The sequence below is a fragment of the Strix aluco genome, chromosome 11 (assembly GCF_031877795.1).
Source record: "Strix aluco isolate bStrAlu1 chromosome 11, bStrAlu1.hap1, whole genome shotgun sequence".
Lineage (NCBI taxonomy): Eukaryota > Metazoa > Chordata > Aves > Strigiformes > Strigidae > Strix > Strix aluco.
Genome location: NC_133941.1, coordinates 4,116,962 through 4,957,916, shown reverse-complemented (window position 1 = coordinate 4,957,916; position 840,955 = coordinate 4,116,962). Strand labels below are relative to the sequence as shown.

Sequence of the window (840,955 nt, the reverse complement as noted above, 5' to 3'; positions counted from 1 at the left end):
AGCGGGAGAGAGGAGGGAGGGAGGGAAGGAGGGAGGGAGAGAGGGAGGGAGTGAAACGCGGCGAGGCGGTGGCGCGCCGGTCGCCCCGGCGGCGCGCCCCCGCCGCCCTTAAAGCGGCCGCGGCGGCGGGGCGGGAGCGCGCCCGCCCGCCGCGGGGAGGTTGGGGCGGGGGGGGGGGGGGGAGTGTTGTGTTGTGTGTCTGTTCGCTCGTGGGGACGCACCCGCCCCGCTGCCCCACCGCGCACTCTCCGCGGAGCCCGCCCCTTTGCTGCGGAGTTGAGAGGCGGCGGGGGGGCGGGGGGGGGGGGCGGTGCTGCCGGCAGCGGCGGGTTTGGGAGAAAGTGTGGGAATCTGGCGTTCGCCATTCCGCACCTCGCGCTCGCCCAGGCGGCGTCTGCCTGAAGTTACTCGTGTCGCTGTGCCGCCCTCGGTGCCTGCTGCAGGGGGCTTGGGTGGCCGTGTTCCCCTTCCCCCCAGTTCTGTGCATCCTTCTGTGCGTTGCCAGAACTGTGTGTGTCCCACACCCCCCCCCCCCCCCCCAAATCACACAGTTTTCCTTCAGCACCGTAGTGCCCATTGCCACGGGGCCCCCACAAAATCATCCAGTTTAAAGCTTATTGCCAGAAATTCCCACCAAAATCATATCGCTTTTTGTTTCTCCCCACTACTATGCTTCATTCTGGGTAGTGCTAGAGGTCCCCCACAAAATCATACAGTTTTTTTTTTTCACTCCCAATACTGTACTGGGTATTGCCAGAGACCCCCTCTGCCTCCTCCAAACCTCATAGATTTTTTTCTCCCCCAGTACCTATGCATCATTCTGGGTATTGCCAGAGGTCCCCTGCAAAACTGCTGGGGTTTCCCCCAGTACTGTGCATTATATTACGTTTTTGCAGAGAGCCCCTTCAAAATGAGGTAGCTGTCTGATATTTTTGCAGAGTCAGGTGAAGGCTGTCCCAAGGCACTCTGCATCCAGATCTTGATCCACAGCCCCCTCCCCGGCAGCAGTTTCTGAGTGATTGATAACTTTGCACAGGAAACAGAAACAGAAAATGGTGTGAATTCAGGATGAAGGGATGGTTGCTTGTACTTGGCTCTTCCTGGCGGTGCTGTGGTCTGCTGAAGCTTAAATTTCATTCAGAAGTAGTTTTTGTCTGTTTCTTTGGTAATTATTTCCATTACGGGGATTCTGTTTCAGAAGAGAAAGGGTTTGGCAGGAGTTTATCAGTGCGTGCTGTGCTCGGCTCTGGCTCTGTCACTTGCTGTGACCATCTCCTCTTTGCTTACCTGCAAACCTTCCACATCTGTGGTGTTTCCAGAGGAGATGAGATGGGCGGCAGGAGGAGGAACAGAGTAGGGAAATTCAGAAGAAGTCATATTTATTCAGTGGAATAGCAGTGATTTTCTCTTCCCTTGCCTCAACTTAGGGATCACTAGAGCAGAGCCTCAGGGCTTGGGGACTTACCGCTGCTCTGCTTTGACTTTTCTGGAAGAGGCCGTGGCTTTGTGTCCCTCCAGGGTCACCCCACGCAGCACAGGGTGCCAAATCAGTGCATTACGCTGCAGCCAAAGGGCCCCTAATTAGGAGGCCCTGCGTTTTCACAGGCTTTCCTTCGACTCTCTCAACATTCCAGGTTGCACCTGCCAAAAATTACAGTTGGAAGTTAAAAGTGCAATCCTTACTTGGCAAAACTGTTTATCCCAATAGGGATTTTACCAGTGTAAGGATTCAAGGACCTGATTAGATGTTCTCTGCCCTTGAGGGCAGCAACCTTTGGGGTGTGCAAAGAGTGGAGAAGGCGCTTGCGTAAGGATTTATCTAAAACAAAGCAAAAAATTTATAGGCCCTGAAGAAAGTTCTTATCCAACTTATTGTTCATTAAATCATTTCCCAAAACAGGTGGGGTTTGGAGGTTGTTTTCAACTCTCATAAAAACAAAGATAAAATTTTAAGAGCTAAATTTGCCTGATCTGTTTGTTCCTGTGAAAACCGAAAAACAAATCCCCACCTGTCTTGACCTTTTGGATTCTGCAGTGAGGTCTGTGCTCAGTTGCTTATTGGGCTGCTCCAGAAAAACCTGCAAAATACTCCCCTTTCAGCAATGGATTCCTAACTTTACTGATCTAACGCAACAGATAAGTAGGCAGGTTTTCCTCCAGTACTGAGACTTACCTCTTCAGATGATGGCTCCCTGGTGTTGCAAGAGGCAATCTTAAAGTGAGTTTCAACAGATCTCATTACATGAGAAAAGTTATTAAACACTATTGCAATCTCACAAAAGAAGAATGAAAGTAATGGATTTTGTTCAAAGAGCAGTTTGCATCACTATCTCACTGATTCAAAATCCTTTGCAAAAGCTGTTAATTACACCATTCTATATTTAAAATATATTTTTACATTAGTTTAGTGTTTCCTATCCTGGAAAATGACAAATCTGAAACTGCCCCCCTATTTTGGAATTGGAGGAATTCTATATTTTCCATTCTCAGAGCAAACATGCAAGTAAGTTATAAAACACATAAGCTTAATACTGTCTCCTGAGGAGCACAGATGACTTCAGACCTGTAGAAGCTGCTAAGGAAGATTTTAGAATGGCAGTGCTCCCATCAAAACCCAGAAGTGTTCAGGTTGGATATTCACAGTAGTCCCCTCAGGTCTGAACTTCTAAAAACAAATCTGTAAAACCCCGATGTCGGCACAGACCGCTTGGTTCAGCATGCTGTGGTACGTGTACAATGACCCACTTTTCCTGGAGTGGCAAATCAATCATTGCATCTTCACACATCACTTCAGGAGCCGTCGTGGCGGAAGTAGCTTTGTTTCACATGAGCAATTTGGGGGGGGGGGGGGCAGGGGCACAGAGAAATGGAAAGACGTATGATGAAGATCCAGAGAACAAAATTAAACACGGTTAAATGAGAATCCATTTCCTGCAGTATCTCTTTGCCTGCGGCACGCTGTCTATCAACAATACACAGGTACAAATTGGCCTGGAGATGTATCTTGAACTACCCAAACAGAGAAAACTGCATTAGCAGTGTGCTGCTCTGCCGGCCTGGTGCCATGTGACTGGGCAGTGTGTACCTTAGACAGGACAGCTGACTGTTTCCCAGTGACTGAAGTTCTGTGGTGTGATTAAAATAACTGCTACTGTATGAAGAGATTGTAAAGGGACGTTATAATACAGCGCAGTTAAACCAGATTGATGGGTGTTCTGCAAATCTTGCAATACTTGCCGTTAAACATAGTGGGCGCTGTCAAGGTGAAAGGAATAGGATCAGCATCTCTGATTTGCATGGAACAGTGAATAAAAGATAACTTTTATCTTTTTTTTCCTCCTGTTTGAACAGGTAATATTTTTATGCTGCCTTCATCAACATATGGGCATCACTCCTGGGAAAGAAATGAAAGTCTGTTAATTTATTTGATCAGACATCAGAAATAATAGAAAACCGAAATGAAGACTCGCATTTGTCATATGTTTGAATTAGTGGAAAGCTGAAGAAAGCAGAAAAATATTGCAAGGAGTTCAAAGATGAGAGGGTTTATTGAATTAGAAAAATATTAATAGCATTAATCATTTCCAAAACAGGCTTCTTAACATCTGTAATGACTATATAAAGGATTGGAGAAATAAAAATCAAAGAAAAAATCGGATATAGAAAGTTACACTTTTTTGCGTTTGGAAAGAAAGGGATGAGTTTTCACTGATTTACATCCAGCCAGCCTCACTGGAATGGATAACCTGTGGGGAAAATACCAGGTGAGGATCTAGCCCTGGAAGGATAAATCAACGTGAAGTACCGAGAAGCAGCTACAGTTCAGATTATAAGTAATGTGAGGTATAAACTTCCAGGTTAACTCAGCAGCCTTTTGCATAGAAAGGAAGAAAAAGATGCTGAACTTGAAGTTTCATAAATTATATTATTGCAGAGTTACTTTCTCGTAGCCTCAGGACAGATGCATTCTTCTCAGAGTATGCTGTGAGGCTCTGAAAGTCTTAACAAGGCATCTGAGAACCTGCTGAGGAACTGAGGTGGAGGGCAAGCAAAGTAGCTGAGATAAAAAAAAAAAAAAAAAGAGCTTTATTTCAATATAATCATAGCAATGAGCTGTGTTGTTTGATTTATGAAGACATAAAAATAGATTAACCCAGAGAGGCAGGTAAAGCAAAATGTATGAAAAATGTTGATGGGTGATGCAAACTTGAGGTAAAGACATACGGTGTAGGTCAGAGATTACTGCAGGTATTATTAGGCTGCACATCCAGCCTGATATGAATGAGGGTATCTGAGCGCTGACTTGAGTGATACTCCAAGATGTCCTGGCCGGGCAGTGTCCCACAGGTTTTGCACAAGATTGTTTTGGAAGACCAATTAATTTAATTTTCTTGTGGTCTATAAAAGGAGCTTCCACCTTAGGGTACCCTTAGGCTAAATCATTCAGAACAGACACTCGGTCACATGCTGAAATACCTGCTTGAAAACTACATCTTAATCTTGAAGTCATACAGCTTTTTTGTTTCCTGAAATGGCCTCAAAATCACCACGTTCTGTAAAAGTGTGTGTTAGTAACTGGTGCAGTGGAGGCTCAGACTGATCAGCAATGAGTTTCTCTCTTTCAGAAGCAACTGTCGTTCACAGTCCTGTGGTATGACCTTGCTAGGGCTGTAAGTGTGTGTTTAATTCACAAATCCTCTCTTGTTAAAAGAAAAGAAAGAAAAATCTATTATCAGTGTAGCAGTGAGCAGAGCAAGCATGTTAATGACTGGAGCTGAGGGATGAGCATGGAGGACCCAGCTCCCTGTCCTGCTTGTCTGTTACCATTTAAGTAGCTCATCAGGAATATACTGGTGTTGGAGAATATAAGGTGGAAACTAATGAGACAACAGACTTACGAACTTTCAGCATTGGTGAAAAAATTGTGTATAGGTTTCAGTAATATTTGAGTTCAGTGTAAGTCTTGGGAACATCAACTGCAGAAAAGCAAAAATCCTTTTGACTGGGAAGGCTCTATCCAGCCTCGATGTTTTTAACACTATCATGCAGCTTGCCAGTGAGATAACTGCAACTGTCAGGTTTTTTTTCTACACAGTAAAGTTGACTCAAGGACAGGCAGGGTTTGCAGGCAGCATGAGTTCAGGCTGCATATAAGCTGCTGTAAGGAACAGCATGGGTGCAGTGTGCTGGACCTAGATGTATTATAGACACAGTTAATATGAGCAATCTTCTTGTCCCTAATAACTTCAGCTTCCAGACCCCTTGTCTTCCAGACAACTCCAGAAAGCCAGTACCACAATGGGATATCTACTCTTTCAAGGGACTCATGCATTACAACCACAACATCAGACTCTATCTTTTCCACTATAAGTAAATTGGTGAGAATGAATAAATTTATTGAAGGTGGAATTTCCGCTATTCCTTTCTCCCTCCTTCTTTTCCCTGCTGCTTTCTGTCAAAGGAGTTAGTACAACATGCTCCTGCCTTCCTGCATGGATGTCCAGAAGATGTGTCAGAACCTCCTTGTGAAGGGTGAAGTCACAGGTGTGCAATGGTCCCAAGGGGGAGTGAAAAATAATGGCTCTGTAACAAGACATGACCTTCTAATATAAACCCATTGCAAATGGTGTCCAAAGCCAGGCCTCTGAAACTGCTCCACAACGAAGACCAATCAAGCAGACCACAAAAAACACTTTCCTAGCCAATCCCAGGAGAGCACTTTAAGGAAAAAGAAAATCTGTTCTATAAATGGTCAAACAAGTCTCCAAATCTGTTTAAGGAAAGAAGAGAAAGTTAAAGAGGAACATTTGCCAAACGCATTTTTGTTCAGAGATACACTCTTTTTGAGTGCAGGTATGAGATGATGTGCTAACTTGTATGTTCTGGCTACCTTTTTTAGTTGGTAATATCTTAAAACAGCTTGTACAGATGTGAATAATTACATTCCAGAAATGAATGCAGCCCCTGGTGGGTGTGTGTGGGGAGGCCTTGACAGAACAAGGAAAGAAATAACATTTGTGCGTTACAGGGACAAGTAACTCTTTACCTAATTTTGGGCTCCATGTGTGGCAATAGAGAAATGCAGGTTGCAGACTGCAGCATAGTTCTGTCTTTGCCATTCCTCGCTGGTTTCACAGATATGTCTTTTTGTTTCTTTTTGTTTGTTTGTTTGTTTTCTTATAACATTATCAGCTACTCAGATACGGGCTTGTGTGAAGCACTCTGGATTTGAGTGTGGACAGACAGTACATTAGCTAATATGATTCCATTAAAAAGGGATTCCATAGCCAGTGCCCCAATTAAATGAAGAAGCGTCAATATTAATAAACCTTCCAAAGAAAGGGATAAAATCAGATGCCCACAGTGACCCCACAGACATGAGTGCTAGTCAGATCAATACATACTCATAACCACTGATGGAAATAGCTAAACACCAACAACATATCTAGGCCACTGAGATTTGGCAGTACAGCACACCCACAAGGTATCCTTTGTTTTCTCTAGTTTTGCGTTCCATTCCCTTACTCTCCAGCCAAAGATCAGTGTCACAAGCGTGAGCTACTCATCTGCAAACAGTTTCTTGCTGGACTTCATCCTGTCTCCTCTTGATGCCTGGTCTAAAAAGGGTCTCTTGGAAGTGTAAAGATGCCATTCAAAGCAGTAATCCAAACCCCTGCCAGCTTACATCCCTAATGCAACTGAAATGATTTTCATTCATCTTTTCAATTGCCATCAAATATAGATCCACTGTAGCTGGGCACAACTCCACTGACGTAAATGACTGGGCATTCACTTTCTTGGAACTACACCTACTTGGATTCAAGTCAAAGTTTTGCCAATGCAAGGAGGGATGTGACCAAATACCACAAAAATGCAGTTGTTACTTTCTACAGTGTTTTGCTACTTTGGAAGTGTTGCAAGACTGTGTCCTTATCTTTTCTACCCAGATTTCATGTTCATGATGCATATCTTTGTGCCATCAAGGTCTGGTGGTTACAATGCACTGTGCTCACAGCTACAGTATTGGAGGGTTTAAAACATTTTAGAATTTCAGCATCTGTTTTATGTTGATTTCAGGAGGGGAATGGGAGAAGAGGATGCCAAGTTCCAGAGAACAATAAACACTTTGGGCCAAATTCTCCCTTCGTCTACGCTGGTGTAAATCTAACATCTTTTCATCCAGCTGATGTGTAGATTTGAGCCAGTATAATACAGGGCAGAGTCAAGCCCTTTAATGTGGAAGAACACAGTTGCTTCCTCTGGATCATGCCCAAGAAAATATATTTAAGATATATAATAGATAGTAAAAGAAATTTTAATTAACAGTTTTTTATGGGGGTATTGGGGTAAAAGCATTCCATTCTGGACAGAAAGAAGGGCTTTCAGAATTGAGCCAAAAAGGGGAATATTTATCATAAATGACCTAAAGAGGAGTACAATTAAAATGTGTTTAGAACCTTGAACTATTCTGTTAATCAACATGAACTTAGAAGTCCGGGTTTTAAAATAACTAATGATGTCCAAATAGATTTTCGCATCTATTAAAGATATCATCTTAAGACACATTGTTGGGGAAAAATGAAATGGACAATAAAGATGTAAGACTAATTCATGATAAAGAAATATGAGACCTCATAATTCTTCCCTAAGCATCACAGTTAGTAAAATATTACACTTTTTTTTTTTTTTTTTCCCTACAGCAGAAACACAACAGAACAACATTATTCTCTAGCGGTCAACATTAATTGCAAACTGATGACCACTTCTGAACATGGGAGTCTTCACTGGGCCACATTTAATTATGTTAACTGCCGTCATGTCAGCCTGCCCAGCTCCAGCAGCCCCGCTAGCTGAGCTGCTGTCCGTGGCACCGGCCAAGGCTCTCGTACCACACGGGGGAGTCTCTCTGCACGCACGGAAAAGTTCATGTTTCATAAATCACTCGCTTTGAAACCTGATTTCTCTGTACTGCAGCCTTGTCAGTTTGTTTGAGAGATAACATAAGATCCGCAACACTTGGCAGGGCAAAAACCAAAGCCTAAACCATGATATTTCTATAAATGAATTGCTTATAATTAAGATCCATAAGATTTTTATTGGTGGGGAAATCTCTGTCAAGCCCAATTCTCTCTATTAAACACTGTTTAAGTCACCAACTTGCCTGGTATTTCCATACAGAACACTAAGAAAAGTTCAGGAAATCTCAGCCATCAAGTAATAAAATGCTACAGATTTGATTTAATCATTTAGGAAAGCAGAAGGTGTGGCAGGTTCACTGCATGGCACAGCAACACCTTCTCAGCACAGCGAAAATGGAACAACAATGTGCGAGCAGGATTCAGCCATTTCAATACCACATTTTTCCTTGCAATGTATAGCATAGCCTTCTGCCACAGAGTTACAGGAATAACGGGCACGGTCCACACTGTGGGCAGTCCCTGGGTACACCTCTCCGGGGATTTAATGAGCCTGGTATCTTGACAAAATACACTTTTCATGAAGTACAGGCCCTGAGCAGTGGACATATGGCCTGAAAATCTTGTAGCATATCTTGAGGGGTGAACCATCCTCATTCCCCAAGTCTGTCTCAACCCAGGGGACACAGCAGTGATGAGGCACCTGAACAATGCACAAAGGGAGGCACAAAGATCTCCCAAAGTGGCACAGGTTTTCTAGCACACACCATCCTAACGAGCTTCCTCTTGGATTTTTATACATCATTCTTATGACCTTACCATGCCACACAGGAGACTTACTTTGCCAGCTCATTGTTACCTGCTACTAATACAGACTGCTGCTAGCACAATATACTATTATCCAGCAAAACAACATGTACTGACAAACACTGTTTAGCTGAGTATTGGCTACCAATCTGAGAAAGCCAGGGTCACCGCTGAACAATACCCAAAGAGGTCTCGCTAGCTTCTTCTCCCTACTCCATTGAATGAGCTGTTAATAGACAAGCTGTTATAGAGAAAAAGAACTAAATAGTTTACAAGCTTACATTTGAAGGCCTGTGAATTACATTAGCTGAGCCAGCTGAGTGAGAGCCAAGGCAATCTCCCCACGATTGTAGAAAATGTGGCATTGAGGCATGTGGAGGCAAAGGAAGAATGACAGTGACCAGGTTTACAATATGCAAAGCTGGAATAATTACTGCTTTCTGTGGCATAGAATTTTTAGCTGAACTACGGTATGAAATAAGCATCTCCTTTAAATGCACAAGTGTGTGTGTTCATATTTTAAAACTTTCTCTTTTATGCAAATATTAATTTACAGCCTTAATAGAAACTCTTTGAAGTTGACTTTTCCCCATTGGACCTTTCCCCCTCCTACCCCTCTTTCTCTACTGCACAGGACACTCTCAGTATGAGCAACGACCACAGTTCTTTTTTATTACTCAGTGTTTTCTTTGGGCCTAGCAGTTATGAATAAGAATGTGAACCACTTCTAATTCAATTACCTGGACAATTATTTGGGATGAGTAGAACTGGAACATGCAGCTGAAAAGTTTTTGGAACCCTTCTGTTATCAGCTGAGAGACTGACAGATTTCTTCTTAAAATTTCTTTCTGTTCTTTAACTTTACCAGAGACATAAAAGTTTTGAAAAGCAGCAGAACAAGAAAAGTTAATAATAGAGAAACAGCAAAATTGAAAAGTAAAGAATGGAACTCTCAGATCATTCATTTTAAGACATTCAGTGGGAGAAAAGAATGAAGGAAAGATGAAGGAAAGGACAGCTAAAAAACAACCACTGCTGAACAATGATAATTCAAAATCTCTAACTTTGAGAAAGGCTCAGAAACTTTTAACGGGTCAGGTCTTCACACAAGAGTTGTTTTGGATCAAATATAATTTTTTAAAGTTTCCGTTTAAAGATTTCAACCTGCTTACAAGTTTCCATCTTTGTATCGCCCTCCCAATTTTATACAGTCTTTAGTTAGAAACAAGCCAGGTGATGTCTCTAACCTGTTGTTGCAATGACAGCAGTCTGAAAAACTGCACTAAGAGCTGAGGTAGCTGGTTTGACACAGCCCTTACAAACAACCTGAGGAGATGAGGCAATTGCTGAGAGGATATTCAGCAAAGAACAGTGGTGGCTTTTGCCGTAACCTCCACTAATGGGTAGCTATATTTGATAGCTCATTTAGTGTCCAGTTAAACCAGACAGAAATCAGCCTGACAGGAAACACATTTTTGGCTTTTGAAAACAGATTTCTTGGTACATTATCACATAAAATGTTCGCAAACTGGACTAACCTGGCTCAGTGATCCAGATAACAGTTTTTCTAGTCAGACTTGAGCTTTGCCCATTAAACTTTGTCTCAGAATCTGAGTATCTTTACCACAGAGAAACCTTTCAGTCATGCTAACTTAGAGTACCAGCCATGTATTCCTTACATCTGAAAGGAGACCATTAGTCTATATTCAGAAATCCAACATCCCTCTACATGGGGCAAGAATTTCTGCCACTATTTTAAGGCCAATGGCAAAACTCATGTTGATTTCAGAAGGGACAGAATGACTTGCTGACTTGTTAGATGCTCTAATTTGGCTTCCAGTCCTGCAGTAACAGTGTAGATGAATCAGCTTCTGGAATTATGTTCACCTGAGATCAGACCAAGTGGAGATTATGCCTTTTCAGATCCTTGATTGTGAAACCTTTTTAAGTACTTGCTGAGCAAAATTCCCTTTAAAGGCTTCAGAGAAACCATCATGTCAAAGGCAGTTTGTTTCAATGAAAGGCTCAGGATTTATCTAATCAAACCTGGGAATTGTCCCCTTTTGTTTTGGTGGGTTTGTTTTCCTGAGCTCTTCAGTTTGCCCTCCTGTTAGATCCCTTCATTCAAGTTAGTAGTTTCCTCAGGTTGGCTGATCTTTATTTCTGCTTTTAATATTCTCTATTGATTTTATTGTAGTGCACTTACATGCTGTTCAACAGTCCCCTATTACTGTAAATAAAATGAGATAAATAACTTGGCTTTCTTTCTGCATTTAAAATGTTTGACAGCAGCCATCTCCACCCTTAACTGAGCATTTGACAGTGTTACTGCCAGTATCTGTGAGGGCAGCTCCCGAGACCTGCATGCCCTGCACATGTCCCTAGTTTCCATGCTAGTTCGATAAAGCTAGCTTGGAGTCTGGTGATATTACTGTCTGGCTTTATCTCGCTAGCAGAGGTACCAGTAGCATCTGTGCATCTGTTGGATGTGCAGATGGGGGCAGCTGCCCTCTCAGACACTGGCAGTAATAGCAGTGTTAATACGTGCATCTATGACCAAGCAAGATACTGCCTATCTGCAGTGTATGTGAAAGTCACCGAGGCTCCCATTTTCAGATCAGGTAGGTGTTATTCCTATCTATCACTTACAGACTTTGGCTTAACTGGTCACTTAAACAACAATGATAAGATACAAAACACAGCTTCATCTTTCTTCCCCCTTGTGACTGCTCTGCCCTGGACTGTTTCACTGTCCTCAGGGAAACAACCGGCACAGTCAGAGGAGAGAAGGTGCATTCCCCTTGGCTAACAAGAGTCCGTAGAGCATTCCCAGCACCCACACTCCCTTCACGCTCCTTGGTGTTGGTGCTGTTATCAGCACAGTTGGAGGTCAAAGCGACTGTTGAAGGGCTGGGGCAGCTTCTCAAGCGGAGCCTGCAGCCTGTGCTGGGCTTTGCACTGTTGCAGTTTATTGAGTCAGTGCTTACGGTACGGGGCTGTGTGGGCTGCAGGGCAGACCTAGCCCGAGACTCCTGTCTTGAAACGGGCCTGCCCTGTGAGCAGACACGTTACCATAGCTTATTCTAGCTAGTTTGAGTATTGACAGCATAGTAGCTGACTTTGACTGCTTGAATGAATGCCAGGATCTGCTGGAGGCTCTACAGTCTGCTTAAGCCAGCATGGGGCCATCTTCATTGTTATTTCGCCCTGAACAAGACAGATTGGTCTGGGTGCTGCCTCCATGAGTTCCCGAGTCCGACTGCACCAGGTCTGAGTGGCGCAGTATTGATATCCTCTACCTCTGCCAAGGTTAGAGATTTCAGCCTTACTGCAGGTGATGCTTACTTGTCTTTAAAGCCCCTTCTTCCACATGTAGGTTTTTTTCCTGTTGTGACTGTAAGCTAGCACTGAAGATCAAACCTGGGCGGAGGTTCAGATCAACACTGCCAATAGACAGCTTTATTTGATCTCCAGAAATATACACCCTCTTGCAGATGCGTCTTCCTGCTGTGCTTTGCACGGCTGCAGCCAAGATAGCCTAAAAAACAGACCTTCATATGGGGTATGTTCACATCCAGAAATGCTGAAACAGTGCCAAGATTTTCTCCAATGTCCCAGATTTTAAAAAGTTCACTGTGGAGTTACTGGTTTTGCCTCACTTTTACTTAAATACACACCTGAGTTCTAAAAAGACTGTGTTCTTTTAAATTTGTTCTTGTAAAAATAAATCTATTTCAGTTAGGTAATACAAACTGTTTTGAAAAGAGCTGCGGAATATCCTTGTAAATATATTGTGAAAACAAGTAATTAAAATAGTCAAAATAATGAGTAAAAATCGCATGACTTTAAGAAAGCACATAAAGAGTAATCAAGCAGGGTAAAACCAAATAAGATTAATTTAAGTTAGAGACTCATATATATGGTGTATTTTATTCTTTGGACTCAACAGAAATGCATGCTGTGAAAGGATGTTCTGAACTCCATTAAAGAGTAATCTTTGTACACAACAGTAGTGCTGTGCAAATAAATGTTGTGAGGCGAAATAAATAAGTTTTGAGAAATGAATGACTTTAGGAGTAGTTTGCCAATTAATTAGAACAAAGAGGGAAGTCTAGCAGACAACACAAAAAGATAAATAAGGAAGAGTTCAAGTTGCCATAACAGCTTTTGCTATTCTCTCAATCTACTTTTTGCTAATTCGTCCTCTCACAAGCTTTCTGGGATTTTCTTTGGAGGGGGAAGGGAGCCAAGAGGATGCAGTAGCAATTTTGCTCACTCTTGAAATGCTATCTCAGGGTCTTACCTCAAAAAAGGTTAATTGTAACTTTATCCTTTCCACAATTTGTACTAACAGGGTGATGGCGTGTGAACTAGAATGGAGAAAGAATTAGAGAAGATTTAGCAAAGTTGCATATATTCTAGACAGCAAGACCTGTTCCCCCACAGCAGTTAAGGAATTAACCAGTGCAGTTTCATAATTATTAGCTATCATCTCTTAGAACCTGTGGAGGACAGGTCAAGTCCCAGAAAACTGGAAGAGGGCAAATATTGTACGTGCTTTCAAGAAAATGGAAAAAGAAACTCTCAAGAAACCATGGATTTCTCACCCTAACTTTAAACAAGCTGTAACTGAAAAGAATAAATTAGAGATTATAACATTTGTGAATGACACCATTTTGGAAGGGACTGGAAATACTATAGCATCACAATTAGAACTAGTGCTCCTGGTAAAGCAGGGAAATGATCCCAATTCAACAAGGTCACATTCACTCAAGTGAAATAAAAGCACTACACATAGGCAGGAGAAGCCAAATCTCCACATACCAAAAAAGCAGCAGAAGCCTGGAAGATCTGAAGGTGATAACATCCACAGTAAATGAGAAGTGAGATGTACTTGTAAGAAAGGAAATCTTGTGAAATGTACTAACAGTAGCACTGCTTGTAACATGCCAAACATCGTTACTCTGCTGTGCTCAGAACTACTGGAGGTTTACCAGTTTGCACTGAATCTGGCTTAAGTACCATATTTTAAAAGAAAAGGTTCAGTCCCACTGGACAGGAACAGGAATAAATAGAAACCTATAAACACATAAGCAATGAGAAAAGTTTGGAGAAACCGAGTTTTTCATTTACACAATTGAGGGGAGTATGATAACAGACTTCCAGTGTGTAAGAAGCTACTAAAAGAAGATAGTAATCCATTACCCACTGAGGTCAGGGCAGGAAAAATTGCTTTAATTTCCAACCAAGGAGATTTAGGTTATCCTTCTAACTATAAACCTAGGTGAGCACTTGAACAGGTTGCTAGAGTGTGTGTAGAATCTCCATTACTTGGGGTTTTAAAGAACAGATTAGATAAAACAGCTGTCAGGCTTGTTGGGTATACTCGATCCGCATACCTCAGCTGAGGTGGACTTACACCAAACATCCTTTAAGCTCCTTGCCAGCCCGACCTTCTTCAGCTCCTGAAATGCTGTAGTTGCATAGTTTTGTAGTTGCGTATACACCCTAAATTTAATTAAAAACTAACATACAAACAACAAAAAACCCCAAAAGAAACTTGAAAATGTGGATCCTAGCATTTCAAAGATCAGAGGTAAGTAAAACAAGTCAGTATCTTTTTGCTGACTCTGATGATTCCAGATTCAGCTGTGTTTTAACAGAGGTAGAGGACTTCGACAAAGAAGTAGAGATGCTGAAGGTGGGGAAGGCAGAATTGGAGAATAAGCAAGACTTATTCTGCTACCCACCCCTGTCAGAGCCTTCCATGTATCTTTATCTCCTGGAAAAGCTGCGAAGCTCTTGTTCCATTTTTTCTTGTCTCTGCTTTTGCAGAGTCCAGGGAGAGTCCAAGGAAGGGACCCTATGAGTTGCATGAGCAAGAACTTGGTTGGACTGAAAGGAGCACACAAAGGGATTTCTCTGAACATCGTGGCCAGCATTTCAATGTTCTTCTCCAGCACCACACAGTCTATGGTTCGAGACAGAGGATCCCCAGAAAGGAGCTCAGAGGGTATGTAAAGGTAACAACAGAGGAAAGCAAGAGACTCCTCCCCCGCACTGAGAGAACCCATTCCCCACGCAGTGGTGTCCTAACACGGTGAAATTTTCAGGGACAAAAGTGGCAGATTCAGCAAACATTGGGGGGTAGTTTAATATTGCTTCAACTATCCTCAGGCACTACTTTTTTCCGTATGTTCAATTATGTTGTGGATTTATTGATAAATAAATCAAGTCTCTGCTTTCCATTTGCACACTGAAGGAAGCCACAGTTGAGTTGTTGCAGAATTTCAGGAATGCATTCATCTAAACATGTGAAATTCTCTTCGGTCTTTGAATTCTCTTGCAGATAAACTACTCTTACCATATTTATGGAGTACCAGCTTTTCAACATGTAGTTTATAATCCGTAGTCCTCTGGCCTTTTGCAAATGACTTCTGTTTTACCCTGAAAGGCAGTCTATCTCAGCTCACGCAGCCTATGTGTTTGTGCCTGTCTGCATTATTTATATCTCCACTAAAGACATTCCCCTTTAACATGTTCTTATCATGGTGCCTATCATACAATATTTGGACAGCTACTTCTTGTTGCTGATGAGAGCTTGTCCGCTGTTCCCACCTTTATGGTACAAGCCTTCGGCACACGGTTTGGAACTGTTGGCCCTCCAGCAGAGTCTCAGTTGTGTTACCTCAGATTCATGCAGCAGCAGCAGATGTCCATTTCACAACTGAGTTATCAGAGGTATCTGTTTGGAGTCTGATCTCAACTTTTCTGCATGATGCTTTTTCATTTAGAAAACTCATGGTGTTGATGTTTACTTCTAAGCCATCATAGTTTTGTAAGTTCCATCCAGCAAGACATCACGATAGAGCCTACACCCTATTTTTCTTGCTCAATTACACGGAGATGTTGATTCTCTTTAGACAAGATGTAATCAGTGATTCCTACATATTAACTCTCTCTTTAAAAATATCTCTATTCCACAGCTGAGGGATGAAGAGAGCAACATTGCACTCCTTTCCTTCCCTGATGTATCTTGACCTTAACCAAGAGAGATCCTTCCCAATCCTATCCATCCTGTGGCTCAGAGAAGCGCAGCGTGACATCAGGCCAGCAATCGCTACCCATTTTGTCTCCGCTGTCAGCCCTGTGACAATAGCTCAGTGCTGGTGGCTGGGTGTGCACATGAGAACCACAAGCTGTCTTAGTGATTAGGCTGGCAGGAGGTGATAGCTCCAAGTTCTCCTAGAACCTCTTATTTTGTCATGCCCTGCAGAGAGATTGTAACCGTATTTAGATTTCTAGCACAGCACCTTCTGGTGAGCTAGTTATGCATTAAAGTAATGCCCAATCCCTATGGTACGATACACCTGGGAAAAAGTCTGTTCCCAGGAGTTACAAGGGAAAGGCTTCTGGGTTTTCAGTATATATATTTTAGTAAGCTATACAACCCCAGGGGAGGTGTTTGCTCCCCAATTCAGTCTGTTGATACTTTTGTCTGAACTAACCAATTCTGCTTTTCACTGTCATTTGTAATTACAGTCTATAAATATTTTATATGACTTTAAAATCAGGTTTTAAAATATTTAAATTAATTGGGGCTGCTGAATTAGATAGCCAGGAATTTGAAACTGAGCTTGTCTAATCCTCTGTGCTGCTTTTTTCAGCTTTTAACTGTAGCCCAAATTCTCCCACTTTCTATAGAATAAACCAATGGGAGATGCTTTCCTTGTAACATATGAATGGTTTGATTCAGTTAGCAATGTTTTGTTTTTTCTTGCAATTATTTCAGCTAACTGAAACTGTGCTAACTGCCTCTGAGTCTCCAGGCTGCCAGAGTATGAATTTGGATGGGTGGGCACCACAGAGGATCTGCCTAAGCCTCGCAAAATTTCACAGTTACAGATGGGATTCATCTGTAAAATGGGTTGTGATATATCCTGTAGTCATGCTATGTGCTGTGCCCCATGCAGGACTCCTTGTATTTCCTAAACTCTGCCTCAGCAACAAAAAGATTCAGTGAATTCTCAAAAGATATCCCTTTCCCTACTGTGTCCAGTGACCACATCAGGGCCTACAAAGGATGTTTCCGAAATATTATGTATCATAGATATATTGTGGCAACTGCCAGTATGTCCCAGAAATGTGCTGAGTCCTGTAGTGACTACTTGTAGGAATAATCCCACAGACTGCATGCTCAAACTTAAGTTTTTGTTTTGGCATCTGAGATACATATAAAGGAAAGCTCAAGAGCTGCATGTTATTACTTACTAGTGTGATGTTTCATTTTACCACAGGCTTAGGTAGTGTCCATGGAAGACTTTGGATGGATTGAAATGATTCTGCAGGCTGTTCATCAGGGAATAACCAAAGCAACAGTTGAAATCTCAGAGAATTTTAGAAAGCGTAAATAAACCTGTTGAAAGTGTAATTACTATAGAAGACAACTTAGAGGTCCCAGGTGTAAAAGGTGAGGGAAACTGTTATGCTTATCAGAGTTGTTTTTTAGGAAGTTTTTCTTTTCTGAAGAAGCTCAGACAAGCTATTATCTTTAGTAACTAACTACTAGTCTGAATTTCAAACCAGGTACTGTCAATCTTATTCAACAAATCTATCTGCCATCTACCAGCTTGTGCAGTGAGTGGATCTTTCAGGCGAGGAAGAGAAGAAAACAATCATGGAGGAAGGTACATTCCTGTAAGCTCCATTACTATTTAAGGAGTTACTCACCATTTTTGATCATGAAGTGCAAGGTAATATTTAAGAAACATTTCTGATATGAAGCTCAAAGATACTGAATAGTAAAGCACAACTGATACCTTTCAGTTCTTTTAGTAGAACTTAAGCAGGTGGGAGTGTCTTGTCTCACATACTTGGAACTCCTAGAAAAAGAGGAAGTTTAGGGCAAACACATATTTAGGATCATTTTCTTAAAACCAGATCCTGCACTAGATTATGACCTTGTGTATTATCCATAGGCTGAGGCAAATTACGGTTTCCCCTCGCATCCCACTTAAACCCTAGAAATAGGGTTTATTTCACACACAGTGACTAGATGGGAGCAGGGAACAGTATGATTGATTTTCGCTGTGACAAAAGCCACCTGGTTCTCCTGGAGAGAGGACAAGGGGGAGGAACCAGACTCCCTTTTAGCTGAGCTCTTCATCTGTTTCTGCTCTACTAAAGATTATCTAAGGCCATTTTTTCCCATTTCAACTCTGTGCAAGTCATGCTTCGCATTCAAAAGAAATTTGTCCCAGTACTGTAATCATGGCATAAATAGACCTATGCAGGCCCTTCCTGAATCTGCATTCACTGAAAAATCCCATACCCAGCACGTCTATGAGGAACCATTCAACCAGCTGACTAAGTACATAAAGCATTTGAAAACACTAGCCTTATCTCCTCAAGAGTTGACAGCAAAATGTATGGCCACATTGAAGTTTCTGGCAGTTCTAGAAATAGTGCCTGCTGAGCAAATAAGGTCAGAGTGGGTGGGTGAAAATAGATTGTTCTCAAAATTTGGCACATAAAACTTTAAAAGTGCTTTATGAACAGAAATCATTCTTTCAGGTCTTGATCTTGCAAAAGCTCATGTGGGTAGACTTCTCAAGCTCATAAATTTAAAGATCTGTTTATGTTTTTGCAGGGTGGGGTTTCAGGCTAAATAAAAGAAGGTGAAACATTAGCCATAGGAGGTTTCACCTTCAAAGGAAGATAGCCATTTCTGTTAGTTTTCCTGTGAGGAAAATACTTGACTAACTCATATTTTCATTTGTCCACCATTTCAAAACTTAAGAAGCAGTTCCTCTAAGGCACTTGTTTTGATTTTTCCACTTAGGTATTCTAGGAACTTGCTTAAATCATTTGACATTTGTGTTAATAACATAAAATCTTAGTGATCTGAAATCTTTATATAATTAAGCAAAATAATACACCTCCCTACATGGAACTAAAGTAGTTCGGGGAAATTCTCAGTGGAAATAAGGATGACTCATTCCTCAAGCAACACCAACAATTAAGTATACATAAGCTATCAGTTCCCAATTGGAAAAAATGGGGACATTTATATAATAAAGGGCTTTCTTAATCTGCATGGAAAGATGATAAGGTATTTGTACCAGCTGAGACTGTATTCAGGAACATGTTTACCAGTGCTCAAGTTTATTCTCAAGAGCAGCATCCAGTGAGTAAGACCATACTGGTGGTAATTTTAAGCCTCACATATTTGTAATATCATTATGCTGTCAGTCCTTTCTGATGCCAAAGTCTGCATGCTGTGCATTTAAGATTTTAGGATGAAGGACTGAAAAAAATTTCTACATTTAGGTATTTAGAACTAAATAAGAGTTGTGATTTGGGCAAAATCCAAAGAAAGAAAACCTTGTAAAGAAAAAACAGCCTTAGGTGCTATAAAATCATTATCTTCCTGGTAGAGGTGTGTAATTTTGAAACTCTTATATACCATTCAGCTTCTTCTTTGGTGTCAGCATGCCCACTTCATTTGTCAAGGCTTGAATCTGAGGTCTAATCACAGCCATGTCATTGCATGCCTTGGGCTGGGTGCTGGACATTGTAAGCAGCCACACAAACCCTTGGATGCATTTAGATCACCTCTGCCATTGGGGTTTTTGACAATCTTGCTGACAGAGAGATCCCTGTGTGGAGGAACTCAACATTTCCTAACTTAAAATGCCACCAGGGGTCTGTTCCAAATTAATAATGTATTGGCACCTGTCTCTGCTCCAGACCAAAGCTTATCAGCCAGTCCTCACGCTAGAGGCTATGTGGGCCCTTCGTATTCACAGAGAGGTGTCAGTGATACTGGCTAGCAGCACTGCTTGGTGCCCCAGAGCCCTGTTTTTCCCCCAGCACAATTTGGAATCCCACATTATTTATCTCTTGAGGTATTCCACCCTGTTTCCCATGGAAATCTCATATTCTTCTCAACAGGTGGGGACCAAGGCTGACAGGAGAGACAGCCAGGGGCTCCTGCCTCCCAGAGCTCTGCTCTTACACAGTGGGGCAGCAGCACTGCCCCATGGCTGCGTAGCATGCAGGGACATTTAGGGTTGTGGATTGCTAGCCGGCTAAACATGAGCCAGCAGTGTGCCCAGGTGGCCAAGAAGGCCAATGGTATCCTGGCTTGTATCAGCAATAGCGTGGCCAGCAGGGACAGGGAAGGGATCTTACTCCTGTACTCGGCACTGGTGAGGCTGCACCTCGATTACGGGGTTCTGTTTTGGGCCCCTCACTACAAAAAGGCCATTGAATGACTCGAGCGTGTCCAGAGAAGAGCAAAGAAGCTGGTGCAGGGTCTGGAGCACAGGTCTGATGGGGAGCAGTTGAGGGAACTGGGGGGATTTAGTCTGGAGAAGAGGAGGCTGAGGGGAGACCTCATGGCCCTCTACAACTCCCTGAAAGGAGGGTGCAGAGAGGGGGGATGAGTCTCTTGAACCAAGGAACAAGCGCCAGGACGAGAGGGAATGGCCTCAAGCTGCCCAGGGCAGGGTCAGACTGGCTCTTAGGAAGTATTTCTTTGCAGAAGGGGTTGTTGGACGTTGGAATGGGCTGCCCAGGGCAGGGGGGGAGTCCCCATCCCTGGAGAGGTTGAAGAGTCGGGTTGAGCCAGAGCTGAGGGATCTGGTGGAGTTGGGAACGGTCAGTGTGAGGTTCATGGTTGGACTGGATGATCTACAAGGTCTTTTCCAACTGAGATGATTCTGTGATTCTGTGACATACTGCTGTGCGAGACCTCCGATACCACAGGGATGGGACTGCACAATGACCAGAGCCAGGCACCTTTTTGTATCCTCTCCACTGTAGGCACTTACATCTAAGGACTGCTCAGCTGGTAACAACAGCAGCTTTACCGAACCTATGGTTTTATGAACACCATCTCTAAAAAGAGACAGCTTGTCGGGAAGCACAGTGTCTATTAAACATGCAGCTCGACAGATATGGCTCTCCTGATAGCGAACTTCATTACATGTGTGTCTCTGCTTACACAATACACCCAGTTACACTGCTTCTTTCCTAAGGAGTGAGATATTTTTTTCAAAATGACGCAAGATTTGATCCACTGTGTTTATAGCACATATTGGATGAACCCTAATTTGCAGGAAGTCTTTACAAGTGGAAAACCTTGCTAAAACACATATTATTGAATAGATATCTTGCTGTGCTTGGATCAATGAAGCTTATACTGTGGCTTAGGCCTAATCTTATGACAATTCAAGTATTGAATCCCCTTATGTTAGGCTACTGGCAATGTTGCAGGACGCATTTTGTATCTACTGATTAACTGTGTTCAGTTTGTGCATAAAATGAAAAAGAAATCAATGAAAACACTTAGAAAAATAAAATAGAGAGAAAGAGATGGATATATCAAAAAGCAAAAAAAGAAACAGCCTTGTAGATTCTGTAGTGAGATGGCAGATCTCTCTGAATTAGTATCTTTTTCTCGGTATCCTGGAATGATTCTTAGGTCATCACTCTGAAAATTTAATTTTTAAATATTGTGTGCTTTAACTCCTAAAATAGCAGCAGCTTTGGACATATGGACCACTGCAAAAAGTCCACTGGAAAGCCATCGGCCAGCAGACAGGACTGTGATGCTTGATAACATGGTCAGGCAATGTTTCAGACAGGTTTCTTGGGATCATGCAATTGTGGGGATGGGCACAGGGATGGAGGTCTCTAATTCCTACAGCTTTCATACACAGTAGTAGGTAGTGAGAGGAAAGAGGTGATCCTAGTGCTTCTGCTAGTGGGTAAAAACTTCAGTCACATCTCATGCCTTATTAGATATTGGGAACTACACAGAGGCAACCTGAACATAACCCACCAAAAAACAGGTAGCGTTGGTTTGAGCTGCTCTGGGAACTACTTGTTAGGCATATGGACCTAGGAATTCAACTCCCTCTATTTAAGTATTTTGGAAGTGATTTTCACTGTTAGATTCATCTCCAAATGGGAAAAAAGTGTAGGCATAGTAGCCTAGATTTAGATCTTGCAAAGCATTCCCAAGGTCTGTCACTTGGTTCTTGCTAAGTGGCTTCATTCAGCTAGGGATGCATCTTAGCATGTGTATTTAATGCTTTTGAAAGGTGTTTAGCTGACAGTCTCAGAGGATGATTCCTGGGCATATTCTGCCTTCAGATATGTGCAAGCTACTCCCCTTGATATCAGTGAGAACTGCTTTTGCTTATGAGAGATGTAGGCATCTTCTTATATTTTACTCCTGTCTCTCCTCTGTTACTTTGACATACTGGCAACTCTGAACCTTCCCCCTTTTAATTATAATTTTTAATTCTTACATGATTCTGACATGATTGATCAAAGTATGCCTACTGGAAATCAGTGCTGAAACTGCAGCTGTATGAATGCAGCTTGCTTCATCATTTTAATCTTTTTCTTTAGACTAGCCTCAGCATTCCTTGATGATTTCTATAATTGTCCCCCAAATGCCTCTACTGAGTACATTACTCTGTAGTTGTCTATATTCTTACACCTTGATCTGGTGCAGAATTATCTCACATTGGATTTGTGTTCTGGTGTCTGTTTTTGTACTTGCATGTCTTCCACTGCTTTCCAAATGTGTCTGATTTGCTAAGTTCCTGCTTGGAGACTATTGCTTCCCCTCTCAAAGATCTGAATTTGCTTTTGTTTCTTTGATCTTTGGCCATGTATTTTTGCTCACAGCTCTAGCTTTTCTGGTTTATTCCCTCTGTTTTATTCTGGTATACAGTGGTGCCCACAGCACCATCCAGATTGAGCATGAGCAAAAAAAAAGCAGGTACCTAGAGTGGCAGACAGTCATTGGTGTCAAACTTGCCAGGGCTTGGCTGTGGGACATCACTCTACTTTGCTACCCCAGAGTCATACTGACAGCTCCTTCTGATGCCACGGGAGAGGACAGGGCAGGCAAGAAGTGGGGCAAGGGAACAGCACCATCCTCCCTGCTCCGCCCACAAAAGCAGAAGGTGCTGCCTTGCCATCCACAAACCTCTCCCTGTTCCTCACTCCCAGCTGTTTTCTTCAGAAGAGCAAGAATCAAATTTGTCTGCACTTCTGAGAAACCAGGAGTTTTTTTCTGATGCCATCAGACTGAAGCATTGTCTGCTCTACGCTTTTCTTAATATTCCCCCCACTGCCTTCCATTCCCATTGCTTAGGGTTTGTCATGATTTGAATCATCTGCTCCCTGACAGTAATCAGATTAAAATATTAGGTTTCTACTTTTGAAATTTCCTTTCCTGACATTCACAGAAAAGAACTGCAAGATGAGGTGGTTCCTCAAAAATTGGTATCATAAACTTCTATATTTGCCAAAACTAAGCTGAAATTCACATTGTTTGTACTCTAAGCATCACTTCCACAGATTATTTTACCATTACCCTCAAAAGACAATGCCAACAAGCTCTTCTTATGCTGTACTGATTTTCTAATTTCTTTTCTATTTAAATCTAAGCTAAAAGCTAACCATAGCCTTCTCACTGTTCAATCTATTGCTTCTCTGCCAGGAAATCATATTCTACAAGTGTTTCATTAGTACCTCAGAAGCACACAAATCAGAAAGGAACTTTTGGTTTCCAGAGTTATGCCCAATGGTTAACAAGTGCCGTTTGTAGTGCCAGGTACTTTTTCCTGTGATGTTACTGTGAGCACGCAAGCAAATCCTGCTTTTCTGACTAGTGGAAAAAATCAGATAACCCCAGGTGGAAATCATACTGCATCTGCAAAGATGCTAATGTGCTAAGAAGCTGGTCAGGCCTTAGATGAGATGAAAAAAGGCCTCTATTTCCTAAGAAATAAAAATGCAGGTGAAGAAGATGAATAAAATCCTGTGGATAAAATGGAAAGTAAAGATCTTTCTCTTGTTTCCAATAAAGTGCTGCTAGAGGGTCTCCCAAGAGATTTCTGTTAGTCCATATATTTTAGATTTCTGGAGTTCAGTTGTTTCAGCACAAAAATAATGAAATAATATAAACTGATGTCACAGCATATCCTTTTGCCTTGTATCAGTTCTCTGAAGTCTTTAATTTTGACCAAGGCACTACATCTCATTATTTGCAGTTTAGTTTAGGTTCACTTCTCATTACAGAGCTAATGGATTCATTCAGATTTGCAAGCCTGAGGGAGCTGCACAGGTGAGGGCTGGCAGCCACCCCTGGCAGAGATCCATGACATGGGTACAACTCAACAGCTTTCCTATAGTTTGATTTTGAATATCATAAAAGCCTATTCTTTGATAACAGATAAGAGCATCATATACTTAGTGTAATACTGTACAAACTCTGATTAATAATTACTTCTTTATCAGTAAATGTAGCTGCATATACACAAAACTGTTTATACATTAAACAGTGCTGACATGAACATGATTATATAAGTGTATGTGTCTTTCCTTTAGTGTATAAAGAGTAATTTTTATTGTTTTTAACTGCAACAGCCACATTTGTATTAATCGGTTATAAATTCCCTTAGCATAGGACTTCTCAATTACTATTAATTGTTCTTATCCTCAAAGAAACAGGCCCATTAGGCTCCAGAGTGCTGTCTCGTTACCACTGTACATCTGCACATAGATCGAAGCTGGGGAGTGACTCAGCAGCACTCTGATGACAGGTGCAGTCAGCCTGGGCTTCTCCTCCATGGTAATATTTATAACCAGAAAGCCAACAATCAAAAGATAAAAGGGTAACAGAAGCTTTCCTCCGGGTTTGCATCCAAACCCCAAACCACATCAATGGTGGGGTCTTCCTCTTCTATTTCCCAGGCAGCTGTTTTACAGATCTTGATTCATGTGTGAACATTTTATCTGGATGAGTTGTGCTAAGTGATAGCCAGGCTGCAGCCCTTCTCCTGCTCTGCTGGGGGTGCCCTGGTGCAGAAGGGAGAGGCTATTTGCCCCTCCTCATGGACACAGGAGTTGTTGGGTGCAGACTGGGAAATATGATTGCTCAGGCATCCTAATGCTTGTGAAGTCTAGAGGTTTGGGACTGCCCTGCAGTGTGCCTCATTATTCCCAGCACAGGTACATACAAGCTGCCTTCACCCATGCTGTGGCATGGGGGTGCAGCAGATTTGTTCCAATTTCTCTGTGCAGTAGGTAGTAAGTGCCAAAGTGATGTTAAAGTTGTGGCCTTTTCACCCTGTCCAGGCAGTTTTCTGCAGGCTATAATCAGCTGCTGTCTTGCTGCATACCATGTGCACTGTTATTTGTAATGGTCCCCACCACGTTCATCCACCAGCTGTTGACATAGGTTGACTTCAGTTCCTTCTCATTTCTCATAGCTGTACTCTGGGTTTAGCAAAACCTTAGCTTTTAATCTCAAAGATGATAATTTTCAGAAAGTGTTTCATAAGCAAGAAACACTCCTGAATTTTTGGAATTAAGTTTAAGTGATTTCATGTAATTCTCACCTTTCAACTATCGCTTTCAACTTTGCCTTTCCTTCTTTTGAGTTTCTCCTTGTCATGTTCCAGTTCACAAAACATTAAAAGTAACCTTTTCCTAATGTTACAAGATATCAGGAGAGTTGTCTGCCTGAGTAATGGAAGTGTTTAATTTGAAGGGGAAGGGACGTTATCAGCTGACTAATACAAAGGAAAGGAATTATATCTAGAGACAAGGTCCCTGGATTGGGACTCGGGGAGTGTCTTCCCATCTCCACTGTGTGAATTTCTTTCTACTCTGTTTTCTCTTTTAGACTTTAAGTTCTTTAGGGTACAGGCTCTACCATGCACCTGAAACTATGGGGCCCCAAATTTTAATGGGAATGTCAGGGTACTATTATAATTGAAAAAAAAAAAAAAAAAAGTAATAATAATGACTGATAGAAACCAGTTCTCCTGGATTTTGTTTCTAGCTCTAGTCAGTGGCTTAGTGTAGGAAACAGGCAAGTCACATAGCCTCTCTGATCCAGACTCCTAAAGTCACTCTGCTCACCAACTTAGCCTTTACACTGTCTGAAGTTGGTTCTTTATATGTTTACACACCAGTAAAGTGTATGCTGAAATTCTCATCTACCTCCTAGGGGTGTTTTTAGGTTTAATACATTAATATTTATAGGTACTTTTATATGCTTGGATGAAAGTAGCTATAGATATGCAGTAATGCTCTGCATTAATGGCAAGGCTTAACATTAATAAAGCACTATGGAGAGGGAAAGGGGGCCTTGCATATAACATACAGACTCTCTGGGGGCAGCATAAACCAAAGGGGCATCTCAGTCCAGGGAAGTTATGCTGGGCAAAGCATGTATTCCTGGAGTTGAATGAGACAGGAACATGCCAGTGAGCAAGGCTGACCACGGTGGGGAATGTTCTTGTCATTCAAAGCTAGAGGTACCGCACATAACTGTCCTTCCAAGCTGCAGAGATGCAGCCACACAGCTACCATGATCCTGCAGCAATAAGAAGTCTAAAGAGATTTAATTGCTCCAGTTTTAGAATTGGGTAATTATATCTGGTCAAAGTGTTTCAGCACTGAAGTAATAATTAACCATGTAGTGAACTGGTTCTCCTGGCAGCCCTACAGTCAGTCTTTGCTAAGCTGATTTTCTTCTCTCTATTAATACGCATTTACAAAAAAAATCTGTGCCACTGACCTTATGTCTTAGTGACCCTTTGGGTATAGGAAAAGACGCAAGTCAGAAGCCCAGAGGTTAAATCTAACTGCACAGCAAAAAAATACCCTTTGGTCTGGGAACTATTTTCAGTTCACTTTGAAAAAGAAAAATCTTCATTACATGAGATGATTTCTAAATGCTTTTGATTTTTGAAAGATTTTGTATTTCTGAGTTCCTAGTCTATTCACTTTATAAAAACTTCAGGTGAAAACTATATAATACAGACACTAAATATATGATACCAATTTATTTAAATTTCAGATTTCAAAAATTCTCCTTGAGAGCACTACAAGTCCCTGTGAAGAAATTCTTAGTGTAAACTACAAGTCCACTTCCTTGAGGACTGAAAGATGAAGCAATAACATTGGGTAGATGTGGAGCTATGGTGATTTTGAGTAACATGTGCTTTGAGAGAACAAAAAGGAGAGAAGCAGAAGAAGGCAGATTTAATGAAGCTGCCCGGCTCTTTGGGACACAAGATATTTATAAGATGCTTTGTGGTTATACTGTGGTGAACCCATAGTTCAGTTCACTTACATTAAGTACCTGGGATCATCAAAGCCTTTGTGAGGCAAGTAACAAGCATGTGTTGGCTGTGTGCCTACGGGAAGTGTATGGAAAGCACAAAATGATCGTTGGGCACTTTTCTGCCAGTGGGATCCATCCACTCAACAATGTCATTGGTGTTTTATAAGAGAAAGAGACTGCTCTGAAGAAGGTGATGTGTTAGTAAAGTCAGAATTTGAGACAGTCTTAGGGGTTCATGTCATTCAAAATACAATATTTTCATGTATTTCATTTCAATTCATGTGAGTTTGTCTGGATAGATAGAAGTCCTCCACAAAGAAGTTTTACAGCAGTAAGTTTTGCATCACTTAGAAACCCTTCAACAACAGAACTGGGCCAATCCCAACCTCTTTGTTGTATTTTGAGTCTCTAGAAGCTTGTAATGAAAAAGGGCAATTGCTCTTATTTCAGCAAGTAATCCAAAACCACACAAACACTCAGCCAGGGAAAGACTAGGCCCTGCATCTGGGGGAACCAACACTTTCACTAGAGGGTAACCCGCAGCTGCTGATAACAGTAGTAGGCTGTTCTCCTTTAGCAGATCTGCCAACTAAGGAAGGCATTCACACTGTTACTGCCATTGACAGAGATGTAATATAATATTAAAATTTGTTTTGTACATGTAGTTGTTCAGAGACTCAAAGTATTCTGAACCCTGACAATGAAATAAAAGCTACAGAGTTAAAACATTCTTGAAATGGCTATGTAATGTAAATATATTTACAGAGAATTTGCACAAGTTACATCCCAGTGTTGCACACTGCATTTCTGCTTGTAAAAATATATTCATTTGGAAAAGAAGAACAGGAAATATCACTATATTCAGTGCATTGTTCTACTGAGGAAAAATTTAATTTAATTAAAGTGAATTGACTAATTCGAAGAAGTCTGGAAGCTATTTCTGGACAATAGTAAGGTGAAAGATAAAATATATAGTTTATAGGAAACATGGCAAATGGTATCTTCTCTGATGATTGGCTAGAAGTATTTGATATGAAACATCTGTCTCTTAATGAAATTGTTCCCCAAAATAATGATTACAAGGTGCTTCAGGAAATATTTAAGTCTAATTTAGTTTTATTACTAGTGTTCTAGGTTAATGAAAAGCATTCCCTATGCAGCTGCACGTTGCCTGCTGTGTTTTTTCTTACTATGTATCTCATGGCATAAGCCATAAGAATATGAAAAAAATACATGTGCCAGGGTCATAATGAACTTACAAGCTGGTGGAACAGTGTTAGCATGGAACAAGCTGGCTACCTGCTCCAGCACTCCTCTCTGATGTCTGTGACATTAGCAGCAGAAAACAAGTACAATTATTTGTGAAGCATTATCTGTGTTCTTCACTTAAGAAAGGAAAAAAAAAGTAGTGAAACATCCCAATTAAGGTGCTGAAGCACTGGAGAGCCATTTACCACCATAACTCCTTCCTAATGGAGATTTTTTTTGCTTGAAATACTGCATACTGCATTATGTCTCTGCACTTTTCAAAGAACACCACCAAAGGTATCTGTAATGCAAAGGAACAGCCATTGATATGGTAATCAAATGTAAATGTCATAGTAGGTTACCTGAGATTATGTATTTTACAACACAATTACATTCCCATTAAATTAATACAGGAATCTTGCATTAGCAAGTCACACTTGGTAGCAAATACCTACTAAATGGTTGTCTGTTACAGTGCAGAAAAATGCAAATTTTGACTGATGTGGAAATGCACTTCTTTGTTTTAATAGACAAACAATAAAATTCTAGCTGATCTAATTCTCAGTGGCTTGAGGGTTTATCTTTTCCTTATCTAATTTCTGGGTTTACAACCTGGGCAACTAATACACTGACCTGTATTTCAATATGTGATTGGAAAAAAACCCACCCAACCAAACCTAATCACTGAGAGAATGTATAAGTTTTCATGTCCAAAGGGGAAACGTTTGCATGATTTATGTTTCTAATACTACGCCCTCTTTATCTTCAGCACACACCTCTAAACTGCAAACTTCAGTAGTGTTCTGACTTAGGATTTTGTGAATAACTTTGTGAATAACTTTCACAAAGTCAATACTGCTACATTTAATTACCCTGAGTAAAAAATTTTGGTCCATATTTTCATCAGCCTTCCCAAGCAATAGAATCTTTGTCGCCTACAACACAGCCTTCATGGTGGCATACAACGGAATTAACTACGGCCATGAAAACAGCACAGATCGATCACTGAAGTAAAAAGTCTTGTTACTTACAAAGACAGACTTGCATTAAGTATGCACAAATCATAGGCTGAGTCAGAAGAGTCTTTCCTATAGCTATTGTCAAAGGTAATGAAACAAAGTATTTGTGTAGATTCAGTTCTCATCACAGATATTAATGCATCCAAGTTCTTTCTGGATTCCTTTCTACAGCCACAAACCTTACCTCAGTCCTTAATCTCATGAGTTGGCCTCAAACTTAGAAAAAATGTTGGTCATGTAGCATTTGCAGCTGGCTGCAACATAATTTGTAGTAGAACATTAATTTATGCTTGATTTATTGATGGTGCTCACTTAAACCTTCTGTACCACGATGGATAGCATCTCAGTAAAAAGGGCCAAACCAAAATGGTATTTGGATGAAGTATAAAGCTTTAGACCCTGACCTGAGCACACTCCTAAGACTCAATGACTTCATCATCCAGCCATTGCTAAATTAAATATGAAGAGCGTAGGAAGCTGTGCATAACATATGCAAATGTGTTTTATAGACAATATGCTAACTTTGGCTATTTTTTGGTATTGTTTGCACACCCAAGGAAAGTAAGATGAATTTATACAGATTCTCTGTGGGCATAGGATTGCACACTCATCTAATAAAGGAAACTATATACATTAAAATTCAGTTCTCTTGGAATTCAACCAAATTCATCTCTGTGAAGTAGACACTATTTTCATATATATGTGTATATAAAAAAAATGGTTTTTTCTTCCAAGTACAAAAAATAATCAATCCTTGTCACAAGTCCATCTTAAGAGATCCATTATATGAGTTAAATAGCAGAAAAATGCATAAATTACATGAAAAAATCTGTGGTGATGTCCTTGTATGACAAAGACCAAATGTATGTAAAGCCAAAGCTGAATATGTTTATGAAACAGAAAAAAGTTTTAATGCCTGCTCTGGAGCTGAAAAGAATTGGAAAAAATCTCCTGTATGCTGAGAAAGAGGTGAAACAGAAAGAAAATTTGAAAGCTGTCTCATGCAGTAAGTAACACTATCTGTAATCTACACTTTAAGAGCATCTTCAGAAAGAACCAAATCAAAATAAGAATTACCAATACAAAAGAATCATGAGCAAGGATAGATTTTTATGGCCATCCTTCCATACCTAGACAAAGAGAAATAAACTTGTAAGTAGGAGGCTGAGAGAAGATTATGGTATTAAATGGAGTATTTATGCTTTTATTTCCACATGTAATCAAACGGAGAAACAATCAAGTCAAACTCAAGACATCCTTCCTTTTCCCTTTGTCTGTTGCTCTGATGAGGAAATTACAAATTTACGAGTGATGAAAAATAATAATCCACAAGTTATTCCTTCATTCAATGCCAGAACTGCTAAACTGTGTTTATTTATGTAGGTATTGTGAACATCTGGAGCAAGGATTGTGGTCGGGGTCTGGATTTGTGAATAGACACAAAGGGCTTCCACTTAAAGAAATGAGAACATACAAAGAATGACTGCAAAAAGGATAAAATATATGTACAGATAGTCATTCATGAAAAGCAACATTCAGTGATGACAATGGTATTGTAGTTACTGTGGCCGTGAACATTGCAGCTCTCATCTTGCTTCACATACTGCTTTTAACCCAATCTTAGTTTCAAGTGTCATTACCCATAAAGCCCAGACCAAATGTATCAAGGTGACACTGGAATGCTTTGGATATCTTTTCCACCTCTTTTTTGATGTATGTGTGTTAAGCCATTCTTAACTCTTGCTAACAAAGAGCTTGTATTTTCTCTATTTCTGTATGAAAGCTTAGCTCTCTTTTTTATACAAGCACACACGCTTTTACTTATTGTATTTGACCTAAACCTTTCTATTTTTATTTAACACTTTATTTATATATAACCATCTACTATAGCAAGATATTACAAGTGAATAGAAGAAGCATTTACATTATAATGAGGATGCAGCTATTTCAACCTGATTGACCTTGTTACAGCTCGTCTTTCAATTTCTTAATTAAAAAGATGCAATTTTGTTTCTATAAAGCACCTAAGGAAGATGAAATTCTGAGCCTAAAATAAACCAAACCTCTTCTGGAATTTATTTATAAAGAAATCTCTTATCATATTCCAATGTGAAATGTCATTGATTTACTGCCTCTGATTAATTAGAATTTGGAAAACAGAATGTTTCTTACCCTCATTAATATTTTCCATTACTATAGGGATAGAGGTCTGTGACTTGGACAAAACAAGAAAGGTCGTAAATGTAGAACATCATTCTTTTTCTCTTTTGAGAATCCACTGAAGTCCTCAGAGAGGCAAGGCATTTAAGAATGTGCTAAAATGCCCCCTGTCAGTAAAGCACATCAGCACATTCTTCTGTTTGCTTGAAGATTTAGGTATCGTTTTACTGTGCTTGGTTGAACTGAGGAATCTTTCTAAATTCAGAGATAGAGCACAATTTGTACTATGGGTAGACAGGGAAATAAAAACACAAATTCCATCTTCCTCATAAAAAGGAATCTTAGCATTATTTGTTGACTCCATTTTGCAGGAATGAAAATAGACCATTTATACCTATTTGCAAAATGCTTCTTTGATAGTGTTGCTTTGCAGTGAGGAGTGCTCATTGATGGTTCCTTTTTAGAGTCTGATAACTTTGAAGAGTCCACCTCTGTCTGATGGATTGCCCTCCAGTCACTCCATTCATATGAGAAACTCCATCTGTAAAGAAGACGGTAAGTTTTGAAAAGCAGCTGCCAGGCTTCCTATCAAAATGGTAACGAGATCAGCATTTCAAGGAGCAAAGGATATGCTACAACTGGTTTATCTAATCCAGCCAAACCCAGCACTGTTCAGTAAGTGATGCCAAAAAGGTGTTACAGATGTTGCGACCAGTTTAATTGTTAAGGTTCTGTTACTTTCTACATGATTTCATAAGCAGTTTACAAAAAGTAAAGCAAAACATTAATTCAAGCATTGCACTTGCAGTTTGAAACTAAAGTCAGGACTGTAAATGTTTATATGTGTTAATAATAACATCACCATGCAGACTAAGGACAAGCAAGTGTAATGTTACCTGGCGTATGATATTACAGATGTGAGTGAAAGCCCTTAGAGATCAATGGCACTAAGTGTGTCCATTGACAAGGCTCAGCTTGCTAAATACCGAAACAAATGTGGGTCATTCTGGAAGGTATTTTTGTCTGTTTTCTCCTGGAAAACTGCATTGTGGCACTTTTAATTTTCCCCCAAGAGTCAATTAAAAATGAATGCAAGAGGAAGGCCTTTTTGCTAAGGGAAAAGCATCTTCTTGATCTTAGATGATTATAGATTTAATTACTCCTTTCATTAGTTGACACTGCTCCGAATGGCAGTAGTTAAGAAAACATCAATCACTGTTTAAAATCCAGCTTCAAGTATTTGTCTGCAAGTAGTTAACAGGCAAAATGGATGACAGAAGATGGAGAGGAAGACTGTGTGGGAGGAAGAGCCACGGTTCTGTAGAGCCTGTTGCCTGCACCCAGAGTTCCCATTGCCCAGCCCATTCCATAGGCTCTTGCAACAGCGATTTTCTGCAGAGCACAAACGGAGGCAGCGACCTTTGCGGTGGTGCTGCAGGCAGCACAGATGAGAGCTTGCGAATATCGTGCCTTTATTTCCAGCAAAGGGACACCTTGTCAGCCACTGTCACTGAATGACACTGAATGACGTCTAATTCATCCTTGCCACTAGATGACAGCACAGCAACACACATCTATAAAGTAACCAGTATTTTGCTACGGGTTAAGAATTCCTGGAGAAACAGGTTTGAGGAATTTTAGGACTAGCCCCATGGCAAGAAGAGATGACATGAAATTTCTATGTCTTTGGACTTTCTAAAGCCTTTGGACTTCATCATCCACCATGAACATTAAGAAGGAACTTGCATGACTTCTGTTCTGCCGAGCAGGACAAAAAGCCTCACATACAACTGAACGCTCTGCATCTGGATGGTTTCCTTATGTTTGCATGGATAAAGCAGAAAGTGTGAGAAAACGGTAGCTAGCAACTCTCAATGTCAAAACACAAACATGACTACTAAATCCAAATATCTAAGGACGGTATTTGGTACAAGAAGAAATTACGTGCATACTTTTGAGATCAGATGACTTACAATGTTTTAGTTTAACAAGTCTTTTCCCAATGCTGAGCTGGTGACTGCAGTGATACAGTAGATGTGTGGTCTACATATTGAACGACTAGAGAACTCTGATACTGATGGATGCTTTTGACTGAAAAACACCAATAATTCCGCTATTATTTCATGTACACTTCTTGACACGATCAGCACTTTTAGTAAAATACTTTTGTCAGTTGTTCTGAAGAGAAATAAAGATGATTATGGGAAAAAATCCATGGGTTCAATTTCATCAATGTTAATCCTGGAGAGTTTGCCTGAAGAAAGGTCTGTCTTTCTTTTCTTCTTCCATTCTCCAAATTACACTGTTCTTCCAAAGTAAGTGGCTGTAGTTTCCAACAAGGGAAAGGAGAGAGCTATCACACAAACGAGTCCCTTCTCCCAACTGCTATAATCCAGTCCACTCACTGTGTGCTCAGTGCAGGGAGGTGGACTACAGGATCTATCAAGGTCCTTTCCAATCCAATTTTTCTTTCTTAAATCATTGTAGTCCTTGAGTTTGAATGAATACAATATTTAGCTATGTTAATCCTTCACTCCCAAAGGAGGAAGATCTAGGAATAAATTGATATTCCCATGTCACAAGATAGGACTCTACAGCAGACTGTAATGCGAAGGGTCTCTCATAGTGGAATAATCTAGAAATAATTAACTGTTCCTTCATATGAAGTCTTGTGCTGGTCTCCCACACTTCTGCAAGCACCCTACTTTCAAGAAATTCTGGGGTCATGCCCAATCTCTTTCCTCCCCTCCACCTTTTCCCAGAAATTTCTGAACCTAAGACATTTTTTGCCTGTCAAAAAAAGATGGTACATTCCTGTGAAGACTTTTGCTTTTGAAAAATACTGTTTTTCCAAGAAACACTGTTTTGTTTCCAAAACTTTCCCAATCAACAGCTGGAGAGAAGGTTTATGGTTTTCTGTGTGGCAAAAAATGGATTTAATGGATTTAATTTAAATGTAAAATTTTAAAACCTCAATAAAAAAAAATGTATTTGCCATCTTTATCTGTCCTTTCTTAAAGGCGTACATGTCTAATACTCAAGGAAAATAGTATTTGTGCCTGCTTACCTCCACTTTCAGTCAGTGTGCCTGATAATTAGTGCTACTGCACATGAGTATGTATTCACCCCATACAGGTTGTGCCACAACAGGACTGTAATATATTAGCATTCTGTGACCAATTCTTAAACATGTTTACAATTTTCTTCATAATCCTGCTTTCTTTCAAAGGGCAAGAAGAAATTACAGCCCACTGAGAAAAGGAGGAGAGAGTAGCTGTGTGGGGGCAGAGAATGAGTATATTCCAGGATTTTGTGGCTTTTTCTTTCATCTATTTCTTTCTGTTTGATAATACAGCTGGTGGATACCATACAGAGAGTACTTTATCATTGGCAAAAAATGTGTAGGAGAAAAAAAACCCAAGCATGCCATTAATTGCTTATAAATATATGCTCTCAACCCTAGCAATCAGCCTTCAGGATTTCTAACCTCTAAGTTCTGTTCAATTCCTTCATTTGAATAAAATTATCAACTTGTATCTTTTCTAGCATGATTAAACACATTGCTTGCAGGCAGATTATGATTAAATAGGAAAGATTTGCATTTTTTGAAATACACAGTCTGTGTTTCTCTCTCTGTAGGTGTGTCTATGCAAATACATGCACCCATATAAACTTACACACATGTACATATACACATACACGTATGTGTGCGTGTGTGCGCATGTCTGCACATAAATGGGGGGGTGGGGAGCAGGAAAAGATTGAGAGAAAGAAAATCCAAAGCTAAGTTAGATGCAGTCATCTAGATGTTAAGGCCAAATTTTTCAAGCTTCAGCACCCAGATGCATCCACTGTGACATTCAGAAGAATTCAGTACTGGATTTCTCAAGGAAGTTTAACACCAGAGATGCTGAGCCTTTCTCACTCTTCCAACCACATAGCTTAAGGAGCTCAGCTGGAGGTTGTTATTTCTTACCTAGAAGACCTGTGTTTTAAAAGCAAGTAGGAAGAAAAAAGAAACTCTCTCAGCCTGCTGAAAGCTTTTTCTTTAGACAGTCATGCCTCGCATACAAATGGTTGCACCTGCAAACACTACAGGCACATTTGTGCAGGCCTGTTGAAAAGCTGGCCATAAAAGTAATTTTCCCCAAAGCCATGGCTATAAAAAAAATTTCCTTACCAAAATGTTACGTGCTTTTAAATCTGTTTTTATTTTCCTTACTTATTATTTACTGTCGTTCCCCCTCCTGCCTACAGAGTACCAAGCAACCAATACAGCTGTGCTTGCAAAGGGACATAAACATTCTCTCACGTTATGATCTGACAGTGTAATGTGTTCTGATGTTGCAATAATAAGTGAGAAAATTAAGTGCTTATAATACAACATATCAGTATTCAATAGGAAAAAACACACGAGTGATGGCAGAAATGGAAGTATCTCATGTCTGCTAAATGGTGATTGGGGTTGAGATGAGCACTTTTGCTGATCATATTCCTGCCTGTGGCAACTGAGTCTGAACTTTGTTTTTCCATCACTTGGATGGTTTAACACTGATACAACAACACTGTGAAATTACGGCTGATAGTGGTGAAAGACAGGGGAAAATTAAGCCTCCTCGGACTACCTATCATCCAGTTGATCTTCTTTTCCTCACAGCCTCTATCTTCCCTCTGCCTGTGGGCAGGTAAGTAGGAGGCTCCTTGTCCTTCTAGGGCAGGATGCTTAATATGAGGTTGCTGTTCATCTTGCAGTTACAGCTGTCAATCAGCTTCAAGAGCTACCTTGTCAGTTCTGGTCCCATAGGGCCAAAATGTAGAGAAATTCCATGTTATCATTTTCACTTGCAGTCTTCTATCATGAGAATCAGGAGTTTATCATGTTAATAGGATTATGGCAAGAAGAATGTTATCAAGGCATGACAAATTCTAATGTCATGGGACACATACTGTTAGACAGTACAGCTTTTCTCTTCATTCATGGATTTGCATGACATCACTGCTAAGAGATTCTACTGTACTCCTCAGTAGAGAAGCATGCAATATAAATAGGACAGACAAAAGGTAGGAAAAAGTAGAATCATCATTCTAGACAGATAGACCTTCCGGGTCTCCATGAGATTGAATAATCCATCCAAGGCCACACAAATAGTCTGTGGCAGTGCCAATTTTCTGTATTTCATGTAGTCTTTTGTCAACCTCTGTGTTACACAGTCAACAGGTTTTCAAGTTGCCTTTTGACCTGTCTTTCATACCATGATCTTATGCTTCGAAATTAGGCCATGACTATGATAGCAAATGTAATTTGCCACTGTAATTCTTTTGGCCTAATTCTTCATGGGACAACTGACTAAAAAATTATTTTAAATGTTCTCTAAAATGAGACTAGTTCTTAGAATTTCTTTAGTCTCATTAAGGTTCAACCTTTAAACAAGGAGCAGATGATTTTTCACAGCTTTTATACACACTCTATGCTACATTTTCCCCTTATTTTTTTTACTAATCCAGAACTACTGCAGCTTTAACTGAAGAACGAACACTTTAGAAGTGAATCCATCAGCTGAGATGCATACCTTTATGTAAGCATGGTTAATTTGAAGTTCAAACTGACATCTATAGTCAGAATTTTTCTCCCTCCATCATGGGACAGCCAGACACTTACTGCACACTTGGTTTCTGAGTCTGAAAGCAACAGTATGACTCTCAGGCAGCCCTGAGAGTATCACATATACTAATCAATTATGTATCACATATAATAATAAACTATACGAAATTAAATTTTCTGCACTATGTATGTGAAATGTCATTGTTAACCCGATGCTTAATTTGATCTTAGTAAGTAGAACAGGTTTACCTTGCTTAGTGATTTTTTTCTCTTTTGGATCAACAATAAAGCTAGCTTGCAACAGAAAAATTCAACTGTGAGGAAGTTTGATGGGTTTTCCAATACTTCCCAAACCTAGGAAATACTGAGCAGCTTCATTTCTGGTTCAGCTCCCTCACAATTTTGTCCACCTGGGCTGCAGCACAGTGGTGGTATGCCAGGTTACCCTCTAAGCATCCGATTCACACATTCTCCCTGGCTTTGCTGCAAATGTGTCACTTGTGTGATTCTGTCACCACTCAACAGAAGTCAATGATCTTTTGTAGTAAATAAAATTGACTTCATTTTAATGGGACTTTTACAAAGATAGAAAGAGAGATAAAGTTAAGGACTAAGAGTAGTTTTAAAAATGTATTTGGCAGCAATGAAGCAAAAAGATTTCAGTAAAGTCATGTATGTTGTAACACTGCTGATTTTGGGAAAATTGTGCCAAATAAATTTGACTCATTCACTCTTCTCTTTATGTGAGGGATGCTCAGAAAAAGACAGTCAAAAAGGACTAAAACAACCACAGATAAAATGAGCTTAACTGTACAGCTGTTCTACAGCTGATTAGGAAGTAGAAATGGCTGTAGTTGGGCAAGAAAAATCCAGAATTATTTGGGTACTTGTATGGATTACACTTAAAATGTTTGGGAATGGCATCCGTAAGTGTGGTAGTGCTAAAATTCTTTAATAAGACAAATGTGTATTTGGGCATGGTGGAAAATCAGTTGAAAGGACTAAGAAAAGGTGGTTACACATATGGGGCAATGCTAGCATGACAGATGGTATTTGTTTTATTTATGTCCTCACAACTGTGTTTGTGTGCTTTTAAGAAGCCTGTCTGGGTGGAGCCTTGCAGAGAGACTGTGCAGACTCCTTCCTTGGGGAAGCTGTTGAGTATGTTGAGACAGAAACAATTCTAGGCTTCATGGGGCAGGGAAAAGATACACAGAATGAAGATGGTGGCTTGAAGCTCATGCAAAGACACTGCAGGGACGGGAAGGGTGCAGTCAGGCAAATCTCAGAAAAGATGAAGAGACCCTCCCAGGAACAAGATGAGAAGAGAATTTGCTCTGTGGCTTAGGAAGTCATTGAGTTGGCTGGAAGCAATCAACTGCCTGCAAGGACAGAGGGAACATGGGATAGCTGTGTACAAAACACTGTAATGCAGTTCTGTCTTCTCCAGCTGTTTTAAGTAGTATTTAATTAAAAAGTTCAATTTCTAGTTTTTCTTCAAGTAAATGTTGGCTTTTCTGAATTTAAAACCATTCTGTCTGCTGGGGTGAAGGTCTAGGCACATCAAACACAGTGCTGTGCTGTCAACAGTCAAAATAAAAAGTGTTAAAACAACCTAATTTAATACAAACACCTATTAAACATTTTCTAACCTCTTGGGAAAACAGAAAGCACTGGAATTCCTCTAGTGATAATGAATCCTTAAATTACTATTTTGGTCTTTAACCCTTTTTTCAAAAACAACAGATTATATTTAGAAAAATATCTTCAGTAAGTACTGTGCTTCAGGAAGATTCACTCTCCTAATAGAAGTTTATTTTTGTCAAATGTTTTTAGGAAACAAAGTCCATTTGGCTCAATTGAATTTTCTCTTAGCACATAGTTCCATCTCCAGGTAAGTCTTTGGAGCAGATCACTAAAATACTGTTTATTCTTGTCAGTTCTTCAGATAACTTAACTGCTTCAGGTGCTTTTTGGCAACTGTAAAACAGAACTCCTTTATGGTGAAAAGATTTTGTTTTTTTAGGATATTCCCAGGAGAACTGGATCATTCAGCTGTCAGTTTCTGTTAGGTAAGCAGCATATCTTGGACCTTAGTGCAGAATTCTCTCATTGCTACTACTGCATATAGCATAATGCAAGCAATTTATACCTCCCATTTATGTTAATAGTGATTTATTAAAAATTCATCAGAACAACTGAAGCTGGCAGAATCCCTCAGAATCACTAAATAATTAATAACTCTTCCACAAAGGTGACCTAGGCTCAGCATGCAATACCTAATTTTTGGCTTACCACTGGAGTTTCTTGTTCCCCACTAGAGTAAATAACTAGTCACCCAATGCCAGTGCCTGGGCAGAACTTGGTATCTTTCAAAGCTATGTTGTTGAATAAGATGCTGCCTAATGTAACTGATAGTAAATGCCAAGGAGAGAAAAAGTTATTTCCTAATCTCCACTCTTCTGTCATTTTCCTCTCTTCAGAACTCTACAGATGTGAATGGCTTGCTCTCTACTTCAGATCCCTTTTCACAAAATACAGCAAGAAGTGGTGGTGTTGCCATTACCTTTTATCTAGGTGATCAAGCGTTAGAACATGAAAGATATGAAAACTGCAGTCTTAAATATCTTTTTAGCTTCAGCAGATTTTAAGACACATCTTCATCCTTCTGTTTTCCAGCCTCCTGGTTGATTTTGAGAGTTGCTCTCAGTTTTGACTATTACCATTTCCATTTGACATGACCTATCTGAAATAATATACTTAATTCAAAAATATAAACAGTCATTGGATAAAATACCTAGGACTCCTCACTTCCCAAGTGGAGAGACAGAGTTTAGGTGCAGTCACTATTTTTATCTCTCTCTCATTTACAAATATGTAGAATTTTCAATTAATATTTAATTTTTCCATGCAATGAGCTACAAGTTCAAGAGATGCGTATTCTCTCTTAGAATAATCAATAACTGGGTTTTGAGGACAACATGATGGAATTTGCAGGGTCAAGACCTCCTCAGGAAAAGAGAAAACTCAGTATGGATCTGTCACGTCTTCAGTTTGTGCATTCAAACATTTCAGCAGATTTAAGACAGACTCTGAACTGTTCAGCACTGGCAAAAGGCATTTCTGATCATGATCAAATACTACTTGGCTGTTTATGATCATGATCAATTACCGGTGGACAAGTTTTACATTTATAGACTTCGGGTGGCAACTGAAGAGTGAATCTGAGGATTAAATATGGTGTGACTGTCTAAAGTCACTGTTAGGTATCTAAGTCCAGTATAAGCACTTTAGAAGATCTTGCTCTTACTGAATTGTTATTAGGTGAATAACTAGGGCTGTAAAAAGGTGTAATTCTGTGCTTTTCATACTCTCTTCTACGAGTAACTTCAATAATTTCAATTGTATCAGTTGACAAAAGAGGGGCACCTTCATTTCAGTTCTATAGAATGGGAATTATAAATTATTTAACTTTTTAATATTTAATATTATGATTAGAACAATGACTAAAAAAATACAATCATTTTAATGAACAATGAAGGTCTGGAGTCTGCTACAACCAACTATACAAAACAATACTTTCTTTTATAGCTGTGCAAGTGAAATAATTTGTGCAACTGGGATTCTAAGGTATCAATCAGCAAATATAGTCCTCCAGTATTCTTCCTTTTTTCATTCCATATAACATAAGTATCCATAGTTCTTCACAGTCATTTAAAAAAAGAACACTGAAATGTATTCCTCCTTCCAAGAGGTTTGAGTTACTAATTCTGTTGGTTTGCCAGTACAATAATGGTGAAGTAACTCTCTAAGTGCTGAATTTGATTCTGCTACAATGATCAGAGTTTTTTTTGGACTGCTAGACAAATCAATCAAAGAGCATATGTTCATTTCCACAGTCTCTAGAAGTCTATAAGGATGCAATACATATTTTCTTACTCTTACCAACTTAATGACAATCACTAAACTCATGAAATTGTAATGGTTACATATTTGAGAGGACATGTATCTGGCCAAGAAGGATTGGAATATTAAATGAAAAATTTGTTATCATGGGAAACTATTCCACAAAAATATCTATTGGGCTGAGGGATGTTGTAAAGAGACAAAAAGAGGCCAACGGTGACCTTTTAACATTCAAACTAGAAGACTGGCCTATTATAACCTGTTTATTTAGGCACAGGAAGAATTTACTTGCTTAGCAGAGGAAAAGAACTCTTATTTGTTCCTAGATAACTTTTTATATGCCTCTGTGACATTTCTATCCACTGGCCTTGCTCCTATATAGGAATCACAATGAAAAATATGATATAAAACTACAGAATTTATATCCTAACAGTGTGCTGTTCCTATAATGGGAATTACTTTGAGTGACTTGAATGCTCCTTAAGAGCTCCCTTCATCAGTAGAGTGGCAAATGGAGTTACACGGCACAAGGGAGACCAAACAATAATCTGGATCACCAAAAGAGAGGGAGATCTGTGGAAATGAGTAAGTTGCTCTCCAGTAAGCTTTTTTCCCCTCAGTCCTTCTTTTAGACTGTGATCTTTAGCTATGTGCTTCTCAGAGGTGTCTGGTTGTCTCTAGCTGAGTACAAAAGTAACTTTAATACTTCTGTGTCACCTTGAATTCTATGCTATTAGAGCATCCTTGAAATCTCCCAGAGAAAACAAGCCAAACTCCTCATAATTGCTTTCTAGGAAAGACTCTTATAAGCCGGAACCACCCCGACGTCCTGCACTGCACCCTTCTAGGACTGATAGCATCCCATACATGATAAGGTAATCAAAGCTGACTGCAATACTGCAGATGGAACTAGATTTTATACACTACGTCTTTTCATTAGTATTCCCTCTCTCTGCATTTTCCTCTTTCTATTGATGCATTTCAGCAAGTGTGGGTTTTTTTACAATTCACTGGGATGATGACTTCAAGTACTTATTGACAATAGCCCTTATATATTCTTTTTCTGGTCAGTACTCTGCACAACTTTCCTATTTAATAAGTACTTCCTACTTCCTTACACAAGCCCAAATTACCTGTATTGTTGGAGACCCTGAATGTCAGTTGCTCCTAATTCAAATACAGTTTATATCCCTTGGTAAAAGCCACTGAATGCCCCTGTGGTTACCCAGCTATGTAGCCTTCCATTATATGCCCACTGACTCATAAGAATTGCACATCCTGATACCCCTGGTTGATGAGCAAGGAGACAAAGAGGAAATCATCTTCCTTTGTCAGACAATGTCTAGGTCTCAGTGTTATTATTACTGAGCCTGCACTCTTTCTCCCTTGCTGTGAGAGGCAATTTTTTCTTTAAAGAAACTAACATCTAAACAGACAAGATAAAGGCTGGAGAAAGGAAGAATATATTACCCATTTTATAGATAAGTAACAAAGGTACAGGGAAAGTAAGATACACTCCTGTGGTCACACAGGAGGTCTTCGGCACAGGCATGTTCCAAACAAAGCCTTCACTCTTTGGTGAGGAGTCTATGAACTGTGAGTTGCAAGGATGTTAAAGCTCTTTTGTTCAATCACATTTTCTCTTTTAAGCAACTTACAGCAGAGCTTTTTTGTGGGAATCTTCTATGACGTTCTAACTAATCATCTTCAGATGTATCACTGCAGATTCAGTACCTATATTTTCACAGAGCTGGCGTTTGGTTTGGCTTTTTTGTGTATGATGAATCCCCAGCTGAATTCCTCGAGGTGCTTTGTTTTGTTAAACTTCACTGTCCCCCTGTTGCTGGCCAGTGTCCTTGGTTACATTAATACTGTCTTTACTATGTGTGAAGGTACCTGAGCCAAGTAACTGGCTTGTGCACATAGTGAGCAGAGTTAAGGGCCTCTCGGGCAGACTGGCTGCATCCGCACTGAATCTGGGTTAAAGGGAAAGTGTGAATTTGGCTGACTTACCACTGGAGCTCTGTATCACGTGGAAGGAGTAAACTTGTCTCCCACTGCATTGTGTCTACACAGTGTAACACCGCCCTTTTAATCTATATTAGGGTCTCACTGGACGGCAAATGAATTGGTTTTATCCAGAATGGGGCTAGGCAAGAAACTAGTATGCATATAGTGGGGACAACTGGGAGGCTTCGGCTTAGAGACAAGCAAGTGAATCAACACAGCAGTGTAGCTAACACTAATTGAATCTTTCCACTCAGCACAGGGATTACTTTTGGTTGATTCTAGCATGGCCTTCTCCCCGAGATCCTCACAGATGTCTTGTCAGCAGAAAGGACAAGCATGGAAATCTGTCACCATTCCTCTTGTATTCCTTTCTCGATTTATCCTGACTCTAAAGCATGACCTGAAAACTACCATTAGGCAGGAAAAACAAATTCTCAAACACCTTAAATAATTTGCACTGTTTGACATCATCTAAGTTTCCATGGGTTTCTCTGTTCCAGAAGTCATGGCTACCAGGATGGGTCAGGAACACAGGAGGATGGTAGCATGGACCTGATTCAGAACACAGTTCTGTTTGGGAATGGTGAGAATCAGGGATAAGTGGCAACATGTGATATGAAGGATACAAAAATACTTACAGCTGTGCTCTTCTCAGGGAACAGTTTTTGTCTTGGAGGCATGGTTAAAATGGGACTAAATTTGCATGTGTGCTTATGATCCCAAGAGTGGGTCAGGGCCTTTCTGTACTACGGAAGTGCGGAAGAGAAAAGCAGCCCCAAAGAGCCTACATAAGAGACAGAAATTACTTTTCTGTTCCAGGATTAAGTGTATTCATCACATCATCATAGCTAGAATTTTTGTGGCTTGGTTTCCTTTCTTTGGTTGCTTTGCATTAATATTAAAGGATGATTTGGGTGGGGGGAGAAAGAATGTCTCTTGAGAAACAGAAATGCAAAGGAAAAAAGCCTTTTGTTTGCAAGTGCATCAGACCTTATAAAAGTATATAATCCATGGATCATTGGCACGATCAACTGTAATGGCTCCAAAAGAGCCATTGTGTTAATGTAGCTGATGAGCATGAGTACTGCCTCTGCATACTAAAAATCCTCATGAAAATTTTAACAACATGCAGATAGTGGATAAGTGCAGCATGTAGTTGTTTTTAAAATTGAGAACACAGTACTGTAAGTTTCATCAAAATGCAGAAGAAAAACTAAAATATATCCACCAGCAAAATGTAACTTTAGTAACATTTGATATTTTTTCTCAGATAAAGTAACTGATTTTTGACAAAGGAAATGAAGTAGGTCTCATTTATCTGGACTTCATAAAGGTTTTTGATATAATACCATTTGGGAAATTACTAGTTAAGCAAGAGAAGTTGGGGAATAGTACAAGAAATCTAAAGTAGGCAAGGAAATATCTAAAGAAGAGATAATTTAAAGGGAAAGCATTGCAACGAAAAGAGCATGCTAATGGATTTCTTCAAAGACTGATCTAATATTTTCGTTAATGAGCATGACACAGAAAGGAAAAATGTGGTAATGAAATTTCCTGAAAACAGAAAATTGGGAGATATAATCAATACAGAAGAGGACCAGAATATCATGTGGGACAACTTAGATGATCTGATGATCTCAAAAATACAAATAGAATAGCATTTAATATTGCACACTGCGAAGTCACGGGTTGAAGACAAAAAGGAGCGTTTTTGCTTTTAGCTGGTGGAGGTCCACAGAAGGAGATCTAGGAGTCCTAATCAGCTGCAAGATAACTGTAAGGACCGATGCAAAATAGTAGTGAGAAAGGAAAACATGATCTTAGGATGTATCAGGAAGGTATGCGAAACGGTATGGCATTTAGGCAGTGATTTATGACCTGATCTTGAATATGGTGGGGAATCACAGGCTGAAAGAACAGGATTACTAATGTGATTAGAGAAAATGTAAAGAATTTTACTTGTTTAGCCAGCAAAACAAAGGCTGAGAAAGGTTCTCATTAATGTCTGCAAATACTGCAGGATAGCTATTTAAATTAAAAGTATTGCCAATAATGGACAGTTTCACATTGGCATTGCATACTATTTAGTTGGAAATTAGAAGGATGATTCTGATCATTGCAGGAGTGACATACTGGAACAACTTCCAACAGGAATAAGGGTCAAACCCCTCATGGTTTCTAATACAGGATGTGAACAGTTTGTGAATGGGATGAACAGGAGATAGCAAGCCCACAAGACAGGAATCACCTTTGCATGCTAGAATGTTATCCTATGCAATAATATACTTTGAATAGTAATCTTACTAACTAACTCCTGAGTGAAAAGTGGGATCTTGGCACAGGATTATGCAATTCGAACAGATAGCTACTCACTCAGACTTATGTCATATCTTGTACTGCTTTCCATGAGTCCCACTTATGCTGGGACTGAACCTGTGCATTCAAGAACTTCTGTACTTTTAAAACAAATGTGTAATTCTAAGTCATTTTATTTGTAGTCCTCTTGATTGTTTCCTTTTATAATCTTTGTTCGTTAACTTTTCAGTTTCTATGAATTTGTAGCTAAATAATCTGGTTTATTGTGTAAATAATCTATTTCCAAATAATCTGGGTTGAGTTTCTTGAAATTCATTAGCTTTTACTTTTATCCAGCAATGATTAAGACTGAATGACATTAACCAAAAAGAGAGAGATGGATACACAGAATTCACAGCCTTAAAAGAGTATTCTGATGTTGCTGTGCATTAAATGATACACTACTAGTTACATACTTACTATAGTATTTTGCATGGTAGGGAATAACGGAAACTTGCTTGAAATTCTCCATTTTTTACCCTTTTCTGCTTCCTAAGATTCATCCCTCTTCAATCCTTTGGTACCTAACCTTTTTTTCATGAGGTCTCAAAGATGTCTGTCAGATCCTTCTCAGCCAATTCCTTAAGATCCTTTGGCTGAATATGATTTGGATCTTCTGAATAATAAATATTTAAATTATCTAAATATTCTTTTACCTGCTTTTTATTAATTCTGCTGCTAGATATTCCCAAAGCCTCATTAATATTTATCTCACTGAGCTCCATGGCTCCCTCTTACATTAAATACTGGGGAAAAATGTAGATGTTGAGCAATTTTTTCTCTCTGACCAGTATCAGTTGACCTTTCTTTTGATTTAGAATGATATTTGTTTTCTTTTATCCACAGTGTATTTATTTTCTTCATCTCTTCTCCCAGGTTACACCCTTAACTTAAATTCTATTTTACCCTCTTTCTTCGTTATTATTTCTATTGTTCTGTATTACAGATGTAGCTGCTTGTATTTTTAGCTCTCATCTATTATGTGTTCTTTTCCTCCCGTCATTTTGTAAATGGATTGTGTTGCCATATTTATGACTAAGGGACCTTTCCATGTAGAACTCAGATATTAAAACGTGACCACCTCATAAAAATATTAAAGCAAGTACTTTATATATTTTTCATATATACAGCTGTATAAGAATGATGTCTGTTCACTTTTGCTAATTTAAAATAATGGAATTTGAAATAGTAAATTAAAGAGGGTTGTTAGATGCAGATGTTTGAATATGAACACTCTGTGATTAAATGCTGGCATCATTATAGCCTATGGGAATTTTGCCATTGGCTTCAGCTGGGTTAGGATTTTATTCTGATTCTGTACTTATACATAGATTTAACTTTAAGCCTAGAACTAGACCCCTGGACTTAGTAGAAGTTGCAACGCAGTAACATTATTCCTCTGCCTAAGAGTTTGCTGAACTGGGGCAATATACTGCAGGTAAGAAATGTTTTCACACAGAGAACAAATTTACGTAAAATTCAGATGTTCTTATTTTAGAGTTCATGAACAACCTGAGTCAATCCTTCATGTGCGCCTGCTCAAAAACCAATATAAAAACACTTATGGACAGTGTATACTTTTAAAATATCTGCTATATCCACATTCTCATTTGTATAAATGTTCTTTTGCAGTGTTCCATCCACAAGGCTCTTTGAAGAAAGAAGCAGAACAATTAAAACAATATTTTATTAATTATCATTAAATAACAAAAAACCCCCCTTAAATTGTGACATTAAGGAACTCTAATTCCAAAACAGAGGGACTTAAGTTTTTATTGTTGATCTTCCTTGATACCGGTTGCTATTTTTGGAATTTTGGGGTAATGTCTAACAAAAAAACCCTAAAAAACACTACTGTTATGTTATGACTACTATTACAGTATAGGTGTGTATGTATATAAGGGTTTTTTTTTTAAAACAATTACTCCAGAGAAACAAAACTTGCATCATGTAGATAGCTGGAGTGTCATCCAATTGTAGGGTCCAGAGAGATTTGCTAATTGTATGGCATTCTGGAGAAGGTCATGTAATTGATGCTGATATTTATTTGCAAGTGTGGCCGAAAGCTAAGGTGGGACTGTGTCACATTATCTGTCTGCAGACTTGTCAGTTACAGCTGATCCAAGAATATAGCATCTGTTTCTTGTCTGACTTCAATTTATTGGTTGGGAGTAGTTCTTTGAACTGCATGCTGAGTTTTTAAGGAAGTTGTTTCCTTATGTTGTGTAATTAGAAGTCTCTCTATAGATATGACAAAAAAGCACTTACTCTTTCAGGTTCTTTGTGCTGTTTCTTACTGCCAACTCAAATAGATAGTGAAATTTTGAATTTCTTAAAAATTAATATTAACATGGAAAAAACAGACACTATATTAACTGCACTGAAGCCAAAGTTTGTCGTAAGTATCATGGGTTCAGCTGTAGCTTTTTATTGTAAAAGCTGTCTTCTTAACCAGTTCATTCAAAATCAATAATGATAAATAAAACAAGACCTTCAGACACTAGATAAAAGGACTATATGTAGACTACATTTCAAAGACTCGGTCTACTTTTACAGGTTATTAATATGGATTGAGATTACTGTACTTTTGTAATTCCGTTTCCATCTGGTTTTCCCTTATGTTCTAGAAAATGCATGTTTGGATAGAGATCTTGAGTATCTGTCTCATTGGCTAAGCTGCTAGAAGCTGTAGTGCCAAAAGAATGAATGTGAAAACTGACATGCTATGAAGGTTGATAAATAGAGATGCAATAGCATGAAAATTATGGTTATGAATAAAAGATTCATCCTTAAAACCATGATTTTTTTTATATAGTTTATATCATCATAGTACACAATTTTCCACTGTCACTTACTCCTCGCTTGTGAGATTTTTCACAGAAAAGTAAGTGATACTTTCAAGTCAGGAATACCCGCAATTGTTCAATAGCTAAAACAGGCAGTTGCATGAGAAATGGCCATAACAATGAGCTGGAGCTGCTCATCCGGGATCATTTTGTTTATATTGATCTCTTGCCAGCGTTTGCATAGAATAAAATATCTTAGGCAGTTTGTAGCATGGAAATAAATATAAATGTCTAAGGATGTAGTGTCTGTATCCTTTCCCAAATGTTGGTATGCCAGCAGGACACTTTCCAACTTGCTTGTCTTCTTAAGTACATAAATGCCCTTTTCTACCAAGAATAATTAAAGTAATAAACAAACAGATTATTGGGGCCCAACTAAATATAAAATGAAGATTCCTAAAGATTTGCTAAAGGTTTGTTGCAAAATGCCAGCGATATTTAAGTAAATCAACAAATATGGCCACCACCATGAATAAATAAACACTATGAAAAATGAACTGAATCACCACTACTTCTCCAGTGTTGTGTAGCTCTAACTCCACCACTGTCTCTAGTGAGGTGATGCGTTACTGTGAGCCACGAGGTGTGATACTCAAGTAAATACAAGGAGGGCTCTGAATCTGCTTCTCTCTACCAGACATTTCTATGGCACGGTCACCAAACATCATCGAGCATGTGAATGTGTCAGCTAAAGGCCTTCTACTACACCTGCTATTGTATCATCAAGGCTTGCTTTCGCAGCTTGCTCTCACTGGCTTTACACTAGTGCAACTCCACTGAGTAAACAGTACTCTGTGCCATGCAGAGGGAGTTGAATTTCAAGCCCATATGCTGCCAGAGGTTCTCTGCTTCTGTAAGAGGAGGGAGTGGAAACAGAATGATGCCTGAAATGACTGGGTGCTACTCTGTCCCCATCACAGGTTCTTTGTTAGAGTATAATGTTTAAAACCTCTGACCAAACACCGTGCTCTGGTTCTGGACCACTGTTTCTTCACTGCATGTCCCTCAACATCTCTGGAAAGTGGGATGGCTCATTGTTATGCAAAGAGGGGAGAACCTGGTGAATTCTTACAAATCATCTCTTGCAGACCCATATTGTATCTTACTCAATATTAAATACAAAACAGATGATACAATTTATGTTGTGCAGCAAAAATGCACCACACACACTTGTTGTATGTTTGTCTCTAAGTGGAATATTTCACCATGATAACAGCTCCTTGCTATTTAATACTATTCATTTTTGATTACAGAAACAGAACATTGACTTCAAAGTTAAAACCCTGATTGCATTTGAGCTGTTATGTTCAGCTCATTACAAGAGAAACTGCATGCAACATGCTGCCTATTGTGCAAGATTATGAAAATCTCCTTTCTGCATTAAATTCTTCAGGCTTTTCTAAGTCATGGGTGACCATATTGGATATTTCAGAGAAAGGTGATTTTCTAAAGTGAGTTGCGATACAGACTTTAAAAGGCTTCTACATATTCTAAGTACAAAATAAATCTAAAAAACCTAAACCTGAATTTAACCTGAAAACCATGCAGACTCTAATATCACTAGCTTGTTTTTCTGAAGATGGGGTACAAATATTAATATTTGAATTTACTCTAAATCTTAAAATTGTTCATCAGATTCTGTTTGACTTCATAAAGTTTGTTCTGCACTGCTTAATTTGAAGTCAGTGTACAGGGCTCAATTATGATTTTTGGAGATATTTTTCTACATATTTCATATTTTCTACAACCTTTGAATATTCACCCCAATTAATCTGGCAATGATAGCTGCTCTGAGCATAGCGGCACACAATAAACAGCACTTTACAGGCTTATGCTGCTATTTTGGTAAACATGTCTGTGATAAGCATACTACTTGGAAAGGAAACACTGGTGAAACATAACTGGTATTTGTTTATTTAAAACTTTTCTTTTTATTTAAACCAGCATAATTTTAAAATAGATATTTATGTATCATCTTAGTATTCTTCAGGTATAATCCTCCATAGCATAACTTGCTGATAACTAGGGTTTTTGTTTTCTGTAGAGCAATTTTTCAATTGATTTAAATCTGGGCCCTAGTGAATGCCATTATTCCTTGGGTATGACACTCAGTCAAAGGCCACACTAAACCCAAATAAAACCAATTCTGATTGGTTCCAACCATTTAATATTATATATAAAACAACCATCTCAACGCCTGCCTGGGATTGACACAGTAAAAGCACAGGGATTCACACAGTAAAAGCAAAAAAATTCAGAATAGCTAGTATTTTCTAACCTATCATTCTAATCTTGCTTTTGTGCACTTACACATGGGGAGGTAGTACACAGATAGTAGCTATATAAGAAATTTAAGTAAAGAATCCTGTCATAAAAATCAGCAGTGACAATTCCTACTTCATTCTAAAACAGCATAATTTTAAAATAGATATTTATGTATCTTAGTATTCTTCAGGTATAATCCTTCATAGCATTCAAATGGAATGTCTGCAGCTTTTGTAATAGGGAAAACACCTGCACAGGGATAGGCCTTATATTTTATGCTAAATATATTAAAATTCAAATGACATCTTACAGAAAAGTGACTGAAACCAAGAGCCATTTATTAATCATCACATAAAAATTTTAGAGCAGCCAGGGCTAGATTCTGCTCCCCATGGAGATAGATCATACTAAAGGGTAGAAGTGAGAAAGTAGGTACTAGGAAAAAACACAGGCACTTTCTTTTTCAGCACAGTAAGTTGGTTATGATTTCTCCTCAGTGCCCAAGGATAGAGCTGCGCTTATTTGAACACTGTAGCTTCAAGACGGAATAGTCTTTTACTGACTTTCTACATATCCTATTATCTACATCCTATTCCCATGCTACCTGGTGTATTATGTTATGGTGTTACCAGATCAAACTGCATGCTGCTTCTCTTTCAAGCAGAGAGTAGCTACCTATGCATTTTAGAGAGTGAGTGAGGAATGAGTGAGGACTACAGAATCCTTCCCTACCTCACAGGAATCATAAAATATATTGGCTAGGACAAGCATTTTTGCCTACTCACTGCCTGAGTGGAATGCCAATCTAGGTTAAAATTCTGCCTATAGCTTTTAGCCATTCTCCTCTACAAAATGTAATACTCTTCTCCACCAAAACAAAAGTAACATTTTTTTCCACCACTTATTTAGGCAAGCACAGTACATTGCATTTAAATGTTCTCATGAGGCCTAATGTTTGCGAGACTGGAATTTATTTGAACGTTTTTGTTGCCATTCTGTTGGCAATCAGTCTAGGCTTGCTGTCTTGCCAACTAAGCGATCTTAATAGTACTATCTGTTTCTTGAGTAGCACCATTTTTCTCTGTAATTCTCTACTTGCTTCTCATGTTAATTTTGCTTTGCTTAGAAGTTTCTTGTGATAGCTATGCAGTTTTGCTTTGTACTCTAATCTTTTTGCACAAGAAGTATGAAAGCAAAACAACAATTCAAAAGACCTGTGAATTTTTCTACTGATTCATTATGTTCTAGAAGACGAGTGACTTCATAATGGATCAGTCGGGAGGCTTATAAAGGACTGAATCTAAACCTCAAATATCTTGGCCTTCCTCTTGAATTTAGCAATATAACTTTTGATTAATTTATGCAGCTTGTATTTTTATGAGGTTAGTCTCAGTTGGTTTGGCTCACTTCTGGACAATTACTAGGGGGCACACAGACAGCACAGCCACAGATTACCGATGAAGGTAAAAGCAGAGAGGCAGCCTATGGTTAATTACTCTAAATCATCAATAAAACCACATACCTCCCTCTCTCCAACCAGCAGTAGAGGCACTTTTGCCTATATCCCAGTTTGAAATCCTTTCCCCAAAGGAGTGGTGTAGGTGGGAATAACGTGACAAGACTGTGCTGAGACTGCGACATTGAGTGCTGTCAATTTTTGTCAGTCTTTGCACAGGGCCACGCTTCTTCCACTACTGCCTTCCTGCGTGCAGACTACATTCCCAGATTAATGCCAGATGTAAGAACCATATGCTAACAGAGAAAACTGGTCATGGTCTTATGTTAATCAGGGAACACCTATTTAAAACCTCATGGGTTTCTTATTGAAAGAACTGTAAGACAATGTATTACATGCTTTATTAGAACTCCCAAGTATAAACAAGAAGACGTATTACCAAAACTATTATCAATACTGAAGTATTATTAATATCATTAAAACTAATTGAAATCTCAGCAAACAAATCAGAAGCATATTGATATCAAAGCAACCAGTCAACAAATGACTGTTGAGCTATAGTTCAATTATCCAGTTAATTAATGCTTAAAGTAATAATTTTTATGCATTCTGAACAGGACTTGAGACAACTGACTGTTTGGTTATAGGTGTCAAATAAAGAGTTTACCAGGTGAGTCATATCTGTGATTTATACTGGGTAAGAAATGGCACAAAACCCAAGTTTTTTAATGTCCAAATCATAATTCTGACGCCAGGGGTAATGCTTCCTCTTGTAGAATTCAGCCTATACTAAGTTTGAAATTGTACTGTGTATCTGTACTGTGGTACTACTACCGTGGAGGCTCACTCTTCCCTCCCAGCAGTGATGCTGTGACACAGATCTTAGGGACAGCTTGGCTGATGGGAAGGGAGGAGTGCTCCTCCCCGTCTGGCACTGCCTTATCTGGCAGAGAGAGCATGATGTGTGCCCCCGGACACACTGTGCCGCTCACTTGGTGGACTCCTTCGTCCCACCAGCAGCCCCATAGATGCAACTGTCCTTGCAACCTCTCAGAACAATCTTGAGAAACAGTAGTTTGATGATTCCCATTTACCAAAAATTACCGTAATAATATCAGTTCCTTAAGACTTTAAAGGTCAGAACATGCTGTAATAAAAATGACTATGAGACAGTATTTTAGTACTGCTTAAAACTTGTTACTATTTTTTCTAGCATCTTTCCTTTGCTGACTGCATAGGTGCTCACAGAGGTATGTGCATATCCAGTTTACAAAACCTACAACCACTTTCAAACCCCCTCACCCCCTTGCAAAAAGAAATCACCGGAGGAACCAAAAGAAAAAGAAATCTAAAAATATTGGAATATGCCTTACTTAGAAAAATTGGAGCATAAAGAGGAAAACAGGAAACATTTAAGCTATCAGAGATGTGGATACTCTTCAGCATTCTCAGGTTTCTGTGATCTGGTCAGGTAAGATTGGAACTGCATTAAGTAGCTGCTGGCACAGCTGTTTTCAGCACTGAATGTTTTTCACAAGCACCAATAATTGTCAAAGGATGAGTTACGTGTTTGTTGATACTTTATCATACTGTTCTCAAGGTAAATTTCCTTCAGGTAATTTATGGATTCTAAGGACAAGTTCTAAGTTGGGCCAGCAGAACCTCATTAAAAACAATAACTGATTTAATGATTTAAATCAGTTTTATGTGATTTAGAATGAAGGTCCTTAAATGATGTGTCACTGACATGCAGAAATTTTATAAAAATTACTCACTGAAAATTAACGCACAGCTCTAAGTAGTTCTTGAACATTAGTCCATCAGCCAATTTTAAATACATTTGAGCAAACCTATGATCAGTTTTGTTACTTCCAGTGAGATGCTTACAGGAGAAATTTAGAGCATTTTTCTATGTAAAACAGAGCTCTAAATCAACTTATCTTATGGAATCTTCATGAGGAAAAGATAATTTGAGGCTTATCAAGATGAAACCACTTCACATAAGAAATTTTAAATTTTATCTAAGTTCTGTGAATCCATATGAACCATACTCCTCACACAGAGCTTGTGTGTGACGACTAGAGCTGGCTTGCGAAAGAACAAAGATTGTAACAACGCTTACCTATGCTGCTTTAAATGCTGTTAGTATCCTGCAATTTTTCTGCCTTTTGTTTCTTCCTTCCCAATAAAGCACAAAACTTTAATATACTTGGCACATTGCGAAAACATTTTCTAACTTCTTTTGACGTGCCACATCATGCCATGTGCCAAAGAAAAAGTAATTTCCCCTTGATTTTGCAAAAAGTACTCCACTTTGACGTATGCCCTTGATAGCAACACAATATGAATATTCTTTGCATTAATATTCCCATCCATTGTTTAACAACTTTTGAAGATAACATATGTGCTGTCCAACCTTTGCTCCTATATTTAGTTATTGTAATATGTGTTTTAGTTGTCGTGGTTCCACACAAAATTGCCTAGCAGATTTTGAAGGTTAAATGAGTTTTCTGTCATACATGAAAGCTTCCTTGCTTTCTTTTTTGTGATAAAGATCCAGTTCTTTTTATATTAAAATGATCTTGCTTAAGGTTTTTATTGCTTCCTTAGTTGAACAGGCACCATATACCATCTTTTTTTTTTCAAGCACTGCAGAAAGAATTAAAATAAAACCTGAAACAAACTGAAAACCTTTACTGTCGTTTTCAGAAAAAGGTAATGAACTGTGCTTGTAAGAGTAAGGTAAATACTGAGGTCTTTATGTACAAACCTGTTTCCTTTTCTGCCTTTTACACTGATACTCTATGTATCATCCTCTGACAGTCTAAGGGTATTCACCACATGGTACCTTTGGAGTGGGCCCTCTGTCCACTCAGGCAACCAGCATTCTGAGAAACCATCACGCCCACAGTACATATACCTCACACACCTGGGATTTAGCTCACTCAGTCTGTCCTTTCCCTGTAGCTTATGATTGCAACATAGGCTGAGTTATAAAATCAGTAAGGTCAATTCATAACATAAACAATCAATAGGCTTTCTCTTAAGCTAGTGCATCAGTACTAGCCTTCCCCCCCCTTTAATATCATTCTTGGAATTATGAACCAGTTAGCCTTCTGAGATGTGCTTTCTTCTCAAAATTGATATGTCAGCTCTCCTTTTTGCATATCACATATTTTTACAGTATCAAATTCATCCAGTCCAGATCTTTTGTCGAAGGAATACATGACATAAACCGTGGAAAACTAAACAAATCTTTTATGGCTGTAGGGCAGCATTCTAAATAGTTACCTCTCATATTTTATAGAATAGGTCAGTTTTCTCCTGCTTGGTTACCTGCTTTACATATAAGTTGCATAATAAACATATAGAGGAGGTAAAGAGAAGAGGCATAAAGCTTATATAACCAGTTTCTTCCTTCGCTTATGTCCATGGGGGTGATTTCAATCACATCATCAATCTGTGTTTTCGGGCTAGAGACATTGTGCAAAGTGACAAAACCTGGGGTTAGAAAGGTCCTAAATGTTCTCAAGGCTGTACAAAATGAATTCTTAAGAAGAAAATTCTGTCTTCCTGAATGGCATAAAAGCTGCTTTACTTAGTGCAGAAGTTGGGGAAGGTGCAAATTTGTGTGAAGTTCAGTATCTTTGTAGATTTATCTGCTACATGTTCAGTATATTAACTCAACATAGAATAGTGCCATTTTTTTATGTGAGGAAACATGCTCCCAAGGTTTTATACTTGTTGTTTCTTGCAATTCTCAAATTTGACCTGGCTAAGAAATTTAGGCAAGAATTTGAAATAATTGAACATAGAATGGACAAAGTTGAAGAAAGCTGAAGAAAACCTGTCTCAATATAGCTCTTACAACAATTATAACACTTCACGTCTCTTGTGTAAACTGAGTATCTTCAGTTACCAAAAATATTTGTGTAAAAAATACATTGAGGAATTTCATTGTTCCTTAGTTTCAAACCACAAAACTGGCATATTTGAAAGAAAAGTTTCCCAGTATCAGGAGACAAAGATTGGTCTTTGCTCATTCAAAGTACATTGTTAACCATCTAAAGAATTACCTAATTTATTTAGTCTGTACTGATTAACTTCATTCTTGATGGAGACAGCTGCTATTGCATGTGATGACAAACGAGACTCCCTGCTATGCCGCAAAGTTTTCTGACTAAATTGGCTGGTTTCCTACTAGCCTCAACGGCCACAGAGAGCAAGGAAAAAAAAAAAAAAAAAAAAAAAACCAGATGAAAGACAGACCCCTAATGAGTTAGAAAAATGTTAACAGTTCCCAGAATTTTTCCTTCATCTTTACCAGTTATCTGAGGGATTGTAATTTAGGGCTTACTTTGTGTTTTTATTTTTTTTGCTGTTCCTAACATTTGAATTCAAATTATCAAGCTGTGTTGATTTGAAAATTGGTGTTTATATTCAATTTATTGTATTGTACGCTATGACACATGTCTATGAACCTACATCAATTAACCAGTTCATTTTCAAGATATGAGTGTTGTTTCAATTATCCTTTTGAAATTTTATTTGTGGCATGCTGTAATTATACCTTGCACATATATTTTGTAAAGTTTCCCATTGAACTGAGAAACTGCATTGTGTTCACAAAACCCAGTTTGTTGTGTTCGCTGTATTAAGCATGCTGTGAAAGCTTGTCCCTGGTGCTCAAAATGTAAATTGGACATAGCTAATTGCATCTACTGCCGGTGATCATGTTCAGCGAGTGCAGATTTCTGGAGGGAAATATGCCTACGCTTCTCCTCATGCTTAGATATAACTGTGAGTCCTCCTTCAGATATGCTTTATTATTGGCAGGGTTAGACTTCATTGCCAGTGCTTCTTATGAGAAACAAAAACATTTTGTACTCTACTTGCTGATATAAACCTGGAAATGTTTTTCTGTGTTGGATGCAGAATACTTCTCATTACTTTCTGTGCAAAAACCACTTCCCAAAATCTTACGTGATGAAACTCTATCCTTAAAGTAACATTACACTCTTACGCTGTTTGTAGATTCTTTCAGTCAAGAGAGAGGTACAACACGTAACGTAAAGAGAGGCTGCAGTTCTGTGGTCAGCAGCTGCAGCTGCTGAGGTAGTGAAGAGGAAAGTTCATAAAAGGATGTGGTGCTCTTCTTGAAAATACAGAATCGTTTGTGGATGCCTTGTGGGTGCAGTCACGGGAAATGCACAGGGTGTAAACTCAGCAGACATCTGGTGATGACAAGCTACCAGAGAGGAATTAATGACTGGCTTCACAGAAGGGGCTGTTTTGGTTAGATGCAGTATCATTGTTACTCTGCCAAAAACATGAATACTGTTCCCGGTTTTGAGGAAAAGAGAAATGACTAATAGTGATTTAGAAGAAACAGCCAATTGGTCTTAAAGAAGTAGTTGTTGAGTTGACCAGTGGATAATACATTGTGGCTTGAAGAAAATACTTAGTGAGAGCAAACCTGCATCACAGTAATAAAGAAGTAGCCATGAAACTGTATTAATGCCGAAGACCCAGCCTCCTTAAAATAGTGGTAATCCAGCACAGTATATTCTTGGGATTCCATCTAAATAAAACCAACAAAAGATAGCTTTAGGATTGAACATTAACAGAAGGAAACAGTGAAAACTTCTTACAAAAGTCCCATGATGCTTTGCTGCTTTTCTGATGGTTACACACTAAGGTCTCTTCTCAGAGATGTTTGAGGATTGTGAATAATTTCACTGAGAAAGAAGCAATAGACACACACTTTAAATCTCAGAACATAGCAGAAACAGACCATAAGAAGAATCACCTTGTTACATGAAGGATGACAAAACTGCAAGATTTTGATATACTAATACCATTGTTACTTCTTCCGAACTACTGTGTTCCTATTTCTTGGATACACACAAATATTAAGACAAAAGGCAGAAGAAAGTTTGTTTGAAAATACATGCTATGTAACATCACAGCTCTAGGACTTGTAATTTAAGATAAAAATAGTTTCCTGGTGGAAACCACAGAATTCACTGAAAAATAAACTACAATTCCCATGCATCACAGAGCCAGATATCTCATGTATCATTTTGCAGGTAAAACAGCTTTTATAAGGACTTGACTTACTGAAACTGTGAGATTGCCAAAGATGAGATGTTAAGGGCTCATGCTGCTGCTAAGGATTAGAGGGAGAAAAAATTTTGGTTTTGCATAAGTATAAAGCAGCTCAGTATAATGGAACAAAGTGAACTCTCCCATCGAAAAATAAACAGTAGTGAGCTAAAAGAATGTTTTCCTGGGAACTCTACATGGCTTTTCTTCAAGAGGAGATTTCATGCTCAGTTGAATGTTAGAAGCAGATTATCTAGAAACATGCTTCACTTTTGCTTAGGTATTGCATTTGTTTTTCTCTGTTAATAACGGAATATTAAATCTATTTTCTGGTGAGCAAAGGCTTCTGCTGTAGCAACAGCCCACCTCTTCATGTGCTTTTTACATATTTTAACAGTTGTAAGTATTTATGTAACACATAATCTCTGGTTACAGACAGAGGTTTCAGTGTTAGAAACGGAGAATTATGACTAGATCTATTCAAACAGATTAGGATTTGCAGTTTGTTTTCAACACTGTGGAATAACATTGAGAGGTTTTTTTTTCCTTTGTTGGTTTTAAAACTTTCTGACATATTTAAGCAGATTTTCTGATGTGCTGCTCTACTGAAGTCTCAATTATTTCCAGCATATACTTCAGTACAGTGTTTGTTTTCATAGTATCACAAGCATGTGCCTGGGACAACAAAACAGTCTTAATTTTTTATCTTTGTTTGCAGACCTCAAAATAATGGAATCATAGGACTGTAGAACGGTTTGGTTTTGGAAGGGACCTTAAAGATCATCTAGTCCCAACCCCCCTGCCACGGGCAGGGACACCTTCCACTAGCCCAGGTTGCTCAAAGCCCCATCCAGCCTGGCCTTGAACCCTTCCAGGGAGGGGGCAGCCACAGCTTCTCTGGGCAACCTGTGCCAGTGCCTCACCACCCTCACTGTAAGGAATTTCTTCCTTCTGTCTAATCTAAATCTACCCTCTTTCAGTTTAAAACCATTACCCCTTGTCCTATCCCTACACCCCTGATCAAGAGTCCCTCCCCACCTTTCCTGTAGCCCCTTTAAGTACTGGGAGGCCGCTCTAAGGTCTCCCCAGAGCCTTCTCTTCTCCAGCTGAACCCCCCCAACTCTCTCAGCCTGTCCTCACAGGGGTGTGCTCCAGCCCCCCCGAGCATCTTCGTGGCCTCCTCTGGCCCTGCTCGAGCAGGTCTGTGTCCTTCTGATGTTGGTGTCCCCAGAGCTGGACACAGCACTGCAGGGGGGGGTGGAGCAGAGGGGGAGAATCCCCTCCCTCGCCCTGCTGGCCACACTGCTCTGGATGCAGCCCAGGACACGGTTGGCTTTCTGGGCTGCGAGCGCACATTGCTGGCTCATGGTCAGTTTTCAATCCACTGATACCCCCAAGTCCTTCTCCTTGGGGCTGCTCTCAATCCAGTCATGGCCCAGCCTGTGTTTGTGCTTGGGATTGACCCGACCCATGGGCAGGACCTTGCCCTTGGCCTTGTTGAACCTCATGAGGTTCACACGGTCCCACCTCTCCAGCCTGTCCAGGTCCCTCTGGATGGCACATCCCTTCCCTCCAGCGTGTAGACCGCACCACACAGCTTGGTGTCATCAGGGAACTTGATGAGGGTGCACTCAACCCCGCTGTCCGCGTCTCCAACAAAGATGTTAAACAGCGCCAGTCCCAACACCCACCTCTGAGGAATTATACATGTCATACCCCTCCACAAAAAGAGGGAACGTTTACTAACAGTATTTTACAATAGCAAGTAACAAGGGACAACACCAATAAAAGGATAAATTATCATATTTTCATACGGGTGTGATGAGCACATCATCTCACACAGTACCCCTTGATTTGAATGGAGTTTCATCTGCAAATGGCAGTGTAAGTGTCTATATAGAAGTCTGATGGTCTTTTCTTCTACTAGTGATATAGTCTCCTTAACAATTAATGGCAGTAAAGCATGTCATGAAGGGAAAAGTAAGGTTCTTACAGGATGGGATGACCAGAAAAGTCAAATAACTTAAAGGCAGCAAGGTGATGCAGATTAGGCTGTTGAAGAGACAGACTTCACTGTCTTCATTTTCCTTAATGACAAATTAAGTCAATTTGGGGAAACAGAGCTGCTGCTACTTGCCTGCTGTACTATTATATATTAACTCAGTTCAGTGAGATCAATAAAACTTGAGGAAAACTACCAAATCAGTGCAAGGTGATAAAATCAATGCACAACTGTAATGTCATTAAAAACAGTAGGACTTCATGCGAGGACTTCAGGAAAGTATGAAGGATTGTCTAGAGTCAAAAATTACTACACAGAAATCAGCATTTCAATGACCTGGTAATTTGAGGGCAAGGTCTGTCTGCCAGCCAGAACGCAACTGCACAAGATAATCATTAAGAAATATACAAAAGTGATGCTGTGATAGCAAAATCCTTCACTTGTACTAGATATGGGAATTGTACACCCTGTATTTGTATTTGCTTTTGTAAACAAAATGAGGGCTTTGTATGTTTCTCAGGATCAAGTGGATATAGGAAGAGCAGCCAGTACTGGATTATCAGTTGCATAATCCTAGAAGACAGGTGTATGCCCCGTAAAAGGGACATATCTGGGGTAGCTTTGCAGACAACTGACACGAGGGAGCTGTCACTGTGCACTGTCACAAAGGGCTGGCAAAATGTTTAACAGCAGGGGGAATTAATGCTGTCACTTCAGCACGGAGTGATATTTGGGATTAGGCAGGGGACTTCGCTGTATGGAAGTACAGATACTGAGGCATTATCCACAGCAGTGGCATCAAACGGCAATCTTGGCTCTCTGTTGGCATTAAGTAATAATGACACTTGATACCATATTCATGCATTTGTGACAACAATATCTTCAATATGAGTGTACAGGATAAGCTATGATACTTGCAGTACTGGTCATTATTTGTGGCAGTATTCACTAATATGGCAATAAGAGAGCTTTGCATTAATCCTCTGGCTCCAGAAAATACATCAAACTTGTCTTCCATTTGTTATACTCATTTCCTTTAGAATATAAAATAAAAGTTCAAGGTTTGGGCTTGAGCCCAGCGTACCTGATCGCCTGAAGCACTGGAATAACAGTCACATTCAGCAACTTCATTCCTGTACAGTGGATATACATAAAAGTAGCTGTGTAAGAGAGATTTCTTAGATACCAGTCTGAAAATGAACTCTGCTACAAACAAAAGGCCCACTAGAAACTTGGCTTTCTACTGTCAGACCTTGTCTACACTAAAAAAAGCTCAGCCCAACTGAAGTAAAGCAAGTTACTAACCATGTATTTTTCCTTTTGGAAAGGGGTGGAGGGAGAAATAATGGCAAAAGCTAATCACAGTGCTGGATGCATTGCTGCTGCAAAGTGCCTTGTATGAACTGAGGAGCACCAATGTCCACGTTTGTGCCAGGGAATTCAACAGGGACACGATCACTGCCTGCACTCAGGCAGGGGGGGGGGGTTAAAGTCTCACTACATAGAAACTAAAAGCCACACAAGAAGAAAGGAAAATTGATGGTAAGTGTTGCAACTGTCTCCAGTGTGGGGCAAAAACAGATACCTGGGTCACAGCATAAGCATGGGGCACACACCATGACGCTACTTTCCCTACTTGTAACGCTGAGCCAAGGGGCACCTCCACACAACTGGTGAGACTTTTCCCTCCCGACTCGCTTCGGGCACAGCTGAACTCGGGCACAGCTTTTACCACCCGCAGCAGAGCCCCAGCTGCGCTCCTCGACTCACCAGCTGCAACTCGTCTCCTGAGGGCTGTAACCTAAAGCGCACCTGAGGCGCGTCCACCCCGCACCTGGACAGCGGAGCTGGGCGGGAAAACCGTCCCTCAGCCGCCCACACCCGCGCGCTGCCCGCCCCGGCGGCCATTACTAAAGTGGCGAACCCGCCCCTGGGCTGGTCCTGGTTCGCCCCTTTTCGCTGGAACCACGCATGCGCGGTAGGAGAGGGCGTGTAAGTTTCCATTTTGTGTTCCTTCTCTCTCCCTCCCTGCGTTGCTGAGCTTCCCAGCGGGGAGGTGGTGGCCGTTAAGGAGAGTGGGGTGGGCACCGCCGTGCTGGCCGCCGCCGCCTTTATCTCAGGGCTGTCGGGCGCTCCCTGAGGCAGCTGCCGCTGCCGCCGCGTTCTGTTTCCTTGGCCCTCGCTGCGCAGGGGCCGGGGCTGCTTCCCTGGCCCTTTTTTCCCCGCTTTTCCTCCCGGTTGGATGTTGGAGAAGCGTTCCGGGGGCATTTCACGCTAGTTTAGATGCTTTAGTTGGTGGGACCGCGTGGCCACCTCCCCGTGGCTTGGGGTTTGCGCTTGGCCGTGCCCGCGCGGAAGCGGCACCCTCACTGTTTTCTGGGGTGACCTTTTTCTGTTTTGTCCGTGCGTGGCTGCCTTTGGCCTCCCGCTGACCAGTGGGACAGGGGGAGAATCCGCTTTCGGGATGGAAATGCACTGGGTTAAAACAAACTAATCAATTTCCGTGCCCCAGCAAAACCAAAGCAGTCACTGCAACAACCTAGCTATGTTAGGATCACAGAGACTGGCTAATCACTTGAATTTCAATTTGTGTGTAAGGTAGTAACACTCAAAATAATTTTAGGTGGTTTACACACATTGTCCGAGCGGTCGATCTGGTGCTCACACCAGTTCACAAAGGATTTCAGCTGAATGTGGGTGACAACATGATACATATAGCAAAGGTAGTTCTGTCTTTCTAAGGATAGTATGTGTCCAAGGAACAGATTAATTTTGCAGGTTCTTAATAAGTCATTCAAGGGAAAGAGTAAAATCAGGATCGAGAATGAAAAAAAAAAAAAAATACTCGTTCTTGGTTCTAGAACTGAAAAAATGTGAGCTCAGGGATGTTCAGGTGAAAGTTACCTTTGAGACAAAAAGTAGCGAAGACTTAAATTATTTTTGTGGGATTTAATGTAATTAAAAATCTTAAATGATAACATTCTTAAAAAGAGGAAAGTACAAAGTTCAATTCAAAGAATAATTGCACACAATATGTCATCTGTAAGCAGTTTTTCGAGTAATTAATTTTCAGATGTTGGTGATTCAAGTAAGGCATTCCAGAGCATGTGCTAAGATCTTGGCTACTTAATTTTAAATTGAATCACTGAAATGTCTAATGGAAAAATGGTATTAAATACTTTGCCTTTTTCCTGAGGGCAAGATGTCTCTTATCTCTAATACATGGTAGGCCCCCTAATTTCATAACCTGCTTTCATATTTCCCCTCAAATGCATTTTTAGAAATTCTGAGTAGTTTTAAATCTTTGAATGACAGCAGAGTACCATTCCTATCTTTAAAAGTTACATTCTGCGTGCTGAAAAATTCTGCACATACACACTGCTTTTTTCCTGTGAGCGTTAGACATAGAGTGCTGGTAAAAGCTGAATTTAATTCACTTGTCAGTTCTGCCACTTACTATGAAACCTTTAGTTGTATTTCTTTCAGGTTGTTTATTTTTTTTCCCTTGTAAGATATTTGGGCAGAAATGTTGCTAGTTTCATTCAGTGTGAGCTGTTACATTTCCAAGTATAGCACTTCTGATGCAAGTTCTAATTAAATCTCTTCAAAATGTGCTGTTTGTAATAATGCTAATTTAATTGGTATTGTAGTCTTGAGAAAACTTAGAAGAATTAACACAGCAATATTGAAAACTGTGGAGCCTACTTGTTTTCATTTACTTATTTATTAAACAGGGTTTTTTTAGTTGAGTTCATTTTTCAGATGTCTGTGTTCAGCTTCTTACCATTTTCTTACCTTTGTTGTGGTTTATTTCTCAGTCTCTGAGCGCATTGGGAAGATTGTGTAAAACTAAGGCTGTAGTAACAGTAAAATATTTTAGATTGACAGCCTTTGAATTGTGTGTTTACAGTTTCTGTTGACTTCACTAGTGACCAAGTTAGTATTTTTACATGTTGGGAAAATTGGAGGATATGGCAGTGATATTGGAAACAATGGCTTGGGTAACTCCTATAACTTAATGTTGAGCATGGGATTATCCACTTGTCTTGTGTATTACAACTGTGTACATATTTTATAGGATTTGCCTTTTTACAGTTACAATGTGTAATCCTCTCATATTCATTTTGTCATCTGTCACACGAATCCTTTTGTGAATTTGCAGTAAATAGAATTATTCAGTTTTATACATGTCAAAGTCATTCTTCTCCAGTGTCTGCAGCTTTGTTTGTCAATTAAGTTTATTTATATAATTTTATGTATTTACAATTTTGTCTATTTCTGCAAAAGTTAAAAATATTGCCACTTTTCAACCTTGTCAACTGATTTGTGTATAGAATGTCATTAGTGTGTATATAAACAGCTTCAGACAAATTGGTAATGTTTACTACAGAGGCCCAAATGTTGATGTATTAGGTCTGCAAGAAAACTGTTGTTGACTTGTAAAGCTCAAACTCTAATACTAGAATGATTTTGAAATGCAAATTGATGATATCCAAATAATTTGGTGCTATGTAGATAATGTTTTGTGCATTAGGATTAATTGCTTTTAAGTGGAACTTAGGTTGACCAGTATCATCCATATTTTCTCCTTTTTTTTTTTTTTTAAATAATAGCTTAAATGACTTGTTAGCCTTACTATAGATTCTTCACACTTACATTTAAATTATTTTTACAGGGCTACATGTTTTTGTTGCTTTGTTATTTCCATAAGCTTTAGGGGAAGATGGACGTTTTAAAGATGGTCTTCATAAATTATGTTCATTGTTCTTGTGTTTCTCTACTACACCAGTAATTTATCAAAAAAATCGGATATGTTTGGCACAATATGTTCTTTGTGCATCCTTGTAGTTTATAACTTTTGTTTTCTGAGTGCAATGTTAAAATGTGTATGTAATTGGATTTTTTTATCTTTTTTTAAAAAAAAAGGCCTAACCACATCTGGGTTCCTTTGGGTGGTTGAGTCTACGTGAGAGAAGTAAGATTGTCCCTAAAGCTACAGGATAATTCTGAATAGCCATCGTAAATACTCAATTCAGAATTTGAAGCCTTTAACTTCTGAGTGTGTGTAAGTTTTTATAGTGACGTAGTTATCTCTTTGCATAATAATGTGCACATAAAGTAAGGATAAGATTGGGTTGTATGAGAAGCAGCTACCTAATATTCAGGATTTAGAAAGCTTTACTGGTTAGTAAAAATGACACTTGTGTTAGTTGAACTCGATTCCTATGCTTTTTTTGGTTGTATATGTAAGCTGGATCTAGTCCTGTTTATGACTAACCCGTCACTTCTTATGTTGATGCAGCCTTATTGGTGAGTGTGCAATTAAAATTTGCTTGTTCACTCAAAAGCCAATAAGTGATTCAGCTGCTGAAAGAGCTACTGCAGAAGTCCTTAATTAAGATGAATTCCCCCTCCCCTCCCTTAAATTTCAAGACAGTATGTTAATTTTATTCCTACAAGGAACAGATTGGAGAGTTCTTTTTACAAAGAGCATTCCTCTACAATTGCTTAGATTCTGAGAAGGAATCCTGCACTACAAAAGGACCCTAAACGGAGGTTCAATGCAATGTAATCCCTCAGGGAGATGTATCGGAGAGGGAGGGCTGAGGTTACCTTCAGAGAGGAGCAGCTATATAGATAGATTCCTGCAGATGGCTGTGGTAAGAGGGAAGATAAGACTGGTTTTGAGTGCATTGGACTTCGTTATTTTGAAAAATACCACCCCACCCCCAAAAGCTGAAATCATTAACATAAGAAATCCTATAGCTAGACAGCACAATGTCTTGAAGGTCTATTTTCTCTTGTTTCACCTGTCTTCAGGTGAAGTACAGAAGATATACGTTACACACTTCGTGAACATTTTCATGGATATTCAGTTTTAGTTATGTTGATCTTGTGCTATTATTGTGATATTCCACCAGAAGTGGATATCATTTTGCTGAATTTCAAGGTTTGGGACAGTAATCAGATGATTCATTAGTTATATTTTAATAGACTTATTATCTATACTCAGGCAGAGAATTTGCTTTGATCGGCAAATGGAGCATTAAGGAATCATCCTTAGTCTGGTTAAACTTTAGCTTGAGGTGGTGTTGAAGTGGAGCTTGATCAGCATAGCAATTATTCAAATATAGGAGAACTAGCGTTCTGGAGGCACATATTGCAGTAATCAGATTATCGTAATTGTGGACAGTATGTTACTGACATTTCTAAGGAAATGCTTTGTTGACCAGACTCCTTTTCACTGCATTAATTAGAATTTTCTTTTTCTTCTCGTCTTATTTCTTACATATGAATGGTGTCACAGACCCAACAGAGTTTGAAAAAAGCAAGTTTTCATAATGAATAGACAAAACAGATAACACTATTTTTGAACTTAATTTTTCTTTTTTGACACTTTGTCCTTGTTAAAGTCAGCTGCTGATACTGGACCTTTCCACTCGTTGTTGCTTTTTGAGATCTTACAAGATTGCTTCAGCTTGCTTCTGCCAGTTCTGTTTAAGTTAGGTTAGTTCTGTTGAGTTAGGTTTCATCTCTTTTGGAGCAGAAGACTGGCAAGATAGCGTTCTGATGTATGTTTCACAGAATCATTTAGGTTGGAAAAGACCTTGAAGATCATCTAGTCCAAACATTTCAAGTGAGATGTTCTCCTTGCAAGTATTTGTAATGAAGACCAAGGAGTATAGAAAGTGTATTTTAAAATACTTAAGGTAAAAGTAAATTAGGGCACTGACTCCTGTTAAAAAAAAAAGGGGGGGGGGGGGGTGTGGAAAAGAGTTTGGGAGTACATGTAGCTGTATAAATAGTGGTGTATGTCTGTTGGCCCTGGTGCCACTCTTCTGGCAGGAATCCCTAGATTACAGTTTATTCTTGATTTATACACAGCACAGAAATGGTGATTGTGTTGAAAGGATTCACAATACTGGTTTGTCTTCATGTAAGTGAAAGCTTTTGAACAGTAATGTAGAACTGTCTTCTCCAGAAGAGCTGCAGATCCCATGGATCTTAGAAAAACTGCACAGAAACCCACAGTCCTGTCAGATGGAGGGGAAAAAAAAAAAAAGGCAAAAGAAACATGTAGGAATCACTTAAAATAATTATCAGTGTTGGTATTTGCTGAAAATCAAATAGATTATCGTGGCCAGAAGCCCTGGTAATTTTTGCTTTCTGTTTCTTCTTAGAAGAAACTTGGAAAGGTCAGACATATTTCAGTGGTCACCAGTGAATAGATGGGCAAAATGTAGACCTTGGGCAGATCATGTCTAGCAAGGAGATGACTTAATGAGTTCAGGATAGGTCATTGATAGCTCATATCTGGTTTTCCTATATTAAAAAGCAGATATGTTGTACACTATATTTCCTTTGGGGATAAAGGGTTATCCTTTGTGCCATGAGAAACAAGAGTATCCTTGGATGGTAGAGAAGTTTCAATAGTGCCAAATCCGATTCTTCAAAAACAAACCTTCATTCCCAAACATGTAAAATTACAGTAGAAATATTCAAAATAATATAGTGCTCCTAAAGGCCTACTCTTTTTAGAAGTGGTGTGGTTACTCTAGTACTAAACTTGAAAAATGTAAATAGGCTTTGGTAAAAGAGCTATTTTTAACCTTGTGGGCTTTTAAAGAGAATGTTCTAATTGTGAGATGTAAATAAACCTTTTGATTTCTATCAGAATGTGTGCTTTTCCTCTCATCAATTTTCACTGCAATACTGAATATTCCCAGTATAGCTCATCCGATTTGCAATGTAATGCAACCAACTCAGCAACTACATTTATCAGCTTCACGTTTCTAGATACTCCAAAATATGGATTTTCTATATTGGCACTGCAGCTCTGCCTGTTACATTATCAAAATAATGCTGTGGCTTAGTGCATGAATAGTCAAAACCATTTATATCAATTCTTTTAAACATAAATGTTTTTTAGCATTAGCATTTGCACAGATTTAGCAAGGTCTTAAGTTGCTAAAAATGTGATGTGTCTGGTAGGTACTGGCCTTGGAAGGGATTCTGTTGTTTAGAACTCATTGCCCACTGACTTGTTGGAATAGTTTACATATGTCATTTAATTTGTTTTCAAAATTGTTTCTGAAATGTTAGAGAATAAGGTGTTAAATTGGCATAGTGCTGACATCTGGCACTAAGTATGCATATTACTTGTCCTGTTCAATGGTATTATGCAAATACTGAAAATTAAGTACCTTCTAAACTGTGTTGCTGGATTTGTGTACAAGTCTTAACTGAGAACTAAGAGATAGTAAAGGCATGTTAGAAAGCGTGAGGTAACATACAAGGCTCAAATTTGCATTTAACTTGTATTAAGACTGGGAATCGGTGCTCTGTTAATAAAAACAATATCATGATTCCTTGAACTGATGGAAAGTGAGGTACTTCATAGCGTATTTGGATTTGGAAATAGCTTTTAAATGGCATTCATGCGTTATTATTTTTCTAAATGGTCACTAAACTGAGGTGGTGCAGGATTTTATGTTGTTTTCTGTTGTCAGTATTTTTTTCTTTTTGATGTTGTACCTGATTCTTACCACCTTCTTGATATTCCACTTTCAAAAAAAAAATCTTTAATTTTATATACTTTACCCATGATCTTTGGCATCTCAATGAATCAAAACCAGTATCTTCATTACATGCTTATTTAATATACAGTAGCAGAGCAACCAAGCTGACAGTCTTTAGATCCCTATGTGAAAGGACTTTGAAATTACACTTGCAAAGAAATGTATGTCTCCTTTTTATTTCTTGTGCTGGGACATCTCCTAATGATTTCAGGCTTTCAATCACTTTTTAGTGCATGTTGTGTTATTAAATATTTAAGAATTATATAGTTGTGATGAATACCATTTCAGAATAGCAGAATTTTATTCATTGCAGGGAAGTTTTCAGGTCAAACTTGACTTTAAAACATTCAATTTTAGTAGGAGGTGGGGGAAGGACAGAAGGGAGCTTGCCTAGATCTGAGGCTTATACATTTTTTTTTCATTCATATTTTTGACTAGGCAGATATTTTGATGAGGACAATGTGTAGTCTTGTTTAAAATATGATTAGGTTCATGTATTTATGGAAAAAAACAAAATATAGAGAAGCCCATCTCAAACAAAGACCTAGTAGTCCACACAATATTTCAGTAGAAAATTTTACTACCCTGGACTTCGGTCTCCATTGCTATGCAAGGGTTTATAGAAGTTTTATTTAAATTGTCATGAAACTACAGTGATAATATTTTTCTGTGAATTGTTTGTCAGACTATTGTGCCTGTTTGCGTGTTGCTGCATGCAGATTATCAACTAATATTTTTGGTTTAGTTGTCATTAGACTTGTGTAGGAGTAGTCTTTGCCTATTAAAAATATATATAATAGGTAGTATTAAATTTATATCATTTATATAATAAATTATTATAAGTTTATTGTAACTTGTTCTACTAGGTACTGAACTGGAAAAGGAAGAGTGTTCTTGGCAGATGGACACTAGCAATTAAACTGTTCAGTGTGGGATATTTAGTTGTTACTGGTCTGTAACTGTAACAACTCAGGATTAGCTTTTGTGGTTCTTATATAAGAGGATACTAGGTGCAGAATTTAAAACAGGAAACATTTAGTGGTGGGGTGTTCATGCAACACAGTGCAAAGAATCCTACTGTGGTTTTTGTTTTCAACTCAGGATACAATTTGAGGTACTCTAGCATTAGACAAAGTAGTGCATTTTAGTATAGATATTTTTATGGGAGTAGTCAAATAAATGAAAAAGGCTTTCTTAGGAAAACAAGTATTTTTAAAGGATTTGTGTGCCTAAAGATGTAGACAAGTGCTTTAAAATTTGAAAAGAAACTATCAAAGTAGTTTATTCTGTGTTTGGCAGGTATTTTTTCCTGTATTTTTCTAGTGTAATGTTAGTTTTTGAGGTACACTTAGCATGTATGTGAGTATTCTTTGTCTGTACATTGAAAATATGAAGGCAGCATTAGAAAAGATAAAATCACCCTATGTTATTCCTTGAACATTTTATTATAAGGCTCACATGTCAACTAGTTCTCAATTTTGTGTGTTGAGACTGTATAATGCAACTACCCATGACATTTTCCAATGTTCTAAGAAACTACCTACTATAGAGCTGTTAATTCACAAATACTTCTGTACTACACTACCTTATGAAAACATATGATGGAAACTTTGGGGCTGATGGTGATTACGTGATACTAAATCCTTTTCCTCTAAGTGTCAGAGGTTGGAATCCTGTTTTAACCATTCAGATTATAAGAATACATTGCTGAGACTGCTGTTGCCAGACCAAATGTGTTGCTGCTATGGTACTAGCATCTAGAAGGATATAACCATACCCGCAGTTGAAGCGGCTGTCAGTTCTGAAGCTGTGCTAGCATGGATTGAGTCTGTGTTGAAATGTTCAAAGTTCAGGGTGGGAAGGATAGCTTGACAATGGGAGTGAACTACACCTGTACTTGTAAGACTAACTTCTTGCTATGTAGATGCAAGAAATACTGAGATAGTGCTTGAGTCTGGATACAGGGGTCTGTCTAGAGACACTTGTGTAATCATTTAAGTGAGCCGTGATTAAAACCCCACAGTTTATAAGTTGCCTGCTAACCAACAGCATAAGCACTACTGCTTTTTTTAAGACAGTCTTATGAGATTCAACCACTACAAAAAGTAGGCCTTATTAACAGAAGCTTTCATTCCTTATTTTTATTTATTTTATTTTTAATAGCATAACCAGCTCAAGGAATTCCTGATCAAGCAAGTCCATATCAGCTGCTGGTTTCCTTTCCCATGTGTAATGCATTTGTTATCCTGGTACAGCTGTTTCTTGAATTGTGTGGTGAGTCAGACCACTGGAGACATCTGAGCAAATTGACTATACAAAAATGGGCTGTTTTCAACCTTGACAAACTTGAAGAGTTCATTGTTCCGTTCCAATTCATTGTACAGCCTACAGACAGTTCCTCACATGGGCTTATGCGAGATCTGGGGAGAAGTGGGAGCTGCTTTAGGTGGAAGAATTGCCAGCCTTACCATCCAGAAAATTATGCTTGGAAACACAGGGTAACTGAGTGCCTCAGCCTCTGAACCAGGTTTACTACTGCAGTAGTAGAGATGAAGTGCTGCTTTATTTGTGCATTCTCCCAACTGAGGTGAAAAGGAACAACTTCTAAACAGCCTTTTTGCACTAGTCACATCTGTGCAAATGCTTCTATAAATTCAACAGGTTCATTTAAACCAGTTTGATTGTCATCGGAAGTGCACTAGATAATCATTCATCTATTATTGGATTTCTCTGTTGAAAGGTGGCTGCTTCTTAGCTCTTAATGGCAGTGGGATGCTTACAGTCAGTTTGAGAGAAGCTGAATGCTGTAATTTCTTCGCAGATACTATTTACAGATTTTCAGCCATACAGGCCCTGCATCAAAACTGCAGTTGTTCAATATTAACATCAAACTGGGATGTGACCATGTTGTAATGGGGCAGCAGCTGAGTTGCATTGCTGTGCACAGAAGTACTGGCATAAAAATACATGTTAAATTATGTATTGGCATAAAAAAATTGTGCAGAAGGTCAGCCTAAAAATATATTTTATTAGTGTGTATTATGGACAGGTCATACAAGTTCTGCATTATAAGTTTAACTAGTCAAATAAAGCACGGGTAGATCGTTGGCCTACACTGTTAGTGGATCAACAGAGTTTTTCTTGGATACGCTTTACAAAGAGTTTTTCCCTATATACCTTTACAGCCAGCATAGTATATGGAATTAAAAGTTATTTAAAAAATCAGAATAAACACTGCCTCAAAGCCTGTTGCTTGAAATACGTGTGACTAAATATTTGGTGTTCCTATGAGAAACTTCTTATTTTATGCCTGACAGTTTAGGAGTGCTTATTATGAACTTAGTGTAAATGCCTACAGTGAAGTCTTGCCTCCCCCCACCCCTGGTTAAGATAGGTGTTGCTGTTCATGGTGTTTTCTGTTGAAAACAATGAAACATGTAATTGTCCATTTTGATTTTTAAGGATGTTAGAAAAAAAAACTTGAAAGCTGTAGCTGAAAAAAGAGAAAATCAATTTTAACTAATAATTAGATCAAGGCTGGGGTTTCTTCAGTCTAAATTTTCCTAAATTTGTTTTTAAAAAAAAAAGTCTTGAAGAAGAAAGAGCAGATTTTGACTGAATGAGCTTTTCCTGAAAGTGCAGTTGAACAGAGCATTGCTTCTCTTTATATGGTTTTTATAAGAACATTCTTTTTCCTTCAATGATGTGATTGAACTAATACTTTTTTCTACTAGAATCTGATGAGCATTCCATAGATTGGAACTTTAAGTGGAAACCGTAGTAATTGTACATACAGGCTTCCTTCTCCTTCCCCAAACAAAACTGGAATTTACCTTACAGCAGTGTGATAACTTCCATTTCATGTTAATAAATTGTAATGCAATAACAAAGTCACAAGTTAGTTCAATACTTATTTACAGGTTTTTTTTCAGCTCATTTAATTTTAAATTACTTTGAGTGTCTGGAAGTTGGGCCTTACTTCAGTTTCAGTTTCTCTAATGTTCATTTCCAAGTGCCAGGTCCTGTGTGACTCTGTTTGCAAGGTCAGAAAGCTTTACGTTGTCAGACTGTGTAAGTGTCTGTACACAGTGATCAGCTCCCTTCTCAACCTTCCTGATAAGCTGAATAAGTTAAACTCCTTATTAGGAAAAGATGAGGATTTCAGATAGCTGTGGCAAAAGACAACCTCTAGGATAAAATCCAGTGTGAGCGAAGGAGAGAGAAAAAGACCAAAATAGTCTGGCAGAAGAGGAATGTGATTGTTGCCATAATCAAAATGGGTTGGCTGGCTTACAACAAATTCAGATAATGAATCAGTGACACAGAAATGGTGTATTGCTGTTCTGGAAAACTGTCTTGTTTATGATCCCACCTTAACATGTGTTAGCCCTCAGCGATGCTTGTTTTCAAATGATTTATAAACTATTCTGTTGCTTATTGTCTCAGAGGCTGTATCAAATGCTGTTTGCTCTTAATGATGTGAGTGAATAAGGTGACTAAATTCTGTCTTTAGAAATACATTTGGCTCACGTTGTTGCTCATAGATATTACAGGGTAGTGGTTGTTCTGCAAGGAAACAGCCAATGTATAAAATTCATTTGTGAGATGTACATAATTACAAATTCATGTAGTTAACAGTATTTACTTTGCACTTCCTTCCTGTCTGTTCTCATATCTAAGTGGTTTGTTAAACTGAACATCTCCCTGTAAATGGTAAGAGGTTAATCTTAAAAACCAACTAGACTGCAGTAATTTCAACTAGTGCTGTCAGATTAAAGCCCATTATTTGACAAAGCTGTATTGTCCTATTACATCCCTCAAACAGAGTTTAGACTTGAGTAAATACTAAATTAATGAGGATCTCTGTTCTACTCACTGTTGTTCTTTTCTCAAAAGTACCAAAGCCAAACTTCAGCATTTTAAAAGTGTCTGTTCAGTTAGTTGTATTTTACTCTCATGCTGTTTTCCATCTTGGGCAGAAGAACCTTGTTGTCACTGTCAGTGTGGAAGGTCTAATCTGATGGAGGTTGCAGGATCTGAATCTGAACAGGACTTTCAGCCCTCCATGTTAACTCTCCTCACTTCATCAGGCATAAGTAGTACAACTACTTGCAATAAGCTGTTTTGGAGCTTGCATGAAGTATAAGGTTTCTTTCTTATTTTTTTTTCCCAAGTGTTACAAACAATAGTCAGCTTTGGTGGCTGATAAATCGTTTATAACTTGTGTAACATCTGTCCTTCCAGAAAGGAATGTATTGTCAGCTGGTTTCAATCAAGGCTGATTCGTGTATAGTTTTGAGAACTTCTGTTCTTTATAACTAGAGATTTTTACTAGTCAGCACTGCTTGTCAGATTATTTATGCTGCAAATCTTGATTTTTTTTTTTTTTACTCACTATCTCTAAAAATCAAAGATAATCAACAAAAATGAGAAGCTCTAAGTAGCTTACTGTATGCTAGATGATCAAGGAGGCAACTACTGACCACTCATACGAAACCCAATTTTAAAAATGTTTTTGTAATTTTTTTCTTTTAGGTGTCAGTTCTTCAACTTAACTGACAGAAACTTGCATAACTGGCAAAGAGGGCTCTTCTCTCTGAATTGTGCAGCTTTAGCTCAACACTGAGGGAGTAGAATTTCAGAGGAATCTTTCCTGAACCTGAGACTCCTAGGGCTGTTGGCTATTTCAAAAAATATTTAAAGATGCTTTTACTTTGGTAAAATGTCGTCTGTCTTTTCCTTAAGTAGTTTTGTCATCTTTGTGTTGCTACATGGAAACTGAGACAGACTAACATTGTGCAAATCTGATTAAAATTATCTGTGCTGTTTCAAAGGTCAGGTGCACTCAGTGAATTTGCTTTCAAATTATTTTGTTTATTCTGTGTACGTACGCATCTTGAGCTCTATAAAGGTCAGGAGAGGAGACTCATTTTGGAATTTAAAGAAGTTAGGTTTTTACTGCTGGTAGCCCTTGTTAGTTTCATTTGAACAAATAAAAATGGTTTTCCATTGTTGTTTTTGTTTGCTGTCAGTTTTATTTCTCTAGTGAAGCTCACTTGTAACTATGAGGTCCATTTGAAAATAAAACAGTATTAGTAATGCATTTTATTTTTTTATGTGATCTTAAATTAAGTACTGTTTGCACAAATTAACTAGTAGTCTTATTTGGTTTTTAGTTTCTTGACTTGTTTCACTCGTGGTAGGCGAACATTTTCCTAGCTAATGTATTTAAAGGATACGCAGTATTTAACTGTCTCTTGCTACAAATGTTTTAATAAAATAGGGGTGGTGGTGCAATCCTGTAGAATTTTTATCTGCTTATTAACGTTGAGGTTGAATAACATAACCACAAAAGGATTCATGTGTGCGCCAGTGAAGCATAACTAATTGCAGTTTTCAGTCACAGAACCAATGACAATTAGTAAGGAAGTGGGCTTCCATTAAATGTGAAAGAAACTGCATTTGTCAAGGTGCCTAACTTTTGTCCTAAAAAAGGCTGTTATATAAGTCTTATTCCATTGTAGTTCTGTCTATAGAATGGTAGATGTATTTTTGTTGACTTTTTAAATGATAACTCATAGAAATAGATTATAATGATGATTTGTCACTTTAACATGAGTACCTTTTTAAAGTTTAGATTCACTTGGCAAGTCTTGAGCTGTTCAACCAAATCAGATTTTTCTGTCAGAGATATTCTGACAGATTCTTTTCTGACTTTAGGAGATGAAATCTGAATGAGGCAGAACATGCTTACTGAATGAACATAATATCAAAACTTAACAGAACTCTATGTTTTAGTGCACATTTAATGGAAAGGATGGACCTATTTTGCAGTTATATGAAAGGTTAGAAAATTGTTCTGAGCCTCTTTTTATGGGTAAAAGAATATAAATCTTTTCTAGGAAGTTGCTGCTCTTTTGGTAGTTAAGTAATAGATGTCTTTAAGTAAAGCACCAATCTTCCTTGCCAAAGATGAATTTAGTGTATATTTAATCTGCAGTTGCTTCAGTTTGTGTGGATGTAACCAAGCTTGGATATTAGTGGCAACATATTGGTCACTTCCTTCATTTAAAAGATTGTTTTAGTAAATTGGATATTTGGCCAGACTGACTGACTCTGATTTCATATGGCAAAGAGTTGACCGCTGGGTATGTGCACTTTGAAAGACAAAGAAGGATCGTGAGGCCTAGACTGATAGTACGTTTGCTTGTGGGAGTTTTGCCAAGATGCTGCTATGGCTTTGAGGCTCTTGTTTTTCTTGCCTGCTTCTTATTAATTAGTATAATTCGTAAGCTTCCCTCCGCAGATTCATTATGGTTAGTAGTAGGCGCTGTCTTTTTCTCTTTACCTGTATTCAATGAGAGAGATCTCTGTGTCAGCTTTTCCTCAGTTTTGCTGTTTGAATCCCACTCCATTGAATAGCTCTAGTGCTTTATACCTTTTGTGAGACTTATCCTTCCCAGTGCTGCAGCTGAAGCAGTAGCTGTTAAGCCTTGACAGTGTGATTTTAAAAAAACTAAAAAAATTCAAAATTTAGTAACTTGAGGATATTTGAAGTACAATTTAGAATGTAAGTGGTTTATAATGTAAAGCATACAAAACTATTTACTTGGAACAATTTCTAGGAGAGTTTTATCCTGTTCTTCACTTTCCCAGGTATCAGGAAAAAATACTGCCTTCTAGTATTGTGACATTAATGCTTTTCATGTCATGTGAATTCTGATGTATGACTTGTTTTTAGAAGAATTGATTAGCTGGGATAAAATATCAATATGATGTATGCTATAATGATGCATCTCCAAGTGGTGAGTTTGAGTATCAGAATTAGAGTGAGTATCAGTATCTAAATGCAGACTTAAGCTAGTTCAGGTGAAAAGAAAAGAATAGAAAGGGAGAAAAGGTAGAGAGAGAAAATGTTGTTCTGTAGAGGAAGATTAATAATACTTACCTCTGAGGAGAGTGATATATAAGGCCTGATGTTGCACATAATCTGAATTAGAAATGGGTGATTATCCACAGCATCTGGTTTATATAAATACTTTGAATATTACTTAAAGCTTCTAAAATTACTTCTTTGTTTTTTTCCAGAGTTCTGGAGAACCAAATTCATATTAATATGCATAGCTTTACAGATAGTCAAACACTGGTACCAGTGAAAATCTTTTAAACTTTGATTTACATAACAGTTGTATTATGAACAACTATCTTGAAACGTTTGGGTTTGGTGAATACCAATGCTATTAGGTACTAAGTGTCCTGTGACATTCACTGGGAGTCCTAGAATTTGGGATACTTAGTCCTTGGAACTTTTTTGTTATTATTTGATACTGAGACTAGAGTAACAGCTTTTTCTGTGTATGGAAATTTGGTATATGGGTGTGATAGTCAAAGGTTCTGGTCTCTGTATGCTGCAGTGGGCACTGTATAATTATGTATTTTCCTGCTTTTGCCCATTTACTGCGTTGTCATTAGGAAGCTTATAATGGGTATTTCTCTTGTGGTGTAAGAGTTAATTCCTAGATAGAATTCTCTAATAGACGGTTTCAAATTGGTGTAGCTTTATCTCAAAATGTTTTTTTTAAAAAAATTCATATATTGGTTTTGATCTTCAAGTTGGAAATACCAGTGAAAGCCCAGAATGTAAGAACTATTAATAGACACGGTAGTCACCTGGTCTTACTAGACCACTTGAGGATAAATCCAGATGCCAGCGAAGCAAATGTGAATGTGTGGCATTGACTTGATTAGCACTGAGGTTTATGCCAAGTCATTTCTTTAACAAAATGATATTTCAGTGAAAGACCTTTATGGTTGCTTGGAGAATTAAGAGTTACTGGACCTGACTTCATAGATGTTTCTTTCTGAAGTAGCAATATTTCTTTGAAAGTTATTGCATATTTCAATTATCTTTGCATACACGTGAGGTGTAGTACGATAGGACTGCTTTGCCTAAATTACTTCTAGTGTTAATCAGCATTTTGAATGGGGTAATAGCAAAACTCTTAAGAGCGTAGAGAAGGTTTAATGAGCAGTGGATGTTTAACCTGAAACTGCTGGCATGTTCTGATGGATTGTCTCAGCCTGTAAGCTCACATTTGTTCCCCTGGGCGCTTCTAATTTATGCCGTGTATGTACTGCAGGTATGTTGTGCAGCATATGCTGGCACGCTCTTACTTTCAACTTCTTGTGGATATGCACTGGAAACAGTGGAAACTAACTATGAAAACAACGAATGTTTTCTTAAATGCAGAGAATACATGTGACTGGCTGTTTATGCATGTTGTTGTGTGCGCACCTGTGGTGTGAAATGTCAGTGGTATTGTCTTCTGGCAACAATGCTGCTGCTTTTGGGCCTGTAAATTCTTGAAGCTGAAAAGTTGTGGCTGTATTCTTCATTTTTTGCTTGAGAGATGTTTCATCATAAAGTCTGTAAAATATGGAAGTGATGCTGAGTATGAGCATTTTTCATTCTGTCCATATATATTATGTGTTTATGCTGTTATCCATTTAGGGTTCTGTGCTCATAATTGACTGAATTAGTTATGCTTTTGTTGAGTTCCACTTTGTTTTGGTGTATGTAGACTCTGTCGTCAGGAAGTTTGAAGAAAAAGCTGGAGAACACAAAGAATAAAGTATTGGCAGTGTTGGTGAAAAACATAAATCAGGAAAAATCTGATAACATTGTTTAAATAGCTTCTTATAAATGCGTAAGATTCTTATTAGTCCAACATCAGAAGACTAATGAATATTAATGAATGAGATCAAAGACATTTAGAAATCAAAGCAAGTAAACAACAATTATTTTTAAGAATTATGTAAGTTTTTAACTGCAGAAAAATATGAATCTTAACTGAACAGCTCCATCAGAAGTTTTTCTTGAAAATATTTTTCCTGAAAATTTTTATGTTGAACTAGAAAGGCAATTACATAATGTAAACAGACCAGAAATATATATATTAAAACCTGAAATATATGAAGTGTTTTGAATATGGTGTATTGAAATACCTATAAATTCAACTGTGGAATCTAATAGGCTGGGAGTTTGAGCTTGGCCAGAGTCCATGATCTGAGCTTGACTCAGACTGTCAACACAAATTCGTGAGATATTGAGAAGGAAATTACTTTTGGATGTCTAGGACTTCTGTTTCCTTCTACATTTCTAGTGCTTTTGGAAAAAAGTTACCTGTACTGAAGCACAGTGTAATTCTGTTAAAATGAACAGTTTTGTGTCACTTAATAAAGATTCTGATGATTAAATGCCAGAGTAAGATCAGAACTATCTTCATTTCAATATCTGCCTTTCCAAATGTTACCTAGGTTCACCACATAGCATGATCTGTATACCACAGTTATTTAAACTTTGAACTATGCACGCTAGTAGTATTGCATGGGGTGTTTCATCATCACAATATAATGCAAGTGAATCTTCCAAGATTCAGGGAAAAAATTGGAATAGATTATTAAATATTACTTTTCAGTTATCTTTAAATGTCTACTATAATTCAATTAGTAATTCTTAAATTCCACTAAAATAAAATGAAAAATTAATTTCTGTATGAGATGATGATTTAAACAAAATAATACGTCTAGGCATGAGTTAAGGTATCTTCTATTTTTATTTCGGCAATTAAAACCAAAAAATATATCTGTATAATCTTGTTTAAAACTCTGTGAGGATTTTAATCCATTTAATCTACAAAGGTCATAATGGAAATATTACTCCAAAGGCACAGATCCCCTGGTACAACACAGGAAAGTGTTCTGGTCATGAAGTACCCAATCCCTATGGGCAATAGTGATACTATTTGACAGTTTGTGATTCTTACAAACTTTAATGGCGATGTAGGGCTCGCAAGAGGATTCTTCAAATACTGTCAAAGTAACAGTTTCATTTTGAACCTAGATATAAAGCTAATGGTAGCTAACAGCTTTTAGTGTCACTGAATCAAATTCCTCAAGTAGAAAGAACGATTGACATTCTGTTTTAAAGTGACCGTATGTTTGACCCAGTTCTGCGATCGTGGTGTCATCGCAATTGTATCTCGCTGCTGTAGATTCTTGGAGGCTGACAAGCGGAACAAGTTGCTTTAGCTCACATAGCTCATCTGTCACACTGAGTAGCTTGCAGATTTCTATTATCTGAAGGAAATGTGGAGAAAGTACTTCTCCCCGCTCTCTGCCTATCAGCATAGTCAGCAACCTGCTCACACCCCTGGTAATGGAGTGAAATGAATTCCTAAAAAAAATGGAGAAGAAAAAAAATATTTCCAAGAGATGCAAATGTAAGCCACATTGAATAACTAAAAGGTTTGTAGTTTAAAAAAAAAAAAAAAAATCATGTCCAGCAACTAGATGGGGGGCTTTGGATTGCATGGAAAGTTAATTTACAAAGGTGGCTTGCAATTTCTGAGAAGAAAGATGAAAAGTTTTTAGTTTTATATTTATGATCCAATGCTAAGAACAATTTTGTAGTTCAGTAGGGCAGTGACAGGCAGCTCCATTTTCATTTGTGAGCACTTTCTTAGCATTTAAAAGGTTCAAACTTTCATAGAGATTTTATTACATTTTCCCCAAATAGTGCAGCTAGAATTTTGTACACTAGGCCAAATATTGCCATAATCTCAACACAGAACTCTTTGAAGTTCTGTGATGAGAGCAGTGTTAGGGCATTGAGTTTGTGCCAGTTGCTCTTTGAAGTTCATATGTGGCTGGCTTGACTGCTTTACTCTTGCAATGACCGATTTTTACTTGTCATTTTGAGAGTATTAGCAAAAAATGCACAGAACATAATGCTTAGCAAATGTTGATTAGAGGCTTTTTCCATGTCAAACATAGGAATAAGTTTTTCTAGCCCTTTATGATATGTCTAGTTTTTAAAATGCTTTTACTAAAGGAAAATTTCAAAGTACAGTAACTGTCAGATTGTCTTATTCAACTTAGAATAATCAGCAGTAACACTCCATTTAGGGTTATTGAATTAGCCATTACAGGAACCACAGAAAGTACGTAACACTTCAATTTGTGTTCACTTGAATTTGGTTATTAAGCTTTGATTGACATTCCATTTAACCAAATATTTTGATTTACAATAGTAGAATATTTAACGCATCTGACAAAAATTTGAAAAATAATTGTTTCATTGATACTTGCTTTTATCTGTTGTAGATAACATATTTTTAAAGATGATTATTGGTCCAAAATTAGAAGTTTTTTAGTCTTGTCTTTAAAGTACTGATTCATATTTTTGACTGTCTGAACTTTTGACTCTATGATCATGGAACGTAAATGATATATAAATTTAAGTATTGTTAATAAATTTGTGTATTTTAGAACTACTTTGCAGCTCTCAAATATAAAAAGTTGTAGTAACAATCAATCTTTGAAGAAAATTATGGGTTGAATTTTAAAATGCATTGAACTGATGTGTGATAGTTATGACTTGAAATACTTCAGACTTTTTTAATCATTACAGGTCTTACAGTAATGAGGTGATTCACACATAGTCACAATATTTTTTTTTTTCTATAATAACTTTCAGCTTTGGTCTGGTCTTCTGACTTAAGGCATCATTCTTCCTAATGCATACAAAAATATGTAGTTCCTCAGTACCCCTAATTTTGGTAACTGCAACAAGAATGTGCACTTCAGATAATAAGCTAGCAAGATTGTGACTTCTTAAAGAAAAGGTGTGTATCCTTGAAGTTTTTATATATTTTTTTTAAATGCTGATTTAAATTACCTATTCTAATCCACATCAGCTTGCATCCAATTAGATGTGCACTTGACTGATATTTAAAAATAACTTCAAAACTGAATACAAGTGTAATTTGAATATGGAAGAGTAATCTTGCTATATTGACATGGATTTTTTCTTTTGCTGTTTAAAGAGAATTAATTTTCAGTGAATCAGCTGTCTGAAAACTAGCTATATGAAGTACTGTGGCTATTGGATGTAATGTTTGTAGACATAGGATATAATTTGTGTTTAGTTTAGTTACATAGACAGCTTGTGGAGTTGTCACCTTTTTATTTACAAGATTATGCTGACTGTATGTTTTATCTGTTACTTCCATAAACACATAGCACCATAACCATGTCTGCATTGTGCATGTCTTCAAATGTATGTGGATATAACTTAGGCTTTCTCTATTGTGGCAGTGGTGGGTTTACAGGGGTATTTAGAAACTAGACAAATGTTAGAACTGATGATCATTTGAGGATGACAGTGAGGCATCAGTGGAGAACATGCTGTTAAAAGTACAGAGATCACATCTTTGCTTTAGCTAGTAACAACCACAAACTGGTTTCTGTTTTTTATAATAAGAAGGATTGTGGCAGTCCACAAGCAGAATGATCCATATATGGCACGTGTCAGGAATACCCTCTGGTATTTAAGAATGAGATAGATTACACTGGGGGAGAAGCCTGCTGATAATGTTTCATTCAAAGTGATGCTGTACAAAGTTATTCAAAAGGAATACATCAGCAGATATTTTCATTGAGGAAATGAGCTGAAGCACCATGAACTAATCAAAAATAGGGCTATGGAATGTATGGTGTATGTATGAATTAAGAAGATATTTACATCTTTGGGCTTTACAGCTTCAGTGAAATAGAAAGGGTCATTCTGTGGTAATAGATGGATATGTGGTGAATTGCACAAGATCTGAGAAAATGAGGATTGCATTTATCATATCTAAGGGGAATGTCAAAGTGTGTGTCTGCCTATAACCCTATCAGTGGTAAAATGATTACAGTATGCCTTTGGGAGATACCAATCAATATGACTGTTGTAAAGCTCAACAACAGCTGATGACAATTCAGCTGATGAGTTCTGTGGATGGCTTAGAGAGCTATGAAAAAAACCAGAATAAAAATATCATCTTTGTACCCAAGATCTATGTGGAAAAAGTTTGAAATAATTCTCATAAAAATGAAATGGGACATAACAATCTAGGTTTCAAAAATTAGGTGAAGATGTTCAGTTGAATTCTGTTCACTTCATCATTATAGACAGCACCTGCATTCAGTATCATAGGTGAGAGCATAACAAAGAACCAGAATGATTTCTGGTGATCTTGAAGACTTGAGAGTGTGATGAACTTCCCAGAGTGCAGTTTGTTGGCAAAACCATTAGTAGTTAGCCTCCTTAACAAAAAGGTGATGCTGATTCATTCAGAAAGCCCCCTGGTTTGCTCAAAAGAAATAAAACCTATGACTTCTGACCAGAATGAATCAATGGCAATGTCACAGATGTGAAAAGAATATCCAAAACAAGCTCTGAAGTAAAATGTAAGTGAATAGGAACATTTTAAAAAGTCAGTAGAAGCCTGCTTCTTTTGTAATGAACTCTACAACATATAAAGGCTAAACCGTATGTGTGGGTTTCTTTTTCAGTAAAAGACTGAAATCTGAATTAGTTTTTCTGTGGATAAGATAGAGGTATTTATGAGTGCATAACCCAAACACCTGCTGATAGACACAGATATACAATTTATACATGCACACTTACAGTCTCTCTAACAATCTTCAGCAATAGTGAAGACATACACACCTGAAATGTATATTCCTATTCCCTAAATCCTGAGTTCCTAGCTAACTATATGTGCAGCTTTGTCCCTTGACCCATTTTTGTTGGAGTGGCTATCTTGCTCCTTATGTAGCCAGATCTTACTAGCCTAAATCACTTGAAGAATCATTGTCATTAGGTGCAATTGTGCAATTAAAAGGTGGTAGAAAATTTTTTCTCAGTGGAGCAGTAATGACAGAGGTAATTCTCCTTCACTTGATTGTTTTCTTCTTCCAGGAAAACTGAAGGAAAGAGTTTTGGTTTTGACAATTTTGTTTCTTATTGTGTTAAAATCAGATTAAAATTGTACATAGAGTTACTAGGGTGATGTATAGATTCACAGTAGTAAAGATCAGAAGAGGTCATTGAAGCGTTTAGTTTCATCTCCTGTGTCAGGAATATAAATTTCACTCATTTTCCCTGATGGAGGAAAGTAACTTGTGCTAGGCTGAAATGGAGCTGCTGGAAAGCTTGTCTTCATTTGAAGAAACTGAGAGGGGGATGAGTGGCCTCTTCCTTTGGTAACTAGTTCTACTTGTTTGTTAATCATCTTCCAGATTAAACTTTGATTTGTACAAATCGATCTCTTGGCTGTGTTGAACTGTCTTGCTGACAAACATGCAGGGCAGTTCGCCTGTAACTTCAGAGGAAGTCCGTACTGGCCAAAATTGCTTTAGCCTTGGTCCCCTCTCTGTGTCTGACTCCTAGATGAATTTAGTGTTAGCAACTAAGCTATGGTGTCATTAAAGCAGTAGAGAGAAGCAACATCTTATTAGACTTTTTTCATACAGTAGTAGCTGAACAAAGTAAATATGATTATTAATATACAGGCCAAACATTCTCTTTTTACTGATGGGCAGATCATTACTTTTCTATATGTATTTATTATCCCTTTGTAGCCTTGAAGCACAGAAAGAAGGTATTCTAAAGGGAAGTGTCTTTATTACATTGCATTGACAAACATCGCCTTACACCCTTTGTTGTTATATTCATAGATCTAAGTGCAGAGATTAAAGATAAAGCTGACAGGACAACTTCTTTAGCCATCTGGCTTCCCTATCAGACAAAAATGCTGAGTGGCAGAGGGAAAATGTAAAGAAAGTTGATGTGCTGAGGGTCGCCAAATCTTAGAGAATGACTGCTGACTTCTGCTTTGTTCACAGTGGTTAAGTTATTCTGGTGTAGTTATGTTTGCAAAGATTAATGCTAGTGTATTTAAAAATAAATGCACTGGTACTGCTTCTGGTCCCCAGCTGAATAATGCCAGGTGGAAAAAAAAATTGAAAGTGGCTTTTTTTTTATGGCTTTGCATGAGGCTTGCTTATGTAGTAGTATGTAGCAGGCATTTCTACAGAAAGCAGAAAGTTCAGATACATAATACTGCATAGCTGTAGATATTTCACTGTGTATTAAGTGGATAAATAGGTAAAATTTTTGTAGCAGAGCATAATAGTTGCCTGTGTATGAAGTATCATGGTAACTTTAGTCTTTCCTTTGAAGATAGTTCAGCATTCAGTACTTACTCATAAATGTGTAACTTAATAGTTCTTTGATTAATAGTTAAAGTAGAAATAGTTTTTTGCTAAAAACAGATTGGATAATACATCAGACACCCTGACAGAGACCCATTTTCATCAATAAGCTTTTTTTGGGGAGACTTAAATATCCCATAATCTCATACTTATTTTCAACAACTTCTTTTCATTTTGAGATTTTCTGTTGTCAGCTTCAGAAAGTTGAGCTGTGATAATTAAAGCAGCCTGCAACATAAAAGGAAGATTTAGAAATTCAAGATAGTCACATTATGCAGTGAAACTTAAATTGATATGTATTTGTGGTGTCATAAATTGTAAATCAACTGTTTAAACACTTGTTAAACAACAGATTTATGTAATATAGAAGAAACAAATGTATGCTATGCTGTGCTATGAGTTTGATTTTTTTTTTTTCTTGACCATATTGGCATTTTATGACATGGTGAATTAATTTTTAATATTTATATGCACAGTTTATAGGTGGATTAATAAAAACAAGATTGGAGCAAATACTTGCAATGAGTAAAAGTATTTTCAAAGGAAAACTTGAGAGGCAAGGAAGTGTACTTATATATGTGGCAGCAGCAATTTGTAGGTTTAGAGCTCTTGTACCTGCTTAATCTCCTCCTTAACTGTTGTTATCGTGGTACCTGCAGTGTTGCATGCCATAGGTGACTTGTGAACCAAATATCCCTATTATATTTGATAGTTTTGGCTTCCATTTCTTAGACCACTACTTCCCCCCCGCCCCCATGTTCCTGTTCTTTGGGTACAGAGTGAAAATGTAAGTTAGATTCCTTGCAGTGTCTGCATCCTTTAGGTGGCACATCTGTATAGCTGCTGTCAGATGCTATTACCTGTATTAATTGTCAGACTTGCTTTTCCTTGGAGGGATACTGGCAGGAGGAGGAATCTCCTCTGAGGAGGAGGTGATTAATTCTGCCCTAGTATGAGCAGATTTCTTGGATGTTATAGTCCATGCAGATAGCTCTTCACACCTTCATGGTGAACTGGTGAATATGAGTTAGCTCCATCGTGAAGCTGCTGTCTCACCCCTTTAGCACTGAGCTGAGCTCAAGCTACCATGATTTGCCCCTTAGCTACTGATCTGGGTTTGATGTCAAATTAGGAGAATCATGCAGCTTTGCTCTTGATTGAAAAGGCAGTGTAGGTATGCCTTTTGTATGTTAGTAGGATGTTAAGCAAACAGGCTGAGTGGGTGGAAAACAGGGATGAAGAAGCTCAGTTGTAGAACCTTGTACATGGTAGTAATGGAATTGTGTGTGTTGATCTCTGTGTCTCAGTGAGAGCCTGATGGATTTGCTTTTGAGCCCTGAGCAGGATGGTGAACTGGATCAATTTGTGGTTTTGTGAGACCATGTTGCCTGAATTCCCAATTCACTGAGCATGTTTTTGTGTGAACTGTGATTAGTCTATCTCCAGATACAGTAAACAGGAGCTCTGAAGGCAACTTTGAGAAGAAAGGAATGGAAGTGTCTTTGCTTTTGCAATTCTGTGTTTGGTTTGGTAGTGGAGTTAAGAGGTACGATAGTTCTCTTTCCTGTTGGAGGCCACTAGTCTTTTTCTTTATATGATGTGTCTGTGAATCAGTAGTCTGACATAACAGGAAAAAAAGAGAAATAGTTTTGGTTGTCCAAAAATATGAAAAAATCTGTGTATATGACCCAAGAAAAGAATTGATGATGTAGGCAGAATGGAAAGGTTAGATATGACAGCATGTAGCCATCAACCAGTCATCGTCCTGAATTCTGTAAGAGAATTGGCATCCTGAGGCAGCCTGGCCTAGAAATTTCAAGAACATATTCTGTTGTGTAAATGTCTATTTTAAAAGACATAAGCAGATAACTGCTCAGCTCAAGCTTTTAAACTAAAAATAACATATAATGTAATTTTGAATAGACTACGGAAAGCAAAGTAAGAATGTAATGGTGCATAACAGGTGCCATTGTACTGCTATGCAAATTGCAGATTACTCTGAATTTTAGACATGTCAAAGGATTAATATCCAGCTGCTCTTCTCAGACCATTCATTCAAAAAATAAGGAAAAATTCTTCAAAGGAAACTCTGTAACTAGACTGTTAGTGAACATGAGTGATGTGATGGAGTTTGTTTTGTGGGGTATTGACCCACCTCCAGAGGGGAGAGGGGAGGGAAGTCTGCCTTTTGGCTTGGAATATTAAAATAAATAGTTGAAGTCCAGCTAGAAAGGACTGAGAGAATCAAAGGGGAGGGAGAAGAAGTGCTATGTCAAAGTGGTGTCAGGTGTTTGAGATACTGGCTATCTGGAAACAATCCTAAATACTGACTTACCAGCACTCTAACAGGGAAAAGTACAAGAGCCAATATCAGCCAGGGCTACTGGAGACCAAATTTTATTTGAATATAGGATGTTGATATACCTAGAATATATCAAAGGTGGGACTTGCTATCATGTCACTGAGAATGAATTCTGTGTACTGCTGATTTTAAAATAGATTTTCCAGTGGTTAAAGGAAATAACCAGGGAAAGACAAAAAAAAAATGGAGGAAGAGTGATTAAACTAGAAAAAAGAATAATAAAATCTTAATCACTAGCACATCCCTACCTGGCAATAATGGTAATGCTTATTCGGTGGAAAGATGGAAGTGTTCAGGAGAAGCAGTCCATCTGCAAAGCAGCTGACTGTATTCCCATTGTTTTACTGCTTGCACTGCAGTGGATCTAAATTTGATGAAGTATCTTTGTCATTGAGAGGCAGTAAAAGTTTCCCCACTAATTGTTCCTAATGCATTTCTTTGAATTATTGGGGACTTGAGAGTTTGAAACACTAATAGTTGCTCAAATTCCCCAAATGAATGGGGGCAAGCCTACCTTGACACAAAATAGTAGTGTCCAGTTCCTTGAGGAAGTGTGTTCTCTGAATGCATTTATATTTCAGCAGATTAATTTAGAAATAGTTTGCTTGGTGACAGCAGCAAAGACCTCTTTTTCCAAACTACCTCCTTCATATATCTGGGATTTCTAAGATAATTTTCTGTAGTAGTAGTACTTGGCTGTACAAATGATTGATTTAAATATTTTTCTGGGACAGTTGTTCATGGAAGGCATTGCTGGGTTATATATATACCTTGAAAATATAATTACATTGAACAGCATAAATTAAATTTTTACAGTAAATTATCTGAATTTGGAAGTAGCTGTCTTTGGAAACCTGTCTCTGTCCTGTAGAAGGCAGCACGGTGGAATTGGTATGTCTGGTTCATACATCCTTTTTAAAGAGACAGTATTTATAGTAATAGAATGCCAATTATATTATTGACTGAGCAGAAGAACTGAAAGGTGATTGCTTGAATTAAGGTGACATTGTGTGCGAGTGTGATCGAATTTAGGTTCCCTCTTGCCAAACACAATTGGTAAGCCCTTAGAATCTCCAAATAAATACTTGTGCTTTAAGGTCAGTCCGGACCTCATGGATTGCTTTCGCTTTCTCTGATAAAAGCAGATGCAAGCATGCCAAATTGCTTTGCTCCAGCTTAACCCTAGCACTGTTTGAATTCATAAATGCTACAAAAGGAAAGCTTATAAACGCATACAACAGTGAAGTGGAAAAATGTCATGCCTATCTAATCTATTTCCTGGGAAGGGGAGAAAAATCTTTTTATTCTTTACTGGGACTCGGGGAATAAAATGAGGACTGGATGTTATGCTTATAATCAAGAATTGTCTTTCATATTTTCAGTGGATATAAACCCAACATTTTCTGTTGTCCTTCTGGTATATTATCTCTGAAATGAGACAGTAAAGACACCTTTTTTAATTGTATTTATTAGAATAGTATGCTGTATTTAAAGTCTTTTTCATTTTTTTGTACTTGTTAATATAATAGTTATTAAGCAGCTATTTTTCTGAAGATTTTGGTTTAAGGATCAAGTGTTCAAATGGCAGCACACCATTTAGTAGACGAAACAAAGCAATGCTGCTTTATACGGTAAGTATTAGAAATGGCATTGATGGGAACTTTGCTATGAATTGATAACAAGTACACGGTTTTAAATAACTTGGACAGGAAGAAATGCTCCTAAAATAGAGCGCTTGAGGGAAAAGTAGGTTTTCACACTGTAAACAGGGTCCTTTGAAAGCTGAGGGAAGGAAAAAAAAGGGGGGGGGGAGGGGAAGGAATTAATGCCATATTTCCATTATCAAGTTTGTCATAGCTTTGTGTCTCAAAACAAACTATATTTGCAACAGCCACTTTGTCAGAGCTCCACAATACAGTAAGTTAAATCATTATATTGTTTTAAGAACACTTGTTCATTTGCAGAGGGTGGTTTTTTGGGGTGTCAGTAAGATGAATTGTTGAGAAAGGAAGCAAAAGTGAAGCAGTAGTGGTTAAAGTTCAGTGCATGTGTTGATACTGCATCTTCTTGTATGTATAAGTTGAAGAGCTGAATGGAATAATTTTTCCCATTATTACTTTCTATAATGGTTTTCTTATATCATGTTGTCTTAACTACTCCATATACAGCCAGGGTGATGTTGCAGTCACATGGTAATTTTTAATTCCTTCCTCACAGGTGAGGGCTGGTGAGTTCACTTGATCACTCAAATTGAAATAGTATGGAAAAATATTATTGACACATCAGCCAAAATGTGCCATGCATTTGTCAAGGATAATAGTAATGTTATGCATGTTGTTCCTTTACTGAAGAGGAAAAGGATTTTTACCAGGAATGGAATACAGCTGTATGTAGTGTTTTCACAAATATTTCCTTTATACTTTGCATATACTATAGGGATTTTAAATACATAGTGTGAATTAAAAAAAGTTGTTTCTGCAAGAGCCAGTGGTTTTTGTCCTCTTATATGGAAGAGTTCTTTTTTATTTCTGAACATTAGTACAGAAACAGCTCTTGGAAGGATTTTTCTGGTTTCTCAGCTGATCATCTTCGCCAGTGTATTTACTGCATGAGCTTAGTAGCCACTGTCCTTCTAACTTCTGAAGAATAATGAGTTTTACACCTTGAAATTTGGGATTACACATTTCAGACTGTATGTACTGCAATGACTCCTAACTTTAAAGGTTTTCAACATACCAGTTGCCAAATTTATGTTAGAATTTAAGAATAGGTGGAGAATGAGATAACAGCAGTGGCAATCTGTTTTACAGGTGACTGCATCATATGACTTTAAAATTCCGTATATCATGATAGGACTAAAATAAAATGGCTCTATACAACCCAGAAAGTGAATTTATACCAAGATTCAGGTTGCATAACACTTATTTCTGATCTAAGATTCAGATGATGTTAAAAATGTAGCACTCTCAGGATTAGTGTTCCATTGTTATACCAATATTTCTTGGCTAAGATGGAAATATTTGTTGAAATCACTTAAGTTTTTTTTTCTAAGCGAAACAAAGCAGTTAGCCTTCAGAAACTGCAGCTACGGGAAATGTGTTGTTTACTTTTCCAAGGCGGTTTAGTGGTGTTGTAAACTACTACCTGTAATCAAGTTAGTTCATCTACAAACAGAACTTTATTATTAAGTTCCTCAGGTTTTAACTGCGGATAACTAATATCTTGTGTCTTATCAGTGCATCTTTATTTCATCATAAATATAATACAAAATGATTTCATTGTAAAGTTGAAATTCTGCATCCAATGGGTGTTGAATCCTCTTTTGGAAAGTGGTGCTTAAACTTCAGTGCCTCTCGTTGTAGTTCCAAACCTGAAATAGGGCAGGTAATTCTTAAGTCAAAATAGTTTTCCAAATGTTATAAATTCTTAAAAAACAAAACCAAAAGCATTTTAGTAGACAGTCTGTCAGCCCAATGAGATACCGACAGGATTTTGTAGGACGCGGATGGCAGAAGAAAATCTAGTAGTTCACTGCTTAACACGCTTTTTTTTATTTCCAATGATAATCTGTTGGGTTGCTAGTTTTGTCATATAACATAGGGTGTGGCTACCTAATTAGGTTGCTTTAAAGCCCATTGGTGATGCTGATATATTTTTCACAATCCTTTTGCCCAGGGTTGCTTTTGATAAAGGCTAACTTCTCAGTCTTGGGGAAAAAAGCTTGTTCATGGGGCTAAAACTGAAAAATGCGTTATGCTTGATGTTCTTGGTAGAAGTGTAATGTGCAACAGAATTTTCTATACTCTGTCTCTTGAAGCCATAGCTTCTGGACAGAAATGGCAAAAAGATGTTCAGATCACAGTTAAAGGGATTCCAGTTAATCATAGTTGGTAGATTAAACTTTAATCATTCAATTATAGCTTTTGGCCTAACTTTTTTAACACTAGAAGGTCAGTAACAAAAAAACTTGGTCTGAGTAAGTATGTGCTGCTTGACACCACAAAACAGTATGCTCTTTGCAGTAGCATGTTGAATATTTTGTAAAGGAACAGTTTGTTCACACAGTAGAATTCACATAGTAGAAGTCTTTTTATATGCCTTAAAATTGTCCACTGATGAAACCTACGTTGTCAGGACTTCATCCAGTGGAAACTGCTGTACACTTTTTTGTTGAAAATGTAACTATCATACTTCTGTGTGAGAGCAGCAAGACTGAAAGATGTTATTAGGAAATCATTTATTTAAAGGTACTCAAACTCAGTTGCAGAGAATTGAAGTCTCCAGGAAGATTTAGCAAAGAGCTTTGAATACTTAGCAGGAAACTTGACACATTCAAGCCCCTCCATTTCATGTACCCTCAGGGTAAAGACAAAGCTAATAGCTGAATGGTTTCAGACGTCTTTTGAGCAGAAGCAGACACAAAGGTGGACTCAAAAGCCTAGGCATGGCAGGGCCACCATTTGTCATGACGTTTGAGGAAATAAACTTCTCTATTTAAGAGGGTCTTATTCCCTTCAACCATGCCTTTAAAAAAATGAATTAAAAAAATAGAAAACAAAATGAACACACACACCCCCACCTTTGGCTCTATAATCTCTTGTATGTATTTATTGTTTTGTTGAAAATATTTCTGAAGGAAAAGCCACTGAAATATATCATCACCCTGGCAAGGGAATTTTTTTAGGAGTAGAAACGGATAGTACATGTCACTGCGAAAGTTAGGCACTCTTTAAATGAATTCAGTTAGGAAAACTGTCAGATGGTTAATGCAAGTCAATTGTCAAAAAAGACATTCTTTATCAAGCACTTCTGAAATTGCAGGTTGGAACTCTTAGAAGAAATTAAATAAAGCTTCTAATTTTGTCTTTAATACTGTATACTGTCAACATAAACTGGCTTAATTCAATGAAAGTTCCAATTTATATCTAGAAGTTTTAATTTTTGTTATTGCTCTGTAGCTTAGGCATTATTCCTGCTTATCCATACTAGATGTGTATAATGCCATTTTTGCATGATGATGAAGTTTAATATCTAAATAAGAGTACTACTGCAAATGCGGTATTGTATGTTACAGTATTTCAGATACAAGAATAGAAATTTGTAACAATTTCAATCGAAGTTGCAGTATTTTGTTACCACTAAATAGTTCAGTGGCTACTCAATAATTCTACAGTAGTTCAATCCTCTGATAAATTACTCCTTAAGCAATTTTCAAGAAGCTTCTGATTATCTTTAAACCAACACCACATTTTTGTGTCTTAAACTATTGTCTTCCATCTTCATTATCAAACAAAAAAAAAGTTTCTTGGCATCTCTGCTAATCTTCTCAATGGAATGAGATGAGCAAAGAAGGTAGGAACTAAACCGTTTGTTCCAGCTGCTCTCCTGGAAGTTGGTGTCTGGTTGCTGTCACGCCCTGCTCTGAGAACAGATCTCAGGTAAGCTGAGCTGAGTAGTTTCAGTGAGGCTGAGTGTTCAGGACTGGCTTCATTGTAGAGGAACTCAAACGGGTTCAGTGCTACAAAGCAAGGATGGTTTTTGCCTTGTTATGACATGTCATAGTTTTTTTTGACTCTCAAATGTTGTTACTAATGGTTAGACCTAAGAAGCTGCGGTAGCTAATTGATTCTTCTTTTTCCCCAGTGTCAGTGTTCTGTACTCTGCAAGAGCATAAATTCTTACTGTAATTCGTATATATGACTTAAAATATAGGTTAACCTGCAGGTAGGTAAACCTGCTTATTTTTATTATCATTGGAATGAGATCTTGAGTAAGATAGTGGTAATCTGAACCTATTAACATGCTTTATGCTATTTAAGTCGGTATTTTAGAAACATTTATTTTAGTATTTTCCTCTAGGTAATGCTGTAATAATACAAATTGCTGCTGCTGCTGTTTAAATAGTTTTACAAAGTGGACGTCTTCCAGGAAAATCTTTGACTTCCAAGCCTGGACAACTCTGAAAAGTCCCAAAAAGGACTTCCCCTTTTCTTCTTTATTTATAGATTAATTAAAGGAATAAAAGTTTAGTGGTGAAAACACTACTCTAAATTGATTGGAAAGTATTGTAATGCATTTTTTGCATCTCCTAACTTGTAAATTTTAATTTTTTTCATTTTTCCCTACTTGGCAAAAGCTAATTTAATTAAGCAAACCAGATGACACTTTGGAAATGTACTGGAGTTCGGTCCTATTTAACATGAGTATTGCTCCCTGCGTATATCTCAGCTTCCTCTCATAGAACTGATAGATACTTAAATGGAGGAGATTCTACTTGTAGTGGGAGGCACTGACATCAGTGCAGTTGATGGGGTTCTGTCTGATGTTGTCCCTTCCAATATTAGAGAACAAATAGCTTTGCTAAAGGTAAGAGCTGTGCCCCGTCTGCCTTTATTGAAAGCCATTTTTTCTATCTGTCATGTTATGATATCTTGTTTGAACAGTTTTCTTGAATAATCTTATATTCAAGCCAAATTTTCAAAGCAGTTTTTCATTGCGGAGTATTTTATATGCAGCGTGTCATGGTTTAACCCCAGCCAGCAACCAAGCACTACCCAGCCACTTGCTCATTCCTCCCCCCTCCCAGTAGGATGGGGAGGAGAATCGGGGGGGGGGGCGGGGGAAGTAAAACTTATGGGTTGAGATAAGAATGGTTTAATAACTGAAATAAAATATTCTAATAACAGTAATAAAAAGGAATATAATAGAGAGTGAAAAAAACCCAAGAAAAGACATTGCTCAACCTGCTGACCGATGCCTGAGCAGCAATCTGCCCCCCCAGCCAACTCCCCCCAGTTTACGTACTGGTCATGACATTCTATGGCATGGAATAGCCCTTTGGCTATCTTGGGTCAGCTGTCCTGACCATGCTCCCTCCCAGCTTCTTGTGCACCTGCTCACTGGCAGAGCATGGGAAACTAAAATCCTTAACTTAGGATAAGTACTACTTAGCAACAATTAAAACATCCATGTGTTATCAACGTTATTCTCACACTAAATCCAAAACATGGCACTGTACCAGCTACTGGGAAGAAAATTAAATCTATCCCAGCTGAAACCAGGACACAGTGATTGACTGTGCATGAGTATCAATGGGCCTGTTCACTAGAATATCAAAGTCTTGGTCTATTGCTACTAAAACATGTTAGATAAAGTTACAGATGTCCTAGTATCATATGTTGTCAAGAGTGTTCTGACATAAATTTCTTGGTTAAATCACCAGATAAGAAAACTAACAAACTTTAAGTAAACTATTGTACATGATGCAAAGACAAATCTTTTATTGGGGGGATACTTCTGTTGCACTGCTGACCCTCATGAAAAAGTAGCTTTGGCCGTTTTGTCTCATTATCAGAGCTCTATTTTCCTCTTCCCACAAATACGTATGGTACTTTGAAGTCATTTGTAAAAAGGGAGGGAAGGAAGAGATGCTTTTGACACTATTGGTCTAAGAGAAAAAGTGTTGGGAGATGAAATCTGCTCTCCAAAGGAGTACATGCGTGGAAGAAGTGTTAGCAATTTCAAAGAACTTTTGGAACAAATACATGTATAGGTAGCCCTCTTTGCTTGGGAGGAGTCACTGTGACTGAAAACTGGAAAAAGGATAATGATCTGTGGAAACTGTCCATTGGAGCATTCATAGTGCAGAAATACTGTGTTATGAACCTAAATTTTCGGAGCAAGCTACCATGTGAGTATGAGGTGTTTAGTTTTATTAGAGCTGTATTCTAATAAAAGCTTTTCCTAGGTTTTGTAGTATAAGTAGGACATACTTGGGATGTGAAAATGAGATGTTGGTTTGCTTCGGAATGTGACAATTCAGAGCACCCTTGAAGGGTTTTCTCATTACAATGAGTCTGTTTTTTTAGTGTTTTGGTAGGCACAAACAAGTTAGAAGGAGCAGAGGCAGATGAGGTTATCTTCAGCATTGAGATGAACTAGAGTTAATAATGTATTACTGTACACCAAACTTTTTTGAGAATGTTTTCAGAAGATATTTTGAGTCCAGGGAGGAGTTGGTGGTATCATTAAATAAGTTGACAACTTCTGTAACCAGCTTTTTGGTATTATAGCTCAAGGGAAAGTCAATAAACTTTGATTTCTGGCATTAATGTAATTATTTTGATTATTTTTTTCTTTTATGGTTCCTTTTGCAGAAGGCTACAGTAATATAATATCAGATGGCCAAAAGCAATTCAGAAAGTCAGTGTCCCATAGGATGACGTACAAATGTAGGAAGACTGGGGGTGGAATAAATCATTTCCTCTGATCTTGTTAGGGATGAAATTATTATAGAGAAGCAAATGTAATTTGCTGAATATTCAAGGAGGAAGAGAAGTATGAAGTGCTCCTTTGATTACCAAAGGTACTCTTTTAAAAGTGTTTTTCTTTTTGTCTCACCTGTGGTATTTTCCTTACAGAGTATATGAAGGTGTTCTCATTGCCAATTGTTTTGATAGCTGTAATGTACCACTTCAGGTCAACTGCTACTCTTGTATTTTGGTTGATTTGGGATAATCAAACATTAATCTTCATCTTCCTCTGACCTTGGCCTAGTAAGAAATTACTTTAAATGTGATAATCTGTTTATTTAATTATTCTGATACTAATGTACTCAGTTTCATGCTCCCATGAGAGAATATGGGACAGGTGAGATGAGTGAATCACAATAATATAAATACCTTGTTGAATATTATAGGCCAAAGAACTTGCAAATTGACCTTAAAACACAATAGCTTGATCAACTTCCTTGAAAACACTCTTTTCTCCGAACAAAAGAAAACTAAAAGATGATGTATTGAATCTTTAAGATTAAATCTTTCCGCAGGTAAATGAAATGCATCTTGATGTGTCAGTTGTTTAGAAAGAAAAGTAAAAGTGGGAGACATGTATGTATACACAGTATTTTTTAAATGTATTTTGTTTTGGAAACCAAAGTCTGTAAAATAGAGTATCCTAGAAGCCTATAACCTTTTCTTAGCCTTGTTTTTCAGGTTTCAAAGAGTAAGAATCCTGAAAAGAGTAGCTTTTGATGTGTTTTGATACATTACTCTTTCCTTCCCTTTCATTTTTACTATTTCTTCACTGGGACATACAAATACAAGAAAATGATTTTAAATTATTTGATGATTGAAGATGCTCAGGGAGCACCTTTTCTATGAGGACAGGCTGAGAGAGTTGGGCGTGTTCAGCCTGGAGAAGAGAAGGCTCCGGGGAGACGTTAGAGCAGCCTCCTGGTACTTAAAGGGGCTACAGGAAAGGTGGGGAGGGACTCTTGATCAGGGGTGTAGGGATAGGATGAGGGGTAACAGTTTTAAACTGAAAGAGGGTAAATTTAGACTAGATATAAGGAAGAAATTCCTTACTGTGAGGGTGGTGAGGCCCTGGCACAGGTTGCCCAGAGAAGCTGTGGCTGCACCCTCCTTGGAAGGGTTCAAGGCCAGGTTGGACGGGGCTTTGAGCAACCTGGGCTAGTGGAAGGTGTCCCTGCCCATAGCAGGGGGTTTGGGACGAGGTGTTCTTTAAGGTCCCTTCCAACCCAAACCATCCTATGATTCTATGAAAGACCTGAACTTCATCCTTAAAACTTTATCTGCAGAACTCTAGTAGTGATTAAAAAAAAACGCCAAGCCCCAAAATGAAGAAAGATTTTGTGTGCTGCCTCTAAACAGAAAAGATTAAGTGACTTGTTCAGCATCGATGAAGAGAGATTCTTGCCAGGTCCAAGCCAAAAATGCTGGAAGAGATATTCTTTCTGTATCTCCACAATACATTCTGGTATTGTGCCAGTCCCTCTTGGAGTGTGCAGCCTGTCCCAGGATGGTGCTTTCTTTAAGTAGTTGGTCTGGGGATGGTGCTGGAGGAGGTTCCTCACAGTGCAGTAGAAGTGACTGTTCTAGACCCAGACAGAATCATCTGTCTGCTGTAAATCATCTCTGGCAAGCCCTGCTGCTGCTATTCTTTCACCTGAGAGCCACACCATCTGTGGGAAGCTTTTCCTCTCACCAGTCAAGCAGGCTTTGACCCAAAAGTCTTTACTCTGCTCCCCAGCCCTACATCTGCCAGCACAAGCTATAAGTTGTAAAAGTGCAGCAGAGACTCTATTCTACAACCGTTTTGTCTGAAGTGAGTTGTGGAGTCTCTAGAACATCCTGTTGGGACTGTGATTATTTTCACAGCTTCCTACCAAAGATTGCAACTTAAAATAATCATCTGCAGGGTTATTTAAGGCTGACCAACTACATTCTGTTCAAAGTGTTATGTACAGTGGTAAAGCTGATCAGGTGTGATTTGTCAGCTGTGGTCATGCAGATCTGCTTTCAGTCACTTGGGCAGCTAGCAATTAGCAGCCATCATAGAAGGTTTAACTTCAGTGTTAGTCTCAATGCAAGTCTGCCCTGAGGAGTCAAATATTAATAGCTATAACTAGGCAAATACAATTCCATGTAATTCTCTAACTCATAATCTGGGATTTGATATGCAGCGTTTTCTAGTTTAAGTCTGAAGTTGGTTAGACATGTCAGTTATTGTTAGGAAGGAATAATATTCCAGATGGTTAAATTTAAGTGTAAATTTTTCAGATACACCCAACTGACTGAAGTGCCTAAATTCTAGTTTTGGGAGAGGCTCAGCTTTCAATAAGTTTAAAGCTTTTTAACGTCATGAAGTCAATGAACAATAAGAGAGACTGAATTTACTGCTTGGTGGTTACTCTGTGGTTATTCCCCAGGTAAATATTTGTAGAGCACACTAACACAAGATGCTTTTGTTTGCACTGCTCCACTTAGTACATGCTAAGAAACATCCAGAGAATTAGTAGATTTTATCGTGATTATTCTTACCTTTGTTTATCATAGGAAATTCCCCGTGAAGACAATCTTAGAGCCTCATCAGTACATAGGAACCAGTTTCACAAAGCAATTGCAGGTTTGGATGATGCAGCTAAGCATGTCTTATAAATCCTGCTATCTGCATTATTAGACATTTGAGAGTTTGACCTGCACTAATTAGACTGTGTGATCTTTCAAAACAAGGACAGGGCTCGTAGGTCACTCAGGTGCTTTGGAAAATGGTACTTTGTGATGTTTATCTTGTACAACTGATATTTGCTAGCATTTAATAGGGAAAATCTTTTACTACGTGTAAAACTGAACCTGAACGAGGTAGTCTAAGGTAGTTCCTTTGTGGTTTGTTCATGTTTTTTGTTATTTCCCTTTTGGTAGAAACTGGCAATCACAATAGCAGACCTCTGTCTAGTAAGAGCTGTTTTGTATAGCTGTGAGTAGTACTACACATTGAAATTCTGACAGGCCTTGCATAAACCATGATCTGATTGTTGGGGGTTTTTTTTTGCCTTCTGGCAAGAAGGCAAGATCACAATGCATTATTATTGAGTCAGGTTCTTGTGTAGTGTAACTAAAGCTTGAGAAATCTATCACATTGTTCTTAAATTTCATTTCTGTGGGTTTGATAGTGCCAAGCTGATCCCATGATTCTCTACTGTAGAGGCTTCAGTGCACTGACTCAGAAGTATATTGAGCCAACATGAAGGAAAACACATAATTTTTCATGACTAAAGAAAACATGAAAGTTAAAACTGTAGAGGCTGAGTGAAGGCAAAAGTGAAGAAATATAATTTACCTTACTCACTGGTTTTACTTATTACCTAGTTGTTATCCTGCTGAAGTTCTGCAGGTAATAAAACTGTGTTGAAATCTTTTTCTTCTTGTTGTGGTTTATTGTTGTTGTGTCACCTTCTTGGAATGTTTTTTGTTTGTTTTTTCCTGAATACATAATTTCACCTTTCCCAAGCCTGTATTTATCACTTTGATCATTAGAGTATATCCTTTGGAAATACAATTTATTGGAGCTTTAACCAATGCAGTCGAGCCATTGAAAAACATGGAAGCCATGGGCATGTGAGACTTGCCAGGTGTAGTTTTCTGTTAGTAGAGAGTAATAGGGTTTTTTCTAGTAGTCTTAAGTACAGACACTGTCAAGAATATTTACCTAGGTGAAAACAAAATATTGTAATTGGAATAAGCGATAAAAATACTATGTAAGTAATACTGTGAATAGAAGTAATCATTAATAGTACCTATTAGCAAATGACACAATTGCATGTGAAACAGATTGCATACAGAACTGTCCTGTACACTACACTTCTGAAACAGCTGATGTCAGGTGATGTATAGGTAATTAATGGGTTTAATGACTTTCTTGAAAATTGACTTGGGAAGTCTGTAGTTATAGTTAATGGTAGCATCACAGAGGATAGGTTACATAGTGGCTTGTGTTTTACCTCTAGATGTGTATATACAGATCATTAAATTCCTATTCATGGTGCAAATATTTGTGTAAGTTCAAAATCCTGAATGACCAAGCAAATTTTATAGTTTGAAGTAATCTTCCACAGGCAGTTGGCTGTATGACTAATAGAATTATGTATGCGTAAAATTGCTTTTACTGTAGAAGCCAAAATGCAGAATAATAGCTTGTCAAACTGTCATTTGCAAGTGAGATCATAGATTTCGTAGTCCAAATTAGGTTGTGTTCTTTTTCTTTTTGTCAGGTCACATTCTAATAACCATATTGTGCATTAAACCCTGTGATTATCTGAGCACTTGACAGATGGTAGGATGTTAATTTATATGTAAGAGACAGTGATTGCCTGTGCAGTAATGGTATTCAACAAAATATGAAATGTCAAAATCCACTTTTTGTTATGTTTTTACTTGACTTATTTCAGCAAGGTAATTCTAGCAGAGTAATTTTTTTCATAGCTAAACATATGCTTCATTTACTACTGTTAACAGGTTTTGAGGTCTTAAATCTTACTTTTTGTATTGAAAGATGTTTACATGTTGATCTAGAGTACAGGAAAATTGTGGAGTGCAGTGAAAATGAAAAGTTATTATATTTGTTAGGTTTAAGTTTTAAACATGTATATTACTCAATTTTAAGGAAAAGGATATTAGTTTTAGGATCACTTAAGAATTAGTATGATACTGATCAGTTGGTTTTCTGATAACACAACTGTCTTAAATTTATACCAGAGTTCTATTAAATTGTTATCAAAATGAGTAGTTACTCCTAATATCTTCTTTAATTATCATTTTAATGTATGTCACAGAAAACAGTCCGTTTGAGCCCAAAGGATTTTGCCTTTTGATGGATTTGAGAGACAGTTGGGGTTTCTAATGTGTAGCTAGAGAGAAAAGAGTGAAATGTGGCACAATTCAGTGCCACACGCTTACCTGTACAAAATACGTGAATGTCATGGAGATACCTCCCAACCCAAAGTTTATGTTGAGGTTTAACCCCAGGGGCAACTAAGCACCACCCAGCTGCTTGCTCACTCACCCCTCAGTGGGATGGGGAGAGAATTGGGAGGGTAAAAGTGAAGAAAACTCATGGGTTGAGATAAAGACAGTTGAATAGATAAAGCAAAAGCTGTGCACACAAGCAAAGCAAAACAAGGAATTCCTTCACCCGTTCCCACAGGCAGGCAGGTGTCCAGCCATCCCCAGGACAGCCGGGCTCCATCATGTGTAACAGTGACTTGGGCGGACAAAGGCCATCACTCCAAATGTCTGCCCCTGCCTTCCTCTTCCCCCAGCTGTATAAGCTGAGCATGACACCACATGGTCTGGGGTACCCCTTGGTCAGTTGGGGTCAGCTGTCCCAGCTGTGTCCCCTCCCAGCTCCTTGTGCCCCCAGTCTCCTCCCTGGTGGGGTGAGGAGTAGAAAAGGCCTCGATGCTGTGTAAGCACTGCCCAGAGTAACTAAAACATCTCTGTGTTATCAACACTGTTTTCAGCATAAATCCAAAACACAGCCCCATACCAGCTACTGTGAACAAAATGAACTCTATCCCAGCCAAAATCAGCACATTTTGTCTTCATGAAAGCTGTGTTTCAGAAACATTTTGGTCAGCAATTGGTTGAAGGAGAATTTGGAAGGGTATTCCAAGCATACTGAGCAGCACGAAAAAGGTCTTACAGATAAAAAGAACATTGCTGTATTGTCCAGAGCAGTTAACACCAACAGAAGTCATTTTCGTTGCCTAGTATTTTTTGAGAGCTCAAACTTAGTAGGTACTTGAATGGTTTTCCACATAAATTGTCTGCACTTAGTTTGGGTCTCTGGGACTGTGCTTTATTTCAAATCATTGTAATAATTAATTGTTAATTGGAAACATTTGCTTAACCCTTGGAAATCAGGCTCTTTCACTAATAGTGTGACTTTAATTGTTATTAGTTAATAAACTGATAACTAGTTAATAGAAATCTGCCCTTGTGGTCAAAGATTTAGTCTTAGTTTTGCAGTTCAGTTGGTTCCTTAATTTTTCAAAGAAGTTCCCTTAATTTTCTTTCTTCAAAAGCAATACAAAACTAAAAATTTACTGAGTCTTTTCTCCAGTTTGACATGCTTCTGAGCCTTAAGAATGGTAATTCCTCATAGAAATTAGTTTTATGTAAGTGCTGGAATTGTTTTGTCGGATGTTTAGTTGCTTTATAATTGGGATAGGAATAAGTAGTGCAGAGGGCATAAGCAGATTTGATTGGCTATTTTGTGTAAAAGCAAGACCGAGACTGATAAGTAGGGAGTAAGTTGGAGTATATCGCAAGAAATTGTGATAAAACCATTTTGGAAGGGTTTACCTGGATAACAGTGATACCGTTTACTCTGTAAAAATGAAGTTCTATGTTCAGTTATTAGGATTCTATTGTAATTGTAAGCTTTAAGAATATAAATTGTGTTTTCTTTATTGAATGTGCCTTCTGTTCCTACTTTAATCCCCTACTGGCATTTCAAATAAAACTTGTGCAAATGCACAAACCACAAAGTTCCAGATGTTGAAGTCTAAAACCAACCATTGTTCAGTAGAGGTCTAGTGGCTGAACATCGGAAGTGGTGTCTAGAAAACATGCATTCAGAGCATTTGGAGAAACGAGTGTATATAAAAGCGTGCTGAAATCTTTGGTTGGAAACATAAGCACTAGGACAGCTATGAAGCTAACAAGCAAGAGCATTCAAAGTACTGAAAAAAACAAATATCGGGCTTTCCATTACTTTTGCTTTGCTTCAGAATTTATACTCTATCGTTCTCTGTTGCCACTTATCCCTCTTTTAAACCAGTGTATGAGTTACTTTCAAGCCAGTACACTGACCTTCAGATGAAAGGGCAAATCTATTTACTTCATCTTATGGTTAGGAAATCAATGATTTATATCTAAAAATTTTCTGAAAAAGAATTCATTCTGCAAAGAAAAATTGCCTTAATACTAGTACGGAACTAGAGATAGTCTTGCTTGCCTTTTCTTGAGAGCAGGGGATCTTACTGTAACTTTAATTAAATCTGAACAATCATGAGTTCAGAGACAACTTTTTAAAGTTTAGAGAAGTGCCTGAAAAAATACTAGACAAGGTTTGTTTAGAGAAACCTCAAATTGTAATATTGATAACACTTTAAATGCATAAGTGTCTGATTCCTGAAACAAGTTACTGAAGCTGAAATACAAATACCCAAAGAAACTACCTGGTCTTATGGTTTCCTTTAACAACGCTGTTTTCAGAAATTTCTTTCTACCTTTACATCTTGTTGAGGAATTACTTATACCCTTGTGACTGAGCTCGCTCTGCTTGTACGCAAGTTCAGAGGATCTGCTTATTTGTTACTGATTTGTTATCTGCTAAACCTTCAACTAAGTTTTAATGCCTTTGAGTTGAAAAACTTTACTTTCTAGGAGACAAAGTCCCCAAAATACTTGGCTTTTGAACAAACAGTTGACGTTTGTAGTTTTCCAATACTGGGGAAAAGAAATCAAAGAAAATAAAAATAGGTGTCCAAGTATTTCTTTGCTTGAAACACTTTACCAAGAGAAGAGAGTTGAAGTAGAAACTCCCAGCACTCTCAATGTATTTTTGTAGTTTGGTTGTCTTTGGCTGACAGATTATTATTATGTACTTGTAATCGATCACTGTTGTATTTAGGTATTCAGTAACGCTTGAATTTTGGAGGAATAAGTTCCTTAATCACTAACAAAATTAGTTTTCTGTAAACTGTGTTTCAGTAGGCTGAGAAAGGAGTCATCAAGCCCTAAAGAATAGTAATTGCTCTGCTCGTATTTCTCAATGTCACAATATTGTATTGTCATTTTCAGTGTGTGTGTGGGAAGTCTTAAAGGCTGTGAGTTGGTACTTCAGGAATGGAAACAGCAAAGATATTTTTTGAGTATGTGAGTTACAGGAATTTTTTTGTTGGCTTCTAAGCTTGGGGAGAAAGTTCGTCATCAGTGTAGTTGATATTATTTAAACACTTAACTGTAAAAATATTAGTGCAGAAGCAGGATGTTCTTGATGAAGAAGAACATGTACAAGAATTTCATAAACAAAATAGGTTGCACTTCTCTTACAAGATTGATGCTTTTATCTAAATGTTCTAATCTCTTAGACGTTACAAAGATATGTTCAGTCATGAATGCTTGTGACATCTTGGAGGGACTGCAGAAGAGTGTAGTATATGATGATCTGTATGTTATAAAGATATTTCATGTAACCTTTTCCAAATATATGGAGAAGCACTGTTTTTCTGTTTTGACAATGTTCCAATGTACTGCCAAAGAGAAATTTAAATTTAAGTAACAGCATTGTTGCAGCCATTCAGTGTTTCTGCATTTCTGCCTTCCATTCCCTATAACAGTACCATTAAAGTGTATTTAAAATAGAAGATGTAATTGCCGAGATGAGCTTTCACACTACTAGATAGTAGACCAAAACCCTACTGGGCCTGTCTATCAAGCCAAGCTGCTTCTTAGTATTTCTTTTTAGAAAAATATGCTCCTTAACGTTGGAGTGAAGTTGTAGCTGCTGCTTTGGTAATTCATTAATTTTGTATTGTGTTCTTAGTGATTGGGCTTGAAGGTGTCAGCTCATGGTCAAACAATTATTTGTATATCTGCTACTTGTGGATAAAAATCCTGCAGTTGGGCATCAGTGAGTTGTTAGAATTTGCTAATGGTTTTGTGGCCTCAGTTACTTGTTCTCAGGCCTTCTGTAATAGTGATTGAAGCACAAGCACAAAAATGGTTGCCAGAAGACATCACAAAAATGCTTCAAAGTGTTCCCTGAATTAGGATACTTAAATTTCCTGGCTGATTAAAATATGGTAAAGTAAACTTTCTGAAAAGCATTAAGAAAAAGTGCCCGCTATAGGATTAAGGATAACTATATGAAACACAGTAGCTAGAGCCTTAAAGATGTGTTAAAAGTGTTTATTTTAATGATTGTTGACAATGTAAATGTTCCTATTTGTAGTAGAAGTGTTGTGTCTGGTTTGGGGGTGTTTTGGTACCTATTTTCTGCAAGTTTGAGTACATTCAGGATTTTGTTTAAAGCATGCCACTGTAGTTGTAACATGGTATTGTAATATTGTTGCTTTTAATTTGATGAATAGATTTGTCTATATACACGTGAAAAAATATTGCCATGACTGATATTATTGTTGTTTGCTGTTGAAACTTTTGATAGGTGGAATTGTTATCAGAAGATTAAAACTTTTAAAGAGGCCAAAATATGAAGTTCCTGTGGAGTCTCCTTCTGAAAAGAAAATCTTGAACAAAATTTTTTCATTAAATAATGAATCATTCTAGATGCACTCTTCTTTATATGAAACCATCTTCCATTAAATTAGCTTCAGTAAGGATGTCAAATGAAGTATTAAAAATGCACTGAATCACCCACATGCAATATTTGTATTAGCAACTATTTAGGGGGGAAAAAAAATTAGGCACACCTAGCGGATTATAGGCTTTTTTCCAGACCTTAAATACTTTAGAGATTGTGAAGGCTCAGTGAAACACTAAAGTTGTTGAAATAAACCTGTTATGCAGCAGCAGCTTGTAGTTACTCAATAAAGGAGATAAAAAACATTGTTCTTACTGGGAATATAAAAAAAAGAAACTAACCAAACTGAAAATAAGTGCTGGCATTATAATGACTTCAGAAGCAGAAGAGCATGTTTTAGTTTGAGAGCAAGCGCTCTAAAAGGAGTGATGTGCAGGTGTTTGTGGTGGGGGGAACTTGAAACTACTTTTCATTTTTAGATTTTGGATAAGTTTTTTGTGACATAAAACCCATTTCCCTTTGAGACAGCAGAGTGCTCTAAGTCCAAGCATGCTTCCAGGAATTTGCCAACCATGATAGCTGGAGGAAAGAATGTTGGTCCTCATAACACATGCTGCATCTTCTCAAAATCCCCATTCTTCCGGAATAACTTTGGTAGCCCCTTGTGATGACTGCCAGTTACCTTATCCATTCAGGTTTCATCTCTAACCTTGTAGTTCTTGGAATGAACTGCTTCTATTGCACACTTTTCTTGAAGGCAGATAAGAATCAGGGGGCTACATAATAGATAAAAATAAGGTACAGTGAAATATTTTAATGTTTGTACTGAAACTACAATGGTAATGAGCTTTACAGCTTTGCGGTCAGAACTAGATTCTGAATTGAGAAGAATTCTGGTGCACTGGCAGACTCTGAGGAACTGTCAAAGTTAATTGCACTGTATGTAGTTGCAGCTGACAAGTATCTGATGAGCTCTATAAATGCAGAGTAATAATTAATTCTGTGTGTACATGAAGGAAAAGACATGTAATATGTAGCCTTTCTGTTACTTTTGCTTGAGGTTTTTTATACGGTGTTGAACATATTTTCAGTGCACCTGAAGTCTCAAATAATACTTAAGAATTGACACTTTACTTGACAGTGAGGTATGTTTTCAAATAGGAATTATGTTCCAAAGTACTGTTTGGAATACGAAGCTTGTTTGTATTTCTATAGTATACCCATCTAAGGATCTCACGGCATTTCATAAGTATTAATGAATTAAGCCTCACTGCAAGGTAGGTATTATCCCAGTTTCACAGATTGCAGGGAGGTTAATTAACTTGCCCAGAGTCACTCAGTGATCTGTGGTGAAATTGGTTTCTATTTAAAAATGTCTGGATTTGCAGTCTCATGCTTTAACCATTAGGCTGTTCTTTCAAAATAATTTTTGTGGTTGAAAATGTTTGGCTTATTATCAAGTTATAATAAGCTTTGTCTATGCACAAAATAGAGTTGAAGTGACCAAATCCAGTTTTAACTTTATCTAGGTACTTTGCAAGTTTTGTGTATAGACAGCTGAACAGAGTTGCATTTGAACTAGGTTTAATCTAAAAGAAATTTAAAGTAGATTAATAGAAAAGGGTCTCAATTCAAAGAGTGTGTCTACGTGCAAATTTGTGCTAGTTTATGTCAAAGTATAAATTAAAACCAGTGTACCTGTTTGGTCTGAATTCTTAATAGAAATATTCTAATTTCACTTAATCTTGTTTAACACACATAACACATAAATTGAAAAGTGAGGGGAAAAGACATTTGTCAAATAACTTTAAAAATCATTTGGTCATATGTCCTGTTGGTTCCAATTATTTAAGTTGTATAACCACTGCTGATTCTAAAAACTATAAAAAATTGTTTCCTGTTAAATGTTTTCACTCTCATTAAGGAAAGATGCAACTTCAGCTGCAGGAGCTTATTAGTAAAATTTTATTTCTGGGAGAATCCATCTCTGTATTTTTGCTGGCTTGATAGGAAATAAAGTAATTTAGGAGAGAGGGCTTTATTTTGTTTGATTTATATCCCTGTTTCCCCTGGTCTTATACTCAGGTATGCAGATCTGATAGTAAAAGTGATGATGCTTGAGTCTCAAGAAACCTGCAACTTCTTCAGACTCCTGCTGTTGGTTCTTGATGTATCCTTTGACAGGTCATTTAAAGTGGTTTTAGTATAGTTTCTGGATTTGCAAAATCACGATAATACTTGTAAAATCCTTTGAAAGTTTAAAATTTGTTATGATCAGGAAAGTATTTTTTATAATAAAGTGTTAGAAGCTTTTTAAAATAGAATAACCTTTATTTCAAACTTCAGGTTCAACCTAATAAATCCCAGTTAAATGTGATTTTGTTTGATGAACGAGGCTGGAATTCACCACTCGTTCTCTTAATTAGCAGCACTTGACTTTATACACCAAAAAGCCCAATTTGGAACTGTTATTTCTTTGCGGTTTAAAAAAAAATAAATATTTTAGGGCATAAAGGTTTTTTGAAATGCCGTATAAATTTCTCGTTGTGATTGCTGATTACCAGTAATGCAACATCTATGTAGAGCATATAATTGTGGCACAACATGATCTTTTCTTTGAGCATTGCTCCTTCTAAGGTGATGCAATATGTGCATAAGTGAGTGCTAAAGTTTTAAATAGGAAGATCATGTGATGTGGCATTCTCACCTAATTGAAACTGATTTTTACAGCTTCAAATGCAGTAAATTTTTAACATCCAGGTTAATATGTTCAGAAGGTTTGCCTTTTTCAGAAATGAGATGAACAGTGAACCTTTGAATACTTCCTCCTCCCTGTCTCTACTTTCCCATACCTTGTTTTTGGTTGAAGGCAAGCATATAGCTGTAGTTTAGCAACTCTATACTGGTTTTCCTAGATTTCTTCCTTTATTTTTGGCCAAGCAATGACAAAGCTTCTAAGACAATTCTGCAGGTAGTGGTCTACTCAGTGCTGACTGTAACAACTTAAAATCTGTCTCCTTGCTTGTATCTAATTTCCATAATGGCATTGTAGCCTGTAAGTGCAATATAATATAAATAATACAACATGCTAACTAGGAAAAACAGTTTGATTAAATAAATGTTCCCTCAACATGTTAGTCATTTATTGCATATAATTACTTTGAGACTCAGAATAGGCACAGCTGTAATAAGGCTGGTGTTAAAGTTGAGATTTTTCAATAATGTATTTCATAGGTTACTTGTTCAGGTTTCCTTCAAGTTCCCTTCTCTCTGTATTGTGCAGAAAATTACTTCAATCAGAAGTGGATTGACTAGGAAATGTTTAGTCTTGCTGCCACTCAGGCTTCGGAGAGTGTAGACTGGATTGTTCAGTTACACAGATGTCAAATTAATAGCAGGTAAAAGCTTCCTGTATTTGTCAGACTATTCTTTTTTTGAACGCAATGTGATTGCTGCTGGAGGCATAGAACCACAATGAGAAGTAGCTGTACATAAATACAAACTAACTTCCTACTCAAACAATTCAGAAATTTCAAGAACATGTTGCAAATAAAACTGGAGTGGCAGCTAAAGGTATACTCCCAGATTTGTCTAATTATATTTGTACTGTACTAAATAGAAGAAAGGAGTTACACATTTCACCAGAGTATTTAACCTTGTCATATTGGTAGTGTTGGTCATATACTGCATTCTCAAAAACATAAATTTGGGTCACTTCTGGTATGTATGGCTACTTTGGTAAAGGGATTTAATTATTTCAGTTGGATTGGCAAAGTTGCATATAGCTAATGCTCTTCACTGTTGAAGAAACAGTCTCCTGTCAGCTAGAAAATTGTTCTCAGTATTTCTTTATCCCATGGGCATGCTGAGAACAATACTAGCTGGGAGTAGCACCTAGCTTTTCTGTAGAATAGAAGTTCAGTCTTTTCAGTTGACTTATTTCTCAATAGAAATAAGTTTTATGTGGCATGCTTGGAAAATTTAGATGCAACTGTCCAAGGAACATATATCAAGGTAACACTATGCTTCTATGGTTAGGACAATATTTATTATTTGTGTACTATCTAATAGTAGGGGCAGGATTGTTAAAGTCAATTTGTTCTCTGAATATTGTCAAACATTTTGAACATTGAGGTGTTATTGTCTGTGCAACAAAAATATCACTTCATATTGTAGGTCATTTAGATGCTGTTGAAAATTCACTCGAGGTTTGTGTAAATGTGTTTGTATGACTCTCCAGAGTTGGAAATGAAGATATTTAAAGTGGTTTTTTTGATGGTGTTCGTTGTGTTTTGGTGATCCTGTTGCTGTTTAGTTAGGATTATCTTGGTATTCTTCCCTAAGTGTTTCAGAGCAGACTCAAGTATGCATCACAGGCCTCAGGTGACTTAGGTGTGAGTGGGTACCTTTTGTCAGGCTGGAAAACCGTGATGGCTAAGGGGCAATTGCAACAACTTTCTTTGTAGTGTGTTAGCCACAGGTTCTGGTGTACATGTGCTCACCAAATAATGCTGAATCACTACACAACTTTTTTCATGTAGCATCTGTGAATAGCTTTTGTAGAATCTGTCGCTATATTACTATTATCTACCTTGATATCATCATGGAAAAAGTAACTGAGGCTTTCATTGACTCTTTTGTAGTTAAATCTTTGTAAGTTATTTCACTGTTTCTTTGTATTTGCTGGTTAAATAGCAGCAGTCCCAGTTTCCTGGGATTTATGAACTGACAGTCTGGGGGCACGGTGGAGGGATTTTCCTTCTTCCCCCGTGTTTGCTACAGCCCTCAGGTTTTTCCAAGGTATTTGAGCCTTTCCATACTTTTTTGTCATGCTAATGCCTTTGCATTGATAAATAAGACTTATTAAAAGTAGTTATGTCACTTATCTGAGCACCTGGGCTTGGGAAAACCAACACCTAGTACCAAGGGAATGAGCATCAAAAGAGACATATGGATTAATGCTGACTCAGACAGTTTTTATCTTTTCTCCAGTTAATCTTGTTTCTAAACCATGGGTCAATAGCATAAGAATTCTTCCCTTCAAAATTCTTGCATATCATAAAGGGATTTGTTTTACTAATACTCAAATTTGTTGTGGTTCCATCTAGCGACTGAGAAATGATTTTGTGATGAGAATTCTAAAGCATAAAATCTACTAAAAAGAGGTCTTGACAACTGAAAATTTTGGAGGAAAAATTACTTCCTTTTTTTCTTTATAAAGGGAAAATACCCTAGTTCATACTATAACTTAAGGGCAGAATGGGAAGCTTCTGAAGGTATGACTGCTCAAATGGCTGTTGAAGATAGTAATTAACGAACAGCAAAAATGTTTAGATTTTTCACTGACTTTGAGCATAACGTATTATAGAAATCTATAATATAGGAGACAGAATGTGTTACTACCTGACTTAAACATGGAAAAAAATTAAGTTGTAGCAAAAGGTTTGGGTTTTGTTTGCCACCCCCCCCTTTTTTTCCCCATGGTCCTTGCTTTCTACTTTTCTGTTGTACATACCATGAAGCACTTTAGTCAAGTGATCTGAGATCTGAAGGCGTAAAAGCGTGGGTATAGAACTAAATAATGAAAATCAGGGCTGAGAAACATCTGACTCCTGTTTATGTCTATAGTTGAAATATAAGAATCAAGTGTATCAGTGATAGAAAACTTGGAAGTGAAAATGAACAAAAAAGGTGCTATTCCTGTGTTTTGGTAGTGCATCTAACTTAACGTAGGAGTTATTTTGTGTTAATAAGTATGTGTTTCATGCCTAAAAGTGATGTTAAACACAAATGAAAACCACTTCTAACTATTATAACAACTATGTGCTTCAAATTAATGTTGGCTTATACCAGCTGTTACTGCCTCTAACAGCCTTCATAGTGGAATGCCTCACCTGTATCAAGTTGAGTATATGCATAAATCTCTGCAAGACTGGAGCTGTAGCATTTCATTAAATGCAAAATGGTAAACTTTTATAGTTCTACACTTAATGTTTTTGTAAACCAATCTATAATTTCATTATGTCAGGGGAAATTGTCTGAGTTTTATGATAAGCTGTCTAAACAATGACATTTTCTAAGTCTTTTTGAAGAGAGGAGATAAAATAAATTGGGCTCTTGCTAGTGCTGAAGTAAATCTGTTTTGCTGGTTTTCTTTTTAACAGAGCTGGGTGTATCCCTGCACACCCTGTAATTTGAGAATGTTTGTTTTAATGAGGATCTTCTGTTGCTTGCTGCTTTTCTCTCCCTGTACTTCTGGCTCAAAGGAGAAAGGCATCAGCATAGGGGAAAAAAGCTTGTTTACTTAGAGGGTTTTGGTAAAAAACATTAACTACATTTATTCTATCATTGTTCTTACTCTGCCATATGGCTGTTTTGGTACTCTAATCTATCATGTCATGTCTTTTGATCAAGACTCTAACATTTTCTCCTCTTTCTAGGCACATAACTTAGCCCAGTGAGTTGACTAATTGTCCTTGGCTCCCTTCATATTCAGAAGGGGGGAAAAGCTGATTCAGTGCATGACTTAGAGCATCTCCAGAACAGCTAGTTAGTCTCTGATGCCTTCAGATGGCACATAAAAGGCTATGAAAGGTAGTTATGCATGACTAAAGCTACACAGATTGCTGATGTACTTTAATGACTGAAATCTGATTTTTGTTAGAAAGCTAGGAACATGAGATTTTTAAGACCAGGCTCAAACTCTTAAGGATTTTTGTAATAAGTCAATACTTGCTTTTGTAAAATAGTTTTTTTTCAGTTAGAGAAACTGCTTATAAACTCTGGTGTTTGAGTTCACTTGTGCCCGGATTTGCAGCATGTCTCAACATATGCATTCACATAGTAGGCATGGAATCAAATTTTACATACCTGAGAAGGTCAGAAACTTGTGACTTGGACTTGAGTTCTGGCAATTCAGAGAAGATTTGTTATTCTGGTATTAAGTTACAATGCATATAAGGAGGTAAAGTTCATAGTGATGTTCAGTGCAGTAGAACATAAAGGGTAAAAAAGAAAAAAAAAAAAACCACTCTCCAGTGATGCTTGGACTTGTTCTGCATGTAATGATGTGTGTTTGTGGGGTTTTTTGGTTATTTGTTTGTTTTAGGAATGATTCAGCCTTTTTCTTTAACATGACTTTATTTTTGGAAGTCAGAGCAGGGATGAATTTGGAGGCATGTGAAGTGTGAAGTAATTTCAGTTCTGCATCTGAATAGCTGTGTTCAGATCTATAGCGGTGCAGAGTTCAACTCCTCACCTGCCAGTGTTGAAGGATGGTGGTCTTCTGAGAGACTGACTTTCAATTAGCAACAGGGTTTGTGGATACTTAAAGATAGCAAGATGTCACTGCTGGTGGGATTCTTCTTGCGGGGGGGTGTGTGTGTGTGTGTGTTTCTTTGTTGTTTGTTTTTTGGTGTGGTGTTTTTTTTTTTTTCTTCTGAACAAGAGCAGTAGCAAAGCATGTCTTTTTAGTGATTGCTGAAGTTGTTGGTATGAAGCGAAGATGAAACTTCTCCAAACATTAAGTCAAGTAAGTGATGATAATAGCCTTTCTTTTGATTGACAGGAAATATGTTGATCTGTCGTAACTTGATTAAAAAATGTAAAACTCAAAATGCAGTTCTAAATTTTATAACCTCTTTGTGCAAGGAATGAATTACTGATGATAGAATATACTAAGTATTTATTTTGAGAAAATAAATTGTTTTTGCTAAATTCTGTTGGGACTAAATTTTACTTGAAGTTGTGGTTCATACAATTTTCTAAGACATCTGTAAATGAACTCATTAGTGCACAGTCATATTGAAATCCTATTTTGGCCCTGGGATAATTTGTCTTTTCAAAGCACAACATGCCATTACTGATTCTAAAAAATATTTTTCCATTTCTTTAAATGTGATATTATTTTTATTTCATCTTTTCATCTTTTGTACGTAGAACCCAACATAAGGAAGATGTTTTCTTTTCTCCCTTTATATTTTTAAATAGATGTTTAAACAGACTTCACAGTTAATCTAATAGTTAGGCCAGTGGAGAGAGAAGAGTAAATCTATGGTGACAGGCAAAGGGCTAAGGATGGAAAGTATGCTCCCCAGATGCTAGTAGTATAGAATTTATGGACTTATCCCAAGGGAGCTACTTGGGTATCTAAAGATAAGCAAGTACATAAGTACTTGCAGAATTGGCAGCTAAGTGGCAAACTGAGTATTTTATGTGGTGCTGTGCTCATTTTGATAAATTTGCTCAAAATAAATGAGCTTCCTACCTTCATTTTAGATTTTTGTTGTTGGTAAAAAAAAAATCTCAATGTATTTGAAAATCTGCACTTGGCATATAACATGTAAAGTTCATTCCCTACACTTGTACTAATTCTTTTACAGATACGGTTTTACAGAAATAGTTGTACAGAAATAACAAAATTGCTTTTACTATTACTCTGCTATAGTATTGTGATTTTATTTCTTTTTTTAAGTGTCGGTGGGGTGAAAGGTACCTTAGTAGCTTAAGAAACAAAACTAGTTACAAATGGTATGTGGAAACAAATTGTTTCAGAGGAACTTTTAGTTCCTGTGACTGCAACTGCAGGGTATTGGATTTGCTTTTAAAATATTTGTTAATATCTAGAGCGGTAACAGTCTCTTTTGTTGAGCCACCTTGAGCTAGTTTTGCTCTTCTGTGACTTTGTTCTTTAGCACATAATTACAGGGATCACTTCTAAAAAACAACAGGAAAAAAATCCAAAACAAAAACATAGTTGTAACTAGCTTTATGAAGTTACTCCAATCCAACATCAGAAAAGATAAATATACAAGTATGAAACAAATTCAATGCTTGAAGTCACTGTAAATGATCAAAATCTGTAAAGATGAAGGCGTTTTAACTAATACTTATTCTATCATTATATAAACAAATGTATCTAGAATTATGATTTACAGTTATGATAGGTATTTTGGCTACAGAGAACTTGCCAAGACTATATTTTTCTGAAAATTTAGTTTACTAAATGCACCCTACCTTTTAAAATAAATCTGTCTTGCCATTTGAATGCAGATACTAGAATAAGTTGAAAGTCTTGGACTTGCTTAATAAACAACCCCCCACCCACCCCCAACCCAAACCAAAATAAATCCCAAACCAATAATTAACTACTTATTTATTTGGAAGCAAAGAAACAGTTGTAGTATATACTGCAATGTCTCATTTTGCCAGAGGTCTCGACCTCTCTGCTGTACCAGTGATATCAGATGCAAGATTCTTACTGAACAGAAAAAGCAGAAATTAAATGCATTATACAGCTTGTGGTTTAAGAAGTTATATTAGCAGGTGTTAAAAATGTTTTTTAGAGGGTACCACTTGGTTAATATAAATTATTTTCAAGTGTCTAATGACCCATGGACAGCAAGTGTATCTCTCTTCTAGGGTATATAGGCTCAGATTTATAAAGGAAAAGAAAGAAACCTTTCTGCCAAATATACTGTATAACTTTGGGAAGTGAGTAAAATCTGAAACTGCTTGAAATGCCCCTTCCTTTTTGTGGAAAAAAACAATTAAGCTTTCTTCACAGTACACAGTATTTTGCGTTGTGGTATTGAGGGTGGCATGTGATTCCATGTTCAAAATCTCTTAAGAACAGGATAAATGGAAAGAACTAGTTCTGTCATCCTGATGTTATTTCTACTTTTGCTTAATTCTGTGAAATACAGTTGACTTTAAAGCTAACTTGATTAAAAAAACATTGGAATCAAAACTGGGAAATTGAACACTGAATTCAATTCCTGGTTATGGTTTATTTTGCTTGTAACCTTGACATGGAGGCCAAATTCAACTGTTTCAGTGTTTTTTAATATATGGTAATAGATGTTTTAGATCATTAATTTACTGAAGTATAAATTAAATTATTAGTACAGACAGTTTTTGTTCTTTTTTTAAAAAAAAGTTTAGCTAGAGTGAAGTGCTCAAAATGGAAGCGCTTTATAAGATGAAATATTCACATAAATGTTTGAATATTTCCCTTTGGCTTAAACCTTTTTATTTTCTTATTTGCAATAGAAATAAAGATGATAATATTGCATGTTGACAAACTCAGTTATACTGTATAGTTTACCTAGGAGTAAATATTATCTGCAAAATATAATAAAGTGGCATCAGCCTTATAACCAAAACTAGACATGATTGAAAACACTTTTAAAGATACCATGGCATTATAGCACCCTTTAGTTAAGTCTGTGCTTACTGGAATTTCTGCATACAGCTCAGAAAAAGGTAGATGAGTTCTGAATTCTAACAGGTTTTCTGGCAGTTGAGCTATATGGAGACAGAGTTGTGAGATGGATTCCATTCTGCATTACAGCATTTTACTGCCTTAATTAGTGTGTGGGGGCCCCATAGCCATTATACTAATTCTCTGTCTTCTATCTTCAAGGAGCCACTTGCTGCTTTTCTGAACTGAGGTTTCTCATATCTAAAAAAGTATTGTTTGTTATTTCATTGATACAAGATTCAGTATTCTATCTTGCCTGGATTTCCTAGAATAATGAAAACTCATCATCTTTTTCATTTGGTTTAGTTCAGGAGTAAGCAAAACACAACTGTGAAACTCAACTGTTACTTCCTTTCCCCTTTTTCTGCTCAGTGTTTTTTCCAGGGCATGACTCTATGTAGCCATACGTATGACTCTGTGTAGTCATCTACAAGCTACTGTTTTAGTATACCAGGAGATTTGACCTAAATGGCATGACTGAAAATTTGTCTTGGAAAAGACCTAGGAGGTTAGTTAAATCTAGTAACTGTAACTCAGTATTGCAATTTTCTTAATCCTGTTATTTTCTAATTTTTTGTTAAGTTAAATTTTGTGAAATTCTAGAGGAGTTTTTCACTAAGAACTGTGGAACGTAAGTCTTGATTTGGATGGGAATTTTTACATGAATGAATGGGGTTATATAAATGGATGTTAGACTGGACTACATTAAGCATTCTAGGAGGTCCCTTATGTTCCCGAGTTGTGTAAGCTGGTCCCCTCTGCCCTTTATTGGCTTGATGTATCTTTGGCACTCTTTTCTAAATCACATACCTTTGGTAATCTTGCTGTGTTTCTATCAGTCCTCTCCTTAAATTCATGGATCAATGTCAAACAAATTTGGAAGAGGACATCAGATAACTGAGGTTCTGTGAATTTCTGAGGGCATGCACTGACCAAACATCATCTGCTTAAGATCATAACCAGGTTTTTATCCCGACAGCAGTGCACAGTTGTCTTGTGCAACCAGCTGATGTCCACGGCCATTGGCGGTGATGACTCTGAACCACCCTTCTCTGCCCTCTTTGTTAGCAGCTTCACAGCAGTAAGTCTTGCAGCCCTTCCCATTTGGGCAGGGTAACCAGTTTGACAGAATCACCTTTTTAGTTCCATTTTGTGCTTATCACTCTAGGTCTTGATTGCTTCTAGGTGTTTGATTGCTTCTAGCTCTCTTCAAGGGGACTTGTCTGTAATTGCACAAAATTGGGCAAAAAGAGTTGAGTGTTAATACATTGAGGTAGCATATTGATAAATCAATGCTGCCTTAGCAACCATTGTTGCTCAAGTGTTTTATATTAAAAAAGAAATCATTAAACCTCCAAGTAGCCCTTGGACAACTTAAAAGCATTGGTGGAAGAAGAGTAAGTTGACTGAATTAATGAGTTATTCAAACTTACCTGAAAACTCTTCTCTGTAAAGCACTCACCCAATGTGACACCTCCCTGTAGGACTCCGCTCACCCTCGAACAGGGTGATACGTTGTTTTCCTTTGTGGTCGTGCTCACTGCCTTAAGAGTGTGTCTTCACAAGCTTAGATATAAAAGGAGAAGGCTATTACCTCCTGGGGCTTCCAAGAATATGTTTATTAGCAGGCTGGGGGAGGAGGAACTACTAGATAGAATTAAACTTCACAATATTTTTTTGGTTTAGAATTTTTTCTGCAGATTTTGAAAATGCTTTCCTGATTAATGGACATTTTACTTAGCACTTAACAGGAGGTGGATGTTGTACTTCGCATCAAAGAACAGTATACTTTTAATGTAATGGGAATCAGTTTGTAATAAAGCTTTTTTCCCCCAGGAAAGTTCTTAGCCTTCAATAAACTTGTACTTAAATGCTGACTTTTTTATAGTACAATTTAGGTTAAGCTGTTTAAAATGAGGGTTGAAAATAAGGGGTTTGTTTCTTAATACCAAAGCATCCAAGGCTGTCTTGTGGGAGGAAGCTTCTCTCCCACTGAAATCCTGAAACAACTAAATTTAAGATTGGCAAGTAGCCTTAGTAAAGCCAGTCCAGAAAGCTTAACAACTTCACAGCAGTTGAAAGGGAACCTGAGGGAGAAAAGATACCTAGAATGAGGTGTTCAAAGGATGATGGGGTTATAAACAAGGATCAAATGTTTCAGATGCTGAGGTTCAGAGCAGTTGGAATTCAAGGTGCTGTAGGTGTTGTTTGTAATATGTATAGTATAGGGTGATTTAATTCACATCTGCTGTGCTTTTAGACTTTGTGTTAATTGTTGTTAGTCAACTTTCAAAATATGGTCATGAGAGCCCTTTAATGTTAATGAAAATCCTATGTTCAATTCCCATCATGTCACTGATTTCTTGTGTTTCTAAAGTCTTTCAACTCCATGTCAGCAGCCCCAAAGAAAGAGGACTGACTAGTACCTCTAGAAATCAAGCATTCAGGCTTAATGTAATTTCATATACAGAGAACTCTTTTTATAGGCCCCAGCCACAGTCATATCCAAGTCAACAATGTCTTTCCATAGACTTCTCCTGGCTTTAGATCAGTTTCCTATAGAAGTGGTTTTGGTTTTTGTTTGTTCTCAAAAGTGGAAGAGCACCCTTGGGTATTTACGTTATAGAAGGAGTGATAATAGATTAAAATGTATGCGAGGGTATTTGGTAGGTAGGATTTCTAAAGCTGTATTGCATCTAAAACAACTATGTTGTTCAGTGCAAAATTATTTGCATTTTAGATCCTCTTACGTGACCACTATACTATGTCCCAGACTTACCTCCATTTATTGATTTCGAACATATGCCAGTCTCTAATTGCTTCTTTCAGATAGCATTTGTTCAGAGTGCTGACTCCATTCTAGTAATTCTTACCCTTCAGTCTTTGCCGTGTTCTGCCAGTATCCCAGAGCAGTTTGAGGGGCTGTGTACTTGATCAGTCCTGGTCTTTGTCCTATCAAATTCTGTGTTTCATACTTAAAGCATTTTAAAACTACTTTTCTGTTGCTAGCAGGTGTACTTTTTTACATCTTAGTCTGTATAGCTTTATTGTGGATGTGACTTACATGTTTTAAAACTCTTCAATATCTATGCCAGATGGAAGCATTCTGTATGTCACTTTACATCTGAATCCTCTTGCGTATTGTTTTTTTTTCCTGCAGCCCTCACTCTTTTGGATGGATTTATTCAGCTCTTTGCACTGGATGAATTTTCAGTTATGTTTTACGCTGGTTACTTATTTTCTCATCACCTTGCTCCCGGTCCCCAAAACTAAACAAACTGCTTTTCCCTCAATCACTCTATTTTCTTTAATTGCAGCTCAGAGTTTTCTGTTTTCATTCTTCTTTCATTCCATTATTTGCAAGTAGTTAATTTAGATGTGTATTAGTTAGGGAGGACTAAGTCATCTTATATCTATATGCTATATAGATATATATACATATATAATATATGTATATGGTTTGTTAGAAGGACACTTTTACATAACTTGTACAAATCTGGTTTACGTTATGCGCACAGTTTGGGCTGTGGGTTTCCCCCCCTGGCCCTTGTTCAGTGCTGGCATTGTTATAGGTGTCTTTAGACAAATAGCTTTTGATGATTGGCTTGTTTATTGGGTCAGGAACCTCCTTCGTTCAGCCAGATTATTCAACCATTGCTGTGAGAATAGATGCACAATTCTAAAGTAGAACCTTTGGACATACTGATGCTAGATACTGTTTAAGTTGTACTTTCAGCTCTGTTTATTGCCACAGGTAAGACTTTAAACTAATTTACACTTCAAGTCTAAATTGATAAACTTTGTATTCTGTGCAAGAGGGGAATGAGTGAAAGTTGCTTGGGGAGACTTAAACTGTACCACTAAAAGTTAAACAAAAGTTTCTGTCATAGTATGTTTTGCCCATTAGCACTACTGGTAACTGAAGGTTTTTGGGTTCTTGTGGGTTTTGGTCTTTTTTGGTTGGTTGGGTGTTTTCCCCCATTATAATTCTGATGAAACTTTTCCAAAGAGGTTTTAACTCAGTTGCAGAGAAATTTCTTCTGGATCCTAGAATATATTAATCAAATGTGAGAGACAACTGGTTGAAAATTAAGATTATTTCCAGTCTTCAAAGTAGCCCTGGAGCTGCAAATATCACAGTGGTGCTGAAGAATAAAGGAGAGGTTGGGGTGAAAGAGTAGATGTAAGTTCAGCAGATATGAGCTCACTTCCTGGCTCTTGTTCCTTACTGACTTCCTGCTTGGCACTGGTAAAACCATTCTGATTTTATCCAGTATTTTGTGGATTTTGTTCATAAATCCCCCTGACTTTCAAAGTCAAAGGAGTTTAGATAGGAAAGTAGATGATTTTGAAAAATCTTACATTTCATTCTTTGCTCTCATCTGAGAGGCAGACAATGATAATTGCATTACTTTACCTCCTCTTTAAATTTACATTATCTTCACTGGACAGGGAAATGGCGCTCCTGAACATGCACAAAAACCATCCCAGTAGGACTGGGACAGTTTGGGAGTTCCAGAACTCATAGAAGGCTATAGGGGATTCATTCATGGAAATGTACTATACTATGTTAAAAATCCTTTGAGATCTTGAAAACTGCAAATGAAAGGTATTTGATTTTTTAAAAAGTGCATTTGTACAGATGTATAGTAAAAGTTATTAGTGTCAGCAAATTTCTTGGAGGTATGTTGAACAATAGCTTAGCTGAAAAAAACTCAAGGAAATGTAATACAAGTTTGATGAATGTGAACTATTTATGCAAGATATCCTGGCAACTGTAGTCTCTGCATGAAAATTTCAAGGAGGAAGATTTTATTTTAGCTTTTCAGTAGAAAATTAAAACAACAAAATACAAACCAGCATCAAGAGCTCAACTTGCCTGGATGCAAAAAGTATGAGAAGATTTTTTGTAAGTATTTGGTTGTCTTAAATGTCTTGTCAAGGAGCTAGCCAAAATTGGATTTCAGTCTAAGTCAATGGCAGAACTGATAATAAGAGCTTTCAGCAAGGAGCAGTAGCAATAACCCTGATTCCTTGGCATGTCAAGAATTCCAGGAAGTACTGTGTTTTGCTGAGACATAGTGACTCCTACAGTCATATAGAAATGTGTTTGGTGCCTTCAGAAGACTAATGGGTTCAAATCAAAATGATCCTGTACAATGGATAAAATACTGGAGACTGAAATAGCCAGTCGGTTGTGCCAACTGGAACGGCACAACTTCCAGCCATCAGTCTGTGCTGTTCTGTTTAAAAAGATGTCTTCCCAGCTGCTTTATTTTTAATGCAAAATAGATATGTGCTTTGCTTGTTGACAACTATAGAATCAGTTTATTTTTCTATGTAAGGGCTATTAAAATTAGTTAAGAGATGTAAGGTTTTTAATAATGGGTAAAGCAATTTAAAACATCAAGGCTTTTAGCAACAGAACGGGGTCTTATGATGATGCACAACAGATTTATGTTTGTCTTATGTTGGCTGTTTCTTAGGAAAGCTATAGTTTAGGACGTGGCAGCTATCTAGATTATGTGTGCAAAAATTAGAAGTGCTGCTGGGTAATGTTGAAGCCTGTTGGTAAAAAGTTTGAAAAGCTATTAGAGGGTTTTAATAACATGGAAAACTATCTCATGGGGCCAGATAATAAAATTATTGTAGTAATTTCAGGCATTGTATGTTGGTAGAATTATTAGAAAACATGCATTCAGTTAATCTAGAAATACTAAAATACCATAGGTGTTGCCAAAAACCTGAAGGTTAGAAAGGTTTTCTTTTGTGGGGATGAATAGCACAAAATTCTGCTGAAATAGTGTGTAGGTTCCCACCCTCCTTCACCCCTTGACTGTTATATACAATGGACAGTTAAACAAGTTGCAGTGGCTATGCAGCTTTGCTGCCTGATTTATTGTGCATTTAATTTAATTCACTAAAGGTGACCTTTTTGTATTTCACTACAGAGACACAAACTTTACTGGCTCTGATTACTCAGGCCTGTGTTGGAACGTCCCATGGTAAAAAGGACATGATGATTGTACCCATGTGCCATTAATATGACCTGGCTTTGAACATTTATTTACCTGACTTGACACTTTTAATTTCCTGATTAGAGTTTCTCACTTTTAGGGGCTTGACTAAAAACTTATCTCAACCATGTCCTTACCCACTGTGTGCAAGCTACCTTAAATAACAGCTGCTTCAGCAGGGCAAAAACCCTTTGGACTGTTAGCTGGTGAGAACAGAGGATGGTGAGCCAGTGTTGTGCTACTGGTGTTTCTTTGGGCCTCTGATCTACAGAGGAATTCCTTTGTGATATATATATATATATATACACCCATAGCTTTGAATATATAATATGAAACCTATTCTCTCAGGAGAAATAGAGGAATGATGACTTGCAAGAGGCAATTTTTTTTGAGTTCATTCTGTGAGTAAGTTTAAGAATGAACTGGCCCTCTGGATACTTCCCACAGTGCTGCAAGTTAGTCCTTTGAACAGGGAGTGTGTAGTGTTAAGGCTGTATCTGTGCCTCTTGCTTTTTTGGAGTGTGGGGGCATGGTGTTAGTATTTTTTTCCCACCAGGTGTCTTTTGGCAGACCTGGGAACTGATCCTCCAGAAGCTTTCCTAAGGGATGAAAATCAAATAATTGCTTAGACAATGAGGACAAGGCTTCCCTCTTTTTTGTCTTTTGCCCATCTTATACTTAAGGACATAAGGAAAAAAAGAAGACTGATTAGTCTTTTGCATGGATGAATCGTCTCCTGTCTAGCTCTAGGTTTTCTTTGTCCTTTCTGGAACTCACAGGTCTTAAGTCAGTCTTATTGGAAAGTCTTAATCAGTAGAACTCTGAGTTACTTCTCCTCAGTACTAAATTCCAAAAGTAAATTTAGGCAGTTGCTGTGAAATACTAGTTTTCACTCTGCTGCTTCTTTGTTTCTAAATAAGATGTCATAGAGTAGCAGTAATCTTGTTCTGTGTTCAGCTCTAATTTAGTGTTAGAATTCAATCTAATTGACATATTTCAATTTTCCAATAGAAGTTTGACTCTAATTTGATGTTTAGACACAGGTTGAATCTTGTGTCTTTGCATATTAATAACTATTCTAGAAAGGTATCTGATTTTCACAGCAATAAATTTTAATGACTTCTGTTTGTACAGCATTAGAAAACATCTGGCGTTATCAAAACTCATAGACAAAATGAACTTGCTGGAGAGAAGTCTGTCCTTTTCTGCTCATAATGGCCTCAACTGTTTATTTTACCCTTAAATAAAAACAAATTTCTATGTGATAATATAAGGTCTTAATATTAATTTTGGTATTACATAAAATTTGAGTGGCTTTTCCTTACACAATGATTTGGTAATGTGGGTTTTTTTGGTTTGTTGCAGATAAACATCTCCAAGTGAAAAAGTTCAGTGTAAAAGCTGCTTTCCTCTACCTTGTGTTGAACTTTGTGTTTTTATAGCTGTTATACCTAAGCGTGTCTTGCAAAAAATACCCAAAAAGCGTAACAGTTTACTTCATAAAGGTTTTTTTTGAAAAAGCCATAGAGAAAATTTTGGAAAGTTGCTGTGAATGTTTGCACCAATGCAATCCATCTGTAGAAAAAAACCCCAGTTATTCCCTTGAGCTTAAAATGTTGCTCACACTTCTGTGTGCTGCAGATTTATGGTATTAGCTCTTCATTAATACAGACCCTCTCTAGGTGAACTCTCACTTGTGTTAATCTGGTTTGTACCTCTACTTAATTTTGTAAAATATGTACTAATGTTTAAAGTAGCAGTAAATAGGAAACATGATCTAATTTAGAAGACTATTCATGATGTATACCTGATCCTCAGTCTACGGAGTATAACTGATTTTTTTTTTTCCTGTGAAGAATGAGGATTATAGTGCAAATTCAGGTGGGAAGCAGGATGGTTGTAAATAGTGTTTAATCTTCAAGTCCACCTGAGCTAGAAATGACTGTAAGGAATAGAAGTGACTCTAGGGGACAGAAGTAGAAGATAGACAATCTGGAGCTATACACACCCCTGCATAATGGCACTCTTCGCAGTAGTTCTTTTAAACAATGGTTACAGCTTTTCAGAGCTGCAGCGTCTTCACTTTAGTGTTGTGGAAATTCCTCAAGCAAAATGATTTCCCAGTCACTGGATTTTCTTCTCTGCCACAGAAAAAAAAAATCCCAGAGGGTTGTTCAGGACAGCAAGCAAGTTGACTGTTGAAAGATGAGGGGTTTGGGTTGGGTGGTTTTGTGTTTTGGTTTGGGTTTTTTTGTTTGTTTTGGTTCCCTCGCCCCTCTAGTACCTGTAAGTCTGTTGTAGCTTGGCCAAATCTCATCTATCTTATCTGTGTGTTTGCAAGTGCACTATAAAGACAACTGTGGACTGGAAGGGGATCTTGCATCAGTTGCCAAATCTGGGAATATGTGTTGCTATCTCAGAGGCTGTGTATTCTGGAAATAAAGCACTCTGAGGGTAATATTGTAAGAATAATAACTTTAACAATAGTGAGTCTTGTATAATTTAAAAAACCCTCAAAATACCTGTTTTATTTTGCAGTCTCTTATCTTACCCTTACCTATAAAAAGGTTACCAAGTAAATAGTATGCTGATATTAAGACATGGACCTGCTCGAGCAGGTCCAGAGGAGGCCACAAAAATGCTGGAGCACCTCCCCTGTGAGGACAGGCTGAGAGAGTTGGGGGGGTTCAGCCTGGAGAAGTGAAGGCTCTGGGGAGACCTTAGAGTGGCCTCCCAGGACTTAAAGGGGCTACAGGAAAGGTGGGGAGGGACTCTTGATCAGGGGGTGTAGGGATAGAACAAGAGGTAACCGTTTTAAACAGAAAGAGGATAGATTTAGATTAGACATAAGGAAGTAGTTCCTTACTGTGAGGGTGGTGAGGCCCTGGCACAGGTTGCCCAGAGAAGCTGCCCCCTCCCTGGAAGGGTTCAAGGCCAGGTTGGACGGGGCTTTGGGCAACCTGGTCTAGTAGAAGGTGTCCCTGCCCGTGGCAGGGGGTTGGGACTAGATGATCTTCCAACCCAAACCATTCTATGATTCAGTTCTGATTTTTCAAGTACAGATTTTTTAAGATGTGACACTGAAACTTATAATTTGTTTATACGAAACAAGAAATCATACAGAGTTTGTGATTATTCAGATGGATGGTATGTGCGATCTTTAAATACTACCTTAATAGTTATGCTTGACTGTAGTCAATGAAGCATGCTGCCTCTTGCATTTGTGGATTATGTCAGTAAAATCATTTGATAGATTATTTTTCTGTAGATGATATTATGGAAGTAGTCAATGGTTAGTTACCATAAATCAATAATTTGTCTGGTTCTTCAAATATCTACCATGAAACAGCATTGGTCTCGAATCTATAAACAAGGGAATAAATTCGATTTGGGGAATTTGCACAAAAGCATCTGCTGTACCATAAAGTAAAAATTATGTGGAGGACTTGGGTGGAGGGAAGGATGCTTTGAACTTAAAGTAAGACGTCTGCTTTTGATAGAAGTCGATGAAAGGAGGCTTGTAGTGCAGTGTTTTGAGGCTTTTCCCATTGATGCTGAAAATGACAGCAGATAGCATGAAAAGCTAAATGGTGAAAAATGTTTTTGGTACAATTTGTGTTGCTACAAGATGCACTGGACTTTTTTGGAGGAAAGTGCTGATGTTAATTACTAATTTAAGGACAATGTTGTTTGAACAATAGTTTTTTTGAGTGTAATTTATGGAAAACAATTTCTCTTAACTTCTTATTGAATTTACTGCTGTGACATTTGAGGATTTTCTCAACTCTAGCTCCATCAAATAATCACCAGAAGATGAAATGGCAAGAAAACAAACTAATGCTTTCTATTTCTAATTTTTTAAAAGTAAAAACTGTAATTGTGTTGATAATTTATGTGATGCTGTGTATGCAAAATTCAAGTGTTGTATGGAACAAAATATGATCATTGTGGTTTAGTGTCTTTTCTGCTAAAGATAACTTATAGTTAGAATAAAAACCAGAAAAACAAGCTAAAATGGTTTGAGGAAGAGTTGCATTATTGAAACTAAAATTTATATTTTGGTCTTAGCTTTTAGACTAGTGACATCAAATTTACTCTTTCAGAATAGGTGTATTAGATGGACAAAACTCTTGTTAATACAAAACCCAAACTTTGCTGTTACTGAAATGCTTCTTGCCATCTTCCTTCTCCATTATTAATTTATATTAAATTTAGAATAAAAACTGATTTCCAGTGGGAACTATTTAATTAGAACATACTTCATCATTCTCCTCCCCACAAAGTATCAAGAACAACTCTCAAATATATGTATGTTTTTCTTAAATATTTGTTGAACATGAGGAATTCAAATGTTCTGCTGAAATGGAAAGAGACACACTTTGATCACTATTGGAAGGTTTGAACTAATTGTATTTATGAGCTCCAAAATCAGAAGGTTAAAAAGGCAGCCCTGAACCACCCAAAGCAGAAATTTCTTACTAGGTACATAGACAGATGCATACAAATACAATTTCATGCAATGGTAGTTTTGGTTTTGTTTTTGTGTTTTTTTTTTTTAAACCTGTCACTCATTTTGGTGGTTTTATGAGCAGGAAGATGTAGTCCTCTGTAAGCCTGTATTATTAATACTAAAATTTTTGATTGTGTGTAATTATCTTGCTTTCTTTGCCCTTTTTTGCATTTGTGTTCAGTTCCCCTCTTTTTCCTGAACAATTGCTGTTGTAGAATTGAAAAGCTGAGGCTTGCTTTAAGAATATCTGTACTTTTCATGCAATACCAGGTGTGCATCATGATTACTTGTGAAGGTCAGTGTTCTCAGAATATTTAAAACACATGTCACTTACTCAATTACTTTAATGGACTGAGAAATTCTTATGGTCTTTTTTTACCCAAGATGAAAATCGTATGAATAACCACATGCCTATTAATGTAGACACTTTTTATGCATTAGTGAGTAGAGTACAGATGCACTGACTTAAGATGGATTTGAAATCAAAGGATTGGTTGTTATTTTTTTGGGTAGGGTCATAGAAATGTTTCAGGGTATTCCTTGATTATTTTTTTTTTTACAGTGATTTAGAAGAATATGTTGAAACTGTCTGCTTGGCTATAATACATGGAGATGTTTTGTTTTGTAGAGTTAATACTACTGTATTACAGAAACCTTATTTTAACTTTAGAAAGCTTTTGCTTTTTTGAAGTGGAAGAGTAAACATCAATCTGTAACATCAAATGTCCTGAGAAATCGTTTATCTTAAGTGGAAAGTACTATAATATCCTATGCTGTTATCTTCAGATTTTCATATTAAAGGGAGTGGTGTTAGGAAGGTTCATGTGCACAATGAAATGGTGGCACTGTTTGCAAGGAGAGTAACCCATGTCATCTTCAGTCAGGTCCTCCTCTTCATCCTGCTCATTTCCTTTCTCTTTTCTAAAGTCTCTACATTCTGTTTGTGTCACCCCCCCCCACCCCCAAAAAAAAAAGAGTTTCAGAGAAGCAGAAACAATTATTCAGTCCTGGTGTTCACATGTTGCATTGTAAAGCATAGTCACCTTAGTTCATGGTATATATTTTCAGATGAATGCTTTTAGAGCTTCTTAAACGCTTCACTGAGGTTGAATTGCATGTATCTGGAAACAAGGCAAAAAGCAGGCATGAGAGCTGAATCTTTTCCAAAAGGGGTTAGTCTTGCTATCCAGTTTAATTGAAAAAGCAGCATGTTGGACAAGCTGTTATCCCTGTCTCACTACTCCCTTAAATCTGAAATTCTTGTAGACTATGATAACATCTTAAATAACATGGTAACTAACACCTATTGATAACTCCGTGCAGAGTTGCTTTTTTCAGATCTGTTGGTAAATAGCACTAATCAGACGTTTAGATTTTGTTAAAGTCTACTTTTCGGACTGCTTGAGCAACAAGGACCAGAATAAGAGAGATTTCAGACTTCCTCTCAGGAATGTTGCTGTTTGGCTTCCCCAAGTACTGAGCTAGGTTAGGAGTTGCGGTGCTCTGAAGCTGGTGTGCTGTCTGCTGGCTCAGTGGTTAGCTAACAAGCTGGCCTGCAGGTATTCTGCCAGGAGGAAGATAACGATACAAGTCACCTAGTTTTTTTTAGTTCTAGCCTCTTTCTAGTAAAATACACATGCTTCCTTCTCCAGCTGTGAGTGTAATAGCTTCAGTAAGGAAATCCTTGCTCACTATTTCCAGACCTGGAAATAGGTCACAGTGTTGTTTTCTGCGCTCTCAGGATTAAACTCATAATTGCTTTTTGACCTTTTAAAGTTTTTTCCTTCTGACACCTTCACAAAGCTGGGGTAGGGGGTGAGATGTTAAATCAGTGAAATTTAGACTTTACAAAAACACTTCTACCACTTAAACCTTGATTATTTTCCAAGAGTAACTAATAGCAAAGCCCTTTACAAATGATCCAGTGTCTTGGTAAGCAGCTTCTGCTGTTTCAGTCACGAGTGTATTAAGGAGCTTAAGTGCTTATACCATTTAGCCAAGTGAAGGTGGTTTAGTAAGTAAATAAAAAAATAATCAAGTAAACATCAGTAAACTCGATGAGCTACTTTGACAGTCTAGCTAGTAACTTCTTGTGCTATACTTCAGAACAGAAACAAAGCAGCTGCTGTCTTCAGACGTACTCAGGACAGTCTAGGCAATTGGTCTATTTTTGGAAAAAGCATCAGTACTTTTTACAAGGATACATAGAGAAATAAAGGAAAAATTGTAATTTTCAGAAGAATCTAAATGTATATTTTCAAAATCTATGTATTTAATACAACTATATTAAGAAGAAAGTAATCCATAGTACTTTTTTCTTTGCAGAGATAAAGATCTAAAATTTTATTACAGATACAACTTATGTTAAAAGCATTTCATTCAAGGAGGTCTTAATGATTTTTATTGAGCACTTAGACTGACATACCTTGCCTATTGTTACTGCTAAATTAAATTTCATTTTGACAGCTGACCACTATGTCACTCTTCCAGGGACTGTTTTGTTCTTAGAGTGAATGTGACATAAGGAAAATGGTTATCTGTGAATATTATTCCTTGTAGATTTTTTGTTCTTGCAAATATGCTTTAACAGGCTTCAAGATTCCTGGGAAGAGTGCTTTTTTCATTCTCTTCACAACTTTCACACTGAAAAAAATGTCAAGTGTTGAAAGCATAGATTTTCTCCTTGATTAATGTAGCCTTTGAGATTCTCAGCTTCTTGGCAGCATGTCCCTAAAGATTCTTTACTTCTTTCTTTTCTTTCTTTCTCCCTCCAAGATATAGAGGAATAAACAGGTATATACTTACCAGGTAAGAGAGATGCTTGAAAATAGCAAGGGGAACTAGGCTTATCCCTAGATGTAAAAATAGTTGTTCCTGTCCCTGCTCCCCTCATTCCCCTTAACTCACGCATTTTAATGGACTGTTTCCTTGTTGTATAGAAAAACTGAATTGTTTAAAATACAGATATATCAGGGAAGTAGGATGACTCCTGTCTGTGTAGAGCATTGTCATACAAGTTTCTTGAAGCATGAAGAAAAGCTGAGATGTACTAGTGCTAAAAAGTTGAGTAAAAATAGTATATTTACGGACTATGAGGTAGTCTAATTTTACAGCTGTAAGGCCACCAGATCTGTGAAGACAATGTGACGTAATTACAGAAACTTGGATTTAGTGTAGCAACAGTTGAGTCTCTGTTTATGCAGTCTGGATTCTGAATTGTTTTCTGTAGACCTTTGCGTTTAGAATGGCCTTAAAGGGTGAACCAAACTCCACTGATTCAAAAGCATACTGTTTTGCTTTTAATTAGAAAGCAAAACCCAGTATCTATCTTGTTGCATTCAGAACACTAATATCAAGTAAAATAACGAAGACAGTGTGTATGGTCTTTTTTTAGCTGTCTTTAGTTTGTGAAAGATGCTTCAAGTTCTAGTTTTCATTTCTGCACTTGACTGTTAAGTGAATGTGTATATACGAAAGTACTTGCAAGTAGAATGTGCTTTGTTTGATCTGCTTGTTTAAAAATATGTAATAGTATTTAGTCTGTGAGCTGTAGGTATGAAAACTTCCATTGTTAGGTTATTTGTGTGTAATGCTGATGAGGAAATGTGAGCACTTGAAGAAATGTTTCTTAAGCCCCTCTAGTGATGTGCTGTGTGAGCTGATGTGGTTTCCTTTGCATTGATAGGGAAACATTTAGTAAACAAGACTAAGAACTTAATTGTGTAGGGCACTGAATTTAATTAGCCAATAAATTCATCCTGATAGTGTCTTCCTTCATAAGTATAAAGATGCTGTTTATCTGATCCTGAGTTTCCTCCCAACTTCCTTGTCCCTGAAAGATAAATTGTTCTAACATACTTTTTAATGCAGAATTGATCTTGCTTCAAGATTTCTTTGGTAGTTAGAGGGTTAGCAATGGTGTTTGAGCCTAGGCCCAAATTTAGACCTTCTTTGTGGGGCTGTTGCTGTGTACAGATGTGTGGAGAGCATCAGATGTTATTACTACCAAAGCAGATATAATGTCTATTTTCTTGATTCCGTTTTCAAAGCAGTCTCATCTTTGTATGAAGAGAAGCTTCAGATTAAAGGCTTTGAATAAACTTGCTGTATTTGGGTTAGGATTTCAGTTACAGAAAATCTAAACTAATGGCTAGGCGTGTCTGCTTGACTCCTTCAGACTGATCTTAGCCGGGTTTCAGTAAAATCTCATTCCCCTTCAGTACTGCCCAATTCACAAATGGACAGATGACATGAGAAGCAGATTGCCTCACAGATGTCCTTCTTTGGAGATACTTTTCTGGCATTCATTGTTCCTTGGGCTGGAGCGGCAGAACACTGGAACAGGGTGGGTTTCTGATGGCTGGCTCATGTTGCATCTGCATTTCTTGATATAAGGAGAGTGATACGATGGCAGGTCTTTAAGTTGACTTTGCCCTTCTTTCTTACAGACAGCTGTGCTCTGCTGCTGGGTAGGAGTGAGCCTGTGATAGAAACCTGCGCCGCGATCCCAGCAGGGGTTTTGGGGGAACAAGTGTGGTCCTACAGAGCTCGGCAGCAGTGTGGGTGGCAGTCTTATTGTAGGGCTGAACTGAAAAATAAAGTTTAAAGAAGGAAGATGTCTTTTCTCATGATACTGTTCAGGCTATGTGCAGAATGCAATTATCACTGTTTTGATCTTTCAGATGATTTAGTTTTATGCTTTTAAAACCTTTTGTCAGGTATATTCATGCTTGGTTTTGATTTGCCTTATTACTGTCTGTGTAGACTAAATGAGGACCATTACTTTTACTATTAGAATCAGCAGTGCAACTGCAGAGGAGAAAGCCACAGCTATAGGGTAGACATTAAAGAAATGTTTCTTGGTTTGATGTTCAACTTGTCAATGCCTTTTTTCTCATTGGGTCAAAATCTTCTTTTGTTCTTTTGAACATTTCAGGAATTAGGCTACATAGAAATGACACTTGCTGCTGAACGTGGGGGTACCTAACTGCAGCTGTCCCTGGAGTAGAACTCACCAATGACATGAATAAATGAGGAGGCTTTTCATATCTGTGAGAAGCTTACAAAGCAGCTTGCACTCTCTGACAATTGATGCTAAGTTGGTTGAGATTTAAAGAACCTTAAGACAACACATATTCATCTTTTTTTCACCAGTTTTTTGTATTTCTTACCTGAGAACTTTCTAGTATTAATACACCAATGTTTTGAAATATAAATAGATCTGTAAGAAAATTGCTGTTCATCATTAAGAGCATTCATATGTATTATATATATGTAAGTGTGTGTCTACATATACACACATCTGTGTGTGTGTATATATATGAAGAGGTTTGTTTAAAAACTTCTATATCACTTGAGGTTTTGGAAGGGGCTTTGAGTCTAACAACTCTAGAATTCAGAGGCTATTATTTATTATAGTCATAACTGCCAGTCTTTTAAAGTGGATTTTTTTTTCCCCTTCAGTATATGTATATCCATTCTCTATAGCTAGGATGATGTTATTGTGCTAGAGCGTGTCTTTTTTGCCACTCTTTCTTGGAGACAGATTTGTTTTGTTTGCAGGTATTTTCAGGTGATTCCATTTCCTTTCTACAGAGATTTGAGGCAAAGACCCTCATTGGGGATGGAACAGTTTGTGTGGCCTGTGTGCACAAATGAGTACACCTCAGGGTGTAGAATAAAAATTCTCCAACGATTTCCTCTGGTAAGGTTCCATCATAGACAATTGCTTGTAAGTGTAATGGAGTGTAAAATGGGGGGAAAAGTTGTGTTCGGAGCCTCTGTACCCCAGTAGATGACTATGAAAAGTAGTAGACTTAAGAGTAGGTTAAGTAAGTTTTCTACTTGTATTTCAAGTTATTGCAGCTGTTGACAATCAAATAAGTTTTACCAAACAGTTCTAGGAAATCAAAAGGTATTTTAAGAGCTGGTATGTAAAATATCAGCTCTGAAATAATAAGATCTGAATAACTATGCATTTCGTAAGCTGTATTTCTCAAGCTTTGTGGAAGATGGTTATGGCTGATGGATAGGTTCTCTCTTAGCAGAGAATGTTATAAACCCTCCTCTCCTGGTCCCATTCCAGTGTTGGATAATAAGAATGTAACTAATTCATCATCTCTCTGCATATTTCCAGTAATCTGTGATTAATGCTTGTATTCAAGTAAATATAACTAAAACTGACAGATGTAAAAACTCTTGCATTCGCATCGCAATGATGCAGTGAGGTGTAAAAAAAAAATGCCTAGGAACTGTAAAGTATAGCCTTTCGTGAAACCTAATGACAGTGTCTAACTTCATGATGAAAACACATTATTGTGAATGTCAGTGCACAGAGAATTGTTTAGACAGACTGCAATGATGATTGCTAAAGAAATATCAAAAGCAATAAAATATAGAACAACACTCTTCCGTTGGTTTTGTTATAATTCAAATATGTTATCACTTTTGTAGTATCATTTCATACAGAGAATCACATTCAGTATGACAGCTGATTCTTTAAAAGGAAGTCATGGTAAAAAGATTTAGCTTTTGCTTTTAATATCTTAAAGACTTAATATGGATGCTGGCATATATTTTGTCTCTAAACCACAATATTACGGAAATTTGAAATGGAAGAAACTTTGAATTAGTTAAAAGACTTCTTTTTTGTGGGTGGAGTTTGGAGGCTCCAATTAACTTTCGTTAGTGATTAAAAGATCCACTTTTGAACAGAGTTGATTTGGACAATAATCATACTTAGAGGAAACGCTTTATGAAAAGGAGTGTCTGCTTGTATTTTTTTAGCTTCTGCAAATCAAGCCAACCGAAGGAGGCTGCTTTCTGTTAGTCACCAATAAAAAAAATGTTTGCACTCATGAACATCGGTTGTTTCTTCAGGTTTGTTTCTGTATTTCATTTAAGATATGTGAAAGTACTGTTTATCTAATGAATTACAATACTTTGCAGTATAATTATATTTTTAGAAAGAAGGTGGTTATCCTTTTAAAATAAGTCACTATATACATGAGTTAGTAAAACCCTTTGAGTTCCCCAGAAGTTGAAAAAAAATTGCAAGTCTCTGATCTCATTCATCTAAATTATAACTTTACTAGCAAATCTCAGTTAGAGTTTAGTAGGGTGGAGCATGCAAGCTGTACTTAGGGCTCGTACACTAGAAGGAAGCCTTGAGGCAGTCTTGTTTGCACATACTCTCTGATCAGTGACTCCTGAAATCCTGAATAGGTGGCTTTGCAGAACTGTCTGCCACAGTGGATGTTTAGAGACAAGATCCCAGGCTATGACCTCTGGATGTGTGCGGTAATGTTGGCTGTTTTGGAGTAACTTCTAGTCCTTTTAACCTTTTAGTCCTTAGTAACCTTTTGCTGCTTTGGCAAGAGGCACTTGTCCTGTTACCAGTGTCAGGGTCTCTCCTTGGTTAATCAGTGGTGTTCTCACACAAAAAGAGAAAGTAGAACTCTAAGATCAGATTGACTGCTCAGAATGTAACAGATTTGTCCTGAATATAGTTATATGAGAAATAGGCAGTGTTTACTACCTGTTTGTAAAATCTTGACAAATTCTAGTAAGTCTTTTATGTCTTGGTTCCATATGATACCCCATGTCCTTTCTGAATGAGTTAGGTTATGATTAAAGTAAATGCAAATACTATGTTATTAATTTTTCTGTTCTGCTGTAGAAAATAAAATAATAAGCAAAAAGCCTGTAGGATATAAATTTTTTACCTTATTTTTTTTGTTCGTTTTTAAAAAACTTTCTTTTAACACTTTCATTCAGTGATGGGTTCATGGTGGGATAGGAGGGAAACTAAAAAGAACGTTGAGCCACTCAAATATCATTCCCTTAAGAGGTTAACATAGTGTAACTGTGGATTGTCTTTTTGTGACAGTGTTAATCAGAGTGGAGTTGATTTAAGCTTTCACTATATTGCATCTGTGGAGAGACAGAGATGGCTGAAGAGAATATAAAGAATCTACTATTTTATCAGTTCTTCCTCTTTTCAGTGAAAGTGCTAGTTATGTCCCTCAACTGCCTGAACACAGATGCAGAAAACAAGAAGAGAAAGCGCAGGAAAAATAATTTGTGTATGGAATTTCATCTAGTGAAATATAGAAAATCTCCCCATCCCCTTCCCCCCTCCTGCAAAACCGAATTATGAAAGCTAAATGACAACAAAATCCTAAAAATTCAGGTCTTAGTTTTTACACTGGTTATGTTGTGCGCTGCTGACAAACTAGGACGGCTTTTTTTAAATGTTAAACTTTTATAACTGAGTCATGCATAGTGCTTTGTTCTGTCATTTTGAATTTCTGTTCATATCTTCAGTTCAGTGAGCCCTTTCTAGTGTTATCAGACATGACTCAGTATTGGGAAATACTGTGAGAATAATAAATTTGAGGTGGTTGGTTTTTATTTTCAAGCTTAACTTGCTGATCGGAAGTGTTCCTCTTATATACAGAACTGTTGTTTTATATTACTTCTCTTATGATAAACAAAATTAATGAAATACCTTAAGTCCAGTCCATCTGAATGCTGCTGGTGAAGTCATCTTTTGTTCTCTCTTTTCCCTCCTTTCCTCCTCCACCTTGCTTTATCTGGATAGCTCATTTTTGTTCCAATCAGTTTTGCATTGCAACAAGGTCAAACTTCTTAGTCGTGCTTTTAAGACTGAACTGTCGATGTTCATGGATAGTCTCTGTCTACATTTATGATCCCAAGTTTTTCTTGTGTTCTCCAAAACCTACTTTTCCTACAGAGTCTGGGAAAGACTTCTGAAGCTAAGTCAAATACAAATGTGAGAGAAGTGGTCAGAAAGCCATGCTTTAAAAAATACAGGTTCTGACTGTGGCAAAAATAATCTGCTAACAGAAATAGGGTATGTATTCTTTAACTTTTTTTATTTGATGAACAGGGTCTACAGAACAAAGGATAATAGGGGAAGAGGAAGGCTGAGTCTACCAGATCACCTCTGCTCTCCCATTTAAAAGTAGCAGTGACCTCTGATTCTTTCTGGCTTGGATAAACACTAACCATTCTCTCCTTTGCAGGAGGGCACATGCTTCACTTAAAATTGATATTGACCAGGGGGTAGATAGTAAATGTATCAAGATTAATACCAAAACAGGGAGATGGTAGACTTTATCTGATGGCTATATTGGCCTACCTATTTAAATGCTGGTACCTGACTAGTGATGTGTTATTTCAGCATTAAAGGTATGTTTAATTCAAAAGGGAGTATTTGTCTCTAAACCTATTACATGGACAAATTCAGCTAAACTGCAGAACACTACAGCATACTCTTCTGTATTCCATTTTTTAAAAATAATTCCAGGTGACAGCTTCATACATCTTAAAATCTGTTACTGGACTGCTAAAATGGTCCACAAGCATGTAGTATTCTTGAATTCGGTACTTGTGTGGAAATTCGAATTTTAGAGAAATACTCACTTTCAGTTGTGTGTGACCACAAGATTATATGCAGATATTGTGCACTCCGGTCTGGTTGTCATGATTCCTAACCATTGTAACATCTGGCCTTTACTTTTGTAATGTTCTGTGTTTAGGTGTGAAGCGGAGTCCTGCATGGTGCTGAACACAGCAACCAGCTGTCTCCAAAGCAGAGATTAACTGTTAGAAACTAGGAACACGAAACCTCCATCAGTACTTTTTTGCTTCCTCTGTTTTAATGCCTGTGTCCTATTTTTTTAGGTTTCGTGCAGGAGTATAGCCCTTAATATCCAAAAGACTTTGTTTACATTCAAAGTCATGGTCTTTATTGACACTTTTTTTTTCTGGCTGTCAACTGGTAGCAGAAGGTTTGTCATAAATACCAATCCATTTTTTGCTCTGTTATTTCTAAAAAACCTTTCTCATTCTTATATTTTATATTTGTATTTAAAAAAAACCCCAAACAAACAACCACAACAACAAACTCTGTCTCCTGGTAATAAGGTCAGAAATGATTGCTATCACACAAAGGGAGAGCTTGAATACTGTTGAAGGAAGCCAGAAAAAGAGCTTGCATGCTGAGAGAACAGATTATGTCTGTAAAGGGACTGTGAAGACGACTTCCTAAGTTTTTCAGGATCAAAGAAAAGGTTTTTAAAGATAGACATGCTGGAAGAGTAGACAGCCAGGTCAAGGGAAGCTGTAGAAAATGAAAGAGGGGTAACATGAAACAGATGTTAAGGAATGTGGAGGAAGTTCTAGGCTAAAGGTGTGTATTGGAAGCTACGGAAGAAATGCATTTGATGTAGGAGATGGGGTAAAACACAGAGTGCGAGGGTGATGTTACACTGTATTTAATAAGTAGCTTGAACTTGCATTCATCATTGGATATGTAATCACTGAAAAATCAAAATTTTATTTAAGGAAAAAACGTTCAGATACCTTTTGTATAGTTACTAGAGTGTCTGGTCAGTGAGCTGCCAAATATATGCTGAGTTTAGTATTCCCACTGTGATTTCTCTTTCCATAATGTAAAGAGCAGGAATGGCATTCATAAAAACTGCTTGTCATCTTTTAAAGCATGTATTGTTTTTCTCATTGACAAATACGGCCTTTGGCATTCACAACTTGTGCTTTTCGTAAATGCAAGTCTTTGGCAGAGTTAAATGTTCTGATGTTTGTAAGAAGTAGGATTGTGTCAGGCAAACTAACCTGAAGAACTACTTGAATGCCGGATACTGTAGGCTTTCTGCAATGCAAATTGTTTCCTAGACCAAAACATCATCAGATTCTTTTAATGGAAATATTTTGTTTTGGAAGCCTAAATCATATTTGATATGTTAACTTTATTTTGTGGTTTTTTTCTACATGAGCTTCCTGCTTAAGTTGTGATTAGAGTGTTAGTTCAAAGATACAATTCATAGTGAAGCCTGCTCAGCATAATAGATGGGAGGCTAAAATGCAGCTCCTTGCCTCCAATTCAGCAAAACAGAATTTGCTTTTAAACTGCAGTAACTGGTATTTGTAAGAAATTATTACACAGATGTAGGTACTTACAGACTACAGCAGTTTAATTGTAAATAGATTATTATAGCTTTCTGAAAATTTATTAAATTAATACATGATACTGTCATAGATAATTCCAGGGGAATGTATTATAACCCTGTATTTTGCTCTGTAATAATACCCAAGCAGTAGCAGCTAATGTTGTGGCTATTATTCGCTGCTACTGGCAGGTTAAGTTTTGTGTCTGAGTGACTTCAGATCAAGGGTGTATATTTGTCATGCTTAAGAATCTGTATTTTTGGGGGTCTGCAACCAAATTTTATCTTTAAAGTGAATATTAGCAAAATAAGCTTTCCCATAAAAGGTTAGATATCTGTCATTGTAAACTTGAGATGTGCATGTTGAAAATAACATTTTATATTTTTGAAATAATGCAGAAAGGCCACTGGGAAATAGGGAGTTCCTTATCGTATGTTGTATTTGTAGAGATTTTTATTCTCTTCTGTGATCGTGGGTGAGAGAGACAGAAGATATCCATAGGGATATTTTAGAGAGTTGATTTTTAATTAAAAATGGATATGCTTCTTACTTGGTTCACTGTGGTTTTCTGAATCTTGTTAAATATTCTACATGAGATGTAAAACATTACCTTGCAAATAATCATTCTGTAACCTAGGGGGAGATGGTTGTCCTTGAGGAGCTGGCTGCATAAAATAGGGGACTCTTAAATCTTTTTGGGTTGAAACTCCAGTAGGGCAGAGAACATTGGTTATGTCTCAGGATTAGTAACTAAAAAACCCCAGTGTTCTGTGCATATGTTTTAACAGGTGAGAAGAATCAAATACTTTGTGTTAACTGTGACAGGAGTGATGATGCTGAAGAGTTGGTACTTGATACCTCAGAGTTGCGGAAGAGAAGGCACAGTCAGGTCTACTCTAAGGAAAAGAACTGCAAAACAATGAGAAGGCTTATGGGTGGTCAAAACCACTTGGAGACTAGGGAAGACACAGGACAGGGAAGAGGAAGGGCTGGAGGAAATACAAAATGAGGAAATTAGAGGTGTGGACTGATAGAGGTGAACAGGACTGCTATAGAGCAGGAGATGCTTTGATTATAATATTAGCAGTTGTCTGGTAGCAGAGCTTACTCTAAAGGCAAACTCCATTTTGAAGCAGCAGTATTGCAGTGATACAATTCTTTAGTCAAAATGGCTTCATAATTTTTCATCAAAGAACTTTCATACTAATATAGAATCATAGTCTAACAATAACTAGTGTATATCACTTTCTGCAACATGAAATAAGATCTTTTATGAAATAAGATGCATTTTTTTAATTTTAGTATTCATTGCCTTGTTATGAAGTACACAAAGCATACGCTGGGACTAAGTGTTGTGAGAAGGCATATAATTGGATTTATTTAGATGACAATCTGTTACATTAATGAATTAAATTTTGTATTGGAATACAGTTTTAGGTTTCACTGTAAGACTGCAATTTATCGTTTCAATCTAATGAAAATTAAAGTTTTGGTGATGGTCAATGTTGACCTGCAAGTCCTTAGATAAAGTTTGTGCTTTTTTTGTTGCTTTATGTTTTAGGGATCTTGCTCGTTTTTTATTCCCGTTTTCATTTTGTTAATTATAGCAGTGTGATAGTTTTCATGAGCTTGTATTGAATGAAGCTGTGTTCTTGATGATCACAGAATCAGAATCACAGAATCATTCAGGTTGGAAAAGACCCTTGGGATCATCGAGTCCAACCATCAGCCCTACTCTACAAAGTTCTCCCCTACACCATATCCCCCAGCATCTCATCCAAACGACCCTTAAACACACCCAGGGATGGTGACTCCACCACCTCCTTGGGCAGCCTATTCCACTGTGATAACACTACCTTAACTTAATCTGGAGCTTCTGTTATAAAGTGTGATTTTTCTGGGGTGTGAATAATCTCTCAGTTGTTTTAGAATTTATTTGGCTTTACATTTGGTTGGCAGGATTTAATTCTAAGTGTAAATTTACTTAAAAGATGGACTTGTTATGGTTTGCAGTGGAGATGAGATACAGTTTTCTGAAGAAAGCCTTGTAGAAAACTTGCATTTTTTGAAAGCTTTGTAGGAACAAGGGCTTTAGTTTTCTCCAGTTACTAAAATCATGGGCATTGTAGCTTTAAGAAAAGCTAAAATCTGCTGCTGTACTTTCATTACTTTTAAAAATATTTTTGCTGTGCAGAAATAATTCCCTTGACTTGAGACAGCTCAAGAAACAATCAGTATTGTCATATGTGTTAGGTTGTTAATGTTGACATTGTTCCCTTTGTCTTTTGAATGAACAAGGTAGGTGAAACAAGTCACATCTGCCCTAAGCTTCACGTACTTGGACTAGATAGGTCTTTATCATTGTGTGATTTCCTCTGTGGAGGATTCTGCAGCAACTGGAAGAGTTGATAAAGTTGGGTGAGTACTGTGACCAGATCTGCCAGGAAGAGAACAGAAATGAGTATTAGGGTACTGAGAGTGTGCTGGAGAAAAGCTTGCAAGTGATACTTACTCGTTGCCCAGAGGCAATTAATATGTCTGCCTCTACCCATGTCTTTATAGAATGAAAAGTAACTGCTTAAGAGGGAAAAAAGGGAGGCCAACTGGGATGGAGTTTCAGCAGCAGAGAGCTGTTTTTGAAGAAGGCATGCTGTTTTCCAAATACATGCTTTTGTGGCATACATTGCAATAAAATGTAAAAGTCAGATTCTCAGCTGCTAAAAACCAGTTTAATTTCAATTATGCCTGTTTATCCTCTCAAATTTCTGTGGAGACTTAAGTGTCATGATTCTCTACCCTTACAGTAAGTGAAGAATAGCAAATCAAAATGGTTCTTTATTCTAGCAATAATGTTATTGCATTGTAAAGTGCATTTGTTAATTTTTCTTAAATAATATTATAGTTTATGTGTTCTTCTGGACAGGCGATACAATGGGAGGAGAAATTAATCCCCAAACTTTGGAAAACAAATTTGCTGTAATGAAGAAAATATGTAGTGAGGAGGTATACGGATATATTTGTGTTCTGTAAAAAGCTTTTTCTCTCAGCTGTTGTGTGCAGTTTGCACTTGTATTTATGAAAAAAATATTATTGGACTTGATGTTGATAGTAATTGCTAGTTAGTCTTACTTTGTTAAAACATACCTACAAGTTTTAGGCTTTTTGCACATTTGGAGCTTTAAGAATTCTGGAGAGAAGAAACCCAGCCAAGCAAAGCTATTACATTTACTTATGAAGTCCTGCTGCTTCTGTGAAACAGTAAACTTCCACAGAAGTTTATCTTTCATAGGTTACATTTATATATCGTGGTACATAGATGAGGTAGCACTGAAATATGTGTCATAGTTTCCTAATCTTGGGAGAGAAGTGAAGAGGGAGGAAGAGTTTTCAACATTAGAATCTTTCCACTTAGAAATTGTTTCGTTTGAATTGGCTTAAAGCAGATGAGCATGGTTGTAGCAATTGTTCTGCAATGTAAAAAGTATTAGAATTTCTGCGAACATCTTTATTTTAAACTATCTTTCTTCCACTCGTGTTCCATTGGTGTTATAAACGTAAACATAGACTGCTCAATGTTAAAAAGCTTTCATGGCCTTAGCCTGGATGGTGCTCATGATCTTTAGCTGTCACTATGCATTTTAGTTTTTGATCACTTTGTATATTGTTATCATTATAAGGTACTACATAATAATTTAATGTCACCTGCAAGAATACATTTATAGAGGAGTTTTGTGCTTATTTTATCAGATGGGAAGCTGGTTGCAAGTAAGATACAAAATAAAAACACATAAACAGATACTCTTAAGTTTCCATAACTCTGGTAATTTAGTAGAAATTAAGTGGGTTACACTAAAAACACAATTATCTTCTCCCCTCAGAAAAAAAAAACAACCCCAACCCAAACTCTAACTGTACTGCTGCTTCAAGGTAGTTTATATATCCAAATGTATACCTTCTGGTGCTTTTGGTGTTGAGTTTCAATTTAGCAGAAAATAGCACTGACCAACCTTTCCTGTTGCTCTTCTCCATAGGTACAATTCTTAACATTTGATGTGAAAGGAAGGAATCTGAAAAATGAACAGTAACAGCCAGCAGTATGAATGAGTGTATTTCAAATTACTGTATTGAAATTGTTTAACTTACCATATATCTTAGATACAGAATAGTTGCCCAATTTCTTTTATTGTACTTCAGAAAAAATCTTTATGCCTTCTCAAAATCTCCAATGCCTTCTAAAAATCTCATTTACAATAGTTTTAAAATTACATTCTTAACTCCCCAACTTTTATTGACACCCATAAGACTTTAATGGCTATCGACTACTGAAAGTGTATTTGAATTCAATATTAAATATTCTGTTTCAGAAGGACATTTATGGAGTGAAAAGAATACTCTGACTCCTTCCCTCCCTATAATTAATAATTTTGTCATGTGCCTTCTCTGTGCCTCTTCAGTAACCATGACTCACCTTAATACCAGTGTTTGACATTAGAAGCCTCTCCAGAGAGGAAGAAAATCATTCAGAAATGAGCTGGATAAAGGTTATTAAACCAACACTTAAAATTCTAGTCCTGCACACTTTCCTTTACCCCTAATTAAATGCCAAGAACAGCAATGTAGAATTTTCAGTATATACATATGCTGGATATACCTTTATCAGTGGAAAAGTACCTACAGGGAACTGAAACTTTATTCCTGGCAGTCATATTTTCTTGCTTATATATTTGGAATGCTGTTTTTCAGAAATAGGGAAGAAATCTTGGGGGTTGAGTGTCCTAAGCTACATGTTGAAGTACATACGTAATATGATTCTTTTCTTGTCTGAGTCAGGTTTTTAGCTAAAGCTGTCTTACTGCCTTCAGCGGTACTACTTGTGTAAGTACAGACAAACTGCATGAGTAAAGTTGGTATCATTGGGTCGATACTGTGTATATACATCACTGCTTACAGACTTCTTGCTTGTCATATCCCAGAAGGTTCTAGGGCTAACTTGAATATCAGTATAAATGATACGTGGAACAGTGTATTAATTTTCTAAACAAGTGAGACCTTTGGATTGTGGGGAAAAAAACATTGCACCCCAACATTCTGTTTTACCTTAGAGTTTTCTATCCCTAAAGCTTCTACAAACCATGTAGACTGGGAAAAAATAAATTTTAAATCAAGAGAATGTAACGTGCTTAGTTACATTCTCTTTACGGGTAGGAGACACTGGTAAAGCAGTGATAATTTGCAGTGTTATCATTCTGACTTGCAGTGCATGACCCTGATGAGGTCAGGTCCTTTCAATTAGCAAGATGGTGGTGTTAAATCCCATGCTATTATGCTCTTGTTGCCAGGCTCTACTGCTCATTTACAGAATATTACATAGGTTGGCCATTAAAGTCTAATTCCTTCAATAAAAATTTAACACAAACTTCTTTTCCTAATTTATAAAACTATCTGGGTCTCTTTCTAACCAGTTTTCTCAACCTTGTGCGTGTCAAATGAATACTTCATAAAAGCATAAAAGGTTTCTGGATCTTTACTCTCTTGTGTTGGCTTTTCCAGTGAACTTTGCATAATACTTTATTAAATGATTTTACTCTCATGAGTGGTAAACAGGTAATTCAACTTAGCTGAGTACAGGTGCTATTTTTGATATTTAGTGCTTACTGGAAAATTTCCAAATAACCGTAGCATCTCTAAAAGCGTTAGAAATCCCCCAAGTGCTATAAAACTATGCTGGTACTTGTCCAGGATAACTAATGCTTTTTTCTCCTTTGCTGTGAGATCCAGGCTACCTTGTAACAACCAAGGACTGATCAGTTAAAGGGGGATCACTGTATGCTGCTGCTCTTTCTGTTTATGTCATTCCATAGTACTGCGATAGTGATGATGGGGGGTAAGATGTTCCTTACTGAATTCTGAGAAGTGGGGATGGTTCTATGGTAAATAGAACTATGTTTGCAGATGAATTATTTGTTCTCTATGAACCACACAAAATCTCTGAATGCATGTTTTACTTCAAAGAGATTAGTTTTCTGTAAAATCTCTGCTTTCTTCTAACGACACATTTTGAAATTAAAAAATGGCACAAAAATAGAGCAAGCCCACATAATCACAAAATAAACAGTACCTGGTTCCACGGAGGCTCATCTCTATAGCAAGGGCTGTGGCTACTAAGGATTATTTATAGTTATGTTCCTACTATGCTTTTTCTCTGTGATCTTTGTCCTTGCATTTCACTCGAGTTTCTTGACTTCAGTCGTCTGCTGCCACCCCTTCCTCGCATCTCCATGCCCTAAAGTTTGCTTAGTTGTCTCCTGTGATTCCCATATCATCCTTGCCTCTGTTTTTCCTTTTATTTTTGTCTGTGTGTCTTTGTTGGTCCCTGACCATCAAGACCTTCTGACAGTCTGTTAATTAATTCTTGCTCTAAAAGCAAGACAAGTCAGGAAGAAAGGTTCTGGAATGGTGGAAAGTATCTGAAAAAGTGGTGTGCTATTTTCAAAAGAGCAATAAACCAGGTAAAAATAAAAGAGCTGTTGTGCTGAATCTATACTTAAAGGACCATTGCTACAATGAAGATATTAGTTCTTCCAGTCTCCATAAGACATGGAAGAAGAGAGCAAACTGACCAAAAAAGATATTCCTGAATATCTGTACGGTGGAATTTGGATAGGACTGAAGTGTTTAGTTAGCACTGCATGGAAAGAAAGAAGAAAGATTCAGATCATATGCTGAGTTCTTCATCACTGGGTTTTTAGCAAATACTTTTCATCCATTAAATCAGAGGAAGCAGGAAGGAAATTGTTAGCTTTTATGGTTTTGTGACAGGTCAGAAGTTTGGCATTTTGTTTCACATAGCCAAATCCTGTTCTGTGCATTAACAAGTTCTTGATCCAGGACAAGAAAGTAAGTGATGCATTCATTTTAGGAGTAGAGTAAGATAATACTGTTCTAATAAGGTTTATAGGATATCAGGTGCTAACAATGTGCCTATCTCCCATTATGTAGAAGTGCTGCTGTTGTGCAGTTCTCTTCTCATAGATTAAGTGCAGGTGTTATAACTATTTTTTTTGAAAAGAGTGTGACAGGAGAATGCATGGTGGATCAGAGAGCAAGTGTAAGAGGAAGTATAGGAGGAAATGTTTTCTATACATGTACTTCCTCTGTACAACTTCCAGTAATGAGTTTGTTAATGATAAAATTGCTGCATTTGTTGAGATCAAGGGCAGTTACAGATACTTAAAATGGGACCAAAGTTTGCCTTTTAAATAAAGCTTGTCTTTCTGCAAAGGCCCCTTCAGTTTCTGTTCTGCAGCCTTATTCGAGCTCTCATGTCCTGAAAACCACATCAGATTTTAGGATTCCTTATCTGTCCTAATATTACTTCCCATATCTCATTTCCTGTTGAGATGCTAAGGCTGTCTCTGATGCCAGCTTCTATCCTGCACTTGCTTAATGCTATTCCTTTAGCTTAACCAATTATCCAGTTCAGAAGTTATCAGAAGAAAAGGATGTTAGAATTATTAGGAGTAAATCTATTTATTTGCAAGGCTACAGAAATCTGTTTCCCTTAATGCACTAGGAATTGAACAGATGACTTTGATTGCACTCAGCTCCAAGCAACCCTCTCCAGTCACCTCCTAACCTGAAAACTCTGTCAACTGATGGCCTCTCAGGATGCTGTTTCCTGCACTTACTGTGTTTTTGGATTTTGCCCTGCTTCATCAGGATGTGCTTTTGTTACTTTGAAAAATGAAGTTGAACATAGGTCCATAAACAGTAAATCTCCTCAGATCTGCTGACATCCCCAAGAAATTGCCTGTATGTTAGTGGCATGGCTTCTTTAAACTCCTGAGGTGTAAGTGTGAATTAGGGGTGGTGACCTACGTTGTTCTATACAACGAGATGTATATTTACTCCTCCTTTGGTCCTGTGTGTCAGCTCAGCTTTTATGCCCGCTAGTTTTAGTGAAACTTAAATTAATATATAGAATTAAACTTACTGATAGGCACCTTTTGCGATGTCTGTCATGCTGCCCTTTACACTTAGGACTGACTCCCCTTAAACATTTTTTATAGCTACTGAATTATCTGCTTTGAAACTTGACCACATCTCTTTAACTGTGATGTCTCAGTGATCTTAACATTAGGTAGGCTTTAGGTTTGCTAACGCTACTGCATGTCTGCAGCAATGATGTTATTTCACAGTTTCCATTAAACATCTCATCTGCCTTTTGCAGTCTTTTGGCTGAGCTATCGTGCTTTCATTCATGTTTACAAAGAATCTGACAACAGGTTTGGTCCCTGATTGGGTTTATGATACTAAAAATAATAATAAGGCACTCAAAAGGCAAGTTTGAGCCAAAATGAGAATTTCCCAAGTTGACAGAACTTCTAATAGGAAGACTCTTTTCAAGGAACATAAAAAGCAATGCTAGGAAAAAACTGGAGAATTATGAAAATATGGAATTTGTTTGGTGTTTTTTTCCATAGGCATGGTTTCTATAATAGCATTTATTTTAGTTTATTTCTCAGTTCTTGAAAATCATATAGTATTTGACACTAACAAATTGAAATACCAAGGATGAAATCACACTAATCTAACTAGACAAGAGACAGATATTGTAAAATTATGCTGTATGTACATGCTTTTTTCTTTGCACTTACACATAACCAGTCTCCATGGTTCAGTTTTCAATTAGATACCTATTAAAATAGGTAGATAAACTGGGCAGAAACAAATATCATGGTCATGTCTCTACTTGTTGGGTTCCCAGTTTAACATCTACGAATACAAAAAATAACAGTTTATTTTCCTAGCTAAGTATATAGATTTTTGGTTTTAAAGGTTTCTCTGTTTCTTCACTTAAAGAATACATCTATGTTTATGTTCTTAAGCATATTGTAATCCTAATTTGTAAACCAAATCATCCTGTTTCTTTTGAAACACTTTATCCAAGTGTAGTTACAATGTTTTGCCCCTTGTGTCATCGTTCTGGGCAGCAGGGATGGTGCAGTGTTGCTGCTGTTCTTTGTCTCTTAAAATACCTGTCATTTGCTTAAAAATCAACTTTCACAATGCACAAGAAATGAGGACATCTGTCCTAAAACTTTTTAATGCTATTTTTAGATATCCTTCATTTGAATATGTGTTTCTCTTCATATTGTTCTACTTTTTGGTCAAGTGATGAGAAAACAACTATACTGCAGTGTCATTGCTATTGATACCTTAAGAGTGTTTGTACTCAGTTAAAATATGCAAAATTGAGAAATAACTTTTCATTAAAAAGGTATTTCATTTAGCCAATGTAAAATTTGAGAAAGGCTTTGATTCTGTAACTAGTATTCATACTAATGCACCCAGCATCTGTGTTGTGTTCCAAATTTCTTTCAGATTTTGCCTTTGAAATGAGTAGCATGTCTCCTTATATTTCTCTGCTTCCTACTGGATATCTGCTGGCTTACCAGAAGGTGTTTAATTGCAAACTAAGCCTATCTGGCATGCAATAAAGTGGAATTATTTTTTTTTATTAAATCTCACCCTTTGATAATGTAAAAACCCTCAAACAACTGATTATAAGGCTCCTACAAAGCAGTTCTTTAGTAAGATGAGTGAGAGGTTAAAGAAGTGTGAGGATGTGGAACAATTTTGAAAACCACTTTTAATTTCATTAAATATGTACAACAAAGAGGAGGACAAAGGCTGGCATTTTATGCAGAATAAATATGAGAATTTGTTTATAAATCTCTTGCAAAATATGGATGGTCAGATGATGTACATGCTTAAGAATAAGGAAAAAACCTGTCATGTTTCTCTTCTGAGCTTATCTAAGTGATTTTGAAGAAGCTTGGAGAGAAGTCAAAGGGGAAAATGCTGAAATAAGCCTTGGGGAGGATGGGAGGATCATGATACTCCCTCCTCTAATGCTAATTGATGTACAGTAGTTGTTAGTGGGGAGGAGGGTGGGAACCCTGCCACTGAGGCCTTAATGAATGGTGGAAATCACTTGATGTGGGTGGGTTCCACATCCTGCTGCCTTTTCAGCCTCTGTTCAAGGTAGTTTTGTGTAACTCACTCAAACTGGCTTTTAGGCAGCCCTTTCTTCAGCAGAGTTTTATAGCTCAAAGGATTTTACCAGTCTTTCATAGGGTTATATGGTAAAAACCAGTCTGTGTCCAAGGGTGTGTGCGGAGTAGCTGTGAAGTAACTAACGTGCAGTGGTAGTACTACCAGTATTTCCCTTACCTGTCTTAAGTGCTTTTCATATTATTGGTCATGTGAGTAATGCTATTAATTAATTTGCAGGGTCTTGCACAAGTAGACTGACTACCCTGCCAATAATCCAAATTTATCTGAAAATTCCCCTGAAAATCTTATATGCAAGTTTCTGCAGCATTCCTCTCCACTATAGCTGAACAGACAGTGAATATTTTGACTTGGTGGCAAAACCAACATGAATAGAGGTGAAAAGTTGATATATGTCAAATTTTTTTCTCCTACCTCCTCCAAACTCTTCTACCCTCTTTGTTACTAAACATCAAAATGAAGTACCAAGTATTGAATTTGATTCAAACTCACAAATGTTGTTCTGATTTGAGGAACTAATATTTTGTGACACTTTTACTTATATAGACCATGATATGCCTATTTTAGTAATTCTAAAGTGTTTAGTTACTTCACATTTGCCTGTCAGTATTGTCTTTTAAATTATTTGTGTAGTGCAATCTGAATTCCTCACCGTTACTGGTATGGCTTATCTATTGTGCACAGGAGCACAGACACACACACATGCGTGTGCATGCACACGTTTGTGTTTTTATATTTGTGTTTCCAGTTGTCTCTGACTTCCGCATTGGTTTTGGAAGGTAACTTGGGAACATGCAGTTATCAATATGTAGACAACAATCTTTATTAATTCAAGAGTCCAGACTAGTGCTGCTTTGTCAGAATCTGTTGAGCTGTAGTGAAATTAATAGAGTAGATTTAATTAGGTGAGTTGGAAGGAGTATTAACTGAGAGAAAGAAGCATTCTGCTGCATGATTGATGCTAATGCAGATGTTACCAGTGCAGCTTCTGCCCAAATGATTCCTGTCTAGACAAGCCTGGTGGATGCATTGCTGTTTGTATGGTGAGGGTAAGAACTAGGGATCTGTAGGGTCATTGATTATCTGCAGCTGGCCAGGGGATTGCAGCCATTCATTTCCTAATGCTTGTTTTATAAGCTTCTGCAACTTACTTATGACCTAGTTGTTTGTAGGTTTCAAATCTGTTTGAGCCTATCCTATTCTCTGTTTTAGAGAGAGGGGAGGAAAGTTCCTGCTAACAGACAGTCAAAGCATAAATAGTTTGATGGTCCACTGGGAACAGCTGGTTCTTAAGCCTTAGTGAGGGCTTTCAGTTCCCTTCTTGATACAGTCGTGGTTCTTAGTCAGGGATTTAGCTATTTAACAGTCCAAGTTCTATCTCAAATCTCTGTGAGGTGAGACTATTGGAAAGCATGTGAACCTTGAACTTCAGTCAAAAGCCTGCATATATAGAACTCATTCCCTTTCATGGACAACCAGAGAGCCAACATCTAGAAATGTTTTGGAGACATTTCATTTGATTAATCCTTTTTTAAGTCATGTTTTGAATCTTAGTTTTTTACAACTAATGTAACACAGTTGTTGCGATAACTACAGAAATAATAACTCCATTTCATGTCTTATCCCAGACCTTTTCTGAATGTAATTAAATTCACTGTATGTTATATATGTTCCTCAGTAACAGTCAGGTGCAAATAGTTTCCATATTTGCTTTCATAATATGGATCATGGCATACAGAAGTGAATCAGTTTTACATTTGACCAGTAATTTGGTAACCAGCACTGAATCATTTTTCATAAATAAAAGCCTGTCCTTTAAAAAGAGTCTTATCAAATACACTGTGCATTGAGTACGTGTCTCCCCTCCTAGTATGGCAGTAGTTAACGGTGAACTGATAGATATTCCAGGCAAGGTACAGAGTCAGATTGATATAATTAGTGTACAGTTGCTTTGAGCTTTTCTGTTACTATTGTTATTAATGAAGGTCTTTCCTTGTCATGTAGAGAACGTTTTAGTTTTCAAACAATTTTAACTCCCTTAATATTTTACATTTTTTTAAGCTATTATTGTTGAAAAGGTGCCAAAGTGTCCTTTATGAAGCCATTTGCAAACGCCTTTCCATGAATTTGACAGCAGGCTGTCCCCTCCAAGGCTACTCTTGCTATTTCAGTTATAATATCTTGAACAACAACATTCTGTTTTGCAATTCCTATTTTCAATGCTATAGTTAGAGTTCCATTGAAACTAGCTATTGTGACCGTTTACTTAAATCCAGTTTTGGTATAGTAGATAATTCAGTTTCTAAACCAAGTAAATCTCTACTAACATGTCTCATTTTATCCGTGACCACTTGAGAGATTTAGTAGCTTCAGGAATCTTCCTCCATTACTGATACAGATCAGCAGAGTTGAAGCAACTTAATGTTTATGCTGGAATTGGGTTGTAGGGTGAGTCCTTCCTATGCAAGGCAACAGGGATGGGGGCTGGCTATGGAACAATTGATTACAAGACCTTTCTTTTGTTACAATACTAGTAAAACCAAGTTGCACTGGTATGTACGGACACCTCTCCCTTACTTGACTTAAAGCACTTCAGTAATTTTTAGAAGAGGAACTTTTAAATTTCTTGTGATAAGAATTTTTAACGTTCACCTGTTGTACATTTGCTTGATTTTTAGGAAGAGACTGTAAATGTTCCTTATAGCTAGACAGAAATCAGAATTATTTGTTGCTTTGGGTCAATTTTTAACATGTGTCACATAACTGTACTGAGTTTTGGAATTGCAGTTTAGTAGTGGGGAGATGTTCCTTTTCTATCTAGCAGAGGGATAGAAAATGTTCTTTGTGTCATTTGGTAGTAGTTATTCATAGTAAGAAAAATATATATGGCAGACTTTTCTTATGTTAGAATATGAAGAAAAACTAGGAAAAGTCAATGACTAATATTGACAAATAGTTACTTATGATTATGACCAGGGCCAAAAAAACCCTCCAGAAATACAAACCTAAATTGTGGCTGTTGGTGTAACTGATTGTTACTGCAATAAAAGGAGTGGAATGATTGCTTTTATTAGATGGACAGTCAAGTAACTGAGAAAAGATGAACTAAAAAAGGCATTTCTTCAAAAAAATTTTTGAGCATAATTTATGGAATATCTTCCATGAAAATTGTGTTACTATGGCAGTTTGTTGGATTATTTCACTTCTGTGGTATTGCTTTATCTTTCACATTTTTTATTATGAAATATTCTGTAAAAACAATAATTAAAAAAATCCCATGTGTAATCCTGAGTAAAATTGTAGTAAATTAAATATAAAACCATAGGGAATGTTAACTCTAGGAGTATATGCAATCTATAAAATCACATAAGCTGCATTTTATACTGCCTTTCATGTCAATCTCTTATCAGTAATAGGGGAACTAAATACCCAAGGCTGGGTTGTACTCAGAGGTGGTATTTGTGGGAGGAATATTCAGGGAAGCTTTGCAGCCCTTTGCCAGGCAGGATTCTGATGAAGAGAGCTCAGTGCCAAGAGGTGCTGGACAAATGAGTCTTACTGAAGCCTGTGTGAACAGCAGCAATTTATCATGTGATGGTTCAGATTTTGAGGTGAAAATGATCCTGAAAACTTATTGGATCAAGGTATCTTAGCAGACCAGACAAAATACAGTGGAAGCACTTGGTTTTGAATGCTTTGTACCATTAGAGTTCAATGAGAGAAACATGATTAGAAAAAGTATCAGATTATAGCTGTTTTTAAAAAAAGTAATGTTAAAGCTTTAGATTTATATCGTATGGTTTGCCAAGCAGTACTGAATATGGTATTTCATGTTTTACAGATTAATTATAAAAAAAGAGCATCTCTTAAGAAGTCAAGCTCCAAGGAAATCGGTAGGTGGAAATGGATAATTTTTTGTTCTTGTTATTTACTTCCTGGTTTCTGAACACTTAGCCTGGTTCGTGTCAACTTTTGGTATTTACTCTGGAAAAAAAGGAGATGAAAAGTAGCTTTTTTAAAGAAAATAAATATTTTAAAAACTTTAGCTAGTCAATGTTGAAGAAAAACACCAAATATTGCATCCTGCTGTACAGTTGTGAGTACAAGGCAAACCCCTCAATATTGTGAAGTGTTTTTGAAGTCCTTATGAAGATAATATTAAAAATAGGCTGAACTGTTTTTTCCTTCATATTTGTCTTCATCACTCAAGTCACTCTAAAGTATCTATTGGTGTGCTGCCTCATGAGAGTTTAATGATGACTTTCATTCAGCGTAAACTGTCAGTAGGTCAGAGATGCCTCATATCTTGGATGGAGTTATGAAATTTCCTGAGTTTATTATCCTATTAAAATTCATTTTAAATGTCAAAGTTTCTAATTTGTACAAAGAAATTTAATTTAGGAGGATCTTCAAAGTAACACATATTTTTTCTCCTTGAGTATCAAGTGAAGTATCAGAAAAAGTATAAGACCTTTGCAGCATATTATATTCAATTATTTCTGTGTTTTAACTTTGGATAGTGTGCAGAGGTAGATATAAAATAATAATTTTGTAGTCTTTTATGACTTTTATGTTAAAAGAGTTTGCAAAAATGGTCTATCTAACCAAAAATACTGATTATTTTAAAGAAAAAAAAAAAGTCCACATTCTCAGCAAAGCCCAACTGCCATTTTTTCCATAGAAAAATCTGTGCTTTACTATCTCCTGAATGACTCATTGTTTGCTTTGACCCAGTTGTGCTCTGTTCTGTAGCATTAATTTAATTTTTCTGTCTTGCAAACTTCTGGCCTGTCTGTACTAGATCCTGGCCTGTGTGCTGGTAGCATATATTAGTTCATCTTTTCACTGTATTGAGTGGTCAGGTATCTCCAGCTTCAACTGCTGAATGAATGTTTTACAGCAAGTAGATTATTACAGAGCTAATAGATGGCAAGGCTAGATGGTAGCCCAAGTCTAAAATTGTCCAGATGTGCAGGAAGATTATCAGATACTGATCTAAGGAAATGTTTTTCTGAGCCCTTTCAGTGTGGTTCTGTTTTTGAAGCTGGACCCACAACTGTCCTGTCAGCTGTGTATAGAACCTGAAGCTGGAACTCTGATAAAAAGATTTTTCCTGTTAATAAAGAAATGTGTCATTAATGATATCAGATAACGTAGGTATTGATTTGTTGCTCTCTGATTAATTCCTTTTGTGGGAGTATGAGATTAACAATGGAGGACAAAAGACATGATAAACTAGTTTAGTGATAAGGATTGAGGGAGAGTAATCGGGAAGTAGCTTGCTGGCTTGTGAAACTTAAATGTTAACCTCCTTCACAAAAAATAAGAGTTGTGATGTTTATATCCAGTATCAGTAGATCACTGTTCAATTTTGAGGATAGCTAATGTAAAGCTAAAGACAGTGTCTGAGACAAATAGCATATATAATGTATCTCTCAAACATTCAGGTATCATTTGGTGTCACATGATAATTTTTATTTCAACAGGGAATTATGGCAGCATAGGCGAAAAATAAGAGGTTTTTAAGTCAATTTTGTTTGAAACAAACCTTAGTGGTTGATACCTGCATTGTAACTGAGTATATGTAACATTCGCCAGCATCCCCTCATTACAGTAACTTTCTCTCAGTGCATATTTGCATGTTTACATACTCACAATCCATGCTAAGAGGTATTGTTTTCAGAGATGCTGGCCTGCATCTTGAATTGATCATTGCTGTACTTGAGGATCCTCATTAGTCTATACTAGATGTTAGAAGTCTATACTGTATGTCAAAATCCTTGTTAAAACAGACTTAAATTGCTTATATAAAAAAAGGGAACGACATTAACGGTACTAAAAACTTAAATTTAATCATCAGATTTTCATGACTTGAGCTTCAAAAACTTTGATTACATCATACATTTATTTAGAATATAAGTCACTGATTTATTCAGCCACTTAAATGTTAGCCTTCTCAGCTGGATCTGTTCCTCTGAATAAGTGTTTGAAAAAGACTAGTTTTGCTTGTTTCTCGTGACCCCACAGGAAAGAAACTCTGGTTTTTGTTCTACACTGTGAACAAGAACGCAAAGTATCTTAAATAAAGGTATTGATGTAAGAGGAGTTAATATTGGGAAATTGAATGACTTTCATGTGCTCCAAATGCAGGTTTCAAGACAGTTAACTTCAGAATGGCGTATCTCAGCAGATGTGTGGAATTTATAATAGATTTCGTCTTCACTATGAGCCATAATATATAGTTATATAAAAATTCTAGAAATGTCAAGAAGGGGGGAAAAAATTCCCAATGCAAATCAATAACAATTTAGCTGTGTTGCCAGATCAGTTGGATTCTGCGGTTTGTAATTTCTCAGTGAATAGACAATAATGTTTTACATAAGCGTTGTAATTTCTTTTTATATTGATTCATCTTAATAGTTCCTTCTAGTTATTAGCATTACTATTATTTGTTTGACAGTACCACCTAGCGAGTGCGGCTGTTGTCATAAGCTGCAATGTAAGTTTCTGCTCTCACATATGAGATACCTTGCCAATAATACCAAAAGCAGGACAGAGTATTATCTCCCTTTTACACATGGCATGCTTAACGTGAATACTTACCTTAGTTTCTGGGCAGAATTGTACAATTCTTGCTGGAAATGATGCTGCCACAGCTACATTGTCAGTAGTACTTGCAGTAGTAAATTTGAAGCCATTTGGATTATATATGTGTAAGCTGCAAAAACATCTCTCGCTTTCAGTTGTAGGCGTGCTCCACTGCAAGGCGCCTCAAAGGTGTAACAGGTTCTGCATCAGCCTTGCGTTATTAAGAGATGGAGACAAAAGAATCTTCCAAGTTGTGTTTTTTCATCCTCCATTCAAAACAGCCCAGGTACTTGGATAGTTAGAGCTCATGTATACAGGATGCCTTGTATTAAGCTCCAGAAAAGAGATGAGTGGAGAGATCAATAGTTACTGCAGAAGCAGAACTCTCTCTGGTTGGAGTAGCTCGTACTTCCATCTTCTCAGGCTTCTCTCTGATATTTCTTTGCTGCTGAATTTGTTCATGAATCTAGTTGCTGCTCTCTTTATTCAGGCCCAGAGGTCCCTCCTTTAGATTTGTGAGTTGGTAGTAGTTTCCTAAAAGTGATGTAGTGATTGATTTTTGGGTGGGGGTGTTGAGTTTGGCAGTGCCTTGTCTGTGGCCCTTCGCTGCCCGTGTGTGTTGCTGGGTTCTTTATGCAAGTGCTAAAACAGCCTTGGTGGTCCTTTTGTTCAGTATATGAACAGCAGATTTAAAGTTTTCTGCCATATTCTCTCACTTATTTTTGGACTTGTGCACCAGCATGCTTGAACACAAATTTAAAGATGGGAAAAGGAGTGGTGCAGGTTGAAATGTATTTGGAATTTTCCTTGTGGAGTTGTCTTCTTTTACTTTGTGTACTCTGCTGTGGGAAAACTCATAGTTAGTGACAGGTAAGTGAGCTGAGAAGAAACTAAATGTGGAGGATGATAGGCACTGTATCTCTGTAAATCCATGTCCTGAGTGTTTTCCTCTGCTCCTAATCCTACCCAACAGGAAGCAGAACTGCTGATGTTGCCCCTTCCATTGCTCAGGGCTGACTGTGCTCCTGCAAAGCTTTCTCAAGACGGGCAGCTTTTCTTCATTGAGCCAGTGTGTGAGCAGCCTAGTGCTTGGCAGGTTCATTGCAGCTCAGTCTGCTCTGCTTCTGCTGTAGTCTGAGTGGTGGTTGCAGCATAAAACAGTCTTCAAGAGGTTTTTGAAGACTGGATATGAAATATTAGCCTTTCTTATTCCCATTCTGCAGGGGATTACAGCTTGAACTGTGACCCTCATTTAGGTTACAGATAAGAGTTTGTTAATGTAACTGAGCTCCTATCGAAGGACAGTTTCTTTGTTAACTTAAGAGCTCCTCTATCAGAAAGAAAATCATGACTGGCTTTTTATTCATCAGCGTCAAAAATAGTTATGAGTGAGTACAACGTGTGTATAGTTTGTATACTTCATTGTACATTGTCCAGTGTACTTATGTACTAAGGATGACTTCTTAGGTGTCCATCTTTCCTTTTGAGTTGGGTAACTACAGCTCTGTTGCTTAGTGGTTTTATTTGTGAGATTGAGTATTGCGATTGCTTCCGTCTGTCTGTCCCCAGCTCTGTTTATCTTCCTCTCTTCCTTCCTTCCTCAAGCGCATGTAGATGAGTGTCTTGACCATGTTTTAAAGTAATTCCCCGGTTTTCAAGTTGTTGAATTAAAAGCTATCATGATAAAAGTAGAATATAAAGAATGAACTTAAACTAGTCAAGGAAGTGTATTCACAGTTCGTGCTGTGTATTCACACAGATGAAGACAGACTGTAAAGAATGTTCTGGTCCTCCTGACCACTGTTGTGATCCCCTGAATTTTACTGACACAAATAATTGTATCTTAATATTGAAGAGCATGTATCACATGCGAGCTCAAACGATAGATTCTTTTGGTTTGTTCAATTTGTGGATTTAATACTGTTTAATATAAGTACTCCTGAGTGAACACATATATTCTTAGGGGTGACACAAATTAATTCCACTCCCATCATGAAATCTCTCCCTGGATTTATCACAAATTGCTGCAGCTGTGAGTGATTCCATGCTCTCATGAGAAGTATGAGATTAAATTCTGTCACTACTGTACTATTTTTAATTAATTTAACCTCCAAACTAATAATTTCCCAGTGCCAGTTTCTCTCTCTTTGGTCAGTAGATTAATTAGTTAATGTCAAATTAATTAGTTAATTCAGTCAATGTTTAAAAGCTTTACAAAAGTAGTAAGTGACTAGTGCAGATTCTGTAAGTGTTACAGAAAGTAGGGGTTCATGTTTTAACAGGAAAACCAGAAGTTGCATTTTCACATTAGTTGCCTCACTGCTACTGTTGATTTGAACATGGCACACGCTTAACTATAACAGCAAGGGTGGAAACTTAAATACGATAGCACCAATAGCTACATCCTGAAGTGATATTTTTCTAATAATTTGGAGACTAGCAGAGGAAAACAGGAACAACTCTGACAGAGCCAAAGAGAATTGAACTGCACTGCATGCTAAGGAAGGAGCATTCTATTTATTTTGGAACAGGAATTGAGGTATCTCAAAAATAACCATAATTTTTTGAGCCTTTTGAAAGAGTTTGAAGTTGGCAATGTCTTTTCATCATCCTCAAGTCCTGACCTGTCAGCTTTGCCAAAACTGAGAAATTGGAGCCGAATACAACGAGTGACACTGAAAAAGTCAGAGGAAGTTCTGGTGTATAGCCAGTTACCACAAACTACATTTAGTAGTATCTATATTCTGAAGCAAGGTATTTGCAACTTGGTACTGGTAGAACAAAGGGGATTGAGACAAAGTTGTGTCTACCCAGGAGTTCAGGGAAATCTCCAACCACAGGTGAGACAGAATGCAAGCACCTCTGTTTTTGGCATGTTGTGTGTACTTTTCTTTAAACAAATGGCTTCTTGTCTCCTCTCAAACAGGTATATCCATAGTCTTTCATGTATCAATAAGGTTGGTTCTGCCTACTGTAATGGTTGGAACCTAAGGGTTGTAACATAGTCGCATTAGTTTGATAGATCACTCCAAAGAAGCCAAGATTGAGTCTGAGTGCTGAAAAAAAGAGAGAAGGGACAAAAAAGAATGACTCATAACTACTTTGTGTAGGAAGACAAACACTTACAAATGCTGGTTTGCTTTTGCACTGTCTAATTCATACCCGTGTGATTTTCTGAATACTTCCAAAACTGTCACGTGTAAACTTTGTGCTCTTAGACTCAAATACTTTTTCAAGTAAAGGTGATTTCTTGTAATTTCTGAAAAGATGCCAGATTTTGAATACCTGTCACAGGTAAAATTTGTCTGTATGTTGAAGTGCTTAAATTAATATGGCTAGGCATAATGGGATAGGTGGTAAATCTGCAGTAATCTGAGGCCCCTTGAGATTAATTTTGAGCAAAATGATTATCACCACCATCAGCAGCACTCTTAACTACCTAAGTATTTTGCATTAGCAAAGTCAAGGTAATGAAACATAATGCAGATTGATTTTAATAGAGGAAAGAACATGTCTGGAAACTTTCATGGTAACATGTTAGTTCTGGGTTATGCCACTTCTATCAGTTTTCTTCCTGAGAGCTCTGTTTGCCATTCCCTATGGTCGGGGGGGGGAAGAAAATTTGGGAGTAAGGGGAAAGACAAAACCAGACAGAAAATATACTACAGCAATGTATGTTACTTACTTTTTACGTAAAGATTACCTTAAATTGAGAAGGATAACCTGTACTCGGTGTTGCAGAACTTGGAGAGTATCTCTGCAAACATGAATATATTTTTGACAAACCATTTTTATATGAGCTAGTTGCTTCTACATTGCACTTTAAAGCTGGAAGCTTTGAGATCCTCTGTTCATCTAATCATCTTAACAGCCTTTCTCTGAACTTATTCATTTTTCTTCAGTTTACGTGTCCAGGACTGGATGGAAAAGTCCTTATATCATGTCACCAGTGGGCCTAGTATAATAATTTCTGTGGGTTAGGGATTTTCATGCATTCTGAAGTTCAAAAATACTTTCTCATAGTGTACCACAACAGTTTTCCTGTAATAAATCCTGGTCTTACATATCTTCTGCTGTTTGCAATTGATAAGCTCTTAAATTACTTTGTTACAGGCTCCCAAGTGTAAAATTTCATGTGTTCTATTATATATTTTTAGCCTATTTGCTTTTTCCATACTTCAAAATTATTTGATTTTTCTGTCTATAAGTATACTAATAATCTTCTCTATTGACAGTGTTGATTGGCTCTAATGGTAGGAAACGTCATCAGCACATACCCAATACTAATAAATCTGTTCAATAACTTCTATTTCAAAAATTTTAATAACTTTCCTTCAGCCTGATAAAACTCTCTCCAGCAGTACTTGTTTGCTTTGCTGGAGCCATCTACTTACCTATACTGGAGTTTCCCCTGCCCCTTCTGTGCAAAACTGTTAGGACTTAATCTCATGAGTAAAACTAAGTGTCTATGTAAGTGATTAGAAGAAGCTAGGATACAAGGACACTGTTCTACAGGAATATAAATGATAGAGAAGAGGGATATTTTTTTCTCCTCTTTTTGTCTTACACTATCTAGTTTGGTTCTTTAAGAATGTTTTGAGGAAGTTTTGATGAGGAACTTTGAATATTAAGTCTGGGTTCATGTGCCCACTAGATCACATGAGTGTCTCTGTATAAAAATGATTACTGAACTGGATTCACAAAACATTTGCCTACAATATTTTCCACTAAAAGAGTTAATATTTTGAAGAATTGCGTGTTGCTATACCAAAATAGATTTTAAAGCTAATGAATTGGTTGAATTAGTCTGTTTGATAATCAAATAAGGTACACCTTGCCCTCTGTATTTTGTGAATATTGCCAGGTATCATATTAAGAACTTCAGCACTAGAATTTTATTTTAAGTTGTGATTTAAATTGGATTTACTGTCTTTAAGTGTGTCCTTAATAATGTAGATACTGACAACAAGGAGGATGCAATGCATGTTTTGCAATGTTAATGAACTGTTTCCAATTACATTTTTTACTAGTTTCAAAAGTGTCATTGTGTTCTGTCATGATTTTTTTCGAAATCAGGTATAAGTGGGAAAACCAGCTGAAGTTATCTGAAAATGCTCAGATAGGAGACAGCAAAACCTGTTTAAATGATTAATACATAGCAAATGGAATTATTTAGGATGAGTGGCTGAATCCTTGCCAGTTCGATGGGTGTCAGAACAGATAATAGTTAACATGATTGGAAGAGAGCTCATTTCTTCAAAATACAGTTACATACACAGAAGTCAGTAACAATCTTAGAAAACTGTCTCCTCTTATGCAGCATTTAATTGAACAGGTTTAATGTTTGTCATTATTTAGAGATACAAAAAGTTCAGAAATTGTAGAACATGGTGATTTAGTGTCATAGTGATATTCTGGAGTGAAGACAATGAGATTAATTTTAATGGGACCTTTAACCATTTTTTATATTTTAAAAAACACAAAATTGGTTAAAAAGAAAAATATTGTGCACTGTGGTTGCAGCACAGGCAATAGAATGAAAAGTAAGGCACAGATTTTCTCAAACCAAATTTTTCCAATCTTTCAGGGTTTGAAGTTTCTCAACTCAGTAGTTTGTAATGTTTATTTGGGTATTGAAGATTTCTGGGTACTTTTAATTTTGTTTGTGCACTAGAAGAAGTTAATTCAATTTCTTTATTTGATGTGTGAAGTGACATGTATGTGTTTAGTCATGAGTGTTAAACTGATTTAGCTCAAGAAGCCAGGTAGGCAGAAAGGATGAATCTTCTGTGCTTAGCATTTTTAATTGTCTTGCTCTTTCAAATTCTTACAACCAGATTGTTGAATTAATTCACTGTTTTGAATGATCTTTATCATCTCTGGGCCTCAGTATTAACCCTGCTTACTGTACCAAAAACAGAGAAGAAAGGACATATTATTAGTTATTGCAGCATTACCATTTTGCTTGTATTGAAACTCTTGGTTATTCTCTATGCTTGCAGCTGCTGGCTGGGCACTGCAGACACCATTATTAAATTACAATTATTGCTCTGTATCCTGGCATGATGAGATGCTGTGTCAGAGGTGTTGATCACTGAGAACATTTTCTTTTCAGACGCTGGCACCAGTGCAGCTCTGTTGAGATAATTGGCAAAGTAGTAGAGGTTATTCTAAGTATAAGTAATTCTTGTATTGCTACTAATCCTTGCTTGCTGAAAGAATGACTTCTGAACTAAAGAAGTTCAAAACTGTGCTGAAGATCTGGGTCTCCCTTGACATAAATAATACAAAATTTTATTTTTCCCATTTCTAATTGAATTTACAAAGCAATCATTGCAATGATTTGTTGCTTTGATCTCTTTCTACATGGTTTATTAACTAATGAAATAGCAAATAGTTAAATATTGTATTTACTACCTCTGTATTAGTATACTGTAAGATAAAGAGGCTTTAGGGCATTGGAAGATCTTTTCTTTCTGAGCTCTGATACCAAAGAGCTGTGTAATTTCAGGCAGAAAGTTCACACTCTGTATGCTAAATCATAGAACCATAGAATGGTTTGGGTTGGAAGGGACCTTAAAGATCTTCTAGTCCCAACCCCTCTGCCATGGTCAGGGACACCTTCCACTAGCCCAGGTTGCTGAAAGCCCTGTCCAACCTTCCAGGGAGGGGGCAGCCACAGCTTCTCTGGGCAACCTGTGCCGGTGTCTCACCACCCTCACAGGAAAGAATTTCTTCTTTGTATTGAATCTAAATCTACCCTCTTTCAGTTTAAACCCCTTACCCCTCGTCCTATCCCTACACCCCTGATCAAGAGTCCCTCCCCACCTTTCCTGTAGCCCCTTTAAGTCCTGGGAGGCTGCTCTAAGGTTTCCCCAGAGCCTTCTCTTCTCCAGCTGGACACCCCCAACTCTCTCAGCCTGTCCTCACAGGGGAGGTGTCGAGCCCCCCGAGCATCTTCGTGGCCTCCTCTGGCCCTGCTCGAGCAGGTCCATGTCCTTCTGATGTTGGTGTCCCCAGAGCTGGACACAGCACTGCGGGGGGGGGGGGGGGGGGGGGGGCAGGGGGATGTGTGTCTCACAAGAGCAGAGCAGAGCGGGAGAATCCCCTCCCTCGCCCTGCTGGCCACACTGCTCTGGATGCAGCCCAGGACACGGTTGGCTTTCTGGGCTGTGAGTGCACATTGCTGGCTCATGGTCAGTTTTCCATCCACTCATACTCCCCCATCTCTCAAATCAAATTTAAGCATTGTAGACCTAGTGTAGATACGAGGGATTGGATTGGCATATATGTAAGTATAGTCAGGGACAAACCAGGTTCAGTGGCATATCAAATATTATAAATAATAAGCTTCATGTTGTACTTGGATCTTAGTCCAACTCCTGCTCAAGGTAGAGCTGACTTTGACTTTAAATCAGATTCCTTAGAGCCATGTCCATTGGATGTTAAAAATCTCCAGGACTGGGAGATTCCACAGCCTGGCTGGGCAGCCCGTTGCTTGGAAGGGACTTCTGTATATCATCTGGTCCAAACATCTGCTTAAAGTATGATTACTGCCAACAATAGATCAAGTCAACCATGGGTTTGTTTAGTTAAATTTCTAAGGATGTTGATCTACTGCCATGCTTAATGCCCAGCTGAATCTCCCAAGACAGAATTTGTGGCCATTGCCTCTATTATTGAAATTACTTTCAAAAACTTCTAGTGATGAAATTCCCAAGCTGCTTGGGTAGTCTTTCAAACTCTAAAAAATTATGTTTTAGTTCTCAAATATCCTAACTTTTAGGAAACACTTTCTAGCTTCAGGAGAGGATAAGCTGGTGCAGCAGCTCAAAATATTGTACTCTCACCAGCTGGGGAAGGTCTTATCTCAGTGCTTCATTTGCATGTTTTGCATGGTTTAGAAGACTTAAGTTGAGATTTATGCTCTGTGGGGTCTATATGAGGCTAATTCTACTGTAGTTTGTGTTTAATACTGGCATACTGTTTGTGTCTGAGGTCAGTTTGTATAATTCAAAGGCTTAAACACCTGGTTTGATGCTCATTAGTGCTGCTTCATATTCAGTTCTTCTGTCAGCTAATAGAGACATTTTTCTGTTTATCTTAGTCTGTGTTTATTCTAAGCATTACTATTTATGAGTATTTCTGAATGTAACGTTCTTATACCATAGGAAAATATTTTTATGGAATGATTTTTTTTTTTTCCAAATAGCACCTTGTAAGTGCCAGTACCCAGTGGACAGGGCTATATGCTTGCACATTGCTTACATGCATCTACTCTTTGAAAGTTGCACTGTTTTTTTCTTTTCAGTTTGTCTTTTTTCGTGTTTCCCCCCCTTCCCCCATGCATTCCTACCTACTCTTTAAGAAATAATAGAATTTCTCCAGTGATGATTCAGGTATGCTTTGAATTTTGTCTATTTCCTGTATTTCATGCTTAATCTTTTCAAATGCTATTATCCATGTGATGTATTATAAGCTTCCGGGGAGAGCAGACCATTATAGTTTCTACATGAATAACTTGTAAGGAAATGACTAAGTGGACTTGTTTATAGGCCTAAAGCATTGGGTTTCAACTCTAAAAAGAAGGTAAGAACAATGGACCCTGGTTAACATCCTGTGAAAGTTGGCAGCTTTGATGTATGTATTTGCAGATGTCTGCAGAACACAGATAATCAGTATTTGGAAGAGGTGTGCAAATTAAAGATCTACTTGACCAGTCATAATTACAGCATTGTAAGGACAGAGTGGCACTGAGAAGTAATAAAATGGCCTTTAATCTCTTGCACTGTCGATTATAATCTACTTGTGGTTAACAGAAAATATTTTGGTGGCTTTAGTTATACAGTTCATGTGACTGCTAGGTGGGGTTTTCTTAGCTTACAGACTTTACTCTGAGATAATAAGCATGTATTGCTTCGGAATTTCTTCAAAGAGGAAAAGCAGCTAAGAATGCCTTCTTGGTTAAAAGTTCATCTGTCACTGGGGTTTGGCTGTTACTCTGACTTCCTTTATTTTGTATTGAAAGACAGTAGAGTTTTATGCTTTTTATTTTATGACGTTTTAGCTGTCTGTGTTTTATTGAGCTGCTACAGTGTCTTATTTAACATTTTAAAAATTAACATGTCTTGGTTTAGAGAAAGTGTGTCCACTTGGTGGTTGTGCCAGTTTTACCCGATTATTGTTCTTCAGGTTTTTTAGGAGCAGTAACTTTACTGCATTTCGTAACACTGCTTTTCTTTTTAATTTTTATATGCTCCCCATCTGAGTTTTGATTAATTACACTGAATGGAAATACCAGTGTTTCTAGTACTTAAGCTGATTATTATATCAACAGAAAGCATAAAATGTCAGATTAAATGTTCAGAAGAGAGAAAAACATGCTGAAGTGTTCTAGAAGGGAAAATAGTGACCTTACAGAATTGGACAAAATCATGCACTATACCATGAGACCTCCGGGTAAACTTTAAGTTGTTTTGCCTTCCATTACAGAATGAAAGTGTAGGTGTTCAGAAACACTGTAAATTTCTCAGCCCTTTACAAGGGAATACCAAAAGGTAACATTAAGCAACAACTTGTAAATTTTTCTCTGTATAAGAAAAGCAACTCCAGTATACCTTCAGGTATAATAAAACAGGTACTTGACACATTGTATGAACTATGTAGTGCAATCAGAGATGATTTTCTTACACGAGAGGATTAAATTTACACGTTAGTGCTAAACAGTGCTTCTCTGTGCTTTTTGTTTCCTAAGGAAAAGCAAAATTTATAAGTTGCTGCATAATACCTCCTGAAGTGCCAGTTTCTCCAAACTGAATTGTGAAATTTGCAAGTGGCTGTTTAATGATGGCCATGGCACTGTTCTTTCCTTGAGGGGTAGTGAAGCATGTACAGTTAGGAAAAGGCTTTTACTGCAAGTACAGTCCAACCTTGCTGACTGCGATGTGGTGAAAGTATTACAAATGCACCCTGTGGGAAAAGTCATGGTAGAAGCTGTGGAAGTGGGTGGTATTGCTGGGGTTTATTCACAGGGGTAGATATTCTGGCTGTTGATGCATGTGCAGATATGTTATGCTGAGGATGCTATATATTACTCTTCTTGTACCAGTTGTTTCTTATGCTTTGAGCTGAGATCTAGACTTGTGAGACTGTTCTCAGGCCCTCTGGACTACGTCCATAATTCAGCAGGAGTAGTAGCAGCCATAATTTCCACTACAGTGAGAACAAGTAAAGCTAAGTGGAAAAGAAGCAATTTCTGTCCAGAAGGCTGCAAGAGTTAATTGCATACAACTGTTCACACAATTGAGTATTTTTAGTCTGCTGGGTATTCTATTTACTATTACTGTTTTCCCTCTGATTATGAGAATAAATAATTTTTATGCTGACTGTTCTGTAAACACTTTAACAATAACTTCGTCTTGAATGATATTTTCAGCAGTTACCTGCTTTTATAAAAATTGCAGCAATATAGGTTGCACCATAACATACTAAAGGAACTTCAGTATTTATGGAGAAGATAAAGTGCTTGAGGTCTTAATAGCTGCAGTTTAATTGTGTTGATAGTGAACAGGGAATATTCTGAAAAGAATTTTGAATTAAACTTGGCAAGATTGGGAATCACTGGTGGGTTTTTCCTTCTCGCATGAAGAATGACTTTGCTTCTCCATTTAGTTAGCTTTCTTTCTACATAGGCCAAATATACTGAAAATTGGGATATGGTGCATTGAGTCATGTTTTTCAGTTTGCAATTTAGGCCATTGGTTAAATATAAGCAGTCTTTAAAACCTCATTTAGTTTTAGTAGCTTTCACAGTAATGTTAACAGAACTATTGTCAGCACCTTTGCTGTGTTATTTAAAGTGCTGACACAAAGGAAGTCTGAACTATATCAAATATAGATTATTTTTTATTTTCAGAACTGCCGTTCACTTGTTTCTATCATACTTTGATCATTATAGTCAAATAATTTCAAGCATATTCTTTTCATTGACTGACTTATTTTTCTCTCAGGTAGAGTTAGTTCAGTTGAACCACTGCTATTCAGGAAAAGATGGACTGATAGTAACTCTTCTGTGTCTCTCTTGTGACCGTGCCAAAGCACTTAAGACCTTCCTAATCTTCACTGTGTTATAAAAGCTTTAAAATCCTTTGCTGTCGCCCTGATACCAGTGCAGCTACCTCACCCACTGTTTTCATTGTATCATTATTCTTTGTTGGTTGGCTGATTTTCATTTTCTCCTTGTGTCAAACTCAAACTTTTCAATTCTTTATATTAATTTTTGGTTTGCTGTATTTACAACTTAATTCTTGCTCTTCTGCATGCAAAGTGTTTTGGGCTTTCTGCTGTTGCTCAAGTTAGCTTGTTGGATTTTTGAATGATTGTCTCTCCAGATAGTCCTTTCTGAGTAGATCTCTATGTTACTGCTTTACTTTTGTCAATTTTCTTCACTATTCAGATTTCTCTGTTAAAAGTTATGATACAGTGGCTTTCCAGAGTCTGTGGTTGTCAAATAGAACCTGCTGTTATTTCATGGAATCATAGGATAGTAGAAGTCTCTAGACCAACTCCCTGCTCCAACCTAAAACTAAAGCAGGTTGCTCAGGACCTTTTCCAGTTTAACTCTGAAAATCCTAAGGATGGGAAATTCTACAGCTCCTCTGGGCTACCTGTTGCAGTACGTAGTTGTTCTCTTTGTGAAGAATTTTTCTTTACATGAACAGAATTTTTCATGCTATGGCTTGTGCCTATTGCCTTTTGACCTTGCTTCTTCAGACAGAGTTTGGCAAGGGGCTTACTGTCAATAGCATAACTACATAAAGGAATGTGTAACAGAGGCTACCTGTTAATTTGCACAGATAAATCTGTTCCCATGTTTCACAGTCTGAGCCAACTAGCAGCAAAGTGATTGAGTGCAACCTAGTTTGCGAACTGAATTATTAATTTTGCCTACTTTCACTGAAATAAGAATATTAGCAGATCTAATACTAATAGATTGCCGATACTAACAGGTTGTAGGGCATTTTCTTATGGCATTTGCAGAGTTGGCTAACAACCAGGGAAGCAAAAGAGAAACTTACAAAACCAGAAACCATTGCTATGAATTAATTTTCATTTGATTGGTTAACTTGAAAAATCTGCTAAAATTTATTTCCAGTGATATCAGGAGAGGTAGCACTGTTGCACAGCAAGTGCTTGCAGATAATTTAAAACAAATATGCATCTGGTTTCTTTTCTCCTAAAGTAAACATGTACTGGCTAAAACCAGCTCAGAGGTGCAGCATGTATCTGCCTAGTGTTGTCAGAAAAACTTATCCTTTGTTTTTCCTGCCTGAACTTCCTGGTCTGTTGTTCTAGCTGTATTCATTGAGTATCAAATACACTGTGATAAAGAACTTTTCTTTTGGTGTATGCGTAAAAAAGAAAAAATAATTCACTTTGTTCCCTACAAGTAGCAGTATCATAAAATTTGTCAGCAATGTGATATAATAAAAATTACTTCCAATTAAAACCCCTCTCATAACTTTTTCTCCTTGAGCTTCTTACCTCAACTAGAAATTCCATCTCTGTATTGCTTGTTGATCTAGCAACTGGAAAACTTGGCAGAGCATTTTTTCTTGAAAAAAAAAATTGGAGAAGAAAAGACTGTTCAGAACAACATGCCAAATGCTGTATGGTGTCCTCAAACACAGAATGTAAACTATCTCTGTGGTGCTCAGAAAGGATGTGGTAGGCTTCAGCGGAGGGGAGAAAGGAAGACCTTCAAGTTGCTTAACTGGAAAGAGAATGTCACATTGCTGCCGTGGTTTGCACTGACATGTTATGGGAAAGTTTAGGTGCTTTGGGGCTGTGAATGGCTGACCTTTCCTAGAGCTGTCAGTACTGGTGGGAGAGGCTGCTGACCTCTCTGCTGCTGATGGTTACCAGGTTTGCAGACTTGCTGGTTACGGTTGCTTGTCTGAGTACTTGAAATGAACATTGTGGTCAACGCGCTGTTTTGATAAGCTTTTTAAGTTAACCTGGCTCAGGAAGAGGTACAAGGCACGCTCTTGTCATTTCTTAAACTTGCAGCTGTACCTGAAGTGATAACTTTTGAGCAATTTCTCAGTATCTGACTTTCAGGCCAGATCCTGCTTTAAATGGGCTGTTATTCAAATCACTATTGGTATGAACTATTGCTGTGGTGGTACCTGCTCCCACGTTCTTTGATACACATCCTCAGGGGTATATCTGTTCATGCCTCCCACCCTGCTGCCTTCCTGCTCTGATATTATGTTCAGTTTGGAAAACTTTGAGTGGCCTGTTGTCTAAAGCATAAGCAGTCTTGATTTACAGTAAGAGTGTGATTTCTGTGATTCTTAGTATCTCTCTTGAGCTGAAGTGAGCACCTGAAGAGTCTGGTAGTAGTTAAAATGGAATAGATGTTTTTAATTGGTGGGAAGCGTTTATTAGCCTCTAAGTAGAAGTTTACAATATGTGGACAGATGGGCTTTGCCAGTTAAGACTAACCACTGTACACACTCCATCTGACAGCCTGGATACATTTTGTTGTCGTTGTTGTATGCTCGTTCTACATACATTGAAGCCCGTTAACACACTACCTTGCCAGAAGGTGTCACTCTAGCAGGAAAGCATGATGGAAAACAAAAAAACACCAAAGAAAATGCAGGTTTTCCTTAGGGCAATAACTTTTTCTTATGTAGTGGCCATTTTCTGACAGGACACCTAATACCTTACTAAGCTTTCAAGTTCCTGGTATTTTTTTCTTCATCTTCCTTCCCATGTTTCATGCAAGGCATCCAGAGATGTTTATACCTTAAGCAGGCTTGAAGGCAGGAACAGAACGGAATACAGGCTCCCGTCGTAGTGTGCTGACTCTTACAGGCATCTGGTTTATAGACAGTAAGTATTTATCAAGGAAGACAAACAAACTTTAACATATAAATACAAATAAATGTGTACTGATCTGAAACATTCTTCAAACTGCAGAAACAACTTATGCTTGACTTTTATAGTGCCCACTTAGAACACCTTCTTCAATCTCTCTGAGAGTTTCTTCACTTTGACATAATATTAACATGGGAAGCAGGAATGCCACTGGCAGGAGTACTAGACCTATTGTGTTCTGAAGATTAATAAGAAGGCAGTGTTACTTAGACTAGTTTTATTTATATCGTGTAAAGATTGACTTCCATATATATTTATTTTAAAAATAGGGTCCCCTCAAGAAGCCATCAGGAAGGATTTGATGAATTTTATAATTTGGGGGCTGGAGATGGTGGTGTTTGTAAAAAGAATGGCAAAATGGTGCTTCAAAAGAATGAAAGACATAAAAAATATTAGTAGTAAACTTTAGATTTTGTACCAACAAGCTATTCTAGTATAGTTCTCTTCAGGCTTTTGAGACAGGTAACTTTTAAGTACTATTGGAAAATGTTTTAGTCTATGCAACATGCTTATGCTGTTTTGTCTTGTTCTACAATAGAATGAGCAGAAACGATTAGAAGCTCTCTCTTTTTCTTTTTTCTTTTTTTTTTTTTTTAGACAGTGTCTTTGTCTTTCAAAAGGAACATGGGGAATGCTTTTAGGCTAATGTTTCTGTGAAATTCATTTTTGGCGTTTCAAATGGTAAAGCTGTCATTCCTGTGTATGAGATGGATCTAGGCCACTGCTGCTTTTCCTTGCACAGCAAGATTCCCCTAGACTGAAGAAGGTACACAACGCACTGGTGTGATGGTTTCAGAACTGGTTTTCAATTCTAAATTTGCAGCATCAGCTTGAACAAGGTCACCATAGGGATTTGAAAAGCAGAGCGATATTTAAAGAAATTAAAACTGTTTCTGCCATTTGAAACAATATGAAATCTGTGCAGGAGAAAAGCTATGTGAAGCTCAGAACAGCGGTATTCTAAAGGCCTATGAGAGATACACCTTTGAATTTTAATGCAGTAGGTTTATGTATCGCATAAGATTGCTGGCTTGGAGGTTTGTTTTTTTTATAATGGATGGAAATAACTTCTAGACTCTGCCTATAGCTGCAGATATGTTAAAATCCTATTTGGTAAATCGATTTCAGTGCTTTGGGTGAAGGTGTGTAAGTGATTCCAAGTTAAGAGTTTTTGGCTGATTTCCATTGTCAGGCCCTGGGCTAAGAAGTTTTATCATCCTTTAAAATAAAACAAACCAACCTATGAGTCCTTTCCCAAAAAACCAAAATAGCAAGTCAAATGTAGACATAATTTATTTTGAGAATAATTTAGTTATCCTTGAATAAGAGAAATGCTAATTGTTGATGAAAAAGCTGCCTAGGTGAGATGGCCACTTAAAGGATTCTTTTTTTTTTTTTAATTTAAATACATATCACTATTAGAAAAATAAAAAGTGGCAAGTATACCAGGGAAATAACAGAATGTAGACATAATGACATCTGTAATGAAAATTCACTGCGCACTAAAATAGATATTGACATCACAGACTTCTTTTTCTGAAAGAGGAGTGACACATGACATAATGGAAACACGAAGCGGTAGCGTTTTGTGTAACAAATAAACAACTCCCTTGAGAAACTTGAAGCACCGTGTTAAATGGGGGCATTACTTCTCCTGTATTGAAATGCACATTTTTACTACTTCTGCTTTTCTTATGACAGTATATATATTAGGAAGATGCTTTCTTTATTTCTGAATACAGATACACAACTGAAAGTTTTCACACTGACATAATTATTCCTCTGTAGGAATTACTATCATGTAATACTGATTTATATTGGTAAAAAGCCTCTACCTGTTCTATGGCTTTTAGTGATATGAATCCAGTTACTATCACATCACTAGTTAACATGTTTCAACTTAGAATTCTAACCCTTAAATTGTTTGCCATTCTGTTGGTGGGTCTGGATAAGGGAAAACTTGCTGTACTAGCACCCTTAGGATAAATGCAATTAAGAACTGTACTGTTGTTCTACAGTTTATCCATTACCTGTAGAGTGTGCTGCTTGTGAAAGGACAATTTTCCTCATAATTGTCTCTGTGCTCAGAAGTCTGATCAGTGGTTGCACCTTATTTCTCACAGGACTGATAAAGTCGGGCCAGTACAGACCTTGTCTTACAGATTGTATGACTTGTCTGAACATTGACTTTGAATTCTGGCTGAAACGGAGGTTTAAATCAATTATCTGTGTTTGTTCTTAAGCTAGACTTCTAAGCCTAGTAATGCTTGTATCATGGATTTAACAAATCAAGAAAAACAGGGTAGCTGAGAGAAAATACTTTGGCCATAAAGGTTAATAAATGTTTAGAAATACTAAATGTTGGTTGAACTTGATTAATTTTGAGAAGATATTTAAAAGATTTCTCTTTCCATATATGGTGGTTTGTGAAAAGGTGGACAAAGATTTTTTTTTTTTAAATGTTTTTGAAATTATTCTAGCTTGTGTGAAATACCTGCTACTTCATTCTTACTCAGCTTGGCATATTCCTATAATAATACATTTATGTCTAATGAAGATTGTGGGTTATGTGAAAAGTTATTGGAATTTATGGGAAGCTATGAAAATATCTTAGGATAACTTTGCATTCGCTCCAAGGTTCTGGAGGTAAAGATCCTGTCTTTGATAGGATCTTCAAGAGCTGGAGAAGTATAAGACTTTCTGCTGTTGTGTTTCAAGAAAAAGGGAGAGCAACTACGTAATCTCCAGGGACATTTCAATGCTGACTAACAGGCTGGATTAAGCATGCCAGCCATAGACTCGTCAAATTATTTGTGCAAATCCTATTCATGTAGGTTCTTAAATATCCTCTTGAAAACCATGATGTAATAATTACCTTTGAAACATTTGGACTGAGATGCTAATAAAAGCAGGGAAACAGAAAATGAAGGCTGCAATGTTGGCCTTACATTACCTGGCCATACTTCAGAACAAGATATCATGTGCTGTTCAGATAAGTTTTCAGTACAGTAGCAGAACTGCCAGAAGAGGTAATGAGGTTTGCTGAAGATCTTGACAGCAGACTACAGTAAATGGCATAGATGGTGTAACATTTCACTGAACATCTGTCAGTGTTTTAAGGGAGTGGATACTTTCATGCCAAATGGGTAAAACCTTTTTGTCTCATCTTAATAATAACGTGTTTCCTTCTTACCAGCTTGAATGAAAAATTTTGAAAGCTGGCTTTCCTTTATTGAAGGTTTTGTGCTTGTTTGAGGAATGCATGGCAAATAGGTTAGCCTTTAGAGAATTATCAGACGTATACTTTTTTCAAATGATTTGAGCACAGTGCTCTTCAGAGTGTAGAAATTGAGATACATGGCTTAGACATTTGTGTATTCAATGATGTTGTGTACCATATAATGTTCTAGGTGTCATAGTGCTCTAGGGCAACAGGCACATACAGGTTTCCAAAGTTCTTGTTATGAATTCATCCATGAAATGTTGTAAGATTCACGTAAGATTAATCTCACCTAAAGGTGTCGCCTGTTATTTCAGTTTAGTGTCTGATCCTTATAGTTGCAGGTCTTGGTGCAAAATGCCAATTACTTAGTAGAGGTCAACAAAATAAGACAAACTCAACATTCTTTCCAGCCACACCACTGTAACGCAGGTTCACAGACTATCTTTCCTTCTCTGGAAAGCTAATTAGACATTGGTTTAAGCTTGCATGACATGAAAACACTTCAAAGGTGTGATTATCAGATTCCTGTGAAACCTCAGTTTGTTTACAGTTGCTGATGCATAGGATGTAGGTGAAGATGAATGGAGAACCAGACTGGCAAGATTAGAAGTGTCTAGCATTACGTTACAAGCACTTTCACCTGCTGTGTTATTCCCACAGAAGATAGAGTAAGCATGTTGAACAAGCAGAACATTTGAAAAATACATAAACATGTAAAAAAATTCAAGTACTGTGTGATATTTACAGAGAACGAAATCATGAAGTTTCAGTTTTAGATTTTCTGCACTTGTGTCTGAAGAATTTCAGCTGTTCTGCGTGGTTTTGGTTTCCTTCAGTTTTGGGATGGATTGGAGCACCTCCCTTAAGAAGGCCCTTCAGACCTCTTTCAGGAGAGATTCTGAGTTGATTTCCTGACCTCCTGTTGGCTTCAGAGAGCTGGTTCAGGTATAAGAATTAAAATAGCTACTGCTTTTTACCTAATTGTTCTCATAGTTCATTAGTTTGCTTACATGAACTGTAGGATCTACATTTCCCCTGCGTGCAATGTGAGTGCAGAGTATCTTTAGCATAAGAGTAAGGTGGTGCTTTAGGAGTGTTGCTGCTATTTATGATAATAGTAAAGCTTCTATATTTAAAAAAACCCCAAACAAACAGGAAATTTGAACTATTTGCAGTATCTTGTGTAGAATCCAGTTACTAAAGAACAGCTGTTACTTTAACCTGCAGCACTTTGTTAGCAATTTCTGTGGGGGAAAAAAAAATGAAGTGAACTAGTTTAATCCAGTTGCCCTTGCCTCCTCTCCCCCAGTGTTGGCATCTTCTTCCATCTCATCTTTGCTTATCATATGATCTCTGCTTTTGCTTATCTTTGGGATTACAGATGTGATGGATGTGCAAGACGTTCAGAGTTATGGCCAGGCTTCAAGCTTTTTTGGCTAAATATCATACTTTCAAACACTGATTTCTTTGTAAATTATTTTTCAAGCTACAAATAACAGCAATAAAAAGGTTCATTAAATAGTTTGAAAATGTGTAATGCCAGATCATGCTGACTTGCTACCCACAGGATGTCATTTTCATCTAAAACTAGCTAGGAGTCTTGAGTAAATTACAAATTTTTCTTCTGTATTTTAATTAATACGAGCCACATTTAATGTGTCTCACCGTGGCTTTGCCAGCAACCTGATTTCTTTTTGTTTTTAAATGACCCCTTTTATACACTGCGCTATTGGCGAAGGAGCTCAGTCCCTTACAGGATGTCTGCCTTAAGAACAAGCTTTCAGTGTTCTCGTTCTCATTCTCTTGCTCACAGGCAATGTAGACTTCTGAAATATTTTGGTAGTTTGTTGTGTGTTGATCTTTGGTTTGTAATGTAGGAAACTTCTTGTTTCTCAGCTGGGGAGGTAGGCTACACTACAAAGGAACAAGTGTGTTACAAGGGAGACCAAGAGTAAGGACCTAACGTGCTGGTGTGTAGTGCTAGTGAGAGGTATCCACTCCCTGGTACTTGGAGTGGAATTGCTGGGGGTGTGTGGTGTGGAAATAACCACATGAGGATAGTGTAGCTTGGAATGGTGACTGCTACTGAGGAAGAGTGGTGGCTTTAGCTGATGTGGAGGGAAAGGCTGTGTGGAGTTGCAGCCCCCTATATGAGATGAGAAACAAGCCTGGAACCTCTGGTCTGTGCAGAGGATGGATGTGGTAACCAGTGGGAAACTATGGTACTTCTGGGTTGAGGGGGGAAAATATATTTGTGAAGGATCCTGACAGCTAAATCCTGTTTTCATTGGCTGTCCACGTATATCATTTATATCTATAAAGACTGTCAAGATCAGACCCGTTGCCCGGACCCTTAAGATAGATTTGGAAAATCTCTTTTTAGTGGTTTTGTTTTGTTCTGTTGTGGCAAATTTGCCTGTGTGAGGTATTTATTAAAAGAGAAATTGGTTCTTAAGCTTATCTTGTACAGTAAGGTAGATGGACCTGCTCTTCTCTTTGACTATGTGTTTTTATATGGCAAAAATACAACTAGCTATTAACTTCTGCTTCAGATGCCTGAAGTGCCAATTCAAGTGTATCTTACCACTGGACACTTCTGAATCTATTTCCAAAATAACTGACACAAATAGGTGGTCCTAATGTAGTTCAAGTAGCTAAGTATAGGGCCTTTTCTGTGTGCAAATACTGTTTTGCTCAGTAGGTGATAATACTGCTTTTTGCTCACTGGTCCTTTTTACTGCATGTAAACTCCAACTATTGTTGTTATAATGATTAAAAAAACCAAATAGTGGCCTTCATGTGAGTCCTTAACACCTTATACTTGCAATGGATAATCTTTTTAAAAAAATGCGTGATATAATGTCTATAGGATGAGATTATTTTTCATTGTTGTTCATTTAATGTACTTTCACAAATACAAGAAGCTTAAAATCTATATGACACTGATTCTCAGCAATGACTAGCTTAAACATGCATGCAGAAGTTGGATTCAGTTAAAATTTGTGCTTCTATTTGGTCCATGACCTACACCAGCAACAAACACCAGCAAATCTTTTTTGGATAATCTATACAACTGAGGGATTACTTTCTTTTTCTTCTGTAAAACTTATTTTAGATTACTGCAGTGAAGTATTACAATTCAGCTTTTGATGCATTGGAATGAAACCACTGCTACTTCAGTAGTTAAAAAATTATTTGAATGTTTATATTGGTTTTTGCTTGTCTTTGATATTACAGATAACACAGATACATATTTCTTATATTGTTTATTTTTACATTAGTATTTGTGGAAGGGAGGTTATTTTAGGCTTTTTCATGTCCAAAGCGCTGTAGGTTCTCAAGTGTGCATTCAAGCTTTATTTTTAAAAACGTCTAGGACTGCAGGCATCAACGTAAATTTGTATTTTGTATGTTATATCGTTCTGAAAAATAGTGCTTGCTTAATCGGACTACAGTAATGTTCTGAGTTGCAAGCTGCTGGAATATCCCCAGGTACTAGTGAACTGGGGACATCTCTGGGTTTACCTTTGTTCCTTCTTTCCTACTCTTGACATCTGAATACTCCACAGACATCGACAAACTGGCCATCATTAGAACCACAGAAAGATCAAGTAATGTGTGAAAAACTAATCTTGAAGTCTGTGTCAGAGGCAAGTACTCAGTTTGGGTAATACGAATCTCAATGTAGTGACTAGATGATAAAATTGTGCTTGCTGCATAAGGTCTGGAAAGGAATTTTATGTGAAGTGTAAACTACACAAAATAAAGTTCCTAATTTTTTTAACAGTTCATTTATTTCTAAGCCATTTCAAACCTCAGAGGAGTTACCCATAATATAATTTAAACTTTCTTCTGTGAAAGGGGCAGTTCAGGAAGCAAACCTCTCCAGGGATACTCTTAAAGAAAAGCGTGAAGTTTTTGGTGTTCCCCCCTTCTCTTTTTGGAAAAACCTATATCTTTATTTTCTGGCATTAAATAAAGGAATTAAAAGAAAAAAAAAAAAGAAAAAATAAAGCACTCCTTGGAGCAGTCCCTGGGGAGACTATCATTTATATTTAAGATAATTGTGGAAGGTGGTAGAAGAGAATTTTTAAAGATTCAATGCTACTGCCTGTTTTCTCAGACTTCCTGCTGACTGCTGATGACAGCTGCTTCACTGAGATCATTGGTTGTAGCTTTTATTGTAAGAATTTTAAAGCTACTTATAAATAAAGTATGAACAAACCAAATGGTAGAATATCCCTATCTGTGCTTCATTAACAAACAGACTTACAGGAATATACTGACTTTCTAAACTTACAATACCTAAAGCCAATCATTAATGAAAATCTGTGCAACAAATTTCTTTCATACTTTTGTATCCAAATAACAACTCTGTACTCCTGTGGTTCAGTTTTCAATGGGAAGCTGTGCATGGAAATGATGGGAAATAAGTGATGTGACAAGAATCTCCAAATTCCTTGGGAAATTTTTAAAGATAAGTTTCTTTGTCAAGTGAATTTAATTTTACTGCAACTTGTACTCAAACTGTAAATTCTTGTACTTTTTGGTTAGGTAGCAGACACAAGAGCAACACATGGACTCAAAAGAATCATGGTGCTACTTGGCTCTGGCAGCAGTGCTGTCTTTGTATGTGGAGTATTTAGTTTTTGTTTCGCTTCACATATTTCTTTCCTTCCTTTGTATATATTCATGTCTTTGTAGTCTCACTTATTTGTGTAATTCTATACCTTCATTTCATTCATGTGTTTTGTGGTTTTGCTCTTGTACTGCCAGTTGATTGGTATAAGATTTAGATCTTTCCTACAGTTGAGCAAACCGTTGTAAATCCTTTTCTGGAGAGGTAAATTCCTGGGTATAATAATGTTATTTGCTTCACTTACAAATCCATTGGATTCATAAAATGTGAACTCTTCATCAGCAATTAACCATGTTGGCTCACTGTAGGGTGCCTTCCTGAAAGCAGGCTGGGAAGAGTCTGTTAGGATTAGATTTAGGTCTGTTTTCTAAATGGTAAGTAACTCTTTGCAGCTTATTTATATCTTTAATTCCACGTGTCTGTTAAATGCATAGGATGCAACTAGCTGTGGTTTGGGGTTTTCTTGTTGCGTTCCGAAAGGCATATAATTCCCCTTTCTCCTTTCCAGCCTTGTCCCCCCAGCCTTCTCAAACATAAACACCCCAAACAAACTCTAAACTCTCCAGAACATAAAAGGACTTTAGACTTGGGACGAATCTTAGAAAAACTTATTCTTAATATCCTCTTTACTGAAGATATGTGCAATCAGCTGTACTGTATCATCTCCTATTTGCCTACTGCTGCACAGTTTCACTCATGTGGAAATGTCTGATGGAAAAGAAATGCAAGATTGTTGTCTTTTTACTGCATTGAAAAATACCTAGAGTTTTACAAAGCTTTCAGAAAATTATTTGCAGTCCATTTAGGGAAGCTGGCTGAGCTATCAATAGATAAGTCAGGTCTTTGCTTGTCTGAGGTATCCTTGAAAGTAAAGAATGCGAAAGGCTGAATTTTCTACTTGAATTTAACAGCTGCAGTTGTTCCAGAGTGAGCACTGAAAAAACTACTGCTTATTTTTCTCCAGATCTTTTTTGTTGAAATGATAACGAGGACTGCTGAGGGCTTTTATTTTTGATAATATAAAATGATAATTTTACTTTAAAGGTAACAGACTGTTTTAGGGACCACTTTCTGATCTGAGCTTTCCTTAGCTACTCTGCCACAAAAGTAACAATATTTTCAGCTTTTGAGACTTAAGGATAGATTAGATCTTGCCTTTCTGCTTTTATGGTTAGTAATCAGGTCCTGTATTCCCTGTGACCCTGGAAGGAAAGGAGCACTTAACACACTGAGCCTACAAGTTGTGTAGATCCAGTGGTTAACCCCACAGTGGGGAAGGAAATGTGTGTGTAAGTATGTGTTCATGTAGGCCTATATCTTACTGTGCTGGTTGTGGCTGGGATAGAGTTCATTTTGTTCACAGTAGCTGGTATGGGGCTGTGTTTTGGATTTATGCTGAAAACAGTGTTGATAACAGAGAGATGTTTTAGTTACTCTGGGCAGTGCTTACACAGCATCGAGGCCTTTTCTGCTCCTCACCCCACCAGCGAGGAGACTGGGGGGGCACAAGGAGCTGGGAGGGGACACAGCTGGGACAGCTGACCCCAACTGACCAAGGGGTACCCCAGACCATGTGGTGTCATGCTCAGCTTATACAGCTGGGGGAAGAGGAAGGCAGGGGGGGACCTTCGGAGTGATGGCGTTTGTCTGCCCCAGTCACCGTTACATATGATGGAGCCCGGCTGTCCTGGGGATGGCTGAACACCTGCCTGCCCGTGGGAAGGGGTGAAGGAATTCCTTGTTTTGCTTTGCTTGTGTGCACAGCTTTTGCTTTATCTATTCAACTGTCTTTATCTCAACCCATGAGTTTTCTTGACTTTTACCCTTCCAATTCTTTCCCCCATCCCACCATGGGGAGTGAGCAAGCAGCTGGGTGGTGCTTAGTTGTCCGGCTGGGGTTAAACCACTACACTTATATATTGTGTCTTCTTCCGACTAGAAGGTCCACTATCCAAACTTGAGAGCCTTGTGTTGTGAGAAAGGGAAGCTTGAGGGTTTTGTGCTGCATTTATCACTTGCATACATTATTTCTCATTTCTAAGTATAAAAGGCATAAATGAACAGCTGAGTGCCAGGTGAAGCTTTCAGATGAATTCAGACTTATCCCAGATAGATTGTATGTCAATCTTTTAAGCTCTATGGATTAAGCCTTGTGCTCTGTTGGGAAACTATAGGAGATTAAAGCTTTGGCCCAGACTTCAGTTTTAGCAGGGCATGATGAAGGCTGTTTCATCTGGGTGCTGTTTTCTTATTTCAAGCAGTTTGCCAGATACTTTTCTGGGTAAAAGATGATTGTGATTTTTGTAGAGGTTGTGGTGTGGAAATTATTTGTTTTTTGAATTCCTGGGTTTATCTGAAAAAAATTCTATTTGAGGTTAGCTTGAGATATGATCTCTCCAAAAGGAAGTCCAAGCAGGGAGTGTGTAGTATGAATTATGTATTGCCATAAATTTTTTGTCTTGGGTTAGACAAGGGCTAAATATTCTTCAAGTTGTTCAGAGAGCTCTTGCCTTTGGGTCACGTGATTATCTTAATGGGGAAAGTACAGCTCTGTGGTGACAGGTCTGAGATTTGCAAAATGCTGTAGAAGATCCTAGGATAGATATCTAAAGAAGAAATAATGGGAATTAAGTATATTGACCCCAGATTCTGCTGGGGAAGGTGTCTATCCAGATATTGTCAATCAGTGTAGATTTAATTCCCATTACTCAAGGTACAGAACACTGCTTAGAGGAAATAAACTGGAAGTCTTTAATCTTCTGTAAAAAAGCTCTTCCGAAAATGGATGATTTAAAAAAAACCTAATAGAACACTGTCTGGTGTTCAAATGGCCTACAGGCTTTGTCTTCAGGTTAGATGAAGTTTCAAGAGGGGTTGCAGAACTTTGTGTCATATTGTGCTATCTGCTACCATAAATTCTAGACTCCTATACAGATGTGTAATGAAATCAACCTCAGCTGCAGTTCACTAAAATGCTTAGTAATTACTTTCCTCTGTTCACTTCTTTCTGTAGTCTCTTCCTTGGCTTTATTTTTACTTTTAAACTTATGTGACTTACCTAAATTCAGTAAACTTTTTCCTTTTCTTCTAAAGTCCAGTTTTAATTCTGGTGTTCCTCTAGTTTGCTTCATCAGTTTTTTGTCTGCTAGTTTGCTCTTCCCTGGTCCAATGCTATTTCTCATTCCTTATTTCACATGATCTGAATTTTACTAGAAAATATTGTGCTGTCATTAGACCCTAGGTTCTTCTCAGGAGTGATTTCTCATTGGCTAGTATGGTATTTACTGGGCTGATGGCTATTTAAAGGCTCTAAGTTTCAGTAATGTCCACAGATGACTTTGAGGTACAGGTGTTACAAACCATTTTGCCTTCCCCTTCATCCTACCTAAAGCTAATAGTGAAGTGGGTGAAATGTGAAAATGGGAGAATAAGCAACAAAAACCTCCCCAAGGATTTTGCAGAATTCCAGAAAAAAAGTAGTATCTTCATAGTAAAAAACTATTAAAGATTTGGAGTATTCCTTTAATCTCTTGGGGTGAATGGCATGGTTTGAAGGATGGGATGTAGCAGATGTCACACTTCATGTGTCACCTGTTTCTTGAGTACAATCCTGACAATGGTGTGCTTAACCTGCTTCGCAGTTTGTAATGTTAAATTAAACAACCAACACTGAAATTACAATTTGCGTCCATGTTTCATGTTGGTAGGAAAAAGGAGGACTGGGGTATAATAAAACAACACTACTCTGCCTTTTTGCTCTGAGATCTTTCAACTGTAGGATTACTTCCATTAACATGCAGATGGTATCTTTTTGTGCTCTGCTTCCGGACCTTTTAACTCATGTTTGTTCTCATATTTTTACTGGTTTTCATTCATTGTTTTTGCATCCTTCTCTGCTTTCCTTCCTGATGTTTTTTTTCCTAGCTGTAAAATATTTAATGATTCTTAAAGTTCAGGGCAACTGTGATTGACATAGTCAATGCAGAGTGCGAACAAATTTCAGAGGAGTTTGGCGATGGTAGAAGACTGTGTGGGTGAAAAGTTGATGACGTTCCCACTGAGAAAATAATTTAAAAGATACACTGTTATCTCTCTTTAGATATTAGAAGTAATCAAGTGTTTTGGAACATCTCTGGTATTGGAAGTATGAGGAAGGAGAAGTGTTCTACACGAGTTTCTTCTTCCCCGTTTCTGTGTAAAGATAATGTAATGACAGCTTTCACTTCGAGTTTGTGGTCAGTGGGAGAAGATGGTAATGTGCCCTTTACCTAGAAGCCCTCAAAGTACATTTGCCATCCAGTGTTTTTGGTGATTATTTCAGTGTCTATTCCCTTGTGTTTGTGCTTTTTTAAGTATGACTGAGAGTAACATGGACCTTGAGAAATAACACTGATAATTTAAGGAATCACTCATGATAAAAATCTCTTTCTGGGAATTTGTGTTCCAGTAGATTAGCATTATTGATCATTCTCTCCTCACATACTCTACAGATGATGTTAGAAATCTGAAGCTGTTATTCTTTTCTTGTCTGATGTAATTACCAGTACAAGGAATAATCTAATTAGAAGACAACAAGGATGCATTCTAATTGTTCTAATAAATTATGTTAATGCTTTATGCTTGCAGTCAGATTTAGTAAGAAATCATTTGACAAAGTGACAGCTTGTCTTACAGTGCTAGCAAATATAACTTCAAATATAACTTCATATGTTAAAACCACATGAAATGGAGCAATTGATGGTGGGGATGGGGTTGGGGAAAGATGATGTCAAATGCATTTTAAGTATATTCTACTCAACTCCTCATATTAGAAATTTCTCTCCCCTGCATACCACCCTTTCATCTGTCTGATGTTTTCCATTCATTTTCTTTTGCTGACACAGTATTTCTGGCCACTTAATCTAATAGGTGATCTCTCTTTCTCCAGAAAGAAATGGAGTACTCGGTTCTCACTAAACTGATCTCTGCATTCACTCTTAATTAGATGAAGTATTGAAGGCGGCACTACTTTTTTTTGTAGTATTATTATGTCTCCAGGTCAGAGATGAGTGCCTGCATGATCTATGACTAGTAGCATTAATGGCCTATTTTACTTTTAATTGTTGGTGACAAAGGGTAACAAGAACTCACACCATTAATAAATGCTTTATGATATAATTTAGAAACCTTTTCCCTAGACTTTGCTTCTGCTCTTTTATTATTTTTTTATATGGAACACAAGGTACAGGTAGAATTATTTTAGCCATGCTTGAGCTGCTTAGGGTTAGTAAAGATGCAATAAATAGTTTAGGACTATTAAAATGTATTAAGACTGTTAATAGACTTTAAGATGATTTAATTTCTCCATAAACACTCTGTGTTCAAACTTTAGATTTAACAGTTGAAAGGCCTGTCCTGTCTAATCAACAAAACACATTTATTTAAACAAATCTTTAAAAGTTAAAATGATGGTAAGGTGGTGAAAGTTTGAATGGCAGTGAGTCAAAGTAGAAACTGTAGTTATTCTACATCAGGTTAGTTCCATCTATTAGCTATGAGACACTGTTACAGATAGGAGGGATATAAAAGGGATGCAATTTAAATATTTAAGTAAAGACAATATTGGTAAAAGATACATCCATCCTTCTGATGGCTAGATGAGATCGCACTGGGTTACTGTCTATATCTCTAAGCTGGGTGGTATCCTGCTATTAAGTAGTATTTTTAACTGTGTGTATGAAGAAATACCTTGCCCTTCATTTGCTTAATCTAAAATTCAAATCCTCATTGCAGTGTGCAACTGCATTAGGAGTACTTAGACAAATTAAATGATTCAGTGTGGTAGCTCTGACGAATCTAATTTCCATGTGGAGAATCATTTTTATCATCTGGCTAAAAGACAAAATGTGAGTTTCCCATTGGCTGCTTTTTTGTAACGTTTATTACATGGGCTTTGCTTTATTGTTAATCCAAACTCAAAGCATGGACCTGTTATTTAGCTCGTAAGTGCTTAACTAATGTTACAGATTTTTAATGCGCATACAGATACTAATCTATCTACTCTGTTCTGAATGTCTCCTTTGCACACAGGTTACTGTGAGCTCTGCTGGAGTGATTCTTGTATTGATGCAGTTTTGAACCATCATTTTGTTTGTGATTTTTACCTAACTGCCTCTGTAGTGCCATTATGGCTTGTAACATAATTATGCATCTATGCCATTTAAAAACATATACATGGTGGATATGGTACCTGGAAGATACCTGTGGTGTATTCAGTTTGTCAGTAACTTTTTTGTTGTCGTCTTCTGTTGCTGTGAAGATTTATAAAAAGAACAATTTATCCCTTGGAAAGTTCTACTCTATTTCCAGTAATGAAGCAGGCCTTTCATAACCTTTACTAGCATTTGTTCTGAAATACTGAAAAAATCACAAAGTTAAGAAAATGTTATCTAGGCTGCGTATTCACCTATCGATAACTAGTACTGACTACTTGAGTTGGGTTAAGTTGCTTCTAGGATTGAAGCAAATTCTGTGTATGGGTGCCAGCGGGTCACTGCCTCAGGCTCCTTGGGCAGATGAACATGGGTTGTCACAGCAGTTTGAAGGAAAGTGCCGAGAGCTGTTAGTAAAAGAACTTTCCCCTTTGTTCATATTTTCTACCCAACCTTGGGAACCTCATGTCATTGTTTCATTGCATTCCTTTTGAACAAATCTGGGCTGCTTTGAAGTTAACAGAAGCTTTGCCACTAATTCTAAGAGATCTGCATTTCATTGCTTTGTATGGTTTAGTTCATGAATTTCGATTGCAGAACACTAGATTTTCTACTTTTACTTTTGTTTTTTTCTCAATTATGAGGGGAATAAGGAAAAAAATAGTTAGGCTAACTCTCCTTAAGGCAGCTATCAATCTGAAGGTGTTTTACAGGCATACAGGGAGGTGGTCAGTACTATCACATGTTGCCAACAACCTGTTGTAAATCCTTTATAGGCTCTTAGAAAGCTAGTGCATAATTAACCTTTGCTGGAAATTATTCTTTTAACCAGAGAAGAAATCTCTCCAGGTAAGCATGAAAAATATAATGGATATTTCTAGATGCTTCTTTCCTGAACCCTTTATGGCTTATTCCCAAGTGCAATTGAAAACCATCAGGGCAGTAGCAGCCTGCCCTGGGAGGGAACTGGTTGATGGGTGTATTTGAGACCTTGGGGTTTCCGTACAGCCTTAGATTTTACATACCAGCCAAAAGTATGTTTTCTACTTTATAGTGTGTAGCAGAATACAGTCTGAAATCTCTGGTGTAGCTAAGACATGCTTTTAGCTAAAGAAAGGTGTATTCATGAAAAAAAATGCACGAAAGTCAAAATCCATTAGGTAGTTCCAGTAATGGGGTTAGAGTAGTGGATGTGGGACCACATGTTGGCATAAGCTGTATGGTCCGTGAGGTTATCAACTCAAGTTATTAACTGGATGCTTCAGTTGTAGCCTTTGGGCAAATATTTCTTGAAACATAAAGGTTTTGTTGGGCTTAGCCTGGTTCCTTTCATTCTCTTCCTGTGAACGCAAACCATCAGCACTTTCAGGTGTCTTTAATACGTGGTTCTGGATTTATAGGAAACAATCCTAATTATAGGAGAAAGTGACTCGTTGAAGTTTTTGCCTTATTTCGCCAGGATTCTGCCTATTAGTTTTGTTTTAAAATCCACTTTCCCTCTGCTAGCTGAGGTATAACAGGTACTTATTTACCTTACTGAGCTAGACTCAGCAGGACTCCTGGGAGCTATAGGTTCAAAGTTCAGCTCTACCAAGTTGTGAGTGGGAAGCTGTTTCCTGCATTGACTGTGTATGCTCAGGTATGTATTGTGTGTGGGGTTTTTTGTTTGAGTTTGGTTTTTTTTTTGGTGTGGTGGTGCTTTTGCCTTTTCTAAAAAAGGTGTATAAAGATGTCGAGACAATAGCTAGAGGAATTGTTTTAAAGAGGGTGAATGGAATTCCAGACCTTTCACTTGAGAAGCAATGCATGCCCCCAGAACTGGGGAAAGATGAGAAAATGGGGCATGGATATGTCTCAAAGTAATGAATCTTTAATGTTTTCTATTTTTCATTGGTTTTCTGTGTTCCCTGGGTATTGGGCTTGAAGAAAATACGGGGATACAAGTATGTATGTCTTCATTAGTTACCTGTCTACTTCTTGGAGGAAATGTTTTTCCCCAAGTACAGTCTCCTTGTAAACACTGCAGCTTGATATCCTGCCTATTAGGAAAATAATGGTCTGGGGTGTGCAAGCTAAGTCCTGCCTTACTATAAACAAGAGGAAAAGCTGATTGTTTTAACAGGCCAAGCTTTACATCATTCTCCCAAATGAATGCTATAAATTCAGTGGGATTTCTTCAGAAACTTTTGAAATGTGAGAATTTAAGGTGAAAATGTAAAATAGTTGTGCCACGATCAAGGCAAGAATCAGACCAGTTCACTGTCCTTTTAATTTGTGGTGACATTTTTTGCAAATTTGTTGTGTGCTTGTTCTGTATTTATGCATTCTTCAGCACAAGCTGAGTACCTTAAATGGTGGACTGCTGAATATTGCAACAATGCCTAAATTTGTCTTAACAATTTTTGAGATATCTTTATCTTCCCATGAAAGATCTTTAAAAAATGCTGGGGACAAAGGGTAATACTGTTAAGACAGAAAACATATTTTTTTGCTTTTCTCCTGCAGACCTCTCTAAATCTTAGGTGTAAAGGTTCTGGATACAGGCTGTCTTCCAAAACTTAGGTGTTTTGATATCCCACCAGTCCTGGTTTCGGCTGGGATAGAGTTAATTTTCTTCCTAGTAGTTGGTACAGTGCCATCTTTTGGATTTAGTGCAAGAATAAAGTTTGATAACACATGGATGTTTTAATTGTTGCTAAGTAGTACTTATCCTAAGTTAAGGGTTTTAGTTTCCCATGCTCTGCCAGCGAGCAGGTGCACAAGAAGCTGGGAGGGAGCATGGCCAGGACAGCTGACCTGAACTAGCCAAAGGGCTGTTCCATACCACAGAACATCATGCCCGGTATATAAACTGGGGGGAGTTGGCTGGGGGGTGGATTGCTGCTCTGGCATTGGTCAATGGGTGGTGAGCAATTGCATTGTGTGTCACTTGCCTTTTCTCACATTTTATTTCCCTTTCTTTGGTATATTCCTTTTCATTACTATTATTATTTATTATATATTATTATTGCTATGTCTTACTTTAGCTATTAAACTGTTCTTGTCTCAACCCATGAGTTTTACTTTTTGTTCCGATTCTCCTCCCCATCCCACTGGGAGGGGGGAGGAATGAGCAAGCAGCTGCGTGGTGCTTAGTCTCTGGCTGGGGTTAAAGCATGACACCATCCTTTTGAAATTCCCTAAACACTCAGTTCCAAAAGTTTTTGTATTACCTTCAAGAATCAGAATTTTAGGATGGTTTCTTAGTGACCATATAGTCGTTGTGTTATAAAAAGACCTGTCTTGAAGCATGACAATAAACTATTATGAGGTTCTTCCAAATGGTTTTGAAATTTCTGTATCTCCCAGCTTTCCTAAATTTTACCCAGATGTCTGATAAACACAACATTTCAAGCAGCATACTAGTCTTGGCAGACACTAAATTCAGCAGAATGTAAATTACATTCAGTGTGTGTATATATATTCTCTTGGCATTTTTTTCCTTCCATAGACTCAGCACGCTGTTACCCCAGTGAGTCCCATTTACTAGTAGGCTGGAATTCAACTGCATGAGATAGTGTTTAAAAAATCTCAAGCAGCTCACTAGAAACTTTTGATAATATAGAAATTACTTGCTACTTTATTTCTTTATGATTTTCTCACTTGATTGTGTATTATAATTGCTTTTTTAATGTCACCAAACTCTGGTAGAGGCTGTTAAATAAAGTATCCATCCTAAAGTCTGCTTTAGTGGAAACTGCTCTTAAATGACTTATTAGCAGATGCCACTTTAAGGCTTGTGCATAAGGATTTTAAAAAATTAAGAATTTCAATTTTCAAACAATTACTTTGTGTTTTCAACTTGGTCTAAACTCATGTCACTCCCACAAAAGGGTAGAAAATTTTTGTTAGAAATATTTGAATTTGTCAATATCTTTTCATTTGTTTCATGTTAGATATCATAGGTTTGATGAGCCACATTCTCATAAATTGAATTACTGTAACACTGAGTGATCCAGCTGCAAATCAGGACCCACTTTGAGAGCTGCCTTACGGACCTACAAGTGTAAAGTTTGGACAAAGAGGTGGGAGTTTGAAAGTACAGAAACAAGGTGTTGGTCGGCATGCTGGGCAGTCTTCTTCAGTGCCCAAACCCTTATCTGCTGCAAAGGTTTTCATAGGTATAATATTATAGGCAAAGTGAACTTAGAAGAAGCTGAAGGGGACTTTTTTTTTTAGAGTTATTAAGTGGCTCTCATCCCTGAATTGCACTGTATTGCTTGGATACTCTGCAGCTAATTCTCTCCTTTAATGACTTGTGGACATCACCTGAACAGAAATGAAGGTTAAATCCTGTCTGACTAGCTTCACTAATACAGACCCATTAACTGTCACAGGTGTCTATGATTAGCCTTAGGTTTAGCAATTACACAAAAATGTTAAATACTCCCATTTGACTTTACAGAGTAAAAACCATTTCAAATGTTGTCAGCTTGCTAGTGCTTCATTAGAAGAATCTAGTTTTGTGTATCTTGAGAAAAAAACAAACTCTGTGACTAATAGAATGAGTAAAGCTTACAGTAAAACTGCCTCTGTAAGTAGTCTTTGGATTTTGATTTTCTCAGAGCAAGCTACAATTGTCAGCCTGTTCTGAGGAATGAAACACTGAAAGATCTCTGTGGCTAAATTTAAACCTTCTAGCTGACATACTTGCTGTGCATATAGGTGATGGGCTGAATAAATGTCCTAGATGGGTTTGATAAGTTTGCTTCCTCCTCACAGTTAGGAATGTCTGAATGGGGTGGGGAGAAGGTTACATTGTAGGTACTGGCAGTATTTTGGTTGAGATTTTTGATGCAAGATATAATATTAAATTAGAATTTCACAAGTCTAGAATTCAGTATGAAAGACTTCATAAATCAGTAAAAAAATTTATCTGTGGCAGGTAGCATGACGGGCTTTCAGGATAGCTTTTAGCCTTTAGGCTCTTGTCTTGTACTTCTGTAGATGTTTCTCAGTGTTAGGGAACTGTATTCATTCTTGCTGGGACTTAATAAAATAGGATGCACCAATGTCAGCATTAATAAAAATCTGTCCACATAGAAATTCATATATCCCAGATACAGAATATATCTTACTATAAATCACTGGCAGCAGTATAAATCTTAATCTTATGGATGTGTCCAAGGATGAAAATATAGGCGTTGATTTTTTTTAAATCTACAATACTGCTAGATAATAAATACTTAACGAATACTTCTACACAATAAATCTACAATGATATAACGGTTGGACTTGGTGATCTTAAAGGTCTTTTCCAAGCTAAATGATTCTGTGATTCTACTTTGACCAAACTAATCCTTCTTGTTACTGTATCTTTTAAAATTATGGAAAAATTATGGAATATGATTATGTGGACATGCTTATGTAACAGCTCATAAATATATATGATGCTCTTCCTAGAGAAGATACAGTCTTTATTCCAGTGGTTTTAGTAACTTGCTGAGATGACAAATTTAGGAAAAAAGTCCATACACGCTGATAAATGAATGTCTCCTCTGCTTTTCAACATTTCAAATGCCAAATCCATGTAAAAACTTTGACAGATATATAAAATTTGTACTTTCTGCTTTGGTTTTTCTGTACTTTTTCTTTGAACCATCTTGATCCTTGGAGACGTGGTAATTAATGATAATTACTAATTTATTGCATTAAGCTATGATGAAAAACCCACCAAAATAATTTCTTAGTGCTTCTTGTTTAAAAGGCTGTACTGGGTTCTGCCTTGTAAACCTGAACCTATACCTTTGGCTTTTAAAGCCTGTGTTCTTTATTCCAAAGTATCTAAATGGTGGGTCTTGAAGCCCTGCCACAGAATAAAAATTCATGACACTGAGACCCGATGGAGTTCTAATATAATGAGCTGAAATTCTGCCTGTAACCTTTGAGAGTTTTTTTTAAGTATCTTTCATGCATCTATCTGCTTTAGTCTTAACTAATGATTCTGAGACATACGCTGAGGAATGAATGTGTGTGATGTCAAGGAAGGTCAAATAACTGAAATATTAGTATAGCTCTAAAACATACCTGAAATATGTTCAAGTATAAAGCTTCTTAATTAGTAGATGGCTAGGCTTTTTGTTAATGTTTGTCTTCGTGAGTCTTTTCAAAGTGTTGGCTTGAAAACTAGTGCTTATGCATACTATATAGATATATCATACCTAAGTTAGCCTCTAAAGTGGCCTTTATGCTGTCAAATTGCGTAGCTGGAAGAATATGGGTATGCTTTTCTGCAGGATAAAGAGTAGAAGGTTTTTAATGGGATTAATAAGGAAGACAAAATATTTTGGTGTTTCCTTTTATGTGGTGAAGAGGATTATTTTTTTATTAAGATTTCTTTTAATAGCTTGGATTCTATAATTATAATGGCTTTTGAGAGAGCAGTATTAAATCAGCTAGCCATGAATGGAAAAGAAAAAAAAGGGGGGGGGGGGAGGTGGGACTGCAACACCAGTGAAAGCAGCCATAGATGTTTCATACTTCAAGTGAAGTTGGTCTGAAGGCTTGTAGCAGTGCATTTTATCCTTTTGTGTTCTATCAGCTGAAGGCTGTAAGTTTTGTAACAAAGGTAGGCTCTGCTATCACTTGAAACAGTAAAGAATGTGAACAGTAATCTCTTCAGAGACCTGGCACCCTGTAAAATGATTCCTTTCTGTTTGAATGGCTTTATTAGATGTCCCCTTCTAGTTGAGAAAAAGAGAATCAGCATTTATGTTCTTTCCCTTATTCTTGGCAATGGTGAATACTAAAAGCTACGTGTGACTCAGCATTGGTCCTTACTGTTGGGTCATGGAGACTTTTCAGGTCAGGGCATGTGGACTGTTCTGTGTTTGTAGAATATTTAGGACAGAAGGATCCATTCTTGATAGCCACTAATGCAGTAAACTGCTTAAATTAACAAAAAGTAAAAGTTGGAGTCAAAACCAAGCAAACAAGTACTCAGTGCTATCAAAGTTAATGTTGAAGATGGGTTCCTGAAGAAGCCTCTCAGTCTCAAGAAGTCTGTCTCAGGGTTTTGACGCTCCTTTGAGGATTGCTACTGGAATAGACTGGTTATTGCTGCTTCTCTCCAGACTTGGTTTCCCAGAATTGTTGGTTACTAAAATTCAATTATCCATGAGTTAGTTTATTCTTACTTTTCTTTGGAGGTACTTTTATTACCTTCTCAATCTCAGGAAGATTTCTTTTTTAGTGCAGATCCTGGTTTAGACATGGTGCTCAGCAACTGCTGAAACTTGTCAGCTGAGTATGTTGCTCTGGCAGTGTTCCCAGTAGCTCATATTAAAGCAGTCCCAAGTGGTCTTTTCAGGGCATTTTCAGTTAGGTCTCCAAACCCAAACTCTGGGTATCAACTCTGACATCTGCCAATTCTAATCCAGGTACTAGTACTAGAGTGAACATCCTAGGGTGGTTATTAGCAGTCAAGGGTACATTTAAGGAGTGTTTATATTTCCAAATACTGTGTCCCTACCAACCAGAATTTGTACTTGCTTCAAGTCTTTCTTTCCCATATTGTTAACATTTCATAATACCTAATGCTGTGCACATTGCTGTTAACGTTTTGTTTACAGTTGAGAAAAGGTGCTTTGGAAGAATAAAAAACGAAGTATGAATTCCTCCATTTTGATTCAACAACAGTCAATCCCAAATACTGGAATTACATTTCTGGAACAAAATATTTCCTCTTTATAGATGCTTATGTTACTTGTATGAAACCAAAGGGATTTTACTGGATGACAGTAAATTGTACTGATGGCAACAAAACAGTAGACAAGTTAGTGATGAGGAAATGACTGTACCACAAAATGTGCACCTGGATAGAGGGATTTAATAGCATCAGCAAACTACTACTTAGTAACAACACTTTCCAGTGTTGTTAAATGCTTTGTAGACTAACAAAATGCCACATTAGGTTAATTCTTTTCGTGGTGGCTTTGTACTTTATGCTTAGAGAGATCTTCATGTCACTACTTTACAGTAACAGTGTGGATTTTTGCATGTAGTTGTCTCCTAAACATTGGCATATTTCTTAACCCAGGCTCATATTTCCTAATAACTCATTATCAAATCACATTTGGAAAAGGGACTGCTGAATTACTTAGCTAGAATGCAGTCATAGGTTTGGCCTTATTCATGACCTTCACCAAATAATAGGAGACAGCTGCATATATCTTGTGCATGACAGGAATGTTTAATCCCCATTCTCCTATAATACACTAGTGTAATTGAGAGTGGAATGCATAGGGTCATATTGTCCCCTCCTTGCACACTACAAAATCACTCTCATCATCCTCTGCACTGAGCTATATGGTATGGATTTTTCTCTTATCCTTGGAGCTAAAATGTTTGTGTACCTAAAATAGGTCCAAACAAGGAGCTCCTAGCAGTGTACAAAAATGAGAAATACCTTTGCTTTTCTGTTTTCTTCAGACAATGTGTTGGTTTACTGTATAGTAGTGGGAAGCTAATGTCATTTCATGTAGCCTTTTCAGAAGATTGATTAGCTCTGGCTGTGCTATCTGTAAGGATAGAGCTGTGACTTGTTCTAAAGAGCAGATCTAATTAAAACACAGAATTCATAATCTTTGGGCTGAGGCTTAAAAGAAAACACAAATGAAAAGATGTAATATTGAAGCTTTTCACCAAAGAAATGTTAGGTTTGTCAAGGTTTTGCTTTATGGCAAAACTTGTGTTTAGTGGTTAGCCTAAAATATATGGCATTGATGGTAATGTTCTCCAGTTATGATACTATTTAATAAATAGACATTTTTGGCAATTGGTGCTTTAACAGGTAGATGATAATTGATGCTCTAAACGTTAATGATTATTGACATTTTTGTTTTGATGGTTTTGTGGCAAATGTATGTACTGTAAAGCAATGTACACTTTTATAACTATATCCAAAAAAAGAAAATGCAGATAGAAAATGAGCCCCCCCCAAACTGAACTGCTCTCTTCTGAGTTCAGTAAGATTTCCATGGAGAACACACCTTTTCCCACACAATGAGCACTTACGGGTGAATTTTTCCATTGAATAATTTTGTGACCCTCTTTAATAAAGACCTCTAAGTTGTGTTTTCTTCTTTCATGTAAAAGTTGAGTAATACATAGAAGAGGTCTGCTGCAACCTCCTAATATAAGTGTGTATTTCTCATATCAACCTACTGCTCTGTTCACTGAGACGTGAGACCCATCAGTGATTTCTTCACGTGGTCCTAACAGCAGTGAACAAAGAAGTGAATAACAAAATCTGTGACGTATCCATTTCGGTACCTGTTTTATAACTGTTTGGAAACACCATGGGGAAAAAACCCACCCCAAAAGATGTAAATCATGCAACAGGAACCTCTGTGAGTCTCTAAATCTACATGCCTTGTCTTTGAACTGAGGGCACCATCTTGTGCATCAGAACGTGTTAGATAGAAACAGAAGGATTACAATAGATCCAGTAATGCAAAACAGCTTTAGGTACTCAGGACAGAGGCTTTATGTGAGACTCCTCATTTGAGTAAGAGATGAGGCTCCAGAGTCCAACCCTCAGATAAAGCTGGGGTGAGGTTTATTTCATGATCTGTGATAGACCTTACTCCTCTGTCTCTTTTGCAAAAATGTTTTAATCTACTCACAGCAGCAGATTTTTATGAAGCCAAGAGGCTTGGCATTGATGAACAGAGTACCCAGCTGTACGCCCCCACCTCTGAAGAGAGATTGACTTTTTGCCAAAATATGTCGTGAGGTACACTTAAATACAAACTTTCTCCTGCTTTCTTCTGCTTCCCTGCCTGTAGCCTTCTGTATCTTCTAATTCTTCACCAAGATAATGTTATTTAATGGGGAGCTGAATTTTGCAGCTGATGAGTCTGAGAATTCTAAAATGAAACTTTACTCAAACCAGAATATCCCCAGACATTGAAGCCTTCAGTCTTCTCCATTCAAATGCATGTGGCAATAATGGGACCACAAGTGGTCATGCTAGTGAGCTGGTAACTCAATAGTAATTGTCTGAAGAAATTATGTAGTGAAATCAGGACCTTTCAATACTGAACTTAGTTTTGCAGGGAAGAAAAACATCACTGGTTTTAAAGCTAAAAGAAAAATCTTACTATAAAACTATCTGCGCTTCTTACAATCAACCACCATGATACTTCTGATTTGGGAAGCAAAGAAAGTCTTTACATTTGGGTTTTGTTGGTCTTGTTATGCTGCCCCTCTTTGATAGGATTGTGGAGTAGTTTTGCTAAATTGCAGTAGAGTACAATGGAAATGATCCAGGAAAGCACGAGGTAGAGTATATTAAAGTATCAAAGCCTTGGGTATATCATCAATGAATCATCTGTGGTCTCAGTTATTGGGGGTGGGGGGGAAGTATGTTATGTTCACACTCTATAAGTAAATTTCTTGTCTAATATAGAACTGACCTAGTTAAAGAGGAGTCTGGCTTGATTTGTCACTTCTTGAGTACTTCTCAAGCTCCAAATTCCTAAGAATCCTCAATTGTTTAGCAAAAAAACCCCAACAAAATAAAAATAAATTAAAAAAAAAAAAAAACAAGCAACTTATGTCCTCAAAAACATAAATGACTATTACAAAGAGGGGAAATACTTTTTTTTTTTTTCCTAGGCGTAAACAGAACAGCTACACCAGGACAGACTGAAATTTAAACAAAGGTTCAGGTTAGATAAGAAATACAGCAAGGCTAGTTAAGCATGCAAATGGATCAGAAACTCAATAATCTTCCCATTATGAATATGAATAGGTTAGGACAAAACTTCTGTCAGGCTGCCTTGCAGCTATTAGGTTCTTTGATCATCTTGGGTGAGTGAAACAGCTAATACAGAAATGACCTGGGTTTATCCTGCTCTAGGGTGAGAATATGAACTAGATAATATCCAGAGATACTTGCTTGCCCTTTGACTCACTGAGTAGCATAAAACGAACATGCTGCAGGAGAGTGGAATATCGAACTTCTCCCTCTTCTATTTGTATTTTTATGAAGACAAAGAATTATCATCAGTCAGTTTAAGGATAAACCCATTATTAAATGTGTAATGTGAAGGAAAAATGGTTCATTTGAAAAGCAATGGATACATTTTGATTAATTGTTAGGCACTTTGTAAGAAATTGTTTTGAAATTGCTACTTGTGCAGTAGTTTAGCTGTGGAATGAGCAACTCAAGCAATTGATGTATTGGCAGACACATACCTAGTAAATGAGTTCTAAATTATTCACTCTGATAACCAGCAGCTATCCACATATGTTGATATTCATCCCTTTTCCCTTGTATAAAGCTGTGGGTGGTCATTATCAACTCTTCTTGGAAGTAACTATTGCTTTTTGGTGATGGGGAGAAGTTGCTTTTTAATTTTGTGTTTATTTGACAAATTTCTGCTTCCTTAACTGTGACTGAGAATTTTTTCGTTGTTAAACAGGTCACTTGCAAAAAGGAACAAAATTTTAAGTTGTACTGTTTCCTTTTCCATAAAGCTTCTTTTTCTTTTTTCCTGGTTTTCCCCCCATCAGCTATGCTTTACTCTAGAGAAATGAGGTCTTGTCCGGCAGACGGATACTCCAGGCTGACCAAATAGCAGGAGACATTTTCATTTTAGTGACAGAGAGAAACAAATAGATTTGTCTTCCCTAATCCCAGCTTTACAATTACAGTGAGGGAGAGGGGCAGACACTAGAGATGGAGTCTGTTGGAGCCAGCTTGCTCCCCAAAGGAGGTAGAGATAGTTGAATGCTGAGAACAGTGTGGTTGTTTTTCTCCTGCTCCCTCCCTCCCTTTCCCCTTCCCGTGGAAAGGGGCTGGAAGGCAATACAAGTACTACTTGCGTATGTGTTCACCAGCTGCAACAAGGCAATGCTGATAACTTAGTTCTATACTTGTATTGGAGATGTGCAAGGGTCAGGTGCCTCTCTGTAAGATTGCCAGGGAGCGTCAATATTGTCTTGCCTAAAATATACAGCAAATTCCAGAGAGCCAAGTTATATTGGTTTTAGTCTGTATTTCAACTGTGTGGATATGATTGTTCAAATGCAGTGGCCTAAAGTCCATTGAAATGATTAATTGAAATGATTCTCTTTAACTGTCTTGATCTTCAGAGTACTCTTGGCAGCTAAGAAATGTGTTATTCCTTACCTTATAATCAGGTGACCTCTAGGGTACATCTGGAATAGTTGTGTAATAATAATATTTTTTCCCATTTAAACAAATTTTTAAAATTTTACTAAACTCCTCATATTTTTTTTAAGTCCAAAAATAGTGGTTGTGTCACTTTTGATCTTTGCAGGATAGTGTACACAGTGTACTGCTTTTGAGACAAAGAAGTTATAAATGAAAACTAGAGATTTTAATACATGAGGTATTTGACATCAGTTTAGTGAATCAGATAAGAGATGCTTGTAACTATGTTTGCTTGCTGAGACTAAACCAGCTGGTATTTATTTGGGAAGTATTCAGAAAAACACCCTCTTGTTAATGATCCATTGCATGATCTGGCATCTGGTAAACTAATATATTGTCATCATTAAAGACTTGAAGAACCATTCAACTTCTTTATGCTTTCTAAAATACACTAATTATGGTAAAAATTGTTCTTGTTAGCAATATCATTGAATGATGGTAACCCAAGACCGATCTCATAGTAGAATCTGTTAGCACAGACAGTAACAAATGTTAATTCCAGAAGTAGTTTCCCTCTTAAGCAAGCAGGTGGCTGTGGCTAGTAGAATTTGTTTTCTGTATTGCATATGGTAGGATACAGTGGAGTTAATTTTTAATGGAATCCCATAATTTATTTTATTCATTCCTTCACTGAAGAATTGAGCATCTGGAGCCAACTTGATTTGATTGTATTTGTTTCAGTGAGACTTCTTATGGTGAGAGTTATTTTTTACTTTTGAAACTGTATGTGTGCCCTTGAATGTGTAACAAAGATGATGTCATGTTGCCTTTGAACCTTCCTGAGGGATACAATTCCAAACGTGGCTTCACTTCCTCAGGAGCTTGCCTGCATATTATGATGGTTTCCCTTGCCTATTCTGCAGTTGGTGAGAACTTAAAAAGTGGTATTCAACTGTTCTTCATTTTTCATAGAATTGGCAGAAATAATATTTTTTCTGACTTCTAAAAGATGTGGGATTCAGGTTGAGGTCCAGATGACACAAAATAAAAATTTAAAGTTTTCTAATATGCAACTTCAGTACATGTGTGATGGGTAGCTACTTAAAATTATACATTTCGTTTAAAACACCCAAATAATTGAATCAAAACTTGTTAAAATGGAAGAATCATTAAAAGAGAAATGAAGGCTCTGAAATAGATGGGACAAGATTTATTCCTTCACTGAATTGAGCAAGTTCAGGCAATAACATTTGGAGATGGAATCTCTAAGACCTATTTCAACTGTCAGGATCTTCTTGTTAGATCCTTCAGTTTAGTTTGGTGTCAATTTTCTCTTTTAGTGGACTTATGAGACAGTAGATAGGGATGTAATGCTGGTGATTTAAAGATGGATGGATGCAAAGCCTGTTTTTGAAAAGGCCAGACATCTCGCTCTCCCTCTTTCTCTATTTGCACAATAACTGTCTTTCAGATGCTTGTCACCTTTTAAAGTTTATATCACTTGTTGCAAAGGTTGTCATAGTGGTTTATTTTCCATCGTAACTATTCTCTGTGTAAGGCATTTCTTCCAACATTCTCTTTGAAGATGACCTTTCCTTAGCTTAAGTTCGTGCCCTTTGTTGTTCTATTTGACACAAGCTCCTACAGCCTTATAAACTATACCTTTTGTTCTTTTACAAAATTGGGTAACTTGACAAGATCTGCTGTTAATTTATTTTTCTGAAGGATATGCCTCATTTGTCTGACTGTTTTTTTTTTTCCAATTATTATTATCCCAGATCTTCCAGTACCTGCATGATTGAGTGACGTATTTTTATCTTTAATATTGCATACTTCTCATAAAGCAGTGATTGGAAATATGAGCATCGTTCCACATGTATTTTGAGTCTGATATATATGGAGTAGATAATATTCCTCTGACCAACGTGTTCATACATGAAAGCAATAAAAGTTGTGTAAGTAATTGTTGCATTTGAACCCACAGTACTACGTGACTAAATTTTAAGGTTTTTTTTTTATCGTAGCTTTTCCTCAAAAGATGTTTCTGTATAATTGGCAGCAAAAGAAATGACCCCATTTATGGGCATAATGTGCACTAGAAAAAGTCAGTTACATACCAAAAGCAATCTAGCTTTATCAACTGAATTGCTGTACAAGTTCATCTACCTGCTTTAAAATTATCCACACAGAATGGTAACTTGTCAAGGTAAATCTGTATGAATTTTCTCTCAACTTTGCACTAATTGGTTTAAGCTATTTTTTGTTCTGTAGGAATGAATTTACCATAGGAAGAGAACAAAAAACAAATCTTCAAATTCTTTTAGAACTGTTGCTAAACATCTTTTTAACTGTCTTCAATTGTCTTGTATTTGAGGGCCTAGTTAGCTCTTGCGATAAGGAATCTCTCCTGTAATAATAGATTCATAGGATCTAGATATATGGTGTCCCTTGTTCCTTTACAGTTAATACGTTCTGTGATATCAGAATTGTTTATCAAATTACTGGGAAGTACTTCTCTCTTTTGAGTCTCTTGGTTATCTTTTAAATATTTATTTTTTCCTTACTTTTTCCAAAGCTAAGCTGCCTGGAGTCTTGAGAAGGTTGTGTTCTGTAGTATAAGCTAAAACTGATCTGATTCCAATAAAATACATACTTTATGTAGGATGTAAGTCATCTGACACTTACTAGTTACTTGAACACTTAACTAAATAATTGTCTTAATACTGTTACCACTTACCCACAGTTTGTTAGTTGTAGTGTATCTTCTGTGCCTTTATTACTTCTTCTATGTGCCTTGGAATTCTATTTGTATCTATACAACTTCATTGTTTATCTTCTGAAATCAACTCAAACTATAAAATTTTCTTGGTTTTGATTGTGCGTTGCCTCAGGGCTTATAGCAAGCATCTGTTGATTTCTTTCCTGTAAGGGAAGGGACCAATTTAATAATTACCACATAAAATTCAGTTTTGCACTGCACAGTATGATAGAAAACAGGCCTTCTAAGGAAACTATTCTAAAGGTTGATTAGATAATCATGTTTTCTTTAGAATGCTGTAATTTTTAAAATTAACTATATGGAAGGATTATGAACTCTTACAAATGGTTTTGAAGCTTTTCATAGAACACTATTGTTAATGGCTGTAACACATGCTGGCTTTGTCTTTGTTAAATAATGTAGGATTGTGGTGAGTTCACCTTGGCTGAATGCCAGGTGCCCACCAAAGCCACTCTATCCCTCCCCCTCCTCAGCTGGACAAGGGACAGAGACTACAATGAAAGGCTCCTGGGTCAAGATAAGGACAGGGAGAGATCATTCAGCAATTACCATCACGGACAAAACAGACTCAACCTGGGGAAACTAGTTGAATTTATTACCAATCACATCAGAGTAGGATAATGAGAAATAAAACCAAATCTTAAAAACACCTTTCCCCCACACCTCCCTTCTTCCCAGGCTTAATTTCACTTCTTGATTTCTCTACCTCCCCACCTCCAACAGCACAGGGGGATGGGGAATGTGGTCAGTTCATCACACGTTGTCTCTGCGGCTCCTTTCTCCTCAGGGGCAGCTGTCCTGCCAGCAAACCTGCTCCAGTGTAGGCTCCTCTCTCCAGGAGGCCACAGATCTTGCCAGGAGCCTGCTCCAGCATGGGCTTCCCGTGGGGTCAGAGCCTCCTTCGGGCGCATCCCCTGCTCTGCCGTGGGGTCCTCCCCAGGCTGCAGGTGGAATCTGCTCTTCCATGACCCTCCCTGGGTGCAGGGCACGGCTGCCTCACCATGGGCTGCACCGTGGGCTGGAGGGGAACCTCTGCTCCCATGCTGGAGCACCTCCTGCCCCTCCTTCTGCACCGACCTGGGTGTCTGCAGAGCTGTTGCTCTCACATGTTCTTACTCCTCTCTGGCTGCAGTTGCTCTCCCACAGCTTTTCTTCCCCTTTCTTACATATTTTATCTTAGAGGCACTACCACTGTTGCTGATGGGCTTGGCCTTGGCCAGTGGTGGGTCCATCTTGCAGCCAGCTGGTGTTGGCTCTATTGGACATGGGGGGAAGCTTCTGGCAGCTTCTCACAGAAGCCACCCCTGTAGCCCCCCACTACCAAAACCTTGCCACGTAAACACAATACAAGGATGTTATCGGAAGGATCTTGTGGTGCAACATGAATTATAATTCTGTGCCTTTTAGCAAGCAATCCTTCTGTTTTAAAATATTATTTCTTCCTTTTGGTTATGGAGAGTGCTTTGGCTATTTCTCATGGCCCATGAATAGCTTCTCCTGTGCATCAGCATTACTTGCTATCTTATTATCACTACTTCTTTTCTGAGATTATTTTTTTTATTTAACTATTTAATTCTGGTAGTAATCCTTCCCTCTTTTTACTCCAAGCCCAGTTGTGAAAAACATAAACCCACTGAATGTAATCAATCTTAGTGTTGACAAAACATGAAGCCAGTGACATGGATACTGAGAATGCAGAAGTACCGATAGTGGAGTGGCTTCAGCATTGAAGCGCATTGTTAATTTGTACTTATATGGTGCTGGGTTTTACTTAAATGGTTTGAGCAACACTGTGTGTCTAACCTTGGCCTTGAAGAAGGTACTATATTTCAGTATAACCAAAAGGGAGGTAATAACGTGTCTTACTTTTTTTTTATAAATGCAACACTGGATTCCATACCCATATCATTTCCTAGTTCTGCCAAGTAAAGGGTCATCACCAAGGTGTACTGTGGTGAAAAAGCAGCAGCATGTAGGAGTTAGTCATGGCATCTTTATGGAAAGAAATGATAATATAAACAAATGTCTAGGGAAGGAATGTCCGTGTTAAATAATACAGTAGACTTAAGGATTCTTTCTGAAGATGAGGAAGAAAAATCCTGACTCCAAAAGGATTATTTATACATACACATGTATGCATACACAAAAACCCAAAGATTAATTTTATGGTCTTGCCTTTCTCTGTGGCGTGCATTTAGGCTGTTAGGCACAATAAAATTCAGTGCAGCTTCTGCTGTGTAGGGATGAATAAGACATTCTTGTCATAACGGTCTAAAGAGGGAGAAATCAACTCATACTGGAACCTTGATTTGTATGAGGGAGAAAATAAAAAATCATATGAAAAGTCCCCTAAGATCCTGTTGTTTGTTTTCCAGTATATAATAATCTTCACTGAATTTTAGTAAAGCTTCTTAGTTTCACCTTATGAAAACAAAAATGCTTCCAAACTATGGTAAGAAATTTTCACTTTCTAAGTCTTAGACCATACTTCCCTCAAATCCGATATCACTAGCATGGATCATTTTTCTGCATTTGCTCACAAATAGCTGGCAGTACCTTTCTGACCAGAACAGACTGTGAATACAAAATATTAATAAACCAGAAACATGTAGTTCCAAGACAAGCAGTTTTTAAAAATTGCATTATGTATACTTAATGCCTAACTGACCTTTTCTGCTGTTTCTTAAATTGCTTAAAAATTCATCTAATTTCAAAGCCAGAGTATTAGCCCATTTGTATGTAAATTGCCTTTAATTCATGCATTGATTTGAAAGACTAATCCAAAAGATCCTTTACCACAGGTGACCTTTTTGACACTGTACTTCTGGGAAGACTGTAAAGTGGTTTCTTATGACCCCACATCCACCTGTAGCATAACATATGCCTACTTCAGTCTGTATAAATCAGTCATGAGAGAGTGGTTTTCATCCAACATTGAATTATTAACGCTATAACTGTCTTGGTTACAGTTATAGTTAAAATAGGCCTTATTTAAACCAATTATTATTTTCTGTTGGCATTCTTGCTTATTTTAGATGTTAAATACAGTTAAGATGTTCACTGGTTATGCCCTTGAATAAGAAATAGTAGTTTAATCTATCTCTTAAATGACAGTCTCCAAAGATTGTAAATTTCAAAAAACATTCAATATTTGTTATTTGCCAGAACTTCATGTGACCATGAGAGCTGCTAGAAGAAATATGCTAAAGCTGACTTCTGTTTCCTACAGTAAAGGTGAAACACTTTCCTTTGCAGGAGAAAGTATACAAAACTGGGATTATTATGTACTAGGGATTATAAATTTATGTTTTCGTCCATTCATGCTCCAGGAAGTGGCTCTTGATCTACATCTGCTGCAGTGTACATTTCACTGCAGAGTGTGAAGGCTTACCTGGCTTAATAGGCAGTCTCTTATTTATTATTTTCTCACTGTGGCAGGTTACTACTGGGAGGCTCCATAATAATTCTGCTGAATTACTGCAGTTGTTTATTGCTAATATATAATGCTGAAGAAAATAAATGCTCTTTTTGTTTCTGATTTCTTTTCAAATAAAATTTACTATTTCCATCAATTAGTGTTTCAGAGACAAATGGTACAAGGATCTAACATTAAAGATTGTTGTCTACTTGCATAGTCATCAATAAGACAACAAATGATCTGATGTTCTGGAAATGTAGTTCAGTTATGATTAATTTTTTGGACTAAAGAGAAACCAAATCTGCCTTTTTAGATCCATTTAGACAATGAAGTATACCAGACAGTGCACTTCTATATTATCATTATACAATAAGTGAAGATTAGTTTTGTGTTGCATGCTTCATATGAGAAGACGTAAAATACTTTACACTGAGTTATAATAAAGGAATAATGCTCTGCCAAGTAACATAGTCATGGAAAAATGCAGTAAGAGAAACAAAAAAGTGTGGAGGTAATGAGCACTAAATTGGCCTGTGTCTATAACTATCACATACTTTTTCAGTCGTATCAGGATAAATAAATATTAATTGTCTTTGTGGGAAGACAGGCCTGTCTGCTATCCAACTAGGAGGTTTTTTTTTTTAAGAAGAATGCAAACAGCATGGCATCAGAAGTGGTGTTTTATAATTTTCTGTTAACAAACACCCACCCCACCCCTCCAAACCCACCTACCCACCATTGTTTGCAGGATAATATTAATTGTTCTAAGAACATATGATAAAACCACACAACAGAAATGGGTGCTGGGAACAAGAACATTTCCTGACAGACATTCTTAATTAAACTATCTACTTACCTGATGTTTCAGTCCTAAGTTGTTAATTATATCCTAACTTGGTTCGTGGAGATTTCCTATCATTAATAAACTATACATCGCTCCTGGGTATAGGTTTTTTTCCTTCTGAAATATTGATCAAGCATTTAGTTACCATCAGTAAATAGCGTTATCTTGTCATATAAGGATCAAATGGCGTTTTATTTAATATTAGTAAACATTTAAGAATATTCTTGGTGAAAAAAACCTGTCATTTTTGATGAGACTTGGAAAGTTTGGTAGAATTGATCAGGTTGTATGTTAAAAATGTTTTAAAAAACTCTCAAAACACCCCCCCCCCCAAAACCACTACCCCAAAACCCCATCGATGATGGGATGACATTCTAATGATCTTGTTTTGTATTGAAGGCCTGAATGGCTGTAGCTGTGAAAGTCACGTGTGCAAGGGAAGGGTACAAGGATATACGTTAGTATCCTTGTCTGGTTTGCTTAGGCATTGATTACCCTTATTATTTGCTATGGTAATACAGTTGTCTGCTCAAAAATTAGAGATAATTAGGTAATTAAAGGAATAGATGTAGAAAGGCTATTGAAAATTAGCTGTTCATGTCAACAAATGTGGTGGTGTTTGTGGCTGAGCCAAGACCAAGAACTAAGCTGTCTAATGTGAGATTGGTAATTCTGGAGATTTTTCTGGGTTTGGAGATATTCATGAAAAAATTGAAATGGTAGTATTGGATTTAATTACCAAACCCAGATGGTAGTGTCCATGTAGAGGCTACTATGTTTTGCTAGTATCATAGTGTGGTATGTAGAGTAGGACATTATTTACTGTTACAGAATTTGTCAGATTTTGGGTGGATTGAAAAGAAACAAATACTTCAATTTGTTTTACACTGGTATAAATACAGACATAAATATATGTATGTATTTGTTTATGTATATGGGCTTATTACCCAGAGAACAAAATGCAAGAGTAATAGTATTAACAAGTGAATAAGAGGGGGGGAAAGAAGTTTTGATTAGTGCTAGTATTTAAATATTCTCATTATCTATTTCCTCTGGCTGGATAACTGTATGGTTAATAAGAGCTATTTTTCATCAACTTCTGAAGTGTACGTGAGAAGGATGGAGAACGACAAGTGCAGGAAGACACCAACTTTTGAGTGTTTTCTGAATTAGTGAAAAATGTGTTGCACTATGAAGAGTGATAAGTGATAATATTTTTATAGTATTACTACAGTTTGTTACAGCTATGAATCTGTCCTAGTGATGACAGCGTTTCTGAAATCTATGCCTGTTATCTTTCCAGTTCTGGACTGGGGTTCTGTTTAGGTAATATGAAGAATGTTGGATTTTGATATTGGGTGGCAGTGCAGAGGGAAAAAAAAAGACTTGAATTTTCAGCTTTCTAAAGGGAAAGGATTCAGCTTCATGTTTGTATGCCTGCAAAGATTTGTAAGATCTAACTGTTGCACATACAAACACTTGTCTCTATTTAATGTGTGCTATGTATATAAAATAAGGAACTTTATTTTCTTCTGTGACTATTTCATTGGTATTTCTATTTAAGTATAAAGAGATGTTCCAGTGCAGTGGTGCTGCACTAAGTATTATATTAAATACTGCTTTGAATAGATGTGAAAAATTAGCTGATACTTCCAGTATTCATGATCTGAACTCCCTGCATCCCCACTTGACTGTTGCTGAATGGCTCTCTTCACCATAGAATACAACAAACATCTCTCTCAACAGTGCTACTTTCCAGTAAAGCCTCTGTTTCATCAGGTAGCATTTAATGGGGTGGGACTTATGACTTTATGGAAGTGAGTTCCTGAGAGGTGAATTTATCACAGAATGGTTTGGGTGGGAAGGGACCTTAAAGATCACCTAGTCCCAACCCCCCTGCCATGGGCAGGGACACCTTCCACTACCCCAGGTTGCTCAAAGCCCCGTCCAACCTGGCCTTGAACCCTTCCAGGAAGGGGGCAGCCACAGCTTCTCTGGGCAACCTGTGCCAGTGTCTCACCACCCTCACAGGGAAGAATTTCTTCTTCATACCTAATCTGAATCTACCCTTTTTCAGTTGAAAGCTATCACCCCTTGTCCTATCGCTATATGCCCCTGTAGAAAGTCTATCTCCATGTTCCTTGTAGTCCCCCTTAAGGTACTGAAAAGCTGCTATAAGGTGTCTCCGTGGAGCCTTCTCTTCTCCAGGCTGAATCCCCCCCCAAGTCTCTCAGCCTGTCCTCACAGGGGAGGTGCTCCAGCCCCCTGAGCATGTTTGTGGCTTCCTCAGGCTTGGCTCGAGCAGGTCCGTGTCCTTCTGATGTTGGTGCCCCCAGAGCTGACACAGCACTGCAGGGGGGGTCTCACGAGAGCGGAGTAGAGAGGGAGAATCCCCTCCCTGTACCTGCTGGCCACACTGCTCTGGATGCAGCCCAGGACACAGTTGGCTTTCTGGGCTGCAAGTGCACGTTGCTGGCTCATGGTCAGTTTTTCATCCACTGATACCCCCAAGTCCTCGTCCTTGGGGGTGGTCTCAATCCACTCATGGCCCAGCCTGGATTTGTGCTTGGGATTGCCCCGACCCATGGGCAGGACCTTGTACTTGGCCTTGTTGACCCTCATGAGGTTCACATGGGCCCACCTCTCCAGCCTGTCCAGGTCCCTCTGGATGGCACATCCCTGCCCTCCAGCGTGTTGACCACACCACACATTTTTGTGTTGTTGGTGAACTTGCGCAGGGTGCACTCAACCCACTGTCTGTGTCTCCAACAAAGGTGTTAAATAGCCCCGGTCCCAACACCCACCCCTGAGGACACCACTTGTCATTGCTCTCCACTTGGACATTGAGCCGTTGACCATAACTCTTTGAGTGCGATCATCCAGCCAATTCTTTATCCACCAAGTGGTCCATCCATCACATTTATGTCTCTCCAATGTAGAGACAAGGATGTTGTGCAGGACAGTGACAAATATTTTGCACAAGTCCAGGTAGATGATGTCAGTTGTTCTTCCCTTATCCACCGTATCATTTCCAGGACAATCTGCTCCATGATCTTGCTGGGCACAGAGGTGAGACTGATGGGCCTGTAGTTCCCTGTGTCTTCCTTTTTTCTCTTTTTAAAAATGGGGGTTATCTTTTCCCTTTTCCAGTCAGTGGGAACTTCATTGGACTGCCACGATTTCTCTAATATGATGGATAGTGGCTTAGCCACTTCATCCGCCAGTTCCCTCAGGACCTGTGGATGCATCTCATTAGGTCCCATGGAATTGTGCACCTTGAGGTTCCTTAGATGGTCTTGAACCTGATCTTCTCCTATAGCGAGTGGTTCTTCATTCCTCTAGTCCCCACCTTTGCCTTTTGTGACTTGGGTGGTATGGCTGGAGCCCTTGCCAGTGAAGACTGAGGCAAAAAAGTCATTGAGTACCTCAGCCTTCTCTATGTCCTAGATAACTAGGTCTCTCATTTACTTCCAGAGAGGACCCATATTTTCCCTAGTCTTCCTTTTATCACTGATGTACCTTACTTGGAGAAGGAAGTTATCATCAACATGTTGCAGGAACCTCCTGGATTGCTTATGCCCTGCTGTGCTGTCCCTCCAACAGATATCGGAGTGGTTGAAGTTCTCCATGAGGACCAGGGCTGCTCCCATCTGTCTGTAGAAGGCCTCATCCAATTGGTCTTCCTGGTCAGGTGTCCTGTAGCAGACCCACACTATAATATGTCTCTGCCCTCTCTTTAATCCTGACCCATAAACTCTCGTTCGGCTCCTCATCCACCCCCAGGTAGAGCTCCGTATACTTCAGCTGGTCACTGACATACAGGTTGACCCCCTGCTTCTCATCTTTCCTGCCTGTCCTGCCTAAAGAGCCTGTATCCTTCCATCTCAACTGTCCAGTCATAGGAGCCATCCCAGGTTATGTACAAACCTGGGAGGATCAGGGAGATTGATAATGATATATTCACAGGGTAACTGTCAGGAGTGACAGGACTGCAATACTAGGGATAAATGAAGATCTTGGCTCAGCAACATAATACTTCACAGAATGACAGCAAAAATAAGATGACAGAAAAGATTTATATTGATCAAAAGAAATACTAGCCTTGGGCTAAAGGAACAAAGGGATTAACAAAAAGTGATGCAACTGGCATTCAATGACTAAATTCTGACATGATTCAGTGGACACACCTTGGAAAACCTGTGTATTCATGTGTCAAGGAGAGGGTTTGATGGCTATATTAGTGCTGAAGTATTCTTCAACTGGATGTAAACATAAAAGAAAAAAAGGGTACGTAAAGGGGCATGTGAGATTATGTACTGAGCTTCTTCCCAGTTTTTCTTAGGCTATTGTGATGATAGCCCCAATGTCACAAGTTAAGGAAGGGCTGCATTAACTTCCTAATGCCATGGAGACAGGTTTCCTCTGTGACTGTGCTGTGTGCATGCAGCGTGGCATGACTTACTGCCCACCGAACAGAAAACTGGACTTGCCTTCATAAAAGATGTTCCAGTTCACCAGGTTTAATGTGCTGTGTTAGTGTGCTTATGTTTTATGAGAGTTACACATGTTACAAGGAGAATTGGGGCCCTTTCTGTAAAGACAGATAGATTACCATTATCCCTGCTGTAATTTCCATGGCTGGAGCTGCACCGTATTACAATAGTGATACACTAATAAAGCCAGAAATTTATTTTTCCTCTCAGAGGGAAGGGGCAATCGCATGCTGTTGCATCAGCTAGGCATTTAGTGGTGTGTATTGTCTTGGCATACATGTCAGCTGATGGGTTCGCTGCTCTCTCTGCTCATCTAGTAAATGAAGTAGTGCTCTGTGTTCCCTGTAAGCTTCTGAAATGAAGGACTCAAGTCTGTGAAGCATTCTGTCTGACTTCTGCTGCATCTCAGAGGAGTAACAGGAGTATAGTAAGTATTGAAGATAAGGGTTAGCTAACTTGAGGCAGGTAAGCTGTAGGGGAACAGCCCTTTCAGTGCTGTTGGATATCCCAGCCTGACCTGTGACAGGGAGGAGCACATCAATATGGGGATGAGGAGAAGATGGGTGAGTGTGTTTGAAGTAGTCCTGTCTTGCTCAAAGGATTCTCTGAAGTGGTCCTCAGAATATATAAATCAGCAAATTAATGCAAAGTGAGATTAATCTCTTAAGATATTCCACTGGAATCTTTTTTTCTTTTTCAGTAGGCTTTTAGGATACTCTGGCTGCTACAGAGAGCAGCTTAGATTTTTGCCTGGAATTTTTAAAGAAAATAAATTCTCTCTGCAAGAATTTGGTGGTCTCTGGACACTGAACTCCCCATTTTCTAAATCCGTTTCAATAGCAAGAAATGAATGACACTTCATCAGTATTGCGTGAAGACATCTTCTCTAGTAGAGGGGAAGTCTCTTGTGATATTCACATCTTTACTATCAGTTTTGTTTGCATATATGGCAAATGGCAGTAAGAGATAGGAAAGTGGAATGGAGCTGACCCACAGCTTCTTGAGGGGTTCTGTGAAAGCACCTTTTCCAGTCTTATGTAAATAAATATATTTGAGGTGAAAGCTGGTCTAATGATTGTACTTAGATCTTAAGGCTTTCCAATCATAGTCCAAAAACATGACAACAAGCTTTAACTGTGAAAGTTTTGTTTCATTCTTTGACTCCCCCCATCCCCCTCACTTGTTTCCTTTCAAGTTGAAAATATCCCTGCTTGCAGTCTTCTTATTCTTCCTACAGCTTTGCAGCTTCCAGAGTCTTCTGTACTGACTTTGTTTTATCCGGTTCTTAATTTCTTCAACACATTTATCTTTCTGTTCAAAAGGAATCATAGATCATAACTACAGGCCCTATGTTAAATGATGACTGATGTTCTGGTACTTCTGGTCCCTGCTGTACACAAATATTCAGCAAAGAACCCATGAAATATTATCTTTCTAATTTACAAGAAATAGTCTCAGAACCTGTATACCTTGCATTTCTTTTCCCATTTAAATTTTGGTACTGGAGCAATTGCATTGTTTTTTGATGAAGTTCAATTTGGAGCCTCAGAAATTTTCTTTTCATGACAAGTGGATCTGATTTTCAAGATGTTTAATTTTTTTGCCTCTTGATATAATAGATAATCCAAATAACATGCAATACTGGGAGAACATTTTTAGCCTTCTGCAAATAGCATTTCCTTGTGCAAAATCTGCAAAACAAATTGTTTTGCTTGTACATTTTGTCTTGTGTAATATGTAGTTAAACTAAAGTTTAAGGGTCACTTGTTCTTCCCATCTGCAGCCTATTTTGTAGTTTAGATATAGTATCTAGTTTTGGGCTAATTCTCAGTACATATAGAGCTTTACCCATGAGACATATCCTTGTCTGATTCTGAAGTTCAGTTTATTTTTTCTCTGTGGAAATGAAGCAAAATGGAATATTTACTTTGTTTATATTTCTAGTTAATTTTTTTCATCTTTCTATAATTTGTGCTGTAGCGTCCTTTAATCATTCTTGTAGGGTATCCTGGCTTTGCCACAGAAGAAAACCTGTCAGATTGGTCTGATACAAGTAACTTGATTCTATTTCAGTCTTATCCCCAAAATGTTTAATGTTAATGGGCTATATCATTCTACATTACATGTAGTTGGGAGAGTTGGAGTATGTTCCAAATCTTAAAGATACAATTATCAGCTCTGGCTGAGCAGCAGTTTAGTCTTAGATTTGGGTTATAGGTAAAGCAGCTGTTGCTGTCACTAAGTGCAATAAAGCTGCTTGGGACCAAGGCAAACACGTGTGTTCCAGCCTCTTCTTCTTTGGGGTGAATAGAAATCTGGCCCTTGAGCTCTGAGAATGGATTTCAGTTCTGATTTTTTTATTTTGCTATTGTTAATTTTTTAGGTGATATTCACATCTTTTGGTATCAGTTTGTTTTAACAGTGAATGTCTAATGCCTCCACTGCTTTGGTATTTTCTCCTTCCTCTTGATATGATGAAAAGGAAACATTCCAACGTCTTTACTGCTTGCCCCATGTCAGGCAACTTTCTTGCAACTTAAAATCAGTTTTCCTTGGTTGCATCTTCTCAGGGGATATTTGGGTTTGCCATGGTAAGGGAATACATGTTTAATAATACTGTTTCCAGAGTTATTCATTGATGATGGAGGGCATGCAAATGAATAGCTACACAACCCAGCGTTGCTCTAGTTTTCTATTAGGAATAAGGAAGGTAAAAGAAATCAATTTCTGATCAATGGAAAAGGATCAAATTGGTAGAAAAAGACGTTTTGAACAAAATACTCGAGATCATTGCGAGTGTGGGAAAGTAAACCAGATAGAAACTATAAAAATGGAGCTGAGTGTCCTTTTCGTTTGAACTCTTTTTGTTTCTCCTCATGACAAATATTTATCCCTTTCTATGCCTTGGTATGTTAAGGGGCTAACAGTAAGTCAACCAACTTTGCTTATACCTTTTTAGGAAAGATTTCTTTTTTCAGTATTTTCCTTCTGAATATCAGTTTTTCTAGAGGTGTTTGAAAATCTGTGAAAGGCGGACTCGTTAAAAGGAAAATGTCTTAAGTTCATATCTAATCCTGTAGTTCATGGCCATCTCAAATCATGAATGTTCCCTTGAGATTACAAACTTTGAAATCTGCTATGGATAGTCTGTCTGATGTTGTTACGTTTTGGTACAATGGTAGGTATAATCATGTCTGTACATCTTAATTTTATTTTTTTAAAACTGTGTTTCTAATGAAATAACATTAGTTGTAAAAAATACTTTTAAAATAACAGATGCTCAATTTTGTTTCCTATTCCGTTTTTTGAAATTTGGAAACTGAAATAATTGTCATTGACTTGAATTTAAGGGGAAGTTATGTGGGACAGCTGAACTGTTCTAACAACTCCCTACCAGTGGCCAGGGATCTGTTACTCTGCTCTCCCCACCCTGGCATGCATTGAACCCATCCCTGAACTAACTCAATTTATAACATAACGCAAAGTGTGTATTATGATGGGTATGAGTGTGATTTCTGAAGGGCATGCTGGGTCCCAGAGCTGAGCAGAGGGAGTGTGTTTGGAAGGAAAAGGGACATGGAAGAGAAATTCCAGGGGCAGAGAAGGATTCAGCTTTTAGAGACAAACTCTGAGCTTGTGCAGCCATCCTTTGTAACTTCACTCTTCAGATGTTCACATGGCAATGGAGTGCAGCCATGTTTGTGCTAAAAGTACTGAAAGACAAAGGACTACTTATATTAAATGCTAATTTCTATTGTTTTTAAAATATGGAAATTCTGTTGCTCAATTTTTCAAAAAGCTGATGTGATTTTATGTAAGTTGTGGGTCAATTTCATTTGACATTGTCCCTTTAAGAAGAAACCTCTTATTTTCTCACTAAAATTAATTATTGTTTCCTGCTATTTAAGCTCTTGCTGAGCAGATTAAATCATGTAATTTGATTTTTTTGTAATCTTTTTTTTGCAATGAGGGCAATCTAAGTGAATGGATAGTTTGAAGGGAAAAGGCTTGCTAGACTCCTCTATCAACGTTATCTTGTATTCATTTCATACTTCTCTCAATATCACAATGAAACTACTTCATTGTGTAATTTCCATGCATCTCCTTTAGCCTTTTTTTTTTTTTTCCTCCCCAATTCTAATACCTGCTTGCTATTGTATTACAAAAGAGTCAAGGAACCAGTGTATTTGCATGAAGGACATTTTAAATTCTAATGTCAAGGGTCATTAGTCATTTCTGTTGTTATACCTATAAAGCTCAATTTCTGCATTACAGGAAAGACTGTGGGGTAGGAACCCATTTTGGAAATAACTCTTTCAGATTAGCCTTTCACTTTCTGTGACTTGCCAAATGCAAATTGAAAAGAATACTAAGTCAAAATAGTTCACATATATTTGAATTTTCTGCATCTGTTATCCATGGCATTTGTTTTGAGAACTCGTGTTGTCATAAACATTTCCCACAATTTACATTCCTTCTATTTTTACAGTTCTCCCTTCAAACTTTTTTTTAGTTTTCTGGTTGCACATTTTTCCTGAAAAATTAAAAGTTCTTTTTTTTGGTTAAATTGTAAACCAGATGTACATATCTCTGCTTATTTGAATTAGTTCTCAGGTTTTTTTTTTTTCTGAAGGCAGAAATGTATTTGTTCTCAAATGAAATCAGACATTTAGTTAATCATTAAAAGGAGTTGCATGTGTGAAAACTTACTTTACTGTCATTACTGTACTATTAGTAATAACAAAGCTGCAGAGGTCAGTTTGTCAATGGCATGAGTGGTTATAGATTCTGATGTTCTTCGTAACATTAAAGCTAATTAAGCACAACTTTGCTCTTCTTAAGAAAGGTGCAGGGTGATCTTAAACACATTCATTGTGGGCTGGAACCAAGAGCTGTGGATTCCTCCTACCTGCTGCTGGTAAAGGTTAATGTGACTTATTGTTCAGACATCTGCCTGGTTAACTGTTGGTGGCTGTGGCTCATAAGTGAATGGATTGCAATTTCTGTGTTAGCTCAATAATGCTGATGCAAAGTGATGTTTTGAGTGAGGAGCAGAGTTTGGTCATCACCTTGCAGCATTACTTCTGTCATGGATTGAACCTTGCTATTTGTCTCTGTGGTGGAACTCAGGGTGGACACGTACTGAGGCTGTCTGCAGAGCCATTGATTCCTCTCCAAGTAGAGAAGTTGATACCTTGCAGTTTGCCTATATGCAGGGCCAAAAAAAGAGAAAAACTCATTTTTAAATAAAAGCTTACGTATGTTAGATAAACGTGTCTCAAAGAATAAATGTTTGTATTTTTGTTTCTCATATAACTTTAAAAATAAAAATCCAACAAGAATAAAAAACAGGATGTTGGAAGTCTTCAGCCTAGCTTAGTAAGCAGAAAATGTAATAAGTGCTTATGAGTTAAATATCTGCTATAGTATAAGCTATCAAATGGAAAGTAATGTATTGAGCATTAATTGACCCTAATTGCTTGTGAAAAATCCCGATACGCTCTTTTCCAGCTATATTAACAATTGAGTGCCAACTACAAGTTTACTAAACATAAAAGACAGAAGAAAAGTGATTTTATAGGTAAGCAATGACATTTTATTTTAATAATTTAAAGGAAAAAAAAAAGAAAAAAATATATATAATACTCCCCAGTGCTTCACTGTGGAGTGGATTAGCATCTTTGTGTAGCAGACAATCATTAATTTGTGTTGTAGATTACAATACTAGGCATTTTTCTTTATCTACAGATAATATTACTGTTTTGCTTATTGGATACGTAAATACATCACAAAGGACTTGATACACTTAGCTACCGTTTTGTATTCCATTGTAAATAAAGGCATGTTATGCCTAATGTACTTTGCGTTATGAAGAATAAGAAATAATATAGAACTATAAATAAAAACATACACTTTTTGTGAAAGGTAAAAAGTGCAAATTATTTGCAAATTATATAAAGTTATTTTGTTTAAAATTGGTTAAAGTTACACAAAGATAATACGAATGCATAGCTGTGGTTTGTGGAATGTATATTTAAGAATCCAGTATCAGACCTCAACATTTTAATTACTAATTTGGGGCGAATAAGTGAGAAGAGGATACTATTAATATGAGTGTGGTATAAATAAATTGGGAGTTCATTGCATTTGCTTACTCTTTAATGGAAGAAGCCAGTATCCTGTAGAAATAGTAAAGCTTTACTTCAATCTGTGGACCAGTATGCAGATACTGCAACTTGGTTATTCCAGTTTGCCAAAAACTATGGAAAGCTGCTTTCCCCTTTCGTGTAATTCTACTGCATGGAAAATTTCTCACTTTAAGAGTTACAAAGAATTAAATTAACAATTCCCATGCCCTTACAACAATTTATTTTTTAAATATCCATCTATAGAGTTTCCTCTTGGAGAATTTCTTAGTATCCTTAAAAATGGCTGCTCTCAGATCCTGTTCTGTGGAAGGATTGTTGGTATGAACTCCTCTGGAACAGTAGAGCCCAGCATGATGATAATAAACCTGTTTAAATGTTCAGAATGTTAACTGATAATAACTTATTCTAATATCACACTGTTTTACTTTATTAAGAGAGAGCCTAAATGCATTGTGAAGGTTGGGGCTTTTGCTTGGAAGGATCAAAGAACTTGCTGTTCTCTTCAAATGTTGAACAAGAATAAACCCGCTAGATCATGCTAATACTTGACATTTTTCTTCCTGAGCTAGAGGACTCTTATCGGAAAACACATCTGCCTTCATACAGTCTGAAGCATAGGAAGACTCTCTTCATATTGATTACAGGTTTTTTTTTTCCTTGTTACTGATTGCAGAATTTGTTTCTCGAGGAAGAGAAAATCATAAACTTTCCCCTTGATTTACTGCCTGAACATCTAGACTTCTCAGAATTTCCTCTTCCAGAGGATTCTTCAGAGCACTTTTGGAAATCCATAGCTAATCACTTTGGTAGTGTTCTTGCAGTAAATGTGATGTAAATAATGGCACAGTGTAGAAGCTTTATTGACTACAAACAACAACAAAACAAAAAAAAGGAAAATTCAACATTATACTCACTTTGCAAATACAACTCTTTTCTTACTTGTTTCAATGGCCTTTGGTTGATTTATTTTGAAATCAGTGAACTTTGGATCAAAGGAAAAATTACTTCCCTTCCATCTCTTCTTTCCTCCTGTCTAAAAAGTGTTTCTTTCCCCATCATTGATGATCTTTATGTGGTTTTATATACATCCTACTCTATTTGATCAAAGTCCAGAGCATCTCATAGTGCTGCCTAGGGAAATTTTATCAGCATCGGGATAATATTAAGAGGAGGAATCAAGCAATTAATTTCTTTCAAGGTAAGATCAGCATATCTGACTAGATATTATATTACTATACGTAGTAAAATTTCAAAGTTAATTTAGACTATGTGAAGTAAAGTCATCCTTTTTTCAAATGCATGAGAAGAGATGATTAAATTCCAGATTCCAGTGTAAATTAGCTTCTAAACATAGAGGTTTGCAGCTTGAATTGAATCAAAAAGTGTTTCAGAGGTTCAGAGTGTTAACTATTTGCTGATGGCTTTGCTCGATTCATTTCTGGAAATAATATCTCACTGGGGTTGTCCAATTCACAGTATATAATGGATTAATGGTTTGGAACTTTATAATTCTTTGGCTTTATGTTTAAACAGTTCATAAACTCCTGATATCCCTTTTTTCCCTCTTGAATTCATTAAGAAAATACCATAAAGGAAAGCTAGCCCTTTCTTTTCTTTGTATTTTATTATTTAGAAAAATGTATGGTTATATCAATATTCTAAACCACTGTAATGTAATAATTTAGGGACTTTGAGGAAGGAAGAAAGAAGAGGTCAGTCTTTTGTTGAGCCCCTTCTGTTAAGAGCTAAAATGGACAAATTCATCAAATGCCTGATGGATAGGGTGGTACCTTTTTAAGGCTTAGAAAGTTAATATGCCTTTTCTTTGCAGCTCTTGCAAACAGTGCAATACTGTTACCGTGGGTATGGCAGCTGCTTGAATACAATACAGGGTAGCCATTGTTTTTATTCTTTGACTTATTTCATTAACTCTTTTAATACTAATCCTAAATCTAAAATGCATTCTATGAAAACTACGATTTCAATATTTTGAGCTGGACACAGCTCGGTCTGTCCATGTTCCCTGCCATCAGCTCTTGTCTTAAGATTTATAAGAGTGCAGTGGTTTCCCTCTCTATGCCCTTGCTTTTGTTAGTTCTTACTTTGTTATATTCAACATTTCTGTTTCAATTCAATTGTCTTAGATGATGTGAAATATCCTCCTTCACGAGAGCAGCGGCACATCTAGGACAGCATTCTGTCTGACAGCAGTAATTTGAGATTCTTTTTAGGGAGAGTACCTGGTCCCTATCTGTAGTCCATCCTTCTTGTCCTCCTAGCATCCACAGGATCTTTGATCTTTGCTTAGCAGATCTAATTCTGGTCGTTTAAATAACTAAAGCAATTTCTATTATTTTAAAAATGATCTTTGCAAATTCTAACACACCTTCACTCTTTCCAGTTCTTCTTTTGGTGCCATGTCTTCCTAATGGCAGTATACAACTCTGCTGATTAGTTCTCTGTGAACTTGGTTTTATTGGTCTGTACTCTCTGTTTAGTTCCAGGGTGCTTTCTACTCTTTCAGATAATAAATAATGCAGTGGAGTTTAAGTATGGCCACCAAACCTAAATCTAAATGAATGCACAAACAAATATCAAATAGGAAAAAGCATCAGGAAGAAATGTTCAATTTAATTATCCCCTTTATGTACAGCAAGATAAAAACTTAAGCATAGAATGTGTAATCTGCATTCCTGTGGAAAGGTTTACTTCACTGGTAGATGATATTTATTAGCTCATGAGTATTAATACACATCTTGAAACATTTTCAACACTTCCAATTTTCATGTTCCTTTCATTACTGTTCCTTACCTCTTTCTTTAAAAAAAAAAAAACAACCAACCAAACAAAAAACAAACCAACAAAAAGAACCCCAAAAACCAAGGGGAGCTGACTTTTTCCAGTATACGCCATGTTTCCGACATCAGCAAATTGGAGACAAGCTCCATGTCTGTGGAAGCAACTCTTCTTCAAATATTCAGCCATCGATGCATAAATACATTTGATTCAAGCCAAGGAGGCAGAGGGCAACTGTGGTTTCTCAATATTCCCAGAAGCATCACCTCTTGCAAGGTAATAGTTTTTGGCTTGGTAACACCACATATGAGCTATTCAGTGGCTTCTCTGATACTCGTTTTCAATTCTGGAAATTATACTTTGGCAAAGAATTCATATTGTTAAGAAATTGAGAAGAAACCCAAGCTAGGTATGGCTTTTTTGGTTCCAAATTAATAGTAATACATTTATACAAATTCTTTGTTCAGAGATATCTGCATTTCACCAAATTTTTACTCTTTATTTAAAAGCAGTATAGCTTCTTATATTTTCTCTTTTTTTTCTCCTCTTGAAATTCTAAACTGCTGGAAAGCAATGTAAATAATTGATACCTTTTATTACTCATTGTTCATTGCTCTTGCATAAAGAAAAAAATTATCTTTTATAGTTTGCTCTCCTGTGTACTAAACTGGCTTTAGGCATGCAAAAATTAGCAGCTATAGAGACTACCATTTCTGATGAGGTTTCTCATTTTCTGACTAGCTTGATGGACCTGCATTTTTAATTAACAAGTTAACAAGCACTAGTGTGATAGTAGTAGAGCTTAGGTGAAACGTAATCAGCCAAACCCATTTTAATGAGTGAAATTACTCTAGAGATTAATCTGTCTTGATGTAAAATGAGAGTGCTAGGAAAAACAATTGCTATTCCACTTCCCTTGGAAGATACAGCTGTTTTTCTTCCAAAATGTTTTAGAAGCAGTTAGAATTTAGATGTTACAAGCTTCTACGCTGGGAACTAGTCAATATTTGAGGTTTATATCCAGCACAGAGTTGATGTTAGATGAAGTATAAAATAGGACATTGCAATTCTTCTCAAATGTATTAATTAATACTAGTTCTGGTTCCAGATAGGTTCATCTAAAAAGAACAAGGAATTAATTTTACAGGCCAGCTTGAGACATTCCCACTGGCATATACTAGAACCTGTTCAATGAAGGTTTTGCAGACTGCTGTCACAGTATTTTTAATACAGTTTAACTTTCTTTTTGCACAAAGATACCCTAATGCTACTAGGCATTGTGTTTTCATGTAAATAATAGGATAAACATGAAGCTGTGTAGTCTTGGAAGTAGGATAAGGAACAGGATATCATATTGAAATTCTGCCTCCAGCTTTGTCACTCTTAAGACTTTTGCCATGTTACTTATCCTTTTGTGCTTTGTTCAGTAAAAAAAGGAATAATGACGCCAGCTTAATATTGTAATGTGTTTTCAAGATGAGAAAAACTTATACTGGGGTGGCATTGCTTTTCTAAATGTGTTACTGGTAAACTTCAGTTCTGAAAACAACTTTGATCTTTTTGGAGGGAACATTCTCAAATCTATATCCTGCATGCAAGACTTGGGGAATGAACATGCTTTGGGAGATTTAATGAGAGCCCTATTAAAAAACTGCTGCTATCACAAGAGCAGAGGGTGATCTCTCACCACATCACAGTGAATTAGCGACTGCTCCATTTTTTTGGTAATGCTCTTTAATTTTTAGTGATAGGTTAAAGATTTTGAGATGCTAATCTTTATGTGGAGTTATTCAAGTTGGAAAATCTTAGGTTAATTAATCATGCAGTTTGTTTAATGAGAAAATAAAGGAATTTGAAATGTAGCTGAAAGTACCTGTTGGTGGTTACTCCCTAACTTGCTTTTGTCTCTGCCATTCTTTTTCCTTCTTAAACAGTGATATAAGCTTTTAAGCTTATAAGCAGTGATTTTGCTTTTAATGCCAAGTGGTAAATTCTGGAAATGGGTGTGTCCTCTCATTTTACGGATATGTTTATAGTTTAGAGAAATGTTTTGCCTGTGAAGTGAAGAGAATGGGTGGATGACACTTATCCACAACTATTAGTTCCAATTTAACAGCAATATCTGAAACTATAACTATGGTTAGATACCACAAAGAAAATATTGAAATGCTGCTTTGGTGCGTTTCTAGATCCTGATATAGATCAGAGTGTGACAGCTGAGGACTCTGATTTGAGGTAAGGTAGCAAAATTCTGTGTGCATTTGAGGTCTTTGAGTGATTCAAGTACTTTCTTCAGTGACTTGTCTTTTCACCTATACACATTGTTTATATAATATACTTCCAGAGGAGAGTGAAATAGAAGCATAAAATATAAAAGCATTTAAAGTGTCACTTAGTAAGGTGAATGCACCTCAAGAAGTAACATATTTCTGTGAAATGTTATCCCAGACATTAACAGAAAACAGAAAAAAAGAAGACGTAGCCACTCTAAAATGACATCTTTGGTTGCAGCAGGAAGTGAGTTTGACACAGTAATTTAGTGATTCCTGAAGTGGTAGAAAAGGAATCCAAGTAAGTGTGTTGATGTAGTGATTTAAAAAACAATTTTTTTAAGACAGCAGAATTCATGTGGTGCTATTTTGTAGAGGGTATCCTTTGAGTAACCTTTTCTGTTTTATACTTTATCTACCAGTTTCAGTATTGTAACTTGTTTTTCAAACAAGGCGTTCCCAAATGCCGGGTATATGGGGCCATGGATATCTCCAGAGATGTCCCTCCTAATTTGTACTGTTCTTTCTTGTTGTGAAAATGAAACTGTGGCAAACTACCAAGCTTCTGCAAGCTTGAGTGTTTCACAGTATTTGTATTTGTGTTCAATGCCCACAGGCAAACTTTATTAGAATCAATGAAAAGAATAGGAAGTAGGAACTCAGGAATGAGTTGTTTTGCAGTACAGTTAGGTCTTGTTTTTCCTCACTTTATGACTTTGTGGAATAATTAAGTAAACCCCAAATATTCAACTATGATGCATTGGAAATACACGGAAAGGAGAATGAACAGACTTAATATAGCATAAGCACAATGTTATCCTCATCACACAATGAACTTTTTTTTAATGTCCTATAATTTAACAGTTCATTCTTGTCATGGGAACACAATGCTGTTATCAACGCAGCAGTCCCTAGCCTTCTTTCCAGAACATCTCAAGTTCATTACTCTGTGTTAAGATATTTAGAAGCTAAATTGAGCAATGCCATTTCATTAAGAAATATAATGATTGCAAAGAGGGCAAATGGTTGTATCCTGAATCTTGTTTATCAGTTAATTCTGTATTATAGTATCGCAGCAATTGCATATGCAAAGTGGAATACTAATTACATTCTGCATTTCTGTATAACAGTGTAGTAGTTTTATCAATGCTATTTAGCTGCATAATGCACACAGCCCAAACTAGGGTACAGCAATAAAAATAATCTGTTTAATTTGCTATTAATGAATCTACAAAATGGAATGATATTAGTATTTTCAGAACAAGTGGTTAATTACAAACATCATTTGCATATTACCCTATGTTGCAGCTGTATTTATTTGTTGACATTGGTTATAATTCTTTTGTGGAGAATTTCTCATAGTGGGACATGCCAGGAGGCTAGTGTCAAACTGCTAGATTTTGGCCCAGGTATCTCCCTTCTTCAGGATCCTGCAGTAAGCCGATGGTGAAGGCGTTCTGGATTTCTGAGTGATTTTGTTTTGTTGATTTTTTTGAATGGGTAAGTAGAGGGAAGAAGGTGGAAGAGACACAATGGGAGGTTGCTTTTCCCATGCACTAGAAGCATTGTTTAATTCACTTTCTAGCTATAAAACAGATTAGGTCTGAAAACGGTCATTTACTAAAGATCATTTCTCTTGCGTCTCTTAAGAAGAATGTTGCTGTCATAAAGGCACGGTGTTTCTGACAGTGCAGCAATTCAGCAGTTCACTCATGTAGGCTGGTTTTTACGCCTGCTTTTGTGGGAGGAGCAAAATGAAAGTGGGCCCTGAAAACCCAGTGTGTCAGCAAACATAGCATAAGGCTTAATTATCCAGTCACTGTGTGTTTATTAGGAAAAGAAGCTAGGTGGTAGTTAAATATACCTGAAAGACTAGCGGCAGAAAGTTCCCTCCCCCAGTTCAATCATTGTCTTAATACATAATAAACCATGATAGAGAGGAGAGAATTATTCATTTATGGCCAAGGCTTTGTTCTGCAAAGGTAGCTGGAATCAGATAATCAATATAATTGTTATTGCCAGATGTTATCTTGTTAGGGAAAAGTACCACTGATTAGGTCTCCTTTGTGGACAAGGCAAAATTTATTGCGAACTACAGGATAAAATATTAAAGTTTTAAGGCTGAAGTTCAGATCTGATGACTGTCTCTTGCAAATAAGTAGTAAATCATCTCTTCGAATGTGTTTTTGTCTGCCTTTGAGCAGACATTGTTTTCACTGTAACCTCAAAATTCCCGTTGTTGTCTTGTTTTTATTAACCTTGCTGGCATTCCCTGTTGATCATCATCTTCCGTTAACTCCAGTAAGGCTGAGAGCACAACAAGCAAATTTCCTTTTCATCTTTTACCTTTAAGTGGTTCAATATCTTACGATTTTAAAACTACATTGTGTTGACAATAAGCTGCTAACCCAAATGACAGTTTGCATAGAAGAACCTGAGCACCTAAATTATCTAGCTGCTTGCATGTCTATCTCTTCATTGATAACTGAATACTAGATGCCTGAAGTTAAACAGTGTGTATCTGGGCTATCTGCATTGCTCTCACTCCTGCTGTCTCTGGATTGAACAGTGGCAGCCTGTTAAACTTTCAGTCTCCACCTGTCCTGGCCTTAAATAGGTATCATTTGATTCTTGTGTTATGGCTGCTCCTAGGGATACAGGAATTTTGGTATAAACCATGATTTCTTAGCAGGTCTGATGAGGTTTTGCTCACTGGCGTTCTCTTTTGATAGCTAGAAAAAAAAGAGTATAGAAAAACCACCATAACCTGTTAGTGGAAATTTTAGGTAACAAGTCAGTGTGTATCAGCTTCAACTCAAGGGACAAGTCCAGCTTACCTTGGGTACTCTTCCCTATGCTTTAACTATTTTAAAATGCCATCACTTCTTTACTGATCTAAGGCTTTTCCTTTGTTTTGTACAAAGCTATGTTTTTGATTGGAGATTTCATTGATAATCAAACAATTATCTGAAATGTTATGCCTTAAGCTGCTTCAAGTTCTTAGTTGCATGCTTGCATTCATGTTTTGCTTAGAGTCATAATATGTGTACTGTCTGTGTCCATAATGCCTTACATCTTCTCTCAAGAAGAATATGCAGCAGCACAGGTAAGGACCCACAGTCTTAATAGTCCTTCCCCCAGTGCCAGTCACTGACGTTAGCTCCCTCTCAACGGAATTAGCAAGCAAGACATTAGACTTTTGAATTCTTTGTCTGTATTCTTGCTCCTTGATCACTTACTAATCGTTTTTCTTCTTTTTTGTCATCTTAGAGAAGAGTTGCAGTAGCCTGGGGATTTCCATTTCTTCACATGAAAAGTATATATTTGATGGGGAGGTGAACAAGATCCTGAAAACTTGGCCCTGCTTTGCTCTTGAGTCTTACTGAATCTAACACGTAATTGTGCTGAAGTTGTACTTCACTTGACTCAGAATTTAGTTAACTTGACTGAAATTGCTTTGTTTTTCCATCCTGCTTTTTCTACTTTAATAAGCAGAATGAAGATTGTTGCTGTTGAAATATGTGCACTTTCTGCTAAGCCACATGAACCCACAAATCTCTCTGCTAGGATTTGAAAAGTCAGACATTAGGAGGAATCAGAGAAAGGGTACTGGCTGGTCAACAGAAAGTTTATCCAATTCAGTCTCATGGTTAGGCTTATTAGGCTTCATGTCTGCTTCTTTGGAAATAGACACGGCAATTTCTTTTTATCTGCTGTGGCTGTAGACTGATAGAGTACATGCATTAGCCAAGAAAATGGTCTGTCTTCAGTCTATGAGTTTATTCCGGATTTCTTTTAATGTTACTACATGTATCTTCACATCTTTCAGCAGAACTAGCATATCACCTTCAGTTATCCTTTGAGTATCTTCCACTTGATCCAAATACAGATATGTGTAAATATATATACATATGTGCCTGCAAATACATCTATAAAAATAATTGTATATTGCTCTGACCATTCAAAGAAGGAACCTGATGGGGGAAATCTTAATAGGTTTACCAAGAGTAATTTTCTTTTGTTGCCTTCAGGTAGGATTTGATTGTATCGTGATTCCTTTGCCTTATTCACTCTGGCTTTTTTTCCCTGGTCTGCCTCTATTTTGTTTTAAAAATACTGGTAGTGTGAGCTTTTTGTGGTGGAAAGTTTCTCTTGAAGGAGAAGTTCCTGTCATGAGCAAGGCAGAGTAATCAACCTGTAATGGATCTGGATATTGGGGTTTATTTAAGAACAAACAAGACTGGAGCTTTTACCCTCCTTCCTTAGCACACTTGTTTCCTGCTAGCATTGTCTTCGCTTGGTCTTGGCTTCCCTTCCCAGTTGGGACATCACTGCTGCTCTGGGTTGGACAGAAAGTTGTGTCAGTTTGTGTTGCACCACTGCCTGTAGTTACTGATCTTGGGCCTTACTGACCAAGGTCCCTGGGCATCCCCTGGCATTCACATCATGCATCTGCTTGATCTCCAGGATCTGCCTTTGCCTTCAGAATCATTCCTTCAGTCAGGATCTTGAGCTTTTTTTTTCCTGGCCCACTTCTTATGAGACCTCTGCTTCTTTTTGGGTACCCTTCTTTTCAGCTTCCTCTAGTTTCCAGAACTTCAAGCTGTCTGGGTTTCCCAATCGACACAGTGTATTTGCAAAAGCACAACAGGTCTTCAGCCTCATCATTGGTGGTTCTGTCTCATGTGACTCTCTTAATCAGAGAATTTGGGACATGCCACTTCTATTCCAGGATTTAACAAAATTTCCAATCAGTTCATGCTAGTTGTAAGTATCAGCTTCAGCTTGACAGTTTAGAAGATCAGTTTTGGACATTTACTCTCCACAAACATATACATTCAATTACTTGCTGCCTGTTAGCATTCACAGTGTAAGCTATTTTTTTCACTTGTAGAAGTTCTGTATTTAAGCTGATAAATCATAGCTTTCTCAAAGCAAGTTAGACTTTGCTGCTTTTTTGGGTGGTTTTTGTTTTTTTGTTGGGGTTTTTTGGTTTGGTTTGGTTTTGGTGGTGGTGTGGTGGTTTTTGTTTTTGTTTTTTTCTATTCCCAGAAGTGTATGTCTCCTTATGTTGCCTCATTTTCTAATTTCCAAACAGATTGTAGTGGAGGGCAAAATTTTCATCTGCACTTTTTGGTGGCTTCCATAAATGAATGATAAAATTTCTACACAGTCCCGCTTTCTGAATAGGGTTTGGGGTGAGACAGGAGGTTTGTATATTTTTAGCCCAACGTTGCAGCAATGTAAGTATTAACTGCTTAGGCAGTGCTTGTACAATATTGATTTTTCACTTTGCAAAAAAGACACTAGTGTTTGTATTTAAGAAAAAGGACTTGGGAAGTACTGTCTTACAACTATGGGACCACAGCTGACATAGAAGAAAGATTACTATAAGCTATATCTGACTACTTGGTATTCCATCTTAGCATTTCATTAACATTGTAAGGTTGTTTTGCACTTGGTTTCCTAGGGAATATGAAGCTTAATGTTGAAAGACGCCTAGTCCGGCAGTTCTGTCCTCTGGAGAGCTTAGAAACTGCTTTTTCTGAGAACTGACTTCTTTCAGGGTCCCTGTTGTTGGTCCTGGGCTAATTACTCAAACAAAACTTGCTTTTCCTTCAGCAGACATCAAAGGCAGTTTTGTCTAATTTATTTTTTGAGGATTTGGCCTGGAAATAGAGATGACCACTTGGAAAGTAAGAGCTTTTTGAGTTTCATCAAAGCTGTCCTGCATTAGGCCATCCTTAAGAAATGAGTCTTTGAAATAGAAGTTTAAAATGGACACACCAGAAATAATTAATATTAAACATTTATTAACTGAAGTATTCAAATATTGAAATAGTCTGATATTTCTACTTGGGCTGCTCAGTAAATCTGTGAGATTTAACTTAGTTCCAGGGAATGGATTTGACATTATAATGTGGATGAAAGTAACCACAAAAACTAAATGTTCTGGAATTCTTTCTAATCTTTTAACTTGCTCTTAATTTTCCTAAGCGTTTTACTCTACAGGTTGAAATCTAGCATCCATAAAGTCCTCTGAAAATGCCAATACAGAATTCTACTGCTGACTTTTTAAATCTGAAAAGTATGCAGAAGTTGTGAAATACAGAAGGGTGTTAATATTCTTGTTCTAACATTCTCATTTGCTGATATTGTTGATGTTTGTGCACTCGCTCCTTACTCTCAGTTGATAATTTATCTTTGCATTAATGTGTCTTTTGCATTTCACTGTCTTTGCAATGGCCATGATTTTTGTGGTGCTGAAGCCTACTCACTTGGTAGGACTATTGTATTTCTGAAAACAAGAAATTGGATGATACAGTAAGTGATCCAGTTCTGTTACGGAGTTGAGCAGAATCATAACCCTAAATTATGTTAGAGGCAAAAGCATTTAATCCATTTTTAAAAAGCATTTTATGAAGTTCTGAACATCTGTTTTTATGAAATTTAGTTCAGATCATATGATATCATAGAATGGTTTGGGTTGGAAGAGACCTTAAAGATCATCTAGTCCCACCCCCCCTGCCATGGGCAGGGACACCTTCAACTAGACCAGGTTGCTCAAAGCCCCGTCCAACCTGGCCTTGAACCCTTCCAGGGAGGGGGCAGCTTCTCTGGGCAACCTGTGCCAGTGTCTCATCACCCACACAGTAAAGAATTTCTTCCTTATATCTAATCTAAATCTACTCTCTTTTAGTTTAAAACTGTTCCCCCTCATCCTATCCCTCCCTACCTTTCCTGTAGCCCCTTTAAGTCCTGGGAGGCCACTCTAAGGTCTCCCCAGAGCCTTCTCTTCTCCAGCTGAACCCCCCCCAACTCTCTCAGCCTGTCCTCACAGGGGAGGTGTTCCAGCCCCCCGAGCATCTTCATGGCCTCCTCTGGACCCCCTCGAGCAGGTCCATGTCCTTCTGATGTTGGTGCCCCCAGAGCTGGACACAGCACTGCAGGGGGGTGGGTCTCACAAGAGCAGAGCAGAGGGGGAGAATCCCCTCCCTCGCCCTGCTGGCCACACTGCTCTGGATGCAGCCCAGGACACGGTTGGCTTTCTGGGCTGCGAGTGCACGTTGCTGGCTCATGGTCAGTTTTCCATCCACTGATACCCCCAAGTCCTTGGGGCTGCTCTCCATCCACTCCTCGCCCAGCCTGTGTTTGTTCTTGAGATTGCCCTAACCGATGGGCAGGACCTTGCCCTTGGCCTTGTTGAACTTCATGAGTTCATGATGTACTTTAAATAATGACTGTATTCTTAAACCATGATCTCAAGAGAAATGAGGGAGGTTGAAGAAATCCACTTAATTTGGGGCAAAATTTGTAGCTCCAGTTACAAAATACTGGTAATCTTTTAATACAGGATCCTCAACCTGAATAATTTGATTTGTTTTAAAAAAAGAAATTTTATCACACTATTTCAGAAGTATGGCAAGGACTTCCTGCTAGTCTTTGATTTGGTACCTGATATTGATACGGTGTATATCTTCTTTGTCTCCCTTTCAGCCGTTTTTAAAGACCAGGGTTAGTACTTTTTTTTTAATTCCCAAACAGTAAGCTTATAATGAGATAGCTAGTCTCCTGGCTCAGGAGTTAGGAATAACAGAAATTCTTTGTCAGGCAGGTAAATTCTGATTCTTTTAGAGAATCTCAAGTCTGAGAACAAATCGCTGCTAAGGAATCAAGTCCTTGAAACTTCATTTAGCTACCTCGGTGGAAGCCATTTATCTCTGAGGAGCTGATTTTGAACTTCAGTCCACAGTCAGAAGAACATCGGCTTGTGCATTGTGACAACCTTGTGTCAACTTGTATCTCCTTATTTCCAGCAGTTAAGTTTCATTAAAAGACAGGCAAATTATATTGAATAGCTTGCTGAAATTACTGTCCAATATAAGCAGTAGCACTTGCAAGTTATTATATACAAGAGAGATGTGTTTACTGTTTAAGTAATAGCAATTTTAAAATAAATTGTCTATTTGTGTTCTTGATTATGGCTGCTTGCATTAGGCAGTGTCAAGCTATTAATGTTTCAGGTGTTGTCTTATAAATACATACTTTCAGGGAATGTTCTACAATAGCCATCATCTGACCGTGACTCCACAAGGTTATAGAATAAGAATCTTCCAGTATTAAAAGAAGTAACTTCTTCAGCTCAGTAAGTTTGATTTGGATGTCTGAGCAGCCACACGCTTTAAAGCAGCTGTCTGTGACTAAAGAATTCTGATTTTACTTGCTTCTTTCTAATTACTGATACACGAAAACATGCAGCAAAGTAAGCAAACTGGAAGAATTGAAAGTTGGCATAGAATTGCAGGAGTTTGGTGTCGTTGGTAGAACAGAGATGTAGTGGGGTAGTCTCCTGGCTGGAGTGCTGAAATGTATGGATACAGGATGAACAGACTGAGAAGGGGAAGCGCGTCCTATGGAGGGAAGTGGTCTGAATTCATGGAGACCTACTTTGAAGTAGGTGATGAGCCAGTTGAGAGCTTTTTTTGGGTAAAGATCATCCAGTAAAATGATCAGTAAAAATCTTTCTCCTTTATAGTGTTCTAATTTGAATACTGAGAACTGGAAATACGTGGCATCACTAATTGTTTCTGAAGAACCTTTTGTCTCAGCCCCTTTGAGACTAGAGAACTTTAAAGGGAGTATATCAATATATTATGAAGTATTTGCATATAATATTGAGCAACCTGCATACTAGAATTTAGAATAGTAATGTGAGATATTTCTTCCCCTGCCTTGATATTACTAAATAACAGGGGTAAAAAAGAGTAAAAATCTGGAGATGGGAAAAAGCAGATTCGCTTCTAAGAAGGAGAGGTGGCAATAGATAAATTAGAACAATTGTGCTCCTTAAAAACTATTTTTCATTGTGTTACAGGAAGCAAATAAGGCTGTGGAGGGAAAATCTGGAGAGGAGTGAAAGAATAAATACCTTCACAGAAGTCCAGATTCCTCTTTGGAATCCTGTTATCTTGATTTGAGAGGGGATGTATTGGGGGTTTGTATGTGAGATGTGCTTTACCCAGATTAGAAAGCTGTCCTGTAAAACCAATATTCTTCTTAGAGGCCTGGTGGATGGCACCTCAGAGATTACAGCTAAATACGTCTTTTTTCTAAATTTTGGCCAACATTTTTAACCTCAGGTACCCAAAAGAACTAGTGTCATTCTGTCCCTTGGTAGAAAGGATATTTGACATATGTGAGGTCACACTGCCTAAAGTAGCAGAATTAATTTGTGCTAATATGCAGGAAAGGGGTTTTCTACATTGCAGATATATAGGTTTGTAAAATGCAGATTGTGTCAACCAACGTGGCAGTATTTCTCAATATATAAACAGAACGGGTAGGAAAATGCATGCAATGCAGGTAACAGGTCTGGATTTCAGAAACTTCACCTTTAGTAGGGGTATTGAAAAATAGCACACTGGTTGATGGGCAGGAAAGAAAAAATTATTATTATTATATCAGAACAAGGGTCTAGATATATCAAATCCTGAGACATAATTTCCTAGAAGAGACCAAGGAGCTATGTGTATATTCCTTTAGTTAGTACAGAAGATGAGAAGAAGAAGAAGAAGAAAAAGTTTTGTTGTAGTTGTTATTTTTTGTACATGCTTTTTCTTCTAAGATCAGTGATCGTATAAGTAACAGAAAGTGGCAAATGTGCAGCAGTAACACTGGGAAGACCTATCTTTCTCCGTGAGCAAAGGACATAATTTCTGCAGGGAGATTCTTCCCATTTTGGGGCATCCAGAGGGCTAATTGGCACCAAAAATAAGTTTTGTCTGATTATAAAAAATTGCAGGGTTGATAAGGTCTACCACATCAGTTTTCTAGACACTGAAATAAGCCGGTTTTGATTGCTTAATACTTTGATTTAGGGCCAGATTTAAAAAAAATAATAATTGAGGATTAAACCTCCTATGTGCTCCTATGAGCGGAATGTAATTTTCAGAAGTGTTTAGTATCCAATAGTTCTCGTTCAGGTTCATGCAGTCTCTTTCAAGAAAACATGGGAAGATAATCTGTACTCTGGAATACAGCAATCTGGAAATAAAACAGATTTTTAGCATGTTCTTTAGTAATGAGATACACTTGTTTAATCAAAATAAACAAAACAGAAGAATAGGTAGAGGCATGGCCTGTGTTTAAAGGAAGTCCCAGGCCTGCCTGATTATAAAGAACTGTTTGAAAGCAATTCCTCCTTAGGAAATGATTACTTCTGTCATCCAGCGAAGGTCAGTGGCACATTCAGTTAATAGCTACATCAAAGACGGAAGCATATATTGAAAGAATACCATAACTCCAAGTCAGTTTGGGCAGAAAACGAAAAAAATGCAGTTTGTAGGGTCTTCCTTAGCCTTTTAAGGTTTTGCATAAGGTTTTGTGGTCTTTTCTGTGTTAATAATTCTTTCCCAAACTGCTTCCGGAAGGGCCCAGGAAAATCAAATCTTGGTTGTGCTCTGGTAATGCCAAAACGCTGTAGCCAGTGGACAAAGGTCTGGTTTTGTGCACACAGTTGGTATGTTGGTAAGACTGGAAGTAATCCTATTGAAATGAACTTGATTTCTAATTGTCACTAAGTAATAGAAGAAATTTCTGTCCTCAAAAACAGAATGTTTCCAGTGCTGGAAGCATGTACACATGTTGGACTCAACACCTAGTGCTGTCACAGCCAGTATTTATGCATATGTGAAAGTAGTAATTTTATTTGTCTTAAACACAAACATTTTAAAAGTTAAAATATAAATTTAAAGGATTTAAATGATCCCTTCTCCTATTGTGCCCCATTGCCCCAGCAGTCAACCAGAAACCCTTACCACTGCTTTTTCTTGCAGTTTAATTTATAGTTTATAAATAATTCTTCTCAATAGGTTTTGCTTTGAAGTCTAACTTTTGAACTTTAATATACACTACAATACTATATTGTTACATTGGCAAACAATTGGCTGAGACAAGGTAATATGATTTTAAAGCTGTTTGCTCTTGCCTACTTTAATAAAAAAAGAAAAATAGCAACAGAGAATGTGACTAAAATAGGCCTGAATGATCTTAAGGCAAGATGATACCGTTACCACATGAGAAACCTTGTTTCATGTCACATGGGACTATTGGGAATGCTCTTTCTGTCTGTAGCCTTTTAAGGAAAATAAACTATCATGTTGAATAATGTTTTGTGTTTCCTTCCACTTGTCTTGTGTATTCCCCTTGTCTATCTGTTTTATATATTCAGATTGGAGATGGTTTGGGGCAGAGGTCATTCTGCTTTTTCTGTCTGGATGTAATGTAGTGACTCTAGACACCTGTTTGAGTACTTAATGTAATAATGTTTAATCACACAGTACAGACAGGGGCTTCTTCCTAGGTATAGACCCTTCAGTTTTATGTAGCATGATTTGTGGGGAGTAAAGTTTCAGGTTTATTTTCTGTTTGCTTTGAATTTACAAATAGGTTGGTTTTAGAAGTTTCATGAACTTCATGAAGTAGAATGATTTTTTTTATTTTTATTTTTTTTTTAAATTACAATGGATATGATACAGGGATCGGAAGGAAATGTGGCTACGTTAATCAAAGCTGTCAGCTCTTGTTACTGGAGCATTCTTTGTATCAATTTTTAAAGTGTTTAATAAAACATAGGGACTGTTTCTCCTCTTTCTAGTCTGTAGTCATCTAGGTACGTTGAAGTCAAGGGAAGATACTTTTCATGTACCTCACGGTAATGAGAAGAGAACAATAGATTCTTTTCTGCTGAAGGTTTCAGCATCTGGTGAGCAGTTTCTTTTCCTAGGCTGAAAAAGAAATCAGCAGTAGGTAATGGCTTCTGTTTAAAACTCTTGATGGACCGTTGGCAGCTTTTCCTGGCTAGCTCTAGGGCACTGGTTGCCTTTGATATGAATTTTGGGTCAAATTCTGTGTAAATTTATTTCTGTAAATCAGATACAGCTCTAATTTGATTTGTTTGTTTAAGGAGTGAGAGGATAATTTAGTTTCTTGATTTTATTACATACTCTCATTTTGCGGTTCTGTACATGTGTATTAAAAATAAGTGAGATTACTTGATTTTGCTTGAAGCTTGGAAATGCAGTGCCATCCTTCTAAACCTCTGAAGTTTGTTGTGTACTAAATGCATAAGTAGTTCTGCTGTGTTTCCAAGATGCAATCCTTCTTGAGGTAGACTTTGGCAACTGCATAATTAAGACAGCCACTGAGTGCAGCAGTTCAGTTTGAGAAACAAGCAAGAATATCGCACTGAATTGAAATGGAAATTATGAGGGTACACCTTAGCCAACTCGGGCTATCTGACTACTGTAACTACAGTAGGGAAAGGAACTCTGCAATTCTCATGGATGAAAAATAAAACTTGTTTCTCTGTGCTTCTATAGGACAAGATGTTGAGTACAGGCACCTCTGTAAAAATTAGTGCTGACAACTTTGCAGGAAGAAATAGAAAAGTGTTTTCAAGAAACATTTTAAAACTAATTAGAATTTTATCAAATCTTGAAATACAGAAAAATCAATATGAAATATGTGTATTTTGTAACTATAGGAAATTAATTCACACATGGCTTAGAATAACACATAAGCATGGGCTGAAAGATAAATATCTGCATAAATGATATCATGAGCAGGGAATGGATACAGTTGAGGATTAGCCTCAAATGCAGTTCTGGACGCAGAGCTGTGGTCTGATATGCTTAAATTTAAAAATTTGAATAATTAGAAATTTATCCTCTCCCTTAGGGAACGTTGTACATTTCTAATTTTTAGTAATGTGGAAATATAAATTAAACATAGCTCACTCTTTAGCTTTTCTTATTGTTTTTTGTTCTTACGTTGTGATAGATAAAATCAAGATTTAAGCCTTGCCTAAAGGGCTGCTAATCTGTTTGCTCTTGATCTCTGTATCTGTTTCCAAGAGGCCAGAATAATGACTCTAAGGCTGATAGGTTTCTGGGTTGTTCTTTCCTTTTCAATCCCTAAAGAGTACAGGGCCTCCTGCTAAGACAGTTCTTTTTATGCTCTCTCCCGTAGTAAAAAGTAAGCTGCATTTTAACAAGACTTCTGTTTTTAAACAAACAAAGAGGTGCCCTGAGCAGAGGTGTTTATACAACAGTGTAATCATTATAATGTTTCTCTTCAGGCGAAGTGAGACATTTTAAATAAGGTCCTTTCCTATTCAGAACTGTGGAATCATAAGAGTGGGAGGCTAATAAAGTTCAATTTTAAATTCTAAAGGAGTGGGGTGTGTGTATGTTAGGAGTCACTAGTCTTTGCTATTTCGCCAACCATTTTTCTGGCTCTTGGGAGACCTGCCTCGCTCTTTGTTTTCCCTGAAATGGTATTTGGCATTGGCCAAATAGTCTCTCACTCTTGGGCCTCTGCTTGTGGATCCATCTCTTCAGTTTGTGGAATTAGATGGCAAATTATTTTTCTTTCCAGTGTTTATGCTGAAGCTGCTGCCTAGCATTCCTGATTTGTCTAGGATCTTAGTTTTGCTGTAATGCTGAGAAATTACTTTTTTGTCTCCGCGTGCTAATGAAGGGAACATAAAGAAAACAGGATCCACATGGTGTTCTGTGCAGATGGCTCTCCGGACCAGAGGAATGTTTAATTTTCCCTCAAACTTAAGACTGGGTGTCAGTGGGTAGGTAACAATAAAGACATGTAGATAGTAAGAAAAACTAGTCCGCTAAGTGCTGGTTTCTTGCAAGAGATTTAGTAATGGTACTTCTGGTTCCCCTTTAAGGGGTTTGCAGCTCATAAACTTCTATGTTATTGCTAATCACTGCTAGCTGAAGATACTAACAGTTTTCTGGATTGGTGGTAAAATTGCTGTGTTTTATCCCAAAATTGGCTACATCTCTGGAATCAAAGAAATTATTCCCATGTAAATAACCTGTGAATTGGGTTTTGTAGTTTGTCAAGAAAGCTGGGTTATTTGGAGGTAATAGCCTCTGTTTAAATAGTCCTATCTCTTTGCAAGTGTTCTTGTCAGGTGAAACATAACTGTAACTGGACTCTGTATGTGGACTAGTTTTTGTATAAGAAACCTAATTTTCCTTTTATACTTTTTAGACTTCTCTTGGAATGCATTGGCTTACACAGGTCTGTAAGAATTGCATCCGCCTTTCATCCTAACCAGAGGTAGGGTGTGGTTAGTATGTCCTAGCATACCTTTGTAGTAAGGCTTTTGCCAGAGTAACTTTCTCTTGAGATTCTTGTAGACCTTTATTAGACATTTGATAGGCCTTGGACCAGCCTGTAGGATGTGGATATGCATTTCAGAAGTTGGCAGAAACGCACTTCTAATTTTTTTTTTTTTTTTTTTTTTTCCCCCAGAATCATACAGCCACTGCTGTAATGGAATATAAGTGTGCATGCTTTGATCTACATTAAAGATCAAAGAACCACTGCACTTTTCTGTTGGTTCTGAGTTGGCATGTCCTTCCCTAAAACTTTCAAAGGTTTTTTGTTTAGAATAGTGATTATATTTTAGATGCCATTGAAATTCGTCAGAAGCTTCAACACATGTTTGAGTGTTGTTTGGAATAGCAATGGCTTTTTTTTTTTCTTCTTTAAAGAAAAAAAACTGTGCATAAGTGCATTTCTGAATCAGTCTCCAAACTCCACAAACATCACTTTCTTCTGCCTAGAGAGACACTGTGACATATGGTGGTGGCAGCAGCAGCTGAATCTCTATGAAAATTTAGAACTATGTTGTATGAATTTAATCGGGAATCTAATCTTGAAAAAGACCACTGCAGATGAAAGGCCACTGCTCCATGTGCTGGTTTATATAACTCTCCAAGGATTAATTAATTTTTTTGGTACTGATGATGAGCATTTTTCTGGTGATGAGCATTTGTACCTATGGTAATTTGGTAGCTGGTAAGTTGATGGAATTCCAGACAATACAGACGTTTAACCATCTGCCTTGTTTGTTTTCACTTGAATAAGCTTTGCCCAGTTCAAACTAAATAATTTTGGAAGAAGGGACTGAAGAGAGAAGCAGCCAAATGTTTGTTTATTTATTTGCAAACAAAAATATTGTGCTTAGTTTTAAGTATTGTTTACACTCTAATCAGATTTATAAATTTAGTGTTATACCTGATTGCAAATAAAGACACATGTATAATTAGTGACAAACAGCCTTCCAACAGTCGTCCTAAACTCTTTATTTTGAAAGTAAATGTAAATAGCTGTTTTTCTGCTTATGGTGGCAGACTTTTTTGGCACTGAGAAAAGAGGCTGCATACCAAGCTTTTAAAAAGGTGCAAAGATAACGTTGATTAATGTGGGTTATTATGTAAGTACTGGACTAGCATTCATAACAGAATCAAAGGTGTAACAGAAATTAAACTTGCATTTAATTTTAATTACAAATTACCTCATTTACTTAGTCCCCTACCACACCTGTCTGCTCAATGATCATTACTGTGAAAGCACCAAAATATTGGTGAGTCTCCTATGTCTGCTATGTAAGGTTGCTTAAAGGAACTATTTCTGAGTTTAGAGGGGCAGGCACCAGTGGGGTCACTTTAGTCTGGCTTCCACAGTCACTGGACAAAGCCTACAACTTCCCCGTATTAATTCATAGTTGAATTAGATCTTTCAGAAGAACATCTTATCTTTATTTGTTAAAGATTACTCTTGATAGAAAATCACTGCTCTTGGTAATTTATTCAAACAATAAATCATCCTTAAGAGAAATACACCAAACAAAACATGCACTTAATTTCTAATCTAATCTTTTTTTAATAGTTACCATTTTCCATCAATAGAAGCCTTCATATCTTTGTGTTTCTAGACTGTGAAGATCCTGGGCTTATAACTGCTTTTGCACTCAAGACACTCCTCAAGCTTCCTTTCAATAAGCGAAATAGATGGAGTTCTGTGCCCTTTTGCAAAGTATGTTTTCTAATTGATTTATTGTGTTTGTCTCACTTGAATATTCTCCAATATATCCACCTGATTAAAAAACTTATAAATCCTTGAATGAGGCCCTATTCCAGCTGTGACTGTACCGGTGCCAAATACAGAAAGTAGTTTAATATCCGTTTGTGTGCTTGGGATTTCCCTCTGTGTGTGTCCAGTGATGATGCTAAACCTTTGCTGCACAGTCTGTGAGACTAATTCCAACGACTCTAGGTCTCTTCTAAACTGCTGATTCTCAGTGTAGTTCTTGATGTGCAGATACAACTTACTGGTTTGTTAAACTTGATGTTTAGTGCAAATTCTGCAGTGTTCAGCTAAAACGAGTTGATTCTTCTTTACAGTTATTTGTGATGTGTATTAATGATCTTTTTTTTAAAAAAATACATTTTGTGTATTTCATGTTGATTTTACATCATTCCAGTTTCTTAATGAAAATGTCATGGGCTGCTAAGTTGTTTTTTTGAAACATGTATCATTTTGAAGATGAAGCCTTTTTTATCGGTCAAGCTTTCAAATGCATTTTGAAAAACCAAAAAAGCTAGATTCCAGATAGCTAACTTTATTTCCTATAAATCCATCTCAAATGGCATTAGTTTTATTTTAAATGTTTTTCACTATAGCTCGTCATGTTTGCTTCCATTTCTTAGTAACTTTTTTAACAGAAATGTGTGCAAATATATGGAAATGAAAAGTACTGTTAAAATTTGGGCTTCATTTGAGATGTTGGTATTGCCAGGTGCTAGAAGATCATAGAATCCCATGGAGCATCTTGTAGAGTGGAAACAGTGTATGTTCAGTGGAGCTGGTGTGGTTACTGAAGGGCTTGGTTTCCTGTTCATCGTTTAGAAACAATCATTAGAAAATTTCTATAATGCTTGTTCTTGTGGACAGACCTTCCAGTGCATAAAGAAAATATTTGTGTATATTCCATAGAAAAAAGCAGAAAAAAGCAAGGAAATTAGTCTGGTATAGTCTAGCTTGTTTCTACTCTAAAGTGTACATTTGGTTTTGATAGATGAATGGAGCTTGGTTTGGTGGTGTATACGTTAAGGACAACGTTAATAATTAGTCTGAAGTATTTTTGACACTGTAAATAAATTGAGAAATTTATTTATAATTTGTGAGAAGACATACCCATTGGATAAAGCTTTCAAGTGCTCTGATTTGGAATAGAGATTTTGAGGTAGAAGTTGAAAGGCAGTTGGAATACTGAAACAATACTATCCACAGATTGTGAGTTTGAGTGTAAGCGTGATAAGCACAATCATCAGATGATTCTTCTTCCTCACTTGAATAACTGCCTGAGAAGAAACTGTTCCTGGGTCATCTTGGTACAAAAGGACATTTGAGGAGAATAATTTTTTGCTTTAGAGCATTTTTGTTTTTTCCACTGATACTTACGAACACAAAAATTCTGCTTTGGTTTGGTCTTGCTCTTTTTGTATATGAACATTTTTCTGCTATAAAGCTAAGGTAAAATGTGGTAGCTGTAGCAGTGAAAGAGTATACATACTGCTGAAAGTTAATCAGCTAACACAGAAAATTAACTAGTATCGTCTTAGGGTTACTTTTGATTGCAGAAATCGCTCTTTGCCCTGAATAGGCAGTTCAAATAAATCATGCAAATAGACAATGAGTTAATGGAATAAATTAGAAGGGGATTAGTAGTAGATGCCCTTTATTCATCAGAGGAATGTCAGAGAGCTGTATATACCACTTAAGAATTAAATTTTCCATTTTCCATGTTATTTCATATTATTGTTTTGATATACTCATGTTGAAAGAATAGGATGAATCTTGAGTATGTGTTATTGAATGGCATAGGTATATTCACTTATAATCCACTTATTATTATTCACTTATTTATAAATAAGGAGGTATGTCCATGTATTATCCACTTTTTAAAGTTTGGGGAACTTTACGTTATTAAAATCAGTTAAATCTGGATCAAACACTAGTCTCACATCTGGTAGATCCATACCATTGACTTATGAAATATGTAAATAGGCTATAAATTCTTTCAAATAGTAAAATAAATTATGGAAAATATACCTAGTGTAACTTTATGTAAGTGAAGTGGCACTAAACGATAGCAGAGAAGACTCGATCTACAATATTGCTGTGATAAGGAGGATTTCTGAGAATGCATCTTAAGTAGAGTCTAGCTTGATGGGAATTTTTCCTTCCTGTGAAGAGCCTTTGGATTGTGCCTTTAGTAAATTAAACCAAAATAAATTGAGAAATTAATTTAAAACAGTGTTGATTCAAAAATAATTAAGTATGGCAACACTTATATCTAATGCATTCAAGAATTGTATGTAAATACATGTTGCACTTAGGCTTACCTGGTTATTTGCATATTATATGCACTACAGCATAATAGTTTTAAATGGCTTTAAATGCAAACTGCTGCTGAGGTTTGATTGCTGATTTGAGATAATACTTCAGTTGTGTTTCGAAAATAAATTCCTCCAGGGAAATCAATATTTGTCATGTCAGATTCCATACCTTCGTTTGTTCGGGGACAGGGTTGCCTCTGGGGAAGTGCTGATCGTTCATATGCTACTGTATTAGCAAGATCTATTTGTGGAATAAAGAATTGCTCAGTCCAGATTCATCTATCATCCTGCTCTCTTCTGTCTTCTCCCTGAATGTCCTGCACCAGGGTTGGTAAAATCTACATTCTGAACTTGAGAAAGTAATAGTTCTGGCTCCTGGAGCCTTGGCTTGTTTCCTGTGTACCCAATAAATGTTTGACCGTGTATGTTTGTGTTCAGGATGGATAGGGAATACCAGTGTATGGGAAAGATAAAGGGGTTTGTAACTAGCTGGAGAAACATGCTTTATTGAGGTTATTCTCCAACATAGAAATAATGACAAAATGTGAGCAATAGAACTGCTTTTTTTTTCCCTTGTGTGGTTGTGGGTGTATGTGTGCACCAAATGTTAGTAAAATTAATGACATACTAATACTATGCTTTGATTTGTCTTCAGAATTCTCCCATGAAGTATGATGCTCCAAGTAATTCATCAGTCTTATATTTCTTTTTAAAATACAAAGCTGTCTTGCAAATTTAACCAGATTTTCTCTGTCGACCTGTAGAAATTGGAGAAAAAAATTTACCCTGCCCAGTAAATAACCTGACTAATTCATCTGAGTAGGATAGGCACAAGCACAGTTCCACATTGTGCCTTTCCGAAGGTAAATCTCCTGCAAAATGGGATCATTGCGCTCTCTTTGCCCTCATGGCCAGAACTGCAAGCTTTCTCCATGCAGGAGTGTGACTGCTCCCCACACCACTTCTGGGTTTACAATCACATTTCAAGAGATGCAGTTGCTTCAGGTGGTACTTGTGAGACTATGTGACTCTTTCATCCAAGATTACTCATCCCAAATTGTTGGTTCTACAGAGTAGCATCTTTATCAGTAATGCAAAGATTCCCCAAAGCGTGCTTGCCTGCTTTAATAGTGCAAATGTCCAGGGCGTGGGCCCAGGCACAAACTGAGAAGCTGCATCTGAGCAAATCTGGAGTTGTAGTATCCCGTGCTATACGTTCTGAAGAGACGCATATCAAAGTACTTTGTAAAAGTAATAATTTTGGGTATTCAGCTGTAAGAATACAGATTAGCTATTGCTATAGCAACCTGTATACATTCTTCAGTTAAAACAATGAATTACAAAATATCAGTCCTACATCTAAAAGAGTAAGGTCCAAAATTCCATTCTTTAAAGTTAACACATAGGTCTGTCACAGCTTGGAATCTATGTACTGAATATGGAACTGGAATATTTTGCTGCATGTTGCTATGCAGCAGTTGAGTTTCACTTTCCATTTAGCTAAGTGCATTAAGAGTGTGTTACATGCAAGCAAAACAACAAAAGAAAATCCCCCAGGTGTTTGAATCACTTGAAAAAATGTATTCGGGAAGGTTCAGTTTTGTGGATGTGGGTTTCTGTGCTTTACCCCTATAGCAGTGTGATACTGAAAAGTGAACTCCTATGTTATATTGCTCATTCAAGGGCTATTGAACAGGTCAAAGGGGAGCGTATAGAGAGCATGTTGGATTGCTAGAGGGTAGAAGCTTCCCTCAGCTTGTGCAGTGAGAAGTTAATGAGCATATACTAAAATAAGAAACAATTATCAAGATTAATACTAAATAACCTGGATTAATTTAGGTTAGATTATTAGTGCAATTACTTCAGAGGGCACAAGAATAAGAATTAGTTGTTAAAACTTGCTGTTGAAGATCTTTCTTTGGAAGTGATCACCTATTAAACTGCATTGATTTGTGAAGTTTTGAATTTTTGAAGATTTAACTGATACAGGAGACAATGCTATATGTCTGGAAATTCACATGTGTTGATACATATGCAGGTGTACAATCATCTGGTTTAATCAAATAACAAAACATGAGCTAGTTTATTTTATTTATTTTATTTCTACTAGAGAAAAAGGTTTTTCCAATACCATTTTAAGTGAGTTGGGAGAACTTGAGTACAACAATACAAAAGGAGCTATCTTCAGTGCACTTGTAAGTACTTTCAGTTGAAGGGGATGTGGATGCTTTTGCTTGTGCTAATCATTGAAGGAAGCAGTGAAAAGAGTGGGAAGAGGATGGGGAAAAAAGGCCTTCCATGTTTCTAATCATTATTAGGAAGCAAATCTGTGACAAGATGCCATCTTAATGTGTTGAGGGAGTAATATTTATCTAATGTAAGAGCCTGCTGCACCATAAGGCTGCTGATGTTATTGGTGGAAACATAATGATTTTTTTCTTCAATGCTTATTCATAATCTACCTTTTTTCCATGTTGAAGAACAGATTTCTGGGACTGGTTGTGGAATGTTCATCCTTGGAAATTCAGCTGTCAAAATCATGGTTGAAATGTAGTGTTTGCAGTAGTTACACTTTTTGTCCCAAGGTTGGAGGTGACACCTGCAGAGATCCCTTCCAGCCAACATTTCTAGATTGCATGGGAGTTCTAGGAGAAATAGCTACTACTTCTCTCTGGGCTTTGACTTGCTGATCCTCTAATGCTGGGGGGAGAGGGAAATGTCAGAAAAAGAATATTATTAGCTAACTGAAATGTGAAGGTTTTCTTGTTTGTTTGTTTTGGCCATGTTATCGTTTTAGTTTTTATGATTAATGATGAAATTCTTTGATTTCATACCAGTTTGACTTTGGAAAAGGCAAATTTCCTGGCAGGCAATAACATCTATGTGTGAACTTTTAAAGTTTCTACAAGTCATAACCTTGAAATATGTTAAGATTTCCATAGTTCTTTTTTATGCAGTGTTTGTGTGTTTGTGTATTTGTTGCTGTTTACTGAAATTTGATTTCTTGTCAATTAAGTACTTCTTCAATAGAGAGGAAAAATGAGAAACCTTTCCATGGATTCTTTTCCCTTTCCTTTTTTCCCAAAGCTCATAAAGTGAGAAATGCATGTCTGTTTTTATTAATTCTGTGATTAAATTATAGGTTTTAATTTTTTTCTTCTCTTTTTGGTAGAATATGTTAGATAATATTATAAGACTTCTGGTATCTGGATAAATTTTTGCCATTTCAAGAGCTTAGGCTTCTCAGCTACATTTTCTCTTTCTTCCCATGATGAGATATTAAGTGACCCTGTACTTCAGTACATTCTAACAGATTTTAAATAAACCTTTTCTAAATTAGTGAAAGAAAATTAGAAAATTTCCAGGGAAATCCCTTGCTAGATAGCACATCTGTCAGTGCATTTCAAGCTGGAGTAATTTTCATCAGCTTCCATCAGCAGTTTTGTTCAAACCTCAAATAAAATGTTTGCTAAAGGCAAATACAATTATTTTAGGGCATATCTGAAACTTTGATCAAGTACCAAATATTTTACTGTTGAAACTGTAATGTCCCAACTTATATCAACAATGAACTAGTTAAAAAACTAAAAGAAGCATCTGGAATGATGCACGGTGGTGTGAAAACCTCTGGAGACGTTTTGTAAGCAAAGTGAAATAGAAATGACTACCCTTTCAAGTACTGATAATATGCAGAGATGTTTGTCTTCATCACTAGCTGAAAATGTGGCATATCACTATGTAAATTTGATTTTAGTCCTAATTAAATCTAAAATATGTTGGCTTTCTGTTGCCCTTTTGAGAAGATAGAATATTCTAGGTACAACATCATCTGGCTTCATATTACTATAAAAATTATTAGAAATATATCAGATCTCTTGACAAAGTATAGTGAATTTGATGTTGATTTGAACAAAGACTCTCTTCTAAGTACTCTTTGAAGACAGATATTTTAGCTGGAATATAATAGATTTCACGTATTTTGGTGATATTTAAGAGCATTGATAATTTTGAACACATGAAATCAGAAGACTACTATTTTCTTAAGGTTTTGTACAATTAGTCTCTGGGAAATCTACTTTTTTTTTTTTCTGCATGATCAGTAAAGATGTGATCACTTTCAAATGGTTTAGTATTCATTTCATATTAACTTGAATGCATTGTGCTATGTTAGTACTTGAGGTCTAGGAAACACCTTGAGCTGAAACTTGCAGGATCTGGTTCTGATCTGTTGCTAGGGGTAACTTTTCTTGCTTTTAATGAGCAACTTACATGTCATCTAAATAAAATCAGGACTGGAAACTGTCCAGCTTCCTGGAATCTGCTGTCCTGGGTCAGATGGCAGGACTGTTTAGGGCTCTTTCTGTGAGAGTTGTGCTATCTGAGGGCTGTTGCAACAGTACCAGTTGCCTTGAGAGCGTGTCTGTGCAGTCTGGGGAAGGAGGCAGTTAGCACTGGGAAAGGACTTGCATGTAAACCCTCACCAGATCGGCCATCACCTGCCCCTACAAGGTGTAGAGGGCCTTTGTTTGGAAGAGGAAGAAGGCACTGGAGAGCATCTCGAGGAGATGCTATTTTTCCTTGATTCCCATGTGCAGTTCTAGCTTAATCTCTGCCTGATTTATTTTCACAGGAACTAGCAAAGGGAACGTGTCAGCTGCTGTTATTGTTGAGAATTAAAATTGAATGCCTTTGATAAAAATGGAAAGGACAGTCCCCTGATATATTTTTTCTTCCGAAGTCTCTTATGGTAATACATAGTAAGTGTTAACAGAAGTAGCACTTGGACCATTTCAAGCGATTGAAGAGAAAATTCAGCAGAAACCCTGCTGAATTTACCAAGCCTAGGCAAGCTTGGTATTTTATTTTTCTAATGGAATTTTTTTAACCAAACTTTGTTCATTACCACTTGTGCATGGAAATCAGAGATTCACAATGAGATCATAATTCATTCTGTGTATATAACTGTTACACGTACAAACTGCATGGAGAGAACATTATTAAGAATGCAAAAGCAAGCAGTCGAGAGAAGAGGGTGTTAACATTAAGGCTGGCATTGCAACCTAAATTCAGCTTCTCTTATGCATATGCATTATGATGAAGTCTTTAGCTATAATAGCACATAACACTTTTCCAGAAGACTTCTTCCTTACTCAGTATACAAGATGGACAGTACTCAATTAATGAGCAGCTATTCAAGATGTTTTATCCTCAGTGTTTGATATGTGGCCCTAAGCCTTATTTACAGTGCATTGTTCAGACCCTGCTCAGAAGTCAGAATTATTAATTTCCTCATAGGCTTTTCTGTGCTGCTCATCGCTACCGTATTCAAGTGCTTCACAGGTTTTAAATTAAATTTATCTCCACAAAACCCCGGTGAGGGATGCAGTATTATCTCTGTTTTACAGATGGGGAACTGACAGAGATTAAGGTCAGAAAATTTCACCAAATTCGGATGCACATTTTAAGACATAAGATTGGATTTTTAGGGCCCTTCAGATCATATAGTATGTACTGTGTTCAGAAAGCGGCACTTGTTACTTCAGCTTCAGGTGTGTTTTTCTTGTGTCTAGATATCTTCCCTACCATCTCAAGTGTGTAAACTGAACATTTACATGGCACTACTGATTGCTAAGGAAAAGTTTGTATTTGATACCTTGTGTAATATCACACAGGAGCTCTGAGCTTTCTCTGAAAGTGAACCACCTGCAGAGAAGAGACAGTGGGTCCTGTTGAAAACTCGAATATATGATTTTATTATTAAAGACTGTTTCTTAATGCTTGCATATAAATTGGGATTACACAAGCCATCTGAATTCTCATCCTTGTCAATTTGATTGTTTGATTTTTGTAATGGAGAAAGATTAATTGGAAATATTGAAATTTGTGATCCAGTTAAGTTGGGGAATGAATATTAATTGAGAAAGTATATTGCCTAAAAGGTAGTACTATCTTTTCTATAATGAATATTAAGAGGATCTTTCCAAATGTACTTCCATTTATTTTCATAGTACATTCAGATTTCCTTCCTCTGTGAAGAGATTCTAAACACCAGAAGATTCATGAGCGAGTCTAGCAAAATACTATTCATCTGTTTAGGAAAACTTTAATAATAACACATTTTTATATGTTATGTCCACATTTTGTTTAGCAAGTACATTTACGTGTACCTGATTTTACTTGTATTTTCTCCATTGGCAGTTTATTTTATACTAGTTCTTTAAGGACTGCTGCTTGCTAAAAAAGTAGCACAGGTAATTAAAGATAACACCTTAGTTCTTCATAGTCCTTCAAAACCAGCAGTATGGATTTGAACCAAGGCTAAATAATGATTTGTGAGTCTTTCTGTTAATTTTAGAGAATTTTAATTTGGTTAGGAAAAAATTTTACAGTATCCTGCTCTGGCAATTTGTGCTCTAAGTCTATCTGTGCTTTGTTTTCTTATCCATAAGATGGATATTTCTATATATTTTTCCAAAGCTCTTTGAAATCTTTAGTTGACAGTGATTAGAGAAGTGAAATGTTTCTGGTGTTCAGCATGGCTCTGCCTATAGGAACCGTGGCTACGTATGTTGTAATTGCGTCACTAGTTACAGAAGCAGTTTCTTTAAACACCTTCTTAGGGTTAGCCTACATTTAGCTTATTGTTAGACTACATTCCTGATGTTGTGCCAAGCGCATTGCTTTTGTGGAACTGGAAGGCTATGCTCCATGTAGAAAGTTGGGATGTTTTGTTCTGGCTGTGAAGTGCACTTGCGTAAGCCAATACATCTCTTAAAACAACAAGAGAAAATACATTTTTCAGTAAAAAATCTCTTCTGTTTACAGTTGTAACTGTTTCCAGGCTGCTTAGAACCAGCTATTCCCAGAGCTTTATGGCACTGCTGTGGCATTAGTTACAGAACAATTGCTTGCTATTGAGGAAAAAAAGAAAGTTAGTGAGAACTTTGCTTGACTAAGTATAATTACCTGCTGGGTAGCTTGTATAGTACATATGTATCATATAAATCACTTTTAAATAATAAAGACCAGGCAAATTACATCCATTATTTAAAAGGTGCAATGATTCTGCAAAGTTTTCATTAGAAGTAACCAATTTATGCCCACCTTCTGTAAAATACTTGGTACTGATACTCAAGCAGTCAGGGCTGTGAGCAGAGGGCTGTGGAACTGAGCTAGCAGTCTGTTTTATGAGTTATCCATCCAGTGGAACCAGTGCAGTCTGAGGAATTCACAAATAAATCAGAGCTTCAGCTTTGACAAATGCCAGCCAAATTCTTGAACCTACAGAGGGATCTCCAGTTGAGTTCTCTGCCAGTTTGCCATACTTCAGCCTAAACATTCATCCTGCAAATTGTAGATTAAGATTTAATCATGTCTATAGATTTCTAATTACTCATGAATATCTTATTAGAAAGCCTTGCTGGCAAGAAACTCTAAAGCACTTTCAGTAGATTATACAGAAATTTGTTCCAGAATTAGTTGCAGAACAGTCATCTGGCACCCAATTCTTGTTTAAAATGTTATCAGGTTTACTGACAAATGAGAACATAATACTGTCTCAGTTATTCCAATTCACTGTGTGACCATAAATGCTTTTTTTAATCTTGAAAAGTTAAAAGCAGTAACATTTTTTTTGTTGATGCCTGAAGTGATGCAGAGTTGGAAAGGAAGCCAGAAATACAGCAAAAGCATACAAAATTATTTGCTTGGTTTATGGCTTGATTATGTGACTTGTGGAATTCTGTATAGTGAGACAAAGTCAAAAAATAATCATATAGCTTATTGTCTAAAGGGAAAAAAAGTCAGGAACCTTAGGGTAGTTACAGATAGACTAAAATGCATATTTTTCAGGATATTTGGCAACCATGAAGTAAAAAGCAAGTTAGAGAATTATGTGCATATAGAGTTAAATGTTATAATTAGTACATGCTATGACATGACCATTAAAATAATACATTTGAGGTAATTATGTGCCCTTAAAAATTTTCCTATGTTTAAAGAAATGTTTTAAGAAGTCCTTATTCTTTTACCAAAGAAGATGCAGGCCAGCATATTGAAAATACAGGTTTAGGCTCTCTACCACAGTATCTTCCCCTCTGGTTTTGACTTCCCTGTATTTCTGCTGCACGTATCACAGTGGAGAAAATACTGTATTACATCTATATTTTTGAAATTTAACTTTAAGAATATTGACAAGATTATCTTTGACATCTCTTGCTTGTGTAAATTAATCAAAGGAAAAAATGCTGAAGTTGTAGTAAGTCCTGATTCTGAAAGTAACCTACTGAAGCTAGAAAAGTATATGATACATTTCAGTGGTTAATTTGCTAAGAGCTTATGTCTACAGTGGAAAATGACTCATAAAGAAAGCACTTTAAGGTTAACATCTTTAAATATAAAATGTGCTTGGGAGCTGCTTGCAACAATGATGGCTATTTCAGCAGGTAGCGTAGTAGTCATTGCCCTGCTCTAGATAAGGCTTACTGTAGCATTATGATGTTGCGCAGAAATTATTATCCTCTGTTACTCCAATGTGAGAGCCGAAATTTCACTAGTATTATGTCAGGACACCACACTACAGCCTGTTCTCCAAAGTCTTGAGGGAGATGGATTCACTCAGAGTAATCTCTTTCTGTAGCAATGTTTTCTAGAAAATATCAAACCCAAATTTTCTCTAGCGTGGTTGTGTCCATGGCCATGTTCCAAACAAAAGTTTAGACTGAAATGGACAAACACTGCATTGACCCTTTTTTTCATAAGCATCTGTTACCGATGTTTTGAGGTCTGTGTCCAGTAATGGCTCTGATGATTCTCATGTTGGCTTTAGACAAGGAGATTTGGCTCTTTTGGTTGAGGAGGAGAATAATAGTCAGGTCTTGCTGCTAAAATCTAAACCCAAACCTCTTAGGGTTAATATCTTACTGGACTAAATCTATGTCTGTATATCTAAATGGCTGTATATAACAGGAACTGCAAGCCATTTTTTCTCAGCAGAAAATACCTTATGAAAAGGGGTCGTATTCAGTAAATAGATGTCTTCTGATATAACCCTAGTAGGGTCAATTTTCTGTTACCAGATATGCAACATCTCCTGAAAAATAATCATATAAGACTGGCCTATTTTTGCCTAAATTTAGTTAAGTCATAGTGTTCAGAATTATCTAAGCAACCACAGTAAACTATAAGTATGTTCCCATCATGCTTTAATGCTGATTTGACAGTGACAAAGAGTTTGTTTCTCTTTCCAAAATTTGCTTATTCTTTCAGTTGACTTGCAACCCAGTTATCATTCCACATTACCTTGTGGACTGACTACCTCAGAGTGCACTGTACAGAAATGCAGAAAGCTATGATCCCTGCCACAGGTATCTTTGACAAAGCTGGGGAAGCGGCCAGAAAGCAGGAATGTTATTTTGCCGTTTTCTGAACATATGGTCAAGTATACAGAGAGCACTTGCGGAAAATCAGAGAGAAAATATGTGCGTAGAGGGAAAGTTAAACCTAGAAAAATGTAAAACCTCTTTTTCTCAGATTCCTTTACTCATGACCACCTTTCTTCAAATAGTTCACTGAAGTTACAGTCTGTATTTTTTGAAAGATTTGCAAACCATTTTGTGCATTTACAGCTATTTTCTCTATTTTCTTTCCACCATTGTTTACATGCAGTTTGCAGTCCTACTGGTTTAAATGAACCAGAGATAGTAAGAAAAAGTCATGTATGCTTGCATTTTACCAGTGACTATTGTATAAACGTTTTTTTAAAAAATCTAACAGATTTCACCATCAGAACAGCACTTCATCTTTTAATTGTGTAGTATATAATTAGATATGTATGTGTACGGTGGTAGTTATATAATCAGACTGTGCAGTTACAACAAGTCCATTTTGGGGCAGTGGCCTTGACCTGCTTATCATGATGGGAGTATCTTTTTCCTCCCAACTGTTACACACGGTGCTTGGCAACAGCCAGTGTGCACCTCTGGACTGGCAACTCATGTGCAGAAACCTCAGTTAAGCACAGCAGTGCTGCAACTCACCTGGCTGGGATACTCTAAAGGCCATGGGAGAGGGCTCTCATTCTTGTGGGGGAACAAAAAGAGGTGTGGGAAAGATGGGGACATAAAACCTTTGAAACGAGGCTTCATTAATCCCAGTGCCCATGGAACAACCTGCTTTAAATGACTTTACTTTGGAGAGCACATAGATATGTAAAGTGGTAAAATGAAAGCTAATGGGATGTCTTCAAGATTCCAGCATCTAACATTAGATGTAAGTGCACTGGACATAAATGTAAAGAACCCACTATCTAGTATTTTTAGCTATATAAAAATGTAAATCTGACACTAAATCTTTATTACATGACTGTCTTCATCTATATGCCTGAGGAATTTTTAGGTAAAGTACAGTGTCTGCATTTTCCTCTAAATGTTTGTGTTGCGTTTATTAATTCAGCAAGATAAAATGCTTATGGAGACACTTGGTATCACAGGAATTGCTTCAAATATAACAATTCATAGTATTACAGAGGAAAAATTAATACATTGCATTCTGAATGAAATTAAGTATGATAACACTAATCCTAGAGTTATTCTTACTGTTTGTGTCTTTTTGCCCATATAAAGAAAAATATGGTCAGGAGTTACTGTATATGTGTGGCTTTTTTCCTTTCTTTGTGAGTTTTCAAAAGTCTCAACTGCCTCAATTTTTCTGTTGATAGTTTTCTTTTCAGTAAGGCTGGGTTTACTTTAACTCTGCAGTCCTTCAATTAAAGTAGTTTCATCTGAAGAAGGTGAAACTTTTTGCATCTTTCAGTTTCTCTGGTACTAAGTATCAAAAAGTTTTAAAGGACAAAAGAACAAAATACAGAAAATTAATCTTTAGAGATGTATACTGAATCAGTAGGGTTTTTTGAAGGTGACGTTAACTGGTTTCTCAGTGACATAAGTTAAAAAATTTTGGACTGTGTCTGGAAACTCATTATGCAACATCTCTTGCTCATCACACACTTACTTTTGTCTGGAGTTGTGCTGGCCCGAAGTTGTGTGGACCATCCTTTTGCCACAGCACACCCTGTGCTCGCTCTTTCTGACTGTGCTTTGGTTTATGCCATCATAGAATTTTGGGAAGAGCCATTTCTCTCTTCTCCCCGGGGACGTTTACTCCTTGAATCTTTTCACTTAGCTCCCTGCAGCTTTTCTTCTGCAACTGTATTTGCCCCATCTCTTGTATCCAATGCTATAGATGTCCAAACTGCATTCACTCAAAGGAAATAGTAAGCCACTTCAGCGGAAGGCTTAGTCTTGGTGTGTATTTCTAAAGCCTATAAAGTGACTTTATGTAGTGCTATATAAGTAATAAATAAGAATGCTAAAACACGACAGCTTTTTCTTCTCTCCACGTTTTTAAAGCCACCTTTTTCCACTGAATGGTATAGCAAAAGAACATTCCTAGTTGTTCCATCATGTCAGCTCTCTTAGTTTGTAGCCTCAAAAGAAATGAGCTTAAACTCAAGTGTTTAAATGTGCAAGTGTGCTAGTCTCTATAGCGACCTTCTTCCCCCATCTCTCCCTTCACCAGGTGAAGTTTTCTTTTATTATTCTTCTAGCATGTAATGTAGCCCTAGGTAGCCACCCTAGAAAAAAGGATTTTCACAGTATAATTTCTGCTGCTTAATGCATACTGTGAAACATTTTTTTTAAATTTTTCCTTTTTTGCCTTTCACCTTTATGCTTTAAAAAAATGGCATGACTGATATTAATACTTTTTCCCTGATAAAAATGTATTTTCCCTTGATCTTAGTGTTGGTAATACATTATTCAGTGTTCCTTCTTAATAAAAGCCATTGGTTGTTCCATTACTCACAATAGTTATTACAACGCTAAAGGTCTCGTTCATCAGAATGACTTACAGAGGCGAAACCAACCCCCTGATTTCTCCATGCATCAGGATAATAGTTATGGTGCAAGCAAGTTATTAAGCACTGTTTAAGATATAATGTGTGTTTGTTTTGTTTTGTGTGTTTTTTTTTTTTTCTAGGAGATTAACACTAAGGAGAGATTTGTGAAGATTATTTTATTGCACATGTATGCTTGTACATATTTTGCTCTTTCAGTAGAAGTCAGTGAGGAGGTGAACCTCTTGATTGTATCCTATTTAATAAAAAATCTATCTTAAAATCACTGATGTAGTACATGGATTTTGAAAAGTTCTTAGTTATCAGACTTTTCTTTAGATCACATCATCTTCTTGTATGACAATGGAAGGAGGAATCATAATCTTAGATCAGCTCTGCTAATATGAGGAAAAGTGGGCACAGATGTCTAGCAGAGAAGATTGTGAAGCTCTAGATCAAGTTTTAGGATTGGGATTCTGTTTCAAAGATATCTTCTGTAATATTGCAGTGTTTTAAGTTCCTGTTTATGTATTCTGGCATAAAATGGACATAAACCAAGTCCAACATAATGCAAGACAGGAGTTTTATTTCATGTGAGTCATCATAAATTTTTTTAAAAAAAGTAAAAGTGCAGGTATAGCTACAGTGTCAAAATAGCAAGAAACATTTAATGTCATATTTGGAAACTATTCCTAGTGTATGGAAAAGTTGAGCTGTAACCTGAACACAAAGGCAGGCAATGAGCTTCCACTGCCAGAATTGTTTCTCAGTATGGTTAAATGCTATATAAGTTATCTTCTAGTGAACGGGGTATACATATTAATGGTTGAAGAGTGCAAGTGTGTTTAGTGCTTTCATGACACTTCTAAGCCCTCATTTTTCTTTGTTTAATGTAGTTCTTTTGCCTCTACAAACAATTTCATTTATTGTGTATAACTTTGCACTCTTTACCTGAATTATAAAAACAAACAATTTGGCCTAATTTGTCTTTCAAAATGCTTGCTATAGAAATGAATTTGACAACTACTTCTATATCATTTAAAAATATTTATGTCCTCTACATGTATTGTGGATGGTATATTGCTTTTGACATCTAGCTTGATTCTGCGACTTTTGATTAATTTGTCAATGCTGTGATTGCTTTACAGTGTTGCTACAGAGCCGTTCACTTCCTTCTAGGTGTCTGTATCCTTCTTGATCAACAAAGACCTGGGTGTCTGGAAGTTTGACTTGGTTTGGTGGGGTGTGTGGTGGTTTTTTGGGGGGGTGGGAAGGCTGTTTGTTTGGTTTGGTTTGGGGTTTTGTTTTGAATTTTTTTTTTTTAAATGAAGACTCTGAAAGTTATGGCAATGACGGACTAGATGACTAGGAGAGAGGACACTGAGGACAGACTTACATACATGGTCCTGTGTATACCCACACATCAGCTTATTAGGTGCAATAGAGAAGCTGTTTAATGCCTGAAGAGGAACAATTTTGAAAAAAAATGTATAAAGTTTAGTTTAAAAATAAATAAATAATAAATAAAAGGGAAAAAGAACCAAACCAGGTGAATATCCAAAGGGGAGGCAGCAGGAAAATGTAGTGTGTAAGGCTCCCCTTAAAACTTAATTTGTCTCTACTGACATTTAAAATGGATCTGAGTTTTGCTTTATTCTGGGGCTATAAATTCAGATTCAAATACAACTAGTGTATGCTGGTATTGTATTTGACCTATAGCTTTTAAATAGGCTAACAGTGCTTTGTTTGAATTCTGTGCATCTTCTGCTTTTAAGTGTATTATGTTGAGCGCTAGACTGGTTGTGCAAAGGATGTTGGGACAGGTTTAGAGGCATGCAGCTTTAATATCAGGAGTCACAGGGGAAGACAGGCATACATCAGTTTACTGGTGGTGGGCAGAGTGAGGAAAAATAGAAAGCCTTGTACAGCAATAGCCAAAATATTGGTGTGTTGTCAGCATTTTTAGTTATAAAGCCAAAACACTGTGCCATGCAGCTACAGTGAAGAAAGTTAACCCCATCCCAGTCAGACCCAGTACAGTTGGGAACTATCTAGTTTTCGTCAGGACCTGCTTATCAGACCTCCCTCAGGCTCCTGCTTGTGATGCTGTTAACTGGAGTGTGCTGTGCTCGGGGTTGGGTGCTGCTTGGTCAGTAAGCTTTGCGTAGGCATGTTCTTGGGTCCACTCATGTAACCCAAAAGCTACAAACAGGCAGTAGGAGAAGGGGGAAGAGGAAGGGATGATTCTCATGGTGGTCACAGTCATGCCCCAGCAGAATCTGCCGTAACAGAAATACCAGGGCTTCCAGGTGCAAGACTGTGAGATCAATTTTGTGAGAGCAGAATGGAAAAATACTGTCCCAGAGAGGCTGGGAAACACTGCTGCAGCTTGAGTGAATGCGAGCAGAGCTGCAAGGGGAAGGCAGGCTATGGGATTGCAAATGGATGACCCTTAGCATCACACATATCAAGGTGCTTAGGTACTATGGAACGCACCACAGTCTATTTTATTTTTGAGTGTAGATAATTTAGCTTGATTGACCATGCTAAGAAAATGGCAATATATTTAAACAGTAATAATTTTGATGTTTTCTTCCCTGCTAGATTAAGCAGGAGAAGCCACGTGTAGTGGATTCAAGTCCATCATAATCTGCGTATGACATGAAAAATCGGTCCTTGTCAACACCGCCAGGATTGGTTGCATGCATCACATTTAATGGGCTTTCTGTTCAGTAGCTTCTGTGGGTGGTGAAAATGGAAAATAATCCACACAAGCTTTTCCTTTCAACCCCATGTAGAGCATTAAATACCATCCCCATGGAGAGAATCTAGGCTATGGCTGTCAAAGATACTTGAGCACCTTTTCTAGTTTTGTAATTCTTCTTGGCTTTTTCAGAACAGAAATAGCAGTAGCATGCGATATTTTGGCTCACTGAGAGGGAGAGGGTTTTTTTAATTAGAGACCATTTTCTGAAACTGGAAGAACTCAAAATATGTAGTTAAATCTTGTACGAGGGTGGGAGTGGAAGATGCTGAGAGATAAAGCCACTCTAGGGACAAAAGGCTAGTAGAAAAACTGAGTGATTTTAGAATAAAATTATTTCTTTTCATTAGTGTTTTTAAGTATTCTTTGATCAAAATGGCAAATCCTGGCTGCTAGGAACAAGGACGTTCATTGCTATGTGCTTGGGTTAGATAAGTAATATTCTGAATTGTGTGAATTTCATCCTCACAAAGTGGCAGCAAGGGGAGGGAATGAGTGAAAAATAATAAAGCATGAAGAGAGGGGAGATAGCATGCAGGGCAGTTCTTCATTGTACATCACTTCTTGAACATGGTGTGGAATTCAGATGTCTAAATAGGAATATCACTTTCCACGTAATCAAACCTTCTAGAGGGAAAAAATGCCAAATATGCAGTTAAGGATATAGTTTTATAGGATAAAGGGCAGCTTAGAAAATGTGATGGAAAAATCTGAAGTTAGCCATAAACAGCAGTTACTGGAGAGCTACTTTGTTCCCGTAACTACAGTGTGTGACACAAGTTGTTTTATCTTGCTGAATTTTTTTTTAAATACTTTTTTTTTGTAAGACCTTAAAAAAAATTAATCAACTAAGTTGTTCTCATTTCAACATAGAAATTTGCAGTGTTTTTACAGTGAAATTGAGTAGCAGAATCAGGAGCGTCAAAATTAATGAACAGGTGATGTTAATATGGTAAAATGGCAAACTTTAAAATTTAAGAATGCTCCTCAGATTGTTTCTAAAATATTCATTTATATTAGCACAGAGAGATAATGGTATTGTAATTGGTTTTCTTTAATATACACATTTTATGTTAACAGCCTATTTTGTATTATCTTGTGTTCTCTCATTACAACCAGATTTGTAGCTTTCCTAGAACAATGCTCACGTGATTGCTCAGCAAAAGCCTTGAGCTTGGTTCCCAGCGGGTGGTGATCTCAACACCTTGTCATTAAGGTCAAGTAATTAATTATATGATAAAATAAAGAGGTATTTTGGAGTACCAGCACAATCTCAGTTAAGCATCCAATGGGGAGGTCTATGGAGGCAGAAAGACAGCCTTAAAGAATTAGTGCCATCACTCCTTATAGTCAGTGCAGAGAAAGTAATTTGTAGCAGTATTCCAGGCTATTGGTGTTTGACTCTAGAGATGACATGTAACAAGCAGACACCTATCTTGATGTCCTAGGGACCTGTCTTTAGGCAATCCTTACCTTCTGTTCAGAGTTCTCCTTGTGTATTTGACACCCATGCTTCTACAGCTTATGCTATTTAAAAAATGAAGCACAAACTGAAACCCCTAGCCCCCAAAACCAAATAAACTTGGAGTATTGAGACCTGTGTTTAGATTTCCTCTCAAAAATACATTAAATGTATGAGTAGTATTTATATAGGCTGGGCAAATGCAATGTGCCTGTTCTTGCAATGTTACAAAACTGTAATAATATTGGAAGGTATTTCAGTGTATCTCAACATTTTTAATTTTAGCACTCATATTTTTCAGTGTGTAATGTAGAATGCCAGTGTAAATTTTGTTTTCCTAGTACGGATTAAGCAGATTTGAGATCTGTTGTGGCTGTAAAATTAGACTACTTGCTATGTTAGCCTTTAATACTGTATTCCCACCTACAACTGCAGGAACGCAGCTTGAAAGAAATTTAATTAGGAAAATGAGGTAGATGAAATAGGCAATGTAATGTATACATGCAATATGAAGAAGAGTAAATACACTTTTTATCTGAATAGTCAGAATAGAAACTGTGTTAAACCAGGCTGAAATTTTATCAGAAATTGATTTCTTTCATTTTCTAACATTACTATGTAATTGTCCTCCTTATTACTAGGGATTAGAAAGACTACTATCATTAAAGAAGAAACATCTTTCACCAATTATACTTAGTTTCTGTTTTAGCTGGCAATGACCTCCTCTTTATGTGAAAAATGGAAATCCCCAGAGGAGCAGACTTAGTGAGGTGATTCCAATCAGCTGGGAAACCTTGTGCATACACTATTTGCATCTCATGACCTGCATGCATGCACCTGTACTGTATTGATTTCTGCTTGTTTACAGGCCATTCAAGCAATAAGGAGGGTAGAATTCAGATGACTAAAAACTTGCTCTGCTGGTAGCAGTTTCCTGCCTCACTGCACTCTGGAATATTCCAGCCTTGCTGCAGTGTGTTGCTGCACAGCCACAGATTTTTCAGTTGTGCCCATTACTCATTTCCCTAATGTATTTTTTAGCATTTGTATTGGTTCTGAGTACAGACGATCATGCTTTACAGAAAAACGCAGAGGATCACCAGGGCAGAAAACATCTCAAGTAATGTATACAAGATCATGAATAATTATTGAAGAAAAAAAAAATTCCCATAATCCCTTTTCAGAATTGGAGAGAACAGCACTGGGAAGTCTGCAGTATTACACAGCACAACCAATGCAACTGACACATTTGTTGGAAACACATTCTATATTTACTTAGTCTGAATCAAGAGATAAATTATATTATCCAGATACATTATTGTGTAATGTTCTGGGTTTGAGTCAGTGGTGGGGTTTTTGGTAGCAGGGGAGGGGGCTACAGCAGTGACCCCCATGAGGAGCTTCTAGAAGCTCCCCTGGCTCCAAGTCGGACCCACCTTTGCACCCTGGCCAGGCCAATTAGCGATGGTGGCTACACCTCTGTGATAATGTACTTAAGAAGGGGAATCTGGGAGGAGGAGTTGGAGTTGTGAGGCAGAGTTGCAAGGAGAACATCTGTGTGAACACTGAGGCCAGTGGAAGAAAGGAGGAGATGTGGGGGGAGGTGTGCTGGTGCAGAGCCCTGCTGCAGCCCGTGGTGAGATGGTAGGGCCACCCTCCTGGCACCCATGGAGGTCACTGGAGGAGCAGAGGCTGACCTGTGGCCTCTGGGGACCCCACGCCAGCCCAGGTGACTGCACCCAAAGAAGGCTGGGACCCTGTGGGGAGAAACCCACAGGGGTTGTAGTTGTTGTAGTTCAGCGCTGGGAGGACTGCAACGTGTAGGGGTGACCCATGTGCCTTTGGGAGTGACTTGTGTTGGAGAGAGTTTGTAGAGGACTGTCCTGTGAGAGGGGCACCAACTGGAACAGAGGAAGAATGCCAGAAGTCATGTGTCCCCCCTCCGCCTCCAAGGTGGAAGAAGTGGCAGGGCTGACTGCACCCCCTATTCCCTACCCCCTGCACTGCTGGGCAGAGGAGGTAGAGATATCAGGAGCAAAGCTGAGCCTGGGAAGAAGGGAGGGATGGGGGAAGGTGTTTTCAAGATGTGGTAATGCTTCTCACAGTCCTACTCTGTCTGTTAAGTGTTGTTGTTGTTAGTGTCTGTATTAAAATTTATGTTCTTTTTTTCCTTCCCCTAATGAGTCTGTCTTTTGCCTGTGACCATAATGGGTGACTCATCCCTCTCTGTCCTTATCTCGATTCCTGAGCCTTTTGTTTTACTTTCTCTTTCCCAGTGCTGCTGAGGAAGGGGGGGAGCGAGCGGCCGTATGCTGCTCAGTTGCCCTCTGAGCTCAAACAATGACATACAGTAAACAAATAGAAAAGGTTTTTATATATGCGTTTATTCTATGCATGAGACTTAAAAATATTCTAATAATTCTGGGTCAACTCAGTTGGGCTGTAATCTGATTCTTCAAACTATTGCTTAGTGAGATGTGAGGCCAGTGCTTTTACTTTACTGATCTTTTCTGGACTTTTTTTAGCAAGATGGTAGTGAAATAAGTAAAGGAGCATGTGGTAGGTGTGTTATGAATACCTGGTATAGTCAACCTAAATTCTGTGGTCCACAGAATCTGTGTATGGATCCATTTAGCGTTTTCTGAAAATGCAGTTTTAATGAAATACCCATCAATATTAGAGAGCAATGGTGACCCAAACTCTGTGGCGAATAATGTTGCATGTGATTATTTTGGCAAATGCTGAATGTCTTTATACTGACAAAATGTGTTTCGATAATCTCTCCTGAAGTATGAAAAAGGATGTATGGCATTGTCCTGATAGAGCCATCAGATACGTGTTTTTCCCCATACAGTTTAGAATGTTTTTATTAAAATTAATCCTAGTGATGAAATTATGGTCAGTAACTGATAGGGTCCAGGTGATGGTGAATATCCTGAAGAGACACTTCTCCATTATGGTGTTACGGTGGATTGCAGGTGTGTTCTCCATAGGTTCACTGGAGGTTGTACAAACTGCCTATGATGATGTAGGGATGTGTAGAGTCAGGGCCTTGGTTTCCAGTTGTGACTGAGCTTCTTGGTTCCAGGGAATTCTGCCGTTTCCCTGCCTGTCACAGGTTACCTGCTGGAGCAGAACCTAGTGGCTACAGGGCTCTGTTCAACTGTGGGTAAACCCAAATGGCAGTTTTGGAATTTGGGCTCCATTCCATCATTTTGGTGCGTTCTACCCACTGCTTCATGTTACTAGCTCTTCCCATTTTGAGATAATGAACTCTCAGGATTTCCCATTAATTTAACATCTCTTTTATGCAGATGTTAAGTGGAGGTTTTAAGGCCAGATTAGTAGTCTGCTATTAAATCTAAATAGGATTGCAAATCCTTAGAGTTTAAAGGGTATAGAGAAATACATTTTTATTGTATGGATAGTAGGATATTAGGTAGGATAGTAGGATATTTAGATATGTGGTAGAATAGGATATTTAGATACTTAAGTTAGAAGATCTTTATATTGTCCTTCTTGTTCAAATAAAAATGTTTTTTATTGCTTATCAGCTCTTCAGTATGGTCCTTGTCTGCCCCAAGTCCGCTACCTGCACCGATGTTGTGACTTAGCGAAACTTTTGCCTTGGGGAATGCCCTTGTCCTTATGTTGTGATTTTAAACTTGGCTGGCAGCCAGAATCCACAGAGCTGCTTGTTCACCCATCCCTGCCCCGAGGAATGGGGGAGAGAACTGGGGAGGGGTAAAGGAAAGGAGTCTCATAAGTTGAGATAAAACCAATTTAATAATTGAAATAAAATAAAAATAAAATAATAATAATAATAATAATAATAATGATGCTAATAATACAAAGGAATAATGCACAATGCGATTGCTTGCCACGTACTGACTGATGCCCAGCCTGTTCCCAACTAGAGATCCCAGACAAGAGAAAAATCCCAAAACTGCAATCCCAGAAGAGAGAGAACAGCTTCCAGCCAACCCTGCTTTCTGTACTGAGCATGAGATTATGAGAGATGGAATATTCCATTGGCCAGTTTGGATCTGGTGCTCTGGCTGTGCTCCCTCCCAGCTTTGTGTGCACCTGCACATGGGCAGGACATGAGAAGTTGAAGAGTCCTTGATTTCTTAGCAACAACTAAATGCTTTGGTATATTATCAACATTCTTCTCATAGCAAATCCCATATTGAATCCCAAGCACAGCACTATTCTAGCTACTAAGAAGAAAAATTAGCTCTATTCCAGCCAAAACCAGGACACCTTAACATGAAGCCCTTAGCACAAATTTAACCTTGGCTCTTGTAATTATCAGTATTTGTTCTGTTCTGCAACTGGAGGATTTTGCAACGTACACTTCAGAGTGGGAATTGGTTATTTTTAACAGCAAGTTTCAGAGTCACCATTAGACTGTCAAGACCCCCAGGAGCCCCTAGTAATTTTAGATAGATAATTAGAATACAAAAGCACCAGGTCATCCATTTCCAGCTTTCCTGGAGTCTCAGTTGTTGAAGCATGGGATCCAGGCCTTATTTCCTAAGTCATCAACTCTATCCTGCTATTGTTTATTGGTTTTTTTGCTTATGGCAGCAAACAGCAAGAGGACTTCTCCTGGTGATTACCAAAATCTTAGGTTGTCTGCCTCCTTAAATCGAATTTCAAAGCATCAGATTTTAAAATCAGCATCTGTTATTTTAGAGACTTGATTCTGTGTTTAAGTCTGTTCCATGTCTCTGGATGGTGCTTTTAGTTCTCAGCAGTCTGGAAGGCAGAATAAGAAATGCTCGGTAGTACTTTTATTTCTGTTCATAGTATTGCTAGATGCAATGGCAGGTGTGGTGGCACACTTGATTTTCCAGCTACTGGAGATACTAGCTTACAGTTTCATCACTGGGTGGTAGTCCTGGCTATTTAATGTGTTTTGCTCCTTTATCAGAAACATTTCCTTCATTGTGAAGAGAACCATGTCTCTTTATCATATCATGTAAAATCATTCTTGCATGTTTTAATCAGAATGAGAAACACCCACGGGGGGGTTGCTGATGGACTGCTTAAGAGAAATTAGGAAGATTGGTTGAAGTTCCTAATAGTTATTTTTTTCAGACATCAGCACAAGATAGCAGGTGTTTCCTCTGGTAAGCGATTTTTCTAGTAGCTAAAGAGACTTGATTTTTGTATGCTGTCAAGTTTCAGGTTTAATATACAGTAAGGGACACATCTTCTCAGACACTTAATCTTCTGTTGACTTTATGGGGGAAAAAAAATAATTATAAAACCTTTTCAGATCTCTGAAACAGGGATGGTTAAAATCTCCAGTCTTCCGTGGTCTGCTCAAGCATTTCCTTTCATCTGTGATTTTCAAAAGTAAAACAAGACACAGTGCTTAGAATGTTTATTACTTGAATGATTGCTTACTGTATCTTATGCTACGTTTTATATATGCTTTTTTGGTGTAAAGCCTGACTAGATGCATTCACTATCCTTTAAATTAATTTAGTTAAGTTATTTTGTGGAATCAGATAGCTAAAAAGCCAGAACTTCCTTCCAAAGAACAAGCATTTCTCAAAGACACTTTCAAAGTGTGTGCACTTAGACAGGGTTGTTACATGTACTTTTTGTTGGAGCAGATACAAGCAGTGGGACCCTAAATTAAAATAAATCTTTTAGATTAAGAACCAAGTTTGGATCTTGAACACAGTAGGCTTGCAAGAAAAGAACTGCAGCAAAAGATGCTCCATATCTCTAACAGTATCTTTCCCCATCTGAAGCAACTTATAAAACTGAATTTTCTGATTAGTCACTTGGTTCAAGCAAGGTAATGTTAGATGTGTCTGAAGTATTGTCACATGAAATTCTTCATTACTTTATATTTTACCCTGCACCACCTTCGATATTTCTGATTGTATTAAATACTTTAAATACTCTAGGGCTTAAAGACCTAAAATAGACACTGTTAGGATTGTGCTTTAGCTATTTAAGAATGATTTTCGTCCTCCTCAGGAGGAGAGAAAATTTTAGTGAATGAAAGTGGAAATCTTTGGCTTTCTTTGTGTAAGAGAAAATGTAGCACACAACTATTGATCCTTTTCACATTTCAGTTGCTCAAACTAGAAAGCATGGATGGAAAATGACTAAATATGCTTTCCTTAATTTGTTGGTATTTTTCAATTGAGGTATTTAGTGGAGAGATTGATTTAGAAAATGTGATTTCTTTATTTTGTGAACCCTGTGTGCATTGATTTGCATTGTGGGAAAGGGCATGTGAAATACTATTCGTGCTTCTCCAAGCACATATGACCCAAATATATACAATGCAGCACAAACGAAAATGGGAGGGAGAAATTATGTTCTCTGTCTAGAATTCTGTAGCCCTGCCAAGATGATGAGAAAGGGTTTAAGAAATTATATGTGAAATTTTTGCTTTGGAAACAAGCCTTTTCCACCACCCCTTCAAAGAAGTGATACTTTCAGGAAAGCCTCTACCAACCTTTCCAAAACTCCCAATGCCTTGCTGAGCCCAGGAGGAACTTTCTTTCAGAAGCTGCCTAGACAATTTGATTGTCCTATTCCTGTTGTTTGGAAAGGCAAAGCCAGTCCCTTAATTATTTTAACTATTGTCTCTTTCAGACCCTGAAGATTAACATATATCATGCTGAGATTTGGGCAGCACCTCATCAAGCCCTCCGTGGTCTTCCTGAAGACTGAGCTCTCCTTTGCTCTCGTGAACCGGAAGCCGGTGGTCCCAGGGCGTATCCTTTCGAGCAGCACCTCAGCGATGGGTGCCCACACTCTTGGGGAAAAGCTGGGAAGATTGGTGCACCTCAAAGGCCAGGTAGGATGCTACGCAGGTTTATTCTGAAACCGGGCAGTGGAACCTAATACGCTTGATCAGTGTTGCAGAACTGCCGAAAATGGTTGCTTAGCAACTGTGACCTTAGAGGTGAATTTCTATTGACCTTTTCACCACAGAAGATGTATAAACAACCAGGTGCTACTAAAAGCATTTTAAAGTGTATCTGAGATTGTACTGTTTAAATTTCATATTATGCTAAATAACACATTGCACTTCCCTTTTAATAATGTCACTTATTTTTAGATGTGGTAACTTCTTTATGGAGGATTTTTCAACTTCTCCTGGCTAAATGTACACGATTTGTCAAATAGCAGCAGAATCCTGTATGAAGACTCTTATTTTTTTGGGACAGATTGCTTTGATTAATTTAGGTAGGAATGGATTAAATAAACCATCTGTATAGCGCACACATTTCCTGAGGAAAAAATGAAGCCCATATTGTAAGTAAAATTCTCAATTTAGAAACCGTATAGGAACTTGATTCTGCAAGATGCTATTTGTACCCATTTAGTGTATTCTGTGGGGTAGCATATTAGTTTCCAGTCAAAACTGCTGCTGTGTAACTTGTGCTGATTTCTGTGGCTTGAGGTAGAGCTTTTCAGAAATACTCAAGACTGATCATTTCCATGGAGAGATCCATGGTAAAATTTTAGTAGTAACTCAGGCAATGGCTGAAAGTGTTTTGGGAAAAGAAGAAAGTTGTCTGGATTTTATTGAAAGCTTTCTTGTTCTTCTGTAGTTTTATGTTCTTTCTTTCATAGTTTAATGTATAATTTAAAATTTTGTGACCTTTAATATATTTTTAAAAAACATGAATGTGTTTCTTCTGAAATATGGAACCTTCCTCACCTCCCCTCACTTCTGTAGGTTATAATTGTTCAATATAGAGCTTCCCTCTATACCTGCTTTGAATGGTGTCTGTACCAGAAGTTTGATCATTTGGTTATAAATGCATGGCAAAGATGCATAGACTTTATAGAAACTTTAAAGGTGTTACTATCTCACCAATATATTTTAATGAATTAAATAAAGCAATTCTTATCAACTTCAAGTTTCTGAAGTATTTGATGTAAATCAATGTGATTTACAGATTTGTCATGAAAAAAACCCAAACATTTTCAAAGCTATCTAAAGACAGTATCACATCAGTCACTGTGAGATGCAGAGCCTGTAAACAGCTGAGTGGTATGTTGGTATATGCATTGTCCAGATCGGAGAGTAAATAAAATGTTTTCTGTACTGTGTGTGGAAGTTTTAAAAACAATAGTTAATGATTTTTTCAAGTAATCAGTTAAGTGAACAATTGCATCTGTTGTTAAAAATAAAGAAGAGTTATTAGAGATGAAAGATACATGTTTTAAAGGTTTGTGAGCACCTAGTAATGACAATTTAGGGAACCTATAAAAATTAATTATTACAAGCTGCTTTTCTTCTTAAATAATTAAAGATTATAAACTCTAGTTGTACAGTTATTGCTGACTGTTTGGCAGATACATTTATTTGCTCAGGTTTAGCTTTCTTATCCCATAATGAATATTGCAGCATATTTTATAGTGTCACATTGTTTTAATAGCTCATGTGTTGTAATATATAATGTAGTCTTTGTTTCTCCATTGAATAAATGTTCAGGTAATAAAAACCCGACCCTTTCCCTTTCTCATTACAATAAGAAAAAATTAGGCAAGATCTTGATGCATAGGCTAGAATACAGTATGTAAAATAGAGCAATTTGCAGTTGTAAGCCTTTAAAACGTCTGTATAATGCAGCATTCATCTCGAGACCTGGCAGTAACAAGTGTATTTTCTTTGTTTTATTGCAATAATTTTATCTGCCTCATCTTTGGCACACTTGTGACATTCCTTTTCATTTTTTTTTTTTTCAGTAGAAAATAAAATATTAATGTGTGTGAATTAGAGAGACAAAGGAAATCAGTTTGAAAGCCAGCTCACTGCAGGTGGTGGCTTTAATTAACTAGTAAGGTTGAAATTCCATCTTGAAACAGAACGTAGGATTGGAGGTGTGAATTTGCTGAAATAGTTTTAAAATAAAGCTATACTCTAGAAGAAACTCGGTCAAAATGGTCTCGTGGAGTTCAGTGTTTGTGATCTGAGCAGTGCCAAAGCATGCTTGTTCAGTTAACACATTACAGTTTTGGTTTGTTTATTTCCAGCTGCCAATCCCGTGAATTCAGGTTGACACTGGAAAGTCAAACTGTTAGGAATACCAAGAACATAGTATTCATGGTTAGGAAAGAGTTCCCCTGTCCCTGGAGAGACCCCCTCACTTGCCCCATCCTTAGACTTCTTCTGATGGATGCACGCTAGTTCATGGGCTTAGGAGCCTGTTCGTAATAGGATCCCTTTGAGTGGTTACTGCAGATTCTTGAATAGGAAGTAACTGGGATCTTACTGTTGAGTAAGGGATATCTGGCATTAAGTTGGAATCCCCACTGTGTAAGCTAAAATATGTGCATGTGTTTGACAGTAGCAGCAAACTCCTTCACCTCTTTTGACACAACCAAATGGAGAGGGAGAGCTACACATGGCCAGTGTGCAGGATTAGTGCGTGTTCCCCTCAGGACATCCAGCCTCTTTGATGTCACCTAATAGGAAAATGGTTAAGGCTCAGAGGTGTCTGACCAGACTGTGTCTGAAGACATGAAGTCACTCAACTCCCGTGACAAAATGAGGAGTGCATACCTGCTCTGTTCGTGCATAGGGTTCATGGGGGAAGATGGGGCTTCCCTGCCCCTTCTACTTGTCTGTCTTATTTTACAGCAGCCAGGCACATTTATTGGGGACAGGCTTGACTGATGAGATACTGGTTTTTGGGGTGTGTTTTTATGTTGGTTTTCTGTTTTGTACAGAAATGGTTTTGTTTTGTTAATGCCTGTGAATTGTTATGGAGCCAATAGTCTAGGTGGGAATACTCTATGCAGTGCACATCTTAGCAGTTCTCTTGGGAGCAGGGAGGAGATGTGCTGGTTATTCTGTAAACTTGCTGGGATGTGTATGTTTATACAGGTACCGATACCATTTTCTATCTAAAGTAGAGTCCCCGTTTCCTGTAAGTTCTGTTAGCTTGCTGCTCTTCAAGGAGTAATTGTGAAAGAAGTCATTTGTGGCTCCCTTGGACAGCGATGGAGTTGTTTTAGAGGAGGTAGCTATTCAATAGCTGGCATATTGCAGGGATGTGTCTGTAGTCAGCAAATGCATTGTTTCTGTCACACAAAAGGCACAAGATGAACTGAATCGGCTCACGCAACCAGCATGAGCTAAGCTTTTAATTGTCTTCTTACTTAAATGATTTCATTCAGAGCCTTGCTGCTTCCGTAGTTCAGAGCAGAACTGTAGTGTCTTTTTAAGGAAAATCCATCTGCTCTTTGACATGGACTTTTTGCTCTTTAATATGGTAAGAAATACTTTGTGAATGACTTACCATTTTATTGATGTCTTCCTAGCCATACGCTATAGGTTTACATGCTTTTGCTCACATCTTCAATAAATACGAACGTTTTTTTTAATCACTGCCTTTCTCGTTGCATTGTGCAGGGTACTTGCTTTTATCTTGTGCTAAACATGAAAAATGAATTTGAGCATTAGTAGAATCCATTTGGGGACTAGGACTTTTTATTATAAATAAAATTATTCATTTGTTATGTCCAATTTTTTTTTCAGTAGACAAGGTATTGATCTCTGGATTTGTGTTCAGGATGCCATAAGAAGAACTAGTGCAAAAGGAACACAGCACCATTTGTAAATTGATTGAATGCAGTATGTAATGACAGAGACAAACATCAGATCTATGGCAATACTATATTATACAAAGCATTTTTCAACAGTTTATTGAATTGGTTATTAAAAAGAACAGGCTTTCCAGCTGGGAACAATGAGCTGGGGGGTTATCAGGACCAAGCAATTTTATAGAAATTTGTGCTGGACAGTTTGGCTCCTTCAGGAAGTTCACATGTATGTGTATATAATAAATTGGAATAAGCACTTTACAGCAACTTTTCATCTGGGATTGATTATGAAAAGGTTTTTCCATTTAAAAAAAAAAAAAAAGGAAACAAAAAGGACACTGTTTAACTGTTATATACTGAATTTTGCTGGAGTATTTGGTATTCCTATTTCCGTAGAAATCTAGTGTTTTCCACCAGAAAGTATTCTGATTGTGGGGAATAGACCATACATAAAAACCCAAAGCACGTGATATTTTCTGGCAACTTCATCACTATGTGAAGTTAATAGTCATTATTTGTTGCTGAGACAGTGTGCTGTGCTGTGAGTTACTGCAGCTTGTTCCTTTTATTAATGAGTAGAGAAAACATTAGTTGAACCAGATGCTCCTTCAAAGACTTGGTAACACCCTAAGCTGCAGCGTAATTGTTCTGGGTCTGTTGCATGGGTGGGGTGGGATCCAGGGTCAAGTGATGTAAGAATAGCATCTGCTTTGCTGTACGATTTGTCTGTTTGTGAGCTTTCTGTCATATCCTGTCAAACTGCTGTATCACTTGAGACTGACATATTCTGTATTGTCACAAATATTGTCACAATGCTTTTCTTAAAAGACTTGCAGTTAAAAAGAAATAATCCTTTTGATTACTATTGTTTGTTACTATATTTGAAAAGTAATTTTAAATTTCTTTACAGACCTGACAATTTCTGTTGAAGATAGCACACTGGCTTTGGAAAGAACAGTAGTATTCTTTCACAAGTTGGGTGGAAAACCATGGTGTTTAGCGTGTGTATGAAATTTCAATTCTTCATAGTTAGAGATGCTTTTTATTGTGATTTAGTTAGTTTGTACATTGCACATTTATCACATCTGTATTTATGCTACATAATTATGAATTTTATGATTTTTAGCCTAAACAAGTGTTAATATTTGCCATAAAACTAAGATTTAGAAAATATATATTCTGCAGTATAACTGAATTTTAAATTCGCATCCATATATTGCAATAGACTGCACTGTTACAACTACCATCATACATATCAAACTGTGTGTCGGGAAAAGTACTCTTTACTGCTTTTTACAGAAGTTTGGTATGCGTTATGTTATTAGTTTGTTTTTGCAAAATGCTAAGGAACAGTCAGGCTTCTTTTAGCTTTTCAGTAAAGAGCTAAAAATAAGGGGGTTTGGTAAAGACTTTGTAACCTAAATATGATGCTGGATGTAGCAAGGGAATCACATGGAGACAGAAAATGTTGTTTGGTACAATAAGGAGTGAACTACTTATGAATTTCTCAAAATGTCTAGTAACTCCAGAAGAAAGTACTAGGAAGAGGATGAAGTACCTTTGGTGGTGTAGAAAAGACCTCCTGAATGGGAAGAACAGATATAAATGATGGGTCTTGTGTGAAAATGGGGGGAAACTATAGAATATATTTCTTCGTCAGGAATGCAGAAGACTTACTTTCTGTATTGTCATTATTTGATAATTTCTTTCTGAGATACCAGACTGAAGCTGTTGAGCATTGGTGGAAAGTCCCAAGTGGTTTTTTTCTTCCTCAGATCTCAAATAAAGCTGTTCCACGACTCTCCCTTATATGATCAGTCCTGATCCCTCTAGTAGGACTTATTAATGCCATAATGTTTACTTGCACAAATGAAAGTAAGAAAAGCAGTTCCTATGCTTAATTAGCTAAATTAAACTATGTTGTGCAGAGGGTAAGGAGTAGGACTGCACCCCTAGCAGCAACAAGCCCGTAGATCAGCTTCACTGTATTCTCCAGCTACCTTCTGGGAAAAAGGTTCTCCTCAAACAGCCCAAAGAATGACTGCTCCGCTCTGTGTATGCAAACCACTTGAATTTCGTGGTGATAGAGAGGCCAGTTAATTATCTCAGGGCTGGAGTCGTTTGTTTGCAGTCTACAAACAAAGGGATGGTGTTTGACTCACATTAAGAAATGCTGCTTCTGAAGATAATAGATTCAGGGCTCTGTGCACAAAAGCTTGTCAGTCTGTCTTATTTGTGGGGATGGAGTTCAACTGTATCATTTGGTCTAATAAAAATACTTTCCCTTCAAGTCTTGTCTTGCTTGAAAGGTGCTCACTGTTGAAGAATGTACTTCACCATAAGGATTTACCTATTCTGTTTGCATTGTTGTAGTTGCATTAATATAATGGTGTGGATTGAAATCCCTTTCTAAATGCTTTGTGCCAGTATTTTAAACGGAAAGATCAAATTTCATCAAGGTTGCCTACTGTCTTCCCAATGTTGTGATTTTTTTATGACATAATTGTTGAGACCCTGTTTTATATGAAAGCAGCTTATTTTTTGACATTGAAAATATTTAATTAAATTTACATTCATATTTAAAATAATTTTACTGTGTGTTAGGTTAGTTACAGCCTCCCATTTTGTCATGTTTACCCTTATTAACAATTTGCAAAGCATGTAAGGATTTTCACATTGACTTACAGCTATAATTTTATAGTAACTGACTTACGTGAGTTTACTTCAAGGTTCTTGTCATTGGGGTGACAGAACTATCTGGAAAAAAAAATTTATCCATTGATATTTTAGCATAGCAAGGAACTTGGCTAAATGTTCAGTGAGGAAAAAACCTCATCCTAGGGAGCTGGAAGAAGTCAAGTATAAAACACAGAAGAGCAAAGCTATGTAGAAGGAAATAAAATTAAGAGGTAGCAAACTTTTGTATGAAAAGTGGCAGGGAAACTGGGGTGGGATTTGGAGAAGGTAAAACAAATGTTTCCTTTGAGGTTTAACACAATAATTGGCATTCTTGTTTAAGGTCCTGTTCATAAATAATGAATAATTTTAGTCCAGCAGTTCTAGTCTAGTAGAGAGCAAATTTGTAATTGGTGCGGTTATTGAACAAACCTGTAATTTTATCCTTTTTATCACATCAGTAAGCCCAAACTCAACAGCCATAAATGGACAATAGATAACAAAGACAAAGGAGGTGTTTGCCACCATTGCAGTTTTGCCACTACAGAAAATGTAAGTACCTGCATCAGTAGCAGAGAGCCATGTGCTTTGCATTCAGGTGCCAATTACCACAAACTTTATAAAAGAAAGGAATAAAAAGAATTTATTTTTTTACCTCAGCACATAACTGGATTTAAATTCAGCTTTTTTTATTCATTTTAAGTAGTTTCTGGCTAATGAAGGAGATGACAGTTACAAGCCGTTGCCATTAGTTTGTGCATGTCTGGGACCTTTTGTCCTCAACATAGCCATCAGAATGTGATATGCAGCACACACACAGTTAACTAAGTCTGGGCAAGGTATTGCATGGCTTGCTCTTATGGCAGAATATAATTAAAAGAGGTGATTGGAATACATGGTTATTCATAATAGATGTCACACAATTACCATAAGTAATGCAATACATGCAAAATCTCCATTTGTAATGAAAATAGATTTGCTGGAAAGTCAATTGGAAATTTCATTTATTGCTTATTGTTTCTAGCATATTGGAATATTTTGTGCTATTCACTGTAATATAACTATGTGTTTTCTTCAAGTACATATTTTTGAGAGGCATCTGACATCAATGTCCTGTTGCAACTCCTAAGAGGAGATCTAGTGATACAATGTTAAGCTGTCATCTCGTTTGCTGGAAAGAGCCTAAGATATAGTATTTTTCTGTTGACACATACATTAATATTCCTTGGTGTACCGTAATTATAATCTAAAGAAGATATTTCATAATTTCACAAGTAATCATCTTGTACTCCTTATATTTAAAGGACCTCTGTTGTGGTTTAACCCCAGTTGACAACTAAGCGCCATCCAGCCACTTGCTCACTCCCCCCAGTGGGATGGAGGAGAGAATTGGAAGGGTAAAAGTGAGGAAAACTCATGGGTTGAGATAAAGATAGTTTAATGGGTAAAGCGAAAGCTGCATGTACAAGCAAAGCAAAATGAAGAATTTATTAATTACTTCCCATCGGTAGGCAGGTGTTCAGCCATCTCCAGGAAAGCCAGACTCCATCATGTGCAAGAGTTACTTGGGAAGACAAATGCCGTAACTCTAAACCCCCTCTTTCTTCTTCCCCCAGCTGTATAAGCTGAGTGTGACCCATATGGTCTGGGGTACCCCCTTGGTCAGTTGGGGTCAGCTGTCCTGTCTGTGTCCCCTCCCGGCTCCTTGTGTCCCCCAGCCTCCTCGCTGGTGGGGTGGGGTGAGGAGCAGAGAAGGCCTTGACGCTGTGTAAGCACTGCCCAGAGTAACTAAAACATCTCTGTGTTATCAACACTGTTTTCAGCATAAATCCAAAACACAGCCCCATACCAGATACTGTGAAGAAAATTTTGTTCCCAGACAAAACTGGTATAACCTCCAACGATGAAGAAGAGAGAAAGGGGCATGCCATGTACGTGAAAAATAAGCAGGAATTTTCCCTAAACGTAGAGAAATGAAGGAAGAGTGCACTGTGTTGTGTCATCCTAGTACCTTCTCCAGGGCATAAAGAGTGATAAATAATGCCATAGCCTAATCTCTTCAGACTACCTGGTGTGGATGTCAGTCCTTTGAGGGTAAATCTAATTTACTGTATTCCCCCAGCAAGTGCAGATGCGTAGGTCTGAATAGAGTCCAGTCGCTGACAGGGATTTCTTCAGAGGTGACTTGAGGAAAACTGTTCACAAAAGGAATATTTTGAGCACAATTGCTTTACTCTGAAGCAGGACTAGACTTCTGGATACCTGTGCAAAATAACTGACTTTTGAGATGCAAGGTCCCAACTCTGCTGGGCATCTTGTGGTATCTGTTGTTTTTTAGGTAGGACAAAGTCCTTCCCTCCCTTTTTTCCTCCTATCCACCCTCATAGCACAGTGAACTCATGCCCAGTGGTGTGCTTTCCTCCACTGCCTGCTCAGGAAGGTAGCACGTACAGTATCTGCCACTTTGCTGTGTGCCCAAAGCTGCTCAATTGTGCTCCTTCTCTTGTTTAGGAAATGCTTTCTTCTGGGGGTTTGAACTGGCAGGTGAGACTATCAAAGGCAGAGATTCCAAATGGCCCTATAATTGCTTTGCAGAGCTTCAGCTGAGGGTCAAGCACCTTCTCTGAGCAAGGTAATTGGGTAAATTATGTTTTAATAAGTTGTCTTGTGTAAAGTTAAATATGAACATGGCAGACAATGGAGGCTTTGTTGTAAAAGGAGGCTACAGTAGGAGATGGAGTGCATAATTCATTGATACAGATGTATTTCACTTCATCACTTGTACCATATCTAGGTTTCGAAGGTTGCACCAGTGTGTATAGTCTGCTATTCATTTGCTAATGTATTTTACTTTTTGCTGTTCCTTGTAACCTGCTGACTTCTACTGTTTCTGATCAAAAAATATATAAACCTCAGCACCTCTCAGAGTGAGCTCTCTTGAGCAGATGTTCATGTTGTACAATAAAAGTTGAAAATTCCCCTACTGATACTCTTCAGTTTAACATCATACTGCATTCAGATGAGTGACCTCTCCACAGAAGCTGCCTAAGAGCTGTTAGTTTTAGTTCAGGATTTATTATCTTTATCAGTTAATAATTGGGAATGCATTGAGATGGCCTTGTTGCTGTTTGTTTCATAAAATCGAAAACTGTATGCAATGAATATGAGTTTAAACAGGTGAATTTGCAAATTCTGCTTTTTATGCAGTCTGGTCTGATGAACTTCATGTAGCCGAATACAAGGTTTTGCTCCTATGTGTACGTAAAAATGTAAACCATTTATGATTGTATTTTACAAGGGTATCATTGTGTGGTTCTGTTCTTTTTGTTTTGTTATTTATTTTTTTCTGTTACTCCCAGGTAGAATTTGCCTGGTTGCAGGGAAATGAATGTGGCCAGAATTCAGGCATTGCAGTTGAGTCGCTATGTGCACACATTTCAGGAACCCTTACTTAGGCTCAGTTTTGTTAATGATGATTCAGTTGGAATAGAACCTAGCTTATTTGGTATGTAGTTCACTTTACTGCATTCATACTCCAAGGATAAAGTTGGAAAAAAATATTGTAAGGGTATAGTTCAGTAAATAAATGGCATTCCCGGCTGAGAAGAAACCCAGAGCCCAATTGTGAAAACATTACACTTCTGTTGATGCTATTGAATTCAAAATCATGTGTGATTTGGGGAGGAAGAAGGGAGAAGTAGAGAAAGGGGAAAGGGAAATAGGTTTGTATTTGCCTTGATCTTTTGACCTTTCAGATACATCTGGGTGGTATTTCTATAGTTATACAGGTTCTTTTACAGCACACTTCTTAACTTTTGTCTTCTTTTTTTTTGGGAGGGGAGCGGGGGGAGAAATAAGTTCATGCAGTGTCTTGATTTCAGAAGTTTTAAGAGCTCAAAAAACTTTATAAGTAAACTTTAAGAAAACTTATAAGAAAACTTTATAAGCACTTTGAACTTAAAAAATTTTAGTGAGAGACTTCAGACATGGCTGCTTACATGGAGCTGCGGAGAAACTACTAGAGTATTGCAAGAAGGCTTTTTGGTTTTGTTTTGTTTTTTTTTTTTTTTCCTGCAGTCATTTTGAATGAATGTAAAACATGGAACTGCCACCCTTCTTAGGTAGTAGAAAGACTTTTTTTTTTAAAAAAAAGAAGCCACCTAATTAGTATCCAGTCATGTGGAAGGTTGCTAATGACATCTCTGCTCAATTAATGTTTCCCTACTATGACCCTCTCAATATTAAGAAAATAAGTTATACTTGCTCGTCTTTCAAAAAAAAATTCTGAATTTGACCTGGAGAAAGTTCATCACAAAAATATTGTGGAGTTGTGTAATTCTATTTTTATCTTAATCTGAAAACAGTGACGTTAATGGAATGCTGCTAACTTAGCATAATATTTTGCTGAGGTTATTTTAGCTTAGCAAACAGTGAAAGTATTCCCTTTTCCTCTCCAGTTTCTTAACAAAATAAAATGCAATGCATTTAATATCAATTATGACTTGCTTATAAATACGCATGGTATTGAATCATCTTTTTTAAATGTGGAGAAACATGCTTCTTACATGGTTAGGTATTAACTGAAAGGATCTGATGCAAACAGATATTTGCAGAAAACAAAAACAAAGAAACAGCTTGCAGTAGCATTTATGTAAGCAGTTGAAAGAGAAAAATGGGGAGAATTTTAAACTAAACTGAACTGCTTTCCCTAATGCTCATAACATCTAGCTTAGTTTTTATCATGTAGATCAACTAGTCATCTATTGTTTAATTTTCTTTATTGTTGCACAGTTAAAAGATGGAGGAAATGTTTTAGTTCAGTTGTAGTCATTAACAATAATGGAGTTGGTGCAGATCTTATTCAAACTGGAGCACCACAGAGAGAACAAATTAGACTGTTTGTTAGAAAACATATCAGGCTCAGGTTAGCCTTGAGTGGAAATGATGAGTTTTATGTATGGAGCGAGGGGCTGTAGCGCTGTGTGCAGATATGTATTTCTATATTGTGCTCCTTCACCTGCATGTAAAGTTCTCTCTCTTGTGATGATTGTTTTTATAACATTTGTTACGTATATATATACACACAAATCTTAAACTTGTTTGACCCATTTTTAAACTGTGGGGACACAAGATATCAAGATGAGATTTTTTTTTTTCTGTGTAAGTGAATGATATACTTAATCCAAACCTCTAGTGGGAGTCCAGGTCAGGTTTTATTCATCCTTAAACAAGAAAAATCTGATCTGTTTTTATGGCATTCACAGCAGCATTATTTGTTTTAGTCTAACACTGATATGTGCTGTGGATTCTTTATTCTAGTAGATGACTGTATTTTTTTCAACATTCATTGGTCTCTTAGAAGCCCATGGATTTATCTGCCCATTCGTATATGTTTCAGTGCTTGCAGAGTAGAGGATAGATGTAAAACCCCTAAAACTAGGGGTTTTTTGTTGCAAATCAAATGGATGATACTTATGTAGCTGCCTTAGTTCAGAGTTGGGAGAATTGTATGTGGGATGTATCTGGAAATGTAATGGTGTTTGATCCTCCTAAATTAAATAACAGAATGCATAATAATGAATATTTTGATATGAAATGGATACAAAGAGTGTGGCACTGCTAAATGAAAGTGAAAAAAAAAAAAATTAACTAACCAGTGGAAGTGCAAGGGCCCATTCTGTGCAATGGTTGGATTGCTGTTGTGCCTGTATATTCCAACAAACTACTGCTTTTGAGGTGTTCCTCCATTTTTCCCAATATGGGGGGGTGGTGTCAGGGGAAAGGCAATGATGTGTAGTTCAGCTTTGAGTATTTTCTCAGATCCTTCTTGATCTTTAACCGTCACATTGATGGTATCTGAATGAATTTAACTTTGTACCTCAGTTACAGTGTTGTCCATAGGGGATCATTTTATATTGCCTACAAGATATCAGAGTAAAGATAATGTGATTTGATGATTGTGTTTTGTCACAATTGAAAAGGCACAGAGAGATGCTCTATTTGTCTTTTTAAATAATGAAAGTTGAATCACAATTGTCATCTGATCTGTCAGAGGATTCAGCAGCAATAACTATCTTCCATCTCATTACTTCCTCTTCCCTTTTGAAACTTTTTAATCTTTGCAAGAAAAATTGTCGACTGTTGTAGATCTCAAGTGTTTGTTGTGCCCATTTACTGCACAGTTTAAAGATACATCCTTACTTTTAAAATAGCTTCACTGAATTGGTGGTTTTGTAAGCAGATGATACCGTTCCCAACTGTTGTAGAGACCTCCTATGTTCCTTATCGCTGCAGGTTTGAGGAGAAAAATAATGATTTACTTAATCTAATTATGTTCTTAATTCATGTGGTTGTTTAAAATGGTGGTTAAGGTTTTTTTAAGCCATGTATGTTTGGTGGCTTAGATTTTCAAAGCCATTGCTGAGATTATGATGAGTGACTCCTGTGATAATTGTTTTCACTTGTAGGCAGGGGGAGGACAGTTTAATTAACTTCAAAAAGATCAGTATTTCTCCTTCTTTAAGCAAGGTGTGTATTCTTATTATTCTTTATGCTGTACCAGTTGGTCAGTAGTCACAGATTGTTGTCCATTTCTACCCACAAAGAAGGCTAGAAAGTAGCTTAAGAGTAAGATACTCTTAAATCTGAGAAATTTGAGAATATTTTCCAGTTGGAATACAGATATTTTGGAACATATGACCTTTAAAAACATGTATTTAGAAGTGCTTCATTTAAAAACTAAAAATGCCAGTACAAATACTGGACAGAAAAGGAAGAGAAACAGTGTGAAGGTGTAATAATGTGTTCTGTTTGCCTCATGAGACAGTGGGTGTTTGTCCTACTATTGTGGGGCTGAGGAGGTTTCCTGTGGGTTCCTTGTCCCACAGTGTTGGAGTGCAATGAAAGACAGCAGACTCATATAAACCTAATGTTATTCCAAATCTTGAATCTAATTTTTGTTCTGTCAGTTGATCTGCTGCACTCTGCAAAGACTCTGATGTCAGAATTTCAGAATTCTGAATGTCTAAGAAGGTCCTTTGTGACTTCCTAATTATGTTTCATGACAGTCCTGCTTTCTTCAGTACAATAATGAAACAGAAAACTTTCAAAATTAGTTTTAATATAAACATATAATATATGCATCACAGTAATAAACCTTGAAAAACTTCCATTCACACTGAGTAATTAAATATCATTACCTTTAGTTACTACAGCATTGTCTGTATTTTGTTTGTTAAGTAAAGGGAAGCATGAGTGTTCTGCATGTACTGCAAGCAATTCAGTTTGCCCAATTAGTAAAGTTTAAGATTAATTTCAGAGGCATGTTTCATCTTATGATATTAGTTGCTTTGTGGCTCTTGAAGTAAAAATGTTAGCCTTAAAATGTTCTTTCCATATTGTTGAGGCTTAATTTAACTGTAAAACCTTCTATGCAGATTCAGTTGAAAAGTGTTTGGAATATCCATCCCATAGAAAAGAAAAAGGCAGTTGTCATCTTTCCATCATGCTCCTTGGAATTAGTTGCACTATGCACACTGAATAGTGAGGATGTAACACTGTATGCCATTTTCTTTTAATGCCTCAAATCTCTCTGTTAGAAACTGATGCCCAAGGCCTGGCCTTCACCACTGTGCAGTATTTGGTAATAAGGATGTGATGGTGCATTTGGCACTGACGAAAGGAAGTAGAAAAGTAATTAATTGGGTTTGACTCTGCAGATGACAGTGTAGCTCAGCTCATTTCAGAATATAAAAATACCCTAAACGATGGACATTTGGAAGTAGTTTCTAATAACTTGAAAATGTCTTTTACTGAAGTCATAGAAACAATAAGGAATAACTCCAAAACTGGAAAGCTGTTATTGCTTATTTCCCAGGTCCCTCCAGTACCTTTTGGCAGCTATGAGAGATTTAGAACAGTGAAAGAACAGGTAATCTGAAGGAAAGCAATATTTTTTCCCAGTTTTTCAGAAAGCAAAGATAGATAGCTTAGTGAAAGAAAAGTAATTAAATAACCTCTTTAGATTATGTAGGTCTCTATGATGGCAGTTATTAACCCAATTAACACGTCTGAATTTATTCTCCAAAACTGTATTGGTTTAGTTGTTTCAACTATATTTCTGTAAATTAGAGGTCCCAACATACATACATCACCCTATAAGTGAGGCTAAGCTAACATGGAGAAGGGAACTTCATCATCATTTACTATTACTTACTCAGGTCATGTTCAGCAAAATTCTTGAAATTTTGCTAAACTAATGATTTAAAATAATTTTTTAAGAATAAGCAAGAATTAATTTGACCTTTCAAATCTGATTTCCACCTATGAAGTTATCAAACTTAGCTTGTGAATGCACTGTGACAAGTTCTGGGTGGAAGAGGAGATACCCTTTTTTCCTGTAGTGTTTGGTTGCTTTTTCTCTAGTTTTGTATATGACTGAGTTGATTTTGATTGCTTAAAATCACATTGCCCATCAGTGGTTCAAGCTAGATAAAGAACTGAAGAATGCACCTAGTGTCTGCTGTAATCTAATCAATTTGCTTCTTTTCCCATACATAAAATACTGTAATGAATTAAAGAGACTCTGATAAAAAGGTTGGTTTGCTCTATTAATATTAGACTTAAAGACTAATTTAGGAAGCAGCTAATTTCTAAGAGAAAAGTTGCATTTGAATAAGCCTTCTGTAAGCTGGTAAACTACACTAATCTAACAAAGGTCTTGTCCCTACTTATACTTTTTATGGATTTTAAACATATTTTTCCTGTAATAATCTTTCCATTTCTCTGCCTGTTGTGCATCTCATTTAGAATATTGTTATTGGATTGAGATGCTCAGTACAGTCACAAAGGCCATGATTTCTTAAAAAGTCTACTTAAATCAATACATAGCTTCTGATGGTTATTTAGTGATTGTCTTAGAACCCTTTATTGTTTTTCTTTTTCTTGTCAAGGAAAATGCTTTTGGGAGAAAAAGAAAAAAGCTGTATTCATGCAAAGCAAGCCTTTTAGATTACTTGCCATAGTAGTTTGTTAGTAAATATTTACACTGATAACCTGGGGTGAGCTTAATGTTTTTGAATATTAGGTATTAATAAATAGTACTTCTTTAATGCCACAGTTAAATATGCTGTTTCTTTTTTCTTATGATGGTTTGGATCCACCACAGCAGGTTTTGAGTTGTGTTGAGATATACTTTAAGTCATTGCTTTCAGGAAGAAGAAAATATTGCTGACAACAAAATTCTCTTATTTTTTCCTGCCTGTTTTCTTACATAAATATTGTATTCTCATCTTGTGTACAGACAGCTCTAGCCAATAATCAGATTCCTATATCAGTTATGGCTCTGTATTTGAGCCCTTGTTAGGATCACTAAGAAGTAAGCTGTAGTAACACAGCAGAAAATACGATATCAAGAAAACTCAACTTTACATGAGGATTTGATAGAGCTGAAAAACTATTGTTTAAAGTTTCTGTGTATTTCATTGTAATGAATGAATATTCAAAATCATGATCCTTCTTTTAAATGGAGATGCATCACATAGACTCTAAAATCTAAATGATATGTGCTAGTTTCATTTGGAAGTATAATTAAGGTGTATAATGTCATTTAACTGTTTAATGAACTCTGCATAATGTAATGGAATACAAATATTTGACCTTCCTGACAGTGACTGATGGATTGAAGTTGCACAGCATGATATCATTAGAATGTCAAATAACATCATTATTCATGATTATCAGGAATTATTCAGGTGAAATGGCAAATGTAATAGAAAGCTATTATTTGTGTGTGGGCCGCAGATTGACTTTCTTTGTCAGTGGCAGTCTCTTGATGATACAGGGGGAAGATACTCCGATTTATTGAGCTACAAAGAATTAATGTTACAGGTTAAACAAATGTCAATAATATCAGAAAAGTATTTTCAGTAGGTCAGGTCATGTATTAAGTGTATAAGAGTAACTACTAGTGATAATGTTTTAATTTCTGCTTTTACTTCTGCTAAATATTGAAACCACTTTTAGATTACAGGGTTTTGCAGCATAAGAACATATCAGTAATCACAGTTTTCTGTGTGACATTTTTGATCAGCAGAAGGAAAAAATACCATATGGACTGTCTGCAGTAAAACTGCAATTTCACCCTCCATTCTCAAAAGCCTAAATGCAGAGTTCAGGTTTCTGTTCCAAGAGATCATTGTTTAGAATTTAAACTGAAGTCACAACTAGGTATTCTTCCTTCACTTAAATCCACAGAAAGTTGGTGGCCTGGGTCAGGAACTGCCATATACTTTCAAACAGGCCATCCAGATGCCTAAAACTGAGCACATGTTTAATGTACTTTGTTGAATTATGGCCTATGGAAAGAAACGATGTGTAACCTGTGCTGATTTGGACAATTAAGATCTTACACCTGAGACATGAATGAGCTGCGCAAATGAATTTTGCCTATCAGGACAAAAGCTGTCATAATGTTTTATGACATGCTTTCTGCTGGACCTGAGTCATGCCGGAAGATAATTTTGAGGCCCTGACCTGTAGATACCAGCTGCATTGTTCTTGTCAATGGGAGGTGACATGCTTAAGAAGTGGCTGAAGGATCAGCTGCTGTGTTCACAGTGAAAACAAGATGAAACTGCAAATTATTTAACTGACTGCACAGAAGTGCCAATTTTCTCAGAATTCCTGGAGTTTCCATAGGATTTGGGAGGGTCTATAATGTGTATTTGTATACAAACTGGATTTTATTAGTAAGAGGTGGTATACAGATAGGACAGAGGTGGCAGCATGGTGTGGCCAAGGGTGGAGCAAACACACAGTGATCAGGAAAGCTGTGCAGCTCCAGCTGTAGGATCACCACTTTCATGTCATTTTTATGTTGAGATGGGGCTGTGCCTTGGCTTTGGGCTATATGATAGGTGTTCATAGCTTTAGTCAGGGATAGGTTTCCCTACTCACTTGGTAGCACCATTCTTCTGTGCTTTGAAGCTTTAAAAAAAGTCACGATGGACCAGGGTAGATGGCTAAGACTAACAGCCCTCCTAATTACTACAGACACTTAGTTAAATACGTGCCATCTGAAGATACCAAACCTGTTGCCTTGGTGAAATACTCTTACAGTTTAACCACATACAGCGTGGAGTTTAGTAAGATTGGGTTTTGTCTCACTTCACTGTTGAATTTTGCAATTTCTGTTGAGCTCTATACAGTCTCAACTAAAGTGTCTCTTTTTTTTTTCCTCCTTTTTTCTTCCCTATAGATATACTCACAGTAATTTGGAGTGCTACTTGATTTGTATATTACACCTAAGTTGCAATCCTAATGATCTAATTAATTTTTGCTCATGATGTGTAAGTCCTAAAACCAGGCAGAAGTTGGTAACTTGGGAATATATGTGGAAGTATATTTTCTCTTCAGTCCCTGTACAATGTAAATGTACTTGAATGGGCTAACAGAAGGCTAGGTGATTTCCAGTACTTATTTTCAGGGTGTTAAAAACTTCTGAATCTTCTCCTGCTCCCTGCTGCTCTGGGCTTCTGCCTCAGTCAACAGGTTTTCAGTCTCACCAGAACTCCCACTTCACAAGTTGTCAAATGACTGCTCAAGCAGTAAATGGAAACCTTAAACATGGTGTGTGTGTGTGTGTGTGCTTTGAAGTGTATGTTATTACCAGGGAGCTGAAAAGTAGCCTATCCTTGAATATGCAAAAGATGATGAGGATAACCCTTTACCAATTACCAAAGTCTGGCAATGGGAAGGAGAGACATTATTGTTGCCGTATATTTTTATTTTTTTTTTTTTCCTTTTTAAAGCACTGGAATACAATTCCAAAACTTTGACAGAGTTTGGCCAGTTGTTCATTCCTCCATCCACTGGGTGGACAATCCTTTACATACCCAGGGAGCTGCACCTGCAGCAGTGGTATGGCTTTGTGGCAGAATGGTAACAGTGCTTATGAGATGCTTGCAAATTATATTGTGCATACACAGTGTGTTGCTCCTCTGAATACAGAGGACCCTGGCTTGCAAAGCAGTTCCAGAAGAAAAATTCCTGTGCCAGCAAACTGCAGGTCAGACCTTAGGGCTGTGACCCTGGTCATGTATACAATGTAAACAAATTCCTAAGCGATTTTCAAAATCATGTTGTGTTATCTTATCACACCTATCTTACAGAACTGAATAAAATAAACACAAAACAGCGGTAAAGGTGGTGTTAATTTAACCTTTGTGTATTGCTGTGAATAGTCCTTATGAATTTAAGCCCTTCCTACTGATTCAAATGAGGTCACTTAATAAAACTAGCTTTGAGTAAGACTTTGTAGGAGCAGATGCTGTATTTATATAACAAAAATAACATTTTAAAGTTTTATGAAATCATAATAAAAAATGAAAGACCTCATTGCATATTATGGTCTTTGATTACGTGTTTATAACTTATTTTAAACAAAAGGAATGATGGGGTCAATAAGTTACTGTTTCAGGGATTCAACTGTCTTTCCAAAGTGAGGTTATCAGTTTGGACAAAGTTTGCCAGTAAAGAAATAGAAAGGATTTTGTACATGACCAACAGTAAGCACTTACCATGTATGTATCATGGTAAGATGTAAATGTTATCATTTATCTTCAGACTGGAAGAGTTCCCTGCCCAATTTTAACCAGATTTGGCAGTGGGGCAGAGTATATGTCAAATGGAAGTAGGCAGCAGAGTGGAGGAGAGATACTAATGGTGGCCCAAAGTGAAGATTTTACCAGCTCTTGCCTTTCATTAGAGAGTAGAGAACTCACACTAAACAGATCCCCCGAGGCATAAATCCATAGGAAAATGGTTTGAGTTTGGTTCGTTTTTATTATTTTCCCTGCTCATAAAACTCTTTGTTTATAATATCATTAGTGATATAGAAATGAAGAAAGTGTGTTCCTAATTTAGAATAATATTTCTCTTGAAGTATTTTAAATATTTTAATAATATGTATATAATGTAGTAATCACAGTATAGCTTAAAAAATACCTGTATGAGAATGTAATTCATATATTCAGATACTCCTGGTATTGTTTATCAGGCACACGTTTTCTTTTTGAGAATTTGCAGTACTAGTACAAAATAATTTAATTTAGCTGATTCCATTCTCAGGTTAGTTTGTTGCTTTAGTCCAATAGCTTGTGCATATGTTGTCTTGATGAGATGGGGAAAATTGAAATGGATTAAAATGAATTTTAATGAATTACAATTACCTGTATTCATAACATATATTGAAGTAGAAATAGGTTTGTGAGCCATTAGAGTTATAGGAGCAGATCTGAATTCTGTAAGGGTGCAAAGATTTGTATTTAGCTCAAACTGAATGATAAGAGAAACTGAGTGATGATATGGAAAATAAGCATGAGATTTAGGTTTAGTCCTTTATCCCTTCAAGTGCAAGTGAGTTGGGTTTTCCATAGGAGTATACCTTTGCCATAGATTTTACTTGAAAGAAGACTAATCATGTCCAAGTGTCCTACGTGATGTCCTTGATCTCTTTTTGCCAAGTATCTTTACTTCTTTTCCTTTGGCTATACATGCCAAACAAACAGCAAACAAGAATAGCCCTAATTTTATGATTACTTGCCTCAAAAAATAGTAGGATGAAAATCGCATCTCATCAATTTTTTGTGGATATTATTAGTCAGGCCATGTGTTCAGCACTTACATTGTACTTCAATTGTTAACAACTATGGAAATGAATAAGTTTTTAAGTTTACATATGCTTATGAGTAGGACATGAATTTCCCACTAGAATGTATGTTTCTCAGAAAAATCTGTTTCTGGATGACATGCTCATTTTAAGGTTAGTAAAACAGCTTGATTAGAATGAGATTTGCCATTTATCTATCATTTATCACAATTATTTTTTTGTTTCAGATTGGTAGTCTGTTTCAAAAGAGCTCTTGTCCCAGAAAGACAATACAGATGTGTATGTTTAAAAAAGAAATGGCAGAGTCAAATAGATCTTCTCGCTTTCAGATGGAGAATTCAATGACCATGAACAAAACCTATGTCCTTAAGGCTGGAATTCTTTTGTAAAACTATGCCTGCTATATCCCATCCTGAAGTCTGTCTTTTCTGCTGTCCTGTAGGGATTCTCAGGTCTTCTATAGTGAATTCCATTGATAATTTGCTTTGATCTAAAAGATGCTGTTTTCCTGTATAATAAAGAAAATCTCCAGTCTCCTAGAAGTTGCTTTCTCTAGTTTGCCTTCCTGCGGTACTACGTATCCAAGTAGAAGTTTCAGATACTTATTACAAGGCTATTTATATTCATGACAGTTTGTTTCTATACAGAAACAACAAAATGAACTTTTGCATAATACCCTCATTAAAGTAAAATAAAAATAAGCTTTTAATAAGTCGATTGTTTTGATATAAATATGGAATGAGGAGAACACTGATTCATCTTAAGGATACAGATATTTGTATTCAACCTTTTTTCTTCATCTTAAGGGAATGTTGAATTTCCAGCAATGTAGGGCTGTGTATTGTAAACATAAAGAAATATTAGAATGATGAAGCATGAAGTACTTCTCATAAACACCTTTTTAGTCTAGTTTGGGCTTTAAAACAAGTACTGTTGTAATGGCACATGTAGTTCTGTTTCTGATGTCATAAATTTTAAGGAAATCAATAACAGTATAAAGACAGAATTAGTAGCTACCTCAGATGTCTCCATGCAAATGTAAAGGCTGTCTTGTCTTTAAGGAGCTGATGGCTATAAAGTAAAATGCATTTAAATACATGGCTAAAGATGATTAAAATATCATACAGAACCAAAGCACTTCAGCTGTAGATATTCATTAAATTGACCATTAATAACTTGCGATATAAAGGAATATTACTGTATTCATAAATTTTGTATGCAGATTTTATTAAGCTGGCATATTATATGAATTGATTCCCTGACATCTTCTGGCTGTGGCTGTACAGATAATAGTGTCTCGTATGAGTTTTCTATAATCCAGGAATTCTGATTGACTGTTTCTAGCTAGAAATTACAATTTTGTTCTGGATGGCAATTCTTTCAACCAGTTGGCAATCAAAAAACATAATTATAGTGTTGTGTTTGGAATGGCCATAGTGTTATGTCAGCATTTGTGTCACAAACTCCTTTTTTCCAAGGCTTATAAGCTGGACATAAAAATATGCTCAGACCTGACAGTTACAATGTTTTTAACATGCCAATTAATATTTTTTCAGTCCATTCTTTCTTTTTCTCATTGAAATATGGGATTCCATTCTGTACATAATATTTATTAAAATGTTAATCCATCAGACCCTTTATTAAGAAAACGTATCAATAAACCCCTAGCATTTTAGTTTTCTCCTGTGTATTACTATTTAGTAGTCGATATGTTTTAGGGCAGAGCATGAGAAAGCAAGTACAATTTTACAGGGATTCATTACTTAGAGAAATTATATGGACAGACTAACAACAATGGAGTATGCTTGTGGATACAAAACTTGAGAAATCTTGTCTTCCTGATTGTTGTTGGTGTAATTTTACTACGGGGGTATCAAGGGGAATAAAACAAATGGATGTAGTGGAGGGTTCAATGATTTTTTTAATACAAATACTGTGCTTCTTACTGTTGCCAGGTATCATGTCCTAAAATTTTTAATGGAAAACACTGGAAAGTCAGGGTAGCTTGAGGGACAAAAGTAGCGTTATTTGTTGGCAGGCCACAGTTTAAGTATCCTTGGTCCAAAGCAAATGAAAGTATGAAAGCAAGTCCAAAGTCCTAAATGAAGTTTTCTGTATACTTACATGCCGTGTGTAGCTCAGTGTTCAGGTTGCTACTGAGTTATATTTGAGAACTGCTTAATATTGTTTTATGTAGTGTATGAGAAAACATTGAGATGACCTTCTCTTAAGGACCTGCATTTTTTGTGTACTACTTGTTTGGAAAAGACTTGCAAGTTTTAGAGCCATGCAACTTTTCAAAATCCTGCTAGTCTAAACATAACTCAGTATTTCCCATGAAAAAAGCTTTCTAATCTCCTGTATTCATTTTTAATCTACAGAACGCCTTAGATACTGGAGTCTTTTATGAGTCTAATCCTGATGTCTTTATTTGATCGTTCTTACATCTAAAAAAGAAAAGTGTTATTTAAATGAAGTGATTACCGTGCAAACCTTTCTTTTGAGGCTACCATTTACATAATAGAAATGTAGATGATACTCTTGCAAATAAGAGTGCAAGAGGTTTGCTTTCTAAAGCATTAAAGCTTAATTGCCTTAAGAATATGCCTTAAAAAAGGAATTGTAATAAGGATATCTGCAGTTTTAATGGCTTGATTTTTACCAGCAAAAAGGTACTTGCTGGCGCTTTTGTGGTTTATATCTGCAGTAGAGTTGTTTTTATAAAACAATAGGCCTGTGAGCTTAACCGTGACTCAGTGTGTGTCCAAACAGGTCCTTCTGTGAGAATAGTAAATGCATTTTTCAACAAGCTAATGATGCCACGTATTTCTTGCGAAAGTCTGCTTATCTGAGAAGCGGGAGTGTAACAAAGTATGGATAATACAGCAGCTGAAAATGCCAGTTTATTACTAATGCTGTGATCAGATGTATTTTGCTTATGGTGGGAGATCTTGTGTTTTGATATAATATAAACTGAAAATTACAAATCATTCACTATTCATTAACAAGAAAAATTCTCCTTCAGTTTTTTCCAAGTGAATTATTTAGATTATTAACCAGAAGTACACTACTGAATGTAGTATCATGTACAATGATTTATCTGTGTTTATTCTTTAGTAATATGTTCAAAGCAGCTTTGATGTGGCATAAGTAATTATGAAAATTTTAACCATGATATATTTTGTATCAGTGGTTCTGAGATAATAGGATCGGTAAGTTTGATGAAGAAATTGAGAAAGAGACTTCAGGAACACAGCATTCAGTATGTTTTAGACTTGAGGTAGTTAAAAGTAAGGATGTTTCACATACGGGCGCAAAAAGAAAGCTGAGAAAACACTAAGGGCTTTGTTCATTAAAGAATTGCATGCTGCTGCCCATGCTTGACCTTTTCACAAGAGAAATATGAAATAAAAGCTGAAAATAGGACTACCATACCCACTTCTTTTTTCCTGCCTATTGTTAAAACGCCTATCTCACCAGGCTACTTCCAACAAAATGAGCTTTCCTTTGGTTATTACAGCTGCTCAGAGAAGTGGGTAAGCTCCAGGCTTTAATTATTGACTCTCACTCTGAAAATAAATAGAGAAGCCATTTCTATTAGCCAGGACTTTATTGCCCTAGGTAGCATCAGGATTTCCTATGAATTTTGTAATTAGACTGGAAACATTATGTTCCAGAAAACATAGATTTGAAAAGGACATGTTATACCACTTAGTGGGATCAGAACGGCATTTGTTAAAATGCTGTCTCAAGCAGGAGCACCAAGAAAGGAGCTGGAACTTTTGCTACATGAATGGAGGAATGAAAAACACAAAAGAAAATCGTACCCATTTCTTGGTCATGATTGCATGTTTTACCTCCTTCTGGCAGACATGCAGAAATTTCATTTTGATGCACCTTCTGTTCTCCCTGGCTTTATTGAGCATTTTCAACGCTATGTAGTATACAAGATAGGTTTTTCAGTAATGTTGTTGATAGCAGCATGTTCACTCTGGCATGGCTTTCTTTGAAAAGTGTTTCTGAACCTCTTATTCAATCTCTTATTTCAAATTGTTAGACATGTTGTCAAACAACAAAAAAAGCATAATATCTTAAATGATTATTTGAAAAAAGTATGTGCACACACACAAATGAACACACCCCTAATATTCAGAGGATTTGTAATACCTACCCAGAGCAGTGAGGCCTTCAGTGACATTTCTTGCTTACACATGAATTAAGAACAAATATCCTGAATTATAAAATAAGTAATATCTTTAGAGTATGATTAATATCAGTGTAGAATGTTGTTAACACAATTTAGGGAGAGATCTTGGTAGGAAGTAGCAGTACTAGCCTATAAAAAGTTTTCTTTAAAAAAAAAAAAAGTAGTTGGAAGTAAATCAGAATGAAAAGTCTGAATCTGAAATTTCCACAACACAATCTTAGACTGATTTCAACTGGAGTCAGAAAAATACAATATTTCGATCATAAGGAAAATATAGTTTCTGTGGTATGACAATATAATTTCTCTAGTATGAAAATATCTCCTGCTGATGAATTTCATCTTTCATACAAAGTATGAGTGTTACTCCACTGAAATATGTTTGAGTTTCTAGGACTAAAATAAAATGAACCAAAATGATAAAATTGAAATGTTTTAAGCTTATTGTAAGGTGAGAATTCATTTGAACACTTCACCTGTAGGAAATGGTATTCAAAACAACCTCTTCTTGCAAATGTTTCCATTATAATATGACTCCTTTTTTGAAATGATAACAAGTTTGTAGAGAAAATAAAATTGTTCAGGTTTGCTTAGAAATAGCGGATTGTCAGAAAGGTGGTGAGGAAGCTCCAGTCTTTGTCAAAAGGTCATACTTCTAGTGTGCCTGTGTGCAAATTTTCTACTTGGTTGTAATTCTAAAAGAAATACTCTGAGTTATTTAGAAGCAGAGCCTTGTTATAGGAACAACTTGTAAGGTGCAAGGCAGTGCTTACTTATCTTGACTCATAGGTAACAGTTAAATTACGTATTTGTAATCAGAACTATGACACACAGGGCCATGTTAGAGAGCAGAAACAAAAACCCATGGTAAGATAGTACTGCAGTGAGAAACTTTTTCCATGTAAGCTCTTTGAAAAGTTGTAATTTTGAATTATTTTTCCATTTCAGACTTCTTAAATTAGCACTAGAGACTGATTGCTGTGTTACTGCTCACTGATTTGATCACTGTATAGCATCACTTTGGACGTGTTGGTGGGTACTTAGCATGTGCAACCCAGCTAGAGGCTGAAGTCATCTTTGGGTACTCTGGTTGAATGAGGGTGATATGGTGCTTTTAGTTTTATACATCAATTATTCATAGTTGTAAGATGCTTACAGAAATTAAAAAAACATTACTAGTGCCAACTTCCTTGCATAAGTTGGCTGTGGGATGCAAGCTTTTTCTCCAAGCTTCTTTAGCCTAAAATAGACTAAACCTTCTTATCTGCTCACTTTGCTCAATACAGAATTTCCTGACACCCAAGTACACATAGAGGAACGCTCACAGACAAATTGCCATGGCAACCCTGAAGTCACCTCTCAACTGACTTTATGCTGCTTTTCTGTCCATCTCTTTCACAGTAGTATCACCAATAAATAAACTGAGAATTAAAAGACAGTTTCTTTCAAAGCATGTTTGGCAGGTAATTTGTGTGTCACACAGTGTCCCTGTAAGAATCTGGTGGACTCTGAATTGTTTATCTAACTTAGAATTTTAAATTATAAATACATTAAAGTGCAGTCCTTTAGTGAGACTAAACTAAGAGAAACTAATGAGAAACTAACAGAGGACATTTGAGTTCATATTCCAGCAAATGAAAATTTAGTTGGAAGTCAATTAAGGATGCTCAAAGTTAAAAATGAAAACATAAACCCCCAAAACTTATTCTAATTCATAAAAGCAAGTAAATCACAAATGAATCTATACCACCCTACACATGCTTCCATACATTTTTCATCTTTCTGACAGATACTGCCTTACCTTGCTAAGATTAAGGTATTTATTGTTGATTAGATGTGTGTTACTAAGCCATGTGCTTATTGTGTATTGATGAAAAAAGTATGAGGCTGAAGCTGTGTCATACTCTAGTCTGAGTAGCATACAAGGATTCTGTGTTTCCAGAGGGTCTGATTTTTTTTCTCTCCCATAGTCCTGGTAGGAAAGTGAACAAGCTTTGAAAATACAGGTGTTGGAACATTGACAGTATTGCCAGGCTTGCATGGGGGCATGGGGGAGTTGGATATAGCATTCTACAACAGGCAGAGACATTAAAAAATTGTCCTAGTACTATTTCTTCCTCTCTGATGAAGGTTTGCTACCTGTAATGATTTTTATTAAAAAAAAAAAGGAGGAGGAACAAAAAAGAAGTGGGCTACGTAACCAAGAATTGTGAATTTGTATCAAACTAAAACATCTAGAGAATCTAGTCAGTGATACAAATAAAAAAAGGGAAATATAAGGAACTCGTAACAAAATTTTGGATATATCTGAATGTAGAAAAAACTGCCTTGGCCTAATAAACCTTGGTTTTGTGTTACAGGTTTTTTCCCTCAGCTGTATTCTTCCTTTCACACCTTTCCTCTTGCTTCTCTTTCCTGTAAAGAAACATTCACGCACTTGGCAAACAGTACACAAACAAGTCCCACTGAACCCAACAGCTTAGTCAGGGCTTGAGAAAAGCACTGTGTATAATATATGTATTTTTCCCAGGATTGAGGTGGATGTTTGTTGTGTAGCAGCTCCAATGAAAAGGTTTAGATCATGCTACTTTGTAATTGGTCAGAACTGCAGCTCTCAAGGCTGTTTTGGTTTGCTCTCTTCCCTTCTTTTCATGCTCAGAGAACTAAGTGCAGCAGCATTGAGGAGTGTGTCTTGGAGTAGTGCGTGAATAGTGCGGGGTAACTTGGAACTTACCTAGAGCTGGCGTGACTGGGATGCTGAGTCCCATGTACTCTCCTATTTGCATTGCTGAATGTTAATCAAGGAATGAATGGATTATTAAGGTTTTCATATAGTGCAAGAGATATACATATATCAAGTACCTTAGACTGAGAAGTTGATAAATATTACAAACGAAGACTAACTTTTCATTCCTCTTTGATGTGCCAGAATGCTCCCTGCCATACAAGCTATCTTTGAAATATTGAACTGATATTAGAAAGTCTTATGTCTAATCCTTTCATTTATGTTGAACTTTGCAAGTAGAAACACTGAATTTTAATTTAAATTAGTTCTTTATACCCTCTTAAAGAAAAAAACCACAGCTAACTAGCTGAACAGAAATTACATTTTGCCAATCAAATTGACACTTGTCTTCAACAAACCATATTGGTGTTGGAAAGTGAAAATTTGCTGTTGTTTGATAACCTTTTTTGTTCAATATGTTTAAATGCAATTGTGGAAACATGTGCATAAAAATGTTTGGGAGCCTGTCACCCAAACAGGGTGGTGTCTTCTCTTGTTAGCTTAATTTTGCTAATTCTACTAGCCCTTTGATGCTCTGTATGGCTGTTTGCAAAGCTAAGGCTGAAAAGCCAGGAGATGTTGGACACGAAGAAACCTAGTAAAATATCTAGACAGAGTAATCTGCTGACTGAAAAATTCAGGAACTAAGACAATACTAGCAAAAATCCTGGTCAAACCTTAGAAAGTAATGCTGAATGGTGGTCTTAACAACAGTAACCAGGCGTGCTGCTTCAAACAGTAGACTAGAAACAACATTTTTCCTTGTTGAGAACAGAATGAAAATTTTCCAAACATTTTTGTTTTGATTCAATCAAAAGGGTTTGTTTTGTTCTTGAATATAAAAGAATATTTGAAGTTTTTAATGCAAATACAATTTCAAATTTAAAAAACAATTATTAAAACATTTCTTTCTGAAAATTCAGAATTATTAATAAACACTATTTTAGTATATCTTTTTAAGGAATGCTTAAAACCAGTTTTCCTTGAACTTTTCCCTTTCGAAGGGGAAGTGTTCACCTCCCTTCTTTGCTGACAGACTTCTTCAGCTAGTCATCTGTCTTGAATTTCTATTCCTATATACTTGTGCTCTTCCTTTTTAGCATTCACGTCTGTAAACACCTGTCTTACTGCTATTGCATCTGTTCTGGAGGGTCTGGAGGAGTACATTGCCCCATGTACTCCTGTAAATATCGCGGGGGAAGGGACGAGAAAACTTATACATAACTCTTTTTGGAGTGGAAGAGGTTTGTTTTCCCACACAGTAGCCATATTTTCCCTTATCTTTCTTCAAGCCCATTAAGGGGAGAGAGATGCATTTTTTAGACATTGGAAGGACAGTGTGTCTCCAGAACAGCAGAATCCAAGGAATGAGAATCTCAAAGTTGTTTTCAGCCTTCCCGAACAATTCGTAATGCTCAAAGTGTGTCTTTGAGCATTCCAGCTGGAGAAGCATGTATGAGTATCATTAAGCTGAATTGTGCTAAATCTGTTGTTGCCTCCTGGCAGATAGCTAAAGGCTTTGCAGTGAATTTGTCCAACATTGCTGTGTATGCTTCCCGCAGGTTGTTACATGGCTTTGATGGATAGGATACAGGTAGGAAAAATCACTGTAACATCTGGGAAGGCAAAAATACAGGCATAGATATTCTGCTGGAAGAAGGTGACCACCTAGACGTACTGACAGATGGTGAATAAACAAACTTGTCATGTGATTTGATCAACTAATTGTGGTTTTGGACTGCATAGTGCAGTGATATCAAGCCAAAAGCAGCCTATATTTGGTGCTGATTTGAGAACACCTGGCAGATTGACTCAACTTTATCTCCAGTGTGTAACTTCTTCCACCTCAGCAGCCATGATAGAGAAGAATGCTGTTCTGTTTCAGACACTTAGTTGTCATAAATACTGTCATGATGAATATCAAAGTGAATGCTGCTATCAAAGAAGGCAATGAGGTTGTTTATTGAGGAGAGGTGTACTTACAACCATCCTGCCTAAAACAATGACGGGTTGCTATGGATGTTCAAATGCAAAAGAAAGTTTTATCAAGTCATATAAAGCAATGTGATGGTTACAAGACACAATGGGGAGGGAGAAAAAAGACTCAGCAGAAATCTTGATTATCAGTAATGTTTCTGGGAGGAGGAGGTACTATCAATGTCTTCATAGTCTGTTATGCTTTGTATGTTTAAAATTTAAGGGTTAAAACCAACACTGCAGCCTAATAGGAGAAGAGTTCTGTGCTTGTGTGGAGAAGTTCTATTAGATGATTTAATAAGCAGTTTTAAAATTCCTGAGAGTCTTTGACGTCTGGGAAATTAAGGCCTGAGGGACCTCATCCCTGAGCAATTCAATTCTAAAAAGTATTCTGCTTTTACACAGCATTTTTTACTTGGCTTATTGATGGTAACAAATTAGACTTAAGCCTGGTTTATCTACTTTACGTATTATTAAAAAACTGAGGTTTTTTAATAATACGCTCACATTATTAGTAATGACATTTGATCTACATAAGATAGCATAAAGGAAAAAAGAAAGCAGCCTTTTCTCTCATATGCTTTAGCATTCAATGAGGCATATGCTAGATGCCACTTTTTGGGGGGAAGCAAATAATGTTTATTCAAGCCACTTGATTTTCCTGCAATTTATGGGATATGATAATTGCTGCAATTTTAAGATCAAAAAGCCATTCCTATTCATTTGAACACTAATGTCTTTTGGGGTTTGGGGACTTTCTATTAATCCAAAATGTACAAAGGCTTAAAAAAATCCCCAATTTTTGTAATATGTTTGAAGGAGTGCATGAAATATGAGTTCTCTGTGTGAAATGAATATCATGGAGAGTTTTGTCAGTAGGGGAGAATTAAGCACACTGGAAATCCATAAATTGTCAATGTTGGAATAAAAATATCTATGTGATGAACTTCAATATAATGCATCTGAAATGGAGAGGATGTATTTATATGTATACAAATATGTAGATAAAGATTTTAAAAGCTGTTATTGAGAAAAAAACTATTATAGTATTATAAGAAAGTTTCTAATTCTAACAAATGAACTCTTTAACATGCTGGTAATGCTGCTTCATTCAAATTGAAAATAAAAGGTGATATGAAAAGAATATTCCCAAAGTGGTATCCATGGACTAGAAATAAATGTAGTCGGCAGCAGCACTGTACTTTAATCTTTGTATTCTAAAGAATCTGCTTTTTTAAATGTCTCTTCATTGTGGGTGTCATACAGACATCCCGTTGCTATATCCTGTAAGGCAGAGAAGGACTGATAGTTTCTCCACAGCACTGGAGAGAAGCATCTGCAGCCTTTTTCTGGGTAAGGTGCTGTGCCCTGCGAGGCCACGTTGGGTGACAGGATGAGGGCATGCTGATCACACACTGTCTGATTTGGTGACAATGGCTGTGAAAAATGCTTTCTCCTCTAGCTGGTTCTGAAGTTTTATCAAGCTGTGACTTGTGCTGAGGACAGCTTACTGCTGGCTCCTCAGCGCATCCTACTTCACGTCCTTCTTGAAAAACTGTTTTTATGCACTGATCGATTCAGTCTTCTCTTCGGTAGTAGTTTGCTCTGAGATCTGTTGCCCACTCCTCAGTCTTGCTGTTAGCACAAGGCAAACAGTCTCTTTAGGGTGCAGATCTGAGTCGATATTGTGTGACTTCCTGGCACCTTCCAAAGGATTTGTACAGCTACTGGGTGAAATGGAAATTTGTGCAGTGTAGCCAGTGACAGATTTGCCAAGGTGATGAGGTCGGGACTGGAGTCCATGCTCCAGGCTGTTGTGGACTGTACTTTGTCATAAACATAGTCGCATGATAGGGCTTTAATAAGTGCAGTTTTATGTATCTATTTTTAGACAATCTTTTTTACTAACAAAAATCGCTGGGGTTAAGCAATGGGGTATTTAATACAGTTGGTAATATTTCCCCTAAGAAGTGCTTTCACTGTGGACTAGGTCCATAGACTGTTACCCTAGATCCTGTGCCTGTTAATGATCGTGATTAAATATCTACAAAATGAGCCCCACTCAGCACAACCAGATTATGGATTAAAACAATAAACCATAATCAGACAAGAGTGAAAGCACGTGCATCCAGGTCCTCACAGGTTTCTTTAGATGATACTGCAGTAGTTCACAAACTGAGTAAGTTCAAACATGACAAATTAGCAACCTAAATTTATAACCCATTTGTTGATTGCAGTTAACTACAAATTGTCCAGAGTATTACCTCATTCCCATCTGCCTATTTGCCAGTATATTAAAATATCAATTGTGTGAAACTTTATTGTAATTTTCTGGTGTCCGTAAGCAGGAAGACTACAGAACTCGGATGCTATTCATATTTTCTCAAAAAGAAAGCTTTTAATTGGTGATAATAAAACCCGAAAAGGTCTTCTACGATGAAGAACATTAGGAAAATAAACCAGAGTTAATTGGGGACAGAAAGCATCACAAAAATTTGCCTCCCAGTCTAATGATAGCATAGGATCCCAATAGTTTTATGACTGGGTACCAAAATATGTTAATATGCATGGGTTTACTTTTTGCTGATAACTGAACCATCTTTTACTGCCATAAAATCAGGGGGAAAAGTCCTAGGAAAAAAGCCTTGGGAGGAGGGGAAACATCTCTGCTAGGCAATTGGAGAGGCTTCCTACAGAGAAGCAACATCTGGTAGGTGTCATACTTTTGATAAATTTTCTTGAAAGCTGTGTCAATGCAAGGCAATATTAAATGGGCTTTCCTAGGTATAAGAACTTCCTTTCCAGCTTGAGATAAAGCCTTACATTCCAAACTGAGGAAAGAAAGAACAGCTGGCAAGATTTAAAACTTGTTTATCATAGAAACTCAGAGCATGGAATGGGTTAACTCCCTACAGAATGCATCCAAGAGTTCTGGCTGGTATGTAACACCATTTTTCTGGAGCACATGCAGTGATTTCAGGAACATATTTTTGTCCCTCTTCTGTATGTCATATTTATTTCATGCATCTATCGTATTTATGTTTTATAAACTGAAGTTATTGGTCCATGTTTCCTTAGTCACTCTGAGTTAAGAGGGTTACATATGGCTGACTTTTAGAGACCGTGAAGCATGAGAAAAAGTGAATCAACATGTTGTTTTGTACTTGGTGTTGGTTTTTACTATAAAATCAGCAATGAGAGAGAATAGAGCCTAGAGGAAAGGCAGAGAAAATTTGGTTTGGATAATTGAATTCTCACTAAAGACCTATGCAGATAATGCAACTAGTAAACTGCTATTACCCAAGATGAGTTCTCAACATCCAGTGGTTTACTGAATTATACCTGTTCGCTGAATGATTAACTTCTCTGTTTTATTACCAGTGCATGCATAAAGATAGTATACAAATAAAAAGTCAAAGATGCCATAGAGTTGAGGTATTTCCTCGTTTCTCTTTTGTGAACCTTATTATTAAGTCAGAGAATCAAGTAATTTTTCCTTTGCAGCTGTAGTGGAGGTTTTTGGGAAGAGTTAGAGTGTTCCTCTTGAATGCAAAGATTTTTATTCTCTGGTAGGAGGCAGCTGTTCTTTAGTAAACCAACCCAGAAAACTTTACCCAGTAGGTTTCTTGTTTTCTCTCCACCTTTAGAATGCAGAGAAGTGCAAAAATTAAGTCTAAGAGATATATTTGTTGCTACTGTCTTATATATGAAATAATAACACCTTTCCTAAGACTTTTTAACAAATGTGTGATCAAGTAGAGGCTGTGTTGCAGGGTGCGAAGAAATGAAGGAGTGATGATATCAGGAGGTAAGTCACAACCCAGATTTCTTGCGGCCTTGTGGTTTTCTTACATGCTCATTCTCAGTGGATTCCTGCACAGATATTGAACTGAAAAACTGCAGGTATATAAGGTGTAAGTTTGTGTGGGTTTTGCAATTGGAAAACATTTAAGATCAGTTTTATTATGTTCTGCTTCATACTTTAGAACACATTTCTGTAGTGCCATATAAATATTTGAAAAACATCAAGTAGAAGTGAAGAATTACTGGCACTTGGTTTTGAGACGTGTATTTTCCAGAAGTTGGAAACAGCTGATCTGTGTTATGAACTGAATTATATTCCCAAAAAATCTTATGTTCCCTACTATCAATGTGGAAGTAAGGGTGAGTGAGTTGTGACTCTGATGCTCAGTCTGAGAGTTAGTCCCTGAAGCTCAGCACTGGCTATTCACAGCATCCATTTGGGGAGCCAAGATAATAAGAAACAGCTTGTGGTCTCAGATTGATTCCTGGTCCCAGATTAATTCCTGGTCTCAGGAAGCTGATGTATGCCTTGTCCAGCTTCTTTCCAGGTCATTTCCTCGAGCATTCTACTTTGTTTCCTTTAAAATGAAAAGTACAAAAATACAAAAAAGAATTATTGACTTGCCATTAATATCTTCGTGTTTTAATTTCCCTTAATCTTTTCCATAACTTTCATGAATTACAGTTGTCACACACATTCACAAAACAGACTGTTAATGGCTATAGGTAAGGAACAGTCTGGAAAATTTCCTTTGGAGGTTTTGAAAGGTATTTCAGGAGAGTTTTCTGATCTGTGTGACTGTTAGGAAGATGTGTGGCATTGGTCTCCAGTTTTCTCTAGTTTCTTCTCTAACGTTCCACACCCCCCAAGTTTTTTAAACAGTACAATACAATTGCATTAGCAAAAATGGAATTTTTAAAGAGCTGACTGGCCAAAGAAGAGATGTTGTTCCTGGATACATTTTTATATGGTCTTTTAAGAAAATAAGATATATCCTAAGGAAGATAACTTTCAAACTACTGGTAAGTGGCCACATATATCTTTTTTGAGCTATGTGTTTGTTTTGTTGGTTTTTTGTTTGTTTGGTTTTTGTGGGTTTTTTTGTTTGTTTGTGTTTGGTTTTGTTTTTGTTTTTGTTTTTTTTTTAAATTATGGTTCTAGCATAATTCCACGTATTATCAATGAAAAGAGGGGAGAACGACTAGAATTTGCAGGGCTGCAACTGGGATGGAGGAGTGAATACTTCTACTATTTGCAATTAGTCTTAAATCTGAACATTTCAGGTGAAGTCAAATGCTTTAAAATTAAATGTAGAAACCTTTCATCTCCTTAGGAGACATAATTCCATACAGAAGGGAATACCTTTGTGAGCAGAGTTTGAAGACATCTACTTCACACTAGCAGCACAAGCAATGAGCGGGATTACAGAGTTATAATACAATGGCCTAAGGGACCTATTTTAATATCACTAAGAAAAAAGTAAATTATAATTTCTTTTAATCCTCTCATAAAAGTTTAATTAAAGGTTTTGTTTTCTTGAGACAGTCCTACCTACTATTGGCAGTAGAGTAAGTTGGTGTGAAACTTACATGTTACAAGTGCAAAATATTTTACATTTGATGAAAATATTTTTGTGTGTGTTTTTTCTCTTTAGTTGTTTAAAAAAATTTGACTTTAAAAACAAACAAGTATTGAGAACTGGGAAGATCTCAAAATATACCATATTTCTTAAAACTAAGTTACAGGTATCTCATTTGGGGGATGGAAATCTCACCTTTTACAATACTTATTTTGATGAATTGCTTTAGATATGAACTTAAATCTGAAAGAAGGACAATAAAATATTTTGGTGATATAAATAATGTAGTATCAAAATACACAGCACTTTGTTTTTAGCCCATGTCTTTTTTGATAAGTATTATTGACTTTAGTGTTGAAATTAAAGCAAACATTTGTGAATTGTACTGCGAGTACAATGAATAGGTATGAGGAAAGGTGTTGTTTTGGTCGATTGTATGGAATGTAACACATTTTTATCAAAACTCCATTAGCTTACTGCTGTTTCCCTGCAGTACAAATATGAGGAGCTCACTTTTTATAGGTTTTTGTTTAGCTTCTGGTGTCATCTTGCTGTTTTTTCGTAAGTTCCTAAAGCATTATTACCATTCAAAGCACAACTCTTGTATTACTGCAGAGAAGCAAATCATCTGAGAAAGCTATCATCTCATTGGTAAGGCAGGTGATAAGGTCTTCAAGAGGCTGGATTCAGCTCTGCCACCAACTTTTGTGTTCTTTTATCTTTGTCTCAGGAAATCAGGAATTGCAGTGCTGTTCTCACAAGGCTGTGCAGATATTTTCTGATACCAGAATGTTTGTCATTTGACGCCTCAAATAGCAATAGGAACATTAATGCTTGTAAGATGTTCTGAGATGCTCGTTACTACCTACGACACTGTCATCATAAGCATTTTTAATTACTGGGAAAAAAGATGATACAGTTAAAAATAGCATGGCACAGTTAAACATGAAATACAAACATTACTTGAATCCATTCTTTCAGCCAAAACAAAATCAGAGAGATGCAGATCATGAACTACCTTATGATTCATCCCCAAAGCCTAACATTAATAGTGCCCTATGTTTTGTAATTTGTTCAAACTTTGCTTTTAGAGGAGAGAAAATATATGTGCGGGTGTTAGATATGTTCTGCCACTTGCTGCAAAAGTGGAGTACTCTGCTTTGTATTGGTATGGTTAGGTCATTTCTTATTCTTAGATCCATATGGTACTCTTTAAAAATTAAAAATATTCCTGAAGAATAACTTTTAAAGTAAACTTTCGCAGATGGGTTTTGGTAAGATGTCAACAAACATGACCTTTCAATCTCTAGTGCAAATGGCAATAAAAACCTAGCCTATCTAATCTGCCTGCAAATAGCTGTAGCTTCACTGATCTAGTCTAATCAAAGGAACAAGCCCACAGGGGTTTAAAGGATTTCTTGCTGTTGCTGCAGCCATTAATTTAATTGCTAGAGTACAGTGAACTCTCAGAGTACAGTAAATGTTTGGATCTGCAGGGAGATAAACAGCTGAACCCTTGGAAAAAAATCTGAAGCAAATAGGGTTTTCTCTGCAATTAGTGTTGTCTTAAAGTATGTTTTAAAAGCAGACCCCAGTGGAGCTGACATGAGTTATCATCTGTATTTCCATAAGATGTACCACTTGTTATTCCAACATGTCCTACGGTAACTCCAGTGAATGGGCTGAAACTACCAAGTGGAATGCTGAGAGATAACTTGTGCCACTAGTGCACGTGGGGGTGGTAATGCTCATTCCATCATCTGCCTCGATGCTGCCACCCTCCTCCTTTTAAAATTATAGTTTGAATTTTGAGGTGCTTTTCTGCCAAGGATGTATTTCAAGGTGCTGCTGCACTTCTAATTACATTTAAAGCTAATTACTAGACAGGGCACTGCTTAAATTATTAGTGGAATGTAAAGAACTGATGATATGGAGGAAAAAGGACTTCTTGTTGGACAGAATGTACTCTTAACTGTGCAGGGCTGAAGTGATTCCAGCTAGAGGAAGGTTTCTGAATTTTAATTTTCTGTGGTGCTTCTCAAACCAATCAGAGTTGCCTTCCATTCAGTCTTAAGGATATTTTACTTTTGGTATTAGTAAGAATAGAAGCATGGCTTTAGCAATGCTTGTGTAAGGTGTCTTTTTGTTTTAATCAAGAGCATAAAATTAATGTTGTTTTCAGGAAAAATTGTTCCTCTGTAAAACTTTGCAAGCAGTTTACTGGTCAGCAAAGTTGGGTGCTTTCCCTTTTGGCAATGTACATTACTACTTATGGAATGATGAATCGATTTCATTTAATAATGAGAATTGGCTTAAGGCAAAGCCAAACTTAGAAGAAAACAAAAGATTCTTATTGGGTTAGACTTTAAATTGCCCTCTACCTGCTCTCCACCTCTGCTCTGACATGTCTCCTTGTGTTGTTGTCCTCCTGCTGGCAGATGTAGGACTTGGGAGAGCTACTGTCAAGGCTGTGGAGTTCAGGTGACAGAGGAGGGTTGTAGATGTGGATGCAGATGTTCATTTGTTTGGTGGGACAGTTCACCACCAAAAGGAGTAGATTTTAAAATCATTTGTCGGTGGAAATGAGGGATCCACAGTACAGCTGTAAATTCTTAAAACGTTTGTGTGAGATTTTCAGGTGATTACATGAGCAAGAATTTATTTTTATAGTATGAAACATGGTTGTGAATTCTAATTAATGAGTTACGCATACTGGAGATTTAACTTAATTTTACCCTGCGGCGCTGCAAAACATTTAGGAGAAACAAGACTTTCCATGATATCTTTTTAGTGCAGAGTGTGAGAGTACAAATGTATTAAGAGATGCATCTGTCTGCTTTCTTTATAATGGAAAATTGAAGACCTGCTTTTGGTTTCCCTTTCTCATCCACAAACACCAGTGGATTTTCCTCGTAATGAAAGACGACGAGTTTAGTGGTCCCTTCCAGCTTTGCAATGTCATGCAGTTCATTCCTTGCTGTCTCGTGTACCTTGGGCAATTTTATGAAATGTATTTCTCACTGGGTTTGGCTAATCCAGTGGAAGCACTAATGAGAAAGTTTAAAAAAATGTAAAAAATTGTCAAGTTCATTTATAGATCAAATGTGACTACTGAAACGCAGGAAAATTCTATGGAAAACTGTTAGTGCCTGACCCTAACAGCATGATCCAAATCACAATATTTTCCAAATGTACACTTAAAACAACCCCTAGCTTGTGAACAGAACCTCCACACAGTGCTGTGGGGAGCCCTGCATTGAATCATGCACGTCTTTCTTTAATGCAAATGACTTTACAGTTTGGTTGTTCAGTGAGCAGCATCACATCAGTGTGTCCCAAAATGGGGTTTGGAAGCTTTCTTTGCAGTACGGTGCAGTCCTCAGGGGAACCTGCTTTGTGCGTCACATGTGTCACACTTGTTCTGTAAAACAGCATAAGAGCTAAGGATAGGCTTTGAGAACTGTTTAGGCACTAAAAATCCAGCTGACTGTCCAACAACTTTAAAATTACGTTGGTGCATATTAATTTTTAATGAAGCCCTTTCATAGTTCTGTCTGACCACAAGCAGTATTTTCTAAGAAGAAAAAGAAGCACTAAGTATCATTTAATGCCTGTTAGTGACTTCTTAATCCACGATGTGTACTTGCTTTTTGTTTGTGTGTGCTGCTTCAGAAGGGAATTAATTTCTATATGCTGACATTGTAATCTAGGACTACAGTATCAATATACTTAAAATCAGTCAGGTATAGAAGTAAGAAAATTCCAACAGTGCCCTCAAATTTAAAAAAAAATATTGCTCAGGCATACAGTAATTAAACTGTTCATGACTGCATGTAATTACATCATTATGTACACAGTCCTGTTTCTGTAATTTGGATCATCGGAGGGCAAAATGTCAAAATCTCTGTAATGATGTTTAATTCCAGTTTAACACTTCCTGGAGGATTTGCTTTGAGTTTATTTTCAAACCACAAAGCTTAGAAAACCCTTTGAAGTTTGTGTAAACTATGTAAGTTACAGTGACTTTTCTAAATCGGTTTGATAATGCAATGACTAGATGCCATACCTTCTGATCTATCTCTTTGTTTCTAAAAACCACACAGGACTTACAGTAACCTAATTCTTTTAGATTGTGTCAGTACTTTCAGGAGGTTAAATATGGGATGACATTATTTCATTTTTCACATGAATACATCCTCTCACTCTTTTAGTTTGTAATCACTATACAGGAATTTTATGTGTTGGTGTGAGTTTTTGCTTTGAAATACGGTATAGGAAGTGCAATTTGACTCTTTATTTAAGTCTGTACAACAGTATAATGTGGCCTTTATTGTCCGTGCTGTGTTCTCATTTGTTTAGTTTAAAAAGAGGGGTGTATTTTAAAAGAAGATGTGCCTTGAGAGCTATAAATATACATGTGGGTTTCCCCCTCCAGTTAAGATTTTTCACTTTGCAGAAATGTTTTAAAAAGTAACCATATTCCTAGAATGATAATTCTGAAGTCTTGTGATTAATTACTACTGTACTATCATTAAATCTTGAGATATTTAAAGGCACTCTTTCTTACAGTTGGATTCATCTTATGAAATTAGTAACTGTGCAGTTTTGGTTTTTTAATAGATTTCATCTTTGTTGCTCACAAGAGTCTGACCACTGAATTCAGTAGGCTTTGAATCAAGATGTAAAACAGGATTAAAAGTTACACTGAATCTTACCAGACATAAGATCTTCCAGTGACTGACTGTCTTTGACCTTTAAAAGATTTTTGCCTCTTCCTGCCTCATTTTCTCTCTTTAGCAACAGTGAAGCTATAATCAGTCAGTAGAAGTTCGAAGAACTCAGATTTCACTTAGGTTCTGAAATGATACAGTGGAAGAAGTGCCAGTTTCTCCGTGGATGATAGAGTGAGCCTAAAGCAGCAGGATTGCTAATTAGGCAGAATCTAAGCCTCTGTGTCTCAGTTTCTCCATATACCAGGGCAGAATAATTGTTTCACTTCCCTCCCATGTTTTTTTAGAAATGTACTCATTAAATTGTAACCTTTTTGAGACAGACTCTCCCTTATTATGCATGAAGCATAATAAGGAGATAATTTTAGTATAAATTAATATATAAATTAATAAATAGTTTGGGCTTAAAAGATGAATAAAAACTGTTAATTTCTTTAGCAGACACGTGCTTACTCTGGAAGCCAGAGATATGGTTTAAAATTTGTATACAAAGTTTTTATATTTCAAAGTGCATAAAATACCGGTTGCAGTTCTCATCAAGAAGAAAAGTTATCTACTAAGTTAGAATACCAGGTATCTTTGATTCCTTCAAGAATACTGATAGGTAGCCATAGCTCTGTCTATAATCTCTTGGGATGTCTGTTTTGTTGTTTGTGTAGTGGACAGGGTGAACGTGATGCCAAATTATTAACTAGTACAACAAGCCAACAGACTAATAGTGTTTTAAGAAAAGCTTGATCCTTTTCACAAGCTTAATAATAGTATATGTTCATTGTATGCTAGCTCCTAGGGACACAGCCTGGAAATCAGGAGTGCTATTATACTAATTACAACATGGACACAGAACATAAGATGTTCCTGCCCCAAAAAGATGTGAGTGCAATTTATATGCAAATTGCATATAGTTCCTTTAATAGTGGTGTATATGAACGGTAAATGCCCATTATCCCCTGACCTTTCTATATATGGAGCTTTGCATATATAAAGAAATGAATGAAAGAAAATGACTTTACCCTACCAGATTTGAAAGGTAGAGACAAACCAGTGCTTATGGAACAACAATTTATAATCTAAGTGCCAGGAAGATGTCTCATTTACTAGAATGCAGCATCAAAGTGGACAAGAGATACTGCAGAAAAAACAAGGCTTTCAAGATACCTTGTAAACATACTGTAAAATGTCCTAGTAGCTTGTTAGATGAGAGAGGACTGCAGGTTTCAAATGCCAAGAAGTCACTGAAGTGCCTATTGGCTAAAAGGAAGGAAAATCAGATAGGATGGGCTTTTAAAACTTGGAAAGGTTTTGACTGCCAGGCTTAGAATAATCAAAGACTTTATTTCTTAGTGAAAAAACTAGTCATACAAGAAGGCAAGAAAGCTTTTTAAGACTTTATAAGGAATATTTAGCACAAAATGAGGAGTAGACGAGCCATCTATCCCAGGATGAGAATAATTAGAAGAAAACCAGCAGTCTAAAGACAAACAATTAGAAACTGGCATACATCCAGCTGCTATAAAGTCAGGTTATTCTAGGGCAAGAAATATACCACTGTATACTGAAATTACAGTCAGCTTATCTTAAGCAGCAGCTTGTATCCAGGCAGTGTCTGGTGTTCTGTTCTGAACAAACAGAAACGGTATCTCACTGGCAGAAGAATCAAAGATAAATTCATATGCTAAGGTGCCACTTGTCAGGAATTATGTATTTAAACAGACAAATTCTTCAGGATGCTGATACTGTATGTATTGGGGGTTGGGGGGAGAGAGAGAGAGACAATTTTGAGGTTAGACAAACACCATAATCTTATACAGCTACTTCAAGAATGCATTTTGTAAAAATGTGGAAATGCTCTGTAAGAGGCGATCTTGTTTTCAGCAGTATTACCTGCCATAGAGTATTTGGTGGGGTGTTGGGGGAACCTGGCAGCAACTTTTTTTCAAACTTTACTTAATGAAATATATGCTTCTAGTACTCTCATACAGAAGCTTATTATTTGTTTGAAGAACAGGTTCAGCAACATCAAAGCACCTCTGTTCCCCCTCTGCTACTTCCAAAGACAGCTTCTGGTGTGATGCTTCCAAATATATTTGGCCTTTGACCTCAAAGCAAGATTTACATTGCTATTCATATTGTCAAGAACCTTCTCGTATGGCTGTGGGGAAGATGTGAAGAGTTATAAGCATGTGGTTTCAGTTGTGTGTTACAGATAATACAGGCTAATATACTGATCTGATAGTCTTAGTGTTTCATAGTCTTTTTGTGGGTTGTTATTATTTCAATTCTTAAAATACAAACAATAATTTAGAATACAGAAGGGTGACTGGAACAATCAGGATGCTAAAGGAGTTGCCTCGCAATTACGGTCTAAAAAGGATGGGACATTGCATTATGGAGAGGAGGAGACTGAAGAGAACATGATGATTTACAAAGTTCATAAGAGCCATGGCAGGTTTAAAAAAAAAAAAATTAAAACTACATATCTTCCTCTGTTCATTTCTTGCTGAATATCCATAGCCACAGCCTTTCCTCTAGACTTTAACCTGAATGCTGTTATATGGTGCTTCTGGAATTTGTCCTCACAGCATTTCAGATGATTAATAAATCCACAGTGTACGTTTTTTTCCTCTTTCCTCTACCCTTCCTCTTATTCTTTTGTTACTGTTCTTCCAAGTAGCACCAATGGCAACATATTTTACAAAAGATCCAAAATAAAATGGCTCTAGTCGTATATTCTCTCTCTTTTTTTTTTTTCCTCTAAAAAGCATTTCCTTTCTGCAAAGCATATCAAGAGCAACAAACTGCTGTCAGATCTCAACATTCCTTTGTTTTGTTAGTTTTGCAGCCATAGAGAGCACATGTTGGAAAAGCACATGCCACATCACCAAAATGCCTTCCCTCAGGGAAGTGCAATCCACTTGAGCATGTCTGAGCTTGTTTTCAACTTGTTTTCCTTTCTTGCCATGATTATTTCTACTTCGCATGATATTCTTACAGGCAATACTTTAAAATCTAACACACAAATGCACCCTTCTCATAAATCACTCCTTTATTTAAGAGTGTTTTGTTTAAATATAACAATCCTATCATTATTTTCCCAAAATGACAACTGCTTAGAGTCCTCCTTTCTCCCATGTCAGCTTTGAAAGCTTTAATTATAAACTCAGCTGCAATAATCTTGTTCCAATACAGTCAATGCAAGCATATCTATCATCCTTTAAATCACTTTAATAACAGTGGCTTTTTTGTTTAGAGTAAGTGAAGCTATTATTATGACCAGAAAAATATCACAAATTTTATTTGCTGGATGCAGCTCGTCATACTGTGTGAAGTCCAACCACAACTAATAAAGTCTGCAAGGGAGAGGAGTGTTATCCTTCCAAGATAACTCAATCTTATCTGTATTTCTAGAAATACAGAAAACCTAGAACATAACTGACATTACAAAGCCCGCCAGGAGTTAGGAAATACCAGAATTAAGATAATTTGTACATGGTTTTTTGTTTCCTGTCTGTACGTGCCATCTCTAATTACATGATCACACAATTTCTTTCTTTAAGATCTCTGTGTCTTTCAGTATGCAGAGAGAGTGGTGCTAGCTTCAGGAGCAGCTGTTGAGAGTTTTGCATGATTCAGTATATGGTCCTAGTTTTTATACACTGTACTAGGACGTTTGGCAGTATTATTTGCTTTATGGACTTTCCTGGGACACATCACAACTGTATGTATGAACTTCACAAATGTAATGAACTGCTCACACTGTCTGCTGGGAAATGATGTGATGGTGTTTATCCTCACTTGTGAAGGTGGAACTGAGGAGCAGTGAGCATAAACATCAGCTAATTTGGGGACCCCGGTTTGTTTCATGTAGCCTTGTAACGTACAAAGTTTGTATCTTCCTTTATTTGCAGCTGTAAGAAAAAAAGGAGTAGTTTTGCAAATCTACACCAAACTAAGGAATATTCAGTGAGCAAAGAACTGAAGTAACTTATTTTGCATCACACCCTGCAACCCTAGTTTCTGTTGCCCTTTTCTAGGTAGTGCACAATCCTCCTGTTCCATTCACTTTAGATAGCCTCTATCCTTTTCTCTCATGGCCAGTTGGCTACCGGACCAGATTCTTCATCACTCGATCCTTTTCAAAGTCTTCACACTGAACTACCATTTCCCTTTCTCCACCACTAATTTTCTTGGTCTCTGAGTTCTTAACAGGACAAAGAAGCTTAAACGTTTTTATTTTTTGTACTGCAATCCTTATCTCAAGGTACAATTTTACCAATTGGTTTAATTCTCCCCCCTGGTTTGAGCCAGTTTTTAGTGGCAGTAGAAGTAGTACTTAGGAGTTCCTCCACCCGTGAGGACGTGCGGTGAGGGTAGCGTACAAGCGGTTGTATCTCATGAGAGATATGTGAGGAAAAGAAACCTGTGGGTGGTTTGTAAGAACAGAGCAGGCCCTTTCATGTTAGTGCTAAGAGCTGTGGAAGCATCAAACCAACATATGGAGGCTGTATGGTGATGCCAATTATTGACTGAGAATGTTGAAATGGCACTTCTTCAGCTGGCTTTATTGCACATCCAAATGTAGATGGATTTTTGACAAAGATGCCCAGTAAGCTGCTCCTTTCCACTACTTACACTTGAAGTGCAGGAGGGTAATCAAGGGAAAGGTCACCAAACTTTTATAAGAGGTAAAAGAAACTTATTCACCACAAAGCCTGTTGACCAAAATAGCTGAAAAGGTTGGTTAAATGCCAGCTGCTTGGAAACACTGGTGTTAGGCATTAAATGAGAATTTAGCTGGATAATGATCCGCATGCAAAAGTGCAGCACATTTCTCACAGAAAAGCAAATGTTCAAATGCTTTTAAAGTTGGGGTTTTTTGACAATAGGGTTGGAGGGGAGGGCCAATTCCTTTGGGGTTGAGGGTGGAAAGGTCTGGATCCATTAATTCAGAGATTTACTGCATAAAGAATGCCTGCACTTCCAGTGAGGTATTAGAACTGTAAAGTTAAATATTTTATTATAATATAAAATCTAGAAATTGGTAGTTTAAGGAACATGACTGAGTCTTGAGCATTTTTGTGTAGGATTAGTATTATAAGCATTAATTTGTTAAAAAGTGATAGATATTTTTGTAAGCGCAGTTCTGCTGAATATGTTGTGTAATACTGTAATTGTACATGCTTCCTTGGAATTGGTATGTGAATCATATTTACCAGTAGAATAAAATAATTCAATCAGTGAATGTATACAAATAGTCCATTTTGCAAAATAGAGTATATATAACAATGAAACTTGGCTTTAATCTATTTGCTGCAGAAAGCACATTCTAGTTTGTCTGTGCATATTGGACAGTAAATCAATCTTCAGCAAAGATCTGCTTAGGATTTTTTTCCCTAGTAAGTTCCTGCAGTCACTGTGATATTTAACACCCAATATAGGGAGATCAGACAGCCAGAGTAACCTGGTTGGGCTTCTACTAAATTTCATTGTGGCTCTTTGTGAGCTTCACCACAAGCTTATGTGTCAGTAGACATCTGTGTATACATGTGTGGAAAGGAGGGGAAGAGAGTGGGAGTTGTGTGTGTGTATGCATGTGGTAAATTTTCCAAACACCATGCAGCAAACTGGTGGTATTATTTTGATAGGGAGAAAGTATCTGGAAAAATACCACTATGGTAATTTGGTTTCTAGTGTCCTCTTGTGTGACCTTGGATTATTTAATTTCATTTTTCAGTGCTTCATTTTTTCCATTTGTAAAACATGAGTAATTCTAGTACACTAGCCCCGTATTTGCTTGCTTAAAAAACTGATGGTTTTTTGCCTTGTGTAAGGTTTGTTCAGTGTGTTCACGATGGTTCAATCCCCTTGTTGCATTGTATATTAGTTACTCAACTCATGATATATGGAAAATCTAAAACTTTGATTTTATTTTCTGATTGCATAATTACTGCAGGAAACAAATCATATTGGGCATTTAAAAAATAAGACACTATTTAAAATAAGTTTAAAGTAAAATCACTGATCGCGAGTGTCATAAAAATACCTGGTCAAGTCACAAGGTGATACTATGTAGGCAGGATGTAAGATTCATAGCTTCGGTAACAATGGAAAATAATTTACAGTCAAACCCAAAGTTCTGCATTTCCCTCTGTCCTTTTTCCAGTGTTGTTGCCTATTTTTAAAGCAACTGACCAGAGGGCTCACCTAGAGACCATTTCATTAGATGGTAACTAGGACATTGTTGTCTGTGGTGTATTTACTTGGTGCAAGTAATGGAACATTAATCAAATATTTTTTGCAATTGACTGTTCTCCATGGTGGGAATACCGAAGAAATAGCAGGGTTTGGGAGCAAATAGAGATGATAAATTAGTTGAATGCTCTTATTGTGTCCCCTAGCCCATTGTTCTAAGTGATTCTGTGTGCTTTTTTATCTTTAAATGAGGTAGGATTGTTTTTACTGTTTCTGCAGATGTGATTGTCTTTGAGAAAAGCATCTGCATTTATTTCTTACAAATTGCTAGTCACAAATTTCTTCTGCTGCTATAGTTTTGCATATAAACAGCCATAGTTTTTTTTCTATAAAAATGCAATAACATATGATGCTACTTGTCAAGCTGTATTGTACAAAGAAATGTATCTTTGTGAGGTTCAGACAGGACAAGCTAAATAAAATGACTCTGTCATGAGGAATTTTAAGAGACAGTCTTAACTGTGTTTGCAAAAAAAGTTGCAGAGGTATTTTTAAGTTCTGATAAGTGCCCAAACCTCTGAACTGTCACGCATAAAACATGGCTTTTAAAAATGGTTAGTTATTAAATTTACCTTCATTTGAACAAATGAATAGATACAAGACAGAAAGTAGTCTCCTAGTTCTAGCACTTAATTTAACATAAAAATAACAAAGTCATTAAATGCTGTCAATATCTTTAGGAGATACACGTTCTAACATTTTCCTTCTGTGTGTTTTCTGAGTTAGAGCTTCTCAGTGTATGTAAATACGTATGTTTTTCTCATTACTTGTTTTTCTGTGTATGAATATACATATTTATAAGCTCTTATAGCTTCTCAAGTCCTTCAATAATGGCAGAAAAAACATTGCTACTAAATAAATCTATAGAAAGCGATGTTTTACTTCTTTTGCTTTAATAAGATTGTGTACACTCTGCTTGAAAATCCCTATAGGATAAGTTTGGAGCGTTGCGTAGCTGCAAGAGCTTCAGATCGTTTCAGGGAATAGTTCTAGAAGACCTGCAAGAAGAACCCAAGTCCCTTCCTCGGAATGAGTGCAATAATGATTAAGCTGTAATTCTGCTTAGGTAGATACCGTAAGTATTTGAGCACCTTTGATTCCTTCTGGAGGTGTTTTCTTTGGCTTGAAATACTGAAGTAATCATTTAAGGAGAGGGAAAGAATCACTTCTTACTCTGTGGAGATTTCCTGGAGTACCAGGCTTGCTTCAATGAATGTAATAGAACAGCATTAACTGTGAGACTGAGAATATTCCACGAGCAGAGTGGTCCATAATACATCTCCAGGGAGGTAAAGAGGAGGAAAACGAACACGGATCTCTAGGCTTATGGAAGGGCATTTTAAGTTCTGAACTGTACCATTAAAAGGGAACTGGCTCTACCTTCAACTTTTTTGAAGCAGGCTCTTGTTTTCCCTTTGCTTTTCTTATAGGTACCCATGATAAATATTTTATGTCAGGTTGAATTAACTGTCTTGTTCTGAACTGAGAAAATCTTGTGCTGTTTCATTGCAGTCTGATGGGGAAAAACAAGATAAATAATGGAATAGCTTAATCAAAACCAGTTTTGGATTCTTTAGTGTGTTGTTTGGGTTTTTTTTTTTTTTTTTTACTTCCCAGTTTCAGTGTTCAGCCAGAAAATCAGTTATTCACACTGTTCCTCGTATTATCAAATCATGAACTGATTCATGACCCAACTTGCTTGCAAAGAATCCGTTGGTGGTGGTACACTGCACAGCAACCTCCCGTGGATTGCTTGTGCCATAAGTAACAGTACAGGAGAGAAAGCAGACTGCACATAGCTGTTCTGCTTAATGTGGTGTTGGTATACTTTGTAATGGGAAATATGGAATCTTTTTTTTTTTTTTTTTTTCAGCAAGCGGGCAAGATAGTAACCATACCCTTTGCATGCTTCTACAAACCTGTAAGTTGCAATACTGAAGTCCAAGATGGTATCAGAAGCAGTGCCCAACTACTTTTTTTAATGGTGTGCCAGACAATATCGAAGACATTTAAAAAAAAAAAAGTGGAACTTGTATGTTGACCATAATAGACTGTTGTTATCATGAAAAAGAAAGGAAAACATAATTACCTCAATGTATGAGGATGTACAGTCATTCAATGTACTTCAAAAACATTCTCTATGTCTTCATTTATCATCATTATAAAGCCTTTCCAAAAGAGTGAATTTACCTTTATCAAGTTGTGAAAGGCATTTGCCTTCATGCATCCTTACCCACGTAAATTAAAATGTTTTACTTTGATATTTTGAGTTGCACATGTGCATTATTCTTCATAAAAGTTTAAGTGACAAAATATGGGTGCAGTTTTTTAAACTAAAAATAAAATGCTTTAAGCATAAATGAAAGTTTTGTATAAAAAGACTAGGGCAAAGGGAAAAAAATCTGATGTTAGACATGGTAAATTAAATACAGAATAACAGTTTGCTCTATGCACTAGAGTTCAGCAGTAGAAAAGGATGCATATATAGTTTTTAAATAGTTTGCACAGTTTAAGAAGACATTTTTAGTAAAATCAGTACCCAGAGTCCCAGCAGGTATAAATAATTTTGCTTCCATTAACCTTGAGGTATTTATGTCATCTGACACTGGTTATGGAAGAGAAGGGCTGGTCTCAAGTAGGAAGTTTTTCACACCAAGGCTGGATGTATTGGAGATAATCTCCAGAGTTATGCAGCATGTTATGTATGACTGCAGTTTTCCTGGAATTGTTTGACCTACCAGTTTACAATAACATCCATCAAAATATAAGGAAAGGGTTTTCAATTCTTTTGGGCATATTTTTATATTCTGTATGTTAAGTTTGGTGTTAAGTAGCAGAAGGTGTTTGTGGTTTGCGTGTCAATCTCTTGCGGGCTTGGCAAGAAGCCACATGCAAGCTGATGTATCCTGAACTTCAACAGAAGTGATAAACAATCAAAATAAACCAAAAATGCATCTGTCTGCACAAGCAACTTCTTCATACAGAAGGCAAGTGATAAGTGGTGATATTTCTAATCATTACGTTTTTGCAGAAGTACCATTGATTAAAACTAGGCACAGAAATTAGGATAGGTATAGAGAAGATTTCTAGTTTCCATGTCCTGTGGATGCCTGTGGGCAAAAGAGAGTATTTTCTGGTTTTCAGCTTGATTACTCTTTTGCTGCTTGTGTAATATAAATTGCAACTGCAAAATGAGGATGGTCTTAAGATGAGCCGGTGCATCTAAAAAAAGTGCTAAAAGTTGAAAGTGAGCAGGCTGGGTTATATGAATTAGCTGATTATTTTGGTCCTCTTTTGTAGACAACTGCAATGGGGTAACCATATTCTGGTGGGTTTTTCCATGCTTTTCTTACTAGTTTTCCATTTTCTTTTATCTTCATAGACATCTTTGTCACCTTTGCTCTCAGTCTATGATTTTTCTAACTTTATGGTCCATTCAGTGAAGTTTCTACTTTCCCCAACAGATTTTAATGGCATGTAGAGTTTATCTAGCTTCTCTAGAAAGAAAAAATACCCTTTGTTTTCTATAACACGTGTGCATATAACATACTAAATTGTATGTTTATTTTATGTTGTCCTGTAGCATTTAGCTGCTCTTGTGATGTTAGAGGCATGCTGTGCCTCCTTTGCACTAGATTAGTTCTAACTCCTGCTTCTGCCTCATGGAACAGTTTTATTTCATTAGCTATTTTCAGTATTAAGACAGGTTTTGGGGGTGTATTTGATAACTCATTTGTTTGCCACTTCCTATTCATAACCAGGCTTATACCTTGCATGTTGAGAGTGAATTTCTATGCCTGGAATTTACATGATTTTCAATTGGGTAAAATAAACATACCTGGTTTTCCTTAGCTTGCAGTTCCTTTCCTGTTGACCCCTCTGAAACCCACGCTTTGAAAGAATGACGTGAAGGACATGTAGTTGCAGTGGAGTCTGAGTCTTTTCAGAGATTAGGACTGATGCTAGGGAGCAGCAGGTCATCTTCCCCACTGTTCATTTTTGTTAAAGAAACTTCCTTTTGATTTTTTTCTCCCTCAGCATTGTTTGCAGCCCATTTTATTCAATTTTTCTACCACTTTTCATTCCTTCTATTTCCTGTAAGGCTAAATCAGCCTTTCCAATACGTTACAGTAGAGCTTGAGAGTTCCCATCGTGTTGCAAAGCTGAGACATTAGATGAACTGTACTTTGAATGGTTATCAGCATTCTTTTTGCTGCCAGAATGAGTTAGGTAGATCTGATACTCCATAAATAATGACTTTCAAAATTGTGAAAGGAAATGAGAGCTCTTTTTTCCGAAAACAAAAAAAAAATATGGCAGAATTAAACTGTTTTTCAGGCCATCCTTGTCAGTTTTTCCTGCTTTATGAATATATGTATTTGCTAATGAACTGTTTTTTTCTCTTTCTACTAGTTCTGTCCTCCATCTAAATCAGCATGGTCCTTATTAGTCTTTACTTTATTTGAAAGCAACATCTTTATTCTACTGTGCCATTTTCCTTTTGTTGTGTCACATCTACAAGTGCAGAAACTTGTTGTTCTCCCTAATCAAATGCAAATTTTAAACCCTTATTCAGGGAAAAAGATAAACTTATTTTTCTTTATTTTTTTGAAAATTCAAAATATATCCATACAATGTCATGCAGAAAGGTAAAGTGGAGAATTACAAGACAATTTTTCTGGTATGACCAGTTCTTGCTTGTTTCTGCTATGGGTTCAAGTTGAATATTGCCCATAAAATTGCTGCCTCCTGTTTCTTTCACATGGGCATAATGACGAAAAAGAGCTTTCTCTATTTCACTATTACTACTATAGACTATTTTATACCCCTGTGAATTTGTAGAGAGATATATGCTGTGCAACAATTCATATTTTCATAAACATGGGGATAAAGAGAAGAGTTTATCATGATTCAGAATCAAGAATAATGACTGAATGCTTGGCAACTTTTTTTTGAAGAAATGAATGTGATGATGTCTTTGTCAGACTAGCTTATGCATGCATTTGGAATGTGAACTTGGTGGTAGGAGGTAAAATAAAAGGTGACATTTAGACTGGTGACATGATAATTTCACTCCTGCCCCTAGAGCTTGAAATTGCATCTTTTTATGTATCTATGATCTGTTATTTCTGAAAGAAACACATGTCTTGGAGTATCATGCACTGTAACGAACATCTTGCTGTAGGTGTGAAATGAATGTGTGCAATGTCTGTATTTACAAGCAATATATAAAATAATTCTTCCCTTTTCTAACTAAAGTGGGAAGCATGAGAAAAAGTGCTTAGTTTTTGAAGGGACAGCAAATGCTTCATAATTGAGATAGCTAATATTTGATAATATCAGGTTCTGAAATGTTAACTCACAATTCCACATGTTGATGTGATACAAGAAATGGAAAATTAGAAATGTACTGGAGTAAAGATGTTGCTTATAAAGGAAGAGAGTAACAAGTACAGTGCTGATCTAGCTGGGGGACAGAATGATTTAAGAGTTTGTTAGTAAATATATATAAGATACTATGGAAAGGGAAAAAAATGGGAAAATTAAGCTGAAAATGATAGTCTGAAGAAAAGAGAAAAATATTTTAATGACTTTAATACTGGCTGCTGTTAGGAAGTCTAGAAGAAATAGAAAAACATGGCTTTCTGATAGTAGTGCTATTTATTTTGCTTCTGTATTATATCCTTTCATATGTAGTTCTTCCAGGAAAAAAAAAAAGGAAAAAAAAAAATCTAATGTTGGAGAAGCAATAGTTTTGAATTTATAGTTATAAGGGAAGATTTGCAAAAGGTTGAGCAAGTCAGGAAGATCTAATCCATACCGGAAGAGTGTTCTTAAGTTGCCCAAAGGAGAAGCATGTACGTTACTTTTAAGTCAGTCTTATATCCAGGCTGTCTTCAGTGATTTTAGTGCATAGTGCCCCGCTGTTTTTAAAAAATACAACCATGGTAGACTTGCATGTGAAATTAGGCACCTACATGTATAAGGCTAGTACCTAGTTACTTCTTTGGAATTTTGGATCTAAGCAAAATCACCTTGCAGTTTGAAAGACTCCAGATACAAGCATTTGTGCAGAATGCAAGGAGATGTATGCGTTTGTAGCGCTCGCATTTAATATTTACATCATACAGCAGAAGAAAGTTCTGGATGTAGAGCTCTAGCAAATAACACCAGTGGATCTTAGTGTACAACTGCACCTACACAGCTGTGGAGGTGCCCTGGGATGGCGACATGTGAAAGAGAACAGTGGGTGTTGCTGATACACAGGAATCTCTTCTCTGAGGACACCGATACCAGGCAAAAGATGTGACACACTGCACCTAATGGCCAGTCACCTTGGGTGCTTAAGAGATGGAAAATGTGTAAGGAGGAAGGGACAGCAGCCCAGAGGAACATGTTGGCACTGTTCCTAGGGCAAAAGGAATTGGTCTTTGGACAAAATAAAGGATGGCAATGAGGCTTGCTTGGAAAAGAAAGGAAACCACTAATGTGGTCTGTACAATTCTGGACTGTTTTGTGGAAGCATACCTATTTAGTGAAAAAGGAGAATATAATTTATTGTATTACATGTTTTTACACATCTGTAGGATGGAGTAAAATGACTGTCACAGCATGATTTGTTTCACTAAAACAGACTAACGAATGTTGGAAAATGGTCTGTGGTGCATATCGTGATCAGATATCCAGCCGACTTAAAGAGCGGAAATCATTGTGTTTGTTAGGAATCAGTGTCCTACAAAACGCTGTAATCACCAAAACTGGAATCTCTTAATTAATGGACTGTAGGAGTTATTGGTATGAAAACTGTTAGTCTAAATAGAGTGATAGTGTCAACTCTACCTTGCTAAGCAGGAGAATTTGTGATATTTATCTCTATTGCATTCAGCACCTGGAAATATCACTTCTTTTGGATTATGTTAGGAAATCGTGTTTGCCCAAGCACAGAATTTTGAATTTGAAATTAGAACATTTTTTTGTTTGGCTGCCATGACATCTGTTTCATCTGCTACAGTGCACATGGCTATAGTTTATTGCACATTGTTTGGAGACAGTCTTAAATTGCAGGGCAGGTGTATATTTTGAGCATTTCAAGTCCTGTCATAAAGCTTTCCCTGCAGGTATACATCTGAAACTATAAAATAGGTCATATGGGTGCCAATGGTATTCTAGTTAAAGGGGTTTTATTGTTGTTTTCTGGAAGGTATTTTTTGGTGATGTTTAACTGAGACCTTGTGAGAGAAGACAAACATGTAAATAAAGTCAACTTCTCAGACCTCTGGGATCTGTTACAGCATGAGTTACTCTTAACAGATAATTAGCTGGGGCTGTTAATCAAGTTTAACAGGTGTTGAGTAATGAACCGAGACAGGGCATCTGCTGTGACCGGCCTCTCAGTCTAATCTGGTTAGGGAACATAATGCCAGTTGGAGCCCAGAATGCTTTATAGTGAGATCCAACACTGCCTCTTCCTGATGCTTCCATCAGTCTTGTGATCATCAAAGAATGGTGACATTTGCAACAGGAATATATAAGGAATCAGTCCAAAATTCCCAAAGTGGAAGCTATTAATGAATATATGTTCATCATCTTCTTAGATTTGAAAGCATTTCTTTGCCTAAGTTGAATGAGCAGTTGAACTGTTGTCCATGTTTATATCTACTTGCCTTCAAAAATGTAATGAAATACATTTTAGAGTACTGCTTAACTAGGATCTTGTAGAGCACTGTTGTCAAAGCGGTAGGCAAAGATAGTTTTGGTGTGTAATTTCAAAGACCTCTTTGAAATCAGAACTTTGCAAATTTTTATTATGTTCTATGTTCAGTGATTTTACTTATTTAAGAGATTGAGGCTTTACAATTCATTGTCACCAAGTAGCAGCTTCAACACTTTCACCATTGCACAAGCTTCTTCCTTGACCATTAAACTGCATGGTTTTCCAAACAATCTGCAAAGCGGGTGGTGTCAGCTCTGACCTTGATGCTGAGTTTGGAGCTGGCTAACAGGATTGCTTGTCAGAGCACCCTTTGGGCTCACTTTGGGTCAAACAAATGGTTTGCATGGGAGGGGAATCCTGAGTGTGCTCTGGGAGAAGCATACAGTACGGATAGGCCCTGCCTGACCAAGGTGCCCATCTGTGTGTACATATACGTGTGTATGTATATGACAGACACTGTCATATCTGCCTCTGCCCTTGCAAGTGTCTCATGGTTGACATGAGACAGACAAGAATCCCCAGTGTCCCTCCTGGAGGAGCACTTACAAGGGCTGTCATATGGGTGAATGAGATGCATATGCTGTCTGAATAACAAATGAGTTCCCATGTTTTCATGTTTTGGTATCACTTGGCTGGGATTTAGTTGATGTACCCTTTACATGTCTTTCCAACCTTTGCCCAAAAGGAAAAAGTAACCCAAATTTTCATTTTATTCCCCTTACTAGATTAATCCGAGATGCTTCAAGCAGGAGTTAAAACTGGCTTGTATTGTGAATATTGCAATTCTGTGATTCTAACAAAGTCTGAGGCTTTTAGATTGGTTTTGCCATCAAATGTGGTGGTACCTGTGGCTATTTTGCTCCAGGGGTCTTCTGTAAGATATTTGTGCTGGTCATTATGTATCTTGCTGATCAAAATCACAGCAATGTTTCCAGCTATTCAGTTGTCAGCACAACATGGACTTGTGTACCCAATAATAATTAGCATTATGCAAAGAATAAGTATGCTTATTGCAACTGGATGAATCAAACTGTGTTCCTGGAAGAAGAAACATCAACATTTTCTACTGTTGGCAGTGTTTGGCACATGTCTTTTGATTGGTGTGAGAGACTATGGTGCTCTCATTTATATAGGATTTAAAATTTGAGATTTTGATCACAGACCCCTGAAGTGATCATGGGGATTAGAAAACCCTCTGCAGTGTTTCCTTACATGAAAAGTAAAATTCTGATCCAGTGGACTCAGCAGCCAATTCCCACTGACCTCAGGAGATTCAGGGTCTCGCCCAGGAAGTCAGGAGAAAACTCAGTAGAATTGATATAATATAAAGCAACAAGTGAGGCAAGAAACAAGCCTCATGTACATGGAAATTCAGAATGAAGGAGATTAATATATCACACAGCTACAGAGAGAGTAGGAGGGAAATTGAGTACAATCGGAAACTGCGGTAGGAAGAGGAGGAAGATTGCACAGATTGCAAACTTTAGGTGAGCAGAGTCTGAAGAAAATCAGGAGATGAATATGGACCAGGCAATAACCTGGAGATAAGGACAAAGCATCCCCAGTGTAGGTAGTGGAGGACCAGAATCAGAGCCAAGAGAGAAGAGAATCTGAAGCTTGCTGCTTTCTTTTTAGTAACAGGCTTGTATTATACATGATGTGTAGTTTTGTCTTTTAAATGGTTGCCAGTATTGAGTGGTGCTTGGCTGTTTTATTAGAGATACCTTTCTGTATGTTTATATTAAGGACATATATTTTTTCTTAATGGGAGCCATTCCTGCCTGTTATGTGCATTAAAAGGTATGGTGAAGTTCCTTGGGAAAGCTCTTAATATACATGGAAAGTAACTGTAATCCAAAATAGCCATAACTGAAACATGGGTATTTGGTATTTCTTTTTTCTTTTCCCCTAACCTCAAAAGTATGAAAAGTGAGTAGAGCTTATTATGGACTTACTGCTTGCCAAATTTCATTTAAAAAAAAAAAAAAAAAAAACAAACTGGTTTGCAGTGCTGTGAGCTACTACAAGACCCTCTGGGAAACTGCATGTGATCTCATGACAGGTGTGATAATAACCTGTGCCATCATTGCAAGTAACAATCTGTAGGGCTGCTGGATGTGTTCTTTTCCTTTCCCTAGTTCATCTCAAGACCTTGTTCATCTCTTCTGCATTGTCCTGTTTAACCTTAGGGAGGATTATGGTTCTGCATAACTGTTTTCCATCTTAAACCATCTGGATAACCATGCATTCCTTTAATATTGCTAGTACGACATCTTTAACTTTCAGAAAGCACAAAAATTAATTTTTGCGTTTTGTCTCTCCTCTGGATTAAAAAAAAAAAAATATGGAATACGTGTCAAAACTTTGGGATCTCTCTTCCTTGATGTTATTTTTACCTACATTATATAGTACAGGCTCTGTAGAGTCCTTTCCTGCATTCAAAATTAACCTGTCTACTCCTCTGAGCCCTTAACCTTTGCTCCAGTAGATAAATCACTTCCTGCAAATGTCTGAAAAGTGTTTGAATGGGTTTTTTCTCCCCCCCAGCAATGTCTTTTGTACAGATGTTTTTGTTAAGTAGAGTAGGTGTTAGTAATTCAGAGGTCTCTGATTCTTTAGCAAGTCTTAAATGATGAGTCACCAGTGCCATTTTCTTTCCCTTTTCAGGTTTTTTGCACTTAATTTTTTTGTTGTTCTCCAGGTGCTTTAATAACTGACAGTATTATGTGATTTTTTTGTCTTTCTGTGAATGCATAGTGAAATTGCTTTAGTCAGTGTGCATGTTCCATCTCATTTCATGCAAGAAAACTTAGTTTCTTTAAAGTTAGGTGGTACTGTGTGTTATTTCCCTGGAAGCCATGTGGGCTTCAGAAAGTAGATTCCGTTGTCCAGTCATTGCTTCTAATTAACTTCCTGATAGAATAGAATACTTAATGCTCTATTTTTTATTCATTAAGCAGGAGGCAGCTATAGCTGTGTTGTATTTCCTTCAAACTCTGAGTTTTTAGTGGCAAAGACAGAGCTCTACAAACTTCTGCAAGTTTCTCCAGAAGGACTTTGACTTCTCTTATGGCTTTTATTAATTTGTCTTTGATATATTTCTGAGAATTATGTAATGGGTACAGTACAAACGATATAAATGTGTGGTAGTAGGTTGTCATTCTCTGATCCCAGAATGCACACTGCGGTGTAGAAGGATAATGCTTTGGTCTATCAAGGCCATGAGAATAAATAGAAGTTCTTTTGCATTTCCACTGGATTTCTGTAACATGTATTTTTGATTATGCCCGTTCTATCAGGCAGTCAGAACAATCACGAGAAACCGTATGCCAAAAGTGCTTCCATATAAACTTTTGAAGTATTATTTGAATAATCTTATGAATGTTCCACTATTCCCACTCTTTTTTTGGAGGTACAGAGCTGCCCAGTACCATTAAATGACTTAAAGGAGTAACAAAGCGTGTAACTGTGTTGTTTCAGTCAACAATTACAACATTGTGTAACCACATATAAGTTTGTCTGTAGGAATTGCTGAGCTGATATCTCTATCTCTGTATAGATACGAGTGAAGAGATCAAACAGCCAAGAAATCACTTTCTTCTTTTCAACCAGTATCTGTTGCTGCAAATAATGAATTTTAGTTTCTAAAGTTGGTCTGTTTGAGTCATCTGCCAGTAAGTTAAGAGGAAGATCCAAATTTTTTTTTCTCAAGGTAACTGTTTCTGCATCATGCATTGTGTACACTGAGTCCCAGTCACTTCACCATTTATGGTAGGAGTGTGCTGATTTGTATGGTTCAAACTAAAATGTCTGCATTGTCCTGGTTATGTTGAACGTCCGGTAGACAACTGGAAGCAGTGAAAAACCCAGGCTTTTTTAGAAACAAGTGTTCTGGCAGTTGCTTCTTGTATAGAGGAAAGTGCAATGGTTGTAGCTTCGCTGGAATGCGGCTTCCGAGACTTTGGAAAAGAATCCTTTTCAATTAAACCAAGGCTGAGCAAAGGGTTCTTTTTTTCTGTCTGTAAGTTGATGTGCATCTGACAGGTGTCAGCTTCAAAGCCAAGATAAAGACATAAAAGCTTATTTTGGAAAGTCTTTTGGGAGAGGAATTCTTGAAATAAATATTGGCTAGGGAAAAAAATAGTTGTGGTGCTTCAGCCAGACTTGAGAATCCATAGAGCTTGACGGAGGAAAATTGGAGGTAGCTTGGTCTGCTTTACTGAGCCTGTTTTGAAGTAGCTGTAGTTGGTAGACAGTCACAGGAGTGCTAACTAGTATTGTAGGTATAAGACAATGCCTCCATTCCTCTACTATTTGCTATTTGGTGTCTTTATGTTGCTAATGATCTTTGAGACTGCAGAAGTTGTTTCAGACTGGTTTTATGGGCTGCCTTGAACTCAATGTCTGCAGCCTCAGAAGATGTCTACCTCTTTTCTACATAGTTGTATGGAACTGAGTGTAGCCTTTTTCGGTGGTTAGTACGATGCCCACAGCAACATTCTCCCCACACCATGTTCAGCTTATTTGTACACAAAAATGAGTTTACAGTATTCTTATTTCTTGCCTTCCTGTTCCCCTCCCACTCATCTGCCAAATCACTTTTACTTTGAAGCCAAGCAGAATCATAAATATTTTAAAACAATATTTTAGTGTTTTGAAACCTTGCTCAGGTTATGAGAAGACTGAGTGAAATTTGGAATGTAGGAACTACTGTTAATGACAGAAACAGTAGTGTAGGTTTGTTTGGCCTTTTTACATGGCAGATTTTGTTTGTTTTAGTGAAGTGAACCATATTATATTTTCCAACAGGAAGGAAGTTTCCATGGATCTTGGGTTTTGTAATTCTTATAATAGCATCAAACTGAACATTCTTGCAGCAGAGACATCTGTTTTTCACAGTCGCCTTCTGTAGGAAGAGACTTTGTTTTGTTTTGAAATTCTTAGTTCATGTATTCTAGCAGATGATCATATTTAAGCCAGATTCTGATTGTCATCAGTACAAATTGGGAATTAACTCACTTCATCTTATTTCACTTCATCTCTCCCAATTTATGTTAGTGTAAAGGAACACTGAATCTAATGAATTGGCTGTTCTATTTCTCTGTTTAATTGTGTTGACAAGCATTGTTTTAGGAGAAATGAGACAATGCAATTGCATATAGCTGAGAAAGCTCCAGTATTCTAACAGCTTATCAGTTTTTATTTTGCTGTCTGAAAGAGTGACTGAAGACTTCATTCTGGTTTGACAAACAGTATGTGGTATTGCAGCCTTCTGTGTGAAGCCTTGAGCATGTGGACACATTCTTCCAATCCAAAAATATTTTTAAAAAATTATAATAAGATTTTGTATTTGTTCTCTTTGATGGTCAATTCCTTATGGACTTTATAAAACACGCAGGATTTGGTTTTAGGTGGAAAAAAAATCCACTTTTCAGTATGTTGCAGCTACTGCAGTATGTCTCCTAAAATGTGTGAATATCATTTGTGTTTCTAAGGTGACAGTATGGAATTGAATTATATTCTTAAATCTGTGCAAGCAAATGTTTTGACTTTTGAACTTCTTCAAGGCAAATTTGAGAGTCATACTTGATTTCAGTGTGGAAATGGAACTATATACCCAACTATGTAGGGCTCAAATTGATCTTTTTCCAGTTTTATTTAGCTCTTGGAATGGAAATAGATGCCCTTAGTAAATCCTGAAGCTTTTATAGCTCTAGTTTTATCTCGGACAAATTACTGCAAAATGCACAATGCCATTGATCTGACTAAAACTAATGGGAGTTTTAAATAGAAAGGAAAATAAGACCTTTAGTACTGAAAACCTCTTCCTCTCTTCTCCCTTCCTTTCCTTCCTTCCTTCCCAAAAACATCAGCAAAAGGAGCTAATAAATGCAATTGATTTATTTTGAAGTGCTGTCTGTCTTTTTCACTTTTCTTCTGAATAGCAGAGAGTCTGTGGCAGCCCTGGCTCCAGATGTCTGAGAGACAAGCTATAATATGTTTCAGAAAGTCCCTGTTTGATTGCATTTGTCTGGGGAAAAAAATGAAATAAGCTGTCTTTGCTATATTAATGCTTAGCTCCTGAGAGCAAACTCACAAGGAAGGAGGGCATTTCGGAACTAGGATTAACAAATCTCTGTTTGCAGTTGTTTCAGCATTTTTGTAGTAAGCACAAGGAGCGTTTCTGTTTTTCTGCAGCACATGCTAATTAACATCCCTTTAGTTGTATCTTTTTACTGCAAGTGCTGGGGCAAGAATGCAGGAAGCCATTCTGAAGTCTGTGGTTTGAAGAGCTATGTGTCCCAAACGTGTTACATAAGAGCTGCAATGTTTTGCTCACAGAGTAAATGTTTTGTGCACAAAATACTTACTTGATGGGCTTGGTCATGTCTACGAATGCAGGCATTCCTGTGAACTTGGAAAACTGCACCCATCTTGGAATTATCCTTGCATATTTAATTATCGCAGAAAACTCTTAAGGCCAAAAGTTAAGGTGCTCCCATGTCATGTTTTCATCTCAGTTTGTGCAACACTTTGCTGGAACCCCTAAATAGCCTTTTCAGGATTTTCTTTGCCAGCCACAGTGGTTGGTGTTGCAGTTCACACTATACATACATACTTGAAACAGAATATAAAACTCCACTACCCAGTACTCCAGTATCCAGTAGTGGTTGCTCTTGGATAGACTGCAAGACATGGGTCAATACTGAGTGATGTTTCCCCTTAGTATATGTTCCAGCTTGAACCACCAGTGATTTACAAACTTCATGAGCCTGTAAATTATTACATTGTTAGTAATCACAGATTACTTATTCTCCATGAATCGATTTAATTTCTCTTTGAATCCATTTATGCTCTTATCCTACATGCTGTTCCGTAGAGATGTGTTCCACAGCTTAATTACACGTTGTTTGAAAAATTTCCCACCAATATTGACATAACAGCTTTTTCATATAGCATTGTCACTTTCTGTACATGTAGAGCTTAGGGAAAGATGTTTGGGTCAGTATTCCTACTTGTGTGCAGGTCTGGAGAATAGAGGATTAATCTTTCCTTCTCTGATTGACAATACTTCAGCTTTTGAATGTATTAATTTTGATGTCATTAGGCTACATTTCTATGCTTTACTACTCTATATGTGTTATGAGACAGAGTGAATGACTCAGAGGAATGATAAGGGGATGTAATAGTTGTAGGTAAATTGGTAAAAACTCAGTCAGGTGAACGGTAACGAAAGAACAGTTCCACAAGAGCAAAATCTTGGTTTCAGGTGGAGGTGAGCACTGCATTACCACTGACTCACTGTGGATTGTAGGGGAGGATGTATCTTGTTAAGAAAATTCAAGGCGTATAATTTCTATGTTGAGAAATTTGGGCAGCATGACATGCGTGTGCTTCTCTTTCTGGCAGCATCCTTCAAAGCACTTTGAATGGAAAAAAACTGGAAGGGATTCCACCTGTGGTCAATTTATACAGAAAAGACATTCAGAGCCAAAATTGTCTAACTTCACCAATCTTGACTTTGCAAGAGGATAATTTATTATAAATGTTTTTTTTAAGGTTAAGCTTGTTCATGTGTGTCAGGTATAATCTAAATAAATCTATGTTCTTGGCTTATGTGCCACATTTAATTGCAGCAGTTGGAATGGCTTTCAGGAAACCATATTCCCAATGTCAAGTGGGTTACATTTTCTTATTTGTTAAAAAAGAAAAATCCTTGGAGTTGGATCTTGGCTTTAAGAAGATCAACTGTATTCTTCCTGCAATGTGAGTTTCTCCCAAGGTGGCTCATTTTATTTGTCCTTTATTCAATTTTCAGTAGAAACTTAGTCAAATGTAGCCAGAAAATGAAGCCAAAAGTTACTAAGGAGATTTTATGGATTTTTCACAAGATATTGGAAGGTATGTGTGGCTTTGCTTTGGAGAAGAATAGCTACTGGGTTCTAAGTCTCTAAACATGTTAGAAAAGTAAGGTACAAGATTTGATAGACTGACTTTCCTAGAAGCAGTTATCTTGAAGAGTTTGCTCACTAATTTTTCTGAGGTAAGATTGTCTGAAATGGAAGGACTGAGGAGAGGGCAATATAAAGAGGGGTGATCACTGTGTAGCTCTGATTAGGGAAAGCATTCATGCTTAAATGTAATGACTGAAAGCCTGCACAGGGCCTGATTCGTGATCCTGAGAAACCAGGAAACATCAGAGAAGAGAGGTTGATTAGTCTTCATTATTGTGGTGGTTTTTTTTTTTTTTTAAATGGAACCTCCTAAGTATTAACCTTAAAGCTAGCACATATGATCACAAACATGTTTAGAATAACTATATGCTAACGATCACTGAGACAGTACAGCTTCAGAGCGACACACAGCCTGTTTTACCCGGTTTCTAAATGTATGTGGCTTTTCTCATAGGAGTTTTTTGTCCATGTAGTAAGTGAAGAGATGAATAATCTTTGTTACAGGAATGCCTAGATAATGATTAGGCAATGGATGGAAATGTAATTATGCTCTACTTCAGAGCTGTATCATAGGAATAGTACAGGAAAATTAAGTCTTAGTTTTCCTACATGTTTGTTACGTGTTATTTACTATCTTATTTACTTATTGTATTAAAATATATTTAAATCTGCTTTTCTGTATATGGACTTTCTTTGCTGATTTATAAATAACAGTTTTTGAACGATTTTTGGCACTGGGTTTCAACCTGTTCCTAAATAAATCCAGTTTCCCAAATAAAAGTCTGTATGAATTCTGTAGTTAATGTAAAAAATAAATATTCTTCTTTCTCTTGATACAGGGCTGGTTGATCAGTCTTGTTTTGAGTAATTGCTCCTAATTGTCAGCTTTTCTTTTTTCAGGGTGTCTTTGGTTTATTGGCACTTCTTTCCTCCCTTCTCACCCAGGTATGACTGTGGTTCATATGACACTATTGTGACTAATTCAGTGATGTGTTACTTGAACCTCTCTATACCTTGTTTCTGCCTCCTCTGCTCAGAGGCTTCCCAAGGGGCTTGTTAGAATTTTCCAATTTAGTGAAATTAGTGTATGATGTACAATCACCAGTCTGTTCAGTCTCCTTTATTGAAGGAGGTTTGCTGACCACAGTTTTGGATCCTGAGGCCTTGGAGAACTCATTTTCCTGATATTTTTTCTTCTTCTCCCTAAATAATGGCTTGTATTAAATGTAGGTACAGAGGAGAAATAAAATTGTTGTAAGAGAAAACTGGCCTGTTACAGCCCCTGATCTTTGCTGGAAGTGAAATACTACAGAATAGACCAAATCAAAGCTTTGGGAGGTGAGATATGGAGAGAAGACCTTTCCTGGCTTATAAAATATCGAGGCAAGTAAACAAATGCATTCTGTTTTCCTTGCTATTGAAAGCCAGAATGTCCTTTTTCCATTAGGAGTGTTTTGCTATTCTTTCGGAAATCTCTTTTAATTAAGGCTGTATAATATGTTTCCAGGGATATGAAAGAAATAATTCACCATGGCTCCAGCAGCTACTGTTGCTTTCTGATGAAGGAAAGCAAATATTTCTTATCACTTGCAGAGGCAGCAATGATTAGAAACAGGCTATAGTTAGGAATCAATTCATCTTTCTCTGGGCAGTTTCAAAATGTTGTTGGCTATTTTATTCACTGGTGTGCTGATATTGTACTAAGGTATCATGATCCTCACTGTGCTGGGACATTTCTGGCAGTAGCTCTGCAGCACACAAACTAATAGAGGCATGACTGAACCGTTTTAAAGTTTTCTGGGATGCTGCAGGCGTGTTTGCAATATCATCACAGAAGTCAGTGTAGTCTATTTGACAGAGAGTAAGGGCATCCAAACAGGACCAGAATTACAATTAACTCCCCAGCTCATATAGCTGCCCACTAGCCTGGAAGTGGTGTCAGTGTGCTTTTACCAAGAATGAATAGAGTCCAGTTTCTGCAGTGTCAGATGGACAAAGAAGAATATTTTAAGAGCTTCCTGTACTAACACAGGACTTGCTCGGAGTAATTCTTGGCTAGTCCTTGTCCCAGAAAGAGCAGGAGGTGAAGGGAGAGCCTTGACCACTGCCCCAGTGAACCTGGAACTGAAGAAGAATCTTGTGTGTGCTCCTCAGAAGTACAGTGGGGTTTCAGCTCCTGCCTGTGCTGCTCCAGGACCTGTTAATACCCGTACAGGCCTCTACTTGAATCACAGTCTTCCCCTTACCTCACCTTCACAACCCGACCTGAATTCCTCTGTCTGCTTTTTGGTGATTATCTTACTCTCCTTCACAATATAGGTTCATCATAGGGAAAAATTGCCTGAGAAGAGGGAAGGTGAACTGCTAAATATGACAGTGCTAGAAAGTCAAACAAAAAGAACCTTTTTGAATTGCAAAAGGTGACGTCCTTGTAAAAGGCTTCAGTCTGCTTTTTGTTAAACATTTCTTTGAAGAACTGTCCGCCTCATTCACTTCCTCACTGCTTACAAAAAGGAGCAATGACAGCACTGGCTCCAGGTGTCTGTCAGGAGAGCAATAAAAGTTTCAGCCATACCCACTGTGATTGTGTTTGATAGGTAAAAACAGACAGATGCTAATTTCAAAACTTGGCTTTCAAGTAGACACTTCTCTGTATGTCAGGTTAAGGAAATGAGAGGTATATGTGGCTTACGGAAACAAGTCACTGAGGTTTTATGTGATTAAAAGTATTAAATTAATCTTTCACTTCATAGTGCTGATCAGAATTTCTACCAATAAGGCACGTGCATTTATTTTCTGCAGGCACTGCAGTTTTACTGTCTCCCTTCAGAACAGAAATGTTGGAAATGAGTCAAATGTGATTCACTGTACGTATGATGACTACATTTGAAATAGCACTAATAGCTCCAAGAGCAGGATGTATTTGGTATCATCTCTGATGTAAAGACCCTATAGTCAGTGGGGTTAAAGTAGACATAATCCAGGCTATTATGTCTTTTTCTCTGTTTCCCTTCTCTTTCTCCTGCTATTCTCCCTTTTACATTTTATTTTTAACTTGCATTTTAGATGTGTTCTGAAGCCGCTTTTGTCAGAATTATTGCTTTATTTATAGAAAGGTTAGAGGTTTGGCACAGGACTGAACACCAATCCCCGGCTGTTGCTTTCCCTTCAGGGCTCCAGGAGAACATCTATCAGGCATTGATGAAGGACTGCTGGACCAAACGAGTGTTTGGTGTGAATATAGCAGCTAGTTTAACATATGAGATACCTCATTTGTAATGCAAGTAGTAAACATTTTAGGAGCATCCTCAAGTAGCAGAATGAGCTGGTCTTCAGGTTCTTAGTGGATCACTGTAGTTGATGAAAAACAATATAAATAAAATGTCTCAACACATAATTAAGCAGCTTGCATATAACTAGATGCAGTTATTTGTTTACTTTTAAGGGTATTGAGAATTAGATATGAGAGGGTGCAGCATTTTTTTCCAGAATGCACACTGCAGTAGGTGAACTGAAATTATTCTCAATATGCTATTCGGTATCATGTAATTGAATGAAAATTTAAAGTTGATAACTGGCAATTACATTGTTTTCCTTTCTGTTCCTTGGATATTCTTCAAAATGACAGTGCTTGTGGCAAATGTCACTGTACCAACAGCAGTCACCCAGCACCTTATTTCCAGTTATAAAGCACCATAAAAGTATTCAGAGAAGCAGATAAAAGCTCTGAAGACTTGTTAGAATGGACAACTGCAACACCATCACCATCAAAATTACCCTAAATTCATTGCATAGTCTGGGTATTTTAATTAGTTTGCTGGTGAAATAAATGGGGACATATGTTGCCACAGGAAAGTAGCAGGAGATGACAATCTGTTAAACCCTGACAGGTATTGTAGGCTTGAGAATGAATAATGAAAAAAGTGACAGTAATTAGAACATGTTTACTTAAGATGACAATTACTTGAAATATGGTTGCATAGTAAAGACCTCATTATGATCCAGACTCTGTACATAAGAATGATACTTATGTCAAGGGGTAGTTAATTTGGTCTGGTGAGTGAGTGATAGGTCACTTGTGGTTCTGTCTCACCTTGTTTACATTTGGTGGTTCTAGTAGTGGAGATGGTATTGTACTTTGAACTCTTGTATGCTTTGAAGTTCAACATGATAGCTTTATTTCTGTTTTCAAATGAAAGTTTCTTTATATATTTTAATTGAAGACATGGTAAAGTCTTGAGAAGTGTATGGACTTTCAAACAGTGCGTTCTCTTGCATAAATTAAATCTCCTATAGCTGAAATACTTGTTGCAGCCTATTTGCATCTTCTATCTTTCAGTTTTTATTTTGGCAGTGTGGAACTAAGAATTGTAGTTGAACTATTACAAACAGTTTCCGAAGAGTAAGTGTTTGAGAGATGTAAAAAACATCCAGGAAAAGTAGTTGATACGTTTTATCTTCCCTTGATAGACAGTTTGGATTGTGTTTGCACTCATATAGGAGTTTCTATGAAGTCTAAGTACTTTGAGGCTTGTCCAGGACTCATGGAATCACTGGGCATGTAACATTTCACAGTGTTCTAAGACTCCCAAGTGTGATTAATTTTTTTAAGAGTTCTAACATCAGATGTTGCTGAGGTGGCTATCAGTCTTTAACATGTTCAGAGCCTTGTCGAAGGAGGTGATACAGATTTATATTTGTGAAGCACCTCAGAAGAAGAGCTGAAGATTTTGAAATATTTTTACATTTACTTTTTTGTTGAAATTTTGTTTTCTTTTTTCCTTACTAGTAGGTACTTAAAAAAGCATTCAAAAGTCAGATGGCCACTTCATTTCCCCACTCTCCCTTTTGCCTACCTGCCATCCAGTGTGACAATTTTCTGCTGGAGCTCACTCTTCTTGACCATAAAAGGTTGGTGATGGGCAAAGGTTGAACCTTATTAAGAATCCCTAAAGGATTTTTATTTTTTTATCACATTTGAAATACATTGTGTGTAGTACAATACAGCACAATAATGATAATGTACATTACAAGGTACAACACAATACACTACAATAATTGGATGATGCTTATGTGTTTAAAATTTGGAGACTCTGCAAAGATTTAATGCGGTTGATGTCACATTGCAATATACTGACTTAGCTTAACAGATGCGCTCATGTGACCAGGAGTTGTGTCATCTCAGTGATAAATCCTGACAACAAAATTAATTCCTGTTGGGGAAATAATATCAGTGTATATCACTGATTATATTACTTTTTATATCATTTAAATTTAAGCATGTTTTTAAAAAGAGTATCTGGTGCTAAAATAATGTGTCCTCCATTCCAAATGATTAATATCATATTTCTCACTACCTCTTAAGAATGAAAGATACTGAGATGCCAAACTGGTATCAGAAACATCTCTCCTGTTCATTGGGTAGTGTTGTCTCATTTCTTTTGTATGTATTAACTGATAATCAGTCATGGTAGTGTGAAGTCTGATAGACAAATTGTGCTTTCACTGCTTCAGTGAAGAACTAACAGATCCTTTTAATATATCTTAGGAATGTGAGAACTGCTTTATAGTATCATGCTAGTGGTCTGTCTTGTCTATTATCCTGTTTCTCTAATAGTGCTGAAAATCAGATGCTGAAAGGAAAATGAAACAATTCACTTACTGTAGCATTATAGAATGACATGGTCCTTGGTAGGGGTTGGGAAGAAAAACTCTTAACATTGTGGCTGGCCTTTAGCCCTTAAAATGTGTGCACGTACAGTTCTCCTTCTTCTTACTGTCCTTGCATGTGTGCTTTAGAAATATCTAATCTGGTTTTTGTTTCTGTCAAGTTGCTGTACCAAATTTTTGAGACCATATCGTCTACAGGCTTTTTATGCCATGAATGAGGGCAGAGGGAATGGGTGACAGGGAAAGTTCTCTTCTAACAATTTAAAATACATTGTCCTTCTTTAATAAGAAAAATGCATTAGGAATATCTGTGCTACATTTTATGACCTCTGACTTTTGTCTTAATTAGTGTCATCTTAATTAATGTCTGTACTATTTTAGACAAATTTTGACCGAAGACCATGCTTCACTTCTCATCCCTCAGTACTTATTTTCCTTAATAGTCTTCTGTATGGAACTTTGATCAAAAAATGTATTTTCAAATAATTATTTCAAACCATGTTCCTTCATGCTAATATCCATCTTTCAGAGACATAGCATGTTAGTTGTACATTTCTACAAGCTTTTTTCTAACGTGGGAATAACTATAGCTTGATAAACAGCTGTAATTGCCTCCATAGCATGACTTTCATAAATATAAATTTTAAGTTCTGACTTGTTCTGTTCAGGCTTTTGTTTGCCAGTTCCCTGCTCTACTTTTTGATTGTTGCAGGGAAGAACAGACTTTTCCTTCAAATTCTGTGCCATCTGAAGCAGCCTCTAACTCCTAAATTGAAAGGCAAAAATTGATCCCAGGATAAAAGATAACACCCTAGGTTTCCAGGTCTCTGAAGTTAACTGTAGAAATGGGGGTGGAAGAATGTTGTCACCTTTTATCTCTTCTGCGAGGTGCACAAAATATAGGGTAAGGATAGGGGCAAACCAGAACTGTTGGAAACAGAAGTCACATCTTTAGTTCCAGAATATGGACTGTGAATTTCAGTGTTTTATAAATCTTTGATATACGCTCTGATATCAGCTTTTCCACCAGTGTCAGATTATTTGACCTGACTGCTTACTAATATTTCTAACAATAGGTCATTCTTTCTGTATATGTATTTTAAGGATGAACAAAAGATAGCATATATATCATTCCTATTCTAGAAATAATTTCAGCAGTTAATAGAATAGGTTAAGTTTTTGTATTTTGTTCTGTGATTTTGAAAAACAGTTTTCTTACTAAATTATTACTTCTTTGATATAACTGTATACTTTCTACCTCAAAGTGTCAGATTTAGTACAGACAAAGCTCACTGTACTAATATAGTGCATGAACAATATTTTGATCTTAATATAATGAGAGACTTTCTGAGCAGTTTATTGCTGGTATAGATCTCATTGATCAAGCTCACAGTGAATTTTCTAATACTTTGTGTAATTTAAAGCTAATATTTAGTAGAGCTAAGTCTTAGCTAAGAGTGAGCATACTGTGGTCAGTACTTACCCTGTTTCTACATTCACTCCTATTGATTCAAGTCATTTAGTTCAGAGATTTTGAATTCCCAGAACTACTCCTTGACCTGCTATTGAAGAATAGGATGGATTTGTCTCAGCAGCACAGAGTTGGAGTTCCTTGAATATCCATTAGCTTTAGGTTTATCCTCATTTTACTTAGACACACATACACCCATGCAGTGATTCGTTCGCTCTTAGCTTACATTTTCTGAATCACATCTACTTATAAAGACATCCTTACAGAAAGCAAATACTTATTACTATCTCAGTAATTCCCCACTAAGGTCTAATTGATTGGCTTGTAGTCACCATTGTAGAAGGTTTTATCCTATTAGACATCGTTCACTTTTCTAGATGGCAGTACTAACTGGCAAATTGTTTCGTTCCCGTTGCATGAAAGGGAAAACTGTCCTTGATGAAATTAAAATTATCGTTTGACGTGCAAAACTGATTTTAACAGGAGATTTATCTGCTACGGTTTTGTGATTCTTCATGACAATTCTAAGAATTGATAAAGTTTAGTGGGCTTGATCTGATATGAAAGAGCACCGGATCTGTCATTGAACATTTTTCCTTAGTGTTAAATAAGAAAAATTCCACTATAGGCAAAATCAGACATTTGCCCCAAAGTAAAATTTTGCTGTTTTCAGAGGGATTTGTCATCATTTCCATAGTCAGAGCATGATTTCTGGGAGAGAGAAAGGAAAGCTGGAAGCATTAAGTCTGTGTTTTCATGAAACAAAAAAGGAAATTCAAGATAAAATTGGCACAAAGCATGATTTTCATTTACCAGTTTTAAAGGCAGTAGGATTTGGTTTTGACTTTTTTTCCTATAGCTCTACCAGTGATTTAGATTTCTTATTTGAATAAAGACTCTCAGGGGCATATACAGATCTCAGTCTGTGTTAGAGATTCCTACTGACAGCAGTGGGAGGTCTGTGTGTGAGCCAGCAGTGGTTTATGGCCCGTAGTTATTCTGTGCCTTAAAGGCACAATACACTTCTGCCACTTAGCATTTAATTTACATATACATAGTACATAGGGTTACCCAATTCTTTCCCATAATAGTTCTTCAAAGCATGCAGGAAAGGAGAATAGCTGCTGTTATAGTGCCCTGTTGACCAAATCTACAGAGTGACTTGGACCTTCTGATGCTGAGTTGTCACAATGCATAACTGGCCTTTGGACTTGATGCTAAGTTAATGTTCGGGCTCTACAGTGTAATGTGTGGGAGAGTGGGATGTAACAGCCACTGTCTTTGTGACCTGAGCTTATTCATACTGAACACTGAAGAAAAAGTGTTGTTTAAATCATGCTCCGGGAACTTAAACACTCTCGGGTGTGGGATAATGTGCTGACTTCTGACAGAGAATCACAGACCAAAACCTCTTGAAGTTGGGTACCCATATTATCAAAAGCTGAACCAGCAATGCCCCTTTCTTAGAAAGCAAACTTGAACGGGGGATAACGATGGTGCCTCCTCCACATAGAGGATGAGGAAAGGCTCCTTTGGGATGCCACACTTTGTTAAACTGGTCCATCCTCAGCTCTCGTGTCTCAGGAAAGTTCTTTGTCTACCCGGATAGCCTCTGTTCTGCCACGAAGGCATGTTTCACCCTTTCAGGTGAGTCAGTGCCTTTTGCAAAGGAAAGAAGTGAGGATGTATTTATACATTTATGAATGCTTTCAAGCTTCAGTCAACCAGAAGGAAGGAAGGGGGGAGCCTGATGCTGTAGTCTAGAGATTGGGGAATTTAGGGGAACTTAGTTATAGGCAGGAATCCCAGGATCCAGTCTCCACTCCAAGGACTTGCCTATGCATTTTACATTAAATGAGCACTGCAGAAAATGAAACTTCAAGTGATATTGCCTGTAACAGTTAGCAGCATCTGCTTTTGCTGATTCACAGGGATTTGATTGATGTGTCTTAAAATTGCTTTGAGGTAGCAAAACCCACATGGAGTAGGAGCTCAATATTTATTAAACAGAAACTTGTGGCCAGCTTCACATGATGAACTCCTAGCTCTGCAAATATCATTCAAAACTGTTCTAAAATTACAAATTGCCATTTTTATACATGGCACTGATGTAGAGATATCCAAACCATTCCATTCAAACATCTTGTTTTCATTTGCTTGTAGCTCTTCCAGGTATTATCTTCAAGACTAAACGTTTTCATGTATGACACATTTTAGAACTTAGGCTGAATGGTTTCATTGCAGGTTTACCCTTTTTTTGTTGATTATATGCAAAACTTAGGTGAAGTTAATAATCTATTTCCAAAAAGAATATTAAGGAAAATCTTATTTTGAAAATATTCTAGTGGCGTTTCCTCTGGAAAATTTTTCTAGACTCTGTGGAATTCTGATACTGAGCTGTGTTAGCATCTCCTAAGGGACAGAGTGTTTGAGAACAGTCTTTACTTCAAGTATTGACACCCCTCATACTGGTTGAAAATAAACATGCAAAAGGAGTGAGAGAAAGAGAGAACACTGAAACTAAGTGCAAGAGGAATTGAAACCCAATTCAAACTTCACTCCATGCCTTTGGCCTGATAGGTGAGAAGAGCTTTTCTCATGATGGAAGAACTAGAGTAGCAAAAAGCATATCAGAAATCTGTTTTAATTTTCATGCAGTCCTAGTTTTTTCTGTTACATTTGTCTGCAACTTCTGTGTGTTTTCAACCTCTCCTAATAAAATAACTTTCAGACCCCAAGTGACGCTTCTATGTATAGTCATTGGAAAAAAAAAAAAAAAGCTGGTTAATGGATTTGGCTGTGAAAGTCATAGAATTATGGAAAACAGGAATATTTATAGACAGACCTGCCAGAGAGTTTGTTAAATAATAATGGAAAATTACAGACAGCAAGGTGGTCTCATTATCTTTGGTACAGAATTTAATCAAGCATCCGGCAGAATTTGTTTAACCTTTCCATGAAATTGTAGTGAATTGCTCCAGACAGCAGCAACAACTCTTCAGACCCTGTTTTTCTGGGGTTTTTTTGGGGTTTTTTTTGTTTGTTTGTTTTTATTAACATAGTTCTAAAAGTTAATGGTGAAGTTTCATGCAGACAGATACTGGAAATATTATTATTTAAACAAATTACCAGTGTTTAAAAAACTGTCATAAATTTTCTCCCCCTATTTTATTTAAACAAGCCTTGCTAATATAGAAGGTATATCCTTAGTACTACAAATGAATTCCTTTTGCCGAGGAAAGTGAGAAGAGGGATCTTTACATTTGAAATAAGTGGGGAATGGGGAAGGAAGAAAGCCCTACCAGTTAGTGACTAATTTCTTTTTGCCATAGCAAAACTTTTATAAAATCATTCCCATGTTCATGGGGGAATCATTATCCATTAGTATAGTTTCCACATGCTGGGAGAGGCCCAGCTTTATGGCCTCCATGGAAAGAGAAAGGGGAGATGCAGGCCTTAAATTGGGAGCAACCGTGAGCAGAAAACCATTCTGTCTGTTCCTTGGGAGAAACAGTCAGGTGCTGAACTCCCTGGACTTCTGTTGCTTTTAAGTTGAAGCAGGGAATGCTGCAGACCCTCTGGGAAGCCCCGAGGAGCTCTTGGGAGCTCTCAGGTCTGTATCATTCTTTAAATTTTGTGCTCTGTACTTTGTCAGAAGGCCTTCTTTGAACCAACTGTTTGATAAGAGCCTCAGTGATTGGAATCTGTCTCTGAGTCTTTGCATTACTCCAGCTCTTCTTGGTAATGCCTGCTTACCACTAATGATCATCATCTGGGGCTTGGGAATGGTGAGGTCCTGAGACCTCTAGATCAGTGGTGAAGCCCACACTGTCAGTAGAGAGCCCTAATGAGAGATCCACCTCAGGTAAAACATACGGTGGTAAAAAACCCAAAACTAAAAGCAGAATCAAAGGGTGGGAATCATAGAATGGTTTGGGTTGGAATGGACCTTAAAGATCATTTAGTTCCAAGCCCCCTGCCATGGGCAGAGACATCTTTCACTAGATCAGATTGCTCAAAGCCCTGTCTAACCTTACCTTGAATTCTTTCAGGCATGATGAATCCACCACTTCTCTGAGCAACCTGTTCTAATGTCTCACCACCCTCAACATAAAGAATGCTTTCCTTTATATCTAATGTAAATTTAGTTTAAAATGGATACCTCTTGTCCTATCACTACAGACCCTGGTAAAAAGTCTCTTCATCTTTCTTATAAGCACCCTTCAAGTATTGAAAGGACACAATAAGGTCTCACCTTCTCCAGGCTAAAAAACCCCCAACTTTTGTTATAGGAGAGGTGTTCCAGCCCTCTGATCATGAAACTGTCACTGTATCTTTGATTGAGGCATTTCTTGAGCCTCTGAGGAACTGAGACTCTTGGGAAAGCAGTGAGTTTTTAGTACACAGTAAGCTTCTGCTTCTTGTAAACAGCCAGTCTAATGCTAGGGATGTGATTTTTTTGACTGTTGCTTGGCTAGCTTTCAGGAGATAATGTTGCATGTGGCAGCCTAAAGACGTGTCTATTCCGATAAACACCATTTGTGTTTCTTTGTGACATATTCAGCCTCTGCTGGCCTGTAGATGAGGGAATATGCGTCTTGGTTTAGCCTCCCACTGTGGCCCAAAGTAGAGTGCACTGTATCCGTGCCACTCAGTATAGACCAGATGAAACACAGGAACAGTGAGTGGGTTTTGAAACAATTATGTTTACAGCCAGTATTATTTGAGGTGAAACTCATCATTGACATTACATAAAGCTTGTCTCTGAGATGTCTTTTAGCCAACCCTTTCATCTTGTTAAATATAGTTCAGTGTTTTCTTTTTTCTGGTGAACAGATGATTGCATTAATTTGAAGAATAACATTTGGCACACCAGACATGCAAATGGAGCAAGGCTATGGAGATAAAACAGGGAGTAATTGGTCCTTTAAAAGAACTTGATTTTGTCCATTTAAGAAACTAAATGCTGTTAATTAAATATAAGCCTATAGCCACAGGTACTATGTCTTTCATTCACTTCTGTACGAGTCTGCTTAGGGATGGCTTGGAGTTGTGCTTCTGTAATGAATGAGGTAGTCTTCAGTGCTTTAAAAATAGATTTATTATTTAGAGAAGGTGGAAAGTTTTCAACTTTTATTCTCTGCAATCGCTGCCTGAATGAGTTCAGTTTAATGAGAAACTGATATTGTACTAGTCCAAACATATTTAAAAAAACCTGAAGTCATCCTGAGTTCAAGTCAACTCTAATTTTTCCCTGTAGAAGACTGATGAAAGGCAATGACATCAGCCTTGCTAATAGCCCTTCCTTTAGCTTATTGTTAATGATCACCATCAAATCAAATGCAGACTTGGTGGAATTCCAATGACTTAAACAGAGCAGTACCAGAGATAAATTTTGCCCAGTTTAGATACCAGGAGTACAAGCACTGAGGTCCATGTCATGTCCAGCGAGCCACTTACTGCTCTAACAGATGTTTATTCTTGTTAGGGCAATGGGAATTTAGTAACTCTGTCCTTCCCTTAGAAGGGAACAATTGTACAAATTGACAGGTTTTACTGATTTCCCTGGGCAAAAGTAGCACATTTATAACATGCCTTTTTTCACCTCCTTTTCAATGTTTTGCCTATGCCAAGAGAAATCCACGTTTTATGGGAATCATCACCATGCTAAGTATATATTGTAGAAGGAACTTCCTGCTGGGGACACATCTGTTGGCTAAATAAGAAAGCAGATATACAATGATACCTATACCACTGCAGCATACTGTAAACAGGTAACACAATTAACAAAAGCTAATTAGTTGCATTTTGCTTGCAATATTTTATCACAAACATAAAACCCCCTAAAATTATGGAAAGCTCGGTAAAAAGTTTACTAAGAGAGAATACTTCGAACAGAGAACATCCATTTTCCTGATTTCTCTTCCTCCTTTTCCTGTTCTACAAAGCAGGGACAAAATACTTCATTGGCCATCCAACAGCATGGTTAGATTTGTTGGATGGAATTGGTTATTGTGGTGTTATTGCTCTAGTTCCATCAATTATTGTCACCTGAAGGTGACTGATTGCTGGTGGGGAATGGGGGGGACTGGATATGCACATTGGAAGTCTGATACATTGCCCTCTGAACCCTTTAGAAAGAAAGTATTGAGTGAAGGAGAGGCAGAGAAATGGGTTTTTTTCAGCCTGGAGGGGAGCAGGGTGAGAGAGGGATCCGGCTGTTGTTGTCTACCACCTGTACGGGGCTGGAGAGAAGGTGGAACTAGAGTCTTCTTGGAGGAGCAGCCTGAAAGGACAGGGGACAACAGGCACAAGTTGCGGCAAGGGAAATTTTGTTTTGATGTCAGAGAAAACATCTCTCTCAGTAGAAGTGGTTACAAACTGGACCTAAGGCTTAGAAAGACTGTGGGATACCCATCTCTAGAGATAATCAAAGCTTGGGAAGGCTCTGAGCTGTGCTCCAATGACTGTAATAATGCTTCCCTTTTAGCCACTATAACGCTTTTTAGAAACAGAAGATTAATCGGAGCAACTCTGTGAGGAGTTTTTGTTTGCTGTTTGAAATGAGGAGGAATGTAGGTATTCTGTGTGTGAGGAAGGTAATCTTGTAGCTGAAGCCTGTGTTGTAACGCAGGGATGGAATGCTGAGTTCTGGAATTTCCTCATCTAAGAATGCTTCACTTTATCATATTTGTGTTTCAAGGTAGATTTCTGCAAAATCTTAGAAGTTATAGGTGGGGGAAAAGGTTATTTATCTCATACTGTTGAAGTGAGATTGAATTGTGTAATTGTTCTGATGTAGAATGTTATTTACATTCCCCTGAACTCTTCGTTCATTTGGGTGTGAGTAATTTTGTTTGCTGTAGTGTTCAGCTCTACGAGTCTTTGTGTCTGTTTGATGACAGTGCACTGATTAAACAAAAGAATCATAAAGATTACAAAGGTAAAGCAAAACTTTCTGTAAATTAAGGTGCTTACATAATTACCACAACTCACAAGTAGATTTCAAGCAGCAGACCTGAGTCACACCTGTGTATTAAATAATTATCTACATCACTTAGCAATTACTGCAGCTATTTGCCAGTAGTACTTTGTATAAAGAAAAAGAATGCTGAGAACTGCAGTAAATAGGTTCCTAATGTATCTTAATTGACAGATATTTTTGAAGTTCAATAACCTCCTTTCAGAAAAACCTTCTTTCAGTTGATTTCATGCTCTGCTTTGTAAGCTATTTGAGTTTACAACTTATGAATAATTTTGTTTCTGATGTAAGTTTTTTTAAAACAAATTACATAGATTTCATATTTGACAAAATAAATGTGTAGCTGTTGGAGTATTTTTGAGAACTAAATGTCATTATTATGCTTTTCCCTTTTCTTTTTTTTATAACACCATCTGTTTAGTAAACATCAAAATGGATTGATATGAAACTTAAAAAGTTCATAACGACAATAAAATAATGCATGACAGATTAGATAAGAACAAGTCATTAAAATGGCCTATAAAAGGACAACCATCTGTAGCACTAAAATAATCTTTCTATTGATGACAGTAATAACTTTCTAAGTCAGTGACAATTTTGGATTTACAGCATAAATAGTAGTCATATGAACCAAATAATTGAAATGTATTTTTTGTAATTAATGAATACCCTTTTTTTTCCCTATTACCCTTGTGAAGAAACAGAATTTATACAAAATATATGTGTGTATGCTTAATAATGACTTGTATATTATCTCCCAAGCTCATAAAAAGCAATTATAAGCTCATTAAAAATATTATATGTAACTCTAAGCCTGGGGAAAATAATTTTATGTTTACAGAAAATGTGTCTAATGTCCTTTGTCACTGAAAATCTTAACAGTAGGCAAGAAGAGTGCAAAATGCTGAGAATGCAACTTCAGTTAAAGATTCAGATGTACATAGATCCCCTCTTGGAGAGGCCAGAACATCTGTGCGTTATTTTAATTTAAAGGGTATCTGTTCTTAATGGTTTGATTATTTGACCTCTTCAAGGGCATGATATAGGGAAGTGTCTACCTTTAGTTGCACAGAATCTCTGTCTGGGTACCAGCACTGGCCCCTCTTTCACCAGGATGCTGTGGTCACCTCTGCTGAATTGCATCTTGCTGGAGTTCTCCATTCCCTAACAGATCGATCCTGTTGGGAGTTGATTTAATTCCTTGTACATGAAAATTTATGTTCTTAGGCTTAAAGCAACCCTTGTAATTCACTTTCAATGCAAAAAGTATTTCACTGAACAGAAAGTATTACCTTTACTTCTTTTATTAGGCATATAGTTAAAGCTTTTCATCCCCAAAGTACTTTAAAAATGCTAATTAACCTTCAAAAACTTCCCTTCCCTTAATGGTAGGTGGCACATGAATGACTCCCTGCAACATTATAATCCAGCCATTTTAGTAATTAGTTTTGAAGTAAAGCACATGAACTAATTACAAAATTGTGCAACTACTAGGCACCTGTTGGCTACAAATGCTTGGGAACTATCCAAAAATGTCACATGGTTTCAAGTGATGTTGTAGTTGTGTACGTCATGGAGTAATTAATTCTTTGTATGCCTTGAGACAGGTCTCTGAGAGTCAGCAGTGCTAAGAGTGCTTCTTGAAAGCTTTTCTCTTTTCCAGCCTCCCACTTCCCCCCCTTGGGCTTTTTCTCCTTGTCGAAGAGCTTTGAGGCTATGGAACTGGAGGGCTGTGCCAACCAGCAGTGCACTTTATTAATTGTGTGTATTGTAAACAAGTAAAGCTGTGGCCAAGAGCCTTGCCTGACTGCTGAAAGAATGAACTAGGGTCACAACTAAGTGGTATAACTAAGCAGATCCTACTTTGTCTTGGCCGAGATCACATCTCTGCTTTTCAAGTGAAGATATCCTAAAGTCACCAAAAAGCATGTAGAAAAGTAAGCACGGACAGACTCTTTGAAGGTTATCTTTCTCTTGTGTGAGGCAGGCTTTACGTTTGTATTAAAGGAGAGGCACAGTATGCTCATGTTGAGTGCTTTTTGCCTATAAAGTTCTTCTTCATTCTCAACTGTAAAGCAGAGATGAAACTTGCCAACAAATACCGAGTACTTAGAGTGTGGGTATACCTATGTATGTATGTATTTGCACATGAAAAAGTACTTTACCCTATTTTTGCTACTGGGTATACTCTACTTCTGAAATAAAGTTCCTTGGTATTTCTAAAGACAGCATTGCTACCAAACCACAGAGCTCTAATTTATGCAGGTCATAAGTCCATTTGAATTGACTAAGCAATACCCTTGTTTATGTGACATAAGTTTAATTGAAGAAAACTATCTCAGATCAAATAGTTCTAGCCCTAGAAGATACAGAAAACAAATCTTGATTCATTTTGGGGGTCAGAATCTTCAAGGACAATAGTCTATTTCTTTGTGCTTTTCATGTTTTCTGTTCAATGCACAGCCAAGCAAAACAGCCTGAAACTGGAAATGGAATGTTTCACTTCTTCAAATTGGTTTGCTGCAGTGTCACAGTCCTCCTGTCTTACTCACACTTTTAGAGTCAGTGATGCCGTGCTTTTTAATAGTTTCACTTTTATATATCAGACTTTTAATAGCATATAAGACAAACTCTGTTGTACAGATAAGCACAGCTGAATTCCAGTTCCTTCTCATGGTAGGGATGATGAAATTGGTTGCCCTTATCTGTGCTAGGGTATTGTATACAGTCTCTGGCTAGGATAAGTCCATTTATAGCACTTACAAGTGTGTGGTTTGTGGTATGTGAGAATGTCATATCACTTGTTTTTGTCCGAGTTGAAGAAGTTTAATAAGTTCCTCTGATATTCTGTCTTTTGAATATATACCTAAGTTCCTCAATTCTAAATTTAGAGAATTTTTTATAATCATGTTCATACTTACTATGTCACTTTTAGATAAGTCAACATAGAACTGTACACATCATACAACTATCACTTCCACCATTTTGATATTTCCCTTTTCTCCACTGTCCAAACATCTCTCCAAAACTCCAGTGACAAAAACCAAACCCATAAACAATATTATTTTATGCTAAAACCAAAATAATTGCTGTTCTGTTGAAGACGAAGAATTATGCTGTTTAGGATTTGTTTCCAGAATTTTTCACATCAACTTTCAAAAAATGTGTTCAGTTGTTTTCCAAGATAAAATAATTTTACTGGTTTTGTGTATCGATGAATAGCTGTGGGCTTTGCATCATTTCAAGCATACACTGAAACTGTTATTGAATTTTGGAATTCTTTGAAAATTTTGTTACTTTTTTTAGCAAGGGAGAAGAATCTCCATTCTTCTGTGTTGGCAGAGTTATATTGGTGTCTTTATGCACCAGCTGGGTGACAAAAAATGAGTTGAACACCTACCTGCCAGTTTGTGCAGATTTTGTTGTCCTGAAATTCTCTGCTTCACATAACAATCAGGTTATTTCTCTGTCTTCTACCACCTCTTCAGCAGAGGTTTCTGGGTTTCAGGAACTTCCAAAACTAGTCAAATCATGCTGTCTGGAACAGTCCTTACCCTGGGGGTAGAAGGGTTTGCTGCTGTTGTCCGTTTTTAATTTTTGAATTATAATAATTTTCTTTTTCTTAAGATGGTGATTCTTCTGCCTGTGAGGATTGAGATTTTCTGTAGCTGTTACACAAGCTTGATACAAAATTAAATTTTTGTGCCTTTGGTTTCCACACCTTCAAAGGAAAGAAAAATTTTTTGGCCAGAAAATCAGAGACTCTCATCTGCATTCCCTTTAATCATTTCCTCTTAAAATTGTTCCTCAAAGTATTTAAACCTGTCCTCATCCCCAAGAACTAAGGATCAAAATAAATATTGAAGGTACAGGTTTTTTTAAATTTGAAATTGTATTTACTCCCATATAGCTGTATTTATCCACACATTACATTTTTTTGATAGTGTTGCATGCCTCCAGGTTTTTGTTGGCCTCTTGTTGGTCAGTACATTTGAAAATACTATCTTTTGCTTAGATAGGCATTAGATGTATGTATTAGACTAACATATATTAAAATTATAACTGAGTAGTTTTTTTTTAATCTTGTCAATACCAATAATCATCTGTGGAGTATACTAGAGATGTGCCACAAAAGGGGAAAAAAAAAGGGGGGGTGGGGGGTGTTCTTGTTTAGTAACCATAATTTTAAATTCTCACCTGCTATGGCTGCACTAATTTGATGTTGTGGAATTGTGGTTGATTGTAACTGTAAACTTTAGCATAGACTATAGTGCTTAATACTATTAATGAATTCAGTATTGGATTTTTCTAAGCACTCACTGAATGAGTGAAGCAATAAATTAAGAGCTGTTTAGTGTAGTTCTTTGGCACTGGCTTTGTGGAGGGTTCACTGGAGGTGATTTTTTAGAAAAGAGTTTAGAGCAACTAAGGTGGATTCTTTTCTTTTATTGTTTCCCTCTTTTCCCTAGATGAGCTCAGTTCTTTAGGGTGTTGGTCAAAGGGGACAGGATGATAGCACTAGCTGTTCCTTAGCAAAGTAAAAGAATTTGAGAAGCTATAGAATCTGCTGGAACTACCGTTAATTCAGGATGTAAATTATCATAGTCCCCTTACTATATACATGTCCTGATTTTGCTTGCCCAGCACAAGGGTTTTTTTTTTTTTTCATTTATGCCTAAGTTTCGATTGTGATAGGAATGACTTTTAAATTTGTTTTATAATGTTTTTAGGCTAGACCATCTAGTATCTAATGTATATTTGTGTGTTTAATTTTTCAACATGACAACTGCATGTAAAAAATAGTGCATTTACTTTCTTGAGAATCTGCATCCTATCGAAGTGATATACAACTTGCTTGATAAACTGGTCTGAATTCTGAATTAGCATGGTCCATAAATGAATTTATGTAATACTGCTGAGTTCCAACACATTTTTTTAATGATGCTTAGTAAAATTCTGCCCTAGGTATTATGGTACTAAAAATAGAGGTAGTACTTGCTAGTACCTGAAGACAGTACTCAGCCTGTAATCTCAGGTCATACTCAGAAGTTTATAATACTTTGTGTGATACATGATTTCCACTAGCTTTTCTTAAATGCTTACTAGCTAACAGAATTCTAGGAACTTTTAATACGGTAGATCTTGAAAGCACAAGAGCAAAAATTGGCTGATTCTTGTGTAATGAGTAATCCTGTAGCATTTCTTATCACAAGTTATAGGTAAGTATCTCTTTTACTAATTCACAGTCTGTAGTATATTTGCAATATGAAGCTTATTTAATCATAATTTACTGTTTTGGTAACAGGTAAATGGAAGTAAAAATATCTATTTGTTTTCCTGCAATAAGCCTGTAGCTCTAATCAATCAATTAATGACTGTCCTCATCTGTTTTTCTAAAACAATTCATGGTGCTCTGCAGTCTGAGAATTCTGTTTTTTAAATGTGTGCAGCCCTTGGTTTGGCAGGGATGTGCACAGAGGTCACAGTGTCCTGTGTCGCATATTGGCCTGGATTTGCTTACTCTAGAAGCTGCCATTTGTGCAAATATGCAGGTGCTGACATACCACACGTTCTTAAGAACTTCATTTATTTTCTTTAATTATGCTGTTATTCAGAGAAAAAGATTAATCTGCCTTTGCTTGAAGGCAGACTCAGTGAAAATGGCATGATCAAATTGGGTCACTTGCGTACTTGCTTGTTTTATATTTTTCTAGTTTTATTTATACAAAGACCCTTGGGCATTCTTGCACAGGCTGAGGCCCCCGTTGCACCCATGAATTGTTCTGAGACAAAGAACATCAGGGCTGAGGCCTGAGGGCAATTGTCCCAGGCAGCTGCATGCAGCCCTGGATGTGCTGAGCTGGGGTTTCCTCGCCCCAGGCAGAAGCTGCCCACACCTAGCATGTCCCAGCCATCTAGTTGCATCATGTGGTAACAATTTTTTTTCTTGGGTATGATTGCTGTTTTCCCAAGACATACGATTCATGGCTGAATTTATTTCTTATACTTTAATACTAAACAAACAAACAAAAAACCAGTTACTGATTTATACTCAAGATGAGTATAATTTGCCTGCACTGTCCTTTAGCTTGACTGCTCTTGCCTCCTTTCATCTTTTTCTATCCCATCCCAATCCCTTACATTATAGATATTACAGCAACTGAGATCTCTGTCAGCTTCTATTCTGGTACACTAAAAAAGTCTGAATTTTCCGATAATAAGATATATTGAATGAATACTTATGTGTATGACAATAAATTAAAAAGATCATCATTGTTTTTCTCTAGTCCACAGTTAATGTTACCTCGTGTACGTGTTGGTAAAAACTTGCTTAAACGCAATGTAAAATGCTGTAACCTCTTCCCTCACTGCCCCCTCCCCTTACAAAAAGAGATAACACATTTCTTATTTGATTAAGCAGATGTTTTGGTGTAAAATAAAAATGGAAACAAAACTTCCCAGGCTGTGGAAGTTCTTTTGAGTAAGATTCTACACTAGTTTAGAAGTTGGTGATAGAAGATAACTTGGGGTCAACCTACTTTGTTTTTTTCCTTGGGTTTGGTTGAGTTCTTAAAGTCTTTCATTTCTTAGAAGAAAAATCATGTCTTAGAAGAAAGAGAATTGATTAGAGAATTCATCTCTCAGAAGAAAGGCTTTTCTTTCAGAGTGACTGAGCACTGGAACAGGCTGCCAGAGAGGCTGCAGAGTCTCCATCTTTGGAAATATTAAAAAACCTCCTGGACATGGTCTTGGGCAACCTGCTGTAGATGACTCTGCTTGAACAAGAGAGTTCAGCAGGGGTGGATAAAGATGATTTCCAGAGGTCCATTCCAATCTGAACCATTCTGTGATTCACTGATGGAACATCAGATCTAGCTTTTTTGCATGTGCACTGGCATCGTCCATTGCAGTGCATGTCATACAATCTGATAGTGGGCCTGCATCTGCCCTGAAAATGTTGATTGATTTCAAATCAATACAATATGTTGTTTCTGGTGTCACATCCCACTCTGAGGGAGACAAGTGACTTGGATTCGTAAATCCCCAACAGAGTGGACAAAGGTGAGGCAAGTCGCAAAGTCCGGACGTTTATTGACTTCCCACAATGTACTAATTAGATACACGATAATTGGCTAAGTATATAACGAGTTGTGGCAAGCAATACAGTATGCCTTGCATTACTTAATGGTAGTGAAAGAAAAGGGGAAAAAGGAAAGGATAGAGATGGATAGAATAGAGAAATAGAGATCACTGGTCTGGGTTCCTGCGTCGATCCCGCCAGCGAGGGTTCAAGGAGGCATCAGTCTTCTTCGTTTCACTTTGCTCTCCAGATGCGCCCCCCCCCCTCAATTTATACACGCTTTCCTTGGGTCTGTCCCCTAGGTTGACCCACATACCTACGTATCCCATGGATGGGGAGGGGTAAGGTGTTTCATGGGATGATGCAATTAGCATGATCATGTTAGCCTTCGTTAGCATATTGAGGGGTGTTAACTTTAATATGCATTTCGTGGATAATGAAACAAAGATCATTCACTGGACAGACGGCCCTTGATATTTGACCAGGTGCCTCAGAGCAGAACTGTCCTGTCTCCACAGGGCTCCCTCCTACAGCTGCATCTGGTGTTACTTGGGCAGCCTTATCAGCTTCGATCTCCACACTATCCACCCCATGACTGTAGTTCCGTTACTTGCAAGTGTTTGAGACATTTCCTAGCTCGGAGGGCCTCCACTCCCTGGACTATCCTTTATCTCTTTCTCAGGCTGTTTTTCTCAGTCTTTGTTTCTCACAGGCCTGTTTCTTTCAGGACCTGTTTTTACAAGTTTTGTCACATCTGACCACAAAAACTGCCTGTTCCATGAATGGTGTTAATATCAGTAATTGATTTGCTGGGCTGATACAGGTTCATAAGGAACTATTGTTATATATGTCATGAAAACTTCCAAAAGGGTTAAGTTCCCATGTCTTTAACTTAGGCTTCATCCATGCTCAGAACACATTCTTGTTGCTTGAACTCAACCAGAAGACTTTTCCACTTAGGAGATCTCTTGTTTAGACCTAAAAACGTCAATTCTATGAACTCTTGTAATATTTCTTGTTTTGGAATTTTGAGTGAATCCAAATTGTTCTGCTACTTGTAGAAAACCTGTCACTTTTAACCCTCTGACTGTACACAGCTATGAGCTTCAGGAACATTTATGCTATCTCTCCAAACAGATTTCTGTGTTCACTGTGTAGGAAGGTCTCTGTCACTTGTAGAAGTGTTTTTCTGGTTTGGGTGATTGGGGTTTTTTCCCCTTCTTTCTTCTTTTTTTTTCTTTTCTTTTTATTACTTTCCACTACTTAGTGCATACTCATGCATGCAGAAAATCTTACCAGAGTAAATGGCAAGATATCTCAGATGTGACCCAAACTATCTACAACAAGAATATATAGACTTCCTATTAGTTGCTGTTGCTTATCACAGTGTGTAATGAGTGCTCATCTGCTCAAGGAGTGCTAAGTACAGTGTAAGGCTGCAAGATGTAGGGGTGTTGGAGAAAGGTTAATTTTTTTTTTTTTTAAGAGAGAATGGGACTAAGAAATGTGAGGCATTTTTGAAACATGGCAATATTTTAACAGGATAGAATTGAAGCCAGTTTAAACTTTCCCTTTTGCTTTCAGACAATTTCTGACAATTTTTGAGCTGAGCACCTTTTCCAATCTAGTTCAGATTATAAGACTACTAAAAGAGAGCTTTGTAATAGGAATTGATTGCAGCTTTAACTCAGGAGCTGTTACTTCCTTTCTGTAATGTTCTTTGCTCCGTCCTTCAGTATACTCTTTATTAAATCATTCTATCATGCTCCTTGTTTGACGCAGGCACAGTTGTGTAACTGCTGGCCCCTAACAAAACATTTGTGGCACAGGTGGTTTGGAGAGCACAAGAATTCCTCTCAGACAGTCAGCTGCTCTATGTTTTGATGTCTGGAAGACAGCTTTCTTAATTTCATTAGATAGGAGGTGGTCCAGAAAATTAAAGGTGCTGACAATTCTAAGCAGCTGATTATAGGCTAGAGTCATTAGTCCTTGTAGTTTCATGACAGCAACAATTGTTTACATTTTTTTAAAGATTAAAGATTCAGAAAAACAATGAAAAGCAGGTAGAGCACTTAATATGTAATGAAATGAGGAAAGTTGTTGTGTTAATAATATTCTTTATTCCTTTTCCCTCTAGTTAGGCTAAAATTTATTTTAAAATCATCACCAAAAGCAATATTCACCATGCCTTTTTAAAGAGAAGAGGAATACTTTAAAATGGAGTGGAACTATTAGCACTATGTTTTGCAGATCTGATCCTCCTTCTGTGAAGGCAAACAGGCACAAGAGAGCAGAAAGGACCAGTGGGCGCAAGGAGGACAGGCTCCTGTGCTGATTATTTCTTCTTGTCTCACTGATGGAGAGGCATTCTTGGACTACTAAAGGCATTGTTTTTAGCAACTTTCTCATTCTAATTTTTTAATAGAACTGTGAAAGATGTTATCTTGGCTGCTTGAACCTGAGGCATGAAAAAAAGATCTTGGATGATGGAGCATGATGATAAGGGATGCAGAAGGGAAGGGAGTCACAACAGGAACTGGTATCTCACACTGTGGATAGACCTGGAATTTATCTGAAGCAGATGAAAGTGGTTTGGATGGGATACCTCTAAGGACGAGGATTGTGAAAACCTAGTAGCCTGTGGTGCCGTCCAAGGTGGAATAAACAGCTGGGACAATAGAGCATACTTTTTCAGTCTACTAGTTCTGCACTGTGCCACTAGTCTAGTTTTAAAGATCTTGAAAACGTCCAGCTGAGATGCAGAGGCATCACTTTGTGTAGGCCTGCTTTCTGATACATTATTTCTGTCTCTGAATGTAAGAATGGTGAAATTATGTGAGATCTTGGGTATATTCAGGCTAGGAAACTGAGAGTCGCCAAAGCAGGTGTCTGTGGAAGGGTGTAAGGGTGTGATAGGTTGAGGACCTGTGGTTCTGCACTCCAGTGCTCTCCTGACACCCAACCATTTGCAGTCTAGGGACTTTTTGAGCCAGAGTACATCTGTATGTATTACAGCTGACAATGAATTTCTCTTCTATGTTCAGCCACTCCTATAAATCACGATCACTTTTACAGTCTTCAGTATTGTAGGACAAGACTATCCACAGGTCAGCCATGCACTGTATGAGGAGCTGTCTCCCTTGTGGAAGTGCTACCTGATAGCTTAGCATCTCCTCAGTTCTTGTGTTGGAAGATGCCACGAACAGTTGAACTCACTCTTTTCACACCACTTGCAAGTTCATAGGTATCCTCACCCAGTTGTCTTTTTTCTAAACAGAAGAGTCCTAATCTTATTTAGCAATTCTCATAAGAAAAAAGGTTTTATACCTTTGTGCTTTGTCCTTCTCTAAACTTTTTCTAGGATAACTCTGTCCTGGTTGCATTTGTCCAGCATGATTTCCACCCTTTTACCTTTATGCTTGGACAAATCTATTTTCCCCCTATTTCTGTTTTCCTCTTTTCTGTTAATAGCTATTGCAGTTAAGTAAATGTAATGCTCCTTCACCCACATTTCTATGACTGCATTTACCATAAGGACGAACTTAACAACTCTCTAGTTGTCACACCAGTATGTTCTTACAACCTTTGCCTGGTCTACTGGAAACGCTTCTATTTCACCATGGAAGCCTGTGAGCACAAGTATTCTCTTTGCTCTTGCAATAGTGTGTGGGGTCTTTTTTGGTTGTTTTGTTTTCTGTTGTTTTGGTTTGGTTTTTTTAACACAGTAGGGGATGACAATGTCTATAGTTTTCTGGCTTTAGTCAAAGGGGCTTTTATGTATAACCTTACCTTTACTGTGCTTTATGAACTTCTGTATGCTACATGTTCAAGCACATACTCTTTAGCACAGCATGCTGACCAGAAGTCTAAGGACTCTTGATTCAAAACTAGTTACCACTTTTGTTTTCTTTAATAAGTTGCATGAACAGCAGTCTCTAAGCTTTATGCCCTGCTTTCTTTATGGTGTAATATATTTGTAAACATATTTCTTAACTTCAAAACATGTTTGTTCTGCCTCATTTATTTGCAGATAACTTACTGTCTCTTGGATCTTTAGCTGCTTCTTCTAATGATTGCTTTGAAATATTATTTTAATGAACCTATGAAACACATCATTGTATTCTTTTTTTTGTGGTTGGACTGCTAATGATACTCATCCATTAAGTAAATGGTTTTGTAAGCAATACAAATGTAATAAATAAAGTTAGTCAGTTCTTTTTTACCACTTTTCTGCTGATAGGCATACCACATGCTGGGAAGGTAATGTTTCATGACCAGAATAGTTCAGTTTGTAGGCGGCCTGGGAATCTTTGTATTTAGATTCAGTCAAAGAGCTTCAAAGAACACTGTGAACTATAATTTTATTCAAATTCTGAATCTGGTTGCAATATAAGATATACATTTAACTTCAGCTGTATATTCTGAAGCATCATGGTTGGTTTAGGCCTCACTTTGCCTAGTCTTTGATGGAAATATAGAATTGAATCCCTTATTATATCACATTGTTTGAAGCCATCTCTGAAAGTGGTATTTCAGCTGCTGAATCTAAGGGCTCTGAAATAATGGGGAGCATTTCACTGAGAGAAAGAAAAAGAAGGGTACTGTGACTGGGAGATGTAATATGTGCAGTCAGAAACTGTTATATTTGCCACAGGCTGCAGCTGGGCAAGTCTCAACCCATGTTTTCCAATAGGAAATAATGAGGGTGCTTTTTGGTCTCACAAGGGTGTTGGAGGTTATTTCATTAACACTGTCATGTGGGCAATATGGAATTTACACCAGATAACGTGGAGGCAATTTACTTAGGAAGATTATGTATTTAAAAGAATAACAAGTATACTCAGAGTTAGTTATGACCCAAGGAGAACTGGAGGTAGAAAAAGGCTCCTGTTTGAATGCTTGAACCTGATCTTGAGCTGCTGAGAATTAGTCTGAGACCTTCAATGGAGGATACAAACTGTCTTATTTCAGCATACTGCTGTGATTCTTGCTCATCCCTGTGAAACATCTGGTAGGGTGATCATTACAAATTACCCACTGGACAGATAGATTATGGAATGTAGCGGAACCGGCACATTCTTATCACATCCCTTATAATGTCTATAAATAACAACATTTCTTTTACCTACAAGGGTTAGCATTACAGCTAGGTACCTCTATTTTTTTTTAAAAAAAAAAAAAAAAAAAAAGTAAGCAGGTTACAAAAAGATTAAGATTATTCCAGTTTTCCATTGCTTTATTTTAATATTTCTAAGATGAGCACTTCTAGGAATAACTCAAGGTGGATAGTAGAGATGGATATTTAGAATGAAGCCATAGCCCCTGCCATCCTAAATGGGGAATTTTCTTAATGAAGAGAGACGTTTTCTTTGAATTCTTGAGAGATCAATAGCAAATACCACTTTGCAAAGCTTCTAGGGATGTGCCAATGGCATAAAAAAATCAAACTAGTTATAAGATAAAAATGAGACATTTCCCTGAACTGCTAGAGATGATTCCCTAATGAGAATCACATCTCTTGATTTATTTTTCAATATATTTTAAATCTCTAAAAATATCAGGAATCTGTAATTTGCAGCTCTGGAATGTAATCAAGCTTAGTCATGAGAAGGCCAGGTTTAGCCACGCATATGGAAATGCCATAATATTTTACAAGGTAATGATAACTGGATAATTTATGTTGAAAGGATAGGTCAGAAGTCTTCTTTGAAATGTTATTAATTCACTGAAGAAATGAGAGTTACTATAAAAATTATTATTTTATCTCTTTTAGAGAAAGTAGTGCCATTGCACTGCTCTAAGTGGTTCATTAAGACTTAAGCGAGATAGCACAAGCAAGAGTTCACGTCCCCCAAGATTTTGAAGGCACCTGTCACTAAGGATGAAAAATGAATTTACTAGTGTTTTATAAGGTCTTCTACAATCACTACTAATTTTGAAGCAGATAAAGACAAGCATTACCAGCAAGCATGCTTCTACTGCCCCAGCTTTTTTTTAGTAGCATTTTAAAATGATTGCCTCAGGCATTCATTCAGGGGAAGAAATACGGAGGTGATGGAAAATGGAGATTTTCATATGACTTCCACACATTAAGATGATTTGGGAAAATTATCCCATTTTCTAAATGTCCCACCATCACAAAATGCACAAAAGATTAGGATTTGCTTTGATTGAATGGCATTTTTCTTAGGCTTTGACTGTGTTCTGAACTCTAATGTCTGCTTGACTGGGGATTGAAGTACAGTCCAGGCTGCAGGTGCTGGGTTGAAGTTTTTGACTTATGGAGAATTTTCTTTAAAACATCCTTTGGCTTCTACAATGCAGATGTGTATATATTGGCTTAATAAATCTAAATACAAATTTGAGGTGACGTTTTGATTTATTTTCTACAGGTTGATGCAAATTAGATTGATATGTTATTCTAAAACTTCTGTATTTTGGTGAAGTAAGAAGTTAAGCTGAAGTTTAGAAGTTAAAACAGATGTGATAATTTTCTTGTGTATCGCATGGAGATGATAGGTCCTTGGCATATCCTGGTTGGAAGAAGAAGCCATGCAGGTTGTTATGTGTGATATGTAGATAGAAATTAAGCTCACAATGCAGAAGTTTTGGACTGGTTAGGAGATACCTGTTGCTTTCTGAATTTACTCTTCTGAACACCTAAATTGTTTTGTTGCAAACCACGAAGCTCAGACTTTTGTTTATTTCTAAATATAGTACATCATACAGTTTCAAAGAGACAATTCCAGGAGGTACATTAATAGCAGAGAGGTGTCCTAGTCACTGGACACTGGATTCAAACATCTCTAGAAAAAAACCCAAACAATTGGAGAATATTAAGACACCTCTGAGCACTTTTTGCTTTGGGTTTTAGAATGACCATATTTTTCTGATTCAGTTCAAAGCTACTAGCTTAGAATTGCCATCAGTACAGGGACATGTGTGCAGAACAGTGTTTGCTAATAAACTGGAATGCATGAATAAAAGACAATAAATGCACTTCACTGAAGACCTTTCCTAAATAATGATTAATTACTCTTTTAAGTTGCCTTTTTTTTTTTTTTTCCTAGAGATATGCTAAACTACTCCACAGTAATTTGGAGTTGGCAGACCATGGGCATTTTCCCGTCTGCCCTTCTTCTGCTGGCCAGCTTTTGTTGGAACACTGCAGTTATCCCATTTGGAAGTGAAGTGGGAAATGTTGTCCTTTAAATTTTAGCTGTCGTGTCAAATTAGGTCAGACTTTACAGCATGTCATAACACAAAGTGATGCAGCATGTTATAAACAGAGTCTGCTAAAAGTGTGTGCTTTATATTGCCAGTTGTACATTATTTGAGAATGAAAGTGACTTTCTGCTTATAAATCTTCATTGGATTCATAGCTCTTCTGAAAAGATGAATAGTGGGAATTACTGGGTCCTGCAATGTTGCAAATCACTGGTGTTGTTTGACTGTTCTGTTGAAAAATCTATTGCAGTCAACGGCACCAGTTTTCTAAAGAGGGTTGAGGTCTGTACAGAGCATTGAATCACTTCATAAAATAATTTCTGTGCAGCAAAGTTAAGCATAACACAGTTTGAAAACCCAGAAATATTGCAGGTGGTTTTACTGGTTTACTGAACTACAGAAATGATTGAATTTCTTTCAGCAAGGTGAAGAAAAGGTAGGCTTTTTTCTTGCTTGTAAGCAGAAGATCGTGAAGGAGAACTCCACCCATTAGAAAAAATGAAGTATTGTATTACCAGTCTGTTAGACCAATCTGCTAGGCATGCTGGCAGGAGAAATCCATAATATTGCACTTTCGAGTCTGCCAGTTCTGTTACAGGAAAAGTCATTCACTGTGTCAAACCTGGACAAATGAATTTATGAAAAAAATATTTTTTTTAAAATGCTTTAAAAAATTTATCCTGTTCCATCTTTCCTTAAGCATTCATGAGATGAAAAAATTGATTGATGTTCATTATCTAGAACTATTTTGGCTAGGTTTTATACAGTAGAATCTCATATATTATACAGCTGATTTTGAAAGAAAATATTGTTGCTCTCCACTAACCTGGATATGAATTGAAGTGTGAAATCTGTATCTGGAAAAAGGTCCAAATGACACACTGTACTTGAGTCACGCTGCCCTGATGTTAGTCTTTTGTTAGATATGGAAAATCAGTCAGATATAATCATAGTGCTTGATGTATTAGTTGGGATTATTTGTTACCTACTGTACATTGTGCTGTGTGATACAGTCACAGGTATTTCCTGCCACCACAAGCTGATCAGGAAATGCACAATGCAAGAGGCAAAAAACTCAACACAAGCATGCGAAGTACCACCAAGGCTGGTGAAAGAGTATTGGTCAGCCTGATTACTGGTGCTCTTGGTGTGCTCAAAATCTGGAGTGTGTAACACCAGATGTCATAAAAAATTTAATGAGTGAATGATTGTGCTTCACTGTTCCTGGCCTGCTTTGGGTGATGGCAAATGACCCAGCCACATGTACTCTTCATCTTGTGTCTGGCAATAAACAGTGCAACACTCTGGATTAAGCTGCTTCAAATGCAGCTGAAAACTGAGAGCCTGTCTGCTTGTTTGTCATGGTAGTTTAGATAAATTTGAAAGATAACGTGACAGGATTCAGAATAAGAGCAGATAAAGAAGTTCTGGCTAACAGCCTCTCTATCACTTAATACTCCGATAAACCAGCAACACTGACTTTCACGGTTGTAGGTCAGGTTGCTGAGTGCATAATGGCTGCTGTGTTTACTTGGCAACAACAAACACTTTGCTCTACTTTAGCATGCCACTTGCTGCTAAAGGCTGTAGCTATCTCCTTCTGTAATATGTCCATGGCAATTCTATACCTCAAGAAGGCTATTATTATTGTTAAAGGGGAATGGAAATGTGTGTGGTGTATATGAACCAGACAAGCCTGTGTGTGCACCCATATGCGTATACCATACACTGAGATGTTTATCATTCCACGCTGTAGACTAAGGAACCGCATCATATACTACATTTATTTTTTCCAACTTGGACTATAGTTTCTCTGCATCCCTCTTTAGCCCAGTTACCAAATGAAGAAGCTAGCCACGGAAATGCTTATTATTATTTGTATCATGATAAGGTTTAATGGTCCAAATCGAGTATTTGAATTTCATCACATTTAAGTACCTGGAAGGATATTATCTCCTTCTCTGAAAATCATACCATCTAAAAAGGCAAAATTCATGAAAGACTGAGAGGGAAAGGCAGATCTGAAGGGTGAACAGATGTGGTCAAGGCTAAAGAGCAGCTTCAAGACCTTCATGGCTTAAGTGAAATGCAAGTTCTCCTAAATATAGTGAATTTCTTTGGTTTCCATGCAAATCAAAGGGATTAGAAGGAACATTTGGTTGAACTTGACTCATTTGGCTCAAGATATGCTTGGTTCCTGGTTGCTATTTCCATTGACTTTTCAGCTGCTTCTACAGAGTGAATATCCTCCATGGGCAGTCTTCAGAGCTTCACTCTGTCAGGAAACTACTGACTACTGGGATGTTCAGTGGAAGAAACGATGAGTTAGTCCTTTGGCAGCTGTGATTTTAGCCTTGAAAATACTTAGTGCAGGTGATACCATTAGATATGTTTTATCCGTATGTGCAAAATGTGTGGCAGTGACTTGAACAACATTGCTTAACAAACTCACCAAAGCCAATTCCCTCTAGCTCTACTTTTGACAAGACCTGAGAGGTAGGTAGGGTCGACAGGTTGCAGAGATAACAGTCAGCAGGTCAGCTTAGTCTACTAGGGAATTCTCTCGGTTTATTTTCTTGGCCAGACAGAAATGGCTAAGGATTCCCAGCATTTCACCTGTTGATACGTCCAAGTGGACTCACTCTATTTTGTAGCTTTATATACCAGCGTGTTCCGTAATAGATTCACTGATGAACAAGTAAATAATTCAGCATTATGTTGTGTTTGTGGCACCATAACTGTTTAAGAGTAAGCCAAAACCAAAAAGATTTTGAAACGAGAGAAACCATGCTTGAACTGGAATTAAAATATTTGCATAAAAAATCATTCCAAGGAGCATAACCCATCTGTTTAGATTATGCTTGCTGTAATTGATTGGCAGTGCACTGCTCTGCCTTTTTTTTAATGACGAAAAAGTCCACTAACCACAGCAAAATCTCAGTTCTTAGGCATTCCAAATAGAATAACAATTTGCTAAAGTTAAGCACAATAATGAATAATAAAGAGATCAGAAGATAGAATATCCTGACCTTCTTGAGTAAGTTACCAGTGGATGGAAGCAAAGATCTAGGGGCCTTTCTGGGCACATCTGTTTGGCAGCCCAGTGCATATAATTTCAGCTCTTCACGTGATTTACAGCTGTTAAGAAACAGAGAATCATCTGTTGCTGTGTTGGGTTCAGATAGTTGTCTTTTGTTTTGGTTCTTTTTTTTTTTTTTTTTAAATTCTGATAGGATTTTTCCTCTTCTTGTGAGCCATAAAGACAGAAAAGAACGTTGTAAGGAACTGTGGCGATACAGTGTGGGCTGTTAAAGGAGTTTGATGTGCTGTGGTTCATGAGTAGAGTTGAATGTTGAAGCAGCCACGTAGCTGTTGGAAACCAACTGCTTGCAATATATGATGCACTTGGAGAGAAGGGGCATAACTGTAATGTGTGTGCTGAAGGAGTTTGGGAAGTTAGAAAATGCAGATAGAGCAGAAGACCTAGCAGGGCTTGTAATTTAGTGTCTTGAGTGCCTGATAGGCAGGTTATGAGTATTCTGTTCTCATCTCTGGTAGGGATGTTGGTACCCAGTGAGTTTAAACACACCTTGACTCAATTTTCTGTCTAAATACAATGACCCAGTAGAGCATTTGCTTTAAAATTTTTGCAGATTTTATACCGACTTAGATTCTTTGATTTTTCTAGTGAGCTGTCTTACCTGTATGTGGACTATTTACTCTTCTGGGACATTTTTCCCCTGTGGCTCCCTGAGCTGGGAGTGGGGAAAAGAGGGTTTAACAGAACCTTTTTTTTTTTTTTTCTTTATTGTTTCTTCTTTTCTGTTTTGTTCTAATACGGTATTTGTTTGAAATACTAAGAGGAAGCAATGTATGTGGCAAGCTGCCAGCTCAGCCCAGCTAGGTTTAAAAAACTTTTGCAAAAGATCTTGCTTTTCTCTTCCATAGTCATAAATGAGAAAAATGCAACAGAATCTGGCAGGTCTGGGAAAGAGCCAGCAGAAGCTCCAGGGAAGGGTTTTGCTCATCTTGCATTGCACTGTACAAGGTTGCTCTTGCTTTGCCTTGACATTAGTTTGCTTTTTTGGTTAATTCATGCTGGCCCTAAGCAACTGTTTATCACTCAATGTGATCAGACCTTTTATGAGCCATATTACTCACAAGCCAGAGTTATATGCCCTACATGTACATGCAGTACTGAGCCAAACCTGAGGTACGCTATTTTTTCCACATTATAACCCACAAACCTTTCTTCACAGAGCATTTTATGCATTTTTTTAGCCCAGAATTGGTGTCATAGTCTGAAGCAGATATTTTAATGCAATTATTACATTTTTAAGCTGTTCCATTTATCACATTATGGGGTCACAGACCAGTTCAAAATGTCATCATTTCAAAAGGCTGTTGCCCTGGAGAACTCATAGCTCACTGCATATACAAATAATGTACCCAGAAAAATGACTGTGTTTCCTTTTCATCTCCTCAGGATCTGAGATACAGTGATGATGTGTGATTCTGAGGCTGAAATGAACATAAAAGAGAATTAAAGGTGGTTAATAAGCACATCTGAACTCTACTGAGTAGGACGGAAAAAAGGCAGAAGACTGTTTTTGCCTTGCAACATCTGATGTAAGATGGCATTATCCGATTAGTTAGCTGTCAGGAAAGGCTATTCTTGAACATGGAGCTTGTAGACAGAATCCTGTAATACTCAAGAATTACTAAAGAGCCCTTTAAAAACTCTGAGTTTTGTAGGGGGAATGATACCTTTATCATGCATTTGATTTGAACAATTTTAACCTAAAGCTGATGAGGAATCCAAGGCTTCCAGGATAAAATATTGGGAAGGATGAAATGGAAGATACAGTAATTCCTAGAGTTGTTCAAGTTATTTGGTTAGTGAAATATTTTTTTGTGTGTGTGATATTTAACTTGGAACTTAGATTAAAACTGAACTACATCCCTATAAACATTTCACTACATACCCCATTCATAGTCTCTATCAATAAAGATGCCAAAGAGTTTCCAGCTGGAAGACATTCCCAGTTTTTACCATGTTTTTAGTGTAGATACAAATGCACAGATTGCTGCTGATTTAAAGCATGTGGAAAAAGCCCATGGAGATTTATATTTCTTTCATGATTGAATGCTGGTACTTGGTGTTATGTGGAAAAGCAGTCACTTGGTTTAATAGTTGCACAGCTGGTGTTATCTGAAAAATAATCATTATGATAGAAAGCACACATTTTTCATGTTTTTTGTCAGGTCTGTCAGAATATGTTCTCTGCTAAGTCTACACACTTCATCTGACATTCCTTAAATTAATATATTAACATATAATACTTTTAAGAATGTCAAAGTTATAAAATGTGACTGTAATTGAAAATATAACAGAGTATGGCTGTGTAAAACAAAGCAATTTGCAGGACGCCTAAAGTGAGAAAGTCACTATGATCCGTGTTTAGAAACAACATGACATTATTGTCTGGAAAGCAAGTGACAAATTGCAAGAATTAAAATTATGCAGAACCAAGTCAGCTTGGTAATATGTGCTGATTTGAACATCTTTAAATTACAGTAAATATGAAAATATTAATTTGAAGTGCAAACCAGCTTGATTACAAAAGCTGGATTTCTCTTTGCTCCTCTGTACCTTTTCGATGAAGTCTTTAAATGAACACACAGTCTCACTTCTGAGAATCTGGATACCTGTTGGATGTCCATTATCTGTATCTGCAGTAACTGGACAGTTGATCTTTTTATCTGCTTGCTGCTAGAGGCAGGGGTCAGACTGGGAAAATCTTCTTTCTTTATGATGTGTTAGCGGACAACCCACTAACACATAATTCTGTCCTCTGTGGATTTCCAGCAACAGGAGGAAGGATAAGGAGAGGGTAGAGTGTGAATGCAAAATTGATCAGAGCAATGACTGATTGAGCTACAGGTAGGTCCTCCTTTTCTTGTTGCTTTCCCAAATGGCAGAGGTTTAATCTCTCCAATAAGGGGATTTTGTGAGATCCAGAAGGAAATGTTTCTATTTCTGAATTTGAACTATCCCTGTTGATCTCATGAACTGGAATATGAGTGGCTCCATGCTGAATTGACAGTCCCCACTATTATAGACGATTCTATGTCAGGAAAGGAAGCTGGGGAGTTAAGTTCCATGTGCTTGGTCTGATGCCTTCTCCTTGGTCATTTCCCATGTGCAGTTCCTACAGGAAACTCTGAAGATTTTATGGAGGGAGAGGTCCTGTAATGTAGGAAGTAGCACACTAATTCTGTACTCAGAAAGACCTATAGAATTTACCTGAAGCATAACCCTTAATGTGTAAATGATATTGAAGGTAATCTGTTACTACCGGAAAATCCAAAGATTTGACTTATGAAAACTCATATTTATCTTGCTTACTTTTTCATTGCCATGACATTTTAAAGCTCTTCCCAGTATTTAAAAGCTTAACCCCACACTAAAGAAGTTACATTTGTGCCATGAATATTTCATACCAAAGAAGAGTATAGTAAGCTCAATTCAAATAGAAAAATTCAGGATTTACATGGACGTGCTCCAGCATGTTATTGTTCTAGTTTAGTTAGCCACTCTAGTAAAAATTCTATAGAAAATTCACCTTTCCTGACATTAGTAGAACATTCCATGCACTCATAGCTAGAGTTCATTCAATAAAGTAACAATGACTATCCACTCTTAGTTTTCATACAGGCAGCAAAAAATAAGGATAATGGCAGAAAATAGAACTTGCAAGTCACAAGATTGTCAGCTATCCTTAGTTCCCCACAGTGCAGCCAGAAAAGAAAAAGTGTTTATGGTACAAAATGGAAGAATTCTTGAATATGTCCTTAGTACTGAAGACAAATGCACTCATTCAGACAGTGCATTCAAGAAGTCCAGTTCACAGAGATGGCTCTCTTATTTTAGTGAGTGTTTCTTTGTAAAGAGAAATAGCATTCTGCACTACAAAAAAAAAAACAAACGGCATTCAGTTGCTGTGGTGGCTTTAATTTTGAAGTTCGGTAGTAAAAGGCTGGCGGTTTGTAAATATAACTGGGCCTCCTCTCCCTCTGCCCTCACTCCACTACTTGACAATTTTCAAAGTGAATCTGACTCTTGATCTAATTGCTGACTTTTCGTTAGGGATTTTTTTCACCATGTCTAGTGGTGAAAAGATGCATCAGAGATGCAGTGGACACAAATGGAAATGGTTTGAAAGAGAGGGAGAGTTCATCAGAATGAATTCCGATCTGTTTAAGCAGTAGTTGTCAGCAGTGTTCACCCCTCTTGGGCTGTTTTTATTGATTCATTTGCTGTTTCATGACATTTTTCATTGCCCTTCACACCCATTTTCATGAGTGTAGCCTTAATTGCTAGACACCAAGTTATGACGAACCTGTGCAACTGCTCCAACTCCAAAGAGCTGCTCTAGTCCAAAAAGGTAGATGCTGTGATTGTGCTTATCACTAATTCTCATCTCTAATCATTGGAAATGGGGATGAACTGGCGTCACCACTTAAATGGTCTGCACTGTTGTAAGCCCTCCTATAGCATAGGACTATTGCTGTGAACTCCAGAAAGGAGCCTGAAGGAGCTGATGCCAAGCAAAATGCAAGCATGTTAAATAGCGATGAGTTGCACCAGAGACACCAAGCTAATAGACTTCATGTTTAAATAAATGAATGGTTTTGAACAGCTGCTTTGTTCCTGTATTTATTTTAGGGTTCATGTTTTTAAATCTTCTTATTCTTCTTGTGTTTTTGCAACACAGCAATATCCTGCTATGCATGGATCAATCCGAAATATTGTTATTAGCCAAGAGAAATGTAACTTGTTTATGAGAAGAAACTTCTAAACTTAATGTGCTATTTTTCTATTCAATTATAAGTTTACTAAATACTCCCTGGTGACACAATGAAGTACATGTTCGTTCTTAGTATTTCAGTAAAATCTCAAGCAAGCATATTTTGTTAGTTTATTTTCAGGACACTGGGAATTCAAATACATGGAAAATAAAGACTCGGTGTTATAGTTTCATATCATAAACAGTAGGCATCAGGAAAAAAAACACATGGGTAGAAAAATATTTTCTCACTTTAAAATTACTGTAATTTCCAATACCATATATTCTGGTTGTGGTTTCACATGCAAAACTCGTCTAGAATTTTGCCAGTTTTAAGGATGATCCCATGCTTTCCACCTTCCCAGTTGTTCACAGATGTGTTCGGCTAGCATGGATCCAGGTAGCAAGTTGGTTTTGCTTGTATCTACAAGCATTCAAGAGAAGACGCTTCCCATGAAATGATGGCTATTTCTTTTGCAAGACTAAGTTGTCCCCTTGTCCCTCCTGCTTTGCAGCAGCAGTGACAGGCTCCCTTCTCTCCCATCCGATCCAAGACCTCATGCCTCCTTTCATTGTAGCATTGGGCTTTGCACTAAAGCTTTTCATGGTTTTGAAGCTTGTTTCTCCTGCTGTATTTGGGGCCTTGCACATACTAGAGAAAGAGCAGAATTTTACCCTTTTATGTTTATATGATGGATTTTGCCTTTATACATCCCAAATCACTTCACAAAATTCATAGGCTGGAAGAGACCTTGAGAGTTTATCCAGTTTATCCCTCTGCAAAAGGGATGCTCAGCTGAGCCTAAATTATACCTGATTGATGCTTGTCCAACTTAAACTTCTGCAACATTTCTAAGCTTCTTATCACTGGACAATTACAGTCAGCTCTCTTCAAATCTCAGTGTTTTGTTGTTGTGGGTTTTTTTTTTTTTATTTCTTCTGGATTTTGGTGGAGATCTTTATTGTAAGGATAATCTTTCTCCTACCTGTACTGGTTTAGGAAATCAAGCTCCAGATTATACTAGAAAAGAACTACTTGCTCAGATTTGTTCTTATAAGTAGTTCTTTGTCAGTAAGTCAGGTTACACAAATACTGCGTAAGTCAATTCAGAACTTGTGAACAGTTAAGTCAATCCAAAACTTGTATACTTTGCTGGACAGGGCTTTAATATCCAATATTGCAATTCTTTTCAATGCTTATTAAAGTTTTAGTCATGTATTATTAGCTGTATATTATTTTCAGTGCTTTCTGGCGTGGTCACTATGTATATAACATTATTATCTAATATTATTAAATAAGGTTACTGGAATTGTTTGCACTAATATGTCTTGAGTATTGTAAAAATGTTCCAGATTGCTTCGGGGTTATCTGGTTTTTGTTTCACATGCAATAGTTTATTTCTTTTTTCATAAAATATGGGGGATTGAAAACACAAACAGATTGATTTTCAGGCCTATTTAGTTATGGGTATTGATCAGATCTGAGGCCTTTGTAGAAAAGCGTCAAGAAGTTTAGGATCAAGAAGCTTATGTAGTAACAGCAATGGCCACGTGAGCCTCATTTCTCTTTATTGTGCTGCTGATATTAATGTTGAAAACTGAGCACAAGTATCTTGTAAAACCCCATTATTGAAATACAGCTTCTGATTTGGTTTATCCTACTAAATGCCGCTTTGATTTATGCTTTAATATTTTGGAATATAGACACAAGATTTTCAACTTAAAACAGTTTTACATTAATAAAGTATTTTATCCACCTGCTATGTAGAAATTTATTTTATATATCCCTGAATTTTCTGATAAATGTGCAATGTGAAGGAAATTTGGTTTAGAATTGGAAGTGATAAGAATAACTTGCCTGTTTCCAGACAGACAAAAGATTGAGGCCGCTAAGATACGTGTGTGTGTGAAAGGAACTGATGGGTGCTAAACACACCTTTCTGATGTGTAAGCAGTTTTAGCTCACGGGAGTGTCAACCATCCCTCAGGGAGGCCAGGCAGAAATGATGTTTATACTCTTCTGTGGGGAACGTACCTGGAGACAACAGATGGATTGGTCGAGCCGCTAGACCTTCAGCAATTGCAAAAGGTTTGGGGCTGTGTAGATTAACTGGGCTTCCTGGAGACTAGGTGCAAAGGCAGAGCCTGGCTTGTTTATTGGTTTGCACCACTGCGTCCCTGGATATGTTAGCACTGAAATTCCCCAGGAAGCCAAGAGTAAACTAGCAGATAGTGAGAGAAGTGTTGTCGTGAGTGAAAACAGAGATATGGATCCTGTAAGGACCAGAATCAGCTGGAGAGGCAAGGTTGGAAACCGTTTTGTTGGAGGTTTTTTTCAATAAGTTATTTAGGTTGTAGCAGAACAACATCTGATTTATATCACTGGGGTTTTTTGTCCTCATGGGAACATGACATCACTCATATTGGCTGACTCCTTTGCTAGGGGAAAAAAAAAAAACAGTCTCAAGTTTACACCTGTGCGTGTGCAGCTAAATGAGTGAGGAGCTCATTCTGCATGCTACAGCAACCCAAGAAATAAATTATTATGTGTTCAGCTTTACTCTAAAACATGATCTGAACATAAAAACCCTAGCCGTTTATAGCAGTTCAGAGATTCTGAGCTAGATTAAATTTGGGACTGTATGAGTGTGGAATTGTGTGGTGGTAGGGTGGTGTAGGGAAAGGGAGCAAACCTGCAAACCTTGTGTGTAAGGTTTTATAAAGCCAGTCAAGCCCAACGTTAGATTATTACAATCCTTTTCTAGTGCATAACAGTGTTTTTCCTTTTTTTTTTTTTTTGCATAGAAGCATAATTAGATATGAAAACAATACAATAAAAACATTGTGTCCCAAGTTGCCAGGATTGTGTTAGGTTTTTATTTCAAGCTTGTAGTGTATTATAGCTGCCTTGGTTATATGCCAGGTTATCTGAACTGTTACAAAAGCAAATGTTTTGAGTTATTCTGAGCATTTCTGGATGTTTCAAGACTAGTTTCCTTTTTGTGTGCTTAAAATTAGGGCATTGAATCCTGACCTGGGTTTTTAATGAAAGATTTCCAACATTCAGCAGTGCTCTGCCACAATCCCAGTTCCCATGCTCAGCAACTGGGTACTCTGGCACCCCTTTCTTCTCAGTAGTAGTTCACTTGTCTTGAGGAGCTTAAACCCAAATGGCAGTGCCTGACTTCAGCACCCAGGTTTGAAAATCTGAGTCTACGTTAAAAAGCAGTCATAGTATAAGGACCACCAGCAGAGTTTTGAGAGTGTCTTAAATTACCATCACAGCAGATATGATTAATATATTTGTCTCTTTAGGGTTTTTGTGGCACTGATAATATTTGCTGTTCTCACTAAGACTCGATTAAATGAGTGCCTAAGACTGACGGGGAGTTTGTCTGTAATGACAAGTGCTTGACTGTAGCAGAAAATGATGAGCTGCCCCAGGGAGACATCACCACCCACTTGAGCGAGATCCATGAAGGGTTTATGACCCGTTTGAATCCTGATTGAGCATCACTGTCTTGACCCTCGGGGAGCCAATTGTCTGGAATACTTGCTCTGTCAGTCTGAGCGATGTGCTCAGAATCCCTCTGAAACCTGTACATCTTGATTGTGTGTAATACACACAGTGAATTATCAAAATGGTATAAAGATTGGGAAATATTTTATCGCTGGGTATCGGTATGTCATGTTTAGAGTGCACGCCATTTTACTTGTCAAGTAAAATGTACTGTGAGCTTAACCCTTTCAGGAATAAATTATTTCAGATCTGACATTTCACGTATGAAAGGCTTCCTTTGAGGCAAACATGTCTGATAGGTGATTACTGAATGCAATTAATCTCCTTGTGGGCAGAAAATCTGTGCCCAGAGCTCTAGGGAAGCCTGAGGCCAAATTCACTTCTGGGAGTAGTCACTACCCCTCCTTAGGAGCCCATAGCAAGATATGGGCCCAGGCTGGTTGCAAGGTTTGCCCTGTTGAGCAACTGTAAGTTAAAGCCAGGCTGATGGGGATGGCAGTGGTTAACATGGCGATGGCCTTTGTGGTTTTTCTAATCATAAAGGAGATTTTGTAAATCCATGGCAAGAGCGGAGCTGGAATCCTGTCTGTGCAGTGGGGTATCTTGGGAAGAGGCAGTTCAGGAGGGTGTTGCAGGCTGAGATAGCTGTTGTAATCTTCTTTTGAGTTATTGTTGCAAGCAGACACCGAGAAAGGCATATGGCAACTCTGCAGTGCCCTGAGTGTAGATGCTGTAGTGTAGCCCCTTAGGTGCTTAAGCTGGGAGCTCCTGTGTTCTTACTACAGAGCCCAGGCAAATGACAGGTGAAAATTATTTTCTCATTAGTAGCATTAACAGTGCCTGCTAGACAGAAAACTAAAAGCACCAGGCTGGATGGTTGTTTAAAGTCTGACTTTTCCAGATAATTTTTTTAACTTCAAGAAAATCTGTCTTTGCATTTAGTGCAATACTGAAGAGTTGTTTGGTTTTTTGATTTTGGGTTTGGGGTTTTTTTGTTTGTTTGTTTGTTTTTGTTTTGGTTTTTTTGTGGGTTTTTTTGGTTTTGTTTTGTTGGGTTTTTTTTGTTTGTTGTTGTTGTTTTGTTTTTTTTTTTATCTGAATTACTTTCCTTGCTGCCTCCCCTTAAGCTGCTTCTCTGCTGTGCCTGGGTAGGACAAGCCTGGCATTATAACTTCATTGTAACTTGCTTTTAAAAGGCCTGGGAAGCTCTTCAGGAATTGTCTTTTGCTCTTATTTTTGTCATTGGCCATTTAAATCTAAAGTGCTTTTGTTGTACCAAAGCTCAGTATGGTCAAGTCTTGACCCCCTGTGCAATAGGAGGGGGGGTCCTCCTATTAAAAAAAAAAAATATCTCTTCTGCTAGGTAGTCTTTAGATTATGTGTAAAAAATAGTTAGTAAAAAAACACTAAGTTAGTAGTTAGTAAAAAGCAGTTAGGTTATGTGGAAACAAGCAAAACCAAAACCCAAACAGCAAAACCTGAAAAAGAACTTTTCTTCCATTCTACACTCATCCCACAAAAGCAGAAAACAACATCTCAGGACCAGAAATGGAAAAAATCCTCCTTTGTTTTATAGTTAGTATTTCACAGCCAGCTAATCTTTATTATTATGGCTATTGAAGCAATTAAACAGATTAAACAGGATTAACTGTTGTTTTTCTACTAACATAAAGATGGCCTCTTAATTTCTAATGCTCTTTTTTCTATGTAAATTGTGCTTTCATCCCTAATTCCAAGAAAATTGTTGTGGGGTATGCATTTATGTCTATGCAGGTACTGTTGCTGTTAGCAACATTTTTTAAAATGACCAACTAGCATATGTAACTAAAACCGTGTTAAAAAACTCATTAAATGTTAAAAAAGGTTAGATAAATTAAAGGAAGTAGTAGCAGAACTCTTGTATAACTCAGTACAAGAGAACATCAATATTGCTCATTGAACAGTCTATTCTTCTAATTTGAAAAGAACAACTATTTGTCATGGTTCCTGTCCTTGGGCTGGCAGTTATCTAATTAAATGCATATGAAATTCAAAAGCCTTTACTGAGGGACAGTAATTTTCCTTGGTTGTTTTTAAAGTCACCAAGATGAAAGAAGAATTACATTGAACAGATAATGAATGAATTTCTCCATTGTGCATTAAGGTCTTGGATTGACTAATCATCCCATGGTTATTAATCAATGTGTTATCTTATAGTTTGAAATTAAAGGTTCTGTTCTCATGATTGCTGACTCTAGGTAATAATACTTGCAGTCCTTGATTACCATGACACTACAATATACTGCCTTGCAAAATACCACAAAACTAATAAAAAATAGATCAGATCTATAAAGAGCATTCCCAGTGCATTATATTTACATGACTCTTCAGCAAAATATTTTTCAATCTAGTCTTTTCAAAATGCCCTCTATAATGTTCCTGTAATGTTTTTCACATTTATGTGTGTGTGCCCCTTTTCCCTTACTCGCCATCCAAAGAGGACATGCTGATTTGCATTTGATGATATTGAAAGATAGAGACACTGCCCAAGATTTTTGCTTAAAGGACATGATTCCCCCAGTCATGCCAGAATAATTGCAAGTGGTGGATTGTTCCAAGTGCCCAGTAAGTGCATATGCAATGTAGACAGTAAATAACATTTTAGAGTTATGATTTCTGTACTAAATATAATGCAGTGTTCAATGGGAGACATGAATTAGCTATGGCTATACCTTGTGAAGGTAGCCTGGCAAACTGGAAAAGACAGCTGTATGTAAATATATATAATATTTCAGTACAATTAGGCATATATTATGGTATTTCTGAAGACCTGTTTTTAACCACTAATTGTATATGAAGATGAAAAAACATTACAGCAGCAGATGTGAGGATGGATTCATGAGAGATTTTTGTTACTTCCACCCCTTTAGTGGGTTCCTGTTTCTTTACAGTCTCTTGCCCTTACTTGCACCCTAGGGGCGGGAATCCTGTGAAACTCCAGGCTTAGTGCACTTGAGGACCTTCTCTTATGTGGCTCAAACTGAAGTTATTTTAATTAGAGAGCAAAATAGTCCTGATTCTATAATTGAATCTTATAGGGGCATCATACAGATGCAAAGATCTGACTATTCATGTGCAGCTGTGGAATTGGGATCTTAGAAAGTGGGATGTTATGGTTAATTGCATCTGAAAATAGCATCTGCAAAAGGGCAATGGCAACAATAATAAAAACTGTATTGAATTCTTCTTTCTGACCTAAAACAATCAAATTAAGTCTTGATCTGTAGCACAGTTGTAGTGAAAAATCCAGAGGGTGATGTTGGTTTCTTAGCAGATCTGTGAGACACTTTGGTCTGAATTCAGCATTAAAAAAAAAACCAGTGTAAAATGTTTCTCATCAACTTCAGAGATAGTGCTCTGTTTAAGGATCAGAATGCTGCTTCTAACCCAAATTATCATTTAGAGAACTGCCAATAATGATCTCTGCTCAGGAATGTTCTAGCACTGAACCCTTTTGATGCCAGAATAATGCTGCTGTTAATAGACTCTTACTCCTATTTTTGGTTTTTTCTACATCAGTGTCATGTTCAAAAGCAGTTAAATAATTCTAATTTCTGGGCTTGTTGGTGTGAATACACACTTCCGTTCCTTATTTAAATACTGGGAAAAGGCATTGAAAAGTCTTTTCATGAATAGTGAATGTGCTTTAAAGCTAAATATTTTAGAGTTCTAGCTTTCAACAGAAGTGAACGATGATAGACTTCACATTTAAAAAATAAAGTAGCCCTTGTATTGGAGAAAGGCTAGAAAGAGCAAGTCATTATGCACAATCAAATGAAACAATCTTTATGTGGTATGTTGGGATTCATATCATCTTCTTTAGTAGATAACCAAAGACATAGCAGAGATTAATCAGTTTTGCTGTAATTAAATCACTAAAAGTGCTTCATCAGCCTCCTGATTTCAGTGGTCTTTCACTTGCTTGTATCCTGGCTGTGCTTGAGCCAACAAAAAACCTAGAAAAAGCTGAACTCTTTGAAAGAAAGTATCTCCCAACATGTCAGAGCTAAAAACTCCACAATATTAAAATCATACTCTGCTGGACTCTATAATGTCCTAGAGAGATTTCATTATGTTTTGTACACTGAAGTTTGTACTGAACTCCAACATACAGTTCACACATCTGATAAAATATTAAAGAAGGACAAATGTAGGGCTTACCAAGCTGAGCTGCTGTAAACTTGTCCGTGCATATTTGGCCTTTCATGACTTATTGTGCATCTTTATTTATTGTTTCTGAATGAAGTGTATTGTCATGAAAATGACATTGTACTTGGAAAAATCCTATCAGGCAAAGTCAACCCCTAAAATAAGTGTTATAATAAATATGCAGAAATGTCATTCTTTACATTAGCCCAAAGGTTTTGTATAGCTTAAGGATATGTGCAGTAAGCTAACTATAAAAATAGAAGCTTGACAGTGGGGATGAATGTGTGTGTCAAAATAATATTACTCTTTCTGGGAGGATGGCAGAAAAAATGACACTACATCCACCAGCATGATTTTTATAGATCTGCCTCTTTGCCAGATGTCACCTTTTATAAACTACTTTATAAAAACATGACAGCATAGTGAAGTAGTGTGTTTATAGCTTGATAAACTTTTGTAATAAAGTTGGGATTGGCTAAAAATTAAAGCCTTAGAGCCTACTCATTAAGTATTTGGGAAGCTTGCTCTGACTTAAAAAGAAAAATATTAAAGAAATATGCAGAATGAGTCACTAGCAGTAAGTGGCCTTTTTCAAGAGTGTATGGCTTCTGGTAGTGTTTACCAGTACGCCATGCAATAACCTATCCAGATATATTACTGGGATTTTAGAGAATAAAGTTTGCATTACTTTAAATGTAAACACACACAGACAAAATATACAGTGTGTATTAAATTATATGTTTCCGAAGAGTACTATGAGGACATACAGGATTATGCCATAAATATCTCCCCAGCACACAATTGTTTTATTGCATAATAAAGGTCTGTATATTACCCTCTGCTGCACCATGCGACACATAATTCAGATTTTTCATGACATGTCTAATTTATACAAGTCTCTGGCTCTAGAAATCATACAGGAATAATATCTTATACTTAAACCGTTACTAGCCTGGAAGACTTCAACACTGGAATTGCTCTCCCAGAACGAATGCTGGTCTGTCGAGGCTGGGGTCACTGCCCCGCGTGCCTCACTAACTGCAGTGCAGAGAGAAAAGTCCCCTCCGGTCTGTAGGAAGGTTTGACGGACACCTTAAAGGCAGAGATGCGAAGACCTGCGTACCCTCTTACCTCTTAGAGAATTCCTGTCATACCTCCTTCCTTGCTTCTCCACTTGGAGAAACTTTTAAAACTATTCTGCCAAACTTCAGTCCATACATATTAATAGATGGTGAGGAGAGGCCATTGGCGGTACGTGCAGCTCTGTTTTGTGCATCAGCTGCCACGGTATGGAGCCTCTCATGAAACAATATGAGGTGAAAGCCTTTGTGTGCACATGGTTTGCTCATAACTGGAAGTACTGATGCACTGAGAAGTAGAAATGTGACCACTTGAAAGAACCCACACTTATTTGCTCAGCTGCATTCTTTTGACAGACGCAACTTTACATAAAAATAATCCTGTAACATACAGGATCTTGTGTATGGATGAACCATAAGCAAGCTGCTTTTTCACGAATTATTTCTACATCTGAGAGTTTTGCAGCAATGTGAAACATATTCAAACCAATGTTGAAACTATGACTATCCTCTTGGCTATGTTTGAAGTTCTTAACCTCTCCTACTTCTACTCACCCAGATATGCACTTTCTTTTATATCTTGAAAGTAAACACTGTGTTTCTCTTGGGCTATGTAGGTTTGCCTTTTGTGGGGAAAAACACAGACAAACACAATTTATAATCATAGAAAAATAGGCTTGAAGGTCTCTCAAGATATAGTTTAGTGTGCTCCTCTGGCTCAGGGCAGTATCAGCCTGTGCTGGGTTATGCTGACGCTCTGCCTCTCAAATGTTCATTTAATCCTTTTTTCCCACAGATCGTTGGTGATGGAGGCTCCGCAACATCTCCAGGAAAATCTGTTTCAGTATGATACTATTCATCTGTCGACATACTGGGGAGAGGTTTTTTTTTTTTTTCTGGTGTCTAACCCGACTGTCTTGTCAAATTTCCAGAAGCTATCTGTTTGGGGTTTTGTTGTTTTTATGTTGGGGTTGTTTTAGTTGGTTTTTTAAATAAGCACAGGTAAAAGAGAGAAAATTGTACTATCAGATTTTACTATGCGTGTTTTGTAGTCCTCATGTACCCTGAGAAAATGTACAGTGTAGCAGCTAAACCACAAATTTACTAAACAGCTTTAAGCTGAAGTTTACTTTAGTATTTTAAAAATTAAACTAACCTTTTGTTCTATAATGAGCCGTCAACAAAATATTTCCCAAAAGTACATTTTACCTAAACTGACAAAGTGTAGTAGTGAGTATGTGTTGCTATAGAAAACATTAATTTGGTGTGAGTTTGAAGCTGGATACTTGGATTTATTTGTGCTTAGACAGACAAGGCTTATAATTTGGTGTATAGTCTGTGCTTCCTTGCAGTCCTTTGGCACTGAAACATTGTCAAGGATGATACCTGGCTTTTGGTAGAATAAGATGAACTGCTTTTATTGGTGGTAATTTTTATATTATCAGTTCTTCCTGTAGTTTTATCTCCATACACTTTGAAGCTCTTCAGTATTGAGATCTTCATGTTGTATAGCACAAAGGTAGATTGTGGATGACTTGTTAAAGAACACACTGCAGGTCAGATGCAGGACCAGCTGGAACCCTGGACTAAGCTACACCTTTTTTTGAGTGTTGGTTTTTGGTTTTGTGGTTTTGGTTAATTTTTTGTCTAGTAAATGCTCTCCCTCATTTAAAACACAGACATCACAATTTTCTAGCATCCTAATGGGCGAGAGTTCAGCTTTGGATTGCATAATAGCAAAAGTGTCTTGCTTACATAATTAATGGTCTCTGGCTGGTGTAGTCATATAGTGGGTGCCCCTCTGATGGTGAGAGGTCACATGAGAGTATGGAGGGGACAGGATATTGGGCTTTTCCTGGGAAATGTTCCTTACAGCTGAGCCTACATGAACCCAGGCTCCTGCTGGGAAGCATTCTCTGTTTGCTATGTGCAAGGTGCAGAAGATCCCAAATGATACCAACCCCAAAATTCATGTGACCCATCAGGTAAGAGTGGTAAAGGAGTCACATTGTGGCATTGCTAATACCCAAGATGCAGAGCTTGGTGGGAGGGGGAACATGGCAGAACGTTGAAGTGAAGGAGTGTCGTACTCCGTAGTTTGAGACTTTTCTCAGAAAATAGCCCAGAGACTTCCTTCTGCCCTTCTCAGTCAGGAGCAGGCACAAAGCAGGCAGTTCCAGGGCACATCCTTTCTGTACCACTCTTCTGGACCCCCGGTCTATTGATAGCTAACATGTCTCTGAGCACTGCTGAATATTTCTCATCTTAGGAAAAATGTAGGTTATGCTAGAGACAGATCTATTCCTTAAATTCTCTGCCCTATATAACTTGACTGCACAGATTTTGACAATGATAATAGATTTTTGGGGAAGACACCTAGCTGTTTGGGCCCAGTGTCCCTCGTGTCTTTGTATATATCCTGTTATTTGTGCAGTGCACTAACTGCTCGTGGTACTTATCAGACAGTTAAATAACACAGTCCCTGCCTTAAAGAAGGAAGTGTCTACGTTGATGGAGGAACATGAGATGCTCTGGTAAATATCTAAGTGGTCATTAATGACTGAAATGGAAATAGAGGAAAATTACATTACAGCATTAGAATGGGTTAGATCTTAGGATATATTTTTAATGTGGTAAGGATTAGTTTTTCTCCTTTAAAACTTCATATAGCTTTAATCATGTGATCTTAGAAAACATTTCTTTTAACTGCTGATCCTGAGAATCCACTGGGAAGTGTTAGAGGCTAGTTACTAATTAGACCTTTTAGCTTTTTACTGAGAGAGACAACAGAATTATAAGCAAGGCTTGGTCTTGTTCTTCTCATGTTCCTGTGATCCAAGCAAAGTACGATGCAGGTGGTTCTCTTCTGGAAGTGGTGTGCTCCTAGCGAGACTACGATGTCCAGGTATTCTGGCAGGTTGGGTGTTGCACTGAATGGAGACTGATGTCTTGTGGCTGGGTGGATGCTGGAGTTCACCTACCTGCATGGCAGGGAGCAGAGATGGGGAGTGCATAATCAGCTGAACTGCAGTGCTGCAGGTAACAGCCGTAGTGAATTATTGTTATAAAGACAGTCAGCACACTGGAGGTGTTCAAAGAAGGTAGCTTACTACACTACACTACTGTAATCTAAGGTAACATCAGCGATAAAAGGAAGACTAGGGAAAATGTGGGCCCTCTCTGGAAGGAAATGGGAGACCTGGTTGCCTGCAACACAGAGAAGGCTGAGGTACTCAGTGACTGTGTCCAGCTCTGGGGCCCCCAACATAAGTAGGACATAAACCTGCTCAAGCAGGTCCAGAGGAGGCCACAAAGATGATAAGGGGGCTGAAGCACCTCCCTTGTGAGGACAGGCTGAGAGAGTTGGGGGTGTTCATCATGGAGAAGAGAAGGCTCCAGGGAGACCTTAGAGCAGCCTCCCAGGACTTAAAGGGGCTACAGGAAAGGGGGGAGGGTCTCTTGATCAGAGGGTGTAGGGATAGGATAAGGGGTAACGGTTTTAAACTGAAAGAGGGGGCAGGTTTAGATTAGATATAAGGAAGAAATTCTTTATTGTGAGGGTGTTGAGGCACTGGCACAGGTTTCCCAGAGAAGCTGTGGCTGCCCCCTCCCTGAAGGTGTTCAAGGCCAGGTTGGACGGGGCTTTGGGCGACCTGGGCTAGTGGAAGGTGTCCCTGCCTGTGGCAGGGGGGTTGGGACTAGGTGATCTTTAAGGTCCCTTCCAACCCAAACCATTCTGTGATTTTATGTTAATTTGCATGACACTGAAACTGAATGCATATAGAAAGGTGAGGTTTAACTGTTCTATATGTCTCATGGGCTCCCAACCGTCTGTCCCCTTTCATTCCACTCAGCTCCTGCAGTCCATACCCCGCCCAATGCAAGTCATTCACAGAGACTGCAAAATGCTGCCAGAGGGGGCTTGACCTAGTGGGTTTGTTTTTAAAGCTCATAGGAATTCAGGAGTGTTCTGTGTGGCTCATTTCTGTTCAAGATACTTGCTCCCTGCTAGTGCTGAATGTCAGCTGTAAAGGTAAGGAGTGATTCTGCGTCACGCACAGTGTCCTTTATGTTTTCACTCTGTGGTCCTTGACAGTTCCTGAGAAAGCACAAAATGAAGTTTTGTAGCTGATTTGGGAAAGGGAATTATGAAAAGTTCCGTCAGTTATATGATATGATGATTTGATCTTTTAATACATCTGCTACTTCATTTCTCTGAGTTATTTTTAAAAAAAAAGCTGAGATTTCTTCAAAATCTACTTGCAAGTTATTTTTAAATAGCTTATACCCAGAAATATGAAATAACTATAATTATAAAATGCAATGAAATATAGTGAAAGGATTATATATATATATTTTATATATATATACATTAGGCATAAAAGATTTAAGCCAAACAAAATATATACATGGCCATTTCCTTTTCCAAATGCTGAGTTTTTTAAAACTTAATTTTATTGCATCTCTCCTAAAGTAATTTTTGAAAATAGTAGTTTTCCATGAGTTGTAGCCAGTGATACCTAGGTTTCTGGGTCATTGTCAGGTACGCAGGCTCCTCTGTTGGTGTTTCTTATGCTGAGTAAGTTCCTTCTGAAAATTAATGGTACAATCTGCCTTCATCTGTTACTTCTGGAATATGTCATAAAGATACACTGAATTCAATTCATCTTAACCCACAAGCCTCGCTTCTCTCCCTCAGCAGAAGAGCTCGTTCACTCTCTTCATCTTCTCTCAGTTTTGGAGATTTTGCAGAGAAAACTTGAGCATGAAGGCATGGAAGCAAGTTGACAATGAAGAAATGTAACTAAAGATCACAACTGTTGGAAGGGGAGAAAAAAGCTAGCAAAATTTAAGGTTTATTAAGATCCAGATATATTTTATAGAGAAGAAAGGTGCTCGATTAACTTTACCGGGCTTAGCATCTGACCCGAAGTAGGTCAGCGGAGAGGTACTGTATGGAAGTGTGATGATTGTAGAGAATTATCCCAAAAGCAGGATAATCTCTGAATTAGAAAAAGCGTATGGAGGAATGGATTAGGAAGAGGTGTAAGTAGAATGTTTTTCAGAATATTAATAATAAAACTTCTTAGATTAGTGTTTCTGATAAAACAATGTTTTTCTCGAAAGTGAATAAATTTTTTTTCAGAGGAGTATTTAGTGCTTTGTGGCAATAAATCATTACTTAGTTGAGAAAATCCTGTCAGAAAAAGAAGGATATTGTGATAGAAGGAAAGCTTTTAGAATTGATTCATTCACCTTTTTAACTTCTACTTGTATAGTTATAAAACTGGTCCCAGGGATGCTGTTGTCTGACATTGTCATTTTAATAAAAATTTGTGTGAGAATTACAGAGATGAATACAGGACTATGCACATACCATTTATTATGCATATTTTTTCTTACTATTTTAGTAAATAATATTTAACGATATATATAAAAATGAAAAATAGAGCCAGCAAAATGCCTCATCTTTGCGTCTTAACAGTAGTTGAAAGAAATAAGCCTTGTTTGTGTGTTACAAAGATTTAGAGTCTTCAGTTTTTGCAGTCTTTGGCAGCTACAGACTGGGCTTTCTTTTGAATAAAACTGCCTTAAAAAAAAATTGTCCAGGAAGTAAAAGAAGCCATGTAAATCATGGCCATTTACAATTTGAGAATCTGAGCATCTTGGCAAATGACTTATTTTAACTTTGCAATAGATTTTTGCTCGTGTGTCTGGCTGTTTTTTACAAAGAAAATGCAGTGCAAAAGATCAAAGTACCGATTTTCATTACTCTTGTTTTCCTGCCTGGCCCTAAATGATGATTGATGTATGTATTTTAACAGCTTTAGCTGAAGGGTCCAGTTAACTGCTTCTGTTTTTTATTATATAACGGGTCAAGGTAAATCATCTTTTTCTTGTATGTATAATCTATCTGTTTTGGGGGGGAGGGGACATTTACTTACGATTCCATTACTTCCTAAGAGTGGCCATATTAAACCTGTAAAAAAATGCAACCCGTGGACATAACAGAACTATTTACCATAGGTTTCGGAGGAATAAATGTTATTCCTCCGTGTTCCCTGGTTTAAAACAAAGACTTGGTGGTCTCCATTCCTGCAGTGTGTAGCTATCTTGGATGTTTTGTTGGTCTTGGCTACACACTATGAAGACCATAATTGTTTTCCATAAGATAATAATTATTTTCTGTTAATCTTGTTGTAACTGATGAAAAATATTTTACTCATGGAAGTGTGCTTTTACTAAGTAACAGTAACTCTATTCCTTTGGAAATATAATATCTTAAAATTGTACAGTAGAAATAGCAAACTATTCCAATATAGGTGATTCCAATGTTTTGATAGGCTCTAAAAGAGAGCAACAGGGTACACTTTGTGGAGTTATTGTTGTAATTTCAGGAATGTCAGTTACTGAAATTAATTTTCAGAAAAACCCAAAAGAAATACAGACAGAGGGAAACTTTCTGACTTATTAAAAGAAAAAGAGTTTGTAGTTCATCCCAGTAATAGGAAACTAGGCATCCAGCTAGTATGAACAATTACGAAGGAATTCAACTTGAGATTTTGATTTCTGTTTGGTCTGCAATTCAAGTAACTGTTCGTGTGAGCCCTGGAAATCCATTGCAAACAGATTGGAAAGGGAAAGTTAAACCACCTCAACTTCAACCTCAGACAGAATGTATCTTCTTAATCATTATGAACTCCTGCCATTAGTGCTGAGGTAGGTGATAAATAGCCTGTCAGAGGTCTCTATCCAGCCGTCTTCCTTTATATCTTTGGCTTTGCAACATGTTACATTTCTAATTCTTTCTGGTGAGCTGTGAGACCATAGATCATCTGTTCACTTAAGTGGAGTTCATATTAATTATATTGACAGAAAAATGAAGTATCTTAATTTTGCACTACCGATCAGAGGATTCTTTGGAAGACTACAGGGCTGACATTGCTTTCTATTGACCTGGACTTCATGCTGAAGGTCTGTAAAGTGGCTAATATATAGCCTTTTGCTGTCCTCCATATATGTTCTAATTTCTCATTTGATAGATGTTTTGTGTACTGGCCAGCACTGGTATATGACTTGGTGTGTTTAAGGGGTCAGTTTATAAGGCACAAAATAAAAAATAACCCATTTATATCAACCTCAAATGTCAGCCCAAATCTCTTGAGACACCAGTGCAGCTGAATGTGTTTGAAACACTGCGAGGGAAGCTCCAGAAAACATCCCGTCCATGTGAGTAGCAGAATTCCCTTCCAGAAGGTAGGAGGTTTTGAAACATCACATTGTTAGCAACGTTCGTAGTTTATTTGTAATTAATTATGTGCTGTTGTCTGCCAGTACATAATAGAACCAGAAAACAATCACTTAGAACAGGAAACAACTGTCAATTAATACACTAATGAATCAAGTTTACCAAAGGTGAAGCAACTTAGACTCCCAGTGGAAAAGTATGAAATACATAGCTTCTGTGCACAGAAAATTCATCCTTTTGCATTTCAGATCTGTTTCATTTTTTTTTCAAACAGTAGTTCCTCATTATTCTTGCAGTTTTCACATTGGTATGTGCTGATGCTGTACTTGCTCGTGTTTAAACTTTTAAAATGTGATTAAATCTTACCTCTGTGGCTCAGAAAGCCTGTGTATTTATTTTAGTGCAAACATGAGAAGGATCTAAAACCAGGGCTCAACTTGATTCAGCAATTTTTTAAATATTATTCAGATGAATAGTCATCATTTTCAACAGGATGAGTCACATAATAAATGTGGTGCTGTGCCAGATATTACCTGTAGTAGGTATTGCTAATATATGAGTGCTAGACAGATACTTTTTTTTTTTTTTTTTAAATTTGGCGTTCCACTGGTACTTGCAAACAGAGTCCAAAATGTGCTTGGATATTTCTGTTTGCAATTCAGTGTACTCTGCCACGAGTAGGTGAAAAGAAAAGTCTGAGACACTTCCATTTAAGAAACAGTCTCTTGGCAATTTGGTATTCTGCCTCAAGGTTTCAGTAACCCATATTTCAGATTTCATTGCAATGTGCTCTGTGATGTTGTTTCACGTTATTTTTGTTTCCTGTTAAAAAAAGAAAAAAAGTTGCAGTATTTTTATGAGCCTTAAAGGCGTCTTTGCAATAAAAGTTGGCAAATCTCAGCTCTTCACTGGAATCTAGGCATGGAAACCTGTCTTTTTGAAAGAAATCCCACTGAATTGGCATCAGGTACACTGTGAAAAGGATGCAAACACCAAATCTATGAAAGATGTCAGTGCTGTATACTGCCCTGTGGGCTGACAGGGGTCCAGCAGTGCACAATTTTTTCCATCGTTATGAAGGAGCAAGGATGTGAAATGTCATATATATGGATTAATCTTAGACATTCAATTTATGGTTAGTTTCAATTTGAAAGCTGTTGTAAATTTACCCCAGTGTTTTGAATTTAGGTGATTTGTATCTTCAGGCAGAATTTCTTTTTGGTTTGGACTGGGTTTTTTTTATATGTACACTTAGCATTTGAGTGCAGTAGCAAACCTTTTGGAGTAAGGCTGGTGGGCTTAAAGGTTAATTTTATCCACAATGAACTTGCACAAGTGCTCTCCATACCAAAATGCCAGTAGTGCTGCTGCCATTTCATACATCTTTGCTTCACTCCCTGCATTAGCCTGCAAGTTGTATCGTGGTGTCATCTGACTGGATGATACGCTTTTTTAAAATTCAGAATGGATCTCAAATGGATTGTTTTTAAATGTAAGAGAAACAAAGTACTATATCTTCAGATAGAGAAGTAAAATATGTCCTGGGGCAGTGCTTGAAGTACCAATAGGAAGCTGTATGAGAGGTAAGCATGTGCCTTTCCTAGGCAAATCATTTTGATATTTCCAGCATCCTGAAAACTTAGGCTGGCATAAAGGAACACTGCAGGACTTATACTAATGGTGTTTGCTAGCTGTGGAGATAGAGGCCAGCAGTGAAACGCAGGGTGTGGTGTTCTATCAGCTCATTCTAACTATGGTTTTATTTCACTCATTTTAAATAATAGAGGTATCTGTTATACCTCTGGGGTTTTGCATTTTTACTATTTTGATGCAAAATAACTTTCAATGACATGTAATTATATTAGAGGTCAAAATGACACCTGTAAAAGGGACTCAGCCTTTTAAATTGGCATGTAATGTTCTTGCAGGAACTGTGGGCTTTACTTAGGAAAATGACACATGGTTTAAGAGGTGCATGTGTTTGAAAATCTTAGTAAACTGGCTTTTTTTTTGTGTTGCATGTATTAAAACATTTGGAATTAGCTTTCGATAGATGTAAAAAATTCAAGTCAAGTTTGACTATATATTGTAGATTTTTGAGTAGTATTTTTTAAATATTTTACTTTACCTGCTTTAAAAGTAGCAAAGGCAGCAAAAAAAATTTTAATATAAAAGTTTGTTTAATTATCTATGCAGATACCACTGAACAAGCTGACAACACAGCATAAATAGTAAATAATGTTGCTTTTACACTTTAAAATATATGTAAGTAGCCTTGTAAGTTCTTCTCCTGCTTAAGGCATTTGGCAGTTTATTTCTTATTTCCAGAATATTTCAAGATGTAAATTTTTTAATGTTCGAAAGAAGCAGGGGCATAAAACACATTGTTTTGAAACTCCAAGATGAATGGATGATTGGAGACATTGTTCCTTTAAAGCACCAGCTGAGAGACTCCATTAACTGTGTGGCAATAACACATGGACCCACACGGAGCACAACCGCGGAGGAGATAGCTGCAGCCTGAAATATCGTTATTGGCAGGTTTCTGAATAATTTCACAAAGGCACTTCAGGCCAGGAATCTTGTTATTGGAACCCAATCTCACTTCAGTCTTTATATCTCCAGCATGTAAAACTCAGTTGTATCCTCCTAAGACTCTGAGTATTATTTTTTTATTCAATTCACTAGCTGTGATTGACAAGGACCTCTTCATGAATATGTTAAGAACGAACTGTTTCCTGGATATTATGTCCTTTCATATCTGTCATAACTAGAATATTCATGATGCTGTTTTTAACAGGCCTCCTATTGTAAAAGAAATATCACGGAAACATGTTCTAGTTTTTATAAAGTCCAGAGAAAAATGAATGCCTTAGGGGCCGATAGGTAAGGGGTTTTTTTTAACAATTTAGAAATACAATGTGACAGCTAGCAGAATATATATCAGCAAGCAGAAAGCTCTTAAATATTACAGTCACGGGCCTAGAATTGATAAACTCGTAGGGGTTTTATATTTATTTTGGTGTTTTCTGATGGCTATAGCTTCATCATAAATTTATCATGTATTTCTCCATTTAAAAATGCAATTATGAAATCAGATTTTCTTCATCATTTTTATTTGTGAATGCTGAGGGTCTCTTTCAGTCAAATCCTGCCAAAACTTAGACATGCACAGGCATATGTCTTTGTGGTGCAGCAACACTGGGCTGGTGAATGCCAACTGCCCTTTGATGGTTCAGTGCTGACATCTCTAACAGTGGCTTTATATGATAGAGGAGAGGGCAACAAAATTGAAAGGCTGAAGAACAGCCACCTTGTCCATGCAGAAACAAGCATATGCAAAACCTCCTAGTATTTTAGAGCAGGTTGAATTATCTGTGGACGATACTTTTTAAGCAAAAATATGATTTTGGCAAAATGAATTTTCTATTTAATAGAAAATATTTATTTGGTCAAAAGACTTCTTCCTATAATAAATAGAAGAGAATATTTTGAACTAATTTCATTTTGACTTACAAAGTACTTTAATTCTAGTTTTTGATATTAAAAGACAAAATAAGATCCCATTTTATAGTCAGAATTGTAATTTTGACTTGCAATGCCATGCGACTTTGACCTCAGTCAAACCTCAGTAAATGCATTAGCTTTTCAGATGAGTTAAATAGTTCCCTGGACAAGCCTCTCTTATTTGTTTTTCCTGAAAAACATTAAAGCTTTTTCTAGGGAAAAGAAATATTTTTCTAGCTGATTCTAATGATTTCTCATCCAAGAGGCATTATCTGTAACTGAACAGTTTAGCTGTCTTACATAACTTTGTTAATTTTGATGCTGAGGACTTGTAGTATATTTCCAAATTGAATTTGAGACAATTAGAAATATGTTACACAGTTAAATGCAAATGAGGGGGTGACTTTTTCCACCACTTTACCTGGGGTTAGAATTATTAGGGTCTTACTCAGCTCATTATTTCCTGAGGAAAGGATTAGTCTAAATCATGCATACATACAAGTAACTCTTTCCTAACTACTGGATGCCATTAGTTTATTCAAAAGACATTGTTATCCTTCTTTTAGGAAAAAAAGAAACTTAATTTTAGTAAAAAGCCCTGAATCTGCATTATTGGAGAACCACTCTATTTAGTTTCTCTGTGGTTAATCAGAGGCACCATCAGCCTTTGGCTGGAGCTCGCTGTGTGCTGCTGTGCCCTGAACAGATTCTTTTGGGCTGCAAAAGTGATTAAGGCCCTGTGTATACCTGGTGAAGTTGCATCTATCACCACAATTTCACGCAACAAATGAGGCAGCCCTGGTGTTTTATTAATGTAATAGGAATAAAACTGAGGACAGCACTGTGTTTCAACTAGGTCTCTGCAGAGCACATACTGACTTTTAGTCACCAGGAGCTTGCTTCTCCCAAGAGCTGAGCACTCTTGTCCCCCACTGAGTGCCCTGAGCAGCTCCTGGTGTCTGCAGGAGCTGAGGGCAGTCACTGCGGAGCACACAGCATGTTGCAAGATCAAGCTTCATAAGCTGGGATGAAATTGAAGACACTGACCTACAGGTGAAAGGCTCTGTATGCTATTAGCAATCTTAGTATCATACAGTCCCCCAAAGTAAATCATTCCTGATCAAAAAGCTTGAAAACAGCCCTTCTTAGAAGCAAGTGCAAACTTATTGTGTGGATCAGCATGCTTAGGAAGGTCATGCTTGTCTGTCTTGGGTAGTGTGTATTGCTGGATATTTTCTCTGCCAGAATGAAAAATATGTCCTTTGCAAGGAAGAATGAGATGTATGTACACCCCCCCCCCCCTTTTGGTTTGTCTTCAGATGTTTTCTCAAAGCTTTTGTTTTCATAGGGAAGTTGTGTGGCAGATGCGAGATGTTCCAGTTCACTTTGAATACACATTGATCTCTGGACAGTGAGAATTACTACAGGAGGTAAAAAGCACTGGATTTTGCTTTTGCCTCCAAATTAGGATTGTTCTTACACCTGCCTGTAAAATAAATCCATCCCAAGTTGTGGAGGCTTTACTTTGCTTGACTCAAGTGATCCAAGCAACATGTGGGAAATTATAGGTGCTCATTTTTATTATCCTCCCTATTTGGACAGGTTTTCCACCCTCATGTTCAGCAGGATCTGTACTGACATAAACTGGATGAGATTGACCCAGGGCCTGCAATGCAGTGTGCATGTCTCAATGATGGTCATTTTAGAGATATTAATATTTTATTTCTGATAGCTAATGGACTCTTAAAGACTTTATGAACGTTTTACTCCTTTATGTCACTGTTTTTGCATCATAAGCCATTGGTGATTCATTGAGATCTCAGCACAGGTTCACAAGATTCTTCCACAGGCATCATTGAACTAAATATTAAATTACCTTTTCCTTGCTCTTTGTAACCTCTGTCTCTAGCTCTCATGGCCAAAGGGAAAATGGCAAAGCAGAACCTGGATGAGTTAAATCTGGATGCTGTCTGTCTAAAACATGATTAAGTAGAAAAAAAAAAGAAAGCAATCAAAGTGGTCTTTTAATGCCAAATGCAGCGAATAAAGAATGCTGCTGGCTTCTGTCTTAATCCATAAAAATCCCACAGCCGGAATGTACATGGAATAATCCTATATGAAAGAAACACAGGAAGAGAGAGAAGCCACATTGGCTTATAACAATCCATGGGTGTTAAAACTATGCTCATCAGCACAATAACAAAAAAAAAAAAAAAAAAACACCCCAAAACACCACAAAAACAAACAAACAAAAAGATCAACAAAAACAGGTTAGCATACTTATTAGTTGCAGTACTGTATGTGTGGATATCTTTTTAGGTGTTCTGCAACTACATTTCTGGTTCTTGACTGACGTGGCAAAATTTTGATAAATGAAAAGAATTGTGAACTTCTGTGCTATTGCTTCTGGTCATATTTGAGCTATAAATTTTCTCCTGTTTTGAGTAGTTAATATAAACTAGTATTAAATGAGTTGCATAGTAACGAAAGAAATAAGAATTATGAGGAACTATATGTTTTTATGGAGAGATTCTTCATTTCTATGAAAGTTCCATCGTTTGGGCATTGAGTGTTTATAGAGGTGTAGGGATAAAACAGTTTGACCAGTTTCACAATAGTTACAAAAGATAATTCACATCCCAGTTAATACAGGCAAATGCCCTTTTGCTGTGTCCATAATTCACATCAATGTTTATATGGAATGTTAATACTCTAGGATTTGTATTTATTTCTTCTTAGACCCATGGTTTTCTGAAGCTGCAAACACTGATGCAGTATCAATATAAAGACACTTGAACTAATTAGAAGCCTCTTTGACAAGTAAGTCTGTGTTTGAAAGCATGCACAGCCTGGATAGTTGAAAAGTGCTGATGTGAAGGACGAAGGGGGAGCGAAGCTGGTAGCTGAAACAGGAGAGAATTGAGTAACCTCATTGAGACAGCAAAATGGTGGGAACAGGAAAATTGGGAGTTGGGAAGAAAGGAAATGGCATTGAGAGCTTTTGGGCAGAGGAAGATGAAAGGGAAAACATGTTCAAACGATCTTGAAAGATAAAGCTTGACAGGCTTCTTGGGATGGGGGCTGTTTTACCGTATAGTAGCTCTTACTGCATCGTGCAGACCCAGTTAGGTCACGTCCTGCTGCCACTCCCATGGTGACCCATAACTGCAGCGTGGGTGCTATTGGAGAGATGCTAGATGCAGTTACAGCTGATGCTCCTTCCCATTTCGGAGCTGAAGGAGTGACCCAGAGTGATGGCAGAGTGTTCATGTGGGATATAAACCAACTGGTTCTGAATGACAGTGCCATGCATCCAGGTCAGCTGGGCCTCAGTTCCCAATAATAACCTAGTGTCCATCCTGAGCCTGACTCCAGGGACTATTCTAGTACTGTATTTCTGAAAAGAGATGGAAACATTTATTTTATTTTTACATACTGCAGCATTTTCCTAAAAATATGTGAGATGAGTGGGACAGAATGTGAGCAGTCAGTTACAGCTGAATGTAGCATACGGTGATATCTCCCCTGTTGTCTCTGAACAGAAAACAGGAAAACATCTCACCAAATAATTTTTATATTGCATGATGCAGCTCATCAGCAATAGCAGCCATTCCATAAAATGTTCACCTGAAGTCTATGTTTTGCTAGCCACCACTTTAGGAGATGTTCAAGAAAGAACATTGCGTATCTTTTGTACAGCACCTCCAAATCTGAATAATTAGAATCGAAGGACTTTCAAGTTGGCTTGAAGTTTTAGGTTGTTATATAAATAAGTTCACAGGAATCTCAAATGCTTTACATAAATCTGACAGCAACTATAAAAGGCTTTTGAACATTTTTGTTGCCAAAGTCCCAGGGATTGCTGGAATCTTAAATAGCCTGTTTTAAGCTTCCATTCAGAAGCTTTTTGTCATGTTTAATAATGTGGTGAATAATTCCTTTTCCGTTCGTAGTTTCCACATTTATAATCCACAAGGATCTTTGAGGCATGGAATAGATGTTTTCCAGAGCTGTAAGTGTTAGGGGTCTTTCCTACCCCAACTCAAAACTTGCTTTTCAACCTCTCTTTGTACTAGTTTTTGTCTTTGTCTAGCTTCTTCTAAAGGACTGTCATTAGAACATACTAAAATGAAAAGGTTGTCAGTTGTCTGAGGGAACTATTTTTGAAATATCAAAGTACGAGATTAACCCTGATAAGAATTACATCCTAAAACCAGATGTGCAACACACAGCTTTATTAGAGAGAAGTCTACAAACAGCAAAATGGTGGGATCCATGGCTCAGACTCAGTCCAGGGAGTTGAGCTCCACTGAGGTGCACCAATACATTTTTAGGGTGACTTGTATTGCAGTGCAACATGATAATTAAAAGCCACGTATGTCCTGGAAACACAAAGTGCAGACATTCACAGAGGCTCAGAAATGCCAGTGCCTGTCACCCACAAGATGACACGAGATGATGTTCCTGCTGTCACTGTCAGGCTGGTTGTTCTTAGGGCTGCAAGTTCAGAATTTCATTTCAGTTTAGTAGAAATGAGTGAAGTTTTGCCTGGTTTAGGTGTATTTTGTAATGGTATTCTTGACATGATTAACACTATTCCTGTGCCCCAGCTGGGTCAAATTTTAAAATTGCCCTCATGCTAACTATTGTAGTTCCTTAAATTTTTGTGCATGCTCTTAAATTGCACCAATATGTATTTGTTTCATTCCTAAACCAGGTTGTTAGCTTTCACAGATAAGCAGGTAGGTTCTCTATGTAATTTTCTTCTTGAAATTTGATTTGCAAAGATAGAGTTGTTTGAATATGCTTAACTTTGTGCCTTGTGAATAAGTCTTGGGATTATTGGGATTTAAGAGAGTGTTTATGAAAATACATCTGTATTTGAGCTAAACAGTTTTTCTTTGAAGTTCCATTTCTTCCTCTTCATTGCCACCATGAACATTAGTTCTCAGTGCACTGTGAAGGAATCATTTGGTAGGAAAATAATTTCAGAAAGTATCTTGCTATATAAATATGTGGAATCGTAAATGTTCCTAAAGGCATATCTTTTTGGGGCTGTACATACCAGATGGTTGTTTATTTCTGGTAGTTGAAGTCCACACTAAAGCTTTCTACAAATCTTCGAAATAATCATTCTAGCAGATATGAGTATTCTGAATAGTGCTTTTAATCCAAAATGATGGAATTTGTCACAGGCATTTGTTTTGTGATCAAAAACTTGAAGAAATTCTAGAATAATGAAACACATATTTTTAAATTGCTCTAAAATGAAACTTATTTAATTAGAGAACACGTTATAAATGGAATTTTCATTTTATGATTGAATAAAAAAGGTTTATCTGCCTATTTTGATGCCTATTACTGATTCTGCCTCAGTGATATTAATACCCCACATCGTTGAACTTTCACCAAAAGACACAATAAAATTGTTTTCTTTCTATGAATAACTGTGCTGTTTTGCAATCAAACATCTCTCTGCCATTTGTCGTTGTATTCACGACTCTTCAGTGTTGCTCTTTAATAAGGTTCTTTTATTTGCTGTTGTGCACTTTCTGGGAATAATTTCTCCATTTCAGGGAAGAGTTTTGGTTTACTGTAGTTTTTCAAATCTACTAATTTGATTTTACAGACTCATACAGTGAGGTCATGTTTCTTTTCTCCCCATTTTATTGTATGGCCTTCATATTACATGGTTCCTATTATTTTATGACATACTCTCCTCCTTCACTTTGCAGTTATTTCCAACAGATTTAGCATTTAGCTGTCCACATTCACTTTGTGGGTATGTATAATGTATGGATGACAGTACTGTCCCATTAATTTTTAATGAATTGGCTCTTTATCCAGTGCAATCTAATAATCATCAGAGTGCATTGTCATACTGCAGTACCCAAGAAACTTTTTAATATTCCTTGTTGCATATGCATATTCCCAGATTCTCTCTTACTCTCAGTTAGTGTGCAGTGGCTCAATCACATTTCCATTATTTAGTTGAAACTCTGCACGTTTCACTCCTAATACCTTGCGGCTCAGTTTGAGCACTAAATTGGTAGAGGGATGTGAAGAAATTTTAAGAGTTCCAGTGAACGCTGGCTACTCACTACTGTTTCATTCTCTGCTTTTTTATGGAACTGAGAATTACTAACTTAAACTGAAAATCAAACCAAATCAGTGCATCTGTGCTGATTCGTTAAAGTCTTGGTGTTTCAAATTGCTTGGTTTTCTTACTGAAATCCTTCTGATGCTCACCAGGTAACTGTAAAATCTGACACTGTGGTGAGGCTGGATAGTGGAGGAGGCAAAGCTACATTTTACTGAGTTAAATCGTGGTTCTGCAGATCTGCTGGTGGAGAAACCTTGAGTTCAGAGTAAAAAAGTATTTATTCACAAAATTATTTTATTCTGTCTGGAAGCTCACTACATCTGCCAACAAGGAATGAGCTAATTTTTTTTTTTCTTGGAAAAGTGGTATTTTAAGTTCTTAAAGAACATAACCTCTTCTTTGTGCCATAAAGAATGCTATTTCCCACTCGCTCTGTACTTACCTATGCTGTGCCTGTGCAGGTGTAGATTTAACCCTTTTAAAAGGTGAGAATGAGCAGTTTCAGAGGAGGAACTCCCAACGTAGCCGCAGAACCAGCCAGTACAACTGCTGACTTTCTACAAACCCACTTCATTCTCTTTCCAGAGCCAGTTTCCGTGAATCTTGCTTAGCTATGAAACAGCCAAAATGACTGGTGATTGCAACTGTGCTGCAGACAGTTGTCCATGAGAACATGGGCTGAAGCAGGGAGTTAATTTAACAGGGATCATACATATGCCCCCAGATGGTCACACCCTTCAGTCACCCCTGGATTTGAACCAAAGATGGGAACGGAAGCATTTATGTTACAAACATTTGATTTCTGCCAGTGCACAGGTGCATACAGTAAATGTAAGCACTCCATTCAGGTTTCATGTTGAGAATAGGTTCCCTTTTATAACTGAAATTGAAAATTTAGTATTAAAATGTAATGGACTGCTGTTCAAGTCCCTGAAGTCAGTCTTACATCTTCTGTCTCCACTCTGATTTTGGTGAGGATAGGAAATTACTTCAAATCTAAGCCTTTAGTGTATATAATTAAATGTGAACCAACCTGCTGCATCAGCTCTTAGATTGTTCTTATGCTGCTAACTCTCACAGACTACATAATTTCTCAGCCCTTCTTCCATGGCTGATCCAGAGGCGATCTCCTCTTGCCCTCCCACACTGCTGTGGACTGCAGAGCCCTTTCTGTTTTACCTCCTCTTTGCGTGTTGCTGGGCACCCTGTGCTTCTGGCTAGCAAAAGTGAGACTGGCCTTGAGGTCTGCCCAGAAGGGTCATCACCTCCCTCTTCATGCTGGTAGCAGCACCTCAGCATGTCCCATTTTGTGCTTTCTTTGCCCACAGTGGAGGTGCAGGGCCATAGGACATGGTGCTGTGATTTGAAACCCTCCTCTGCTCTTGAGTGAACTTGTTAAAGAAATAGTTTGATTTTATTGCTGTAAATTCTACGTGTAATCATGTTCTGATAGTCATGTGATTTGATAATTGATCTTCAGATACAGACAATTCCCTTGGGAATAGAGATATTAAAATTACCAGTTGGGTTCTGAATGTTTCTGAAAGGTATTTGAGTCTGTTTCTTTCATAAGAACTAAAGTGCCATCTGTGTGTCAGTGTATATATAAAGTCCCTTCTTGTTAAGTAAGTGGCTCTTAAAACTCAGGAGATAACATTATTTTAATTGCTGTCTTGAATAGATGCTGACTGTCATTATTATTAACGTTGACTGGATACATAGTGGTATTTGAGTCATCAAAGAGCAGGTTTTGTTGCTTAAACAAAGGCATTTCAGTTCTAATTTGCTAAAACGCTTTTTAATGCTAAGGTTTCTTTATAAAGAAAATAACGATAGGAAGAAAATTACTTTACTGGTAGATTTTCTATGATAAAAATATCCATACCAAATCCAGCTAGAGGTGGAAACAAAGATAGCTATGTTCTACAACACACGTGGGGTGTGTGGAGGAGCCCTTTCGGTAGTTGCTCAGGCTGTAAGAATTTGAATTGCTTTTGGTTTGCCCTTGTGTTCAGAGGGTTTTGTGCTTTTTTAAGGCACTGTAAGATAATATGAAATGTTGCTGACTTTTTTTGTATCTACTGCTAAAACAGATATCGCAGAATAACATTCATCTTCAAAGAACAGCTTTGTAACAGAATCTTGACTGTAGGAATGAGACAATAGCAGCTGAAATAGGAAAAACACAAAAGTAGTTCACGGTTTTCTGGCCTAAGAGAAGCACAGTGTCTCTGGATAAATCTATATTGTAGTCACTTCTGTAGCTTGCATAAGACCTATATTAACTTTAGACTAATTAAAGAGACCTGTCATTGGCATGGCTCATACCAGAATGTAATAAATCCTTGGAGCAGTTGTGGGCAACTCCTGAGAGTGCCCAGCCCAGGCAGGGATGAATGAGGTGCAATTCCAGCTGGCGATTCACAGCATCTCCCTTAACAATTGCACCTTCGCAGCTCCTTAGCACGTGGCTTGTATGGTTTTATCTGGCATCTGCTGTTTCTCATTCCAGTTTCTGTTCCTGCATATAAATCATTTAGGGGGACAGGCGGAGGGAGTGGGGAACTCTTGCAGTGGTGGTGAATTACAGCTGCTTCTAAATTCAGAGCCAGTCCAACAGCTGGAATTTAAGAGCAAATCTAAAATCTTCAATTTTATCTATAGTTTGTCTTCATTATTTTAGAATGAAAAAGAACAACCACAGCTATTGAATATTGGCTGTTTCACAAACATACAGTTCTTTCCAGCAAAGCAGATAAAAGAAAACTCCCCAAACCCACCGGAATACATCTTCCCCTCCTAAACAGCATTGTTATGCTATCATTATCCTTCCTGTCTTTCCCATTTTGCCTAGTAAGGCGTCTGCTTTTATATGACCAAAAAATGAACGTCAGGTCTGTCATAATAGTAAAAAATTTACTTGGTATACATGCCTGTATATTAGAGTGAATAAAGATTCTTTGAAGATGGTATTCTTTCTTTGAAATGTTTCATTGGCCAAAGAGCTGGCAGTTGTAAAGACTGAGATGATAGTGAAGCTCTGGTAATACAGCTATTGATTTCAACGGGGCTAGGATTTCACTCCAGGAATAATTTGGCTATCATTCTCAAAATGGAATGAACATACGGTATTGTCTGGCTGCTGAGTATGTAATAATTTCATTTTGTACAAATTTAACCTTGTCTTTCCTGGCTCTATTTTAAATTATTTTGTCCCAATGTTTTATATTGCTGTATGTTATATTTTTATCTGACTGTTTTCCATAGAAAATCCAAAGCAGCATGTCCTTAGATTTCATGGAGTCTCTGCAGCCTTTATTTTCAGGCTAAAAACTGTTTTAGGGACTAGGGACTTGGCTGGTTTTTGGTACTTCGGATGGAGGCTTATAATGTTCTGGGAAATACGTGGCATTATTTCTGTTTCAGAGCAATCTGTTTGGTAAGTACCTGCTGTCTGGTTTGCCTCAAATTTCTGTTTCCTAAGGTTATCCCATTAGCTTAACTGTTATCCCATCGGAAGGAAAAGGACAGTTATTGTAAGAAGCTATGTGCATGCTTTATTTCTCTTCAGCAAAGAAAACAGTATTGAGTGAGAAAGGGAGGGAAATCCCTGAGAATACATAGCAGCCATTTCTGACTGTACGCTGTACCCATGGGCGAAAGCCTTTATCCAATTCAAGTCCTTTTTAACTCACTCCTGGAGGCCACATTTACTTTCCTTAAAAACCAAAATCAAAACAAAACCCACCAAAAAAAAAAAAAAAAAAAGGAAGAATTTGATAATTGTGTCACCAGCTTGACAATTTTCAACGTGAAGGCAGATGATTTCACAATAGATGTAAAAATCTCAGTTGTATGTGCTTACTTTTGTACCCGATTCTTTCTGTCTTGTCCTCCCCATTCCCTGATCTCCACCACCAGTGATGTTTTCCCAGGCAGCACTAGTTTGACATTTGCAAGTTACAGTAAGGAACAGCCTACTTTATTGTTTGCTTAAACTTTTTAATATGCCCCATCATCTTAAGAATGACTGTAAAAACAATGGCAGTTTATACAAATTCCTTTTAAAGAGAACAGTGTATAGAGTCAAAGTTGCTAAACCTGATTACCGGGGATTTTGTGCGTGATTTGCACTCACAGAGGCTATTTGTGTATGAAAATGCATCCTTTGCCCCACTTACACATGCAGCCAGCGGTGGCTAGCAAACTTTTAACTCAAATATGTTCTTTTTGAAAAGAATGGCAAATCTCCCAGTCACTCTCATGAGGGCATGACCTGGGCTGTGGTAAGGCTGAACCAAGTTTTGTCCCTGGCTCTGAAGGACATCTGGCTCTCCGTGGGTCCTTGGGGTGGAAGCTTTGTTCTGGGGTCCAGGGTGGTTGTACATGTCTGCTTGCACTCATCAGCTTAGGCTGTTTCAATCTAAATTAGTATAGTTTTAAAATGAGCTGGCAGCGTTATTTGACCAGAACAGCTGTGATTTTTCTTTTTTCTTTTTTTCTGTCGCATATATAGACATTTATCTTTACTCTGGAACTTTGTCTTAGTTTGTAAATTCTCAGGAGGCAAGCAAACCCAGAAATTTCCAGAGCAAGGATGTTTTGAACCAGAAAAAACAGGACCTGCAGCTTTGAGAAACTGAATCTCTCTTGATAAGAGCTAAAGCCCTGGGGCATACATATATATAGCCAAAACCACAATAAATATCAATGCACAAAATGTGTCACCAGAAAAGGAACTGAGAATTCATTCTGGGAGCAGAGATCTGCAAATCAATAAAAAAGGGGGAAAAGAGAGATTTAACAGGAAAACTTACTGTGCTTCAGCACCACCCCCACCCCGATGACTCAAGAACTGGGTTTTACATTAAATCACTACATAGATAAGTTGAGCTCTAACTTGCTCACACTACCTCTGTTTTCCAAACTGCTTAAATGCTATGAATATAAAAGTATCCTAATGAAAAAAAATTATATTTGAGCCTGGATAGTCAGTAACTAGCAGTAACTAGTCAGTAACTAGCATAGTGGCAGAAATAATGTTCTGTTTCTCTTACATATAGGTATATTAAGCACTATACTAGGTTTTAATTCAGTGGGGCTGCCTGTTGTAAAAATCACAGCACATCTGCTGTCATGATCTCCAATAGTATTATTTATAATTTACATGCAATTGAAGATTTGACAGATGCTCTACAAACAAGTATGTTGAGATAGTTGCAGCCACATGTAGCTTATCCCACGGAAAGCTGACATGTTGAAGGCAGATGGAGAAGCTGGAGCAAGCAAGTTCAGTGATGGTATTTGCCCGTGGTTTCTGAGTCCCAAATTATTGGGTTTATTAGTTGAAACAAGAAAACTAGATGCCTTTAAGTAGATGGGCTTTGCTCAGGAAGAGGGCAAAAGCCTATGGAAAAATGGAGTGTATCTGTACGTAGAAAAAAAAAAAATGAGGCATGAGTGGGAGAAAGTAGAGACCTTCATGAGTGTGGAGCTGAATTATATGGGATCAGGAGGACAGGGATGTGAGAGGAAACATGTGGAGGGAGGGACGCGATATTCAAGGAATCAGAGTGGCCCAGCACACTGAGCAAATCCAAGTATGTAAATGTAATTGGAGGGAAAGCAAGTACGTATGTGGAAATCAACAGGTGTTTTGGCAAGCTTAAAGATCAAGACATGCAGTGTTTCTTACAGACTTGGTGTAAAATTAGGCATATATGTGAAATGAAAATAAAAGAGCTGGGGATGATAAGCACAAAACCAACACATCTTGCTATTAGCTGTCCTAGGAGAGGTATTGCAAACATCTGTAACCTGGTCTTCTGCCCCCGTGGAATTTCTTTTCAGGTAACAAAGTGTCAGCTTGGGATTTGGGGTCTGATATGCACCTGAGGGGCTCACTGGTAAGGCCAGGGTCCTGACATCACATTACTCTGGTTTTCTTATGGGTGATGAGCTTGCAAATTGTAAATGCTCTTGTAAATGTCCTGGCTTTATCAGAAGTGGCCATCGTGGACAAGTGGGCTGGGCATGTCCCCCTCTCTATCCCCTGTGGCTCTCTTTTAGGAAAAGGAAATCTGCATCTTAAAAAAATAAAAGCTCTGGATTTGCATACTATTTTACGTATGCATTTTTTAAAATCGTATGTGCCAAAATATTAAATCAATTATAAAGAACTCCTGTGCTGGAATTACTTATCAGGTTGTTTTTTACTGACCGCTGTCTATGTGACCAGAATTTGTGTGCAGCCCAGGCACCTCCTGGGCCTGCCAAGTTCTGCACAGATTATTTGTGTAACACTGGCTTTACAAAGGGAACTAGGGTTCTGCCTTATTTAAGCACTTTCCTATCAGTAAAGTATTATCAAAGATCAAATATAACCTGATTCAGGATTTCTTCTGGTCATTGTAACCCAAGATTAAAGCTAATTACTTGATAGTATCAGTCAGTCAATCAAACAAGCCTTGTAAAAATCAATACAGCTCGTAACATAATAATATCCTTTGTCCAGGCTCTTTATACATCATCTGCCACCTTAATTGGTAGTGATGTAGAGCCACACAATGGTTCAAATCTGGGCTGATTTGTTTTAGCAGTGACACTTTACCCAGCTAATGCAGGATCATTAACAATTTTTCCAGTTACTGACCTTGGAGCAGCTGTTCCGAGTTTGCTTATGAAAATTGTCATTACCCTTTACTTGTTGTTATTCTTCTGCTTCTTTCTGGATTACTCTTGACAAGAAGAGTCCCAAGCTAAGTCTTAACCGATAGGTGAGCTTATTTTTCTAGCTGAATCTGAATTATTCTGCAGCAATGAAGTTCTTATGATAACTAAGCAAAATTAAATTTCTTGAGTGCATGTCCTCCAAAATCATAACACTACACCTTATAAGGCTTATGGATCAGCAGTAGGTGCCTGGAAGGAGACTACTGCTTAACTTATTCACATCTTTGTCCTTACTAACACGTATTAATACAGAATCTGACAGCAGTTGTGCAGCCATTCAAAAGCATGGAGAAGAAATTGTTTTAAAAAATTCTCATGAAGCCCTTTGGATTAACCAGTTTGCTGTCACCCAGTGTGCCAGGCGACTGCTCAGACTATAGCAGTAGCATCCTCCAAACTTTTCTGTGCCTGAGAAATTTATCAACTCTGTCACATGTAAGAAATTTCTCTTCCTGCAATATGAACATTACTTCAGGGATTTACAAACTTAACAAAAGTTTGCAAATAAATGGGATAAATTCCCTAGACCAAATCCAAGTCTTACTGAAGTTAAAGGAAATTGTGACAATAATTTTTTAGAAACCAGAATGGGGTTTAGCATATAGCTATACATACACTGGAAGCTGATGGGTAGTGGAAGAGGGTAAATGAGATTACCAAGAAAAATTAACATACATCTAATTTATGTTGCTGCATGATTATATGATAACTGCTGCATAGATACAATGATAACTGGCAATCAAAATATGTCCTGTAGAATATGATCTGAAATAAGATACTTCATGCTAGTGAAAACTCTTTACTAGTTGTTACTTAATATAAGACACCATGTTAACAGGCAAAAAGTTGTTAATTAAATATAGTAGCTGGGTATATTTTGTTCAGTTCTGCTAAATGATCCTCCAGACAGAGCCACCTGTTATCATAGATGCCTTTTGGTAGTGTTTTAGGTATTGGTGGCTTCATTTTCGAAATAAGTGTATGTCACATTAAATGACAGACAATGTCTTACAGAATCTGTTGAGGTTTGAAATACTCTGGTAGTTGCTAGTAGGGATGGGGTTTATACAAGACATCTGAAACATTATTTAAATGTAGGTATGCATGAATGAGTTTTCTCTTTAGATTTCTTTAAATATTTGTACCTGCCAGTTAAACAATAATAATGACCGTACTAGAAACACAGGATGCTCAGATGAGTTCAGCAAAGAAGTGAATGCAGAGTGCAATGGACCACATTGTCAGCAGTGCTTGCAGCCCTCAGGCAGACAAGCTCCCAGCATACTCCCATACAGTGATGTTGGTTCTCCTTCAAAACTCTCCTTAAATATCTCCTTTTCCATGGTATATACACCAGAAATGTAATAGTTTATCAAGAGAGGTTGTTAATAACTAGAGACTATTGTAGAGATGCTGGACAGCAGTTTTTAATTCTGTGTTTCCATCTGTTAGGGTGCCTTGTTTTTTGCTGGGTTATAAGATTTTCAAACAGACAGCTTTATATTCTGATTGAACGGCACTTTGTCTGAGGGTTGTGGTCCATGTCTTGGCTCCCTGGTACTATGTTAACATAAAAAATGATGGTGATGATATCTTGGTTCTGTCACTTCAGTGCCTCATCTGACTCAGCCTTGGAAAAGAATGGGGTAGAGAATCCACTACCCTCCTTGTGAGGATTATTAGCAGTGAATCCTGCAGGAGTGTGGTGAACTCTTCAGTGCTGCTCTCTGTGAATGCTGTCAGGTTGCTTTAGGACCTCCCTTTCCCATCCCCCAGCCTCAGAGAGTCACAGTGAGGGGTTTTTTTGCTGCTTTCAGCGAAAGGATTAAGGATTACAGTAGTGGCAGGGTGGCCATCCTCTGTCCTTCACACTTACTTGGTGGAAGAAACCAAGGGAATTTGTTTCTTTAGATATGCACAGCACAGACCCAAGATTTAATCATGAGCTGTACAGGGAAAAATTCCATTAGATCCAAATCTGAGGGAATGCAGGCATCTTACTCATCAGGGTCTATTAATTAGGTGCAATTTACAGGCTTTAAAAGAAAAGTAAATATAGCTGATATTAGTTTAGCATTTAGCTGTCTTAAGTAAAGAAAAACAACCTCAAAATAACCTTCCTTTAAGTCTCCCCAGTCTTGTTTACCACATTTCATTCTCATATTTACACAGGATGAAAAAAAAAGAAGCCTGAAACAGAATATTGCAGTCATTCAAAACCCTTTCATCTGAGTGTCTCTCAGCATGTTATTCACCATATCACAACAGAAATGATCACACCCCTCAGATTTAATTGGCAAATCCCATTGTTACGAGGCCTCAACATATACTAAAGTGTCTCTATTTTGCAGTGAGCATGCAATGTGCTATTCTCTCTTGAACACAATGAATATTTATCTTCTTCCACTCTTCTCTGGGAGATTCAGAATTGTTTTGTGGTAGCTGCATCCTTCAGAACTCTTTAATTTTGTTTCCTATTTCAAGCCTTAATATTTTCAGTGATTGTGAAAGTACGTCTCGCCAGTTCCTTCTGTCACTGTCAGGTCTTGCTTCCTAGACTGATGCTTATGGTATCTTTCCGGATAAAAAGCACTTTTTCTTTGATATTGTTTAACATAATGAGAAACTGGAAGATGAGTGGTGACAACAACAAAAGCCATCTTAAAAAGTAATAATTTCTATTATGTAGCACAAAAATAGTTTAGTTCTGTGCAAAGGATATTGCCTCCTCCTACCAGTGTTCCCATAGTGATTTTCACAGCTGCTCCCTGTCATAAAGATAATTTAGAATTTTGCCATCAGTGTGCGATTTGTGAAGCCGCTTCGGTAGAGTAAGTGCTAACAGAAGATACACGTTTTACCTTAAACTAATCCCAAAACTGTTTAACTTTCTTTTCATAATGGAAAAAAAAAAAAAGGTTCCATGTACATGATATCATACAGAAAATATTCACAATAGTCAAGTACATCTTTAAAGAACCTCTGTATTGTGAGTGGGAATAGAAGATTAAGAGTAACTCAGAAGTCATGTTAAATACCATACAAGTGCTAGAATAATCCCAAAGCTACCTGCTACAGACAATTCCAATTTATTTAAATTCTTATTTTCACATAGATATCATTGTCCTTTCTAAGGGATACAAGGTTTTGCTATTGATTTTACGGGTGGGGTTGTCAAGAGTATCTGTAAAGCTTGAATTGATTTAACGTCAAAGTCCAAATACCACATTACTTCTCTGGAAATCTAATTAATTGTAATATATGCCATTTTAACATATTTGTAGTGAATGCTGTTAACCAATACCTGTAACAAATAGTTTAGCTGTGTTTCCCAGGGTAATAGAAATGAGGTTGTCTTGATAATGGTAAGGAACACTTTCTTATTTGGCTCAGGATTTGCAATAAATATGAGTTTTATTCTTTTAACTACCTATGGATGGAATTACATCTGGATACTACATACTCAGTGTCTCTTTTCACATGAATTGCACAGCATATCTTGCTAGGCTGTTTACAAAATAGTATCTCTATGTAGTAAACCTACTCTCCAATCAGACAATGAAAGCAGCAAGGTAATAATTTGTGAATATATTCGACCAAGTAAATTCTGGAGGAAAACTGTCAAAACTGAAGAAAAATGTAAATAAAGAGTTGGCAAGGGTCAATGTCACTACATTACTGTTGTGGAACCTTATGATGCAGGGACTGAAACCTTGTTTGAAAGATAGTCAACTCACTATAGGTTATTGCATGAATATAACATAGACCATTGGTTTTTGAGACTTATTAGGGGAAAAAAATCACAGTAAAACTTTATTTATGTCAGAATCCTTGTTTCAAAGTGAAATTCTGAAATTAGTGCCTCAGTAGAAATTTTTAGCCTAATAATTTTTGTGATGGCAGTTCTCTGTGAACATTTGATGTGTAATAATAACATGGTTGGAAACCAACATGGAAATTTTTGAGATCCCTGTTCCCAGAACTCTTTTGCATTGTAGACTATGTGTCACTATTTTCTGCAGCATCAAATTTGATCTTTTAGATTATCTGGGTTTAGTTGTTAAAATAAATTTTCTTTTTTGACACAAAGCTAATTGTGAGTAGATTTTTAATTACACTGAAGAATGTAATTTGAAATACTCTGAGGCAGAATGTATCATGCTTAAAAAAATAATAAAACATTTAGAAGATTTAGACAAGTTTTCTCAGGCTGTTGCATCTAAATGGCATACCTAAATCCCACAGGCAATTAATGGTGTTGTCTGCCTACTTCTCATGGGATGCTCTGAAAATGTATACCTCTGGCATAATGATGCAGAGATATAATAGCATGCTGTCATCATCAATAATATTTATTTTTCCTTCAGAGTTGATCATACATACTGACAATTTAAAGATTTTTCTTGGAGACTCTAGACTGTTGGAAACTATATGTGTATTGTTTAGTTACCTCATTTGGAAGATGGCTGCATACATCAATATTCATTACGCTGCATGTGGCAGACACCCAAAAGTAGCTTTGGTTGGAAAAAGTAGGTAGTTTCCTTCTTTGGACCAACATAAATTATAATGGTTGATGAGGGCGACCAAGAGAGAAAAAGACTTAGTTATAGTGTAGGTATTTTGTGATGGGTGCCCCAACACTACTCTGAAATGTTTTCATCTGTTTCCACAGCTCTCAGCTGTAGCTGGTGCTGATCACCTAAAAGCCCACTGGCGAGAACGGAGCCATGCTGCCGCAAGCACCGCTGCTGCCGCACTTGGTTAGCAAGTCACTCGGGACTGCAACAGATGCTTTTACTTTTTGGCCAATGGGAACATTGTGAACCAAGTTTTCTCTTTCTAGTAACAAATAATAAAGTAAAAACAGCTGAAGTAGATCTTTTCCTGTTAGTGAAATATGACTTTCTACTAATATGACCGCATGTGCCACATCTTTTTGTTTCTTTGTAGTTTTAATCTCTCTTTTTCTAAATAACATCATCAGGCCCATCAAAATATTTTGATTTTCTCCTTATTGAAACAAGGTGGCTTTAAACTAGTGCATATGGAATTTCAAATGAAATGTAGATCTCATTTCCATATCACTGTTTTCTTTACTGTTTTTTTTTCTTCAGAAAACAGTCAAGGAGTCATTATATTTTCCAGCAAGCTGTCTTGTACACCCTGAAGGGAATATTATAAGATTAAATGCAGAGTAGCATTCCTCTAGCAAGGTGAATGTTTCTCATTACAGAGATCCCTAGTTGATCTCCTAAATATAATTCCCTGTAATAATGTGAAACTTCTGAATTATTTATTGTTTCATATTAGATCAGGAGTATAATTTCTGAAAATAAATTTATTGTCATGAGCAAATCAGCTTATGAAGGTTATCTATAACCATGGAATGAAAGAGAACAGATGCTGTGTTTTGCAAGACTATCTATTGTAGCTACTTTTTGGCTTTTAGGAGGAAGCTCTAAATGTGGATTTAAAAATTGATGAACCATGATTCTGTTAATGTGCAGGCTTGGAGTCATAACACTCTGTGTTTTACTATTTTATTCATTTGAATAAAAACATCTTTGAGTGAAGATCCATGATTGTCTGTGACCCTCTCTGCCTGCCCATGTTACAGGGATTGCCTAGGCACTCGGAGGTGTAAATGGCAGTGGTGCAGAAAGTTAACTCTTAGCGTGGTGCTCCTAATGCATGAACCACAGATGACTTGGTGATGCCACCGGTGTTTTACAAACCAGTGAGATGCCCATGAACTTCTAATTGAGTCTTTTCAGAAATGATGGGTAACTTTTACTTCACCTAGTCTGTACTTCTCCAGATGCAGGATGCAGTGGGTCAGTGTGTCCCCAAGCTTCCAGCTCCATCAGATGTTTCCTGGACTTGCTGGTGCATCTTCTGCCAGGGTCCTTGAAGTGGTCTTTCTCAGGTACAGCTGAAATATTGCTGAGCGCCAGGGCATGTCCATAGAGGGCACTGGTGTTGATAAAGATGGAGGGTCCCATTTAGCTTTTCCTGGTTATGGCAGTCAAGGTGCTTCAGGAAATTTAAGCATTGGAGGGAGCATCTTTATGATGGGTGCAAACTTCTCTTTTGTTTTTCCTGTCTCTGCTTTTCAGTCTCCTCATACCTGAGGAACAGACAAGTGAGAAAACCGTGTGACTCCTGTTTACCACAAGAAGCAACAGGCTAGGACAGAAGTTTGGGGTTCTCCTGGCAGAAGTAGAGCCCTCTTTCTGTACCTGTCTCAGCACTAGCAATTTGCATTGTGTCTTCTCAGGGCATTCCTCAGAAGTGGTTAATAGCTGCTTGTTAAGTCACAAGTACAACTGTTTCAGCTCATTAGTAAATAAACAATGGTGTGCAAAATCAAGCTGATTTTTGGGCTGACACACAGCACTGAGAAACCCATAAAACCTCTTCCACAGAATGACTCCTTCCACAAAAGCTTGACTGTTTTGCAGATCAGGCATTTACTGATCAGACAGAAAAAACCAAACGTTCACTGTGTTAGACTGAAGGACTCAGCAGGTAGAGTCCCTGTCTCCTGTCTGGGACAGAGGTTTAAGTCACAGTTGAAGTTTCAATTAGCAGAACCTCATGGTTTCCTGCTGCGACTCTGATGGATAATGGTTCACATTAAAAAGAACTAAACATAATTTAGCACATTTTGGTGCAGATGGCTGTCTATGTTGAAGAGATGGCCACCTGGTGACTGTATTATTTTTCACCCCTGAAGAATGGTTGCTGAGGTCAAGTCTTCAATCATTGGCAGGGATGTGGAGAGGCACTTGTGCTGTGACTCTGTGTGCCACCTGGCCTCTCTAATTAAGGACTACCATTTTCTGCTTTGATAGCCCCTCTGCCTTGGTATAAACAAAATTCAGTATGATTACAAACATCCTAAAGTAATGACTGCTTTCTGGATCTGAGAAGGCAAACGTGGTGATTTTTAGCTTTGTTCATTCTAGTTTGTAATTAAAAATAGAGAAGTGATGAAAAAATGTTTTGTTCTGCGCCTGCCTTGAAGTATACTTCTGGGAATTGATATGAAGTTGAAATCATGCCTGAATCATTGCAGCTAAGCTAGAGCAAGCAACTGCAGAACTCCTGTGTGCAGCAGTTTCCTTAGCTGACTTTTAAGTTGCAAAAGATACTTCCACGCCATTCAGGCAAGAATTTTGTTACAAAATATTTTAATTATGAACAATTAAGTAGTTAGCTAAGAGTCAAAAAATGCATTTCTTCTATTCTTGTGCATCTAATTTCTCACTCTGGTAAAGCTTTGAGTACAAGTTCCAGCAGAAGAGTTTACATAATGCATGTGAAAGACCTCTCTTTTTAATATTAAAATACAGAATTATAATTTCAGCAGCAAGCTGGGAAATGATTCATTATTTGGATAATCAGAGAAACAAAGATGCGCTGGCTCGGATGTATTATGATCCTTTTTGTGAGATTCATTAAATGGAGCCCCTGACTTCCAGAATCCATATCACTGTTCTCTGTCTTAGGGGGATTAAACTCTGTTATAGATTATATTTCATTCAACCATAGTGGATTAGTTGCAGTTTCTACCTTTTAATTAAACAGCTGCTGTAACTAAACACAAATTTGAATTATTTAATAGTCCACAGTATTTTAGTCAACTCACAGTGCTTGGATTTTTTAATTATATGAAGCTATACATTTTTTATGATGAAGGCTTTAGTCAGATCAATTGACAGCCGCTAATAATGTATCCTTTCTAGAAGGCTAAAGTCTTTTCCCAGAGCATGAAAATATTTAAAGTAAATTAAAAAACAAGGCTATCTAAGAAAATGTCTGTGACACCTAAATTTGCTTTATGGCTTTTGACAAAATGTTTGGGGTGGTTTTGTTGGTTTTAAAAGTATCCTATTGCCCTAGCGTCTTGTCCAATTTACAATGTCTGTCTCATTACATCCAAGTGTAAACATTGCAGTGATGTTTAAGAGGTGGTAATTGTGCTGGATTAATTAATGAGCATCATGCTCAGATCTAAACATCATGATACTGGGAATTTAAGTGTCAAAATGAATATACATTTAGGAGTTTTGCTTTCTGTGAATGCACAGAATATCTCTTTATGACATAATTAAAAAATCAGTCAAGTATGTGTTATCAACAAGAATTAATTTGTACAACTGAAATAATTCGTTACACATGGTTAAGGTTTATATCTAAGCTTACTTTTTCCTTTCTTGGAATGAGTGGCTAAATAACTCAGAGTATACAATGAACACTGTATATCCTGAAAAAGATTCTTAAAGCAATTATAGAAAAACTCACTTGTTTTGCCTTTCATTGTGTAAACATATGCTACAGGTTGTACATCTGTCTTTAATTTGTTAAGACACTAGTTGATGAAGAAGAGGTTCATGGCTGAATTTCTTGGGATAAAAATGTATGGTATGAAGTGTAATTCACCAGTTAAAAGGTTCGTATGGAAATTCCTATGTTTGTGCACATATGTTAGTGTTTCATGTTTGCAATTCTTACAAATGGTGACCAGCACAATGACTGGAAAGGGATGTATGCTTATAGAAGGTTGGTTGTATATTTCTAGGAGGACTCTTGCATTAAGGGTGAAATATCTAACTTCTGGGTAGCAATGATGCCAAGAGCATAAATGAATCTCTGTGATCAATGTGAGGAAAATATAGTGAACCATATGAAAATACAAATGACAAAATGTGGTTAACACTGTTACAACCAAAAGGAAAATGTCTTCGTTATTTACATTACTATCAACATATGTGGTGTGTTCATCAGTCAAGACTGAATGGAAGTCCGATAAAGGAATCTATAAGCTATGACACATGTTATTAAGCTCAGTGAGCTTTTAAGAATGCTTTTGTTGCCACCAAGGAAAATAATAGTTAAACTTGGGTATTCTCTGGTTATAGTGCCTTACTTCTACAAGGCATGAGCAGAACTCAACAATGAGACTGCAAAGAGTCACAGATTTAAGAGAACGTAACCTGCATTCAAGGAAGACATCCTCTCATATGTATTAAGCATTATACTTAAAGCAAGGACCAGGATCAGTCTGTATTTGGGTGGGAGTAGGAATAACCAGAAAAGGAATAGAAGATTGTTAGAATAAATATAAAAAAGTCACAAGATAGTTCTTTTTGCTAAGTAGAAAGGAATGAGGTAGCTGGTTAGTCTTCTTAACATGAAGAATGGCTGTAACAGTTAAAGCTTTTCTTAATGGCTAATACATTAATTCCATTAAAAATAAATTAAAAAAAAAAGCACCAACCAAAGAAGAACCAGGTGGAAGGTATATAAATCTTGTCTGTATTGGAATTTTGGAGATTACACAAAACACTGAACTCTTAAGTCTCACAGTAAACCTGAAAAACGTATGTGTGGTCTGTAAGGATTAAAAACGAGAAATCAAAGAGAACCTTGTATTGGCTGTATCTAATAAGAGGAATTGTAAGCTGGACTTCTGAGTTTTAGCATGTGAAGTTAACAATGCTGGCCTGAGTGTGGATGGGGGAAACTATCAGAGGTAGGTATAGGGAAAGTCCAGGTGATTGAGGAGCGTGCATGAAAAATCTGAAAACTCAGAGGTGAAGTTTTAATCAGAAGTGCCCAGAAATAATACCTGGAAGGTGTCTTGGAAATAAAGACAGATTGACAGATAAGTAGCAGCAAGCGACGGTTGTCTGTGAGCTTGTTAACACGAAGTGGATTCTCATCAAAACCAGTTGTGTACGTTTGAGAGAGAATGGGAAGAACTGTGCATAGCAAGAATAGTCGCTGACCTTTGTGATGGGGAGCCTGATCATGCTTTGACTGGACACAGGCAAGTCCCTATAGTAACCGAAAGCCTTATTAATGTCACTGGATGGGCAAATATTTATCCAAGGTTTACAGCTCGAGCAAGCAGAGCCTCTATCAGTTATTGTTGCTGAAAAGGACTTTTGTGTCAATGCAAAGTGAGAAGACAATAAAAACAGGCAACATTTGTTTCTGTTATGTTTTTTAATATACTTTTTTTATTTTTTAATGGGCTGGTTTTGCCCTTTTACTCGTTCTGATTACCTAGTTAATGCAAACAGATCTATGTTCTAGTAGGATATGAAGAAATTACTGAAATGTTTGCCATTATTACTTTAATATAATTGAATTTACCATTCTTAAAAATTCTTTCACCAACCTGGCAGACAGCTTGCATTTTTTTTCTCTAGCATTAAAAAGAAAACAAAGTAGCAGGCGTGATTGGTATTATGAACTACATTCTTACAAGTTTATTTTTAATACATAAATCTTTCAGAAGAGCTTAAAATAGCAGTTAAAAATCCTTAATTCTGTTTTTTTACTGGCTTGTTTTTTCTGAAAAGTTGCCATCTTGTACAAAACAAGTCAATAGTTTGTTTTCTTCTTTTTTAAAAAAATATTTATGTCAGACTGAGATACTGCTTATTAAGTTTTGTCTCAGAAAGAAAAATTTCATTCAAATTCTCAAGTTTATGCAAGGTGGATTTTAGGATAAAATGATTGTGAAGCCTAATGGTTTTAATCTCTAGTAAACCTTACCTTCAGTATTCTGAACCAAGAAGCTCTGAAAGTGGGTGCGTCATGAAGGTCTTGGAGGATCCAGCCTGCAGTCTTTGTCACCACAGAATTACTCTCTCACAAGTCATATGTGTCCTGTTTCCTTAACTTCAAAGAATTACGAAGCAGTATTTTTCCCACCACTTGAAAATGTTGCCACACCTTTTCTTCCCTCCCATTCTGACCCAATTTTACTTTCTTTAGTGTGCTGAACTTGAATTTTCTCTGAGGTCCCAGTAAAGTTTAATTATTTCATCAGTCAGATTCTGTTATTTAGTTTTCCTTGCTCACATAGTAGAAGTTGTAAGAAGGCAAATTAGAGGATGCTTCAGGACAAAAACAAATAGGGAAACTTTCGGCTTCTGCCAGAGGGCAATGACTTTATGCATCAGGAGGGGAAAAGTGTTTGCTCCAGGCTTAGTAATCTGGGTTCTTGACTGTTTAATGTATGATGTGTCTAAAAAGAAGTTGGAGCTTGTATGGCCAGATTTGGAAGGCATGTGCAGTTTTTTTGACTACAAAGTAATTTCCTTAAGAGAAAACCTCTTATTTGATATTCTCAAATGGTCCAAATGTTTTTCCATGTTAGTTTCCTGATAGATCAGAAAGTAAATGCAGAGCTTTCTTAAATCAACATAGAAAATAATTTTATTAAAATTAGTTTAAACTAATTTTGCCAAGAACAATAAAAATCAATATTTGGAATATTTTAAAAAATTATCATAATTTTCACTTGAGATTACTTTGTAGTTGGGGTGAGAGAGCCTGGAGTTTGAGTTAAGAGTTTGAGGATTGTTCAATTTATAGAATTTCCTGGCAGTTCCTTGTTAACTCATAACTGTAGGTAAATGAAACCCAGGATCCTAAGGCTGAGTTCAGATGTATTAATTTACATTGCACTAGCATGAGATGAGTCTGCACTCTTGGAATTTTCTAACTTCCAAGCTCAAGAACCTGTGGGTGACCTATTAAAGAAAGGTGAAGTTCAGTGCTTGGATTTTAGTTTTCTCTCGTGTTGAAAACTGAACACAACTAGGAATGCAAAGAGTAGGATAGTCACTCTCACTCCCCTTTTTAGCTAGCAAAAGAGTTTCCACTTTTCAAAGAACTAAAGGGAAGGAATTTGCTTTCCACTTGAAACATCTGGCTTCCTCTGTAACTCAGAAGGGACATTACTGAGTGATAGCAATACATGGATTTTAAAAAAAAAAAAAAACAACCCCAAAAAACCCCAGTGCACTGGTGAGGATAACTACACAGCCTCTCTGTGTCTTTTTGGAAGTGCATTATCCTCTGACCCTCTGACACAGAGGTTGCACAGAAGAGATGTGATCTTCCCCTTGCAAGATTTCCTGCATTTCTTTTAATTGAACCTAACACCATGTACGTGTACTTACATGAAAAGCTCTTTGCAGCACAGATGAACTAGCAGTTCAAGTCCTCATCAGGTCACAGGCTGTGCTATTTCACCCTGCTTTTGTCAGGGACACACTGCACTGAGGTTCTTGTGCCCTTGGTGTAGGTTTGTCCTGTCCTCTGGCCTAATCCTCACGGATTTTGATTGCCCAAACTTTGAGCATTCTCACAGCAAAAATACAAATGTTGCCATAGTTGTTGTGGAAGGCAGAATAATCTTGGAATTGTGTTACGTGAGCTTGGACAGTATGGCAGTGTTTTGGTCTCAAACATTTCCAACTGGGTACAAACGTGTCATTTTTACATTTATTGGCTGCAGGTTTTGACTAAACTCAGCTGCTTTTCACTGCAGCGTGGTTTCACTGGTGTCAGTGAAGCTGGGCATGTGTGAACGGCTACGCAGAGGTGAACCAGCCACTTCTCTTGTCCTTTAGCTTGGTAGCTTCATCAGAGAGAGCACTTTGTTAAATGAACATCTGAAGTTTGTGTATTCAGTTTTTGCCTAAGAATGTGTGCCTTGGTTACATGTTCCCAGCTTGGGAATCTGCTGTTGTGCAATGAAAAGGGTGTTTTGGGCAGGGGTGACCTTCAGAGTTTGGGGTCTGCCTATGATCTTGGTGTGTGTTTCAGCTGAGCAGGTGAGCCTTTAGAAAGGCACAGTTTCTCTCAATGTAACATATTTTTTCCTCAGTACCAAAAATCTTAGCGTGGATGTTTGTGTCTGCACTTTTGGAAAAAAAATCCCCATAGAGTACAATCAATGGACATTGTATGGATTTTTTTTTTTTTTAACATTTGTTATTTTTCTTTAAAACAGTAAGTGCTGAGGCCTTCCTCAGTGCTGTAAAGACTGCCACGGCTGATGCTCAAGCTAGCTGTTCAGTAGTGCTGTTCGGGTTAACCTAGTGCATTACCACAACGAGCGTATATTGAAAGGAATGCAAGAAAGAAAAACAAGAAAGAAAGATGACTAAATATTGTTGGCACTTGAATAAAACAAAAAACATAGGGTAATAATTTCCTCAGTCCCTGCAGTCATTCTTGAATTTTTAATATTGCTCTGTTTATTGTACCTTTACGTTGCAGTCATGTTGTTTACCAAATAATTTCAGTCCATTGTAGTTGGAGAATGATGGCTTCCCAGACATCAATATGTGGTAGGAGCTTCTGGCAGGGTTTTGCTCCTGGTTGATTCATTTGATTGTAGGCTGTCAAGTTTGGGAGATTTTTAAATAATTTTTTTCAATTGTGAGGTTACAAATGAGTCATTCTGAAACGTTTTCCTTTTGGTGTTTTTAACGTCTGGGAAAAGTAAATCTAAAAAGGTCTTGATGGTTTTTCCTCACTCTTTTGTTACCACATCTTAGAAGTGAAAGCCCTTTTACAATTACTTTCAAGGTATCATTAAGGCCCTGTAAATATATTTAATCAAAATTTTTAGAAATTGTATAAAGTACAAGCTGTACAGACATTTCAAAGGCAATATCATATTATTAAGTTTGGGTTATACTCCCTTATTTTGGCAGCAGGACACAGAAAAGCTCATTTTAGGCTTTCTTATGCCTAAAGGAGCATAAATGACCTAGTACAGCAATCACAGGTCCATCTGGCCTTGTTCCTGAAAGGGGCCAGCAGAACAGGGCAAGTAAATAGTCAGGTCTCCTCACAATACTTTCCAGCTTCCAGCGTGGATCTTTCTTTAGTATAGTGGCTGAGTTATTTATGTTGTTGAAGGAGAGAACAATAAGGGCCATACACCGTACCTCTGGAAAGAAGGGAAAATTACACATACATGTTCACAGTAGGTGGAGATGCCTAACCAAAGTCACTGACTGTACTTTTAATTTAACTCCACTGTTTTGATGGGAGACATGATGTTTTCACTTGTCTCTATATTAGACGCTGTTTTCACTTAGTTGCTTTTGACACTTTCTCCTATATTTCAAATGTACAATGTGTGTAGGCTGTATTTTATGCTTCTGCTGCAGTGTCTTTTGCTGAGAGAAATCCAAGCACTGTGGAGATGGATAGCTAAACTGCGTAATCTCCCTGTAGCATACTGCATCTTGCTACTTGTATACCAGGTCCTATGTTCCTTGCTCAATTTTCACAGTCTTTACAAAAGCAATTTTCCTTTGACCTATATAGGTGTTTGCTTGAGTGAAAAAGGAGTTCAGATGCCAGATTCATCTCACTTGTGGCTGAGATGACAAGTAGACTGAGAATTTGGGGTTATCATGTGGGAAAGGTAGATTCTAGTTTTGCTTACATATTTAATTTGTATTCACTCACATGAATTTTTAGAGAAATAGGTATATGTTAACTGTAAGGAAAATGAGTTAATACTCTTTCTTTTCTCAGAGTATACATAGGACTGTGAAAATGATTCTACTCCAGTGAGTTTTCTGTTGAATCCATGGATCAGGGTAATCTGCTGGAATGTTTTTGACCGGCTAGGGCAAGAACTTCTGGACTGTTAGTTCTGAGCTGAGCATAATTTTATAATGGTGAGAAGAGGTAGCTATTCTAAAATCATAGTTGATTCTTAGATTTTCAGACTAGAAAGGACCTTTAAGATAAGGTAGTCTGCTGTTTTGTGTAACACAGGGAGTGGATGGATCAATGTGTTACCAGTGGCAGACCCTTCAAACAGAAATTGCTTGATCTGAGTTTGTTTTCTAGGCTGGAGCATGGTACAACGAAACTCTTTAAAGAAGGCTTTGGGCAGTGTATATTTAAACTTTTGTGAAAGAAATTACGCATGCAAGTAGAAATTTATACACTATGTCTATGTAATTGGAACAGTAACATAAAATTACTTTAAAGGAAGAAATTAATTATCAGTATCAGGTACTGCAAGATCCTGGTCATTAGTTTTAACATTTAAGAAGGAGAAATCATAGTTCAGGAAGTTGCACAGAAAGAGCAATCTCAAAGAGAGCTTAAAAGTACCTGCAACTAATCTAGCACAAAGAATTAAGTATTTCTCAAAAGATATTGTATATAAAGAAGTGAGCACTGCAAAGAGGTGGTGGACAACAACCAGGCATGTAAGTCCATCGTGAATCCTCATGATAGCAGAGAATCATCCCCAAAAGAACCTTAAAGGTCATTGATAAAAATCTTAAAAATCAATTTTTTGAGCATCATGGAATAACTGAAAAGAAAATCAAAGTGTACTTAATATGCTGAGGTTGCTTAACACTAGATAAGGCTGTTGCACCTGAATATAAAGTATGCTGAAGCCTGACAGAGGAATATTCCTGTAAACCTGCAAATACATATTTAATAATCAAGACATCATGTTATACATTTACCGTATGAACAAACAGCTGCCACATAATGTCCTCAGTACTGCTGAAGGGAGCCTATGAATTCTTCTTCATCTTTCTGATTAGAGTGAAACCAGACATAGTCATTATAACTGTCTGCAAATGAATGCTTTTAAATATACCTGCTCTTTCTCTGGCTCAAATCTTCTCTGGCTTATTTTAATCTTTATCCATATCTTGGTCAGGCAGAATAAGGATATTTCTTTTTTTTCTGTGATGGCTCACCGGTACTGTGGAGCCTTTCAGCTTAAAGAGGAAGAACTGACCTAGTTTATAGGATGTTATTTATCTTGAAGGGATTTCTCCTTATTTGGTATTATCTGCCATATAATGAAAAATGTTGTCATAGATGCTATACTTTGATCAGAAGTCACAAAAGGAGCTTAAAAATTACTATCTTTTGGGGGGATATTGGAACTTCTGTTCTTGTGAATAATGTAGGTAGTTAACAGTACAATAACAAATATTGTATAAAAATAAACTTTAATACAGACTGTAGACAACTACTGAAAGGAAGAATCGTCTTTTAGCATCTCTAGGCATTTTTAAGCCTCAGTTCATCAATTCAAACTGCTTGAATATAGGTAATTTCCAGTTAGAAGAGGGCCAGTCATTAAAAAAGTATTAAGCATAAGCAGTATTTTTGGTTTCTCTTCTTTGAAACATTTTATGTGCTTTTCCTAGGGCAGTAGAAGCTACCTTGTATAAAATCTGTGGTTTGGCCCCAAATGTAAACACTTCTAAAACTAAAAATATGAGAGATTTATGAGTTACATTATCCTTACACTTGGATTCCAGCTGGAAATGCAAAGAGGACCAGATAGAATCAAACATTGCACTCATGGTTTTCCAACTTATTTTTCAGAACTTGCTCCCCCTTTTTTTTATTTGAGCCAACTCTCTCAACACTTAGGTAACCCACTCTTCTTTTCTAGAACTATCAGAACAAATAGCTTCAGGTCCAGTCAGTACAGTATCTTACAGCTGCTTCTGGGCATCCCCAGTTGTTTCAGAGAATGGTGCAGTAAGTAGTTGTCTTGATGTAATTCCGAATACTCTTCATTCATAATCCGTGAGATTTTAAATGATTCTGTATTTTTTTTGTTACTGTTAACTATTTTGGCTATCCCTGTTAGCCATAGAGCTAGTCCATGCCCTGACTGTGGTTAAATTATGTTTGGAAATATGTGTGCTGGAAGCACAGCCTGTCTCTTCACAGTGGGGCAGCAGTGCCCGTGCGGTTTCACGGCACCAGTGGCAGAGCTGTGAAGCTGTGTTGAGTCTCCTGCTTGGTGGTGGGGCAGACAGGTCCCTGGAGAAACATAAGAGTTGATGTTGTGCCATGGACATTGTTTCCTTCTACTATATGTATTGGGGAAGAGATATGTCTAGGTAGGAAGCTTCTTTTCTGCTAAACATGCTAGCTTGATGTTTGAGCCATGCATAAATGGGAAGTTTGCTCCTGGGACAATGTGTTACTTTTTGTTTGCCCAAGCCCTAAAGCTGTTAATGAAATGCAATGTCAGCTGCACCTCTAGGAATGGGAAGTTTAGAAACAATAGTGACTCTATTGATGCATGTGCTCCTTCTCTCTTCAGCTAAAACATGCTTTAAATGAATGATAGCTATGGGGGAATGAGGAAAGTCTGTTTTTTCACCCTCCAAGGCATTAAAGACTGTATCTGGTGGGGTCAAATGCACGGGACCAATGGAGGTTGCCAGAAAACTCATAAGCTCAGAAACACCATATATGTCAGGAAACAGTTAATATTAAAATGATTGATTCAGTCTTTGATGTTCCTCATACCATACAAGTCCTCAAATAAGTGAGATATGGAAAGAATTAAAAGAAAGGAAAATAAAACACTGGTCCATTAGCACATGTAACAAAGGGGGGAAAGTTATGCTTTTATATTCACCTGTAACCCTATCAGAGAATGCCAGACAATAATTCATCTCTAGCTGCCACATAAAAATAGCTTCAACAAATATACTGTTAGCTTCCCAGAAAAAGACTAATCTTTAAGACAACAATAAAAAGGGCAAGAAAGAGAGAAAGACTGGTTGATGTATGAGTAATGTGCAATATATTGTACATGCTGGATTTTAAAACCAGTTAGATCACAAAAGGCATATATACCAAAGCCCAGGTTTTTAGAAAGAGGACCCTAAATCCTGCTTGGATCTCAGTGTATGTTAATGATTGCTTAGTGCTTCTGAAAATCAGGCAGGTACTGAAGTCTTTATTTAGGAACCTAAATTTTAGGGGGTTTTGTATTTTTAAAGTATTGTGGTCTTCATAACTCTGCACATATACAGCTATGTTTGTCTAGTTGACACAGGACTTAGCAAGAATCAGGACTCATTGGATTTGAGCACTGTCAGTGGCCTGTTGTTGTGGTATTAGGCACTCTGAATCATAAAAGGGATGGAAATGCCCAAGGAAGTGGCTATAAATGTGTCTGTTTCAGAGTCTGAATGATAATGAAAATAACAAGAGAAAAAAGTCAGGCGGAGTACTTCATAATGTCAGAGTAGCTCTGCGCCAGACTGCACTTACATCCAGGAAAGACCCTGGGCAGCTGTATATGCTTTCAGAAATATAAGTGTTGTGAACAGTGTAACTAGAAAACATTTCAGGTGCTTCGAGTACAATTCTGTTTCTTTTGAGGTGGTTTGAGTGTTTAAGATGGGGGAAGTCCAAGGGTGGGTACTGACTTCCCACTTCCATTAATGTATTGAAAACTCCAGTGCTCATCTGTGTTTCTCTTTGTCCCTCTGGCAGTCTGCTTTCCTTTCCCTCTGGTGCAGTCTGTTGCCAGGCCTCCTCCATGGTTCAGCATATCATTCTATTTTCTGTCTTCTCATCCTCTTCATTAATGAGAGATTTCTGAGGTATATATTTTTGTCCCCTTTATTCAGCCAGCTTGATGCCTCCTGTGCATCAGGAAGTGTTGCCAAGAGTCTCAACAGTAAACAAGGGGCTGTTGCCAAGGTATTTTCTTGAAGAGGTTGGCCTGATGCTACCAAAATGTATCACACTGGTATGGTATGCAGGCATGCATTTAATAATACATCTGTAGGATGAGTATTTACTCCTTAGATTTATTTGAGATACTTAGTTATCTAATTTCATCAAGTACAATCATTTGCCTCCAACCATGTAAGTATAATGCAATCTAGTGTACTTAGGTACTTTGAATGAAGCCATTTGAAAATATCCAGTCAGCCAGCTGGATTTTTGAAAAGAAGTGAAGGTATAATGTTCTTAAAATTGCAACTACTTGAACAGAGGCTAAAACTATTTTAGAACCAGCAGAGGTTACTGCATCTTTGTAGAAGTGTACAAGGGACAGAAGTGTAGAGGCACAGTGGATGGAAAGCACCTGGCAGAGAAATTTGGGAAGAGTAATCGATACATGTTTTTCAGGTATTTTTGTGCTCTTTGTTCCCTTCAATTTTTCCCAGTTTAGTCAGTTCTTTGGGTTTCAGGGCTGCCAGAAAGGGAACACCATGTTAATATGTAGCTTAAAAAAAAAAAACCAAACAAAAACAACAAAACAAAAAAAACAACAAAAACCCCTCTATTTTATTCTATTTTATTCTATTTTTCTTTTCTCTGCCGCTGAGGTGTCATCTTGCTCTTTCTTGCTTAGCTGTCATTTCTCAGCCTTTACTTCTGCAAAGAGAAATGCCTTTGTGTTCCAGGTGTGACTGACCAAACCAAGTACTATTGGCACCCTGACGTTTTTCTAGCAGCCAAAACCATACTAACCATCAGTGCTCTTTCTTGACACATTCTGTGCTAATGGCAGTGCCTGGCAAGTGGAGGCTGGAGGAAACTCTAATTCCTAGTGCTCTGATTTGCACTATTTTTTTATCTGTGCACTAGAATCCCAACGTTTCTCACTGCTATTTCCCTGTGAGCATGGAAGCAGAAGTGTTTACAAGAGCAGAGTAAGAGAGGCTATGGTGCAGATGTTGCATTTACACTTTTACCTATCTAGACTTTTCCATGGTTTCTCAATCTCATGTTTTTACCACTGATAGTAAAAACACTGTTATTGCTGTGCCCAAGGTTTCACCCAGAGCACATGTGACATCTTTTTAGTTGTGTGGTATTATCACGAAGTGACCCTGAATCCAGTGCAGAGGCTGTTGAAGAGCCTGCTTGCTTCTGCTCCCTGCTAGAAAAACCAGCTGAGGTGTACACCAGAGCTGCCTCTCTGGGCTCCGCAAGCTTAAACAGATTTTGCCAGAACAAATGCTCTCTTTTAAGGTTTTCAAAATGCATTGACTTAAGGAATTGTACCTAACGCTGCTTTCTTCTTCACTAAGCATCTGTAGAAATGCTTTTGTAAAGGAGAAATCTAATGATCGTATTGCAGGACTTTGAAAGATAAGTGAGTTGTCTACCATAAACTAATGTCTCTTATTCACTCCTGTTGAAAGATCACAAATCTTTATTCGGTGTGAGCTAGCTCTTATGTAAATTGTAGTAAATAATATATGAATGTATAGGCCAGCTAATGTAGGACTATACAGTGTTTGGTTTTGAAGAATTGTACACACTTCCCAGTGCAAAGGCAGAAAAGAGGAAGGAGGAGCAGTTAGTATTTCATATCTGTGCATTGCAGGAAATAAAAGTTAACAGCTCTAGTAAAATTCATATGCTAGACAACTGTAGAGCTGAAGAGACAGAGAATCCCAGAGGGTTAACTCCTCCTCACCTAAGCAAAGTAAATTATTTGACTTTTTGAAATGTCTTCTGAAATGTAATAAAATCTGAAGGGGGTAAGGATCTTCATCTCATTAATACAGGGTCCCAGCAAATGTCATTTTCTAAGCTGCTTTGGGAAATGGGATTCTTTTCAGATTTCGACGAATAGTTCGCAGTCACAGTGCATTACTTTAGCAGCACATTTCTCTTCCTTACACATTACATGCAGCACAGTTTAAACAGTAGACTGAGCTTATTTTGGCTTCATTCCTTTATATGAACAGAGAGAATTTTGATTTGCTATATATTTCACTGCTACTGTAGATTCCCTCTCCATCTTAAATGGTAGTTTATTAAGATTAAGTGCTTTCTTATGTAGATGTATTGAAAGGACCTTTGATTTGGTTTAAATTAAATTTGATTCAATTAAAATGTAAGATAGATTGAAGCACTTCCGTGAAGAGAAAATAAAAAAGGCTCTGTGAAAGAGAACCAAAGCTACAATAGACATGAAATCAGTAGATTGCTATCAGGTAGGCAGGTTTTGAAAATTGGATACCAGAAACATTACTTTCAATGAAGAGTCTAACCTTGTGGTATCTCAGTGGCGTACATGAAGAATGAATCATGTGGCTCGTACCCTAAGAAATTATCCAAAGTGACTGACTGGGTCACGTCTCGTTAGCATTCAGCACCACTGCTTGGGTACGAAGAGAGAAAGAAGAAAAGAAACATGAAAGGAGAGATTAAAGGAGGGGAATGAGACAGGGAAAAAAGAAGGATTTGTGAAAGTGTTATGAATCCACTCCTTTTTCCTTTGTACTCTCCTCGACCCATGTTAAATCCATATACCAGGCCACTAGGATGTCCTCTGGAGAGGGCAAAAGAGGATCATGTGTAGCTCATCTGCACTGAAATCACTGATGGAGACCTCTGAAAAATTTGCCTTGGTACTGAACCTTGGAATGGTCTTTCACCCTCACAGGGAGGGGTTTGCAAGCTGCCATTTGAGTTTAGAGCCGTCATGAGCTGTGGGTTTGGAGCCCAAACATTTCACTAAAACATTAGTGTCAAGCACCCCAGACTGTGCCAAGGATGTGTTACAGCCTGGAGAAAGGGGCAGAGCCTCTCCCTGGGAGCTGGTCTTGACTTTCAGTGCTGGCGAGGAAAGTTTCTGAGGCGGGAGTCCTTATCCACTACTGCAAAGCCACCAATTTTTTCTATACAGATCATGTCACATTTAAGCAGCTTTTGGTCATTTCCAGGCCAAATTTAAATCAGTTGTCTTGAAATAGAAAGTATTTTATTTTATTGTGAACAGCCAGAGCTGCTTAGCCCTCTGCAAAAAGTTTAGAAAAGTGGTTTTTTTTTTTTTTTATCCCCTTTTTTCTTTTTCTTTGCATATGTATGCTTTGTTTCAAACCTGGAAATGCATAAAGGCTTTTGCATTCAGTGGCATTATACATCTATGGTGTTTTACCATTAAGTCATCGTGTGATTATAAGTCACTATGATCAATGTAACAGTGACTTTGGTTTAGCAATATGATACTAATGGGCCACTAAAGAAGCAGTTTTGTCAGTTATGTATAAACTGTCTTCTCATTTACATAATTGAAATTCTTAGAAATGCTTGGATTTTTTTTTTTCAGGCTGTCAAAGTTAAATATTTAAATTCTCAGCACTGCTTTAAAGATTTTATTTTCTTCTTTCTGAGGCAGTCTCACAAATATCAAGTTTAATGTTAAAATATTGATTCTAGAAACAGTGATGTGTAAGAAAGCCAATTGCAACATTTTATCTTGATTTAGTGAATTGCATTTAGATATTTTGCACTCTGTTTATTGTGTGATATTACATATCAAATGTAATCATCTGATCATGTTGACTTAGAGTTGACATTTTTCACATTTATGAAGTTATTTGAACTTGCACAAGTTTTTTCCGTGCTGCTTGGTGGCAGTTAATACGGGTTTTTCCCTAATTTGGCATTAGGGACAAAGCATCAGTTTAATGACATAGTTTTAAAAATGTATATTTAAAAAGAAACACAGTGGGATTCTCACTCCACCTGCAAAAGGAAAGAAAACAGGAAAATTCAATTTTAAAAAGTAGTCACTAGATTCAGAGAGACTGAGATATATACATGCACACTGTTCTTGGAGTAAGTGCATCTTTACATGTCTTTCTTAGGAAAGCTCATAGTATGTTTTCTGAATGCACATTAGGAAGAATAAATAGACTGTGGAAAAATGTATTAGGTATTATATAGGTCCATAATATATAATGTGCATTTCTGTTAATTGATGTTGCCAATGTACAGTATAATAGCTGCAAAGGAACTGTTATGGTGCATGCTGTGAAGGCATATTAAAACAATACACAATAGTAATTTAAATTCTAATAAGTCCTTTAACATACAATGGTATTGGATCCAAGAGTATCTCTATGATTTTCCTGTCTCAAAGGGACATGTATGTTTTTGTTTCTGCAATATTAGTAGAAAAGAAATTATGAGCCCAAGTACTGCTAGTGTATGGACTATACTATGTGTATACATATTGCTTTGGTGTCAGGTAATATGAGTTTATTTTTGGTTAGAGCAGGTTGAATAATCTTTGTGCTTTTAATATGAGCATCTAAACAACCATTTCTTATAGTAAAGTGCTGTTAACTACTTTGAAGAGTCTTTGCTGATTAAAAAGCTTTTGTCTATTATTCTTTTAAACAACTGAATACCTACTCACCCATGTAATTCAGTGCATTTCAAAAATGTGAGATGTCCAGATCTTTTGACCTCAGTAAATGCAATAACACTGGATAAAGAATTTTTCAATTACCAGAGACCAAAACTTGGTGGCTAGCATAAAGTCAGATACAGTATCTATGGCACAAAAGGAAAAATGGGCACTGAACAATGAGAAAGGTTAATAAACAAAGGTAGATACAAAGGATGTTATTTCCCATGTGGATTGTCCTCTGCACAATAGTGTACCTTAAAGAACATGATGCCCAATAGCAGTGATCACAAATTAATCAAGTATCACCTGAAAAATACAACTAGGGCTGAAAAAGACAGAGCTAATAAAGGAAAGGATGAGATAAAAGGAAGGATTGCATGGGAAATGTTTGTCGATTGGAATCCAGCAATAAAGATAAGGATGAAGAGTGTTTTAAAAATTGCACTAAGTTCATATCTCACAAAGAAATACTGTGATATTTTTGTAGTTCATATATTCAAAAAAAAATTCCTTTAGGGATTTACACTGTAAAACCAAAGAACTAATCCTTTTACAGTGGCACCATAAAGGAAACCTCCTAATCCTTGTCAATAACTGTGTATCCAGTTATTGTATCAGTTCAGAATTTTTTGACAAACTTCCCTGCAGCCAGACTTGTCTTGGAACAAGATAGTTTTGGATGTCATGAAACAGTCCATAGAAAAGCTGCTCTTTCAGTATAAAACACTGTATAGACCCCTTAAAAGTTATCTAATGAATTTCATTTTATACTAAAGAACCGTTGCTACTTAGCTGTCACCTCCCATTTGTCTTGATTGTACCACAGCAAGACTGAAAGTTCAAAGGTGTGTATCAGAATTTAGAGCAGTGGCAATTCTTCGAGCTGAGTTTAAGGTAGACCTCCAGGCAAGATTTACAAATGTGTTTTCCTGGAGCTCACTTTTCACACTCTTCAGATCATTAATAATTAGATATGTTGTCTGTCAAGCTTAGCTTGAGAATAATTTGTGCAGCAGATGATCTTTACTGCATTTGACCCCATTTTGCTTTTACCGAGTGGAAAGAGTTCAGTTAGCTGGATCAGTTTTAAGAAGACAAAACCCAATTTGTACTGAAGCCTGAGTCCAATCCAAGGTGACAGTTTCAGAGTCCTACTCTGAAACTAAACCCTATCTCCATATTTGATTTCACAGGAAAAGTGGCCCACATCTGCTGGAAACATGCCCTGGTAGTAGCAAGCATGGACAAGAATTTTGTCTATCTTGAACAAACTAATTTCCAAGCTACGATACTCGCTTCAGTTTGGAAAGAAGGGAAGGGTCTTTGCTGGTCTCTAACGATGCCTGTCACTTTCTCTTGTGTGCCTTGTCTTTTCTCCTACAAATTCTTCTCAACTTTTGATAGGAACATACTGAGGATATTGACAGAAAATGTGTCTTCCACAAATGTTGAACACTTGAACAATCCCTTGTATTGCCTTTTTGTTTCGGCGCTGGGGACAATTCACGAAATGGGGCTTCTTGCTCACTTTTTTTTTTTTTTTAAATCACCTCTTTGCAAGTCGTAGCTATTTCCTTTGTCCCTTCTCTGATGCCCCAACAGAGTTTTTCTGCTTTATGCTGCCCTGCTGTTGTGCAAGCTGCCAAGCATTACCACCTCTGTCTCTATGAAAGAGCTGATATCACCTGTGAAGGGAAACAGGCAAGTGCTTTCTACCCAGCAAGCAGCAGAAGGGAAAAGGGATCACCATGACAGCAGTGTTATTAAGTGCAAAGCCTCTTTTCAATCATTTTCATTATATACCAACTCCCCAACAGTATTCTTTTCCCCTAAAGGTGGCAACTGTATTGCAAGCTGGCTGCAAGACACAGATGCTGGATGCAAGTCACAGGTTCAGAAATGCATTACAGAGTTAGCTTTGAACCCAATAAAAATACGATCTTGTAAGAAGATCTCTGCTACAGGCTCTAGGCTGGTGCAGTGAAGGATGTGGACACAGTTTATGGGACTGGTGTCAGTTTACATGACTGCTGGGTTGCCTTCCTCATTCAGGTAACACGTTCTTTTTTCTTGTCCAGTGATCGTCAGTGCCTCGTATTTCCAGTGAGACACAGCAGGGAATAAGCTCATGAGTGAGACACCTTAGGAGCTAGCTGCATGAAATGCACTTAGTTTTCTCATAAAGTCCTGGAACTGCAATAGGTTTGAGATAATTACACCACTATTATGCTTGATTGCTTAAATATACTTTAAGAATTCATAAACAAGCATAGACTCCTCATGAAATAATAATGAAATAAAGATGGCAGATGCATATTTCCATTTCAAATTTAGATGAGGTACCTCTGAGTTCAGTTCGTCATTAATTTTGCTAAAATACAGTATATGTAATTTGGCTATTTAGATGCAACATGCTTCACTGTACATTCTGGCCTACTCTGTATACATTGCCTGAACGTTATTCACACTCTACCCCCTTCTCTGTGTCTCATTGCATATTTCAGGAAGCCTCTGCTGCGTGTGCACGTGTCTGTTATGCTGCTGTTTCTTAGTTACTCTTGAGCACTTTATTGGCTCAGACTTTAGACTGGATTGACTGTGCAACCTGAAGGATATGTGTTACCAAAGCTACAGGAAAGTGATTGATCTCATTCCGTCCATACTAACATACTGTCAAAGCCTATGCCAAAATGCAAAACAATGGGCTGTTTGGCTCCATCCCTTAGTGTGGCTTTTGCTCATTAATGAGCTTTTTATTTTAGCTCAAATAATAAAAGAGTAAGAGGTACTCAGCAGTTGCCTGTGTTGTTTACCTCCTCAACAGGTTCCACATCTGTCTCTACTTCTTGTTCTTCTATGGCAGTGAGTGCAATGAACTACTGCTGGAATTTAATTTTGGCACTGCTCCCTCAACAAGAGAACTAAGTCTTTTGGGGACTATAAAAGGGAATATAAAATGCCCTTTCTGTTGTTCTAGGAATGCTGTGTATTCTATTGGCCAGGGTGCATCTTTCACCTAATGCCCTTAAAGATGGCACCATTTTGAGAAAAAAAAGGCAGCAAATTGCATAATGACAGTACCACAAGAAAAGTGAGCTCAACACTGGTTAAAGAGAGCTTGAATTTGGTATTTCCCTGTGAGTCGTCTTAGTACTCAAGCAGATAGAAACAGAAAATGTATTGTTGTTTATATTTGAGAATGAACAGCACTATAACTATTTATTTCAAGGAAGAAATAATTGCAGTAACCTAGTGCTGGATAGCTCTTGGCAAAAGCTGTTTCCTTAAAACAGTAACTGGTATTGACCAAGGAAAATAAAAAGGAGAAGTTTCTCAATGAACCAGCTGAAATGTACCTGTTGCTCTAACAAGCTTTCTGCATATCAGTGAACAGAAAAACTTACTGGTTGAGATTTCCTATAAAAGACATGGCAATGGGATAAGCAGGTATCCATCACCAGTACAATGTTTAAGTAGCTCAGAATGCTTTGCTTCTGTCAGAGTCATGAGGGCATGGAGCTCACCTAGGGGATCTTTAGAATTACCAGTGCTTGAGGACAAAAATTACAGATAATTTTCCTTTCATCTCTTCTTTCCCATTTATATTTCAAGGTCATCATCATCCCCTTAATATCAGGACCCCTCCCTGTAGCAATATGCTAAGATTACTCTTATTTTCTTGGAGGTAATGCTATGAAATTACCTATGGTTTTTTGGTAATGTATGCAGTCATGTGGATGAAATCATATTTTTCCTAGATAGTTTGCTATCCATCAGTAGACTGCTTTTCTGCCATGGTGCACAAGGTTTACTGAAAACTCTGTATGAAAATTCTTTAATGTGCCATAAACTTTGTTTTTAATGTATTTTCATGTAGCCTTTATGTATATTAATAAACTGTGTTTAGTTGTCAAGTATCAGGGATGACTTCATCCCATGAGGACTGAGAGATTTTTAAAACAAGTTATGGTAGGTTTAAAAAAGGGGGGAAAAAAGAAAACCACCATATTTTTTAGTAAAATTAGACAACTTTAATTTCCCATTTTAATAGAACAATTGCATATAGTTTTTCACCCTCTCAGTCAAAACAAACAAGTTGGTACCAGTATTCACCTGGCAAATATTCATATAACAATTACAAAATCCTAGAGAAAGCGCTTCTCTCGTTAGTCAAAGAACAAGGAGTGCTATTAGAATATGGAAAACATTATCCTCTGTACAGTATGTTCTGAATTTATTTTTTTTTCTTTTCATCCTTCCTGATTCCCAGCACTGATTTCAGGAAAAGTATGAATAAATGGGTATTCATGTTTAGTAATGGTGTTGAGGCTACGTATAGTGCCAAACAGCATGAAATGCTTGTAACAGCAAAGGTTAATGCAGGCATAGAGAAATGAAGTTATTTGCTAATATTGCACAGCTAAGTTTATGACAGAAGAAAGAAGTTGAAGTAAAATTGCTTTATTTCCTGTCAAATATCTTAATCAAGGGATTATCTCTTTTCTTTTGGGACGTGACATAGAACATGTTGCATTAACATTTTTAGGTATTGACTTTTAGGTCATTAAACACAAAACAGTGTATTTTTGAAAGGAAAGAACTAAAAGCACTCAGGCAGTTCTTTCCATCCTCAGCGAGACACAGCTTAATACCAATACTTGTAATTGGAACAGAACTTGTTTAGATGTATAGAAACATGCAAAGCAAATAACTGATTTTCTGCCCATCCAGAATTGTATGTCAGCCTCCATTCCAAAAATTCTCTGGAACTCTGCAAAGAGGCTACTTAATCCCAATTTATTGTGGGCAACAGTGCTGAGTTCTGCTGAGTGCAAGTCGATTGCACTTTGTTACTTTATTATTTTAGTATTTATAATCCATAGCATGGGTTGACATTGATAATTTCCATTACTTGGTGTATATATACACATTCCCTCTCTCGTTTACACACACACACACGCACACATGCACCTGTACATTCTATTATCTTCCTCCCCATTCCTAGATCTCTTGCTTCTTGCAGGTCGCAAGGTGTGAATAGGTTTTCTGATGGTCTAATTAACTCTGGTTTTGGTTCTCTTACTAACCTGCCCATTGCAAGATATTGCTGTGAATGGAAATTAGTGTGATTTCGTGCAGGGACTCCGTTTGTCAGCCCAGGCAGAAGGCAGGCATGCTGGCTTCTTTTTAATGTCCTGGCCCTGCAAATTTGGTGACGGAAGAGACTCAGAATAACTGAGCCGGCTGGGTGGGAGAGGAGTTAAACAAGGTGGTAGTAGTTTCCCGTGCTGTTTTACAGGTTGCTTGTTATGTTGGCCTTTCCCCACTTCTAATGTAACATGGAGGATGTGTATCCAGCAGGCAGTTTTATGGCTGGCTTTTGCTGCCTTATTTCTAGGGAAGTCCTCCCCCCCCCCCTCCCTTTTTTTTTTTTTTACTGGAGAATTTTAAGGCCCTATTTCAGTTTTCAAGGCACTTTGAAATGCCTGAAAAGGACCAACTGAGAAGGGTCAAGTGGTTCAAGTTGAAAGATGTTATCTAAGTGAAGATTGTAGCTGCTGTGTTCTTACTACTTTAGATAACTTCTTATTTAAATAGACTTAGTAGGTTTTAATAGGCTTTTGTGCTACCCTTTAAAATTTTGACTTTCACTCCAGGCTAATATCTAATTTTTAAAAGTGAGTTTACAAATAAAGTTGTGTGATTCCAGGGCATTCTTGGCTCACTGTATGCTTGGCAAACCATCAAAAAAACTTGGTCAGGTTTCCAGCAATGGCATACATTAATATGACTGCCCCTATAAAAATGTGATTAAAATGCTTAATAATGCTGGGGTTTTGCCCAAAGCACTCTGACTTTCTTTGGCTTAGCACATCTTCACAGTGACATATTTGGCTTTCTCATCATATCCTTTATGCAGATTAAACATAAATACATCTTGAATGATTGATCAGATGGAATCTATAGTCTTTGAATGTACTTTAACAGCTGTAGTTCAGCAGCATGTGCACGTGTGTGTGTGTGCTGTATACATGTAGGTATTTATAGGTAGTACACAACTCTGCTTTTCTGTATGTTCTCCTGATGCACACATGGTAGATTGTATATGTATTGTGTCTCACCAGATATGCTCCAACTTTCTGTCTGGTAACAGACTGTTTTGGGTTGCTCTTTAAAACATCTGCATGCCACAGAGATTGCATTGTTTCCCATCCAAGTGAGGGATTTCACTGCTCAAAGATAATACTGAATCCCAAGTCGGGGACCAATTTAAGGTACAGTATTTTCCAATACACCGAATCTTAGTTTGAGCTTTTCAGCACTGGTAGCAGAGATTTCCAACAGCCTTTCTGGACCTGGCAGGTGTGGAGAAAAGGTGCTTTAAATTGTGACATTTCCATGTAAAGAGATTACTTTGAGTCCCTCCTTCACAATCAGGCATGTTGAGATGAGAAAAGTCACAAAGAACCATTTTCCCAGAGTCTTGTGTTTCAACATGAATGGCCCACAATGGCTCTGGGTGAACAGCAGATCAACCATACCAAAATCAGCATAAGAAGATTTCTCAGCTGCACTACTTCTGTAAGATCAAGAGTGCAGAACAAAACAAAGCAAATTTATGAGTAGCTTTTGTGAGCTACTGATTTCAGGAGCTTCTGCCAAACTATCTAGCCAGCACCATAGCTTGCTTGCTGGGAGGTGGGACATTGTGCAGACCCTTTTCCCCTGAGTTTTTCAGCTAGCAGTGCATCTCCAAACACAGCTGGGTGCTGCATGGGGTTCCCCAGGACGTGGCTCTTTGAGGCCTGCTTCGGCAAATGCTGTTGAACACTGCCCAAGGACCATGTGACGGGAGCAGGAAATTCAATGCTAGAAAAGCTCCCTCAGATTTCAGTGATGTAATGTTTTTATGTGTGCTTACCACATCGCTGGGGTTTTTTTAACAAGAGGTGCAATCCTTCTTTGGATGCAGTCAGAACAGTCTGAATTTCTTGTGCTAAACGAGGCCTAATGGAGCAATGCAGTTGTTTCAAACTTTTGGCAATAAAGTGTTCTCACTTCATCTTTACTTGCTTCCTGAATCCCTGTAATTTACAATGTATTTACCAAAGAACTGAGGTTCTGTGGCCATGGCTGGAAGCTCTGGGAATTAATTGTGATGAGCACTCTCTGTGTTTTCCTTTGGAGCCTCTAATATACTGTTCTGCTCAGGTCCTCTGAACATCTCTGCAGTCAAAACATGACGGTCGCCCCTCTTATCACTATAGCACGTAATTGTATAAAAGGAAGCTGACAGAACGAATTTGGGCCTTTTCCCTAAAAGACGTCAGCTGGCAATCTTTGTTTAAACAGTGTAAATATTATTGATCTTGGTCTTTATTCCATATTTAGTCTTAAAATTAGTCAGTCCAACTTTGAAGCAATTCTCACGGAGAAGTGAAGATTAGGTCTATGTCACGAGTAGTCAAATTGGTTTATAATCTGCTGTGTGGCTTGCAAGGCAGTTCAAGTTCTGTGTGGTTATTAACCATGTGGATTTTTCATCTGGATCATGAATTAACAACTCTGAACATAAATACACATAATATATACAATATATGTAATTTGTCCTTGGTACATAAAATTCAACTGATGTAGGTACACTTGTACTGCTTTGTCCATCTTGCTAGCAGTTTTAGGAGGCTATATTGGCAATTGTCATAGAAATATCTGAGTCCTTCACATAAGATTCATAGCAGCAGTGAGGTCTGTGTTCTCACTTAGCCCTTACAATGGAAATTGAGTATTGCAGAGGTCTTGCAGTGTCTTTTTACAGAGACATGAATTTTCATCCTGTGTCTAGTTCACGTAATGGTGTAAGCAAAGATTAATTTGACATGTCAGAAGTGGAAAGGATAGCTACATTTAGGACTATAATCTTCTCTTATAACATATTAATGACAGTTTTATATCTCTGTCAAAAGGAAAATGTACCTCTTAAGTATACACCACTTAGTAGTGGAGTATATTTTATTTATTTTATTAGTAAGACAAAGAACACAAGATGTGAATTAGCATTTCAGCCAATTGTCTTAAAATTGCATAGTGTAAGGGTATAATTGTTACCTTCAAAAAGCTAGCTGGACTTCTTAATGATGCCTAAAGGTTGTGGTGCCACTTGAAGCAATTACTATTGGGTCTTTTGCTGCTGCCCTTTAGCATTAATGTAGCAAGAAGCCTCACTGCAAAAGTCGGAAAAAACATCAACACATTAAACAGACTATTTCTTCAGTTGTAACCACTGGGGATTTAACTGCTGTCTTTACGAGACAATGGGACTCCAAGGCCAGTCAGAATAACAACAGGCTTTAATTTCCTTTTTGAAAATCCTTCGTTTTCTGTAATACCTCAACTTCTTACAATAGGTGGTAAAGGCAGAATGCTGATATAAAATCTGTTGTTAAAGGAATATTTATTTAACACCTTAATGAATCAATCCATATTTGAGTATTTTAGATCAAGGCTTTTGAGAAGATTAATCCTAAATTGCCTTCAAGGTTTTTGAGAAGATTGAAGGCAATTTTACTTATATTTGAATGAAATCTTGAAGAATGCTAATATGGCTGGCTGGAAGACACCAATTCCAAGGTGCACAAAAACATGATACTGTGAAATCAGCTTCATTTTCACTGGAATGAAAAGATCTTTTAAAAGGTTTTGCAAAATACAAGAACAAGTAACCTGCTGCACTTCAAAGTTACAAGGCGCTTAGGGCATTCATTTGGCATGAACCAGATTCAAGCCGCTGAAAGAAACAATCTAGGTATTTGAAGTTGGGTTTTCTGCATCCCAAATGAGTGTTCTTAGTTTTAAAATGGGTCTTTTTCTTCCTTTTATTTTTTCTTCCTTTTTTTTTTTTTCTTTCTGTATGTTGTCTGCTTAATAAATTTGTCCTTATACATGCTGAGCATAGGCAGTTGAAGATGTAGTGGTTTCTTGTTGTCCTTTGGTAACAATCAAATAAGTTTTTAGAAATGAAGTGTGTTCAGATGAATGGTTCTGCCCATCCCTTAAGGGTTTTTCAAACTTACTTTGTTTAGAAGACTTTAATTGCCACACTGCCGTGTTATAGTCATGTGTGCAGTATTGTGGAACTCCATAACAGTACCATGGCTTTGTTGTGGAGATACTGATTCCCTTTAGCTCCTTCAACTTTCTCAAAGTGTCTGGTCTAAATTTTCTTCTGGTATGCCAAGCTGCAAATCCACAGAAGTAGCTGGAGCACTGTCCCTTCACTCTTTTGGCCTAGAACCTGAGTTTCCAACCTATTAAATAAAAGTGCCTCAGGGATGGGGTTTTTTGGAAGCTGTCAGGTAGCAAAAAATGCCCATCAGAAGTCATGTTCACTCTGTAGCTGAACTGTGTTTTTACTAGGACATGAGCAACTTTCTGCACTGGGTAGTGCTGGGAGCTGGGCAGATCTTCAGTGTGAAGCCAGTAATATCATCTAAGCTGGAAAACAGTTATGTACTAGAAATGCTCATGCTATGTTGTAACTCAGGGAGGTGGTGGCACCCTTATGTGAACTTTTTTGTTTTTTCCCCATTCGTTGTGCTAGCGCCTTATGTGAGAGGAGATGGCTCCAGAAATAAAAGCCTATCTCTTGTTTGGTCCCTTTCAAAGCTAAATGGAAGATGGTCAGTAGAACACTTGATAAAATTTTAGGCATTCTATTCTTAAAGCTTTCTCTAGGCTGCCTTATGATTTCTTAGGTGGCATAGTTCAGTGGCTGACTATGCAACCAGTTTTGCAGTACATACCTTCTACAGAGAAAATCTATTATATTGCTGAAAAAATGCATGTTGGCATTGCCCTTAGCTGCCATACCTATCTCACAGCTGTGCCACATCAGTTAATATTAAACTCCTAGTAATTTTATATTTTGTCTATAAAGTGCTGATAGCAGAGAAATGCTAAGCTTATCGAGGTTTTTGTTTGCTTTATGAACATTGTATGTGTGAGGAAGGAGAAACAATAGGTCAGTTAGAAATAGGACTGGACCAAACCACATTGTCTGAGCTGGGCAGTGTCAAGCTTACTGGCTGCAAAGGGGAAGACGGGGTGTTGCACAAAAGTGCAATGCCAGCATGGTACCATGGTACAGCACCTGTGCATCACCCCTTCCTTCAGGGCCGTGACTGCACTCTCTTTGATCCAAATCAAAGCTGGAACTCCACTAAGTCTCGTGCTGCACAAACACAAAGTGATTTAGAAGAGACTGGAAGCTACGTATGAGAAGCAAATATGGCAGGAGAACAAGGCACGGAGGTAAGATGTGGCTTGGAAAAGAGGTATGGCACATGAATGGCAGAACTCAAATAGACTCAGACATCCTGACATCCACACTAACACCCTGTCCCCTTCACTGCATTGCTTCTCAAAATATCCTGCGCTGAAAAATGGCAGTAGGTGCATACTGAAGTAACCTGTGCCAAGCTAGATGTTTCATTTTATTTTCATTTATAATTCAGGAAACACGTTTTGCAGAAAAATGTCTCAATGGTAGTACTCATTACAGGCAGCGAGTGCTGCAGGATTCTCGTTCTGGGCAGAGAAATACTGTGCTTGCACTCTGAATCTTTATTCCAGTAAACAACTAAAGTCAAGCTCTGAATTTAATATTTGTGATTGCAAATATGTTTACAACTGGAAGAGGCCTAGTTAAATAGAAAAAAGGTATCTTTTGTGCAGGACAGGTGATGCCAGTGCAGTCTAAATATTCAACATTCTTGCTCTGATATGTTCTTCTGACTACAGTAACACCTGCTGAGATTATACTGGATTCTTATTTTACAGTATCCTACATTAATTACCTATCTGTAATCAGTCAACCATAGCTGCTGTTTGTAAACAACATCTCCTGTACAACTCTGAACAAGTGAATTAATGCAAATTAATTTCCAGTTATATTATTTAAGAGACAGAATGATAGCTAGGGCACTAGTATCTCTTGCTGTCTTTATGAATAGTCTCTTGAGATCCTTAATGTCCAAGGAAATAAAGAAAAAAGCAGATAAGAGGAGAGCACTGTCATATGCTATCTGAAAAATGGTGTCTTGTGATTGTGCGCCCTTCTCAGGAGGGGAAACTGGAGTTCTGGATGTCAAAAATGGGGCTGGAAAATAAGCATAACGTTACATAACATGTAAAGGCTCCCCTTGGAGAAAATAGTTGTATAAATAGTTACATAATGATGTTGTCTTTTGTTACAGGTGACCTCTTCTTTTTAAGCAGATTTTGTAGATATTTTGAACTTTCGTATATAAAAATAGACTATAAATTGATTAATTGCATGGATTTTTATTCCTAGCAGGAGATAGTCCAGTTTGCAGAGTTTTTATTTGTTGCTGCTTCAAAACAGAGATAGGGTTTTAAATGGGGCAGTTGCTATCTACAAAGTCCAAAATGTGACCTGTTTGGACACAATTGGATGCTGGAAGAGAGCATACTGCTGCAGAGCCAGCCAAGAAATGAGGCTGTGAGAGGATGACTCCTCCTGGGACCTAACCAGGACAGCAAAAGCAGAAGTGTTGGGCTGTGTTGTGCTAGGAGCACTGCTAGGAGGAGATGGAGTGGGCTTGGGATGGGGAGGAAAATCAATAGGAAACAAAGCCTTACTGCTGAGGATGCACAAATAATGGAAAGTGACAACACAAGGTAATGAAAAGGAATATATATACAAATGTATATATATAATTGTAAAAAGCCTCGTTAAGATGCTGGAATTTATTGTCATGCTGCCACTAAAAAGCACACTTAGAATTCAAAACGGTCTTCTTGCCAGCAGAAATGAACTGTGCTCTGGAACAATTAGACCATGCTTTTGTGTGTAGTATTTACAAGGTTGAATTAAGCTGCAAAATTAATGCTATAGCCTTTTACGTTCTAGTAGGTTGGTCTAAAATCATTGCTGGGTCTATGCTTTTTTTACCTTTTTTTTTTTTTTTTTTCTGGCTCGGTAAAAACAAAGATGTTTGCTTTGTAAAGGCTGGTCTCCATGTATTGATCTCACATTCGTACTATCGCCCATCAAGATAGCCAAGACTGGAAAAACATCAGTATCGCCATCTGAGGCCAGTGATAGGTGATGGAGGGTTGGTTCTTTTGGAGGCATCTTCCTTTACTGTCTTCAGAAAACATTCTGCATTTACCTCTTATTCTCATAAGCATTAAACAACCTTCTGATTCTCTGTATCTTGTGGAATGTTTTGCTTACAAAGGATCTGGAAATATGATTATCTGACTAGAAACCATGTACAGAAATAGACAAACCTGTGCAGAAAGGCAGATTTATTTCTTGTGACTCACTTAAGCCATGATATTAAGTGAATTCCTATTTATTATTAAAGTCAGGAATAAAAGAGCTATGAGTCTTTCCCCGGGAAAGAGAAGGAGATATAAGGAGAACTGATCCAAACAAACTGAGGATAAGACTGGATTCTCGTTCTTATTTAAATTAAAAATAATACTTGGGAAACAAAGTTTGAACTGGGCCATAGTGTGACTATTGTTTTAGAGACAGAATTGTGTGTCATCTATTTTACTCATAGATAACGACTTATTCCTGTAATATTGTGAGTTTTAATTTAATACCTACATCCAAATAAAAATTATTTTCCAAAAAATATTTTAGGCATGTTTTGAGTTATGTACAGCTTTTTTTAATAGGTGTATATATATTTTTGTGGGTGTATTTTCCTAGACAGGCCTATTTCCTAGTTTATTGACAAGGTATTCTTTTTCATCAGTCTTTAATATGCTGACACATATGTATCTCTTGCTCTATGCACCAGCTGAGTTGTTCTATCTAAATGTAAAGAGTTTTCCTGGCTGGAATACAGTGTACAGGATGAGCTAAGTCTCTTGGGTCTTGCTCACAATCATAAGCTGACACTGATAGCATTTTGCAGATGGTGCTTGGATGGACAAAAGAAGCGAACATACACAGATCTAATGAACACGCTGAATTGGTTTCTGTTCAGCATTTCTCACTGGACTACCAGAGAAAGGAAATTAAATCAACTCACGACAGCTATCTTGCACATCTCACCTGGGAAGGTATGCATGAGGTAGGACAGGCACTGCTTAACATTAATCAGTCTCCTGAAGTCATTACATTCATGAGGAAATGTAATTCACATGTGATTACTTTTTAATTTACTCTGTAATCACATTCCAAGTGAACAGGGCAAGCTTAAAATGAAATTTAAAAGTCAAATACTGCTTTGTATTAAGAATTCACAATTTTTATATGCACTTAGGTTAATAAAGATTTTACAATAACCATTTGTGACTGAACATATAATTTTTTGATAGAAGCTGGTGCCATACTTTGGATAAAATGTATTTGATTTTTGTCCAAGCATTGTAGTGGACCCTAGGAGTTTCAGGATTATGTTTCATACTAAATTTTCATCTTGTTTAAACTTTCTTTTTTTAATAATAGAACAAAACAAAACGGCTGTATCCCAGATCTCAGTTTGCATGAATTAATGCATTTTTAATTTCTGCTTTGCCTCTGAGGCAAATTATACGTTTGTTATATCCGTCATCGAGAAAGGCAGGCAAGATTTCATAATAATGGAACTGAGTTTATAGATGAGAAATGTGGACGTACAATCACTTCATGGTTCCTCAAGAGTTCCTTAAACTTTTGTTTTGAACCTAATTTCAGTGAATCAATTATGAAATTCCTGTATATCATAAAGGGAGCTGGGAGCTTTTCAGAAAAACAAAACCACTTGGAACGATCTAAACTTTTTAGCCGTTCTGAGCTCTATGCTTATCACTTTCATGTCTACAGAATTGTAATTTAACATGAAGTGGTCAGAAGATAGTTCAGTGTTATTGTATCTGAGTATTGCAAGCTAGAAGGATATCTGGGGTAAATTAAAGCCAGTTTACCTTGGTTTAGTTTAAAAGGCAAAGTGAATTCTTTCATGTAACACTGGATTTTTGTTTTCATGGTGCAAATCTAGCCCTCTGTTCCAGGCAGCCCTGCCTGCGGTGTATGAGTGACCTTGTTCTGCTTTTGCAGAGTGTGCAGAACATGATGGTGTGTCCCAGAGAGCCCTGATCTTCTAATTTCCTTTGCATGGGGCAGGGGCTATGTCAGCAATAGAGAGAGGACAGAAACCATGAATTTGTCTCTATATGCTCACCAAATTGAGGACCGAGAGCACACACTGGCAGTCGTGGTGGATTTGCTCCTTTGAGTTTTTGGGTACAGAAAGTTAAGAGGGGCATACTCCTTCGAGCTGGACTATCCAAGCTGTGAGTGAGGAGTGGGTTGGAAGGGTGTTTAGTACAGGAAAATAGTTGCAATTATTTTGTTCTGCTTGTGTCCCCTAAAGGAACGAGGACAAAATTTCTTTTTTTCCTTCACAGTTGGCTCCGCAAAAGTGATGATTTGATACATATGTTCTAACTGATCTCTTGGCAATGAAACACTGCATTAAAAAAGGTAGCATCCACCTACATACAAATACACGTGGTATACAATTTTGGTTCATTTTCTACTACTTATGGCAGAATACTCCCTGCATTCTTCTGCACAGAAGGAAAGAGAGATTATTAATTAAGCTGGAGGAATTTCTAAAACACATGGTACTGTTGCCTCCACCTTTCATGAAGCAAGAAAGGATATTTTGCCAGTAGAGTTCACAGATTTCTGAGTGTCCCAAAGGTCTGTCGCACTTTGGTTTGCTTGGCAGCATCTTCTGGAGTGAGAAAACGAACAGGTAAACCTCATCCTGTGGATCCTCGCAGGTTTCGTATAGTCCTAGTCCTTGTCTTCAGAAGTCACTGGCACTCTCAGAGCATCACTTCCTTCACTAGGCAGTTTGCACGCCCTGTATCACTTATGGCTATGACTTATATCCCTCTGCCTTCACATGTATCACTCATAAGGGAGTTATCAGAGTAATTAGGGATATTGCTTTTCACTTAGACCTCTTAATGGGGGGGAGACTAGTTTGAATCTGAAGATCTCTGCTGTTCTGCTTGCTGCTTACTGCTGGTTTGGGGATTTCTGATCCCAGAGGCTGGAACACATCTGCAGAAAGGAGACCGTGCTGCTAACATGTAAAATGTAAACACAGATTTTTATCTTGTGAAGTATTTTAGTCTTTGCCAACATCAATATAAAACACATCTTTGGGCAGTATTTTTTAGTTGACTAACAAAAACCTAATTTTCCATTTTGAAGGCCCATGATGTAATGTGGTCAACCAGGTAGCTAAGAACTCATTTAAACTAAGATCTCCAGTCTGCTAAAATGCAAAATAAACTTCTATAAATCCTGTGTAAAAAGGAGAACTGAAGCCATGGTTGCACGACTCTTCCTGGACTCTTTCAATTTTTGACTCCTTCATGTTTAACAACACAGAGTCATGCTAGATAAGCCTTCAGGTCAACTTCTAGGCTTAACCTCCTTCGGAAGTTTTACTTTCAAAGCAGATTGTCAGTTAAATCAGACCCTCTGGTGTATGCAGGCATTATCCCTTGCTGGCTGTTTGTGTGACTTATGCTATCATGATGTGTTACAAGCTTCAGTACTGAAAAACTTCTGTGAAAGGACAAGTAGAGGCTTTATATATTTCTAAAGCAGATAACCTTCATAAATAAGGGCACTGAGCATTCTGTTGCTAAATTACTTCTAAAATATGGTGAGATAGTTCGAATTAGGTTTCCCATGTGCTTGATCTGTGCCCAGCTCTTCGTATGGGTTTATGGAGCATGAATAATGAAAGAGACTTTGTACACGAACATCTGGAAAGTCATAAAAGTATATTTATCACCACCCAAGATAGCAAAGCTAAAAAATGCTGTAGACCTTGTGTGAGTAGCAATAGTAACTGAGGAGGTGAGTTTAATTGATAAAGCTCTCCAGAGTATCTTCTGAGCTATGTCTCTTGTCAGATTATTAAAATTGCAATTATAATCAAGATAATTATTGTGGGGTCTTTTGTTCTCAAGGACTGGGTGAAACACAGGTCATTTTCTGCTGGTCTTCTGCTAGTCAGGACAGCCTCTCAACAGATGAAGGTGGGGTGTGGGGCAGGCCAGGAGTTGTACAGTAGTTGCTTTGCTCATCCTTACTAGAGAAGGAGATGGAAATCTTTTAGCAGTGCCCAGTAATATGCAAGAGATGGAAAAAGCCCACGTTTTATATCAAATATAAATTCTGTAAGGAGGTGTAGTCAAAATGTAATTGGAAATCACCTACAGTGCCAAGATCCCCATACCTGAGATTATACGAATTACCATTGGAACTAAGAACAAGGAGTCTTCAGGTCCCAGTTTTTTGTGCCAAATCTTGGTCCTCAGAATGATTCTGCAACACCTACCTTTCTTTGCAGTGAGATCCTACAGCTGTAATATCTCAGGGGGCATGGGGGAACAATCACCTACAGAGTCACCAGGCCTGGATCACATTACCAGCGCTTTGTCAGCCCTGGTACTACTGTGTTGGAAACCTGCCTTGGGATTTCTCCTATTCCTACATATTCATTTCACTCAAAGTGAAATGAGGTGGTTTTGATGTTGTTGTTTTGTTGTTGTTGTTGGTTTTTTTAAATCAGTTTGGTGGGAAATAGATATCTAGAATTGAAGAGTTTGAAAATATTAACAACCTGTTAATTGCAAGGGACTTAATGTCTGATTGCATGACTACAGCGCTTTTTGGTTTGATGAATTTGAAGCAGTCTTCTGCTAACAGTGGAGCCGAAATGATCTTCTCCAAAGCCTTTCACTTTCTCACACGTTGCATCAATGAGGCCAGTGCTATGGTACCGTGCTCAGCTCTGGTGCTCACAGGATGATGAAAAATAGTGAGACTGCAGAAAAGAATAATAACGATGAGTCAAGAAAAGGAGAAAATGCCTGAGTGGAGAAGCTGTTGTTCAACCTGGTCATTTAATCAAAAGGAAGGCTGAAAGATGCTGTGGCTACTGGGTATAAGTGTTGTCATGGGGAGAAAATATTGTGTGCTAATGGGCTGCTTCGGCTCACAGAATAAGGTAGAAAACTTACAGGAATGGAAACTAGAGGATCAACTTCACTGGTTGGAATTGTCCCACCAGGCCAGTGTGGGGTGGCTCCTGTTTAAAGGTGAGGGTAACAAAACCCAAAAGTTTGTCCCACAATTAGTTAAGAGACAAAAGCAACAACAAAACAGTTTCTTGCCACTCAAGCAAACATATGCAGGCAACTGAATTTGTTTTCTTTTTTTTCATATAAATAACTTATCTGTTGCTTAAAATAGTCAAAGAAAAAAATCTTTTTGTGGTTGGCATGCACAGATATAGGAAAATATTTCCTTAGATTTGACATGTTAAAAAGAAATAATTTGGATTTTTGTAACAGAATAACATTGTCTTCTGAAATAAGTCTGATTTAATTAAGCAAATTCTATCATCACACATGCAGCATCCCAACCTGGAAATCATTTAGTATAGATTGAAGGGATGGTCAGATTAACCTGGAATAAAAATGTGGTGTCATGTCAGATGGTTTGACTGATTTTCTTGGTTTTGTTTTAATTAAAAAAAAAAAAAAAAAAAAAAAAAAAAAAAAAAACCAACCAACCAAAACCCCAACACTACTAACTTTTTTTTATATTTTGGCTTGTTGTCAAGTTATAGGTTCTCTGCTTGTTTTTCTTTTTTTTTTCCTATTTAGCCAGTGATCTCAAGAAGCAACTATTTAACAGCACTAGACCTCCCCTTCCTGTTTATTTCAGTTGTGGAAAAAATAGCAGAGTAGCAGATGAATATGAGTATCAGCATTTTCTCTTTCACTGTCATTCATAAGCAAAATGTCAAAATGTTGCTTTCCTGTTTCCTTTGGCCTGTCTAGGCTGCACTAGCAGATTGTACTCTTTCCAGTGAGATTAAGTAACTGCATTTCTATTGGGGGCAGAACACAGTATTCTCTAATAAAACACATCTGGTGTAGCTGAAGGATCAGTCATGAGCTGACCTAAATGTGAGTTGGAATTGTTCCTGAGGGGACGCTTCTTTCTTTGGTCCTTTTGATCTTTTTTAAATCCTTAGAAGTGGCAGCCCAGCTATATAAATAGTTCCCACTCCTAATTAACAGCTCTACCTTGCGGATGCAGGAGTATATAGACTTTGCTAAGTAAGTCTTAAGTGACACTGTTTTGTGTTTACCTTTCATTAGGTCAGTGTCTCTTCCCTTCACAGAAACTCTTTTCTTTGAGGGAACAGTCACAGGTAAATGTCAGGTAGTTTTTTTTAGGAAAACTCTATTCATGCAGTTAGATTTAATTAACCCAAATCTGCTTCTAAAGAGTGTTTTCAGTGATTACTCTGTAGCTTGGCAAGGTGTCCCCAGCAATAGGTCTCTCCCAGGAGTGTGACATTGCTGAATCCCATCAGATTTATATGCAACGTAGTTATATAGGTACTGGAACAGAGAGGGGAGCAAAGTTGTGCTGCTCAGCAAAACTGTCCAGAACTAGGAAACAAAAGCTGAAGTGATTGATTGCGTGAAGATTTCCGCAAATGATACCTAAATTAAAACATTAAGCTAATGACTTTAAAGAAAATTGCATTGCCATGTGCAATTTATTCAGTAGAGAGAAAGCAAATGCGGTTTTACTAATAACACGAAAAAAGACTGAAATCAAACTGAGCAAAGGAACCTTATTTCTTTCCTTCTTTCTCTGTCTCCTTCTCCCTGGAGCTTCAAAACTGAGTGGCTGTCAGAATTTTTCATCTGTTTGACCTGTCACAGGAGAGGTCAGCACTGATCAGTGACTATACTTTTTAACAGATGGAGGGCTGTAATTGAGAATAATTCCTCTGCAATTTGGTAGGCAGGGGTTGTTTCAAACTGGCTTTCAAAGGCAGTGCCAGAATGGAAATGTTAGAAACTCTGTAAGTGAATCAGTTTTCATTTGTGGGACTGCAGATTTCTTTTTGGTTTTGTTTCTGGTTTTGGTTTTTTTTTTTTTTATCCCTAATGAAACAACTGCAGAACGGAAGCACTCACATTTTAAACATCACTCACATTTTAAACATCAGTGTTTCTTCCAGAAATTACTTGAAGTGTAATCAATTTTTACCATCTCCTGGACTGCCCTGCAGCTAACGGGGGCCGAGAAATACAGTATTTGCTCCAAGTGATGAAGGGCTGGTTGTGAGGGCTCAGATGCCCTGGGCTGGATATGTGGCACAGACAGCTGATGTGCAAATGTCCAAGCAGCTGCTCTACTATGGGCTCATGCTTGACAAGAGGAGGCATGGCTGCCAAAGGAAGAATATTAGAGCTTCTCTGAAGTAGTACTTGGAATAAATGAGTTTATCAGTTCAGCACTGGGAGTCTTTGGTGAGAAGTGGGGAACCCATGTAAAGCTAGTCCTGGTGCTTCTCAAGCATAACAATGGCGTAAGCGCTGCAGCAGCGATGGTTGTGTTTAAAGGATGAAGGGAACTGTGAGACTGCAGAAGATGATGCTTCTGCACTGGCCTTTGTCCAAGGGTGAGTCAATGGGCACAGGTAGAAGTGCCTTAACCCAAGAATTATAAGAATTGCAAGTGAAATGCACAGATCAGTGATGAGTCCCCCATGACATCCTTATCTCTGAAGAGACGTGGATTTGACGGATGGACCACTTGGTGGATAAGGAATGGGCTGGATGGTCACGCTCTAAGAGTTGTGGTCAATGGCTCGATGTCCAAGTGGAGAGCAGTGACGAGTGGTGTCCTCAGGGGTGGGTGTTGGGACTGGCGCTGTTTAACATCTTTCTTGGAGACACAGACAGTGGGATCGAGGCACCCTCAGCAAGTTCACCAACAGCACCAAGCTGTGTGGTGCGGTCGACATGCTGAGGGAAGGGATGTGCCATCCAGAGGGACAACTAGTAGACTGCAAATTCTGAATAAGAGGTATGTTTGTGCTGCCATTACATACCTTTACTGTGCTTATTGATTATGTAAATTAATACATTCAACTTGATTATGTAAATTGAGTTGATTTAGATCACAGCCTAGGCTGAGTACAATGACTATTTGGGGTTATTTGGCACGATACAGTATTATTCCCTTCCTCTCTGCTGGATATGACTGCATACTCCCAACAGGCCAAAGCGCAATTAATTTAGAAACATGATCAAATTCTGCAATCATTACTGGATGTTGTCCACAGTCTCTAGAGACCACTGATAAAAACAACAGTAGACTAAGACATGGGAGTACTCTCATCCAAAGTCTAATTACAAAGTTATACACTTCAGTTCTCAAAGGACAGCCTTTTAGCAGAACTTCAGCATCTTTGGATTCTCTTTTTGCATTATATCTATAATTTTATCCATCTTTCTTTCTTTTACAAAGCATGAGAAACAAAGGTTAAATGTATAATAACTTGAGTCTGGTGTGACAGTGTTAAGGGCTTTATCATCAGTGGATTGGCTGGTGTGATTTCTATGAGTGTGTGAGTGACTGAGAAATCTTTTTTTATCATTTGTAAACAAGCACAGAGAGGACAGGGAAGTGGTTCAGAATTCTCACCACTTCATTCCTGATGGTACCCTTGGGACAGAAAAACATTTCTTTGACCTTGTCTTGGATTTATTTGCTTCCAGCAGACTCTAATTATGATCGCTTTCATTTTTTTATTGAATAATAATAATTAAAAAAAAAAGCAGCCAGAGCTCTGGGGCAGATACAGACCAAAATGATCACATAGCTTGAATAAGAGGAGAAGTTTTACTCTTAGAATTTGAGAAATTATCTGAAACCACAATTTAAATATCTGCCACCTCTGGAGTATTAAGTTTCAGGCAGCCTTTATTTATGTTAGCATTTTGTTACTTAAAGACATCTTACTGATGTGTGATAAAATTCTGTTTTTCTTAAATCTTAGTGTTCTGAATATAGTATATCATTTTTAATCTTTGTTATCTCCAAATTGCCAAATATTAATTTATACCAAGCTGCTTCTCCATCTTCAGTACCACTAGGTATGCCATCCTTCCTCCAGATGGAATAATGACTCGAAAAACAACAAAGATACAGTTATTCCTGCTTTTTTAGATGTCTGTGATCTTGTGAAAAAAATTATACTGGTGCCTGCATTTAGAATTCACATATTTTTTCAGAGGTCTAATATGAACTAGTCCAGTCATTGCAGCAGAGGCATCTAACAAATATTTACACTGTTTGACTTTAGCTCCATCTGCCTTGGTTAGCAGATTGGACTCTGTGTTGCATAAGTGCTTTTCCATAGGGTGGTTCTGGTAATCCATCCTGTAGGAACAGGACAGCCTAGGAAGAGTGAGTTCCCAAGGAAGTACCTGAGTTAGCATTCTACATGTTGGCATTGTGAATGCTTTAAGAGGCATGCAGAAGATAAAATATAACAGATTTTGACTCATATTTCCAGCAGGGTTATCTGAATATGAATAGTTACTTTACTGTTCTTACATTCAAACTATGTTTCAAGATTCAAAATACACGATTTTTTAAAAACTGTTTAATGACAGTGAATGTAATGATGTGGTTTTTCTTTTCACTGAGAAAGTAAAATTGATTCACGTTTTAAAATTTTTTTCTTGCTGTTTTTTCTCAAGGTTTTTGGAAAGGATTAGGCAGAAATAGTGCTGTATAATGATGCATCCCAGCTAATTCTCTGTGCATTCATAGAAGAGAGTTTTGCTGGTAATACAGACTGTTAGCAAACATTTTGACCAATGTAAATTTAGAAACAATTGGGCTACCTGAAAAACGTAACAGATGGAATGGAGCAGAGCTTCATTTGGCACAAATGCAAATTATTACTTTTTTTGATTTGATCATGTTAAAAGAAAACAAAACAAATTTTGAAACATTTAGTTTTAGCATTTTCTAAAAGAAAATATTTTCCTTTTTCATAATAAGATTTATTTCAAACCATTTCCTTAAAATTTATTTAATTTTTTTAAGTTCCAGGCTGAAATACAACATTTTAATTTTGTCAGAGAAACCTTTTTTTTTTCCCTATTTATGTCTGTCAATACATTTTAATAACTGTTTTAATTTTTGAACTGGAACTGGTTTTCTTCTTTTTTTTTTTTTTTTTTCCAATTTTCTGTGATCTAAATATCTGGCTTGTTTTTCCATCTGATTTCTAATGTGTGAGAGTTTATTTTAGTACACATGAAAAGGATATTCATTCTAATTAAGTTTCTCTCAATAGCTTTATAAGAGAAGATTTTCTTTCTAGGGTATATGTAAACATAAACCCTGTGGAAGTCTGGTTCTGAGGTCCTGCTGTCATGGCAAAAACATTGGTAAATATAAACCATACCATTTGGCCCATCAATATCTCCAGAAGGCAGACACACAAATGTGTGGGATGTCAAATCATCGTTGGGATTTTGCACTGCAACTTCAGCTAAAGCTCTATTACTTATTATAAGTATTTTTATTGGTAAAGCAGTACACAGAAGTTTTATTCATAGTTTCATCATCTTTATGCTGAAGTTCTAAGAGACGCAGACAAAAACAATTTATGTTAATCTTCATAAAAATCTTAGCCTATGTGGACATACCACTGATCTGGGTTTTGTGGAGGGGTTTGGTTTGATTATTCTGTTTTGTCTTCCCCAAAAAAGAGACATTCGTAAGAAATGACAGCTTCCTTTCCTAGGTGGTTATATCCTCAAAGAGTTCCAGTGAGTGTTCTGAATTTTTTTTTTATTTTATTTTGTTTCTTTTATGGATTTTTATAGACATGAATTTCAGGGGAAAATTTGCTGAAGTCCTGTTGCCACTCAACTGACTTCACAAGTTAAGCTGGAAAAGACCTCAAGATACCACTTGAACCATAAATGTAGTCACTCCTGTGATGCTATTAAAAGTCTCCGCCTAAAGAAATCCATTGATGCAGTATATTCTAATTTACAGTTCTGTGACTCACATTTGTAGCTATCAGCACCAGCTGCCAACACAGTCAAATAAATTCCAGCAATTCAGGGTATACTGATTTATGATAAGATCCCTTAGAAGGATGCTCAGGAAAACAGATACTGAAAAAAATGAATGTTACTGTATATTGCAGTATGATCTTGTGTTCATTCTGTTTTTCAAATAAGATTACCAAATAGGCAGTAAAATTATGTCAAGATCATCTGCATTAAAATGGCTATTAAAAGTTAAAGGTGCCAAAGTACCTTCCGTAATTTTTCCCTGCTGTTTGTAATAGCACCCTGTGAGGCTTGAAATTGGAATTGGATTGTCATCTGAAATGTTACTGTCTTCTCATCGTTGTGCTTATGAATGCTTTTGCTGAGAAATGTGTTGAAAAAGACATATTGTGTTAAAATCTGCTCCTTTACAATACTGTTGTGAGTGAGGCAAAGGCAATGGTAGCTACAACGTCTCTTCCTGTCGATTCATTACGAAGGTGTCCATCAGGTGGATCTGTTGCTGATCTCTCTGATGCATACACCAAGAAATGAATCTTTACAACCCTCTCTTTTATAGATGAATCACCAATTTTCAGTTTTTGTGAATACAGCCGTTATAAAATCGTTTCTCACATATATGAGGAGAAAACAGTGGTCATAGGAAGGTTAGATGAACAGCAGGAAGGTGAACAGAGTAATGTGCTGAGGAGGAGCAGAACCCCAAGTCCTGAGCAGGGTAATGCACAACAGGAGTTCGAGGCACCTTGCATTGCACTTTAAAGACTTTCTTCCACTAAATCAGTCTTCATTTCTTTTAACTGAGATACTTGTAGTGGTGAGAGACCCTGAAATATTGAAGGGTTTATACACACAAGAGTGGAGACCAAGTAAACCAGTATCTTCCAGTGGACGTGTTTTTTGGTGGCTAGCACAGTGTGCCATACGAGGAGGTACATGTTCCAGATCTGTTCATTTTGGGATGGATTGCTGTGGTGATGTTGGTGAAGCCAAGGCTGGTTTTGTCCTCTGCTTCCCATTCCATACCCCTAAACAACAACCTGTTCTCATTATGCTCTTTGAAATAATTTTGAATACGTTATTTTAGACTTCAAAGGGGTTATTCACATTTTGCTCCTTCTGATTTGTTGTTTCTGGTTTAAATCTGTACTCTGGTGGCTTGTTTTCATGAAATAGACTTGGGCTGTTCTGGAATAATGATTACTGAAAGAATATGAATCTCCTGTGCATTTATCATGGGCAAGAATTGATTTTTCCCCCTTATTTCCTGCTGCAGGGTAGTTTCATATATTTCCCTTAGCCACATCCATATCATACTGGGGGAGTTACTTGCATTTTCCAGATTTTATACTAAAAAGTTGCTCTATTCACATATGGGATTAAAGGCTCTGTGTGTGGGAAAGGCTTTTCAGTAGGACTCAGATTCTGTCTGAGAGCTGTCTGCTGTTGTTACTATCAACAGTGAATAGTAGCTATGTTATGGACCTATGTTTATGGGTCTAATTCTGCAAAAATTGAGATAAATGTTCAGGTGGTGTAAATTGTGGTAGTGCCAGTGTTCACCACCTTTGACTCACTGGTCACTAGACTCATGCCAGTAAGTTATTTGAGACCCGACCTGTATCGGACAGGTTACTTGTGTGGGAGCATTTGCAGGATCATATTTTGTGTTTGTGCTCTGAAGTAATAAATCTCCTAGGGAAGAGTGTCACTTTTACATGGCATTTTAGACATAAAATCTGTTTGATGTTTAGGGTAGAAAATTTGATTAAAAATCGGGAATTAAAAATTTTAGTACCTCATAATTTGATGGTACCTGTCAACTTCCAGCCCAAGCTATGCATTTCAAATTCATGGGATGTTTACTTGAAAATAAATGACAAAATTATGTAGTGTGGGTGGGTTTTTTTTACTTCAGAATATAGCTTTTGTATCCTTTTATGAAGTATTTTTACCAGCTCCTGATAACCATCAAAAGTGGATTTGTGTGTAATTGGTCTAACTGAAAAATAATATGCTAAGATGGAGATGCAAGTTGTGGCTTTCCATGGTAATACCTCAGTTATATTGCTTTGGGTTATTCCTGCTATTTACAGAGCACTTCAAAACTACCTACCTGGCTCGTTTCTGAACTGATTTTTTCTTTTTATGCTACGCCCATCAAAAGCATTTAAATTCCATTTAGTGCTTTGTAAGCTAACACTAGCATTTTGTGTTTTGCAAAAGACAGCTGTAAGGCTACTTATTTTCCTCTTTAAAGTCTTTTACAGTTTCTTTACCTATATAGTCTTAGAATAATTCCCTTGTCTTCTCCACCACTGAAATGCTTCTGCTACCAATCTGACCATTTTAAGCTCACCTGGGCTGTTATCCCTTGCACCAATTCATTTGCCAAGAAAACATGTTTGGTTTCCACTACACTTCATGACATATTGGTGAAATTGCTGACCAGAAATAAAACCTGACAGATTTTATTACATTTAATGACACTAGAACATCCCCGCCCTCCATCATTAGCCACACTGATCTTAATAACACAGAACAAATGGTATCACGACAGGGTCCAGGTGGAGTAATTTCAGCTGAGGAAAAACTGCCCTTGAGCTTGGCCTGAATACAAGCCAGTTGTCCCAATCTTCCTGTGTTACAGCTGAGGAAGGACTAAGCATCCTTATCCCAAAGGATGAAGTAATTCCCTATTTACTTCATTAGAAACAGCCCCCCCATCCAACTTTAAGCACCATTTCCCTTCACTGGGCCTTAACTGGTGTAACAATATTCTCTATCTTTAATTAAAAATTAGAATTAATCTTTTTGAATTAAGCCTCTTAACTGATAATGGTGTAATACTACACCAATAAAAACTACAGCTAAGCTTCTCCCGCTGCTTTTAGCTTGTGCTTGTTTTAAAAAGGGTTTGTTACAGAGTGACTTAATTTATATGTATCTGAGTGCGTGCTCTATCAAGAAAGGCCTGGTAATTTGATTTGGTCACTGCATTTCTAGTGTGACCCATTTTATCACCTCTGTAAATTCCACTGAAAGCCTTTGCATTGGTCATATACCTATATTTATTGTGAATACACTGTGGCATTGCTCTCTAACGTGTCAGCTAAGAGCAATTAAATTGTACCCTGAAAACAGACCAAATAATCTTAAATAACATGAATATACCTTATCTCCCAAATCTGAGAGCAGTTGCTTTCCTGCTGTTTTACGTGCTCATGACATAATCTGAGTAATCTTTTTGGCTTTTCAGCCTATTTTTAGTGTGCTGTTTGTTTTGCATTTATCTACATAACAAGTGTGGGAGATAATACAGAAGAGAGGAATGGAGTTCCTTGACCTACATTAACTCGAAGCTGGGTAGCAGCAGCGTTTCTGATTTGATCTGACAACACCTGGTTAAATCGATGCATTATCTGTCCTGGATGTTACTTTTTGAGATGACGCTTTATGATCTTCCCTACCTGTCTGTGCTTTCCCTAACCTCAGTTGCTCAGGGCATTTTTTTCTGTGAGAGATGGTGGATGACTGTTCAGGCCCATGACCCTTCCCCAAGCTATGTAGAAAGAGATTCTGATCGTAGGGAGAAATAATTTCCTTTCTTAAGTAGCAGTGCCACCTATTTGAAAGCCTCTTGTCTTTTGTATGAACTGTTCCAGAGCTTAAGACAGCTGAGAAAAGCCACATAGCTCTGGCAGGCCTAGAGATCCCTTCCACTGCATAGGCAAAAGGATGGATGTGCACCTCCCTCCAGATTCCTCCTGGATCTTTAACCCTTTCTGATAAGGGTTGCTTGCTAGCCCTTTTTCAAATGTTCAGATACTAAGCCTATATGCATATATGCTCCTTACCATTCAGCAGCTGTCCTTTAGCCAGCTTTATCTCTGGTCATGCTAGTCACCCATAACCTGCTTTGGAGGGCTGAGGATGTCCATATTAGCTCTGCGAGAACCCTAGCAGAGTAAAGCTTACCACTGATTTTATTGCCAGAAAAAAAGAGAAATTAACTTCACTGCTTATATGTTAGATGAGCTGTGGTCCCAGCCAAGGATAAGATATAGGTGGACAGCTGAGAGTTACAGATATGGATTGTATAAATGATTTCTTTCAAAAAGAGATAAAATACAGGTTTCCAGTTCTGAGGAGTGACCAGGTTGTGAGCACTGCCCTTTGAGAATGAAGCCCAGCATTTCTTCTGCAAGTGCTTAAATAGACAGTGTGTCAGTCTTAATCTTGGCCTAGTTTAGCTTTATTTGCCTTAACCACATTTGATCTGTGTGAACGGGCTGTTTATTGCTCTTAGAAAAGACAAGGGTAGTATTTGCCTTGTGTCGGCATATCCATGTACCTTTGACTTTTAAGATGTTCGTAGTTTAGTTTATAAAGCATCTGTCTATGCTATTGGCACTCCTGTAAATGTAAACACTACACAGTGCATCACACCAGATTAACACCCTCCTACACAGTATAAAATACTGCTCCATCTTAACGAACAACTCTCCTCCTCATTTCACAGCCTCCACCTAAACCTACAAGCAACGGATCAACAATATAGCATGTCTTAAAAGTCAATCGATGTGGACCAAGGGATTGGAGGGAGAAGTGGATTTCAGCATTTGGTCCTTTACTTCAGACTTCCATGTATGCTCATGAACTTTCCTCCAGAAAAAATGCAGAAACACTTCTTCCTCTTCCAGCTTCTTCCCTCTCCGTGTCTCTGCTGTATGTCTCATTGCCTGCTCTTTTATTCCAGATGAATGCCGCCTCCTCAGCTCTTTGTGTGCTTCTCCTTTCTCCTTCTGTGACAGCTTCTAGCTCCTTTGAACCTGTCTTTGTAAATCCTCCTTTTCCCTACAAAACTTTTCTTCCACTGATGTTCCACTCCTATCTGTTGCCCATCATTCTGTACCCCTTTCCACATATTTATTTTTGTGCTTTACCCTTTTATGTGTCTCTCCTAGCAGTGAAAAATCTAGTGCTTCTCTTCCTATTGATAATTGTGAAAAGAGGTGAAAGCTATGGAGAGATGGGATGACAAGTTTGGGGATCCTCCTCGCCAGACTTGATATGTTGACCTTTTGCTGGTAACATGGACATCTCCTGGATTGATAGGCTTGGCACTGACTTAGTTAAATCCAGTTCCCATAGTAAATGTTCTGTTTCCCTAGTTTGAGCTATGTCACGGTGCACCTCTTCTGAATAGCAAAGACCTTCGTCTGAATATAAGTTACAGCATGTGTCTGTATTATACATACACACATTCTCCCCACCGCACATTCCCCATCTCTTGCCCACAAATGCATATTTTCCTATATGGCCTTAGGGAACTCCCTCTGCCTTCCTAGATGTTTCTTCTTTTCTGAGGTGCACTGAAGGTATGTACATGCTGCTGACATCAAGTGGCTGCCTGAGCCTTGGGACTTTAGCGTAAGTCAGCATTATTTTCTGTTCAGCTATTGTGCTTTGGGCAATCTTTAGTGCTTTTGTGCCTTCTACGTTGGTTTTGTCAAAGATCATCTTTGGGTTCTCTAATAATTTACGTCACAAACTAGTCCTCCTGTCTTCAAGATAGGCTGCCCAGACTGCCTATGAATATGGTAATCACTGTCCTGGCCAGGCATGTATTGTATTTAAACTGTTGTGCAATTGCTAGCAGTTTAAGGCTATGTTAGTTTGTGTCTTGCTGCTGCAGCTTCCTGAAAGATTTGCTACTGAGAATATCAACTGCTCTCAAACTTTTAATGAGACTGTACAGTGTGCATTTTTTCACCCTGCAAATTTCCAGCCCGATGTTCCTTACCATATTATCCTCAGTACAGCCTATGAAAGGCTTTATGTATATTAAATCCAGTCCCCCGATCTGAGCTATGCTGTGTAATTTCACTAATGTTGCAGTCAGATTCTCTAATGTACACTTAAGGTGATTAGAAATAGTTTAGTGTTCTTTCTCTGTCTCTTACCCTCTTTATTTTTTCTATCACTGTTACCCAAAGGAATTAAGAGCAGAACTGTATAGAAACACTTCCCTTGTTACATCATTGCTTCACATCGTCAAATTCCCTCTATAACATATTCAATACCCTGTAATTATTCCCACTGTAACAGTAGGAACACACTTTTGGTAATTCCAGTGCTCCCTTTCACCACTAAAGTAACATTAGTTTTGTATTTAATATGACAGTATATCTAAGTTTAGTGTATCTCACAGTTTTACAACATTGGCATTCAGCGTACTGAGATTATCCATTTTCAACTGCTGCATATTAATGTTGGCTTTGTGTGTATGAACTTCTGTTTTATGAACATGCTGCAATGCACTGTGCTGAAATTTGTAGATAGGCATAACATAGTATTGTGGCTATGCAAGATAAAATTTGAGAGTGTAGTAATAGCGCAGCTTTCTGACAAGCGTAAATGCTGCTTGGAGAGAGTGCAACAGAAAAGCTGAGGAGGCAACCGGGAAGATTTCTCCTGACCATTAGGAGAGGTTGTCAAGAGCAATCTTAATCCTTGTGCCACACATTGGTGTTCTTTTTGCTAGTTAAAAGAATTGCTAAGAGTGCATACATCTGCGAAGTTCTGTTCAGGCTGCAGTTTCAAAGTACTGTTAAATATTTAACCCAAATCCAATGGAACAACAATTATCCTGCAATATCGCTGTTCAGAGCAATGTTGTAAATCTTTCTCCTTTTCAGCAGCACCCTAGTGGAGTCCAGTCTATGGGAGGGATGCACGGGTATCATTAGAGACAGCAGGATGTAAAAGGAATAAATGTGCCTGGGGTTTCACTTTCATCTCTATACATCGCCAGGTTTCTTCACCATTTGTTTTCTCAGAAAGTGCCTTTTCCGTCTTTCACCTGTGGCAACTGTCGCAGAATGCTGAGGAGTCAAAGCTTGTCCAGGACTTTCAGTCTTGTAGAGTAAACAAAGGCCTCCTGTATTCCACTAATTCCTGAAAATTGCATTGCTCTTCTTGCTGAGCCTGCTGAACATTACATATTAAATCTGATATCCTGGCTAAATTACAAGTTTCAGGATTACATTTATTTTCTCTATATTCCTTCTCCTGCACCATAATTGCTGTATTTTTCTTTGCTTCCCACCTGAGAAGATACACAGTGGTTTTTTGGTCCTTGTACTGAACATTTGTAGCCACCCTCAGTGAGGTTCTGTCAGCTCTGCCATAGTTACTCTCACTGACCCTAGAACTGGCTGCACTTTAGCTGAGGGTATCATGATTCTTCTGTGCATAGTCTGCAGAGCACTTGACATTAAAGGCATTATGGAGATGTAATATGCTACTTGGAAATCTAAGCATGTCTATAAAATTAATACAGTTTTATTTTTCAATTCATTGATAGTGTATCATTCTGGCTATCTTTACTCCATCATTTCTCACTAATGGCTCTTTTGGGGGCTCTACTGCTGGAAAAAAACCCATAAAACAGGATAAGAAAGCACCATCCATGCCATCATCCACCTCATATTGATGCTGTCTTGACTACCAGCCTAATGGTAACACTAGGCATGTTCCCTACCTTTCTTGTACAGAAGTGGTCTTTGACATTTCTAAAGGTTTTCAACCACTTTTCCCACTCAGATGAATTGCATTGCTTTAGGGTGAAAATAAAGCATTGAAAAAATAAATTGTAAAATTTGATTGACAGAGCTTCCTTTCACAATCCCCGTGTTTCCAACTCCTCCTCCCCAGGAAGCAATTGTAAAGAACAATCTCTACCTGGCACTTAAAGACCTAGAAGCTATGTTTTCACCCTGACTGCAATTTCCAATCCACGTTGCTTTGTGGGATCTTCAAATCACATTGTGAAGGCTTAGATCACATTGGCTAACCTCAAGGATGTTCAGCTGCCACAAAAGTTGATTTAACAATTTTTCAAACATTTCCCTGATGCTAGCCTCCTACGAGAGAGAAAATGACATCTCTTCCTTATTAATTCTGTGCATTCTCTTTCTTATCTCTTTCCCCTTTCTGTGTAAAGGCAATGTCTAACATAAGCATGGGCAATGGATTAAGCTGTTTTTCATGTAGGGCCACCAGGACCATTTCAGTGCATAGATCACATGCACGCTTTCACCTGGCATTACAGAACGTCCTGGCACATAGCTCCAAGCACTACCCCGGGGTTTAATGTCTGAATAAAGTTGGCTTGCTGAATCCCAACATGTCAAGATGGTCTTTCTATTTTGATTTCTGCAGGGCTTTTGGTGCTCTTCCTTAGGAGCTTTAAAACAGCATTTGCTTTTTCTTTTCTTTTTTTTTTTTTTTTTTTTTTTAAAGGAACGAGAGAACATAACAGTTCAAATTCAAGTGGTTTTTTAGAGAACAGTATCAACTGTTACAGAAGCACCCTCTGACCTTTAAGCTTCAAATTACTTTGTGTCCAGTTCTACTGACAAGCTAAAAAGTACAGATACACAGAAGTTGAACACAAATACTTCTTTCAGTTGGGAACATAATAATGTGTGCTATCATTTCATTTTATTTTCCCTTGTTATTCTTGCTTTTTTAACTGAACAGTCAGTAGTTACAACTAAACCAATATCTTTGATTGGCAAAATAAGCTGAGCCTGCAAAAGGTTCCAAGTGATGTAATTAGCGCAGTGATCAGCTGTAACTCCTAAAAAGACAGACAAGAGGATGCCCCTTTGTTTTGGATATGAAGAAAGTATTGCTGGATTAATGACTGTCATTGGAATAGATCTGGAGCGGGCAATACTTTGTGTAATACAGGTGGGTTTGGAAGCTCTATGCTTGGAAAACATTTTATGCTTGTAGTTGTGTTAGAATGGATCTACCCATTGGACAATGGCTGGAAGGTCTCTGCGTTTGAGAAACATCAGTTTCTCATCTATTTTTGTATGTTTTCTAACGTGAAGATCATGGATTGTGAAAAGTTCTTAAAGTTTGGTGTTGTCCAGAGTGCTTGAAAAAGACATTTTGAAACATCTAAACTAAAAGGTGAAAGGGTGATTTCCCAATGCATATAAATAGCTGTAAACATTAATTTTTTAAGACTCTTGGCAGTAAGGTCAAGCAGAGTTTCTTACTTGGTGTTTTGATTGTCCTCTAAGTTGTCAGTTCTGACAGAGGAAAAAAGGCAGCTGGAAATGAGAGGAAACAAAAAGCAGATCTTGTCTCAGCTCACAAACATTAAAATGAAAGGCATGCATCCAGCAAGGGAAAGCAGAGCTCTGCTATTGCCTCGAAGGCTGCTGAGGTAAGTTGGGAGCAAACATCGCTAAAGAATGTTTATTCACCACTGGCTTGCAGGTAGCTCTCTAGAGGACTCCCTGTCCGAGGCGTAAAAATCCAAGCAATATGACCTTCCCTGAGACATCTTCAGAGTACTCTTCAGTATAAGCCTCTAAAGGCAAAATAAATAAATTAAAGGAATCCCCTAACATAAGCATTTCTATACCTGCTAAATCATTTACTAAGTCCCTCCAGGGCACAAGTGTTGGTGTACATTATCATGTCTATCAGACAGGAGTATCTAAAGCCTTTGTATGATTTCTTCTTAAATTAAAGCTAGCTGAGTCATGTCACCACATGTGTTTATAAACATCTCTTAAGTGTATCTGCAGTTCTATTGAACATTTAATGCTTGCAGTGGCTGCTTAGCATAAAAATGCTGCATATTCAAATCTTTTTCCAATTCCTCTGTATTAAATGGACCTTAATGGCACAGTCTAATAGAAACCAGGAAATCCAATATGGTAAATATTTGTTAGCTCTGCATTTATTATTATTCAGAAAAATTTGAAGATAAAATAGAGTGCACTGCTCTGAACTTTCATATCTCCTTTCATCCATGCACATATCTGTGGTTACACTCACACAGTGTTTCTCTGAAGGTGGTTTTGAAGTTAACAGAGGAGCTCTTGTGTTCATAAACTCACAAGCTGTTACCTTCCCTTGTTAATGTCTGATTTCTGTGGCTTATAGGACTGGATCAGGGTTGTAAGTGAACTGGCTTTGGGTCCTATAAAAATCCATGGAGGAGACTGCAAATATGAACTTTTTCACTTTGTGCCCCTTTATAGGGAGACTACTGTCCTTTGGAATTCATGCCAGATACCTGTGTTGTGCCTGAAGGCAGAGAGAAACCATCAGTCGAGCCAGAGGCAGTTTCAATAGGTCTACACAGGACATGCCTGCAGCTCTCAGCAGTCTCAGGACACAGGGAGGAAAAGAGGTCCTGCGCAGAGAAGCAGAACAAAACTTAGCAAAAGCAGTTCAAACATGTTGTTGAAACTAAAAGTGTTTAAAATTACTGTTTGGTTCCCCCCCCAAAAGGGGTCAGATTTGAAATGTTACTCAGTTTGTGTAAAAAAAAAAAACAAAACAAAACCCTAAATAAAATTACAGAACTTTTATTTGGAGTAGATGGAATTGTGTATTATGGGCAGCATTTCCACATGCACTCACACACTCATGTCACAGTGAGACAAGCAGAGTGTCTGAGCACTCTTGAAAATCTGGCTCTTGGTCTTGTTTTCAAGTGTTTTCTAGAGCTGCAGAAATAGGTGGATGAAGAGTGTTTGAGTATCTTAAATCACGGAGTCAAGAAAGAAAAGGTATTAGCTAGACAATCTTCTGTCCCACTCTTCAGACAGTGTATGGCATAAGCAACAAATCCAAGCTCCAAGAGGACTGCATGACTTCTGTCCTTTGTCAATAGAAATATTGCTTAGGTTTCTCCTCGTTAGAGGGATGATATAATCTCCATTTTAGTTTGTACTTCCCACTGACCTGTTTCATTCTTATCTTTGTATGTAGATTACAAACTCTAAAAGAAGAATTGTGTTTTTCGGTCATTCGGTGCCTGACACAATGATTTCTGCCACAGTGGGAACAGCAAGGGGATGGCAGGGCTTTAAACATGGGATGGCAACAGGTTTTATTTGCTTCTGCCCTGCGCTAGATTGTGTCCCACCAGATGAAGAGTTGACAACTACTTATATGTTTTTCAGAAACATTGACCCTCTTGCATTCATGTTTTCTGATATATTTAAGGGTTGAAGTCCATATAGGAGAGCACAAGAAGTCATACAAACCATTAAATCCTCCTTCTTCCCTAACACATGTAAGAAAATCAGTTAACTCCATTAAAATCAAACTTGGTTAAGAAAAAAGAAAAAAAACTGAAAGGACTTGCATTGTGACTGTGTATACCAAGTCCCAGCCTAGAGCAATTTTGTATAGTTTAATTATAAATCCTTGCAAACTGGAAGTTATGCTAGTAGAAATGATACAGCCTTAGCTGTGGAACAGGAGCACGAACAGTTTCATTAACGTAAATAAGAGCAGTTGAACTAATGGAGCAAGGTCAAAGTAGACTCCTTTTACTGGGTCTTTACTTTTGATCACTGAAAACTACTGAAGTACAGATGGGATACAATCTATGTGGCTGAAAGCACCTGTATCCTAAATAATTAATGTGACATTTACAAGACTGTTTGCTTACTCTTTTCCTCTTTTTTTTTCTTTTTCCTTTTTTTTTTTTTGACCAATTACTTCCAATAATGATAGCAAGTAGGTTTCTACTCCTGACTGAGTTAGTGATTATAATGTCAAAGGGGCTTGTGTAATGTCTTCTGTGTCTTAATAAACCTGTCAGCTGAGGTTACGTTTCTTTCTAATTTTCACCAGCGTAACATGCCGCTGCACAGCTGGGGAGCAATGGCAGACTTGTGAGCACACAGCCCGCTGTTGTGTGCATTTTGTTGTAGGATTGTGTCCTGATCAAAATATACAACATGATTAAGCTTTAAGTTTACAGATTAATTCTACACTTTAAACATTAGTTTGCTGCTGTCTTCTTGTGTGCTTAGTTTTGACTGTTTGATCTGTATTGTCAGCCTTTTGCATTGTTTTTCTTAGTTTCTTTGACGGTGCCTCGTTTTAACATGTGGAATATAAATTCCACTCGCAGCAGGGTGCAAACAATTAGTAATCAATAATAATAGCAGCTAGGAAATACTAACAAATTACTATGGAATATGTAAATCTTGATTTGTCTGTGTGTGTGTGATGTTTTAGAGCAAGCTAAAGCAAGAAGGTGTGGGAGGAGAATCCATAGCTCTGCAGATGGCTGGAAAGAAAAGCATCTCATTAGTTAGGTGGATGCAGTGGGAACATTAGATTAATGGTTGCACTGTGTGAGTTCAGTCCCTTATATTTACTGTACATAATGATTTGCTTATATGTAAGTGAGGCCTTGCAAAGAGGTCTGTAGAGACGGTGCATTCAGATAATTGTGGTGTCTACCAGGCAACTCTCCCTTTTACTGAAATTTCCAGGAGATCAGCAAATGGGAAAAGTCATTCTCAGGATTGCTTGGCTCTTCTTCCTGAGAATACAGTATGGCCAAACCACGACAGCCTTCTTCCTCAGTCATGGGCTGCTGTGTACTGAGAAGACCTGGCCTCTTCTGGGTGCTTGTGGGTCCCATCTTCAAGGTTTCCTGTTGCCTAGGCCTATGGTACCAAAATCTTGCTGAGAGCTCTTGTTGGATAGACTAAGTCCCCTTGGAGTCCCCTCAAAATTACTTCATAAGAACAGAAGCCATCTTTTTGTTTTGGACAATGGGTAGCATAGTGCAGTCTTGGGCTGCCAGCAGGGTTCTGGGATACTTCGTAACAGAAAGTGCTAGTAAGGGTAAAGTCACCTGTCCTGGACAGGGACCATACAACAGATTCACCCTGAAGCTACCAAGTCCCAACCATCTTCTTCAAACAACCAGTATATGCATTTGACCTGCTTTTTCTACTGTAAATGTAGTGGTATGTGCACATACTATTATCAGATTGAATGACTGGAAAAGAATAATTCTCCTAAATGAAGCAAACAACCATTTGATGTTGTTTTCCCCACTGAAAAAGGAACACGAAATATTTGCTGTGCTGTCTAATGCATGATCAACAGTAATGTAAACACAGTGCTGAGTGCAGGCTAGCAGCCGAGCAGGCCAGAAAGCCACAAGTTCCCAATTCAATCAATATGCCACTGCTCAGAGCATCTGTCTACATCCTACATTCTTTTTTGCTATTTTCCTTCCCTCATCAGGAATCACTGCCACTGGATATTTCTTTCTTTCTTTTTTCAGTCTGTCTCCCTCTTTCTACAAGCATAATCTCTGTTCTTCCCTGGCATATTTTTCTCCACCCCCTCTTCCCTCTTATGGGTTTCCTTTTTCCTTTTCTCCCCAGGAGGGATTGATCACCTTGCCTGTGGGTCTTTCCTCTCTTGGGCACTGAGGAGAGAGGACCAAGCCCTCCCCATCCTCTGAAACATGCACTGTTTGCAAGTTAAGTTTTAATCAACCACGGGAAAGAGCGATAGTACCTACAGCAGAGAAGGTGCAACTCAGAGTATATGACAAAGGCTGAAATGACCCAGTCCAGCGTGCCAGACATGCGTTCTGCCTGCAAAGGGGGCTGGATTCTGCACGTCGGTTATTTGTGACAAACATGAGAATTTTTTTCTCCTCATTCCATTTCCGAATTTGCATTGCGCAGAGCTAATCAATTATTAAAAGTGGCTCAAAATCTTCTCAAGACATATGGGGATTATTGGCATCTGTGTGTTTAAGTAAGCAGGTATTTTACAGCTTGAAAATAGCATATGCCTAAGGTTTTAATGTAACAATTTAGTTCTGAAGAGCTGCAGCAGCAACACAAGTGTCTGTAACTCACCTACCATATGCTGTGGTGTGAGGGGACAGCAACAAACACTTATGTTACATATCCTGTTTCTTTGCTGGAGCTGGCTAAAAATGTGTATTGAAATGTGTTTGGGGTTTTTAAATTGAAAATAACATTCGTTTAAAAATATTTAAATAAAAATGAGCATTTTAGTGGGCTGAGTTTAATACAGAAATGAAAATTGCCATGTGTACTGTAGAAGCTGGGTTTATGTTCAAAAGCTCTGCATCTAGTGGATGCCACTAGACTTTTCTGTACCTCGGTCACTTAAGCACTACTGGCAATTCCATCTGGAAGCCATTATTCCAGTTTCCATGTTTTTCAAGGTTTGCGAGTTTGCATACATCGATCATGATTTAAAGCATTTGTCCTTTATTTAGTTAACAAGAAGGCACAGCTGTTTGCTTGTTTCTCCCACCAATCTCTTTTGCAGCATAGCTGTCTCAGAGGACTAAATTTACCTTGAGTCTTGCTACTCATGCAATTCACCGTATGTTTCGGGAAGGCATTTTCCCAAGCATTTCCGATATGCATCTTTCTCCTATTAAAAAAAAAAACCAGGATATACCCCTTAAATAAGGTCTGTACCAACAGGCATTTAGGATTTAATTTTATCTGATCTTACCAGGTTGATTAAGATGTTGAAGGCAAATTTGTCCACTTTTGACTTGGAGCCTGACTTTAAGGTATAACTGATGCCATTTGTATTTTGTTAATTTATTTTCCCACTTCTTTCTTTCAAAGTAATTTTTTAGAGAACGTTAAGGGTATTGGCCCAAATGCACAGCTTTAGCTGTGACTGTAATCTTCCCCTTAGAAGAATACTGGCTGACAAGGCTGTTAATGTGTCACCTTCTAATAATCTGATAATTACGAATGATGCAAACAGGAGCGTGGGATAGTTGAACACCAGCACACAACAGGCATCGCCTGCTTGATGATTACAGAACAAAAGGGCTGGGGGGTTGTAAGCTGCAAGTCCAAAGGCCACCATACTTTAACCACCTGAGGCATGCTTTAATTACCCTGAGAGGCACAGCCTGTCATGTTCTGTTGCTATTATGAGTGTATTATGGGAATAAGGTGTTATTTATACATCAGAGAACTTACTGTAGACTTTATTTTGCCTTTTATGAATTTGGAAAAGAGGTTGAGTTTTGTCAGTAAATCTGGTGTTCTATTCTTTCAGGGGGAAAAAAAGTATAATTTGTACTTTAATTAACATTTTTTTTCTAGATTGCAGCCTGTTTTGCAGCTAAGAGAGTGTTATTGGTTTGGAATTGATTTTGGTGTCATATGTTGTCATTTGACAAAAAACAGTTTTACTAAGCTGTTTGACATTAGAACAGCTGGTAATGTCACTTTTGTTAATGTCTTTAACCACATTTTTAACAAAACAGCAGATGCTCATCACAAAAGCCATTTTCCTCTTCCATCCAAATGTGTAAAATCAGCTAACTTACTGCTTCAATTAAAGCTGAGCCTTCTAAACAAGGGAACTGACCTGAAAACAGCAGTTTTAGGAATGCCCTTTAGGTATATATCTGGTTAACATAAAGACCACCTTTACACCTATGAAATTTCTTTTTTAGGGGAATCTGTTTTCCCATACATATGGCTGCTGCAAAGGGACCCCAGATTCGTTACCTCTGAATTTTGAAGGATCTGTTTCAGTGTTGAAATACTCAGCAGCCATGGAAAGAACTTAGCATTACTGTGTGTACAGAACTATATGTTTTAGCATTATTGTGTCCTGTTTATTAATATAAATAATATTTACAAGTGAATTGTCCAACAGCTAAGAGGAACTGTAATCTGGGATGTTATATACCTCAGTTTGCAACATATATAGAAATATTTGTGCAATATTTTTATAAATGCGTCTGCATTTTGTTTGGTCATATAAAAGGATTTCCAACCAGAGCTGCATGTAAATGCATGCTAACAAGTAAGAACTTCCCCAGAGACTGCTCATTTCTTCTGGTGAGTGCAAATTTTATACATATTTGACTTATGGTGAAAACAAAAGGTAATATGCATTTAGCAAATACAGCGCACATAGTCCATTTTTTATGTTATTCTTTGAAGTTTTTCAGACATCTGAAGTTCACTTACATTAGATTTCAATTTGACTTTCACTGTCAAGGTGACAGACTCATCCTCTGTGTCGTGTTTTAGCAACACTTCATAAAATCTTAGCTTGGATAGTGAAATGGGAAATGGCTTAATGGGGGGATTATTTAACTCTTTCAGACATTTTAATAGGAAGAAGTTAAAATCAACCTTTAGAAATAGTACCACCATAATCTAAAAATTATTTTATATTTTTAATATAGCAATACTGTCTTCCTCTTTTTTTTTTAATATTTTCCTTATTTTTAGCTGAAGGTCAGTTCCAATACTGTAACTGTTACTAGGCAACAATTAAAAATGTTTTCTCTATAGCTTTTAAATTGTTTATTACATAGAATATGTTAAGTTTACACATGCTTACTATAAAAAAGAAATTGTTGGGTTCTTTTTGTATGTGTGGTGATAGCATAACAAAAGAGATATATACTTCATGACCAAGAACCATGTAGTTCATATTCTGAAATCTACCTTTTAAAAAATCTCTACATCTGTAACAATACCTGATAATACAAATTTGTTAAACTTTGTTATAAATTGTTATAGATAGAATAGTAAAATTATCAGTTTCACATGAATGTTGAAAGCCTTTTTCTAATTTGTCATTTTCCTGATAATCTTACAGTTTCAACAGTACTGCCCTTGTACTAGAGCTGGTTGTATTGTGCTCCAACATTTCTGCTTCTGTTTTCTTCCATTTGTAGCCAATTAACATACCTGTTTGCATGATAACTTTGTGATTATTTTAACAAATGCATGCACTAGGCAGGCTAGCTGTAGGAAAAACAAATATTTACCAGCTAAGGCACAATACTTATAGAGAGGGAAATTTATATTCATAATGGTGACCATTCAAGCTTTGTGCTGGATTACAATATGTACGCAATTCAGTTTAAGAAAGACAATTTTCAGGTGGTCTCCAGTTGAGTGACCAATTGCAATAAATTGGGCCCAGATTTCATGTTCTGAACACTTATTAGGAATTGCATCCAAACCATCCACTCTCTTACACTCTAATTCCCTGAAAAATTGTACCTGTTCTATGCTTTGAAGATATCTTACTGACCAGCTGGAACTATAAAGTTAAATGATAAATGGTTGATTTAATAACATCACAGGCAAAATTCCAATTGATTTACTGTGTTTAGAGTTTCACCCAGTTGGACAAATGAAAGGTAAAATGGTTTTGGCTGTATTCTTTGTTTATATATTATTATCTTATGGATTTTCATGAAGTAGAAAATACTTCAGCAAAATTCCAACTGCAGGTAAAGTGAGTTTGTGTTGACCAAGGACTAGATGTTTAGTACCTGTTTAGTTATTTAGGGAAGTAAAATAACACAATCTGCAAGGTGAAAGGGTTTAATTTGGGGAAGCTGCTGTAAATTACACATTTTCTGAGATTTTTCAGAAACTGCAGATCTAGCCATAGACCTTCAGCAATTCGCTCATCCTTTATTTTAAAATTGCCTATGTGAAATGAAGAATGGGGTTCAGATTTTGTTCCATTAGTGTTTTGGTACACTGTGCCACTACTCTCTCTTATTTTAAGTGTGTTTTAAAAGTTTTATAAAGTACTGTAAAAATGTTCTATTTACAGCAGGTCATGTTTCTTTATGTATATGTGAATAGTCCTTAAGTGAAGGTCAAAGTGAAATAATTTTTCATCTAATAAAATACAAATAGTAGCCTGTTTCAGTGGTTATACAGTACAGCAGAGCAGGTAAAATTCGAATATGTGCAGGCAGATTTTGTGTGACTGTATTCTGACTTTATCAGAGGATGGTCCTTCTGAAAAGGGTCTTGGGCTCCTTATTTTCACATTCCTCTGGAAAGTTCCCCCTCAGTATTTTTCTTCCTTACTGGGTACAGTTTATTCCACTTTTGTCCAAACCATTATGGCTCAGTTCTTCACTTCTTCCTTCTTTGGCCCAAATAATAGCCCTGAATGCTGACTAGTTTTTTCTGCTCAGTGGAGATCACAAGTCATACATTCCTTTCGTACCTTTCTTTTATACACAGAATGATATTCCCCTAAACAGAGCAGGTTTAGTTGTTCTGGCTTTTCTGAGTTGAGCTGGCTTTTCTGAGTAGGTTTTTCTAGAAGGTTTTAGGGCCACAGAAATCACACTCATCTTGCTCTTGAAGTCATATCCATGACTGTTTTCCTCTGCTGCTTTAATTAACTTCAAATATTGGGACAGTCTCTGAGTTTTCAGCCAATCTCCAAGAAAAGCTTCTTGTTCTTGCTCTGAAATAGAATCTACCCAGAACTTTTTAGATGATGCTACAGTGTACGTGGTAGCTCTTACTGCTTCCAGTTCCTGCTGTTGAGGAGCTTATTCTCTCCTTCCTTTTTGCCAAGTTAAAGGACGGCCAGTCTGTTTGGGTAGAGAATTGCTTTAAGGTACCCTTTAACATTTCCTTCAGCAATTTAAGTGTTCACACACTTAAAATATGCAAAATGTGTACCGTAGACCTATACAGAGAAAGCTAGATACGGATGTTGACACACTGTAGTTATTTTACTATCCTTTTGTTAAAGAATCCCTTTCACTCTCTAGAGAGCATGACCTAAAGGTCCATCCTTCCATGGACTTCAGCTTGTGTCAGATCAATTCCTGATCACAATCTCTATGCTATATAATAATCCAATTGAGTTTACTGATGGTTTTTAATTTCAATATCAATATTTTTCTTAAACCCACAAATAAATGATATTTGAAAGTGGGATATGAAATCACTAAAATACATGCCCTGAAAGAGCCAGTTATTAGTATTATCCATCTGTCAGTAATAATAGTAACTCAGAAGTCATGAAATACCGAAGATTAGTGGGCCCAAGACAACCTTGAATAATGTGTTAGTTCTGTTCAGGGTGGTTATTGAATGCAAACTGACAAGAAGTCAAGGTGAAATTTGCCATAAATGATTGCCAACTGTTTCTTTTGTTTTCAGAAAGTGTGTCTTTCTCTTGGAAGTTGAAATTAACTGAAGTTGTTTCACTGAATTTTTATGATAATTCCTTTTTAAAAAGTAGTTACTTGAGAAAAATTTGAGTAAATAACTCTTAAGGATCTAGAAGAAAGCAATAGATTTCTGTAGATGATAATTTACATGCAGAGTGTGTTGGTAGTTGTCAGTAACCAGTCCTTCCGAGTGATTACCTGTGCCTGAGTATAGTTGAATTGTTAAACTATTAAAACATGTCAAACATCAAAAGCATAAACTTGGTTTTAAAAAAAATATGTAATTTATATAGTGCACAGAATTATTTTAAAAGCACATAGCAAAGTAGCAAAGTCGAGTTAGGAAATTCTCAAGTTAAGATTGCCTGCACAATTGACTCAGAAAGGCTTCCTTTTCTTCATTATTGGAATCCAAACACAGAGTAGAAGCAATGGAGAGTGTAGGAAGTCCCATTTTCCTTCCATTTGGATACAAACCTTGCATGGCCCATCGTGGTGGGGTGTTGCTGCTGACAGAGATGTCCCACACAAACAGGTTGCTGTTGCAGAGTTTGTAATAGATTAAAGCACAAAACTCGAGGAAGTTGATGCTATAAAAAGCATCAGGTTACAAAACAGACATCATTGTTGCTGTTAATCTTATTGCTTAATATGCTACTGGGATAAACTGGTCTGTTACAGGAATAAGTATTATATAAAAATTGTATAGGATGGTATAAATGACTACAGCTATGATTTTAAAGAAGTTTAAGTTAGCTGAATTTGAGCAGATATTTGTATAGATGGCAAAAGAAATGTCCTGGTCAACTTCCTTACTGAAGATGTAGGGTAAATGGAGCTTCTTAATAAAGATTTATTGGAAAAACGCCATGTAATTTTCCTCAGCTTGTTCCTCAGAAAGACCTTCACCATTACCATTACGGCCAAAAAACTTTAAAAAACAGCTAACAAGCAAAAATCTTGAGACATGCAACTTAGAAAACATCAGTCCAAGTTAATAAAATTTGTTGACATTACTAAGTAACTGTAAACAATGTGGAAAGTGACCTTAATAAAAGGGGATGTTTACAACTGGAGGTGCCTTAAAATTTCTGTCTACTTTCCGAGATGTATGATGGAAATAGTGGTATAAAGATTTTCACAACATCAGTTCTGAGGCCTGTTTTGTACTGCCCCCCTCAAAAAATGCAGATTTGCACAACTGGAAGGGAGGCATGGTGCAAAGGGGTGGTGTGGGGATGGACAAGAGTTGTCAGCCACTGTTGCAGCCAGAATCTTCATACCATGAAACTGTGGGTGCAGGCTAATGGCTGTGTGGAGAAATAAACAGCAAATTCAAGAAAGTCCATAGTGCCTACGTGGGCACAAAGTGGAGTTTCTTACAGAGTGTAGGAAGGAAGGAAAGCAGATGATGGGACTGCGTGTTCCTTGTGAAGATTGGGGGATCTAACGAATTAGACACGCTGATTTGGTCTTTCTTCATCCATTTTCCCTTGCAGGGAAAGTTCTAGAGTGCATTGTTGCAACGGTCTCTGTTGTGTACTGGGCTGTTGTGACTCCAGGCTTGTGGGCTTGAAATGCTCCTGGGGCTCTCTTCTTTGGCAGAGTTGAGAAATGCATTTTCCCCAGGACCCATGCGCAAGCATGCCAGGGCTGTTTGCAAAGAATATATATACGTTGTGTTCCAAGCTCCAGATTTTTTCAAACATTCATAGCTATGTCAGTTACTGCTTTCAAGAAGCTGTTCATCCAGTTCAGAAAGTTTCTATTGTAAAGGTCTCTATTAGAGGTGACAAACATTTTCACTTGGTAAAGGTGAGATGGAAACTGTTACGAGCAGGGCAAACTGAATTCTGGATTGTGATAACATGAACTATACTGGATGCTGTTGTGCATTTGTCATGACATTGTTGTGATGTTCTCTTTGGCTCAGCAACAGCTGACTTAGTGCTGCACTGAGGAGTGCAGAGGAAGACAAATGCCTGGGTTTAAGATGGTAGGGCACCTAAGACAAACTTGTCACCTAAGACAAACTTTATTATATTACAGCTGGAACCTCCCAGACACTCCAAGCAGAGTTCTGTTACATGGATGTGCCTTATCATCATTACCTACGCAGCAGGCCCAATTAATCTTAATGTTTTCAATTCTGTGTTTACAACCTTGGGTATATCAGAACTTGCTAATATGGGTCTTTGTTGAATGACACAACAAGCATTTTAGCAGCTTGCATAGCCAGTCTGTATTTACTCTCTGAATCCTTGGTATTTGATTCAAATTATTTTGATAGATTTAACTGACAACTCAGCCCACAAATGCTCTTCATTGAAAAGAGATTCCCTTTCACTGCTCAGTTAGCAGTACCAGCAATAACTAGCTATCCTTCTGTACTTCAGGAAAGTCAAATAAATTGTGTACAATTTTTTCAAGCTGAAGTTTTCCTTTGGAGTTATTTTGTGAAATGACGAAGTTGAACCAGAAAATACTGGTTCATTTAGCTGAGTGTGTTTCAGCTGAAACCTTCCTGGTTCAATGAACTTTTCTGCATATGCAGTGACACTGAAACTGTCAGATGTGGCCGAAAAAAATGTTAACATCACTTTCCCAACCGCAACTGCTCGTGAGCCACAACCTCACCTTTTTGCCAGCTTCAGTGCAGATCAAATTCACATAGAATTGGAGAATAATTCAGGTTGTAAGGGACTTCACATCTTCAGTGGGATCTTCAATTTGTCTAAGCTTCAGTGAGGGCTCATCTCTTACTAGACTGCAGAGATCTGGGAGTTGAAGGAAAGGATGTTTTTCATTTGTCCTGCTGTTCATGATATGAATTGGGGATTTGTGGTTTTCCTTTTGTCTTTATTGAAGAACTGTGAGTATAAATGATGAAGGAAATAAGACATGTGACATTCCACAGGAACAGGAGATAACAGGGATCCTGAAGAAGGAGGGAAGTGCATGTGTACCAAGAGATGACGTGGAGTCAAGGACTGAGAGATCCTGGGAGGGGCTGGAAGATGGTGTGTGTTGAAGAATGAACGTTGTATTTGGCACAGGGGAGAGCATAAAAAACCCTTCCTGGTGGCACAGAGAAACATGAAGGTGTAACAGAGTCCTTGAAAAGAGAAGAGGAAGGCAAATGAAAAGGCAGAAGGGATGCAAGGGTGCTAGGAACACGGTGAGCTGTCTCTGTCCTGGGAAGGACAAGAGGAGAGACGTTCCCCAGTCATGGAGGAGGGATTGTGGACTTCAGGCAGCCCTGATGGCATGGGGAAGGAGGAACCGACTAGCTAGGAGATCAGCACGGAGCAAGGGATGGAAGCATGCAGAAGCTCTGGATTTCTGCAGGGAGCTCATTCTATGGAGCCAAGACCCACTGCAATCCTATATTTCTTACGATAACTTCACTAATAGTGCCAACCCCTTTGTCAGGTGAACCCTAACAAACCATCTTCATTATATTGAATTTAGATCTTTGAATCTGAGTGCATAATAAGTGTATTACTCACTACACCCAAAACTGGTGTCATATTTTGTTTGAATAGCACATAAGACATTTTTACATAATGCAGCTTTCTTGTTCCAACCTTTCAGCTAAGTACTGCAAAATAATGACATCAAGAAAGTAGAAGCAGAAGTATTTTATGACAAAAGCACCATTTGGAGTAACATTCTAGAAGAGCACTGATACTTTTTTTTCCCTTGTCACTCTCATTAAGGCTCTGAGAGACTTTTTTGTACCTTGTCTTGCTGTTGGAATACCTGTCTCCAAACAGCTTTCTGTAGTGGAAAATCCAATTTAATCTCAAACACTTTTATCAGTTCTGCACTACTTTTTTCTTCTATTGGAAAATAAAATAAAAAGATCATATGTCAACTTGACTACAAGGTGTAAAACTTCTGAGCTTGCATTAATAAATTTATGCATCAATTATATGTTTGCACATTCATGTATGTATAGCTGAAGGCAGTCTCTTTGTAGACTAAGGTTTATTTATGTTGCATAGAATATATTTTTCCAATTTCTAGCATCCTTGAAAGGCAGATTTTTTCCAGAGATTGTCCAGCTTTCAGGCCTTCGTGAGATGAAAATTTCTTTTTTGGGGATAAGGAACCTGGGAAATTAAATAAAATGTCTGTCTGGGATTGCTATATGCATTTATTTACTTTAATTCAAACGCTAACTCATTTTTTCACTGTATGCTCCTGCTGGTGGAGAGGGCTTGCACGTGCTCACTCATGCTGTGCTTTCTACAAACTAGGGTGGGTTTGGACAGCCTTAAGGAAAGGAAGGACTTAAAGAAGCCTTTTGTTTTAGTCCTGGAATTCAGAATATATTTAAACAGGGGAATCTGAAAATTGCTACTTCCTGCTTCTGAACTGAAGGCACAGACAGCCCTGCCAAGGCTCTTGCATCCATGTGCAGCCGCCTCCAGGGCTCTGCTTGTGCTCGGTTGCCCTCAGCAGCCTCACCTGGGACCTCCACCCACATACCGTCAGCGTGTTGCTCTGACAGCTCCGTTTAAGCTCAGCCTTGAGCTGTGCTGTGGGTGTTCCTATCTCTGTCTCTGGATGAATTCTGGTCTATCACTTGCTGTTTCCGGAGTGGTTGATGGACTCTTGAAGGAGCATTTGCCTTTGTTGCTGTGCCCAGGTGCTGTGGGGCTGTATGAGGGTGAGGTCTCTGGAGCAGCCCCCAGTTCATCGTTCCTGTGGAGCAGCTGCAAACCACTGGTTATACCGGCCTCACACCAGTGATTTGCCTGCTGCACCTTACTGCCTTCGAGCAACATCATGCTAGCTCTAAATTTCATATCCCTCTCTGCTTCCCAGGTCAGGTATGTCCATCAGCTCTGCGGGTTTCCCTACAGCTGTGCTCGCTTCTGTGCGCTGGGAACGTGCTGCGGAAGGCTGGAGGGGCTGCCTGGAGGAGAGCTCCTTTGTAACTGCTTGTGGCCTGGTTTGGGTGCAGCTCTGTCACCTCCAGGGCCAGGAGATCAGTTCTCATTAATGTGAATTTAAGAAGGGAAGACAGCCTGGAAACAGAAACCCTATTTTCTTTTTAAACAGCAGCTGTGTAGTTGTACCCATAGGAGAGAGTGCTTACCTTGGCTATGAAATAATGCCCATAGCTAAAAAGCTTTCAGCATTGTAAACGATCACACATTTCATTTCAAGGTATTTTCTCTTTCCTTTGGGCAGCGTTGTACAACTCTATTCCTCAAAACATGACACTAGTTAATACTGCATCAAACACTTGAAAATAACACTAATGCAGCACTAAGAATGAAAAGTACCCCAAAGTCGGGAAATACCAAGGGCCTTGCTGCTTCTGGAGCTGTTAGCTTTGCTATCCTGTATACTCTTACATATTTTATGATGTACTGAGGTAGCACACTGCTAACATGTTTGATGAGGCCTAGGTTTATGAAAGAAAGAGGAATAGAGGAAAGCATGTGAGGCTTCAGTTGAAATTTTGGAGCTGCTGTAATTTGTCAGTTCTTGTAATAAATTGTGCCCCAAGAGGAAGTTGTTTTACCTTTAATCACCTGTTTGAAAATGGATTCGAAGCTTTCTCTGGAGTAACTGTAAAATCTCTGTGCTGTAGCTTTGCGCTGACCCCTGGCCGTCTTGCTGCGGCTGTGCTGGGTGGCTCGGCTTCCCCGGCCGGGCCCAGCGGGGCTGAAGCAGCTGTGGGGGGGATGGAGGCCACTGTGGGGAGATGCTGGCCTTGCCCAAAGCAACAGGGATGAACACGGAGAAGAGGAGTAAGAATAGGAATTTTTAGTCCCAATAATGAATATGCCAGAAGGGGCCTGAAGCACGAGAACAACAGTTTTTCTGTCAGTTTTGGCACTGGTGCCTGCCCATTAATACAGAAACTCTACCAAGGGCTTGTGCTGGTGCTTCCTCATATCGAGCAGTGCCATCTCCCATCAGAGCTCCAATCAGCAGGCTGAGACAAGAGACAAGAGCAGGAGCAACAAAGCCTGACCTAAATAGTGGTAAAAAATGCTTAACAAAGTGAGCTCAGGGCTGTCCCAGGGATGTGGGAAGCTGTGGCCGGAGGGTGGATTACAGCCTCTGTGGTCCTGGTCAGTGCTGCGTTTCCCGTGCTGAGCCCAGTTGCAATGGTGGTGCGTGCCTGAAGTGGTAGGAAAAACCTTCTTATGTAGATTTTGTGTATTTTTGTAGCATATGTTGGTACCTGGGGCAGGTGATGTGATTGTGCAGGATGGGAAATTCCAGGTTAGAGGTATGTCTGACAATGCCACCCCAGCGTCTGGGTTGTGAGGGGCCTTTTCAAAGGGGAGCCCCAGGGCTCACCTGGAAATGGCGCTCTGCGGGTTGCATTTGCAGACTGGGAAAATACCATATAACAGTTGCCAGGAATCGGAGCCTTCAGCTGAATAAAGATGTCATGTTATTTTCACTTGGTTATTAACTGATAATTAGTATTCTGTGTGACCATGTCTGCAACATGGGATGTATTTCATTTACTGAGAGTCCTTAGAAGCATTGGTGGTCTTTCACTTCATAATCTGAGCTACATTTGAGGTAAAGTGTTCTTTGCTTGCATTATGAATGTTTATTTCCTGCCTCTCCTGTTTGTAAATTTAATTTATAATGATCTGCTGCTGGTTATTATCAAGTATAATGTGCTTCTTTGTAGAAAATAATTAGAATAATGTATTAGGGTTAGTTGTGAGTCTTCTTGATAATGTGTATGTGGGCGTGCAGTCTGTCACTGGTTTTGATACAAAGGAAAAAGGGAGGTTAACACACTAATGCAGATGATATAGGCAAAAATACTCAACAAGGCTTAGTTGGTCAAATCTTCGCATTATTTTTTTTTTTAAACACTGCTGTAAAGCGTGCTAGGTGTTAGAGCTGTGCTATTACATATCACTCTGAAATCTGCGCAATGCCTGATTTGAGAAATTTTTGTACCAAGCCTAAGCCTCAGAAAAGGCCACTTGAAATAAGTGCTGGTGATGGATAGGCTTGCTGTAGTAACATCCTTGTGTTTCACAGCTTTAATGGTAAATCTACTTCATTTATTGCTGTAAATACTACGTATGTTAAATGATCAGTGTTAGGGGATTTCCAATGTAGGAGCACTTTGCAATGCTTTAACAGTAATTTGAGCCCTTAAGTTTTTTTGAAAATTATTTAAGATAGTTTGTATGATTGAAGGGGACTAAGCAGAAAAGCATTCTGTATGCTCCCTGAATAACAGTAGTATTTTCCTGCTAATAATCTGCCTGATTGCTGGGTGTCACTGCAATACGTTTACTTTCTTTTGACATATACAGCAGAAGTGAAAAGCAGCCATTGATGTGGATGATATCAGTGTGTTTAGCTGTCACATCTGACAAAGACCAGGTAAGTCAAATGAGGGGCCTTAGTTCAACAAAATGCATCTGTGTGCATCTACAGTCAAATGTGTGTGTAAGTCAGCTTCCATTTAGTATTTTGGCCTTCACAGTCACCTGCAAATTTAGGCCATGATCCTGCATCCTGCTCTACGTTGGTAGATTAGAGAGAGAGCCATTTTACAGGAGCAGATCAGATACCACAGTGAGGACTCCTGGTATATCACTGTTACACAGTACATCTTATTACCTCTCATGTCCGGTCTCCCAGTAATAAATGTTTAGTTGATTGACTGAAATTACACTTAAGTAAAACTTGCTGTAACTGGTAAAAAAAAATATCTCACAGGCAGTTGGCATCTGGTTTGGGTTTTCCTGAACTCTTTTAAGTATCTAATATGTTTATTCAAATAAAACCACAGTTTCCTCTGCCCTTTCTCTGTCCAAAGGTTGATATCTTTCTCTCTTTTAGCCTTATGAACATTTGGTGTGTTGGGAAATGTATACACTTCAGTGCTTAGGAACATCAAAAGAGATGTTGTGTTCGCATCAGTGATCAGCACTGAGTATCAAGTAGTATTTGGGAAAGAATCTGGCATATCCCTCAGTGACTTATCTGGGAAGTGTGAATGGCATTTAATAAAACAGCTTTTCCAGCAAACGACAGGCCAGAGCCTTGAAGCAAAAAGTACTTCTGCCCTGTGCCAATCATTCACTTTCTTCCAGCTCAGTGATTTAGCCCATGTAAAATGTTCTTGTATTTAAAACTGGTCCACACTGCACCAATGGTAAGGTGTCAAATCCCTCACTGAAGGATTAGCACAAAATATGAAAAATTGAACACTAACTGGAGTTGGGTTATTCATCACTGCATGGCCTGCCTTCCTGCAATTATTGGCAGGCATTAAGACTACTTTTGTTGAGATATTGCTTTGCATCTTCCTTAGGGAAATAAGGTGGTTGTTTTTGTTTGTGGAATTGTGGGGGGGTTTTGTGTGATTTAAAGATAGATAAAGCAAATTAGTTGTGCCGTGGAACTCAATGACAAAGTTTACTTTGACTTAACCTGTCCAGAATTTTACCTGAAGACTTTTGCACAAGGAAGGGTATCTCTGAATTTTTAGTTTGTCTCCTGTATGGTAAAAGACACAGTATTGGTGTGAAAGGATTGTACAGCCATGGAAACATTCTCTTGGAAACGTGAACAAGCCATTATTGTGGTAAGACAGAAGTTGTGATAATTTCTCCTGTTGCAGTTTGATTTACTTTGGGCATATCTTTTCTCTCTGGGATTCCTTCAAGTGAGGTTTTGTCTCTTTAGCTGTATTCCCACGTAAATCCACAGCCAATCCAAAGACATCTCTTTACCTTCCCTGCTCCCCTGTGCTTACCCTGATTTTAGCTCTTCAGTTTTAATTTCATTCCACTTACCACATTCTTCATTATATTATTCCTAGTAACAATAGTCTTGTTGCCTAGTACGCCTTCTAAGCTTAAAATTGTAGTGTAGACAAGATGCTTTTGAATTTTAATATGCACTGTGTGCTCTAAGAAAGCATTAGTATTCTGTGTACTGTTTGCTTCAACTAATGACATTATAAGAAAACCATAGTTTGCCTTATCTAACCTAAATTTTAACACATTAGATATCTATTAACCAATGTGTTCCTTTCTCTTTTCCCCCAAAATTGTTGTTCACAGGAGATACCATAAACTGCTACTTATCTAAGTGGGAAACTATGCTTCACGTTTTAGCTTTCTTTTTGACATAACCCTCAATGTAAACATTGTTCTGAACACCTTTTCAGAGTTTAAATCATACTGCTAGTTACGTCAGTATGCTCCATCGCAGAAAAGAATGCCTTATTCTTTCAAAGTCCTACCTTCTTTTTTTACAGATCATATTCATTTTCCATGAAAAAGTAATGCATTGCAGAATATTGTGACATTAAGCAAGTTCAGTTGTGTTTTGCAGTTGTTAATTACCCTTACAAGGTGGATAAGAAGTCTGTGGGGAATTCCTTAAAAGAGAAGTGCTTTGCCCTTGGGATGTGTATTACCATATGGAAAGCAGGCTTATGTTCTTAGTTAATTATCTTTGTTGTTTCAGTTCATTTAAAGGAAATGTAATAATTTGTTGGTTGTTAGTACCTGTGTATTTTAAAATGGGAAATTGTTAGAATAATAAAGACCCCAGGGGGATGCTTACAGTACTCCAGAAAGACACTTTCAATTATTTTTTCCCAAGGCATTAATTTTTCTAAGCGGAACTGACAAAAATATTAAACAAAGGTGATATATGGCATCTTTGGGCAAGTGTGTTTCATTATTATTGCTATTTTTTGGAGATGGTTCAAAACTTTCCTCCTAATAATAATCACATTCCTATTTCTTCTTTCTGCAAGAACTGGAATCACACTGAATTTGATAGCTTTGAGCAACAAAATATCAAAGCAATAATTGAAAGTGGGTAGGGTATTAGTACTTAGTCTTGTCTAGTGGAAATGTGAAGGTCATGGAAATAGGCGAGGGAAAAGCTCAGTATTATAATAAACAACTGGATATGGGTATGATCCTATTGAACAGAGCCTGGGATTATTCCACCTGGCTGGTGACAGGATACTGCTTCTGTCATGGTAAAATAGAGTTCTTTGCTTTATAAAGCAGTGTTAGGAAGCTCTTTGTTGTTTGGAGGGCAGCGTGCATCCTGCAGAGCTGTATGGGAAGCCAGTGATTTGACTTTCCTAAAAGGCTCACTGTCTGTGGTCAGGACTGAGGCCACTTTTGTTTTCCTGCTCCTACTGTAGTTATTGCTGTACAGTTCCATTAATTTTTGTCAATATTTGGAAAAGCTTTAATTTTTATTCTTTAAGGTAAAATTAGGGTAATTTTTTCCTCTCAGTCAAGCTAAAATTGTAGTTTATTATTATTTATAATTTGTAGCTTTTGCTTGTCAAGTATTTTTATATAAGCTTATGAAAACAAAGGGTCAAACTGAAGAAATTATTCCACTGATTTCAAGTAGTTGCTTTGGATTTACCTCCATGTGACTGAGAGCAAGAAGCATCATCTAAATAAAAGAGCAATTATTTCCAAAGCACTCAGAAATTAGTAGGTTTATTCCATTTCAGTCTCTAGAAGAAAACAAAATGAGCTCTAAGCATTTCTTTCCTAAGCATTACCTTAGGAAATCATTATGACTCTCCAAAGCTAAAATCAAGAATGGTTGGGAGCTTACTACATTGGTCCCAGGTTTGTATACCTACTCCACCTGACACTGGGTTGCAATAGAATGGATAGATCTCATTTAGGAGGAAAGGAATTGAACAGTTGGCATCTGCTGCTTCCATGAACACTAGGAGTCTATGACTAAGATGTCTGAAATGAAAATAAAGACTGAAGGGGAATTAAAGCACCCCATTCCTTCCTGTGTCACTGAACAGGTAAATCAACACTGTGCACTGTTTAGGGCAGTCATCTCCCCTGTGCTGGGTACTGAAAAAACAAATAGACCCTTTTTTTTAGTGTTCACAAGCATGAATAAACATGTTCAACTGTGCTCCCAGAAGAGCGTCTTGGAACTTGGAATGGCCTTCATCTAAAAATCCTTACTTAGATTCTCTTTTCAGATTGCAGCACCTTTTTCCTCTACAGCAAGCTGTAGAGGGAAACACAAATTTGTAGCAAGCTACAATTGTCTTGCTACAGATATTGCTTTAAAGTTAGGGTAGATCAGAAAAATCACCCAAGAATGTCACCTTCTTTGCCAACAAACCAGTCTTGTGTATATCCTGAGCCACCTGCGCTGCCTTTGTCACATTTGTACTTGCTTTGTATTCCAGGTAGCCTCACAGAGCCAGGATTGCACAAGCATAATTGAGGGCAGGATTTGGTCAGGAGAATCTTGTCGCTGCTGCTGTCTCGGCGGTGTGAACCAGAAAGAGCACAGCTTGACTTTCATATGCCTGAGGTTGAGTTTGCAGAAAGCTGAGCAAACTTGCTCTGGAAATGCCAGTCACCCTCCAGAGGAGAACTGTGATTTAATTTGGTGAAATGGCTAGTTCTGACAGTATTAACTAGCTTGGGTCAGACAGTGTCTAACACCAGCATCTCCTTGCAGTAGCTGTTGCCATTAGGAAGCTGTGCCCTGTGCCAAGGCCAGCAGTGTACTGTGCGATTCTAATTGACCTTTTTGTGGGGACACTTCCTTCTGACATTGGTATGGGCTTTGCTTAATTAGAGTGAGGCAGAGGTGGTATGAGTACAGGTGTTTCACCATAGGTATGGGTAGTCAGGCGTCTTTAGCAAAACAAGTTTTATTTTGTGTTTCTCCCCTCTGATAATTTGTCATATCAGGTTATTAATATCATTCAGAAGAAAAGAATGCAAATACATATTATGTGGAGTGGAGATCATTCTGCTGTCTTTGGGGAAATGCTTTGGATGTGTGTGGGAGTATAGCTTGCATTTATGTATTTCGCGTTCTCAAACCCATGACTGCCTTATCAAACTAAGATTTTGCCAGACTCGTGGGGCAAGCATGTGAACTCTATAGCTGAAAATAGACGCATCTGGTTCTGAACTGTGGTTTTCATCTAGTCTTTTAATTAAGTGTCTTTACACACCAAGAAGCATCCTGGCTTACGTTGTGAGGCTGTTACCTGCATGATTATATTGCTGCTTGATTTCTGTAAAGATCTACTTTTAAAAAATCAATTGAATGTAAAATTATGTTGGTAATACAGACATATGATTCTCACTTGTCATGAGCTCTGATTTGAGATTGACTGGTGGCCATTTTATAGCACTTTCCAGATAAGGTGGCAAAAGATAAATATATCTTTTGAGCTGCTATTTTAAGCATCACAGCTACAAATGAGAGTGACAGTAGCTTGCAGGTTAGGTCACTTACTGCATCCTAGCTTATGTGTGATAAAACAAGCACAGGCTGAGGTTAAACACTGGCCTGCCTTTCTGACTTGGAGAGAGCAGTCTATCTTGGTGTTTAAAGATTAGAAGACCCCATCTTAAATTGTCTAAATAGCTATTAGCCAATGGTTTGGTTATTTCATAATCCTTTCTTCTCAATTAGGAGAATATAAATTAATTTTCAGACATTATTTGGCCTTTTGTTTATAGGATTCCTGTAAGGTGTTGTTTACTTTGACTAAGATGATCTCATTTCATCTGTAGTAACAGAACTATGGAGAAAGTAAGGAAAGAGAAAATGCAATCAGTATGTTCATTTGAATGTCAGCCCAACACAGTGAAACAGAAGGTGGGTTGGGTTTACAGCCAGGAGTAGTGAAATAGGGATTTTGTTTGTTGTACTATTTCATATTTCTCTCAGGTGACGTAAAGGGTTGGTGTGTGCTTCTGGTCAGAAGCCAGTGATATGCCAAATGATGCCCAAGAGGCAGTTATGTAGTATAATGCTTCTCCATAGCAGCCTTCTCCTTCTCCCCAGCGTGACTATTGCTGGTAGGTCTGTCCGAATCATTACTGCTGATGTCAGATTTTGCAAAGTGGCCTGTCGGAGGTCCAACCCTTGAAGGTCCAGCTGTGGGCAGCTCAGGCTACTGGTTCAGAGTAGGGGGAATTAGTCTGGGGTGAAATGTAGTCCTCAGTAGATACCTAACAGATATTTGACCGAGCAGATAGCTAGCAGCTATATACGTGGACAACTTAAACATTTTAAATAGGCCAGAAATAGTAAATAAGCAGCGTATAAACTTTGTTCTAGCCATCTCACAGAGAAGAGGTCTGTTAAAGGTTAAATGACACTTAGTGTTGTTTGGACTGGCATCACCTGGGATCTCTTTGTCTGGTGTTGGAGGCAGCAGACAGAAGAGGAGGCAATACAGCCTTTGTCAGCTTTGCCCACAGTTGGGTTCAAAGAGCGAGATGGAGAAAATAACTGTCATTCAAAGACATCCGGCCATTCATCCGTGTGGACTGGGGCAGTGTAAGGGTGTCCTTGCTGTGTGCTCAGCTGCCTCTGACAGCCTGCAGGTTTTTCATTTCAGAGCAAAAAGCACAGCAGCAGCTCCAGGAATTAACACTTGAGAAGTCGGTTCTCCCCCTGCCTCCCTGTGCCCTCCCCCCGCCATCTTCTTGACAAATTGTCTATAGGAGAGGGAGGATTTAGGACAAAAGATTTATCTGAGATGTTAAGCTGTATCACTGAAAAATGAGCAGGAAAACACCTCAACAAGCTGTGTGAGGAACTCGAATGCCATTTAGCTGGAGAGAACCTGCAGGGTGTTCTGAGCACGGAGCACAGAGGAGCTGAAGAAATACAATGCATTAGACTTTAATGAGCATTACACAAGATCTTCCTAAAGTATTGATTAACTAGACATCAGGGACTTTTGAACCTTAAATGCCTGCAAAAGCATGCAGGGTTTAAAAGACTCATCACTACTCCACAGAATAAGAATCACGTTCTGGGTAAAATGTCCGAATACAGCAAAGTCTTTGGTACAGCTATTTTGGGCTATGAAGAGCCTTTGAGTGCTCAACAATAGCATCGGTGTTGGAATCCCAAGAAGAAAAAAGAACAGAAAAGCCATCTATTCTGAAAATCATCTACATGGCATTTTAGCTTGGCTAGGAGAGAATTAAAAGATCCAGATAAAACATGGTGCTACACAAAAAAGGCTTTACCTCATTTACATCCTCACCTCCTATTTGGAGAGACATTTTAGAAGCTAGGACCATGAGAAGCAGAGATGTAACTAACAATATGTATGCCCAGAATTTTCAGACCTCAATACTTCATGTTCTTGGGGCTGGGATCACTTTCATAGGCTGTTAGTACTTTACCAGTGGTACAAATGTGCTCAATCTTCACTGAAGATGGTAGCCCTGAGTATCCTTAGAAATGATACGACCTACTCCTACAAAACAAGGGTGCTTGTGTTTGGTGATGACTGGGTGTGTAAAGAGGTTAAGGTAGTCCCATTAAAGAGACACTATGAGAAAGCAGTTATCAAGATTATAAACTTAGTGTCCTTGGTATTTGATGTGTACCGGCAACTGGTTTGGGTTGTCTTCATTCTCAAAACCTCATAAAAACGATGGAGGTATAATCAGATAATTTAAAGTAAATTATGAATCTTGCGGTTCAGAAATTCATATAAAGTTTTATATATATATGTGCCACACCAGGAAGTAGGAAAAAGCTACAGTGGATGTAAAAGAACTGAATGCTAATTAAGAAGTCTATGACAACTTGGCCAAACAAGACAAGCATCAAAGATAGATCAACATTATATGAATTTCCAAACACTATAATGAACCAGTCTCTTTTTTGCTTCAAATATTCACATGACACCTGTTCCATTTAGAAATGCTCAAGGAGATGGAATAAGACTGAAGTCAACAGGATAAAGTTCTGGAATAAAAATCCCTATCATATAAAGAAAAGGAAGAAAGAAAAAAAAAACCACAGAGGAAAAAAGAAATTAAATCAGCCATACTAAAGGCAACAATAAAACTCTGAAGAAAGTGAAGTAACATCAGCAGAAGGTGAACCTGTATCTGACAGAGTGGATCTGTTCAGTGAAACACTGCAAGCCTTGCAGAACATGCTTACTTTAACAAAGAGATGCTGGTACAGGGATAATGACCTGGGATGGGTCCAATACTGGAATGAATGATGCTGGGATAAAGTGTGCTTGAAGCCACAGTTTGCATGATTAGTGTCTTTTTGATCTTTATATAAGCCACAAATTGCCATTTAGTGGAAATCTTGTGGTTATGTTTACTACTTATACACTTAGGAAAATCTCACTGCTGGTTGAATCTGGTTGATCTATTTCACCATTGATTAATTTGGCCCAAGAAATATATGTGTCTGATTAAAATGTAAGATTTTTGCAAATGCCTGCTACATTATCATGAGACATAACTTTGATTAATTACAAACTAAGTAAAAGCAATTAAAGATATTTTTTTTTTCTTAATTCTGTCTCCTCAGCACTTCACTTGAATATTCAGGGTTTTACCTTTGGACAGTTCCTTCACCTGTGAGAAACTGCACAGAATAAGAATCAATGGATAGTCCAGCAAAGCATTAGCAAAACATGTCCATGGCTCCATGTGACTTGCAAATGTCATTTTTTCGGTGCGATCTGCTAGGAAGGAGAATGTAACAGGGACACCGTTGCTACTGTTGGAGTATATTTGCAATTAACTGCTTTCACAGCTAACTTACATCCTTATCTTTCTGTGACACTTAGTCACCCGCAGAAGGCACTTTTTCACTTGTATATTTGAAAATGAATGTTACCCTTTAATTGTAAACAAGCAGAAGTGAATTACTAGCAGTAGAGAAACTCACTGCAGCAAACAAAAAAGGGAATATATATTCAAAAGGTTTCACTTAACAAGGCTCGTTCATCTTTGTACCAGACCCTCCTATATTTCAGCCATGCTCACTTTCTCCTGGGAGCTTTTGAATCCATTGTCAGTCTGTAAAATTAGAAAGAAGAGTGAGTTAAAACCTATGTAGACGCTAGCATTTTCCTATTACAAATCATCTCTGCCTCAGTAGATTATCTGCATATCCATCCATTGCCAAATGTTCTGAAACCTTTTCATCCTGTCACAATTTTCTTCTCATACTTCTTTAGTGCATTTAACAACTGGGAAGTTTGCCTGAATAGTGCTACATAAGAGAAAGTAAATTCTCACAGAAGAGATGAAGAAAAGGCGAGGCAGGCAAAGTATGACAGTGTCTCAGAGATGTATGTAATGTTGATGTGCGGATTCAATTCCTACCTAAATAAACAAATGACTGGATAGAGATAGCGCATAGAACATTTTAGCAGATTATTACATTATTATAAAATTCAAAGAATAAAGACTCTATTACTCCGTTACTCTTCTGCATGTTCAAGTCTGTCACAATTCACTTAAATGAGATGGTATTTGGGAAGATGTATGTATAGGAATATGTCAGTTATTACAGGCCAGATCCTGCAACAGACTCCAGGATTAAGCCTGTAATTTGTTAGAACAAGACAAAGCCTTTCCTTTAGAAATGTAAATTGTTTCATAAGAAGGGGTAACAGAGCAGCTCAGCAATCCTTTTCCATTAAGTACAAGTCTGGATTAGTTATAGCATATGACAGAGTGTAGAAACAAGTAAAACTCTGTAGAGGTGGGAAATTAAAACATCAGACCTTTACTGGAGTCTATTTATGAGGATGATTTCTAAGCAGGAATCTGGCAGACCAGAACAGTAAACCTTCCAGTAAACCATATTGCTGGGACTTGCGATGCCAATATTTTAACAAGGACTAGACTATCACAATAGGGTGAATAAATAAATAAATATCCTGTTTGTGCTGCATCTCAGGGGAGAGGAACAGTGAGGTGGTGAGGTATTGATTCAATTATTTTCCTAATTAAACAAAAATTATTGCAAATAACTACAGGCAAGGAAAGAGGCAGCAGAAATGTCCTCTGTGGAAAATGGGGACACTGCACATGATACAGGTGTTGAATATACCAAGGATGCTACATGGCATTCATTCAGTCTCATCTGTGTCCTGTTCATGTGGGGATGAAATTCTTGGTGTCAGGGTAGGGGAAAAAAACATTTTGTTTGCTCTTAGGTCACAGCAAAATAATGATGGATCTACAAAAGTATTTTTCACAAGTCTTTGTGGCCAGGATTGCTAAGCAGCAACATCACCATGACACAGAAATTGTGAACACACAGTTAATTTGGATAGTGGTTCTTTCAGATATACACTCAGAAAATGTCTGCCAGGACTTTATTCACCAAGAAATACCAGTCACTCATTTAAAATGACTTGTTTGTTAAATATGTATTTTAATCTGCTGGGATACTTAAAGCAGTAGTATTTCCTAGGTGATCAAGGAATTAATGGTCCTTTCTTACAGTATGTTTGATTTTGTATGAATAAATAGTGTTAATGGGGTAGCAAAATTCAGTTTCTGCTGCTCAGCATTTGTATGGAGTTTGTAATACTTGAATTGTACTGGTGTTCTAACTTAGGACTGCATGTTTCTGTCTCAGAGGTACTGCTCTGTACATACCAAGGACTGAAACATACCTTATGAATGAAGTTAAAGTGTGTTTTCAGCGAGCCTTGGTGGGTTTGCTACATCACTTGAGTGTGTTTTTTCTTGTGCAGAGACTTGATTCAAAGCCCACTGGTGTTAGTAAAAAGTTATTCTGCCCAGGTGTGGGATGAGCTATATGGAGAGGTGATCCTTGTTTGCACATCAGAGAGGTGCAAGCAGAATCACGTACCCTGGGAATTAGGAAGTCTTGCCCCTGTTTGCAATCACATATGCTGTTGCTGTGGTCTTTTGCATGGATAAAAGCTATATCTGGCATATGCACACAGAGCGGAAACAGCAGGTAGTCTGTGGGCACGTGAATTTGCTGCAAAAGGAGATGTTTTCTGCTTGTTTTCAATTCTCACTTGCCACAGCATGCTTGAGGCATTGTTTCTACCTATAGGTGTGCTTTTTCTGTACTGCTGGCATATAGCGTGGCAGCTCTGCCACAATCTGCCTGATTTGTCTTAGGACATAGTAGTTATTTTCTTATCAAAAGATAATTCATGTGTATTACTGAGACAATGGATTTGACTTTTCAATGAGTTTATGTCTTTAAGAATAGTTTTCAGAGAATGAGTCAGCCATATGTTAAATCAAATTTAACATCCATTATGAAACACTGAATCATACTTTATATCTCTGTAATGATAATAAATGATCATCTCTCCCATGTTCCCCTCATTTGTACTACTACTCATCAATCTTGCTAATATCAGAAAGATTTATTAAATGAATAATCTTCAAACTATAGCTGTTTTAATATTAATAGCTCCATTTTATGTTGTTTCTCTTACGATAATTCCATTTGTGTTTAAGCATGCTGACTTTAAAAGTAATAATCCTTTTTATAGTAAAATTTAATGAATAGAAAACCAGTAAATCAATAATAAAGTCCTCCTTAATGAGATTTTGTAATTATACCAATACATTACAAAACACAGTAAATTTCTGAATGCCCTTCATACGTGGGAAAATCACAGAAGTAACAAACTACAGAATGAAAGCTGAGGTAGTACTTAAAGGGAAGAGATACTGAGATACCATGTGAATAAATGCAGCCGAATAAATATATTTAGTCTATCTTTAAAAGTATCCCAAGATTGTAGTGTGATGCTCAGTGAGTTATGGCTCAGCTCACTTTAATGTAAAGCCTCTATGTTAAAGATACACAGTAGATGTTTTAGCTCTCATGATTCTGTTAACACAGAAGTCCTGGTTATATCGGGGTCATATTTGGCCTGTCTTAATTTTGGTTCTCCAAGAACATTTGGTATAACTGTTATATTTCCACGCAGACCAAAAGTAACTGTACAGTCTCTTTGTCACCACACTGCCAGGGGATGAGTGGAGCTGGTTTGCACAAGACCTGTAGTTCAAGCCCACCTGACCCGGGGCTCTCCTCTGAACACCTCATCTGCAGCTCTGTTCAGTAGGGAGGAATGGCTGCAGCCCTCTGCTAGTAGAGCAGATGATCTGCTCTGTATTCTAACCTCACAGCTGAGTAGTGTTTCAAGTTCTTGTGTGGTTAGTACAGTTTCTCACTTTGCATAAATAACTCGGGTTTAATGTCAGAATTGTATATTTTATTTTTTTTTTTTTTTTAAATAAACAGGTCTGGTTCCAAACTAGAGAGTTGGGGTTCACCCAGGTGAATTGGGTGACATCCAGGAGACTTGAGAAAGCCCAGGTGGTCTGAGGCATTTTCCTTTTGACAAAATAAATAGGTCTGAATAAATGAAGAGTGGGTCTGTTGGTTAAATTTGACAGGAGAATCCCTGGGATCTTGGACAGTGTGAAGGCAAATCTGCTTTCCCCATGGGTGCCTGATGTGCCGAGCCCTGTCTGCCCTGTTATTAATAACGAAATAAAACTCAGAGGGACCAAATCTATTTCTTGGGCTTGCTGCTGGTGCAGGTGTGAATTATTATTAGAGGTGGGGTTGGGAGACGAGAAGTGCAGTTTGCTGTCTTGCCTGAGGTTCTTGTTAAGCTCTCAGCATGGTTGCAGTGGGCTGTGCTCACTGACAGCTACTTATCCCTCCAGCTTCAATATTTTTGCTGTGTTGCAGTTTCTGAAGTGTCTGGTCTGGAAGGCCTGTGAACAATGTGTTTCGATAATCCAGCTGAGATGTAATGAAAGCATGAATGACAGCCTAGCACCCTCCTGAGACAGCCTTGGTTGTAGCCTTACTTACTATCCTCTGCAGATGTAAAAGTTTTTGTCATGTAGCTAAACTGATAATCAAAAGATGGGCTGATATCAAAGATGACCTCCAGGTCATGAACCTTCAAACCAGATACTCTAAAAACTTCCTTTAAAAGAAGCTGCAACGGATGAAGTGCAATTCAAAAGGTATCAGGCACCAGCCAAAATAAGCTCAACATTCTTTAAATCTAATTGCAGGGCATGTTTTTCTGATACCCACAGCTAAATGTCTTTTAGGTGTCTCATCAAACAGGAAATTACTTCCCTTGGGTCACCTGTTATAGGAAAATAAGCTGTGGCCTTATCAGTATAACAATAGTTTAAAATTATACCTTTCAGTCATAGTTCCTAATAAAACCCTAGGAGCACACAGCAGACACCTGTGAATTTAGGTCTGAGAGTCTCCACAGCACATTTCTGCAGGAAAAAAAAAAAAAAAATCTTATTCTGCCTGTGTCAATGAAAACACCAGGAAGGCAGTGTGTAGTAGGGTAGTGCTCTAGCACATGGAGTTAGAAAGGAATGGTGAGGGTAAGAAACTGGGCAGGGGACTTGAGACTCAGGTTCAATTCCCTGATGCCTTATAGACTACATATGTCTTAAACCTATGCCACGGTTTACTTTTGTTTTTCCTTTACCATTAAGATTTTAATGAGCAGGTAACACCAAGCACAGTGTGGCTTTTATTGTGGCTGAGGCCCTCCAGATCTACTTTTGTATAAACGATAAAAATAATTCCTCTCTGTGTTAGTCTTTTAGCTTTATGTACTTTCCAGATAAAAATGTCTTCATAAAGGTAGGCATTTTTCCCTTAAAAAGGTTTATATCTTATTTCTACTGTCATTACATTATTTTACTCTGAGCTTTAACTGACAAACTGAATTCCTAAGAACTGGGACAATGATATTATGGTATCATAGCAGTAAATGCTGTGAGTTTTTTTAAAGCAAAATCTAATGGAGCATTTTGTGTATAGCTGACCTTACAGGAAACACAGTGAACAATGACTGCCCATTTCTAAAAGCTGAAAAGCTGCTTCCTTCTTACCAAAAGGAATTTAGCAGCATAAAAGTTCCCTTGAGCTGCAGCACTGTATACTCAAGCATTAAAGCTACTCACTTGGCCCTTCCAGTAGTCTCCCAAGCTTCTCTAACTTCCTGAAATCAGACATTTTAGATGACTTTGGCCTCTAGGGCTCTCACATTTTAAGAAATAATCTTCCCCTTCTGGACCTCAGAACTACCTACTGGAAATCTTATCATCCATTTAGTTCAGCATGTATTAAAATTTGTCAATTAATTATCTGCAGTTCTAATCCAGCGAGTCTGTGCAATTAACATCTGGGATTCAGCACATCCTTTTGCTACTTTTTAATTTAAGGACTTGGAGACAGTAGATCCCCTCTAGGAGCTCTGAGATAAGTAAAATCTAGCCTATACTCGGAATTCTTAATCCATTTCCTGTCTTAGAACCCATATTGTTACTGGCTCTCTAGTACCTTGTTACTTCTGAGTAGCCATGATACTTGCTTGTGGCATTTTAACATGTGGCAGCAAACTTGTGTGAGCTGAAGTGGTCTAATGGAGACAGAGAATGTGGAAGAGGAGATTTCTAGGCTCAGTTCTCGGCTTCTTTCAGTATCCAGCAGGTGACATTGGATTTTTGTCCTTTTGTAAAGTAATCTGAATGCTATTTGCGTCCCTGGTGTGACAGATTTAATTAATAAACAAACTTATCCTGAAAACCTATTAAAGGATACTATAAAGGTGACAAAAACCCCTGACTAGTAAAGTTAGTGAAAGTCTTTCTTCAACCCTGCTTGTGGAGCTTAGTTGCATATTCATTTAGCAATTGGGCCATTTCCTCTTAAAAAGAAAGGAAAAAAAAAAAAAAAAGATTCTGCTCATGGTTAGAATTTCATCTTAGGGAACAAGGATACTTAATTTCTAGTGAACAATAGTGGAAAATTCATCTGATTATTTGTTTCATAATAGAAGAGAAAATGATATAGGTAACTCCCTTCCTGAAAGGACTATTCTAGAAATCACTGTAAATTCCTGAGCAGTCAAGCACTTAGCTATACCTTATCCTGCTAACAGAGCATCATCCTGTCCCTTCACATTTTTTTTAAAGGCAAGAGCACTGCTCAGGACACAGTTCTATTTTTTCATTGACAAAAAAAATTTCTACCTTAAATACATTGAAGTAAAAATGGATATTTGTCCTTCATTCACTGAGTGCCTAGATGCAAAGTGCACGTGTGATACTTAAAATCCTGCTGACTTTTTCCACAGTGCCCACAATTCATAAATCCTTTATTACTCAGTTGTGGTGAAATGCAGCGACAACAAAGTATCATTTGCGAAATGACGCAGCTATGTCCTTTTAGGAGCAGTCACCAGTGATGACTCAGGTTTCTCTGGCTAAGGTCTTTTAACAGTTTTTTACAGTTTTAACAGTAATGTATCAGTGTAATGTGTCTTTCTTTTGGGAAAGAAGTTGTTTAATTTTAGTTGTATACTTGTAGAGAAGCACAAATTATCACTTGACATACACTTTTTTTTTTTTTTCTCCTTGTCTGTGTTGCTCTTGCACTATTTCTTACATACTACATCTGTTTCTCTGCAGGATTTAGCATTTAGGATGGACTCAAGGCAAACTATTTGTGAGGGTGAGAACTGGCAAGTTTCTGTGTTTCAGTACCGTTTCCTTCTCTTGCCTGAAATATTCCTGAGCACTGTGGGAAGACCTTGTCAGAATATGTAAAGGCATAAGTCAATCAGCCTTCACATCATATGTGTATATGCCACAGACTGGAATATAAAAAATCTAGAATAGGGCAACTACTTATAGACACTCAGTGATTTACAGGAGTGTATCTAGAAGCTAGAATATTGTGTAGAACTATGGATTAAATATTTAAGAGTTAAGAGACAAACTGTATCTTTAGTCTCTCTGCTTGGCTGCAAGCGTATGGGTAATACAAGGGAAGAGAACTCCAGTGGTTTATCTCTGAGGTTTTGTAACACAAAGTTTCTTGTGACTTCGCTACATGGGCAAAAAGCCAGAGCTTCCCGAAGTCAGTGTAGAAGAGAGTTGGCTGTGTGACTGGTTGAACTGCAGCGTACAGACCCCCAGTGGGGTCTACACTCCACTGTGCTCAGTGCCGTACACACAGCTATGGGCTGGGAAGGGGCTGGGGCGAGGTTTCCAATGGCTGCAGTGATCCTGTGTAAAAGAGACAGCAAAGATAGACAGGTAATTGGTCTCTTAAGGCACCTACCTGTGCAGTCAATCCGTAATTCTTAAGCAGAGCCCTAGAAATAACAGAGAGTGCATATTCAGTATAATAAAATTGTTTGGGCCTCTAGTTAATTGGAGAACTGCCCTTTCTTGGTCAGAGTAAGTCCTTAGCTCAGGACATGGTAATTTCTTTGTAGAAGAGGAGCTCCCTTAAGCTATTATTAAACTGGCCTAGTAGTAGTAGAAATGAGTGCCTTCAGGTTTTCGGGAAGCATGAGTTGGCTTCTGAAAATTATAAAATTGGCTTAATAAAATAAAGAGATTGAGACTAACCTTGCACTTATTATTGTTTTTCTTCTAGTTTCTGAACATTTTGGGGGCATTGAGATACAATTTCAGGCTTTTCTTATCCATCAGGAAGATTAAAAAATTGTTTTGTGTTTTCAGTAAAAGCAGGAATGTTCCTGAAAGCCATTGATCCCAGAACCAAGGGACTGTTGCAACACTAAGTAGCACTCCAGGAAAGTCAAGCATGAGACCATTCTAGTTTGTCTTCTCACCATAACATTTGCTGAGATATGCTATATGAGTGGTCCAAAATGGATTTGACCCATGCAATGTATATTTGAAAAGTAAGATTAGTGCCAATAAAACAGGGGACAATAGAAACATCTCTATCAGAGATAGGTGCTTCTACCAAGCCCATATGGAGAAGTAGCCTCCTTGTTAACAAGCTAAAGAACACTGTCAGCTGGCTCATTGCTTGTTCTGTTTATTTTGTCTTTCACCTTTGTATTTTAATTAGCTTTTTTCTTCTCTTGTTGTGATTTAGCTTACATGCTGTGGAACATACATTTTATTTCAATATTTGTAACAGTATGGGATGCATGCAGCTAACACTTTGGTAGATAGTATCTATTCAGCAGTTGTAGGTGCGTGACCTGTTTTCTCAGTCTGTTTGGGGCGAATGGATATATGTAAAATGATTAAGAAAACAGCAACAGAACCATTATCCAATTAGAAAGGCAGATGTATTTCAAAACCAGAAGCTTAAACTGAAGGACCTAAGGAGTAATGACCCCTGTTCCCATTGTTAGCCCTATTATATTATACACTTTTGAAGTGTGCTGCATAAAAGAAAACCTGCCTTTTAAGAAAGGGCTCAGTGATAAAGTTGTAGCACCTTCTGCTTTTGCATAGCTGCGTGTTATCAAGGACTGAGGCTGACATGCAGTTGTTAAAGGCTAGAAAGAGAAGGGTTGGCTGAACAGCATTTGCCTTGGGATTTAAGACTGAAACCTCCAGATTTACAACATGCTAAATGCAGCATCTAACCTAGTCCTTTGCTTTAACTATTTACGCAGTATCAGTGTGATAATATAAGCAGGTTTTCCTCACCCTTTCCCTAGACATTAGTGTTTGTAAGACACCTTTAGCATTTACCTCTTTGTTTGGACTAAATAGAGAAACCCAGGGAGCTTGAACTGAGGTCAAGAGCAAAGCCTGTCAGCATCCATTTTCATAATGGTACCAACATTGAAGGAAGGAAAGTTTAGCTTGTAAAAGAAAGTATTTAATGCGGCTTTGAGCCTCTGTAGAGAAAAGCAGTGGTTTCCATAGCATCACCAGAAACACCTGTCTGAATATGGAAGAGGATGTTCAACTCTAGGCTCAGGGTTCATCCAGCTTAGCAGCAGGCACAGAGCTAAGGCACATCAGCCCAGAATGCTTTCTCCATAGCTAGTGGGTAAACAGAGGCGCTTCCACAGGATGAAAGGATCTCTTAATAGACTATTGAGGGACCCCAGTGTGAGGGTGCTTCTCTGAGGTGCCTGATTTTAGAGGTGGAAAGGAGCAAGCAGTTTTACGAGCATATAAAACAACTCAGACACACATACAATGCTACAGTGTCTTTGACTTCTGCTCCTTCCCCATGGCAGCCTGGCTGTTGAACTCCTTTGCTTCATGATTCTACTGAAAATGTGCCCAGTTCATTTCAGTTGGGCTGTGGTTTCACATTTAGTGGCAGCTTAATGGTTTCTGTCCTTGATGTTCCCCTGGCTCCTGCTCTCATTGCCACCCATCGTGCCATGGCAGCACAGCATGGTGACCTGGATCTAGGGACTTCCCTGGCAGACTACAACCCATCATGTGGATCCTCAACCTCACAAATACAGGCTCAGAATGCTCAAGAGATTTTAAAGCACTTTTTAGAAGGACAACCATGTGAGAAAAGAGGGGCAGATGAGGAACCTCTCTGCAATGGGAGATGCAGGTAGAGAAACTGATTTCCAGAGTTAGCTGGCAGGCTGGTGGCAGAGCTGACATCAGAGCTTAGTGCCTGGCAGAATCTTTCTTCCTCCAGTAACAGGAATACACAACTCTGTATTTTCATCATCTTTAACATTAGCAGTCTGTATGAATAGTTGTGGTTATTCTCTTCGCACTTCTGCTCATATTCTGCAGAACTTTGAGAATGGATTGAAATATCTTTTCAATTTAAAATAACTTGTTCTCTGTAAATCTCTGCTCAAAGGCATGTTGTGAATGCTAGTTAATCTAACGTTTCCTTCTGGCTAGCATGTTTTAATTATAAAATGCAGAGCACTGGAAGATGGTTTAGGATAACTCTGATTAAAGGATACTTCTGTGTGTCATAGCTACCATTAGTTGTGCAGCCCGGCACAGTTTTGGAGTGTCATATCCTTTTACATTTCATCTGAATTGATTGCTAATGTAGATATAAAAGGTCACATAAGTTTTGACCTCTTGCAATTTTAAATGCAAGAACCAACACCCAAGTGCCTTTGTTCTGAACTTTTCGGTAAAAGATTAGTTTGTAAGTAAGCTACTGGTTAGCTCAGCAGTGTTGCATCAGACCATAGCAAGCATGAGAAGGCCAGAGCCAGCACTGTTGGGAATATGAACTGCTGAGGAGCAGGAGGGCTTGAAGACACACAGAAGATAGCATCAAGTATAGTTACTTTAAGGGGTAAACACCAGCCTGGAAAACAGTGCTATAGATAGAAATAGAAATACCTTTTTGGAAATGCTACAAATTATTTCAGCTTAAGCTGGTTTTGGTTTGGTTTTGGTTTGGTTTTTTTTGTTTGTTTGTTTGTTTTTTTTATATTGCCTTCTTACCATGTGAGTTCATGCAGATTGTTGCAGTATGCAGCACAGAGGATGTGACATTGACTGGTCTGCAGGTAAGTGTGAGATTAACCAAAGTACAGGAGAAGGCACTTGGCTTGTAAACCTTTCGGTGGAGACTGCTTTTTTTTTTTTTGAGGGGGAGAGGGGTGGACCCAGCACAGTGAGACCTTCTTTTAATTATTTGGTTTTAATCTGTTTAGGAATTGCCAGAAAAAAAAATAATAAATAATAATTTTTATTTTGCAGCTGGTATCTCTAAGTCCTGCCAGTAGCAGAGGCATGAAGAGCCTTTGGGAAATGACCACTGTTGATAACTTTGTCCCTTTCAAATTGCTTGTGGTAGGGGTCAAGCCTAAGGTCCAGAATCTTATCTTCTAGGCCCCCTGAAGGAGTGGGTGGTGCTGAGCCCAGCTGCTGGCCCTTCTGGCAAGGGAGGAGGAAAAGGAAGGGGACATGCTGTATATACATTGATATATGTGGGTATATGATATGTATGCATGGGTATGTACAAATAACAAATTGGTCTCTTGTTGGGTGTTGCTCTGTGGCCTTTCATATAAAAGTAGTCATTTAATATTTTCCTCTCTGTGGAAAATCTTAGACTTGTTTTATTAGTATGTATTTTTTAATTTATCAAGTAAATATATAAATAACTGGAGCAGATATATTATTAATGCAGAACACTTATTGTGTAAGTCACTAAAAGTCACAGATGTGTCATAAAAATAGATGGCAATCAATAATCACAGGAAAATGTTATTTGTTTCTTGCAAAGCTGCAGCTATAAACTCCCCTTCCTTCCAGTAGGAGTGTTACTGCCAAAGCCCTGCATAGGTAGTTCAGAACAGACAGTATTATTCACAGTTTTAAGGAAATCAACTTCAAGAAGCAGACTTTCAGGCAAACACAGCACTGTCCTATATTGCAGAATTGGACTATTTAAAAACAGACCAGAAAAAGCTGGCCGGGCTCTGAAAGGAAAGTAATCTTTGTCTGCATGGAAATGGATATTACCTTTCATTAAAATGAATATTGTACATTATGTGCATCTTTTGGCCACTGTTTTTATTATTTTTCTCATATAAATCTAGGTAATATAGGACAGAAAAGGGGATTTACTGGAGGTTGCTTATTGCTGTAAAGCTAGAATTTGTTAAAGCAAGCTTGCAAGCCAAGAGGTGTGCATGGTATTAAGTTATTCTGTGACTGCATCGTTTGATAACATTCAGAAAGCCCATCTGTGTGAAAGTCGCTTCACTTTAATTACAAAGAACAGATATCAAAATAATCCCCTTTAGCAAAATTGAGTCAGTGCTACAACCCTGGACCTATTTCTTGCCTGTGCTCATGGACCCATCTGCAGATTTGAAACTGTCCATCTTCCTGTGATTGTCCCATTTTCCTCAGCCCCAATGACCTAGTCCAGTTACTGTATTGACAGGACTCCTATAAATACATTAACTAAATATATTTTTGCGCATATTGGCTTGACCTAGTTGATGGCTTTGATTTTTCTTAAATGATTTTGTTGTTTTGGGCCAGCGTGTCTGATACTCACTGGGTTCTTTGTAAAGAAAAGGCAGCTTGAATTTGTGATGTGTACTAGGACTCATGGAAAATAGGTGTGCAGGAGACCCCATGGAGATGCTGCAGCTGCAGCAGATATGGGGTGCTGAGTCAGGGTATTGATTTGGCCAGACTTAGGCAGTCTCTGCTGCCTCTGCCAGCCCTACCAGGTGAAGCAGATATTTGCCACATTCCATTGCCCTATGTGGATTATTCCCATGCATGGGAGTACACAGCCTCCTGGAGCATGCCCGGGCAGGACTTTAGGGTTTGACCCAGTCTAATTTTCTGCCAAACAAGGAGTGTTGCCATGTAGCTGCCACCTTGTTTTCATAGCTATACAGTTTCTGTGACTTATGAATCGTGATGTATGAAAATGAAAATGAAAAAAAAACCTGTTGTGATGTGCTTTTGGCATCTTATTTCTTTTCACGGATTCCTTATTACATTTTGACAGGTGTCTGACACGAGAAGCTGTCAATACTGTGATTTAACCTTGGTGTGCCACCTCCAATTTCAGTGCCTAAGACTGTGAAACAATAGATCTGAGCTGAGCTGTTGAAACTTCAATAAAGTTGCATTTAATTTTTTTTTTTTTTTTTTTAAGAGATGATCTATGTGTAGAAGAATTTTTTCCTGGTGCTCAGGATAGGAGTGCAGTTTGTTCACATTTTCTTGATTTGTAGGTTATCTTTTATAAGAATTATTCTCAGAAAAGTCAGCTCAGACCAGCCTGTCATCTTGCAAAGAATTCAGTAAAAGAGATAGAGTTGTTTTGCTACTTCCTTATGTAACGGTAATTTAATTCATTATAAATATCTAAGCTGTTAATACCAAAACAATATTAGAGGATGTTACATGGATAAATGTGAAGCAATCCAAACAGGTATTTTTTGAGACAATGTAATCCCTCAGAAACCTGCAGTGACTCAACTCCAGTCTACTTGGGCCCTGCAGTTTTGTTTTATTTTGTCCAATTACTAGAATTTGTGACTAACAAAGTAAATGCATCTTGGTCTGTTTATCACACTCTGGGGAACTGGTAGTGCCCCCCGTCCTTGTCTACCTTGTCTTAAGGTACTGTGCAGGACTGGTGCTCTCCAGTGGAACATCAGAGGGATGATGTTCGGGAAGGGCTCAGCAGCCAGGATCAGGCAGGGGGCATACATGTGATAGCCACAAAACTGAGGTCCTCAGGCTTTTCTATAGCAGAAGCCTGGTGGTATGAGACTGAGTCCAAACCCAGCAAGTGTCTGGCTCAGATTTCCAACCCAAATTCCAGCATTATTTCCCACAAAGTCCAAGGCCCTCTCTGCTGATGGAGGAGCACCTAATACAAGTCATTAGTGTTCCTGGAAATGTGATACCTGCCAAACTGAAGTCTGGCACTTCAAAAATATGTTGCCCTGTGTCAACTCTGAAGTATCAAAGATGATGTTGTTGTCACCTGATGGTGCTGGTAGGTGTTGTAGAAGGGGCTGTCATCTGAGCTTCATTGATCACACTAAGCAGCTTCTTTACTTTCAATTACTCATGGATGTCAGGAGGAGAAAGAGAACACTAGAGAGGTATTATATGTAGTGGCACTTCAAAGGTGATTACTCTTTCTTTCTATCAATCATGTTAAGGAAATTCTCCTAGTGCACTTGATAATCCTATTTTCCTTTGAAGAAAAGAAACAGTCTTGATTCCAAGCTAGCCATAGAATTAACAGTGTCATTACACATTTTTGAACTCATTAGAGTGTACTTAGTATTCCTGAGATGTAATAGATTTGAAAGCAATTTCTCCAATGATGATATGAAGTGGATAACAATTTTTTTCCAAAACAAATTGCAGATAAACTCATCAGTCTTTTTTTCCTAGACTCTTACATACAAGAGCTTCACAGTTCTCTAGTTGTGGGACTTGTGAGGGGTTAAAATTAATTTACAGAAATAATATAAGGACACAATGTAGCAACTAACAATACATAGCATACATTTTGATTGAATGCAAATTTTTGAAAATTATTTCCTAGCCTTTTGTGATGGTACAATTTTCTGTCGCTTAAATCACGGTGCATGCACACTTAGATTAAATTCAATATCCACCATACAGCCAATCTATACAGAGAGTTTTGTTTACTTTGAAATCAATAGATTCAATAAGTGTGGGGTGGAGCAAGATTTGAATCTTAATAAAGATAAGGGATTTATTGTTAACCCTTCCTAATAGGTTATGCCTGTTCTGACATTTTTCAGACAATCTGTTTATTGAGAAAAAGACACCTGAGTTGTCTGCAGCTAGAACATTCAGGTGATGCATGTGGTGCAGATTGAAAAAACTTTGCAAAGGACTAGTGATTCAGAACTGATGGCTTTTTTCTTACAACAAATCTCAGCAGAGGCTGCTGGGTTTGCTGCAAAAAAGTGGGGTGCCTCCAGTATACCTCCTCAATCACATGTTCCAACTTTTCTCCCCTCTTCATTTCCTTTATTTTACAACCCTTTCCTGATTTATTTTACAAATCTCAGAGACCATGAGCCCCTTGGGCTTTGTAGAGACCAATAATGACTGTGTAAGCGAGCCTATTCGATTTCCCCTTGGGCTTGATTACACACCTGACAGAGCAGAAGCTTCCCAAGGGGTCAAGAAGTCTGAGGGGAAAGAAACTCAGACAAATCAGAGCGCTTCAAACAAATTCCCCCGCTTCCATCCCCTGGGCAAAACAGGCGAGTCAGCAGTGTTCTGAGATGGAAAAGGAACAGCTCACTTTGAGAGATTTCATTTGTTGTTCGTTCCTTCCCAGACTCTGCAAGGTTTAGACACTAGTCAGGATCTTTTACTAAGAACATTTGCTGTTCTGAGTGCAGCTGCTTGGAAACATTAGTAAAGCGATGGAAAATACAGCTGACTGCTCTGCAGTATGACCAGGATCACCAAGATTGTTAGATTTCCTGGAATACCTAATCTGTCATAAACCTCTACCTGACTTACATAATTTATCCATAGAGAGGTGCCACTCACCTGGCCCTTAATTTCCAAAGCCTGTGATTGTTTGCCTTTGTGAGCAGGGTATTGGTATATCAGACTGACATCTAAGGATGCTGAGACACAGAGATTAGATGATTTTCCCAGTGTCATGATAAGGAATTGGAAAGGCTGTGATTAGCACTGAGTCTCCATCCTCTGCTCCGACTGCTAGATGTAAAGGCCTAAATAAAGGACAGTGTATGGAGAGAAATCATTTGAGCCGGCATTCCTGACAGCTTTTGGTTGCAACACGTTGAATGGTTATAACACGAGCACATCACACCAGTTGGGCAGAAGTGTGAGTGTGAGATCTGCAGAAGGTTGCAAATGTTCTCAGTGTATCACAATTATAGCCATCGCAGTGCTAAACAACACTGTGAAAATGCAAGGTTGCGTAACCTGCAAGTTCTCACATCTTCCCTATGCTGGGGTAGATTTTGGGTAAAAATAGGACAGCACAGGACAAAAATTAAGGAATTTGGATCACTTCTCTCCTTGACAAGTTTCTATGTGTGTTTTGGTCGACTAATGATAGTCAGAAGTGAGGCTCAAACCTTGCCTTTGCAATGGTGAAATGCCTTAACCACTCTCCAATGTATTCTCTGAATATCTAAAATCCATTGTTTTTCAAACTGTTTTGACTGCCTGTAACTGGTGGGAGCAGCCCTTCCTCCAGGGCTGGGGACAAGAACTTGCACCTAGTAATTAGTGGCTGCTGTAGCGAAGACTCATTCTCTGTCCCTGTGAGCTGCTGCCAGGAGTGGCTAATGAAAATGCTTTGTAAGTCCTTTTGAATTCTTCTGCCTTTCTCTGTCTGGGGAAAAACATCGTTTTTCCATGGTTTGATAAACACTGAATGAGTCTGTTGGGGCTCTATTAACAACTAGTTGGCATTGAAGGTGTGTGGGATTTAGCAGAGAGCCTATTCTGCCAGTCTGCAGTAGATCAGTGCTCCCCCAGCTGCCTCTGCAGGCAGTAGAGGAAGATGTTGAAGGTCCTAGACTAGATTCATTTGTCCCGTTGGCATATCCTGTGTTAGCAGACCCCTCTGTTATTCAAGGTGATCATTCCTGGTTTCATGAGTATAGGGAAGAGGAAGTCAGACTCTTGACAGGATGCATATGTCTAGAGGACCATTCAAACACCTAGACATCTAGGAATTTTTTGTTAGTGACTTCCAAGCATGTTTACATACAATCTTTAAACTTCTTTTAGAGAGATATATATTCATGGTTAATATCCACATAACACCAAGGTACGTACCTGAAGAAAATGTGATTCTGATAGTCAGGATAAACACTTCCATCTTGCCCGTGAACAATTAGTTAAATACTTTGTGGGCAGTGAGCCCACAGAGGGCTCCTTGCTTCTGAAGCAATCCAGAGGTACCCGATGACAAAGTACAAAGTAGTAAGCAAATACCTGTGTGAGCTGTTGTCACATCCTGGGTTGTGTTGGAGTCATTGCCTAAATATATGAGAAAAAACCTATTTCTTGATTCAGGTGGAATTTCAGAGATAACGATTACTTGCTGATTGCAGGCTGATAGTCTAGGGGGAAAAAATGCTGTTTAAAGTATCAAGTGCCTGATACTGCTTAAAATGATGGGGAACATGCGTGATTAGAATTATGTATTTTGCTTTCACTTTGTTACACTTTGATGTCCTCATACCTTTGAGACAGGCATACAAAAGTATATCTATTTTCTCCTTCTGTGCCAGTGCTGAATACACTGCTGTTTGCCCTCTCTCAGCAAAAGATGAGAGATGCCTTAAAAGAAAGCACTTAACCATGGGCCCTACTATACAAAATGCTGGTTTTATCTCTTCTTTGTTTTTCCCCCCCCTACTAAAATAACAGAGATTACAATTGGTTTGGGACAACTGTTTCCAGAATAATTATAGTTGCTACCTTTGGTGGTAAATGAATGCTTTCTCTGGAGCTGTGACTATAGTAGTTTCTGGTTTAGGGTTAATGAGAAATCACATTTTAAAAATATCAGAGTAGCTTTTTCTCCCTAGATTTCGCATTTGGGAATTAACCCAGATTGTATTATCAACATAATATATCATTAAAATAATGACACTAAATGATAGTTTACAATGTTCAGTACACATTGAAGTGGAAAAATATAATTAGCACATCTCTGCTGCAACTCTTTATTAGTTGGTATAACACCAGCGTACATTCTGGTAAGGACCCTAAATCACAGACTGTGTCACTGCAGTCCTGCTGCCGGTAGATAGTTGCAGCCCTTAGATGAGAATTACCAAGTTTTCTGTGCCACTTGCTTTCCCCACCCCCATAATTAGGGGTTACATTTTACTGTGAGTCCTAGATGGCTAAAAAATGTTGCAGGATTCAGGGAGAGTCATAGAAATTAGTTATAAACTGCAGTAGCAGCAATATTCAGCTTTTTTTCCATGTCTTTCCCTTTTTTCTTTTTTGTCTTTTCACCCTTGAATTAGTCCTTATTTAAAAGAAGCGATAGCAAGTGAGAGGATGGGGATCTGGGACAAGGCAAAATTGACAGATGACAGCAGAGAAATACATGCGGGATGTAACAAAGGAGAATGAATGGACAGAAAGGTTCTGGACAGATAGAAATGGAAGAAAGTAAAGGAGTGGAAGCAGAAAGAAGGAAACAGGATGATGTTTTCAAAAATGAAATGAAATAAGGCCTTCTGCCCCCATCAGCCTCATGGTGCCCCTGAGCTGCCAGCCTTGTGTTGTTATTTTGCAGAGCTTATTTGTGTGACAGGATTCACAAGTAAGGGTCTGACCCTGGTCCTACAGGAAGCAGCAAATTTGCCAGTGAGCTCAGTAGGACCAGTGCTTGCCTGGTCCTGGTAGATAAAGAAACTACATTTTAAAAGACACCATCACCTTGCAGCTTGCATTTATGCACAGAAGTGATATTTTGCACTCCTAGTATCAATAACTACTTGCTACCAAAACAGAAGGAAATTACTTGGAAAAATACAGTTTTCTCCTTTATCTTGTGCGGTTGTCATTATGCAGTGAGGTACATAAACACAATGCCTAGGCTTAAAATTAGCTATAGGCATAAATCAGTACTATTGCTGAGAAGGGACTACCGAGAAGGTAGACAGCATTTGGAGTCTAGCAGACTGTTTCCTCAGGGAGGAGAAGCTGATAATGCAGTCTAGTATTTCTTTGCTGCCATCAAGTTTATTCACAAAGAAAGCACCCTGTGACCTGTTTCCCCAGACACATTAGGCAGCAGATAACGAGACTACTTTTCTTTGTCTATGAGGCTAAGCCTCTTTCTTGGTTAGCGCTTTGCTCAAAGGCTCTGTTTCTGGTCTTGCAGGGAAACTTTTCCAGTTCTGTTCTTATTGTATAACTTTTGGGATGTTTCTCTCTGTGTAACACTTAAAAGGTTTGAGGTGTTTCTGTTCTCTTTCTGCTTTCTACATACATGCACCCCCCATGACAGTAATACCTAGCAAAACATTCCTGTCTGCATATGCCGATTCCTAAATAACCTTTCCTGAGGTTTGTGTTGGGTGGATGAATCAGTATTGTTTCAATTATTCTACTTTCTAACTGCTTCCTACATTTAGTCCAAACGAAATGGAGCTGCCAAATGCCTCTGCTTCAAACAGATTTCACCCATAATAGTAGCTTGTTGACTTAGTTCCTAGGTTTGTTGTGTAGAGACAGGCATTTTCTTTCTAGCAAAATATCAAACAAGAAGCGGCAAATCCATTAAAGTAAAAAGGAATATAAAAACGCTAATTTCAAAGTGTATTACTTAGAAAGAATCCCGCAAATGGCTCTGCTTTTGTAATGAATCCAGTAAAAAAAGCCAAAAGCTGGTTATTTGGGCATTATTTCTGTCATTGAGAAGCCTGCCTATGTCTTCTTAGCATGGAGTTTAGGATACAAGCCTGTGTTGTTTCAGATATTATTCAACTATACTCTGCTTCTCCTTGAAGCATGTGTGAACTGGTCCGAAACTCCAGTTTCATCAACACCTATGCTGCCACCTTTTATACATTTTCAGACAATGCAGAAGGAGACAAGACAAAGCACAAAAACTGGCTGGTCCTGTACTTGCATGTATGTGGCTGGCCTGGATAATGCCTCTGTTGTTAAGCATTTCGCCACAGCAAATCAATCCTGGTATTCCCATATCTTCTTGCTGTTTTCCTGTATCTCCTAAAAACCACTGAACTGGAAATTTGTTCCTTCCACGTTACTGATGTTAAAACGATAGCTCAGTTACAAGGCCTATTTCAGCGATGGTTGGCCATTTCTGATTTAGCTGAGGTTATTTTCATGGCTCATTAGGACAGCACAGGAAAGGAGGGATCCTAAAACGAAGCATAAACACTTATATTCAAATCAATACTGGCTCTTCAGGTTCACAGTAAATATGTTGTTCCTAATAAGATGACCCTGAACCTTCAGAAATGAGCTGGAATTGTACAGCCTCATTTTCTGTGTATAATAACAGACGAGAAACCCAAATATATTACTCAAGTCTCTTTCTGTAGCTTGATCACATCAGACGATCTTTCTTATTTTCCCTTTTGCATTGCAGAAAACTAATTTGAAATATAATTATGTTGCTGCTGGATATCAGCGTGGCTGTTCGGCTGCCTATAAGCACAATGATCACCATTTGCTAGGTGACATTGTGCGATATTATCTCCTCATCTATCACAGTCTCTTCCTCTCTCATACTTGTACAATTCAAGCTAATATCCCAGCATCTGTGTGGTGAGCCTACATGGGTAATGATAATTGTGGGTTTATGCTTGTTTGTTTCTGTTTTGTTTCTTTTCATCCCAGGTCAGCAACGATTGCACAACGCTACCTTAATACATGAAGGGAAAAAAAAAAAAAAAAAAAAAAAAAAGGTTTATGATCAACCTGTAGTTTTATCAGCACAGAAATAGGAGTGGTTTTTTCAACAATGCTTTTAATATTTTATAGAAAGGATTTTTTTAAAAGGTCACTTGAAAATGAAGGCTGATTTGATTTTTTTCCTTTTTAAAAAAAGTAATGTTAGCATTGACAGAGGGAGAGTGTTTTAATGAGAACAGTTCAGTGAGGGTGCCTGCTTTTCTGCAGTGTATTGTCTGAGGATTTGATCCCATTTCAGTCTGTGAAAACATCACTTACTTGACATGCTAAAAAATAGACTTTTTTTGTTTTAAAAGAGTGTGACTTTGTGACACCTGTCTATGCCTTGCTGTTTTCTTTTCTTACTTTGTTATACATAAGCCTTGATATTTCAGGTTTTTTCCTGAATAAAGTGCTCCATGACTGGGAGCTTGCATGAGGAGCACTTGCAGCGCTGGTTCTGTGGTGCACAAAAAAGCAGCTGGATGGTGCTGTGTGTGGAGCGTTGGTAGCAGAGAAAAGGGCTGTGAATCTGGGGGGGGGGGGGGGGGGGGGCGGGGAGTTTCACTGCCTGGAATATATTAACATTTGGAAATCCCTTCTTCAGTTTCCAGGACGTTTTCACTTAATATGCCACTCGTTGTGTGTCCGTGCTTCTGTTTGAAGAGATTCTTATAAGTAATTGGCACTGGGTATAGGATCTTTAAATAAAGGCAACTCTTTCTTCTCCTCCTCAGGAGATGAAAGCCATGCTTGAAAGATATGTATTTGAAAATGAGTTTCTGCTGTTGATGGGTCACTTGATGTGGTTACCCTAAGAACCAGCCAAGCCTGTTGTACAGGCTGAAATTATACCTTTCAGAAATTTGAAAAATATGTCAATATGTGTACTAAATTTTTCAGTTGGAAGAAAACAGCCTGCTACTTTAAGCCTTTCTGGGTCGCTGGGTTTAAAAAAAAAAAAAAGAAAAAAAAAGAAGACCAAATTCTTAGATAAAATCATTGGGAAGTCTCAGGAGTGCCACTGTAGTTTATCCTCTGCACTTGGCAAAACAATATTGGCTGTCTTGGCAGCTCTGTGTGCACAGTGTACCCAACGATGAGACCCTAACTGGGCCTCGTTGCCACAGATGTCTTTTGTAGCCAGTTACTCCAAATTATGGTCATTTTTCAATGGAGAATGCTGTTATCTAGAACTCATCTACTCCCCAACTTGGTATAGGAGCCATTTGATGTGCCTTTATCAAATATTACAGGTTCCCCATCATGATGACTGCAACATGTTCTTGTGTTGGAATTACATAAAAACATCTGAAAGAGACTTTTAGAGGTTGTCTGATCTGTTCCCTGCCCCAGGGCAGAATCACCTATGCCTTTGTCACCAGTGCGAGGTGCCACAGCCTCTTCAGTCACATCTACGCCAGAGGCCTGCTGGGCATCCCCCAAGAGAAGGGTTTTCCTTTCTCCAGTGGCCTCTTCATGCTACAGTTTAAGCTCATTTATGTTTTCTGACCATCAGACACAGGGAGAACAGTGTCTTCTCTTTGCACTAGATACATACATATCTCAAGATTTTTATGTTCCTATATTTTCTTCTTTAGGTTCCTGTAGCCCATTGCCAGTGATGTCATTTAAGATTTTTGTCTAAAGCCTCCAGCACCCTCCTTAGGTAGAAGATATTTTAAAGAGCTCAGTGGTCACTGCTGTGTGACTGCTCATCATAAATGAACATCATCAATGTAAATGTTATACATCCTGACCAAAACCTGATAAAAAGAAGAAAAATCCCTTTATTCGCAACTTTATTTATTATATCCTCCCCATTGAAGATTTAAATGCTCACATCTTCTAGACCTTCTTTCGTATAGCATGAAAGAAGTAGCTGCCATCATTACAGTTTCTTTGCCAAGTGAGATTGAAGATGTGCAAGATCTCTTTATTTTTGCAATAAAATTTTTCCAAGCTTGTTATGGCCTTTTGTGGACAGTTGATGTGTGTTGGTTGCTTCAGCTGTGCCAGGCTCCTTTGCCTCCATTAGCAGACATGTGAATTAAGAGAGTCATTTTGCTTTCACTAGTGTGTGTCTCACTCTCCTCCTTACAGGATATCATGCTTATTTGCTGTAATGCCATTGAAAATCTTTCCTACCACAAAAAGCAACAGCCCACTGTATGCAACTCCCTGGAATTTTTGCTGCTTCAGTAATTGAGTAACTTAATATTTTAACTTGCACCACATCATCTGCTGTATTTCCTAGTACTAGCATCAATGCGTTTTTTTTTTTTTGTTTTTTTTTTTTTCCTCGGGTGCCAACAGAGGATAATGTGCTGTCCTTGCTGTTCTTGCCTACAGCAGAGTAATTTCAATATGCCATTCTTCCTTTGGCAGAACAGGAACAGATGACACTCATAAAACAGATCTCTGCATTAGTCCTGAGCCCTTCTCCCACATCCCTGGCACCAATAAGATTTATTATTCTTCTAAATATCTCCTGGCAGGCTACTCAGAATGTTGGAAAAATTATATAAAGGATTTCAGTCAGAGCACAGACAGCATACTTCACTTCTCAAAAAGAGTGGTGAACTATATTTGTCTTCCTGTTAGGCAAAAACACAAAGGAGATGTATCATAAAATTACGGATAAGCAAGGTGTTGTGTGGACCAACAGGGATGACCATCAGTCCTGGGTGAAATGGCCAGCAAACCGATTGTCTAAAATAGCGTAGTATCTTTACACTCCATAGTTATTACTGAAGGTCTCATCACACAATCTCTAATGAGTTGAAAACTACCCATAGAGTCCAAGGGAGACTGTGTGCAGGACAGGTAGATAGTGTGATATGGTATCTACTGCTCATCTCCGTGCTTTAACTAAGAGACCTTCTCTGCCATTACCACGGTGTTCTATTACTAAGATTGGATTATTACTTGTTGACATGACATTATTTATTTTATATCAAGAAGATAATAACTGATCCAGGAAGCATCTAGACTTTCTATAGAGAACAAGCAATTAAAAATATTCTTGGAGACTCTAGAACTTCCAAACACAGAATCTGGAGCACCTGAAGCAAAATCTAAAGCTTTTATTGCCAGTTACTTCTCTAGATGCTGATATGATAATTCTGCCGGTAAATGCTGTGCTCCAGAGTTGCTATATAAATGGAATGGGTAAGTAAAGCAATTTTGTAGTCTCTTGAGACAAAAATTTTGTGAAAATTTAGGATCTCCAGGGTTTTTTTCAGTTAGAAGGTAAGACTGGGGCTTGATCCAGTGGATCCTTTGATCCATTGCAGATTACTCGGAGGAAAAACAAATGTCAGCCCTGCACTGAAGGAATCAGCCAGAAATAATTTCACTGCTCATGCCACTATGACCCCCAATTTTTTCTTTTGTTACAGGATCACTGAATCTGGGTTGGTTGTGCTTTCCTTTTAATCTGTTTCTGACCTCTCTCTCTCAGATACTCAGAAAACTAGTTTGTATATGGGTGGAGGCATAACATAGCTGTGTTTGAGGGCTGGAACCTGCAATGCTTTTTGCTTCCTGAGTCTGTAAGTGAGCTCAGTGATTCCCCACAACTATCCCAAATGAAGGGCAGCTATTATGGTCATCAGCCTCAGCAAGGTTCCCCACAATGTGCTGTAACATTAATAAGTTCTACTCCTGGGTTATTTTCAGTGCCACTGACACAATGGTGGGTTAATATATTAATCTTATGGGAGCCCAGAGGGAAATGAGATAGGGGATGAGAAAAGCCTCTGCAAATACAACAAGATGTTGATTCCCACTAGTAAAGGTCTTTTGGGTAATAGTATTAGAAACTGTAATATCCTCCCTGCCAAAATAAAACAGTTTTCTTGTTTTCAACCGATGTGAACAGCTGATGTAGCTCGGAGAGCTCCTCTAACTAGCACCAGCTTGTAGGCCAGAGAGTGGTCTGCTCAGAGATATTCAAGATTGCTGCAAAATGTAGGGTGCTTGTTTTTGACAATGTGAAAGGAGCTAGGAGATACAGTGCTGTGTGAAATCCAGTAGTGATAAAGTAAGGTTTCAAGAGCCATGCAAATATTGTCACCTTTGTAAAGCAGCCTTCAAGACAAGCAAGCATCAGTCAACAAACAGCCAGCTGTTAACTCCACACTGTGGGCTCCCTGGCAAACATGATTACTTGTTTCAGTTTTAGAAATTTCCTTCAGTGGTGTCATTTCAAGGGGAATCACAGAGGGAATGTGAGTGGTCCTTTCCTTTTCTAACACTCCTAATTAAAGAATGACTGTAGCTTCTAGTACTTGGGGGAAGATTTATCGCTTTCTCAGAAGAGGAGTATTGCAACGTTTTCCCTATTCACACACCTTCTGTTATCTTAGAAAATATGGATGTTCCCATTCTCCAGTGGTGTTGGGTATTTCTCTGTAGATCTTCAGACCTTCCAGGTTAGTCACGGCCCTTTAGGCACTTGCGTTGGCTTCTCCCATAGCCAGCACTTGTGCAAGGGGGCAGTTTGAGGTGGTCTTTCTCTGATACGTTTGTGTCTTCCCCAACCTCTGTTTGCAGTCTGCACCCTAAAGTGCATGCTTCTCAGAGCAGCTGTCTGTTCATGAATGAAATAATATATGGTGCACACATCGTATGTCTTCTGACATCCCAAATCTGCCTGCCAGTCATGCAACCAAGTCGCCCCAACAGCTCTCAGAGGCTGCGGCTGCTGAAATGTCCCCAGCCTTTCTCAGTGTGGTGTTATCTTCGACTCTTTCTTCTCTTCCTACCTGCCAATTTCCTTGAAATATCTATGAATTTTTATGTTGAGACTGTTCCCAGCCAAGGTTTATCAGACCCCATTGCTTAAGGTCAAAACATCTGGGGATAGGAAAGGCAGGGAAGAGAGGCTGGTGCCCAGAGCAAGGGACAGAGAGCAGGTTTATTGACTGGGCTTCCTCCCCTTAGGAGATCAGGAGACTACTGCTTCTCTGGAGTGTGCACTTAGCAGTTAGATCACATAAAAAATTCAGATAAGACTTACAGTCTAAGGGAAAGACAGTGTTACTTTTCTATTGGGCAAAAGAAATGGACACAATACTTTGAGAAAAGGATGCAAATCTAATGAGACGCAAGCTTTTACTCATGTTTCTCTTGTGAGGCGTGTAATACTAATAGGCAGCGTTCAAATTTTCCACAGAACTTTTTCAGGAAAAAAGTTTCAGTTATTAGTAACCAGTGCATAATTTCTAGACATCTGTTAAATTTTTCCCAGTTTAGTTTGTTGAAAACGGTAAATGTCACACTGCCCAAGGTGAGGAGAGGGTGAGGATTTTTCCTTTGAAAGTCAATTCTTCCTTAAAACTTATTTCCAGTATGTTAAGAACATTAGCTATTTAATCATATTTCTTCATGTTGTGAATAATTTAAAGGGAATTCAGGTTTTGTAATCATATAGAAAAGAATCTTGAATTCTGTTGTTCTGCAGTTTAACAGTATTTAAGGTCAGTGCTTGGAAAGTAAACATTTCAATGGCCAGATTATTATAAAAATGCTTTTGGTCTGCCTTGAAAGGCAGTTTATTTAATGCTCTTTTGAATCTAAGAAATGCTTATTTAGTAAGACATACTTTCAACTGATTTAAGTGAAAATATGGAGCTAACATACAAAGTAGTCATGAATTAGGGATTGCTTTCCAACTGTGCAGAAAAGAAATGTTGTTAGTTAAGGGGCTATTCTTTCTGTGCTAAGACAAACCCAAATATTACTGTATTTTCACTTCCTTTAGTCCACCCTTTATGAAGCGAACCTATTTTGCATGATAATGTATGATTAAATTTTTAATTTTTTCCCAGTATACCCTGCTGGCACCAATATGGAGAAACCTCCAGAAGGAACCCAGCAGAAATAGCTTGTTTGCTGTGATTTGCTAAACTCGCCTTCTGTAGTAAAGAAGTGTAGATTGCAGGGATAATTCAGATATTGAAGAGGTCCTCCTATTAGAAAGCACTTGTGCAGGTTTCCCAGTTTCTGCAGTTTCTCTTTGCTGACGATCCAGCCCTTCACCTGCCCCCAAAATTGACTTGGAAATTGTTATATCTTTTGTGATACATTAAAGATCCATTATGGAAAAAATGGAAAAAAATAGGTAAAGTTAACGGCTTTTGTTGTCCATCCCTGACATGTCTGTGTTTGCTCCGTCAGCGGCAGTTGCCTTCCTTCGACTGCAGTGCAACCTATTTTCCTTGGTGAATATCACTGCAGCTTGTTTTCAACAGGGTTGAAATCAGTGGCACGATGGTACAGAGAGCGTGCTGAAAAGCTTCACTGTGTACTTTTAAAATGCATGGTAGTTATTACTGTTTAGGATGGAAGGAAATGACAGAATAGAGCAAAGCAACTATAGCACATTAGTCATAGTTACACTCCTTCATTACTGCTTCAAATTGAAAAATGCCAACCACTGCACAGCTCACTGAAGTAAGTTCAGAGAGAACTGCACACATTCAAAGGTCAGAAAAAGGAAAATTATAAACCATATTGTTTTACTGCCTTCACATAATGATTTATTTTTTCTTTGTCTTACTTTCAAAGTTGAAAAGATAGAGAGATTGTGCTAGGGAATGAAATTTTAGAAATTAAATTTACTTGCAATGCAACAGCTTTTTTTATTTTAGTGGAAAGCTTGTCAAGCAGGGCTGTATTTATAGGCATCCTTTGGGAACTGTGCCTCACAAGGTGAGATCTGAGAAGCTTTGGAGGCTGATTTCTGGATATAAGGCAGGATAATTTAGCAGGATAGTGGGAGTATTTGCCTCTCCTAGCTGCCTAATTTAATTTACCATTTTTTAAAATTAGCTATAAAACACTTTCATTTAATGTTTTATATGATTTCTATGTTGTGGGATGTCATTACTTTGCACACTTGGAACCCTCCTGATTCTTTCTATTCTAACAAATAATGTGTTACAAAATTCCACTCTCCAAAAATTGGTCTGACTTCTTGGACTCTGTGAATGTTTTTTCTTTCTTTTTTTCTTGTGCACATTCTATTGTGTGACTGCATGCTCTGGGACTGCATCTGCTTAAGCAACATGAAACCTATATATGACTGTGCTAAGAATATTAATGAGCTAAACATTCATTTGTTGATTTGTTTTGTTTTTTAAGTTAGGTTCTTCTGGTGCAAATGTTTTTGTACAAACTTCATAGCTAATGGGTCTCAATGCAATTTTGTCTGAAATCAACAGATTTCTGTTTGTGCATATGAAAACAGACAAATATAAAATAGACATAAAATGTCTTCCCTATTTCTGGTTGAGGCTCGTGTAATAATCATAACTGTGGCATGGTCTTGACTTCCACTGATCTGACTGATGCAAAAATGGAAGATTAATGCATGTTCACTCCTTGACAATATCCCCGTTGGATACAGAATAAAATAGCAATAATTGTTAATTCAGGGAAAATAACATAGACACAAACGGTGTAGGCACTTTGAGAGCTTCCTGTTCAAAACCAGTTGGATATGTCTTTATAAGGCACTTGTCATTCCTGTAAGTGTGCTAGATTTTTAAATGAATAGCTTTAATCATATTTTTAGTGTAGCTAATTAATGAAGCCTCCATTATTTGAAAACTCTTAGGTGGATTTACCTCAACTGTGCCCTGGATTTTTCAGCTAGGCCCTTTCAGACCTGAATGCAAGACTAGGACTTTTTCATTTGGCAATGAAAAGCTGCACACTCTGTGGAGACGCAGCTTGTTTATGGAGAACAGGGTTTGTTTAAGTTTAATGTTGTCAGAAAAAACTACTGTTGTTTACCAGTCTTACCTCATTTAATATTTTTTGAGGATAAGGTACAAAACTGAGAGAAAAAACCTATTCTAGCATGATACGATTTATTAGCAATATGAATTGAGTAGCAGTGTTCTTTTTATGTAATGCAGTTAGTCACTGATAAAATAAGAGATGGCAATGCACAAATACGATGTAGTCTGTTTGCGGGGTTTTTAGCAGAAAACAAAGTCAAGCCAGTTGTCTTTGCAAAGTAGAAATATATAGTGAAAATTTTTCATAGAGTTTCTTGACTAGTTTTTATTTTAAAATACTATGTTAGGAGAAGGTATAGAGGACCCCTTAGGATCAAAACCCCAGAAAAACTGAAATGAGAGGAAAAGGAAGCAAGCATGCATTTCATACCTTCAGTTAAGAGCATGAAGCCTATGAATTTTATAACAACATGCTCTGATTTTTGAGACAACTTTAATTCCTCATGTAATTTATTCAGCACTGAATTTTAATCAGTACACAGTTTGTTGATTCTTATTGTGTAAATTCGTAAAAATAACAAGTAGTTGTGTGCTGCATGGTAAAAGGACAGTATTTTGGTGGATCAATAATGAAGGATTCAGTGATCCTTAGTTAATCCCTAGATATCGATTCTGTGATCTAAATTCATTTTAAGTTGATTTTTCTCAGGCTGTACTAGAGTGCTGTCCTCTGAAATCTTGGTTGTACACCTCATTTGTTATATTAATATGTATTCGCATTAAGGCTATGTCAAATGAATCAAGCAATTTAAGTGACATTTGATTGCTGAGGTAGTTGTTTGGCTTGGGGTGGTTATTATTTCCTTCTAATCATAATAATGAATTTGCTATGAAGCTTCATCTTTTTATGGTTCAAACAAGGTATAGAGCTTCCAAGAGTTATGTTGCAATTTCTTGTTGCCAGTGTCTGTCAACCATAAATAATTGTGACTGTCTTGATTTTTTTTTACACATCTAGATAGGTTGCCCAGTGGAGCAGAGAATACCAATTTAACACTATTTAGGACAGTATTGTGAAGTATGTCTTGAGCTATGAATTATCGCTCAGGAGATGCCAGTGGGAAGCTAAGTTCAAAAAGGATGTTCATAAGAATGTGTATTTCTTAAATACAGTTTCTGTGTACTGAGCAGTTGGGTACAAAATTAAAAGGTTGCATTTCTTTGTGGGCTTTTAACAGAGCAGACGTTTATCCATATGTGAGTTTGTTAGATCCTGAGTTCCTTCTAACGTTTGCCTGAAAGCAATTAAGTAAGAATGAAATAGTTTAAAAAAATTAAGTATAGGATCCCAAAATGTGGAATAATCAAACTGGTTTTTATAATGGGAAAAATACTGACTCGGATTAAAGCCAAAACTGATTAAGTTTGGGGGAATCTGGAAGAAGGTTGGACACTGACTTCCAGAAAACTTGTGCACTTTACAAATTGTGGGTCTCTGACATGTCTTGAAATGGGCCCTTAAGTTATACAAGTCCTTCTCAAAATAGCTTTCAAGGTCATAGTTGCCTCACAACGCTGCTATAGTCAAGTATGCTGAAGCCAAAAGCTTTAATTCCTAACGGTGAGTTACCAGTTACCCTAAGTTACCTGTACCATGAGTACAGTTGAATTAATGCTCTCTTTAGGTCCTTAGAAGAGGCAATAAAAAAAAAAAAAAAGAAGGATTTTGCTTTACATGCCTTTAAGATATTATATAATTGGATTTCATTAATTTGTAATGCCCTGAGGCATAGTAGGTACCTTATGGAGCAGATAAGAAAACTCACTTCTTCATCCTTGCTATCCACAGTGAGTCTACATCTTGATTACGATGCTGGAACAAGAATGGCAGCAAACGTAGTTATGGGGGTAACAGTGAGGCTGGAGGTGACAGTTGCAGCCATAGGTATGCAGGTTGGTCCTGATCCAGCACTAGCATTAAGTGGATATGGTTTACCCCACCATTTGAGTGGATTTTAATAAAACCATGTAGAGATTCTTGTCCATGCGTGTTTAAAACCATCAGACTTTTCTTTATGGGCAGTATCTATGATAGGGATTTTGAGCAGCACCTCAAGACTAATTGACTGGTAAAGGGATACAAAGTGCCTACTTCAGAAACTTACCCATTTGAAGCTATTTAAAATTTGGCCTCTGTAAGTTTTATTTTGCTTATTTAGTCAATTGAAACAGACAGCCACCTGCACCGAAAATAGCTGGAATTTTTTCTTGGAGACATTACATTTACAGAATTTATCAGTCTAGTTTATGTTGCTGCTGTTACAGTTAGTGAAGTGTTAGGTACATACGAGGAAATAGGTTACTTAGATATACCTTTGGAATGTGAAACGTACTATTTAAAAATAGTTTGTCTCATTTATATTTTACATGATAGCCACAGTATCATTATTCAGATTGGACTGTCTTGCTTCAGGGAGATATTATGAACATCTGAGCTGTTGTTTGTTATATGCATATAATTTATACTCCCATCTTGTGTCACATTATCTGCTTGATCATGTAAAGTCACCAGATTTCAAGAACTATTTAAGATATTCTCTTTCCTGCCCCTAAAATCAGTAGATGCAGTTGCCTAGAGTGAATCTATCACTGTCTGTTGTTTATCTGCTGCTTGGAGCCTGAAGCTGTGCTATGCGTTAGTTGAAAAAGCTCCATAGGACCTGACCTGAAACTCAGGCAATTCATTGAAAGCCTTTCCAGTGACTTTGGAGAAAGCTCAGAAAATACTAAGCATGGTGGAAAATAACCAAATTTGGGAAAAAAAAAACCAAACCAAAACAAAACAAACCACACCCCAAAACCCAAACTCCCATAGTCAAGCACTAACTAGAAAGCTCAGTCTGGGATACCAGAATCCAGCAGAAGTTAAGAAACTGATGCTTATGTATATGGACATGGATTCCACTGTTGGGAAATGAAAGTGTGGTAAGAGAAATCAAATGGTCTGGGGCAGTCAGGAAAGCCACAGCAGTCTAAGACATAACTTTTTGTTCACCGTTGCCCACTAGACATCTGCTAAGCATTGCTTGTTTAGTCTGATTGAAGAAAACCTTGGAATGATATTTGGCTATGTATTTTCATATATGTGTAAATATAATGAAAAAAAAAATTAATTGCTTTTTGTCCCACTTCCCGCTTTTGTGTAGTCATTCGCTGGCTCTTTGAAGTCAGCCTTGAGACCCAATACTCCTACTAGGGAAGTATAGTAAGCTACAGGTTATTATTGTTGAAAGAGAACCACAAAAAGTGAAGTGAAATTAAATTTCATGGAGATTGGTTCTAGAAATTCAGCATCTTAGGCTATAAGTTCAAATCAGTCTCATGTGTTATCAGTTTGCATTCTGTTGGTTCAGTTAAGTTTTCACCAAATTTGTTTTTGAAAAGGGAATAAAGAAAAATGTTTAGATAATTGGTGTCTCATCTTGAGAAACCCACGTCTGAGCCTGTGAGAGAAAATGCGATGTCGCATGTTCTTGACTGGAAGAGCATAGTGTTTACTTTAGTTCTGGATCTGATGTCTTGGCATAAAAAGAACTCACTATCATGCCAAGGAGAACAGTAATGAAATGAATTGCCTTTCAAATCACGTCTGGTTTTGAAGAGATGGAGATCACACTCTGTTTTTAGATGTTGTGCAGACCTCTAATACTCTGGCAGTGTCACTGTCTCACCAAGTAGATTTTTTTGTAAATTCTCTGAACCTACTCAAATCCATTACTAAAATATCTCGCTTTGCTTTCACACCTGAAGCCAAACATCCTTCAACGTTTCATGAAGTTACAGATGATTGAGCCTAGAGTGCATTTTCTCAGTCACCAGAGGCAATTTTGTGCTGGCTTCAAGAGGAATAGGGAACAAGGCATGTTCAGGGACACCTGCCTGTCAGTGTGTATGTTATGGGAGGATATCTATCTGTTCTGCTCTACTCATTGCAGACTCTAACAACGTTTGAATCCCAAATGTTCCTGGCAGGTGTTAATGTTGCGCTGTTCTGGTTTTTTTTAATCCCACTAACTCTTCACTGTGTAAAATCCTAGACCATTTAATAGTTTCAACATTTAGTTGTGGACTTTACGTTGGATTTTAGAGATTCTGCCTCACTTCTAGTTTACAAGCAATGGTGCACAGTGGTGAGATGGGATGTGGCAGCTCTGAACCTCTCTCTGGGGAAGGAGGAATGCTGTTCCTACTCAAAGGTTGGATTTGCAGGTGGTGAAGCAATGAGGAACTTAGGGTCTGATTGCTGATGTTTGCATGATGAGCAGAAGACAGGGATGCTGATTGCTGATGCTGATCCACCTGGCTCTCCTGCACCTGCACAAGAGCACTGGATTGAGCAATTTTTAATGACTCACTGACAGTTGTTGCTTCACTGGGGCAGCAGCACATTATTTAGTAGGTTCCACTCTTCATTCTGCTGCACAGGAAGGTATTTAGGGTGCTCAGTGTTTTCCATAGCAATGAAGGGTCACTAAGATTCTTACTACATTCTGGTATCTGAAATGTAGCTCCCGGTTGAGCCAGTTAGTGGAAAGAGCTTCCTTTACTGCCTGGTATGGCTGTGCACATGCTGCATTTGGGTATAGTTCTTCAGTTTTCCTTTCTGGGTAGTAAAGAAGTTTAAAAATGTAGGCAGCAGAAGACCAAGAAGGTGATTCTACAAATCCCCCAGACTTACTGCGTGACATGCACGTCCCATGCCTGAAGCTGCCTTTGACTCTCACTCACTTTGCTGACCAATATTTGTAGCCATGTTTATTCTATCCATCCCAGCTTGCCATTCAGTGTGACTAAGCTCCTTGAATCCTAAGGTAGGATTTACTACTGCAGTCCCAATTTAAGCTTGTGAAACCTCTCCTTTTGGGGGCCACTTTTGTCTGGGCATCTTTTACCATGCACAGAGGAACAGCAGGCAGAATAGATGTAATCTGAGGACACATCAGCTCTTTAGTGCAAAATGCACGTATACGAGAGCTAGGACAAACGTGCTGCATGGCAACACATTGTATTTACGTACAACATATGTATTTATATGTACATATGTATAAGCACAACATAATGTATTTAGCATTAGTATGCTCATCATCACCAAGAAGACACGAAAGTGTTTCTGGTGGCTGGGCAGGAGGGAGGGAAAGTGTTGACCTCCGCCGTCTCTTGGAAAAGGCTCATCCTCAGTCTTGCTGAGTTGCCACCTTCTGCTTTTTTGCCCCCCCCCCCCCCCCCCTTTTTTTTTTCTCTTATAGTTTTATGTATTTTCATGTCAGTATTTTTCGGTTGAGTAGCTAATGATTATCAACTCAATAATTGCACTTTGGTCTTTTTACTCATCTTGTGGGGCTATAGCTTATGGTTTCTATCCCGGCTCAGCCACAGTTATCTCAGTAAAGCTGGACCACTCAGGTTGCTCAGCGGTGTTGCACCAAACTAGTCCTTGGGCCACAGGTATTTGAAATCCAGCCCTAGGTTACATCTTTGGCTGAAAGAAATATCTGGGTAGTTAGCTGTCTGGCTGGGTGTGTCCTGTGCTCCTTCTGTCCTTGGGCAGAGCACCTTTCTGTCATGTCATTAAAATATCTCCAAGAAATTGAGATTCTGTTCTCAAGTGTTTGGTTCCTTATTCTGGAATAACCAAAACTACCTGGAAATGAGACAGTGTTGAGAAGGCTGGAGATGGCTGTGCAGAGTCCAAGCATCAGTGGAAGGTGCACAAAGGCTGGGTGAGAGCGGAATTAGAAAGGCTTAAGCAAAACCAGCAGCTTTGCTTGTGGTCGACCTGTCTAACTTCTCACTTTCTTTCTTTGTGAAATGGGTTTACTAATATATATTACAGAGTAGACAGTGAGGATTATGTGATTAATGTTTTGCATGGTATTTTGTGAATGCAAAGTGCCATCTATCTTCTAGATGAAGCTGTTAGGAGCAATATATAAACCTGAAGAGTAAAGATGCTGTTACAAATTTGGTATTAGCTCTCATCTTAACATTTTAATTAAAAAAAAGTAAACTTGGCTGTATATAGATTTGTCTTGTCTTCTGACAACAGTATTTAAAAAGCACAGATCTTTCTACCATGTCATGCTGCAAATTGTTTATGTTAAAATATGGGGTTCCAATCATGTAACATCTGGCTTCATTACGTTTTTCAGTCTTTCCATCGAGTTTGTATTTTTATTTTAAAATGTGAAAACTATTGCCCTCAATATAAAAATTTTGACATTTTATTTTGGGGGAGCTTTAATTTTTGACTATTCAAGGTGAATTTCTAAAACAAGTGGTGAATTTCTAAAATTTCCCCTAAAGCAAAATTTCATTTTTCAACCCTCTCCAATTCTTTGAAACATTTAGATAATTGTGACGCCAGAACTATCCTGTCTCCCTGTGGCTGACAGTTGTGTCTGTGCATGTAGGTAGAGCAGGTCCATGAGGACTGCTTTCCAAGAGGCAAGGTGCACCACTCTCAGTGTTGCTCAGCGTCAAGCAAGCCAACTGGCGCTGGAAGCAGGTTCTTGTTTATGTGCTGGCCATAAGATATTTTAAAACCAAAACAACTGAAGCCTCCTTTGTAACAGAGTGAAGGACATTCCATAAACAAATAACGGCTCATTTTTGTACACTAAGACCTAGGGAACTAGAAGCTTATTCTATGGTTATTGGATGTATTTCCTGGGTGTTATGGATATCACCAATGTGTAATTCTACTCTTGAGTACTTTCACAAAGTTCTATTTGTTCACAAATATTCCACTTACTCTGTAGGTAGATTTCTTTATACTTAAGCAGCTACTTTTAGTATTTGTATTGAAGAAAAGAAACCTTCAGAGTAATTCCATTGGGCTTGAAGATTCATAATCAGTGTGGAATATTACCACTGTGCATTATTAACCAGGTTTCTCATTGCCTTTTCTGGTTAGAGGATTTGGTTTTAAAATACTCTTTTCCATCTAGACACTTATGTCTAGAAGAGTGTTTGACAGGATTTGGTTTTTTTTTTTTTTTTGTGCTAAGGAAGGGTAAAGTGACAAGGAGATGCACACTAGAGGTGTCAGTTCATAGCATCCTGAACCTGGAATTGCTAATAAAGTCTCTTCTGTGCCTCATAGATGATATGCCAGTGCATTTCAGCTTCAAGAGGATAGAAGTACAAAGCAGTCAAGGGTACCTTCCTTATCACATAAGAAGAGAGGTTAAAAATACAAAAGAATGAGACTGTAATTCTGAATGGGAGTGTTCTATTATTCATAAAGTATTTTGTTTCTGTAGAGAATCATATTATGATATGACATTCAGACCTTATTACTCTCTTTGTTACTGTTGTGCTATGCAGCTGTTCCACATTAGGGGGCTTCTCCTCCATTTGCTTTGCAGAACAATCCCTTTTTAGTATTTATTTATATCCTTAGGGTGTGGTAAGAGAAGAAAACTTGTGCTTTCTTGGATTTTTGGCTATTTTAAAAAAATATTCATTGTTTTTTGCTGAGTCACTTAACAATGTGATTGGAGATAAGAAATTAGTGCCAGAATTGAAGTACAAAAGTCGTAGTAAAAGATATATAAAGAAAAAAAATATTTGCCTTCAGAGTGCTTATGTGCTATGCATTTATAGCACTCTTCATATGTTGTTATACCATTCTGCATTTTAATTGTGACACTTCAGGAGTAATATGAATGTTTTCCACAGCTCATTTGTATGCAGTGTAATAATTCTTACTATCTCTTCTGAACTGGTATCTCTTCGTGGGGCTTGTGTTCCAAATGGGGCACAGAAATTGCCTCTGTTATATGATGGCAATTGTAGCTTCCAATTGGTAAGGATAGTTTTTCTGCAGAAAATTCCATTTTCCGTTTTGTCTTAAGAATATTTGTTTCTCCTCAATCTGATACCGTGATTACCCACTGTATACCTGAGTAGAAATTTGGATAAATGCTTCTGAGCTATAGTGCACTGCAAATCAGCACAAAAAGTAGATAATAATCTATGGAGATGACTGATTAGATTCACTTAACAGTCCTTAAGGGGAAAAACCATATCTGAAATTTTTCTTTGTAGTGCCTATATCAGCAATTGTAGCAGTGCTAGATCCAACAAACCTGCTATTTAATGCTAGGTAGGAAACAAGACCACACTGCAAGTCTGTTAGTAGCACTGGTGAATGAAAAATAATTAGTCTTAGACATTATTTCCTTCCCTGGAAAGGCAAATGCGACTCTCTCCACATTGCATCATCTTAACAAATTCCCTATGAAGGGTCAAAGGCTGTAATGCCTGTGATTGAGCAAAGACTGGCACAGGAGGAAATAGTAGCTTCAGATTCTTCATACCACTTAGTTTTTTTGCAGAGAAAGCTTCATTTACGGTCCAACCAGTAAACTATTTGGATAAAGCAGAGCAAATCATGCATAAATGCATGATTGTGGGTACAAAGTTGTGTATATGATAGAAATAGGAAGTAATAAAAAAGGCAGTCAAGATGCTGTAAAACACAGAGCTCCTACAAGTCCTCTCTTACATATGCAAACACATAGATTATCTGTCCTAAACCCAGAGATTTTGTCACATAAGCTAACAACTGTGATCTCTATGTGACATTAAATAGCCAATATTTACAGTTTATCAGGAAGGGGGTGCATTCTTACACATGGGTTTCAAGCTTGTAAATGGCACAGCCCGTGTAATTGGCAGGTTTCAAGAGAAAGAATTTTCACGCTATACTGCAAAAGTCTAATGTTTGAAATGAAAAAGTAACTTTGTGAGCAGGTGAGAAGTGAGGTAGGAAATACAGCGTGCATTTTGGCATGGGCACTTGCACTTTTAAGTACTGCAGGTTTGTGGGGTTTTTTAATGTTCATGAGTGTTTACAGGATCAAAGTCTAAACTAGTACAGGAAGAGAAATACGCAATTTTCCGAGTCCTTATGATCTCTTTTAATAGCTCTCATCCCTGATGAGTGCAGGGATTTACATAACAGAGACAAATATACAAGAATCTCTGAATAAGAGCACAATATCCCCAGTCTCCAGCCCTGTGAGATCTCCATTTCAAAATAATAGATGCTAGACAAAACAAGATTTTACTGCATGCGGTGGGGCCACAAGACCCTTGTTGTTTGCCACAATGTTTAATTTGTTTCTTTCCATCTCCTTGGCTGATAATTGGAATACTCAACCTATGACTTTTAATAAGCTGCCAGTCCCAAGGTTAATAATAGACTGAAGTTCTGTAGACACTTTAACTTCTTGTATTTGGAATAAATAGTCTTCAATAGAAAATGTAGATCAAGACCTCAGAAATCAAATTGACTAATTTTAGAAAGAAAGGAGAGCAACAGAGACTGTTATTTACAATTACTGTTTCTCTTTGCACATTTTATCTCTGTTTCTTTTTGTTAGATAAATGCCTATGCAGACAGATACATTTATCAATCTAGACATGTATGTGGTTCCTACAAATATATCTGCCATTCGGCTTGCTTGCTTGTGCTCTCTCTCTCCCCTAAGCTTTATATCCTGGTGATTCAAAATGTAGCTAGGCATCAATGGTAACATTGTAACTTTAACATTTTGGGGGTTTTAAATGTAATTATTTTCTAAAATTAAAATTATGGTCTGTGACAAAAAAACTGGGAAGAAAATCGCAGCCTGTTTCAAAATTTCATGAAACTTTAAATGATGACCCAAGTTCTCAATACTTTGGTGTAAATCAGAAGCTAAGACTTATAGAAATGTGTTGTGGGAAGGATAGGAACAGAAAGAAAGCCTGTTAGTGTTGTTACTAGTCCACTCTTGCATGAAAATGTTTGAACAGGAATTATAAATTAGGAAATTAAAATGTTGCAAGATTATTTCGTACTCAAGCAAAAGCCAGCCATGATTTTTTTTTCTTTTCAATTATTACATTTAACATGTAGCTTACATTCCTGAACTTTTACAGAGTTGACCATTAATAAACTGACTATTAATAAGACTCAGAAGGCTGTCTGATTTCCAGAAGACTAGAGCAAATCTAATGTGCCACTATTTAAAAATTGTAAATTTGACTTCTATAACAAAATAACAGAGCAATTGATTTAATTAATAATGATGAAGAAATGAAAAGCAGATAATGCTTATCACTGTAAGTTTGCAGCTAATGGTTCGTATGAGACTGGCTGGGTAGACTTCTTAAATTTGATTCCAAGTTGTGCTGGTAAAGCTGATCATACTGGTGTAAGATTTCCATGTACCCTTCAACTTGGTATCACTTGTCACTTTTAGTATTTTTATCAGTGGTCAGGATGAAAGCACTGGACTGTTAATATTCAACTTTGCAGATGTTGTAAACCAGAGTGAGACAAGTAACAGAGAGGATAGCTTGCTAACACTGAGCAACCTGGACACAACACCTAATCTAAGTGTTAGAAATTAGGACCTCCTCCCAGAATTGGTACTGCCTCTCTAGCTCAAACTATGTACTTGGCTGCTCATGTGGTACACTAGACTGTAACTCAGCACAAGTTCCTGACACTGCCACCATTTTTTGCTTTCTGCTTTCCTCTGTTGCCCCACTACAGTTTGCAGAAGACAGGAATTGATGGCTTTGCCACTCGCCTGGAGTCTGTCAGGTCTGGATCTGCGGGTCTTTAAAAGCCAGAGGCAGATTTTCCTTCCAAAAGCAGTCCTAGTGATGAAGCCAGGAACCAGGCTGAGTACCCTTATAACCATGCATTTTCTGGGGTAAGCTGAAATCTTTGTTCTGTTCTTGAAGGAAACTTAACTATATCACCCCCGTGCATGCACACACCTTGTAGTTACCCAGCCCTTTATTTCACATGGGTCAGCCCTAGTCCCTGGCAGTCATCTAGACTGAAAAGCAGCAGATAATTCCAGGAGGCAATTTATCCTGGTTACCTGAGACAGCTGCCATAGGACAGGAAAATTGCATTCTAGAGAAGTCTTTCTCTTTCCCCTAAGGACAGGTTTAAACTAGATTTAAACACATTTAAACTACCCTAATATTTAGATGACTAAAGTTAGGTGAAGTGAGCCCAAGGTATAGCAAGAAATGAGTGGGGGATTTTATGACTCTCATGCTATCATATTTAAGGCCCAGGGATAATTTTCCCTTGGCTCACCCCACAGCATCTCTTGGATTCAAGAACAGAAGAAATTTTTCTTTTTTAGTGTCTTGAGAACTTTTGTCTGCAGGAAACTGCCTAGGCTGGTTACTACATTTTTAAACAATTGCTCTCAGTTCCTTCCCCTGCCCTCACTAATAGAAATAGGTTTGCCATTCCAAGTGCTGCTAGGCAAGACTTGCAGTAGCTCTTGACCATCTCACTGACTGCGAGAACAACATTATCTGAGAATCTACATTGCCCAAATCCTTAGATGCCCATAACAATTCCTAAAGAATATTACTCAACAGGGACGTCTAAAGAAGACATAAAAGATAGTTTGCTTACTCCTAAAGTTGTGTGTTGCTTTCAAGTAGTGTCTAAAATTCACTGACAGGTAACAGGTTTTAGGATTAACTATTGGAACCCTGAAGAAATGGCAAAGAAACCTGTTTTTATTCTAATCATGGTTAGGCACCTGGCTACTTGAAATGCCTGCCCACATACATGCGGCTTTACTCCAGAGTAACTGCTAGTCGTGGTAGAGGTATTGCACATGTTTATGTGTTTGTATCATCAGAATCACAGTGAGTATGATCCAAATAAAGAAATAACTAAGAAGGTTTTGATGGGGAACTGTGCTTGCAAGTTAAAATTTTCTCTCTGTTCTGATCCCCATGCAATTTATTCTAAAGTCATTATGTAAAGAAACAGCAGGCTTTCCATCAGAAAGGTGACTGTGAGGAGCATTCATTGCAGTAGCAGGAAGAGTAGTGACACCAAGGGTATTTGCCTGCCCTCCTCTTTTCCTCCCATGGAGAGCAGGAGCAAGCATGCCTATGACTGGTTCCTACCTTACACCACTTCAAAGAAGATTCTTCGAATGTCTCTTACACAAGTCTTCTGTAGAAAGTTAAATATGCAGATAAAAGTTAACTGAGTGCACTGTGTAACACAGGATACTGGACTCTGGTGTTTATTCTCTAAACCCAGAAGCCCCTGGGAAGTAGCAGCTGATGCAAGTGGAGCACTGGCAGCCAAACCAGAAAAGCCCTGACCACTCTTACGGGCAGCGTTGGGCCATGCTGGATGGATGCACGGCCTCTGGCGTGGCAGGCTTTGGGGAACTCCTGACTGCTGCCCTTTTGTTAACAGTCTTCAGAGCCTCTCTGAATGGGACAGTTTAGAGTCTTGCAAGATGGCACTGTGGAGTGGTGTTTTAATTCCTTTTGTCGTCAACTTTCTGCCAGTCTCACATGAGCTGCGTTTCTTGCATCAGTGGGGAGCTGCAAGGATGAACTGCTGTTGTGGGACAGCAAGTGACCTCTACTTCTGTGTAACAGGAAAAGAGCAAGGAGGGAGAGGGTGATTCACAGGTTTGCAAATCAAAGGCTGTGGCAAAATGGAGACTCAGTAACCCTACATATGGAGGGTGGGGTGTCCGCAGCAGCATGTGGGGGGTTTCAAAACCTCATTGCTAAACAGTAAGTTTCTTTTCTTGAACACAAGCTAAGTCCCTTCTATTCACTGAGGATGGATAGTGCGTGCTTGCACAGCTACTGCAGATCAGCTGGTATGTGCTAGCTTTGTACCCCCAGCAGTCATTCCAGCCATATGAGATTGTAATTACTTGCTGTTTGTATGTTACAGAATTCAAATAATGAGCAAATATTGTATGGGTCAGGCTATAAGCTTTTTTTAAAAATCGTGTTTAGTCAGTCCTTGATGCTCGGTAGTCAGGCAATCCAAGTAGCAGTCAGGCAGAGAGGTGGCAAGTTATGCTGCCCTAGAGCCATGTAGACTTATGTGAAAATGTCCTACTTATGCAAATGGATCATAAAAAAGGACAGAGTCTGGCCTCCGGCACATTTAATAGCATTCTTAGACTTTGCCAGGCAAGTGTTGCTTCCTGCCTCATGCTTTTGATAGATGGAAAGTTACTGCTAATGCATTTTTAACTCTGAGTATTGTAGTGAAAATGTCACTGACTGAAATGCATTCTCTCTTCCACACATGTTGGCTCCCTTAACATGTCAAATGCCGCTAAGTAGATAAAAGGTGTGTCTGCAATGAGATGAATCTACTTGTATCGTCCTGCTTATGGACTCCGTTCTTTTAGTGTCTAGCATTTCTGGTACCAAGTGATCCATCATGATGCAGATCCTGAGTTGTGCCAGAGCTCAGCTTGGCTCTTTGAGGGCCAGAGGCAACAAAGATTAAAGTTTGAAAACAACATGACTCCAGGCTGTGGTGCTTTGGCTCTCCAGACTTTTCCAAATTACACAGTGCAACAGTGAACCTGTCCGGACTTGGGGATGGCTCGGCAACAGCACAGTAATGCACGTACCCAGCAGCAGCCTTTAGATAGACCTCTACTGCCTGGGGAACACTCTGAGCTTCCTGCGGCGCTGCCCAGCGTGGGTTAGAGCTGCGTCTGTGACACCAGCAGCGTGGCCATGGGACCGCTTAGCCACATCAGTGCCACATTGTATGGCGGAATTTGGGCAGGTGTTCAGGGCAAGCACCCCTCTCCACTCCCGTGCCGGAGGTTTGTGTGGCCTCCCAGGGCCCCGTGTGCTCAGGGAGCTTGAGCTGTCATCTGTTTGCTCCCCGTCGAGCTCAAGCTGGGTGTGAGCGAGTGCCTGTGATCCATGTCTGTGTGCTTTCCTCTGTGTTGCGTGTGCTCTGCTAGGTGTGCCTGACTTTATAAAAACGTGGGCCTTGTTATTCAAAGTAAACAGATGTGCTTCTAAATGCATTTCCTATTAAAGATCTCCATGGGGATTATTTAAGAACCTACCCATCAAAGCCCTGTTTACCTCCTTTCTTGGGCAAATGTTACAGTTGATTTTTCTGCATACCAACCATGTGGTGTATTTTCTGCAGTCTGCCCTTTTTCTGCTTAAGTCCTCACTTGTGTATCACTTATGAAAATGTTTCATTTATGAAAATAAGGCCCTCGCATCCCTGGTTTAGGGCAGACATTGTTCTGCAGACATTCCCGGATCCGCAGCACTACCTGCTTTTGATTTAGCTGGAGCAGAGCCTGTCTAATCTACTGGGTTCTGCTGTCACGCAGGGGCCTTGTGAGGAGCAACTGTGGGGAAAGAAGGCGGCTGATGTGTAAATATTCAAACTTAAGCATTCACTGAAGCATTTTCTTGACTCAGAGCCCTCAAATCTCGGAATATGTGATCTGTATGCTGAAGCTGTGCCAACCAAATATTTACTATTACTCTGCTGCTTCTCAGAAAATGTAGAGAATTCACACATATTACAAAAAGTCGCATTTTTGGAACAGTCGTCACTGAAAGACATGCTCTATTAGTAAAGTGGTATGTTTTGCACTGTTATAATTAGGGTTCAGCTCAGAGAACATTTTCAGTAGCCTCATGTTGTTTGAATATTCACTTATGAAGAATATTCTGAGCTAAACTCAGCTTTAATATGAACTTTCATGAAAACACACTTCAAGATGTCACTATTTTAAAGTTAAAATAATTTGCCTTTCTAGTTACTGATTTCAAATATCTTCCCTTCTGCTCTTCTAGCATCCTTTGTTTAGGCATAAAATGCAGAGTGACATATTTCTGGCAATATTACCTGATGTAAATAGCTAAACTTTGGTACTGATTTGCTTTCTTGCACTCTTAAAATGAGTCCACATGGATAGAGTTTACATTGCAAACACTACTGGGTTTTTCAGTCATCTACAGCCTGTTTTGCTGAGTTAAATTATGACAGATTTTTAGCACAGTTTCCTTAGGAAGTGGCATTTATATGCTTGTGCTATATATCTCTGTTTTGAACATGTGTTTTATTTCTTCTCCTTCTGTGTTCCTATCCCCTGTCTGCCCTGCATGGTTTTCGAGCAGGGACTAGTTCTTACTTCGTCTGTGTAGGACCTAGCACCTTGCCTCTAGTTTTGCTTTTGGAGCCTGAAGGGATTGGTATTTTATAGTGCAGATAAAAAAATAACTAATGTGGATAACGAACCATCTTGTGCACCTTCAAACCAAGGGAAAAACTGGATTCAGATCCAAGCATCCCCTGAAGCCTGCCCATGCTTTGAACCTGTTAACCAACTTTGACAGGGAAGTGGTCTGAAGTGGTGAGAAGGGAAGGGAGATATTATGTTCTCAGAGGTTCCCTGGTAACTGGATGGAGATGTTTGGGTGCAGGAGGCAGGCTCCGACTGTCCTCCCTCATTTCCCCTGTTCTTCTGAGGTCTTGAAGCCACAGCAATAGTGTGGACCAGCACAGAGGAGAATCGAGTCAGTGTTTGCAACCTCCTGCACAGCAAACGCCAACAGTCATGGAAATGCAATGCAGAGGAACCAGCCTGCTCCTGTTCAAGTCCTGCTCAAATTTGCTAATAGACCAAATTGGGGGGAATTCTTTCTCACTGTGAGGACAAAGATAATTTTAGTAATCTTTAAAGCAAGTCCTTGTTTCCTTGGCATGTAATTCCACAATAATTGGTACTTTGGAGGAGGGTCTAACCTTTAAGTGAAACCGAGCCTGTAGTAATTTTTAGGAGCAGTGCATACCCACTGAATTGTGAAAAATACAGGGATTACTATATAGGTCTTAAACCTTAGGGAAACACTTTGGAGTTGTATAGGGAGCTTAATCTAATCTAAAGGGTGAGCATGGTTCTAAATGTATTTTCTAGTGAGCTCTGTACTCCTAGAAGAGTAGAGAAAATTGCTTGACCAGCTAATGGGATTAGCCAACCACATTCAAAGGGTTACAGTCCACTCTGGAGTAGCTAATCGAGTAAGATGGATATTTCTAATATTCATTGCTTTAATTTTTATGTTTTATTAAGTATGAAAGGCTCAATGGCTGCTTGGAAGAGAGCTGGAAGGTCTCCTGAGGAAGGGGTTGTTTAGGGTATAATAAACTAGAAAGAGAGGGAAAAGAGGCAGTGAAATAAATGTCTTGAGAGCTTCTACCATGCTAGGGGTGTTTGTGCATGTACACATATTACTCAACTAGACGATAGTATCTTACCACGATGGTGTCATCAAAGGAGGAGGCAACTGTGACTTAAGAAGCTAGAATAAAAGATTATGGAAATAGTAGTTGTTATTGGAATTATCTCAAAATAAAACTGCTTTTCCCTATTTGCAACTGTTGTAGTGCTTGGAAGAAGATGCCAAGTACACAAACTGAGTCTTCTAGCATATGATTCCAGCAGTGTTAGGAGTAGCAGGCTGGTCTTCCCTGCCCCTTCTTCCTGTCCACCATGTCTTCTCTATGACCTTTGTGTCTGAACAAAGTGGAGGTGTAAGTCTGTCTCTGTGTTCTCATTGCCTCTGCATGAGTGTCGGCTCACAGTGTAGGTGATGGTGTCAATATTTCTCTGCAGGGCATGGGACTGAGATTGTCAAGCTGCCTAGATTGTATGGAACCAGCTAAAGACTGGTCCTGACTCAGCCAGACTGTATGACAGTCATTGATATCAGACTGATATCAAGTCCTGAGCTGTCAGACCTCCAGTCTGAATTATTTTAAGTCTTTTTACAGTTCAGTAAGCTGTCACGGTTAACACCCATTTGTACAGGACCAGCTGTAAGTGGAGAGAAGAAATCCCTATATACAAAATGTTTCTCTGTCCTGACAGCAGTACCCGAGGGGAATCAACCTTACCCACGTGTGCGGTGGGGATGGCCAGAGCTGTGGAAGTCATGGCAGGCCTGCAGGGCAAGAGGACTTCCTTGCAATTAGCTGTCTCTGTGCCTTCCCAAAGCTTTTGGGTAGGAAAACACCTGTGGCTGACTGAGCCAGAGCGCTGTGCATGCACTGAGGCACTTCTCGCTCAGTGCTGAACAAGGAAGGCTCCCCATGAGGGAGAGGGCAGATAAAAATGTACATTTGGTAACATCTCCAATGGAACATTATCCAACTAAGAATCAAAACAAGCATGCTACAAGCCTTAGGAAAAAAGAAAACAGTTTTGAACAAAATGCGTAAGATACTGTTAGCCATAAAGGCATAAATTGTCACCCAGATAATGAACAATAGAAGTTTCCAAAGATAGTGGGGAATTAACCCCATTAACCTGAAAGGGGCAAAAAAAAGCTCATGTGTCAATAAATATTTACTCTCCTTCTGGTATTTGAAAGTGTTCTTATTTGCACAGCCAATTGAAAGCTTTTCTATGGGGATTTTGTAGAAGTAATATTAATATTAACTTTGTGTCTTTGTTGCTTTATTTTATTTCTTTGAAACAAGTAGTAAATTCACCATTGCAAAATTGGGATTTTTTTTTTTTCAGTTGTAAAATTTATCTCAGCTCATTTGTCATGAAAATTTGCCCCTTAGGACTAGTTTGAACAGTATCCCAGGTGTTTAATGTTGTTCACCTAATGAAGGCACAACTCATGAAAACAACTATTGAACTGTGGTACACTTCATGAATACTGAGGAGGCATTCAAATTTAAAATGCATGTAGTAGTAACTGGGTCTATAAACTGCTGCTCCTGAAACCTCAATGCTCTATGCATATTTCTCCATATGAACATTTTTCACTTGCATGTTTTTCTATTTTCAAAGACAGTTTGTATGTCTCCATTTAGCTTCATCAAGCCGGAGAGAGTACAGTTATAATTAGTTTGGCCATGGAGGGTTTGGCAGATTTTTTGTGAAATACTCTAGTTCATAACATGCCTTACTAGTCACATTTCTGTCCTCTTAAATAAGAGGAGATGGATCATAGTGGGATGCAAATAATGTAGGAGAAGAGGTAAAGAGCAGAGAAAGAAGGCTTTTATATCCAGGTGTTGGGGCCTGCTGCACATTACACATTGTTAAAAGAGCACATTATATGAAGATGAGGCATGAATATGGGTGGATTAGGAGAAACGTACTGAAATGTGTCAAAAAGCAGATTTTTTTAAAAAGAAAAAAAAGCCTGACCCAGCTGCACCCCTGAGAGCGGAAGGAAACCAAATCAAGGGATCTGCCTAGACACCGAGCACTGTGCTGTCAGCCCATCCCTGCAGGAACAGCTTCTGCCCAGGCAGAAGAGCAGTAGGATCTCCTGCACAAATGGGCTGTCGAGATGCTCCAGCAAAGCTGGAGGGTCTGGAAAGAGAGTCTGCCTGGTGCGCATACCCGAAAGATGTCTTGGGGAGAAGCTGCTGTTGAAATGAGATGTCACCCTTACTACAGGAGAGCTGCAGCTCTGTCACTCAGCCTAAAAAAGCAGTATGTATTCTGAGTTACTGAAATGAAATAGATGTGGTTGTCTGCCACCCTGATGACAAACCCACTTTTTTTTTTTTTTTCCCCAAGCTTCATTTTGCAATGCCTGGCCCACAGGCGGGGAGGGGAGGGGGAGGGGGGCGGGATTCTGCTCTCCTCACTGAGCTGATGTTGCTTAGCTCTGCTAAAAACACATATCAGCATTTGCCAGACGCAAATCATTGTTCTTGACAGATTATGCAACTTGGATTATAAAAATCCAACATTTTTCTCTTTCCTCTCTGTCTGAAATTTAAACCAGAAATTTGCAACTTGCCAACATAGTGGGAAGCATTAGTGTTCTCATTTGATTCTCAGAATTGTTAAAATTAAGCATGTTTGCAAATTTAGTCTGGCCAGAAAATAAGAGTTCTGTTCTGGGAAAAAATGGTTGATGTCCTGCTATTTGTTGTTACTGAAATGGCTGTTGAATTTCTCATTAAAAATCACTGTGAGCATGTAACACATCACAGAATAGTCAGGATACTCATAACAGGAGACAGATCTCTGTGCAGAATTACCATGCTTCAAATGAATGCTCAAATCCCCATATTGTTGCCTGATCTTTAGACTCTGGAATCTTTTGTAATTATTATTTTTAATTTTTTTAAAAACAGGAATTGTCTTGTAACCCTGAAAAATCTTTTTTTCGTATAGCAATATTGCCTGTGAATAAACACTAACTACAGAAGAAAAATAAAAAAGAATGCCAGATAGCTCTACTTTTCAACTTTTGCTATATCCCAAAATAGCTCCAGACCTCATTCTGTTCTGAGATCTGCAGTGCACATCTCTGCTCCGATACGCTGCTCTCTCTGTATGTCCTGTATTTTTAGTGAAATCCATGGTGAGTTCAGAGTACGTGGGACTGCAGAATCGTCGATCTTCCTTGCTGACCTGAGACAAGGTGGTATTTTTTCTGTTTGAAATGGACACGCTGCTGCGATATTAAAAAATGACTGTGAAAAATTTCATTCTTTTGCAGTCTGGTAGTCAGTGTTTTGCATTTAGCCCTTTTTATTTCCACCTGAAGAGCAAAGATGAACTCCTGATGGTGGATTTTTTTTTTTTTTTTTAATTTTTGGTTTTCTATTGAGGCCACCATGTATGAACACTGTAGATGCAATACATTGCGTCACCCCTGCCATGATCCTTGTGGCTGAGATGCAAGCAGATTTTTATTTAAGGAGTCCAAACTACCAGATTTTAGATCCTTTGGGCCGCTGTAAGGGTTTTGTGCCATGTGTTGCAATGGTGAAATGTGAAATGGAGTGTTGGTGAAGAAGTCTTACTTGGAGATCAAATTTCTTACCTGTTGTGCTTGAAAGTCAGACACTTAACATCATTTTAATGCAGGTTTTTGTGTCTGAATTAATATAATAAATGTCAGTATTGAATAGCATAAGGTCACATTTTACTACTTTGACCAGAAGTGTAATCTTCCGAGATTCGGTTTTATTACTATTATAACAGTCATACTGGATAAGGTCACCAATATTTCTTTCAATATGAAGAAATATATGAAAGCATAGTTTATACCAACTTTATTCTCTGCAATGTGGATTTGTGCTATGAGGTGTATTGACAAAGGTCTACCTTGGATATATTTGCATGTAACTCCAGAGCTGGTGTAATAGTGTGTTGGTTATGCTCATTAGGGCCTTAGTCATTGCAAACAAATGAACCTTTGAGGTTTGTACTCTACTACTTCTAAAGGAAAAGGGCATTTTCTTCAGCAGTGTAGATATTTAGTCTAAAAGGCGCAGCTATACACAGCACAGCATGATGAAAATGATCTAGCTTTTGCATACATACACTTTGGTTGAACAACAGTCACCAGCAGTGCCAGATTTCAAAGGTAAATACATCAAGCATATGTATCAAAACCTGTGTGCACCCTGTCTGCTTATAAACAGATAGACTGCACCGATCTTTAAAGCTGAAGTAATTGGACACCTACCTGCATATTTACATTGCCTGACATGGTGTTACAACTGCCTTTTTTTGTGGCTTCCAAACTGCATTTGTAAAAGAGGCAATAGATACCCTTGATTTTTCTTTTGAGTGAGGGGCTGTGCTCCATGTGAGGCCATCTCTGTTGCCCTCTGTTGAAACTCTAGCACTAATGATTTTCTTCTGGTTGGGATTTCTCCTCGTTTGTTTTATAAAGAATTCTTTATGAATTTTTATTATGTGAGGATGAAATGCTACTCAACTTATTAACTTGTATACCTTACTTCCTTAGAGAAAAGTCTCCAGTTTTTGTGAAAAAAATACAGGGATTAAAAGGTTTTGCAACATCCAGTGCTGTACTAAATTATGTAAGGCAAAAATATTAAATAATAATATACACCTTATTGCACACAGCCTGTTTGGGGATTATATGGAGTAGGATGGATGGATCCCAGGGTCCTTTCCTCTCTACTTTTTTGTTGGGCATTTTTACACATTCTTTTTGCTAAAAAAGTTGTTATCTTGGAAAACTTTTTTGCTTTTTTTCATCTCAAGGGTTAGCATTTCTGTATATTAAAACTGTTTTGTAAAGCTGAAGTCCCCAAACTGTTTCTGCTTTGTGCAGGTTTGTGTGCAAAACAAACAATATCAGTGAGCCATTCCCACCGTCAGACAAGATCTTTAGCTGTTGCAGAAAATTTGTGTGCCCATGCCAAAGAAACGGGGTTTCAAATCTTGCTTCACAGCTCTAGAGGGGCTTGTTCTGTGCGTGCATCTATTTCTGTACTTAAAGATATGTAATGTAGTATGTTAGATTTTTTGATTGCATTTTCCCAGTGCCATGATTTGAGCTGTGAGATGGCCCCCGAGCACTGGGAGGATGCACTAGGGCACCGGTAGGGCATAACACACGAAGTGAGGGCTGCGTTCCTGCCTTGCTGCATCCTCCTGCCTGCAGCGGAGCTGGTGTGTGCTGCTGGCCGCCCGTGCCTCCGCTCCTGGGACACGGCCTCCTCCGTGTCAGCAGCACAACCAGCCATGCTTGGTGTTTTCCTTGCATCTGCCCAAGGCAGAGTGAGTGATCCAGATGCGCTATCACCTACACAGATATGCTGTGGGAGAAGGGGGCTGCAAATGTCCCAGGTGCTCAGCCCAACCTCTTGTCCATCAGTTTAAGCCATGTTTCAGAAAAACATTTTGAAATCCTTCTGCTTGAGGAAACTGAATCAAGGTAAAAGCGTTTTCTTGGCATCTGCTTCCACAATGTTTTACTTGTCATTATGTGCAGATGTATTCTCTTGCATTGCGTTTGCCATTGTGGGAACATTTTGTTCTCTGATGTATTCAAAATGATGTTAAATGGCTTTAGCCTTCACCTCTTGGGACTCATTTCTGGAAAATCTTTATAACATGAAAACAGAGAAAGTGAGTATGTACGTGCAGGCATGTAAGCTAAACCTCCAAGAGAGAATTCTCTGGTTGTTGGTAAGTTTTGTGGGTTTTTTGATAGATCACTGGCAGTCTCAGAAATGTCATCTTCTAAAACACAACAGTTGTGCGACTACGTGAGTTAAGGTGAGAAAATAATTTTTGAAATGGTATTTTAAGATGTTCAGTACTCTAGTAATCTCTTCTGCTTTGCTAAAACTGATTTACTTTTGTCCTGTAGGTTGTCCTAGAGCATACTTGGAGAGATTGTAGATGTTTTGATATCAGAGTTCTGAACCAGGAAACACACTTGGAGTTTCAATGCACGTACACATCCATATATCTATAGCTTACACAAGTTTAAAGGAAATCAATTAACAGTTGACTATTGCAGAGCAATGGCGATAGCATCTCGAATTGTGGATAGTTTTCTAAGTCTGAGCAAGTCTTTGGAATTTTCCAGTACTTGTTGAGGTCAAAATTACTGGGAGAGGAGGAAGCTCCTCCTTGCAGGATTTCATTATTCCAGGATTTCAGTGAGTGTAGATAAAAATGCAGAGTGTGTAATTAAAAAGAGCGGAGGGGTTATTTAATGTTTCCAAATCTAAGATCTGTAAAACAGAGTTGCTGACAAAGTGTTTTGTAAGTGGGCAGCATGGCTTTGAGCTCTGTCTACTCCTGTTGACCTTTAAAGTGTGCTGGAAGGCTTGTCCCTTCCCTGGGGCTTGGGGAGGGAGGCATGGCTACTGGGTGTAATTGGTGGTAGTTCTTTCCTGCTTGGTCCTTGCTGGCTAGAAGGGTCAGGTGAAACCATCCAAGATGCCCAAGGGCAAACCCACTCTTCTGAACAAACAGAAAGAAGGTTAAAACATGTAAAACGACATAAGTTTGACCATTCTTTCTCAGCAGCAGAGTGTGCTCTTTATTTTATTCAAATATTGGCTCCCCGTTCCTTCTCTCATTGGAAAACATGAAATTATTATAAGTAATATTTGAGTGTTTCATGCATTTTGTAATACTTCAGGTCATAGAGGTTGCCAGTAAGTCTAGTGTTTTACTTTTAAATGTAGGCCCCTTGATGTCTTTGCTGCTGCCACTGGAGGCTTAGGTGTCAAAGTTGTGCTACATGTGTGGTGTCGGCTCTGCCTGTGAGCACAAGCTAGAGCTCCATTTTCCATCCTTTTAATTGGTATTAAAGGAGACAGCAGCAACCTCGCAGCTGGCATCTCATTTCATCAAAGCAGTGATAAACTTTATATTCAAAAAAAATTCTCTCACTTCAAAATCCTTTAGTTTTGGTGACAAATGTTGGAGTATATTTGCATACAAATCACTTTCTTCCAGGAAAAAGCTGATTTTTTTAAATTTTTTTTTTTAATGCTTTCTAAACATAGTTTGTCTGAAAGTTTTATGAGCCAGTTCTTTGTTTTCATACGCAGTCTGATGAGCCTCTTCTGGAACAGAAGAGACTGAAGCAACATTAAATTGCCTTTTGGTTCCTCTTTTGAGGACATCCTGAGCATGTTTTGCTACAGAACAATTTCCCTTCCCTCTTATAATTCTTTGGCTTCTCATCTCTATTGACAACTTTGCTTACCTTGCACTTACAAATTAGCAGTACAAATATAATTGGATCTGGCATCATGGCTGCAAGGATTTTTTTTAATTGTTCACTATTGGTTTAAGATTTTTTTTTTTAAGTTTAGTTTAAAAGTTTGGAGTTTTTATTCAGTAAGTCTTCATTCTAATTAAATGTCTGAAGAAAGTGGTAGTCAAATGTAAATTTTATTTACTCTTTCTGATGTCAAATATGGCCTAGAAGAGCTTAATTCTCTTCTACTGAAAATCTGTCCCATAGAAACACTTTTATCTCTTAGTAACTAGTTGCACGGCAAAAACATCTCAGCCTGATCTATCCTCTTCTTGGACACCATTTTATCTCCTCTGCAATCGACTTTGTCTGTAGTGGAACCAACATTCTTTTTATCACCCAAGGTCTGATCTTCAAGCTTTCACCTTCAAAAGCACAGCCATCCTTAGGCAGACTGGTAGCTCAGAATGATTTATAACAGGAGAACTTTGAAGTTCCTATAAACAACCAAAAAGCAGGGGTTTCTGCCTTTTTTAGTTACATTGCTGCTAGTTTGCTTGCTTCCACTTAGGCATCTCTTGTGTCTTCTGTTCTGTATCAGTGACATGCAGCCAGGAATGACTGTGCCACCAGTTCTGACTGGCCTGATAAGAAACCTAAGATAATAACGCATAGCCCAGGAAAAATAATTCGCAAGTGGTTTTCACACCAGTGGTAGCTATCAGCATGGGGTTGCATGTGAAATGCAGACAGGCACATTCAAGGGGACTCTGTAGAGAACATGTTTAATTTCCAGAGCAACAAGCATGCACATCACTTTCGCAAGACTGAGTTTTATAACAGTATACACAGCCATCATTGACGTGTTGGGAGGTCGTTGGGTGATTCACATCCAGCAGCTTAACAAGAGGAGGCTGAACAAATGACAGTGGAGATGCTTTCATTTGGAGGAGTACCAAACGTTCCTGCTCTTTCAGCCCCTAGATACGGGATATCTACTTTGTGACCTTTGGAAAGAGAAAGACATTCACGTTTCTCAGCAAGACAGCTTTGACGGTGATCATAAACCCCCAAGAAATGCTGTGTGCTTGTAATTTCACGAAGAAGCATGGAGATCTAGAAATTTATTCACTGGAACAAAGTTTGTGATACCAAATTCAACATCAGTTTTCTCCCTCATATCCAGAATGCTGTTGGAGTACTGTCATCTTTCTTTGTTGGTTTTTTTTTTTTTTGGCATAAGTTTACTTTCTTTTTAACATTGATAACATGTCAGATTTAAACCATTTTTTCCTTCACTCCAGGGAACTGTCTGCTAGCAACAAGCACAGTGATATATTGTTGTTATCAGCTTGTATTATGGTAACACTGAGAGGTCCAAATCAGAGATCACAGCCCAGATCTTTGGGGGTATGTAGACGTGCTGTGAAGTGCTAACAGCTACTCAGACTTCGCTCCAGTGAGACTTTTAGGCCTATGATTAATTTGGAGCGTGCAGCAGTCTTGCAGATTCGCATACTGGTTCTACCAGTGGCAAGGGAAATACCTATTAATGAGAGTGAGGTAGGATGTAAGGGCCAAAGGACCATAAAATCAGATGCTTGCCTTGGTGGACATCAGCCTAAAGCATCTGATAACCTTGAACCCTGTCCACGCACTGTACAGCACTCACAGGGAGCTTCATGCAGGTGTTGAAGTTCACGTGGACGTTGCCTATGCAACTGGGGCTCAGTAAATTGGAGACGGGAGTGGAAGGGAGGAGAGCAGGTTCAGGGCTTTACTGAGCAGAAAGAGATTTCATCTCTGCAAACATCTTTTCATTCCCCTTGTTCAGTGGATTTTTTTGTTGATCTCATAACTACAAGACATTCAGGGTCTCCCCTTGATAGTTATGTTCCATTTGCTTTGGAACATTTGTTTTTCCCAGCAGTGACCCTGTACTAAGGATGAACATCTCTGGCTACTTTCAGTAGTATCAACAAAGGAATCAAACATCAGTAGCTTTTACTAGCAAGTGATGTTGTGCAGCAGACCATTTGGAGACCCATATATTCTCTTGGAGACTTCTGTTTCTGTAGAGCACTGGTCTGATGGACTTGGCTCCTCGACAATTTGTGCATGTTCTGTGCCTCTCCACAAAGGCTGACCTCTGTGGAGAGCTGCAAAGGAGGATCTCCATCCTGCTGGTTTTGTGAAGGTGATGGGCTGATGTGGAAATGCTCCTGTGGGCAGAAAGCCAACATTCTGCCATGCAACTCCCTGCTGTGCTCAGCCCTGCAGGGATTTTGTCATGCTGCATGTGATGTGGTTCGGCACTTTTGGAGTGTGAGAGGGCAAACAAGAAGGGGGAAATGCCTTCTCTCCCCCTCCTCCTTGAGCACCTGTTAAGGAGCTAAGCATATGCTGGTTCTGGATTTGCAAATCATTATAATGACAGACTGTGACAATGAAAAGAGCCATGAAAATAGATCATGTAAAGAAGTCCTGGATTAAGGAATCCCCTGGTACACTGGGACATGATAAAACCCCACTAAGTCAATAATCTGTGCATTAAGAACTCCTCTGGTTATGTAAAGGAACTAAAACAGTCTGTTTTTCTCAGTGAGCCAGAGGAAGTGGTAGCTTGGGTATGTAATAGCATGATAAAGAGTGCTTGCTCTTCAGTAGCCCTTGCAGTCTAAGTTGATTTACAGATCAGATCTCTGTTGATGACAGTAGAAAGACTGTAATGATGCCAATGACCGTGTCTGAGAGAGTCTCAGTTGTGTCTTTATTCCAAGTCCACAGAAAGGAAATAATAAAAACAGATAATGACATTAAAGTAATGGTTTCAGATGACACACACACAAAATAAGGTTATTCAGAGTTAAACTGCTAGTTTGTCTTCTTCATTCTCCTGTATTTGAATATTGCAGGAGTCCTGGATGAGAGTATGAATTTATGTACTGTGCATGCTGAAACGCCTAGCTATGATGTGCAGAGCTGGGAACAAAGCGGATTAATGACAATAATAGTATTATAATAGCATCTACAGAGGCAATCATGACGCAGGGCCCTGTTGTCCTTATTCAAGAGGGCTTATTATGCAGCCTTCTGGTACCTAAAGGGGGCCTACAAGAAAGCCTGAGAGGGACTTTTTACAAGGGGATGCAGCAATAGGACAAGGGGTAATGGTTTTAAACTGAAAGAGGGTAGATTTAGACTAGATATAAGGAAGAAATTCCTTACTGTGAGGGTGGTGAGGCCCTGGCACAGGTTGCCCAGAGAAGCTGTGGCTGCCCCCTCCCTGGAAGTGTTCAAGGCCAGGTTGGACGGGGCTTTGAGCAACCTGGGCTAGTGGAAGGTGTCCCTGCCTGTGGCAGGGGGGTTGGGACTAGATGATCTTTAAGGTCCCTTCCAACCCAAACCATTCTGTGATTTTATGATTATGCAAATGAAAAGCAGGGGGGAGACCTACTTTCTGTTTCCCTCCTCCTTTATAGCTTTCAATGCCTCAGGTGCTTTGTAAGCTATGTTTTACCATCTCTGCTTGAGTTTTATTTTGTATTAAAAGGAGGGCTTCGTGCGGACAGTTTTCTGTTGAAGATGTACTCTAGATTTCCTCAGACCTTCAGTGTGACTTATCCAAAACTGACTCCCCTAGCAAATGAGGGAAAATGCATCTTTGGGAGCATTTTCTCCTGACACATGCACTTTCTGTGAACATTCTTGGCGATATCAAGCTTCTTGTGTTAAAGCAGATATGAAATAAGTTGTCAAAATTAAATAGCTAAAGAATAGTGGCTTAGAAGAATTTATTTTCATGTTGGACTGCCTCTGAGTCTGCTTAAACAGTACACAGGTTCTTCAGTATTTTTACCCCACCTTTCCCTCTACTGCAGCTGAGTGAAGGCTGATTCCCTGCTTTGCTGCACTAGTTGTTTTAAATCCCAAATACATAAACTGGAGAAGAGGCTATTGTTATATTCTTCTTTGTCTTGAAATACCTCTATCAGCCCCCAGTTACATTTCCCTTCTTTACCATTTCAGTGTCCTTGTGCTCCAACTATTAACGTTTCTAAGGGTCACCACCTGTCTCCTAAATGCATGGAGTGTTATGTGCATGCTCCTGAGCTCCACTTGTTAATAATGTAGAATTCCTTGGGATGACAACAGTACTGTTTTCAGTAGGTCTTGCTAAACAGCAAAGAAATAATAACATTTGCAAAAACAATAATAAACTCTTTTACTTGAAAAGTCATCTCTCTACAAAATCCATTTCAACTGTGTATTAGCCAACACAGTAAAGATACTCATCTAGGTTCTTTATCGTGGACTTTGCAATTTTAAGCATTCAAAGGAATTGATGGAAATACACTGACAGATTTATTTTTAGATACAACAGCAAAGATGTGATCTTGCAGGGCAAAGGTACTATGATTTCCTTTTCTGCTGTGCAAGTGTGCTGAACAGCTCTTTCATAAGGCAGATAGAAGGTTCTCTTGTTTTTCAGACTGTTCCTAAAGGTGCTGATGTTCTTACAGAGGGCTAAGCTATTCCTGCAAGGGGTGCAGAGATCATTTCTTGTTTCCAAGAGAGTTTCTTTCTCTCCTTTGTAATTTAGGCTCATTCTACTCTCATGGAACAGTTCCCTGGAACACCATAGCCCATCCTGTTGCTTTAGAAGCAATTTCAGTAACTAAGTATTCAGAATATGCCATGAGAGCTTACAGCTTAAGACAAACACAGCTCTCCATTGACTTTAATTGGAGCGGTTTTCTGAATGCCCTAACAGAACTGGGTAGAAAACCACTTCTGAGAAATTAATGGGAATCAGGTGGTTTATTCCATTTAAACACTTTGAAAATCCCAGCATACATTACAATATTCTTTGAGGAATACACTTAGTGTAAGACAGTCTGCATTATCCAAATTCAGTTTTCCAAAACTCCCTGTTATTCATGTTCCTCATTATCTATCAATTACAGTCAAAATTACCTTCATTACCTGAAACCTTGATTATCCAAATGTATTCATTGTCCCCTGTGATACTCTGATAATTGATCTTGTACTGCATTCCTCCAGCTGATGCTTCACTGGTTATGAAATGAAGGCATTGTTGGTCTGGCACGTGCTACCACAAGCTTGTCTTTCTCTGTGCTGTTCAGCATAGACAGTGCAGAGTTATAAAGAGTATGTGTAAAGCTCTTGATCATCTGCCATCGATAGGTAGTTGGAGAAAGTGGATCTGCTACCAGCTTCTCCAGCAGCAGGTCCAATAGAACCTTCCTTGAGATAACAATTCTGCAGAAAAGAGAATGGGAGGAGTGAAACTTCCTAAGCAGCAAGATACTGCCATAAAGCACTGGCTTTTCACAGCCGCAAATCCAATGGTTTGCTCTGTCAGTCAATCCAATTTACCTTCAAAATTAGGCAAGATCAATCCCAGGAAGATTCACCAAATATTAATCCGTTTATTTTATTGCTGTCTCCTGACATAGATGCCCAGAACAGAAAAAAAGATTGTACTTTTAAGTACCATAGACAACAATGTCAATAAAGCTTACAGGTTTGTACAGAACCTTAATTCCCAACACATTCAATGGTGTCTTTCCACCAGGTTAAATCTTGTTTCCAATAAAACTTACTGCCTGGAATATGGCATCCAGTAAATTGCAAGAAAGTAAATTTGTCATAACTAATATTTAGTAATTAATTATTCCCTCATTATAGTTCCTGAATCATGAGCTAGAATATAACTTCATAATGATCACATTATTTTTTGAATATGATGGTGCCACGGCTTTAATTAAGACTCAATGCTCAAGCATTTTCTCACAAGTTGTTTCTTATCCTCAGGTGGAGAGGCTGGATCATGAGCTAGTTTCCTCTGAAATGAGGCTTTGCAATGACATGTTGCAATTCCAGCAGGGTTAAGTTTAGTAAATTGAATTCAGTGCAGTTTTCTGGTGGTACAGGTCGTTTGAACAAGACTGTAGCTGCTGAGCTGCTTTGCGTGAACATATTAGTTTCTATGGCAAATGTCATAGCTCCAGTGTTTAAGCCAAAAAACCTCTCTGAGTGTTGCACCCCAAGTGTTGTTTGGATTCTGCTGTCAGCTTCAGGCGTGGCTGTTTATTTCAGTGGTCTTGTGTGTTTATAATTGATGTATGTGCATAGATAGCTTTATGTAATTATGAATAGTTTCATCATATATTTAGAAGTAGGCTATATCATCCCGAACAATATAGATGTAGTTCTTAGCTGAAATGGGTTGTTGTACAGTAGTATTTATTTACAGGATCTTCTCAGAGCGTCATAGCAGTTGTAGATGAAGTCCTTTCGTATTGGGGTTTCTACATTTCCAATTTGGCCACTGGTTATTGCTTTTGGGCCTTCCAAGATCAAAAGCTAATGTGATTCTAGAATGTGATCATGATTCCTGATACAAATGTAACTTTAGGTCTGCAGTAAATTTCCACCAAGTGAAACCTGGATCAGAGGCATGTTTCTGAGCCACAAGCTCTCCCACGGCTATTCTCACTGTGGTTCCACTTAGGCACCTGCTATTGCCCGAGGCTGCCCCCGAGGTCAGTAGCTAGCAGAAAAGGACGAATCCTACAGTAAAATGTCACTCGCTATGAGGAACTGAGCTTTTAGTGACCTACTTGACATACCCTAAAGGCATTTAAAGGGAATATCAAATATACGAAAGGCTTGTTTAAAATGAAAAGTGAACAGTTCTGAATTTCACATTTCCCTGCTGTGGCCCTCTGTCTTGTGGAGCCACTGTACTTTGAGTAGCAGTACTTTGTACTTTGGTGTGCTACCTAACACGATTTAGACTATAAGCCATATATATATTTAAATAAGATGTATTGACTTTTTTTCCTACAGAAAGAGTAAAATAATATTTATTGTTCATTTCTTGGAACTATTGCACCTTTCATTGACACGAAGAATTATTTTAAGTAGCTTCAGTGGGCCGAGAATGTCAGGTAGAGTAAAAAAACCCACTGTATAAAAGCTGCAGTGTGGTCTTAGAACAGTTATCATAGTGCAGAGAGATCCATGTCAAAGATTTACACTGATTGCTCTCAGTTCCACTGGAACCACTAATTCTCTGTTTCATTGCATAAATCTGGTCTTCTGTATTAGTGTAAATATGTACTGTGCTGCCTTATCAGGATCAACTGTGTTTAGATAATTTGCTTTATCTTAATGACTTTTTTTATTAATGCTATGATGTAGCATAGCGAGATCAAAAAAATGCGTTGTGTTTGGTTTTAGTAGACTGAAGTAATTTTTAAGTTTCTATTGTAATTTTATTGCATTTTCATTAGTTCTTGATCATCTTTATCATTCACAGCTAAGTTTTCTCCCAAACTAGCAAGTTCTGTGATGCAGTATTTCCAGTATTGTACCAAAGCAGCCTTCTAAAATATGTTTAAATTCAGTTCTACATCTAAAACACACTAAAGAGTGGTCCTCCACTTTTCCTATTATGAGATGCTCACTCTTAATCCAAATAGCCTCTACAGATTTCCTTCCAAGAGTGAGTGACTCCATCTTATTGAATAGGATTTGTCCTTGGGGAGGGAGACCTCAGTCCTTGCATTACTACAGTTTTATGTACATCCTGATTCAGTGGGTTTAGTGGGGACTGAATGGATGCCTTGACATACTGTTGTTGTAGTGAAGCAGAATAGGTATTTGATTCATTTTTAAAGGTTTTTTTGATGCCTTGTGTGTGTATGCGCTATTTCAGTTGTTTTCGCTTCCTTCTTAACTCCTTCTATAGGCAGTGTCTGTGGATCTATTCTTCTTTTCTTTGCATAGAGAAATTGCTCCTGTAGCCTTCAAAATGTGAAGAATTGTTCAAGGGCAGAAAAAAGATAAATGACTGGCAGTTGTTTTTCAGTTATATTAATTTTATTAGTCATGCATTCTCCTGTGTTTTTTCTGAGCTGTTGGACTTCTTTCTGTTAGCAATTAGAGCTTTTGAACAAAGAAAACTTCTGCTTAGATGCAGTGATGAATTCAGTACCCCTGCCTACACTCCTCAGCTGAATCTAGGAACAACATCGTGGTGTGTTTTAATACCTGAAGCTTTGTCTGACTGATTCTCTCTGCTTGGGCACTTGATGCAAATTCATGTAAAACAGAGTATAAGAAAAGAATAATCCCTCACTCAGCTACCCACAGCACATTATTTCTGCATTCCCATCAGCTAGCTTATGGATGTGGAGAAGGGGTCTTTCATACAGACTCAGGAGATAGTTAGAAATAATAATTTATTACAGTCTTCTGCAGCTGGTTCTGGCCTCTGAGCTCCCAGCAGCCACACCAAGGTACCATCTTCCCACCTCAGTGAGGGCTGAACTGGCCACTGAGCAGCCTCGCACTCAAGGGGCACCATCTCTACGTGTCTCTCAAATGCTTCCTGCCGTTAGAAAGAGATGGTAGCAGTATCTGTGGTGCTACAGTCTGTATTAATCCTAAAGTGATCAAAGCCCTGATCTCCAAGGCAGGAGTTGCTCTGTAAATGATTGGGGTGTTTTCAGCTGTGAGGGAGAGGCAGAGGCTACTGTGCTTTAAGTTATTCACCCAAGCTTATGAAATGCATGAAGCAATATTTAAGTCTCCATAGGTACCATAGTTTGGGACACCTTTTTTTAATGAAAATGGGTTAGTCAAAACCAAAATATCAATGAAAAAGTCAGTTTTGATGAGTTTCCCAAACTTAAATTATTAAGGAAAATTTTTATTAACTAAACTGCCTCTTGTGTGAAAATGTTAGAATGCTAAATAGATATTTCAAGAGTTTAAAAAGTTTTTGAAATTTTATTAAGTACTACTTTTCATCTTTAAAATATATTTTTAAATTATTTTTTTGAGATTTTGACACTCATGCTGTTGTGAGAAGGAAGTCTTTTAAAAATCTTTTAAAAAGGCTTCTGAACAGGAATGCTATTTCCATCCCAATGTGAGCTATGAATTCCTGACCATGTTACACACTGAAAATAAATAATTTTTCGAAGTTAAAATCTTTTGTAACAAATGGTTTAGAAAACTAACAATATTGGTCAAACCCAGGAGTTTCGTAAGGAAGCAATTACCCTTTCACTTTTAGATATTTTGCCTTTTTCCCCTTGTATTTTGTTCTTTTAAAGCCTCACATATTAAGAAAACCTGTCAATTTTAATGTTTTTAACTATTTCCTCAAAAACACAAAGAAAAAAAAAAAGAACTTTATTCCTATTGTTAGAATGTCAGTACCTGAAGAGCCTTTAATTTTTTCCTTTATAAAGCTTTGAATTGTTCTGTTTGAAGTCCAAATTCAGGAATAAAACAAAAGTCAAAACGAAAAGTGTGTTTTCTATATAGCAAACTAATGGACTTAACCAGGAAAAAGCTGTGTTTAGTTCTAAAGCTTTTCACATAAAAGGAATTTTAACCTCTTTGGGGTTTCTTTTTTTGGTTTTCTTTCTTTTTTTGACCCCCCCAAAGGCCATTTTTCCAACATCTCAGAACTACAGAACATGTGTACCTTGATAGTTGTGTGTGAAAATTTATAATGGGCACTTTGTGGGGTTGATCAGAATCCCATTGAAGGGAACACAGAGCCTGGCTTCAACCTTAAATACAGAATTACAATAATTTAGGCTTCAAAGTCAAAATTCAGATAAAGCAAATAAAAAATGCTACTGTGCCTTTGAATTTCAGCCTCCACTCTATGTATATTAGTGGAAGGAAAATTGCATTTGAAGTGGTCAGCATGCAGATGTTGGCCATGTGTTTTGCTTTTCTTGTAGAATCTGAGCCCTCTCTGATCAACTGAAAGTCATTATGCGGTTAACAAATGCTCACTTTTCAGTAGTGACCCCTAATCTCCAATGTGAGCATATCCTTAAATACTTAGATGTACATGGGGAATTTGTACTTGTGCTTGGCACAACTGAATACAGCTTTGACAGTGTCCAGGTGCCCACTGCAGAACCTCATTGCAGTAAATGCCTCTGAATGCCAGTCTCAAAGGGCTCCAGTTGTTATGGTATAAAAAGTCAGTGAAAGAGAGGAAGAGATTTACAGAAATGTGTGCAACCTTGACTGTTGAGGTCTGAGAGCTGGCACATGTGTTTCAGCATCCTTGCTCTGCTGGTGTGTAGATACTTGTTGAACCATGCTTGCTTGGCCACGAGTCTGAGCTTTTCCAAGCAGGTTACAATCTCAATAGACCAACAGGCAGAGGCTGTTAATTTGAATCATGGAGGAGGCTCACAGGCTTTGGTGCATTAAACAACCTGCCCAAGGTTGTGCTGAGAGTGGTCTGCTGTGCCTAATATATAAGGACAAGTGATTTTGTGGAAATCATAGGTCAGCCTTGTTTTAGCTCAGTTTGAGGGTAATATGGCTCTGATCCACTGTTGCTTTACTGCTACTTTATAGTTATGCACTTCCACTAATATACCTGGAGTTTTAGTCTACTATCTACTGGTAGTCTGTGGTAAATACTGACATTCCTAATTGTTTAATAAATCTTTAATGGAGCTTTTAGTGTGTGTGAGGGTATTGACTTCTGTATGCATATTTAGGTATTAGGAAAAAAGTAAAGCTGTTGAGAGACTCCTGTAAGATCTAGAGAGAAAAATGTATGATCACAGATTATAATAAGGTGTAAAGGTTTTCCACTCCTTAAAATGGAGAAGTTGACATATTAAATTGCACATACTCTAATGATGTGGACTGAAGAATTTGAAGGAAATAACAGCTGTGCACATCAAAGCTTAAAAATAGAAACTTCATCAGTCAGTAGCAGTTTAAAATGAATGAAGAAATCACAAAATTATTAATTATGGTGGTTAGAGAAAGGAAACATAAAGTTCAAACTCTCTGAAGGCAGAATGCTGTCTTCAATCATGCAGCATGTCTGCTGGGTATCAGCCTCTTGTACTGCTGAGCCACTCTGTGAAGGTGGGGGGCTGTTGCCCAAACATAGGCACCTACTGCCATTTCAGATACCCTAAAATGGCTCAGGCTTCCCACCTGGCTGACAGATATGATACAGGGCATATGGGAGACTCCTGCCCTTCTGTAGTGGCAGCTGGATGCCCCGAGGCATCTCAGATGGCAGTAGATGCTTCTGTCTAAGGAGTAATTGCATGTAAACGTAAGTAGAGACTCACTTTCACTTGCATCTTTAATACACAGTCACCTGAAGCACATCAGTAGTTCATAGCAGTGTTTGCAGTGGGTAATTGCAGAAAGCAATGAACAGTTTATCTAATTTTAAAGTTAGGAGGAATTTTGAGGTGAAAAGAGCATTTATCCAGATCAAAATCTGACCAGGATATAAGGTTAAAAACTATCCTGGTGTTAAAAACTGTAGTTAAAAACTATGATTTAAAGTTGCAGTGGATGGTTGTTTTCTTAATGACTTCAAATCCATGAATTCATTCTAACATTTGCCTTTTTATATATTCATAGTTAAATATAACTTGAATGTTGTCCTAATTACATTCTCATGTTAATTTAGCTCTGATTCAGAATTTCTATCATTATTCTTTGTAGAATTATTTTGAAATGATGGAAAGTTCAGCAAAGATGCTCCAGTGTGTGATTGTGCCTTTGAATTATTTATCACATTCAAAGACAGAAATATGGTTAAAATCTAGTTTGAGTTGTAAATGAGTCTCGATAACGTAAGGAGGAAGTGAAAATCCTTTTTGCAGAACGACATGGTTTATGGGCACATTGTTTGATGTTGCGGGAGTGCTTCGCAGCCCCACATGAGCGGGGAACCTCACGGCTTAATAAGAAAACATCCATTGCACCAACTGGTAAATGCTATCTAAGCAGATAAGACAGATAAAGCATAGAAGAGGAGAGAGAGAGGTACAGAGACAACTTGCCCAAATGACAGAGCAGATTAGTGACAGAATTAAGAAGAGAAAACAGATGTCCTGGCTTGGTCACAACCAGCACTTACACCGCACTCTCTCCCTCTGCTATGTGCTATGGAAACAAAAGCTCTTGCAAGCAGCATTTAGCCCATGTTTTTCACAATGCATCACAGTGGCAAGTAGTACAGTGTTAATATAAGATTGTAGAAACCATGATTAATGCAAGAATTCATACTTGTGACTGTGGCCCTGAGCTAGGTAGAGAACAAACAATTGCTGGTGAGGCATGTACGAGAGTCTGAGAGGGTGAGAAACTGGGAAAAAATTCTAAAAGAGAAAAGGAAACTTGTCTTAATGTAAGCAGCAGTTTTGCTAGAGGTAAGTGAGGGGAAATTCTTCACTTACAAATGGTTCGTTGACCCATGATAATAAAGCAGTGCTGCAGAAGAAGGATAATTATCTACTTAAGTATCAGATGCCCTAAGGGTAAAAGCTTCCCTTCTCTCCTTTTGAAAAATGAACTCAGATTAAACGAATGTCCTTTTTCCTGTTTTAGTGTTGACATGGATTTCCTTTTTATGAGTAAAATTAATTAGTTTTTCTATTCCTTTATTCCTGGTATGGAAATCAGGTCTGCCAACCAAGTTTCCAGCTCTTTCCTTGGGCCCTGAGTTCAGCCAATAGCATCCTTTATGGAGGTGCTTTGTACGGTGTGCTGGGAAGGCACAAATAAATTACAGGAGTTTTATTATGCCCAATAGCTTGCCAAGAGGCACAGCATTTTAGAACTAAAAACCCACCAAACTAGGTTTTTTGTCCCTGTCTGGGATTGGTTTCTTTCCAAGTACCTGCTTTCTAAATAAATAATTCTCCTTTCTTAAATTTTAATGCCATAAATTGTAACAAGAAAGAAAGAGAATAGTGGTGGCACAGCTGATGCTGTACTAAAAAAATGGGGGCCAGATTTTCAAATCAGATTAACACCCATAGCTGGGGCCAGTCTTCTCTGTTCTGTTGGGAGCTGCTAGCTGTGGAGCTCGCTCGAAAAATCTGCTCCCTATCCATTACAATCTTGTCTGTCCTCATCTGGACTCTGAAAAAATGATCAAAACCTGCTCCTACTTCTTTATTTCCAGAAAATGTCTGGTTTTCTCTCCAATCAGAATTATAAATGCAATTCCTACGATAAACTTCATGAATGTAAATGTTGTTTCTGTGTTTATGGAAATAATCTTTTGCATGTTTATGAAAATAAAAAATCTTTTGCATGTTTATGAAAATAAAAAATCTTTTGCATGTATTAATCTTTCTTTATTTCAGACGTCTCATGTGGTTCTTGAATATCAGGTTGATGTAACCTTTGTGGGAACCTGTTAACTACAGGACATCTCCTAGTTACCTTTCCCGGAGTATAGAGAATATTCCTGAATACCTGCAGGCTTTAAAAATATGACAGTAAAAATATGGATGACTGTAATACAGTGGCATGGAGATTAATTTTCTTCAAATAGTCCTTTGAACACTTCTTTTAATATTGAAAAAATAAGTTGTTAATTTTCATAGCCTTTGGGGATGAAAGTTCAAGTGGTGTTAAAGGTGATTTTAAGGTCTTTATTCTGCAAACACAATACTACAGTATTCTGACTATAGTCAGAAAAAAAAAATACTGTCTGCAGGGAAATGAAATGAGAGAAAAAAGTCCTAGGTATTTGTTTGTTGGATTTATACAACTGAGGCTCTGCTAAGAATTCTGGACCCTATTAATAATGTTACAAAATTGACTTTTGAGTGAGGAATCATAGCGTTTATTAATTTCTGTGAACACAGCAGATCAGATGACTGGAATAGTGTCTGTGTACTTCCATTGTTTACTTTATAGCTTTATTTCACTGACTCATGAAGCACAGTCACCAAGGTAGAATAAAATCAAAGTGTATTTAGTGTTGTGAACTCCACGCATAAAAGGGAATAGTCTTAATTATTTTAATGTATTTCTAAAAACATATAAAATTGATAACAGGTGAGCATTCCTTGTGAATGGTAATTATTGGGATGTAGAAATAAGTGACCTGCTATTACCAGCATAGTTTCAGCTTTTCACATTTAGGTACCTGAAATTAGAGGTGTAAGATCAAGCTTTTCAAAAGTACATACCACATATGTGGAAAAGCATTGTAAAACTGCTCTCAGATCACACACCCAAACCCATCTTAAATTCCTTTGGCTTTCTTCCATTTTTAATTATGAAAAGAAATGTCTCTGACTTCCTGAGGTGTTAAATACTAGCATCTCTCCATCAGAATGTAACTTTGAATCTGTGAAAACTTTGCTTTCCTTTAGATGTCTCAGTAGTAACATATGGACCTTAGTTTAGTGATTTTGCCCATAACTGAGGGATTTGAGGAAACTTCTCAACAAAGCATCATCCGATTCTTTGTATGTAGCCTTATGTTTTAGTTGCTCTTGCTGTAATCCTTGGAGAGGAAGAGTTTAGACAATTCAAAGGTGATCAGAAGCAATTTACAGGCTAGGGATTGAGACACTTGTCCTTCTGGACCACTCAGACTTGCATTTGTGCCTTGACAATACCACCTTCAGATGTTCTTGTTTGTCCTCTGCGGATGGTGGAACGTTTCCGTGACTTGTGTCCTGAGGAAGTGGCCGATTTATTTCGTACAGTGCAAAGAGTTGGCAATGTGGTGGAGAAACACTTCTGCAGCACCTCGCTCACCATTTCAATTCAGGTTTGTAAACCAGTCAACTAAAAAAGGTTTAATGGTTTGTTTCATCAACCCTGTTCCCTAGTCCAACGAGAAAAGGATATTCAAACTTCAAGGGGTAATAAATGCAGAATAATAATTTAAAAAAAGTGCAATAACTGCATTGCAGTCTGCCAGATTTGCCACTGAAAAAAACTGAAAGGCAAACCATCAGAAAAATGTGGATAATTAATAACTGAAAAACTTTGGAGTAAGCCTGCAAACACTCCCAAATGCAGTGCTTGTTTGTGAGTATTTCAGCAAAAACTCTTTCTTCAAAGAAGTGTTTGCAGGATTGACCTAGAGAAGGCAGCCACATCTCTCCATTCAGCAGTTAACTCACTGCTTGTGGTGGAAACAAGTAATTCCTGCTCACAGCTATTTATATGCAGGCAGAGATATGTAGCCATGTAAATATGTTATCAATTCTGACCTTTCAGTTATTTGTGCTGGGTGTTTTTATACTAAAAAAGAGCTCTGTTTAAAACAAATCAGGAAACTAAGCCTACTTCATTGGAATAAGAATTTAAACAAGCATGCTTTGATTAAATTCTCACTTACATGTCTGATTTTATATTCACAAGGATCAGAAATCTATTGCTAGCTACTCAAAAATATGATCTGAAAGAATGAAAAGAACCTGTTGTTTTTGTGGTCTAAGATTCTCACTTTGCCATGGTCTGATATGGAAAGGCACCTGTCCAGAAACTTTGTTTGAATAGTCCCCAGGAAAATATGCTAAATTAACATACACCAAAATTGGATGTAAATGATTACTGAGTAAGATCTCTGAATTCTTGTGTGATCCTTGTTAGTTTCTCTAACCCGAGACTTCTCCCTTTGCTTACAGGATGGCCCTGAAGCTGGACAAACGGTGAAGGTGAGTGCTTATTATGCAGAATACAAATTAAGAGACAATTATAAGAACTAATAAAAGATCAAAGCTAGTCATCTGCAGACCATTGCTGTATCGTTATTTTATCCTTGAGATCAAAAAATCCCAAGTGCACAATAGCTGTAAATACTTTTTATTGAAATTGCACAGCATAATGTTTACAGGTTTTCTTTCTAGACAAAAATTTTCAATCATGAAAATATCTTTTCTAAGCTGCTGGGTGTATTTATGCAAGGAAAGCCTTAGAAAAGAGGCATCTGTTTAAGTTTTTTGTTTGTTTTATGGAGAAAATGTTGCCCTTCCATTCATAATCTCTTTGTTTGTCTTTTTATTGCCTAATGAGTTGTAGCTAATTATAGGAACAGTTAAACTGAACCACATTATGAAAATATACCTTTTGTCTATGCTTTCCCTCTACATATTCATATCACATTCTTGTTACTGAAGTTCAAATGTAATGGAGCCAGTGAAGCTTAAAAACAGTTTTTAAGTGTACTTCTGAAAAAAAGGTGGGGGGTGGAGGGGAAGAGAAGGATTTATGATTATACTCTCCACTTCAGTAATAACATAGATAACATCCAAGATGGCTCTCCAGCCATGTTTCACTGCCTCGTAATGCAAATGCAAATGCATGTGTAGTTAGATTATATGCCTGAACATTAGATAAAGGCTATTTTTTACATTTGAAATCAAAGGAAAGTCAAATATGGCTATGGGTTAGCACTTTGTAAAATCAAATTAGATGTCTCAAAGAAGCTGTTTGGGTTGATTAAGATAACTGTAACAACCAAATGATGGTGTATAGAAACACTTTACTTCTTTCCAATTTGCTGTATTGACCTTATTTTTCCTAGTCCTTTTTGTTGCCTGCTTTGAATATTTAACAGAGAGGTAATAGGGAGAGAGAAGAATAAAACAGAAAATCCCCAAGCTTTGGGAAGCTGAGGAGTGATGAAGGAATGTAATACAATTTACATAAGTACTGAGACAAAACAGATTCCTCAGCTCGTGATTTAGAGTGCATTGGGTGGGTTTCACTGGGAATGCCTGTTGATAGGTGAAAGGCTCAGTTTAAATACTTTCCGAAGTAATTTTTGTCATTAACACCAATATGTTTTAACAGGCAGATCACAGTATTTCTTTTAATATCTTAGACATTTTATTTTTCTGTGTAAAGAAAAGGTTTCTAGGAATGATTATATTAAAATGCAAGAAAATTTGCTAATATAAATGAGCAAAACTAGACATAAAAATTCCTATCTGTGATCATGAAGAGTAACAAATGCTTATGTAGACCTTAAAAAGGCAGGAAATCCTGTATTATTTTGTATTGGTACTGGAGACAAAGAGCATTAAGTGTCAGTCTATCCAATACATTGCAAAATGGTAGCCACCCTTCGTGCTTCCTTCTCGCACTTTTAATAAGCAATGAGATGAAAATGACCTGCTCTTACAGCTGTGAACCCCTAGACTCTGTAATAAAGAGTGTGTATTCATAAATCAGAGGTTAGCAGTTTGCGTTTCTCTACTTTTCTGCATCATTGGGCAACGCTGTAATTTATCATCATCACTTTGGGATGTTTATCATCCAAAAATGCCAGCAACTATTTTCTTCAGAGAACTCAGAGCTTTCAGAACTTGAATTGGGGAGGAAATTACTATGATCAAGATCTTCTTTAAAGTGAGCAATAGGGTGGATATATAAATAGCTGGTTCCATTTAAACTGTTTTGAATCAGAAAGTTTGAAAAACCACCTATGTGCTCTACAAGTAATTTATGAACCTTGATTTCAGTGTGTCATGTGTTTCTGTATGTGTTTTTCTTCATGTATCAGAATGCACAGTAATCTAGTCTTCTTCTAAGGGAACTTTTAATTAAAATTTCTGGAACATACTAAACATTAGAAAAACATTCTAATAGTAAGAAAAACAAAGCATCACAATAAATGTCCAAGGGAGTTTGTGGGGACTGTTTCAGTAGGGTAGGCAAGCATATGTCAGGAGCTAATTAGGTGTAGCTGATCTTAGTTTGAATGGGGTCACATACCAGATGGCTTCAAGACTCCTTTCCATTAGTATTTTGTATAATTCTGTATGCCTGTATGAATATAGACTACTGTATGTGCTATGTAGGAAAAGAATTACAGGAAGTAGGGTAGTACTGGCTGTTAAATTGGTCAGTGCAAAGCTTTACCACAAAATGGGAAGGCTAGCTGAAGACAAAAACTGAGAAATTTTATCTGAAAAAATTAGGAAATTCTCTGTCAACAATTCTTTGTCAACAAGAAGGAATGATCCATGTCCAAGAAAAATCTTGAACCTCAGTTTGAGTATGAGTCTCAGGTCTTTCTTTGCTATGGAGGTGCTGAAAATGATATGTGCAATGCATGCACCAGTTTAAAGGAGATTACCCTTTTGGTGTGATTTTGGGTAGAAATCAATTCTAAATTCTTCTGCCAATGTTACATGTTCATTCTGCTGGTGTGTGCAGGTTTCAGTCAGAGGTACCATGTACTGCAATGTCAGGATACTTTAGTGGTGCCTCTTGGGCTAAAACCTTCCTAGTTACCTAATGGGAAGCTGTTTATAATCTAACATGTAGCTCTGTTACTTTTGTACTCCTTGTGGGTACTGTCCTCCTTTGAATCTAAGCTACCAGAGCCTGCAGTACAGTGTTCTAGGGAAGTTTATGGTCCTTTCAAATTCCCCCATTATTGCAGTCTGTTTGCATTGCATGGGTCTTTGGAAGAAATTCAACTTATAGATGACCCTCAGCTCACTAATACTTTGGAAGTGTAGATGGGTCTTTTCTTTCCCTTTAGCAGCTGGAAAGATAACATTTGCTAAGGAATTCTGAACCATGTCCCAGCTCTCAGACCATAAAATAATACAATAGATTGCTTTGTAATATTTTTCATAGCTGTCCACAGATTGTGCCTATTCCAGTCCTGTCACCTGTTTATGAGAGGGACAAATGTCCCTCTCCAGAGGTGGTCACAGACTTGCACACTTTGTGTTTTATTGTAAGAGGTTCTTACACCAACTCACAACAGAGAACCTCAGCACCTGATCAGTGTGCTGGCAAGCATAACCATCTTCCAGCATTAAAGACATTTTGAGTACTTATATCTTCTTACCTGAGAAAGGAAGGAAATTGTGTTTAGGTCGTCTTGTAAAGAATATTTATCTCTGCAATTTTAAGCTCTGTTTTTCTTGGAGAATACAAAACCTATGGTGTCCTTGTGCCAGGAATGGAGGGTGAGTTTTCTGCTGGTTCTGTTTGAGAATGCTTTAAATATCCAGGCAATTTCATGGATCAGGGAAATCAGCTCTGCATCTTAATGCAGGGCTCTTATTGCTATGTCAAGTGAGTGACGTTTCAAGATTTCCCCGGTATATTTTATAGCCTTCTTTTCAACATCTAGTCAGCAAATGCTCTAGCTGCCTTGGTGGATGTATAGCATAGTGTAGAATAAACTCTCAGGTTTACCTTTTACGTGAGATTCAATCACAAGAAACCCCATGTACTCTGTTCTCTGTAAAGGCTAAACAAATCAAGCTGGCAGGAGCATGATGCAACTAATTTATCTGTAGAGACAAGATAATATTGCACAGTAAGTGTCCATTGCACAAACACATATGAACACAAACTCTATTTTGCAGCAGTGTCAAAGTCTCCAGCAGCTCAGCACCTCCACTGTTATGCATGAGTAAGTGCCTGTTTGCCAATTACAGGTTCACCTAAATAAATGAGAATGCGAGGCTGATGGTGGCAGTGTGGGTATATGTGCAGAAATTTATTTTATATGTCACACATTCCACTAATTATTTTACACTGAGAAGATTGTCTCACGATTATTTTTTGATGTACATGTTTTTCTTTCCCTGATGTTTTTTTAATGCTGCGTTAAATCAATTCACCTGGCTTGCATTCTTTAGAAATCTTAACCTGAACTGTGGAGTCTAGGTTTTATTTAAGCCCACAGCAGACTGCTCTTTCATACTATTTGTCTACTTATCTCTGGACCTGGAGTACTGGACTTCAGGTTTGAGTCTTTAAATTTAATCAGATCACATTGCAGACTGATTGCATCAGAAGGATTAAATTCACTAACTGCAATACTTTTGATGCCTCAGCCTGCTTTCCCTGCAGACTTGGCAGATGCGAGTCCTTGTTTAATGGAGTATTGGAAACCACCTTTTGCTCTCTTAAAAGAACAAAAAAAGCTGGCGTTTGAGAAATGCAAAGATTTTTCTTACCTCTAAACAAATATAAAAATTCAAGTGGAAAAAACATGGAAGAAAGAAACAAGTTTTTAAAAAACAGATTGTACTGAAAAATGGTCTTATTTGCTTTACTCTTAAGAACAATGATTCTCTTGAAAGTTTGTGAGATGTCCAAAAATGATTTGATGAAATACAGCAGTCTCTTTGAATTGCTTTGAGAACCACACTAATAGTATTTGGTTGGAGAATATGTAATGTTGCAGATAGGTAATTGGTACAGCAAATTCAGTAGTCTCAGGGCTGCTATGTCTGTTTTGAGCTCATAATTTTCTTTCTATTTTGGTACTATACTTAGATTGGGGTGGATTTTGGTGGGATGTTAGTAGTGTGTATTTTCAAAGCTAGGATTATACTGCCCCTTACAGAGACAGGGAAGCAGCAGGGGCATCCAGATAGTTTGCCCTTAAAGGTTTCTATTCACTCTGAATAATAATTTTTGCCCTTTTCTTTGAGGCCCTTTTCAAAATCTGCCTTGTGCTGGTCTAATTCTCCTTTCAGTCCCTTGGCCAGACCTATGTTTTTTATGATGCAGTCAATGGGTATAGCCCTAGAGTCCAAACTTCCTCTGCTTTGTCATGTCCTTACTCCTGTTCATTACATGTAACATTTAGGGTTTGATTGAGCTATAAGCTTCCCAGGAAAAGCATCATACTGCTTTTTTGTTTGTGATGCTTATAGTCCAAAGAGGCACTGGTGGATCTGTAAACCCTCCCTTAATACAAACAATAATAAGCATAACCTAGAATGAAAACAGTTCTTAAGGCCCCCATAATTTGTACAGATCAGTTTCTGTACTGAAAACATGGTAACAGTTGACAAAAGTAAGAGGTGTCTCTGCCCAGTATGCACCCATGTAAAGTTCTAGAGGTTTTTTGAACACTGAAGGAGATGAAAGAAAATTGGGAATGTGGAAACAGCCTAGTGATTGATGGACATGACACCATCCTAGCTGAGAATACCAAAGGCTCCAAGGCACTGATAAATTGAAATGATGACCTGGATAATGAAGTCTGATCCAGAAATATCAGGTTGTGAAGTACCCTGAAGGGATAGGGACAGAAATTTTTGAAAGATTCTCTTTAGCAGTGAATTATGATGGTTCTGAATCTGGATGATTTTGAATTTCCAGTAGTGAATGTCATGACATGCTGTACCCCTGACTTTTAATATCATTCTCTGTCTCTGGACAAACACAGAATAGTCTGTATGGACTACAATGTAGAGAAAGAAAAACAAAACAAAACAGGGTTAAAAATCTGCAACTATAAATGAGGAAAGTAAAAGAAATTTCAAAACATATAAGTTGAAGAATGGTAATGAGAAGGAAGATTTTATTATTCCATGCTAGCAATTCTACCCTTCTTTCCTGCCATATGGATTTCTTAGATGAATATTCTCTTTAGGTAGTTTAATTCCAAAAATACCCCCAGAGCTAGTCAGAGTTATTGACACTGTCTAAATTAAACTATAATAAGCAAGTAAGTGGGCTCAAATGCTTGTTTAAATTGCCTTAGTGTACTGAGATTAGAAGTCATGCAGCTCTGTTGGCCACATCCAGCATCTAGCTCTTTCCTTGCTGGGCGTGATCCCCTTCAGCAGCAGACCCGCAGAGCGCTGGTCGCTGCCTTTTTTGTTTTTCCAAAGGTCAATGGGTCAGAGCTAAACTGCAAGTAATGCCTGGAAAGGTACTTGCCTGTGCATAACATGAAGGGTGTGTGCACGTTCAGGAATGTCCAATGGAGCATGGATGTGCCTGTCGCAGTCCCCAGGAGCCACGTCGTGTGTCAGCAGAGCCCTGCAAGCCCGGCAAGAGGCTGGAGCTGTGGGTGGCTGTGCCAGCAGCCAGTCCAGGTGGAAAGCGAGCGGTCACCCCACGGAGCCCTGCTTGTGCTGGGACACGGCATGCTGCCCACAGTGACCTGACTGATTACTGCAGGGAAGGGTTAAACACTGCCAGGGCTCCCCACATTCTGCCCTTCTGTGCAGCTCCAGGAGAGCCTGCTCCTGCTTTGACAAAAACATTTTAAATATACTTTTTTTTTGTTTGTTTCCTGGTATGTGTTCAGATATTTACAATTTTTATGACAGAAGAATCTTGAACAAATCATTCAGAAGGGTTTATTTGAAAGCTTGAAAGCTCTTCAATTTTTTAAATTTTTTTTTCTATAAACAGAGTTACATTTCAAGATGAGAAAGTATTTCTATCAGAAAGGTAGAAAAGTTTTCCTCTGAAAATGTTATAACAGGGTATTTTGACAACAAAAACTTTTTCTTTATGAAAACAAAGCCTCTTTTGAAAATTATCTCTGTTTTACTGAATTGGCATTTTGTGACAAAAAACACAATATGGGGAGGAATGTTGAGAAATCCATGAATTGCTCTACATGCTACTCTTCATTTGTCCCACAACAACTGAGATTAGGATCAACAATCCTATGTTTTAATTAGAAAGTATCTTTCACTTCTTTGTTCCCATGTTACAGCAATATGTTTTGCATTTAAATCATTCTCTGTCTCAGAGTATGTACAATCAATCAAATGCCACTCTTGAGTACAGGTCCTACAACTACCCTATTGTACTGTAAATGCAAAACCTCTAGAAATCCCAGACAATGCATGAGTTCTAAAATCATTAATACCACAGTCAAGGCTGTCTGATTAATTTTGGTGTGGTTAGTGTATGAATTTCTTTTCAAGCTCCATCTCATCCATAATACTTTTTCTCTTTGTCAAGCTTGTATCTTATAAACCTCTTCGTTTAACAGGGAATGCTTTTTTTTTTTTTTTTTTTTTTTGTTACAAAACATTGCTTTCAACTAGAATGTAACTCACCAAGAAATGTGCAAAAGTATTCCTGTTTAATTCAGATATACAACTTGATACTGTTCTGTGTTTTGTAGTAGATGAAAATTGTTTATTAAGCAAGTGTTGCAAAGCTAGATTTCAGTTTAATAGGTTTCTGACTTACTCTTTCTAAAAATTAATATAATGCTTTGTAACAGAGTATTGTGTGCCAGTGCTCTGACCTCAGGTGATTTTGCACGTTTGTCTTTGTGTTCTTGCCTACCAGGTAATGCTTTTGCTTCTTCCAAAGATCCACCATAAAATTATATCTTATGCTGACCACAGATTAGAAGGGATGTCAAAGGGTCATGTGCAAAACAGACTTCTTCATGCCAACATATGCCTTCTGTAAGCAGGCATTTACCCACACTTAAACTGTTTTGTGGTTGAGTTTATTGGGTGTTCTTGCCCCAAGGCATTTTCAGTTGACTGATCTGTGTTAAACTTTGGTGCCTCAGCCGTCTGGCTGGATGCTGTGACATCCGGAGTCTCCTAGGGAAGGGCAGAATCACAGTGCTGCTTTGCTTGTGTTAATGACCCAATTTCAGCCAGACAAAGGGAACCCATTTATTAGAGCCCTCACTGCCTTATCAATGCAATAATAAAGAAAATGTTCAATTGGCTCCATACCTTTTTCCCTTTTTCCCTTAAAGTCACGTCCTTTTTTTTTTTTTTTTTTTTTTCCCCCCTAAAAGTCACCTCCCCTTCAGAAAATGAAAGAGCTGTCTACTTAAAGCTGTCCCTGCAGCTCCCCAGAGAGCCTGCAGAGCTGGAATGAGTTTGTTGCTTAAAAATGTCAATAGGGAAAGAGTGCATGTAATGTTTTCACATGTGATAACAAGGGAATGGAGGCCTTTCCTAGCCCTATGTTCCTTTATCACATGAAAGAGTAGGCGGTTACACTGTCCTGTAACCTATTGAAATTCTAAGCACATCTGAAATACAAGATCTAGTCTGTGCATTTTAGTCTGTTCTGGCAACACCATGTTATCCCATGTAGGACTTTCTTTCAGTGAAAGAAAAGCCTCTGCTTGAAATGATTTAGAAATGGAAAACTAAGGTTAAAATAATAGAATAAAACTTGTTCAGCAAGCTCCAGACAGGATGACAGGGTGAAGATTATGTAATATTTTTAGTGTTTAAAAAAAAAAAAAAAAAGTCAATCATTCTGGATACTGCAATTTTTTGTATCATGCTCATTGCAAACCAGGCTGGAAAAGCCAAGAGCTTCCTGCAATACAAAGCTAAACCCCTCTCTCAAGCCTCATTTCCCTCATCCCTCCTGAAAGCTGCTTGAGTGTCCTCGGCAAGGCCACTAACACATAGGGTTACTACTCATTCTGTAAAGCTAAGCTGGAGTTTGAAAGAATTTGAAATATGCCTTTAAAGTCCAGTCTCTGGGAACTTTATCAAATGGCCCCTCCTCATTTGGTTAGCAGTAGGAAAAGCCCACGCTGACTAGTGATGGAAAATATTGCTGGAATAGCAGTTTCTGAGGTTGAACGAGAATGGATGCCAGCATACCTCTTGTGTGGTGCTCACCATTTTACATTTTCCTTTCACTTGCTTGTACTGATGGGAGTAAAAACCTGAAGCTTATGCAGTGCTGCTCACGTGGTGACTCCACAAGGCAGTATCTTGGCTAGTTGTGTGTTTCAGAGGTCTGTGACTCCACACTGCTGTGCTGTTTTCTGTTTTATTGTTTCAGTGACAGCTATTGAGCAATGCTCTGCTGTTTGCACTGTGGTTCTTTTTTAGGCAAGTGAGGTGTAGCACTCCCTGAAGAGCTAGAGAAACACTCTAAATCTTCCCTTTTGCAGAAATCTGAATGCCAGTATCTCTAGACAGATTGTATACACATACACCTACCAAATGCTAAGGGATGTATCTTTAAAAAGGGAAAGGAATAATCATGAAACAAAGCCTGATTCTTACTTAAATGTCTGCAGTTACCTGGTAAAATCAGGTTGATAGGTTTGTCCTCAGTTTTGGATCACATAAAAGAAATCGGCATCTGTGGATGCAGTTCAGCAGATTTACAGGCCTTTTCTGGAGAGAAATTCCCTGTTTGACTAATAGATAAATTTGCCAGTCACGATTAAGATTTTTTTAAATAAACTATTCGGTGTCTGAATTAGCTGCTGCTGCTCATGATTTTCTTTCAATGCATAAACACTCTGCAGCCCCCTGATTTTGAAGGAAAAAAATTAGAATTGCAACTTCCAAATAGTGAATTCTGTAAATAAAAGCATTTCTGGGTATTTTTAAATTTCTTTTTGCATATTAATATTTCAAATTTCTAGGAATGATGCCACAATTGACATAAGTTGGGGAAAACATAAAATGAATATTTTTAGCATTACACTGTCCCCTTAACTGAGATTACAGAACGAAGATTTGAGGAGAGAAGCTTAGATTCCCTGCTTTAACACAGTTACCTACTTTGGAGATAAACTGTTCACTTTCAGAGAGCTAAATTCACCTGTAATAATTAGCCAGTTGACTAAAATTCATCCTGAAGCTTACTTTTTCACCATGTGGTCTCCACACACATTTTTCTTCTGCATCACAGATTGCCTTTTCCAGGAGTCTGAGATGACTCGGTCCTTCTCAGGAGTTCTCAGTCTCTTGCTAGGTGCAGCAGGCTGGTAATTCAATTTTACCAACCAAATTGTTGCGGCAAAAGTGATTTAAAGAAGGGCCAAGACATTATTCCTGTTTTGTTGAGCAGATGAAGAGCCTGGGTTGATAATAGCTCTGTCCTTCAGATGCAGGGCAAAGTCACAGGGCACTGCCCTGCTCTGACTGCCGGGAGAGCTCACCTGTATCCGTGACATTTTGTTGTACCCCAAGTTTTACATTTACACCATGTCTTGCTTCTGTCCGGAGCTTTTCTGTCTCCCATCCCTTATCCCATGACCTGGGGCTTGGCTTTGTGCAGGGTGCAGAAGGGATCCTTCGCTATGGCAGTCCCAGGTAGAGGGACAGCATGCCCAAGTAGAGAACCCCGAAAAACTAGTTAGTTTTTCATCATGGATGAAACCTACTGAGGTTATGTCTACATGAACAGGTCAAACAGACTGAATTTATTAGTATGGGCTTGGGTCTGGGCTAAGAGGCTGTCTCTTCTTCTGGACTTAGAATGACATTTACAGTCAGTACAAATTGGTTTCTGCCCGTGCCCATATGCAAGGACCCATGCGAAGTGTAGTGTGTCCATGCACACATCTCCTCCAAATAAATTCCACCCTGTAACACTTCAGAGCAAGGCTCTGCAGCCAGGAGCAGGGGAAAGCTATAGGCTGTGGTAAAGGCAGAAGATTGGAAAGGCATACGATGTTTGCTAGATTGCTCAGGTCTTTGGAAGGAGAAAAATGGTTCCTCCTTTGGTAATCTCCTAAATTATTATCTCTGAAAAATCAAACCATTTTCTTTTCTCCCATTTATACTTTTGTGATTTACCTCCTTCATTGCTACCATGAAAATCTTCATTTCATGCTGTCTGCCTGGCATCACTGATCCAAATTCTCCCTGTGAGAGGCTGGAAGAAAATAAACCAGACCAGATGGAAAGTGCTCATGTGAATGATTGTCTTGATCTTGCTTGTAAAGATGTTAAAGTCTGAAATGCTGAATTCCTCCATCTGATTTCATGAATGCTGAATTTCTCTGTCTGATTTCAACTCTAGTTTTTAGTATTTGAAGTAAAGACAATGCCCAGAGGTAGCACTTTATTTTTTCTGCTTTTCTTTCTTTCTTTCTTTTTTGATGGATCTGTGAATAAGCATTATGAGTTCTCCATTGAGAAGCTATAGAAAAGACAATAATACTGTGATGTTTTCTCACCTGGCCTTCCAGCACACCTCAGCTAGTGAGAAATTACCATGAGCAGGTAGTTGGTCTGCCCAGATTGAAGAGTGCATCAGTTCTCACTATACTTAGTGGATGCTTTTTTCTGCAAATGAGTAATCTCTGGCCTTTTAGTGAGGGCATCCTAATTTAGAATTATGATCTAGCAGAATGTGAATCTGTAATCTGTCTTCGATTCTCTGAGTCCCATGTAAGTAGACCAACCTTGGTGTCAGGGACTAGAGTATTCTCTGGTATAAATGGTTCAGTTCACTTATGAAAATATGTGGACTAAATCAATTGAGCTTTTGCCATTTCTATAGTAACTCTTTGATTTCATATAGTTTATCATTTAAGCCTACAATTATTAGTCATATGTGTGAATCTAGTAATTCTGAATGCAAAACAGCTTTTTGAGAAAATAACCTATGAAGTATAATTTGAGTAGTGGTTTTATTTTTATCTTTAAATATCTTCCACTTCACCTGAATAAGTTAATTCTTTTAGTAACTATCAAGTAAAAAAAAAAAAAGGAAAAATACCAGAATTTATTAAGTTCTAATAAACTCCCCTCAGTGCATATACGTTTAGTATCTTTCATTAACATTAATGAGAATTATGCATGCATCCTGGGGAGAATAGGCTAGTTGTTTTATTTCTTTTCCTTGTTTTCAGTATTAAATCTTGTCCTGCAGTCAGTTCTATAGGGCATACATGCATTCCTGCTGCTCAATTATTTGTTCTACATAATATCTACAGTTTGAGCACCTCCTTTTGCATAGTGAAGAAAGAAGGTTCATAAATTTAAAAAAATCAGAATTTGTGGGCACACATTAAAAAGAAGGGATATGCAAATTAATGAATAGATTGCTATTGATTACCAGTAAAGCCTAATTAAATAATAAATTTTCCCCCACACAATTACTTGTTTCATGTTATTAAATGATCAAATCCATAACTAGTTTGGAAGCTCAGCCTCTTAGAATTAAATGAGGTGCTCAAGAGGGCAAAGTTGTGTTTTGGAGCAACAGAGATGGAGGCAGGGCCTAGTTACATGGATTTATGATTTAATTTTCTATGTAATCTAATTTAGTGTAACTATTGAGTTTCTAAAAAAAATGAACTTTGATTAGATTTTGTTGACAAAAATAAATACAAAATATAGGATAGTTTATTCATTATCTGTAACATTTTCAGATAAGTGACTCATGGGTATTTCTGTGCCTGAAGGGGCCTTTTTTTTCCATTTCATGTGCTTTTAGCTGTATTCCACAGCAGTCAGTCACCCTCAAGGACCCATCCAGGTGTAGTACATTGTGAAGATCCAAAATCCAGAGCATATAAAATTCATTTCTGTGGGAAACTTAATTAATTTAATATAAATAACAGCTTCATCATTCCTCTTTTCTGAGGTAGACATCAATATTTCATAAAGAGCATTAAGTATGTGAAAGTCCTGGGAAAAAGGCATGTTGGAGAAGGAAAGTAAGTAAATAAAGCTCTTCAGTTTGACATACTTTCACTTAATTGGGAGTTTTAAGAGCAGATCGTGGGAGCAGGAAATGAGTCTGTCAGCTAATTCCCTTCTGCATGAAAAATGCTGCATGCCAAAACACTGCTGTCCCAGGCGAGAAAACTCCTTGGGTGTAATTCCTCAGCACAGCACCGTGCCACAGCAACGCCCTGACAGCATCTGTGGGTCAGGTGTTGCCTACCTGCTTGGCTCTATAATTAATGGCAGATTGCAGGACGAGCAATGGCATCTTGTTCATTAAGGGTTAGGGCTGTGTTTTCCTTGCATTTGCTGGGCTTGCCTGGCAGCAGATTGAAGCAGGGAGGCAGATTGCTTGTTCTGTTGTAGGAAGCGCTGAGCCTACCTGCGCAGGAGCCTGCACATCTGTATGGACCTGGGCATGCGTTTCATTGCCGTTGTGCTGGGGAACACGCCGTCGCTGAGCTAGCTCACCGCAGCTAGGCTAGCGGTAGGATTTAGTAGAGCACAATACCTTGGGCAGAGCACTCTTCTAGGTTGGCTTGATTTGATGAAGCATCTTTGGGCGATTCCCTGAAAACTTAGGCTTGCAGTTACAAATCCTGGCCTTCACTTGCCTGAAGCCAAGCTGCTGCTTTTGTGGTGCAGAGCCAGCCCAGCACTCCCTCCCCTTGCTGCAATGACTGCCTGCCAGCGGGTGCAGAATGCGCAGTAACAGCCCTGGCAGCGCAGAGTGACTCTTTAGAGATACATGGCTTCACTCAGAACTCTCTGAGCTCAGTGCAGGGATTCAGCACTCCGGCGACTTTGAACCAGTTGTACATCAGAAGAGCCAAGGTTGTCCTTTCTTGAGAACTGGAAGGGTTTCCTTTGTTTGTTCATTACATAAAACTCGTGGAATCATTTTTAAACCCCTCTTCCAGTTCTTTCCGTTTTCTTACGATTAACACGTTGAATTTCTATATGAATCTTTCAAAGTGTTTGTTGAACACCTGGATACATAAGCAAAAAAGTTGTTCTGTAGTTGCCTGCCTGGTTGACTCTATAATTAGCAGCAGATTGCAATGAATGACGTCCTGTTCCTTAATGGTTAGGGCTGTGTTTTGCTTACATTGGGTTGACTTGACCTCAGCAGGTCCAGGCTGGCAAACAGATGTCAGCTCTATTCAGCAGAATATCTTCTGGTCACTCCAGTAACACAGGATATGTGTGTATAGAACTGAAAGGCAGCATATTTGCAGTAACTGTTGAGTGGAACATACAAACAAATTTCAATAGGCAGGCAAAGACAGGTTGCAAACCCTATTGGGAAATGATAAATTACTGTTAAATGTTACAATTATCCCATGACATTCAGGACTGAAACTTAACTAAATTTTGCTGAAAACCTAAAAAAATAATGGAGAGAGGTAATATGATTTAATAAATTAGCCACAGAGTAAGTGAAAAAATGAGAACACAACAGAAAATTAATATTTATCTTTTACCAGTATGTAACAGGCTTTGTTAAAAACTGTCTGAAAGCGAAGAAGAGTTTGTTAGACAAATTATAATTTTAATTGCAGACGTAATTGATTATACTCAGCATGCTCATTAGGTTAAGGGAGAATATGAGTCAACTCTCAAGGTCATTACAGTAATAGATATTGTAGGCATGTAATTTGTGATAAGCTGGTTCGTGAACATCTAATTGCTCATTCATGGCAGTGTGTCTGGCACTTTTACTCCCCAAACACCTCTTTGTCCAATTTATTTAACACCCCTTAATATTCCAGGGTCAAATTTACTACAGGAGGCATCAAGCAGTGAATTTTCAACCTCCAAATTATTACACTTCACCCTTTTTGTGCCTCAAAGACAGAGCCTGCATTACTAAAAATTAGTGGTCTGGCACTAAGGAGGGTACATCACAAATAGAAATACTCACCCACAGAGACAAGCTAGAATTTCTCATGGAAAACAGCTGTTCCCTGCCCTCCCCAATGGCAGTCGTACATTGGAGTAGGATGCCAAAAGAGATGTTCTTTTTAAAAAATGCACTAATTAATCAGAACTTTGTCTTCATATTGTTCCTTGGAAGAACATACAAAAATAGTGTTTTGTTAACTCTTTCATTATTATTTAATTTCAAGGCTTTGACAGAAAGTCATTAGTATTGGCTGTCTCTCTGGCTGCAGATCAACTGGAATGTCACTTACCAGTTCTTACAACCAGAAAAAAATAGAAAGAACCACTTACAGTGTGTATCAACTATAAGTACCAATTGTACCTCACTTTGATATAGTGCTTTATATTCTTAGGTCTCAAGAGAATGAAACACTGTCATTACTGAAATGCAAATAGTTGAAGTCATTTGTCCAGGGCCAGGCAACAGCACAAGGGTGGCACTGGGAACTGAAGACAGGCATCCTGAGCTGCAGGTTGAGTCATTTTCTACCTTCTCTCTACAGTCATTCCATTTTAACACAGGATCAAACTGTCCTGATCTATTAATCAGTACCGTCACGTTATGTAGTGTTGTGGAATGGTGGCTGAGGTGAGACAACCAAAGTCATTCCCATTAGATTGTGAATTTTGATTCAGTCTGCAGTGTAAGGAGAAAATGTTTAGCTTTTCATTGAAATATCTTTGACTGTATTCCAGGAATCAAGTATTTTGGGTTTTGTTTTGGATTTGCTTTTTTGTTTTTTGATAAATAACATGGCTCTTGGAGCAACATAGCTTTCCTTTATAATAATTATTTGCAAGATATTATTTTCACTTGGCATGACATAGTCCGTAATTATCTATTACTTATTGCTGAAGAATGCAATAGGTATAGCTGTAGATATTTAATTATATACCAAATGAATCCCAATATGATTTCATAGCCAGTCTTTGTTAGTATTTTCGGAAGGTTTGAAGTCACTCTGAAAAACGATGCTGTCTAGAAATGTTATTTTCCACATACTGCCTCTACTCTAATCTTAGTCCTTGGTACTACAGCTTTGCTCTTTAAAGAATCATCCATAATGACATATGTGTGCTAAACCTCTCCTTTGCAATATAGAAATCACTATGTTGACTGACTGTCTGATTGATATTGCCAAAAAAATCCCCATGCTTACCAATATATATCAATTCCTATAACCACCTTGTAGATTGACCTGCCGAAAAAAATTGTTATGCAAACACACTGCCATCTGTTGTGTAGTTATTCTTCAGTAATAGAACATAAACTGGAGATATGTCAAAGTAATTTAGTAAGTCGACAAATGTAGAATGAGACTTGGTAAATATAGTGTGTTACACTGAGTTTTATTAATCACTGTCATGTGCAAGAATATAACAGGTATACCGGTCTTTTCAAAGTCCAGCTTGTTTTGTTTCATCCATCAAACACTGATGTTAGAGCTAGTTATGAGGAACATGATGTGAATTATAGTAATTAATTAATTTTAAAATAAGGATTTAAAGAATTCTGTGGTTAATACAAGGCCCATTAAAAATTCTGGGAAGATCTGAGCAATTTATAAGAATGTCAGAAAGTCCTAAACATCTTCATTTAATGAGTTCAGAGTGTACAATTCACATTTATATTGGTGGGTGTGCTACCCATTCAGGCAAGTATATGTGGAGTTACCACTCCCTTCAGAAGTGGAGCTAATGGTACCCAAATAAAACAGGTGCCTCCTAGAAGTAGGTGCTGTGTTTTAAGTAGAGTGTTACAATAAACTCTACAGAAGAATGAAAAAAATCATTAGTTGGGTTCTTGTTCTATAAGTGCAGTTCTGAAAATGGTGTTTAGACATCCTGATAATTAATGAAGAGGTTTCAAATGAAGCATTTTCCAGTATCCTATCTCTTTGCTAATTTCCATTTTTTTCATTAAGAAAAGATAAATTGTATCCAATTATTGAAAATTATGTAGGTCATTATCATGAATGAAACTGCAATTAAACTCAGTTTTCACAAAGAAGGAAGAGGTTATCTTGTCATAGCGTAGGTGTTAGTGTGCCTTGCTTGGCTGGTACTCCTGCCTTCAGGCCAAGATCGTATTAGGGTCAATTCCTACATCAGACTGAAGAGCAGTATTTGACTAGGACTGTGCTGAGACTTTTAAGTGCCCTCAAGAACTGGAGTCCGAATCACAGTGGTGACAGTCCAAGCGTATGTTCACTCTTGTAGCAGTTTTTAGTTAAATAGTCAGCAGGGGATAACCCTTTCACCCTAAGCAGAGATTACCCTTTTCCATGGAGAACAAACACAAGCCCTGGCAGCTGCCAGTGTGTCACTGTGGAGTGGACACGGGATGATCTGTTCCCCTACCCAGCAGCTCCCCAGAATACTGTGGGAACCAGAGCCAGCCTCTCTTGTCTGAGACTGTGCATGAAGACACAGGTTTTGTCGCAAAGGACTGAATTTCACTGCAAATGAGAGATGACAGAGTGGTGAGAGAGCCCTGCTTGATCCTACCCCTCCTGCTGCTGGGATTTATTCTGGGCATCTCTCCCTCCTTGTTCCAGCAGCCTGCCAGGGCAGAGGGCAGCAGGGTGGGCAGTTTCTGTGCTTGAAAGAGGAGAAGGGAACCCTGCAGTAATCCATGAGAGCAGGGAGACAACATCCCTGAGGAGGAAAACTGAGAGAAAAATACAGGGGTGGACAATGACCCCCAAGAACAAGGTGAGCAATATTCTCCTGTACTTCCTAGGTCTTTAATTTAACCCCAGATAATCTTTTTAATTTTAAAACAAACAAAACCAACCAAACAAAAAAACCCCAAAACTCCCAAACAGGCCAAACCCTCAGTGTCACCACAATGATACTGGTATAAAAGCAGTTGTGGGAAAATTGGTCTGATACACCAAAAAGATGAGGAGCTGAAGTGTGACCAGTAGCACCCAGCTTGTGCGGTCACACACTGTGCTCTCAGATGTAGCTTTCAGCTCATGTTGGAGCTGTCTACACCCAGCAGCTCTCCATCTCCAGGAGTGTTGGTGTTTCTGTGTGCTTCACAGAACAGGTGAATTTTATTGGGAGAATTCAGGAGGACTATGGGGACAACATTATTTAACTCCTTATATTACTTAAAATGCTGTACCCGAGGAAATGTAAAGAAACTAATTTTTTTCTGGTTTCTAGCCAGCTTTAATAAACAAATATCTAACTTATGTTAAACTCCGTTACAATTTTCATATTCATTTCACCTTAGATTTCACTCCAATTATTACAGGCTTGACTGCAATCAAGGGTAGTTACAGCTTCCCATCCTTCTCCAGAAATATATAATGTGAAGTGTTTTGCACTTTACACTTTTTTCTATTTATTGTTCACATGCAGTTGGATGTACTAATAAGCATTAACATGCAAATAATTATCATCAAGATTTGATATCTGTAGAGAGCAAATGCTAATACAGTTAATACATCAAATATGAAAGAGGCTTTTAATTCAAAAAAGAAAAAAAAAGACTAAAAATATTAGCTTTCTATATAAAAAGCATTTGCAATGATTATAAATTCTATTGAGCTTGCAGAAATCTTGAGCTTTGAGTTTGCAATATCTCTCATTAATGTTTAGCCTCAAGAAAGAGTTTATAATAAAGGGACTTATGCAGACAACAGATAAATAGAAATGATACAGCCAAGAGGGTTGAAGAGCCCTGGGTTTGTTTGTTGTTGTTCTACCATGCTGATTTCCATCAGAGGTGCTGAATATGCTAAGAGTTTATAGAAGATGAAGTGAAATGCAATATGCATTGATAACAGCTAAGGCTAGAATGGCAGGAAATTATTTTCTTTTGATTTTCCTCTAAGTTTCTTTTTCTTGTTATTACTTCCTGTGGGATGGAAGAGGTTAGCTCTGATCCTGCAAAGTCAGCTGGTTGGCCTAAACCTGCAGATCTCAGTGGAATGGTAATTGGGAGAAATCTAATGTGCCATAAACCGAAGGTCACTGTGGGTAATCTAGTGTCCCCTGCTGGTTTTAAAAGCCGTGAGTATCTCCTGAGGATTGGAAGGAAATTTTGTCTGCGTAGGTACTATGTGCCTCATGGCTTTGCTGCTTCTTTGCACTGGTACCTGGGTCCCTCCATATGTGACTGGGACTTTAATGTGGAAGAGGTATAAAAGCAAATTATCTTTGTTTCTAGCAGGCAGGCTGAGCTGAGTGGTTTGCTCTAAGGTGGTAAAGCTAAAAAAAAAAAAAATAAAAAAATAAAAAAAGAAGACTCCCCCACTTGCTGCAAGCAGAAGAGTAATTTATACCGGGTGACAGACACTATATGAAATATGAGGCTGGGAAGGGAGGAGGCTCAGGACACAATGAAACGGGGGCACAGGGTTGAGGTTAGGTAGGAGGGAAAGGCTGGCATGCTCTTTTCTACAGGTTGGGTTGGATGCGGCACGAGCTCAGCAGGGAACAGAGGACATGGAGCTGTGGTATTTGGGCAAGGTGCACCACCATTTTAAGCCAAATCCTTAAGTAGTCAGGCCTGTGATGATGGGACTTGGAAATGCTGTGTGCGTCTAAGTTGAGTTGAACATTAGTCCCTAAATAAAATCTGCTAAAAGCAGTCCTCCAATTAAAAATGAAAATGCACCTAAAGTAAGAGCAGTATCAGCACTTTGTTTTCACAGTGTTTGCAATAAATGCTTTCAGTGTTCTGAGGGTTTTTCCCAAGTAGATTTTTTTTTGTATAGCCCGGTCAATAAATGCTAGTAACCTTAATCTCTTTCCCTAAATGCCATTATATTTTATGAATTTTTCATAGAAATTAATCACTGAAATATTTAAGTCTTAATTAATTAATTACACCAGAAATTTACAGCCAATGCACTGTGATGACTGTTAGAAAAATGACTTAATAGGCTTTCAGTCCTGCCATTGTTCTGGCTTGTCAATGAATTACTTAAGTGTCATTTGTTAAACGAGTTAGGTCAATAAAGTCCTTTAGTTGTTTTTCAGAGAGTGAGCGTTATTTCCAGATAATGTATATTTAATTCTCTTTTCACTTTAGTTTATCTGCATTGGCTAGTGTGGGTTATTATTAATTAGCCCTTCATAGCAGATTAGGCAGGAAAGATCATAACGCAGTAATAAGTAAAGGTTCACAGAGACAAAATTCTCTAATTAGGAAGTATGGCTTAGTGGTGAGCAGTGTCTTCAAATGGATTGCCATCTGTTAAATTAAAGCTGATTTCCTTCATTTGCTTATATAATGTTTCTGAAGAAAGTGGCTCTTTTTATTTATGGAAATTATATATTCCCTTTCATTATTTTCTCTTAATTGATTCTGCATTCCTGTAATTAGTAAGCAATGAAAACACACAGTGCAGGAGAAGAGCCACAGTAATGGACAACATGACCCTGTAGTAATTGCCATATGAACTGTGGAACATCATTCTGCTTTAAGATCTTCCTTTTGATGTGTTTAGATTAAATGAATGTAAATTCAAATTCCTGTTTCCAGGGGAATAAGCTGCATCAGTTTGTGTCCTTTTTTCATACTGGTTACAGCAAACTCTGGAGTAGGCCTACATATGTAGCGTTTTGCCTCTTAGCCTTTTAGGCTAAAAGACAAAGATTCTTGCTTTCACATCCTTTCAAAACTTACTGATTTGGTTTGTAAATGAATGAAAGACTTAACCTTGGGTTATATAAATAAGCACAGTGTATTGGGGGCCAACATAGGCAAGAAAATTCTCGTTAGAGGAATCGATCTTGGTGAAAATTTCCCTGATACTCAAGGACATCCTAGAAATCCTGGAGTTTTCTTGACACCCTTGGAGTCCATAGCTTTGAGGTTTGTTCCTTTGCACAGGAATTTTAATGAAAGAAAACATATCTAGAAAAAAATCTCCTTGACCTGAAACTCTGTGTTTTCCATCTTTCTCTGACTCCTCTTACAGAAGCTGTTTGGTCCTGCAGTAGATGGCTGTGGACAGAAGACAATTAACACTCAGCATTTGACAGACTGCAATGATAGCTGTATAGACACGCCCTTTGGTCCCAGGGAAGGAAAACACTGATAGTGTCTGCAGTAATCAATTCAGAAGTTTGTATCTAGTGTTTGGTAGCTCCTGTTTGAGGAATAACATCTGTGGTAGCACTAGACAAGTTACGAATTATAGTTAAATCAGAGATTATATCTCCAAGTTCTGTGCCTATCTATTACCATGTGGAGATATAAAGAAATCTCTTTTCCTCCCCTGGATAATATAGATAATTAGATGTACTGTTAAGAGATATTCAGCTTCTGCTGCGGCATCTGGCAGTTGCCAGTCCCACAGCAAGAGATTGGCCCTGATGGATTACTTGGCTGGCTTGGGCGGATGGTGGTACTTCTAGGATGGGGGGTGTCACAGGGTGATGCCTTTCAGGGAGCCGTTGTTAAGATGGGGAGTACTGGATGCCTTTCAGAAAGCGGGGAGCGGAGATGAGCTTAGTTAAAGCTTACCTTGTGCTAAAAATTCCCCAAGGCCTCTTCTACTGCATATTCTAGGGTTTCGTGTGGACTTTCCAGTGCAACCTAGATATGGTAATTTGTGCATTATGTATTGAGAAATGGATCAGTTAAAAACATAGAAGCAGAATTAATCAGATGTTCAGTTTATTTATGAACATATGTTCCATGTTATATTTCCACTGAGATATCTAATGAAACTAAGTCAGAAAAAGAGCAGTTCCTAACATGCTCCTTGTATGTTCTCCCCTCTGTTTTTTTAGTTAGAAACAAGTTGTTTCTAGTTTCTTTGAATTTCTTTATAATGTGGTACTTGGTAAAGTTGTAACAGGCACAGTGGAATATGGATAGAGGAGTACTACAGAAGACTGTAGAGCTCACAAACATTTCCTTCAGCTAAAAGTTTGAAAGTATCAGAAGGAAAAGACTCAGAAAGTTTAATTTAAAAACTCAATATACAGTCCCTGAAGATATCCCCAAGAGGATAAAGGAACCACTGAGGAGAACAAGTGCTAGATTGCAATATAAAAATATTCCACTTTTAAGTCATCTCACCACAACAGGGTCTTTAAACTGGAACAGTGAAGTTGGTCCTTTTTCAAACTACGGACAATGCATTAATTGCAGCTTTTTTTTTTTCTTCCCTTTCTTTGTGTGTTAAGATTTGACGGGGAGAAAATGCAGAGACCTGATACGGAACAGTGGAAACATATGAAAAGGCAAATAAAAGGCCTTTCTACTGCCAGTAGAAAGAATGCATAAAAATATGAGTATATTTAATATCTTCTCCAACACTTTATTTTCTCAATTCCAAACACCTTTTGCTTTTGAAATAGGCAAGTGGACCATAGAGAGAGAAATATACTGTAATTTTCTTGTAATAGCCCCAAACTCTTCCTGAAAATGCAACAGAAGCAAGTCAGCAATTTTAGTGCCAGATGGATGAAAAAAATTGCATATTAAGCTTTCTTTGTTAATTAAAAACTGAATACCAAGGCTTAGGTTTACAAATGTCTCCGAACAGGGTGGTGTCTTGGGACAGGGTGCTGCTAATGCACTAAATATCGGCCTTGGATATTGTTTTGTTTGAATGTTAATAAGGTGGTAATCACTGATATTATACAAGAGTGAAAAAAGTTACAACAGGAGTAGGTAAAGCAACGTTTCAGCATGTATCGCAGGGACCAGTCCTGAAGGGGTAGCGGTCCAGACAAGATGGTCTAAGAATTTTGTCCTAGGTCTAATGCTTGAGCTTGTTATTTGAAGTCTATTGCATTTATGTCAATTTAATGATGCTTAAGCTTAGCACCCCAAGCAAGAGGTACGCTGAAAGTGCTTCAACATACAGGAAAATTCAATTAGGCTACAGTCTACAGCCTAACACATACTGCAAGGCAAAACCTCCATTGGATTTGTATGCACTCATCTCTGTAAAAATTATTTAGGTGAGGCATGGCTTAAGCTGCAATGCTTAACTGATGCTCCTCATCTTTCTTCTGTAGGCCCAAAAGTGTTCAAGGTGGTAGAAGTCAGAGCTGCCTGTTTGCTGTATCTCAGATAAAAAGGGGAAGCTATTTGATCAAAAGGAGAATTCTTGTCATGACACATCGCTTGTTCTGTTTGTCTTATATCTCTTTTAACAGCATTTTATTTGAGGCATTCATTTTTTTCCATGCAGCTACGTACAGTTTCATCTGCTGAGATTTGGCTGCTACGCAGTCTCCTGTAGTAGTGATGTAGTAGTGAGAGAGCTTGGTTGACAGAAGAGTATCAGGCTTTACGCCACCAAATTTAGTGGTAAATGCTAAAATGATATCTGATAAGTATGGCATCAGGCGGTACCAGTTCAGTGCTACCTTTTTTTTTTCCCTACACAACAGCTGAGTGGAAAGAGATGAGTGGTTTTGCTTACGTTGTGGCTGCTCCCAGGTGATGGCTCTGTTACCACCCAGCAAGCGTAGCAGAAAGCTGGCTGCAACAGATTGCCTGTTACTGCACTTCTCAACTGGTAGAGAGCAGTGGATTACTGTATTTTTAGAATAAATGAGGATAAAAGCCACACTGTAGTTTTAGAGGGCAAAATCCAGGGTTAAATTCTGCTGTTAAAGGAAATGCGTGGTATTTCCCACGAAGTTACACTGTATAACAAGAATGAGGAATGAACATCTGTCATATCTAAAAAGAAGTAATGTGGCATTATCCTCTATATATTCCGTAATACAAATTCAGTGGATGAAGACTGATGATATTTCAACTCCTGCCTATCAGAGATTTCTATATGCCTAGCTCCTGTAATTTTGCCTGTTTGAAAATGTTGGCAGGAGTTAATTTTTGACTAAAAAGTGTAAATACATCCATTTGCCTTACTTAAAAAGCAAACCAAAATTATTACCAGACATTGCCTCTATCGTAGCAGAAGTCTTATAATCATGCTTGCAATTAAACAAATGTTGTCTTATCTTAAAATAAAATATTTGACAGCAGAAGAGAATGCAATAGGGAAGTGCAATCGGTGATGGAGGTAGTTCTCTCTCTTGAAAGAAAAAAACTTTAATGATTGGTGAAATCAAGAAGAGACAGTGAGATAATGCAGGGATGCAAAGAAAGAGGTAGGATGGCCAAAATAAGAGGCTAAAGGAAGATATCTACAGGGCTTTGGGGATAGGTGTGAGTAGAGAAGATTAAATTTGCCATGGTCTCAGACAGTGCCCCGACCCAACAAGATAGGCAGCAGTCATGGTCTGGTGCAGAAATGTATGTAGCTGTAGGCCCTCTGCAAGAGCGGATAACAGCTGGTGTGCATGTGTAGGATTACCAGGGAAAGGGAAGGAGCCACAGTTCCAACAGAGCCACGAAGAAATGGCAGGAAAAATGAAAGTTTTTCTAAAGATGTACTAAGAGAATGATCGAAAAGTGACCCAAGAGAAGGCTGACTTATACTAGCAAAAGAAGGGCAAGGTTTCAAGGAGAGCCACGTAGACTGGGAAGGAGATTTTATTAGGAAAAGATGGCTAGAAATAGAAGGGTCATGCTTCCTCGTCCAAGAACTCTTCACATTATCATATTTACGTAACAATAAACTGTGTTTATGGTCAGAAGGGCTTGGTAGATATCCTGTTGCTCTGTAGGTTTGCTGAGATCTGATTTTTGCAGATAGCTAAACAGGAATGTGTCCCTGAATGTTGCATTTCTGCCATAGTGTCTTAAAGGCTTTTTGTAGAGAGACTGTCATGATACATGTCAGAAAACCAACCACACCAGAATGATTTTAGCTTTACATAAGAAAATATGCTTTTTGCTTTTGCTAAACATAAAAACAGGAAACATAAGCCTGTTAGTAAAAGAAGGAGCAAAAAAGAGCATGAATTATTTAAAAATAAAATCATAGCAAAAAACTTACTTGACAAGAGAGCTAACTTCATTTGCTAACCTACAGAAATAATTCAGTCTTTCACTGTGCTTCCTCTGGATATTGCCTTGCAAAGAGTTTTTTGTATTTTATTTTTAATTTTTTTTAACATTACTCCTTTGTTATAATAATATGTCAAAACTTCTCTCTATGGGTATTTTTGTTTTCAGATTACCACTACTGAAATTTAAAATTCCAGTAAAATTAATCATATGTTGTAGGTTGTCTAACAGAGTGTATTCCTTGCTATTTTTTTCCAGAACACTAATATTTCCAAGGTAAATGTAAGAAGAGAGATTTGTCAGAATAGTCAATTTATTGTTTTATCTTGTCACTAAAAAGATCAGCAATGAGTATATCTCTGGTCCTAAGTGCTGCCTATTCACAGAGGACTTCATATCAACTGATTTTTAATGATAGAGTAATCAATAACTTTTCCTGGTTTTGCTGATCTTGCAGATAGTTCACACTATTGAACAGATACCTACAATCCCTATGGGTTATTAATGCATGCCAAGATAAAGTGTTTTTTGACCTCAATAACAACATCTGTCTGCAAGGCCTTTGTGGTTCATCTGTGTTCTACTGGTTTTTTACTTTATGGATTTTTAAGTTAATGTCATCTACTTGCGTCCATTTGAACCACTCATATAACATGTGCTTTATTCAAGTATCTAGTCTCTTCACAGAAGAAGTTTATACTTAATTTCCATTCTAAGGCAGTTTAAAAATTTAAAATGCTAAAAATTTTCTGTTGTTTCCTTTGTTCAGCAAAAAAATGCCAGACTACTTCTATCTTTCCTGTGTTGTGAAGCTGCTTTGTCAGTGCTGTGGGAATGAGGTGAAGTCTTCACTCCAAAATTCTCTAGACATTTGTCCATAAATAGCAGTTTAGTACTGTGTATGTTTTATGTTCTCTTTGTGCAAAAGTGAAGAAAATTAAACAGCATCAGAAAACTGAAGCTCACATGACAATGCTGGGCTTTATCCTGTATGTATAAAGACTATCAGAGATGGATAGTTCTGTCATGTTTATGGATTCTACCCTAGGATCCTGGGGCAGAATCTTCTTTCTCTGTTGTTTACATCTGGTGATACCCTTGGGAATTTACATCGTTCGCAGCAGCAAGGCTGAATTTATCATACTGGCTTCAGAAGGTCACTCTTAATCCAGAAACTTGCTGGCATTTCTTTCTGCTGCTTCATCCCATGCACAGCATGCCCCAAAAATGACAAAAGACAGAAACTGAGATCACTAAGAAATAACATAGGAATAGTGTGGTGGTATGTACAGCCAGGCTGGCTCACACCAGTGGTTTTTAAAGTTTTTTTCAGTCTAGCAATTTCTCACCAATAATGGCCGATCTCGTGTGTGTCAGGATGAAGCCCTATTGTAGGTAATATTACAAAAGCCAGCCCTCCGGATACGTTCCTTACTGCTCTTTGGTGTTGGTTTAATCTCGAGTGGGTAAAAAAGTTATCACTGTAGCTCTTTTCACTTTTTGTTCGGGGTTATGGGTTTTGGGGTTTTTTGGTTGGTTGATTGGTTTTGGTTGTGGGTTTGGTTTTTTTGTATTTACTGTTACAGCTCTTAACACAAAGGTTATAGACAACCTTCAGGTTGGGATTTTGAAGATTGAGAGATTTAGATGCACAAATCTCATTGGGAGGTATCATTGAAAATCCCAGCACTAATAGATAAGGAATAGTAGGGTCAGAGTAGCACCAGGACAGCCACACAGCTTTGTATGGGTTGTTTCATTTGGTTGGTTTTGGTTTTTCTCCTATTTAATGTCTGAATTCTCCCCCCCCACTAGCATTGTGGACAGGGTGTGATCAGATAGTGTAGCACATGTTAATACACTGCTAGTGGCATATCTGAATTTGTTTCTTCTCTATCCCATGCCTACCGTTGTGAGGTCCCATTACCTGATTCATCTGCCTTCTCATAGAACAGATTTTTCTGATACAGGTAATATTTTAGGTTAGGAATGGTGAGCAGAGGTCTAGATGCTGAGCTGGTGATAAGCCACTATGGACCAGAATTGCTGCATTTGTTTTGCCCTGCAGTCACTTACCAGGAGGACTCAAACAGCCTGGGACCTGGCAAGCATTGCACTGTCTGTTGCATCCTTGGGAAACAAGAAGAAATAAGTGATGCTCAAGCAAATACTATGTTGCAATGATGTAGTTGTGCTGTAAACCTCTTCATCTGTCCTGTGTTTTAATTATGCTGCACAGCTCCCCAGTGAAGCAGGTAAAACAATATATAAAAATTATTCCATCGTCAGAAAACAGAGCCACGGTGCTATCATTTAAAAGCAGCATGTGAAAATGTGGTAAGAAAAATCTGATGGCTAGTTAAAAGTCAGGGGAGTGAGGTGTAAATTAGGCAGGACATTGTTACTTCAGTTGCAATTTGCCCAGGATGTTGGTGCCAGCCTGTCTGCTTATACAGAACAGAGGCCTGGGATCTAATCTGGGATGACCAGCAGTCAGCACTTCAGTTTTATGGCTTTGGTGAGGGTTTCCTAAGGCTCTCTACCTTTTTAGCTGTTAAGTTTTACATCATTCACCTATTAGATATTACTGTGCATATAAATCTCTGGGTGAAGAGTTGGGTAATAAATGAGTCTTTCTGGTTCTGTGGAAAGCTGGATGTGACAGATGTTTCACCTCCAGCCACACTGCGATCCAAGGGTCTCTCCCACTCATTTCCAGGTTTTTTTTTCTCTCTTGTAGTTTATCAGTGCCATATGTAATCTCTGGGGACATGTAGCAACCTTTCACCTCTCCTGCCATCCTTTTTAGGGTGAATTAACATTGTTCTGCATGAACAGATGAGCCTAATGAGCCTGAGTCTTTCAGGAGTGGTGAAGGTGATTGAGCTGTTCTCCATGCTGTGTTCTTTAATCACGGCAGACTTCCACATGCAGTCCCCATAAGCAGTAATTGCTCCTTATGCCACTGAGACAGGCATGAATAAATAAATGTACTCTTGGCCCTGCCCAGGCAAACTTGCAGAGTAGTAACTCTGTGAGAGATTCTGAGAAATCTGATGTCCATCACGTGACATTTATGAAAGCTTTCACAGGACAAAGCTGTGCTACTGATCCGCAACTATGGCAGCATATACTCCATGCAGCCCCGTACACCTAGTAGCTTGTCCTCAAGGATTCAGTGCAACAGCATTTGAGATGTGATGGATTGTACAACTGCCATATCGGATCACTCAGGGCAGTGTCTGTGAAAGGGTGACTACAGTCAAAGCACTCTGTAGTCCAGGGGCCAGGCTGGGCAGTTTGGCTCCTTGCAGCAATCCCATTGACCAGATTTCTATTCTTGGACTTCACAGTGGTTTGCTACGTGTCCTCAATAAGTCAGTGGTTAGCAGTGTAACTGTCGGCAAGCCATTTCACCTTGTTATTTCCTCTCCCACCCTTTGTCTTTCTTGTCTGTTTAGGCTGTAAATAAAATGTTTCTTCAGGACAGCGACTTGTCTCTTAGGATGTATTTGTTCAGCAAGTACAAATAAGATCAAGGCCTCATGGCTGGGGTTTCTATGTGTTCCCACAATGTGAATAATAAATAATAGCAGAGGTAAACTGATTGTGTTAGTACCATTTATGTGCAGAGGTATTATTGAATGAGACAACAAAGGAATACAGTGGGAATGTTCCTAAGCATTGCAGTAGAAAATGATGTTTTCAAAATAACTTTTTTTGGACTTGTGGAGCAGATGTCTGTTTGCAGTTGACACAAAGATTGCTCTTTGCACTGCATTTGTGTGGTCACAGCAGTGCATTTTATCTCATATATGGAAATTCTGTTGTTACCATTTTAGCAAGAGTAAAAAAATAAAAAATGCTACTCTTCTTAAGATAAACATGAAAGGACTCCTCACCATCCAGGAGGGTTTGACAGTAGTCAAGATTTAAACCTTTGAGTATTGAGTGCTATCTGCTTCCACAGAAAGACTGCCTGGTTTCCCTCTGGGACTTCTGATCCCAGCCACACACTCTTTAAAACTATGCATGGCTGGATGTTAATGTGGCTGTGTATAGGCTTTGAAGTGATTGAACTCCCACCAGAATTTAGATCTTAATCATCGCTTTGATCTGTGGCTGTGCTACAGACTCAGTTACAAATGTGTCTCAAATCTGTAAACCTAAAACTGTGCAGGACTACTACATGTCACATATTTCAGAAACAGTGCAAATGATGGTATTTGTGAATCAAAGTCAAATCTGAGGGGAATGTATGGAAATTTACTAGAGACTCTTAAATAATCTCTAATCTGTTTGTTCTGTACTGTTTCTTAAGATAGAAATAAGAAAACTCTAAAGACATTGTCGACTTTCTATGTATTTACTTCCAAATTTAAGAGAGAAGAATTAAGTTCCTCATAGGACAGCTATCAAAGCATTGATATTGTTGCATGTATTTATTTTTTATAAAATAAGGATATTTTTTCAAGTGTTTATCATCAGCCTATGTCCACTTGGCTGACTTCTGCAATCAAACTTCCAGCAGTAACTGCACAAACTGAATTAGTTCAGTACTGATTATTTCCTTAAAAACTGCCATAGAATTCACTCGTCTCCACAGAAATAACTGCCAAAGACCTATCTGATGACTTCAAGTCAGTCAGTAATTTACTGTTTTTCTCCTCCACTATGGCTGATGAGCCAAGTGAAAATTTCGTATCTGATCAACCACAGATGTAAAGAGTAAAGGATTATGTGCTCAAGGTATTGCTATCTCCACAAACAAAGCCAGAACAAATACACATTTTCACAAAACTTAGTTATAGAAAGCATAGGGATTACTTAGAACTACACCAGGAAGAAATATTTAAAACAGACTTTTCAAATTAATTCTTTCCTTGGAAAATTCAATTATTTATTGTTACTGAGCATATTTGTGTTGCAATCAAAAAGATCATTATTACATGGAGGAACTTTTCAAGTCTATAGTTGAAACAAGGTGGAAAGACATGAAGGACGTGCTCAGCAATGCAGTAATATTATTTGTTTCTGGAGGTTCCCTGAGGCATAGACCAGAAACCATTCTGGATGGTAGACAAGCATGCAGTTTACCATGTTAAAGAAGTTATTTCTTCCTTCACAAAGTTTGTAGCCATCAAATAGATAGAGATGTTAAATTTTAACTCTTTTGTAAACATTTTGATGCACCAGTGGAGTGAAACAAATAAACAAGGGAGGAGAACAGAAATAGGAGACTGGATACACTTGGGTCTGCCTAACACACCTGATTCATACCTTAGGGAAGTTGAGTGACTGCTGTGTGAAATCAATAGCAGAGTCCCAAATGGCTGTAAATGAGACACTGGTTCACCACATCTTTTCAAAACAGGAACTCTGATGGGGTATCTGCATGTTTTTGTGCCAATTTTTCTGAATCAAGTTTTTTTTTTGAGGGAGAGAAATAAGAGTGTTGGGCAGTCATAACATCCATGGTGTGAGCATAGACCTCTACTCTGAGGAGGAGTCCTTTCTGTCTTGTTTAAAACTAAACCCTGAAGATAAAAGAAAAAGGAACAACTGGCCTCAGTGTACTCTGAAGAACACCAGAATGAATCCTGACTAATTCTGTCTCTTTAGTGGATTTACTCTGGATTTTTGCTGCTGTATCCAAGAGGCAAGACCAAATTTTGAGCCAGTCACTTAAGACTTCAGTTGAAACACTGGCCACAGCAAAAAGGATAGAATGAATATTTCAACTGGCATCAAATAAACCTCTCCATTTTGTAATACGTATTACAGTTCTTTAGTCTTCATTTTAATCAGCTTGGCATTCCTTTAGTTACAGTTTTCATATTTTATGAAATCCCACTTTAAGGTTAGCCATATTAAATCCCAGTTTAAGGTTAGCCATATCATCCTTGTTGGCCAAGGGAAGAGAAGACAATTTTGAGCATATTCACTCATCCAGTTTTGAAGTGAATGTAGTTTGTTGTTGTTCTTTAACTGAGTTTCTTTCCTCCAAAAAAGGGGAGAAACAAATAAGATATTGTGATATGACAGGATATTTAACTTCAGGAGATGCTTGCTCTCAGCTGTGACATCTGTCACTATATGGCTTTTATAGTGTTCATTTCTTTACTCAATATATTAATCACTAACTTTTTTTTCAATCTTCATCACTAAGTAACTTTAAAATGAATGTTTCACTCTCTGTTATAATACTAGAAAAAGTAGTAAGTGGAAACCTGATCATTATTAAAATTTCTGTTAGCATCTTGAAATACAACTTGCTTTATTATTAAATAAATCATTAATATTATTATATTAATATTGTAGCAGCATTTAAAATCACTGTATGTGCTGTACAGACACAGCTCCAATTCTTTTGAATGCACAACTCCTATATCTAGAAGTGCTTTGATGAAATATGTAACTATACTTAGTATTAGAATTGAGACAAAGGAGGAATTGTTATTTTGCTTTATGGAGGGACACTGGGAGAGAAGTGACATTCTGAAATTTAAAGATGGAGCCTGAGTTAGAACTTGAAATAAATTGATACCCCAAAGTCCTAGTCCAGTGCTATACACTACTCATCTTGTCATCCCTTTCAGATTCACTGCCTCTTTCACTTTGAAAAAACAATTAGAGGAGAACAAAATAAGTTGCTAAGACCTGTCACATGGACTTCTGCAGTACTGACTTCTCCTGATAACTATGAGAGCCTCCTGAGGACACTGGATAACCGTAGGAATGGGAATAGCTCTTGATACCTATCCCTCCTCATCATGTCAGAAAGACTCTTGTTGCCCTCACTTAGACCCTGGTGTATCTGTGCTGTTGCAACCAGAGCGGGGTTTCCTGGGGAGGTGGTGCAGCTCCAAGCTGTGCTCACTTTTCATCTCTAGAAATTGGAGTCCTGCAGCAGGCAGCACCGCCAAGTGTGGAATTTCGTTTGTGCTGCTGCAGCTATTGCAAACACAGCAGGGGAATGATCTTGGCTGTTGTTAGTACTCACATAATTTTGCTCTTTTCCAGAAACCCATAGGGAAGACCATGAGGCTTATTTCTGGAAGGTGAAAGGTTCACCATTCTCATTAGAGAGTAAAAAAGAAAAAGAGTACAACTTTGGCTAGTTTGGCTCAAACGTTTTTCAAAAAAACTTATACCTAACAGGAAACTGTCAGTAGAAATAAGAATTCAGAGGGCCTTTATGTTCCATAATTTAATTTTATTGTATTTGTAGACTTGAAAGTGGATTCTGGCTGCTGAGGATTGAAAGGCATTGCCCTAAACTTCAGATAGTGAGCTCAAGGAGCCTTTCAAAGAAAACAAACCCACATGCACACAAAAAGCAATATAGTTTAAAGGTTAGGGTTTCTTCTCAATTTCAAGGTTTCTTTGTATCTTTACCCTGGCATGATTGTGTTACCCAGCTGACAGTGTTTACTCCCCAAATATTCTACTCCTATGAAAGTCATCTGGCCTCCTCAAGTTGAGCTGGCCTTTCACAAATTTAGGTCTGATGGACTTGATAAACGAATCCTGTTAAACATGAAAGAGAGAAGAGAGGCTCCTTAAAAAAAAAAGAAAAACCAAACCAACAACAAAACCCTAAACAGACTTTTACATCCCACTTGGTCCTTTGCTGCACTCAGCATTACAACTGGCCCAGGCAGTGTGCACAAAATTGCAAGATCTCTGCAAAAATGTGGAAAACAGCAAATATCAGGAGGTGTCTTGCAAGGTAAAAAAAGAAAGCATAATGCTCATTTGACTGTGGTTTGGTAAAATTTCTCCACCTTTGCTCTCAAATATAACTAGGCTCGTTGGATAGCATGCTGAACACTAAGAGGTTGCTACCAAATGTTCAGATGTAAGTTGATCCTTTAAAGTAAGAATTCAGCAGTGCATGACAGACGGAATTTGTTCACTTGTCATAGAGGAAGTAGCAGTTGTGTTACAATTTCCATCCTATACTAATAATACCTAAACAACAGTCACTCACATTTGTATTCAGTCAAATACAATCAATAGACATCTGTTTGTACATGAATGAGTGTACACTGGTACCTGTTTACTGCTAATTAAGCTTCATTAGTGATTAGTTTGTCTTCAGTAGGGGAAAAAACCCTCTGTAATTAAGGGCTAACGTATTGTATGGTCCCATATTTTCCCTTTTCAGAACTTGCATTCTAACAGGACCATTAGTCTGCAGTACATTTGTCTGTATTTAAGTGTAACTACATTTCCTTGAAAAGACCATCTGTTCATAAAGACCATCTTTTTCATGCTCCCTGCAGTAAACTTTAGAGAGTGGTAGAATTAGCAAAGGACTGTATTTAAATGAAAATATATGTGGATTGCGACTAGGTAAAGCTGTTCTGTACACATTAGAATGGTTCTGTGCTGAAAAGATTGTAATTATCTTCCTCCTTTACTTTTACAGAATTTTTTATCTGCACTGAATTCTGCCACCTTTGACTGACTAATTTTGTTCTTCCTACCCACACCTGAATGGAATGTACCAAGTGGCAAATTACTTGAGCAGTGATTGTGGTGAAGCTGTTTTTACTTTGTAGAAAATGAAGCACTTACATTTTCATTTTGCTTGGATTGATCATAAATAGTCACATTATAAACCTGCAGTGTAAAGGTCTGGATTCCACCCTATCACAGTAACACTGAGTGCTGCTTTATTCTACAAATTGTCCTATTGTAGAGTTAGGTTTTAGAGTGGCCTGGATGAACAGCAGGTTGGTCTCCTTTAAATAAACAATTCTGTTCAATTAAATCCTATGCATAAACTGAAAGAGTAAACTAAACTGGATGTCAATGAGGTGGAACTCCACCACTGTAAAGATATCCGTGAAAGAATGTGAGATGCCCCCAGTGAGGTTAGCAGTACAAAAAATGCACAGAAATGCTGTAAATGTTGCTAATGTTTTCATATTGCACAAAACAGATTAAGTATTCCTGCTACTTCAGTGTAGATTATGCAAATGCAGCCCTTCATGACCTGCACAGACATAACCATGGCAATAGAGAGCAAACAAGATAACATTCTTATCCAGAATTCAGACATGAGGATAAATGTTAATTCCACACAAGAGTTAAGATAAACATTTTTTTGTTGTTGTTTAATGGTTTATTTCTTACAGCTACTAAAGCATGTATACTGGGCTTTCTTAGAAACCTAAGCAAAGCACAGAATAATTGCAACCAGAAATAATGAACTGAACAATGCTGAAGTACTTGGAATGTGATTAATTTTTTTCCCCAAAGATGAAGGGAGGATTACAAAGGAAATTCTTGTCATTAGCTAATAGCTTCTTCTCAAGCAGTAAAATCGGTGTAGCCAACAGTAAGAGAATCCTCTGGCCATTAGCTCTATTGGATTGTCTCAAGGAAGTAAATTACTGTATATCAGACATAAACAAGTCACCGTTGTTTGGAGCACCTAAGTGACAACTCTGTACTGTGGGAGTTATCAAACCTTCAGTATCAATATGACCAACTGTGTAGTCTTATCAGAAGCATATGCATCTCTGCTATGACAAGATACCCCTGTATGTCAGAGAGATTGCCAAACAATTTTACTGTCTGTGTTCTCCACATGCTCTTCTCCAGAGGAGCTTCACATAGTAGATGAGTTATGCATAAATGCAAAGAGTTTCCACTTTATTAGGAATCATTTCTTCCAACAAAATACATAGGGTTAATAAAAAGAACTGGGACAACTTATTCACAAATAGTATATCTCGTTAGATTTTAGGTGAATCGTGTTTTTATAGGCCCTTTGTGTTCACTCTTTTTAGGATATTAATATGGATACGATTTTTCATGTGAGAACAAAAGGCATTAGTGTTACGGTGTCTGATCCAAAGCTCTGTTGTGATATCCAATGGTCGTCTTAAACATTTGAACCAGATCCACACTTGAATAATGTTGGCATACCAAAGTGCGGTTGATATAAAAGTTTGCTAAGGTTGAAAAAGGCCTGTTTAACGCTTCTAAAGCTGGAAGCCACGGTAATGGTATGTAGTGATTTGTCTGATTTTTTCCTTACCTGTTTGTGAAAGGTATTCTGACAAACAGCTGTAAGTCATAATCACAGAAGATAAGACAAGGCCTTTGGTTACCTGTTCTTTAAGATAGCTGCAAGTGAGCTCTGCCTGAGGTGCAGGTCAGGGGAATGCAAGGCAGCACTAATCCAACAGCCCTGAGACTGTGCTGGCATCATGGTGAATGCAAGCTTGGGCCACACACCCTGTAAATGTGATCATTGCGCTTGAGTCCATGCTGGCCTGCACCCCACCTTCTGGGCATGCAAACAGTGAGTTCCCGTCTGTCTTCAGAAGACTGTAGGCAGAACCATAGCTGGAGGATGAGGGGTTTTCCAGGGGGAGAGAGGCTCTGATTTGTCACTTCTATGGTTGGTGGGAGGTATTTTCCCTCTTTTGAACTGGGACCATTTTTGAAGGCTTCTTTTTCTGTAAGTGGCTTGATAAACTACACAGTATGGTAATTGAAGTGTGTGCTAATGAGGTGCTATGTTGTGACATATATTAGGCTAGAGAGAAAACCATAATCAGCACTCAGATTTCCTCCAATATCCTCCACCTTTCAGTAATATGGCAGGAATGCAGCAATCCTAACAGTGAAGAAAAAGCATTAGGTTCTTTGGATTTGTTCAGATTTTACATTTATATTTTGAAGATACACAAATAAAGGTGTGAAAATTGAGAACGATTAGGGGTTTTTTTGTTTGTTTCTTTTTAAGAATGGCATAGTGGGATCAAAAGTGGAGAGTACAGGGTAATGGTCCTTAAAAAGTGCAGCTGGATCTACTGAACTTACAAAAGTCTGTATCTGAGTATGCAATTCAAACACTATGGAAAAGCCCAGGAAGTACGTAAATTAAGAAGTGTATCGTCAAAAATTCAATGAATTATGAAGTTGGTAGGCCCAACTGCGTATGCTGTTGTTCAGTCTATGCCTGCAAGGAGTGTGTAAACAAGTAAGGTTTAGTAGGAACATGTCCTTAAGCTCGCATTCAATTGCTCAACATTACTAAAAGCCGCATCCTTTTTTTGACACGAGTTACAAAATCTAAGTTGGCATAAAACAAACTATACAGTTTTTATTTCAGTTACCAAACTATTTGTTTCACTTTATGATGCTGTTCTGCCCCCATTGTGCTGGTGATGATCTTGAGAGCATTTTCACGTGTGACTTTTTTGCTGCTTGATGCCTTCTTGGTTCTTCAGACTTGGAGATAACATTTGCTTAATGCTTCTGAAGTCCTTTGTCAAGCGTCTCTGCCTGCAACTACAAAAGTGATTCAGTCAAAGATTGCTTCACACTTGGCTTATTACAATTCCCTTTTGAAAAGACCCCCTGTTTTTCTGTATCTTGCCCAAATGGGCTGATCAACGTACACTGTTGATTTTCGTGCTGCTCACATGGTCCAATGTTATTCAGTTACACTGTTTGTCCATTTAAGTCTAATTTCAACAGTGTGCAGCTGGCTTTTTATGCCCACTAGATAATGGAAACTCCCTACTTCTGTGTTCTCATTTCTGGGCATTTCCAGGTATTTGTTCTACTTGTGTGACAGTTTATTGCCAGTCTCCACATCATTTTTTTAAATTTCAGTTGTACATGAAAGGTGGACATCTGTAGAACCTTCTCTCACAATACAGAAGCAGGAGCATGTCAGAGACATTGAAATGGATGCTTGCAGCTGTTTGCTGGGGGTAGAAGCTGTGGTGCTTGTGAGAGTCACTGTATACATTAATAATCTATGGTAATTGTTAAGTACATGGTGCTCAAAGGTACAACAGCATTTCTCACAGAAAAGCATATGAAATCTTCATAGTTGGCAATAATATTAGGCTTCTAGGTTGTTTTTCTACTTGTGGAAGGCAGGACCTGGTGCAAAGGAGAGATGCTTCTCTTCACCACATGCCCAGGTCTTTTGGCTCTATAATTTTGCAAGCCAGTGTCTAAAGGAAAGACTACCTCCAGGAAAAAAAAACTTTCTATCCTCCTATGCCCATGTGAATGTTTCCGAGACGTTTAATTCTGCAGTCTGCCTGGTAGGGCTCCTGGGATATCTCCGTGGTGACATTTAGCCCTGTCTCTGAGTGGCTGCTTAGGAATAAGATGGTAGTACCCTGTTCAGCTGTCTGGATCCTGCAACAGTCTCCAGTGCTTGTTAAAGGAGTTCCCCTCACCAACTCACTGCACTTGTCTATTAGCATTATTTTACAGAGGTAAGAAACAGATTGTTTTGTACGAATGTGCATTAGCAGCCACCTTGTCTGTACTCTTGCTGTCACCATAGGACCCTCCATTCTATAGCAGCTTTGCGCATAGGTGGGAATTGCAATTACATGCTTCAGAAAGATCTCCACAAAGTTAATCTTACACTCGCTACATATAAGCCCTCTGTTGTACAAGCAGGCCCCTTTGCACCTAAACAGATCCTGCCCACCTCTTGTGTTTTCTGTGAAGTGGTAGTGGTGTTGCTCAGAAAACCTGCAACTTCTTAAAGCTAGCATGAAATTAACTGAAACAAATCTGAAAGCCGAGAGTTTGATGTTGGTGTCCTAAATCAAATTAAAATTGAACTAGAATTGAGCACAGCATAAAATCTTATTTATAAAAGTTACATATTCAGTTAAATCTTATCTCATTAGTTTAATCTTACTTGATATCACCTCAAAATTTCTTATTTTACAAAAAATTCCAATGTTCTTATTTAATGAATAGGCAATTAAATGTGATGCTATGTTATGATTCATGGGATCATTTCATTAGAGTTTACTGTGCTAGTATACTGGATGTAAATAATCCTTGCCAGAGATGGGTAAACTATTACTGATGTGCAAAAAGTTCTATGTTTAAAGAACGTTAGAACTGTAAAATTAAACTCTGAAGGATTAGGAAAAGGCAGAATTAAGATTGCCTGTGTAGCTTTAATTTTGAACATGAATGTGATACAGTCTTAAAGACTCGATCACAAGCTGCTACTTCATCCTGTGCACAGGGTGGACAAGATCAAGTGTTTATTTTTATCTGCATCGTTCAGTGTGAAGTTCCAGTGCTTAGATGCCATCCAAACTCTGCTCTGAGTACAAGGTTATTAATGTCCTCTGAGCTTTCATACAGAGCTTCTCAGCAGAGTATCTGAAAGTCTCTGAAGCATTAATACATATATTTTGTATTTTAAGAAATGCTCATTCTCTTTGGATGACAACTTAGCTTTAGAGCTTGATTTCTTTTGCATACTTAGCAACTTAAATGACAGATTCAGCTCATGGCTCTTAGAGACTACAGCTACACTTGTCATTGCTCAGGATTTCTGCAGACCAGGCCAGCGTGTTTCATGCAGATGCCCAGAAGGTGACCAACAGTGAGATGTTCTGGCTGAGGTAACTTTCCTAGCAGTACAAAATTGTGGCAGAGAGAAGGATCAGCTCAGTTCTGTAAAGTGGTGTTTGATTACCTTATCCATGGGTTTATCCTTAACCTTTTTCTTGTAACAGTCTTACACATAATTTATTGTGCTTTCTTAAATGCCTCTACCAGATAGAGCAAAGACCATATCACAGAAAGCCTCACTTAACCTCAGTCTCCTGCTAGAACACTCTCTTGAGCTTTACATGTTATTACCCCTTTCTTAAAACAATATTTTCACTGTTCTTTCTTTTGAATAAATGTTTTAACTGATAATTAAGCATCTATACTGTATTGCTTATCATCATCTGGACCAATGTAAGTTTAATTTTCTGAAGTAAAGCTGATGCAGAGCCAGTGGGGATCCTGGTAGGTAGAAGCTCCTAGGAATAGCCCTGTTACGAAAACCCCACAGTCTGCAGCTGTTGAACTGGATGCTAAATGGCCTGCAATGCTTTCATGAAAACCTGCTCATCCCTTGTGTGAGAACCTTGAGGACCTAATACTCTGTAGGATCATTTGCACCTGTATCCCCTCTCTAGAGGTGTCCCCTTCTCTGCAAGGTATCTCTAAGTCTGTTGTGGCCCCTGGCAATGCTCTTTTGCAGGCTGCTTTCAAGGGTTGATGGGCCTTGGATCCCTGTGAAAATGTTGTGTCTTGTGCTTTTTGAGAGAGCAGGATCCCTTTGGCTTGCTTTGCTGCCTGACTGTGATTCGGAGCTGCCGTTGGCTAATTTGATCTATGCAGCTCAGGGGGAACTAAACTGAGGGGTAAATTTTTTCTGTATTTCAAAGGACAGGAGAAGTACAGTTAAAATTTCCTTATGCACTCTGTAATGACTGAGGAAGGGAAAACTCCAACATTGTATTTGAGAAGCCTTGAGATTAAATTATGTCATTTAAGAACTCATTAGCCTGTCTTTCAAGTGTGTGCACTTTGGGGAATAATCATCTTTCTTCTCCTGCTTTGCCTTTGAGTTGCTTGTGTGTCATATCTCTCATGCCTAGGAACTGCAGCTTTATGGCACTTTGGATTGGATAAACCCCCTTAGCTTTGAAATGTTAAATCCTTCAATTAGTTTGAGCTGAAGACTAAAGGCCAAACATTTCAAATGTGGGCACCTGAAGTCGACAGGAGCTGCAGGCATTCATCACCTCTGAAAATCAAACCGATCATTTAGGTAGCTAAATTTAGATGCAGACACCTTGCTTTTGCCAGCCCAGTTTAATCACTGAATCCTGTAGTATTACTCTGAATCATATGGTCTTTCTCTAGCCCTTTGCACTTCTGTTGTGTTTTCCTTTTCCTTCCAGGAAAAGGCTGGAATTTATGTTTAGATGTTCATGTTATAATGTCATAGAATCACCTAGTCCCAACCCCCCTGCCACGGTCAGGGACACCTTCCACTAGCCCAGGTTGCCCAAAGCCCCGTCCAACCTGGCCTTGAACCCTTCCAGGGAGGGGGCAGCCACAGCTTCTCTGGGCAACCTGTGCCAGTGCCTCACCACCCTCACAGGAAAGAATTTCTTCTGTACATCTAACCTAAATCTACTATCTTTCAGTTTAAAACTGTTAGTCCTCATCCTATCCTTACACTCCTGATAAAGAGTCCCTCCCCACCTTTCCTGTAGCCCCTTTAAGTCCTGGGAGGCTGCTCTAAGGTCTCCCTGGAGCCTTCTCTTCTCCAGCTGAACACCCCCAACTCTCTCAGCCTGTCCTCACAGGGGAGGTGCTCCAGCCCCATGATCATCTTTGTGGCCTCTTGACTCTCCTAGCAAGTTTCTCCCTGACAAACGAATCCCTCCCACTCCTTGTGCTAAAAGCACCTATTAGGTTGAGCAGTCTAAAGCAAAAGTAGGCCCTAAAAAATTGCTTAGAAAGCTCTACATTAACTTATGAAAGACAAATGCTAGTCTTCCATTGCCTGGGTGAACCTCTGGTCTGGTTTTCTGTCATTAGCCACTATCCCACCAAGCTGTGCTCTCTGGCTATCATCAATGTATGTCCCCTGGTCAGAACAGTCAAAAAAAATCTGTCTTTCAAAATCTTTCCCTTGAAATGTATTTGGGCACTATTATGCTACTCCTAAGTTTTGACTTACTCCGTACTTTTGAAGGAGATGAGGGATCAGGTGAGGGTTGTGCAATTTGGATGCCTGCTTTTAACTGCCTATACACATGGAAGGAATAGATTTCTGTAACTAATTTTATGACTGAATGAGGTAGCAGAAGTATGGACAAATGAACACAGTGACTTGTGCAGATTTAGGTGTTTACTGATACAGCTGCCCAAAGAAATAAATCCATGAGCAAAGAGAGTTTTTACAGATTTGTATTCATAAGATGAAAAGCTTCTGAAAGAATGTAACAACTCTGGGACTAAACTGCCTTTCCATTGCCATGATCTTCTGCTTCTCCTGATTGTGAATGCTGAAAGTCTGCTCTGCTTCCCCAGGGTCCTGATACAAAATTCATTGTCAGAACTGGAAAGGCAGAAAACTAGCAAAGACAAAACCCCAAACAAACAAAACTCTCAAACCCCCAAACAAGGAAAGGAGATCTCTTAATTATAGTTGCACCCTAAGCAGATGTTAACAAGTCTGTTTAAACCTTTTTAGACTGTAATCTGCTGCTGGCCTCCTGTCCTCATCTAACTTGGTGTTTCCCTCATCAGCTAATTCTGCCCTGATTAGCATTTCAGAAATGCAGAGGTTTTGTCAAACACAGCTTCAGAAGCTGTTTTGGAATACCCCTTTGGGTTGGTTTTTGTGAGCTGCAGATTACAAAGGATGATTTTCCAGCCTACTCCATTATATTTATCCTGACTTTCAGTCAACATCAGAGATTATTCATGACATTGAGATGCACCACATGGATAGACCTCACACAGTTGCATCGCCACTGGTTGGACGGTCTCAACCTCGCTCACTATCCTGCTGCAGTACCAACATCAGCCCACTCCCAGTGTCCTCCTTCCTTGGCGGGAGACAACCTGTTTCTGTGGCTGAACAACCTCTCTAAAGAGGCAAAGAAGAGGTTTCTCTCTCCTGTATCTCCCCACCTCTTCTGTTTTGTGGAGAGGGCAGGGATCTTGTTCTGTGCTTGGAGAAGGAGGAAATGGAGAGTTTGTTTCCTCATAAAAATGGCAGAGGGATAAGAATTTCTTCAAGTTATTTTCAAGTTGTTGAGAAAATTTGGGAAAAACTCTCCCTTTAAAATGCCTGTTCAGCTGAGGATATTGATTTAACTGAATTCAGTGCAATGTTTTTTCTTTGTGGAGAAAGAGGATTCTTTTTTTTCTAGGCCATGTTTTGTGCATTGTTTCAACAAAGAACAGGTATCTTCTTTCCTTGGACTTCTGAATATGGACTGCTTCCTTTCTCCTGCCTAAGAATGTGAAATATTTCATTCCTTTCTTCTTCTGCTTATGCTTTCCGTGTGCTTATGTCCCTCATAGTATCATGTGGTACTTTCCCCCACACCTCCTGCTAGGAATCATTGTTGCTTGTGGCAGTTCTCCTTGGAGAATATATTCTTATCACCTGATGAGAACTTATTTTCCTAGAGATATCAAGGTTCTTTTAATATATATTGGTCTTTGCTCCTTCTCTCTAGCAGTAGCAAGAGGGTGCTTATTTGCTTGACTGAGTTTGGTACGACGTAGAAGTAAATGTTCCTAGCAGCTAAGTTACCAAAGTAGGAGTCTGCGTAGTGCTATTTTTAAGCTTGTTTGGTTTCGTTTTACTTGTCTAGGATGAATGTCATGTAATGATACAAGATTTTGTGATAAACAGGCATAGCGGGATTGATCCCAGTTTCTTTACAATTTTGTATATATTGAACTAGAAAATAATTCCCTGTGCAAAGGACCTTGACATGTCTCCAAAATAATTAAACTTAGAATAGCTTCTGAAGTGCCTAAACAACATTTGGAAAAGACGTATAGATAGAAGTTTTCATGAGAGCTTAACAAAGATGAAACAGGGTTTTCAGAACTGATTAACAATAATGCAGGTGGCTATTTTATCTGAAGTGTACTGAATGTTGAAGTGCTTTGAAGATCTGACAAGAAGCATCAATGTCACCGTTGCTGCTCATTGCAGAATGACTTTATAGAAATTTGGCTTTAAATCCGAAGATCTGGCCTAAGAGCATCATTTACCAAAGAAGCAAATAAACAAACTTATTTTGGCCTTCTTTTCAGATAAGAGCTTTCCTTCAGGCACTTCAAGTGAGCATTTCTAATGTCTGAATTTGTGATTTGATTTTCAAAATATCACCTTGCTCTCTAATTGTCACTTTGCACACCCTAAATTCTAAAATACAGGCTAGTTCAGTTCATGCTGTTTAGCAAATTCTAATGTAGTAGTCAATGGTATCCACTCTCTATGAGCATAGATTTCACTTCAGGTTCCTCCACTGATTCAATTTGTAAGCTGAAATTCAGGTTTATTTTTATGTTTACAATCTGAACTACAAGGTTTTGTATTTATTGCATTCTTATTCTGCTGAGATGCCAAGAGACTGCCATGATATGATTCACACAACTGGGGTTCTGCTCACTTGACTATGTCAAAATAATAACAACAAAGATCAAGCTCATCCCTGATGTAACTCCTGGAAGTGAGGACCATTCTGCTGAAGAGTGAATACAGCTCATTAGTTGTATCCCTATGCAACTCCTGCTGCTGCTGCTTATTGAAGAGTCAGAACTTCTGCATCCAGAATGGCATCCCAGAAGTGTTACTCTTCACCTTCTAGAAACCTGGCCTAAAGCATGATGTTGTGATGTAAAAACCACTCGGCTCTGATCCACAGTCTTGTAGGTGGGATTTTGGCATCTCGCTATAAGGAAGCACTGACCTGATGCTGAAGAGGGTAACAAGTAGTCAGCACCCCTTAGATTCAGGCCTTTGCTCCTGGTGGGCTGAAAGAAAACCAAAGATGGCAGACTGATCTGGGGAGCATTCTGACTCTTGGAGATAACAGAAAGTTTAGGTGGATCTTTTGATCAAGTCCTGTCTTATCTGACCTGATTTGCTTATTCCTAGACAGCACGTATCACTCTCTGAACATCCCTTGGTAGGAGCACAGGCTACATTTCTGGAGCAGCAACTTTACTCTGTACAAGTAGCACATTTTTTTAAATGTGTAAGTGGCCTGAAAGTTGGAGTGGCTAACTCTGCTAATTATATGAAACTCCTTAATATGATGCTGGAGGTGTTAAACAATTGTACCTGCATTAAATATGCTGTGCTTATGCAAACGTGGCACACAGATTGCAAGTTCTAAAATTTATCAGGCAGACTAATTATTTAAATGTGAGCTATAGGTTACATAAATAAATAGCTCTCCCTCAGTAAATGGCAAGGTGTCATGGTGTTAGCCACGTGGCTTGTAGCAGAGTAAAATTAATGTTAACACTTCTGTAGCTTTCTTTCTCTGATTAGTAATTCTTTCGATGTTGGTAGATGAGCTGAATTTATGAAAGTTTTGCCTGCCCTCTAGGTCTCTATTTTGTATTCCTTGTGCATTGCAGCCTACTTTTGACTCTGGCAGCAATGTTGGATACTAAAACCACGAAAGCTCAGGCTCCCTGCTCACCTTGTGGAGTGAGGCAGATCGAAACCAAACTGGGAACTTCTGGGGCAAGATCTCCACTCCCCCAGCTCCCATAACCCGGTCCTCCAGCTACAGAAGCAGCCCATTTGCAATTAGCACTGTGTATATCATACAGCAATGACATAGAATTGCATATACCAAGAAAATAGAGATGACTATGGTAATGAATAAGGGATTTGCCAAGGTGGGCTCCTGCATTTTGCTGTTATACATATGCTGCAGGAAAAATGCATGTCTGTTCACACAGAGGCACAAAGTGGTAAAATGCTGCCCACAACTTTTTAGGATGGTTTTTGATTGCAGAGTTATGAAAGCTCAGAAAATCCTATATCAGAAAAGCTGCTCTAGCTAGCCAGAGAGCGTTTCATTAAAGTTTCTTGCTGTTATTAGTTTTTAATTCACTCACGTCGTCTTCAGTTTCGTTTCCGGAGGCACCCGCTCTGGTGGTTTTCTGGCAGCAACGCTGCAGAGGGTGGGGAGTGTTAAGTGACAGGTTGCACATTCCTCCTCAGTCTTCTAGAAGTGAGTCTTTTTTTCTCCGGTCATGCTAACTTACATGCAACTTTCAAAACGAAACTTGAGCAGGCATCCTCCCTCTCCTTCCCCATCTGCCCCAATTCCCACTCCACCTTTTCTGCTGCACCAGCCTAATTGCCTGATTTCACAAAAGTGAAAACCAGGTGAGTGTTTCACTTACTCTTCAGTCATGGGGAATCTGCAGGCCTGATCCTGCAACCTTCAGGGTTTGCTCTGGCAAACAGCAGGGAAGGTGCTCAGCACTTTATGGGATGTGCTCAGTCATTTACAGACTCACAGCCTGGGCACTGCCATACTCTCCTGCATCACAGGGAGGCTCTTGCCTATCCATTTGGTGGTGGATTTGGGAGGAGGAACCTGATTTCATGGCAGTCATTCAGCAGCAATGTCTATGGTAGGCCCAGTGGAAGCAATTGGATCACATCAGTTAGTGCGAGGGATTAAAAAAGCCAGATGCTGTCTTAATGGACAAGCATAAGGCAAAGTTGCAAACTTGGCCTTTTGGGGAAATTGAAAGCAGTTTAGTTCAGGTTCATCTTAGAGGGTTGAGAAAGAAATTGTCTGTTAGACTTAAAACAGGCTGACAGTGCACCCACACCGAGCTCACAGATGCTCCACACTCGCCAGGCAGAGCTGCGCGTTAACCTGCCGGCAACGTAGGGGCACGCACTTCCCCTCCCAGCCTTGCCAAGGCTTGCAGAGCCGCACAGACGGCAACCCAGAGGTCACTGAGCCGCTTCCCCTGAGAGCAGCTCTCAGCCCGTGCAAACAGGGCACGTCTATATAATGTGAGGTCAGCTCGGTCCAAACCAGACTCTGCAAGACTGCTGTTTGCTCCTCATCCCTCCAGCACTGGGCTGGAAGGCGATTAGGGGCAGGATTTGGTCACCTTAGCAACCCCTCGGCCAGCTCTTCTGGAGAACACATTGCACCAGGTTTAGGCCAACCAAATCCTTTCCCCAACCCCCAGAGGAATGGGAAAGAAGGAGGCAGGTTGTGAGCCAGAATTATAAACTGCTCTCAGCTCTGATCCCGGGACAGCGGATCAGAATGTCAAGGCTGATGATGAAACTGTGCTGTAACCCTTCACAGGTAACCTTTGTGTTCAGTGAAAACCGAGGTTGCTTTGCTGGTCTTTTCCTAGCCCAAAGAAAGGGAACAGGCACTAATAGCAACTTCAGCTCTTTCTGTTTTCATTTTATTTTGTGAATGGAGTTGCTGGTGAATCATGAAAGCGGCTGTTAAGGTCCAGTTTCAAGCCCTGCCTAAAGTTACATGTTTAAAATTGTTTAAATTCCTTCACTACTGGATATTTCCTGGAAGCACTTCTTTCTTTCTTTCTTTTGTCTTCTGAGCACTTTTTATATTGCCAAGGTGTTTAGCTGGAAGCATGGAAGGCCATGCAAATAAGACCAAGCCAGCTGCACAGATTTTGCACACTTTAATTAAGTTGTAGGGCTTCAAATGAATTTGGCTCCAGTTTTTGATGCTTCCATGCCCTGTATTCTGTTCCAGTGTGGATGTTAAATCGTGCAGAAATGCAGCGTGACCTAACTTTCGTGTCAGTTGATCTGGCAGTAGCTGTTTTTGTGTAACTAATTTAAAAAGATTGATTGTTGGTTAATTACATTAATGAACTGAACCAACATGGGCACAGACCAGAGCGCAGCAGTCTCCTAAACAGTCATTAAGAATAGACATCTATCTTTTCACCTGCTTGTACAGCCTCCCGTTGGGTGGCAGAGTGCGTGGAATCGTAATTCTGAAGGTTAAACGACTTAGGGACGTAATCACAAACTGTTCACCCCTGCTACTCTTCTGCCCATATGGCTATGCTAGTCACAGTCAAAGTCCATTTGGACAAACTGCTGTTGAAAGGTCTCCAGGACAGCAAGTCTGGTGGTTTCAGCTGGGTTCCTGGCAAACACCAGCATGCATTACAAATCCACCAAAGTTCTCTGATTGAAAGGATTTTGTGGATTTAAACAATTTTGAAAGAACTCCTTTCCCAGTTAGGGTAATTCATGCTTATCAAGGTGAAAGTGTACTAAGCAGAACAGTTCACTCTTCTCTCTAGCCAGCTCATGAATATGAAGAAAGATTGAATCAATAATACATTTCTGTAATGAAATTGGTAAGTTAAAATGATCGAGTCCTTGTTTTAGCAAACAGTCAATGGAAGATGCATTACTGTGTGTTTATCAGTGTTGGCCTTGTAGCCATTCACTACACTTAGGTGGAAGATGTGCAAATGTTGCGTGCCATGCAAGGGCTTACAAAAGAAGTACTTTAAGAAGTTTAAAAGAAGTTTGAGACAGGAACGTTGGTACCTTTTCTAACACGATTTCAAAATATTACAGGGTGTTTAAAGGCAATAACATTCATGTTATTTTATTTTGAAATTTGGGGACATAATAATGTATATCCTTTGCCATTATCAGCACATCTGCTTGCTAGATTTCTTCAAATCATGAAGGACTTAACCTGAAGTTAGTAAGATTGTTGCCTCTGACTTGAGCAGAAAGGGAACTGGAGCAGGGCTGCATCTTATGAAAGATGGCAAGAAAAATCCTAGTTACTTGTGAAATCAAGAATGAAGGTACTTTTGAACTGGTGGCCTGGGAGAAGATATTAGCTTGTATAGGTTGTTGTCAAAATCTTCAAAGGTGGCTTGTCTCGGTGCTGATACCATGGTATTCTGCAAGGCCTGATCCAATAGCTTCTGAAACCAAGGAGTTGTTACAGGGATTTCAGTCACCTTTGGGCGATGTTGTAGGTGACCTATGAGGTTTGATTTTCAAGGAGGCTGTTTACTTCCACAAAATCATTTTGTATCCCAAATTCAACAATGTGTGCGGGAAGTAAGTCAAAGAAAAACAGAATTGGCCAGCAGTCATATAGTCCATGATGAAAATCTGCTTTCTCGATTCTCAGCTCCCCTACTGGATATGCCATCGAAATGGTTTGAGGGGACAAGGGAGAAGACTTACTCCTGTGGGTTGTTTGGAGACTGGTCCTGTTTCCCCCTCGTCCCAGAGACTTCAATGGACTGTTGAGGGGTGAACAGCTGAGCAGCTGCATAAGGGATTTCACACATTGGTTCATGACAGCTTTAAAATACTTTGTGTGAGGTGAAGAATTTGGGGAATGACATATATGCAAATGGCATTAAATTATGGTTTTATCTCAGATCTTCTGTTTGCAGCTAATTGAAAGACAGAGGCCACTGCTGCAGGAGGAAAATATGAAAAGAAAACTATACTGAAACATAAAAGTGTTTCTGATCAAGTAAAATTCTGTTTCTGTTGAATGTTTTATTTTGTTCCAGTCACATAAATTACCATCTTTGAAATACTAAAACTCCCACAATCAGCTTTTTATAACAGAAAATAATTTACATTTAAAAGGTTTAACTGAAGCAGCTAAACCTTAGCAATGAATGTGCACATTCGGCAATAAAAATAGGGAAACAGACCGTGTTTTGGAACTCATAGCTGCTATATATGATTTTAATATTATAAATAAGTAAATAGAGTCTAGTGAGTGCTGTAGGTATGCACAGAGATATTTGCTAGTTCTTGGGAAATGTATCCTTAAGGGTATAAAATGCCTCAGTACTGACACAGAGCCTTGGAAATCTCCCTTGGCACTGATAGATACTGTGATGGAAAGCACCGTGGCTTGAATGCATTTCATCCTCTGCAGAAACTTATGAGGCTTGGTCATGTTACTGTCATGAGAAACCCTTTGTTTCTCCTTGCAGTAGCACCTCTCTTCCATCCTGTGGTGGGTTAACCCTGACTGGACACCAGGTACCCACTAAAGCGGCTCTATCACTCCCCCTCCTCAACTGGACAGGGAAGAGAAAATATATCGAAAGGCTCGTGAGTGGAGATAAGGACAGGGAGAGATCACTCACCAGTCACCATCATGGGCAAAAGAGACTCGACTTGGGGAAATTAGTTGAATTTATTACCAATCAAATCAGAGTAGGATAATGAGAAATAAAACCAAATCTTAAAAACACCTTTCCCCCACACCTCCCTTCTTCTCAGACTTGACTCCTGATTTTTTTCTACCTCCTCCCTGCCCAGCAGCACAGGGGGATGGGGAATGGGGATTGTGGTCAGTTCATCATACGTTGTTTCTGCTGCTCCTTCCTCCTCAGTGGGAGGACTCCTCACCCTCTTCCCCTGCTCCAGCGTGGGGTCCCTCCCACAAGAGACAGTCCCCCACAAACTTCTCCAACATGAGTCCTTCCCATGGGCTGCAGTTCTTCACGACCTGCTCCAGCGTGGGTCCCTCCCATGGGGCAACAGGTCCTGCCAGGAGCCTGCTCCAGCATGGGCTTCCCACGGGGTCACAGCCTCCTTCAGGCACCCCCCTGCTCTGCCATGGGGTCCTCCCCAGGCTGCAGGTGGAATCTGCTCCTCCATGACCCTCCCTGGGTGCAGGGCACGGCTGCCTCACCATGGGCTGCACCGTGGGCTGGAGGGGAACCTCTGCTCCCATGCTGGAGCACCTCCTGCCCCTCCTTCTGCACCGACCTGGGTGTCTGCAGAGCTGTTACTCTCACATATTTTCACTCCTCTTTCTGGCTGCAATTGCTCTCCCATAGCTTTTTTTTTCCCTTCTTAAATACATTATCCCAGAGGCGCTGCCACTGTCGCTGATGAGCTTGGCCTTGGCCAGTGGTGGGTCCGTCTTGGAGCCAGCTGGCGTTGGCTCTTTTGGACATGGGGGAAGCTTCTGGCAGCTTCTCACAGAAGCCACCCCTGTAGCCCCCCCCCACCAAAACCTTGCCACACAAACACAATACACACCTTTAATCAACGAAGAGGAGACAGAGACAGTATTTTAATTCTGCAGGAACCTTGTCATCATCCTAGAAGAAGTTGCAACAGTTGCCTAAAAAGGCAATAACCACAAGAATTAGAGATAATGATTTCCCTTTCAGAATAAGAGTAACTGGTATGTAAGGCTTTCCACATCCATTCCTGATTTATCTTTTCTTCTTCCCTACCCCCTGTGTTAAAGTGGGACTGGGCCACTGCTGCTATAATGCTCTTATTCCCTGCTAGTGGACCAAAGATATATTTCAGTTTTATTCTCTCCTCAAGTGTACTCAGACACATGGAAGGAATATCTTACAGGTGTTTGAATCGTTGCAGATACTCCAGAGAATTGAAACCCCTCTGTATTCCAACAATAATCTTTCCCTCAACCTTAGTGTACTTTATATCTCAGCCAAGTCCTGCCATCATTGGAGTCAGTGAGAAAATGGGTGGAAGTTTCAGCAAAATGGGAATGAGACCCTGGGTGTTAATCATGGGCTGTAGGGCCGATGTTGTGGGAGAAGCTGTACACAACTTCATACGTAAGCGCTTGGCTCCCTCTGAGGGAGCTGGACCTTTCTTTACATCTACAAGATTTGCCTGAGGGAGTTTGATCCTTACTCTTATTAATATCAGAAAGTAAATTAGCATTATATTGCCCTTCATATCAGACCTATCGGGAGTCTCCCATCCTTTTCATTTAGACCGGGTCTCTGGGGGAAAAACCCAGTAATAACACACTGGTGCGATAATTAGTAAGCACATTCTACATAATTACAATGTTAGCATCTCAGGGGGGAAATGAAAGCTTGTGCTGTCCCTTTAACAGGACAATTTGATAATCCTCTTAGCATTTTCTCTTTTGGCTGATAATATTTCACAGAATTTTACTTTGTAAAATATTCCTAAAGGGAGGCTTAACCAATAATGCACAGATTATGGAAATGACTCTCATTAAGTATAGGGAGAGACTTCAGCAAAGCCATGAACTGCTTCGAAACATGTAACCCCCATTAGGAGCTTCATTTAAATGTTTATTCACAGAGCAGTAAATGTTTATTATAGAACATTTTATTGAAACATAAATTAAAGAACCCTAATTATACATATCACAAGTGTTAAAACAATATGCATTTATCAAGACTTAACTAAAGATCAGAGGTGAGGGGAAATGCAATTGCGCTTTCATTTGCATCTCAGCAACACCAAATTTGCACAAAAACACCTGGGCAAAGTGACTCTGAGGGAAGGCAAAGGTGCAGGACCTCAAGGCAGGTGCTCCCCAGCTGTCCCTAACCCTGCAACACCGTCCCAAGCAGCTTTGGAGGCACCTTCATTGATTTGTGCATCAGCCTTCCCATCTGTAAAATGGAAGTGATACTTTATGCAGGGGCTGCCAGGGTTTTGGGTTGGTTTTGCAGTTCTTTGGTATTCAAGGGGTAGAAGATGGAGTACAAGTCGCACAGTGTTCTGATCATAGTGTTGCTGACATATAATCTGTAAAACATGGCACAGCAGTTTCCCCATCAGGGTCTGTGGCTGGACCAAGGTGATGTTGTCCTATTGATTCACAGAGTGATGGTTGATGCTCCTGCAGGTGTGCCCGTCCTGTCCGCTGTGGATGCTGGGGAGGAGATAGGCACTGAATAATGGCAAGCGAGGAGTTGGTGATGGTCCTTGGCCTGACCTTCCTGCCACTGTGCGTGGACCCTCATTCCTAGAGTTGTGGACCAGGTTAGAGGTCAGGAAATATCAGTTCAGAAGCACCATCCCACCCTTATTTCCATTGAATTTATTCATCTGCTGACTTTCAGAGGATCTCATATGAGATGTCCAAATTATATTTGGATCACCACTTCCAATAAACAGGCCAATTACCCTCATTATTGTGCCAGTTTTCTTGGGTCTGAGGCTGAGGGGAGGGGTTGGCAGTTCTCTTGAAAATCCTAAAGTTGCCTTCAGCTGTGGAATTTATAACTGCAGATCTCAAGTGGGTTTAAAAATTGTTCTGCGCATGTTTTTGTTAGGTCTACATCCCTTTTCTAGCTCATCCACAGCTCATTTCTTTAAAACTTTATAGCAGTTGACAGATGCATTATTTATTGAGGATGCTGAATCTGCACATTTCTCTATGTACGTGTTTGAAGATGTACTCTGCTGCAAGTCCCCCACTTGGTTTGGTTTCTGATACATTTGCAAATTCTCTCAGTTTTGTTGCTTTCTAAAGTGCGTGAGTATCACTCTTCCAGAGGTGAATCCATAGCATAAATGTTGGTAGGGATCATTGCAAAGCTTTCTTTTTTTCCTCCAATGGGTATGTGTACATGCAGTGCCATGTAGATGTACACAAATGTCTCCAGAAAGGGCCCTCACACTCCAGCTTGGTAGCGTGTGGACAGCCTGTGTGGCCTCCTCTCCCAAGATTTGTTCCAGTTTCTTCTGTTTTCTCTCTGCACCCTCTTTCTGCATGACATTTTTGATTCATAAAACTTCTACCACCATCTCCACTGTGTCAGTAGCTCCCACCCTTCATGATCTCTGTGGCTCTTCTAGTCCATTCCCACCTGCATCTGTCCTGTTTTCTCTGCTGTTGCCCTGAGCTTTCTGAGGTAGATGTGGATTTCCCTGACCTTCCCTTCTAAGGCATCCCTCTGTCCCCTGCACATACTGCTCTTGAGCCTGGCAGTCTGTGCCACTCCTTTCCATTTGTACCACATCTTTACATTTCTCATGATGGTAGAAAAGCAAACTTCAGTTTTGAGTTTTAATAAACCAGAGCCAAAGCAAAGGTGTCACAAGAGTGTGTTAGTCGGTGCAGCCTTCCTGGGTCTGGAGCAACTCTTACTACCGGAATACCAGAGCTGCCTTGTGGGGACAGGTCTCCAAGTGTCTGCATCTATACAGCCTCATGCATGAGGTTTTAGTGAAGCTGGAAAGAAAAATGCTGATTCCTAGAAATGGGGCATTTTTGTAGGAAAGGAATTGTTTCAAGTCGTTTTCTTTCATGTTTAAATATTTTAGAAACATTAGGTCTTTTAAAGTGGTCTTACTTTGTGTAATTTATAACTCCTGGAAATGTAAAAAAATAAATAACATTCATGCTGGCAATAATTTTGAAGGCTGTGAAAACTGAGTATTTTAATTGACCAAAACTCTGCCTTTTCCTAATGTTGGATAGGACTTCTTATTTTTTAATTTGCTTCTCCATCCCAACCCAATTCAGGACTAGGAAAAATGTCAAGAACTCATAAATACTAACTGAACAGAAATTGCTATCCCATGAAGATGTCTTTGCCAGGGCCTGCAAGTCAAGGGCCCTAGAAATTGGCTTTCAATGCCTAGAAAGAGCGATTGTACCAAGTGTGCTAGCGTCTGGGTAATGCATTTTTGGGGACAGCAGAGGGAGTGCTTTCCGTTAATGAGCTATGGATATACAGGCAGGGCTTTCCACGGAATAATTTTGTAACAGGGATAATTGAGCAGTTAATCAACAATAGCAAACAAGGGCTCCATGGAAGCCCAGTTTACAGAGAGGACAAAATTGCCCTATTTTTCATGTGGCTATCTCAGTATTATGGTTGATTTTCTTTATCACCCACTAACAGTCTTACTTGGAGAATGGTTATTAGTTGGAATTTCTACAGTTAATCTGGTTGTTTAGAAGAAGCATTATCACAGCCTCCTGTAAGAAGCCCATGTCTCTGTAATGGACAGAGGACTTTGCAGCAAGCAAGGTCTTATCTGCAAACCACTATCCTTTTTCCCAGCAAACTGGCTGATGGGGGTCTCCTGGCCAGCAAGTCTTGCTACTTGCAGCCACTAATTCCCTTCCTGCCCTTCCTCCTGCCTGAACACAACCGTGGCAGGGACATTGGTGTTTACTCTTTCTGGCCTTGATGTCCCTCTGTGCCCCACATCACAACCTTTCCTGATCTTGATGCACCATGAGACCATGGAAGCCCACAAAGGTAAAGCTTTCTCTCTCTAGACAGAATGCAAAGTAATGAGGGAAAGGATTAAGCCACTGAAAGGCATCTGGTTTCGCTGCATGAAGGCACAGCTCAGCCACGTACTGCTTTTGCAAGTGTGGGGGGAACAGCGCTTCTTCTGCCAACTTTTTGGCAGGCCCCCTGCCCACAAGGTTGCATGACCTGTTGCCAGTTTTTATGTATTCATCCTATAGCAACATTTATTGCTAATAGACCCTGGGTGCATGCTGAGGAGCTCTTGTACAGGCTATTATCTCCCTTTCTGTTGGAAGCTGAGCTTTGTTGCTCTGTTAACCAGCACAGCAGCTGAGTGAACAAAACATAATGTTCATGAATTATTGCAGGCAACGTCCATGTCCTCCCCAGTGGTGTGTGGCAGGGTCATCTGCTCTTCACTATCCTGGTCTACCCAAGAAATCTCTTTCAGTGTCTATTTTTGCCTAGTATTTTTGCTTTACATTGAGTGCAGTGGTGACACATTGGTTATTTGACCATAATTCAGTATATTAAAACATATACTGAACTAGGAACATTAACTGTAACTAGGAACATTGCTTTCTGCATGGTCTTGAGTGCTGAAGCAAAACTCACCTGACCTGAATGGGTGTTTTTCCAACAAAACAGGCTCCAGGTTTTTTGGCTAAGACTTTTGTGAGCATTTTGCAATCCTGGTTCACTGGAAATTGATTTTAGATGTATAATCCCACAAATGCCTGTGCTGTTGCCAGATTTCAGCAGTGGTGGGATGAGCGTGCTCCGGAGTGCCCATCGGCAGTGCCACGCTCCCACAGTCGTGCTGGGAATGCCACAGGGCTCAAGCAGAAGATCCTCTCGCTGCTGTGGGAGGTCAGAGATGGCACGTGCTGGCTCTGGCTCACAATTTCCCCCTGGCACTACAGATTTGTTCCCTGTAGTACCTTTTCTAATTCTCTGGCCATTCTGGGTTTAAAGGCCTTGAAAGAGCTTCTCTTAAGAGTGATTTTGCATCACTTGATAATTCTTGATACATTAGGCATTTCTCAAACTGAGATTTCATTTATAATGTAGTAGCCACTGTGAAAACGGAGGAAGCTACAGTCCCAGCCCTAGAAAACTGTCAGCCTAATAATTTTTTTATTTTGGAAATCCTATAAAATTCATCTCCCACAGCCTCCTTCCAGCTTCTGCTGCCCCAGACATCCCTGGCAGGAAATTTTGTCCCCAGTATCAGAAGCAACTGGTGGGGCTCAGGGATGTTTGACCCACATGGTGTCCCCTACCCGGGGGCATATTGCTTCGTCCTCACATTGTCGTGCCCAGTGTGCCCATCTCCTGTGATCATGCACAGCTTTCCCCATCAGTGTCTGACAAGACGAGGAAATGGTAGCTAACATTCTAAGCAATGCAAGCGTGTATCTGCATTTCTTCTACCCTGATGTGGGTGATATTGATTGGTCTGTTAATGTAAATGTCTTGGCTGTTGTATGTTGCTTTTCCTCCTTATTAATCAATGCCAAATGAGGGGAAAGCAATTTTTTAGGAAAAAAATAAAATGCAGTCAACAGCAATTGAATGCAGCCTGCAGGAATGTGATGGGGCTGTCTGCCACCCGCCAGACATGAGGATACCCACAATAACTGGGGAAAAAGTTGAAACGCTTTATTTTGACATTTTGTATACACGTTTGGATTTTTTGTCTCCAAGCAGTGTTTTGAAGGAAGATTTGCCTAAATCTGTTTTTTTGGTTAAGAAAAATGCAGCCAAATGTTTTGTTTGTATCTACTGACACATTTCAGTCAACTGCGAATGTCTTTTTTGGGTGTGCAGGTTTTTGTTTTGCCTGGAAAACAAAATGGAAAGAAGCAACTTTAATTTGCAGGCACCTTGAAGTTATTTCTGCTACCTCCAGTTGGGGAGACCTCCCTGTAGCCATCAGCAGACACAAAACACTGAGACATATACATAATATCCGGGATGCGAATACTCCCACTGAACCAATTCACAGGTTGGAAATTGAGCTGGTGCTTAAGTGCCTTGGTGGATTGAGGCTTTAGCAATAACAAATAGTACTAAGGAGCAAAAATGATCAATTAAAGAACTCCTAATGAATCCAAATATCAGCGTCCCTGAGTTGGAAAGGCCAGAAGCTGAAAGGCAGATTAGAGAAGGTGTGAAATCCCCTCGTTTGGTGTTTCTCACTATGTGGTAGCCACTGCTCTGTGCTGCTGGTATTTCCCAGTGTTTTGTGGTAAAGCTGAAGAGAAGGAAATTACTTGAGACACTATTGCCGCTCCTGTTCATTTCTATTACACAAACAGTAGGGAGAATCCAGATTTTTATTTATGTTCCATGCACAGAATTTAAAAAAAAAAAAAAAAAATCAGGAGGTATCAAACCTTGGAAATACTCATTTGTTTTATGATACTTCTGACAGATTTTGCTATGCAGCCTGGCATTGTGTGAGAACGTAATGCATGTAGTAAAGGTGAGCAAATCTTGAGGATGTCCCCACTGATGCCAAGTGGCCCATATGCTGTCATAAACACTTTTTCTTCTTTTTTTTCATGCTGATCGCAAGAGCCCATTTTGCGTAGAAGATCACATTAGGCTCATTCATTACCTGCTGTGCTGGTCTGTGCATCTGCAGTGCAGCATCTCTGCACTGAGCTTTGGACTACGTCCCTGCATGCTTTCTGATATTCCAAATTGTCTGTTGTGGGTATACAGATCTTCTCCTGTGTGCATCCTGGAACATTCTGCCACAGCAGTAAAAATTGCTCTTAAAGGTGGCTGACCTTTTGGGGAATATTGTTGTTGATAGCTGATATTAGGCTTTATATATATCATCAAGAGAAATCCGTGAAAACTGACATTTGTAGCAAAATTATCACCCCTTGTAGCAGAAAAGAAAGAAACTGTCTGGCATATTATTCTCTATGAGTAAATTTAAAATCTAATGAGAACCACAGGTGTGACACACTAGTGAAATTTTACAGTACCACTGCAAACTTTAATCTTCACTTTTATTTTTCTTGAAAGTCTGTCTTTGTCCAAAAACTAAATTTCAGGCCTAAGGCTACTGAAGACCATCTTTAAACTTGCCTTGTGATTTTGAGCAATAAATCATGAGAGCAGTGATGTTCAGATGATACATTGCACTAATACATCACAAGAGCACTATCGCTCTCATGATATATTAGTATAATACACTATCAGAACACTATCACTGATGTATTACTCAAAAACACAGTTTTTAACCCTCAAGAATCATCCTCATCTCTAGGCTGAATACACTGAAAGCTGTGGATAATGGTAAGAATAAGCAATCATATATTTGTTTTTGCTAGGGTAAGCTGTGAAAAGAAAAAAAAAAAAGAGTGGTATTCGGAATATTTCATTAACTGAAACATCATTTTATTCACTGAGCAAATGTTTTTATGGATTGAAGCTAACACAATATAGGTGTGTTTGAATTTGCTTACAAATAGCCTAAGAAAATTTTTTTTGATTTTGGATTTCATTACAGACTTAAGCCATGTTTTGAGAATGTTTCAATGAGGTGCATGAGTTTCAGTGATTTCCACCTCATCAAACTGAGTTAGGTGCAAGCTCTCTAAACTCTATGTAAAGCATTTGGTACTGTTTCTGATGCAGTCTTTTTTGTTTTGAAAGGATTTAGGCACCATCTGAAAAGATCTGGAGATGCATAAATGTGATCTGTCACTCAGATCATTTGCTGTCTCTCCTCAATGAGGTGTTTGGATTTTTTTCCTGGAGAATTATTCTCAGTTGTGGGTTTTTTTCTCGAAAGAGAGTGAAGGAGAAAGGGAAAAAGATAAAAGAATGCTTTGCAATGTTGTAGCTGAACTTACTGCAGAAAAGCAGATAGATGAGCATTTGATTTCCTAGTAGAGTTTGAGTGTCAAGAATCTTGAATTACCATTCCTATGTGGATGAAGAGACTGTCATAGTCTCTTAATAGAAAAAAAAAAATACAGTAATAATACAACATCAAGTTGACAATGTGACAAGTCATATACCTGCTTTCTTGCCCACATTTTTGTTCCTTTTCCCCATATCTCATCAACATTTGTGACAGAAGTACATTGCTCTTCACTCCCTCCCATGCCAGGTAGCCCAAAGGTGCCCCTGCAGCTTATGGTCCTTAGCTCTGCTACCCACCGAGCGATGGCCCAGCCATCAGGAGAGTGACGCTTCTGCTTCAGGCTCTGCAAAACTGGGCTCATAATTCTTGTGCCTTGCAGGTTTGGGACCACTTGGTGCACTGGAACCTATGTGGGCCCAGCAGGCACCTCATACCGCTGGGGGCTTCAGTCTGTTATATTTGGGCTGCAACCTCTTGGAAGGAAAAGCAAAACATTAAAGTCTTTTTAAACCCCGTGAAAGATATTGTATTATCCGTGCTGTACAGCTGGGCGAGTGTCCTTTTCTGACAGCCTTTCTACCTGCATGGTCTCTGTTGTGTACCATCAGTTCCTCTATCCCCTAGCCTGTGCAGTGCACCACTGAGCCTGGGGCTGCCCACTCGCGCTACAGCCATGTCCCATCACAGGCACCTTCTTATTCTTGTTGGTTTCGAAGTCACAACATGCAGCTCCAAGGTACGTTGTCATTTCAAAGCTGTGGCTAAATACATCTCTGACTGACAACTATGAATAATTCCACAGAGCCCCTAAAGTTCCAGGCATTTCACTCTGAAGCTCATATAATACAGCAGAGCTGCTCTCTCATGTTTTTCATCTTTTATATTCTCCAAAGAGTTGAGATATAGTTATAGAACGGGTTAATGTATTTTCCTCCAAAAATAATGCTGTGGGAGCCCCTGCGTGGTTACTTCTATGTGTTGAGAATAACGCTGACGATCCAGAAAAGAAATTCATGAGCTTGACAATCACCATTATTTTGTTTCACATTTTCAGCATGTTCATGTCCATGTGCTCCCAAGGAGGGCCGGAGACTTCAGCAGGAATGATGATGTCTACGAGGAGGTAAGGGCTGAACTCCATTTCTTGTTCAGAGTTGGTTTTGCTGTTAGAAAGTCACCTTAATGATACAGGACCTGCCCTGAGTGGAGGTAGTTAATGGGATCTCTGCATCTTCATTGGGTGCAAAGACCCTGTGATAGCACCAAGACCTATACTGGGACTTCCTTGTGAGCTCTGGGTCAAGCTGTGGTCACACAGTGTCTTGAGAGAGACATCTTTGGTGCCTAAGTCTGTCACCATACACAGAATGAGGTGACATCTCTACCAATAGTTGTATCCTCTTATTTTGAGGGCACAGGAAAAAGAGTGACCACATGGTTAGCCTGTCATGCAGGGAGCAGGTCCAACCCGACTGCTAGCCTAGGGTGCCAAACCTGCCCTTTCCAACAAAGGAAAACACAGGCAGCTCATTACAACTCAATCACAAATTGCCTTCTGTCCTGCTTTTTACAGGGCTCTGCTCAGGCTCTGGACAATCACATTGTAGCCCCAAAGATGAAAATTAAAGAGCAACTATGCATATAGATGTAATATATGCATGTGTGCAGATTGTACACCAGAGCTGGGGACATAAGCTGTTTCAGTGACTGATTTACTGGCTTTTGTTTAAATGAACAATTATACTCGCATTAAAAAAAAGTTTTCCCCAGCTTGACAGTTGTCACAATGAGTTAATGAAAAAAATCTCACTATTGTTAGATTTACGAATGGTTTTTAGTGGGTCTGGTAGGATCCTTTATCTCAAATATGACATCTCCTTCTCTTTCTGAAAGTAATTAATATAAACTTGTTCAATGCTACTGCAATACCACCTGCTTGAAAGAGAATTCATGACGTTTTCTGCTTTTGTATTTTTTCATTTGTGATATATACATGATGACAATTCCCCACTGACAAAAAAGGATAGTTCATTTTAGTTTTCTAATGACTTAAATATGCAAAAGTGGTGAAAAAAGTTTATTATTGACCAGTTACATGAAGCGTAGAGACTGAGAACCCCACTAATAAGGGTAAAACCTTATAATGAGACTGTTGAGCAAGATCAAATGAAAATCCATGAAGGCCATCTTATATGCTGCTGTAGTTAAAACCAGTTAAGTGAGGCAACTTGAAAGTTAACACCAATGGGTTTATTGGAACAGGCTACCCAGGGAAGAGTTGAGTCACCGTCTGTGGAGATATTTAAAAGATGTGTAGATGTGGCGCATAGGGATATGGTTTAGTGGTGGACTTGGCAGTGTTAGGTTTATGGTTGGACTCGATGATCTTAAAGGTCTTTTCCAACCTAAATGATTCTATGATTCCATGATTTTTTCCTTTTCAAATATTTTAAGTGGTTTTAGATGCTGCACCAACCCACAAACTCTGTTTCCATTTCTGTCGTATTTACAATTCCATTTTCTTCTTTTAACACATTTATTTCTCCCTTGTTATGTGTAAATACAAACAGGCAAAACTCCGTTAATGAACTAGACTCTACACTTAATGTTGTTAAATGCAAAAGGCTGACAAATTGGTGAAAAATATTTTTATTTTGTAATTTTCAATTACGGCAATTGTAGGTGTTGCTTTTAGCAGACATAGGAAGCAAAAATATTTAGATATGGATGTGATAATGTATCTTGTAGCAGAAGAATGTATAGCCTCAGAGTCTACCCAGCTATTCTTGAATACCACAGAGCTAACTTATGCTTTTGTACAGACTGTAGCTGAACAAAGATTTCATTTTTTTTTTGGATGCTAGGGGAAAAAAAACCACATTTGATGCTATAAAATGTTTGATGCAAAGTTCTATTGCTGGCTGAATTGGAGGATGGAGGGGCTTAAGCAGTATGCTGTCATAAGTGGATAAACCTGTTTTGGAAAATACAAAACGGACAAATTATTGAAAATACAGTTGACTTTGGACATCATTTGGAGCTTATGTCAGTAAGGCAAAAATCTTTTGATATAATGCATCTCTGTGTTGTACCAACTAGACAAATCCCTTTGTCAGGAAGATCTTTTAAAAGGAATTTAGGAAGACATGTAGATCATGGTGGGGCAACAGGCTGAAAACCTATGAGGAATAGAGTACCATTAGGTGAGATGTAGGTGCTGGAGAGAGCTTTCAATCCATCGTCCGTGAAATTTTTACTTAGGACAATCCACAACCTGTTTATAAACGATGCTTTATTCCCATGTATTTGAGTGATAGATGGGAGTTGTAGTTTAGGCAGCAAAGACCACCTTCCAAAAACATCCCAACAGCCTTTTCCTTGTAGTATGTGATGTGGAGACTGATCAGCCTCCTTAAACAATTTGTGTAATTGTAAAGCATACTCAGGCTAAATTTTGCATATTGTGGTAACTGGTTTAACTACTGCAGCTAAAGGTTTTACAGCTACTGGGTGTAATTTTCACCGATTCTGGATCTCAGCTCTGGTTCAACACATCTATTGCAAACCCCTATCTATCTGTAAATGCCTTGGAGCTCTCCAGGCTCTGCAGTTGTCATCTGTATATGCTCAGCAGATTGCTGACAAATCCCATTGCTCTGTGAGTGTTTGACAGTGAAAGGAATGCCCAGATGTTGAGACATCAGTCCTCTTAGGAGACTTCTAGAGTTAAGACAGCTAGAAAGTACTTGCAGTCTCTTACCATGTGCTTTATTTCTCCCATTTGGTTTGGGAGTGACCACTCATCTGATTGAAAAGACAGAAGAAAACATATCAGGTTGATCCCTGCTTAGTGTGTTTTACTGGGCTCTGGTATTTTCAGTCTTTTGGCTGTGAGGCTCTGACATAGTCTCATCTAAAGCAACTTTTAAGTGTAAAGAATATACTTAAGGTAAGGTATATCTTTACCACTTGGTTTTTAATAAGGTTGCTGATGGATAGTAATGTCTGCTGGTTTCTGGGTGTATATTTAGAACCTCAATACTGGAACATTAATTGTAGAAGGGATAAAAGAGGGGCTGACACCTATTTCACAGCATCTTCTCTAAGGCAATTTTTGGTGGAATGCGTCACTTAATATTTTAGGCTTCTGTACCTCAGTGCGTATGAAAGAAGTCACTGATTTTTCTAAGGTGCAGAGAGAATGATTAATAATGAAAAAAAATCTGCGTTGAATGTTTTAAAAGTATTTCCTCTGCATCTTTGCAGGACTATTTCTTGGGAGGATATTTCCCAGGAAGTGTTAGCTATCCACCCTCTGGTCTCAATGTAGTGGAAAGCTAAAGGTATAGTTTTTCAGTTCTTACATTTTTCTTCAATTATGTGAAGCTTAATCCTGCAAGTGTTCACATGTCAGAGTTAAATTAGTCTTACAGGTTTTTTTATAGGATCATGTTTTACTATTGCTGCGTTACTTTTCTCATCTACATCTTGAGTAGTCCTTATTCACTGATTCACTTTATTTCTTGGACAGCAAAACTATAGCAGCTAAATATTAGGAAAACTTTTTGTTAGAATACCTCTTTATTCCTCTATGTTTTCTGTTCAGTTTGAAATAGATTAATATTTTTACATTTATTAATCAAGGAACTTAAAGGCCTTCCTATCAAGGAACTGCCTGCTTTGAAGTAGATGAGTTTTTTGCTATTGTAAGGGCATGTCACAGTAACTAAGATAAGAATTTGGTATGAATGAACATCTTTACTGTAGGACAGCACCCTGTGTTGTTACAGTCAGCACAAGTACTGCAGAGTTGTTGGAGGTCATCGTGTCCAAGGCGTTCAAGAACATTATCCTGAAATGTCTCAGCAGTTTCATACACTCAGCCATCTGCGGGCAGTCCTCATTCAGTGTGAGTTTGAAAAGTCCATAGCACAGCCTGTCCCTGGTCTCCACTGAGTGGTTAGCCATTACTGCAATATAAATAACATTCATCATCCTTTAGGCTGGCAGGTAATAGCTGTACTGGGCCAGAGAGTATGGGGCTTTCTCAGAAAGGAAGACTGAATCAAAAGTCCTCAATACCGCTGTTATGAGTACTGACCTCAATAAGTTAATTTTGAGGCTGACAGACTCAGATGGGTAAGGGCAGCCTGGCCTTTCAGTGAAACCCTGAGCATTCCTGGCCTGCAGTGATGTGTTCTGTGGTGCACACCCTTGTTCCTCCCCAAATTGTGTGCTTCACTTGGTGGTTGCAGCCTGCTATAACAGATGCAGCTGCCACTGCGATGCACATCCAGGGCAGTGCATGCAGGGCAAAGAGTGCCTGTCCATTCACCAGCTTTGCTTTCATGCCCGCCTCATTTCCTCGCCTGTCTTCAGTTCCCAACCTAGACTGGAGAGCACTGAAAATACTGTAAAAGGGGGAAGCATGAACGAGAGAGGTTAACCCAAACCGCTGTGTCTCCATCCCTCGGTTGCCTGCCAGACCTGCATCATGGACCTCTTGTAATGAGTCTGGGTGAAACTTCCTCATGTGAATTGTTCAGTAACTTAAAGATTTTGTAAAACCCAGAAGGCAGCAAAAGAATTCACTTCATGCTGTCCTCCTTCCCCTCTGGCATTCAGGCAAGCAGTGAGAGGGTCACTTAGGAAAAGATATTTTGACTTAGTGATCTCATTCAACACATTATGTTAAATCATTCCAGCAAGAATACCTATTAGTAATCATTTCCAGTTCCAGGGAGGATGAAGGAGGCATTTTGGCATGTGACTAAAGAACCTGCTGGGCTGCTTCTTCAGACTGGCAAAACAGGGAGACCGTGGTGAATTCAGAAGTTTAGTCAAACAAGCCTGAAGTTTAATTCTGTATGAGTGGCTTTGACTGTGACATGCCTTCACTCCGACCTGCAGACAACATCTCCCGTGCTGCTGGGCACAGAGCCTGGTGGAGGGCTTGAAACATGCACAGCTGCACTGAACTGTTTGGGCTGCTTCCTACTTAAAGATAAGGTATATAATGAAAAGATAAATAAGCCCTAATCCAGGTCCTGCTAGATGAAATGGAAAGATGCCCAACAGCTTCTGTGAGCACTGGATTGAACTATTCATGAAAATTAATGGCATGCAGAGCTAATAGGCTGTTCCTTGGCCTCAGAATTATATTGCACCTTCTGGGAACATATTGTAGCCTGCTGGTGGATCAGTCTGCTGCATCTGAACTCCCTTGGGGCCAGACTCTGCTTTCTTTGCACCTTGCATGAGTAAACCCATGGAAAGGGGGGGAAGTAGCACAGAATCTAAATTCGTATATATTTTTTTTCAAAAAAGCTGTTTTTCCCAAAAATCAAGTTTATTTCCCTATCTTCTTCTGATGTGGCAGCAAATAAATTCTTCCCAGTAGGCTGTGGATTTTATCCTGGTCTTGCCAATGTTGCTTTTTCTGACTGAGAGCATCAGAGGAGGTTCTGCTAGCCAAGGAGCATAAGCCTTTCCCAGTTGCTTCACAAGTCTTGTGATATTATAGCGACTCCAGCAGGGCAAGTCAGATTAACTGTGCATGAATATTTCCAATTGAGAGTATTGCAGTAGAAGCTAGAACTGTGCACATAACTATGTTTTGGATTTGGTAGCTGAAAGACAAAAAGTAATTTTGAGTTGACCTGAAACAATTTTTTTTTTTTCCCATCAAACAAATTTCCTTTTTGCGTTAAACAGGATGATTTGTTTTCTGGACCATATCTTATCTGATTATGATTTTAAACCCCCTGGAGACTGCTGGCATGCCCTGCAAGGTTCTTTTTTTGTGCCCAATTTTGTGACAAATTTGTCAGTAAGGCCCAGCAGGAATACTGGGAGACATCCTATCGTCACATATATCTCCCTAGATGGAAACCCCACTGTTTATGATATTTTCTGCCCTTTCCAATCCTGTGAGGAATTTCTTATTTTGATACCTGAAATCTCTGAGACATTCCTGTATGCTGCATACGTGGCTGCACTTAGTTTAAGATAGCAGGATATCGTAATCAGATCTGATTAAAAGTCATTTCATTCACTGATATCTTCCATTGGATCTAGAGAAGTGGAATCAGATCAACTATAAGAACAAATTAGAAGTGGTTAGAAGGGTTCCCATTAAGGCAGCCATCCCTCATGATCACACACATGCCCTTTACACCTAGGCTTTGTCTGGAAGGTAATGTACATTTGGCATTTTACGTATCACCGTGTAGTCTCAATGCCCTCTAGCCCAGCTGTCTCTCTGCATTCCATCACTGCTCTTGCTGCTTCTTACCCTTTCTTGCCTCAAGGTTTCTACAATCGTTTTCCTCATAGGTAAAAAATACCGGCTTCCAGAAATCACTTAATTTAGTCTATAATATAGCAGAGACAAATTATTGTGACCATTACAAAAGATCTCTTGGCCCCTTCTGTAGGATGTTTACTGTGTTTAGCTCATGGAGTGTTTGTTCTTTTGCGTCCTTGATGGTAGTTCATTGCCAAGCGACTTAGTGATGAAGAGCCTCCAACTGAAGACAAGTTGCTGATAAGGGGATTAAAGCGAACATGGTCTCTCAGGCCCGTTTACTCTGTCAGTGCTTGGACTTGCTTAGCTGCTCAGGTGCTTCTTGTGAATTCCCATTCCCCGAGGTAAATCTGTCTCCAGACCTCTGCTTATCCTTTGATGCACAGTGTAATCTGAATTCATGCTGGTGGGGAGAACATGCCCCATTAGTATCCTAGATACCTGGCTTTTTGGAATTGATGAGATGGAAAGTAAACAAACCTATCAGGGAGTTGGCATTTTCCAAAGAGAGATTTTTCTTCTCTGAACTAAAATGTTGCCATAAACTTAAAATTAAATACTCCCTTGCATTCTGTTTAAGGTTCAGGATATGGGAGCAGCTAGTTGCTAACCCACAAACCAAATCACAGTGAAATCCAATGGACTGCACAACAGATGACTTCAGCAGTTTGTTCTGCCAATAGCAAGGATTTGGAGAGTCCCTTCTCAATCCATAGGACTGGTTCTGATGTGACCAGTAGCTCACAGTGGTCCAACCTTCTGACCCACATGCAGCTATGTAAAGATGCTATGGTTTTAGCTTGTGATCCCACAAGGAAAGAGCTCTTTGTACCCTGTAATTTGGGGCAGTTCCTTTATCTGCTGTCTTGCAAATGTGGATCACTGTATTCTGAAGCATCAGCTTTGTCCATTGGAGGTTCAAGTACCAGGTACCTGGGAGGTGATCATCTCATAGGAAACACCATCTGAACTGGTTGTTGCTGGCAGCTTCATTGGCTCACCCAGCACTGAATCAGCAGCTTCAGTGATTCAGATGCGATGCTACCTGTCACTTCCTAAATATGACCTTTGTAAATGAAGGTAAAGGTATATTAATGGAGCCAAGTGTTCTTCCTGGTTGGGAAGTAAATAAAAGTCTGGTGGTATGGGTTTACCAATATCTGCAAGGTCAAGTTAATTTATTTTTTGAGTCAAAAGAGTGAAAGAACATATAGATATGAGAAATAAGCTTTCCGGATATGTGCTTGTATTCTGGTTTTGTTCGTTTTGGGGGGGCGGGGGGGGGGGGGGGGGGGAAAGCATGCTTTCTTGCTTTCTTTTTCCTTTATATATTTGCCCACTGTTTTTTGGTGGTGGTTTTTTTTTTTTTTTTTTCCCTTCTGGGGAAATAAAAGCGTAGAAGGAAGCTGAACTGAAAGAGATTTAGAAAAAGCTGCCAATAAGCCTAAAATGGAAAATAGAGAACTGAATGTGGTTTTCAGAAACCAAAATGACATGCTGACAGTTTAAGTTGAAACAAAAATCACCAAACCTCTTATTTAGGCACTTTTAAATATGAAATTGTTTATTAAAATAAAAGTGAAAATTATAAAGTCTGAAGAAAAATACTTCTTTTTTGATAAACAGGTATTTATACATTTGCATACATGTAGTCATACACTTTATGGACATACAGTTATAGGCATACACATATGGACAGACTGGAGGGCTCAGAAGCACATGGAGTATTTCTTTTGACCCCCTCTAAGTCGAAGAATAATGATGCATTTTTACATCTTCTATTGTAGCATGCTTGTCGTGGTTTAACCCCAGTGGCAACTAAGCACCACCCAGCCGCTCACTTAAACCACCACCACCACCAGCCCCCCGAATGGGGGAGAAATTGGAAGAGTAAAAGTGAGAAAACTCCTAGGTTGAGATAAAGACAGTTGAATAGGTAAAACAAAAGCTGCGCAAGCAAACCAAAACAAGGAATTCCTTCACCCATTCCCACGGGCAAGCAGGTGTTCAGCCATCCCCAGGACAGCCGGGCTCCATCATGTGTAACGGTGACTTGGGCGGACAAACACCATCACTCCGAAGGTCCCCCCCTGCCTTCCTCTTCCCCCAGCTGTATAAGCTGAGCATGACACCACATGGTCTGGGGTACCCCTTGGTCAGTTGGGGTCAGCTGTCCCAGCTGTGTCCCCTCCCAGCTCCTTGTGCCCCCCAGTCTCCTCCCTGGTGGGGTGGGGTGAGGAGTAGAAAAGGCCTTGACGCTGTGTAAGCACTGCCCAGAGTAAGTAAAACATCTCTCTGTTATCAACACTGTTTTCAGCATAAATCCAAAACTCAGCCCCATACCAGCTACTGTGAACAAAATGAACTCTATCCCAGCCACAACCAGCACAATGCTACAGCTGTGTGGGTTTTATTCATAAACTTAGTGTTTGCGGGAACTTGTGGACCTTCTATTTTCCACAGAAATGAATGGGATTTGAGCATCTACATCTTTGAGCAAGAACTGATTATGTCATGTCTTTGCTCAGTATCTCTGCTACAACAATCATCAGTGAAACAGTTAACAACATTGAAATATAAATTGCCATTCTTGAGGCTCCAGAGTTGACACTTTTCTGTTACCAGCTCGCTGTGGTTTCACAGTTAACACCTCACCTCTTTCTGTAGAAGACAACACTTTACATTACAGCTTGTGGTCTGGCAAAAATGCTACAGAGTTTATCATAGGCACGTCTCAGTTTCATGCATTTAAAACAGTAGCTAAAAAATTCATTGCCAAAGATAGATCAGACCCTGTTCTATACCATCATTGCCATATGTTAAGAAGGACTTAATGTGCATAAGAGGCAAAGGTACAAAATTATTTTAGGTTAAATACTGCAGGAATATGACTTCCCTTTCTAGAGGCATTTGCTCAAAATTATTTTCTTCTCTTTTGGACCCTGATGATGCAAGTACACAGGCCAGTTCCTGGGATAGCGAGGGCTCAGATCTCCTGTGGGCAGATCTGGCGAGGGATTAAGCCCATTCGATATCAGGAAGAAGGCTGATGGTAAAATGAGTACAGAATGAGAGTGGACATTAGCTTTTGTTGTAATGATTTTGCCCCGAAGGTAGTCCAGTGAAACCCCAGAGCTGTTCCCATGCTGGGAAAGAAAATGTTTACTTCAGTTTCAGGAAGGAGATTTTAGCAAATCATTGCAACAGAGTGAAAATTTAGTTTGACAGAGTGTCAGGATAATTATACACAATTTAGTTTTGTTTAAATATGTTAAGCACCATTGTTTCTTTCCCATGTTAAGGATTGACTTGAGTGCTAGGTTGTAGCAGTTTTCCTTAATTGCTTTAATCCTTGGCCTTAAGAAAATGAATACTTTAAAATTACACTTGTTAAGTACACTGCTAATGAAGAAAAGGCTTTAGCAATCTTTGGCAGACCAAAACTGTATGTAAAAAAAAGAGAAAGCGAAGAGAAAAAAAAGAGAGAGGGAGAAGCTAATCACCAAACCATTTTGTTAATGCTTATTTTAATCATCCTGCCTGCCCTTCCTGGCAGACAGAGCCATTAGGCTACAGAGGCAGGAGGCAAGCTATCACCGTCAAATGGCGCTGATGTTGAGAATTGGGCCCAGGAGTACAATTTGACTTGTCAGTTTATATAGACATAAAGCTTCATTGTTGTGCACAGACACAACTGGCTTTTTAAAAGTCTATTTCCCTCCTGATGATGTGAGAATCTGCTCCCCTCTCTCCTACTGTTCTCCAGCCCTCAGATTTATTAGATAGCATTTATAACCCTGCACAGGGTTTAGTGGTACTGCAGGGCCAGGTGGGCCTCAGCACAGCCACCAACCGACCACAGCGACCACACTGCCCAGCTTGGAGCCACAAGGTGCCCCTCGGGCTGCAGGGAGTGAAGAGCTTAAACTCCCACACTGGGTGATGTCTTGTTGCAGGGAGCTTTAAAATACCTATATCACTGCAAAATTCTCTGTGGACTTAAGTGTGTGCTTTAAAACACACGGGATGCTCAGAAGAAGAGAGGGACTAACAGTCCCTCAAGTTTCCTTAAGGGGCAAAAATGAAACATCTCCAAAATTTAATTAATTACTGGAAACCTATGATCTATTTTCAAAAACAGCTCATGTTGCTGTTATCCATGTATAGGAAACTTCTATCTTTCTGACAACCAACTTGTGAGCTAACGACTTCTTTTCGCTGAAAATGCCTCCCCATGTTGTGGAGAGCCACTGAAGGGGTTTCAAGTAGCACAGTGCAACGTTTTCCCCAAATTTCACCTCTTGCATTCTGCAAAATGGAGAAAGTGTTTATTGGTGCCCACATTAAGCAGCGGCATTTACTGCTTCAAGAAAAAGTAAGCTTCAAAATCCCGCTTGACTGAGTTGCAACCTAATTATAGCTACCCAAGCGCAGATATTCCAATAACCAGGGAAAGCAGGGAAATAAGGCAGCCTTTGTTCCACATTGCCCAGACAGTTGCAGCATTGTGTACAAGGCTGGCAAAGAACCCCTTCCTGCATTTAATTGCAAAAACTGATTATGAGTTTGGGGTAAACATATAAACAAATCCAACTAAACATTTGTATCTCCATTTTGACTACATAAATTACATCTGTGTACTGGCAACTTACTTCTAGGGATTGTAATCTCTGCGGAAGTGGGCAGGTATCGCAACAAATAGAGTTTTTAATGGAAGGCCTTTTTTTAGAATATTTTTTTCTTGCACAATCACTTTTTTCCCCTTTTTGTAAGGAAAAAGTCTATTGTCATTCATTACATTAGTGTCTTTGAAGTAGCAAATGCACGCAACCGCCAGATCACATACAGCATGGGAGTTATGCAGGGTTTTCTTCAGCTGAAGCATGATTGTGAGCAGTAATTGAGATTAGCTCCCCAGAAGGGACTCTACTCTCCTTCTGATTTTTTTCTCAGTAAAATAGTTGCACTTAATGCATTTACGAGTAGGCTCTAAGTGCTAGCATACTTTCTTCCCGTACCCCTGCCATTTCTGTGGCAGTCTTACTGAAGAAATAACAATACATAAAGCTGCATAAACACTTAAGGTCTTAGGTGTCTGCTTCCACTGGCACTTCCAAATTTTCTATTTGAAGATAATTTCATTTCACACTTTTATATCTGAAGTACCTGTTTTTGAAGACCTCAGAGTATTTTTTTTACATATGTTAATTAAGTTTCCTAGCAGCTCTGTGAGTGCATTAAGTAATAGTACTTGCAGGTACAATGTAGAGAGGTGAAGGGACATTGTGAAGTTATGGAGTGAGTCAGGGTAAAGCTGCTGAGTGCAGATACATCCATGAACCTCTGAAAAAGCAAAAGGAAGGAGGTGGATTGATCACCCACCCACAGCTACATGGAGTAATCCAACACGTGAAATTCATGCTTCCTTGTAGGAAACTGTGGCCCTAAGGCAGTCATTAGATATGCTGGGATGCGCTTCCCAGCTTCGAGCAACATTGAAAACTTGGATGACTCTAAAGAACTTTGCTTCAGCCTTTTTCTGGAGAATAATACTGCTGGCATTTACAGAGTCAGACTGTCACCTGGGAATACTCTGGCTTGATTCAACTAAGCCCTGTGAGCTGTAGCAATTGCTACTCTCTGAAGGTGGACACCTCAGGTATTTTAACAAGAGGTGACAGGTTCACCCACCTGTGTGGTTTTACTAGGGCTGGGTGTCTCCTAACAAATGCTTAGGGAAAACATTATAAGAATGAACACATATATGGAGTGTCCCAGCTCTTCTTGCTCTAGAAAGGCGCATCCAGGGAGTCCTTTGCCATAAATGGATTCTCAGGTGGAGTTTTCTAAAAAAAGGATGAGCAAAACAGCCAGCACCTTGCCTGCCATTAACTTTCAACAAGAGTCAGATGTCCAAATGCCTTAAAGGCTTTAGAAAAGCCAACCCTTTATGATTCTGTATGAGGTTGTGGTGAGCAGTATTGACACTCAGTAGGATGTTATTGGCATGTGATTTTCTCCTGTCTTCTTGCAGAAGGGCATGAGGCAGATTTGCCCTCTGCTGCATGTGAGCAGAAGAGCTTTGGACTGATGTATCAGCACTTCGTATTTCTGGGTTGCTCTCGTGAACATGTGCAGAACCAAAATAACAGTAGAACAAGGACTGTTCCCAGGTTAGATAATGTGCTCCATTGATTAACATCCTTTACTCCACTTTTAAGTGTGGTAAACATAATGAAGCTGAGAACAATTTGGTGTTTTTCCACCACTTTTAGCAACCTTTTGTCATTATAATCTGCTGATATTTCTTCTCTGGTACTACCTGGCGATCCTTTTTACGCATCTATTACTGTTGCTTCTTCTCAAGAAATAAATTTGCTGAGAGTAAAGAAAGTTGCTCATTAGGGCAATGTAATTAAAGGAAAAGTAGACGTCATGCCAAGTTCTGTTTTCTCTACAAAGCGCCACCTTGGAGATTGCCTGAAACTCAATTACTCGTTGCTATGCTTATTAGGGAGAACAATGTGCTGAAATGATCCCTACTCCTAATAACCTTGTTTTCTACATGTGAATCATGTTAATACTTTTTTCTTTAGTGCCTTAATCACCATGTATAAAATGGGTCTGTTTCTAGAGGGAGAATAGGGAAGGTGGGCCACGTGGTGGGTGTTCTCTGAATTGCCATGCTCCGTGGAGAGTTTCTTGTTTCCTGCTGGTCCACAGTCATCTTTGTTGTTTTCTTTTAATTACATGGAACAGCATTTATGAGCAAATTACATCTTGATAACCAGTTTTCCTCCAGTGAAATGAAAGTGCTCTCCTCTGCCTTGCTTCCTTCCTTTGGGGGAAGGAGTATGCAGTATCTTCCATGTCTCAGTTTCTTCTGCCGTACCCCGTGGTTTCACCAAGACAAGTAACTTCCGCAAGTTAATGGCAACCTTCTGCCATTAACACTTCCTAAATAACCTTGTTCCAATAACTATTCCAGTGGCCATCTTTCCCCAGCATGCAACCCTGATATCTTCCTACTGTCCTCCTATTATGGTGTCGTCAGCTTCTGTGAACAGGCTGCTCCTGTGGGGAAATTGCCCGAGGTTCAAGCTCTGTGGTGGCCAAACTCATCTGAGTACCAGTAAGTTCCCCTGAAATTCTTGGTCAAAAATGTCACAAGCAATCATAAAATAATTGTGAGCAAACCTCACTTTTGATCAGAATTGTGGATGGAAGTGGCTGAATGTTGAAAATATCTAAGAGAGAGAGAGCGAGGTCATTTGTTCATAAGTAAAAGAGAGATGAGCTCAACTGAGAAAACTTTGCTCAAAGTGTGGAGCAAAGAACTGGAGAAATGTAATGCTATTCTCTCTTTGGTGCATGTCTGTGCATATGAAGAGGAAGCTAGTCTAAGTACCACCAGTGTCTTATATATCGTGTAAACTACCAACTATATGAATACACTGTTCCTAAAAAATACTCTGTGATTTCATCTTAGAAGGAAATGCAGGGCTGTATAGTTAGCTATTCCTTCTCCCTCTTTCATGTCCACATATTTCAATTCTTTTATGTAGAGCACAAGGGGACATGATTGAAAAGGAAAATCCTACCCTTTGATGTTTATTTGTTGCATTATCCACTTTTCATGGCTCTATTATTTCATAATCCTATTGAGCCATTCATCGCTGAGTGGAAATCTCCACTGCTGTCAGTAGGGAATTTCTGCCTCTAAATCACATATTTTGGCCCCTGTTACTTAACTCGGGGCCAGATTATCAAAACTGTTGAGCACCAGCATTCCAATGGCTTAGCACCTCCCAGTGAGGACAGATTTTCAAAACTGCTCAACACAGAGCAGTTCCTGTTGTGACCCTTTAAGGACAGGTTTGCAAAAGAACTCAGCAGTTCCCTTTCACCAAGGAGCTGAGTCCTTTCCAATATCTGTCCAGCTTTGTTTAGCGCCGAGCTGGAAGATGAGGACTTTTGAAAATATGGCTTTTAGCAAACTCTCTGATATGGAAAATACTAAGTTACTTCAGGAAGGACTTGAAACAAGTGTCTGAGAAGAGACAAACCTCCATGTTTCAAGACATGCCAATTTTTATTGACTGATAGAGAGGCTGGGAGAAAATTTTGGATCTGAACAGGTTTTCCCATAATTGCCCACTAGGAGGTTTCCTGCGCATTCCCCAGTAGCAGCTGCCAGGCAGGATGCTGGAGCAGAGCACTGCTGTGCTGAGGCAGCATGGCAATTCCTGTGTTCCCAAAAATGCATTCACTTAGCAAAATGTGATTTGCAAGCAAAGTGGCACAAAGTAGCCATTATTCCTCCACCATCCTTCCCGGGGAAGAAAAAAGAAAATAAGAGAAAAGAAAATAAAGAAAATAAGGGAAAATAAAATAAGAGAAAATAAGAGAAAAAAGAAAAGAGGAAAGGAGAAAGGAAAGGAAAGGAAAGGAAAGGAAAGGAAAGGAAAGGAAAGGAAAGGAAAGGAAAGGAAAGGAAAGGAAAGGAAAGGAAAGGAAAGGAAAGGAAAGGAAAGGAAAGGAAAGGAAAGGAAAGGAAAGGAAAGGAAAGGAAAGGAAAGGAAAGGAAAGGAAAGGAAAGGAAAGGAAAGGGTTCATTCGCACCTTATAAAAATGGATTGAATTTTTCTTTTCAAGATTTAAATCCAAGATTCCCCTTCCATGCACTACGCTGCCATGTTCTCAAGAGAGGCTTCCCTGATGTGACTAGCAAGAAAAATCTGTGCACAACAGTCTGCAGTCTGTGTAACTTGGGAAGTTTATGGGTTAATAGGTGAGTGTTAGTTCTTGACTTGGAAGTTATTGTCGGCAGTTGGTAATGGAGAATGTGATGGGGAGAGGGTATTTCAGTGTATAAAAATGCAAGATTTCAGGCTTTAACCCTAGGCAACACTTGAGCATCTTGGAAGGTAGTTCTGATAAACTTTTGTGTTTCAGTAAACTGAAACTGCACGTCTTGCATGTGTCTGCTGGAAGGTGGGTGTTTCACTCCCACATGGGAGGAGGCAAAGGAACACTAAAGCCTCAGCAGCCAATTTGGGACGTGGCACAGTCCAATGCAAAACAGCCATTTGTTTTTGATCTCTGGAGCTGCACGAAATACCTATAGAGCCTTGGCACATCTTGCCTTCAGTCCTCTGAGGCCCCCTGTGAACTTAGGATCAGTTTTTCCTCTGGTTATCCAGCCTCACTTGCATTTGGTTTCACTTCAACATAAGTACTTTTTAAAACACTGAAATCGATGAAAAAAGAAAATAAAGCAAAGGGGGAGCAGGCTTGGTAAAAGCCTTTATTGTTGTTACAGGACTGTGCAGCTTCTGTGATTATCCCTTGCCTTGTTCAGCAGTGTATAATTTAATGATTGCATCCAGGGCATGCTATTAACTTTCGTTTCTACTTCTGCAACCCCAAAGCTCATTCATTCTTTTTACTATTCCCCACTTGACGCGTGTGTATGTCTAGGGGGAGGGCAGTGGCTAAAGAAGTGTTATGGATTTCATATCTTTGCTTCATCTGCCACATTATAGCAAATGACAGTTGATTAGGTCTTTCTATAGATCATTACCAATTGTTTTCTACCTTGCAGATACTGCTATTACAACAAATCTATCATATCCTAGAGATCCTATGCAGCTTGTTATTTCTGCGTGATTTATTACACTCGCAGTAGAAATGTTGTTAGCGAACATTGGGGAAGCAGTGAATATATTGAGAAATATCAATGTATCCTCATGTTCTGGCTTGCAGTGACAGTCAGTGATCCATCTCACTGACACTTACCTTGTTAACATTTTGATCAGATGGCAAATTTGTCATTTTTCATGGTAACAAGTATAAGTTTGTACAAGAATTGCAGAAACATGGGAAAGATAAAGGGCCCCTCTCTTAGTTTTTCCCAGTGTGATGTAATCAGTAATCTTTCTGGAAAATGAAATAATTACTTTGTGAAAAAGCTTATCCACTGGAAAATGTGCCACTGTTAGAAAGCTCAGATTTCTCTTCATTTGAGGATTGAATAAGTTCTCTTTGCAGCCATTACTGACACTTTGATTAACACACCAAACCAACATGAAATGATAATATGGAACAAAAAGGTTTAGTCAGATTTCCTCTCCTTGATTGTAGTGGGGAACACAAAGATCTTGCAAGTAAAAGTGAAGGCATCATCTCTGGAAACAACAGAGTACAAAATACTATAAACACAATGTTGCAAATTTCTCCTAATCCTCACAGTCAAAGCTCGCTCTCAGCTTGGCTGTTGGCTCTGCAGCTCTCCCCTTCTAAACGTGGGCATGAAAACTGCTCAAAGCACAAGAAGGCTACACAGGGGGAAATTACAGCCCCTAAGGTAATAGAGTCATCTCAAGGTACCAGTGACTAATCTGCCTAGCCCATGGACATAGGGTAGGGGGCAACAAAAAGAGTGTGATATTGCCTCTTGGACCAATATAGCCATTCACCATCTCTGTGCATGGTGTTAATAAGGGCTTGTCCATGTGAGGTATTGTGTAGGGCAGCACTGATACAAAATCAGCCTAGACCGAGGATGCATGCATGACTCAAGCTTCAGGTCAGGACCAAACCAGACTCAAACCAACAGAAATAGCCCTTCTTCCTTGGGCTTGCATGAATTCAGCAGCTGGAAGTTGCTTTCGTTCAATTATTCTCTTTCCGTTTCATCCATTGAAAACTTCTTGGCTACACTATTTCAAATATCAGTGAGCCACAAATGGGAAGAACCCAATGTAACCTCTCAGTCAACATAATGGAAAAAACAGAGGCCAAACAAACAGTTCTTCATTTTAACCTGATAGCTTAAAAAATACTAGAGTTTTGTTGAAATTATACAGCTTTTCATTCTCATCTTCACCTCAATGACCAGGGAGATCTGATCCTCAGCTGGGTTTGGTTTTATGTTGTTGCTGCTTTTCTAACTTTCTTTATAATGCACTGTCAGGATGTAAATGCTTTGAACATGTTATTAGAAAGGCTCAGATTGTATTCAGAGAACGCACATGGAAACTGAAAACTGCTTCAGTTGTGTCACTTTGGTCATAACAGTGCAGCTTTGAATTGTTTAATTCTCCTAATGTTATGCATAGCAATGCAATAGTTCAGGCACCAGAGAACTTGAGCAGCGAGTCTTAACACTCTGCAGCAATTTGAGAAAGCACAATGTCATCTCCTAGAAGGTCTAATTGTTATGATTAATATTTAGCATAGGGAAGTCTGTGTGGAAGGGCACAAGTTACATCTGCTTGCTGAATTGAATGCATTACTGATTTTTCATTTCCTTTTATTTTTAGCATTCTGTTGAATAGCAGAAAATGTATGAGTACATATTTGCTGTAGCAATATCTCTTGGACTTAAAGGCTCTTCCTCTTAAAAAGCCACTCTTCGGATGCCTGTTCCAAGGGAGCACATTTGCTGCTTGCTGAAGCATGAGCTGAGGATCTCTAAGAAGAGGGACATTAAGTGCACCAGAGTTGCAGCTGCACCAGAGTGCAGAGACCAGACACAGGAATAGGGCTGATAAGGTGATGGGAGACAGGAATGAGCTCAGGCAGGTGGCAAGGGGTGGGTTTCCTTCCTGAAACCAACTGCATCAGGGCATGTCACTGATGTATCAGGGCCTGATTGCACCATCTTTCTTTTTAATATTACCACACCATAAATACAACTGCCTGATAATTCTGGTCACTTAATAAGTGCTTCTTCTCACTGAAAACAAAGCGACTTAATTAAAAAGGAGGAAAAATACTTAATTTCCAGCAAGTATTGCTGAAGAAAGTTGGACAAAACATTTTCTGGGAGAAGAACTAATAGTGAAACAGGTATAATGAGAATAGGCAGTGCAGTAAGTTTAAGAGAGCTGGTTGACAAGATATTGCTGCAATTTTTCTTTAAGATCACACAGAGAGCTGACAGATTTCTCTAGGTCTTGGTGACATTCATATAAAAAAAGATTCCTAAATCACCAGCTGAAATTTTGGACAATGGTTTCTGATAAAGGGACGTCGGAAAGCTTCACCTTCTGAAATTGGTGACTCATTTACCATTATCTCCATTGAACAGCTGAGAGCTTCCCTTTAGGAAGAGAGATGAAAAATTATCTTCTGAATGTACCATATTGCTTCCGATTCCAGAGAGGAGAAGGGAATTAATGTTGAGGATGGTGTTGCAGTAATTAGTTTCAGATGCAACGGGCTGAGAGTAAATCCCAACAAGCAGCAAGCAGGGGATTCACCAGCAGAGCAGCTGGAGGGTGGTACTTTTTTTTAGAATGTGCAATCAGTGTTGTTCATCAGTGTTTTGCTCCTTAATAATTAGAGCTAGATTTAAAAAAAAAAAAAAAAAAAAAGCAGAGCAGATTATTGCTGAGAACTCATTTATGGCTGTATCAGGAGTTAATGTTAAACTCTGAAGGTGGTTAACACTTTTGACTGAGATAGCATATGGGGGTGGTTAGTGCCTGATCGTGGGAATGTGGACCACCAGCTTCTGTTCAGTGCATTGGGAGCTGAGGACATCTGTGCTCACACAGGCTCCTTGGAGTCCAGTCCTGTTCCTACTTAAACCAGTGTGAAGATATATTAAGCTTGATTGGCATTAAACTGGGCTCTTGAATTAAAAATTCTCCAGGGAGTACACATGACATAGCTGAACCCTCTCTTTCCTCTTTATTTATTTATTGGGCTGTTGGCATCTCACTTTTGCTGTCATTGATACAGAGAAATTTCCTGGGCCTGAGTCTTGACCCACTCGTGTACCCTGTATTATCAGACCATGGGATTTGCTAGTTCTTGGCAGAAGAGTGTATTATCAGACTGCGTGTTGCGTGCTGGCAAATTGCACCTCTGCCTCTCTTAGGAGTTTTGTTCAGTCATTTAGGTTTTACCTATTTCTAAAATATGTTTTTAACTGTCAGCCCAACTTGTTTGGGTTTGTAAGGAATGAACAATTATGCTTGTCCACAAATTTCCATGAAGGAAGGCTTTCAGGTAGTTGAAAGCTGAGATGGCAAAATTTCACTGCATTTGCATTTCATTTTGCTACCATAAAAACAAAATAAACAACATTTCCCCCATCTCCCCAAAAAACCAGCACCCTCCCCACCCTTCAAGAAAGAAGGTATCGTTTAGTGAACATCTGTGGCTTCTGATGGCTTTGGGTAACTGGTTGCTACTGGGCTGGAAAACCTGGCAACAAACTTGCAGTGAGGGCTTGATCCTGTGATGATCTAAAATAGCAGTTATATTGACTAGCAGTTTTTATATGCATAAAGCTAAGCTGCAGTCCATTGCACCTTGGGAAGCAGAGACTCTGAGAACCAATGCGGAGGCTCCTTACTAGGACCTCTGCATTTGCAAAGAATTTTCTCTAGATTGAACACATCTCTTTTAAGAAATCTGATCGTATGCCTTGCAGTTTCGCGGTTGAGACCCATGTCTGTAGTGCTGGTGTTTCTCCTCACCCTCCCACCTTGAGAGGGTGTACAAGACAAAAGGGAGGGCGAGCTGGGTGCTCTAGTAAGGTAGCTCTGCTGGCTTCATCTAGGCAGCAAGGTCAAAGGATCAGCCAAGCCAGAGTTCTTTGACTTCAGCTCTCAGGCAGAATTTGCTGGGCTCCCTGGCTGATAGGGCTTCTTTCCTGCTTTGGCTTCTGAAGCATTTATTTCAGAGTAAAGGCTGGTTTCGTTTAATCATCAGTATGCTAGAAATGCTGTGACCTCCTTTTTAATTTATTTGTTTTACCAAGAATTGAAAGATAAAGATTCTTTCAGTACAAAGCTGCGAGTTGCTGCATTTCTGCGATTTCTCCTCCTTCACACGTTCTCAGCCTTATTCATAGATATCTGACAAGGAAGTAGCAGCAAGTGTGAAAACAGTACATCTTGCCAACAGTAAGGTAAACCATCATCAAAACAACATTTTTGTATGTGTGTTTTTATTTTTTATTTCTGGCATCCAGTATCAGTAGGGAGATTTTAATCTGAAGCAGAAAAAACCTCAACAGGGTGTTTGAAAGCCAAACTCTTACCCAGGTGAGTCAGAAGAACACTGAACTCAAATGAGGTTATAGACAAATATTGAGTTTTGCTCATTGCAAGCTTGACAGCCCACTTACAGCAGTTCACTGGCCTTTGCTAATGGACATTTGGTAATGTCCTATATCTCTAATAGCCATGACTTTATTTTTTAATGGCTTTGAGGTTGCTGTGGCTGAGAAGTCCATACATTGACTTCTTGCTAATGTGCTTAACATTTCTATGAAACTTAGCAATGTTTCTTCTTTTCTTTACTATGGGAATGTTACAGCCATGGCACTGCTGAAGCGAGGATGCAGTGCATTACCCTTCCCCCCCGCCTCATTTTCCACTTCTAAGAAAACCTTCTCATGGGAAAGATGGACTTACTTTGTTGTGGGCATGAGATATATAACTTGGCCAGGATTCACAAAGAAATGAAAATGGGTTTGCGGAACTACTGTGGGGTTTGTTTTCTTTTTTGCTTTTGAGGTGGGCTGGCAACTCTGTAGCATGAGCTGAGTGGTTACCCATGTCTGTGTGATATTATTTGTCTGCAAATGCCAGATTGTCTTGTCAGGAAATCAAACCCACACAATATACTTTCATTGCCAAGAATTATGTAAAGTTCTTTTTGCTTTGTATTTTTGTTTGGTTTTTTTGGGGTTTTTTTTTCAGAACAGGAGTTCTACTACTATCTTTGCTTTACCAGTATCTCATGCTTCCATTTCTGTTCTGGCAGGACCAGCCCGACTTTGTTTTGCCAAGAATAACACATGTTGCTTCTGCCAGGAATCTGATTGCACTTCTTTCTTCCAGAGTTGTTATCTAAGTTTTTTTAGAACAGGTGGGGAATGATGGTGATTCTCAGGTGCCCAGTGCATAGATTGTGTCTGTGGGTGCCACAGAGAACTTGCACATTGCAGGTCTTTTCATATAAAACTTCAACTTGGTTTGAACAGCAATTTAGGGATGTGTTTTCTTAGTGTGGAAATACACACATTTGTCCTATTAGAAATTATTTATTTGACTTGCTCGAGACTGTGTTTGTTCCACTAAGATTTTTATTAGGGATTTGGTGCTTGTTTCTTTGGTGTCTTTACGCTTCAGGGTTAGTATTCTAGTGTACTACAAAGATAAGTAAATCTTCTTTGCTACCACTTTTCAAAATATTTACCACTAGAAGATAGTACTTCATTTTAAAAAATGGTGTTGGCTTTGAATATCAGAGCATGTTAAATTCAAATGATACGTAGTGTGTACAATGGAAAAAAAGGGGTTAAGGCAGAGATGTTCACTCTTGCTGTAATTACCCCATGTCTGCCTGCATACTGAATGAATACCCCCAGTTGAAAGATTTTAAATAGGCTGGACTGGAGACATAAAAAAAAGAAAAGGTGAACTGATGGGAACATTTTGTCAAGATGATGGACTGAAAAATACAGCAGGTATTTTCTCTTTTTTAACATATAAGGCCATGTAATGCAGCTTGGGCTCTCCCACCTGAGGGGCACGTGTGCCAGTTGGCACGAGGCTCCCCTCTTGCTTGGCATGGCTGCCTTTCTGGGCCAGCCCTACCGAAGGAATGTGATTTGCTATGAAAAATGTGTTGATTGAGCTTGACTTTGTGCCACCAGGCAGATTAGCAAATTGCTTCGTCTGCCTCCCGTTGCTTTATCCCAGCCAGCAACATCTAAGCCTTGATGATTTTGCAGGTCTTCATTAAAAATAGCTGTTTCTATATCTGATTACTGAGCCCCATCTGGGGAGAAACGAGCCTTTCATCTGTGTATTATGAGGCCATATCTGAGCACTTTGATTCCATAACACAGTAAAACCAGACAAACTTTCTGTTCAATTGCTTTTCCAGCTCATCTCCGAGTTCTCTATGAGCCCTGTCCCCGTCCCCAGCACATAATGTCTGGGGTTAGGGCATTTTTTTTGTTTGTAATTGCTCTTTTACTGCTAAATGCAATCTTTGTAATTGGTTACATAACTCCAGGGTTTTATTTTAAATTAATCTAACTTTGCAATCATTCTACATATGTTGCTCTTAACATTTGCCTATTATTTGGATTAATTTCACTAATTTATCACCACTGTTTAGATATGCATTGTTTTTATAACACTTGCAACTGAGTTAAAACACACTTGTTGGGCTAAAGGCAAAGTTTGCTTCACTAAATCAAGCCGCTTTCTTTTCCCTCTCTGTTACTATATATTTACTCAGACAGGTTTTTTCCTGCGTGCTCTCGTAATGCACTGTAAAAATGGCAAATATTCTGGTAAATAAATTCAAATTATTTTGATTATAGAGTAAAAGTAACGGGTAATACTGGCATTTTTTTTTTTTGTCAAATTCTAAATTATTCCTCAATATTTAAACACCTAATTAGCAGCCAACCTCTTTCACCTAAGGTTAACTCTAATATTTGGTGGTGACAGTAGTGAAAAGAGTAGAACTGATGATTAGCTTGTATTTCTAATTGGTGCCTGGCCTATTCATCTCCTGAGTCTAAAGTCAAATAGTTGTGTAGGGATAACCCAAAAGTACAGTCTGTCCTCCCAAGTGAGAGCTGTGTCATCAGGTGCCTTCTTTACACACAGGAATAAATGGAGATATTTAATGGTGGTGCTGATCTCTCATCTTCCTATTTTCCCTGAGGTGCATTGTACAGAGACCAAGCATATACATAATATGGGAGTTATGGGCAAATTACTTTCTTAAAGGAAAATTGCCTTTGAAAACTGTAAACAGGCTGTACTTCCATGAGTACAAATACAGAAACATTGAAATATTTCACTGGTTATGTATTAAAGATGTCTTTAGGGACATGGAATAAAGGCTTCCTTCTGAATGCACATGAAGGGAACTGCACACAATTCATTGTTCAACAGCCCTGGCCAAAGTCTTTTTAAATGAATACATGCATATATTTCTGGGATTTGGCATGTGAAAAACCCTTGAGGGATATCTCTTTGGGTATGCTGTAGTATTAACATATAACAGATACCAAGACCAACCTTTTCTCAGCTGAACAACACTTCCATCGATGGTCATGCTGCAAACAACAGAAATTTGAGCTAAGGATTTCTCAGATATGCAGTAGAGAAGGTAGCTCTGGTTTTCCATTGACTGTTAGCAGGAAAAGAGGATTTACGTAGTTACAAAAGGATACAGGCTAGATTAATAAAGAACAACTCACATTCTGTCTAAAATGAGAAACGGTCAGGGTTCTTCTCATAGCTGATCAATTCACTGTATGTAAAATGGTCTTTTTAAAAAGAAATAAACTGATTCCCTCAGATTCCACTCTTAATCGCATGTAATACACTATTTATTTTGTTATAGCATTAACAGAGATTGCATATAGTTGTTTTTCTTCCAACATGTGGTGCTTTGATAATTTCTCAGAAATTACAATTTTTAATCTTAAATTGAAAATGTGTCCAGAAATTTAACTAGGCCCAGGCTTGCACTGTAGAAAATAAAGGATTGCAGCTCTCATAAACCCTTATCCATAGGTAATTATCTTGTTATGTTAAAGTGGTTCTCCTGAATATTAAAATAATTAGGACCAACAATCTCAGCCATACTTTCCTCAGATGTTCTAATTGGCAGGGGGTGTTAACTAATTAAATGTATTTATATTGCTGGCTGGCTAAAGAAAAGGATGAAGCACTTGTAATTGCTGAAATTTAGCAAGAGCACATATTTACTACAGAGAATAAACATATAGACTACAGTATTCGTGACGGTCTAACAGCTGGAGACAGTAATCCAAATGCTTCCTGTGGGCATTTCTCATTGCTGGAGGGGAACTTGAGTAAGGGGCTTTGGCAGAAGGAGTTTTGTCAAACACAGGTAGGAGGGGGCTCTCCCCAGTGAGCACAGCCGCTCGGCGGAGGCTGCTGCAGCTTCAGACCTTGAGGGATGAATCCTGAAGCTGCTGGGGATTGCTGTGGGGTGAAGGGAAAAGGCTCATGTCTCTCTGCAAGTCTGCAAGGGGTAAACTCATGATGGAAACAGACTGGGAGCCAGCCAAGGCAGCTGACTGGGCCCAGATCTGTCAGTACTGGGGTAAGAACATGCCCAGTGTGCTGTAGCCCTGGGATCTCGCTCTTGCCCTGGGGCAGCAGACACTGCGTCCAGTGCTTCCTTCCCCTTCTCTGCAGAGAGCCACTGCTGGTGTCTCAGAAAGCTCATGGTTTCTTGCTCTTATTTCAAAAGTGTTTCTTTCTCTGTGGGTTTTTTTTTTTTTTTTAAGTTCATAGGAAAGACTTTAAAAAAAATCACTATAAAACTGGCTATTGTCTGACCTCTGAAGTAATCAATTTTGGATTCAGCCCCCTATAACAGTTTGACATTTCAGGGTCAGCAGAACAACTTTCTGGCAGATTGAAAAGCTGTGTTTCTGGGCCCAGGGTAGATTAGAGTAAAACCGGGCCAAATAAAATAAGGTTTCAAAGCATCTCACTTCTATTTCACTGCTATTGGAAAAGGTAGTGAGAGCTGTTTTTAGGGAGCACAGATGACATAAACCTTGCTTCTTTCCCTGCTTCCCTGTGATGCCTTCCCCACATGTACTTCCCCCTCTTCTTTTGGAGTAAGCCCAAGCACGGCTGTCACTTGGGCTGGAGCAGCCCAATGCAGGGTGGATCAGTCATGGCTCCTCTCTAAAGCATCCCTAGAAATGCACAGGAGGGACAGTCCTCTTGGAGGGGTGGGACAGGAAAGCAGGGAGATGAATCCCCCATCCCCAGCCCTTTGCTGCCTCCTCTCCTCCTCCTGCACCCTCCTTCACTTCCTTACCCGCTTCTCTCTCCTACCCCTCCAGCTTTGTTGTCCACCATTTTTTCATTCTCCTGCCATTTCTTCTTGTTTTCACCGCCATCCCTCAGTCCATGCTCTTGTGACAGCACAAAACAACAGCAGTCTTTTTGCCAGCTAGGGGCAAGCACAAGCCCATTAGCTGCCTCAGACAAAATCCATCTCCCCTGCTCGCTCCTCGTTTTTAGCTTCTCATAAATGAAAATTCAGTTCACTAGAAGGGACATAGGTTTACAATCCCACAGCTGGTAGGTACATGTGTACCAGGAGCAGGTGCCAAGGTTATATAGACACATGTCACTTTTATCCCAGAATCCCATTTGGTGCCTGGGAACATCTTCATGCCGTAATGCTGTGGAGGTCATTACTACACCCTGTAATCCTCCATGAAGGTTTTCCATTTTCATTTATACACAGTAATAAAATACACATCTCAGCATCAGGCATTAGGATTAGTACTGACAAGGCTTAAGCTGAAATGTTTTAAGGATGCATTTCCAATGTGAATAGAATAGCTAGCATGCAGTGTGCAATTATGCTGGCTTCGTGGAGGGAAGGATTTATGCTTCAACACTGTTAATATCACAGTGACACCGACAGCATAAAAGGAATTTTATTTTAAAAAATAAAGATTGAATTAATTTTCCATTGTAGTACTAATCTGGTATTATTAATTTACTCTAAGTTTCTAATGTTGATAACCCACTGGACATGTGAAGAGAAATGTCCTTTCTAATTTCAGGGTCTCTTCTTTATTTCTTCAAGAAAGCTGAAATTCTGGGAAGCAGTGATGTGGGAACGACTGGCTGGGTTCAGAGCAGGGAATGGTGCTGATGGCTCTGGGGGTGCCTGGATGAGCCTCCCACCCTGAACCTGCCTTTCTTTGCTGATGCTTTTACCTCTGTGCTCAAGTCTCATTGCTTCCAACAGGGTTTCAGCCCATTCCTAAATGTGTGTGAGCATGAGCATGCACCTTGCTGACCTAGTGCCAGTGCATCTAGAGGTTGGCTTTGCTTACTCCAGGCAGGTCATGGTATTAATCCCCAGCAAAACTTGCAGCCCCTGAAGCATGGGCTGCACCACTGCTGTGTGCTGGGGAGGAGGGAGGGAATGCTACATGCTGGGAGGGTTGACCTCCTTCCCATCTTCCTTCTCCCCTAAATGTCACAGCCCTCTTTTAGCAGCTGGGAAAGGGATATCTTCTCCCTGCCTTCTTCTGCCATCCGCTTCTTGTCTTCCTCAGCTGGAGGAGGAACCCCCTCCCAGAGCCTCCTCAGAGTGTGTATGAGGACTGGATGAGATGGAAGAAAAGGGGACATGCTTTTGGTGGCTGCTTCCATGCAGCAAAGGGGTGTGACAGCCCTCACATTGCTGCTCTATGGCCAAAACCCAGGGTAAAAGCTAAGTTGACACAAGACGTAGTATGTTGCCAGAGAGTGATTACTGCCTCCTCGGAAGCCCCGTTACACACCAGCATCCTCAACATCAGGAGGCTTTAGACCTCTTCTTCTCCATCACTTCATCATGGAGGACTGGGTGGCCTCTCAACAAAACATAAATTTGCAAAATGAATGAAAAGGAGCAAACAACTCCATTACAGGCAATGATATTTTCCTTAAAATTTTTTTGAGTGTACCAGTTACTTGGGGTTGGGGGAGCTTGGCACAAGCATGGTCACTAGGTTATATATTCATTTCTAGTTTCTGGCCATTCTACACTACAGTAAGTACAACTGGAGCCCAGGAAGTTCAGACTGCTTTTACACTGCTAGATTTACAGTTGCTGGCGTACTGGAGATATGAAGAATTGAGAAGTAATTTCATATATTGCTGTTGCCACTGCTGGCAGTTTCCTGCCCTTCAAGATATTTATTGTGATAGGAGGGAACCACCCTCTCCAACGAAAATATATTTGGAAAGCCCAAGCTGCTGAAGGAATGCTGTAGCTCAGTGTGTTTGCCTGGGTTTTTGTATATATGTCATTATTTTCTGTTTGCTTTTCTAATTCATGTTTGTTTTTTAATTGCAGCCTTAACTCCCTCTACATTTTAGCAAAACCAGAAAAAAAATCACTCTACTCAGCCTGTTATAAGAAGGAAAACAGATATGGCCTATGTAGTTTCCATGAGGAACATGGTCATTATGTCCATTTATCTTTCCTGCACTTCTGGGGTGAAAAGATGCAATTTGCTGCAGGATGAGTGCTATTTTGACAGAAAGGAATTTGCCTTCTCTCCAAAAAGAAATTAAAATGCTAAAACTTAAATACCTTAATTCACCAATCCTTTGTCCTGTGAGCCCAAGAACACTTAGGTGCAATTTCCTTTGCTTAAAGGAAACTCTAGTAGTCAAGAGCTATAATGCCAACTACCTTCGACATCCCTCCATGCGTACCTGCCCCACACAATGTGATGGCACTGGGGGCCGTTAGCAGAAACTGCCTGAAAAATACTATAATGTCTGGTGGAGAAGGCCATCAGACAGGCAACCCTGGTGCACCTCTCTTCATGGCTTTTGCACTGACCACGTCTCAGTGCAATGAGACCCGGCAGCTGAGTTGGATGGTGCACAACTGATCGCGCTGTAATGTCAGTTGTATTTTGCAGCTGCATAATGCCTTTTACAAAGCAGCAGGCAGTAATGTAATATTTTATGGCTAGTGGATATCCAGCTACTGAGAGGCCAAAGTAAATGTTTTTCAGATGTGGTTGTTTCAAGTCAGACACCTAAATGGTGCAAAGACTTGTTGCAGTTGGTGGATCAGGTGTCTAAGTACATTTATTTAGCTATTAAGCCTGGTTTCCAGTAGAGCATCAATAGTGTTATTACACTGTAATGTAATTATTACATATTGCATTATTGTTTATTTGTATTAGGGCAGCCCCCAAAGGCTGGCGGGGTGAGGATGTCGGTGTCTGTATGAAGAGCAGGGAGGCAGAGGCAGCCTGGCTCCACAGGAGGTGCTGGCAGTGTCCCATCACGTCTCTGCACGCAGTCCCCTGTCTGTGCTGCTGCTGTCCTATGCATTTCTTATGTTCTTTTCCATTTTAGGGCTCAGACGTAATGTCTCCCTGCGTTAGATCAGAGCCATTTCTCTAGCTAAGAAAGCCAGGGGGACACACATCCCCTGACCCTGGACAGAGTGTCTGTGCTCACGGGTCTGACATCTCATATGAGCTGCCAGCAACTGCTGGCATCCTGCACCCTGCTGCCTCCCTCGGACACAATTTCAGTGGGTTTCAGGGGTTCATTCCTCCAAGGACCAACTATCTAGACCACAGGGCCTCTGTGCTCTTGGAAGTTCTCTACAGAAACCCAAGCACAGGAGCAGAGTGCTGTTGATCATGTATACTTCTGAAATTTAAGAATCAAAACCCACATTATCATTGCAATTTATACTAGTGTCCTGCATGTCAGCTTGTGGTACAAAGGAAATCTGTGAAAAATATTGTATAGCAGATCCCTAGCAGAATGAATATTTTCCTGTTATACAAACTTTTCATGATGAAATGGTCTCATCTCTGTGGAAAATCATTGTATTGCCCCAGCTGTTGTCAATAACTTTTATGCATTGACTGCTTTTTCCACTAGACAATATTTACACTTCTCCACTCACCCCATTGATCTTCATTTTTGCAGGGAATTTTTTGGGGGTAAAATATAACCAGTTTTTTTTAAAAAGGTAAACATCCAAGAATTGCACTCGAGGGAAGATATACAGTGTAGACTTAGTGACAACTTAATAGCTTGTAGTATATCAGATGTCTTCTATGCTGCCATCTTCTTGGGGAAAGTATTTCTATACCATGTATAAAACTATGCACATAGAAAGCTATATACACTCCCTCATTTTTTTCTTTCTCAGGTGTAAGCATTCTTGGCACTGGCAGAATCTGTGCAGTGCTGTACAGGAGCAGTATAGTTCCTCTGCTGCAGAAAATGGAATAAAACATTCATTCTATTGCTCAAACATTCACAACAAGCCTGCAGATTAACTGTCCTTTCACTGAATAGTGTTTACTGGTTTCATAGAAAACGCATTATTTCGTTGATTTAGCTTCTATTTGGTATGCTAAAGAAATCAAATTTCCATATAGAAAAGTATACACAAAGGATATGACCTTTTAAGTTTAGCAGAGAAAATAACTGAGTGCAATGTAATTAATATGCCATATAAATGCCAACAACAACATTAATGCACCATAAAACCAGCACAGTTAAAATGATATAGTCTGGAAATGAAAAAGTTAAGTTTCCGTTAGCTTCATTAATTCGCTTACATGGTATTTCTGTGAAGAAACACAATCTCCTTATCTGAACCAGGAGAATAGATATGCAATGAGAATATGCATTTTTGTTAGGAGGAAGCTGGGTCTTGCTTAAGGCTTGACCAAAATCCTAAGACGTGTCAACCCTACTTATGCTATAGTGTAATTTTTCCAGTGTTTATACCCTTCAAATTTTTCCTAAAGTCTCATGAATGTCTCAGATACAAAGCCCGTCCACACCTGTAGATCAGTCAGCAAGTGTAGTAAAATATTGCATTGATGTAGCTATACCACTATGATGTAGCTCTGCCTAGGCTGAATATTTTTTCTGAAGTAGTTTTCTCATGCAGCAAATTTCACTGTCATGGTTATAGTCCAATTTCCTTACATAGGTAAGGTCTTCACAGGGGAAAAATGCTTTCTAAGATTTGGATGGCAGCTTGTACCTAACTCTAACAGAGGTCTCCAGGGGAAAAAGTCTGGGGTTTTTTGTTGTTCTGGAACTTGAAAATAACAACGAAATTAATGCCTAAACTTTCCAGCAAAAGGTAGCTGCGGGGGCAGGGGTCAGCCACTCAAAATGTGATCCCCACAGTGAGCACATAAGGATGTTACTCCAGAGCTGAAACTTCAGTGGAAGTCGCTCTGCCACCTTTGTATTGAAGGCTGGCAAATGCTTCCCATCACAAGGGGTTATTGTGGGCTGTTAACACGACTAAGGCATGTGTCCAGCTGTTCACCCCTTGTTTTAGTCATTAGAGGTAAAAGGAACAGAAAGAAAAAAATAGGCAAGGCTTTAGCTTAAAATAAGGAGGGATCTATTCTTCCCTCTGTATGTGCCCAGCTCCCATTAATAATAAAATGTTAATGATAGTTATGCGTTCACATCAAAGGCAGACCAGAGCCTTTCATCTCAGTTAAATCTTATTCAAATAATTAATGAAAGTAGTTGTCTAGGAGAAAAAAAAGATATTAAGAAATTCCTTTGTAGAGCATTGCAAACTTTGCTGCCCCTAGGGAGCAGCTCCTAGAATCGAGGACACCGACAAATCGTGCTTAAGTGGGTCTGTCCCTGCTTTCCACCCGCTTTGACTGCATTGCATCCTAAAAAACCTGTGAAACATGTTATTGGCATTGCAATAGATAATCCAACCAAAATCAAATCAAAAATCCCTGACAAGGCCTATGTTATGAAAATAATCATAAATCTTATGCTGTGGTAGCTGTGTGCACCAGCATTAAGCATTCTGCTCAGGCCTGTGTTGACATAAAAAAAAAGGGTGGAAAAAAAGTCATTTGAAGTTCTCAAATCAACTCTGCAGCTGTCATCTTCTTCTGTGCGCTGCTGCGCTGGTCCTGCCAAACCGCACTGCCGGCTGGCCCCTCGCTTTGGTGCACGGACACAAACTGGAACCACTCCCTTGGTTTCCGTGACGCAAAGAGGGATAAGTCCAGTCAACAGCTCTTATTAGATGATATTGGAGCCAGGTCTTGTTTCTGATGCATTTTGGACTTCTTGCAAAGGCTGAAGGGGCCCATTGAAACCCCTGCTTCTGGGTACTGTAATGGTTTCTGTTACGCGGTTGCTTTTGGTAGTGCTGCACAAGGGCAATGGAGGTGGAAATGTGCAGTGGGAGGCAGCAGCACAGCAGGGGTGATGCTTCAGACTCTTGCATGATGGCTCTGCATTGTTTGTCCCTGATACATCAGCCTTGCAACTCGGGAAAAGCCAGCTTCGTGGACAGTAGACTCCAGACCAGCTGAGAAGGACCTCGAAGGCAGTTCCTGCCAGAAAGAGCTGCCCGCTCCTAACAGCTCGGACAGTACCTATAAAACTGCAGTGTTTTCAGTTTCACTTTGGCTTGCATGGTCCCTAGTCCAAGAGAAGCTCCTGAGGCTTAGCACAAATACTGATTTCAGGAAGAAAGTTTCTTCGTTGTTTTGGTAGACATCTGGAGCTTGCTGCTGCTCTCCCCGGAGCGCTCGCCACTGTGGGTCACTGATGTGTGTACAAAGCCAGAGCAGACGGCGTTTTGCTGGAGATGCAGAGACACAACCTGCCAGGAAATGCTTCCTGCAAATAGTTTTCAGTATAACTATCCTTCACACATGTTAACACACTTGTGCTCTTGCGTAGAAAAAAGTGGTAGCAGGAAACATTTTGCTGTCTCTTATCACATTAATCACAAGTGACAGAATGTATGGAAGTGGTGTGTGGGTCACAGGAGACAGGGGGCACAAAGGAACCAATTTCTGCTTCAGGCGCTCATTGCATCAGCTGTCCTGCTTTGTGTTTCCTTTTCAGTATTCATTAGATATTAATGGGATAAGTAGTCTGAAAACGATGCTAGTGTGGACAACTCTAACAGAGTGTAGCATCCGGGGAGGCAGCAGTTTGGTACTTTGGCATGAATTTATGCATGTTTTATGGATCCCTGCCATTTGCAAACCCTGGCTCCTTTAGATCTGCAACTTCCACCAAAAAGACCTTGGAAGTAGAGGACAGTAATATATTTTAGAACTTTAGAGAGCAGAAAGTTTTTTTATACATAGATGTGCACCATAGAAGTGCCTATAAATAGATATTAAAACATGCAATTTATAGCCTATCATTTCATGGCCTTTCAAGGCTAGAAATAAAGCCATATTCCACTGGGAAAATGAGATTTGTAGTCTTCCATGGCTTAAAGCTCCTGTTACTAACCCTGATGGGCTGCAAGATATTGGACAAGATATCTGTCACTGGTCTGGAATATATATAATATATATGAGTGTATATAAATTAGAGGAAAATGATGAAGTTTCTACTAGTAAATGAACAAGTTAGGAGATTGTGAGATTACTTGATGGTGCCTGGGGGAGATATTCCCAGTGAAAGTAATTTTTTTTCCTCAGTAATGATAACTTAACAAAGGCAATTAATCCACTCTCCCCAGCAAACTAAGTCAACGGCATGGTAACCTCCTAATAGTGCTCCGAGGTAAAATGAGCTCCGTTAATTCACTTCTGAAATCATTTTGAAGCTGCACTAAGTCCCATGGCAGTGGTGAAAGGGACCTGCCCAGAGGATCTGGCTGCGAGGTTTGCTCGCTCCGGTTTCATTGGAGCACGGCTGGGACTTGCTCACCGTCACGCCAAGCTCTCACACTTTTCGTGGGAAGGAATAGCCAGCATCACTGCAAAGAAAAAGATTAATTAACAAAATGTGGGACAAAAAAGCCAGGGACTCAGTTTCATCCTAATACTTGTTTCTCATTTATTTGTCTCTGAGTATTTCACGGGGCTGAGTGATGTGTTATACCAATATTAATCCGTGTAAACCTGTTCAAGGCAGGTGAGTGCCCTCCTCAATGGTAGGACCTCAGCTTGTATTGATTGCAGGTGGAGGGTGCTGGGCCATCTCACTTGAATTAGATGCCTAAAATCAGCTGTCTCACTCGCTGTCCTCAGAATTCCTCCCCTCCCTGTCTCCAAGTTTTATGTGGAAGACTCCAGGATCTTTAGACCCAGTTTCCCTTGTAAAAGATTGGGTTTTGAAAGCATGTGTGAACAAGACATCGCTCAGTTGCTAGAAATTTAAGTAAATAATTCAAATAACTTATTCAGTATATAAAAAATTAAATGCCTAGCAAAAGTATCCCTCTTTTAGCATTACATATTTATTAAAACAATTTGGAGGTGTAAATTATAATCAGTCATGTGTCTGCTGTGTAACCCTGAATTTGAATCTGTGAGCTGTTTCCATCCCTCCAAATTAATTTTAAAAATGTATGATTTTCTCATCATCTAAGGCTAACAAGAACTTTTAATCTGAAGTGGTTTAAAATATAGCTGCTCTGTCCCAAACCAGGATTGCAAATGAGATTCTGCCTTTAGCTAAAGCATACTTTCTGGTCTGAGCATTTATTTTGGTGAGATGGAGTTGCACAAGTGTTAAGTTCACTGTAACTTTGTGAGACATAATAGTTTTTGAAAAAAAATGTTCTTGCTAATTAAAAAAGGCCTGTGGAGAGATATGTGCATTTGAACTGTAGAATAAAATAAAATTACTATGTTGTGGTTGGGTCACACAACAAAGATGTGAAATTGCAGAAGAAACCAGAAACATTTTTGATATAATTAATGTTGAAATGCAGCATCCATTATATTCTTCCTTCCCCTTTCTTCCCAGAACTCACAGCTTTCTATAAACAAAACCTACTCTTGGGCATATTGCATTTATTATATTTGGGTTTAGCACCTAATTGAATTTTTTGGATGTAGGGAAATTTCACTGAAATCCATTTGACCAAACAGCTTCAGGAAAAGCCACATGACTTCCCTGGGAAGGCAGATTAAACAGGTTAAGGTTCTCCAGTTGGAAGAGAGGCAAAGAAGGAAGGAAATACAGAGATCTCTAAAAATCATCGGATTAATGTGGAGAGGGTGACTGCAAAGAAATTGCAGGAGGGGACATGTGGTGAAACTCTGAAACAATATATTTGAGACAAACAGTAGAATTAGGTGATGCATAGTAGAACTGTGAAGGGTGGAAGCAGTTCTGGAGCTCGCCGGCTCTCCTGGCCTTTGGAAATGGCAGTGGTGGAAGGCTACGACTCCCATGTTGGTGAGGGCACACGTTTCTCTCCCCATGGAGCTGAGCAGCTTTGGCAGAGTGCTGGGGGCAGCCATGTTGGGGTCTCACTGTCATTCAGCTCTGGAGAGTGGGAAAACAGGCTCCCCTGAACTACAGACTGATCCCCAAATTAGTGTCTGCTGTTTTAGGATTGTTCTGTAGCAAAGACTTTGTGATTGGGCTTGATGGGAAATCCCTGACCCTTGGATAATGAGTGCTATCTGGGAAGCAAAGGGTTAGATGTGGGGACAAAAGCAACAAAAAGCACTTTCTGTTAATAACCTCCATTAAGCCTGGGAGAGGAAGCAAAGCAGTCTCCCAGAGGAACTTTTGAGTCAGACATTTCTCAATACTGGCAAGGACAGATCCACTCTTTTTTCAAGAACATGTCTGTAGTTGCATTTTTCCCAGATCCAAGTTTCCATGCTGCTCTTTGCCACAGCGCTGCCATCGTGAGCCAGGCCGGGGCAGCTGTGCCTTTTGCTCAGCAGTGCTGCACAAAAGACCTGCTCATCTACAACAAAGGTGCCACGCTTACATTCCCTGATTGGATCAAAGTGCCCTGATCGGCAAGAGATCTGTGAGAGAGGGTTTTTAATTGAAATACTAAATTAAAAACTTTGCAAATTATGAGCACATTTTCAGTTTCTGACCTGTTAGGTTAGGGTGCTTGGTCTGGGACTGCCTCATTAACTGCAATAGCTCAGCCTCTAGGATCTCTTTACTGTTTGATGAGGCAGATATCACATCTTTCCTGTAATTTAGGACGAGATACGTACATCATTTTTTATCTGAGGGCTGAGGTCCTCTAGTGTTAGACTGCATCTGAATTTCACTGTAATGCGGTAGTTCAGCAAAGTCACAGGACTCTGCTCGCTAGATGATTGGTATCTCATGGCTTCAGAAAGTTTATTTCTGAAGCTGGACATTATGAATGAAGGTTGACATTGATAAAGGGATGTATTTGTTGTTCAGAAACTTCCTAGCAAATTTTTCAAATTAAAACATTTGTTTATATATGATGAAGACTGACAGTTTTCTCTCGTTTGGATGGTAATAGTTGCTCTTCCTCTTCATAATTCACATGAAAATGCTGATGGCCTTGTGATAACAGTTACTGTTACTTCTTTTTCCCTGAAGCTGGATGACTTCTGTCAAAGAAAATTTAGTTTAGAAAACATCATCCTCACACGCTATGAGTGCAGTTCATTTCCTCACTTACAGATGTATTTCTATGTGTACACATATTCTTCAACAGAGGAACAGAGACAGCTGGTTTTTGGGGTGGGGTTTTTTGTGTAATTCTCACATCTTGGAAAGAAAATAATGAGATTAAATATACTTTTAAACTCACAGAGCAGTATATAGAAACCTTCCATAGTCATGTCTTTTCAAAACTGCTGGGAAAAAAAGTACCTAAAGCAGAGGATGAAAAATTAATCTCTGAAATTGCAGCAGTAACAGCAGCAAGTGAAGCAGGGCTGGGAGACAAAGGCTCTTACAGTTCACCGAGAAGGATTTTGTGCTGAAGAATACAATTCTCAAGTCCAAGGAAATGTCTTAGATGTTCAAAGGGAAGAAAAACCCACATATATTTCTCAATTCTGTGAGAGAAGCTGCTTCCAAGGTGGGGAAAACCTGCAGGACTGACTGCAAAGATGAAAACAGAAAATGGACCTGAGTCTCCCAGAGCCACAGTCCTGCCTGGAGGGGAGTGGAAAAGGACCTGGTCCAGCTGAACAAATACAAAAATGCAAAATGAGATCCGGGACTATGCCATGTCTGCCGGGACACAGGACCAGGCTCAGGTGTCTCATCTGGCTGAGCCATTAACATTAGAGACTGTTCAACATCACTGTTATCACAGCTCACAGCTTAGGGGGTTCATTCTCAGCAGCTGGTGGTCCTTCAGAGGATGGCAGTACCAGTTGCGCCCATCCATGACACCATTGAGGTGCTTCATCATTTTCAGGTTTCTCCAGACCTCACTGGTCCCTTTGAATGGCAAATCACCATTCTGCAGGGCACCTGGCTGGAGGTGCCAAGGATGGGGTACTGCAATGACAAGCTGCACACGTGCCTACATACTCATATATACTAGACCCGTGTTCAACTTTGTAACCATAAGGACTGCTCTCAACTTTTCTTATTGAACCATGACTGTGGGTTTTTTTAAAGTATAATATTTGTGCATTTGTATTTAAATTAATGTCCTCTCCATCCCCAAATAAAACTTCAGGCTGAAGAAGGACCAATTAGAAATATGTGATATGTAAATAAAAGAAGGTCCACTACAAGCAGCCAAGCAGGTGGCATCTCTTGTTGGTCAGGAAGCAAAGAAGGAGCATGTGGCTATTGGGTTAACCGTGTTTGTGAAGGCAAAGGAAGTAACTTTTAAAATACTTTTTCAGTTTTTAGATCAGTGCCTTTTTTCCATCATCATTATTTCCCCAGTGTTGTTGAACCTGGGGTCCTGCTTCTCATTCAACTGCGATACGTTGGTTTGCCCCAGAATATTTCCTTCCAGCTAGTTCCATGGCAGTAAATCTTTACTTAATTTATTCAGAGCGTGTTTCACAGTGAAAGTCCCAAGCATGTCCAAAACCTGTTACTAGTAAAATTCTGAATTTGTTTAAATAGTTCTCTGTTCTTTCCTGTTTGTTGCCTATAAGAGAAAATAACAAAATTTCAAGTATACATGGTGACTGGGATACCTAAACTCCCAGAACAAACAAAATCCAAATTTTCACTTTGTACTAAGAACTGGAAAGACATTTAATACATTTACATGTTCTAATCAACCTATTTATACTTTACAGATATACTAAAGACTAATTAAGATCTGGTGTTAGCTGAGCAACTTAATAACTTAAATTATTAACACTTCTGTTTAGATGCATAATTTATATATAAATGGAAAAAGTAATTTAGTAATGCAGTTTAAATATTAACTGCAGTGTGTGTGTGTGTGTATGCTTTGTTGCTATCCATTTTAAAAAGGAGCTTTGATAACTATGATTAATCCATGGCCCTGCATTAAAGCTTTTTTCCAATCTCATGTTTTTGCAAACAGTTAATAAATGATATGAGTCTCGAGAGAGCCAGAGAATCACACAAGGCACAATACAACCTTACCATCCCAGAGGGACAGATTAGGATTTATAAACTCAACAACTGCAAGGATAAGAGTGAAGGGAATGAATATTGAATGTATGAGGGGCATGCCAAAACTGAGCTGAAGGTGTAAATTCTGCGACATATAAATCAAGTTTCTCTCTTGGTGGATAAATCCCATTGTAAGAACCCCCAAGTGCTGGATGTTCCAACCATCTTTGCTGCAATATTGTATGTAAGTAGGTGATGGGCAACATGATGGAAATGGTGTCAGATGAAGCTGTGGCTCCAGTAGTAGGAAAGGAAGGCTCTGAGAGACAAAATAAATTAAATCACTGGTTGAATGAGAAGTACAATGAAAGCACTGATAGCAAAAGCTAGTGCTTGGAGCACATGTCAATTTGCAACTGAATTCCTGGAATTTTAGGATCCTTAACAGCTGAGAACTGGATTGTAAAATATCTATTGGCAATTTCATTGCCACGTGGCAGACCTCTGTAGATAGCTGAAGTGTCTGATGTAACAGGTTAGCATCCCCTGTATATAGACCTATGGCTGGAATCTCCCAGGGTAGGAATCGGCATTAAGTTAAATGAAGATGAGTTTAGGGCTGGTGAAAGACTTAAATCTGGGACGAGTGTGGGATCATGTAAGGGTGGAATTGGGGTTACTCCGAGTTGCAACAGGCTGCAGCGACTTGTCAAGGCAAGAGCAGAGGTGCACTGGCCCAGGGCTTTAAGCTCAAGCAGGCAGAGTTTAGCCAGAAGCTGAATTCAAAGCTATGCCTAATGCCATACGGAGGTTTTCAGAAGCTACAGCAAGTTCTTGTGCAGGTTTGGGAGAAAGAAGAAAAAGAGATTATAGGAACATTTGTTATGGAAAGAGGCAAGGTCTGAGAGGGAAGTGAATGGTGATAAATGAACCTAGTATGAAGGGCAATGGAGCTGTCTCCTTGCAAATCTGCAGGATGATGACTTCTAAACAGTGTAGATTTTTAAAGATTAACCAGAAGAAAACATAGTGAGAAACTCAGTTTGAAGAACTGATGCAGCTAACTTACCAGCTGGCACACTGCTTCCCATTGCAAAGGGTACAGAAACATCAGAGTACAGGGAGAGAACAGAAAAATCTCAAGATGGAAGGAAACAACAGGCTTTATATGCTACACGTAAACATTTGTATAAACCCCAAATATCTTAAATTAACAATATGATTTCCTATAGGTCAGTAATAAGATTAAATAAATATTTAAAAAAAAATTATGGAGCTTGAAATGAGGTGGATTTTCATTAGACAATGCCAATCCTGATGTAGAAATGAGACAGTGGTTACATATTTCTTAGTGTCCAACATCTTGGGAAATCCCGGTGTGCCACAGCATGCAGCTGAGCGTGCAGTCAGTGTGGCTGGGGGCTCATGGCTGGGGGCCTTCTGGCAGTGGCTGAAGTTGAGTTGCAGCAGGGACAATGCCAGGACTTTCAGTGCCCGCAGAAGTGCAGCAATGCACTTTATCTTCATCCACGGCAAGTTTTGAAAGCTTACGGTAAAGTTTTGAGTGATCTCAGTTGTAAATCAGATTATACCCACAGAGCTATATCCTTAAGGAAACACTCTTGTTTCTGTGATGAAGAGGCAAGGGAGATTATTCCTTCTGATGCAGGCTTGCTAATAGAAGAGCAGCTAAAGATGGTAATTTTTTAATCCCCTTTTTAACAAAACTCAGAGAGAGCAGACCTTTTTTTTCTTTTGTGGTTTGGTTTTGTTACATCAAAGAGATTATCTTGAGCAACGCAGATGTACTTTGAATAGATTGTCTGCAATACTGCAAAGTTTGGGGATTCAGAAACTGCCAGATTCTGAAAATTGTGTAGAAAATATTGGATTTGTAGGATTGGTTGTTAATTGGTCTTCTTCAAGGACTGGGTGTTCTGCCTTGTAGACTGAAAATTAGCAAAGTCATGCCATGATTGTATCTAGAAAACCACACATGGAGATTTAAAATCTTTAATAATTTTTAACTGTCAATAAGGGCCTCCAAACCATGTCAAGGAACAACTCTGATTTCAAGCTAAAACATACTTGTTATAAAAAGATTTTATTCTAATAGGAATAGCATATTTTATTGAAAAGAACCATTTTTAAAAGCAGACTTTTCAATAAATATCTTAAAAAGTGGAAGGTGTTAGTTTTCCCATTGATAATCTGCATATTTTAATGTTCACTGAGCTCACACTTTGTAATATTTTTTTGATACACTTGAATAATCTGTTGCAACAGAACTAGTTCTTTAATCTCATTTTTAGGCATTTAAGTAAGGGACTGAATCTTCAAAAATGCTAATTACCCAGGACTCCTATTGCCTTATAGAACCCCCACCAAGCATCTAAACAAATGTTTCCAGTAAAGAAATCGCCAAAAATGTGCAGAGCACTTATATGGGGGAATTTCAGGAGTTCACAAATGACGTCCTCTCTTTCTCAATAAAATGTAGCCCCATGTTTATTTTCTTTCTTTTTAAACAGTGGTTGTGTACAATCCCGTGTAATAGATATCCCGTCTTAGTTGTAATCAGCTAAAAATGCTCTGTTTTACACTCTGTAACGTACTCAGGAAAGCAAAATGGAATAGCCTGACCCTTGATGAAAAATAAAATAAAGCATGGAAATTAAAATGAACAGGATCACACTTGGAATGAAATTAATGGTTTTAAAATGAAATTATTTTTCCTATGCCGTCTGACTTGCCTTCAATCTGAAACACACAGGGGGTAAAAAAAATATTTTTTTCTTCATGATGTGCTACCTAGAATGTTGGAGGTTGCAAAATTATACATTGATAGTAATAGTGTTTGGAGATGTGCTCTAGGAAACTTAATCTCCTTTATCTAGTGTTTTGGGTGATTACATCATAGTCTTCACTTTGCAGTAGACATGGATAGCAATTCCACTAGTTGTTAATTGGGAGGAGGAAGGAGAGATCTTATTTCAAGGTTTTCCAGAGTGCTTGGGGATGTATTTTCAACCAAAGTCAGCCAAGCTTCCATCTTGCACTAATTCAGGGTTTTCTCTTAATTATTTCACATTAATTATAGTGGTAAGTATCTGCTCTTTCATTACAGTTATTTAGTAGTAACAATAAAGGATGAGATGAAGGCATTAGCTGCATTATTTTGTGAAATAAGAAAACAAATTTTCTCTCTCAGGGAGATACCTGCATACACTGTGGTTTAAATAAGCAAGCTGCCCATGTCAGTCCACCTCACTGAATCAGAAAATGCATTTCAAGCAAATAAAATGTCACTCTAGTTTCTTCCAAGTCTTGAGAGCTATGATTTTATTTAGCTGTAAATTTACTGAAAAAAAGATTCCTTTAATATTTTATGACTCTAGTGGATTAAACCTTGTATAAATCAACCAATTAGCAGTCACACTATATTTACGTTCAGAAGAGGGCTAGGGAAGGTGAAGGCAAGATTACTCCTTCCTGGCAGGCGGACCAAACTGAAAAGCTAAATTGAATGACTTCAGCATGCTTAGAGCAATGCAGAAGTGAGGTGAGGATGATAAATAATACACACTGACTGCAGTTAAGGCAGGTACAAAGTAGGAGGATTTTTATTCTTCTTTGAAGTTTTCTTTTTCTCCCCCTTTGGTGTGGATCAAAGACTTCTCAGTTTTGGGGGGTTCTTTAGGAACTCAAATAAAATCCATAAGACAGTGACCTTCATGCAACTTTTTCTGCCTTGATACATATACCTATAGTCAAATTTTCAAAAGTGTTGCTTGTGGTAGCTGGCCGAAAAAGAAGAATCCAGTATCTTTAAAATATTCGGAGGCCCTATGCCTTCTCATAGTTCCTCAAGTTTTCTTTTGTTTACATAAATAATTTAAATCAGAAAAGAAGTGCAGAAAAATGAAAGCAGGTGCTCCAAGTGTGGAATGGGCTTTGGAGACTGATTTGAAACAGAAGCAAATGGTCCTTGGCATCTTGTGAGTACGTTGAATGGTTTTATTGTACTTTCCACCCACCAAATTGGTTTCCTTCCTTCTAAACAGCAAAGCAGTGCAATGGCAGAGGGGATGGCTCTGTGGCCAGACAGAGTGGAGCAAATGCCCTCCAATGAAATGCTGCTGCCATATTCCACCCTCCCCTTATAAACAGTATGAACCCGCATGTCTAAGCCTGTTGCCAATTCTTTTTTTTTTTTGAGATCCAAAATCAGAACGGCACCTTTGGGAGAGAAAACCTGAGAAAGAGGTGCACTTACAACACATGAAAACATTTGAAATACTTTTAAAAATTCAAGCCTTAAGGCAACTGGTTTTCTGAAAACAGAGTATCCTACAGTTGGTAGTTTAGAAAATTAATGCAAAAACACCATCTGCTAAACTTCAGATGTATGAATACTATTTGGTCTATAGAGAGTACAGACTGTACAGGAAACTATTGATCCCCCATCTGCTTCAAAAATGATCTTTTAAGAATTTCTCTCACTGAATCAAGTACTACATTAGTAACATAACATTATATGGAGCACAGCATCCCAGTAGCTCTTAGAGGTGCAGTAAGTAGAAATGTACTTCTATCATCCTTCAGCCACCATAACACAGAAAAATGCTCTTGGCTTTCTGCATGTTTATTTCCTGTGCAGCCAAGAAAATATGGTATAAGTCTCAATTAAATCTCCTTGTCTGCAAATAACATGGTTTTGGATGTGTGCATTCTCAGATGTTCCTGGGGGTAGACCACACCTTAAAGAAAGGTAGCTTCCTTCGTATCTCTGTCTCCTAATTAATAATTAGATAATATCCAGATGGTGAATCATGAGGAAGTCTATTTTCTGTTACTGTATTTCATGCAGTTCTCATCCCTGAGTGCATTGGGACTGAGATTTGTATTCTGAACCTTCAGCCCTAAGACAAATACTCCAACCTTGACTTGTGCCAACGGACTCAAGCACCGTCTGAGGGAGGTGCCTTCCTGAGCACAATATGCCTCTTTCAAGATCCAGCCCTTCTTTATATGTAAAACTCACCATATTTCTAAATATTTTCACTGACCCTCTCTTGAGTAGTCATCAAATATCTAGCATCGTGTTCTGAAAAGGAGAAAATATGTCCTTTGTGCTTCATTGTAACAGACTGCATATGATTAGGCATATTAAAGAGTAGTCAGTGAAAAATAAGCAGAAAATCATTTACAGAAGTATTTCCCACTGCAAGAATGCTCTGTCTGTGTGTATTCACATGATAAGTAGACACTTAAGTTGTGTAACTTAAGGGAATGCTGTTTTATTCTTGTACCAAAAAATATATGGGTTTAAAAATGCTAAGTATTTCTGTTGTTTTACTTCTCCTGGAATAAGAAGATCTGTGCAGAAACAAAAATCCAGATTTTCACCAAAACCTCAGGTTAATTCTTATTTTGAATTTCCAAGATTTTACGCAGTGAATATTGGCTTGGCATAACTGTGATGCCAGCATAAATCCAGAACTCTGGCCTTCCAGACTTTTGGGCCAGCATCCATTTGTTAGTCCTCATCATTTCTTAGGGATAGCATACAGCCTTATCAAGGAGCATTAAATTAAAAATACCCAAAGGGCATTATGTCTCTGTGGACCACATAAGGTTTCCAGCAAGGGCTGCACAGGCTGTCAGTAACTTGTGAACCTTAACTCAGGAAATAGTGATGCAGAATATCAGTCATTCCTTGTAAGATTCACAGCCCCTTTTGCAGATCAAATTGGCTACGCTCCATACCGAGTTCCATTTCATAAATTAAAGGTTAATATATTAGTGTTACCAGTGATACATTTGTTCATCAGTGAGCCAATTGTTATACAACCCCACAGCTTCAAAAAACAATTATCACCGTGACTTGCGATCATCTCTAAAGCTTTCTTTTGTTGTATTTAGGACCATGTCTAATGCATAATACTCATGTTGGTAGTATACATATAATAACTATTAATCACGTTTAGACTTTTAGAAGTAACTTATAAAAGGAACCTGGTTCAGGAAATCCAGAGTGGGAGAGGAGTTTGGGGAAGTATCAACGTATGCTCAACCTGTTCTTTAGTGCTTTCCTTGGGACCCACTGATGGAAATGAGTCCTGGGCTAGAGGGACTTGTGGTTCAAACCATTCCCCTGCAGTTTTGCCCAGGTTCAGTGCAGCCAGCGAGAGGTTAGTTTTCTTGGAGCACACACACATGAACTAAACCATTTAATTTGAATTCTTTGGTTCTTGTACCCTCCAACCCCCCCAAAAAACAACAAAAGGCGGTTTGTTATCCCAGCCATTGGCTAGCCAGCATCTGTTTTTAATTAATCCCAAGAGAAAGCTGGTAGATATTTTCATAAGGATAGTTCAATAAGTTACACATTGCAAAATTTTGCACATTGTATTCTATCTTTCAAAATTCATGGTGTGCGGATCCCAGATGTCACACTGGCACATTTCTCCTTGCAGTCATTCTAGGGTTGAGCCAGGTTTTCTAAAAGCAGATTATAACTTCACTGCATCTCCATGTCTTTGCATCTAACCAGACTGGCCCAAGATCATCCTGCATAATTCCAAACACCCCAGCTGTTGAGGTCAGGGGCATAGTTCCTGTGCCCATGAAGGCCATGGGACCCCCCAGCACCCTCTCTCTCTGTAGGCAGCACAGGTGCTGATTTTGCCCATTCTTTGTGTTGCCAAATGTCAGGTCGGTGAACCGAGACCTGTGTGACATTGAGATAGTGGAAAATTAAGATCTACAGTTACAGCAAAGTGAGTGGAAAGAGCCCTGGATGAACTAATTTTACCTCCCAGGTATCTTTGTATTGTTTGCTGCATACCCGAGACATTTGTTTCTCCCTGAATGAAACACTAATCAGGACTTGAAGCCATCCATTTGAACAGGTGTAAATAGTAAATAAAAGGCCCAAAGTACTGCACCACATGAAAGTGTTAAAAGTGAATAAGGTTGATGGTTCCACTTAATCAGAAACTGTGAGAAATTAAATGTTGTGAAATGCTTATAAGCCTAGGGACTGGGGTGCTCAAAGACAATTAGCAACTAAACATTTCATTAATGAAATAATGATTAATTATAATTACTAATTAAAATTCAGGATTATGGTGTTGGTTTTAAGCATTAACAGGAGTAATGACATTACCATTTTTAATGAAATTCCAATAAAGAAAATTATAACACAACTTAAAAAAAATAGGTAAAGGCAACAGCAAGATTAGGAGTTATTGTTAAGCCCAGAGGCATAGAGTTTTCCCAGCTGGTGAACTTAAGTTAAGTAAGTTTAATGCACTGTAATTTAATTACTAATCATAGTTTTTCTTCACAGTGGGAATTGATACTAGGTTTATATTTTACAAGAACAAAAGACAGAATTTGAATACCTGTTCTGTGATGGGTGATGACATTGTGCTACAGGCTACAAATAAAACAATATTTTTCAGACTTCTGCATAACATTTGGATTTAGATATATTAGAGCATGATTTAAATATTATTTAATTAATGATTACAGGATTAGAAATTAAGTAGCCCCTATAGATTTTGTAATACAAGTACAATGCAGTCTTTGTGAAGAGCATACTCAATACAATTTTGTATATATATTAAATATATCTTCTTTGAATAATTCATACAGGGGCATATTAGTAAATGTCAAATTCCCAAAAGAAGATGGAATTTGACCTACATTAATAAAGCTATTTAGGATTCATTAATTGTAGACAGATTCCTTAAACTATTTGCTATTACTCACCTTTTCATGCATAATGCAATATGTTGGCTTAAATACAATTCCTAATTTACATACTGTTGGCTGTGTTGCCCTTCTTGCTATTCACTATTTGACTTCTCTTAACCTGGCTGACTTATAGGTCCTCTTAGTAATTTGCTGTTTTGTGAAGTTCTCAAATGTCAAGGTCAATTAGAAGTCATGTCACAGCTGGTTGTAGCTGAGCAATGGATGAAATTTCACTTTTTCCTGAATTTTCTGGGACAATAAAGAAGGATTTAATGAAACAATTCTAATGAGAGACCTGACTCGTGTTCTCCTTGATGGCAAGGGATTGTTATATTGACATCATTGATGGAGGAAGACAGATCCTACAAAAGGAGATTTCATTCAGTTGGATGGGAATGTAAGGAATATAAACAAATCTGAAGACTTTTACCAATACTCAGTAACACATTTGTAATTCTTCAAGCTGAGGTTTGGAAGCCACATATATGCTAAATGTATGTAGGTTCAAAGAAAATTTGTCCTGAGGGATAAAAGGCTTTTTATTGTTATTTATATTTATAATTAGCTCTTTGTGTTTCAAAGAGATACCACATCCAAGACAGTGAGCAAAGCGGCACAGAACATGCCTGAGGATGTACAAGTAGATACGCAAATGGCTCTATAGGGTATGTGTGAATCCAACCAAGTGAAAGGGTCGATGTGGTGTCAGCTCAGGAATATTAAAATCTGATCATTAAGCTAGTCATTAGCTCTCCGGGCAGTTTTGGGCATACTCAGGCAGCAGACAGACTTACAGATGAACCATTCTCTAAATGGAGTTTGATACGAAGTTGCTGTGGGACAGGCTATGTTGTGAGTTGCTACCCTAAATGAATGGTGATGTGAAAGCCCCAGGTATATCTGGAAGACAGATTTCTGAGCAATGATGCTTCCTTCTTGTGTTTGGAAAGTAATCAAATCTTCCTGAGAGCAATGGGCTTTCACTCATAGCCAGGTATGTTTGTGCTGGAGTGCTAGAGAGAGATCCTGTCCCAAGAGATGACAACCAAACCTTGATTTTACCACTACTGCTTTTCACTTTGTGTAATCTTTTCTTCTTTTTATGTTTGTATCCTTGGTAAAATTCAAATCAAAAAACTAACTGTTGTTGTGATTTCAGCAGGTAATTAATGTGAGGTAAACTTAGCACTTTGCCAGCTTTTCCTCCTGGTGGTGCTGCAAATACTGTCACTGTCCTGCTTTGCTGTTTCAAAGAGACCCAGAAACTGAGCATATCTGTTACCATAATAAAATATCCCCCATATTGTTAAGATACATAAAACAGCATGGATAGGCAGCAAAGGAAGCCCAGTTTTGCAAACTAGGCTCCTAGGTTTTGTAATTAGTCTACAGCAAAGATGAAGCTTGACAGTCTTGCTCTTATATTGCTCTCTGGGGTACAAGTGCATGTGTAGCTTTCAGAGAAGAGCTGAAAATCAACCAATACCTGGAATACTAATCTGTTATCTGTACCCTTCTGAATGAGAAAAATGTGCCTTCTGGCAGACTCAGAAATGCATTGGCTTTTTGCCTGTCCTTTGCTTAGTGGCTATGTACAGCAGTCACCACAGAGTACCCGATACCTCGGTAGTTCCTCCTCACATTAGCATTTTTTCATTAAAAAATTGCACAAAATCATAATGTCACTAATAACTATGACATTAAATATCAGCTCATTCGTATTCTTTTCCTGTCCCAAGAGTCCTGGTCAGGAAGCAGACCGTGGGGGTAAACTTTCAGGCAGAAGGAGATCTTTGCCTGAGAAAAGTACCAAACCATGGTGACATCCCATTGTCCTCACTGAGCTGAAATAGTCCATTAACAGTAACAGTTGGGTGGTACGTGCACACACATTTGGCAGGGTAAATAAATACAAAAGGATCTTATTAATTCATAGAATGGAAAACTTACAATATGTGCTAATTGCAGAAACTTCTAATTAGATATAATGATAATCTTCAAAGCATGTTGAACATGGTAGTGCTTGATCGTGTTGTTGACCTTATCAGTGTACTTTCAGGAGAAACCCTTAGAAATGAGGTGGTGTAAAATTCATCAGAGAGCAATTAATTTGTGCAATTAGAGGAATATAATCTGAATTAACGCATATGTACGTATCAGAACGTAAATGGATTTTAATACGATCGCACAGACTTCCATTTGTAATGAGAATTCATATATGGGCAACTAAGAGAATGCATGAATAGGACCTTTCTCATGTGAGACAGGCTCAGTGATAGTCCAGGCAGAAATAGAGAACCTGTACAAATTGTCATTGACTATTTGAAACTTTTTATCTGATATGAAAAGGTAAATCATTCTATTTTCTTAAGCCCATGGTCTTATCAAAAGACATAAACCTTTAATACTTGTTTAAAAAGAGGAAGTTTCTGTCTCATTTTACAATTTCCAGAGAGTAAGATGTCCTGTTTATCTTTGGCCTGTGTGAATTGAGTCCACTATAGTCACCACTTTGAAACAGGGTAAGAAAGAGCTAGCTAAGCCTACTGCTGCTGGTCCTGTGCCTTTGTCTCATGATATCATTAACCAGCTAGCAAAGAGCACACCAAAACTAGAACACTGCATCATTCATGTGACTCACTTCACTTTAGAGACTCAAATCCAATCTACAGGCACCATCTCTCATTGCACTGTTGCTCTTAGGTATAAATTTTGCTTTTCAATTAAAGGACAGGAAGAAGGATATGAGATAAAAATTGCATAAAGCTATAAATAAGGAGTGGAGGCTCTCATGAATCTGTTTTTCTTTTGCATTGCTCTCTGGGAAAGTGTTTTCTATTACTGCTAACTGGATCAAAGACATAGATTGGATGTTTTTTTTCTGACACACGTAGTCCAGAAGCACAATTTAAAAAATATATAGTAGTTTTAATTCAAACTTGATGCTCATAGATTTTTTAAAAATAATTAATCTTTAGTTATTAGATATTCCTTTCATATTATGTTTTTAGATAATCGTTTCAGAGCTCTACTCCACTTATTTTTAATTTTACTTTGTTAGCTGTCAGTAACTGTAAAGTGTGATCATTCCCCAACATTGGGTATAAATCTTTGATATGAGCCTAATGTGATTTCAAACTCATCAGCTGAAATGAGTGCACATTGGACTTCCCCTCTGTGAGCATCTGACGCTTCTGTTTATCAGATTCTGTATTTTGTAAATTACTGAAGCATAGCTCCAATAAATAAGCCTACCTTAAAATCTGTGCCAGTCAAAATATTTTTCACAGTTTTATGTGAAGGCATACATTGTTTTTATGCAGCTGTCTCTTTCTGAACTAATTTTATTGCCATACATCAGGCTTTAAAGACCATCTCATGTGAAACTTTGCCAATGCTTTAATGGGCTTAAAGTGCTAAGTATTCTTATTTATTTCTCTGTATTTACTTATAGGCACTGTAATGACAAGCAAATGTATGATCAGTGCTACAGAAAGCAGTATATTCAGGCTGAACATACTGCACATGAGCATATGCATACTGAGTGTAAGGAAAACCAAAGCCAGGCGTAGTCCTTAGCTGTCTCCTTCTCCCCTGTTCTGCAGGTTGTCATCTCCTGCAGGGAGGAGGAGCTGGTGGACCCACATACCTGCTCCCAATTCTCACTGTAAACTGGTAGCCCTGACGCCCAGCTCTAAGCCTACAAAATCCCACAGGGCTGATTTGGCCTGAGAGGAGCAGAATCTGTTCCTCTTCGAGGTGACGGATGGAACCCAGGGCAATTCTGGCACAGGTGGGGAGTATCAGCCCTGGGGTGCACCCACAGCTGGAGTGAATCAGGGGATATTGCTGCCTCATAACAACAGACCTGTGTACCACAGGGTCGTTTTCACCCAGGCTGGGTAATGACTTCTGCACTGGAGGCAGGTGAACCCAGCAGAATCACAGCTGGGTCCAGAGCCAGCTATTTAAATCGTCCTTCAACAGCTTCAGGTTTTGTTGCTGCTCTCCTGCTGCCTGGGGGCTGTCTTAGTCAGCCATGGCTGTGTAAGTGGTTTTTCTCCTTCTCTCCCCTTAGCAGCTGAAGGTTGGATTTAAAAGTCTCTTCTCCAAGCAGAGGTGGTTCCTGTGGCTCCTGCCTTGAGCCTCACATCCAGGATTGATTTGGTATTTGAAGGGGTGCTGTCCTGGTGGATGTTGTCTTGTTGTAAATGGGCCTTTCAAAAGAGAACAGCAAACGTATGTGTAAAATTAAGTTGTTGAGCTATTTTAAATGAAGGAGGGAAATGGAGGCTTTAGACTGATAGAGCTGCAAAAAGAGATTTTGTGCATCTTGGAAATGAGAAGCTCCCAGTCATGCTACAGAGATGTCCCTAATAACCTGAATGGCTGCAGGGAGCCAAGCTGAGATTCTGTGCAGTGCCATTCCCTCTGTGGATAAGAAGTCCCTGTCCCTCAGAGAAAGGTGTTGTAATGACCTGGAAAAGGGCCTGCTGGCTGAGGGCTATTGCATACATAGGGTGTCATTTAATATCTGGGTCTGGGAAATAAACTGTCGAGAGAGTCTGATAGGCAGAAAGCATGGTCGGAATTATAGTTAAAAAGAAGCTAGTTTTATCTGCTAAATAGCAAGATTTAAAGCTTTGCTGTGGGTTGGCCAGCATGCTTGTGCAGAAAGCAGACGTGGGGACCTGCTGTATGGTGAGACTGTCTTGGGCTGACTTCACCTGAAACTCTCCATGCCAGAGTCAAAGGTTTCTCCACTTCTTTCTGTTCTTTCTTGTACCATTACAATATCTGTATCCCTTTTCTCTCCACCCTTAAACAACTTTCAACATTTTCATTGCATGTCTAACTTAATGAGAAACTTTGGATGTGCCTGGAGCTGTATCCAAGGCTGTACTCAGATGTTGAAATCGCTGCCTGAAAATTGGCTTCCCAGGTAATAACCTAGAGCTCAGTGTATGAAGTGTAGCGTGTTGTAGATGTTCTCTCAGTGCAATTTCTTTGGAGAAATAGATTACCACTGTGTTTTGTATTGGGAGAAAGAGTGTTTTGTTGTTAAAAGTGACCCATAAAGAGAACAGTTCTAGAATTTGGCACTTTACCTTTGCAGGCCTTTTTTAATAGCTTTAAAAAATGATAAAGGTATTCTCATTATAAGGGTCTCCGGATTACTTATCTAAATTATGAGTGAGGTGGATGTTATCCTTCAAAGGATAAGCTTGCTGCTTGCTGTGTTCTCAGACAAAGTATTTTTCCGACAACGTGGTCTTCAGTGTTTGCCCATTTTTGCACTATAATGAGATGTATGCCACTACAAAACTGCATTAAAAGACTTTTTAATGCAGTCGGGAGCCACAGCTAACAGGCCTTCTATCAATGTAAGTGCCATAGCTCAAACTGATAAAGAGCTAAATCCCTAACAAGCTCTAAGTTACAGCATGGAAATAGAAAGTAGACTTTCCCATGCACGTTTTAAGTACCTCATTAGTTCTCAATATGTCTACATGAGCTGAAAGTAATTGATCTCATTACTATGTATATAAATGTGGCAAATTTCTTAAATTTTGCAACTTAGTTCTGTTCAATTAACCGGTTTGTTAAAATATATGTCTTTTCAATTAATTGCAGGGGTGAGAGTGTGGAAGGGAATATATGCATATGTTAGGGTCTAGAGGACAGAGATGCTGAGTCTCATCCAAATCTCCGCTATGGCATTTTGGGATTTTGAGAAATCTGCTCTCCATGGAAAGCAGTACACAGTAAGGGCTATTTGCTGCCGAGGTGGAATAGCAGTCGTGCCCCCCCCGTTTCAGGTAAAGAGCTAGACTTGTGACAGTTTCAATGACGCTGAAGGTTATTCTCTATTTTATTCATAGCATTAATCACACTTTGTTTCTCTTCTGAAACTTGTCTGAAATATATGCTTTGGGTACTGGGAGAGGCTCACAGAGCCTGTAGCTCTCTACAGTGCTTAGCCAAGTCTGTACTGGCGTGCTTTAACTTCCTTGCTTTGGTGGTTCTTTATAATGCACCTTTGGCTGAGGTGCAAGAGTGTTGCTGAGTTGAGATCTTTGGTGCATATGGGGTATGTGTAATGAACAGTCCTTGTGTACACACTTCCTTTTCTGTGTCTCACTGCTATAGAATAGTAGATTTGCAGTCTCATTCTTTACCTGGATTTCACAAGCTTCTTGGACACAAGATGATTACCTTCTAAATACCTGCAAAATGGCCACAATGCCCTTGGTGCGATAAATTCTTCCCCATGCTCTGCATCTCTGCAGTGTAGCAGTTTCTGCAGCGCCAGGACTTAGATATTTTCTGTCCGTTCCAGAACAGCCCAGCAAGAGGTGCACGCTGACCTGAGGTACGTGATGGGATATGCCAGAGGTGTGGGGGATTTGTTTTCGTGCACTCTCAGCCCTGAGCAGAGTTGCTGCTCTGCCTTGCAAATGGAAATGACTTCTGTAGAAGTCGTACCAACAGGGCTCTGGGCTGTGAACACACATCTGGAAAGATCTAGGTATCTAGGAAAAAGTACAGCCCCACAGTAAAAATAGGAGTAGAACAAAGGAAAATAGTTTGAAGGAAAAATGTATGGTAGTGCAGTTTCTGGAATACTGAAATAAAAGTGAAAAGGCTGGAAAGCGCACAGTGGAGCCTCTTTAGTACAGTTTTGTAGAAGGAGATCTGCAAGTAAAATGTAGCTCTGACCAAGTAAAAATATTTCTAATAGTCCTTGAGGCTTTATTTGTTATGTGATGCTCATTGCTGAAAAATGAGCCATAAAGATGTAATAACCAATGCAGTGTTTCTATTTTACCTTCAGGAGTTCTTGAGCTTACCTGGACATCACATATTACTGGCTAAGGCTGTCTTTAGGCAAAGCTCTCCTTGTCTACAGTGAAACCTTTGCCGTGCTCAGAATTACGAGATTTAGTTTTGTGGTTGTTTGCTTCCTCCAATGTTCCTGACAAACAGTTTTCTCTTCTTTAAAGCTCATGGCTTCTAAGAACTTTTTGTACAAAGTGATCTATTCAGTTAGTTACACTACATAAAACATACTTATAAATATTTGCGGCATGCCCTGCTACTTTTTCTTCAGTAATAAAAGAGCATGTGCTTGTTCTATTAATTCTAGCTTTTGGAGGGCAGGGGGTTATTTGTTTTGTGAGTAGTATCTGTGTGCAACTTTACCCATAAACCAGATGTTAACACAAGACTCCGCATGTTTGTGATCATTAGACAATATTAAAAGCTATCACTCAATCACCGTTTGGGAACAAGAACATTGGGTGTTCTGCTACCTGCAAAGCAATAAAATTGTCTGACACATTTACAATCCCAGAACTAGCAATCTGCTTTTACATGGAATAAGGTGTGTTGTTACAATACAGTGTCTTGCTGAGCTGTTCATATATAACATTTGCATTAGATAATTTAATTTAAATACATAGAGAGAGCACAGTTGTAGGGCTTATAAATAAAAAGCTGAGTGAGATAATGTTCAGATAAGTACTTCTGTAAATAATTGTGTTGTTCTGAATTATTTTTTTACCTGTTTGCTATTAACCTTTGCCATTTTTGCCAAAGAGACTAGAAAAGGCTGGATATTTGCAAACACCTGAGAACTATATTTTTCTTTTATTTAACCATTCTTTTTAACATAGAAACAGTATCAGCATATTTTTCAGATTCCAGAGTGTTTTGAAAAGAATGATAGGAAACCATAAAACTCCTGAAAGGACTTTACCTTGGCTGAAGACTTTATATAAAAAGAGATCAATTTTCTGATAAGATTCTCTGGAATGAAAGGACATTTTGTAATTTTAGCAAACATGAATACCAAAACTAGGGATAGCCGCTTGGGACCTGGAGCCTGATACAAACCTCATTATAGACTACAAAAAGTTTCCTGGAGCTTTTATGGCCGTTGGATCTGGTCCTTTGATGTGTCTAAGGTAGTGGCTGCAATAGTTTCCAGTGCTCTGGTCTGTTCTCTGAATGTTACAATGCTGCCAGATTCTGTGGAAGGGCGTTAACTCCCCGGCAAGTCATTCAGAGCGGGGGAAAAAAATCTTCCAGCATTGGCAGCAATTATTATGTGATATTATACCTCTGCCAATATCTATTCCAACCTAACTTCAATAACAAGAAACAAAATCTGGTTATCACTATTGATTACACATTGACAAACAACTTTTGTATAATCTGCTGTTTTCGTTGCATAAGTCAGTCTTCAGATGGCATGTCTTGCACAAAGGAGATGTGTTCTTGGTAAAAACTTTTAATGAAGGTGCCCAGCCTGGGAGCTGTGCTGGGTCTTGTGGCAGGTTGTGCCTATACAGATAGTGCTCTCACGGCAACCTTCCCCTCACCCCTGTGTGATGGGGATAAGGAAGGTGTGGGTGTGACATGAGTCTTTGATCACTTTGGAAGGCATGTGTGTGCGTTATCCTGGTGTACAAAACCAGTTGCTGGTAATGCTTTTATAATCAACTCTGACATGTCAAGAAAATGTATTCTTCTAACCTAAGACCAGTGATAATGTTCATAAGGCAATAAAACTCCAAAAGCATTAATTTAAATTGCCCATGTACAGAAATTGGATATTAAATATACAGTGGTTTCATCAGAAATTCATCAGCTTGTTCATTTAGGAACAGAATCGGAAGCCTACAGAGTTTAGTAGGAAGGTAAGCTTGCTTCAGTACCCTTCTGTCAGGTCAAGGCTTTCCTTTTCTCTGTAAACTCCCTGAGAAATGCCTGTGTGAGTTCAAAGCAAAATTTTTCTGCAGTTCTGTGGGTTTTAGTTTCAGGCATAGGCTCCATGGCTGCTTTTGGCCAAAGTAGCTATATCATAATTTGCTTTCTGCCCACCAACAGGAGTTAAGGATGGTGACCAGATCAATTTTGCCTCTGAGTCTGGGTTTCCTCCAGCTGCGCACCTTGCACAGCACTTCCTGCACCATCCCTTACTATCCTGTGAGCCGTAAGAGTTTGCCAGAAATTTTCTTCCAGTGCTGTGCTTGGTTTTGCAGTATGTGCCATTTCCAGCACCTTGAATGCTGTCTGCATTTTAAGCTGTGACAATCCTCTCAGGCTCACACTGAGCTCATCAGCATTGCCTGGTGGATATTTTAACCCTACAAGCAAGTAGTCAGTCCAATTGAAATATAAAAGTTTCATTCAGCTGGAAATGGGCATAGACAATCAGTAAGCAGTTAGCCACAGAAATAAGGATTACAGGATAACCTGGGATAAACCAAGGGCATAATTGTAAGTAGTGAAATGCCAAGGGAAACATGGCATGAGCAGATATCTGATACAATATTTTTCTTACAGTTATCTGCCTTGTGGATTACCCAGACTTTTATTTTTTTGTTACTTGGTTCCTGGGTGAGTTTAATGCTTTCCAACAAGGAGGGCTCTTGACAAGGAGGTGGATTGTATTGCAGGTCGAGGTTCTGGATGGCTGCCATGCAAAGTGGTTTAGACAGAAAGGCTCCGAGTAAGTGCTACAGTAGTTGCAAATTGGCAGATCTTCTGTGTGTGGATGCCAGATAGCCAATTCCCATTTCACAATATTGAATAATGAGCATTGTTTCTAAATTATTTTAAGAATAAACTCCATTAAAATACATGGAATGTAAATACTTCCTCTTGGAGAAAGTAATTTTAATTTGTTTTAATTCTATTCTTAGGTCTGTTAATACAAATGTCTATTTAAACTATTTAAGATGTCCACTAAAATTCTACAATATTAATTTTATGGAGAACTTCCAAAAGAACTCTATTAGTTTTCCTCCATTAAGGTAACATTATGGACTTTTAATAGAGCTCTTGGCTACAGCAATTTTTATTGACCTAGTTAGTAAATTAATTAATGTTAGTCCCAGTGTCTTCAAAATGTGTGATATACGTTACTAAATACTCTTTTATTTTAATTTTCAATTTCTCCATTACAACAACTTTTACCACACCTTGAGCAGATGTATGCATGTGCTGGGTGAATTGTAGGTATGATTTAGTTTTGCCTAAGACTTTCTGGACACTTCAGATAATGATTTTTAGTCTCTACATAACCTTATTTTTTAAGTAAGGCAGAAAAATCAATTCTTACATGATCTCACCCACCATTTGCTTCCATACAAATAAATCTCTGGATGGGATGTGTTAATTCTTTTAGTAGTGCTTTTTCTGCTCAATCAGATTGAATAAATGCAGCTGGGTTACCTACAGTGGATTATTTGTGGTTGATTTCTTTTTTCAAAATTATGCATGCACCTAGCCATGATTGTTTGTATCTTGCTTCTAGGTTTAATAAATATTATGGGGTTTTTCTTATAGTTTTGGATAGAGATTAGTCTGAGTTTCATAAGGAACTGCATTGTGTTCTTGCCTGTGATTCAGAGGAAGACCTAATCCTTTCTGAAGAGTCTGGACTGCTCTGACAACCCAAGCTCCTGCTCAGTCTGAGGATCTCAGCTGGCATCTCAGCATGATGTTGCAAGCAAAGGATTGTGACTGACAGTATCCTAAATTCATTATGAAAACACACAATTCTTCTGGTCATGGGGTTGGTCTGTATTTATATTGCACAGGCATTGGACATGCATGACATTTGCATGCTCTTTAAAGCATTGTGCCATTAAATGGTCAATCCAGTGGTCCACTAATGAGAATTTTATTTGAAAAATAAAAGCACAAAAAATCTGGTATCTGAATGTTTAATAGTTAACTGAAGTTTATTTAAATGCCAAGTTAGGTTATAGATGAATAATGTAACTTTTTTTCCAAGGGCTATTTCGTATAAACTAGCACTGTCATGTCTTCAACCTGAAGACCGATTATTTATGTTTGATTAGTTGTTTTTAGTGCATCCATTCATTTTGCATTTCATATTCTGAACTGTCATGTTGATATGAATATGACCCAGTAGCACATCATACAGCATTTGTGTAATGCAATCTCTTTGTAATGACCCGTCATCCTCAAAACTGAACATAAAATAAGTATCTGACCTGAAATGTTTGAGTTATTTACTTGCTTATTGTCCTGATTTTGTCTGGGATAGAATTAATTTTCTTCCTAGTAGCTGGTACAGTGCTGTGTTTTGGATTTAGTGTGAGAATAATTTGATAACACACTCATGTTTTAGTTAGGATAGTTAGCACTAGTTAGCAACAAGTTAAAGATTTTTCAGTTTCCCATGCTTCACCAGTAAGGACGTGCACAAGAAGCTGGGAGGGAGCGTGGCCAGGACAGCTGACCCAAACTATCCAAAGGGATATTTCATACCATAGAACATCATGCCCAGTATATAAACTGGGGAGAGTTGGCTGGGAGGGGCTGATTGCCACTTGGGGACTGTCTGGACATGAGTTTGTGGGTGGTGAGCAATTACATTGTGTATCACTTGTCTTTTCTTGGGTTTTATTTCTCTCTCTTTGTGCTATAGTCATTTTCATTACAATTATTATTATTATAATATTTTAGTCATTAAACTGTTCTTATCTTAACCCATGAGTTTTACTCTTTTTCTGATCCTCCTTCCCATCCCACTGGGAGGAGGGAGGAGTGAGTGAGCAGCTGCATGGTGCTGAGTTGCCAGCTGGGGTTAAACCATGGCACTTACCTGAGTTGGTTACCCATAGGTGATAATGCCAAGATGTCTAAAGCATCAGTTGTATAAATAGAGTGCCTGAGTTCAAAAGCTAGAAGGAGGTTTCCAGGAAAGTGAATCTATATTGCTACCAACTCTTTGCATGCTGTTTTGTTTGGGTGCACTGGATAGCTTACATTTACTGCCTTCCACAGCTGACACGAGAGAGATGGATGTTTAGCCACCATACAGAGTCCCACCACTAATTCAGTAAGTGACTTCAGGTTTTTCTGTGTGCCCTCTTGAGGGCTTTTAAATTACCTCTAGGTTATTTACTGGGTTTCTGCATAAGAATCAAGCTCATTTCTGGCCACTGAATGCCCAGATGTGCCAGAGTGACTGATTCCATGTTGTAGGAGCTAGTGGTTTAGGTCTTGATCTTATAAACACTTGCTACTTAATTTAGCTTTATTCCTAAGCACATAGTCCCTTCAATTTCTTTTCATTTACAGCTTTATTGGATCTGTCTGATGAATGTTAAGCACAGCATTTATATGTTTGTGTCTTCTGAGGTGTGCAAGACACCATGTACAAGCATTGTAGCTAAATCCTGTTTTGACATACCAGGATATTCTTGGGAGTGGGCTGGCGCAGACTAGAGATGATGGGCAAGGAAAAAAAGCTGGATATGGAAAGGAGAAGAACAAGATTTAAATGTGTCACTGCTGTCATTCTCGGCTTGAAAATGCCACTGTGGAAACTATGTGTGAGCACTAGACCTTACTAGTCTGAAAGCCTAAAGGTTGTGCAGGCTCGTTAGCAGAGGTTGGCAGAGGGATGTTTATTTTCAGCACTGTTCTCGCATTGACAACTTCAGAGTGAAACGGATCCACAAATATGTATGCTTGGTGATGTTAAGTAGCACTATCATCACTTTTGCCACTTAGTTCAGAACTGAGTAAATTCTGGCCAACACATCTATGCCAGTTTGCCACTCATGTATCATAGCTTCAGGCCCAAGAGCTAAATTTGAGATTGTTTAATGTTTGTTTATTAATATTTTAAAAACAGTGTAGCATAGCACAGTCATGTTTGACTTTTCACAATGTTAAACAATATGGTGATACTAGTGCATCATTTCAGTCTGTGCTAAAAACTATTCAGGTAGGAGGGTATATTTAGGGATCAAATTCTATACACTGTACATAGAATATGTGGAGTTCATAAGGAGTATCTAACATATATGGAATAGCATATATCTAGTATGTACTCTGGGTATGTCAGGTCAACCATACATTTGGGCAAATTGATGCAGCGTTTGTGTTGTAGATAAGTAATTCCTTGTGTGCATGTGTATTCATTGTGTGGGTTCATGTAGATGTCTGTCTGTCCCAGTTGTTAATCAGTGGTTATCAGACTACATGCTCATATGTTCCTTTCTGACCCTTGTGTCTGCAATCGCCCTGACAGGGCAGTAGAGGCTCCTCAAGCACCAGAGCTAAAGGACCCTTTCAAGCCCTTCGTATGTGCTTTGAGCAACAGGACCATGCTCAGAACAAGTTCTTCAGTGTCTTCAGAGTCCCTCCTTATTTCCAAAACCAGTGACTCAGCTCAGCAATGCATGCAGCCCCTTTTTTTGATTGCTGCCTTTTTGCAGACTCTGCAACCACCCCGTGCTGCTTTGGACATGGTCTTGCCACTCTAGTATAGGAACCTTTGCTGTTGTTTCTACCATCTGGAGCAGCCTCTGTGTATCTTTCTGCCTCATCAACTTGCTATCTCTTCAACTTTTGTCTTTTTAAAGTAGATTTTCTCATCTGCATATGCTTCTTAATTTTTTTCCCACTCTTTTATTGGCCTTATGGCTCAGTGCCTTAACTTATTCATCATACAGTGTCTTTACACCACTGGTTTCTATAATTTATACTGTGTATTGCCTGCATCCACTGCTTCCTTGTATTTAATTCTGTTCACTGTTTGGGAATACAGTTAGTATGAAAGGCAGTATATGATATAAAGTTGTATTATATTGTACAGAGATACAACAGCATCTGCTGCTATACATATAAATATTCTAACTTTGCAGCAGTTCAACAAGGCAAGTAATTTGGGCTAGTTTTAAACAGAAAAAATATTCTGTTATAAAATGTATAAAACTAATATCAAAACAGAGCTTAGGACCTTTATGGATAGGGGTTAATCTCTTAACACAAGGTTTATAAACTCTTGGTTTTCATATAAATATATATTTGTGCATGTGTCTGTGTGTGTATATATAAGAGTTTGTATGTAATACAGTATTGTTAAAAATCTCCATTCTTAGAGCTATGTGATCAAAGGAAGTCACTGGTTTCTCTTTTCTTCCTTTGGTTCATGTTTTTGACAATTTTGAAAACTTGAGCTCTCACCAGGAGAGCTCTGCATCTGGCTGTCCTGGCTCACAGGAGAGCAGGCTTCCTTTTACATCTGCAGTTGTGTGCTTGTGTGCTGGCGGTTTGCTGTGGGCACAACACCTGAGCTACTCTGAACCAAAGCTACTTGCTTCTCTCTCTTTGCAGGTAATCTGAAGTCCTCGAGTTAGAAGACAGATTTGAGAAATGTATCTCATAAAACAAATACCTGTGGCTTTGTTCAAGTCAGAATGAAATTCAGAATTTGATTTGCAGAATTCTGATCAGTCAAATAACACTGATAATACTGTTCTGACCTCCCAGTTGTACATTCATGGGACTGAAAGTCTCCACCTTTTCAAACCTCTGAAAGCTCAAGAGGTCTTCTAATGCCTGCAGGATTGCACAGCTTGTGAATGCTTGACTTTGATCTAGTGGGTACCTTCTGCTAGCAGGGAGACCTGCAGGGCTGTGCAGACTTGCTGGGACCAATCCATGCCCCAAAGTTGAAACAATCAGTGTTTAAGTGTTCAGCTGACAAAAACAGTTGAATATGGTTTGTGCTCAGGACTAGCACTAGGATTCTTTCCTAGCACTATCCCACAGTGGCAACCCAGAGCCTTGTGGGCATGGCTAACCATGACTTTATTTCAATGATGTAACCAGGATCTGTTGATTCTGGGTTTTTCCACTTATTTCATTTGGCATTCTTTGTCCAAGCTGTTGCTGTCAGAACTTCCTTCATGAGCTGAACTAGAATAACAAGAGACAACTATTTAAAGGAAATAATTTAAACATGAGGGTGATGGTAATAAAAAAGAGTTCATCTGTGCAACAATATTACATTTGCTATTGTATTTGATTACTAATGAATACAGAGCATTCATCTTAGTAACAAGCAGAAAAGGGGAGGAAAAGAGTTTTGTATTAAATCAACTAAATGATGGAAGTGAGTCAGCAGAGGCTGTTTTGGTGTTCAGAATGCAAAATGTGCAGCTCATAACCATGAAATTTACTGTACCTTTTATAAGCATATTTTGATTGTAAATGTGTGTGTGAGATAAAAATGCTTAGTTTTTAGGTTGAGATGGACAGCTAATTTTTTAAAAACCATGACATTAATGGCTGGAACTGTAATGCCCCTGTTATTCAATCTTGAAAAAGTTTGCTTACAGTTCACTTCTAATGGCTCTTTCATACCATTATCAAATGACTGATAGTCATTGCAAGCATTTTAGCAGCTTTCAGATCTGTTATATTTTTAATTAAATTGGCTGTGAATTGCGTAAGTAGCGAAGGTTGACAAACTAGCACTCAGTGCAGCATTGCTGTTCCTTAGCATAGCTGTCACAGGACATTCATGGTTTTGATTTCTTCAAACACTTTATGGTTCTTTTAAGCTGTGCCAGGTGTTGACTTGGAACAGTAAGTAAACAGCTCTGGAGAGCAGGATGGGGTATTGCAGAAACATCCCTGAGCTACTTTGATGGAAGCAGCCTGGTTTAAAGTGCATGGAGCTGTCTGACCTGCATGCTCCGGCAGAGGCATGATGGGTTTGGGTTTATGGAGAATGTGCTCTCTGTGCTTAAGGCCAAAGGACTTGTGTGTAGTGACACATGTGCATGCTGCTAACGCCATGCCCTACTTTCTAACTGGAAGATGTCAGTAAAATCTCTTGAGCTTACTGTCAAATGTGTTATTGGAACAACATCCATGGTCCCTGTGAGGAATTGCAGATGTCCCTTAACCACCTGTAGGCTGGTACTGTGGCAGCTGCTTGCTTGCAGAAAGGGGGATGAAAAATTAGAGGCCTTACCCTATATTCCTGTGCCGTTTATTTTAAAATATGTTCCTGTGAACACTGCCTTTGCAGCCATTGCCTCTTCATAATTCTTTCTGATAAGCCCCTCTTCCAGTTCCAAACCGGTAGAGCAACACTGCAAGCATGGGAGAATGTGGCTCTTGTTATGTTAGTTTTGAACGAGACATTACAAGTCAGCATATCTTAGACCAAACTGGTTCAGCCTTCCATCAATGGGAAATAATGCTGTGACTTTTAAGAGATTAGTAAATGCTAAAGAAAAGAAACTGGTATTTAGTGGTTTATATTCAAAGTGCAGGTGATCTAAGGATGACAAATATATGGGCCAAATCTTGAAGACTCTTTAGCCTGTCTTGACTTGAGCAAAACCGTATCAGAGGAAAAGGCCTGGGAAAAAAGATCCAGACTGGCATCTCTTTTTTACACAAGAGGTCACCATTCTTGTCCCATATGCTGCTGTGTCCCTTTCTGTACTATATGATATACCGCCTTTTTAAGACTATTGTAACATTGTTCTTGAGGAAACAAAGAGCTGCAATTTCTAGGACAAAGCACAAAAATTACAGTGCATTATTTGTGTTGTCACCTACTTTCGCTGAAAACAGCAAAGCGCACCTTTGTGGACTTCAGCCCAGGAGGAACCCATGTCACTCCCCCAGCTCTCCTACCATCCTGTGGTCCGAAAACTGCTGGAGGTAATGCAGAGTTACATACAGATGATGTCAACTCCTGCTGGCTTGTCTTGTTGCAGAACACAGGTCCAGTTTCAGATTAATTATTTAGGCTGCTCTCAGTTCATACTATTTTTCCCTCTTCCAATGTTCTCCTGATTGCCCAGGCTTTCATCAGTTACCCTGCACATGATGTGCTTGTACCAATGACAGTCTTTTAAAATCAAAGTACTGTTGATGAAGCAAGAAGAAAATAAGGGATTCTGGAATGGGTTCAGCTTCACTGTGCATTCAGTGTTACAAACACTTAAAGCAATAGCTATGCTACTGTGTATTAAAACTACTTCTAAGTGGGAGCTTCACGCAGCTTCTTTGCAGTCTGGAGGCTTTGTTTAGATTAAATTGTCCATGTTGTTGAATTACATCTACTGCTATATCTGAACATGTCCTCCTGTGTTCCTGGCAACCCTCTTCTCCCTTCCAGGGTGGACCTACACCCTTCTCATTTCTGTCCACCTGGACACGTGCTTTTTGAGTTTCTGCTGTTACTTGGTCCTTCTACCTCATGTCAGTTGGCACCCACAGTTGGCTTGGGGCTTTGAGCAAAGAACCATGATATTTTCCCTACATGCTTAGCAGGCACCTGACCAATTTCTGCTTGCTTTGGGGTGGGTGGTGGGGTAAAAGGCATTTGTTCCCCATTGGAGTGCTCTCCAGTGGCTCAGTCCAGGAAGAACAGCACTGGGGGAAAGTTCTTCAAAGAGCTACTGTCTCTCAGCTTTAAAGCATCACCTGTCAACCTCAGGGCTGGCTCAAAACAGCAATGAAAATTCAGGCATATGCAAACTTATATGTCTTTGAAGCATAGAGACATTTTAATCTAAATTCAGCCTCTACAAAGGCTGGCTTCAGCTGATGGGGTCTGACCACTCCCTACTTCAGAAGGGTGGCAGTTTGTGCTTAAATGGATTAGCAGCTATCCATATCCTCTTGTTAGCATTGCAATTACAAATTAGTATAACATAAAAGCTTGGTATAATTGTGCTGGAAATGAAAAATATCTCTTTATGTTGCACATTTCACAGCCACATTAGACTTGCAGAGCATTGTGGCAACGATTACTTTTAGCTGAGGGGGAGAGAAAAAGATAAATGACTTCTAAATCACCACATGACTCAGCCTGCAAGCTCTGAGTTTATTTGCAAGACATTTATCTCCTTGTATACTCACCAGGAAAAAAAATTATCATTTAATTAATAAACTTAATAGCCTGAGGTATTCTGATCAATAAAAAATAGTATGAGAGAACAGGGCCTGATGCAATGAAATATTGAGTTGTCTGCAGACAAACCCATGATTTTCTTTAAAACTCATCATGCTTCTGCCTAGTTAGTTAGGAGAGGCTGCATGGTAAGATGCATTGCTCTGCTGAAAATCAAACTGATAGGCCAGCCTGAACAAAAAAATTGAAGCAGCGCCTTGTGCCTTGGAACAATTTCCCCTTTATGTTTTCTCTATGTGACCTTTTGAGGTTTTTTCCTGCTGGCACTGAAATGCTGAATGAGCTTCCAGTGAAGCCAATGGGTGTTTTTCCACTGACTGCAGCAGACCCCGGCTGGGTCAAATTCTGCTGCCGATGGGGCCTGACTTGCTGCCTGTGTGTGTTGTGACATTAGATCAAAGCCCCATTACAGCTCTGCAAATCCAGAGTTACCATGCTGGCTCCAGGGCTTATCCCGGATAATGCAGAATAACCAACAGCAAGATATGCCCCGGTCTCCTGTTACCAGCGGCTCAAATGTGAACAGCGGCAGCTGCCTGGCAGGATGGGGTTTGTTTGCTTTATCTGCAGCTCCGTGATGAGCCCCGTTATGATTTCACTCTTTGCCAAGGCAGCCAAGGGCTGATCTAATGCAGAAGTGGTTGCTGGGGGAAATATGCAAATGTGTCGTCTTTTTTTAATTCAATCTGTACTAAAAATGTGTCTGTAAATAAAAGACCTATGGATATCAGATACTTTCATTGTAGGCATGCAGAAACAGCAGGAATTTTTCATCTCAGTTTGCATGGCAGCTTTACAGTGGCAGATAGAAATGGAAGCAATACACGTCTTCTCATAGACAAATGCATCAAATTAGCTCCACATGTCATTTCTGACATCAGTGTTAAATGGTGCATGGGTTTTTAATTTGAATGTACTTTTGAAACAGTCTGTTAGGAGGAAGTGCTATGGACACCATGACTTGATTGTGAATTGGTTCTTAATTCATGCTTCCTGCATTGGAAATCCCAGCCCCCTCTCATGGCTGTCTTCTCACCATTGTTGAATTAGGTATCTCCTTCAGTCGTGCTAGGTGCTCCACAGCCTCTGGTTGGGCATCAGATTAAGTTTAAAGTGAGAGAAAGAGAAGAACATAATGGAGGGTGTAAAAACACACAAAGGAAAGGAAGGATGGCCAGCGTGGTGGTGTATCTCCTTCAATAGCAGCAGATTATAGTCCTGACCAGTATGCTGGCCTCAGTATAGTTGTGACTGAAACTCAGTATCTGGAGCAAAAAGAAGTACTCTCCTCACTTTCACTGGAGCCTGTTTCACCCCTTTTGTTCTTGCACTATCTCTTTTTGAAGCTCCAAAGTGAGGTAGAAATGTTAAAGTAGGTATTATTCACCTTATTTTTTCACAAATTCATTGTAATTGTGGATGTGCCAATTATGATTTACTCCTAATTTATTCTGTGTTAATCATGATTCTGAGTTTACATACAAAGCTGTCCTGTTTGGATGAATGCAGGCTCCTCCCTTTCTGTGCTGTGTTTATCAATAGAGATCATTACAGGTTTCCAGGCTATTGTGTGAAACCTCCCATTTTCCCGTGTCAAGCTCACAATTATGGAAGACCTGCAGACCCCAATTATCACAGTGGGTCAAGGGACGTGCTAGTGAGTAAGAACGATGCTTACGAGTAAACACTGCAAGATGTGATCCTCTGTTGCTGGGTCTCCTTTTACACCTTAAATGCCATGCATATTTTCTATGTTGAGGCATGAGAACACTATAAATAATATTAAGTGTTCATTAGTCACAATTGAAACATGACAGTGGAAAAGTGTGATAACAGGAGAAGCAAGAGAAGAGATGCTAGAAATGAAGGAAGCATTGTTTCCCTAAAATTTGTCAGAATGTTTGATTTGAACTAGCAGATAATGTTTTCATGAAGAATTTCAACTGATTTGTCATAATTTTTCCTTGGTTTTACTCTAGCTCTGTATGTGGTTTTCTGACTCGCACTATGACTTAATTTCTCGTTCTGCACTGTGCTCACTGCCATAATATGTAAGCATTCAGACATCTTCACTCAATCACTTTAATTAAAGCAGGAGTCTTTACTCTCAAATGTGGACAATGAGTAACGCAGACAGCTATGCTTGTTAGGCTCAGAAGGTTTTTTTAATTATATATGTGCCTACAGGTATTCAGTGCAATCCCATTTTATCATTTAAGCAAGTGATCAGCTTAAGTGAGTTCAAACAGATCTTAAGCATACACTCAGTATTAAGAGAGAACTTAAATGCATTGCTGAATGGGGACATGAATCAGCTTCTGATTTACAGACAAAATTGTTATCTAGAGAAAATGTCCCTCCTTCCTAAGATCTTATTAGATGAGTTGGAGATAATAGTCTTTTCCTACTGGTGCCAAAATCAGCACAAGATCTATCTTCACGTGGTAAGCAAAGGTTTAGTGCAGCAAGCTGGAACAAACTATTTTGCTTTCTTTAGTCTATTTTCAGCCTTTCCCTCTCCCTTTATTAAAGAATGAACATGAGATGCTTCACAATGTTAATTTTCAGGAGGCTTTTTAGTTGTGAACCAGGACAAAGTTCTTGGGTTTTGGGGTTTTTTTACAATAATGGATTTATCCAAATTTTTACCAGTGCCCCGAAACCCCAGAGATGAGTTGGAAGGATGGAAACTCTTGACTTGATCTGTGTCACAGAAATAATCCCTAACACAGTATTTATAGCTTTCCTAATGTTCTCAAGGCTATCTCCTGAAATGTCACTGAATTGGCACTGTCATCTAAAGTAAACTTTAAAGAAAAAAAAAATTGCATCCATTCAGATAGCAGTGCCAGGAAACTGTGATAGGAGGCACTGAACTGTTACCCTGCGGGCTCAGTCTGGCTGTAAGGCAGCTGATAGTCCTACCAGTGCTTTCCTGGAAGCAGGATGGCCCTGGCTGGGCTCTGAAGTCTTGAGAAGGTGCGAGGAGAGGTCTAGAGGGTGCATTAGCTCAGGTGTACCACCATGCAAAGGTTTGGCCCTGGACACTTGTCCAGGGATAAAAGTGCCTGCTTCATGTAAAGAATCTCTCCCTGAATTTGAGTGGACCAAAGCCATTCCAGGAGCCCACTGGCATTTGACAAAGCATGAGTAAAATCAGGCTTGAAACAGGTTTTGAAACAAGAACAGATTCATGCATAAATGCAGTGTGGTATTGGTTATAAATGGAAGTGGTGGAAATAGGATGATAGCAAAGAGTTTATTTTTAACTACTGTTTAGAGTTTCCAAAGTGTAGTATGCTGTAAAATTCAAGGGCTGGTAAAAATTCAGGTAAGGGGAAAATGTTACAATATTCGGTATTGTCTGAGAGTAGATAAAATTCTAGGGAGAAATAGTGTGATAAGAAAAAACTTACTCTGTCTAAAAATGTTAGTTTATAATATTAGCTAAATTAAGCAGTTATTGATGATTAATATAGGTCCTCCTCTTATTGGCTTATTTAATATTTTTTTAAGTTTTCAGAATTTGCTGTGGGGTGCTCTCAATTTGAGTGGCAATAGTAAAAGCTCTAGCATGCTGGCTGTTCTGCCAGCAAAGTAAACAGCACTTTAGATAAGATTTGGGCTTGCAGCTTTGCTTAATGAGAACATCATCTTTCAGGGCACGAATTTGCTCATGTAACCAAATAGGCCATGCATATCCCTATTTGTTGTAAAAATTAATATACAAAATAAACTCTATTTATGTAGCTATATGGGCAAGTTATATTATGTCTGTGTCCCTATCTGTGTAACTTCATTATAACATTACTCAGTAGCTCAGAGAGAAATGACAGTGAAACTCTGTGGCATCACGTGGGTGCTTCAGATGGCAAAGAAAAATCCAACAATCCTGATATGAGAAGGACGTGTGTATTGTATCCCCACATCTGTCTCTACTGGTAATGCTCTCCTCCACAGTGAGCTCTAGATGATATGCACAGCACAAAATGCTTAGCTCTAAACTGAGGTTAAAATCAGTAAGGAATGGAGCATAGGAATTTGTACTGTGTGGTATTTGATGATAAAATTAAATTGGATGCTTGTGAGAAGAATAACAGCTATGCCATATTGCTGCGTGGATGCTGTTATCTACACGTGTGTTCATTTTTTCTTAATGCTAAAATAATGCTGCAAACATGCAGTGAAAAGGAAAATAACGTCAGATTTATAATCTGTTCAAGAATGCTGCTCCTTTTACCACAACCGTGGTGCAAAGTAAGAGCTTCCTCACCATGTTTCCCCATTAAAGCAGGAATGATATTAAATGACACTGTCTTTTTATACAATTCACAGAGAAAGCCAGGGAAACCAGAAGGAAAGAGTCATGAGGTCCAGCAGTTATCCTGCTATGCAAATAGAGAAGCCGTTGACAAGTCTCAACCTATCTTAGAGGCATTAGATAACTCTTTGAGATCACGCAGTTAGGTATCTGCATTCTACCAGTGCTACATAATGCACAAGGTGTGTTATACAAATGTGTTCTTTATTTTACAATAGCTATTTGTGTAATTGTAGTTGAATAGTGGCCTATAAGGCAGTGGTTTCTCCTTTCCTTCCAGGCCTATCAATAAATTTGCACCTTTTCCCTTTTTTTTTTTTAATTTAGATAGTTTAGTTACACTGAGTTTTCTTTCCAGATAAAACATTCAACAAAAAACATTCTTTAAAAACTCTAGTGATGGAAAACGTAAACCAAACTTTAAAATTTGCTAATTGTAAACCCCTTTGTCTTTGGACTGCTGCATAGCAGATCAATTCCAAGTAATTATTATGTGAAAAATGTAGGACCTTTTTGGTTCATACATATATTGAAGAGATGCAAAGCCAATATAAAAAGAATTTTAATTGGTTTGAGATAGCAGCAGGAAATGATTTTCCTTCATTTATAGAATCAAAAAAAATTAGGGTATCTCAGCTATTAAATTTGGGAAAGGAGTGCATATTTCAGTACTGCAGTTATTCATGTGTGAAATGCAGAAAAATGTTAATTGAGGTAGGCTTGTGAAGTGAAATTAGTTGCAAGTGGACTGTAGATGAGCAGAGGGATTCTTAGGATGTTGCACCTCAGCCATACTTTGAGGTTAATTCATTAAAGATAATTGGAATGTTAAATAGTTTCCTATATGGAATCACTGCTACAGTGGTCTAACACTTATAGTCTGATTGAATCAAATGCTAATTACTAATATGCAGATTTATGTTATGCTTATTTATGTACTGGCCACCCTGATTACCAGCAGTCCAGGAAGTAATGCATCCTGTCAAGGGTGACAGCCCTTCAGTCACTTGAATATAAAGTCTTGAATGAGGGGAACTGCCTGTTCCTGTCCCTGTCTCCATATCCATAAAGTCTGTGTTAAAAATAGAGGCAGTTGAGCAGTCTTTCAATGTTTCATAGCTGATTAAATCTGCACCAGTAACTCTAGAGTAAATGCAAAGTCTTCAGTATGGTTCTCTGAGTGGGCTTGACAACACTTATGTACCACTGCATCCAAAATAAATGGGCTGTGGCATGGACACAACGTAAGTATGTTTGCAGCCCAAATACCTAAATTGTGGTCTGGATGCCTCTGGGACCTGAACAGGGCTTGTTGGACTCCAGTCAGGAAGAAAGACCCATGGTCCTTGGGAGCAGGAAGAGGAGGCCTGGTCTGCCCCATCTCCCAGCAGGCAGAGGCCATTTGACGTGGTGGGACACAATATCCGTGCTCTCATCCCGGAAAAAGGCAAACCAAACAATGCAGGATACGTTCTCCATCATAAAAGCAGAATACCACAGTGAGTTGGACAGAAGTGAAATGAAATGCTTTACATCAGAAAGCCAAATACAAATCTATAGCCTGTTACAGATTTCTTTTGCTTTCCGTTATTACTGTGACATAAGTGTCCTCTGCATCTATTTACTCTTACGTGGGGTCTCAGGCTTGCATATTTCATTTGCCCAGATGGCCTGCATCACTCTGTGAAGGATGATCTTTCTGTGCTGAAAAGGTATGTGTGCCAGGTCCCATGCATGTTATCACTTATTTATTGCCTCCCTGGCGGCATGCTGTCGCCAACAGGCGTATAATTAGAATAGCTCAGGCTGGAGACCTGTGGAAAGTCTGAGTACTTCCATAATTGGCCAGTAAGTGCTGTAGGTTTGTGCTTGAATCCTCTATGATTTCCGCTATCGGAAGCTCAAGTTTCTTTAGTGACATATTTATCTTTTATAAAAAGAGGAAATCCTTGCATTTTGGATCTGTTCTGAATTGTGTTGACTTACTTTGATGACTTGTTATTAGAAACAGCTGGCTTTTGCTTTTAGAGAACCTTTCAGTCATTCAAACAGAACAGCAGTCCCTCTTTCTTCTTGTGCTCCCCCTGTACAAAAAGAAAAAAAGCAAAAGGAAAAAGTGGGAAGTAAGGATAGGAGGAAAATGTTATCAGAAACAGCTAAGCCAACAGCATAATCTGCAAGTTCTGTGCGTACTGTTATGATATCTGAAACATAATTATCAAGCTTAAGTTAATTAGACTAATGCTTAGAAAATCTGGCATGGCAGATTGTGGTAAGTAATTAAATATACCGATTAAAAGATGTAATACACAGTGAGCAAAAGCAAAAAGAAAACTCCATTTGATACAGCCAGTGAACACAGACAATTAAGAAGTCAAGTAGATGAGCGCTGACAAAGATACTGAACTTTGTGGAAGATGATGGGCAAGATGCCAGTTTTCCAGTGGAACAGATTTTGCATAGTATCAGTCAAACTTTTGTTTTATGACAATCCATGCTACTGTTTCCTAACTGAAATATATGAAGGGCCACTTGCTTTTTGCATTGGGATTAGCTGACATGAATACAAGGGTATGTGCAAACAAGAATGTGACATTAGAGTACTAGTTTACATATATATAGAAGTCGTATAAATGGCTTTTCCTAAAAGCAATTCACAAGATGTCATATGAGAAATAAAGCTGTGAAGACAGTGTCTTCCACAATTAAATGTAATGTAATAATGCTTACAGGTCAGGATGAATGAGGAGAGCTTGAGCGCCTTTGTACACCTCAGTACATGCACAGGAAAACCCTGGAAATACAAACTGAGAACATGATATTTTTTGTGAATTTTGCTTGAAGGCTAGTTTAAAAAAAAAGGCCTAAAGAAAGGAGAGAAAAATGTAGCAGTAGACCTTCTGTGGAAGAAGTTCTGCTTGCGGAGTACCCTGCTCTGACTTCAAATTGCGTCTGAAGGAATAAAATTATTTTGCAAGTGCTCCACAAAGTGTGTGACTGTACAACCTATTCCCCAGTCAACTTCCTCCTGAAGAATGAGTGGGAAACCTGCAAATTCCTAGTCTGGCAAACTGAGATGAGGCAAGCTCATGCTAGATCCGTTCTCACGACATTTAATCCACAAGTATTTGACTGAGCTTCTGGAGTAATGTGCAACCTTTTCTCAGCTGGGCCATGTGTTTTATTCATATCTGCTGGAAATTGCTTTCATTTCAGTTGATCTCATTGTTTCCTAAGGCATGAACAAACTGATTGAACTGAAGGCAAACAAAATTACTTTTTGTCTCTGAAAATTGGACATGTTTGGGTTGCTTCTCCTGTCTTTGTACCCTTCATACCCTCCATCCCCCATATTCATGTGATCACCCCCTCCGTGCAGTGGGGTGGGATTTTTCTGTGGCTCTGAAGTATGTTCTCTGAATTATGGTAAGAGAAGATGGTGATCTGCTGCCAGGATATCATCACAGGAACAGAACTTGCAAAAATATTGCAAACAAAAAAGTTCCTGTAACTTTTCCAGATGAATATTTCTAAAATGTCTGTGCTCAAAGGTTTGAATATTAATTCTGTCCAAAAGCAATGATACTGAAGTCTACATATTAAATAATAATTGTTATGCAAATGCTATCAGTTCATGATTCCTATATAGGAACATGGGGATGTCTGGGAGGTTGTAGCATGGGCAATGGCAACTGTTTTTTCCTAGGCAGTTTAATAATGTTTTCAATGTATTTTCATAAAAAACACCTTCCTACTAGTAGAAGCTATCAGCCTTAATTAACTGCAACATGTATCCAGCTAAAATTAATTCTCCCCAAATTCACAGTCCCTTCACCGAAATTAGTTGCAGAATATTATATTCCCAGGCTATTATGCCATCCCTGTTCCTCAGCATGGGCATTATATGAGTACAACTGTGGTCTTATTCCCCAGAAAAAGAATTAGAACAGAAGGCCACCACTGCAGCTTGGAAGAGCAGCGAATAGATTCCTCCCCCTCAAAGTGAAGGCAGCCTGTGGCCCTCTACCCCCTGAAAAAGCCACTGTTATCCTAGTCTGAGTCTCACCAAGTAAATAAGGGCTCCTGTATTGGGCCTCTTGTCTGTGACTTTTTGTTCTCATTTGATTTATTGTATGAGTTAAGAGGTTCATCTGAGGGATGAAGGAGCCTGCTTGAACAATATCAAACTGTTCCTCACTTCCCCTCCTCTTCCCTTGTCTGGGTCTTTCCACTAACGCCGGGAAGGCAATGCAGGGACTTCTTGCATAGCTTACACCTCCTGTGTCCATCCATCCCAAACAGAATGTTGGACCGTGTTCTGCTAGGGGTAACATGTATTTGTGAAGTTTGTACAATGTGAACAAAATAAATTGGGCAAAACCCCATGTGATGTCTCTTAAGAGAACTTCCTGTGTAAGTTTTACGGCAAAATTAACTGACTGGAAAAACTGGAAGAGGTGATTGACCATCTGAAATCCCCAATTCTGCTCCCATATCTGGGTCCAGTGCCATCCACTGCCATCATAACATCAAGAAGTGTGAGCCTCTGCTGGATTTTATAAATATTCTAGACAGTGAAGATATTTTTTTCCCTTTACTGCTACTTTAAGAGATGAATTCACAGACTCTGGGGCATTTGCCCTTGACAAAACTTGTCTGGTTCTTATACTACTAGGTCAGTGGAATATCAATAGATTCTTAATGCAGTCTGTCTTTTAGAGTTTCTTTCATTTCTCAGAGCAAGAGTAAATGTCATTCATATTGGCAGGTTATAATGGGAACATTGAGATACTAATTTTTAAAAATATACACAGCTTCTTTTAAATAGTCTTGGTCTCCCTCTTGTGTGTCTTCAGTGTGTCTATAGCAATTACAAGGTTAGATATCCCTTAAGATGCTAGAAAAGGTCATTTTTCTACCCCATGCCTCAGTGAAATATTCATGGTACAGCTCAGGTATTGGGATTGGGTTTAATGTTTCGTTGCATCACCATCTGTTTTGTTGTTGCAGTTGTTGTTGTTTTTTCCCTTGGTGGGGGGTGAGAGAGCATGGAGGCAGCAGTGAGGGATGCTGGCATATGGGTCCAGACCTGATATAAAAGATGAGCACTGAATCTGCAGGAACAGAGTAGCTCCTCTGATCTGAGCTATTTTCTTTTTAACATTAAAAGACTTTCTGGTGAAAATCTGCCATTATGCATGTAGATCATCAGTGGTAGATAGTCTCTGTGTCTCCTCAAAGTCAATGAAGCCACATTAAAGTAGGCTTTTGTATTATATGTAAAGTTCATTCATATAACTTAACACAGGCATTGAAATAAAGCTCCTCACTGAGACAAATGGCATTAACAAGTTCCAAGGATGCATTCAGTAGTGTTTTCCAGAGTATTGCAGTGGCTCAGTGGTAAAGGGCAGCACAAGGAAAAGCTAAACCTGCAAGGGGATGCAGAGCACCAAGAGGGCTTTGCTGCAGGTGCTTGAGTCGCTTGGCCGCAGCCAGCCCCAGCCACCCAGCTGGTGGTGGCACCCACTCCTCGGCTGCTGGACCTGGGGACAACCACAGTGACAGAGAGACCTGGAGGGGCAGAGTGGGTTTCTCTAAAATGGGTTTCTCATAGTTGAGTTTTAAGTTCGCTTGTAACTTTATTTTTACTATAATGAGGGTGTTTGGCCCCTAACGTTTCACCAGGATTTTTCAAATCCTTTTTGATCATCTTGCTCTTTTTCAGCATTTCCCTCTTACTGCTGTTTAAAATGTCATGACATTTAAATCAACATGACTTATTATAACAAAACAGTATATAAAACAATATGCTGCATAATAAATGCAGCCATATTTTTTGGAGTGAATGTTAAATGAGAGCAATTTATTCCTCAACCTATTTTAGTACCTACTTACTAGAGGGTATTGGCTGCTTAAATCCCGGGGAGGCAATCTCAGAGGCGAGGTAGCCTTGCATGTGCAAGGCTGAAAGCTAAAGAAGTATTTGAGGGATGCCTGGGGGAAAAGGCTGTCCTGGGGATGTAGCTTCATGCAGGAGTGCCATGATCCTGAGTGCCACGGGGAAAGCAGACAGGACCATCCTGGGAAGGTCTGTTGGCAGGTGAGGGGTCCCCTGAGAAGCACACATAAAACCCCAGTGGTTTCCCTCAAGCATGCTGTATGTGTCATTTTAGACATCTGAAGCCTCAAAATCCTCCTACATCAGTGGAGAGAGTGACTCAGAATGAGTTACTCCAAGCCACATTGACTGAATGTTTTCTTCTTAATTTCAGAAAGTGTTGGTGGAGATTTGTTTAATAGAAATAAGCTAATTCCCCAGAGAAGAAGAAATCTGCTCTCTGCTCTGTCCGTTGTGGGCTCTTCCTGCAGCTCCCAGAGATGTGGTGAGGAGAGTGAAGCTCCCCTCAGGAGATGGGGACACATTCGTGTCCCCCTGCATGCTGAACCAACTCTGTGCCGATGCCATAGGACCTGCAGCAGATATCCTTTGTGCTGGCAGAAAAATACAAAGAAAACAAGTAAACCAAATCAGCCTCCCTAACACACATGTGTCTCCCTTGGCATGTCATGAATCTTATTGAGTGTGCTAAGGGTACAGCAAATATTTGTTGAAAGTTAAGATGATTAGCAGGGAAAGTTCTGACTTTGAAACTCCCTGCGTTGGGAGCCAGAATACATCAGCCTGATGCAGGCACCTCGAGGTTATCTCTGCTCTTGGAGTGGGACACACATATCGTTCTGCAGCTCTGACCTTTTGGGAAAAGGATTTCAGTCAAGTAATACATGCACCTGCATGAAATTTTTGAATCACTGACTCTATCCTTGATTAAAGTGCTTTTCCTTGATTAAAAATAGCCTTTTTCCAAATGAGTAATGTTGCATGGCAGGCTGTGCACACAGGATAACGTTTCCTCCAACATTATGACATTGACATTGCCGTTTCTTACCCAGGTCTCTCTGCAACACATTTCTCTTGTGTAGGCAGCCCTCTCTAGCCAATGCCATTAGGAAGCTCCCCACAATCATCTACCTCTTGTTCCCATGTGAGGAAGACATTATCTGCTAACTAGGAGAATAATGGGCATGGTGAAAATATATCCAAACACCTTTATAGATTGTTGCCTGGATTCATATTAGGTTGTAAATAGCTGTTCTCCAAGTCTTTGGCAGGACTTCTACCCCAGTGGCTATTCCTTCAAGTATCTCCTTTGTAATGTGCTCACTTTCCAAGAATTTTATCTCAGTTGGAGCCAAACTGGAAGTCTGTCAAGATTTTAGCTCTTCAGAGTGCAATCTACATATTTCACCAAATGGCAAATGTGTTTTCTAGACAACTGTCGTTCTGCTCATGTGCTTACTTGTCTCTTATACTTTCAAAAGCAAATTTCTTAGGATGCCATTTGTATTTATTCTTTTTCTTATCATTTTTGTATGCAGAATTGTTAGAAACTAGCATTTGGAGAGTTTATTTTAGCAAAGCACTTAAACACATATGCTTAAGGGTTTTACTTAACCTTTATGTGTGTTTCCACAGAATTCTCTTCGTCTAAGTGCTTTGCTAAAAAGGGTGCAGTTATTCATATGTCCATGTGAAGTGTGAGGTTCAAGTCTTCCCCAAAGCACAACAATAAAGCTGAAAAAATATTTGCAGTCACTATGACAAAGAGTCGATAGAAGGAAAAACACCACCACGCTCTAAAATGCAGCTTTGATAAACTGAGATTTCCAATGGAATATATGCTTTGCAGCAATAATATCAGCAACTGTGAGGTAGCAGTGTATTTCATGCAGAAGTCATGAAACAATTGGAGAAGGATTTTCCAGTAGGTAGTTAAAAAATTGTGTCTCCTGTAGAAGAGGGCTTCTCCATCTCCTTAAATAACTTGGGTGTAATGCAGCAAATCCCTCAAAATCAGGGATTTCTGATTCACACAAATGCAGATATCAGTATGATATAGAATCTTAAGCAAAGTCAGCAGATGAGAAAATTATAGGATGTGGGTTTTTTCCAGCGGTGTTCACTGTAAATTAGAGCAATTAAATTACAGCAGTCTTGTAGCTGTAATTAAATATGGAGACAGGCCCAGAGATGCAGAAAGCACTGAACTGCCTGAGCTGCTCAGTCTGCAGAGTGGGAGTAATGGTAAAAGGGGCTCAGAAACCGGTCTTGATCCCACAGCAGCTGATGGGGGGCAGCCAGGCCTCTTGCACTGTGTTAACACAACATCTGGTATGTGGTCAAGAGGGAGTGTGCTACATTTGGTCTCTGCCTGTGTTTTTGCCTTTCCTGGGGCCCTGCCTGGTGCAGTTTTGTGGGGATACCCATCTGGGGCATACCCAGGGCTGGGAGCTCCTGCAATGATTATCCCCAGGTAGGTAAAACAGGATTTAAGGCCATATGACTGCAGCATCCCTGAGAAGCTGCTTTGTGAAACCACTGCATTTCATCCATTATTCTTTCATTTTACATTGCTAGTCAAGTCGAGACTTGAACCACAACTAAAGGCAAATGGGATGGGGACAGGAGACACGGACTGGCAGAGTAGGCTGCCCACCAGAAAGCTCACACTCCCTTCAGCAAGACAGCGGAGGATGAAGAAAGCATAGAGCGTAGCAGCAGGTACAGATAATAGCAGTAAATGTCACATTTAATTACATTATGGGGAGGGGAGGAAATGAAGTCTTACTATGAGGATATAAGCTAAATATAAACCAAAGTAAAAGGAAAGAAAGCACTGGAGGAAAAAGAGCAAGGAGGACAGACCAGAGAGAAGAGGGCAAAAGGCAATTCAGGAATTAAGTTGATGTCAAAGCAGTACATGAGGAGACTCAGATGGCTAGAAGTTACCCCCAGGACTAGGAGGTCCTTAGTATCACCAAAGGGCTGAGGAGCCACAACCAGCTCAGTCCTTGAGTTTTTCTCTCACATGGTGGATGCTCAGGATGAAGCCCCATCACATCTGCTCGCTGCAGCACAAGAATAAGGGCAGGGATGTGCTGTGGGTCCATAAGGCAGTTGGAGGAAGAGGTACGTATAGCAGCCCTGGGATCATTTTTGTCTGCAGCCTCTGGAAAAGGATTGCCACTGGAGAGAGGAGATGAGACTTTCAGTCTCCTCGTGGTTCACATGTTAATCTGATGCTGAAATATCCCTCTGCAGATTTCATCCAAGTGTGGGAATTTGGTATGGAAAAAATGCCTGGGTATCCCCAGGTGTATTGGTAACTGGGTAATGCCTAATATCTGACCCAAACTGCTGGCAAAAATTCATTCTTTTTTTTTTTGTTAGCTGATGGTTTTGATGATATTATATTTTATAATCACTGAAGCAGCTGAGTTTTCTTGTGTTGCTGCAGTTTGGTGTAATTACTCTCCATCACTATAATTTTTCTTTTAGTTAAATGCATTGGAGGTTATAAACTCTTAACTATCAACAGTAAATATTCATGGGGAGTGAGAATAGTACTAACTACCATAAAAGCTTTTTTCCCAATACTTTTGGCTAATGCTTTATATTAACATGGGTTGCTTTTCTTCTGGTGTTACAGCATAAGTGGAACAAACCATAATACAGATGTTACTTTAAACAACAGTCAGTCGTAGACCCAGGTGCCCTATAGTCTGCTGCATTGAGAATTCTGGGCTCCTCCGCAAAGGGCAAGAAGGAGAGGTTCCCCAATGCGAATGTGTTATAAAACAATATTGTATTTCCCTTAAGAATTGCAGTGATAAAAACATAGACCGTTCTGCAGCACTAACAACTTTAATAAAATAACATAAAGCACAGCTGTCAGGTCTGCCAGCATCTCACACTGGGAGACATGAGTGAGAAAATGAACACTTTTCACAAGCAGAAATATTCAAAGAGCTCCACTGTTTACAAGTAATCGAGACTGACAGTCATAGATTATTGGTGGAAGAGCATTTTCTGCTTGAGGTGAAAGAAGAGGATAATTTATCAGGAAGCCCAAGAAGTCAGACATCAGTAATGATCTGCTTGACGAAGGGCATATCTTAGAAATAGTGCATTTATTTGTACTGCAAGGCAAGAAGATGTACTAAGTTATAAACAAGAGTCTTAGTGCTTGAAGAATGTTGAGCAGATACGGTGTGTAATTTGCTGGGCAACCGCGATTAAAGAATTGACTAATGTGTGTCTCGGTGCTTGTTCAGAATATTAAAAGAAAAAGTTAGCATAATAGAGATTGTCTGTAAGAAATGTTCATGCTTTCTAAATTTATCCTTCCTTTTGGAGTTATCTGAGCTACATTAATCTGGTTGCTTACCTTTTTGTTAATGCTTGCGCTTCTGAGACACTCCTGTAATACAACAGTGGGCTTGGCTTCAGAGAATTTGGGGCTTTCTGAGTTTTGCAGTAGAACATCTTGTCTATCTGGTGTGGTGCTTTTGCATCACCACTCTCTTATGAAAACAGGCCAAGTACCAGCAGTTTTAGAATGGTAACTAGCTTGGAGCTCTACAGAAAAGGTTTTATAGATTGCCACCTGCCCTGTCTGGGCCTTGGCATGCACTGTGGCCTGCAGCGATGCAAGGCTGCGTGTAGGCAGATCCCCCTCCCAGCTCCTGTGCTGTGTCCTGCTGGACAAATTGCTGTCCAGGTACCAAGAATTGCTGCTTCCTTCCTGGGGTGCAGCCTGGAAGGGAAGGATTTGGTTAGAGTTAGAATATTAAGCTCATGTCAGTATAAAACATCATGGAGATCCATCCCTTGTAGTTTGGTATTCATTGTTTGCGTTCCCGCTAGGCTCACCCAAAGCTTATAACTTTTTCTTTTTTTTTTTTTTTTTTAATCGTTATAGCTTTCTAATACTTCTTTCTTTCACTTAGTGTAGGGATTGTAAATTTTAGTCTGTATTTGGCCAACTTGGGCCAACATTACCATAACATTGCTGAGAACAGGCTGTGCTTCCCTGAACTTCTGCTCCACATCTGAGGGGACCTGGACTTCAGGGGACACAAGAAGTCTCCTGCTACCCACCAAAGAGCGCTTGTCAGGAGAGCCCAGCGCACCTGCAGAGCTCTGCAAAAGCCCTCAGCAGTGGCCCCATCACCTCGTGGATGTCCTTGGAAGACCCTTAGCAAAATCTGTCCCCTTTATCTCGGTGCTTTGCACAAAAGTGACTCTTGTAACCTCATCATGTGCTATTTTCATCTCACTTGAAATAGCAGCTACTTATCACAACTGGACACGTACACATTTGCTTGGGAAGGGATTCTGAAGGTGAGCAGTTTTTTCTAGAAGCGTTCATTTCAAGAAGGGCAACGGTTGTTGTTCAGGGGCCTTTGGGTAATATGGAAGCCTTGTCCCAGGAACCGTAGAGAAGGTAGCCAAAGTGTTTTTGAGAGGATATGGATCAGTCAATCTCCACCTCTATTCAGATTGTCTAGGGAACTCTGGGCAAAACCTCTTTTGCAGAAAATCATGTCAGGCAGATGATGTGAGGCTCTGCATAAGATTGGTTTTTTTCTTTTCAGAGCTTGCAGAAGTAGATTGGTTCTACAAAAAGTATCACAGACTTCAAGGTAGTCTGTGGATATATCCGAGTAAGGATGTCAGCTCAAGTTCTCCAGCATTTTCTCTCTGACTGGGGAAAAAACAAAGGAAAATCACTAGTTTTTACAGATGGATAGCTGGCAAATAGAGGTATTTTTTCCCCTTTACTTTGAGCAGAACCTTGGGGTGTTCTCCAGGTGCAAGAGAGTGTTGCTTCCCTTGTATAATCCAAACTTTCAGTAGCATGTCAGATGTTTTAAGGATGCACAGCTGGGACTTGGATGTGCATGTGAATGTGAACACACTCCAAGGCACAGAAGTCCCTTAGAAACAAGTATCGACTGTTATGTTTGTTTCCCACCTGAATTCTAAATCAATACTATTTAATACTGAAATATGTATGATGTTCTTTCCTGAAAACAGATTTACAACTCAGCCAAAATACTATGGAGACTGTCTTAGCCTCTTTTGGAAAGAAAAAAAAAAAAGTTTAAATAAAGTAGCTTTTGCTTACAGAGGCCCTCACACAGAGATCTAAACCTGATTGAAAATTACCTTACATAGGAACACATGAAATAACCAGGTGAGACCAAACCTATCCATGATCACAATATCTTGTCACCTTTGGAGACCACTAGCAGATGCGAAGAGAAGATTCGAAGAACTGGGCAGGTGCACAGATGTGCCTCCACTGTGCTTTCCAGCCTCCATTAATTTGCAGCATGTAGAATCCCTGAGCTAGAGGTGGTATTGGCAGCCCTTAATTTATTTGTCTTCCATTTATTGGCACTGTTCATCTTGAACCTGCGTAATGTTTAGCATCCAGAACATCATCTAGCAAGGTTATCCATAATTTAACTATTGTGCTTCGAAGTGGCTAGCTGTACAGTTTGGCTTGTACTGGACCTGCAGGATGGTGGTAGTAGAGAAGGGTAGGAGGTCACTAAGGACAGTTTCCCAAATCTCTACAGTGGTGGTTAAATAACATCAGAAACTTTGTGGCATTGGGGTGATAACTGTATATTGCACTTCAGAAATTACTGACAGGGTAAGAGGTTTGAATGCAGAATAGTCCTGGGATTCTGTGTGGCTAGACATAGAAATTTTATACTGAAGTAATACTCATCTCTAGGTCAGTTGAACAATGAATGCATGGGCCATGGCAGTGATTTAACACTGCAGTCTGTTGTTCATCATACCCAGTGTGTCCACAAAACGTGAATACATCTTTTCAGCACGAGAGGCGTGCGAACGCCTGCCGCAGCAGAGCACGGTAAGGCTGTGTCGAGCGCTTTCGAGCCAGGCTGGGGCTTGCTGTGTGGTACTGCAGGCTGTGCACCAGGAGCCAGGGCTGCTGAAGGAGGTTGGATTTCCAGGCAAGTTTCAGAATTCATTGCTGTTCCCCATATATCTGTATTAGCCTTAAGTCAAAGACTGATTATTTTTATAGGTTAGCAGTTGTTGTAGCAGAAGAAACCCTCTCCTTTACCGGCTTTGAGAAGTCACCATGGTCTGTGACTTCACACAGTTTTAATTTAAACAACAGCCGCCATTTCAGGATACGCCTCCTTATTACTGTTCATTTCAGTGACACTGAACAGGGAAAATAAAAATAAAAACTGCAAGTCAAATCCCCACTTTACTAGTCTCCTCCTGGAGTCAGCTCTCACCTGGGTTGCGCCTTACCAGGATAGCAAGGGAGAACAGCAGCCAAATCACGTCACTAAAAGCACTTCTTGCAGGTTAAACGAGGAGACCTTGAGGAACAGGGGCCACCCTCCCTTGCCTTCTAGCTGTTGCCTGCTGTATCTCCTGCTGATGCTAGGTCGAATGAGCAAGGCATTGCTTTTTTAGAAAACCAGCTCACACCTCAGACAGACAATTGATTTACTACTACTTGGCTTGTCCTGGTGCATCCTCTTGTGAGGTGTAAGTGCTCACAGTCCATGGAAAGTACAGGATGATTTATGCTGTTCCTTATAACTCCCTCTCATTGCCAGCTCAGCTATGGTACCTATACACTGTATAGGTGTGTACAGTGTGTGAGAGCAGACACATGGACACAAAGGATGTGTGTTGACAGTGTATACACTGTACCAGTTCCTGGCTTTTAAATCTTCCTCTATAATTCTGTAGCATTATTACAAGATGGATTTATAACACACCTAGAGCTAACGTAACAATGAAGATTAGTCCTCTACTAGTCGAACAGTAATACACTTTAATTTGCCTACAGCTACTGTATCGTATTGGCATGAAAGGAAATAGCTTTCTAATGCAGCTTCGTCTGCTGAGAAGGAAGAAATCCGTGCTGCAGAATGTAAAACTACATAGGACTGTAGCTGGCAGCAAAATTCAGAGTAGGAAAAACACAGCACAAATAAAAGTATTTGAGAGTTGGATGTATGCTAACAATCCTAGTTTATTGCTAAACATGCCATATACAGTAATGCAGTTTGCTTGCAGGTTCAATATTGCTTCATCTTTGTTTTTTCACTGCTTCATCTTCTGTACTAAAATTTGTCCAGGAATAAAAGGTGTAAACTCATTAGTTTCCCACTTTGTTTGTGACATTAACAAAAAGTCAATATTATAATGTTCCTCAGAAGCACTGATGCTGTTAACACAATCTGTGCTTTGCTCTGTACCTAGAAACACACTGGAAATCTCAATACTTTAATACATTAATGCAAATGTTCCTGCTGTCTGTTGTAAATGTAGTCTTCCCTTGATGAGTGTTAGGCATTCTTTGAGTGGACATGTGTACAAATGGTCACTCAAGTGCCAGCATGTTATATTTACCATAAAATAGAACTCTCTTCTTCTAGAGAGCAGCAAAACCATCAGAATCTCCCTTCTGGAAAGGCAAAGGATGTATCTGAAATCATCACTTAATACCTACTGCATGTGGGATAGAACTCATTTTTATGGGTATGTTATTCAAGCTAGATACAAAAATTAAATGTTTCACATACTTTTGATCTTTTTCCTCAGTTAATCATCAATGAAATTTAGCTATGCTTAAAATAACAGGTTTTGTTTCTAGACCAGAGATGTGTCTCACTTTCAACAAGGGCAAGGAAGGACTAATAACTTGCATGCAGGGAGGGAATGTGTCTCTTCTGAAAACTACTGTTATAAACTGCCAGCGGGAAACAGCTGCGACAGGGCCTTGTTATCACAATAGGTCTTTGATGGGAAGGGTGGCCCCATGGGCAGGGAAAAAGCTAGAGAGAAAATTTTACATGAATTACTGACAAGGTGTTGAGGCAGCTTCTGCCTAGCTCACTCCACTGAGGTAATGGGCACTTCAAAATACCTGAATTGTGTGTGTTACCCTGTTACTTTACCTACCAGCTTTGCATCAGACTCGCAAGGTATCTGTCCATCAGCTCACAAAGGTGAACTCTGTCACTGGCTATCATTCACCCTGGCACCTTGCATTATCATCAAAAATCCATCAGAGCCAGTTTATTGTCACCACTCTAAACTAGTAACCTTCACCCTTCATCTCCTCATCACCAGGTCTCTCCATCCCGCAAACACATGAAATAGTTAGACTGGTTGTATACAGGCATGTCCTGAGTTTTACAATAAAACTGGAAAAAAATAACAATGCTTTTTTTCTTCTTTCTCCTTCAAAAAAGTTGCAACGACATGACAAAGAGGATTCCCCTGACAAGTGGAGGACAGAAGAAGAAATGGCAGCTGAAGCAGCAATTCTGAAGAAGTATTTTCAGGAAAATTAGAGGTAATGATTTACACATTGACACTCCTGCAACACCCAAAACTCTGTTAAAGTCTCCATAGGCTTCTTGAGGACAGGGGAGAATATGTAGAATAGAACAAAAGAAGTGAAAGCTCTTAGGTTTGTGTTGTTTCCAAAAGGACACAGCACTCCAACAGTGGCTGAAATAACATGCTGCTCCTTGAGCAAATCAGCACCATCCTAGAGCATTTTGTTTCCAGAGAGCAAAAAATAACACATCTGGAAATCAGAATCATCAGCAGTTACTTAAGAGGAATGTCAAAACTAACATATCTTCCCTCTTTTTTTAGAACAGAAAATAGCCTTGGTATCTCTATGAAGAGCTAAAAACTGGTATGTCTGTGTACATATGCACCTATACATACAAAATGCCAGCAGAATTCAGACTATAGAGTGGATAATCAAATGCTAACTTCATCTGTCAAATCTTAGATCATCTGATCAGTTCAACTTTCAAAATTAAGCCTGCTAGAAAACTGCCTGTTCTGCTAAATTTTCCACTGGCCCTAAAAGAAAAAAAGATTTGCAGGGAGGAATAGAAGAGAGAAAACACTTGGCAAACACTAACATTGGTGCTCTAGAAATTGAGAGTTTTTCATTTTGTACCTGGAGTCCCAGAAGCCAGATTCTTCCAGTAGAAATAAACTGGCCCCCGGAGATCAATATGAGTTACGCTGGGATGTACACTGCAGCAATGATGCCAAAAGCTCCCTCTCCCCTGTTCCCCATATGTTGTTTGCCATCATCCAGAACTCTCATTTCTCTGTCATTTCTGACTGTTTCATATTTTTTCCTCTGAAGAACCGAAATCCCATAAATATCCCTCCTCTCTGCCTGTGACTCACTGCTTGCAGCCCAGCTTGAGAAAGCTTGAGGTAAACTACACAGTGTGCACATGGCAGCTTTTGTCTCCATGTCATTCTGTCCTCTCCATTTGGGCTGGTTCATCCGGCTCTTTCCTTTCCATTTTTTCTTGCATGATGACCATGCTCTTGTCTTCTCCGGTCTAATTAACTGTGCCAACACTTCTGCAAATTGACACAGAGAAAGCCGTGTAACACGTATAATTCCCATCTGTGAAGGAAACTTGTCCTCAGCATCTGGGACCTAGGGACCTCCAGGGTTTGGAGTAACAGGGTTTGGACTACACAGTCAAGTTTCCAGCATGGCTGCTGGATTTTTACTTAGACACTCACTTTTTACCTCCTCAGAAATATGTTTCTCAAAAATGAATCACTCAGCCAGAAAGAGCATATCCTTAGGTAGTGCATATGTAAGCACTCTACTAACAGAGGCATTATGTAGTACTTCATCTATGGCACAGCAGCAAATGAACAGTACTTAAGATAAAATGGTGCATCCCTATTGCAATGTGATGTTGTTCCCCATTCTATATTTAGGAGGTTTGGGGCAGGGAGGGGAGTTGGTGTGGTTAGAAATTAATTTGAAATACTTTTCTGCAGAGATTCTCAAAGGGGTTGAAATTAAATCCCCACATATCCATAAAATGTTCTTGGGCTCTTCTGATGCTAAACACAAAGCTGGTATAAATTCATTCCTGCGAGCAAATTCATGTGGCTGGACATTTATTTCCATTTATGATAAAAATAAATCAGTGTGTGTCTGCATGGATGACCTCTTGATAAGTTCCCCACAATATTAAGGTCATTACCTTTCCTAGAACAGACTGGTAAATTAAATCTTACTGGCATCATTATCATGAGAGTATTTTGCCTAGTACAGGCAGTCCTTCCAACCCTTGATTCCCAACACAAGGCATCATTGTCAATCTCTTCTTCCTGACATCGTTTTGCTTCTGAGGTTTAAGGCTCTGGACCTGAGATAAAGGTATATCTGGCACCTTCTGAATTTCTCAACTTTTATCTACTCTCTTAACCTTGCTTCTAAAGTGATGAAGATTGAAGACTTTTGGCAAATTAACAAGGTTATATGCATCCCTCTTTGAAGCTATTTTTGTTTTTCACCTACAAAAGATTTATTTTGCCATTTATAAGTTTACCTGGATGCTATTTTACTTGAGTTTTTTCATGCGGCACAGGGAAAGTCAGAAAGAGCTGAATGTGGGTGTTCTGGAGCCAATAAATAGCAATTTTTAAGGCCTCATGCATTATTTTTCTACTTAAGTGTTTTGTTCAAAGAAGCCCAGCTCAGCTAGATTAGCCTTCACAGACTGAGCTGTTTCAGAGCTTTCCCAGCTACCCTTACATTTGTCACAAATCCTTCAACAACTGTCACAACTCCTATATGACTTGACTAAGTACAGTACTGCCTTTTACCTGTATTTATAGATTATCTGATCACAAAGGACTTGCAGGTGACTTTTTCCTAAGAAATACTTGAACAAAACAAGAAGCTCTTGATTCTCTCCCTACTACATTTCCTGATCCCTCCTGGCTGGTTGGGTAGACACAGCTGAGTGCTTCTACACCAATCCCCAGATGATCAGAAATATCCAGCCACTTGCTTAAAGATATGAACCCATTTAGCCTTGCTAAGTTTACACCCTTGAGAAAATCCTTGTCTTAACATAATTTATTCCTGTGTACAGTTGCCTAGAGCAGATGAAACTGAAACCAGTGAGTGAATTTGTTTCGCGTAGGTTTCTGGTCTTTCACTGCATGTCCCCATGCCACTGTATCCCATCTCATTAGAAGGACTTTTCACTTCTTGAACACCTCCAGCAGGTGCAGGCTTTGCAGAGCTGCTCACGGTGCTCTGTCTGCAGAGCCAAAGTTCAGCAGAACTTCATGTGGCTCTGGATAGGGACAAGAAAATAAAAAAATTATTCTGTCAGTAGGATATTTGATATATAATTGCCCCAGTTAGTCACACTGTTGCTTAGTAGCACCAACATATGATCTCTTTAGGAGCCGTTCGTCGTTCAGTGTTGGCTGTCATATGGTCAGCTGTATTTGATAACTGGTTGCTCTTCAAGGTGGATCCATGGGGAAAGAGTCCTTACTCAGAGAGCAAGCTTTGGTGCAGCAGCTTAATTTCCAAGTCTCTTTTCAGATGCACCTTTTAAATTTTCTAACTATCTATAGCTGTGTGGTTTGATAGTCTGTTTTGTGCATTTTAAATTACACATGCCAGCAAAAAGGCTAAAGATTAAAAGAGTTACTAACCTTCAGATAGTATATGAAAAACGTTTCTCTTCAAAGGCAGTTTCACTCTGTGGTGTTGTTCTGAAGAAAGAACCAGGCTGTGCAAGTTTCAGTAGAAGTTTTCCTATTTTATGCATAAGTGAAGTAAGACTTTTATGCCATTAGAGAAGTAGTCAGTCTTAAGTACGATGTCAAGATGTTCCCTTGCATAAAGGAGTTGACAGTGATACTTTGTTGCCTAGTGCTTTTTGAGTTACAAATATTCAATAGCTTTTAATTGCTTAACTATCTGAATATTTTGTGTGATTCAAAATGCAAAATTCAATTTAATATCTCTCCAAATAATGCGGGCTTCACAATTGTGCAGGATTTCTGATGTCAATTCTCTCCTTCATCCCCAGTCTGGCAATGTTTCTTGAGAATATAGTCTTTTCAACTTTGTCAGAGAATATGAATTTTATTCATTTTTTTTCACCCCACTGCGGAAGAGAGACGATCTCATTCTTTGAGAGCACTCATCCTGCCTCAGAGCTGCCTCTTCTGCACCAGGATCTCAGCATGTGTGAAAAGATGCTGTTCTATTGACTTCAGCAGGGAAATTACCACTGTTAGCAGCAGCTGACCAGAGGGAATTTAAACTGGCAATTTGGCTTGCATCTATCTGGTTTTGCTCCAGCACCTCTGACAATCCATGCTGCATGCATGAGAGTGAGCACCAGAGCAACCCCATCACTTTCCATAAATTTAGGCAAATATGACAACATGGCTCACAACACCCTTTCTTTGCTTGTTTTACTGTAAGAAAAGCCCCCCTGTTATTTCTGGTACTTTAAACTGAAAGAAACCACAGAATAATGACTATGCCTTGGAGTGGATCCACAGACTGGATCTGGGACACACGCTGTGCAGTGTGGACACAGTCTGCCCCAGAAGATGCTGCACCTGCAGTGTGGACCACAGAGCAGGTTGTCCCCTGGGTGACCGTGACAACGCAGATGTGGTCAGAGGTATTTTCTGCTCCTCCACTGTAGTCAGCCTGTTGGCAAGCAGAATCACCATGCAGTCATAGGAAACACAACATGCTGTGGACTCTGGTACGAGGAAGAGCAGCAGGGGAGGGGGGTACAGCAAGCAGGGACCCCTCAGTTTCAGAGCGTCACTTTATAAGCAGGGCAATTTTTTGAGTGCTTACACTGGAGTTAAACTCAAGGTGGTGCCTCGTCCTGAGGATTTCCCAGAGAGCATTGTTGAGAGCTGTTCATGGCTGCACTTAGGAGCTGTTTGTATATAATCCCTAGGTAAATACACATCCTAGTAATCAGCTATAGATTTCTCTGCACTCCAGACTTAAGTGCTATTAATTATATCCCCCACTCAGAAACCTCCAAGTACCATTAATTAGAAAGCAGGAGCTGATGGTTTGCTTGCCTGTGTGAAACTATTATGACCTGAGAGTGAAATATAAGCTTCAAAAGAAACATGTTTTATGAAGGTCACCTTGGAAAACGTCATAACAATCTGTCAGGAGAAGAGAATGCAGCACTGCAAGTGTGCGTTTCAGTGTGACATTATGCTTTAAGTAGTTGGAAATAGCAAAGAGAAGATGGATCAGATCATAGGGTCTGTGCTTTTTCACACAAAATTCTCTTTTTTTCTGCAGTAAGTACATATAAAGTAATCTTTTTGTCATTTCAATGGAATGCAAGGAAAGTTAATATCAACAGAAATCCAACAGACAAACATAATCTGGCCCTTGCTGGTGTTTTTGAAGTGTAAAACATCCAGACCCACCACCTCTGCAGCAGGGAGAACATTTATGCAGAGGAATTAAATGATCTCTTCAAGGGAAGATGTAAACAGCCAGAAGTGCAGCGACTGTGTACAGCAGTAATACCCACCCTAGAAGGCTCAGGGCAAAAGGCTTCCCCGAATAAATGTGGTGTGCTAATGCACAGAAGCCTCAGTGTCGAGGTTGATTATTTTTCTGATTGAAGCATATCATTATTCTTATGAAAACAAATCTGCAATAGAGTTAGCTATGGTTATAAGTAAAATATCTTCCTCTTCTAGGAGGCCAGCATAAACTTGATGTCCCCCCTCACACCTGTTCCAGGGTTCTGTTTTGAGGCTGTAAGTAGTACTGTGCTGAAACGTATATACCTCATTCTCTGGACTTCCACTTCCCTATAGGTGGCCATTTAATTCAGCTGTAAAGAGTACATGAATTCCATACAGCACTGCTCAGATCCTGTAATTATCGCTGCAGTAGAAACGTCATGGCCAGAGACACAGACAAGATTGTACCGCATAAAGGCAAAGCAGTGAATGTGTTACTGTTCGCAAAGAAAGCTGACAGAGAGCCAGATGTTCTCTTAACTTGCACATCCAGCAGCCTGAATGCTTACCTGGGATGTCTGTCAAATATCAAGTATTTTCAGACTGATCCATTCTTGATTCATCATTAAGCTTTATGTATGTCACATTGTATGAGAGGAAAATGGGGAAAGCCAAGCGTATCTGATGGACATTGTGTCCCAGGACCTGGGATAAAAGAGTCGAGGCACAGGACAACGCTGAGCTTCAAATAAGGATATCAACTGTGGTCAAGTACTTTTTTACCCAGACCTGTGCTAAAATGGTGCTAATCTCTTGCCCCCAAAGCTGCAAAAGGATGCACTTACTAAGCAGCCAGACCCTCCTTCAAGCAGATTCACAAAAAGCATGCCAAGTAATTTACAGGCTGCCATCAAACTGTCAGTCAAGAGGGGCATACAATGGAAACTGTTGCTCAAAATGCCATCAAAAGGGGAAACATATGTTTCAGTGAGAAAAGACAATCAAACAAAGAAGTGGGCGGTTGGGGAGTTGCAGCCACAACAGCAGCAAGGATCCAAGCCTTGCGCACAGCCCTGGGAAACAAGTTCAGGGGCCGTGCCCTCGTCTAACAGTTGGGTAACAGCTTTGTGTTTAATAAGCTGAAATAATTTTCCGATTATTGAAGCCAGCACTAAATATGCTCTGAAGTGAAGGTACAAAAGTGAAGATACCAAGCGTAAAGCCCACCTCATGCTCAGTTATTAGCAAAGGTTTGTATCGTGTTTTCCTATTGCTGTAGCTGCTGCATAATAGAACTGCCCAGAGAGACACACTAACCAGCAGCTCGGATGTGACCTCAGAGCTTAAAAGCTGCCTTTGTGTGAGTTTCGGTATCTAGGCTGTGTAGGTGGAAAGGCATTAATAACTCCTCCAGTAAGTAGTTAAAAGGAAGGGCGTAATGGACATTGGAAATACATTGGACTGAGCATAGTTGAGGCTCCGTTGTTTGCCGGGATGTCAGTCTCTACTTGAAAGGGCAAGTTATGTGCAAGGGTAAACCCAAACGCCCCATTTGTGTTAGCACCTGGGGCTGCTGCAAGCCTCCAGTTAATGCTGCAATAACAATTGCACCGTGAGTTTGTGCAGGGATTTCACACACAGGTTTCACAGCTGCAGTCGACTGCACTTGTCAGGCTCTCAGCATTTCTATTTCTCTACTTCAAGAACACCTTCCAGGTCTGTCATGGAACCTATTACAGGTCTTTTACTAGGACGAGCCACCAAGATATGCATAAAATTGGAACAGACATGGGAAGAAATACCCCATTCATTCTCCAGTGTGTGAGACTGGGGGCATTTTCACGGTGATGGTCCCAAATCACTGGTGTGTAATATCTTGGCATTAGGCAGAGTCCCACCGCAGGGTCAGCATGGATGAGGATATACAAGAGATGATGATTTTGAAAGAGCATTTGTAGGAGCTTATATAAGAGATCATGCACCCCAAAGACTCTTGCATGAGATTATTATAACAAAATTGATTTGAAGAGTAAGAAGCTGGATTTGATGACACAAGATGCCCTTTCTAATCCTTCATTCCTATGACTAGCAGTCAACAGAGCTGGGGACTGTGCTGTCTTACTCAGGGACATCAGAGAGGTGGCTTCACTTCATGTTTGTTTTTTGTAAAATGATCCTGACCTCCTTTGGAGGGTGCTTTGTGAGTTAGGAATGAAAAGCACAATGTGAAAGGCAGGCATTAGTATTATTTGGAAGTGAACTTTATTGAAAAAGTAGATAATAAATCAAACAAATGCTCCTCTTTCTGGCTCCAATACATAATTTTAAAATAGTTGTGTGCAAGGATTTTCTCCTTTCTCTATTGCACAGGCTATAATAGGAGCTGAAATGTGCTGTGTGTGGATTTAACACTGAACATTTCCTTTTGCCTGTCACTGTCAGTGTTTCCTTTTGGAACATCCTAATGAGCACCTGACTCGTTAGCAATAAGCAGCCTTACATTTTGTCTTACTAACAAAGATCAAAGATACTATTATATGTAACTATCTGTTATGTTTGATATTTCTCAGGTAACAAAGTGTTTGAAAAACATCCCATGACTTAAGAAACTCCCCAGAAAGACAGACCTCTTTCTCCAGTTCTACGTGGCCCTGGAGCTGCAGCTGAGCAATTTTATTGTGTTCTACAAATATGGGATTCTTCCATGAAAAATTTTATTGGACCTTTGGATATCATCAAGGTTGAATTTCAGCTAAGACAACTAACAGCACTGGTTCAAAATATTGCTCTGAGTAGTAACTCATATTTTTCTGAATTGTGTACTTGGGAATGAATCTTTTTAAATTGTCCCTTGGCTTAAATTGAAATAAAGTGCTAGGAAAATCAGGTAGCTATTCTGTTTAGGTACATTACAAAGTGTTTACTCCGTGTTGTGCTTTTTGATTCAGTTATTGTATGTGGGCTATTATATCATAGAAAAATTAGATCTTTTAGCAGTATGACAATTCATAAAAACCAAGGCTTTGTTACAGACTAGCCAAGATAAACTTGGAGAGCTACTCTTTTGTTGGGTAAGGTAGTAGAACAAGAAATATAGCACTTCCTAAGATCTTTCCTTTCTCTGTTCCTTTCAATGCATTGTCACGATGCTTCTAGAGCTTAAGGAGATACAAAACACTTCTGCAAATCAATGAATATGTAAATCTGCTAATGGGATAGTAATCACATTAAGGTTAAACTAACACGAATGTCCTGCTTGCAGCAACAAACATGAGTGGGAGCCGCCCGTGTGGAACGCTCCCTTGGCAAGAAATGCCGGGTTCGGAGCTCCGCACAGAAAGAAACCTGCCATGGGTTAGTTGTTGATTGCTAACGTGTAATAAAGGAAAAGAAGTCAAACAACAGATGGAAGAGAGAAGAAATGAGTCTGCAAGATATGCATGAAAAGAGCACCCATCATCTTGCTCTTGAATTGCGGGGAAGCAACAGCCGAAGGTTTCTGTGTCCCCTGAACTCAGGATGGAAAACAAAATGCACCAAGTCTTTCAATAAGAGCCATGCCGAGGGGGGCCACAGGGTGCAGAGTCTACCTGAAGGCTTGAGGAGGTCAGAGTCAGGTCCAAACCAGAGCCTGGCAGTGCTTTGCATGTCTGGTAGCACAGTGTGGCCACTGTCCAGAACAAATAAAAATGCTCCACAATAGTCTGTCCTGAAGGGTTGCAACCTGACCTGAGAAGTATGAAAATGCACAATGGATGAATTCTCATAACTTTTCCTAAGTCTCTCTCTGCTATATACTGCAGGGGAATTCAGTCCTTTGGTTTGAAGTCTTTGTGCTGGTCAAATAGAAATAGAAATACTAGAACAAAATCACTGATGTTTGATTCCAGATTTTACTGTGATCCTGTTAAAATACTGCTCCTGAAAAGCCACTTTGAGTCAAAGATTTACCATGACCCAGTGTGGCCACCAGTATCTTCCATTAGCACTTTTGAAAACTCTAGAGATTGTTACGCTATTTCTTTTTTCCATGCAGCGTAATGGAAAGTCCATTTTGATGGTGCCTGTACTTTTTAGACCCTGAACACGGGCTGAATAAACAGGAAATGAAGGTCAGGGGGCAAGAAGTGACAGCGAAGAAAAGGTGAGCAGACAGGATGGTCAAAGATGCTGGCAAATGGGCCAACACAAACAGTTGTCCTTTTGCACTTAAATATTAAAAGTAGCTGTGATTTCACATAGAAGGAAGACAATGGTTGTGCTGCCTGGGAAGCACTAAAAGGAAAACCTGAGCATCAGTTACATTTGCGAGGTATTTCCGAACCTGATGCTCAATGGCTTCCTATTAAGTATGGAATATTCTGTATTAATTCTGTAGCCTGTGATGAGCGGGCGCTGCGCCAACCATTTTGCATGGGGGCTGCCGAGCAGATGAGTGCTGAGCTGTATGGAAGATTTCATTTGTGTAAATGAGGAGGCCGTTATCACAGCACTAAAGGTCCTGTTTTTTTAAAAAAAGCCTCCTGTGACATTATGCACAAAACAACCTATTTATGCAGCATGAAAATATTTATGTGCTTCGCTCCATCTTTAAAAGGGAATTTGCAATAGATGAGGGACATGAGAAAGGATTGGAGTGAGAGATAAGGAGAGATTAGAAAAGGCAGATCATGAAGTACATGACATCCTGCAGCAGTATGTGGAGTAACCCCCCCCTGCCTTTTTTAAGACCTGAGCCTTCAGGATGGTGTCTGGATCATTCATACACTTCCTATAGACTTAATTTTTCACAGGCAGGGTGCTGCATACAGAGGTGCAGTTGCTGGAAATGTGAGGATACACTGTACTGAAGGCATTGATGGTTTTTGTCTTTTCCAGCCTCAATCACCTGAGGTCATGCCCAGAGCTTGCCTTTGGGCTGCGGGATGTTGCAGAGTGCTGAGTTCCTCCACTGAAAGCAGAAAACATGGGAAAAATCATCTGTGCAGGGAATCAGATGGATGTGGTGCACGTGGAGTGGTCCCGATGGGGTGGCTTCATAACAGGACAGAGCTAACTGTGCCTGCTGTTGCGCGGCTCGGACCCTCATTCCCTGTCTTTACATGCAAGCAAGTTTCCCAGGCTTTTTTGATTACTAAAAGTTTGTTTCGCTGAAGTGAGCAGTTCCTCCAAGGGGCTGCAGCAGCTGTGTCTGTGTGCCTCTATTTTCATTAGCAAAACAGCTGTGGTTCAGCCACAGTGCTCTTCAATGGCTTTTGTAGGACCAGGCTGGGAGTAGGATGTGGCTCCACATGCACTCTTCCCCCTGCGTGCCTTGAAACAGAAACTGCAGAAGAGCTGTCTCGGGTATGGTCAGTCCCATGGGCAGGAGAATGGCCGGGTTATCGGGAGCACACATCTGATGGGGACACCACCAGCCCATGCACCCGGTCCCTGCCATGCCAGGCAGCCCAGCTGTACAGTCCCATTTGAAGGCCACCTAGCAGCCATCTGCTCACACACGTACGTTTTTCAGGGCTGGGCAAAAACCATCAGGAACGGGCTCTGAACGCTTTGGCACAGCAGCAACACGGGCCCATGTTGTGCTGTGCAAGGTCCCAGGCAGCAGGCTTCTCCACATCCCTGCTGGGTTTTCCAGTATGCTCATCTGCACTGTAATTATGATTTTTTGTTCAGAAAGGGAGCTTAGATGGTAACTGTCCTACAGTGCTTTCAATGAAGGCTGTGAGTACAGCATGAGGATATCTTTTAATTGCCTTTCCGCAATTCAGCATCATTCTTGCTCCAGATGCAGATGCACCAGCCCCTGGTCCTCCACAGGACAGCCAGTGCCACCCCAGGTAGCTCAAAGGGTCTTGTGTGTTGACAGAATCAATGGGCTGGGGACGTGCCACATCAGCTCCTTGAAGTCTTTGTGAAGTATTTCAGAAATCGGCTCCGTGCTGCTTCTAACCTCCCCCAGCACACGTGCATCCCACCTCCCAGATATCAGGCTCTCATTTGTTCCTGTGCTCAAATAACACTGTGTTTTGTTTTTAATTAATGTTGCAGAGAGGGGAAAATGACCATTTGATCTCTGTGGGAGCCTGACTTGGCTGCAGACTGAAGATGACATCTAAGACGAAGGCTCCTGGCTGCAAGGGGGGGAGTCAAGGTCAGCTCCTGGCTTGTGACAGCACCCTGAAATATGACTGGGGACTGAGCACCCCCTGACATAAAAATACCTGAATACATGTGAGATCTGGGGGGTGATCTCACACCCTAGCCGTAAAGGAATAAAAATCACAATGCCCCAGTACCCACAGAGCTAATGAAAAACTTTCAAGCCCAAATACACACAGTGACAGCCATGAAAGTATCTAAATCATTTCTATTACAGCTTTCTGTGTCCCCTTAACCACTCCCCATCTCTCGCTGTCCCTGCAGTCGACGGCTGCTGAAAAGCCTTGTCCGATTCCTGCATCTGGTTCCTAACGTACAGGCCAGCAGTGCTGTGAAGGAGAAAACACTGCTGCTCATGTAAGCTGTCCTGTGTGTTGGCAGGGCTGAGTTTCAGAACAGAGTGATGTATTTCAGCTCTTGTGAAATTTCTGAATAATCAGCTCATCAAAAAATATCATGCAGAGTTCCCTTGTAGTCCTCTCCAACTTGCCACCTCTCCTGCCAATAGCTCTGTAGGGTGACCACAGCTTGGCATAGCCCATTAGCAGAGCTCTGCACAATCACTCATGAATAGATCTGGCTGGAAAATACAATCTTCCTTCTTGGGAAAAAAAAAAAAAAAGATTTGGTGGGACAGGGGGGATGTTTGGCTTGGCATTTCAGGATGAAGATTTTCTCCACTGCTCTCTCCAGCACTGTCTTCTGCTCCTCCTTGCACCCCATCCTTTTTCCTCCCAACCCCGTTTTTTAGAAGGTGACTCCAATAAAATTAAAATTCCACTTTTCAGTGGCAAAATCATTGGATGCTGTTTGATCTGCTGATGACCTCCTCCCAGCCCCCAGGGCTCGGAGTCTCGCTGCAGGATGGGCACCCACTGGCACCTTCTCCAGCTGGGACTTCTGGGCAAGTTGTCCTTGGACCAGCACTTTTTTCTGCCACTGCCCAGTTTCTTCTTTGGAGTTTCTTCAAGATATTCCCCTCCTCGAGCAGCTCAAAACCCTGATATTTAGGCGTCTGGAAGCTGGCAACAATATCTCTGTTCATGGGGAGATGGTAGGTGCTGGAAGGGCCTCAGGGTAAACCCAGCCAGTGCTGTGGAGACAAGGGGCCAAGCAGCAGGAGTCGCTGGCCTGCCTTCAGCTGCTCCTCTTGGTCCTGGATTGCCTCCAGGCACATCTCTCTGTGCTTTCCCCTTCCTTCTGGACATGTGTTTCTCAGTCATAGGTGACCATTGCTTTGGCTGGAAAGAGCAGACTTCCTCGCTGTGTCCTCTATCAATGCTCAGAGCTGAAGCACGGGGAGGAGGCTAGGCTGGTTTCATACCTTGTCCTTAAGGCAGGTGGCAAATAACAAGTGCTGTGGAGGAAGGAGGTGCAAAAATCAATGATTAGTGCATTAGGATTAAAGCTGTGGCATGGAAGCCTTATACGGCCAGGATTATTTTTTTTTTAGGCCTGTAGTAGCTGCACTGGCCGTGGCAATGTAACGTGGGGCTTAGTACTTGTGTCACTTTGCAAACCCCTGTATGTACACGCAGGACACAATTGCTTCCATCAGTGAGAGGAGGCCCCAACACAGTTTTTGAGCACTGACTGTCCCCTCCTTGGCTTTGCCCCCAAACTGGCCACAGTTGCCGAGTATTTGCTCTGTCCCTCTTTACTTGTGTCACCCTGTCTCTTTCTGCTCAGGCTTTTGTCATTTCTTTTGTCACCATAGTGACAGGAAAAGAGTGATGATGGCTGGAGTAATTTCCCATATTAGCTTGTGCTGGCCTTTCAGCCAAAATCAGCGCTTCATTTTCCCCGGGCTCTGGCTGAGCCCCAGCGGAGCGGCGTTAAAAGGCAGTGGCGGAGGGGCTCCGGCACATCACGGTGCTGCCAGCGCTCCTCCAGGACAGCCTGGGCAGGGACAAGGCCTTCAGGTCACTGCAGGTCCCACCGCCACACACCAGAGATGCACAGAGAAAAGAGGAAGGAAGAAAAAAAAAAAAAATCCACTTTTGCAAAGGTTTCTCCCTGAGTGCATTTGCCGTGAGTCTCGTGGTCTGTAAAAACCAGGAATTTGGTCACTTCTGTCTGTTTTGGGGAATGTGCAAATCTGCAGGGTGCATAGGAGGAGCTCCCCGGAGGTAACTGCTTGCTCTGACCCATGCAGTGAGTTGGCAGAGACCCCCACACATACCCCCAGCCTGTGCCCCCCCACTCTGCACTGGCCATTCCCAGGGAGCCCAAACCAGGGCTGGGACCAAACCTGGGCTCACAGTGGGGCAAGGGGGCGGCTCAGTACAAATTACTCCTCTCTCCCAGGCTTTATTAGTCGTTTAGTGCATCTCAGAGAGACACACACAAAGACATACTTAGAAATCAAGATCATTAAGTACACAAATACATTTAAATAACAAACAAGCTACTGAAAAGAGGAGAAAGGTCGCAAAATGTGAAATGAAAGCTGCTCTTCTGTTCTCCACTCCGGCAGCGCCAGTCCCTGCCACAGAGGAGGATATATTAAGAAGAGTCAACCTTCATTTCAAGCGTGCTGCATTTTGTCCTCATATCACAACATTAACATTATCCCCACATAATTTTGTGTATTTAATTTTACAATAGACTGCGCCAGTGAGCGCTGCCTGTAAATATTTGATCACCACCATTCCTCTAGGATTATCTTATCAAGAGTAAAGATATTAAAATAGAAATCTTGTCATGTTACTGCCTTTATACTTCCAGCCTGAGAGTTGATTGACAGAAAATGAACTGCCTGAACTAGCTCTAAAGTGTCTTTTCACTGAGAGCTTTAATGCCAGAGGCTATAGAAAAAAAGGTAGCTAGTCATTGGAAACTAATGCCTTGCTGTAGTTATGGAGCTTTTGTACTGAAGATTAAAAAATATGAATCTACTAGGGGTATTTTTACAAGTGTAAAATGGTGTTGGTCTTTTTGTATCTTTTTGCCATCTCTAATGAGCCTTAAAAAGAGCCTTCCCTTTTCTGCCTGCACTTGAATATTAGATGCAGCCTCACCGCAGCTCACAGACACGGGCTGAAGTTTTGCAAGAGTAAGCTCTTGACTTATCTAACCTACAAAATTTCTTTTTGGTGATAAAACAGATTGCGAGCCAGGACTGAATGTTCCTGCCTAGCTTGGAATATCAAACCACTATAGACAAGTCAAGGTTTCTATTTATGGCCAGTTAAAGACGCACCGGTAATGCTGTTTTAATGTTACAAAATTGCCCTGAAATTGTCATGTGTCTGAGAGCACCATGCTGCAAATATATAGCCAGTCCCCAAGGGCTTACTCAGCCTGTGCTCCAGCACAAATCAATGAGAGTTTTTGCTGGAGTAAGGACCCAAGCGCCAATTCAGGGAAGTGCCTAAGCGCAAGCAAACTTTAATCACAAGCTCGTGCTCCTTCGAAATCAATAAAGACAGAAGCTGGCTGGGGCGAGGGGACGGTAAGGGGTGTGGGTCCCGCAGCGCCTGCGCCCGGGCGGGTGAAGGACCAACAGTTCCCGGCATCCAGAATAAATCTGGCTTTGTCCTGTCATGATCCTGGAGGGCAGGAGAGGCTGGTTAGTTCACAGATCTGTCCCATCGTAATGACAAACTGTAGCCACTGGCATTAAATCACCCAAGGCCTTCAAGGCGGTAACAAAAGTGTTATTGTGGGATGACTGAGGTTGGAGTGGACAGAGACAGTGCAACCTGGAGCACTCTGCTTTAGCCAGATCGTTCCTCCCACTTTTTTCCCCCCTCCAATATGAACAATAACTGTATGAAATGAAAATAATTGGGCATTAAGCAGCCTATTGTTGAGCTGACATGAAAGGGATTTACATGGATGTCTCCTATTAACAGCAATGGGTGGTCCCCTCCATGCTTTCCCTGGGCTCTGAATGTAGAAAAGCTTGTCCTAACATTTCACTTACGGGAAAGGTCAAGAGCTGTTGTTTTGTTCAGCGTGTTCAATATATTCAATTAAAATATACTTGTGTGTTCATCAGCTATTAACTGTCTTTGCAATAACTGTAATTAAACAGACACTTACCCATGAAAGAAAATCTTTCAAGACAGACTCTGACATGGTGGTGGAGGAGAGCAGGAATTTCCGAGGTCTCTGATGTGGGTTTGCTTTTTGTCTGTGCAAGAATCCCTCAACTGCTGGGAGTTTTCCTTTCCCTGCTGCTGGAGTGAGGATGGCTTCATGGTCCACTGACAGCCACTGATTTCCATGTAGGTAGGGCATGTCAGCAGAAGGCGAGGGGCTGGCCAGATCCAGCTCCTGCACATCCCTTCCCTGAGCACGCTGGGGGTAAGCTGAGCATCAGCAGTGCTGGATGCTTGACAGCCCTTGGGGAATAAAACCAGCCAGGCAATTTTCTCAACCAGGCAATTCACTTGCAGAAATATCATTTACCAAGTTCCACTTAGAGCCTCAGGGATAAGAAATGGAGAATGAGAGAGAGTCAGCTGCTCAGGACTTTTTAGCAAACTCAGAGGTTTTAGAGGGTTTAGTAGCTGATGGCCTCCAATTCAATGGGTGGTAGAGTTAAAAGCCACACACCCTGCTTTGAAAACTTCCACCAAAGAGCCTGAAATGAAGAAAAATCCCAACAAGGCAGACTAGTGCAAAGCAGAGGAAGGAACTGAAGGAAGCAGAAAGTAATTACCTGAGCCAACTGTTCTAATTATATACACACAGCAGACAAACGGTGATAGCAATTGTTGGCACTCTTAAGATGGATAGCAGGGAAATGGAGATACAGTAGAAAATAACACATATTAAGGCATTAGTATTCATTATGCTAAAGGAGGAGGCGGGTATTTACATTAGTCAGAAATCAGGCATGCAGAGAGATGGGTGACAGCAAGGAGAAGCGTAGCAAGAAAACCCAGAGCGTGGTTGTGATGGGTTTCCCTGGTAGCTGTGAACAAGGGGATGCTGAGCCAGGCGTGATGCCACCAGCACCACTTCTTTTCCCCAGAGCCCTTCCAGGGCTGAGCAGCACGTGCTTTTCCCCAGAGCGATGTCCCTATCGGCCAGTTTAGTCTCCTGTATGTACCCTCCTACATGCTACAATACAGCATTTCCTCAGGAGGCTCTGGAGCACCGGGTGCACGTGCACCATGGCGGGCTGTGTCTGCTGATGGATAGCCCCAACCCTGCCTGATCATGTCACAGCTTTATGCAGCTGATGGCATCCAAAGTGCAGCCCTGGCTGCCTCCAGGCACAGGGCTGGAGCAGGGCACTAGGGAGCCCAGCACCTCAGGGCACAGCCGCAGGATAGCACACCATGTGTGACGAGCTGAGGGTGCTCCCTCTTGCCAGGGTGGTTTTGGGGGACAAGAAGGTGCCCTCTACCATGCTGTACTAGCTGTTTTCAATCTCCTGGGTGCTCACAGTCTTCCTGGTCTTTTTTCTAAAATGCCCTGAAGGTCCTTGTGAATTTGTGCACTCCTCCTCACCAGGTACCATCAGCAAACACCCCTGTTCCTCTGCTGAGGCGCTCAGTGAAGACAGATAGTGATCAAAGTAAGCTTTAGCCCAGTCCTTGAAAAACCTCTCCCTCCACCATTACTAGGCCCTGTTAGCCAGTTCCCCACCCTTTTCTGAGGTATTTAATTAATCCCCATCTTCTCCAGCATGGCTTATACTGTTAGATATTCAGAGCATGAAGACAGGGGATTCACTGAAATCCTGGAGGAGGAGAACTGTTGGATTTCCTTTATCTGCAAGATCAGTTAGGGATTTCAGGTTAATCTTGCTTGGTAAATCATGTTGCATTTTATCCCATTTGCCTTCATGTCTGTAAATGGTCTTTCAGAAAAATGTCACCAAGCTCAGCGTATTGGACCCTGTTCACTTAGCAAGCCCTTGTTAAATAGACGCACTACATTTGCCACGCTCCACGTACACAGTCCCACCCCTGAGCTGATACACTTGTTAAGTACACACCTGTGGGTCCTCTGCAGGACAGAGACTACCCACTTTCTGCTCCTCAGGTGCATAACACAGCCAACAAAGTATGTAAATACCTAAAAAACATTCTGTTGCAAGTTCCCACTGGGCGATCAGGAGCCATAATCGGGATTTCAATTCTACACATCTTTCTTAACCTCCAGTTTTGCATTCAGTCCCTTTGCCATGCTGCCTTTAGCCCATGCTCCAAATCTTCCTCCTCATCCAAAAGCCAGGCATTTCATCCACTTTGAGGAAGAGAACACATAACATTATGCTTCCCCATATACTTCTGCCCTGTGCTACCAGCCAGCAGCCCTCCTGTCTTCTCAGTCTCTCTCTTGCCCTGTGATTGTAGAAGTTGTACATTTGAATAATCTTTCCTAGGTCTACTTAAGCAAGTCACCCTTCATCCTTTCCCTTCCTGATCTTCCTGACACACAGCTTCCTTCATGGACAGGGCTTCCTTCTTTGTGTCACTTGCATTCTACTAATTTTCAGTCTTTCTAAGAAGACATTTTTCATCCAGTTCTGTCTCCAGCTCCTTCCTAAAGTTTTTTCCCCTTAAACTGAGAAGCACTTTCCAGATCTGAAGCAGGTGGCCTGTCCTCGCCTGCTCGCTGGCCAACTCTGCAGATGGCAGAGTTGCATGGTTCTTTGGGTGATCAAGTGCTTTATAAATTTCAAGCCAGAGATGTACAAAAAAAATGGCTGGGGGAAAAAAAAAAACAAAGGCTTTCCAAGGAGCACAAAATCAACACAACTTTAGCTAACTGCATGCAGGCAGAAATGCCACATGGTCTTAAGACTGCATAGATGTTTGTGCTCCAGCTAAATCGAGTTTTCCAGGTACTGCCCACATCCTCAGTCTCCTCCAGCAGCACTCACAAGTCCCCCTGGGCCCTGTAACCAGAAGGGAAGGGAACACTGAATCCCAGACCTCTCCTGGCATAAACCAGGTTGCAGATCATAAGCAAGCCATCAGTAAGTATTTGTGCTATAAACACTAAACAGAGGGTTTCCAGTCAAATGCGGCAGTCAAGAAGAAAAGCATCCCTTTCCACCCCTTGGTCTCCTCTCCCAAGAACTTGCCATCACTGCTGGCCCTGGAGCAGGGCTGGAGGAGTGGGGAGTGGAATGGAAATCCCATCCTTTCCCTATAGAGTGGCATGAAGGGGCAGAGAAACAAATACAAACCATCAGGCAGAAGCTCAAACCAAGATTCTACGGGCACTTAGATGCAGTTTGCTGGACAGGAGGGTCATCAGGAGCAGCACAGGCGCTGCACAGCTTGTAGGGCCAAAGCCACCCAGAGCTTCAGGACAGGTGCTGTGGCCCTGGTGCCTGGCTCAGCTGAAATACATGTCTTAGCTACATATAGAAATAGATTTAGATATAGATACAAATATAGAAAGTTTTCAGGTATTTATACATAAAAGTCTTCATATATCCAAAAAATAATATTTTTTTCATGTTTAAAATGTGTGTATGTATGCATATTTATATGCATCTATATATGCTGGTTGTATATGCATAGATAAAGACCTTTTAAAACATCTTTATATACACACATATTTACACATATATGTGTGTGTATATATATATATCAAAAAGACCTTTCTATTTATATGTATACACATCTATATTATACTATATATACATTTACATATGTATTATATATCTTGTATAAATATAATTATATAAAGGTCTTTTAGAAGGACTATGTATATGGATGTGCATGTATGTATGTATATCTATATGAATTATGAAAATGTAGATGAATATGTATATATGCATATAATATATGAAATTAATATAATTAATAAATATAACTATAGATACGTATACTACAATATTAAATGATATACCTATTATCATGCATATTACAAAATATGCTAAGTATAATTATAAAAATAAACATATACTTTTATGCTACTTTTATATTGTTATAACTATATATATATTTAGAATATATGTTTTTAAAAATCTTTTAAAAGGTCTTATATGTAAGTATAATCAGCATATATATATACATTAAAATACACATATATACATAGATTTTTATGTTTATCTGTTTGTGCATATGAATGACTGAAAAAATAAATAAGTAAAAACACAGAAACAAGTTTATGGCATTTCAGTTGCAGCCCTTGGGTAGGCCTGAGGTAAGGTGAGGAGATTGCTCAAATAATTTGGCAGGCTTGTAATGAAAACTCTATTCTCCAAAAGCTTTCATTTAAACAGCCTGTTTTAATAACACTTGCTTATTGCCTGGCAGGTAGATACAAATGTGAAAAGATGCAGATAATATCCTGTAATAATCCTAGACAACACTATATATATATATATATATATACACACACACACATACAGGGGGGTGTGGGTGTATATACACACACATATAGATGTGTATGTGTACACACACACACACACACACACACACGCACACACACACACACACACACACACACACACACACCCCCCACACCCACCAGCTTCTATTTGTCTCCGGGACCACCAGAAGAAAAAGCTGCTCAGGTGGGGCTCTCTGAGGCTGGCTGGCACAAATACTTAGTGTGGAAAATCAGCAGCCCATCACTGAAGATTACCTAAATTGTAGGAGAAAAGGAATAATATTGCTGCCTGTAGCTCTGCAGGCTTTTATATATGAAAAGCGCGTGTGTATTTGTAAATGAAGTCAGGTGTAACTGGATAAAACCCCTGCAATATGCATACAGTACGCATGCCATTGACTCATGAGAAGCCCTGACAAAGCAGGAGCTGAGGAAGGAGCCAGCACTGGGGTGTGATGCAGGGTGAGAGAAGTGGCCGGGATGCGCGTGGCATCCTCCTGCTTTGTACCAGGAGAAACCACCTGAGTGCAGATACCTTGTTTGCAGATTTTACTTTTAAATCCACTGGCTGCCGCTTTGGGACCTGACAGGTTCCCTCACACCTTTCCTTTCCTTTGCTTTCCTGCCACCAGCCCTGCCAGGAGACGTGATGTTTGTCCGTCCAGTCCCCATGAGCCCAGCCGCTGCCCAAGCCCCTGCTCACCCACACAGCCCCGGCCGGGAAGGAGGAGCTGTCACACTGTGACATTTCTCTCCTTCTCTGGCAAAGGGATCCTGCTGAAAGAAGTGAGGAAATAACATCAAAACCCCAGCCGGAGGCTGACAAGCAAACTGACATTTAACAAAAAATTAGGTGAGGTGGGAAGAAAAGCCTGGGTGGGTAGTTTAGTGTTTGGCTACAGTTGCAAATCTTTAGGGTGAGCCTTTCTGTCTCCCCAACAGAAAGGCACTTCCAGACACTTTTCTAACATGCCAGAAGTATTTTCCCCCTCTTTTCTATCTCGGTTACAGGTCTCCCAGAGCTGCCCATGCCCAGAAGAGTGGCAGTGTTGAGGTGAGCATTTCACCATCTTTAACTCAGCAGCAGGGGAAGGAGGGCAGGCAAGGGTTAAGTGACAGTTTATTTACGAGTGACAAGGGCGTGCAGAAGCCTGGAAGAGTTTTTTTCTGATTTTCATCGGGTGACAGACACTTTACAGGCAGTTCTGCTGTTCCTGGGAGTTCAGTGTGAAATGGAGAACCGGTGGTATTTACAGACTGAAGTTTCTCCTTGTACTCAATGACAGAATAAAGGGGAAAAAGAAAAAAAGCCAAACCCACGAATGTTTTTAACGACCAGCACCTCCAGCCTGTTTTTATGCAAGCTCTAACTCTTGCTGGTTAGACTCACTGCACTGCTGCAGCGAGAGGAAGTTTGAGCTGTTGGTGGACAACACTGAGCTCTGCTCAAACTATTTCTCACTCGCTTAATTATACCCTGCACTTATGGTTTTACAGAGAACAGATATGAAGGCTTACCTTGGGACAGATACATTATGTATACAGCATTAACTTCACACTCATACAGTCCCCATTTTAATTACACAGCCAGTGGGGGACCCAGGATAGTTTGCTGGCAGAGCAGTTGCTTTCATTAGCAATTCCCAGGACCTCAGCTGTCTGCAAGCATCCTCACCCACGCAGGCTGAGCTGCACTCAAGATCCACCCCAAGGTAGCCAAGGGTGAGCCATGCACTGCCTGACCTCTGGGCTGCGATTGCAAGTCCCCCAAAATCCCCAAAAGACCAGCTGCTGGCGCACACCTATGAGCTTGTACAAGGTCCAGCCAGAGATTCACCTTAAACGCAAGTATTTTGGAGAAAAGCCTTAATGTGACATGAAATGTGAGGCCAAAGGATATTGAAAGACAACTTGGACGTACAGCGCTGTAGTAGTTTGTCTGATCTCCGACCCCTGTCAGGGAAACATCAGTGTGACAGGTCCCCACAGGCTGCATCTCTGCTAATAAAAGCCTTTTAGCAACACTCAAAGAAGGGGTTTGGTCAGAGCCAGATCATGCAGCTGGGTTTAATAGATGGTGAAGCACAAGCTAGCATTTGGTTTTGTCACTCCATTTGACACATCGCCTCTTTGAACTAACATAAGCAATGCCCTTATATTTTGTTGGTTTCACAGGAACTCTGAAAATTCCACCAAATTTTAACAGATCCAAAATTGGACTAAAATTTTGCTTGTACTACCACAAAGCAGGGAAAACTGCTCTAAAAGAGCCGTATTTTCTCCGTCAAGCCCACTGCATCAAAGCCGGTCAAGGAGATGGCTTCTGCATTTGTTCCTTCCCAAGGTGAACAGAAAGAAGGGCCATTTTCCTTCTTTCCCCTTTATATCTTTTCCAGGTGGTAAATGGCTCCACTGAACCCTTTCCCCACAGCCACCTTTCATTAGCCAGGCTGCCCTTCTCCCTGCCCGTGGCACAGCTGCACAGTCCTCCGGTTCCAGCCCAGGAGAGAAATCATCAATATACATATGTCAGGTGAAATTAAAATTGTCCCTGTGAGTTATTCTATGACACAAGCTAGCACCGGCTATATTAAATCCTATTAATTAATATTTAATTAATTCTTTTCCTTGCCTATAAACACAGAGTGCTACTGCAGAGCACAGAGGCAATTATTATCTGGGGTGCTTCAAGATATTATAACTTTCAGAGTTACAAAAGCCGCATATTTGTTAGAAACAGCATGAGAAATCTGTCGCTGTTAGAGCTGCTCTACCAAGACTAGAAAAATCCTGAATAAACTGCAATAGGTCAACAATTTGCCAGAAATATCAGCTGAATCAGGAGCCTGAGGTTTCATCTCACTGGAACATTACTTATTATGTGCACAAAGAGCCCTACCTCAGCAGAACACTGTGCATTACTTACCGAAGGGCCAGCAAGGCATGGCTCATGTTTCGCTAACTTCCACTCATTCAAGCTTAATTCTTTGCTTAGTTTTTTTTCTCATCTGCTTTCTGAACTGGTAAGGTAGGGCACACAGTGGGACAGGCAAACTCTGCCTCTAGTAGCACAGAAGACCTTTTCAATGGTATCTGATGAAGCACGGCAGTGGGCAAAACTCCGCTGAAGTGGCCAGCTTACAGCAAACATGGTCCTTGCTGCTCATCACTCACTTGGAAGTGATGCAGAAACTATGAGAGCACTGTTCTTTGTTTCTGCTTGTTGGGGGAATGCTCTTCCAGCCAGCAGAGCTTGGGGGGGCTGCACGGTGGTGATGTCCTTGCTGTGCGCTACCCCCATGGCTGGAATGGACAAGGGGGATACAAGGGGTTGGGTGGCCAGAGCTGGTGAGCATCCAGGGCTACTTTACTCCTGGAGGAACCAGCGCTGCTTGTTCCACGCATGATATAAATGGGTCAACCAGGCTGGTGAATAACAACTCACCAGCTACCCACCAGCTGCTCACCAGCTCACCATGTCCATGCCTCTTGAAGAGGCAGCAATGCTTTTTGTGCCTATCCCTACCAGAGGGGCTGCTGATATTTATTCAGGTGGTGACTTTCTCAATGGCCTTAGGAGACCTGGAAGACAAAGCTCCCAAAGAAAAGCCTTGGTGGCCTTATGAAAAATTCATCTTTCTGTTTCCCTGCTGAAAGCAGTAGAGGAAAAAAAAAAAATGAAATGCCCCTTTACTGAAGTTGTTATGCAATGAGTCATTTACTGCCTGACGGGAGATGGGCCAGCATCCCTCTCTGCACTGCGCTCATTTAACTGATTGTTTCTATCTGCTCCAGAAGAGCAGTCTCTTCCAGCCTTCTTGTCTGTCCTGTCTTCAGCAGCAGAGAAGTGGGTAATGATGGGAAACAATGATGTCCTTCTGGTTTGGGCAGTGGCATTTTGCCTGTTCCTTACCCTGCTGGGTGGCAGGTCCCAAAATCAAGAGCTCCTACTCAGGAAAAAGCCTAACCCTGAAAAGCCGAGGCTGGGTAGACTGGTTATTTTGGGGGCAGTATGCAGGAGTTCACATCTTCTCAGCATGTTGTGGTTGCCCCTTTTCATGAGCCCATGTCTCCACATGCCTCTTGGCTGAGTAACTGCTGGGGTGACAAGTCCTGTGGGAACAAGGAGGCTGCATGGCTCAGCCCGCTGCAGTGCTCACAGCAATTCCAGCCTCCCTGGGAATTAAGCACAGTGCAGACAGCCAGTTAGACTCAGCCATCAGGCTTCAAGGGAAACAGTATGGACTTTTAAGGTGGTATTTTCTTTCCACTCAAGGCTGATGCGTTCTTCTTGAGGATTTGGGGTCTAGACTGTCATAGATCTCACTCAAAAACGTTGCTGGGCAGGGGGCAAGGGCACATGTGGGGCTTCTTCCAGTGCTTGCAAAATGCTGCTGCCTCCTCTGAGCTGCTAAACAGGGCCTGGGACTTCCACAACTGTTAATTAGAGGCGAATGTTATTAAAGTAAATTAGAAGAAAAAGGCAGCTGCATATGCAAACTGATTATATTTTTACACTTGTTTAAAATCACAACTGTGATTTTTAATTATAGTGGATCAAAGAAAATAACCACATTAATCCAATGTAATCACGTGCAAGCTGATTTGATAACAACATTGTATTTAATTGGCAGTAAGCTCAGGCAACGTTAAATACAAATGAAAAGCACTGACGCATTCTGAAGACTAATTAATATGACAGACTGGTAGCAAATGCATTGTTTATTACTACTAATTTCCAGTAGCTGGTTCAACACCATTTCGTTACCATGATCCCCAGTGCTGTGTCCATCAATGCATGATATTTAAAAGGAAAATTAAACATGATTTATTTTAAGGAGGAACAAAGGAGTTCAAAGATAATTAAATTATGCATTTCAAATATCAAGCTGCAGATAAGGAGCTTTAAAATACAGGATTTTCCTCTTTCCAACTATAAGTCCTCTTGATATATGCACATAATTCACATTAATGTGCTACATCGGTGACTGAAGACACTTTTTTCCCTGCACATTTTAATGCGGTTAACAAGTGGTGATTTTTTCAGGGGCTGACACAATTCTCAGTGAAGTAAACAGAGCTATTACCCTCAGGACCCTGCCAAAGCCCAGCAAGTCATTGGAAGAATTTCTCTTGGCTCCAGTGGGCTCTCAATCATGTTTTAAGCTTTTCAGATCAGGGCCTGTCATCTTTTTTTTTTTTATCATTAGAAAGTACCTAGCAGAAATGAAGAACATTCATTCAGGTAAAGTCTTTTAAATACAATGTCCTGAAAGTTTGCTAAAGCTTTCCAGAGAGTTGCACACATTAAAATTCTCCTACCTGAGCGCACTACCTTCCACAGTTGGTTATGGACTGTAATGGCACATATTTGTCACACCTTGTTACAGCCTTGGTCAATAGAATAATGGAATAATCAATCATCTATATTTTAGTGTGAAACATAATAAATACAGTGCATAATAGTCAATCAGGTCTTCACCAAGGAAAAGTTGAACAATTACAGTGGTTGTCAATGGTAAACTGCCTATGATAAGTATGCAAACATTGACCCCAAGTGTTACACTGAGAACATGGAAATTAAAATCATCTATCTTACTTGATTCAAAGCCTCCAAGATAACAAGGATGGTATTTAAGGAAAACCTTGTCTGGACTTAGATTGCTTCTTTCTGTTAGATTAAAATTAAATTAAGTCAAAATTTAGAAAATAGTGGTTTAATTAAAGATACTTCACTAGTTCATAAATTATACATTCTCCGTCCTGTTGCGAAGTGCAACTTTGATATTAAGTGTCAGAGCTGCAGAGGATTCCTAAAGGTTAGTTCACATTTATGTGCCATATAAAGCAGACTTCTGGAAACGAATGACTAATTATCAAAGTTCCCAACTTGCTACCCCAGTATCCTCAGCAAGGGCAGTCTCCCTGATTTCAGCAAAAGCAGTGTTTTCTTCAGCAGATTAGTCCAAATATGCAAAATAATATGGGCAAAAGAGACCTTGGCCAAAAGTAGACATTGACATGGAATCGAGCATGAAAATATTAATAGATAATCATGCAGAAACTAATTATGAAATGTAAAATGTCCGGCTCTCTTACACAGGCCACTGCAAGGAAGAGTGTCTCAGTTTCATTAGCACAGCAGCAGAAGAAGGATCCTTGCAAAGTAGTTTTCTGAACTTCCTAATGCTCTTACCAATGTACATCTGTTAGCTAAAGGCACATTCATTTAAATTAGAGGGGCTAAAAAAACCAATTTAACAGTGAAGGTGATAATTCACTGAAACATACTGTAGATACAAATAAGAAAAAACCAAACCAAAACAAAACAAAAAAACAACCAAAACCCAGAAGGATTGAGATCGATGCCTTCCTGGAAATATGCTGGAGTCCAGTGAACATTATTGGGTCATCTCTACGAAAACAGGCCAAAATGAAATGGCTGGTGATATAAAGCAGGCCAGGCTGGAAGACTTGGTGAGTTCTTTTAAACTCAAAACTTCTTCTTAAAATGCACTTGGTTCAAACAAATTAAAATTAAATTTAGTGGGATTTATGCAGACTCAGATTTAAGCATGAGGCAAAAAGCCATCCCTGAACTCTCCATCTTTCCATTGCTGCAGCAGCAATAGAGCTGAGCACTCCTGGCAACAACTCCACAACCGTGAAGGGTTTATCCCAGCACACATGGCCATGGCAATCATTCCCCTTCCCAATTGCAAGGCTGGGTTATAAAAAGCAGCCTTACCCTAGGTGGAATTTTAGCAGGCATTTAATGTAAAGCTTGTGCTCCTATCACGCATACTTTGCCCTCCCCATATCCACAGTGGTGAGCAGAGTGGAGCAGCTGTATCCACCATCCACACTTATACTTGTGTCTGCTGAATCGACTGCCATACTGTAAAAGCAGCTATTGCAGCCCAAAAGGAGCCTGACAAATGCTCCCTTTGAGAGCAGAGCTACGCTGGGTAACACAGATGCTCATCGTCGGCTCTCTACCAGTAACAGTAGCAGTTTCAATCAAGATGCCTCCAACACAGACTTGCAAATGCTTGGGACCGAGAAAGTGAGTAACAGATGCCCATCAGTGCTGAGGAAGACTGCTAAAGATGAAGACAAGGGAGAGGTAAACTCCCTGGCTCCAGGGATTTTGAAGGAAAACTACAGACGTTACTGATCTGCAGCACTGAGGCTCCCTTGCTGCTAGGCAGCGCTGGCACTCAGTAAGATGAGATCCTCCATCCCAAGAGTGTCTGTGGTCGACTAAACCAGTGCTAAAGACACACATCAGTGCGTTCTGAAATGGTTAGAAAAGCTTCTTATATATTGACCCAGCCATTAGCAGGGTGCTGAGGAGCAGAGCGGGGAGCAAAGCCCTCTGGCATGGCTCTCAGCTGCATTGTACCACATTTGGAGAGCTTTGAAGAACCACAAAAAAAATCCCTCTGACACGGTTTAGAAACCCTGGAGCTGATTATTCACATAAGCCACGATGAGATAAACTCTGATATCATCGGATAGGGTGCAAGGCACTGTCACACGAGGGAGAGAGATGGGAAGGATGTGAACTCTATTTAAGCGGTCCCACGGTGAAACAGCTTGCAGTCAGCACACAACTTACTGTCAGCTCTCTTTGAGCGGCTCCTTTGATTGCACCGCTCTGTGAAGGAGCACTTGTCACTTTTTATCGAAGGAGAGGGGAAGAAAGCAAGGCAGCCTGTTGCCAGGAGAAAAGATGCCACTCGCTTTAAGTTAAAATATAGACAGCTGCAATGCCCTGGCTGCTGGTGATTGAGGACTAGCAGAAGTGTGAAGGAAGTATCAATGCAGGGCAAGAAAAAGAAAACAGCAAGAGACTGGAGAGAGAGCCAAGCAGGGAGGGACGGTGCCTCAGACTCCCTGCTTGTAGCTGGTAGTGCCTGAAATCCTTGAGCGTGCTGGAGGAGAAAACAGCAGCAATGTGCCCTTCAAAAACTGGCAGCTCCCCGTCAGGCTGAGTTGGGATGCTGCTTCCACGGCCCTTGTACCCAAACAGCCATGGAATGCCTGGCTTGGGATAAAAGGCAGACTCCAGGTGACCCACTGTGGAGGAGAGGTTTAAGTCCTCTTATAAAAAAAGGGCAATCGGTTGTTTGGCACTGACTTACTGCGGGGCTGGTTGCTCCTTACGGCAAGTTATCCTCAGCGCATGATGAGCTCTAATCGAAATGGAGAAAAGCCACAGCATAGCACAGCCTGTCCCACAGCCTCTGCCTTCCCACATCATCAAGCTCGGAGTTGTTCAGTGAAATCCACCTTGGGGAGCTGGAAATCCCTCGCTCCAAAGCAAGAGTATTAAAGCAGTGTGATTGTATCTTTGTAACTCAGCTAGCAGAGGAAAACAACCTGGGGAAGGTACAAAAGCTCAAGTAACACAAGCGCCCCTTCTCCCCCACTTCGTTTGTCAGGATTCTGCTTGTTCAAGATAATAATCAGCAAACAGAAAACCCTGCACAAAAAGGCTCAGGCAGAGAAAGCCCAGTTTCCCCTCAGCCTCTGGTGCTTCTGCTAAGAGTTACTTTGGCATATTAAAAGGCACCAGAGATGACAGTAGTAACTGAAAAGATGGAGGGAATGACTCTGCAGACATAGAAGAGACAAAAATGCAATGCAATATTACAGTTTCTTGATTACCACGAGGTAAAGCATTTCCCACTGGAGCTGGGAAAGCTGATATTTAACAGCTGGATGCTGCAGACTAACCAATTTGCTTCTATGGTTTTGTTGCTTATAGCAAAGCAGAAAATATTTATAGCTATTGTTTTCCTAAATTCAGCTTCATCCTTGCCCAATTTGTCTACAAAACCTGTGCGATTTCTGGCAAGACTCTTCAGCAGTACTTCCACATGCATTTCCTAGTCCTGGCTCACTGGCAGTGAGGCTCCAACACCTTGTCCTAGCTACCAGATTTTGAGAATCCTATCTGTCTGTGCAAGTAAGATGGTGAAGGGTCTAGAGCACAAGTCATGAGGAGTGGCTGAGGGAACTGCAGTTGTTAGGCCTGAAGAAAGGGAAGCTCAGGGGAGACCTTATCGCTCTCTACACTCCCTGAAAGGAGGTTGTAGCGAGGTGGGGATCAGTCTCTTTTCCCAAGCAACAAGCGATAGAACAAGAGGAAATGGCCTCAAGTTGTGCCAGGGGAAGTTTAGATTGGATATTAGGAAAAATTTCTTCACTGAAAGGATTGCCAAGCATTGGAACAGGCTGCCCAGGAAAGTGGTTGAGTCACCATCCCTGGAGGTATTCAAAGATGCGTAGACATGGTGCTTAGGGTCATGGTTTGGTGGTGGACTTGGCAGTGCTAGGTTAGAGGTTGGACTCGATCTTAAAGGTCTTTTCCAACCTATACGATCCTAAGTGTGAGGATCACAAATGGTGTATCTGTCCTGAACTGATGATGGATAAAGTCACCAAAATCACCTACCCACTTGCTTTAGTGGCATTAGAGCACGATTAATTTTGTGTGCTGCAGAGGATGGATGAGTGAAGGTCTGATTTTTCATTTGGTTCTAGTTGTCATCCGTCTGCTAGATTTCCTAATGTATGTTGCATATGCTCATGATGTAATTTTCCTTTAATATGAGCACAAGGGCTCACTCACAGATTCCACAATTCTGCTGTTAATATCAGTCTGTGTTTCATGGCAGCACATAGCCATCCATCCCGGCAGTGGAGAGCGATCGCTAAGAAATTACACATACATTTGGCAACAGGCAATACCAATGTCACCTTCTAAACATGCAACCAAGGGATGCAGGAGTAAACAGAGGAACAGCCTTTCCCCTGGAAGCAGAGGAAGGCAGTGACTCCAAGTCCTGCAATATTGAGTTATCATCTGGACCTGGCTACATTTCCCTGAGACTTGTTTCTCTTCATCTCAGTCTCTAGCAGATAGGGGACATATGGATGTCCTCATGCTCCTGGCCATCTTGCCAGAGGTCACAGTCCTTTTCTTTTCCTCTGATAAGTTGGGGGTGGTTCCTGGAGTTATTGTGGACTCTTCCCATCCTATCTGCCTTTTGAGCTCATTAGCTCACCGCTGTGCACCGACTTTGTGTGGAAGGACTTCTGGTACAACACTGCCAGCTTCAAAACTGTAGGATATTTTCCTACAATGAAAACTCCATTGCTGTACAGGGCTACACTGTGCCACGGGCACTAATACCCTGCCAGCACAGGGCTGTCTGGATGTGGCTCAGCACTGAGTGCTGAGGAGCACAGGGGACCCTCCCACAACCCGGGGGTGAATGGGCCAAGGTGACCGAAGAAGGGGCAAACACAGCACAGGGACTGGTGCCACGGTCTGCGGGGACCAGCCAGCACCCATCCCTGGGGACATGCCAGAGCCCCTGAGGACAAACAGCCACAGCCATTGCCCCTGGGGACACACTGCCACAGCCATCGCTGTCCCATGGCCCAGCGCCTGGGGACATGGAGTGTGCATCACCCCTGGGACAGGCCTGAGCTGAGACAGCATCTCTGCTGTGTAAAGAAATGAAAATGTTTTTTTGTTGTCTTTTGAGTTTTTTCTTTTTTTCTTTTGTTTTTAAGAGAGAAGACTGCAGATCTTCTCTGTCCCAGGAAATATGTTATAAAACTGCAATTTGCCTGTCTTGGCTCTCTCACCCTAGCATTGACCCTAAAGATGAACTCCCATGAATAAGTCTAATCCTGTTTTTCATGTTTCCACAGGCTAATGAATATTTATGAATCGTTTCTCCAGAGCCAAAGCATGGCCCTTACAACCGGCCATGATAGTTCAATTTGTTTTCTTGCCAATTCTTCAAATTGTTTTTCTGTTGTTCTTTTTGAAACTTAGAGGAAAAAAAAAATCTCATTCCCAGTTGGTTCTTATCAAAGTGTGTGGGGTTTTTGTTTTTGTTTTTGTTTTTTTTTTTAAACTCAGCTGGTGCTTGGAGACTTTCCAATCGGCTTGAATGATTAATGTGGTGCCATTGACTTGTTTTGTGTTTGTATTAAAAAAACAAAACAAAACAAAAAAAAGCACAATTCATGTTTTCCAAAGAGCCAGTTAGGTATCTCTGATTGACCGTGCCATGTAAGTTTTAAATTGTTCTTTGTGTGCACAAAATGTATAGCAAAAAGAATCATTTCCACAGAGATGAATGGAATATTTGAGGTTAGAGACACAGACAAAAAAGAAAAAATACTGCCTCTCAGCAAACTCTGTATTAGGCTATAATCATTACAAAGCCAGGTCTTAATATCTTACATTTATTTAAGGGAGAAGATGTGTTCTTTTGCCTACTATTTATTTAGCTAGTCTAAATTCAGTTTGAATAGCAAAACAGCTTTCCCAGTTTAGCTGCATTACCAAGTCAAGGTCATTCCCTCAGAGAAAGATCGGGATCCTCTATAAGGGAAACAAAAAAAAAAAAAAAAAAAAAGAAATTACTCTCTCACCCTGATTGATTTACTAAACATCATTAGTGAAGGGTAAGAGATATCTAAACATGCTCTGTGGTCCATTGACTTGCACGGGTGGTTTTTGAGTGTGAAATGAGGAAGTTATGCAATTAATTTGAGGAATAAAAAGTGTTCCTTTAGTGGTATTTGGAAATTAAACAGAGTTGTGAAGGAGGAGGATCCTGAAGGACTATTACAAGCTGTGTGTTTGTGAGTCAATAAAGTGGTAAAGAAATGCAGCTCTATTGATTTGCATTATGTGCCAGTTCCCAGGTGAGAGTTCAGCCTTTTATAATATTTTTCAGCCAAGGTTTTAATAATTTCTGCATAAGTTTGATAGCACTTAATAGCATATTTTCATTTAGAAATAATAACTGTTTGTGCTTAAACTTGTTAGTCTAAGACATGCCATTCTAATCCTATCACTCAGAGACTGCTTGGCAAAGCGTGCGGGAGCTACATCCAGCAAGGGTAACTTTCACACCAGACAAAATCTATTGTATTATAAAACCTCAAACAACAAAAACCATCACATTCATTTTTGTGATTTTATCCTTATGTCAGAGGGAAAGAAAAGGTCACTTTAGACTCTGAGAGGGAAGAGTAGCCTTTCCCAGACTGCTTTGCTGCAAGAAGAAAGACCAGGGACCCAGAAATTGTATCAAGGGTTAAAATTACTCACAACATATTAAGGGGAGCTCCTCCACATGCTCAGCACTGTGATGGTGCTCTCCATCTGCTGGCGCTGCAGGCTCTCCAGTGCAGGAGCCGCTTCCTCCGATTCATCTGAGCAAGACAGAATGCAGCCGAACCCTGCGGAGGTCAGCGACCATGAACTTCAGTTAGGGTAGCACTGCAAACAAGCCCTGGGCAAGAGAGCCTGTGCCTGCGGAGGGTCTAGCCAGAATGCTCCAAGGAAGTGGCACCGCTGGGGTGATTTACCCACTTGGTCCCCCAGCCTGGCCCGTGCACGAGCCCCATGCTGCCTGCCCCGACAAGCCTGACTGAGGGTGCAGAAAGAGCTCAGAGCCTCCATGGCGTCCCTCTTGCCCATGCGTGCACAAACATGTGGGTATAGATATAAAATATACATACCCACATATATCATAGAATCACAGAATCACAGAATCATCTAAGTTGGAAAAAACCTTGTAGATCACCTAGTTCAACCATGAACCTCACACTGACCGTTCTCAACTCCACCAGATCCCTCAGCGCTGGCTCAACCCGACTCTTCAACCCCTCCAGGGATGGGGACTCCCCCCCTGCCCTGGGCAGCCCATTCCAACGCCCAACAACCCCTTCTGCAAAGAAATCCTTCCTAAGAGCCAGTCTGACCCTGCCCTGGCGCAGCTTGAGGCCATTCCCTCTTGTCCTGGCGCTGATTCCTTGGCTCAAGAGACTCATCCCCCCTCTCTGCACCCTCCTTTCAGGGAGTTGTAGAGGGCCATGAGGTCTCCCCTCAGCCTCCTCTTCTCCAGACTAAACCCCCCCAGTTCCCTCAGCCGCTCCCCATCAGACCTGTGCTCCAGACCCTGCACGAGCTCCGTTGCCCTTCTCTGGACACGCTCGAGTCATTCAATGGCCTTTTTGGAGTGAGGGGCCCAAAACTGAACCCAGTCATCGAGGTGCGGCCTCACCAGTGCTGAGTACAGGGGTAAGATCCCTTCCCTGTCCCTGCTGGCCACGCTATTGCTGATACAAATATACTGTGTGTAGACATACACACATCCCTCAGTCCCTGCCAGCTAAACAGCAAGACCCCAAAACTTTCCCTTGCAAGGATACCTGGAAATGGTCAGGGAGGGCTCAGTTATTTTTAAATTCTAGCTCCTTTTTTATCCACTGAAAGTTTAACCAGCAATCTCTGTGCAAATTTCCTTTTTATCCACCGTAAGCTTAAAAATCCCAGTGGCTCAGCACCTTTGGAGGACTGAAGGTGCTCTTGCTGTCTCCACCATGCTCACAGCTAAACAGCGCTGGCTCCAGCAGGTGTTGATGGGGCAGGGGGTCACTCTCGGAGCTGCACAAGGGTTTGAGGAAGGGCCAGCATGGCTCAAACTTGCACATTTGAGAGACTGAAGTATCTGCTGCCAGTGACCTGAAGAGACGACACCGCAGAGGCAAAACAGGGCTAAAACAGTCTCCTCTGTCTCCCTGCCTGACTGCTGCCCAGGTCAAAGAGAGAGCAGCCCTATCACAGTCTACAATTAAAGAAAAAAATAATGATAATAAAAAAAAAAAAACAACCTTTTTTTTCCTGTCTCCTTTGCCAACTCCCCCAGATCACTGATACCCGATTGCATAGGGTGCAGCCCCCCATATCCACATTATCCCCCGCTAGTAAAGACAAGTCAGTGGGCTCACATGGCCCTTACCCACGGCTGGAGGAGATGCCCAAAGGGGAGTGATGCTAACCAGAACCCAAACCTTAATGAACCATTAAAGAAAAACATTGCAGAAAGCCCCATGAGATCCCTGCCTGCTCCTCCGGCAGACGCATCAGGCAGCTCTGGCAGTGCATTTGCTGGTTATCATTGCTGTGAATCAAAGCCGAATTAGCATAATTGTTCAGGTCTGAGGTTTGTTTTTACTGAGGTCATAAACAAGCTGATGACACTGGGGGTTTTTTACACCACGTTGTAATTGTGCTGGCGGCCTAATTTGCAACACCCTGCTCACCTATGCTCAGTCACAACAATGTTAACAGCAACTTTCTTCGAAAGAAAACCAATTGTTCCAGGAACGCATCTGAATTCAGTGATATTTCTGTCAATCCAGTGGGCTGCCTTTACTTCTGCCTTCCTTAGGAGACAATCATTGCCTGCTGGGACTTTATGCATAGATTGCTAACTTGCTGTGCATATACTGATGCAAAGAATGAGCTTTGTAATTTAAATAACAGACTGTGGAATTGATGACAGACACCAACACGGTCATTCACCCAGCTGCAGAAAACCGAAGCTAAGGCTCCAGCCGGAGGAAACACACTGCTTTTTCAAGGACCAGAAACACAGCCTGCAGCCATGGCCAGACACCATATTTATACATGCAAAATAAAGCAGAACATAGTGAACACCCCAAACCAGAAGGGTTTACATGATATCCTGCTCTGAGCAGAGAGGCCTTCTTCCTTTTACTCACCTTACTGGATCTTCAGTCCTACTCTGTTGCAAGTGGAGATGTTCTTTCTTGTAATGAGATTGGGGAAATAAAGTGGCATTTGGTAAAATCCTGGTGGAGGCTCCATGGTCCCTGGGAAGGACAGTTGGGGAAGACCCATCCACTCAGGACAGCAGCCCCTCTCTGCCAGGCAGGGTCAAACCCACCAACACTTCCCGCATCAGCAAAGCAGAGGCAAGGAGCTCCCTCAGCCTCCAAACTGGGCTTTTCATCCCTGGGTACACTGTGATTTACCCCCAGGCATGGGCTCACCAGCTGGTGGTGGGTCCCACAGCCGCTCCAGTGCCTGCACTGGTCATCCTGGGGACACGCAGTTGGACTGCAGGATAGGGAGCATCTCTGAGAAACCTGTGCAAGAGGATCATGCTGCAAAAGGTCTGCGAGACCCCCCATGAGCAGGCACAGAGGCAAGGAGGGCCCTTTTGGGGATGGACAGGGCTCACAGGTAAAGGAGAGGGTGTGGGTGGACATGAACATGGGCCAAGGCTGGGCAGAGCCGCAGTGCTGCGTGACAGAGCTGGTCCCGGTGAGGAGGTATCTTGCAGAGCAGGACAAGGGCACTGCAGGCAATAAAAATGACAGCAAGAGTACAGAAAATTATTGTAAATACCTGTTCAGGTAAAATAAACTTCCTTAATCTGGTGTGTGTCATTTGCATAAAAACAAAGCCATTTCTTTTTTTAAGGGTGATAAATACGTTTTCTTTTTGAAAAGAAACAAAGACTCTGACAAGGCCTTTAATCATCAAATCAGTATAAACAACATTATAATACATTAGACTTGGAAATGATAAACTGTGATTATGCACCAACTAATTAAATTAGTACCGACATCTTTCAAAGAGTAGGAGAAAAAGGCAAAATATATTCCTTGTTTTCAGAGATGATTTTTCCTAGGAGAAGTGAAGACAGATGAGCTGTAAGTGCTTTCCATCTGGGAATGAGGATCCATGCAGGAAACACCCACACCTGAAACACAACCTCTCCTAACAATTACCAGGAAACTCATGTCACAAGTGGGAGCTGAGCCTGGTCAGCTGTGAGTAATAAGCAACAAGTTAAAGTCAAGTCCTCCTTAAAATGAAATCCAAGATGTATGCACTGGAAAAGACTAATTACAGCCGCTATGCCACTGAGCAAGAGCTACCAGTCTTCTGGCAGTAACTTGAATTTCATTGTTTGGGAGGATGAAAGCCTTCACTCGGCTGGGGAACGGCATAAAAACAATTCATAAACAGGAGTGAGACAAACTGTATTTATTCATGAGTAGCCTTCTGAGGGTTCTTATAATAATTTAGGGTTGCTATGCAACACACAGGTCCAAACCTGATTCCAGTAGCAGCAACAAAGAAGATCATCTGCTGGCTTTGGTAGGACTTGGAGAGCCTTGCACAGATGCTGATGGCTGCATCCAGCACAGTATCCCAGCTCTATATTTCAAAGTGAACTGGGGCTAAATGCAGCATAAGCACCGCTGCGCACGGCTACGTTCCCATCCCAGGGAACAATGGCAATTGTAGAAGAAGAAATGCCTCCCAACCCCAACTCTTGTCATATACAACACTTGTCAACTTGTCGAGATGTTACTTTCTACAAATGAGCTTAATTTACGTGTTAATAACACTAAAACCATGGTGTGAGAGGGAGAGAGAAGACTGAGGAGAAAGTGAACTGAGGAGGAGACATCTGAAACTTCCATTTGAAACCTTGTCAGAATTGGAAATTCTGAAATGTTTCAATAAGCTCAAAATAAAATCCATCCATTAATTTTACTTGCATTTCATGGCAGGACCCTCTAGTCATCCACGGGCTTTTCATCTTCTGGAGACTCTTGCAGGTGGCTGCTTTGTGCTCATGACAAACCCTGACTGTTGTGGTTTTGTTTTTTCATCACCAAAGTCCCACCTGTGCCTGCAAGAGCCAAACACACTGTAGAGTCAGTGCTTCACCCTGCCAAAAACCCACAGCATGATGCACAGCGAGCCAGCCCACAGCCTTGCCAGGATTTGCGGGGGACGTGCTCACTTCCCAGCGTGGAGGAGGTGGCTGGTTGCACTTAGAAAGACGGGGAGAAAAGAAGGAAAAGCAGAAATGCTGCTCTCTTAGCTGTGGGAGCCGGGGGCCAAGAAAGTATCACTGCCATCCCACTTGGGTCAGTTGGGCTGCGGAGGAGCGTGTTGTGGAGGACCAGGCACCACAAACTGAAAAGAAACTCTGGGTTGAACATCCCCAGCCCCACTAAGGGGTTTCCAGCCCCCATGGATGGAGCTGGGTTGCCCTTAAGCCAGTGAGGTCCTGTCAATCCTCTGGTGACAGACCGCTCCTGCAGTGCAGGAACCACACTGACAGCTCCCCATCTGAGTATTCCCATCCCCTCCACAACCACTGCTTTCCTCCTCCTCACCTGCACTTACACCTCCATGAGTGAATAGTGACAGGCTCTCGGCTGACCCAACCACCCTTCCCCTTTCCCAGCACAGATCTGGGATTTTCAGTGCATTCTTGTTTCTCACCTTTTGCTTTCAGATGCTGAACTCTCCCTTCTTTGAAAACTTCGATTCAATGGCTGCGTGCAGGCACGTTCCCATGATAACTGGGCTTGGGGTGAATATGTGAAGAGAACCGGGTGGAACAAAGCCAGCTAGCTACATGTGTTTATCCGTGAGGAAAGCTGAGGAAGGAGGGGAATCTCACTGCTAATATCGATACAGCACCAAAAACTAAAAAATTAAAAATCAGTTTGCTCTGCAAATGACAGCAGCCAACAAGCTCAGCCATCCCACATTGTCACAGGTCCTTTTGCTTTAGCTGCCCATCCATAGCACAGCAAATTCAGTACAGCTTGCAGGATCAGTCCAGCAATTCAGCTTAGGAGACAGCATAAAACAATATTTTCTGTATTTAATTACTTTTTAATAATGGCCTGTACCAAAAGTTCAGCATTTGTGTTTGCCACAATGTTCCACTGTTAGGGCTGAAGTAAAAGTAAAATCAAATCTTTCTTCTGCCTGTTTGTACTTGGCCACATCACATCCTTGAAAGATGCTTAATCAATTCATTTGTGCATGAAAGGACAGATAGAGCGTCCTTCCCGAAGGGCCCCTCCTAGCACAGTCAGTGTGGGAGCAGAGGTGACTTGGAAAGTGATAATTAAAAGAAATCTTACCCAGGACTCGTGGGCCCTCTACAGTTGCATACATTTAGAGAAGTGTGGGCAGAGGTCCCTCTTCTCTGCTCTCCCCCTTGCCAGGGCCCATGCTTGGACATTTTCAGAAGCTATGCAGCCCCAGGATGGGAGCTCCAGAGATGCCACTGAGCACAGGCAGGGATGTGGTCTGGAGAGCCCTTTCCTCTCTGCAGCGCTCTTGCCCAGGCCATGAGGGGACATGGACCCATCAGGTTTACTAGGTGCAAAACACTCAACTTTAAGAGCCACTGAAGTCAACTTTCTGTCCTTCTAATATACATCAGATAAACAAACCGATCAAATAACAATAATAGAATAACAAAGAGGCATAACCAGTGCCAGAAAAAGTCCTGCAGCCAGCAAGTCTCTCCTGCATATTTTATCTTATAATCCACTGCACTAATACTTAACCACCACACCAAGCAGGTGGAAGTTTGAGGGCCATTGAGCACTGTGAATTTTCCCAATGTATCACAATTACCAAAACACCTGTGCTAAATAACTTTGCGCTGAGCCACTGTGAAAATTCACAGAGTGCTCAATAGCCCTTGAAATTTCTCATTTCTAACTGGCGGTGGAGTGGCTGAGTTCTCACACATCACAACGCAGCACAACGCACGTAAGGACACTGGTTCAAGACCTCGTAAAGGCCTTTTTCTCCTCGGCTGGAAGTTATGCCATCCCTGTGATTTTCAGGCTGCTCCTACTTTGTCTCTGTAATCACACTCACTTGGAGCTGGTGAACTTTTGTGTGAGCAGACTTCAGACACAAGCTCCCCAGCTCTCCTGTCCCTCCTTCTCAGCACAGCTGCTTGTCTCAGGACCTTCCTTTTCCTCTTGCATAGCCAGGACAGATGTCAAATCAGAGGCACAAAAACCCCTTGGGCCACGACAGACTGATCCTGCGCTCGGCACTGGAGTCTCTGCACTCCCCATCCCATTCTCATGGGGACACCGGAGAAGGGCTAAAGGCTCAGCCTGACCCTGGACACAGCAGCAGCAGCAGCTGAGGACAAATTTAGCCCTGGTATGTACAGAGCAGGACAGGGCTCAGCGGATGGCCAGAAGCTCTTTAGCTGTGGTAGAAGACATGAAAGACTGCACAAGCCCCTGCTGCATCCAGCTGGAAAAGAGGACAAGAACAAATTGGAGGGGTTTTAGCAGGCAGAAGCAAGAAGAATGGGAGGTTGATAAACCTCCCTTACAGCAGGGAACTAGAGACATTCAATCCATTTAGTCTGTCCCTGGAAAGGTTAAGAGGTGACTTGAGAGTGGTCAGCAAGTTCCTACACAGAGAGGGGAGTAATAAAATGAGGCTCTTTAATCTGACAGATGAAGACATCTTGAGATCCAGTGGCTGGAAACCAAAGGCATTTCTACAGAGAAATAAAATTGTTCTTGGTGCAGAACAGTTAAGGTAATTAATTAACCACTGGAACAATTTAGCTGAGGATGCGACAGATTCTCTGTCACTTCAGCTCTTTAGATTGATCCTCTGTGGGACATCTGAACACCACCAGAGCATCTGGGTTTTGAAGACTGGGTGGGGAAAGGGAAGTCACAGAGGAAAAATGGCTGGTGTGGGCTACTGGGGGCTCCTTCTACATAGCTAGTCCAGAACTGATCTTTGGAAGTCAGACAGTGATAGCAGCCAGCTGCTGCTGTATTAGATACAAATACAGAGGTAAGTAAAAGCACAGAGAAGTGAGAACAATTTGGAAAATATGATGCATCTCATCAGATGTCCCCCAAGCCTTACAGGGCAGCCCAGCACTGTGCCCAGCCCCTTCTCTATGCCATTTTGTTGCTCAGAAAAGAGCAGAGCAGAAGAAAACCATCTGCTCATGGGTGAATGGAGGCTGAGCAGGGCCTCTCTGTGTCCCAGTCCTGCCATTCCCAACAAGGGCTATGAACCACCCACAGTGCAGCCTGTCATGCTGGGTTGTGGTTTCCACACGCCGGGTGCTCACCAGCCACCTCCAGCTCGCCCGTGGGACTGCAGAGCATCTCTTTGGTCTTGTCTCTGAGGCCAAGTGCTTTCCTGAGGAACCGTTCGATTTGGCAGCAATGCAACATACAACAGCATGTAATTGCTCTCAGCAAAGGCCCTTTATTCTCAAAGACAGACTGAAAGCAAGAGTTCAGGTTAGAAAGGCATATTAATAAATTGCCGTGGTTTTCCACAACCAAATGCAATTCATTGCAGATTATATGCACCCACATTCTCACTGTCTATAGCTTCTCAAGGCAGCCCATAGCACAACCTCAGCTTCTCAACTGCCCCACCACTTACCTGTACAAGTTATCATGATAATGAAGTTGAACTTCTACATCTGATCTGTTGATACAAGTACTAGAAACCTGATTTTCAGGGTTGCTTAGCTCAGTCACTAAAAGTTTTGCTGCATCTCTACCAACCTCCAGCTGAAATCCAGATTATTTTTTAAGAGATGACATTTTAGAAGCCTTAGGCTTTTATGTTACTTTTTGTATTTTAGAAAAAAACATGTTTTGGAGCCCTTGACACAAATAAGAGGTGAATTTCAATGGTCCTGATTTAAATGTATTTTAGAGTTAGCGATGTTTAAATATGATTATTTTTGGTATATTAGCATAGGAATGTTGGCACAAAAGTCCAATTTTCTCGTGTGGTTTTCTACTAATTAATACTCTAGACACTTCTGATTATAAAATGATATAAATACATCAATGCAGCAATACAAAGTAAAATAATTAAAAAAAAAATCAGAAACAATCATATCACATACATGCAAAACAGACAGGAAGGATCAAAACCTGGCACAGGCATACCATCCCCATGCCTGTCCCTAAGTGATCTATCACACACAGACTCATCAAACCAGGGGGTAAAAGAATCAAGAAAACCAAGCTCTGGGAAAGTAACTTTTCACTTAAACCACAATTAATGAGGCTGCCTGAAGGACTTCCAGCTCCACAAAAGCAAGTGGAAAACCCAAAGTCACCCAGGAAGAACATTCACATCCCACGCTGAGGGCCACTGAGCCCTACCTGACCCCCATCTCCCACTGCTGAGATCCCCCTCGCCGTGCTGGGATGCTGCATGGCAGTGCAGGCTCCTCTCAGGGCTCACACAGCCTCCGTGGGCTCCAGCAGCATCGCCACAAGCTGGGCTTTTCCCAGTCTTGCTCTCCTGTGGCCACGGGCACCTGTCGAATCTGCTCTTGCTCCCTGCTGCTGCTCATCCTCAGACAACGGGACTATGTGACCTCAGTGCTGCTTCACAAGTTGCCAAACAACTGCCCAAGCAGTAAAACAATTTAAGCTTTCCACATATTTTTTGTGTATTTGTTGTTAGTAAATAGCAGAAAAGTATTACCTTACTCTGACTATGTAAAAGACTTATTTCACTGATTGCCCAGGCTTCTATTTTTCTTTAAGCAACTCTAAATGGGTGGTGTTGCTATTAACCATCAAATAACCACAGTATTGCAGCCAAAGACCATTGTAGACTGTCCAGAAGTCTCATGACTTCACTATGATGCACTGAAAAGGAGCAAATAAAGTCCTATTATAATTATAACAAATCCAAATTACTTGAGCCATTAGGTCAATGTCAATAAAAGTGACTCTCAAATATCTGAACTGGAAGGCTTCCACAGATCCTGTTCCCTCTCCAGGAGCAAGAGACCACTCCAAATATCAGTGGAAGGTTGTTTTGTTTTTAATTGGCACCTGAGTTTTATTTGGCTGGCTTCTAAATTATTCTGCCCTCCTTTCTGATTAGGAGAGCTTTCAGATCTTGTGCAGAGGGCTCTCAGGCTCTTTGTTCTTCAAGACTTTTTTTAATTAAAAGAAAACCAAAAAACCACAAAAAAACCTCACATCTGCAAACAGAAATGCAGGAAGACAGCCAAAAATCAGACCATGAGCATTAACATTTAACTATCGCTGTATTTCACTGTGTGCCTGTACACATCTTGTATAAAGGCAGACACCCTTATGCTCCATGTCCCCTGGAAGTAGGCAAGTACTCATGCTTCATTCATAATTAATGGCCCAGCTTTTCCAAAAGCACTAACAACTGCATCTGCTTCTGTCTGTGGAGGATTTGACCCTCAAGGTTTGGCTTCACCAGACTAATGCTTTGCCTGCAAAATAGCCACCTAGGACACACCGGAGCCAGGCTTTATCATCTGGATCCCAGATGTATCCAAGCCAGACTTGTCCTCTGAAATTGATGCTGGCTTTGCCACCCATTTCAAGGGCGGTGGGCTTGGCCTCCAAACACTCAGGTTTCCAAAGTGCTCAGTACTTAGGATTGGGACTAAGACTTCCTGAAGTCTCAAACAAGCTGAGAGCCCTCTGCACCCCTGCTGAACTGAATTACTACATTATTTCAAGCTGTTGGACCACCCGGAGAACAGGTAAACACACACCACCACAAGTGCAGAGCTGCGCCCACACCAGTCAATCAGGAGGGCAGCAGCAATGCTCCTGGCAGGTAAGTTGCTACTAAAAGGCATCAAAAGCCACCTGGAGATGGGCTGATTGGTTTTATTTGCTTGTTACCTGGCCCATGGAGTGAGATATGCCCTGAGTATATTTGTTTTGCTGAGGCAACCAGAAAGAAAGCCTCCCCAAAGCAGGCTCTCTGCTGCCGGAGGACTAACTCCAGTGAGTTTTTGCTTTTTAAGAGGACACAAAACTGTTGGCTAGTGCAGGTTCAACCTGAAAATAACTCTCCATTCCTTTTTCTGATGGATTTTATTTGTGCTTCTCTCCACACAGTAAGACAGACCCCTCTCATACTCCCTTGGGAGGCTTCTCACCAATGAAGTAAAAGCTTGGATGCACCAGAAGGCACTGGGGGCTCTGGATGTGCCCTGGGAGAGCCCTCTGTGCCAGGGACTTCTACAGCTGGTGGCCCAAAAGTTGCTGCAGACAGATGCTGGCAGCTGCCCTCAAAAGCAGTGACAGCCTTCGGCTCAGCCAGGGACATTGCTCACCACTGTCCATCATGCCCCTTCTTCACCATTCATCCTCCAATACACAAACCATTATAATTCTTTAATGAGATGGTAGGAAAAAAAATATCAAAAAGAAGGTATGCCTTAAAACCTCTTTAGACCACCTCCCTGCTCTCACAGCTACCATCCCCTGGTGCCCATGGAAGTCCACCAACAATGTAATCTAAAAGTCAGGCTCTGTAGATCACAAACTGCCTCTAAGGTGATTCCTTCTGAGAATAGCTCTGCATTGCCAGAGGCACTGAAGGCCTAGGACACATACTAACAAAAAGGTTCCCTCTGCTAAAGCAACAAGTAGAAATGTGCCCTGAGACTGGGCTATAATCTGTATTTTTTTTTCCATAGTTATTGTGCAAGTTTTACTTTTCCACCCATCAGATGAAGTTACCCTCAGCAGCAATGACTGTCCATAAGCATGCCAATCTTTAATTCTTCAGTTACAGCAAAGCATTTTGGAGAGGGGAGTCCCTTGAAAACTTCTAGTCCCTTAAAACTAACATTCACAACTGTAGAAATGAAGCTTCTTTGTGAGGAAGACTCCAAATGAGTCCAAAACACCTTGGACAAAAGAATATACCCTGATATGCTTGTTCTGATTTTACCTCTGTGTTGTCTGTTTCTCTCTCATTTCGCATGGTTCTTCCTTACTTTGGAGTAATCTGTAAAAACCTCTAAATGCATTGACATGGAAGGAACAAAGCTGGATAAAAACCTAGAGTATTTGTCAAACTGACAAAAAAAACCCCAAAACACCAGAAGAGAAAACAAGCCAAGCCAAGTCAAATATCAATCTACATTTGTGTGCTTTGTTTCATTAACTTTACTTTATGATTCATTTGTAACAAACTGGGGTAGATAATGAGTACTTGCATCACAAACTTCTGTGTGCTTAAGAAATCACTCACGCTCCACAAGGAGGGATTGTATAACAAAAACAGAGCATTTGCAAAAGTGTTTGGTGGTCTAAGGATGAGTGGAGATCTGTCAAGCAGCACTGAACTGATGGCTCTAGCAATGAAGCAGTTGTGTCACCTCCAAAGCATTTGAGTCCTGCGGAGACAGCCCAGCCCATTGCATTCAAGGCTGCCAAGATGTCCTGAAACACATCTCTGTGGTCTGGGGGCACCTGCCTCCCAGGCAGATGGCCCAGGAGACACCCATGTGTGGGTGGGCCAACAGGTCTCCCAGAGGATGCTGCCAACCCTGTCTTAAAAGTCACAGGATGGCAAATGGCTGCAGAAGTCTCATCATCTAACTCACTGATCTTGGTGATGGCCCTTCAGTTCAGGAGCAGGTCAAGCTTCACCAGAGTTTACCCAGGCCCCTTTTGCCATCACAGCTCGAGATCTCCAGGCTTTACAAACACAAAGAAAACATCCCCTATCGCAAGCTGCTCACATTTCAGACTGAATGTGTCAGGTGGACGAACACAAAGGAGAAGGAAACAGAGGGTGATATCACACTAAAACAAAACAGGCTTTGCAAATGAGTCCGTTTCCCATGCAACACTAGTCCCTTATGCTGAGAGATTCCAGCATCTTTCTGGTTTACTTAACTTTCTTAATATTTCACTCATAAGTGGTTCTACAAGGAGTCAGATCACTATGAAGACATGAGAATTCCTAAAATTCAAGACTTCTACATACTAATGCCTGGCTGTGCCTGTCAGCTGTCTCCTTCAGCCAGGATCATGAAACGCCCGAGGGAGGCACAGAGCAATCACACCTCCCCTCCTGCAGACCGCCCTGCTCACAGGAGTTGCTTCAGTAACGATAACCGCTGTGCTGGAGAGGGCATCTTCCATATGACAGGCAGCTAGAAATGAGCTGATCAAGCAGGAAAAAAGCACCCAGGATTGAATTGCAGGCAAGCTGCAGGTGTTACGATAATTAGAAGAGTTTGGCAAACCATAGGAACAGCACATGTTCCTAAAACGACAGCACAGGCTTTTATACTTTCATTGCACATCTGTGCGTCAGTGTCTCAGCCCCTCTCCCAGGCATTTTGAAAGCACACCAGAGCCTTTGGGTGAAGATCCAAACACTCAGCAAAGCAGTAAACAGGATCACAACCTGCTCTGCTCTCTCACACCGACTAGACCAGCTGTTGAGGATGGGAACGGTTGCACAGTGAGAGGTGACTCAGGGGGATGATGCTTCCTGGCACTGTGGCCATTACAGAGCTGGGGAACCTGTCCCCACTGGACACCTTCAGCTACTTTTCTTGGTGAATCCCTCCTAGCTATGCAGGAGATAGAGCACAGGATGCATTTCAGGCTTTTTGCAAGCTAGCCCTGAGGAAATAAGTAGCCAACAGGAAAGGTTTCCACTTCTGCTGACTCCAACTCCCCCTCATTCTTTTCTTTTTTTTCTTTAAAGTGTTTTCCCCATGTATTTTCTAACAATTTCTAATTTTGCAAGAACTTCAGCATAAGAATATAGATTTCTTTCCACAATAAGGCCCCAGAAATAGAGCAACATTTATTACAGCCTGTATTTCCCCATCTCTGCTGAAGCAGAATTCTCCTGTGAAAGGGAAAGCCATGCAAGTTTACCAGCTTTTACTTTTCTGTGCATCCTGTTAACACACATTACAGTTTCCCGCTCATTAATCCTGCAAAGGAGCATTTACAGTGTATTTAAAATGGTTTTCCTCCTTTACTAGCTCCCTGCGGTGCCGTCCAGTTTTTGATCTGAAGAGCAATCAATAAATAAGCTCCGCCATCCGCCGGGGTTCCTGGCTGCCCAATTAGAATAGCAAACCTCAACATGCTGTTTTATTATACGACGACAGCAGTCGGCTTTGGCGCAGCTCACAGTGCCTAATGCTGGTTTTAGATGTTTGTATTTGAGTAACAAAGCAGTGTCGGCCTGGGAAGTCAGCAGGGCTGTGCTGTGCCAAACTACATACAAATTCACTCGACGAGGACTGGAGTTTCCATTGCAGAGCGTTTTCGCCAACTGGTTGCATGGGGGTTGATGGCCGTGTCATCATTTTAATTGCTCAAAACAGTGAATGGGCGGATTTCTGGCTTGTCAAGGACATTGTACAGAAAAGAGACATTATTAATCTCTCCAAAGCCTAGCTGGTGAGCAAGTCCTCAAAACAGCTGAACAATAAGAAAAACACACTTGGCAAGCAGGCAGCCTGCCATGGCAAGGGACAGCATGGATTGTGGCTCAAAGGGAAGGTGCTGCTGGCTGGTGAGCTCTTCTCAAGCTGCTAAATAAATAATGTTAAAAAGCCTGGAAAGAGGGAGCATAAACAGAAGGTGCTGCTCTATCTCATATAGTTTTCAGAAAGAGGGATATATTTTCTTGGGGCACCACAAATGCACTTGTGGACCCCTGAACTGGCAACACCAGCAATTCCCTCTCCCCAGTGCCTGGCCTGCAGGAGACAATGGGCATCCACTGATGCTACCAGTGAAAAGAGCTGCTTGGCTGGCCTGGGTCAGGCCTGAGGAGCCTGTGGAGAAAGCAAGGACCACGTAGATGGACTCTGCCTGACTCTCCCTGCCACAGGGATACGTGCTGTCTGGCAGATCTGTGCTGACAAGCACAGCCGTTGGTGAGAAAGGAGCAGGATATGATAGAAAGAGCCAGGTAGCTGAGAAGAGTAATCCCATCTCACCAGACTGAGATTTTTAAATGTATTTGAAATGAAAATGAAGCTAATGCTCCAAAGCTGTTGACAGGAAGGGACTGTATGTCTTTGCAGGGAAGCACCACCCACTCAACCAGGACTTTTTCTTCTGTTACCTAGATCCTTGGGTCAACAAACTCCACAGAGAGCTTCACTCACTGCAGAGAGCACACTTTCACAGAAGAGCAGTTTAGTCCATGGTGTTTCTCATCACACTAGGGAAGGTACCAGGTTGGAAGAAACAGTTTACCCAACACACACGCTGGCAGAGGAAGAGGCAGGAGTCCCTGAGAGACAGCACTGTCCCCATTTTCTCGGCCTGCCCTCATGTCCCCTTTCTCCCTGCCTTTGACACACTCCTGTGAGGTCTAGCCAGCAGCTCAACCAGTGAATCTGAACCCAGATTTGCCTTGCTGCACTCCCACTGCTGGACCCCAGCCTGCCCTCCTGCTCCCCTTGCCCATCACAAAACCACCCAGCCAGCCACACCACTTCCCCAAACCGGTAACTTTTGAACTTAAAATCAGATGCTTGGCAAAAGCAGCTGCGTGTTCAGACTCCAGCCAGCACGGCACAGAGCCTCGTAGGCAATGAGCAGACTCCACTCTAGCAGGCAGCAAACCCAAAGAGCTACCAAATGCAGAGCCCCTTCCCACAGATGTGATTAAAATACATTGTTTTGTATATGAAACACAGCCTTATAGGGGAGGCCTGAGGGTCTGAGGAGCTTGAGGTCCATCTTCCACCACTTACCAGCCTTACCCATCACAGGGCAGGTCCCTACCTGGTTATTCATTTTGCTTCTCCCCCTTTCCCCAAAGCCACCCTTCTTCAGTCCGCAACCACTACAACTTCTTCAGGACAAGGGTTGAGTTTGATGTTCATGGATGCTACACTAGTGAAATTAGAGTGGCAACTAGTAATTTGTTTTCAGACTTCAGAGTTGTTTGGGGGGTTTTGGTTTTTTTGTTGTTTTTTTTTTTTTTTTAAAAAGGAACATCATCAGAACTGGAAGCATTGAATGTTTAGATATTAGGATAAGAAGGGATGGCATCCTAGTACAACTGCATACAGGTTTGGCAACTCCAGTGTGGCCCATGAACAGACTTACCTGTGTCTCACTGTCATCAAAAAATGTGTTTGGGTATTTCAGCAGCACAGAGCTCAGACCAGCGCCCAGAAGGAAGCGTATCACAGAGCCAAGCCTTTCCCAAACAGTACACTGCTTTTTGCTAGCAGCCTTAAATCCTCCTTAACCACAGAAGTACAAGAAGCAGATTTGGAAATAAAGGATGATGATGGTCACTCAGCAGGGGACAGCATTATCCTAGGTGAGCCTCCTGCAGGAGTGCAGCAGGGATCATTAGAGAACTTGCTTGTCCTTATTTAAGCCTCCCCAGCTCTACCAGGAGCCCGGTTGACCTGCTGTTACCTGGTGAGTAAGCACAGATACAAGAAACTCATTACTCCAAACTAAGGCATTGCAGGTCACTGTGTCTCCTAAGAAGTAAAAAGACAAAAGATTCCCAATTTTCCTGTTTCCTGAGAGCAGCAGCCATTTTGCACATTGATAAAGCAGGTCACATTTGAGCTATTTGGCCTATAGAGTAAATAACCAGTACTAACTAGCTGCCAGCTTAACACTAGCAAAAATGTTACCTTCCTTCCTCAGTCCTATTTTTAAGCACTGACATTAGAAGGAAAGGCACAAGGGACTTAAATCTGTGGGAAGTCTTTAAGAGAGAACACATTTCTTCCACCTGCATTTTGCAGATAACACCCTAAATTTCCATCTTTTCTGATTTATTCCCACTCATTTTTCTACTGTACTACCCAGCCAACGAATGGGATATTAGCAGAGACTAGGCAGAGCTGCAGATACCTCTCACAGGTAGCTAGAGCATCCTCTAGATGGTCTCTTTACAACAGCTGCCTTCTAGCTCACTCCCACAGCTTTGTATCCCTCTCTAAGTAGCTAAGTGCTTCCTCTAGGTCTAACTGAGTGCTGAGCCCTCAGGTGATGCACTTCACACTTGATCTGTCTCCATTAGCAACTTGGCTACTTCTAGATGCTTGTTTTGGGGTTTTCTTCAAGTCATAGAGTATTCAGATTGGCAGCTGAAACCAAGAAACGGTCCCAGAAATTTTAGTGGTAAATGGGCAAGAGGAGGTAATTAAACCAAAGGGAGTGCCCATAGAGTAAAGACATGTGGGAGATCTAGGCAGCCCCATCAAAACTGCTGCTGTCAGCCAAAGGCCTGTTCAGAGGAGGAGGAACATGGCTCTAACTCTTTTGCAGGAAAGCCACGTGCAGCTGTAAGGAAGAGTAGCTGCCCTCCCAGGTAGCATTTTAAACAGGGAGACCTTTTTAGACCTTTTGCTTACAATCTTTGTGCTCTACAACTCTGTTTTGCTGTATTTTTGCTTGAGACAAGGCTGATGCTCCAGGCCAAACACTGCTGCCAGAAGTGACACCTCCCCGGGGGTATTGAATAGCTGTTTGTCAGGGCCCTTTCACACCTCCCTCGGAAGCAGCTGGTGCTGCCCACACCCTGAGAAAGGCTCCCAGAGCACATGAATCACTGGTTTGATTAAGCCTGGCAAGTCCTACCAAGTTAGACCATGGGAGACACATGCTCTGGATCTAGAAGGTGCATACCAAAGCCTGGGCATAGAGTTTGGGCTACATCACCCTGGAAGTTTGCAGGGTGCAGCGTCAGCTTGAGTCTCTCTGGTGTTGGGGTATGTTAACAGGCATTTCACAGGAAAGGTCTCCCAAATTAGTAAGTTGGTTATGGTCACTGGTAAAGTGGCCACAGGACCACCCTACTCCAGGGCCTTGCTCCTCCCAGGATGGTCCTTCTCATTCACAAGGCCCGTGCCACAGCTCTCCTTCCATCAATGGAAGCAAAGCAAAAGCTGGAAAGTAACAGCAGCCCCTGCAACGAGGGGCTGCATCTGCCCGGTGCTGCTGCCACAAGGCTTGGGCCCAAAACCTGCTCTTCCAAGACTTTCTCCCATGCTGCTGCAGCACCTGAAACTCTCATGGTGGCTGAAGCTGGTGACAGGGCAAAGGGCTCCCCACTGGCAGTGGGGCTGGCCCTGACACTGTGCAACGGGTTGAATAAATGCATAAGTGCCATGCTGAGAAAGGCCTGAAGGTTTCCTCTGCTGCTGAAATAGCCTCATCTCCCCAACTCATATTAAGCCCAAGCCCCATGAATCTGAATCTTTGCTGAATGGAGCCCTAAATAAGTAAATCAATCATTCTCCAGTGTACGATCCGTCACTGCCCGCTGAGCTGCCATTCCCGCTTCCCCTGGCCTCTCTCTAATAGGCTCATATTGACATTTAACGGTGAACGGTACAGATGGGAGCTGCTGCATGTGGGTGTCCCAGAGGGGTCCGCAGGCCCTGCAGACAGCACCCCATTGCGCCGCACGCCAGTGGCAGCCTGCGGACACGACGCTTCGTGCCGTGTTAATGACCACGACAAATCGCTGACGACGCTCAGCCCATTTGCGCCAAGCTGCTCTGACGCTCCTGGTTGATACAAGCAGTGATGTGTTAGTGACAGGGAAACATTAGTCATCCCTAGTCCACAAATGCCAACTAAATCCCTCGTCCCCCCCAATCCCCTGCCTGCAGCGCAGCTGTGAAACAGAAGATTACTCTGCACTGCCGGGACCACCTACCCGTGCTGAACTGAGAAGGTCAGGAGAAAGAAGAGGGTGCTGGGACACAGCACCCTTCGCTGGGACACAGCACCCTGCTCCCTTCGCTGACGAGGTACTTCTGTACCACCTTATGGGAATACTTCATCCATGATTCATGGGTTGCATACAACTGCTGCAAAGAACTAAGCCACATGCATGGAAAAGCCAGTATTCCTCCTCCTTTCCCATACATGAAATTCAAATCCACTGTAGAGACCTCAGCATCCAAGTAGTCAGGCTGGAGCAAGAACTGTCTGCTGTTAGAAGCAGGGACTTGTCAGCACTAGAGAAGCTGATAGGCATTGAAAGCAAAGGCATGACGCTGCCATATGCAAAGTCTGTCCCACTCTATATGCAACCTAAATTTACACTCTGAAGTGGACCAGACTTGCTGGGAGAGGGAGGGTCATGCTGGGGGCTAGCCCAGACTATGGATTGGCAGCCCTGCAACTGTGTGGTGGCTGTGCATTAGCTTCCCCATAAAATTAATAACTAAGGGAAACACTGATGACCAGCTTACAAATTCTCCTGGCCCCTCATAAGACCCTACATGCACCTTGCTTGCTTACCTTACTCCCTCACCCTACAAGCCCTGTATCAGCTTTCGTCATTGTGGTTACAACCACATTACGTCTATGTATTAATTAGTAAGTCATAAGTTTTCCTCCCCATGAGCTTATAGGAGTTCATTCTGGGTCTATGAGTGTTTCCAAGGCAGAGAGGAAAACACAGGACTCTGCAGGAGAGGGAGGAATACCTGGCTGGTTGGCCGAGCTCCCAGTGTTTCACTGGACGCAGCAAGGAGCAATCCAGGGAGATGTGTTTTGTGGCTTTTTTCTAATGAGGTCAGGCATGATGGTATTTTAGCTGGATTAAGGGTCTGCCATTACATGCCTCGTCTTTGATTTTCATGAGCTGCTCTCTGCTGTGTAGGGCCTGAGGCTGAATCAATCGTTGCTGTGCTGGAGCTTCACCTTTTGTGCAATTAGCTCAACATTTCTGGAACAGCACGGATGGCCTCAGCAGCAGGAGGTCTTTACACACATCATTAACTGGACCCTAGCTCTGAAGGGCTGAGTGATGGGAGCCCACCACTTTGGGCTACTCAGGGACCTGGCCCCGAGAGCTCAGTGGAGGAGTACGGGACTCCTACTGCCTGCGGGGAGCTGGGTTGTACGTCAGCAGGAACCTCCAGGAGGGTTTCAATGCCAGCTACTGAGAGAGCACCTTGCAGCATGGAAAGCTCCCCCAAAAATGAGGGGAGACTGCTGTGGGATGGCTGGGGCCACTCTCATGCTGCAAAGGCAGGGAGTTCCCCTTCTCCCAGCCCCATAAAGGTTTCTGCTCGAGGGTGAACCTAGATCATAAACACAAAAGAAACACAAACCCTGAGTATTTAAGAGGGAGAAGGGAACAGGGCACCTGAGCTTCGATCCAAGATGGGAGACAGGGCAAGAGGCATCCGAGGAGGAGGGATTTAAAAGAGACCCAAGAAAAATTTAAGCCTCCCATCTCACACAGCTCAGTCCAAGAGGGCATCGAGTGTTTCTAAAAATCCCTGGGAGAAGCAAACTGGGGAGGGGCACAAAGAAAACTGTTGATGAGAAAGGCATAACAATGCACAAGGGGTAAAGGCATGTGCAGCCCCAAAGGCAGCTCTCATCTTCTCACCCCCAACCTGCTGCGCCTGCAAAAATCTGCGGAAAAGCACTGTGAAATGCAGTGTAAAGTTTTTGGAGTCAAAACTAAAACAGCTTTCATGGAGGAAAGCTGCTTTAAAAGGAAGAGATGACTCAAAGGATGACACATCCTTAGTGCCTGCTGAGGAACTCCAAGGGGAACCCCAGCCAAGGAGCTCACTGCATACTGAAGTGCACTGAGCTGCTCTTGCGGCGGTGCCTGTGCACAAACATGCTCCATATCACAGGATAACCTTAAGGGGAATAGCTTTGAAAATCCAGAATTAGATGTTGCTATTAGACATTACAAGAGAAGAGATGCTGGCTTTTAATGTTGCTTCCACCCTGAGACTGGTTTGTGCAAGTAGGGAGAAATGTGGTGTTTGTTTGCATTACTCACCAGGAGAAAAGACATCAAGAGCATTCACTGATAGCACGTTTCTGCCTTTCATGGCATGCCTCCGCCTTTGCTGAACTCCACTGACAAAGCTACCGTCAGCACAGGCAGCCTCTGGCCAGTGCTACTGCATGTTGGTTTGCTAGGCAGCAGGAGCTTGATCAAATTCATTTTCAGAAGAAGACATTAAAAATCTGAATTCTAGTGCAAATCATGACAGTAGAGAACAACCAACTCTACGTATCTACCTGGAAACTTCCTATCTATCTATACACCTCTGTCCCATGCAGGATAACCTCTACAGATGTTACTCTATTGGTAACAGCAGAAAGCAGAGCATCATTCCAGGAGATAAATCCATGTTCGTTCCATAAAGATGGGACATGGTAACAATTTTTAATCCCAACACTGGTTTCAAATACGTGACCTGCTGGCAGATGACTCAAAAGTCACTGGGCATAGTTACTGGTGCCCTTCTCTGTAAATGCTCATGAAAGAAAGAAGGCTGAAACAAAGGTACTGATCGACCCAAAATCAAAGCGTCCATACATCCATTCATTTACATAACACACTAGAGGCAAAAGCTGTGCCTAATTTGGCAATGTCAGAAAAAGAAACTTAGACATCAGAAAAGGAAAAAGACTTACTCCTATGCCAAATTATCAGACTGCCAAGGAATAAAACCTTGCCATATATCATTCATGCGCTATATACAGCCGTCTCACTTCTGTAGCCTCTTCCTTCCTTCCTCGGATCTCCAAGCTGTTTGCAAACATAAATGAATAAAACCTCTCACCTCCTGTGAAGTCGGTAATTTGTTTTTATTAATACATAAATGATAGAGGAAATTAATTAAGGAACAGAAAGGGCAAGAGGCCCAAGATCACACAGCAAGAGCACTTTAATCACTACATTCTGGCCACTTAAGAGTTGCGCTTGCATGTTAATGCTTTCCTCCTCTCCAGCAAGCACTTGCAATAGACCACGTTTCCTCAGGCTAAGGACTCCTCCAGTCCTGGCTAGTTTTGCAACTCTGCAACATCAGGGAGATGGACTTTTTCTTCACATTCATGCCATCACACCTCTGTCCCCTGGTTTAATTATTATTTATGCTGAATATAAATAGCAAAGTAGATGATCCTAAGATGAATAATGAAAAGGCAACAAGAGATAAAAAAAACCTGCTCCAGTCAGCTAGTCTCCTACCTGCTTTGTATTAAACATGTCTTAGCACTGGATCTCTGCATACTAGAGGAGGAAGGGTGAGTTTTAGGGCCATTGCACAATATGAACTTCCCCAATGTATCACAGTTACAGAACCTCCTGTGCCAAATAACTTTGTGCTGATCCACAGTGGAAATTCACAGTGTTCAACAGCCCTTGAAATTTCTAATTTGTACATTCCCGTAGAGGAGTGGTGCAGTGGGTGCATTTCTTGCTACCGTACCGCACATTGGACATGGGATCAGGTACTCTTTGGAGCCTGACCGCACTCCCTGAAATTTGTGGTTCTATTTTAATTATTAAGCAACGCATATCTATCTGCTTCCCCATTTGCATCTAGCGCTTTTAACGACAAGAAAATACATCCTTTTAAAATGCTAACCTAGTTAGAGGTATTAGGAAAAGTGAAAGCTATTACATGTGCAAATTTCAGAGCAATTAGTCACAGAGGCAGAAGCACAGACACAAGATTAGTTCTCAAGTCTCGCTCCTGCCTGCTTCCCCACTGGAGCCAGCAGTTTTGCGAAGACCCAGGAGGTGAAGGCTACGCTCAGCACCACCATCACATGTCGGACCAATTCCCCAGCACGCACCATGCCATTAGCAAGTGCAATGCCCTTCAGTCAACATCTCCTACAGCTTTGCAAGGCTCTGAACTGGGCGCAGGCTGTCAGAGAGACTGGCCAAGGGGCAGGACTCAGAACAGGTTCAGATATAAAGAAACAAGAGTTTTCTTCCTCCGTTTACCTGCAGCTGCCATGATCCCACTGAAGAAAATAACCCCTGTGGATAAAATACTAAAGGCATCTAGAAAAGGAACACAAATAGCTAAATTCTGTTCATATGAAGATTTCTTCCCCTGACAGTGCTATTCTAGATGCATCACTGCATATTTGCAGTGGAAGATGGAAATACTTCTGGCATTAAAGATAGTGACATTCTTAATTTATCTCACATGTGGGAAGGTGCATGTGGGAGGAGTGTGAGTGACTCTTAGGAATATGTCGTATGTAGTTTAATAAATAGTACACATTTCCCCTAGGATTTTTTTTAATAAAGCTCAAAATTGTAATAGAAGATTCTTTGCAAGAGTTTAGAAAAAAATAACTAAGGGAAATAAATCTCATACTGTGCTCCATATTGTAGGACTTCTGAGTACTGTGTAAAGAGTTTAAATTATTAAAAAAAATGGAATCCAAATCATTCTGCTTTTACAACACTCTTGAGCACTTACTCCAGTCTGCTCTCTGATCCGAATTTGAATCAGAGATTGTGGATTGTTCCCAGTTTTGAACAAATCTGTGGCTACAGCTGTGTTATGGCAACTAAAACCTGTGTCTGAACAGTCTGTGGACTGTACCTCCATTCCTTGGAGGGGACTGGAGCTGGGGAGGACCCACCATCCCAAAGATTTCACACTCAGATTCCTACAAGAAGCCAGGTCTGCCACAAGTCGAGGAGTACGATTTGATGTGAATTTCCCAGGCCACCTTTGGTGATTCTCTTTCCTTGTCTGCACTACACTACGCTCTGCAGCCACACAGGCTGCACCTCCCCTGCACGGCATCAAAACCAGCCTCCCCTCCATGCCCCGAGTGCTCTGTCTGGGAGCTAAGGCTCCAGTACCTGCGGCAATCAGCAGCAGTCACCTGTACTGTGTAAGGCAAACACCTGCACCACCGACCTGTTCCTAAAAAAAAAAAAAGGTCTGGTTTTCAGCATCTGAAGGGACTCTTGTTGTTATCAGTTAACATCTCACTCTGCAGCTCTAGGGAGGTTTGCCCTGCCTGAGCTCTGGCTACCCAGCAGAAACAGGCGTCCCTGCCTGGGCACTTCAACACCAACCTCCAGCTTCCCTCAGCTATGCCCTGAGCCTGGAAGGCAGCTCAGCTCTATATAGAACTTCACCAATCTATACAGGTTGGCAAAAACATTTCCTGAGCAGGTCAGGGCTCCCAGCTGAAGGTGAGCACATGCAGAAGTGCCGTCCTGCACCTCAGGAGCCACTTGAGTTCCTCATGGGAAATTGTAGTGAAGGTGCCACAGGGCACAGATGGGGGGTCCAGATCCACCCCCAAATACAAGAGCTACAAATAGTCTATTTTTCTCTGTCTGACAATGCATTAGCAAACCTATTTTTGTTGTTCATAGGTGTTCACGGAAGACCTAAAGATAGGCTGTTATTGTCAACAGAAAATGCAATTCGATTCCCTAAAAATATCAGGAACACAGGCTATGAAGAGTTTGTTTTTCCCCGGTAATGCACTTTTTCATTATTGCCCTGGATTAGAATTAAATTGCTAACATAAGGACAAGCAGATGAATCCGTGGTTATGATAGCATAGAAAAATGTCAATACAATGCTTGTACACTGTATGCTCCTTCAGTATTTAAAGATTCTTATCTCTAGAATAATATAAGCTGAAACACATTGTGAGGATCTCACACTATTAAATGAAGCAATACTGCTCGTATTGCTTTATTTCTGGGTGCTGTCGTCAGACAGGCAATATCTAACATTTTGAAAGGAAGTTTCAAGACTGCTTTCTGGGTTTACCCACACAGAAAGCCAGCGTAGTCATTGTTCAAAAAGAGAATAGGACTGTGTTCTGTGCCTGCAAACTCTATTGTAACATTGGCAAATACTGATAAAAATGCTAAAATGGTGTACCAATCCTAATCAAAACAAGCCAATACCAAACCCTGGCTCACAGCATCTTTGTAGCAGGGGCAACGTCCTGTCAATTTTTGGTGACAGCAAAAATAGCGACTCAAGTTCTGAAACATTTAGTAGCATGATAATGACTTAAAGGGTCAAAGGAATTGCATAATTTCCAATTCTATATAAGAACATAAAAGTAATTGAGAAACTGCTGTTTCAGAAAATGACACATTCATACATTCTTCCAAGATGCTTTATAACAACAACCTTTGCTCTGAAAATATCTTTTCTCTTCCCAGGGTGGCAGTACGCTGAGGTGGAGGTTGCAGCCAAAGTCCACTGAATTGAATTGAATCTCATTGCCCCACACATTCCCCAAAACCAAGAGCTGGTACTGACAGCTCCCACTCTGTCCTGGAAAAGTTCCTTTGCAGACCCTATTTATGCCCGAGTCGGTATTCTCCTTGGTTTTCCTTTTTAGCTGGTGAAGAGTAATTTAATTTGCAAAATACATATTTTCACACTTGTTTCGAAGTAGTTTCATCACTAAGCCCTATATAAATACACAGGAATAGTGATTGACAGAAGAAGGTTACCAACAACAATCACTTTGAACCAATTAATTGGGAAGTGCTTTTGATGGAAAAGACATACACACTGATAATTTCATTTTTTCTTACCAACCATTTTCCCCAGGATTACACACAGGATTCTGTACAGATGCACTTTCCCCATGAGACCACTGACCAGTATGGACACTTGGCAGTCCCCAAGAGAGAACTACCATGAGAGCAGGATTAAAGCACGTGAAGCTGCATGAAATCAGGCTCTCAAGTCTCTGAACTCAGTGCAAACCCCATATTGCAAACACCGCAAGCAGCCCTGCTAGCCCTTAGGCTCTCTCAGGAGATCAGAAAGGAAACCATGGCTTTGTTCCAGGAAAGGCATAAAGGGCTTCAGAAGTCACATTACCAAAGAGCTCTGCAGGCACGGGCCAGAGTGCAGCATTTTGTTATGTAGTCTCACCTTGTTGGAAACACACTGTTGGCTTCTAAGGAAAAAGAATAGAGATTTGGTTTATTTCTGTAAACTCAATTCTTTCTTTCTTTACTTTCTGGCCAACTGTTGAGGCTCATGCTTCTATATATTGTGCTTGGAAAATATTAATCTAAAGTAATACGGACAAAAAATATAACTGGTTGTTCTTGAGGTCTTAGGGGAGCACAAAATGAAAAAATAATTCTAGACAATTTCTGCTCTTCCTGTAATGAAAAAAGTAAATGGAAGTATCAAAGTGACACCTCCATCAATTTAGAATTAAGGAATCGACTTTTCCTATCTCGAGTCAGAACACTGCAAAAAAATTCTGACAACCCCAGTTTAGAAAACTGCCATAGGAAAAGCAGCTAACTCATTCCTCAATGCAGCCTTTTAATGTATAAGAAATGGTATATTATATAAACTAATATACCTACTGAATTTTACTCTACATGATTCTTGTCTCACTTTTCACTTCCATGCTTTCACTAACGGAGCTTCTGTCCTTTGTTATTTGTACGACAGTGTCTCGGGGGATCCTCTTGTTTTCTTTATAAAAATGTAACTTAAGTGCTCCCATAAAATAGCCATGTCTTTGTATTAACTTCTATTAATGGGTGTGCTTAAACTGCATAGCTGGATCATTTAAATATACTGGAGAGGACGTGCAGAGTATATAGAAAGCTTGCATAGTGTTTACATAGTCTTCCCACACATTTTGCCAAAACTGTATTGCTCCAAGTCCTGTGACATGCTAAACAAAAACAAATTTGAGCACCAACAAGGGCAAGCCTCTAGAAGAGAAACACACAGTATGGAAGTACAAGTGTTATTTACCATAAATCATATGGCTGAGATCTTTAAAAGAAGCTCCTTTCCTATAGGATCTTGATGTTACTGAAAGGAGTCGCCCTTCAGGATGTGATACTCCCTGCAGGAGAGCTGAACATTAATGCTCCACAATTATGTTTCATGAGCCCTCACCATATGCCACACGCAAAACACATGTAGTTTAGAAATCAAGGCTCTATCCTGCAAGCAGCTATGCAAAAGCTCAGCTATATTCTTGTAAGTCCTGATAAGTAAAGGAAACTGTAAAATTAATTATGTGAGTTGGAATTTGTGGGCTCAGGTATTTACATAATTATTACAATTAACAATGTGTTTATCTCCATTTTTATTCTTCATCTAGGTGCTTGACATTTATATCAGTCATACAAATTATACATTTAAAAAAGAAAAAGGTAATTCAGGTCAGCCAGGAAAAGCTCTCTTTGGATCAAACTAGAACAAGAGCTCCACAGAACGGAAACTGTCCTCCACATGTGTCTGCCATAAACCACACCAATGCATTTAGGCTCCAGCGTGGGAAACAGTAGACCTCTGAGCACCAGATCTGGCCCTCAGCCCCCTGCTCAGCCCAGCTGGAAATGCAGAAGCAGCAGCAGACTCCGTTCCCATCCTGTGAGGATGCTGATAGCTGAGAACACACTCATGCTGCAGAGCAAAGGTGACATCAGGTGGCAAAGGTGATACCAGGTGCCGAAGGGCTCCATGGTAGACAAACAAACTTACCCACTCAAAATGAAACCTGCCCTTTTGAGTGCAACACACCCGGAGCAACCCTCCGTGTTCCATGCTGGGGACAGCTCTGGGATGTTTTGTGGGCAGAAGTGACCTCCTGGCCACGCGCCACACCAGCTGGGTGCTGCAGAGAGGCACAGCGTATCTGCTCCGCTTAAACATGTACCCAGCTCCTCACCAGCTGAGACTAAAACTCTGCAGAGGTAGAACAAAATGAAGATGAAGTCTGGGAGACACAAGATCCCAAGGAAAGCATCCATTTCTAAAAATCTCTTCAGAGGGCCACTCACTCCCAAGTGCCACCAGAAGCCACAGGGCATGTGCCATCCTCATTCCAGTTCCCTCTGCACTCACCCTAATCTGATGCATCACTTGCAAATGAAGGCAAACAGATGTAATGGCAGTGACAAACTACAGGGTTTCGCTGTGCAAAGTACACTCTGTTTACAGCTGCTACCACTGAATTTTAAATTCATAATCCAGGACAGCTTCTTTTGAAGCAAACAGTAAGAAAACACCTTTACACCAACTTTTTGCCCCTCCATAGCAGATCTGCAAGGAATTCATCACAGTTAGGACTGTACCGAGCAGGTTGTGCCGGTGCAAATGGGTCTCAGAGGAACTTTGTGCCATATTAGAGCTGGCCCTGGTGTGGTCGTTCACAGCCCCGTGCACTCCACTTGAATGTCCTTTCAGGGACACGTTTCTATGAGGCATTCCTTGGGTTGCAATCATCTTTACATTGCAAATGAGCATTTTCTTTCAAGGATCAGTTGGCACCTGAGCTACACATGGCACATCCAGTCAAGCTGTATTATACATTATATTGGCACTGTAAGGAAAGGTGTGTATATATATATATTACATATATACATACATGCACACTGTATTGTTTTTTTCTAAAGTCTGCCAGATCACTACATTATAACAGAGAGGCTATTACAGACAGGTTTAGTTAGCTGTGCATCATTTCACACCTTCATTACAATCCTTACCAGGAAAATGGATTGCTTTTGAGCCTCTCTCCATTCTCATTAAACTTCCACTCTTGCGAGGTGTCAGAATTGTAAAATGCCTAATACGGCCAGTTAATTATAACACCGCTCACTGCTTTAGCCTTTTCAATTACCCGCATTTCCACTGGCTGAAGCAGCCAGGCTCCCACCTAGGATTAGTCAGACCAAAACTAACAAGGGAGACCAAGGGGTAGCCAGCACACAGAGGACAATACGCTCCACCGGCCACTGCAGGACCTGGGAGACCATCGGAAAGCTTTCCACCAGCTGGAGAGAGCACTTCTCAGAAGGTAGAATGGGAAGTCTGTGCTCATGCAAGGATGAAAGACGGAGGTGCAGTGTGGTTTTCAACTTCCTTTGCTAATACTCTAACTAAAAGTCCATCACTATAAACATTATTAAAGAAGCTGTCCTTGGAGTTGCTCAGGGTAGTATTTGTCAGAACAAGAATTGGCAGAAATTAGCCTGAAATCACATAAACAACTTTGATTTCTGCTTCAGGACACAAGCTGCCAGATAGCTGGGAGTTACTGCTCTCCTTGAGCACTGTCACATTCTTGCACATGTGGCAAGACCTGCAAAAGCACCAGCTGATGGCAGTTCCCAGGGATCAGACGCTGGAAGTCTCCTCCTAGTCCAACAGGGCCATGTCCACTCCCTCCTGCAGATGGGAAGAACAAGGGTTTAGACAGTCTCTGACACCTATGCAGAGCAAACTGCTCCCATGTGCCTTGACTTTCTGGTGATAGAGTTTTCTGGGGGTGACATGAAGCTTTCTGAAATTTCTTAACAACACAGATACTGAGGTGATCGGGAAGCCTGATATTTCTTCAGGCTGGATGAAGCAATCTTCGCGGCTGGATAAAACACTTCTGACCACCCTGTCTGACTCTCCTGACAGAGACACTCTACCAGCTCCCACCTGAGCTGACACCAGCCTGCACAAAGGAATCTTGATTTAAAGTTTCTCATAGCAGCAAACCCACTAGGATGCAAAGCAAGATTTTCTCAGGATAAACTACCCTCCTACCTTGCAGGCACGGCATATGCCAACACAAAGGACACCACCCTTTTTAGCTCTTTTCTCTTATTACAAAAACAAAGCAACTAAGGATTGCCCAAGTCACACCTTGCTGAACAAATGAGTATTTCATTTTTAACAGGGAATAATTTTTAATGTATTTATGAAGAAAGCATCCTTGCTGTAAAGGAACACCATGTTCTGGCAGAGACATCCCAAACACAACTGAGAAAGCCATCTCCCTGATGAGGGATCAGAAGATCAAAGTTGTGTTTTATTAGTTGTATAAAAAGTATCTTTAGCTCTCAGTTGAAAGGAAAAATTTGCATTTAAATAGAAAGATTAATAACTGTAATACACAGAGCCCACACTGAATAATTTTTTGTAACAGAAAATAATTCATATTGTTTTATATAAATTGTGCACCTTAAGTCAAGCTACAAAAAATTATAATCATAATATTTTATGGAACAATTTTAATATAATACAGCTTTGTTACATTATTATTCTCCATTGTAAATAATGCATGTCTGGAGCTTTGGGAAAGGCTGGATTTAAAATACTTATCTCTGAAAATTCAATAGGGCATGTGCTTTTTGGTGTGTTTACACTATTCATGAGTTTTACTTATTAAAATAAAAATATCTATCAGAAGGATAGGAACAAATCATCCCTCCTACTGCAAGGACAGACCAGGAGGTGATGTCTATGGAAAGCTTACTGAATTTTTTTGGAAAGAAAGCTTTTTCTCTAGAACACACAGATTTGGATTCACTCAAGTATTCTGAAATGCCATTGAACTGTTGAGTTGTTTCAATCAGGTTAAAAACCTGATCTTTAAACCTAAAAACTTCCATTTTGACATTCTTTAGGCATCGAGGGGCAGCTTTTAATTTTATTTTGAACTGATTTTTCACTTACAACTACATTTTTTAAAACACTGACTCCAGGTCACAGGAACACAGCCCCCCTTTTCCACTTCTTTCTAACCAAGCCTTTAAAAAAAAAGAATTAAATATTGATGTTTCAGAGAAAACTTCCCAAAACTCCCTTAGGATCAACCTGAAGCATTTCATTTTTTGTCTGTGTGTGATTTGCTTTAGCACATTAGTTATTTGCCCAGCGCTGAGGAGGTCAGCTGGGAGCAGAGGGTTATTTCTCCAGGTTATACCCCCTGGATGGTCTCCTGTAGCTGTCCCAGCAGGGCTCTGGTACTTCGGGGGGTTGAGGGTTGCAATTTCTTCCTGCTCCATCCTTCTGGGCTGCCAGTCTCCTTCCTGCTACCTACCCCACTTGTCTCCAGCCTCCCATGAGGGATGCGCAAGGGAAGATGTCAGGTGGAAGCCTGACCTTCTGCAGTCTGCCAGAAAAGCTGCATTTTCCACCCTGCATACTGGGAAAGAGGCCAGTGCAGCCCAGGGGCTGCGACAAGTGCTTTAAGCAGCTCTACTATTGCTTTTTGACTGCTGAAAGGTGGCAACTCCTTTGCTTTCCTCTCCTGGACTAATGCCAGAAGAGCCCTACTGCACTCAGAGCATTTATTCTGCCTTTGCTCAGGGGATGGCTCCTACATCCCATGGCCAGTTCGCTAACACTGGGCACTGTCACTGATGTCTAGGTCCAGAAAACACGGATGTCTGCCTCCTTGCCTGCTGAGGGAAGCCGGCTGCTGCTGAAAGCACTGCAAGCTCCTGTTTGCAATGGGAAGGGAGCCTCACTGCGAGATGCAGAATCTATTTCCTGCTGCAGCACGAGCACAGAGCGGGGAACTCACAGCGTTTAATTTATCACTTCTTCATATATTCCAGTCCTTACCCAGAAAAACCTTTTAATTAGTGAAGGATCAGGAGGGAGTTGCCCAGCGTTCCCCCAGTGCCACGTGGATAATAGAAGAAAGCAAAACCCCTTAGTCTGCTCAGAGCCATGGGCACCGCTAATTACCCTCCCAAAATTCAGCTCAGGTTCCTTCGCTGCTCATTTAATCTCCGTCACTCTTGCTGCCTTCCATTTCATTGTGCAAGCACCGAGCAACAGGCACAGACACAATCAAGGAAGTTTGGAAGAGCTGTTGCTGGTGTACAGCAGAGAGCCCAGCGCTGCTTGAAATGAGGGCTCAACAGCAGACAATCAGGAAAAGATGCGCAGATGCTCGAAAACACGGCGTGTGTCCATTAGGGAGCACAGCTCTCTCTTTAGGCTCTAATGCATCTGGACTCCAGAGGCTGCAGGCTTCACTGTCGCTGTGATATGTGCTACTTGCAAGCGACAGCGCTGGACTTTTAGGTTGGATGCTGGTGCAGGGATTGAGCTGTTCATTGTCACCTTCCTTCTCTCAACCCCAGTGCCACCATGTGCCCAGAGCTCACAGCCTGGGTGCTGCCAGCAGGGACACATTGGCAAGGCTGGCAGGTCCCTCTCCATCATTATAATTACAGAGCCAACACAAACCACATAGGGAACCACATAACTTGTGAAATGGTGTACAGATACAGATGCATCAAAAACCTAATTAAAAAGTCCCTTTTAACAATCAAAGTGAAAAGGCAAAGCCCTTGAGAACAACTAGAGTAAAGCACATGGGAGCTAATGAGGACAAGCCTCAACATTAACAGCAGCCTACGTGGATAGCAGGTGAGATTTGGGTGACTGAAAACCTGACCTGCTGGTGCTGGCTGGGGTCTTCCTGGTCCGTCTGCTCTCTTTGGTTTGGGAGCTCAGCCACGTGGGGGGATGCAAAGGGATGGCAGGAGCTCAGGGGCAGCCCTTCCCCAGTGAGGGAACTGGGTGTGAATTTGGTTAAGTAGGTGATTTTCCTTAGGAGCTTTGTGCCATGGTGACAAGGTGGATGGCAGCAGAGTGCAGCGGCATGAGGGGCTGCTAGGCAGGCATACAGCAGCTGGCCTGATGTGCAGACAGAGCTGGAATTACAGCTTTCATTGCCTGCCTCAGGACCTAACGGCACAAGCTAGTACAAGTCAAATCATATATCCCTTTTTTCTTTAAAAAAACCAAAAAACAAAAAACCACAAACAAACAAACAAAAAAACAAACAAACAAACCTCAAAAGAAAAAAATCGCTCAAGTAGAAATTTGTTAAAAATGTCAGAAAAAGGCTTTTGGAGCATCTCCACTACCACAGGGCTGGTTTAGGGACCATCGGGGTGGTGCTGGGGGCTGGAAGGCTGAGCTAAGTCAAAAGACAAGTCACCCATGCATAGGCAGGGCTTGGGCCGGTTCCTCCCACCCCGACCTCCACGCCAGGTCCAAAGTTTGCTCTTGCCTCTGCTCCCAAGAGGTGATGCAGCTTTCAGAGTTTCACAGGAGTTTGCTAGCAAGAGGCAGGGTGACAAGCTGTGGCAAGGAGCTGCCCAGGGTGGAGGCCATGGGTAGGTGATTTCTGCTCCAGGGACGATGACAGCATGGGACTGGCAAGGATGATGGGCAACCGGTTTAAATCCCAGTTCTTCCAGCAAGATCCCAACACACTGACATTTACACATGGTTCTGCTGTGGCAGAGATGGGTTTTGAAAGTTAACGAGCATGGATTTACAGGTGCTGCTGAAAGCTTTCCACCTTCCACAGCTACAGAGTCAATCCCTGTAGCAGCAGGACCTAGTTATCTGTAAGGATGGCTGAGAGATGATCTATCCACAGCATTTTAAATATTTACCCTCAGATTTAATAGCAGATTTCAAAAGCTAAACTGTGTAGATAGAAGTGGTCAGGGAAACTTATTTGGAGCAATAAATGGACTCAGTCATCTGACTTTTGTTTGGGCCAAAATATTTTCAGTTCTTTCTCCTTTCTGATGTGAATGCAAATCAAAGCACGCCTCTGAAACAGCACAGGAGAAACACAGACAGTCTGGGAGCAGAAGCCTGCATGTTTAGGACCAGCACAACCAATTCCAGGCCCAGTTTCTGCTGGGCTCCTCAAAGACTTTGGTCCTATGCCAGAGTCACCCAATGCTGTCTCCTTCACTCAAGATGACCTTGATCATCCAAAGATCATCCTTGATATGAAGATCATCCACTCAGCTCAGCTGTGGGATGCTTTTAGTGTCAAGACCTCTGCTAGCAAAAGGAGCAAGAAAGACCTGAGAAAACCCTCAGACCCAGGCATTTTAGGCTTACTAAAGCATGGGATTGATTTATCCCCATCTCTTTGATGAGGCTCAGAAACGAGAGGATGAGATGTTGGATGCTACAACTTTCAAAAGATGGATCTGAAAACAGGAAGACTGTTCTGCTGCTCATGGCCACCTGACGCCTCTGCAGGTACAAAAGAGCAACCCTTCCTTCAGCAACCATCATGCCTTCAGGCAGCTTTGCAGGAATTTGTGGTCTAGTCACTTTTTATCCCACATTGAGGGGGCAAACATTGATCAAACCTTTTCTATTTAAAACAGCAATAAAAGCAAACAACCTGTTTTGTAGACTAATTTTCCTGCACACAATGTCAGTTAGCTTTACAATATTTTGTCATATATTTCTTAGCTTCAGTGTTACTTGTGGAGCTTCTGAATACAAATATTTCCTGACAAGGAGAAGGATGAAACCACATGATTTTTTTATCTTAGTTATACATTCACTTATCACATATCCAAAGTTAACGAGTGACACTCTTGTGTAAAGCAGTTTTCTACTTCCCGTGCATCCAAAATAACATCTATGAAAATCCTTGTCTATTAATATAGTAAGATAGTTTTCTGCCTTTATTTTTCTGACCACATGTGTTTTGGACAAGCAGAGGACAGAGTCTTTTATGTTATCATCCTTCTGTCTGGAAATCTCATTCTGCAATCTCTGCTTCTTCATTGCCATTTTCAGATGTTTAATGAAGCGACACATGGATATGAGATGCCCCTGTTATTTCGTTTGCCCAGTCTCTATCGTTTTCAGTCTCAGAACTATTGAATAAATGGAAATATAGTTACCGGGTCTGTTTTGCACTTCCTGAGCAAAACTCCCATTGGAGGTGATGAGAAATATGGGTAAAGTAGACAATGCAGGTTTAAGTCTCCTTTTTTTGCACATTGGCTGTGTGAAAGAACATAAAAAGAACATATTCACTGTTCATAAGCCTTGTCTACCTTTTAGCCAAATATTACCATTAGGAAAGGGTGTTTTCTAAATGAATGACCTATGTTTATACTCCAACGCACCCCCTCCTTTACCTACTTGCTTTCCCCTTTGGGACCTCGTGCTAGTACCAGCAAAAGTCCAAGACATAAATATCCCACACTCCTCTGCACACAGGTGGGGATTTGCCCAAAAGAGCTGTGCAGAAAGCTGATTTCTCACCATCTTCAGCTCAGAGGTACACCACTGACCTTTTCTTCCCACATAGCCATCTCAAATGACAGGAATGATCAGGTTTCAATGCTGAAGGTCAGTCACATCAACCTTGTCCATTTTCAACTTGCATACAAGTTCACATACATCCTTCTGCTCGCCAGGATCACGCTCAGCCCACTGGTCTGTGAGAGCATACATTAGAGGGAATTTTAATGACTTGAACTCGTGCTGAACTTCCTCTTTTAGCTGCTGTTTTAGTGATTTGTTGACTCTCCAAGGCTCATTCAGGATGGCTTTTTTTAGCCTTGACAGGGTAGATAGAGTAGACATGGATTTTATGTGCCAACTCTTCTGTATTTTTGGCACTCCACTCGTCACATAGCAGGTCAGTGAAATACAAGTTCAAGCAACAGAGGATGCCTCCCGCGTATATCTGTGGTGTCTCAAAGTAGTCTAAAGTAATCTCTCCCTCTCTTCCCCATTAGCAGTGACGCTAAGCTGGAAGCAACGGCTGAGGATGCTTTAACAGCCACACAGAATCTTAATAAGATCTACTTACATTTATATTGTGCATTTCAGGCCGGCTGGCTCAGTTTCCTCAGCCACAGCCTCACAAAAGGAGCTGAATACAGTGGTTTATTTTTGTGGGAATTTTAATTATTTTAGCATTGTCTCTGATTTTTGTATCAGCCATCTGCAAAGTGTGGCAGGATGTGTGTAATCTTCTATGGCACATGTTGTACTTTCTCCATTATTATCAGATGGGAGAGAAAACCAAAGTTAAGGGAGATTAAGGTCAGGATACTCTCAACATCCAATCGCTGTATAATCCACTGCGTTATCACTAGGGAAGATTATCAGTCTCAATAGGACCCATTCTTTGAGCCGTTCAGCTCTGTTGAGGCCCACTTCCCTTGCAGAATGGTATTTCTGTTCGATCTGAACAGAGAGAAATCATACATAAATTTTCCACTACATCCCACTAATGTGCAGTAAGTGATTGTCTGTATGCGGGGCATTTCACTGTACAACACAGCTGTGCTCTGCACTGCTCAGGGCCAGAGCAGAAAGGATGCTAATGCAGCCACACCACCAAGCTGGAGACAGCCCCCCCCAAAGCCTTCACCCCATCAACAGGGAACCCAGTTGATTGCTAAACCACAGAGATGAAGGCAGAGAGAGCAAGCTGCATTAACCAAGGGGCTTCCTCCTGGCCAGGAAGGTGTTCTTGGGCAGGATCAGGCCTCCTGAGACAGAAAGCACATGCTGTTTCTTGCAGAGGGCCCACAGGCATGATTTTGTTGATGTTAAATGGTCCAAAGAATTGTTTGGGGAGGGTGAGACACAAAGCACAGTGTGCTTGGGACAAGAGTGACTCCATGCCCTGCCTCCTCTCTCCCAGCAGAGATGTGTGACATTCCAAAAAAAAGGCCTGTAACCAAGATAATTAATGCATTATCTCCTAGTAGGAGCAGTAATGCATCTTTCTTTAGTAGGAATATAGCTCAACAGACACGCTTTATCTACTAAAGTCTGGTAAGGCTGGGCCACACACTGCTTCTGAGCATCACCACATTTAACCAGTTAATAGTGTCTGAGTGTCTCTGTGTGATGAGTGGAGAGCAAAGACAGGACCGAGGAGATGACGGGGTCTGCCTCATTTTGCACAGGTTAAATACACCCAGAAGAGAGAAGGAGAGGGAGTTCAGAAATACTTATGCACAGTTGTAGCCCCACTGTGAAACATCAAAAAAAATCCATTGGAACAATCATGCTCCAAGAATAACCAGAATACCCCAGATTTCAGGATAATTTTCCTCTGTTTGCAGTTAATGTATGAAGGTAGAAGTGTTTTCAAATTACTTTAATTTGCGGTTCCTTATCCACTCTCAACAAGTTAATGACTGTTGCTCCTCCAGAAGTCGTCTCTTAGCAACAAAAAGGCTCATCAGCTTGGAGGACTCCCCGATCTCCCAGTTCCTATCGGATGTCAAAGGAAGGCAAGATGGAAGAGCAGACGCTGACCTTGGGCAGGCAGTATTCAGCTCCAGGAAACTCCCTGTCAATTATCACATTGTGCACAAGTGAATGGAGGATCTTCCACTTGTGCCGGGTGGGGACAGAGAAACAGGCATCCTCTCTTTCCCACAGGAAGATCCACCGTGTGCACCAAGAGCTAACGCCTCATTGCAAGCCTCAGCTGCAGAATCTGCTCCTTACAAATTCCTGCAGGCCTACAGCAAGCAATGGCTGCAGTTCAGGCAGTAGAAAAATGCTAGAGAATAACTTGCAATTCGGTCAGACATACCGAACCAGCACCTCATTTTGTTCATGGGGCTTTTCAATCACTTTCAAGGTAACTGTGTCGCACCTACCCCTTAGTAGTCCAAATTCCACAGCTGCTTTACATGGATTTCCACTTATTTCTTGTTTTCAGTGACTTGTGATTGAAATCCTCGTCTTCTGTCCCTATTCAGTCCCTGCATGAAAGGGCATATAGTGTGGATACACATGGGGCAGGAATGCAAACCCCAATACTGATTGATCTGGAGCTGAGCAAATGAACAACCAAAGCTAATACTGCAGAAAGAATCAAAACAGCTCAGTTTCAGCAAGCTATGAGCAAATGTGGAAAAAGTTGATAAAATATTTCCACTGTGGGAAAACATGAGGCAAATAATCCAAATACACCAAAATGTTTCATTTTTTAAAAGTCAAAATATTTCATTTCAACATCTTTCAAATGAAGCTTGCAGCTTTTTTCTCCAAAACATTTTTCATGTGTAACTCAGTTTTAACAGGAAGAAAGCAAGTTTTTTTTAAAGGCTCAGATCGCATACATACGAAGTAGCCATGGCATCCTTTGGTTGATACACAAATGATTCAGGAATTGCAACCATGGGATCCTATTTGAGAAATGAGGATTACTGGGGAGAGATGGGATCCACCTCATGAAATGAGGCAAGAAGAAACCAATATCCTACTGAGGAGGTCATTCAACTGAGTTCACGGGCGCTGGATATCAAAGCCCACAGGAGAGCGAGAGGACTGGGAGGGGAGGAAGCAGGCATGCACAGGGCAAGGGGGAGACCCTGAGGAGGAACTGCTATGACATAAGCTTCAAAGTTATATTAAAATCAATCAAAACCACGGACAATATTTAGCTACATTGCTTCCCTGAGCAATAAATGACTGTAGCTGTCATGGAGAAGGCAAATGAGTGTGATGGGAGGGAAGGCAGGCTGTGAAACAGAGGCTATCCCCAGTAGCAGAAAAGGGGTGGAGAGCTGAGAGTCGGGTTCTCACCACAGTCCCAGGAAAGCTCTGCCCTTTGCTCTAGGGTTTCCTGCAAAATAAGAGATCACTAATCACATAAAACATGGCACATCTCTACTGAGAAAGCTGAAAAGAAGCAGTCAAGGCTGAGAGATGCTTAGACCCACATGCAAACAGGATCTGGGTGAGCACCAGCATGGTCTCCAGGACAGGTTTCTCCTGGGACATTCCCTAGCAGAGAGGAACTGACCTGGACCCAAGCAAGCTGCATGTTTGCTCCAGTGTGGGAAACCTTCCCGGTGCCTAATCAACTTTCTAGCTAGGGTAAGGCCTTTGTTCTGATATATTTTTAATTTTTTGCTTATAGCTTTAGTATTGCTATATCATATATAACTACTTTCATGCTTGGGTAGCAGCAGTAATAGATCAGCAAGATTTCTTGCACCTATCTCAGGAGGAAAAGTTTTATTAAGTCATTAAATAAAATCATCATGTAGTCTGCCTTTACAAAATAAATTTTAAAAAAGGTCAGCTTTAGAACTGAAACACAAGTGGGAAAGTAGGTGTTGTGAACACTATACCAAAGTAGCTGAATTAGATGCTGCTTATCGAGGAGAAAATGGAGTGCATGAATTTAAGACAAAAAGAGAGAAAAAGAAAAGCAAAAAAAGATCCTTTTGAATTAAGCCTTTTCTCACCTCTAACAAGGCTCTAGAAACAGCACTAATCAATCCAAATGACACTGTAGTGTGGAGATCTATTATATTCCTCAACGATCATATGGCTTTATATGTTATAATTTGGTTCTGAATTATGGCCTACATCAATTATAATTGAACACTGCTTCCCACTCCACAATCAGACTGTGATGAGAACAGAAAGGCAGTGGACATTAGAGGATTACTATCAGAACCACCTAATTTAATTAAGGAAGAGATTTATTAAAATGGTAACATTAACAGGTGTTTTATGAGACTAATAATTAATAAGGTTTCTGTAGAACATTTGTAAGAGAAATGGACAATATGTAGTGCCAGCAGAGCTCCCTGTAATGGGATAACAATAAAGCATTAAGAACTGTAGATCAGATATTATGATAATAATCTGATACTGTAAATTATGATTTGGAGAGGATTAAATGCCATTACTGCAAATTAGTATTTATTTAAGCTCCAGCAGGCCTTTGCACACCAACTGGAGGAGAGGTGGGCTGCAAACGGGCTCTCCTGCACGGACACTAGCTGTCCTCCTGAATCCCACCGTGATGAGTGAAGAACCTTGCTATCTGCCAACACAGCAATAATGCTGACGGGGTCCACCTAGGAAACCGCAACGGGGCTGCAAGGAAGCACTTCATGATGGTGAAGTCCAGCAACTCGTTTTTGACCTTTTTGAAGTTACCTTCGAGCAACTGAAAGCGGGCAGCTCCGTGCTGCTGCCCAAGTTGCAGGGTCAGAGGTGTCCCCATGGGGTCCACTGTATCTCCTGGGGCTTCACCACCTCCTAGCACGCAGAAGAGCAAAGGGTGGGAGCTGCAGTGGCTGCTCTCTCCCTTCCCATCACAAATCCTGCAGGCACAGCAAGAGGTGAATCTCAGGAGCATGAGGAGAGAAAGGGGAAAGCGGGGTGGGAAACCAAGAGGGAGAAGTGTGCTTTCAGGGCAGGGAGCAATACCCCACCTCCCTAAAGGAAGGAGCAGAGAGAAAATAGCCTCAGGGTCTTTTCTGGAAATGAGGGTGCTGAGGGACTTTGCCAGAGTTACTTAACAATTTACAGCTCATGTTAACACCTGGCCCTCTTTTAGCTCTAGGCTTAAAAAAGTTTTATCCCAGCCCTGGTCCCAACAGCCCCCCAAGTAAGAGGAGGGAGGCAGCTGCAGAGCACACAGCCCTTTCTCTAAACCAGCTCCAATCGCTGACACAGTGATGGAAGAGGATATTAGCAGCGGGAAATTTTTTCAAGGCCAGTACTTTAATGAGCTCCTAAATAATGACTTTATCTTCGAGGCACACTCAATATTCATTCAGTATCACACCCGAACAATACCACTGCCTGACTTCAGTCAACAGAAAACAAGTCCAGAGAAATCAGTCCCCGGCTTTGGGAAGCAGTGATGGGACGGGGCACTCATCCCTTGCTGAGCCCAGGGTGAGGGACTTCCCTGGTGTGATGGAGGGTGGTGTGGGCTGTGCTCCCCTCCGTCCCCTGCTCCTGGCTGAGCTTGCAGCGCTGCCAGCTCTGATCCACCCTGCATCAAGGCAAAGATGCCCGTGTGCCTCTACAGCTCAAGGGGCTGTTCGTGCCACTCAGCTGAGGTCTGAGCCACTTTTTTTTCACTCTTAATTAGTATCTGATATCAACAACAAGCACAGAATTTGCAGAGCAATTGAAATGGCCACTCAGTGTCAAAGCAGGTGTCACTTCCCCTCTCAGGTCCAGAGATGCTGGATTTGGACCAGACCTCAGCTTCTTGTTTTTTCAGGGGTGGGTTTGATATGGTTTTTAATCAGGCTGAGCCAAGGGGCAAGACCTTCAGCTTTGCTCCTAGCACCTAGCCCCTACAGAGGCTCTGCCAGAGTCCTCTTCCACAAAGTGCCACTGAACGGTTTTGGGTTACTTCAGACATGCCCATTAATCACAGTTTAGTTTCTGTGAATCATTCTGGTTAGCACATGTCAACTGGGATAGTTTTGATCAAACTTTCCTTGACTTTTGTTTCCAAGTTTTGGACCACAAACATCTTGGAGATTTATACCTACCCCAACATGAAATATTGTCTCTGCCAGACCTTGGGGAACGCCTGCAGAAGCCTATTTCCATTAATGTTTCCCCAGTCCAGAAACAGACTCTGGGCCACAGCTTTTTTATGCTTCTGGGATGCTTCTAAGAGCAGATTAACCTGTCTTGACAGGGAAACCAGTTACCATCCAGCAGCCTCTGGAGCTCCCGTATATCTACTCTCAAGTTTTATTTCATTTTTAGCATTCTCCTTTATTTGTGCATGCCCGCAGGGAACAAAATCCCATGCCAGAGTGCTGCGAATACCCTGCTTCCCCAACCAAATGCCTCATGGGTAACAGAGACTGAGAAACGCCTCTCATCAGTGCAGTGTTGCAGACTCCGGAGGTTCACAGCATGTAACAAAGTCTCCATCCCATTTTCCATGGGCGGGCAAGGACTCCCGGGCACTTTGAGGGACTCCCATGCCAAGGTCCCAGTTCACTGACTGGCTCTGTGAATCCAAACCTCATAAGGACCTTTGAAATTCCCACCTGTAAGTGGCACACATTTTCTGACTATTAATAAGCCAAATTCATTCCATTTCACAGCAATGTTCTTTTCATTTATTTTGTATCATGGATCACATGAAGAACAGTCTGGGGTTTGCATTTGAATAGACATCAGTTCCATGCCCTACACAAATAACCCATTCCCATCTACAACCCAAATATTCATACTTGCTTTTAAAGGCTGCAGGCTGCACCCAGCGGTGCCAACAGCAGGCATCCTGGATGATATATTTCAAAGGGGAAAAGAGGAACCGTCTATTCCCTCCCTGCAAGGGAGATCCTCTGGGCCAGTTTGAGCAAAATTGTTGCAAATGCAAAGCCTGCTTTCTTCCCTGGTACTGCTATTTAAATCACTTCTATGGGATGCCACTGTCAGTCACTGAGTTTTAATACTACCACAGCAGCATTACAGGAGAATGAGTGCCAAATCAATAAAAAATTAAGGAAATACAGTTTTTATTACACAGTGATATTTGGAATTGATCCCTTAGGCTTTCCAGTCGCCTCAGTTTTGGTTTATATGCCCGTGGATGGAGTATCGTGCAAAGTAGTTTGAATGCAGGAACCAATCAGTCATAATCTAATTTTAAATGGACCACAAGCAAACTGAGAAAATAAAGACAGGCAGTGGCATCATGTTGACAGATGTGCCTATGGTATATTGTATCTCTGCTCTGCCTAACTAGGAAAAATACTCTCTTAAATTGTTTTATCTATGTATAATGCCAATAACAAGAACAATAGGGGGGAAACTTGGTTTCTGCAGTGACATGAAGAATAAATTTATAGAAAGAAATGTGGAAAAAGAAAATAATATCATCTCTTCTTGGCCTCACTTGTAAAATGCTAAACTAACAGCCAATAAGCATATGAAAAGCACAGAATAAGCAGCATGGATGTTTTACTTGTTCAAGTTAATAAGGATTTCTCTCTGAGGCCAAAATCCAATTGTTCCTCTGACTCCTCAAGCAAAGGGGCTACAATTTGCCTCGAGGAATTGTGGACGAACAAAGAGATTGTGATAATCAGCAGGTAGTTACATACAGCACTGTGCGCCTCTTTCTGCAACTTCACCTCACACTGCAGTCCTAATTAATTTCAACTGCTTTCGCCTGCTATTTGCAATTATGATTTTCTCTTTCATTTCTACCACCATGAGCTCTTACAGTTGACCAGTCCCTCCCCTGCTTAATCCAGCTTGCATTGCCCCATGAAGCAGGTCCTTTGATCATGACCTCCTCGCTGCTCCCAGTGCTGCGAGCCAGCAGCACTGAACTGTCAGCTGTGCTCCCCACAGCCAAAATCTGACTCCCTCAAGTAACACTGTCCTTAGTCTCATCTTAATACGCTTGAGTACTTTGAAGTTTCAGCCTCTGCTTGTTCCTCCGGGAGTGCTGATTGTCTCTATGAGGGGTCCATCTTCCACCTGCCAACCCAGGAGGGTGATTTGCCCACACATCAGAAATTAGCTCAAGTGCCTTAGTGTGCCTTTAGACCTGACCCTTCCCAAGTCAGCAGCTTTCTTTGGTCCTTTACTGAATTTGCACCTTTTACCTCTTTATCAAGACACCCATCATTGTAATTCCTGCTCTGTCCTGACTCAAACTGCTGTATTTGCTTCCTAAACACAAAGAAAACAGAATTAGAGGCTTGTCTATAAATTTAAGACCCAGTTAGTATAGGATGCTTCCACAGTGCATTAAGAGCCATCACTCTGAGACCCCTCCAGACCTACTGAAATACATCTACAATAATATGCGGAAGAAGTTACATTACCACAGGGGCTCAACTTCAGGAAACAGTTTAGAAACTGATATTTTTCTAATACAAAAAAATATAGCAGTTACATTGAGGTGGTTCAGCAGTCAATCTCCCTAGATGAAAAAATAGATAAAGAGAACGAATCACCAACCTAAATATTCATCATGGCTTCACTACTAGTAATCACGACCACATTTCATTTTTCTCTGCAGATACAAGCTTGACCATTAATGCTGACTGCTGCTACTCTGCAAAACTAACAAGCCAAAATGGAAACTGAGAATGTTTTTGAGGCAAATAAAGCACAAGTGAATAATATCCAGGAGATAAGAAAAAAACGAAAACCAAAAAAAACCCCTACAATCATGAAAGAAGGTTTCTTTAGTTAAAAAGGAAAAATACCAAATTAAAATGTGAGCTGTAAAAATAATTTTAAAATTCAACGACAAATGGAAAAATGATGGCTATGATCTCAAGGAGCATAAATCAGCAACAAGGAAGAGCAGACAATTTGAAAAAGGAACCTAAAGGTAGCGATGGAAATTCTATGACTTGTAGAATAATAAAAATATGGAAATTTAATATAATAGCATGACATTAAATCTTAGCAAGGTTACAGATTTCATAATAGATGAGGATGGAAAAATTGTCAAACATCATGCAGAAAACGCAGAGATAAACAGCAAACATTTCTGTTCTGTATTTAAAATGATGGAAAATTTGTTCATCTTTTACGGCAACATGGCAACACTTTCTATTCCAACAGTAACAGATTTTAAACAGCCATTAAATGTAAACATGTAAGTGTGAGATTGAACAATTTGCTCTCCAGACTATAAAAACAATTGAAAAAGATCCCTCTGAAACAGCCATGTTCTTTTTGAATCATCTGCATTCAATGAGGAAGCCTTAAAGGAACCTCAAGAAATTCAGGATCACCCCACTACTGAGAAGGTTTCACAGGGTGACCACAGCATGTATCCTACTATATCCACAGGCTGGGTTCTCACCCCTACCCCTCTTCAGATCAATGGGAAAAGGCATTGCTACATTATTTCTTGGCTTTGAAAACTCTTTGCTGACAATTTGTTGCGTTTCCCTGTTCTCTGGCCCACCTTGGAGGATGGTATTTGTTAAATAGATCCTACTTGAGAGTTTGTGAATGTATTTTGATTGGATTTGATTATCACATATAAACCTCAGAGTACGTGGGCTGGCCAGGAATATAAATACAATTATTAGTAGTAACAAACATTAAGCAAAGCTGCATTGACTCACTGCAAAAGGCTCTTCAAGCCCCAGCCAAACAACTGCTTTCTCTTTGCTTTCCTACCCACCATTTGCACAGCGGATGTTCTTCAGAGGAAAAGTTGTACCACTTCACCCAGACTCTGAGTTTGACTTTTCTACACATTTGCCCTCTTGCTTAAGTTATGTCAGCCCATCTGCAGGCATAGCTAATCCTCTCGTTAGCTAGCAACTGGTAGCTCAGCTCTGCTCCACTGTGCTTAGCATTATACAGATCAGCCAAGTATTGATGCGGCATCACTGAGGAGAATCTAGATTGTTTTTTTTCCCATGCTTCCTTCTTTTGAAACTTAAAATACATGCTGGAAATAATTTCAAGGGCTGCTGAGCATCGCCACTGGGGGAATGCAAGGGGCTTTCAACATTAAGACTAAAAGACAGTTGGAAATTTGCAAGTGGTTGCCTTTGAAATTAGATTTTGAGGCTAAATTCAAAGAAGCCCGTGTAGCTTGTCCCACTCCCTGCAAATACATGTGGCACTTCTGACAGAGGCTAACAAAAGCTCTTCTTTCTTGCTGAGTCCAGCTCACCATGTCTCATCCCAGAGCCTTGGCCCAACCGAAAGCACCCAACCGACAGGCTGTGTGGGGGTTGGCATCAGCGCTGGAATGGCATCAACATCAGCCAAGGGAGGCCAAGCCAGCATCGCAAACTCACAGCAGTGCCAGCAAAGCCACTCCGAGAGGAAGGTGCAGTTCAGCTCATGTTTGCTCAATATGCAAACTGAAGTCCAGGTTTCTTCAAAGCCAACTCACCAGCAGAGCCAGGATGGGGAGAGCTCACCTACAGCATCTCTGTCCCACCAGGTCCTGGGTCACTAAAGACAACCACATGCCAATATGCACGTCTTGTGGTGCAGATCTTACCATCTCTGTTTCAGTAGCACACAGAGGTCTCCAACAAGAGACCTGCCTCTGTTATGCCCTTTTCATCCTTCCACAAAGCATTGACATTCAAACTAGCCAAAGTAGACCAGAAGTTTAATAAACCAAATGGTACAGCAGGAAAAAATAATGAGGAACTTGCTAAAGTGCACAGACGTCTCTGTGTCAGAAAATAAAGCCAAGTATCCTCAGTCCCAGCTTCAAGCTCAGACACTCCTTACAATCCATTTATCCAAGTTCCCTGTGCTCCTCAGCCTCTTCTATTAAATAAAGTGGCATTGTATCAGAAGAGGAGCTCATACAGTCTTTACACAGTATGTTGTATTTCACTCTTGGTACTAGTTTCCATTCATGTAATACACTTTTAAATGATGTAATATATTTTTAAATGATATAATGTATTTTTAAATGACAAATTTCCACATTTTGTCTTCCTGTAACATAAACATAGCTTAGCGACATCTGCTTCCATGCCATCTCCACTTTCACACGAGTGAAGGAGATGTGCCAAGTCATCCTCATGGAGAGGTCACTTAATTTTGGTTTGTAAAGCCAAATCTCCTGCAATCTCCATAATTACCAATCAATTTTACATAAATAGCAAAATTAAGCCCCATTATTCTCATTTACCACAAAATTAAAGGAATTAATTAAACATGGAAAAAGTGCTGATGTCTGCCAAATTGTTACTTCCAGCAGATAAAAACAAATTCAGAAAAGACATGCAGACAGGAGAAGAAAACCAGCTTTCCATCCATCAACTTAGCGAACTATTGCAAGGAAGACTGTAAATAACAAGCAGAGCGCCAGGCTTCTCACTGAGAACACTGGGACAGGAAAGACACGTTCTTTGTTATGGAGGAAAAAACAACTCTGAAACAATCCTCTTGTTTTTGTTTTTGCAAAACAGAAAAGGCCCTGGGGACTGGTAACAACAGGCTTCAACAAGAATGGTTCTTTCAAACTTTGATTTGTCAAAGGACTGCTGCTCTGTAATTATCATGAATGGTTTTAGCTAAACATCTCAAAGGAACAAAAGAGGGTGCAAACATTTGGAGACAAATTGTGACCACAGGAAATCTTTGCAGGTGGCTGAATAATAGAGGGGAGAGAGACTTTCCAAAGTGCTAGAACCAGGGTTGGAAAAATAGGGAAAAACTGAACTAAACGTTGAAGAGCTTCAAATCTCCGGTGTCTTCTCCTGTCCTAATGAAGATGCATCAACAGGCTGGTTCTGAAGTTACAGTCGTAAGACAAATGCATTACTGCAAGCAGTGTTTGAAAGACACTTGCAATTACAGCTGCTCTGGAACAATGAAATATATACTGTTCCTTAAATAAACTGAAAAAATGATAACCTCTTTTAACTGTCGGGGTGTAGTAGAGAGATCTTCATATCTTCCTTAATGAGATTTTTATTGCCAGTGTAAATTTGTCTTGAACTGAATTTTTGTCTTGGGAACTCTGAATTATGTTATACCAAGTTGTTCCTGGTAAGCATGCAGGCTTGCACACATTTTTTGCTGTGAAAATGGCTCCTTCTGGCAAACTGAAAGCAATTGAAGCTCAATTTAATTAGCTGCCTTCTGTAAATATGCCATTATTCTTCTAGCTCAGTGCTGGAGTTATATTTACAAAGGGAACAGATAGCAATAATTATTTTGGGCCGTAGTTAGTCAGTATTAGTTAATGCCTGAGTGTAATTGAGAGGAAATTAAGACAAGTGTAGTCTTTGGGGGGGAAACAAAAGAATATATCAGTCCACAGCAGTATAGACACTGCACCTGTATGTTCCTTCTTGGGCAGAAAGAAGAAAGAAAACCAGAAAGTTTTAGCTAAAAAGCAAACATTTACCCTGCGCTCTGGAACCAGAAAGGGTTAATGATAAACACCTTACATTTTTGTTCATTAAAAATTTGGCGGATTTTTTAAATAACTCTTACCAACCATCTTCTCTGAGTTTCTATCTGCATTTCAAGTTACAGTCCTATGAACTAACAGCCACTGCTGTATTACTCCTCACCGAGGAAAGGAGCACTGAGCCAAGCAGCTCAGAAAGCTGCAGCAGAGGATCCACAGCTTGAGGAGTACAAGTTGCTCAGACAGGTTTCGCAGTGTCTGAGAGGCCTTGCATGGCCTAGGACGGGGGAACCTCCTCCAATGACATATTCAGGGATCTCTGAAATGAGCTAATACTTTCCAGTGCCCATCTTAAGAGTGAACACGATTCTTCAGACTAAGCAACTGCCCCATAGCCCTTTTCATGGGTCTGGATACATTATTCAAATTAACTCTGAGAACAGATTAGTTTAATTGTAGATGATTCTATTTAGAATTAAAGAGGCCTTAATTCAATTTACCTTAATCCACTTTCTAAGTAAATTATAGCAAATGAAGACTTCACTAATTCTGAATGATTGTTCACACTTAGGTTAAATGCAGTTTAACTAATTCTCTTTAAATGTATGTATCTACTTAATTTCCATTACTTTCCCTTTATGTCACCACAACACATTCCCCCTTCTATAGGCTTGCAAGTGTTAAACTGCAAGTGAGATACTAAAAAATAATGATTCAGATACTGCATTCCTTTATAGGAAAAGTTCTTGAATAAATTTATGGGAATTTTTTTGCACAAGGGTTAACAAATCGGGCCCACTGTTTCATGCTGGAATGGTTGTCAATGTACGTTATAGGGTAAGTATGGTTTTGAGAGTACCTTATTGCACCAAGCAATGTTTTGAGATTCACCTTTCCAACAAAAGCTCCCTCTGCCATACTGGACAAACCCAGTGGGTATCTGATAACTGAGGAATGTGCCTGGGCCATCACCATCAGCCTTGCTGGGATCTTGCACTGACAGCTTCTGTGCTAAATGGCTTCTGGCTCCAGGGCTGTGCTGCCTTTCACGATGGAGAAACTCCCTCCCTGGTCCTCAATCTCCTCTAAGACAGGGTCAGGAACCACTTATTTTCACCTGCTCACTGTCCATTCAAGTCATTAGCTCAGGTTCATTCAGTGTGGTCACGCACAACACAGAGAACAGCGGGAACCTGGGCCACGATGCACACAAGAGTGCCTCCCCACACAAGCACAGGGTTTGCACAGGGAAGTCCCCTCTCCTCTCTGCCCCCGGGCAAAGGCAGGAAGCACCGGGGCTCACAGCACCCTTCTCCCAGATGCACTGTTGTCCACAGCCTTCCTTTAAACTTGCCTTGAAATCCTGGGTTTCTCACTGCACTTAATGGTTGGCTAATCAGCATCACTATAAGCAAATGCAAAAAACTACCTAATCTGCAGGTGGTAAGTTAATGGGGTTTGAGTAGCAAGACACTGACAGACCAGAAAGTACCCAAGCTCCACTGGTGCTACTAACTCCTGTGCTATTTCCATGCCATACAGAGCTCTACAGCAAATCAAAGGACCCCCAGGGTACCTATTCAACAAGGAACAAATTCTCACTTCAGCCATTATGTAAATGAAATTCTAAAAATGTTCTTTTGTTCCTCTGAGGTATTAGTACTACTAATGCGAAGTGCACAAACTTCATAATCAAGTAAAATATTATCTTGTGGTACTTGCAAAGTGCCAGAGGTTTATTGACTACGTCTCTGGGAGACTAGCAATTCTCACAGAGCTTTAGATGTCCTTTTGCCAAAGTTCATACAAAAAGTGTTTTCATAATTTAAAATTCTGTTGTAAGGCAGGATGGGAAATGGCATGCATCTGGCATGTAGCTACTTAGAAATGAAGAGTTAGTACAATAACAATAAAAAAAGATCTAGTGTATCTGAGCACACATGGTTTCTCCTTTGTGTAACTTATGATTTCAGAGCGCCCTGCCAAAGCTGAGCTGAACTATGAATACCAACTATTTTAGTCTTCAAGAGTTATAGCGCAGGAAATTCACATCTCTGTATTCTTTCCCCTAGCTGTCACTCAGGCTGCTCCTTGTGAAAGACCTGAATCCAAAAGCCAGCTTTGGACATTAATTTGACAGCAGATGGATCAGATAGATTGGACCCCCATTCTAGCAGTACAAAGCTGGAATACATTGCCACGGTGCATGCTGAATTGCTGTAGTGCCTGACTTACAGCATAACAGCCCCCGTTTGCCCTGGCTAGTGGCACTACTGCTCCATGAGCTGGTGAGGATCTGCCCCAGGGTACTGCAGACCCACAGGCTCTCACAGACACATTCATCCTGATGGGCACAACAGCCCTGCTCTGCAGTGAGCCACATGCAGCACAAGAGTCGTGGGAAATCAGTAAGAAGTATCCCTTTCATCTAAGCACCAAACTCCAACCCAACAGCAGACTGCAGAGAACTGCTTCTGAACAAAGCCTCATCTGCTCTCATGGCTTCCACGGTTGACAAAGTTGATAAAACACCCAAGACAGATCCTCAGAGAAACAACTGATACTCTAATTGGATCATCTCTCCCAGAAAATATATCCATCAAACCCAGCATCCCACTAATTTAAGTTTCTTCCCTGCACACAACTTTAACCAGAGCACTTAATAATAAAATTGAGTGCTACAGCTTTACTCAGCAAGACACAAAAGCAGTCCTGAGCAAGTGTCTCAACACTGACCCAAGTGTCCACCATGTCAAAATGTTACAGTTCCACACTTGGCAATTTGGCTCTAGCCTCCACAAAATCCTACTGAGAGCAGGTGTACGATGTTCCAGAGTCTGGGGCACAGAGCGCAGGAAGAGGAAGGCAATCCTATTCACTCCAGGCGTGTGGCATGTGTTTAGACTCAGGTGAGACTCCGAAGAGGAGCAGTGGGTAAAGAATTTAGCACTGGATACAAACGAGATACCTGAGGATGACAGATACAGATTGTTGCTCCCTGGGAAGACAAATGGCAGCTGGGGGTGTGGATGAGGCTAAGGGGCTAGGAGTAAGGTTTCCAAAGAGGGAGGCTAGGACAGAGTACGGAGTGGCTTTAAAAGTCAGGACATAGACCTCATGGAAAGATAAAAAAGTGTTCAGAGCCAGGAGTGGGTTGAACCAGAAGTAACAAAGGCACGAGGTCAACCTAGCTGCCAGGAGCAATGAAACAGCAAGCAGGCAGAGAGCCTGGGAGTTGCTGGTTACTCCTCTCAGCTCAGCAGTTGCTCTTCCTGAACAATGCAACCACAAGAAATGTTTCTTTCCATACCTCGGAGTAATTCCAACTAGAGCATTAAATGGTTTTAACACAGGAATAAGTAGCAGTGGACTGAGAAGGGCTCCCTGGGCAGTAGGTCCAGCCTCCTGCAGGACTCACCCCCGTAATCCCTTTCACACCCTGAGGATGTTCCTTTGAAAAGCCAGCTCTGTTTTTTTGACTGACTGCTCCTATGAAGCCATTGTCCCAGAATTGCCCTGGCCAGACACAAGGAAGCTTCCAGCATCCTAAATTAATTCATGACAAAACTAGCCCCCTTTGTTCTCCTGCTAGCATTATCCTCAGCTGAAACAGCTCTTCCCTACCCACTTGCGCTTTTGCCCCTTGATGTGCTTATGGGAAGAAAACTAATCCCTTCTTGGCTTTTGTTTTTCTTGGCTAAGGAGGTCAAGTTGAAGTTTAAATCTATTTGTTAGCTAAGACTTCATAGCAGTTCCCACTAGTTTTTAAACAGAGCTAAAATGATGGTATAGTGACCACTGTTTTTCCTACTACAGGCGCAAAGCTAGAAATATAGACACCAGGTGAATGAAATATATACAGGATGGTTGACAAAGCAACGCAAAGCTCACTTCTATTGCTTACCTACTGCAACCAGGTAGGATGGTTGAACAGAAGCCAATTTTAGCCCTCTTGAAATGGAGGGAAGCCTGCCAGAGACATGCCTCACTGATGTAAAATACCTGTATTCAGAGGAAGCTATTTACATTCCTGCTTTGCAATTAAAAACTTCTAATGCTTCTGAAATGCAGTGTTATCATTGAACACCAAGTGTCTTGGACACAGAGACAGACAAAGGGATAGCAGAATGCTGTAGAGGAAGGTCACAGCAGTGCAGTCTCAGATGGCAAAATTTGAAAATGTCCAAAGGACATACACTGGAGCAAGGAAGTTTGTGAAGTGAGCAGGGGTGCACAGACACCAGCAAGGCACCACGTCCAGAGGCAGCTGGAAGATGATGCTATGCCCTGTCAATGAAGTCAAGAGAGAGACAAGAAAACCTACAAAAGGTCTAAATTCCCATTAGCTTGCAAGGGCCAAACGCTGACCTCTTTTACTCCAAACTTACCTGGGTGCAATAACTGTTCCAGATGTGCAGCAGGTAGTTAAGGGCAGGCACAGCCATGAGTACGTAACTTGGAGCAGAGTGTGCTTCACACGGCAACAGAGCTGTCTCAGCTGCACCACTGTAACACAGACGAAAATGTGCCATTAAACATGTTACTCTGCTCAGCACTGCCATATATAAAAATGTTTTTCCCAGATACAATTCACTACAAAAAGAGTTGAGTACATTTCTCTGTCACAGCAAGAAAAAAAGAAAGGGTAGTTAGGTTTAAAGGCGAAGAAAGCATGTGCCCTGCTTCCTGACCCTGTTTTTTGTTTATTGTTTGGATCCTACACCATATTTTTCTAGTTTTCTCTGTCAATTATTTATTAACAAAAAAAGAAATGGAGAAGGGTTCTCTGTTCTTGTTTGTGCCACCGCTCATGGCTGCTACTGTGGGAATACTGCTAACAGCAGCTACTAGTGTTTTATTAAAAATAATAAAGTATATTGTTATCATAAAATAGCAATGCGATCAAAAGGATTATTCTGTTATGCCCTTGTCTGAGTTTTAACTGTAAATTAGAGCTCAGATAAAAACAATCTACTGTAGAGCATATAAAGTTTGGAAAAGCTGATATATTTCCATATAAACTGTTCAGTTAATCTTATATATATATTACAGAATACCCTCCGCCCCCCCCCCCTCCCCCCCCGAAACTGGGAATGTCACATATATTTTTAATACTGAACCTTTTATTCTGTATTTTATAGATGCACAGGGGGCCGATCGGCTTAACTCTATTGACTTTCATAGTGCTGCTCTGGATCCGGCCCCGCTCCCAAGGCAATGAAAAACCTCCCCCTCTGCTACCAACCTTCTTGAACAGGAACACTGCTCCATCTGCTGGGCTCCCGCACAAGGGACAAGGAAAGAGTGAGGGTTGAAGTAATATTCAGCGTGAGCGATAAATTCGAGGCATATTGATGCCTGGCACTAGGGCATTAAATCTGTCAAGTCAGCCAAAGTGAAACGCAGGAGTGCGCGTTGTGTGACTTCCTAAAACATGCACTGTCCTTCTGGCAAGCATTGGGATGCAAACCGTGGCTTCGCAAACAGAAGCAACTGCACACATCAACATCCCTTACATCCCTCATCGGTCACAACTCGTACTCGATGCTCTGTGCAAGTGCACACACCTATGCTGACCCTCCCGAGGTACAATAATGCATTACAGGTTCCCTCACGTGCTGAAAATCACAAGCCCTCTGCAACAACCCACTTTCCAATCGTCCCCTTTGGTTAAAGCATTGTTGCTCATTTGCAGATAAATCTTTTTCTTATTTTCAGCCCACAGCATCGATAGTTCTCAGCTATTACTAGTGACTCTCTTCCACTACCTGCTCTCTCTTCTAGATTCTTACGTATATACACAGTAGATTGCATAGTCAAAACAGACCTGAGGCACAGCCAAACACATCTTTGAGAACTTGGTCTTTCCAATGCAGGCAGGTAGTATCTCTCCCCGCCCCCTACGCACTCATACTCCTTTAAAAACAAGTGTGAGTTAGATGAATAAAATGGTGTCTTTCTCCAGCAATGTAACATGGCTTTGCATTGGAACAATCTGTTTAAAATCCCTATTTAAAAAAAAAGAATCCCTATTTAAAAAAAAAGAAGTCCTTGTCTTGATTATTATTCAAAGCATATTCAATGATTCAAGTACAAAAAAAATTAAACATTTGCATTTAACTTCTCTTTTTATTATGCTTTATTCTATTCCTGCATTTCTAAGAGCTCAGGCAGTGCAAACTATAGGAACTGACTTCCTGGCTTTGTTTTTACTTTTTAACATATCATCACCTTATAGTCAATTCACTTCAGGGTCCTTTTTCATTAACATAAAGTGGTAACATCTGGATTGCAAATGCTGCAGGGAAATGTTCATTTTAAAAATGTTCCTGCTGAAAATAAAGAAACAAAAGAAATTCATTTATGGAGATGTTTTTATTAACCCAGCAGCTAACAGAGGTTGAGAACAATATCTAAACGGAGGGACAGTGTCACTTGGTGACCTCTCTGTAACAGTCACAAATTGTTTTAAACCCAGAAGTTTGGGATATGAATATTGCCAGACAAATTGTGGGGAAGAACCTCTTGCAGCAGGAAGCATTTGCAGAAGCCTCTGCTGCTCACCTTCAGCCAGCTCAGGCTGCGGGCGAGCAGCGTGAACTCTGCCCATCACACCGCTGCAGAAAGAGAGATTATCTGGGAGCTCACTGATCCACAGGAGGAGAATAACAGGTGGCAAGTGAAGGGAGCTCAGAGATGATGAAGTGAACTGTTTTTCTGTATCCAGGATGCATAGTAAAGCAGCAGTCTTAATACTTATCCCCTAGCATTAAGCATTATATTGATGGAGTGACTTTTTGGTCAGAAGCCATCTGCTGTTTCCGTGAGTAAGAGTCTAAAAGAATTTGCAAAGCTGGCTATCAAAATGGGAAAAGTTTCATTTGGCTGTGGGTGTTTCCATGAGGCACCAGACCAGCAACAACACAAAGATGCAAAATAAATCTGTTTCTGAACCAAATCAGAGCACACGAGGCATCCTGCTGCCGAGGACCCAGGGTGATGGGGAGTGACATTTGCTTGTGTTAGCTGCCCTTTGAGGTGCAGAAAGCAAAGGTCTGGTCTTTCTGGGAGAACTGGGATAACTCCTTGTGTTTCCAGCTCTGAGGTGGGCAGGGGTTGGGCTTTCTGGGTTTATGGATTTCAAATCTGGTAAGGAGAGAGGGAGAAAGGAGAGACAGCAAGTCAAGGACAGCTTGAAGGAGAAGCAAAGATGGAGCAGAGTAGGACAGAAGGGCAGCAGGGAAGGCAGGGGACTGGGGTTATGAGGCACTGCCAGTGACTGCAGCAGGAGCAGGAAGAAGACAACCAAACAGTAGCTGCCAACCCATACTGGCATCTGAGGAATGACGTGCTGGGAGCCAAGGCACCCCAAGGACCCTTGAGCATGGTCGCATCCTGCTGCAGTATGGCACCAGGAGCACTTCTGGCAGAGGAGGGGCAGGATCGTGTGCATGTCCTCTGGGGATGGAGTGCAACCACAGCCCCTGTGTCTTCAGGATAGGTCAGGAAGGGCAGGGTACAGGAAGATACTGATGAGCTTTCCTCTGAACAAGTTCAAAATTAACATACATCACTCTACCAACTACCTCCGTGTGCCCCAGCCTGCTGGTCTCTTAGTTTTGGAGTGGTGAATGCACCATATGCCAGCTCTCTGTGCTCCTGACCATTCTGCAGTAGCTGAGACATCGTGGGCATCCCTGGTGTGTCACACAGCCTGCTTTAAATGCCGCAAGTGCTCAGTCATGGAAGGAATCACTCAGGACTAAGGCACACCCCAGAGCGACCGCCCTAACCAGACACTGAGGGCAATTGTTCCTCTCTATGCTCTCATCCCCACCCATGCAGTCACCCCAAGCAGAATAAACAGCAGTGTTTAAAGGCAAAACAGAGTCTTGCAGAAATGGTGTTACATAGCCCCGGAGCTGACAGCATAAGATAAGAGCCCAAGTCCCAGGTAGGAAGATGGGCAGCCTTTCAAATTTACAAGAAGGTCAAAGTGGAGGCGGAGGGAGGGTGAAAGACAGGACAGCCTGGCAGGAGCAGCCAGGACTGCTTCTCTGCTGTCACTCCCCTGGCACAAAGCAGCCAAATCCCTTCAGTTGTCAAACGTGCACTATGCTATTGTTAATGATGCTATTACTTACCATATGTTTAGCAGTATGGCTGGATTTATTCAGCTTATTCAAATGCGGGATTGAACATTTCAGTGTAGCGTGCGGCCTCAGGCTCAGGGGGGTTTGAACTGTGGGAAAAAGCAAAAGCTATTGCAGAGGAGGAAAAATGTTCGTTACTTAACAAGGTCAATAGCATAAATTCTTATTTTGTTTACTTCAGAGAGCACATAAGCCAGTGTTTACACCCTGTTTCTGTTAATTACTTTCAGAGTAGGCTGTAAAATCATTTGCTCTCCTACCTAAAATTGTGCTTTATGCTTCTAAAAAGAGCTTCCAGCCATTTCACCCAGGGATGACTACACTCTGTAGACAGATAAACTGATTCTTTTATACCATCATAGATGGGGTCAAGCTATACTATTCAGAGCCAGTGCTTGCAGGACCTAGAAAATTGGTTCAGCCACTTGAAAAAGTAAAGGTTATTTGTAAAATTTAGATTCAGGTTCAGCTTTCAAACTTGTCCAAAGATTTGGGCTATCCAGTGAGAAGAGCTTGTTAAGAGCTGGCTTGCCTTGGTTTATCTCTTAATCACGGGTGCTCAAAACCTGTAGCTCCCATCGATTTCGTATAAACCTGTGATCTTCGTGTTCAAAAAGCAAGGCCTGGTAATTGCTGAAAGTAGCACAATGTTCCAGAAAGCTTGTAAATAAAGTCTTACTAAAAATTGCATTTGTTTGAAAGAGAAATAAACCCAAGAACTGTCTTGTTTCCCTTTGCCTTGCTGCTGTGAAACAGATGTTAACACCATGTATCTAACCCATACGATATTCCCATTGGATTCTTAGCCAGTACAACCAGTTTAATTCCCAAGATCTTCCTATTACCAGAACTTCTTCTGGTAACCAGGTACTCCCAGCTAAGAATGTCCTGCAGATGTGGCTGCTTTTACAGAAGAAGGCAGCACACTGACCTGTTTTACCCCTGCCAGGGTCATATTCTGGCTCTTCTTTGATGTAACCAAGCACAGCTCTAAATCCATCATCAGCCCAAATTCTTATTTTATTCTGGCAGGCCTGCTGACAATAGTTGACAGAAAGGAAAAATCTTCCAAATTATCTTAAAAATACCATTTTATTGGGAGTCCTTAATAAAACCAGTAAAACACAGAGCTTATATAAAATGCAAATGATGTGACCTGATTTGCAGTTTGACTGGATCATGTAGTGAAAAGAAAAGCAAACAGAAAAATAGCAGAATGGTAACTGTAAGCATATTATTTTCCAAAACAGTAAGAAAGCTTACAAGACCTCTCCACTCCAGCTATTTAATATCAAATAACCTTCCAGATATTAAGTCATCTCAGAATAAACTGTACTAGTTCAATGCCCATGAACTATGCCTTTACTGCCCATGATTTCCAAGGAACAGACATGGCAGTAATTAGTGGGGCATGAAAATCAATTCTGATGACTCAAAAGACAATCTGTGATTGTGGAAGTGACAGTGCCTGGAATAACAAGGAATACACTTCGCATTCTGAACAAGACAAATTCTTCCTTTGACCACAACCACACTTATGCAACAGCATCATTTCAAACCAAACAAGAAGTAGCTCTGATCCCAGCCACTACACAGAACTACCAGGTGAAACCCCATTCCTGAAGAATTAAAATGCATGCTGACATCAGCGCTGCAATACCAGCTCCCTGGCCTGGCTTTCATGAAGCTACCAAAGCTCTGCCTTCACACCTGAGACTGTCCCAGCTAGCACCTTCCTGGCCATGTCTGACATGATACGCTTGTAGCATGCTATCATTCTACACAAACAAGGAGATGCAGATATGGCCCTCAATCCCTCTAATCCTCTGTTTGCTTCTGCTAGAAGTGTCTAATAGGTCCATACTTGACTATCAGTGCATTGACAATACAGGGAACCGACTCCTCACCTCATGCAGAGTACCAGTCCAAATCAATTCCAGTTACAGACCTGGGAACATGACGTCCCATCACACACTAGATGACAGGGTAGTATTTCATACCTCATTTTAGTAATCTTCAAAACAGAAAGCCCATCAACTTCTTCAAGACTAAAAGGTACTTTGGCAGAGAAGAGTAGCTATCAAGCAAATTTGCAACAAAAAGTGTGAACAAAACCAGCAAGTTTCTTCTGCAAACAACATCATGTGCTCTCCGTAGATAGCACTGTAATTTACCCAAAGCATCAGTAGCCCAACTGAGAGGCTCCTATTTCACAAGAGCACACTGCACAGGCAACCCTGAGAGGCTCCTAATCAATGGATAATACAAGGATAGTTCTTGCAATGCCGGATCTTGGTTTAAACAGAAAATGTGCCTTTTTCAGAGCGGTTGCAAGGCCAAGGTGCTTTGTAGCATATACAAAATAGTAAATAGCTGTATGTCCTTACCACTAGGAACCAATACAGCACAATCATTTGCAAACAACAGCTCATCAGTAGCTGCCTTCATTACCTTTACCTTTGCACACAATGCTGCAGATGCGGGGCTGCCAGCATGATGCCAAATAACAGAGAAGCAAATCCTCAACCCATTTGTAATTCTATTTGTAGCAGAAAAACATCCTCAAGGGGACCATGAAGGGAGCTGGCATCTTGTTTCAGTGCCCCAGTGCTGCTGGCACGTCGTTCCTCGGCCAGACAGGACCAGCCCCTGTTGTGGAGACTGACCTCTGACCACACCACTTCCCCACACTGCTCCAAGCATGGCCCCATTTCCATGACAGCTGGGGTGTAAATGATTAATGGCATAAAGAAATTTCAGGCATAAGGGTATCAGAGTAAGAAGAGAAATAGAAGACTACCAGCTATATAGATCAGGGAGAGAACAATACTACATGTAGAAAGAAATTTTAATAAGACATTTCCTTTGGGTCAAGATCTAGGGCCTGGCTTAGTGAGGTAAAAGGCACAAGGAAAGAACACTAACAGATGCAAAAGCATGTGGGACTGAAAACAACAACAACAACAACAACAACAAAGAAAAGGAAAAGAAACATTTCAGACCTTAAAGTAGAAACTTAATAGTAGCAGGCTGCTCTTTAGCAAAAATACTGCTTTGATCTGTCATAGCGCTGCCTATGGGTGTGCTATCCTGAGCATTTCAAAGAAATCTCTTATCATTGTGTACCTGCCTCAGAGAAATCATACCACTGAAGGAACAAAAAGGTTGATTGTTATTTTAATTGAATTTGTTTTCAATTTATTTTCAAGCTGTCTGGGGGAAACCTTTTACACGTGCATTGTTTGATTTGTTTTTAACTTTAGTTCCATTATCCTAATAATGAAGCTTTTAAGGCATTTTAAGAAGCCTGTTTGTCAAAAAAGTTACGTTGATCAGATCAATACCTACGAAAGCGCCTGGAAGCAGGAAATAAATATGGATTTAAAAAAACCCAGCATTATTTTACAGAACTGTGGTTTTGTTGTGACCTCAGATGCTCAGCATGAATCACTGACTTGATCTCTGCCAACATACACATCCATGAGCTAATGTGTCAGGGTATTATTTTCCAGCATCCTTTAATGCAGGCTACCTGCATGTGGTCTCTTTTTCAAAGGTGCTGAATACTTCCAGCTCATGCTGCTCCCTGTGTTAAGCTCTGGGACAAACCAGGACAGAAGGACTCCTTGAATGAGATTAACAGTAAAGCCAAGATTTGTGCTACAATAGGTTAATTAGTTTTCTAGGTAGTTAGCTAATAGTTCTTTTCAATTTTATAACAAATCAGAGGTGTATGAGCTGTGGAGCTGCAGGAAAGGGCACACTGCATGCAGAAAGGACTGTTGGGCAGCTACACTCTTCTTCTGCAGACTCCCACCGACTCCAGCGGCCTTTGGACGAGGCCCTGAACTGCAACAGCTCTTCTTCCCACGCAAGCCCCTTATGCTGCCCTGAAAGCATAAAAGGATCCTATAATCCCCTGCTCAGGCCAGAGCATCCTCCCCCGCTGCCCTTCACTCTCAGACCTGGGGAGCCACACTCTGCTGTACTGGACGTTTTTGCAAACCTATTTCTTCTGTGAGTCCAGTTGGTTCAGCAGCACGAAGGTCAAGGCCAGGGAGCCAGCAGGGCAGGGGACAGCAGGGTTGGGAGCTGGGGTGGCTGCGTGCCATGGCACAGTGCTGCTCTGCCCAGGGCAGCTGCCAGCCTGCAGCAGCCCTGCAAGCTCCTCACCTCCTGCTTCTCCACGTCCATTTCTTTCAGGTTCCTCACTACCCGCCTCCCTCCCATTCTTTGAATATATCAAATTAGGCAAAGCATCCTATCGTACGAGATATTGAGGGGGTTTTTGTTTCTTTAAAGTGTGCTTTTGTGTTAAGACAGAAAGGATTTCAAGTTGATCTTTTCACTTCTGAGCTTTCTTCTCCAAGTGATACATGCTTCAGTTTTTAAAGATGTTTGGAGTCTTTTAACACTTGGAGCTACTTTTCATTAATAATAAAAAAGTCTCAGCTAATCTTCTAATGATCACTTTCTTTAGTGCAGTTTTAGCTCAGTTAATAGCCAAGTTTTCCTGTGTTGCCTGATGCAACAGCAGTGGCTTATACTCAGCTCTTACATTCACTCTTTGCATTTATGAATGAAATTCATTATTTCTTTTCCATGATAGTAAAACAGCTGGGTGGCATTAGACAGACAGGCCTCATTTTCTGTTATTATTTCAGTGGAGATCTATTAATTTTTCTGAATATGAAATTTCTTGAAAAGCGAAAATGAAAGGACCAAAATGACTTGTAATGAGTTGTTTCTGTCACTCCCTTCCCTTTCCTCTAGCCCCAAAAAGGAAACAAATTGTCAACACCATTAATTTTTAAAATGCCATTTTGAAATTAAATATTGAGCTAGGTTTTTAAAAGAAAGAACAGTTTTAAAAATTAAAGAACAGAGAAACAAACTAAGTACTTTTTCAGAGTACAGAGTGTTTCTTTTTGGCCACTAGACTATGACTGCTCATTCCACCTAGACAATTTTTCACTTTTACTACTGATTCAAAATATCCACTTTTACTACTGATTCAAAATATCCAGCTGATTTACTCAGCTCTATCTTCACCTAAGCGGCAAGCCAGAAGTTTTAATAATCTGAAGAGGAATCTATTTAACGTAAGGTCCTTAGGGAAGGACCTGCCATTAGTCACATGTTTGTTCAGCATAAAGTTCAAATCTTAGTTCACTGCGAGACCATATTGCACTACGTGTATGAGAATGCCTCATGGCCATGGGATTCATTAGCCTATACAGGTAGGCAGAAATGCTAATGTAGGTTCCCTGGGCCAAATTTAAACCCAGGGAATGACACCAACAAAGTTCATGTGAAGACATGGGGAATCTCTCAAAGCTGCCATAGCATTGTTGCATAGTCATGCCAAGGAGTGACCGCAGTTCATGTTCTGCATCCATCGGGACAGGTGAAAGCTGCAGCTGCCTACCCGTGCCCCAGGGCAGGTCTCACCATGTCTCTGCCCCCAGGCACGGTACATGAAAGACAGCTCCAGCCTCTTTTGTAGCAGGTTTTTCATATCTCCCTATGAAAGCACTAAAACCGAGGAGTGTTATTACTGTGTCCTTAGATTACACCACCCCTACCTGTATCACGAAGCACTTTACTGTTCAGCTAGTCCCACAGAGATGGATAAAAGCCTCAAGAAGTATTAGATATGTGAAAGGGAGCAGCCTGGTCCAAAGTAAACACCACTGCCACATGTGGATCTTTTGAACAGGGAACCTCTATTGCTAGACCTGAGAGAGTAACTCCATTAGCCAGTATCAGCTCTGGCCTCTATCAACCTGCTGCTGGCAAGGCAAATCTCTGCCAGGGCATAGCAGTGTGGTTGGTGCCAGCACCAAACAGAGGATGGAGCCCTGCCATGCTCACACAGGTCTGGGGGAGCAGGGATGTCCACCACAAGGACCCGGTGCTACATCCCGAGGCTTTAGTAGACCCCAGATGGAAGCCTTGGCCAGCCAACAAGGCCCGTGCCTTTGACAGCCATGGGCTCTGGCAGTTAGTTCACTGGCTGGTGTCTGTGCTCCTCCAGCTGGAAAACCTTCATGACTCCCCTCCTCGATCACTTTTATCAGCCAACAAAAGAGGGAGGACACGTGGCTCTGGGTGGGCACTGCCATCACCCTGGTCCCGTGGTATGCGCACAGAGCACGGCCACAGGTCCGGTCTCACTCGGGCCAGGAGCAGCACACCTGTATGCCAGCCTCCCCGCTGTCCTCATGGACTGCTGATTTAGATGCCACCACCATTGCTTTCCCACTTCTGCTTTAATTTCTGTTCCCTGCCATTCACAGTAGTGAACAATGATGCATTACAATTTTCAGGTGCCTAAGGCTCGGAGAGCTTTCCTAGATATAATCAGCAGAAAAGAAGGATTTTGCATTGAAAGCCAGTGCCAACATCCCTGCAGTGATAACCATCCCTGTATAATTAAAACGAACATTTCATAAAATGTCATCTCCAAGCAGCATATTTTAGATAAAAAAAATATAAAACATTTCCAAGATCAAAAGAAGAGAATTATAATTGGGAAAGAGTGGAGGTGGGGTAGGACAGTGTGACAGCCCCAAGAAGTATTACTATTATTATGAGGCAAAGTTTGCTAAAATGCCAACTGCTCGCCCACAGTGAAAGGAAGCACCAGTTTACTTGTTAATCGCCTTAATTAATTAACTGGCATTGTTCTGGATTTCCTGAAGCTGGGTTTACTGTGGGAATCAATTTTAAAGAGCTTCCAGAAAGAAAATTTAAATTTCTGCTTAAAGACTTTACAGATTAGTAAACAAGAGCCTGCTTCCAAACCATTTGGACAAAACCATGGCCGTGATTTATGGAGACACAGTCCTTTTTCCCATAGAGTCTGTCGTGATCAGCTATATTGACCTACTGCACAGCCGAAACTTCCCTGAATTAATCCCTCTTTGAACTACAGCAGCTCTGTTAGAAAAACACCCCATTCTGATTATAAAATTGGCAGTGAAGCAGAAGCCAGCATCACCGTGGTGTGCTGTACCAGGGGCCGGCTCCCACTGAAACTCCCGCTTCTTTCTACCACCAATTTGTTCAGTTCCACACTCCACCCACCTCTGGCCTTCCCTTCTGCTAGGATAAAGGGCAGTTTGGCAAGCCCTTGCTCCCTGTACAACCACTTACAGATGGTGACTGAGTTTTCATTACCAGGGCTGTGATCTTCCAGACTTTCTCAATTAAATGGGTATGAAACAGGCCCTGAGCCTTCTCGTGGTCCTCTGAGGCTACTCCAATTCTTAGCGTGCTTCTCAAGCTCAGGCCATAGTTGCACCCAGTGCCAGATATTAGGGCCACAGCATCTTCCTGAGAGTCATGTTAGTATACACAATTATCTGTTCTGTAACTTCTGACCGCAACATCACATTAGACTTTCTCCCATCCCACAGGTTATCCAACCTGTGATCCAAGTCTCACTTTAACCACTGTTTTCAGGGTTAACAATTCCCACTCTGTAAACTTGACTACTGATCTCTGCTTGGCTGTAGTAAAATGGATCTTAGAGTTACTTGATACATGAAATGGTAACTATGAAAGCACACAGACAAAAGTTTTCACATCTTGAACGTTTCTCTTTCCATGTTCACCTGAGCCCTTTCTTTCCTGGAGCTCTGCAGAAGACTTAGGTGTGGGATGGTACTCACCTTACTGCAGACTTGACCCATTGAGGCCTGGTAACCAAAACATCCTTTGTGATCAGTGGGGAGAAACAGGGACTTTTAGGGTTCATTTCATCTCACCTGTCTTACACATCTATTTTTGGACAAAGAATGACACCTGTAAAGTACCAGTTTCCTTCAACTGACTGTATTAGAAGCTGCATGTGTCCAGACTAAGATGAACACATCTACATGAGTTTAAGTGATTCTCACCCTTTGAGTCTAAATAATACACTACAGATAAATATAGCATAATATAGCTCTTATTAAAGTGTTCCAGTAGTAAAACAGCCATCACATAAATATGGAAGTGCATACTCCTTTAAATAATGGATTTTAAGTGCTAATTTTGATGTCAGATTCTGCTCTTACATGCATGTAACAAGACAACAGGGAGTAAGGGGTTCTCCCAGCTCAGATCTTGTAAAGAATAGTTAGGTATAATCAGCCCTGTCCAAAAAGAGGCACACAGAGATGGTTGTTCCTGTCTCCAACATGGCCAGCACCACAAAATGGGGGTGGAGAATGTACCCCTCTCACCTGTATATTAACATCACAGTCACTTTCTGCCTCAGGAGGCAGGAGAAGATCACAGCCTAGCAACATTTTTCTTCTTTTTCTATCTTATGGAACGGCTCATTTGACAATGGCAAAATTTTCCTTGAGAAACCTATATTCCATGGAAGAAGGGCTCAACAAATCCTCAAAACGTCTCAAAGAGGAAGCTGAATGGAAAGCACACATAGCCATTTTTCATCGGACTTTTTTAATGTGCGAATACAACAGTTCCCCATTCCTCCTGGCAGGAGCAGAAGAGCAACTAATGAAGCAGTGCTGATCTCCCAAAACCAGAGAACTTTTCAGAAAAATCAAATGGAAAAACTGTGCTGCAGCCTGCCTGCCATGCTCACAGCTTATGCCAGGTAACTGGTTTCTTACCCTGGCAGGCACGCTAGAGAAGCTGCAAGGAAACTGGTAAGAGCTGTTGTGGGGAAGAGGGAGGTTTTGCAAAGATCCCTTCATGTCTCAGCCCCTGAACATACATTTCCACATAGGATTGAGAGCAAGATAGTCCTCCATGCACTGGTTCCAGGTTTGGTGTGAGATGGGTCCTCTGGCACTGAATAGGGGCATTTACATAAGGAAAGAAAATATTGGACAACACAACAGAAACTCCATCAACTGCAGAGAAATTTGGTGAGACCCGAGGAGGGACAAAAGACACAGTGTGAAGGGAGTGGGGAACAGAGGGAGAGAAGGGAAGAACAACATGGCACCTAGAGGCATGACCCGTATTTTAAATTGGCTTTGTCATCCTGCTGCTCCATCCACCTTAGACTCCTTTCCCAGAACAGCTTTTCTATTTGTCTCACTGTGAAATCCTCTTGAGGAACCTCTCCAAGCTGGAGCTGGTCTCCGGGCAGTGGGGAGAACCAAGAACATGGCAACATGGATGCAGGGCAAGGGAGCTGAGTGCTGCCAGGGGCTGTCCAGGCACTGGCAGTGGGACAAGGCTGTGCAACACTGCAGTTTGGTGTCTTTGGCCCATCTGGAGCTGCAGCAGTCCTGGCACAGCTGGACAGGCTTCAATTTGCACCCGCCCACACTCACAGCAAGCAAGCCCAGGCACACTGCAGCTTGTCTGCAATGGCCACTTCTCTGAACATCCAGCCATTGGTTATTTCCAGAAGACTCTTGTATTACCTCCTTGCAAGATTTGTCTGAAGCTGTGCAGCAAATCCTTTATTACAGAGGACGTTTGGTAATCCCTAGCACTAGCAATTGAGTCCTTGTCACCCAACCAGGTGATCGATGGGAGGCCAGGAGAGGAGCTTAAAAGGCAGAAGGAAAGTAGGATAAGGGGGACTGGCAGATATTAGGTAAATACTGGGGTCCCAGGCAGAAACATCAAAGAAGCCCACACTCGGAGTGCACTTAGGAAGGACAAGTCTGCATAGACCTAAATAGAAAAGTTCACTATTTTTTTCATGTGGGAAATCAAGTTACAATGATGGGTGCTGGGTCATGCCCACAGTCAAGGCATGACCACACATCATGAGCAGCTTCCACCCTCTCTCCCCTCTGAGACAGATCCATCTTTCATCAGGACAGGAAAAGCATTCAAAGTCTTTCTTCACCACTAGATGCTCTTCTACTCATTACTGAGCTATGGGGCCAGGTGATACCTGAATAATCCTGGGGAAGTTACTACTAGACAATTAGCAGAGCTCTCCAGCATCATGGGGTTTTGCCTAACTTCATCTCCAACAATATGAAGCTTCACCTGACAGTTTGGTCTTTTCTCTGCAAAAATACTCTAGTACCAACAGAGAGTCATGGATAAGCCATGCACTGGCCCATTGCCTAGCTTAGTGCTTGGTTGGCTTCAGCAGTTCAGCTGACACACACATCTTTCTTTGATTTCCTTTCTCCAGTCTTCCATTTCTCTAGTGTCCCTTCTCCTCCCGCCCCACCGCTTTCCATCACCACTCAGCCCACTGCACATGCTTTCCATTCACAGGCAGGGCTGCACGTCATGCCCTACTCGGGCACACAGAGCCCTGTTCAGGCTGCATTGTTCCTTACTGTGCAAGCTATCACACTAGAAAAAAAAAATAAAATCAATAGTGCTATCGAGTAGGATACACTACACCTGACTGGAAAGGGCAAAACATCCCAGAGAAGAAAGTGGGAGATGATGTAGTCATGTCACATCCAGCTTTTTTACATAACCATGTACTGCCTCCTGTAGCAATGACCTAGCCCATTAGATGCACTCAGCCTTTCCTTCACCTTTTTAGCCACCGGTCATTGATAATCTCTGCCATTAATCCTGCCTGTCACTAAGGCTACAGCATAACTGCACACTGCAACACTGTACAACAGCTGAATATACTGCATAAGAGGAAGAATCTTCTTAATGGACTTCTGCAGCGGGAGTGGTAAATGGGGGTGTTCCCAGCTACATATATCCTAGTGAGAGATAATGAACAGCACTCCCATAGCATTTTGTTAATAACCTCAAATACAGTGAAGAGTTCAGCTGGGAGGGGTGATTTTTTTAAATTTTTTTTTGGTAAAAGTTTGATGAGCTTTCAGAATCCAATATTTCAGAGCTTGCTCATTGCTAATTAAGGGTTAGTATACTAAATTAGCAGTAAATTAACATTCATTTCTCTGCTAGTACACTAGAGCTGCAGGAAATTACCCAAATTATTCAGGTAGTGACATTCATCACTGGGTGGAATGACTGTAGCTTAAACAAGATTTAGTGCTACTCTGTAGCTAATATTCACAGCTGCAGTAGCAGAGAGGCAGACTCCCTCATTCACAGTAATTTTGACAGCATAGGTGCCAAGACAGGGTAAAACGTTCATCTGAGCTGTTGATTATTGAGGCAACAGGACGTGACGGACCATGCATTGCGGAGAGATCACTGCATGCTTGGGGTGCAAATGGGGAGGCACCTGGCTGTTGGCTGCAAGTGACCAAATGCGGCTATAAAATGAAAATATCACCCCAAAAATATCTCTGTGCAGTTGCTAGGGCTAATTGATGCTGGTGCAGCATTACTTGAAACCAGTTGTAAAGCTCCATCTGTAGCTGCAGCACTATAGACATTTCATAATTATGTTTAATATTGCAATCCCCTGTTTCTAGGGAGGATTTGAGGATCTCTGTGCATTTGTCTAAGTGATGAGCATTTTATCGTGGGCTTAGGAGCTTACCTTCTTCCTTGGGGGACTTGATGGCTCTGGAAGCTGCTGACTGCCTTCAGAGTGCTCCCCCACCTTCTTTTAGGTCAAACCCAACTCAACAATAGCAGCCTGAAGAACATACCACCAGACAAGTTTCTGATGCTCTGGGAAAGAGGTAGTGGGCACCTTAGTGCAGCCATATGCCCACATCCAAGAAGAGACCTTTCTTGATTCACCCATCTTCAAGGAAAAGGTTACACTTGAAGGGCTGCAGCCTGGACTTGCTGTGTTCCCAGGCCCAGTGGTACCCAGTTGCTTTGGCACTGGGGAGGATTTGTAGAACCATTATCCACCCTGCTCTATTGCAAACAAAGTCCTGCTGCTTTCACCAGCCATCCATTTGTAACACGTTCCTTGCAAGAACCTCAAGCTGACCCACAACATTTATGAAGAATGTAAAATTTGCACATTTGGGCTGTCCTAGGCGCTCTGTGGTTTTGAGCAGGGTGCAGGAAAGGTGTGCAGGGAGGGAAGGTCCCTGCAGGATGAACAAGGACTGTCCATGCCCTAGTGCAAAGCAACTAGAGGAGGGAAGCAAAGAACCTGTGTGAGAAGGGAGGTGGCAAAGGGGGAGATGGAGACTCTGGAAACAAAGCACTGCTGCTTTCTCATTCACTAAGACTGTGTGTCAAGAACCAAAAGCCCTTAATACTCAAGGAGAAACGCTTCAGGATACCATTTTACCCTTGACTTTTAAGAACACAGTCACTTTGTAAAATGCATAAGGCTGACTAGACACAGTTATATAGGCAACAGAACACATCCCATTTGATCACAAAGAAGTCCATGTGCTGTCTGAAGCCTTGTGCAGAGTGGCAGCAGGGGTCTTTACACTCTATTTTTAAATTTTCCAGAATTCAGACTGGGGGAATGAGCTGTTCCCCCCTGCAAATAAAGTTCCAGTCTAAAGCAAGCATGTTTTTAAGCTCACGGATGGAGATTTCAGATGTCCCCACTATTAATTTTCCTCTTCTGGCTCTGTTCCTTCTCTGCTTCTGGCAATCACAATGGGATCAAGAATGAGTCTCAAAACAGGAGGAAAAGACAGTTGTCTAGTTGTGCTTTTTACATTCTCTCACAAGCAGCCCAAAGCAGGGATGATAATGCATATCTTAATTAACTAAGGCCCTCCACAAACTGCCTGGGGCAGTTTTTTATAGATACTGGCTTCTGGCTGGACAACTGGCAAGCACACTTTTACTGCCTGGAAACAAAGGCATTGCAAAAAGCCAGTAAGTTAAATCAATGTTCTATTAATTCATTTTTAAAGTCTCACAGGAATATAGTACTCTTTGTCCAGAAATGTTCCAGAGCTTTAACAGCTGCACTGCTATCACAGGAAGCAGAAGAACAGGCTTCTCAGATGTCAATGTGTGCAGGAACATCGCTCTCTCCAGTTTAAAATCTACTAGGCTTCATACAAAGTTGGTGTCAACCCACTTTTGTCACCCAGATTGCCCTTAAGATAAAGAATAACCAGATTGCTGTGCTGGGAAGAGCTAACATGAAAGAAGCAAATCTCTAGTTTGAGGGGTGGGGGGAATACCCCAAAAAACCCCACAGTGTGTGTCTCTCCTTTACTTACCCTTCATGACACAGGGTCCCTGTGTACATGCCTTGATGTTGAGCAGTGGCAGAAGGAACAAATCCCCTGTCACCACTTTGCAGCCACTCCTGGGGGGGGAATAAGAGAAGAATCTATTTACTTGCTCCTTTGCGACCTGTAGTGAAGAATGAATTTTCCACAGTGCTCTCAGGAGGAGCAGCCACTGTCTCCCCTCCCAGAAGGATAGAGTTTGCTCTCCCTCAGTTTCAGTCTTGCTCTGACAGGCAACATGAAGAGGACAACAAGGGAACTGAAGTCCCCTAGATCTTTTTTAGCACTGTTTATCCGTAGGGAGCTGGAAGGAGTGGGACTGCTTCTCTCATTAGCCATGGCCTCATCTGAGCCCCTCAGTAACGGCTGTCTGCCTTACAAAGCCCTTCCTGCAGGACCTAGTTACTGAGAGCCTCAGTGGAAAACAGCACTCCCAAATGTCAGTGACTGTTGAGCAGAACATGGAATAAAACCCAAGACTACAAGAACAGATGAACAGAGAAAACCAGATGTATTATTTGGTCTTGAGGCTGTGTTATGATGCCACGTGGGGCAGGAAAGGTGGCAGCTCACAGCAGTCTGCTGTGTGGTGGCTGCACCCTGCCCTGGCCATGTGCCCAGCCCCATCCTCGAGAAGAGCAATAACTGCCTCACCCCCATTTAGTAACACTGTTCTCCAGTAGCTCACAGAGCCTGTACATGGGACTGGAGGTTCACAATCTCCATTTTGCAGAGGGCTGAGGTTGCTGCAGTGACTTCCCTAAGCTCACCCAGGAGGTCTGAGCAGAGCCAAGAACAGACCGCAGGTTTCCTGCATGCCAAGTTACCAGCTCTACATTAGGCTAAACTGTCCTACAAGCATAAAGCGCCTCAGAACACAATTATTGGGCACGGAGTAGGAACTGCACAGAGCAGAGCATCTGTGCCGGCGCTGTACCCCAGGCTCAGCCTGCTCTGACTTTGCCTGTCCATCTGTACCCTTCCTTTTTCCCAAAGGGTTCTCCCCAACCAAGCACCACTGTACATTTTGGAAGGATTTCCATCCCATGGAGATTTCATATGTGTTTTTAACTTTCTAGGTTTTCAAAAGGGAAAAAAAGAGCAATGAATGTCTTGCAATGACAAATAACGTATGCTGTGACATTGGAAAACATGCAGCATCTTATTAACAAAAGCTGTAGAACTAGTCTGTTACAGGGACTAAGTCAAAGTGCCAATTTTTTAATGCTGTTTACCAAATCAAACAGGCATTCTGCAGTCCACCTGTTCCTAGTGCCGTTGACTTCACGACAGCCATTTTCTGAAGCCAGAGAAATAATTACTAGACCAGTTTATTGATGGCAGCTGGTTTGGAGCAAAAAAGTCCAAAATGTGCAATAATTAAAGACTGTAAAGGATGCAAGCTATTAAAAGAACAAAGAAAGTAAAAGAAACCAGTCCAGAACAGGCAAATAGACACCTTCCATGGGAAGCAAAAATCTCTCCTCCAAGCTGATGTATTCACAGTCAACTCATGGGAAAGTCAATAAAGGCGAGGAGGGGGAAAAAACCAATCCAAACTTCCATATTTATTTTTTAATCCAGGAATTATAGCCCAGCCCTTGTCACTAGCACAGGATTCAAAGTACTGGAGTCAAGCAATGGCCTAGAGACCAACCTGTGCCAGCTGCTTCTAAAGGCACTGTAAAATCCCATAATGGAGGATTATGCACCAGTATGCCTGAGGGAGAAGCCGTATTTAGCGTATGGCCGGAAGTACAAAGGATGAAACTCTAGCCCGCCTAACTGTAGATGATATTGCTAATCATATAAACGATGCCAATCTGTCGGTCTCAATATCCTACCTTGTGGCAATGAGTCCCAGAGGCTAATTAAAACTTAGGTTAAAAGTGCTTCCTATTAAAGCTGTTCAATGCATTGACTTCACATTTAATTTGATGTCTCTTTCTTATCCAAGAGAGAAAAAGTCATGGCATTGTTGTTTTATTTATATCCATCATAGCCTGTCTCTCACTGGCACATCCCATGTATTGTTCTGCCTAAAATAAACAGGCCTAACCTTTGCAGTTTCAGCTTGCATGCAAAAATTCCTGTTAAAGTATTTTCCGTGCCTCTGATTAGGTTTGTTGCCCTTCACTGAACCTCTTCTATTTCCTGCTCTATCATTTTTTAATTAGGGTAACCAAACCAAACATGCCTCTCAAGGTGAGGCCACATCACCATCTCTAGAACAACACTGTCATATTTGCAGTGTTGTCCTCTAGTCAGCAAATTAATGTCATGACATTTCATATTTATGCTTTCCTGATCACTGCTCAGACCTAAGCAGATGTTTTCTATTGAGCTCTTCAAGATCTTTTTCTGTTTAGAAGCTTACCCCACTATAAGATCAACTGTTCCATCCAATTAATAGTAACTTCCTTTTACTCACATTGCATTTTTCCATCAGTACTTTGTACTTTGATTATTATAACTTTGGTAAATTTGAAGGAAAATTGTAATCATGTTTAGATTTGCTTAAATTTTGGAGCATCAAATTTCACCCATTTGTTACTTACTTTTTCAGATTATCATAAAATACTGGGTACAGGCTCAAGGGGTGCCTACCATACAAATTACTGTATATGTAATTACTGAAGCTCTCCACGGAGATATGATTTTTAAAGAATGCATGTATTATAACATAAATAAAAGCCTAATTTATTTTAAAAGCATTTTCAAATCTCAACCCTCATCTTTCTGCACCTGCACCACAAGCCTACAAAGAGGGAAGGAGGGAAGCGGTCTCTTGGTTCCCAGGGTATGTTCACACACACAGCACCAAGTCAAACAAACCCAACTCCTCTACCTCCTGTAACACAATTTTCAAGAAGGTTGAACATGACAGTCTTCAAAGGGATTTTAAACAAAACATGTCAGGAAAGGCTTCATCACCCTATGTACCACACGCTTCTATAGCCTGTGAAGAGAAATACCCCTCTCAGTGAAATTCAGACCACATGTGGTTTCTGAATGCAGAATGTCTTTTTATAATGATATATTCATGCTCGCTGCCATCCTTCAGAGGCTTCCTATAGAGTGGATGCTTTTCCCTCAAAAAAAAAAGTGCTGAATTACTTTAGTGGGAATCAAGTTTCTGAAGATCCACAGACGGAAGAAAAGAGATGAAGGGAAGTTTCACACCTAGACAGAAGTCCCTTTCCAAGGATTTAGATAGATATGTTCCCGCTAGAGAAATACTGCCAAGTTCTTGGCAGCAGCCTCCTGCAGCCACGGACAGGAGGCATTTTGCCCTTCAGATAGCTGAAGAGCTCAGCTCAAATCACCACTTAGTGCTGTGGTTTTGGCAATGGTTTCTGGGATGTAATTAATTACAGGAGTTGTTTCAAAAAAAAATAAAATGTTTTCCCTAGCATACAACATACTAAGTTGTCCAAAGTTACTTATTTCTAATGAGAACTTCTGCGTGTTAGATAAAAGTCCAGAAGCATAGCTAGGTGTTAGATGAAAAAGCTGTGTTTCTGCTGGGAAGGAAAAATCCTCACATTTTCCAGAGATCAGTTTTCTAGAAAAGAAAAATGGCTACTTTCCTTTCAGGACAAACACAATAGTTTCTACCTCAGCTAAAGAATCCCATCTGCTGCAGGCTCTGAGTCATCAGCTTATTAGCAAAATTGTCCGAGAGAAGCATAAATCTGATTTGCTTAGAAACCAAATCTGCAGTTAGACAAAAATCACAGTCTGCCACTTCCCCCTAAATCACACTCAGTTCATTACCACCCATGATCAGCAGTACCTGCCGGCCCACTGCCAGACAGATGCTCCCCCAAATCTCCTGCAGTATTTTCCCTTTCACCACGAAGCTTTCAGCCAGCACCAGCCCCAAAGGACTGGTGCTTCTCTCGCCGACAGGCAGTCCATCCACACGCCATAATTTCTGGCTGGTGGTGTTTATGCTGCGATTCCCTTTTGGCCATATGTACAGAGCAACCCCATTTGTTTTGCTTTTTCCTCTCTCTGCCTCTCTTTATCTTCTGAATATAATACACTGTCAGAACCACGCATTGGTTTGTATCTTTTAACGGCTGTCACCACTCAGCAGCTCACTCCATGCTTCTCTTTTAATGGCATATTTCTCCTCTGCTTTACACTGAGCCGTTACTACTTGGATGACCAACACTACACACTTCTGGGGTCAGATATGAGATTGTAAGTTTGCTGGGGTTAATTTCTGAGTTGCTTTTTTGCTGGTACTTAGACACGCTCTCTTAGTAAATCATCAGAACTAACGGGGGAGGGAGCCTGAGGAGGACGACGGAGGCATACTTTACAGGCTGTGTTTATAGCTCTTTTTTCTTTTCTTCATCCAAGCCTGTCATCTGGGGAGGTGGCACATCCTGATCTCTACCAATGCAAGATCAAAGCCTTCCAGGGTTGTCAGAACTCTGAGCCTGTCGCTATCCTTATTTACACATGTTTATTTTTAGTATTATATTAACTCATATTGGCAGTTCCTGAGCAGCCACATGGGTAAGGACCCTACCCATTAAACACTGTACAAATGTAAACCAAAATGGTATCTCTCCAAAGAGTTTACAGCCTCAGGAGAAGCTTGTAACAGAGAAGATGTTTAAATGCTAGACTTCATTAAGGTTGGTTCAGTGTAAACAGAGCCATGCTGCAAAGGGCAGGTCATCACAGGCCCCACTTCTCTCACGGTGAGGCAAAATTAGGCACACAGATGTCTTTGAAGAATAGGCTCTCAGTCTCTGTGCACCTAATTTTCAATAATAGTCAACAAACACCTCCTGGAACAGCAGCACCCCGACAATGTTAGTGCAGCACCCTGCACAGCGGCGCCTCATTTCAGGGCACAAGGAAGGACTGTTGGGTCCTTCATGACAACCTGCACCAGGATCTTGAGAGCCCAGTTCATCAGTCACACCCAACTCCCCCGAAAGCAGCAAAGTGCTCAAGTACCCGAGGGATTTGGGAGTTTGTTTCATTTTGGCAGAGTAATTCCCAAGATGTGGGATGCCACCAGCACAGAGCCATCATGTTCACAAGTGCAGAGGTCCGCTTGCAACCACTTCTGTGATAAATGGCACCAAAGGAGATGTGTGCCAAACGCAGTTGGAGTTTTACTGTTGTTCCTTTAGCACCTCTTCGGATTTTGTTTAGTTCACTTCTGCAACAACAGCTGGGAGCAGTATTTCTTTCAAATTACAGAAAGATTTAGTGTTATCTTAATGTGATACAAGTGTAGCCTGAATTATATTTAGGAGGAAGCACAATATGTGCTAATGAATAATAAAGACTGTGTACAAGGGTATTAGCCTGTCTCTGACTGCTGCTCCTTGAGCCAGTTCTCACCTTCTTAATAATGTTAGCAATTCACAATGGCTCTGCCACTCAACAGCCTCCTCCCAAGGAGGCATGTCCGAAACATTCTCCATTTTGTAGCGTTTCAGCTGGAAAGAGGCACCTACTTCCAGACATAACAGAGTTGAGCTGGAAGACAGCTAGACTTTCCCCTCTGCTAAAGATGCCTTACAGGACTGCAAAGCCAGCACCTATAAAATCAGGGGTGCCCACATCCACCCCATGAAAATTGACAGTTACACAAAGAGTTTGGGCAGAGGCTTGGCCCCAGCTTCACTTCAAAAACCAGCAGCAAGTCCAAGATGCCATCCTTATTTTGTCCTTCTCAGTTTGTCCGTCTGTAATACAAATGGGCATTTTGCAGAACATTAATGTCTGCATCACTGCTATGGACATGTGGCTGGTAGAAAACAGAAGTTTAGTGTAGTCAACAGTAAACTGTCAGCTGTGATCAAGAATAGCACCAATATGGTTCACTGATTATCTGAATTACTTCAGGGTATCTTAGCAAATCCCTGCAAGGTATCACAGCCACCAAAGGAACACACAATTTTATGCAAAGAACAACATTTTTAAAAGATGTTACAAAAAAACGCACTGATTCAAATAGCTGAGAAATTGCAGTGCTAATGGATGTTCCTTTCTTCTGCATTATTTATCTTTCATAAAATACTACATAAACACACTTTCTCCTACAGAAAGAATCAAAAATAACATATTTGACTTATCTGTTTAGGAAATAGTGACATGTGTCAACCAAATCGTTTCAACACAGGATTCTTCAGTTTCAGCAACTGTCAGAGGGCTCCTCTATTGAAAATAATCAATGCCTTTGACAGATAAAGAGAGGTAATATAGTGACTTATTTTGATACAACTTGACAGCTTTTTTTGACAGTAGTTTTCACTGTCAGTCTATTGGATTTGAATTTTAACCAGGGCCCATGAGAAATATGTTTTTGGTCTTTAGCACTGAATCTCTGCAAATCAAAAGGGCAGTGGGAGTGAAGTACTTACCTGCTTTTTATTTGCCATTATCTATCAGTCTCAAATTTTAATTACTCATTTTTAATACCTTTCCCAATTTTTATACTCTTGAGATGTCATAATAAGGCACATTTAAACTATACTTTGCTGCTCCCTTGGCAAGAAAGGACATTTCACGAAGCTAGACTTGGAAACGGAGTTATTTTCTAATGTCACTGTGTTCAGATTGACAGTTCAGTTCCATCAAGAGCTCATCTGTTCTGCTCTTATGAGACTACAGAAACTTAAAAGAAGTTATTAATATTGATTATGAAATATTCAAACACTTGTCCATGCCGGAGCTTGTGAAGCTAAGGATCTCTTAGTTAAAATTCTTTATACAAAACACATCTTGCCATTACAAAAATAATAAATATATAGCGACAAAGGATCCAGATCTGAATTCTCACAGAACAGGAACCAGGCATTTGAAAGAATCTCTTAAATTACAACCAGGTCCTTCACTGCTGCAAAGCAGCACTGCCCCACCAAATAGGTGAGGAGCTATAGGGTTGCTTTTGGCAGATGTTGCCCTCAGACAAAGAGGAGGCAGGGGCAGGGTGAAGAGGAGAGAGGAAAATTCCTAATTACCCTGTATTTTGATAATAGTCTCTTTCAATAATTACAATTTTGAACAACTTCTCCCACTGAGAGGTCAGAGAGAATCCACTTGCTGTGTTCATTCCTGGCTGCAATTTCCATGAACATTGTCATCATATCATCTATTTTGTCTTTGATATAAATATGTGACCTTGTAGGGTACAGTATCTAAATATTTATTTGTTTCCAAGCCTAAATTCACAGTGTGATGTGTGAAAATTCCCTTTGGTATAACAACGCTCAAAGAGACAGGGCTGCGAGATGACTGAAGGTACAAAGGTGCAGGAAATAAAAGGACTTGAATTCCCAACTCATCATTCCATATACTGCTTGAGACAAGAATCGCATCCTGGCTTTTGATGTATTGTTGTTGTATATGTTGAGAGCTCGGTTATGTTTAAATGTAGTACTTCGGCTCCTTTGCTTAACAACACCTGATAACTTGCTTGACATCTCAAAGAGTTTCTTAAAATATTCTTAAACCTTTGGCATCCCTTCCTGCCCTGGGCTCCATGAATAAAACATTTATCCAGTCAGCAGCTTTAGCAAAGAGGAACAGCCAAGTTCCATCCATCAACGTCAGCTGCTGAATTACTGAGTGATTTCAGATCCTTTAATAACTCTATTTCTTTATGACTATGTTGGTAAACAATCAAATAGTGCTGGCACCTGGCTTTCAGTGAACATTAACTTTTTTGCATTATCAAATACTACTAATATAGTTCAGTGCTATTATTGTTATTTCAATGAAAAAAACATCTGCAATGCTGTCCACCTTCATGAGAATGCACTGAGGTTTATTCTTGATTTGTTATGAAGGTCATCGAAAGCTACTCACATTAAACCTACTGGGACTTTGAAAAAAAAAGAGCAAGGATAAATAGAGCCTTTACTTCACATATAATGTGGTTCATTTATCATTGGGATCACCAAGTAGTAATACACTGCCCTTTTTGTAAGGTTGTTAATAGAAACTAAGCATTTTGGGGTGAAAAACCAATGATATAAAGCTTCTGTTGTTGTAGAAGTCCAATGAAGCTTGGGGATCCAAGTACTGTAAGGAAAACAGATATTCAAAAGGAGGTTCCTAGTTTAAACCTCTGTGCTAGGGAGGAGGGGGAATAGGGAGAAGCAAAATCATCTTTCTGAAAGAAAAACCTAGCCAGAATGTGTCCAAGCACATTTGGTTTGAATTAAATAGATATTCAAGATAAAAATTTTTTCATAGCACTTTACACTGGCAGAACAGTAGGAAGAGTTTTTCTACACACTGGGATACAAGCACTGGTTTAGCCTCTAACCCGGATATGCAAATGGAAAGCCTGGATATTCAATCCTCCAACCTCTCATGCAGGAAAACTATTCTTAAGCATGCAAGAATAACACATTGAAGTCAAAAGGGTCATCTAAATAAGGATGACTGGCCAGGGTATGGCCCCTGGTCTGTCTCTATTCACCAGGAATTTGCGCCTGGAATATAAACAGCAAATACCCACAGACACGCTATGAGCATACCTCTGAATATCTGATCCTGCATAAACGATCCTTCCCAGCTCTGGGAGAGAAACAATTACCAACATCAAATCTGCAGAGGATGAAAACCAAGTGAGGTCCCAATAAACAACAAAAGAGCATGAACCTCCCTAAGCCCATCTAGACTTTTGCTCCTAAGCCCTTCAGAGGCATCTGAGGGTTCCTGCTGTGGGATCACCCCAGAGATGGCTCTAGGGGGTTACAATATTTTGTCACCCCTCTGGAAAGACTCTCTGCTCCCAGCGCAGCATCAGCAATAGCTCATGCGTCACCCTGCTCTGCTGAGTGCTCCTGGATGCAACCAGATGCAAGCAGTGCAATGTGTGCAGAAACATGGGAGGGTCCTTCTCACCTCCCAGTACACATTCCCAGCTGCAGAGCAGTAGGAAACCACAGGCTGATTGCACCAGAGAAAACATGTTTTTTTCCAGGTTTCTGCAGGTTTAAATGAGCTCTGCACTACTGATGTCAGGGGGCACAGGTAGGGACCAGTAACATTTTCATTTAGAGTCATCTTAGAGCCTCTCCATAGGAAAATAAACAGACTCTTCAGTAAAATTACACCCAATTAAGCCACAGGTAAATAATTAAGCCACAGGCTTCAGTATTTAAGCACTTCCCAGTTGCTTGGATAAGTGAAGTGTCACTGTTATGGATTAAGCTTCTATACTCTAAGTTTTCTCTGTTGCATCTTAAAAATAAAACTCAACCCTTAGTTATATCTAACTGAAGACTGGCTCTGACTCCTTTGTCGAAATGAAGACAGGTACTGTTCCTGAGGAGCATAAGGTAGCCTGTTTTTTGGTTCCCAGGAAGGGTGATGGCAAAGATTAACCGTGAACATGCTGGCTTAGTAAAACAAAAACCCATTGGCACAAAAGACCAGCTCCAGATCCTTGTCACACAGTTGGCTTGCACAACCATACACACTAGCTCATGCGTGTGTTGATCACGGCTCATCATGCTGACCAAACCCATCATCCCTTTTTCCCATCTGCTCCTGGATATCCAGTTTTCACCCACTCTCACATCCTGCATGCACTGCACCCTCACTGGGGGTAGCCCCACGCTGCCCAAAGCCCCATACACCCACCCCCATGACTGGCTCATAACCCTTTACTGGCCATTTTAGGGGCCACTGCCACTGGCAAGGGACACAGAGAAGTTCCCATCAAGATCTCCCACCTGCATGGAGCAGCCCAACCAGGGCAGGAGAGCTGAGAGCCAGGTGGGCTTTCCAGCGAGATGCCGTGTGTCCTGCTCTCCCTGGCAGAGGTTTGGGGACAACTTCTCAGAAATCTGCTTCCCCAGGCTGAGCCGGAGACAGGAGGTCCCCATCAACCTGCTCCAACACATGCAGGGCTGGGGTTATTCATGGATTTGAGGGTTGTGTTTTTTCTAAATTTCTTTTTAAATTTGCAATTCTTTGTATGCCCTGTTGAAGGAAAAACATAGAACCCAATGGAGGTCTTTGCACTGGCTTGGAGTGAGCCCTCTGAATTTCCTTTTTCAGCTTAAAAAACAAAACAAAACAAACCAAGCCAAACCTCATTCTGTTTCCTTGCTTGATCTCCAGGCTCTGAAGTTGAAAATACAAACTGCACCTCACTCATTTGAAATCCACCACCTCTCCATCATAAATCAATCTACAGAGAAATTAATTACTACCTTGTCTAGAGCAGATTTTTTTTTTGTTTTGTTTGTCTGTTTTAAAGATTATGGATTACATAACCAGATAGGTAGGTATCTTTTTTTTTTTCTTTAAAAAGGAAAAAAAAAAATAGAAAAACAGTCCCATCTCCCCTATATCAACAGCAGCTGCAGCTGGAATGCCTAAGGCCAAAAATCCTTTGTCTTGAATTTAAAAAAAATGCCTGTTTTTCCCCCCCTCCATCCCCATTGAAACATGTTTCACACTTAGCTACTGGAAACATAGCCTGCAGACATTTACATCACAGACTTTGTTATTGTAAGTTATAGTAAAAGACAAAAGGAACAAGGTTTTGTAACCAGAGGGCAGACATTGCAACTGCTAATTTGTTAGGGGGTGACATTTCTGATAATGCCACTTCAGTCAAGCTACCATTCCATATTGTAATTTCATTATAGCATCCTATCATAGCACCTAATAGGAGATACACACATCAACAGATCTATTACCTAAAACAAACAAAGATATTAGGAAACTTCTTGGGACTGAGTTGTATATTGACTTCTGGTCAGCATTTCCAGAGAATTTCATTAAATTTATGTCATCAAAAAACATAACATATGGACCTTCTGAACAGGAACTCATACCAGCAGGAGTAACACAATTGTTTTTCCCCATTCTGTGATTTATCATCCATTCCATTACATGCTACACAGACTGTCATTTTTCTTCAAATGTGTTTGATAAAAGAGTTCTTGTTCCACCAGGTCAGGTATTATTATTCACCAACATTATGTACTAACCATCATGAATGCCAGCAGCAGCTGCAGAGCTCTCGCTGAATATCAGAGTTAGCACTGGGCTTTTCCCCACCATACTCTGGTCCCATAAAATGAGGGACCCGCTGAAGGGGAAGCAGTTCCCCGTTCCCTCCCTGGGCCAAGCAGGACACACGCACTCTCACAACCGATACCACATCAGGAGGCTTCAGAGAGTAGAAAACAGACATGCCTTTCCACAACACAGCCCATCTAAAAGATTCAGAGCTACATTTGCTCCCCAATGACCCTGTAGCAGGTTGCCGCTCACACAGGCCTGTGGCTGTAATTGCCAGTGGCTCCATGTCAATCCCTCTCTTGCACCCGCAGCTGAGACCTGCTCTAACCAGCTTCCTGCAGACTTTGCGGGGATTTGCAGCACAGCAGTGTCAGTGGCACTACCACGAGCGTGGTATGAGAAACAAGCCTTGCCCTTGCCACCCAGCAGCCCTTGCACCACTGAGCCACCAGCACACACAGCAGCAGGGCTGGGGACCTGCCCTTCACGTCCTCTGTGCCAGCCACTGCTCCCAGCCCTGTGCCTGTGAGATCAGTGTAGTGGAGCTCAGCAAAGCCAGGAGGCTCTTTTTGCACTTCTTACCAGTTTTTAGATGTTCCCTTATCTGCTCTTAATTATCCAAGCTATTTTTACATTGTTTCTCCCCCCATCTCCTAATTGCCCAAACTTATTTTCCTGATGGTTTTCTGCTGAAGATGAATTTCAGGAGCTCGGTATCTCAGGCAATTTCAAGACGTAATTAACACCACCACTCCCCTCATTAGTGAGTGGCCTACTTTCTCTCCAGCACTACCATCCCCCTAGATGTTTGGGAAAAGTCCTTATTATCCCCCTGTAGCTCTTTAACTGGCATTAACTCCTTATGCTTCACAGGGCTCTCCTCTCCCTGCCTGCCGAAGTTGCCTCCACTTGCTGGTTTCCTTCTCAAGTTTCTGCACTGGGTAGTTCTAGCTCCCAGTCATGGATGAAGAGCTGTGCTGCCTGTCCCAGCATAGAGTTAAATCTCTTCTTGCCATCTATCAGCAATCAGTACACAGCTGACACTGCTCTAGGTGCTGCTCAGACACATAAGAGTGTCCCCATCCCAGAGGGTTTGCAATTGATTCACAGAAGACAAGGAAGGATGATCACTCCCTTGAAATTTTTGGTACTGGGGCACACAGCCCACAGCAAGCCTGGCTTTACAGCTCAGTTGCAAACCACCTTTTTCTTTTAAGTGCCCAAGCATATCTCCTGCTCTCTGCTTGAGCTGAACTTCTTATGACTTCTGTAGGAGTTTTCTTCAAGTAAGAAGAGCTGATTTGGCATAGCAGACTGGACTCTTCCAGGTTCTCCTTCCCACAGTCCAACATCCTGGTACTGGCATGTCCTACAAACCCATCAGTTAGTAAGGAAAACCGAAGTCTTATTTCCAAAGCTAACCCATTGAGAACTCACATAGGAGACTAAACTTAATTGTCTGTGACTGTAACAATATCAGATAACCCCTGCAGAGATAAACAAGCAGACTTGGGAGATTAATATTTTCTTTGATATAAACTTTGTAGGATGCTCTGTTGTCAAAAAGTCCACAGAGATTACTTGTGTTGTAGTAGGTGGCACTTCATTTTCCAGAATCTATGACCCAGCAGAAATTACTGTCAGCTCCCTGACCAGCCGAGGAGTATTGATTCCTCCGTTACTACAGCAACCCATTAGTTATTAGATCGTGTCTCGTATGCAGTGACTAATCTGCCTCAGTGAGGTCTCGGATTTTGACACTTTTTCATTCTAATCCTTAATTAGTTTATTTGATGCGGCCTGCACATTTTATTTTTATACTAAGTAGTTATTGAAAATACAGTCAAACTGAGCAGAGATCAAAGGAGCAAAACCAGTATGCTGTCAACTAAACTAGCTATGCAAAATAATAATAATAAAAAAAAGTAGCATGCCATATCAAATGTGCAAACCAGCTTCACTCAACACTCCTAAAGTTGCACAAAAATCAACCCAGGACAATCCCCAGACTTCACTTGAAACATGAGTGCCCCTGATACATTGCCTCCATTCCAATTATTACACCAAAAGACTAGGAGGCGTTCACCAGCAACTTTATCAGCTTCCTTTGATACTTGACTTCTTGAGGAGGAATAGACTTTGGTGGGTATCTTCCCTTTACACCAAAATAACCAGAGACCAGGTACTCCCTTATGGCTTACCCTCTCTTTGATGTGAAGTGGTGAGTAAGGGTCCTATGAAAAAACAGAGCACACACCCAGAGTCAGAGTGGTTCCTGTCTACATGACGACCCAAACCTGGACAGAGGAGCAGTGTACTTGGCTAAGACCCACACTCCTTCTCACAAACTACTTGACACATAAAACTGCAGGCTTTGGTCATAAACTTAAGCAACTTTAACTTCATATCACACTCATTAATAAGCCTACGTGTCACCTCACAGAAAAATCCCGGTACTGGAAACAAAAAATCTCACATTAATTCAGAAAGTTATTCACATAAACACCAAAAATGGAGAAAATTCAGTATCAAAAGTCAGAATGAAAATAGAAATTAAGAATTTATGCTTAACTGAGATGCCATAAAAACTTCTTATGTTCCCTTCAGTCCTCTTAAGTTGCTATTAATTGAAAATAAACTTCCAAGTGGAGTCTATCCCTTCTAGCTTTCCTATTACAGTATACAAAACAGGAAAGCAACTTCATTCTCAGGCAACAAAATCCAGTTATGTCTACTGACTGTACAGGAAAGGCAATAGCTATGTGTTTGCCATGGGAAAGTTTCATTACATCAACAGTTTGCATTCCGATAAAATCTCTCTTGGTATCTTTCTTGGAAACGGTATACTCCTTGCACATTTGTATAAAACAGATGAAAACAAATCAATGTGTTAGGTCTGATACGTTCAATTACTGAAGAGGAGATGACAAGGACTGCCAGATAGACTGACTTCAGAACCATTGCCTTAAAGTGGAAGGGCAAGGTCTAGCTAATGCCTTCCAGGTAATGCCTCCCTTTCTGTTCACCTACAAAGGTTTAGGCACAAAACACCCACCAATTTTTTGTGCACTTAAATGGATGAACGTCTGGAATTGCCTTGATCTACATGATGCAGCGTGGAAGTGTATGTACGTGTGTGCCGACAGTTTTCTGGGCATCTGCTAGACAAACTTACACTTTCTGACAAAGTATTTCATAACATCATACATACCAATTTCACCATTGATAAATGAGACTTTCAGCTTAGCCTTTTTTTTCAATAGCCTAAAAAACTGAGATCTGAAGCTTTGATTTGAGGCATAGAGCAAGATCTTAAATCTGTCCCCTATATTCTCAATCAGACCCCTAACTCCTGTGCCCCTGGTTGGTTTGGGGAGTAAGAACTGGTGCTCCTGTCCTCTGAGATTTCCCTTCCAAGGGCCTCCATTTCATCCCAGTGCAGGACAGAAGAAGCCCACCCCCCAACCCTCTCCTATACTAAATGCTCTTCTTGATTTCTTCTGAAGTCGATGGGAGCACAGTACGTCCCACAAACACCCCAGGAGATCATAGCTCCAAGGCCAAAGGCCCAGCCTTGTTAACATTGTGCAGCTGAACACAAGGCATGTCAGCCATCCTCTTGAAGTCTATTTTATTTAATTACCATTGTCAACTGTCTAAAAGGCTGTTAGCTAAGAAAGAATTTTAAGAAGGTGAGATGGAGAAGAGAAGCAGTGCTAGGAGAGGAGGTCTTAAAACAATTTGTCTCTCATACGCTTGGGCTTGGGGGTGAATGAAAAAGCAGAAGAGACAGTGCAGCTAAGTACCAGCTCCTGACTTTATACACCATTACATACCCAGTTAGCCACAAATAAAGCACATTCTATGCTCCTCTCCACATCATATTTCACTCTAGCATATGAATAATCTGATATGCCTGTAAGCAGAGCCCAGATTCAAGAATATTAAGAAATTGCACAGATACAGTAATAATGAAACAGAATTCCTAAGCCAGAGAAAAACCAGCTGTGTGTAATTCATTATGTCACAAGACTGTCATGTTGCTCAAAACTAAAACATGTCTTTTGCCTGGCTTAGATCAGACCCTTTTGCTGCCTGGAGTCACACTAAACCTATAGCAAAACGCAAATTGTGCTTGAAGATATCATACATTGCTTTTGCAAATATAACCTGACTTTAGGTGTTTCTGAGAATAAAGCAACGTTCAACGCAAATGTACATACACTGATAGTAAACTGACAAAACTACAGCTGGACACTACAAAGCAGTGTACAGGAGCAGAGCATCTCTCACGCACAAGTTCTGGCACCGTCACCAGTAGACATGTCTATGGGCCATATCCTCACTGATACCGATTAGTGTCATTCCATTTACTGCAGGGCAGCTATACATAAAAGCATCAGACGAGCATGTGGTTTGACAGTGCCTATGTGCTAAGTGAGGACAAGAACCAGTGGAGAGGAAAAGGAACAAGTCTGTAGTGGCCAGTTTATCATACTTGAACCAAGGACTTACTCCTCTTATATACTGCCCTTTGCAGCTGCCATGTCTTGGAGGCATTTTGTTTGCTCAGAAAAAGCTGTGGAGAGTAACTCTTGCACCTCCTCCTAATGGTGGCTGGCTGTGATCCGATCACTGCTGTATGTAGCATTAAGGTCAATATGTCTGTAACCATAAATACCGAAATACATTTTGCTAATGATCAACCATCGTCACTGAGCAAAGACAAATGTGTTCACCGCAAACTCCAAGAGCACCATAGCATTGCTTTTAGAAGACGAAAATGCACTGAAGAACCTGGACTTCGTGTCCCTGGAAATAAGCCATGTCTTCATGGCCTAGTCACCTCTATAAATACAATGAAGTATGGTAAATACATCTGGGATTACATTAGACACTGAGCAATTTGGGAAGATTGGTCGACTGTGGAAATCCAAAATGATCTCACTAAAGCAGCTTAAGTGGTACTAGCTAAGCAGGTTTGGAGCCCACATTTCAATGCAGAATACCGTTTTATATGAGAACTCGCTTTGCAAAACTGTCTAGGCTCAATGTCCATTACTAGACTACTTGATGATTTATTGTGTTGTAAGTTGGAACTTCTCCTAGTGCCCTTTGTGTTGATGATGTCATTTGAAGATCACTTCTCTTTATGGTTTGTACATGCAGTAAAAAGATTTAGTGTTCATATGTCTCCACCAATGGCTTTTATGCACAACCTTTAAGATCCGAACACAGTTAGAGAGTGGGATTCACCTCACCTAACCAACAGCCCAAAGTCAGGCAGTCAGCCTCCTTTGCTATATAGGTTCTTTTTCTATAGAAAACAGAAAAGGAAAAGGCATGTCCAGATCATGAGTCTTCCCACCTAGCTCAACCATCTACTTGATGAATCCAAGCCAAAATGAAGTTACATACTTATCTGATGATGTTATATATGTTCAGTATCATGGGACAGACTTATCCATGCTGTAGAGTAGTAAGACCTCTGCCCTGTAAGAAACATAACTTAGAAGGGAGGGGGTGAGGGAGTGTATTAAGATGGCACATGTCCACCTTATGTATAAACTGGTTTAGTCCAATCTGTATAATAGATTAATGAGATTTTCGCCTCCAAGTTTCACTTATCCTGGAATCACAGTGAAACAAAAATAAGTGAAAAGACCTGAACTCCAGGCATTTGTGAGGCTAAATCACATCGCAATTCTCAGTTTTCTGCAGATGCAAGCCTCATAACAAGCAGAGAGAAGCAGTAGAGGTGAATTAATCCTGACCCCACATGTGCACCACTCTTGCCCTGGAGGATCTTTGGGCCAGAAGCCCCCAGAAAGGGTTTACCCATTTTCATGCAGCAACAGAGTTCAGCACAGGTGTGATGAAAACCAAGCTACCATGTCTCACAACAGCCACTGAGCTCAGCTTCATCCAGCAGTGAAGCACGTCTGCCTTCACACCCCTGCGGTTTTGCAGCCCTGCTCAGCATGGAAGCACACTCTGCACAGCAGAGGCAAGTCCAGCAGTGCCTGGCCAGGGAGAGCAGAGGGGAGCTGTACAGACACTGCTGCCTTTCATGATCCAAAATGCTGCCCTGGCTGCACTACTGGTGGGAAGGGGCAGGATACACAGCAGCATCTACAGCAAGTCTCAAATTGCAATTCCTCCCTTGGAGGATTCAATAGGGATCTGTGCGTTACCTGGAATTGAGGGTGGCACAAACCTGCGCCATGGCAGCACCAAAGACATCCCAAAAGCATGCTCAAAATGCCACTTTAAAGATACCAGAGGAACAGAGCTGTTGTGTCAGTGCAGAACACCAGGCAGTGAAAGAACCAGGTCTCACTGCAGATAATGGTGTTTTACCCTTTGCTGGGCACTGGCTGCTCAATACAGCCCCCTCGGGTTCTTTAGCAGCCCTTCTCTGCCTTTCAGGAACATTTATATCTCCCATCTCATGGGAGGAACATGCAATGTGGGCAACACAGCAAGTGGAGATAGCCTCATTTCTGGGTGCTGGGGCATCTCTCTTCCCCAGTATCTTGTGGGACACTGGCAGGAACACCAGTCGGCATCTTAGCCCTTGTAACTACAAGTCCAGCCTCTGCATCCACAGCAAAGATTAAAACAACTGCACAACCATACCCACCTCTTTAAGATCCTGTTGCCAAATTAGTAAAACATGCAGCTACTCTGTGTCATTTTTATTGTATATAAAAAGAACCTATTACATTTATTTGGTACTTTTTGTTGCTGTCATGAATGCCTAAATAATACTTCTGTGTTTAGAAACAAGCCACTGGGGACCAATGAGATACATTTATTGTAATTACATGATTCTTCTAATTAATTTTTGTCAGGAAATTTCAAAGTAAAAATCTCTGCTAAATGCACCCCCCCTTCCCTGCAGCTAATAGACACATTTCTGAGCCTTGCTTAAAAAGCTCGTTTCCTTTTCGCCTAGCTGAAATAAAGTGGAATTGTTAGTGAGAGTGGGCAGAAAGGAGAGAACATTGCCATTAGACCACATTGTTTAAATCAACCCGTAACAAGCATTTCATTTCGTTTGGGTCATTAACTACATTTGAGTGAAAAATGTAGTGTGCCTGGCAAATTGGTTGGTGGCCAAATGCCTCCGACAGGAGTCTCTTCTGGGTTAAACCCAAAGACTGCAACACAGACACACAAATTTTACAGGTGGGAAACTTAACCATAAAGAAAACACATTTCAAACAAGCATCCAAAGAAGTGGATGTTTATCAAAGATATACATAAAATTTGATATTTACTGATTTATGAGATTGTACAGCCTGAGGCAGTATTCTTGTAATTTATTCTATTCTCCCCTGTAACGCAGATCACTGAATGTCATAAAGTAATTCAGATAAGATAGTCTGTAATTAGGGGCTAATGATATCAACTCTGCTGGATGCACAGCCACTTCTGACATATGACGCCCAAGTGATTTTACTAAACCAGTATACCACATCCCTGGATAAGCCTCAAACAAATCCATTTGAATGGTCAACCCCCCTTTTCCAAGCCACGCTGGGCTTTGGAAATAGTTCACTTACTTTCTCTCTTGTTGCAATCATCTGCAGAGTTAAAAAGCTACCACCTCATCGCACTCTGTTTCCCATTATCTCAAATTTAAGAAGCCCATCTCCCCCAGCCTTCCCACACAGCATGTGCCCATCAGCCCTGCGAGGCTCCCTGCAGCTCTCCTTCAGATCCCTCCAGCTCTTCATCTTCCCCACAGCACCCCCCAAACCACACGCTCTGCTCAAGCCCCTGCCCTGCTGGTGTGGACGAGTGAAAGGTAACTGCTTCTCTCCCATATGACACCTCGGGTTATCAGTCTGCAAGGGAAGGCTGGTTTGGTTTTTCTGCAAGAACACACAGTTGTTTACCCATTGAGTTTCTGATCCCTGGTAAGCCAGCATATCCTCTTCTGCCTTTTTCTTTTAGTCCAACGCTGTCAGCTTGTACCTCTGCTACTAAAAGCTCAAAGCTAGCTGCAGTGTGTACATATACATGCATATTTTTAATTTTTTTTTAAAACTGAACTGCTTTCTGATCATTTTTCAGTTTTTCCACAGTGACACTGAATTCTAATGCTGATCTTCAAGGTGATGCCACCTTTCTCAGGTTGGTGTCACCTCCAGGCCCTGCGTGTAGACTCAACTCCACTGCCCAGGTCACAAGTGCACTATCGAACAGTTCCAGACCCCTCACAGGTCACCTAAAGCCCTCCCCAGTTTGACAGCAAACCACTTGTAACTTCTCTCTGCACACAATTTGCCAATCATTCACAACCTATCTTAGAGACTCAATTTCCTTCAATTGCTTTGGAGATTGAGATTAGAGATGGCATGAAAAGCCTCACCACAGTCAAGCTGTCTGACACCTTCTCCTTCCACCCTGTCGTGCTGTCATAGAGGGGAACTAGGTGGACTTGACATGATGTGTCCCTGCCAGTTGTACTGGCTGTTCTTTATCACCTATGATGCTCCAAGTGCATATGGACAGATCACTGGATCATTTGCCCCAGCAGTGTATTCAAACAGACCAGTCTAGACTTGCCCAGCTCTTCCCTCTCTTTCAGAGGCAGGTACTACGCACATCACTTCCCTTCCCCTGGAGCCTTCCCAGACCTCCTCATGCTTTTGAAGATAACTGCTAATTAGCCCTGAAAATTGCTCCAGCCTCTTCTCAAAATGCTCCAAGATCTGGGAACATCCAGTTTGCCCCAGTATCCTAACAGCTGCAGAAATTTAGAAATCTATAGGATCTGCTGATGCACTCATTTCCAGAGAGCAAAGGAGAGATGTTTTTTCCCCAGGGCTCTGGCAAGCTCAGGGGCTCAGCACTACCAATCTCTCTTGCTGTTCCATAGACCTTATATGTCAATCCTAAAGCACATTGCCTTTGGTTTCAGTCATGAGCTTTCCTTTCACAACCATCACCTGCATTGCTTTTCACCTTTTACCACTCCACCATCATGCCACTGTTTCTTCAGATCTGTTCCTGCGCAGCCAGCTGTGAAGCTGCTGGGTATCGGTCCTGCTGTGTCTCTCTTTCCAAATCCTACCTCATGCTACCAATGATCTGATCTGCCAGATGCTCAGCAGCAGCTTCATTTACCCCATCTCTTTGGTAGTCCATAGCCGACTCTCTCTGACAGACTGCTTGTTCCCAGCAACAAGCACCAGCAGCCTTGCAGCAGACATACCATGAGTTCAGTCTGAGCATCAGCCTCTCCTCCATGGCCAAGTCCTCCCTGAACAAGATGTATACTCTTCTATCAGGACTCTAGCCATGGCCATTTTCTACCAAGCCTCTTCTGTGGCATTTAAATTATAACATTGATTATACACATGACCTGAAGTTCCTCCTTTTTATTCCTTGTGCTGACATATCTAAAACATTTGACTGATGGACCCATTAATTTTCTTCTTCTGACAATTATCCCTCAACTTCTTCCAGTTCTTATTCCTGCCAGTGGTTTGGATGCACCACCATCCTCTGCCGATCCTATTCTAAAGCCTTCCTCAGCAGCAGCAAATCTGTCCTCGTTGACCATTTCCTGTGCACGTGGTTCTACTGGGACGACACGTAACATGGGGACAGTGTCTAGCATTGAATTTAGTCCCTGCTGCTCTCGAGTCTCATCCCCTGCTGCCTATCATCTTAACTGAAGCAATGTTTATTTGAAACAACAACCCCCCCAAGCTATTTTCTCTATCCTCCTGTTTACGGAAAAGCACTGATTAACCAGAAGTAATTTTTTTAAAACCTAAAAGTAATTTATATTATATAAGAAAAAAAGGTCAGGTAGATACTCCATTTATCACTATTACAAAGGGCTGTAACACAGTGATGAAAAGAAAGAGAAATTAATTACAAGTCAGAGGCTGCAATAACTCTCTCTGTAATTGTGACGAAAAATTTAAATTAACGTTTCTGTCACCAAGAGAAGTTTGATTAATTTTACAATAGTGGAGATGCTATCACCTTAATATTGGTGGGTAAGGAAATTTTACTATTTGCAATTTAGATGTAGATCATTTCTTTAAGACTCAAAAAGTGCCTGCGAGGCACCTTCACACTTTATTAACAGCTCAATCAGTGCCACGCTAGAAATAATTAGCCAAGAAACCATGTAGTAAATATATCTAGACTAGCAAACCTGCAGAATAAGAAGTACGTGGTAAAATCCATACTCCTCCAAGAGAAACAGACTCTCTCCAATGCTCCAAAGTGACTGCCAGTGCCTAGCTCCCTGCTATGCCACTCTGCCTTCAGGGAAACAACACAAATACCAGATTTTCTGACAGATTTGGTTTGTTTTCTGGTTTTAAGTCTCTACTTGGCTGCAAAGCCAGAGGGCAGAAGGGTTAGATCCAAGCAGTGACCACTGACATTGCACCCCAACGTGGCAGCAGCCCTGCATGCTGGGCTCTGTACGAGGTGCTGGCTTCCCTCTGGGGCTCCTGAGTGCAAGAGGTGGGATAGTGAAGGACTGCTGAGGAGTTTGCTGTTGACACGTGGGGAGTGAAATGCAATAAGAAAGAAAACGAGGCAGGCAGGGATTACCATGGGGTAGGACTGAGGACTCTCCCAGTGTGCAGCCAGTCACACCTGAGCACTGCATTCAGCAGCCAGGCAGGCCTCACATCCCCAACCCATGGACACTGGAGTTACTTTGTTTGGATTTTGTTTTGCTTTCTCTGGCTTTCAATCCTCACAGGAACCTGATCAGAGTCGGGGTCTCAGACAGGATTTGAACATACACAACCACTACTACCCTGGCACACCAGCGGGCTTTGATATTAAATACCATATAGACAGACCCTGACTAGCCCCTTCTTCTTCTGAATTTTTAAAGCCTCCTGTCCGCTTGGCAGAACTGAGCCCCATGCGGAATGGGCCAGGACCTGGGCAGCCTCTCCACTCTAGCTGGGAGCAGCAGCACCCTTTGAACTCAAACTTTGCCCCTCCCTGCTTTACAGAGCACGGCATTGGAGCAGGAAAGGACAGCACTGCCTTGTGATCCCCTCTAAGACCACTTGTGTTAACAGTGTGCACATCCCTGTGCCCTCCAGGATGCTTACCATTAGTGTCTGCACTGTGTCTGTAAGGAGAGGAGACAATTTGTGTATATTTGTCCCCTGAAGACCTTCCCCACCTCCAGCACACACAGGAGCAGATGGGGCCACGCAGCGAGGGAGTGCAGGAGCCCAGCAGCCAGGCTCTGTGAGCAACACCAGTCGCCAGCCTTTGCTACCAGAACAACCCCTGCAAAAGCCCAAAGATATAATGCAGAAAAGTAAGGATCAGACCAAAGCCCTGGGAAGCTTTCCCAGTTCCTCTCTGCACTATTTAGCAAGGGCCATTAATTTCTTCCTTTCATAAACACTGTGAACGATGAAAATCTGGAAAATAAAATGAGCCTAATGAAAATGTATTGGTTCTAAGGCAATCAATGCCATTCGGCTTATGGAGAAAAGGAAACACAGTTCCCCATCTGTACTCTGCTCCCTGTAGTCAACAAGGCTGACTGTTTCCAGCATGGATCAATGAACCATTCGTTAGGGGAAGTGAACCTGTATGAACAGCATTCGTCTCTCTCCTCCAAGATCAAACAGACCTGCATGGGAAGTTTCAAGACTGCTCTCAAAACTTCAAGTCTAGGGAAAGTTGGAGCACTTAAAGGTAGTTTGCACATAACAATGTAGTAAATCCTCATGCTTGCTGCACCCAGAGACTGAGCAGGAAGAAGCTGAAACTGTGCACATGGAGGTTGGATCATCTCCTCTGCAGAGCAGCGGCAACACTGCACCACGGGTTCAGGGGCTTGTGAAAGGCGTTGGGGTGAGCAGGGGGGAAGGAGCTTTCTAATGCTGTCAGCTTGTGAGTAACTTTAAACAGTCAATGCAATTTTATCTTTGAATTTCTTTAGATATAGTGATGCTAAAGAGGGAAAAAAAAAAAAAAAAAAAAAAGACAGGAAGGAACAGTGGTGTAATATAACCATAGTCTGTTCCTCATTCAAACAACTTAAAAGATGGGGAGTTGCCCTAAAGAGTTGAAGATCCTTACAAGAAACGTTATGAAGTGTTTGTTCCAGCAGTGAAGACAACCCCCAAAACAGGCAGGAGCTGGTACTGCCGCAGTCTGCTGCAGAGAGCTCTGCAGCTCCAAAGCATTCACGCAGGGGGGTAACCATTTCGTCAAGTGCAAGGCCCTTTCCTTGGCTGCATCACCATAACATCTGACAAATGCTACCTCCAGGATAGCTGTCAGGGGCTGTCATTGATAGCGTACAAGTAGACAGTGTAATTCAGCGTGACATTAACTGACATGGGGCAGCATGAGGTCCACAAACCACACTCGTTTAAATAACTAGAAAGCCAAAGAAAGCACAGGCTGGCCAAGGAGGTGAACTGCAGAAGGCACATAAAAAGGCTTATGTTTATAGCACACACGTAACAAAAGGCCATGTTCCTTCCTCCCACTGAACTGACACAAAAGTTAATAGGAGATCTTTATAAGGATGGGCCATAGAAAAAGGCAGTAAAGGCTGTTCCCAATGACTTTAAGGCATTTGGAAGTAGGCAACACTAAAAAGAGGGAATTATAATATACAGATGCCGGACTGGCTGCAAGATTTTCCTCCAAAACTTAGAGGTGGAAATTCCTCATGTTCTGAATATTGTTGCAAGCTGTGAAGAAACACTTAGCTGCCTTCTGAAAAAACATCTGGAAAAGTGAGATATGGAGAGTAAAGTGAGTGTAAGAGGATAATGCCATTGTAGCAGTGTGCGCTGCAGTCTGAGGTACAGCTGACAGCAAAGCAGGACTACCCCAGAGAGACCAGCACTGGGCACAACTATGGGCAAAGTAGAGCACGGTCTTTGCTGACTCCAGCCACTGAAAACATTCACCTGTACCATGGGACCGGTATCGTAAGACAACTAAAAACACAGTTTTCCTCAAATTGCTCCAGTAGCTTTATGTCTGAGCTGCCTCTTGGGACCAGGCAGTGCCAATAGCCTCCAAGGAGAAAGAGCTCCCAACTAGGCAGTGATAATCCTGCTGCCAAGACATTTTGGTAGGGCCTTTCATGTACACTAAAACCTGCAAATACTCCACTTTAGTGCTTTGGCAACATGCAGCAGACAGAAGGGGACAGTCCCCTGGGGACACTATCCCCACCCCACTGGTGCTGCCATATGCTGCAACACAAGGGTAATGCCGAGCCCAGGCTTTCCTCAGTGTTCAGCTGTACCTCCTTTCAGCACAGCTGCTTCTGATGCCCCTGGCCTACTCCCTTTCCAGGGTTGCTCTCGCATCCTAGTTTTTCTTTAAACACTTCCCTCCTGCCCATTTCCACAACCAGCACATACAGATCAGCCTCTGCACAAGTCAATGCCTTTTCCCAGTAGCTGGGCACTGCCAGAGTATAATGTACACATGAAGCAGTGATTCTCTGATAACTATTTGACAGATTAAACATTGCCTTGAGCTTTAGTTCTTCAGCAGTTTTGAAAAATAACTTCCACTGGAATTTGCATTTCATGATAGCTTGCAGAGTGACTGCCTGCCCGTTGAGGCTCCGCTTCGGAGAGCATCTGCGCTTGGCAAGTGACCCCTCTCACCCATCAGCTCCATCTCCTGCTCTCACAGCGCTGCAAACCAGGAGCCAAGATCTAATGCTCCAGCTGCCCTGCAAGGATGACCATCGCTAAGAACAGTGCAGGCTCCAGAGGGGTGCCAAAGACAGACGGTTTGTGTCATACAGATACCATTTTTGATGTTCTGGAATTAAATATTACAGCACAATTGGAGTTTGTCCTAGAGGCCTGATGGAGTCATCCCCAAGGACAGAGAATAGCAGAGGGCACAGATGCTGTACATCCACCCACATACTAATTGAAAGAGGAAAAGTAGGAGAAATATTATAGTTCTTGTTTTGAGAGCTAAAGACACATTTAATAACTTTATGAATCACCTAGAACAGCTACCCACTTACGTGACCTGGCAGGATATGAGGCTTTCCAAGCAACTTACTATCTCTGGACAAACAGATGTCACAAAGTACCCAGCTTCTCTATTACATGTTTTCTTCTTCCTCATCCCCAAGAATAAATAGATGTTCAGCTCAGGCAAAAGCCACAGAGAATCAATTGAACCTGTTTATTGAGAAAATACTTTCAAAGAAACAACTGATTCCTTATCAGGAAGGAAGCACTCAGGAACTATGCACCATCTATGAATTAGATCCAAAGGCTCTCCAAAACTTCATCTCTTTGAATGATAAAGCTTTTAAGAGGGAAGAAGAAAAAAAAAAATCCGGTCCAATAACATTGCTGGTAGCAGTTTACCTTTGACTACTGAAGGAAAAAAAAAAAAAAGAAAATCATTAAATGTATCATTCACAGAATCTATTTTACAAGCTAACGTCACTTTGCTTTGCTTTCAATCAGAGATTAAGGTTAATCTCCAGAACTACTGACGTACATGCAGACACAGTGGAAAGATGTAAATAACTCCACAGAGGAGTCACAGGAAAGAAAGCTCTTCAGCAGAAATCTATTATTTTATATTAAAATGCATCAGCTGATTTACAATCCCTGTTGGATACTAAAGTACAGCTGGGACCAGGCAGAAGCTCTGAGCCCAGAATACAGCACCATGAAAGCATGTTACAAATGACTGTGTATGTGTGTCCATCTGGTGGGGGGGTATGGGTGCATACTTGAAGTGCCTGTCAAATATTGACCTAAACACACCTCATTTTATTCCATTATAAGAGCTCTGATATGATCCTGAATAAACACAGAAGGGTCCACTTGTGAAGATGCAGCCCTCATGGTGTTCTGCAGCATAAACTCTCAGTGAGCACTTCCCAAGCCCTTGGATACAGCAATCTGACTCCCTGGGGATGAATAGGAACCCCTCAGCAAGAGGCTAAATGATGCAGACAAAGGTATCACCTCCTGAGATTGCTATATTCTAGACACAGCTCCCCCGCACTGAGGGCAAACGGTTATCTGCCCCCACGCTAGCAGGAATAGCTGCGTCTTGTGGAAGACAACCAGCGTGATGTCCAGGACTGCATCAGTATGCTTCTCCTTAAAGGGACTGGCAGCTTTACCCCAGGACTGGGATTCACAGCAGCATCCTTGACAAAGGCTACCTGTTAACATCCTAGGCACCTGCTGGTAGTTTTATTGCAAGGTACCACAGGATACTGCAGAAGAGGCAAAAAGAAAGTAAAAATTTAATTATTCCAATGAAAAACCTGTCCTGATGTCCTGTAACCCAGAGACTGGGTTACAGTCCTCTCAAACAAGAGAAGTGTAGCTCCTAAAAATGAATGGACTTGAAAGGGATGTGCCATAGCTCAGATATACATGGTGAAGGAGACACTAAGGAGCAGCCACTTGCATCCCTTGATGCCATGAATTTGCCACAATAGTTCAAAGCTTTGCTGTCCTGCCCTTCAAAAGATTTTCAGAGACCATCCTCAGAAATATCCCCCAACTGGTCTGGCTTCAGTTGTGCCCTAAACTATCCCATCACTGGACTCTGATGCTGCTACTGCTGCCACCACCCTTCTGAGTGTTTTTCCTCCCTTATTTCTGTTCTTCTTTGGTTTTCTTTGCTTGGTTTTGTCTGTGCTTAACCAGGGTATGACTTTGCTGGCCACAACTGACTTGGCATTTCACTGACATGTTGGTCTATTTGTGATTATATTGCCAACAGAACCATGTATTGCTTCTTTTACTTTCCTTTACACCTGAGTTTGCTCATTGCAGACCCATTAGCACCTGCTAGGAAACTAGCAAATAATTGGTTTATACTGTAGAGTAATTCACTCTCCCCAAGTCCTTTCAAGCGAGCTGTACTTATGCAGCACGTCTACCAGGGTAGAAGCACACACATGGTGCAGCAAACACCCTCTGGGACTGCGTGAAAAAGACAATCTGGAAACATGTCAGCAAGGAAAGCCCGAGGACACTATTTTGTAAAATGTGTCTGAAAGCTGTGGTAGGTCTGTCTTGTAGTCAAGACCTCATCATTAAAATTCAATCAAAAAAGGCAGTAGAACCTTCTAAGTTAAAGCACTAAATAAAAGGAGATCAAGATAAATAGCAGATATCATCTGAGCCGGTCATAAGAACGAATGTGCATCAATCTCCAAAAAAGTCACTCAAGATTGATAACACCAAAAGACAACATCTTGATAATCAGTTTTACAGTGATGGATTGAGGGAAAGCTTAATGAGTCAACTACAGGATTGGAATTTCATTAGAGACTCTACCAGAGCTAGAAAAACCTGTAAAAACATAAGACAAAATCTGCCTTGTAAAATACAGGAGTGCATACATTTCTGTCCACATGGTGAATTATCACATACATTTGCGTCAGGAGGAGTTTGACTGGAATCCACTGCAGAAAAAAACCCCACATCTCCCAGATATTATGCCTACCACTCTGTAATTTAGCAGTTGCGAGAGCTGATCTAACATAACGTAATTGTATTTTAATGTCTTCTATGAGACTAAGACTCATTAGTCATCTTCTAAAGAGAAACACAAGCTGAAGTCACATGTCATTATGCCAAGTTGTCAGGCATATGGTGCTCACAACTATCTTCACACTAACCTTTAAGTCAGACTCTGCCAGCGAATGAAATCTGATGGGAACTTCCTTAGGATGTGAAGCTGGTTTTTGGTTTCAAACTAAAATAAAATCTGTTTCAGCTTCCACATTAGCAGGGGTGGTGTAAACCTGTGCCGTTTCTTGGGTCAAATCCTCCTTTTTTTTAAAGCAGCAAAGTTACTCTGGATTCAGTTGATCTGTATCAGATTTCACAGCCAAGAGCTAGATCTTGATGCTAAAATTGCATCAGAGGAGAAGCATCCATGTTTGTTCAAGTATACTTTGTTCTCTTTACATAATATACTGGTTGCACTCCTCCTCTTGTGGATTAGCTCCTCCAGTTGTTAATCCACTTGGCCATTTGACCTATTTACCTGTGTAGTATAACTCAAAATATAATATGACACGCTGCTTCAGAAGCTAAAATGCTAACATGGAGCTCAAAAATCCTGACTCATAGGATGCTGCAATATAACAAGAGGGTCCCAACTTGGTTGTTTTTAAGTAAAACTTTAGCTTTAACTTTTATTCTGAGGAAAGGCAGTTTTTTCCTGTTGTTGATCCAAATGCCATAAGCAACATGAATACTAATATCACAGATACACAGTGATTATCAAACTCTCTAGGTGTTACATTAAGTATGTTGCCAACAGCAAGTTTTTCTCTGGAAGGCAAACTCATTTTGCAAGGTTGGTTTTTTTTAATGGCTGAAAGTTTTTTTCCTTATTACATTAAAAGTGTATAATAATGATCCAGTAACATAAACATCACGAACAAGAGCATAACCCTTTACACAAGATATCTGTGCAAATTATTGACATAGGCAGAAACACAGGAAGAAAAGTTCAACTATCAAAATAGTTATATAGCCCCTGAGACTACCTCGCAGTGATAAAATAGCTTATTATCCCTTTTGTAGGATATCTATTTGCGAAAAATTTACATTTTTCATTCCTTAAAAATGAATTATTAATAACAACAAGCATATCCTTGCCAAGAAAGTTCTGCCTGTGTAATCCATGTGGAGAAGCAACTCCACGGGGTGCTTCAGCCTGGTGTAAGCACTGACGGCAACAGGGCAGCCCCTGGATCTGAAGCTACATGTGTGCTTCAAGTGCTTTACTGAAACGGACATCTCAGATCTTGCAGTTTTTAATCCAAGTACCTACCTCAGCGAGCGCTGGGCAGAAGGCAGACAGAGAGCAGCTCCCCACCTCAGCAGACAGCAATAGGCAGGGAGAGACCAAGCCCTGACCTGGCTGGGAAGATAACGCAACCAGGGCACCCTCACAGATCGCCAGAGGCATTCCTCAGTCCTAGGACAGAGGTGTCCAGCTGGCACAAAGGTCAGCCCCTTTCTTCAGGGACATTGGCCCAACCACGATACTGAGTTTGCAAGGGGAGGGCTAACTCCATCCCCCAAACTGAATCTAGTCAGAACTAAATGCTAGCAAACCTGCACCGCCTTCACCAGAAGCCATAGCAGTGCTGAGTGGCTTGCCCTTTTTTCAGTTTCCATAAAGAAACAGAGTATTCTTGACAGGAGGAGAGATTTCTGTGTCCCTTGCAGGGTTCCCACTGCCACCGGGCCTGTCCAGAAAGCAAGTTCCTAGCGAAAGCGTGTCAGAGCATCGGTGTGCAACTCTCCAGCAAGGACAGGGCAGGGCAACTTTTTTTAAGCTGTGATAAAATCAACATATTTAACAGATGCTGAAGTGAATACCTCTCTGGAAACCTAACTGGCAGACGTTTGGGCCTTTCTAAGTGGATAATTGATCGCAAGGATATGCCAGTGATGTTACAGTAATGAAACAAAGAGGGAACTGGGATTTAAGGATTTCAAATAAGCCTGTCAAAAATATGTAATAATACTGTCAGATCAATTTGCTGTCAAATACAGGTGTGATGTGATAAAACCTCAGAGTTTTTAGTAGATTATATTACTGAAGCAGTAATTTAAGAACACCTTCTAGGTAATAAATTACAATAAATCAAACTTTAAAACTTGAAAGCATGCACCAGAAGACATACAGTGTATGATATGAGAAAGACAAGTAAATTTAAACCATGTTTCCAAGACGGAATAAAGCAAATTCACTTGCTTTAGAAAGATAATGATTAAAACCTAGTTTTGTATGAAGTCAATAAATCTTGTAAAGTTATAAGGAAAAACCTGCTAAATGCTTCTGTCCTTCACCCTCCTGTTTTTCTAGTGCAAGCACAACCAAAGGTGAGAAAGGAGTGCAAAAGGATGTCCTCACAAAACACAGTGGTTGGTCGTAAGTACTGCACAAATACAAGAGGGTGGCATTTTTAAGGGAAACAGTTTTCCATAAGAAAAGTTCAATTTCTGTGAACAGCATCATTTCATCAAAAAAGGAAAATATCTTAGGAGGTGCCAAAATGCTATGTGCTCTCCTAGAGCAAAACACTGGATTTTCATTTCAAAAGTGTCATTTTTTTCATGAAAATAATTTTAATGTCTGCAAATTTACCCAAAAGTAAGTATGTCCATAGCTCATAGTCCATAATTCACCTGTTTCTGTCCTCTAGCACAACAAAAGGGATGGGAAAAGAAATCTGAAATCACAGCTTGGACCAGATGGGAAAAATGCCATCAGCTGAGTTTACTGATGAGCACAAAACAATTAGGACAAGTACAACACATGGTACTTAAACTACTTAAATGGGACGCAACCAACCAGCAGGACAATATCACGCATGATATTGCCTTAGTGACAAAGAAAGGAAAGAAATGATCGATTATTTGAATGGCAGCCAACAGAGATCAGGGAAGAAAATAAATAAAATCTCATCTAGATCAGTGCAAAGAAGTTTCAGCAGCCTTCAGCAAAGGCCTTTCAGCAAGAGATGTTTTCTAAAACCCGATTACACCTTGTGCTCCTAAATTATGACGTTATTGCTCATATGTTTTGCTAGTCAATCCACTTTGCAATTGGTGTTAATTTTAAACTCCAAAACAAAAAAAAGAAAATACACATATGTACCCTCTCCCACCGCTCAGTGCATTCATAACCACACAGGGTCTCTGCAACAGCCATTCTAGTCACTTAAGTGGAGAAAAATAGCATGAAGAAAAGTATTTCATGTATTTTTAATACCTTTTAACACAGTTCAGCACCTGGAGTCCAGGATCCAGCAGGATGTGGCCAGCCAGCACTCTCCTCTGAAAAGGGATCATTTACTGCTTTACTCAGGGGAATATTCTTCCAGCACAACAGGAGCACTCAAGCTGCAGTCAGGCAGCTAACGCTCCACTGCCCAGGGACCAAAATCAGCAAAATGTTTCCTCTATTATATTTTGCATAGGTTTTCTTACATAGAAAGAGACAGAGAATATTGTATTTCTCTGCCTTTGATGAACCTCTTTTCCCAGCAATCATTTGCCTCAGGTTTTCCCTTTAGAATTTGGGTCATAAGAAGCTTTGCTGACTTAACTTTCTGGTGCAGTATATTTTCCTCTGAAAAGCAGAGCCCGAGAGCCAGGTCAGTATTACAGCAGCACTCCTCTTCCTGCCCTGAGCTGGAACTGTTCCACAAAGATTTGTAGATACCCGATTTCTGTCAGGGCTTGCACTTAAAATGCACTGTCAGTTCTCATTTCTCACATTACCATCTCAAATGGGCAGAAAAGGACAACTAAACTGGCAATCAGCTTCTGAAAAGAGAAGGTCAGAATAGACTATCTCACATGAAGAGCTGTCGGCTGTCATGAGAAGACCATAATATCTGTAGCCACCAGACCAGCACGTTTAATGTGCTCGCTGGAGGAGCTCGCACCTAGACAGACCTGTCCCAGGGGTCTGAGCAAGAAAAGCATGTCAGTGAAGATGTCTCCCAACAGATCCAGCCGCAGCTCGGTTCTGCATTGCTGTTTTAAGTGATGCACAAAATCTCACGTGAATGCATCGCCCACGTGAGGGATTTCTGTTGTTTTTCTTAAAACCACACCACAGTGCAGAACAACTACACACAGATGCCTGTTTAGCAGGTGCTGAGGCCAACTTCCCTTGAGCCTGTCCACAGGACACTCCCAAAGCTGAAGGGCCACAGAGAACTGCACGCAACAGCACTGAACGGCTGTTGAACAACGTTGAAGAGCACTGAACATCAGGCATGAACCACACCAGAGTACAGGGATACTCAAGACAGGTAATGGCTCCACCTCATCTACACAAAAACCACAGATATGACATTCCCCCTTTGGCTCAAAGCATCCCCTCCGATTAAGAAAGCATCTCTGCATCAGAGGCCAGGCTTCAATTCAGCCACTAAGCAAGAAATGCTGGTAGTCAGTGATTTGACAAGGGAAAGGATTAAATGGAAAATAACCCCTTCCTTGTTCCTGGCTAGAACGCATGATATCAAAACAGATGTCTGCTTTGCCTGTTTACAGAGCACAGGATTAGCTGGTGCCCCATGTTGTACTAAACAGCACTTGGTCTAAATTTTAGTAAGCTTAGTGTTGTCACAAACTTCATCACGCATTAAAAGCCGATATCTGTATCCCTCTCCCCACCCAGAAGGTGAATTGATATTGAACTGATGCCTTCTGCTGCTGCAACAAAATAAACCCCTAAAAACCAGGAGTAAATGGAAAACATAGTGCTTTTTATTGATTGTGATGTTTTCAGTTAACTAGGTTTTGCCTGTGGCCGTCACCCTGCAGCACATGCGTACCGAGGGAAGTGCTGCACTACTCCAACCAATAACTTTTAGGAAATGGAAAGCTGCGTCTGTTTAATAGATGTTTCCAATTTCTTACATCACCATCAGTATCTGTTTTAGTCACTTGGCAGGTTTTCTATAGCTTCTCAGGCCCAAGCTGATTTCAAACCCATTTGGTAATGTCAATGTGACTTCAAGGTTTAATGATTCATTATTTTTTAGACCTGAGAGCAAGGGAACGTGTTAATTTTTTTTCCTGCATGGGCTTAGTGGTTTCCTTCTGGTTTATTCCCTCTATGTATCATTAAAAAGAAGGGCTGATAAGGAAAAAAAAAAATCTCAGTGAAACATATAGAAAAGAGACTTCCTTAGTTTAAAAAACTATTATAAGTGCTCTACCTTTTATAACCTGCAGAACTATTACAAGGGTAATGGTTCTCCATGCAAAACATCTTCTCCAGGAATATTAGACTAGTGAAAACTCACCACTCTATCCTTGGATAAAATTCACATGCACACATGCACATTTGACATGTGCTAGAAAGATTTGAGCCTTGTTCCTTCTCCTGCTTATTATTAAACAGCAAGAGGAAAAAAACCAACAAAACCAACAACAAAACAAACCACCAACAGACCACCTTCTGAGATAATTAGTTAGCAATCTGTATTGCTCTGGGTGAGCTCTGTAACAATTTGTCTTAAGGAATGCTTTTAGCCATAACCTAGGCAATGTCACAAATGCTAACGGTGTCCTGTGTGTCTGGAAAGCTTTTCCACATCTCACTGGTGTTTATTTTATACCCAAAGGCCTTTTCTGTAGCATCAAAGTCACCAGTGGAGCATCAGGGACCTTCCTGCATTTCTTTTCTTGTACTCCACAGGAGTAGCAAACACCGAGCCACCTCGCTTATCAGGCATGCCAGGTTTGATGAGCGCAAGGACATGATGGATGTGTCACACAGAGGACAAAGCGCACAGAAGCGGGATCTCTGCTGTAGGCAGTGTGGGCTGCCCTGTGGCCAGCCGGTCTCCCAGGGCCTCCTGCCCCCAGGTCTGTGAGCACAGAGCAGCAACAGCCCTGGGAGCACGTTTTCATGGACTAATCTTTTCAAACGTAAGCAGGAAAGAGCTGCTTTCTGAATGCCCTCTGACAAATGTTGTTTCCAGATCCCCTGCCACAAATCATCCTCACAAATAAAAGAAAGGGGAAAAAAAAATCTTTCTTCTTACAGTTTTCAATGATGATTGTTGCTGGCATGTAGTCCAAAGACAGGGCCAGGCACCTGTTCCAGGATTTCACTATATACACACCAGAATTTAACGAGCATTTGCTGCTTATCCACAACTGCTTGAACCTGGAGAGGGAAGGGGGGTTGGAAGAATTCATCCAGGGTTTCCTTTCTCCCCCATCTTTGCTGTTACATATGGGAAAAGGAAAAGTTATTCACAAAAAGAAGGATTAGAGGACTGCAGCAGCTCTGGAAAGGTGATGAATTTGATGGAGATGACACTAGTCAATCAATACTGTCCTCAAAACAACTCAGGCCTCTCATGTTTCTCCAGGGCCAAGAAAGAACCAGAAGTTGCTGGTGGAGAGTTCAGAGGGCTTTGAGTGGGCAGCCTGTCCCCACAGGACGTGGGTAAGCATTGGGCGAGTACTCACCACCCAGTGCCCCTCACAAGCAACCTCCTGCCTCCTACATCTGGAGAGAGCAGCTAGATGGCACAAATGCACAGGGTATAGGTCAAACCAGAGGTATCTTCTTGGGATTATTTTCCAACTGACAGTTAACATCTGCTCCTTCATGAGCAATGTCTTTGGTATCTTGGCAGCAAAAATACACCCACCATTAAGACATCTGCAGTTTCCCCCTCCATATTTCAGCTTCTGAATGACTCAGGAGTTGGGCTGATTCCTGCCATGGGAATCAATATTGGGAGCTGAATGCAGCGGGAGCAAGGCAAGATAAACACTGGCCTGGGACATATGGAAAGGGAAGAAGGAAAGCATTTCAACCTAATCTTTCCTAACTGGAAGGGAATGTACTGGTTTCACTGCAGGTAGAGAGGGCCTTGGAGTCAAGGCTGGGTGGGAATTTCATCAAACTGCAGTTATTCATTCCTTGTAGGAATTGAAAAGACTGCAGGTGGGCAGCTCCAAAGGCGCCTGCCTGGTCCAAACAACTGCCATCATTAGCAGGGCTGAGTGTGTCCCACAGCTCTGGCGGGGAAGAAGCCCTCTCACAGAGGCATTAACATGCTGAATACATCACAGCTAAATGGCCTCATTCAGCCCAGAATGAAGCAGTAGTTTCACAGAATTTAATGACTGATTAATATTCATTTAATAATTCTTGCCTAAAACTGCAGCAAATGATTTTAAATTATACCATTTGGGAGACAGCAGACTCAATTCAACAGGATCACTGGGCTCAGACTGTCCAAGTCACTCTCCGGATTATTTGCTTCTTCCTTCCCTTGCCAGGTGACTGGCAGGTGTCTACCTTGCCTTTCTTTCTCTACTTAATTGTGACTTTTTCTCCCTTTTTCTTTTCTTCCTTTTTTCCATGTTTGTTTTAAAATGCATGCAGCTCTAACAGGATACATAAAGGAACTGCTACCAGAGTGAGGCAATGGCCCTACTGTTCTCACAAACCTTTGGAGACAGCAGGCTGCTGCAAACCAAGAAGGACAAGCCATGCTTGATCTACTGCCAGCAGACTCCAAAGGGAGCAATAAGGAGAGCGTGCAGGGTAGAAAACAGATCTGAGCTAGCAAGCAGCGCAGCTTGGGTCTGCTCATGCTCTGTAGGAACACTGGGATTTTAATGACATTTTAAAAAAAATGCAAAACCAGAACAAAAATTAAAGCAGCCTGTTGGGTCCCTGTGCAGTCACCACTCAGCAGCCTTAGCACCAAAATCTGCACCCATCAGCCCACAAGAAAGTCAAGGGAAGAACAATCAAGGGAGAAAAACAAAATCCACACTGCATTAGCTTCAAACCTGTCCTTGGGGAGGTGGGTCAATGCATTGTGCAAGGCAGGAAAGTCAGGCTCTTTCACAACAAACCCACAGATCAGTGACTCCCAGCACAATGAACTTCATCTAGAGCACACACGAAGTCCCAGTGCCCCACACGAACTCCAATGCAGGCACAATGAAGGGGTGTCCAACACAGTATCTCTGGAGGCTGGGGATCCACAACACTACAGACACAGCCTAGGCACAGCAATATGAATTTTTGTAGCTATAGATGCCCCAAACCCAACACCTCACACTCCCACTCTGGCAAAGCCCAGACAAGAGCCCAGACACAGAGCAGGACTTGAGGGAAGTTTAAGACTGTTGGGATGTTCCAGAAGCCTTGGAAAGCTGTGCAGATGAGCAGTGTCCTTCCATGTCTTCCTAAGAGTATGTGATGTAAAATATATATATATAATCTCATAATGTATAGAACTGTATTGAATTAATGTAAACTGTGACCACTGTTTCGATGCTTATTCTTTAAAAGAAGTTCAGAGAGCAATTCTGAAAAATATTTTGTGCCTTAAAAAATTCACTTACCCTGTTAGTAGACTGAGTCTGATTTCACAGCAGAGAATAGAAAAAGTCAGCAAAGTTCACATTGTAAATAAGATTCAGTTTTTTAACTATGAGTGTAATTAATAATTGAAAGAGCTTAAAGGAAGAAGCGGCAGATTTGCCACCAGTGGGGTGTTTAAATCAACGGGGTATGTCTCCTAAAGACTCACAAAGTGAAATTCCAGTCATTGTTCTGTTAAAGAGCAAATCAGAAAAAAAAAATAAAATTAGTATCTCTTTTGTCCTTGATCCTTTATAAGGTCTATAAACATCTGCTTCCTTGATCTGCACAAATTTGCAGGACTCTGAAAACTTTTTCTAAAACAAAATATTGTAAAATATCATAGTTCTGTGCTAAACCCAAAGATTCTGGAGTTTCAAAAGCATTTTATTTAGCTCTCTACATCTTCCCTATTTATGTATATTTTCCCCTTACATGAAATTCTTTTTATAACTCAGTCTTTTATATTGTTCTTTTGTGCCCTTTCTACACTGTAATCATTTCTTCATCATAATTCTCTCGTTGCTATGTGATGTTCCACTACTCATGTGTTTTTCTTTGATTTAGCTGTTAGTATTGTTTTAACTCTTCACTTTCTGTGCTTGCCAGTACTCTTCAGTAAACATATAAAAAAAAGAATAGACTGCATTTTCTCAAATAACAAGAAAGAATCATTGTTAAATACTGAAAGAACTGCAATTGCACTTAGAGCTGTAAAGAACTGAGCTCACCTGCATAGTCTAACTTGGTTTAACTCAGTCACTTCTTCCTGAAATAGCCCCTTGCCTCTCAGCCAACTGCAGCGCTCTGCTTCATCAGAATTAGAGAGGGAATTCCTTGGGTCAGTTTAGACAAGGCTGATGACAGCACACTAGCAGCAGGGCTTTGCCTTTCCGTTTCAGAATTCACTCTGTGAAATGCATTCAGCAAAATAGAGAGTATCTGAAGCTTACTACTTGGAAAAGCCAATGAAGTGGTAGATTTTCAGCTGCATGACTTGATCTTTGAGTTGCAAGCTGGCCTAAACCCCTGATTCCTGAGGAAGTTTCTGAGAAACTCAATTTGACTGAATTTTCTGATCATAGGAGAGTTTGCAGTGGGAAGCAGGCTTCCTAGCAGGCCCTCGGTAGCTGCAAAGTATCGGCAGCTGTGGGGTACTCACTGCAGGTACCATGTAGTTCTTAGCATGGCTGGGATCGCTATTTCCCTACAGGTAAGCACAGGCTTTCATCATGTCTCTTGCTGATCACACTGGTGCTTACCAGCTATCCAACTATAACTGACTTAACAGCCACAATGTACATTAAGTAGCCTGCATGGATCTAGGCATATTCCTTCCCTATTTGTCTCCCCAGAAAAGTCTCATTGGTTTCTAATCGGTTGGGAGCATAGAGCAGGGGAAAAGGGAATCACTGTCCCTGCTAGACTTGCTCTCAGCTCTGTGCTTCCCTCCTTCCTTGTTTGGAAGAAGATGCTACCATAGTGCCTCACAGTTTTAGCCCTCTGCTAAGCACTCTTGCTGAGGACTCCCAGCAGTGTGTTCAATTTGCACAGGCCAGTTAGAGCTCTAATGCAGAATCAAACCTGCTTGAACTGCAGTCAGAGAAGCCTGCAAAGGAATATCATACAAAATGTGGGGGCTACTCAAGATACAGTTGAATTCCTAGAGAAGAAATCAAACAGCAGGACCAGATATCAGCCTATGCATCTCTGAAAGCCTGCTCACCACATGTCTTTTTTTGGTAGATTTGCCAGCTCAGGAAACTGTCCTGAAATTCCAGTTGCGATTGTGACAGAAAAACTCCCTGTCCTCAAGAGCAGTTCCCAAACCACTGCTGTATCAGCTTCACACTAATTGCTTTACTGATGCTCACTTAGGCTAATGAATACTAAATATTGCAGAGCATTCCTGTTGCACTCAGATGATTGGCTTGAAAATTGTGCTTTGGAAACTGAATGCAGCACCCACCTGCCTTGCCTGCAGGAACAGAGCATCAGCTGTGCTCAGGTGAGATCAGGAGGCAGCTGAGGCTTCCCATGTCCTAACAAGGCACAGGAGGCAGCAGCAGGAGAATTTCAGAAACCCTAAAACATAGCATGGGAACTAGTGACATTGCACTCCATTGGAAACGTATCCTAGAAAAGGCAGTGCTGAGAACATGAAGAAAGTAGAGCACTCTGGGCTTCCCCAAAGGGCTCTGCACTGACCAGCAACTTTGTGACCAGTATGGCAATAAGGAAGCATTCTCTGATACTGAGAGCCATTTTATTAGCTAATTATCAGCTGTGTTTGGGGAAGGGCAGATCACACCCAGCTCACATATGGCCAATATTTTGTGTGACAAACAGTCCTGTGCTAGAGCTCCTGCTGGACCAGGGGGGCTCTTTTCAGGGTACTAGCCATTTCATTTAGCTTCTTAAAAGGGGGCCTAAGTTCTTCTAACAGCATGGGTCACCCCTAGTCAAACAGCACCTCTTTGACTTGCTAGTCCTTTTTTAACTCTCCCACTGCAGGCCTCCCTTTTTCTTGAAGCCTTTTTTCCTAGTTTGCTTTTCAAGGGTTTGCTTTTCATATGTGGGAGAGCTGCCTAGCAGATGCTGGTTTATAACTGGCTGTGGTCTCTGTCTCCTCAGCTAGTGCATACTGCTGAGCTTCATTCTTACTTATTACGGGGGTTAATGTAAGCTTTGAGCAGTTGCTTTTACCTGGGAAGCAGAGAATACCATGTTACTTTTGCTAGCAGTAAGCACACTTCAGTTTTCCTCTATAATCCCATCATGTTCTTGCAGCTCTCTTCTGTGTACAGAGACTGCATGTTCCTTACTGTAGTAGGTGACCTTGGACCTGTGTGTCTGCTTCTGATAATGTACCTTCACTTTGCTTGCTTAGTGTGAATTACCTTGGAATAATTGTGCTGATAGTTGCTTGGCAGTGAAAGCGCCTGTTGCTGCAGGACTTCTTCTTTTGTAAACTCTGACAGCATCAGAGCTGCAGTGCGTGACCCAGTGCAGACAAATGATTCAACTATTACTGAATTTCTTCCTGTAAGTAAAATGAATGTTTTGTGCATTGCATTGCTCTGGCTAGTTAAAATAGCTGCAGAAATATGCCCTGGCTTTGTCCATCTCTCTCTAGGTTCACTCCTTCCATGCATTCATTCAGAGAAGCTTCTGAAAGTGCTGGCAGTTCAGGCCATATGTCCCAGAGAGTTGTTTCTTGCTCTGCATACAAAGGTCACAGTAGCTCTGAGCACTTCTGAACAACCCAGCAATGTATGCATGAGCCTGTATGGAAAACACTTTGCATTTAATTGGCGGGCAGGTTCTGGCACTCACAATTGGCTCTAATTGTTATCTTTTTTGTAAGTTAATTTTCATTGTTTAAAAAATGATTTTAAATATCAAGTTCCTGGAAATGTTTGTTTGCAGCAATTTCCTTCAAATACATATTGTCCCAGCTTCATTTGTGTTTCTTTTGTGCAGTTACAGAAACTCATAAACATCACTGGAAGTGAGGACTTGGACACTGAAATACAGCAGGACAGCATGGAGAGACGGCTCAGGCTAACGGAGGGTCCCACTGTATAGTCACAGCTAATGTACCAGAACAGTTCAAATTAGACTTCCTTCTCTGCTGTGTTTAAATACAACTTGCAATATTTCCCCACCATTTTCAGGCATTATTAGCACTCGCTGTATAAAGTATTAAACAGGCGCTCTCCATTTATCCACATTAATGATTCAGTGCAAACTCCTGCCTTCCCATTAATATCCACTAACCTCATTCAGTGATAAAACTTGATTTAGTCTCCAAATTACCTCAGCACAAAATTTCTTGGAGCAGCACTGCCTAATAGTTCAGGGCTACGTGAGCTGTTGTGATAGCCAAATAACAACAGTGGCAGCATCTTTTTTTGAGACTCGGTGGAAAAAAGAATCAATCCAGCACATAAAGAGAGACACAAATAAATTGCTAAACAGTATAATCCAATGATACCATACATCTCAGAAATGAGTGCCTCAAAAATCAATAAAAATTGAAATTGAAAAGGGAAGAATTGTAGTTGTCCAGATGCAGGTATGTCAAAGAAGTTTCAGGTGAAGGTGCCAGCCAGCCAAGTGCCAGGCTGTGGGAATGGGAAATGAGGTTGGCTCTGGATAAGGGGGAGCACGCTGCCAAGACATAGTACAGCAAGGAAAAGGTGATGCTGATCACACTGGTGGGGGTTGTGGGGAGAACAGGAGAGGGAATAATGTTCTCTGGGATTTGAGGGGTTGCTGCACCATTGCTTTTGCATCTTGACAGATTTCTTCCATTTGGAGGACTGCAGCTTGGTTTTCTGATGAGACACCTTCTAGGTATATGTTTCCTGGTTCCCTATCTCTCTTTTTAAATTCTTTCCCTCTTAGTGCCAAAGGAGAAGAATTTACTTTTGGAAAGGCAGGGAGCCAGTGAGATGGCTGTGGCATTGCTGTTGGCAGATTTCCTGCACTCAGACCCACAGTGCACCAGGAAAATTGTACCACTGCAAAGAGAGTAAGGGCTGAAAGCTGTCTGGAGATGGGAATTAACCCCATGTTAGAATGTTCACCTCAAATCCAAGCTTCAAAGGTTAGGCTGGATGGGTCCCAAAAGCTAAAGGCTTCCCTACAGAGGTGAGTAGTAAACTCATGGTAGTGGCACAATGAGCCATAGCAGCTCCATCTCCATGGAGGAGAGAAATTCCCCCCAGAATGAGGAACTGAAAAGTCAAGATAATCTCTTTAGCCCTAACTGCAAATGAAACAATTTCCAAGGCAATATTCTTAGACCTGAAAAGTCTCTGTCTTTCACAGAAAATAAATTTAAACAGGAATGCTACAGGGGGAAAAAATCCATCTCAAAGAAAATAATTATTTGGAAGTCTTAAAATCTGGGAGGGAAACTTATTTTGAAAATATATGTTTCTTCCAAAGCAAACATTACCCCCACACACGCTCCCCTGAGAGAACTCAGGGTGCCTGCAGAAATACTGCAAACAGTGTGGATTGAGTGGCAGAACAAGAAGTCATAGAGGGTGTGTTGAACAATACAGCCTTAAGTTAAAAAGTTTGCATTTGATTATTTTATCCCATTGAAGATGTAAGTGCTTTTTTCAAACCAGCACTAAACAGATGGAAATCCAAGGCTCACACTCCTTAAAAAAGCACCGTTCCTATCCTACAACTATACAACCCACATAAGCAGTGTCCATAAAACATTCTCCTATTATGGTTCAGGACATTACAACTACGAAAGAGTTGTTATCAAATTTCACCCTTTTTTATGCATCCTGTGGGCAATTTTACCACCATTGTCTTAACTAGAGGCAGTTGCAGCTCTCTGGGAGCAGCCAGGGGCTACAGCCGGACCTGCGTTGCTTCTCAGGAATTGGGGGAATGGCAAGATGGGCAGATCTCCTGCAGAAACACGGGAGATATTATGGGTCTTGGAGCTTGATGAGCTCTGGTCTTGATGGAAAACTGCCTTATGAATAACCCCACTCTACACTTTCCCACAGAAAACCCAGTTCCTGCTCCATTATTCTCTATTGCTTATGTTACCATAGTTGCACCACCAGAAATCATCCTCAAAGGGATGGTTCTGCTACAGAGGCTATGGAGTAAGGAAGCACCCAAGAAAGGGGCTGCAAGAGGGGAAATCTGCATTCACCAAGCAGGGACAAGGCAGGGACAGGCACAGAAACCAGGCTGAGCATAAAGATGCATGGCCGCAGCCACCACTGGGTTTGTATTTTACTTCCAGGGCAGGTCCCCACCTTAGGCAACTGCCTACTTAACCTGTGCCTGAAGCCCTAGTGATAGGCCCTGTCTTGTGAACTGTGGCCCTAAAAAAATCCTACGGGGTGGCTGTTTCCCTTGAGGAATCAGTTGGGGAGCATTTCCAGGAGCTGGAGACTGTGCTGAAATCAATCAAGTTAAATGGTGGTATATGAGAATAGGAATGAGTAAACCTCGAGGGATATCATTTGTCATTTACTGCACTTGTTAAAAGTTACAAAACTGCAGTTCAGCAGAGGTTAGAGAAAGGACAATGCAAGAACACAAACTTTCAACCCATTTCTGAAACTGCTTACAGCTCCAGTATCTTCCAGGAAGATGAAAAATTCATAATGAAGAAAATAATACAGATTAAAATGAAACTTATTTTATTTTTTTTAATGTCAAAGTAATAAGATATTCAGACCTTTTAATTGCCAGCAACCATTGCTCATATGGTGAGAGATCCTGATCCAGTCATCAAGAATTTTTGGACAATAAAACGTCCATGAACAAACACAACGAAAGCGATAATAAAGAAAACTGCACAGCCAGAGGTCAGACATACTTTATACTAGGAGCTGAACTCTGATAATTCACAGTAGATTAAATTCAGCAGCAATAGAGGCTTAGCAAGAAATTTGGATGTTAGGAAGATTTAAGCTGTGAATAGGCCTTATTCTTATTTTACCAAAGGCCAGACATAGACTCATACATGTTTATGAGGAAAAAGCAGAAGTGACTGAATTTCAAAGAATGGGCTGGGTAGAAAATAGTTTGGGCATAGCAGGGTCTATGGAAAATGCTGTCAAAAGTTAGAGGGCACTAACTGAAATTTTCATCAGCAACTTTCAACTTTACTTCCAAATGTCAAAAGGCAAAAACCATGGCTAAGAATACTAAGTGCAGAATGGGTTTTGAGCACATACTTTTCATCTTCCAATGTAAAATTGAGAATTTTGAAAGAAAGCAAACATTTACAATCACAATTTTTGTTGCTCGATAACAGGCTTTTGACTTAAAAATGTTTTGAGGGATATTTTTCATTTATTAAAGTCCAATTCCATTTCCTTTGGAAGGAACACAACATCTTCTGTTATAAAGGGTGGCAGAAATCTTCAGAGCAAAGCAGGAGACTCGGTAGCTCAAGGCTACATTTTGTCACCCCTGGGTGATGTCTGCATGGCACAGAGAGCAAGGCATCAGGCTGTGGACCAAACGGCAGCATTCTCCTGGATTTGCTCCAAAGCAAGTGTGACCCTGTGCTCATCACTGTCTCCCTTCCCCTGCCTGCCTTCATTCATCTTACGTATTCATGCTATACGCTCTTTGTGGCATGAGACCGTGGCTTGCAGAGCTGCTGCCATGAACTGCCGAGTCCCACACAAGCTATGAGAGCACCCAGATTTAGCCATCAGGACACAGACTTGCACAGAGGAGCCTGTGCTACCAAGAGATCAGGCATCCTCACAGCATAGAATTTCTTTTGGCAATCGCAGACTTCACATGGAAGTGTCCATCTTTGCATTTACTTAGAAATAAGGTAATTCTTTGTGGGCCAAGAAGCCCCTTCTGTGTGGTAGAGCCCCACAGCCATTCCCATACCATTGCATGGATGGTTCAGGGATTCTGTGGGAGGTTTCTGTGCAGAGGAATTGCAGGCTGAAATTTTCCAATGACAGGAGGGAAGGGAATTTGCAGGGCAGTGGGGCAAAACTGCCTGTCATTATTATTAGCAGGTGACTACTACTGTAGTCATGTGTTGTCAGAATTAAATTACAGCCTGCTGAGATCTTTAGCTATTCCTGTCCATAGTCTATTCTTGAGAGGCAGTTGCTGTTGAAGAGACAATATAATTTTGATACCTGCTTAATTTGTGTACCTATATCCTGCCTGACAGAATGATTTCTCTGGCTTTATAAATGGATCCGTGTTCCTCTCAATTGGCATTCACTCCTCTTGCTGCAAGAGCATTCGTCTGCCCAAAATCTTTAGAGAAACAGTTCATAGGGAGCAGTTAATTGTGATCTCTCTCAAAAAAATTAGTCCCTATTTTTCCTCTGACAAATGAAGACATTGTTCCAACAATATTTTCCTTCTCCACTGACAGTGCTAAATATTTATATCCTGTGCCTCCTAGAAATGCTAGTCTCCTCATGAATAAACACCAGGCTAACAATGAGCAGCTTCCAAGAAGGATGCAGGGTGCAGCTGACCTACTCACACTCCTTCCCTATTGTAAATATCAGGTTCCCCATGACAGCCATTTAAAATCAACACTGAACTCCATACCTGACCCAAGTTTTTTGTGTTTGTCAGAAAACACACTTAAATAGGCCCATCTTGGCAGTATGTAACAAACAAGCCCAAGCCTTGCATTGTAAAATGTTACAACTCAAGCCACGTATTAAAAATGCAGAAATAAAATTAAGGCGTTGTTGGTAAGTCTTGGTAAACACATCCCATTTCTGCCAGTTCCCATTTCATTGTGAGAGCAAATATTGGCGTGGCCTTCCTCTTTACTCTCCTGGTCTTTGCAAGTTGACCTGTTTAGCATAGGGGCTCTAATTTGAAGGGGAAGGTTCCCCCTATTAACCACCCAGGCCTGATCCAGCAGAAAGCCCATTTCTCTCAATGGAAAGGCCTCATGTTTGGTGAATATACGTTCAAAACCTCTGCACTTTCAGCTTGCCAGGTGTTTTTTTCACCACAGCACATGCTGGGCTGGGAGCTGCTCAGCTTCCCAGATGAGGCAAAGCTGATGAGCAGCTCCAGCCATGCACCTCCAGCAGCACTGGCCAGCAGTGAGCCTTCCTCCCCAGAGGAAAGCTTTTACTCTTCTACATTTTTATTTCAAGTGTAAAAGAAGGAACAAAGGAAGAAAATAGAATTATGATGGCTGCTGATGTTATTTTCACCATTTACCATTTTTATTCTTCTGCAGTTTAGGATTATCTCACACACTGGGAAAGAGACGTATAGATGCATCACCTTCTCTTCTGTCCAAGCCCTCTATCTCCCCAGGACTCCACCTACAGCAAAGCCATTTAAAAAGATGCCAAAATAATCTTTTTTGATGATGTCAAAATAATCATACAATTACATTTATAAGGTTCCTTTGTAAAGAGTATCAGAAAGGCAGCCAATTTACAGCAGGAGAAGATATTTGTTTTCTAATTACTGCAAAGTAGGACTCAAGCAATAATCAAACTAAATAGGTTTTCTCTTCTGGGATGTGAGTATATGAGCTGATGTGGAGATTTTTTGTAACATTAAGGGACTGGTTAGACAACTGGCTAAAACTACAGCACTGCTCCCAGAAGGATCAGTCCCACCTTCTCTACTCATATGGCTAATTTTTTTCCACATTTTAGGATGATTTTCCCTTCTGTTTATGCAGCTGTAGTTGTTGTCATATTTAGGTCATCTCCTCTTTCTCCTTTCCTTCTCAACCCTCCAATTACTGTGTATGCATCATCAGCCTTCATGAAGTTCCCAGCTTCTGTGTCTGCCATTAATACAGCACTGCCCTCTTCTCCTTTGCAGGGCTTTTCAATCCTCAAAGCCCAGTTCCCTCTAGAAGAACTAAGCAGCCTGCAGCAATCTTTCCTTCAGCTTTATCCCTCTTATTATCACAGGCAACTCCCATTTGAAATTAGCCCATCAATATTTAACTTCCATCATTACATCTGGTATGGAAAATGCATACTCCCATCCCTTGCTTGCTTGCTCCCACTGAGTGCCCCTGGAATTGATTCCTATGATGTTAGGTAATAAGCACAAGCCCACGTAAGGTAAACAAAGTTCTACATAGCTTCTCCTGAAAAATAATCCAAAAATTTCCCATCTTTTCTGCACAAGCAATTACAATTCCTCCATGTGACTCCAGAGAGTCTGCTGCTAAAGAAATTTCTATACTATTTCTTTTATAGATGAACTAGCCTATGTGTGAGCCAACCCCTTCTGAATATTTCCCTGCAAACTGCATTGGCACAAGTTAAGTAACCCACTGAATGGCATGAATAGTCTAAAGTCCACGAAAGCCCACTCGCACTGAGCCCATGGCAGGGGCTTGATTCTGTTATTTAAAAACCCTGAAAATGTTCAGCTATTGAGTTCCATTTCTCAATACTTCCAGTACTGTTTTCCAGATGGAAGGGAAACTGAACACTTCATGTTTAAACAATCACTTTATTTTGATCCCAAGAACACTTACTGAAGAAAAAAAAACCAACAAACCCCTATTCTCTGGACAGAAAATTTTATCAGAAATTACCTACTTTGCCAAGGTCCCATCTGCACATTATTTGATTCTGTTTAAAGAGGAATCCAGAAGCATCATTCCTAACAGTGTTTAGATCTCAGATAAATATGTTTATTTATTTATTTTCTTACAGATTAGCTTTTAAATCCTCATAGTTGCCTGACTCTTCCCAACAGCCTAATAAAGCTTTTGTTTTATTTAAAGGTCTATCACCACCTGTCAGTGCAGAATCAAGAAGACACTGGAATATACCATTAGTCCAGAGTCTGGATAGGGAAGATGAGCTTTTTTAGTAGCTGTACTGTATTAATGTCTTGTTAGGGTTTCTTACATGTCTTCTGCTAATAGGAATAACCTCTGGAGCAATAGCAATTTATCCATACATCTATATCACACTGCTTGTCACAGTTAGTAACAGCTGATAACCCTCTTGGGCTGCTTTTCATCTTCCGTAGAAGCACTCTCATTCTAGAATACATTATTTTAACCTGTCAGAGTATAAACAGGACAATTACTTAGACCAATGTCGGCTGAAAGTGTTGATAACTAAAGTTAAATCCAGCATTGTCACTCTAATGTGTTCGTGTTAAACCAAGCACAATGAGGTAGCTTGCCTTCTCAAATGAAAACATTTGTCAAACTCGCTAATTCAAAATCGACCTAGTGCAGATCTCTTGATTTGCACTGCTTGCCAACAAGCCCAGGAAAGCAGCAATGCAAACAGTGAACCTTACTGGGGCAAAGATGGAAAACCATAAAGCAGGAAGAACCAAGGGGGCTTGTGTCTGTGAATGGAGAACTCACCAGACTACAGGAACAACGACAGCAACCCACCCATTGCACTCAGGTTTTGTAAGACTTGCACAAAATCTAGGCATAATCCTGAACACTCAGGAACAATATCTGGTCACTGGATATTTCTGAGTCCACAAAACCTGCTATAGCTGCCTCTGCATCCTTCTCTAACATGTTTCCCACCGGCACACGCCACGGTGTTATCATCAACATCTCTTTGCTCAACAGACCACCAGCAGTAAAACTCCAGCCCACACACTGCATGCAGCTCACCTGCTCTTGCTGACCAACTTCGTTGAAGAGAAAGGGCAAAAGATGTCCACACCATTTCCTTCCCCGCATTCCACCCTTCCTACAGTGCCTCTGTCTCACTTATCCCATGGGCACAATATTTCCTGCTAAGCAGAGTCAGCAGCAATGCTGCTCTCTAACGTTTCTGCTTTCTTCTTCAGGGACAGTCTCGGTGATCTCTCTGAGATTTGATATTATCTTTCTCCTCTGGCTCCTTCCTCTCCTTATTCAAACCTAACACAAATTCCTTTGAAATCGCCCTCCCTGAAGTCCCTGCTGACCAGACCACAACTTCCTTAAGCATTCTGCTGCTTTGATGCCATCGCCTACAGTTCTACATAAATATTCTACTTCACCTATTTAGGCATTAGCCCCCGATCCAACTTTGTTCAGACTGTGTTGAGACCTTGTCATTTCATTCTTCCTGACAGTTTGTTAAAAGTCCTTAAAGAAATGTAGATCCAAATGCCCTATATCTGCCACATTCCACCTGCTAAAACCAGTCCCCAGGGTGGGTAGTGTTCTCTCTGACACCAGCGCTCCAAGGAGGAACAAAGCAACACACTGTTACTGAACCTAAAAGGACTATGAATATAGTTCAGGCAAAAAAATTATGTTACGTATGTCTTCGTATCAAATCCTCACAAGACAGTCCATATTGGCTAAAAATTTTATGCAAAAATTCAGAGGAAGCAAAGGCATGACTGACTTTGTCTCCCCAGGATGGACCACTGCAAAATGGCGGGATTGCTCACAATCCGGACCTGGGACCAAGCTGAATTTTGCATTACCTTGTTATGCTATGCCTAATCCTAGATTAAAATATCCTGAAATTTGGAAATGTAAACATCCCAGCTGGAAATAAATGAGCATCATTGATTAGATTCCTCTTCTACATAATTGCCATAAGCACTTTTTTCCTGTAATACTTAGCCCAGTTTTCATTCCCCTGTGATTGTGAGCAAGACAAAGGTTTGCTTATAGTGATCCGATAACTAATATAAGACTTGGAATTGAAAAGCATCTGCAAACATTCCTGATTGTGTTCCTTAAAGTTTTAAATGCCCATCAGTTATGCAAATTTTTATGAAATTATATGCCTTTTATAATTTCCTTAAGCTTATAGCACTTGTAATTTTTTTTCCAATTGCTTTCTTTTAAAATGGCAACCAGGATTTCCATTACACTAACCATACCCTTCAATCTAACACTCAGATAGTAACACAGCCTTTTATAATAGTTTGAACAAGTAATTATAACAATGAACATATGTGCAGCTAATTGCTTGCACCTCTGGATAAAGCCTTTAACCCGTGCTTTTCAGTAAGACTGTTTAATCGGAAAAACAATTGTGAAAATTAATGAACATACAAGTGCCGTACGAAAATAACTGGAGACAGGAGATCACAAATAACCACCCATCAGGTAGAAGGACTGCAGTTCAGGTATTTTCAAGCACAAAAGGGAATGAAATGCTGGTTTGGTTCCATTCAATGTTAGTATTATCAGTACCCCTCCACTGATGAGACTGACAGAAAAGATACGATTTAATAAGCCACAGTCCATTTAAAGTCTCAGGTTTATTAGATGTAGAGGCTAGCAACATAAATGTTTAAAATGCAATCAGAGAAGTTATAGATGGCTTCATTGAATATTTCTCCTAAAAAGCCTGTGCCACAGAAAACTAGGAAATATGTAGGATTTTTACATATAGCACAGCCTTTTACTGCACAGGAAGCCAAACATTTGACACACAGGTTAAGTTAATATATTCTTCCAGCTTCTCTTTGCACAGTTCTTCTCTCTTCTTAAGCTTATCTTTGTATTGTTTCTCTTCCTTTTCTAATTTGTAAACACAATTTCAAAGTCTTAATTTGTTTCAAAGTCTTCATTCAACTCTCTGCTATGACTAGTTCTTTAAAAGTCCTTATTCATCACTCTGTTACTCTCCTAATATCTACAGCTTGTTCTTTCATACTATTTGCTTCTTTATTTTCCTAAGAACAAACCCAAAAGTATCAGTTTGACAAGGGAGAGAATGTATTTTTCACTATTGCATTCTTCTCGCTCCTTTGGGTCTCTGAGGGTCTCTATAATCTCTCTCAAATTACAGGCAGCAGTTTAGCAAACCAGGGAACTAATCCCCATCCAACCTTTGCAACCATGGTATCTTCCTGAACTACAAGCTGTGGGCCCACTGAGAGAAATAAATAACCTATGTATGTGTCAAAACCCTCACCAACATACCACCACTATCATTGTACTAGATAACTACTTTAAACTAAAAGAACCCAGTTATTTCCATTTAGTTCATACTTATGTCATTTTAGCACAGAATAACTTTACAATGTTATTTTCTTTTTCACTTTCACTTTTTACTTTTGATGATAAATACAGAGGTATTCATTTATTTTAAAATATTGTTATCTAAGATCCATTAGAGACTTAGGCACAATGCTATATTGCATATAGTGCTGAAGGTCAGAAGTCTTGCAGTCTTACTTGGGTGTATCACATGCAGCGTAATGAAGAACACATGGCTGATAATTGCAATAAAACCTTGAACAAGCAATCTCATTGTGGCATGATGGGGGAGTGAAAGTAGTTATAAATGGGGGGAAGTGCCAATAAATATCAAATGTAAAAGAGAAAAAGTTGGCAGCAATACACTGGAAGCCAGGAATGACACAAAATTAATAAGGAAAGCAAAAGGACAACTGAAGAAATCAATGGTCAATAAAGCTAAGGACAATAAAATGAAGTTTATAAACTGCGTTGTAATGAAGAGTATCTAACCAACAGCTACTGGTCCATTACCACTATGGAAATGATAACATTGTCAATAATACTGCAAGAAAGACAGCTATGTTCAATAAACACTTCTGTTCTGTGTTTCAGCTAATTCCAGTGATGTAGCCTTACGACAGATCAATGCTGATTAAATACTGCATTTTCCAGTAATAATTAATTGATAAGGGTGTTAAACACCATCTCTTACAATCAGAATCTTTAACCAGCAATCCAGACAATTTATATCCGGAACTTTAAAGGCTCTGACTGAAGACTTCTTGTGCGCTTGTTCAGTCAATCTTGAACATTCACAAAATTCCAGGCTCCAGTAAAGTTACTCTTGTCACAATATTTAAGAGATTTAAGCAAAATGAATTAATTGATTATGAGCTTAAAGCAAGAAACCAAATTCTCAAGAAAGAGAAAAAAAAAAAAAAAAGGATAGATTATCTGGGATTTAACTGATAAAGAACTAACAGAAAGTACTTCAAGCAAACTGTAAGCAATGGCAATGACAATTAATTCAAGGAAAACAGACACTTTTACTTTGTGTTGTGTAATATTACAAAGTTATTTAATAAGGATAATAGCCCTGACTAAACAAGAATTCTCCTACCCATTTTGGCATGGCCTCCCACAGCGTTTTGGCAAGGAAAAAAGGACAATCTAAATCTATTGAAACAGACATTAAACACATGTCAAAGAGATGCAACCACCAACTGGAAAAACTCTTAGACCAAACTAGCCAAGACAAACACTACCCTACCTGAACAGGTCACATCCTCCTATCTTCCTCTACTCTCTTTTGCCATCTTTGTACCCGTCTATGCTCCATACAGACGGCAAAACCTGTGGATCACATTGAAGGAAATAATCTGAAATTCAGTGCAATGCAGTTAAAATACAGCGGGGCCAAGAAAACATTCTCTGAGCAACACTGAATTTATGGACAGGGGCACTGGCGAAGTAAGAACAGAGGCTTTGCTGTAGGACTTTGTGGATCAATGTACAAATTGTTATTCTCATTGTTCAGTAGAACAATTACTAAAATCCATTTGCCGGTAAATGTGCCTTGTCTTGTAAATCATTGGGTCATTAACCTTAACAATGTCAGTGTGTTGTCACTATCCAATTCAATTAAATTACTGACCAAGGTAATACCTAAAAGCACATTTCAGGCAAAGGGATCTACTATTATATTATTATCTATGAAGACACTTAGCAATATCTTAATTTTGTACCTGGAAATAGGAATATATCCTAAAACTCAGGTAATATATTCTAAAAGCCAGGTGAAAAGATACACAAAAAGGCTGAACAGAAGAAATGGGAATGGAAAGGTTAGAAAAAGAAGAAGAGGGGAAGAGAAGGTGAGAATGGGAAATGGTACCAAGCAATCACCTCCAAGGGGTCACATGTGCATTGTTATGTGTCATCTTTCAATGTTCTTTTAGGTCAGAAGACAGGGACACAGGATTTTCTCCTGCCCGTCAGTTATTATATCTGGCAACCTGCCTTAGCAAATGTCCAGTGATGCTGCTTTTAAAAAGGGGCACCCTCTTCACATGCCAGAGTGAGTAATACAGCAGCGTGTGGAAAGGGTGAAGAAAGTCCCAGATGACCTTCCCACACCAGCAGCAAAGCACAAGCCCCGCAGTCTCTCTAGCTGGGAGGGGAAAGATCAGCCACTGATTTCCAGTTTCATTTGAAAAAACAGCTGTATGTGTGATGCGTGAGGACTGGTAAGCTGCTCTCATCACACTAAGGAGTCTCATTTAGATGGCTTTCTGCTGCATGCTTCCATGCATATATTCTCACATTTCAGGCAGATTCTCAGCCCACACTTCAGGGCAGGAAAATCTTCCTGGTTTTTTTGCTCCCTTTGTTTTCCTTCAGTTTTCTCCTTTACCCCTAAAAAGCCACAGGCTTTATGATACAAAGGTACTAACAGGCAGGCTCAGTGAGGTAGCTTATTACTGTTGTTTGTATGACTCTTGGTTTACCATGGCCCAAGACTTCACCACGCTAGGTGCCGTAGAAAACACAAGAAGAAAGGATGGCCCCTGCCACCAGAGAGATGCCAGAGGGTTGTGGGCAGATGGCTGGAGAGTATGTGGAAGCCACAAGACCATGTTTTAGCCACGGACAGGCTTTTTGTAAACCAGACAACAAACATGTTTGCCTTACTCTGGGGTGTCTGGTCAAGGCATTGAATTTCAGTCCCATTTATTAAACCTCAACAATCCGGTAGAGTGTCCTTGCTGGACACTTGCTGGGGTAGGTCTGCCAACGTGTAATGCTTTACCTTGAATGTGTGATTTCTACGTATCCCAAATTATAGAGGGCTTCCTCAGGGCTGTCTTTGTGAAGCAACAACACAGCACCACATTAAACTCAACAAGCTCAGTCAGAAACAGTGCCACTGGCTTCAAAAGAACTGTTCATTCTGAGGCACCTATGAAAACTGTGCTCCTGTCTTAGCAAGTTTTGTGCTAGGCCATTGTTTGTCCTTGTTTTGGAAGAATACACAATTGCAGGTTGAATCAAAGCTTTATAAACCCTGTATGCACAGGGAGCCCTTGGTTCTATACAGAAATAGCACATAATGCCATGTGTGTTCTTGGTATTTTAAAGAAAAGAGTATCTTAGACCTCAAAGGTGGAGGGAGGAAAACAGAGTGAAAGAAAGTGAGAAAAAATCAACTTCCCATTTTATATATATAACTGAAAATTTTGACAAAATAAGTGCATTCTACTTTCAGTACAAGTTTTATCTTGAACGGAAAAATGAAAATGATTCTATCAAATATTTTCTAAAAAGTTATTTGGGCTACAAAGAAAATAGAACAGAACTGGAAATGAACTAAACTAAATCACCTAAAATACTTCTATTTTTATGGGATACACAACGACAGGAATGGGCTTTAAGCATAACAGCACACACAAAAGGTAGAGTGTTGCTTTGTTAATGGAATTGCACTATGGATCATGAGCAGAATGGATGCAATTTTATGTGAACTGCACACACAAAAAATTCCCTCAATAAACATATGGAACACGAGGCTTCTTTTCTCCTTAGTTTAACTAGGCAGCAGGGAAACATTACGACTGAAGAGTAGATATCAGCATTAGAAGACTTATAGGATTGCTTAAATGGGAGTTCCAAATAAAATAGAAGGCAGACAAAATAATTGTTTGAGCAACATAAGTCATTATTGTTTTCCTTATGGGTTTTCTCTTCTTTCAGGAAGTACTAACCTGGGCACATATATACATTTTTGAAACTGTAATTTCCTTTTAACTGCAGAAGTGTCTTCTGGATGTATCAAAAGAACAATATATCCTATAGAGTCTACTATGAGAGCTAGAGGTCTTTGAGGAGGAAAATATATTTATAATAAAGGAGCATAGTATCTGAATAAAGAGGCACAAAGCGAGGTTTAAGCAATGTTCTGTGCTCTTCAATGATTTTTTCAGGTAACAGATAATTAAGTAGAAAGCACCGACATTAACAATGTTGGACTTGTATTACTTTCCTTGCTTTGGAAGCAGGATTTGGCAGCACACTTAAGAGCTTTTCAGCAGGCTCCTGTTGATAAACTATTAGAGTGAAATCCACATCCCATTTGCAGTTAACTATCCTCATCAGATCATCTTTTAGTAGTCCCAGCTTGCAGCCCTGCTGGCAGTGACTATTTGTTTTTAAGAGAGCATCTCTTTTTAAAACTTACCTGACACCAAGATGCTCATTATGTTGGAAATTATGGGAAACAAGGACAGCAGTTCTGGACCTAGAAAACACTGGCTGTCATTGCTCTCCTGTTCCCCAACGTCAGGTCTCGTAGGGATGATTGCGGCACGATCCTTAAAACAGTTGTCTTTATCCCTTGAGCCTTGCAAGGAAGGATTTCAACACCCTAAAGCTTGCTAAGAGACAATAACTCATTCAAAGACAAGAGCAGCAGCTTCCAGAGACAGATTTTCTTCACAAAAGTTACATGGATACTCCAAGTGCTTTACTGTTGTTTGAAAAAACCCTCTCTCTTAGCTGCTGCAGTTTGCAGACCCTTCTTTTAGAATTGTCTGGAAATTTTACTGCAAAACTCTTGCCCTTTCCTAGCTCTGAGCCACATTTTCAAATTGTAGTATCTCAAAGGTCTGCCTGGAACGGCCTCAGGTTTGTTCCTTCCAGTCTGATTGCAAATTTGTTAAAATCTGCAAGACTTCCCAGCAGGGAATGTAAAGGGTGGTACAGGTACATAAAATGCCAGTGTCCACAACCTGACAATCTAGACAGGTAATCTACTGTAATGACCATGTGGCCCTGAAGAAAAATCTTGTAGCTCTATAATGCATGTTTTCAAAACCTTTTAATTATTTAGAAGGCGGCTATTCTGGCTCACTAAATGCTAATGATTAGGGCCAAACAATTGGAAGTTATTGATTATTGCTGAATTCTCCACGCTGTCAGTAGCACTGACATCCATGTACCGCATAGCATGGCTGTGAATACCAACACCCATAATCTGCTGTGTTTATTCATAGGGCATTAATTGCAACAGACCACAGAGACCTCACATACTTCATCATCCTGATAAATTCTTATCGCATGAGTCATCTTATGGATTAGCTTTCAGTGCTTGTTCTGATCTTTGATTCCTACAGCGGCACAGCCACACTGCCACTCACTCACCAGCAGATTTCACATCCCATTCCCCATTTTTCCTGTGTGCTTGCAGTTTCCAACAGCACGGGGTTTGAAGAGCAATCAATGGCTGCAATGATGCTGAAATGACTTTATTTACACCTTTCTCACTTTACCTCTGACACCAGAGACACAGTGCCCAAACCCTTACCAAAATGGCATGTTCCAAAAAGTCAAAAAATAGCAAGGCTTTCTGCTGTTCCATACTGCTTCAGGAGCACAGAGGAACTAGAGGAAACTTTTAGTATACCTCAGCTTCTAAAAAGCTTCAGGAAAAGCTCATACTTCACTAACCTTCAGCTAGGCAAGTCTGCTAATTTTTAATCATGGATATCGGGAAAAACACTCTGAAAACAATACAAGAAATCTTAGCACAACCTTCAAACACCAATGCCTGGATAAGTTTATTTGTTACTGTGAGCAGAGTCTTGAGCTTACTGAAATAGCATTATCTTAGCTGAACCACAATTTCACTGTGTTTCTGCAAGACTCCCCTTGCCAGAAGATGGTTTTGCTCAGCAATGATTTCTTACTACAAAAAGGTGAGTGGTGAGTGCTCCAAAATCCTATATAAACTGTGTCCAATGGTTGCAAAATAAATAATTTTCTCATCATTTTAATGAAAGTTTATACAAATTGAATAAAGATATTGCATAAAAAATGTAATGCAAGCATACATAAGCAATTAGGAATGTTACTCTATTTCATAAATATATTGTAATTAAACAACTGTCAGCAGTTCAGTCTTATGCAGAGATGATCCGACAGTACTGAGAATCTCAATTGCACAGTTCAAGGTAATTCTGGGACCTTGTTATTGTTTGCAGTATAATTTTTTTCCTTATGCATTTTACTCTAACAACCTCTTAGCAAAATTGTACTCATCTTTAATAAACGTAAGCTCTAACTAGGCATGGATGTATCATTAGAAAGCCTTGCTCTCCATCACAAGTGAACAAGGTAAGGTAATCCTGTTGACCGCTTTCCAGACTTATAAATTCAGAAAAAAACATGTTTCTGTAGATACTGAAATCAAGGTTAAAACCTTCCCTGCCAACTGGCTCTCAGGGCAGCTGTCCCCAGGGGATAACAGTCTTTGTTAAACTGCTTTAAATTCTTCAGCTCCTTGAAGCTGGCAGATCACAGGAATTCTAAGGAAAAGCCACATTCCAGTGCAACCAGACATCAAGTGAGAAATGACCATGGTACTTTTCCACAATGTGACTCTCAGGTACACAGGAGGACAAGGCTCTGTGTGACTGTTAATGCAAAACATCACACAGGCCCACCAGCAGAACAACTGAAGACCACAGTCAAATGCCATTCCCAGTGGTGTGTAGCATCCAGCGAGATGTGTATATATACAGCTGCCTAGGGAATCCCAACTCTGGAAAGTAGAAGGGAAGAACAGGGGAAGTCCAGAAAATTCCACTCATGTGCTGAGTTCTGCAAGCAGGACCTTCTCCTCTTCCTCTCTCCTCCAGTAGTCCCCACCCATAACCAGCAAGATGAGAAAGAAGATACTATCAGCTCTATTCCTGTGCTCATTGGCTGCTAATTACAGGGCAATGCAAGTGATACCTAGATATGCCTCACAGAAAAGCCCAAAGCCCTGTGCTTCCTTTATATCACAGTATTTTGAAATCTTTAACAGTAATAAGACATCCAGCAGAGAAAGGAGTTAGTATATAACAGCATCCATTTTTGTCCCAGAAACAAGAGAGTTAAATCATTCCAAGCGCCCAGCAGCATTTTCTTCTGAGCAATGGCTCAATATAACCATTACAGTGGCTGGATATACAAGTAGCAGCATACCTCTGAGTGCTGCTGTATGGTGCCCATCATATTTGTCTCCTCCTGTGCTCAACTTTCTTGTGCTGACAAAAGAGCAGTTAGTAGCTCTTTGTTATATAAATGTCAGCAGAGGCAAAGAGAGTGGAAATTTGGTGGTCAGGTGTAGGTGGCCGAACACTGCTAAAAAACATTAGGTAGCTGATAAGCAATAGTATTTACCAGCTGTATAAGGTGTCAGGTGTTGCAGAGAGGTATTGTTCTCACAAAAATGGCTTGAAATAGTTTCCTTTTGTTTCCCACAGGCTTTTCTGCTCAGCTGGAAAGGAACGCACTGATCTCCACAAGACAAAGAAGATCCTCAAAATTTTTTAAAGCTTGGCTGAACCCTCAGAACCTCTTCCATAGTATTGCTGCACGGTGCCTTTGTGCTGAGATCAAAATCTCAGAAATACGGCTTTCTTATAAGAAGTGAAATCAGCCATCACTGACTCAAGCATCTTATCAAACTCCTCAGTCTCTCTGAAGGAGATTTATCAAGTGTTTGTAATTATAAGTTGCCAGTGCTGCAAATCGCTCCAGAGGACAGTGGAGCTCAAACTCCTGCTCTCGATGTCACAAGGCTCCAATGAATTGCAAGAAACCTCAAGCACCTTTGTGCAGACCTTCAGGCAGGATAAATTACAATTGTTCTCTCCAGTCAGTGGAGCTACGCTGATTTACATCACGGGAAGATCTGCTCCTTTGTGTGGGACAAATTTAGAGGGGGAAGTCAATTGGTCTTGCTTGCTCATTGTCTCTGTCTCAACTTTCCAGTTAAAATATATTCTTTGATTATGTCTAGATGACTTTTGAGTTTGTTTGTGATTATTTGATCATGTCCTGTCCTCTGACCTGGGTGTGGAGTGATGTCAGACCCAGCTGTGGCACTGCTGCACTGTGGGAGCAGGTAAGAAGCTGCTGAGTGCTTCTATGTATTGTGGTTTTGCTGAGGACTTGTTTTCCAGTATAGCAGGATGTGTCCTCACCTGTCTGGGGTTCAGGCCACAGCCCAGTTCTTTGGAAGTAGTCAAGCAGTGCATATACCCACCCATTAAAAGTTCTGCAGCACCACAATGACAGGACCAGTGCAAGGACCGAAGTAATGTGTGTCTGCTCACTGCAACTTATGTGTGTGCATTGTATAAGCACCTGTAATTCTGAATATGGATGCTTGGAAAGGCAAACATCAGGTCTTTTTTGAATGGGCCATTCTGAGGACCTCCAGACCTAAGAGCGTGAGCTGTTGTAGCTTCAACTTAAAAATCAGGCTCTGTAGCCAAGACAATAGCTAATTCACAGCCAGGATAGACTGGTGGGGCAGCACATCTTGATCAGTGGGTCACATTTCTTCTCTACATGACATTTAATTCCTTACTACAGCTTGTGACTGCCTGAAATCCAATATAAAAAGAATGCATTCGCATAAACATGAACGCTCGAATAAGTACCTCAATAACATCAGGCACCAACTCCTCACCATGAGGATAGCTGGTAACTAATTAAAAGCCTGAATGAACAGATGAGCCAGAAACCATCCTTGCGCTTTGTTGAACAGGCTCAGGCAGTAGGCTGTGTAAGGGAAGCTTTTGATCCCAAATGCTCCAGCACTAGACAGAGACAGTCCATCTCCAGAGGAGGCAAGCACACAACACTCACATCCAATCCCTCATCTCTCTTACAAGCTCATGACTCCTCTGATGACACCTTGGGGAGGCAGAAGGGCTCTTTGTCACTGCTTTTAGTTCAGGGTTTCTTAAAGATCATTGAAGTATGACTTACATTCAAATGACTGGTTTGGCAGGCACAGGACACAGCACAGATTTTGGTGCACGCCATTTGAGCTTGTGCTTAGATACTGCATGGCAGAAACCTGACCTGGTGCAGCTTCATCACTTATTATAATTAGCAATCTGTGGCCTGTCTACACATGCCAAGAATCACACTTCACAGCACAATGCAAACCTAACCTATCTTAGAGTCCACACAGGGAGTTTGTACCAATTTTAATTAAATCAGTCTCCAGAACAATTTGACTACATTTCTTGTGTAGGCATGCCCCAGAAGCAAATGGATTATAAAATTGTTCACTCTCATTTATTATCGATTTCATGTTAACAATTGTTCTTTCTTAAGCCTTAACTTCTGGAATTGTATTATTGCCTGGGAAATTCAACTTACATATTTCTTTTAATTCTGTGTTTCAAAGAATAGCATGAAAAGATATCTTTTTTGTCCCATAGCTACTCAAAAAAATCACATGCAAATTATCCATTATGCATTGTTCTTCCTTTTAAGTAGTGATTATTTATATGCCAGTCCTATGATGTGCAGGAGCTGTACTCAGGATCTTTGAACCCATGAGTAAACAGTATGAAACTAGAATAAAATGAAAGGAACACTTAACTGAGACAACTGTGTTATTGGGCTGTTAGCTCTAGGATCTTTAAAATCCCTGCAAAGGTTCAGGAACCCCAAAAAGTGGTCCTGAGATTGCCCCTTGGTGGTACCTCTCTCTCTAGCGTCTACTTGAAAAGCCCAGGAGTGCTCTGTTAAAGGCTCGCCATTAAGGAGGACAAATTCAGCCTCTGTACATGCACAGGGGTGACCCTGCACTGCTCCCCTCTACCAAAGGGAGTAGCAATACCAAGGCAGGGACCACACCCAGCAACTTTTATAGGAAGGCTGAAGTCCCTCCCTACTGAATATGATGAACAAAAATATTCTGGGAACATCTGTGCTGCAATCACAGCTGCAAGCGCAGTTTCTGTATGGCCCAGGGGACACCAGGACTAAGCTGGTAAAAGGGGTCCTGTGTCCTGGCAGGGCTGCTGCTTGCCCGTGCACTCCTGCAATTCCTCCTCCTGCCTACGAGCCTGGCTTTCACCCCCATGACACGAACTCTTGTACTGAATGGAGGGAAGAGCATCCTGCCAGACAGCTGTAAATGATCTGCCACCCCACTCTGAAACTGCCAGCACAAAGGAGTTAACAAAATCTGTTTGAGCTGAGAGTACTTATGCTTCAGCAGTTCCATTAATAGGTATTAAATAACACTCCTTTAAGCTACAATGCTGCTGCATAGGGTTTCAGCCTCATCTTTATGGATGCCTTGTCATAATTTCTAGAATTATAGAACTTCCTGCCACGCACCTACATATATCTGCAAAGTTACAAAATAGTCAAAGATTATTTTTTCTGCCCAGAACTAGCAAAAATGACTTTTCATTAATCAGGATCAGATGAGATGAAATTAAATCAATTCTTCTCCCTAAAGTTTGAAATGCACAAAGAGGGAGAAACCAACTCTTCTCAACCCTCAGCTCAGTGAAACCCCAGCTCTGAGTATGTTGTCTCTGGAATGAATTGCCATAACAAGTAGGCACTGGCTAATTACCACATCTCTGCTACCTGTCCCACTCCACTCACACACAAATGCTCTTTATACAAACTAAGCTTCCAAAACTCCCACTAGCTGGACACTTTCCAGCAAGAAAATCAGAATGTCCTTGGCAAATCCAAAACTATGAGCTGCTCTAATCAAGAGTCTCTAATCTTGTGTATTGGGTTTAGCTGGCAGGGGGCTGCAGAGGTGGCTTCTGTGAGAAGACATCAGGAGCTGCTCTGGTGTTGGACAGAGCCAGCTCCAGCTGGATCCAAGATGGACTCACAACTGCCCAAAGCTGAGCCTGTCAGCAATGCTGATAGTACCTCTGTGATAACATATGTAAGAAACGGTAAAAAATGCTACGTAACAGCGGCTGAAAAAGGAGGGAGAAGAGATAAACAGCCCTGCAGAAACCAGAGTCAGAAGAATGAGGGGAGGAGATGCTCCAGGTGCCAGAGCAGAGATTGTCCTGCAGCCCATGAAGGACCACAGTGGAGCAGATGTCCACCCTGCAGCCCATGGAGAGCCCACACTGGAACAGGCTCCTGGCAGGAACAGTGGCCCATAGAGAGAAGTCCACAGAGGAGCAGGTTTTCTGGCAGGACCTATGGCCCATGAGGGACTAACTCTGGATCAGTCTGTTCCTGAAGGACTGTATCCCATGGAGAGGTCCCATGCTGGAGCAGTTCTTGAAGAACTGCAGCCTGTGGGAAGGACCCCCATATTGGAGAAGTTCATGAAGGATTGCATCCCATCGGAGGGACATCATGCTGGAACAGGGGAAGAAAGTGAGAAGGAAGGACCAGCAGAGACATCTAGCAATATGAAAAGTACACACTCTGTCTACCTCCATGTACTTCATACGCATGGACTCATGTGCAACACACAAGAATTCATGGGACACATATGAGGAACTACAGTATTAGGTGACCCTCCCCTCTTTATGTCATTCATTTACTCCCAAAACCTCAAACACTAAGTGCATACATTCCTTCTTCTACATTGTACATCACACAGTCTCATTAGGTATGATCTCTGAAAGGACTATCCAGGAGATACTGTATCCCACATTCCTTCAGGCAATTCCAAATTTACCCAGAGTAGGTGATGAGGAGGCAATCTCCTACACTTGGCAATAAATGTTGGAGAGTAACAAGAGGTACCAGGTATGGAAATGTAATTGTACCTGAGAAGGAGAGAAGTAAATGGACTTCACTGTAATAATGCAAAATTCAGCCAGACCCGGTACACGTACTCACTTCAGGATTTCCACTGACCCAGAATAGAAGTTCAGATCTCACATACATCACTTCTAGTGTTTGTCGGTGTGAATGTATCCATAGCAGAGCAGAGGGCTGGAGAAAAACCATGAGTCTGCTACTGGTCATGCTGAAATCAATGGATGTTTTGGTTAAAACCTCTCTGAGAATCCCGGAGCACCGTGAGATGCTGTTCACATTCCTGGAGACTGCATGCTGCGGGACACAGGAAGCCTTGCTGAGCACCTGTCCTCATGCCCATTTATCTCTAGATGACATTGGAGGGAGGTTTTTAATAATGTCAGAACCTATTCTGCCCAGTCCAGAAGCAACCAATACAGTTCTCAGAGCCTTCCGCATGATAAACGGGAAACTTGAAAAAACATGGGGGAGGCACATTGGAGCCCAATAAAATGAGATTATATTCTCTGCTCTGCAGGGGCCAAGACAGATTTCTGACTGAACTGTAGCAGCAAACCAGCATGATAAAAGAGCTAAAGCAAGAGGTTATGATATGCTTGAATCACTCCAGAGAAAGCAAGTGCTGTGTGTAACTAGGGAGATAAATAATCAGGCAGACAGAGTAGCACTGCCCCCTCACTCACTTAAATCAAAGCAGCTTCTTTTGCCACCACTCCACCCACTTGGAACTGGCATCAGGGAAGTTTAAAAGTTGTCCTTGGGAGGAACAAATAGAGAAGCGCAATTCTGGAACTGAGATAAAGACTCACAGGCAACAGCAAGGCCTCTGCAGTTGTGCTAACAGGTAGTCCCGCAAGCCTGCTCCCCTAGACGCAGACGGCGCAGCTGAAGCTGGCAAACAGTTGCAGCAGGTTTCTCACATGGCCACCCAATGCTTGAAAACATTCACTGCCCTGACAAGGAGCTTGGTTTTGGCAATAAACAGAGCTGGAACTGCCAGACCCTCAGGATATGTCGTGGCCAGCACGTACAAGCCAAAATACAGCAGCAAACTACACTCAGGCATGCTTGGTGCAAGTCCTTTTTCTGAGGTCCCAGTGGCAGGATGTCTGATTAGTTGGCAGTATCTGGCCCCTGACTGACTGATGCTGCTATTCAGCAGCTTGGATTTGACCTCAGCAGGATTTACATTCTGCTTGAAGAGCCATGCATTGAAATCAGAGGGCCATGTGAGCATGTCCAAGGTCAGGTTTTCCTGTAAGTAATACCCTCCACCTCAAAAGCAACTGCATGTTCCCGACAATTATTTGAGAAGGTAATTGAACTCAGCTGTTTCAAATGTGATTTCCATACAATGTGCACTGTTCTTTGATCCCGAGTTGAAAAAAGGAATAAATAATCCTGTTTTAACCTTGACTTGACATGGCACTTGCTATGCAAACACCCTGCCTGCAGATTGCACAACCCAAGGAGGAAAGAATGTGACATTCCAGCATGGGGGAAGAGCTACTATTTGATATTTATGCCCTTTAGATCCTGGTGTCAAAAAGCCATATAAAAACTCACAGAACAGGTAAAAACTTGACAAGAAAAATCTGCTTTGGCCTCCCACTGCATTCTTGAAAGGGTAAAACTGAAAACTGCGCTTCTCACAAGGATCAGGTGCTTAATGGTAGAAAGATGATCTTCAGTTCTCTTACATTATCTCATTGGTGGGTGAAAGCAGTGTATCTGCTGTGCCTCAGAATAAGGAATTTTTTTCCTTACTGTAGACAAAAAGCAAGTTTCCAAAATGCTCCTCCACGTTTCAAGCATGGCTGAGGAGGACCATGCGAGAGAATCATGAGGAGGACTCATGAGAGAGAATCATGTCCTTCACAGGCTGTGGCAAGATCATAGCAAGAATATCAAGGAATGGGAAAGAAGTTTCCATGCAGACAGGACACCAGTGAGCAACCTACCTGTATGACTGTGTACTCACGTGGCTCTCTGCAACACAGGGTCACAAACTTCAGTGAGTTTATTCTTACAGCACACCTATGAGTTAGGAAGTGACCTTATTCTCCAGCTGGGAGCAGAGAGAGTCCCAAGAAGCTTGTGGTGGACCAGAGAGCTGAACCCAGCTCTAAGCTAGCTTAGCTATCTGAGCATCCTCGAGAGAGTCTGATAAGAGTAGAAAGAGAGAAGAGAGTACACAAAGATCTGCATACACACCTACCCACCCACTTGAACCAAGGGCTAATTTCACATATAAATGTGAAAAAAAAATGCAAAAAATGAGGCCATGCCTGAGAACATCTGACTTTTGGTGTGCTGACTGTAACTCTGAGCTTCCTTTCTAGGAAACATAAGGGTGTTCCAGAAAGCGCAAGATTTAGAAAGAAACAGAGAAACAGGCAAAAAAAAAAAAAAAAAGATATCTAAAAGGATGACAAAAAAAGCAACATTACAATTCCAAAAGTATTTTGAGAGGACCAGCAACAAATTGGGGGCACAGCTTCACTAGCAATATCAAAGGAAAACATATATGCCATGATTGCAGAAAACAAGGTAAGGGACTAGTCAGGCTCAGCAGCATGGAAAGTACTGACAGAAAGCGCAGAGGCAGTGATGGGACACTAACTCAGATATTTGCATGAAGTTGTATTTAAACATCTAGCTAGCTTTGATCTGTTACTCTTGCAAAGAAGCTGTTCTTAGGAGTCTTTCTGATCTAATCCCTGTAAGCTGCTCTGTTTATCCAGCTGACATCTCTTTACAAAAATGCATCAAATACAGTCATGCACATTTGGGTCCAAGTGTGTCCATGCATGCACAAGCATATGCACAGGGCACATGAAAGAAAAATTGTACATGCTTTTTATCTTTGCAACCAGACCATTAATACACAGGACGGAAACTGTATGTCCTTTTCATCTTCCACTCTGCCTGTGTCTGACTTCAGCAGAACCATTCCAGAATTAAATACTGCTCATGGTGAGTGAGAAAGGCAAACTCCAGCTCCGAGAGTGTAACGATCCACTCAGAATACACCAAGGGATTCACTGAGTCTCTACATATGCTTCCTCTCAGCATGCAGGTGTAAGATTTAAAAATCCATATTTTTCTCCAATAAACTTAAAAACAGCTATATCAAGTACCAAAAGCACCATCTGCGCTTCACATATAGTGATGATATTTTTTTCAGAGCTGATGCTGTTTCTTGGTATAGCTTGATCCTATTTTGTCAACCGCATCATGAAAAGTGCAAAGAACCCCTGTGGATCCAAATGTCTCTGAAACAAGATGCTTTAACAAGTGCATACGACATTTTTCTGCTTCTTTAAGGCACTATATTGTTGCCTTACATACACAGTAGCATTTTAAATTGCAGAAATGTTCAACCCAGACACTCAAGTGCTCCACACACCTTGACTGGAGATTGCTGTGGCCGGCACAAAGCAAGGATTGCTTGCTGAAGAAAAGCAGCTGAAAAAGGGAAGTACTTCCAAAGCTTTATTTTCCTTGCTGTGCAGGCAGCATCTCCTAGCTGGCCATCTGCCCTTTAGTACATATCCACCAACATGCCCTTCAAGAAAGTCCAGCCCAAGTATTGATCTCTGTACCTTCACCAGTGTCAAAGCTTCTCTAAAGGCCACTGAGGACTTTGCTGTTCCAATGTATCTTGAATAGCCAGCAGTCTGGCTGGGTGATGGATGTGCATATCAAACTCAAAGAGAGAGACCTGGCAAGGTAAGTTTGACAGACTCCTGTCTGGCATTCCCCTCTCTCACTTCTCCTCTGCTGTAAACTGTAACTTAACCCTGGATCTGTTGCCTCTCCTCAGAGATGTATTAACACTATTCCACTATTCCTGCTCTATTTAGGGCAATGTCAGCACCCACCATCCTTCCCAGAGGTACTGTAGGTATTTCTTACCATACTCAAATGCTGGCAGTGTGGGCATGGGTATCTACTTTAAATCTACAGTTACCAATTTGATGTTTGGTATTTCATTTGACTCAGAAACCATCAAATGGTCAGAAAACCACTCTCTATACCAAACCGGATCTTACTCCTCTCTGTACCTTGTTATAGTGTCTGCACCTGCTCCGTTCCCAAGCCCTTCCTTCTCCCTCTTTCTTTAATTCCTTCTTTTGTGTCTCATAATGTCTGTAGGCAGAAACATTACCAGATGCTTCTTTACAGAAGGCTTCCAGTTGAAATAAAAAGTTACTGTAAGAGAGAATCTGGGTCACAACAGGGTGCAGAGCTAGCATGTCACCAAAAAGTTCCCCAAGAATGTATTCTTAGAAAGAAACAGCAACTTTGAGCAATTTCCTTCAGTAATGTCAGCCTGAGTTTCCTTGTCATCCTTTGGTTGGCTTCCTTTTTCTTCCTCACTTTTATCTTTCCAGTGGAGCACAGCTTCATGTCTGCAACTTTCTAGCAGAAATGCTGTATCTCAGCAAGGCCAGTGCCCTGCTTCTGTAGATACCGTCTCCTCCTTCAGCACCCATAACGTTTTAAACGAGGATGAACCAGATGGCTACCATCACATAACCCATCATCATACCATCAGATAATGTACTGAGGGAGCACTTTTTAAGAATGTATCCTGACTTGCCTTCTCTAGAGGTGCTTCTCACCATGACTTCCTACTTAAGTCAGCATGTTAGGTGAGAAAAAATCACAGCATTTCATCCCCAATCTAACACCACACATGTCCTTTGAAAGTTCAGATCTATTTGTTTTGACCTAAACCCATTTGTACAAGTTCCCTCCTGCTGTACTGCAGGAGACACTCCTGATGCATTCTTCTCCAGGCAAGAAATGCCATATGAAGCAAGGATATAACGACAGACATCAAACTGCATTCTCTGCTGGTGTTAATCAGCATAGTTCCACCTAAGTCATTTTAGTTTTGCCAGTATATAACAACACAAAACACGTCTCTGCATTTCTCTTCAACCTGTCACTTGTTAATCAGTTTGAATGACAGTCATGCTATTCATATTTGCTGGAGTTCATAGTCACTACTTAGTACTGTTGCTTGAATGCTGATTTTTTGGTACCACTCTTAGTAATATATCTATTTCTTTCATAAATCTTTGCAAACATCAAAAAGAGAGAATAGAAATGATTTACTAGTGAAGCATATTAACATTTAAAACCAATGACCAATTAGAGATTTGAAAATGTCTGAATAGACCCACTATTCAAAATGCCATCTGGTCTCCTGATTATTCCTTCCATGTACTTCCTCATGACAACAACACAAAAGAAGATTAGGAGAAAAAAAATTCTTCAAAAGAAGATCACTTTTACTCTACTTAGCTGCTGTCAGTGTTGGGCAGGGTAAACAATCAGCTTCCAAACAAAAATGCCTAAAGTGAGGTTACTGAATCAGACTTTTCTTCCCCTACTTTCTTTTTGCACAGTTTCCAACCAACATCTATTGACTTACAGTGCAAAGCGGCAAGCGTACCTAAAGCTGTACTCTAAATTCACCCCTATTATCTTTGTGTTGACACTTCATCCTAGAAGATATATGCTGAGCTCCAGGTAGATCATTTGTAACCCTTATAATGATGATGGCAACAAATATAGCACAGTGCCCTCCAACTGACACGGAATGGATACTCAATGCTTCACTATTTTGCAATGAATAAATTGGTTGTCAACATATGCGCGGTAGCAGTTTTTCCCCCAATTTAATGATCATACAGCCATGGCACAGCAGATCTCTATGTATTATAATGATCAGGAAAGCTTGATTGAAAGATTTGGAGAATGAATTTCAAGCCAAAGTTGCAGTTGCCCTGGAAAGCAGCAATATGAATTGATTTCTGGGTTGGAGAGATGCCGCACAGCAGTTTTACCTTGCATAGGGGTGACCTTCATTAAAAACAGTTGCTTTCTCAGAACAATAAAAGCTCTCTCTTATGAAGCACATTTTCATAGATAGCCAGATGCAATACCTATATCTGTCCATAAATTGGGCACTTGTCCTGGCACTTGGGTGACTGAACATGTAACGGTGTAGGTGGGCATTATAGTGCAAGCAAAGGAAACATGCATTGAGGTACCCAAAGGGCATGCTGCAGCAGATAGGTTTATGTAAAGATTCCGAGACATTTCCCTCCTCATACACAAGTTCTGTATAGGAAAATGATCTGTATAGGTCTGTATAGGAAGACAGACACCTCCTGCATTGTAAGCATTTGGATCTTAGGAATGGGATGCTTTGATGACCACAGGAAAGTAGACAACCTGTGGAAGAGTAGACATGATCTACATCCACATCTCCATTGGGCACCAGCACAGCCCCCACTCAAATGCTGAGCTCCCTGCAAATGAGGCAATATTGCCCGTCTCAGTCACCATTCAGTGCCACAATGCATTTCAAGCAGACTTCAACAAGAAGTTCAGTGGATATTTTTCAGAAAAATGTAGGACTTTTGACAAGTAAAATTCTCACTGATGGTTCCTGCCTCTTTAATGTTGGGGTTTTTTAAAAAAAATTTTCTCAGGTATCCAATCACAACTCAGTGTTTTTTTCCCAACTAATCTAAGAACACTCAATCTTTTCAGGCAAAAAAAACCCTCCAGATTTCAAATGACAATTTTCAGTTTTACTTTTTCAGCAAAATGTCAAATATTTGTTGGGGAAAAAAAAAAAAAAAAAAGAAAAGAAAAAAGAAATTTCAAAAGGAAAATCTAGACACCACTAATGAGTTCTATTTCCCAGCACGTACAGATCCATCTGGCACACAGCAGCAAATTGCTCATGACCCTCTGGCAATGCCTTCAACATTAGGGGACTCTTTAATCCCAGTCCTCTCCTAACAAGAATTAGTAGAACAAAGAGGTAAGTGACCCTTTATTGATGTTAATAATCTTCATTATGAATTTATATTATGACTACTTTAAAAATTCACAGAAAGCATTATATTTTGAACACTGAAGACATAAAAAATTACATTGGGATGGACTGATAATTATAAATTACATGATAAATTTAAGATTAATCCCTGTGCAAAAGGCACAACTGTTTGAATTTAGGAATTTTCCCCACAGAAATATTTGTGAAGAAAATCAGCAACTGAATTGTTATCTTGTCCCATTCATCTCATCAGCTGTTAAAGGGGAGAAAGTGCTTTAAAACTGAAGGGTTTTTTCCTCATTTTGCTAAACTTCAGGCGTTTTTTGCC

General features: G+C 39.3%; 1 protein-coding gene across 8 annotated transcripts; it reads left to right on the top strand.

Annotated features, from left to right (window-relative positions):
- Positions 1 to 61,809: 61,809 nt before the first annotated feature.
- Positions 61,810 to 681,980, top strand: FHIT (fragile histidine triad diadenosine triphosphatase). 8 transcript variants are annotated; one of them, XM_074835877.1, is made up of 9 exons: positions 61,810 to 61,852; positions 150,229 to 150,280; positions 229,958 to 229,987; positions 256,903 to 257,024; positions 532,622 to 532,767; positions 533,633 to 533,662; positions 591,353 to 591,421; positions 673,494 to 673,597; positions 681,147 to 681,980. In XM_074835877.1, exons 4-8 carry the CDS (start codon positions 256,925 to 256,927, stop codon positions 673,593 to 673,595), a joined length of 447 nt encoding a protein of 148 aa, XP_074691978.1. In that variant the 5' UTR covers positions 61,810 to 61,852; positions 150,229 to 150,280; positions 229,958 to 229,987; positions 256,903 to 256,924; the 3' UTR covers positions 673,596 to 673,597; positions 681,147 to 681,980. The 8 variants fall into 8 exon arrangements, 7 of the variants coding, with proteins under 7 accessions (XP_074691978.1, XP_074691976.1, XP_074691975.1 ...); XM_074835875.1 differs by lacking the exon at positions 229,958 to 229,987 and adding an exon at positions 215,804 to 215,849; XM_074835874.1 differs by lacking the exon at positions 229,958 to 229,987.
- The last annotated feature ends 158,975 nt before the right edge of the window (positions 681,981 to 840,955 follow it).

Excerpts from the sequence above, each read along its gene's own strand:
- FHIT (XM_074835872.1), top strand. The coding sequence starts at position 505,395 with ATGGCTTTGCCACTCGCCTGGAGTCTGTCAGGTCTGGATCTGCGGGTC. Across the intron at positions 532,768-533,632 it reads CGCTCACCATTTCAATTCAG|GATGGCCCTGAAGCTGGACA; the intron begins GTTTGTAAACCA and ends CTTTGCTTACAG. Across the intron at positions 591,422-673,493 it reads ATGATGATGTCTACGAGGAG|TTGCAACGACATGACAAAGA; the intron begins GTAAGGGCTGAA and ends CCTTCAAAAAAG.